The sequence below is a fragment of the Homo sapiens genome, chromosome 7, assembly GCF_000001405.40.
Source record: "Homo sapiens chromosome 7, GRCh38.p14 Primary Assembly".
Lineage (NCBI taxonomy): Eukaryota > Metazoa > Chordata > Mammalia > Primates > Hominidae > Homo > Homo sapiens.
In genome coordinates this window covers 90,467,370-91,603,742 of record NC_000007.14, presented here as the reverse complement: position 1 = coordinate 91,603,742, position 1,136,373 = coordinate 90,467,370, and the positions used below count along the sequence as shown (strand labels likewise).

Below are 1,136,373 nucleotides of genomic sequence, written 5' to 3'. Positions count from 1 at the left end.
GCTAGTCATTTTTGCGTATATGTGAAAAAAATGTGTTTTTGTTTTCTGGAAAATTTCTTGCTACTTCTTACAAAAGCAATACATGTTTGCTATTGAAATTTTGAAAATAAACTGTAAAAGAGCACAAGGGAGATTTAAAAATTACCTGTAATTCCATCAGCCAGATATTACCACAACATTGTTTATATCCTTTCAGACTTTTTATATAAATGGAAATATATTTTATATTCGATTTTGTAATATGCTTTTTAAAATTAGCAGTGTACCACGAGGACTTTCCCTTGTTAATATTCTTCAATAAAATGATGTTCAAGGGCTACAGAACATTTCATTCCATAATTAGCTTTATTGTTTTTCTATTTTAGCTTTTCAATTTATGACCAAAATAATCGTTCAATGATCCTCCTTGACCAAAACTCCACATGCACCTTTTGAATACAGATCCTCTTTGACTTACGATGGGTTTACATCCCAATAAACCCATTGCAGATTGAAAATATTGTAAGTCAAAAATGCACTTAATAGACCTAACCTACTGAACATCCTAGCTTAGCCTTGCCTACCTTAAACATGCTCAGAACACTTACATTAACAGTTGGGCAAAATCATCTAATACAAAGCCTATTTTATAAAAAAGTGTTGGATATCTCAAGAACTTTATTGAATATTGTGCTGAAAGTGAAAAACAGAATGATTATATGGGTACTCTCTAGGTACAGTTTCTACTGAATGTATATTGCTTTCACATCATGATAAAGTTGAAACAAGTTGAACCACAAGGTGGGGACCATCTGTACTTCCTCAGGAGTGCTAGAGATGGGGTCATTGGATTAAAAAATAAATTTTTACAAGGCATTTCATACATATTGTTCAACTATCCTTTGGGAAGGATATATCAATTTTACATTTTTTGACCACAGTTTCCAGTCCATAAATTCTAACCAATATTGAATATGTTATAATTGTTGCTAATCTGATAGGTGACAATATGTCTTAAGTTAATTTGCATTTCTTTGAAATAACTTCCAAAGATATTTAATATTTTGTTCATTGTTACTGGTCACTTATATTTCTTGAGAGAACTGCCTGATCATGTTCTACATTTGTTTTTCAGTTAGGGTATTTGTCTTTTCCTTATAGTGTAAACTCTTTGTGTTTCAGAAGTGTAGAATATATTTTTTCCTACTTTATTTACTTAAAAATTTTTCTTATGATGTTTTGGGATATACACAAGTTGATAACTATTTTTTGAGAAGAATTTATAATTCAATTATGTCACTGTAGAAGAGTCAGCTTTGTAAAGATTACCATCTTGGTAAGAATGATGCACTCCCATCCTACACTGCATAACTCCAAGCCTGAAATCTAATAATTGTTCGGCCTAACGATATCTGGTTTAGCAAAGGATCACTAACCCTTGGTATGAATTTAACTCAATGTTTTATATCTTCAGGGGCTACTTAGATTTTAAGCTTTGTCCCTAAACACTGTACCCTGTTAAAGAAATGTTGGTCATTGAAGAATAGCTGCAATTCTGTAGTTATTTATTGAACAGGTCTGATGTAAAAGTCCCTAAATAAATATTAATCTGGCTATGTGTAAGTGTGAACACACTGTACTGCAAATCACCTTTTAAAAAAACTGATGAATGAAAATGTATGCCTCATTTGAGTATGAAATAAGATTTTATGTTTATGTAGAGCTTTACAATGAAAAAACGCCACATTCACATACTATTTATTTTGATCCTCAAAAACTGATGAAGTAAACAGAGCAGTAATGCTCACCACAGTTAAACTGATGAGGAAATTGATATTAAAATGCAGGATGACCCACCACAAATTCAGTGCTTAGTGAAGGAACTGGTATTTTTTAAAAGCTTCTGAACATTAGAAAAAGACAAAGAAGGCTGGGTGCAGTGGCTCATGCCTGTAATCCCAGCACTTTGGAAAGCCGAGGCAGGCAGATCGGTCAGGAGTTCGACACCAGGCTGACCAACATGGTGAAACCCTGTCTCTACTAAAAATACAAAAACTAGCAGCTGGGGGTGGTGGAGTGCACCTGTAATCCCAGTTACTCAGGAGGCTGAGGCAGGAGAATCACTTGAACCCCAGAGGAGGAGGTTGCAGTGAGCCTAGATTGTGCCACTGCACTTCAGCCTGGGCGACAGAGCGAGACTCCTTCTAAAGAAAAAAAAAAAAAAGGAAAAAAAAGAAAAGAAAAAGGCAAAGAAGCCAAAGCAAAGATGAAAGAAATAAGCCAGAGAATTTCCCAAACTCTAAGTGAAGCATGGGTGTGGTTGAGTTTGAATGTAGCTGCAGATTTAATGGAATTCTTGGTTTTCTTTTATTATCTAAATTTTAGGGCCCATCCATTTGTTTGCAATGTTTTAAACACAGAGATTGAGTTGGCTTCTTAGAGGGGTCAGTAAGGCTTGGACAAGACTCATATTTGACATATGGCAGTGAAAGGGTATGCTCTGTTAAAAAGAACCAGATCTAATAGCAGCACTGGGCAAGATGCTGTATGTGGGGATCAGAAGGTATTGCATCCATAGAAATCCTACCTGAGAGTGGAACAAGGTAGAGAATGAAAGGCAAGGGAGAGAGAAGAATTCTGTTTGGTGACACCATTGCATACAGACCGACTGGTGAGTGACATGGATAGTTTTTTTTCCAGACATAGAGAAAAACCAAAAAACAACAACAACAACAACAAAAAAAATAGGGACAAGATTTAGTAGATTTTAGTAGATAAGGGAAAGATGACTATTTGCCTGTGGCCTCTCTGCTAACCAGCTACTGTAGTCATATTCATTTTCTTCTGGGACCTTTACATTTCAATAACAGTTTTAGCATCAAATGCCAAATAATGAAATTTTGATAGAGATTACATTAAATCTGTAGATTAGTTTGGGGAGTATTGCCATTTTAACAATATTAAGTCTTCTATTCTGTGAACATGTGATGTTTTTCCATTTATTTAGGTTTCCTTCATTCCTTTTAGCAGTGTTTTAGAGTTCTCAGAGTGTAAATTTTGTACTTCTTTTGTTGAATTTATTCCTAAATATTTTATTCTTTGTGATGTTACTATAAATTAGGTTACTTTCTTAATTTTATTTTTAGATTTTTCATTGCAAGTAAACAAAAATGGAACTGATTTTTGTATGTTAATCTTGTATTCTGAAACCTTGATGAACTCACTTATGAGTTCTAATAGTATTTTTAGTGGATTCCTTAGGATTTTCTCTCTATATAAGATCATGTCATCTGCAAATAGAGATACTTTTACTTCTTGCTTTTCAATCTGGTTGCCCTTTATTTCATTTACTTGCCCAAATGCCCTGGCTAGAACCTTTGGTACAATGTTGAAAAAAAGTGAGAACAGACATTCTTATCTTGTTCTGGATCTAAGGCATTCTTTAAGCTTGATGAAGTCCCAGCTCTGTGTCCCCTCAGGTGACCCAACCACACCTTGATGAAGTGCTCATTTCAGTCAGATGCAACAATATTCTAGACAAAGGATCCTTACTCTTATAGCTGGCATTGATTACCAGAATGCTCAGAACCAATGGTTGGACACAGCACCATTAAGGGATTAAGACTCAGGCCCTAGTCACAAAGCATAGGCTACAAAAGATGCTAAATTATTATATACTGTTCATGAAAGGGTAGTGTCTCTAAAGTATTTGAACCAATACATATATCTTTATTTTCATCAACTTAATCTACTCCCACTAGTTTCACCAATGAAAACCCACTTGTAACATTCATTACGCTAATTAGCAGAGATTTGGGGTTGGTTAAAAATAACAATAGCCAAAGCACCTGTAGTAGTGACATGTGGAGGGTAGATTTTCTGATATAATGTTATCCAACCACCTTTGAAGGTTGAATTGTGAATTAGGACAATTAGCTGTCCCTAGGGTATTGCCTAAATTAACAGAAAACACACATGCACACACACACACAAACCCTTTATACTCTCAATGCAGAAATATTTTACAGACATTATAGCAATGTTACAGACATTATAACAATGTCAAATAGGCATTCTTTATTTGGTGTGGCTGAAACAGAACTCCTATTTCCTTCCTAAAGATGTTCTCCTCAGGAATTTCCATCTCATTAAATTATGCCATCAACATCACCATCCAGGCATGTGCCTAAGCTGAAAATCTAGGTGTCAGCCTTGATTTCTTGATTCTCACCTTCTGTAATCAATCCAGTAGAAAGCCCTTTTGATTATGCGTCTAACTCATATCCTAAAGCCTTCTCCTTGTTTTCTCCACTATCACCACCTTAGTCCAAATCACCAGATTTACATCTGTTAAAAAAAGCATGAAGTGATGCGCAAGAAGCCTATGCCAGCACCTGTGGCCACACTCTTACCTTTTTTCTGAATATCTGACTTAGCCTCCTCACAGGTGTTCTGGCTTTTTCTCCATCATCCCTTCCTCCCACCTGACTCCACTCTCAGAAAAGCAGCCAGAAGCATCATGTAAACATGTAAATTAGGTTACATCACTTCCCTTATTGAAACCATCCAATGACTTCCAATCATACTTGGAATGAATTCCAGATTCCTTACTCTAGCTGTGAAGTCCCCATGGTCTGGCTCCTGATTATTTCTTTGACCTCATTTCAAACAACCTCCATTCTGCCTGCTATGTTTTGGCCATGGTAGCCAACTTTTTGGTCCTTGAAAATGCCAAACTCATTCTTGCCTTGGGGCCTCTGCACCAGCTGTCTGGCTGGCTATTCTGGCCACAAAGCTCTTGCCTGGATCTTATAATAGCTGCCTGTTTCTTGTGATTCAGAACTCAGCCTAAATGTAAATTACACATTCTAACTTGGATCCAGCTTGTCATGCTCTACTATATCTGCCTATTTTAATTGTCTGTATTACACGTTTAGATGTGTGTGTCATTTCACCATAGCCAGGATATAAACCCCATGACAGCAAATATTGTGCCTGTGTTATTCACCTCTGTATCTCCATCATGGAGAACCATGCCTGGTTCCTAGAGATGCTCAATAAGTGCTTATTGAATGAACAAGTGGAAATTTCAGAATTGGGCCTGATGTTGTGATAAAAGGACCATCATAATTATTCTGCTTGACTAGATTTTTTGGTATCAAATACTGTTCAAATAAATGAGTTATAATCTGGGGCTCAAAACTTCTTTAGGGACAAGAACTAATTGTATGCTATTTTTTGTAATAGAATATAATCAAGATCAATTTTTAAAACATTGGGTACATTATTTGTTTAATTTGTACATCACTAAATGATTTATATCCTAATTGCAGTGGGTAGTCCTGGAACTTATCTGTTTAACTTTCCTACAGTGTCGCTCCATCAATTAACCACCCTCTGCACATGAAGCTCTTGGCCAGGATTCCAACAGAATCAGAATCCCCTGTGATACTCCAATAAGGAAACTCATCAGTATTCCTGATTTTAAAAAGAAAAAAATTCACATTGCCTCAGACAAGAATTCTCAGGTGCTAGACTCTTTAATGATATTTTTGGTATTAAATTTTCTCTTAAAAAGGAAAATGTGCCTTAGATTGCAATTACAGGGAGGTAGGGGACTGGAATGGAGCAGAGTCAGGGAACACAGGACAATTGCACCTGTGTGGGGTGCCCTTTGAATAATAATAACTTGAAGTATGAACTGGTCCTGTGTTTTTTTCTTCTTCCTCACTTCTCTCAATGCTATATCCTTTATGACCATGAGGTGAGTCTGCCACTGAAACCAGGAGAAATGTGTCAGTTCATATCCTGGGATCAAAGTGATGGTGCATTGGTAAATGTTTGACAAATGAATTTCCAGAAAAAGAGCGCTAGTTTGTGGTCTTTGCTGGTTTCTGCAGGGTAAATGCCTCTGCAAGCTATCAATGAGGCACCAGTGAATTTGGAGTTAGGAAGAGATGCTAACAATTGTCTCTCATGAGCTAATATGACCTGGCTGTACCACATCAATGGATCAATGATACAAATTCTTAGAGTTCTTAGCTTCAAGTTCAGCAAGTCTGATCCAGGTACAAGACAGAAAAGATTTGACAACAGATGATACAATGAGGCTGAACTAATTGCACACCCCATCCCAAGACATAAAACAAACAAACAAACAAAACGCAAACCAGAACAAACAGCCAAAGAAACTTTAAGCTGGAGAGAGAGAAGAGGGAGATGTTTAGAGGGAAGTGATATTCTTTAACAGCAGGTCAGTGTGAGCCTGGGAGGGCAGGGTTTAAAGACATGATGAAAGTTGGAGATGCCAAAGTAGAAGAAACTTGTCCTGCCCAGTGACAGGGCACTAATTATATTAAAGTTTCCTCTAAGAGGAAGAGGCACTGTGTCCTGTTAGCCCCACCTATAACTCCGGGAGTAGGCAGTCTTGCTTATGCTCATCTTGGCACACAGGCAGAATGAGAGAGCCAGGATAGCCATGGCTATCCATGAGCAGACAGAGTGCTGCCTATAGCCCAGAGTCTTCCTGAGGCCTCAAAAGGTGCCACCCTTCCCTTTGCTTTTCAGTTTCTGTGTGGCTGTAAGAACAGGAAAGGGCTAAAGGGCCGGGGTCAGGATTTGATGATCTTGGGGTCCTAATGGGGATGCTGCAGAGGGTTTAACTGTATAGATCCAGAAGATTTTCCAGGACAGCAGGCATCTAATGGAAAAAAACAGAGAGGCTACATTTTAATTTTCATTTTGCACAGGGCCCTGCAAATTATGTAGCTGGTCCTAGACCTGGGTCTCCCCAAAACTAGCTTATCCTCATTCCCTTAGGATTCTCCCTCACTAGAAGAGCAGGGCAGGAAAGAAGAGAGCAGGCCAATAGTATCTTTAGAACAACTGTCAGGGTGGCCCTGGGTCTACATTTCCAAACCTCATTCCCTACTATCCTAGCTCCCCAAGACATTTATGCATTCTTGAAGAGCAAAGGGATCAGCAGACGCAAAAACTCAGGAAACGGTATCCTAAAACCCCATCTGCAGATTTAAAGGCCGTATAAGTGCAATAAAGCTCCTGGGGAAGTCTCCTCAGTAAATAAGATACCTATTTAATTATGCTTAATGCTTGAATAAACAACTGCATTTGTGCAGATTTTTTTTCTGACCCATGTGTAAACATCCTGAAACAATTTCCTTTAATGCTCATTTGAGAAGTGGTGCCCCAGAAACTTGAGAAGAATTGGCCACACCTTGAAGTCTTGAGCCTAGCACTGACTTCCTCCCTGCACTCCTTTTGGAAGTGATGAGCAATGAATCGTTAGGTTGCCATGGTATTTAGGAACTAAAAGCGAGCTCACACAGCCTATTTCAGATGTAAACAAGAAAAGAGAGGTCCTTCAAGGTTAAATCATTGTTATAAAGTAACAGGAGCTTGAAGCAGCCCAGTCAAGATTTAAGTACAAGCAATAATGATAACAGTTAACATTTACTGAATATTTACTTTTCCAGGGGTGTGTTATATTATTTTACCTTCACACAAACTATAGAGTAGATACCAATGCAGATATATGAAGTAAACACCTGTGGTGGCTCATATTGTGTGACAACTTGGTTAAGTTATGGTGCCCAGTTATTTGGTTAAACACCAGTCTAGAGGTTGTTATGAAAGTATTCTCATTTTTAGACAGGGTCTTGCTCTGTCACCCAGGCTGGAGTGCAGTGATGCAATCACAGCTCACTGAGGCCTTGACCTCCAGGGTACAACCTGTTCTCCCACCTCGGACTCCCAAGTAGCTGGGACTACAGGTGTGCATCACCACACACAACTAACAAAGTATTTTTTTAAAGATGAAATTAACTTTTAAATCAGTAGACTTTGAATGAAGCATATTAACCTCCATAATGTGGGTGGGCCTCCAATCAGTTGAAGGCCCTAAAAGCAAAGACTGAAATTTCCTTTTTAAAAAATTTTTTAATTTATTTTATTTTATTATTATTATACTTTAAGTTTTAGGGTACATGTGCACAGTGTGCAGGTTAGTTACATATGTATACATTTGTCATGGTGGTGTGCTGCACCCATTAACTCGTCATTTAGCATTAGGTATATCTCCTAATGCTATCCCTCCCCATCCCCCCACAACAGTCCCCGGAGTGTGATGTTCCCCTTCCTGTGTCCATATGTTCTCATTGTTCAATTCCCACCTATGAGTGAGAATATGCAGTGTTTGGTTTTTTGTTCTTGTGATAGTTTACGAGAATGATGATTTCCAATTTCATCCATGTCCCTGCAAAAGGACATGAACTCATCATTTTTTATGGCTGCATAGTATTCCATGGTGTATATGTGCCACATTTTCTTAATCCAGTCTATCATTGTTGGACATTTGGGTTCGTTCCAAGTCTTTGCTATTGTGAATAGTGCCGCAATAAACATATGTGTGCATGTGTCTTTATAGCAGCATGATTTATAGTCCTTTGGATATATACCCAGTGATGGGATGGCTGGGTTAAATGGTATTTCTGGTTCTAGATCCCTGAGGAATCGCCGCACTGACTTCCACAATGGTTGAACTAGTTTACAGTCCCACCAACAGTGTAAAAATGTTCCTATTTCTCCACATCCTCTCCAGCACCTGTTGTTTCCTGACTTTTAAATGATTGCCATTCTAACTGGTGTGAGATGGCATCTCATTGTGGTTTTGATTTGCATTTCTCTGATGGCCAGTGATGATGAGCATTTTTTCATGTGTTTTTTGGCTGCATAAATGTCTTCTTTTGAGAAGTGTCTGCTCATATACTTTGCCCACTTTTTGATGGGGTTGTTTGTTTTTTCCTTTTAAATGTGTTGGAGTTCATTGTAGATTCTGGATATTAGCCCTTTGTCAGATGAGTAGGTTGCAAAAATTTTCTCCCATTTTGTAGGTTGCCTGTTCACTCTGATGGTAGTTTCTTTTGCTGTGCAGAAGCTCTTTAGTTTAATTAGATCCCATTTGTCAATTTTGGCTTTGGTTGCCATTGCCTTTGGTGTTTTAGACATGAAGTCCTTGCCCATGGCTATGTCCTGAATGGTATTGCCTAGGTTTTCTTCTAGGGTTTTTATGGTTTTAGGTCTAACGTTTAAGTCTTTAATCCATCTTGAATTAATTTTTGTATAAGGTGTAAGGAAGGGATCCAGTTTCAGCTTTCTACATATGGCTAGCCAGTTTTCCCAGCACCATTTATTAAATAGGGAATCCTTTCCCCATTGCTCATTTTTCTCAGGTTTGTCAAAGATCAGATAGTTGTAGATATGCAGCGTTATTTCTGAGGGCTCTGTTCTGTTCCATTGATCTACATCTCTGTTTTGGTACCAGTACCATGCTGTTTTGGTTACTGTAGCCTTATAGTATAGTTTGAAGTCAGGTAGCGTGATGCCTCCAGCTTTGTTCTTTTGGCTTAGGATTGACTTGGCAATGCAGGCTCTTTTTTGGTTCCATATGAACTTTAAAGTAGTTTTTCCAATTCTGTGAAGAAAGTCATTGGTAGCTTGATGGGGATGGCATTGAATCTATAAATTACCTTGGGCAGTATGGCCATTTTCACGATATTGATTCTTCCTACCCATGAGCATGGAATGTTCTTCCATTTGTTTGTATCCTCTTATTTCATTGAGCAGTGGTTTGTAGTTCTCCTTGAAGAGGTCCTTCACGTCCCTTGTAAGTTGGATTCCTAGGTATTTTATTCTCTCTGAAGCAATTGTGAATAGGAGCTCACTCATGATTTGGCTCTCTGTTTGTTATTGCTGTATAAGAATGCTTGTGATTTTTGCACATTGATTTTGTATCCTGAGACTTTGCTGAAGTTGCTTATCAGCTTAAGGAGATTTTGGGCTGAGACAATGGGGTTTTCTAGATATACAATCATGTCATCTGCAAACAGGGACAATTTGACTTCCTCTTTTCCTAAATGAATACTCTTTATTTCCTTCTCCTGCCTGATTGCCCTGGCCAGAACTTCCAACACTGTGTTGAATAGGAGTGGTGAGAGAGGGCATCCCTGTCTTGTGCCAGTTTTCAAAGGGAATGCTTCCAGTTTTTGCCCTTTCAGTATGATATTGGCTGTAGGTTTGTGATAGATAGCTCTTATCATTTTGAAATATGTCCCATCAATACCTAATTTATTGAGAGTTTTTAGCATGAAGGGTTGTTGAATTTTGTCAAAGGCCTTTTCTGCATCTATTGAGATAATCATGTGGTTTTTGTCTTTGGTTCTGCTTATATGCTGGATTACATTTATTGATTTTCATATATTGAACCATCCTTGCATCCCAGGGATGAAGCCCACTTGATCATGGTGGATAAGCTTTTTGAGGTGCTGCTTGATTCAGTTTGCCAGTATTTTATTGATGATTTTTGCACCAATGTTCATCAAGGATATTGGTCTAAAATTCTCTTTTTTTGTTGTGTCTCTGCCTGGCTTTGATATCAGGATGATGCTGGCCTCATAAAATGAGTTAGGGAGGATTCCCTCTTTTTCTATTGATTGGAATAGTTTCAGAAAGAATGGTACCAATTCCTCCTTGTACCTCTGGTAGAATTCAGCTGTGAATCCATCTGGTCCTGGACTCTTTTTAGTTGGTAAGCTATTGATTATTGCCACAATTTCAGAGTCTGTTATTGGTCTATTCAGAGATTCAACTTCTTCCTGGTTTAGTCTTGGGAGGGTGTATGTGTCGAGGAATTTATCCATTTCTTCTAGATTTTCTAGTTTATTTGTGTAGAGGTGTTTGCAGTATTCTCTGATGGTAGTTTGTATTTCTGTGGGATCGGTGGTGATATCCCCTTTATCATTTTTTATTGCGTCTATTTGATTCTTCTCTCTTTTTTCTTTATTAGTCTTGCTAGCGGTCTATCAATTTTGTTGATCCTTTCAGAAAACCAGCTCCTGGATTCATTAATTTTTTGAAGGGTTTTTTGTGTCTCTATTTCCTTCAGTTCTGCTCTGATTTTAGTTATTTTTTGCCTTCTGCTAGCTTTTGAATGTGTTTGCTCTTGCTTTTCTAGTTCTTTTAATTGTGATGTTAGAGTGTCAGTTTTGGATCTTTCCTACTTTCTCTTGTGGGCATTTAGTGCTATAAATTTCCCTCTACATACTGCTTTGAATGTGTCCCAGAGATTCTGGTATGTTGTGTCTTTGTTCTCGTTGGTTTCAAAGAACATCTTTATTTCTGCCTTCGTTTGGTTATGTACCCAGTAGTTATTCAGGAGCAGGTTGTTCAGTTTCCATGTAGTTGAGCGGTTTTGAGTGAGTTTCTGAATCCTGAGTTTTAGTTTGATTGCACTGTGGTCTGAGAGAGAGTTTGTTATAATTTCTGTTCTTTTACGTTTGCTGAGGATAGCTTTACTTCCAACTATGTGGTCAATTTTGGAATAGGTGTGGTACGGCGCTGAAAAAAATGTATATTCTGTTGATTTTGGGGTGGAGAGTTCTGTAGACTTCTATTAGGTCTGCTTGGTGCAGAGCTGAGTTCAAATCCTGGGTATCCTTGTTGACTTTCTGTCTCGTTGATCTGTCTAATGTTGACAGTGGAGTGTTAAAGTCTCCCATTATTATTGTGTGGGAGTCTAAGTCTCTTTGTAGGTCACTCAGGACTTGCATTATGAAACTGGGTGCTCCTTTATTGGGTGCATATATATTTAGGATAGTTAGCTGTTCTTGTTGAATTGATGCCTTGACCATTATGTAATGGCCTTCTTTATCTCTTTTGATCTTTGTTGGTTTAAAGTCTCTTTTATCAGAGACTAGGATTGCAACCCCTGACTTTTTTTGTTTTCTATTTTCTTGGTAGATCTTCCTCCATCCTTTTATTTTGAGCCTATGTGTGTCTCTGCACATGAGATGGGTTTCCTGAATACAGCACACTGACGGGTCTTGACTCTTTATCCAATTTGCCAGTCTGTGTCTTTTAATTGGAGCATTTAGTCCATTTACTTTTAAAGTTAATATTGTTATGTGTGAATTTGATCCTGTCATTTTGATGTTAGCTGGTTATTTTGCTCGTTAGTTGGTGCAGTTTCTTCCTAGCCTCGATGGTCTTTACAATTTGGCATGATTTTGCAGTGGCTGGTACCAGTTGTTCCTTTCCATGTTTAGTGCTTCCTTCAGGAGCTCTTTTAGGGCAGGCCTGGTGGTGACAAAATCTCTCAGCATTTGCTTCTCTGTAAAGTATTTTATTTCTCCTTCACTTATGAAGCTTAGTTTGGCTGGATATGAAATTCTGGGTTGAAAATTCTTTTCTTTAAGAATGTTGAATATTGGCCCCCACTCTCTTCTGGCTTATAGAGTTTCTGCCGAGAGATCCGTTGTTAGTCTGATGGGCTTCCCTTTGTGGGTAACCCGACCTTTCTCTCTGGCTGCCCTTAACATTTTTTCCTTCATTTCAACTTTGGTGAATCTGACATTTATGTGTCTTGGAGTTGCTCTTCTCGAGGACTATCTTTGTGGTGTTCTCTGTATTTCCTGAATCTGAGTGTTGGCCTGCCTTGCTAGATTGGGGAAGTTCTCCTGGATAATATCCTGCAGGCTGTTTTCCAACTTGGTTCCATTCTCCCCGTCACTTTCAGGTAAACCAATCAGACATAGATTTGGTCTTTTCACATAGTCCCATATTTCTTGGAGGCTTTGTTTGTTTCTTTTAATTTTTTTTTCTCTAAACTTCCCTTCTTGCTTCATTTCATTCATTTCATCTTCCATCGCTGATACCCTTTCCTCCAGTTGATCGCATCAGCTCCTGAGGCTTCTGCATCCTTCACGTAGTTCTCGAGCCTTGGCTTTCAGCTCCATCAGCTCCTTTAAGCACTTCTCTCTATTGGTTATTCTAGTTATACATTCGTCTAAATTTTTTTCAAAGTTTTCAACTTCTTTGCCTTTGGTTTGGATTTCCTCCTGTAGCTCGGAGTAGTCTGATCGTCTGAAGCCTTCTTCTCTCAATTTGGCAAAGTCATTCTCCGTCCAGCTTTGTTCCATTGCTGGTGAGGAACTGTGTTCCTTTGGAGGAGGAGAGGCACTCTGCTTTTTAGCGTTTGCAGTTTTTCTGCTCTGTTTTTTCCCCATCTTTGTGGTTTTATCTACTTTTGGTCTTTGATGATGGTGACGTACAGATGGGTTTTTGATGTGGATGTCCTTTCTGTTTGTTAGTTTTCCTTCTAACAGACAGGACCCTCAGCTGCAGGTCTTTTGGAGTTTGCTAGAGGTCCACTCCAGACCGTGTTTGCCTGGGTAACAGCAGTGGTGGCTGCAGAACAGCAGATTACCGTGAACCACGAATGCTGCTGTCTGATCGTTCCTCTGGAAGTTTTGTCTCAGAGGAGTACCTGGCCTTGTGAGGTGTCAGTCTGCCCCTACTGGGGGGTGCCTCCCAGTTAGGCTGCTTGGAGGTCAGGGGTCAGGGACCCACTTGAGGAGGCAATCTGCCCATTCTCAGATCTCCAGCTGCATGCTGGGAGAACCACTGCTCTCTTCAAAGCTGTCAGACAGGGACATTTAAGTCTGCAGAGGTTACTGTTGTCTTTTTGTTTGTCTGTGCCCTGCCCCCAGAGGTGGAGCCTACAGAGGCAGGCAGGCCTCCTTGAGCTGTGGTGGGCTCCACCCAGTTCGAGCTTCCTGGCTGCTTTGTTTACCTAAGCAAGCCTGGGCAATGGCGGGCGCCCCTCCCCTAGCCTTGCTGCCGCCTTGCAGTTGGATCTCAGACTGCTGTGCTAGCAATCAGCGAGACTTTGTGGGCGTAGGACCCTCCGAGCCAGGTGCGGGATATAATCTCCTGGTGTGCCATTCCTTATGCCCGTCGGAAAAGTGCAGTATTAGGGCGGGAGTGACCCAATTTTCTAGGTGCTGTCTGTCACCCCTTTCTTTGAGTAGGAAAGGGAACTCCCTGACCCCTTGCACTTCCCGAGTGAGACAATGCCTCGCCCTGCTTTGACTCGTGCACGGTGCACTGCACTCACTGTCCTGCGTCCACTGTCTGCCACTCCCTAGTGAGATGAATCCGGTACCTCAGATGGAAATGCAGAAATCACCCGTCTTCTGTGTCGCACATGCTGGGAGCTGTAGACCGGAGCTGTTCCTATTCGGCCATCTTGGCTGCTGCCTCTGAAATTTCCTAAAGAAGAAGGAATTCTCCTGAAGACTGCAATGTAGAAACCCTGCCTGAGTTTCCAGCCTGATGCTCTGGAATTTGGACTCAAGACTGCAAACTCAACTCTTTCCTAAATTCCCAGCCTGGTAGCTCAGCCTGCCCTGCAAGTTTGGGACTTGACAGCCTCAAGATCACATGACAATTTCTTTTTTTTTTTTTTTTTTTACTACATCATTAAGACTTATTTAATGCTGAGTCTAAATACAAATCCAAGTGCCCCGTCTGTTCCCATAAAAATGTTCATATTTGTGTTCTTTTTTTTTTTTTTTTACTTTGTGTTTTGTTACTTTTACCTTTTCTTTCTTTTTTTTTATTATTATACTTTAAGTTTTAGGGTACATGTGCACATTGTGCAGGTTAGTTACATATGTATACATGTGCCATGCTGGTGCGCTGCACCCACTAACTCGTCATCTAGCATTAGGTATATCTCCCGATGCTATCCCTCCCTGCTCCCCCGACCCCACAGCAGTCCCCAGAGTGTGATATTCCCCTTCCTTTGTCCATGTGATCTCATTGTTCAATTCCCACCTACGAGTGAGAATATGCGGTGTTTGGTTTTTTGTTCTTGCGATAGTTTACTGAGAATGATGATTTCCAATTTCATCCACATCCCTACAAAGGACATGAACTCATCATTTTTTATGGCTGCATAGTATTCCATGGTGTATATGTGCCACATTTTCTTAATCCAGTCTATCATTGTTGGACATTTGGGTTGGTTCCAAGTCTTTGCTATTGTGAATAATGCAGCAATAAACATACGTGTGCATGTGTCTTTATAGCAGCATGATTTACAGTCCTTTGGATATATACCCAGTAATGGGATGGCTGGGTCAAATGGTATTTCTAGTTCTAGATCCCTGAGGAATCGCCACACTGACTTCCACAATGGTTGAACTAGTTTACAGTCCCACCAACAGTGTAAAAGTGTTCCTATTTCTCCACATCCTCTCCAGCACCTGTTGTTTCCTGACTTTTAAATGATTGCCATTCTAACTGGTGTGAGATGGTATCTCATTGTGGTTTTGATTTGCATTTCTCTGATGGCCAGTGATGATGAGCATTTTTTCATGTGTTTTTTGGCTGCATAAATGTCTTCTTTTGAGAAGTGTCTGTTCATGTCCTTCGCCCACTTTTTGATGGGGTTGTTTGTTTTTTTCTTGTAAATTTGTTTGAGTTCATTGTAGATTCTGGTTATTAGCCCTTTGTCAGATCAGTAGGTTGTGAAAATTTTCTCCCATTTTGTAGGTTGCCTGTTCACTCTGATGGTAGTTTCTTTTGCTGTGCAGAAGCTCTTTAGTTTAAGTAGATCCCATTTGTCAATTTTGGCTTTTGTTGCTATTGCTTTTGGTGTTTTAGACATGAAGTCCTTGCCCATGCCTATGTCCTGAATGGTAATGCCTAGGTTTTCTTCCAGGGTTTTTATGGTTTTAGGTCTAACGTTTAAGTCTTTAATCCATCTTGAATTGATTTTTGTATAAGGTGTAAGGAAGGGATCCAGTTTCAGCTTTCTACATATGGCTAGCCAGTTTTCCCAGCACCATTTATTAAATAGGGAATCCTTTCCCCATTGGTTGTTTTTGTCAGGTTTGTCAAAGATCAGAAAGTTGTAGATATGCGGCGCTATTTCTGAGGGCTCCGTTCTGTTCCATTGATCTATATCTCTGTTTTGGTACCAGTACCATGCTGTTTTGGTTACTGTAGCCTTGTAGTATAGTTTGAAGTCAGGTAGTGTGATGCCTCCAGCTTTGTTCTTTTGGCTTAGGATTGCCTTGGCAATGCGGGCTCTTTTTTGGTTCCATATGAACTTTAAAGTAGTTTTTTCCAATTCTGTGAAGAAAGTCATTGGTAGCTTGATGGGGATGGCATTCAATCTATAAATTACCTTGGGCAGTATGGCCATTTTCACGATATTGATTCTTCCTACCCATGAGCATGGAATGTTCTTCCATTTGTTTGTATCCTCTTTTATTTCCTTGAGCAGTGGTTTGTAGTTCTCCTTGAAGAGGTCCTTCACATCCCTTGTAAGTTGGATTCCTAGGTATTTTATTCTCTTTGAAGCAATTGTGAATGGGAGTTCACTCATGATTTGGCTCTCTGTTTGTCTGTTGTTGGTGTATAAGAATGCTTGTGATTTTTATACATTGATTTTGTATCCTGAGACTTTGCTGAAGTTGCTTATCAGCTTAAGGAGATTTTGGGCTGAGACAATGGGGTTTTCTAGATATACAATCATGTCGTCTGCAAACAGGGACAATTTGACTTCCTCTTTTCCTAATTGAATACCCTTTATTTCCTTCTCCTGCCTAATTGCCCTGGCCAGAACTTCCAACACTATGTTGAATAGGAGTGGTGAGAGAGGGCATCCCTGTCTTGTGCCGGTTTTCAAAGGGAATGCTTCCAATTTTTGCCCATTCAGTATGATATTGGCTGTGGGTTTGTCATAGATAGCTCTTATCATTTTGAAATATGTCCCATCAATACCTAATTTATTGAGAGTTTTTAGCATGAACCGTTGTTGAATTTTGTCAAAGGCTTTTTCTGCATCTATTGAGATAATCATGTGGTTTTTGTCTTTGGCTCTGTTTATATGCTGGATTACATTTATTGATTTGTGTATATTGAACCAGCCTTGCATCCCAGGGATGAAGCCCACTTGATCATGGTGGATAAGCTTTTTGATGTGCTGCTGGATTCGTTTTGCCAGTATTTTATTGAGGATTTTTGCATCAATGTTCATCAAAGATATTGGTCTAAAATTCTCTTTTTTTGTTGTGTCTCTGCCTGGCTTTGGTATCAGAATGATGCTGGCCTCATAAAATGAGTTAGGGAGGATTGCCTCTTTTTCTATTGATTGGAATAGTTTCAGAAGGAATGGTACCAGTTCCTCCTTGTACCTCTGTTAGAATTCGGCTGTGAATCCATCTGGTCCTGGACTCTTTGGTTTGTAAGCTATTGATTATTGCCACAATTTCAGCTCCTGTTATTGGTCGATTAAGAGATTCAACTTCTTCCTGGTTTAGTCTTGGGAGAGTGTATGTGTCCAGGAATTTATCCATTTCTTCTAGATTTTCTAGTTTATTTGCGTAGAGGTGTTTGTAGTATTCCCTGATGGTCGTTTTTATTTCTGTGGGATTGGTGGTGATATCCCCTTTATCATTTTTTATTGCATCTATTTGATTCTTCTCTCTTTTTTTCTTTATTAGTCTTGCTAGCGGTCTATCAATTTTGTTGATCCTTTCAAAAAACCAACTCCTGGATTCATTAATTTTTTGAAGGGTTTTTTGTATCTCTATTTCCTTCAGTTCTGCTCTGATTTAAGTTATTTCTTGCCTTCTGCTAGCTTTTGAATGTGTTTGCTCTTGCTTCTCTAGTTCTTTTAATTGTGATGTTAGGGTGTCAGTTTTGGATCTTTTCTGCTTTCTCTTGTGGGCATTTAGTGCTATAAATTTCCCTCTACCCACCGCTTTGAATGCGTCCCAGAGATTCTGGTATGTTGTGTCTTTTTTCTCGTTGGTTTCAAAGAACATCTTTATTTCTGCCTTCATTTCGTTATGTACCCAGTAGTCATTCAGGAGCAGGTTGTTCAGTTTCCATGTAGTTGAGTGGTTTTGAGTGAGATTCTTAATCCTGAGTTCTAGTTTGATTGCACTGTGGTCTGAGAGATAGTTTGTTATAATTTCTGTTGTTTTACATTTGCTGAGGAGAGCTTTACTTCCAAGTATGTGGTCAATTTTGGAATAGCTGTGGTGTGGTGCTGCAAAAAAATGTATATTCTGTTGATTTGGGGTGGAGAGTTCTGTAGATGTGTATTAGGTCCGCTTGGTGCAGAGCTGAGTTCAATTCCTGGGTATCCTTGTTGACTTTCTGTCTCGTTGATCTGTCTAATGTTGACAGTGGGGTGTTAAAGTCTCCCATTATTAATGTGTGGGAATCTAAGTCTCTTTGTAGGTCACTCAGGACTTGCTTTATGAAACTGGGTGCTCCTGTATTGGGTGCATATATATTTAGGATAGTTAGCTCTTCTTGTTGAATTGATCGCTTTACCATTATGTAATCGCCTTCTTTGTCTCTTTTGATCTTTGTTGGTTTAAAGTCTGTTTTATCCGAGACTAGGATTGCAACCCCTGCCTTTTTTTGTTTTCCATTGGCTTGGTAGATCTTCCTCCATCCTTTTATTTTGAGCCTATGTGTGTCTCTGCATGTGAGATGGGTTTCCTGAATACAGCACACTGACGGGTCTTGACTCTTTATCCAATTTGCCAGTCTGTGTCTTTTAATTGGAGCATTTAGTCCATTTACATTTAAAGTTAATATTGTTATGTGTGAATTTGATCCTGTCATTTTGATGTTAGCTGGTGATTTTGCTCGTTAGTTGATGCAGTTTCTTCCTAGTCTCGATGGTCTTTACATATTGGCATGATTTTGCAGCGGCTGGTACCGGTTGTTCCTTTCCAAGTTTAGTGCTTCCTTCAGGAGCTCTTGTAAGGCAGGCCTGGTGGTGACAAAATGTCTCAGCATTTGCTTGTCTGTAAAGTATTTTATTTCTCCTTCACTTATGAAGCTTAGTTTGGCTGGATATGAAATTCTGGGTTGAAAATTCTTTTCTTTAAGAATGTTGAATATTGGCCCCCACTCTCTTCTGGCTTGTAGGGTTTCTGCTGAGAGATCCACTGTTAGTCTGATGGGCTTCCCTTTGAGGGTAACCCGACCTTTCTTTCTGGCTGCCCTTAACATTTTTTCCTTCATTTCAACTTTGGTGAATCTGACAATTATGTGTCTTGGAGTTGCTCTTCTCCAGGACTATCTTTGTGGTGTTCTCTGTATTTCCTGAATCTGAATGTTGGCCTGCCTTGCTAGATTGGGGAAGTTCTCCTGGATAATATCCTGCAGAGTGTTTTCCAACTTGGTTCCATTCTCCCCATCACTTTCAGGTACACCAATCAGATGTAGATTTGGTCTTTTCACATAGTCCCATATTTCTTGGAGGCTTTGCTCATTTCTTTTTATTCTTTTTTCTCTAGACTTCCCTTCTCGCTTCATTTCATTCATTTCATCTTCCATCACTAATACCCTTTCTTCCAGTTGATCGCATCGGCTCCTGAGGCTTCTGCATTCTTCACGTAGTTCTCGAGCCTTGGTTTTCAGCTCCATCATCTCCTTTAAGCACTTCTCTGTATTGGTTATTCTAGTTATACATTCTTCTAAATTTTTTTCAAAGTTTTCAACTTCTTTGCCTTTGGTTTGAATGTCCTCCCGTAGCTCAGAGTAATTTGATCGTCTGAAGCCTTCTTCTCTCAGCTCGTCAAAGTCATTCTCCATCCAGCTTTGTTCCGTTGCTGGTGAGGAACTGCGTTCCTTTGGAGGAGGAGAGACGCTCTGCGTTTTAGAGTTTTCAGTTTTTCTGTTCTGTTTTTTCCCCATCTTTTTGGTTTTATCTACTTTTGGTCCTTGATGATGGTGATGTACAGATTGGTTTTTGGTGTGGATGTCCTTTCTGTTTGTTAGTTTTCCTTCTAACAGACAGGACCCTCAGCTGCAGGTCTGTTGGAATACCCTGCCATGTGAGGTGTCAGTGTGCCCCTGCTTGGGGGTGCCTCCCATTTAGGCTGCTCGGGGGTCAGGGGTCAGGGACCCACTTGAGGAGGCAGTCTGGCCGTTCTCAGATCTCCAGCTGTGTGCTGGGAGAACCACTGCTCTCTTCAAAGCTGTCAGACAGGGACATTTAAGTCTGCAGAGGTTACTGCTGTCTTTTTGTTTGTCTGTGCCCTGCCCCCAGAGGTGGAGCCTACAGAGGCAGGCAGGCCTCCTTGAGCTGTGGTGGGCTCCACCCAGTTGGAGCTTCCTGGCTGCTTTGTTTACCTAATCAAGCCTGTGCAATGGCGGGCGCCCCTCCCCCAGCCTCGCTGCCGCCTTGCAGTTTGATCTCAGACTGCTGTGCTAGGAATCAGCGAGACTCCGTGGGCGTAGGACCCTCCAAGCCAGGTGCGGGATATAATCTCGTGGTGCGCCGTTTTTTAAGCCGGTCCGAAAAGCGCAATATTCGGGTGGGAGTGACCCGATTTTCCAGGTGCATCCGTCACCCCTTTCTTTGACTCCGAAAGGGAACTCCCTGACCCCTTGCGCTTCCCAAGTGAGGGAATGCCTCGCCCTGCTTCGGCTCACGCATGGTGCACGCACCCACTGACCTGCGCCCACTGTCTGGCATTCCCTAGTGAGATGAACCCGGTACCTCAGATGGAAATGCAGAAATCACCCGTCTTCTGCGTCGCTCACGCTGGGAGCTGTAGACCGGAGCTGTTCCTATTTGGCCATCTTGGCTCCTCCCCCGACAATTTCTGTAAGTAAGTCTCTCTATCTCTCTCTTTGTGTGTGTATATATATTTCAGTAGTGGTTCTGTTTCTCTGAAGAACCTGACCAATACAACACCCACGACCGATGCTGAGTATTGTTTGCCCCTCCAGATCTATCCTCTACTTCCTTCTGCCCCATCTGTGACTGTTAAAATGTGCATCAATTTGCTTCATCTGCTTCATTGCTCTCTGCTTCTGGGTGGGTTAGGCCAAAGAGAGTTAGTGGCAGGAGATCAGAAGTCAGGATGAGAGTGAGATTAGGATGTTGATTTTCTTGGCTCTCTGCTGATAAGGCTGCAGGATGGCAGTGGCTGTGTTCCTTTACCTGAGGCTGGAGCTCCTCAGTGGCCTCTCCTACAGCAGCAGCTAAAGTCTCAGTACTCATTGAGTTCCTGTGGCCACTCCCCTCCTTTGCTCTTCAGGCCTAGGATGAGAAGGGCTCTCCACTGCTGCTAGTCCTTCCCTTCTCATCCCTGCCTCCGTGTACTTTACCATTCTACGTAGTTTTCTCTTAATCCTGCCCATAGCTCTGTAAATCATCCTCAATTTTTTCTGTTGGAGTGTGCCATCTGTTTCCTGCCAGGACCCTCAGTATCTATCGGGGACTGGTTCCAGGAGCCCTGCAGATACCCAAATCCATGGATGCTCAAGTTCCTTATATAAAATGGTATAGTATTTATATATAATGTATGCACATCATCCTTCTATATACTTTAGATAATCTCTAGATTACTTATAATACCTAATACAATGTAAATGCTATGTAAATATTTGTTATACTTTATTGTTAGGGAATAATGCCAAGGAAAAAGTCTGTACATGTTTAGTACAGATGCAACTTTCTGAAATTATTTTTAGGAATATTTTCAATCTGTGATTGGTCAAATACATGAATGCAGAACCTGTGGATGCTGGGGGCCTACTGTAGTTCAATGCCCTTTTAATTCTCATTTATGCATGAGGAAACTGAGGCCTAGAGAGGTTTGGTAACTTCTCCACAGCTGGGATTTAAGCCAAGGTCTCTGATTCCCATGGCAATATTCACAGCTTGTGCACTATATATCACTGTTTACTCTTTCTGAATTAGTTTCCCGATTTGTAAATGGAGTCAGCACAAAAATTTCTGTGATGGTTAATTTCATGTGTTAATCTAACTGGGCCATAGAATGCCCAGCTATTTGATTAAACATTATTTCTGGGTGTGTCTCTGAGGGTATTTATTAGCATTTGAATTGGTGGACTGAGTAAAGCCCATAGCTTACCTCAGGGAAGGTGGGCATCATCCAATCAGTTGAGGGCCTGAAAAGAACAAAAAGAAGGAGGATGATTAGATTTGGTTTCTCTCTGCCTGATTGCTTGAACTGGGACATAGATCTTCTCTTGTCCCCTGTGCTCCTGGTTTTTAGGCCTTCAAACTTAGATGGGGATATACACCATTGCTCTCCAGCTCTCAGGCCTTTGAATGATCCCACCAGCTTTCCTGGATCTGCAGCTTGCGGATGCAGATCATGAGATTTTCAGCCTCCATAATCACATGAGCCAATACCTCCTAACAGATCTCTTTCTATATATATTCCTATGAGTTCTGTTACTCTGAAGATCACTGACTAATACAACTCCTTTTAGGATTTTGGTTAGCTCTTAATAAATATTAGCTTTTGTTGTTATTCGCCACAAAAAAGGACATTAATGAGATGGAAATTCCTACTTTATAGGGTTACTGTGGAATTCCTCAGCTAAGAGGCCTACAGCACCAGCACAAGGCTCCCCACACACTGGCTGCTCAATTAAGCTGTAATCATGCCTATTGTTCTTTTCCAAATCCACACTCTCCAGAAATGTGCTCTTAAAATCTCCATGAGCAGAATTTTGAATTGAGAAGAAGTTGGGTCGTGGTGGGGGTGCTTTACATATGTTATTTCGTGTAAATGTTACAAGAGAACTAATGTAAGTCATTCCAGTTTTACAGATGAGGAAGCTGAGGGTTTAGAAGTTAAATAACTTATCTAAGGTGACTACCATATCTGGTAGTGAAAGATTGAGGATTCCAACCTGGATATGTTTGATTCCATATTTATCTGAGTCAAAGAAGATTATTAATAGAGCCCAGATGATAGGTCCCGCTGTTAAAATATTAGTCTTTTCCATTGGTAAATGGCTGCTGCCTCATGTCTTTTGTATATGTCTTGTCCACCCACTCCCTTCCTCCCAGCTCGAAAGAGAGGGCCTGTTCTGTTGGATCTGTGCCCATAACTTATCAGTTATTAATTTTCATAATATCACTCCTACATACAAGCTCAGTAGAGGAACTGGAGAATTACGTCTCAGAAAAGTACAGAATAAGCTATGTGCAAACTTACAGAAGTCCAAGAAGGAGGATGACCGGGGCATTTTGAGCACTGCAGAACATTTTCATTATTTCTGTGTCTCTGTCCTGTGGCTGACTTTCTTGGAAGAATGAACTTCAGAGGGAGCTTTAGAGTGAATGCATGGAGGGGTGGGATTTCCTGTCCACATAGTCCAGAAAGCCTAGCCTTGTTTCTGAGCCATCTTCATTTCAGCTTTTATTGTACCTCAAACCTGAACCCCAAATATCTGTGGTTCTTTTAAAACAACTCAACAGAGAGATATATGAACTCTGTTTTAGGTGGTGAGACAGAAGGCCAGCTTCTTCCCAGGCTTCCAGGTTTCAAGTCCATCAGCCTGGACCTTCATGCTTACCTGAAAGAGGTAGCCTGGCAACTTATGAACATAAGCTACCCAGTCAATGACATTTTGTTTTAGCAGCCTGAACAGACAAAGACAACAGTGAATTAAGAAACTCAAAACGCCGGGCGCGGTGGCTCATGCCTGTAATCCCAGCACTTTGGGAGGCTGAGGTGGGCAGATCACGAGGTCAGGAGATCGAGACCATCCTGGCTAACACGGTGAAACCCTGTCTCTACTAAAAATACAAAAAAATAGCCGGGCGTGGTGGCAGGCGCCTGTAGTCCCAGCTACTCCGGAGGCTGAGGCAAGAGAATGGCGTGAACCCGGGAGGCGGAGTAAGCCGAGATCGCACCACTGCACTCTGGGCGACAGAGCGAGACTCTGTCCCCCCACCCCCCCAAAAAAAAAAAAAAAAAAAAAACAGCTCAAAACTTGAGTTCATGGGCCAAAGAGCTGGGTCTAGTGGGAGGAGGCAGCTAACGGAAACTTAGTCATTGGGGGATTTTATGCTGAGGGCAGTTTTGCTCTGTGTTTCCTTGCAGACACCTCTGCAGAGCATCAGGCTCTGTCCCTGCTGTGAGGATCTGCAAGGCTAGCCCTTGCCCTTTACAAATCTCCTTTCTTTTCTTTCTTTAAAAATGGACTTGCCTTGGATTAATAACGATGTGCTGGAGAGCTTCTTATCTCTGCCTGGAATTATGCTTTCATAATAATATTACCCTTAACCTTTAATCTAAAAAGTAGAGGGGAATTAAAAATAATTCACAAAGGAAAAAGCAAACCTCCACAATCGAAAGAGATAGGGTTAGGGGCAGAAGAAATGGCAAGAAGACATCAGGCTGGAAATGGTGGCATTTAATCGGGGATTAGGCACGAAGTGGGTGAGGCAATTCCAGATGACAAGAACCAACCCGAACCATCTAATGGAACCTTTGTCAAGGTTTTCAAATACTCTAGTGCCCTTTAAAAATCATTTTCTCCTCTGCCCTTATGTTTTTGTCCAGACTTAGAGGTGAAAGTGAAATAATCGAGGGTGAGATGCTGGCTCTATTGACTTTTTCTCAAAGGGATGCGAGCTACAAATTTCATGGGAAATCCTCTTGCTGAGTAAAAGCCCTTAAGAACAGGATTGGCTACATGATTTGCAGAGGCCAGTGCAAAATGAAAACATGGAGTTTCTTGTTCAAATTATTAAAAGGGTCAAGGAGACAGGCAAGCATGAAACCCAATGTAGGGCCCTTCTGAGCCTGGGGACCCTGTGTGACTGCATAGATCACACACCCATGAAGCTGACCCTGCTTAGGGGGTCTCTGAAGTTTCACACTATTCTCATTTTCTGACTTAATAATGTTTCTTCTTCCATTTTCAAAGCTTCAGGGATGTGGTAATTGTGTGTGTGCGCACTATTTTTAAGCACTTGAGTTGATTTTCAAAATGGCTCTTTAAAAACTCAAACATTTCTAAAATCCAATTGATCCTGTCATTGTCACCTTTAGGTATAAACTGAGGAAGAGAGACCACCGCCCAAGGCCCTGTACTTTAGAGGGCTTTGCTTTGGCTTCTTTCCAGCTCAACTTGAATCTGAGCAGGCAAGGAGACATGCCTACCCAGACATACGCTCAGGTGGCCTAGACCCCAGAATTCCTTGCCCAGATTGCCCTGATCTGCTCCAGGGATAGGCAGATATCTTTCCTGGATTCTGTCTTCCAAGGGTAGGTCTCACTACTAGCATGGCCACCCTGGGGCCTAAGAGTAGGCCAAGAAACAGCTGTTTGGGAGTGGAGAGAGCAGTCATCATGACAGAGCTTGGACATGTGGGCTTGTCTGGGATATCCTCATGTGTTTGGAGGAGGCCCCCTGCTGTGTCAGATGAAGCTGGAGGGAGGATGAGCTAGGGAGGGGCTGGAAGGGGGTGTTTTCCCCACACAGGGATTTGAAGGACTCTGGAAAGTCTAAATTATAACCTGGCTTTTCAGGCCATTAGGAAAGTATATTTGTTATGGTAGAATCAAATATATTTTATTAAACAGTTTGCTGCCTTGATTTATAACTTATAAATCCTTTGACTCACAATATGTGGGCTTTCTTTTATATTCTTGCGATGGGTTCTGCAAACATTAGGGGCTGACCTGGATGGCGGGCAGCAAAGAAAGGGTATATTTCATCATGATGTTGTGTACCATCTTCCGCATAGAAAGTTTTGTACTTCGGTTACTCTGATTTTGCATGTACATGAGCTCGTATGTGTATAATATTTATATACATTTTGACAAGTACAATTTCTATTTTGATCAGTGGAAAATAACAGCTTTTAAAGATGTAATTATTAATTATATGTGTACTACAGCCAATTTCAAATACCTTTCTGCTCCAAAAATTTCTTAATTTAGTAAGAATATTCAGTTTCTACCACAACAATCCACTCTGCCAAAATTTGTGTTGATATACCACACAACAAATAATTTTATCTTTAATGTTGAACTTTTTACATGAGCCTCTAATCATATTCACAATAATGTCAAATATTTTATTTTAACAGAATGAATATTCAAAAGATGTATTTTGATTTCATGAATTTAATAAATAAAAACAAATCTTTATTGCAAATGATTTTCTCTTTGAAGTATCTAGGGCACTGGTAAAAACTGGCCTTATTTAACTGTTTGTGCAGTTCTTCTGCTAATGAAGCCAACACGTGAACAGTAATCACTGTACTTTTTATAGATCCAAAAGGAAACTTGGAATTCAAAGTGGATGACAGTAATGTAGAAGAACAATCATTTTAGGTAAATGGGAAGTTTTGCTCCACTGAGTAATATAAACACACCTTCTGTACGCACACATGTTCAACAGTCTAGTTATTGGACACAGTCTTAAAGTAACTTCTAACTTTTCAATAGATGCTGGTGCTTTTTCAGAAGATTTGTGTCTTCTGGTTTTCATATGGTCGTGTGTCACTCAACCTTCATGGCTGATGTTAAACTGTGTTTATAAATATTCTTTATAAGTTCCACATTCATCAACTTCATTGTGAAATCAAAATTTCGAGCTTGGTTTTTCACTAAATACATACTTTTGCTTTTTTGATTGCTGCTGAAAGATTTTTTTGCAAAACAAAACAGCATAACTTAATACTAATAGAGATATGCATATTAAACCGTACAGTAAATTACACATGTAATGAGGATACTAAGGCTACTTTCTCTAAGTTCTATGGCAAGATAGCTTAGCCTCTAGTTCTCATTCATATTTCCCAACTAACTGATGAAGTCCCACATTTCTACTGACTCTGCCAACTGATGTCTCAGTGGTTTCATGCATTTTGAAGGGTGTGGCATAGGCCACAGCACAATTGACTGGCCCAACAATGGCCAGCAGAGGCAATGGTTTTGAGTCCTCTCAAGACCACTCAAACTTTGGTAAATTAGCTTCATGAGCTCTCTCTTGTCTGACTGCATTGCATTTATCAGAAAGTGCCATGCATGCTGTCTTTGAAAGAGAAGTGCTTAGGGATGCAGGGATAGTTTAATACACGCAAGTCAATAAATGCAATATGCTACATAAACAAAATTTAAAACAAAAATCACATGATCATCTCAACAGATGCAGAAAGAGCATTTGACAAAATCCAGCACCTCTTTATGATTAAAACTCTCAGCAAAATTGGCATACAAGGGACATACCTCAATGTAATAAAAGCCATCTATGACAAACCCACAGCCAACATAATACTGAATGAGGAAAAGTTGAAAGCATTCCCTCTGAGAACTGGAACAAGACAAGGATGCCCACTCTCACCACTCCTCTTCAACATAGTACTGGAAGTCCTAGTCAGAGCGATCAGACAAGAAAAATAAATAAAGGGCATCATCAGTAAAGAGGAAGTCAAATTGTCACTGTTTGCTGATGATATGATCGTTTACCTCAAAAGCCCCAAAGACTCCCCTGGAAAGTTCCTAGAACTGATGAAAGAATTCAGCAAAGTTTCCAGATACAAGATTCATGCACAAAAATCAGTAGCTCTTCTATACACCAACAGCAACCAAACAGAGAATCAAATCAAGAACTCAACCCCTTTTACAATAGGGGCAAAAATAAACAAACAAACAAACAAACGAATGAATAAATAAATAAAACAATTAGGAATATACCTAACCAAGGAGGTGAAAGACCTCTACAAGGAAAACTACAAAACACTGCTGAAATAAATCATAAATGACACAAACAAATGGAAATGCATCCCATGTTCATGGATCAGTAGAATCAATATTGTGAAAATGACCATCCTGCCAAAAGCAATCTACCAATTCAATGCAATCCCCATCAAAATACCACCATCATTCTTCACAGAATTAGAAAAAAAAAATTCTAAAATTTATATGGAACTAAAAAAGGGCCTGCATAGCCAAAGCAAGACTAAGCAAAAAGAACATGTCTGGAGACATCACACTACCTGATTTCAAAAAATACCATAAGGCCATAGTCACCAAAACAGCATGGTATTGGTATAAAAATAGGCACATAGACCAATGGAACAGAATAGATAACCCAGAAATGAACCCAAATACTTACAGCCAACTGATCTTTGAGAAAGCAAACACAAACATAAAGTGGGGAAAGGACACCCTTTTCAACAAATGGTGCTGGGATAATTGGCTAGCCACATATAGGAGAATGAAACTGGATCCTCATTTCTTACCTTATACAAAAATCAACTCAAGATGAATTAAGGACTTAAATCTAAGACCTGAAACTATAAAAGTTCTAGAAGGTAACATTGGAAATAAACCTTCTAGACATTGGCTTAGGCAAGGATTTCATGACCAAGAACCCAAAAGCAAATGCAATTAAAACAAAGATAAATAATTGGGACTTAATTAAACTAAAGAGCTTTTGCAGGGCAAAAGGAACAGTCAGCAGAGTAAACAGACAACCCACAGAGTGGGAGAAAATCTTCACAATCTATATATCTGACAAAGGACTATTATCCAGAATCTACAACAAACTCAAACAAATCAGTAAGAAAAAACAAACAATCCCATCAAAAAGTGGGCTAAGGACATGAATAGACAATTCTCAAAAGAAGATGTACAAATGGAAAAAAAGCATATGCAAAAATGCTCAACATCACTAATGATCAGAGAAATGCAAATCAAAACCACAATGCAATACCACCCTGTTCCTGCAAGAATGGCCATAATCAAAAAAATAAAAAAACAGTAGATGCTGGCATGGATGCGGTGATCAGCAAACACTTCTACACTGTTGGTGGGAATGTAAACTAGCACACTATGGAAAACAGTGTGGCGATTTCTTAAAGAACTGAAAGTAGAACTACCATCTGATCCAGCAATCCCACTACTGGGTATCTACCCAGAGGAAAAGAAGTCATTATATGAAAAAGATACTTGAACATGCATATTTATAGTGGCACAATTTGCAATTGCAAAATCATGGAACCAACCAAATGCCCATCAATCAATGAGTGGATAAAGAAACTGTGAGATATATATATATACAGATAGATAGATATATTCTTAAATATCATATAAATATATGATATTTATATCACATATAAATATATGATGTATCATATAAATATATGATAGAATACTACTCAGCCATAAAAAGGAATGAATTAATGGTGTTTGCAGCGACCTAGATGAGATTGGAGACTATCATTCTAAATGAAGCAACTCAGGAATAGAAAACCAAACATCGTATGTTCTCACTGATATGTGGGAGCTAAGCTATGAGGATGCAAAGGCATAAGAATGATACAATGGACTTTGGGGACTTGGGGAAGGGTGAGAGAGGGGTGAGGGATAAAAGACTACAAATAGGGTACAGTGTACACTGCTTGGGTGATGGGTGCACCAAAATCTCACAAATCACCACTAAAGAACTTACTCATGTAACCAAATACCACCTATACCACAATAACTTATGGAAAAAAAAAGAAAGGGAAGTGCTTGTTATAGTGAGCCTGGACAAAACAGTGGAAAGGGAGATGGGTTATTGATGTACATCTTTTAGTTTCAATCACACATTAAAGTAAAAAATTTGTTCATTGCACATTGATCTCCCGTTATACAAGATCATGTCAGAAGCTGAATACACAAAGTAGAGATCTACCAATGCAACTATTAGTAATTATTAATCATTAAAATTTTAAAATCTGGGACAAATGCTAGATCAATTGGGATACTGGGACAATAGGTATAGGCTAGGATGACCCCCCTTTTGGTCACCATAGTTATAGAACAATAAAGAAGCTTCACTTTCTTTGCTCTTTTGGAAATGGTATTCATAATTTTGCTACCTGGTATACAAGTGCACCTGAGTTTTCCAAAGGCACAGTTTCCTAGATTTGAGTTCATTTTAGCCAATGGCAATACATGAGCCCAGGATGTCTGCTTGCTATTTGTGACTATATGACCTTCAGTCTATTCCTTTTGCCATTGAAAGTAGTTTAAAGACTGCCTGGTTGACTAGGCCATCTTGGTCATTTAGTTATAAAGTAGAGCTAAGCAGGCCAGGGGACTAAAGAGCTGACACATGGTATGTATTCAATAAATACTTCAATAAAAAAAGCCATTGTTGGAACTGTTACTGAAAGTCACCAAATTCTAGGCTGTTTTCCTTGTAACATCAGTGATCTTATAGCAGCTTTCATGGCTATGTGTTTATGACTCAATAGATATTTAAAGGAAGTTTAAATAATCAAAAAGTAATGTCAGTAGTTCCTTGAAGGTCCTATAAAATGACCTTACAACATTCAAAATATCAATGAATAACTTCTGCATTAGGGCATCAGAGTCACAAGATCCTTGCAAGAAGGTTTACAGCAAAAAAAAAAAAAAAAAAAGAGAGAGAGAAAGACTGATTACTTGTCACAGAATCGCTGAGTGAATCACTAAGTGAAGACCTGCCTATCACAGTTTTCTGTTCCTGAAATGTTGACTGCACATTTTGCTTCTGCTTGACATATCAAGCTAAGTAACTAAATGCTGATATTTGATATTATTTGATGTCATAATCAGATGCTCATTCAATACAAGTCACTGCCAAATTTTACAAAGACTTGCAGAAATTGAAATTCTAGTTAATGTTATCCTTCACTTGCTGCTTTGGTTCCAGAGTTTAAGTTAATTCTTTTCTAGGCTTTTAATTAAGCAGATGATGAGAGTGGGATGGGACAGGGGTCAACATTAAGTTTGGAGTATTGTTTTCTCATCATTCACCACAGCCTGCTTCAAATCTGTTTTATTTTTATTTTTGAGTTTATTTTTTCAGCACTGAGGAAAGCTGATAACATCATATATATTTGGTCTGCCCCAAGAATGTCACAGAGAGGCCAGATAGATGCATTCTCTCAAAAGACATAGATGCCTGTAGTATACTGAAGAATTTTCTAGTTATTTCCTAAGAGGTAGGTGTTATATATTTTGGAACATAGTTGTCTAGATTCTCTGGCAGAATAAAATAACTTTTGTTACTACAAAAATAACAGGGGTGGAGAAAAAAATTATGTTATCATAGGCTTTATTAAAGAGTGTGCCATGGAAAATGAATTATATAAGCTGCTCCAAGAAAGAAGGGTTCTCTGGCCAAGACCTTCACATCACACCTTCCTCTTGGTGGTTCCCAACACACGTTAACATAGTAAAGAATCTGATTGGTCCTGTGATGAGTAAATCATTTAGAATTGCTTAACCTGGAATTTTCTAAAGCTATTTATCATGAAACTCTCATCCTGTGGTACTTCCCATAGAAACACTAAACTGGTTATAATATAATTTTTAAAGTCTGTTTTCTTGCATTAATTAGACTAATGATTTACTTCCTACAGTCCAAGACATTATTTCCTGTTTATTTTATCTATAATATTTATTTAATCTAGATATATTTTCTTTCAGTTATTTTCTGCTAACAAGCTATGATAGTCCCTCCAAATGCTTAGTGCCACATGATCTTTTAAAATCAGTGACTCTCACTCTTCCCAAAGCCCTTGAGCTTCTGTGAACCAGTCTCATGTTTTTCTTTCCCTTTATTTTTGATCTTTGAAGCTTCATTGTCTTCTACTCTACAGTAGAACCATTGCAACGTAGCTGGCATTTGACCAGGTTCTGTTTTTCTCATTCCCATTTCTCTTACTCCCAATTGTTACTTTGCTCTCAAGATTTGATCAGTATGATATCTGTCATTTCAATAAAATGAAAACATTCCACATTATGGATATAATCTCTTGACAGACCAATATTGACCTGACTTCCATTTTTTTTTTTTTCCTGGATAGATTTACTACAGTCTTTCCCCCTGCGGTAGAGCCCTCAATATCTACTGAAAGTGTTGTAGAACTCAGGCCTGTGGTTTCTGCCCTGGCCCGGGCCAGTGGTTTGGCCCAACAGGGCCACCTTTCTGCCCTGCTGTAGGGTTGAAAGTATGGATGGATTCAATTTATTCAAGAAAATGTGGGGGGTGCCTTCAACATACTAGCATTGGGATACAGTGACAAGGAGAACAATCTAGGCAGGAACCTGTTTTTATGAAACAAATATTCTACTAGCTGAGAGTTTTGTCAGTGACTGCTGTTATTGTTTAAAATATAGTTTTTTAAAAAGGAATGCTGTCTTCACCCAGTTTTGAGGCACTGGCTGGAGGCTGGTCAGCTTCCCTCTCTGAGCCGCTGATTAAGTCCATACCCCCAAGGACTTCCCTTATCAGGCTCTCACATTCTGGAACTCTGTGCAACATCTCTAAATGCCTCATGGCCAGGTACCAGACAACTAAGAACAGCCCCTGTGAGCCAGAGAAATTATTCAAATAAGCCAGTTCACAGGGAGCTTAGGAAACCTAGCTAACCCCACCCAACTTGCCATGCACAAACTGCCTGCTATAGCTCAAGCTTGCTGTTGCCTTGCCTCAGGTGCAGTCCCTGTGTGGCCCTGGGTGGCATCATTCTGTTCTTTTATTTGCAGCTGGAAGCAGAAAAAAGTTTTGTTATTCATCTATTTGAGAGTGTTGGTGCATTGTGTCTCACCATCGAAATAACTTTCTTATAAAATTTAGCTGCAAGCAGCAAAATTTTGGTTTTTCCCTTCATTGTTCTGGAAATTGCAAAGGATTTAGAGGTACTAGTTGGTGGTGAAGAGGAGGTGGAATCATGATTTTAAAGAGAGAGGAATTCTTTTTTAAAAAATTAACTTGAATAACTTAATTTCCCCATCAAGGACTCTAGCAGATTAATATACCCCATTTATTCACATATTTATTGTGTGTTTACTATTTACTGTGGCCCTGGTATTATAATGCCAGGAGGTATGCAAGAAATAGAAAATGTGTATCCTTCTCTTGAGAAGCCTATAGATTAATACAGGAGATATGACATGCACTTAAAATGATTAGAGAGCCAAAATCAAGCATGTGGTAATGTAATCAAACCATCCTTAAGACAAAAAAAAAAAAAAAGAGAGAAAAAAGAAAGAAAGAAAATAATGCGAAAGAACTATAGAAATACATTTGCTTGCAATTTTCGATAACTAACCTAAAACCCCTTTTTTAGACTTTCCTAGTTATTCTGCTGGAGAAATATTTGTGTGATTGCTCTGTCCCTCAGTTCATTCTTCCCAGCTCTGAAAACCTTTTTCTGAGGCACTCAGGGCCTGGCTGTTTCCAGCCTTGCTATGAGAAGCTAAGATGTTCTGGAGCCATGTGGATTTGAGCTAAAGCAGCTAACAAGGTTCTCTCAAGGGATGGATTTGGAGGAATGTGTTGGCAGTTCAGATCAGATGAAGCCATTTATTTTAAAACTTGGGTGCATTTCAAAAAGGAAAATGGTTTCAGCACAAATCCATTTGCAATACCAACCTTCCTGGTTGGGGAATTGAATGTTTAGCTAATTTATTTTTGATGGGCAGGCTTCTGTGTGTTTTAAATGATGGCTGACTGGCCTGGAATTTGGACTCCTCTAGAAGGCATTGGCTTTCAAGGGAACTCACGCTTTTCCCAGAGGAGATGCAGGAAGCTGTAGTTGATCAAGCCTCTGCCCTTTCTGTGGACCTACTCTCCAGTGACCTTCAATCATTCTTCCTACCAATACTTTATTATTAAATATCTACCTTGAGTAAAGGATTGTGGCAGCCTCTGCAAGGAATGCCAAACTTGTCAACACAGAGAGGGCAAGGACTCTGTGCAAGGCAGAATATGCGCATTGCCATAAAAGAGGCATAAAGTGCATGGAGTGAGGAAGGAGTCACTTCAAACTGGGTGAATCAGAGGGAGCTTTACAGAGACAGAGGTACTTGAGCTGACACTTGGAGAACAGGTTTGATTTGGCAGCTAGAGAAGGGAATTGTAAACTACAGTGGGCCAACTGTCCCCTCCACTTGTTTTGATAAATAAAATTGATTTGGAACACAGCCATGCCCATTCATTAATGTATTGTCTATAACTGCTTTCACACAACAACAGAGTTGAGTAATTGTGACAGAGGCTTGTATGGCCCTCAAAGTCTAAAAAATTTACTATCTGGCTCTTTAGAGAAAAAGTTTGTGACCTCTGTTTAAAGTCAGTTGCTTAAGGGAATGATATATGGCCTTGCTGTTTGGACTTGATGTAGGCCAAAATATATGACTTCATTTGGCAGGCATTCTGGAGACAAAGTGCCTCTGAGTGCTGGGAGTGTTTGGATGATATGATGGTTCTGAACTTCAGGACAGTGAGTGTGGTAGATGGACTGTGGAAGAGAGATGCTACAGGCAGGAAGAAAAAATTCAGAAGTTCATGTTGTCACCTAAGTGAAAAATAATGAATCTGGATTAGAAGCATAGCTGTGATGAAAGAGAGAAGACACAAAAGACATTGTGAATAAAGCACTGTAAGGGAAGACCAAAGGAAAGAGAGAATTGAGGATGGCTCTGGAGTCTTGAGCCCGAATGACTGGGGATGTCAATGACCCCTTCTCTGAACATCCACCCATCTGAACAGGATGAATTGGGTACTCCTCCCACCCTACCCCAATTAGGAGAAGGGATAAAGCTGGAGTGGCTCCATCCCTCCAGGGCAGCTAGTGTTGGGAGGGGAGGTGGTCAGAAGCTTTTGTTATAGAGGGAGCAAGACCCAAAGCTTTGCCTATGGAAACGTATCTGTTACTAGACAGAAAATCAGGCTATGTTATCTCTGAGACAAAAATATTGCAAGAGTTGGAGGGGTGTCCTTGTAATTTGGGTCACCTTGGAGGATTGCCAGATGAAATATGAAATGCCCAGTTAAGTTTGAATTTCAGATTAACAAGGAATTTTTTTATAATTATGTCCCAAATATTGAATGAGAGATATTTATACTAAAAATTATTTGTGGTTGATCTGGAATTCAAATTTAATGGAATAAATTTCAGATCAACAGTGAATAATTTTTTAGTGCAAGTATTTCCCAAGTATGGAATATATTTATAATAAAAATTATCTGTTGTTCAAGTTTAGTTGGGCTTTTTATTTTTCTCTAAATCTGACAACCTTACTGTGCTGGGGTAAGCAGCCATAGCTCTCACTTTTGGGGAGACCGAGCACAAATTAGGACACCTGTATTTGCTTTACCATGTAGGAGTAGAGTTGACACGCCCAGGGTTTCTGGAGCCCACAGCGGAGTGGAGGACAGTTCAGTGAACATCAGGCCTGGGTATGAGGCACTTTTCTGGAGTGTGGACAAAGGATGGACCCAGGGGTGTGATAGGGTGAAGTTTCCAATGGTGGTGGTCTGATCATCTAGCTGAGACTTTAAAGAGGGTCTGGACTAAATAGGAAAAGTGAATTCAGGGTGGAGATAAATTCCTTAGAGGAGCCGCCTTTCAAAGACCTAATTCTGGAAGGAATTTTCTTGTGACAGAACAAAGCAACAGCTATGCTAGATGAAGGTTCCAGCTTCTATCACACTGGCTCCAATGTACAGATCTGCCTACTTCAGACCTTTGGAACTTTGACATATTAGCTCAGTAAATAGATGAACATTATCCACCCACAGTCATGGAGCTATGTGGTAGTTAATTTTTTTGTGTCAAGTTGGGTAGACTATGGTATTCAGTTGTTTGGTTTAACACCAGTCTAGATATTGCTGTGCAAGTATTTTCTTAGAGGTGATTAAAATTAAAGTCAGTAGACTTTAGATAAAGCTGATCACTTTCCGCAGTGTGGGTGGGCCTTACCCAATCAGTTGAAAGCCTTAAGAGAAAAGACAGTTTGCTGGAAGGGGAAGGAATTCTGCCTCTCAGCTGCCCTTGAATTCAAGACTGCAACATCAGCCCTTCCTGAAATTTTCCAGGCTGCTAGCCTGCCCTGCTAGCCAGCTCCTTAAATTGTTAGTCAATTACTTAAAATCTCTTTCTCTTGCTTTCCCTCTTGCTGTGTCTGTTTTGTTTCTCTAGAGAACCCTGACCCATACAGGCTGCCACGCAGGTGATCCTGGAGTGGCAATGACTTCCATCCCACTTCCCACCAATCTCACCCAGAGCCATTGCTGGTTTCTGGCAGTATAGATTCCTCTTCCCAACTCCAGGCCTGTGCAACAATAAGACCAAGCTCCCTGTTTACACAAATAGGTCACCACAATACAGTCCTTTAGTCAGGGGAAGGTAGGACCCACCTGGTCTGGGTCACACATCCAAGAGCTGTCATACAGGAGAGTGGGTTGTTCCCCATACATAGCTTGATGAGTACAGCCTTGGCCTTGCAACTTTCGGGTGTGGGACTGTGCCCTTTGACCTCAGACATGCTCCCAACACAGCAGCTCAAATTCACTCTGCACAAAGTGTGCTGTAGAGCAGTCTGTTTCTAAGAAGGCCGTTTTGTCAAATGTCTTTTCCTCTTTCTCCAGCCCCCTCACTGGAGAGACGATGCAAACAGAGACATGCAGATCGATACAGAAAATCAGGTGGAGGGTGTGTCTGCTCTTCTCCCAGCTCCCTAGCAACAGCTAGATCATCCTTTTATAAATCTTTTCATGGAAATTCTAGCCTTTCTGTGCAGGTCTCATCTCTGTTTTTTGTCTCTCAATATCTTTCTCCCTGCCTGTCTGTGTCTATCTATTTCTCTTTACCCTTTCCTCCCTCCCACCAACACCCTGTCTCTGTCTCTCTCTGCATGTTTCTTTCTCTCTGGTGTGATTTCCCACATTAACCACCGTCCATTTCTTTGATTCCTTCTTGGCAATGAGAGCTAGAGCACCATTATGCAACAAGCAGTCCTGCCTCCCTGCTACCTTAAAATAATACTGTTTCATGGTGACAAATGGATATGGTTAACAATGAAAGTAAAATGCTTAGCAGGCAGGGGTGTGACTGTGTCAGATTTCTCTGCTAGCAAAAACAGACAGTGGCCCGAGAATCTCTAAAGAAAGGAATCTGTATATGGGGATAGTTGGTGGTGTTTGCCAGGTGGACTCCTCTGCCGTTTTATTCTTAATTTAGCTTCTGTGAATCTCAAGACTAACTTCTCAAAGGTGATACAATAGTCATTCTTAATTTACTAAGTTTTTGTCTTGTCGTAAGAAACTTAAAATGTGTCAGTGGATGTTAAAATCTGGCCTTTCAGATTTACATCTGTTATTTTTCTTGGATTAAAAAAAAAAAGACAAGGAAAAAAAAACACCTCAATCTGAATTAATGAAGAAACATAATGCTTTTTGTGCCCTGGTGACTGAAGTTTCTACATTGTGTCAGAAAAGCCTCAATTAGAAGAAAGAAAGCAAGAAAGAAAGAAAAAAGAAGAAAGAAAAGAAAGGAGTTTTTCTAGACTTCTTTTCCCTCCTCACCACTAAGAGGGATACAAGATGAATATTAAGAAATCTTCCACCCAAATGCTGTCTGCATGCACATGTGTGCATGTCTGTGTTCTGCACGCTGCATGTGTGCCTTTCTCCTGGGTGCAGATGGCTACTCCAGGAGCAGCACATGTGGGCTGTGTATGTCTGAAAGTCAGCTCAGTTGTGCACATGGAAAGAAGAAAACAAGAGAGTGAGGTGGAAACCACACAAACCTAAATCAAAAGCAACTGTTCTACCATGAGGAAAGCAGGCGAACCTTGCTTTGTGCACACTGCACTCTTTCTTTGCCGCCCAGACTGATCTTTGAAATAAAATAAAGAAGCATGGCAAACTAACTGAAACATAGGTAGAAATAATATATTTGGGTTTCGGAAAAAAAAATATCCTGGCATAGCTTAAAAGGCACCCATTTCATAACAACACATGTGCAAAGAATTACAATAATTGCAGCGCACACATCAGGAACAGACAGAGTGAACAATGAATATTAAAAACACATTCCTAGAGCTGGCCCTGTGGCTTGGCAGCCGCGCACAGCATGGAGACCTGCGAGGGAGTCAAAGGAAGCCTCTTTGCTTTTCCAGAGCTGTCAGGGCTTGGCAGGAGCTGAGGTGGGAACCTTCGGTGTATGAGGAAAGTGGAAGGAGGAAGGTGGCGGTGACTATGCCCAGCGGTGTGACTCCTGTCTCCTCCTGGCAGAGCCTAGGGTGGCTTCAGGAGGGTTTCATAGAAGAAGTCAGTCTCAGCCGTTTGGTGCTCCAATTCAGAGCTGAAGCGGAGCCAGACTGAGAAGGAGGAGGGATGGGGATAGAAAAACAAACACCAGAGAACAAACAGACAGAAGGTAGTGCTGGGAACAGCCAGCCTGTGTCCTGCAGGAAAATCCCAAGTCCTCTCTCTCTCCCTCCAGGCCGCCTACAGCATGGTGTAGCATGAGGGCCTTCGCTGCTGCTGAGACATAGACTGGGAAAGTGTTTATCTCCATGAAATAAATACATTGATCTGCCTTTTTTCTTTCAATATTTGCTGTGCAGTGGGGGATGAATTCCTCTAGTGGTGTGCTCCAGAACCTTCAAAGGCACATTAACCAAACATTAAAGGTACGTAATGATCTTTTCAATGAATCCCTTCCATTGTCAGCAAAGACAAAGGCCCTTCTCTTAAGTACAGCTTTGGTTTTGAGTGTTCAGATTTTGCCTCTTGCCATTGGCAGGGAATTGACCCTGGAATCCTTGCATCTTTGGCAACAAGAGAGGTCAGAGGGTGGGAATCTCTAACTGGAGAGTTTGGTTCACATGCTGAGAGTTGAGGTCTTAGGATTCTTAAGCTGCCGGCCATGAACATCTAAGGAAGCATGGAGATAGAATTCAGGGAGCTCCATGAAGGTGGATGAAAAAAAGAGACATCTTTAATCTTTATTTTTGATAATCTCTGAAATTTAGCATTCTTTCTATCACAAATGTGGGAAACAAACTATAGTCATGTTAGTAATACTTATGACTTTGTCACTAATAAAAATTACAGATATTTTAATGCTATTTTGCTGTTTCAGATGTCTTCAAATTATTATTTCTATCCCTCACAGTTCTGGAATTATAGTAATTATTAAACCTGCTATAAGATCTTATTATTTTATGCATTAATGAAGAGGCAATTATCATAATAAAATACTTTGATAACTGTATTTTCATGTAATTGGTTTCCCTTGACATCATATTATGTACTGTATTTTATTCTTGTTAAAAAAGATGATTCTGAGAACGGGTCCACAGAGCACATGGCTACATTACCAGAAGGTTCCATGGCACACACAGCATTCTCTAGACAGAAAAGAGAATCCAGACTCAAAAGCAGTTGTGACACGCTGGACCCTTCACACAGAGGTCTCCACACATGGGGGAGAGAAGGGAAAGGCAAACATATGTCTCCAGACACAACACTGAGGATTTAACAAAGAAATTTTACTTATCTACTCCTTAGATATGCTCAACAAATGTTAGCATTTGCCAAGATGAACATTTGCATTTTCTCTTCAACAATTTTCAGCAGAGCTCCAAAATGATTACATTAAAAATAAAATAAAATAAATCCCTCCAACACCTCCCATGTCTCCAGATACTGGCCAGCAGTGTTTGCCATTGAATCACAATCAACAAGGTGGAAAAAGGCTGATGATGAACTGTTTTGCCAGTTTCTACACCAAGTGGAAGGACAGAGAACATCTATAAAAGGGATGGGGAGAGAATCAAATAATACAAGACAATATGGGATGACATCTCTGAAATCAAGGCATCAGCTAAAAGAACTGACACCCACAAATGTCAGAGTGGTGAGTTAGAAAGTTCCTGTATTTTCAGTTGTCCTCATGACAGAGGGTAGGAGGAGTTCAGATTTGGAAGCAATGATTCCTTTGATTGATTAGAACCTGAAATCCTGCTGAACTCTCCTTGTACCAATGCAGAATCTAGCACTGGGAGGGGTGCTGAGAGAAACAGGCCTACTCACAACACTCCAAAATATGAACCTCAGTATTTGGCTCACAAGGGACAAAAGTACTGCGCTGGAGAAAATATGCAAAATAGTAGCAATCTTCATGGACAATTTTTTTAACTTGAAAAAAATATTGAATGTTATACTAGAGTTCTTACTATATAAGAAAGTCAAGAGAAAGAGAGAAATGTTTGGAAGGATCTAGATTCATTATGTATCAGACACTATATTAGTTTTTTTGTACATTTATCTTATTTATCCCTTTCAACACTTTTATGCGGTATTATCAGCCCAACTCTTTCGGATGGGGGCACATTGAAGTTTAGATCATGAAATAACTTGATTGAGGTCACAGAGCTAGTCAGTGGGATTTAAACCTAGGTTTGTCTGACCCCCAAAACCACTATTCAGTTATTTCAAATGGTTCCAATTATAAAAATCTCTGTGACTAAATCATTAAAATTCAAGAAGTCATTATATAAGTTGAAGGATTAAATTTGAAGTTAGGAACATGAATGGCAATGTGGTAACAAGTTACATGTTGTCAAGAGAAACTTTATAATAGTGAACAAAATTGTTTCTCATCTGCAGAAAGCCAAATGGGCTTGTCCATCTATTTTAATCCTCAACTTAAATAAATATAAAAGCAGCCACCTGGAATGGAAGGGCTCCTTGATGATCTACTCATTTGCCCACACAGTAGTGCTCTCTGTCTATTGTCAGAATGTGAAACTGTCATCCCCATTCCTAGTCTGCAGAAAATAGGAGAATCCATCTGGTGCATGAGATTCTCACCACATTTTGTTGAGTTCAAAGTGTGTTTTTGCCCAAATTGCCATCTCTTACCAACTGTATCTGCAGGGCACCCAAGGTTAGAGTTAAGGCCAGGAAAATAGCTATTAAAAATTAGGAAAAAGGTAACAAAAGAAAATCTCAAATACATGCCAGGATATTCATCAAGGCATCACTGCTCTTCACCATCCGTATGCCTCCTCCCATTTCAAGGAAAGCTGTGATGAGAGAGTGGACATATTTGAGGTCCTCCTTAAAATAATTTTGCCCCATCACATCATGGCAAGATATTGTAGTCTGCAAGCTACAGACATGAGGTGCTACTTTGGGATGACCTTTAAGGCCTTGTCCAGCCTTAACTTGCTGTGATTTTTGGGAGGTTAACAATTGTTAAGAAAGAAAAACCTCTAAAGGTGTTTTCATAATGCCATGTAGCTGTTAGAACTAAAAGGGTTCTTGATTGAAGTTCAGTTATGCAAGACTACAGCTCTTTCATGCTGCAAGTTATAGGACAAGTTATAGGATTTGAAAGACTTAGTAAATAACCTACGATCAGAAAATTCAATTTGTTCATGAGGTGGAGAAAGGCATCCTGCTATTAAGCAGTCAGATGGAAAACATGCAAACCACAGTTTGTGGAAGAGAAAAGAACATAAAAACCCTTGGGCAGAAGCACGAGCAAGTGCAGGAAACATGTTCAGCAAAGTCGACGTGTCCATTGTAAATGTGGGAAGCAGGAGCCTCAACACCAATTGAAATTCCAAACTGCAATAACTGGATACATCACACCCAGGTCAATCCTTCCAGTGGGGAGCACTGAGGAGTCTATGAGATTCACTCACACAGAGCTGGGTTTGAAACAGAAGATTCTGGTCAAGTAAAAATGCTCTCTGAGTCAGGCACAGCCAGTGATAAGCAAAGCAATTAGCCAGTGATAACACCAGCAATAAGCAAAGATGGCAAAAGTCACAATTAGACAAGGCCACATCTCTGTTAGGCAAAAAGATGAACTCTCCTCTGAAAATAGAAGAAAAACTCATCATAAAGCACACACTCATTATTGCTGCAGAAGATCTTGGAAAATTGCTTTGAATGGATTGGCAAAAACTATATTTGCATTAAGAATCACCTCCCTCTCCCAAAATGGATTATTATCTATTGCAAAATCTGGCTGCTCTATATTGCCTTATTTTTCTGGTGTGCTTTCTTTTCCACATCAAAAAATAACTGTGGTGTGTAAGCTCAGATCCTATAACGCTTGTATTTTTTTGGCATCTGTTGTAATATTGGGGTAGTGTAATCAGGGCCACTGCTAACCTATTTGCTATTCTTGTGCAAATTTGAAAAACAGCTTTCCTTTCTGCAGGTGGATCACAGGCCCATGCCAGGGCAAAGAGTTTGGTAAACAGAATACGGGCTGGATTTCAGTCCCACTCTCACCCTCAGCTGGATGTGCAGTCCCAGGTGCAATATTATCTCCATCACTAGATGGTGGGACCTGCTGAGTTCCATTTTACATCAGCGAGGGTAGCAGATGCTGTTGGTGCCTGGCCATATCCCTTCAGCCGTTCCAGAGGTTACCTGAATCTGCAATATTCAGCTTTCTGTGTATATCAAGATTTCTTAACTCAAGCTCCTGTTTCTCTCTGCCTGGGCTTTTCCTGGCTTCAGGAGCATGCTGGACAAGGCAGGGGTATTAATGCCCATAAGCAGTCCTCAACCAGAGTGGTGGAGTGGAGTTGGTGGATAAATCCTCCAGCCTCCATGCCCCTAGGTGAGTCAATTCCGAGGCATGTCTGCACAGTATCCTATAGGGTCCTCAGCATTCACACATCCTTTGTTGATTTCCTTCCCTTCCTTGTTTCACTTTCTGTTATGAACCGAATGTTTGTATTCCCCCCAAATTTATATGTTGAAATTCTAACCCCCAGTGGGATGGTATTAGGTAGTGGGCCTTCGGAAGGCAGTTAGGTCATGAGGACAGAGCCCCGATGAATGAGATTAGTGTCCTTATAAAAAGGGACCACAGAGGGTTCTCTTGCATTTTTTTTTAACCACGTGAGAAGTCTGCAACCTGGAGGTTCACCTGCATCAGCACATGACCATGCTGACACCCTGATCTCAGACTTCCAGGCTTCAGAACTGTGAGAAATAAATTTCTGTAGTTTATAAGTGACCCAGTCTATGGTGTTTTGTTATAGCAGAATGAACAAATGAAGACACTTTCCCATTCCTTCCTTATGCCTCCTAGGATCAACTTCCAAATCCTGGCATTCTATCCCTTGTCTCAGAGTCTGCATTTGAGGAATCCAAATTAAGACACTGGGCCTCCTCACTATGATTCTAACTCTTGGCTTGATATACACCCCCAAGATTTAGAGCATTAAATAGAATTTTCAGCACATAAAATTCTTCATGAATGAAGGTAGTATTTCACTAGTCAGGTAACATTAACAAAAGAAAAAAAAATCACACCATAAGGAGGGTAGAAGCAAAATGGTTACCCAGAGAATTTACAATGAGAAAAGTTTTCTACAACTGTCTTCAAGAAAATGCACTTAAAGGCAAAGCAAACCGTATGTCCTGGCAGTAGGCAGGGTAGGGGGAGAGAGGAGAAAAGGGAATGACTGTGCTTGGTAACATCTTTGCAATAGAGAATGGCCTTCAGGTTTAGTGTGAGGTTAGGTTGTAAGGTTAGGAGGACTGAGTGAGTGAAGGAGCAAGGGCTCAATGCTTTGAACCTCACTGCAGAAGCTTGCTGGAGTCTGGCCGAAAAGAGAAGCAAATGGGTGTGGGGGGAGACATAGTGTGGAGCAGGTACTTTTTAATCCGTCCATCCAGTTTTAAAGTTCACCCCTAAATCTGGGGATTCCATTCAAACATTATGGAACCCTGTATTGGTATGTGCTGAGCACAGTGCTAGGCACTACTTCATGAGAGAGAGAAATGGACACAAATCCTGTCCTTAAGAAACTTGCAGTCTAATAGAAGACCTAAGATATGCCAAGACCTTTGGCACAGGCCAAAATAAATGCCCACGAAACAACTACCTTCTAGACTTTACGCATCTTAAGGGCAGGGCTGTGTTTTCTACATCTTTATATGGCATGCCTTGAATATAATGGGTGTTCATAGATGAGTGGTGTTTGAATAACCCAAGGAAGAATCTCATTATATAACATAAAGTTTCATGGAAAAGCAGAGAAGGCAGAAATCCATTGTAGCTGGAGAAATAAGGGAAGGCTTCCTGGGAGAGGTGGCTTTGGAGCTGACTGACAGTTACAAAGTAAAATACGCCCAAATAAAATGGGCTCTGTGGAACTCTGCTTTGCTTGTCAGCAGGGATCTGAGATCAAGTTTGGAGATACGTCTTTTCTTCCACTATTCCTTGGAATCTCATGGGTATATATTCAACTCTAACTTCTTAATATTTTAAAAGTGGTTTACTCTGAAAATATCCCAAGCCTGAGCCTTTTATTCTCTTGACATCAATGAAAGGGTTTTATTTTATTGCTTTCACTGCAACTAAGGGACTATTGTTAGTTTATTCTTCATTGTTGCTCAGAGATATACTTAAAAACACAAGCATACATTTGAAGATGGGAAACAAAAAGATGGAAAAATGCATCTATTTAGGAAAGCCAAGCCTCTGCAAGAGAAAACAAAAGGCTGCCAAGTAGATTTGTGTTTTAATTTGTGATCCTTCTTGCTCCCAGCTTGTAGCCACCTAACTCTCCTTCACACCCGATCTCACTTTTCCTCTGCCAGGACTCACAGCAATGCCTCATCAGTGGGTGTTCCATGTATGTCAGGAGGACAGCAAGAGTTTATGTGGAGGACCTTTGCTCAGGGAAACCCTTTAATGGGCAGAGCTCTCCCATTGATCCAGCAAGGTCAGCACCTGCCAGGTGGATAGACTACCTTTTCATTAATTTGTGAACCTTATGAAATTGCCATTTGTGTGGGTCAACAAATGGTTGAAACCAATAGAACAACTAGCCCACCACCTAGGAAAAAAAACAAAAAACAAAAAGTCAACCTCAAAGGGTTTTTTTTCTCTGCTGATCTCAATTTTGCCACTGAAATCTATCCACATAGCACCTGTGCTGTGTGAAAATTCTTAGTAAGTCTAATGAGGTCACCACAGGAAGAGAAGATTTGAAATTCAGTCCATGAGCAGAGATGGGTAAGGAATATCAGAGACTGTGCCTACTCTTAGATCGATCTCATGATCACGCCTCTCTGCACCCCTCCCTGTGGTGCTGCCTGAGAGCTGATCCAAGTTTTTGTCCCCCTGGAATCAGACAACTGCTCTGTTCCCTGATTTCTTACCTCTAGACATGGAAAAATCAGTTTTATTCTGGTATCTTCCTAGGCTTCTCCAAAGCTACTCTGCTTCTGCCTATAAACTTCCTTCTCTTCCTTCTTCCCTCTCCAGTGAACTCACTGCGTTCTAAAAGTTTAGGCTTTTGGAAAGCAAAGCCAGGAAGCCCTGAGACTTTCTACTTTCTGATTATAAAATGAACTTCCCCTGGGGCAAAGCAACGCGGAGTCTACTTAAATGGGGCAGGGGGTAGTCAGAAAAAAAGTGGAGGAAAAAAAAGTAATTAATATCACAAAATATTTAGCCACAAGCAGAATATATGGTAGAGTGGTAGGGATTAGAAATGTACAAGAACATCGTCTCCTTAATAAGCTTCCCCAGGTCGGATTTTAATTGTCTCGAAGCTTGAGAGACTTTAAGACAAAAAGAAGAGTATCCTGAATTCATTCGCCTCCAGCTGTCTTCCTCTGGGACAGTGAACTAGCACAATCCACACCTCATGAAAGACTAAGGCTGATGTGGGTTTGTGAGATGGATTGGGTTGGTTCCCACCTTGTTTCAACTGGTACATAACAAATAATCTGAATAAAAGCTCAGGAATCACTTCGAGACATTCGGGATCAGAGCAGGACAGGCTAAAGGAACTTCTTCTCCAAGCCCTAAGGTTATGGTTCCCTCCTTGCATGTTGTTTTTTTTCTCTTAAAGCCATTCAACATTTTTATTTTACGACTGCTTCAGGCTCTTTGCCACCCATTGGCATGATGGTGGCACTGGTTTACGTTTAAATTTCTTTTTTTCCTTGACTGTCTGTTTGCCCAGTTACCCAGGTGATTGACTCAGCTACTTATGAGTCAATCTTCTGAAAAGTCATTTTCAGAAGTCTTACCATTTATTTGCACCATCAACAACAAATATTTCAGGCGTGAATCAGAGCGCCATTGTCTTTGTGGAGGTCGTCATGGTGCTGACTTGTCTTCATTGGTGTTCTCTCCTGCGTGGGATCCTGCCAAGGAAGCCTCTCACAGGGCGAGCTGGAGAATGTATTACCATTTAGAAGAACTAATTTCATTTAGAAGTTGACGTTTCAGCCAGGTCTTCTGAGAGTTAGAGTCATTGTGAAAGTGCACTTGGGATGATCTAGAGAAGACAGTAAACAACAAAAACTAAAAGCCAGCTGACATACTGCCCCAGAAATTTCTGTTAAACAATGTTTAACAGAAACATTGTTTCTTTTTGGGGGTGGGTGGGGAGGAGGGCAACTTTGAAAAATAGATGCAAGGACCACATAAAAGGGATATGTACCAATAAGAAAAAATTTGTGCCAGATAGGAAATGAGATATAAAAATGAACTAAATATTCCAGTGGAGTTAGGAAGAAATAAAATATTTATGGATAAATCTTATTTGGGGATGACAGTATGAATGCCAAGGAAAAACGAGAAACACCAAGCCTGCTGCTTACTGAGTTAGGACATGTTCTTTCATTAGTTCCTTAGTGTGTAAGGGGAGGTGAGGAGTTCCCTGGCTTGTTGTGGGGAAAAAGCTTCAGAGGGAAAGAAATGGGGCAGGCCTAGGCTTGTTGGTGGGGCTGAGATGTGAGCAAATGAGACCTAAAACAACAGTCGCAATGATGAAACGCGTCTAAATGGCCTCAGAAGGACTTGGAATGCAGCCCTGTCTATACTATCAGACCATTTCATCTCTGTGTGAAGGAAGAATCCAGCATGAATTTTCTTCCCCCATTCTGGGCAAGAGGCAGGAGGGGTTGAAAGATAATAGTGAATGGCACTTTCCTCTCCTGAGTATGGCACTGAAAGGTGTTGAAAACCAGAGGAACATCTACTGCCATCTATTCAGTTCCACAATTATACAATTGTCAACCACGGGCTCACAGATTGAGCAAGTTTTTCCACTTACAGGAAAAAAGTGGCCGGAGGAATTTAACCTTTTTTCTTCAAGAGATTAAGCAAAGACGTTTTCATGGCCTTAGGCATGCTGGGGCCAGTTTCCAACCTTGAGCTCACTTGCTGTCCACAGGTGGCAGAACAATCTCTGCTGACTGTTCTCACAGGTGACCTCAGGTAGGACGTAGTTCTGTGCACTGCTTCACAGCAGATAAACTGAGTCAGAGGGGCTTGTCTCTGGGCCTGGGAGAGGACAAGGAGCCTGGAGTTCCACAACCCAGAGCAGAACACAGATCTCTGCTTCAGCCCTTGCCCCCTCCTCTCACCTTGACACACCGTTGGAGTTTAGACAAAGGCTGACAGATCCTGAAACTTTCCTGGGGAAGGTCAGCCTCAGATACTGACAAGACACCAAGGGACTGCAGCTGCTTACTATGGAAAGAGCATGACCCTATGAAGAAAGGAGATGAAGGCCTGTAAAAGGGACATTTTTATAAGCAATATAAAAGGAGATACTTTTTGGGTTCATTTCTTTTTGTGCAAAAATGACAACTAGGGATATGAATCAAAGTTTGGGCTGGATTAGAAGTATGTGCTTCAGAAACGGCCACTGGCAGGTCAGTCTACACTCTGGTTCATGGCTAGTCCTCTTCTCACATCCATCAGCTCCCAGCTCTGTTACCCTTGGTAGCAGTGTGGCAGAGCCCCGTAAGCTGTGCATAAACCAAAATATATGCTCCATTACTACGTGATTGTGTGACCTTGGACAAACTGTTTAACTTTGCCTGAGCCTCAATGATATTATCAATGAAATGGGGATGTTTCTATTTTCCTCGTGCCAAGGGCTGTTGTGAGAGTCAACAAGAGGACACAAAAGGAAAAATTTTGAGCACAAAAACTGCTGTACACAAGTGTGAATTCTAGAAAAATCAAGCTGTAAGCCTGGTGTTCTGTAGAACATTGTTTCTCTGTAGAGCGGTAAGTGATAACACTTTAAAGAACCGTTGAAAGTGTGTGCAGTTTTACTTTTTTGAAGGGTGGCCTCATAAGCCTTAGATTCCTTTTAGCTTTCTTCAGGAGGTACCGCTTGTCCCTATATACTGCCATTTTTCCTTATAAAAGAGTTCTGAGTGCAGTGGCTCACACCTGCAACCCCAGCACTTTGGGAGGCTGAGGCGGGTAGATGACCTGAGGTTAGGAGTTCGAGACCGGTCTGGCCAATGTGGTGAAACCCTGTCTCTACTAAAAAAAAAAAAAAAAGTACAAAAATTAGCCGGGCATGGTGGCATGCACCTGTAATACCAGCTACTCAGGAGGCTGAGGCAGGAGAATTGCTTGTACCTGGGAGGTGGAAGTTGCTGTGAGCTGAGATCGTGACATTGCACTCCAGCCTGGGTGACGAGCAAAACTCCATCTCAAAAAAAGAAAAAAAGAGTTCCCAGACCCTCTTTATGTATCACATGGTGTCCATTTCCCATGAAGAGGAGTGAAGGTTTTACCTTACGGCTCCTCTTAATCTTCCTGACAATTGAGGTTTTATAATTACTTTCGTAAATTGTATGTTGTTAGGTCCATTCGGGAGAAAGTACTTGTTTTCCATAGACAGCTGGTAAAATTTCATAAATCCAGAATCCTACATTCTTTGGATTTCAGACTCTGTAGGTCAATTTCATTAGAACAAAGAGACAGAAGGGGAAAAAACCATATCCCCCTGAAAGCGTTTTCTCTTATGTGGAACTAACCCAAAGGCAGTGAGGTTTGTTTCTACCTTCATTCTGCCGCACCATTTAAGACTTAACATTCCTTCGCCCTGGTGCCAAATTTAGGGCAGGGTTGTGGGGAGAAAGTGGATGCCAGGGAAACATACATTTTATTTTATATTCGTACAAATGTCCTCTTCAATTTTTGTAACAGGCCTGCGAGCTTCCTAGGCAGGAGGAAAATTTGAATGAACTCTGCTTTTAGTGACCAGGAGTGGGGACATAACAAGAGCTTTTCAGCCTCTCTGGTTACAGAGATAAGTACAAAGGGTAACTGGCATTAAGTCTGTAGTAATAGCTGTTATAAGTACTGACCATGATTTGAATCTCTCGATAACTGATTCTGGGGAGGCAGGAATATTTATCAAGCCATTAGGAGAGGCTGTTTCGTGCTGATAAGATGCCTACAACTGATGAGGTCCACCTGAAGACCGGATGAGGCTGGGCTGGATTTACAGCCATTTGCAGTGAGAGCAAAAACATGGTCTCCTTAAGAACAGCGTGAGGCATTCAGCGTGAGGCATTCAGCGTGAGGCATTCAGCAATCTGTTTCCTGGGGCAAGCCTATGGAATCTTAAGGAAACAAAGTTGGTGAGCACCCTAGCATGTAAGGTGACTGGGATACTGTACTGATATTTGGCCAGTAAGTCACAATTTCATTGATGTGGAGGGAGGGTGAGGAAGTGGTGGTGGGGGGTGGGGGGGATAATTGAGACAGAAAAGTTATTAATCTGTAAATCTCATTTTTCAGAAAAATCTCACACTGAATTATAAGGTGCCAGACATGGGATTATCCTGGGTTTTTAAAAAAGTGAAATCACCCATTTTTTACAACTGCAGGGCCTTAGTTTGGGTTATTAGCACCATGGGAGAAGTTGCAGTACAGGCAATATTAAAGTTGAAAACAAACAGCAGTAAAGCAGTGGCCTACATTTTATATTCCTTGCCTGTTATGTTTTGCACTCATGCATAACCTCAGTACCAGCTTTTACATTTTGTTTTTAAAAAATACAAATATACTATCTCACACTTTAAAAAATGACTTTAGTTGGCTTCTAAAATAAGAACTTGTTTTTTTAGATTGGTTCCATTTAAAAAAATAAAATATAGGATGCAATGCAGATATGCTGACCCACAAGGGCAGTTGAGTGACCTTACCAGTAAGTCTCTGGGACATATCCCCCTAGTGTCTTAAGGGGAACTTCCTTTTTACTTTCTCCATAGCTGATTTTTCAAAAGCATATAGATTTCATTAGCAATACAACGTTTCTACCTCTTTTGTCTGTGTTCAACATTTGCCTAAAGCTTTCCTATGAGAAATAATATTCATGGAGGATTGCCTGGAAGATATGCTGTTATTTTATTCCACTGGATATGCTTGATTTTTATCTCTGTATCAAACCAGACCATCAGAGAAATGACTATTTGCATCTTACTGGTTTTCCCTCCTCTTGAAGAGTCGGTTTTACTGAATTTGTAAAATCAAATTTGGTGCTTTGATGTTATACCTTTGGTCTGCTTTGAAGGCATGTTAAACAAATAGCCCTATGTAATTTGCTGCTGTCAGCCTGGCTGTGGTGAAAGGCATTGTTGCCTACCTCTCTCCTCTGTCCCACCCAAACATCTACTTTAGAAGAAGAACTCAGTCATCCCAGCTGGGCTGAGTGTGAGTGTGTGTGTGTGTGTGTGTGTGTGTGTGTCCTGAGCATCTGATATGTTCTCCTTTTATCAGTACTGTAGCTTATCCAGGGTCCCTTTTGGTTTTGGTCCTGAAGACTCACAGACACCCCTGTGGCCCACCTCTGGTAACTGCCTGTGGCTGTCTCTGGTGTTTCCTCCATCTAGTTTCATCTTGCTCTTCTCACAGGAAGTACAGCATCGCTGTTAAGAACACAGGCTCCGGAGCCAGACAGCCTGAGTTTGAATTCTGCTCCATCGCTTTCTCTAGGGTGTATGACTTCCAACAAGTTTCTTAACTCCTCTGTGCTTCAGTTTTCTCATCTCTAAAATAGAGACAATAATTGTAACTGTTTTTTAGAGTCCTGGTGAGGGGTTTAAAAATGTAAAGTGTTTAAGATGATGCCTGGAACAGAGTAAGCTCTATATAAATGTTAGCTACTATTCTTATTAACCTGATTGGTCTCTTTAAAAATCGTATTTTACTCTGCAGGTTTTAGTTACCTCAAATTATCTTGGGAAGAGATGGGAAACACACAATTCTAAAATGTGAAAATTTAAATGGAGAATTAAGGTGACTATCTGTTTAAGCCCAACCAACATGCTATTTTTTACTTTAATTATCTGGATTTTTTATGTAAAAATGCTGTTTTGCCTGAATTGTTTTGGATGATCATGGCAGTTTCTCTACTTTACTCCATGTGAACAGAGAGTCTCCCTATTTCTTTCTTAAACATTAAGCTCAGTGGTAATGCCACTGAAGCCAGCTGGGGCTTAAGTGAATATTAGGAATAATATCAATAATAACCCAATACTCAGTTGTCACTCCTGGAGCCCTTCCTATCCCAGCCTATTGTGTACAGAGCTTACCTGAATGCCTCTGACTTCAAGCTGTCAGTGGGATCCATGACAAAAGTCACACCCAGAGTTTAAACCTCAAATTCTTGCTATTCTGCCACTCTCCCAGCAGCAGGTGAACAAAGGACCATGGGCATCAGACAGGGAACCTGCCTCTGAATGGCAGCCTGAACCCTCTCCTTGGAGGCCACCTCCCAGACCCCAGACTAGCTATGCCCTGGGAGACAGCCCCAGTTCCTGAAGGCTTGGGCTTTGCTTTTGAAGCAGCAAGAGCCAAGGAGAAAAATGATTCTTTTCCAATGTGCCTCACTCCTGCCCAGTTCAGTGTCTTCCAGAACAAATTTCAGACATTAGATTCTCAGTGCGGGGCTTGCTTCAGAGCCCAGCTCTTACAGTGGTGCTAAACAGATAAAATATTAAGCATCAGTGCATTCCCCAAATCATTAGCACAGAATCCACAGGTAATGAATTCAGCTTGAGGCTATTTGGGGCCTGTTGTTTTTGTTTCCCACCCATAGCATGCGCTTTTCAGTAATGTACTCTCTGCACAAGATGAGGGTACATATACTGTGTCCCCAGAAGGCCTGGAATGTCTCATTTCTGCCAGAAACTCTAGCTCTGGGGTCTCCAAACTCTGTCAGGAGCAGAGAAGAAGAAAAGACAATCATGTAGCTATCTCACTGATGAGAAAATGCTGTTTCTTAAGCCAAATTACTGATTTGAAACAATTTGGAGGATTTAAAAATATATAAAAATAAATCAGAAGTTAAAGAGTACACCTTTCCCTCTTTTCATAATTATTTAAAATTGCTTCATTAGTTGACCAACGTCACCTTTAATTCTTACACTGACCCTAGGAGGCTGGTAGTTTGTGTTCCTATCGTCTCTGAGCTCCCAGTAGAGAAGTCAGATCTCAAGAGAAACAGGTTTCTACAGGTCTCCTGATGAGCAAATGGAGACAGATTTTGAAGGCAGTCCCAGCTGCCTGATCTGGAGTTTTCATCATAGTCTAACAGTAGTCTAACTCTGATTAAGTGGAAAATGGCAAATTCACTTTGCACAGAGGCAACCCAAATATTTTTAGTAAAAGAGAGAAACCCATTTTCAATTTAGAGATGTTATCAGCTAGATGGATAAATTATGTAGCCCAAAGTGGGCTGCTGAGCTGCAAGATTTTGGAACGGAGTTAAGTTCATTAAACTTTCATATAAACCGTTTCATGTACATTTGTGTGTGAGGTAATAATATCAGACTTTTGCTGTTTGCCCTTTGGAATATAAACACCACACAGTTTAAATAGAAGGTATTATTTGAAACTTGTTTCTCTGCACTGGACTCATGAAGTCAGCTACTAGTTATTTCCTGCCTGGCATTTATAAATCTGTATTGGTCTTTTAGTTTAATGGTTTAATGCTGTGAATCATAGTAAGGGGTTGTGGAGATTGTGTTTAAGAACTATCTTCAAACATGCAAAACAGCAAGTTAATGTAGAGTAAGCTTGGTTATTTGATCTTAAATCGAGAAGAATACTGTGAACAAATAGAATGAGGAGTAAAAATGGGAAGGGAAAATAATTCTACTCTAATGTAAGACAATGATAAGTCAATTTAAGGATGAATACAATATGGCTAAAGGCTGAGCAGCAGATAATAATATAGTGTGGCAGAACCACTGGACAAGTTGGTGAATGAATTTGTCTTCAATAATTATCAGGTATCAGGACAATTTCTGTTGTGACAGAAAACCCAGCCCAAGTTGGTTTAAGTCAAAAGGGAATTTATTCACTAATGGAACTAAACATTCCAAGCATATCTGGTTTCAGGAAAGGCTTTACTTAGCAGGGATACTGCGACTCTGTTGGTTTGGCTCTGCTCTCTGTTATATGTTGGGTTAATTCTTTAGCAATTATTTACTCTCATTATGTTTAAATTAAGATCCAGAAGTTTCATTGAGTTTAATGGCATCCCATCATCTCTGATGTCTTTCTCCAAACAAATCACTGTAGCCAGAAGATCCTGAAGTTCTGTTCAGTTGGGCTTAGGTCACATGATATCTATGGAGTTGAGCGTGGAGTCATTTTTTGCCATTCCTGCTGTAAGTGGAGCATCGGGAAAGAGGATACTCAAAATAGAAAGGAGAATTAGTAAAGGAAGTAGGATGAATGGATGCCAGAGGCCAAAACCTAGTTTTTACTATACATAGCATAGTCATTAATAGGAGCAAGAAAGGAAAAAATATGCTAATACAAACATTCTAAATAGCATTAACAATAAACAGTAGCCCAAAGTATGATTATTAATCTTCTGTTTTAGAGACATCCATATGTCATTTTGTACTTGTGCATACTTCAGAGAAGTATTAGCCAAAGACCTTGACATTTAATTGTAATGAAAGACCTAAAGTGTTTCCAGAAGTTTTCAACTGGGTGCAGAGGTCTATTACACTGAAAGTGTAACAATGTGCTTCTTTATCAGCTCTTACCTTTTCTATCTTGAGCTGAAATATTTGTACTGAGAAAAATAATGAGAGCTAGATTAGGGGATTTGCCTTAGTCCATTTTGTATTGCTATGAAGGAATACCTGAGGCTGGGCAAGAATTTATAAAGAAAAAAAAGCAATTGGGCATCTGAATGGGTGAGGCCTCAGCCTACTTCTACTTTATAATGGAAGATGAAGGGGAATCAGGGTGGGCAGAGATCCCATGGTGAGAGAGAGGAAGCAGCAGGGGCTAGGGGGAGGTAGTGCCAGGCTCCTTTTACCAATCAGCTCTCTTAGAACCTAATAGAGTGAGAACTCACTCACTCCCCATCTACTCCCATCCCAAGGGAGGCATTAATCTATTCATGAGGGATCCACCCCTATGACCCAACACTTCCCATGAGGCTATACCTCCAACACTGGGGATCAAATTCCAACCTGATGTTTAAGGGGGCAAACATTTAAACCATAGCAGGATTCTTCAGGTAGGACTTACGCTGGAAGATGATGAGGTCAGCCTTTAAAAGGCATTTGAGAGTTGTATAAGTGAGCTACAAATCCCATGGTTCCTGTCTTACATGGATGTGTGCAAGTGCAATGGAGAAGTAGTAAGAGCAACATAAATGTAGTTGATGAACTCTGAGCACAGAGGCTGAAGTTGAGCACTTGCAAACCAAGGGAGAAAACCATCTGAACTTAGTTTATCAGCACTCTAACCAGAATGTAGCCAGTCGACCATGGGCCAACATAAGATTTTTGCATTATTGCTGTATTTGCATTCCTTTTTCCTCTGTCTGGAATACATATTTCCCAGCATTTCCCATGCTTGGCATATGCCCATCCTTCAGATCTCAACTCTCCAGAGAGAGTTTCCTGACTCCCTCACTTTACCCATTTACTTAACATTCTGTTTATTTCCTTCACAGCACCTTTTTTTTAAATTTAAAACTACTGTTTATTTACTTTTCTATTGCCCACATCTTCCTACTAGAATTATGCTCCTTGAAGGTAAAGATGTTACTTATATTACTAACTTCTGAATGTCCAGCATCTAGTACTTGGCACACATAGAGGGTCAATAAATGTTTGTTGAATAAATGTTTGGGACACAGAAAGAACAAAATGTGTTGGAAATAAAATAGCTCACTTTGCCAAATACAAACAACAAATCATGGCCACTTCTGGCAGAGGTTCTGAACATTTTTTCTGTGCAGCGGACCCTCTGGCAGTCTGGTGAAGCCTGTGGACCCCTTCTAATAGTGTTTTTAAATGTATGAAAATACAGTTTTGATTCAATTTTCAACTTATATCAATTTATAGAAACACAGTTATCAAGATATTTAAAAATTTATGATACAGCAATATATGTGCCTCTTGAGGTAGACAATAACAAGATCTAGACTGATCTAATAACTAACATGATTTTAAGGTAATGAGAGTAAATTACTTTTTGAGATTTTGCAACAGCTATAATGTGATGAGAAAATATGTGTGATTTCTATTGGTAACAGTAGCTTGTTGTCTATTGTAATACTTGAAGGAAATGCTAAATTTCATTAGAAGTTAATGAAAACAAAGGTGTAATTTTTTTCCTCATCTAAGTATATGGACCCCCTAAATTCTCCCTACACAATTCTTAAGGGGACTGTTAAGAACTCTTGGAGCTAAGGGCTTCACCATTCCATATATATGCTGGAGTTAAGGATTAATGTTAGGGCAATCAGCAGTTATGCCTAAATCTTGTTTGTAATTGCCTGGTGTGTGTATATATATATATACACACACACACACATGCATACACAGTCATGTATTACACACACACACACGCACCATAAATATATATATGCTAGCCTTTAGAAAACAGTATACAGTTTACCCAAAAAGATGGCTTAGTTCTTATTTAAATAAAATGTTTTTGCCCTCATAGAGTACTGAGCTAAAGGACTCTTTAATTAAGTACTGCTAAGGAAAATAACCTGACCTGGTGACTCCACACATATTGTTGTTACAATTCTGGTTCTGTGATTCGATGAGTGAGAAAACAAACATTTATGGAATATATGCTCTTACAGGGATAAACTATTTAGCTCAGGTGGGTCAAGATCCTTAACATATGCAGAGAAGAGTTAGGACTTCAGACGGCTCTCTTCTATAAGACATTTGCACATCACATCTTCCTTTTGCATGGGAAGAGAATCAGTCCATTATGAGTTTTCCCTTTTTCAGTAAATAATGAAATAAATATTTCAGTGGCTATGATGTGATGCACTTATCTCTCCAACATTATGTTTTATAATAATTCCTTTATTTCTGTCTTTGTAGCTTTTACTAAATTTCACAGGGGAAGAGATTCACTTTCACCACTAGTTTGGAAATATGTAAAGGGTTGGGCATTACAGATCTCATTCTTTATTCTCACTCTTGACCAGAAAAACATCATCCTGCAAAGGAGGGTCCCAAAAGAGAAATAAGAATTTGGGGTAGATTGCCCCCCTTCAGCTCACTGGGACAGCATTTAGTGCACCTCAGAGGGTATGCGGAAAACCATCTGTGATACTCCTCAAACTGGAAGATGAGGCTGTGTGAGTGAGTGCATCCATTTCAATAAGGACTTCAAAGAGGTGTTTAAGAATTTACTTTCCACTATGACTGCAGGATAAACTATGATCCTCACACACACTTTCTCTTGATTCTTCCAAGGTATCATTAAGAATTTAGAAATATGAATATAACTTTAAAAATTTTCAAAAATTGTGAAGTATAGTCATTTTTGATATAAGGGTCTTATTTTTCAAGTGTTTTCAATGCCTATACCAGCAAGAGCTAGTTCTAATTTAATTTGACATGTGCATCAGTCAGTATATAGTGGATTTTGTCATGGTAACAAACAACCCCTAAATCTCTTTATCTTAACCCAAGAAAAGTCTATCTCATGCATTTTTCTTGTGGTTCATTATAGAGCCTTCTGCTCATTGTAGATACTTGGAGATTGAGGCTGATGGAGGCTCCATCCTGGCACACACTTTCACGATCATTATACTAGGGGTAAGAGAATGTGGAAAGCATGAACCGGCTCATAGCACCACACATACCTTCTCTCATATTTTACTGTCTAAGGAAAGTAGCATGGCCACATCAAACTTCAAAGGGTGGGGGAAGTGCAAGTCTACCATGTGCCTGGAAGGAGAAAAGCTGGGAATGTTTGTGAAAGGTCTTATGACTACCACAGTGCACCCTCTGGTTACTATATGTTTTGTTCACTCCTTGTGCCCAGGGGAGAACAACCCAAAAGTCCCACCTATTGAGAGCATCAAGCTCAGAGCTCAGGATCTCTGAGGGACATTCAGTAGTCGCTATATCAAGTCTGGATGTAGTTCTTCTTAAGCCAGAGATCTGTGAATTAAAAGATGTGTTTTGTTCCCTCTATACACCTGATATATAATGGTGGAACAGGAATAGAAAAAACTCAATAAATATTAACATTCAGAAAGAGGAAGAATGGGATACACCTAGGAATTCTAAAGTCCCTCTGGGCAGAGGTGGCAGGAGCCTCCATCCCTGAGGTGCAAAGAATGTTCCTTCATTAGACCTGATTCTGCCCTTTGCTCTTCCCTCTGAGAGGCTTGCCCTTCTCCATTATCTCCTTGGTCACATCTGAAGTGAGCCTTGGAGATTATGTCTTATTTGAGCATTAGCAGCTTCCTCAGCCTGCTTCGTGCCTCTCATGTTGCTAGCACAAGGGTCCTTTTAAACTACAATGGCAACCTGTTTTAATTAGGCTGGTAGTTCTATTGGCAGTACAACTTTCTCCAAAACTTGGCCAGCTTCTTAGGTATTTGATTCCAGTCAGCCTCATATTCAAAGAGCTCACTCACAACTTTTTTTAGACATGGTTCCTAGTTATGCTGTATTTCTTTGCTTTCTCCCCTCCATATCCTCTCATTGTTTCTGTACTTGATTGTGGGTTCCTTGGATTTATCAGGATTCAAAGGGAGAGCCACACTAGTAGTCTTCTTTCCCTTAACATTTTTGTCCAATTGAGAGGATTTACTGGGTTTGTTCCTCAGTTGGAATCTCAGACACCTTATTCCATTCAGAAGCTTTTGTTTGTTTGTTTTATTTTATATCCTGTGTGATTTATATTAATTATTTTCTGTCCTTTTCATTATAACTATCCTAGTGGGTGTGAAGTGGTATCTAATTATTATTTCAATTTACATTTCCCTAATGACTAATGACACTGAACATCTTTTCATGTCTTTGTTACCCATTTGCATATCTTCTTTGGTGTTCTGTCCATGCAAGTACTTTGTTCATTTTTAAATTGGGCTTTGTTTTTATTGTTGAGTTGTAAGAGTGCTGTATATATTCTAGATACAAGTCCCTTGTTAGATATATAATTTGCAAATATTTTCTTCCATTCTGTTGATTGTCTTTTCACTTTCATTATGGTGTCCTTTGAAGCACAAAAGTTTTAAATTTTGATGAAGTCCAATTTATCCTTTTTTCCCTTTTTTTTTCTTTTGCTGTGCTTTTGGTGTTGTATGTAAGAAACCATTGTCTAACCCAAAGTTATAAATATTTGCTTCTATGTTTTCTTCTAAGATTTTTATGTATTTAGCTTTCATATTTATGTCCATAATCTACTTCACTTGGAGGTAATTTTGGTGTGTGGTGTAAAGTAGAGGTCCAAATTCATTATTTTCCATGTGGCTGTTTTGTTCAGCACCATTTGTTAAAAAGACCATTCTTTCCACCACTGAATTGCCTTGGCATCCTTGTTGAAAATTTCTTCTTCCTTCATTTTTTTCTTTTCCTCTTTTTAAAAATTCAGTTGTTGTCTGTCATCCAGCAGCCGTCTTTCTCTGCACACATGCTCTTTTTTAAATCTCTTTACTTCCATCTCTCTTTTCTGGTAACATGTTCTTTTTGTTCCAATTGATCGTTCTCTTAAGTAGGTTTCTCTTTAAAATTTTTTTTTTTTTTTTACTTCAGACTCAGATCCAGTATCTTAAGCACATTAGTTCCTTAAGCAGGGGCAGATGACTTTGTTTCCCCCAACTAGGTTAAAGCCTCCTGGCAGCCTAGTCTCTTTTTATTCCTAGCTTGGCTTAGAAAAGCCACAGCCTACCTAGTCAGCTCTTCTTGGTGTCTTACAGAGAGGAAGATCCACACATTTACAGGAGACCATGTTTCATCTTCCTCTCTGGGCTGCAGGTATGTCTCTGAGCCAAGCTCTTCCCAGAAACTACTTTGTGGAAATTAAGAGAGCATCTGCTTATCTTCAGTCATTCCATGTCACCCACAGTGAAAATTCTCTCCATCAAGATTCCCACAAAGCCTGAGGTCTCTCTTGTCCATGGATTGCAGCAGTCTGTTCTCTCAGGAGAAGCATGAAGAAATGAAGTTGGGTATGGGTTTCTGCTAATCCCTAAATAAATATCTATATATTTCAGGAAGTAACCTGAAACAGCAAAATCTAATTTCGGTGATGGTTATGTTTGTGATGATAAAAAATTGACAAGTTTCATGGCTACCAAAGCAACATTATATTTTAAAAATTTTAATATAAAACAGTATTTATGTTTTGGTATTACCTTTTTCTGAAACTACGCTGTTTTTGTCAGGCAACAGCATCAATTCTTGGCTCAATAATATCTCTTTAGCATATTAGTAATTATGAAAAGATAATTCAGCAAGTTGCTGCTGAAATGCAGGAATCGGGTGTCTTAAGTGTTATTTTAGTCATGATTGAGTAATCAGAATGAAGCTTTTATACCACACGATTACAACTTATTGAAGAGCTCTTAGGCTCTTAATGAGTGAACTATCTTTAAACTCAGATATCAATAAAATATTTTTCAATTTTAAAATGCATTTAGTATTTGAAAACAGTGGAGAATTTCTCAATGATTCCATTTATTCTGTATGCAAGCAGAATGGCAGATTGTTATATACTAACAACTTCAAAAATTATCATGGAAAATTAAATTACAGCAGAAATTTATAGATTCAGATGAATAGGGATGGATGTAGGAAAAGGAAAGGGGCAATTAAATTTAGTAAACAATTTGAACCTTAAATTCTTTTGAAATAATTTTTAAGTATATACAGTATCTTAACTCCTCCAAAATAGTTTCTGGGTAGAAACCATTGAAGGGAATCTTGGTGTTTTGCTTTTTAAATTATTTTTAAATTTTAATTTGTAAGTAGTGACAGCTATTTGTAAGCAATTAATAGGTTCAAATCCTTAAAAGCTTTCTTCACAGTTTATATAATGTAGACATTCTTTATAGTTTGTATAATATTCTAGAAAAATCTCAGTTATCTCATGAATTCAATTTATAATTTTTTAAAATCATAGATTGTTGTTGAGTTGTCAATAAGACCGCATTTAATTGTTGTAAAACCTATCTCTATCTTATAGTCACTGCAAAATGTCTCTAGAGGAACTGAAAGGACCCAAAATACTGGGATTTCTGCGTAGTACTCCAGGCATATAAAATACTTTCTCAGCTGTCTACACCCTTAGTAACCTAATATTTGAATGTGCAAGGAGCATTCCTTTGTGAGATTCCAATGTCATATTTATGGGAACAGTCTAGGTCATCAGTTGCTATGGCCAGAAGAGAGTATTGGCTTTTTCAGTTTTTGTCCCTTGTGAGTAATCCAAATCTTCTTATAACAAGAACACCAATACATATATACATACACAAAATAATTAAAATTGTGCTAGCTTGCTAGGTTTCTCTAGAGGAGGTGTTTCTCTGTTTTTTCAAGTTTATTATTTTACTTTCAGTTTTTGTGGGTACATAGTAGTGTGTATATTTATGGGGTATATTAGATACTTTGATATAGGCATGCAATGTGTAATAATCACATCAGAATGTGGTATCCATATCCACCCCCTTAAGCATTTATCCTTTGTGTTACAATCCAATTATACTCTTTTAGTTATTTTTAAATGTACAATTAAATTATTATTGACTATAATCACCTGTTGTGCTGTCAAATACTATGTCTTATTCATTCTTTCTATTTTTATGTACCCATTAACCATCCCTAGTCCTCCACTGCCCCCCAACTACCCTTCCTAGCCTCTAGTAGCAATCATTCTATTCTCTATGTCCATAAGTTCAATTATTTTGATTTTTAGCTCCCATAAATAAGTGAGAACATGCAAAGTTTGTCTTTTTGTGCCTGGCTTATTTCACTTAACATAATGACTTCCAGTTCCATCCATGTTGTTGCAAATGACAGAATCTGATTCTTTTTTATGGCTGAATAGTACTTTTTTGTATATATGTACCACATTTTCTTTATCCATTCATCTGTTGATGGCCACTTAGATTGCTTCCAAATCTTGGCTTTTGTGAATAGTGCTTCAATAAACATGGCAGTGCAGATATCTCTTCAATATCTTGATTCCAGTTCCTTTGGGTATATACCTAGGTATGGGATTGCTGGATCATACAGTAGTTCTATTTTTAGTTTTTTGAGGAACCTCCACACTGTTCTCCATAGTGGTTGTACTATTGTTTCTCTGTTTTTTCACTGTCCAGATATCTGTGATCGATTGACCTGGCAACACCACTCTTGATTCTCTACATTTGCCGTTTTGAGGACACAGGCCCGGAGTGTCAAATGCTTACTCACTCCCTTTCCCCTCAACCCTTCCTCATTTTAACAAGAACACAAAGGATTAGAGTGACTGCCTGCATTCATAAATCACTTTCCGAGCACCTTTTATATCCTCAGCATTTTCTTATTTACTTTGGGTAACAAAAGGATAAAGCATGGTCCTTGATCTTAAGGAGCTTGCAGTCTTTCGACGGGGATCAATACCTAAATGTTGGGAACAAGAAAGATAGGGCCTGCTCATTTGTATTTTAGATGAGTTCCTGAATTGAATGTGGTTCATTTGTACTTTAGATGAATTCCAGAATTGAATGTGGTTCAACTGAATGTGGTTAATCATCATGACTTTAGATTGAGTTTATAAACTTTACAATGTTTTATCTTACCAATAACTTCTCTGGTATAGGTTACTCATTTTGAGATCATTTATTTTGTTAGATATTCTAGAATTCCTTCATTCCCTTTCATAGTGCAAAATAAACCCTTTCCGTTTTAAAGTGATTTGATATATTTCCCACTTGTAAGCATTTAATTCCTCAGTGTATACAATGGACAATCTGGGGATTTTACTAAGACAAGAATGCTTGGAGCACTGATTTCTATTTGTTTCACTCAGTTTGTCCCCAAGAAGCAAAAGAGACATTGTACCATGTTGAACAAAAAGCTTCATCAGTAAGGAGTTTATTCTCATAATTGATTGTGAGTGTTTCACTACTATCTTCACTATTTTCTCAGAAACAGGACTTCATTATTATCTCAGAAATCCTAAAAAATATAGCACAGCCTCAAAAACTTGGACAAAATGCTCTGAGAAAAATTGATATAGATGCTTCCTCTTGACTGCGTTATCCAAATATCACAAAATGAGTATGCTATGGTTTGAATGTTTTTGTTCCTGCTAAAATTCATGTTGAAACTTAATCCCTAGTGCAACAGTATTGGGATGTGTGGCTTTTGGGAGATGACTGAGTCATGAGGGGAGAGCTGATACTGGCTGAACTTGGGGCTAGAACTTGGCTTAATTGTGTCTGCATCCTAGGACTTTGTAGAAGACAGAATTTAAGAGTTATGGACTAGGATATTTGGCAGAATAAATCTCTCAGGACAAAGTATTGAGGGAGCTGTGTGGCTTCTCTTAACTGCTTATAGTAGAATATGAGAAGATATAATCCATTTAAATACTGAATTTATAATCAAAAGGGAAGCAGAATGTAAATATTTAGAAAATTCTCAGCTTGGCTATGTAAAGAATAAAAAATGTGTTTAGTAGAGAAAACCAAGAGTGTCGCCAAGCAGTCATTTGATAATGAGGTAAAAGTATGGATAGAAAGAAACCAGGTGCTATTCATCAAGACAATGGGAGAATGACCCTGAAGGCACCTCAGAGATCTTCACGGTTGCCATGTTCATAACAGGTCCATAGTGCCAGGGAATTGAGGGCAGAACAGTTTCAATGGAGTGACTCAGGGAGCCTTCAGGAGCTCAGGGCTCACTGCCCAGGGCCGCCTTAAGTCTCTGTGCCCCACATTCTGCCAATGCAGTCTTCAACAACCCAGGCTCAGGTGGGCCCAGGTTCAACTCAGACCGCCACTCCAGAGAACATAAGGGATGAGCCTTGGTAGGATCCACGTGGAGCTGTCCCTGCAGACATGCAGAGTGCAAGCGTAGTGGAAACATGGCTACCTCCACCTATATTTTAAAGGATGTATTGGATAGCTTTGTGGTCCAAGCAGAGACTTGCCACAGAGGTGGAGCCACTACTGAGAGCCCCCATTAGGTCAATGCTTAGCGGAGCTATGGAGATAGGGCTGTCCTCAAGACTCCAGACCTGTAGAGCCATAGCATGCAACACTAGCTTGGGAAAGAGTCAACACTAGCTTGACTCTTGACACAAATAGACACTTGACTTTAACTCATGAGAGCTGCATCGTGGCCTGTGCCCCACAAAGCCATGGGCAAAGGGTCACCTGAAGCCTTGGAGGCCCAACCCAATCTGGTGTGTCCAGAAGGCAGGATATGAAATCAAAGAAGATTGTTCTCCAGACCTAAGATATAATGTTGTTTGTTCTGTTCAGTTTTAGAATTGAGACCTGTTACTTCTTTCTTCTTTCTCCTTTTTGGAATGGGAATGTCTATCTTATGTCTGTCTCACTGTATTTTGGAAGCACACAACTTGTTTGATTTCACAGACTCACAGCTGGAGGGGAATTTGCCCCAGGATGAATCGTATCTTGAGTCTCACTCATATATTTGAATAAGACTTTGGATTTAGACTTTAAAGTTGATGCTGGGATAAGACTTTTGGAGGCTAGTGGAATGGAATGAATGTATTTTGTATGTGAGGACATAAATTTTAGGCAGTGAGTGATACAGTGATATGAATTAAATGTTCTCATCCTCTCCAAAATTCATGTTGAAACTTAATCCCTAATGCAACAGTGTTGGTGGGCCACCTGAATGTGATACTATTTTTTGAGTGTCATTAAGTTTAATCAAAGTCCGGTGTCAGAAGATGCGATAGACTTTCTTGGTCTTCCTTATAATAGCTTTTCAATGGTTTATTCTCTTATAGAGTTCTCTTCTATCACAGAATACTGAATTTGTCTTCTTGAATCTGCAAGTGCACAAGAAAAGTAATCCTTTGTATCTCTAGACATGGCAAGCATATCGATTGAGCTGCAGGTGCTATGAAGCAGGAAGTTCCTAGTACTTCTGACTGTTGGGTCAATAGAGACTTCTACCTGTATGTTATAGCTCTTTGGTTTTGGTGGTGAAAGGATGATCTACTACCAAGGATCTTTCTTTCAGCCAAAATAATAAAGTTGCATTATTCATTAAGTTTTGTTACGTGTTTAATTGTGTCTCCCCACAAAAATATATTGGAATTCTAGCCCCAAGTAACTCCAAATGTGACCTTATTTGGGGATAGCATCATTAGAGAGGTAATCAAACAGACTTGGAGTACAAATCCCATTTTTCACTCATAGCCATAGATAGGTACTATTGTAAAAGCTGCAGTATTTAAAATATGGAGTCAATTAGGGAGGGCCCTAATCCAATATGACTGGTGTCTTTTAAAAAAGGAGAAAATTTGGACATAGACAGACATACACACAGAGAGAATGCCATGTGAAGATTGGAGTTATGCTGTCACAAGTCAGGGACTTACCAGAAGCCAGGCAATAGACCTAGAACAGATCTTCCTTAGCTCCTTCAGAGGCAGTGCGGCCCTGCCAACACCTTGATCTCAGACTTCTAGCCTCCAGAACTGTGAGACAATACGTATGTGTTACCTTAGCCCCTCATTTTTAGTACTTTGTTAAGTCAGCCTCAGCAAACTAATACAACTTCCCAGACTAAAGTGTTTGCAAATAACTTTTTGCATCCTTGTATCTGTCACATTTTTAATAGTTTACAAAGGACACAACATATGTTATCATATTACTGGCCCTCGGGAAGTGGCACTGGAGATTGGCCTTAAAAAATAAATGGGTGTTTAACAGGCAGAACAGTTTGAAGGTAAGAAGGGGTGAGGAGAAGTTTGGAAGAATAGAATTCCAGGCCTCAGAAACAACAGAAACAAAGATATGCAGAATAAATGGTGTAGACTGTATCCCAGAAACAGAATAGTACACTTTGTTTGGAATGTACATGTAAGCACAGGGGAGCAATGAGAGAAAATATTGTAAGTTTAAATTATTTTCACATTGACAGTGGCCTCAAATACTAGGCAGAGGATTTTGAGCTCAGCCTGGCACTTCACAGGCCACAGGGAGGTGATGGTTCTTGAGTAGGGCTGTTACATGTCAGAAATGTGTTTGGAGAGGCACCTCTGGGAGCATGTCATGGGATGGATTCCTTATGCAGGGAAGACTGGAAGCAGAGACTTTAGTTGAGAAATGGTTGCAAAAGCCAAGGCAAATGGGGATGGGGGTGATGGCAAATGGAAAGGACAGGTAGTTTAAGAGGCATTACTGCAAAGGAAGAGAGATATGCAGGAACTCCAGGCATATGGCACGCTAATGTGAAAATGTTCTTAGACAGGTGGAATTCTCTTGCCTGTTACATCATACCTCTGTGCATGGGCATAAGGCTGATGTGCAGAGGTTCTTCAGTCAGAAATGGAATCTGGATCCTGACTCACTGGCATCCAAGAGGGAAAACTCAAAATGGTCCATGTAACATGGGGCATTCAAGGTGCATGACAAGAGCTATGGGGCTGTGTGACACCAGTGAAGTGTCTGTGTTTAACACATCTGTATCATGGGGCATGTAGACATGGGAGCAAGAACATCTAGAATTTTTCACTTCTACCTGAAGGTATCTGCTCCGTTGACCACCTAATCTAGTCAGGAGTCACCTGACATATGCATTAAGTATAAATTGAGTTATTTCTCCTCTGCTCAAAATTGCCATTTGTTAATTGTCACACTGCAATCATCTTTTTACCACCTTCTCCTCCAGCCAAAATAAACCTCCAGCAAATCGTGGTGATCCCCTTTAGAAGCAATGAAAAATCATGGCTAGACTGCCTCATCTGTGGTACATGACGGCTGCCTAATCTGCTTAGGCAGCTCAGCACGCACAGGTAAGTTAGATGTAACAGTGCCAACTGCATGGATTATAGTGTTCAACATCAGGTCACTCTTTCACTTCAAATTCTTTGTAAATATGGACAATTCTGAAGCCCCAGAAGCAGTGTAATCCTCCATGCCGGGCTGCACAGGCTGAGCCAGCTCTGAGGCTGCCTGGTTTCCTTCTCCAGGCATTAGACATCACTCACCCTCACTTCTTAGTCCTGTCCTGAGGACATAATAGCTCTTTGCCTGTTGATAGGAAAGTCCAAGTGTGTGGAGCCCTGTATTAGGGCATGCTGGGGGCTATGAGCTGCTGTTCTGTGTATTTACCATCACCGTGGGGAGGGCAGCAGTTTCCCTCAGGTACCCTGTAAGGCAATCTGGAATTCTAGTTGCTTGCAGATCTGAAATCTGCATCTGAGCAGTAACTTTCTAACAGATGCATAAGAACAGGACCTCAGCCTGTTCCTGCTGCCACTTTCATAAGCTAAAACACGCATAGCCGAAGCATTTTTAAGTAAAAGTCCTTTGCACAAAGGATTAAGGATTTGATCATCATTAAGTAGATAATGTTCACTCTCTATTGTTTCTTAAGGATACAATGGAAAGCAGTCCCAAAGTAAAGAGTTCATTAGTGATTACAGTTTGAATGTAGTGAACTAGACATATATTTCCCTTGTAGCAAACAATAGAATCTATCTGGTAACCCTGAGAAATGTAAATTTAACCACACATAACTGCTTTATAGACGGAGAAGCAGACATAACTAGTTTAGTGAAGGGGAGGGAGAGGGAGAAGAAGTGGGGGCGGGTATCAGACACACAGAGGAGAACAGATAAGAGAAAGAGTACTTCTGGCCTTCGGTTTTTTTCCAAATACTTTGTGAATCTTTATTTCATCTCCGCCTTCGTATGCTAAGAGATACTCTTATGTTAAAATTTCTTCCTTTTTTGTTTTAGCTATGTGTTAGCTAAAACTCTTTGCTGTTGTTTATTGCAACTTCCTCATAGTTTTTGTGATTTAGAAAATCACATTGCTCCAAATGAAGCCTCTCTTTCATTTGGTATTTTTAAACAGCAAAAATCTCTCCAGTTTAGTTATTTACAGTCTAAGAGTCTTAACAATTATGAGTGTTTCTTAGGATGGACCAAGCTAATTTCCTCTAAAATACAATTATAGTCTTTTTCCAACTTTCAGGAAAATGTAAGTTAATGAATGATCTCCTTGATTTTATGTTTTTCTTCCATAAATTATTTCTCAAGCCATTGGAAATTGTAACCACTTGCCTGGTTGTGAATACTAGCAGATGACAAAATGAACAAGCTGAAAAATGTTAATAGGAAAACTGAGGAGCAGCTCCTTGCGTTTAGCTTGCAGCTTGTTTTGGTAGACATGTGGCAATAATTTTGCATTGTGTATATGTACTTATACACAGGTATATTTATATGTACACAAAATGTATATCTATGTAAGTCATATTTTCTGCTACTAAAACAGATGCTAATTTGTGCATTAGAATATAACAGACCAATAGGCATTTTTGGCACCTGAAGAAGTTTGGGAGCCACTGCCTTAGATTTAACTTAAGTATCCTTTGTTTTTTTTCGTTCTTACCTTTCCCAGGCACTGCAGAGCCACATGGGCCCCAGTCTGTCTCTCCCGCTACTGTTTTGTCACCTGCCAGCTCAATTTCTAGCCTTTCACAATAGGAGTGTCCTCGTAACCCACACTGGCATGGCATGTGCATAGGGTATCTGTTGTATATAGAGACTAGAGGGCCAGAATCTGCATGCATGTTTAAGTGGGGAGAGGAGCCATTCTTCTCAATAACCCTGGTGGAGTGGAAGGCCAGATCTTGAGAGCCATAGTGTGTATTTCTTAAAAGTTTGCTCAACCTTGCATCAGTCCCTGTGGAGAATATCTACTCATTAGATTGGTTCTTTGTCTGGCTTAGAGATTCTCATGTTTTTTAAGTTAGGTCTGTGGATGGAGATGGGAGTATCTTATTAAATATAATAACATTTTCCCATCAATTAAACCTTGGGCATGCTTGTTAAATGCTTTTCATAAAATGCTTATTAAACTTCTCAGGTGTTCTGATAATAGGAGATAATTTTTGGGTTTGTAGAATTCAAGACTAAGTTGATTTTTTTTTCTTGCTATTCATATGTTTTAATGAAGAGTGTCATGCCAGACCCCTATTAACTTCAATAGGGAACGTGCCAGGTTCAAGAGGCCAAAGAAGAGACCCAGAGCCAGTAAACAAGATGTGGGGTTTATTGAGGGAAACTTACATACAGGGATGGTCCAGTGGCAGTGGGCTGGATAGGAGAACTGTACAGACCAGTCGCAGCAGCCTGGGCAGGAGCACCACACCGCTTGTGAAAAGCATGCAGTTTATATAGCATTTCACTTAGCACCCTCACCCTAGAAACCTCCACCTGGCAACCTTCATTTAACCCAAACAAGAGAGCCTCGATCTCCTGTAGGCCCGTATTCCATGGGATGAACTGGGTGTTCAGGTGTTTCTCATAGGTAAGGAATGAATCTCCAGGTTGGCTACTCCCAGATTCCTTAGTTTGGCACTCCAAACACACATTCAGGTGTATCTGCCATACGGGGTCATTCTCAGGGTATGGTTATGCTAACTTATCAGGTACGGGTACCATACAAAGAGGTAAATACTAATAAGTGCATCTTCCTTTGCACAAAAATCTATGTTACTCATGTAGATAACTGAGAAGTTCAATATTAATGAAGCTTCATTTTCCATGAATAAGGGAATCTGTTAGTTACAACTCTATTTGCTAAAATATCAAGGGAGCCTGCTTTCTTGTGGGAAGGTCATTTATTTATTCATTCAAATTTGGCATTTAAAATGCTGTTGTTTATTGCATCTTCTTTATAGCTTCAGGGTTTAGAAAAATCACATTGCTCCAACCACCATGGCACATGTATACCTATGTGACAAACCTGCATGTTCAGCCCAAGTATCCCAGAACTTAAAGTAAAATTAAAAAAAAAAAAAAAAAGGAAAAGAAAAATCGCATTGCTCCGAATGGGGTCCCTTTCTTTTATTTGGTATTTTTAAGCAGCAAAATCTTTATCTTTAAAACTATCTTCCACCAAAGCCTCCCCTATCTTAATATATTTGAGAAATGTGCTTTTTAGAGCTAATATGTTAGACAAACATGAAACATTTTTATAAAATCTTTCTATTCAATGTTAATTTCTAGACATAAATTTATAGGATGTTATTTTCCTTTGCAAAGGTTTTTTTTTTTTTTCTCTCACTCCTCATCCTTTTACTTCTGCTTCTTCCTCTGCCTCTCTCCTAGTGAGCCTGTTCTTTTTCCTTGTGGCTCCCTCATGGCTAAAGGTTCTCAGTGGTGATGGGAGGGTGAGGGATAAGGATGGAGTTTATGCAAACCACTCAGGAAGTCATTTCCAAATAGTCATGCCTGAACCCATCATCTAATATTTTGATTCAGTTGGCCTGGGGTGAGACCCAAACATATATTTTTATAAAGCTCCCCAGGTGATTCTGATATTCTCCCTTGATTTGGAATCACTGCTTTAGTGGCTGCCTCTATTCTTGGTTTATTGAGTCAGTATTTTCTTTCCCTTCGATTTCTATTACTGCAATTCACAGAACTACCCATACTCAGGCCTTACGTAATTTGCATCAAATATCTCCTAAATTTAATCCACCCAATACACCTCATTCATGTTAATTTTTATTTAAAAATTGGTTTTATTATGATTGCAAAATTAATATCTGTCATAAAATTTTCAAAACACAAAACTAAAATGTTGATACATAAAAGTGGAAATCACTTATAATCATATCCCCAGATCTAACCAGATCCAATTAGAATGCTAGAAACCATTGTGGCTATTTAAAGCAGAAGAAACTTAATGCAGGTGCTTCATTATAGCAGCCATGGAAGAGGGTGAGGAGTTTACCAGGGCTTGATGAGGTAACCCAGTGATTAGTAATACCAAGAAGCTGCTAAGCTCCTTAACTGAGGGAAGAAGGGAAGGGCAGTGTTTACCCAAACTCAGGGGCCAGGGCCACCAAGGAGTAGCTAGGAAGACATGCCAAGAAAGCGATTTAGCTGTTGCTGGAGAAATCCAGAGCAAACAAGGAGGGGGAGATATACCCTGGCTTCTTTCCACTCACTCCTCAATCTTTTTTTTCTTTTTTTAAAATTTGTTTATTTTAACAGGTTTTTGAGGAACAGGTGGTGTTTGGTCACATGAATAAGTTCTTTAGTGGTGATTTCTAAGATTTTGGTGCACCCATCACCTAAGCAGTGTACACTGTACCCAATGTGTAGTCTTTTATACCTTGCCAGCCCCCACCCTTTCCCCCAAGTCTCCAGAGTCCAATGTATCATTCTTATGCCTGTGCATCCTCATAGCTTAGCTCCCACATATCAGTGAGAACATACGATGTTTGGTTTTCCATTCCTGAGTTACTTTACTTAGAATAATAGTCTCCAGGCCAGGCGTGGTGGCTCACGCCTGTAATCCCAGCACTTTGGGAGGCCGAGGCGGGCAGATCACAAGATCAAGAGTTCGAGACCAGCCTGACCAACATGGTGAAACCCCGTCTCTACTAAAAATACAAAAATTAGCTGGGCGTGGTGACACACACCTGTAATACCAGCTACTCAGGAGGCTGAGGCAGGAGAATCGCTGGAACGCGGGAGGCGGAGGTTGCAGTGAGCTGAGATCAATCACGCCATTGCACTCCAGCCTGGGTGACAAAGCGAGACTCCATCTCAAAAAAAAAAAAAAAAAAAAAAAAAGTAAATTCCATCCAGGTTGCTGCAAATGCCATTACTTCATTCCTTTTTATGGCTTTTTATACACCACATTTTCTTTCTTTTCCTTCCTTCCTTCCTTCCTTCCTCCTTCCCTCCCTCTTTTCCTTTCCTTTCCTTTCCTTTTTTTCCCTCTCTTCTTTTCTTTTCTTTCTTCTTTATTTCTCCACTCATTGATTGATGGGCATTTGGGCTGGTTCCATATTTTTGCAATTGTGAATTCTGCTGCTATAAACATGTGAGTGCAAGTATCTTTTTCGTATAATAACTTCTTTTCCTCTGGGTAGTGGAATTGCTGGATTAAATGGTAGATCTACTTTTAGTTCTTTAAGGAATCTCCACACTGTTTTCCATAGTGTTGTACTTATTAGTTTACATTCCCACCAACAGTGTAAAAGTGTTCCCCACCAACATGTATTATTTTTTGATGTTTTAATTATGGCCATTCTTGCAGAAGCAAGGTGGTTTCGCATTGTGGTTTTGATTTGCATTTCCCTGATCATAGTGATGTTGAACATTTTTCCATATGTTTGTTGGCCATTTGTATATCTTCTTTTGAGAATTGTCTATTCATGTCCTTAGCCCACTTTTTGATTAGGATTGTTTTTTTCTTTCTGATTTGTTTGAGTTCTTTGTAGATTCTTGATATTAATCTTTTGTCAGATGTATAGATTATAAAGATTTTCTCCAACTCTATGAATTGTCTGTTTACTCTGCTGATTATTTCTTTTGCTGTACAGAAGCTTTTTAGTTTAATTAAGTCCCGTTTATTTATCTTTGTTGTTGTTGCATTTGCTTTTGAGTTCTTGGTCATGAAGTCTTTGTCTAAGCCAGTGTCTAGAAGGGTTTCTCCGTTGTTATCTTCTAGAATCTTTATGGCTTCAGGTCTTAGATTTAAGTCTTTGATCCATCTTGAGTTGATTTTTATATAAGGCAAGAGATGAGGATCCAGTTTCATTCTTCTACATATGGCTTGTCAATTACCCCAGCATCATTTGTTAAGTAGGGTGTCCTTTCCCCACTTTATGTTTTTGTTGGCTTTGTCAAAGATCAGTTGGCTGTAAGTATTTAGCTTTATTTCTGGGTCCTCTGTTTTGTTCCATTGGTCTGTGTGCCTGTTTTTATGCCAGTGCCATGCTGTTTTAGTGACTAGGGCTTTAGAATATAGCTTGAAGTTGGATAATGTGATGCCTCCAGATTTGTTCTTTTTACTTAGTCTTGCTTTGGCTACATGGGCTCTTTTTTGGTTCCATATGAATTTTAGGATTGTTCTTTCTAGTTCTGTGAAGAATGATGGTGCTACTTTGATGAAAATTGCAAGGTTGCTTTTGAAGTTATGGTCATTTTCACAATATTGATTCTACCCATCCATGGGCATAAGATGTGTTTCCGTTTGTTTGTGTTGTCTATGATTTCTTTCAGCAGAGTTTTATAGTTTTCTTTAGAGAGGTCTTTCACATCCTTGGTTAGGTATATTTCTAAGTATTTTATTTTCTTGGAGCTATTGTGAAATGGGTTGAGTTCTGGATTTGATTCTCAGCTTGGTCACTCTTGGTGTATAGCAGTGCTACCGTTTGGTATACACCAATTTTGCATCTTGAAACTTTGCTGAATTCATTTACCAGTTCTAGGAGCTTTTTGGATGAGTCTTTAGGGTTTTCTAGGTATACGATCAAACCCTCAGCAAACAGCAACAGTTTGACTTCCTCTTTACCGATTTGGATGCCCTTTATTTCTTTCTCGCTTGATTGCTCTGGCTAGGACTTCTGGTACTATGTTAAATATAAGTGGTCAAAGCGGGTGTCCTTGTCTTGTTCCAGTTCTCAGGGGGAACGCTTTCAACTTTTTCCCGTTCGGTATAATGTTGGCTCTGTGTTTGTCATAGGTGGCTTTTATTACCTTAAGATATGTCCCTTCTATGCCAATTTAGCTGAGGATTTTAACAAAAAAGGAATGCTGGATTTTGTCAAATGTCTTTTCTGCATCTATTGAGATGATTGTGTGATTTTTGTTTTAAATTCTGTTTATGTGGTATATCACATTTATTGATTTGCAGATGCTAAACCCTCCCTACATCCCTGGTATGAAACCCACTTGATCTTGGTGGATTATCTTTTTGATACTCTATTTGCTAGTATGTTTTTTTGAAGATTGTTGCATCTATGTTCATCAGGGATATTGGTCTGTGGTTTTGTTGTTGTTCTTGTTATGTCCTGCCCTGGTTTTGGTATTAGGGTGATGCTGGCTTCATAGAATGATTTAGGGAGGATTCCCTCTTTCTTTATCTTTTGGAATAGTGTCAATAAGATTGATACAAATTCTTTGAATGTCTGAAAGAATTCAGCTCTGAATCTGTCTGGTTCTGGACTTTTTTCTTGGCAATTTTAAAATTACCATTTCAATATTGCTGCTTGTTATTGGTCTGTTCGGAGATTCTAATCTTCTTGGTTTAATCTAGGAGAGTAGTATATTTCCAGGAATTTATCCATCTCCTCTAGGTTTTCTAGTTTATGCACATGAAGGTGTTCATAGTAGCTTTGAATGATCTTTTGTATTTCTGTGGTATTCGTTGTAGTATCTCCTGTATCACTTGTAATTGAGTTTATTGGATCTTCTCTCTTTGCTTGGTTAATCTCGTTAATGGTCTATCAATTTTATTTATGTTTTCAAAGAATCAAGTTTTTGTTTCATTTGTCTTTTGTATTTTTTTGTTTAAATTTCATTTTGTTCTGCTTTGATCTTGTTTCTTTTTTTCTGCTGGGTTTGGGTTTGGATTGTTCTTGTTTCACCAGTTCTGTGAGGTGTGACCTTAGACTGTCTATTTGTTCTCTTTCAAACTTTTTGATGTAGGTGTTTAATTATATTTAACTTTCCTCTTAGCACCACTTTTGCTGTATCCCAGAGGTCTTTATAGGTTGTGTCACTATTATTCAGTTCAAAGAATTTTTAAATTTCCATCTTGATTCCATTGTTGACCCAATGATCATTCGGGAGCAGGTTATTTAATTTCCATGTATTTGCATGGTTTTTGAGGATTCCTTTTGGAGTTGATTTCCAATTTTATTCCACTGTGGTCTGAGAGAGGACTTGATATAATTTTGATTTTCTTAAATTTACTGAGACTTATTTTGTGGCCTATCATATGGTCTATCTTGGAGAACGTTCCATGTGCTGATGAATAGAATGTATATTCTGCAGATGATGGGTAGAATGTTCTGTAAATATCTGTTAAGCCCATTTGTTGTAGGGTATAGTTTAAATCCATCGTTTCTTTGTTGACTTTCTGTCTTGATGACCCATCTAGTGCTGTCAGTGGCGTATTGAAGTCCCCCACTATTATTGTGTTGCTGTCTATCTCATTTCTTAGGTCTAGTAGTAATTGTTTTATAAATTTGGAAGCTCCAGTGTTAGGTGCATATATATTTAGAATTGTGGTGTTTTCCTGTTGGACTAGTCCTTTTATCATTATATAATGTCTCTCTTTGTCTTTTTTAACTGCTGTTGCTTTAAAGTTTGTTTTGTCTGATATAAGCATAGCTACTCCTGCTCAATTTTGGTGTCCATTTCCATGGAATATCTTTTTCCACCACTTTACCTTAAATTTATATGAGTCCTTATGTGTTAGTTAAGTCTCCCGAAGATAGCAGAAACATGGTCGGTAAATTCGTATCCATTCTGCCATTTTGAATCTTTTAAGTGGAGCATTTAGGCCATTTACATTCAATATTAGTATTGAGATGTGAGATATTATTCTATCCATCATGCTATTTGTTGCCTGAATATCTTGTGTGTTGTTTTCATTGTGTTATTGTTATATGGGTCCTGTAAGATTTATGTTTTAAGGAGGTTCTATTTTGTTGTATTTTGAGGATTTGTTTCAAGATTTAGAGCTCCTTTTAGCAGTTCTTGTATTTCTAGTTTGGTAATGGTGAATTCTCTCAGCATTTGTTTGTCTGGAAAAGACTGTATCTTTCCTCATTTATGAGACTTAGTTTCACTGGATACAAAATTCTCAGCTGATAAGTGTTTTGTTTAAGGAGGCTAAAAGTAGGACTCCAGTCCCTTCTAGCTTGTAGGGTTTCTGCTTAGAAATCTGCTGTTAATCTGATAGGTTTTCCTTTATAGGTTACCTGATGCTTTTGCCTCACAGCTCTTAAGATTCTTCCATTTGTCTTGGCTTTAGATAACCTGATTACTATTTGCCTGGGTGATGATCCTTTTGTGATGAATTTCCCAGGTGTTCTTTCAGATTCTTGTATTTGGATGTCTAGATATCTAGCAAGGCTGGAAAGTTTTCCTAGACCATTCCCTCAAATATGTTTTCCAAACTTTTAGATTTCTCTTCTTCGGGTTTGCACGTATAACATAGTCTCAAACTTCTGGGAGGCTTTATTCCTTTTTTTTTTTTTTTTTTTTTTGAGACAGAGTCTCGCTGTGTCACCCAGGCTGGAGTGCAGTGGCGAGATCTCGGCTCACTGCAAGCTCCGCTTCCCGGGTTCATGCCATTCTCCTGCCTCAGCCTCCCGAGTAGCTGGGACTACAGGCGCCTGCCACCACGCCCGGCTAATTTTTTGTATTTTTAGTAGAGACGGGGTTTCACCATGTTAGCCAGGATGGTCTCGATCTCCTGAAATCGTGATCCACCCGCCTCGGCCTCCCAATGTTCATTTTTTAAAATTCTTTTTTTCTTTGTCTTGGGCAGATTGGGTTAATTCAAAAGCCTTGCATTTGAGCTCTGAAGTTATTTCTTCTGCCTGTCCAATTCTATTGCTGAGGGTTTCCAGTGCATTTTGCATTTCTCTAAGTGTGTCCTTGATTTCCAGAAGTTGTGATTGTTTTTTATTTATGCTGTCTATTTCACTGAAGAATTTTCCTTTCATATCCTGTAGCATGTTTTTGATTTCTTTAAGTTGGACTTCATATTTCTCTGGTGCCTCCTTGATTAGCTTAACAATCACCCTTCTGAATTCTTTTTCTGGCAATTCAGAGATTTCTTCTAGGTTTGGATCCATTGCTGGTTAGCTGGTATGACCTTTTGGGGATGTTAAAGAACCTTGTTTTATCATATTACCAGAATTGTTTTCTTGGTTCCTTCTCATTTGGGTAGACTATGTCAGAGGGGCAATCTGGGATTCAAGGGCTGCTGATCAGATTCTTTTTTCACACAGGGTGCTCCCTTGATGTGGTGTCCTCCCTTTTCACTTACAAATGGGGCTTCCTGTGAGCCATATTGTAGTGATTGTTTTTTCTCTTCTGGGTTTAGCCACTCAGAGGAGCTACTGGGCTCTGAGCTGGTACTGGGGAGTGTCTGCAAAGAGTCCTGTGATGTAATCTGTCTTCAGGTCTTGCAGCCATGGATACCAGCACCTGCTCCAGTGGAGATAGCAGCGGAGTGAAGTGGACTCTGGTGAGGGTCCTTGGTTGTGTTTCTGTTTAGTGCACTGGTTTTAAGGTTGATTGCCCTCCAGCCAGGAGGTGGCACTTTCAAGAGTGCATCAGCTCCAGTCCTATAAGGAGGATTCAAATTCGCCCTAGGGATACTTGGTTAAGTATTCAGGTTTCGTAGGCAGTGGGTAGGGCCACAGAGCTCCGAAGAGATTATGACCTTTTCCTTTGGCTACCAGGGTGGATAGAGAAAGACCAGCAGGTTGGGGCAGGGATAGGCCTGTCTGAGCTCAGCCTCATCTTGGGCGGGGCTTGCTGCAGCTGCTGTGGGGGATGGTGGTGTGGTTCCCAGTCCAATGGAGTGATAGTCCCAGGGAGATTATGGCTGTCTCTGCTGAGTCACACAGGTCACCAAAGAAGTGAGGGAAAGCTGGCAGTCACAGACTCACCCCACTCCCATGTAGCCCACAGTCCTAAAGGCTGGCCTCACTCCCACTGTCCCCCGCAATAACACCGAGTCTATTTCCAGGCAGCTGGTGACCAGGGCTGAAAACTTGCCCGAAACCAAAAGCCTTCTCATTGAGAAAGCAAGCAGATTCACAGTTTTTCAGCATCTCAGGGAGCCTGTAGTGGTTATCACAGTTCCTTCAAAGGGTCTCTGGGTCCTCTCAGGTTTCCTGGTATGTTCCTGTGGTAGTTCTTGGAGCAAAAATTCACGATGCAAATCTCCACACACTGCTTTGTCCATCCAAGTGGGAGGTGCAAGCTAGTGCTGTCTGCTGTCTGCCATCTTAATCCTCATTCCCACTCCTCAATTTTACAGGTCAAATAGATCCAGTAGCTATGTAGATCCAGTGGGGTTAGCCCCACTATGATACAGAACAGGGGGAGGGCAAAAAAAATGGGTCTGAGGGCAAATAAGCATGGTCACTATTCACAGATTACTGCAAAATCAATGTTTTCATAGTCTGGCTCTGATTCCATGTCTACTACATTGATACTAGGACTTTGGATTTGCATTAATGCCCATGCAAAGCCAAATTCCTAGACCCTCCAAAATAAAACATCTCCTAATCTTTGTAATCTTCTAGCCTTCTCCTCTCAAATATGCACCATGTTATGTTCATGACATTCCCTTTTTCAAAAAGGCCTCCCTGAACCTGTCTAAATTACCTTACATTTTCTTAAGTCTCATCTCCCACATGAAATCTTTTCTACTCACCAGAGCCTTCTGTGACTGCTTTTTTAGAGAGCTACATTTATTGCTGGTCCCAGCTATTTGGCATATTTTTAAAATTCTTCTTTACCACATTATTTACATTTCTAGGTATCTTCCCTGTCTCCCCAGCTAGATTTTAATGGCCCTTGAGGGCAGGGAATGTCCATATCCCCACCACATAATTTCATGCCATAACATAGTAGATGTTCAACATATTCACATTGTGGTTGATGCTCTTGTTCTGACCAAAAGCTGTGATCAGAAGAATTCTTGGAACTATTTGCTTTTCAAGACTGTAGAGCAAGTTATCATGTGTCTCTCAATGAAATTGTAATACACAAATAGCCATATGGAAATTATAGTGTTAAATCAATTTGAGGGGTTATGCTAATCAAAGATGAAATCAATCTGATTAAAGCTATGACCCAATCCCATCTAAAGTTAACTTTAGAAGATATTTGAATCATTAATATCTTACTATGACCACCATACAGAGGAAAGGAAAATAAACAAAATAAAACAATATACTTGGTCTCCAAAGTTTTATTTTACACAATGTTCAGAATATAATAGTAATTATAAGATGTGAAGAAGCAGGAAAGTGTGGCCTATAATCAAGAGAGAGCATAATAAATGAAACCAGACAGATGACTGGTTTTTAAGAATTAATCAACAAGGACCTTAAACAAATATTATAAATGTATAAAAGAATTTATAAAATGTAGATATCAAAATTGACAGGTGGGGTATTTTAGGAAAGAAATGAAAACTGCTACAAAAGAACCAAGTGTATTTCCCCTACCATTGCTTCATTAAGGTATAATTGACAGATAAAAATTGTATATATTTAAGGTATACAACATGGTGTTTTGTTATACATATATATTGTGAAATGATGACCACAACCAAACTAATTAATATATCAATCACCTTACAAAGTTACCTTTTTTTTTTTTTTTTGGTAAGAACAATCAAGATCTGTTCTTCCAGAAAATGTCTAGTATACAATACAGTATTCTTAACCATAGTCATTATCCTATAAATTTAATCTCCAGAAAATATTCATCCTGAGTAACTGAAACTTTGTACCCTTTGACCAACATTTTCCCCACACCCCAGCGCATGGTAATCACCATTCTACTCTCTGCTTCTCAGAGTTTGACTTTTTTAGATTCCACATATAAGTGAGATCATGCAGTATTTGTCTTTCTATGTCTGGCTTATTTCACTTAGCATAATGTCCTCCAGGTTCATTCATGTTGTTACAAATGGCAAGATTTTCTTTTTTATGGCTGAATGGTATTTCATTATGTGTATGTGTATATATACCATACATATACCATAATTTTTTTGTCCATTTATCTATTGATGAACACTTAGGTTGTCTCCATACCTTGGGTATTGTGAACAGTGCTGCAATGAATGTGGGATGCAGTTATCTCTTTTAGATACTCTTGTAATTTCCTTTGGATATATACCCCAAAGTGGGATTGCTATATCATATGGCAGTTTTATTTTGGATTTTTTGAGGAACGACCATACTGTCTTACATAATAGCTGTACCAATTTACATTCCAACCAATATTATACAAGGATTACCTTTGTGTCACATCATCTCTAACACTTGTTATCTCCTGTCTTTTTTATAATAGCCATTTTAACAGGCATGAGGTGATAGCTCCCTGTGCTTTTGATTTGCATTTCTCTGATGATTAGTGATATTGAACACCTTTTCATATACCTGTTGGTCATTTGGATGTCTTATTTGGAAAAATGCCTATTCGGGTCCTTTGCCCATTTTTAAATTGGGTTATTTGTACTTTTGCTATTGAGTTGTGTGAATTCCTTATATATTTTGGATATTAACCTTTACTAGATATATGGTTTACAAATATTTTCTAGCGTTCCATAGGTTGCCTTTTCATTTGTTGATTGTTTCCTTTGTTGTGCAGAAGCTGTTTAGCTTGATGTAGTCCCACTTGTTTAACTTGGTTTTGATGCCTGTGCTTTTGATGCCTGTGCTTATCTATTATCATAAGCAATAATAGAAAAATTATTGCCAAGGCCAAGGTTAAGAAGACTTTTTCCTATTTTTTTTCTAAGAATTTTATGCTTTCAGGTCTAGATTTAAGTCTTTAATTCATTTTGAGTTGAATCCTTAAGTAGATGAATGGATAAATTCTGTGTTACATACAGACAATGGAATATTATTCAGTGCTAAAAAGAAATAAGCAATAAAACCATGAAAAGATGTGAAAGAAACTTAGATGCATATTACCAAATGAAAAAAGCCAATTTGAAAAGGCTACATGCTGTGTGAATCTAACTATATGGCATTCTGGAAATGGCAAAACTATAGAGACTGTAAAAATAACAGTGATTGCTAGGTGGTAGGACATATGGAGAGAAGGATGATGTGGTGCACAGAGGAATCTTAGGAACATAAAACTACTCTGTATGATACTATAATGGTAGATACATGCCATTATAGATTGGTTTCAAACCTACCAAGAATGGATACATCACCAGGAGTGAGCCCTAATATAATCTATGGGTGCTGAGTGATAATGTATGAATGTAGGTTCATTGATATTGTAACAAATGTACCACTCCGGAGGGAGATGCTGATAATGGGGGAGACTGTGCATGTTTTGGGGCAGGCAGTATATGGTACATCTCTGTATCTTCCATCAGTTTTGCTGTGAACCTAAAACTGCTCTAAAAATAAAGTCTATTAAAAACAAAAAAAACCAAAGAAACCTACTAGAACTAATACATGATTTAGCAAGATTTCAGTCAATGTATAAAAGTGAATTTTATTTCTATGAATTGGCAATGAACAACTGGAAAATAAAATTTAAAACTGTGCCAATTATAATAACATCATAGCAGAAAATATTTAGGATTGAATTTAACAAAAATTATACAACATATATGTAATCAAAATAAACAGTGTTGAGAGGACTTAACAAGGCTCTCCAAATAAAAAGAAAGATATATTGAGTTGAAAGATGCACCATTATTAGGATGTCATTTTGAAATCCCAGTGGGCTTTTTTGTAGAAATTGACAAGCTAATTTTAAAATTTATGAAATAATTCAAAGGACTTGCAATAGCCAAAATAAGTTTTATAAAAGAACAAAGTTGGAGGACTTACAGAATCAAATTTTAAGATTTATACAAAGCTACTATTATTAGGATAGTGTGTTATTGGTGTAAGGACAGACAAATAGATAAATGGGCAGAATAGAGAGTACAATAATCAACCTACACTTACACATTTAATAAATTTTTAACAAAGTAATGCAATTTAATGTGGGAAAGCAAAGCGTTTTCAATAAAAGGTGCTAGAACAACTGGATAATTATATGAAAAAAATGACCCTTACATGGTAATTTTTTATAATTACATGGAAAAAATTGATCTTCTGCATCCCATCATCATAAAATTACAGATGAATCATAGACTTAAGAATAGAAGCTAAACTATGAAGTTATTAGAAAAAAACAAAAGAGAATATCTTGGTGACTATGAGGTTGGTAAAGATTTCTTAGACTGTATGCTGAAAGAATAACCATGAATGAAAACACTGATAGATTAGACTTATATCAAAATTTCATCAAAATTCATCAAAATTACTGCTTATCAGAAGACACAGTCAAGGGAATGAATATACAGGCCATTGGCTGGAAGGAAATATTTGTAATACATGTACCTAAAAAAGCACTTGTATTCAGAATATATACAGAATGTATATCATTCTACGATAAAAAGACAATGAACCCAATAGAGAAATAGGCAAAAGACTTGAACAGACAATTCACAAGAAATGTTATACAAATGACCAATATGCATATGAAAAAGTGCTCATCACCAATAGGTCCTCAGAGAAAAATGCAAATTAAAACCATCATGCAATAATGCTTCACACCCATAAGAATAGCTGAAACAAAATATCGTAATATGCTAAATGTTGATGAGGATGTGGAGCAACTAGGACTCTCAAATGTTTCTGGTTGGAATGTAAAATGGTACAGCTACTTTAAAAAATTAGCAGCTTTTAAAATAAGGTTACATATATACTTACTACATGACACAACAATTCTACTCTTAGGTATTTATCTAAGAGAAATGAAAACATGATTTTACAATAACCTATATGCAAATATTTTTAATAGCTGTATTAATCATAGGCAAAACTAGAAACAATTGAAATGTCCATCAACAAATGAATGGATAAACAGATCGTGGTATTGTCTTAGTCAGCTTGGGCATAATAAAATACCATAGACTGAGGGTCTAAACAACAAAAATTTATTTCTCACAATTCTGGAGGCTGTGAAGTCCAAGATCAAGGTCTTGGTTAATTCAGTTCCTGGGGAGGGCTTTCTTCTTGGCTTGTAGATGACCACTCTCTTGTTATGTCCTCACATGGCCTTTCCTTGGTGCATACATGATGGGAGAGGAGAGAGAGAGAATCTCTTCCTCTTCTTACAAGGCCACAAATTATATTGGATTAGGACCCTACCTTTGTGACCTCATCAAATCTTAATTAACTTCTAAAATCCCTATCTCCAAATTCAATCACATTGGGAACAGGACTTCAACATATGAAATTTGGGGGACACCATTCTGTCTATAGCAAGATATTCATCCAATGGAATACTACTAAACAATAAAAAGAAATGAATGACTGAATTTCATAGATACTATGAGTGAAAGAAGCCGGATACTAAGGAATACAGACTTTTAATTCCACTTAAATAGTGACAGAAGTCAAAGGGTGTTTGACTGTGGGTCAGAAGAGATTAACTAGGCAGTTGCACAAGGGAAACTTCTTTAGCAATGCTTTGTTTGGAGTGAGGTGATAGTTCCACAGGTGTATACATTTGTCAAAACACATTGACTCTACTTAAGAATTGTGCATTTTAGGCTGGGTGTGGTGGCTCATGCCTGTAATCCCAGCACTATGGGAGGCTGAGATGGGTGAATCATGAGGTCAGGAGATAGAGACCATCCTGGCTAACACGGTGAAACCCCGTCTCTACTAAAAGTACAAAAAATTAGCCGGGCATGGTGGCAGGCACCTGTAGTCCCAGCTACTCAGGAGGCTGAGGCAGGAGAATGGCTTGAACCTGGGAGGCGGAGTTTGCAGTGAGCCAAGATCATGCCACTGCACTCCAGCAAAAAAAAAAAAAAAAAAAAGATTTGTGCATTTTATTGTGTGTTAGTTATATCTTAACAAACAAACAAACAAACAAAAAGGCAACTGAAGCAAGAAATTTCCCTGACCCCCTCACGGGAACTGGAGTGGACTGGTGCTGGATCTAGCTGGCTGCTTCGGCATTGGCAGGGGCAAACTCCCCTCACTTGGACGCATTGTGCTTCACCCCTTGTGGGAGGGAGTGCCCAGGTGAGTGGGTGCAGGAGCTGCAGTGAGCAGTTTTGGGTGCCAGCTGGGGCAAACTCCATGTGGGGCCCCATGGCAGCATCTAGTGGGTGCCTGCAATCCTGAAGCCCCAGAGGGTGTATGTTACTGTGCTCTTTTAACTTTGCTGTCCACAAATGGCTTAAATGTTAAACAGCTTAGTGGGCCCTCTGCCTTTTTGTATGAGGCAGTTGCTCTCCACCAGCATGGGCAGAGGTTCTGTGTGACAGCCTTTAGCATCCACACCCGTGGCACCTGAGCTCTTATTCGGCATCCAGGAGGAATCAGCTTGCACAAACGAATTGAAGAGTGGTGAATAGGGAGGATTTTATTGCCAATGAAAGTGGCTGTCAACAGGAAGGGGAGCTGAAAGGGGATGGAGTGGGAAAATGATCCCTCAGAGTCCAGCTGTCTCCCACCAGACTCCTCTCTGAAGCAACACCATCAAGCCAACCCTCTGAAATTAAGCTGCCTCTCTCTGACATCCAACTGTAGTCACAGACGTCCAGCTGCTGCTTCTCTTCTCTGCTCTCTGTTGGTGGAGCCTGGGGTTTTTATGGGCACAGGATCTGGGGCCAGGTGGCCCATGGGTGGTTTTGGAAAAGGCAACATTTGAGCAGGAAAACAGGAATGCATGTTCTCATTTTGAGCTGCAGTTCCAGGCTTGAGAGTGGGGCCCTCACTGGGGACCCACCCTCTTCTTCCCAGAATTCTCCTGCCTCCTGTCCCTATCACAACTAAGAAAACCTCTTTTTCGGTGATTTTCATGTACTCCCAGGTTAGGGAGCAGTATTCTAACAGAGCTTTTCCATTTTAAATGATGTTACAAATTATGGAGCAGTTAGGGGATTTCAAATTAACACATTTATTATGTGCCTTCATGTAATAGACCCTTCAGTTCATAGAATACAAATTAGAGAAGGGACTTGCTCAAGGTCATATTACTAATGACTTATGGGATGGGAACCATATTTCTAACATCTAAGGTTAGACCCTTTGGTATTAAAGAAAAAATAGTACAGCACACCAAGTAGGGATAAAGGGGTTCAGGATGCTAGAGCTGGCTGTCTCCCAGGTTGTAATCCTAAACCTTCACTTGGGTTGTGAGGAACAATTTAGGAGCAGGCAGATTTTCTGTGGTGCTGACCATGCAGAGGCAGGGAATGTGATCGGAGAAGGTGTCTCCAGTCACCAGCAGCCCTCTCAGTTCTGTAACTTTACCCAAGTATTTTCTTCAGACTTTCAAGCCTTTCCTTCCAGGGATGGGCTTTTCAAGTTTAACCTCTGAGGCACCAGTTCTACCATTGGCATTTTCCTTTCTAAGGCATTTTCAACGGATGTTTCACCACGTTTAGAATTCTCTGGGGGCAGGAATCATGGTCATACGTCTAACACAATAGTGGGGACTGAATGTTTGTGGGATAACTCTAGTTATTTAACAAAAAGAAGAAATCATCCTCATTTCCATCAGTGACAGCTTGCAGTGTTATGCAACCACTTTGACATAACTTCATGAACTGCAGAATTAAATCTGCAACCACAAAAGAAAGAAACTGATTTCTCATGGCCCTTTTGTAATTTCAGAAAGGTTTTGGGAAGTCTTTAAATTGAATTTAACTGTTGAGCACAGGCTGAACTTAAAACCCTCATCTAAGTCATTTCCTCCCTCCCGTACACTATACACTCATAGGGGTTTTGAATCCTAAGTGCTTTGGCTGTGGACATAAGCTCTCTGTGAAAGGCCAAGGAACCCAAGGGGCTGAGATTACTGCCTGCATCACCACATTCTTTTTGTTTGAATTCATTCAGCCGAAAACCACTGAGTGGTTGTAGAATGCCCTGCACACAGCCACGGGGTCTCATCAGGCCACAAATGTGGGTAGAAAGAGCCCTGCCTCGCAAGGAGGGTCAGCGTTATTATTCAGGAAGGAACACAGGAAGATGGGAAGAAAAACAAATATTTCTCCACAACAATAAGCTCAAATTTTCCTACTTCAGAAGGAAGATATAATTGGCATCTACCTAGAAGCCATATGCTATGGTAATTTATTTTTTAATTTGTGTCCTGGCACTCACTGCACTAATTATTCCACTGGTACCCAGTGAATCTTCCTGAACACAAGGGAAGTCCATTTTGTTAATCAGGAAAATGGTTGTAACAAGCCACTGATATTTGGGGTATGTTTGAGACAAGGAGAGTTGCTTTCTTGCTCACAGTACAGTCCAATAAGGGTAAGGAGGGGAAGGAATGGCAGTTGTGTGTGTTCTTCTCCACACAGTTATTCAGGGCCTCGGGTGCCATTTATAGCATGACTCTGCTGTTGTTTAGTGTTTGTCCTTTGCTGCATTAGGCTGGTAAATGGAGAAAGAGAGCTCATGGAGGACCACACAGGAGGTTGGTTTAGGGACTAGGTCAAGAAGTGCCTTAGCATCACCTCTGCCTACATTCTGTTGGCCAGAACTCATTGATATGGCTTCCACTAACTTCAGGGGAAGCTGCAAAATGTGGTCTAGTTTTGCCTAGAAGAAAAAGAAATAAGGATTCACGAGCACATAGCACTGTCTCTGCCACAGTATATAATAGTAGGTGGCAATAACATAAATTCTATCTATATTCAGATACTTAAATATTTACTGACAAATGGGAAAAAGAGTATGTTCCATGCTAATCTTCCCAAGGGGTGTTGGTTCTGCTTCTGGGTGTGTTACTTGTAGACAGTGGCCCATTCATCTCTATACCACCTTCGTGACCAATGCCTATTCCTCAACTTATAATTTAACAATTGGCATTGATTGTATACATGCTTCCACAGAACAGGTATTTGCTCAGTACTAAAATTATACATATTTTGAGGGCTCTGCAGCCTTCAGCTGATTGGGAGTCAGAACACAAGATTCCATGATAAGGCTCCTCAATTGTTGTTTTGTTCCTTCACTTTCTTATATCAATCAGCAGAGTTATTGGTTAATATATCCCATTGTAATTGAAGACAGCAAAGATCTGTTAGAAAATAATGCCTCTTAACCTCCTACTTTCCTAGTCAGATAGTAACAATTCCAAAACTAAATCAGAAGCACCTGTTAGGAATGAGGCTCTCAACAGGTGGAGGTGGTAGGAGCAGAGAGAGGGAAGTAGGTCCAGATATCTAACTCTGAGCAGGGAAGGAAGACAGGGCTGGGAGCCCTTGGCAGCATGCAGAGAGCTTGAGGGTGCCAGGGTCCTCAGAAAAGTTGAAAGCAGGGAGAATCGTTTCAGCAGAATTCCTAGGTGTTATTTTAGCTGCCTTGGGTCAAGTACCACAGGCATAACTGGACGGACCTCCCTTGGTCTCAATGCAATGTATGGGTTAAGAGCTAGTGAATTCCCTATACTGGGTTCCCAAGTGGGTGCTCATGGTTGATCAGGCATTAAAAATCTATAGGTACTGCCCTAGGCCATGCCTCAGTGAAACCATCTCAACGTTTTCTTAGAGATTCTTTATCAAAGACCTGACAGAGATCTGGAGGATTAAAGAGTAGTGATACTGGTGATAATTAGAAATCCAGACCTCCATTCCTTCCTGCCAGAGCTGTCACTCCCAGGAAAGTCACAATTTCATTTCCTAATGAGATATAACATTCTGTTCCAAGGGCATTTTTTAGTTCTTACTGCTCTGTGTGTTGTACTATGTAACTGAGGGGTCCTGGCCTACACATTTCCATGTGGTTAATTACAACAGCATGTGGTAGAAGTCCTTACTGAATATGTAATCTGATGCCACTAATGTGATGGTGTCAGGTGCATAAAATGCTCGAGACAGTTAGTTGTGTTTCTTTTCTTTTTTGTGTGTGTGGAATAAATTACTTCATTGGGAGTTTGGAAACTTGCCCAGTAGTTTTTGAGAGCAGGAAAGTTTCTTTCTTTGTCATAAAGAGACTTCTTGCAAATAAAGCCCCTGTAATACAGGCCTGTATGAGACAGGGCTCCTCTGTACCCTTGTCATGTGCTTTGTACCTTGTGTAAGTAGCAGGGAGCAGAAAGGTGGAAGGAGAGGTGCCTAGAAGTCTCATACATGAGGGTGGTGAGAATAAAGATGAGACTGAGAGATGAGAGCAAGGACAAGAGAGGAGAAGAGTAGGTGGCAATAACATAAATTATATCTATATTAAGATACTGAAATATTTAAACTAGTAGACCAACAGCAGAGAGGAATGAGTAGCATAGAGACTTTGAGAGTAAAGAGCTCAGCATATTTCATTCACTTGAAATTAATTTAAGAAATGCAGAAATCACTCCATAAATATGAGGCCCCAGGTCAAAAGAATAGTTACTTATTGGATGCCTTAGGGTAGTCCCCAAAATAGATGTAATCATTACCAGTGCATAAGTCACATAATCTCTTCCAGTCTATTTCCTCACATGCGAAACGGGGACAATAGTAGCATGTACTTAATAGAGTTATTGAGAGGTTTATAAGAGATGATATATGTAAAGCCTTTGGCATGGAATCTATCATAGAGTGAGAACTCAATATAGTTCAGTGATGATTATGGGAATGGTGATGAAGATGATGGAAGACACAGAAGAGGATGCCACAAGAATCAAGCTGATTAAATGAATTTAAATGGAGCAAGAGATAACCAGATTTAAAAATTACTGGGACATTTTCCAGACCCATGAAAGAGCTATATGATACCTATGGTTTATTTGCAGATTAATTACATCCCATCTATTCCTACACTCTCCAAACATATGGACGAAGTAGAAAGTAAAACTAGGAGAAAAGCCAGCACCTGTGTTTTTGGGCTATTCAGTTACAGTGTTGGAGGGAATATCAAGAAATCCTTTTTTATGGGGAATTGTATTTGAGTATCTAAGACAGGTGAGTGTCTATAGTGTTCGTAAAGACTTCTAAAGGTGTGGTTTTTCTCAATAGTTGGGTTCAGGGTCTAATTATCTGGATGTTTAACTTAAACACCATTTCAGTCTGGTTCTGGTCTTCCTGGCAATGCACAACAGATGGAGTTCTATATAACCCATGACCCATAAGGTTGGAAGATAGGAATAACATCCATGCTACAACCTAGCTGTACTAAACCAGGCTTAGCAAAGATTCCTAAGGGTGAGCTAAAGGTCGTGTGTCATCTGCCTTCAATCAGAGATGTTTATGGGGAAAATGAGGAGCATGTCATGGCACAATGCAGTCCAGCTGCCTGAAGAAACTCCAGGGAAGAGAATCCAGAGGCAATAATGCAAAGCAGGCAGAGTTCAAGGTGACTCATGTGGCAGCTTTGGATAGGCCCATTCTGACATCAAAATAGCCACCAAAGAGTGGAAGTTCTATGTGGAAGTTTAGTCTGCACAGTCCCTTTGGGACTATTTGGGGTTTGATCCATGGTAGAGCTGATTATAAATTCAGCTATAATGGGACCTCTTATTGCTTCCATCGGCTCTGTCAGAGCCTTCTTTTCCAGGCCTTTGTCACCTTTGTGAATCTTCACTGCGTTCTTCTATATTCCTCATTCACCTCTTAAACTGAGAGGAACAAATCTGAACCTTGGGTTATACTTAGAGTCTGACTCAAAATACCTGCAGCCCAAGGATCTTTTGCCAGGTGTTTTAGGCCAATGTCATATTTCTCATAATTCATCCCAGGGAAATCCTCCTACAAATAAGCAAATAAATAAAACAAGAGCGCACTTTTCCTGACTCAAATGTATCATGTGTTCCAACGTGTGAATGTTTTCCATTTTATTAGTGCTAAATCTCTCATTCTTCATGGTTTGGTTTTATAGTTTTGGGGTCCTTAAGTACATAACTTGCATCTGAAAAACAGAGATGGTGTCTTTTTAATCTGTGTTTCTCTATTGTCTTAAACAATACTAACACCATAGGCAAATAGCAAACGCTTCTTGAGCAAATGAACAAATAAGGCATGAAAAAAAGCAACCATCTTTTCGCTTATTCTGATTTTTATTTCAGATCCTAGATCAGAGGCTTGAATTCACCAATCTGTGTACACACAGCTGGATGCAATACCCTTGGTTTTCCTGGTACCATCTGCTCACTAAATCATCCCCTGAAGGCCAAAAACAGAACAAAAGCAGCATTGGGGAAAGGGGAAAAGAGGTACGGAAACTGGACAGGTAGAGGTGTTTAAGGAAATGGCAGACATTAGCAGATGTCACAGAGATTTATTTCTTTTTCTGTGGGGATTTACTCTAGTGACTAAACTCTGTTTCAGCGTTTTTTTTCCCCCCAGAAAGCACTTGGAGCATTCATCATTTGCTGTGGGAGCTGCTTTGTGGGCAAAACTTCCTTTCCTTTCGGGTCTTGGATTCAGGGTTTAGACTTGAAATATTAAGAGGAACAACACCTTGAAGTTTCAGGGACAGAGAAAGTGCAAAGCCTAGGATGAGGAGGAGTTGTCAAGATAAATTCTCAAGGTACCTTTCTCAAAAGCATTCTTTCTCCTACTCACCTCTGGCGCAACCACATCCAGGAAGGGTGAGGAGTGAAGGCCTCAGACCATCTGTGTGGTGGGAAATACAAGAGATTTGAGCTCTTGGCATAGTGTTTCAGGCCATGTTTTGGAACCAGTGCCCAGAAAACAGGTGCTATGTTTTCTTGGGGGAGCATCCTCAGGGTTAAGGCTTTGAGAGTTGCCAACGAGCAGGGAAACCCATGCGTAAGTCATACACTTTAGGAAACTCAATAAATCCTCACTGATTAATTCCAGATCACCACCCGCTTCCCAGTCAGAGAAGTACATGTTCCTCAAAATTACCTTTGAAGATGGGAATTGCTTGGAAAGGTTTAAAAGAGGGAAGTCTTTTTAATTTTTTTGGTCATATATATTTATTTTACAATTAACTATGCCATAATGGAGTTTTTATGATGATTTTGTTTGGATACCACAAATAGAAATAAAAGATAGAAATTATCATTCACCTTAAACAATGGAAAACCAAGGGACAGAGAGGTCATTGGAAAAGTGACTCTCCATGATCATTTCCGTTCAGCACAATTAAAATCAGTGGTTTGGTAAATAAGTGTTATGGAGATTTGTCAGAGAATAGTAGAAATCTGAATTCTCATCTCTATTATGAAAGACGCTCATTTTAGTTAGAGTACTGCTAGTTACTGTAACAGACAAACTCCACAATTTCAGTGGCCTTTACAAGAAACATTTTTTTTGCTAACGTAACAGTTCATTGTGTGTATAACTGGTTAACAGCAGAGTGGTGAAAGGCACAGTTGCCCCACTCTTATTTAGGGACAAAGGCACAGTGGCTTTGCCATCTTAAATGTGTGCCTTCCTTTAGAGATTTTGATCTTTCCAGATTTCAACATTTGGGATTGTGGTATTTAGCACTGTGTCTTTTGAAATTATGGCCCAAACCCCTCCCAAGGACACCCTGGAAACCAACACAAACCAGAGGGTAGGGGAAAAGAAAGGATGGAGAAGGCATGTCTTCTTCTGACACATAACACTTCTGCTCATATTCCACTGATGACCATTCATCACAGGGCCTCACCCAAATAGGCATGGAGCTGAGAATGTAGTCACTGTCCACGCAGCCACCTTCTGGGTAGAACTCTACACTCTTGAAATGGGAATCTCCAAGCCACTGGGGGATAGCTGGGGAACTCTGTCATGAAAAGAATTAGGAAATGTGTTGAAATGGGGGAAGCAATAAAGTCAAGTTTATAAAGCCATTTTTGAGTTCTGAATCTGCCATCTAACAGCTGGATAATTTAGTCTTTTTGATCAAGTTTCCTCATCTATAAAGTCAACTTCATAACAACAGCTGACAAGATTGCAGTGAGAACTAAATAAAACACTAAACGTGAGCATTTTTTTTTTTTAAATAAACCAGCTCCTGGTGCTGTGAATACACAGAGTAGTTAGTTTTTTGGTTTTTTTTTAATAGACTTACTACCTATTTTTAGAGGCTTGCTCTTCAAGTCACTGGCTAATTAATAAAGAAAAATACGTATTCCTTATGCTTATATGATATTTCTTAATTATTACATTAGGAAAAGATACTGGATTTTTAAAAGTACAATTTGGAAATCTGGAGTTGGGATAATGGAGAGAAAGCCTGGTCTCTAATTGCTGCTCCTACACTGGCCAGCTGACCAACCGCAATCTGGTCACTTCATCTGTCTGGGCTGCAATTTCCTCAGAGGTAAAAAAAAAAAAAAAAAGTGGTTAGCTAAATAGTCCTTCCTGATCTGGAATGAGATAATATGAGGAGGAAACTCATCTCAATGACTCATCCACATTATCAGGTTGAAATCACGAGGAGGTCAGTGGAGAAATAACACCCAACATATAAATTTAGAGGTAACATCGTTTCACAATTTGAAGCAAAAAATGATTATTTTCTAACCTCTTAATGGAATAAGTAAACACTTATTTACTGCTTTTATTTTTATTTTTTTGTTTAACAGCAAAATTTGACTTTTTTTATGAGAATTGAACTTTTAGTTTTTTTAAATTTTTTAATTTTTTTATTTTATTATTATACTTTAAGTTTTAGGGTACATGTGCACAATGTGCAGGTTAGTTACATATGTATACATGTGCCATGCTGGTGTGCTGCACCCATTAACTCATCATTTAGCATTAGGTATATCTCCCATTGCTATCCCTCCCCCCTCGCCCCACCCCACAACAGTCCCCAGAGTGTGATGTTCCCCTTCCTGTGTCCATGTGTTCCCATTGTTCAATTCCCACCTATGATTGAGAATATGCAGTGTTTGGTTTTTTGTTCTTGTAATAGTTTACTGAGAATGATGATTTCCAATTTCATCCATGTCCCTACAAAGGACATTAACTCATCAATTTTTTATGGCTGCATATATTCCATGGTGTATATGTGCCACATTTTCTTAATCCAGTCTATCATTGTTGGACATTTGGGTTGGTTCCAAGTCTTTGCTATTGTGAACAGTACCACAATAAACATACGTGTGCATGTGTCTTTATAGCAGCATGATTTATAGTCCTTTGGGTATATACCCAGTAATGGGATGGCTGGGTCAAATGGTATTTCTAGTTCTAGATCCCTGAGGAATCGCCACACTGACTTCCACAATGGTTGAACTAGTTTACAGTCCCATCAACAGTGTAAAAGTGTTCCTATTTCTCCACATCCTCTCCAGCACCTGTTGTTTCCTGACTTCTTAATGATTGCCTTTCTAACTGGTGTGAGATGGTATCTCAATGTGGTTTTGATTTGCATTTCTCTGATGGCCAGTGACGGTGAGCATTTTTTCATGTGTTTTTTGGGTGCATAAATGTCTTCTTTTGAGAAGTGTCTGTTCATGTCCTTTGCCCACTTTTTGATGGGGTTGTTTTTTTCTTGTAAATGTGTTGGAGTTCATTGTAGATTCTGGATATTAGCCCTTTGTCAGATGAGTAGGTTGTGAAAATTTTCTCCCATTTTGTAGGTTGCCTGTTCACTCTGATGGTAGTTTCTTTTGCTGTGCAGAAGCTCTTTAGTTTAATTAGATCCCATTTGTCAATTTTGGCTTTTGTTGCCATTGCTTTTGGTGTTTTAGACATGAAGTCCTTGCCCATGCCTATGTCCTGAATGGTAATGCCTAGGTTTTCTTCTAGGGTTTTTATGGTTTTAGGTCTAACGTTTAAGTCTTTAATCCATCTTGAATTGATTTTTGTATAAGGTGTAAGGAAGGGATCCAGTTTCAGCTTTCTACATATGGCTAGCCAGTTTTCCCAGCACCATTTATTAAATAGGGAATCCTTTCCCCATTGCTTGTTTTTCTCAGGTTTGTCAAAGATCAGATAGTTGTAGATATGTGACGTTATTTCTGAGGGCTCTGTTGTGTTCCATTGATCTATATCTCTGTTTTGGTACCAGTACCATGCTGTTTTGGTTACTGTAGCCTTGTAGTATAGTTTGAAGTCAGGTAGTATGATGCCTCCAGCTTTGTTCTTTTGGCTTAGGATTGACTTGGAGATGCAGGCTCTTTTTTTGTTCCAGATGAACTTTAAAGTAGTTTTTTCCAATTCTGTGAAGAAAGTCATTGGTAGCTTGATGGGGATGGCATTGAATCTATAAATTACCTTGGGCAGTATGGCCATTTTCACAATATTGATTCTTCCTACCCATGAGCATGGAATGTTCTTCCATTTGTTTGTATCCTCTTTTATTTCCTTGAGCAGTGGTTTGTAGTTCTCCTTGAAGAGGTCCTTCACATCCCTTGTAAGTTGGATTCCTAGGTATTTTATTCTCTTTGAAGCAATTGTGAATGGGAGTTCACTCATGATTTGGCTCTCTGTTTGTTATTGGTGTATAAGAATGCTTGTGATTTTTGTACATTGATTTTGTATCCTGAGACTTTGCTGAAGTTGCTTCTCAGCTTAAGGAGATTTTGGGCTGAGACAATAGGGTTTTCTAGATATACAATCATGTCATCTGCAAACAGGGACAATTTGACTTCCTCTTTTCCTAATTGAATACCCTTTATTTCCTTCTCCTGCCTGATTGCCCTGGCCAGAACTTCCAACATTATGTTGAATAGGAGTGGTGAGATTGGGCATCCCTGTCTTGTGCCAGTTTTCAAAGGGAATGCTTCCAGTTTTTGCCCATTCAGTATGATATTAGCTGTGGGTTTGTCATAGATAGCTCTTATTATTTTGAGACACGTCCCATCAGTACCTAATTTATTGAGAGTTTTTAGCATGAAGGGTTGTTGAATTTTGTCAAAGGCCTTTTCTGCATCTATTGAGATAATCATGTGGTTTTTGTCTTTGGTTCTGTTTATATGCTGGATTACATTTATTGATTTGCGTATATTGAACCAGCCTTGCATCCCAGAGTTGAAGCCCGCTTGATCATGGTGGATAAGCTTTTCGATGTGCTGCTGGATTCGGTTTGCCAGTATTTTATTGAGGATTTTTGCATCAATGTTCATGAAGGATATTTGTCTAAAATTCTTTTTTTTGGTTGTGTCTCTGCCCGGCTTTGGTATCAGGATGATGCTGGCCTCATAAAATGAGCTAGGGAGGATTCCCTCTTTTTCTATTGATTGGAATAGTTTCAGGAGGAATGGTACCAGTTCCTCCTTGTACCTCTGGTAGAATTCGGCTGTGAATCCATCTGGCCCTGGACTCTTTTTGGTTGGTAAGCTATTGATTATTGCCACAATTTCAGGTTCTATTATTGGTCTATTCAGAGATGCAACTTCTTCCTGGTTTAGTCATGGGAGGGTGTATGTGTCAAGGAATTTATCCATTTCTTCTAGATTTTCTAGTTTATTTGCATAGAGGTGTTTGTAGTATTCTCTGATGGTAGTTTGTATTTCTGTGGGATTGGTGGTGATATCCCCTTTATCATTTTTTATTGTGTCTATTTGATTCTTCTCTCTTTTCTTCTTTATTAGTCTTGCTAGCAGTCTATCAATTTTGTTGATCCTATCAAAAAACCAGCTCCTGGATTCATTAAATTTTTTGAAGGGTTTTTTGTGTCTCTATTTCCTTCAGTTCTGCTCTGATTTTAGTTATTTCTTGCCTTCTGCTAGCTTTTGAATGTGTTTGCTCTTGCTTTTCTAGTTCTTTTAATTGTGATGTTAGGCTGTCAATTTTGGATCTTTCCTGCTTTCTCTTGTGGGCATTTAGTGCTATAAATTTCCCTCTACACACTGCTTTGAATGTGTCCCAGAGATTCTGGTATGTTGTGTCTTTGTTCTCATTGGTTTCAAAGAACATCTTTATTTCTGCCTTCATTTCGTTATGTACCCAGTAGTCATTCAGGAGCAGGTTGTTCAGTTTCCATGTAGTTGAGCAGTTTTGAGTGAGTTTCTTAATCCTGAGTTCTAGTTGGATTGCACTGTGGTCTGAGAGACAGTTTGTTATAATTTCTGATCTTTTACATTTGCCAAGGATAGCTTTAGTTCCAACTATGTGGTCAATTTTGGAATAGGTGTGGTGCGGTGCTGAAAAAAATGTATGTTCTGTTGATTTGGGGTGGAGAGTTCTGTAGATGTCTATTAGGTCCGCTTGGTGCAGAGCTGAGTTCAATTCCTGGGTATCCTTGTTAACTTTCTGTCTCGTTGATCTGTCTAATGTTGACAGTGGGGTGTTAAAGTCTCCCATTATTATTGTGTGGGAGTCTAAGTCTCTTTGTAGGTCACTCAGGACTTGCTTTATGAATCTGGGTGCTCCTGTATTGGGTACTTATATATTTAGGATAGTTAGCTCTTCTTGTTGAATTGATCCCTTTATCATTATGTAATGGCCTTCTTTGTCTCTTTTGATCTTTGTTGGTTTAAAGTCTGTTTTATCGGAGACTAGGATTGCAACCCCTGCCTTTTTTTGTTTTCCATTTGCTTGGTAGATCTTCCTCCATCCTTTTATTTTGAGCCTATGTGTGTCTCTGCATGTGAGATGGGTTATCTGAATACAGCACACTGATGGGTCTTGACTCTTTATCCAATTTGCCATTCTTTGTCTTTTAATTGGAGCATTTAGTCCATTTACATTTAAAGTTAATATTGTTATGTGTGAATTTGATCTTGTCATTATGATGTTATCTGGTGATTTTGCTCATTAGTTGATGCAGTTTCTTCCTAGCCTCAATGGTCTTTACAGTTTGGCATGATTTTGCAGTGGCTAGTACCGGTTGTTCCTTTCCATGTTTAGTGCTTCCTTCAGGAGCTCTTTTAGGGCAGGCCTGGTGGTGACAAAATCTCTCAGCATTTGCTTGTCTGTAAAGTATTTTATTTCTCCTTCACTTATGAAGCTTAGTTTGGCTGGATATGAAATTCTGGGTTGAAAATTCTTTTCTTTCAGAATGTTGAATATTGGCCCCCACTCTCTTCTGGCTTGTAGAGTTCCTGCCAAGAGATCTGCTGTTAGTCTGATGGGCTTCCCGTTGTAGGTAACCGGACCTTTCTCTCTGGCTGCCCTTAACATTTTTTCCTTCATTTCAACTTTGGTGAATCTGACAATTATGTGTCTTGGAGTTGCTCTTCTTGAGGAGTATCTTTGTGGTGTTCTCTGTATTTCCTGAATCTGAATGTTGGCCTGCCTTGCTAGATTGGGGAAGTTCTCCTGGATAATATCCTGCAGAGTGTTTTCCAAGTTGCTTCCATTCTCCCTGTCACTTTGAGGTACACCAATCAGACGTAGATTTGGTCTTTTCACATAGTCCCATATTTCTTGGAGGCTTTGTTTGTTTCTTTTTATTCTTTTTTCTCTAAACTTCCCTTCTTGCTTCATTTCATTCATTTCATCTTCCATCACTGACACCCTTTCTTCCAGTTGATCACATCGGCTCCTGAGGCTTCTGCATTCTTCATGTAGTTCTCGAGGCTTGGCTTTCAGCTCCATCAGCTTCTTTAAGCACTTCTCTCTATTGGTTATTCTAGTTATACATTCGTCTAAATTTTTTTCAAAGTTTTTAACTTCTTTGCCTTTGGTTTGAATTTCCTCCTGTAGCTCAGAGTAGTTTGATCATCTGAAGCCTTCTTCTCTCAACTCGTCAAAGTCATTCTCCATCCAGCTTTGTTCCATTGCTTTGTAGGAGGAGAGGCACTCTGCTTTTCAGAGTTTCCAGTTTTTCTGCTCTGTTTTTTCCCCATCTTTGTGGTTTTATCTACTGTTGGTCTTTGATGATGGCGACGTACAGATGGGTTTTTGGTGTGGATGTCGTTTCTGTTTGTTAGTTTTCCTTCTAACAGACAGGACCCTCAGCTGCAGGTCTGTTGGAGTTTGCTAGTGGTCCACTCCAGACCCTGTTTGCCTGGGTACCAGCAGCTGTGGCTGCAGAACAGCGGATTTTCGTGAACCGCGAATGCTGCTGTCTGATCGTTCCTCTCGAAGTTTTGTCTCAGAGGAGTACCCAGCCATGTGAGGTGTCAGTCTGCCCCTACTGGGGGGTGCCTCCCAGTTAGGCTACTCAGGGGTCAGGGACCAACTTGAGGAGGCAGTCTGCCCGTTCTCAGATCTCCAGCTGCGTGCTGGGAGAACCACTGCTCTCTTCAAAGCTGTCAGACAGGGACATTTAAGTCTGCAGAGGTTACTGCTGTCTTTTTGTTTGTCTGTGCCCTGCCCCCAGAGGTGGAGCCTACGGAGGCAGGCAGGCCTTCTTGAGCTGTGGTGGGCTCCACGCAGTTTGAGCTTCCCAGCTGCTTTGTTTACCTAAGCAATCCTGGGCAGTGGCGGGCGCCCCTCCCCCAGCCTCACTGCTGCCTTGCAGTTTGATCTCAGACTGCTGTGCTAGCAATCGGTGAGACTCTGTGGGCGTAGGACCCTCCGAGTCAGGTGTGGGATATAATCCCCTGGTGCGCCGTTTTTTAAGCCTGTAGGAAAAGCACAGTATTCAGGTGGGAGTGACCCGATTTTCCAGGTGCCATCTGTCACCCCTTTCTTTGACTAGGTAAGGGAACTCCCTGACACCTTGCACTTCCCGAGTGAGGCAATGCCTCACCTTGCTTCAACTTGTGCACGGTGCGCTGCACCCAGTGTCCTGCGCCCACTGTCTGGCACTCCCTAGTGAGATGAACCCGGTACCTCAGATGGAAATGCAGAAATCACCTGTCTTCTGCCTCGCTCATGCTGGGAGCTGTAGACCAGAGCTGTTCCTATTCGGCCATCTTGGCTCCACCTCCTATTTACTACTTTTAGATGGGTCTAGTGTTTCAAAAAGGTATGTTTTCTCATTTGCTCCACATTTTCTCCCTAGTTTTGTTTTTACATTTTTCTTCTGGAGTGAATGTGGGAAATAATGTATAAAATAGAGGTATGATTGAGTAGACATTATCTCAATGGCAAGTAAGCATAAGACTTTGACAAAAAATTTTCCCTTTAATAAGTCTGATATAAGGATTTGGAAAGAAAGATTTAGGGCAGACAAGCATCTTATGTGATTGAACTGATTTCTGTGTTCTGTGAACAGTGAATAAATAGTGATGAGGACAGTAAAATATGTCAACAATTAACAATTACTAGTGATACTTTATTTTGGTTCTTGCTTTTCTAAACTGTTAACCATGAACATATAAGTAAGTATTTAAAACATATATTGTTCATTAAATGTATGATCATGCTTATTTAACCAGCAGTATGGTCTTGGCTTAGTCTCATAGCCGTAGCCTCTCTGACCTTCATTTTCTTTCCTTTTTTTTTTTCTTTTTCAAATATCCCTTTCATTGTGAAATGTAACATGACAAAAATTGTCTATTCTGAAAAAATGGAGAAACATAGACGTATATCTTAATGTATATTTTAAATACCTGAGCAGTCATTGCATAGGTCAGGAAATACAATATAGGAATCTTGAATTCCAATACAGCAATTCTCCCAGCTTGTTCTTCAAGAGTGGTGGTGTAGGTCTTCTCTGCCCTTTGTCATTCCATTTAAATTTTAGAAAGAGATTTTTAAGTTCTAACAAAAATCCTGCTGGGACTTTGATTGGGATTGCCTTAAATTTACAGATCAATGTGAAGAGAATGTACTTCTTTATAATATTGGGTCTTCTAATCACAAACACAGAATATTTATCAATTATTTATTGAGGTCTTTGTCTTTTTCTAATGAAGTTTTATAATTATCTTTGTAGAAGTCTGGCATGTCTTTTGGCAGATCTTTTCCTTGGTACTTCATATTTTTTAATATTATAAATTCTCTCTTTATTTAACTTTTGCTCTTTATATTTTGTCATTCAGAAATAAAACTGATTTTTGTATATTGCTTTTTTTATCTTGAAAACCTGCACAGCTATCTTTTTAATTCTAATAATGTAACTGTAGATTATTTAAATTTTTTAATGTATAAAACCAAATATCTATAAATACTGGTAATTTTGGCTCTTCCTTTTTAATTTTTATCCCTTTTGGTTTTATTTTCTTGCCTTACAGCACCAGCTAGAACCCTCCATTTCTTGATCTGTTAAATTGGGATAATATTTTCTTTTGGGGTTATTGTACAATTATATTAGTTAGAGACAGTGTATATAACATGACTGATGCAGGGTCTGGAACATGGAAGAGGATCAATAAATGTCAGCTATTAACTACTTTCATTTTATAATTATTGATGAGCTTTGTGCCTTCTGTATTATGCTAAGTAATGAAGGTTAAAAAAGAACTAAGAGATGTTTTTTATTTGTAAGAAGCATACAGAGTAGTTGGAGAGACGAGGCAAACTAATGAAAATACAAGCTAGCATTTTCAAGTCCCAAACCACTGTTAGTGATGCTGCCCTGCTTTAAAGACAGCCAGTGTGACTGGCAGATGTTTCACAATGTAAACATCATAGTTAAATAACAGCTACTGCCCAGATTTGCATTTATGGATGGGGCCCTTTTATTTGCAAAAAGTTCTATGGGGACTTTGTAATAGGTACCATGGTAATTATGTGGGACCAGCCAAACTCTCCCATTTTACAGGGTGAGAATCGAGATGAGAAAATCTGAAGTTTTTGTAAGTTTGTGCTTGAAGGGCTTTGCAGAGGGAAGATAGATATCAGATGTGTTGATATCTATGCTAGTGTTGAAGGGCTTTGCAGAGGGAAGATAGATATCAGATGTGTTGATATCTATGCTAGTGTTCATCTTTCTATGTCCCATTAGAGTTCAGGAGAATAAGATTCACTTATGAACTGAGTCGTATTTTTCTGTCTCTTAAAATTCAATTCATTTATTCTAAAAAGATCAATGGCTCAAATGAACACTGGAAACTGCCTCCACCTTTCATCTCCTTGAAATCATGCCAGAAAAAGCCTCCAGCATGCCCAACTGTAGCTTACCTTTTCTAAAGTTTCTCCCTCCCTGGATGGTGGTAGCGAGTATCATCACTTGTTAACATACAGATGACTCCAGAAATTTCTGCACTTCAAAGTGAATCTTTTATTCACCTGAGTGTTTAACTATGTCAATGTGCTCTCATTATCAGATTTAATTGAATAATTCAACAAGGAAATGTGCCCAGTGCACACATTATACAGATGTGTTTGCCAACGTTATCTTGGCTTGCAGGAGAGAGCAACCCTCTGATGCCCTGAGTTATTCAGAAAGGCCATCACGGATGTCAACATAAGATAGAGGAGATAGACATCTGTGGTAATATGTGAATACCAAAATTTGTCCCTAGTTTATTCTTTTATCACATTGATAGGAGGCTGCGCTTGTGCTGCAGTTGCATAAGTGAACAGCTGGTCATGAGGAAGTTGTTGTACTTATCTTCCCACTGGATAGTATGTTATTTTTGGCCAACATAAAGCCTGTCAAGAATGGCTATACTCCAAGGTGAAGTAGAAGGCCTTGCATGTATGAAGACCTTGCTAGTTTCCTGGCCTGCTGGTGAAAAACAATTGTAATATTTCTGACCTAATGGAAAGATGCAGATTGCTTTTATATGCTGAAACTTAAACTCCAAGGTCATAATGTGAAGAGGTGAGGCCTCTGAAAAAGTGATCAAGTCATGAGGGCTAAAAAAAGTTTCAGAGAGCTTCCTGACCCTTCCTTATCTTTTGCCATGTGAGGGCACAGTGCTGTTCCCCTTAATTGCCTCTTCTACCATGTGAAGATGCAGTAAGAGGTGCCATCTTGAAGCAGAGAGTGTCTTTACCAGACACTAAATCAATCAGGACCTTGATCTTGGACTTGCCAGTCTCCAGAACTGTGAAAAAATAAGTTTTCATTGTTTATAAATTACCCAGTCTGTGGTGTTTTGTTATAACAGCAGAAATAGAATAAGACACAGATATATTTCCACTGCATTCATCCAAGTGTGGTTGAAAAAACTACATACTACAAATTATTTTATGTTGTTAATTCATACTATTTTATGTTGTTAATTCATACAGATACTTGGTTGAACTGCACAGATATATAATTTGAATTAAAACTGCTGTGAACCATGTAAAATATAGAGCATGCAAGACTAATTTACTATAAAACTGCTGTATTAGTCAGCTGTTTGCTTCAATAATGCTGTGTAAAAAAAACCACCTCCCAAATCTCAGTTGACTTATACAAACGAAACTTATTTGTTTGCTCTCAGGCCCATGAATTGGGTATGGCACAGCTGGACTTGGCTGGGCTAGATTTGGCTAGACTTGGCACGAGGATACAGACTGCATTTAGGTCTGTTTCATATGTCTCCTCATTTTGGGACTTGGATTGAAGAGGCTGTGGTTCCCTGGAACAATATCTCTTCGGGACAGAATGCAAGAGGGCAAACCAAACCATATATAAACATTTAAAGCCTCTGATTGAATGTGGTTCACATTATGTTCTTTAAAATTCCATTAGCCGAAGCAAGTCACCTTGTCAAACTAAGCCAGTGACATTGGAAAGTGTCCCTGCTAAAATATGTGTCTGGGCTGAAGAGAGAAGAAAGAATGGTGAACAAATAATATAATTTACTATAACTGGTGACGATAAGCCACTGAATGAAGTTAGGCCAACTGGATCATAAGGAAATTCAATCTATCAGAATCAATTTGGTATTTTTTAATGTCAAGATTTTTTTAATTCACTTAAAATCGTTATGCCATGTGATTTCCCTTCTATTGGATCAATAAGCTTATGCGCTTCAGGACTAGAAAATATGTCTTCTAGAACAATAAAGTCACTGCTAGTCTCAAATTATGATTTCTGAATCTCTAGTAAGAAAATACTACATGGTCAGGATTTTGTGGGAGAGAAAATGGGTTTCTAAATTCAAAATTCTCTTTTACTTTCAAAAACAGAGCATAGGGGCTGGGTGCTGTGGCTCACGCCTGTGATCCCAGCACTTTGGGAGGCCGAGGCAGATGGATCACTTGAGGTCAGGAGTTCAAGACCATCCTGGCCAGCATGGTGAAACCCTGTCTCTATTGAAAATTAAAAAAATTAGCTGGGCATGGTGGCAGACCCTTGTAATCCCCAGCTACTCGGGAGGCTGAGGCAAGAGAACCACTTGAACCTGGGAGGTGGAGGTTGCAGTAAGCGGAGATTGTGCCACCACACTCCAGCCTGGGTGACAGAGTGAAACTGTCTCAAAAATAAATAAATAAATAAATAAATAAATAAATAAATAAATATATAAATAAATATAATGAAAACAGAGCATAGGAAACTGAATTTCAAATTTTACTGTAAAATATAGATAGAGCTATGACAAAAGAAAAAGTAAGTTATTAATTGCCTCAGAGGAAGTGACCACCTCTGGGTGTTAGAGGTGGGAGGAACCTAATGAAGGGCAAAGCATCATACAGGTAGGGCTTGGCAACCCCTTATGTAAAGGGGTAAGGATAGAATCACCAGATGGACAGGGAAATTTTCAAACAGTGAAGCCTATCTTCTGGTGGAGAACAGCACCATTTCAAGACCTTTTGAGATGCTTCATGTTCAGTTTGGTGCTAGAGCAACTTGTGTCAGGAAGTAGGTTAGTATGTTCATCAGGGTTTCCCAGAGGAACAAAATCAGTAGGAGATACTCATATATGTATATACTCACATGTGTGTGTAATTAGAGGTTTATTTCAAGGAATTGACATGTAATTTTGGAGACTGGCAAGTCCAAAATCTATAGGGTATAATGGAAGGCTGCAAACTGTTAGGTAAGATCTAATGCTGCAGTCTTGGGACAGAGTTTTTTCATTTTTAGAGAAACTTCAAGGCCATCTGTGACAAACCCATAGCCAAAAAAATACTGAATGGGGAAAAGATGAAAGCATTCCCTCTGAGAACTGGAACAAGACAAGGATGCCCACTGTCATCACTTCTCTTCAACCTAGAACTGGAAGTCCTAGCCAGAGCAATCAGACAAGAGAAGGAAATAAAGAGCATCTAGTTAGATAAAAAGGAAGTCAAGCTGTCACTGTTTGCTGATGATATGATCGTTTACCTCAAAAACCCTAAAGACTTCTCCAGAAAGCTCCTAGAACTGATAAAAGATTTCAGCAGTTTCAGGATACAAAATTTATGTGCACAAATCAGTAGCTCTTCTATACACCAACAACGACCAAGCAGAGAATCAAATCAAGAACTCAACCCATTTTATAATAGCTGCCAAAAAATAAAATAAAATAATTAGGAATATACCTAGCCAAGTTTGTGAAAGACCTCTATAAGGAAAATTACAAAACACTGCTGAAAGAAATCATAGATGACACAAACAAATGGAAACACATCCCATGTTCATGGATGAGTAGAATCAATATTGTGAAAATGACCACACTAACAAATGTAATCTACAAATTCAACACTATTCTCATCAAAATGCCACCATCGTTCTTCATAGAATTCAACAAAATTCTAAAATGTATATGGAACCAAAAAAGAGCCTGAATAGCCAAAGCAAGACAAAGCAAAAAGAACAAATCTGGAGGCATCACACTACCTGATTTCAAACTATACTATAAGGCGATAGTCACCAAAACAGCATGGTACTGGTATAAAAATAGGCACATAGACCAATGGAACAGAATAGAGAACCCAGAAATAAACCCAAATACTTATAGCCAACTGATCTTCAACAAAACAAACAAAAACATAAAGTGGGGAAAGGACACCCTTTTCAACAAATGGTGCTGGGATAATTCGCTAGCCACATGTAGGAGAATAAACTGGATCTGCATCTCTCACCTTATGTAAAAATCAACTCCAGATGAATTAAGGACTTAAATCTAAGACCTGAAACTATAAAAATTCTAGAAGATAACATTGTAAAAATCCTTCTAGACATTGGCTTAGGGAAGGAGTATATGACTAAGAACCCAAAGCAAATGCAATAAAAACAAAAATAAATAGCCGGGACTTAATTGAGTTAATTAAACTAAAGAGCTTTTGCATGGCAAAAGGAACAGTCAGCAGAGTAAACAGAAAACCCACAGAGTTGGAGAAAATCTTTATAATCTATACATCTGACAAAGGACTAATATCCAGAATCTACAATGAACTCAGACAAATCAGCAAGTAAAAAACAAACAATCCCATCAAAAAATGTGCCAAGGACATGAATACACAATTCTCAAAAGAAGATACACAAATGACCAACAAACATATGAAAAAATGCTCAACATCACTAATGATCAGGAAAATGCAAATCAAAACCACAATGCAATATCATCTTGCTCCTGCAAGAATGGCCATAATCAAAAAATCAAAACATAGTAGATGTTGGTGTGGATGCGGTAGTCAGGGAACATTTCTACACTGCTGGTGGAAATGTAAACTAGTACAGCTACTATGAAAAACAGTGTGGAGATTCCTTAAAAAACTAAAACTACCATTTGGTGTAGCAATCTCACTACTAGGCATCTGCCCAGAGGAAAAGAAGTCATTATATGAAAAAGATACTTGCACATGCATGTTTATAGCAGCACAATTTGCAATTGCAAAATTGTGGAACGAACCCAAATGCTCATCAATCAATGAATGGATAAAGAAACTGTGGCATACAGAAATACAAACTATCATCTGAGGATACTATAAACACTTCTATGCAAATAAACTAGAAAATTTAGAAGAAATGGATAAATTCCTTGATACATACACCCACCCAAGACTAAGCCAGGAAGAAGTCGAATTCCTGAATAGACCAATAACAAATTCTGAAATTGAGGCAGTAATTAATAGCCTACCAACCAAAAAAAGCCCAGGACCAGATGGATTCACAGCTGAATTCTACCAGAGGTACAAAGAGGAGCTGGTACCATTCATTCTGAAACTATTCCAAACAATAGAAAAAGAGTGAATCCTCCCTAACTCATTTTATGAGGCCAGCATCATCCTGATACCAACATCTGGCAGAGACACAACAAAAAAAGAAAATTTCAGGCCAATATTCCTGATGAACATCAATGTGAAAATCCTCAATAAAATACTGGGAAACCAAATTCAGCAGCACATCAAGAAGCTTATCCACCACGATCAAGTCGGCTTCATCCCAGGGATGCAAGGCTGGTTCAACATATGCAAATCAATAAACGTAATCCATCACGTAAACAGAACCAATGACAAAAACCACATGATTTTCTCAATATATGCAGAAAAGGCCTTTGATAAAATTCAACACCCCTTCATGCTAGAAACACTCAATAAACTAGGTGTTGATGGAACATATCTCAAAATAATAAGAGCTATTTATGACAAACCCACAGCTAATATCATACTGAATGGGCAAAAGCTGGAAGCATTCCCTTTGAAAACCAGCACAAGACAAGGATGCCCTCTCTCACCACTCCTATTCAATATAGTAGTGGAAATTCTGGCCAGGGCAATCAGGCAAGAGAATGAAATAAACGTATTCAAATAGGAAGAGATGACATCAAATTATCTCTGTTTGCAGATGACATGATTGTATATTTACAAAACCCCATTGTATCAGTCCCAAAACTCCTTAAGCTGATAAGCAACTTCAGCAAAGTCTCAGGACACAAAATCAATGTGCAAAAATCACAAGCATTCCTATACACCAATTATAGACAAACAGAGAGCCAAATCATGAGCAAACTCCCATTCACAATTGTTACAAAGAGAACAAAATACCTAGGACTATAACTTACAAAAGATATGAATGACCTCTTCAGGGAGAACTATAAGCCACTGCTGAAGGAAATAAGAGAGGACACAAACAAATGGAAAAACATTCCATGCTCATGGATAGGAAGAATCAATATCATGAAAATGGCCATACTGCCCAAAATAATTTATAGATTCAATGGTATTCCCATCAAGTTACCATTGACTTTCTTCACAGAATTACAAAAAAACTACTTTAAATTTCATATAGAACCAAAAAAGAGCTCATATAGACAAGACACTCCTAAGCAAAAAGAGCAAGGCTGGAAGCATCACGCTACCTGACTTCAGACTATACTACAAGGCTACAGTAACCCAAACAGCATGGTACTGGTACCAAAACAGATATATAGACCAATGGAACATAACAGAGGCCTCAGAAATAACACCACACATCTACAACCATCTGATCTTTGACAAGACTGACAAAATCAAGCAATGGGGAAAGGATTCCCTATTTAATAAATGGTACTGGGAAAACTAGCTAGCCATATGCAGAAAACTGAAACTGGACCCCTTCCTTACACGTTATACAAAAATTAACTCAAGATGGATTAAAGATTTAAATGTAGGACCCAAAACCATAAAAACCCTAGAAGAAAACCTAGGCAATACCATTCAGGACATAGGCATAAGCAAAGACTTCATGATTAAAACACCAAAAGCAATTGCGATAAAAGCCATGATTGACAAATGGGATCTAATTAACCTAAAAAGCTTCTGCACAGCAAAAGAAACTATCATCACCACGAACAGGTAACTTACAGAATGGGAGAAAATTTTTGCAATCTCTCCATCTGACAAAAGGCTAATATCCAGAATCTACAATGAACTTAAACAAATTTACAAGAAAAAAAAAAAAACAACCCCATCAAAAAGTGGGCAAAGGATATGAACAGACACTTTTTAAAAGAAGACATTTATTCAGCCAGCAAACATATGAAAAAAAGCTCATCATCACTGGTCATTAGAGAAATGCAAATCAAAACCACAATGAGATACCATCTCACACCAGTTAGAATGGCCATCATTAAAAAGTCAGGAAACAACAGATGCTGGAGAGGATGTGGAGAAATAGGAACACTTTTACACTGTTGGTAGGAGTGTAAATTAGTTCAACCATTGTGGAAGACAGTGTGGCAATTCCTCAAGGATCTAGAACTAGAAATACCATTTGACCCAGCAATCCCATTACTGGGTATATACCCAAAGGATTATAAATCATTCTTCTATAAAGACACATGCACGCATATGTTTATTGCAGCACTATTCACAATAGCAAAGACTTGGAACCAACCCAAATGCCCATCATTGACAGACTGGATAAAGAAAATGTGGCACATATACACCATGGAATACTATGCAGCCATGAAAAAGGATGAGATCATGTCCTTTGCAGGGACATGGATGAAGCTGGAAACCATCATTCTCAGTAAACTAACACAGGCACAGAAGACCAAACACCACATGTTCTCATTCATAAGTGGGAGTTTAACAATGAGAATATATGGGCACAGGTAGGGGAACATCACACACTGGAGCCTGTTGTGGGGTTGGGGGCAAGCAGGGGGATAGCATTAGAAGAAATATCTAATGTAGATGACGGGTTGATGGGTGCAGCAAACCACCATGGCACATGTATACCTGGGTAACAAACTTGTACATTCTGCACATGTATCCCAGAACTTAAAGTATAATAAAAAAAGAAACTGTGGCATATATATATATATATATGATGTAATACTGCTCAGTCATAAAAAGGAATGAATGAATTAACAGCATTTGCAGCAACCTGGATGAGATTGAAGACTATTATTCTAAGTGATGTAATTCAGGAATGGAAAAGTATGTAAAGGCATAAGAATGATACAATGGACTTTGGGGACTTGCGGGGAAGGTTGGGAGGGGGCAAGGGATAAAAGACTACAAATAGGGTGCAATGTACACTGCTAGGGTGTTGGGTGCAGCCAAATCTCACAAATCACCACTAAAGAACTTACTCATGTAACCAAATACCACCTGTACCCCAATAACCTAAGGAAAAATAAAATAATTTTCACCTAGAAAAAAAATTTTAGTTTTGGGCTTTTCCATATTAAAAATAGTTGAATAATCACATGATTTAATACATAGTCTTTCTTTATTGTGTTTTCTGTATTAGTTTGCTCTGCCACTACTATAAAAACATACCTGAGACTGGGTAATTTATTAAGAAAAGAGGTTTAATCTGCTCACAGTTCTGCAGACTGTATAGGCTTCTGCTGCTGGGAAGGTCTCAGGAAACTTCCAATCATGGTGGAAGGCAAAGAGGAAGCAGGCACAATCTTCACATAGCTGGCAGGAGAGAGAGAGTAAAAAGGGAAGTGGATCTCATGAAAACTCTATCATGAGACAGCACTCCGGGGTAGTGCTAAATGATTAGAAACCACCCCCATGATTCAATTACCTCCCACCAGGCCCCACCTTCAACACTAGGGATCACAATTCAACCTGAGATTTGGGTGGAGACAGAGCCAAACCACATCAGACTTTATAGTCAATGAGATGTAATTAGTAGGAAACTTTGTCTGCAGTTTTATTTACTAGCAGTTATAAACACAGGTGCCAGAATTACCCAATTTTTGTGTCTGACACATATTGAAGTGATTGCACCATTTGGTTTTAGCATATATCACTTTTAATTATGATCACACGAATTTGTGAATGTAATTTTGAAATAAAAGAAGGTTATGTCCAGCAGATCTCACTGACAAAAACTATCAGTATTTAAAGCAAACAATGTAAAAATATGTGTTTCTTTGTGTGTGTGTACGTATATGTGTACATACAGACGCAAATATACATATACTTTAGGTATATATGTACAGTGTTTTTATGTTTGTATATATATTGTATGTTGTATACATATGTTGCATAACATATATATGTTGTATATATATGTTGTGTATATATATGTCTAATATGAATGTGGTCTATCTATACAATGGAATATTATTCTTCAATTCAAAAGAATAAAGTTCTCAAAAGAAGAAAAAGAACAGGCCAATAGGGATATAAACAATGCTCAACATCCCTAATCATCAGGGAAATGCAAATTAAAATCAGAAATCACAATGAGATATCACCTCATACCTATTATAATGGTTATTATTAGAAAGACAAAAGTTAATGTGTTAGTGAAGACGTAGAGAAAAAGGAACACTTTTACATTGCTGGTGGGAATGTAAATGAGTACAGCTATTCCGAAACAAAGTATGGAGGCTCCTCAAGGAATCAAAAATAGAACTACTATATGATCTAGCAATCCTACTACTGAGTATATATCCAAAGGATATGAAATCAGTAGTCAGACATCTGCACTCTCATGTTCATTGCAGTATTATTCATAATAGCTAAGATATGGAAACTATGTCTATAAATGAACAAACAGATAAAATGGGGCATATATGTATAAAATGGAATACTACATACCCTTTAAAAAATGAAATTCTGTCATTTACAAAAATATGGATGAACCTGGAGGACATTACGTTAAGTGAAATAAGCCAGTCATTGAAAGACAAATATTGCATGATCTCGCTTATGTGTGGAATCTAAAAAAGTCAAACTCATAGAAACAGAGAGTAAAGTGGTGATTACCAGAGGTTGAGGGTAGAGAGATTAGGGAAATGTTGGTCAAAGGACACAAAATTTCAATTAGACAGGAGTAATAAGTTCAAGAGATCTATCGTATATCATCTTGATTACTGTTAATAGCAATGTATTGTATGCTTGAAAATTGCTAAAACAGTAGATTTTAAATTTCCTCATAGTAAAAAAATAAGGATAGGAAGTAATGCATGTATGTTAAATAGCTTGAGATTTGTCCATTCTACAATGTATACATGTATCAAAACATCATGTTGTACACCATAAACACAATTTTTACTTGTCAATTAAAAATTTAATTAAAAGTAAAATAAAAACTCTTGTTAAAAAGAAATCAATCTTATCTTTTTCCATTCAACTATTCCACTAGCCTAAAATGTAAAAAAAAGAATGAAATACTGAAACATGCTACAACATGGATGGACTTTGAAAACCTTATGCAAAGTGAAAGAAGCCAGACAGCGTCCACATATTGTATTGCTCCATTTATATGAAATGTCCAGAATAAGCAAGTTTATAGAGACAGGAAGTGGATCACTGGTTGCCAGGGTCTGCAGAGAGGGGAGAGAAAGGATAATGACTACTAATGGATAATGGGGTTTATTTGAGGTGGAAATATTCTGAAATTAGAACTGCATATCTACTTAAATATCCTGAAAGTCTCTGAATTGTGTACTATAAAAGGATTAATTATATATTTTGAGAATTATTTATCCATGACAATAAATAAATAAATTATAGAACTGTAAGGATAAATTGACAAATCCACAATTGTAAAAGGAAATTCTATTTCACTTTCCTTAGAAATTGACTAGTTAGAAAAACAAATGATAGGTAAGAATGAGGAGGATTGCAATCACATAATCAACAAGATTGACCTGATAGATTTCTCTTTAACTTTGTGCCCCTCACAGTAGAGAATGTATATTTTTTCAAATACATACAGATTCATTCACAATGATTAACCATATATTAGCATAAATAAGAAATATCCACAGTTTTCAATAGCTTTCCATATATGTGACATTCACCGACCACAATACAGTAAAATTGTAAAATTTACTGCATTAGCTACAAATTAATATTTTAGAAAGTATCTGTACCCTGGAAAAAATTTCCAAATAACTCTTGGGTTCAAGAAACAAAATAAGCTGCAAAATATTTAGGACTAAACAGCAGCAAAAACATGGTATGCATATCAAATCTTATGAGATGCATCCAAAGAAAGACTCAAGGGAAAATTTAAAGTCTTAAATATAGTATTTTAGAAAATAAGAAATAATGAACTGAAATTGATTAAGCTTTAAAGTTAAAAAAGAAAAAGGAGCCAATAAGGATAAGAGACGATATTAAGAAAACAGAAAGCAAATAAAAACAGCAAAGATAATCACAAAATAAAATCTCATTATTTGAAAATACTCATAGGAAAACATAAAGATAGACATTGACAAGTATCAAGGAAAAGAGACACCCAAATAAGATAAGGAACAAAAATGAATCATACACAGAGGAATAAAATATAAAAAGAAACACCAGTAAATGTGAATATGCTGATGAAATGGACACTTTGCAGGAAAACACGAGTCGCTAAAATTGGCCCAGTGGGTTACTTAAATAGACTAAAACCATAAAGGAAATAAAAATGGTACTTACTGCTCTGTCTCTACAAAAGGCACTAAAGTGACTGCTGTTAACTGTTTAAACAACGGGCGCAGTGAATTCTCATTATCCACAGTAGTTTTGTTCCGTAAAGTTGCTGCTAATACTGAATTAGTGAATCCTGAACCATTGTTCCTAGGGGAAATATAGAGTTAGGTTTTTGTGAGCCTCTAGCCACAACATTTTCACTAACTGATCAATGCATAACTTTATTTTCTGTGTGTTTCTGTTTAAAGACCCTGTGATACATATTGCTGATTCATTAACATTGAGCTCATGTCCAATAGCACTAAAACTTATGCCTGAGTAAAGGTAATTTAACACACATATTTCCTCCATAAGGCATATCACAGCCATTTGTCTTGCTTAAGAACACTAGACAGCACTGCAGCATTATAGTTGAGGGCCATTTTAAACTGTAACATCACCAACGAAAATGCAAAAAACATAGCACTAAGTATACCACGAAAAAGATACTTATTTATAGTATGGGATCTGAGACAAGAAGGCAGAGCATTGCCTTGTTTGACCTTAGCTGGGAACATGAACATAGAATGACAAATTTTTGGCCACTCTGTTTATGTTCACAGATTACCATCAAAGTGCTACAAATATTGATTTTGGGGTTACGGATCAATTGTAGCTGGTAGGCAAAATTACAAATATAGAGTCTATGAATAATAAAGATTGATTATAACTGCTAATTTATCTATTTGCTCCAAGACATAGGAAAAGTGGCATAGGAATTATGCCACTTTAAATTAAGCTAAGGACCACACAAGGAAAGAAAATTATAAGCCTATTCCATATTAACAAGGAATCCAAAATGTTATGTCACATATTGGCAAACTAAATCCAGCAGGAGATGAAAAGAACAAAATATTAGGAATACGTATATCTGAGGAATTCAAGGATAGTTCAAAACTAGAAACCGGTATGTGTCTTTGTTCAGACTGCTATAACAAAATACCACAGACTGGATAGCTTATGTACAACAGGAATTTATTTCTCATAGTCTGGAGGCTGGAAAGTCTAAGATCAAGGTGCCAGCAGATTCAGTATCTGGTGAGGACCTGCTTTCTGGTTCACAGATGGCACTTTCTGACTATGTCCTCACATGGTAGAAGGAGCAAGTCAACTCTTTGGGGTCTTTTAACATAAGGGCACTAATCTCAATTATGAGAGCTCCATTCTCATTATCTAATCACCACCCAACGACAATACCTCCTAATGCCATCACATTAGTGATTAGGTTTCAACAGAGGAATTTTGGGGAGGCACAATACTAAGACCATAGTAGTATGTTAATTAGCACTTTAAAAAATAGAACAGTATTACCTCAATAGCTGTAGAAAATGCATTTAATCATATTTAACATTCAATCATGATGAAATTTCTACAAATTTCTTAGCAAACCTGGACTTAAGCCTGAGGATTAAGCAACATTTGGCCAAAAGCCTGAGGATAAAGTCAATATAGGAGGATAGCAAAGCAAGGGGACTTTCATAAAAGCAGAGCTGGGGCTTGACATGCTCTACCTGAAGTGACTCTGTCTTGAAATTTCCTGGTATATAAAATAATATATTCTTGTGTTATATAGGCTAATTTTAGAACTGTGTTTCAGTTACTTTGTAATAAATATGAAAAGCAAGACCAAAATAGTCAATGATTTTTAGATGATATGATTATCTATCTAAAAAGTAAAAAAACAAGAATCTCATCTTATGAACTATTGGAACCAATAAGAAAGTTTAATAAGGTGGCCAGATATAGGAATGGCATATAAAAATCAATAGCTTGAATGTTATCATAAACTTGGAATACACTACTTTTTTTTTTATTATACTTTAAGTTCTGGGGTACATGTGCAGAGATGAGATTTTTTAAGCCAATCACAAAAAGCAATAACAATAAAGATGAAAATGATAAATTAGATTATAGCAAAAGACACTGCTAAGGTGGATAAAGTCTATCCTCAAAGGGAGAATATATTAGCAATGCATACAACTGACAAAGAACTCATATCTAAGACATAAAAAGAATTCTTGCAAAGCAATAAAAAGATAGACACAAAAGAAAAATGAATGGAAAGCTTGAGCAGGCCCTCCACAAGTGATTTTCAAATGGTTGGTACACATTTGAAAATGTGCCTGACTTCACTAGTTTTCAGGGAAATGCAAAATTAAAGCAAAGGCTGCTATTACATTAAATGACTAAAATGAAGATGAAAAATGTACTCAGTACCACATGTTGGCAAGGGTGCAGAACTGGAACACTGTGGGTTAAGTACTAATTCTCATACACTCCTGGTGGTACTATAAATTCGTTCATCCCCTGTAGATATCTGGCAGTATATATGAAATCTATTAATAAGCTATTCTATTCCTGGATATGTAAACCAATAAAAATGCATAAATAAGTTTAAATGTACAAGACATGTTCAATAATGTTCATGCAAGTACCATCCAATCCCCATAAAATAGCATAGATAACTAAATTGTGGTATATTAGCAAAATAAAATACAATTCAGCATTAAGAATACATAAATGCCAACTTTATACAATAAGGATGAATCTTGAAAACAGAATGTGGGATGAAAGAAGCCAGACACTAAAGATTTTGTAGTGTATGAGTTTATTTATATGAAATTTAAAGCAGGTGAAATTATTGCATGGTGCTAGAAGTTAAGAAAGAAGTTACCCTTGGGGTGAAGGCAGTGGTGGGAAGAGAATATGAGGCAGGCATCTTTTCTTCACCTGGTTGCTAGTTACAGGTATGAATTGAGCTTGTGAGACTTTATTGAGCTACAAAGTTTTCTGCAGATGAACTTTTTCTTCAGTAAGATTATCTTCCAAAAGACTAAAAAATCAAGAATTTTCCTGTGCATGATCAATAACCAGCTGGTAAAAATATTAAAAGAAAATATTCCACTCAAAATAGCAATAAATAGTACAATGTACTTAGGAACAAAAAATTTTATAGACAACTTTGGAAATAATAAAGGCATTTTTAGTAAATAAAGGTATACAGGCTGACATTCCTCATCTAAAAATCTGAAATCCAAAATGCTCCAAAATTCAAAACTTTTTGAGCACCAACAAGATGCTACAAGTAGAACATTTTGCACCTGACCTCATGTGATGGGTGGCAGTCAACACATAGTTGGTTTCTTGTCCCCAAGGGAAAAAAGACCTTCCCAGCCCTCTTCAGCTGTGATACAGCTTTTTATGCACAGGCCCAGATTCCCCCCATGTAAGCACACCTACAAAGGCTGATAAAATGGCTCATATGCAGTCCAGACATATCAATGGTAGGTTCCCCATGGTGACCAGATGGGTCCAAGACCTACGTGGATTAGTCACTGTGGGTTCTTTTGCTTATTCTCTGCTCTGCTCTGTGGTATAGGAGTAAAAGTATGGTGTTGGAATGACCACTATATATAACCTGAAGAAACAGATGGATAAACTGTTGAAGTTCTACGCTGAAAGTGATAAACAGGATTTAATGAGAAATGGAAAAACACTGCATAAAGCTAAAAAGGAAGATCTCAACTCTGTATTGAAAGAATGAAGTTGCTTATCAGCTTAAGGAGATTTTGGGCTGAGACAACGGGGTTTTCTAGATATACAATCATGTCGTCTGCAAACAGGGACAATTTGACTTCCTCTTTTCCTAATTGAATACCCTTTATTTCCTTCTCCTGCCTAATTGCCCTGGCCAGAACTTCCAACACTATGTTGAATAGGAGTGGTGAGAGAGGGCATCCCTGTCTTGTGCCAGTTTTCAAAGGGAATGCTTCCAGTTTTTGCCCATTCAGTATGATATTGGCTGTGGGTTTGTCATAGATAGCTCTTATTATTTTGAGATACGTCCCATCAATACCTAATTTATTGAGAGTTTTTAGCATGAAGGGTTGTTGAATTTTGTCAAAGAGCCCGCATCACTAAGTCAATCCTAAGCCAAAAGAACAAAGCTGGAGGCATCAGACTACCTGACTTCAAACTATACTTCAAGGATACAGTAACCAAAACAGCATGGTACTGGTACCAAAACAGAGATATAGATCAATGGAACACAACAGAGCCCTCAGAAATAATGCCGCATATCTACAACTATCTGATCTTTGACAAACCTGAGAAAAACAAGCAATGGGGAAAGGATTCCCTATTTAATAAATGGTGCTGGGAAAACTGGCTAGCCATATGTAGAAAGCTGAAACTGGATCCCTTCCTTACACCTTACACAAAAATCAATTCAAGATGGATTAAAGACTTAAACATTAGACATAAAACCATAAAAACCCTAGAAGAAAACCTAGGCATTACCATTCAGGACATAGGCATGGGCAAGGACTTCATGTCTAAAACACCAAAAGCAATGACAACAAAAGCCAAAATTGACAAATGGGATCTAATTAAACTAAAGAGCTTCTGCACAGCAGAGTGAACAGGCAAACTACAAAATGGGAGAAAATTTTTGCAGCCTACTCATCTGACAAAGGGCTAATATCCAGAATCTACAATGAACTCCAACACATTTACAAGAAAAAACAAACAACCCCATCAACAAGTCAGCAAAGGACATGAGCAGACACTTCTCAAAAGAAGACATTTATGCACCCAAAAAACACATGAAAAAATGCTCACCATCACTGGCCATCAGAGAAATGCAAATCAAAACCACAATGAGATACTATCTCACACCAGTTAGAATGGCAATCATTAAAAAGTCAGGAAACAACAGGTGCTGGAGAGGATGCGGAGAAATAGGAACACTTTTACACTGTTGGTGTGACTGTAAACTAGTTCAACCCTTGCGGAAGTCAGTGTGGCGATTCCTCAGGGATCTAGAACTAGAAATACCATTTGACCCAGCCATCCCATTACTGGGTATATACTCAAAGGACTATAAATCACGCTGCTATAAAGACACATGCACACGTATGTTTATTGCGGCACTATTCACAATAGCAAAGACTTGGAACCAACCCAAATGTCCAACAATGATAGACTGGATTAAGAAAATGTGGCACATATACACCATGGAATACTATGCAGCCATAAAAAATGATGAGTTCATGTCCTTTGTAGGGACATGGATGAAATTGGAAATCATCATTCTCAGTAAACTATTGCAAGAACAAAAAACCAAACACCGCATATTCTCACTCATAGATGGGAATTGAACAATGAGAACACATGGACACAAGAAGGGGAACATCTCACTCTGGGGACTGTTGTGGGGTGGGGGGAGGGGGGAGGGATAGCATTGGGAGATATACCTAATGCTAGATGACGAGTTAGTGGGTGCAGTGCACCAGCATGGCACATGTATACATATGTAACTAACCTGCACATTGTACACATGTACCCTAAAACTTAAAGTATAATAATAATAAAATAAATTTAAAAAAAAATAAAAAGAAAGAATGAATCCACAGTATCATATTGAACACATGCTACTTAATGGGATACTGATCATAAAACAAGCAAAGCTCTATCACAGTGAACTGAAAATTAAAGGGAACTGTGAATATTTGATAGGCTGCAGAAATTTAAGGAAAGATATGACATTAGGTTTTTAAAGATTTGTGGTGATAAGGCATCTGCTGATCACAAAGTAGCAAATTTATTGATGAGTTTGCCAAAGTCATCGCTGATGAAAATATCATGCCAGACCAAGTCCATGATACTAATGAAACATCACTGTTTTGGTGTTATTGCCCCATAAATCCACTCACTAAAACTGATGAGACAGCTGCAGGGATTAAGAATGTCAAGGACAGAATAACTGTGCTGGGTTGTGCTAATGCAGCAGGCACCCATAAGTGTAAACTCGTTGTAGGCAAAAGCTTGCATCCTGTTTTCAAGGAATGAATTTCTTATCAGTCCATGTTATGCTAACAAAAAGGCATGGATCACCAGGGACATCTTTTCTGATTGGTTTCACAAACATTTTGTACTAGCAGCTTATGCTCACTGTAGGGAAGCTGGACTGCCTGTCAACTGCAAGATTTTGTTATTCCTTGACAACTGTTCTGCTCATCCTTCAGCCAAAATCTCATTAAAAACAATGTTTATACCATGCACTTTCTCCAAAATGTGACTCATTAGTTCAGCCATGTGACTTATATCAATGAAGAGTAGATAGTAAAACACCTTCTTTAACAGCATGCTAGCAACAGTGAACGTTGGTGTGGAAGGATTGTGAAAGGAGTTTGGCATGAAGGATGTTGTATACATTGTGGCCAATGCTTGGAACACAATGGCTAAAGACACAGCTGTGCATGCCTGGTACAACCTCTTGATTGCAATTAGGTTCAGTGATAATGATGAACAAGATGGTAACTTTTAAAGATTTCATACATCAAGTGAGAAAAAATGATGTCTAACCTCCTTACATATGCAAAAAATATACCTTCAGAGTCCATCAATAAGTTGGAGGAAGTGGATATCAAAGCAGTTTTTAGCCTTGATAATGAGACTTTAGTTGTTCATTCATTGACTGCTGGTGAAATGGCAGAAATGGTTCTGAATCAAGGTGATCATGATAATAGTAATGATGAAGGTGATGCTAACACTGTAGGAAAAAGTGCCTATAGATAACATGGTGAAAAGTGTGATGAGCATATTGAAGGACTAGAGCAGTGTGCATTCATAATAGAACAAGAAATCATGTCAGTTTATAAAATCAAAGAGAGACTTCTAAGACAAAAACCGTTGTTAATGAGGCAGATGACTCTGGAGGAAACATTTTTAAAAGCCATCCAGCAGAATGCCTCCTCATCCCTAGAGGACCCACTTCCTGGTCCCTCAACTGCTTCTGATGTTTCTTCTCATCTAAAAAAGAAAATACAGTGTACAGTAACCTTTTAATCACAACACAGCATTGTAGGTGGAGAGTGAAAGCCTGCCATTGTTTGTTGTTGCTCTTGTTTAACAGCTGACACAAGTATTCAGATGATGCTACTGTGCTGTTTAGTTACTCTGGACACTTGATTTTTTCACTGTATTAATGGTATGTCATTTTTTTAATATTGTGTACTCATGTAAATAAGTGTAAGAAAATGATTGCTTATCAGTAGCATATAAAATTCGGAGTCAGGGTTGATGGTGAGGCCAAAGACCTGCAGATTGTCCACATGGGTGGCTAAGATAATGACACCTTTGCTTGCTGATTATTAAATATACACACTTTGTTTTATGCACAAAATCATTAAAATATTGAATAAAATTACCTTCAGCTATGTGTATTCAGTGTATATGAAACAAAAATGAATTTTGTGTTTAGACTTGAGTCCCACTGCCAAGATATCTCACATATGCAAATATTCCAAAATCTGAAAAAATCTGAAATCTGAAACACTTCTGGTCCCATGCATTTCAGATAAGAAGTACTCAACCTGTGTGGAATGTTCATGAATGAGAAAAATCTCTGTAATTCACAGCCCAGCCATGCCTGCAGAAACTTAGCTGCAAGTGTGGATAACCCTTCAGTTGTTCCCTCCAGCATGGACAGTTTGGAGACTAACAAGAGATTAATGCCATCCCTGAGGGTCTGAACAGCTCAGATTGTTGAAGAATCTCACATTTATTGGAGAATTGCAAGAACAGGAAATATATGGGTATTGCCTGGCATTCTACTTGATAAGAAATAGAGGGAAATTGAAACTCTCTGACTAACGTCTGTGTTCTGATGTGTAATTTCCATTTTACTGCATTTATTAAAAGGAATCAAAGTACATGTAGTTCAGAAAAAAGAAACAGCTCTAATTTTGGCATCTACCCAAATATAAGACTATGCCCTGCTAGATATCAAGACAGAGTATAAAACTCTGGCAGTGTGGAATCATCACAGGAATTGATAAATTAACCAATGGAATCAAATAGAGAATTAAGAAACAGACCCACATAATAGCCCCCAAACTTATGCTGCTGGAATTATTTACATATTAATTTCTCATAAATTCAATATTATTGACTAAATAAGGTACAACATTATTATGTGTCATGCACACTCTTTCTACACTTACTCTCTGATTTCTGGAATTGGAATAATAGGGTTCAACAGAAGGAAAAATATACTCAATACTACACTCCCTCGTAAATATTCAACTTATATTGAACAAAATATTCATTGTCCTCCAAAACTATTTTGAATAAAATGTTTATTGTCCCCCAAAACTATATTCCAGTGTTTGGGGGCAACAAATATTTTTTCTATTGGTCTGTGTTACTTAAAAAAATCTAATATCACATATGGTTTCTTAAAAAGATAATGGAAGTTAATCTTATTACAAAAACTGTATTTATGGTAGAAACTGAGATGAGTGAATACTAACAGGTGAAGCACTAAAGAGCTATTAGTCTGAAGGTGATGAAATGACAGTGTCACCTCATGAAGAAGCTTCTGTGATTTTGCTACTGGTCTTGTCAGCTGACACCACACAGCCATTCAAAGAAGGGCCTACACTTTGACCTAATCACTAGATTCTGCTACTATTGTCTATTTGGATTTCCTGCTGTGCAGGGAATCATTAGAAACATAAACTCACAAAATTCATTGAGTCTAATACATGCAAGGCAATGGGATATGTTAGAAAATGTTACTGACTGTGAAAATGTCCACAGTCTAATGAAAGAGGATAGAAACAAACAAAAGATTGTAGTCGGGTAGCTCTTCTTACAATAGTGCAAGTCAGAAGCATCCTTTGGAATTCTGAGAAAGCCAGATCAATTTTCCTGAGATTTTTCAGGGCCCCACCTGTGGAAGGAAATCAGAAATTTCTCTCTAGGTAGTTCTGGGACATTGCAAATTGTCATGTTTTTCATTCCTGAATTTGATATGCAATGTCATGTTACTGTTTGTCATAAAACAGATCTAAATTATAGTCAACACACTTAAATGGTTCTTTCTTCAGATGGTTCTGGAGGCCATTATCCTTAGCAAACTAACGCAGGAACTGAAAACCAAGTACCGCATGTTCTCACTTATAAGTGGGAGCTAAATGATAGGAACACATGGACACAGAGAGGGGAACAACACACACTGGGGCCTTTTGGAGGGTGGAGGGTGGGAGGAGGGAGAGGATCAGGAAAAATAACTAATGGGTACTAGGCTTAATACCTGGGTGATGAAATAATCTGTACAACAAACCCCATGACACACGTTTACCTATGTAACAAACCTGTACTTGTACCCCTGAACTTAAAATAAAAGTTAAAAAAAGTTCCTTCTTGTGGTCAAAGAGGCAGGAATAATTTACATACAAAAATGGGGAAGGCTCATCCCTTAGCTAAATACCAAGGAAAACTAGAAAACGCAGCACACTGGTAGCTGAGGTCCTATTTTCTGAGAACAAAGCTAGTGAGAAACAGGCTGCGGGGTTCAGAAATGTCAGGGATCATGCAGAACTGAATTTCTTCTCAGAAATTTAAGGTGTTTTGCAAACATAGACTAATCCTCATATTATTCTTGTGTGTTTTAAATTGGATTTTTTAAAACTTGCCTATAGAGTAGCATCTTATATTACAGAAAATAACAGAAAGAGTGCTGTCAGTGTCCCTGTTCTCGGCTCTGTTCTCAAGCTTAATTCTTTCATAAAGAGGATCCATATTTGGTAATAATGTCAGAAATAAAAAAAAAAAAGAAAGAGGCCTCCTCTTGCTTTTCCATTGCCATTTAAGTCCATACTTTATGATTTGATTTACATTTTATGACTTGAGTTTTTCCCTTACTAAATTTACAGGGACTTTGAGATGATAAAACTTTCCTTATATCAGAATAAAGACAAGGCTTCAGAGAGAAAATATATTTGGATATTTCATTCCCGTAACACTTTAATCCTTGCAGCTAATCTAATACAACTGGATTTCCAACAATGTAAAAAGAAAGCAAGCACTGCTGAGAGCCCTAAAGAGCTCCAGGTTGCCAAAGACGGGAAATTTCTTTCTTTTTCCCAGAGGATCAATCATCCTGAAATGGCTGCTCCAAATACTGGTAGTGAAATAATCATTCACCTGAAATATTGCATCTTAATGTTAGGGTATGTTTACTTTCTCCTTGAAGCCTGTTATCCAACTGTAAATCACATCAAAGAGATATTAGGGCAGTAGCTAAATATTCTGATTGAAAAATTCTTCAAAAGCTTACATTATGTAATAATTTTGTTGAGATTTCCTGGTTTTAAGTAATCTCTATTTCATTTTTTTATCTGCTTGTTTCAATGACTTTATGTTTTAAAAAATTACAACAGAATCCTATCAAAACCCACATGTCCAATTATTTTCTCATAACAGCACCTATTTATTTTTCATTACATTTTGTTTTTTAAAATTTCATTTAAAATATACTTAAGTAATACATATCCATTGGGGAAAATTAGAAAATACAGAAAAACAGGAAGAAAAAAGTAAGTACAATATCTGAAATGATCAATTAAAGATAACCAAAATGGACTTCTGCTGTGTAACTGTTTAGATGCTCTTCTGTTTGTGTGAATACATGTGTCTGAGGCATTTTGAAGAAATCCTTCTGTACACACCTATATTTTGCAGCTGGACCTTTTCTTTTTAAACTTGATGTAATGTCAACACTAAAAAAATTACATATATTTTCAGTTTATTATTTATTTATTTATTTATTTATTTTAGAGACAGGGTCTTGCTACGTTGCCTAGGCTGCTCTTAAAATCCCATGCTCAATTTTCAGGGGAGGAGCCAAGATGGCCGAACAGGAACAGCTCTGGTCTACAGCTCCCAGCGTGAGCGATGCAGAAGACCGGTGGTATCTGCATTTCCATCTGAGGTACCAGGTTCATCTCACTAGGGAGTGCCAGACAGTGGGCGCAGGACAGTGGGTGCAGCGCACCATGTGCGAGCTGAAGCAGGGAGAGGCATTGCTTCACTTGGGAAGTGCAAGGGGTCAGGGAGTTCCCTTTCCTAGTCAAATAAAGGGGTGACAGACGGGACCTGGAAAATCGGGTCACTCCCACACGAATACTGAGCTTTTCTGACAGATTAAAAAACAGCGCGCCAGGAGATTATATCCCACACCTGGCTCGGAGGGTCCTATGCCCAGGGAGTCTTGCTGATTGCTGGCACAGCAGTCTGAGATCAAACTGCAAGGTGGCAGGGAGGCTGGGGGAGGGGCACCCACCATTGCCCAGGCTTGCTTAGATAAACAAAGCAGCCAGGAAGCTCGAACTGGGTGGAGCCCACCACAGCTCAAGGAGGCCTGCCTGCCTCTGTAGGCTCCACCTCTGGGGGCAGGGCACAGACAAACAAAAAGACAGCAGTAACCTCTGCAGACTTAAATGTCCCTGTCTGACAGCTTTGAAGAGAGCAGTGGTTCTCCCAGCACACAGCTGGAGATCTGAGAATGGGCAGACTGCCTCCTCAAGTGGGTCCCTGACCCCTGAGCAGCCTAACTGGGAGGCACCTCCCAGTAGAGGCAGACTGACACTTCACATGGCCGGGTACTCCTCTGAGACAAAACTTCCAGAGGAACGATCAGACAGCAGCATTCGCGGTTCATGAAAATCCGCTCTTCTGCAAACACCGCTGCTGATACCCAGGCAAACAGGGTCTGGAGTGGACCTCTAGCAAACTCCAACAGACCTGCAGCTGAGGGTCCTGTCTGTTAGAAGGAAAACTAACAAACAGAAACGACATCCACACCAAAAACCCATCTGTACATCACCATCATCAAAGACCAAAAGTAGATAAAACCACAAAGATGGGGAAAAAACAGAGCAGAAAAACTGGAAATGCTAAAAAGCAGAGAGCCTCTCCTCCTCCAAAGGAACGCAGTTCCTCACCAGCAATGGAACAAAGCTGGATGGAGAATGACTTTGACGAGTTGAGAGAAGAAGGCTTCAGACGATCAAACTACGAGCTACAGGAGGAAATTCAAACCAAAGGCAGAGAAGTTAAAAACTTTGAAAAAAATTTAGACGAATGTATAACTAGAATAACCAATACAGACAAGTGCTTAAAGGAGCTGATGGAGCTGAAAGCCAAGGCTTGAGAACTACGTGAAGAATGCAGAAGCCTCAGGAGCCAACACGATCAACTGGAAGAAAGGGTATCAGCGATGGAAGATGAAATGAATGAAATGAAGCGAGAAGGGAAGTTTAGAGAAAAAAGAATAAAAAGAAATGAACAAAGCCTCCAAGAAATATGGGACTATGTGAAAAGACCAAATCTACGTCTGATTGGTGTACCTGAAAGTGACGGGGAGAATGGAACCAAGTTGGAAAACACTCTGCAGGATATCATCCAGGAGAACTTCCCCAATCTAGCAAGTCAGGCCAACGTTCAGATTCAGGAAATACAAAGAACGCCACAAAGATACACCTCGAGAAGAGCAACTCCAAGACACATAATTGTCAGATTCACCAAAGTTGAAATGAAGGAAAAAATGTTAAGGGCAGCCAGAGAGAAAGGTCGGGTTACCCACAAAGGGAAGCCCATCAGACTAACAGCGGATCTCTCGGCAGAAACTCTGCAAGCCAGAAGAGAGTGGGGGCCAATATTCAACATTCTTAAAGAAAAGAATTTTCAACCCAGAATTTCATATCCAGCCAAACTAAGCTTCATAAGTGAAGGAGAAATAAAATACTTTACAGACAAGCAAATGATGAGAGATTTTGTCACCACTAGGCCTGCCCTAAAAGAGCTCCTGAAGGAAGCACTAAACATGGAAAGGAAAAACCGGTACCAGCCGCTGCAAAATCATGCCAAAATGTAAAGACCATCGAGACTAGGAAGAAACTGCATCAACTACTGAACAAAATCACCAGCTAACATCATAATGACAGGATCAAATTCACACATAACAATATTAACTTTAAATGTAAATGGACTAAATGTTCCAATTAAAAGACACAGACTGGCAAACTGGATAAAGAGTCAAGACCCATCAGTGTGCTGTATTCAGGAAACCCATCTCACATGCAGAGACACATATAGGCGCAAAATAAAAGGATGGAGGAAGATCTACCAAGCAAATGGAAAACAAAAAAAGGCAGGGGTTGCAATCCTAGTCTCGGATAAAACAGACTTTAAACCAACAAAGATCAAAAGAGACAAAGAAGGCCATTACATAATGATAAAGGGATCAATTCAACAAGAAGAGCTAGCTATCCTAAATATATATGCACCCAATACAGGAGCACCCAGATTCATAAAGCAAGTCCTGAGTGACCTACAAAGAGACTTAGACTCCCACACATTAATAATGGGAGACTCTAACACCCCACTGTCAACATTATACAGATGACTGAGACAGAAAGTTAACAAGGATACCCAGGAATTGAACTCAGCTCTGAACCAAGAGGACCTAATAGACATCTACAGAACTCTCCACCCCAAATCAACAGAATATACACTTTTTTCAGCACCACACCACACCTATTCCAAAATTGACCACATACTTGGAAGTAAAGCTATCCTCAGCAAATGTAAAAGAACAGAAATTATAACAAACTATCTCTCAGACCACAGTGCAATCCAACTAGAACTCAGGATTAAGAAACTCACTCAAAACTGCTCAACTACATGGAAACTGAACAACCTGCTCCTGAATGACTACTGGGTACATAACGAAATGAAGGCAGAAATAAAGATGTTCTTTGAAAACAACGAGAACAAAGACACAACATACCAGAATCTCTGGGACGCATTCAAAGCAGTGTGTAGAGGGAAATTTATAGCACTAAATACCCACAAGAGAAAGCAGGAAAGATCCAAAACTGACAGCCTAACATCACAATTAAAAGAACTAGAAAAGCAAGAGCAAACACATTCAAAAGCTAGCAGAAGGCAAGAAATAACTAAAATCAGAGCAGAACTGAAGGAAATAGAGACACAAAAAACCCTTCAAAAAATTAATGAATCCAGGAGTTGGTTTTTTGAAAGGATCAACAAAATAGGTAGACTGCTAGCAAGACTAATAAAGAAAAAAAGAGAGAAGAATCAAATAGATGCAATAAAAAATGATAAAGGGGATATCACCACCGATCCCACAGAAATACAAACTGCCATCAGAGATTACTACAAACACCTCTATGCAAATAAACTAGAAAATCTAGAAGAAATGGATAAATTCCTCGACACATACACTCTCCCAAGACTAAACCAGGAAGAAGATGAATCTCTGAATAGACCACTAACAGGAACTGAAATTGTGGCATTAATCAATAGCTTACCAACCAAAAAGAGTCCAGGACCAGATGGATTCACAGCCAAATTCTACCAGAGGTACAAGGAGGAACTGGTACCATTCCTTCTGAACCTATTCCAATCAATAGAAAAAGAGGGAATCCTCCCTAACTCATTTTATGAGGCCAGCATCACCCTGATATCAAAGCCAGGCAGAGACACAACCAAAAAAGAGAATTTTAGACCAATATCCTTGATGAACATTGATGCAAAAATCCTCAATAAAATACTGGCAAACCGAATCCAGCAGCACATCAAAAAGCTTATCCACCATGATCAAGTGGGCTTCATCCCTGGGATGCAAGGCTGGTTCAATATACGCAAATGAATCAATGTAATCCAGCATATAAACAGAACCAAAGACAAAAACCACATGATTATCTCAATAGATGCAGAAAAGGCCATTAACAAAATTCGACAACCCTTCATGCTAAAAACTCTCAATAAATTAGGTATTGATGGGACGTATCTCAAAATAATAAGAGCTATCTATGACAAACCCACAGCCAATATCATACTGAATGGGCAAAAACTGGAAGCATTCCCTTTGAAAACTGGCACAAGACAGGGATGCCCACTCTCACCACTCCTATTCAACATAGTGTTGGAAGTTCTGGCCAGGGCAATCAGGCAGGAGAAGGCAATAAAGGGTATTCAATTAGGAAAAGAGGAAGTCAAATTGTCCCTGTTTGCAGACGACATGATTGTATATCTAGAAAACCCCATTGTCTCAGCCCAAAATCTCCTTAAGCTGAGAAGCAACTTCAGCAAAGTCTCAGGATACAAAATCAATGTACAAAAATCACAAGCATTCTTATACACCAATAACAGACAAACAGAGAGCCAAATCATGAGTGAACTCCCATTCACAATTGCTTCAAAGAGAATAAAATACCTAGGAATCCACCTTACAAGGGATGTGAAGGACCTCTTCAAGGAGAACTACAAACCACTGCTCAATGAAATAAAAGAGGATACAAACAAATGGAAGAACATTCCATGCTCATGGGTAGAAAGAATCAATATCATGAAAATGGCCATACTGCCCAAGGTAATTTATAGATTCAATGCCATCCCCATCAAGCTACCAATGACTTTCTTCACAGAATTCGAAAAAACTACTTTAAAGTTCATATGGAACCAAAAAGGAGCCCGCATCACCAAGTCAATCCTAAGCCAAAAGAACAAAGCTGGAGGCATCATACTACCTGACTTCAAACTATACTACAAGGCTACAGTAACCAAAACAGCATGGTACTGGTACCAAAACAGAGATATAGATCAATGGAACAGAACAGAGCCCTCAGAAATAACGCCGCATATCTACAACTATCTGGTCTTTGACAAACCTGAGAAAAACAAGCAATGGGGAAAGGATTCCTTATTTAATAAATGGTGCTGGGAAAACTGGCTAGCTGTACGTAAAAAGCTGAAACTGGATCCCTTCCTTACACCTTATACAAAAATCAATTCAAGATGGATTAAAGACTTAAACGTTAGACCTAAAACCATAAAAACCCTAGAGGAAAACCTAGGCATTACCATTCAGGACATAGGATGGGCAAGTACTTCATGTCTAAAACACCAAAAGCAATGGCAACAAAAGACAAAATTGACAAATGGGATCAAATTAAACTAAAGAGCTTCTGCACAGCAAAAGAAACTACCATCAGAGTGAACAGGCAACCCACAAAATGGGAAAAAATTTTCACAACCTACTCATCTGACAAAGGGCTAATATCCAGAATCTACATGAACTCAAACAGATTTACAAGAAAAAAAACAAACAACCCCATCAACAAGTCAGCAAAGGACATGAACAGACACTTCTCAAAAGAAGACATTTTTGCAGCCAAAAAACACATGAAAAAATGCTCACCATCACTGGCCATCAGAGAAATGCAAATCAAAACCACAATGAGATATCATCTCACACCAGTTAGAATGGCAATCATTAAAAAGTCAGGAAACAACAGGCGCTGGAGAGGATGTGGGGAAATAGGAACACTTTTACACTGTTGGTGGGACTGTAAACTAGTTCAACCCTTGTGGAAGTCAGTGTGGCAATTCCTCAGGGATCTAGAACTAGAAATACCATTTGACCCAGCCATCCCATTACTGGGTATATACTCAAAGGACTATATATCATGCTGCTATAAAGACACATGCACACGTATGTTTATTGTGGCACTATTCACAATAGCAAAGACTTGGAACCAACCCAAATGTCCAACAATGATAGACTGGATTAAGAAAATGTGGCACATATACACCATGGAATACTATGCAGCCATAAAAAATGATGAGTTCATGTCCTTTATAGGGACATGGATGAAATTGGAAATCATCATTCTCAGTAAACTATCACAAGAACAAAAAACCAAACACCGCATGTTCTCACTCATAGGTGGGAAATGAACAATGAGAACACATGGACACAGGAAGGGGAACATCACACTCTGGGGACTGTTGTGGGGTGGGGGGAGGGGGGAGGGACAGCAATGGGAGATATACCTAATGCTAGATGACGAGTTAGTGGGTGCAGCGCACCAGCATGGCACATGTATACATATGTAACTAACCTGCACATTGTACACATGTACCCTAAAACTCAAAGTATAAAAAAAAAAAATTCCCATGCTCAAGCAATCTGCCCACCTCAGCCTGCCAAAGTGCTGGGATTATAGGCATGAGCCACTGCACCAGGCCAACATTTTTCTATATCAATGCATATACTTGCATATACGTTTTAGTGGTTATATTTAATCCATTAGAGTCCTTGGATCATGTTTTCATTCTCATTCATATCAAAGTATTTTCTAATTTCCCATTGTAATTGTAGTTGCTTAAGATTGTGTTAATTTCTATATACTTGTGAAGTGTCATTTCCTTCTATTATTGATTTCTAATTTTATTCCATTTTGGTCACAGAAGATAATTTGTATAATTTCCTTTTTTTCTTTTTTTTTTTTTTTAAAAACATGGAGTCTTGCTCTGTCACCCAGGCTGGAGTGCAGTGGTGCAATCTCGGCTTACTGCAAGCTCCGCCTCTTGGGTTCAAGTGATCCTCCACCTCAGCCTCCCAAGTAGGTGGAATTACAGGTGTACACCACCACACCTGGCTAATTTCCATATTTTTAGTAGAGACAGGTTTTCACCATGTTGGCCAGGCTGGTCTTGAACTCCTGACCTCAAGTGGTCCACCTGCCTCAGCCTCCCAAAGTGCTGGGATTACAGGTGTGAGCCACCACAACCGGCCTATAATTTCAATGTTTTAAAATCTGTTAATATTCATTTTGCAGCCTAACATATGGTCTATCCTGGAGAATGTTGTATGTGCATATGTGTTGTTGTGTGGCATGTTCTGTATATGTCTATTAGGTCTAGTTGGTTTATAGTGTTCTTCCAATCCTTTATATCCCTATTAATCTTCTGGCTAGTTGTTTCACCCACTGTTGAAAGTGGGGAATTGAAGTCTCCAACAATTAGTAATATTTCCTATTTCTCCCTCCAATTATGTCAATTTTTGCTTAATATATCTTGGGGCTCTGTAGTTAGGTGGGTATAAATTTATAATTGTTATATCTTCTTGATATATTGACATTGTCTATATATAATATCCTTCTTTGTCTCTTGTAACAATTTTGACCTAAAATCAATTTATCTGACATTAATATAAGAAGTCCCACTGTCTTTTGGCTACTGTTTGCAAGGAATATATTTCTTCCATACTTTCACTTTCAACCTATTTGTTCCTTTGAATCTAATGTGAGTATTTTGTAGACAGTACAAGTTGGGTCAGTTTTTTTAAATCCCTTCTGCCAATCTCTGTCTCTTAATTGGAGAGTTTAATCAATTTACATTTAAAATAATTGATGATAAGGAAGGATCTACTTCTGCCATTTTGCTACTTGTCTTCTACATGTCTTATATCTTTTTTGTTCCTCATTTCCTCTATGACTGCCTACATTTGTGTTTAGCTGATTTTTTTCCTAGTGCACTGTTTTGATTTTACTTTTGCTTTTCTTTATCTTTAAACAAGTATTTTCTTAGTGGTTACCCTAGGGATTACAATTATATATCTTATATGTACAACAACATAGTTTTAATTAATATCAACTGAGCTTCAATCGGATAAAGAACTCTCCTATATACTTCTGTCCCTTACCCTTTGTCTTGTTATCATCACAGATTACATCTTTATACGTAGTGTGTCTATGAACATAGATTTATAATTATTGTTTTGTGGATTTTTAAGTCATTTAAAAAAGGAATTACAAACCAAAAATACAATAATACTGGCTCTTATATTTACATATTTAATTCTTTTTACTAGTGTTCTTTATATATTTGTATGGCTTCAAGTTACTATCTAGTGCCCTTCATTTCAGCCTGAAGGACTCATTTTGGATTTTCTTATAGGGCAGGTCTATAAGCAGAGTGATGAATTCCCTCAGCTTTTATCTGGAAATGCCCTAATATATCCTTCACTTTTGAAGGATGGTTTTTCTAGATATGGCTCTCTTAGCTGATAGTTTTTTCTTTCAGCACTTTAAATATCTCATTCCACTGCCTTCTGGCCTCCATGGTTTCCGATGAGATACCAGTTGTTGATCCTATTGAGGATCCCCGGTACATAACAAATTGCTTGCCTCTTAATGCTTTAGAAAACACTCTTTGTCTTTGAACAGTTTGATTATAATGTATCTGACTGTGAAACTCTTTGAGTTTATTCTATTTAGAGTTTGTTCAGCTACTTGGAGGTATAGATCTATGTCTTTCATCAAATTTGGGACATTTTTGGCCATTATTTTTTAAAATATTATTTTTGTTCCTTTCTCCCCTTACCCCTGGTCCATCATTATACTTATGTTGGTAAGCTTGATAGTGTCACATGGCACTCTGAGGTGCCGTTCATTTTTCCTTGTTCCTTTTTTTCCCTTGCTCACCAACTGAATACTTTCCATTAACTTACTTTCAAATTTACTTTTTCTTTTGCTTGCTCAGATCTGCTACTGAGTCCCTCTAGTGAATTTTTCATTTCAGTTATTGTACTTTTCATCTCCAGAATTTCCATTTGGTTCCTTTTTATAAGCTCTAGCTCCTTATTGATATTCTATGTTTATTGAGAATTAATCTCAATTTTTGTTAGTTCTTAGTCCATGGCTTTCTTTAACTCTTTGGGCATATTTAAGACAATTGCTTTAAAAGCTTTGTGTATTAAGTCCAATGGCTGGGCTTCCTCAGGGATAGTTTCTGTTAATTTCTTTTGTTCCTGTGAATGGGCCATACTTTCTTGTTTCTTTGCATGCCTCATAATTTCAAACAAAAAAAAACAGGGCATTTTGAATATTATAATATGGGAAATCTAGAAATCAGACTCTCCCCCTTTCCCAGGGTTTCTTGTTGCTACTTGTGGTGGGTTATATTTATTTGTTAAGTCAATTTTCTAAACCATTTTTGTAAAGACTATATTCTTTGTCATGTGTGGTCTCTAAAATCTCTATTCTATTAACTTAGTGGTTAGCTAGTGACTTGACAGATTTCCTTAAACACTTGGAATCACACACACGAACACAAAACAAACAAATGAAGCCTTCTAGTCTTTTGGAACTGAGCTCTGTGTGTATTTGTGTTTATGTTAGTGCACACTTTAACTATTCAGCTGGAAAGTTTACAACTCTGCCTTTGCCTTCATTTCCTGCCTATGTGGAACTTGAAGGTCAGCCAGAGGTAAAAGCTTAGGATGTTCTCAGATATATTAGGAGTATGTGCCCATCCTGGGCATGCGTATGACTAAATTTCCATAATTTTAAAAACCTTTTTGAAGTCTTTATACTCCAAAACATCTTACTACCCAGCTTTTCTTCCCAGGCTTTTCAGTGTGTCTATTGTTTACCCCAACTGATCTCCTTTGCCCTAAGTGACAGTAGCTGTTCAGTTTCATAGCCATTTCTCAACCCTGAGAGAGTTCCAAGTTAAGCACAATAGAGGCATGCTTTCTGTGTTAGTGTTTCAGGGAGCCACTTGATAGGTCAAAACTGACAATGACAGTTATTTGAAAACAAAATTCACTTTGCTCCCACCATCACGAGGAACACACATCAGGAACTGGATTGTCATCTTCAATGCCATCGCACTAGAGGGGGTGGAAACAAAGGTAAGTTAAAATGCCACAAAGCTCTCTTACCAGGTTTTAGTTACCCCTTTTTTGGTTAAGCATTTGCTTGGCTGCTTTAAGTCTGATAATTTTTCAGAGTTCTGACAAAGTTGATTCTGACAGTGTTTTCTAGTCTTTTCGGGGTTTCTATTGAGCGATGGGCCCTTCGAGTTTCCTACTACCATTTTTGCTGGCATTTTTTCATTAAAAAAAAATCATCTCCCACATAAGCTAGGCACAGAAAGACAAATAGCACATGTGCTCAAACATGGAATCTAAGATAATCAGACACAAATAAGCAGAGAGTAGGATGGTGGCTACCAGAGGCTGGGAGGGTGGGAGAGAAGGGAAGATGATGGTGAAAGGGCAGAAAGCCTCAAATAGGACTAATAAGGATTTTTTTCCTTTGAGATATATTGCACAGCATGGTGAATATCATAAAACATGATGTATTATACATTCCAGAATCACTAAGAGAGTAAATTTTAAATGTTGTCACCGCAAAAAAATAAACATTTCAGGTGATAGATATGTTAATTAGTTTTAATTATTCCACGTTTATTCATAAATCATAACATTACTTTGTAATCCATAAATATATACATCTATAATTCTTCAATTTAAAATTTGAAAAGTAAAAATTAATAATAATAAAAGGTCATCTCCCATTATATCTTATTTCAACTTTATTTAACAAATATCACATTTGTGGATATTTATGGTCCTTTAAATTTGGGAGCCATTATAAATAACATTATGGTGAACATTGTTTATAGCCAGAATTTATATAGGTTAATTTCCTGAGATAATTTCTAGACAAAGAATAAAAGGATGTAAGTTTAGAGTTTTATAGATGACAATTAACTTTAGCAGACAGGAAAAAATATCACACAACCATGATAACTAGTATATCAAGAGTTAAATCTTACAACTATTTGGGCTTTATAACGAGCCACTTGAATGCATTAAGTGTTAATTCAATTGCAACTTGTTTGGCTCTTCCTCAACAATAGCCAGTTTTTGAACTTGAGTTAGTGTATATGAGTAAGCCCTTTAGTGCTCCAGTTGATATGCAGGCTGAAGTTGTCCACTAATCACCAAAGGCCCCCAGTGCATTAAAGACAAGACGGGGAATAAACCTCAATTCTTTTGACTTGGGGGTTGGGGGGCTCTGTCCATTAGTTCCATTGGTCTGTGTGCCTATTCCTAAGCATAAAGTGGTGAAAGGACAGCCTATTCAACAAATGGTGCTGGGATAATTGGCAAGCCACACGTAGAAGAATGAAACTGGATCTTCATCTCTCACTGTACGCACAAATCAACTGAGGATGGATCAAAGACTTAAATCTAAGACAAGAACCATAAAAATTCTAGAAGATAACATGGGAAAAACTCTTCTAGAAATTGGCTTAGGCAAAGAGTTCATGACCAAGAACCCAAAAGCAAATGCAATAAAAACAAACATAAACAGATGGGACTTAATTAAACTAAAAAGCTTCTGCACAGAAAAAGAAATAAACAACAGAGTAAACAGAAAATCCACAGAGTAGGAGAAAATTTTTGCAAATTATGCATCCAACAAAGGACTAATATCCATAATCTGCAAGGAACTCAAACAAATATGCAAGAAAAAAGAAATAATTCCATTAAAAAGTGGTCAAAGGACATGAATGGACAATTCTCAAAAGAAGATATACAAATGGCTAACAAACATATGAAAAAATGCTCAACATCACTAATTACTAGGGAAATGCAAATCAAAACCACAATGCGATACCACCTTGCTCCTGCAAGAATGGCCATAATTAAAAAATAAAAATAACAACAGATGTTGGCATGGATGTGATGCAAAGGGAACACTTTTACACTGCTGATGGGAATGTCAACTAGTACAACCATGATGAAAAACAGTATAGAGATTTCTTAAAGAACTCAAAGTAGATCTAGCATTTGACCCAGCAATCCCATTACTAGGCATCTACCCAGAGGAAAAGAAGTCATTATATGAAAAAGACACTTGCACATGCATGTTTATAGCAATGTGATTTTCAATTTCAAAAATATGGAACCAGCCCAAATGCCCATCAATCAATGAGTGCATAAAGAAAATGTGGTATGTATATACTATGGAATACTACTCAGCCATAAAAAGGAATTAAATAATGGCATTCTCAGCAACCTGGATGGAATTGGAGACCACTATTTTAACTGAAGTAACTCAGGAACGGAAAACCAAACAGTATATGTTCTCACTTGTAAGTGGGAGCTAAGCTATGAGGATTCAAAGGCATAAGAATTATGAACTTTGGGGACTCAGAGGGAAGAATGGGAGGGGGATGAGGGATGAAAGACTAGACGTTGGGTACAGTGTACACTGCTTGGGTGATGGGTGCACCAAAATTTCAGAAATTACCACTAAAGAACTTATCCATGTAATGAAACATCACCTGTTCCCCCAAAACTACTGAAATTTTTAAAAAGTTTTAAAAAATTAAAATGAGACAAAGCATAGGATGAAACTGTGTTTATAAACAATTACATCTCTGTATAATTTGTTCTTGAACTATTAATACAGTGACTATAGTAGACCTGTAATAGGTATTCAATAGATTTGGCAAATTCCTCTTTCTCTCCTAGCAGCCCTTCCCTGAGTCTCTCCAACCTCAATTACTACTAACAATGACATAAGCCTCATACCTAATTCTGTCTATAAAGCAAAACCATTGTTGTCAGTCACATATTATCCTACAATTAGTAACTCTGGTCATACAGTAATTTACCTCTTTTTATTATACAGAGCTATTTATATTTTACTCCTCCCTCTTTGTTGTTGCTTGACCAGCCACAAACCCAATTTGGATCAGAAGACTCATTCCGACGTGCTTGAATTGTGACACTTAAGATCCATTAGATTCTTCCATTTTCTTCTTTTAACATGATATAATTTACCTCTTAATTGATTCTAACAAGTTAGAAAATATTTGTAACTAGGAAGTCAAAGTAGAACAAAAATGTGTTCCTTTGTTCTAAGTGCTTGGTGGGATCTGGGATTTTACGTCTTACTTCTAGTCAAAATCCCTGTAAAGCCAATGGGAATTCTGCACATGGGGAGAGATCAGATGGGCTGGCAAATATTACCAAAGAGAGACTTTTATCTGCTGGATATATAAAAACCTTCTGCAAACCTGCAAAAGTCCTTCTAACCCAGGATATAGTGTGCTTCTGTTCAACTTCAAAATGCTGTGAACCAAAGTATTTCAAGACCAACTTTCAAATTCCAGAAAAGGGTTAAGGTCTAGGATTGTTTTGGTGGTGGTGTTGTTGTTTCTTTTGGTTCATTTCATTTTAGTTTTTAAGTAACAGTTAAAGCATGAATTTCCTGTTATTTTTCCTTAAAGAGAACTAATGTGGAGACAAATTCCAAAGTAGGAATAGGAAACGACTACCAGTTTAGTTAAGGTATGACTAGCACTGTTTGCATCCTTTGCTCCACTTCTCCTAACTCTCATTTGACCCTTAGCATCAAGCTCAAATTATTTTTTCAAGGGCTCTCTGTATGAAAATGAATGGTTATGTCTCCCAAGAGAAGGAAGGCACAATTTACCAAACAGCAAACACTCTATTCCTATTTATTCATCCATTCATTATTTATGAATTGCCCTATATACATCGGGAACTGGGCTGCATGATGATGGAAGAGGTGTGTGCTATTTTCAGAGAATGAATGTCATATCAGCATTTCAGGGCCAGTATGCTGTTTCTTCCAGACCCTGTGGAAATATCCAAGTCTATGTCTAAACTTGTATACTGTTACAAGTAAATTCAATAAAAATAATAAGACACAAATCTTCTGAACTCATTCAGATTGTGCCCTGCATAACTGTTGAAACTTGTTTTAGTTTTTCACTTTTCATCAAGTATTTGGGAAAGAGTTACCTCAGCTTCAGTCTGAAATGTGGAAGCTGAGTGGCTTAGATGTGCTGATTGAGAATGAAATAATCTTATTCTTTTGCAAAAATCTCTCCTTTTAGAACAAGTGTTCCAGCAAGTAATTACTCAATGAAATCTGTACTTACTGATAATTATTCTAGATAACTATTTTTAAGGGTTTACAGTTTCTTCCTTTTATTCTTCAATTTCTGGCAGGAGTACCACAGTTTTCAAGGAAAGTTTGTAGAATCACAGCTTAACCAGAAAGGAAGCACTGCAAGTCCTCCCAGGAAAAAATATTTTTGCAGATCCAGGAAATTTCAAAATTTGGCTCTTTGCATTTGTACCAAAATCTTATAGAGATTTTTTTGGAATTGAGTTTCTAAAAGCTTGGGTGGCTCATTCATCTTCAATAATAACATTAAGAGTTACTGAATGGGTTTGCCAGAAGTGGTGGGAAGAAGTTGCCCACAATTTGGTTCAGCATTTTTGGAATGAACAAAATGTCAAGTTAGAAAAATTGTCAGTTATGAAGTTGCAGCATGCTTTTTCTCCACAAATTAAGCCCAGTGTGGCATTTTATATAAGCTGCATTTCAGGAAATAAGGAGATGGCATCTTTTATCTCTAACTAGGTTCTGGAATTAAATTGCTCTTTTTCACTTGCATCAATATATTTGTCCTCCAATGGCATATGTTTCATCAGGGCAACCATGTGGAAAATTCAGACACAAAGAAGTATTTGTTTCTTGCAAGAGCAATGTGAATACAGTATTAATGTAATTTTGATGCCAGATAACATACTTTGTGATAGCAGAGACATAATAATGAAGAGACTTACAGAGGGCCTGGGTTTGTTGATCTTTGGATTTCTTCCATGGTAGAGTAGTAAAGTTGGCTCAACCATTTCAAAAATCTGGGTATGGTGTGGATATGTTTTATTATTTTCTCCTTCCTGAATTGGGTAATTTATAGCAATTTCAGATTATAAAGATTTTATAAGGGATTTTTCATGCAGACTTGTTCCAGTGGGGTAACAATAATAGCATGCAGCGGAGAGATGATCTCCACAATGAAGCTTATCAGCCTTTGAGAAGCAGGATAAATCTATTGAATAATTTATAGCAACACTAAAGAGATATTATGCCTAGAAATGGGGATTTATGTGGTGATTCAGTTCTTACGGAGGAAGTACAGGAAAATAAAGATGATAGTGACAATATTTTAACATAAATGAGTTAGGTGAGGGATAATCCACACATATTTCAGGATTGTAAGAAAGTTACAATGATGGAGAAAAAAAGATCAATGGATAAAAAATCAGGAGACTGGATTCTAATGCCAGCTAAACAGCTGAGCCACCAAGGGCAAGTGACAATGGTGGGGATAATAATGTTTTTCCAAGTTATTTCATAGGGCAGTTGTGAGCATTCGATGTAATAATAAAGTTCCTTGAAAATTAGAAATTACCTGTCAGTTATTATTTCAGAGCAAGTTTAACAACCAGAATAACAGATGGACAGATCTTGCCTAATATAAAAAAGAAATAAAGTATATCTCCAATAAAACATATGATTTGGCATTCCACTAAATTGTAAGTGGCACCACCTACTAAATCTAGAATGTTTCCTGTGATATGTTGATTTTCATATTAAACTTCAGCATTAATGAATCCTTTTATGCAATTTATGAAATCACAGCTTCAGTGTAGGTCCCTGACAAGGATGGCTGAGAGTTATTGATGGAAGGCTGAAAATGTAAACTAAAGGAAAACCCACATTTGCCTCTGTGCTCTCTTTGTGAACTCAGCAGCAGGAAAATGTGATGGGGATATTTTAGTAAGATCTTCACTGTGAAACTGCCTTCTGAGAGCTGACCGGCCGTGTTCACATGATGCTTTATAGACTGACTCAGACCCCTGGCTAACATAGACCCCAATGGAAGAGTACTAAAACTGAATAAGTAAAATTACCTTTAAAAAATGCATTCTTACTAATTTCTGTGAGGATCTTTCAATTCCAAGTCTTTAGGAATTTAGAGTAATCATCAATTGCCAACAATGGATTCATCTAAATGTTGTCACGTCAAGACCCTAATGAATTTACTTTAATAAGGAAAATTGCTAATTTATAATTAGCTTGTTAATTTTCATTTGTTTGTATTCAAAAAGTTTGTCATCTGTCAAATACAATATCATAAAATCTTAGTTTTACTATGAATTTTCTTTTTTTTCCTTTTTAAAAAATTTTTGGGGTATAGGGTGTATTAGTTTGTTCTCACACTGCTAATAAAGACATACCCAAGACCAGGTAATTTATAAAGAGGTTTAGTTGACTCACCATTCCATGTGGGTGGGGAGGCCTCACAATCATGCTGGAAGGCAAAGGAGGAACAAAGTCAAGTCTTACATGGTGGGCAGGCAAGAAGGCTTTTGCAGGGAAACTCTCATTTATAAAACCATCAGATCTCGTGAGACTTATTCACTACCACAAGAACAGTATGGGGGAAACCACCTCCATGATTCAATTATCTCCACCTGGCCCCACCCTTAACAGGTGGAGATTATTACAGTTCAATGAGAGATTTGAGTGAGGACACAGCCAAACTATATCACAGGGTCTCATTCTGTCACCCAGGCTGGAGTGCAATGAATGGCATAATCACAGCTCACTGCAGTCTTGACCTTCCAGGCTCAAGCAATCCTCCTACCTCAGCCTCCCGAGTAGCTGGGACTACAGATGTGTGCCACCATGCCCAGCTAATTTGAACACTTTTGGTAGAAGCGGGGTTTTGCCATATTACCCGGACTTGTCTCCAACTCCTAACCTCAAGCAATCCACTCATCTCAGGCTCCCGAAGTGCTGGGATTGCAGGCATGAGCCACTACCCCTGGTCACTAAATTTTCTTAAAAATTTATATTGTTGGTCAAAGATGGACTTCTACCTAGCTTCTGCTTATCCTAAGTCCCAAATCGTGGAGTTCAAAGCTTTCCTCATAATCTGGTGAACTTCAGAATATTGGAAAGTTAATGCATTATTATTTCTTATTCTTATAAAATTTGATTCCAATTTCTCTTCCCTTTCAATTTATAAAGAGAATTACTTAAGAACCAAGAAAAAAATTGTTTTGACAATACTTTAGCCCAACAGGAAGCTCTGTAAGTATCTAAAGAAACGTCACTCCTCAAATATTGCCAAGTCATTTTTTGCAGATGCAAGAAATTTAGATAGTTTTAACCAGCTCAATTTCCTTACCCTTTGACATGTAGATGTCTCACTGTCAAAAATAAAATGTAATAAAAATAAAAAATAATTTTAAACAGCAGGAAAAGGGAAATAATGAATCATCAGCTGGGGATGGAAAAGCTTAGGTGTTTATACTGCTGAAGCCGCTGTACTTTTTATTTTTCTTGAATAGTTAGGTGGGGACAATAGACTGAAAGACTATTGTGAGTCAGTATTCTAGGCTCTATCTTTATTTCCATGTTCTTGCATCTAGGTTAATTTCCCCATCAACCAAATACTGAGATTTTGAGTGTATTGTTGAGTGAATGTTTATATAGGCTTAAGATTTTTGGGTTAAAGGTGCTATTTAAAAAAGAATATTATTGTTATTACTCATGAAAAATAGTTTTAGTGCTGATTTTGGCAGGGACTGGCAACCTTCATATTGGCTAGCAAAAAAAAAAGTCAACACAAATTCATCAAGTACATTTCTCTGCACTAGAAACTAATGACATAAGAGCTATTAGGCTTGGAATTAAGAATACTTTCTTTAGAAACTAATAATCAAGTATGAACAATCTTTCTCAAGAAAAAATACAAATAATTTATCTACTCGATTAAGTTTTGGGTAAAATACTGGGCACAAGTAGACACTTAATAGGCTTGTTGGTTGACTTTTCTCTCTAATACCTGAACTAATTCTATCCTTTATCCAACCCACCTGAAGCAGAGTAGATTATCTAGGAAGGGTCTTTATAAATAATTTTTATTTCTGTGTTCTGAGAGCCACATTTCCTTAGAGAGAAATTCACAGAGAATGGCCATGTATCAGCAAACTATTTTTCAAAGCATTTTCAGAGATGAGGGTGTGAGGGTGGGTTATCAAGGATAAAGTTAGAATTTCTGTCACCCACATTTTCAATTAGAATGCCTTCAGCTGCAGTTAACAGAAAACTTCTATTAAACAGGTTAAAATAATTATTTCCCAAAGACACAGTTTCTCAGGTCTCTGTCTCTACCTCTCTAACACCCACTTTGGGTCTACAATGCTTTCTGGTCGGGTTCATTCTCAGGCAGACATCAGGATGGCTGTAGCAGTTCTAGGCATCACATCCGGATATAACTGTGTCTAGAGAAAGAAAATGGGCCATGTCTTCCTTGTTAACTTTTTAGGAGCAAGGAAATCTTTCCCATAATTCCCAACCCCACCTAGCAGACCTTCCTTAATGGATCATTGGTTACAATCAGATCACATGCTTTTCCTAAACCAGGCACTGGCAGGGTGAACGGGATTAGCAGGATTGGTAGACTAATTGGATAAGGAGGAAATTATGTTGGGAGACCTCCATCCATCATGATACCTTTACCTGGGGAATATTTAGTTCAAATTTCCGTAAAATAAACAAAAAAGTACAAAATAAATTTGTACTTAAGTACAAATTCCATAATTTATAAGTCCAGGATATACTTTGACTAGAGTCTGGAAGTTGCTACTTTAAAAAATAATAATAACCTAACCACTAAAAGCATCTGGCATTAGGAGTTTCTCTTCATAGAATCTGTGTTTTATGGATTCCAAATAATGAACTAAAGGACAAAACCGGGACCTGCAGAGTTCATAGTTTTAAAAATCTTCACTACAGGTTCTGAGACTCCACATTCAAAGTCACCTATCAAATACCCAGGCAAAGATGGTAGAAAAGACAGGGCAAAAAGATTACCCCCACTTCAACTAAGACCTTCAACTCCTCTATGCCAAAAGCATCTTTACCAGACTAATTAGACTGGAGTCATGAAAAAAGCACTGGATAGGGAGCTGGGGAATACTCAGCTTTTTTTTTTTTTTTTTTTTTTTTGAGACAGAGTCTCGCTGTCGCCCAGGTTGGAGTGCAGTGGCGCGATCTCGGCTCACTGTACTCAGCTTTGCTATATGTAGATGTGGTCTCTCATGACCAAGGAACTTTGTGTGACCTTATGCTTAGGTAACAGGACGGTCTGTGCTGAGGTCCCTAATGCCTTTTTTTAAACTCTAAGAAAATATGATGTTGGCATTCTTTAATTTCTGCTATGTATCCTTAGAGAGAGGTTCTAATATGGAGAAAAATTGCTTCAAGAGAAACAGCCCAAGAGAGAGCAAACCTAGCTAAACAGGACTGGGCCTAATTGACTCTGGAATAATTGAGTATAACCTCTGAGTGACCTCAGGACCAAAAGCATGGCTTATTTATAACGTCCAGAAAAAAGCACACTGCCTGGATCTCAAATACCTTTAGCAGTTGTGCAGGATTTTTCTCAGAGCCACGTCACCAGCTGGAGACCTCCATGGCCAGTGATGCCCCTGCCTGTGCCTGGCTCAGCCCCGGACTCACCACAGGAGGTACCCTCTCCACCCAGCCCAGTGAACTGCGCCTGGCTTGCACTCCTGCGCAGATCCCACACTCGCCACGGGATCCGCGCTCAGCCCGCAGCTGGGCTGGGTATGCCACAACCTGCTTCTGCCTTGGGCGTGGAGTCTGGACGAGGGGAATGCTGTGTCACCTGAACAGGGATGCCAGCAACCGTGAAGCCCAGGGGGGTGTTTTACAGTGTGCTAACAGCTCTTTTAGTCCCGTGGCCCTGTTCTTGACCACGGCTCTGGGGCTGGCCTAGCCCTGCCACGGCTTCCCGTGATGTGGGGTGTCTTCGCGTAATGTGGGATGGCTTCCCACCTCTGGCAGAGGGTGGAGGGCTACAGTGTTACAGCCTTTCTGGTACTCAATTTTGGCAGGTCCCGAGTTCTTGTTTCACTTCCAAGAATAAAGAGGTTACCCTGACAACCGAAGGTGAGGAGAGTTTTACTGAGCGACAGGTCTCAGCAGAGAGAGGACCCCAGAGTGCAGCCCCCTCTCCGAAGTTGGGTGGTCTCTTCCCACCTAAAGGCGGGCAGTCCCAAAGTGTGGATGAATCCGGGGTTTTTAGGGGCTCAGAATAAGGGAGTGCATGCTGATTGATTTGTGAGTATGCAAAAAAGGCTAAAACAAAGACAGCACTCAAAGATGGGTATGACAGTGTAAAAACCCAGCTAGGGAAGGGTAGGTATATGTAAAATAGGAGAAGGGCAGAGATCTATCAGAGGAAAGTGCGCCACACGGGAAGAGAGATTCTGAATCTGGTCCATTGATTTATCAAGACTTGTAGCTTGGCTTTCAGGCTTTAAAGTGTCTTTGGTTTGAAGGTGGGGTTTCACCAGAAACCCGCCTCATCTGCCTAGGGATATGTCTGCCTCCTGCCCCTATCAGCAGTATTTATGTGGGAGAGGAACAAGAGAAAAGGGAGTACCTAGGAAAACATAAATAGAATAATATAGAAAACACTACATCTTTCAACTCTCTTCAGTTTCTGACACATTGCTATTTGCTCAAGTGATCTTCACCACAACTTAGTGATGTAGAAAGAAAATATGCTGTGGCCCCCATATTACAGATAAAAAAATATAAGAGGCAGAGAGCCCAGAAGAACGATATTAGCTGAGCCAAGAACAGAATTGGATCTTTTCAATGGAGAAGTAGTCTTTAGGGGATTCCACATATTTTTTAAACCATGATTCTCATATTTGTAAGATAAATTTACAATCTAGTAGCTGTTCAACAACTGACTTCTAATAAAGTTTTGATTGGTGGTATTTTCATATATTCATTCAATAAATATTATTGATATCTGCCATGTGCTACATATGCTTAATGATGTCTCCATATTGAAGTATGTTTATTCCTATCTTCTGAATAGTCCCTCTGGGTTGAAAAACCTCTTAGTTAGCTGAGATATTTTGTTGTTGAGTTTAAGTCTCTTTTTTGTATTTGTTAAAACAGGAAATAGAATGACTGAAGAGCTAAGAGAAAGGCTTTTGCCTCATTCCATACTTAATGCCTTCTTGGCTAAGCACTTAGTGAAACTTTTCCTAAAACTACCTGCACAGTCAGAAGCAGTTTATGTTACTTCAAGGTCTTTCAAATTGCTGCATCTACTTAGCTGTAAAGTTTCTGGGGCAGATTAACACTGCTTTTCCCAGTTAACTTAAACACCATTATTCCTAATCTTTTAAACCGTAGTCATTTTGGCTAAGTAAACTCATCAATTTGTTCCATTATTATGAATCCATGATCATGCCAGGCACTTAAGTAGCAAAGGAAATTTCAGAATGATGATTTAACTCCTCCTGGTCCAAGAAAAAAATGCCCTGGTAAAGGATGGAAACAAGTCCTGGCAGGTAACAGTAAAACCAATGTTTTCTCTACAGACCATGATGATACTTGTAATTACTATCACCTAAATCAAAATGATTAAAGTAAAATCATGTCCTTCCAGATGCTCATCATACACTTCCTCACAGTAAATTAAAGTCACCATTAAACATCTGAAATGTCTATAATTTGAACCACAGCTGCAAGAAAAGTCACTCAATTGTGAATTTGTTAACCATATATTATTGCATCAAGTGTAGGCTTTCCTTCCCAAGACCAGTATTGCCCCCATTGGAATAATTTTTTAAAGAATGACATTGGTTGTGCTCATAGCTACTCCATGACTAAGAGGTAGCATGTTAAACAGGAGAAAAAAAAGTCTACTTTGACAAGTAACAGTTTTTAAAAATAAAACTAGTTTTATGTTTTATGTTCGAACTATTGAGTCTACTGTTTATCATAACCATCTCTCTTTCCTCCCCCACCCCAACATACACACACCCCACATCAGTAGTGTCAAGATACGAAGCTTGTCATAAAAAAAGTTTAAGATAATTCTAAAACCATTATTTAAACTACAGTGTTCATTTCTCCCCACAAATTGAGGTATTTGCCAAGTAAACATATTTACTTAACTATGACCTGGCTTTCTTCTAGTGTCCAAGCCTCTTTTCCAATGGAGAAACAGACAAGTGGGGATAAAATAACCAAAGAATAAGAGAAACAGAGAAGCTATATAATTCACAAAGAGAATAATCACTCTTTCAATTACCAAATTGGACTGCACTTTTGAATAGCTTTGAAATGTTAAAAGAAACTCATGAGTCTTTCTGGTGATTCACTGAGAACCAGCACAGAAAGCTCTTCTATAGATTCATCAATCATTTCAAGAGCCTAGAAATTAAAGAAAATTATTTCTTGGATAGGCCATCAAGAAAGAAACAGCTCCCTAACTAGTTAGATCTATTATGTAAAAATGAAAACTTGTGCAAGTACAATTCAAAGTGGATTTTAAATTTTTGAAATTCAAGTATATTTTGATTATTTTTTAATCTTAGAAGGCAGTTTCCATAAGGCAGATAATATATCTTTTATATTCATCTAGTCCAGGATAATAGTGGGGAACGCTGGAAATGGTTATTGAATACTTATTCTTCATAGAAAATGACTCTTCATCTAATACTTTGGCAAAATGTTTTCTTTCCTGGGTAAATGATGAAGAGTAGAGTTGCTCAGTTACATGGGAAATTCATATTTGACTACAGTCATAGGCCACACCATGACGTTTTTGTCAATAATGAACTGCATATAGGATGGTGGTCACATAAGATTACATGGGAGCTGAAAATTTCCTATTGCCCCATGATGTCTTGATGATCCTGACCCTGTGTAGGCCTAGGTTAATATGTGTATTTTTGTTTTAGTTTTTAACAAAAAAGTTTTAAAAGTGAAAAAGAAACATTTTAAAAATAGGATAAGGATATAAAGAAAGAAAATGTTTTTGTACAGCTGTACCGTGTGTTTGTGTTTTAGGCTAAGTGTTATTGCGAAAGTCTAAAAGCTAAAAAAATTAAAAATTTATAAAGTAAAAATGTTACAGTAAGCTAAAGTTAATATGTTATTGAAGAAAGAACTTCTTTTTGTTGTTGCTGTTTGTTTGTTTGTTTGTTTGTTTTGAGACAGGGTCTTGCTCTGTCACCCAGGCTGGAGTGCAGTGTCATGATCATAGCTCACTGCAAGCTCAAACTCCTGGACTCACAGGATCTTTTCACCTCAGTCTCTCCAGTATCTGGCACTACAGGCAAGCGCCAACCAGCCTGTCTAATTCTTTTATTTTTAGTAGACATGAGGTCTCATTATGTTGTCCAGGCTCGTCTCAAACTCCTGGCCTCAAGCAACCCTCCTGCTTTGGCCTCCCAAAGTGCTGAGCCACCATGCTGGGCCTGAAATTTTTAAAAAATAGATTTAATGTAGGCTAAGTGTATAGTATTTATAAAGTCTCTTTAGTGTACAGTGAGTCCTAGGCCTTCACATTCATTCACCAGTCACTCACTGACTCACCCAGAGCAACTGCCAGTCCTGCAAGCTCTGTTCATGGTAAGTGCTCTATACAGGTACACCGTCTTTAAAACTTTATACTTACAGTTTTACTGTACTTTTTCTATGTTTGGATGTACCATTTAGCCTAGGTGTGTAGTAAGTTATATCATCTAGGTGTGCACATACATATACTCTATGATGTTCTCACAATAAGGAAATCACCTAATGATATATTTCTCAGAATGTATTCCCATTTTTAAGTGACATATAACTATATAAAAATTGTCACACTATTTTCAAAAGTGGTTTTACACACTCCCAACAGAATCTAGGAGACGTCCACTTGCTACACATTGTTACTAACACTGAGAATTGTCAGTCTTTTTAATTTTAGCTATTATAATGGGTAGGAACTGGTATGATTTCTGGTTGTAATTTACACTTAGAGGAATGGCTAACAATATTGAGCCACATTTTGTATACTTATTGGAATTCTGAAAGAGATGATGTAAAGTTGGTGTTATTGATAGAAATTGTATTATTAAAATACCAATGTTTGAAAATAAATTAGAAGGTTTTAAATTCTGAATTTTAATATATGCTTATAATTTTAATTATGAATTTAATTTCTTGATAGATATAGGGCTATTTACATTTTTTATTTTTTGAGTCAGATTGGGTGAGATGTATTTTTCAAGGTATTTCACTATTTTATGTTGGTGATATTTTCCTATTAGTTTTCATTAGCATCTGTAGTATACTTCTCTTTCATTTCTGATATTGAAAATCTATGTTCCTTCTCTCTCTCGGGTACAGTCTGTTTTTTTATTTCCTTATTTTTGCCCTTGTCATTATTATGTCCTTTTTCTTATTTACATTGCTATCCTTTTTCTAGTTTTTAAAAGTTGAAATAGATTTTTAAAACTTTATTTTTTAGAATAAGCACAAAAGAAATGAATTTATCAGCACTGCTTTAAATATCTCACAGATTTTGATATTTTGTGTTTTCATTATCTTTCACTTTTATTTTCTAATTTCCCTTTTCATTACTTCTTTAACCCATGGGTTACTGAAAAGTGTGTAATTTTATTTCCATTTTTGTGACAACTTATTTATGGTTATTAACGTAATTTCTATCTAGTCAGAGAACATGCTTTGCTGAAATGTATTGAGATTTATTTTATGGCCCAGTATATCTTGGTGAATATTTCATGTGCACTAGAAATTAATATATTTTTTCAGTTATTGGATATAGTGTTCTATAAAAGTTAATTAGGTAAATTTGCTTAATAGTTTGTTCAGGTCTTTCATGTCTTAATTTTTTTGCCTACTTGTCTCTTCAATTACCAAGAGATTTGTGTTAAAATCTCTAATTATGGTTGCAAATGTGCTTATTTCTCTCCCTTGATTCTGTCTGTTTTTGTTTTATAAATTTTGAAGCTCTCATTCAGTGGAAGAATATTTAGGGGCATGGGAAGTCATATCATTATAAAATGCCCTTCTTTATCTTTTATAATACCCTAATATCTTTTCTCTTAAAGTCTTAAATTACTATTTCATATGAATTTCCTTATGATGACTATTTGCATAATACACATTTTTACCATTGTTTTACTTTAAAATTTTTATATAGCTGTATGCATTTCTTATAGGCTGCATCTTGTTTGGTCTTTCTGTTTTTATCCAGCCCAATAATCTCTTCCTTTTAATTGAATGGTTCAGTCCATTTACATTTAATGTAATTTTTATGTGGTTGGGTTTAAGTCTACCCTTTTGTTGTTGGTTTTCCATTTGTCTCTTGGGTTTTTTTTAGTCTTCCATGGTTCATTTCTTGCCTTCTTTTGGGTTAATCAAATATTTTTAGTGCCCCATCTTCTATTTGTGTCTTGGCTAAACATCTTTTTATTATTCTGTTTTTACATAGTTGCTCTAGGACTAACAAAGTATATTCTTAACTTATAAAAGCACATTTATAGTCAATAATAGAACATTTTATACTTCCTAGTTCACATCTGAAACTTTCTACTTCTTACTTCACAAGTTATAATATTGTAAAATAATATTACAAGTAACATACTGTTACTGTTGTAACAGTACATAACTCCATGTACCTGCTGTGTTAGTTTTCTATTGCTGTCATAATAATTTACCATAAATTTAGAGGCTAAAACAATACAAATGTATTATCTTACAGTTCTGTAAGCCAGAATTCTGACATAGATCTCACTAGGTTAAAAACAAAGTGTTGGCAGCACTGTGTTCCTTTCTGGAGACTCCAGGGGAGAATTCATTTCCTTCTCATTCAGGTTGTTGGCAGAATTCAGTTACTTGAGATTTTGGGATCAAGACTTTCATTTTCTTGCTGGCTGTAAACCGAGGATCATTCTTAGTTTCTAGAGGCCACTACATTTCTTGGCTTGTAGCCACCTTCATTCATATTAAAAGCCAGCAACCACTGGTGAGTTAAGTTCTTTTCACAACACATTTCTGACCCATTCTTCTGCTTTACTCTTTCACTTATAAGAGCTCATATGATTAGATTGAGCCCATCCAGGATAACCTTCCTCTTTCAAAGTCAGCTGATTCACAGTCTTCCATCTGCAACCTGAATTCCCCTTTGTCATGAAATGTAACATATTCACAGGTCCCAGAGATTAGAATGTGGACATCCTTGTGGGATCATATTCTGCTTATCACCCTCCCCTCCAAATTCTAAATACTTATGGTATTATTGTTATTCCTTTTACTTTTTTTCTTTTTTTCTTTTTTTTTTTTTTTTGAGATGAAGTCTTGCTCTGTTGCCAGGCTGGAGTGCAGTGGTGCTGAGAGGTGAAGCTGGCTGGGCTTCTGGGTCGGGTGGGGACTTGGAGAAATTTTCTGTCTAGCTAAAGGATTGTAAACACACCAATCCACACTCTGTGTCTAGCTAAAGGTTTGTAAATGCACCAATCAGCACTCTGTAAAAACGCACCAATCAGAGCTCTGTGTCTAGCTAAAGGGTTGTAAACGCCCCAATCAGCACTCTGTAAAAACAGACCAATCAGCACTCTGTAGAATGGACCAATCAGCAGGACATGGGTAGGGCCAAATAAGGGAATAAAAGCTGGCCACCCGAGCCAGCAGCAGCAACCCACTCGGGTTCCCTTCCATGCTGTGGAAGGTTTGTTCTTTCACTCTTCACAATAAATATTGCTGCTGCTCACTCTTTGGGTCTGCACTACCTTTATGAACTGTAACACTCACTGCAAAGTTCTGCGGCTTCACTCCTGGAGTCAAGCGAGACCACGAACCCACTGGAAGGAAGAAACTCTGGACACATCTGAACATCTGAAGGAACAAACTCTGGACACACCATCTTTAAGAACTGTAACGGCCGGGCACGGTGGCTCACGCCTGTAATCCCAGCACTTTGGGAGGCCAAGGCAGGCAGATCATGAGGTCAGGAGATCAAGACCATCCTGGTTAACACGGTGAAACCCCGTCTCTACTACAAAAAGAAAATACAAAAAATTAGCCGGGCATGATGGTGGGTGCCTGTAGTCCCAGCTACTCGGGAGGCTGAGGCAGGAGAATGGCGTGAACCCGGGAGTTGGAGCTTGCAGTGAGCTGAGACTGCGCCGCTGCACTCTGGCCTAGGCAAAAGAGCGAGACTCTGTCTCAAACAAACAAACAAACAAACAAAAGAACTGTAACACTCACTGCGAGGGTCCGCGGCTTCATTCTTGAAGTCAGTGAGACCAAGAACCCACTGGAAGGAACCAATTCCAGACATATTTTGGTGACCCAGATGGGACTGTCGCCTATCACCAAGTGGTGAGTACCATCAGACCCCTTTTGCTTGCTATTCTGTCTTATTTTTCCTTAGAATTTGGGGACTAAATACCAGGCACCTATTGGCCAGTTAAAAGTGACTAGCATGGATGCCAGACTAAAGACACGGGTGTCAGGCTTTCTGAGAAAAGGCTCTCTAACAACTCCTGACTCTTCAGAGTTGAGAGCGTTGGTTTGTCTGGAACCAGCTTCCGCTTTTCCTGTACTTCTGGGCTGAGCCAAGGATCGACAGACAGGAAAGCCATTCAGCTCCAGGGTCCCAACAACAAATTGGTTGACCCTGCAGCCATAAGCGGAACTCTCAAAGTCACGTTGCCCAAGCGAGACTTGACCGTCTATCCTGTCTATCCTGACCCTTTCCTCCTGGGTCCTAATGCCTGTCAGACAAACTTCCTCTTGCCTCTCTTCTCCGAGGCTAGTCTCGTTTCTAAAAACCACTCCCTGTCTCTGGTGCTTTTCTAGTTTCTTCTATAAGAATGATTTCTAGTATAAACTTCAGGACTCTATTCCCTTCTTTAGGCACCCGGGCTCACCAATTAGAAAGACATAATTTTTGCCCAAAGCCCCATTGTAGGGGGCACTATCTGGAATTTTATGATCCCTCCTCAGACAAGCAGGCCTAACAAAAGCTATTCCTGAAGCTAGGATATGGGGAGCCTCAGAAATTGTTTCCTTCCTATTCATATAAGTGAGGACAAAAAGCATCACTCTTCCAACTCTGGAGATCCCTTCCCTCCCTCAGGGTATGGCCCTTCACTTCATTTTTGGGGCACAACATCTTTATGGGACATGAGTAAAGTCCCATTACTAACAGGAGAATGCTTAGGACTCTAGCAGGTTTTTGAGAATGCATCAGTAAGGGCCACTAAATGCGATTTTTCTTGGTCCTCTTTGTGGTCTAGGAGGACAGGTAAGAGTGCAAGTTTTTGAGAATGTGTTGGTAAGGTCCACTAAATCCGATTTTTCTCAGTCCTCTTTGTGGTCTAGGAGGACAGGCAAAGGTGCAGGTTTTCGAGAATGCATCGGTAAGGGCCACTAAATCTGACATTCCTTGGTCCTCCCTCGTGGTCTAGGAGGAAAACTAGTGTTTCTGCTGCTGCATTGGTGAGCGCAACTATTCTGATCAGCAGGGTCCAGAGACCATTGCAGGTTCTTGGGCAAGAGGTGTTTCTGCTGCTGCATCAGTGAGTGCAACCATTCTGATCAGCAGGGTCCAGGGACCGTTGCAGGTTCTTGGGCAGGGTGAGAAACAAACAAACCAAAACCATGGGCGGTTTTGTCTTTCAGATGGGAAACACTCAGTCATCAACAGGCTCACCCTTGAAATGCATCCTAAGCCATTGGGACCAATTTGACCCACAAACCCTGAAAAAGAGGCAGCTCATTTTTTTCTGCACCATGGCCTGGCTCCAATATTCTCTCTCTGATGGGGAAAAATGGCCACCTGAGGGAAGTATAAATTACAATACTATCCTGCAGTTTGACGTTTTCTGTAAGAGGGAAGGCAAATGGAGTGAAATACCTTATGTTCAAGCTTTCTTTTCATTGAAGGAGAATACATCACTATGCAAAGTTTGCAATTTATATCCCACAGGAGGAACTCTCAGCTTACCCCCATATCCTAGCCTCCCTATAGCTCCCCTTCCTATTAATGATAAGCCTCCTCTAATCTCCCTCACCCAGAAGGAAATAAGCAAATAAATATTCAAAGGACCACAAAACCCCCCGGGCTATTTGTTATGTCCCCTTCAAGCTGTAGGGGGAGGGTAATTTGGCCCAACCTGGGCACATGTCCCTTTCTCCCTCTCTGATTTAAAGCAGATCAAGGCAGACCTGGGTAAGTTTTCAGATGATCCTGATAGGTACATAGATGTCTACAGGGTCTAGAGCAAACCTTCGATCTCACTTGGAGAGATGTCATGCTATTGTTCGATCAAACACTGGCCTTTAATGAAAAGAATGTGGCTTTAGCTGCAGCCCGAGAGTTTGGAGATACCTGGTATCTTAGACAAGTAAATGATAGAATGACAGCCAAATAAAGAGACAAATTCCCTACTGGTCAGCCAGCCATCCCCAGTATGGATCCCCACTGGGACCTCGATTCGGATCATGGGGACTGCAGTTGTAAACATCTGTTGACCTGTGTTCTAGAAGGACTAAGGAGAATTAGGAAAAAGCCCATGAATTATTCAATGATATCTACCATAACTCAGGGAAAGGAAGAAAATCCTTCTGCCTTCCTTGAGCGGCTATGGGAGGCCTTAAGAAAATATACTCCCCTGTCACCTGAGTCACTCGAGAGTCAGTTGATTCTAAAAAATAGGTTTATTGCCCAATTAGCTGCAGATATCAGGAGAAAGCTCCAAAAGTGAGCCCTGGGCCCTGAACAAAATCTGGAGGCATTATTAAACCTGGCAACCTTGGTGTTCTATAATAGGGACCAAGAGGAACATGCCCAAAAGGAAAAGCGAGATCAGAGAAAAGCCTTAGTTATGGCCCTCAGACAAACAAACCTTGGTGGTTCAAAGAGGACAGAAAATGGAGCAGGTCAATCACCCAGTAGGGCTTGTTATCAGTGTGGCTTACAAGGACACTTTAAAAAAGGTTGTCCAATGAGAAACAAGCTGCCCCCTCGTCCATATCCGCTATGCTGAGGCAATCATTGGAAGGCACACTGCCCCAGAGTGCAATGGTTCTCTGGGCCAGAAGCCCCCAACCAGATGATCCAACAACAGGACTGAGGGTGCCCAGGGCAAGTGCCAGCTCATGTCATCACCCTCACTGAGCCCCAGGTATGTTTAACCATTGAGGGCCAGGAAATTGACTTCCTGCTGGACACTGGCATGGCCTTCTCAGTGTTAATCTCCTGTCCCAGACGACTGTCCTCAAGGTCCATTACCATCCAAGGAATCCTGGAACAGCCTGTAACCAGGTATTTCTCCCACCTCCTCAGTTGTAATTGGGAGACTGCTTTTTTCACATGCCTTTCTTGTTATGCCTGAAAGTCCCACAACCTTATCAAGGAGGGATATATTAGCCAGAGCTGGAGCTATTATCTACATGAATATGGGGAACAAGTTACCCATTTGTTGTCCCCTACTTGAGGAGGGAATCAACCCTGAAGTCTGGACATTGGAAGGACAATTTGGAAGGGCAAAAAATGCCCACCCAGTCCAAACCAGGCTAAAAGACCCCACCACTTTTCCTTATCAAAGGCAATATCCCTTAAGGCCTGGAGCTCATAAAGGATTACAGGATATTGTTAAACATTTAAAAGCTCAAGGCTTAGTAAGGAAATGCAGCAGTCCCTGCAACACCACAATTCTAGGGTACAAAAACCAAAACGTCAGTGGAGAATAGTGCAAGATCTTAGACTCATCAATGAGACAGTAATTCCTCTATATCTAGTTGTACCCAACCCCTATACCTTGCTCTCTCAAATACCAGAGGAAGCAGAATGGTTCACTGTTCTGTACCTCAAGGATGCCTTCTTCTGTATTCCCCTGCACTCTGACTCCCAGTTTCTCTTTGCCTTTGATGATCCCACAGACCACACATCCCAACTTACGTGGACAGTCTTGCCCCAAGGGTTTAGGGATAGCCCTCATCTGTTTGATCAGGCACTGGCCCAAGATCTAGGTCACTTCTCAAGTCCAGACATCCTGGCCCTTCAGTATGTGGATGATTTACTTTTGGCTACCAGTTCAGAAGCCTCATGCCAGCAGGCTACTCTAGATTTCTTGAACTTTCTAGCCAATCAAGGTTACAAGGCGTCTAGGTCGAAGGCCCAGCTTTGCCTACAGTAGGTCAAATATCTAGGCCTAATCTTAGCCAGAGGAACCAGAGCCCTCAGCAAGGAATGAATATAGCCTATACTGGCTTATCCTCTCCCTAAGACATTAAAACAGTTATGGGGGTTCCTTGGAATCACCGGCTTTTGCCAACTATGGATCCCCAGATACAGCAAGATGGCCAGACCATGCTATACTCTAATCAAGGAGATCCAGAGGGCAAATACTCATCTAGTAGAATGAGAACCAGGGGCAGAAACAGCCTTCAAAACCTTAAAGCAGGCCCTAGTACAAGCTCCAGCTTTAAGCCTTCCCACAGGACAAAACTTTTCTTTATACGTCAGAGAGAGAGCAGGGATAGCTCTCGGAGTCCTTACTCAGACTTGTGGGACAACCCCACAACCAGTAGCATACCTAAGTAAGGAAATTGATGTAGTAGCAAAAGGCTGGCCCCACTGTTTAAGGGTAGTTGTGGTGGTGGCTGTCTTAGTGTCAGAGGCTATCAAAATAATACAAGGAAGGGATCTCACTGTCTGGACTACTCATGATGTAAATGCCATACTAGGTGCCAAAGGAAGTTTATGGCTATCAGACAACTGCCTACTTAGATACCAGGCACTACTTCTTGAGGGACCGGTGCTTCAAATATGTACGTGCATGGCCCTCAACCCTGCCATTTTTCTCCCAGAGGATGGAGAACCAATCAAGCATGACTGCCAACAAATTATAGTCCAGACTTATGCTGCCTGAGATGATCTCTTAGAAGTCCCCTTAGCTAATCCTGACCTTAACCTATATACTGATGGAAGTTCATTTGTGGAGAATGGGATACAAAGGACAGGTTATGCCATAGTTAGTGATGTAACTGTACTTGAAAGTAAGCCTCTTCCCCCAGGGACGAGCGCCCAGTTAGCAGAACTAGTGGCACTTACCTGAGCCTTAGAACTGGGAAGGGGAAAAAGAATAAATGTGTATACAAATAGCAAGTATGCTTATCTAATCCTACATGCCCATGCTGCAATATGGAAAGAAAGGGAGTTCCTAACCTCTGGGGGAACCCCCATTAAATACCACAAGGAAATTATGGAGTTATTGCACACAGTGCAAAAACCCAAGGAGATGGCAGTCTTACACTGCCAAAGCCATCAGAAAGATGAAGGAGGAAACCGTCGGGCAGATGCTGAGGCCAAAATTCCTGCCAGGCAGAACCTCCCATTAGAAATAACTATGGAAAGACCGTTGATATGGAACAACCCCCTCCAAGAGATTAAGCCCCAGTATTTCCCGACTGAAACAGAATGGGGACTTTCACGGGGGCATACTTTTCTCCCCTCGGGGTGGTTAACAACAGAGGAAGGAAAGATACTTATACCTGAAGCCAGCCAGTGGAAAATACTTAAAACCCTCCACCAAACTTTTCATATGGGTATTGAAAACACTCATCAAATAGCCAAATCCCTATTTACAGGGCCAAATCTCCTCCGGACCATCCGACGGGTAATCAAAGCCTGTGAGGTGTGCCAAAAGAATAATCCCTTGGTCCATTGTAAGGCGCCCGGGGAACAAAGAATAGGTCACTATCCTGGAGGGGACTGGCAGTTAGAATTCACCCATATGCCTAAGTCAAAGGGATTTCAATACTTGTTGGTCTGTGTTGACACCTTGGATAGAAACTTTCCCCTGCAAGACAGAGTAGTCTCATGAAGTGATTAAAGTCCTAATTCATGAAATAATTCCTAGATTTGGGCTTCCCCAAAGCTTACAGAGTGACAATATCCAGCTTTTAAAGCCATGATAACTCAGGGAATTTTCAGGGCACTAGGAATACAATATCACCTTCACTGTGCCTGGAGGCCGCAATCCTCAGGGAAGGTCAAGAAGGCACATGAAACACTCAAGAGGCACTTAAAGAAACTAACACAAGAAACTCGTCTCCTATGGCCTACTCTTTTGCCCATGGCCTTGTTGAGAATCTGAAATTCTCCTCACAAAATGGGGCTCAGTCCATATGAAATGCTGTATGGACAACCTTTTTCTCACAAATGACCTCCTACTTGATCAGGAAATGGCCAACTTGGTCAAAGATATAACTTCTTTGGCAAAATATCAACAAAACCTTAAAAACCTACCTGAAGGATGTCACAGAGAAAACGGAGCAGAGTTGTTTCAACCAGGAGATCTAGTGTTGGTCAAATCTCTCCCCTCTACCTCCCCATCTATGGACTCTGTGGGAAGAACCATACTCAGTAATCCTCTCTACCCCCACTGCAGTTAAGGTGGCAGGAGTGGAATCTTGGATTCACCATATCTGAGTTAAATTTTGGACACCCCTTGATGAACCTGTGGGACTGTCAGCTCAGGAGTCCCAAGATCAGCCAGACCAGCCTCGATATACCTGTGAACCATTGGAGGACTTGCATCTTCCTATTTCAAAAGGAAACATCCCAGACTAAAAAGGCTCCTACCACCAATCCTGAAGAAAAACCCCTTCCTTCTTAAAAAAGATAAGTGAAAACCTACATAATCTTTAACACCTCTCCTTGCCCCTTTAATGGAATCCTTTTACTATTTCATCATATTGTTAAGCAGCATACTAACCATACTCTTTGTGATAAGACTATATACTGTAGCTCCTGCTGGGATGAAAATCCTAATCACATCAACCTTCTTTCTCTCTTCCTCCCTTCTGACAGCAATTTACTCCTACCTTTAACTTGGACTGGATAAGATGATCTCATCTTCCAGAGCACCCTCTTTATCTTCCTATTTGCTCTTTGCCTATCTATCCCTCCTGCTTCCTTGGATACCTCATACAATCACCCCTCCCCTTCCACTAGCTCCTAACTACCTCTACAATAATCTCAACTTAACCCACTCTCTGTTAAACCAGTCCAGTCCTTCCCTGGCAAATGACTGTTGGCTTTGTATCTCTCTATCAACTTCTGCTTACGTTGCCACTCCCATTCCCGCAAAAAACTGGGTCTTTACCAACTTAACTTACCACCCTCATTGTGAAGGAAAAGACGCTTTCTGATTTCTAAATATGCAATCATTAGCCCACTTCCCCATCTCTGATAGGACGAAGAATACCCTAACAGGATGTGCAATCCAACTTTTACGTTCTTACATTTCCCACCTCACCTATTACACAAGCAATGAAAAGCCCATACATGACCCTGTAACTACAAATACCATCTTAACTTTCCAAGCCCCTTTATGCATCCAATGCAACCTGTTATAAGGCCTGCCCCTGGGGTACCTACTAACCCATTAGTGTAATTACACCATACAACTTCAAGCCCCAGCTGATCATAGTAACTTCTGAGTCACCCAAACAGCTCCATTCAGATGGCTTGTCTGCTTCTCAGGGCACCCAGAAATCATCGCCTCCTCCCTGCTTAACAAACAGTCCAGGTTTTGTAATGGCAAACATACTCCCTGCATGACCATTCACCCCTGGACTCCCTCCAGCAGCGCCCCCACCACTAGTGAATGCCTTCTCATCCCCTATTTCAATCACTCTCTGGAATGGTTCCTGGTAGATACAAAACGATTTTTTTCTCCAATGGGAAAACAGAACACAGGGAGCCACTCAGTTTGCTCCCAACACCCCTTTCCAGCTGCTCACTGGAGCTACCTTGGCAAGTACTCTAGGAGTATGGGAAAATGAAAACAACAAACTCACACACCTTTTTAACATACACAACCAGTTCTGTCTACCCAGCCAAGGTATATTCTTCTTATGTGGAACGTCGACCTATATCTGCCTCCCCACTAACTGGACAGGCACCTGCACCTTAGTCTTTCTAAGTCCCAACATTAACATTGCCCCAGGAAATCAGACCCTATCAGTACCCCTCAAAGCTCAAGTCCATCAGCACAGAGCCATATGACTGATACCCCTACTTATAGGGTTAGGAATGGCTACTGCTACAGGAACCAGAATAGCCAATTTATCTCCTTCATTATCCTACTACCACACACTCTCAAAGGATTTCTCAGACAGTTTGCATGAAATAACGAAATCTATCCTTACTCTACAATCCCAAATAAACCCTTTGGCAGCAGTGACTCTCCAAAACTGCCGAGGCCTAGACCCCCTCACTGCTGAGAAAGGAGGACTCTGCACCTTCTTAGGAGAAGAGTATTGTTTTTACACTAACCAGTCAGGGATAGTATGAGATGCCGCCTGGCATTTACAGGAAAAGGCTTCTGAAATCAGACAACACCTTTCAAACTCTTATACCAACCTCTGGAGTTGGGCAACATGGCTTCTCCCCTTTCTAGGTCTCTTGGCAGCCATCTTGCTATTACTCGCCTTCGGGCTCTGTATTTTTAACCTCCTTGTCAAATTTGTTTCCTCTAGAATCAAGGCCATGAAGCTACAGATGGTCTTACAAATGGAACCCCAAATGAGCTCAACTAACAACTTCTACTGAGGACCCCTGGACCGACCCACTGGCCCTTTCACTGGTCTAAAGAGTTCCCCTCTGGAGGACACTACAACTGCAGGGCCCCTTCTTTGCCCCTCTCTGGCAGGAAGTAGCTAGAGCGGTCATCGTCCAATTCCCAAAAGCAGTTGGTGAGTCCTGTTTAGAGGGGAGATTGAACCAATTCCAGACACAGTGCAATCTCAGCTCACTGCAACCTCTGCCTCCTGGGTTCAAGTGACTCCCCTCCCTCAGCCTCCCAAGTAGCTGGGATTACAGGCATGAGCCACCATGCCTAGCTAATTTTTTGTATTTTAGTAGAGACAGGGTTTCACCATGTTGGCCAAGATGGTCTTGATCTCCTGACCTCGTGATCTGAACACCTTGGCCTCCCAAAGTGCTGGGATTACAGGCATGAGCCACTGCACCTAGCCTCCTTTTACTTTTATATCTGTTATATACTCCACCTGACAGTGTTACTAATTTTGCTTTTAAACATGTTGTCTTTTACAAAGGATCACATATTGTATGATTTCACTTATATGAGATGGTTAGAATAGGCAACTTCATAGACACAAAGTAGATGAGTGGTTTTCAGGTGCTGAGGGAGGTGGGAAATGGGAAGTGACTGCTAATGAGTACAGTTTCTTTTTGAGGTGATGAAATGTTCTAGGATTAGATAGTGGTGATGATTTCACAACATTGTGAATATATGAAAAACCACTGGATTGCACATTTTAAAGTGGGGAAATGTATGGCATGTGAATTATATCTAAAGCCCAACTCCAAAGTTTCGGGTGATTCTGATGATAATAATCTACAGGATTTACTTTAGAAATACTAAACAGGTAAATGTTTACCTAGTTACTCCCTTGCAATTTTTGCTAAAGCTCGGATAAGAGCAATGACAGTGATAGGGCTTCCTTGACATATTATCCCTAAACCTTAGCAGGCATGGTTGGGAGCAGCTTTTATACCAGTCACATGTTGAATAAGCTCTCTTTGTGAAGAATCAGCCCAGCTACCCCCTTCATGGTACTCCATCACATACTAGACTGGAGGCTATAGTGAGCAATCCTGAAAATAGGCAGTAAAAATGCATATTTGCCAAAATGGATATTAAACTATAGATACAAGCCCAGTTTAAAGAGAATAATTAAGTTAATATTTGAAGATAACTTTATATCTCTGAATCATTCCTTGATCTATCTTTATTAAAGTCAGTTTCTTCCTACTCAATAATCCCATAGTATTTTGTACATAACTCTATCATCATATTAATATAGTTCTTTCATGTTTGTATGTACTAGTAGGATGTAAAGTGGTATAGGACAGGGACCGTGTCATTTTTCTTTGACATCTAGTGTCTAAAATAGTATCTCCCACAAATACTTTAGTATTTCTTGGGTGACTAAATTTAAACTATATTGAAACACCATATGCTTATTCCTACATGATAACTGATAAGTTATTAGGATAATTTAAAACTAAGCAAAGAGCAATATAGGAATAGAAGGATGATTTCTTAATCTAGTAGACTAAAAACTAAAAAAAAATCTATACTAACCTGCACTTAATGTGAAATATTGAATGCATTTCCTCTGAGGTCAAGAATGAGACAAAGAGGTACACTATCAGCAGGTCTCTCCAGCACTTACTGGAGGTACCACCAGTGCGATAGGGCAAGACAAAAGAAAGAATAACCTATGCAAAATTACATTTAGCTATACATGACAGATTAGTGTACTTTACACACAATATATTTTTTCCAAAAATATGTTATAGATAGTATATATTATACCAAAAGAACTCTACACTAAACAGAGACAGTAGGATATAAAGGATTCAGAGAAAGTAATATTTGAGCCAAACTTTGCAGGTACACGAAATGAGCAAAGGATATTCTGGGTAGAAGTCACAGCTTGGAGGTGTGAAAAAACATGGAGTATGAGGGACAATCTTATCCCATAGGATCACTGAGGTAAGGTAGTAGGACATGAGGCCAGAAGGGAAGGTCAAGGCAGACTACAAAATAAATTATGAAACTTGCTAACGGGTTTAGACTGGATTCTGTGGACAAAGGAGGGCCATCAAAATATTTCAGAAAGATTATTCTGCTGACAATGTAGGTGGTGAAATAGATTATGAAAGGGATTGGAGTTGGGACACTAGTTTGGAAGCTAGTGGTGAGGATTTGACATAAAGACAATATGTTCAAAAGGAAAGGATGATATATAATGAGCTTTAGGAAGTAGAAACAACTGAATTGATTGTCTCATTGGATACAGAGAGTGAGGGAGAGGAAGAATCAGTGTTTCTTTCCTGGTTACCTGGGTGGTTGGTAACCTCAACAAAGCTACAGGGAATGGGACAGGGTGAAGGGACTGGGTTCAGTTCTGGACATACTGAATCTAAAAAAGGCCACCAGAAGGGATGTCAACAGAAAAGCTGAAAATGCTGGGCTCACTCATGATTATACCTTAAAATCAGTTCTGGTGAAGTCTCTGACCCAGAAGATTATTGTTAAAATAAATCCAGGATTGATGCTAAAAATTTGAGGAATTTATAGCAAGCCATAGCTCTACGGGGGTTCTCAGGCCCCACACTTTTCCTCATTTAATAGTCAGGGTTTCTAACCCATATGTGGCATGGCTATCTGAGAGTTCCATGTGCCACCACTACCCCCCAGAACCAACCCACTAAATCACTCTTCTCTAGACTATGGTCCTGAGTTATTTTGACCTCCGTTCTTTGGCCTTGAATTACTTTGACTTGACTCAGCTATCCCGGGTTCTGACTTTAACCTGGATATGGAAAAACCCTGTTGAAGTCTAATTCTGCTATCAACACAACCAAATAAAAATCCAAATACAATTCTAGGAGGCTTAGAAGAGTTTGATGGATGACTTCTGACAGCATTCTTAAATGAGAGGCATGAGGTTTAAACAATGCGTCACAAAGCAAAATACCTTAACATTCATTTTCACCCACTCATCACTCCAAAGCCTCTACATCAACATGCCAACTGCCCGAAAGTCTCTTCCCTCTCTCCCTCCCACATAATTTCTCTCTCAATACCCACTGATGCAGTCTACTCCCTGCTACTGGTCTCTGTTTCTACCAAGATGATGTATATACCAAGATAAACACACACACACACACACACACACACACACACACACACACACACAGTGAATTATTACTGATACTCAAATCTCTTCCCCAGTGGAAGGATGGGGGAAAGTAGATGTATATTAGGTATGTGTGTGTTTAACTGAAGTGAATTTAGTTGAACTGAATGCAGATCAGATAACTAGCTTATGATAGGTGAAGAAAGTATGAATCTTGTACAGGCTGGGAATGGGTAGTGAAATTTGGCAGGGGATGATGGTCATGCCAAACAGCATAGTTGAAATGTTAGGCTTTATTGGTAGAAAGTTTCACAAGGCACATCAAAAAAAAAAAAAAAAAAAAAAACAACTCTCAAGCTAGGTACCCTTGAACTAGTGCCCCATCTTTTTCTTTCTCCCAAGGAGTTGTGGAAAGAAATCTGCGAATTTCATCTTGCTTGGTGGAGTACTCTCAGCCACAGCTGGCTCATGGTCCTCCTGTGGTGACCAAGAATGTGTGAGGATGAGTGTTCAGTAGGATGGCCAGAGAACTCCCTACAGGGTGAGAAGTCATAGGCTTTTCTTTCCCAAGCACTCTTGCCTTGCAAGTCTTCCCCTGAGCAAACATAAATACCAGAATTCAAAGAAGGTGCACATATTCCTTTTAGAAAAGGAGGGCCTCACTGAGCAACATGACCTGGGAACATGAGATTTTCTCTCTCCCTCCACCATGGAAAGGCATGGAGGCAGTTTACAGACTTAGACCTTCAGAAGGAAGAATTATTCCTTTTTACCAAATCTCTTTTACTCTCCTCAATGTCCTCTCTTGTCATCTAATAGATCCTTCTTCTAGACCCTCTCCCCGACTTCCCAATCCAGTACCCAAACTCACCATTCAGGACTCTGCTCCTCACTGGGGTTTTCTACCCTGTGTTATTTCTGATGTCATGAACTCAAGCTTCTCAGGCTTTGCAGACCCCAAAGGGGAAAAGCATGCTCTGGATTTATGAGTTGAAGAGATAGAAAATGCCTTGATTCATTGCCCCATCAGCAAGCCTTGTGGCCAATTTCCTCTGGCCCTTAAAGAAGCAAGTGTATTCATCAAAGCAAGCATTCATTACACGCTCATCACACACACCCCCTCCTGACCCACCCTGAAGACCTCATAGTCTAGTCTCATATGGAGAAAGCATATTTCATGGGAAATAATAACACTGACATTATCAGGTTATGAAGCACTTGTTCCCCTTCATTATGAGAGTCACAACTTGAGTATGAATGAGTCCATTTAGTATGAAAGGCTCCAACTCCAACAGATGGCTCTAATTCCAGTTAGATTTTTCTCTCATGAAGGAGATAGACCAGCATATGTGTGTTGGATCTCAGTCCATTTTGCATCAATGGCTTCAATTATTAACTCATAATTAACTTTGCAAATATAATTCTATATAATCCTTACAATGACCCAGCAAGGTCTACATTATTAAGCATTTTATGGATGAATAAACAGAGGCTCAAAGAGTTTGAAAATTTCCCAGGATCTCATAGATGGCCAACAATGGAACTGGTATTTGAGCTCATATCTATCTGTCTTTAAAGCCCAGGATCTTATCACTATATTGTGCTACCTCTTATCATGAGATGGGCAGAGACGGAACCAAAGGAAATATCACGAGATTCTGGACTTTTGAACCAAATACCCATGTGCTTGTTAACTTAGGGAAAAAAACTAAAACAAGATCTTCCTTCCTTCCTTTCTTTCTTTCTTTTTCTCTCTTTCTTTCTTCTTTCTCTTTTCTTTCTTTTTTCTCTTTCTTTCCTTTCTTCCTCTCTCCTTCCTTCCTTCATTTCTTTCTTTTTTCTTTTTTCTCTTTCTTTCCTTTCTTCCTCTCTCCTTTCTTTCTTTTCTTTCTTTCTTCTTTCTTTTCTTTCTTCCTCTCTCCTTCCTTCCTTCCCTTCTTTCTTTCTTTCCTTCCTTTCTTTCTTTTTTTCTCTTTCTTTCCTTTCTTCCTCTCTCCTTCCTTCCTTCTTTCCTTCTATTCTTCCATTATGAAACCCCAATAGCAATCACATAAGAATCAGAAATCATAGAACAGGATTTCTCTCTCTCTTTCTTTCTTTCTTTCTTTCTTTCTTTCTTTCTTTCTTTCTTTCTTTCTTTCTTCTTTCTTTCCTTCCTTTCTTCTTTCTTTCTTTCTCTCTTCTTTCTTTCTTTTTTCTCCTTCCTTCTTTCCTTCCTTCCTTCCCTCCTTCCTTCGTTCCTGCATTAGTCCATTCTCATGCTGCTGTAAAGAAGTGCCCAAGACTGGGTAATTTATAAAGGAAAGAGGTAATCAACTCACAGTTCTGCATTGCTGGGGAGGCCTCAGGAAACTTTCAATCATGGCAGAAGGCAAAGGAGAAGCAGGCACCTTCTTCACAAGGTGGCAGGATGGAGTCAGTGCAAGTGGATGAAATGCCAGCTGCTTATAAAACCATCAGATCTTGTAAGACTCACTCACTATCAAGAGGATAGCATGGAAGAACCTGCCCCCATGATCCAATTGCCTTCACCTAGTCCTGCCCTTGACATGTGGGGATTATGGGGATTATGGGGATTCCAATTCAAGATGAGATTCTGGGTAGGGATGCAGCCAGACCATATCATTCCACCCCTGCCCCTCCCAAATCTCATGTTCTCACATTTCAAAACACAATCATGCCTTTCCAACAGTCCCTCAAAGTCTTAGCTCATTCCACCATTAACCCAAAAGTCCAAGTCCAAAGTCCTACCTGAGACAAGGCAAGTCCCTTCTGACTATGAGCCTGTAAAATCGAAAGCAAGTTAGTTACTTCCTAGATACAATGTGGGTAAAGGTATTGGGTAAATACGTCCATTCCAAATGGGAGAAATTGGCCAAAAAGGGGGCTACAGGCCCCATGCAAGTCCAAAATCCATGAGGGAAGTCATTAAACCTTAAAGTTCCAAAATGATCTCCTTTGACTCCATGTCTCACATCCAGGGCACGCTGATGCAAGAGGTAGACTCCCATGGCCTTGGGAAGCTCCTCTCCTGTGGCTTTGCAGGGTGCACCTCCCCTCCTAGCTGCTTTCATGGGCTGGCATTGAGTGTCTGCAGGTTTTCCATGCACATGGTGCAAGCTATCGGTGGATCTACCATTCTGGGGTCCAGAGGATGGTGACCCTCTTCTCACAGCTCCACTAGGTAGTGCCCCAGAGGGGACTCTGTGTGGGGGCTCCAACCCCATGTTTCCTTACTGCACTGCCCTAGCAGAGGTTCTCCATGAGGGCTATGCCCCTGCAGCAAACTCCTGCCTGGACATCCAGGCATTTCCATACATCCTCTGAAATCTAGGCAGAGGTTCCCAAACCTCAATTCTTGACTTCTGTGAACCCACAGGCTGAATACCATGTGGAAGTCACAAAAGCTTGGGGCTTACACCCTCTGAAGCAATGGCTTGAGCTGTACCATGGCCCCTTTTAGCCACAGCTAAAGCTGAAGTAGCTGGGACACAGGGCACCATGTCCTGAGGCTGCACATAGTGGAGGGGCCCTGGACCTGGCCCACTAAATCATTTTTCCCTCCCAAACCTCTAGGCCTGTGATGGGAGGGGCTGCCATGAAGGTCTCTGACATGGCCCGGAGATATTTTTCCCATTGCCTTGGTGATTAACATTCTTTTCCTTGTTACTTATGCAAATTTCTGCACAGGCTTGAATTTCTCCCCAAGAAAATAGGTTTCTCTTTTCTGTCACACTGTCAGGCTGCAAATTTTCCAAACTTTTATGCTCTGCTTCCTCTTAATGCTTTGCTGCTTAGAAATTTCTTTTATCAGATGCCCTAAATAAACTCTCTCAAGTTCAAAGTTCCACAGATCTCTACAGCAGGGGCAAAATGCCACTAGTGTCTTTGCTAAAACATAGCAAGAGTCATCTTTGCTCCAGTTCCCAACAGTTTTCTCATCTCTATCTGAGACCACCTCAGTCTAGACTTCATTGTCCATATCACTCTCAGCATTTTGGTCAAAGCCATTCAACAAGTCTCTAGGACATTCCAAACTTTTCCACATTTTCCTGTCTTCTTCTGAGCTCTCCAAACTGTTTCAACTTCTGCCTGTTACCCAGTTCCAAAGTCATTTCCACATTTTTGGGTATCCTTAGCGCAGCACCTCACTCCTGGTACCAACTTACTGTATTAGTCCATTCTCACACTGCTATGAAGAAATGCCTGAGACTGGGTAATTTATAAAGGATAGAGGTTTAATTGACCACAGTTCTGCATTGCTGGGGAGGCCTCAGGAAACTTACAATCATGGCAGAAGGCAAAGGAGAAGTAGGCACCTTCTTCACAGGGTGGCAGGATGGAGTGAGTGCAAGCAGGGAAAATGCCAGACACTTATAAAATCATCAGATCTTGTGAGACTCACTATCACGAGGACAGCATGGGGGAATCCTTCCCCATGAGCCAATTACCTCCACCTAGTCCTGCCCTTGACATGTGCGGATTATGGGGATTACAACTCAAGATGAAATTTTGGGTGGGGACTCAGCCAAACCATGTCCCTCCCTCCCTCCCTCCTTCCCTCCCTCCCTTCCTTCCCTTTTTCTTTCTTTTTCTCTCTTCCTTTCTTCCTTCTTTTCCTTTTTCTTTTTCTCTCTTTCTTCCTTTCTTCTTTCTCTTACTTTGCTTCTTTCTTTCTTTCTCTTTTCTTCTTTTTTTCTCCCTCTCTCCCAGCTGCCCACCCTGTCTTCCTTCCTTTCTTCCTTTTATTATGAAACCCCAATAGTAATCACATGAGAATCAGAAATCATAGAGTGTAAAACTACCTCAAACCAATGTCTGCATTAAAAAACTATGAAAATACTCTATTGTTTTATGACCCCATTTAGAGTGAACATTATATTTATAGCTTTTCCCCTGAATACACATTAAAGTAATATTAAACTTTTGGTAGAAATTATACCATACATCTGTGCTGACCGCTTGTTTCCTGCAAACAAATCTTTGTCTACTACTTTCAGCTTTCAAATTTTTCTCCAAAGAAGTAAGTTAGGTTAAAAGGCCCAGAAAGAAACATAAAACAGATGGACCTCAATTTTTGTAGGAGGTGACAGCCATATTGAATTTAAAGGAAAACTAGCCAGAGAGAATCTTAATTGAAAAACTCATGAAGCAAATACAGGGAGGGCCCTGATGTGGGATGAAATATCAAGATTAGACGTCTGGCTTACAATTGCAGGTTGTCCTTGAAGTTGGGAGTTCTTTAAGATGGAGTAAGAGATTGGTCATCTGCCCTTCCTATGACAAAAATATTTCTGGCTATTGAATAGTACTGGTCTTTTGTGAGTATGTATTTCTGTCACTTCCCATCCTGTTCAAGTGAAGAGCCTGTGGATTTTATCTAGAGTAAGGCACCCAAGGTCCATGGCTAGGCATTTGTTGTGGCTGTGGTCTTGGGGCAAATGTGAAGCAAATTTGGAGGGCTGGAATGGACTGCTTTCAGGGAGCAAGAGACCACTAAAGTTTGAAGGATCAGAAAGAGGCTTGGCCAAAGTGGGCGCTTCTGGTTCAGAAGGCCTAACTTGGGGGCAATTCTTGGCAGCAGAGGGACGCTTTTCCATGATGTCTTATGATAGCCAGGAAGAAGAGTGCATGTGTGTGTTGTGGGGTGTGATGTGGGGTGTCTGAGCCTGCAATTAACACAGGATGATACCAGCAGCAGACTCTTTCACCAATCTAGCCATTGAACCCTTTTCTTTCCTCTTTATTCAATCTGTCCCTCTCAGCTGCATCATTCTCATCAATATTTAAATATCCTTTAGTCTCTCTTGTTTAATAAAGAAAGAAGCACCATTTAATGTTTTTTCCCTTTCATCCATTAGCCTCTCTTTTCTCTTCACAATAAAATTTATCAAACTCTCTATTCACTTTCTCCATTTCCTCACATTTCACTAACTCCTCTAAAGACCCATTTCACTTTGGACTTCATTCCTTCACTCTAACAAAATGGCTCTTTCTAGAGTTACATGTGACCATGATGTTTCTAAATCCAGCAAAGAATTTCCAGTTCTTGTCTATTTGATGTTCGGAGTGTTCACCCCTGCCCCTTCTCCATTGATCACTCCCTCCATCTTGAAAGACTCTTTTCTCTTGGTTTCCCTCTCCCTTTCATTTCCCATTCTTCATGTTTTCCTTCTACCTCTCTAGCTGCTCTTATTCAGTCTCTGTCAGTTCTCCTCCTCCCATCACTAAATGTCAGAGTTTGTTAGTGCTACGTTCCAGGCCCCCTCTTCTCACTTTGTACTCTCTTGCCAGGCCATCTCATCCATGGCCATAACCTGAATTATCAATGTTGATGATAGACATCCCCTCTCAACTCTAAACCTACATATTCTGCAACACCTTGCCTTGGCTATAAGGACCTCAAACTAAATATGTGTAAGCCTGAATTCATAATCTTTTCTTTCATGTGTAGTTTTCTCCAGTGCGGTCACTCTCAGTAAATGCTATTACCATATACTCAGTTGCTGAAGAGATATATGAAAGTCATTCTTGACCTTTCCTCCTCCCTTGCACTACATGCCCAATTCATTAATAATTAGTATAGATTTTTTATGTCTTAAATATGTCTAAATTCTTTCCATTTTATTCTCTTTTATCTACACAGCCAACATTCTAATCCAAAATACCATGATTTCTCACCAGGGATCACTGCAATAGCATTGATCCAACCTCACCTTTACAAGTCTCCACATCCAATCTATCTGTCTTTTCAAAAAAAAAATCTGACCACATTCCTGACTTTCCACTTGCATGCATAGTTAAAGCCATTCCAAGGCTCTTCCTTTACTTTTGGGTTAAAGAGCAGTATCCTTAACACATTCTGCAAAGCAATGCATAATCAGGCTTCTACTTATTTTGTCCCTCTTCCACATTTACTCTTCCCTCTGTACTTTATTCTTCCTCACATTGCATTCTTCTAATTTCTAGAACCTTCCATGTTTTATCTTCACAAGACCTTGACACATGTTTTCCCACTGTCATTCTTGGAATATTCTCCAATAACCCTTCACTTGTCCACAGCAGACCCTTAGAGAAGGGTCTTGAAATTCATTCTTTGAAAAATGGAAATGCTAACCCACTCTGTGACCTAAGCCCACTGTGCTGAGTGAACCCCAAGTAAACATTCATGTCTTTAACAGCCAAGCCACTTTCCTTTTTAAGTTTTTTTTTTTAATTTGACTTGAGTTACCAAATCAAACTTAAAAAATAAAGCAACATAAAATAACAAAACTTCCTAGGAGTTGTATTAATTTCTCCATATTTAATGGCCTATTGCAAATTAACCAAAATTTAAACTGTATCATTCTTCACTAAATAACTAGGAAGTTTCAAACAAGAACTAGTTGCTCACAGACATAAAACAATTTTATATTTTATAGTGACATTTACAATAAATGGTATTGTTATTGCTTTTCCTTAGCATACACTCAAATGATACTTAACAGAAACAAGTAAAACAAAACCCTCAGTCTTTAACCCTCTTGATATGAGGCAAGTTGAAATAATAGGTCTTGGTCCTTACGAAAGGTTTGAAGCAGGCAAGAAGAGTGAGTTAATGAGATCCTGTAATCTGATCCCCAGCAAACATGGACAGCTGTTCTTAGAGTACTATGAACCCTACACCTTTACAGATCACGGACTGGCAGAACCCCACCCGACCCTGGTGGGCTCGGGCAAGTCCCAACACAGTGGAAATGGCTTTGCTGGTGTAAATAACAGGGATCTGTTATCATGAGATTACGTGTCTGTAAAATGCCTATTTATCTTATTACATTGCCTTTAGGAGGAGGGAGGAGGGGGTGAGTGTTAGTATATGAGATGATGGAGTTAGGAGATGAGAAAAGCATCTCTGACCTAAGGTGAAACCTGCTTTAACTCAGTGGGTTTGTTCGACAGCCAGATGGATTCCATCATGCTGAACTTTCAGTGTTGAGCGCCATTTAGTATTTACCAGCAAGTGTCTTGCAAAAACAATGCAAGGATGGGTTTGTACCTGGAATTACAACATCATAGTTTTCATCTGATAGCTTCAATCTGGTAATTTTTTTTCTTTTCTTTTCTTTTTTCTCTTCTCTTCTCTCTCTCTCTTTCTCTCTTTCTTTCTTTCTTCTTTCTTTTTCCAAATATTTGAGTGACTACTACATGCCTAGTAGTATGCTAGACATGGGCTATAGATTGGTGAATAAAAAAGACACTGCACCTACCCTGACGGAGAATTGAATCTAATGAGGCAGACAATAAAATAAACAAATAAACATGTAATTATAAAGTGTGATAAATGCTACAATGTAGAAGAATAAGGTACCATGAGAGAATAACAAGAAGAACCTACTTCAGAGAAAGAGAAATGACTGTTAATCTCATGTGTGAAGAGTAAAATGGAGCCAGCTATGCAAAGAAGGGAATGAGGTGGGGACAGCACACTATACTGATGAATTTAATTTTTTTTAAAGAGACAGAGTCTTGCTATGTTGCCCAGACTGGACTTGAATCCTGGGCTTAAGGGATCCTCCCACCTCAGTCTCCCAAGTACCTGGGACTACAGGCATGCACCACTGCACCTGACTTGAATTTTATTTTTATTTTGTTTTTTTAATATAAAATTTAAATATGAAGTAAATATGAATTTTAATATTAAGTATTTTATATAAAATTTAAATAATTCAGTAATAAAATACTCATTTAATCAAAACCAAATAACCCTAAAATATATGAAGTAAAAAATGACCACTTTTTGCCTGTCACCCTGCAAAATATTGCATTATCTGGGAAGAAGTACGGTTAACAGATTGGTGTGTTTGAATAATTCTCAACTGATCATTTCCCAGCTGTGAAAGAATACAAACTGTAAGGATCTTCCTTTGGAAAGAATAAGAAAATTGACACCAAAGTAACAAAGGCAGCAGATGACTAATGTCAGAACATCTTTGCAATATCTTAGTATGCTTCCAGTTGCATAATAATTTGCATCTGTGAATAATCAGTGGAAATAAAGGTCTTCGCCATCTGCCTTGGAATAATCACATTCCCAGATCTTTTAGAAATTTACTTGAAATAAAGTTTATAACTTATCTTTCTAACAATCAATAGAGCTGGTAAAAATTGTTTTACTGCTTGATTTGGCAGCTCAAATTTCAATTTTGAGTCATTCAAATTGCCTTTGCTTTTGCTCACATTTGATTGATTTTGCAATAATGGTAAATACAAAAGTGGGTACACAAGGCATATCACATTACTAAATAACAAACAGATGATATTCAGAATATCTAATCTATAGTACTCTGTATTTCACTAGATCTAAAATATACTTGAAGACAGGCTAGATTTATCTTAAAAGTGTACAAATGTCAATTACGGACTCAATTACAGACCCATGAGGAAAAAATACATCCAGATTTCTAAAGTAGAGAATGCTGGGCTACCTCAGCTTCATGAGAAATGTGAAGCATTTCACGACTATGAGTCGTTTATTTCCTAACATAGAGTGGTACGTGCAGTAAGCCTGAATTACCGGGAATTCTGGGTCTCAGGGGAAGCTCAACCACACATAAAGAGAAATTGTGGTCCAGAGACACATGCCCTCAGCGCCCTAAGAAAAAATATCCAAAATGCTTTACTTCTTTAACTGTTTAAAGAATTGTGAAATATAACACATATGTAGAAAAAGTGATAAAAATCTAAAGATGTATTTAATAAGTGTCATCTGTGTGATTATGAACCAGATCAAGAAACCAATTATCAACACCCCAGAAGCTTCCAGGTGTTCCTTCTCTTCCCAATCCCCCTTTTTCCCTCAAAGGTTACCTCTTGCCTTTTATGGTTATCACCCCTTACCTTTTCTTATACTGTAATCACCTACTTATGTATTTCTAAACACTAGAATGTAGTTATGCTTAATTTTGAATTTTATATAAATTAAATAACACTGTATATATTTTTGTGTGTCTGGCTTCTATCACTTGATATCATGTAGTTGCATGTAGCTGAGGTTCCTTTATTTTCATAGCTGTGTGATATTCCATTATATGCTGTCCCACAACTTATTTATCCCTTCTGATCTTGATAGGAATGTAAATAGTGTCCACATTTTGGAAATAATGTTGCTATAGACATTCTTATACATATTTCCTGTGGCACCCATGCAAGAGACTACATACTTAGGAGTGGTATTGCTGGACCATGGGTTATACACAAATTTAATGTAACTAGGTAATGTCAAAGCAATTGCCCTGATTTTTACTACCACATGGACTGTATGAAGGTTGTCATTGCTTCACATCATCACCTACATTTGCTATTGTCAGACTTTTGGGTTTTGCCAATTTTATGGGAGTGTAGTGTTACAAGATGAACTTCTATTTTCTTTCTTAGGAATCCTATGTAATAATAGTTGAATTTAATTTTTATAAATAGAACAAGCCAATGGAAACATTAGGATACAGAGAAAAGATAGATATTTTATTGACATCAGAGTGAACATCACATTAAATAAGGCAGTGTGGCAATCAGTGTATTTCTTTCAACTGAACTCATTATTCCAACCCTATAATTTGGGGATAAAGCAAGAATAGAAACAGTATGCCTGATACCTTATAATTTGTGCCTATATTAGTAAATATAGTTAAATCGATTATGAAATAAATTAATGAATGGCCTGCCAAGAGAAGTGTTATATGCTATCTCATCATTTATGTGGATTTGTTTCCTAACCCTTCATTGTTTTCTGTTGATCTGTCTATTCCTTGGATAATTCCATACCGTTTTAACCACTAAAGAGTTAAAACGGTATGGAATTATCATTATATCTGTCTTGATATCTAACAGGGCATAACCTTGTCTTAGGTTCTGCAAAAATGATAGCTATTTCTGGACAATAATGCACTTTGATTCTTTTTAAAAACTTAGTGAGGTAGAAATTATACAGCCTTAAGACACAGATGTTGATCAGAGAATTTCACTTTCCCTTTGTACTTACCAAGCAGAATGCAGGTAATACCCATATTTTACCACCATGGCCTCCAACACTTTGCTGAATATGAGGATTTTCTGAGAATGACCTAGTCTGAGCCCTAGAGCTGGCATTACTCTCTCATGATGTGATGGACCACATAACACACCTGCAGACAAGTTTCTGCAGGCCCATGACTGGGCTCTTGAACTACGAGGAGTTTTTCTCATTCATGAACATTGTATATATCTTCATCTACTCAATTTTTGGAGAGACGTCGTCAAGATGACTGGCTAGAGGTGCCCAGCACTCACTTCCCCCACGAGGAAGGACCAAAACAGTGAGTAGATAATCACACCTTTAATAGATCATCTAAGGGAGAACACTGAAATTCAGCAAGGAAGTGATAAAGACCCTCTGAGACATGGAAACTCAAGATGGCAGCATAGAGTGAAAAGTGAAACAGCCAGCCAGAATGAATTAAGAGCCAAGAGGGACTCTTCATTGTAGGGGAAAAGGGAGTGAGAAATCCCCAGCAGTCCACATTCCCACCACAGATGCCTGCAATCTTAGCTAGAGGAGAGCCCTTCGGCCTTCACACTCCCTGAGCTCCGGGGAGTTACCTGGAGCCCACGTGGCTGTGTTTTTCTAGATAGGAAATCCACCTTGTGGCTGAGCGTGGTGGCTCACGCCTGTAATCCCAGCACTTTGGGAGGCCGAGGTGGGTGGATCACGAGGTCAGGAGATCGAGACCAACCTGGCTAACATGGTGAAACCCCGTTTCTACTAAAAATACAAAAAATTAGCCGGGCGTGGTGGCAGGCGCCTGTAGTCCCAGCTACTGGGGAAGTTGAAGCAGGAGAATGGCGTCAACGTGGGAGGCGGAGCTTGCAGTGAGCTGAGATCACGCCACTGCACTCCAGCCTGGGCGACAGAGCGAGACTCTGTCTAAAAAAAAAGAAAGAGAGAGAGAGAGAAAGAAAATCCACGTTGTGTTCCTCTGCCCCAGTACCCAGGGTGCTATAGCATGGGGCCATTTTGAGAACAGTTACCGCCAGACTACATCCTACCTTGGGACTCAATAGTCTCTGCATCTCCACATTCCTGGGGTCCTGCTGACATCCCCCCATATCCTAAGAGCTCCATGCCCCAGCCACCACTACCACCAACAGTGACCTCGACCCCTCCACCCACACTGCCTGGGAACCCAAGGACTGTTCAATAATTGGTGCTGGGAAAACTAGATGTCCATATGCAGAAGAATAAAGCTAGAACCCTATCTTTCATGATATGCAAAAGTTAACTCAAAAGGGATTAAATACTTAAATGTAAGACCTAAAACTCAAAAACTGCTAGAAGAAAGCATAGGAGAAATGCTTCAGGACATTGATCAAGGCAAAGATTTTATGGTAAGACTACAAAAGCACAGGCAACAACAAAAAAAATAGACAAATGGGACTCTATCCAACTAAAAAGCTTCTGCACAGCAAAGAAAACAATCCACAAAGTGAAGAGACAACCTGCTGAATGGGAGAAAATATTTGCAAACTATTAATTTGACAAAAGACTAGTATCAAAAATATACAAGGAACTCAAATAACTCAACAGCAAAAAAATACCACACACAAATTATACGATTTGAAAATGGGCAAAGGCTCTGAATAGATATTTCTCAAAAAAAGACATACAAATAGCCAACAAGTATATGAAAAAATGCTCAGCATTACTAATCATCATGAAAATGCAAGTCAAAACCACAATAAGATATTATTGCACCACTGTTGGCTGTTCACCCCAATAGAATGGCTATTATTAAAAGGATTTAAAAAATAAATACCAGGAAGAAGAAATGGGAACTCTTACACTCTTTTGATGGGAATGCAAATCAGTACAGCTATTATGGAAAACAGTATGAAGCTCTCTCAAAAAAATCTAAAACTAGGACTACCATATGATATAACAATCCTATTAACTGGATATTGGTCCAAAGGTAAGGAAATCAGTATATCAAAGATATATTAGTACTTCCATGTTTTTTGCAGCACTATTCACAATAGCCAAGATATGGAATAAATCTAAATGTTCATTAATATTTGGTATATTATACACAGTGGAATACTATTCACCCATAAAAAAGAATGAAATCCTGTCATTCACAGCAACATGCATGACCCTGGGGGACATTATGTTAAGTGAAATAAATCAGGCATGGAAAGATAAATACTGCACATTCTCATATATGGGAACTAAAAAAAAGAGCTCTTAGAAGTAGAGAGTAGAATTATAGTTATTAGAGTGTGGGAAGGTCAGGGGAATGGAAGAAAGGGATAGGTTGGTTCACAAATGCAAAATTACAGCTAGAGAGGAGGAATAAGTTCTATTGCTCTATAGCACTGTAGGGTAGATAGTTAACAATAATTTATTGTACATGTTAAAAAAGCTAGAAGAGAGCATTTTGAATGTTCCCAACACAGAGAAATTATTTATGTTCAAGGTGAGGATACACTAATTAATACCTGATTTGATTATTACACATTGTATATGTGTATTGAATTAACACTCTGTACCCCAGAAATATGTACAAGTATTATGTGTCAACTAAAAAGAAAAAATATTAATCTCAAAGAAAAAAATTCGGAAAACATTTTGCTTCTAGAGATATTTTTAAAAATTTTATAGGTATGTTCCTAGGTGTTTTGTACTTTTTCTGATATTGTAAACAAGATCCTCTCTTCTATTACACATTCAAATCATTATTTCTGCTGTATTGGAAAGTTATTGATCTTTATTACATGAATCTTATAGGAGGAAGTTAGTTGAAGAAAAATATATGTATAGAAAATTACATAAAATATACATGTATAGTTCAGTAAATTTTCATAAGCTCAACTTATCCCTTTAATCAGCACCCAGATCCAGAAAGAGAGGGTTCCCTTGTGTTGTCATGCTCCCTAAGAGTAACAGCTAGCTTGACTTTTAACACCACAGACTAATTTTGCCTGTTTTGAATTTAAATAAATTGGCTCATTCAATAAGAACTCTGTCGTGTCTGGATTCTTACATTCAATATGGTGTTCATAAGGTTTATTTATATTGTTGCAAGTAGTCGTAATGCTCACAGCTATATAGTATTCTCTTTCGTGAATTTACATAATTTGTCCATTTTACTCTTGATGGGTATTTGAGTAGTTTCCAGTGTGAGGCTATATCAAACAGTGCTGCTGTGAACCTTCTTGTATGTGAATATATGTATGCATTTTCTGTTGGGCATATATCAGGGATGGAATATCTGTGTAATTAGGTATGCTTTTGTTAAGTGTTAGTAGATACTGCCAGATTTTTAAAGTGGTGGAACCAATCTATATTCTCACCAGCAGTGTATGTGATTTTTTTAATTGCTCCAAATTCTTGCCAAAACTTGGTATTTTATCCGTTCTGGTGGGTATGTAGTAGAATCACATAGTAAGTATAATTTGAATTTCTCTGATTACTAATAAGTGTGAGCCTCTTTTCATCCATTTCTTGGCCATTTGGATTTCCACTTTTATAAAATTCCAGGTCAAGTCTCTTGTCCATATTTCTAAGTATCTGTCTTCTTATTATTTTGTAGGAGTTTGTACATGTGTGTTCATGTGTGTTTAAATTCTTGAAGAGTATTCTTTGTTGATCAGAAAATATGTTTCAAATATCTTCTCCCACTCCATCACTTCTCTTTTCATTCTGTATAGTATTTTCTGACATAAGTTTTTTTTATTTTTAATCTTTTGAGTAAAATTTATCAATATTTTCCTTTATGGCTATACATTTTTGGCAGTATTTAGTAACTCCTCCCGTACCTTAAAGTCACAAAGATATTTACTTATTGTAATTTTAAAATTCTATATTGTTTTGCCTTTTACATTTGGATTTATAATCCACCTGAAATTGATTTCTCTGTTTGACATAGGTTAGGAGTTCAATTTCATATCTGTGGTTACCCAACTGCCCAGCACAACTAATAGACTGTCCTTCCTCGTTATTCTTCATGCCATCTTTCTCTTCTGTGCATTTACCACAAAAGAGAATTTGTGACACTTTAAATAAAGTGTCTGCTGATTCATGGTTCTGTTTCTAGGCTCTCCATTTTTTTCCCATTGGCCTATTTGTCTACTTTTGTCAATATCACTCTGTATTAATTACTGCATTCTTTGCTGTTAATTATATCTATTCATGTTGTGCTTCTTCAGGAGGCTACTATTGACTCATCACATTTCCATGCATATTTTAGAATAAACTTGCCAAGTTACATATACACACATACACATGCATATATACACCCAGAGTAAAATTTTGATTGAGATGATGACTCTTTACAATATTGATCTGAATCCATTAATGTGATATAACTATTTAGGTATTCTTTAATGCCTGTTAATAAAATTTCATAAATTTTTCCATTGAGCATATCTTTTGTTAGATTTATTCCAGGTGCTTGATATTCTTAATTTTTTTTTTTTAAAATAGAGATGGGGTCTTGCTCTGTCACCTAGGCTGGAGTGCAGTAGCATGATCATAGCTCACTGAAGCCTCAAACTCCTGGGCCTAAGCAATCCTCCCGCCTCAGCCTCTTGAGTCGCTAAGATTACAGGCATAAGCCACTGAACCTGGCTTGATGGTATTTTAGGCAGTATCTTTAAAATTGTTTATACTATGTGGCTGGGGTGTGTGTGTGTGTGTGTGTGTGTATGTGTGTGTGTATACACATACACGATTGATTTTTGGATGACGCTTCTATATTTTATAAATTTTCCAGTGTTTAATAACTTAATAATATTATTATAGACAGTACAAAGTACTTTTTTATTCTTTACTACTCTGGCTAGGACTTCACCACAATGTTAAATAGAATTAGTTAAAAAGGGACAGTTACCATTATCTGTTTCTGATTGCAAAGGAAAAGCTACAGTGTTGTACCAGTAATTATAATGATTTGCTATGGTTTTTATAATACCTATATCATCTATTTTTATCAAAGTTTTTATTTCTATTTCTGGTTTTCTGAGTTTTTAAAATAACGAATATTGGATTTTATCTTTTTGTGAAATTTATTCACTTCATCTAAAGTTTCAAATACAAGCAAAATTTTAATCACATCTTCCCATTTTATATTTAGTGTCTTCAGGATGTGATATAATATTCTTTTTTTCATTCCTTGTACTGGTCATTTGTTTCTTCTCTCTTTCTCTTTTTTTCTTGATTACTCTTGCCAGAGGTTTAATCAATTTGGTTAGTCTTTTCTAAGAACCAATGATTGGCTTGGTTTATTCTCTCTGTTATATGCTGCTTTCTATTTCATTGACTTCTGCTTTTATCTTTATTTTTTTCTTTCCTTCCATTTCTTTGAGTTTCCTTTGCTGATCCATTTTCTACCTTCTTGAGTTAGATTCTTCAGCTTTTCTTTAATAACTAGAAAAAATTTTCAGCCTTTTTTTTAGTTACTAAAAGTGTCATTTACCTATTTTTTAAGTTCATAAGTCAAGAACTTTCCTTTGTTTGTGTAAGGTGGTGGGAAGTTGGGGGGTATCCAGCCACCTTATGTTTTCTCTCCTCTTTCTGCAGTTACAGGATCTGTTTGGATAGTGTTTATTTTTGCATTAATGCTATTAGATACACATGATTGGTAATAATAGTTATAGCTAATATTTACTAAGCTTTCACTATAGGTCAGGCACTTAATGTATATTATTCCATTTAATCCTCACGACAAAACTATAAGGTAAACACAATTATTAACCTCTTTTACCGATGAGGAAACTAAGGTTTAGAGTGGTTTAATAAATTCTAATTTATTATTAGTAAATATGTAAATTTCCACAGCTAATAAGAGGTGGAGCCAGGGTTTGAACTTGAGCAGTCTGGTTCCAGAGGCTACATTCTTTTATTAAACTTATTCTGATTTGTCTCTGAGGAAAATCACCTTGCCAGCCTCTGAATATTCTAGTGTTGTCTTAAAGAAGATTTAACAATTTATGAGTATTTGTGTGATTCAATTTCAGTTGGGAAAGTAAGTTTTACAAGACCCACAGAGCAACAGATGGGCTCCCTGTAACTGTGAACTCAATTCTAAACAGGGCAAATAGAGCCCTATTTCTTTAAGACAAATGATGAAACATGGCCCACATTTCAAACACATGTGCCTGTTAATCTACCTAGATTGGTAGCACTGGTAGGAGCACTGATGGAAGACTGCTGGGCTTTTGTGGCACTTCCCTCCTCTCATTTCACAAAAAGTTGGGCAGCCATCTGCTTACTTTCCAATGATCCAGCATTTTCCCCACTGACATATGTGGGGAAAATGTAGTCAGTGACTCTGGGGAACCACTTTGCTGTCAAAGTTAAAAAGCTACTGTCCTAATCATGCCCTTCTATTGCACACCCCCCTTATGCTGTTTCAGTGCTTTGAACAAAAGCTGGTCTGAATCCAAACACTATTATGGACATCTTTACAAATCCAGCCCAATTTGGGCAGAAATTCTTCCAAATCTCTAGCAATCACAGGAAGGCAACATGCCTATGGTTCTTCAATTATTTTCAATAGGTTCTCTTTATCATTCAGGGCAGTATTAAAAAGTTGTCTTTTTAAAGTAACACTACCTTTGTTGAGGAAAGCTTTTCATTGAAGATACCACAGAGTTATTAAAGACTTCTGAGCAAATGATGGCTGATCAAATGAAGCAACCCATAAAAACCCTATAAATTCTTTTTAATCTGAAGTATTTCTCTCTTCAATTTTCAAACTATGCAATCTACATTGCCATTATGAGCAAATGTCATTAAGTCGGTTTCTACCTGCAGTACCATTGAAAATAGTCCATTGTACAGTTTCCACGGTGAAACCATTAGAATCCTATTCATGTCTAAACCTTACACTGTTTGTTACTTTCCCAAGCTACCAGACAGAGATACTCAAAACTCGTTTTTATGTGCATACACTCTATTACTCTCCTCTTCTCACAGATTTTTATTCTTTACTGTGATGCTTCTGTTTCTTCTTAGGGAAACAGTGCATAGAGCCCTAATGTGCATAGAGCCCTATTGTAGACTACCAGTGGCATAACTATGTCTTGATTTTTTTTTTCATAAAATGAAGAAAACCAAAACCAGCAACTTTTAGTAAATAATTTAAGTGTCTTTTCTGTCACCTTGTGATCACGGGTTTCCTCTTGACTAAATTTCTAGGCAAGAGGCAGATAAGCCAATCAAACACATGGTGACTATTAGAATCCACAAGCTGAATAATGATGAAGGGATGGGTCAGTCCTGTTGGTCTCATGAAGCAGGCAGATCCCAGAAAAATCATTAGGAGAACCACAAGGGAGAGATAATGGAATTGTATACTATCCTGAAACCATACATTCTGACCCAGGATTATACATAACATTTTCTATAAGCAGGCTGCCATGGTGATCTTTGGAGCAACATGTTGTTGGCATCTGGGTCATGGCAACAGACATCTTGATTCCAGGTTGGCCACATAAAACTGCAATACTTCATGGTGATTTTATTCTAAAGTTATTTATATGAGCAAGGCATTAGCCACATCCTCCCTAGAAGTACAAATATGAGGAGGACTGGCATTTGAAGTCCAACATAATGCTTGGCACATAGTGGAAATTTAACAAATATTTATTTAATTAATGAGTGACTAAATAAAGAAGTGAATAAATGAACTCAGTTCTCCCCAAAGATCTTCTAGTCCTCAGTTTGCTTTTGCAGGACAAACTGACCCCTTGTGTGGGGAAAAGAAGCTGGACTCAGAGTTCTGTAAGAGGTTTGTACTCAACCCCCAGCTGTTCAGTGCAAACCTAAAAACACCTAATTTCTTTTCTGGATAAATGGAATCAGAACTGACAGGATCCCCCAAGGCTGGTCTAATGGAGGGATTCTGCTCAGAACTGTGGGGTGTGGGAAGTCAGGGAAGTGGGTCAAGCTCAGAGTTGGGATCAGGGAGGCTGTGGGTTACATTTAGTGATCCAGAAAGAGGGACCTCACTAGGTGCCCCAAAGCTCGGAATCAGGAGATGTGGGAGACCAGGGAAAAGAGCCAGAAAAGACAGGGATCGGGGAACTATAGTCAAGAAAGGGGCAGAACTTGGCCAGTAAATACAGGCCATGTACGTTACCCAGATCAGCTGTCATCCGAGGCTCTTTGTAAGCCTGTTGCATTGCCATATGGGAGGGGCTTCTGGGCCTGGTAGGCTAAGAATAGGTGACCTGTCCTAGAACCCTGCACACTCAGCACCTAGTTTTTAGAACTCGAACGACAATCCTGGATCAGTGAACATGGGCTTCTTGGGCTTCTAGACAAGACAAAGAAAACAACTTGCCCTTCATTTCTTCATAAATGTGATGGGGTGAGTGTGAGGGGAGAGGAGAATGGAGTGAGCTATTGGTGTCTAAGGTGACTCAGTAATATCAAAGCAGGCTTACAATCCTAGATCTTTTCTGCCAATCTCCAAAAATAAACATTTTTTATTTCTCAAGAGGAAAAGACAACGAAAGTGACATATCCAGTGGTTTTCCTGAATTAATTCACTTCTTGGAAACTAATGACTCTATCTCTGATTAATTCTTCTAATTCTCTATGGCTTAATTTATTCTATGCAAATCTGCCCGTCAAGCTACTGTGAAATCCAACTATGATATAATATAATACAGAATTGTGGAAGGAGGAGGAAGATTACAGTTACTGTTTAGTAGAAGTGCTTATTACTCAGAAAATAATGATAAGGCTCAGAAGGAATCATTTCTGGAAAAAAGGTAAATCCCTCAAGGATTAGCAAGAAATAAGCTGTCCCTCCACCTTGTTGTGGAAAAAAATCCTGGCTTGGGACATTCGAGGACTCAACTGAAGGCATTCCTTCCTCTGTGTGCTTAGGATCTCCCTCTTCAGTCAACAGGGGCTGCTACCCAGCACTAACAGTATTCCAGCACCTCCAGGTGGCACCCTCCTCTGGGACCCCAGGATTCTGTAAGCCAGATGGTGGGACTACCTCAGCATCTGTTTACCAGATCTCTCTAGGGGAAAAGTAGCTTCCAATTTCCCTCATCTTTTGCCTTGCTCCTCATGGCACCAGAGCCCAGGGAGGAAATGAAACTGTCTAACCATGTTTGACTCTGAAATATTTTAGGCTTCTTCTTCAAATGTGTGAACAGAATGAGAAACTCCATTTGTTTATTTGATTAACGTCCCCAACTACATTGTGCCTTGTTAATTTCCCTGTTGATAATGCTACACTCGGCAGACACACCTTTTTTCTTTTCTTTCCCAGGTCTGTTCTTTTTCTTCTTTTCTTTGTGTAAAGGGTATGTACTGGCTTTGTGAAATCCCTGTAGCAAGTTGTGAATGATGTATGAAGTGAAAAGTCTTTACTCAGGGCACAGTAGGAATACAGAAAGTGCTGTGCATTCACTGCTGGGCTAAGTTTTTGACTGTGTGCTGTAGGCATAGATATCCTGTGTTCATTCTACACTGCCTCAAAATCTCAGGAGCTCTAGATCTGGTGGCAAGGGGCACAGTCCTGCAGAAAGGCAGAGAGATGAATTTATTGAGCTCCAAAAATCCTTCTTGGCACTGTGATTCTGCATTCACTACAGGTAGGGATTTTTTCCTGTAATGTTAACAAAGGGATGAGAATAGGAATTCAAAGTCTTAAGTTCAAGGTGCAGAAAATTAACCCACTCCCTGGCCTGTGATATGAGAAGGTGGAGGTAGGAGACAGGTGATTGTCAGCACTCTGCAGGGTAATCTCACTTAGAGAGGATATATCTTTTCACCCTGCTTGAGAGGGTATATTGTTATGTCCCAAGGAGCCAGGAGAAAAGACCTGTTCTTGTGATTTATGCAGTATTTTCCTTTCAAGGAACCCAGAACTCCCTAATAATCATCACAGTTTTTTTGTGGGCTGTGTGTCATATTGGTGCATGATCTAAAATTCTCTCATGTTTAAAAATTAGATGCCCAATTATCCAACAAATATTTTATACAATCAATTTGACATTATCCAGTGTCAAATTAGCTGATTTATGGATTAATTGTGGTTCAGGTGCAACTAGGATGTGAGACACACCCCCCATGGAAGAGGGGAGCTGAATAATTAGGCAGTGGCTAATTATTGTTCATTGTAACTTCTGTGGAAGATGAAGAGAGGGGGTGTGCAGAGCTGCTCTGGTTGCAAGGAGGCCATGGAAGCAAAGGGGACAGAACCCTCCCACTTAGCCTGATCCTCAGTTCTCCCAACAGGAAGCCCAGGAACTTCAAGCCTTGAATCCTCTCTTTTGGGTGTAGAAGAACTAAGCAACTATTTTCTAAGTGTTCAGCCATATTCAGGTGCGAGCACTTTACAGATCCTGACACTTTGTAACCACACTATGTCAATGCTGAGCAGTTGAGCAGTAACTCCAGTTTCATTTGTATCCTTGATTTTTATTTTCCATGACTACTGCCCTCCCACCCCATCCCCTAATCTCACTTACCTAGTCCAATGACAATTGACTATGTTACCTTAGTCTCAGAAGATGGGGCAATTATTATCCAAGCTAACAGGCCAACATTCAAATTGAATCACTGACTTCCTAAAATTACCAATTTCTTAGGCTCTTTGGGCATTTATAATTAGGTTTTAGACATTTCATTCAAAGTCAAACTATCTTTTATATACACGACTTAAAAAAGAACAAACCCATGGCCTGCCATAGTCTCAGTCTTCTACTTGAATTACCACATTCTACATTCTCATTCACAGCTTAGAATATAATGAACCTAGAGATGACCCATGAGTAAACAAGAGGCATTAAATAACAATAAATTAAAGATACTTTGGGAGGCTGAGATGGAGGATCATTTGAGGCTAGGAGTTTGAAACCAGCTTGGGCAACATAGCGAGACCCTGCTAAGAATATAAAAATATCATCTGGGCATGGTGGCTCGTGCCTGTAGTCCTAGCTAAAATCAGGAGGCTGAGGCAGGATTGCTTGAGCCCAGGAGTTTGAGGCTGCAGTGAGCTATGATCACACCCCTACACTCCAGGCTGGGTGACAGAGTGAGCCCCTGTCTCAAAAATTAATAAGTTAAAGAAATTATGGATCCATTCATCCTGAAGAGAAGAAAACAGAGACATAACCATGGTTTTTAAGCACAGGAAAAGAGATCCCAGACAGAATGGGGAGGAGTTGGGTTGAGACCAGTCTGGAAAAAAGGGAATAAGTTCAATGTACAACTGGAGGATTTGTGTAAGAATCTTTATAAATCATACAACCAACTCTTACTAGCCCTTGCTTTTGATATGAAGTGTTTTTATTTTATTGCTTAGATCAATTATTTCAGGAGACCAAAAGTAATAGAAAAGTGTAAACAGGAAAATACATTGCAGAATAGTAGAGGTGGAATCTTCTGAGATTGTAAAGGAATATTACTGTTCCTTTTAGGCTGCAGGTTAGAACAAAGAGCAAATATTACTTCTAACTCCAAACAGGTCAGCGAGTCTATTTTGGGAAGATATGTTCTCTCCATTCGTGCATGGTTTTCTGTGTAGGGGTAAAATGATATTATGGTATTTCAAGTTTGCATTTCATCCTTTTGATTATCTGCAGGCCATTTACCCATATCTCCTTTCCAAATGAAACCTGGTGCCTGCAGGCTTTTTCACATCTCTGGAGTTATTTCATATTTTCTCCTTGTATCTCTTTTGATGACTACTAAATGTTCATTTACTACTAGATGTTGCCTGGCAAATTCCCAACTATCAAATGTGTAAACCAAAACAGTAAGAAGGAAGAGGGGGTAATAGCAGAGCAGCCTACTACATACGTTTAAACAGTCTGTTTTATCTCTAAGGGGAAGAGCCAAACTTAGGCCTCCTGTATGCCTAGGAATATCTTCTCCTACTGAGAGTTTTCTCTTATTTTAAGTAGTCTGAAAATAACTGGTCCGGGAAATAAAATGAAACCTCTCTGTATCAAAAGCAAGAGCCTTGAGCAAAGGTGGTAACAAACCCTGAGACACTTAGGCTTGTCTGAACTCAAAATTCAGCAGGGTTCTATGACTCAGCATGTCATGAAAATCTGAATTTGATTTTTGCAAAATGCTTTGTGCTCTGGATCTATCAGGAGCATATTAAACTGTTAAAATAAAAAACTTTTTTTTTCTGTCATGGAGAAAATCAAATAGAATCCCCAATGCAAATTTACCACATTCTTCACCAATAGATCATTTCCAACAACTAGACAAATGCTGGAGGATGCAGATGAAAGCTTCCAAGCTTAGGAAGAGTCATGTCTTGATTGCAAGGCTAGGCCTGTCGGTACTGCAGTAGTGTGAGCTCAACAATGGCCCATTGAAATGTAAAATTCGATGAATTTCCAGCCTCCTTCTCAAACAGTCAATGCGGAAATCACGTCCTCCAAAGAACATTACTCGATGGGAGCATAATCTCTCCACACTTGAGCAATAAGAGATTGTGCCAGTCCATGACACGCGAGGTTGCAGAGCACTCCTCCAAGCATCGCACCAACCCTCAGTGATTTCTTACAGATATTTACTTTCACACATGGCATATAGAACATTAAAAGAGTTTTGAAAAATCCCTCAGTTTTCAACTTCTGAAGGATTATTAACTTCAAAGTCTGAAGAAATGTCGCCCTTCTATCTTTGGAAATGCCAGGAGCCTTTGCATATCCTTACTACAGGACCAAGCAACCCCCAGCGGAGAAGAACGATTACTGCCTCGGTGGCAAGAGGATGGCTTTTGATCTCTTAACATATTGGAAATTACTTAAAGGTAAGCCATCTGCTAGCTGAGGAACAAAAACAGATTACATCACACCCTGCTAGAAAGATTGTGTTAAATCCTGTATATCAAGGCTTTTAATAATTCTATATTAAGTCAGCTAATAGGATTAGGTACACATTTTCTTTAGGCTTATTTCCTCAACTATTAAAAAAAAAAACCTTTTTTTGTATGTTTGATGATCTGCAAAATTCAAGAGTATTCCACTGTGAATAAAAAGGGTTCTTTCAAGAGGAAGCATTTCTTTAGATCACCACTGCTCTCCAAAGAGATGTACAGCAGAAATGCCTTTCCAAGTAGTTTGTGGGAGAGGCAAGACAGGAGTTTCTATTACTGCTAATATGATATATTGCCTGGGTATTACAAACCTGCCTACTAGAGCTTCCTATCTTCATTGTTTTTCTTCAGCAGGTCAAGGATGGAATTCGGGCAGGTGGGGGATGAAAAGGATGTCTAACCTGATCCTTTTGGTAATAAGGATTAATGATAATCATGGTGATAGTCCACCACAAGGTTGGCATGGCACAAGTATTGGGATAATCAAAGAATAAGCCTTGATTAATGAGAGCTTAAAGCATCTGCAAGACTGGACAGTCCCAGCCTTGAGAAAGCTTGCATTCTAAAATTACCACAATACAAGAAATCTTACATTCTAAAATTACACTATGCCCAAACCAAACATACTGTCTGTGGTAAGCTTCAGGTCATGGGAATATTAGAATATATTCACTTCATGACAAGCAAAAATAAAGTTAATTATTTGTCCCCTTCTTTCATTAATTTGCCCCTTCTTTATTCTTTGCTACTTCTTACAATAATTGGTTTAGTGTTATTCTAAAATTTCAAATAATTAAATATACACATTACACAAATTAACTTCCACTTATTGCTTCTAAGTATTTTACAAGATGCTCATTTACTCTGTGTGCTATTCATCACTCTGGGATACTGAGAGTTGAATAAGGTTATAGTGGTATAGCAACAAATGTCTTTATCTCTCAATGGTCCTAGAAGTAGTTCTTTAAAAGGTTAAAAAGAAAAAGTCTCTGTTCTCCTGAGAGAGGGTAATCCTTATCTTGCTGACAATAGAGGGTTACAAATAACCCTTGAGAACCAAATAAAATGCAGGATTCATCATATTTAGAAACCAGCACAAAGTGTTGAGTCTTGAAGCCACTTGAGAACTATTTGTTGAATAGCATTTCTAAGAGATTATTAGCAATGGTTGCCATGATTTTGCCATAATTATTGAATGACACAGAATAAAATGAACTACATTTTGCTATGGCACAAATGAGAAAAGGAAACTGTAAAATCAGTAGCTTATATGTTTAGTTGTTTTATATTGTACCTTGGTGCAAATGGTTCAAGCTTTCTTTATGTGCTTTTTACAAACATAGGACAAGGAATTAATAATAAATCTCATACTAATTACCATACTTAGAGATAGTTTATTCATTAGCACTTCGAAAAGTTTGTCTCTAACCCTCACAGGGTTTTCGAGAGGTGGATATTATCACTCCCTGTTTACTGGTGAGAAAACTGAAATTCAAGGTGGTTAAAAGAAACTGCAGCAAGTGGAAGAGTGAAAATTCAAAGAAGGGTTTGATGCCAAAGTCCATGCTCTTTTTGCCACACCTGGCTGCCTTCAATTTGGAAGGGGCGAGGAGGTCTTGCTCTTCACTTGGTGACTTGGCTTACCTGGCAACTTGGCTTAGCTTTCTTTGTGTCAAATCTTTAAACGAATTGAGGAAACAGCGTCATTTCCTTTGAGATGCTCAGAATTCAGTCAAGGGATCTCACATTCTGCTCCTGCAGGCTAGTCCCTACCATGTTTCTCCAGGATGCTGGTGTTCTTTCCTTTCATTAGTTTGAGGCAGTCAAAACAAAATACTTGAAAGCCTTTTCCCAGGCCACAGAATTTCTCTTTCATTAGCCATCAACTTTAAGTTGTCAACCTAATATTTTTCTGTCATGTTTTAAAATACCCAAATGTTGATTAACTTATTTGCTTGCCATCTAAACCTAGTGGAGAACAACATAAATGTCCAAAGAAACAACAACTCAGCAGTGAGTCCTTTGTAGGAACATGGATGAAGCTGGAAACCATCATTCTCAGCAAACTATCGCAAGGACAAAAAACCAAACACTGCATGTTCTCACTCATAGGTGGGAATTGAACAATGAGAACACATGGACGCAGGAAGGGGGACATCACACACCGGAGCCTGTTGTGGGACAGGGGGAGGGGGGAGGGATAGCATTAGGAGATATACCTAATGTTAAATGACGAGTTAATGGGTGCAGCACACCAACATGGCACATGTATACATATGTAACAAACCTGCACGTTGTGTACATGTACCCTAGAACTTAAAGTATATATATAAAAAAAAGATCTTTACTGATCCCCTAAAAAAAAAAAAGAGAGAGAGAGAAAATCTCAGAAATGTGATGTGAAATATCTCATGCATTACTGACTATTGAAATTAGGGGACCTATATGTAATAATAGAATCATATTATCTGCTTGTTGATTTAGAATTAAGTAAGAGGAAATTAAATATGTAATAGTGCCCAAATAAATATTGTCAAATACATATGTTAGTATTTGTATTAAAGTAATGCTAACTGCTGTAGTAACTCCCAAAATTTCAGTGTCTTAACTTGATTTCTTCCTCATATAATTGTTCAATGTGGGATTCCAAGAAGGGTGGCCTTCCAAGTCGCCACTCAGCATCACAGGTTCTTTCTATGTATGGCTCTGATATCTTTAACATGTGGTTTTAGGGTCACTAGGCTCATCTGCATTAAGATGGAGACCAGGGAAGAAACATGGAGATAAGCTCCATGGAGAATGTCCATGGACCAGGGGAAGACATGGTGCCCATTATGTTCACTGACTTCCTACTGGCAAAAACTCAGTCATTTGTCCACATCCAACTGTAAGGGAGGTTCGGAAATGTGTTCTAATCATGTGCCCAGAAAGAAGAGGAGATAGGCTTGGTGATAAACTGCAGTTTCTGCCACGGTGTTTGTTCTATGACAGTCTATAAAGAGAACCTAGACTTCCAGGTGCTTTCAGCCAAGAATTACCTTGAGAATCAAAATGTTGATCTAGAAACTTTATTCAGGTTAAAATACTTGCCCTATCCCACCATCTGTTTTGGACTGACTGCTAAAAATTAGAGGAGTTACCATAAGCACAACGACATTCTGATTTGATGAGTACTACTACTATCAGAACTCCTTCTAGCTATGTCATTGAGAACTGTATTAACTTTTTCTTACTTTCCTCAACTCCAGCACCTGGCACAACTCTAGGACCTAGAACATACTCAACAAATGTATGTTCAATGAATGAGTGGCCTTCTAGGATTGACCGTGCATTTTTTCCATCAATTCATAAAGATTGTGGCCCACATATCACAGTGAATCAACTCTTATTTTTGTTGCTGTTATTGTTGATTCAGCCATGCTCTATGGCAATGACCTAAATCTTGTTTATTCACCACTCCAAGCATGCCTATTAACTCCACTCGGTAATATGTCTTCCATAACATGTAAGATTTTTACTGAAGTCTGCCCATGCTTATCTAGACTCCTGGAAGAGAATCAGCAGCCACGTTGTATAATGGACAAAACAGAGAGGAATGTAGGTTAACTTAATTATCTCAGCCTTTGTCTTAGGCAAGTTGCTTATTTCTTCTGAGCTTTCCTTATGTAGAAAGTGAGAATAATAACACTTACCTTGCAGTGTTGTAAGTACGGCAATTTTAAAGACCCAGAATAAAGTAGGCACTGAATTAATGGTAGTCACTGTCTTCATAATTTATAATAATGATTGACTGTAATGTTAGCATTCATAATACAAATTATAAACATCACTCAGCTTTGTTTCCTATTAGATACGTTAAATCAGAAAGCCCTAATATCCAGAAGCAACACCATGACAGAATTGTAAGTAGAGCACAAGTTTTTTCAGCCTCCTGCTGTCAGCTGAGTCCCTATTGAGCAGATACATCCCTGGGGACAGATGACCATCCATCAGAGGCTATATCAGCTAATAGCTAGAGCTGTCACTTTCACCTCTATTTGCATTGGATTGAGTCAATCTGCCTTAAGCTTTCACAAGGGTAAACAGCCAGTAACAAATGAAGTTCTTATGACTTATAGCCCCACGGAGACTTATTACAGGATCTTATCTATTTCAATACCTGCCAGCAGGTGTGGATTATTAAAATGTGTGTACTGAGAATTTACTGCTTTCTTGAATTAGCAACCTTGACTCAGAAATGACATATTTTTATGTCAAAATAGCAGAAACCTTTCTTTTCTCTCTTCACTGATGCATAACATTCTAAAAGACAGGAATGGCCTTCAGCTAATACAGATCTATTTCCATTTGGCTTCGGTCACCATTTAATTACTGTTGACTTCTTTAACCTTTCTCACTTCCTTTCTGGATTATATTTCTTTCTACTCTATTGCCATTTAGTTTATTTGGTGACATAATCAAACTTGAAATTATATAACAAGGTTTTGCATTTTTCTTCTTTCATGCCGCTTATTGTGTTGAATTTATTTTAAAACAAATTATTTTCTGAAACAGAAAATATTTTAATGAGTTGACTTTGTACTTTATCTTCGTATTTACTTCTTAAATCCTGATTTTTAAAAAGGAGGATACTCCAATTTCCTCTATCACCCATTTCAGAATGATAGAACCCTAAGTAGGTTCCTGGAAAATAATCTATTGTTCCCTTCAACTTTCCTACAGTACTTACCTGTTAAACAATACAGTGTGTACTAAATTAAAAAGAAAAACAAAATCTTGAAGTGAACACCAACCACTAATAATGCAAAGGGGATTATGTCAGAGTGACATAAGAGGAGGAATTGTCTTCTTTCTGAGCATTCATTTTTATTATTGCTGACCTAAGCCATGAGATATAGAGGACAGAGACTGAGCTTTGGAGTTGGACATTTCCTGATTCAAAACCTGGCTGTACTACACATAAACTGGTGGTCCTCTGGAAAGTCCTTGGACTTAGCTGATCCTGTCTCCTTATCTGTAAAACAGAAATAATTATTTTACCTCTCAAGATTGATGTGAAGGTTAAGTGAAATGAAATATGTAAAATGTCTGGTATATGTGTTCTCTAAGTGCAACAGGTACGTTTGAACCTATGAGTGTTACAGCAGCCTGAGCCTGGGTTTTCCTGAAAGTGGAGCCCAAGGCAAAGGATTTTGTATTACTATTTTGTTAGGGGGTGCAATTTCAGGGAGATGCAGGGAGGGACAACCAGAATGAAGCAGGGAAGGAGGAGGAGCCGATATGAGTATGTGTAATCAAAAGAGCTGCCATTAAGTGCATCTCATTGATACGGGACATACTCCTGCCTGTCTGCATTGTATAGCAGCAGCTCTAGCTCCCCATATTAGTCAGGGTTGATTACCATTGCCAATATAGTAATTCATTTCTTTGCCTTCTGGTCCACTAGCGCAAGGAGCCTAAATGTGGTAGTTGAAGCTTCGAATTTGGTGGAGCCCTTTCTGTGCACCTGGTTTCGGAAAAGACTCTTCCCCTTCTCAGCCCTGCAGTGGAAACCAGGACCTTAGAGTGTGGGGACAGAAAACACAAATTTTGCAAATGAGTTGTTGTTTCTACAACGTGAATGTAAGCTGTTTTGATCCTTCCTCCTTATGAGCATTGAGAAAGACACATCTGCCAGATCATCACATACCTAGTACCAGAGGCCTGCTAATCCACTTGCAGTAAAGATAGCACATCTGGCACAGCAGATACCATTGGCGTTAACATCTGGTTATGTTTATGATAATTCACCATCATCCACCATGAGCTCTCAGGATTTTCCAGGGCTAGGTATGCCCATAAATGAGCATGCAGAAAAAATTGAACCAGGGATATGATGGAAACCATCACCCTTGTATTCTTCAAGTGTTTGATTGTGTCACTAATCTCTGCAATTCCTCCTGGCATGCAGTGTTGCTTCTGATATATGGTCTTAGATGGGGATAGAGGCAGTTTCAGGGACTTCTACTTGGCCCTTCCCTCATAATATCCCTTATACTACAAATCTGGGAACAAGTGTGAGGGCTCTATCACCTGATAAATATATTTAACTCAGTTACACACACTCAGGATGTGGGCAATAACCTCAGGACAGATCTGTGAACACTAACACACTGTGAAGCAAACTTGGCCCAAAATTCCGTTCTCATTGTGTCCAGATGGGCTCCCACTCTAACCAGAGATCTTTGATAGTATTTCAGTTCATTTGGTATCATTCAGCCCCAACTCCTTACCTAACAGCCTTTGAAAAGTCTGGGTTTTCCCCTTCCAACAGTGCAAAGTTACCCTGCTGCAAGTACATTTGGGGAAAGAATCAAAGGAAGATGTACTATATATACTGGTGGTGGCATGGAACCGTCCTTCCTCAAGGGATCCTGGCTTCCACATCAATCACTGAAATCTGGATCTATGAGCTGATTTAGGTCTGGAAAAAGGGTGATGGGAAGGTGATTTTCTACCATAGCAGTTGATGTAAACATTCTCTTTACCAAGTCTTAAGACACATCTCAACAGACAATTAGGATGAGCTCCAGGGGATCTTTATAGGGCATCAAATTCTGAGCATGGCTAGGTGCCTCCATGTTAGTAAACTTTCCTCTGTCCAGCCTCATATTCTGATTTCCTCACCCCAGTCCAAGACCCTCCAGCTCCAGTTCCACGTATAAAGCCCTCTACTCTTACCAGATCATTTGAACTAGTTTCTGCAGTTCTTTTGGCAGGCAAGCTATTTCCTCCGGAAATGGTGCTTAGGCTAGGCTGAGATTTCTCCTTGGTCAACAGTCTAGAGGGAATGAGGAATACTGGAGGCAGATCTCAAAGAGACAATTATCTTATGAGGCACCTGCTTTAGAGGGGAGTCCTTGAACAGTCTCCAGGCAGGCAGCCACTGCTCTCCTCCAAGAAGGGCCCTAGGAGGAGGGTTTACAGGAATCTGGTAGTTCAAGATTACCAGCTGGTTCACCCAAATTTTCCCATCCACTCTTTTCTTATTGAGGTCCTGACTTTGATATAGGAGATCTGTTGAACCTGTGCATTCACTCTCCTTTGTGGTTGTGTACTTTTACAGTTAAATCCTGGGCTTGATTTTTAGCATGGTCTTCTCTGTGGTTCCATGAAATGGATCGGGATCATAATCCCAAAAGACACAATCTTGAAATAAATGTCATAATCTCAAATTTTGAAATCCCTAAAGATCAAAATCCCTAACATCTAAAATCTTAAAAATTACAATCCCAAAACATTAAAATTCTGAATGTTGAAGTCCTGAAAGCCAGATTCTAGGGAAGGGATTAGAGCATTTTTGGTTGTATGCAGGATAGTTACATCATGTTAGTTGCATCATGTTAGGCAGAACTATTACCTTTTGTGTCTTTATTTGCATTTGGGGAAAAATTCACACAAGTGATTGGCCACATGATATGGCAACAACGAAAACTTCAGCTCCAAAGTGCATCACTTTCCTGCATTGACATTCCTTTCATCTATGACTTTCCAGGAGCTTTTAATAAAAGTCACATTTGCCTGAAGAAGCTAGGGAAGTTACTAACTGGTTCAAAAATAATTATGTTCATGGTAGGATAAGAAGACACTTATGCAACAGTGTTGCTGTTTGATCACCAGTTCTTTCACCGAATTTGCGGTCTGAATATGAGTGTATTCAGAATGGAATTTTGAGTACCCAAAACAGCATAGAATAATGGCACAGAAGATGGGAAAATTTAACAGGGAACGTTCATGTTGATGTACAGCTAATCATATAGAAGAATTTCAAAAATAGCAGGTCCATGTAGAAAAAGAATGTGAACATTTCTCCAAGGAGAATACTGCCCTAAAAAAAAAAAAAGGGAAACAAAGCAGCTATTCATCATGATGCAAGAATTCAAAATATAGTTCCTGATCATAAAAGTTTGTCAGCTCTTATGGACTACCTCTGTGCAATTGCCCATAATCTAAACATCTAAAATCTTAAAAATTACAATCCCAAAACATTAAAATTCTGAATGTTGAAGTCCTGAAAGCCAGATTTCCCTGTAATGCACTTTTTTATATATCAGAATTTTCTGGTTTGGGGGGAGTCTTTTTTTCTTTTCTTTTCTTTTTAGTTTTTTTAAACTAGTTTAAATTGTCAGCATTTTTTTTACAATCAGCATTTTTTTTTTACCATTCTCTATGCTACATATTTCATTTTCTCATCATTTTCAATACTGGAGATATAAATTGTGTAGAGACTTTAGAGTTCTAATTCATTTTATGCGTTTTTGACACAAAAAAATGAAAGTGCCTTATCACAATGCTGACTTTGTGTGAAAGCATTGTAGGTCTACATAAAAACATCGAAACTTCCTCAATAAATGAAGAGATACCCTTTTAGCGTATCTATGCTTGTGAAAAATAAAATTTCTCAAGATCTCAGCTCTTCGGGTGACTGCATATGCAGTGGGTGACCCACTGTGGTTTTTGATTGATCTCATCAAAAGATTTAGATTATCTGTCACAGTATTTCAGATGACTGCAGATATAAATCTGGTTGCACGCACTTACTGATCATAGTGATATGTGTTCATACATTTCCCTTTTTGACCTAGTTCTTAATGAATATGGTTCATCTGCTTATAACTGTTACACCTATGTAACATTAGTATAGCTGAGTGTTTGTGCTTACAAAAATATTTGTTATTTTTACCTATTCTATTCTATTCTATTGTGTGAAATAATCTATGAAATGTTCTGTAATGTTTTTATATGTCTCTCAAATAAATCTCCTTTCAACAATGCAAATACATATCTTTTAAAGAATTTTTAATTATTTTTTCCAGAATTATGTTTTTGAGATTTTGCTCTTACAGGATTTCAACGTTCAGGATTATGGCATTTAGGATTGTGTCTTTCTGGATTTCGATCGGCTTCCGATGAGATGACAGTTTCCATTGCAGCTGCCATAGAGGATCTCTGACTTTCATAGCATGGCTTGACTTGACTGTCGACTTCTCTGGGTCTTTTTTAAAAAATTTTCCAAGACTTCCAGTGTAGTTAACAGCAGTCATCTCCTTTCTATAATTATCATTTTATCCATGCTTTTAACCATGATGGCCCCTCCATTTGCCACCTGCACCTCAACCCAATTAACCACGGGTGAAAGTCTTAGTTATAATGCTACTACATGCTAGTATTATCCCTACTACACCTCCCCAGCAATGGGACCTTTATAACCCAGGTACAAAATACCTTCCTGAGGAGCTGCTTTCTGAAGTCATTCGGCATTAATTGTCTTAGTCTTGCCTCCCCAGAAAGCAGAGCCTGAACCAAAGATTTACATTGTACTACCTTATTAGGGCATATAACCCAGAATGAGGAATACGGATTACAAAAGCAGCAAAGAGTGAAAGAAAATGCAAGAATGCTGATCAAGCTAGTTGTTGCTAAGCTCAACTTACTGCTTGATGTTGCAAGACCATCCTCTGAGAAGACCTATAACTGCTTCTCAGGGCAGTCTCTCTAGCGGGAGAAAGGGAAAATAAATTAATCCACGGGCTCCTGCCTCCCATGGGTCAAATTTTCATCTCATGGGGATGCTAACTCCCTTGCACGTTCAGGTATTTGCATGGGTACCTAACAGAGTCCTGTGGTGCTCTAAACTTCTGTATTACCATAGAAGTTTTTGGAGTAAGATGCAAAGTCAGGGCATTTAGTACATCACTGTCAGGGTGAATTTTATCAGAACCTGTGCACAACTGTCACCACAGCAGTGGCTGGAGTTAGAAGCAGGTAGTACAGAAAGGATCCTAAGTGATGCATGTCAGGGGTTTGATAAAGATCTTTCCAGCTTCTGAGGTAAGAAATCACTTGGCATTACTCTCTATTTCTATATTACCTGAACAAACAAATGAACTGCTAAAGAAAAATTAACTGAAGGCTAAAGCCTCATCCTCTCACCCAGTATTCCCTCCAAAAATAATTCATTTATGGAGTATGTTATATTTTATATCTCATTTTATTTTCATATAAACCTTCCCAGGCGGGCAGAGCAGGTACTGTTAGACCCATATGAAGAAAATGAAAACTCACAGTGGCTGCAAAATATAGTTACTATAGCAGGTAAGCAGCAGATCTGGAGATATAATCTAATAGATTTACTCAAAAAGTATGCACCATGCAGCTAATTTATCTTTTCTCTCCTTCTAGAAATTCTGATTTTCATGACTTTCACTTTCATCAACAAGCTACCATAAGATGATCCATACATCAAAATGAGTCTGGAATCTTGGGCTCTAAAATAAGTTGAACTTTAAATGTTTTCTGTGGTATTCTATCTTTGATTTTTTTTCTCCTCAAATTATTTGTTTGTGTTTGCTTGTTTCTTTTGAGGGCAGAAGGGACTTCAGTGGGGGTAACGATTGAGGATGGCCCACGCAAGATGGTGACGTGCATCAAACATATCTATATGGCAGCCAGTCCTGTTCTGATTATTGCAGATATGACTCTGGCCTTCTTCAAGAAAAGGACCATACCATCTATTCCTCTAATTTCCTTAGCCTCCCAGTAGTTACTTAGACACAACAGCTGCTCCAAATAACTTTGTTGAAGGAATACACAAAAATCCCCTTTCCTCAAAACATGTAAGAGTGCATTCTTCTCTCTTTCCTCAGAGGTAAGACTAGCTTTGCAGGCCTATGTCTTATAAAATGTCCTTTGGCAAATTAAGCAATTTTCAAACGAGTAGAGTCATCTCAGACATTAGGAGGACAATTAGGGAGGACTTTATACAAAATAATAATTATAAAATACTTTGTGGGTTTCATGACATCTCAAGCCTCTTTTCAAAATATGTAGTACACACATGATGGTACCAGGCAGCTAAGGAAATATAAAGATTCAACTGTCTTTTTTTTCTAACAGCTCTGATAGTTTTGTGACAACACTAAAAGATTCCTCTGAAGGAAACATGTAATGTACCTCTGGGCTTGGGAGCATGAGCCTGGTGTTGCTAGCCAGTTTTTCTCTAGGTGACTTATACCATTTCTGTGATGTTTGTCGCCTTTGTGGTTAATGAGCCCCAGGAGTGGAAGCTGCTAAACACACTTACCCAACAATTAACCTGCACTGCGCCGCTGCTTCTACTGCAGCAGTCAGCACCAGGCAGGGGGAAACAGGAGTCTTGGCTTGTTCCTAAGGATTAAGTCACAATGAGCCACTGGTTTCACCAGAACCTCTGTTGCTGTTTTCACTTTCTTGGTAGATATTTTTCTTCAGCCACTGAGAACACTCAACATTCATGGAAACTGTTGTATTTTCCCTAATCTATTCTGAGTTTTTGAAACCTTTACTAAGAGTTCCAAACCAATGCAAGGTGTACTGGTATAGGTTGGTGGTTAAAGTGATGGGATCAGGAGTCTGACTGCCTGGGTCCAAATTCTGCTTCTGCCATTTACTACTTGTGTGACAATGAGCTTGTGACTTACCCTCTCCAAGCCTGTAAAATGCAGATAAGAGTAGCATGTAACTGCGAGAAATAAGTAGAATGCATACAGGTAAAACACTTAGCCTAACACCTGGAATGTAGTAAGTGCTTAATCAAAAGGAGCTGTTACTATTAGCCACTGTAAGCTGGAATGACTGCTTGAAGCCTACAGTGACTGTATTTGGGAAAGGGTCCACAAGGAACAGTGTTTGTTGTGATTTGGTTATAAGAATAGCACATTCCTGGAATTGCTTTGAAATTCTCAGGTCTTATATATCTTTTCTTCATGTGAAAAGGGAGGTCAGCATTCCTTTAAGACCCGCAGGAACTATGTGTCACAAGTCACAGAGGGGATTTAAGTTTCCTCAAAGGATCAGCCTGTCTTTTGTGTAAGTACTAGACTCTAGCTAAGAAACTTTATTCCGATTAGCCCACCCTCTCTCCACATGGAATTGGCACTATATGCAATCCAATCACTTTAGGTTCTCCCCACATTGCGAATTACTTTCTCAAAGAGGAGAGCAACAAGAGGACAAGATCAATGTTGCTCAACAGAGTGGTCTTTAGTAACACGCTGTAGTAACACTGTTACTAAAGCAGCCTTGTTTAAAGGGAGTTCACATTTTGAGCCAACCAAACCATTTCTTTATTTTGGCTGCATCTCTCCTTCAGTCCATTTGTATGACCACTGAATCAAACCCATGACAATCTGGGATGTTGAAAATATGTGCAAGTATGGATTTATACATAAACACTCAAATAAAAATACTTGTAGATATGTATGAACATGTATGGTGCATATGCATATATAATATATATACCTTTTATATAGAGAGAGGATTGGTCTTATAGCTTCCTTGCAGCAAGTTCTTATCTACTCTTTGGTCTAGTAATTAAACAATTAAGTGTCATTTATGATAATTACACATTACAACAAAGTGGTAAATAGGCATTAGCTCACTTGAGAAATATGTTCTATTTTAGAGCCAGTGCAATGTAGTAGCCAAAGTCAGCAAAGCATTAGTTCTTGGAACATGGCTTAGTGTTAGCATCCTTGTAGATGAGGATGCTCTAGTTACTACACCAGAAACGGGAAAGGCCCACAATCAATCTTAACCAGTGGGGAACAATGGCTCCCTCTGGAATTTTATCACCACTAGGCTAGTTCCACTTGTAAGTGGCTCAGATGCTAATTCCTGTGCTAGCTCTTGTGGATTAAGAGGGGGTGGTGTACATTTGTCCAACACTTGCTCACACATACACACACACACACACACACATTAGAAAGGATTCTTCTTTTTTTGAAAACTCTGTCATGTGGAATATCAAAATTCCTGGGGTTAGAGAAAGGAAACTCCTTACTTTTCTTGTCTGCTCATCCTACATGGAGCTTAAGGATGCCTAATGAATCTCAGCTTTGGAGCTTAGGGCTCTTGAGAAAAGAGGAAGTAAGGAGACTTGAAGTGGCCACACTCTAGGCTACCTGGCTTAGCCAGGTCTTTATCTGCCATATGATGTTCCAGCCCTTCCTGCAGCTTGTAACTGATCCAGGCTGGAGACCCCAATAAACATGAGCAGGCCTAGCCTTCCGTACAGGACAGGAGAGGTATTAGAAGGATTGAAAAAAATCTCAACAAGACCGTACCCTTAATGCGAAGCTAGAAACAGAAACTTCACAATCCTCCCTTTAAAGGGAAAAATCATTGAAAGCCTCTAGAAAAACAATACTACTTGGAGAAGACGGTCAGTATACTAGCAGTATAGCTGCTGCTGCTGTTGTTATTGATAACAATAACAATCCAATAATAATAGCTCTGCTTTATTGAGCCCTTACAAAGTTCCAGTTACTACAGTTTGACTTTAAATCACATACTCTTAAGAGCTATAAGATATTGCCCCTGTAACCTTACTGTGTATTGGTTTACTAAGTCTCTTACTGACTATCTACAAGATCTTAAGGAAATGGATATGGGATACACAATTTGGCTAAGAATGTTGATGATCTGGCAAGTTATAGTTTCAGTAAAGGAGGTAGGATGACATTAGTGAGACGAACTCCTTAGGAAGGTCAGACACTGGTCAGATGGTATTATACAATGAGGTTGCTCTGGGCTAATCTGGGACATAAAATGATTAGGGGGTAGCTGAGAAGTAAGAAGTGGAGATGAAAAATCTCCCCCACAAAAAAGAAATAAAATCTTCTGAGACAGAAATTACTTGGATTGCAGCTTTGCCTTCTACAAGTATTGAGGTTTGATCTGAACCTGAAGCCCTAACCCTGGACTGGCTGAGAAGAAAGATGCTGGGATAACAATCCTTCTATTAATTTTAGTCATTTTAATAATCATGGGTATGATTATTTTATAAAACAACTACATAAGTAAATCAGGGCAAATATTCTAGGAATGAAAGTGCTCCCTTAAGGGAATCTGCAAAGTCGTTGTCACAGAGAGCCATGGTTACTGGTGAACTTGTGTTCTATCTCTTTGTTGTATTTAGGGTAGAAAAAAGGCTCGAGGAAAACTTGGGGGTGGTATTTTGGAGATGCAGAATTCTTAAATATGAGATTTACTCACTAAAAAAACCATTATTTATTCTTCTCAAGGTGGTTGTATCAAGCTACCATAATCCTGTGAGTTTGAAAACAACCATCACGAACACTGACAGACAGAATTTACCAGACGGTAAATCTATCATGATCATGGTGGATAAGCTTTTTGATGTGCTGCTGGATTCGGTTTGCCAGTATTTTATTGAGGATTTTTGCATCGATGTTCATCAGGGATATTGGTCTAAAAGTCTCTTTTTTTGTTGTGTCTCTGCCAGGCTTTGGTATCAGGATGATGCTGGCCTCAAAAAATGAGTTATGGAGGATTCCCTCTTTTTCTATTGATTGGAATATGCAGCCATAAAAAGGATGAGTTCATGTCCTTTGTAGGGACATGGATGAAGCTTTTTCTATTGATTGGAATAGTTTCAGAAGGAATGGTACCAGCTACTCCTTGTACCTCTGGTAGAATTCGGCTGTGAATCTGTCTGGTCATGGATTTTTTTTGGCTGGTAGGCTATTAATTATTGCCTCAATTTCAGAGCCTGTTACTGGATAACTAGGATTCTTAAAATGCCTTCCTGGAGCCAAAAGATACCACAAATCAACTATGAAATTATAAGATTGAAACACATATACACTCTCCTTTTTTAAAGCTTGTGTTATATAAAAGGATATGGTTGGACCATTTGTTTTTCAATAAAAAATTCCCACCAACATTCAGAAAGAACTTAAAGCTTACCAGTTGGACAAGGGAGAAGGAGAAGGGGTAATTGATGATGGTATAGATAAATGTGAAGGGAGACAAGCCCTGACACAAGCTCGGAGCCCCATGCTAACAGACCCACTGGTGCTAAAACAAGGTCCTACCCCTTTTGGATCAAGTCACGCCAATGGAGTATTCAGTTGCTCTATTCTCTGTTTAAATCCAAAGTAATTAAGTTAGGTATTTTTTTAAGTTCTGATTTTAATGTCTAACTGACATTTTTATTGTGATATCACATTTCATGCTTCACAATGGTTTGGGGAAATTAATGTTTGGCCTAGTTGGTAGATTGCCAATTTCAGGCAGGTCTGAAAGGATGGTGGCCACTGTGCTTCCCTTTAATTCTATCCAATACCAAAGATATCATGTGGAGACAGTGATTTAACATGATCCTAGTCTCAACCATGGTGCACGATTTCCCTCAGCAGAATCAAGTGAGAAGGCTATGGGGTAGTTTGCAAGAGCCCTGAGCTCATCGCTTCATGTCACAGATGGGCCTCAGTTTCCTCATTCATGAAGTGAGACAGGAATGGCTTCCTTTGGTCCTTTTCCAGCTCTGTGATTTTCATCACAGTCAGCAGTTTTTAAAACACAAAGTACTTAAAAATGATTATAGTGAATTCCCCTGAATCTCTATAGCACCTCTTCTTGAGGAGTTCAAAACATAATTTTTAATTCTTTTCTGCCAGGTAAAAAGACATTTCAACTAGTGAAAGTGTGAGCCAGTAAATTATTCCATATGATAGAGAATAAGAGAGGGTGGTAAGATCAAAATTCTAAGTAACTCAGTGTTAGTCCTGAGCTAAACTGAATTAGGAAAAGTCCATCTCTGGCCTCTATTCAAATCTTGTATCCTGATTGTTCCTTGTCTTCTGTAGAAAGGTTATTGTTCTCTGTTATAGCAGTGACTTTTTAAAACCCTCCCAAGGACACTGTATTGGAATAAAGGATTCTAGAAAGAAAAAAAAAATCATTCTCAAAAGGTGCAATCATAAGAAAGGTATTTGGAGTACAGTCTGGTCTGTTAACACTGCTATCATAGTCTGCCTTCATGTACCAAATTATCTTCATGAAAAAATAATTTTTAAAGAAAATTATTGAAAATAAACAGAATCTAGAATCCAAAATTCTCTCCTTCTCTCCCTGAAACAGCCTCCTGGATTGGCAACTCTCTTTTCTCAGAAACCACCATGATAAAGAAATAGGTGCTGTACCAAGGCCTTTATACCTTCTCATATGTTTTTTGCCCCTATCTCTTAAAATTCTTCTGTGGTTTTCTGATTATCTCTAACTTGCTACTTCTCCAAGGAGGTGCTATGTCCAATGGTAGCTTAAGATACACTTGACTAGTGGTGCAAATGTTATTAATTTCATTAATCTACTTCTAACAGCCTTTTCTATGTATGAAGGGAGCATGAAAGCTCCAGGAGATAAACTACAAATAGCCCCACAATAGTAGCAGGATGGCCTTTCAAAAGAAGGCATCAAAGAAAGCTCACCAACAGTGATACTTTTTCCTAATGGTTCTGGGAGGATAATTAGGTTGTTTATCACCTTTGATGCTTATAACCCTAACACAGGTGTTCCCTGGAAACCAATTAAAAATACTTACAGCTGATAAACAGTGCCTTTCAGCTCAACAAATTTACTAATAATTCCAATCCCATTTGGAAAAGAATCTTGTAAGGTCTTTTGACACCAAAAGGCAACTTTCATACTCATTTACACTTCAGTGCCCATAGTGATAAGCATACACAGGGTATTTACTCAGCCTCCCTTGATCTCAATAGAAGAGTCCTCCAGAAGCTTCCCCTGGTAGTTGAATGACAACTTTGGTTTCAAGGTATGAATTGTGCTCTATAGTTTCGGATTTCCTTTAAAAGGAAATGGACTAGGATCTTTCTGATGATACTTTTGCCTAATTGTGAGGAAATAGTAGTGCTTAAGTCTATTTCCCTCATTTTGTAACTTTCAGTGGACACCCAGTTGATTATTTTTAGTACTCATGGAAGAAGGAAGAAGGAAGAAGGTCCTTGTGAAAATCCCAGGTAGCTTATGTGTCAGACTCAGAAGGTGGACTTTTATTTGGTTTGTTCTAAACCCTGTTGTTTGCTTATATGCTGATCAATTGTCCAAACAAGGCCCCAATACTGGCCCCATCCACATGCTGGCACCTGTCTATAGTAGGCTTTTTCAACCTGGTCAAAAGTTGAAATCATTCCCCTTGAAAACTGGAGCAAGACAAGGGTGCCCACTTTCACCACTTCTATTCAACATAGTACCGGAAGTCCTAACCAGAGCAATCAGACAAGAGAAAGAAATAAAGGGCATCCATATAGGTAAACAGGAAGTCAAACTGTCACTGTTGATTGATGATATGATCGTATACCTAGAATACCCTAAAGACTCATCTAAAAAGCTCCTAGAACTGATAAATGAATTCAGTAAAGTTTCAGGATACAAAATCAATGTACACAAATTAGTAGCACTGCTATACACCAACAATGACTAAGCTGAGAATCAAATAAAGAACTAAATTCCTTTTGTAACTGCAAAAAGTAAAAAAGACTTAAGAAAGTATCTAAATAGGAGGTGAAAGATCTCTACAAAGAAAACTACAAAACACTGCTGAAAGAAATTATGGATGACACAAACAAATGGAAACATACCCCATGCTCGTGGATGGGTAGAATTAACATTGTGAAAATGACCATACTACCAAAAACAATCTACAAATTTAATGCAATTCCCATCAAAGTACCATCAACATTCTTCATAGAACTAGAAAAAACAATCCTAAAATTCATATGGAACCAAAAAAAGAGTCTGCATAGCCAAAGCAAGACTAAGCAAAAAAACAAAACAAAACAATCTCTGTAGGCATCACATTACCTGACTTCAAACTATACTACAAGGCTACAGTTACCAAAACAGCATGATACTGGTATAAAAATAGGCATTTAGACCAATGGAACAGAATAAAGAACCCAGAAATACAGCCAAATACTCATAGCCAACTGATCTTCAACAAAGCAAACAAAAACATAAAGTGGGGGAAAGGACACCCTATTCAATAAATAGTGCTGGAATAAGTGGCAAGCCACATGTAGAAGAATGAAGCTGGCTCCTCATTTCTCACCTTATACAAAAATCAACTCAAGATAAATAAAAGACTTAAGTCTAAAACCTGAAACCATAAAAATTTTAGAAGATAACATCAGTAAAACTCTTGTTGAATTGGCTTAGGCAAAGAGTTCATGAGAAGAAAACCCAAAAGCAAATGCCACAAAAACAAATATCAATAGATGGGACTTAACTAAACTATAAAGCTTATGCACAGCAAAAGAAATAATCAGCAGAGTAAACAGACAACCCACAGGGAAGGAGAAAATCTTCACAAATTATGCATTTGACAAAGGACTAATATCCAGAATCTACAAGGAACTGAAGCAAGTCAGCAAGGAAAAAACAAATAATCCCATCAAAAAGTGGGCAAAGGACATCAATAGACAATTCTTAAAAGAAGATATACAAATGGCCAACAAACATGAAAAGATGCTCAACATCACTATCAGGGAAATGCATATAAAAACCACAATGTGATACCACCTTACTCCTGCAAGAATGGCCATAATAAAAAAAATTAAAAAAAAAACAGATGTTGACATGGATGTGGTGCAAAGGCAACACTTTTACACTGCTGGTGGGAATGTAAACTAGTACAACCACTGTGGAAAACAGTATGGATATTTTAAAAAGAACTCAAAGTAGAACTACTGTTTGATCCAGAAATCCCACTACTGGATATCTACCCAGAGAAAAGAAGTCATTACATGAAAAAGGACACTTGCACAAGCATGTTTATAGCAGCAAAATTCACAATTGCAAAAATATGGAACCAGTCTAAATGCCCATCAACCAACAAGTAAAGAAAATGTGGTATATACACCATGGAATACTACTCAGCCATAAAAAGGAATGAAATAATGGCATTTGCAGCAACTCAGATGGAGTTGGAGACCATTATTCTAGGTGAAGTAACTCAGGAATGGAAAAAAACAAACATCGTATGTACTCACCTGTAAGCAGGAACTAAGCTATGAGGACGCAAAGGCATAAGAATGATATAATGGACTTTGGGGACTCTGGGGGAAGGCTTGGAGCGGGGTGAGGGATAAAAACTACACATTGGGTACAGTGTATGTTGCTCGGGTGATGGGTGCACCAAAATCTCAGAAATCACCACTTAAGAACTTTTCCGTGCAACCACTTTTCCATGTTCCCCAAAAACTATTGAAATACAATTTTAAAAATTAAAAAAAATTTAAAAATTTTTTCATTGACAAAGTTATTGATTATTGAGTTTGAAGGCTTATTCCTAGCTCTGCCACTAAATAGCTGTGCAACTTTGGTCGGTCTCTTCTCTCTGGGCCCTCATTTTCTTATTTGTGGGGAGAGAATTAGACGAGATGATATGTGAAGGACCGTTTGACCCTAAATTTTATATGATGGTTTTGGCAGATGACAGATGGCTGATTCTTTCTTTCTTTCTTTCTTTCTTTCTTTCTTTCTTTCTTTCTTTCTTTCTTTCTTTCTTTCTTTCTCTCTTTCTTTCTTTCTTTCTTTCTTCTTCCTTTTCTTTCTTGGCTGATTTTCTTTTTCTTTCTTTCTTTCTTGGCTGATTTTCTTTCTTTCTTTCTTTCCTTTCTTTCTTTTTCTTTCTTTCTTTCTTCTTTGTCTTTCTTTCTTTCTTTTTTCAAGACAGAGTCTCTCAGCTCACTGCAACCTCCACCTCCCAGGTTCAAGTGATTCTCCTGTCTCAGCCTCCTGAGTAGCTGGGACTACAGGCGCCCGCCACCATGCCCGCGTAATTTTTGTATTTTTAGTAGAGACGGGGTTTCACCATGTTGGCCAGGATGGTCTCCATCTCTTGACCTCGGGATCCACCTGCCTCAGACTCCCAAAGTGCTGGGATTACAGGCGTGAGCCACCACGCCTGGCCAGATGGCTGATTTTCATATGCAGTGTTATTTCTCACTACCTCACTATTTGAGCCTCATTATTTCATAATTAGTTTCTCATCTAGCCCTCTCAATATAGTTGTATGGTTGCATTTAAGAAACCAATTCCTGGCCAGTGTTGCTGCAGCTGAGAGATCAAGACAGTAGCAGGGGTAAAACTGAAAAGAGAGATTGGGGGCCCCTAAGAAACCAATGAAGAATTTTCAACAGGGGAAAAATAATCACATTACCTCTAAATGTAGAGAACAGATTGGAAGGAGATCTGAGTCAATGAATATAGCTTTTTTAGTTAAGAAGCTATTGTAGTGTCTAGTGAGAGGTAACACTTTTTTGTACTAGGTGACTATGGAGATACAGAGAAATGAATAGATTCAAGAACTATTTGGGAAATGAGATTTACAGGTGCCCAGGATGACCATTAGTTTTCTGGTTTGTGCCTTTAGATGCATGAAGGTGTCATTCAATGAGATGTGAAACAACAGAAGACAACCGGGGTTAGGGTGAGCAGAGGATGTCTTAAATTCAGTCTTAGACAATTGAGTTTATTTGCCGATGACTCCAAAATCTTTGGGCTGGATAAACAAATTTTGGGAATCATCAGCAAATAAATGGTCATTGAAGCCATGGGCATAGATGATATTACCCCAGGGAGAGAACATAGAATGAAGAAAGAATAGGCCTCAACTAACTCTAAGTGTTGTTTTTGTTTCTTTTTTTTAAAATACATGGTCTTGCTCTGTCACCCAGGCTGGAGTGCAGTGATATGATCATAGCTCACTGTAGCCTCAAACTCCTGGGCTCAAGCAATCCTCCTGATTTAGCCTCTGGTATAGCTAGGACTACAGGTGCATGCCACCATACCTGGCTATTTTTAAGAATTTTTTTGTGGATATAGGGGTCTCACTATGTTACCCAGGCTGATCTCATACTCCTGGTACTGGTATTACAGATGTGAGCCACCAAGCCTGGCCTAACTCCAAATGTTAATGGCCAGGTAGAGAAGGACAAATTAACAAGGGAGTGATTATAGAGTTAAGAGGAAAACCAGGAGAGTGCATTGCCAGTGAAACAGGGGGTTTATTTCATGAAGTGGGAAGTGGTTTATAACATCACATCTTGAGAGATTAGATGGGGGTTAAAAAAAGTCCAAGTGATTTAACAAAAGGAGGTAATTGGTGACCTTATCCAGAGCTGTTTTGGTGGAATGATAAAAGCAGAGCCAGAATGGAGTAAGGAGAGACGGAATTGAGAGATGAAGTCATAGTGACAGTGAATGGTAAGAACTCTTAAAAAAATCTGATTCTGAAGTGGGAGGGAGAAATAAAGGAGTAGAGCTAGAGAGGTTGTGGTGTTAAGTGACAATTATTTTAAAATAAGAGAAACTCAGGATTTATTCAAAAATATTAATTAAACCTTAATGTCATGCTACACCCTGTTTTAGGCAGTGGAGATGTGACAGAGAATTTTGAAAGCTCCTGCTCCCATGGGCCCTACATTATAGTGGGAGGTGGAGAGACACAGACAGTATGCAAACATATAAATGTATGCTATGCCCAGTGTTGATCATGTATGAAGACAAATAAAGGTGATAGAAACTGTTGCAGAAAATAGTACTATTTTCTGCAGTGGGTTGTCAAGAAAGATCTCTCTAGTGTGTGGTTGCCATATTTAGCAAATAAAGATACAGGATGCCCAATTTAATTTGAATATCAGATAAACAGCAAATACTTTTTCAGTATAAATATATCCCATGCAATGTTTGGGACATACATATATTAAAACAAGCCTACTCTGTTGGAATGACATTTTCAGTATTTAATGTCAGAGAGAAGACTACAATTTATAGGACTCAGTTGAATATAGAAGAGAAAAGGGAGGTTGCATTTGACAGTGGTATAAAGCCCCTGAGAAGTCATGAAGGGATGGGCTGCAAAGTCCAGATGGAGGGGTTTACCTTAGCTAGCAGAAGGAAGATGCCTGTAGATGGACAATGGTTTGTAAGCATGGCGGCCGGAAGATGAAGGATTCCTGGGTGATATGTCAATGTTCTTTGCCAATAGGTTGCAAAGACAGGGGCCAAATGGGAGAGGTGGTTTGGAGGTTGGAGAGAATGGAGGTGTAAAGGAGGAAGAGCATGGGTTGCCCTGACAGGTTGAGTGCTCTAAGGTCATGAATGAAGTTGATTATTCATAGTTCCATTGTCACTGCAGAGTGCCCTGAAGGGAGATGGGAAAAAGCTCCATCTACTCCCTCGCCTGTCTCTACCCCATGCCTATCTGTGGCTCCTGTAGTGCTAGAGGTTGCTACATCCTTATTCTCAGCAGCTTTGCCTCAGGGGGTTGGTGAACAGACGCTTCTGCAGAGAATTGGGCCCATTAAGCATTTAGCTATTTTACTTTGGTTGGAAACATTGTTGACACTGTAGAAGCTGCTTTAATAGCCCTTCTTTGGTAAGGAGATGAATTCAAAGATAACATCAAAAGAGCCATTTATGAAGCATCTAATTTTGACAAAGCTCCATCTATACAGCCTGAAGTAAAGTGGAGATCTGTCAATTAACCCAATAATTTGAACCATATCGACAGCGAATATGAATAGATAACAGTGAACTTGACTTTTTGGGTTTTGGCTTTCGACTCTGTGGTGTTAAGGTTTCTGGCCTTTACGCACTACTTCAATATAGCATCTTTTCTTATTTTTGTTGCACACATTGAATTCAGAAAAGAGGCAAATCATTTTGAACAAGTTAAAATATATTTTATTCATTAACACTCCACATTTCATAATCATTGCATTCTTAACAAGCATCATAATTGCTTTACATTATTTCATTTATATGCAGAACATTTTTATGACATGTGCCTTCAAGTTTCAGAAACAGAAGACTAAATACAGATCTGCTTTACAGAGGGAGAGTAACCACATGAGTGTAACTTTCTTTCCTGTGAAGATTAGCTCAGTGGGCCATTATCACAGTGCTCTATCCAATGCAAAATCAACAGCTCAGCAAGCAGCAGCATTTAGTGACATTTCCCTTGCATGGGTGAACGTTTAAGTGCAATGAGATCAGCGTTCAACAGGACAACAGAGACAAAAGTCAACAAGAGGGGTATAAATGTCCACCAATTGTGAAAAGATATTTGTGGGGTCAGGAGAGAGTTCAATGCAAAGAACTCCATTCTTCCCTTCTCCCAGGGTGAGGATAACACCATAAATGTGCTTTCCAGAGGCACATTTTTAGCACTGTCTCTGGATAAGTTTAATTAGAGAGAAGAGACTATCATGAAAAACTTTTATTCAGTGACCTAGAACCAAAGAAAATGAGAATGACCAGAAAAGGGACAGTTGGTATTCAGTTATTTGATTCTTGTTCTTGTTGGCTTTTTGGATCCTCTCCTCTGTCGACTTTTCCATGGATGCACTTTTACATGCTGCAGAACTGAGTTTCCACCTATTTTCTGTAACCATCTTATGTAAACGCAGTTTCAGCCAGAAGCAAGTAAGTCTTTTGGAATTTGTGGACAGGGTGGGGGAGCAGAGGGAAGTTTTCTCTAGGCCACCTGTTAGGAAATGTTGTGTTTCATGTGTGGGAGAGAAGGCCCAGTTCTGAGCCAGCCTTCTGGATGTTTCTGTACAAAATCACTCTAGTTAATCAAAATTCTATGAGGAATTACTTCCTAGTTGTGGCTGGGATCTGTGTATCTTTCATAGAGTCAGAGATGTAATATGTCCAGAGATCTAAACAGTTACCTTGTCCAGTGGTCCTGAGTTATTGCACTGGGACACATTGGTGGGTCATGATTGGGTGTGCACAAAATGCCAAAGTTTTTGCACATCAGAAGAGATTACAAACTATCCCTATATTAATGTAACCTTCATTTCCATTGCATTCTGACATGTTTTCTTGACTAGTAGGCAAAGAGAATGTGCCAGGGATAGCACCTACAGCCTGTGTATGTCTGTATTCACAACCTGAGATTGTGAACAACATCTATCGTGTGATATGGAGGAATGAAGGCTGAGAACCACGATCACCATCAATGGATGGCTGCCATGTGTCCATAGGTTGGCTGGCAGTGGTCTAAACTCTGCTGCAGCAGTTGTGATTCTCCTTCCACTGAAGGGCATGTTCCCAGAGATCTAACCCACAGCCTACAATTTGGAACTTTTACAGAGTGGTGGGTAGTAGCAGAGGCTGTCTTCCCTCTGTCCTTCAGTCCTTAGACAAGAAAGAGGACTACATTGTTTATTAAGCAGATTATAAACTGTATATCTCAACCCTGTCTTTAGGAGAAGGTTCCATTAGCTGTCACCACTTTCCCTAAGTCACTGTAGTAAGGCAAATTCTGTTGTATACCACCTCTTATGTTTACATAGACATAATGAAGAGAATTGTCCAATTAATCATTCTTAGTGTACTCGGAAAATTAAGACCCACATATTCCCCTTATAAGCAGGCTTATTGATGAAAATTTTATTTTAATTTGTAAATAGCATATCAGGTTAGAAATTCCATTTCTGTTTTCTTAATAAAAATTACAATTTCTGTCTCTTGACAAAAGACCTGCTAATGCTCCACTTCTAGTTCAGGGATAATTTAAAATAAAATAACACAAGCATAATAGAGACATACATACAAAACAAACAAAACAAAAAAGCTCATTTTACTCTTTGTATCAGATGACATCAGTACACCTTTTTTTTCCACACACTTCACTTTATAGTTTTAGCCTTCAATTCATTTGTACTTACAAGGGCAAGGTGTGGGAATTTAAAAATTTATTTTAGAATATAAGGTAGCTGAATAAATAGGGGCTACCCATTGAATAAAAATGGATTCACCTCCCAGCAACGACCTATTACATGTTTCACTGTACATTCGATTATCAATCGTTCATTTTAAACCCCTGCAATAAATCAGATTTCCAGATGACGATGGTGATGGTGATTCTGCATTGCAGGCAGCATATTACTTCTCCCTTTGTACATCAAGAGTGTTTACATTTAGAGCTTAGAAGCTAAAACCAGTGTAGTTATGTTATAAATTTTTGTTTGACAGTCAAAATAATGCACTATATTCAAAAACTATGACTTGTGGTTTCACGAAGCACTGTCTCATGTACTGTCTTCTTTGGACCTTACAAAAGCCCATTAAAAAAGATTGCTAGACAAATTAGGTATCATCCATGCAATAGAATATTTTGCAAACACCAAAACAGGATCAGGGTGAAGTGGAATAATTCCATATTGTTAATTTTTTTTTAAAAAAAAAGCAGTTTCAGAACAACACGTACAGTGTGATTCCATTTTTTATTTAAAAAAATCACAAAAATGAGGGGGAGGAGCCAAGATGGCCAAATAGGAACAGCTCCGGTCTACAGCTCCCATCGTGAGCGACGCAGAAGACGGGTGATTTCTGCATTTCCATCTGACATACCAGGTTCATCTCACTAGGGAGTGCCAGACAGTGGGCACAGGTCAGTGGGTGCGCACACCCTGCGCAAGCCGAAGCAGGGCGAGGCATTGCCTCACTCGGGAAGCACAAGGGGTCAGGGAGTTCCCTTTCCTAGTCAAAGAAAGGGGTGACAGACGGCACCTGGAAAATCGGGTCACTCCCACACAAATACTGCGCTTCTCTGACGGGCTTAAGAAAACGGCACACCAGGAGATTATACCCTACACCTGGCTCAGAGGGTCCTATGCCCACGGAGTCTCGCTGATTGCTAGCACAGCAGTCTGAGATCAAACTGCAAGGCGGCAGCGAGGCTGGGGGAGGGGCGCCCGCCATTGCCCAGGCTTACTTAGGTAAACAAAGCAGCCAGGAAGCTCAAACTGGGTGGAGCCCACCACAGCTCAAGGAGGCCTGCCTGCCTCTGTAGGCTCCACCTCTGGGGGCAGGGCACAGACAAACAAAAAGGCAGCAGTAACCTCTAAAGACTTAAATGTCCCTGTCTGACAGCTTTGAAGAGAGCAGTGGTTCTCCCAGCATGCAGCTGGAGATCTGAGAATGGGCAGACTGCCTCCTCAAGTGGGTCCCTGACCCCTGACCCCTGAGCAGCCTAACTGGGACGCACCCCCCAGTAGGGGCAGACTGACACCTCACAGGGCCAGGTACTCCAACAGACCTGCAGCTGAGGGTCCTATCTGTTAGAAGGAAAACTAACAAACAGAAAGGACATCCACACCAAAAACCCATCTGTACATCACCATCATCAAAGACCAAAAGCAGATAAAACCACAACGATGGGGAAAAAACAGAGCAGAAAAACTGGAAACTCTAAAAAGCAGAGCGCCTCTCCTCCTCCAAAGGAACGCAGTTCCTCACCAGCAATGGAACAAAGCTGGATGGAGAATGACTTTGATGAGCTGAGAGAAGAAGGCTTCAGACGATCAAATTACTCCGAGCTATGGGAGGACATTCAAACCAAAGGCAGAGAAGTTGAAAACTGAAAAAAATTTAGAAGAATGTATAACTAGAATAACCAATACAGAGAAGTGCTTAAAGGAGATGATGGAGCTGAAAACCAAGGCTCGAGAACTACGTGAAGAATGCAGAAGCCTCAGGAGCCGATGTGATCAACTGGAAGAAAGGGTATCAGCAATGGAAGATGAAATGAATGAAATGAAGCGAGAAGGGAAGTTTAGAGAAAAAAGAATAAAAAGAAATTAGCAAAGCCTCCAAGAAATATGGGACTATGTGAAAAGACCAAATCTACGTCTGATTGTTGTACCTGAAAGTGACGGGCAGAATGGAACCAAGCTGGAAAACACTCTGCAGGATATTATCCAGGAGAACTTCCCCAATCTAGCAAGGCAGGCCAACATTCAGATTCAGGAAATACAGAGAATGCCGCAAAGATACTCCTCGAGAAGAGCAACTCCAAGACACATAATTGTCAGATTCACCAAAGCTGAAATGAAGGAAAAAGTGTTAAGGGCAGCCAGAGACAAAGGTCAGGTTACCCACAAACGGAAGCCCATCAGACTACCAGCGGATCTCTTGGCAGAAACTCTACAAGCCAGAAGAGAGTGGGGGCCAATATTCAACATTCTGAAAGAAAAGAATTTTCAACCCAGAATTTCATATCCAGCCAAACTAAGCTTCATAAGTGAAGGAGAAATAAAATACTTTACAGACAAGCAAATGATGAGAGATTTTGTCACCACCAGGCCTGCCCTAAAAGAGCTCCTGAAGGAAGCACTAAACATGGAAAGGAACAACTGGTACCAGCCGCTGCAAAATCATGCCAAAATGTAAAGACTATCGAGACTAGGAAGAAACTGCATCAACTAATGAGCAAAATCACCAGCTAACCTCATAATGACAGGATCAAATTCACACATAACAATATTAACTTTAAATGTAAATGGACTAAATGCTCCAATTAAAAGACACAGACTGGCAAATTGGATAAAGAGTCAAGACCCATCACTGTGCTGTATTCAGGAAACCCATCTCACGGGCAGAGACACATATAGGTTCAAAATAAAAGGATGGAAGAAGATCTACCAAGCAAACGGAAAAAAAAAAAAAAGGCAGGGGTTGCAATCCTAGTCTCGGATAAAACAGACTTTAAACCAACAAAGATCAAAAGAGATAAAGAAGGCCATTACATAATGGTAAAGGGATCAATTCAACAAGAAGAGTTAACTATCCTAAATATATATGCACCCAATAAAGGAGCACCCAGATTCATAAAGCAAGTCCTGAGTGACCTACAAAGAGACTTAGACTCCCACACATTAATAATGGGAGACTTTAACACCCCACTGTCAACATTAGACAGATCAACGAGACAGAAAGTCAACAAGGATACCCAGGAATTGAACTCAGCTCTGCACCAAGTGGACCTAATAGACATCTACAGAACTCTCCACCCCAAATCAACAGAATACACATTCTTTTCAGCACCACACCACACCTATTCCAAAACTGACCACATACTTGGAAGTAAAGCTCTCCTCAGCAAATGTAAAAGAACAGAAATTATAACAAACTATCTCTAAGACCACAGTGCAATCAAACTAGAACTCAGGATTAAGAATCTCACTCAAAACCGCTCAACTACATGGAAACTGAACAACCTGCTCCTGAATGACTACTGGGTACATAACGAAATGAAGGCAGAAATAAAGATGTTCTTTGAAACCAATGAGAACAAAGACACAACATACCAGAATCTCTGGGACACATTCAAAGCAGTGTGTAGAGGGAAATTTATAGCACTAAATGCCCACAAGAGAAAGCAGGAAAGATCCAAAATTGACACCCTAACATCACAATTAAAAGTACTAGAAAAGCAAGAGCAAACACATTCAAAAGCTAGCAGAAGGCAAGAAATAACTAAAATCAGAGCAGAAATGAAGGAAATAGAGACACAAAAAACCCTTCAAAAAATTAATGAATCCAGGAGCTGGTTTTTTGAAAGGATCAACAAAATTGATAAACCGCTAGAAAGACTAATAAGGAAAAAAAGAGAGAAGAATCAAATAGACGCAATAAAAAATGATAAAGGGGATATCACCACCGATCCCACAGAAATACAAACTACCATCAGAGAATACTACAAACACCTCTATGCAAATAAACTAGAAAATCTAGAAGAAATGGATAAATTCCTTGACACATACACTCTCCCAAGACTACACCAGGAAGAAGTTGAATCACTGAATAGACCAATAACAGGAGCTGAAATTGTGGCAATAATCAATAGCTTACAAACCAAAAAGAGTCCAGGACAAGATGGATTCACAGCCGAATTCTACCAGAGGTACAAGGAGAAACTGGTACCATTCCTTCTGAAACTATTCCAATCAATAGAAAAAGAGGGAATCCTCCCTAACTCATTTTATGAGGCCAGCATCATCCTGATATCAAAGCCAGGCAGAGACACAACAAAAAAAGAGAATTTTAGACCAATATCCTTGATGAACATTGATGCAAAAATCCTCAATAAAATACTGGCAAACTGAATCCAGCAGCACATCGAAAAGCTTATCCACCATGATCAAGTGGGCTTCATCCCTCGGATGCAAGACTGGTTCAATATACACAAATCAATAAATGTAATCCAGCATATAAACAGAACCAAAGACAAAAACCACATGATTATCTCAATAGATGCAGAAAAGGCCTTTGACAAAATTCAACAGCGCTTCATGCTGAAAACTCTCAATAAATTAGGTATTGATGGGATGCATTTCAAAATAATAAGAGCTATCTATGACAAACCCACAGCCAATATCATACTGAATGGGCAAAAACTGGAAGCATTCCCTTTGAAAACTGGCTCAAGACAGGGATGCCCACTCTCACCACTCCTGTTCAACATAGTGTTGGAAGTCTGGCCAGGGCAATTAGGCAGGAGAAGGAAATAAAGGGTATTCAATTAGGAAAAGAGGAAGTCAAATTGTCCCTGTTTGCAGACGACATGATTGTATATCTAGAAAACCCTATTGTCTCAGCCCAAAATCTCCTTAAGCTGATGAGCAACTTCAGCAAAGTCTCAGGATACAAAATCAATGTACAAAAATCACAAGCATTCTTATACACCAATAACAGACAAACAGAGAGCCAAATCATGAGTGAACTCCCATTCACAATTGCTTCAAAGAGAATAAAATACCTAGGAATCCACCTTACAAAGGATGTGAAGGACCTCTTCAAGGAGAACTACAAACCACTGCTCAAGGAAATAAAAGAGGATACAAACAAATGGAAGAACATTCCATTCTTATGGGTAGGAAGAATCAATATCGTGAAAATGGCCATACTGCCCAAGGTAATTTACAGATTCAATGCCATCCCCATCAAGCTACCAATGACTTTCTTCACAGAATTGGAAAAAACTACTTTAAAGTTCATATGGAACCAAAAAAGAGCCCGCATCACCAAGTCAATCCTAAGCCAAAAAAACAAAGCTGGAGGCATCACACTACCTGACTTCAAACTATACTACAAGGCTACAGTAACCAAAACAGCATGGTACTGGTACCAAAACAGAGATATAGATCAATGGAACAGAACAGAGCCCTCAGAAATAACGCCACATATCTACAACTATCTGATCTTTGACAAACCTGAGAAAAACAAGCAATGGGGAAAGGATTCCTTATTTAATAAATGGTGCTGGGAAAACTGGCTAGCCATATGTAGAAAGCTGAAACTGGATCCCTTCCTTACACCTTATACAAAAATCAATTCAAGATGGATTAAAGACTTAAACGTTAGACCTAAAGCCATAAAAACCCTAGAAGAAAACCTAGGCATTACCATTCAGGACATAGGCATGGGCAAGGACTTCATTTCTAAAACACCAAAAGCAATGGCAACAAAAGCCAAAAGGGATCTAATTAAACTAAACAGCTTCTGCACAGCAAAAGAAACTACCGTCAGAGTGAACAGGCAACCTACAAAATGGGAGAAAATTTTTGCAACCTACTCATCTGACAAAGGGCTAATATCCAGAATCTACAATGAACTCAAAGAAATTTACAAGAAAAAAACAACCCCATCAACAAGTGGACGAAGGATATGAACAGACACTTCTCAAAGGAAGACATTTTTGCAGCCAAAAAACACATGAAAAAATGCTCACCATCACTGGCCATCAGAGAAATGCAAATCAAAACCACAATGAGATACCATCTCACACCAGTTAGAATGGCAATCATTAAAAAGTCAGGAAACAACAGGTGCTGGAGAGGATGTGGGGAAATAGGAACACTTTTACACTGTTGGTGGGACTGTAAACTAGTTCAACCATTGTGGAAGTCAGCGTGGTGATTCCTCAGGGATCTAGAACTAGAAATACCATTTGACCCAGCCATCCCATTACTGGGTATATACTCAAAGGACTATAAATCATGCTGCTATAAAGACACATGCACACGTATGTTTATTGCGGCATTATTCACAATAGCAAAGACTTGGAACCAACCCAAACGTCCAACAATGATAGACTGGATTAAGAAAATGTGGCACATATACACCACGGAATACTATGCAGCCATAAAAAATGATGAGTTCATGTCCTTTGTAGGGACATGGATGAAATTGGAAATCATCATTCTCAGTAAACTATCGCAAGAACAAAAAACCAAACACCGCATATTCTCACTCATAGGTGGGAATTGAACAATGAGAACACATGGACACAGGAAGGGGAACATCACACTCTGGGGACTGTTGTGGGGTGGGGGGAGGGGGGAGGGATAGCATTGGGAGATATACCTAATGCTAGACGACGAGTTAGTGGGTGCAGCGCAGCAGCATGGCACATGTATACATATGTAACTAACCTGCACATTGTGCACATGTACCCTAAAACTTAAAGTATAATAATAATAAATTTAAAAAAAATAAAAAATAAATAAAAAATCACAAAAATAGAAATTTTGCATATTTATATAATTGTGAATTTATATGAGCCTAGAAAGATATGAATCAAGCTTTGGGATGGTATTGTTGTGCTAGAAAGGGGGAAGTACCACTTCTTATTTTTATTTAATTTAATTAATTAATTAATTTATTTATTTGAGTCAGAACCTCTCTCTGTCACCCAGGCTGCAGTACCATGGCACTATCTTGACTCACTGCAACCTCCACCTCCCAGGTTCAAGCAATTCTTGTGCCTCAGCCTCCCAAGTAGCTGGGACTACAAATTTGAGCCACCACACCTGGCTAATTTTTTTTATTTTTAGTAGAGATGGGGTTTCACCATGTTGGCCAGGTTGATCTCGAACTCCTGGCCTCAAGTGATCCTCCTGTCTTAGCCTTCCAAAGTGCTAGGATTACAGGTGTGAGCCACTGTGCCTGCCCCAGTGCCACTTCTTTTTATGTATACATATATGCTTCAAAAAGTGCAGTGGAATGATGGGCAATTTAACTTTTTTATTTTTATTTTTTCCATTTTTCAAATAACTTTCAAAAGTATTACCTTCCTTTTGAGGATGAAAAAGCAAGTCTAAGAAATTTTAAATGACTCTTGAAAAGTCATACAGCTTCCCTGTCTCTACTAAAAATACAAAAATAAAATTAGCCAGGTATGGTGGCGGGCAACTGTGGTCCCAGCTACTCGGGAGGCTGAGGCAGGAGAATGGCGTGAACCCGGGAGGCGGAGGTTGCAGTGAGCCGAGATTGCACCACTGCACTCCAGTCTGGGTGACAGAGCGAGACTCCATCTCAAAGAAAAAAAAAAAAAAGAGAAGTCATACAGCTTAATCCTAGAATCCAGTCCTCCTGATTCTCCAGCAACAGCTTCGGCCACTATATCCCAACAAAAGAGCATTTGAACAGGAAACGAGGTTGGAGAAGAATCATGAGCTTCAAACCCTACCCTTTGGTATGCTATCACCTCGAGATTTCTTGGTCTACAGCAGTGGTGCTTTAGCATAGTTAGCATATAAAAATATAAAATTTGCTAAATGCTTGTATTTTCTCTTTCTGGGAATAAGACAGCCTAGCTGACTGAGTCTCCAGATGGAAATTCATAAATTGTGTTTCTACCCTACTCATACATGTTGGGTGAGCCACTGAACACTGTATCTCAGTTTCCTCACCTGTGAAAATATTGTGCTGACCTATTTTTTCAGGATAGCTGGGTGGGCTGCTTCATGATTTAAAACTTCTTTGAAAATACAAAGCTCCATTGAAATTGTTTGTCAAGCATTCTTCCCGGCTTACACCTTCCTTCCTTCTCATGACCCTCTCTGGAATATAAGCCCTGTAGTCTTGGTGTTTTTCTACATCTGATCTAAAAGTCTACAAAATCAAGCAGCAACTTCTGCTTTGGAAATGTGTCCTCTGGTATTTGGTTGAAATGTGACTGGATTTAACAAAGTATTATTTTTCTCAAACATTAATGTAAAAGTGTGTGTGCATGTGTGTGTGTGTGTACTCATAATGTGCATGTCCATGTGTTTAGCACAGTCAGATAGAAGACCACTGGGCCTGGACACTTTCCCTGGCTTCATCTGGCATTGTGAGGCTTAACATCACCTGGACAGTGGGAAGTAGAGGCACATCCTATGGGTGTGGGGAGTAGAAACTGTTTTCTGTCTTCCTCCAGGCACTTTCGCTGCCTGTCCCATGATTGCCCTCTGTGCCAGTCTGTGGGGAAGTGGAGGCCAAGTATTAATAAAGCAATATGGGCATAAGAAGAAAGAGATCAGTGGAGTGAAGTCAAGTATTTTCATGAGCTACTATAATCAACTAAAATATTGTTGTGTGAAAGCAAAATCCTCCACCAAGAAGAGAGATCTTCGTCATTTCACCCTACCTCAAACCCTGATCAGGCCCAGGGGAGGAACAAGAAGGGGATGTGGGTTGTCACATTATAGGCCCACACCCGTAGGACACTTAAATGCAGGTATGAAAGGGACCCAGGGAAGCCTAACCTTTTAAGTTACAGCTGAGATCCTCTTTGATTGCTCCCTTTTCTTTCATATTTGGATATGTTCACAATTTTCTCAATGTTGATTTTAAGTTTTGGGTTAGTAAAAATGTCTTTCTCCATATACATTACACTTTCTTTGGGCCATAAACATCTTGTAACTCTTCCAATACCTACAATAGTGCTGTGTGCATAGCAGGCAAATCAGAATACCTGATAAAAATAGTTCTAGATGCTGTCTAGTGTGTGTCGAATGCACTGTGAATCTGGGATTGTATCTCAGACTCCTGCCAGCTTACTATGGCAATGTGTATGTTTTTCTTTTAGTGGGCTCTCTTTGGTTAATGATCAAAATCACTCTGATGTTCCCTAACACGCTCATGAAGATCCCACAAACATATTTTAAGAAAAAGATAATTTATTCTTCTTCTCTGACAGGCTCCAAGACTGTGGTTTCTTACATTTTTGAGGAAGAAAGGAATCTCCATGGTCTTGTAGCCCAGTCACTCCCCAGGTTTCTACGGTCCCCCCTCTACTTCTCCATGAGGTGGGCTCCCAGTGTCTGGCTGAAGCTTTTCAGGGAGAGAGAGCACAGTCCCTTCCAAGACAGCCCTTTTCCTCTTTGAACAGCTCTGTTGGATAGAAAGATATCCACCACATTGAGTGGAAATAGATCTACCCTGGAGTTCTGCCTCATGTGACCATGGAGAATTAGCCTAATCTCTTTTGAAGACAACTCTCATGTGTCTTTCCATTTTATAAGCTATCTCCAAGTCTTCTCTCATCCTAGCAAAACAGCCTGGCTTCCTTCTGGCAAACAGCTCCTTGGCTGCTGCAGGTGTCATGACTTGTGGGACAGAGATGAAATCCTGCAGTTCCCAGAAACCCAGAGCAGGCCTGTTTTATGGAAGAAACATGAACACTCTTCTCCTTTTTCCTTGATGGGCCCATGCCCAGTACTATTGCTGAGGGTGGGCACTCAGGGTGTGTGCTCAGGCAGGAAAACCTTCCTTCTGACAATCTGAATGTGCCCTGGTGGACAGGCCAGTGCCTGCTTCACCCTGCTCCTTCTCTGAGGCATGGGTAAGACTGAAGCTTGGGATGACAGGAGAGAGACACTAATGTCCCAACCTCTCCCTATACCACAGCCCTTATCCTGGGAGCTCATAATTCAGAGGATAAGGAGAGGCACATTTTTCTCTAATGTAAGAACTAAGATTAATTTAACTAGTAAGAGTAATTACAAGTCTTCTAAATGTTTCTGGTTTTGGTACACATTATGGTGAGAAACTATCACATTCTTCATCAGTAGGGAGGATCACAAATGACCAAGAAAACAAACTCGGACTGAATAAAGCCATGCTAGTGGGAGTTTTGCTTTTGGCTTTGTTTTAAAGTTAGGCATAAAATTATGGACTACAGAGATGAAAACAACTAATCATGTTACAAATCCCTTAACTAATGAAGGCAAAATAATTACATAATATGTTCTGTTCTCCTTGGGCTCAAGTGGCAAAAGTTTTGAGTTGGGACAGTTTGTGTAAGACCAGGATATGCACGTTCAAATGTACTTTACATGAACTATCCTGTAATCTCTGATTCTGGGGAAAACACGTTGAAAATTATCTAAAGATGGAGATACCTAGGGCAGGAAACTAAGGTGCCAGCTTGAAATATTCAGTCAATCTGGTTCATCTGTCTGCTCACTAGCCTCTCAGGTTGAATCACTATCTAGGTCCTGACTGTGTTCCTTGCCAGTAAAGTCAGGTAAGTTGGAATCGTTAAAAAGTTTTCAATCTGCCCCATTTGGGTACATTTGCATTAATTGGGTTTCCAACTATAAGAATAACTGGTGCTGGGCATGGTGGCACACACCTGTAATCCCAGCACTTTGGGAGGCCAAGGAGGGTGTATTACTTGAGGTCAGGAGTTCAAGACCAGACTGGGCAACATGGTGAAAGCACATCTCTCCATAAATTGCTTGAGCCTGGGATGTCAAGGCTATAGTGAGCCAAGATCATGCCACCAGCTTGGGTAACAAAATGAGAGCCTGTTTAAAACAAAAAGAAAAATGACATCCAACATACACACATACACACACACAAACACACACCAAATAAGACCCAAAAGTATGGTGTAAGGTCTTTTTCCTATGGGTAAGATGGGTGGGGGGCATGGAATTAGCTATGAAAACCTGGTGTGCTAACTACTGGAACAGAGGGTACTGAAGCACACTGGGGAGAGGAGGAGGAAGGGAGGCTAGTGTGACGAGGGTGAGATGGAAGGCTTCAGGATAGACCGAGGCCTTAAGCTCAATCTTGAAAGACAAATAGGAGTTAGCCTGATGGTTGAAGTAAAGAAAGGCATTAAGAGCAGAGGGAACATCACATGAAAAGGCACTGTCAACGAGATAGGAGGAAAATCAGCAAGGAGGAGTAGCACAGGAAAGCTAGGAAGAACAGATGATTAACAATGCCAAATGACAAGGGATCAAGTAAAATCAGGATTTAAAAGTGTTTCCTGGCTGCTAGGGTGACCTGAGGCTCCCATCCCTGCACACTAGCTTACTGCAGTTGGAGTATCCATTACCTGGAATCACAGAGAGTTGGAAGAGACCATAAAGGCCTCAGTCTCAATATGAGAGCCTCTCTATGGCCTTCTGATGAGGGCCTTGAATCTAAGCTTGATTACTTCCAGAGCTAGGAAGTTCCACCTAATCTCATGGTCAGGCCAACTTTAGTGGTTAACAAGTTCTTTACACCAGATAGTTGCTGGGGCCTAATATTTGAGAATAGATATCCCAGATGATGTATCCACCTGTTAGAACTGTTCTCCCCTCATCTTGGGCCCACGGTACCCAATAGTCAAAAAAGCTACCATTAAAGACCACACATTATGTGCCAGACATTGGGGCTATATCAGAAGATTATGTATGTTTTCTCATTTAATCCTCCCAGTGACCCTATTAAAGTAGGAATATAGATACAGTTATTTTGTTTTTGCAAACCACAGAAATTGATTCAGCTAGCTTAAGCAAAAACACAATCTATCAGAAGAAAATGAGGAGGCTCATAGAATAAAAGAAGCTGAACAACTAGGCCCCAAGAAGGAGGCAGCAACTTCGAAACTCAGGAAATTCAGGCCACAGGAACTGGTGAAATTGATGGACACCTCTTTATAATGCCATCCTCAGAAGGAATAAACTTCAACTACTTTTCATCCTTGGGTCACTCTGCTTAAGATTAAAATCCTAGGGAGGAAAAGCTTGACTGTCCATGGTAGATAAGTCATCTTGATTGACACTGAGGCTCTATTTGACTTGGGAGAAATTAAGATGCTTCTACTAAAGCAGGAAGAGGAAATGCTGAGTAGACAGAAACAACAGATGTCCATTAAGACAGGTGAGGTTATCCCCATTGTACAGATCAGGAAACTGCAGCTCAGAGAAGCCAAGCAACTTACCCAAGTTTACACAGACAATAAATGACAGGGCCAGGGTTTCAACTTAGACCTGCCTAACTCTAAAGCCTGGGTGCCTTCCATTCCTCCTTGCTGCCTGTTTGCCTAAACTGCATATGGACGTTGCCTTTGGAGTCAAGCCATGCCTGGTAGGCTGAAACTCTACTGTCAGTCCAAGAGCTAGGTCAGTCTCCTCAACTCCCATCCCAGTTGCCAGTGGGAGGCTCCACAAACAGTTTCCTGTCCTGCCACAGAAGCCTATCTTGCTGTGAGGAAACAGCCATGCTCTGAGGCCCTACTGGGAGACAAGAGAATATTAAACCACAGCCTGTCTTTCCAATGTCTATTCATTGACCCTGTGTTGCCCTTGAGAGCAACACACAATACTCCCTTCTCCACATGCTAACCTTCCAAATATTTGAAAAGAGGGATCTGTCCCTCTTTCCAGATCTTCTCTTTGCAAAGCTAAATATTCCTGTTCCTTTAACGATTCCTCATACTACTATCCCATATGACCACATGGGGATAATTTCCATATGTCGGCTAATTCTCCAAGACTTACATCAGATGAGAATCTGGCCCCGTATGAAAAGAAACTATTTCCCCTCGCTTTCTCTTTCTGATTCATTAGATTTCACATAAACCTTTCTGATGATGACCTGCTGTTTTCAAACTCAGCTGCAACCCACTATGACTCAATAGGCAAAATTCTCATTCTTCAGTTTTCGTTTATCATTTCCCACCAATCCAAGGCCCCAGCGAGCACCCTTCAGGGGCTACAGCCCATGGGCAATATGTGTCTGTGAAAAATGCCAAGTTTTGATCCTTTGCCATTTTTTAGTTTATATAAAGTCATATGACTTTTAAAAATCAAAGCTTTTGCTCAATGTAAATAATTTAAAGTTTGAACAGCTGTAATCATATTCTTCAAAGAAAACACCCTGAAAGGTGGTTAAGGGTGTTATGTGCCAGATCCTCCCCCTAAAATCTCTTTAATTGTTCTTTTCATGAAAAAGAGAGAGTGCGAATAGAGGTTTGAACAATGTTTTGAGGTTTTGAGCATTTGCAAGGTATTACTTCATGAAGACATTAGTTGTGCTGTTTCTGAAACAAAGTGTCTGATTATGTAAATAGTTATGGAACCTCAAAGTTTGAGTTGGAAGAAAGGAGGAAAAAGAAGAGTTGCACATGTAGGGAAAGAAGTCTAGGATTTTTCTGTTCAGAATCTTTCAGCTAGGCAACTCCAAAAACTGCAGCTGGAACATTCTAGAATTAAATAGGTACTGGAAGTTGGACTACATGAATCCATGTCGAAGGCTCAGCATGTGACTCAGACACAGTAAAATATTCCCGTCGTTTTGCTCTTCAGAACATGATTCAAAGTCTACCATTTACGTTCTGTCTGTCATAGACAAGGAACTGAACTCAAACAGAGGAACTTATTGTTTGGGCTCTGCCACCAAAAGCTATGTATCTTTGAACAAATTACTATTCAACTTTGAAAACCCCTTCCATAAAACTGTTGGTCAGTGACCATCTCTCCAGAGAGAAGATCTTTAAGAGTGAATCTGTGGTAAGAGGAAGGTAAGAAGAGAGAGCAGTTTCTATTGCTATATTGCATTGTTCTACCTGGAATAGAGTCTCTCCAGTCCTCTGCTTGACTGGATTTAGGATGCTCAGGCTGAAGAATGAATTGCTTAATGGAGTTGGTAGCTTCTGTGGTCACTAGCCATCAGGTGTACAGAACTGTAGAATCACAGAATTGGAAGGTTCACTAGACGTCATCTGATACAAAAACATTTGCCTAATGAAAAGATGTCTCCACATTGACTAGTTGCAGTGGCTTATGCCTATAATCCCAGCCCTTTGGGAGGCCGAGATGGGAAGATGGCTTGAGCCCAGGAGTTCAAGGTTACAGTGAGCTATCATTGTGCCACTGCACTCTAGCCTAGATGAGAGAGTGAGACTTGAAAAATAAAAATCTCTCCACAAGACCACTGAGTAGTGATGTCTGAAATGGCGGCTACCTGAACACAGGAATGGAGCTCTTGCCACCTTTCAAAGCAGCTTATTCTGTTCTGGGATGGCTGTAGATGTTATACCATTTCTATATTGAACTGACATCCACCACCTTTTTGTCTTGGATATACCCTCTTGAACCACAGAGAATAATATCTACAACGTTCCTAAACTTCCCAATTTCCTTCAAATGTTCTTCATGTGGCATCCCCAGACCCTTTGCTTCCCTGGTCACCTTTTTAGTGCATACCTCATTTTGTTTCAATTCCTTGTGCATAATTTGAATCTAGCCCTTCTACTGGGCGAACAATGCAGATTTGTGGAAGTCTAGACTATGAAGCCAAGTGCTATATTTGTCTTTTTCCACTAACAATTTGTAAGGGCTGAAATGTTGTAGGTACCCCCACAATATTTATTGAATGAGTTGTTTTTGTTTGTTTGATTTTTTGAGACAGAGTCTTGCTCCGTCACCCAGGCTGTAGTGCGGTGGTGCGATCTTGGCTCACTGCAACCTCAGCCTCCTGGGTTCAAGCAATTCTCATGCCTCAGGCTCCAGAGTAGCTGGAACTACAGGTGTGCACCACCACATCCAACTAATTTTTGTATTTTAGTAGAGACGGGGTTTCACCATGTTGGCCAGGCTGGTCTTGAACTCCTGGCCTTAAGCGATTCTCCTGCCTCTGCCTCCCAAAGTGCTGGGGTTACAGGTGTGAGCCACTGCACCCAGCCTAAATGAGTGAGTCTTTAACCTTCCCTCTGGTTGACTTGGGTAGAACTCCAAGGAATATGAAAGTCAATTCTTCTAATAGATGGTAAATGAAGCCCTTTGGATTTGAATAAAGAGAATGGTTCTCTCTCTCTTTCTCTTGACTTCACTCTCTCTTGCTCTCTCCTGCTCTCTCTCTCTCTCTCATCCTCCCAGGAAGAGACAGATTAGACTTATTGGGAGGCTGGTAAGTTATGCTTTAATATGTTAAGCTAGGTGGAAACACCATTACTAGAAAATAATTTAGACCTTGGGCACCTTGGACTCAACATGTGTTGTACTGATGTTTTCCAGTGCCTTGGTGATTCATACAACTTTCTGGGATCTTTTGATTAACAGAGAAAAAGTCATAAGATCAGCAAGAAGAGAAACTGTAGATTTGCCTCAACTCAACATGTTAAGTAATCGCCTGACATCTACATAAGACCACCTCTTGGCACCTGGCTACACAAGCTGAAATGGGTAATTCACTAATTACTTGGGTGTGTACTCCTTTAAATGAGTTGTGGAATGGGTGAATATTTGGGGGACTCCACTGGAGTGAAACACAGCTGTTGAATTATTTATGTTTGAATTATTTACGTTCACTTGAAAACCACGGAACACAAAAGTCCTGTGATTCCACCTCAGCATTTCCAGCCTCCATGGACAGATTTTGGCTGGTGCTTGAGATCCAGGTCCTGTCTCTAGCAGGCCCAGTTGCAAGGTATGACTTAACTCTCTGTAAAGGGCTGTTGATTGGCAGGCACCTCTCTTTGAGGACAAGAAAATAATCTAATAGGATTTATTATTCCTCTGAATACTTCCAGTTTTAGTGCAATTAAATTAATGTGAACATATTTTTCTGTGGTGCTCTCTTGCACTAGGCTCTCGCATGCTGTGTGTGTGTGTGTGTGTGTGTGTGTGTGTGTGTTGGGGGGAGGGGGCATGTGCACTTTGTTTCATTTTATATTTTCATAAATAGCCAGGAGACTGAAGAGGGCATGGACAATCAGAACTCTAGTTCTTGGCAAGGAATTACAAAGTGAAGGAAATCAGCTTTAAAAGCTTTTTTGGCCCCTCACATTATTACTAAGCAAAACCTAACAAGGATATGAGGAAGGAAACGAGGCAGTATACTTTTCAAGGAAACTAACCTGAAACTATTTAGAGACATGCTATCTACAGTTTCTATTAAAACAAACAAACAAACAAACAAACAAAGTTCTCAATACATTCCTTTCCTCCTAAGGTTTAAAATAATCCTTAAAGCCAATATAATTACAGCATTTACTTCCAGTCCACATCCATTTTGTTAGCCCTCTCCAATCTCAACCTTGCATATCCTTCATCCCTAGAAACCACCTCATTTTAACTGAAAAAATAAAAAAACTGTAAAACAAAAGCAAAGACTCGTAATGATATATGGTTTTAATTCTTAGCAAAGACAAACAGTTCGTTACAGATGAGCATAAATTAAATGACTAACAACAAAATCTGTGCTTTACTTGGTGATCCTGGGTTGACCTTTTCCTAAGATGTACTTCTGTTGTGGTCCCTGGGAAGAAATACCTATTGAGGGACAGGATTCTGACTGTAAAGAAATGATTATAATTCACAGAGCAGATTAAATATTCACAAACAAGCTATTCATTTCTCCTAAACTTCCCAGCCAAAACCCCACTAGACTATACTTTCACAACTCCTGCATAAGGATTTCACTAACAGTTCAGGCTATCTTCTTTCCAGTTCCCACTGTACCTATTGCTGACTGTTGGAATTCTCCACCACTAAGCGTGGGCAGTCTGACTCACTCTAGGGTCTGAGAATAGGGGCCTCCACATCGTGAAGTTCAATGCTTCTGAAAAATAAGGAACATTAGACAGTGTAACCACACCAGTTAAATAAAGACCCTAGGCAAAATCATGCTGGGGAAACCTTCCAGATTTTAGTGAGGACTTGCTGATTGCAAGTTTTCTTTCTTTCTTTTCTTTCTTTCTTTTTCTTTTTTTTTCTGAGACAGAGTCTTGCTCTGTTGCCCAGGCTGGAGTGCAGTGGCTCGATCTCAGCTCACTGCAACCTCTGCCCCCTGGGCTCAATGGATTCTCCTACCTCAGCCTCCCAAGTAGCTGGGACTACAGGTGCACACCACCATGGCTGGCTAATTTTTGTATTTTTAGTAAAGATGGGGTTTCACCATGTTGGCCAGGCTGGTCTCAACCTCCTGACCTCAGGTGATCCACCTGCCTCAGCCTCCCAAAGTGCTGGGATTACAGGCATGAGCCACTGCACCTGGCCAGTTTTCATTTTTGCTTCTATTCAAAAAAAGATTTAGTGTAAGGTATTTATTTATATGTGGCTTCTTGACTTTCTAAGTGATTATTGAAAAGTATGCAGTGTGAAGACCTTAATCCCAAACTCTCTCTCTCTACAGCATCAGATTATTACAATTTTGGGTGCTCAGAGGACAAGCAGAGGGCAGAGCACTCCAGTGTAATATTATTTACTTGTTTATAGGTCTGTCTTCCCCCACTCAGCAGGAAACTCTATCAAAGTCAAGAACTGTGCCCTTTGCATCTTTTTATCCCCACTGCCTTGTTTGATGCCTGGTACGCAGCCAATAAATATTTGTCAAATTAATCCGTGAAGGTAAATTGAAAGCACACCATTAGTGTTAATTGGCAAGACCTTCTGTGGGCAAGTAAATGTGCCCACTAAGCCCTGGTAACCACAGTGTCTTTTGAGGCCCAACATTAAGCCCTTTTTCATTTTTATTGCCAAGCACAGAGCCTAAGAAGGCCTCAGTTTGATTTCCATATTTGGATCATGCTGAGTGCAGACCCCAGTTCTATAATCCATTTCTTTCTGAGGCTGTTGGCATCTCTGGAGTTGGGAAGTAACATCTGCTTCAGTGAGCTGATTACCCAATGAGAAAAAAGAGGTAAAGGCCAGCGTTAGGTGGGGTCTGACTTAGCTTCAAAGCAGGCATATGGCATGTATCTTAATGAGAATTTGCATATTCAGGAAAGACACATCTGAAGGGCAAATTAACTGGTTCAAGACACAGCACATAAATACAATGCGGCTGATCAGATTGCCCCTAGTTGAGGGTGCGCTGTCTCTTAAAAGCCTTCATATTTATTTTTCCCTTTCAGTTCCCACTGCATCACTCTGGTTGGTGTGCTCGTTTACCTCAACTCTGGATTACTGTAGTGGCTCTTCCTATGGTCTGTCTTTGCTGGATGTCTCTTTGTACCAAATCCTGCTCCTCAAACTAGAATGTTAATCTCTCTAAATCCAAGGCTCAAATACCAAGGCTTCATTTGCCTTGGTTTGCTCAGAAAGCTTGGCTCAAAATCAAGACTTTCATTTGCTAAAAAACCAGGGCTTCCCTTCTTTTCCTGGCACTCAAGTATTTCCTTGAGGATCTGGTCTTAATCTGCATTTCCATGCTACCTCACTACCGAGTTCCAATCCATCTCTCCATCCCACCAGGCTGGTCCATTCATTCATGCAGGGCTTCCTGATTCCTTTCTGCTTTCTTTATTTGTCCTAATTGCATACAAAGTCCTATTTACATTGCTTCTGCCCACCTATTCAGGTTCAGTTCTCGTCTACTCCACAAAGCCTTCTGTTGTCATTCTAGTCATCACCAACAGTTCCTTATCTGAACAACTATAGAACTATAGGACATTGGGAGGGAACTAATATGTATCTATGTTTTAAGAATCTTTTGGTTCAAACATTATTCAGTAGGTTAAAAGCATAGGTTCTTTTGAAATTTCAATGTCAGCTCACAGACTTTCCAATGTGGGGACCTCCTGTGATGCAGAGAACACATCCCCAGTCTAATGAGATAAGACAGGTGTGCTCTGTCCACTTCATGTCTTTTGTCCCTTTTAAAAATAACAACGTATTAGAGTTATGTCTAGAGGAGTGAGCAGGATCAGTCAGAGAAAGGTTTTAGTTTTAAGACAATTCTACTCTGAACCATGAGAAGATCCAAGTTAAAAAAAAAATTGTTGATTTGGATCTGAATGGTGACAGCTTGTGGGGTTGGCTGGTTAGAGTATAAGGCATAGTGGCAGAATGAAACTGAATTATCCAAGAAGAGGAGGGAATCCCAGGAAAGAAGGTGTTCCCAGGCATCCATACAAGGCAGAAACATAGAAACACAGCAGAAGGTGGCTTGTGGAGAATGAGAATGGCAACAAAATCTGCCCTATCTTTTGAACTCTATATGGATTTCTGAGCAGTTATGAGTTAGATTAAGTTATTTCTGGTGATGGACTGATCATGTATCCATTTGCAGGAGATGCAGAGAATAAGAGCAAGGATCCATCAGCCTGTAAGGGACTAGATCAAGGGGCCCTGCCAGAGAGATTCTCCTGTGGGAGTAGGAGGAGACCGTGGTGGTTGTGGTGGTGGTAGAGATGAATATGACATCAGGAGGAAATCTACCTGATTGGTTCATGTAGCCAACAGAAGGGAAGACCATTTTATCTAATGTCAGCTACATAAATTTTACTAACAATGCCTAGAATGAAACAGCTTCCAAAGTGCTAGATTTAAACCTAAAGACTGAAACCTGCCACTTATTCCACAAACACTCCTGGCAGTTATAATTTGTAAGACTTTGTTTTTTAGAACATGTTTTTCAAACATTTTTGGTTACCTGTGGTAAAAAATATCCTATACAGGCTGTTTCATGGAAAAAAATCACATTTACTGAGGATAAAATACAAGGCATTTTGATTTTTTTTCTAATTTGTTCTGGTCTTTTTTATTTAAAAAATGCTGGCCAAGACCTACTAAATTGACTTGATGACCCACTAATTTAAAAAACTATGTTAGAACAAGCAGGCCTGGCTGACCTCTAGACTAGAAGACAAAAGCTGAGAGAGACCCAGCAAACCCTGCTTCTGAGAGATTGCCAGGGGTACTATTAATGGAAGATTATAAAGGTCTCTTTTAACTTTTAAACTTCATCTTTTATTGCTTTGACCCTGTTGTTGCAGTAAAACTCCTTGAGAAACCACACAAGGATGGAATACTTGCTTAGAGACATGAGAGTAGCCTAGAATCTAAGAATCTGTACTTCCTTCTACAGTTGTCTTTGGAAAAAGAATAGACATTCATGGCAGACCAAAGATCACTCTCTGAAGGTAGGACCATGTTTTTATATCCCCTTCAGCACCCAACATGGTGCCTCGCATGAGGAAAATGCTCAATATAATGGTTAATTACATATTTTGAGATTCATACATCCTGGAAGAGCATCTTGCAACTTTTAACAGGTGTTCCCCCTTTTAATAAACATGTACTCACATTGCTGACTATATAATCCCAGATTCTGATCCAGGACCTTTCACCTGTCTATGCCTCCATTTATGATTACCTGCTCTAGAAGATGAATAGAAAAGGAAATGAGCATTTGTTTTTTAAAAACTATTAAGCTCCAGGCACATGGCAAAATGTATCTCATTTAAATCATGCAGCAATTTTATGAGATAGGAATTATTTAAGTAACCAGTTAAGATAAAGTAACCAGAGCGGTATGAGGTTAAAAGACTTGACCAAGGCCACAGAGCTAGGACATGGCAGAGCCAGGACTTGAATTGCCACATCTGGATGATTCTGAAGGCTACATTCTTCGCATGCCTTCAGAGTGGGTCTTACATGGAAGTAGGCCTTTCAGAGCTTCCTAGAATGGATACTAATCTGGGCTCAAGTGTTAGCTCTTTCAAAACTCTCTTTGTATTGATCAGCCTCTTTGGATCTCAGTTTTTTCACATGATCTGAAATGTGAATCATGCCCTTCTCACAACAGAACAACTGTGAAGATGAAATGAAGTAATAATTTAAATGAATTATAAAGAAAGACCATTTTATAAATGTGAGATGCCATGTAATGCCTTGACTTCCTTGACTTACTATAAGGGGTAAGGATAAATGTGATAACTTTTTAAATTACTTGGCATCCTACCTGAAAAATTATATATGCTCAATAAGTGTTCATTTTCTTTTCTTCTTCCTTAAGGTGTTATGTGAGAAATCCACACAGGAGAAACCCAAGAAAACCACGCAGGTAAATGCTAGCCTGGAAAGACAGAGGGAAAACATGCCAAGTGGAGCCCACCACAAGGACAGCAGTCAGAGCCCAAGAGCCCAGCTTTAAAAGGCATGTATTCACTGATGTGCTTTAAAATCTGTAATAAACTGCAGTATACTCTGGTAGTGAGGAAGAGTTGAGGCACCTGGAGAACTGGAAGACTATTTGAAGAAGATGATGATACCTACTGATCACATGAGTCAAGACTTTGGAGTCTTGTCTGCGGATTACATGAGTGGCCTCCAATGGTGAAGATTTGAATTCAAGGTTGCCAAGCAACAATTTCAGAAGGGGCCTCCTTGCCTTTAGAAAATAAATGGGAAACTGGCTCAAGCTGCCTTTGTATCTATCTGTCTTGGGTAGCCTCAGCAGTATGCATTAGCTTGGGGGAGGAGTAAGAAAATAGGAGATAGTTTTATTCCTATTTGAATTAACCCATTTATGCCAGAGGTCTCAAATTTTTTTTGTGTGAAAAATCAGACCTTGGCAATGACCTTGAGCAGAAGGATATAAATAACTCCCACAAGCTTAGCATTCCAATAATGGAACACTAGGCATACATGGGTTAAGGTTCATTAATATTTAACTGCTTTCCAGTGTCTGTGTCAATAGGTATCATCAGCTTCTTCAAATAGACTTCCAGTTCTCCAAGAGCCTCAACTCTTCCTTCCTTACTACCAGTGTATACTATACTTTATTACAGATTTTAAAATTAGATTCTCCTGATCACCTGGAAGTCAGACGAACCAGGGAACAAGGACTTGCTTTTTCAAATCCTCTTTCTTTTCCAGCATTTCTGCCCTAGCTGCTGGATTTCCAAGCTAATCACCTACAAGTTACACTTCTTTTTCCTGTCACTTCATCTCACGTGCATTTCGTGGGCATCTTACTCTATTTATGCGGCTTTGTCCCCCAATGTATAGGGAAGCTCTGCTTGAGGGTGTTGCTAAAGAAAATTCCCAGCCGTAGCTCACAGGAAACAGGAGAGAAGGAATCTTCAAGTCACTGCCAAGGCCCAATTTCAGGATGGATAAAAAGAACATTTTCCTGGTGTTGGTGACTTGGATCTTCTGCCACTGAAAATGTCATGGGCAAGGCTAGGAAGATCTTAAGGTAGTTCTCAGGGTTGTGAAAATCAAGTGAGCTACTAGAAGTAAACATGCTTTATAAATTATGAAATGTTTCACAAATGCAAGGGAGTATTTGTGTCAGAGGCTGGAGGGCCTAAGATTCACCTCTCCTCCCTTCCATGTTCTGACTGATAGAGAATAGGTATAAAGATAACAGGCCAAAGGGAAGAAGTATAGACTTTGCTATGGGTAGAAAAAATACCCACATCCCTCAAAATGCAGAGTCTACTAACGTCTGGATTAGAGAACACAGCTTGGAACTGAGGCCAACATGAAATCTTTCTAATACGCTCCTGAACCCAAGCCATAGTATCTCCCTTACAGGTTGACTGCATCTGAGAAACAGGCTCCAAATCCATTTACCCAATTAGCTGTGGGCCTGGGAGTGGAAAGGAGCTCAACAGCTGTGGTACCCAGATGGCTCACAGCTAAAACCAGAACCCATGGACTACATAAGCCTTGACCAGTCAGCCCACTCTTTCTCCAACTGGGAGGGGGGAATTAGATGAGTAAAGAGAGAGGCCCCCAACAATACCCAAGGGAAGAGAGGTCAGAATGCCAATGGAAATGGGGTTGGCGGGGGATAAATTTCTCTCTTTCTCAATACTTCCTGTGGGGGATGATGATATCATAATTTAAATTTCCTGTGCAAAGCAAAGAAACTCATAATTATTTTGGGTAACTGACTTCTCTTTTCCATCCTGGTCTTTCAGTTTCCCTCCCTATATTTGGTTCACTGTGAGTAGTTAGGAACTGTGTTGTCGGCAAAAGCCCAAATTCAGAATCAAGGGTAATAAAGGAGATCAAGAAGCTCCTGATGAATGAGTTAAAAGCAAGAGAAGAATGCATTTCAACAAGTTGTTTGAGAGAGTTATGCTTACTCAATACACATCTGCTTACAGTAACAACATATATGTAGAGTTATTTCAAAACCTCATTCTTGAAATTCATGTTAAAAATAATTTTGTTATGGACTTACATTTAATAGCTGTAACCCCTTTTTCCTATTGAAACAATTGTTTTTGTAACAGATTTTCTCAGGGAGGCAATTATCATATTGTAAAATACAGACTATAATTTTTCTCCAAATATCTGCTAAGTATCTGGCATATGCTGCACAACATGAGATATCCAGAATTGAATAAGATATGATGCATTTTCTAAGGAGCCACTATGAGAGGCAATGAAAACAATAATAATATAAAATGAGCTAGATGTATAGAGTTATAATCAAAATGGAACTGAATACGTGCTCAGAGTGGGATCTATATATATAGTAATAGAGCGATTACTAGCTTGAGGAGCAGGGATAGGGAGAACTTTGGAAGGAGAGAGAAACTCAGGAAGGACTTTAGGGAGGAGGTGGCATTTTAACTGAGTCTTTGAAAGGTGGGTATTATTTAGACAATATAGAGGAAAGATAAGATGTAACAGACAAAGGGAGTAGTGAGAGAAAGACACTGGGTAGGTTGCAGATTAGAAAGAGAGAATAGCTACCGTTGACTAGATTACAGTGCTTGCCAAAGGGAGCAATGATAAAGAGAAAGCTGATTAGAGACGAAATAGAGGAGAGCTCTTCATGGCAGGCAAGGGATTTTGAATTCTGTTCTCCATGGTAGTGGGCCTTTATAACAAAGCCATGAGCAAACTGCAGGATGTCCTACCTGTTTGGTATGTATGAACCTTGGCTTTGTCTTCCAAAGAACTGGAGGTGGAGAGGGAGGCTATTTGGGAGGCTGTTCTAGTTTTCCAGCAGAAGTTGTTATTTGCCTGAGCTAGGACGGTGGCTGTGGGAACTGCAAGGAGAGGAAGAATGGCAAATGTCTTGCTCAGACAGAACCGATGGCATTTGATATACTTGATATTAACCTAGTGACAGCCAGGCCCGCTTGCTTTAACAGAGATTCCCCTCATCTTTGTAATTGGTATTTTTTTAAAATGAAGAATAAATATAAAATCATTTAGGTAAATACCAGCTGTCTTCAATCCACTGATTTCCAAGCACTGCCCCATTTTCAGAACTCAACAACACCTGAGCAACTTGCCCATGAGCTTCAAACCTGGTTCACATCAGCTTGCTGTCCCTTTTTCATTTATTTCATACATAGAGCTGCCATTTATAATTTCCTTTGCACAAAGGGTTCCATAGCTATAGAATAGTTTGAAAATCATAACTCATCCAAACTTTATAGATGAAGGGACTGGAAGGATACTGCAATTTCTGGACTCCAGGTCAGATCACAAAAGAAATAGATAATAAATCCCCTTTTCAATATGCTGAATTCCCAATTTCTCTTTCAATGTTGTAACCCTGCTGTGTCATTATTATTCTGTTTTTCATCCTGGCACAATATTAACATCAGAGCTTGATTATAGATTTATCAGTATTCAGATGTGGAAAAATCAATCATTTACGAAAAGAACACCAGTGTTAGATGAAAAGCTGCAGAGCCACTTCTGTGGAAAAGAAGTAGAGATTCTTGCCTGGGTGTTCTCTCTCTTGTTTCATAATTGCTGTGTAGTACCATTTTACTCAAATAGCTAATATTTCATTAACAACTCACATTATAGAGTCAGATTATTATGGATTTTCTGTTTGTGACAGGAAAGTTTGTTTTTCTTAACCAAAATAATTACAAGCCACGAATCCTCATGAGGGTAGAAGTTGTTGACATAATAAAAAGATAATTTAGAAATCCAAAAATGGGTCTGAAGGGTCAAAGTGAAAAGATAAGTAAAATGTGTTTTCCTTTTAATAAACTCATACTCCCTGAAGACATCTGAGAAATGCTAATAATAGCATACAAATTATTAAATTTCTAAAGAAGATTAATGGAGTGCAGCCTTGGCAAAATTTAGTTGCACTCTCTTGGTATGCCTCACATTTTGTGATGACTCTATTGTGTGCTTTCTCTCTACTCCTCACATTGTACCAGAGCTTCTGAAACCCTAAGGTGTGCACAGATCACAGATTGGCTGGACAATTACAACAGGAATGCAGATTCTCATTCAGTATGTCTGAGATGAGCCTGGGATGCAGGTGATGCTGATGGTTCAGGAACTATACTTTGAGTAGCAAGGCTACACATACTGCTCTGCTCTGACCCTTTGGAGTCTGGCCACCTTTACAGGGTTTCCTATATCAATACTGCAAACAATTTTTTTTTCTCAAACAGTGCTCCCTGATATTCTAGGGAACAGTGGGAATTGCTAAAGAGATAGGGTAAGGTCCAGAAGTAGACTCACACAAATACAGCCAGGATACTACCACTCTGGTAGAGCAGTTCCATTTTTATGGGTTTGACATACAGGCTGACCAACATGGAGAAATCCCGTCTCTACTAAAAATACAAAATTATCTGGGCATGGTGGTGTATGCCTGTAATCCCAGCTACTCAGGAGGCTGAGGCAAGAGAATCTCCTGAACCCAGGAGGCGGAGGTTGCGGTGAGCCGAGATTGTGCCATTGCACTCCAGCCTGGGCAACAAGAGTGAAACTCCGTCTCAAAAAAAAAAAAAAAAAAAAAAAATGAAGACGCTCCAATGCTTAAAAAGGAAAAAAAAAAAATCTGAAAATGACAGCTCTAGGCTTTTCCGTCTTCTCTTCATCAAGGAAAGCTATTGCTTGCTGAGAACTTACAGTATGCCAGTCCTACACAAGATTGCCCAAAGTCACACATTTGAGAAGACAAGCTAGGGTCCTAGAGCTGTCTGATTTTACCTAAAGCCTAGGTTGTTCCACATGCACCATTCTTCCTTCCTGTCCTGTTTCTATGCTATGTCCTAGCCTCAGGGGTCTGATACTCTGCTTTCTCTGGTGAGAGTGAGTAACATGAGAAACTATTCAGTATTTGTTAATGGATTCTATAAAGAGAGTGGGAATAAAAGGTCAATATACATGTATCAATATATTTCTATATATAGAAGCAATGAAAATTGGAAACTAAAATTGAAAAATATATACCATTTAAAATCGTTCTAAAAATGAAATAGTTATAAATCTAGCAACTGTAACTGTATAATAACCATAACTAACATGCTATATTTGCTACATGTTCAATTACAAAATGCTAATGAAAGAAATCAAAGAAGATCTAAATAAATGGAGAGACATACAGTGTTCATTGTTTGGAAGACTTAACATAATAAAGATGCCAATTCTCCCAAAGTGAGCTATAGTTTTAAGCAATACCAATCAAAATCCCAGCAATTTTTTTTGTAGATATAAACAAGTTGGCGCTAAAATTTATATGGGAGAAAAGAAATTAGAAAAACTAAAATAATTTTGAAAAAAGAATAATGTTGGAGTTCTTTACGTATAAGTAAAATTTTTAGGACTTACTATAAAGTTACAGTAATCAAAACAGTGGAATGGAATTGGTGAAGAGATAACAAGTGGATCAGAACAAAATAGAGTCCATAAATATACTTATACAAACATGGCCATTTGATCTCTGACAAAGGCAGTTGACAAAAACCATTCAATGAAGAAAGAATACTCTTTTCAATCAATGGTTTTGGAACAATTTATCTTTTTATGTAAAAACATGAATTTGACCTAAATTTCACACTTTATGCAAAGATTAACTCAAAATAGAGCCTAGCTCTAAATATAAAACATGAAACTACAAAACTTTAAGAAGAAAACATAAGAGAAAATCTTTATGACCTGGGGTTAGATGATGAGCCCAAATGACACCAAAAATACCATCCATAAAATAAAAACTGGATATATTAGTCTTCATCAAAATTAAAAATTTTTGCTCTGTTAAGGACATGGTCAAAAGAATGAAAAAATAAGCCACAGACTAGGAGGAAATACTACAAATTACATATCTTACAAAGGTCTTGTATCAGTATATATAAAGAACTCTCAAAACTCAATAAAAAGACGACAACAACATTTACAAATGGGCAAAGGGCTTGAACAGACACTTCACCAAAGAGGATATAAGTATGGCAAATAAGCACATGAAAAGATATTCAACATTATTAGCTATTAGGGAAATGCAAATTAAAACCATGATTCAATACTGCTACATACCTACTAGAATAACTAAAATAAAAATACTAATAATACCAAGTGCTGACCAGGATATAGAGCAACTAAAACTCCCATACATTGCTGGCATAAATGCAAAGTGATATAACTACTTTGGAAAGTGGTTTGGCAGTTTCCTATAAAGTTAACATATGCTTACTAGTGATCCAGCTCTCCCACTCCTGAATGTTCATCCCAGAGAAATAAAAATTTATGTTTCCACAAAAAGCTGAATATGAAAGTTCATAGTAGCTTTACCAGTAAAACCATCTAAATGTTCTGTTGCTTAACAGGTGAATGGTTAAACAAATTGTGGTACATTCCTACAATGAAATACTACTCAGCAATAAGAAGGAATAGACTGTTGATACGTTCAACAAGTTGGGTGAATCTCAAAGACACTATGCTGAGTAAAAGAAGCCATCTCAAAAGGTTATTTATTCTATAATCCCATTTACATGACAAAACTATAGTAATGGAGAACAGATCAGTGGTTGCTAGGGGCTGGAGGAGGGGGAAGTTGTGACTGTAGAATGACAGCATGGAGGAGATTTTGGGGTGTGAGGCATGTGTGCTTTTTATGGTGGTAATTACATATATCTACATGTTTTGAAATTCACAGGGCTGCATACCAAAAGGAACAAAAGCACAAAACAAACAAACAAACAAACAAACAAGCAAATGATGGTGGAAACTATTTTCAAAACTTCCCTGTTCTGGTAAAGACGTTTTCAGAGCTCAAACTAGTCCTGCTGAAAATATTTTTTAAAATATGAAAGCATAGCGGAAAATGTAAGTATTTTGTTCTTTTGGATTTTTCTATTCTAACTACGCAAGTAAATTGATGTAGAAAAGCAAGTCTCCTTTAGTTGGTTTGTGAGTACAGATGAGTGTTTTAACATCCAGATTTGCAGGGGGTAGAGGAACTGAAAGAACTGAGAGTGTTCGTGGCTGGTCCATCCAGACCAACAGGGGACAGAATGTGTTACTCTAATGACTAGAAATTTTGTAGACGAGCAAAAGGCATTCTAATTATCAATTATGTTTATAATACCTATATCCTCTTCCATTAGTCTTATCTGTCAATGTTAATGAGTCAATATAGATAAGATTATGATCATTTCATGTGAATACTTTAACAAAAAGTAATATATTTAAGGACTAAAATTAGGTTGTCAGTTCATTCTATTCCTCTGGTATCCCAAAACTGAGGAGGTGGAGGCTTAGCAATTTGATACTACTGTCCTTAGTGTTAACTGTGAAATTGTAGGTATAACAAACGTCTAGGTCAGGAGTTAGCAAACTACAGTTCTGTGGCCCACAAGCTAAGAATGTCTTTCTATATTTTTAAACAGTTGTATGAAAAAGAAAAAAGAAAAAGAAGGAGGAGGAAGAAGAAGAAGAAAGAAGAAAAAGGAGAGGAAGAAGAAGAAGGAGGAGGAGGAGAAGAAGAGGAGGAGGAGGAGGAGGAAATGGCAGAGACAATGTATGTCCCAGAAAGCCTAAAATGTGTACTGTTTGTCCGTTTATAGAAAAAGTGTGCCAGTCCCTACTCTGTTCCCAATTTTAAAAACAAATAAATAAAAAGAAAAACAAGCAAGTCTCTCAGCCAAGAAAGAATCGATGGGAACTTTTTCAACTTTATAAAGTGGATCTACAAAAAACTACAACTAACACTAACGTCACACCTAATGGTGAAAGTCTGAATGTTTTCCCTCTAAGACTAGGAAAAGGTGGCATGGATGTCCACTCTCCCTACTCTATTCAGCATTGTATCAAAAGTTCTTATCAGTGAAATAAGACAAGAAAACAATAAATGGCATCCATATTGGAAAAGAAGTAACACTGTCTTTATTTGCAGATGACATTATAATCTAAATAGAAAATCTTATGGAATCTGCTAAAAAGCTAATAGAACCAATAAGCGAGTTTAGCATAGTTACAAGACACAACATATAAAAATTAATTATATTTCAAAATACTAGCAATGAACAATTAAATTTTCCTTTTAAAATTTTCAACAACATCAAGACATGAACCACTGGGGGATAAACCCCATGAAACATGGCAGAAAAAAATTCAGGAAGATCCAAATAAATTGAGAGATATACCCTTTTCATGAACTATAGGAATAAATATTATTGAAATACTAATTTTACCTAAATTGATGTACAGATTCAAGGCAATACAACCGAAATCCGAGCAGACTCTTTTGGACAACTTGAAATTGCTCATACATTTTTATAGAAATGTGAAGGGCCTACGATAACCAAAACATCTTTAAAGAAAAGACAAAGTTAGAGGACGTACACTACCTGTTTAAAAGCATAAAGGCAAACAAGGAGAGGTAATGGCCCTCATTGTATTTTTTGATGGTGAAGATAAATTGAAATATGTTTTTCAGCTCTCATATTGCATTTTTAGACACACACAGCAAATGGTGGGTGATGTTTATAAATATCATACTATTTGAGAAAATGTCAAAGTAACTGGGAGTATTTAGCCTGGAGAGAAAAAGAGGGGTTTGTTAAGGAGGCCAGATTACCATGTCAAATAATATGAAGGGCTGTTATAATAGGAGAGATATTTGAGCTATTCTGTGTAGCTTCTGAAGGAAGAGCCTGAACATACAGAAGGCAAAGGCAGACTTGGCTCAGAATAAGGATAAACTTTCTGGAAGCCACCTGTCATGTATGATATGTTGAAACTAGATTACTGTTTCTAAAAGTGTAGTCTGAGGTCTATTTGCATCATAATCTTAGAGAGGTTGTTTAAAAATTTAGATTCCTGGGTCATAATATGAACCATTAATTTTAATCTCTGGGAATGTGACCCAGGTATCTGCACTTTAAAAACCTTTGCAGACGAGTTGTGTATTCATTAAATTTGGAAATTGCTGGTTGAGATGACTGACAGGGATTCTTTTGAATTCAAAGAATCTCTAATTCTCCTTTTCCTTTCCTAAAGGTCTCCTTTTTCATTTTGTTGGGTAAATATGACAGTCTTTCTATAGTTTGCATTTAATTCTTTTTTCCAAACAACTCCATGGCAAATTAAACTTCATAGCATACACTTCGGGAAATGTTTAATAACGGATGACTCAATGTGTTTTCAGGTGTGATTGTTATCATGGTAGAGCATCAAAATTGCTTACCGATTGCTCTCTTTGCTTTAATGTCAGGATTTTAGCAACGCATGGACCAACTGTAGTATAATGTGTAGAAAGAAATATCAAAGTGATAGCCCCACCACAGGGTACATTATGGCCACGACATAGACTGTATGTACTGTGTTGTTGACCCCACGACATAGACTGTACTGGGTTGTTGACCCAGCCTTTTTCTAATGTCACGATGTTACAGGAAAGGGGTCCTGATCCAGACCCAAGAGAGGGTTCTTGGATCTCGCGTAAGAAAGAATTCAGGGCAAATTTATTAAGACAGTAAACAAATAAAAGAATGGCTACTCCATAGAGCAGTCCTGAGGGCTGCTGGTTGCCCATTTTTATGGTTACTTCTTGATGATATGCTAAACAAGGAGTGGATTATTCATGCCTCCCCTCCTCAGACCATATAGGGTAACTTCCTGACGTTGCCATGGCATTTGTAAACTGTCATGGCGTTGGTGGGAGTGTAGCAGTGAGGACAACCAGAGGTCACTCTCGTCACCATTTTGGTTTTGGTGGGTTTTGGCCGGCGCCTTTACTGCAACCTGTTTTATTGGCAAGGTCTTTATGACCTGCATTTTTTGCTGACCTCCTATCTCATCCTGTGACTTAGAATGCCTTCACTGTCTGGGAATGCAGCCCAGTAGGTTTCAGCCTCATTTTACCCAGCTCCTATTTAAGATAAAGTTGCTCTGGTTCACACGCCACTGACAACAACTCTTGACTAGAGAAACCTGCAAAGGAGATCTCTAAATACGGTCCATGAACTAGGGATCACAGTCATAAAAACAGTAACATTTTAATTTTCAAATTTAAAAAGAAACAAACAATTATCACCTGAAATCCAAATATAGACTCATGGCAGGAAGAAACATACCATTTAGCTACATTGCATATACAATTAAATACCTTATAAACATCATTTAAACCATCTCCATCATCACAGCATTCCTGAGTATATAACAGCAGCAGGAAGGATAGGAGCTCTTCCACAAAAAAAAGCAGGGAACAACTTTGCCAATTAACTCAATATTATATACACTTTAAATAGCAAATGCATGCATATCTAAGATTGTTAGGTCTCTGGATGAATTGGTTCTATCATTATGAATTGGACTTCCTTATCTCTCGTAATACTCTTTGTCCTGAAGTCAATTTTGTCTGATATTAATTTGGTTTTACTGGCTTTCTTACATTTAGTGCATGCATGGTACGTATTTTTCAAGCCTTAAGTTTCAACTTCTGTCTTTATACTTAAAGTATCTCTCCTGTAAATAGCATATAGTTGGGTTTTAGTTGTTGTTATTGCTTTTTTTTCCAGTCTGACAATCTCTGCCTATTAATTGGAATAGTTAATTCATTCACATTTCATCTAATTATCAATATGACTGGGTTTAAGTCTATCATCTTTCTATCTGTTTTTTATTGGTCCTCTTTGTTCGTCTTGTGTGTGTGTGTGTGTGTGTGTGTGTGTGTGTGTGTGTGAATCAAATAATTTTTAGCATTTCATTCTCTTTTCTTTGTTGGCTTCTTATCTATACCTATTTGTATCTTTTCCTAGGAATTAATATTAGCCTATCACAGTCTATATTGAATTAATATTGCACTACTTCATGGATAATGTAAGTACCTTGCAACACAGTACAATTCTATTTATACCTTGGCCCTTTTTTTGTGCTATTGTTGTCACACATATTTTACTACTACTTATGTTATAACCCTCCATAATATATCGTTTGTTTTAACTAACAAACTTAGAAAAAATAGTATTTTATAATTACCCACATATTTACCACTTCCAGTGCTCCTCCTTCTTTCCCATAGATCTGAATTTCCAACTGATATCATTTCCCCTTTGAAGAACTTTTAGCATTTTTAGATTTAAACTTTTTTAAAATGTAAAATCTTTAGCATTTTTTTGTAGTCAATTCTCCTGGTGCAAATATTCTCAGATTTTGTCTGCTTGAGAATGTCTTTATTTTGCTTTAATATTTACAAATATTTCACTGGATATAACATTCTAAATGATGAGATTTTTGTTTGTTTGTTTGTTTTTTGAGACAGAGTCTTACTCTGTCACCCAGGCTGGAGTGCAGTGGCACAATCTTGGCTCACTACAGCCTCTGCCTCCCGGGTTCAAGAGATTTCCTTGCCTCAGCCTCCTGAGTAGCTGGGACTATAGGCACATGCCACCACGCCTGGCTAATTTTTCTGTATTTTTAGTAGAGACAGGGTTTCACCATGTCAGCCAGGCTGATCTCAAACTCCTGACCTCAAGTGATCCACCCACCTTGGCCTTCCAAAGTGCTGGGATTACAGGCGTGAGCCACCACGTTTGGTCTAGATGATGAGCTTTTAAAAGCTGTCATTCCATTGTCTCCTGGCTTTCATTGCATTTGACGTCAACAGTTATTCTAATTATTGTCCCTGTATTTAATGTGTCTTTTTTCTCTGGCTGTGTTGATTCTTTTTTCTTTGTCATTGGTTTTCAGTAGTTTGTCTGTGATGTCTAATATTATTGCATTGTAGAAAGAAAATGTGGTTGTGTTATTGATTCTTTAGAATTTCTTGGGACTTCTTTTGTGGTCTGATATGTGGTCATTGTTTTCTATGTGTGCTTGAAAGTAATGTAAATTCTCTATTTCAGGAATACATATTCCCATATAGGTCTCTTTAATCTGGCTTGTTAATTATGGTGTTTAAAATGTCTATATCCTTATCAATATTTGATCAGGTTCTGAAAGAGGCATGCAAAAATATCTTCTATTAAGGTGGATTTGTCCAATTTATTTGATAAGCTAGGAGTCTATTTTGTTAGGAACATACAGACTCAGCACTGCTATTGATACCCTGTGAATTAATCTTTAGTCGTTGAATCATGACCTTCTTTATTCCAAATTAAACTTTTATGCCTTAATATTGCTTTCCTTGCAATGTTAGTCTTTATCTGTTTTGTCTTTTTCCATACCTTTCAACCATTAAGCATTATCATGTTTTAGGTATCCCTCTTAAAAACTACACATAGATGAATTTTATTTTCTAAAAATAATCTGAGGGTCCCCATTTTTGAACACACTAGTTTAATCTGTTCACATTTACTGAGATTACTGATATATCTACACTTTTTCTACTATATGTTTTTTGTGTTTATTATGCCTTTTCTTAGCTTATTTTTCTTTTTCCTGCTCCTTATTAGAGCAATCTAGTGTTCTTCCTTTTTTAAAAACTTTTATTTTAGGTTCAGGGGCACATGTGCAGGTTTGTTATATAGGCCCACTCCTGTCACCAGGGTTTGTTGTACAGATTATTTCATCATCCTGGTACTAAGCCTAGTACCCAACAGTTATTTTTTCTGGTCCTCTCCCTCCCCACTCCCTGCCCCCGACAGGCCTCAGTGTGTTGCTCCTGCTAATGTGTCCATGTGTTCTCATCATTCAGCTCCACTTATAAGTGAGAACATGCAGTGTTTGGTTTTCTGTTTCTGTGTTAGTTTGCTATGGATAATGACCTCAGTTCCATCCATGTTCCTGCAAAGGACATGATCTTGTTCTCTTTTATGACTGCACAATATTCCATAGTATATATGTGCCACATTTTCTTTATCCAATCTGCCACTAATGGACACTTATGTTGATTCCATGTCTTTGCTATTGTGAATAGTGCTGCAGTGAACATTTGCATGCATGTGTCTTTATGATAGAACAATCATATTCCTTTGGGATTTTACTCAGTAATGGGATTGCTGGGTCAAATGGTAGTTCTGTGTTTAGCTCTTTTAGGACTCACCATACTGCTTTCCGCAATGATTGAACTAATTTACACTCCCAACAATAGCATATAAGTGTTCTTTTTTCTCCACAACCTTGACAGCATCTGTTATTTTTTGACTTTTAGTAATAGCCATTCTGACTGGTGTGAGACGGTATCTCATTACGGTTTTGATTTGCATTTCTCTAATGATCAGTGATATTAAGCTTTTTTCTTCATATTTCATTTCATTTCTTCTGGTTGGCCACATGTATGTCTTCTTTTGAAAAGTGTCTGTTCACGTCCTTTGCCCACTTTTTAATGGGGTTGTGTATTTTTTTTCTTGTAAATTTGTTTAAGTTCCTTATAGATGCTGGATATTAGACCTACATCAGATGCATAGTTAGCAAATATTTTCTCCCATTCTGTAGGTTGTCTGTTTACTCTGTTGATATTTTCTTTTGCTGTGAAGAAGTAGAACAATCAAGTGTTTTTTAATCTTTTTTTCTCACGTAAAAGAAGTCCTACATTTCCCCCTATTCTTTGAGGGTTACTCTTAAATTTTGGAAAGCACACTTGCTTAAAGTCTAAAGTAAACCTAAGTCTATCTTCCTCCCAAATAATTAAATGAATTTGGACTTTGTAATTTTAGTCTCTCTTAATCCCTTTGTTCCTGCTGTTGTCATCTAGCATTTTAGTTACTTGCTATTTACATAACCCCTTAACTGATCCTCTTTAAAACAAACAGTGCTTCTTAGAGTTACAAACATGTTTACAAATTTCTTTGTTCATCATTATTCCTTCTTGCACCCCACTTTGTATTTTGGGATTAAACTTCCTTTTTCCAGAAGTATATATATTATGAGTTCTTTGGTGAAGTCCTCAAGTTGATAAATTCTCTCAACCTTTGTTTCTCTAAAAATGCCTCTTTATTTCACCCCACCTTTGAAGAGTAATCTAGTGTGGTATATTATTCTTAGCTAATACCCATTTTCCCTAAGCATTTTGAAGATAATATTTTGTCATCTCGTGGCATCTGTCGTTGCTAATATGGAGTCTGCTGTCAGTTTAATTTGCAGTTTTCTACATGGACAATCCCAAATTATCTTATAAACTTTTTATATTCTTTTATTCCACACATTCCTAAGCAGTGCCTCTTAACCTTTTTTTTAAAGAAGGGGTTTTGCAGAGTCCTGTGAGAATCTGATAGCTGAAGTCACCCATACATTCCCCTCCGTACAAGATCAGGAGGTTCAGAGATCACTTGAAGTCTATCTTTGAATCCTCTTAAGAACTTCTGCCGAGAATTGCTCTAAAACCAACAAAAAGTATTCAAAAAATATATTTGCTAAGTTAATTAATTAATGGACATAGGGTATGGATGGACATCTGGATGGGTGAATAAATGAATCCTGGGTAATCCTAGGGAAAAGTCATGATTTCAGACATCCTACCTGTTACTCCTGTTAACATTACTGATGGCTATTTCTTAGTCTATTAATGCAGATGCTATAATTTGAATACAAAAATGAAATGAATATCACTTCTTAGAGATACATTTGTACTTCAAGGTGACAATTTGACTATTAATAAAAATACCCTGCTGAAAAGATAAACAGTGTTTGCTTTTTAAAGTTTGCAGAGCATTTCCATATACATTCTTTTAATTCATTTAATTATCAAGTAAACCTAGTGAGTTAAGTATTTTTGCCCTCATTTTTTGCAACTGAGGAAGCCAAAACCATGGAGAAAATTTTAGTGATTTGCTTAAAATTTTATAACCAGCTAGCTGGATTCAATGCAGGTTTTCATTTTATTCTCTCTTTCTCTTTGCCTGCTCTTACATTCTCCATTCCTCTGCAACTTAGTCATTTTGGGCTCCTATAACAAAGTACCATATGCTGGGTGGCTTTTAAGCAACAGAAATTTATTTCTCACAGTCTGGAGGCTGGTATTCTAAGTCAGATTCTAGTGCAGTCGAGTTCCGGTGAGGGCCTATTTCCTGATCTGTAGATGGCCGTCTCCTTACTGTGTCCTCATGCAGTAGAGGAGACAGAGAGCTCTCTGGGGTCTCTTGTATAAGGGCACTAATCCCATTCATGAGGACTCCACCAATTATCTACCAAAGGCCTTACCTCCTTATGCCGTCACATGGTAGGCTTAGGATTTCAATGTATGAATTTTGGGGGACACAAACATTTAGTCTACAGTACCCTTGCCTCAGAGCTGCTAGACACCAGTAAGAGGCTATAAGAATTTGTATGCCCCAGCAAGGGCAGCCATATATTAAGAAGCAGGGCATCACCAGGGCTCCAAAGTGCTACCTCAGACCTGGGCAGCGCTTGAGCATGCTCCACTTGGACTAAAGAAAAAAGAAAGAATCCACCTGGGGTGATTCTCTGGGATGCATGCTGTGGGTGCATGCATCAGAGCTGGAGAGGAACACAGAGTGGGCGATAAACATCCAAGGAGGCTTCTCCTACCCACTAAATGATCTCGAATTATGACGGCTCCCTCCATTATGCTGCTATCTCTGACCCTATCCTTTATTCACTAAGTCATATTGTTGGGGTCCTTTCCATTAGACCTACTGTCCACTCTTCTCCTTACTCTACACTGCCCTTTAAAATTTAGCCTGCATCAGTTAGAACTCTTCAAAACATTTATCCCAGCTTTCCTCTAGTGCTGATAGGGTGCAAGTTGGTACAACCTTTCAGGAAAAGTGTTTGGTAGTATCTAATACAGCTGAAGATATGCACACCCCACAACACAGCAATCCCCTTCCTAGAGATCTGAGTGAAATGTGCTCATATGTTCACCAACAGATATGGACAACACCATTCACAGCAGCTTTATTCATAATATCACCAAACTGGAAACTATCCAAACACCATCAATAGTAAAATGATAGATAAATTGGGGTAGCATATTTACTCAATGGGATGCTATACAACAATAAGAATAAGCAAATTACAGTATAGATGAATCTTACAAACATGGTGAACAAAATCGGCTACACAAAAGAGCACACACTGTATGATTTCATTAAAATTTAGCACAAAACTGATAAAATTAGTCTCTGCTGATAGAGGTTAGGACAGTAACTACCCTTGGAGGGAACAGAAACAAAAAGAAGGGATAAGGGAGGCTTTTGGGGTCCTGGTAATATTCTGTTCCTTGCTGTGGGTGCTGCTTACATGAGGGTGCTCAGTCTGCGGACTGTGCAATGATGATATATTTACTTCTTTATATGCGTATTATGTACCTAATAGGGAAAATATTTATCTCTGCCCAAACTTAATTTAAATATACCTGTTTAAGTCTTATATATACCATACAAGTGTACATTGATTTGAAGGCCCTTATTCATTCCCTCAAAAAAATCAAAGTCGCTATTGTTATCTACCAGCTGGGTCAGGAGCTATGCCTTTAACTTGTTCATGTCATGAGATGTTATGTTAGTGCCCTCCCACCAAACCACGCCAAGATCAGTAAAGGAATTATGTAAATACAATAGGCAGCACTGATGAAACAGCAATTATATATCTTAGCAGCTGTGTGCTTCTGTTCATGTTAATTAGCCAGAAAATTGTTTGCATAATGATTTTATGAAGCATTTGGTGATTTAACCATTTAATTCTGAAGACTTATCCAAAAGTCATTAAACCATTTAAAGTGGTAGAGATCATAGTTGGTGCTATTTCAGCAAACTTAACAAAACCCAAATGGCCTCAGAATTCCATGGATCTCTTCTGTGTAACCAATCATTGCAGCTGGCAGGTCTGTGCTGGCTTTTGCTTTTTAAATTTTTATTATTTTCCCTCTAAAGGACATGTGTGTCAACTCTGTTAAAATGATATACAACCAAAATGAGTTCTTGGGCCTGCCACTACGCTTTCTGATTAGATCAAAGTACACATGAATCACTGACTTGGTTATTAAATCCATGTGCTTCATTCCTTATTTGTGAATAGGAGACATTAAGAAAGAGAAATCAAGAGAGGTTACAAAGGCAGAGGCAAAAGCAAAGAAGGGAAAATTGACCTTGGAGATTTGTTTGAAAAGTACTTATGGCCCACCAAAAGTATAGCCAACTTTATAATATTTTGGTAGCTTTTCTGCATGTTGCTAATGTCATCATAACAATATAGTTCATGACATAAAGCTTCAGTAGGGAATATTTTGTATTCCTTTTTCTTTTGACTTAGAGGAAAAACTCAATGCTTTATATCTGGCAAGATACTGAGGTAAGTCATTGATGGAGGCATTGGGCTTGGGGTCTGAATACTCGTACAGTATTTAAGTCCTAACTAGGTCCCTCTCATAATGTATAACCTCTCAAAGGCTCAGTTCTTGCTTCTCAAATGGGAACACTGGAAGCAATTAGAGTGGAGCTTAGAGTTCAGATTAGAATCAGACTGCATATGCTCACATCTCAGCTCTGCTCTTACTAGCTCTATGACCTCAAGCTTGTTGTCACTTAACCTTGCTGCACCTCTGGCTAATTTTAACAATATCTGACTCATCTAGTGGTTGAGGATTCATCTTGTCCAGTTGTGCTACAATAACAAAATACCTGAGACTGAATAATTTACAGACAACAGAGGTTTATTTCTTACAATTATGGAGGCTGAGAAGTCTAAGATCAAGGTGCAGGCATTGGGTGTCTGGCGAGGGCCTTCTTGGTGCATCCCTACATGACAAAAGAGATGGAAGGAATGAACTGGCCCTTTCAAACCCCCCTTTTTTTTTTAATTGTACTTTAAGTTCTGGGATACCTGTGCAGAATGTGCAGGTTTGTTACAGAGGTATACATGTGCCATGGTAATCAAACCCTTTTATAAGACATTAATTCCATCCATGAGGGTGTTGTCTTATGACTTAATCACCTCCCAGAGCCCCACCTCCTTATACTATGCCCATTGGCAATTAAGTTTCAACATATGAATTCTGGGGCACACATTCAGACCATAATAGGATTAGATGAATTATGGGAACACATATGGGAACTCTAAGAGCTGCCTGGCACAGAATAAGCACTTTATAAGTGATTTCTATTGTTATTTTTACATCTGTTGTTTGGGAAAATAACATTTTCTGTGTGAAAGTGCAACTTAAACTGTAAATTTTAGAAAAGATGATTCCCGTAATCCTGTAATTTGTCTAAGGATGACCCATTTGTGATTCCCTAGGGAAAAAGTCAGAAGTTGAAAATTAAATATACTAAACACAAGTTCAAATTAGTGCATCTTAGGGAAGAAAACTCAACTGCATAGCCGCCATCAATTAATTACATCTTCATAAGAGCCCAGCGCAGGCACAGCTCAGCTGGAAGATAGCAACTGAACAGTTAAATCCAGGAAGGGAACAAAAGATGGGCAACTATTGTTCAAGAAACAGAGGGTCTGCCATTTTTAAAATTACCCCTTGGGAGTCACTGCTAATGGGTATGGGCTTCTTTTTAGAGTGATGAAAGTGTTCTAAAATTGATTGTGGTCACGACTACACAACTCTGTGAATATACTAATTCCATCAAATTGTACACTTCAAATGAATGAATAGTATGATATGTGAACTATATCTCAATAAAGCTATTTTTTTTTAAATCCTACCCCTCGAACTTCAATTCATATCACAGGTTTCCTTTTTAAGAAACACATGAAAAGAGAATGCATTTGGCCTCTTCTGGAGTGGTGAGGCTGCTGGCACCCAGGCTGAGCTCAGCAGCTCCAGCTCTGGCCTTCTAGGTGATGATGGCAGGTACTGCAGATCCTGGCAGCCTAAAGTCCCCACCGGACCATGAGCACACAGAAAAGAATGTTAACTTCTTCCTTTTTTCTTTTTTTCTCATTTGTTTGTAAATGAGAGCAGGGTTTGAAAGGAAAAGGCTGACCCCACGGGTGTGTGTCCTGCTCATTACGTCAGGTGGCAGTCGGAGGGAAAGAGCAGGGGCCAGCACCCAGGGGACTGTGGTGGTGGGCAGCCTCTCAAATGGGACAGGAGTTCCTCTTGAGAAGAGATGTCTGTCTGTCTGTCGTGTTTATGGTACAACCTCTCCCAAGCTGTTTGCATTTCCACAGGGTCTTTTGAAGAATAAAGTGACTGAGCTCTTGCATGGTAGCAGGGGGTCATTCTAATGCTCACTCTAGTCTCCCATTCAGACAGGGGCTCAGAGCTTTGACTTCTGCCGGAGGTGAAAGTTAGTGACTTCCAATGTAAACAATGAGAAACCATCATAAAGACATCCACAGACATGAAAGAAACAAAAGCTCTGCAGGTAGAGCCCCCCAAACAAAGCACCAGACCCCATTCTCAGGGCATAAGACTAGATTCTCTGGAGGCTGCCAGGGGCCCAGTTTGTCCCAACTTCCAAATTGGAGGACTATTTGAAACATTTCTTTCCCAGTGAGAGTGGAAGGAATCTTTAAAGACATAGTGAGCTCCTAAGACACCCAGAGAGAGCAAGCCTGGTCTCAGGGTATCAGGGCTCTGTCATGGGGGGTTGCCTCGTGTGCCACAAAGTGCACCCTTCTTATATGTGGCTTTCTGGGGAGATGAGCTTTAATTAATAGTATATCTTTGTTGTGTTTAGCCAAACGTTACAAAAGGGTCAAATTCTAAAATGTTTTAAAAGATAAAACTAGTGGGTACAAGTTTGAGGAGAAACACAATGTTTACATGGTCCCAAAGTATCTCTCCACAAGATTTTTATTAATTACAAAAAGAACAATAACATCAAGAATAGGAAAAACTAGGCTGGGTGCCATGGCTCATGCCTATAATCCCTGCACTTTGGGAGGCTGAGGTGGGAGGATCACTTGAGGCTAGGAGTTCGAGACCAGCCTGGGCAACATAAGATGACTCCATCTCCATCAAAAATAAAAAATTAGCCAGGTGTGGTGGTTCATGCCTATAGTCCCAGCTACTTGGGGATGCTGAGGCAGGAGGATTGCTTGAGGCCAGGAATTCAAGACTGCAGTGAACTATGATTATGGCAATGCACTCCAGCCTGGGTGACAGAGCAAGACCCTGTCTCAAAAAAAAAAAAAAAAAATCTCTAACATGATAAATTGACATCAAGTGTGATAATACACTGAGAAAGAGCCAACATATCTTCTGTGATATTCCTGCCAAATATGTGTAACCTGAAAATATTTATGAAGAAGCATTAGGCAAACCCAAATTAAGGGACATTCTATAAAACAGCTGGTTTATATTCTTCAAACATGTTAAGGTCCTAAAGGACAAAATTAAAAAAAAAAAAAAAAAGGAAGAGTTCAAGATTAATAGAGACTAAAGAGATCCAAGGCAATGCCTGATCCTAGATTGGATCCTTGATCCTTTTGCTATAATGTCTATTGCTGGGACAGTAGTGATTTGAATAAGCTCTAAAGATTAGATAACAGTGTAGCAGTGTTAACCCCTTAATTGTAATAATTGTACTGTGTTTATGTAAGAAAAGCACCCTTGTTTTTTTAGGACATATACACTGATGTATAGGGGTAAAGAGATATGATATCTGCAACCTGCTCTCAAAAGGTTAGACAACAGTAATGATGACAATTGTATATAATTAGAGAGAGAAAATGGGAAAGCAAAACTGCTAACCTATTAACATTTGAAGAATCTGAGTGAAGGATACATCGGATCCTTTGTACTATTATTGCAACTTCTTTGTAAGTTTGAAATATTTCAAAATAAAATCCTTTTTTAAAAAACATTACATTTTCCAGGAGAAAAAAGTGAAATGAATTCTACATGGCTTTTGGAGTCTTTACAGACAAAAATGAGTTTTGTCTGTAAAGACTCCAGAAGCGGGATGCAGATTTGGATAAAGCAACCCTTCTGGAGGCTCCCCATGCTGCACTGGATCTCTGTTGGAGCTTTGGAATTCCAGAGGTCTCTTCCACATGGCTGCTCTGTGGGTTGCCAGACTCATCCTTCCCTGAAGGGAGATTATCTGTTTAATGGTTAGGAGAATGTGAAACACTCCCTTGACACTCAGCATTTGGAAATAATATCTAATGTGATAGAGAGTCTGGGTACCCTGTCCAAGGAAATTATTTCCCATCCTTCTGTGCAAGACATCGAAGAACTATTGTTTGGACTATTAAGGTAATGAGATGCAGATGAGAACTTAAATTACAATGCTATATATAGACTCTTGAAATGTTTTCTTACTGGATTTTAGCTACCCCTGTCCTTTTCTTGCCTAATTTTCTCTTTACTTGTTTTATGTTTATGAGTTCATTAGCTGCTATTGTCATGACACTGTGGGAAGAGGCTTAAGGACTTTGTCATTTGTCATTTGACAAATGCTTTTAGGAACTTCAACACATCATTCTGCCCCCTCCACCTCCCCCACCCCGCCGCCACTCCCTACCCTCCTGCCCCAAGTCATATTTCTAACTGGTGGAAAAAAAAAAATAGAGAAAGGAAGGGAAGGAAAGAGAAGAGAATTAACAAGTGATTTACATCAATATCTCATTTAATCTTTGCACAATCTTGGAAGGCAGGTGGCAATATTTATTGACAGATGGAACTGAAATTCTAAGAAGTTAAAAAGTGGCCAATGCCTTACAAACCACACAGAGAACAGCGAGATTCAATATTGAAGTTTTTCTACCTCTGGAGCCTATGGTGTTTCCACTTTACTATTTAATACCAATAAAATCTCATTCACCGAGTTCTCTTTAAAAATAACATTTTTGAGCTGGGCATGGTGGCTCATTCTTGTAATCCTAGCACTTTGGGGGGCCAACGGGGGTGGATCACTAGGTCAGGAGATCAAGACCAGCCTGGCTAATGTGAAACCCTGTCTCTACTAAAATTACAAAAATTAGCCAGGTGTGGTGGCGGGTGCCTGTGGTCTCAGCTACTCAGGAGGCTGAGGCAGGAGAATTGCTTGAATCCGAGAGGTGGAGGTTGCAGTGAGCCAAGATTGCACCACTGCACTCCAGCCTGGGTGACAGAGCGAGACTCCATCTCAAAAACAAAACAAAACAAAACAAACAAAAAAACAAAAACCAAAAAGCAAAACAAAACAAAACTTTTTTCCCCTGATTCTGAGGAGATTATATAGCAGAAAGCATAGAAAACTTAGAAAATACAGAAAAGCACAGTAAACAAAATTCAATAATTCTATCACCCACAGTTAATCTTCTTGCATTCTTGATAATGATTACATTTTAAAACATCATTCATGAGCTAACAAACTTTTGGAAAACTGTTTTTAAAAACTTTTTATTCTTATTTTTAGTAGTCTTACAACTCAATATACAATTATTTTTCTATATATTTATATTATTATGTTTACCATGAGTGAAATTTTAGAATCTCAAAAACACTTAAATTTTCTACCTTCAATGGTAATATATTTTTTCTTAATATTTTTCAAAAGCATGACCTTATGAATATTACTTACACAGGACAATTTAAACATCTTCTAACTTGCTAACAATACTAATATTAACGTTGATGTAAATAAAGATGTTTATGGTGACATAAAGCTAGAGAAAAAAAAATCAAAACAAAAGAGTCCCTAATGTTATAGATGGAATTTTATCCTCCCCTCAAATTATTCTGTTGAAGCCCTACCCCCCACTACCTCAGAATGTGTCTGTATTTGAAGACATGGCCTTTAAAGAAGTAATTAAGTTAAAATGAGGCCATTAGGGTGGGCCCTAATCCAATCTGAATGGTGTTCTTATAATAATAAAAGGAGATTAGAACACGCCAAGGAAGACAACCAGGGATGTGCAGGCACAGAGAAAAGGCCATGTGAGGACACAGCCTGGAGGGGCAGCCGTGTGTGAGCCAAGGAGAGGGACGTCAGGAGAAACCAAATCTGTGGACACCTTGATCTTGGACTTCCAGCCTTCAGAACTGTGAGGAAATACATTTCTTTTGTTTAAACCACCCATTGTGCGGTATTTTGCTATGCCAGCCTGAGCAGACTAATAGACCTAATAATATGTGCCCTCCTCATATTTTCAGAGCACTTACATTTCTTATTTTAATCGCTTATTTAGTTTTTTGTCCTTTCTGTTAGCCTGCCAGCTGTGTGCAAGTAGGGGCAGTGTCTGCCTTGATAGCTACTATTTATCAAGAGTTTTACTTCCCTTACCACATTTAACCTCACCCTAAGCATGGAATAAGTATCTTCATCTTCATTCCACAACTGAGGGCTTGAAGCATGGAAAGGTTAAATAACTTACCCAAAATACCAGTTGCAGTTGGACCTGCACATAGTGTTTGGAACGTAACAGCATTCGATACATGTGGGTTGAATAAATGAATAAACAAATAAGTTAAGTTATGGAAGCAAGATTCAAATACAGGTGTGTCTGACTCCAGTGCTCATGCTTCTAAACCTGCACTGTCTTCGGCTTGGATACAAGCATATTATCAGGGCTGCTACTGTGCCAGGGACACCATAAGCACTCAAAAATGCCTGTTAAATAAATAAATGACTGAATGAGTCACAACCTGTCTGAACTGTAGTTTCTCATGAATAATACCACCTACTTTCATCTTGCAGTTGTCATAGGGTATAAATAGGACATGAAAGGCAAATGAAAACTTCATTCTTATTATCACCTTATTTTAAAATTATTAATAGCACAGTCTTCAGAGTCACACTGATCTGGGTTTGAAACATAGGATGAACATTTAATGGCTGTGTGACCTAGGACACATTATGTAATCTCTCTGTGCCTCAGTTTCTTCATCTATAAAGTGGAGATGATGGCACCTACTTCATAAGGTTAATGAAAGAATAAATGATACCTATTACACATAAAGCATTTAGCATTAATGAATGGTAACTGCTTTATTATTTTTAAACTAAAGCACAAAGCTTAAGAAAAGTCTAATCTTATTGATAAATAAACCAATGAGAATTAAACAATTCCTCTCACTACAAATTGGTAAGAGCTAAATCTCCTATAGCACCGTAGAACTGATATGTCATTTGAGAGGAATTCCATAGAAAGTGTCCTCTGTCCCCATCAGCCCCAGACACCCCTGAGAACAGAGTTTCTGAGAGGAGAGGGTACATTCCCAAGCCTTCCTGGTCTTGGGAGCAGTGGCCATAAGCTGAAACCAAGATGGCCTTGTCACACACACTAAATCCAACAAGACACTACTACTTAAGGAGAAGTTTTAAAAACAAACAAAAGACCGCTTCTGAGAACTTCCTTTCTACTTTTATGTCCAGGCCAATGATCCCTAATTTTGTGTATTTATGGCTTACATAAAAGGTTGCAAGCTCTCCTGACCATGAGCATTTGGAGAGTCTCCCATCATTAATGAAGATAGTAGCACCAGGGAACCCATGGTTCAGAAGTCAGGCTAATTAAAAATAGCACCACATTTATTGGTGGTAACAATCCAAACCTAATATTGGGTATTGTGCCCATTTCAAACAAATTAAATTTCAGTGGGGAAAAGTGCATTTTAGGTAATCCAGGCTGGAACTTTTTTTTCAGATATGAGATCTCCTCCACCTGACAGGGATATGGAAATATCAACTTTCTGAACTAAAGAATAAGATGAACTACATGACCTTGAAAGTCCCTTTTAACTAAAGGCTTAATGATAGGAGGATCTGTGTTTGTGTTTATTTGTTTCACCTGTGCTGCTAACCTGGCTTTCTAAACTGGCACTCAGTTTTTCTGTATCCAAAAAAAGCAGTGATGAAAACACCTACACAGTGATGAAAGGAAATTTTGAATATGACACCAATACATCAGTCCTTCTCAGCTACCTTGTCTAAACAGCATACATAGTGGTCAAGAGAATGTTCAGGGCCAGACAGTCCTAGAACTGAGTTTGAATTCTACTACTTTCTAGCTGTGAGATATTGGGCAGGTTATTAAATCTCTTTAGATCTTCTTCCCTCCTCTGTATAATCAGGGCAATTATAAATAATCATTGAAGATAATTCAATGAGACAATGTATATAAAGTGTTTTGCACAGTTCTTGACATATGGTAAGTGCTTAACAAATGTTTTCTCTTATCTATAAATGCTGGGATCAAAGTGGGTAGATAGTATCCCATAGTGAAACAGTATAAGTTCTGGAGTAACACAGGAACAGGTCAAATCTTGGCATGGTTTTTCTACTTACAAATTTTGTGATTTCCTGCAAGTAACAAACTACGAGCCTTAGTGTCTTCATTTGTAATTATTCAAACCCAGATCTGTTTGACTCAAAAGCTTATGCTTTCAATTACTACGCTACAGGGGTGAACATGATACCTGCAGGGTTGATATTTGTATAACCCTTTGTAGTGAAATTGACATCTAGAATAAACTCAAGTAGTAGTAGAAATAGCAGTAATTATTGCTTCCGTCATGCTCTTCTTCATCTTTATCATTCAGTGGCCTAGGATGCAACTGTAAGGTAAAGCCAGGCTACCTGAGAAGGTGATTGGGGTTGAGCTGATAGAGACCCAGCATAAGGCAGCCTGCATAGCAGAGTAAGACCCAGATGGTCACTACCCCTCCAGCTCAGGTTGTCCATTCATTCAGTGGAGATAATGGCAGGGGAAAGGAGTATCACAGGTTTGCTTGTGTGTTGCCTCCTCTGATGAAGGAGAAATGTCTGTGAAAACCAGGAAGGTCTCTTCCAGCTTTTACATTCTCAAATTTGATATCTAATGAAACCACCATTTAGAATACTCTGATTCTGAGCCACTTAACCTCTCCAACCCTGTTTTGTCACCTCTCAAATGGTGGTAATACTGTGTACCTCTGTGCTCCTGGCAGGGGACACTTACTCCTGTGTGTCCTGAATGCCTTGGGCAGTGCCTGACCTTAGTTATGGTGAGGACATAATTTCATGCTTGTTGAATACTAAAGAAATGGTGGGGGCAGAGGCAGAGGTATAGATTCCTGCAGAGGCATCTACCCTCTTACTGTTAACAAACAACTCCTTTTGGATAAATCAAAACCCAGAACTGAGGCCACTCACCAGCTCTCTTGCTGTGAAAGCCCTGCAGCTCCCCACAGAAGAAGTCTCTTTAAGAGTGAAGAATGCCAAGCATGTCTCCATGCTCTTAGATGCAGAGGAAACTGGCCTGCAAAGTTTGAAAAATGGTGCAAAAACTCAGCACCTCTGAATTCCCCAGAGGAAATCCTGCTCAGCTTCCTCTCTGGTGCTTACCAGATTGGAATGTAATACCCAGGAGTGGCTTTTTGCTTGACCATAACAGCAAGGTCCAGCCCCCTTAAGTGTTTCTCCATGCTGTCCAGCAGCCAGCCACTGGAATTTTTTTGTTTTTGTTTGTTTATTTGTTTGTTTTGCATTAATGAAACTGTAGCCTCTGGTTTTGTGTTTCTACTTCACATTTTCCCTTTCCCCCCAGTCCACATCGTCATCATTCATTGCCTTTATTAAGGGCCCATTTGCTGGGCATTTGACTGTCTGCGCATGACAGTGGATATAGGCACCACTTCATCTCTAACAGATAGGAAATCACTCCCCACACATAAGACCCACTATGGTCTTACCTAGTTCCTGATGTCCCCTCCCTATCAACACACACACACACACAGACACACACTCACACCCCAGTCTCACAATTCACTATTTTCAGCTGGTTAATCTACAAATGTTTAACTAGAGATTGAGAGCACATTAAAGCCATTTTTAGTCCAGATTCTCCTGCCAATTCTTTAGGGATGGTGGAGTCAGAAGCAGGCCCTTGGAATACATTTGTTTCTGGAGGGTGGCTTGTAAGAAGGAAGGCTGAGACAAAGATCTGGAACAAGAAGCAAGCCTAAAATACACCATTATGAGAAGATGTGGGGGAGGGAGTGTCTTTAAAGTCACGCTACCTTCCTCCAGACCCAGCCTGCCTCTGCCTTTGAGATTATTTGCAATAGGATCAAGATTATCATCCCCAAAATTGAGCACAAATAGAAACAACATTGAAAATAAAGTCAATGTGGGTGACAGCATTTCTTGAGGCAAAATCTTCCATACCAGATACGAGAATGTATGTCCCCGTTAGCCAAGGCCAAACAGTTCTCAGGGCTGCATGAAACCAAGGCATGGGTGCAGCTTTGGAGGGACAGTTCTTGAGCTCTGGTCACAGCTTTCCATCCACACTGCCCAGTGTACTTGGAGACATCCCTGAAGGAGGTGTAGGCCAACAGGAAGCCCCTGCTGGCTTGACCTCATGCTCCCAAAAACGTGCAGTAGCATCAGGACTGGAAAGGTAGGGAAGAGCAAAATTGAGGAAGAGACAATAACTTTCTTCTGGTAAGAAAATAGATTTTCTGTTGAACTGCTCTTAGAGTGTCCACAATCTCATTATTGATTTCCTGGGGCAAAGCCTTGGGTCGCAATGTTTTCGTTTCTAATGCAGCCTCACAATCCTCTTACCACACCTTCATCTGGGTGGATGGCAGTGCCATCTTAACCCTGATTTCCTAATGGCATATTTCTTCTTATTGCCCTTGTGTGAAATGACAGTTCTCTTTTTGGCTTGGTTTCCAAGGAGCCGGAAATCCTGCTGTCTGACTTCTTGAACTAATGAGTTCACTACTGGGACAGCACAAACAAAGACTGGTGCTTGGGAGATCTTGGCTCACTTTCAGAGAGTGTTGTTTCTGAGAGTGCCTTAAACAATGATCAGAGGAAGACAGCAGAGAGCTATAAGAAGAATTATGTGTAGTCATTTGGGGTGGAGAGATGGGAAAAGCTTAAATAATTTGGGGAGTCCCTAAACAACATAACTAAAGCTTCAAATACACAAAGATGCCTAAATTGGTTGATGTTTTAAAGTCAAAGGAAAACCAAATACAAACAAATATGGGAAAGTGTTTGAATGAGGAGGTAATGGTACCTGACTTGCAGGAATGACTTTCAAGATCCCAAAGTTGGGGACAGTGGGAATTGCTCTTTTTAAGGTTTTAGAAATTTTTCTCTTGCTGTTCTTATAAAGAGAAAGCAAGTCTGTCCTTGAGAAAACTTGTAAGACAGCCTTCTCTTTAAAAAAATGCTCTGAAAACAGTCAAGTGCCACAAAACTTTGAAAGAACTAAGATCAACTTGGTGTTTGACAAAGCTAATATAAGAATGGTAATCAATCCCTTGGCAATGGAAATTTTAAATTTAAAATAAGCTTCAACAAAGCCTTTGAACCTTCAAACACTTTATGCTTAAGAAATTAATGGGTCCCTGAAGAAGTCACATTTCCTTTTCTGTTTCTGTAATATATACTTCAATTACATTAATCAACAATGCAGCAAAATAACTGACACCAACCAACTTCCAAGTCACATTTCCAAGCACTCCTTTTCTTCAACAGAGACTTAGCATTTTAAGATAGCTAATTGAGGTTTACATAAGCATGAATAAATATTTGGTGAAGCTGGATTTTCCCATCCTGTTGTCACCCTTTGCTCACCCCAGAATGGTTTCCCATCTTTTTTTTCCCTTCTACTGTCATTCCTGTTGAGTGTGATAAACCATCTTGCTGACAGAGATATTCAGTTAAAACCTTCCTTCTGCAGTATCTTTGAAGATGCTGAAACACACATCAGATGAGTTTCCTTTTCAGGCAAATTTTAAGAATCTCACAAGACTGTTTTTCTTCATTGCAAAATCGACTGAAGGGTCCCTGCTTCCCTGTAGTCTCCTATGCTCTGGACAAAACAAAGCAAAACAAAACAAAACAAAAAACAGACATGCACCCTTTTACATGTGATCCTCTTTGTAAATTGGCTTTTGCTCTCATTGTATCTACCCTCAACCCTATCATTACTAGAGTTTTGGTTTTACCTAACTTTTCTCAGAGAAAGTGTCTCCACAGGCCCTATTGACAATTTTCCCTCCCATTTGGGTTCTCTCTCTCTCTCTCAGAAATGGAAACCTTAAAAGCAAAAGGCTTCAGGATGGGCGTGGTGGCTCATGCTTGTAATCACAGCACGTTGGGAGGCCGAGGCGGTGGATCACTTGAAGTCAGGAGTTCGAGACCAAACTAGCCTGACCAACAAGGTGAAATCCATGTCTACCAAAAATACAAAAATTAGCTGGGCATGGTGGCACATGCTTGTAATCCCAGCTACTTGGGAAGCTGAGGCAGGAGAATCACTTGAACTTGGGAGGTAGAGGTTGCTGTGAGCCTAGATTGCACCACTGCACTCCAGCCTGGGTGACAGAGTGAGACTCCATCTAAAAAAATAAAATAAAATAAATAAAAGGCTCCAAACTTAATTTTATTAGTGTAGTATTCTATAAAACAAACAAATGAAAAACTTCAATTTTCTATTTGAGTACCTTCCTCTCTGTTTGGGTGTGGTTAGTGACTATCCCGGAGGAGGCCATTTCTCCTTTTTGCTAATAGTTTACAAGGGAACTGCTCCTGACACTTTGCATACTGCAGAGAGGGCCAGTCTTGTTTTCAGGTTCTTTCAGCACCTGCTGGGCATTTCCAATTTTACAGTCTCCTCTGTGGGGCATAGATACTTTACTGAGGCCCTTGCCTTACTCATCATCTTAGAAACATTTCAGATAAATTTATCTTCCCAAGGTGAATTACCTCTCCCAGAGGCTTTTGAGTTTTAATAAAGAATCTCCTGAGGAAAAAATGAATAAATTAGCTTCTAATGATGGAATTACTTGCACAAAACAGTGTAAGATATTTGAATAGGTTGTGGAATAAGGTAGACCTTTCAGTCATATCACCTCAGCAGCCTAAACCCATACACTCACAAGGCTTATCCTTTCTAAAAATAGTGCTAGATTTCAGAAGTTTTATTATTTATAGTTCAGGTAGATTGCAAGAGAATTCAGTGTCATGAGACATGAGATGCATCATTGATACTTCGATGGTTACTCATCTCCCTTTCAAATCTGCTTGCCACCGAGAGGAAAAGTAGAGCACTTAGTACAACACAAACAAATCATCTGTACGCTTGGTTGGATTCTTCACTTTCCACATGGGTGTTTTAGTCAAACAACTAAAGATGGAAGTTCACAATTCAGTTACCAAGGCTAATCGAGCTCTCCACAGTCTTACCTTGCTGTACTCTGCTTAGCTCGAATCAAGAGACTAATTTCTTCCCTCTAGTCCCTGAGGAGAGAGAAGGGCCTTTCATGTGTTCCTTTCTTCCATGCCTTGAATATCACTTTTGTCATTGTGTACATGTGTTTTGGTTACTTCTTTCAATTTAATAAGATTGGCAATGTATGCAAATAGGCAGAGTTGGATGAGAATATCTACCCACACAATTACACACAAAGGGAAACCGTTTGGGTCCAGATCATCACTAGAATTGGAAACTGGTATTCAATAAAAGGCCTCTACGTACAGAGATAGATTTAGACAGTCCCTGCCTTTGTGCATCAACGAAGGAAACGATGTGTATTCAGCTACCCAACTTGGCCACAAGCAAAGCTCAACACTTCCACAATCTCTGGGAAAATGAGATGTTACATGTTCTTAGCAGGAGCTGACAATTAAGCTGAGTGAACAATCGTGCAAGACGGGGGAGTGGGAGTTCATGCTGCTTAGCCACATGCCTCAGGTGCTCGGCTGAGTGTGAGGCTGAGGGCCAAAAGCTTTCAACCACCCAAGAAGCCGGGGATCCTGAAACCTACAACCCTATGGCACATTATTCTGTTTATTATCTTGGAGACTCCCTGTTCTTTCCAACTATTTCCTCTGGCATGATAAGGAGTTTGTGAGGTGCCAGGGGAGATATAATTCGTTAGAATCAAGTAATGATTTGTAATATTTAAACTCTTCCATTAAACCAGGAAGCAGGTCAGAAACTAACCTTTAAATACAGCCAAGGGAGAAAGTCAGCCCAACAGCTTAAAATATATATATTTTGCAGGAAGCATGGAGCGTATAATTAGCTATAATTTCTGCAACTGCAGTCAGGAAGCTTTATTTTTTTGGCTGATAGGCAATGTTATCTCCTGATGGCCTGGGAAACCAAACCCTAGGGTTACATTCCTGGTTCCCACATAGACCTTGGTGGGTGGTTTTGGGGGGAAACTGGGCAAAGGAGCAAAGGAAAGGAATGGTCAGGGTGGGGCCAGAAGCTGGAGAAGTTGCAGGTAAGGATCAGGGTGATCGCCTCTTTGATTCTTTCGTAAGGAGACTCTGAATTTTGAGAACTGTATTTAAACATATTCTGATTTCTAGTGTGATCATTTCCCCAAGACATTTTTAATGCTTAATATATTGGGCAAATGCTATACTTCTTGGCTCCTGCTGATAGTTGTAGAGGAAGTTAAGTGTACTACTGTTAGAGGATCACTTTTATTTTTGGCTGTTTCAACAAGCGTAGATTTTTTTTTCCAGTGGGCAAGTCTAAGTCTGGCAGAAGCATTAAAAATTAGTAAAGGTGGAAGTGCTTTGAAACATTTGATCTCTTCTCGAGGAAGCTGAGCAGAGGGGAGGGGAGTCCCTCAGGAAGGCTTGCTGTGTGGAAGCATATACACCAACAATGAGATTTTCTTCAATGCCTCCTGTGGCCTTCAATTCTCCCCTCTAGTCAGGCACCAAAGGGGAAAAGCCCAGCACTCCTCTCTGACATTTGATCTAAATCTCCTGAAGTCATAGGGGAGGCTGGGCAAGCTCAGATGGGGGCAATAAAGCAAGAACAGCAACATGGCAGTAAATAAATCTGATTTTTGTCCATTTCAGCCAAGGCTGATTTTGTTTGCTGGGAAGTGATTTCTCTTACCTTTGTTTTTCTGCAGATTGTCAAATCCTGGCTCAGTTTGCCCTGTGAACCACATCAACCAACTAATCATCCACCAAGCAGATGAACTAACAGACATCTAGCCTGTCCTTAACAAGAGTGACAGTAATTGGCATTTTTTAAAAAACATTATCTCACTCAGTTATTTATCAGCATTCTGCAGTGTATTAAATCCCTTTTCTAACTATTTATAAAAATTCCACGGTTCATTTGGGAAGGAAGATATATGATTTTAAATGATTTAATCTTTGAAAATAGTGTACGCTTAGCCTAGCACCAGAAAAGCCCAAATACTATTTCTCTCTTCTGCTTCCAGGGATGATCTCCCTTTGATGGGGATCACGTTCAGATGTGTATTATACTGATATTCCCCAGATAACACATCTTGAATTACAAACTCGGGCATCTTCCAGGTACTGAGGAAGAGAGGATAAAGCAAGAAGGTGAACAAACACTCATTAGATGAGAAATGGGAAAGCAAGGGGCATCTTTCCAGGGACCTCCATTGCCGGCATTTATCCTACAACATCCACAGTATACAAATAATTGCCTCCAAGCTCTGACTTGGTCAGATAAATCTGCTCACTGCCTCATACATAGTAGCAGCCCGAGACTGTTTCTCGGAAGGCTCACATCTCTTCCACAGCAGCTGCTCATCTCTAATGAAACCGTTCTGTGCTGTACTCCAGAGCGGAGCCGCATTGTCCCAGCCATGAATAAATCATTAACCCTATTTTATTAATAAGGCTAAGCTAACAATACTCCCAACCTGGCCCCGCTCTTCCTTTCCTGCAGCGCCTCAGAAACAAGTGCCACACCGCTCTTCCTGTGCGGAGAAGGACTGTGAGCCTCAAGGACTTGCCTGGCAGGATCTGGGGTCTAAGGCATGAACCAGCTGTTGGCAGATGAGACCTATATCTAAAGCCTGGGAGAATTGCAGCTGATGAGAGAGTCAGCTTTAAAGATAGGCCGTTACTCCCAGACATCTGCTCCTTCTACGGTACCCCATGAGGGGAGGCAGCTAAGCAGTGTCCCAGGGTGAAGAGTCAGAACAGGGAGCAACTCACCTTGGTCTCATTTTTTATAAATAAGTAACTGGGATTTTAAAAAATGTTTGCTTAAGAAAATAATATTTTAATATCATATTCCCGCTTATAGAGACCTCAAATCATTTCCCCACTTTGGAAACAGGTAGAAATAGACTATAAACTTTGTTTTTTAAAAAAACTTTCTCAATCAATGTATAAAGCACCTTACTATGTCATCAGTTCTTTTACCATTTACTGAATTGTATTTCAATTGTACGCAGGCCTCTTTTGGAGGCAAATGACAGAAACCCAACTTAAATTAAGCAATATGAAAGGAGAGAAGTTGTTGACTTAATGAAAACTTGAAGAGGTGGGCTGGACGTTAGGAATGGGCTGAATCCAAGAGTTCCAAGAATGTCATCAGATTCTCCTCTGTCCTGTTTCACATGATGCCTCCCATTGGGAGTCTGCTGAGTGTTTTGGACATCTAACTGCCCTCTAGACTAGCTGAGGAATCAGACTTGAAAGGACTCTACTGCTTGATATTTCCATGGGAAATTTCATGAGGAGCTCAATCATGAGAACTCTTGAGCTTCCCCAGACCTGCTCATTTTGAGCCTTCCCACTGAGCATGTGATAACCAGCCTCCACCCAGGGATCCATCAAGAACCTTGGAGTCATCCTGGATTCCTCTACTTTCCTTCCCCTCCTGCTCCAAGCCACCAGCTCATCCTATCGGCTCAATCTTCATAATGTATATGGGTCCAACTACTTGTCTGTATTTCTGTTACTACCACCCTAATCTGAGCCACCATCATCTCATGCTTGGACCAGTGCAGAAGCCTCTTGACTTGTCTCTCTACTGATATTCTTGCTCCCCTAAAATCCATTCTCCATGCTTAGCTATAGTGATCATTTTCAAATGATCATAAGTGAAACTGTGTCTGTATCTGCTTAAAACCTTGCAAATTCATTTTCTCATTGTTCTGAGGTCTAGATTCTGAAAGCAAGGTGTTGGTAGATTTGCTTCCTTCTGGAAACTTTGAGGCAGAATCTGTTCCATGCTCCTCCCTTAGATTCTGGTGGGTGTCAGAAATCCTTAGTGTCCTTAGCTTGCAGCTGTACCACTCCAGTCTTTGCCTCCATCATCCCATGGACTTTTTCCTGTGTGTCTCTGTGTCCAGATTTTTCTTATCTTATAAGGATATGGGTCATTGGGTTAAGCCAGTATGACCCTATGTTAATTTGATGACATCTTCAAAGACCCTGTTTCCAAATATGGTCGCATTCACAGATTCTAGGGGTTAAGGTTTGAACACGTCTTTTGAGGGGACAAAATTCAATCCAGTACAGAACACTCTATGGCCTCCTCCAAATTCACATCTGTCCCATGTGCAAAATACATCCACCCTCTTCCCAAATCCTTAAAAGAATCAACCCTAAGTCCAAAGTCTCATCTAAATATATCAACTCAAAAAGTCCCAACTCTCAGCTGCTAAATCATCTAAATCAAGAATAGGCAAGATTCTGGGCTCAGTCCATACTGGAGTAAAATTCCATCTGTGGACCTGTGAAGCCTAGAGAACAAGTTAACTGCTTCTAAAATACGTACATACATGGAATAGGCATAGAAGAGATACTTCTGTTCCAAAAGGTAGAAATTGGAATGGAAAAAGAAGTCGTAGGTCCCAAACAAGCCTGAAATCCAGCAGGACAAATTCCATTACATTTCAAGGCTCAAGAATAACTCCTGTGGTTTAATGCTCTGTCCTCTGAGATGGCCAGGAGAGTACTGTGGGGGGACCCCCAGCCCTCAGAGAACTATAAGAGGGTATAGCTTCCTTAGCAGTGAGGCCTAAGGGAGGGCAGCAGGCACCTAAAGAAGAAAATGGAAAATATCTGTAAAGAATCCGCCTGTTTTGTCAGGGATGAAACCTGAGGACAATGGTCCCTTGGACTGGCCTTAGCCATGTCTGAAGCTACAAACATTCTGGTAGCCCCGCAAAGCTGCCCTTGAGGGTAAGAGAAGGGAAGGAAGAAGAAAGTTCTATAGCCAGTAAATTGCTTATGCTTGAGATAAGGGCATAAGCAGAGCCAACTTCATGAGTCTGCAACCTGTGCAAGTGCACAAGGCCCTCACTTAGAAGGACCTCAGGATTGGTTTACTGCTCTTGTATTACCATCTTGAAATTCTTTGTATTTGAATGAAGGTCCTATGTTATAATTTTGCATTGAGCTCCCAAAATTATGTTACTAATCCTGAGTGTAAGACACTGCCCTACACTTGCTTATAGCAAATTTGTAAATGCATAAGGAAAAAATTGGAATCCTGAAAAAGCTTTCCATCTTGAAGTCAACTGGAAAGAATCCTGTAAGCCTTGTTTTCCATGCAGAGTTTTTTGGAAGAAGTCACCTGTGGGAAGAAGCTGAATGCTTCTTCAAAGACAGCTAATGGATGGAGGATCCTCCAAGATCCTTAAGCTGTCTCCATTAGTCTTCCCAAAGGAAAGAAGGAGGAACACACCACCAGTACTCACAGTGCGTTCTTTTTGGGGATCTAACTACTGATTTCTGATTGTGTCCCAGCCTGCCAATGTGCTGTAGAAGAAACCCGTAGAGCAAACAGTGTGGCTATGGGCCACCCTGCATGTTTATGAGTCCCACATCACCTGGGGCTGGTGATTCTCAGCATTTTATGTCCCTTTATTTGGAAGCATTTCCCATTGTCCACAGAATATGCTAAATGCAACTCTGCCCTTCTGAACCATCAGTAAATAATTATTCTTCTAGCTGCCCAAGAAAATGAAGGGCATTCAGTAAGAAGTTTCTTAGCCTCTCTCCCTTCAAGCTTTTCTTTACTTTAAAACATATCCCTCTTATCTGGCTTCTATCTCTTATCTTGCAAATGGATAAAGTCATGTTTCTCTTTTCATGTAATAAGATAATGTCATCCTTACCAGAAGTACATTTTCAGGATGAGAAACCCAAGATTATTCTCATCCAATTTTTTGTCATCCAATATGTCTTTCAGGATTTAAATAAATAAATATTCATGCAGGGGGTACAACTTTCTGTACTTTGGGAGTATCCTTACATACTGGTTAACATGCTTAATCTATTTTTGAATTAGCTGTTTTCATCTGCCCAGGCTCAGAGCTCACTTTCCCTATCTTCATTTTACAGCTTTTGTCTTGGCTGTCTATGACAGCCAGTCTCCAAAGATGGCCCCAGTGGCCCACACCTCCAAGTATTTGTGGACTTGTGGCTAGTCCTCTGCCTCATTTTTCCCAATAAGATAGGATCGTAGTGACACTGTGCCAGTTCTGGGTCTGTGCCTTCAGAAGACCTGGAAGCTTCTGTTTTTGTGCTCATGAGATTCAAATTTAAGGAGCCTATTTTAATAGACCAAGCTAGACTCATAGTCAGACCATATGGAGAGAGAAAAAGAGATGGATGTTTCAGCCTTCCAGTCAACCCTGTCAACACTTGAGACAAGTGAGTGGAGACAGACATCTTGGATAATCCACTTCAATCCACCATATTTTACTACATAAGAGACTGTGAGTGAGAGCATCAGAAGAATCATCCAACTGAGCCCAGCCAACCCACAGAATTATAAGGAATAATAAAATGGTTGTTTTAAGTTCCTATGTTTTGGGATGGTTTGTTTGGCAGTAATAGATAACTGAGACACTAATTCTCTTCACCAGTCTCCTCGTGTCAGCTTCCTAGCAGCCCCATCACTTTCATTACCTAGTCTGGAGCCAAGTAAACGTAGGTAGTCAACATATTGTAGACACAAATTTCAAGTGGATGGAATTCCAAAATATATCTTTGCTTGCACAGTTTGAAGTTCTCTGGGGAAGCTCCTTTCTAACATTTTGAGGCCCAGCCCTGGGCTGCCATTCAAGCATTTGACAGTTATCTTATAATTTTGGCAGTTGTACTTTGCCTGACATTTCTGTGGACCTCATTTAAAGTACCTCAATATGGATATAGTAGTTGTAGTCTAAAATACAGAATGTCACTTAAAATTAATGTGTTTTGATTGCTATGAATGCCTTGTCTGATACTGAGGTAATTTAAAAAATGACGTGATGAGACCATTCCTCCAGAATTTCAGGCTGTTCTGTAAGTATTTTGTTTCTAGCAATGTGTTGCAGGTTTTTGAAAGTAATAATCTACAATGCATGCCAGAAGAAAATGCCAATTTGAAGTATTAAAAGGAAAGTGTAAAACATTGCCACATTTATTAGCATTTTGAGGTACCCAAATCTATGTGAAATTTCAAATGCTATCCATTTCCTCATTGTGGTAACATTACACGTCAGAATTCACAGGCTCTTGCCTGCAGAAACGCTTCCAAGGAATTTCTATTGGGTCCTCAGTGAGGGTTTCTTGTCAGCTCTAGCCAGAGCCCCACTTCCTTTACCATTTTCTTCTCCCATGTAATTGATGGGTACTGCTGTGACCTCCTGGAACATATGTTTTCCCATCAGCTGAGGCACCAGAACCTTCTACATGCCAAACTTCTGAGTGTTCTGATTCGTTTCACACTCTGTTAGGTAGACACATAGCTGTGTTAGGTAGACACATAGCTGTGTTTCATGGGCACTATGTTTTCCTGAAACAAATCTTTTAAATTTACTTATTCTGCCCCTGCTTACCACAGGATTCCTATAAACCCACTGGGCTCAGAGGGGACTCATTTTCATGGAAACTGAGTGATGGACACCATTCTGTACTCAGGTCTACTCCTTACTCCTGACCACCATAACTTATCATGGCTTTAGAAGGTCACACTTATCAAGCTTGTATGACTTACCACAGCTTTATAAGGTCACACTTTTCAAGCTTCCTCTTCTGGTAATTTTTTAGCAGGTTTTCTCAGAAATGTCCAGCCAGTCTGAATCATAATCCTGCACTTGAACCCAACTCAGTAATTTGAACCCAACTCAGGTTCAAAGAGGGTTTCCCACCATGAAACATAGTAAATAATTGCATGACACACTGAAGACCTGAGATGTAGGCATAAACAGTTCACTGACATTTCCCTAGTGAGGATTGGAAAGAACATGGAAGGGGGAGACTGGAGGCTAGATATATTCCTAACTCACTCACTCACTTGTCAGTTAACTTAAGCAGGTTAGTGACACTCTCCTGGTCTCAGTTTTTAGATGATCCCAGTAATTTTAGCCCATGATTCTGCCTGACAATCAGCCATGGTTTTCTTCCTACATGCTGAGAATGCACCAATCCTAAAGAGAGACGTGGACTTGGATGAAACCATGGCAGGCTCCCTTCTCACTAAGCACACCCCATGGTGTGATGATGCAGGGGGAACAGGTGGAACAGCCTAGGCCTCTAAAGGTAGGCATGAAAAGAGCAAAACAATAAAATGCAAGTGCAAGACAGAAACACTGGCTTTTTATTGTAAAACAGGGTGCAGAAAAAAAGATGACAAAGAGACATTGCATTAAAACACATCAAGGATAACTTTTCCTAAACTTCCTAGTGGGCTAAGATAGAGTATTCTCTTTAGGATTTAGATGGACAAAAACTATTCCCTGGGATGGCATGGACTGAAAATGTCCTCTCAAGACTTCTATCAAGACTAAAAAGAAGCCTAAATCTGTCTCCCTAAGGCCAGAAAGGCTCTACATAATAAAAATAAAAGCTAAAATATGGAGCCCTTACCACATGCCAGACACTGCGCTAAACATTTTACTTACATTAATACATTTAATCATGCACCAGCCCCATGACGTAATATTACTATTTTCATTCCCATTTTAAAGATGGGAAAATGGACACACAAAGAGCTTAAGCAACTTGCCCAGGATCCACAGCTAGTAAGCTGCAGAAGCAGGATTTGAATTTAGGCAATTTGGGCAAAAGCACTTAAATCATGTGGCACTAGGGTTTCTCAACCTCTGCACTGATGACATTTTGGGCTGGATAACTGTTGTGGAGGGTTACCAGATGTTGTGTGGCATCTTTTGCCTCTATGCACTGGAAGCTAGTAGCATCCCCCCAGTTGAGACAATCAAAAATGTTTCGAAACATTGGCCAAATCGCCCCCTGTTGAGAAGAATTTTTTGGCACCAAAAATCTCTACAGTCTGACAATGGCCTCTGTCACAGCTCTGACCAGAAGTTACTATTCCCAGCTTCCTAGGTGTTATAAAGGAGGTTGTGAGTAGGCGTTAATGAGTTAACATAGATGTAATGCTTAGGGAAGCCTTGGGTTCATAACAAGCACTAATGTAAGCATTAGCTTTTATTATTGCTGTCTTTGCTGTTGTCATCCTGACAGGAAAGGCAGCATGGTGGGGTGGAAGAGAAGCTCTGTAGTGGACAACGGAAGGTTTAGGGAGTGATTCTTTCATCTCTTGGATAATCAAAACCAGGGCTCCAGTGTGAAAGATCCAGCCATCAGAGACCAATTCCAGAAGCCATGGCCAGCAGTAGAAGCTTTGTAAACACAGTTAAAACAGCAGCTTTGTCCAGGCAGAAAATTAAATCATCAAGAAAAATTAATTGCTTTCAGTGAGTTTTTATTAAAAAGTCCTTTTGAGAATATGATCTCTGTCCCATTCTTGCAATTCATCCTTTCTATTGGAGCCTTAGTTGTCCCCTGCCTTGAGGTAATCCACTACTGACTTATCGAAGGACACATCTCATGTCAAACAGGCAATGGCTGGAGGAAGAGGAAGAATAGGCCTGCACAGTAACAAGAAAAAGAGACCAGGCTGATGTGTAAAGGGATAAAACAGTCAAGGGAATCATCATATTTTGTTGCCCAATTGCTGGCAGAAGATGAATCAACAAGTAGGCAGCCATCTTTAACTGGTGATCGAGTGGTGGAGGCTGGTGGATAAGTCAGGGAGGCTGGAGCGCTTACACACCTGTGTGAGGTGAGCACTGGGACTCATTCCAGAAACAACCACGAAGGGCTTTCTGGAGACGCTGAGACACTCAGGCACCCTTGAGACAAATTATGAACTGCTAGGCAAAATCCACCATGAGTCTTCACCACTAAAACTAAGATTGATAGATGATCAGGTTTCGATGGCATCAGCTGATTTAAAACAAGAAACATAAAAAATTCAGGGAACATGAGAACACAGTGCATGTAGAAAGGTTTCATCATTTTTATTAAAAGCATCACATCAGCTTTGTAATGCTTACAGACTTGGAAAAGCCACAGTGGAGTTTCATAGGTTAGGGTTGTGAAGAAATCTACTCACAGCAGTCAAATGACCACTTTTCCATATGCCCATTTAAACTCCCTGTGTGTCCATTTCTTTATCTGAAGTCACAACCGTGTTGTTCATGGTTTCACCTACTTCACATTAAGCATTTAATTTACTCCTCATAACACCTTGAGAAGTGGGTATTATTATCCTTAATTAACAGGTGAAGTGGCAGTTTAGAGAAGTTAAGTCATTTGCCTAAAGTCGCATAAGCAGTCCTAGATACACCAGGATCTCTATTTCAATTCCTGTACTCTTTCTAGTATCCTGATCCTGAAAAGCAGACACCAGCTCTCTGAGGCCTCTTTTAGCTCCAAAATTCCATGACTTTTATGGGCTCTGTATTTTTAAAAGCGTGTCTGGTTCTTAAATGTTTTCTTCTTGGAAAGGTTTTATCAGAGGCAGAGAAGCCACCAAGAGGGCCTATTTCCCTTTCCCTACCACCTCTTGTCCCTCTCTGTCCCCATCAGTTTAGAAGACCTGGAGATGAGCCCCAAATGCCTGTTCCAGATAAATGTTTTGATCCAGAAGCTTTCTCAGCAAAGAACCACAGACGGCAAGCTAACTTTGGGAAAAGATAATTCAGACTAACGCTGAAAGGACCAGAGCTGACTAGGAACAGTCCAGATCTAGTGGCCTTTTATGAGTGAGAATAGAGCTCTTTGGGTTTGCAGTTTAAATGAGATGATACACCTGGGAAGAGGCCACCCAAATATCTTCCATATCCAGTCAGTCCATCACATGGAAGGCAGATGAGCTCTGATAAAAACAGACCATATCACTTCTTGGCTGAAATATCTCCATGGGATTTCAGCAACTTTTAGGATAATCCAAAATTCCAAGCACAGCCTCCAGGCTCCTCCAGAACTTTATCCCTCTTACCGTTCCCAGCCCTAACTCTAAACCCATGCTTATATTCACCTCATACTGGAATTCCTGCTTTTTTCAAACAAGTTGTTGGCTGCTTGTTTTTGACCCTCTCATAATGTGAAATGCCCCCAGCCACAAGATCCAGACTAAAGTCACCACCTCTATAAGGACCTCCATCCTTTAATCTTACCTCTAGGAAGATGAGCTACTTTGGGTTATTATTCCATGTCTCTGTCTCCACCATAAGTCTATATCTTCTAAGTCCATAACTTGTTTGTTTTCTTGTCATGGTGCCAAACTCAAAGTAGGTGTTCAATGAGTGTTCATGTGAATGCAAAAGTGTTAGAAAGAGTTAGTCAAAATGATGTAATAAGAAGGAATTAGGGCATGCATTTGATTGCACTTTGTCTTCTTTGCTTCATCCCCTCCAACTCCTTGGCTCTATTTTGGTACTGGTTGATTTGTGTTAAAATGAATTAATATTGGTTGATTTGTGGTAGAATTTATTATTTTCTTTATGTTTCATATGGGTCAGGGACTGGTATGTCTATCATTCATATAGACACTGCAAATCTCTCTGCACATAGGAAAGCACCCATCTCATGCACTTACAAGTAGGTGTTCATCAACAAAGTCCTGCCTTCTGCAGTCTAACAACCTCTCCTGTACTTTCTCCTCTTAACCTATGATGAGCATTCAGGGATGGTTTCCTAACTTAGGCAGCTCACCTGTTCTGCGTCCAGTCACTTGAGGTTCAACTGCTAAATGGTTCCCAAAGATATCATGAGTCAATGAGGATAAGACATAGATGGGAGAATGCTAAAACAAGCAATGGGGAAAGGATTCCCTATTTAATAAATGGTGCTGGGAAAACTGGCCATCCATATGTAGAAAGCTGAAACTGGATCCCTTCCTTACACCTTATACAAAAATTAATTCAAGATGGATTAAAGACTTACCTGTCAGACCTAAAACCATAAAAACCCTAGAAGAAAACCTAGGCATTACCATTCAGGACATAGGCATGGGCAAGGACTTCATATCTAAAACACCAAAAGCAATGGCAACAAAAGCCAAAATTGACAAATGGGATCTAATTAAACTAAAGAGCTTCTGCACAGCAAAAGAAACTACCATCAGAGTGAACAGGCAACCCACAAAATGGGAGAAAATTTTTGCAACCTACTCATCTGACAAAGGGCTAATATCCAGAATCTACAATGAACTCCAACACATTTACAAGAAAAAAACAAACAACCCATCAAAAAGTGGGCAAAGGACATGAACAGACACTTCTCAAAAGAAGACACTTATGCAGCCAAAAAACACATGAAAAAATGCTCACCATCACTGGCCATCAGAGAAATGCAAATCAAAACCACTATGAGATACCATCTCACACCAGTTAGAATGGCAATCATTAAAAAGTCAGGAAACAACAGGTGCTGGAGAGGATGTGGGGAAATAGGAACACTTTTACACTGTTGGTGGGACTGTAAACTTGTTCAACCATTGTGGAAGTCAGTGTGGCAATTCCTCAGGGATCTAGAACTAGAAATACCATTTGACCCAGCCATCCCATTACTGGGTATATACCCAAAGGACTATAAATCATGCTGCTATAAAGACACATGCACACATATGTTTATTGTGGCACTATTCACAATAGCAAAGACTTGGAACCAACCCAAACGTCCAACAATAATAGACTGGATTAAGAAAATGTGGCACATATACACCATGGAATACTATGCAGCCATAAAAAATGATGAGTTCATGTCCTTCATAGGGACACAGATGAAATTGGAAATCATCATTCTCAGTAAACTGTCACAAGGACAAAAAACCAAACACCGCATGTTCTCACTCATAGGTGGGAATTGAACAATGAGAACACATGGACACAGGAAGGGGAACATCACACTCTGGGGACTGTTGTGGGGTGGGGGGAGGGGGGAGGGATAGCATTAGGAGATATGCCTAATGCTGAATGACGAGTTGATGGGTGCAGCACACCAGCATAGCACATGTATACATATGTAACTAACCTGCACATTGTGCACATGTACCCTAAAACTTAAAGTATAATAATAATAAAATAAAATAAAATAAAATAAGAAATTAAAAAAAAAAAAAAAAAAGAAAATTCCTCTTCCACCCTGGTCATGCCCCAGGACTTTTTGTTCCCTTTCAGGCTATACTTTTCAATACTGTAGCAGCTTTCTGGAATTAATCCCCTGACTTTTTTACTGCCTGTGCCCAATATAGGACTAGGCAATGAACATTCGCAGCCAGACCAGCTGAGGAAGAACACAGATGTTGACATTTATAGATAAAATAGGAAGCAGGCTGGTGGAGGGAGGTGAGGTGGGCCCAAAGTGCACAGATAGACACAACTTAGCAGGGACCCTCACATTACATACAACCTACATGCAGAGCTGGGCCCATTACTAGGCAAACATGAGATCAATTATTTGTAGAGAGCACAATTTGCTGCTTCTGCTTAAAGAAGAGTATATATGGATTCTATAGGCCTACTTGTTTGAGTCAAGGCTCAGCTTTCTCACTATGAAATCTTGAGTGAATCATTTAATTTTCCAGGTCTTAGTTTCCTCATCTATAAGACGGGTACACACCTCATGGGATTGCCATAAAGACTAAATGTGATAATACAAGAAAAGTGCTTAGCACAAAATTTAGCAAGGAGTAGTGGTCACAACATTTTAGCCATCTCACCATCGTTATCATCAACATCACTATGACTGGCTTAAAACTCAAATTAGGTCAAGCAACTTGCAAAGAGAACATTTTCAACTAGGAAATTACCCCCAATCTTTTCTTTTAGTTACTAAGAGTATAAGATTTCTCTTGAAATATGTTGAAAATTAAAAATATATTCAGACTATTTCACATTTTGAGGGCACTATTCACAAAACTGTGGCTACTGTGAAGAACAACTAGTGTCCTAAATCTGCTTGTTATTGTCATGTAAGAAGGCAGCTGATATTTACAGACTTCTACCGACTTCTCCCTTTTGAGTCATCTCAGCTGGTCTGGCTGTGAATGAATATTGCCCAATGCTGTCTTTGGGGGTAGCCAATTGATGTAATATGGACTAGAGGCTCTAGGACCTCTCCTCAGGCAAAGACCAAGACATCTTACTTCTTTTGCACCCCCCGTGATGCAGAGCACAGAATGGATACCAAAGACAAATGAAGAATCCTGAGAACTCTGCTGCTTGCTCAGGCTGCTCAGAGAAAAAGCGTGTGGCTTTGTTGTTATGATAACCTAAGTTTGAGTCCTTCTCCACCAAGTATTAATAGATTTAAAACCTCAGATGTTTAGCTTCTCTGCAGCTGGGTGACATGACTTACCTTGTAAAACTGTGGCACTGAATGATTTGACATTCTTAGCACAGTGCCTGACATATATGAGATGCTTAGCAAATTGTAGGATTTTTTTTTTTACCCCTTTCTCCCTTTTGCATAAGAAAAGAAGACAGAATGAGAGATGGAGAAAATTATCCCTCTGGGATGCAATTCAAAAAATGACCATTTAGATAGGGAGAGGAGCCAAAATAGTCTAGAGGGTTATTTTATAACAGGATATGGGCTCTCAATTCAAGAAAAATGAACTTTGTAAAGCCACGTAGCCTATCTTGAGAAACTTTTTTTTGGGAAACTTTCTTTTTCTGGCAAACATTTAAAAACTGTTGCTTTTACATTAAAAGCCAAGATTAAACTATTTTCAGAGTACAGTGTTGGCTCATTGAGTGATAGTGGGGTCTATGCTTAGTCTATGGGCTCCATAAATATTAATGAAGGGCCCAGATAACAGATAATAATGGTGGTGGTGCTGGACTCGTTCTCATGCCTTATGTTTTCACCCAGAGAGGTTGGCTATGATTTCATGTTTAAATGACTGAACTTCACTGGAAAATATATCAGGCAGTGTGATGTATGTCTTCCTACTCCTAACAATGAGATCTATGCAAACTCACAGTCATACACATATACACACAAACTGAAATCAGTAAAAACCGAATTTACACAAGTGTTTAGTTTGTGTTGAAGATTCCGTTTTGCCATAGGGACTACATGTTTTGCCTTAATTTGATTATTTTGCTGATATGTCTAGATATGTTGGTGTCTCAGAGAAGCAGCTATTATCCCCAGTTTTTCCCCAAAGTTTCTCATATTTTCCAGCCACAGTAACTCTTGCTTCACCTCTCCCCACACTCATACATGACACTCTCAGTTTGCCTGTCCTATTTATTCACAAGACTGTGTACATGTTCTATTAGCAATGGGCTAAGAACTTTCAAATCTATATATGCATGTGTCTTCCTGGCACACACTTTCACATGTACATAGGACTGGATATATTCACTGCCTGCTGCTGGGCAAGGGGTGGGGTCTCATTTCCAGGCTGAATGGGGATGAACCACCTCATATCTTTGACTTGCATTTACATTACATGGTCCATAGGAATCATGTAGCTGTTTTGTAATATAAACTCCAAAGCAAATCCAGCATGTATGCCTGCCTGTAAACTACCCAAAAGTCACTGTGCCCACACAAAATAGTTCAAAACCACAACATTATAACTGAAAATCACAAATAAACTTAAAGAAATGGCCAGGCATAGTGGCTTACATTTGTAATCCCAGCACTTTGGGAGGCTGAGGTGGGCAGATCACCTGAGGCCAGGAGTTCAAGACCAGCCTGGCCAACATGGCAAAACCCTGTCCCTACTACAACTACAAAAATTAGATGGGAGTGGTGGTGCACACCTGTAATCCCAGCTACTCAGGAGGCTGAGGCAGGAGAATCACTTGAACCCAGGAGGTAGAGGTTGCAGTGAGCCGAGATCGCACCACTGCCCTCCAGCCCGGGTGACAGAGCAAGACTCTGTCTCATAAAAAGAAAAATAATAATCAACAATTCTACTTTTTAACAGCAAATAATAATGAAAATCCAGGAATCATAAAAGAAACTTAACTTACAAAATAATCATCTGAATATTGCATGACTTTTCCTTCAAGAAGAATCTTACATAGTAATTATTTTTCTGTACCATGGAAAGGCAGGAAATAAACGTATAAGCATCATTATCTTATATATTTAAAAACCCTCTCCCATGGATGCACTCATGATGAATATCATTGATATCTTTTTCTAAAAGACAACAAAGGAACACCACACATCAAAATTTCAGATACATATTATCTTCAAATCAACAAGTCTACTTTTAGAAATTTATCCTAAAGATGTCATAAAAATGTAGACAGGTGTATTCCCAAGTATGTAAGTTGCAGAGTACTTTTTAATAATGAAGAAAACAACCACCCTATAATAAATACTAAGAAACCATTTGAGAGAATAATGTAGAACACAGTTATGGGCGTGGGAATTTGGATGTTTCCAAATGAAAAAGGAGGGTTTTTGAAAGAATATATGTATGTTTATGCCTATGTGTGTTTATGTGCATACTTGCATAGCAAAAACATGTAGAAAGATATTTAGCAAAGTATTAAATGGGTTATCACTGGTTGGTAAGATTAAAAGTTATTTTCATTTACATCTTTATACCTCTTGGCACTGTATAAAATTATTTAAATTTGGGGGGAAAGACACAACAATAGTGGGTACACACATATTAATGCCAAACTGGAATATATTAAAAGTCAACCCTCCCCAATACACATGCACAGGTCACTGGGGATTGATGGTCTCTCTAATGTCAGTAAGAGGATCTGAGTCGTCAGGAGAGTAAGGGTGAAAGTGACAAGTGGTGTGTCCCTCAAGGCAGATGAAATCCAGGAGAGTGTGCCCATGTACCACATGCCCACTATATCCAGAATTGGATTTACTCATCAACCAAGTGAAACATTCAATGCAGCTCATTTAGCATTTCATTGCAAAAATATGAAACAGGCACAGAAACTAAATCTAATGCTTTATTCTTTCTCTCTTACTTTGATCCCTCCTTTCCTTCCTTCTTTCTTTCTCTCTTTCCTTGTCTCTCTCTCTCTCTCTTTCTTCCTTTCTTCAGATTTCAAATTCCTTATAACCTGTCGTATGGCCAAACCACCCCTGGAGAAAGTGGCAAGCTGACATATTTAAATTTAAAAGTTGCCTTATTTCCTCTGCATTCTGGTCCTGGAAATGGAGTAAGTTTGCTTTGCACACTCTTGGCTACAGGGGTGATCAGCATTCTGTCTGTGCTTCCCAACATTTCTGCAAGCATCTCCCATCTGAGGTGCTGCATTATTTCCAACCTGCCTTAGACTCAGACACTCCACCAGACATGATGGGCCAGTTAAGCTTCGTAACAAGCAGAGCTAGGACATGTAGATTTTATTTAAAAGGACACATGACTATCCATTCAAGATGAAATGTTGTCATCCTGGTCAGGCCTGGATCCAATCTGTGTTGGAGAACATGAAATAACTTCTGGCTACAACAACGAATCATCATACGCTAATATGACCTAGTCAGGTACACTGCTATTTCTTGCCATTTTCTTTTTTATCCTGTGAAGGTTGTCATCATTTCACACACATTTTGCAATGATAAGGGTAGTTCCATTACTGCCTATCTTGTAGGAATGGGGAAGCAAAAGCACTTTATAACTGTGTTTCAACAATTTTGAATTTACTTCCTCAAATGTCTTTCTAACTCTATCCTCTCTCTATATTTTTTCTTTATGTATAAATATGATGTCTTTCTCTGTGACACACAAACATACAAAGTCTGGACAAATAGCCAGGGGGTTGGGAGTTCTATTCCATTTGAATTTTGAAAATGGAATTAGTAAACTCAAAATATGACACTTTCAAAGCAATTTAGAGACAAGGCCTCACTAGACTAATGGGATGTAGGTAAAGCAACAACTAACCTGAAATGTTAGAAACCCCCAAGTCTCTGGAATTGCCGCCACTCACGGATCCCAAAAAGTCCAGCCCACACACCTTCAACCATGAGACAAGATGGCCAGTGCAAGAAGAGACCATTGCTTGTGGTGCCGTTAGGTTGTTTATGCTGTTGTTTATATGTTTTAAACAGCATAGCTATTAATGAGATTATGTTATGAAATACTCATTTCCTTCTATGTTATTGCCATGACACTCAGCGGCAAAGGGGAAACACCCAAATACACAGTAACTACATATGCAGTTGGATTCTACAGACTTTCTCCCCTCCTTTCAGAAGGAAATTTCTATTACTTTCACTTCTCAGGTATGTCACAAAGAGTTTGAGAAATAAAAAAGAGAAAATAACTCTCGAAAGAACAAATAGCACATACCACGAATTAATAGAGCAATAGCAATTGGCAACAACATCCACAGATATTAACCCGCAGTGCTGAGCCACACAGAAACGAGTGAGATTAGTTCCATTTCAGTTACAATAGCAACAGGAACCAGGCCCACATATTTGTATCTTAGCGGAAGCAAAGAACAGATTATAAAGCAAGTCTAGATTCAATGATCAGACAGGATGCCGCCCTGCTTCCTAAAATCAAAATGAAATAATTGCCAGTGGCAGCTTACACTGGGTTCTAAGAGTTAGGAGGCAAATATGTTTGCAACAAGAACCATGGGGAAGCAAAATGAAAATACATTGCTCCAGGTTCTAGGCATTCTCTGTGCTTGGGCCCTGGCTGGCTTATACACAATTTTCAGAAACATGGACGGTTCAAAAGCAAGACAAAACAAAATAGAACACATCAACAGGCAATTTTTGCATGGCCCCGAGTAAAACGATTCAGATCTCCCAAGCTGGTGTCTATGGTTTAATAAAGGATTTAAAATATGCCTTGCAATATTTCTAATTCTTTCTACAATTGAGTCAAAACACAAAGAACCGAAGTTGTAAAAGAATGTTCCGAATGAGTACTATACTGGAAATAGAAATCAAAAGTGGGAACTTTTAAAAAATGAATGCTTGTTTAGCTTTTATACCACCCTAAAACAAGCAACCCCGGTCTGTTCACTTGGATTTGATTTGAGAATTTGAGATCTGCCTTTTCCTACCTCTGCTAAGTTAATCCCACTCCTCCTTCCACTCCCACTCATGGGTCTTTATGACTTCCTCCCTCTTTTACACCCAAATGCAGAAGTGAAGTGTGAAAAGCTGTTTAAGTACTCTTACTGAGAAAGGAAACTATCTGGCCATTTTTTATATTCCATGATATTAAAGTAATTCATCTGCGTTTGCACTAATGACAGTAAATCTCTCTTGCTGACAAGCTGTGGTCAATTATCCTTTCTACAGCCTTTAAAAAACGAAGCAGTAGGAAGTGCGTCAGTGTTGGAAACTTGTGGCTTGCTTATTCAAATGAAACAGCCAACCAGCTTAAGCAGCTCCCTCAAAAATGCATCACCTTGCTGCTAGACCCCAAACAGCTCTCCCAAGGGCCTGAAAATACTGGGAACTTCCGCTGGAATTTACATGTATGAAGGAAATTGTTTAAATAAAGCGGTATGCTATTTATCCCTATAATGAGTAGTTTAACACTGACAATTAGAAAGGAAATTCTACAAGCCAGGACTCCAGTTACTTATTACTGCCACTGAAAGTCAATTAAAGTATCTAACTAATTACAGGGATTGGGATCATCTGTCATCTGGCAAATCATATTAGAGGGAAGAGGGCCTTGGTTTGTTTTTGAAAGTGTGTGATCTAGTCTCCATCATGCTGGTTAATTTTCGGACAAGGGAGTGAATGAGGGGTCTTGCCCCACACATCTGCAGATCTGTTCACCTGGGAAGCTCCAGAAATGTTAGCTGTATTTCCATCCAACCTCAGCTGCTATACAAAGAGCAAGAGTTGGCCAGGAGATGGATGGAGAGAGATCCACTCTGCCAGACCAATCATTCACCAAGAACATCGTTCTTCAACTCAAGAGCCTGTAGTGATTCCTTGTAGCCTCCTATAGCAAGTTCTTACTCCTTTGCCCACTCCCAAGCCTGCTCTCCTACCACTCCCCAGCACTTCTGTCAATCATCTTGGTCAGCTAACTGTTTCACAAATGTTATCATCATGACTTAAACCCCATCTGTGTTTTTTCTCAGCCTGTTAGTTAAGATGCATTCTACCCCTCTCTTCTGCCTATCCAAACTCTTCTCACCCTTAAAGACTCAGCTCTGGTCCTGATTCCTGCTTCATGCAGAATCCAATACAGAAGATCTTTCCTGTACACCGCCTCTGGGGTTTGGAGTTTATCACTCAATGGTTCTCAGATTGTGAACGGGCTACATCTTAAGTCTTTGCTTCCTGCCCAGCATGTGGGATACATTTACAACCCCATAGTGTTAACCCCCTGATTCTTGGTTTCTGTTATTACTGCATTTAGTCTCATGTTTAGTAAAGTGTCTTAATCAGACCTAGCTAGCATTCTTTTGCTAAATTAAATTTAGCCTAAAGCACCTCCTTACGTATTTGAAGTCCAACGTGAAGCTTTCTCCATATATAGTAACCTTAACTGGATATGTAAACAGACTGTAATTTACTTTTGCACCAATCACTGAGTTTTGGCCATTCAAAGGCAGCCAACTGTTCAAACTGTGTTCACATAAGACAAATGGCAAGCTGTAATCAAAATCTGGCTGCTTCTGTACCTCACTTTCCTTTATCTGTTCATAAATCCTCTCCAACCACATAGCAGTGTGGAGACTATCTGAACCTATTCTGGTTCAGGGGGCCTGCCTAATTTGCAAATCATTCTTTGCTCAGTCAAACTCTATTAAATTTAATTTGTCTTAAGTTTTGCTTTGAACACCTTCATTTGTTCACTCCTTCGCTCATTCAGCACATGTTTAGAATGGCTTCTTAGAGCAAGACACTTCAACAACGACTTCTAAGTCTGCGTCCTGGGCATCCTCTCCTACCACATGGCCTCAGTGGGAAGCTGCATGTGCTCATACCACCAAGAACAAATCAAGGAGTCTCTTAATGCTCACTGATCCTTCTTTGGCCAACACTTACAGGGAAATGGCTATAAAAGCACTTACAAATATTAAAAAATTGAGCTCTCACCCCTCAGCTCCACACAGCTCTCCCCAGAGCAGTCCCAGAGCAAACCAGGAGACAAAGAGGGGAAAATATTTTCAAATGATCTTCTGAATGACTTCAGAGCTTACATAAGGTTCAAGTTTAGTTCAAGGGATAGGCAAAAGTTGGGTCAGCCAGCTATGCTAGGGTCAGCCAGACACTGGGGTCAGCTGGCCATGTTTGGGTTGAAGCAAGAACATTTCTGTACTTCACATCCCAAGACAGATATTGGAATTTTAACTTTCCTTCTTGCAGTTTCTTTATGTTTTAATAGCTCATTTCACCGTGGAGTGATACTTCCCAGAGGATCTATTTTCTCACTCTTCCCACTCCTGGCATGTCCTTTGGCATCTCATGTTCTGCACCTGTGGTGTTTAGACTTTGTATCTCCACTAGCATTTGTCTCCAATACATTGTTTGTGGAAAAATGAACATACTGCACGTGTCCAAGGAAACTGAGTAGGAAGAAACAAGAAACTTGACCAATGTGAAAATGCACTAAGTTTTTTCATTAAAGCTTCTTACTATTTTCTGCAGGAAATATTGCCTATAACAAAGCATTGAAAATGGAATATTCTCAGGCATCAAACATAAAGGCAGGATTGATAGGTTCAACAACAGATTATATCACAAAGGACTGCTTAAAACTCTTCAATGCTCCACCTCTCTGACAGTACTCAGCACATTGCATTGAAACTATTGTATTTTCCTTGCAACCCCCACATTAAAAGAATTAAGAGTATACAGCTGCATGTGTTCCTGGTACCTAGCATGGTGCCTGGCACCCAGTAGGCCCTAGTAAATATTTGTATTTGGTTACGTAAGTACCATGTTCTAAGTACAGAGGTTTCAAAATGCCCAGATACATAGTAGCCATCTTCAAGAAATTCAAACCCTAGTGCTGTGATTCCCAAGCCTGAGTGATCTTCAGAACTGCTCACAAAGCTGTAAAAGTACAGATTTCCAAGACTCATCTCCAGAGATGCTAATTCAATAGGTCTACATAAGGGCTCAGAATTCTACATTTTTAATAAGCTTCCCAGATATCTCTAATTATCAGCTAAATTGGGAATCATTGGTCTAGAGGGTAATAATAAAGCCTTGTTTTTACATCTCTTTTCCTACATATAAAGTATTTTCATATCCATTATCTCACTTGATTGTTACTCTTTGAGGGGGGTAACATACCCTGCAGGTTACAAATGTGGAAGTGAAGCTGACAGAATTTATAAAGTTGTTGAATTCAGAACCTGAATTTGCACACAGGATTTCCATCCAAAAGCTCGACAGTGTTTCTATCTCACCAATCCTTCCTGAGAGTGATGACCCAGGTTAGCGCTTTTAAATAAAGAGTAAAAAACCACAGGTCATATTACATGAACAGCTAGTATGTTTGAGTCGCTCTCTTAGGTTCTTCGGGAGAGATGAAGTAAAAGGAAAATATTGCCTTCTCCCCCAACCCATCCCTGAGAATGACACCGTAGAGAAGAACAATTATAGGGACAGAGCCTCTCAGTGACAGCAAACAATGAAGGTTATTTCCTTATAGGCACATTTGACATGGAAAATACTAACAAAGTCAATCCAAACAGGTGCAATAAGCTTGGTTCATGTGTCACATGGTCCTTTGGTAGAGACTACATGGTGAAGCAGACAGCAAACCAAATGCAATTCTTCAACTGAACATGGTTCATTAATTCAGTGCTCTCGCTTTTCTCCGAGTTTTTACCTCCTAGCCCACTTTGTTTTACTCTACCATCTGCAGTGTGGCTGAGATAACTCATTGAAGGCTTTATCCCACTATTATAATATAATCCAATATGACATTAACAGGGCATTTTATAGCAGACATGAAAATTCCAGCTGCCTTTCTGGATTAGTAACACAGCGAGTTTCATTTTACAATTACAAACTACAAGAGAGCAATGCCAGCAAAAGGCACCTCCATTTTCTATGCCAGTACACGACCTGCAGCTTTTCCCTGCCACCTCCCTGACAGGAAGAGGCCAGAGGTCCAACAGTGTGGACACAGAGCTATCTCATCATTCAAGGACATAATCCCTTCAGGCTGGGAGACACACAGTGAGGCTCCATGAAGCATACAGAGGACTTGTGCTGACCACAAGAAAATAGGAGACAAGCCACTGAAAAAAGAACCAGAAAGAAATGAAAGTTTTTAGTCTTTGATCTCTTTTAAATTCTGCTTGGAAGTGTTTCTGGGCAGAAGAACATCTCATTAAGATTTTTTTGTTTTCACTCTTCTATGTGGTGGTACTAGGTATTACCAGAGGAAGTTAGGGAGGGAAGATGGAAAAGACAAACGTTCCTAGTCATTTTTCAGAGCGTTGACATTCAGGGAAAATGACTGACAGCTTCTGTTTCCTTATACTCACAATTGGACATTAACAACTCTGAAAGGTTAGTGTCTTGATGAAGGTGGCATTCTGTGATAACTCTCCCTTTATGGCCTCCTGGGTTGGGATTTTATGGCCTAATCATACTAAAATCAGATTTCACTGGGCCCACTGAATTATACACACACAAATACAAGTTCAGACCACCTTTTATGTAATCACTCTGGGAAGCTACATGCTTGATGGGAACCTCCTTCTTTTAAAATGAGCATTATGGTCAATGGCATATTCATTCAGCCATGGAATATATATTTACTGACATCTATTATTACAAGGTCAAGGGCAAGTTGCCACTGCTAAGATGAGATGAGGCAGCAAAGGCAGCCAGAGATCATCCTGAGTAGGTGCAATTTGGAACACCCCACAGAGAGGAGCCCAGCTGCAGCCCACAGGGTGCTTACTTCCCACTGGATGTAGATGAAGGCAGGGGAATGGGGGGTGGAGGCTATAGTAGCCCATGAAATCTGCATGGGGAAAGTCTCAGATTTGAAGACTGAATCACATTACTTCTAATATAACAGTTTCTCTTTTTCTGTGATCAGTGTTATTCATGGACATTTCTTTAGTAACAAATGTTATATCCAAAGGCATGGAATAAATGACTTTTATATTGGTGTGGTATTGTCTCTGAGCTCCAGCATTTTTAGTGGGGAGAAGTACACTTTGAAATAAACAAAAACAAGGTCTCTTACCAGGATAGGAACCATGAAAGCAGATCTAAGTGACCATGCATATCTAAAAGAATGGTTGTGGTGGGCCGGACTCTCAAGGGGAGCCAATGAGGTTGCCAACTTTACTGCCTCTGGGCCAGCTGCCTTAGCGCCTCCATTAGGAGCTCTCATTGTCCTTGTAAAGGTCTGCAGTTACAGTCATTCATCCTTCAAAAGGAGAGGACATAGAGACCTTACATAAAATGTCTTGCAAGCTAGGTGATCCACATTTTATGGTTTTTGTAAAACTTGTGGCCATTGTAGTCTTGATTTAATCTTGGTTTTAGGACTTCACCACAAACTGAGCATTGTCTTTACATAACCATCTGCTCTGTAAGCAGAGCGTTTTCAGTCTGCTATGTTAAAGGCCTGAGCATTGTTTTAAAGAACTTTCTGCTGGAAAGTCTCTGCTGAGACATCCCTTGGCCTGGTTTCTGCTGCTAAGCCTCACAGTCTGTGTAAGCACACAGATTAATTATTTAAACAGGGCCCTGGACATATTGAACCCTTCTATATAGCAACTTCAATGTATTATGTGTTCTTTAACATCAGTTTTAACTTACTCAGCTCTTTAAGAAGGGGCAAGATATGCCTGTCGATTACATTATTGGTACTTTGAGTGTCTTCTTAGGATGTTTATGGGGATGTCATTATTGCATGCCTTTAAAGATGACTGTTTAGCAAAATTTCCCATGTCTTTTTGAGATGAAAAAGCAATTAATGCAATCTCTCTAATATTCTTAATATGTCTAATATTATTAATAGCAACAAAGTTTAACTTGTAGAACTGAACAACAAACTGGTCAAAGTATCCCCCAAAAGAAATAAAAATCTGATAGTTTTTGAGAAACAAATTTAATTAAAACATTATTCTGTAATTCTGCTACAAAATGAGTTTGATTTTTAAAACATGTCTGAAAATGACAGTGTCCTCTTAAATACTGTTCTCTAGAGATAATCATTTTTAGGATCATGATCTTAGTGAAATATGTGGTTGATTTCTATTTTTATTGACACTATATTGTAGTGTAGTGTGTGTGTGCGTGTTGATACCTCCACAAAGAACCAATGTATTAGTGACAATTGAATGTAAGAAAATGTTTTATTTCTTTACTGGTGAAAATTTAAAAAGACATCTCTGTAGCAGGGTATTGGTCAAGTAACCTACTAGTTAAATAAGGGTAGAATTTTTTTTTTCAAAATATTGTTACAAAGTTTTATTTGGAGGGAGGGATTAATTTTCGGGATTTTTAGAAATAGTCTGAAATGATGTGAAATGAGGTCTGGTAGATAAAGTAGACCATCAAACTGGATAATAACATTTTGGGGATTTGTAACTATAATGAAGAGACCCATTTTCCTTCTGGCTCTGCGATGATTCTACCAAAGAGAAATTTTGAAAATGTGTGGAGAAAGGGTAGTGCCAGCAGAATACACACCACACGTGTCCTCATGCATGACTGCCTCAGAGGCAGCTATCATTTGAACTTAAAGAGTATGAGATATTTACTTACAAATCATCGTTCAAAACAGAATGGGAGAGGTCATGTTTAAAATATCTGTCAGTCAAAGCTGAGAAGCATTATTTTTAAAAAAAATAAAAATGCTTTTTTGCAACCAATATCAGAGTAAAATTATTCTAAGAGCACATCTTGGGCAGAGAATCTTAAGTGCTTTTCATTTTTTGGATTAAAAAGAATTCCACACATCCAACATTCCTCTGTATGCCTTAGAGATTAATTTCTCACCACTTTAGGTAATGTCAGTGAAGTCATCATGAGGTTAATCAAAAATTTTAATGCAAGAGACATATGATATAGGAAAATGTATGTACATGCTACAATTAAGTAAGAAGTGCTTTCTTTAGACATAAGTAATGAGTTGTCCATTAAAAACTAAAAAAAACTCCTGGAAACTTGATAAAGTCTTTGTTTTAAAAGAAGTTGGCTCTTAGTTGTCTTCATGATTAGTACATTTATCTATTCCGTTAAATCTAAAGAAATTCTGTCTGAATATATCCATTTTTAATTTTACAACTTTATTGTGGGTTTAATGGACCCTAAATAAGCTGCATATATTTAAATGTACAATTTAATAAGTTTTGTCTTATGTAAACATCCATGAAGCCATCACTGCAATCAGAATAGTGAACACATCCATCACCTTCCAAAGTTTCTTAATGCCTCTTCATAATCCTTTCCTCCCCATGAATCCCTCCTTTCCCAGACAACCACTGATTGCCTTTCTATCACTATGAATCCTGCTAATATGGAATTTTATGTAAATAGAATCATGCAATATACTATACTCTCTTTTGCCTGGCTTCTTTCACTAGGCATAATTTTGAGAATCACCCATGTTGTGTGTTATCATCCTTTATTCTTTATTACAGTTAATTCTACTTATTCCTAGTATTCCAGACATTCCTATTTATTCCTTCTTATTTCATCATATAGATGTGCCAGAGTTTGTTTATCCATTTACCTGTTGATGGCTATTTGGGATGTTCCAGTTTTTGATTATTATGAATAAAGCTGCTGGGAACATTTATGTAAAAATCTTTGCATAAACATGCACTTTCTTTCCTCTTGGGTCATAGGTGAGTATATTTTTAACTTCTTAAGAAATTGCCAAATTGTTTTCCAAAGCAGTTGTGCCATTTTCCATTCCCACTAGTAGTGTGGGAGAGTTCCAATGACTGTATTTATATAACTGACCTAAGTCCCGATCTTCTCATTTAAACAGATATTAAGCATTTTTATTTTTTATCTTGTTGACTGATACAGAAATGACTTGATTGTCCCTAAATTGGATCACTTATGCCTTAATAACACAAAGATAAGTCTTTTACAGTGACCCCGTGCCATCTCTCCAGATAGCCCACCTTCCCTGTTCTCCCTCCCTCTCTCTCCTTTTAGTCATTACCTTTGCTTGAGGAATTCTCATGAAAAATAACCCTGAAATAAAGGGATAAATGGTGAGAGAGAAGAAGTAAAGTCGGTAGCGACTGGATAGGGTTGCAAAGTCAAGGAGTGTAGTTGGGTAACTTGCTGTTTAGTTGATGTATTCATTAGGATTGGGTTCACCTTTATGTGAGAGACAACCAAAAATAGAAGTTGCTAAAATGGAAACTTATTTGGCTCTCTCATAAGAAAAGTTCAGGGCACTAAATGGCAACTATGGAATCCTTTGGGTTCTAAGCCCTGTCGTTCCTTGGGTGACTCTTATCATCATGGTCTGTGGTAGCTCGTCTCCAAAGTTGGCCCTGACAATTCCTCTCTGTACTATACGCATAAGCTCCCCCAACTTCTTAATTATGGGGACTGTTTTGACCATTAGAATATAGGGAAAATGATATTATAAGGCTTCCAAGGTCAGGCCTTAAAATAATTAACAGCATTACTTCTTGCCCTTTGGAACTGTCTCACCATGTGAGGAGCCATGTGGAGAAAAGCTGAGGCACTCTGGTTGACAGCCCCAACTGCAAGTCAGCCCCAGCTGTCAGTTATGTGTTTGGCCCACCTTGGATGTTCCTGTCTAGCCCCAGAAGAATACAGCCCCAAATGACATCACACAGAGAAGAAGAACTACCCAGCTGAGTCCAGTCAACCCACAGAATCGTAAGAAATAATAAAATCATTGATTTGAACCACATGGCAATAAATAACCAAAACACATTCTAAGAACTGTGATTAGCCACGTGGTTACATGTGTGTAATCCCAGCATTCCAGGCAGCAGGATGGGTAGACGACAGGGGGTACACAACCTCTTTTTAAAAGAAATATTCCAGAAATTGCCAAATTGTACTTCTTATGTTTCATTGGTCAGAACTCAGTCACGTAGCCCTACCTAGCTTGTAGAGAAGCTTTTGTATTTTCGTAAAGAATTTTGTATTTATACATATATTTTTTAAGTTCTGGGATACATGTGCAGAACGTGCAGTTTTGTTACATAGGTATAGAACTTTTAACTAGACATTGATGAACTCAGCTAAAAATTAGGGTTGTGTTAATTTGAGGGAAAAGGACAGCATTGGTATTTTGTGAGCAATTGAAAGTGTCTGTCTTAGGTTTTTTGGTTTTTTTTTGTATGTAGTAAGATTAATTAGGGTTAGCACTGCTCAAAGGGGAATACAAATTTCCTCAGAAACTCAGGTGGAAAACAATGTGAAGGAAAAAGTAACATTTTGAACAAGAGAGAAATGGAAGGAATATCCATCAGAGGATTCCAAGTCAGCTTTGTTAGTGCCACCTATTGAGATTAAGGAAGCAAGTGCTAGGTTCAAATATAGAGAAAGAAACTAAGGTCTGGGAAATTCTGCTTTGGGAAATTCAATAGGAAGTCAATGGTGAATAATAAAACGCATTCCTGAGCAGCACCAAGGACCTAGTGTGAATTTGTGGGGCAATCAGTGAAGCTGTTTGGGGAATTACTTTAGTAATGATCAGAAAACAAAAGCAGACAGTGGGAGATACTTGGGTTTGGGGACTGAAAAGGTAAGAATGGAAGAAATTTATTTTAAAAAACAATGTTGGCATAAAAAAAAGTGTGCGTATATATGCAATTATATATATAATTTGTACATATATACATTTATATATATAATTGTATATATAATTTGTATATATACATAAATGTATATATACAAATTATATATACAATTATATATACATTTATATACAATTATGTATATATACCATTTATATATACAATTATGTGTATATATACAATTATGTATATATATACAATTTGTATATATACTCTCTATATATACAATTTCACATGTGCCCAAATATATTCATTGAAATAATTTACCTATTCAAAAAAATTAAAGAAACCAATAATAAGTTTAGTTTATCAACAAAAATAGCTAAAGAAGATAATATCTATAATACCTACATAAAAAAATCATGAAGATCAGATGATATCACAGCTTACCCCATCCTTGTTGTATGAACCCGGAAATGTCAACCTCAGTGAACTGCAGTTTCCACATCTATAAAACAGAGTTACATTTTCCATCTCAAAAGTTTGTTGTGGAGACTAAATAAACCAATATATGTATAGTACCTGGAACCTGGTAGGCACTTAATAAATGTAATCCTCTTCATTCATTCTTTCTCCACAAAAACACACTCTAAAAAGAAACTATGAAGTACTATTTACTGTGTATTAGAAAATGGTGTATCAATTAGAATAAGATTTACATTTTAAAAAATACGAGCAAAGAATTCACAGGCTCTTGAAAGTTTGGTGCTAGAACAGTTCTGAGCTTATGTCATCTAACCCACTCCTTTCAAAATGTAGAAGACGAAACTAGAAAGCTTACTTGGTTCACCCAAGATCATTCACCAAGATGGTGTAGAGATGAGCTAGAAACCTTGACCATCCCCCGTCTCAACTGCCAATCATTACTTAATAGAAAAATGTGCTACAAACACTTGTTCAGAGTCAAAATAATGTCACAGATGGAAATAGAACAACTTAAAAAGAGACATACAATGATTTCCTCACAAAATTTTTACCAATTACATCTAGTAGCCGAAATGTATTAGCACACAATCTTCTAGCCAACAAACTTAAATTCTTTATTGGAGGCTATTAAAATACTTGAGAGTAAATGTTAGAAGTAGATTCATAACCTTACTGAGTTTTTTAAATGAACAAAAGAAGAAAATATTTATATACTATGTGAAAATTAAAATTTCAGCCTGGTAAAAGACATCATAAATAAGAAATTTTAAAAATGAAGCAAATTGGGAAAAAATGACACTATACGACAGGCAGTGTACTGGTACATAACAAGTTATTATGAATCACCGGGAAAAATATGAACATCCCAGGAGAAAATGGGCAAGGGATTTGTACAAGCATGTCCCAGATAAAGAAATATATATAACCATTAAACAGAAGAAAAGAGTCTAACTAAAATTTAAATAATCACATCTAAAAACAATAAGAGATATATTTACCTCTCAGATTACCAAAGATAAAAAAGAGTAATAATATCTCACAGCTTGGTTAGCATATAGGAAAGGAAGTTTTTAAAAATATATGCCTAGTATTGACATAACTTTCCTGGAGGGCAATTTGGCAATTTCTATAAAATTTCTATGAAAATCCTTATAAAATTGTTGACTCAGAAATGCCATTGCCATGAATTTATCTTATAAGAGTACTTGCTCAAATGCCTAAAGATAATTTTTAAAGATGTATATTGCAGACTGAGTTGTAATATAAAAAAACTAGGAAGTCAACAAAATGTCCACTCATTGATGAGTAGAAATAAATAGAGGAACGATGTGTTCATATGGCATGTTCTACTGTTTAAAATAAACAACAAAACAAAAACAAGGTTGCTCTAAATGTACTATCTGGAAAAGTGCCAGTGACACATTAAGTTGAAAAGCAAGTTGTAAAGCAATATGTATAGGATGACCCTATTTTGTAAAAGGGGAAAGAAAGTATAGGTGTTTGAATATACACGGAAAAATGTCTTACTCAGAGACCTTAACTGAAAACAACAGAATTGAGCAGAATCTAGCTTAGGCCAAAAGGGATGATTTGACTCGTGTCACTGGGAAACCATGGATGGAGCTGGCCCTAGGGGCAGCTGGATCTGGGGGTTCAGGTGATGTCTTCAGAGTTGTCTCTGCACCAACTCTGCTTCTCTCTGTGTTTTGCCCTCATTCTTTTCATTCCAGATAGCCACCTCCCTCGTGTAACTAAAAAACTTCAGCCATTCATAAGCTGACTTCAGATCTTTCTAACAAAATGATCTGCAAAAGCAAGACATAGAATTTCCTAGTAGCTCTAGCAGGAACCTCAGGGAGAACCCTGCCAGTTTGATCCCCAAACCCTTCCCTGAGGCAGTAAGTGGGGCCAGGGCTCATTCTCATTGGCCAGCAAAGCTCCCGCTTCGATCCTGAGAAGCAGTGGGGGCACAGAGTAGGGAGTGGTGGTTCCCCAAAGGCAGAATGGATTCTAGGAAACAATGTATGTCCACTACTATTGATACTGTAATTTACATAGGCAAATATGGGCCAGGCACAGTGGCTCACGCCTGTAATCCCAGCACTTTGGGAGGTCCAGGTGGGTGGATTGCCTGAGGTCAGGAGTTTGAGATGAGCCTGGCTAACACAGTGAAACCCCATCTCTACTAAAAATACAAAAATTAGCTGGTGTGGTGGCGCACACCTGTAATCCCAGCTACTCTGAAGGCTGAGGAACGAAAATTGCTTGAACCTCGGAGGCAGAGGTTGCAGTGAGCCGAGATCAGGCCACTGCACTCAGCCTGGACAACAGAGCCAGACTCTGTCTCAAAAATAAATGAATAAATAAATAAATAAGCAAATATGGGGACTGTGGGAAATGGGATTTTTCAAAAAACCAAACTCCTACCAAATCTCTCCTTCTCATACACACACCTTTTCCATTATTTGATCAAAATGCAGCCTGTGTATTTCTGGACAATAAAGTGGTTAATTTCTTCTGGAAAGATACTGGGAAAGGAATTTTATTGAAGAGGTTGATTGGGCTTTTTCTGTGAGCAGAGACCCTGATTCTGTGAGATAAGCGGGGGAATGCCAGCCTTGGCTGAATGCTGCTATGGCTCTGCGTGGGCTTGTTCTGGATCACTCCCCAGCCCCAGGGGCCGGAGGACTCCAGGGCAGGGCCAGCCTCATGGCTCTGCTGTAGCCCTAGGACCTTCTGACAGCTGCTGAACAGGCTATAAATGTCCCCAGAATATATTTTTCTCTCCAGAAAGCAGTTAGTACACTCTCTGCCACATTGGAAGCTGATTGCCTTCTTTTCCTCGTATAGGCATGTCGAAGAGAAACCAGAAATGCAAGACCTAACAGTTAAACTCCTTAATTTGGATTCCACAAATCTAGAATTTGAGATAAATCATATAGGAGCTATAATAAAGTTTCTGTGTTATCTCTAAATAAAAGATTTATTTTGCAAATTATAGGGTAAATAAGATTGCAGAGAAATGGGGAAAGCTACTTTTCAAGAACCATGCACTATTTCAGAAGCATCCATCAGCAGGTAATCATCTGATAAACTGATGACTAATTGTAAAGCACTGTTATCTATTCAATCAAGTTTTTTTTTTTAAAAAAAACAACTCTTCCATTGGACACTTTGTAGCCTAGTTCCTAGTTACTATAAATATTCTGAAAAGCATCTAAAAATGGTATAATTCAGAATGCTTTACTAATTCAGTTTACTGGAGAATTTTTATTGTAGGATGGCTAAAATTAGTTTTCAGCTGTTATAGTGCTTAAGAGCATTGGTTTCTGAGGTTCAAATTCAGGTTCTATCATTTAATGGTATCTTGGGTAAGCTGCTCACTCTCTGAGCCTGTTTTCTCATTTTTATAATGGGACAACAAATACTCACCTTAAGGAATTGTTGTCAGGATTCGGTTGGAAGTTTGGCACATAGTAATCCATCAATAAGTATTAATCTTTAATCTTCTTAATCACATATTGTGTTTTGAATGTGTCCAACTCTCCTAAGACCCTAGACATTTTTGAAAAAAAATTTTGGTTTAGTGAGAACAGAATAGGATAAGAACCAAATGGAGCTAGCCCTAACACACATGCTGGCCAAGTGCTTGACAAAACACCACTTTGTTCAGTACAGCAGGTTATGTCAACTCTGAGGAAAAAAACTCAACATTCTGAATCAATCTGTTAACTTCAGTTCATTGATTTTACAGGATCTGTGGATTATTTTCTTTAAAGAAAGCAACCTTACTTACCATGTTGTACCATTCCTATATTTAAAACCCAAAAACTAAAAAACTCTCCACCTCTCCTCCCTAGAGTTAGGTGGCATTTTGATCTATTCAACCTTGGCAGAGTCCACCAGCATAGATGGTTCCCATTTCAACAACATTCTTGTGCATGTGACATGCAGTCAGTGCTTACCCGCAAACCACACTAGGGGATGAGCTAGGAAATCAAGAGGCAGACCAAGCAACTTGGTAAAGTAGAATGAGTGTGGAGAAAATAAAACAAGTGACAAACTGGGGAAAAATATTTGGCACACATCTAACAAGCAAAGGCTACAAAATTCTACTATAAGAATGCAAACATTTAAAAGAGACTACAAGTTAATCAGAAATGTCAAACAATCCAACAGAAGAATAAGCCCAGATACTTCTCTGCCAAGTTACAAAAGAAATTCGAAAGGTCAAAAACTTATGAAAAAAAGCTGAGTGTCATCAGTAACCTGGGAAATTCAAATGAAAGCAACAGTGGCTCACCAATTTTGACTATGAGATTTGAAAAAGTTAAACAGACTGATAACATCTAATGCTAAGATTTTTAAATGAGTATTCTCTAACATCAATTTTATTTATTTTCTATTACTGCGGTACCAAACTGACACAGATTTAGTGGCTTAAAACAACACAAATTTACTATCCTATAGTTTAGCAGATCAGACGTCCCACAGAATCTCACTGGGCTTAGATAAAGGTGTCAGACTGGGCTGTATCCCTTTCTGGAGACTCTAGAGGGAATCTATTTCCTTGCCTTTTCCACTTCCTTGCCTTTTCCATTTACTTGCCTTTCCCGTTTTCTTGCCTTCCAGAGGACGCCAGCATTCCTGGCCTCCATCATGCATCTTTAAAGCCAGCGATGTTGCAACCCTCTGATCATTCTCCTGTAGTCACCGCCCCCTTTCTGACCACAGCTGAGACAGATTCTTTGCTTTTAATGATTCATGTGATTAGATTGGGCCCAACTAGATACTCCAGGATAATTCCCCCATCTGAAGGTCCTTAACTTTAATCCCATCTGCAAATTCTCTGTGGCTGTGCAAGGTAACATAGTCACAGGCTCTCAGGATTAGGACATGGATATGTCTGGGAGGAGGCTTTATTCTGCCTATCACACTAACGGTTAGAGGATGGCCTGTTTGTAGGACAGTTTGGCAGTATACGCATTATCACTGACCCAGCAATTTGACACCTGAGTATCCCACAGAAACACTTGCACATGTGCATAAAAATGTACATTCAAAATGTTCATTGCAGCATCATTTGTGAAAGCAAGAGATTAAAACAAATCAAATATTCTTCGAAAAAGAATGGTTAAATAAGTTATGATATGACCATATTATGTTACAAGACCTCCACATTTTTAAAAAATATTTAAGTTTTATTTTAACTTTTAAGTTCGCGGATACAAGTGCAGGGGTACAAGTACATAGGTAAACTTGTGTCATGGGGGTTGGGTTTGTTGTACAGATGATTCTAACACCCAGGTATTAAGCCTAGTACCCATTAGTTATTTTTCCTGATTCTCTCCCTCCTCCCACCCTCCAGCTTCTTAAAGGCCTCAGTACATGACATATTGTTAAGTGAAAAAAAGAAAAGAAAAAAATAAGTTGAAGATAAACTATAATACGAATTTAAATTTATAGATTAAGAATTTAGAAAATGTCTGGAAAGATCTCCACCATTGGAGGGCTCTGAGAATTAGAATGGAATTGAGGATGAGGGATGGAGGGAACATGTGTGCGTGTGTGTGAATATATATACATGAATACAGTTATCTATACATAATACATTTTATATTTTTATATATAATATATTATAAATATATACTAGGTCATCTGTATATTTATATGTAATATATATTACATATAACATTTTCTACATATTATGTTTATATATTAAATATATTTATATATTATTTGTATATTATACACATTATATATTATCGGTACATTTATATGTTTATATTTATATATCTGTAATATTTGAATTTTTACAGAGGTATATTCACATGTTACTTGTATTTTTAAATATTAAGTTGTTTAAAAAACAAAGTGCACCAGACTGTAAGTCATGGGCACAGCTGTGTGACTTGGGCTACTCACTTTATCCTTCTGGGCTTTAGTTAAATAGTCTATAAAATAAGAAGTTAGACACAGGGATTCTAAATTCCATTTCAACTCCAGATTTTATGAATAGATGCAGCAAAAAATTTAAACTCACTCTAGTAATATTTTGGTGATGTGTGAAAAGGAAAATAGTAATTTCTTTATTGATTTTTAAAATCACGTCCTAAATTTTCTGGAATGGTCTTGACATTAAAATATTTTAATTTTTGATTCTGTAATATGTTAGTACTTGCCATATTGTATGACTCAATTTGGATCTCTACAGGCATTCCAATACACTGCTGGTGTTAATGCAAATTGGTACAACCTTTCTGAAAAGCAAATCACAACAGGAGAAAGTTTTTTAAAGCAGTTTAATCATTGACCTAGTAATCCCACATCTAGAACTTTTATTCTAAGAAAAAACACAGAGGCCGGGAGGGGTGGCTCATGCCTGTAATCCCAGCACTTTGGGAGGCCGAGGCGGGTGGATCACGAGGTCAGGAGATCCAGACCATCCTGGCTAACACGGTGAAACCCCGTCTCTACTAAAAATACAAAAAATTAGCCCGGCGTGGTGGTGGGCGCCTGTAGTCCCAGCTATTCGGGAGGCTGAAGCAGGAGAATGGCGTGAACCCGGGAGGCAGAGCCTGCAGTGAGCCGAGATCGCACCACTGCACTCCAGCCTAGGCGACACAGCAGACTCCGTCTCGGGAAAAAAAAGAAAAAAAAAGAAAAAACACAGAAACATTCTAAATGTCCAAAATCAGGGAAATGGTTCAATAAATTAAGCTTCATTTGCAGGCAGCATTATTATACAGTCATTGATAATATTTCAAAGAAGTGTTAATAACACAGGAAAATTTATAATCAAATATTGAGTGACAAAATATATAGAAATATGTATATATTTCCTGTTCTCTGGCATAAGTTTTATGTACATGGGCCTAGAATAAAGATTGGAAGAGAATGTGCCAAAATATTAAAGATGGATAACTCCAGCTTGTGATATTTAAAATGCTTTTTGGCAATTTCAAATCTTCACACAGTGAACTAGTATTTTCTTTAATCATAAAATCAAATTCAAATTGATCTCTGTACTTATAAATTATAATAAGCTTTTCAAATGAAAATTTTCACTGTGTTTATAGAAAAATTACTGATTTTCTTAACCTTTGGAGAATTATCTATTTTTAATTCTTCCTTTTTGTTTTGGGTTTAGTTTACTCTTTCTAGTTTCTTAAGGTGGAAGGTAAGTTATTGATTTGAGATCTTTTTTCTCTTTAAATATAGGTTTTAGAGCTATACATTTTCTTTTAAGTAGTATCTTTGTTGTATCCCATAATTGTTTTTATAAAATGTACACTTCCTGAAAGTACTTCCTTTTTTTTGAATTTTCTTCTCCTTTTTTTAAAATTATATTTTAAGTTCTGGGATATATGTGCAGAACGTGCAGGTTTGTTACATAGGTATACACATGGTCATGGTGGTTTGCTGCATCCATCAACCTGTCATCTACATTAGCTATTTCTCCTAATGCTATCCCTTCCCTAGGCCCCCCACCCCCTGACAGGCCCCAGTATGTGATGTTCCCCTCCCTGTATCCACGTGTTCTCATTGTTCAACTCCCACTTATGAGTGAGAACATGCGGTGTTTGGTTTCCAGTTCCTGTGTTAATTTGCTGAGAATGACTTTCTAACTTCCTTTGTGATTTCGTGTTTGATGCATTGGTTATTCAGTAGTATATTTTTAAAAATTTCCCCATATTTGTGAATTTCCAAATTTCTTTCTGTTATCTTAAATTAGTTTCCTTGTGGTCAGAGAATATGCTCTACATGATTTCAGTCTTCTTAAAAGTCTCAGGACTTGTTTTATGGCTAACATATTGGTCTATCCTGGAGAGAGTTCCACATAAATTTGAGAAGAATGTACATTTTGTTGCTGTTGATTATTCAACAAATGTCTGTTAGGTCTAGTTGACTTATAGTATTGGTCAAGTTTTCTATTTCCATGTCTATCTTCTGCCTATTCTTTTATTGAAAGTAGGATATTGAATACTGTCGAATTGCCTATTTCTCTCTTTAATTCTGTCAGTTTTTGTTTCACATGTTGGGGTTCTATTGTCAGGTGCATATATGTGTATAATTTCTATGTCATCTTGATAGACTGATCCTTTTATCATTATCAAATGATCCGTCTATAGTAACAATTTTTGGCTTAAAGTCTTTTTTTTCTGATATTAATATGGCAAATCCAGCTCTCTTTTAGTTATTACTTGCATGACATTTTTCCCATCCTTTTAATTTCAACCTATTTGTATCCTTGAATATAAAATGTGTCTTTTGTAGATAGTAAGTAGTTGAATCGTTTTTAAATATCTATCCTGCCAGTCCTCTGGCTTTTAATTGGAGTGTTTAATCCATTTATATTTAATACTACTACTGATAAAGTAGGATTTACAGCTGCCATATTTTATTTATTTTCTATATGTCATGTCTTTTTTATTCCTTGACGCCTCCGTTACTGCCTTTCCTTGTGCTGAATATTTTCTAGTGTATCATTTTAATCCCCTTGTTGTTTATTTTACATCATTTTTTAGAGTTAAATTTTCTTAGTGGTTGCCCTGAAGATTAGAATTAACATCTTAGTTTAAAATATTCTAGTTTGGATTACTACCAAGTTAATTTTAATACTATATAAAAACTTTGCTCCAATACCATTACATATCAACTCTCAACCCTTCCCGTGTGAGAGCAACATTTGGGATATATTCATTGTGTCAGTTCTACTAGTAAGAAGTGGTTATATCTTACTTTAATTAATGAGCATGTCTTCAAGAATTCCTAATTTCTATTTAGGAGTTAAATGAAGAGGTAAAACAAGCAGGCTAACTATTTAAGCAAGGAATATGGCAGCTCCATTTCAGAAAGGAAATTTTGAAGCAGGCATCCCCATTCACTGAGTTTTACCAGTTTCATTCGGCAGCTCATAAGGTGATTTTATGTGCAACTGAAAAAATGTAAAACTCTTTCCCACGGTGCTTTAAAGAAGTTATAATGTATTTTCAGATACAGAGGGCTATGGGGAGATTTCCTGACAAGCTTGAATAAAGGTGGAAATTTCAATTTTTTATGAGATTGTTGAAGCACTGACTTTAAGGCAGCAGCAGTAAGCTCACTTTTGCTGGCTATGAGCACATTGAAACTCCCAAGCTGAAGAGAGGTAAATGAGCATTCCAGGGTGTGCAAACTGAAAAAAAATATGTGCAGAGTTTGTGTGTCACAGAAACAATTATTCTTTAAGTTTTATAATCAAGAAGTGAGAAAGGCAAATTATCCTTTATATACACATTCACACACACACACATTTATATAATGTGTAATGTATCACTTTGCATTGCAACGATTTATTTGACCAGGGACTGGAATAGGAAGTACGGCTGAAATATAGTCATTTCTATATGATCTTTCTATTTTTTATTTTTTAATCACCCCTTTATCAGAATATATTTTTAAACATGTGTGTCAGTTTAGTTAAAAAGAGCCTGGCATTGTTGTTAGGCAGATCTGAACTTGAGTCATGGTGCTGCCACTAGTGTGACTTGGTTCTTAATCTCTTAATCATTTAATCTCTCTAAGCCTCAGCTTCCTCAACTGAAAAGTACACTTAAATTTGGTACCAACTTTAAAGAGCAATTGAGATAATGAGTCAGTCTGATTAGACTATTACTAATGTAGCTATTGCTAATAATACAACTATAAATAAAAATAATAATCACAGCAACTACTTTGAGTACTTGCTACATGCAAATCAATGTATTAGGGTCTCAAGACAAATGGTAAATGGAAATATGTTGAGCTCATTTGATTCAAATGTGCTTCAAGTAAAGTCTGAGAAATGAAGAACAATGGTGTACAGAATGCAATGCAGTTCAAAAGAAATTTCAGAGAAATGTTTAGGGAAATTGGGGGCAATGGGATTAAGGTAGAAATGGAATTGGAGTTGGAATATGTCTGCTTACCAGTTTTCAACATATTAATGAAAATAAAATATTTGGGCTTTTTTGTTTGTATGTTTTGTTTTTCCAAAGCTCCATTGTGCTTGTACTTTCATCGATGTCTTGGAAAAATATTATCGGTATTGGTTTGTTCAGCATAGATTATCTCCATTTTTTATAACAGACATTTCTTTGATATTACAGTCAGCCCTCCTTATCCATGGGTTCTGCATCTGTGGATTCAATCGACCATAGATTGAATATACTTGAGAAGGAAAACAAATGGTTGTGTCTTACCTGAATATGTATAGATTGTTTCTTGTCCTTATTTCTAAGAAATATAGCATAACAACTATTTATATTGCATTTACAAGGTATTAGGTATTATAAATAACATAGAAATGATTAAAGGTGTACAGGAGGATGTGCATAGATTGTATGTAAATACTACCCACTTTATTTCAGAGGCTTGAGCATCCATAGATTTGGGTATCTGCAGGGGGTCCTGTAACCAATCCTCCATGGATACTGAGGGATGACTGTATATGTAAAAATATTTGTAAAGTAAATCACATTTGAAATGAGCTTTGTGCTTTCCAGTCATTGCATTTTGCTCATTTTACTCCCTGCTTAAATTACTTTCCCTCTGTTCTCTGTCAACTCAAATTCTATCCAATCTTTCTGGGTCACTACCAACAACACTTATTCTCTGAACCTCCTCTAAGGTCATCCCAATCCTCATCGTTTTCCTACTCATGTGAATTACTACGGGATCTGCATTTAATTATAAAGAAACTCAACAAGCAACTGTTGACCAATTACAATGAGCCAGGCCCTGGAATTGCTACTGGAGACATAAGATGAACAGGATGCTGTTCCTGTCCATTCTTAGGAGACATAGAATCCAGTGGCAGGAGACAGACATACTAAGAGAATCATTATTCCAAAAAATATTTTTATAAATGAAGGGCATATTTATGGATAAATACTGCATCAGAAAGATCAGAAAGAAAACCAATCACTCACTAATTTGTCTTCTTGGTAAATCTGGATTTTCGTCTGAAGCACAATGCACAGCTAAGCTTTCACATATTTTTTCAGAAATAAGAAAGTTGCCCTTTAAAAGTAGTTATAGGTTTTCTACCTCCATAGATAGAGAAAAAATTCACCTTTATAAGAAGACTTCTCTTTTCATTATGAGAAATAATTCTAACATGCATTTTCATTATGCAAAGTTAAAGCTAAAATGCTACTCTGGAATGGAGACAATTGGGACAAGTAGCTAAACTACTTTGCATAAAGATGTAAACATTTGACTTTACTGTGGTAAGAATTACATCTTGCAGCAATTAGCCTTTGCCACAATGGTGTATTACAAACAACTTCAAAATTCAGTGACTGAAAAAAATTATTTTGTTTCTCCAGATGTTTGAGTCAGCTGGGCAGGTTTTGCTTCACATTGCAGGTCTGCAGGTCTGGGTCTTCCTCACATGTCTTTCATCCTTTTTGGTCCCATTGAGTTATTCAGGGTACATTCCTCTCATGGTGATGGCAGAGGCACACCAAATGGCAAGCCCAACCACGCAAGCACTTTTCAAACTGCTTTTTGCATCACATCTGCTAACATTCTATTAGCCAAAGCAAAACACATAGTCCAGCCCAAAATTAAGAGGCTGAGAAGGACATTCCATCTTTAGTTGCAGAAAATGCAAAACTACCAGGCATAGAATGTAGACACAGGAAATAATAAAGAGTCAGATAAAATAATTCAACCTCTCAGACCCCATAAAGATATTGATTGAAATGTGTTTGAAACTGAGGGAAGGATTTGGGGTTTGCAGTTATTCTCAGTGGACCAGAGAAAGAAGAGATTTGAGAGTTCTCTGAGCAGCAGGCTATGAGACAGAGCACATTAAACAGGGAGGGCTCTTGAAATCAATACCTGTGAAAAGGAGTGAAAGGAAGCAAAACTGGGCAAAGGGAAAAGTTGAGCTTTGATGTGGTCTCAGCAAAGGGTTCAGGCAACTCCATGGGAAGTGTTGGAACTTGTGGCCCTTCAGAGTTGTCCCAAGTTGGGGCATGGTGTCCAGGCTTTTATATCTCTGCTCAGTCAATCTTCACAATACCTTTGCTTGATCAGGTCTTGTGTAATTTTGGCCATAGGCAATCTCCAATGAGGGCTGATAGGTGAGAACTGTCTTTTGGCAGCACTCACAGGAGTCTTCATTTTGAAGAAGATCTTGGTTGCAAAGCACTGCACCCTTACAGCAGCTACTATGTTCTAGGCACCATTCTAAGTGCTGGGGATATAGAAAAAGAACAAATGAATAAGAAAATGTATCACACGTCAGACGGTGCTGAATGTTACAGGGAGAAATAAAGCAGGGTCACTCAACTCCAGCCACATAGCATCCTTGAAATTATTCAAACCCACCATGTAAGTCCCCATTCCAGGGTCTTTGCTACCCATCACTTATGGCCCCACTCCCTTTAGGTCTTGGCTCAAGTGCTCCCTTCTCAATAAAGCATTGTATCACTATTCTGTTGTAAATGTCAGCGTCTCCAACATCCACCCATCCTAGCATTCCTGTCTCTCTTCTGCTACTGGCCAGTTTTCTCTGTTCTCCTAAAAAACCAGCACTCTGCTCCCCTGGCTACCTGCTGCCCTTCTGAGACTTGAATATCCTTGTTGGGGCCTTATAATGACTTCTTTTACTTTCTTTTTATTTCTCCTAAATAAGTAAAACATGGCAATATTAAGGAAGGAGAGTGATTACTTTGTGAGAGTTCCCCCATCCCCTACTCCTGCCCCATCCTACCCTATGCTCACCATTAAATAATAATTTTTCTCAACACTAGAAGTAAACTGGAAAAACATACAAATAGGAAACTCTGATTAAAACTGATCAGGTTTTTTTCTCTAAATCAAGTTATTTTCTCTGAAGAATAGAAACATGAAGCTTCATGTGAGGTGATTCAAACCAAAGTGACTGAAAATGGCTGCAGACAGTGTACACACACATGACTGGTTTCCTATGAGGCCGTTTTGCTTCCTTCTTCTGTGAGTACAGGCTTTCCTTAGCAAAATCCTCTCCCAGCAGGTCGAGCCCTGTTTCTGAGTGCTCCTTGACTAATGCAGGTATTTGTTTAGCTATTGCCCCTCCTGTCTTCCCAACTGGTTTCAAATGCTTTCATACTTGAAAATGATCTCTTTAAAATCACCCTGATTTTTCCCAACAGATTATTGTATTTGGAGTAATAGCATGAGCTGAGGCTGTATAACATGGGGTGGGGGAGAAGTTTAGGCAAACTTCTTACAGTTCGGTTTTCAGTGTGAGTTAAAAACAAACCAGCCAAGTGATAGAAATACATTTCAGACCCAAGGAAAAGATAAATGTCATCCTTTTTATGCTGTACAGTAAATGTGTGCAATTTATCTGTTTAAAAAACGTAGGCATTTCCAACCTGTAACATATAGGCATGGTCATTTATGCGAGTTAGGTATTTGATGCCTTTGCTAGCACAGCCATCTTCCTACCATTTTACTTTCCACTTCCTTTTCACTCCTAATCCCCAACCCCACCCCAGTATACCCATTCCAACCCACCACTCTTTATCCTCCAATCCACAAATTAAAGTATTTCTGCTGGGAGTTATATATTCCACTGCTCAACAGGAGTTCACCACTGAAATTCTTGTAACTGAAATATCCAGATGGTTGTTCTAATTTTTCACTTAGCTATTTGGCTTGCTTGGTTATTCTATCTCATTTTATTCATCCTCAAAACATTTTTGAAAGTTATGTTCTCTAAAGAATAGAAACATGAAGCTTCATGTGAGGGGATTCAAACCAAAGTTAGGAATTATAGTTCACTTCAGAAGGCAGGTTTTTCAAAACAAATATAGACTGAAGTAAGAAGGTTAACGTGCCTTTAAATGTTTGCCTTTTCTATATAAATAGGCTTATTATTTATTGAAGGTTTTTGAACAAATATTTATTGAATACTTACTATGTGTCAGACATTGTTCTCAGTGTTTAGAATATCTCAGTGAACAAAAAACGAAGACCCTGACACTGTGAAAGCTTAAGTTTGAGATAGGAATGCTGATAATAGACACAAGCATAATAAATAAATAAATTATGTAGCTTGTTAGAAGCTTTTTATACAATACAAGAAGCGTTTCCATATAATATGGGGAGGAAAAGAAGAAGGAAGGTACTATAATAGGAGAGCAGGAGGTGTTGGGGCACAATATAGCATAAAGAGGCAGAGCAGGCTTATTGAGAAGTGGTATTAGCATAAAGACTGAAGAGCTTTTCAGGCTAAAGTAACAGCCAATGCAAAGGGCCTGAGAGGGGAGTTTGTCTGGCATGTTTGAGGAACAACAAGGAGGCCAATGTGGCTAGAGCAGGGCAAATTGGGCAAAGAGAAAAAGGATCAGACAGGTAACTGGGATCCGAACACTTAGGGCCTAGCAGACCATTGTAAGGACTTTGGCTTTTACTCTGAATAAACTGGGAGCTGTTACAAAATTCTGAGCAGAGAAGTAGGGTATTTTTGGTTTTTTGTTTGTTTGTTTGAGACAGGGTCTCACTCTGTTGTCCAAGCTGGAGTATAGTGGTATAATTCTAGCTCACTGCAGTCTAGAATTCCTGGGCACAAGTGATCCTCCTACCTCAGCCACCTAAGTTGCTGGGACTACAGGTGCACACTACCATGTCTGGCTAATTTTTAATTTTGTTTGTAGAGAGAGGGTCTCCCTATGTTACCCTGGCTGATCTCAAACTCCTGGCTTCAAGCAATCCTCCTGCCTCAGCCTCCAAAAGTGTTGAGATTACAGGCGCAAGCCAGCAAGCCCCCCCACTGGGTCCATATTTAGGTTTAAAAGGGTCACTCTGGCTTCTGTGCTGAGACTAGATGGTGGGTAGAACAAAGATAGAAACAGAAAGGTTAGGAAGCTGATGACGGTGGTGCAGACCAAGGCGGCAGCAGAGGTAGCACTGAGAAATAGTCATGTTATGGATATAGGATGAAGGTAGAGCAAGAGATTTTCTGATGAATTGGATATGGAACATGAGAAAACTATGAGTCAAGAATGATCTCAAGGTTGTGACCTGAGCCCTGGGAAGATGGTGTTTCCATCAATTGAGATGGGAGTGGCCGCCAGAAGAACAAGTGAGGGGGCCATATTGGGAGTTCTGTTTTTGACATATTCAATTGAGACAACCAAATAAAGACGTTAGTAGATAACTGTATGTGAGCCTGGAGTCAGGAGAGAGGTGTGGGATGAAGAGGTAAATTTAGGAGTCTTAGGCATTTAAGTGGTATTTAAAGCCATGAGATTAGATGAAATCGCCTAAAAAAGGAAGTAAAGATAGAGAAGAAAAGAGAATCAAGAACTGAGCACTGGAGATCAACATTCAGAGGGAAGGTAGAAAAGGAGAAGTCAGCAAATGAGACAAAGAAGAAGCAGCTAGGAAGATAGGAGGAAATTCAAGACAGTGTGTTGTCCCAGAGCCAAACGAAGACGGGTCAAGTAAAATGAGAAGTGAGAATTGGCCACTGCAGTTAGCAACATGGAAGTCACTAGTGATCTTGACAAGAGCAGTTTCAGTGAAGGAGTCGAGGGAAGCAAAAGCCAGACTGGGGAGGATTCAGAAGATAATAAAGGAGAGGAATCAGAAATGGCTACTAAAGACATCCCTTTCAACAAGTTTTGAGGCAAGCAATCCAAAGAAATGAGGTGATAACTTGTAGGGAAAGATGGGAGAATAACAGCATGTCTGTAAGCTACTGGGAATGATCCAGTAGAGAAGAAACATTGTGATAATATAGGAGTCAGAAAAGATAATTGCTAAGGCAGTGTCCCGGATGGGAACTAGTCATGGCTGGAGGGACTGGCTTTAGTTAGCAAAATGGAGACCTTATCTATGATAGCAGGTGGGAATGTAGCAGATGAGAGGCAGATGGAATGAGTGTGGACATGTGATTATAAGGGTCAGGGGAAGTTCTCTTCTAATTGCTTCAGTTTTCTCAGTGAAGTAGAATGCAATATCATCAGCTAAGACAATACAGATGGGAGGAGGAAATGTCAGAGATTCGAGGAGAAAAAAGAGAATATCAAATAGTCAGTGAACGGGTGAACAAATGGACTAAAGAGGCGTAGGGTGATTAGTGGAATCAGGACGGGTTCACTTGAGTTTGTGCTTATGAATTTAAAGTGAGATCAATCAGCATGGTTGTGTTCTTTTCTTCTCCAGCTCCAGTAAGTTACCCAGGTGCAGATACAGAGAATGCAGAGAGTTTAATTTTAAAAACCTGTGGTTTTTTTCAAACAAGCATTAAAAAAAGTAGAAAAGCAGCAAGGAAATTTTTTTCCTTGAAGGTGTGTGCAATTGAGAGTGATTATTGAGGATGGAATTCAGCTGGGTATGGAGGGGAGTAAGGACGTGAAGTGGTGATGGACAGTGAAAGGGTGGTAGAAGAATTGGAGGTCCCAGTCAGGTTAGAGTATTAGAGAGAAAGTCGGGCAATGTTGATCACATGTAATACATGACATTGAGAGAACGAAATAGCATGGTCTAGCAAGGCCTGCCCATGGGAGTGGGGACTGCAGAGGGGAGGCCACACAATGAGGGAAAAAGAGGTCGGGGATCTAAGATCACAAGACACTAGAAAGATGATTCATGCATATGGAGATCACCAAGAAGTTAAAACCCCAAAAGGTAAATTAAGGAAAACAAAGTTATGCTACAACTGTGCAATGAAATATTATACAGTCATTAAAAACAGAATTTTGGAAAAAATAGTTAAAGACATGAAGAAATGATTAAAAAATGCTAAGGGAGTAGGGAATCCAAGATATTTAATTTTATATGTAGTACAATTCCATTTTCTTAAATATATCTTTGTGCATAGAGAAAAGACTTGAGGAAATAAAATGTCAGTGGTATTTATCTCTGGGTGAAATTTATTGTTTTCTATGTATCTTTATTATTTTCTAAATTTCCTACAAAAAAATAGGGAAAAAATCATTAACAAAAAACAACAAAAGAGAGTAAACATATTATCTCTGGTGCATTAAATTTCATAAGAGCATTTTTAAAAATAAATAATTTAGTCACAGCTCCCAGATTTCCCACTGTCTTCTGTGTGTTAGTTCACTTAGGTAATGTGAGATGTGACACAGTTTTACAGCCAATTTCTGAATTTTCTTTCATCTTCAGACGGTATTTTTTCCATATAAGAGTTTTCTTTTCAGTCAATTGAAACTCTAGAAAGTTGTGTTTCTGTCCAAAAGTTCTCCAAATGGAGATGTTCAAATTTGAAGTAAGCTTTCCTTCTAGAGAGGACACATGTCCTTTACAGAAAATATGGGAAAACAGTAGCTATGTTTCTAAAGCTTAAGCATCCAAATCTGGCATGGAAAACTAGAATGGTTATAACTTAGATTGCTTTAGTAGATGCTTCTCCCATTCAGGGATAAGTTGAGCGGATAGGCTTCAACTGTGGGGTCTTTGTCCTTTGGTAAGGTACACTGAAGTAAGCATATTTAAAGAGAATGTCAGTTAATTTTAAATTTGTAATTAAGTCTGGTTCAAAGTAAAAGTAAATACACACAAACGCACCCTTCTCTCCACCCCGGGAACAAAATACATGTTTGTGTTTGTGAACCTAGTGGTCGTCTTATGTTTCACTTTTAGTTTCAGCTTTTCCTAAAGGTTTTTATCCCTGACCTATTAAAAGAAACTCCACAGAGAAAAAGACCCCCCCCCTCCTTGACTCTCAATCAAGTAGATTTCTACCTGTCCTTCTCTCTAACATCCTCTGTAGTCTCATGTTGACAATAAAGAAATAGGTTAGGGAAGATAATATAAGAAAAGATTTAGGATTGAATCACATGACATTTGATTTGAAATTGTACAAAATTGTGAAAGCATTAATCTCATGCTGACTCGGTCTGAGGAAAAATCCCATTTATCATTTTGGAAATTTTTTTATTTTTAATTTAAACCAATTTACAATACAACTGACACAAGAAAACTAAAAAGAAAATGTGGCTGAATTTTAACCATTGAAAGTTCATGTTGTAATCTCTGCAGAAAAGTCTGGAGTAATTTTGAGAGGAAAGAAAACATTGTCTAAAAGCTGAAAAAATATCGCTTTTAAGCATGGAATTTCCTAAGTCATGAGAATCTGAAATCACACTGCTATTTCCCTGGCTACTAATTTCAAATCCTTGCCACTCTTGTCTGAAAACCTACTGCCTACAGCCTGGCCAGAACACGGGGTGGGGATGCTCATTTGTAAAAGGCTGCCTGTATCTCGCTTTGCCATCGCCCCATCCCTAACCACAAAGCCAAGATGAGTGAAAAAGAAGATCCCTATATTTACATCAGATTTACATTAGACCTTCAATTCAAACATACAAAGTGTGCAGTGACTAGGCAACTTATAGCCCTTCTTACCATAGGAACTTTATTCCACTTTTATGGTAGTATAACTAGCCTGAAGATGAGGGAAAGGCCTGAGAGGTCATCTAGAGCAGTGGTCCTCAACATTTTTGGCACCAGGGACTGGTATTATGGAAGACAATTTTTCCATGGACTGGAGAGCAGAGGAGGGGTGGCGGGGGTGGAGTGAGAAGATGGTTTTGGGATAATTCAAGCACATTCCATTTATTGTGCACTTTGTGCCTACTATTATTACATTGTAATATATAATGAAATAATTATACAACTCTCCATAAAGTAGAATTAGTGGGAGCCCTGAGCTTGTTTTCCTGCAACTAGACAGTTCCATATGGGAGTGATGGGAGACAGTGACAGATCATCAGGCATTAGATTCTCATAAGGGGTATGCAGCCTAGATCCCTCATATGCACAATTTACAACAGGGTTTGCCCTCCTGTGAGAATCTAATCTAATGCCACTGCTGATCTGATAGGAGGTGGAGCTCAAACAGTAATGTGAGCAATGGGGAGTGGCTGTAAAAAACAGATGAACCTTCTCTCCCTTGCCCCCCAGCCCAACTCCCCTGCTGTTGTGTGGCCCTGGTGTTTGGGGACCCCTGATCTAGAGCCCAATCTTGTAACTAGGAAGGCACATGACTCTCTCCAAGGTCAAGAGGCTGAATAGAAACACTTAAATGAAGACTTCAAAATTAGATTCTCTTGTGTACATGTATCTACAGTAGAGTGTTAAACACACATCTACCTTCACAGTATTCAAATCGCTCTTTACTAAGGATTTAAAGAAGCAAATTTTCAAAACTTGGCTATAGTTACTGGCTCAATCATTTGCTTACTATAAACTAGAATTCCTTCTTATTTAAATGTAACATTTCAATTGCAGGAGTTCAAATACATTGTGTCCTGAATAATCTTAAGGTACAAATATTTCAAAATAATACTTTAAATAGAAAAACCTGTCTTTGGTACATTAACACTGAATTTTTCCCTTTCTTCCTAAGCCAGCCATGAAATACCTACTGATTCTAAATGAAGTAAGAACTTGGTTATGTGATTCAAAAATGTCAAGAATCTCTGGCCTGCATGATCTAAGATAAATGGAAGTTTGTGCAACTAACATGATTTTGGTAAAATGTATTTTTTAATTAAAAGAGTCATATAATTATATTAAAAGCTGTTTATGTTAAAACCAAAATCAATACCAGTGATAATAACTAATACTTACGAAGTGATTACTAAGTGTTAGACATTGTGCCTAAAGATTTACTATATTATCTTGTTTTATACTTTCCACAATCCCTTGGGGATAGCTATGGTTATTAGGCTCATTTTACAGTTGGGGGAACTGAGCACTAGAAAAATTAAGGCATTTGCCGAGATAATAAGCTAGCAAGTGGCAGAATTGAGATTGGAGCCCAGGTAGTCTTAACCACTCTATCAACCAGCTCGCATAGAACAGTTATTAGCAAATAAGAAAAGTATGGCTTTGTATGAGTTTAGTTTTCAGTTAAATGGTGTGTTTCACTGATGGCTGATGTGATTAGCACCTTATAAACCTTGGAAATGTTGCTTGTCAAGCATGGAAAAGTAAAATATTTGTGCTTGCTATTCTGTTCCCAAGACTAATTTTTAAAATTCCATAATATGTTAAGGTAATAATAATGAAAAAATTAATTACATAAACAGGCCATTAGGTTAAAAGCCTACACAAGCATGACCTACCAATTTTCCAAACTGATGGTAGAAATTAGTATGTTGATGGACTTTAACCACTGCATAAAAATAACCCAACATGCCCTTGTAAATCATTGTCGAACTCATTACTCATTACAGATTGTACTTCTCATTATCATGCCACATGTAAAATCTTGACAAGATTTGTCTGACATCCAAACAAACTCTTATAACTAACTCAAGCAGCATGTTTCTATGGTATGTCAGCCCGCTGCAGGTGTTTCTCTATCACAATGAATAATTACATCAAACAAAGACAAGAAATATTCTAAAGCTGACAAAACCGCACATCTGAAATCTGTATTTTCTACCTCTTGGGAAATTAAAATCTACAAGTATAGGGGCTTCAGTGCCCATGTCTTGGGGCCATTCCAGGATTATAAAGAAAGATTTTTTTTTTTTGCAAACCCAAGTATTATAACAGTACAGGAAATTAAACTGTATTTATAGACTGGACACCAGCACACCAGCATGCTTTCTTAGCTCTTCAAATCTCCCAACAAAAATAAAAACACTAGCAATCAAATGGGTGAGCAAGAAATGACAAGTATTTTGACAGCTCTAGAATACTTTGAGGTATTTTTAGCATATTTCTGAGTCGTATTAGCTTAACCTGTTATAGAATATAAATGAGCCCATATGGCACAGATGTAATTATGCTCCATGTGAGAAATCCCTGTAGTAGGTTAAGGAGGGGGCTGGAAGAGAATACACCAGCCCCCACCTCCCTCCCCACCCTCTCCCCCTCACCACATGTGCCTTCTGGAGGGCATGATTTACACATCATTTGCATTGAGAAGAATATGAAGAAACACAATGCTAACAACACAGTACTGAAAAGGGCAAGCAAAAGATTGGGGATCCCTAAGGGTGCTGCTCTCTGTGACTGACATCCGGTTAGGAGTAGAGGCAGTTTCCCCTGGGGATCACATTTGATGAAGCGATCTTTGATTATGTAGGCACAGCAATCATAAGGCATAATTATTATTACTGCAAAAGAATGGGCAACAAATCTCTGGGGAAAGCCTCTGTCACAGACACTTTGCTGGCGCACGCTGGAAGCGAATGTTCTCCCAAGGATCATTTTCATTCCAACCTGATATTTAGCTGAAGCTTCTTTGACTACCAGTCATGAAACATTAAATATAGATTAGAGCCAGAGAGATGTTGAAAGTTGAAATTCACCGGAGGTGCAAGCTTGTGTCCTTGAGAAACAACCTTGAATGCTGTCCAGATGTTGTAGCAGCAAGGCAGAATGGTCCCAAGCTGCAAGGAGCCAGCCACAGAGGAAAGAGGAGATGTTTAGCATTCTACCAGCCTTCTGTTTGCTTTATCTGTACTACATTAATTTAGCAGAGAATCCTAACAGGCTGTTAGTGGTAGATGTTGCAAAGTGTTCACTATCCCGAAAGAATGAAGAAATGCTTTTGCGCCAAGAAGAGGAGTAATTCAAAGCACGTAATTGATTTTCTACAGTTTCAAACTGTGATAAGACTAAGGTCTAGCAACAGAAACATATCTTAGCAGTTTTGTCTGTGTTTCTCGATGAAATAAAAAAAGAGAACCCCCATAACTAGTAGATGGTTAACTTACTTTGAACATCTCACTAGATATTAACAGATATTGCAGTGGAATTTGGAATAAATTGGTTTGATTTGGAATGGTTTGCAGAAGGCAGCTGTGCTGTAGGAAGCAAAATTCATTGCCCAGGTGTGTGATGGAAACACCTTTCCCATTTCCTCAAGGAACTGGGTGTGCTGCACTTACATTCAAGACTCTCTCCACTCCCCTTACCTCACCCACTTTTGCAGAACATGAATCAGAGGGAGGCTCTTCTGGTATTAGTTAGCAGGCAACACGCTTCACTCAGGGAAAACTCTTGCTCACTATTATTCCCAGCAAATGAGAGATATTAAGCCAGTCACCCTAGAGGCAACTGACCAGCTGTTCTTCTTGTTCATGGGAAACAGAGGAGATGAGGAGGTGAGCACCAGGTAGGGATAGGAAGTGAGACCTAGGAACTCCTTGCCGATGAGGGCTGACAAGTGCTGGCTTGGATGAACAAAGAGTTTTTATTCCCATAGACCTTTAGAAACAGGAGGTACTGGTTAGTTCCTCAGGTCTTTCTGGAAGTGAAGAGCTGGATTAGATGACATGTAAGACCACCCCCTCTTTTCCAGCTCTCTTTTGCCTTCTAGCAAACTAGCAAACGAAAATTCTCAATCTCTCTCCCACCAAAAAAAAAAAAAAAAAAAAAAAAGGGAGGAGAACCAGAAGCTTTGTCTGAAGTTGCAACAGTCACTGGGGGTCTCTCATCATAGTGCTTCAGGGCCTAAGGTGATCATTAACAGTCAGCAAGGCAAGTTCCCTGAGGCATGTGAGAGCAGGGAGACCGCAGAGTCAACTCTTACCTTTTAAGCATCCCTCCCCCGGCTCTTGTTAGAGGCCCCTTCTGCAATGCCAATTCTGTGTTTATACTGATGGTGGAAATAGATATGTATGGAATAACCCCAAAGTCATGTTAAACAAATACAATTCACTAAAAAGGAAGAGCCAGTCCCTGCCAATTTTCATCAGTCTTTGTTCCACTTATGTAAGAGCCCTGGCAACTGGGCTCAAAAACAACCTCAAGAGATATCATCATACTCCATCAATGGATAGCCCTCTGATAATGGGTTTGGAGTGGGGTTGAAGGGTGGAATGGGAAATGTTTCACCAGGGAGGTGGCCCTTCAACTGGCTCTTATAGGGTAGAAAAGGATTTTGTTGGAGGTTTGGGGTGCTAAGGAGGAGATTCCTGCAGCTGGATGGCGCAGTTCAAAGCACAGAGACTTTGAAATTGCAAGTTGTCAGGGAACTGCAAATAGTGGGGAAAAGCTAGAGGGTAGTAGATAAGTGGGGAGAGAAAAATAAGCTAGATGGATAGAAGGTGGTCATCCTAAGTTTTCCTGCCATTAAAGGGTCCTGAATAGAAGTAAAGAAAGGATTGAGCAGAAGTGATCAAATCAGTTAGTATTATAGTGGTCCAGGTGTGAGAGGATGAGTTCCTGAACTAGGGCAGTGACAGTGGGGATAGAAACTACAGGATGAATAGGAGAGAAGTTAACGTATAATCTACTGGACTTAGTATCTTTTACAATGTGAAGAATGAGGGCAAAAGGGAACCTGGGATGATTCACAAGTAGAGTGAGCAAAGAGCAAATACTGTCCAAATCATTGAATTTCATCTCCAAATTGTTTATTGTGTTACTTGAGAAGGAAGTTTGTTTCTGTATTTGACTTTGGTTTGATTTGGGGAGGCTTCATTTGGATTTCCAGGTATCCCCTTCATGTAGCTGTCCCTAACCTTTTTGGCAACAGGGATTGGTTTCGTGGAAGATAATTTTTCCACAGATTGGGGTAGGGAGGATGGTTTTGGGAAGATTCAAGTGCATTACATTTATTGTGCATTTTATTTCTATTATTAATACATAGTAATACATAATGAAATATACAACTCACCATAATGTAGAATCAGTGGGAGCCCTGAACTTGTTTTCCTGCAACTAGATGGTTCCACCTGGGAGTGATGGGAGACAGTGACAGCTCATCAGGCATTAGATTCTCCTAAAGAGCATGCAACCTAGATCCCTCACAGGTGCAGTGCAAATAAGGTTCATGCTTCTCTGAGAATCTAATGCCACTGCTGATCTCACAGGAGGTGGAGCTCAGGTGGTAATGTGAGCAATGGGGAGCAGCTGTAAACACAGATGACACTTTGCTTGTTTGCCTGGTGTTCGCCTCCTGCTGTCCAGCCTAGCTCTTAACAGGCCACAGACCACTACTGGTCTGTGGCCCAGGGTTCAGGGACCCCTCCCTTGGTGGACAGCAAAGAGAAAGTGCCTGGATGAAGGAGAGGAAAGAGGGCAACTGTGCTGGGAGCCTTCAGATTGTGGACAGTGGAAGTAAGGTGATGATGGTCACCAGGAGAACCTTATGAAAAACTAATATACCATGTTCTAAAAGCTTTATTTATTTTATTATTTTATTTTTGAGACACAGTCTCGCTCTGCTGCCCAGGCTGGAGTGCAGTGGTGCAGTCTCGGCTCACTGCAACCTCCGCCTCCCAGATTCAAGTGATTCTCCTGCCTCAGCCTCCCCAGTAGCTGGGACTACAGGCAAAGTGTTGAGATTACAGGCGTGAGTCACCACACCCGGCCCTAAAAGCTTTTTAAAATTATTCTTTCTGACCCAACAAATTACACTTGTAGAAACCTATCTTAACAAAATGACCAAACTGCTGTTTTCCATTCTAATGATGCTGCAGTGAACATTTCTAAAATGTTCACTGCAATATCATTAGAATGGAAAAAATTCCACGTCATCAATAATTGAAGCGATTAAATAATTGCTCTAGAAGTAGTAATGCAGAGACATAAGATAACAAAGTAAAAAGCATAAAAATTGGAAAGGAAGAGGCAAAATAGTCATTATTCACAAGTGAGATGGGTGTACCTGTGGAAACCCCAAGAGAATCAACTAAAAAATGGTTATAAACGATAGAAAAATTCAATAAATTGACAGATTGAATTATTGGTAAAAAATGTCAACAGTTTTCGGACCAGTGCGGTGGCTCATGCCTGTAATTGCAGCACTTTGGGAGGCTGAGGCAGGCGGATCAAGAGGTCAGGAGATGGAGACCATCCCGGCTAACACAGTGAAACCCCGTCTCTACTAAAAACACAAAAAAATTAGCCGGGCATGGTGGCACGTGCTTGTAGTCCCAGCTACTCGGGAGGCTGAGGCAGGGGAATCTCTTGAACCTGGGAGGCAGAGGTTGCAGTGAGCTGAGATCACACCACTGCATTCCACCCTGGGTGACAGAGCGAGACTCCGTCTCAAAAAAATATATATATATTTTATATATATATATATATATATGAACGAAAAATCTCATTTGCCAAGGAAACATAAATGATTTAATAAATGGAAAGGTATATCGTAATTTAAAAAGATTTAAATATCCTACTTTAGGGAAAAACTGACTCAATATTAAAAAGTCAATTCTCCCTAAATCAATCTATAAATTTCCTGAGTTTTCCAATAATACCAGTATGCTGTTTGTTCGTGATGGTAGTTTTGGGCATTTTTGTTTTGCTTTGCTTTTGAACAGGCAAAATGATTTTGCCTAGTGGTGGGGTTTAAACTTTATAAGATTTAAGAGTGATGAAAGGATACTAATCTTATTGGTCATAATATTTCAGTAAATAAAACCCTTAGGCACTGGTAATGAAGTACATGACTAAATTAATGGAAGAGAATGGTGAGTCCAGAAATAGAAACAAATACTTACTAGAATTTAGCATGTGATAAATAGTGCAGCATTGATCTGGTCTTAAATTCTGAGATGAAATTCCCTTTAGAAGAAAACTGGTAGTGTTTCAAGATTCAGTGGATTTTGAGTGAGCAATAATTTGCCTGTTGGAGAATATTATAATTTTGTTCCATTCTTTACAACAGGCCAGGATGGGTAGTATACTTGTTTCAATGCAACTGTTTTTTCTAATTGATATATATATAATTATATAGCTATAAGTAGTCTCCACATTTGTATTTATAACCAGATACCCAGGGCACACTGTATGTGTGACATTTTTGCTTAATGCAGTATTCATGGGTGCCCAGAGAAACAAAACCATTACATTATTATCTTTTAAAAAAGGGTTGATAGGTGAGGCATTTAAAAGTTCTGGCTAAAATAAGGTTTGGGGATTATTAACGGATTTAATTTCTGCAAGCCAACTCCATGACACATTACCATGGCTAGCTAAGCATTAACTGGATTTTCCATCCGTTTCCCATATTGTTGAGCTCAACCTCAACTTTTCAGCTTGGGCAAATCCCTTAACCCCTGTAAGCCTCAGTTTCTTCCCCTGTCAAATGAAGGGGTTAGGCGAATTGATCCCTCCAGGCCTTTCTCACTCAAAGCTTCTGTTATTCTGGGTACAGCAGCTCGTTGCCACCCTCTGTTGCACAAAACATAAGGTAAAACAAAAGGAGAAGTGTGCTTAGCTAAAAACAATGCAGACATTGTAGGTAGAGTAGTTACCAGTTTAGAACAATGGTTGCCAGTCTTTCTTGAAACTGCGGTTCTGTGCCAAAAAAAAAAAAGTATGCATCTCAATATTTGTAAATACACTTACTTATAAATTCTACACATGTATTGCTATATGTGCTTATATATGTATTAAGGTATACTGTAGTAATGAATTATGTTCATTTTAACACATCCAAAAAATATAAAACTGTAAATCCTAGCATTTTCTTCCAACACTTCAGTGGGTCATCTTGCATATCCTCTAGAATGACTGGTTTAGAGACAGAATTAGTTTGCTCTTCAATTAGTATATTTAATAGGGAGCAAAACTGGTGGAGCCCAGAAGCTTTTTCAATTAATCTGTGGGTGAGGGGTAGCCAAGTATGCTTGAAAAGAAAAATCTTTTTTGAATCTGAAGTCAGAAAACCCTGCTCTGACGATTAGTAGAACACTAACGAAAATGCCATTTCCCATCCCCAGGGACTTTTACCACTATCCTTGCCTCTTAATTCTTCATGCCTTATTTTCTACACATGTTAAATAGAGTTCATACTACATCCCCTATAAACCTCACAGAGTTATTGTAACAAAATAGATTTTATATGTAATGTATATAGATTATATATAGTAACAAAGTAGATTATATATAGAAATCTATATATAATATAACCTCTATATAATATAGATTATTATCTGTATATAATATATACAATGCATTATACAAATGGGAAGTATAAGAATTATTGTTACCAAATGCACAAATAGTATACATTCTAATCCAGTTTAACCTTCTACAATTGACCTGATTCTTACATACACATAAACCTAACCAAAGAGTACCATATACTGTATCCTAAATTGATCAAGGTTCTAATTAGGAAAAGGAACAGGGAAATTAAGTTGAAAAGCCTTCTGAGAATACTGTTGAGCTTCTCATCTTTGTAACACATTTTATTCCTGGGTAGTCAATAGATATTTTAGTGGCAGAGCCCCCCTACCTATTCTGCTTACACCCTGCTCCCCGTGCCACTCACTCTTAGCCACTCTCCTCCAAAGTGCCCCACCCTGGCAGTATTGGGCTATCCCTTCTTGGGCACTGTCCCACGCTCTGATAAAACTTATCTGCCCTGTGATCCATTCTTTCAGAACTTTGCCATCTCCTCACTAAGAGAACAGTATCCATGTGCAGATGGCATAAATGCCATTTATTGATGACAAGTTAATGTATGACCTCTGGCCAGGTGTAAGCCTGGGCCCATGAAGCAAGGACTACAGCATCATTGGCAACTGTCCTTCCCCATAGTCAAGTAGGACCCAGCAGGAACCAGTTATTGCTTCTTGAACTCAGGAGTGCCCCCTGCTGGGATCCTACAGTGTTCCCCAATCTTCCTCGGTGTCAACCTCTGTGCCTTGAAATTGATGGCAGCTGACATTTATTAACCACTTGATATGTGTCAGGTTTTATTGTAAGTGCTTTAATTCATGTTTTAATTCATACAATCACCACAACAATCCTGTGACACTGAAATGATATATCAGAATGGAAATCAGCTGACTATCAGTCCTGGATACAGGTTTTATTAATATCCCATCTTGACATTTTGAAGGTGAAGAAATATGCTTTTATTCGACAAATATTTTTGAGCTCCTACTATAACCCAGGCACTGTTCTAGGCCCTGAGCATACTCCTATAAGCAAAACACAAAAACCCCTGCCTTCATAGAGCTTAGATAACTGTGAAGTTAATGAAGAAAATTTTTTGGCAGTGATCTTAAATCAAACCAGACAGTGAGCTACTTCCCCTGCTGGGCCTTGCCTGTCACAGCTGAAAAGCTGCTTCTCAACTTGTGTGGAGCTATCAGAGTTATAGTCATTGGACTGGCAGTCCAGCTGCTCTCATAGATGGCTTCAGCTCCAGCTTCATTTGCACCCCTGTGGGCACTGGGAGGTGAGTTGCCAAACTTCTTCTCTCATAAAGGCTCCAAGAAGTGGGCTGGGACAACGCCAGAAGAGTTCATAATTCTGTCTTTACCAGCTCTGTGGACAGAGGAAGAGTGCCGACGCCAAAACGTTAAAAAAGTTATAAAGTCACTTGGAAAGAGCTTAAAACAAAACAAGTACACTTTGCAATGGAAATTTCCAGCTACATGTAAGAATTTACTAAAGACAGAACCTCAACTTAGTTTTAAAAAAGAAGGCAACTTCCCTTTGTGAATTAGGAACAAAGTAAATTAAGATCTTGATCTCATGGGTACTCTATTTATAAAGAAACATTCTACCATTAGCATTTTGACAGGACTGATGTGGCCAGCTGTGATGAGGAAGCATTGTGTTTGTAAACTTTACCTCCAGGCTTTTAACATTCAAATGTCCCTTTGAACCTTGGAAGGCTACTATCTCAGAGAGAAAAAGCAGAAAATCAAATAACTAAAGTGAGGGCACATCAGAACTGCTGGGACAGCATGGCCTTGCTAAGGAAGGTAGGCTGCTCTGGGGTCGCCAGTGGATGTTGAATAATTTGCAGATGTAATTTTCTAAACTGTGATGTGGGGTCAGGAGGGGGATGATGGTTGGGGGGACTAGGGTCACCCTAACAATGTAAACATTATGCTGCTATCTTTGCCCTCGTACTCGATTTTTATTTCTTCTGGTAAATTATAGTGTCTTATATTTTTCTGATTTTAAAACAGTACATGGTTAGAATAAAAGAGCAAGCATGGCAAAACTAACAATCGAAGGTGACAGTCCCTCATAGTGTGACAATGCATTCCAGTTTGTCCAGGGCAGTCATAGTTTATATCTGTTGTCTTGGTGTAATTATTAGTAGCAAATCCTTCATTTTCAAAGGCATCTCTGTTTGTACAATAAATTACATGTTACTCTATTCATAACCTACACCCCAGGCAGGCTTAACTATGGTTAACTCTTTCAGTCTATTCTCAAAATTCACCCTTGCCTACTAAATTCAGGAGCTCCGAAAGGTGTTTCACATGTGCTCAAGAGCATAATCTTCACAATCACTGTATGACGCCCCATCTTTCCTTCCCTGAGATTTGCTCTGGCAGTGTGCAGCATCTGTGCGGCATCTATGAAGGCACTCCTGCAGCCCCTCTGCTGCCCCTGTTGGCACTGGGCCACCTCCTTTTACTGTCAAAGCCAGTCAGCCCCACCTGCACTGATGACGCAGTAACATGATACCTCCAGCGAACCAAATCCACTCAAATTGCTGCCAATGAGCCAACTCTTTCTGCTCCACGAAGTCATAATGAATTCTCCAATGAAGTAGGGCACTTTTCATGGTGCATTTTATCAATGTAGTGGCACAGCATGCCAAAGATTTTCATTAAAATAAAAAGTAAAAGAAAAAAGAAAAATCTCTTACAGATTTTTTATGAAAACAGCCCTTTCAGTGTTCATTCTCAGGCTGCCTTCTTAGTTGGCTTTAAGGGTAGATCCACGGGTACTATTGGTGTACATCCCACTCCTGAAAGTTGAGCACTGATCTTCCACCAAGCTGGAGGGATTTGACTCTGGCCTAAGGTAAGTTATTCCCCAGGAGATGCCTTGGTCCTCATTAAAAGAGAATTCTGGCAGTGTTGTAGATACAAAGGCATGTTTGACTCACAGTGTGATCTCATTTGCCACATGCAATCATTTTTAAAATCTATTTATATTAATGGTCCGCTTCCTCTTTATCTTTTCCCCTCCCTCTTCCACATTTTCTTCACAGTTTTCCAGTCTCTGTGGCGTTTTATTAGTGTAATGTTTATTCATTTTCTTACTTCTTGTACTTTATTTGTTATGGTGGTAGGAGAAGGAGGAAAAATCTTTCTTGCCTAATGGGGTCACTTTTCAACTGTCAATTTCTGGCAAACAAGACTACGTCATAGCACAGACTCAATGCCATGTGCATGTGAATCCTTAATAATTGCTGCTGTGATTCGAAGAAGAAAGCTCAGGACTTATAATAAATCCTTCGTATTATTACCTTTTCGACAGAACATAAATATAGATGTCAAGATATTTAAAATATTGGGTGGGCTCAGGAAATAGAGACATATTTTATTTTTCATGGCATCCAATAGCTAACCAACAAGAAAGAAAGCAGACAGGAATGGTATTTTTGTGTCTTCAGCATTTGCTAACAGAAAACCTACTTTTCTTTGGAGCTGCTTAACTGAATGTACATTAAACAGCAAACCATATCAGAAAAACTTTAGTTTTGATAATTTTCACTTTACATTTTTCTGTCTTGGTGTTCCAGAAGTTTCTCTTGCCATTTAGCCCAGAAGCTGACTGTTGCATCCCGGTGATACATTCAAACATAAGAATTCAGTGTAGGGTCAACAAAAAGGCTCTTTCAGATCCGGAAGGAGGGAGCTCTCAAAGCTGCCCACATTGCTGCATACTATAAGCTCCACATTTCCTAAGACCCTGGCTTAGTTTGCCAAATGGGACAAGTTAAGATAATTTTAAGCAGCCCTAAATTGCAATGCAGCATTTTGTATGAAGGAACTGAAATTCTGTGGTAATTAGGAATATTTATATCATGGGGATGTATTGCAGAGTGGAATTTTTAAAAACCAAATTTTACTGAAATCTCACCATAACACTCTCCTTAGACTTCCTGCTGTGGGACCTTCTTCATGGTGTGAGTGGCTTCTAATAAGATCTTTTCAGTGCTTCAGGGATGAAACCTCTTGAATAGTGCCTAAGATCTCCCAGTTGATTTAGCATTGCAGCCTAGAGTTCTATAGAAGTTTCAGGGCAACAAATACTAATAAACCTTGGAATGATTAAATTAATACTGTTTATTGATAAAGTATTACAGTCTATATTTTGGGAGATTTTAAATTTTGCTAAATGTAAGTCATTATTTGATTAGCACTATGGTTTGGATGTGGTTGGTTCCCACCAAAACTCATGTTGAAATTTGGTGTCCAATGTAGTGATGTCAGGAGGTGGGGCTGATGGGAGGGGTTTGGGTCAGGGGGGGCAGATCCCTCATGAATGGCTTGGTGCTGTTCTTGGGGTGAGTTCTCACTTTTTTTGAGACTGAATTATTTCTAACAGGAATGGATTACTTCCTGAGAAAGTGGGTTGTTATAAAGCCAAGATGCCCCTAGGGTTTTGCCTCTTTCTATGTGTCCATTTCCTCTTTAACTTTCTGCCATGTTGTCCTACAGCATGAAAAGCCCTCACCAGAAGCTGAGCAGATGCAGGTGCCATGCTTCTTCAACTTCCCAGGCTACAGACCATGAACTGAATAAACCCCTTTTCTTTATGAATTAATCAGCCTCAGGCATTCTGTTATAGCAACACAAAGCGGACTAAGGCAATTTGTTTATGGTAAACTTGAAATGGTACTATCAGATAGATAATTTAATCTGCTGACTGCCTCAGCTGTCCCTGAAATAATGTCTCTGGCTACTTTGAAATATCAGGAACCCTCTTTTTAGTTACCGATTCAGTGTTGAACCACACAAAATAATATAGTATTTATACATATTACATTATTGATCTAAAGTAGATTTGACTCAAATAAAATTTTAACCAGGTAATGTACTAAGCTTTTGGGGTATTGAGTAAAACAGAAATTAGTAGACTAGAAAGGAGGAGAGACAATTATATAAGCTGTTACATAAACTGTAACAAGTTTTATGATAATGAAGGTACAGGATGCTACATGAGTGCATAGCAGGGGCACATAAGAGGCTCTGTGGGGTTTAGAAACATATCAGACAGAGACACATATATTTAATGATAACATGTTTTCCCCAAAGCTATCTAAAGAATATCTCCATGCATCTTTGGAAGGTTTGATGGTGATATTTTAGAATCTTGGATTCTAGAAGTACAACAAAAACTTCCCAATAAATAGATGTACTGCATATTTTTTCTTTGTTTACTAAACACTTAATAATTATTAAGAAGGCAAATGCACATATTTCACATTATCTTTCCATACACAGGTGACATCAAACTGGAAGAGAGAGTGGATATAACAGATGATAGAATCAAAACTGAAATGTACTGTTTTAGTTCAAAAGGATGAAGTTATCTTTTTTAGTGGGAAACAATATTAAATGTATCAAGGATACATATAAGGACTTACTTTTAGATAAGAAAGTAGAAGCAAAGGAAAATCTAGTCTGTTAGTGGTTTGCCCAGGGGGGAAATAATCACAATATTCAGCAAAGTTTTCTGGGATGCTATAGTGAATGTGTCTATGAACAAAACCCATGCAGCCTGAGGTGACATTAATAGAAATATATAATTTCCAGAGCAGATGGGTGTTTAGCACATTGATGGGCTAACATCTGAAAGAAGATTTTTCCTTCTGGGGGTCACTTTTAAAGAGAGACAGTGACAAACCCACATGTTTACAGGAGAGTGAGAAGTCAGGAATGATTTATTAAGTCAATTTGATGCAACTACCCTTTGTTGAGTATTTGCTTTGTGCTGGGCACTGAGGATATAAAAAAGACAGTTTTCTCCTGTGAAACTGATCACGGTCTACTGGGGAAGATGGACACATGAACAAATCACTAGGATGTATTCATACAATTGCTGCTTTAAAAGTGCTATGGGAACACAGAGAAAAGAAAATTAATTCTGCCTGGGGGTATTAAGAACCTACCAGGAAAAGATAACATCTGAATTTGGCCCTTGAAGAGTGGTGTTCAAATTTCCTCAGTGGTAAGGGAACAGGGAATGGAGGAGACAAGGACCTGCCAGGCAAAATGAACAGTGAGTCCAGTGTGCCTGGATTTCATGAGGGGCTGAGGGGAAATGGGGCTAAAGGACCCAACAGGGGCCAGCAAGTTTGGACCTAAATCTTTAGAAAATGGGGAGCCATCTGATGCTTCTCATAAGAAGAGTGAGTGTTCAGCTTGGAGAAGGAACAGTCAAGGTTTTACAGGTGCCTTATACTTTCAAATAACTGCACTGCTGCTGATAGAAAGTAGGGTAACATATCTATTGAGAAAGGTTCCAAGGAGCAGACATGGTACTAACAGATGGATGTGACAGGCTGATTTTAACCCTTCTATCAACCAGAATAGTCAGCAATGGGAAGGAATGTGTCAAGATTCAGGGTCCTGTTGATATTGGTGGGCTCATGCAGAGAATAGATAATGACTCCACAATAGTCAGCAATGGACTCTAACTTGTTTTTAATCTTATGAGCACTATGGAGTTTTCAATTTATCATTTCAGTTTGGCTCCTAGGAAGTTCAAAGACAAAATTTTAGCCCACCTCTGGCTAGTATAAAAAACCTTATAATATGCCCATAGCATATTACAAGTTACCTTATCTATATTTTCTACTCAGCTAATACTCTAATATATTTTTACATTTATGTTATACAATGCATTATGATGAACCATATGAAGGCTTTTTTAATGGAGTGGTATATAAATATATAGGTAAGCAATGAATCTAACTAATTCTAGAATCACCCCTTTTTCAGTTTATTCAGAGGTATAAAAACCATCATGAACTCCCCTCCCTTCTACCATGGAATCAGTTTCAGAATATTGACAAGAAGCAAACTGCAAAGCAAAACCACAGTGAGATACCATTTCGTGCTCATTAAAACAGCTATAATCAAAAAGACAGACAATAACAAGCGTTGGCAAGGATGCGGAGAAACTGGAACCCTCACACATTGTTGATGGGAATACAAAATAATTGAAGACACTTTGTTAAAACAGTTTAGCAGTTCCTCAAAAAATTAAACATAAAGTTACCATACGACCCAGTACCACCCCTAAGTGTATATGCAAGAGAATTAAAATAATATATTCACACAAAAGCTTGCACACAATGCTCATGGCAGCACTATTCATAATAGCTCAAAATAGCAACAACCCAAGTATCTATTAATGAATAAGTAGGAATAAGTAGGTAAGCAATGTGCTATATTTATACAATGGAGTATTATTTAGCCATAAAAAGGAATGAAGTACTGACACATGCTCAAACCTGTGCAAGTCTGGAAAACATTCTGATAAGTGAAAGAAGTCAGGCACAAAAGCCACATGTATGACTCTCTTTATTTGATATATCCAGAATAGTCACATCCACACTGACAAAAACTAGATCAGTAGTTGCCAGAGGGTGGGGGAGGGAGAAATGAGGAGTGCTTCCTAATGGGTCAGGGTTTCTTTTTAGTGTGATAAAATATTCTGGAGTTAGGTAGTTGTGAGTATTGTACAACTTTTTGGAATACTAAAAACTACAAAATCTTATTTTTAAATTTTATGGTGTATGAATTGTATCTCAGTAAAAAAAAATTTTTTTTAATTAGTTGGGTAGGTGGAATGTGTGGGGGATGGGTCAATTTTATTTTCTTGATAAAGGTTTTACTTGATTATCACTTCAATCACCTCTACTTAATTCAAGTGCTGTTTTAACTTTCTTTGAAAATCTCATTTAAAAATGCATGTGCCTTAGCCTTGAAATTAGCAAAATTTGCTATTTGGAAGGAATTGCTCCTAAATGACCATCTAATAGCCAACTCTTTTTTTTATTAGTCATGAACTGCCCTCTGAATTAAGTATTAATACTATGTATAAGTAATTAATTACATCAATAAATATTTATCTTTGAAATTCAACATCCATCATTCATAGACTAATTTACACATCATTAAAATGTTTATATAAACACTATGCAAAATGTTTATTCACATAAACATTTTAATTTTAAAAAATCAAAAATTGTTTTCCATACTCCCTAGCTAGAGTCCCTAGCTAGACTCTAACATGGCATCCTACATACCTGGAGGAGGTGTATCTTTCCAGTATATTACACAGTACAAAGGAAGGGGCTGCTTGAAACTTTCCAAGGTACAGTAAGTTCTAGAATAAAATTATTTTATTCTAAAAAGATTTGGCAGTCTTTTCCTCTGTGCTGTGATTCTTTCCTATGAAGAATTAACATTCTTTACATTCTTAACATGCTTAAGACAACATGAGTTTAGATATCTTAGATTTTTTTTTTTAATCTTGTAAAATCAGTTGGGATATATTTTAGTCCTGTCTTACTCACATTTCCCAGTTACCTGGATTAACTGATGCGAACAACAATGGTGCTTTGAAGCTCTTGGGTACAACAGTGGAAATGATCACATTTCTTGATTAATGAATGAATTCTTTCATAAGGATTTGTTTATGGAAATAAATAGAGTAATACCTTGATTAGTGAATTCCCTGGGAAGGAAGGGACTTTTAAGAAGTCAGATGTATTAAAAACCTAAACAAACAAAATACTCAGAAAGGTTGGGAAGCTGAGCTGCCTGAGAAGTCTCTATGCACAGCTTCTTCTGCAAATGGCAGCCCCACTGAAAGCAAAGAGGCCCACGCTGGGGAATACCAGGAGCCTTTTAAGTCCCTCCTCTGCCTGCACATCAAGCTGCCACCTGCTGCACTATCTCCCTCTCTGTGGCTGTTGTCAGAGCCCTATCTAAGCAAGAGAGAATCTGTATCCTTCTCCTTCACTGTTTAGGGGTCAGTTAACTGATACTACTCTGAAAGTCTTCTTACTAAAGGGATAATTCTAAGTTAATCTCTAGTTGTGGAATTCAACCTCCTCCCTTAAAAAAAAAAAGCTAATAATTTTAAAAGAATTTTAGACCTGAGTAAACCACTCAGTGGCCTTGGCCACTTGACTGTTTCTGATTTAGACCTTTAGGGACAAAGACCATGTGGACAGAACAGATCTGCTCCCTACTGAGGATTCTGTAAAGCTGGTTCTCATAGCTTCACTTCACTGGTGAAGTTCCACAACATGTTTATAAGAGGGAGTTTGCTGGTGAGACAAATCGCTAGGGGTTTATCTTGAAGTTGTGTTTTAATCCAGTGTTTCAAAGAGAACTCAAGAACATCCAGCATCAGAATCACCAGAATGGAGGTTCCCGAACCTCTTCCCTGGCCAACAAAATCAGCACCTCTGAAAATGAGGCCAGAAATCCTCATTGTTAACGTGCTCTCTGAGTGATTTTTACGCACATTCAATTTTAAGAATTCCTAGTAACCCATTGTCACCTCTGATAAATACCGTATATTTTGAAGATCATCTGATTTTATTTTAGTTAGCATTGAATAAATATCCCCATCGTAACCAGTCTTATCTGAGGTCTACAAACACACCCTACAACTCCTACATTAATTCAGTTTGTCTCTAATGAAGCTGTATATTATTAAAATACATATTCTTTATTTATAGAGCCATTACTACATTCAAGTGACCTCTGGTCTATTCCTGAATTATGCCTCCTTGGGAAAAAAGCTATAAAGAAGATGAATGATGTAAAATTTTAGAAGAATATAAAGGATGGTGGTATTAAAAGATAACTGCATATGCTAACTTATTATTGATTTATAGAAATTTTGATATATTTCTGTGTAATTTCTCCAAAATCACATTCTTAAAAATAATGTATATTCGGGGAGAACTATGAACATTTGGAATCTTCTTCTTAAATAATTGCTTTAAGAGGCATATATTTTCAGAAAGATTTATATATATATATATATATATAGATTTATATATATGGAGGAAAATATACACTTCCAGCCGTAACAGTGTAGATAGAAGAAAAAAACTTGCAGTTGGTTTTTAGTATGGATTAAAAATTACATTTTAGAGAACATTTTTAAGGATGCATTTGTAATGCCAGGAAAATTTATTCTCCAAAAATGTCAACACAACATTTTAAACTAAGGCAGGTGTATTCATTATCTGAATTTGTATAAAATGCAACCCAGGCAATTGAGATTTCTTTTCTTTTTTGACAAAATGTTTAAATTAAAGATAATGAGAAAAAGATTGTCTCTATAAATATGATGGTAACTTCATGAAGAATTAAAATCTATAATCACAGCTAGAGATACATACTAGATTAATCGGAGATGAGATTAACTATATCAACTCTCGCTCCCATCCAGCCCCTCACTAAAGAGCAAAAATGTAATCACTTGACAGATGTGCTTCTGATGAAAGCCATACAATTATATCATCTGTAGCTTAAAAAAAAACAGTGGGGTTATATGTGTTCACTTGGGAGAAAAAGGTTGACATCAGTCAATCTCCATCTTTTTCTGATCTATTTCTGGGACAGACACAAAATATGAATTTAGAGAAATGTGTATTGAAAAGACATATAGAGTAACAAAAAGGGTAGCAATCCAGAGAATATGTGCAAAGACGAGGAAGAAAGATGACATCTGAAATACAAAGAAATCAGGTAGAGCACAAGGACTGATCTGCAGACCTCTTAACAGAAAATGGGGTAAAAGGAGAGGGGAAATCAATGGGGAATTGACCACTGACAGAAACATACTTTGAAAGAATGAAATGGGAACTGAAGAAATTCAGGAATCCACTTAAAAAAAAAAGTAATCGTAAAGAATGAGAATGTGGAAGGAATACTTCTAAAAGAAAAATTTTCTAGCTCCAACAGCTAAACATAGATGTGGCAGATAGAATAATGGCCCCCAGCAATGTGTATGCCCTCATCCTTGGAACCTATGAATACGTTACCTTACATGGCAAGAGGTATTTTGCAGATGTCATTAAGGCTAGTAACCTTGAGATGGGGAATTATCCTGTATTGATCTAATCATGAGTCTTTAAAAGCAGGCAAGTATTTCCAAATGGAGAGAATCAGACAGAAAGAGCTTGACCCAATGTTGCTGGCTTTGAAGACAGGAAAACTGTGTCACAAGCTATGGAATAAGCCTCCAGAATAGAGGAAATAAAGCTGGAAAAAGTACAGAACAGATTCTCCCTTAGAGCCCCCAGAAAGAAACATAACAATGCAACACCTTGATTCTAGCCCAGTGAGACAGGTGCCAGGCTTCTCACTTATAGAACTGTAAGATGATAAATGTGTATTTTTCAAGTTTTTAGTAATTTGTTGCAGCAGCAATAGAAAACTAATACACTAGATCACAGAGGTGACCAAGGCACCAAAATGGCTAGCTATTCTTATATGAGGAAATAATACAATTACTAATCAATCTCTTTGATATAAGCCCTCAATCCTGCTCAACTTCATGCATCAAAATATGTTCAGTCCATATCAGTTGTATCAAAGGAACATTTTCATAATTGCTGTGAAGTAAGCTCCCTTTGGCAATATAGTCAACAAGGACAAACAAAGGATTCTTATAATTGTTCGATTTGTTATCAATCCAGTAGAGGAGTATATTTCTGAAGGGAAATTATGAATCACTTCCTGGTCATGAATTAGAGTGGCCTCAAAGAGCTGTTTCCATGTTACTCAAGTATAAAACCTACCAATTAGGTCAATTTGTTAGGGGTTGTAAAGAAATTAAATTGAAATTTAATTAGTAGTTCCGCCTTATCCATAGGGGATACATTCCAAGGCTCCCAGTGGATACTTGAAATGGTATAGTACTGAGCTCCATACATATTATGTTCTTTTCTATATGTATCTATGATGAATGAAGTTTAATTTATAAATTAGGCACACAAAGAGATCAACAACAATGACTAATAATAAAATAGAACAATTATGACAATATACTATCAAGGTATATGAATGTGGTCTCTCACAAAATATCTTAGTGTATTGTATAGTACTTACCTATTTTAGGACTGTGGTTGATTTTGGGTAACTGAAACCTCAGAAAGCAAAACCACAGATAAGGAGGGAACTACTATACAGTCATGCATCTCTTAATGATGGGGATATGTGCTGTGAAACACATCATTAGCAATTTCAACACAGTGAGAACACCATAGAGTGTACTTACTTCAACCTAGATGGCATAGCCTCCTTACACACCTAAGCTATATGGTATAGCCTATTGCTCCTAGGCTACAAGCCTGTATAGCATGTTACTGTACTGTACTGAATACCATAACACAATGGTGAGTATTTGTATATCTTAAAGTAGAAAAGGAACAGCAAAAATACTGTATTATAATCTTATGGGCCCACCATCATATATGTGGTCTGTCATTGACTGAAACATCACGATGTAGCGTGTGACTATAGCATATCCCAAAGCATACATTAATGCATAGAGATGCACTTATGCTTTAAGAGCAACATCACCGGTTGATTAATAAAGTACATTTGTGTCATTTAACCTTAAGGTTGCCCATTATCTTAATTTTTTGTGTAAATAAGTCTTGTAAAACATGCTTAGCCTGAAAAGAGATGCAGGAAAAATATGGCATTAGTTTGCTTTATGCCTTTTCAAGTCACATCAGCAGTAAGGGTGAGTGATAGAAGCAGGAGGAGTGAGAGAGGGAGGTGGAGGAAAGAAGAGACAGAAAGGAGGAAGGGGGGAGAAGAACAGGGAGAAGAGGAAGAGAGAAAAGAAATATGCAAGGTGAAGAAGACTAAGATGTGTAGCTGACTCTAGTGCTAAAAATGTCATTATGTACTTCATTTCTTTGATTCCCCCAACAGACCTGAATTAGTGAAAAATGATTATTATTACTATTTTAGGTAAATGGATTTGAGGCTAAGAGCTGGTTGGGATTCAAGCCAGTTCTTGCAAGTCCAAGATTCTTTCCGAGATGACATTCGACTTCTCTGTCCAATTCTCTATTATCTTGAAATTTGTTTCCTTTTTAGAGGAGGAGGAGGAAAGGTCATATTTAAAATCCAAGGTTATGTCTCTATTTGAGAGATGTTTCCATTCAATTCCTCTACTCACTCCCACCTGGGCTAGCCCCAGGAAAGAGTAGTTGACTTTGGTTTTCATTATATCCCTTCCCTTTTTCTCCCTTCCAAAGCAAAATGACCCCAACTTGTCTACCTGTAGGACATGAGCCTCCCCTCTCCCGGCAAGATGCTCACATCTACCCCAACTTGTCAATGAACAAATGAAGCAACACAGCTCCTGGGCACTGTCCCACTCTGTGAGGACTCTCAACCCAGAAGGTCTGTCTGTGAATTTGCCACATTTGGACCTGGAACATACATACTCTTAAGCCCCACTCTCCTCTGACCTCAGAACACTCCTGTAATAATTCTTGCTCCATTCCAGCCCTTTCAGAAGAGGGGCCTTCTTTCTTCTAACTAGGACTTAGCCCCCTCTCCAATGCCATAGTAGCTGTACTGCAGACTAATTCATATGAAATTTACCAGGTCTGGAAAAAACTTAAACAGAAAATATTCCAGGTGTACACAGGAGAACTCAAGTGTGGTGATGAAATCAGAGAAGAGGTGACTAGGAAGACAACAGAAAGGTCTCCAGTCATCCTGCGGCCCTTCAGTGACTGGAACTTCGTTTTCTAAAGGGGAGGCAGTCAATGCTGAGCAGAAGCCTTCAGATCCTCAACTTCCTCCTTAATTAGCTTAACGTGAATGATAATTCTCACATTTTTACAGAGCTTCACCATTTATAATGGGGCTTTTATATCTATTACTTCATTATTGTCTCTATTTGATTCATTAGGTCCTGTGGGTCAGACTCACTCAAGGTCCCTTAACCAAATAAATCAAGACTAGAACCCAGGTTTTCTGTCTCCTAGGCCAGAGTTTTTCCCCATACCATAACACCTGTGATGATGCAGGGAAATGTGTAAAAGAAAATGGAAGTGTAGAATATGAAGTATAACAGCATAATACTACTAAATGCCTTTCAGAGATTTTTTTTAAACTTGCTTAATGTTATTTACAGATTTTTCCCACTGAAATTATGATACCGTATGTCCCTGTCTAGATTTGAATAATAAAAGTTTTATTTTATTGCCTGCTATGAGTTGAATATTTATGTCCCCCCCAAATGCATGTTAAAGCCTAACCCTCAATATGATAGTGCTTGGAGATGGAGCCTTTGGAAGGTAATAAGGCTGAGATGAGGTCATGAGGGTGGAACTCTCATGATGGGGTTAGTGTCCTTAAAAGGAAAGGAAGACAATGGTTTTCTCTCTCCACCTGCATGCACTGAGGAAAGGCCATGGGAACACAAAGCCACAAGAGCTGTCTGCAAGCCAGGAAGCAGGCCCTCACCAGGAACTGAATCTGTTGGCATCTTGATCTTGGACTTCTCAGCCTCCAGGACTGTGAAAATTGTCAGTTGTTTAAGCCACCAAGTCTACAGTATTTTGTCAAAACAGGCCAAAAGACTTTGGACACCATGCAATATTATCAGGCTATTCATCAATCTAAAAGAAAATTTGCAGGTCAAAAGTAAAGCCCACCAGGCATGGTGGCTCAATCCTATAATATCAGCATTATGAGGCCAAGGCAGGAGGATCACTTGAGACCACGAGTTCAAGACCAGCCTAGGCAATACAGTGAGACCTCATCTCTACAAAAAGTTTAAAAAACTAGCCGAGTGTGGTGGTGCATGCTTGTAGACCCAGCTACTTAGAAGGCTGAGGTGAGAGGATCACTTGAGCCCAGGAGGCAGGTTGCAGTGAGTTGTGATCGCACCATTGCACTCCAGCTCGAGGGACAGAGAGAGACTCTGTCTCAAAAAAATAAAGATAAAAATAAAGCCCATGTTGTATACACAGTAAATCCATATTTTTCTCAATTGTATTTTATAAATTCAATATATTTCACTATTTTAAAAAGTATATTTGCAATTTTAATCACTCCTCCAAAGCAAGGTCTCTCAACTTTGGCACTTTGGATAAGATAATTCATTGTCATGGGCTGTCCTGTGCATTCTAGAATGTTTAGCAGCACCCTTGGCCTCTACGCATTAAAGGCCCATAGCACCTGATATAGTTTGGGTGATTTTCCCCCCCAAATATTATGTTGAAATGTGATCCCCAGTGTTAGAGGTGGGGCCTGGTGGGTGGTGTTAGGGTCATGGGGGTGGATCCTTCATGAATGTCTTGGTGCCCTTCTCTGGTAATGAGCCAGTGCTCACTCTGTTAGTTACCAGGAGATCTGGCTGTTTAAAAGAGTTTGGCACCTCCCTCTCTCTTGCTCCCTTTCTTGCCAGGTGACAGGCCTGCACCCCCTTTGCCTTCCACCATGAGTAAAGTCTTCCTGAGGTGTGGACTAGAAGTAGATGTTGGCACCATGCTTCTTATGCAGCCTGCAGAAACGTGAGCCAAATAAACCTCTTTTCTTTATAAATTACCTGGTCTCAGGTATCTCTTTATAGCTATGCAAAGCAGACTAAAACAGCACCCTTCAGTGCTCAGTTATGAGAGTCAAATATGTGTCCCAATATTGCCAAATGTCTCCTAGAGAACAAAATTGTCCCATATTGAGAATTAGCTCTAGAGTCTAATGTGTAGGTACCTCTTGCAATAATTACATTACCTATGTGTCTTTTAAAATTCATTTACATTGAGTTTAATTAAGAGATAGCAAGAATAGTATTGTGGTTTCAACAATAAAGGCAGTGAAACTGCATGTGCATTTACAAGAAGGATGACAGTAAGCTCAAAAAAGAAGTGAACCAATTCTGATGGAAGAGTTTCATGTAGAAACGTGAAGGTCTACATTCACATTTCCAGGGAAACCCATCGTGAAATCCATTGTGAAGGATTGCACGGTCCACAAAATGTATTCTACAATTTTCAATAATCACAGTATAATTTTTAAGACTTAGTTTACTTTTTCCTTTTTGTAGATACAACTTTTAATTTGAGGAAAGATATGGGTGTTAACCCTACTTACCTTGGAAAAAAGTATAATAATTATATAAACTGTTGCTGTACAGCCATTTGGGGAAATCTCTGCTTGAGTTTATAATCTCATCCTAATGTATTGCTTTATTATACAAATATATATGTACATATACAATTATATATATGTACATACATACACACACACACACACACACACACACACACATGCAGCAGCCTGATAGTTACTTACAATCTGGTAAAATTTAACATCAATTTTTTACAAAACAATGATTTATTCCAAGGGAATACTTTTTGAGAGCCTTTTCTAAAAGCAGCCATTTAACCTGATTTCATGAACAGGGTTCAGTGGCTAGTTGGAAGCCTACACCTATGTCCCATTTCTTCGGGAGGCAAAGGCTAAAGGTGGAATGGCCAAGATAATCAAGGTAGTTTGTTCCATTTTATCTTCATGGTCCACTCAGCTTCTGTTGATTGGTACTATGAAGACCAGTTACAAAGGGCTGTGTTCATTGACTTTTAATCTGGTAATTAAGAAGGCTACAGCCACTGTGGAGTACTTTCAATGCTGGACCAGAGACCAACATGTAAGCTTTTACTCTATTTTTGTGAGAGCACAATTTAATCCATGGAATAGGGTTTCCAGTCATCCCAGTTTGCCCAGGACTTTCCTGGTTTTACTACTTAAAATTCCCACATGCCAAGAAAACTCCCAGCCCTGGGCAAACCTGGACAGTTGGTCATTCTATCTGAGGGGCCTACAGTTTTTGACAGAATATTTGGTGAAGTTAACTTTTTAAAATATTTCCAAGAGTTGGAAAGATAAGGTCAAGAATAGTCCCCAAATCTACTTTTTAAGAAAAAAAATCCTTACAATGATCAAGCAGCACATGACATTTAGAATATGTATCTAACTAGCCTGTATGACTTCCAGGTATTTGCTACTGCAATTGTAAAGACAAGCATTTCCAAGAGCAAGAGAACAGTCTGCCTCAGAGTGCTTCATTTAAGCAAGGACACACTGCCAACTTGAAAGGAAATAAAGGCCACACTTTGTCTATGGGGGGATCCCGCAGTTATTCCCCTGCAAATTTAATTCAAACAGGTACTGAGATCTGAAACATGGAGATATCCACAAATTAGAGGATACTTGGTTTTTAAAAAGGAAAGAAAGAAAATCCAGGCCACAGAGAACTATATCAAAGCAGCAACAGTGATTCCTTTTCATGTTAATCACTGTATTGCTATGAACATGTTTTGAAAGTCTATACTATGAATGAAATTTCTTGAGGTCTTTTTTATAAAATACACATCTAAATTTTAAAACAAAAACTATTGTTTTCAGGTAAGTCAATTTCATCTTTTAAAAAATGTGTGTGTAAAATGTACAAATCATTGCTATTTTAATACTTTGCTTTTAGAATTACTAGTCACACAAATATGCCATTCAACTAGTGTATTAATAATACCTCAAGAAAATGCAGTGTTATTTACATTTTATCATTCAAAAATACACCTCTTTAGAATACCAATGAAATAGTTTACTTAATCTCTTTTGGAAAATTGTATCTTATTCTTTCAAGCAATTTAAGGATCTGCTTGACTCATAAAACTGACGATGACCCACAGAATACTTATTATATGTTCATTGTGTACATGTACTTATAAATTGTATTTGAACTTATATATTATTAGAAAAATTTCTTTGAGAAACCCTTTTGTTTGACCTGTTATTAGGGTCCCAAACCAACCTATAAACAAAGATCCCCAGAGGAAGTATTATATTTGAATAGCAACTTGATTCTGTAATGGAGTAGAGACATTTGTCACCACAAAACATGATACAACTTAGAAAAATTACTCTAGAAATTGTGTTTTAATTTCCAGGTTCTAAGCAAGCTGTTTTGTCACTATAATTGTTAAAGTTTAACATATCCATTGTCAAAGGTATGACCAAAATGAATAAAAATATTTAAGCCCAAAAAGTTTAAGGGAACTCTGAGACATAATTGATGTTCAAGTACCATTTTTCAAATGTTAAGGGCTATTGGCATCTGCCAACATTCAAAACAAACATATATATCTTGAGAGTCATCAAAATAAACTTTACTTTTTTGGTACTTCCCTTGTAAGATCCCATTTTAAATGTAAGGACATTGAAATAAAAGCCTTCAATTTAAGATAGTATTGCAATTCCTTTTTAGTCATGTAACTAGATAATTCTTATATATATTCCATGTCTTATGTTGGTTCCTACACATTAATCCTGCAAGCCTTTGACATTAGTGTATTCTGCAAAGTATTCAATGACAATATCACCAGCGTCCACCTCTAGACATACGTACGACTACATTTTGCTTCTAATCTCTCAGGCCCCAGTTACACAGACTATTATAATAAGAAATGAATCAGAGATATCCAATGCCATGACACAGGTTTCAATTAATTGCATGTGCATTATATAAATTGTGGCCAATAGTCAATAGATGGATTAGAAAGCAAAAGCACACACAGTAAATATGCATCTTAAAAAAAATGTATACCAAGGTTGAAACATGCTATCAGGGACAGTGATCTGCGGCCACTCAAGTCCTGAAATGATTTATGATGTAGTCTATTATTTTTCTTAATTGGCCACCAACTCTTCATTGTAGTCTCCTTTCCTAGTTAAATGCTGGACATTAAGGTGATACAACTACACCAGAAGGCTTCAGTACTTACAGTGGAGACAAAAGGACCAGGCCAGTAAACTCAGGCTGACAAGTGACTACCATAGGACAAGCTGAAAAAATCCGGCCCGGCTCTTTTGCACGTGTTTGACACTGGCTGGCTCTGAAATTAAAAATATGACTCTCTGTCCCCACAAAGCTTAAGTGGAAAACTGCTTTTTTAGAAAGAAGAGCTTCAGAAGTCTTTCATACTACTTATATATTTACTCCAAAAGCTAAATTAAGTACACTGTGAGGGGGGAAATTGACCCCAATTTATAGCTGGTTTAAAAAAAAAATAGGCAAATCAAACCATCTGAAAATAGGGTTTGTCATGGAAACAGCAATGCTAATGGGACAGTATCCCAAGTAGCCTTATGGTTTTCCAGACACGTCCTATTTTGCCACCAGTATTAAAAGAAATAAAAGAATACACTGGTTTTCTATATGCATCATCATTTAGAATAAATTGTTTTCTAAGAATAAAGGCTGGTGGTGACTTAAAAATGTCTTCTAAAGCTATTTAACCACAGCATGTAAAACCTTTCTGCATCAAATTTATAGTTACATCATGTTAAGGACACCTCCAATAAGACTGCTTTAAAATATAGTTTTGGATAGCAATTAATGTCAAAAACATGTTTTTCCAGAAATTATCTAATTGAACTACTTAGTGAGGAGATATGTGTGAATTTGGCCTAAGAATACTATTTTTTTGTGTATGTCTATACAATAAACCCTCTATCTACTATATTATGTTAATGTAACAAAGAAAAAGGGAACACAAAATTGCATCTTGCTACTTAAAATCAAATGCTACATTTTTAGTAAGATCTAATTTTTTTGATTTTCCTTAAAATGAATAATGACTTATAAGACAATTGCATTGTAACAAGGAAAGTAACTCTATTGTATCAATGATCTTCATTTTAGTCCCTTGTCATTTTATCACAAAATGTTTTCATGGGAAAATTTAGTAAAGATATTTTTAACCTGTAAAGGTATTTGAGGTTTTCCATCTAGCATTTTCCATTTCTCATAACCATATTTCCATATTATGAAATGTAAGTAAACTTTACATCTCTATTTTATAAAAATTAATGCATATATACTTATGTGTATACTTATCTATATATACACATATATACACCCATGCATAAATTCTGACTAAGAGTAGACCAACTAGATAATTTATCTGGAGAAGGTTCCTTGAACGATTAAAAAAAGGGGTCTTCAGAAGCAAACAACAAAACAGCCTTACAAACCCAATTGCTGTTTAAAATGTTTATGAACACATAGCCAGTTAACCATTTATTGATTGCCTATTTAGGGTTTTGTAATATCCAAGATTATGGAAGAGATAAGACAATACCTCTAAAAAATATGAGAAAGGTGATGATTTAAAAATAAACCTCCATAATATAAAAAGTCATGTAAATTTATTCCCTGAAAGAAAAGAAAGCTTTAATATTAAAATTAGAGTTCTCTTTTAATCCTCTTTGAGTAAAGAAATAATTTGCAAACTTCTATTTTCTACTGTCATGAAAACAGATCTTTTCTTGGGACTTCACAAATGTCAATCACAACAATGCAAACAGAGTAATTCTTTGGAAAGACTGATCTGAGGGTTTAAGGGTAGACTTTTTTCATTGAATTCCTGAATTTTTACACTGTGGGATTGGCTATGAGACACCATAAAATGTAAAATAGTTCAGACAGCTCAAGCTCTATTATTTTCAGGCACAAAATCCATATAATTTTGTACAAAACTTTGAATTTTTTATTTGTGAAATTAAAAATATGGTATTATATATATATAAACTTCTATTCCTCTATAAATATAGATGATTTTGTGATAGTGAACAGAATAAATGTATACCAAATTCAAAGACCAATATCATTTTAGCGTATGACAGACATAGATAAATTTAGGTCCTAAGTACCGGCATTTTGATAAATTCTTAAAGTTTAAAACAATACAATCAGGAGGATTGCTTTTCTCCTCTTCTTCACAGAGAACTAAAGTGAATATTTTTAAATGGCTTTGAAAGATTTACATTTGACACATTTCTGTAAATCCAAAAGAGGAGCACACAGGATTTAATGCAGTAGACCTGCACACATTTTCCCTTTAGCATGCATGCCCATATTTTGTTTATTTCAGGCGCTATCTCCCCGTCAATTATTCCACCTTCTTTACCTCCTGAAATCTTACCAGGTTATTATTGGTGGTGTGAATTGTTCCCCCCTCAGAATGTGCTGCTGAATAATAATCGTAATAAAATGTTGAAAGTGTACAACTTTTACATTTTAAAGTTTCTGATATATGTCTAGTTATTTGATTAAAAATAAGAAAATAGCACTTCATTTTGAGGAAGTCCATGACACTGAAATATCCTTCAAGTTTTCAATTTCTGTTTACGTTTTGCTGTCTTGTTAAGGAAAGCAAACATCAACTCCTTAACAAAGCTTTCCAGGTGACCTCAACATTTCCATTTTACAGACCGGTAAAATCTAAGCGCAGGCTGTCTCATTCTCAAAGGCAAGGTTGCCAGGCATCCGTATGCAATTAGAATTAACATTTTATAACCCATATCTTCAGTCTCTTCCAACCCACACAAAGCTTCATGCTTCTTCCCAAATCTCAGTAACCACATCTTTCCATGACGCTGGCCAAACCCATACCAGGTTTTAGACACTAGAGAATGAAATGAGCTCACCCCTCAAAAATTAGACTTCAAAAAGTTTGGCATTGGTTATCTCACTCACCCTGTAACCAACTAAGGTGGGAGAAGGGAGTGTCTGGGCGTTGAAGGTGACCGTGGAGGGAGGCTGAGACTGCCAGCGCCCACACCCGTGGGCCCCCATGAAGTTGGAGGAAAGTTCTGGACAGTTAAAAATCCAGCTTCAGGAAGTCGAAGGGACGGGCCTTCGCAATCCACCGCCGAGCAAGGGAGGAATTGTAATGTATGGGGGCCCTCCTCCAGATTTGGAAGGTTTGTGGAGTTCTGTACCTTAAGAGCCCCTACCTCAAGCCAGGAAAGAAAGGGAGGGGACAGAAGGAGGGGGAGGGGGCAAAAGGAGGAGGCGGGAAGTGACCCTGGCAGCGCAGCCCTAGTCGCACCCCGCAGTGCTGAACTCGCCCCGGAGCTGGCGCCCAGCCGTCCCGAGCACCCGTGGTAGGGAGAGGCGCGCGAGGACGACCAGGAGCGCTGTGCGGTTGCACACCAGTTTTAGCTCCTTTGCAATACTCCGAAAAGGGCAAGAAGGAAAAGCCTCAAATGGTTAAACCGCCCTAAATAATTAAAAACTTTTGAAAAAGAAAAACGCGTGATCGGTCGTCATTTAAATACAAATATACTTACAAAAATCTTACACAGGCTATTTACAATCATAAAAGCGAACAGTCCTGGTACCAGAGTGTGAGGGCAAGAGGTCTGTCCATCCTCCCTCTGGCAGTCGGGCCCTCGTGTCCTTTTGCCTCAGGGACGGAAGCTTTTGCAGGAGCTGAGTTGTTCAAAGGAGCCTGCGAAAGAGAGTTGTCTAGTGAGGAAACCTCGAGATGTCAGGATTGGCACGAACTCCACGGCGCTGGCTTTGGGGGATCGCTGCGCCCCGGCCGAGGCCTGGGCATGGGCTGAGCCCCGGGTCTCAGACTGTAGTCTCCCCTTGTTTGCTGTTGGTGAGCCTCGTGTAGAACTTCCTCCAGGAGTTGAGGGTCTTGCCGGACCAGATCCAGAAGCCCGACGTGATGCCCACGATCAGCGTCATAAGGTACTTAATCATGAAGACCGTGAAGTCCGGGCTCATGGGCGGGTGCGGCGGGGCGCCTCCGCCCGCCTGGAGGTGAGGGCAGGGGATAGCGTAGCTCTTGCAGCTCTGGGCCACCCAGCTGCGTTCCCACTGGTCCCGGAAGGCCTGCTCGTAGAAGTAGCAGGCGATGACGATGGTGGCTGGCACAGTGTACAGCACGCTGAAGACGCCAATGCGCACCATGAGCTTCTCCAGCTTCTCGGTCTTGGTGCCATCGTGCTTCATGATGGTGCGGATGCGGAAGAGCGACACAAAGCCGGCCAGCAGAAAGGACGTGCCGATAAACAGGTACACGAAGAGGGGCGCCAGCACGAAGCCACGCAGCGCGTCCACGTTGTTAAGCCCCACGAAGCACACTCCGCTCAGCACATCGCCGTCCACCTGGCCCAGCGCCAGGATGGTGATGGTCTTGATGGCCGGCACAGCCCAGGCGGCCAGGTGAAAATACTGTGAGTTGGCTTCGATGGCCTCGTGGCCCCACTTCATGCCAGCCGCCAGGAACCAGGTGAGCGACAGGATCACCCACCAGATGGAGCTGGCCATGCTGAAGAAGTAGAGCATCATGAAGAGGATGGTGCAGCCCTCCTTCTTGGTGCCCTGCGCCACAGTGCGTGCCCCGTCCTCGGCGAACTTGTCATTACACACCACTCGGTCTTCCAGGAGGAAGCCGGCGATGTAGGCCACGGCCACGGCCGTGTAACAGCCGGACAAGAAGATGATGGGCCGCTCCGGGTAGCTGAAGCGCCGCATGTCCACCAGGTACGTAAGCACCGTGAAGAGCGTGGAGGCGCAGCACAGCACTGACCAAATGCCAATCCAGGTGCGCGAGAAGCGCAGCTCCTCGGGCCCGAAGTACATGAGCCCATACACCTTGGTCGGCTCACAAGGTGCGCCGCAGTCCTTCTCCCCCAGGAAGTGGTAGTTGAGGTAGGAGGGCACCTTGAGGGCGCGCGGGCAGGAGAACTTGCCTCGCTCCGACGCGCCGGCGCCCCCCGGGAAGCCGCCACGGTGCCCTCCGCCGCCGTGCTGAGGGTTGCTGGTCCAGAACTCTGGAAGCAGCGAGGGCGTCGGGGTGCCCTTGTCGGACGTGTTCTGGCCCACGCACAGCTCGCCGGCGCCGTGCACCGGGAACTTCTCACACTTGAGCGTGTCTGGCCACTGGAAGCCGAACTTGTTCATGAGCGCCTCGCAGCCCTGGCGCGCGCGCTCGCACAGGGAGCGGCAGGGCGGCAGCGCCTGCTCTAGCACGGTGCACACGGGCGCGTACATGGAGCACAGGAAGAACTTGAGCTCAGCGGAACACTGCACTTTCACTAGAGGGTAGAACTGGTGCACCTCCAGGCCCGCGTCCTCCTGGTTCGTGTGGCCCAGCAGGTTGGGCATGATGGTCTGGTTGTACGCGATGTCCGTGCACAGCGGGATGGAGATGGGCTGGCAATAGCCGTGGTCCGGGACGGAGATGCCCCGCTCGCCGTTGTACTGCTGCCCGCTCTGTTGCTGCTGAGGCGGCGGCGGCGGTTGCTGCCCCGGCCCGGGCCCCTGGCCTGGCCCCTGGCCCGCCGCCTGGGCCCGGACCCCCAGCAGCAGCGGAGCCTCCAGCAGCCAAAGCAGCAGCAGCAGCTGGCGCGCCAATCGCCGGGGGTCAACTGGCGGGCGGCGGCGGCCACCGGCGTCCCCGCTGCCCTCCTCCGCCAGCCGGGCCGAGAGCGCCCCGGCACAAAGTTCCCAGCTCGCGCCACCGCCGGCGGCCCGGGACTTCTTAGGCGCCTCCTCCTCAGCCATACTTTCTCGGCTCCTCTCTTGGCGCCGCTCCGCTGGGGCTGCCAGGGGCACGGCCGGCGGCGGCTCCCCCTGCGGCCAGGGAGACCTCTGCGCGGGTGCCCTCCGTCGAGCCCAAGCCGCTTTCGGCCCGCTCCCCCGGCTCCTGTTCTGCGTACCGCAGCCGCCGCCGCCGCGGAAACTTGCGATTCATGAAGCGCGGGCGGCGGGGAGAACCCGGGTGGCTAGGGCGCGCCGGGGTCGTGTCCCGCCTTCCTGGCCCTCGGCTCGCTGGCTCCCGGCTGGCGGCGCCGCGCTAGTGGCCGCGGCCCCGTAGAGAGCGCAACTCTCCGCAGCCCAGCGGGCTCGGCTCCCCCCTGCGCCTCCGCCTCCTTCTCCGCCGCCGCCGCCTGACCATTTGTGTCAATCCCTCAACTCGCTCCCTCTCCTCTGCCTCGCGCGCCCTCGGACCGGTTTCCAGGCGCCCCGTAGTCTGTCTTTCACCAGGAGGGAGGAGCCTTGAAACCGACGCAGAACTGGAGGCTCAGGGACCGTCGCCCAATCGCGGCTCCGGCTTCCCGGCGCAAAGGGAGCCGGCCGCCTCCTCGCCAGAGCGAAAGCCAGCGGCAGGAGGGCGGGGTAGGAGGAGGCGGGAGGAGGAGGAAGTAGTGGTGGTGGCACTACTCAGGCACAAAGAGTAGGATTGCTCTGAAGCGGGACAGGCTTGGTTGCTTTTGCTTTTTCAGAAGAAAAAGGCGAGGATACGTAGGAGAATGGTCCCATATGCTGCTGGAGATAATGAATAGGAGTCAGAGGACCGCGGGACTTCGCTTTTCTTTTATTTTATCCATTATCATGTTTAAAAATCCTGCTCTTAACGCTGGTTACCAACAGCAAACCGGGTTCTGCTTCCAGAACAGATGCCTTTGACTTAAGGAGCGCACGGTTTCCTTTGAGTTTGTGTCTGTCGAGGTTTTGTTTAACATATTACATTAATAAATCCTCCAGTTCGCAGGCTGGGCTTGGCGGGCTTTGGTCGCGCCATTTCCCCAGAGGAGACGTTCACGGGATCGCTGTCAAATGAAACAAAACACAAACTTTGATGGAATTTGGAAAGTAAAGCCAGATGCGCCTTCTGCTACTATCATTCTTCTTGGAGTCAAACTCCTTTTTTTCCGCCTCTTTAATCAAGTCAGAAACAGAAGCAAAAGAAAACTATCCATTAAATTTTTGGAGAGAAAAACTTAAGAACCCGACGACCGAGGCAGTGGGGGCGCCTCTCTGGGATCGTCCTCGCCGCTCCAGACCGCAGAGGTGGCGCCGGCGGGAGCTGCACTCGCCGGCAGCTTGGGCCCCTGGGGAGCCTTTCTAAACCCTGGGGACGCCCACGGCTCCGATGGGAACTCCTGGGACCTGGGCCATTTAGGTTCCACAGGCTGGGCTGCAGAGCTGGAGACGCCAGTTTAATAAACAAAACAAACAAACAGTCTGAAAGCAAACAGCGAACTGCACATTCTCTTCCTAATTCCAAAACAGCATAATCCGTCTCAACAGACGCACATTAATGTTGTTTTCCTTGTAAGATTATTTTAAATGATGGTTTGACTATGTAATTCAGTTTTATAAGAAAAGTGCCATTGGACTATTAATTCTTCCATTTTTTTTTTTTTTTTGCCTGTGATCAGACTCTATCTCAGCGTACTTTTCACCAATTACTTTCTATCATTCATTTACACATTCATTTGTTTAATAGATACCAACCACCCATTGTGCTATAAGCACTCTTAGGTCGTAGAGTATAAAATGAAGGAGACCTGTGCCAGCCTTAGAGAGGGGCATAGTACAGTGAGGCACAGAAATGCAAATCACTTGTTACAGTGTCCATCCCAAAGCCAAAAAGGCACATAGAAAGCAACCAGCTCAGATGAAATGGGGTTCTGACGGAGAGGTAGGTGCAAGGTGCAAAAGATTAAAGCTCAAATTCACTTGAATTGCTGAAGGGGGCCAGAGAGGTGAGTGTAGCTGAGGCACTTTGAGGGGAGGCAGGAGAAAAGGTTTTAATCCAGACTAAAACGTTTGGGCCAAATTATACAGAAAATAGAAAACTATTGAAGGTCACTTTCCCCACATAAGCAGGGAGTGATTCCAGGGTGACTGAAAGAGGGCACCTGAGGCAGGCTGTCATTAGGAAGCTTTAACATTCATCTACACATAAAGGTTACTACTTAGATGGGTGTTACTTGTACTACATGCTAACAAGTCTCTGAGAATTTCACTACCCAGCATGTTGGTGTCTATAAAGAAGGTGCAGTCATATCTTTACCTGCTAAAGCAAAATGACATCTGTTTGTCTCAGATACATATGTTATTGTTTTTCAAATGTTTATATAAGCAGTACCTTCATAAAATGCATTTTTGCTTTAAAGTATTTGATTGCTAGCATTTTTTTAAAGCAACAGGTACTAAATGCACAATTATGTGAGCATGTGTACGTGTGTTGACTGTAATTTATGACACATTTTGATATTGAAAAGGAGGTTGGGAAGCACAGCTCTCTGAAGTCCTTTGAACCGTTCAATAAGTGTTCATTTTCACTCTAGCATCCTGGCCCCCAGGCTCCCAGGGACACTTTTTCTCTAGCCTTTCCACTCTGATGCTCATTCCTCTGCTGATAGTATCCCATGTTTAGGAACTTTATCAAGCCATCTCTCTCCTATCACTCCTGTCTTGGAAAGATTTAACCTGTCCTGTGTTCTATTCTCTCAAGTCATTCGAGCTGACTAGGCTGAGTGAAAAGTGAATTTATTCTGATGTGTTAATTACCAAGAAGCATCACGTGTTAAACATCCATCCATCCCTACCATCACTCCAAATCCTTCTCCTTCTCCCCTAAGGGGTTGGGGCACAGAGATATGGCAGAGCACTCAGTTCTGTTTCTCAGAGTAGAAGACACTCTCTTGCTTCAAAAGTTGTTCTACTGAAATTCTTGAACTTGTTTTATGTTTCACCTGACAGTGAAGTTTACTACGAGGAGGCTCAGAAGTACAGCTAGAGTTAGAGAGAGAGAGAGAAAAAATGTCATTCTTACCAGATTATGAAACTGGAAGCAACCAAAAATGTCATCGAGAAATGAGTTAATTTTCTGCAATCTACAATTAAGAATATTGGATCCAGAAATATTAAGGGATGTGCCTCACTTTAAATGGCCCTATTTGGCTTGAATTTCATTAGAAGCTTATTTTAATCCTTGTATGTTATTTTAAGTAGCTATAGTTCTTTTTATCTTTTTTTAAAAGTTAGTTTTCTGTGGAAGTTCTCCCTCAATAGAATGTGTAAATAAAAGACCTTATAACATTTTTAAAAAATCATTTTCTGAGAGTTGTCTTTCAAAGTTAAAAAAAACCAACAAACTTGATTTTCATTTATTATACAAATACAATATTTAATTTATCAAAACTATGTAATACAGAGGAAGGTACTAAAATCAGAAACAATTCCGAGTTTTAGTCAGTAATAACCAGGGTCATGAAAGGAGGTCTGTTGGGGGAGGTAATGAAGGCAATGGGTAACAAAATATTAGAAGACAAATATGAGCAGTGTATTTTAACAGAATATAAAATGTAATATTTTCTCAAGATGTGGAAAAGTTTGAGATCCACAGATCAAAATTACTAAGTAAGTATGAACTATTATGAACTTGGTAATAAAAATATTTCAGTTAGGTCAAAACTATAAACATAACCCAATTCTTCCTTGATACTGCTTTGTCAAGCATCAGACTCAGTCAAGTTTTCTCATATCAAAGATCTTGTTTTATCAGGCCTTTCCCAAATCTTCTGAAGTTTCTCCAGACTGCTTATGTCAGGTTGAATGTGGATAATTAGCAGGGATGGAGATCCAGTTCCAATTACATATAGTTGAGTGTACACAGACACACAGGCAGTTAGGTGAACGCTCCATGTGCAACCCAACCTGAAGGATCTTAAGCTTTTAGGTGAGTTGCTTTTTTGCTGGCTTGTGAGTGGCTGACTTGAATTGTCTTTGTTGAAGAATAGAGATTAACACAGGTTAAGACTATATTTTTGAACACCTACTGTGTATACTTGGTGTTATTTTGCACGATGTATCCATACGTTGTGTTGCTTAAACTTTGAGGAAGGTACTAATTATCTTATCCCTTTTTTTTTCTTTTTCTTTTTTTTTAGAGACAGGGTCCCATTCTGTCTCCCAAGCTGGCATGATCATAGGATCATAGTTCGCTGCAGCCTCAAACTCCTGGGCTTGAGCAGTCTTCCCACTTTAGCTTCACTAGTAGCTGGGACTACAGGTATGCACCATCATGCCCATCTAATTTTTTAATTTTTTGTGGAGACAGGGTTTTGCTGTGTTGCCCAGGCTGGTCTCAAACTCCTGGGCTCAGGCTGTCCTCCCACTCAGCCTCCCTATGTTATCTCCTTTTGATTGATGAAGAATTGAAGGCTCAAAACAATTAAGTAATTTGTACAAGATCCCATAGCCAGTAAGTGCCAGAGTGGGGCTTGTGTCTGACCAAGGTCCATGGACTTCCAGTTAGTAACATTATGTGATCATGTCCACTGAAAAAATTGTAGAAGAAAATGTGGTTTCTGGGAGCACACCAGATGATTGCTCGGTATTTAACATAGTTTTCTATACCAGGATATATATGCTAGGGGCTTAAATGCTGGGATTCACTAATGAGTTAGACCAGCATTTTCCAAACTGTGTTCTGTGAAATACAATATCTTCTCCAAAGGCATTCTGTGAAATAAATTTGTTCAAATAAGTTTGGAAAAAGGCCATATTCTGTGTCCTTATTGGAGATTCACATTAGCCTAATATAATCTCTGAGAATTGCTGAGCTTAAGAACCCTTTTAAACTTTTTTCTTATTTAGTATTTCCCACATTTGGAATATACATATACATACACACACTTGGAATACACACATGTATATACATACACACATACATAGACACACATATATATTACACTGCATCAATATTTTGCTTGACATTAATGCTCTGTGAGATTCAACTTGAAAAATGCTGAATTAGACCTACTATATTTTGAATTTTTATTTTATAAGGTTGGACTCTCACCCTATATTACTTTTGAATGTCAGTTGTAGAAAGTGAGAACTTGGCCTGCTATGCTTTGAGTTCCTGACTCTTCTTGAATTCCTAGTGAAGGGAAGTTGATTGCTTAGGGAGCTGATGGTGGTAGAGAAAACTCAGACCATACTATTCCCTTCTTTCTGGGTGGCACCACCTAGGGGTCTATTATATTGTCTTTGTAGAGACACATTAGGTATAACTCTACTAAAGCTTTCAGCATAGTTCTCTATTTCATTTCTTCTTGAATTTCCAACCCAGAAATTACTACATAAGCTATTTCTTATTTTCCATAACATCTGTATTCTTCTGCAACAATTCTAAAAATGAATGTCTTTTCTTTCTTTGTTTTTTCTTTCTTTCTCATACAAATCTGCTCTCGACATTGGTAAAATAGTTATTGAATTCATTCACACACAGAGGCTCAATTTGTAGACTCTCTTTAAAAATATATATATATATATTTATTTATCTATCTTTCTGTAAAACCACTTATCAAAAGAGATTTTCAGTGTGATTACCTTGACTTTTATCTTATAGAGTACTTACAGCTGATTGATATTAAGATCCTGATTGATATTAAGATCCTGAACTAACTTATTATTTGAGAGTCAGCCATAATTTGTTATAATTTACATTTTAAACATGGCAAGACTCAAAGATTTAATATAAAGGTGTGGCTCAGTAGTTCTAAATATGAATCATGGATTACTTGTACACAAATCTCACAAAACACATTTTTTATTTAAAAAAAAAAGATAAGAAGTATGAAAGGGGAAAAATCACCATCACTGAATTTTCATCAAGGTAGGATAATAATTAACCCAAATTTTCTTGTAATTAAAAGATTAAACTATAATAGGAGACTTTGCTAAATACATTACTTAAACATCAGTTTCGCCAAAAAAAAAAGTGCATATAAAAAGTACCTCATGACTCTGTTTTAATTAGTTCTGTTGTCATTGTCATTGTGCAATTGGAAATGGTGTACACTATCTGGGAAAACTTTTGTAGAACATACAGGCATTTATATTAGATTTAGAATGTAGTCCTTCTTCGAGGCCCTGGGAAAGAAATAGAGATGGGTCCTTGTAAATTAAAACCTTACGCCTCATGTGTTTAAAGAGGCCTCTCTGATTGGCTAAGATGTGGGGTGCTGAGTTTGCAATCATTTCAGTGCAGACATTTTAGGAGAATAAGTAAGACTTGTGCTTCTGTAAGTCAACATTTCTGTTCTCCCTTCTAGATGATTTGTTTGTGTATGAGGGAAATAATGTTATGCATCTGTTAAAATTACAGTCTGATCAAATCGTTTTCTTCTTGTTCGTTTCTTGCTTTAACCTGAAATCTCCTGGCCGAAGGTAACAGGGAAGTCAATTTATGGTTTCTAAAGTGTGGGTACAAATATTTCTTAAAATAACATCTTTGGGGTGGGGGACTGGCAAGATGAACAAATAGGAACAGCTCTGCTCTGCAGTTCCCAGCGAGATCAACACAGAAGGTGGGTGATTTCTGCATTTCCAACTGAGGTACCTGGCTCATCTCATTGGGACTGGTTAGACAGGGGGTGCAGACCACAGAGGGTGAGCCGAAGCAGGGTGGGGCATTGCCTCACCCGGGAAGCACAAGGGATCAGGGAATTCCCTCCCCTAGCCAAGGCAAGCCGTGAGGGACTGTGCCATGAGGAACGGTGCACTCTGGCCCAGATATTGCACTTTCCTTACGGTCTTCACAACCCACATACCGGGAGATTCCCTTGGGTGCCTACTCCACCAGGGGCCTGGGATTCAAGCACAAAACTGGGTGGCTGTTTGGGCAGACACTGAGCTAGCTGCAGAAGTTTTTTTTTCATACTCCAGTGGCACCTAGAATGCCAACAAGACAGAACTGTTCACTCCCCTAGAAAGGGGGCTGAAGCCAGGAAGCCAAGTAGTCTAACTCAGTGGATTTCACCCCCATGGAGCCCAGCAAGCTAAGATCCACTGGCTTGAAATTCTTGCTGCCAGCACAGCAGTCTGAAGTTGACCTGGGATGCTTGAGCTTGGGAGGAGGGAGGGGTGTCAGCCATTACTGAGGCTTGAGTAGGCAGCTTTTCTCTCACAGTGTAAACAAAGCTGCCTGGAAGTTCAAACTTGGTGGAGCCCAACAAACTCCTCCAAGCTAAAGGAGTATGTTCTAACCCAATGCAAGGAAGCTAAGAACCTTGAAAAAAGGTTAGATGAATTGCTAACTAGAATAACCAGTTTAGAGAAGAACAGAAATGACGTGATGGAGCTGAAAAACACAGCACAAGAACTTCATGAAGCATACACAAGTATCAATAGCTGAATCGATCAAGAAGAAGAAAGGATAACAGAGATTGAAGATCAACCCAATGAAATAAAGTGAGAAGACAAGATTAGAGGAAAAAGAGTGAAAAGAAATGGACAAAGCCTCCAAGAAATATAGAACTACATGAAAAGACCAAATCTATGTTTGATTGGTGTACCTGAAAGTGATGGGGAGAATGGAACCAAGTTGGAAAACAATCTTCAAGATATAATCCAGAAGAACTTCACCAACCTAGCAAGGCAGGCCAACATTCAAACTCAGGAAATACAGAGAACACCACAAAGATATTCCTTGAGAAGAGCAACCCCAAGACACAAAATCATCAGATTCGCCAAGGTTGAAATGAAGGAAAAAATGTTAAGGCAGCCAGAGAGAATGGTCGGGTTACCCACAAAGGGAAGCCCATCAGACTAACAGCGGATCTCTTGGCAGAAACCTTTCAACCCAGAATTTCATATCCACCCAAGCTAAGCTTCATAAGTGAAGGAGAAATAAAATTATTTACAGACAAGCAAATGCTGAGAGACTTTGTTACCACCAGGCCTGCCTTACAAAAGCTCCTGAAGGAAGCACTAAACATGGAAAGGAACAACGGGTACCAGCCACTGTAAAAACATACCAAATTGTAAAGACCATCAACATTATGAAGAAACTGTACCAACTAATGGGAAAAATAACCAGCTAATATAATGACAGGATCAAATTCACACATAGCAATATTAACCTTAAATGTAAATGGGCTAAATGCTCCAATTAAAAGACACAGACTGGCAAATTGGATAGAGTCAAGACCCACGAGTGTGCTGTTTTCAGGAGACCCATCTCACTGCAAAGACACATATCGGCTTAAAATAAAGGGATGGAAGAATATTTACCAAGCAAATGGAAAGCAAAAAAATAGCAAGAGTTGCAATCCTAGTCTCTGATAAAACAGACTTTAAACCAACAAAGATCAAAAAAGATAAAGAAGAGCATTACATAATGGTAAAGGGATCAATACAACAAGAAGTGCTATCCTAAATATATATGCACTCAATACCAGAGCATCCAGATTCATAAAGAAAGTTCTTAGAGACCTACAAAGAGACTCAGACTCCCACATAATAATAGTGGGAGACTTTAACACCCCACTGTCAATATTAGATTAATGAGACAGAAAATTAGCAAGGATATTCAGGACATGAACTCAGCTCTGGACCAAGTGGATCTAATAGATATTTAGAGAACTTTCCACCCCAGATCAACAGAATATATACATTCTTCTCAGCACCACATCACACTTATTCTAAAATTGACCACATAACTGGAAGTAACACACTCCCCAGCAAATGCAAAATAATGCAATTCATAACAAACAGTCTCTCAGACCACAGTGCAATCAAACTAGAACTCAGGATGAAGAAATTCACTCAAAACCACACAACTACATAGAAACTGAACAACCTGCTCCTGAATGACTGCTGGGTAAATAACAAAATTAAGGCAGAAATAAATAAGTTCCTTGAAACCAATGAGAACAAAGACACAATGTACCAGAATCTCTGGGACACAGCTAAAGCAGTGTTTAGAGGGAAATTCATAGCACTAAATGCCCACAGGAGAAAGCAGGAAAGATCTAAAACTGACACTCTAACATCACAATTAAAAGAACTAGAGAAGCAAGAGCAAACACATTCAAAAGCTAGCAGAAGACAAGAAATAACTAAAATCAGAGCAGTACTGAAGGAGATAGAGACATGAAAAACCCTTCAAAAAATCAGTGAATCCAGGAGCTGGTTTTTTGAAAAGATTAACAAAATGGATAGACCACTAGCCAGACTAATAAGAGAGAGAGAAGAATCAAATAGACAAAATAAAAACTGATAAAGGAGATATCACCACTGGCCCCAGAGAAATACAAACTACCTTTAGAGAATACTATAAACACCTCTACACAAATAATCTAGAAAATCTAGAAGAAATGGATAAATTCCTGGACACACACACCCTCCCAAGACTAAACCAGGAGGTAGTTGAATCCCTGAATAGGCCAGTAAGAAGTTTTGAGGCTGAGGCAGTAATTAATAGACTATCAACCAAAAAAAGCCCAGGACCAGACAGATTCACAGCCGAATTCTACCAGAGGTACAAAGAGTTGCTGGTACCATTCCTTCTGAAAATATTCCAAACAATAGAAAAAGAGGGACTCCTCCCTAACTCGTTTTATGAGGCCAGCATCATCCTGATACCAAAACCTAGGAGAGACACAACAAAAAAAAAATTTCAGGCCAATATCCCTGATAAACATCAACATGAAAATCCTCAATAAAATATTGGCAAAGCAAACTCAGTAGCGCATCAAAAAGGTTACCCACCATGATCAAGTTGGCTTCATCCCTGGGATGCAAGGCTGGTTCAGCATACGCAAATCAATAAACATAATCCATCACACAAACAGAACCAATGACAAAACCACATGATTAACTCATTAGATGCAGAAAAGGCCTTCGGTAAAATTCAACACCCCTTCATGCTAAAAACCTCAATAAACCAGGTATCGATAGAACATATCTCAAAATAATAAGAGCTATTTATGACAAACCCACAGCCAATATCATACTGAATGGGCAAAAGCTGGAAGCATTCCCTTTGAAAACCAGCACAAGACAAGGATGCCCTCTCTCACCACTCCTATTCAACATAGTATTGGAAGTTCTGGCCAGGGAAATCAGGCAAGAGAAAGAAATAAAGCGTATTTAAACAGGAAGAGAGGAAGTTAAATTGTCTCTGTTTGCAGATGACATGATTGTATATTTAGAAAACCCCATCGTCTCAGCCTGAAATTTCCTTAAGCTAATAAGCAACTTCAGCAAAGTCTCAAGATACAAAATCAATATGCAAAAATCACAAGCATTCCTATACACCAATAATAGACAAACAGAGAGCTGAATCATGAGAGAACTCCCATTCATAATCGCTACAAAGAGAGTAAAATACCTAGGAATACAACTTACAAAGGATGTAAAGGACCTCTTCAAGGAGAACTACAAACCACTACTTAAGGAAATAAGAGAGGACACAAACAAATGGAAAAATATTCCATGCTCATGGATAGAAGAATGAATATAGTGAAAATGGCCATACTGCCCAAAGTAATTTATAGATTCAATGCTATCCCCATCAAGCTACCATTGACTTTCTTCATAAAATTAGAAAAAACTACTTTAAATTTCATATGGAACAAAAAAAGAGCCTGTGTAGCCAAGACAATCCTAAGCAAAAAGAACGAAGCTAGAGATCATGCTACCTGACTTCAAACTATACCACAAGGGTACAGTAACCAAAACAGCTTGGTACTGGTACCAAAACAGATATATAGACCAATGGAACAGAACAGAGGCCTCAGAAATAATGCCACACATCTACAACCATCCGATCTTTGACAAACCTGACAAAAACAGGCAATGGGGAAAGGATTCCTTATTTCACAAATGGTGTTGGGAAAACTAGCTAGCCATATTCAGAAAACTGAAACTGGACCCCTTCCTTAGACCTTTTACAAAAATTAACTCAAGATGGATTAAAGACTTAAAACTATAAAAACCCTAGAAGAAAAATCTAGGCAATAACATTCAGGACATAGGCATGGGCAAACACTTCATGACTAAAACACCAGAATCAATGGCAACAAAAGTCAAAATTGACAAATGGGATCTAATTAAACTAAAGAGCGTCTGCACAGCAAAAGAAACTATCATCAGAGTGAACAGGAAACCTAAAGAATGGGAGAAAATGTTTGCAACCTATCCATCTGACAAAGGGCTAATATCCAGAATCTACAAAGAACTTAAACAAATTTACAAGAGAAAAACAAACAACATCATCAAAAATTGGACGAAGGATGTGAACAGACACTTCTCAAAAGAAGACATTTATGCAGCCATCAAATGTGAAAAAAAGCTCATCATCACTGGTCATTAGAGAAATGCAAATCAAAACCACAATGAGATACCATCTCACGCCAGTTGGAATGGTGATCATTAAAAAGTCAGGAAGCAACAGATGCTGGAGAGGATGTGGAGAAATAGGAGGGCTTTTACACTATTGGTAGGAGGGTAAATTAGTTCAACCATTGTGGAAGACAGTGTGGCAATTCCTCAAAGATCTAGAACCAGAAATACCATTTGACCCAGCAATCCCATTACTGGGTACATACACAAAGATTTATAAATAATTCTATTATAAAGACACATGCACACATATGTTTATTGCAGCACTGTTCACAATAGCAAAGACTTGGAACCAACCCAAATGCCTATCAATGATAGACTGGATAAAGAAATTGTGGCACATATACACCATGGAATACTGTGCAGCCATAAAAAAGGATGAGTTCATGTCCTTTGCAGGGACATGAATGAAGCAGGCAACCATCATTCTCAGCAAACTAACACGGGAACAGGAAACCAAACACCGCATGTTCTCACTCATAAGTGGGAGTTGAACAATGAGAACACATGGACACAGAGAGGGGAACATCACACACCAGCGCCTGTTGGGGGATGGGGGCCTAGGGGAGGGATAGCATTAGGAGAAATACCTAATGTAGATGACAGGTTGATGGGTGCAGCAAACCACCATGGCACGTGTATACTTATGTAACAAACCTGCACATTCTGCACATGTATTCCAGAACTTAGGGTATAATAATAATAATAAATATCTTTGGAATTATAATTATGAACAAATAAGCTGGGTGCTATTACTCATGCCTGGATCCCAGCACTTTGGGAGGGCAAGGCGGGAGAATCACTTGAAGCCAGGAGTTCAAGACTAGCCTGGGCAACATAGAGAGACCCTGTCTCTACAAAAAGAAATTAAAAATTAGTCGGACATGGTGGCGCATGCCTATAATTCCAGATACTTGGTAGGCTGAGGCTGGAGCTTTGCTTGAACTCAGAAGTTTGAGGCTGCAGTGAGCTGTGATCGCACCACTGCACTCTAGCCTGGGTGACAAAGTGAGACCCTGCCTCAAAAAAGAACAAATGGGGCATGTACCCAGGTATTTTTGCTTCACATATGACAATAATTTTTTGGCCAGGATAAAGAAAAGCACTCAGCTGTTTGTACTTTATTAGAAATCTAGCTGAAAAGATCATCATGCTTTTGTAAAAAGAAGAGAAAAGAAAAAGAAAAAGCATTTTCCTGTGTGGAAGTTGCCATCATGTCATAGTACCTGGTTTAATCTTCACAACTCTGGTGCAGGTTGTAGAATAGTCACCCTCATTCAGGATACAAAAATGGAGTCTTAGGAAGGTGACTTGCTCACACAGCCTGTCAATGGACGAAAGAGGATTCACATGCGGTTACCACATGTATTAACACAGCCGCATGCCAAGGGAAACAAGATCCATTCCAGAGCTTTTGTAATCTAATTAAACCAAGATCATTAGGAAATACAAAATTCTTCTATGAACCTAGCTCTAAGACAGCCATTTGGATCTTTTAGTGTGAAATATATCAAACCCCATACAGGCAATGACAGAAGGCCATTTCTTACACCTAACCATGATGAAAACTAGGCTGCAATGGTGAATCCATCTTAGATCAGGGAAGGTGTTCACGTAGGGAGGTAAAACCATAAATTTAATATGTAGCTTTCCTATGATTTGAGTTGAACCGGGGGTAGAACTTTAGGGGATGTACTCAGCATTTTCATGTTTATTTCTGCATCCAAAGAAAGGCCTGGATATTGGCATATTCTTTGGTGCTGGGTAAAAGGCATTGTTGTTTCTTTTATCATGGCAAGTTTTTCTTGCTTTACTGAACCTCAGTTTCCTCATTTATAAAATTAAACTGATAACCTAATGGGTAGTGTTTATCTTGCTGTCTTTAATATACTGTAATTCTTATCACAACAAAGAGGTATGTGTGTTTATATTTAAAAGTCAGAATATTAATGAACAGGCAAGTGCATTTGTTAAAACTGCCCCAGCACATTGATTTTAGGAATCTCTGCATTATTGATCTGATAGGATGAAATGCAATGGGGATCCATTTAAACCAAGGGCTTTTATTTTCAGCTTTCATTTCCCCTCAGTTCTCTCAAGAACAGAAGCAAGGGGAATCTCTGTCTACATGGGCTAGTGTGCTTCCCCTTGGGCCCTTTCAGACTGTGGAGTTCATATGACATTCTGTTTGCTGCAGGTCCTGCAGATTAACATAGAACTTTTAGCTTCGAAAGTGAACTTTGCAATCATTAGACACTATATATGTGTTTGAAAAATGTGCACATAGATCAAGATAGGATCTGATGATTTCGATATGGTTAAATTTTCCCTCTTATCCCATTGTTACCGCTATATCCATTATTTCTGAAATGTTCCATATTCCTATTGTTGTGTATCAAATCACCCCAAATTTAGTAGCATAAAATTATAACCATTCTATTATGCTTATGATTCATGGGGCCAGGTATGTGTCCAGGGTCAGTGGGAATGACTTGTCTGTACTCCACAGTCTGAGAACTCAGCTGGGAGGACTCCGACAGCTGATGGGGAGCAGGGGTAACTAGAGCAATTGAGGACTGAAACAGCTGGGGCTGGAAGATCCACTTCCGGATGGCTGGACTCGGATGGGACTGTTAGCCAGAGTGCTTACTAGTGGCCTCTCCAGCATGGAAGCCTTAGGGTAGTCGAGGGCTCTTTACCTGGTGGCTCTGTTTCAGCAAACAAGGCACAAGCTGCATGTTCTTTTATGACTGAACCGTGGACATTACATAGTGCCACTTCCGATAGATTCTAATGATCAAAGCAGTCACAATCCTGCCCAGATGCAAGTGGAGGGCACAGACACCGCCTCAAGGGGAACAGTGTCAGAGAATTTGTAGCAGTTTTTAAAAACTGCCGCACAAAGAAAGCTGAATTTATACAATAATTTTCTATTATCAGGGTTAAAGATAGCTGGAGTAATAACATTTATTAAGCACCTACTATGTGCTAGTTAATCAATTTTATGAGGGATGTCCTATTATTATCTCCATCTCACTGAAGAGGAAAATGAGGTGTAGCGAGGTTAAGGAACTGGTCACATCCTAATGAACATGAGAATGGAGATTTGAACCAAGGCTGTCTGACTACAGCATGTAGGAGCTTAGCCACTGGCCTATAGAATTCCCCCTCAGCTAACTAGAGTAAGGCCTTTTAAGAACTGTTAAACAAACATTTTAAAGCTATAGGCACTCACCAAATATTAAGAAATGTTTTGAATAAAATTGTTACTAAAATTGATTTGGTGGTCTTGAACCCATGGTAATTGACAAAAATGTCTCACCTCTACATAGACACCTGTACATTGGCAGAGTATTTTCCTAACAGGATTGGGCAAACTTGAACTGGCAGAGCTGGAACCCTCCCCACGAAGAATGAGGTGAGTCACTAGGCCTGAGGGTTACTGGATTGTGACTGTTGGGAAATCAGACATTCCTCCTTGGCTCTCTTCTTTTTTTTTTTTTCTTTAAGAGAGACAGGGTCTCACAGTCTCACTCTGTCACCCAGCCTGGAGTGCAGTGGTGTGATCGTAGCCCACTGCAGCCTCCAACTGCTGGGCTCAAGCAATCCTCTGGCTTTGGCCAGAGAGTAGCTAGGACTACAAGCACACACCACCACATCTGGCTAATTATTATAAAATTTTGTAGAGACAGGATCTTGCTGTGTTGCCCAGGCTGGTCTTGAAATCTTGGCCCCAAGAGGTCATCCTGACCCGGCCTCCTGAAGTGCTGGGATTACAGATGTGAGCCACTGTGCCTGCCCCAGCCTGTCCTTGACTCTTAGTTGGATATCATTCCATAGTTTAGAAATGTTTTTTCATCCACAGTTTGGCTGTTATCAAGACATATTCTAATGTAAAGTTGTTTCACCTTTCAGGACGATTAGAAAGTAGATAGCTAAAACATAAAAATACAAAGTTCTCATTTCCTGAAGTCAATTTTCACACATCAGACCAAGTTATCTGGTGGGCTCATGTGCTACAAAAAATATAAAATTACAAAGAGATGCACTTCTGTGATGAATTAAAAACCTGTGTCCTGCAGGAGCCCTGCTTTTTACTAAAATACCTCAGCATGCAGCTGAGAGTATAACTCTTGGGATACTAGCCATGAAGTGTTAACAGCTTGGAGAGGAGGGGCCAACCCCAGAGCTCTGTGGCTTTAGAATCAATTTGGATACTGAAATGTCATCCCTGCCAGCCCTGTTTCCAGTTTGCCTTATACGTGGTGACTGGTGAAGACAGGAAATGGGATTTCCCCTATCTTCTCACTCCCATCTACCCACCAGCAGCTCTCCCGGCTGAAAATGGCTGTCATGGCTGCTCTGTCCTTACATAGTAACCACCAGAGGCTACATCAGGGTTGTTCCTGCTGCACAGCTGCCCTCTCAGGAATGGGTCTATAATGGGCCACACAGTCCTGCAATGTCCTATGCGTCCCAGAGCATCTTCCCCTCCTGCCCAGACTCAATTTTGAGAGACTTTCCTGTCCATGGTGAGAAATCTCCTTCAGCCAATCTTGGCATTCAAATGTAGACAAGGTGTTTGTACCTTACTCCTCCTCCCACAAAATAAGATAGGATTGTGAGACATCATTTTCCAAAAGTTGAGCTAAGAGACTACCTGAGCAATCTAATCAAAGGTTTCAATTCAAAGCATTTCTCACTAACATGGAATCCAAATCCACAATGGTCCCTTAAACCTCTCATCCAGCCAAAGTGAAGTCATTCTTTCCCAGGCACTTCCCAAAGAGTTGCATCAGTCTTTTATTTCCATCAATTCGTTCATTCAACAAATATTTGTTAAGTGCTGACTGTGTGCCAGGCACTCTGTTTGGTACTCAAGATGCAACACCAAACGAGGCAGACACCTTCCCTGTCCTCACAGAACTTACATTCTAGCTCCAAGAAAGGACATAGGGCAAATACTTTAACCATTCAATCATGCATGCAAGTGTGAGTTCATGCCAGTTGGTATAAATTGTGTTAAGTCTTTTGGTCGGGAGTTATAGACAACTCTGGAAAACTTCATGAAAGAACTGAATTCATGGGAGAGACTGGAGAAGTCTAACAGGATCCAAGGAAGAGATAAACAAGTGCAGGAACAAAATTAGCTCTACCTCTTTGGCAACAGTTTGTGAATCTTCCTTCTATTATGTTTCATTAGTGTGACTTAGTTATCAACAACTGTAATCATTTCAGTTAAAAAGGGAATGTCATTGGTCCACCCTGTATTTAGTGTCTGCCTTTGGACTAACTGGACTGAGCTAGGGATGTTGGTGTTAGAGGACAGACATAGCTGTTGAGGGCCACCCCTGAGCAGCAGGTGAAGGCCCCAGAAAAGAGGTCAGGCAGTTTCTGCAAAACTTTCTATATAACAGAGGTGGTAATTGTCCCAAGAGCATCTGACTTAGTTTTGGGAAGGGGATGGATCAAAGAAAGTTTCACTGTGGATGAGAAATATAATCCCATTACCTGACGGATAAAGGAGTTAGCTAAGTCAAAATGAGAAACAAAAATGTGGGAAGGAGAGTGTGGGACATCATGATACAGAGAAATGGCATCTGCAGAAACTCAGAGGCAAGAAGAAATAAGACATATTTGAGGACTGGTGAGAAGGCTGGATTATAGCTGACAGGGCATTTTCACTCTGGTGGATTGGAGGCCTTATCTCAAGCCCTACATCCTTTTTATCAGCTTTCTTGGGAAGTCAGTGGGACTCCTGGTGGCCAGCAAGGAGTTTCTGGGCAGGGCATCCAGAGCAGGCTCTTCTCTAGAGTTAGTAATAATGCTAGTTGACACCTCTGATTTATAGTTGTTTTTGCCTTCCAGAAATACTCATCTTTTTTGCAGAAACATATTGGTTTTTCTTTTTGAAAAGAAAAAAGTTGATGAAAATTCATTTCACCCACTTTCTCTAGATTTCATAGATGTGCCACCTGATCTTTGTATCTATAAAACAGACCTATATAAATTCTAACTGAATTTTAAACAGTTTTTAAAGCAGGTCTTAAATTTTAAGATTCTATAAATTATTTTTCTATTAACCTAAGGCCAGAAATTGAGCTTTTTTGTTCTTTTGGAGAAACAGTAACTACTAAAAGCTGCACAAGATGAGATTTTGACCCAGATTTATTAACACTTCAAGAAATAATTCCAAATAATATTGTGATAACTTGTAGTGATTTGAGCTGAGCAAATGTGGAGGTCTGTGGTGGATTAAAGACGGCTGCAAATTCCTTGCCATTCGTCTCAACAAGATACGGGGTTTATTTCCCCATCCCTTGCATCTGGGTTGGTCTTTGAGTACTAGTAGAATGAGGAAAGAGTGATACCATGCTGGCTCCAGGCCTAAGACTTCAAACGTCAGGCAGCTGCCATGTTTGTGCTCTGCCAGCTACCATGCTATCCAGCAGCTTCAGTAGACTACTGAACCATGAGAAGACATGGAAAGGTTCTGGAGGTTGAAGCACCATCTTGTGAGTACCAGCACCAGCCAAGCTCCCCACTGAGTGCAGTTCCTGAGTGATCTCAGCTATGCCCTGTGGAGCAGAACTGCCCAGCTGAGCCAAGTCAACTCACAGAATTGTAAGGCATAATAAATTTTTGTTGTTTTAAGCTATTCAGTTTTGGGATGGTTTGTTATACAGCAATGGATACTGAAGCAGGTTCCATGTGGATTTCTTTTCCATTTCTTTAGGAGAAAGTGGATTTCTTGGTCTTTTGCTTATTTGTTTATTTTGGTTCTTAGTATTTTTTGTTTTACTAATACTTTAAAAACTGTTTTACTAACAATTTATACCAAAAACCAATAGCAAAATAATGAATCTTTCTTACTTTTCAGTCACCCAGTTTCACTCCCAGATGCACCCACTTTTGGTAGTTTCTTAGGTATTTACATAAAAGCACAAACATATGTATTGTCTTTTTTTCATTCCTTTCTTTTTACGTCCAGATGGAAAGTTACTTTACATGTGATTTTATACCTCCTTCTCATCATTTACCAACGTATTGTAGAAATAGTTAACACCAATACTCAACACCCTGAAAGCCGCCTCATTTTTTAATGATTATATAATATTCTATTACGTGATATAATTTATCTAACCAGTCTCCTATTCATTGGCATTTGCTTCTAATCATTTATTAAAAATAAAGCTGCAATAAATATCCTGTAACTATATCATTTTGCATATGTGCATGTACATGCATATATTCCTAGAAATGAAATTGTTAAGCCAAAAGGTATATACATTTTACATTTGATAGTTGATACCAAATTAACCTCCATATAAGTGGTATCAAATTATACTCTTACCAGCAAAAGGTGAGAATGTCCATATCTCTACACATTGAATAACACATCTAGATCAAATTCTTCTATTGTTTGTTATAGTTCTATGGTTGATTAGCTAAGATTTTCCAATAATTATAATTTTACCTCTTTTCCTTTGCTGTTTTGTATTTTATTTCTTTCTCTTGTCTAATTATAGTGGCTCGTACTTTCAGAACAATATTAAATAATACTGGAACTGTCCTATTCTTTTGTTTTGTTTTGTTTTGTTTTTTGAGACAGGGTCTTGTGCTGTCACCCAGGCTGGAATACAGTGGAACTATCATGGCTCACTGCAGCCTGACTTCCCAGGCTCAAGCAATTCTCCCACCTCAGCCTCTTGAGTAGCTGGGACTATAGGCATGTGCTACCATTTCTGGCTAAGTTTTTTTTTTTTTTTTTTTGGTAGATGTGGGGCCTCACCATGTTGCCCAGGCTGGTCTTGAACTCCTGGGCTCAAGCCATCCTCCTGCCACGATCTCCCAGAGTGTTGGAAATAGATTACAGGCATGAGCCACTGCACCTGGCCAACTGTCCTATTCTTCCTTGAATGAGAGCACTTCTACTGTTTTCCCATTAAGAATAAACCTGAGAAAAAGAATAAAGCTGACATTTGAGATGAAACATTTATCATTTTAAAGAAACAGTGTCCATCTATTCCAATCTTTGAGAGCTGTTATCAAGAAAGGATGTTACATTTTATCAAATTTCAACATCTGTGGAATAGTCATATGAGTTTTGTCTCTTTCAATCCATGAATATGGTGAATTACATTAATAGGTTTCCTGATGCTGGAGTATACTTACAATCTTAGAGTAATCCTTGTATACTTGGTAATGGTATATTAATCTTGATATTTTTCTGGTTCCTTGTTGCTCCAATTTTTATTTAGGATCTATCTATCTATCTATCCATCTATCTATCTATCATCTATCTATATCTATCTATCATCTATCTATCTCTATCTATCTATCATCTATCTATCTCTCTCTCTCTATTATCTATCTCTCTATCTATCTATTGAGACAGAGTCTCTCTCTGTCACCCAGGCTGGAGTGCAATGGTGTGATCTCGGCTCACTACAACCTCGCCTCCTGGATTCAAGTGATTCTCGTGCCTCAGCCTCCCGAGTGTCTGAGACTACAGGCATGTGCCAACATGCATGGCTAATTTTTATATTTTTTGTAGAGATGGGATTTCACCATGTTGGCCAGGCTGGTTTCAAACTCCTGGCCTTAAGTGATCTGCCCACTTTGGCCTCCCAAAGTGCTGGGATTACAGGCAGGAGCCACCACACCCGGCCTGCATTTTAATTTATAAATGAAATTGGTCAGTGGCTTTAAAGGATACTTGACAGGAAACATTCTGTCAGACACAAAAGTAATAATAGTGTGAGTGGGTAAATCACCAAATGAGAAATTACAGACAACAGAGAGAATGCTGAGGAGAAGGGAGGAGGCCACCTCTCCTATGAAAGAGGATCTGGGGGAGACAATCCAGGAGATCCTGAGGCAGCAGGGAGGAAAAGCCAAAGGGACTCATATCAGACAATTGGGTCCCTGTCAACTGGAGCTAAAGATCTTATGCAGAGGAAGGGCGAAGTCAATGCTTGGAATACTGACCCATTACCCATTAGTGAAATAATTGAATTGCATGTGTAAAAAATAGGCAGACTAAGTATCAAAATATCTTAAATCACAAATGGTAATTCACTGCAATTGTTCCAGTGACTGGAAGAGAAAAATAACGAATTTTCTATAGAAAACATGTAATAGAGAAAGTAAAAGCAGATTTGACCTCCTGGGTTCAACTCCTAGCCCATACATTACTCATCCCAGGGAATTGCCTGTTCATTCCTTCTTTGGTGGAATGAATTCTTCAGCACAGTGTCTGCAATGGAGGAGGGACACATTTCTGCAACAAGGGAGATGGCTCTTCTCGGGACTAGAGCTCCCCTTCATTCAGGCAGTAGGCAGTGTCTGGGCAAACAAGCAAGTACACGTCCCAGGTTTGGTAGAAGTGGCCATCTGGAAGCCCTTCTCCTTTCCATGACCCTGAAAAGTCTGTTTTATGTTCTCTCACTGAGGAAGGGAGCTGAAGCTGGAAATCATTAAATGTTCTCAAGTGTCCTGAATGTCTGCAACCCTGAGGATGAATCGCTCTGACTTATTTGTTTAAACGTCTGATTTTAGTAATGATATCACCAGAAGCTATTAAGCTTAATATGAGGTGAGATAATTTACAGAGCTTATTAATACATGTGACACTGCCCATACTCTGCTCCTGCAGCTCATTAGCTGGATGACTTTGGACAAGTTTATTCAATGACGCCGAGCCTCAGTTTTCTCATCTGTAGAATGGCTATTATAAAAATAGCTTTCCTGATTACCTCACTGGGGTGTTGTGTAAGGATCAAATGAGATAATAAATGTGTACAGCACTTTGAAAGCAAACATAATGTATATTGCATAAATCACTTGTGAAAAACATCTTTGCTTACTATAACAACTCATCCCAATTCTGGGGCAAACTGGTGGGAGAATTTTACTCTTTTTCTTTTTCCAAAGCACAAATGAAGAAAGGATTTCCATTCTTCTATACTTTTAAGAGGTGCCTCGTTGACTCTAATGAGATGGGTTGAGTCGCTGAGCCTCTGATACCCTTTTCTGACACCTTTTCCACTCACTCTGCTAGTATACCAGCTAGCCATCACCTAGATTACAAACACAATCAGAGGGGAAAGAATCATTGGCCTAAATAGGAGGATTCTGCCTGAAATAGGGTTAAGAGGCTAACCACTGACATAGGAAAAACTTTGGCTTGAGTAAATGAGAAACAGAACATTTGCAACAAATAACTATTATAAGCCTAATGACTGCAGAATGCTCTCATCAAAAGAATCAGACTGTGTGGATTCAAATCCCGGCTCTGCCACTTGCCAGCTGAGGGATTTTAGGCAAGTTACTAACTTCTCTGTGCTTGTTTCCTTACCTGTACAATGAGTAGTATAATGGTACCTCCTTCGTAGAGTCATTATGAGGATTAAATAGGTTAATATTTAGAGAGCTCTTTGAACAATGCCTGGTGCATGCAAGTGCTACATAAAGATTTATTATGTTATCTGGCAGAGAGTATTTAGTATGTCAGACTCTGGAATTAAGCCTCAATGTTTGTTTGCTAATTAGAGAAGGTGCATGCCATTGATGCCACATTGAATACAAGATTTAAAGAGTCTATGAGTTTACAGACCTAAATGTAAGTATTTTCAGAGACATTTTCTGCATTTAGCATTAAACTCCCCCACAAACACATTACAAATACTTTCTTTAGACAACATCAAACCAGGTTTGAGGTCTCTGATTTCAGATTGGGTAATCCATTTAACCTCTTCACGCCTCAGCTGCTCTCTCTGTAGAAATGCAATAAAAAAAGCTTGCTTCACAAGGGTGTCATGAAGATGAAAATGAGATAACGTTTGTAAAACTCTAGTGCTTGCCAGGAGAGGCGCCGCCTAAATGCAGATTGTAATTATTAACATTGTCTCATATCCTACTGGAGACCAGTTTGAATGCCATTATCTTATAAAATGACTAAAGCCAATCTTAGAAATTACAATGTTAGGGGGCTTGGGTAGTTAGGAACATAGTTGCAGACAGCTTCCTGCATAAAAGCAGTTGAGAAGGCGCCACCAGACTCTGCTGTTAAAACTCACTTGTGACACTACCTAGAGTCCCCTAGGGTAGAGTCTGAGAGATCTTAGGCACTTTGCAAATATGGCTCTCTAAGGCTTACCCTCTGTGACTCACTAGCATTACCAAGTCCGTAGAAATCTGGAGCAGGAAGATTTGGAGCGTTTCCTACTTGAAGTTCATTAGCTGCATTGACTTTCAAAGCTCTTTAGAGGAGTTTAAAATGTTGGGGAACTCTGTGACTTTAATTCTCTCCTGCCTGTTCTAGGTTTACGTGGGATAGACAGTAGCTGACAAATGTTCAATAAGTAAATTAATAAATTGAAAGAGGCAGAAAATTTTTCCATGAAGTTTTACTATTTCTAGTGGAGCATAATATATCAAAAGGGGAGAATCAAAAAATTGGTGATAAGCAAGTTGATTTTAGGTGGCACACAGATGCGTATTCTATACACACACATACATACACACACACATATGTATGTATTTACACACACATGTGTGTGTATGTATGTGTGTATGTATGTGTGTGTGTGTGTGTAAGTGTATAAAAGTTAAATATAGGACATGAAACCTGTGGATTTATGGATATTATTGCTTAGGACAAAGATAAAATTGGTAGTTGAGGGCCGGGAGCAGTGACTCACACCTGTAATCCCAGCACTTTGGGAGTCCAAGGCAGGTGGAACACCTGAGATCTAGAGTTCAAGACCAGCTTGGCCAACATGGTGAAACCCCATCTCTACTAAAAATACAAAAAAAAAAAGCCGGGTGTTGTGGCACACACCGTAATCCCAGCTAATTGGGAGGCTGAGGCAGGACAATTGCTTGAGCCCGGGAGGCGGGTTGCAGTGAGCTGAGATCGTGCCACTGTGCTTCAGCCTGGGCAACAGAACAAGACTGTCTCAATTAGACCAAAAAAAAAAAAATCGTAGTTGAGGCTGGGTGCAGTGGCTCACGCCCGTAATCCCAGCACTTTGGGAGGATGAGGAGGCCTCAAAAAAAAAAAAAGTGTTAGTATCACCCGAGGTCAGGGGTTTGAGACCAGCCTGGCCAGCATGACGAAACCCCATCTCTACTAAAAATTAAAAAATTAGCCGGACATGGTGGCACCCACCTGTAATCCCAGCTACTTGGGTGGCTGAGGCAGGAGGATTGCTTGAACCCAGGAAGCAGAGGTTGCAGTGAGCTGAACTTGCACCACTGCACTCCAGCCTGGGCAAGTAAGACTCTGCCTCAAAAAACAAACAAACAAGCAAACAAAAAAACAGTAACAACAAAAAGACAAAATTGGTAGTTGAAAAAGATGGCTGATAGTGAGGAAAAGAATGTATTTGACTTAAATAAAAAGTAATTAATAGTAATAGAAAATAATGCCATTTTTAAAGCAAAAATCTCAACTAAAGTTAAGGAAACACTATGTTAGAAGAAAGATGAAAGCCTCCGTTCCTTGTTTTAAAATTTCTGAGTGTGGGATTTAGCTCCCAGGGCAGAATTTAGAGAACAATGATTTCTTCCATCTGGATTGATCATCACTGTTTGTAAAGCATTTTTACATGCTTTCACTTATTTTCAGGTCAGACATAATTGTTTCCGTTTAATACACGAGGAAACAGACTCAGTGTCCTTGAAAAGTTGTGCAATAGCAAGCTGGCAACTGAATAAAACTCTGCATATGTTGTAATACTGTTTAGGGAAAAGAATCATATGCTTAGTGATTTTTACAAAGTAGAGAGCTATTTACTGAAACCAGCAGTCCTTTATTTAACTCCTTGGAAACCCATATTTCTAATGGTGGTCCTGTTTATCCAGAGCCTTTCATCTGCCTTATGCTGAGTGTTGTGCTGAATATTGAGGCCTCAGTGGGGATCATCTGGTCTGTTCTTTCAAGGGCCAAAATCTGGACAGAAGTAACACACTGCTAGCTCAGTTAGGCCCCCAGTCATGTGTTGCTTGAATAGTAGGGTGTTAAAATTGTTTAAAAATCTATTGTTAGAAGCTAGGCACAGTGGCTCATGCCTGCGATCGCAGCATTTTGGGAGGCCAGGCCAGGAGGATTGCTTGAACCCAGGAGTTTAAGACAGTCTGGGCAACATAGCAAGACCCTGTGTCCCCAAAAAATAAAATAAAAAATGAGCTGGGTGTGGTTGTACGCACCTGTAGTTCTACCTACTCAGGAGGCTGAGGTGGGAGAATCGATTGAGCTCAGGAGTTTGAAGCTGTAGTGAGCTATGATTGTGCCACTGAACTCCAGCCTGGGTGGAGTTCTCAAAAAAAATATTTATATTCAAGAATCTGGAGATTTTGTTTAAAAATCTGGTGGCTAGCTTCACTTAAAACCCTCTAAATATCAGGCAAGACCAGGTCTGAATTCCTGTTTATTTAGCCTTTGGCTGGAGGTGTGTGCTCTCTAGACTGACATGGCCCTTCACTGGACTCACGTCTCCTTCACTCACTTACCCTGCAGAGCCCAGGTGCAGAAAGCAAAGCAGACAGGGCAGCAACTCTTACAAACCAGCTCTTCCTGGGGAATAAAATGAACACAGTGGACATTAGCCTAAAGTGTGAAAACCCAAGCTGGGGGAACTCAGCTATAGTTTCATGGAAGCTAAAGTTAAATATTAACATGAATAATATTTATCATGTTGCCTAAGAAATATTTTTACACCTTTGGCTGTTAACAAAATTCTTGCACATTATTTGCCATTTGTACCAAAACTTTGAAAAATAGACTAAGCAAAAATTATTATCCGTGTTTTACCGATTAGGATATTGGATATCCAAAACTGAAAGAAGTTGCTTGGAGCAGAGCCTGAGACAGGGATTGGGTGTGTGTGATTTATTGAGAAAGTGCTCCACAGGAAAATCCTGGCAAGGAGACAGTGAAGCCAGAGAGGGAAGGGGAAGGATGTGGTCTCATGGAAATTCCATTCTTGGCCTGGATCATGGGGGAGGGCTCTGAAACATTGACCACACCACAGAATTGCTTCCTCTTGAGGCCAAGGTGCTGGTCTTCTATGCTCTTATCCACCAGTCACTGGCTGTGGCCTTCTCCCACTAACTTCCTGGGTGAGGTGTCTCCCCTATTAGCACAGGGCAATTTCCTCAGAAGTAGAGGCATTTGCGGGCCTTCAGGAGCCAACACCCAAAGCAGCTGCAGCAGAGTCACTAGCTCAGTAAATGGAATCTAGGAGGGGCCACGACAGCAGCATCTTCCATTTTCCTAATACCACACACACAGTTACTCACAGTGAGATCCAAATAACAGCACAATGCCTAGTGCGCACACACATACACACACACCGTACACACTGTGTTTCAGGAGGTGGCAATTGCAGAAAGTACACAAGCTTTTCTTCCCACAACAGCAAAGTCTCAGGATACATTGTGAGAATTTGCGAGGAAATGGTCCCACCTTTATAAAACTGAATGTCACAGCTAATTCTGTGTAAACTCTGAAAATAATTAAAAATTAAAGTCTAGGCCGGGCATGGTGGCTCACGCCTGTAATCCCAGCCTTTGGGAGTCTGAGGCAGGCGGATCACCTGAGGTGAGGAGTTTGAGATCAGCCTGGCCAACATGGCAAAACCCAATCTCTACTAAAAATACAAAAATTAGTTGGGTGTGGTGGCAGGCGCCTGTAGTTCCAGTTACCCAGGAGGCTGAGGCAGGAGAATTGCTTGAACCCAGGAGATGGAAGTTGCAGTGAGCCGAGACGGTGCCACTGCACTCCAGCCTGGGCGACAGAGCGAGACTCTGTTATAAAAAAAAAAAAAATTACAGTCTAAGTTTTTATAGAGTAATAGACAGATAAAATAAAAGTATAATACAGATACACATAATATACATACACACATATATGGAACATATAGATATAAATGTATGGATGTAAACATAGATGTAAGATGTGATTGTTAATGTTTGGGAAAAATCTCTTGCCCCAGAAAATGGAAAAGCTTTGTGTTTAAAGAGTTTAGAAAATAGCCAGGCGTGGTGGCTCACGCCTGTAATCCCAGCACTTTGGGAGGCCGAGGTGGGTGGATCACGAGGTCAGGAGATAGAGACCATCCTGGCTAACACGGTGAAACCCCGTCTCTACTAAAAATACAAAAAAGTAGCCGGGCGTGGCGGCGGGCGCCTGCAGTCCCAGCTGCTCGGGAGGCTGAGGCAGGAGAATGGCGTGAACCCGGGAGGCGGAGCTTGCAGTGAGCCGAGATTGCGCCACTGCACTCCAGCTTGGGGGACGGAGCGAGACTCCATCTCAAAGAAAAAAAAAAGAATTTAGAAAATAAACTCTCCTTTCACAGAGCCTACCCCCTTGGGTTTTGTCATAAGAAGAAAAAAAAATGTCCGAGAAATATCAGGTTGTACATCTGGCATATTCCTGATTTGTTCTGAAATAATTTGAACTCAAGTGCATTTCCTCAGGTATGGAAGTATACATTTTGCTAAGTGTGGATAGAAAAGAAAGAAGGGGAAAGGAGTCTAATGCTGTATGAAATAGGGTTAGATTTTAAACCTTTAAAAATGTTTAGATACAGATTTTAGAAACTTCTCCTCATTGAAGGATACTAAGCAGGATGATATCCCTCATGACAGGAGACAGTCAATATTAGAAACTGTGGCAAACTAGGGAAAAAATAAACCGGCAAAAGCCCAAGGTAAAATACAGTTTATTTTATTTTCCTTGATTTCTTTCCATAACACCTTCAAAATACCATTCCAGAGCGATGATCATAACTGAATATTTTACATAATGGAAAGCACAGGCACCTCAGATCTTCTTCTGCATGACAAATGTTTAATTAGAAAAATAATAAGATGGAAATGAAATTGGCATTTACTATGACTGGAAGAGAGAATTGTCCTGGAGAAAAAAATCTAGTTTCTGTTCACCAATGGCAAAAAGGAAAAGGCGGGAGGGGGGAAGCAAACAAGAAAAAAAAAAAAGAAACTTAAATGATTGCTGGAAACAAATCAGAGACGAAAGTGTAAGGCTTGAGCCCATAATTTGGGTTGAATCTCTCTCTCTCTTTCTCTGTCTCTCTGTCTCTCTCTCTCACACACATACACACACCCCAAATCCCAACACAATTAAAAAAGGAAGAATGTGATATGTGACATTAAAGTTCTTAAGTTGAAAAAGACCTTTTTAATTGTTTCTGGGGGAAAAAAAAGCCAGGCCCTCTAAATGTTGCATTTCCATCAGATTAGATAAAGTATATACCAAATTATTATATGGTCCAATTCTGCACTGCATTAACAACCTAATTATAACTGTGAAATAATTCAGTGAGGATCCATATGCTAAAATATGGTAATTGTGTGCTTTTTGAAGAACTAGTTGTGTTTTCCAGTATTTTTCTGAGACCTCGTGGTGGTCTGTTGCCTTTGGTCAGTGATTTACAGGCCATAAGCCTCCTCCTCATCAGAGAATATGAAAGCTACAGTCATTCCCTGCCTTTGCATTTATTTGCAGATTTTTGTTTCTTTAACAGGAACACATCTTATCATAGAAAAGGTGGATAGGGTTCCGCACATGTTTTTCCCTGAATCTTTTGCCCATTTCAGTCCTGCTCTTCTGGATGCTGGGTACTGAGTTGGGCTTCTGGCTACCCAACATGCAGCAAATGCCAAGGAGCATTGGGTTAAAGGATGGCGTTCGGTTCTCACAAGCTGGAGTCCTTGGGAGAGCACAGCTTTCTTTAGACATTCCAAACCTGGGGCTCTGTGGTAGATCTAGAGGCTGTGTGGTAGAGCTAGGTGCAGGAAAGGGAATCAATGGGAAAGGAGGGATTATAGCAAGGTCATCAGCCTGAATTCTCATCCCTCAGCAACTCCTTCCCCCAACTCACTTGCAGTGCTGCCTTTGATGGTCAGATAGCAAATCAAATTTCAAATTTTGTATTTGAAAACACAAAATTTGCCAAGAGCTCCTGCTCTGGGGTCAGACTGCCTGAGTTTGAATATGCCTCCACCACTTATTGACTATGTAACTAACTTTCAGCAAGTTATTTAATCTCTCTAAATCCCAATTTCCTCATCTGTAAAATGTGGCTATTAATAGTATCTACTTTATAGTTTGTTTGTGAAGATTCAATGAGAAGATGAATGCAGGGGCTTGTACAGCCCCTGGCACTGGAGAATATTCAATTTATATTCATTTATTTTTTCTCTTATCATTGTTATTATGAACCAGATTTCAAGTGACACAATCCTAAATCTTAAATAAAATTTTACATGATTTCTATCAGATTTGAGGTATGTTATTCAATAGGAGAAAGTCTATTTCTCCCTCATGCCATTAAATAGTTACTCCAATTTCAATCTATCACTTCATATTAGAAGTTTAATATTTGTCCACCTCCTATTGACAAAAATTAATCTTGTTTAAATTTAGATGAAAAATTTTACATAACTTTAAAATGTGCAGGAGAAATGATCATAAGGGATCTTCTTGGGGTGATGGAAATGTGTTAAAATCGGATCCTGGTAATGGTGGCACAACCCTGTACATTTACCAAAAATCATTGAATTGGTCTGGGCGTGGTGGCTCATGCCTGGGGCTCAGCACTTTGGGAGGCTGAGGTGGGCAGCCCATTTGAGGTCAGGAGTTTGAGACCAGCCTGGCCAACATGGTGAAACCCCATATCTACTAAAAATACAAAAAATTGGCCAGGTGTGGTGGTGCACACCTTAGTCCCAGCTACTTGGGGTGCTTAGGCAGGAGAATTGCTTGAACGTGGGAGGCAGAGGTTGCAGTGAACGGAGATTGCGCCACTGCACTCCAGCCGGGGTGACAGAGCCAGACTCTGTCTCAAAAAAAAAAAAAAAAAATCACTGAGTTGTACACTTAACACAGAAGAACAGTAAAGCTGTTTAAAAAAGTGGATAAGGGGTTTACCTATTTTTTGTTAACAAGTACAAAAAGTAGGAAGGCTTGGTTTATTTGCTAAAGTACTGGGCCACAGAATAGTAAGTGTGCTTCATTCCATTGCAGCTGATGTCATTGAGTTTACCTCACAGTTGTTCTGGTTTTATGTCTTGTTTTTAAAATGTTTACTTATTTTAGGACGAGGACAAATTAATACCACCAGATGGAAGAAGCCATTAAAATTATTAGCTATGAACTGGCCTGCCCTCAAAACGCTACACAGCAGGTCCTCAACTGATTGGAACATCTCTGCTATCTCTTTGTGTGGTGTCCAATTCAAACGGTTACCATCCCGTTAGACTTTGGCCTTATTTTCCTTTGGTAGGACATTGTGGAGAGAGGGCCCATCCTTGCCTCTTTATCTAAGAAATATGAAACTACACAGATAACATTTTGAATTCTTTTTTTTTTTTTAATTTTTATTTTTAGTTCCAGGGTAAGGGTGCAGGATGTGCAGGTTTGTTACATAGGTAAACGTGTGCCATGATGGTTTGTTGGAGTTCTGTTTTTTTCTAGCCACAGGGTCTAAATGAAGTTTGACATCTGTCACTTAGTTTCAAATTCAAGAGAGGAAATGATACAATATATCTATCAGTGAGTGCTTGCATTGTGACAACCAGGTTGCTCATATCTCATGCTTGATGGGAGCATCCATCCAGCTTCCTAGAGCACCTATGAATGAGGGCAGCAATAGGACTGCCATGGTCAGGACCACAGGTTTTATTAATGGAGGGAAATTGGAAGCTGCTCCAATTCATTTGTCCTTTCATTCAACATGCTTTTGCTGAGTGCCTCCCGCTGTACTAGACTCTGGGAGTTGAAAAGAAAATGAGATGCCCTGGGGGGTCTGAAAGGGTAGGGTAAAATCAGAAAGATTTGAAAATACAAAATCAAGAGTAGCCCTCGCTTGTGAGCATGTGAGTCTCAGAGAGAGCCCCATGACCCTGAAGCCTCAGCTGCAGGTGCGATGATGGAGAAGGCGTCTGCAGAAGGATCCATGTGGGGAAAGTTTTGGGAAGTCCCTTCCTTTCCATCCCTATTGCCCAGATTCAGGCCAACATCACTCTTTACCAGGCCTACTGACTGTAAGGGGCTAACAGATCTCCTTGCCCCCAGTTCTAGCCCCTCAAATCCATCCTCAAAATTCCCAAGAACGATCTTCCCAAAATGCAAATCAGATCATTTGCCAACATTGCTTAAAACCCTTCTGTAGGTTCCCTTCACAGCCACACTCATCGGCAAGGCCTCCCTGAGCTAGCCTGCCTGCCTCTTTCGGCACTTCACCCTACATCTCATGCCCTGGCAAAAGCGAACTGCCAGTGTGCCCATCACACCAGAGCACTTTGGACAACCACTTTCCCTCTGCCTGTGCTTAAGACCCTGGACTTTGCCTTCAGACAGCTCTGGGTCTGACTACTGGCTCTGCAGCTGCCTAGCATTGTCACGGTGCGGGAGTCATTTTGCCTCCTTAAGCCTCAGTTTGTGAAGTGCGATGATATGCCCCACAGGACTGGTTCTAGCAATTTCTCACAACAGAAAGATGCTTGAAAAACAAACCTGGAAAACCAGCAAAGCTTTCTCTATGCAATTAACATTTTCTTTTTAGCACTTAAAATATCGTTAATGGTATGTATTCTATTTTGTAAAGTTCCACACTAGTGACCCACAGACAAAGGGTCATCTCGTTTATGTGTCTTGCATTATGGTTTTGTGGTTCCAGATTTTTATTAGAAGAAAGACGATGAGCTCCGACATGGCCCATGGCCCTTCACAGGTGCCCTGGCTTAGCCCTGTCCACACAGAACAGGGCAACAAACATGTGGAGAAAAGAAATAGGAAATCAGCAGAGACAAGTTTCCCTTCTGCTCATGGGTCACAACATTTATGTGCATCCTATATAGGCAGGCGCGGTTTGGGTGTCTTTTCCATGTGACCAACAGAAAACAAATTCGGACAGACAGAAGGCAGGAAGTTCTGCGAGCTGCCTCATGGTTATTGTTACTAAGGAAACCAATTCTTTAGTATTCATGTGTTCAGCAGACGGCCACGCTGAATTTCTGAGGCTGAATCTCTGAGGCTGAGGCGGCATCACAGAATGGCATGAGGGAGAAGAAGGGATGAAAACAGCCAAACAGCTAAATACAGAAGCTGTTTAAAAATATGTCAGTAATTTAGCCATCAACGATGGTTTCTAGTGGCTTTAAAAATGAGATCATAGCATGAAGTGATTTAAAGAGTGATCAGGAGCTTGTCTTCCCACTGCATTTATATAATCATATTCACATACTGTGCACACACAGGGAAGAAAAGCTTCTCCAGAGGGGACAAAGATCCTTGAAATCTGTTTCCATTTTGAGAAAATCATTATTGCATGAAAAGGGCTTCTGAAATTTATCTCTATCTGTTCTCTCTGTTCCAAAAAGCCTTTCCCTTACTATCTAAAGATGGTGATGGCAAATGTATTGTTAATGACCTCAAAGGTGACATTTTCTCTAGCAGAGAATGGGAGCATTTGCCATATTTGCTGAGCATCAATTCCAAGATATAAAAGAAGTCAATCCCATAGAAGTCAGAATCCCACTAGGACACCCAAATTCCCACTGGCCAGCCTGTGGGTGGTGATGAATTAACGGGTGTCGAAAGCCTTCAGAATATGAAAGAGCAAAGTCGGGGAATATGGAACCATGTGTCGCTTATCACAGACTCTCTGAGTGAAAGAGAAGAGCTGGAAGGACCAGAGAAAGAGAATCCACTTCCCACCCCACTCGCCCCACTGCCATTAGAATAATGCACAACATGTTTTGCAGACGAGATAGTGGCCAAATAATGACCCTCCTAATGAGCATCCAGACAGGGGATAGCTCAGACCTCTTTCTGTTCTAGAGAAATTATCTAAACTGAAACATTTCTTAACTGAAAATAGAGTGGGCCGGGTGCCGTGGCTCATGTCTGTAATCCCAGCATTTTGGGAGGCTGAGGCAGGTGGATTGCTTTGAGCTCAGGAGTTTGAGACCAGCCTGGGCTACATGGTGAAACATTGTTTCTACAAAAAGTAAAAAAAAAAAAAAAAAAAAAAAAAAAAAATTAGCCAGGTGTGGTGGCTCGCACCTGTGGTCCCAGCTACTCAGGAGGCTGAGGCTGGAGGATTGCTTAAGTCCCAGGAAGTGGAGGTTGCTGTAAACTGAGATTATACCACTGCATGCTGCCTGGGTGACAGCGAGACCCTGTCTCAAAAAGAAAAAAAAAAAAAAAGAGTGTCCCGGCCCCTTCACTTCTGATCTGTGTGGCCTAGGGGAAAGCACTGTGGCTTCTGGCAGCATCTCCTGGTTTGGAGGTACAAGTATCCACTGAAGTAGATAGGTCACCATTAACATCCCAGTGCATGGTCACAGCACTGACAACCTTTCCCCTTGCTCAAGCAGTATCAGTTTAGCACCAACTGCATTCAAAACCCTCTGCTGGAGTTTGATGCAGCCTCAGGACATGAAGAACCTACAATCTAGTGGATGGTAAACTGAGAAATCTCAATTTGAGCAGATCACATCCTTTCTTCACATTCTTTAAAAGTCTTAATATGACCTGAATTTCCCTGGTCCCTGCCCAACTCTCCAGCTTCACCACCACAGATCCCCAGCCCATTCCACTCCCAAAACTGGCTTCTCTCAATTCACCTGCTCCTTCTCTTCCTCTAACCTCAGATCTCGGTGAAAAAGTTACTTCTTGAAGGAAACATTTCCTAAGTCCCCAGGTCAGGCCCCCCTGCTGTATCTTCTCATTGTACCCTCTTTTTTCCTTTGTTGCAGTAATTGCAGTTTGATTGTATAGTTATAGGACAGTTTGATACTGCCTGTCCTCGCCATTGGACTTCAAATTTCATGGAAACAGAGGCTGAGACAACTTCTGTTTATCACTGAGTTCTCAATGCCCATCGTAGGTCCTAGTTCACAGTTGGTTCTTGACAAACGTTTCTTAAGTAAATGAATAAATGTGCATAAGGACATAAGTTAGAAGGTAGGAGAAACAAAATCCTAAAGCAGAGGGCCATAAAACAGTGTGGCTGCAGGTGGTTGTTTCTCTCCCAAACATTCCTTACGTACACAGTGCCTTGCACATAGAAGGCTTGTGGAATGAACAAAGAAGGAATGAAGGGTGAAATGGGAAAAATCACCTCTCAGTCTCTGGTTTGTTTACATGATTATCCTTTATGTAAACAGTAATATTAAAAAACCCATTTCTGTATGTGTGTCACAAGTCTTGTGAAAATATAGTTTAAAAACAAGCAATAGCTAGTAAAACAAAACAAAAAACCCCACAACTCAGGATGTAGCTGGGAGACACATCTTTGTCATTTCCAGACCCTATGTTGCTGTAGAGCAAGCAGAGCTTCAAATCGTGCAGAGGGGACAGTTACAAGATGGAGTATGAGTTGTGGTGTAGTGAAGTGTTGAGGGTACCCAACAAAGGCCTCTAGGTGAGAGAAAGAATAGGCCAGTGCTCAGGCTGGTGGGAGCACTGAATTCCAAGCTGGGGAGCAAGAGAGAGGAGGTGCGTGCTGTCAGGAAGGGCCCTGGTGCCTGGTATGGACTGATCCCCAATGCAGGAGAAACCAGTGGAGCGTGTACAGCAGGTGAGGGCTTCTGAGGATTCCCTCAGCTTCATCATGGAGCAAGATTAGGAGGGTGATGAGTGAGTGGCAGGAAGAACAACTTGAGCTGTTCAGGTGGAAATGTTGAGGGCCTGTGTTTCATAGAGGCAGTGGAAATACTGACGCTCATGTTCAATCAAGTTCAGAGCTGAGTAAACCCTGAGAATTACCCATTACAGTACTCGAGGTATTCTGTGAGACACAGGTGCTTTGTTTTAATTGGTTTAATCTCTAGAAAGCTTCAATTATCTTTCTAAACAAAGGATTCTGCATGCTAGGTACATCTTTGTGCTAGGGTCCTTCCTTAAATACATCCTTCTTTGGATGTGTTTAAATTCCGCTGGAGTTCCTTGGCAGTGAGAAGTTGCTTGTTTTAACATTTATGTTCATGGAGGAAGAGATTTTAACCAGAGATTATGGACTCCATCTCGTCTTCTAAAGCTAGATCTTTGTTTCTCAGTACCATGTGTCTCATGAAATGTCAGGTCTCTATTCTGTCTTAGTGTTCTCAGTATGATTCTTAAATTGGCTGTTTCACATTTCCTCTGTTCTCTCTCCTAAGACTGATGTGGGCTCATTTTGCTCTGCCCTGGCACTCAAGACAGATGTGAACATCCCAGGGACCAGGTATCCCCTTCAGAGTAATGACACATTCAGTGACCCCTCCTGTCATGCAGATTGCCATGAAAGCCATAATTAATACCTGAAGATGTGCAAATTTGGATTTCTAAAATCAAACAAAGACATATTTACAGATAGAGGGGACTAATATCTAAGTATATCCAAAAATGTGTTAAGGCTGCAATGTATTTAGTGAAGATCAGTCAGCCTTGACTAAAGGCTGTCATAGAATAGAACAAGTGGGGCTTTAAAATAAGGCAAATTCAGCAAAAGGCCATATTCTGGTTAAGTGCATGATTGCAGATTCAAATATGTTTGAGATTTTCTGATCAAAAACAGTGCTTAGGTCAAGTGTGTTGGCTCACACCTGAAATCCTAGCACTTTGGGAGGCCCAGGCAGGTGGACTAGTACAGCCCAGGAGTTTGAGATCAGCCTGGGCAATATAGGGAGACCCTCATCTCTACAAAAAATTTAAAAAATAGCCACATGTGGTGGCATGCACCTGTGGTCCCAGCTACTTGAGAGGCTGAGGTGGGAGGATTGCTTTGACCCTAGAGTTCGAGGCTGCAGTGAGCTATAATTGTGCCAATGCACTCCAGCTTGGGTGACAGAGTGAGACTCTATTTCAAACAAAACAAAACAGGGCTTGGCCATTCATTTTTCCCTCACTATGATTAAAGCAACCTGTTAGCCTGACCAGTCTGTATAATCATGACAGACTTTTTGGGTAGTGGGTGGCCAGTGTCTGTAACAACCTCATCTGTTATTCTGGGAGGCCAAACAGAAAGGAAGTTGTGGAGTTGCTAACTGATGACTTTCATTCAAGCATTAGCTTTCTCTTGCTGTTGTAATCCCTAGGATTTTAGCCAGCAAAATTCCCCCAAAACAATGAAGCATCTTTACTTGCTGAAGGTGAATCTAAAAAGCGCTCTTGTGGGAAATAGCTACCTCTAATGTCCCATTCACCACACATGGCAATAGGCTAGGAATCCTCTAAGAAAGCAACAATGGAGATTTATGTTGCCATCTGTCTTTGGGAGATTTGAATGTTTATGTCACTCTTAGCTGTAGGGTTTTGGCAGCAATATTGTTGATACACAGGAAGGAAAGATGTGATTAAAACTAAGAGGCTAAAAGCTGGAAGTTGATCTGATTCCATGTGATATTTTGTCATCAGAGCCTACTGTCCTTCCAACCCTTCCCTCCTGCTGACTTTTCCCCACTCATCTTACTCTATACCAAACAAATGATCTCCGAAGCTTACCTTAGCTGAGTCTCTATTAAAACCACATAGGCTCCAAACAACACTCATTAACAATGGGGAAGAGAAAGTGAACAAGGTGGCGATGCAGGAGTCCCCTGGAACAATAGATGCATTCTCAGCATTCAAAACGACAAGAACATTCAGCAAAAAACTTTGAATGTAAATCTCTCCTCCCAGGTCCCTCCAAAGCTTTGTGTATTTCAGTCATTTCCCTTCTGGTCCATAATACAGTACCTTCAGATTACTCAAAGGTCTGTCACATTTTCTGCACAATTTATTTTAATATAAATTCACAGAATCAAAAACATATACAAAATCTCTACTTTTTTCTTCTGGAGTAGCTCACTCTCCCTAAGGAGGTGAACAATGGGATTTGTGTTTGAGCATAAGTATTAAGCTTTAGAAATGAATCACATGTGACTCAGTTATTTTTAAAAATAAACAAATAAAGCTGGGGGAAAAGAAGGTCAGAGAGAGAATAGTTTAAAGGGGAAAAGAACAAGCCATGTATTTTCATGAACTGCGGAGACGTAGTCTAAATACAGAAAAGGGGACTCCTGTCATCTCCAAGGGTTGAATATCTCACTTCCTTGCACCAGCTCCCATACCCACATACACATTTTCATTTGTTAGCCTGTGAATAAAAATCCCTGTTCCCCAAGCATTTCTTTACATTTAGAAAATTGACTGTATACTGTCCTAGCTATGGCCACAAAACTTACATTCTACACAATCAAAACCTTGTAGACAAGAGAGTTCTTTTTGCCTTGGATGAGGTAGGGTGGAAAACTTGATTGCCTGTCCCAAAAGGTGTTATTTTAGTTCCTTGTGAAACATTTAAAGCTAGATGACTGCTTATTTAATTCTTTGGCACAGCAGGGTTTTTAAAAATTAGTATTAAAAAGCTACTTACCTAGGCTAAGTCAAATCCAAGCATTAGCAAGTCTTAGTGAGACTAGAGATGGAGAGAGTGCTTGTTGGCTACTTGATGCAGATTATTTTTCCTTTGGGACAGTTGCTGCCTGGCTTTGGGAAGCAGGAAGCTAATGAGAGACAGACAGCATCACTCCTCTATGTAACACGTGGTTTCCTGTGAGGCAAATGGGACTCTGGGCAGTTATCACCTCAGGATTCAAAAGCAATAGGGTAGACAAAGGTTTCCCAAGTGATTACAAGGTATAACATTCAGTTGCAGGTAATTTTAAAATCGGGAGACCTAACTCCCAGAATTCCAAGAATATCCCAGTCTGGGATTTTCTACCAAACTCTTCCTGATTGGCAGGCACACAGGTATTAGGATGGGGCCTCTGTGTCATTCAACGCCAGAGGTGTGATGATTTTAGCACATGTCTGAAAATTCTTGGAAACACTTCCCATCAAGAGGTGGAGTCTAGTTGCCCTCCCTTTAAATATCAGGCTGGCCTTAGCAATTTGCTTCTCATTTTGCAAAGGTAGCAGAAGTGATTCTGTGTGGTTTTCAAAGCTAGTTCACAAAAGATAAGCTTCTGCCTGGTGCTCTCTCCCTTGAGAGAGAGAGAGAGAGAGAGAGACCATATAGACAATCAGAAAGATGCCTAAAGAGATCCAGTAGTTGAATAGCCCCAGCTATTCAAGCCTTCCCCATGCAAGTGCCAGATATGGGAGTGAAGAAGCCTTTGAGTGGATCTCAATCCCAGAATCATCTGATGTCAAGAGTTCTTATGCCAGACCCTCCCAGACAAGCTGATCCAGAATACTGTATTTGCAGGAACCATGAAACATTTTTTAAGTTGTTTATTTTTAGGTCATCACCAATTTTGAGGGTGATTTGTTTCACAACAATAGATAGATGTGAGGTATTGCTATAACAAAACTTAAAACATGTGACAGTGGTTTGGGGCCTGAGTGGAGGGTGGAAATGCAAAGAGTTTTGAAGAGGCTGTCAGTAAAAGATGAAAGAAAAGTGAGCAAAATGTATCAGCAGCTAGAGGAAAGGAGGCCCGGGTTATGAGGTGGTAGAATGCCTGGCAATATCCTCTAGATACTGTGGTAGCACAGAAAACAGAAAATATACCTAAGGATCTCACAATCTAGTAAGGACATTTCTAGGCAGAATGTTGAAGGTGCTGCCTGGTTCTTCTAACTGCCCATGGTAAAATATGAGAGCAGAGAGATGAAGTAAGGAAAAAAATTGTTAAATATAAAAGAGCCAAGACTGTGGGTTTCCAAAAAATACAACTATTTCTTAGTCTTATCCTCTCCAGATGGCAAATGAGGCTAACGTTATAATGCATAATTTTCATTTAAAGATGAAGGCAACAGTGTAACTCTAGAATCCTTTGTTACGACTCAGATTTAAGGAAGTACTTCATGGGCTTTTTTTCAAACAGTCAAAGATCCCCTTAAAGATTGTAAGGGCATCCCTCTCAGCCATCTCTACTAAACAAAAATGCTTCCAAGAATCTTAAGGGCAAAGTACCACAATAGCCAGAGAAAAGCATAAAGTAGAAAAAAGTTTATCTCATTGAGGTTACAAGTGAATCCCAGTTAGATTTATAAGAAACACACAGAGTTTTAAAGAGATGTGTACTAATGAAAATATTGCCAATTTATACTAAAAGAGACAGAGATAGTACAAAATGAAAAGAGGCTTTTGGACCTCTGAAATTCTAGGGGAAAGAAGCAGACTGAGAAAACCACTCAGCCATAAAGACGGGGAACATTTAATAGGACAGGAACGATAATTCAGAGGGAGAAACCAATAGCCTAGAGAATGGAGGCAAGAGCCAGGGATAATCATTCCTAGAGAGATTACTGAGCTGTAATCAAGGAACTGGCAACCTGTTCCTGGCTGGATCTCAGAGCTGCTGTGGACTACTGATTACCATATGTGTTCTGTTTTTGAAATGTCTATAGTGACTGTCCTACGTCTAGCCCACCAAAATATGCTGGGTTTGTGGAAGGCAAACAACTTGTCACTTTAGTTCACAGATCTTGAGATGAGGAGCAGTCCTCAAGAAGATGTAAATGAGGATCTGAAGCTGAAGAGTGTCAGCTGCAGCACCTGAGCCTGATTCAGATGATGAGCTACTGGCCCTTGACCCTGAGACTGGGGCTGTAACAGCTGAGATATCTATGGCTCTTAGGAGGGGGGTCAGTGAGTGTATTTTGCATATGGAATCAACATAAATAACTTGCATCAGAGGGCAGACTGTTATGATTTTAGAACATGTCCACAGTTCTTTGAGACTCCTTCTATCAAAATGTGGAGTCTAATTCTCTTTCATTAAATATAGGCTGGCCTTAGTGATGCATTTCTACCAAATGGAATGCCAGGTTAATACAGCAGCGGTCCCCAAGCTTTTTGGTACAAGGGACCAGTTTCAAGGAAGACAATATTTCCATGGACAAGGGCCAGGGGGTGGTTTCAGGATAAAACTGCCCCACCTCAGATCATCAGGCATTAGATTCTCATAAGAAGTGTGCAACCTAGATCCCTCACATGTGCAGTTCACAATGGGGTTCGCGCTCCTATGAGAATCTAATGCTGCTGCTGATCTGATAGGTGGTGATGCTCAGGTGGTAAGACTCACTTGCCAATTGCTCACCTCCTGCTGTGCAGCCCGGTTCCTAACAGGCCACGGACCATTACAGGTCCACAGCTCTGGGGGTTGGGGACCCCTGAAGTACAGCTTCCACCTGGCTGTCTTGTTCTCTTGGTGCATGTTCTCTTGGTGCATTTCAAGTTCCAGCTAACTTGAAACCATCATGCTTAAGAGACCTTGTGGAAAGGCCATATTAATTTAGAGGTGTTCCACTCCAGGTGTTTCAGCTCTCAATTCTTTGAGTCTTCCCAACTCTGGTACCAGATATGCCAATAACAAAGCCTTAAAGATGACCCAATCCCAGCCATCATCTGATTGCAGCTACACTGAGCAACTGTAACCTACAACCACCAGCTGAACTGCTTCTGAATTCTTGAGCCATAGCAAGTGTGAGAGATCATAAAATGGTTGTCATTGCAAGACACTAAATGTTGGGAGAATTTATTATATTGCAATAAATATAGCAATTTATTATATAGTAATAGCAGTAATAATAGCAAATATTATTCCACAATATTTGCAACAAGGAAGCACCACTCACATTTTGTTCTGTGTGAATGGCAATTCTCAGAGTTCTTTAGTAAGATGGTATCCCAGGTTGCTGTGCAAATCCACCAGTTGTTAAGTGTTGGTTGACATCTGCAGACTTCATCCGGACTACTCTGTTTCTCACTTTTTCTCTCCTCTTCCCTGGTTTTCTACTTCTGTTTGGCTCCCTTGTCATCACATGAAATTGTTGACACTAAACCTCAAGGCTAGTCCCTAATAACCTTTTCAGCTCTGCTAATCTCTTTTGGGTACTCTAGTCTAGTTCACCCTGGGGTTTCCTCTCAATAACCCCCAATGTCCACTCTAGCACATTTGTACCTCCCAGGACCACACGTGGAGGCCCCTTCTCATCCCATCCCCAGATCCTCCCTGAACTGTGGGGGACCTGCAGGACACCCCAGTTCACACATCCAAGCTCTGTTTTCAGCCTATGCAAACAGCTGCGCCTCATCCACTCCTCAGGCGTAGAGGTGCTCATAAAGGCAGTCATGGTCTACCTTCAGGAGAACAGGGAAGAGGCCCATACAGACCCTATCTGCAGTTTGTAGAGGGCTCATACCCTTGCCCTTCAGACTCCTCACACCATGCGGAGGGACAGGCAGAGGAGGGCTAGATCAGGGCCCTCTAAGCACAGGGCCTGGGCAGGGCCACTAACTGCCCTGCATGAAAGGCAATGCTGCCCAACCCCTGAGTCCTGAGACTGTGGGGAAGTTACATGTCTAGTGCTCTCTGCTGCTCCTCCCTAGGATTCAGCAAGACTGCTCAGCTAGAGCCATCTCCTGTCCTCACCAGCAAGGAGGATGGGTAGAGACTTGCTTTTTTTCTTCTCTTTCTTTCTTTTTTTTGCGGGGGGACAGAGTTTCCCTCTTCTGCCCAGACTGGAGTGCAGTGGTGCAATCTCAGCTCACTGCAACCTCCGCCTCCCAGGTTCAAGCAATTCTTCTGCCTCAGCCTCCTGAGTAGCTAGGATTACAGGTGCACACCACCACACCTGGGTAATTTTTGTATTTTTAGTAGAGACAGGTTTCGCTATGTTGGCCAGGTTTCACTACATTGGCCAGGCTGGTCTCAAACTCCTGACCTCAAGCAATCCTCCCACCTTGGCCTCCTAAAGTTCTGGGATTACAGGCGTGAGTCACTGCACCAGGCAGAGACTTGCTTTTAGTGTGATGGAGAACTAAAAGTGATTGGTCCCAAAGCAGAGGCTAGATTATGTCATTTCTTTGATGATACAGGGTGAAATTCACACATTTTAGAGTCTAGGTCCTAGGGTCTCCATGGCCCAGTTTTATTCTTCACTGGTCCCTCTCATACACCTTATGCACCAGCCTAAGTCATTGTTATTACTTCCAGAAATTGATGCTTGGTCTCTACTTTTTGTTGTTGTTGTTAAATATGGAGTCCTTGCTGAAAAAAATTACAGTTCTAATAAGATCTGGAGGCTTCACGTGATCCTATTAAGGACAGATAATTTCCTGAGTTAGAGCCACCAGCACAAGGGTGCCCATTCATAGTCTGTCACAGAGTTTAAATATCACACTGAGGTCATCAAAAACAGGGAAGACATTAGCTCAAAGATTTACTTTGCAACTGGAGTGGCAGCATTTGCATTGCACTTCTAGGGTTCAGCCTAACCGCAAAAATGATTGGACTAAGGCCTCAACTTTATCACTTATAATATTGTGATCTTGGAAATGTTACTTCATCTTTCAGACCTAAATGTAGGCTTAGATGGTAGTGCAAACTCCAGGCTTCCCAGTGAACCCTCCCTCCCAGCCAATCAGCTAATGACAGTCAGGACCTTAGACGGCAGCTGATGACCTCTGTGGAAAGGTGACAACATTTCAGTCAGGACTTATCTGTACTCTCAGGGTCTGTTAACTCACTCACAGAATGAGATGACCAAAAATATGATTGCAATAATAAAGTTATGAATAAAACTTTAATCTTAAATAATATAGAATGAGCAGTATGAGGATCCTTAAATGACATTTGTATTGGGCTCTCAATTTTGGCAACAATTGAAAGCATGCAACCTCACCTAAAATTAATGACCAACATCAGGAAAAAAATAAAGCTTTCTTCAACCTACTGTGAATTATCTAGTACACTTAGCAGATAATAGACATAGACACTGAAGGTTAATTCAGCCTGCCTCTCCCAAGGTGTGGCTTTCCTTTGGGGTCTTATTAAAACATATCAGAACACATGTTGTCATTGTGGCATTCATATCAGAGGTGCATTCATTCAATACATCTTCCGCTACTTCACAGAAAATGGGAAAGACTTGGGAATTTCATATTTTGTTTTGCTCTGTGAACACATGGAAAACTCACTTGTCAATAGGTTCCACTTTATGTGCTTTTTGTGTGCATAAAGTGGATCTCTTTGTACCTCAAATACCTGGTGAACCCTCGAACTGGGCCATACAAGCTGCAGAAATGAGATGAGCAAGACTAGGTATCTTACTTCCTTAGGGAGCTCCAGGTCCTGAAGGGGATCAGAAAAGCCCTGCTCTGGGGAAATGAGGCGGGGGGAGGTCAAGCTCTGAAGAATCAGTGTGCAGAATTCCCTTGGAGGTGTTTGTTATTTCAAAGTTGAGTGATAACTTGAATTATACTATTTATTAATAGGTTCGATAGAGAAAATTTGGAACACTGATGTTTTTACTGTGCAATCTTGGAATCAGGGTCAAATTAACATGATGGGCGTACATGGTGTCTCCTCCCTCTGTGTGCTTGCATTTACTCCTCTGTCTGGAAAGCCTGCCCATGTTCGCTGGAAAACTCACATATGTTCTTCCAAGACACTCTCCCCACTCCCACCTCTGCCCCAGAACCAAAGCAAAATATCATACCTTTTTCTGTACTACTTCTGTAAATTGTATTTGCATATTTGTTGCATTGAAATTGTGTCTACATAGTTGTCTTCCCCAACTAGACTGTGAGGGAAGGGCAGTGTCTCACCAGTTCATGACCTGTAGTGCCTAGCTCAATGTCTAACACATTGAAGGCACTTAACAGATGCTTGGTGAAGTGAAAAATGGTAAGCAACCTAGGCCAAAGTGATTTGTCCCAAAGCAAAGGCTAGATTACATCATTTCTTTGTTTGACGATCCAGGGTGAAATTCAAACATTTTAGAGTCTAGATCCTAGGGTCTCCATGGCCCAGTTTTATTCCTCACTGGTCCCTCTCACACACCTTATGCACCAGCTGAAGCAGAGTGCCTCGATGTCCCCAAACACCCTGCATTTCTCATATTTATGTCTTTTTTGGGTTCTTCCTTTATCCTAGTGTGATGTTCTCCCCTACTTCAGTAAGGTATGTGTTAAAATGGCAATCAGTTTCCAAAGCTCAGCTTAGACGCCATTATCCTCCATGAAGCCTTCCTAGTTACTTTCAGCTAGAAGGAATATCCTCTTTTTTTCTTCTCCCTTTGCACTATGTTTCACTGTCCCTGCCACATTACACCTTGTAACTTCATTCATTTAATCAACATTTACTGAACTATAGTTAGAAAGATGAAAATATCCACTACTCTCCCTCAAAATCTCAGATTCTAGTGTGCAGGCACATAAGGGGTACTTATAATCAAATTTTAAAAGTGTTGGTTAGGTGTGATGGCTAATCTCTGTAATCCCAGCACTTTGAGAGACTGACATGGGTGGATTGCTTGAGCCCAGGAGTTTGAGACCAGCCTGGGCAACCGGCAAAACCCAGTCTCTACAAAAAGTACATAAATTAGCTGGGCATAGTGGTGAGTGCCTCTAGTTCCAGCTACTTGGGAGGCTGAAGTGGGAGAATCGCTTGAGCCCGGGAGGTGGAGGGTGCGGTGAGCCATTATCCTGCTACTGTACTACAGCCTGGGTGAGAGTGAGACCCTGTCTCAAAATAAAAAAAAAAAGTGAATGGTAGAAATACTCCATTTTTTTACAGCTCTTACGACTTGAAATTATGCATTGTATTTTTTAAAAATTCTCTTTTCCACTGTGAGTTGTTCACCATCATATCTCCAGCACCCAGAACACCCCAGACATGTGGTAGGTACTCAATAATCATTTGTTGAATACATTAGTGTAGAATAACTTTTAAAGTTTTTTTAACAGTTAATCTACAATGGAAGTTTACATCTTGCTAATATGAATTCCCTTCAAGATTATAATGTGGCTGAATTCCAAATGGTAATTCTTCCATACTGTGGCTCCATCTTCTTAGACATGTGACTTCCATGTTCACCTGCATAGAGTTGGTGCGAAAGGAAAAGAGTACGGGAATTATGTGATGCATGCTTCATAGGCCAGGCCTGGAGTGCTGCACTCACTTCTGTTCATATTCCATGCATCAGAACTCAGCCACCTGGCCACATCCACCTGTAAGGGGAGCTGTGCAATGTGGTCTAGCTGGTCTAGTCCAGGAGAAAAAAACTTAGGTAGGCTCTGTTAAATTCTATGAATGATGGAGGGAAAAATGGAGAAAAAGGTCAGCTACTCAGTGGAAGGGGCCTTGTCAGCAAAGGCTTCGTGGAGGAGGTGATGCAAAAGATGAGTCTTAAAGCAGTAGTGGGATGTGACCACCTGAGAAGGGAGGAGAAGGAATCCCGGCTAGAAGGTAAGTATAAGCTAAGCAAAGGAGTGGAAACTACCCAGCATTCCCTGAGGCTAGAAGACAGAGAGGCAGGGGGAGGACATGAAAATGGAGAGAAAGGAAGGGGAGACGGTGAGAGCGAGGTGGAGGGCTTAATGCCATTACACAGAGCTTGGAACTCACCATAGGGGATAGAAGGAGCCACTGAAAGTTTGAAGCAGGAATGCAGCACAAGTGATTTGCAATTGGAATAGTCTTCAGGTGGAGAGGACAGAGGGAGGACAGAGATGGAGGCAAACAGACCACTTAGGAGGTTATGTATTTAAACTTCCATATGGGGTCCCTACAGAAGATCACTTGAGGAAAATCTGAAGTGTATATACACTTGGGCTGCAGCCTTAGCCACTGCGATTCAGCAGGAATGTTTAGAAAGCTCCCCAGGCCATTCTGATAGTCAGCCAGGTGTAGGAATCACTGCCTCTGTGCATCATGAGCTCCTGCGAGGACATGCAGACATCTTTCCTCTTTGGTTTCTCCCATAGAGCCAGGCCCTGCCTTGCATATAATCCCATATCATTACATGTGGTATACATACAGTATACTTACATTGTTTGAAGTCTTTCAACTAAACCCTTTCTAAGAAAGGGTTCTTTCTTAGAAAGAAAGAAAAAAATTTCCATTTCACTCTTATTTAATCTGCATTATCTTTTAATAATTGATTAATATGTTTTAAAATGGCTAAACATCTACTACACCTTGGTCACCATTTTCAGGCTTGAGGATACAGAGATTGAAAATAAGACCGGTATGGTACTATTTTGAAAGTGATGTGGGGACACGGAAGAGGGAGAAACTGTTTCAGAGGAGTTCTGGAATGTTTTACAGCAGAGATAATTTTTGAAAAAGGTCTTAAAAGGATCAATAGGAATTTAATCAAAAAAACAGGGAAGGGTTTTCCAATCAGAGAGAACACTGCGTGCAAAAGAACAGCAGCATGAGAAGGCCTGGAACATCCAGGGATCTGTGGGAACTTCGGCATGGTGAGGGCAGAGGATATGCACATGGAGGCACAGGAGATGAGGCTGGAAAGAGAGGGGTTGGGAGGTAGTGGTGTGCTGGAAACTTATTCTCAAAACAACAACAAAAAAATCCAAACATGATTTGCAGAGTTTGCCAATTTTTGTGGTGTAAATATTTCCATCTGATTTCAAGCTGTCAATGATTTAAGGACTGGCTTACAAAATTCCTAAATATTTCAGAACTGGTTTTTGTGAACTGGTAGCAGCTGCCTCCAGTACATGACTGACAAGCATCCAGATCCTTTAATTTCAAAAGATGTTCTGAAAAAATGTGTGTTCCCTTGCCTTGGTTGTGCCTCACATTATGATGAGGCTTGTTTTAATGAGTTTGGAGTAGAGTAAGCCAAAGAAACACACAAGGGACCTGAAAACACACTGGAGCTATTTCTTAGGCTCCTACCACTCACCAGTAGTGCACTTAGACCCAGGCAAGAGGGGCCCCCATTTTGGTTTCTATGATCAAACAGCCTTCTGTAGACATAGCCCTTCTCTACAAAATGAGGAATCCATAGTGCCATGCCCAACAGGAACTTATCTCCCCCACTTCTCCATATATTCCAGATGTCCATGATCCTGGAACACTCTGCAAATGGAGTCTTCCCTGAGACCACCCTCCAGAGGGCATGTACCTCATCCCCAAGGGCTGCCCAAGGAGGCGCTGTTTGCTGAAGGTATGGATAATGGGGATGTGCGGGCTGGGATGTCCACACACATGCATTTGCGGCCCCTTAAATCGTGGATGGAGCTGGGGATGGGAAGTGAAAAGAAGTAGGTCAGTCTCTAGATATACAATCATGTCATCTGCAAACAGGGACAATTTGACTTCCTCTTTTCCAAATTGAATACCCTTTATTTCCTTCTCCTGCCTGATTGCCCTGGCCAGAACTTCCAACACTATGTTAAATAGGAGTGGTGAGAGAGGGCATCCCTGTCTTGTGCCAGTTTTCAAAGGGAATGCTTCCAGTTTTTGCCCATTCAGTATGATATTGGCTGTGGGTTTGTCACAGATAGCTCTTACTATTTTGAGATACGTCCCATCAATACCTGATTGATTGAGAGTTTTTAGCATGAAGGGTTGTTGAATTTTGTCAAAGGCCTTTTCTGCATCTATTGAGATAACCATGTGGTTTTTGTCTTTGGTTCTGTTTATATGCTGGATTACATTTATTGATTTGTGTATATTGAACCAGCCTTGCATCCCAGGGATGAAGCCCACTTGATCATGGTGGATAAGCTTTTTGATGTGCTGCTGGATTCAGTTTGCCAGTATTTTATTGAGGATTTTTGCATCAATGTTCATCAAGGATATTGGTCTAAAATTCTCTTTTTTGGTTGTGTCTCTGCCTGGCTTTGGTATCAGGATGATGCTGGCCTCATAAAATGAGTTAGGGAGGATTCCCTCTTTTTCTATTGATTGGAATAGTTTCAGAAGGAATGGTACCAGTTCCTCCTTGTACCTCTGGTAGAATTCGGCTGTGAATCCATCTGGTCCTGGACTCTTTTTGGTTGGTAAGCTATTGATTATTGCCACAATTTCAGAGCCTGTTATTGGTCTATTCAGAGATTCAACTTCTTCCTGGTTTAGTCTTGGGAGGGTGCATGTGTCGAGGAATTTATCCATTTCTTCTAGATTTTCTAGTTTATTTGCATAGAGGTGTTTGTAGTATTCTCTGATGGTAGTTTGTATTTCTGTGGGATCGGTGGTGATATCCCCTTTATCATTTTTTATTGTGTCTATTTGATTCTTCTCTCTTTTCTTCTTTATTAGTCTTGCTAGCGGTCTATCAATTTTGTTGATCCTTTTAAAAAACCAGTTCCTGGATTCATTAATTTTTTGAAGGGTTTTTTGCGTCTCCATTTCCTTCAGTTCTGCTCTGATTTTAGTTATTTCTTGCTTCTGCTAGCTTTTGAATGTGTTTGCTCTTGCTTTTCTAGTTCTTTTAATTGTGATGTTAGGGTGTCAATTTTAGATCTTTCCTGCTTTCTCTTGTGGGCATTTAGTGCTATAAATTTCCCTCTACACACTGCTTTGAATGTGTCCCAGAGATTCTGGTATGTTGTGTCTTTGCTCTCGTTGGTTTCAAAGAACATCTTTATTTCTGCCTTCATTTCGTTATGTACCCAGTAGTCATTCAGGAGCAGGTTGTTCAGTTTCCATGTAGTTGAGCGGTTTTGAGTGAGTTTCTTAATCCTCAGTTCTAGTTTGATTGCACTGTGGTCTGAGAGACAGTTTGTTATAATCTCTGTTCTTTTACATTTGCTGAGGAGAGCTTTACTTCCAAGTATGTGGTCAATTTTGGAATAGGTGTGGTGTGGTGCTGCAAAAAATGTATATTCTGTTGATTTGGGGTGGAGAGTTCTGTAGATGTCTATTAGGTCTGCTTGGTGCAGAGCTGAGTTCAATTCCTGGGTATCCTTGTTAACTTTCTGTCTCATTGATCTGTCTAATGTTGACAGTGGGGTGTTAAAGTCTCCCATTATTATTGTGTGGGAGTCTAGTTGTCCCTGTTTGCAGATGACATGATTGTATATCTAGAAAACCCCGTTGTCTCAGCCCAAAATCTCCTTAAGCTGATAAGCAATTTCAGCAAAGTCTCAGGACACGAAATCAATGTACAAAAATCACAAGCATTCTTATACACCAATAACAGACAAACAGAGAGCCAAATCATGAGTGAACTCCCATTCACAATTGCTTCAAAGAGAATAAAATACCTAGGAATCCAACTTACAAGGGACGTGAAGGACCTCTTCAAGGAGAACTACAAACCACTGCTCAATGAAATAAAAGAGGATACAAACAAATGGAAGAACATTCCATGCTCATGGGTAGGAAGAATCAATATCGTGAAAATGGCCATACTGCCCACGGTAATTTATAGATTCAATGCCATCCCCATCAAGCTACCAATGACTTTATTCACAGAATTGGAAAAAAACTACTTTAAAGTTCATATGGAACCAAAACAGAGCCCGCATCGCCAAGTCAACCCTAAGCCAAAAGAACGAAGCTGGAGGCATCACAATACCTGACTTCAAACTATACTACAAGGCTACAGTAACCAAATCAGCAGGGTACTGGTACCAAAACAGAAATATAGATTAATGGAACAGAACAGAGCCCTCAGAAATAATGCCGCATATCTACAACTATCTGATCTTTGACAAACCTGAGAAAAACAAGCAATGGGGAAAGGATCCCCTATTTAATAAATGGTGCTGGGAAAACTGGCTAGCCATATGTAGAAAGCTGAAACTGGATCCCTTCCTTACACCTTATACAAAAATGAATTCAAGATGGGTTAAAGACTTACATGTTAGACCTCAAACCATAAAAACCCTAGAAGAAAACCTAGGCATTACCATTCAGGACATAGGCATGGGCAAGGACTTCATGTCTAAAACACCAAAAGCAATGGCAACAAAAGCCAAAATTGATAAATGGGATCTAATTAAACTAAAGAGCTTCTGCACAGCAAAAGAAACTACCATCAGAGTGAACAGGCAACCCACAAAATGGGAGAAAATTTTCGCAACCTACTCATCTGACAAAGGGCTAATATCCAGAATCTACAATGAACTCAAACAAATTTACAAGAAAAAAACAAACAACCCATCAAAAAGTGGGCAAAGGACATGAACAGACACTTCTCAAAAGAAGACATTTATGCAGCCAAAAAACACATGAAAAAATGCTCACCATCCCTGGCCATCAGAGAAATGCAAATCAAAACCACTATGAGATACCATCTCACACCAGTTAGAATGGCAATCATTAAAAAGTCAGGAAACAACAGGTCCTGGAGAGGATGTGGAGAAATAGGAACACTTTTACACTGTTGGTGGGACTGTAAACTAGTTCAACCATTGTGGAAGTCAGTGTGGCGATTCCTCAGGGATCTAGAACTAGAATTACCATTTGACCCAGCCATCCCATTACTGGGTATATACCAAAGGACTATAAATCATGCTGCTATAAAGACACATGCACACATATGTTTATTGCGGCACTATTCACAATAGCAAAGACTTGGAACCAACCCAAACGTCCAACAATGATAGACTGGATTAAGAAAATGTGGCACATATACACCATGGAATACTATGCAGCCATAAAAAATGATGAGTTCATGTCCTTTGTAGGGACATGGATGAAATTGGAAATCATCATTCTCAGTAAAGTATCAAGGACAAAAAAACAAACACCGCATGTTCTCACTCATAGGTGGGAATTGAACAGTGAGAACACATGGACACAGGAAGGGGAACATCACACTCTGGGGACTGTTGTGGGGTGGGGGGAGGGGGGAGGGATAGCATTAGCACATATACCTAATGCTAAATGAGTAGTTAAGGGGTGCAGCACACCAGCATGGCACATGTATACATATGTAACTAACCTGCACATTGTGCACATGTACCCTAAAACTTAAAGTATAATAATAACACAATTAAAAAAAAAAAAGAAGTAGGTCAGTCTCAAGCTGAACTGGCTCCCTCTGTACTGCCACAGTTTGGTGAGGAACTTTGAGGAGTCCAAGAATCTAACCATGAATCTGTCCTTCAAGTTCATTATAAAGGCATATTTGTCAAAGTAAGAGAATAGAATAGGTTTAGTTTTTTTGTTAGTTGGGTGTGTATCTTTAAATATTTAGATATATGGTATGTGGGCCTTCATTTTTGCTTTTACCCTGGGTCCTGCAAATGTTAGGGGTGGTTCTTATCTACCCCATTACTAAGGCTGTATTCTAAACCAAGGTAAGCAAACTATAGTCCCCAGGCAAATTACTGCCCACTGCATTTTTTTAATGATGCATGTGAGCTTAGAATAGTTTTTACATTTTTAAATAGTTCTTATCCATTTGACCCAGCTATCCCATTACTGGGTACATACCCAAAGGAGTATAAATCATGTTGCTATAAAGACACATGCACACGTATGTTTATTGCGGCACTATTCACAATAGCAAAGACTTGGAACCAACCCAAATGTCCAACAGTCATAGACCAGATTAAGAAAATGTGGCACATATACACCATGGAATACTATGCAGCCATAAAAAATGATGAGTTCATGTCCTTTGTGGGGACATGGATGAAGCTGGAAACCATTATTCTCAGCAAACTATCGCAAGGGCAAAAAACCAACACTGCATGTTCTCACTCATAGGTGGGAATTGAACAATGAGAACACATGGACACAGGAAGGGGAACATCACACACCAGGGCCTGTTGTGGGGTGGGGGGGAGGGGGAAGGGATAGCATTAGGAGATATACCTAATGTAAGTGATGAGTTAATGGGTGCAGCACACCAACATGGCACATGCATACATATGTAACAAAACTGCACATTGTACACATGTACCCTAAAACTTAAAGTATAATAAAAAAAGAAAAAAAATCAAAAGAAAAGCAATATTTTGTGGCATGTAAAAATTATATGAAACCCAAATTTCAGTGTCCACAAATTGCTGTATTGGAACACATCCATGCTCATTCATGTATGTATTGTTCATGGCTGTTTTCACACTACAGCAGCAAAGTGAGTAGCTGGGAAAGAGACCGTGCAGCCCGGGAAGTCTAGAGTATTCACTATCTGGCCCTTATAGAAACAGTTTCCTGACCCTCACCCTAGAGTAGCAGACAGGCAGGAGGAAAGGAAGAGTCTAGCAGTTCTCACGCTGGCTGCACAATAGAATCACCTGTTGATTTCTCCAAGCAGACCCCCCGCCACCCATAATATTTCTTGAATGGTTTGGGGTGGGGTTTTTTTTTTAAAACTTCCTGGTGATTCAAATGAGAGTCAGGACTAAGAACCACTGGGCTAAGGGAATAAATACATGAAGGTCTGAATTTCCCAAATGTTAAGCAAGATGGTTGCAGGACTGGCCTGCTTTTCCCAGGGAATCTTAGTGGATTACAGCCTTTCTTGAGGAAGAAAGGTACCCAGTGATGAGATTTGGTTGAAGATGGAGAGGGGGCAAAAGACTAATTGTTTCTCACTGTAGTATGATTTATAAGCTAAGTTCCATTTTAACCTCTCTAAACCCTTGAACCGTTGTTTCAAACATGTATCCCTGGCATTATCCGCATCTCTCAGGCAGGCACACCTTGCGCTATGTAGCACATAGCTTTGCAGGGACCCCTGCTGGGTCACTTCTCAGGATACACCCCAACGGGGAACCCTTACGCCATCTGTGCAGCATGCCCTCCATAATTATTGGTGGTCTCGCAGGGAAGGAGAAAAAAGACAGCTCTATCAGAATCCCATTCTCCACTAGCACAGTCAGCACCATTGGCAGAGGATGGCTCTGGGGCTGCAAGGCTGCTCTGAGCTATTATTGTGCCTGGCTCTCTCTCAGCATGACTCAACGCAGACAATATAGCACACCGAGAGCATGGGGGATGAACAGTAAATACGAGGCCTTGGATTTTTTTTTAATCTTGTCAGTTTTTCCCTGATTTGTGTCCTTTATCCTATCCCCCTCTGCTATATAAGCTTCTCAAAGCTAATGCCCATAACGCCACCACCCACTGGTAGCAGCAGGCTGCTGGGCCACTGTGGGGTTCTCATTGCAGAGATTTACAATGCCCGCCATTATTCAGCAACTGTACGTGTTAACCCAGTGGCACAAGGTTGCTCCAACACCTTCCCCTCTGGTTTCTCTTTACTCGGGAGGCCAACAGCGACTATAGGAGTGCCGCCCTCCTGACTCGAACTGCTTGCCTCAGTGAGCACACATCACGTCCTCCAACCTGGCAGAGCTGGAATAGGCCCCGCTGAAAGACAGGAACGTTGGGCAATTATGAAACTGAGATGATGCTTGACATTTGTACTGCCACATTAAAAAAGTTAAAAATATTTCTCAAAGGTGTTTCTTTGGCCTCTTGTAGATATCTACCCTCCATCCCCTTCTTTCTTCTACTAAGAGCTGATGTGATTACATCTCTAAAATGTGACCTTGCTGCAAGGCTGCTGGGAGTGATCTCAACAATGAGCCTACAGGCTACTGTGGCTGTTAGGAGGTGAAACAGTGCCATACATTTTGCTCCCTCGAAACAACTCCCTGGAACAAGTTACTAATTTCACACTTCTATTAATTCTAATCAGTTTCAAGGGTGATTTATGGCTCCCATTTAACTAAGAAATGTGCCTATTATCTCTACCTTGGCTACTGTGACGTCTACCTCCATGCACTCTCCCGTTCCAGAATCCAGTAGTGGAGGCAGCAACTGTCTGGAAATGCGTTTGCCTGTGTATAGACGATTTACTGCTTCAGGAGAAATAGAAGAAGCACTTGGGGGATGAAGATGCGGTCACTCTCATGAGCTTTTCTGGAGAGAAATATGCATCGGCTGAGGACACCTATGTTTGGTTTTGTGCGAAGGGTTTACAAACTGAAATCACAGAGGTTACAGGAGAAGAGCAGGTGAAGGAAAACATCAGGTAGCTGCTCCTGGTGGGTAAACGTCTGCCCAGAAGAAAGCTGGGAGTCTTGGGGGTCCTCTTAACATGGAACGTGAACTTGTGAGACACTTTTTTTTTTTTTTTTTTTTTTTTTTTTTAGGCAGAGTCTCTCTGTTGCCCAGGCTGGAGTGCAGCGGCGCTATCTCGGCTCACTGCAACCTCCGCCTCTGCCTCCCGAGTAGCTGAATTACAGGCGCCCGCCACCATGCCCGGCTAATTTTTGTATTTTTAGTAGAGATGGGGTTTTGCCTTGTTGGCCAGGCTGGTCTCATACTCCTGGCCTCAGATGATCCACCCGTCTCAGCCTCTCAAAGTGCTGGGATTATAGGCATGAGACACTGCGCCCAGCCCGTGAACACTTTTAAGTCACCAAATACCTGGCATGAACATTATTAGCAATTTATCAAATCATGGGGGCCTGTTTGGGGTTATGACATATCTGACAAGAAGGAAAAGGTGATGATGGAAAAGGGACTGGCCTCCCAGGTTGGCACTGTCAATCCAAACGTGGGATCCCAAGAATGCCCTGCAGTTTCAGGTGCAGATGCCTCCTGCGTGGTGTTCAGGGAAGTAAGCTCAGTTCAGAAAGAACAGTCATGCTTCTTGCAGAACACCAGTACACTCAAGCTTTTGTATTTGTATTCAGTGGAGGGTAACCTACTCACCCCATCTTTGAATATGTGCAAAAAATAGAGAAGGAGGCAATAAAAGATAAATAGGGCTGCCATTAAACAGAACCAGAAAGGCTCCAGATCCATCTGAGATGGGCAGAACATGTGACATGTGTGAACATCAGGAAGGGGCTGGGGGAACTGTGAAGATCCTGCAGCTCACAGATCTGTTTCGCATGGTCTCTACTCCTTTACATAAATTTGGCACAGCAAATCAAGGAAAGGGGAGGGTTTAACAGACTCCTGGACCATTCCAGATAACTCACTCCTTCCCACATATTGTGTATTTGTTCTTATTTCACTGTGTAAGAATGGTTGTGTTCAAGAGGTTTTTAAGTCAATGTTTCTTTGATATGGTATATGCTCTTACTGGGCATCCACCAAGAAGATGTACCTAGAACATGTACGGAGATTCTGCTATACTTTATTCCATATCATGTTACAAGAAAACAACAGTGACAGCTGACAAACCATTACATCTTTCATAATACAGACAAATTACAACTGGTAACAAATATGCAACATGTATTATTCCATTCTCCTTACTATGTGTCATTTGAAAGTATAATAGTTTTCTGAATAATGCTACCACATTTCTTAGGTACCAATCCCCTGTTAGAAAGTACACATCTCAGTGCATCATACAAAAAAAAATAAAAGATAAAAGGAAAACTTTAAAAATCCACTCCCAACTAGAGAATGTAGGTTTTGTATGTGCCTCTAAAATATGCTGCTGTGGGAAAAGGAATGAGAATAGAAGATTGCTTATTTTATTGATTTTTTTGGTGTGTTTTTGGTGTATGAGAAAAGTACAAGGCAGTAACATATACAGTTTCCTCTGCCTACAAGCCAGTAAGGGAGATGGAAGTTATGCGCAATTATGCAGCATATTCCTATGTATAAGGGGCAGGCAATAATCTACCCCAGTATATACAGCCTAAACATCCTCTTATATAACAAAGATTACAAAACCAATAATATTCACAGATGAGTATCATATAGACGCATAACCTAGGGTATTGATTATACTGGCTGTCATATACACACTGAGGAAAGGATACCAAGAGGCCTCACTTTCTTTGCAAGCCTGGAGGTGCTCCTAGAAACTTTCTAGTCACTCTTGCGAGGTAGAAATCGCTTCTCACCCCAGAATCAGTGGATGGACAGCCACCCTGCTTTATGTACCCTATTTTTTGCTGAGTACTGCAAACATTTTTTTTCACATCCTATGTATCTCATATTTTTAAGTCAACAAAACTGTTATTTTAAGAAAATGGGAATTAAGTGTCAAATCTCCTTTCAGAATACTGTGTGTGCAGTGATGTGCTAAGGTGTTTGTACTATTCTTACCATCTGTTTGAGTTCAGGCTATTCCTTCATATAAAAATAATCTCACAAAACATTCCAGTGCTTTCTCAATAGAATAATAAATCTGCTAATCAACACAGTCTGAATTGATTTTCATGACTGCCCACAAGGAGGGCAGAAGAGAAAAGAAGCAGAGGGAGAATATGATTGCAAATAGGGGAAGGAGAGAGGGAGGGAGGGAGTGAGAGGGGTTTGGGGGGAGAAAGAGAAAGAAAGAGACAGAGAGAGAGAGACACCAAACTTTGGATTTCCTGTATGGGTGGCAAGGATAGGTACTCAAAACCTCCTGACCTTCTGAGAGGCATGTCTCTGTAACAAAACAGATTTCTCCGTCCACTGAGTAATGTTATATTTCACTTCTCCGAAGAAGCTGCCTACGACAGGGAGATATAACTCTAATAGCCCTAATTGAAGTCTTTCAACATTAAATATTTTCAAATTTTCAAGTTAAAAACCTTATTAAAAAGCAACATTTAATCATCAGTTGCTCTTGCTTTAAACTTAGTGAAATACAAAGGTCATGCCTCTTCTCCAAATGAATGATTAAAAACAAATCACAGGAAAGTCCATTTTTAATTGCATGTAAAGTTTTCTCCCTATGTTTTCTTTAAGAAATCCTAATTTAAGTATACTTTAAATCAAAATACCTCTAAAGACTTCCAGTGGGTTGGAATGTATGAAAGAGGAATGGAAAAGATTTCTAGGTAGCAAACAGTAGACATTCTACACTTGGGTGTTTTCTGCTCTCTTTAAAACCAATCAGTAAATAATTCCTTGCTTAGCACTTAAAAGTTTACCATGAATGCTACATCTGGATAGGATGAACTATGACTTTGACATAACCATCCATACTCCACTCCGCAGACAGTACCATTTTAAAGTTTAGGAATTCTGGATCCAGTTTCCTTGGTGTATTGAGCTTGATTATAGAAAAGCTTTACCCTCACCCAACTCTCAGAAAAAGTCCTTGTCAACCTGGCTCCTAATTCCTAGTCTTGATCCTAAAACAGTATGACACATTTCAAGCACTCACTCATTCTCTCCTTCTTTCTGACTAATAGGAAAATGTAAGACACTGTACACAAAGGTATTTCCATAGGAATTTGTGTGTAGAGGAGCTAGGTTTCATGCTTTAGATGAAGTCTCCTAACTGTCCCCTTGGCCGCAGTACTACTGGGCATTCTGCAGCGAGGCCTGCCCCACTGGGAGCCGGCCTGCATCAGGCAGCCCTCCCTCCAGATCAAAGCAAAAGACATGCCTGGTCCACTTTTCTCCAGTGTCACATACTCGCCTTCATCCTCCAAGGTCCCTCAACTCCTTGAGTAAGGGAAGCTGGCCCATTCCCTTTTTCATCTTTAAAGCAAGATTCCTGCATTGTTTCTAAAACCTGCATTTGAACAGTTATTCCAGGAGATGTCTTAAAGTAAGAACCCAATGATGTCTTCCAATTGGCTTGGAATGTTTTTTTAAAATGTATTTTTTTTAAAGGTGCTTTGTTGTAACTAAGCAAACTTTGAACTGGATCACTTTGTAATTTACTTTGTAAGCCCTAACAGGCCAAGACTGCTTTCAAGGCTCATCCAGCAGATATAGTTCTTTTGCACCAGATTTAAAACATTCTGTTCCTCACTCTTTTCTCCAGTTAGAAAATACAAAGTGTAACAGAATGGATGGAAAAAAATTAGATGTTGACAAGACCCAGACACAAAAAGTTACCTCAATCTCCAGAGGTTGAAATGTAAGCAATTTATCCCTGTCTTTGTTCTTAACGTTTGATAATTGTTTTTTCAATTCCAACCTATTCAAAAAACAGTCATGCTATGTGGCTTGAAAATGCTAAGCAGAGTCCAATATCCTATATATAAATGTGCAGTTATTTCCAAGTAAAAAAACCACATTTGCAAAATTACCTCAAAAGGTAAGCAACAGGTGGGGCCCCACAGTCCGGGGCCAAGTTGTCAAGTCAGAGAACAGGGGTTTGCTTTAGCAGAAAATTTCCTTCCTAGTGGTTGCAAAATGTGCACTGCTCTCAAAGAAAACACACATTGTTTTATGCCACTCTGTGGCTTTCAAGTTCAGACATTACTGAAGAAGTGTGAACACCAAATGTGTTGTCTTAATGTATTTAAGACATGGCTGGTGAAAGCATAAAAACCTTTACAGAGACGCTGTGCTGCAGAGGGAAATCAAACAAAATCAAACACAAAAGACTGAAAAGAATACATGCCATGTATCAGTAAGCAAAGCTTAATCTTCACGTAGTTCTTGGAAATCACAAGGTATCCAAATGCGTGCAAGGTTTTAAATAAATTGCAGAGAAAACAGGGTCTTGCCAGCTTCAATTTTCTTGTAAGTGAAATCCACCACAGGGAGCGAAAGAAAACTGATCCATGATTCCCTTCATATTATTGGCCTCTTCATTAATGTTTTTTTTTTCTTCCCAGAATGATGACAACTTAATCCTGGAAGGAGGAAAATAGAAAATTGTTATATAAAAAATCTACACCATTCATTTCTTCTAAATTACATGAAACATCAAAATTGGTCAGTCCAAAGTGAGTCCACTGATGTTCCCCACAGCCACTCCAAACACATAAATATGAAGCAGAATAGCCTCCTTAACCAAAAAAAAATCCTTCTAATATGATAAACAAATGTTCTGACTACACTTTCCTCTCTTAAAATCATTTAACTCCACCAACTGAATTGGTCTATCTTCCTCTTGGATATTTAGAGAAAAAGAAATTCAGCAAATTTCCTTCCCTAAATCATTAGTAGCAATACTGGTCTTAATTAAGTGCCTGTAGCATCATACAGACCATTAAAAGGACGTATCATTATGTTCATTTTTATGAACATGAAATAGAAAAACGGATCACAAACACGCTTTTAAAAAAATTCAGCTGTATATAATTCCTTGGTTGCCTATTATCATTATTTCAGTTCCAGCAGAATGAAAATTGGCCAGTGTGACCTGAATTGGCAGCCTCTTCCCAACATCCTGTATAGGACTGCGTGTTTCCAATAATGCCTGCTTAAAACAATAACAACTTGTGGGTGAATGGTTCAAGCAAAAAGAAGGAAGCTTCACTCTGTCCCTTTCCGTACTTCCTTTTGGCCCTTAAGCATTTTCATTGAGTCTCCAGGATGGGAAAAGAATGCCTTGCCAGGATGGGTGGAAACACTCCCAGGTTCAAGGCACATAGCTGAGGGATCGGTTCATTAGCTGCACTGAATCCCAGAACCAGTTCCTTAGCTAAGTTTAGAAGCTGCTGGTCACTAAGGCCTGGTGAGGCCTTCATGTCTCCAGCTACAGGGCCATAGAGTCATCTTCCCAGATGCAGGGGGAACCCTGGATGGTGCCTGATCCCAAAGGTTTTGTCCTTTTTTTGAGACTTCACAGTGCACCTGTCCTGCTGCTGCACACACAGGCTGTGGCATCAAGGACATCACCCCTGCATAGCAGCAACCCAGCAATACCTTGTCCAGATAGCAGAAATTCCACTCCTATGCTCAGGAACCATTAAAATAGTGGCCGGGCACGGTGGCTCATGCCTGTAATCCCAGCACTTTGGGAGGCCGAGACGGGCAGATCACGAGGTCAGGAGATGGAGACCATCCTGGCCAATATGGTGAAACCCCGTCTCTACTGAAAATACAAATACTAGCCAGGCGTGGTGGTGTGTGCCTGTAGTCCCAGCTGCTTAGGAGGCTGAGGCAGGAGAATGGCATGAACCCAGGAGGCAGAGGTTGCAGTGAGCCGAGATTGTGCCACGGCACCCCAGCCTGGGCAATAGAGCAAGACTCCCTCTCAAAAAAATAAAAAAAATAAAAATAAAAAGAGCATTCTCTCCACCATCTGCTCATTTCCCCCACTTACTATGGTGAGTTTCTGGCAAGTTAACTTTCCATTCTTTTTAAAAATTGAAGCAAAATTTATATAAAAAATTAATCATTTAAAAGAATATAATTTAGTGGCATTTAGTGCATTCACAATGCTGTGCAACTATCATCTCTATTTAGTTCCAAAACATCTTCATCACCCCCAAAGGAGATCCTATATCCTTTAAGCAGTCACTCCCATTCTCTCCTTGTCCCAGCCCCTGACAACTATTAATACTAATGTTTCTGTCTCTATGGATTTACCTGTTCTAGATATACAAATGGAATCATATAATATGCTACCCATTTTGTCTAGCTTTTTTCACTTAGCATGATGTTTTTGAAGTTCATCCATGTTGTAGCATGAATCAGTACTTCATTATTTTTTAGGGTTGAATAATATTCTATTGTATGAATATACCACAGTTTGTTTATCCATTCATTGGTTGATTTATATTTGTGTTGTTTCATCTTTTGGCTAATAGTGAATAGTGCTGCTCTGAATATTCATGTATAAGTATTTGTTTAAACACTGTTTTCCATTCTTTTGGGTATATATCTAGAAGTGGAATAGCTAGGTCATATGGAAATTATATGTTTAACTTTTTGAGGAACTGCCAAACTGTTTTCCATCATGGCTGTACCATTTCACATTTCCACCAGCAATGCACAAGGGTTCCAATTTTGCCAAAACATTTGTTTGTTTAAAAAAAATTATAGCCATCCTAGTGGGTATGAACTGATTTGCACTTGCATTTCCCTAATGATCGATGATGTTGGGCATCTTTTTTTTTTTTTTGACTGGGTCTTGCTCTGCCACCCAAGCTGGAGTGCAGTGATGTAATCCTAGCTCACTGCAGCCTTGACCTTCCTGGGCTCAGCTGATCCTCCCACCACAGCCTCCCAAGTAGCTGGGACTACAGGCACACATCACCATGCCTGGCTAATTTTTTATATTTGTAGAGACAGGGGTTCACCATGTTGTCCAGGCTGGTCTTGAACTCCTGGGCTCAAGCCATCTGCCTGCCTTGGCCTCCCAAAGTGCTGGGATTACAGGCATGAGCCACCATGCCCAAGCTGTTGGGGACTCTTTCATGTGGCTGTTGGCCATATGAATATCTTCTTTGGAGAAATGTCTATTCAAGTCCTTTGATCATTTTTAAATTGGGTTGTCTTTTCGTTGTTGAGTTGTAGGAGTTCTTTACACATTCTGGTTAATCCCTTATAGTATGATTTTTCTCCAATTCCATAGGTTGCCTTTTCACTCTGTTAACTGTGTCCTTTGATGTACAAAAGTTTTTAATTTTGGCAAAGTGCAATTTATCTTTTTTTTTCTTTTGTTGCTTATATTTTTGGTGTTATATCTAAAAATCCATTGTGAAATCTAAGGTTATGAAGATTTACCCCTATATTTTCTTCTAAGAGTCTTATAGTTTTAGCCCTTGCATTTAGATCTTTGGTCCATTTTGAGTGAAGTTTTGTATATGGTATGAGGTAGGGGTAACCTTCTATTCTTGAGAGTTCTCTGTCCTCAAAAACAAAAGCCTTAAGTTTCCAGGAGAGGCCTGGGGGTAAATGGATACCACACATAGGCCCTTTGCTACCTCTACATCCCAACAGTTATTATCTCAAATCCTTGCTGCTTGTGGGCAGTTCTCCATAAGGCTCACTTGACCACTCCTCATCCTTGCTTGATTGTGCAGATATACCTTTATCAAACCTCTTCTTAAAGAAGTCACCACCCTAGCAAAAATAATTACATGGGAACAAACTCCTTTGTCCCCAGCCTACCCTTGTTCTTTCAGGGAAACGAAGAACGTGCTCTACATGCTGCTCCATGTAACTATGCATTCTGATCTAGGCACTGGCATCTTTTTGAGGACCATGACATCAAGAAGAGAAAGCACTCATCCTCATAGTACTTCAAGCACATTTGTCCACAGGCATCCTCAGCCAATCCTCAACCCCACTATCAGCCTTCACATTTTTATTAAGCAGATGACAAAACTGTCCTTTTTCTTCCATGTACTTTAAACAGCAGTTGAGATTCCAGCTCTTCCTGGAAGCCTGCCCACTCCAGCTAAATGGGAGCTTTAGGTCTGTCCTGATATCTGCTTGCCCAGGCATGAAGTTCCTACAACTATATCCAAATGATGTAGTCTTTCCTGGCTCTCTCCTCTTTTACCATTTTAATCAACAGAATGGAGACCTGGTACCCACAATGACTTCCTGAACCAGAGACTTCATTTAGTCCCTCCAGAGGTGTGAAGACACTTCCTGTGAAGGAGCAAGTCAGGGGACAGGTGGCATCAGTATGTTCTTGATTAAGCTTGATTTTGTAGACTGCTGTGTCCCCAGAGCACAGCCCAGGCCCGGCTCAGGCACTCAATATACAGTTGTTGAATGAATAAAGGGGAAATTGTAGAATCAGAAGACTTGGTGGTGAAATATGTTCTCATATGTAGAGTTCCCTATGGCACATTCACTGAAGGCAAATGTGATGCCTGTGAAATGGCACAGTACTGCACACACTGCAGGCCATTCACAGATACACCACCAGCCTGAGGATGGTTGGTAGGATTAACACCTTCCTGTAGGCAAAACTTACATTTTTTTTTTTAACTCCATGACATTATATTTGAAAGGAATGATTTGATTTCCAGTACATCTAATTTCACGTAACAATAAACTATGTTGTCACCACAGTCAATGGCATATTCACTATCCTGTTGGGTTAAGATGTTTTTTAGACATCGATGATGTTTGTTCTTGCCTTGTCCTGATTCTTTGAGTGTAATCTCTAGGAGAATCACATGTACCTAACCTAGGGCATAAACAGAATTGCATAATAAAGGATAATATGTAATAATAGTAATTGGATAATAAACAGTGAACACAGTGATTAGGTTTGGGCTTAGACATTTAATGGAAGAAGCCAATAATGAGAACAGAAGAGAGGCGCCAATGAGAGGCAGACTCTTTCCCATCTCTGTGAGATGACTCCGAATGGCCCAAATTGTGCCAGCTACCCTGCCTGGTGCTGTTAGCCAGCAGCACGGGATGTCCCTTCTCCCTCCTTGAGCAGCATCAGCTTCAATTTTCAATAAGTGCATATAAGGTAGGTCAGATTTGCTGGAAAATTTTTAAGAAAATCTAAATGCAATCATGCATTTGATGAATGGGGATTTAGGTGGAAGGAGAGAGGGTATACTACAATCACAGGGAAGTGAAATATAATATCAATGTAATTCTTTCCCTTACCTTTATTATTAAAACATGTTGCATGCACAACACAAATGAACAGTGTACATGAATTATAAGCTCAACTATGTGCATAGCCACTCATAGGTATATAAATCATAAGATTAGTGGATGCCATTTTTATCTTGCTTTCAGCTTTTACAATGTTCTTTCTCTCTAGAAATGAATGTTTTAAACAAGAAATTGGATTTGATTGATAAAATCCTTATTCAGAAATATCTACATAGAGCTTCTTGGCTATAAATATTAATTAATTGGATCGCCCGTACCCATAATGCAACTTTGTTCTGACCCATGTGCCCTATGAACTAGATATTTTTTGGATTCAATTTTCTTAAAACCAACTGTCAGCATCATGTGATGGAGGAGATGAAAAATGAAAATGAGCAGTCCCGCTGTGCAGGTGGGTGACCTGTGGGAGAGAGTCTGCCTGGTAGGATTTTTACACGAACCATCAGACACAGACCAATTGATTAGATCATCTCATACCCGCCACCAACTAGGCTCAAGAGACTAATTAGAGAGAGTACTGCCTGCGCAGGCACCCCATTGACACCTAATTTGCTCAGCCAAAGCCTTTGGGGAAAATGTATTATCTCTGCAGCTGCACTTCATGCATTTCTGATTTGAGGCATAAGCAAGGAGTGCTTCATCACTCTTTTGAGCAAACTGAATGTAGAAGCCCTTAAGTGCTAAATGCAAGCAAACAGACCCAAATTAAAAACGAGCCAGGCTCTTTCTAATTCCCTCTGTGCTCCTGTTAAATCTCTGTGTGTACATACACACACACACCACTACACACATGCATGCAGTTTACATGCCGGAGGGACAACATCGCTGAGGACCCCCACTCAGTGTGCTTCGATGTGATCAGGTGGTCTGTGTTTCACTGGCCTATTTATGCACTCTAAGGTTCTCCGTTTGTTTGACTGTGTTTTGTTGTTTTTTTTTTTTCCTGCTGCATTGCCCTTCCTCAAAGTACTCTTTTTTCTACAAGACAACTCTGGCACATTTTTTCCCCCTCTAAGCCTCACTGGAGAGAAGTGATTATTTTGGTTCCAAATTAAAACAACTGTAGGTTTTCCTTTCATCGCCTAAATTGTGAACAGGATATTCTCCAGGATGTATGTGAAGCTGTGAGGTAATCCGCTCATTTCTATTTAGGAGACTTCTTTGTAAATATGCCTAACAGAGAAGAAAAAAATACTAACATTTGACAGAAAGAAAGCTACCTCATAACAGTAAAGACAGTATAAAGCTATAATACGTTTAGTTTCTCTTCAAGAAAAAAATAATTATAATTTGATCAAATTTAGCTTTATGTATTAGCTTTAGAATAAAACTACTTCCAACCTCCTTCTCAAATGTAGAATTCAAAATATTGATACATAAGGAGGCATTTAAAGATAGGCACGCAATTAATTACATGCTTTCAAAAAGGAAATAAAAATAAATAATCCAGGTAATAATGAAAAAATTAGGATAACTTTGTGCCAAATTTAGTGGATGTATAATGAGTTTCCATAATGCTAGAATGAAAGAGAAAAACAGGACCATGGTGGTGTTCTATACTGGACTTACTGATTTTGTGCCTGTCCAGTCACATGTTGGATGAATTATTCTACCCACATGTTCTGGTAAATTACAATTCTGCTTTGTAATTTTTCACATTTAGCCTATTCTTAAGAGTTTAATGAAAATAAAAAAAATCATTTTAGCTGTATGCCTTTTAAACTAGCATTCAAAATGGGCCTTACTTGGGCACCCAGACAGTCAGAGGATCCCAGTGACCACTGGAGTAGATATCCTTCTGAAGGTATATGGAGAGTGGTTGTAGGGGAGATGTTTGAACACAGTCAGAAAACCAGGGCCTTAACTAAAGCGCGTAACTGTTTAAAGAATTTATTCTGATTTTGTCGAGAACAAAGTCCAGAGAGATTCCCTTCCCCAAGTACCATGTCAAGAAGGTTTCACATGAACAATGTCCCGGAAAAAGAAAAAAACAAACTTACAAGACGGTGCCACTTTGAGTTTGGTTTTGCTTAAAATACCAAGAAAAACAAACAAATTGTTTTACCTAATTCATCTTCAAGAAGCATTTCCTATTATAGAGAATTAAGTTCACACATAAGGTTGTTAAACCCTAAGCACCTAGGCAAACACAAATCTCTCTAAAGTAAAAATATCAAATACATGTATACACACACATATTTGTATATATAACACATAGTCAAATTTTATACTGTAGATTTTATATGGATGCTGGATTCAAAGTGGTAAGTTTTAAACTTCATACTGAATTCAGAAAATCTGGGACAGCTTAATTTCCTTATTCTTTGAGTGAATTTAATGTGTTATAATTTGGCTAGAAATACAGGTTTTCTTTTAGAATATCTGAAATCAGTGTTTTCCAGTTTCTCTGACACTGCATTGAGGCTCCTTGAGAAGGGGGTAGGAGTTGGAGGAAATGGTATGAAACAGAAGGAAGTAGAAAATTAGTCAAACCTACTTCTGTAACTTATTTCTGATTTATGATAATCATGCTTCTTCCCCCTAGAAGAGAACACATCTTTGAGACCAGCAAGAGAATATTAATTAAAATGAATGCAGAGATAGTCAGGCTTTGTTTTAAGCTTAACAGAAGGCCCATCATTCAAAATAGCCCAAATCCTTTAAGTTGAAAGCTGTTTGGTAACATCCATATGGATGCACAATGCACTAATTGCAGCAACTTTGCACATTTTAAGCTTCATGCCAAAGTGGTGATTTTAATTAAAAAATTTTAGGCAAAGCTGTAAGTCTAACATTTCAAAACAAAGCATTTCTCACATGAGAAGACTGACTTAACATATCATTTTAATAATCACCATTATCAACAAACATTTATTGAAATCCTCATTAAAGACCAGGCATTATATGATGTGTAATTAGCCTTGATTGAAAAGAATGTTCTATTTTAATGGTGTGACTGTTTATTAAATCAGATTTATGCAAATGGAAAACACTGGTCATATTTTAGATACACATGGACAAAAAGGATGGCAATTCTGGGATTTCTTCCTGTCTCAGCCAATGGGAAAACAAACATAGGGAAAAGTACTGATTTAGGTCTTCTTAGATACACCAAGGCATGTTTAATCTTTTTTTTTAATAAAAAAACATATAATATTGTATACATATATCATTTTTAAAAAAGATTAAACATATCATAAAGATAAATAAAAACTGGGAGGTTTGAAGTAGTTCATTGAAACAGTTTTAATGACAAGGTTAATAGAAAAGCCTTCACCAAAGGTGGCATATTCTTTTCAAAGATTTCATGTTATTTGAAGCCTTATTTGCTCAGCATACCTTTACAAGTGACTGACTCCCAAGTGTTTATAAGTTAATTAAATAGGATTCTGACCCTTAACCCTCCTTATATATTACAGTCCTACTAAACTATATTTAAACAAACCAAATACAAAGTCACTCCCCAGAGTGTGCATTTTTTCTCAACTTAAAATGCATATACACAAATCTCATAAAACAACTAAAAACCAAGTATTTAATAGAGAAACACAAGGGTTCATGTCTGATTTTAATTAAAAGATTTTAGAGGAGATGTGACTCTACTTTGGGTGGATTTCTTTTTTCCAAATTAAAACTTGTCTGGTATTATTATCCAATGTATTGCAGCAGTTTTTCATGCTTAGGGTTTCGAATTCCAAACATACAGTCACCTACGACTTTGAACCTGTTTTGTGAACCATCTTATTTAGCGGAAACATGCAAAACAAAATATTCATTTCTGTAGCATAAATCAGATCACATATAATTTTGCTTAATACAGAATGATGTCAGCATGAACCAGAAGTCATGTTGGTTCATGGGAGATTTCTTTCCAATGTTATTTTGAGTCACCAAGTAACAGCAGCCATGAGCAAGATACATAAATACAGTGCATGCAAGCCCAAGAGGCCTGTAGTACTGCATCCCACATGCTTTCTTTTCGTTTGGTTTGGTTACATGTTCTGTCTTGGAATTAACTGTTTATTGTACAATCTTCCTGGATCCTTGAGCATTTTGCCCTTGCATCCAAAATTGGGCAGCCTCAACCCTTACATCAAGTTTATTTCACCTGTAAACTCTGCTAGCATTTTAATTTTTACTGCTTTTCTGAGTGCTGCGCTTATCAAGTTCAATATATTTGAAGTGGACTACCCTTTACCTTATTTCCCCCCCACCACAAAAGCCCTGCAACTTTTACTGTAGTATTCTGCTGAACACAGGTGGGAACACAGATGTCATATTACAGCAGAAATATCTATTCTTGTGAGGACACATCCTGACAGTGACATGAAGTGACACATTGTGCATACCACTATAGCACATCGTTTCCACCAGGAAATGTCTGCAGACAGTGATGAGGGTCCAACAACTCCAAGCTAAGGGTGGCGGGTGCTAGACAGCTCGCTAAGCCCCCTGCCAACTCCCTCCCATGTACCTGCTTCACAACACGAAGCTGCTTCACAACAGTGCCAACGAACAACTGATCGACCAAGGACAAATCACTGAATTCATCCGTGGAAGCGAAGCTCTGTGTACTACATGTAAAGCCCTCCAACACGCACTCCATGCAAAATTATAATTGGTTAAAGTATTTTGATACTAGTTATCCCACCATAGCATGTTGCTATATTTCTATAGAATCCAAGATGAGCTGTCAAAGACATAATTAACGGAATGTGTACCATTATGAGAAATAAATACCAGCATTTTGTGCTCATGTGGAATTTTCTCCTATCCAAAGTACTTTCCCATGTATTCTTCCACTTAATAAAAGTGCCTGAAAGATAGGACCTTTGAAGAAAGGTTCTGTTTGGAAGATAATAGATTTTGTGAACTCAAATTTTTAAGAAGTTCTAATCCTTTTAGTCATGATTCAGTGTCTTCTGAAATATCTGCAATAGGAGGTACATTGCAGATTTAAATACCAGAGCAGTCATGATAGAACCCACAACCTTTACAGGAACTAGGGTGACCAGCTGTCTCTGAACTGAGGAGGTTTCCAGGATTTGGGACTTTTTTTTTTTTTTTTTTGAGACAGAGTCTCTCACTCTGTTGCCAAGGCCAGAGTTCAGTGGTGTGATCTCGGCTCACTGCAACCTCTGCCTCCTGGGTTCACGTGATTCTCCTGCCCCAGCCTCCAGAGTAGCTGGGACTACAGGCACACGCCACCATGCCCAGCTAATTTTTGTGTTTTCAGTAGAGACAGGGTTTCACCATGTTGGCCAGGCTGGTCTTGAACCCCTGGCCTCAAGTGATCCACCCACCTTGGCCTCCCAAAGTGCTGGGATTACAGGAGTGAGCCACCACTCCCGGCCTAGGATTTGGGACTTTTGGTTCTAAAATGTGGGTGGTGGGGGCAGTGCAAAATGGAACAAGCTGGTCACCAAAGGAACAACAGGATTAATATGCACAGTAGTGACTTCCAAGTTTATTATAAAAACAGAGGTAACAAGGTTTGGCACTTTATTACACGAACTAAAATGAAAAGTATAGTGACACTCCTATCTGAAAGTGTGAGTCACAAAAGTTTTACAAATCTGAGACACTGAGAATGGTAAAAGGTGAAAATAAAATGGGAACTGAGCCAGCAGCCTTCTCTCTTCTCACCTCTCCAGACTGTCCAGGGATCTTCCACTTTTTTCCACTTATCTCCTTGGAAGAGACACAGTCTTGACTCTGTGATTTAGGCTTTCTTCTCTGTTTTTTGTTGAAGTCACAGTCAATCACATTCTGCTCTAATGAGGTTGTTGAACTTAAGACCATCAACTTGTTCCCCACCACAATTCAGAAAAAATCCATCTACTTAAATTCACCCATGCCTGTGCAGTGTGGCATGGAGGAGATGGCTAAGGCCACCACTCTGAAATGAGAAGAAGTACAAGTGTTGCCTGAATCACTGCCAGAAATAACCCCTGCTATAAGATCAGTGGTGAAGGAGCAACAGCATCAATTGATTTGCCTAAATCAATTCAGGAAACATTTGCTGAACATCTATTTTTAAGCAAAGAAGAGTGTTTAGGGTGAAAGAGGAGAGTACTACATGGACTATTAAAAATGGATTCCAGTGGTGTTCTGGAACTGGCTTGACCTGCCTCAAGAGATGTGAATGTGAAACTTTTCAGGAATTTTGCCAGTTGTTAAACACAGCCACTCTTGAAATCACCCATCATGGGAGTATCTACACGACAGGATATAGACAAACGTGACCAATCAGGACTATTCTACTCTCTTTCTGGAGAGCCAACTGTTAAATATTTACCAACATGCCACTGCTGTCTTTAAGGAGCTCAAGATTGGGAAGGGGAGGTGGCTAGGACAACAGCTAACTATAAGTCAACATGGAAAATACAAGTGCTATCCTAGAGGTGCCACTGCAGTGAGGAATAACTGAAAAGTACGTAACAATTTAATGTCTAGAAAGGGAGAAAGAAGGGCATTCTTGCACAGGCAAGGACTCTGGGAAACACAGACTGGCCAATGGGACAGACACATGTTTGCCTGTTAGGATACAGATGCAGACAGAGACACAGGAAAAGCTGAAAGGTAGGTGAGGGTGGTGGAGTAAACGGCCTGAAATGTCCTGCTTAGGGGTCTGGGCTTTCTTCTATATGCAGAGAGGAGGTGTTGGAGGCTTTGGGTGGAGAGTCCCAGGTTCCAACCCAAGGGCAGTCATACAGTTTTCATATACATGAAGTCTTGAGCTGCCACTGTAAAGTCTGTGGGTAAATAATTGTCTTCTTTAGGATGCCATCAAATCAGATAATGCAGCTGGTTCTTCAAATGACTGCTGCAACTGCTCACAAAATACCAGGTTTGTAACATTTAGTATTGAAATGTTTTATTCCACCCATGAGAAATATTCAATGTTCTGGACAAATGATGACATAGAAACTAAGCTTCTTCCCAAGTATTGCAGTTTTCAAAACACAGCCCATGGGGATAATTTGGACATTTTCATACATCAGAAAGATGCCGCCTTAGGTACTTTATAAATAGTTTGTTCACTCATGTCTCTATTTTTGTCTATGCATGTAAAAGGAAAAGGAAAAAATATACATTATTAACTCCTACCTTTACTACACTGCCATCCTTTATAACTCGAACATGTTCGATTAATACACAACTCAGACAGACTTTCTAATTGTAGCATTGGGAGTTCCGAAATACTATCAAATCTTTTAAAGAGCAACTGCAATAATTTAGAAAACTTTGTCACTATACTCTTGTCTTGATTCACTGTGGTTGCATGTATTGGACTAGGAGTGTCAGCTCATTAAAAATGTGAAGGCTGTAATGTTTGATGAATAAGACATTCACATCAACACAATTGGTTTCCTCCTGGTATAAAACAATTAAAGTGTCAACAGCTCAGTGGTTTAGTGGCAGAGCAAAGAACAGTGGTTGCAGGCCTGGGGTCAATCTCTCACTTCCATTGGCAACAGAGCTGGAGAATGCAGTGAGAGGAGCCAGCACACCCCAGGCTCACAGGATTAAGGGATGCTTCATGTTTTTTTACTGTTCATTTGTGGCAGACTGAAACAAAAGCACCAGCTGAGTTAAGTGAGCTGAAGTTTTACTGTAAGAAGCAATGAAATGCTCCCTTTCCTTACCCCAAACCAGAATCTCCCACACAGTGCAGTAAATCAAGAATGCAACATATTTCTCTTCCACACCTGTGACTGGGAAGCACATCCCAGAAAGATCTTACTTCCTCTTCACATGGATGCTAAAGAACAATGTCACATCTTGTCTGGGTTATGCTGTTTGTTTTCCAGTCTGTTGGTATTAAAATCGCACCCTAAGCACCTATCATGTCTCGTGGCCCTCTGTTAAGTCCTTTTCAAAAGGTCTGACTTTGCAACACTGGTGTCATTTGGAATTAAAAAAAAATCTGGTGATTTAGTTGTTTCATGTTATCCTGGGGGGAAAAACCCCCACAGCCTATTTTAGAATAATTTAATAGAACATATATTGTGTAAAGTATACAAATTGAAAAAAAAATCAGCCCAATCAGCTCCAATAAGCTGTTTTAGTTTTATTCTTTTTGTAATTACTAGATTCAGTTGTTCTGTGTGAGATGTCACGCATGATGAGCATGAGCCTGAAATGCTAAAACAAAAAAGCTCTTTTGTTTTTTAATTACTAACCTCTTGAGTTTTAGTGCTAGAATTTATATAATTTTCATAATCAATTATTGAGTACTTGGGTCCAAACACGATATAAAATACTCATGCTTGGATTTACATGATATAGCTAAATCTTGTCTCTCTCAGTACTTCCTTATTAAAAGAAATTCTACCAGGTTGATTTGTAGGGACTGATGTATGTCTGGTAAAATGCACAGGAGAACAAAGCCACTCCTTCTTTAGCTCTCTGGGATGTGGTATGGATAGGACTGTCTCCATACTAGAGATTGGCGATTCAAATAAGACATATCTGAACCAGACAGAGTAGGGGAAATTGCTCAGAATAATGGTGTGCATAATCAAGTAAATAAATATTTAGAGGCTTAGAAAACAATTAATGGCAAGAAGAGCTTTATGTTTGAAGAACCTCCACATAAAACTGTGAGTAACGAATCTGACAAAATATAGTATACAATCATGGTCACTGGAGGGCTATCTTGATCAGTACCATATACACATATACACAAAATACTATATACTATTTATATAGTACTGTATATACTGTATAAAGTATATGTAGTTATATATATAACCATAATCTCTCTTGACCATAAATTCTTTGTAGTTGAAATTCAAACATATGTAGATTTACTTTTATGTGCTTAAAAATGCCTCCAAATTGACTTGATAAATATGTAATTTGAAACCAACTTCCATTCACTTCCTTTAATCTGCTATGCCATACACAGTTGTATGGACTCTAAATGTTATAATTGCATATTTTTCCAAGACAGTAAAAATGTCTTTAATGTTGCCCCTTTCCTACTCTCACCAAACCCTCAGTGGACAATCCACTGATAAACACTAGTGCCAAGAAGAGAACAGACACAAAGAACTCAGATTGTGATAATTCTTAACCTTCTGAGTCACTGCCAAACTTAAGAACCAGATGAATGCCAAGAGAAGTTGCTCCAGAAAACTGCATATATTTAACTACATGCAGATTTTTTTCATACAATTTCAAATGGTTCATAGGCCTTCTGATTTCCATTAATAGACCCATAGATTCCAGGTCAAGAACCTCAGGATTACGATGTCAGAATGCTGAAGCATAAAGCAGCATTTCCACCATCTAGCCATAATTTTAGAACATATTGCAGAGGAAATACCTTCCAAGAAAGTTAAATGCTTGAAGGAAATTCCTTTTGAACAAGGGGCATGATCTAGAGACACCTTGTTGTGGGGTAATAAGGCTTACATGATTTCCTACACTGCCCCATATGAGAAAAATATAATCAAGCAAACAAAACCAAAATAAACAAAATAACTCACTCAGTCTATGCATCATATTTCCTTCAAGAGAGGAGAAACCCGGATCAGGCTATCTGATGAATGTGACAGCCAACAGGAGAAGCATACGTTGGCAGTGTGGGTCCCTATTTAGATGATCCCGAGAGTTTGGGGAGCTAAGTAGAAGATTTTCTTTCCTAAATACAATCCCTCACTTTCCATTCTTTTTCTTCTCTATTAATGTCATCAGTGATGTATTAATATTAATACAGGATTAAAGATAAATGGAAATTAATTCTATAGTACCCATTCTTACTACTGATATTAAATACCACTGAAAATCACTTTATTTAGTACGTGAAAATAAAAATTATTGTGAGAGCTTCTCACGGCTTTGCCAATGACCCTGAACTTTGATTTTCCCTTTTAAGGTAAAAACATCAGCCAAGAACTTGCAATTATTCTTAGTGTGGCCACCCATAAGTTCCCTCTCAGAAGGGATTGCAGACAACTAATCTGAGTAGTTGAAGATAATTTATTGTGTTTCTGGGCCTTACAGCAACATTTCAAGGTATATATTTTTAGTCTGTCCTAGAGTTGAGAAAGCTGAAACTCAGAAATGCAAGCTGGAGATGTACTTCCCACTCCTACTTTCTGGACAAAGATTTGTTTCCCTTATCCATGAGTGTTTTTCTGATCATTAGAAGAGCAACTCATGGTTTTCTATCTGCTGTTCACAGACTGACCCATCTTCTATGGTCTTACTTTGGTTCTGTCATTTCAGGGCTGTGGTATAGCAGGACATGGCCTGGAGGCTTGGCATTCTGATGATTCTTGCTCACTTTTATCTCCCTGGCTAAGCCTTACCTACCCTGAACCTTGTTCATCCCAAGTTACTTGTGCCTTCCTTGCTAGGAGATAGCTATCTTTGGTTATGTGGTATCGCTCTGTGAGAGGGTTTGGTAGCACTATAAATCTTCAGGACCCAATTAAGAAGGGAAAGGAAAATGTGGGGTCAGGTATGAATCACAATTCCTCAATCAGAATAAGGTTGCCATAGTAACCACGCCTGTTTTTGCTCCTACCGCTGATCTGCTTGCTGGCTTGGGTGTTCAAGGTAATTTGCACAGAATTGCTCCAGTTCTCTGATCCACACAATTTTAATTTTATACCACTTAATTTTGTACCATTGCTTCCCTTGAGCATCAAATGAAGAAGGCATTAAGAGTTTAAAATCAAAGCATACATACATTTTCTGACCACAGTTCTCCACCTGATCAAATGCAAGAAGACCATTCCTCATTTCCCCTTCTTGAAGCTTCACATTTCCCCTTTCCTTATTCTTCCTTCCCTCAGTGTACTCACATACACGCAAACATAAACACATCCCACCCCCCCATCTGAACACAGTTTGTGGTATGTTTGAAGAACTACTCTGAAAATAAGTTATGTATATATACATATGTACATAACTTATTTTCATATATATTATATATGAATATATATGTGTGAATATATATATATGGAATCCTAAGCATCTTGTAGACTTGTAACCTTTCTACAATTAAGCTAAGGAAGTTTAACAAAAACACTGGACTTGGCATAATGAAATTTAAACTTTTTTCATTTGACATGTCTTCCTTGTAAATAATAAAAGAGACTCACTCCCTTTATTTTCAAGCACCAAGAAAATAGAGTGCTCTTTAGAGGTTCTGAGGGGACAGAAAACTTTGTGTGATTGTTTCAGTGGTGTATGAAGCTGTGGTGTTGCTAACTCTGGTTTGGTAAGTGATCTTTCATGATAAAGAAGCACCAGGAGCTGTAGAAAGTCCAAAAGTAACACCACAATGCTACAGTGAGACCAGACACTAGAAGCCATATCAAGAACTGAGCAGAAAAGTGGGGTCGTGTGGCCTTGAGGTCATTTTGTGGGACAGATATCCCCATCTGATGATGTACAGGGGCCACTGAGGATCAGTAAACTTAGGCTGAAGTTTGCGACCCTCCTCAAATCTGAAAGTGTGGGGTTGATCTCTGGTCAGACACGTATGAGACCCAAATCATTCACTTTGATGCCATCCCTCCCTCACTTTCTCTTCTTACTGAAGTTTTCAAGCTATGTTCCTCTCCATGCCTGATACCACCCAAGTCTCCCATTTGTGTCCCCAGACTTGTTATCTTCCCTTGGAAGTCTCTTTTGATCTCTCTGGGATCAAAGAAAAGAATAGGCTGGGTGGGGTGGCTCACGCCTGTATTCCTAGCACTTTGGGAGGCCGAGGTGGGTGGATCACTTTAGGTCAGGAGTTTGAGACCAGCCTGTCCGGCATGGCGAAACCCTGTCTCTACTAAAAATACAAAAATTAGCCAGGCATGGTGGTGCATGCCTGTAGTAACAGCTACTCAGGAAGCTGAGGCATGACAATCGCTTGAACCTGAGACACAGAGATTGCAGTGAGCTGAGATCATGCCACTGCACCCCAGCCTGGGTGATAGAGTGAAACTCCGACTTCAAAAACAAAACAGACAAAAACAAGAAACAAAATAACAAAGAATGACTTTTCATCCTTTCCTACTTTATATTATTTCTAACATTTGCTAACACTTCTGTGGTGGTCATTAGTTTTATTCACTAATTTTCAGCTCTCTACCTCAATGGAATGTCTTTCCCAGCTTCCCTGAGCCATTTGACCTGTCCTGACCAATGAAATGTGTGCATCCATGTGGCTGCTTTAAGGGCCACTATTTATCTTGGTTCATTTCCTCCCCTTTCCAAGGTGACTGAGGAAGCACCTTGTGAAGATGAGGCCTCAGCCTGTGTCTCTGAGTGAACAATGAGCAGAACCCCCTCCATGTCTACATTTGGACATATGGTGTAAGAAATAAAGGTCTGTTATATCCAGCAAGCACAAAACCTAGTCAATCCTGAATGATACAATGTCTGTCATGTCTATTTTGGATCATAAGTCCTTGGACAAAAACTGCAATGTATCTGTTCTTGAAAACAATCCTAAGGAGATGGCTAGTTTTGCTATTCCTTATTCAGTGATGAGGAAATGAGGAAAGTGATGAGAATACACATAATTTACCTAACGACTCACAGCTATTAAAGGGTGAAGTTGAAACTAACACTCAGGTTTTATTACTCCAAAACCCATACTCTTTCTATGGTATTGTGATGGCAGTTAACTCTTACGCTATGTAGGCAGAAGGACAGGTTTGTTTTTGAAACACAGTAGAACATTTTTGATAAGGTAGTGAGAAAAATACCACAAGCCATACAAGAAAATTCATGCTTTCATGTTGAAAAATCAATAGTAGTACTGGATACATCGACACTCTTTACAGCATTCTACTTTTGTGTTTATTTCTTCTAGCAATAGGAAAGTTTCCAAATATCTGGTGAAAAAAAAATTGGGATTCTCATATGAATATCACTTTCAGATTGGGTGAACTGAATTTCATATAATTAGAATCTGAGTAAAATTCAAGTAATAACATTCTTTGAAATTTTAAGTGGTAATTGTCATGCATATCAAAAATGATCTGAAAAGATACACATAAACTATCAATAGTGAAGAGATCAAGATTTTCTGCAGGGTGAGAACTTTAACTTTTACTAGATATTCTTATATATTATCTGCATACTTTACAATATGAATGCATTTATTATTTGTATAATGAACACACACACTAAATGTGATGAAGAACTGCTGACCCCTTAATTGTGGACTTGTGAGATAGTAATATTTGGTACTCGTAATGAAAAGCTAGACTTACTGGGCACTTGGCTTAGTTGATGAGCATTATTTAATGCTTTGATATTCTTATGTTTAAGATAAAATTATTCATAAAGGAAAGAAGAAGTAAAATAAGCTCCATGCTTCACACTACATCCAAATTAAATTATTTTGTTGATTTTTTTGTAATGATATTTATTCAAAGCATTAATGATGAAGTAAAATGACGAAGAGGAAAAAGATAATATGCTAAGTTGAAAATAATCATGAATGTCAAATGTTGCTTAATCTTGTTAATTACAAACACATAAGACACATGTCTGAAGAAATAAAATAAAACAACAACACGCTTTTGGGCACTTGGTTGTTACTAAAGAGGAACACTTCAAATCTAAAAAGATTTTATTTTATCCTCTTCTTTACAGAAAAGAAACTATGTTTGAGTTTCTTATTTCTAAACTCATCAACAATTACACAAGGTAGTGATACACTGTTGCTCTACAGTCACACCTTATTTTGAGGTATAACATTGGTAATAAGGCAATGGAATTACTTTCTTAATCCAATGACTAGTTTCTCTATAACCATATTCTATAATGAGCACCAAGACAGACGATTTGGGCTTGGCAATTATTTAAAACTTTAGAGATTCTGAAATTCTTACTCTAAACATAACACAGTAGTGACATTTTAAAAATAGTTATGTATGTATGTATCCATCCATCCATCCATCCATCTACACATATACTACACTTTGGCCCTGAGTTTCTAGCTCTTAACTGGTAGACTCAGAATCCAGGGGAAAAAGTTGACAACTCAGTCCAACTCTGGAATTCCACTGATATTGAGGGCTCTGTTTTGCCTGGATATTGCTTTCAATTGCTTAGTTTGGGAGGAGATAAGCACCAGATTCTATTACTTCTTTCCTCAATTCCACTGAGAGGTTATAAACACTTGCATTTCATTACAATGTTCATGATCAGTTATAAAGGGTATGAGTTAACATATCTGAGGAATGTTTAAATGATACTCCTAAAAATCTTCATTTAATTACTGGAAATCACAAGAAATCAAAGTTCTTTTTTTTTAAAAAAAAATGAATCACACAGTAACCATGCAGAAGAAGAAATTACTTCGGCAGATAGCGATGGTACAGAAGTCCTTGGTAAGGTTTTCCTTTTAATGAAAAGCAGCCCCCAAATAATTTTCTTTTCTAATAAAGAACAGCCTGTAAAATCAAGCTGCAGCCATAGACAAGCAAGCTGGAAGCTTGCACGGATGAATGCCGGCAGTTGTGCCAATAGGAAAAGGCTACCTGGGACTAGGCATGTTCAAAATGGCAGCTCCGTCTTCCCTTCTCTTTGCTAAACCGTGCGTACTGTAAGGAGAAGACAGTATGGCGCAGGCCAGGCAAAGACTCCATTTGCATAATAAGATTATGGTGGGGTGACCAGTCTTCCCCATGCACTATGTAGATGTCACACTTGGTCGAACCAATCTGTGGACCCTACATATATCAGTCACCGCCTCCTCAAGCCTGCCTATAAAATATGGTGTAGTATGGTCAGTTTTTCCCTTTTAGGAGCCCATCTCTCTCTGGCAAGGGGGAGAGCTGTTCTCCTTTCTCTTTCTTTTGCCTATTAAACCTCCACTCCTAAACTCACTCCTCGTGTGTGTCTGTGTCCTTAATCTTCTTGGCACTAGACTACAGACCTTGGGTATTTACCCTAGACAACGATGCCACTTCAGCAAATCTTAGCATTCAGGGATCACTTCATAAATATTGGTTCCTTTACTCTTCCTGATCTGAAAATTACTACAATTCTTAACAAATAAAAGTGATACTTCATAATAAAAAGGAAGATAATTATGGGATTAATGGTGAAAAGAACACTCTGTTCAGAAATGTTTGGAAGAAGTTGCTGACCATCTGTCTTAAGAAATTCCCACATAGTCCCCATGATATATGCCCTCACTAAAATTTTGGTTTAAAGCTGACATTGTAGCAGCTGTCTACTGATTCCCATGGGTCTTGACTGCAATACGAAAAGAGAGCAATGTTTGGATTGTGGCACATGACAAAGAACTACGAGATGAGTATTCATCAGTACTTAACCATATTTTAAAATAAAACAATACCTTATTACAAGCACAAAGAGTAATTATCATGTTTAAATGAATTAAAGCAATATTTTAAAAGAAATGTGATGATATGCACATAATTACGTACTGTTTTTAATAATTTAACTATTCTCAACCACTGCTTTATTTAATCCTGTTCTTGTGCTTTAATTGAGCTAATAGGTCTCCTTTAACCTGATTTTGGTGGTATTTCTTCCTGCAGATTTATTGTAGCTCTGTTACCAATATAACATTTCATGTCCATATTCTCCTCTTAAAAGGTATAACTGACTAACATGCAGAGAATATTTTAATTGTCACAGATTTTATAGGGTCGGCAACAGCCCAGTACTTGATGTTAAGTTCAGGCTTTTTCCTTGTCTCAGAATTTAAAGAAAAAATGAAACAAAAAAACAAAACCAAACAAAAAACCCTACATTGTGGATCCATGTGATCGCTGAAAGAGAAAGACTGGAGTGTACTGTGTCCTGCTGGTGAAGAAAATTAACCTGAATAAATATTTTTCTCCAAAGAGAAGGGTTCACTCAAAAGTAGCTTTTCAAACTTTACCATAAACTTGGAAGACAAAGCTTTTGTAATTTGTACATAAACAATAAGTGAACCATTAGGAGCCAATTGGCCTATCTAAGATCAATGATAATGGGGAGAAGTTGGGATCCTTGTATGTTGCTGGTGGGGATGTAAAACTATGCAGCCACTTTAATGTTCATAGCAGCATTATTCATAACAGCCCCAAATTGGAAATGACCAGAGGTCTATCAACTAGAGAATAGATAAATAAAATGTGGTATATCCATAAAATGGAATATTATTAGGGAAGGGAATCGAAGGGGAGGGGAGGGGAGGAGAGGAGAGGGGAGGGGAGGAGAGGAGAGGGGAGGGGAGGAGAGGAGAGGGGAGGGGAGGAGAGGAGAGGGGAGGGGAGGAGAGGAGAGGGGAGGGGAGGAGAGGAGAGGGGAGGGGAGGAGAGGAGAGGGGAGGGGAGGAGAGGAGAGGAGAGGGGAGGGGAGGAGAGGAGAGGGGAGGGGAGGGGAGAAGGAAGACAGGAAGGCAGACAGTGCTGACACATGCCACAAGATGGATGAACCTTGAAACCATTACACTAACTAAAAGAAGCCAGTCACAAAAGGCCACATATGCATGATTCCATTTATATGAAGTGTCCAAAATTGGTAAATCCACATAAACAGAAAGTAGATGAGTAGTTGCCTGAGGCTGTGGGGGTTTGGGGGAAGTGGGAATAGAAAGTGACAGCCAATGGATATGCAGCTTCTCTTTAGAGTAGATGAAAATGTTTTGGAATTAGATTGTGGCGATGTTTGCACAACTCTGTGAATACACTAAAAACCCCCGAACTGCTTTAAACTTAAAGTATTTAAATTAAAATATTTTAATTTATTTAAATATTTAAGTATATTTATTTAAAGTATATTTAAAGGGTAGATTTTAGGATGTGGTAATATCTCAACAAAGTTGTAAAAATAAAATAATTCTATGCTCTCTCTAGGTAAAAAGCCTCCCATAGTTTTGGGAGTAACTTGCCCATTTTATAATGATGCTTATGAATGTAATAATGACGGCAATGACAATAATATACTGGTGGGTATATAGATAAATCATTATAGGAATATGTACTAATGGAAAGTAGTTCTATATGGTAAGTGAGATTATGAGGTATGTCCTCTTTATATTGTGTAGTTCTATTGTTTTTGCATTTATATACTGAACATGTGTTACTTCTGTAATCCGGAAAAAAGTATAGTTTTAAACAAAGTTTTAAAAATAGAAGTTTTGGAAAAGGAGATGCATAGGGGCTATCGACCAAGCAGGGCATGATGGTTAGAACTGAGCTGGGTTTTGTAGGATTAGTAGAATTGGATAGAGAAAGGCCAAGGGAAGGGCAACAGTTTTCTAAATAGTTCTTTTATTTCTATATCATTGTTTACTCTCTCTGAACTCAGGGTTGAAATGTGTGTGTCTTATTCACCACTGAGTCCCCCGGGTCTAGAATTATGTCTGGGACATACGAGATACTCAATAAACAGTAATTGAATACATGAACAAACACTTGTTGCCAGAATCCTTTTCCTAAAATACAGATGACAGCTGGGGCTACCACTCGCAATGTATGCACGCCTTTATGCAAATTAGAAAAAGGTGTCCCATTCCCCTAGGTTGATGCCCTTCTTCTCTAGGATTTGTGGCTAGGAGAATCAATCTGGAGTTCACCTCACCCATGACCGACCCCAACCCTACTGCCTGGCCAATCTTCCTTCTGAGGCCCCTGCCCCCAACTGCATACAGGGCTGGCAATCAAAGCCCTTCTCAATCTGACCCCAACTTTCCTGCTCCATCAGAACCATTTTCAACCTTGATTCCGTGCTTATGCTACAGTAGTCCTCAGCTTCAGTGTATGAATTCCCACTACTGCCTTCATCCCACCAATTCAGCAACTTTACACCAAACACCTACCATTTAATAAAGAGGAGCCATCCCCATTCTAATATTGTTCTCAGCGACTCTCTAGAAGCTCCCTCTTGTCCTCACATGCTCCCACTCAGACTCTCTTTCTTCCTGTCTTTGATTAAGAAGATATACTAGCTTTTGACTCTCAGCTTTCCCTTCATTTGGGCCTTGGTCCCCTTTGGACAATTTTCCTGGACTTTAAAGGAAACAGGCAGCCTGCCTCCTTAGTCCTCCTCAGGTGGAATCAACAAGCACTCTTTCTCCGAACTTACCCAGCACATTGTAAAACCTTTATAAATAAAACCTTGATCATACCACATTATGTTGTTTTCTTACATATTTCTACCTTAAGACTGTGGAAGCTTCTTAAGGAGTTCTTTTTTTTTTTTGAGAGGATCTCACTCTGTCACCCAGGCTGGAAGTGCGGCGGTGGCGCAATCAGCTAATTTTTTTTTTTTTTTTTTTTTAAGACGGAGCCTCACTCTGTCACCCAGGCTGGAGTGCAGTGGTGCAATCTCGGCTCACTGCAACCTCTGCCACCTGGGTTCAAGTGATTCTCCTGCCTCAATCTTCCAAGTAGCTGGGATTATGTCTATTAAAAAATGTAATTTTAAGCGCCTGGTTTAAAAATTTTTTAGTAGAGACAGGTCTTACTCACTATGTTGCTCAGGCTAGTCTTGAACTCCTGGCCTCAAGTGATCCTCCTGCCTTGGCCTCCCAAAGTGCTGTGATTACTGGTGTGAGCCAACACACTGGGCCAAGAACCATTTCTTATTTTTAGGCACTTAGCACTGTGCTTGGCATAGGCCAGGTGTTCAATAAATTTGTATAGAGACAATGAATAGATAAGGCATGGAGACAGAATCTGGTGTGAATAGAGAAACTGAGACTTTGGGGGTAGATTTTAGTAGGATGGAATCAGATTGTAACAGGTATTGAAATTAAAACAGAGGAGCTTAGACTTGAGGTGGAAAGAACTAAGGTGTCAGTTCAGATCTCAGAGAAGGGAATGACATGTTATGTGTCACCATTCAATGTAGAAGGGAAGCGAATGAAGGAGAGCCTGTAGTCATAGCAAGCATTCAGTAAGTGTTTGTTGTTTGACTGGTTGAGCCTGGAGAAACTCTTACAGAAATATATTGGCATGAGATGAGAGAATAAAGAAAAGGGCGGGAAATCAAGAGACTGTTAAAAGCAAAGACCTGCCAGTCTTGGAAGCTGATAGGAAATGCAGATGAAAGGAGAGCTAGAGTGACTGGGTGCAGAATGGGACCATGAATAAGTAAGGGTAGAAAAGGTGAGAGGAGAAACTGACTTGTAAGGGGAGAAGAGACCAGCTTTGAAAACACTAAGCTGCAGTGGCTGGTCTATGTGCACACATGTGCTTATATGACTGTGTAGTAAAGTATGTCTGTGACACACACAAACTCTGTGCTGTTTTAGTAAGTCCTTCCTCCCACTGTGCACCACCCCAGCCTGGGTTTAGTTTTCAGCCAACAAAAACAAAATTACTCATAAAATTAATGGAAACAATCTGCTTTTTCCTTGCCATAGAAAGGATTTTTCTTAATTACTTTTTTTAGGAGCTTTGAATCATATATCCTGAAGGTTGATTAAATCCCTTAGAAGTGAACTAAACATTAGAAGTTTGCAACGCGACTCTCAGAGCTGGTGTTTACTTGTTGCATATAAATGGATATGCCTTGGAAAGCTCTGCTTCAGCTAGTGTAATGAGCACAGGCTTTCCCTCTCTGGTGAAAAATTTATTCCTCAACATTTATAAGGAATAGGATCTGGTTAAAATGTTAATTAAAAACTGAGTCTCCAAATAATCTCACGTTGGAAAATTAGGTTTTCTAATATGAATCTCTTATATTTGTGTAGGCTTTTCCTTTAAGAAAAAGTGCTTTCCATTCATATTTTTTCCTTTTGTTCTCTCCAGCTGTCCTTAAAGGAAGCATGGCAGGTGGTAGGTGCATATAGTGGTATAAAGAGAAGCACATCACCATTTACCTAAGAGAGGGGAGTTCATAAATATAGATACGTACTTGCTTATATTATAAAGTCTACCTTCTATCCCTGTCCCTCTTTTCTATATATATATCCTATTTTTTTAAATTTTATGTTTTACTTTCCATTAAGCTATAAAATAAAAAAAATTGCATAAGGAGAAGGAGAGACAGAGGTGGAGGTAGACTTCTTTGAATAAACCTTATTTTATCAATCTGACTTTGAAACTATACATTTTACAATATTATTAAACAAAAAAATGTAAAAGGCAATCCTAAAAAGAAAAAAAAACCTATCTATCTAATTGGTGGTATATGAGAATAATTACAGCAAGTGATTTGAAAACATAGCAATTTGACTATGGTACTATACAATAATTAGATTATACAGTATATTTCTCATTGGAATACCCTAGTAAAAACAAAGAACTGCAAAAAGAGAAAAAAGGAAGAAAAAATCTGAACCCATTTTCATTAATCATATTGCCATTCTGAGGCTAGTGTGTGTGCAGTGTGGGATAAAGCAGATGAGTAATCCATTAGCCATAATTTCCAGTGTGTAGAAAGAGGTATCATTTTAAGATCAGAAAGGGTAAGTGAAAACTCCATAATCTTGAATTTGAATTATAACTATGAATATAAATTTATAATGTGTTTCATCTTAAAAAGAAACATACATATCATAATCTATTAAAAAGGTATAGGAACAATGATCAACCTAGTAGCAATGTATACCCTTAGTACTCAAATTGTGACCTCACAATTTGTAGACAATGATAGAAAAGACTGATTCCATGTCTGGAGCAGGAAAAACATTAGATGAGTCTGGAACATCTTGTCATGCCAGAAAGAAAGGAAGCTATTAGAAATTCTTAGGGTCTGGTCAAAAGGGGTCAGAAGAAAACTTGAAGAGTCTCCCATTGGTCAAAAAAATAACTGCAATAAATCAAAACACATCCATCACCTTTGGAGGATATTAGGAAACTATTCATTATTTTGAAAAGAGAAAGAACCAAGCCTTCATCTTGTCTTTTCTATAAAAAAGATTCCCCAGGGCAACAAAATAACATAATAAGGGGAAGATTTTCTGTTTAGAAATGTTCCAGCTAATAAACTATAAAGAACTGATAGAATTAGACAGAATATAATCATTTTGTAATCCTCAGTGGATTAGTGGATCTAGGAAATGATCACTAACAGCTACAGAAATATACATCACCATCACAAAATATTTTTGCCTTAAAAAAAATTAAACCTAAATCTGATCAAAATTCTTGATCTACATACCAATTTGTAGAAAATATGGGAGAGAGAGGAACATGTTAAAGGACACCACAGGAATGCAATCAGCAAAACTGACTGTGGGAAACTCTAAAGGACAAGTCATTTGGCTTCTTCCACAAAATTTTATGAAGAAAGAAAGGTGAATAGAGGGAAAGGGAGAGAAAAAGGGAGACGGAGGGAGGGAAGAAATTCAGACTCAAATAAATTTAAAAACATTGTTGACAGAACAATCAGAGAAATGTAAACATTAGCTGAATATTTAATAGTATTAAGGAAGTGCTGAAATTGGTTTTGGCCAGGAGAGTGTGACCATGGTGTTGTGATTAGGTTTAAAACGGATGGTATTTATAGAACTACATTCTGAAATATTTAAGAGGAAACAATGTTGTCTTGGATTTGTTGTGAAGTAATTTGGGTAGGAAGGGGAGAGTGCATGTAGATCAGAGGAAAAAAGAACTGAAAGTTGGTAATTGTTGAAGCTCTGTACATGGCAGTTCATTCTGTCTACTTTTGCATATGTTTAAAATTTTCCATAATAAAAAAATGTAAAAGCACTATGTCTGCCCCTTTGGCCTCCTTGAATATTCATCTCTTCCTTTCTCCTCCTCTAAATCCCAGTCAAGTTCCACTTTGGCTTTTAAGGCATTTCTGACCAAAACACCCCTGGCATGGGTTCTTCTCCCTGACCTCGTGGAGAGACCCTCATCTACTCCATTACTTATCTGACACACATAGGCTGTTTTATTTTAATTAAAAATAACAACAACAGCTTTTTCCTGATCTTTATTGTAGAAGTCACAAATGAGCAAAAAAACAATTCTGCTCGCCCGTAATCCTACTCAATCAGGAGAGAACTAACGTCAACATTCTGCTGATATTTTTCAGTCTTCTTTCTATGCATGTATGTGTATACTTGCGTTACAGAGATGGGGCTGTACTATACATAGCTGTTTTGCAACCTGCTTTTTTGAGTTAATGATAGGCATAGAGCATATTTAAGCATGATCATTAAATATTACCTTAATGACTATTTAATAGACCCAGCACAAATTGTATTATTATTTAAACTTTTCTCCAAAACTAGGAAGGGTAAACTCCTTGAAGGCAGAAGGGATGTGAATTTGTGATGCATTTTGTATCCCTAGCAAAGCATCTTTCATGATAAGCATTAATGATCATGCTTACTCAAGGTGGGGATCTCTGATTGCGTTAATCATGTGGTTGTGCTTCTGCACCTCAGCTGACAAGGGGAATCTGAAGACTGAATCCATTACAAAGGATCCTTTTTTCTCCTTTAGTACTTCCAGTGCACTTCCCTTATAGAATTTTATTCTAATGTAATATGTTCTTTTTCTGGAATGTCTTGATTTATTACTCTATAATACTCTATAGCATAAATATGTACATAAGTTTGAATCTAATTTTTTAAAAATTCCTAATAAGATTAAAAACATTTAAGATTTTCTTCTGGATTGAATCATTATTAAAATTATATTGGTACATGAATGATCAAATTAACAAAATAGTACAAATTCGAAAATAATTATTAAAAATAAAAGTAAACTTTTTTTTTTTTGAGACGGAGTCTCGCTCTGTCGCCCAGGCTGGAGTGCAGTGGTGCAATCTCCACTCACTGCAACCTCTGCCTCCTGGGTTCATGCCATTCTCCTGCCTTGGCCTCCCAAGTAGCTGGGACTACAGGCGCCCGCCACCACGCCCGGCTAATTTTTTTGTATTTTTAGTAGAGACGGGGTTTCACCGTGTTAGCCAGGATGTTCTCCATCTCTTGACCTCGTGATCCGCCCACCTCGGCCTCCCATAATGCTGGGATTACAGGCGTGAGTCACTGCGCCGGGCTGCATTTTTTTTTTTTAATTATACTTTAAGTTTTAGGGTACATGTGCACATCGTGCAGGTTAGTTACATATGTATACATGTGCCATGCTGGTGCGCTGCACCCACTAACTCGTCATCTAGCATTAGGTATATCTCCCGATGCTATCCCTCCTCCCTCCCCCCACCCCACAACAGTCCCCAGAGTGTGATATTCCCCTTCCTGTGTCCATGTGATCTCATTGTTCAATTCCCACCTATGAGTGAGAATATGCGGGGTTTGGTTTTTTGTTCTTGTGATAGTTTACTGAGAATGATAATTTCCAGTTTCATCCATGTCCCTACAAAGGACATGAACTCATCATTTTTTATGGCTGCATAGTATTCCATGGTGTATATGTGCCACATTTTCTTAATCCAGTCTATCATTGTTCCATGGTGTATATGTGCCACATTTTCTTAATCCAGTCTATCATTGTTGGACATTTGGGTTGGTTCCAAGTCTTTGCTATTGTGAATAATGCCGCAATAAACAGATGTGTGCATGTGTCTTTATAGCAGCATGATTTATAGTCCTTTGGTATATACCCAGTAATGGGATGGCTGGGTCAAATGGTATTTCTAGTTCTAGATCCCTGAGGAATCGCCACACTGACTTCCACAATGGTTGAACTAGTTTACAGTCCCATCAACAGTGTAAAAGTGTTCCTATTTCTCCACATCCTCTCCAGCACCTGTTGTTTCCTGACTTTTTAATGATTGCCATTCTAACTGGTGTGAGATGGTATCTAATAGTGGTTTTGATTTGCATTTCTCTGATGGCCAGTGATGATGAGCATTTTTTCATGTGTTTTTTGGCTGCATAAATGTCTTCTTTTGAGAAGTGTCTGTTCATGTCCTTCGCCCACCTTTTGATGGGGTTGTTTTTTTCCTGTAAATTTGTTTGAGTTTGTTGTAGATTCTGGATATTAGCCCTTTGTCATATGAGTAGGTTGTGAAAATTTTCTCTCATTTTGTAGGTTGCCTGTTCACTCTGATGGTAGTTTCTTTTGCTGTGCAGAAGCTCTTTAGTTTAATTAGATCCCATTTGTCAATTTTGGCTTTTGTTGCCATTGCTTTTGGTGTTTTAGACATGAAGTCCTTGCCCATGCCTATGTCCTGAATGGTAATGCCTAGGTTTTCTTCTAGGGTTTTTATGGTTTTAGGTCTAACGTTTAAGTCTTTAATCCATCTTGAATTCATTTTTGTATAAGGTGTAAGGAAGGGATCCAGTTTCAGCTTTCTACATATGGCTAGCCAGTTTTCCCAGCACCATTTATTGAATAGGGAATCCTTTCCCCATTGCTTGTTTTTCTCAGGTTTGTCAAAGATCAGATAGTTGTAGATATGCGGTGTTATTTCTGAGGGCTCTGTTCTGTTCCATTGATCTATATCTCTGTTTTGGTACCAGTACCATGCTGTTTTGGTTACTGTAGCCTTGTAGTATAGTTTGAAGTCAGGTAGTGTGATGCCTCCAGCTTTGTTCTTTTGGCTTAGGATTGACTTGGTGATGCGGGCTCTTTTTTGGTTCCATATGAACTTTAAAGTAGTTTTTTCCAATTCTGTGAAGAAAGGCATTGGTAGCTTGATGGGGATGGCATTGAATCTATAAATTACCTTGGGCAGTATGGCCATTTTCACAATATTGATTCTTCCTACCCATGAGCATGGAATGTTCTTCCATTTGTTTGTATCCTCTTTTATTTCCTTGAGCAGTGGTTTGTAGTTCTCCTTGAAGAGGTCCTTCACATCCCTTGTAAGTTGGATTCCTAGGTATTTTATTCTCTTTGAAGCAATTGTGAATGGGAGTTCACTCATGATTTGGCTCTCTGTTTGTCTGTTGTTGGTGTATAAGAATGCTTGTGATTTTTGTACGTTGATTTTGTATCCTGAGACTTTGCTGAAGTTGCTTATCAGCTTAAGGAGATTTCGGGCTGAGACAATGGGGTTTTCTAGATATACAATCATGTCGTCTGCAAACAGGGACAATCTGACTTCCTCTTTTCCTAATTGAATACCCTTTATTTCCTTCTCCTGCCTGATTGCCCTGGCCAGAACTTCCAACACTATGTTGAATAGGAGTGGTGAGAGAGGGTATCCCTGTCTTGTGCCAGTTTTCAAAGGGAATGCTTCCAGTTTTTGCCCATTCAGTATGATATTGGCTGTGGGTTTGTCATAGATAGCTCTTATTATTTTGAAATACGTCCCATCAATACCTAATTTATTGAGAGTTTTTAGCATGAAGGGTTGTTGAATTTTGTCAAAGGCTTTTTCTGCATCTATTGAGATAATCATGTGGTTTTTGTCTTTGGCTCTGTTTATATACTGGATTACATTTATTGATTTGCATATATTGAACCAGCCTTGCATCCCAGGGATGAAGCCCACTTGATCATGGTGGATAAGCTTTTTGATGTGCTGCTGGATTCAGTTTGCCAGTATTTTATTGAGGATTTTTGCATCAATGTTCATCAAGGATATTGGTCTAAAATTCTCTTTTTTGGTTGTGTCTCTGCCTGGCTTTGGTATCAGAATGATGCTGGCCTCATAAAATGAGTTAGGGAGGATTCCCTCCTTTTCTATTGATTAGAATAGTTTCAGAAGGAATGGTACCAGTTCCTCCTTGTACCTCTGGTAGAATTCGGCTGTGAATCCATCTGGTCCTGGACCCTTTTTGGTTGGTAAGCTATTGATTATTGCCACAATTTCAGCTCCTGTTATTGGTCTATTCAGAGATTCAACTTTTTCCTGGTTTAGTCTTGGGAGAGTGTATGTGTCGAGGAATTTATCCATTTCTTCTAGATTTTCTAGTTTATTTGCATAGAGGTGTTTGTAGTATTCTCTGATGGTAGTTTGTATTTCTGTGGGATCGGTGGTGATATGCCCTTTATCATTTTTTATTGTGTCTATTTGATTCTTCTCTCTTTTTTTCTTTATTAGTCTTGCTAGCAGTCTATCAATTTTGTTGATCCTTTCAAAAAACCAGCTCCTGGATTCATTAATTTTTTGAAGGGTTTTTTTGGTCTCTATTTCCTTCAGTTCTGCTCTGATTTTAGTTATTTCTTGCTTCTGCTAGCTTTTGAATGTGTTTGCTCTTGCTTTTCTAGTTCTTTTAATTGTGATGTTAGGGTGTCAATTTTGGATCTTTCCTGCTTTCTCTTGTGGGCATTTAGTGCTATAAATTTCCCTCTACACACTACTTTAAATGCGTCCCAGAGATTCTGGTATGTTGTGTCTTTGCTCTCGTTGCGTTCAAAGAACATCTTTATTTATGCCTTCATTTCATTATGTACCCAGTAGTCATTCAGGAGCAGGTTGTTCAGTTTCCATGTAGTTGAGCAGTTTTGAGTGAGATTCTTAATCCTGAGTTCTAGTTTGATTGCACTGTGGTCTGAGAGATAGTTTGTTATAATTTCTGTTCTTTTACATTTGCTGAGGAGAGCTTTACTTCCAAGTATGTGGTCAATTTTGGAATAGGTGTGGTGTGGTGCTGAAAAGAATGTGTATTCTGTTGATTTGGGGTGGAGAGTTCTGTAGATGTCTATTAGGTCCGCTTGGTGCAGAGCTGAGTTCAATTCCTGGGTATCCTTGTTGACTTTCTGTCTCATTGATCTGTCTAATGTTGACAGTGGGGTGTTAAAGTCTCCCATTATTAATGTGTGGGAGTCTAAGTCTCTTTGTAGGTCACTCAGGACTTGCTTTATGAATCTGGGTGCTCCTGTATTGGGTGCATATATATTTAGGATAGTTAGCTCTTCTTGTTGAATTGATCCCTTTACCATTATGTAATGGCCTTCTTTGTCTCTTTTGATCTTTGTTGGTTTAAAGTCTGTTTTATCAGAAACTAGGATTGCAACCCCTGCCTTTTTTTGTTTTCCATTGGCTTGGTAGATCTTCCTCCATCCTTTTATTTTGAGCCTATGTGTGTCTCTGCACGTGAGATGGGTTTCCTGAATACAGCACACTGATGGGTCTTGACTCTTTATTCAATTTGCCAGTCTGTGTCTTTCAATTGGAGCATTTAGTCCATTTACATTTAAAGTTAATATTGTTATGTGTGAATTTGATCCTGTCATGATGATGTTAGCTGGTTATTTTGCTCGTTAGTTGATGCAGTTTCTTCCTAGTCTCGATGGTCTTTACATTTTGGCATGATTTTGCAGCAGCTGATACCGGTTGTTCCTTTCCATGTTTAGTGCTTCCTTCAGGAGCTCTTGTAAGGCAGGCCTGGTGGTGACAAAAATCTCTCAGCATTTGCTTGTCTGTAAACTATTTTATTTCTCCTTCACTTATGACGCTTAGTTTGGCTGGATATGAAATTCTGGGTTGAAAATTCTTTTCTTTAAGAATGTTGAATATTGGCCCCCACTCTCTTCTGGCTTGTAGGGTTTCTGCCGAGAGATCCGCTGTTAGTCTGATGGGCTTCCCTTTGAGGGTAACCCGACCTTTCTCTCTGGCTGCCCTTAACATTTTTTCCTTCATTTCAACTTTGGTGAATCTGGCAATTATGTGTCTTGGAGTTGCTCTTCTCAAGGAGTATCTTTGTGGCGTTCTCTGTATTTCCTGAATCTGAATGTTGGCCTTCCTTGCTAGATTGGGGAAGTTCTCCTGGATAATATCCTGCAGAGTGTTTTCCAACTTGGTTCCATTCTCCACATCACTTTCAGGTACACCAATCAGACGTAGATTTGGTCTTTTCACATAGTCCCATATTTCTTGGAGGCTTTGCTCATTTCTTTTTATTCTTTTTTCTCTAAACTTCCCTTCTCACTTCATTTCATTCATTTCATCTTCCATTGCTGATACCCTTTCTTCCAGTTGATCGCATCGGCTCCTGAGGCTTCTGCATTCTTCACGTAGTTCTCGAGCCTTGGTTTTCAGCTCCATCAGCTCCTTTAAGCACTTCTCTCTATTGGTTATTCTAGTTATACATTCTTCTAAATTTTTTTCAAAGTTTTCAACTTCTTTGCCTTTGGTTTGAATGTCCTCCTGTAGCTCAGAGTAATTTGACCGTCTGAAGCCTTCTTCTCTCAGCTCGTCAAAGTCATTCTCCATCCAGCTTTGTTCCGTTGCTGGTGAGGAACTGTGTTCCTTTGGAGGAGGAGAGGCGCTCTGCGTTTTAGAGTTTTCAGTTTTTCTGTTCTGTTTTTTCCCCATCTTTGTGGTTTTATCTACTTTTGATCTTTGATGATGGTGATGTACAGATGGGTTTTTGGTGTGGATGTCCTTTCTGTTTGTTAGTTTTCCTTCTAACAGAGAGGACCCTCAGCTGCAGGTCTGTTGGAATACCCTGCCGTGTGAGGTGTCAGTGTGCCCCTGCTGGGGGGTGCCTCCCAGTTAGGCTGCTCAGGGGTCAGGGGTCAGGGACCCACTTGAGGAGGCAGTCTGCCCGTTCTCAGATCTCCAGCTGCATGCTGGGAGAACCACTGCTCTCTTCAAAGCTGTCATACAGGGACATTTAAGTCTGCGGAGGTTACTGCTATCTTTTTGTTTGTCTGTGCCCTGCCCCCAGAGGTGGAGCCTACAGAGGCAGGCAGGCCTCCTTGAGCTGTGGTGGGCTCCACCCAGTTGGAGCTTCCTGGCTGCTTTGTTTACCTAATCAAGCCTGTGCAATGGCGGGTGCCCCTCCCCCAGCCTCGCTGCCGCCTTGCAGTTTGATCTCAGACTGCTGTGCTAGCAATCAGCGAGACTCCGTGGGCGTAGGACCCTCCGAGCCAGGTGCGGGATATAATCTCGTGGTGAGCCGTTTTTTAAGCCCATCGGAAAAGCGCGGTATTGGGGTGGGAGTGACCCGATTTTCCAGGTGCCGTCCGTCACCCCTTTCTTTGACTCAGAAAGGGAACTCCCTGACCCCTTGTGCTTCCCAAGTGAGGCAATGCCTCGCCCTGCTTCGGCTCGCGCACGGTGCATGCACCCACTGACCTGCGCCCACTGTCTGGCACTCCCTAGTGAGATGAACCCGGTACCTCAGATGGAAATGCAGAAATCACCAGTCTTCTGCGTTGCTTAGGCTGGGAGCTATAGACCGGAGCTGTTCCTATTCGGCCATCTTGGCTCCTCCCCACCTTTTTTTTTTTAAGAGATGCAGTCTTACTCTTTTGCCCAGGCTGGTCTTGAATTCCTGGGCTCAAGTGATCCCATTGCTCCAACCTCCCTAGAAGCTGGGATGACAGGAGTGTGCCATCGCACCCCAAAACTGGACTTTAATTGGGAATGTACCTCTTAATGAGGTGAATGAGGATGACTTCTCTTCTCCCCAACTTAGTTGATGCATCCCTGGAAGAACAGAATAAGTACTAACTGCTAGAATGAACCTGGTTTGATTACATGGAGGCTTTTCTGACACCAGTAAGTGAATGTAACCTTTTGTTTGTTATATGGAAGTTTGCACAGCTCAAGACAATTCTACCCAGTAAGATGGGGACAGATGACATTTTCTTTGGTAAAGGAGAAGAAAGGCCATTAGAAAAGAAGGAGCAGCAGGTATTCTCAAGCAGATGAATTTTAGAACAACATGGGAAAATTAAGAAAGTTTGGGCATGAGGGGTACCTTCATCCTCGTTCAAAAACTACAGGAATGGGATGTGAAACATACCTAACAGGAATTCATAATTTCATGGGGGAGACATATAATTAATAAAAATAAAATCTGATGTGAGTGAAAGAGTAAGGTACAAGGTCAAAGAGGAAGAACAATTACCTCTTCCTGGAGAAGTGAAAAAAAGGCTTCTTAGAGAAATAAGTCTAAGAGAATAAGGAAGGACGGCATTTCCACAGTAGGGAGCTCAGTCTGGTGGAACAGGAGAGTGAGGCATGTTCTGTACCCCAAGCAACTGTGTGTGGGGAACACAGAGTGGGTTTTAGGGATTAGGTGGAAAGAGCAATCAGGGACAGATCATGCAGCCCTCTGAATTATTTACTTCACCATCTAGCCTATGGGACCCACTGGAACATTTCTAATCAGGAAGTGACTGCTTAGATTTGGAGTTTTGGAAATAAATATCTTCTAGCAGTGAGGAAAATGGGCAGTGGTAAGGAGTAGGAATAACCAGAGGGAGGAAGTCCATTTAGGAAGCAGATGAAGGATAAAGAGGGCCTCAGCTAAGGCGACCAGACAATGGGGGGTGGAGGAGAGAAAATGGATTTTAAGACAATATTTAGGAGGCAAATGAACAGGTCCTGGTGGCTCACTTAATGTCTGGTTAAAAGATGCGGCAAGTCATGGAAGATACTGAGCTTTCTAGCTTGGGCAACTACGCAAATAATAAATAATGGATATGAAAGAGAATTCAGAATCTTCCAGTGAAGGTGGGACTCTGTCTCATTCATGTTTGTCTCTATACCTCTTAACAGATCTTACTGGGTAAGTGAATAAATTTATCACTGCATTTAACCTCATAAACCCAAGCACAATAATAAGATGCTACCTCTAGGCAGGATTTAAATTTTGTTTTATGATAAAATTTGTGGACTGCACACAACTGATCCTCTATCATAAAACAATTTAAAAATCTAATCAACTGTAGAAAATAACAGTACACATTTTTAAAAGACAGCACTAAATATGGGCCGGGTGCAGTGGCTCACATCCCAGTACTTTGAGAGGTCGAGGTGGGTGGATCATTTGAGGTCAGGAGTTCGAGACCAGCCTAACCAACATGGTGAAACCAGGTCTCTGCTAAAAATACAAAAATTAGCTGGGTGTGGTGGTGCATCCCTGTGGTCCCAGCTACTTGGGAGGCTGAGGCAGAAGAATCGCTTGAATCCAGGAGGTGGAGGTTGCAGTGAGCTGAGATCATGCCACTGCACTCCAGCCTCGGCGACAGAGTGAGACTCCATCTCAAAAAAACAAAAAACAAAAGACAACACTAAATAAACCATCCATTAGAAAATGAGTTAGTCAAAGATTAAATCTGAGCAGAGAAGTTTGGCCTCAAATTATGTAGTGTCAAGAAAGTTATTTCCATGTGTTTTTATGTGCTTACATTTTAAGAGACCATAGTTTCAAGTGGTATTTTCTCCAATATTAAAAAACATTATTCTACATACTAATAAAAGCATCTTTTAGTTCATATAACAACACTAGTCATAGCAAATATGGAGATGAAGTCTGCTTCAAATGGAAAAGTCAGTTTATTTTTATTTTTTAATTTTTTTTAGATGCAGTGTTGCCCTGTCACCCAGGCTGGAGTGCAGTGGCGCGATCTCGGCTCACTGCAAGCTCCACCTCCCGGGTTCAAGCCATTCTCCTGCCTCAGCCTCCTGAGTAGCCGGGATTACAGGCGCCCGCCACCACGCCCAGCTAATTTTTTTGTATTTTTAGTAGAGATGGGGTTTCACTGTGTTAGCGAGGATGGTCTCAATCTTCTGACCTTGTGATCTGCCTGCCTCGGCCTCCCACAGTGCTGGGATTACAGGTGTGAGCCACTGCACCCAGCCCGGAAAAGCCAGTTTTTAAAAATTGGATTGATGGGAGACTGAGGTGGGTGGATCACCAAATCATCTGAGGTCAGGAGTTTGAGACCAGCCTGGCTGACATGGTGAAACCCTGTCTCTACTAAAAAATACAAAAATTAGCTGGGTATGGTGGTGCACACCTGTAGTCCCAGCTACTTAGGAGGCTGAGGCAGAAGAATCACTTGAACCCGGGAGGTGGAGGTTGCAGTGAGCTGAGATCATGCCACTGAACTCCAGCCTGGGTGGCAGAGTGAGACTGTGTCTCAAAAAAAAAAAAAAAGAAAAAAAAAAAGATTGAAAACAGAATTTACAAACGAGTTTTTTGTAAAAGTTAATTGGTTATGACAAAATCATTTAAAATTATTTTCCTTTTTATTTGGTATTCTTCATTGTAAATAATTGAATACAAGCTAATCAAAATTATTTTTAATTAACAAATCAATTTTCACTGAGGGGAAATGATTTATTTCTATCTCTCCACTTTAAAAATAATTTTTCTATGTGGACAGGAGTACCAAGGTGTCAAATATCATGGTCTTCACTCTAAATATTATTTTAATAATGGTAACCCATGCAAATAACAATATACATTATTATTACACACACCCACATTGATTTATTTCTGCCATCATCAGAACTAAGCAGTAGATTCGGACACACTTGGTGGAGTCATTCATGATACTGAAACAATAAAATAGTTAAAAGGCATTATTTTTCCCAGTATATAAAATTAGCATGTAGGGAATGTTAAAAGAGCCCCAAAATCCAGTATCTTGTGGAGAAATATGCTAAAATGAGCATTTATTATTATTTTTAGGACTATTAATGAAGTTTGGACTCCAGTCCTTTCCATATCTGTGAACACACGGGGAACAACTTATCATAGCATCACTATTTGACCTCTAAGGAACAGCTCGTGTCATCACAGAGCAAAAGTGCTGGCAAAACATTTATCTAGATAAAAGACCTCAAGCAGTTAACCTGCTCAGCAGAGGCAATGCAACCAGGCAACAGGATAATGACCTCTATCCAAATGTGGAAGGTACCTCAATTTAAAACCCTGACAGCTTGACAAAAGATGATGGCAGCTCAGCAGGAAAACATTAGCCATGATAACGCAGGGTACTGTATGTGAAAAGAATGAATTATAAAGCACAATGCTATTTGGGCCGAGTAGGGATTTTTGTTTTTTTAACCAACTTTATACTTAGGACGGTAGTCATGCCTAAAGCCTCCCTCCATTCTTTTCTACCTGAAGAATATCCTGATAAAAGTAAAAAGGCAGTGTGGATTAAATTGACAGCTTAAACACAAATCGAGTTTCTGAACTAAGCCAGGAAAATGCTGCACATCATTTCTGGCAGGCTTGTTACTGTTTCAGAGTAGAAAAACCTGGTCATTGGTAAATTGGCTTAATCCACTTGAGGAAAAACTGGTAACTCAAATAAGTGTGAACAAGACCAGGCTTACTGTGTGTATTATTTTGTTTTATTTTTAAAGGGAGAGGGTACTTGGCCCGCTTTGGGGTGCTTTAGATCTTCAGCTGTAAAATGTCCCTACTGCAAATTCAGTTTAAAAAAACAATTTAATTTTAGAGTAGTAGCATGATCATGCTTGTATGTTTATTCAAGGACCTTTACTCTGTGACAGGGTTTCAGCCTGTGAGGTTTTCTCTACACATGGCAGGCAGCTGTCAGAACCAGTGTGAGGGGTGAAAGGGCAGCCCAGCTGCTCTGTTAAATCATGGGGTTCCATCAACATCTCAGAATTCCTGCCGAGTGGGAGCTGGGAGACCACAGATTAGAGTACACTGGAGTGTGTATATTAGGTCACTCGGTGTCTATCAAAGCGGTATCACGCCGGTGAGCTGTACAATAGATTTTACTGTGTTCTGTTCAAAGAAAATGTAAGGAAAGTGGACATGTGTGTAGCAGACCATAGCTGAACACTGAATTCTTCTTGTCTTTAAATGGATGGATTTATTATCCACAAGATGAACGAAGAGTAGGAGCACAATCAACAGCTATGGAAAACATGCGAGGCTGATGGTTTCTATTCAGTGCTTGGAAATAACTGTTCAGCAGATGTGTATGAAGCAGATGAGTCCACGGCCCAGCACAGTGGAGGGGGAGGGGGCCGGATCATGGCTGTGATCCTGGACCATGAACTTGTTTTATGACTCTGGATGGTCACTTCCCTTCAGTTTCACAAAACTTTAATGTCCTCATTTGTGAATTGAAAATAATAATCTCCCTTGTCTTATCTACATCTCAAAACCCGTTAATAAAAAATGAATTCCTAAATGAGAAAAGACTTTTAAAATGTTGAGAGGTATGAAGCATGATGGTATAAAGTGTGATACTTAATTAAGAAATAAAATGTAACTTGTGTTAGTGGATATTTGGTCTACATGTAAAATAGAAAACATCTGCTCCTTTATTACCTATTGTTTAATTTCTTTTTAAGAGAGAAAAATTCATGTTCCCCAATGCATCATATAATCTTTAAAAAGATAATAGATAAAAGGTGAATAGCATCATGCCTGGCAAGTAAGGTGAAACTTTAAACAGCTTTAAAAATTTGTGTTATATTTTAATTTCTCAATTATAACTCTGTAAGAGGTTTCTTGACTGTAATAAATATATACCTGAATTTATGTTAATGATAACTAATACTAACAAAATGTTTCCTATGTGCCAGGCCCTGTTCTAACTACATTACAAAAGTTAATTTATTTAATTCACATAACCATATGTAAAGTGGCCCAATTATCTTTTTTTTTTTTTTTTGAGACAGAGTCTCACACTGTCGCCAGGCTGGAATGCAGTGGCATGGTCTCGGCTCACTGCGACCTCCGCCTCCCGGGTTCAAGCAATTCTCCTGCCTCAGTATCCCGAGTAGCTGGGATTACAGACGTGCGCCACCACGCCCAGCTAATTTTTGTATTTTTAGTAGAGACGGGGTTTTACCATGTTGGCCAGGGTGGTCTCGATCTCCTGACCTCGTGATCCAGCCACCTTGGCCTCCCAAAGTGCTGGGATTACAGGCATAAGCCAACATGCCCGGCCCCAATTATCAGTTTTTAGGTTATAGCACCCTCTTCCAAAATATAAGGCTCTGCATTATAATCTCACTTTGGGTTAAATACATTTTCTAATCTTGTAAAATGTGAACAGCCAACTACCTTCTACACAACAATTTCATTTTTTACCCTATGTGGTAGACACTATTCTTTTCCCATTTTTTTAAGATGAAAATATTATTTCCTAAGAGGTTAAGTGATTTGCACAGCAACAAAATGGCAAACCTAGCATTCACATGTAGGCAGTCGGCTGTACGGCCTCTCTTTGCATCAGAGGGCCTGAAGCCATCTATTATTTGGGGGCAACATCATGGTGTCCACTTGGATCATTTGGGATCCAAAATGAAGATACCAGGTTGAGAGCTAATTAGTCACCCAGGAAATAACTCCAACATGCGCACTGAGACTGGCTCACGTTGGAGCCATGACCCTATCTACATTATATAAGAACAATCAGCTGGGCAGTTAGCTGTTTCAGTGTGAATGTAGCAATGGCTGCCATGTCCAAAGCACTTTCCAGGAGAGGAAGCTGAAAAGCTACCTTATGGCCTCATGTTGACATTTATCCAGGTGAATTGCAACTTGAAATGTACTTCTAACATTTGCTACTGTGAGTGCAGAAAAGACGTCATATAATAAGGCAAATGTGGAGAGCCCTTTGTTTCTCCTTTTTTAAAAAATTAGAACTATTTTTCAACGTTGGTTGGAAACAAGTCCATGAAGAAAATCTTTAGAAGACAGTAAAGAAATTCTGAGATTGAATTCCATTTTGTCTGTGTGTTGTTCGGTGACAAAAGACTGTGAAATACAAATAGGCATAGATAGAGCTGTATATAACAGCTTTGTGGCTTTCCCTTCAATAAACTCAGAGATTGTCTTTGTATCCAGTGACCTTTTAGGGGGATTTAAAATAAAAACTAAAACGACACAGTACAATTTGTCTATACTAAAGGCCCAATTATAACTCTCAGTCTCATCTTTCATGGTTACTTCTCAAAATTCTGCCTAGGTGAGAAAGAACTGAAAAATATTCCTCTTTTCTGGATAATATTATCAAATGAAGTGAGGGCCTGGGCGGTTGCCCTCACTGGTGATTGATTCTTTAATGAGCTTCACCTGCAGGCCCAAGAGCACAGAGACTGCCCAGCTCTCTAGATTTTAAAATAGTGATCAATTCAGACACACATTGGGTTGTGTTGTTGGGACTAGTCAGAAGAACTGTTGTATATTCTCTGAATGACAAAAACTGAAATTGAGATATATTTACAAACACATTCACACATACTCAGGGGCCTTATGAATAAAAAGCGAAAATGCCAAATTACTCGGATGCCTCTACACTCTATCAGTATCTTATGAAAAGCATAAGGCTCTGCATTATGATCCCTTCTAGGTTAAACACATTTAAAAATCTTATAAAATACGAATAATATAAATAATCTGAATGCTTTCTATGATACAATTTCATTTCATAGATTAATGTATCAGTAGAGTAGCTATAAGCTGCTGTTTTTCTTTTTAAAAAATTAATTAATAGGCACTTCAAGTTTAGCCTCTTCACAAGGCCATCCTATTTATTTATACATTTTATTAATTCTGAAGCCAGTAGCTCCTCAATGGTGTATTTATGTTCAACTAGGTCAGGTCCACTGGGATGATATTTGGTCTTTCACAGAAGACACACTGAGCCTGTAAAGACAGCAGGCTCAAACTACCAAACACACTTCCTTTCCTAAGATTTGACTACATGAATTTGTTAGACTTCAGTGAAAAAATATAGGAATCCAGATATGCATTTCATAAGTCTCTCTACATAAGACCTTCTACACATAAGGGTGTCAGTAACACGTTGCCTCCTTACTAGGGAAGCAGGCATTTGGCAAACAGTCCATTTGTGATAGTTGGTTTGTGTAGCTTGGTGTAGTAGTTTGAAGGGCACCCACAAATACCAATAGAGGGAAATACTGAAAACTGTTCTCTCACATTACATTAGTTTGCTTAAAAAGTATGCATGTGCTAACCAAGCCTACAAATCACTAATTGTCAAGTATGCTGCAACAGAATAAAATTTAGCACAGAAAATACTTAGGTGAGATAAAAAACATTGATGTTTATATTTCTCAATAAATCTATGATTGATTACTTTGATAGTGATAATGCCATAGAGATAACTTTATAAATACTAACAATGCAGAGGGTTTGACATTTAAAATGTTCAAATGCAAGATGACATTCTTACTTCCCCTTTCAGAAATGTTATGCATGGATTACTTTCAGAACTATTTGAGCCAAGCCCTGTTGATGAGTAAACGTTAAAAGCAGCTGGGATGTCCACTTTCTTGGTGTTTCTGCTCTATGATTTTACTCGGTGGAATGTGATGAGCACTATTACCTTTTGAAACTATTACTAGCCAGAACTCACTGATGACTTAGTACAGAACACTGGAGTTGAAAGGAGTCCTGGAGACCCAAAACTCTCTCCTCATTCCACAAAAGGGAACCAGAGGCCCCACGGAGATTAAATGGCATGCTCAAGGCCACAGCTAGTTAGTGACAAGGTTTAGCCCAAAACTCATGTATTTGGACTCCTAACACGGTGCTCATTTGCTCTGTTACCCTTAGTGTGATGAAAGACAGATAAATGGCACAAACTCCTTACAGTTTCTATGTCAGCACATGATTATTAGATGTACGCTGTTGACTCTGAATGCTCTGAGGTTGGAAGAAATGTGCAACAATCTAAATGTCACAGGCCTGGAAGTAATCAAAAGGAAACTGAATGTTAGTTACTACTGTGCATAATGCTTGCAACATATCTGTGGTTGGTTGCAATGTACTATTAGAGCGTGGGTTTTTGTTGTGACTGTATGAACCAGGCCGCATAGGGAACGCTGAAGAGCGATCACAAAAATACCTTTCTTTCCCTACTGTCCCTCAAGCAGCAGGGATCAAATAACTGTTTCTCAGCTGTCAGTCTTTTAAACAAAAATATCTCCTTCACTCTATGTGTATCTGTGGCAAGTTAGTGTCTGTTTCCTCTTCTTTTTTCTGTTCTATTTTTTAGACCCCAACCTTGGATCACCAGGGGATACTGGGACTAGAAAGGGACTGACATGATGTTTTACAAATTTATCTTGGATTTCTTCAGTACGTCACAGTTTGTGTTCAATAAAGGCAGGCAGTGTAGAGCAGGCAGGCAGAAAACAGTCTACAACTGGATATTGGGAGTGCAGAATCATCTGCTGCCAGTCTGGACACTGGAAGGGCTTTCCACTCTGAGTATGACAGTTTCCATTTGTATTTCGGGCCAGCTGCTATTATGCCAACAATGTAATAATGGTGTGTTTTATTCATCTGCAACATAGCCAAATCTTCCTGCATTTGTCTAGGAAATCACAAAGCTTGATGAGACCTGGAGGAGCCATCTTTCATCCTCCTTACTTCCTAACTACACACAAATCCCCCAATTCCTTTACCCTGACTCTGGCCTGATCACTTACTAGCTGGACATGTTTCTTAATCTTTACTTTGCCATGGTAGCCTCATGTGGTAAATGGGGCTGACGATAGTAGCTCTCTCTTCGGGTTGTTGTAAGGATTTAATGAGTAACACGTACAGGACTTTAATAGGGCCTGGCATATAGGCACTATATAAATATTAATTATTGTAATTATTATTTCCACTCAACAAAATTAAGACTTCCTCATAGTTTTGGATCTCAGCTGATTGTAATCACTTGTTCATCAGTGGTAGAATGGTTTGTTAACTAATGAACATCATATAGCTATACCGTAATTTATTCAACCATTCACTTATTATTGGACATTTAGTGTGTTGCCAACGTTCTGCTATGTAAGTAATATTGTATGCTACGTGCCCTGTCAAGCATCTATCCTTATAGTTTCCTTACGAGGTGGATGTTTTAAATCCAACTCATAATTTCAAAATGAGGCCACTATGTCTTAGGCAATATGAATCCAATATGACCACACAACTAGTAGGTGTTATTGCAAAACTTGAGCCCATGCCTTGGACCCTAAAGCCTTAATCAATTGCCTACCTATCTTCTTAGCCTAAATGGTTATAATAACAATTAATTTGTAAAACTAATGTTACAAACTCAATTTTTCCAGAATTTTTTTCATATGGATCATCTTATTCCTTAATAATTCTGAATATTACCAGCAGCTGGGAGTGGGGTAGGGTGAGGGAGGAAAGGAAGTTGTTGGTCAAAGGGTATAAAGTTTCAACTGGACAAGAGAAATAAGTTTTGAGATCTACTGCACAAGTAGGGTGACTACAGTCAATAATACTGTATTATGTATTTCAAAGTAAGAGTAAATTTCAAATTTCCAATGCAAAAAACGGTAAGTAAGTGAGGTGATGGATATGTCAATTAGCTTGATTTAATCATTCCACATTGTATGCATGTATCAAATCATCACCTTATACCCCATACATCTATACAATTGTAATTTGTCAATTAAAAATATTAAAAAAGGAATTCAGAGTAACTGCAGTGATATTTTCCCCTTGAGTCCAAACTCCTCAATTTAAAAGCTCTGACCTGTTGTTAGGAACGCTTACATTGCAACACCGTCAGCAGCTTTGTCAAATCTTGCGCTGGATTCTAAAGGACCTAGTCACTTCCTTGCATCCATTTATTCCCAACTGCCTGGACCAGCAAGACATGAAGAATAGACATGAATAGCACAGAATAGACATGAAGAGCAATTTCTGGGGCTGGAGGGGATAATATAACTATGATCCAGCAAGAAGATCTTCTTTGCTGCTTTCACCTACTACAAGCTTGTACAACACATTTAATACAATCTAATACCTTGTGGGTCAGGGAGAAACTCCCATCATCACTATTGGGAGTGGTGTGAACAATTATATACAAGTGCTAGTTTTAGGAACATACAGATAGATTTGGTGTTTTGAAGACAGGGATGGTAACTGAGGAACAACTATATAAGTGTGCTGCCTGCACAACTGGTATTACTGTGCACTTAGGGGCCCCAACATTTCCCAGAGAAAGGAGTTGGGATGGCACTAGCGACACCACACATCCAAGCTGAGGCTGCCCTCTCCAACTACCTGCCCCTTCCCTAAGAGCACCTATAACTCTAATAATTATGGTTAAAGTTTATGGATCGCTTACCATGTGCCTTGTGTCTGTCTCCACTCTACATACTTTATATGTATTAATTCAATCTATTTAATGTAATCCTCACAACGATACTATGAGGTAGATATGACTATTATTTTCTTCATATGGTAAATGAGGAACCAGAAGTGTAGAGAGGGTAAGTGACTTCCCGAAGTTACAGAGTCAGTAAGTACTAAGCCTGGGACTTGACTCTGGTAGTCTGACCTTGCGGCCTTTGCTCTTTGTCACTACAGATGCTCTATAGGCCAACAGCTGGCCCTGGGGCCTGGCTCCTCTCCCTCCCCTAACCTTCCCGGTTTCCTGCCCAGTTCAACGTGACTTCCTCCCATTTGTTCCTCCACTGGCACCTTCACAGAACTGACCGCTCTCCAGGCGTGAGCTTCCCAGTGGGTCTCCTAGCTCCCACCTTCCCCATTCCCAAAAACATTCTTTCCACCTGTGCCATGAAGCCTTCTGGGAGAGTGAAAGAAATTTAAACATAGCAGAGAAACACAAAAATTACTTCCTTTCCATACAAGGCTTAAATGATTACTAAGAATATCTGAAAAATAAATATTTAATACATAAAAGGGAAAATTGTCAGAATCCTTATGTAATCTAATGTTTCCATGTGTTACAAAGTCCCCCACTGAGGGTTTTCCAAAAGTCTGTCCATGCTAATCCCACTGGCCTGTGAGAGAAGGCAGTGACTGTACACTTTTATGTGCCTCTCTTTCTTAGTTTTTAAAAAATAACAAACATTTAAGATATCAAGAGAAAAGTTACTCTTGCCTAAGTGTCAAGCTTGGAGAGGGCAGAATAGCTAATCTACTTTCTCGACTTCCGTGTAGGTTTTATTACTTCAGTGTTATATTAAAAATGTACTTAAATTTCATGTTGACATGCCATTTCATGAACTTTATTAGAAATTATTGATTCACAAATGAGGGGAAGTCTAAGACTAATATTTTATTTATTATGTTCTAGCTATGTGCCGAATGTCAAGAAGGATTTAGCAGTATCTTATAGCTTTGTTGTTTTAATATTCAGTTTAACTATTTATTTTGCAATCATTTCTTAGATTTTAAGTCATTTTAGGTGTATGTGAATTCATTTATTATTAGAAGTTGTCTGCCTCAAATGTTTTGAAACAGTAAAGGAAAGGATTTGTTAAAAAGGGAATGTAACTAAAATAATGAAGAGATTGATGACTTCACTGTAAAAGCATGATTTTTTAACCTTCACTCCGCAGCCATTTTTAAAATTAGCCTATCATGAAAACAACTTGTGCTGTTATTTGTAATCAAAATATTACATTATTTCTCACTCTGCTCTGGTAGTGTAGAAAAACACACCGCTCTAAACAATAAACCTTGCATTTTAGTAACCTCACCACTCAGATTTTTCTCAGGATATACTGTGAATTATACAGAAAATGTCTTGCTTTCCAAAAGAAGTAAATTCAGTTTTTTGGCTTTACATCCCACTCTAAGAAACCCACTCTCTGGCCCGTGTTGCCATCATAGCATGTCCTGGCTGTCCCACCACTGATTCTGCGCCTTGGGAGGCTCCTTCCTGAATCCTCTCCGTCTACTCCCTACCTCTACACCACAATATCCATAATCCTATCAACCCGTCCAGACCCAGATCAAATGCACTTCCACCATTAGTCTTCCAAGTCAGAGGCAGTGTCCCTCTGTTCAGAATTTTGACACCAATTGCCCATATCTCTTTCACATTGCTTCTCTGCTGATACGCCTTTCCAAGGTGTATGTGGGTCTCCACATTTCTCTTCCCAATTAAACTCTGAGCTCCCAGAGATCAGTGACTCTGGAGAGAGTCAATAATTTATTTTATATTTTGTATTGTATATAAATTTGTGAGCTGCCTCCAGCCTCATGATAAACAATTGTATAAATATATAATGCTTACAATGCAATTATAGAATAAAGAAATGAGGATATTTAAATGTATGGGCCTGTAAGAGTAATTGTATTATTTTGTAGTGACCCCTTATATTCTGAAAAACCCATAACATCCATGTACATAACTAGGCTTGTTAAATATATTATAATAAAGTAAATAAAAAGGAAATAGCAAGCATGGAATATAGTAAAAGGAGTTTGAAACAGAGAAAGAAAATCTTTAAAAATATATATAGTATAAATATTTGATTACCTGTAAAAGTGGACAAGTAAAATCAATAGATAACTACACACCAAATTTTGGCTATAGGTTTCAATAATCTGTTGAACAGAACATTTCAGTACAAGTATTTATAGACTGCAGGCTATGTATATGAATTTATATCCCCCCCCATCATAACATAATCTTTATACATATATTATCCAGATGGTGATTGGGGACTTTCCTGCTCTTTAAGTCTGGGTAAAACTGGTAGGGACCCTGCCAATTCCACAGCCCAGGGAAGTCCACAGTCCCCAAGGTATCTATAAATTCCAGGGTGGAGGTGGTACTTATGCTCTCAGGGGCCTGGGCTGGAATGGGCCATGCACAATAAATTGTAGCTCACATTAGATGCTTCCAGTGCAATTTGCTGATGATGGGGAAGGCAGAGCCGAGGGCACAGGGTCTTTTGACACTCAGATGATTCATTTCTCCCTATTATTTTTCATTTTCTTTCATCTTCATTTTCTCCCTCCTGAACAAAGTAATTCGGATTTTCTAAAGGAAATCTTTGTATCATCTCATTTTCCCAATCTGAGTGGATCACATTCCTAAGTATAATCTCTAATCAGTATTTCTTCAGACAAAAGCAGTATGCTTCTTGAGACAAATTCAAATCCTAGCTGTTAACCAGTAAAAATGACTTCCCATCACACTCATGCATTGAAAAGGTAGTATATTGTTAAGAAGCTGAAAACAAGAGGAAAACCGAGCTCACCAGAACTCAGCAGCTCTATTGCCGTGCCACTACAGCTCCCTCACCATCCATGACTGAGGGTACAGGTGTCCCATAAACACCACCATGGCCATACCCCAGAACCCACCACCAAGTCGCATTGGGAACCTCCTGTCCTGGGCTGGTAACCTCAGTTTTGGTCCCATCGCCTAACTTCTGGCGGACTCTTGGTTGTCATGCACAACTCAGACAGCTGCTTTCTGTCCATTGTTGTTTCCTTCCCCGGCTCATTGAGATTACTGTGGTCTGGAGCCCATTGGCCAGCTCCACTTCGCCTTGCTGCTGGGCACATCCTCTGCTCCCATCGGTCCAGACAGCAAGCTTGGGCCAACACTTTAGATAATATGGACCTTGAATAATTGGCTATGGGTAATTGATAATTAGATCTATTTTAGATTTCAGATATCATTTCCAAATGTCCAAGTGTTTATAATTCTCATGATGCTAAGTTATTCATATCTACAGAATGCTTATTTTCACCACTGAGGCAGTAGGCAGACAGAGGATGATTAAGTGTTATCTTAGAAAATAAGAGCAGGCAACAGCATGACCATGCTGAGTCTCTTAGTTAACAGGCCAATCTATGGCCATGAAGTTGTTAGATGTGAGCAGCCAGAAGTACTGGGTTCCATACCTTTTAATCACCTTCATTTTTCTTGGCAAAATTGTTTCCACAATTTGTTTTTTGTTAGAAAACACAGTATCCCACAGTCATGATACCAAGCCAGCATGTTCTCTGTTTCCAGTTAAAAGAAATATAAAGATGCCAGAAAATATTTGCCCAAACAGTGCTGTTTTTCATTAGAATGACACTTTTGGAGCCTGGTTACTACAATATCAACTCTACTTTGTTCTATTACCATGAAGCACAACATTGAAATAGACATTTTTTCTATCAGCAACATATCACATTTGTTGGCTATTAAATAAAGTGTTCACAGATATTAAAAGTTGTTTTTCCTTCTGGTAAAAGCACATTATTGAAATACAACATAATTCCCACTTTCTTTTCAAGCCCTAAAGTTCAAGAACCTAACTTTTTGGGGGGTTGCCTCTAGACAGCCAGGGCATTACATGTCACCTGTGACCTGACTGTATCTAAGCTGGACAAAGATGTCAACCCTTTGACCATCAATTCCTTACCTCTGACGGGGTAGAGGGACCACTTACTCACATTCCTGCCTTAGAACAACCTCTCACAGTCTTCCTTTCTATGGCAATTTTCATTATAATATACTTATCTTGGAAAGCACACATTACTTCACAGAAAAACTTCTCCAAAACTAGAGAATATTTCATATTCCATTAAAATGCAAATTGTGACAAATTCTACATCTCCATTGTAATGAGTCTGGAAGTGCAACAACCTAATGGATGTCAAAAATTTCTATGTTTGGCCTGTAATCTCAGCACTTTGGGAGGTCAAGGCAGGCAGATCGCTTGAGCTGCGGAGTTTGAGACTAGCTTGAGAAACACGGCAAAACCCTGTGCGTATAAAAAATAAAAAGAAAAATTAGCTGGGCATGATAGCATGTGCCTGTAGTTCTAGCTACTCGGCAGGCTGAGGTGGGCAGAATGCTTGAGCGCGGGAGGTCGAGACTGCAGTGAGTCAAGATTGCACCACTGCACTCCAGCCTAGGCTGCAGAATGGGAGCTTATATATACAAAATATATATTTGCCAAACATATAATATATTATATATATTTTATGTATATTTAATGTATAATATATTTAATGTATATTTATGTATAATGTATATAATGTATATATACTGTTTATATATAAATATTTATATATATTTAATGTATATAATTAATGTATATAATATAATATATTATATAAAAAATGTTTGGCAAATGGATATTGAGAAAAAAGTTTCTTGGGAGTTATGAAACTCATCATGGCTTTGAGAAATACAGTGGCATCCCAGATGGCACGTGCCAGACCAGAAGCTCCTGTGGCCATGATAGACCAGGGTATTTGACCAAGAATACTCATTGTAAAGTGGGACTCGGCACTGGATGACAGGGGCAGCAGCTACCACATACTGCTTATTCATTATATGCTAGGAATTACAGATACTAATGCCCATTTGCCCAACCATCCTGCAAGGTCAGCAAATGAGAGTGTGGAGAACTTTCCATGTGCCATGCAGGAGCTAGTCTAAGAGCTTTACATGTATCATTACAGTCACTTCTCATCATACATCTGTGGGATATGAGTATGATTGCCGTCACTCTCTAGATGGGAAATGGGGGCTTCTTTCCCAAGGCCACAAAGTTAATACCTGTCAGAGAAGCTTTCAAACCAGGACAGTTAACTCCGGAACTGGAACTCCTAATGGCCATGCTACAATGACCCAATGCCTCTCAGGTAATAGGAGGCATTTGACATCTGTCCTCTCTCATTTAACTCACAGCATCAGCTTTGTAAGATTAGCAGTATCATTCATACTTGTAAATGAAGAAAATGAGCCTTGGAGAGATTCAGTCACTTGTCCATGGACACACAGTTAGCAAGAAGTGATGTGCTGGGATTTGAACCCAGGTCTACATGAATCTGAAGTATGACTAGAAGCACTATGGGGCCTTTGAGGATCAAGCCACAGTGAGCCTCTTGCTCTTCATGGATAAGCTGATTGCGGCCCGAGTTTAGGTGCTCATGTTCCAAAATCTAAGGAGACATGACGTAATTTTAGCAAGAAATTGCTTTTCATACACACATTCTTTCTTCTCATAGAGAAAGAGAAAATATGAAACGTGTGATTCAGCAACCTCTCTGATGAACTTTATTTTGCATCCTAATTCAGAGCCAAATTCCCAACTCTTTTTCCACGTTTCCCTGTTTGAAATCTCTCTGAGCACTTAAGATACCTAAGTCACAAGGATGGAATTTAATTCCTAGAGACATGTAATGCACAAAATATGGAAATGATAGCTGCTTAAAATAAAATATAGTTGTATCATCCAAGTGAAGGCCCATCCAAAAATGGCATTTCAAACCCCCAACATTTCCTTAAGTGCTATTTGCATGTTCTTCAGTTTTGTCTACAGTGTTTTATGGGGCTGCTCATGCTCCAAGTGTGGACCCTGCCAAGAGGCTCAGCATAAAATGGTTTCAAATGCAGAGAATGTGATGGGAATCTCATTTGAAACCATATGGCTTTTCATAAATGCTCCAAATGGCCACCACTTATAGGTACAAGATTTAAAAAATAATCCTCCCACCATTAAAAATATATGAATAAATAAACGATGGCAATGACTTCCTTTTCCCCACTGGATTTGGGGATGGGTTGGGGAGTACGAATTGCTTCTGCTCTGCGGCTGATTTTCAGTTCCGATAACTCATCTTTATTCATTTCCTTTCAGTCATGGTGAGCCATATTGAGAGCAGCTGTAGGCAAGAGAGAGCGAGAAGAAAAAAAAAAGAAAAGGATCTCCTCACTCCCTCCTTAAATCGTTGTCAAACAGCCGTTCTAAAGAATCCATCGGGGCTCATTGCTGTGCTGGGCAACCAAGAAGTAATAGAAAACAGGACAAAGAACAGTTTAAGCCAAATTTAATGAAGAGATTTAAAAATTATCCAACCACATATTTTGGGGAAAAATCAACCTTGGAATGATTTAATTCAAAGTCAGGTAGACCAGGTCTATAGGGAAATTATATTTCAAATTAAATTAAAAAACAAACAACAAATTGTACTTTAAAGGTGATGGGAAACACCAGTAGTGGGCAACTAGTTAATGAGAGGTCTGGCGGCCTATTCCAGACAAAGTTACTTAGAAAGTTAGAAGGTGATAAATGAGTGCCAACAAGCTAGGCCTTAAAATGTAATAACAGCGAACTGATTATGGGAAATCAACTGGTACAAAGTGGAATGAAATTAAAAATGATTTTAAATTAGTGATAGAGTTTTTATATCTCAAAATGTCTTTCCAGGTTTTACCCAGCAAGTGAATTAGGGGTCAAAACTTAGTTTTATTTTGTTTTTAAATTTTGGACAAATGTTAAATAATTTTTGGATCAAGCTTAGCCTGAGCTAGGAAGTAAATGCTTTTAACATTTTGTTTAAAATGATTTCATCTGTTTTAATATATAAACCCAACAGAAATCTTGTTAATGGGTCATTCTACTATACTTCAATGACACAAAAATGGCCTCAGTTTCAAAGGGGAGACTTTGCAAGTTATTATTGTATAAAACATTGCAATCTTGTTTATTTTCTAGTATTTTTGTTCATGTGTTTTTAATGGTTACATGAACCAAATGCTTAGGCAACTGTGTCAAAGATGATAGTGAATAAGAAACAAAGATCTGTTACACTGTGAGTTGGAGAACTAACTGCTTCACAAGTTTTCTTAAAATGTGGCTAATGGAATAAAAAGAATTCTAAGTTGTGTTTGAAAACAACCAATAAAACATAGTGACTAAAATTCACAAAGAAAGTTTTGAGAAGCTAGGAAAAAAATGAACAAAAGAACCATCATGAAATACACAAAGAAAATGCAAACTCTTTTACCTTTCATTTATTAACTAGAATTAGTAATTTTCTTTACTTCCCATCACCTTTGGACGTTTTGCTATTTGGCATTGCTGACTACCCTCTTCTTTGTGACATTTATCCTTGTATGGTTCCCACAACTATGATTCTCTGTTCACCTCTGCAATGGCATCTTCTCAGATCCTTGGCTAGCTGGTCTTCCTTCCTGCTGTTCCTTCTCTCTACTTTCCTCCAGCAGTCTAGGATCCTAAGCCCTGTCCTCTCAATCCTCACTTTTCCTGGGAGTCTACCCATTTTCATGTCAATAGTTCACTTCTGATCATTACCAAATCAACATGCCCTTCCTCGTTCTTTACCCTGAAATCTATAGTCACTAGCCTGTGTCCATCTCCCACTGTGTCCACTTCAGTATGCCCTAAGCCAGAGGCCACTTTCATCACTGAAACATCCACTTCCCTAGGCTTAAAACGTTTGGCTCATTTTTTCACTTATCTCCCTTCTTTGGCCTATATAGCCAATTAGTCACCAAATATGACTGATTTGTCAAAGATTTCTCTCTGTATCTTTCTTCTCATTAATTTGACCCAGGCTCTCATCATTTCAAAGCTAAATTACTGCCATAATAATACTAACAACAACTCAATAACGTCAGCTAGAATGTGCCAAGCAGTGCTCTAATTGCTTCAAATGAATTATCTCATTACACAGGAAGAAACCAAGGCACAAAGATTAAGTTATTTGACCGAGGTGACACAGTAAGAGAAGCCAGGATTTGAACCCAGCCATCTGAGATGGAATTGCTTCTCACAGAATTTCTCTTCCAAGATGTGCTGCATACTATATCCACTTAATTTTTCTAAAAGTGTTTTAAAGGTGGCAATATGTACCAGCAACCTTAATTATCCATATCTGTTGGCTTGAAATTTATTTTGACTTAAAATTTCTGAAAGTGTATCTTAAGGATATAATTAGCAATGTAGGGAAAGATTTATATACAGAGATCTTCATGGCAACATGAATCATGTAGTTAGGACTTGGAAACAACTTTAATGTTCAATGGTTGGCCAAACACAACTGTGGCACATTCATATTAAGGAAAATACACCAAGCAGAAGAGGATTTGATGACATGGGGAAATATTCAAGATTTACTAAGCAGAAAAAAAAGGAGATTATAAAAGTTAAGTAAAGTATAACCCCAATTCTGTTTAAAAAAAAAAAGCAAAGACAAATAATAAAACCCCTAAAACCTGGAAATATATTAAAATGTTAAGATGGAAAAATGTTAAAATCAAAATTGTTTCTGAGGTTTGGTGACTTTAAGAGATTTATTTTCATGCTTTTGCAAAATTTTTCAATGAACATATTTACACATTGCAGTCAGAACTCCCTCCCATAGTAAACGTTATTCAAATCCCACTACTTCCATAGTGTAATTTCCCTGCTCAAAGACACAACTATAAATACTTTTGTTTTTTTGTCAACTTAATTTTCTTTTTTTAAAAACTTTTAAGTTCAGGGGTACATATGCAGGTTTGTTACATAGGTAAGCTCGTGTCATGGGAGTTTGTTGGACAGATTATTTCGTTACCCAGGTAGTATGCCTAGTACCCATTAGTTATTTTTCCTGATCCTCTCCCTCATCCCATCTTCCATCCTCTGATAAGCCCCAGTATGTGTTGTTTCCCTCTATGTGTCCATGTGTTCTCATCACTTACTTCTGACTTGTAAGTAAGAACATCCAGTATTTGATTTTCCGTTCCTGCATTAGTTTGCCAGAGAAAATGGCCTCCAGCTCCATCCATGTCCCTGCAAAGGACATGATCTCATTCTTTTTTATGGCTGCACAGTATTCCATGGTGTATATGTGCCATATTTTCTTTATTTAGTCTATCATTGGTGGGCATTTAGGTTGATTCCATGTCTTTGCTAATGTGAGTAATGCTGCAATGAACATATGTGTGCATGTGTCTTTGTAAGAGAATGATTTATATTCCTTTGAGCATAATGGGATTGCTGGGTCAAATGACAGTTCTGCTTTTAGCTCCTTGAGGAATCACCACACTGTCGTCTACAGTGGTGGAACTAATTTACACTCACACCAACACTGTACAAGCATTCCTTCTTTTCCATAACCTCACCAGCATCTGTTATTATAAATACTTATTGTTTGCTGCATCAAGTTGAAAGTTTCTCTGCCTAGAATTCAAGTTCCTGAGTCTAGGGCTTCTTGTTAGTTTTTCAATGCATGTCTGCATCTTTCCAGGAGAATCTTTGACCCCTGCCATGCCAGTCTCCTAGCTATGCTGCCCTGATCCATTCCCACCAGCCCTACAGCTGGCCACAGCTCCACTCCATCTCTAACCCCTCACTGAAACAGATGTATCAATCTCTCCCTTGAATTCTTCAGAGCATAGCTTTGACTTATTTATACTATAAACTATTTGGGGCTTCTTTCTGTTCTTGACATACATGGAAAATGGTACTCAACCTGTGGGGCATATAGTTATTATATAAGATCATTCTTACCATAGGCAAATCAGGAAAATGGTGTTACTAGTGCTTCCCACATTTATGTGCTAGAGTTTTAATGCTGACATGCTAACCTGAGTTGCTCTTCTCTGTCTCCTACATCATATTTTTTCACACTTGGGCTACAGCACTTCCTACCTATATCAACTTTACATGCATGTCTCTCTTGCTCATTTGTCAGTTCCCTAAGCACTGTGATAATATCTAATTATTTCTAAGCTTTACAGCCCCAGCACATAGCACATAGTACTCAATAAAGATTTATTGAACAAATGACAGATTACAGGAAATAGATGAATCTTTATGTAAAATAAGTACAGGTTGTTTGAAGAAAATTCTGGAAGCAACTTTCACATGACTTATGAATGCAACACAACATAAGCACCAGAAATAATTCAATGAATGAAATGAATTAGATAAATATTAAAGCTAAAGAATATGTTCTATATCCACTTAGCTTTGCCAGATAGCTAAGAGATGCATAGAAGTAAACCCAAAAATGTAATATAATGAAATTCTTACCCATCATAGTAATTTCTGATATTATATGATTTAGTAATGAAATAAGTGAAGGAGACAAAAAAGAATTTTGACTGATTGTGATTCCCAAGTGGTAATTCTAGTTGGTATGCTTCCCCACTCTATTCTAAATTACTCTTAAGTTGCTATGTTTCTATGGAGACCAAAAGATCATACCACGATTCACAAGACACAACACTATGAATAAGCGGTCTATGTGGGGAGCTATAATTTTTCCGTGAGGCTTTGGAGAAGTTGTAACCACATGAGGAAAGTATGACTGGTTTACAAAGCCAACCAAGCCCATTGGTAGCATTTAAGAACACCATAATCCCAAACACACAAGTTCGGTTTTATGTAATGCATGGGTATAACTCCAACTGAGTCTGCATACTGCAAGGACTGTTCCATCTCATGTTGGCCTTAATTTCCATTGCTTTAGACTACCTCACTTTTCTGTTTTGGGCTTGATGGGCTATAACATTACATCATAGGTGGGCAAAACTGAGACTCCTTTCTCCATCTTAGTGACCATGAAATGTAGGCATTTAGCTACCACTGAATTCTGTCACCCATCTAGGCATGAGTATGGATCAAAGGCAGAAGATGCAGAGAAAAGGGAAGCATTTTTTCTTTTCTGCATCCATGATACAATGAACACAAGTGACCTTTTAGAACCAAATGTGGACCGCCAAGAGGGATGTCATTCCAAACCAGCTTCTATTTAGATTGTTGTAAAAGCATGGCAAATATTATTTAAAATAGCATTGTTAAGAAATCAACCAGAGAAACAAAAGTCAGGAAATAAAAAAGGTATGGTTTTAAATGAAACCCCATCATAACTCTGGAGTTAGAGAAACTCAGGTCCAGCCCCCAACTTTATAGGCTAACTACATTTGCTCAGGCTTTTAACAGGTGAAATTATGTTTTGCATGAATGAGAGCATGATTAAATTCATAGTTGTCTGGATTTGAATAGCAACAAGCCACTTTTAATAGGTCTATTCTGTATCAGGGATATGATTTGAAATGAGTGGATTCTGTGATGAGGATGCTCCCACTGGACTTGTACCTGTTAGCAAATCAGACTCACTTTGAAACTGGGACTTTTGAGTTCTCAGTCCCAAATTATGAGACAGCCTAAAGACTGGGGTGTGGGAATGAGAAGGGTAAGAGCAAGAGGCTGAATACTAAAGCAGAAACACAGGGAGTATTCCCACCAAGGGAACTCCAGTTTTAAGAATAAATTATGTCTGCTTCATGGGATATACAATCCTCGGGACACTGCAGGCATTAAATAGAAAATATTAATAATGACATCTGTGTCCTTCAGCAGAGTTCTTCACACAAACACAATAAAAATACTTTATGCATTAATGAGGCAAATAAGAAATAGGAATCTTGTATTTATTATAGTAATACCTAATTCATTTTGATTCAGATCTATCTTTCAGGCTAAAAGGCCTGACAGATCTGAATCAAAATTTAAATTTTAATGTTCTTTAAAGAGATAAAAATGTATTATCCTTAAATATATATAGAAACTAGAAGAAAGCTAACTTCATCAACTAGAGGTCCTTCCTGGGCTCACTTGGACTCAGAATATTAACAGTAATTCTAACATGCTTGAAAATAGTTTTCCTAATAGGACAAATCCTATCCTTTGTGTTTCTCTTCAGAACCATTGTTGACTTAACAACTATTTTTCATAGATGGAGTAAAGGCCAAATTCTTACTAAAAATGATTATATACTAAATAAAGTTTAAGTGTTTAAAAACTTGTATAAATTTAGTGTGATCCTATATATGTTTGGGTGTGTGTGAACACATGTAGAAACACACACATACACAATGAGAACATAAACCTTAGGGCTTTCTAGTCCTTTTAGACCAATCTGGAAAAAAAAAATCACAACTGTTTGAAATACATGTAAATATATGAGAGCAGCAAATGTAAATGGATTGACTAACTAGCTTTCACTAAATAGATAATTAATTGGTTAATCTATTTTAATTTAAAAGGAGACTTGGAAATGAAAATTACATTTTAAAGACATATTTTAAACACGAAATGTCCCCCGTAAACAGCCAGCAGGCAAGAGGTATTATATCCTGGCATTAAAAGGGTTAAATGCACCATTGAATGTCCCTTCCACTTCCTCCTGACCAGAAGATGTTGTAATTTTTTGGATTTATGAATTGGCCAGGCCAGTCAGCATCTTGAACACAACAGACTCTGCCTAGATCTATCCCTTACCTGCTGAGAAGAGACAATTCCCCTCACACTTGGAACCCTGAAGCCCTTTAAGCTGCTTGCTCTGTAACCGTGGCAGCTGGGCCCTACACAATTCTTCATCTCCTGCTACCAGGGCTCACTAAATAAAAACTATGGTGCCTTGTTAGCCAACAACTGAGCGTGAAATCACTACATCGCAATCCCCTACTTTCTGAGTCAATCAATTTTCCCCCATCACTACAGATTTGGATGCACAGGGTCAGTAAAGAGAGGGGGAAAACAGAGTGGAAGAAAATGAATGTATCAGGGCAACCAGAACACACCCATATGGCCTAGTTAATTCTGTACAGTGAAATTAGTGCATTCACATAAAACAGTTTAGAGCTAGCTAATGAAACCAACATGTGTGCTATCTAATGTCATCATCATGCTTTGAACTTGCACAGGATATATAGTGGAGAGAACTGTAGAGACAGATATGGGGCCAAGAACAAGCTTTTGTCAGCCTAAAATTGCTAACAGATTAGAGTCTGTCTGACAAGGCACTAAGATTGTAACATATGTTCTTTTTAAGGAGTATTAACATTTTATGCATTAGCTACATGTTAACAGAGAGAGAGCTTAAACTGCTAAAAACTATTAGAATATCATTTGCAGTCCATCAGCAATTTGCTTCCACACTTGGAATTCCATGTGTGCCTGCATGGGAGGATGGGGTACTCAAGTAAGGTGGCACAAAGGGAAGAGAAGGAAAGTCAAAAAGGAAAGAGCATGAAGAAATAGGCTGTAACGTGCTGAAAGTGGTGCCTTTTTTTTTTTTATGAAGCTCCCAAAGTGAATGGCACGTTCGGAAAATGGTTTCAGAAGAGGGAAGAAATGTTTTGAAATATTGAAATAAAGCCATTTTCAATGTTTCTTCCCACCTAAATAACATCTCATATCTGTTACTACTTCCCTTCTTCAAGGGCTATGTACTCAGTATCTTGATATGGACCTTTTGCTTGTATATTGCAATGATTCCTTTCTCAACAGGGCAAAATTGTTTTATAGCAAAAGTCAAGGTGTTAAATAAATGTTATTATTAACAGTAAGCCAGGACTACTGGTCCATCCGAAGTACTCTAAAATCATTAGGTCTCCACTCCAGGGCACAGTCTCCCTGATTACAGGTTTTCACATATGGTGTCTCATGTTTTTATATAAAATTTCAATAACTGATGCTGTTGGTCTGCAGCCCCTTACAGGCAGTAGGTATATCTCCCATAGTGCCTGGTAAATAGCAAGAACTGAACAAACATTTGTTGGCTTGTACTAATATGAAGGAAATGAAAAAAAAATAATACTGCAAAGGAAGACATCCCACCAGCGGCCTATTTATACACCCCTCTCAGGATTTCCCAGGGACTCCTGGGTGTGCCTGACCATGGTCCTCGTTCCTCTGACCAGACTCACTGATTGTTGTCTATCTCTCCCCAAAGAATGCAATGTCCTTAAGAGTGGACACTATGGCTCACCTGACATTGTAGCCTAAACATCTAGGTCAGGCTGTACTCAGAGGGGCACTCCACTTTTTACCCTAAGGCACCAATGCTAACTATTACCTCACAAACTTCATACCCACCCAGGAAGCTACCGTCATATCTTATCAGAGGAAATGGAAATGGAAGATTCCTATGTGGGTAAAATGTAGTTATATGCACATCATTATCTATTTGCAAATTCCTTTTTTTTGGAGACAGGGTCTCGCTTGATTGCCCAGGCTGGAATGCAGTGGCATGATCATAGTTCACTACAGCCTTGACCTCCACAGCCCAAGTGATTTCCCCACCTCAGCTGGGACCACAGGTACATGCCACCACACTGGACCTGGCTAATTTTTAAAATTTTTTTGTAGAGATGGGGTCTCTCTAACTTGCCCAAGCTGGTGTGGAACTGCTGGGCTCAAGGTGTGATCCTCCTGCCTTATCCTCTCAAAGTGCTGAGATTACAGGCGTGAATCACCACACCTGGCCTGCAAATTCCCTTTAAAAATCCATTTTTATTTCAGACTATACAGCTTAATTTTATTCAAACATACTCAGAAGCCAGAGATAGCTATTGATTATATATGCATATGTGTGTATACATGTAAGTATGTGTGTGGATAGACATATAAGCATTTAACCCAAGGTCTCTTTTTACTACTTGACTGATTCCCTGATGATGACTTTAATGTTAAACGTGCTAATTTTAAAGTCAAACATAATTAGAAACAAAGACAAAAATAAAAGTTATCAAGTATTATCATACCAAAGGGTTGAACAATTTCAGAGTTGGTCATTATCCTGAATTTTTCATGTACCCATCCAGGCTTTAATGGGGGGGAGGGGGGAAAGAGTTTGGTTTGAATCCTGGGACTCACAGCTCCACTTCAAATATAGCAAGTAGACAGTATCTACAATAAAGTGCAATATAATTGTCATATATGCAAACATAATCTGTTAGGAGAAAGGCAACATGGTTTACATGTAGAGAAGGCATGTCTCGCCAATCATTCTGAGTTATCTGAGACAGTAAATAAGCAGAGGATATAATTTATAAACTTTCAGAAAGCCCTTGACAAGGTTCTTCATCAAAGACAGTTTAGAAAAATAGAGTTAACATGGGGCTGGGGAGAATGTTTTCTCCGGGAAAGAAAACTTTGATTAAAGAGGGGAAATAATGAGTCAAACCAACATTTTCCATCAGAGAAGTGTTAAAAGTAACTAGCAGCCAGCATTAGTTGGACTTTCTTTCTAATATTGAAAATTATCTCGGAGTAAGAGAGAGAGTACACTCAAAAAAGAAAAAAAAAGGCAAATCTTGCAGGACACATCTGCCTCTTCCAAGTGATAAAATACCTAAAACCATGGGAAGAAGTGTGTGTGTGTGTGTGTGTGTGTGTGTGTGTGTGTGTGTGTGTGAGAGAGAGAGAGAGAGAGAGACAGAGAGAGGTGCTAGTGGAGGTGGGGCTGTTGGAACCCTGAAAGTGATGACACAGGTGATCATCAGACGATGCTGATGAAGCAAATGATGCTCCTTATTCTTTTACCAAACTGACTTGTCTACACCCACCCAATTTGTGTGAGTTTGATTACGACATCCTGCAAGATACATGATTAGAAAAGTCCCATAAAATTGTAGAAATAGAATATTCTAAATATTGTGTTTAAAAGTGGAGGGAAATAATTTCATTGATAGGTATGTGTATAATCAAAGAAAAAAGGAGGCAGATGGAAGAAGGTAGAAAATGCGGGTTGTTCAGCATGGAAAAATGGAAGTTGAGATTGGAATGACTGGAAAAATTTGTAGAATGGCAAAGGACAAAAGTGGGGTATCATCATACTCACTGCCTGAACAATATAACTTGCTATTGCCATGTACATTTGTATGTCTTTGCTGTGTCAAATAACTGGATCTGATTTTAACTCTTTCTAAGTGGTAAAAGCAATGCATTTTTACTCTTCAAATTCAGATATTGAATACGTATTAAAATATGTATGCTTAACTGTAATCCTCTCCCCATCAACAATTAGGAACATGTTTCTCCAATTACTGTTGGCACGACTACCAATTAGAACCTCAGCGCTGGGCACGGTGGCTCACGCCTGTGAACCTAGCACTGTGGGAGGCTGAGGCAAGCAGATCACCTGAGGTCATGAGTTCAAGACCAGCAGGGCCGGCATGGCAAAACCCTGACTCTACTAAAAATACAAAAATTAGCCAGGCATGGTGGTGGGCACCTGTAATCCCAAATACTCAGGAGGCTGAGGCGGGAGAATCACTTGAACCTGGGAGTTGGAGGTTGCAGTGAGCCAATATTGCGCTATTGCACTCCAGCCTGGGCAACAGAGCAAGACTCTGTCTCAATCAATCAATCAATCCATCAATCAATAAGAACCCCAGATTGTATAGCTACATGTTTTAGCCCCCTTTTCAAAGTATATGTTCTCCTTGGTACTTATTTTGACATTCTGATTTTTCTACATATGCTTTATCAACCTCTTCATTAAACCATCATTGTCTATTTTGAGAGATAACTGCACAGCTTCCCATTGTGTGTTTTAAATGTTATTGTTCAGTTTGAGTCAAATAAAAGGATATTTAATCTGTGATGCCTTGACATAAAAAATAAATAAATAAATAAATAAATAAATAAATAAATAAAGCAAGCCAGGTTAATCCCTTTGAAGTTTAAAGGGCTTGTTTAGGACACAGGATAGGAAAGACTTAGATTTACCCAACAGGTAGCTCTTCAAGGGAAAGCATCTAGTGACAAATTTAAATAGACTTAAGGAGTTTGGGAAATTCAGAGAGGCTAGATACATAACAAGTTAATAAGGAAGATGAGCAGCTTCTTGTTGCCTATTCATCTTTTGAAATTATCATCAAGACAGTTATGCCTGCTCACTGAATTTCCTTAGGGACAGGAGCTGAAGAGTGACCAGCCTGGCAAGCCATTTCTTCCATTTCCTCCATTAACACAGAAAATTGAGCATGGATTGTGAACGTTGCATTAGCTATCATTGTTGTCAACACTAGTCACTAATGACCCAATTTGAGGGAGAAGGGGTGGAGGGGAGAAGGGCCCACTCAAACAACGGTTACTGTCTAGAAATGTAAAATGTCTTTTTTGAGGTAATTAAAATTTTTTTGCGACTTTTAAAGACTGGCTTTCTTATGTGCAGTGTGGCATAGAACAGCTTGTAGGCTGCAGATCAATAAATTCCAGTTAACTTTCAAGTCATGTTGGCATGCAGCCCTGGCTGATTTATTAATTTAAATTTCAGCCCTCTAAAAAAAAGTATGTCTAAAGAAATAAGGCACTATATGGATCGCAGTGAGATTGCTCAATCGGAACAGGTCTTCACATACATTGGTTATCAATATCAATAGGAAATCTTAAAACACTGAAGAGAATAGGTCATCCCTCCCTCTGTCGTATCCAGTTAGTGTTTTTCTTAGGAATCCTGACTACCAATTCTTTTTGTTTTTAAGAGTAGTTGATACCTGAAACACTCATGGCTTAACTCACATAAGCTTCAGCAAATAGTTAAGTAAGAATAAAAAGGTGAAAATGAAAGGAAAGTAGTGCGATCCATCTGAGTGTTCAAATCCTTAGGAAGGAACAGTCTCCCTTATTTCTCTTTTCTCTGCCCTTATGTCCCTAATACCTATCTAATTCTAAGGATATAACCCAAAAGTCTCATAGTAGCAACAAAATGCTAGAAGTTGCTTATGTTTTTCTTTTTAATCATCTCTCTCTTGCATGTTTTACCTTTGATTCTTCACATTGTTTTTAACAATTTTTCCAAGCCCGCCAATATCTACCAGTGGATTACCCCTTTTTGGACACTTGCTCCAGGCACTTTAGAAATCCTGGCCAAAATTGTTGGTATTTTAAGGCACCAAACTACTTTTACTATGAGACTATCAAAAATTACTCTGATGATACAGCGTGGTCCAAACACTGCATCCTCAAACTCAATGATTTCTGTTATCTGCGTCGCTTCTCCCTTGTGTCAACATAAATAAGGGAAAGCTGTCTGAATCTATTAAAAATGGTCAGTCTAAAGCTGCAGTTGAATTCTACTGCACCTACTGCATTTTTGATCCTGAAAGAAATATTTGTGAAATGCCAATACCATCCAAATATGGCCCATAATAATAGAATCTCAAGCATATATTTTTTAAAAACAAATGCTTATGTAGAAATTGCAAATGTTTTCAGACCAACTGTGCCTTCATTAAATTTATAGAGAACATTATCATTTTATTAATAACTGTGATATCTATTTGAAAAACCAACATGATTCTAAAGACAGATTTATACTTTTTATTTCTTACTGCATTCAGTTTTAATGAAGGTTCTGGAGCTTCTCAGTAACAGTGAAATTGTATTTAAATGGGGCCTTTAGGGTGTTCAAGTTACAGATTAATTAACTTGATCTGGTAAGGGTTTTGGGGGCACTGTAGTTCTTGAACCTCTAATTTTATCCTTAGAGGTAGCCAAAGCTTCTCTAGACATTAGCAACTAAATAGCTGCACAGGCTTAGATTATGACTGAAACATCTAAAATAATGCAGGCTTGTCAGAAGATAGAATAAAAAGACCAGTTGATAAGTGCAACAACATGACCTCTTTCTAGCTTACAAATTTAGCTCTACCACTTCATAGCTGTAAGACATTGAGGACATGAAGGAACAGCTCAGGTCTCAGTCTCCTCTGCAAAACGGGGATAAGAACACCTACCTTAGTGGGTTGTTATGAGGATTAAATGAAATTACTCATGTAAAGTGCTCAACATGATGTCTAGCATGCAGTAAGCACTCATTAAGTGAGATGTTCTCACTATTACTATTATTATTATTTTAGAGACAGGGTCTCACTCTGTAACACAGGCTGGAACACAGTAGCATGATCTTGACTCACTGCATTCCTGGGATCAAGTGATCCTCCCACCTCAGCCTCCCAAGTAGCTGGGACTACAGGTGAGCACTACCACGCCTGGCTAATGTTTTATTTTTTGTAGAGTCAGGGTCTCGCTATGTTGCCTAGGCTGGACTCAAACTCCTGGGCTCAAGTGATCCTCCCTCCTCGGCCTCCCAAAGAGCTGGGATTGATTACAGGCATGAACCACTGTACCCATCCACTATTATTATTATTAACCTTACAATTGTGCTTTATGGCATGACAGCCATCTCTAGAAATAAGAGGCAAAGAGAAAAGGTTAAGAAAAAAAGTAGCTTGTACTTGTTCTGACGCTATAGTGAACGGTCTTTACTACATTCTCTTTCCTACCTTTAAGCAGGACACAGGTACCCACTCACCTACTCTGTTTTTGAGGCGATTACATTTCTTGTCCAGCTTCAAACATATCCTGGACTTTTCAGCTGTTCTGTGGTTTTAGGTGCCCCTTCCTGGAAGCCCATCCCTGACTATAAATATCCCACCTAGTCTTCAAGTTTTAGCTCAGATGCTATCTTTTCCATGAAGCATTCCCTGAACTTTATGAGGTCTGTCCCTGCTCTATTTTCATTGCACTTTATTTATATTTATATAACAGTAATTTTCACATTTTACCTTGGGTGAATCATCCGTATCTTATGTCATCTACTGCACTGTAAACTGCTTGACAATAGGGACCATGTCTTGTACATCTTTGGATCTCTTACAAAATCCATCTGAGATCTGTTGGCATTTAGTAAATGTTTGCTAATTTGTCATCTCATTCTCAATCAGTTGGGTCACTTATTTTCAAGGAGATCTTTCTTCTTTAGAAACTTGTTACAGTCTTTTCCTTTTGTTCCTGGTTCCCCTGAAACTATATGCACATATTTCACTTTGTGTACAACATTATGTTATATGCTATGGAATAAACCAACTTTACCTGATGAAGCTTTATGATTCCCTTGGAAATGGAAGCTAAACACATATAATAATAAACCTGATTAAATGCCATACAATTATTATGAGTTCTCAGACAGCAGCTCAATAAGGGCCAAGAAGGCAACTTGAGTGAAGTGGCCTAGATTATTTATACAAGGAAATAGGCTCTTGTCAATTCTTCTTACAACAAAAGGCTCCTCTGGGCTATTTTTACATTTGACACGGACAACAGAGACATGGCTACAAGAAATATTTCACTTTTCTTTTCCTCCACTGAAAGTTAAACAACACAGAAGGTGAAGGTAAATAGCAATTGCTTCTCAGTCTGAGTGGCAGGGGGACAAGAAGGAGTGGCAGGGACTGTGGCAAACTTCAGGTCACAGCCTTTGCTAAAGAAGGCAGCCACTACTCAGCCCTACTGATCACTGCTGTTAGAGAATGCCCAAAGTGGTCTAATCTTCCTTTTTCTAACAACAACAATAAAAAAATGAGATGCAGAAAAAAATTATTTTCATGTAAAATCTACATAGTTTTAAAAGTTGACTATTATCTTAAATATTTAAAAGCACTGTTGGCCGGGCATGGTGGTTCATGCCTGTAAACCCCAGCACTATGGGAGGCCCAGGTGGGCAGATCACGAGGTCAGGAGATTGAGACCGTCCTGCTAACATGGTGAAACCCCGTCTCTACTAAAAATACAAAAATTTAGCCGGGCGTGACGGTGGACGCCTGTAGTCCCAGCTACTTGGGAGGCTGAGGTAGAAGAATGGCGTGAACCCAGGAGGCGGAGCTTGCAGTGAGCGGAGATCACGCCACTGCACTCCAGCCTGGGTGACAGAGTGAGACTCCATCTCAAAAAAAAGAACAACAGCAACAACAACAACAACAACAACAACAAAACCCACTGTTTTAGGCAAATCCTAGGTATACGGGCAGTATCTGTTAAAGACTTCCAGGTTACAACCTCCACAAGTGTTTTGGAAAAGTAAGAGAAAGACACTATAACTGTAGGTTGGAATGCCCTGGCTCGGCATCATGGAGAAGCTGGTAGCCGAGATGCACCTGTAACTTATTTCTCTCTTTTTTTTTCTGACCTTACTTTCTCTGTTGTCTGTGCTGACCTCTATTCACAGCTCAGTAACAATGACCCAGCTTTTGAATCTTTGTTTATCCCATCAAGTCCTATTATGCCAGAGGCTCCCAAATCTTCAGTTCTGCTTTTAATTTCTATCTCTCTTTCTCTCTCTGTTGCTATATCAACCTAAACGAAAGGACACCTCTACTTTATACCACCAGACTTGGCCTAATTATCCTCACCTAATGCTTGCCCCTTCTGAGTTCTTTGAAGTCGCCAGTGAAGGTGCCATCTGGCCAATTAGTTCATCTGAGAAAGTGGAGACAATTTTAATTCTTCTCTGTCCTTCTCCCACCACTCTAACTACATGACTACGTCACACTGACGATTTTCTGGAATGGCCCCCTACTGAGGGTCATGAAACTTACACTTCCTCAAAGACTGCTTCCACTTTCTTGCTTCCTTTGCTTCACTCAAGTGGAAATTCTTGCCATCCCCTGCACGTGACACACTCAGTGCAACTTTTGTGCTTTTTGCTGATGTACAAAAATCTCTTGCATCTCTTTTCCCAATTTCCACAAATCCCTTTTCTTCATGTCCTCATGCCAAACCAAGCCCTGGTTTGCTCTTCCTTCTGTCATGGTTATGTACAACTTTTACCAAGCAATACACTACACTGTAAGATGGTCTAGATTTTTTTTTTCATTTTAGGTAAAAGAAATGGAAAAAAAAGACCAAAAAAATGGCTATCATAAAAGATCTCGAATACGTCTGTCTTTTATTTATACAGACTTCATGAAATTTGGAATTCATAACAGTCACTGAGTACTTGTTACGGAGCAAGCAAGTATTGTGCTAAATACTTTATCCTCCTATTTAGATCTTCACAACAAGCTGACAAGAAAGGAACCATTCCTACTCCTGATTTATAGATGGAAAAACTGAGGCTAAGAAAGGTTAAGTCTCAGCCCAGGCCACAGAGCTGGTAAGTAGCATAGCACAGTCTGAAAGCCCAGGTTGCTGGTATTAACCAAAGATATTAATCCCTATTCTATATTGCTTCCCGAGTTAGAGCTGCCTGTACTGAATCAAGTCTACCACCAACAAAACTGATGCTAGTGCAATGAATGATTAACAAAGGACTCACTAACATAAGGTCAAAGTAAAGGAAGCCCATGACCACTTCACATCTTTTCTCAAACAGACACAACAGAACTCAGGATTAAACAAAAGAGTTCGACATAAGGTTCTGGCTCCAGGACAGTCTGTGCCACACAGATCCCCTCATACAATGTCAAGGCCAGAAAAAGCACCTCTTAAATTTATTTCAACTTTCCAAAGGAAGTCATGTAAAATGCACTTTTAGGGAAGTCAGTTTGTTTTCTTATTTAGTCTTTGTTCTCTTGCTATTTATTTCTATTAAAGAGATTGTCTCTCTCCATGATCCTCGGTTTTAAAAGGACCTTATTTGAGCATGTGAGGAGGCTGCCCAAATCCTTCTCACTCGTGTCACCATTGCTCACTTTTGCCTTTCATCCCGTCCTAAAGAACAAAACAGGAAAAATTGCAGGGAGAGGTATTCACTGCTTTTCTCTGTTTAAAATTGTAAGGCTGTTTAAAGTTCAATCTGATTCAGTGTTGTCCTGGTTGTGTGCTAAGTCTCAGAGTTTTTTTCAATGGGATTAAGTAGGGAAACTGTACTTCGTCTTGAAAGAAAGAAATGAACGGAAAAAAATGAAAGGTGACAGAGAAAGAGGGAAAATAAAGAGAAAAAAAGGAAGAAAGGAAGAGCAAGAAAGAAAAGAAAAGAAAGAAAGAAAGAAAGAAAGAAAGAAAGGAAAGAAAAAAAGAAAAGAAAAGAAAAGTTCTGAATTGTTTCCTGATCTCTCCCTAGTAAAGAAAACCAAAATAATGTTTGCTATGGTCCTGGAGGCTACTGTACTTAGCTCTAAAAATACCAAGGAACATGGGAAATCATTCATTCAAACTTTTGGCCACTGCATCCTTTGTTGAAAAATATCTTAGGTGGAAACATAAAGTGTAAAACAGATTAAAGTGGAGCTACTTTGATGTGGAGAGTGATGGGGTTGAAGCCCTGCCCAGTGTTCCTCTCCCTTTCCACTGCCTCCCAAGAGATACCTTCAAGGGGATCTGAGGAGCAGTGACTGCTTTGAAATTTGTTTTGGCCACAACTCACTAGAAAAAATGCATTTTATTAAGTGACTCAGTATAGATATAAATGCACATGCACACATACAGTTGAAATAAAAATTTCATGAAATGATACTTATTATTTTTACTACATGTGATCATCTCATTTTCCTTTCCCGTTTAGTCTACTCCACTTGCGAAGTACTTTCTCCAGTCTACTAGATTGATATCACTATCCAATAAGGAGTTAAAAAAACACTGCATTCAGTAACTTAATACTTAAAATAATTCTATAGATTAAGAAATACTTGCTCCCGTCTGCATTTCCTCCCTCTTGAGGGAGCACTGATGAAGAAAACATGCAGTAAGAAGTGGTAAGTGGAGGCACTCGAATTTGGATGTAGGGCTGATTCACTTGTCTAAGAAGGACAGATTCTCTTCGCAAGGAGTTGGGAACACTGACCTCGAATGATGTCTGCTTGTTATTGCAAATCACAGGACAAGTCAACCTGGCTTCCATCACATGGACTAGAGAAGCAGGGAAAGCCAGAATCGAGGCAACAAAAAGATGGACAAAGAAAGAGATCTTATCTCTGCTGGAGTCCCTGTTTCCAATTTACGCCCAGGGCCCAGTTTTATTTTTGTCCTTGGTTCCATAAAATATCTTATATATCCTTACAATCTCCCATTTTATAAAAATGAGGAAAAAAAGAGGGAAAGAAAGAAATAGAAATCACAGGATAGTCATGACAATACATTTAACAATCAGCTGTCATTAATATATATAAAATCTATTCATGCTACAAAATTATCACCAACATAAAAAAATTCTACCCCACTTAAAAGAACAATAATAAAAATATTTCTGGTAGATTTAAAGAAAGTGAAAGAGAATGCAAATATATATTTGCAGAAAGAATTCCCTAGGTCTATTGCTTTTTCACCCTTGAGACTGTCAATGCACTATGTCAATACAGTGGCAACCACAGGATTTAAAGGTTTTATTAAACTTTCTTCACTAACTTAAAAAATCCATCTCAAATGCCATCTATTTAGGTGTGTGTCCCTTTTCACCTTTTTATTTTAGCAAGAGGCTCTAAGAAATACACCTTTTAAAAACTCTAGCCACAGCAAGCCTATAACAAGGCTTCAAACATATGTACTTCCACACGAAATCACAAAATGGGCTTTTATAAATTTCTTTCTACAAAAATAAATAAGAGAAAGTAATAAAAAAGATAAAGCCTTCATACAGAATTGCAGCAATTATATCCCCACAGCTACACTATAACCCAAAACTTTGCAAAGGCTTTGATTATTGAACCATGGCTGAAGTGAATAATTTGCTTTTCACTAAGAAAACAAGCACATTATTCTCACCACAATGGAGAGAGGCAGTTTTAATTAAACCTTATCAAAAGATGAATAAAGAATAAACTCAATACCCATTCCACAGAACTCTATTTTCATCTGTTTAGTTTAAGCTTGCCATGTTCATGCAATAATTATCCACTGTCCAAGGAATGCCAGAGTTGTGTTAATGTTGGTAAAGATTTAATTAGCTCAATTATCTGGAGAGTATTGAAGTGAGGCTCAGCACAGTACAAATTTCTTCAGGCTTTATACATACCTCTCATCAAAATACATGAAACTGAAATCTAAGTGAACAAAAGACTCTTACTCTAAAACTCCACAATTGAAACAGTTCCATACTTCATAATTTTATTACTCCAATTAAACACACACACACACACATACACACACACACACACACACACCCCCCACAAGTCTTTAGAAGTAGAGCTCATAAGTGAGGGCTTATCTTGGTGTGAGTGTGTGTGTGCGTGTGTGTGTGCACAGTGCATGTAGTTAACTTCCTGAATCTGTAAATATGTTCTTAGAAAGTTAATTAAATCTGCCTTTTAGATAAATATTAACATCCCAAGCACGGTCCTTTAAAAATTTTTTATTTTTTCAATGGAGCCTACATATTACTTTTTTTTCCCAGAAAGCAAGGCATTTAAATAGCATTGAAAGCACAGTAATGCAGATAACTGTTTCAATCTGTCAGACACCAGGGACAGACAGTAGGGTTCATTTCAGAAAACAGATTGGCCCCCAGCGGCCTGACCTTCCTGGTGGGAAAGAGAACACAGCACTGTGCTTGACAAGCTCAGCAACAAAGAGGTATATTCAGGTCCCCCCAATTCAGACATGCTTCTCACAGGGGAAAATGCAAAGCTGGAGAAAGAAATGCACCACTTCCAGCAAAGCAGAGTTTACTTAGATCAGAGACAAGCATTTCAACCATAACAAAAAATAACATATTTAGGAAAGCAGCAAGCACAATTTTATCCACAGTTATAAATTTAGAAAGCTCTAATTTGGGCATTGTCAATGTCTTAGCTTCCAACTTCACCTGTGATCCACACCCACTAGCATTATAACATCAGTGGGAATCCCAAAATATGATTATCCTGATAAAAGATTTCCTAATTATCAATGAAGAGGGCATAACTTTTCTCTTAGAAGATGGCTCATGCGAATTTCAAAGTGTGCTTTATCTTTCTTTTTACATGCTGCAAGTTTTGCCTTTATTTTGAAATCCAGATGGACATTTTCTTGTCTTTTAGACCCTTAAACAGATTTTTCATTACCTTTTATTTTGCATTTGTATAGGGTCTTTTTAAGAAAGTTTCAAAATGAGACAAAAATCCAGCAAAAGAATAAAAAACAACTAAAACAGTGATAAAGGAATATCCTTAATTCAGAAAACCTCAAGCTGAATTAGTTGCTCTATGTAAATACGTACATATTTTTCAAAACTCCAATGTCAAGTTTTATTGTATATCCTACAGGATCCATTACAAGGCATGTTTAGTCTGTATGTTTATATATATAAAATGTGTTAAGATATCACATTTTTAAAGCATTAAGCTTCATGTGGAAGATTATAAATTTAAAAGGCACTCACAGATACCCATGTTACCCTTATAAACAAGTACATTGCTGTTTTTTAAATTCAGAGTCTATGTTTTTAGTACATACTTTCCTAAACTGTAGAGATTATGGGCAGTAACGCTCAAATCAACTAGTGAAGTTGAAACAAGCCCTGACTTCTGACCCATAAATATCTGGATGATTAAACACTCCTCTTTGTAAATGTGTAGATTATTAGAAAAACTTACGGTGGAGAGTAGACCATGGTATACCACATAGAACATCATATTTTAGAAAAGAAGGCATAGTTTTGAAAACTGGACACAGATCAAAGTCAGAAACTCACATTGCCAGATAAAAGACAAGGCTGGTCGGGTGCTAAGACAACTTGAACTGCCAGAATAATTTGCCTCCATTTTAGACATAAACACTTTGTATCAGAAAATGCTATAAGGAAATGGGGCAAAAATGATCCATGCCAATAAAAATTAGTTTTTATCTGCCTCATTTTTTTTCAGCCATCTTCTTTAGGAAGTACACAAAGGTCTCTTCTGAGCTGGCAAAGAAAGACACAAGTGTAGGTTGGTTTTACCTGGTTTTCTAGCCTGTGAGCACTTTGATGGTATGACTCACTGAGTCCGGCTCTAAAAGACATCCTTGGAACTTCAGAGTATTTTGTGTAAGAACAAAGGGTGCTTGGGTTCAGTTTGCAACACAAGTCACTTTTACCACACAAATTCCCTTCTTTTGTGCTGGCAAAGGGGGATGCTTTGAGCCCTTTGGGTTTAGAAGATCTTCAAACAGACAATAGTGTGCAAACAACCCTCAAGAACGTAACTTTGCTAGGACAACCTCAAGGCTGAGACCAAGGCTTTGAGAAAGGCCCCTTCAGCTGATTTCCTTCTGCTCCTCACCCTGAACAAAGCCTGACTGACAATACTGAAATCTCCCTCTTTGGATTAAACCCTCTTTGCAGGAAAAGTATGCAAATGCTATACATGGCTCCCTTGTCTGAGGCTACTCTTACCCGGCTATCTTTTCTCTGTCGGGCTCACCCTTGCAGACCATCTATTCCTGACACTGAGACCAGCCTTCCAATTCAATATCTTTCACAGCTCTGACAGTCAGATGCCTGGTCCTGCCACTGCCTCTAAAAGGGGGCTCATTTACTTGTAATTAACTATTCCCTGCATATTTCCTAAGGTATGGTAATTGTGCTAAAAGCCAACAAGTGAGGCATTCATTCTAGTTCTCATTTAAATCTTTTTTTTTCCCTCAGCAGTCTTCCTCCCTCTGCCTCCTTTTCACCCCCAACCCTCTGTCCCCCAGTTTTCTTTTTTTGTTCCTCCCTGGTAACATATCAAGTAAAGAGATGAAGTGAAGGTGGAAATTGAAAAGTACGGGAAAATAAACAATTCAAAAGGCAGAGCTTACTGAATAATGAAGCACTGCATGGAAAGTTACAAGTGAAAGAAAATTTAAAATGAAACACACTGCTTTTTTTTGACAGAAATATATATGTATACAAATATGTAAATACATACATATTTGAATACTACATAAAACGGCCAATTTAATAAGCTGGTTCAGGGTCTCAAGATATGTTTGTATATACACACAACAAAAAATTCTATAAATTATTATTATTTTTTTTTGAGACAGGGTCTCACTCTGTTGCCCAGACTATATAGTGCAGTGGTGTGATCTCGGCTCACTGTAACCTCTGCCTCCTAGGCTCAAGCAATTCTCCTGCCTCAGCCTCCCGAGTCACTGGGATTACAGGCACATGCCACTACTGCCCAGCTAATGTATATATTTTTAGTAAAAACAGGGTTTCACCATGTTGGCTACTCTGGTCTCAAACTCCTGACCTCAACTGATCCACCTGTCTTGGCCTCCCAAATTGCTGGGATTACAGGTGTGAACTACCATGCCCGGCCTAAATTCATTTTCTTAATAGAAATTTTCTTCTCAAAATTTATTTGCACTCTGCACTACAAAGAGTACAAACAAAAGATAATGATTTTGCCTTCCCAGTCTTTCTACCCCTTAGCTGCAGATAAGAAATATATAAGGTCAAGAATCTTAACTTCTGACCTTTTGCAAATAGTTCAGGTCTGGGCAAGCGGGCAGTGGACCTCTGAGGACTGTAGCATGTTCTTGCAGGTAGGTCAACAATGCCATGATCAGGAGATATTTAGGGGATGAGGTGAAGTGATAAAAAAATTATTTACCTCAAAGACTTTAGCTACAAGCTGTTGAGCTATAGTCAAGTGGATCAAACTGGAAAATAGTCATGGCTGTTTGCAACATCTCCATCCTCTCAACCCACAAAGCAATGTTGTAGAATTAGTCTTGGCATAGGAAAGTACATATTGTTTCATTAAAAAGACTCAATGCCCTCCCCCCACAAAAAGCCCTCACCTTTTGAAAAGCCCATTGAGATTAGCAGCAGGTGGAGAATCCGGAGTCCCAAATTCTTATGCCGACAGGACTCCTTTAGCTCCTCTTTTTGCTTTTGGCTAAATTATGTTTCTATGCTATCTCTTAATCATCTGGATACTGCTATTTCTAGTATTAATTTATCAGCATTTCTTAGGGGTAACAGAAAGTACTTTAAACGTTAACTCATGGAATGCCCTGTGGTTGTAAAATGAGCTTAGCTTGCGTAGTATCTGACTCTTCAACATAGATCTACAGAGGAGAATCTGGTAATGAGATAGCGTCAAAGAACTTGGACCCATCCAAGGGGACTCTGAGGTTGGAATATAGTGAGAGCCTAATATGGCTATAAAAATGTAAATTAACTAACTTTCTTAATTATACAATAAAATCGGTAAAACCATCTTCTCTGTTAAAGTAAGGACACAGCAGTTCAATATACTTCCTTTCACTCATATTTCTTATGTATAAATTTTACATGTACAAGCAAAATATTCTACTTTCACTTTATCCCATGTATTTCTCCATGTTACTTGGCTTAATAACTTCAATTTTCAAGACTGTATCATATTTCATCTGCTTTGGTAAACTTTAATTTACTTATTTATTTTTAAAATATTTAAATGGTCTACTCTGTTCTTAATAATTTGTTTAATCTGTTTTACATTAGTTGTTTCAACATTTTTTTCATTGTTATCATAATTATCCCTGAAAATTTTAGTTACTAACCATTAAGGTGGTTTAAGGAATTTGGTTAGACAGACTTTAATATTGTCAAATACTTCACAGTGTATTTGAGTTTAGGCAAAACTGGGCCTGAAACTACAGTTAACCCTTACAGGGACTTAAAGTACATAGACAGGAGTATGAATTTATTCATAAAAACACTTTTGCACACCAATTGACTGCTGAGTATACAAGACCATGAAGATACTGAATTCTTAAACATTTCTTTTAACTTTGAAAATTGTCTTAAATTTTTATCCCTAGAAACTCGCTTTTCCATTTTTTGCATTTCTCCCAAATGATACCAATGTATCTTAATATATGAAATATTATATATTCACAAAATTTAAATTAAGGGGATTGTTATTCATTTTACAAAAGATATGTGAATAGAAAAGGCATATTCTTTAACTTAAAATAATTTACATATTACTTTTAAGAAACATGTTGTAATATGCTGATAAATGTATAATCAAGAAACTATGTCTGTAACAGAGTCACAACAGAGTTGCAGTCACTTTTGCAACCTCCTCCAGCAAAATTAATTTTTCCCTCATTTGCCCTCCCATATGGCTTCACGCAAAGTTCTGCTGTACCCTTTATCATCCTGAAATTTAAAATGTCATGGCTGGAGGATGAATAGAAGGAGAAGAGTAAGTGTTGGTAAAATTGCTAACATCAAATTAGGCATAAATGTGAATGGAATCTTGTTTATTTTCTTTACTTAATTTCAAGACATGATCTAACATAATAAGTTCAAAGAAGAAAAAAAATACATCTTCCTTTAGCATTGTTAAATGATTCCTAAAGGATCTCTCAGCTTGAAGATGTTTTGGTTCTTCTGTCTGTGACCAGGAAGTCATACATATTCTCTATGGGCAACAACATGAAAATCCAAACTCTTCAGCATGTCATTCAAGACCCTCAGAATCGGGCTTCAAATGACTTTCTCTGCGCGTGTCTTCTCACTCCGTATCTCCCAGCCCCTTAGCTCTATCAGATCAGTCCCTAGAGATGCTGCACTTTGTGACACAGCTTTGCTCTTGGTGTTTGTTTCCTCTTTTTGAAAACATCCTTCTCCTCCTGTATGCCCATGCAAAATCCAATGCCTTCTTTTGTTCAAAATCTCTTCCTTTGGAAAAACTTCTGCTATCTCCTCGAGCAAAATTAATATTTCCCTTATTTGCTCTCCCATATAGCTTCATGCAAAGTTCTGCTGTACCCGTCATCATCCTGAAATTTAAAAGACTGCATTTGTGTCCCTAAATTGTGAGTGTCTTGAAGCTGGAACTGTCTTCTTACTATTGTCTAGTAGAGCACCAATATAGTGGTTGCTAAAAAACCAACCAACCAACCAACCAACAAAAAAACTTCCTAAAAGAACAAGAGATTGGTGTATGGTGAGTTGGTTGGATATTCACTAAGTCAATCAATATTTCAAAAATATTTAATGGGCATAGATTATGTGCCATGCGAGGAGATGGGAAATATAATGGTAAAATGAGGATAAAACCGTAAACGAGTTCCTGTATTCTGATATTTAGATTCCAGTGGGGAAGGAAGACAAATGAACAGGTGACTTCAATACTGAAGGGCTAACACTTGCTTTGTTCCCAACATCTGTAAAGTAGCCACATTTTATTCATGTTTACAAAATATATTCCACACGCTGTCAGATGCCCTTATAAATTCTATCACTGATCCTGAGTCAAAGGCTGGAACATCTCAGGGTTCTTAACTCAGACATTCCCTGCTTTGTTGGTGACTCTGTCTCCATTTCCACCCATTTTCATTTAGAAAGTTGAAGCCTTGAGAGTAATTTCTCTCTTCAGATTCTGACATTAGACAGCCTTGTTGTCAGTTCAGTAACCATTTAGAGTTCTTTCCATTTGACTGAGAACCTGTCCCAGATCTCCAGCTTCTCTGACTTTACATCCTGGATATCACGTTGGCTTTAAAACCTTATCTGTGTTAATGTAGTGATCAAGGTCAACATCTCCAGTGATAATTTATGTGGATATCATGTACTTCTTGACATGAAGTGGTGAAAGGGCATCTCATCTTAGTGGTATTCTTCTCCAAAACATCATGAGGGACATTCTGCAAAATACCTGAACAGTACTCTTCAAAAGCATCCAGGTCATAAAAAATAAAGTTAATATTAGGAGAAGGTGGGTTAAGGACATAATCCTCTGTACTGGCTTTACAACTCTTCTAAAAAATCTAAAAGTACTTCAAAATAGAGTTCAAAAAACAAAAACAAAAAAAAAATAAAAAACTAAAGAACACAGCCCTAATCTGACTGACTGCTACTCAGGTTGAGCAGATATTCTGGATTCTGAAACCCCAAATGCACCCAGATTTCCATGAGTTACTTCATGGGAGCTCGGCGGGAAAAGACCCAAGTCCCGTTTTCTGACATAAAGTTGAATTTATGCTGTGTCTAATAGGAGCTATCTGAAAGCCTTTCTGAGTCCTATAAGCAAGCTATGTAAAATGGCCTGATGATTTAGTATCATATGGCCAGAGGCTCTCCATGTGAGGTCAAACTTGATGCATATAAAAAAGGAAAGTCACAGCCCCTAAGATTAATATACAGTAAAAGTCTTTCAAGATTTGGTCTACTAGTCATCAAGAGGATAGTAAATGATGCTCTATTGTAATTTTCAGATGATACCTGTGTGAACACAAGAATAGGGATTTTTATCTATTGTACACTAGAAAAATTGAGATATTAAATCGAGAGATCCAGAATCATTTCATATAGCAAAAAAAAATTTGTGCTGAATAGTAATTTCTTCAAGAAGGAAAATGTTACCAACATAACTTGTATGTTAGAGTTAATGCATGACACTTGTGAAATAGAGCAGTGTTTCTCATACTTTTTTATCTTAGGACCCCTTAAGACTCTTAAAAGTTAAAAGGAACCCCCTAAGAACTTTTGCTTCTATGGTTTGTAGCTGCTGATACTTACCATATTCAAAATTAAAACTGTTAATTAAAAATATTTATGTGAGAACTCATTACATGTTAACATGAAAACAGAATTTAAATAAAAATAACTACATTTTCCAAAGAGAATTAGTGGGAGGAGTGGCAGTGCCCTATAGTTGTGCAAATCTTTTCAATGAGTGGCTGGATAGAAGAGAGTTGGGTTCACAAATATGTTTCTACATTCAATCTATTATGATACATTGTTTTGGTTGAAGCAAATGACAAAAATATGGGACTACAACAGATAAGTAGTTGGAAAAGAAAAAAGTATTTTAATAGCCCTTTCAGATATATTCTTCTTTTACAGTACAACAAAACTCAACAAGTGTTAGTTTCTTAAGGGTTAATTGTACCAGGGAATCTGAAACTATATCAATGAACTCTTCGTATTCTGTTACCTTAATATCTATTGGTTTATTTTAAACTTTCAGTGAATATTTTATCCATGCATTATTTTGCTAACATGCATTGATCATTTGGAAAACATTGATTTAGTGAGTTATGCAGGTATTTCAAAGGTTGACACGTTTCACTATATAATATCAAAAAAATCACATTTGTTTATATTACCACCAATCTCATTATCACTGTCCAGTTCACAGTGGCAAATAAAAGCTACCCATAGAGTTCTCAAATTCAAATTTTCTATTGAAAGCTCTAATTTTATCAACAAATTAATACTGGTTTTTTGCTTTGGTGATGAACTCATTTTTGGTTCCTTTCTGAGAAGATGTCTGCCAAATACCCAAGTCTGAATAACCATAGTTTTTCCTGTCAGTCATTCTTTCAAGTAAAAACCATATGCCTGGAAAAAAGCAGTTAGTTCAGCTTACAACTCAAACAACTGTACAAGAGTTTTCCTTGAGACAACCATGGTAACTAGGTATCCAGTGGAAATGACTTAGGCAAACTTCCCATTTAGTCACAGAGTATATTAAGAAGACATTTACCTAAAAGTAGAGGTTTAATAAAATCAATACTTTTAACTTCCTCATCAAGAATATTATTAAGTGAAGCTTTTTCCGCCCCCTCCAAAATTGAATTGTGTGGTTGTGAAGACACAGTGCCCAGGAATACAGTTTAGAGTGTCACTGCTTTGATTCATGCTAAGGAGCCAGCAGTTTTACCCTCCATTGCTTTTGCACCACTAGTGCAAATGTCAACACAGTGTAAATGGCAAAGAATATCTTAGTGTTATTATGAAAACAGTTTTGACCCCATGAAGGCCCTGGGCGTGAAGCCCCTGGGGATCCACATGGTATATGGACCACACTTTGAGATCTGCTGACATAAAAGACGATGATAAAACTATCATTTCTTTTCTTTAGTATCCAGGGACCTTCTCTGAGGAGAACCCACAAAACTGAAAGTAAGACTTTTAACACATGGTTACTCAATCCACAGAGTTGTGGAAACGTTCAACAAAGAGTATGATAAACATAAGAATGTCAATATGTACCAGCAATTAGTTAATGGAGAGGAGATGGATTGAGAAGAATGTAAAATAGTGGAGAGTCTAAGAAGTCAGTGAGTGCAGAGCTGACTCTGCAATGCGGAATTGAAAGGAGGGGCTGGAGAAAAGGGTAGGCAATGAGACCAGGCATGCACAAACACCACCAATTCACCCCTGCAGTCTGCAGGGCCAGGAGCCTTCAACTTGCCTGTCTTGAGTTTACGGTAAGGGCTTCTTACTTAAAGGTACAGACTGGGAAACCTACTTGTTACTTGTAGACAACTATACCCAATTATTTTATTATAACATTTTTTTGACAATGTTTTCCCTCAAAGTGGTTTGTTTATTTATTAATCTAATAAATCTGTCAGTTATTAACAAATTGGGTTTCTGTGAAAGATAAAAAATCTTAACGTTAGGTGAACATTTCAGACAGCATTCTATAAAAATTTTGTTTTCAAGGCCAGCTTCTGGACCACACAATACAATTCCCAAATGAGGGGATGAGTGGATTCACACTGATGTTTAAATTTTTATATTTGACAGAACTAATGCAGTATATCTTGAAAGCTATATACAGTAGCTTAATGCTAAGCTTTTTATGCTGAATACAGAATGGAATGAATTTTGCACCAGTGTTTTGGACTAGGAGGTTTTAAGATTCCTATTCACATTACACAGCAGTCTGAGGCTGCTTGATAAAACAAGCCTTGGCTATTTAACAACTGCCTCATAAAATGTCTCAATATTTAAGAGAAACCCAAGGCAAAGACATTTTGAAAATATACATTTTAACCAGAATCTGGATGCTAAGTAAACATCCTTTAGTGTTCAGCCAGAAAGACTTGCAGCTGTGGCATTTGTGACTTAACAAGATGAAGATCTCCACGCCAAAAGATAAATGATATCATAAAAGTTTCTTATCAAAACAAAATACGTTTTCGGATGGAATTTATGTTTAAAAAAAGGCTTTAAACAAAAGCTCATTTGATACATTGTAAAAATACTGGAAGCCTTTAATTTGGAGTTTAGTATGAATACATGCGAGGCAATACTATTTTCTGTTTTGCCACTGTGTTCTCTTTTTATAAACTGCAGATTAATTTCCTCTATAACAGCAACTTTTTAGTTTAGTTTTGTTTGTAAATAAGGTTACTGTAAATTAACTTTATAGTAGAATATTAAATTCTAGATGAATTGACATGTAGGCAGCAATGAAATGGGAGAACTTCTCCTTTAAAAAAAAAGAAGTTAAAATTTTAACATTGTACCAAAATAGGACACAGTCATATTCTAAAATGTACATACATTTTTTCACATGGATTAGACACAAATCTCCCAAAGGGCATGTGGTCTCTTCTATCAATGAGACTGCACGTGAATCCGGAACCCTGGTTTGATATGTGCAGCCTAGCTAACCACTGAGTATAAACACCAACCCTGTTATAATTCAGTATGCAACTAAGCTAGTCTTCCACACTAGCAGAGGGGGGAAAATCCCTCTTATTTTCTGAAGTTGCCCATCTCTATCCGCTTCTGTCGAATTGCCGCAATTGCCCAGATAAAACATTTGAGAGTATGTCAGCTTTAATTAATGTAACATGACCTGATCATTTCCACAGTTAAGAATAAAGAAGTTTGCTTTCTTTAAATCCAAAGCTCAACCTGGAGATTATGCTAAGTCGCTTCATTCATAGTCCACACTCCTCTGCTCATGTCAGAAGGACAGCATTTGTCCCCTCTAGTGATAAACAAATTATACATGAAATCAATTCCACTTCACAATCATTTTCCCTATTGGGTATTATCTTTCCTTCCCTGCTCCCTCCAGTTAAGCCCGCATCCTGTAACTTGCTAATGAGCCGAGAGCTTTCTGTTCCAGGTGGCACCCCCTGCCTCGAAGTCATGACATTTCCCATTTCGAATGCTGCTGGCATTTTTCGACAGCTCCTGCTAACTAGCCTTTTTGACCTGCACTAAGAGGAACTCATCTGATCGAATCCTCTAACCTGCCAATCATTCCAGCAAATGATCTTCACAGTCACTCCCAAGGCAGGAATGGAAGGAAAAAAAAATAAAAAAAAGAAAAGCGAGTGAGAGAATGAGGGAGTAGGCAAGCGGCTGCCTCTGCAGCTACCTAATGAGAATACTTTAAGTCTCTGAGGCAGCTGAAACACTGAAAAACTGGTGGGAAAATTAGGACACAACTGAATGCCTGGCTCTGTAATTACTGATTTCTTTACATCCTGAGATCATTTTGAGAGCTACACCTCTGAGATGTGCCAGTTTCTAAAGAACACAAGATATATCCCATCTTACGTAGAGAAAATAGTTTTATTTCTCCTGCCACTATCAATATGCAATTCTCATAATCCCACTCTGTCAAACAGCATCCTTTGCAGAATTAATTATGTGCTATAAGCTCGTTAAGTGTGCATTTGTAAACTAGGGATGATTATAATACTTGCCACAGTGAAGAAAGAACCTCTTTTTTTCTCAGGCATATTTTAAATGTTACCAACATTTAGGGGTGTTAATTTTTACATATTCACATAAAAACAAACAGGTATGGTGGAGGTTGGTATGGCGCCAGGGAGGATTAAATTCTTGACACCGACAAAAAGAGGATAATCTGGGCATTCTTAACTAATAGAGGTGAAATAATTTTTTTCCTTCCAGATTTTTCCTGCCTGTGCAGAATCAGTTTATTTAATTATATTTAAACTTAGTGGGGCCTTGGCCCACAGAATAACCCTATTATTTTAGGAAGAATGATCCCGGAGATGGTTAATTTGGCAATGTATCACAACTCTAGGTATCTTAATATGGAGTAGATTTGTTGACCAAGGAAAGATACAATATAATTATGTGTTATCATTATACCATTGTATGTAATAATGTAAAATAAATACTGTACATGATTTAATTGCACATTATAATCACACATCTTTCCCCATTTATAGTAATTAGGCCAATAGCCCCATTTACAGTAATTATTATATGTAATTGAGGGCATTTTACTAATTGCATTGAAAATGATAATCCAGAGCAATTAAAAATCCAAGGGCACTATACGTAATGCAAACTACATTAAGACAATGGTGATAATTTAAAGGTAAAAAATTCACCCCAATATTGAGGTTAACAGTTCAGTATTTGATTCCATGCTTAGCATACAGGGTTATTTTTATAATGAGATAAATTTCCACCAATGACTCTAACTTTTGTATTTTTTTTTCTAGATTGTGTACATTATTTCCCTAAATGGAAAAGTAACCTTTGATTAATCTATGATGTTATCTTCACAACTCAAGGACTGCTGAAAAATTATTCTTTTTGGCTGTATGAATGGTGTGTGTTTGTGTATGTGTGTGTGTGTGCATGCGTTGGTTAGCAGAGAAAGCAGCTATCCTAAATTCCAAAAGATGCTCAGTAAACCATTCATTTGCACAACCAATTTGATGCTCTTAAAAGCTTTATTCACAGAAGCAATTCAGAGTATTGCAAACTTTTTGTTAATTATACTTGTAATACTTTAGCTAAAGTGTTTAACTTTGTCTATCAGAACACATTCAGGTTGCAATTTTCATTACATTTGCTATCTGTCTAGAATTTTAATGTGTTTAAGGACATGAAACCCTGGCTCTTGTCCCCAGGCCCCAGTGTCTAGCCCTCCCTGATCCCACTCCCCATTTCTACCCAGACAAAGCTCCCATGTGAAGAATATCGCAGAAGGAGTGACGAGTATCCATGGGACAGCGGGAATAGTTTTCAGCTTCTTTTTGCCTTTCCTTCTCGACATTGTCATTTAGACATTGTCCTCTGTGCATTCAAATGTCATCCCAGACCATCAGCCCACTTCAACTCAAACAGCCTCCTTTTATGCTTAGACACTTCTTAGAGTATCAGCAGACCACAAAGACTGTCTAGTGGGACTCAGCTGCTATACTGGTATTAATAATACAATACAGTGCACTTAGGGCATAGACAATTCCTTCTGTATCCCAAATTCATAAGAATCAACATTAAATGAAAAGGAAAAATACAGCACCTGAACTGATTCTAACTACTTTCTATATGTGACTGCTAACTTCCTTGTAATAAATATTGTGGTTACTAGCCACATCACAGCTTGGGCCCACTATTTATAAGAAAGCTTCACTCATATTATGCTGCTGGCTAAATAGTCCCTAAGAAATTAATTTGGGTTTTAAGAAGTCAGAAGATGCAAGTGCTATTCCCCCCGCCCCTCACCATTTTGAAAGCTCATTTGACCTGGAAATGCTGATTCACAAAAATATAGTCAATTTTAAGGATCCAAAGGCTGATGAACCAATTTGTGAAGCATCAACCAGTTTCCTCTCTTTCAGCCACTTTGCTTTTTAAAACCTTAATCAGAGAAAAAAAAAAGGAAAGAAAGGGCAAAAATTTATTATTTTTATTTTAAAAAATCACTCTAAATTATTTGTTTTTAAGAAAAACACAGTTAAATATTTAAAGATAATGGAGCTTCATTTGAGTAACATACATGGTTTAGTGAAACAATGTATGTGTGCACAAATTTGTATGTGATGGCGGAGAGAATTAATATGATAAAGCAAATGTAGCTAATGTAGTAAAATGTTAACACTTTGGGGACAGTGGGTGAAGGGTATCAGGAATTCTTGTGCTATTCTTGCATCTTTTCTGTAGACATGAAATTATGTCAATATAAAAAAAAATGCTTGAAGGCTGGGCATAGTTGCTCATGCCTGTAATCCCAACACTTTGTGAGGCGAAAGCAGGATGATCGCTTAAGGCCAGGAGTTTGAGACCAGCTGAGACAACATAGCGAGACTCCATCTTTACAAAAAAATTTAAAAATGATCCAGGTGTGGTGGTGCGCACCTGTAGTCCTAGCTACTCGGGAAGCTGAGGTGGGAGGATCGCTTGAACACACGAAGTTCAGCCTGAGCAACAGAGCGAGACCCTGTCTCTTAAAAAAAACAAATAACAAAATAAAAAACAAAACAAAACAAAAATGCTTTAAGAATGCATTCTGAAGGAAGCATGATACAACTTTATTTTCATTCTGCTTTGTGACAATCCCAGTAGGTGGTGAGAGCCTGCGAGTCCTCTGCCTACACTTGCATGCGGTTAGGGTGGTAGTGGTGCACAGTACAGATCAGAGTTGACCCAAAGAAAAGAAGGGGTGGAGAGGCAGAGAAGGGACAAGGAGGAGAGAAGAAACAAACTTGCATTAGCGTTTAAAGGATAGAACAGACTCCCCAGGGTAGACAGGAAGCTAAGGTAAGGTGGGGTGGAGGTGGGGTGAGGTGAGGTGGGGAAACTAATAGCATTCCGGCCTCTTCTCATTTGGATATTCATAATATGCATCATGCATTTGAGGTTCAAAGTGCTGTCAATTTCCCAAATAAGATATATTTTTTAATTGGCAGTCATGTGGGGGTAATGGTAACAACTAGGGAATCTTCCAGATGAAACCTGCAAAGAACACTAAGGTTTGTTTCCCCTCTAAGCGTCATTTCAACAATTGTTGTCAATTACATGAGATAACAGAAATAATAAAACTGCAGATGTTTAATAGGAAAAAAAAATTGTAGGATAATGCAGAAAATGGCAGTTTTTGCAGGAAAAACCCCAGAAATCTTCCTAGTACTGAAAGAAACCTAGATCTAACACTTGTGTTTCTTATATATTGAAAAGTGCTGATGGATATTATCTCCGTTTGTGTCTATAGTTGAGAAAATGCAACACACCTTAAAAGGACCTTTAGTCAATAGTTAAAAATATCATACAATGAAGATATCACACCATCAGAACTGGAGTTTCTCTCTGTACTTGCCTGATTTTTCACTCAGTAGTATACAGGCCAGGCAAGGCACTTTCCAGCTATACTGCTTGCTTTCCAAAACCTTCTCCAAGTTTCTGAAGGGCTAAGCCCAGCAGTCTCTTCCAAATGCTTCCTTAAAAACAGGTTGGCCAACCAGTTCTGGGCCCAGCTGACTGGATCAGGGCTCAGAGCCTGACCTCAAGGCAGCCTACCGTCAGTCAGCAGTTTCTACAGGGGTGACTGACACAACAGCTTTGCTCTCTGCTTCATGATGATGGCTACATCAATCAGAGCCACTCTCTGGGAGGGTTTGAATCTGAGGCAAAAAGAGGTCAGCAATAGACTGCCCCAGAAGTAGAGGGACAAAGAGAAATGATAATAAGCAGAATCCATGAATAAGCAGAAACAAGTCAGCAGAAGCCCTGAAGTGAAGGGAACATGAAAGCTGTGTTAGTTGATGCAAAGACAGAAAAAGTGAGCCGCCATAATGTCACAGCATGGAGGAGAGCAATAGGTGGCTGTTCTTTAGGAGCAGTTTCCAGAGTTGAGATGGCGGTTGAGATGGCAAACAGCTCTAGGTGGCCTACCGAGTAAGAACCACCATTCTACTAACGTTCAGACAGTGCTGCCACAGTCTTAAGCACCAGTGCATTGTGTTCTGTCTAAAAGCAGGTTTCTAAAAAAATCTTTATCTCATTTAATTAAATTTCATTGAGCATTCTACTCTGTTTACCTAACAGCCTACTTACAGGAAATTACTGCTTAATGACCAAGTAGAGAGTCCGACACATTTTTTTTTCATTATCATGTAATTCCTACATAATGTGGATTTGCAGAAATAAGAGGCTAAAAGGTAAGGAGAGGGTCACCAAAACATGCATGCAGTTAACTTCTTGCAATTGAACCAAATAAAATTCTTTCATGCACTAGACAAACATTTGTAAATTTATTAGGAATGGGGTCTGTGAACCAACTGATTCATTGAAAAGAGATATTCCATAATGAGCACATACTATTTCAGAAAAATTACAAAACATATCTAAAAGAATAGAGACCTTTCTTATCCCTTATATTTAGCTAAAGGAGAAGTAGAGTGACCATGCACTTTCTATGCCAGTTTAGAGTAAGTGGAAAATTAAGCTCACCAGAGGGATGTGTTTGGTATCACTGCATGCAAAAATAAGTCATACTAATGGATGTGGTATTCAATACAGCTTCCAGTCTTTTCCTTGGGGAAAATTTCTATGTATATTTAAGGCTCTCTCAGACTTTAGAAGGGTCTTACCCATCAGTGCTGATAAAATGAGTTAGAAGAATCTATGAAATCTTTACTAATATCTTTAGAAGATAACAAAATGTAAGAAGCACAGTATTTTGATAATCCAGTGGCACCTATCCCATTTTTAACTTAGGTATTTATGGTTTTCTTCTTATTTAATTTGGTTACAAGACTCTGAAACCAAAATTGCTTTCTGCTGCAAAGCCAAATGCATCTCATTAGATTTTCCACTAAGACCAATTTATGCAAATCTGGCATTATTAACTAAATAATTGAAGTGACCTTGGTATGCAAGGAAAGAAATAATTTGGCATTGAGGTTTGGAAGAAAAATTAGGACTTGAAACATTCTTGTCTACTCAGTCCTCTACCATTTCAAAGACAGAAGTAATATAATGCATTTTCCACATTTACCTCCTTGTAACTCCCCAAAGAGAGATGGTTAAAATGCCGGCCGGCCCAGTTTTAGTCTCCTTCAGCCCCCAACCCCCTTGGCCTCCCTCTCCTTCCCAATCTCTCTAGGCATTACAAAGAATTGGGACATTTGAGGAAATTTAATATGCCAAAGCCTTCTCTAAACAGTCAATGAATTCAACAGCAACGCAAAATCAAAGTCTAAGAAATTACAGATTTTTCTCTAAGGATACCTTATCTACATAGACATTTTGCTCTATAATGTCTATATGATATTCAGTATTGGTCAGAGAAAGGCCATTCCACAAGATATAATAGGCCAATAAATAGGCTATATTATTTGATCTCGAAGATGGTCCCATTTATTTAAAAACTCCACAAAGGTGAGACATTAAAATAATTTCTTTTTCTGCTGACTGACAGAAAACTCTTAGAATCCATCTTCCCTGTAGCTTTTCTGAGAAATTGGGTTGTTTCCTCAGCATTATATTGAATCATGCTGAGGCATTTGGATGGGAAGAAAACTACACCAACAATAATATTAAAGCTTTATTGGGCCAGGCGCGGTGACTCACGCCTGTAATCCTAGCACTTTGGGAGGCCAAGGTGGGTGGATCAACTGAGGTCAGGAGTTCGAGACCAGCCTGGCCAACATGGCAAAACCCCGTCTCTACTAAAAATACAAAAACTAGCCAGGCGTGGTGGTATGTGCCTGTAATCCCAGCTACTTGGGAGGCTGAGGCAGGAGAATTGCTTGAACCCAGGCGGGGGCAGAGGTTGCAGAGAGCCAAGATTATGCCACTTCACTCTAGCCTGGGCAAAAGAGTGAAACTCCATCTCAAAAAAAAAAAAAAAGCTTTACAAGTTGATGTGAAAAAGGCAAACGTCATAGAAAAAATATTTGTATTGCTATCAAATAATTCTAGAGGAAAAGCTTCTACTGTGTTATAACCTGACATCTAGTTTAAAAAATATATGTGAAGAAAATACATTTTTACATTTTTGTAAAGGCTTTTATATACTGATGACTGTAGTTCTGAGCACCTTTTAAAAAAATCTCTTTTCAATTAGCAACCTTTGAGACTTTCTGAGCAACCCTTCTGTCCTGTGAGCTTGATTTGATTTCCCAAAGAGGAGCTGAGCTGAAACACGTTCTAGCAGCTTTGACTGGCTGGGCTCAGGTCAGGGGATCTCAAAAGAGCCAAGAAGAGGAACACAGCCTTGCAATTGAAATTCAGGCTTGCTTGTGTGCATGTGTGTATGAGGTAGCAGCACAAATAAAGTCCACTTTTTGTTTTGTTCCACTGAATTGGTGAAGGGATTTATAAAGCCAGGGCCCTCATTATGATAATGCAGGTTAAATACTTTAAAAAAGCATATGCTGTAACCCTCATGAATTAAAACCATTCTCAATACCAGGAGGTAGCTTGTCAAAAACCTAGCCCCACTCTTTGTCTGACCAATTGAAATTCAGAGTGGGAGTACAAATGCAACCGAGAGTTGTGCTTTTTATTCAACAGGGAGAAATAACATGAAGAATGAAGACTCTTACCTATGGAGTGGCAAGTTTAACAGTAACATCTTCTGACTGTCATTTATACATCATACTTTATCTGGAGATCTTTTATCTCCAAATCATTCATAACTTTCCACCATGCCCCTGATAGGCCAAAATTGACCCCTATGTTGAGGGTATTCAAAAGCTAAGTCCAGAAGTAGCTCAAGATACTGGCAGATTACCCACAAGACAATGTGTACAGTTTAAAATTTGCTCTCTTTACCATGCTATCAATTTAGCCTGTTAACATATTTCAAACTAAGAGAGGGAGGAAGGAAGAGGAACTACTGCAATGCTGCATATATCCTTTGAGTTACTTGAACACTTTTTATTTTATTTATTTACTTTTTGAGACAGGGTCTGGCTCTGTCACTCAGGCTGGAGTGCAGTGGTGCAATCTCAGCTCACTGCAACCTCAGCCTCCCAGGCTCAAGCCATCCTCCCACCTCAGCCTCCCAAGTAGCTGGGACTATAGGCACATGCCACCACCACGCCCAGGTAATTTTTGTATTTTTTGTAGAGATACGCTTTCACCATGTTGTCCAGGCTGTTCTCGAACTCCTGAGCTCAAGCAATCTGCCTGCCTCGGCCTCCCAAAGTGCTGGGATTACAGGTATGTGCCACCATGTCTGGCCTGAACACTTAATTACTGAATATCAGAACAAAGACACACTTTTCTCTACAAATCAGCACATAAAAAGCCTTCTCCACAGTAACATTTGTTCTCTATTTGTTTCAGAGACTTGTGTTACATTAAGAATGTATATGTATATATATGTATGTATGTATATATATATACACACACACACTAAAAATTTTCCAAAAATACTAGGCATTTCCATCTGGCAATCAAGAAAGATGGCCTTTTCAGAAGTTGCCATCCCAGGCTGGTCACTACGTAGCACACGTGATGTGATGACTGGGCCAGGCTGACATGGCTAGAGGTTGCCAAGTTTAGATTATGCTTCCTATCTGCACAATAGTAGAGGACAAAGAATTTGATAGTGAAAGAGAAAAGCTTCATCATGATAAGGTCCGTACCAGGAGCCAGACAGGAATCAGAAATAGGTGAAGTGGCCCAGATGGGAGCTAAACTAAACTGGGGAGTCTACATCCCCTCCAAAGGAGGCAGCAATGATTCAGTTACACGCAAACACTTCTGGTAGGAATGTGAAGGCAATATTGCTAGAGTTGCTTATTTTTCAAGGAAAACCAGAAATCTAGATTTTGTGTGTAATCTCCCCATTTTAAAATGAGAACAACTAATTAGAAAAATTGCATGGGCAAAACAAAGTAGGTCTGTGGCTTAGATACAGCCCAAAGTGAACCTTTTTCTAATCTCCATGAGGAATGTGAGTAGTTAAGATGACTTGCTTATAACTAAAATGGTTTGCCTATGACTACATAAATAAAAGCATAAGTATAATTTTAGTTAGAATCTAGTAGGTGCCTGAAAATATGGAAATGACTGAGTGCATTCTATCTCAATAGGTCTGATGAATGCCATAATGCACACAAGAGACTCATAGGATAGTTGGTGAAAAAACGAGTCTGAAATATTTCACTTAAAGAATCCGTTCAATATCCATTAAATATTACTTTCCAGGTAAAGCAGGTCCTCTTACCTGTGTGCTCTTGAGAATGTGCTGCTTGTCAGTGCTTGCTGTTTGATAGACTTTTGCCATAACTATTGTTTTTCCCAAAGGCCCGCATGCTTTCTCCAGCTTCTGGTTGCAATCTCACATTTGGGACAGTAAAAATAGAAGACACTGTGGACAGAATATGAAGTTTTCATTTATATAGTTATAGATATTTATAATCATGTTTTTTTTTTAAAAAAATGGAGACTGAGATGCAAGTTTGGATGCCCAGCACACTGAACATCATGGTATGTTTTGATCTTTGAAATGCCAGGTGGTCGCAGGCACACACACATTTGCAAACATATGATAGGATGGTCTGTCTTTCCCTCAGAACCACAGCTCAGACTATCTCCCACATTTCTCTGATCTAGAACAATGAACTTAGATTGGGAAACAACATATTTTGCCCTTCCTTTGTGCCATTCTCTCATTCATTGGAAAAATATTTATTGAGCCTCACACTGTTCTGGGAATTTCAGAATCCTGTACTAAATAAATCAGAATGAAAGGAAATCCCTGTTGTTATAGAGTCCATTTGGGGGAGACAGGCAATAAGCAACCAAACAGATATAATATATTAAATAGTGGTAAATGTTATGAAGAAAAATAAAGCAGAGAAGAGAAACTGGAGGTTTTAGGGTGGAAGGAGGTCAGTGAAGTCTCTCCTGAGAAGGGACATTGGTGGAGAGAATCAAATGAGGTAAGAGGGCAAACCATGCGTATGTCTAGAGGGAGAGCAAGCACAAAATATAAGAAGAAGAAACAGTGAGAGCTGACTTTAAGGAGGCAAGAAGAGAAGCAGGCAAACCAGGTAGGAGGCAACTGTAAAAATGTGGGTGAAAGATGGTGAGTGACTGAGGGCAGCGTGATAGCAGTGAAGTGAGGAGTGGCGTGCGTGATCCTGGATATACTGTGAAGGTAGCAACAATACGGTCTGTGGAAGAACTGAATGTGGAGTAGAACCAAAAAAAGATGATTAGGGATACCTTCCATCAACTGGAAGAATGATGCTGCTATTTATTGACAACGGTAAGACTAGAGAAGGCGCAAGTTTGAGGGGAAAGATGAGTTCAGTTTTGGTAAGATTAAGTGTGAGAGGCCTACTAGATGGTCAAATGGAAATGTTGAGTGTCAGTTGGATATGCAAGTCAAGTCAGGGAAGACAGGACTGGAGATGGATATTTGAAAACTGCCAGTGTATAGATGATATTTAAATCATGAGATGGGATGAGATCATCTAGGCTCCAGGGAGTCCATGCAGATAGACAGATCTGAGGATTCAGCCCCAGGACACTCTAATGTGAAAGGTCTGGCAGATGAGGAGAAATCAGCAAAGGAGTGTGAACAGGAGACTTTAGTTTTCTAAACTAAAGGAAAGCAATGAGAGAATACTGTCCTGGAAACCAAGCGAAAGAAGTATTAGTAGGAGGAGATGGTTGTCAATTGTGTTGAATCTTCGATAGGCTGGGAAAAGACCAATGGATAGAGACTTCGAAAGCCAGGCGTTGTGGACACAAAAGCCTGGTTGTAAAGGATTCAAAACAGCATGAAAGTCTACGAACTGAAGGTAGCAAATCTTAAATCTGAAATGGGTGCACCTGTTTTATTTTTAAAAAGACAGCATAGAGCTACATTAAGAGCATTATGCTGTTCTAGGATGATATACAGAACATATACAGGAATATGTGGGAAAATCGACAAACTCTAGAGCTAGAAAGGTCCCTGGAGACTACTGTGCCCACCTCACTTGCTCCTTAAGTGAGAAATGGGAAGCTCAGAGAGACCAAGGCACTTGTCCAAAGTTCCCTGGCTAGTTAACAGTGGAGCTGAAGCTGCAATCCAGGTGGTCTGATTCCCAGTTCAGTGCTCTTCACACTGTACCGATTTGTTGGCCTTCTTTCACTGAATTTGAGTTTTGTGAATTAGCAAATGAGTGTAATAAAATCAAGGACTCTGTGCTATGAAGTGTATTTTGTTCATTTACTTTGACAAGGGTAGTTCAGCTTCAATTATTTATGTAACTTGATAGTATATGCAGGAGAATGCCCTGTGGTGTATTTGGGAAAAGTAATGAATTTCTTCTAAATCAGCCCTCCATTTACTTCCCTGCAATTAAATCTTTGAGAAGAAGTGGGACAAAGCTGTTGGGGTTTCAGGACAGAGGGAGAATGACAGGGTGCCACCAGAATTAGCCAGCTTTAACAGCCAGATCCCCAGATAACTGTACCATTATTCTTGCTTTCTGCTTTTATAATTCCTGCTTCAGTGCCACACTAATACATTACCTCTAAATTTTGGTACTATGTAACCTGATGAGGTTTTAAGGAATAGTATACTAAAGAAAGATATTACATTACTATGTATTCTTCCAAAGCCAGAGTCTGACATAAGCCCGTAATTTCACTTTTGTACGAATCTATGAAATGACTGCAGGGCTCTGTGTTACTCAGGCTCCAACCACACTTGATGCCCTTCTCATGGGGTCTGACATATTACACTAGGCCAAGAAGGCTCAAATCTACTTGTAACTTATTTTTGTTCCCATCTTCTCCTTTTAACCTGACTTTGCTTCCTGCTTGCATAAGTGTTTTCCTCTTGTGGAAATTCTTTAGAAAGTGCTATGAGCCATCTTTAAGAATGAGAGTGCTATGGATTGAATTGTGTCCGTCCTCAAATTCATCTGTTGAAGCCCTAACCCCTAATGTGATGGCATTTGGAGATGGGGCCTTAGGAGGGTAATTAGGGTTAGATGAACTCATAAGGGAGGGGCCCTCATGATGAGATTAATGGCTTTGTGAGAAGAGGAAGAGATTGCTCTCTCCACCCTGTGAAGACACAGCAAGGTGCCCTTCACAAACTGAGAAGAAAGACCTTACCAGGAACCGAATCTGCTGGCACCTTTATCTTGGACCTCCCATCCCCAAGAGAAATAAATGTCTGCTGTTTAAGCCACCCAGTCTAAGGTATTTTGTTATTGCAGTGTGACCAAACTAAGACAGCGAGGTTCCTAAACTACAGCTTGGTTGCTAAGACAATCCATTTACTGGTTCTGTAACACTTCTTTCCAGGTGGATCTCCTTCCAAATCTCCTTAAAAAAGAAATACGTAAGGGTATTACAGGTGCTGCTGCTACTGCTGCCACTGCCACTGCTGCCTTTGCCAGATGGTGAACTTTTACAAGACTCTATGCTAATATGAAATTTAATTATAAAAATTTAAAAAACTTCTAAATATACTCTGCAGAATACTAACCTAGATAATAAGTCACCCAAACCAGTCATTTCACTTAAAGAAACCAATTCCCTAAGTCTCCAAAGTCTGGGAATTCTTTGTTTTGTAAACATGTTTACAAGTACAGCCACGTTGTTCTAAATGGAAATGACTATAGTATTTAATACTGGGATTGTCCTTTCTTGCAACTGGATTTATGCCTCATAATGATTATCTTCTAGACACAGAAATAGCATTTCTGTAACTCAAAATTGTTACCGGAGGCATTTAGTAGAATCTTGGTTTAAAAATATAATGATTTTTCATCTTTATTCTCCCCCCTTCAAAAGGTTTCACTGCTCCTGATGTTTAACGTTATGCAAAGACGTGTTTCTGCCAATGAATATCGCCTTACGGTTATGCTTCTGCAAATAGCCTGCTGTGAGCTGATAAAGGGATTAATGCAGCCAAAATTCTTAATCTGTAAAATTACAAATTAAATTCTCATATTAAAAATACCACCCTGAGGTATTTTTTGTGGTTTTAATTCCCCTCTGGTGTTCTGCATACTTTGTGCTTGTTAATGACGGGGACAAGGCTGTCTCCCTTGGCAGTCTGCTGCCGAGTGATAATGTGTAGGCATTTACTCACTGATAGAAACTGGATTTAACCACTGGCTGATAAACTAAGTGGCAAGTGGGTAATAAGTCCATATTAACAGAAAAGTACTACTACAGAATTCAGAATTCATAGACCATCAAAATCCTGGCTTAAACTCAATCTTCAAGTCAGATGGGATTGAGATGTCACCAAGGAGGAGTGATACCAAGTTACAAGTTACACTAAATGGGAAAACAAACCATATGTTTGAGTGTGATGAGCCGTAAACTAGTGAGCCTATTTACAGCATTTTTGTTTTCAGTATAGGAAAATTATTTTCCCATAGGGATTTAATTTTTAATTTAAAAAAAATTGAGGATAGCTGTTGTAATAGTCAGTGAGTAGACTTTAGAAAGGGCAGAGTGTTGAGTAAACATGGGCTGGAAATACGTGAAATGTTAAGGAGGATTTGCTAAGCATTAAGGGGAGTAGTAGATTAATATATCTATAGTGACTTTAGGGTTAAAAAAAAGTAATGAGAAATAAATGTGGGATATCAAAAAAAGATTTAGGATAGAAATACCCAAGAGGAGTTGCACTTAGAACTTAGTTCCAAAATAAAGGGTTATTGCCATCAAGGAGAATCCAATATTATGATGGATGAAAGAAGTCTAAAATCCAAGATAATGAAGAAATAATCATATGTCTACTGTAAGTGATGTATACCAAGGATTAATAAACACATTATAAATATTAATGTATATATGCAGTATGTTCATTTTTAAGGCAATCAGAAAAGAGTATAGAAGAAATATCTCTAATTGTTCTTTGGAAAGAACATATCACCATTGAACAAAAATATTCTGACGGCAATAGTTTTTACAAAATTTCACAAGAATTCTGTTTCACACTCTGGAAGAAATCTGAGATCCTCCCAGCCATAAATCCTCCCCCAAATATTTAAAATGTAATTTTAAAAGGCTGTATAAATATGTAGACTTTTATAAAAACAAAACAAAACCCACCCAGGAATGTGTTTTAAAAGATTCAGAGAAGAGCTGTCTGTACAAATACCAAGAGCATTTGCAGTTAAAATGAATTACATGTCTTCAGTCTGTACATGTCAATTCAGTGCATTAGCCAATTGCCAACTCTGCTCCTCAGCTCGCTGCATAGCAGCCCTTTTTAAGGTTATTGTTACAACCAAGATGGTCTCTGAGAATCAAACAGAAATGAATCATCGGCTCCTCTGTGTACTGCAGCCAGTTAAAAAGTACTGTATGCATAAAGCACTAAATATGTAAATCATATTTTCCTTTTCCTTTATGACTGTTCAGATCATTTTTTTGGACACACACATAATCAAATACAAAGATGCACAGCTGCAGACTGCAGAGCAGAGATAGCAAAAAAGGAATCCATTTTCTTCCTGTGTCTGGTAAGCTAGCAAATGAATGGCAGGATTCCACTAAATATATATACACATGGCCCCCCTTCCCCTGTTCTCTCTCTCTCTCTCTCTCTCTCCACACATACACACACACACACACACACACACCTGTAATGCACATACAAACATACATTATCTTATGTTTGTGGACACACAAATATGTGAATCTCTGCATACACGTTACATACAGATGCCAAAATAAAATGATGTGTCTGCTTGGACTGGATGTTGTGGATTTGTCATACTCACTGTCGGTGAGTTCCCATAGCCGTGGCGGCAGGTCACTAAAATACTCGTGGCTCAAGGCAGCCTGTGCCGACAGTCTGTTCTTTGGGGAACATTGTAGGAGCTTGGAGGCCAGGTCCTCTGCATGGTTCACATAGCTGAGCCTAAAAACATGAGCAAAAAAGAGAGGTCAGACCAAACAAGAAAATCCACTAAATAAGACATAAAGCTTACCTAATTTTTCTGGATTTCAATTTATTCCTGGCTAGAAAAACAAATTACCTGCTGAAATAAACAGAAGCAAAATGCATGTTGGTTCTCAGAGTATTTGTTACTTCAAACTTACTTTTACTCTAGGTATAACAGTATAATTGATTTAAAATATTTCTACTATAGGCAAAGGATTGATACTTTCCGAAAAGATAAAACTAGGTCCAGAGGTAGAAAATTTCAGAAGACAACATATCAAATAATTATTAGAATTTGTTAATAGAATCTATGTACTATACCCACATCTGGATATATTTATAGAAAATTAATAACAAATACTAAAGAATTAAAATAAAACTGCTATTAAATTCTCCAGTTACTAAAGTTTCTTTTCCTCTAAGAATTTATATTTTCTTGCATTGAATATGAATTAACATTACTGAAACAGTGCCCTGTCAAATATCAACTATCATAATATTAATAAACAGGTTAGCAAAGGGGATGTGCTTAGATGATACGGGGCTGAATCAATTCAAGATGACCTTTAAAACAACAGTAGATAGAAAATATGTGTCTCAAGATTACAGAAAAAGGCGTAATAATAAAGTCTTTCATGTGGTATAAGCTTTCAAATGGGTAGCAGCACTTCTCAGTCCAGCTCAGCCTTGCTTTTCATGGAACCTCTATTTCTCTACTCAGAGCAATCAAGCCTGGATAATTAATATAATAATGATAATAAAAGTATTCCTAATAATGGCTAGCATTTCTGGATAGTTGAACATGCGTCAGGCACTTTCCTAGGCACTTTTAACACTCGTATTTATTATAGTCTGAGAAGGTAACAATTGCTATTTTGTAGTGGTGGAAGCCAAGTAGGAGTCAGAGATGGCAGTGGATCACTTGGGTAGCAAGTTGAGAGGAGATTCCAATCCATCCAGAACTTCTTGACTCTAAAGTGGTTTGCATATGCCATGCTCTCTTTCTCTCACAGGTTATTTTAAAGGCATTTCCCAATGGATTCTCCAGTTTCTGAAACCCGGTGCAATATATACAGTGACTCTCAGAGGCAGCCAGAAGTGGGTGAGGGAGAGCTGCACCTTCCAGTAGGTATTTCTTTAAAAATCCTTGAAGCTACTCAAGACACAATTAGCCAACAAACATATTTCCTCAATGACCAACAATCTCCTCCTTCCCCTCCTCAACCAATTCTTTAGTATTTATTTCAAATTGTTGGGGATGGGGGTATGAAGAGAAGATGAGGTAATGGATTTGGGTAGAGAAGGAAAAAGGGGAAAAGCAAAGAAAAATATTACACAAAGATCCAAACTAAGAGACTTTCTCTCTACATCTTGTTATGTGAAGGCCTCACAAATGGGTTCAATGTGTGGCTGCTGCAATGGCTGTTCACGAAAAAAATGGATCAATGGATTGGTTTTAACTGTCTCTCCCTGGAAGAGAGAAATTTGTCCACAGGGAACGAAAGCATTCTCAAAATTCTTCACAGTTTTTTCCCCTTTAAGAGGGCACAGGGCCATTCATATTATTCCTTCCTCTTCCCAAGACTTTATCACTAGTACAACTTTTCATTCATATTTTTAAAAAATCAAACGCAAAGTTTGAGATAGGCTTCATGGTTAAAAGTTATATTGAATGTACAGTTCATAGTTAATTATGGTGAACAGTATGTTCATATCAATTTTATATAGTTTTGATAAAATAGAACAACCAGATTAGGACTAGATCTGAGTTTCAGGCTTAATACTGCTATCATTTTCCTAAATTCAGACAAATAACTATTATTAAAAGAAAAAAAGGAATATTATTAATCGCCCAAACTGTATGTTGTTACATTGCATGTAAATACAAGAAGAGAAAGGTGATTGCGATAGTTGGTGCACAAGTACTTAACTCAGAAGTCAAGAGTATAAAAAACATGAAATACAAAGCAAGACATACTATTTTTGATCTTGGTTTTCTCATCTATTGAAAAATAGTGATGAACCACATTATGTCTGCAGTCCCTCCAGTTCCAAGAAGCCATGAATCACATCTGAAGCATGGTTTCATTATCTCGAAGAATTATAAACACTTATAGTTGTATCTCTGTTTCTGCAGTAAATTGTTGACTATATTTAAATACAGTATATGCCTCATATAAGGAATTCATCAATATAAGATAGTCCCATTCCCCACTAAATTGACTACACTTTAATATGCCAATAATCATATTTTCATTTGTGATATTTAGTTAATACATATTTGTTATATAAAATTTTAGTTTAGAAATTTCATTTTAAGTCTCTACATGCATTTTCAACATCAGAGCCTTTGTCATCACTAGAACCTCTTTTTTCGGTCTACCTAAGTTGTTAAGACATGATACTTTTGGGAATCCATGTATGATATCTTAATTGGAAGTTTTATCTGAAGTCATACGTGTACATTATCAGATTGTTAGAATGGTGGTGGTGGTTCTCAATCTCCCATTGTGATGGGAGACTTTTTTCAATCTTTCCTTGGAATTCCATCAATTTTTGTTTTATATTATAAGGCTGGGTAATTAAATGCATAGCAGTCTAGCACTATTATCTCTTCTTGGTAAATTCAGTCTTTAATCCTTATGTCATGACACTCTTTATCTTTCATAAAGCTTTCTAGGCTAAAGTTCATTTTATTCTCACATTAATACAATATAATGACCTCAGCTTCTTTTGTTTAGTATTTGCCTGCCATACCTTTTGTTACCTGCTTATTTTTAATGTTTCATACATGTAATATTAGGGTGTCTCTTTCATAAATATTATTCAGCTAAGTTTAATTTTTATCCAATTAAATAATCCTCATCTCTCAAGGAGAAAGTTTAGTCCATTTACATTTTGTGATTATTGATATATTTGGAATTACTGCTACCAGATTAATTCTGCATCCTATTTTGTCCGCCTTTACCTTTTTTCTCTTTACCTGTCTTCTTTTGGATTGGGTTTATTTTAGATAGAACTATTTTAGAAGTATAACTTCTAGAAGTTATGCATTCTATTTCCATGTAATTGGTAATTCCTCTTAATTTTTCGTCTTCTTTTTTGCATTCATCATCAATTTAGGTGTTTAAGCTTTCACAAGTTTTTGGAAGCTGGTGAACGCTGACAAATTATTTGTCCCACAAAACTGGAAACACACAGTCCAGACAGTGTAAGTATATGGTTGAATGGACATCAATATACATTACCATTTCACTGATTGTATAATAAAACAATTAAGTATGCAAATATTAAGTTACACAGAGCAACAGGCTTAAAAAATATTACATTTCTGCTCAATTCACTACCAGAAGTTAACTTCTCTTTTTGCAAGAGAGGTTGGGAAGAGATAGACAACAATCACATTTCAAACAATAACAGCTGGTAAACAACTTCCAATAGATATGGGAAAAAATTACAAGATTTTCAAAAATTTTATTATTAACAATTATTTCAGCTACCATCATAAGGCATGTCTACCTTAAAAAATATTTACTAAAGAGCATATGTCCTAAACAACACAAACACATTTTGCTAAAACTACTTTATAGCTCTCCCACTCCTCCTTCAGATCTTCTCTTTTAAGTTGCACCTCAAATGCAGACATTAAATTAACTTTAAGACTTTTTTGGTCTGGAGACAGACATTAAAAATATGTGCTTCTGTGCAATGTGGACTTTGCATGAACTTTTCAACCAGAGGTTTGTGATTTTCAAAATGGAGGTTTTCATAATAGCACGAAATGAGATTTATAAAAAGACATTAAGAAATCATCATTAAACTTGGATGAAAGCCAACAAAATCAATGGGTACACAAATCTGACGTACACTGTTTTAAATGTGGCAGTTATAAACATATAGTGGCAGGCAAATAGCCATACAGGCACCACTATTAATGTTTGAAATGACTGAAGGAATAAATCACAGAAGGCATAGACTGTTCACAGTTCTTAGGTTTTAAATTCTGTAGGACATTAAAAACATACAAGTATTATGCTGGGTATTTTGGCACCCAATATCTCTATATTCCTTATATATTGATAAGATTCAAGAATGTGAATAGACTTCAAGAACACATAACTCAATACTGCATGATTTCAGGAAAGGTCAACTCAAACGAATGGTAAACATGCTTTAAGTGTTGAACAACAAGCTTCTCTTTTTTCTTTTTTGAGACAGAGTCTCACTCTGCTGCCCAGGCTGGAGTGCAGTGGTATGACCTTGGCTCACTGCAACCTCTGTCTCCCAGGTTCAAGCGATTCTCACGCCTCAGCCTGAGAGTGGCTGAGAGTACAGGCTTGCGCCACCATGCCTGGCTAATTTTTGTATTTTTAGTAGAGACAGGGTTTCACCATGTTGGCCAGGTTGGTCTTGAACTCCTGACCTCAAGTGATCCGCCCGCTTCAGCCTCCTAAAGTACTGGGATTACAGGCGTGAGCCACTGCGCCTGGACAAACAAGCATCTTTTGCTGAGTGTTCAAACAAGCTGATCATAATCCAAATACAGAGGTTTCAATTCTGTCAAGCTCTTGAGGCCTGGTAAAAATGCTCACCAATACTCCTGCAGAAGCTTCATTAGACTTATCATTCGCTAAGCCTACACATTGGCTAATATGTTTGATAAACTGGGTCCTGTCTTAAAAGTTCCATTTCCAAAGCAATTGCATCAGGTAGCCCGGTTTTATTTACTGCAAGAGTTGTTTCTCTGACTGCTGGTGTCTAGGAAGTGCAGCTGCATTGTAGGACAATACTGCTCCAAAGAGAAAAACTGCTTGCTTCTAACATTTCCATTTCACTTTTGTCTTACGAACTTTACTGCATCTTCATATTTCATTCCACTTTAATGCTTGGACAACGAACACTAGAGCTCTCCCAAAACCAGCAACATGATGACAGTAATATTTAATACAACAACTAGCCTCTCCAAGAAACTTCATTTTACAAAACATAACCAGTCATCAACAGGCTTGGATAAATGGCAGTGTACCATTATTCAGAACCTGGATGCCTTCTTTCTCACAAGAGCAGTATTGTAAGTTGCTTCACATATTCTCACTACTGGGTAAGACCATACTTTTAAATTTCCTTTAACATTCATTTAAGGTCATACTGACTAGAATGTCCTGTGTGTGACTTCACATGACCTGACCTATTCATTTGAGTTATGTTAGTTAAAAAGCACTCAATAGGGTTATTTAAAAATGAAAACATTTTTTGAATAAAGCATACAGAAATGATGTAAAAAATAATGTAAAAATAACTGAAGTCTACTTCAATGTACCACACTTTATACTACACTTGAAATCTTCAGTGCTTTGGAGTATGAAGATGGCAGTAACAGGACGTGAAATGAACCTCCTGAAAAGCAAGACCAATTCTTTAATTCAGTAATGAGGCAACAGAAAGGAAGTTCCCTAGGTTTACCCATCTAGGTCAAAACTCTTGTAAAATGCTTTCCTGATTTTAATTTGATTCTCCTGTGTCCTAGTTAACCCCTCTCATGGAGCTGCTTGGTAGAATGGTAATGACTTTCTATAGTTCACCTGTTTGCACAGAAGTCATGCTGTATGCCTGATAATAATCTCCACTGCCCCTCAGAAACTTTGCAAATGCATGACCAAGAACACTACAGAACTGCCCAACCTGCAGCTAGCAGTGACCTCTCTTGGTGTAGGTTGGCTTAGTATCTTTTACCATCAAAGATATAAAAATAAATTTCCATACTTTACATCTTCACCCTCAGTTCTCCAAGTGGATGGCTCCTTAACTTTTTAATATTTAACTCTATTTAACTTAAAATTTAGAGTTCAATTTTATTTTTACTCTCGTGTACAAAAATATTGGAATACTTTAATTCTAATGACACAGTCTCATCTATCATATTATTGTCTAATATTTTATTTCTATTTTCTATGCTTTTTAAGGACACATATTAGACATTATTATTATTACTGTTACTGTTATTATTTTATTTACCCATGTTTACTAATTTATTTAATCACCTTTCTTCTCATGTTTCAGACATTCCCTCCCAGATTATTTTTTTGTGCCAGAAATACAAATGATAGCAGTTATTTCAATGAGCATCATTTGATGGTAAATTCTGTTTTGTTTTCATACAGGATAATGGGTTGGCTGGGTATATATTTAATAATTCTATATGCAGGCTCAAGGCATTTTCCCTTAACCCTCTGAAGACATTATTCCATAGGCTTCTGTTGTTTCTGCCTCTTTGTGCTCTTCTCTTCCTCTTCAGAGTTCTGCAATTGCAATGTTAGGTCTTCTTTTTATTTAACCTGCTTGGTACTCACTGTGTTTCCTGAATTTGAGGTTTCATGTTCTTCAACAATTCAAGAAAAAATCCCAGCCATTACCCCTCAAATATTATCTTTCCCCAATTCTATCTCTTCTCTCATTTTGTAATTTGGATGCAATGCGATCTCATTAAATTGTCCATGTCTTTACTCTTTCATGTTTTCCATCTGTTTGTCCCTGTTTTCCATTCTGGGCAATTACTTCAGAGCCATCGCTCAGTTCAATGAATTATTTAATCAATTGCATCTAATATGCTATTTTCCCTGTTCATTTTGATTTTATAAGGTCTTTTCAATTCTTTGACAAATTTGCCTATTCAGTTTTGATAGTCTCTTAAGTTTTTTATATGATCTTATTTCTTTACTACAACATTTTAAATATAGTTGTATGTCTGATAACTCCCAATACCTAAAATGCTGGGTGACAGGAGAGTTCAATTTTGTTGCTTTTGCTACTGATCCTCACTTGCAATAACTTTTTCCTCATATGCTTTATAATTTTTGGATTGTGAGCCCATGGTTGTCTAATGTTAATCTATGGGAAACCTGAGAGGCCTGGATTGAGAATGTGTTTCCCCATAAGGATTTTCTTTTGCTTCTGTCAAAAGGCCTGAGGCTCTCCCAATACATGGGTACTCCAAGTTCTTGCTGTTGGTTTCCAAGAGCATGCAAACTGTGTAAATTTAAGCCTGAATACGTAGAAATTCTCATATCAGACTTTTACATCCCCATCCATAGTGAAGGCTGGCACCAACAATTGTTCTTGTGGTCTTTCTTTGTTGGAAGCAGTTATTTCTGAGTCCATTACTGGGGCTGAATTACATTACTGAAGCCCACTAATGTGCTTTGAGGGTCCCCACTCTGTGTGGAGAATCTCAATTCCTATTCCCTACCTTCTTCAGGCCGAAGGCCTTGTTTCCTGATCCCCAAGTGGTTTCATGTTTCTATTTTAGAGAACAACTTCAGGGCAGCTGCAACTTTAGCATTTGATTATTCTTCTGGTTTCCTGTCTTTCTTCATTCTTGGCCTTTCTGGAGATTTTACTTATTTTCTTCTTGGTTCAGCTGCGCATCTGAAATCACGTGCTTGGTGTATTGTATCCAGCATTTTAGGTGACTTTTAGTACTAGGAGTAGTAGAAGAGATATTTTTTTCCCTATAGGCATATATTTATAATCCCTGTAATCTAATTAGTTACTATAAAATCATCTATGCTTATAATTTTTAAGTCTTTCTCCCTGGAATAATCACAAAATAATCACCTACACTTATAATTTTTAGGTCTTTCTCCCTGGTATTCTTTCATTGCCCCATCTCTCTCTTTTAAAACTAATTCTGTTAGGTCACCTCTGTTTAGTCTCAGAAACTAATTATCTGAAGTTGATTCAGGCTGACATTTTTTCACCACACAATGTCTAGATGAATCTCAAATGCATCATCCAAAGTGAAGAGGCAAGAGGCCTCTTATAGATATATAATTCCATTTATACAACATTCTGGAAAAGCCAAAATTATATAAACAGAAAACTGATCAGTGTTTGACATAGGCTGGAGGGAGGGTGAGAGAGGTTAGCAAAAGGGAACTGGACAATCTTTTTGGATGGTTCTACATTTTGATCAAGAAGGATGAACATTGGGCCATGTGAGAGGGCCAGGTCAGGGGGACTATAATAAAAATTCAGAAGATGGAGCCATTTAGAGAGATGGAAGACTGCAGATTTTTCACAAAGAACATTCAGGCATTAAGGATGGAAAGCTGCCCTCCTGTGAGTGGCTGAAATTAGAACTTCCTTGTCTTGAGGGGATTCCCAATTACGCCTCAAGGGATGCTCCAGCCTACCCAGAGATGCTGCTGCCAATGGTGAGGCCCTCCTATAGATTTCAGTGTTCTATCGCAGGTCACTGAGTGAGAATCTGCCTCAGGCTGATGGAACTGGGCCCATCAGGTTGGTGGGGGTGTACTCAATGAGCCTCTATGTTCACAAGGGGTCAGAAAAACCTGGAAGGGTATGTGGGACAAGAGACTGTTATGTTCATTCTACATTCATTTTGTAAAAAGATGTTTGTTGTTCATGGAAACTCTTTTAAAAAAAAACTAAGGAATTTTAAAATTATAAACCTGGATGACAAGACATAAACAATCCCTACTGAATTCAGAGTATGTGTGGTATGAGAATCTTATATTGCGAATAACTATGAAACAAGTGCTTTTAATACAGTTGAAAATAACAGTATGCTGCTCTTCTAATTATAAAGAATTTTCTGCATTTTTCTAGTCCTTATCCATGCAATACACACTCTCTCTCTCTCTCTCTCTCTCTTTCTCTCTCTCTCTCTCTCGGTCTCCTTGCAGTTTTTTAAAAAAATGTATGAAAGAAGGTAACATGAATAGTGAAAAACAGTCTTAGACCATGAATATAGAGCAGGATATTCTCCTTATTCCCTGTACAGGTTAGTTTTTATACCTCAGAAATGAGGAAGATGGAATAGATTGTCTTTAAGAGTTGTCCTAGCTCTAATGCTACATATCCTCCAATCTGGGAAGAACCAGATTGTGAACTAGAGGCAGGGAGAGTTAGCACAGCTGTACTGGCCTGCCAGGGCTGACCTACCAGAATTTCCTGCTCTGCCACCAATGAAAGGAACAAACAGTGCCTCTCACTTCTCTCCACTCAACCTTGAAACTAGCGCTTTTTCAAAATCTAACCTAAGTTTCTAAGACTTCCTGAAAACAGACAAAGAGCAAAGTAAACCTGGAGTCCTCTGCCAGACTAGAGAGTACCATCAAAGTTGAAAAGATGGAATGGAAAGTGGAGGACAAAAATGGTGGTGCAAAAAAGAAAAAGAGGAGGTCCACTGGTTGTGGCAAGACGAAGAGGGCTACTTCCTGGAAGACAGCATTTCTTTTTTTTTTTGACAGAGTATTGCTCTGCTGCCCAGGCTGGAGTGCAGTGGCATGGTCTCGGCTTGCTGCAGCCTCTGCCTACTGGGTTCCAGCGATTCTCCTGCCTCAGCCTCCTGGGTAGCTGGGATTACAGGTGCACACCACCAAGCCTGGCTAATTCTTACATTTTTAGTAGAGATCAGGTTTCACCATGTTGGCCAGACTGGTCTCGAACCCTGAACTCAGTTGATCCGCCCGCCTCAGCCTCCCAAAGTGCTGGGATTATAGGTGTGAACTATCGCACCCGGCCGGAAGGCAGCATTTCTAATACAATGTGGAGACACAACATCTGCTAAATGACTGAATGTTTGCTTGAGTAATGAGTATATCAATGGTTATATCTATAGAGGTTTCACATTACCTGAGAAATAAAAATTGAAGAAGTAGGCAGTCATTTTTGAGCAAAAACATCTTATGTTCAGGTCCTGGTCCTTAAAGAACCTCTTCAAACTATACATCCCCCGGAAGATGTCATTTTCTTTTTTTTTTTTCTGATTTGGTTTGGTTTTTGAAGTGGGAAGGAAGTTGATCCTTGCCTTTTTAAGGTTAACTTATAAACTAGGACTGCATGGATGTTTGTTTTGATTTAGGGTTTTTTTTTTTTACACTATAGTTCTAAAAGACTCCCTCTAAAACTGATGATACACCTGCTTGTATAACAACTAAGGCAAGCTACATTTTGTTCCCAAGGGTGGCTTCTAAATCTCTATAAAACTCTCCACTGGAATTTATTGTTTTAGCTCATGAAAACTGGATATAAAGAGTAAAGGTGTGGTAGGTGTAATTTACATATTAGACCATTCAATGGAGATACAAAATTCCATATAAAAAGCTTAAATGGGAAGAAAAAGTTCTAGAATGTTCCTCACTTACATTTTATATGGTGACGGGATACTATTACACTCACTATGGGCCTATGTCTGAAGCATAATAGTGTGCTTTCTTTTACAGAGTTGGAAGTACAACAACCAACCTGGAGTGAGTGATGCAGAGGGTCTATACTCATACTTTATGCACCGTCACACTCTTCACAGAGCAAAGCCACAGAGCCTGGATCCCTTCAATTGACAGTGCACATCTCTGTGGCAAGGATACCAATGCGGGTGCTGGCCACTGAATTAATCAACATCTGATCTCTTGAAAATGATCTGGATGATTTGTGAAGAAGTCCACCCACCAATAAAGACAAGTCTGTCTGTTTTCCTTAACTACTGAACAGAACTGTCAGATGCAGCAGTCTTCTTGTCTACACATCCAAAGCAAAATGCTCAAATGCTCATGTAACCCCCTCTTATCAAAGCTTTTTGTCTTAGAGGGAGTACTATGGTCATAACACTGCTTTTGTTTTTCAAAAAATGACTTACTTTTAGCAAACAGGCTTAAATTTATTCATTTTGCAAGGAGGGGTCAGAAATTGGTCAAGCAGAACATGAGTGAATCTGACATTGGAATAAACTCTTGGGGAAAATAAAGACTAACAGAAGAAAAGATTCAGCCCTGTGCAGTGTACTTCTCAACCCCAGGTGCTGGGCTGTGCAATGAAATGAGAAGCAAGACTCGTAGTTACATTAATAATGAAGACACAGAGTTGTTTAACACTGGGACTTCCTTTCTCACTGTACTCAATGTAAAAAAAATAATGAGATTCCTCCCCTCAAAACAAACTGATAACATTTTTATATTAGTTTCTGTAAATAGGCTGTAGTTTTAGTACATAAAAATACTCAATACTTATTCACTTATTCTAATGAAATTGTTTAATGCCACAATCTCCCTGGCAGACACTCATTCCCATAATGGTCAGCTCACTTGACAGCCAATGCTATATTAGAATAATGCTATTTGTAGGCAGCTCTACAGTTCACAAAATGCCTTCCCATGTATTATTTTATTTGATCCAGATGATCAAAGGGTCATGCTTACAAAATGGGGAGTATTCAGACTTCTGATACTTACATCTTAGTGTCCATTGCATGCCATGCCAAAGAGTTATTGCTAGCTGTACATTACTCAGTTGGTAAAGGGGTTATTAGATTATTCCTAAAGTTTTCCTTAAGAACACATTACATTTTTCCATATTTCTCTCTTTTCCTTTAATTTTGAACTATATTGCTATAGAGACTATTCTTTCTATATTCTTGTTAACACCTCCACTGTCCTATGCTAAATAAGGACAATGGGGAGAGTCCAGCCTTAACATGAACAAGATGAATAATCATACGAATCTACACTGCTAGGTCTCCCCATCAGATCTAACCCTTACTCAATACACAGCTGCCCTTGCAGTCAACTCTACCTGATGGAAAAGTACAGAAAGTGTTGAAGAGCCCTCAGCAGGATCTGAAATGAATCAAGTTTTTGAAAATGCTAGCACTGACATTCTAAGGCTATTCTAAACTGCCAAAAGTGGGCCAGAAAAATGAAAATATTAAATTCTTGCTTTGGATTTCAGAGCTTAGCTTGGTAGTAATTCCCCAGCCTTGATTTTATTTATTACTATTTTCTACCCTTCCTGGAAAAAGAGATGTCTTCAAATGTTTAAGATCATTCCAAAACCAAAGAAAGGGTGATCTGCTTTTTAAAAATCTGTTAACTTATGACATAATTATAGCAGCCTTTCCTGCGTACTAATATGATGCTATTTTCATATTTACCTTTCATAAATCCATTGATACAGACATTATCATAAAATATTCATAGACTAATATATATGAATTTGTTATATTCTTTTCAACAAGAGCCCTCGTTTATTTAAACTTATTTTCATTTAACTCCTACAAAAGTAGATCATGTTTCCGCTCTACTGTCTACAGGACAGAATAAGGTAACTGCTTCACTACATTGCTTTTGCAGAGCTTCCACTTTAATTCCTTTTGCAATCTTCCCCAGTGCCTACTGGCAGTGACTGTTTTCAGTGATGAAGTTTTATTTTTAATAATTTATACAGAACACTATAATCCATGTGCACTTAAACTATAATTCTACATGCATAAATAGCATAATTAAAAACTTCTCCTATGATTTATCAGAGATCACCAAACATTAATAGTATTTTTCATATATGGGGTAGTACAAACCTGTCAGTCATTATACTCGTATCTCAGTTATATTTTAGAAAAGATCCCTAGATTTAGTGAACCAGCGATTATATGATTTTATAATTTTTATTAAGTATTTTACTTCAACAAAGCAGTAAACAGCAAAAGAGGCACCAATAATTACTTTTCAACCCTCTGACTAGAAGACTTGATAGAAGAAAAATACATTTACAATAACTGACCTTTATAATCAGAATAAGGTTTGCAGAATACTTAAAAGTCTAACCTCACAAGTCAGCATAGAATATCCTCAAACCCAAAGACATGTATTCAACAGAATTGATTTCCAGCTTCCCAGTTATTTTATTTACAGTTATAGCCTATCTATAATAAGCACTAGACCTTCATAACCACACAAACCCACCCTGTATGAAATCCCATTGTTACCTGAAAGACATTAGGTAACTCACAACCTTTCCAACTTCTGGATACAGATTAGGATAAAGTTAATAGCCCTCTCCTACTTCACAGGACTGCTGTGAAGATTGACCTTTTCTTACCATAACTTGCTTAAATCGATTATAGGCATCTTATTATTTCACCGACTTCACAGGTTTTAAAATGTTTTTAGGAAATCAAGAGTGAAGCAAAGTAAATTGTTAGTGAATGTTATACTCCTGTGATGCTTTGAATATTTATACTATTTGGAGAATAAAGATTACCCAATTTTCCTGAATTCAAAGTGGTTGATTAAAGCACTGTTTCAACTGAAACAGACAACTCTCATTTTTTATGATAAAAGATTGAATGGGTGTTTAAACCCAAATCTTCATTTATCCAAAAATTCAGTCTATGTAAAAATTTAGGAATGGCTTATGTTTCAGAGAGATTGGTTATAAATATTTAGTCCAAATTATCCAAGCAGTATGAAAAACATTTTCACCATCAGAGGCTCTGGTAAAAAGTGTAACTTATTGGCGCATCTGCATTATGGTAAATGGAGTTAACAGAAATGGTGGCTACCTAGCCTTTCATTCTTCTGAAACCCTAGAGAAGTTACAAATCTCATCATCAGAGGAAGGTTTTGGAACAGTATGTCCTTCAACTATAAGTAGCACTAAAAATAGCTCTTGAAAGGCATAATTTTGTATAATATTATTTCATGAAAAGAGAAGAAAAAATATATCTTTAATCCTGAACAAACCTCTTCAAAGTTTATGTTCTCAATAAACCTTTCACTGAGAACTGAAAGTATAACTTAGTAATGCAATAAATGCCCTAAAAATATATCAGATTTTTCACTTAATGCTTTTTACAGGCTTAAACCAACTGGAGTAAAAGGAAATCACCTTTTACAGTCTGACTCCTACAGGAAGAATGCCTTGCTGTCACGCTTTTTAAAGAAGGCATGGTGAATTTATCTCAACTTTGGTGAATCTTGGGCCATGATAAAAAGAAGAAAAATAGCAGAGCAGTTAACATTCCACAGAACTCTTTCTTCACATGTTTATTTCCTTACAGATTGGACATGATCCAAGATAATAAGAAAAGTGTAAAAAGGAACTTTTCTTAAAGGCAATATATAGTTTAGCACTCTATGTTGATATAGAAGAGATGTTTCCTCATCTCTTTTTGCCTTTATTTCTTTTTTTTTTTCTCTTTCTTTCTTTTTCTTTCTTTTTTTATTTTAAGTTCTAGGGTACATGTGCACAACATGCAGGTTTGTTACATATGTATACATGTGCCATGTTGGTGTGCTGCGCCCCTTAACTCATCATTTACATTAGGCATATCTCCTAATGCTATCCCTAAAAAATTATCTTGTAGACTAAACGTATTAAATGGTTAGGACTGCAGAAAATCACCAAAAATAATGCTCCCATTTATATCAAAATGAGAGAATATTCAGTTAGGTCGGAGGTCATGGGTTATTAAAGTTTAGTTCAAAGCAAATGAAAAATCTATTTGCTGGGCACTCTAATTTCAGCTTCTTTATCTTATGACATTGCATCTGGAATTTGAAAATATATGCTTTCATTATGAAAGAAAGATAAACGGCTTATGTCTAAAGCAAGAATTGGATTAAGACTGCTGAATAGTTGAGCATCCTTTACACAGGCCCTGTTCTCTAAGAAAGAAATGTCAGAATCCCTCTCAATGCTTTCCACTCCTACAAGGAGTTTCCTATCTGCCTTCTCTAACCCACAGTGTCTTCCCAACTGCACACTGAACCAACTACCTGGTGAATGATCTCATCTCTTCCCATTACACAGAAGACATGGCCAGCCAGGAGATGGAACCCTTGTTCTAAATACTGGGGGAAGATATACAAAGGGGAAGGAAACATATGGTTTACTACGTGCTAGCGATGTTTTTCACATGTGATCTCCCTTATACTACACACCCAGCCTGTGAGGTGATCATCACCATCCCACCTTGCAGATGAAGGAGCTGAGGTTCAGACAGGAGGAGCAACGTAGCCTCAGTCACACAGCAAGTGAGGCAGAGCCCATTACACGCCTCAAATGTTGGAGCTCTCTTCCCTGTATCATTCCATCTATAGGCTATATTTATAGCTTGTTTTTTTTTTCTCATTATGAAAGTAAGACATGATGATTCTAGAGCACTCAGAAAATCCTGGAATGTATACAAAAAAAAATCTTATTAGTGTGTAATCTAGATATAATTTTTTGTATCAATTAGATATATTAACTCCATGTATAGAGGTCCAAGAAAATTTATAAATTTAGTTCTTTGTATTTTTTAACCACTGAAAATTTTTTTTGTATTTTTTTTTTCCTGGAGACAGAGTTTCGCCCTTGTCACCCAGGCTGGAGTGCAATGGTGCGATTTTGGCTCACTACAATCTCTGCCTCCTGGGTTCAAGCAACTGTCCTGCCTCAGCCTTCCAAGTAGCTGGGATTACAAGTGCCTGCCGCCACACCCAGCTAATTTTTGTGTTTTTAGTAGATACAGGGTTTCACCATGTTGGCCAGGCTGGTCTCGAACTCCTGACTTCAGGTGATCCACCTGCCTTGACCTCTCAAAGTGCTGGGATTACAGGTGTGAGCCACTGTGTCCGGCCCGAATATGTTTTTATATAATAAAATTTCCTTTCAATACCTGAATTTTACTCAAGTCCATTTTGAGGTTATATTAGCTTTTCATTTTCCCTTTTGTGAAAAGAAAAAATTTTTGACATCCATAAATGCTGTATCCTGTTGAGGGTGTAGACTTTTCTTTTACTTGGGCTGTTTACTTTGATTCTCACTTTGCCACTTAATATTCTCTTAGCAATGTAGCTAGTTTTACGAATCTCCTCCATATGCAAAAACATGGTTATAGGCATCTCATGTCAGGCCAAGGCCTAGTGATGCACTCGACTTTGTGACCATGATACTGTGAGGTGTCAGATGGAAATAAATAAATTTTACTTTACTGCACAGCACTCCTTTTAATGTTAATTAATAAAGTCTGCTGCACCCAGCACTTCCATTAAAAGAGGAGAAAACAAGACTTCAAATTTAGGGAAAAAAGAGCTGGTGTCTATTGCATACCCATGAGGATAGCTGTAATGAAAGCAAGATAAAAAAATTTATATTTTCTTTTCTTTTTTTTTTAAACAACAAATATTTATTATCTCATAGTTTCCAAGGATCAGGAATCTGGGAGAAGCTTAACTGGGTAGTTCTGATTCAGGGACAAAGTTGCAGTCAAACTGATAGCCAGGGTTGTACTCATTTGAAGTTTGGGTCTGATGGATCCACTTCCAAGGTAATTCGTTCACATGGCTGTTGGCAAAAAAGGTCTTAGTTCCTCACCATGTGAGCCTCTCTCTAGGGCTGGGCACATGACATGTTGGTTGGCTTTGCCAGAGCCAGTGATCAGAGATAGAAGGAGCCAGAGCCCAAGACAGGAGATGCAATCTTTTATAACCTAACCTTGGAAGTAATGTGCAATAACCTCTGTCACATCCTATTGGTCACCAAGACCAATCCTGGGATGAAGAGAGAACGGTGTGAAGACCAGAAGGTGGGATCGCTGGGAGCCACCTTTGGGGCTGCTGGCCACACTGATGATTATAGAAGATAACTGTTTTTTTTTTTTTTTTTTTTTTTGGCAAATTGTGGTAATATAGATAAATAACTGAAAATTTGCCATTTTAATCATTTTAAGTGTACAATTCAGTGGCATTAATTACATTCATAATATTGTACAACCATCACAGTATTTCCAAAACCCTGTCATCACCCTAAGCAGAAACTCTACACAAATTAAGCAACATTTTTGTTATTAAAATAATGTGACAATATTAAAGATAATTTTGGGAAAGTAGAAAAATAATCACCCAAAATTCTACTACTGTATCACAACCATTTTCATCTTGTATATTACATTTCAGTAACAGCTAGTCCACAGACTTTTTATAGTAATATGTTAGTATATATATTTTTTATTAATCTTTTTCCAGGAAACATAGGGAGAATTTCCTATGTTTTTAAAATCTCCATACGTAATTTCCTAACATTGTTGTGTAATATTCCACTGAGTTGCTGAATCATGATTTGTTAAACCTTTCCCCATTCCTTTAATCTTGGTTAAGTTGATACCAAGTCTTTTTAAAAATTTTAAACTACAATAAAATAATGAGAATTTTGGGGCAACTCGGTTTTTACTTGGTTGATCTATTTCCTTGGGAGAAATACTAACAAGTGAAATTGGTAGGTTCAAAACATAATTCCTCAGGTTTCCTGTTGGAAGTAAAGGAAAATCCCAAACTCTGGCCTGCAGGGCCATTCCTTGGCTGGCCTCTGCTTTCACTCACCAGTCTCCTCTTCTCTCACTCTCCCCACATTCACTATACTCTCACCACCAAGCACTTTCATTCTTCAACAAATATGAACTGAGTGCCTTCTATGGGACAGGCTCTGTTGTAGGCGCTAAGGACACGGATTAAGAAAAAAGTAAAAATCCCAGCTTTCATATGCTTACAGGCTGCCAGTGCTCTTTTTCATCACATTGCTCTGTTTTATTGTCTTCATGTACTTAGCTCTCTTTGAGATTATACTGTCTATTTTTTGTTTGCTGTCCTCGCTACTCTAGAAGATAAGTTCTATAAGAGTGGAAACAGCATTCCCAAACATCCAGAGCATCAAGATACTAAATTAAATTTCTTGAATGTTCCATGACATCTTTATGGCCGCTAACAGATGTTTCCATATTGTTTTTCACATTTACCAGTTTACAGGGACATCCGCAGTAAATGAATGGGCTCATTTTTCTATAACCTCACCAGTATTGGTGTTTATGAAGAAGTGGGTTGTGGATGTGGGGTTGGGTGCTAATGAAGGGTAGTCTGATGGAGAGCATACAAGGTACTGAAGCTATCTTTCGAGTTTTTGAAATATTGCATTAAAGTGTTATTTATCTTGATCGCTGAGATTTTTCTTCACACCACCTAAATTCTGAACCCAAGATGAGCACCTTACATGCCTCACTCTAGTCTCAGCCCTGTTTGGTATAAAAATGGCAAATGAGACAGGTACTTCCTAGATCTGCTCTTGAGACTACAAAATAACTGAAGACAGGAAAATAAAATTTGTAAAATAAACTTAGATGCTCCTACCAGGAAAACAATTTGAGAGTTGTTTTCGGGATTAAATGAGATGATACAGACAAAGCATTCTGGCATGCTGTGAGGCACAGACGTGTGCCGTGAACAAGTGTAGCCAGTGATACTTCATACTGCACTATTACCACTTCTCCCCCACCGCTACACTTGTAAAAAATTAAACTGACCTTACTAAATGGACTTAAAAGAGTCCCTTAGGACTGCAATATTCTTTCCCAAATTAGAGTACATCCCTGAAAATATTTTGGTAGGAGAAACCTCATTGAAGAATTTAAAATTAATGGGAAAAAACATGAAGTAAAGAGGATTGAGATCATGAGTGAACTCATATGAAAAAGGTCTCATAATTTTTATTTATTTTTCCTTTTTTGTAAATTTATTTTAGGTGCAGGGGGTACACGTGCAGGTTTGTTACATGGGTAAATTGCATGTTGCTGAGGTTTGGAGTACGAATGATCCCATTACCCAGGTAGTTAGCATAGTAACCAACAGGTGCTTGTTCAACCCTTTTACCCCTCCCCCTCCTCCCAATAGTCCCCAGTGTCTATTGCTGCCATCTTTGTGTCCATGAATACTCAATGTTTAGCTCCCAGTTACAAGCGAGAACATTCAATATTTGGTTTTCTGTTCCTATGTTAATATACTTAACATTAATGGCCTCCAGCTGCATCCATGTTGCTGCAAAGGATGTGATTTCATTCTTTTTATGGCTGCACAGTATTCCATGATGTATATGTGCCACATTTTCTTTATCCAGTTCAACACTGATGGGCACCTAGGTTGATTCCATGTATTTGCTATTGTGAACAGTGCTACGATGAACATGTGAGTGCATATGCCATTTTGGTAATATGATTTATTTTCTTTTTTGATATATAAACAGTAATGGAATTGCTGAGTCAAATGGTAGTTCTGTTTTTAAATGCTTGCTAAAATAAGATAATGGTGAGGTACCTTAAGAACAAATATTTTCAATATTCTTTTAAGTACCTTGAGATAGAAACATTCTCTTGATAGATATGCTTCAGAATCTGTCTCCAAATTTTAAGAAGATTTTGTAACTGTGTTTTGCTGTGTTACACACTAAAGTATACTACTCTCTTTGCCAATCTCCCCTTCAGGCCCACTCTGTTTGTCCTTTTTCTAAATGTCCAATGACTTCCTCATTTTATGGTCCACCATGATTGGTTCCTGTTTCTCTGGCCTACCTTAGTTTTATACATCTTGATTTCCTCCTGCCTAGTAGGCACCAGGATGCTGGCCTCAGGTCCAGATTGATCAACGCAACAGTGCAAAAGCATGCTTTCTACTTGGTCATCCTCATTCTTCTTTTCCCGTTCCCAATCCTTATGCTCGAATACTTCCAAATAGAGTGACACGCACACATCTGAACCAGTCCTCAGAGCTGCAGAGTATCAAACTGAAATCTGCTAGAATTCTGAGTAACTGTGATGTGTGTTTAGGGAGAAAATACTGCAAAGTCTTACATGGCAGGTGCTAAAGTTAGTATGCATAAAATTTTTGTTTGTCATTTTTGTTCTGCAGTTCAAGTCCTGGCAAATAATTTATTTACTCTGTGATGTATGCAATAAATATGAAAACATTGGAGGAGGGATTTTCAAATAATTAGAACAAAAATTCATGTATTTCTTTCAACGGATATTCTTTCAAAAAGATCGTTTCCTTCTACATTAGAATGTGAATGTGTAATTTAAGGAGTGACTTTTAACAACAAATCTGCAGGATGTATTTCAACTCTATGTTATGAGGAAGAGTTAAGTAGTGGTACCTCGTGTTCTCCTTCTAGTTGCAAGTCCTTGCCTTTGACTTTTCATTTTCTCTCTCTATGCTTATCTGAATCTGCATTTGACTGAAATGCTATTATCAAACAGCCTAAAGTACTTCTGGAGTTTGCAATTGGCTGTTCCCAACACAGAAACAGTTGCTACATTGTAGAAACTTTAGTGAAACGATTTTTCTGCGATAATTCGCATGTTCATCAACGGAAAGGCTACCAATCTTACAATGGCAGGGAACTTGCTTTGTGCATGGGAGCCCAGTCTTAAAGTTCATTACTAAAAAACACTGCTAAAAGCTTCATGGCCTCTATTTCTCTCTGTCATGCCCTGTGGTAAGAGGATGCCTAGGTTTTTCCAAGAGGCTGGTCAAATTATTCTTATAGTATGACTCCCAGCAGACCCTACATTCCTCTCTCATGTGGAGGAGGTTGTAGATCTGGGGGCACAGATGCTCCAAAGTGTGGTTTGATGGTGAGCATAAAATAGGCTGAGGCTATCTTTTACTGGAACTGAGCACAACCTTTGTTTCACAGTCCTTTATTCCTGACTTTAACTCTACATCTGGCTGTTTATATAAAATGATTTATAATGGAAAGGTGACATTTCATATCTGTGGCTTTAAGAAAACCCAAATTGGCATGATTGCTAGAGCTTTTTATCTTTTTGATCAGCATTTTCACCTTTATAACTGAAATAAAAGAAAGACAAATAAATAGGATTAAAACGCTGCACATTGAGTATCATCTGGGGTCCAACTACTTATAACTTCCAGGTACATGCAGGTTTTCGGGTATATCTCTAACATGAATCAGAAGCTGGTGGCAAAAAAAACCAGTCTACTGATGTCTTAAAACTAACAATATCGGCATAATGTAGGAAACTGAAGACAGGCATTTGCAGATCATATGTAAAGATATGGAAGTATTTAAAGAAATGAAAGAGAGAAAAAAAAACTCATCTGATTACTTGGGAGCTTAAAATAACTTACTTCCTTCCTTCCTTCCTTCCTTCCTTCCTTCCTTCCTTCCTTCTTTCCTTCCCTCCCTCCTTCCTTCCTTCCTTCCTTCTCCCTTTCTCTTTTTCTTTGACAGGGTTTTGCTCTGTCGCCCAGGCTAGAGTGCAATGGTATGATCTTGGCTCACTGCAACCTCTGCATTCCAGGCTCAAATGATCCCCCTGCCTCAGCCTCCCAAGTAGCTGGGACTACAGGCATATGCCACCATGCCTGGCTAATTTATATATATATATATAAAATATATAAACTACATATACATATATGTATATATATTATATATAAATTATATACATATGTGTATATAAATTATATATGTATATATGTATATACAATTTATATACATATGTGTATATAAATTATATATGTATATATGTATATATAATTTATATACACATATATGTATACACATATGTGTATACATAAATTATATATGTATATATAAAAATATATACATATATATTTATATAAATAAATAAATAAAATATTTTTTTTACAGATAAATTTTTTACAGATAGGGTCTTGTCATGTCACCTAGTCTCATCCCAAACTCCTGGACTCAAGTGATCTGTCCACCTTGGCCTCTCAAAGTGCTGGGATTACAGGCTTAAGCCACCACACCTGGCGACAAGAACATTTTCAAAATAATATTGAGGTCATTTCAAAAAGGATGATACAAACCTACGCTTTATTTGTAGTCAATGTAAACAGCTGCTCATACACACACACACACACACACACACAAACAAAACCAACTTAGTTAATGAGCTGGGTGTCAAGCTTCTATGTAGCCCGACACATTTTAGCACATTTACTAAGTTGTGTTTCTATATTTAGGAACACTAGATACAAACAGGTGACGAGTGACAGAGCTTAGACTGTGAAATGGCCAGCGCCTACAGAATCAGTGCTGCCGAAATGCCATGCTTTGAAACTCCATTCTGGATACCCAAGAGAGAGACATTCAATATTCAACAAAATCGAAGAATTTGAAAATGGAAAATCTCTCGGATGTTCTGAGAGAAAGCAAATCCTGGGGCAGAGTCATAGGATTTGGATTTAAGCCTATAGCTATATAATAAAGAAATAAGTGCAAAAATAAAAACTTGGGCAGGAGGTTTTTAGCTGAAAATCCTAATTCACCTCACAACACATTATGGTAAAACACTTGCTTCAAGCTGATCAGAAGTTATGTTCTATCTTGCACCACGCAATTTGGTAGTCTCTAGCCACATGTGGTTATTTAAATTTAAACTAATAAAAATTAAATGAAATTAAAAATTCAGTTCCTCAATTGCACTAGCCACATTTTAAATTACTCAATAGCCACACGTGGCTAGTGGTTACCATACTGGAAAGTGAAGATAGCGAACATTCTTGTCAATGCATAAAGATCTATTGGACAGTACTGCTCTATATCCTTAAAATATGTAACGCAGCTTCTAGAAATTTCTACATTCTCATAAAGGAATAGTGTAGTTCACACAATGGGAGGATTTGCCTCTTTAGATGAACGGTAGAGACTGGATTGAGAAAATCAATGAATGTGGCAACAGAGAAGGGGTCCTGATCAGGGACTCACCCCAAAGAAGTGTGAGGCAGGCAAAGGAAGGAGCCCAGCTTTAAGCCCAACGTCTACTCTGAACAGAAAATGTCCCTGTGGAAATGTTTTTCATTTTCTTGGGAAAAATAAAAGGCACTAGAATTTTTTGGCAGTCACAAGCTAAAAGCAAAGGATGTGAGACAGCAGAATTCTAAGATAGGAAGGTAAAGTCCCACTTGACTACCAAATAAAATTAGAACTATAGGTACAGCTTGACTCAAATTCTACACTTCAGTAAAGGGTGACAAGAAATGAGAGCCAAATGAAAAAAATTCCATTTGTATTTATCTTTATAAATATAATGATGTGCTTAGTCCCATTTGGTGGCAAAGGCATGGAGCCTGGTGTAATCCCTAAGTAGCCTCCAAGGTAGGCTGAGCCAATTCATAAAAAATATTCATCATCCAAACAGACACCTAACGTGGCAGAGAGGGACAGACAAAGCATGGGGCAGCTCTGGCTTCTCTAACAGAGACATTTTACTTGTTTTGCTATCGGAAAATATATATATAGCTGCGTATCTCATATTTTACGGAGATAAACAGTTGCCTGTTTTTTTTTTTTTTTCCCCTCAGAGCATGCTGCCCTCTACAGGCCACATGGATATACACATATGTGAAGATGCATAAATAGGGTTCAGTTATATCCAAATAGGATCATTAGTAAAGGTAAGATGAAAAAGAGGGGAGGAGGTTGGGTATATCTGCGTGTCTAAAAGGCTTTAGAATCAAGATGAGAAGCAATCAACATTTATAAGCCTCTGATAAACTTTACCTCTTCAGCCGACAGACATATAAGAAATTATAAACAGTAATATAGTCCTATCATGCCGTTTTCCCTGAGAAACTTAAAAGTATGTCGACAGTCATTTTTTCTTTGTTTTAACTAGGGAGGAGAGGCTGGGGAAGAAAGAGAAGGAAGAATGGTTGACGTGGTTTGATGCCTTTTCCTAACATCTCCAAAGTACATCAGTTTTGATCTAAAACTTATTAAAACTCAGTTCTAAATTAGCAAATAAAAGCCAAAGCATTTAAAGAAGTACACATGATTTTATCCCTAAAAGTTTAATCTTTTAAGCCCTGGCTTCAGTGAAGTAGTTAAAATCTGGCCTAAGAAATGAGAACTACCCTTCATCTTTACTTCAAATCGATTCTTTTGCAATAGTTGTGCCATAAACACACACTCACACACACACATGCACACTCACAGCTGGTATGTTTATTGGTTTAGTCACTAAAGGATTTAGCTGGACAAACATCACAAAGATGATGGCTGATTTAATTGAATTTATGATCAAATGTTTTCTATTGCAGGAAGAGTGGGAAATCACTTATGGGGAGATTTGAATAATTTAAGGGAAGTTCTCTATTTGGCATTATGTTTGTATATCAAGTCTTGAGGGATTAAATACAGCTGAGGACTAGCAGAGAATTCACATAGAGATACACAAAGATATGCTGTATAACAATATAATGAGGGCCAGAATATTGATCCCTTTAATATTTCTATTCATTTGTCTCATTTATAGTCTGAGTAATAATAACCACACACACACACACACACACACATATATATAAACTCTATGAGACTTCCATTGTAAACCAATACTAGATTTTTCTGAAATCCCAAAGATGTTGAAATGATTTTAAAATATTCTTTCAGAGAAGACAGAAAAATAATTGTGTTGGGAGTTGTGTATGTGTGTGTTTCAGGCTTTTCAGTGCATTTTTGTTGTTGTTAAAGACATAATGAAATCTGTTGTTAAAGTAAATGTCACTGCCATGATGGAAATAACCGTTTAACATGGGATCTGTGCCTTAGGGTATGGATGTGGCTCAGTGTCTAAAAGAAAAAGGCCAGTTACTTTCAGAATCCCCTTCCCATTTTCCTCACCACAACAGATATGGCATGGCCATGCTCCCAGCCTTTATTCATTGTGTTTTGAGAGATAATTCATCTACCTTCCCCCTTTAAATGCTGTAAACAGCAAGGATAATTACTTTTAGTCTCACCTCTGAAATGACTGGGCCAAATGGATGCCCAGATCCCACACATCTGGCTTAGGGTTATCCATCAGTTTGTGTACAGGTTATATTACAAGAAAAGGTCCAATAGACATTTGAACTTGGTAACAGTGACCTGTCTATGGGTTTCTTTCAATCTAATTTGGAAAACTGTCTAATAAAATGTGTTTCAAGACTAAGAACAAATCACAGTATTGCATTAATTATGTACAACGCTATTTGTTAACACACCACTCTTAGGAAGAAACTGTTGAGGAAGGGGAAATCTTGTTTTTACACAACAAGCATTAAAAAAAAAAAGTTTTGGTGACCAAGCAGTTCAGCATGTGCCCCTAAGAAGGTAAAAAGAATATTCCAGAAGATGTCTGGGGACTCTATGTAGGAGTGGTATCCATGTTCAAGAGTAATTGCTTATTCGGAGCTGAATGAAACGCTCTCACTGGGAGGTAGGACAGGGAGCACTGAAAAAGAGAAGGGAGGTAAACTAATATTTGCCAAAGGACTGTGTCTAGTAAGGTACCCAGTAATTTATACCCTTACCTTACTTAAAGATTAAACAATAATCCTGCCAAGAGGTTATACAAATTGAAAAGCTGAGGCTCAGAGAGGTTAATGAGCTTCCTGAATATTACACAGCTCAGTAGTGGAACTAGGGATGAACCTGGTTCCTATGCTACCAAAGATGATGCTGGCTCCAAGCATTTAATTGCTATTTGTGTCAATAATTAGCTTGTGCAACCTTCCTTCCTCTCTTCTGTTTTTTTCTTTGCTATGTCAATACTATTTATTGATGGTATATTCTTAGGTCAGTAAGACCACTATGTACACAACATGTTAGATGCAGGTGTTAATAAGAATACTCTAGGAGCTCTATCCTCACAATGAATAGAAATTGAGCCCCAGTATTATAAAGTCTCCCCAAATGAAGAGAGGGATATATTGTTTCATGAAAATCAAATAAGTAGAAGGTGGAATGGGTAACAGTGGATACTAGGGATGACATTGTTGTTAAAATCATCTCTTTCTTAGCTAGGGATGGTGGTAGGTACTTATAGTCCCAGCTACTTGGGAGGCTGAGGTGGGAGGATTGCTTGAGCCCTGGAGGTCAAGGCTGTAGTGAGCCATGATCATGCCACTGCAGCCTGGGCAATAAAGCTGCAAAAAAACAAAACAAAAACGCTAAAAGCGAATAGTGTTTTTCTCCAGTGACTTCTTATATTCATCTTTATTTTGAGGCTGAACATTCACTAAATTTGTAAATATTTTCTTAATCAAATGAAAATGATATCAATAAATTTGAGGAAAGGTATCACATATCATGTGTTTCTTTTACATAAGGAGAGGTAAAAATGACTGCATTTCTGTTCATGCTTCACTTTGTAAAATGTGGTAGTTTTCAATGTCCTAAAACTTAAGAATTAAGATATATACACACACACACACACACACACACCCACAGGGGCCCAGTGAGGAAGACCTGGATCAGCTCTTTATTTGGAAGGCTTATTTAGAAAATGGAGCCCCTCTCAATAGCATCTCATATGTGATGAACAGGAAGCTGAGCCTTTACGGTGTTTTCTGAGTAGAGTTAGGGGAGATCAAGGAGATCGGGAACAACAGCAGAGAGGTGAATTCTTAAGGGAGTTCAAAAAGGGTAGAGAGCTGTGTGTCTAACCCCTAACAGTTCCCAACAGAAAAGAGAGAGAGACAACACAAGAAGGAGAAAGGAATAGAGACACTTGCAACAGGCTGCGCCCCTCAGGAGGGAACAGCGTGGCTTCTGGAGGGGAGGAGGCAGGGAAAGGAATGTCTGCTTGATGTTCTTTGATATTTCCACTATTCCCCCTGCAGATTTATTATGCTTATTGGGTACTCCAGAGCTATTATACTCAGGGTGTTTACAAATAAAAGATAGGGGTGAGAAGCAAAAATAAAAAGCAAGATCTCTGGACACTTGAGTGCAAAATGCAATGACTCTTTAGTGTAGTGTTTCCAAAGCAGCAGACATCCACATTTGTATTACACTGACGAGCATTTAAATGATCTAGAATTGTGTCACCCAATATGGCAGCAACCAACCACATGTGGCCCTTAACTCTTGTTAATTACATTTAAATATAGTAAAAAAATTCAGTTCCTAAATCACAGTAGTCACATTTTAAGTGCCCTGGAACCACAGAGGCCTAATGGCTACTGCATTTGTCAGCACAGACCTAGAAATGTCGGGCCAAACTTTCAGTTACCTCAGAGGCCAGCGGCCTTCTTGAGCATAATCTCTTTTTCCTCTGTGCTAGAGATAAAAACTGATTTCTTCCTTATACATAATTTTAAAGATACCAGTTGTGAACCAGGCAACTTGAAGTCAGAAGCCTATGCCTGTTACCTGATGGGTCAGAGACCAGGCAAAATAGACGGTGTCTGACCTGGCTAGGACTGGATTTGCTCCCCTGTGCTCTGCTTCACTCCATGACTCCGGATTGAATGGGAAACTCTAGTACCCACTTCTGATAAGCAAAATGGCCCCCAAAGATGTCCACCTGTTAACCCCTGAAGCTGGTGAACAGGTAACTTTTCACAGCAAAAGGGACTGTACAGAGAGAGTAACCTGGATTAACCAGGTGGGCCCAATCTAATTACATGAACCTTCAGAAGCAGAGAACTTTCTCCTGCTGGAGGCAGAGGAAATGGGGCAGACAGGAAGTCAGAGAGATCAGAAGCTTGTTTGATGGAGAAGGTGGCTATGTGATGAAGCATGCAGGAGGCGTTGAGCGGGTGGAGACAGCGAGCAAGGAAGTGAGACCTCAGCCATACCCCCCAAGGAACTGAATTCTGCCAACAACCTGCATGAGCATGGGAGTAAATTCTCCCCGAAAGCCTCTAGATAAAACCCCAAGTTGGTCAACATCTTGATTTTGGCCTTGTGAGACCCAGAGAAAAGAAATCAGCTCAGCTCTTCCAGACTTCTGCCTGACAGTACTGTAAGGTAACATGTTTGTACTATTCTACACCAATAAATGTGTGGTAATTTGTTATGGCAGTCGCAGAATACAAACACCCATGGCATATTTGGGAGAACAGAGGAACTCCTACAGTTTATGCTTCTAGAATCTGTTTGGAGAAGACTTCGAGAAAGCCTAATTCCATCTCCTCCTTTCAGGGAAATGAGCAGCCCAGCTGCCTCTAGAAGCTCTGTGCCACTTCAGAAGTAGGGTTGGGTTTTATTCCTTAATGAGCTGGATGGCAGGAGGAAGGTATTAGCCGCATCGTAAGCGTGCACTTTTGGATGAGGAGTCCAACACGTAATCTGAAAGGATGAAAAGCAATGGCTGTTGCCAACTCCCAAGCCTGGCACATACTGCCAATTAGTAAGAGAGAAGATGGGTATTTTCTGTCTATCAGAAGGGGATCAAAAAACGCGTGTCCAACAGATAACAAATAGCATGGGGCCTGCCCTTGGCCATCACCAGGGGTTATTAATGACACTGAATTCTTTGCTACAAAAAAAGAGACATGGATAAGAAATCTGGCAATGACACAAAATGACAGGGCTTAACCTCTTGGGGGCAGTGGGAGCTGTGTGGAAGAGGTGACAAACCTCACTGGTAGGGTGTGAGTGGGTAGCAGGCAGGCCTGTCATCTCTGGCACTTAGACTGTCACAAAGCCAGCCTTTTTCCCATGGTGCATTACCCAGCAGTGGGCAGGAGAGGCCCAAGTTGGTGGTGTGGGCAGTCAGCCAGCTGCAAACACTGTTTTCCCCAGGACAGAGGAAGTCAGGCTTCTGTTCTGTCCCAGCTCTCCTGGCTGCATGAAATCTAGATGGGGAATGACATCAGGTCCCAGAAGAGATATCCCCACCCATGGCTGCGGCGAGAACAAAATAAAATTAGATATTGATAAGCTCCCATGAATATGGGGTTTTAAAATGGATAATATTCCCTTCATAAGATTCACTGGAGTACATATATTCCTAGTTGTTATTTTCAATTGTGCTGATCATTTGATCTCATAAGCCTGTTTTTAATTTTAGGCTATACAATCAAGATGATAATATCTGCCCTACCTCAAAAGACTGCCATAAGCATATGTGGGGATGTGACAATGTACATTGCAAAAGGCTAACTGTTAGTTCCATCACAACTATATCTGTGGAGATGAGTTGCATGTCAGGCCTTTGACTATGTCCGTTTCATATGCTTTCACATTTATGCTGTTGCCACTGCTAGTGATCAGGGCTAGGCCTTTGGCAAATTTACCATCTTCCACTCAGATAGTTTTCTCTTTGTCCTCCTGGCACCTGCTTGCAACCTGAATCTTTGGACAGATCTTTATTGTCTTTTCCAAGGCTCTCTAGGACTCCCACCAGGGCCTGGAAAGCATCTCCTATTTTAGGTCCTCCTCTTTTTCCTTTCAAGAATCCTATCTGCAATTTCCTAGAAGAGCTGCTTTCTATTAGATGGCAAGGGGTTTAGGGGGTTTTGATAAACATCATATCCACATAATGCTTTTAGTAACTGAACTAATGATTCATTCTTATGAAAACAAATGTCTCCAGAAATTGCTATGAACTGCAACTTCCAAGCAAGCAGGTGAGCCTTTGGGGGCCTCCAAACAATACTATGTATGGCAGTGCAGGGTCAGGACAAGAGACCTGCTTGGATTGGACTGTCTGCATATTGAAAACAGTACATTTTCAAGGGTATGGCATGTGGTGAAGAACTACACCTCATGCAGTGTTCTAATGCTGAACTCAAATCCATAGAGCTGGGCAGTGGACAGCTGCAGCTCACCCTTTGAGTTATAAGACTGGAATTCCAAAAGGTCTGCTTTAGTGTCTGCTTTAGAGTTTATCCATCCAATAAACCCATCCCTCAAACATTTAATAGTGATGTATAGAATAATTTCTTTGAAAATATTACAAGAAGAAGTCTCCAGGCACTAAATAAATTAAAATTGTTACTTTGAAGTAAATAGAATTATAACAAAAATGATCAACAATGAAAAAAAAAAGTGAAAGTGGGGAAAGATGATTTAAGAACTCACTCAACTCAACTGCTCCTCCTAGTGAAATAACAGTGTTCTTACCTTCCTCTCACATTTTTAAACAGGGAAAGACATTTACAACTCTAGCTTACTTTGCAATATATTATTATGTTAGAAAATTTTAGATCGACTTAGAACATTAGGGAGAATGGAAAACAGGGTCTTTCAGTTTGTTGCGAATTCTCTGACTTAAATCTTAATGGTACACATCAGCTATAATGACAAGAAAAATACAATAGAGCACCACCAACATAAATACAGAGTGAAAGTTACGTTATTCCTCCGAATATTATTTTAAATACATTATGTTTTATGCATATGTAACTCAACTATCTAGCAAGTCACCTTTAAAATATGTCTTGGAAGTTAAACATCAAGTCAGATAAAATACTCAAGGAAAGTTCAAGAACACAAAGTTAGGAAACATTTCTAAATCTTTTAAATTCAGGTTGGAGACTCTGCTGGTACATTCAATTGTAGCAGGTAAGATTTTTCTTCTCTATTTTTGTGTTTCCAGAAAGGTACCTTTGTTTAAATGTCTCTGTATTTACTACACAATTTAGAATACCAATTTTTATAAGTTCTTAGGAGAAATCCAGTTTTACTTAACTAAGAGAGGATAAGCAGAACCATAACATGTGTGGGAACAAGCAGGAAAAGGTTAACCTGTGCCTATTCAAGTCTGTAGACGTGCTTCTTGTTACCAGCCACAAGCGGTCTTTTCCAGATCTGTCTTCTGTGACTTAGTGGTTTATCCTTAGTTCTCTTTTTGATACTTTCAAACCTCCGAAATCATTCAGCTGTTTAAAAGTTCCAAAACAAGCAAATGTGTTCCTGGAATCTTCCCCTTAACTTTGCTGGAGAGCATACACTAAGGCTTCTTCTCCAGCCAAAATAATAAAAGATCTTTTAAGTGGCTAAAATTCTTGGTTGATTGCACATACATGCCAATGTCAGACAACTATAAATAGAGAGATTTGGAAGAGAAATAGGGAGAGTATAACTGCAATGAAATAAAATAGAATGGTTTGAAGGCAGTCAGAAAACAGTACATGTTTTTATAAAATTAAGATTTGTCTCCCTTTAATCCACAATCCCCTTTATGGAGGAAGAGCCCACATGGATTATGCACTTCTAGTATGAGGGAATAAAAGGACTTTCCTTTTTTTTTAATATATATTTATTATTCTCAATCGCATAATTAAGATTTCTTCTTTCTATTATTCTTTTGAATTTGGATATCTGTTGGATCTTATATTTTCTCCCATTGCTGCTTTGTTTTCCCAGAACAATAAAAATATCTTTCAAAGGATGAAATTATGCCCATGGTTGCTGACATAAATGAAGTCAGCAGGGAATTGCCTAGGTGTTACTTAGGGCAGAGTTGGCCCCAAAATAAACTGGGTCTTTTGTTATAGCTATTCAAATAAACTTAAGGATTCATTTCTCAAGAAATTCCTACTCTCTTAGGCAGGTTAACATCTCCACTAGCTTCAATACCTAGGTTAATACATATTTTTAAAAGCATTGTTACTTAATTTTGAACAGTGACCTACTTTTTTATATTAACCCACCTATCTTATATTAACCCATCTAAACTGAATTCAAATTAGTTCTTGCAAATTAGTTCAATTTATTTTAAACCTATTACCACTGTACAAGAGAATTTAACAGTTGCTTCAGTTTAGTAATTGTGCTATAGACAAGCAAATTAGTTGGAAATAGAGAAAACCATCACTCGCGTAATAGTCTTTTAATGTAGTTCTTTTGAATTCTGATCTCACTCCTTAAGTGAAAGATGCTGAAATGCTGATGATGGTTGCAAGGACCATTTGGAGGAAGAATCAATAATATAATTAACGTCTCTGCATCTTAGTTCTCTTTAAATTGCCTTGGTTTGAATTGGCTAGAGGCTACAGCTTGGCTCTAAAGATTCAGCACTTAATACTGGAATACCAGAAAGTAGCATTTTAATATTTTTAGTAATGATTTTATTACTTAGTGTTTCTGAAATAAACCCTTAAGGCAAAACTTACAAGGACTTAAAAATAGCATCGTTCTAAACAAGTCATGTTCATAATTTTAAAATCTTACCTCAAGCTCAGCTTTTATCATTTTCCTTAAAATATTTAAAAAGTGGGACTAATGGTGGGACTCAGTTTATTAAATGCCTTTGAATTAATTCTAATGATAAATTCTGTAATTCTGTAATTCTAATTACCTATTCTCCAGAAATGCTGCTATGCTACAGTATGATAGTTTCAGATTTTCCTGTTACTTTAAATGTAGGTTTAGAGATTCAATGGCTTTATCAAGAATTGTTTCATAAAGTGGTTATCTGGTTGGAAGGAATGATGTCTTATTCCTATGAGAGGAATGTGTTTGATCATTTAATTAAGGTAGGAACTGTATACTGTATATATTATCTGGTGTATAAAAGCACTTAATTAAAATATGTTAGACCAGTGATCAGGAAATGGGGAGGCAGAGAAGAGGAGCATGCACAGGAAGCTCCCAGGAGAGGGAATGCTTCCCAGGGGAGCCTTGAGGTTAAGAACTGGCTCTTCAAATGGCACATGCAAAGCCCCAGGTTAGACAAAAATGATTATACCTATGTGTTATTCGAGGTACAAATTTAATAAAAATAAATGGCCAAATCCCTAAAGTAAACTACCGCAGAATTTAATGTATTCATTTCATGAGTTCCTCGCCATTAGCTGTCCACTGTATCCACTGAGAGCACGGATTAGCAGCATTTTAATATGAAAAAGTTTTTTGTTATTTTTTTCATAACTGGGAGTATCCAAAATTAAACGTGATAACAGTGAAAAAATGTGAGTATAACACTAAATTCCAAGTAGACAAAATTTTATGACAAATTACAGTTTATTTAATCAAACCAGTTCCAGTTGTCTTTTATCCAGCATAAACCTTGAAATGTGACACTCACAAGTAAACGGGAATGACTAAATTACTGTTTCCCACTTCTAATGATTTTCTAACACATTGGCTTGCAATAAAAGTCTCCTGAGTAACTACAAAATCCAGATCTTCAGATTTTATGAAATCTCAAAAACAACAAATAAAATGAAGTAAGGTCAGATGAGAGAACAGACATGAAATAAATGGAGAACACACACTTCAGTCATAAATGCATTTAGCTTCCCAATAAGGCGTAAGGGAAAAATATGCGAAGTGAAAAAATCTGAAAGATCAACTTTAGCTCAAAAGTTGTCACCAACATCATTTATATTAGAAAGTCAGTCATTATATTATATTTTCTAAATGCTATGTTGCTGATACAAAAATATTTCTTGGAATTTAGCTGCAAGAAGGCTGACCACAAGGAATTTTAGGATTTACAGTTCTGAAGCAATGCCACATCGCTCTAGGAACTCAAATTCATACAGTGTTGGCTCAGGCTGAACATAGTAGCTAGCACACAGTTAAGGTTTAACAGCAGTTTAATGGTTAAATGAATGAATAAATACACAGCAGGATGAATCAACAATGCCATGAAAAACGTATGAGAAGAGTTGTAAATATTAAAAGAGAAAGAAAGAGAATGAGCACAATCTGTATAAAGACTTACTTATTCCATGCTTGTCTAAGGTTTTTAGAGCTGTACAGGGTAAAGCGTTCTGAAATAAAAAAGAAAAATGATAAACAATCTTTGTATCAAATGTATATATTACAAGTATGTTGAAAAAACTTCAACTTTAAAAAAAGAGTGGGCTACTCAGTCAGTTAGGCCAGCATAGTAAGGTCTTCACTTTTATACTGGGCAGTTATAAAGAGTAAAACAGGAAGATAACAACATATTAAACGGTGAAGCATTGTTTTCTTTAGTCTAAGATGGTTTATTTCATAATTTGGCTTCCTAATAACTATTTCTTAGAACAACTAAGTTTTAATTGAGTTGAAAAAAGAAATGCAAATTCCAAACCTCCAACCTGTAAGTAGATTTACAAAAGCATATCAACACATTTCGTCAAGTGAGACTTGCTGTTTTTTTCCTATGATGATTTCTCTGACCAAATACAATAATATTGGGTCTCCTTTCCTATATTGTATGGTATTTATACATGCTCAAAGCCAAACTACCAGGGTCCTATACCGTATATTTACATTTATCAGTGAACAATCTTTAGATTTGTTTTAGTTTAAAAAGGAACATGTTTGTTTTACCAAGTTAAACAATCAAGTGATACAGAATAGACATTATAATCTCTTCAGCTGCAAATTCTTTCACTTCTGATGATATACCAATTGTTAATGATTTGCTATGTCCCTTTTCACATATTTTTTTGTTTATGAAATACACCCATCCTTATGTACGAACATATATACCATTGATTTTTTGAACGGATTTTACAATAAACATTACCCTTGAAACTCTATTGGCACTTAACAAAATATACTGGATAGTCCTTCAAATCAAGAATATATGTAACAATTTTTTTTTTCAGACAGAGCCTTGCTCTGTTGCCCACGCTGTAGTGCAATGGCCCAATCTCAGCTCACTGCAACCTCCGCCTCCCGGATTCAAGCGATTCTCCTGCCTCAGCCTCCCAAGTAGCTGGAATTACAGGCATGTGCTGCCACACCCAGCTAATTTTTGTATTTTTAGTAGAGACAGGGTGTCATCATGCTGGCCAGGCTGGTCTCGAATTCCTGACCTCAGGTGATCGACCTGCCTTGGCCTCCCAAAGTGCTGGGATTACACAAGTGAGCCACTGCGCCTGGCCTGTAACAATTGTTTTAAAATCGTATAACGTTCTATAAAATAGAAGTACCATAATTTATTTAACTGTTCTCCCATTGATGAACCTTTAAGTAGTTTCCAATTTCTTTTCCCTTACAAACAATACTTCAGCAAATATCCTTGTACATGTCTCTCTACCTACAGATGCTTTCATTTCTGTTGGATAGATTCCCCAATATAGAATTGCTTGGCAAACGGTATGCATATTTTACATTTTAATAAATGCCGACAGAGTACTTTTCATTTTCCCACCAGTGATGAAAAAGTATGTCACTTTCTCCATACGTCTTCTAGCATTGGTTGTTATCAGTTTTTTACATGTTGCCAAAGCTACACTTGATAAAACATTCTTGGACTTCTTTTCATACGCTTTCTGGCCATTTACATTTCTTCTACTGTTTCAAATTTCACTTTTCATAGCTGGTACCAAATTTAATATTGGATTCTTGGTTTTTTATCAAGGTACCAATTTTAATATTGGATTCTTGGTAATCAGTTTATAGAATTTTTTTGTATATGATCAAGTTTGCCCGTGTGTGTGTGTGTGTGTGTGTGTGTGTGTGTATAAAAGTGAAATAAGTATACACTTTTTTCCACATAAAAATTTAAATTTTTATTTAGTAAAATAAATTATTATTTTTCTTTTTTACTTTACTTTACGTTCCAGGATACATGTGCAAGACATGCAGGTTTGTTATGTAGGTATACTTGTGCCATGGTGGTTTGCTGCACCTATCTACCCGTCATCTAGGTTTTAAGCCCTGCATGCATTAGCTATTTGTCCTGATGCTCTCCCTCCCCTCGCCCCCTGACTCCCCAACAGGCCCCTGTGTGTGATATTTCCCTCGCTGTGTCCATATGTTCACATTGTTAAATTCCCACTTACGAGTCAGAACATGCTTGGTTTTCTGTTTATGTGTTAGTTTGATGAGGATGATGGGTTCCAGCTTCATCCATGTCCCTGCAAAGGACATGATCTCATTCCTTTTTATGGCTACGTAGTATTCCATGGTTAATATGTACCACATTTTCTTTATCCAGTCTATCATTGATGGGCATTTGGGTTGGTTCCATGTCTTTGCTATTGTAAATAGTGCTGCAATAAACATACATGTGCATGTGTCTTTATAGCAGAATCATTTATATTCCTTTGGGTATATACCCAGTAATGGGATTGCTGGGTCAAATGGTATTTCTGGTTCTAGATCCTTGAGGAATCACCACACTGTCTTCCACCATGATTGAACTAATTCACATTCCCACTAACAGTGTAAAAGTGTTCCTATTTCTCCTCAGCCTCACCAGCAGCTACTGTATCTTGACTTTTTAATAATTGCCATTCTGACAGGCATGAGATGGTCTCATTATGGTTTTGATTTGCAATTCTCTAATGATCAGTGATGTTGAACTTTTTTTCATATGTTTGTTGGCTGTATAAATGTCTTCTTTTGAGAAATTTCTGTTTGTATCCTTTGCCCACTTTTTGATGGGGTTGTTTTTTCCTTGTAAATCTGTTTAAGTTCCTTGTAGATTCCACATATTAGACCTTTGTCAGATGGGTAGATTGCAAAAATGTTCCCCCATTCTGTTGCCTGTTCATTCTGTTCACTCTATTCATTCTTTTGCTGTGCAGAAGCTCTTTAGTTTAATTAGATCCCATTTGTCAATTTTAGCTTTTGTTAAAATTGCTTTTGGCATTTTTGTCACGAAATCTTTGCCCATGCGTAAGTCCTGAATGGTATTACCTGGGATTTTTTCTAGGGTTTTTATGATTTGGGGCTTTATATTTAGGTCTTTAATTCATTTTGAGTTAATTTTTGTATAAGGTGTAAGGAAGGGGTCCAGTTTCAGTTTTCTGCATATGGCTAGCCAGTTTTCCCAGCATCACTTATTAAACAGGGAATCCTTTTCCCATAGCTTGTTTTTGTCAGGTTTGTCGAAGATCAGATGGTTATAGATGTGTGGCATTGTTTCTGAGGTTTCTGTTCCATTCCATTGGTCTGTATGTCTGTTTTGGTACCAGTACCATGATTTTTTTTTTTTTTTTTTTTTTTTTTTTTTTTTTGGTTACTGTAGCACTGTAGTATAGTTTGAAGTCAGGTAGCATGATGCCTCCAGCTTTGTTCTTTTTGCTCAGGATTGTCTTGGCTATACAGGCTCTTTTTTGGTTTTATATAAAATTTAAAGTAGTTTTTTTTTCTAATTCTGTGAGGAATGTCAATGATAGCTTGATGGGGATAGCTTTGAATCTATAAATTACTTTGGGGAGTATGGCCATTTTCATGATATTGATTCTTCCTATCCACGAGCATGGAATGTTTTTCCATTTGTTTGTGTCCTCTCTTATTTTCTTGAGCAGTGGTTTGTAGTTCTCCTTGAAGAGGCCCTTCACATCCCTTGTTAGCTGTATTCCTAGGTATTTTATTCTCTTTATGGCAATTGTGAATAAGAGTTCATTCATCATTTGTCTCTCTGTTTGTCTATTGTTGGTACGTAGGAATGCTTGTGATTTCTGTACATTGATTTTGTATGCTGAGACTTTGCTGAAGTTCCTTATCAGCTTAAGAAGTTTTTGGGCTGATACAATAGGGTTTTCTAAATACAGAATCATGACATCTGCAAACAGAGGCAATTTGACTTCCTCTCTTCCTATTTGAATATCCTTTATTTCTTTCTCTTGCCTGATTGCCCTGGCCAGGACTTCCAATACTATGTTGAATAGGAGTGTTGAGAGAGAGCATCCTTGTCTTGTGACGGTTTTCAAAGGGAATGCTTCCAGCTTTTGCCCATTCAGTATGATATTGGCTATGGGTTTGTCATAAATAGCTCTTATTATTTGGAGGTACTTCCATCAATACCTAGTTTATTGAGAGTTTTTAACATGAAGCGATGTTGAATTTTATCGAAGGCCGTTTCTGCATCTATTGAGTTAATCATGTGGTTTTTTTCATTGGTTCTGCTTATATGATGGATTACATTTATTGATTTGCATATGTTGAAGCAGCCTTGCATCCTGGGGATGAAGCTTTTTGATGTGCTGCTGGATTTGGTTTGTCAGTATTTTATTGAGGATTTTTGTTTCAATGCTCATCAAGGATATTGGCCTGAAGTTTGCTTTTTTGTGTGTGTTTCCACCTGGTTTTGGTATCAGGATGATGCTGGCCTCATAAAATGTGTTAGGAAGGAGTCCCTCCTTTTCAATTGTTTGGAATAGTTTCAGAAGGAATAGTACCAGCTCCTCTCTGTATCTCTGGTAGAATTTGGCTGTGAATCCATCTGGTCCTGGGCTTTTTTTGGTTTGTAGGCTACGAATTACTGCCCCAATTTCAGAACTTGTTATTGGTCTATTCAGAGATTCAACTTCTTCCTGGTTTAATCTTGAGAGGGTGTATGTGTTATGAGTTTATCCATTTCTTCTAGATTTTCTAGTTTATTTGTGTAGAGGTGTTTACAGTATTCTCTGATGGTAGTTTGTACTTCTCTGGGGTCACTGGTGATATCCCATTTATCATTTGTTATTGTGTCTATTTGATTCTTCTCTCTTTTCATTAGTCTATCTAGTGCTCTATTTTGTTAATTTTTTCAAAAAAACCAGCTCCTGGATACATTCATCTTTTGAAGGGTTTTTTTGTGTCTCCATATCCTTCAGTTCTCCTCTGATCTTAGTTATTTCTTGTCTTCTGCTAGCTTTAGGATTTGTTTGCTCTTGCTTCTCTAGTTCCTTTAATTGTGATACTTGGGTGTCGATTTGAGCTCTTTCTAACTTTCTGATGTGAGCATTTAGTGCAATGTTTCCCTCTTAACACTTCTTTAGCTGCATCCCAGAGATTCTGGTACATTGTCTCTTTGTTCTCATTGGTTTCAACGAACTTCTTGATTTCTGCCTTAATTTCATTATTTACCCAGGAGTCATTCAGGGGCAGGCTATTCAATTTCCATGTAATTGTGTGGTTTTGAGTGAGTTTCTTAATCCTGAGATCTAATTTGATTGTACTGTGGTCTGAGAGAATGTTTTGTTATGATTTCAGTTCTTTTGCATTTGCTGAGGAGTGATTCCACTTCTAATTATTTAGTTGTTTTCTGAAAAAGTGTCATGTGGGACTGAGAAGAATGTATATTCTGTGGATTTGGGGTGGAGAGTTCTGTAGCTGTCTATTAGGTCCACTTGATCCAGAGCTGAGTTCAAGTTCTGAATATCCTTGTTAATTTTCTGTCTCATTAATCTAATATTGACACTGGGGTGTTAAAGTCTCCTAGTATTATTTTGTGGGAGTCTAAAACTCTTTCTAGGTCTCTAAGAACTTGTTTTATGAATCTAGGTGCTCCTGTATTGGGTACATATATATTTTGGATAGTTAGTTGTTCTTTTTCAATTGTACTGTTTATCATCATGTAATGCCCTTCTTTGTCTTTTCTGATCTTTGTTGGTTTAAAGTCTGTTTTGTCAAGAGACTAGGACTGCAACCTCTGCTTTTTTTTTTTCTTTTCATTTGCTTGGTAAATTTTCCTCCATCCCTTATTTTGGCCCATGTGTGTCTCTGCACATGAGATGGGTCTCGTGGGTACCGCACACCGATGGGTTTTGATTCTTTATCCAGTTTGCCAGTCTGTCTTCTAATTGGGGCATGTAGCCCATTTACATTTAAGGTTAATATTGTTACATGTGAATTTGATCCTGTCATCATGATGCTATCTGGTTATTTTGCACACTAGTTGATGCAGTTTCTTCACAACATCATTGGTCTTTATATTTTGGTGTGTTTTTTGCAGTGGCTACTACCAGTTTTTCCTTTCCATATTTAGTGCTTCCTTCAGGAGCTCTTGCAAGACAGGCCTGGTGGTGAAAAAATCCCTCAGCATTTGCTTGTCTGAAAATGATTTTATTTCTCCTTCATTTATGAAGCTTAGTTTGGCTGGATATGAAATTCTGGGTTGAAAATTCTTTAAGAATGTTGAATATTGGCCCCCACTCTCTTCTGGCTTGCAGGGTTTCTGCTGAGAGATCAGCTGTTAGTCTGATGGGCTTCCCTTTGTAGGTCACCTGGCCTTTCTCTCTGGCTGCCCTTAACATTTTTTCCTTCATTTTGACCTTGAAGAATCTGTTGATCATGTGTCTTGGGGTTGGTATCTTTATGGTGTTCTCTGTATTTCCTGAATTTGAATGTTGGCCTGTCTTGCTAGGTTGGGGAAGTACTCCTAGATAATATCCTGAAATGTGTTTTCCAACTTGGTTCCATTCTCCCTGTCTCTTTCAGGTACTCCAATCAATTGTAGGTTCTGTCTTTTTACATAGTTCCATATTTCTTGGAAGTTTTGTTTGTTCTTTTTCATTCTTTTTTTCTCTAATCTTGTGTGGCTGCCTTATTTCAGCAAGATGGCCTTCCAACTCTGATATTCTTTCTTCTGCTTGATCAATTTGGCTATTGATACTTGTGTATGCTTCACGAAGGTCTCATGCTGTTTTTCATCTCCATCATGTCATTTATGTTCCTGTCTAAACTGGTTATTCTAGTTAGAAGCTCCTGTAAGGTTTTTATCAAGGTTCTTAGCTTCTTTGCATTGAGTTAGTACATGCTCCTTTTAGCACAGCAGAGTTTATTACTACCCACCTTCTGAAGCCTACTTCATCCATCTCATCTTCTGTCCAGTTCTGCGCCATTGCTGGAGAGCTGTTGCGATCGTTTGAAGGAGTAGAGGCACTCTGGCCTTTTGGGTTTTCAGCATCTTTTTGTTGATTCTTTCTCATCTTCATGAGTTTGTCTAGTGTCAATCTTTGAGGCTGCTGACCCTTGGAGGAGGTTTTTGCGGGAACATTTTTGTTGATGCTGTTGTTGCTTTCTATTTGTTTGTTTGTTTTTTCTTTCAATGGTCAGGTCCCTCTTCTGTATGGCTGCTGTGGTTTGCTGGGCATTTACTTCAGGCCCTATTTATCTGTTTCACTCCTGCACCTGGAGTGAACTTGAGGAGGCTGGAGAACGGCAAAGATGGGTACCTGCTCCTTCCTCTGAGATATCTGACCTCAAGGGGCACCTACCTGATGCTAATAGAAACATTCCTATATAGGGTGTCTGACAACCCGTTAAGAGGGTCTCGCCCAGTTGGGTGGCACGGGGAGCAGGACCCATTTAATGAAGCACTTTGGTTGTCCCTTGGTGGAGGGGGTGTGCCGAGCTGGATGGAAACCTACTCATCTGGGCTGCCTGGGTTCCTCAGAACTAGCAGGAGGAAAGACTAAGTCTGCTGGTCTGCAGAGACTATGGCCACCCCTCCCCCTAGGGGCTCAGGCCCAGAGAGATCAGAGTTCTGCCCCTGAGCCCCTGCCTGGAGTTGTTGGAGTTCCTGCAGGGATGCCCCGTCCCCATGAGAAAAGATGAGTCAGGGTCAGGTCTGAAGAGGTACTCTGGCCACAATCTGCCACAGCCAGTGTGTTGGGCTGTGGGGAATCCCTCTTGGGACCAAGCCATCCAGCCTCCCTGGCTTCAGCAGGGGAAGAGCATGGCCTAGAGCTATAGAGATGGCTGCTGCCCTTACCCCGCCCTGGGAGCTTAGTGTGTTAGGCAGCTAGCAGTCCCAGTGTTGGCTGCTGCCCCTCCCTGAAGGAGCACAGAGGGCTTAGACAGCAGGCACCCGCAGCTGTGGTGATGGCCGGCCCTCCCACCAGGAGCTTGGCAGGCTTAAGCAGATTCTAGCTTAGTGGCTGTTGAGAATCTGAGCAGCTCCATGGTTGGGACCCTAGGCCCCGGTGGCATGGGCTCATGAGTGGGATCTTCCGATCCGTGGGTTGCACAGTTCCGTGGAAAAAGCACAGTTTCCCAGGCTGGGTAGCACGCTCACTCACTGCCTCCCTTGGCTGGGGGGGTGAGGGGTCCCCTGCCCCATGTGGCTCTCAGGTGGGCCGCCGCACTACACTGCTCTTCCTTCCTCTCGGTGGATCATGCCAGCTGCCTGGTCTGTCCCCATGACAGAACCTGGATACCTTGGTTGCCAGTGCAGGATAGCAAGCTGTTTTAGTTCTTTTTGATGAGAGCCTCAGATCACCACTGCTTCTAGTCGGCCATCTTGGCCCTGCCCCAAATTATTCTTTTTCTTTTGGCTTTCTTGTCTTGCTTAAAGAAAAAGACCCTGATCTTGATTTTATACAAACAATAACTTCATTTTTCTCCTACTTATTATTATTTTTTTAACAAATTGTTACTTCTTGGCTTTACTATCTGGAATTTATTTTGTAAATATGGTATGACATTTTCTTTGTTCAAGGAGGACAGACAATTATGCCAGGATTCGGTAAAAATCAATCATTATGGATCACTCTTTCTCTGATAATTTGAAGTGACACCTTTATCCTATATTACTTTCCAAAATATATAAGAGCCTGGACTCTTTAATACTTATCTATTTATGTCAGTATCATAGTGTTTTAATTAGAGTGGCTCTTCTTATCTAGGAAATGTCTTTTCTTACTAGTATTCTTTTTTTTTTGGTAAAAATTATTGGGGCAAGTTTTGAACATTTCTTTCTCTTTTTTTTAACATTTCCTTTTTTATTTTTAAAGACAAGGTCTTGCTCTGTCACCCAGGCTGGAGTGCAATGGCATAATCACGCTCACTGCAGCCTTGACCTCCCAAGCTCAACTGATCCTCTTACCTCAGCCTCCCAAGTAGCTGGGACTACAGGAGCATGCCACCATGCCTGGCTAACTTAAAATTTTTTTGGTAGAGGTGAAGTTTCACTATGTTGCCCATGCTGGTCTCAAATTCCTGGGCTCAAGCAATCCTCCTGCTTTGGACTCCCAAAGGGCTGGAATTATAGGCATGAGCCACAAAGCCCAGCCTGAACATTTCCTTTTTCATTAATTCCACACATAGTTAATGGTTCCTAATATGTGCTAAGGATTCTTCTCATGCTGAGAATATAGGCATGAACAAAACAGAACAAGTCTCTTTCTTCACGGAGCTCTTATTCTAGAAACATGAGACAGACAATAAAAACATAAACACCACCATCACCATCACTACCACCACCACCACCACCACCACCAGCAGCAGCAGCAGCAGCAGCAACAACAAAATAAATGAGTTAATTTTAGAAAGTGGTAAGTGTTCTAGCAAAGCAAACAAGGAGATCTGATGTAGACCAGTGTGAGAACACTTTAGGTTCTTCTTATAAGGACAGACCAGTTTAAAATAAAACAGTTAGTCAACACAATACACAGGCTGGGTGTGGTGGCTCATGGCTATAATCCCAGCATTTTGGGAGGCCGAGGTGGGAGGATTGCTTGGGCCTTGGAGTTTGCAACCAGCTTGGCCAACACAGGGAGACCCACCTCTACAAAAAAATTGAAAAATCAGCTAGGTGTGGTGGTGTGTACCTGCAGTTCTAGCTACTCAGGAGGCTAATGTGGGAGGATCCCTTGAGTTTGGAAGGTAGAGGCTGCACTAAGCCATGATTGTGCCACCGTACTCCAGCCTGAGTGACAGAGCAAGACCCTGTGCTAACAAACAACAAACAAAAAATTTTAAAAAATGTTTCCATTGGAAATCTGATTGTGTCCTATTAAAATATATATTAACCTGAAAAGGATGATGTAAAACGTTTGTGTCTTTCTATTTAGACAGCATTCACATATACATCCTTCAGTAACATTAGTTTTTTAAAGTATTGATCTTATTTCTTTTTAATGATTTAATACTTATTAGGCTTAATTCTGCTTAATAATGGTTGGTGTCCTTTTTCAGTGTTGTCTGCTTTTTTTAAATTTAAATTTAAATTTTTTTAGAGATGGTGTCTCACTCTGGATGGAGTGCAGTGGCACAATCATAGCTCACTGTAGCCTTGAATTCTTGGGCTCAAGGGATCCTTCCACCTCAGCCTCCCAAGTACCTGAGACTACAGGCACTCACCACCATGCCTGACTAATTATGTATTTATCTATTTTTAGAGATGGCATCTCACTGTTGCTCAGGCTGGTCACAAACTCCTGGCCTCAAGCGATCCTCCCGCCTCAGCCTCCTGAGTAGCTGAGATTACAAGCACGAGCCGCTGTGCCTGACTTCTTGTCTGCTTTTAATTATAAGTTTTTAAAGGAGAAAATAAAAATGACTTATATTGCTTTGTTATGGTATGTTTCATGTACAAGAATACCATTGGATAAGAAGAACAAAAAGAAAAACACACACTCAGTTTCCTATCTTTAAACACTATGCAATTATTTATTCATTCATTTCAACTACTATGTATTGAGCAACTACTGTGTGTCAGGTATATAATTCTTGGGGCTGAAGACACAGCAGAGAAACAAACCAAAAAACCTTTCTATTTGCAGGGGGCTTGCATTCCCATAACGAGTATGCTAGGCTGGAATGTGCTGGAGGCCAGGATAGCTGCATATGACATAGAACCCAGGAGAGAGAGGTGGAGGCTGAGACAGAGACAGGCAGAAGGGTTTGTGGCCTTTAAGATATGATCTGGTATGGGCTTTTTTTTTTTTTTTTTTTTTTTTTAATATAAGGTATCACTCTGGCTTCTATTTGGAAAGTACACTACAGAAGGCAAGGTTGGAAGCAGGGAGCCCAACAAAAGGTTATTACTGTCCAGGAGAGAGACAATATGACTTGGGCTATGGGAACCGAGTGAATGCAGTGAGAAGGAGATCAGAGTCGGAAAATGCTTTGGAGGATGAACAAGTGAGATCTGCTGGTGAGTTAGAAATGAAGTGCGACAGAAAGGGAGGAGTCGATGATTCATAGAGCACTGACTGATCTCCAATTTCCAGGTTACAAAGATGTGGAATTTCACACACAACTCAATTATTATTTGGAGAAGAAATTAATCTTTCTGTGGTAATTCAGAAGGTATATAAAGAGGAGTTCTCCTGGAGTTTTGGAGTTATCAATCAAACAGGGGTAATTGACAAAATATTTAATAACCTGTTAGGCACAGGCATTGACCAGTCAGAACAGAAACTAGCCATTATGCAATAAAGGTGTGCATTAGCTGAAGATCAGCCCCGATTACAAACATCCATTGTTCTACAGACACAGGCAAAAGGGCTTACCAACAAATGTGTATTTATTTGTTTCAAAGGAATGTCTAATTTCTGAGTTTATTCTCTACTAGGCTGCATTTTACAAGATGCAACATAATTCAGCCAGTTGGTGTAGAATAGGAATTTAAGGGCATAGTCTAGGTTTGAGGATTAACTGACAAAGGAGAAACAGGAGGAACAGTTCTTTGTATGAAGTTCTTTTTTAAAAAATTATCTAAAGTTTGGTATTAAGAAAGCAAGAGACATTTTAAAAATTAATTAAGTCAAATGCCCTCATAAAACAAATTTGATTTCCTTAACTTTGTACTATCCGCAAAGCAAGCTTAATAATTTGCTATGATTTCAGGATGAATAGGAATTCTATTACAGATAAAAGTAATACAATCTTGCATTTATAAGTAAATTATTATTCTTAGCAATTAATTGCACATAAATATTAGTTCTAAGAATTACCTCTTTTAGAGCTTGACAGGATATGCTAATATAATTTTTTTCCAGAAATACAATGCTAATTTTAGCTGTGCACAAAAGAGACTAAATTGATAGTGAAACATGCCATGTGAGGCATGTTATGAGGTTTTATTCACATAAAACCTTAATTCTTTTAGCAAATATTGCCTGGGCATGTGCCTGTGTGCCAGGTGCTACATTGGGCAATGGGCACATAAAAATAACTAAGTCCTGGTTACAGTTCGGTGGCATTGAAAACTAAATATAGAATTACAGATACAGAATGAAAAATGCTACAGTATGGATACAGACAGAGTCCCCACTAGAGACTACAGCTAGAGACACTAACTGCATCTGTTTCTTTTCCAAATGAAGACAGGACAAACTCAAACACCGGAAGCTAGCTCCAGGAACACACAGAGCCTCATCATTTATATCCAACAGCTTTCAGATCATAACTGCCAAAGTACATGATTTCAAATGGAGGCATTTCTAATGTTTTCTGCCACGAACATGACATTTATAATTAGAATAAAATTTTTATTTTACAAACTACTTCCATCATAAATAAAAGTAATGTTCCATTAGATGAAAAAACATAATTAGCCACGTTAAGTTTTGAAAACAAAAAGGTGTTAAAATTGGTGCCCCAAGTTGACAACAAGCATATTTAATAAAATAGTCAACTGCCTATGAATAATTTTATCAAGAGTATTTGAGTATTTGCATATGAATGTTTTACACTGTTCTCCTTCACTTAAGTTTACTCTCACTTATTACTTTAATGTCAACTTTCTCTTTCCAATTATGTTTAAACTAGAAGTTTAGAATGTCATTATTTAAAGCACTGGCTAACTCACAGCATAACTGAGAAGTGCAATTAATTTGAACCTGCAGGCTGATTTTCACCTTCTCCTCTTAGTGCAGGGACATTGCAGAGGATGATCCCAACACAGCAGGAGATCAGGTAGGAGAGCTTGCCGAGAAGAAATCACTTGCTAAGTGACAGGGCAGGGAACAGAAGATTGGAAAGGTTTTCTCTCAAACCGCCATGCACGTAAGCACTGCAATTCGTTGACATTCCACAGGAAAACAACTGGAGAACAATGCTGCATATTGTAAAGTCCCTTGGCTTAAAAAAGCTACACCTGAAATGTCTTGAGGCACTACAAAGCAAACTTTAACCCACAGGAAGATAAAACCCAAATTGGATTTTACTCATTTGCATATAAGCATGCAGTGTACACTTCAGGAGATTAATTTTAATTTTCCTTATTCTCTTCTCACCAATGTTTTTGTATCTTATACTGCTGTGTTTTTAACTTCAATGACAGAAAGACATGAATAAAAAGTTCAAACAACCAATAAAAAACTTCACATATGTTCAAAGGACTTGAAAGGCTGAAACTAGATTTGTAGCTAACACTTTTCTTTCTTTTTTTGGGAGGAGTGGGAGTGAGCAGACAAAGAGGGGGGTCCATAGAAGGATCATAAAAAGGCTCAAACTTCAGTAGATCTTTTGCAAATGGCTTTGACATCATATAGTATAAACAATACCATGGAACAAGCATTAGTTTATAAATCAATATAAAAATGAGTACATCTAAATGCCACATGAAATTCTAGCTGTTCTTCATAATTAACTCTTCTAAATCATATATTCAGTTACTCACAATTTCAATTTAGGATTATTTTTCGTTGTAACACATGCATTCACTCCTACTGAGCTGGTAAAAAAAAAGTAGCAATGATTTAAGCAAAAAGCCGTGGCCACACTGAAGGGCGCTTCATCATCTGGTAGAGATGCTGAGCCCAGTACCTTTCTGGGGGTTGCTTCCATGAAGGCAAAAGGCTCCAGTCCCTTACAAGGATGAACAATTAACACTGTCATAAATCACTCTGGTTACATTTCAAACAGTTACCCTAATTATTTGTTTATGTTACAAATAACACACTCAAATCCTTTTGGCTAGAAGGCACAGTATTTTATTCATTCATTCTACAAGTACTTATTGTGTGTCTGCAACTTGCTAGGGACTGTGAATACAGTGGGGCAGCAAACATACAAGGTCACAAGTAGCCTCCAACAAATCATGCGAACCAATACTGAGAGGCCTTCAATAGAAGAAAGCTACACTCACAAGTATTCACAAGAATTTTTATGCACACTTTACTTTCTTATATCTGTTAGGAAAACCAAGCCATCAGTGAACACTTCAGTCAACACTCTGATCAAGATATTTTAAAAGCTGAATCTATAGTCCTTGGAACAGAAGTAAAGCAGTATTTGTGTACAGCAGAAAAGAGTTGACCTCAAATAAAGAGGGCCAGACTTTTCCCAAAATTTTAGGATTTTATATATCTTAACTCCCAAAGGGCATGGTGATTCCAACAGGCATTTTAGAATAATATGTATGTTACTCTAAACTGCAATCCACACCTTTAAAACACTTGATATTCCTAAGATATTTAATGGCTCAGATTTGACACAGCCCCAGCATTATCAGTGAGAGGTTTTGATGTAACACATCAATGCTGAACAGAATTGCACTGCCCTGTCACTGCCACCCAGTAGAGCTACCTTAAAATGCTGAGCAGCCTCTTCAGTCCTTTACCCGTGAGGCTAAAGCATCTGAACTTGCCCTGGCTATAGGAAATCATCCTTCAATTACTAACAGCATGCTTTTCTAAATGAGTAATCTTTGAGCAACTTCTGGAAACAAATGTTCTACTGTATTCATTAAACATTATTGCTTGTGATGACATTTGTGTTTCTAACATAGAAATAACATTGTGGGGTTAGTCAATGCATGTTCCCAGATGAGGTCGCCAAACCATCTACACCTTTCTCTACCTAAAAGTCATAGACTACTTCTCTTTCCACAAGACATTTTTCTCTAGAGAACTAAGTTAGGCATTTATTAAAGTCTAAAGCATACTATTCATAAACAAGAACAAATTTACAGCTCCCAGAAAAGAAAGCAGGAGAAAAATGTTGTGTCTCACTCTCTGTGCATCCCCTTCCCCTTCCAAATCCCCCATCCAAACTCTCTAAAGGGGAAGATAGAGCAGCTCCAGAGGATCTGAGTGCTAGATGGGACCCAAGCAACCAAGTGGCCTAACCACTTAATTTACAAATGGGTAAACCGAGGCTAGAAAGGTTGAGTTGCCTGAGGCTGTGATGCGGGCTATAGTGACAGAGACTGAACCAGGACTCTACTCCAGTCTACTCTTACCAAAGAGCTAGGATACCCACGACTCCTATTTGATGTTTAACAGATGTTTCTTGTATCCTCTGTGGTTTGCAAATATGAACTCACTGTAATCCATGTAATAATGCTATGGGTAGGGGTATGATTATCTCCATTTTTTACATGGTGAAATGGTACAGAGACATTGACCAATTTGTCCACATTACACAGCTCATAAGTGACAGAGCAGAGATGTGAACTTAGACAGTGTAGATCTGGAGTCTGTGCTCCTAGTCACTATACCATGACACCCCTCTGGGTCTTAAATGGTAGAGACTTGAAGTGCTACCCTGATAATGCACAAAGCTAGTAGCAGAACAAACAGATCAAAACTCCTTGACCAGCAACGAAAAACATGCATAAGAACATGCATACAAACAAGATTCTCAACATTCCTCTCTCCCAACTCTCTTTCCACCTGCGTCAGAGTGCCTTACCTTTTTAAGTCTAGGAGAATAAATCTGTCTTTTGTTTACAGGGAATGATAAACATATGTCTTTCAAATTCTAGAAACCTTGAACAGATTACTTAATCATTCCATGCCTCAGTTTCCCCATATCTCAAATTGGGATAACAGCAGTACCCACTTCATAGTTACTAGGAATGTTCAATAAGAAAATGCATCTCAAGAGCTGATAAGTCCCTGACACATAAAAAAAACACTCAGTATCTGTTAGCTATTAATATTGCCACTGAAACTATTAATAATAATATACTTGAAAAACTGACCATCTTTTACAGTTATATACTTCAGAAGGAGACATATGGTATATAGAAAGCAGTATTACTCCAGGGAGGGCAAATGCTTCATCTATCCTACATTACTCCTTTTGAGGCAACAGTCAAATGAATAAAATCCACAAATACGTTGATGCTCCTCTAACTCCCGATATATAATCCTGTGATTCTAATACACTAGTGGAGAGTGAGGATTGGCATTCTGAGAGGATGTCAATTGTCCTCCTTTTTTACAGTTGAGAGATTATTAATTGGATTTACAAAGCTGGCTCTAAAGGCATGAGCATCTGTTTACATACATACTTATGTCCTTTTTAAACAATCTCCATTGGGAGTATTATTGTTTGTTAGCTACAAAGGTGCTCTCTGCCAGTGCTGCATGAAGGACAGTGTACGTGAAGGAAATCTTATCAGATCTTACGCCGGAGCGAATAATTAGTAGTCAGTTTATCATCCTGTTGGTCTGACTTTAACATTTTGGGGGCAAAACAGTGCTTCCATCTTAAGTATTGGAAACGAAGTTTTTTTTCTTTCTCCTATATATTAGAATAAGAGTTATTATTCCATAGTCATGCATTTGTCTTGAAGGAGCTATGTGATAATGGCCTAAAAGGATTTTTTAAACAGCAAAAAATGAACTCACTTGTTTTAGCTAGGAGTAGCTGACAAGCCTAGGAGTCAGAACCTACTATGGGAGATGAGATGATTATTCAGCAAATAATCACTCCCTCCTCTCTTCCAACTTTCATGAGTGGATGATACTTCTCTGCCCCACTGACAGTTTGCATAAACAGTGGTAATGACACAAACACAGATTTGAAATGTGACTGTGGCATTACGTCTGCTCTTTTGTGCCCTGCCTTTCACTGTAAGAAGGACATTCTTCCATAGTTGCCACTCCAAAGAGGATTAGAGGGGTGTGGAACATACCTGAACCCAACCTGCAGCTAGAAGCCCAGAAATGCAGGGCCCAGCCAACACCAGCTGAAACCCAGCTCACCACACAGGTGTAGTAATTGCCAGATACTTAGTGGGGTATAGTACACCTTTGGGGTGGTTTGTTTTTGTGTCATGAAACAGTATTTTCCTCACTGAGCTTCGGCTTTGTCCATCTGCCCTGTCTACCTTCCCTAGTGAGAGGACCTCCTGAGATAGCATCCATGAAAGCATTTGATACACAGGAAAGAGCTATGCAATGCAAACTAGCATCATCAGCTATGTGACACTTAAAATTTTTGCCATTATTCTGTGTTTCTAAGAATTTTCAAATGCTGGGGGAGTGGAGCCAAGATGGCCGAATAGGAACAGCTCCAGTCTACAGCTCCCACCGTGAGCGACGAAGAAGACAAATGATTTCTGCATTTCCAACTGAGGTACCAGGTTCATCTCACTGGTGAATGTCGGAGAGTGGGTGCAGGACAGTGGGTGCAGTGCACTGAGTGTGAGCCGAAGCAGGTAGAGGCATCACCTCACCCGGGAAGTGCAAGGGGTCAGGGAATTCCCTTTCCCAGCCAAGGAAAGGGGTGACAGACAGCACCTGGAAAATCAGGTCATTCCCACCCTAATACTGCGCTTTTCCAATGGTCTTAGCAAACGTCACACCAGGACATTGTATCCCACACCTGGCTCGGAGGGTCCTAAGCCCATGGAGCCTCGGTCATTGCTAGCACAGCAGTCTGAAATCAAACAGCAAGGTGGCAGCGAGGCTGGGGGAGGGGTGCCCACCATTGCCGAGGCTTGAGTAGGTAAACAAAGCAGCCAGGAAGCTCGAACTGGGTGGAGCCCATCGCAGCTCAAGGAGGCCTGCCTGCCTCTGTAGTCTCCACCTCTGGGGGCATGGCATAGCCAAACAAAAGGCAGCAGAAACCTCTACAGACTTAAATGTCCTTGTCTGACAGCTTTGAAGAGAGTAGTGGTTCTCTCAGCCTGCAGCTTGAGATCTGAGAATGGACAGACTGCCTCCTCAAGTGGGTCCCTGACCCCCAAGTAGCCTAACTGGGAGGCACCCCCGAGTAGGGGCAGACTGACACCTCACAAGGCCGGGTACTCCTCTGAGACAAAACTTCCAGAGGAACGATCAGGCAGCAACATTTGCTATTCACCAATATCCGCTGTTCTGCAGCCTCTGCTGCTGATACCCAGGCAAACAGGGTCTGGAGTGGACCTCCAGCAAACCTCAACAGACCTGCAGCTGAGGGTCCTGACTGTTAGAAGGAAAACTAATGAACAGAAAGGACACCCACACCAAAACTCCATCTGTACGTCATCGTCATCAAAGACCAAAGGTAGATAAAACCACAAAGATGGGGAAAAAACAGAGCAGAAAAACTGAAAATTTTAAAAATCAGAGTGCCTCTCCTCCTCCAAAGGAACGCAGTTCCTCACCAGCAACGGAACAAAGCTGGATGGAGAATGACTTTGACGAATTGAGAGAAGAAGGCTTCAGACGATCAAACTACTCTGAGCTCAAAGAGGTAGTTCGAACCCACGGCAAACAAGTTAAAAGCCTTGAAAAAAGATTAGATGAATGGCTAACTAGAATAACCAATGCAGAGAAGTCCTTAAAGGACCTGATGGAGCTGAAAACCATGGCACAAGAACTACATGACGAATGCACAAGCCTCAGTAGCCGATTCGATCAACTGGAAGAAAGGGTATCAGTGACTGAAGATCAAATGAATGAAATGAGGCAAGAAGAGAAGTTTAGAGAAAAAAGAATACAAAGAAATGAACAAAGCCTCCAAGAAATATGTGACTATGTGAAAAGATCAAATGTACATCTGACTGGTGTACCTGAAAGTGATGGGGAGAATGGAACCAAGTTGGAAAACACTCCTCAGGATATTATCCAGGAGAACTTCCCCAATCTAGCAAGGCAGGCCAAAATTCAGACTCAGGAAATACAGAGAATGCCACAAAGATACTTCTTGAGAAGAGCAACTCCAAGACACATAATTGTCAGATTCACAAAAGTTAAAATGAAGGAAAAAATGTTAAGGGCAGCCAGAGAGAAAGGTCGGGTTACCCACAAAGGGAAGCCCATCATACTAACAGCTGATCTCTCGGCAGAAACTCTACAAGCCAGAAGACAGTGGGGGCCAATGTTCAACATTCTTAAAGAAAAGAATTTTCAAACCAGAATTTCATATCCAGCCAAACTAAGTTTCATAAGTGAAGGAGAAATAAAATACTTTACAGAAAGGCAAATGCTGAGAGATTTTGTCACCACCAGGCCTGCCCTAAAAGAGCTCCTGAAGGAAGCAGAAACATGGAAAGGAACAATCGGTACCAGCCACTGCAAAAACATGCCAAATTGTAAAGACCATCGAGGCTAGGAAGAAACTGCATCAACTAACGCGCAAAATCACCAGCTAACATCATAATGACAGGATCAAATTCACACATAACAATATTAACCTTAAATGTAAATGGGCTAGATGCTCCAATTAAAAGACACAGACTGCCAAATTAGATAAAGAGTCAAGACCCATTAGTGTGCTGTATTCAGGAAACCCATCTCACGGGCAGAGACACACATAGGCTCAAAATAAAGGGATAGAGGAAGATCTACCAAGCAAATGGAAAAAAAAAAAAAGGCAGGGGTTGCAATCCTAGCCTCGGATAAAACAGACTTTAAACCAACAAAGATCAAAAGAGACAAGGCCATTACATAATGGTAAAGGGATCAATTCAACAAGAAGAGCTAACTATCCTAAATATATATGCACCCAATAAGGAGCACCCAGATTCATAAAGCAAGTCCTTAGGACCTACAAAGACACTTAGACTCCCACACAATAATAATGGGAGACTTTAGCACCCGACTTTCAACATTAGACAGATCCACGAGACAGAAAGTTAACAAGGATACCCAGGAATTGAACTCAGCTCTGCACCAAGCAGACCTAATAGACATCTACAGAACTCTCCACCCCAAATCAACAGAATACACATTCTTTTCAGCACCACACCACACCTATTCCAAAATTGACCACATACTTGGAAGTAAAGCACTCCTCAGCAAATGTAAAAGAACAGAAATTATAACAAACTGTCTCTCAGACCACAGTGCAATCAAACTAGAACTCAGGATTCAGAAACTCACTCAAAACCGCTCAACTACATGGAAACTGAACAACCTGCTCCTGAATGACTACTGGGTACATAACGAAATGAAGGCAGAAATAAAGATGTTCTTTGAAACCAATGAGAACAAAGACACCACATACCAGAATCTCTGGGACACATTCAAAGCAGTGTGTAGAGGGAAATTTATAGCACTAAATGCCCACAAGAGAAAGTAGGAAAGATCTAAAATTGACACCCTAACATCACAATTAAAAGAACTAGAGAAGCAAGAGCAAGCACATTCAAAAGCTAGCAGAAGGCAAGAAATAACTAAGATCAGAGCAGAACTGAAGGAAATAGAGACACAAAAAACCCTTCAAAAAATCAATGAATCCAGGAGCTGGTTTTTTGAAAAGATCAACAAAATTGATAGACCGCTAGCAAGACTAATAAAGAAGAAAAGAGAGAAGAATCAAATAGATGCAATAAAAAATGTTAAAGGGGATATCACCACCGATCCCACAGAAATACAAACTACCATCAGAGAATACTACAAACACCTCTATGTAAATAAATTAGAAAATCTAGAAGAAATGGATAAATTCCTAGACACACACACCCTCCCAAGACTAAACCAGGAAGAAGTTGAATCTCTGAATAGACCAATAACAGGCTCTGAAATTGAAGTAATAATTAATAGCTTACCAACCAAAACAAGTCCAGGACCAGACGGACTCATAGTCGAATTCTACCAGAGGTACAAGGAGGAGCTGGTACCATTCCTTCTGAAGCTACTCCAATCAATAGAAAAAGAGGAAATCCTCCCTAACTCATTTTATGAGGCCAGCATCATCCTGATACCAAAGCCGGGCAGAGACACAACAAAAAAAGAGAATTTTAGACCAATATCCGTGATAAACATTGATGCAAAAATCCTCAATAAAATACTGGCAAACTGAATCCAGCAGCACATCAAAAAGCTTATCCATCATGATCAAGTGGGCTTCATCCCTGGGATGCAAGGCTGGTTCAACATATGCAAATCAATAAATGTAATCCAGCATATAAACAGAACCAATGACAAAAACCACATGATTATCTCAATAGATGCAGAAAAAGCCTTTGACAAAATTCAACAACCTTCATGCTAAAAACTCTCAATAAATTAGGTATTGATGGGATGTGTCTCAAAATAATAAGCTATCTATGACAAACCCACAGCCAATATCATACTGAATGGGCAAAAACTGGAAGCATTCCCTTTGAAAACTGGCACAAGACAGGGATGCCCTCTCTCACCACTCCTATTCAACATAGTGTTGGAAGTTCTGGCCAGGGCAATCAGGCAGGGGAAGGAAATAAAGGGTATTCAATTAGGAAAAGAGGAAGCCAAATTGTCCCTGTTTGCAGATGACATGATTGTATATCTAGAAAACCCCATCGTCTCAGCCCAAAATCTCCTTAAGCTGATAAGCAACTTCAGCAAAGTCTCAGGATACAAAATCAATGTGCAAAAATCAGAAGCATTCTTATACACCAACAACAGACAAACAGAAAGCCAAATCATGAGTGAACTCCCATTCACAATTGCTTCAAAGAGAATAAAATATCTAGGAATCCAATTTACAAGGGATGTGAAGGACCTCTTCAAGGAGAACTACAAACCACTGCTCAACGAAATAAAAGAGGATACAAACAAATGGAAGAACATTCCATGCTCATGGGTAGGAAGAATCAATATCGTGAAAATGGCCATACTGCCCAAGGTAATTTATAGATTCAATGCCATCCCCATCAAGCTACCAATGACTTTCTTCACAGAATTGGATAAAACTACTTTAAAGTTCATATGGAACCAAAAAAGAGCCCTCATTGCCAAGTCAATCCTAAGCCAAAAGAACAAAGCTGGAGGCATCACGCTACCTGACTTCAAACTATACTACAAGGCTACAGTAACCAAAACAGCATGGTATTGGTACCAAAACAGAGATATAGACCAATGGAACAGAACAGAGCCCTCAGAAATAATGTCGCATATCTACAACTATCTGATCTTTGACAAACCTGACAAAAAGAAGAAATGGGGAAAGGATTCCCTATTTAATAAATGGTGTTGGGAAAACTGGCTAGCCATATGTAGAAAGCTGAAAATGGATCCCTTCCTTATACCTTATACAAAAATTAATTCAAGATGGATTAAAGACTTAACCATTAGACCTAAAACCATAAAAACCCCAGAAGAAAACCTAGGCAATACCATTCAGGACATAGGCATGGGCAAGGACTTCATGTCTAAAACACCAAAAGCAATGGCAACAAAAGCCAAAATTGACAAATGGGATCTAATTAAACTAAAGAGCTTCTGCACAGCAAAAGAAACTCCCATCAGAGTGAACAGGCAACCTACAGCATCGGAGAAAATTTTTGCAATCTACTCATCTGACAAAGGGCTAATATCCAGAATCTACAATGAACTCAAACAAATTTACAAGAAAAAAACAACCCCATCAACAAGTGGGCGAAGGATATGAACAGACACTTCTCAAAAGAAGACATTTATGCAGCCAAAAGGCACATGAAAAAATGCTCATCATCACTGGCCATCAGAGAAATGCAAATCAAAACCACAATGAGATACCATCTCACACCAGTTAGAATGGCAATCACTAAAAAGTCAGGAAACAACAGGTGCTGGAGAGGATGTGGAGAAATAGGAACACTTTTACACTGTTGGTGGGACTGTAAACTAGTTTAACCATTGTGGAAGTCAGTGTGGCAATTCCTCAGGGATCTGGAACTAGAAATACCATTTGACCCAGCCATCCCATTACTGGGTATATACCCAAAGGACTATAAATCATGCTGCTATAAAGACACGTACACACGTATGTTTATTGTGGCACTATTCACAATAGCAAAGACTTGGAACCAACCCAAATGTCCAACAATGATAGACTGGATTAAGAAAATGTGGCACATATATAGCATGGAATACTATGCAGCCATAAAAAATGATGAGTTCACGTCCTTTGTAGGGACATGGATGAAGCTGGAAACCATCATTCTCAGCAAACTATCGCAAAGACAAAAAACCAAACACTGCATGTTCTCACTCATAGGTGGGAATTGAACAATGAGAACACATGGACACAGGAAGGGGAACATCACACGCCGGGGCCTGTTGTGGGGTGGGGGGAGGCGGGAGGGATAGCATTAGGAGATATTCCTAATGTTAAATGATGAGTTAATGGGTGCAGCACACCAACATGGCACATGTATACATATGTAACCAACCTGCACATTGTGCACATGTACCCTAAAAGTTAAAGTATAATTAAAAAAAAAGAATTTTCACATGCTGAAAAATTTATATGAATATTCAGATTACCGAACACCATGCTGTTCTCTGTGCTTCCAATATTTCCAGGCACCTAAGAGAGAAAATCTTCATCCTACCCTTGGGTCAACCACTTAGTCACGAATCTCTCATAGTGGTGTGGAATCCCCGGTCAAACTGGACAGCTGTGCAAGCTTTTGGCTTAGTGAAGTCCCACTTCTTCCCTAAAGATACAGTGTCCTACTCAAGGTACTGTGGTCAACACCCACCTTGAAGACGAGGGACAACGTTTTCTTGTTTTACATCCAAACTTCCAATCCCCTCATCTCCCTTCCTAAGATCTTGATTTTTAAAAGTTTTTGGAAAGGGACCTAAAAGTTCAGGGTGAGGAGTTATGGAGGACTTTATACAATGCATAGATTCCTAGTTATATACTTGCCGGCATTAATTTGTGGGAAGGATAAACATAAAACATTAGGTTACAAACTTAGGAAGGCAATTAAAAGTGTACGGCCAGTTTATGGAAATGCCACTGGTATATAACAACTCAACCAAATGTTTTATTTTAAAAGAGATGACAGTTCTTTCAGTATCAAGTAAATCGTCCCTGTCTTCATTTAATTCTGCTATAAATTCTTAGGCTAAAAGTTAAATTCTTTTCTTCAATATGACTTTAACCAAATTATACAAATTGGACAGTATACAAGACTTTTAATACTCTTAGGTGGGTTGGAATTACTGAAGAGGTAAAGAAGTCTTTATATGGTGATTGGCCCTCTATATCAACTTTAGCGATATGAGGTGTGAATAACTCCCAAAATAAATTTTACAAAATTCCAGCGAGTAGAACTAATAAAACCAGTTTATTTGGGATTTTTAAAAATAAGTCTGCTATCAGTAGAACTTCATTTTCCCTTGAAAATTTAATCTTACTACTTTTTTTTCTGGCATTTTCTAGACATTCTGCTAGTCTCCATCATTACTGATGCCCTCTAGTGAAAATAAATGTGAAATTCTTCAAGTACATCCAGACAAAGTACAGATTGTCCCTCCTTTGTACTGAAATGGGTTTACAACATTCCTACAGGGATTTCCCTTCTTAACCTACCTATTGTAGGGGAAATGAATTGCTAATTTTACATTTTTAAGTGATTATCAAGGTTTTTGGTTGTTTCTTTTTTATTTTTATTTCATATCGTTGGCCATATCTACGATTTATTTTATAACAAATCCCTGGTCAGCTATGGACCTATGAGGAAAAATATCCTTTGTGTCTCTGGCATCACTGCTAACTGGTAGGAGAATAATTTCCCTGTGAGTTAGTACTCGCTTTTATAGACCCTTCTTGACCCAGGGCTGCAGGCAGAAATGACCAATCAAGAGGATTTCACACTTCAGATGAAACCTCTTTCCAGCTCTGAAATGAGTCCGTGACTTTTTGTAGCCTGTAGGTCTTTCTGAAAACATAAAGCATTGATTTCTTCCTCTCTTCAAAACCCTCCGATGATTCCACTCACACTTCAAGTAAAATCCTGACTCTTCACCTTGGCTTTCCAAGGACCTGCCCCCCTGAATTGTTTCTTGCCGCTGTCCCTGTGCTCACAGGCATGGTAAGTTGTAATTTGTCTATTATTAGTCCCCTCTCTAGCATGTGAGCTCTGCAAGAAAAAGGATTCATCCGCTTTGTTCAAACTGCATCTTTAGCACCCACAATACTGCCTGGCACCTAGTAAGCACTCAACAGGAATCCAAGCTCATAAGCAGATGTAAAGCAGTTACTGCTGATGCAAACACCGACTCTCAACTTTAGCATCTGCTCTCCAGCAACCACCAGTGACCTCCCAGTATGGCTGGCTCAACCAGAAAGTGCAGTCTGCCCTTCCTGTCATGTTTACATATTTTACTTCCTTAGCTTTATAATGTTCACATAGTTCATAAATTTAGTAATTAACTGGCTTTTTCACTATGTGATTAAAGCAGCATTTATTTGTGGGAGGAGGGACAGCAAAGTTCACAAAGGTGATAGCTGATGGTGGGTGGGGAGAGCTCTAAATACCCTAAGGCTTGTGTCAAGCAGACCCACAAGGCTTTTAGCAATAAAATCTGAGATAAAAAGCAGATATTTACGTAATAATTTTTAAAGTCCATTTTAATAACCATCACATAGTTACAGCCCATACACCTAGACCTAACCCATAATCATTATAGTTGCTATCAATCATAAAAATAATTTAAAATTCCTGAGGTAAAGTGTAAAGAGTAAGTGGGAAAGGAGATAGCAGGCAGAGCACATGGTATATAAATGGTAAAAAAAAAAAAAAAAAAAAAAATTATTTTGCAGTTACATGCCCCTAACAGTTTAAAAGTACTTTTATATCAATTATGTCAGCTAGCTCAAATCTGCTTAAAAATAGGTAGAGTATAAATAACAAATATTGAAGGGAATGTAAAAATAGTTTATCTCATTTAATTTACGTAGCAAGTCTGTAGGCTGGATGGAGCAGACATGACTCTTCTAGAAGAGTAAGGAAGGTATCTCAGCACTTCACAGGCCTCCCCTCACTGCAGGTGTGGTCTGTGCAGGGCAACATCATGGCACAAAGAGCCCCCCCGCAGTCTTCCTGCATGGAATATCCCACCCCGACAACAATTTCTGCTGCATCCACAGCTTTTCTATCACCTTCTAAAAGACTCAGGAAAAGCCAAGAATGTCAATAAAGGCTAAGGGTTCAAACATCCTCACATCTGCAAATGAGGAAAGTGGGCAGTTCCGATAGTATGTGTTAAGGACTACACATCTGAGACTAAACATCTGCAGAGGAGATTTTGGAGCTGATGATTTATTGGAGGCATAGGTTTAAAGGGCGGAAGAATATGCCCATACCTAGCAAGTGGAGGGTGGATCTGGTATGTACAAGAAGACAGAGGTCTTTTCCAAGATGCCACAAGACAGAGTTGGGAAGAGCCTGACAATTCTCCTTCGTAGGTCTAGGTCTGTGGGCAGGGAAGCTCTCTTAAAGAGAGGAGGAGGCATCACTGAGAATGGCTTAGAGTTGAAAGACCTGGGTTTGAGTTTTGGCTCTGCTACAGCCTGGAGGGATGAGATCTCTGGGCAAACCACACTATCTCTCTGAGCCTCAATTTCCCAGTTTCTTCATCTGTAAATGGGATAACAATATTAGGAAAAAAGCATTATTATAATGCAGTTATTCTAACTATCAAATGAGATAATATATTAAAATGCTTTGTAAATAATAAAATATAGCATAAAACGTAAGGTGTTATCACCATAGTATTTTATTTCTGAAATGATTTACTTCCTCCCTCTGGAACAAAAAAGTGTGGACCTGTTTGGTTTTGGGGTCCCAGTCAGGCCAGAGAAGAGGAAGGACTTAAAGAGACGGCTTTTTTTTTTGCCTCATTACAAAGCCTTGATACAGCTAAGTCCGTATGTAAACATTCCCTTTAAGGTCAATGTGTCTGTAGGATTAGTTTTTAGCAGAGTGTGTTTAAAATATCACCATTCCCCAATTGCCTCCAATGGCAAATTCTTTATATTATTTCATTCGTTGGGAGACAGTCCATTTTCTTCAAAGTTTCCTGAATCAAATAGTCTTTTCCATTGGCTAACTTTTCCTTAGAAGTAATATAACCACTTTAGAAATGCTCTATTCTCTTGCTTGATTTTGGAAAATATAATTATTTTATTCTAAATTTCATCACTTTTAATTGCTTCTGGTCTAGCAGCATTTTTTTCCTCACTGAACTTCACAGTGTATTCCTTTTTGAGCATCTGAATAATCCATTAAATAGTTTTTGAATGTACCTTTCCCTTTTGTTGGAAGCATTTGAGAGATGAAAGTATCATACATGGAATCTACACATTATTTCAGTGCTAAACCATTTTATACGAAGTGTTATTGGTGGTTTTGTGTAGATATTTTACCAAATACAGAGATCAGATCCTCCCTACTTCTCTGCTTTTTAAAATAGTCTAATTGTCAGTAAACTGTTCTTTAGCAGGGCAATGAGAAATTGTAATACACATTCAGTAGAATGCTATTTCATAATGAAAGCTGGAAAACAAAAACACAAACACACTCAGGAAGTGAGACCCAGGGAGACCTGGAATCTACTTCCACCTCTGACACTAATGTTAGGGAAGTTCTTTAACATCTCTGGACCTCAGGTTCCTAACTTCACAAGAAGAAAGCCAGACTAGATGCTCCCTGGGGTTCCCTCTAGCTCAAACATTCACTTTGCTTAAGGCACAATCAAACACCACTCGCACTCTCAGCTCATGCAGCCCCAGGGTACTCTTTGACAGCTAGAAATTACAAAGCCTTGACAGAACTCTTCATCCATTACTCTGATTCTACTGGTCTGGAGAACCTCAAATGTCTACGTGTATTCCGCCCTGATCTGGGGTTACCACAATTCTATGAAGCTTAAACAACCCCTCAAACATGCATGCAAGATGCATCTTTTAAAAATGATAAGTCTGTCTTATAACAGCAACAAAAAAATTGCACTGTCACTTTAGCAGAGACATATGAACCACAGCACCTGTCGATGGGATGTAGCAGGGGGTAAACCTGGTAGAAGAAAGTGATCCTGGGATTCACATAGGGGAGCCTCTCATTATCCCAGGAGGAATTTATAGCAGAGAGCCTTATGCAAAAGCCTCCTGTTAGTGAATAACTATGAACCCATGAAAAGGAATATGATTTATTTTTACAGTGGACTCTCACTTTGTGTTAGAGCATGGGTTTGCCTGTGATGAATCTCACACCAAGTTATGGAATTACTGAAATACTGAGAACACCACAGCACAATCTCTCACCTCAAGACTTTCCCACAGCAAGTATCCTGAACACAGTGACAAAAGGAAACACTCTGGAATGAGAGAGTGAGGGAGACACAAGGAGACCTACTTTTAAAAGACCATTAACCACAGAACCCTGAGGGTAAGGGAAAAGAAACAGGAAGGTAATCAGGTTCAAAAAAGAAACAAGCCCATTTTCCATTTCTTTTAAGAGAAATTTAAATAGAAGTAAATGATGGAAAAATAGCAGCTTCCAAGGTTAGACTCTGATATAGTTTGGATGTCTGTCCCTTCCAAATCTCATGTTGAAATGTGATCCCCAATGTTGGAGGTGAGGCCTGGTGGGAAGTGTTTGGGTCATAGGGGCAGATCCCTCATGAATAACTCAGTGTCTTCTCCAGGATAATGAGTGAGTTCTTGCTCTATTAATTCAGGTGAGAGATCTGGTTGTTAAAAAGAGCCTTGTATTGGTGTAATATTTTAATATTTGTGTGTATTACTGTACATATTTTCCCAGAGATCAGATCTTCTCTACTTTTCTGCTTTTTAAAATAGTCTAATTGCCAGTAAACTGTTCTTTAGAAGGACAATGAGAAATTGTGATGCACATTCAGTAGAATGCTATTTCATAATGGAGGCTGGAAAACAAAAGTAAAAGCAAAAGCACACTCAACTAAGACCCACGGAGACATGGGATCTACTTTCACCTCTGACACTAACTTTAGGGAAGTCCTCTCTTCTCTTTCGCTCCCTCTTTTACCATGTGACATGCATGCTCCCCCTTCACCTTCTCCTGATTGGAAGCTTCTTGAGGCCCCCACCAGAAGCAGATGCTGGTGTCATGCTTCTTGTACAGCCTGCAGATCCTGGAGCCAACTGAATCTCTTTTCTTTGTAAATTACTTAGTCTCATGAATTCCTTTATAGCAACACAAATGAGACTTACACAGACTCCTTATTGTATGTAACATGCACATACTTTATAATATATAATACCATTGTGACCTGTTGTAGTTGCCTGGTTGCTATGGGAATATGCTGAGCTTAAGTTTTGTGTAAGCACAGAAGAAGATATACAGGTTATATAGTAAAGAATAAAGTTCAGTTTTTAACTAATTGTTCTTTCACTATTTCAATAATTATTTTAAAAATGTTTCTCCATTTTTGTTATATATTTTTTTTTTCCAAGGGAAAACCATGTTGAGTTCTGGGATAATCATAGGAATTGAAAAAGGGAGGTCATTTTATTCACAGTACATTTCATCGCCTCTCCCCTGGATTCCTGTTATAGCCTCCTAAGGGGTCCCCCTGCTTCTTCTCTGGCCCCCAATTCTCAGTATAATAGCTGGGGTGGTCTTACTAAAACATAAACCAGCTCCTGTGCTGCCTTGTTCAAAATCTTCTAGAGCTTTCTATCTCACTCAGATCAATGGTAAAGGACTCAGGGTATCCCTCAAGGCCCCACGTCGTCTATGACTTCATTATCAGCCCTCCACTCCTCCCCATTCAGGGCATTGGTACTTGCTCTTGTCTCTGCCTGAAGAGTTCTTCCCTCAAATATCTTCTTGGCTCTGTCTCTCATATTCTTCAGTCAAATGTCTTCTTTTCAGGGAGGCCTTCCTTGATTACCCTATTTAAACTGTAAATCACCCCCTCCCCTTTCTCAGAACTTCCTGAACCAGTTTCTTGCTCTATTTTCCTCCACAGTACTTATCACCACCCAATATATGATATATTTCACTTACTATATGTCTCTCCCTGTAAGGATCATTTGCTTTTTGTTCAATGCAACATCTCCAGTCCCTAGACATATAAGTGGTGCTCAGGAAATATTGCTGAAATAATAAGTGTATTTAACTTATTTCATAGACATTAACTAAAAAATAAGTTATTTAAAAAATAACTACTGGGAAATTAGGTTAGCATATGTTAAAACCAAGAGATTTATTCATGGCCTAGATCATAGCCATAAAGCAATACATTTGAAAACCCAAACTGGTTTTTCTTACACAGATACACATATATGAATTTGTACATACACCTATAACAGAAATTGGTCTTTAAAAAAATTGTGGTCAGGCACAGTGGTTCATACCTGTAATCCCAGCACTTTAGGAGGCTGAGGTAGGAGAATCACTTGAGATCAAGAGTTCAAGACTGGCCTGGCCAAAATAACAAGACTTTGTCTCTATTTTTTGTTTTTAAATCATAACTCCACTATTCTAAAAACACCATGGGCTTTTCTTTTCAAGGCAAAACTTATTCAGTTAGGCAAGTCAAGGAAGACAAGAGAGCATAAGACAAGGATTATTTTCAAAATTGCTTAAAAATTAGAAAGGATCATTTTTCAAATCTCAAAGAAGCAAAAGTTTTCATGGACAAAGGGATAATTTCCCTTAAATATAAAGAACTCAGCCAGGCATGGCGGCTCACGCCTGTAATCCCAGCACTTTGGGAGGCGGAGGTGGGAGGACTGCTTGAGCCCAGAGTTCGAGACCATCCCTGGCAACATAGCAAGACCCCTATCTCTACAAAATATTAAAAAAAAAAATAGCCAGACATAGTGGCATCACCTATAGTTAGTCCCAGCTACCTGAGAGGCTGAGCAGGGAGGATCACTTGAACCTGGAAGGTCGAGGCTGCAGTGAGTTGTAATCGCACCACTGCAGTCCCACCTGGGCAGCATCGCTAAAAATAAAATAATAAAATAAAATATAAAGAACTTCTAGAAATAGGTTTAAAAAAACACAACTCAACTGTAAATTGGCCAAAAGATAAAAAGAATTCAGAGAAAAGGAAATACAAATGATCCTGAAACATATCAAAAGATGCTCAACCTCATCACAAGACACATGCAAATTAAAACTTTACTGAAATTCCTTTTGTCATCTAACTGGCAAAATCCAAAAGTTTGGTCACATAGCATAGAGAGGAGAAGCAGCTGTGGGAAGAAGTATTCTCCTGTATTCTGGCAACAGAGACAACAGATACTACCCCTTTGGACAACAGTTTGATGAAAGTGGTCAAAATTATAATTGTCTATACTTGTTGGCTCTTTATCCTTATTTCTCCTAACTTATCCTTCAGAGATATTTACATATATGCAATGTGTATGTGTATGTATAGGCACAAGGGTACTCAATGCATTAATATTTATAATAGCAAAGCACTGGAAACAACCCAACTGTCCCTAATTAGTGAATGGGTTAAATCCAGAAAACAATGGTGCTCTACGAGACAAGAGGGACACCACATTGGCCTCCTCCTTGCAGTGACATGAGAAGATCAATGAGATGCATTAATGAGAAAAACAAGATGAGGAATTGTGTTTAATATGAGAAAACTAAAAATTAATATTAATTTCTTACATTTACATAAAGGAAAGAAATATAAGAATATGCTGAGGGCCTGTGGTGGGGTCAGTGGTTCAGGGGAAGTTGGCAGAGGGGAGGTGGCTCTGCACTACGCTCCTTGTTCCTATTGCTTGATATTTTTAATTGCTTAAATTTATTATCTATTAGAAAATTAAACAAAGTTTGTCCTTATGTCTCAGATTACCTTTTCCAGATTCTCTAGGGCACACTTCGGGGTAAATCAAGGAGCTGGAGAGTGGAGTTGGGACAGGCGGACCCTAGCACTGATATTTTCCTTTTTGGGCTTGTATATTTTCTTCCCCAGGACTATGAGATCTATGAGGTCAGGGACTGGGGCTCCCCTGGATGGTCTGGTAAGTGCTGCTTGGAAGGACTTGGAAATTTGTTTCCTTTGACTCAGTCTGTTGTTGTGTCTCCTCTTGACTCCTCTCAAGCAAACTCAGGAAACACTTATGTGCTGTGGTTCACAGCCCTGAGCTTTGCCTGGAATAACCATCTTGCTCATCACCACCCATGCTTTCCACCATCTTCATATGTTACTTTTCTGTTTCCCCATTACCTTCTATGCATTATGTGTCTGTTGTGGGGCTTACACATAATGTTAATAACTTAAACATAAATATTCTAGTTTGTATATGCCCACCAGAGGAGTCACATACATAATGTCTGTTTTAACATTCAATACGATCAAGTGCAACACACATTTATTGAACACCACATATGTACAATGAACAGTCCCTGGTGTCATGAAGTTCACAATCTGTTAGCTTAATGGGTACCACATCCTCGTACTTTCCAAAATACAACTAATAAATGCTTTTGTATGTTGTTGATGAAGATAAATTCTATTCCCACCAAAACACATAAATTACTCCATGTTTTCTAATCCAGAAACTAGGCTGGCCAAATGATTTCACCTTAATTGTTCCTTTTTGCATCTAACTTTATTCATTTCAAATCTTTTTAAAGTCTCCTGTTTCATTTGCCTAGGACATAAATTTTAGGTCCTAACACAGGGAAGTTAACCTTCTTTAAGAGCCCACAATTGGATCGTTTATAAGGAACTGTGTTCTTCACTCCATTAAGAACACGTGGATCAGTTAGAGGATGCCTCTTAGTTGCTTAAAAAAGAAAGTCAGTCCATTTAAAATTGTTAGGTTTCTATAGTCTTTCAGAACATAGAAGTTATTTAGAATTTCCAGTAAAAGTACAAAGAGTCTTTAGGGCAGCTGAAGAAGATAAAAGAATTCTGAACACACTGCGCACTTTCAGAAGAAAAATATTAAGAGTAAAAATAGTTTCCCAACTCAGTCATTCTTTGGAACTGATAATTTATTCCTGATGGTTCCCCAAAAGAGGGGAAGAGAAGCAAAATAATACACTTGGCTCCTCTAACAGATATTATTCATAGCTCTTTTCCCTCATAGGATAATAGACTATTAGAGCTTCTATAAAATCCCTTTCAGTAATTTTATGGTGGGTCTGCATTTTGTAAGCCATGTTTTATAACTGAGAAAAGAAAAAAAAACACAACAACCAGCAAGAGAATCATTTTACAATAATTCATTCTACTGATTTTATTAAATTTTCAATTCCAAACCTTTCCCTTCTCTTATAAAAATCAGACCATATTTGAGATTCATCTGTTAAGTGTAATTATTAAAACAAAGTTTCACGCCTGACACCTACTGGTGAAAAAAAAGGACAACTTACTTTAAAAGTTCACATTTCTTTCAGATTTTTCAGTGTTCAGGTTTAAATATTTTACATGAAAACATATTGAATGCTGTACAATAGAACATTCAGAGCATCTTACATGTTTAAACTCAAATTATAGACCATATATTTACTAGTTTTGTAAAAAAATAAAAATATGATTTTTCCTTTTTACAATTTAATACTTTTCCTGGTCACTTACTACAAGAAGTGACACAGATGGATTACAGCAACCCAATTTAAATTTTGTTTTTATAGACATGGATGCTAGTCTAACTGATGATGAAATTAATGGTTACTGCAAGATCAACCAGTCAAATAAAATAAAGTATATATGGTGAAAATCATCAGGGATGTCTTTAACTCTGTCTTCACAGACAAATAATTTGTGAAAATAAAAGGACAATTCCATTAATAGACAAAGTACACAATGGCAAAAGTAACCAGAATTTTTCAAGGTGGTATATTGCTTGAGAGGGAACATTTATATACTCACCTTTTGCATATAGGAAGCACCTAGTCATCTGTAATTAATGAAACATACCTGGCTTAAAATGTGGTAAAGAATGAACTCCAGGCCATGTGTCCTCATTTGGTGTTCCAAGAACCTAGTGGAGAGTAGGAGATTGTGGAAACAGCCTTATTATTTCCAAAGCACTCAAAATTCTCAAGTGTAGAAAAATAGTACACTACATATTATGAAACTCTGGTATTTTTTTTTCCATTATCGTATGCCAGAGATTTTATTTCAGTAAAAACAAACCCAGCTAAAGAGCCACCCAAGATGAATCTCTGTGTTATAACAAATACAGCTGAATGTGGTAAGACAAGTTAAATCTGCTATATTTTATCAAGTCCAAACTTAATAAGTAGGCTAAGGAATCAAACAATGAGCTGTCATCTTCATGCTGCTGAATGAAGTTTGTATGTGTCCCTCATGATTCTTTCATGAGCTTTTGTCTTTCACTCCAGTATCACATGTCTCATCATTTAACAGTTCCAACAATTCTTCCATTTCTACCCCACATCCTCTGTCTGAGCATCATAATGTTTCAAAGAGGCAGGGTCGACAGCTTAGAATGCTCAAATTCTCTCATTACAGTTAAAATCTGTAATTACGTGATTTACAGTTTCCTTTTGCCAAAATAATGTTCTTTCTACATGTTTTCCTTTTTCTATCCATATGTCTACCTTCTTTCTCCATCTATTTTTCTATCACTACAATGTTTGATCTGGGGAAAGGAACTAATGGGCAATTTCAGCTCACATGTAACTGGGCACATTCCATTGGAACATTCTGTTCCATGATCTATGGCTCTTACACTCAATGATCATGGCAAATCACTGACTGAGAACAGAGTTTCAGGGTTAAGAACCTAGAAAGGGGAGATTCAGGGTTAAGAGGCCAGGCTCTGAAGACACCTTGAGTTCAAATCCTTGCTCCCCTATTTACCAGCCATGTAAGCTTGGGCTGAGAAATAACCCCACTGAGCTCCAATTTCCTCATCTGTAAACTGGAGGGTGTTAACAGCATCTACCTCAATTGTGTGGAGAACGCTACCTGGCACATAGCACTATGTCAGTATTAGGTATTACTCAAAGAACCCGCAGAAAACTGGGTCTGTTCGGATCAGGGAGGCTCCAGCCATGTGGGAAAATTCAGACTGCCCACTTCTTCCACAGGGACTGTATGTTCAAGGGAGTGCCAGATGGTGTCATTCCAACTATATTGGATAAATGGATAGACAAACAGGTTAGAAAGGGCAAGAGATAAAGCTGGAAACCAGCAGAGGAGAAGAAGGACCACTAGATATTATGAGAGGTGTAAACCAAAAATAAAATTATAAGCCCTTCAACCATCTGAACGGACCCCTCCTCTCAGCCAAAGGCATTCTCAAGTTAACCTGAAAAACCAGCTCAGGCCATGATGGGGAAGGGGAGCTGGACATACCTCATTATACCTGCCTCCTTTCTGGAATTTAGGCACAGCTGACCAGCAGAAACATCAACACAGGCCTTAAGACTGATAGGACAGACTTTGTAAGTCTGTAAATGTAAGAAACATTTACATTCTATTGTCTCTGAAGCCTGCTACCTGGAGGCTTCATCCGCATGATAAAGCCTTGGTCTCCACCCTTTTGGTAACCCCTTTTGGTAACCCAGACATTCCTTTCTATTGATTCCAGGTCTTTAGGTAATAACTCTTCCAAGCAATTGCCAATCAGAAAATCCTTGAATCCACCTATGACCTAGAAGCTCCCACGTCCAGTTGTCCTGCCTTTCTGGACTGAACCAATATACATCTTACATGTATTGATTGATGTCGCATGTTTCGCTAAAATGCATAAAACCCAGCTGCAGCCTGACAACCTTGGGCACATGTTCTCAAGATCTCCTGAGGGCTGTGTCATGGGCCATTGGTCACTTATATTTGGCTCAGAATAAATCTCCTCAAATATTTTACAGAGTTTGACTCTTTGTCAACAGAGGAAATGAAGCATATTCACTTTATCCGAGGATTTGTAGGCACTACTAGGCAATAAGGTAATACAGGGCTCAAATTGTTCATGCATTTATTTACTAGTGGGTGACATGGCAGTGATGTCAGAGTGGCACATATACAGTAAGTGCCAAACTCCCTGCTTCCTACTCTGGTGAATCAGGATTAAATACATGTATTTATGTTCCTGGCTGAAACATGAATCCAGCATCAACAAATGAGAAAATAAAAATTCTTTTAAGACTCATACTTGGTTACTTTTTCCAGCACTAATTAATACTAACATCAATAGATAGATCTACACAAACTAGGTCACATTATTGATGGGCTGGATGACGAAGGGGAAGGAGGCAGGCAAGAGGGCTGAAGAGTTGTAACATGAGAAAAGAGACAAAAGCATTGTCTCTGACATAAACGATTATGATAACAGTGTCTGCAAAAGGCATTTCTCCCTTTCTTTTCAATAATTCCAACCATTATTTCAAGAGGAGACAATTAAGTTTGCAGGCAGCACATACAGCTAATCTGGAAATGCTCCACTTTGTTCTCACTAAAATTTGCATCAAGGACAAAGGAGTTCAACAGTACTAAACTTTAGCAACAAAGGGAGGAAATGTCAGCTCAAAAGCACAATTTGAACACAGCCAATCTGTCACATGTGAAAACAGACCCTATGGAAGTTTTATAAACAATGAAAAGTCCAGCCAGAATCTGAGCCCTGTTCTCTTGCTCCTAATAAAGTACAATTGTTTTCCTGGCTGCCTCTGTTTCTACAATGCTTGCGTTAGCAAAACTTTTTTGTAGGCATTATCCTCATCCATATCCAGTGTTCTGTTTCAAAGTGATTATGATATATTATGGTCATACCATAAAAATTACCAGGAAAGAAACAAATACATTAGACTTTTCTTTTTCAATTATAGGCTTAACTATTGAGATTCCAGACCTCAAACTGTCCTGCTTACAACCCTGAACCATTTACACAGAAAAGGCAAAGTGGGCAGAAAGTGGGCAAAGGAAAAGAATAATTAAAAATTAATTTTGCTTCCTGTAAAAGCCATTTTGGAAAAAATTGTTTGGGTTTAATGTATGATTAGCAATGACTGGCTACCTGTGCACTAAGGAGAGTATGTATGGTCTCTGATGCCAGATTTTCATTTCTATTAATTCACTAACAAGTTCCATTAACAAGACACATTTAAGTTAGAAGAAAAAGAATGTTTTCTAAAAGTCAAAAATTATCTTTTGCAAATGAAACAAAAAGAAAATTGCAACTGAGGTGCCACGAACACTTAAAATGTGGTCCCCAGCTCTGTAAATAAGCAGGTTCATGACACTTGAAGCCCCTTTCCATCTGTGATATACTGAAAAGTCTTCTACACATCCATTTAAGCAGATTTACCCTAAACTTGTGTCTGTGGCTTGTCCATCTCCTGTTTCTTTTATTGGTTCAGCTCTTTATTTGGCTAACACTTATTGTACTCCTCACAGAAGATGTAAGGACTTGGACTCTGCCTTGAAGTGCTCCTGGTCTAGTGATGCAGATGAACAGGGGTGGTGATGAATGGCCTTCAACAAAACAAAGCTGATGGTATGGGAGAGTGAGGTCAGAGCCTAAAGAAGGGAGGCTTGAGTCTCCCTGGGTGCAGGGAGAAATGCTACCGGGAGAGGGTGGTTTAGTGGGAGAGGGAACACTGAGTCATGGTTTGCCAAGTAAAGAAAGGGTGGGAGTGACAGTAGAGTATACGGTTATAAGGAGAGGCTTATATCAGAACACTTTCAGCTCTCCAAATTAACACGATGCTCAGCCCCCGTGTCTTCTCATAGTGAATTCTCTTCCCTAACGCTCTGCCCTAATTTTGCCAGCTGAACTCCTACCTCTATTTGTAGCTTCAGTACAAGGGTCACTTTTTCCTGAAAGACCTTCTGGACTCTCTGGTCCAAGTTACATGCTACCTTTTTGTGATGTCTGAGTGCTTTATGCAAACTTCTATTTAGAACCTAACCACTACCCGGTAATTGCTAGATTACTCATCTGTCTACGCATTGTGGTCCTCAGAGTGGATGATGTTGATCTCTGGATACTTAGTGCACCATGTGCCCGGCACCAGATATGCACCCAGTAAATGTTGACTGACTGAATGAATGAATGGTGTGTCTGGATAACACTGTGGCTAGACTGCAGGTTGGGCTACAGGATGGGAAGGAAGCAGAGGCCAGACGCTGAATTCAAGGAGACTGCATTTTATATCTGTTTAAGGTTTTCACAAATTGCAAGTCACATGACTGGTTGGGGGATTGTAAGTAAAATTCATCAAGGGAGTTGACATCGGCACTTTTCAAAAGATGGAATTCAAGAGAAGATATCAGAGGGCAACATAAATGTAAAGATACATATTGTTTTATGAAACTGTTGTTCAAGTTACATCTTTGTGTGTGTGCATAGTGAGTCATGATGTAAAATGTATATTCTGCTGTTTAAAATCCACTTATATAGGGAAGAAGTTATTAGCTGAAATCAAGAATGCCAGACATAAAGCAAGTTTGGGGGCTGAGGGCAATGAGTTTCATTCTGGATCTATTAAATGTTAGAAATGCCTGCAGGTCAAGATTGGGCAGCTGGAAATACAGGTCTGAATCTTGGGAGAGGAATTTCAGAGGGAGAAAAACATTTGGAACTCTTCAGCACACATATGGTAACAAATAGCAAATGCCAAAATGCAAGCTACAAAATGGTCTCACGTCCCTCTGTTCAGAAATATACAGTTGCCAGAAGTCTTTTCTGTGATTTCTTAGACTATTTAACATCTGTTAAAAAAAAAAAAAAAAGGACAAGCTCATCTTATCCGTGGAGGTCTACACCCCTGACCCTGAGGAACTAAGAGGTAATGATGGCCCCATACTCACTCCTCCAGGTGTGCCTCTGCCCTGGCAGGTGTGGCCCAGGTTCTGCCCGTTATGTCAGCCTCTGTCGGGCAGAGAAGATACTGAGAAAAAGAGGGCCTCGCTGTGAAAATATCTACTCCAAATAACAGGAGAAAAGCAAATTCTAAACTTCTAGAGCTCAGAGTAACTCTAACAAACTAGTGTTTGTCAGAAATATTTACTTATCTTTCTAAACTATCACTAGTTCCACCAATTCTCTCACTTTCTAGTCTTTGCTTTTGCACAGGCCTCAGAGCTGCTCAACAGGAGTCCATGGGCTTTTCCCTGAACACCTGTGATTTAAGTACAACAAGACCTGCTAACGGTTCTTCCTGGGTCAAGGGGACCGAGAGGTCTCTAACAAAGACTACAGCACAGAGGAATTCTGGCCTATGGGACACAAAACTGGCTCACACAAGTTGTGTCCTAATGAAATGATATGGGAAGCACCAGATTCCCACTTCAAGGCTTTAAGTTTTAGGGGCAGGACTACAGTGGCGATGTGGATTTTAAATGGACTCAGCTGTGGATTCTAAGGGACTTCAGAACAACCTAATAACTGATTATTTTTAAGCTGCAACTCTGAAAGTCCACACATATAACATCTCTAAAATAATGATTGCTTCACAGCTGTACTACTTTCGGATCTGGAAGATTTTTTTCTAGCTCCTTAGTGAGAAGTCCTAAAAGAAACCTGTGAAGTGGCTCAGCAGAACTCAGCTGCAATATTATACACCCTGCTCTGGAACAGATGGTATGAAGTTCCCAGAAGAGCCAGAGAGAGAAAGCAGAACCGCCTAATTCTGATCCTGACTGTGCACTCTCCACCTGGAAAAACGATAATCAGGTGGAAATGCAGAGGAGCCACCTGGAGCTTGCACTGCCCCCGACAGTACAACGAATGTGCTGCAGACAGGGCAGGTGGAAGGCGAGGAGAAAGGTTTCAGGATCCAGTGGCCTCATGGGTGATGGTGAGAAGGAATTGTTTTATTTTTCGAGATAGGATTTCATTCTGTTGTCCAGGCTGAACAGTGGTGTGACCATGGCTCACTGCAGCCTCAATCTCCCAGGCTCAAGTGATCCTCCCATCTCAGCCTCTCGAGTAGCTGGGATGACAGGCACACTCCACCCTATTCTACTAAATTTTTTATTTTTTATAGAGATGGGGTCCCACTGTGTTGCCCAGGTTTGTACTCCTGGGCTCAAGTGATCCACCTGCCTCAGTCTCCCAAAGTTCTAGGACTACGGGTGTGAGCCACCGCACCCGGCCAAGAAGGAAATTTTTTAAGAGGAGGGTACAGTGATAGAAAAAGCAGAGGTTGAAAGGATGGAGTATATTAAGGGGAAGGGGAAAGATGCAAGTAAGAGGAAATTATAAGAGTGGCCAAGGACAGATGGAAATGACCAAAGAGAGCAAATTTTGGCATGGAAATCTTAAAAAATGCCAATTGCATACTTGAATCAAATATTCATTTTCTCTATGTAGATAACTTCTAGAGTAGGCAAAGGATATCCCTAAAAAATAAACAAACAAATAAACTAGTAACAGCAGTGGTCTCTGGAAAGGGGAATGGGTGGCTGGAAATCAGAGGTGGAGGGGACCCACGTTTTTCACTGGCCATCCTTATGTATCTTTTTCATTTTATACTATATACATGTTGTTCAACTGTTAATTATGTTTTCCCATCCATGTAATAAACAGAAATGTACTGAGTGATGACAACATGACCACCCCTTTCCTATGTGTAGAAGATAAACGATTTTTTTAAAAAGTGTCTGCCTTGGAGTTGCTCAGTCTGGAGAGAGAGACAAAGAGACAAGCATGTGAAACAGAAAGTCAGCATGACAAGGCTGCTCAATGAGGGGTGTAATGAGCGCGGTGGGGGCCCAGGAAAAGAGGTGAAGGGACAGCTTGAAGAAAATGAAGCCTTAAAACTGAGACTTCAAAAGTGACTGGGCGCTTGTCAAGCAAATGAGTAGGAGAAGGACACTCCAGACAGAAGAGAGTGTGTGTAAAGATACAGAGGTATGCATGTGTGTGTGCCAACTCTAAGTGATCTGGTGTTGTCTTCTGGGAACACCCCTGTATTAGTCCATTTTCATGCTGCTAATAAATACATACCCAAGACTGGAAAGAAAAAGAGGTTTAATGGACTTACAGTTCCACATGGCTGGGGAGGTCTCACAATCATGGCGGAAGGCAAGGAGGAGCAAGTAACATCTTATATGGATGGTGGCCGGCAAAGAGAGAGCTTGTGTAGGGAAACTCCCATTTTTTAAACCATCAGATGTCATGGGACTCATTCACTATTACGAGAAATATTACCCACCCCCATAATTCCATCACCTCCCACTGGGTTCCTCCCATGACACGTGGGAATTGTGGGAGTTACAATTCAAGATGAGATTTAGGTGTGGATACAAGGCCTTTACACGTGTATTTCCAAAGCCTGGACATCTGTGCCCATTCCACCTGATTAGTTCCTGATTCATTTTTCATCTCTGAGTTGAAACATCCTTTTCTCAGGACAAGCCCCTGCATATTGGGGCACAATCACCATAATATACCATTATAGCACTGTAGGCTTCTTAGTAAAAATTGTCACAGTTGAAACTTTACATTTATTTCTGTGAAAATTTGATAAACGTCTATTTCTTTCATTGGACTCTAAGTGTTAATAAGTAAAGAGGTCATGTCTTTTTTAAAATTTTTGTTTACTTTATATTCCTTTTATCAAAGTACATAAAGTAGGCACTCCTTACATATTTGTTTAATTAACTATATAGACCTGAAGGATCCTTGTAAATGACAAATTATCATGACTTCATTAAATAAAAAGTCATGTTAAACTAACCTTTTTAAAAAGTAGAAGAGAGTCGTCTTCAGTTTCAAGATTTCTGCTTTTCCTCCTACCTTACTCTACCTTCCTGGAGCAGAATGGTAATGCAAATTAAAATTCTTCTAGAAGCAGTCAGGCAGGTGACTGAGGGAGAGGGCTGGGGAGAAAGAAGGCAGGACTGAATGTGACAAGGCCCTGTCCACAGAGAGCAGCGACTGCTCAGCTTCTGCCAGAGGCTGCCATGCACAGTGCAGGACCCCAGTATTGCTGTAGCTTTCATTTCACTAAGGGAACTGGAGAATACCTGGATTTCCTGTGAAAGTACCTTAATCCTATGACCTAATTCAAATTTCTACAAAAAATTACTTAATTCAAATTTAAAACAAAAACTAAATAAGATGGGTCAAACAAAACTTGTCAACATCCTGAATTCAGAGAAGAGCGTCTGGGCAGTAACCTTTGCTCTTCCAGCATATGTCGATTTTAGCCAGGCATCAAGAAAATAAGCTATCCTTTATTGATATCATGTGTGCAATATCAGGTTTATAACCAGTTTACTGACAAACTGGTTGTTCAAGGTTGCACAGCTAGAAAGTGGGGCAGCTGGAATCCTGTATCAGGTTGGTGTGACTAGAGAGACCATGCTTTGAAGAGCTATACTATCTGCTTCTAGGAGAAGCTGGCTGAGAAATGTGGCTCAGATGTTGTTAAACAATTCATATCCACCTGACCACACCCTAGAAGGAGGTTTTGAGTATCAGAATGAGGTTTTTTTCATGCTCTCTCTCCCTCACATTCAACACACACATGCGCGCGCACACATACACATGCACATACATACGTGTATGTCTATAAGACATGTGATGCAGGTGTACATGTATATTCTGTATAATGTTAGGTATCATCCTCTTCAGGATTTTTATCAGTTACTTGAAGGAAGACAGAAGGGATGTCTTACATTTTTCAGATGACGTGAAATAGAAGGGATGTGTAGTATTCTGATGGCTGAACCAGGATTCAAAAATATTTAATAAGGCATGAACAACTGGCTGAACCTAACACCAGGAAAATGTGATAGCTATAAACATAAAGTCCAGTACTTAGATTCTATTAATTGATCGTTCAAGATGGGAACAGGTGGCATGCAGCAAGCTGCATAAAAAAAGACTTGTGGTTTTTAGCTGAATAAAAACTTCTATAAGATCACCTACTAGAAGTCAAAAGAGATTAGGAGGGTTGACTCTAAGCTCACCCCTGTGATTCCCACCTCCTGCTGTTCACAACCTTCGCCTTCAGTGTGGGTGGGAGCAGGAACTTCTAACCAACAGAATATGGCAAAAGTGATGAGATATCACTTCTGAGATTACAACTGGCCCTTGAACAATGCAGGGGTTGGGGCACCAACCCCATGCACAGTCAAAAATTCCCATAAAACTCTTGGCTCTCCCAAAACTTAACTACTAATAGCCTACTGTTGAACAGAAGTCTTACCAACTATATATATGTTATATTTATTATATACTATATCCTTACAATAAAGTAAGCTAGAAAAAAAGAATATTAGGAAAATCAAGAGGAAGAAAAATGTAGTTACTAATTATTAAGTGGAAGTGAAACATAAAGGTCTTCATCTTTATCTTCATGTTGAGTAGGCTGAGGAGGAGGAAGAGGGCTTGGTCCTGCTATCTCAAGGGGGGCAGATGTGGAAGACATGGAGGTGACAGAAGGGGAGGCAGGAGAGACAGGCACATTTGGTATAACTTTAATTGAAAAAAAATCCACATCTAAGTGGACTTGTGAATTCCAAAGTTGTGTTGTTCACAGGTCAACTGTATATTGTGTACAATGATAACAGCCATTGTGCTAGTGGACTTGCTCCCTTGCTGGCTTTGAGGAAGCAAGCAGCCACGTTGGGAAGGCCTGAAGGCAAGGAACTGGGGGTGGCTTCAGCCAACAGCCAGCAAGAACCTGAGTCCTTAGTTCCACAGCCTGCAAGAAACTGAGTGTTGCCAAGAACCACATGAGCTCCAGCCGACCCTCATGTCAGACTGCTGCCCCAGCTGATACCTTGATTACAGCCTTTTAAGACCATGAAGCAGCTGGGCGCAGTGGCTCACGCCTATAATCCCAGCACTTTGGGAGGCCGAGGCGGGTGGATCACGAGGTCAGGAGATCGAGACCATCCTGGCTAACAAGGTGAAACCCCGTCTCTACTAAAAATACAAAAAATTAGCCGGGTGCGGTGGCAGGCGCCTGTAGTCCCAGCTACTCGGGAGGCTGAGGCAGGAGAATGGCGTGAACCCGGGAAGCAGAGCTTGCAGTGAGCCGAGATTGCGCCACTGCAGTCCGCAGTCCGGCCTGGGCGACAGAGCGAGACTCCGTCTCAAAAAAAAAAAAAAAAAAAAAGACCATGAAGCAGAGGGCCTAGCTAAGTCATGCCAGGAATCCCAACCCACAGAAACTGAGAGATGATAAATGTGCCTTAGTCACTACATTTTTGTTAATGTTATGCAGCAATAAACAATTCATACAGATGTAATCATTTAATCATATGATATACTAGTCAGAACACATCTGGATTGCTGTGCCAGTACCAGATGCTACATGTGACAAGGGACAAAAATAAACGGTCCTCTGTGGAGTGTATTCAGAAAGGTTGGGGGTGGGGGGAGGGGTGTGCCCCATGTCCCATTGGGCTGACTGGAAATGCTGTTGAGAAAAAAATGTTTTGGGATATCGCTTTGAATAGATTAAGTGCTACATTGTGAATGGGAGACTGACTTATGCGGAGCCACATGACAACAAGGACCAATGGGGTAAAGATATTGATATACAGCAAAGAAGGGCATTCTAACGATAAAAGCTGTGTAAAATGGAATCAGCACCTTTATGAGGTTTAGGCAGAATTAAGGTTGCATTTTGCATTCAGACAAAATAAGGATCAAATTCTGCCTCCATAGACACAGTGCACTAGTTTAATCCTGAGGTAATATACAACAGAGTCTGGGTGACAAGATGAGGTCACACAGATGCCCATATATTTACTTTTGTTTTTATGTGGCTGCAATTACAGCTTAGAGGGTAGACAGGGAGAAGTGGGTTGATAAGGAAGGGTATAATTAGATGAAGGAGGGCAGAGAAGTTAGTCATGAAAGCTTTCCTTCCCCACTTTCTACAGTGTCAATGCTAATTATTTTGCAGGGAACCAGCACAATCACATGGCTAACAGAATATTTTTCTGGTAGCCAGATAAGCTATCAATGTGTGTGTGTGTGTGTGTGTGTGTGTGTGTGTATGTGTATGTGTGTGTGTGTGTACACAGGTGTGAGTTTATCTATTTACATATATATAGTTCCTTTCTTCCATCATTCCCTAGGCCTTACCTAAACTACCACTAGGTAAGAGATTAGAGTATTCTGAATGTTCATTTTTGGCAGTAACATACAGGCTTGATGTGGGATTAGAAAATCTTCCTTAAAATACTATGATTCTGGGTTGTGTTTTGCGGAGCAGCAGAATCTGTAGTGAGGTTCTGTAGAGAAGTGAACTCTACCTGGTAAAGACAGCAGGGGGAGCCACTGGACTGAGAAAATGAAAAGCTGCCAGGGCTTCAGAAAGCAGCTTCAATATTTAATCAGCTGCTTGGCTGCAGGTGATGGATTGAAGGAGAGGGTGTTTCCAAAATATTATGTAGAGTTTTCAACATTGCAAAGGTTTATATAGGAAGCAACACACACACAGAAAAACAGCTCTTAGGGGTTTTTAAAAAATGAGTTCAATTCACCTGCTAGAAGGTTACTGTCTCATTTAGTGGTGCTTGGCTGGACACAGGAATCATCTAAGGAATATTTTAAAATACTGATTAAAAAAAAAGAAAAAGAAAAAAGTGCGAATGACTGTGACCTATCCCCTAAATTCCTATTTAACTGGTCCAAGGTGCAGCAAGATATGCAGAATTTTCTAAACCTCCTCAGTGATTCTAACATCAGCCCGGTTGGGACCACTGTCTGGCCCAATTTAACTAGACAGTCTCTCAGAGGCTGCAGCACTTAGTTATACAGTTCAGAGATTTTTTTAAAAAAAGTTTTCAGCCTGTATACAGAAGGTCACAAAAGATTGGTGGATGAATGAACACAACAAGCAGGTGGCTGCTAAAGAAAGTCGAGGATAACAAATAAATAAATCTAAAATTACTCCAGAAAATGCTCTTAGTGCCTGGAAAATTCTGCAGTGAAAGTAGCACATTTCAAATGTTTTTCCCCAACTAAATTTTCATGCTTTTCCCTCTCCCTGTTCTCCTACTGTTTTTATATTCCCTGTCTCTCTAAACCCTGATTCCCTTATGGATTTCACTCTCATCTCAACAACTTTTCTCTCTTTTCAGACTGAGTGATGTTATTGTGACACAGCTTCAGACTCAGTCCCCAACTGTGCACTGTGGGAGCCACAGCAGTGGAAATGTACGTGCACGTGCAGCAGCCCAAGGGTGGAAGCTGCAGAGGCTGGAGGGAGGTGATGTTGCCAAGCAAATGCAGCAGAACCAGCCTGACTGCCTGAAACTGTGCCTCAAAATAGGGAAAAACAGGGAGAAACCTGTAAGCAGGAGCACTAGATGCTACAGCCCTGCTGCTCAAAGTGTGGTCCATGAACTAGCAGCATCACCACCACCTGCAGAAGCTCAGGTCCCACTCCCTGCTGAATCAGAATCTACAGCTCATGAAGAACCCCAGGTGGTTTACAAGCATACTGAAGTTTGAGAAGTACTGCTTTAAAAGATGCATTCTAATTGGACTTTTCGACCTAAAAAGCACGAATAGAGGAGAGGAAGTTATGGTCACAGGTCCACCTTCATCTGGAGTGCCTATGTAAGATTATTCTTTAAAATAGCATTTGTAAAGGAAGGGTTGAGGGCAATTTCAAGTTCTGTGGTGTCAGGAGCTACCACTGATGATAAAGACTGCATGGAAAACTGGCTTGGCACTCTGCAAGTCACAGCTCACCTCTAGGCACCTGCTCTTCTACCTTTAACAGCCTTATAGATTAGGTAGCTCCAAGAGGTTTTGAATCATTTCTGGAAGCTGGCAGGACATAATAATAAAAATGCTCAATTCATCCACGATGCTTTTACTTCAGCTGCAAACTTGAGGCCAATGAAAATCCTCACGCGTATGTCAAAATGATACATAGGCATGCCCAAATTGCTCACCATCTTGTTGTTCTGTAATGTGTGCTGATTGTCAACCTTTACCCTGAAAAATGTAGTGCTTTAAAATTTTAATTTAAATATTCATTTCAGTTACATCAAAATTAAATACGACAAAGTTATTGAATTGATTCAGAACACTTCAAAAGCTTGACATCCTCAATTGTGTTTTAGAAAATTATATTATCTTCAAAAATATGTTAATATGAATGTATTGATTTCCCGTGACTGCTGTAACAACACAAACTTGGTGGCTTAAAACGAGAAATGTGCTCTCTCACAGTTCTGGAGCCTGAAGCCAAACTTGTTTTCAATGGGCTGAAACTAAGATGTTAGTAGGGCCTTGTCCCCTCTGGGGGGTTTAGGGGAGAAGCAGTTTCTTGCCTCCTCCAGCTTCTGGTGGGTGCTGGCATTACTTGGCTTGTGGATGCATCACTCCAATTTCTGCCTCCCTCTTCACACTGCTTTCTCTTCTGTGTCAAATCTCCTTCTGCCTCTCTTTTATAAGAACATCAATGACTGAACTTATGGCTTACCTGGATACTCAACGATAATTACCCCATTTCACGACCCTCAACTTAATCCCACCTGCAAAGACCCATTTTTCCAAATAAGGTTGGATTATAGGTTCCAGGTGTAAGGACTTACTATCTTTGGGTATCCATTATTTAACCTACTACAGAGTAAAATTACCATTTACAAGATATTATTTGTAAATGATACTCAACAAGGATAGTTTATACATATAAGGTATATGAAGTAAACAGAAAAATCTGGGGAAATATGTCTAGTTACAGGAATAACAACTTCTCATAAGCTGGTTTACTATTTGCAATTTTACACCTATTATTTTATGAGTGTGCATCAACCCAACGAAATAGGACATAATAATGAAAGCTAAGAGGGGACCCTGCCTAGGTGCCCTGGAAGAGAAGAACAGAACCAGGATGCAACCTGGATGTATGACCCTTTATGAGGTGCCCTTCCCCCTGCTGTCTGGTAAAAGACTACTAATAGGACTGTTAATTCATCTCGATTGACTCACAAAGAGAGGCTTATGTATGCAAGGCCGGCAAAGACTGACAGACGGAAGGTGAGTGCTCAACTGGGTGACCTCACTAGCTAAATGACTCCTTTTCTCCCAGCAGGTGCTGCTGTGCTTCTGCTGACCTACTGGACATACTTTGTTTGGTTTCAAAGTCAAGGAGCGACATTCCCATATGGATATTTCCTATGAAAACCAAGTTTGTGATTTATTCTTATTTCATCCTGGAAAATGTAACAGTGTTTATCCTTAACTAAGGAGAAAAGAACATGTTTGTTATTTTTTTCTTGCTTTGAACCTGATGCAGGGAATTTTATTTTAATTAACTTAATAAGGACCCATGAACTCACTACGTCATTTAACAACAATCCACATCTAATCGTTTGGCTAAGGCCCCATGCAATCTCCTGACCTCCCCCAAGTGAAGTAAGCTCCATCCTGAATCATGTTCATTATTCTCTACATTTCTTTTTTAGGTAACTTTGTTGTCCTTATAACAATTATAAAATAATATTAATTATTTTAAATTTTACATACAAGATATAATGCTGTATCTAATATTTTGGGATTTTTTTTTCACTTAACATTACATTGCTAAGATTCGTCCAAACTCCTGTATGACGATTATCGAAAGGGAATATTATTCATCTGCTTGCCTACTGATGAGCATTTGCATTGTTTATGGGTTTCTGCTCATGATACAGAAAGGAAAATCACATCATGCAAAAATAGCAAGTAAAGCCTAGCAGCAATCATCTTATTGTCCCTTTACCACTATAAAATTCCACAGTGCAAAAACAAAATATTGGCACCTAAAATGGAGTTGTGTTCCAACAGATTCAGAGCTGTTTGAGACTCACAATATATTTCCCCGAAGAAACAATTCTCTACATGGTGGTTAGTCCACTGGCTGATGCACAGAAGGCTGCTTAATTCATAATAAACCAAAAAGGACGACAGAGCCAAACCATTCTGGTACAACAGCCTTCCTGATGAAAATGCACCCACCAGGGAAATCACAGCACTCCTATAGAAGCAGACCAGGCAGCAGGACAAGGCTCCTGTTTTCTTTTCCTGAAGTCTCACCTAGCCTTAGCCAGAGGCAGCAACTCCAGCCAAGGGAGGGAACAGGCTGGCCTGAGGCTTCTAGGCCCAGGGAGATACTGGGAGGGAGACTCTGAGGCCAAGAACTGAAAGGGAACGGTGACTTAGAAGAAGTGACAAGAACTCTAGTGGAAGGAGTGAGGGATGGTCAAAAAGTGAATAGTTTCCTCTGCATTTTTAGCACTGGTCAGTGGGGATCAACAGCAAGGTGGGGTCAGGAGGCAGCCGCAGGGTGCCTCTACCAGGTGACAGGCTTGCATTTTCTTTCTCTTCTTCACAGTCTTACCTCCTCTTTCACAGGGGCACCTACTTGCACTTAGGATGGGGCATTTGAGAGGCAGAATATGGGGCTCTTGGAAGAGGTGGAGAATACTGAAAGGAGGTGCCACCTCCTCTGTGTTTTTGTGTCTGCAGTGGTTGGGAGGGAGAGCAGGATGGAGCCTCTGGGTGCTATGCCCACAGTAACTATTGCTCTCTAAGGACTGGTCCTATATTGGGAATATGTAGGTCAGAGCCTGTATACTGAAAGAAAATGCATACATTTACCTGTTCTAAAAAAAGACGCTGCTATTTTTAGGGCTTTGAATGAGGTATGCAGGAATGTGTGAGTTACAACTAAACCTCTGGTAAGTTTAACGTTAGGAAATCTATTTAAAAATTTGGGTCAAAATAGTTCTATAAAAATGTACTACATTTGCAATATTTTGTTATAGTTTTTGCAACTGTATATATAGCATTTAGATATATACAATTAAAATTTTAATATGTGTATACTATTACATATGTATCCATTTATTTTCAAAAGTTATTGAGAGCTTATTTTTGCCTAGGAAAAGCTAGGATACAAGTATGGAAAAATATAGGTCCTGATAAAGGGTGATCCTCATCATACTCTCTGGGGCCACAAGGCCCTACAAGCCTACTTCTGGTTAAGAACAGACTGCCCTGGAAATCCTAGCCAGAGCAATCAGGCAAGAGAAAGAAATAAAGGGCATTCAAATTAGAAAAGAGGAAGTCAAACTATGTTTTTTTGTCAATGATATGGTCTTGTACCTTGAAAACTCTAAAGACTTTTTGAAAAGATTCCTAGATTTGATAAATGAATTCAGTTACAAAATCAAAGTCTCAGGTTACAAAAATCAATGTACACAAATCAGTAGCACTGCTACACACCAATAATGACCAAGCTGAAAATCAAATCAAGAACTCACTCCCATTTATAATAGCTGCAGGAAACAGAAGGGGAAGGGGAGAGGGGAGAGGAGAGTGGGGAGCGGAGGAGAGGAGAGGAGAGGAGAGGAGAGGAGAGGAGAGAGAAGGAAGCCCATTCAGGAACACACTTAACCAAGGAGATGAAAATTTTCTACAGGGAGAACTATAAAACACCGATTAAAAAAAAAAACAGAAATGATACAAACAAATGAAAACCATTCCATGCTCATGGACTGAAAGCATCAATATTGTGAAAATGACCACACTGCCCAAAGCAATCCATAGAGTCAATGCAATTCCTATCAAATGATCAATATCATTTTTCATAGAATTAGAAAAAATAATCCTACAATTCATATGAAACCAAAAAAGACGGAAATAGTCAAACCAATCCTAAGAGAAAAAGGACCAAAGCTGGAGGCACCACATTATCTGACTTCAAATTATACAACAAGGTCATAGTAACCAAAAGTATAAAAGTGGAAAATTTAGAGCCATATTCAGAGGAACAAAACTGGACCCCTATCTATCACCATATACAAAAGTCAATTCAAGATGAATTAAAGACTTGAATGTAAATGTAAGACCAGAAACCATAAAAATTCTCTAAGAAAGCTTAGGAAAAACTCTTCTGGACATTGGCCTAGGCAAAGAATTTATGACTAAGACCCTAAAAGCAAATGTGACAAAAATAAAAATAAATAAATGAGACTTAATTAAACTAAAAATCTTCTGCATAGCAACAATAATAATATTAATAATCAATAGAATTAAAGAGACAACCTACGGAATGGGAGAAAATAGTCATAAACTATACATCCAACAAAGGACTAATATCCAGAATCTGTAAGAAACTCCAACAAGACAGCCAGCAAAAAACAAAAACAAAAACAAAAACAAATAATCCCATTAAAAGTGGACAAACAACATGAATAGACATTTCTCAAAAGAAGATATGCAAATGACCAACAAACATATGAAAAAATGCTCAACATAAGTAATCATCAGGGAAATGCAAATTAAAACCCAATGATATATACTACTTTATCCCAGTGAAAATGGCCATTTTAAAAAAGTCAAAAAATAGGTGTTGGCGTGAATGGGGTGAAAAGGGAACACTTATACACTGTTAGTGGGAATGCAAATTTGTAAAATCTCTATGGAATACAGTATAGAGATTTCTTAAGGAACTAAAAGTACATCTACCATTCGATCCAGTAATTCTACTAGTAGGTAGCTACCCAAAGGAAAATAAATCATATAAAAAAGATACCTGCACTCCCACATTAATTGTAGGACTATGCAATATGCAATATATGGAAAAATACAGAATCAACCTAAGTGCTCAACAGATGAGCAGAAAAAGAAAATGTGGGGGGTGTGTGTGTGTGTATGTGTGTTTGTGTGTGTGTGTCTGTCGTGGAATACTGAGCCATACAAAGAATAAAATAATGTCTTGCAGTGCAGCAACTTGGATGGAACTGGAGGCCATTATCCTAAGAGCAGTAACTCAGGAACAGAAAACCAAATACCACATGTTCTCATTTATAAGTGGGAGCTAAGCTATAGGTATGCAAAAGCATAAGAATGGTATAATGGACACTGGAGACTCAGAAGCAGGAAGGATGAGAGAGGGTTGAGGGATAAAAAAAAATCACCTATTGGATACACTGCACACTATTCGGGTGACAGGGGAGAGGGGAAAGGGGAGAAGGGAGCGGAGGGGAGTGGAGCGGAGGGGAGCGGAGGGGAGGGGAGGGGAGGGCAGGGGAGGGGAGAGGAGAGGAGAGGAGAGGGGAGGGGAGGGGAGGGGAGGGGAGGGGAGAGGGGAGGGGAGGGGAGGGGAGAGGAGAGGAGAGGAGAGGGAAGGGGAGGGGAGGGGAGGGGAGGGGAGGGGAGGGGAGGGGAGAGGAGAGGCCCAGATTTCACCACTAAAGCCCAGACTTCACCACTATACAATTTATCCATGTAACCAAAAACCACTTGTACCCCTAAAGCTATTGAAAAACAACAACAGCAACAAAAAAAGAATCAGCTCCCATTCCCCATCCAATGCTCTTTTGGCAACTGACATACAATAGTACAGACTTTCACCTACAAATGGGCTACTTATTCCTAAAAGCTTGTGGGTCAAGAATCAGTATTTGGAATCCCAATACTAAAACGTGGTATGCATAATCTAAAATTAGTAAATTACATAGAGTTGAAAATGAGGCATCTTCCGAGGAAGTATGGCTGCCAAGCAAGTCCTGAAACTTTGGGGCACTCCTAACAACACTGGCACACGACGAGAGTGGATGTCTGCAGTTCTCTGGATGACACTGAGATATGGGGTAATTGTCAGTATTACAATCAGTTGGTTGCAACTCTCAGTTGCTGTTAGTTTTGGTTCAAATTGTAAACTGATGTTAATTTAGCTTCCTCAGCACCAGCTTAGATTGTTGTGAGTTACCTGGTTAACTACATGTTATACTTTAATGTATTTCTACATCAGTCATATATTTGGCCCATTATTTTCCAGTATCTAGAAATTATAACAGTTACGTATTGTGGGTTATACATGAATCAGCTAAGAGACTAATGCTGAAGTAGATATACATCTAATTCTTCCCCACCCTTTAATCAGTGGTTTTTGAACACTGATACTGTTATCTCCACAGTTACGCAGGAAAGGGTAGCAGTAGGCAGCCTAAGAGATCTTTTGCCTAAGTGTACCAAGGAAACAAAGAGGGGAACATGTTCTAGAGGAGCTCCAGCAAGAAACACATGACGTTTTAATTTATCCAGCATCATGATAGTTTAGACAGAGAATTTATAATGGTCATAATAGTTTGGGCAGGGAATTTATAATGGTCAGAGGAGTTAGGAGGAGGGGGCCTCACCATATATGACTATGAAATGTGATATAATGAACAATAAACCCTAAGTGGGAAGCACTGATTTACGCAGACATATATAAATGGTGTGTGAAACAGATTGCATAACTTGCCGAAGGTCACGCAGCTAATGGTGACTGGTGAGGGAGGGGAGAGACGATGGTCTCTGGACTCTAGTGATCTTCCCTTAAGATTATATTAGAAAATTAATTTAAACACATATGTTGACCTTTGATGGAGAATTTTACCCTCATATGAAAGACAGAATGAAGATCAAAGATACTCTAACACATCAGAGGTTGGGCTAACAGTGAGTATCTCTTCCTATTTTCCATCTTACTTCTATAAGACTATCCTGTCTTGTGATTACTTTAAGAGTTGTTTTCACTCTGGATTATCAACACATCACAAAACATTGCCAAGATGGTTTATTGTTTTCAGTAAAGGATAAAGTTTCCCAAAAGTTAGGAATCTAGACAGTAGACACGGCATGGCCTCCTTACACAGCTGAAATTGTCAGCAGTTGCTCTTCCTCTGATCTCTCAAGAAGGCAGCTCTCCTCATTGTCTCTCCGCTGTGCCTCTGTTCTACTCTTCCTCTGATCTCTCAAGAAGGCAGCTCTTCTCATTGTCTCCCCACTATGCCTCTATTCTGCTGACAGGTTACAGGGAGAAAGGACAGCCTTAGAAGACTGCCTGTCAACAAAGAGGAGCAAAGGGACAGCCCAACCAAGGTGCAAAGTCTTCTAATGATTATGTTCACTAAAAAAAAAAAGGTAACTTAGTCCTCTAAAATATGTCACCTAGATTTTTAATTTTCAGCCAATTTTGTCTGGCTCTTTCTTATCAATAAAATAGGCTTACAGCACAACAGGTTGAGGAAAAGACATTGACAGTGAGTGGGCATTTTTGAAAGATAAAATATTAGGACTGGCAACAATGCAACTCCTGCCTGAGACCTGGGGACTCATTCTTTTAGAATATACAAAATTAAACTGAAAAAGGAAGAAAACCTTCACTGCTACTCTTTTTTTCCCATACTGCTCTAGAGACAGGCACAGGCAGTGCACAGGCAGTTGCCTCAGATTCTCACTTTCAAAAGATCATCCTCAATAATGTAGCATTTCCAGGCTACACTGTAATGCCCAAACAGAGCCACTTGTGTCTTTCTTTCTCCTGCTAGCTTTGTCAGAAGAAGGCAGCAACCATATGATCAAGGCCACCTATAATACATTAAAGTACCACACTTGAGTCCAAGAACAATCAACATCATTTTCATCACTTTCTCATTCCATGAACCATGCTTACATTAATGTCATTTCATGAGATTTAAGTCATAAAACTCACTGTTCTTTACTAAATTACTCACTGAGTAGGCCTTAAACTACCTCCTGCTTGAATGGAATAGCTAGGTTTCCCCAAGATGCCTTTTAATATGTACACTTCTTTGGACAATCTTTGGACAATCCCTTGGCAGAAACCCTTCTCTACCTTAACAGGCTCATCTGTGGCTGATTTTAGACTTAGGAGGTCAGAAGAACAAAGTGCCAGGTACAACCGCAGTATAGTGCAAAGCAATCCAGTTTTGTTATGGTGCATTCATAATATAAAACAGAATTTGAATCTTTTATTAATGTATGCCATGAAAAGCTGTTACTAGATTAGAAACAAACACTTCAAAATTACACAGACCCTCCCACTTCTTAACAAGGCCTCCTTCATTTCAGTTGATGCCTGTGTCTCAAAGCAGTTGAGCAAACACCAAAAGACTTATATCCTTGATTCCTAAATTACTTCAAAATTATTCAACAGTATTTGCATTTGAGAACTGGCTGGATCGCATTTGGAGTAAGGGAATCAATCACTAGCAGAAAACTATTAGTGGGGTATAAGGAGTGTTCATGGGAGTAGCTCTGAAGAGGGTAAATAATCACATCACATACTAAAGACAACCTATCAAATAGACTTAGCTGAACTAATTAGCTATACTGCTCAGTGGTTAAGAGAAAGTCTACCAGACCTAGGTTTGGGTCCAGGTCTGCCACTTACTTACCAGTCACATGATCATGGAAAGGCACTACGATTAGAGTGCGGCTGCCGAAATCAATCTATCTGCATTCAAGTCCCAACTTGTTTAGTTATTTATTTTTGAGACAGAGTCTCACTCTATAACCCAGGCTGGAGTGCAGTGGCACAATCTCGGCTCACTGCCACCTCTGCCTCCCAGGTTCAAGTGATTCTCCTGCCTCAGCCTCCTGAGTAGCTGGGACTACAGGCGTGTGCCACAACACCCAGCTAAGTTTTGTATTTTGGTAGAGATGGGGTTTCTCTATGTTGGCCAGGCTGGTCTTGAACTCCTGGCCTCGATGATATGCCTGCCTTAGCCTTCCAAAGTGCTGGGATTACAGGCATGAGCCACTGTGCCCAGCATCCAACTTAAATATTTTGAACCCAGTAATTTAAACTCTTTTATTCTAGTTAGTTAACTTCCCCGTGAGTCAGTTTCCTCTTTGATAAAACAGGTATAACAAAGACTACCTACCTCACTGGATTCTTGGTAAAAAGATTAAATAAGGTAATACATGAAAAGTACTAAAAATACCATTATAACATATAGTGGCACTCAGTAAATATCAGCTGACATCATTATCATCATCATCATCATCATCATCATCATCATCATCATCATTTTGGATGGGTTGCTTAGCTTCTTTAAGATACGCTTTCTGGCTGGGTATGATGGCTCATGCCTGTAATCCCAGCACTTTGGGAGGCCGAGGTGGGCAGATCATTTGAGGTCAGGAGTTCAAGACCAGCCTGGCCAACATGGTGAAACCCCGTCTCCACTAAAAATACAAAAATTTGCCAGACATGTTGGCGTGCACCTATAATCCCAGCTACTTGGGAGGCTGAGGCAGGAGAATTGCCTGAACCCAGGAGGCGGAGGTTGCCGTGAGCTAAGATCGAGCCATTGCACTCTGCACTTCAGCCTGGGTGACAGGTGAGACTCCATCTCAAAAATAAAATGAAACAAAACAAAACAACAAAACAAAAAACCACTTTCCTTTTATGGAATATGGGATAATGATAACACCTGTTTCCCAACATTGTGAGAGTTCATGAAATAATGCATAAAAATGCTTAGCATAGTACTTTGTCCCCTAATGACAACAATAGTAGTGGTAATAATTAAAATAATTTGTCTATCTATTCCCTATAATTGAACTCCTCAGAAATCTTTACATTTAGTGAGTATTTAGCAACTCTGAGAAGTCTAGTGTCTGAGCCAAATGGTATTTAAAAATTCTTAGTAATCTATTCTGTAGAATCATTATATCAACTTATAATCCCATTAAGAGTATTGAGAAGTACTTATTTCATCTTGTCAACAGTAGAAATTGTCTCTTTGAAAAATCTTCCGAGTGATAACATATCATAGAAGACATGAAAATCAAGAACACCACCATCCCATCACCAACAAAAACCAAACTTAGGGTTTATGGTACTAGGATACAGAAAACACATTTACAGAGCAGCAGGAACAGTAATGCATTTATTATGAAAAACAGTAAATTGTGTACTGATTAATGGACAAGTCTTGACATGAACATCATGTTCCACTGTGGAATAAGGTAGTGCTATAATATGAAAAATACATCATCATGGTGGACATTCTCAGTAGCATGAGGAAATCAAGAAACACCAAGTTTCACATGTTCCCAACAAAAAAATAGTTGTTAGTACTTTCAAAGGATTCAGTTGTTTCATTAGACGAAAAAAAAAAAATATATACTTCAAAGGCTTGAAATATTGAAGCCCAAAGAGTTTTTTCTTCTAGCCATACGGCATCAGTCTTTAAAGAGACCATAGTGAGAAGCTCCAGAGGCTGAGGGAATAAGTTAAAAGGACATAGCTTCCTAGTGGGCAGGAAATAATTCTTCTTACATGCAGCATATCAGCTCAGAAAGATCTAATGAGCTTTTAAACAATACAATGGAAACAAACTAAAGCAGATTCATTCTGGTCATTTTCTTGTCATCTTGAACACAAATGAAAAAAAAAGCTGCTAATAAAAATGTAATACACAGCTGCATGTATTATAAGTATATGCCCATAACTGCATTTACATGAAATTCAGTGCAATCTCTGGAGATCTCCTGTAGCCTTAACAATGGTAACGTGTTTGCCTTTAAAAGGGAGAACATTTTGCTGGAGTAATGGCATAAGATAAATATTTTTTACTATTACTCTTTGGTACTGTATTGTTTGGATTTATTAAAATCATGCACATTTCCCTTACTTAAAAAATGCATGAGAAATAAGCAAGTAAATAAATACGTAAAATATACTGAAGATATTTGACAATTTCTGTAGGCATTTTTGGAGAAGAATGCCACTGGCATTTAGTTGATAGAAACCAGGGCTGCTGTTAAATATCCTACAACGCACAGGACCAGCTCAAAAGGTCAATAGTGAGAAACTATTGTCAGTAGCTGAGAAACCCTACTCTAAATGATGAGCCTTTACGAAGAGAACATAAAGACACAGAGTATGAATTATACAACTACTGAAGCTGCCTCTTGGCTCCTCACTGCCCCAGACAGAATATATCACCCAAAGAGACAGGGAATGGAAGTGATTCTACACACAGTCCCTCAGCCTCTGGCACTTTCCTGCCTGGTGGAGGAGGAACAGCTTTCACCAGCAGCTCTCAGCACAGGTAGCCATAACAGCAAGACTGGACCCATCCTGTTTCCTCAGCCATCTTGGAGAGATGACTGTCAGGCCCCCTCTTTGTGGGCTTCTGTGGGTCTAAGAGGGCATTTAGGGGCTGAACTGTCCTAGTTATTCATGTTTAAAAATATTTGGTTAAAATCTACTCACACTTTCATATACTAAACATAGCACTGGCACCTATATTCAAACTGTTATATTACAATCCAATGGCATCATTCAACAGTATATTTAAGAGTCACAGGCTTCAATTAATTTAGGAGGGAGTATGGTGACCAATGAAAGTTTCTTACAAAGAAATATTTACTTGGAGGAATTCAGGCCCCCAAAGGGATCCCTTGACAAGGTGTTCCACAAAATTTCAAATCAGGAAGAACTTATGGAGGGTCCACTGATGGCAAAATAAAAGAGGAATGAATCTTGCTTCTTTGTAATGCAAAATCTATTTAGGTTAATTTCAACATGTCTCTATATTATGCTTTTTCTATCTCTCTAGTCAGTAGATTTCTTGTACTTGTTCATTTTTGTATCACAGTGTGTGGCAACAAAACCATAATGTTGGAGCTGGAAGGGATCTTAAAAATCATCTCACAAAATCCTCACATTTTGTAGATAATAAAAACAGCTATCATATATAGAAATTTCTATGCAGCAGGCATTGTCCTAAGTGCTTTACTTCTAACTAATAATTCTTTAATCCTCAAAGCCATCCTATCAGGTAGATATTATTACTACTCCCATTTTACTGAGGAGAAAACTGGGACACAGAGGTTAAGTCCCATGTTGTGAAGACAGAACTCTAAGATGAGCATCCATTAGTCATGCCCTTGTACAAACCCCTCCCACTGAATGCAGGCAGAAACTGTGATGTTGCTTCTAGTTGATAGTATATGGCAATGGTGATGGCAGAGTCACTCCCATGATTGCATTATGTTATATAAGGCACTGTCATAGGAGACTTAGTAGACTAGAGAGAGAAAATCTTTTACTGGCTTTGAAGGAGCAAGTTGCCGTGCTGTATGAGAAAGCCTTCTAGGGAATCATGTGGCAAGAAACTACGGCACTTCCAGGAGCTGAGAACAGCCTGTAGCTGACAGTGAGAAATTAGGGACATCAGTTCTATGGTCATAAGAGATTGAATTCTACCAACAACTGCATGAGATTGAAAGAGGATTCCAAGTTCTAGAAAGGAAAGCAGTCCAGCCAACACCCACGCTGTAGCCTTGTAAGATCCTGATTCCAGGACTTGGCTAAGCTATGCCTGGCACCTGACCCATAGAAACTGTGACAAAATAAAGGTATGTTGCTTTAAGCCACTAAGTTTGTGGTAATTTGTCATGCAACCATGGAAAAATAATAGGCATGTCCAAGATTGCAAAACTATTAAAAGGAAGAACAGGGATTCAAATCCCAGTGGTCAGGCTCCACTATTCATCCCCTCAAACACAAGCACCAAACTGTTAACAGTGGCAAGCTCTAGGGCAGGGAAAGGTGAATTATTTCGCTTGTCTTAATTTTTCCTTATCGCATTTTCACTCTCTGACATATTATATACTCATGCATGCATGTACACACACATTATTTACTGTCTATCTCTCTGACTGGAATATGTGATCCATGTGAGCAAGGGTTTTTATTTTGTTCAATGCTGTATTCTCATTACCTAGGACAATGCCTGGCATTGAGTAGGTGGTAAAAATATTGGTTGCATGCACGAATGAATGTAATCATTGAGAATCTGAGGCTTGGAGACTGCTCAAAGTCCCTTGATGGTTAATGGTAAAGCTAGATGTGGTCAGTTTATTACTGATCTTGATTCTTTAACCATTCCCATAACTAAACCCTCTGCCATAGGACTTTGCAATCCCTCCATGGAGGTTTGACTTGATTGGTCAATGGAATGGGGCTGGAAGTAAAAGGGGGCAGTTACAAGCATATGACTTAGGAGGCAGCACAGGTTTCCATTGGCCCTTCTTATCTTTCTACCATGACCAGAGAAGAGCATGCCCTGATTAGCCTGCTGGTCCAAGGGGGATGAAAAATATGTGGAGCAACTCTGGACCTAACCTGTAGTTGATGGCTGAGCTTGAGTCAGCCAACCTTGATCAATCCATGAGCATTTGAGCAAAAATAAACAATTGCTCTAAGCCGCTGAATTCTTAAGTGGTTTGTTATGCAGCATGGTCATGGAATAGGAAGAGTTCTTTGGATTTCTGTTCTGCCAGAGGCCTTATTAGCATGGTATTTCACAGCAATGGCATTCTGGGGGAAGAAAGCCCTAAGCAGTAAAGAAAGGTATAATTAATCCTTTAGTAGTCCCTTTGTTGGTCATAGGATGCTTTGTAATCACTATGCTAAAAGCAGCTTTTAGGATTTATGATATCAAATATCATAATTTTGATAAAATAACAAAACCAATGCATAAATATGTACTTCTGAAATTAAGGCATTACAAAAAAATATATTATACAGGTTTAAAGGGAGAATAGAGGTGTGAATTGGAGCCAGAAGTTCAATAGCCAAGAAAGCCCAAGTCAATATAGAGCTGACAATGGTTAATCATCTACTTTCAAGATCTAAAAAGACTAAAAAGATTTTGAATTTTTGTAGCCTGGAGTCTCTGGCTATACTTTAAAATCATGTATTATTGTTCATAATTCAGTCAAAATTGAAAACAGATCAAAGCTAGATCTATTTGGTGTAATTTTCCCTGGGTAAGGATGCAGTAGGAGTGCTAAAGCTTAACGTTACAGACATGAAAGAAGTAGTCCCAGGAAGCCATTAGTTGAATGGAGCTGTCCATTCACAGGAGCAAGCCAGTCTACCAGGGATGATGGGGATGATGAAGAGAAAGCCAGCTCAGGACAGTGGCTGCTGCATCTCTGCCAACAAGAACAGCAAATTCTTCTTATTTATTGGAGTTTACTATATGCCAGGCTCTGTCTGCTAAAAACTCTCTTTCTATGTATTATCTTCAATCATCACAATGATCCTAATAAGTTAGGCACTTCCTGTGGTCTGAATGTTTATGTCCCCCCAGAATTCACAGGCTAAAACCTAATCCCCAATGTGATGGTATTAGGAGATTTGGCCTTTGAGAGGCGATTAAGCCATGAAGGTGGAGTCCTCAGGAATGGGATTAATGTCTGTATTAGTCCATTCTCACACTGCTATAAAGAAATACCTGAAACTGGGTAATTTATAAAGAGGTTTAATTGGCTCACTGTTCCACAGGCTGTACAGGAAACATGGCTGGGGAGACCTCAGAAAATTCACAATCATGGAGGAACATGAAGGGGAAGCAGGCACGTTTTACGTGACTAGAGCAGGAGGAAGAGACAGAGAAGGGCGAGGTGCTGCACACTTTTAAACAACCAGATTTTGGGAGAATTCACTCACTATCATGCAAACATCAAGGGGGAAATCCACCCATGATCCAATCACCTCCTGCCAGGCCCCTCCTCTCACACTGGGGATTACAATTCGACATGAGATTTGGGTGGGGACACACAGCCAAACCATATCAATGCCCTTGTAAGGAGTTGAGGAGATAGAGTTTTCCCCTTCTACCATGTGTAGACTCTGCAAGAAGATATTTTTTATTTATTAATTTTTTTGTGTGAGAAAGAGGGCCCTCATCAGATACCAAATATGCCAGGGCCTTCCCAGCCTCCAGAACTATGAGAAGTAAGTTTCCATTGTTTATAATTTACCCAGCTTATGGTATTTTGTTATGGCAACTCAAAGAGACTAAGACAGTTCTCTTATGTTCATGATACAGACAAGGGTCAGGAAGTGAAGTTCATTGTATGAGGACAAACAGCTAGTAAATGGAAGAGGAAGAAGAAGAATGGGGAGCTCACACCCAAAGGCCTAGGTTCTTTCTACAAGATCACACTGCTCCTCAGGCTTTAGAACAAAGATGGCTTCCTTTCCTTCCTGTTTCTTTTGCTTCCTTTGTACTGAAGATTTCAAATTTATCCAGTATGTATGTACTTGCCATTTACGTCATCAGTTATAAATTCACTCAGAAATACCACTGTCCCCCATGCCTCTTTTAGGAAACATGGTCACATTTATATGTCTGCTGTTTGCCAGCACAACCTCTGTCTGATGCACAGTAGATCTAATTTGGTTTCATCCAATCCCCGAAATTGGATGAAGCTGGTTTGCAGCCCATTTTTAGTTATGAAAATAATCTGGAAGGCTGGCTAGCATTTGTACCCTAGTGGCCCTGTAATTCAAAAGGGCTTGTTATCTCTGTGCACAGATTCACCTACTCAGAGAACAAAAGCAATATCAGAACACACTGGTGTTAGCCCTTCCTAAAAGAGTTATGTGAAGGCAGAGCCCTTCCAGACGCTGTGATACTCATCCATCATATAGCAGTGCCCATTTATTCTGTCTATGTCAAACACAAACACCTATCGACCATCTGAAGTAATCAATAATAGCAATACACAGACCAAAAGTCCATCATTCAGGCAGCACCACCAAGCACCTACTGCTGAGCCTAAAGTGTATATGAAAGCTGACCTGGAGATACCTTGTTTTAAAAGAGTTCATCTCTCTAAAAGCATTTTAAACTCCAACTTTAAAAATTATTAGGAAAATATCACATATGAAAAACAAAATAACAATTAACAATATTTGAGAGTATTTAATAAAAAGTGAGTCTGTTAGCATAGGCCCAGTCCTGAGCCCTGTAAGAAACCACCAGCTAGAAATCCTCCCTGCATGCCCTGGATATTGTATCATGTCCATCTGTTTAGCCACTTTCTCTTCCTTCCTCTAATGTGAACTTAGACCTAGTTTGTACTTAGCTTTTTTCCTTTATATATCTTAAAGAGCTTCTTCTATTGGAGAAAACAGTGGGGAATAAATTCTTAAGTCAATCACTCTTAAAAAGTGAAATATATCTCACTAAGAAGTATTAACTTCATAGAAAATAGACCTGTGTACTTAAATTATTTTTGCTCATTACAAATACATTCCAGCAGATAAAGTGAAGAAAGGAAACACCACTGGGGGCTCAAGAACAGTCAAAAAAGAGCCCCATAGGAATTTTGCCTGCCTTCTTCCTTAATATCATTTTGTTGCTTATTTCCCTTTCTTCTTTTTCTTAATAGGAAAAATAGGCCCAATGAAGTTTTTGGGAGGCTTTCGCAAAGGTCCCTTCTAGGTCATCTTCTGTGCCTTCACTGGTGTATGCGAAGTTACTATAGACAATGCTTTGTTTAGTTTTGTTTGAAAGTTTGGCTTATGAAAAAATATCACTCCTATTCCTCTAATAGAATCTAGGTTCCGAAACCTTAAAACATGCTATAGATGATGAATATAAAAACTACCTAGCATACATAGTAGCAGTGGATTTGCCACAGCAAGGTCAGAGATAAATATGTTATTCAAATTTCAAACGCACCCTACAATTCTGCTTAAGACCTGAACTGCAAAGCTCTCAAGAAGTACTCCCTCAACATCTGAAATAATTGAAAACCAGGTTGGGTGGGCTGAGGAGGGGTAGTTAAAATGCATAACTCACTTTCAAAAGAGGTTGATAGTCTAGCTGGAGCCATATGGTACCATAAAACAGGGTATAATCTAAATTTAAGTATCTATCTAGTTCATTGTACCACCTAGGATAATGGCTTGATGGCTTTTCATCAATATATGAGAGCATGTTTAGGACCGTCTAAATTGAGGAATACAAAATTCAGTCTGTGATTCCTGAAAGGCCACAAAAAATCATGGTAAAATGAGAGGCGTGTGTAAAGGGTGATTGGTAGAAACAAACATGTTAGAGTACTATGTTTTGTCAGCAGAGAAAACACATTGGTTTTCAAATATTCTCAAATCAAAATTCATAATGGAAGAAGTGCTAACCTACAGGCATTGTTCTGAAGGTAGATACTGGTTGTAGGGCTGCTTTTCTTGTGGGCAGCTCTATGTAGCTCCACACAACATCCTCCAGGGTGTTAGCAGCAGGGATCTATTTATTTAATGATGGTTCATATAGGCATTGCTCACTTTAGGTCAGTTATCCATATCTGAAAAGCCAATGTTCTCCATGAAAATACTGATAACCTATTTCCCATTACTTTAAATGAGAAATATTTTGATATAGTACATGTCAACCCCAAAATCCCAATCAACTTCCCAAAATGTAATTAAAACATAGTAATCTGCTAACATGTAAATCATCAACTATCATTTTAGGATGCTTGTTGAAAATCTAACAAATATTTTTGTGAAATGTTTATATGCCTTTTTTTTTTGGTATATAAACACAGAACTGATTCATACCCATATTCCATGAAGTAAGGTATAAAAAAACCAAGACAACCCCATCTCTACTAAAAAAAATACAAAAAATTAGCCGGGCATGGTGGCGGGTGCCTGTAGTCCCAGTTACTCGGGAGGCTGAAGCAGGAGAATGGCTTGAACCCGGGAGGCGGAGCTTGCAGTGAGCCGAGATCATGCCACTGCACTCCAGCCTGGGCAACAAAGCGAGACACAGTCTCAAAAAAAAAAAAAAAAAAAAAAAACCCAAGACATACTCTGCTGGGGTAGGGAGACCCAACAAACCTATTCATTGGGAAGATGAATGCTACAGGATACATCTTCAATTATTGTGAGCAATTCTGGGAGCAGATGGCATATAGGGTAAGTACAATCTGTTTGATCTGAATTGCCAGTGAAGAGTAATTATGAAAAGGAAGAGCATCCTGGGGCTAAAGACCCCATAGCAGTGAAGAATGTACAGAACTTGGGTAAGGGAGTGAAAACAGGGAGTGTCTTGAGGAAGGAGTTAATGCTCAAGGAAAGAAAAATAAGAATGACCTTAATTAGTAAGAAAACTGATCTGATTTGTTAAAGAGGAACAATGGGCAAGTAAGGTTGACACAGATAAGAAGAGATTAAAGTATCTGGACTTCATATAAAGCAGAAAAAAAATTAGCAAAAACACAAATAGATTAAGGCAAAGTCAAATGACACATTACACAGAATATTATCTATTACATAAAGATAGATAGACTCCTATAAGAGAAAAATACTAAGTATGCTAATAAGGAAAATTAGTGACAATGGACATAGGTTTCAAAGACTTAGCTGCAAGCAAGCAATATGAATTTTCATATCAACAAGGAACTAATCATAGACTTTGAAAAACTGAAAGGGGATTTCACAGTTGGCCCTTGCCCCAGTCAACCAGGCATCTTTAGAAATGGTCGGTCCATACAGCTAGGCAGGTGGACACTCAGGCTCCTCACCCATGCTGGGGCGTGCACCATAATGGAATTTAATATTTATATCTGAAATCGAACAAACTTCTATTAGTAACAATACACATAGCTAACCTTTACTGGCAGCTAACCTACTTTAATGACAATGAACCCATGGTATGGCTGTTTGATATATTAGCTTGCTTAGTGCTTTCAGAATCCCTATGCTTGTTTAATACTACTGCTACCTCTACATCACACTTAGCTTGGTCACAACATAGTCTTCTAATAAAAATAAGGGAAAAATCATCATCATTGTATGTTTTATAGTTGGTAACTCTAAACTCATTTATTAAAACTCTTGGAAAAAGAACATGGGCTAAATCATTCTAAACATGATCTCATGTTTGACTCCAAGAAAGGAACGAAAAGTTCACAAAGTAATATCAAATTCTGTTCTGGATTACCTTTGTGTTTCAGATTTCTCTTGTCTATAATAAAATGTTGAGTTGCAAAAGAGAAAAATCCCTGAAATATAAGCTAATTTGAGAAAGCAAGGGGGCCAACTAGTGCACAGCTTAATATAAACAAAAAAGTGTAATTTTACAGTTAAATTCTGCTCCCTTGTTCCCCAACCCCCAACTCCTCATTACCAGGAATGTATGTATTAAAACTTTGGTTTTTCTAATATGTGACTTCAAAAATCAGCACTGGATTATGATAAACTGAATGTGAATTCTGGTAATGGGACAAGTAGACAGACAAGAGATGTCATCTAGTGTGATATTTCAAGGTTCTAATACCTTGACAACTAATAAAACCGTCCTCAGCTTAAATACCAGAAGAGTTTATGTAAGGTACTCTCACCACATATGTAACTATAAAAGAAGAAAAAATTAGGTCACCTACTTTCCAGTTCAATTTCCCTATTTTTAATAGTTATTTCGCTAGTCACACAGACTCATGCAGGGTTGAAAATGCTCTCTAGAATTCCCTCCTGTGCAAAGCTAAAAAACCTCTTCAGATTGAGTCTTCATTACATGTTCCCTCAATTAATTCTGTTATATAAAGCTTGTGATTATCATTGTGAGACACTATGATTCTCCTAACTCAGAACCACTCTTTCTTAACTTAAGGTAAATCAAGGAGAAGCAGTAGAGAAAAAAAGAAAAAAAAAAAAAAAAAAACAGAGGCAATGAGACCGTGTGATCCACAGAAAGATTTTTCCTTAAAAACACTGGTAATTGCCAGGACAGGAACGTAGGTTTCAACCAGATTGCTCAAATTTTCTTAGTGCCAAAGTGACATTTTAACAGGAAAGGAGAAAAAGCTCCCTGTGGAAAATGAACTGGTAGTTTCCTTTGATGATTTCTAGAATGTCTTTCTTTAAAATCTTGACTCAGTTTCAGGGCTTATAAAATTGTTAGTCATAGGTAATGAAGTCAAATACAAAGTTTTAATAATTGGTAGAAGCAAGTGGACAGAAGCAAAGAACAATCCATTGCCAGAAAGCAGAACTCAAAGTAGAAAGTGAAAATAGATGAGTTTAATACTAGCTGGTCTATCTCCTACTGAAGAACAAATCAGAAGCCTTGGTAAGACCTCCCTAAGGGAGGCCGTGGGCAGGAAGCTGCAAAGAAGAAAGGAAGAGAACAAAGGAAAAAGAAATTTGGGGTTCAGTTTACTATGTAAACCTAGGCCTGTGTTTGGGAACTTCTAGAGTAGTGATAACCTGTTGCCTCTCCCACTGGCTTTGATCAATCAGGTTAGGTAGTAAATTAAGTAGTTTCATGCCCACGTTATTGCTGTTATTCAGCAGTGCTGGAAGAAGGTAAAATTCTGCCCCACTAGTGCACTAAGTGACTGGCCAGAGCATGGTGCAATCCCAGGAAGCCTGCTCAGAAATGCTGTGTTGTCTGACATTTCCTACTTAACGTTACGCCCTCTCAAAAAATTACATATTTTTCTTTCACTTACACACTACCCCTTTATTTGTATATGAATCTATGTAAATGACTCTCTATCTTTACCCTTTGAGGAGTATTTACTATATATCTAGCATCATGTTAAATGCTAGGGGACATAAAGAATCAGTCACAACTTCCCCTTCCAGTCAAGATAAGTAAGAGACATTGAACTTACCTTCCTGCCTGAAGCAACTCAACACCATAGAAAACATATAAAATAATGGCCCTCAAGCACTTAAATATAGGGTAATAAAGAAAAGTGATTCTAGAGACAGGTAACAAACAAGTTGAATCTATGATTGCTCCAATTTGCTGCCTGAAGAAAATCTGCAGACAGGAGAAACCCAGAGGAAGTCTGAAAAACTCCCTGAGTTGAAGACACATAGCTGGAAGTCCAGGAAGGCTAAGGCTACTATAATATGCAAAGCAGAGGATCAAAGAGGAGAAATCTGTACCAAGAGAAAACTATGAAGATCTGCAGAAAGTCCCCTTGATGATTCAGTTAAGTAATGTCAGTGCATAAAGTTGAGGAAACTACTCAAAGTTAGGGAAAGGACTACCCAAAATATTGAGGGAATAGTGCACAGAGCTCACACAGGGATGACAATGGTGCCTATTCCCATGGCCAGAGTAGGAAATCTCAAAATTCACAGGCATTGTTTACAGGGCTAAAAAGGATCTTGTTTCAGTAGTGCAGAAAAATTTATCCTAGGCTAAATGCAGCAGCTTTGATAATCTTGCCCATCAAAGTCTAAAAGCAAGACCAAAAGGCTGAAACAGTTTCAAGTAACTTGAACATGTCACAGAACAAGCTGAAGAATATTTTTAGGAATATAAAAATATCTAGAATCTGGCAAGAAAAAATTCACGATATATGGCATTGAATAAAAAATTACCAGGCATACAAAGTAGAAAGAAAATACAACCCATAATGAGAAGAAAAATCAACTGAATCAATCAAAGTGACCCAGAAATGACAAAGATGACAGACTTTGTAGAAAAGAAAATTACATAGGTATTCCATATGTTAAGAAAGTTAGAGGAAAGACTATACATGTTAAGCAGTGGTATGAAAGAGATTTTTTAAAAACTTTTAGAGATAAAACCTACAATATATGAGATGAAAAATACACTGAATGAGATTAATGATACATTAGATATTGAAGAAGAACAGATTACTGAACTTGCAGATGTAGCAACAGAAATGCTTCAAACTGAAACAAGTAGGGAAAAGAGACAGAAAAAAGAAAACAGAATCAGTGAGTCATGTGATAATCAGTCAATGAACTTGCCCAAAAGACATGTAATTGTAGACCCTAAAGGAGAGGAACAAGAATAGGAGGCAGAAACAAAATATATTAGGAAACAATAGCCTAAAATTTTCCAAAATTGAAAATTATACAGTAACATCCAGAAACTTACTGAACGCCAAGCACAAAAATATAATAAGCACACCAAAATGCATTATAATTAAATTGCTTAAAACCAGTGATAAAGAGAATATCTTTAAAGCAGTTTCTTCATTCATTCAATTATTTAGCCAGCACAGAATGGACACTTAACCCTCTAGGTGCTGAGGACTGTGATTCCCAACCCTCTCCCCTATTTATTAAGTAACTCACCTAGTATCATGCCTCAGGTAGGGACAATACCTATTCCAGGATACAGATAAGGAAAACAGCAGCTTTTTGTTGTTGTTGTTCAAGATGATGCAAGATGATATCATAATCTCAGTAGACAAGAAAAAAAATTTTCACCAAATCTGATATCCATTCCCGATAAAAATTGTCTGCAAAGCAGTATCAATTGTCTGCAAGCAGTATCAGGCTCCTCAGCCTGATAAAGGGAATCGACAAAAAACCTAGAGCTAACATCATCCTTAGTAGTTAAAGATGGAATGCTTTTCACCTGAGTTTAAGAACAATGCAAGAATGTCCATTCTCACCACCTCATTTAATATTATACTGGAGGTTCTAGCCAGTATAAGGCAAAAAAAAAAGAAAGAGAGAGAGGGAGGGAGGGAGGGAGGGAGGGAGGGAGGGAGGAAGGAAGGAAGGAAGGAAGGAAGGAAGGAAAGAAGGAAGGAGGGAAAGAAGGAAGGAAAGAAGGAAGGAAAGAAAGAAGGAAGGAAAGAAGGAAGGAAAAGAAGGAGAAAAAAGAAACATAAGGACTACAAAAAGAAAAACTACCTTTATGCACAGAGATGATAACTTACATAGAATATCTATGTAATCTACCAAAAAAACAACTAGAATAAGTTGATTTTAACAAAGTTGCAGGATATAATATGAATATAAAAAAACCAATTTCATTTTTATATACTAGTAATGAAACATTAGAATTCTAAACAAAAATACCATTTACAATAGCATAAAAATATTAACAGTTATGAATGTGAAAAGATGGGCAAGACCTATACACTGAAAACCATGAAACACTGCTGAGATATTATAGAATAAATACATTGAGAGATACACTATGTTCATAGATTGGAAGACTCAAGATTACTAAAATGCCAGTTATCTCCAAACTGATCTATAAATTCAATATAATCTCATTTAAATACCAAGCAGGCTTTTTTTTTGTAGTAACTGATCAGCAGATTATGAAATTCACATGGGAATACAAAGGATCTAAAATAGCCAAACTTCAGAAAAGTCTGTATAAGTTGAATGACTTATACAACCTAACTTTCAAAACTTATTATAGAGCCACGGTAATCAAGACAGTGTGGCACTGACATCAAGATGAAACAGTCTATGAATACTTATACACACATGGCCAACTGACTTTCAATAAAGTTGCAAAAGCAATTCAGTGGAGAAAGGATAGTCTTTTCCACAAATGGCAATGGAAAAATTAAAAAACTATATGTCAAAAATAAAATTTAAAAAGGAATTTTAATCTGTCCCTGGCACCATAAACAAAAATTAACTAAAAATCGATCCTAGACCTAAACATAAAACCTAAAACTATAAAACCTCTGGAGGAAAACAGAAGAAAATCTTTGTGACCATGGGGTAGATCAAGATTTCTTGGGATTTCATCAAAATTATGTCTCTTGCTCTTCAAAAGAAACTGTGAAGACAATGAGAAAGCAAACCAGAGACTGAGAGAAAATATTTACAAATAACTGATAAAGTTCTCATCCAGAATAAAGCACTCTCAAAACTCAATGATCAGAAATTAGTAATCCAATAAAAAAGGAACAAAAGATCTGAACAAACACTTCACCAAAGAAGACATATAGATGGAAAACAAGTACATGAAAAGATGCTCACCATTAATCATTAGAGAAATGCAAATTAAAACCACTATGGAATATTAGTTCATACCTATTAAAACGTCTAAAATTAAAGATGTACAACAACTGGAACTCATACACTGCTGGTGGCAATGTAAATGGTATGGCAACACTGGAAAACAGACTGGCAGTTTTTAAAAGAGTTAAGCATACACCCACCGTATTGATTGAGCTTTCCACTCTTACGGGAATCCAACGGAAGACAAAACATGTCCCATAAAGAATTTTACATGAATGTTCACAGCAGTTTTACTTGTAATAGAAAGGTACAACAAAACTGGAAACTAAAATGTCCATCAACAGGTGAAGAGTTTAAAAAATGTGTGAAATATCTATACAATGGCATATCACTTGGCAATAAAAAAAAGAATAAACAACTGACACTAGCAACAACATGGATGGATCTCAAAATAGTTATGCTCACTAAAAAAAGCCAGGGCAAAAATCAAAAGTAGATAACTTATGTTTCCAATTATACAAAATTTAAGAAAATGCAAACTAATCTACAGTGACAGCAGACAGATCAGTAGTCGCTTGGGGATGGAAGCAGAAAGAGGGAAGGAAAGGGGGGACTACAAGGAGGTTCAAAGAAATTGAGGGGGAATGATGGATAGATCACTATCTTGAATGTGGTGATGATTTCATGGGATTATACACATGTCAAAACTTAAGCTGTACACCTTAAACATGCAATTTACAGTATGTCAATTATACCCTGATAAAGTAATTAAAATTTTTAAAAAGAATGACATAAAGAGGTAAAAATTTAACATGGAATACAACTTTGTATTCTTGTACAGTAGCATTTCTACACTTTAGTTAACTCAATACCCTCTTTTAAATATAAAACCCTTAAGCCTTTCATGACTGTTATTTAAAATTTCAGAAGTAATCAAGTATCCTGACAGAAAAAGAAAAACTGAATATGCTTATTCCAACTGCAAATTCTCCCCCACTCACTTTGATATGTTCCAGTCTTTTTGAGATTCTGATATTAAAGGCTTTAAGAAAAAAAAATTACTGCCAAATAATAGGCATTTGGGGGACATAATACAAATACAAGAAGGGAGGGAGGGAAGGAAGGAGCAAAATTAACAACAAACAACAAAAACACATGAAACCTCAAACAATGACTTCAAATGCAGTCTGAATTTAAGAAAGTTTACATTTGGTCTTTATTCTAAACTGAGATCACAGGCTGCACTGCTTGTTCAGGTAGCTGTTTGTTCATTTTCCTCACCTGCCTGTCTTTCTCTCACCCTTGATTATTCTGGTTATCCCGCCAGCCACACTAAATTCACAATTTCAGGTTGCTAGCTGGCTTCACCTTGAGTTAGCAGAGCTTTGTGAAGTGTCAGACAACAAATTCTTGAGTGGAATTACTGCAACGAATGCTGCCTCCACCATCCACTGTTTTTTTTTGTTTGTTTTTTTTTTTTTTTTTTGGCCTTCTCCCGGCACTGGCTCCCATTTCTAGGCACCCTGTAAGGCTCTGGTATACCCAGAATGAGCAATCCTAATCCAATACTGGAATATCTAAAGAAGCAGAAGTCTTTTCTGGGGAGGTCAGCACCATCCCTCACTGAACCATACACACACTGACCACAAAGGCTGCAACTCTTACATGGAGTATCTAATGAAATATTGTGTTTATAATGAAAATATAATGTAAAAATGTATTCATAAAAAGATTTCAAGCACATAAAGATACTGACAGATGGACATAGAAGGACATGTGTAAAAATAAAAATAAAGTACTTGTCAGGATTTTTGTTTTTTTTTTCCTCCCTCCTGTTTTCACAAACTATCTTTATTGATGTTATATTGTCTATACAGAAAAAAAGAACAGTTTACTGACAGCTGCTAGCTGGAAGGCTTTTTCATTCTATACAGCTGAAATGAATCTGAGGGTTCTATTCATCTGGGAAAAAGGAAAAATAACATTTATTTTGCTCCTGTGGTGGGTGGATTTGTAGCTGGGGTGGATTTGCTTGGCTGCCAATTACTGGTAACAGTTATCTGATTGTTATACATTTTATAAATGTGTCTAGCAGTGTTCTGTCTGGAAATGCATACGGTGTAGAAAATAACTAACATAACTTAATCTCCCTTTCCATGGGATGTGGAAAACTGACCCTGGTTAACTTAGTGGTGTGGCCCACACCTGACTATGCACAGTGTATGCTTTGGTAAGTCCCAGGAAAGTCTGGTCTGATACTGTTCTCCAGGGAATAATGCTACTGCGGCAAATTATCTAAGATTGAAAACCAGGTTTTGTTGAGTTTATTGTGTCTTAGGAAAGCAAATCACGGTTGAACAAAAATGTTAACTCAAGTGCCAACCAGTCCAGGCAGAGGGCAGCTTCTAGTGGAGAGTCAGTAACACTGGCACTAAGGTGGGATGGGAGGGTGCATGTATCACTGCTGATGGGAGTGTAGACTGGTTCAAGAGTTCTGGAGCATTATTTGTCAAAATTTATAAAAATGTTCAAAGTGCACCCAGCAATCCTCCTCTAGGAATCGTTTCTACCAAGATAACATATGAGTGCATAAAGCTCTGAGTATGAACAAGGATGCAGCAGGCTTGTCGTTCCATGACAGTAAAAACAAAAACAAAAACAAAATTGGCATGACCTAAATTTTCAGGAATAGGTGGGATAAATATGTAACAGCCATAGAATGGATCATTATGCAACTGTTCAAGCAAAATGAAGATTTATATGAAATTGCTGAGAAAGCTATCCGTGACTGATTTAGGTGACAAAGGCAAGTTGAAAACGATGTTTGTATCATTTTGGGGTGAAACACACATCACTCACAAACACATACTGTTTATGTGAATGATTGCATGGGCATAAAAGAAAATATATAAGTGAAAGTTTTAATAAACATTACCAGACAGGGAATTATAGTGAGGTTGGAGATAACTTTAATTTTTAAATTTACATATTTCCAAAATCTAGTGGAATTCTGAGTACTTTTTAATTCAACAAATCACAAAGACAAGATCAAATAAATTTCAAATAAGTGGAACAGGATATTGATATAGGGAACAAATTATTTTTAAAAATAAAATGTGATCAAATTAAGAAAATGAATTTAGTAGCACGTGTGTTGGTAGTAAGGAATTTCTATCCAGGAGTTATGTGTAATGTTTTCTGAAAAAAGAAAATGAGCACATGTTAAATGGCTTTCTCTCTTCTTTCTACTTAACTTGCCAGAATTGGTTTCTGAAAAAATGCAGCCTATATAGCAGACAGAATGGAATATTAAAGAACAATTCAAAGAAGGGTAGTAGCCTTTGGGGAAGGGTAGTTTCAATGGAAACTTATATTCTTTAAGAACTAAAAAGAGCCATGAGGGGAAAAACTTCAAGTTCTTTTCCAAATTAAAATAAGCATGCTTATGCTAATTCTGAACATCGCCAGCAGGCTGAAGCAGGCTGAGTTCCCAGATGCCCTGCAGTCCAGGCGCTGCCTGTCTACGGGGTCCAGCGGTGTCCACCCACGTGGATGGCTGACACCATCTTGTTGCAGAGTTGTTTGGATGAGCCTGGAGCCATCACTGCCTATAGGGTGGGACCAGGACAAGACTGGGTGTCTTTATGAACCGAGTCAGATCTTAAACCACAGTCGCCCACATCACCATCTGTTAAGTGCCATGTGGACCCCAAAAGAAAAATCCGGTTTGGTTCTAAAAATACCACTATTTGCCTCACAAGGAACGGTCTCCTCCAGCTCTGCCTCACAGGCCTCTGTTTTACATAACGTTAATTAGAGATGCCAATTCTGTGTCAGAATGGTACAACAGCCACACCTTGGAATGTGAAACTGTAAACCTTAAAATTCTGCCAAAATGTGCCATTTTATCCAAGTGTAGAAAACTCAGTTTAAATTGCTTATGTTCCAGGGTGCCCTGACCACAAGTCAACTGAATTGGAATTCAGCTGTCATCTTGCTTGGACTAGGAGCTATAACCTTTGACCCACAATGTGTAAGATTGATTTATTTCTCCTTTGGTTAATAATAAAATGATATGTATTCATGTGTGATTTAAAAAAATAAAGCCTTTGAAATTTTTAATTAGTGCTCAGGGTAGACCTTAAGTTTCTGCTTACGTGTAATGCTGTTCCACTCCAAGGGTATCTTCCATTGCCTCCTTGTGATATTGGAATATTTCTCCCCTGCCAGCTGACAAGATGCTAAGTTTTGTCCGTAGATGGTGCTGGAGGGACCCTGAACGAGGAAGGATCTTGATCCAGTGGCTTGTGTTCCCAGCAGTGCACCCACCACGAAGTGGTGTTCACCTTCCAGCTTTCCAGCCCTTGTCAGCAGTTCCCTGCTGGCTCACCAGCCTCAGCCTGCTAGAACCCAGGAGGGGATTTCCTGCTCACAATGCCCTGCCCACCAACCTGGGCCCACTGGCACCCAGAGGGAAGCCACCAGTGAGCTAATGCTGACCTGGAATCTCACGCCACCAGCCTCTGTCCTGCTGCTATGGGCCAGATCTGGCCCAGGGTAACACAATGAACCTCTCCATCACCCAGTGGACCACACCACTCCTTCTCCAATGAGATTCTGAATCTGAACTTGGCGAGGGAGAGCCTTTCCACGCTGGTTTCTTTCTTGGGTTCTCTCCCTCAGCCTCAGGGTATTCTTCAGATTTTTCTTTTATATCCTTTTAGTAGCAAATCCCTTGTAAATAGTTCACAAGTATATTAAGCCATCCTTGTTCAAATTATAGTGTGGTTTTGACCAGACTGAACCCTGATTGGTACAGGAAACTTCTATGATAACCATCCATTGGTGAATGCAACAACTTTAAACCTCAAATTGGGCCTCAGTGCTATTCATTAATTTCAATATTAATTTACCATGGTCAGATCTGCACGCTACTCACCGCTTCACTTCAAAACTTCCCCTGTGTCCTTTAGGTTCCAAGTCATCCAACTTACCAACAACTTACTACCAGAAGATGACATCAATTGATATTCTTTAAGGAAATAGGAGTCTCCTTCAAAATCCAAAATTTTAATACTGGCTTTGTCCTTCTATTGACCTTGCTCACACACCTTTAGGCTTAAAAGAAAATAGTTGGAAATGCCCCTCACCAATACCACTCCCCAGTAGATTGGTTACTTGTACCTCCTCAAATAAGCTTTAATAGGTTTGTATATTTCAAGGAACTTGTCCATTTCATCTAAGTTATCAACTTTATTAGCATATATTTATTCACAATGTTCCTTTATTAGCCTTTTAATGTCTTCAGAACGGAAAGTGACATCTCTTCTTTCTTTTCTTAGTAAGTCAGGCTAGATGTTTATCACACTTACTAATCATTTCAAAAAACCAGCTATTGATTTCATCGCAGTTTTCTACTGGTTTTATGTTTTCAATTTCATATATCTCTTCTTTCATATTTATCATTTTGTTCTTTCTGCTTGCTTTCAATTTAATTTGCTTCTATACTTCTACTTTGTAGTATGAACGCATAGATCATTCATTTTAAATCTTTCTTGTTTTCTAGTATAAGATTTTAATGCTATACATTTCCCTCTAAGCACTGCTTTAGCTCTATTCCACATATTTTGATACAGTGTGTTTAGGGGAATCTGGCTTTTTAGTCAATGTATACTGCAAGTTATCAAAGGGTGATACACGGGGACCAGCATAATCTGACATTTTAAAATAACCACCCTGGGCAATGGAGTTTACTTACTGCCTGCCCCCATAATCATTTTCTATTTTCTCCAATAAACAATCAATTTTCTTGAATTTTATATGAACACCCAGTGACCCAGCTAGAGGTTACATTTCCCAATCTCCTTATTATCTTGTTCTGGCCATGTAACAGGGTTCTGGACAAAATTATATGGGTGGAAGTGTGCAACTTCTAGGTCACACCTTTAGGAAGAAGCTCCTGGATTTCTGGAATTTGATGCTGTGGTGGTTACCCAGCTTCTACTATGTAGATGATGGCAATACCCAAGGAGAGAGAGGGACCCCAGATAAAAGAAACCCAGGAACCTGAAGGACTTCATGCAGCACAGCCCATCCATCTACCAGCTTGCATTACACATGAGAAAGGAACAAACGATTTATTTTTTTCTAAGACATGTCATTTTTGCCTCTTTTTCAGTAGGCAAACCAATACGCTAGCTAACACACCATGGCTGCCATTTAAGATGACAGGAGTGTTGTCAAGGGGTGGGGGCAAAATGGAGGTGATATGGAGACTGCGACAGTGACCAGGTGAGACATAATGATGACTAGGACTAGTATGGTGGAAAACTGTGGATCAATATCTATTTTACAACTAGAATTAGTAGAACTAGCTGATACATCTGATGCATGGGATGAGGACAGGATAAGAATTAAGAGTGACTCTTAAACTGCCATTCACTGAAATAGGAAAAATTGGAGAGGAACAAATTTGAATGATTTTGTTTGATATATTAAGAGCTATGACTTAGATAGATTGCATCTGTTTGTTTTTTGTTTTTTGAGACGGAGTCTTGCACTGTCGCCAGGCTGGAGTGCAGTGGCGTGATCTCGGCTCACTATAAGCTCCGCCTCCCAGGTGCATGCCATTCTCCTGCCTCAGCCTCCCAAACAGCTGGGACTACAGGCACCCGCCACCATGCCCGGCTAATTTTTTGTATTTTTAGTAGAGATAGGGTTTCACCGTGTTAGCCAGGATGGTCTCGATCTCCTGACCTGGTGATCCACCCGTCTCGGCCTCCCAAAGTGCTGAATTACAGCTGTGAACCACCGGGCCCGGCCACATCTGATATTCTTATTAAACATCCAAGAAGATAAATTAATCACGAGGCTAGATTCAAGAGGCTGGGGTTCAGCACTTAACACATGGTGTCATGACTATCTGCCTCCTATCTTTCTCCTTGGCCAGACTGTGAGATCCCTGAAGGTGAAGACAATGTCTTGTTTGCTTTTACATCCTAGGTTCTAACACAGTAACTGACATAAAGTAGATACTCAATACATATTGGTTGAGTTGGTTTATGAATACTTAGTTTTAGTAAAAGGCAGTTCATACTAGGAGTTATGGAAAAAACTGCTGTGGGATCAAAATACTTACACTACACAAGTGATCAAAATAATTAAACAGCTAAGAAAAATCAGAAGACAAATATTTTAATGGAGGTAATACATTCAGAACATAAAGGCATAAAGAAATCTTTATGACATTAATTTTTAAATATATAAGAGATATTATAACATAAAGCAAATATAACTAGTGTGGAGAAAATGAAACAATTTTGGAGATACTGTAAACATCATTTGATCTAGTGCTTCTCATAGTATGTTCCTTGGAGTCCTGTACTTTCTTGGAGACACTCTAAGGAGGTTGGGGGGATACTACACAGGGGAAATTTGGCATTATTGGTGAAATTTCATTTCAACAAACAATTACACTAATATGTTTTTTATTTGCAGGCTATGAATTCTTTAACCTCATTCTATAGGTAAATAAATCAAACCCTCCTTAAACCCAGTTACAAATAGACGGGACTACAGGTTGGGTCTTCCAACAACCAGTCCAGAGGTAATCTTTCATTCCAGAATTTACCTTAAATAAACTTGACATACTTCCATATTTACTATCACCTCCTTGAGTCATAAACTCCATTAGTTCATTACAAATGGTTAAGTTGTATCACTTACATTGGGCTTAAACATAGTGTAATGCAAAGACAAAGAGCTTTAAAGACAACAACTGGGTTTAAGCTCTGACAGCTCTGGTTACATGAAAGGTTTATGTGTCGGTTATTTTAATGGAGGTAGCACACAGGGTGCTAGGCTCAACCAACTTTGTTCCTGGGACATTGCTAGGAGATACATACGCAAATTACTGCCACATATCCTAATTTTCCCTCTTGGGTTTGAGTGGGATTAATGAAATACTAAATAGAAGTAAAGGAGAGAGTAAGAGGATAAAAAGAAAGTTTCTTTATATTCATATTTGAAAAAAGTATTGCCTTTCCCATGAAAGAAACAATAAAAAACGGAGCCACTATTGAAGGAAGCTTCATATTGTATTTCCATTATCACTATATTATTTATCCAGCAGGTTAAGCTGCAACACAGCGTGGATAAAATCTCTTCATTTGCTTTCTTCTTTCTCTTCTGAGTGATTTTTTTATCTTACCATCTGAAGCGACAGGCTGCTATTATCAAAGATACGTATTCTGAGAGTCAGTAGCAGGACTAAATTTCCTTCTTTCATTATTTTTGGTAGAACACACAGACCTTAGGGGTAAGCTATCAGCATCAATATGTCTTCAAATTCTTACTAGTCTCCCTTAAGGGGAAAAGAAGGGAATTAATCTGTCATCCTAGACAGTATACTGTTTCTCCCCAATATTTAAAAGCCTATTTCATTGGGATAACATTTTTTCATAAACAGATGGACTAGAACAAAAGAAAAGAAAGCATCTCTAACCAAAAGCTGCTTCAGAGCACAAAGGTAAAGATTAATTTTAAGAGTTTTCAGAGTTTAAGACAAAAAAAACAGTAACAATAACAAAAAACTAATATTTTTGCCTGCTGATCTGTAGTTGCTATTTCTGAATTTAGTTATGTATTTCCAAAAACTAACCTGACATGAATAGCTTGCTCCCATAAATTTTATTCCAGCGAAGACCATACAAATATGAATAAAGGCATTTAGAAATGCACTGAGTTTTAAATGTGTAATCCTCTTAGTTACTCTGTTGACCTCCTGAACTTCCCAAAGCATAAACATTCTAGATGATTCGCTTCACAAACTGCTGTTTTGAGAATGTCATTAAATGTGAAGACCTCACTTAGATAATCTCCTTTCTTAAGACTTTGGGAAAGAGCCTCTTAAAACAAATTCTCATCTTTGTCTTTCTGTTTTCTAAAACTTGTCCTACATATTGTCACAGGTAGCCCTGAAGCAAAAAAAGTTCTCAAAGAGCAGCCTGGGTTATGTGGAGGGAATAAAGAGTACTCTCTGTCATTGTAGCAACACCTTAATAAACTACTTATACTAACACGAATCTCGGCTATATCCTTCTATTACTTTCTTGAATCCTATCCCAATGTTATAAACATATGGTGTGGCATGTCAGGCCTGGCTATTGGTGGAAACAATCTGGAATAAGTGTGTACATCAGCAAAAAGTAAGCCACAGCTGTTTTTTGGCAAAAAGTAAGCCATAGCCACAGGATCACATAAAAAGAGATGGCAAAATATTGAGCAGTGAATTGGAAGTAGCCTACAGAAGACTGGTTTGTAGTTCTTTTTACTTAAGTATAGGGTTTTGAACACTAAACACAAATTATAGGCTAGATTCCTGGCATTTGTCAAACTCCATTCTTGGGCTGCAGGCCTACAGGGGATGGTAAGTCAAAAAGCAAGAGGAAGTGAGCATTCTGCTGTGTATTTTTCAGCTAACTTTCTAAGCAAAGAAATACCAAGCAGTTGGCTTACTGAAGCAATAAAAAAAAATTCAGCTTGCTTATTGTGGTATTTTCATAAATAAAATCACCACTTTAGAAACTAGAAGTCAAATAATTGTATACATCTCTAGAGAAGACGAAACTATTTCATATGGCCCAGTCATTACTTTTTTCAAATTGGTATTAAAGAAATGCTAAAGTGGTGGCTGAGACAGAACAGTTATACTACTAAGTAATAATAATTTTTTGTAAACCGCAAAATACCTATGTTTGAACAAATAGGCCACTCTTAAAACTCAAGAGTAGAAGGTTGATTATTTTCTATTAAAAGTTGCTGAGTTTTGTGTGAATGATAATACGGTATCGCATTTCTTACCTTTTTTGAAGTAATGTTGACACAGCTCTGCTCAAATAAGCGAATGCTGCCATTTTAACCAATTCATAACAACTTAAATACACAGGAAGGAGAAGGTCAGCAGCAATGTCCCCCAACAGTTTTTCCTACCCCAGAGTACTGATGACAGGTTTTTGTTTTGTTTTGTGACAGAGTCTCGCTCTGTCACCCAGGCTGGAGTGCAGTGGCATGATCTCGGCTCACTGCAACCTCCGCCTCCCAGGTTCAAGTGATTCTCCTGCCTCAGCCTCCCAAGTAGCTAGGACTACAGGCACACGCCACCATGCCTGGCTAATTTTTTTTTTTTTTAAGTAGAGACGGGGTTTCACCATGTTGGCCAGGCTGGTCTCAAACTCCTGACCTCATGATCTGCCCACCTCGACCTCCTAAAGTGCTGGGATTACAGGCGTGAGCCACCCTGCCCGGCCCTGGTGACAGGTTTTTAATGCTTCAGCTTGATCCCCTATTATACCGTTAATTCCTCTGCTTCATAGCCTGGCATTTGCTTATTTTGGCACCACCTCCTGCTACAGTTTTAATGTGTTCCCCCAAACTTCGAGTTTTGGAAACCTAATCCACAAATTCACGTGTTGATGACATTTGGAGATGGGGCCTTTGGGAGGTAATTAGAACTAGATAAACTCCCCCATGATGGAACTGGTGGCTTTATAAGAAGAGAAAAAGAGAACCGGAGCTGACATGCTCTTGCCCTCTAGCCATCTGATGCTCTCCACGATGTTACGACATAAGAAGGCCCTCACCAGATGCAGCCCCTCAGCCTTGCACTTCCCAGCCTCCAGAACTCTAAGAAGTAAATTTATTTATTTATTTATTTATTTTATTTTTGAGATGGAGGCTCACTCTGTCGCCCAGGCTGGAGTGCAGTGGCGCGATCTCCGCTCACTGCAAGCTCCGCCTCCCGGGTTCAGGCCATTCTCCTGCCTCAGCCTCCCGAGTAGCTGGGACTACAGGTGCCTGCAACCACACCCAGCTAATTTTTTTGTATTTTTAATAGAGACGGGGTTTCACCGTGTTAGCCAGGACGATCTTGATCTCCTGACTTCGTGATCCGCCCACCTGGGCCTCCCAAAGTGCTAGGATTACAGGCGTGAGCCACCGCGCCCGGCCTATTTTCTTTTTAAGTTACCCAGTCTGTGGTATTCTATTACAGCAACAGAAAATGGACTAAGATACCTCTCTACCCCACCTACCACAGTTTCCATAAAACTGTCAGAGAATAAATATTTTTATTGCCCAAGTGTCTATTCACTTCTGCACTGTGTCTCACTGACAGAAGATGAAATTCCTGAAAGGACAATCTTACTATTACCTCAAAAAAAAAGAATGGATTTTGTGGACAGTATTCTGTTTTTATTCATCCACAACATCCTTTTTTTAAATCATGTATTTTATTTTTTAAAGCAGTGTTAGGTTGACAACAAAATTAAGTGGAAGGTACTGAGATTTCTCATATAATAGCATATTTTATTGCTTGTAAAAATTAGCTTAACATTTGGAAAGATAAACAAAAAACACATTATATTCATCTAAAATATTTTTTGCTAGAAAGGTGGTTAAAATGTCATTCAAGTTAATCCTTTTTCCATTTCACATCTAATTTGACATGATGGTATATTAGGAAGATCAAAATAATGAGATGAGCCACTCTATGCACTGATTATTTATGCCTAAAAAAGATTTTTGGTATAAGGTAGAAAATTAATAAGGAATTGAAAATCAATTTTAGTTCCTTTATTATTTTACCTTCATAATATCCTCAGAGTGGCATTCCCAGTACTAAGCAGTAGAAAGAACATTCAATAAAAATTTTGTCAAACTTCTTCAAAATAGAAGTTCACTGAAGCCCACTGTCAGGCTTACTAAAGACACTCACAACTGCTGAATGACTTGAATCACATCCCAAGAGTCAATAATCAAATTAAATGTGCATATATCACTATTCTATATGAAAGATAAGCAGTATTTCATTTTATTATGAATAATATGAGAGCCAAGAAAAGAACCTAATATTATTCTCCCAAAAAGGTTTTATTAACACCTCTCAGCTGTTTACTTTCTACTTGGCAAACATGAAACATTTTTAATACCAAATTTTACTTAGAGCAAATTGATAGTAATTTGTTCTCTTGAGCTTCAAGGAAATGAACTCTGCATCTGAATGTTAAATGTTATCTGCCATTAATGATTTAGGTATTATTAGAACAAAGAACTGCAACAGGAGAAACTAACAAAAAGCATGAATTTGCATCTATTTTTAAACAAACAAATGAAAGAAGGAAAACCATCTTTAATTTTTAAACTTTGGTTCTAACTTCATTCCCACAGAATTCTCCAAAAGATGTATTTAAAAAGGGACACAGAGAAGTTCAAGAAATGTCCTTGGCCTCTGCAATAATTCTGTCATCACAAGTCAATATCTAAGCCATGTCAGGGCACATACTGTTTGCTCCACACAAAGTAGTCCTTATATTCTTACCTCTACTCTCAAATCCTAAACTCTATTAGGAGAATAAGAGCAAAACAGCTGCAGTGCAAGGCAGACACTGAAGAGAGACACCAGAAAGTTTGGGCAAAGAGACCAAGAGGTCCAGGAGGAGGAAAGAAAATTTCCAATTGAAAAATCAGAGAAAAATTCACTGGTGAGGGGGAACATTTCATATATTTTGAATGTTGGGTTATATTTAGACATTGGAGAGAGAGGAAGAGGAAAAACTGGCAGATACTTAGACACAGAAGTTTAATAGCACCATATGTGTCTCTAAACCAATTCTTGCATCTTTACCAGGGATTGACCAACATGAAAGGTAAAATATGACAATACTGACATTTGCTTTTGTCCTGGAGAAGAATATATGCCCACACAGAGACTCAGATTCACTGACAATTTTCATGTCTAGAGTTATTCAAAATTAATAGAAGCCTGAATTTATATTAGGTATTATACTAAGAAAAATTTAATTGAATGGTATATCTAAAATACAGTTTTCAACACTTCCAGTACAACTAAACCCACAAAGAGATTTTAGTAAGAATATGAAAGCCATAGCCTCCATACATACACATTACCTGGAAACGTATGACTGTCATTGTCAAAAGAGACAAATGAGATAGAGGACAAATTCAGCTCCAAGGTCAGATAATCTGTTAACTTGACTTAGAATAAAACTGTTCTCTAAGGGAAATGCTTCAATGACTTGGGTAGATTATTTTATGATAAATCTTAATCAAACAGCCATAGCTTTTTATCAAGTTATGTAATAGTGAGACATAAGAAATCAATTTAGGATAGAATATTTTGAGGAGGCTTTTTTCTTGCAGGGCGTTGGGCAAGAGATGATACAAGGTCAGGTTTTAAATGAACTCATGCCTCACTAAAAGATTAACATCCTGGACAGATTTATCCTTGAGGGTAAAGACTTCTGAAGCATAAGAAAAGGTAAGTTGCAAAATGAGAGTGGAAAACAGAGTGTCAATCAAGTGGCCAGCTAAGATAAGAAGTCACAGTGCTGGGACATGATGATTACAAATATTCATTTGCTTGTGTATGCAATTCTAATAATAGTCACCTGATACTAGTAGCACAAAGCCATGAATATCCTCATTATAAGGGAGGGTCCCTTGAGGTCCTATCAAAAGTATCTCTGTGAGAAACAAAGGACTCAGTCTAACCGAAGAATGACTTCCACATTCCAGATAGAATGTCCACACTATCTAGGTTTTAAGGTTGTCACATAAGGCCAGGAAATTTAAAACATGCTTAACATTTCAAAGAATTCCATGTATCTTTTAGAGTAGAGTTCTTAAGAGAACTCATCAACCAGGGACTGCTTATCTGTTTTACTACAGAGGGATGTCCCATCCCCTGAGACTCGGATTCAGAATCCTCAGTGGGGTCTAAGAATGTGCATTCAACAAATAACTCTAAGACATACTCCTGATTAAGAATCAGAGCAAAAACAACCAAACAAAAAGACAAAACAGAGTATTCTGATGAAAGAGTAAGCAGATTTGGCATTTAGTCTCAGTTCTGGCACACACTAAACATGTCTTCTTAGGGAAGTTCATATGATCTCCAAAGATAATTTTCTCTGCTATAAAATAAGAGTAATAATAGTATCTACTCTTTCTTGGTCATGGGATATATTAGTTATCTATTAGTATATCTCTATAAAAGAGTTATATTAGGTAATTATTGGTGTGCAACAAGTTACTACAAAACCCAGTGGCTTTAAGTAACAAACACTTATTATCTTACAGTTTTCTTTGGTCAGGAATTCCAATGAATCTTGGCTAGGTGCCTTTGGCTCAGTCTTTCATGAGGGGGCAATTAAGGTGTTAACCATGGCTGTGGTCTCCTCTGGGGAGGCATCCACTTCTAAGCTCATTCACAAAGCTTAGGTCAAGCCTCAGGTTTACACTGGCTGTTGGCTGGAAACATCAGTTCCTTGATATGAGGGCCCCTCCTCAGAGCAACTTGTAACATGGCAGCTGGCTTCCCTCAGAGCGAGCCGGTAAGAGAGGAAGACAAAGTGAGCAAGAAGTAACAATCATTTTGTCACCTAGTCTCAGAAGTGATATCCCATCATTTTTGCCATATTCTATCCATTAGAAGTGAGTAACGAGGTCCAGCCCACGCTCAAGGGGAAAGCATTACACAAGGGCATAAACGCCAGGCGGTGGGCACACTAGGAGCCATCTTAGATGCTGCTCACCTCAAGAGATAACATATGTAATGTTCTGAGAAATCAGATTTACGTGGGGAAGTATTCTGCAAATGAAAGTTTTACTCAAAGGCAGAATGGGAATTATGAAAACACGCTTTATGGAGAACATTTAGGGAATCTGCTAAGAAGTGTCACCACCTCCTCACTTGCCTCAGATGTGTCACACTATGGCAGTATTTCGCCATCTTTTTCAGTCTGACACATCCATGAACTTGTTAGTCAAAAAGGGAAGAAAAAAGGGTGAGCAAATGAGGGACCTCATGACCCACGAAGTAACACTCTTGACAATTCATGCTTTATATTTAGCACGGGAAGCAGTAATATAATGGCTATAAGGAGTATGGGAAAAACAAAAAATTCAGGAACTTGATAAAATTGTTTCCTGGAGTTTTTCCCTACAAAGCTGTTTATCAGCTCGACTTGGTGATATGCTCTAATGAAAATTTACATGGTCAGTGTGGCAGCTTGAAAACACAGTCCCAGCGTTCTTGACATTCTTATGTACAAATGGGATCTATGTCCCCTTCCCTTCACTTTGGGTGAGAGTTTGTGACTGCTCTGACCAGGAGAGAGTTACTGCATGACTTCTGAAGCTAAATTAAGAGAAACCACACAGTTTCCATCTGGTCCTCTTGGGCCACCCACTCTTGGAACCCAACCACCATGATATAAGGAAGTCCAAACCAGCCCACATGGCAAGAACCCTTGGAGAGCCCTAAGACTCTGAAGAAAGAAACAGGAATGTTTGGCTAGTCCCAACTGCTCCAGCCCTGATTAGTCGAGCTCCAGCTACCATGTGTCTGCAACCCAAGTCCAGAGCTGCCCAGCCAAGCTCCTACTGAATTCCTGACCCTGAAACCATAAAAGAAAATTTAAAAATGACTATTGTTTATTTAAACTAGGGGGTTTTGAGGTGGTTACATGAGAAAAAATAACCAGAACAACCAGGAAGTAGTCATATATGTTAAAAATAAAGTCATGTATATTAAAAAGATAGTAATATTAAACAGCAATACATTAGGTTAAATTTTTTTCAAAACATTTAAGACAGATCACAGAGGTAAACCATAGCCTCCAGAAAAGTCTTTGGTAAAAATTACTACAACTGGGAAATATTTACAGGTGGTAGGAAGATATAAAAGCTTATGTTAATAGAAAAGTAAATAAACTATCACAAATCACAAATTGGGAAGACAACATTTCTATTTCCATAATAATGTCTCAGATAAAAAATAGATTAAAAATCTAGTCAGCAACTATTTCCTATCATATCAGTTGCAAATCATTTATTATTTCACCAGCATTATGAATATTATCCATTCCCTCAACATCTGCCCTCCATATGCACATCACTGTGCCAGCCATACCCCACTCCCTTTCACGTAGGAATCATGCAGATCATAAAATCTTCAAATTTCTTCTCTCTCCTCTAAAACATTTATTGAAATGTCCCCCTCCTTCCTTCCCCTTCTTCTTTCAGAAAAATTTTTCATCCACATTTCAAGGCACTGTCTCCTCCACCCATCCTCTCTTGCCTGCTCCAATACCTTGATCCATCCAGTATGCCTTTTTGGATCTTTGGTGTCCTTTACCTTACAAATATACTGGTTTTCATTATTTTAAAAATACTTAGATTATAAAATATATGAATATTGATTGTAAAATATCCTCAAGGTGACATCAATTCTCTTCATTGACCCAGTTCTCAAAGTTGTCTACAGGCTCAGTGTCTCCCAATTCTTCACTACCCACTCACCCTTTAAATCCATTGTAACCTGGCTTCACATATTCAGCACTCAAAAGTCACCAACCAGTGGCCTGTCTCAGCTTTCTGAGTATTTGATGCAGCTGATACATAGTTCCTTCTTGAAATTCTTCTACTTTTGACTTTCAAAAAAAGCACTCTCTGGGTCTCTTCATCCTCTGGACATTCTTCCTCCCTTCTCCCTTCTGAACTATCATCTACTCTCCAAAACAGAAACACTTCGATTTTCTTGTATCTATACTAACTCTCATGGTGAACTGACTCAGAAAGCCCAAATCCCTAGCCCCAGCATAATTCCTACTTGGAATACGTATTCAGTTGTACTTCAAACTCCGTGGATTCACTCAATCTAATGCCTGAATTGTAACATATACAGAAATTTAATGTTCCACACAAAGCAAGCATTTCCCAAGTAAGAAAATGCTTCATATAAAGGATGACTTCAATACATGGGAGAATGTTCCTTAATTTAACATATGCAGGCATGAGAATTCTCATTTAATACTATTATCATTAAACCCACCCAAGTTGCTACTCCCTCTGCCTCAAATGCTCTGATCCCTGTTATTTGTGAGTTTGGTGCCCTTACAAACTTCAGTGAACAAGTATCACCTCTGAGAGAAAACTCCCCAGAACATGGTATGTAAAATGGCATCTCTCAGAATAGCACTTAAGAAACACATTATATATTTATTTTCTCACTGTCTATCTTTCCTTACAGGAATATCAGTTCTATGAGAGCAGGAATGTTATTTTGTGTACTGCGGTCTCCTCAAACCATGAAAAGATTATTTAGCCCAGAGTAAGCACGTAATAAATATCTGTTGCATAAATGAATAACTTAGAAAATGAATGATTTAATTAAAGTGTTCTCATTTTCCATTTTATAGAAAGTTTGTGGTACTCCAATGCAAAAACACTGAAGTAAAAAAAGTTTTTTCACTATGTGAGTTAATTCAAATCTCTGGGTCACAAACAGGTTGTCTTTTAATAGAAGTTTCTTTTTAAGCAGTAATGTGATTAGCTATTCTATAGATGGATATCCCACTGTCTTAGCTTTCATGTAAGACTAATGACCTTACTGGAGTTTGCTACCAACATTTCCATTCGCTTAGAAGCATAGAACTTTCTTTATTAGAACATCCATCTAATGTCTCCACACATGAACCACTCAATGTTTATTTTTGCAACATCTTCATTTTCACTGGATCTCTTCTGAACACTTTTCTTCCACATAGACTTTTTCTTTTCATAGAACTATTGACCAGGGAGGACCTTAAGATGTTATTAGTCCAGGGTTTTTCAACCTTTCTTTCAGCAGTGGGATCTGTTTCACATGCAAAATCTTAATAGAAGCAGAGCCAAGAGTGGACAACCTAGTGCATCCCTCTGAGGCTATACCCACCTTCACTCCAGCATCACCAAAACATCAAGGAGAATCACAGGTCTCCTTTGAATAACCATGGAAAGTCTAACCTTTCTTAATAAACCCATGTGTGTTTTCTGTGTTGACTCTTACACTTTTGGGGCAGGAAATCTTTCTTTTCCTCTGGGCTAAAAGCATTTACTGGGCACATACAATGTGCCACAAACTACATGAGCAGTGTGCAGAACATGCTGGGAACAAGCAAGGAAGGGAATCTGGCTTCATAACCCACCACCCCTACCCGCTGAACAGACCTGAGCTGAAGTATTATCTTGCTCCAGGGAGTGATTTTCTTTTTCTGTTCTTACCCTTCATTTCTCTTCTGGTCACCCTTCCCTTGATTTGTGTCACTGTACTGATTTCTCCCCTGGTCTAGCCCTCCAATCCCCCAAAACATGAACATCCCCTACAAGGTAGGCAGTGGTCCACTGCATTTCCCTCTACCTTCTTATGATTCAAGAACTAATACGATGTGGGAACCAAGATTGTCTCTTTTGGGTGAATGGCTCCTTGATTCCCATGCATCTCCCTGATTTTGTTGTGTATGAGTTATATACTGGACATGTCCATCTGAGGTCACCGCCGCTATCACATAAAGTCCAGTACCTTGAGTTCTCTTCTTCCTCTCCCTCCAGTGGTACTCCTTTTCAATGTTCCCATTATTTTCAATGACATCGTTGATCACTTAATTCCCCAAATTTGAAGCTTTTAAGTTATCTTTGACTCTTTTTCTCATCATTTATATCCAAGATGTGTAACAATCGTTTTGCAACATCTTTCTGACCTGGTTTCCTGGAAGCTATTCAAATGTAGCTCAGCTGACCATATTCTCGAAGCAAGTAGGGGCTATGTTTGTTGGTTTACCACCATAGTCACAGTGACTGTCACATAAAGTGCCTAATAATCTTGCTGAATGAATGAATAATTAAATGTGGTAAAAATATGCAATGATTACCGTAGCATAAAAACTGCAAGCAAATTATCTAGTAATACAGAAATGTTGGAGTTTCTCTATTTGGGCACATTTGTAAGATATTATAGTATAATTAAAATAACATTTTCAATTACATATTAATGGCTTGGAAATGGCTCTCTATTTCCTGTTAAAGAGAAGCTAAACACAAAACCATAAATTTATCATGAACTCAATTGTGAAAATCTAGAAAAGGGAATACAAAAATGTTTAATGTTGGTTATATCTCAGTGGTGATTTTTTTCTCATACGTTTCTTTTACTTATATACAGTTGATTCTCTGAAAAAGATTTTTCGCCATGTAAATGACTATGCCTATAGATGAAGCTTGAAGGAAACAAGTACAAATTAAGAGGTACTTGTTCCAGGGTGGGAGGTAGAGTATTATAATCTATTGTCCCTATTTGTTTTTCTAAAATTGATTTAAAAATTGTAGCTTAATATTTTCAATGTTCTTCACCCTAACAGGTGTTGTTTAATTCTCTACTTCTGCCAGTCTTTATACAGTTGAATTTATCATTTTATCCACATTGTATATTTCTTTTCTAGAGACGGGGTCTCACTCTGTCACGCAGGCTGGAGTGCAGTGGCACAATCATAGCTCACTGCAGCCTTGAACTCCTGGGCTAAGTGATCCTCCCACCTCAACTTTCCAAGTAGCTGGGACCATAGGCACATACTACCACACTGTACTGTATTATTTTTGTTAAAATGCTCTTAACATTACTCTCCTGTTATACTGTTTTATTACATTATGGATAAAATGAGATTTAAAAATACTAAACTATCAAAGTGCAGTCTTGAACATTCAACCTCACCTTCCACCCACTCCTATACCACTGCCTGATGTCTCCTTTTCCCTCTTATTTTCACTTCAAAATCTTATACTTTCTTTAGTGCTTAATACAAATTTTCTTAGCAATTTTTCTTTAAACACCCATAATTTATACATAATACAGTAACATCAAGCATTTAAAAAAATTAAAAATGGTTACAGCTACAAGACAATATTGAAATCACTTAGTTTAACTTCCTCCTTTACAGATGCAGAAACTACTGTCCAATTTGAAAAGGTGGCTTGCTGGGGGTAGTGGGTGAGGGCGGGTAGAAAACAAAAACCTTGGATTAGAGCACAACATTTAACTCTTAGCGTTCAGTATTTTAACTAATATAGAATCCACCGTTATTGCTGGGTCTCACATCTGCTGACCAATTGCTCAGCAATTATTCATGATTCCATTCCTGAAGTATGCCTTGCCCACCTGCCTTGATTTTCATGGTCATTACTACAGGCTGACACCATGACACATAATTCTTTTATGTCTTCATTGTACCTAGTGCTACAGAGACTACAGGCTGACACCATGACACATAATTCTTTTATGTCTTCATTGTACCTAGTGCTACAGAGTAACTGCTGAAGTAGTATGGCAGAAATAACCTAAAGCAAATCCAGTAATGGTAATGATGATACAAATCTGTGACAGCAATATTCCATCCTAACCATGTGGCTGTTATAATACATCCACTTGAATGGTAATAACCATCAAGGAGGTGATATCAGCTTTCCCTTACATTCTACAAGGCTTCCCTAACCAATCATGAAGCTGCAGGATTATGGTTCCAGTTCTAAAGACCCTGGAATCGGAGCCATGTGGAGGAAACAAGGACAGGAACTGAATCTGCAAACTATACCTCCACAGTCAGTTTAATGCAAAGCACAGCGGCTTAAGGAATAATCCAACTCAAAAGCCAGACTGAGTACTATAGTAGCTTTCAAAGTTGCATGTGGCTCATTACACACACACACACACACACACACACTCACACACAAACACACTCAAATTCTGAATGGCATATATTGATGAAGAGGACTATTTTAACAATTGTACCAGTCAAATAATGCACAATAGTTTAACAACCAGTGGATGAAATTTCATTATAAGCCAGGAGACCCAGGAGACAAGGAAAGGTGTGATTTGTCAGGGTTATCAACGTTCAAATGCAGAGAGAAAAAGAACAGATCTGAAAAACAGAATCATTCCAGCTCCTCTGTCATGACTGTCACACAATGGGCCATGAGCCACAGAGACCCAGAAGCATCTGCCAAAGGTTTCAGACAGCTGTGCAAGCATTCCCTGCCATTTGTTCAGCTGTTTTGAAGTGAGAGAGAAACATATTCCCAGGGTTGTACAAGTACCCTTCTTTTTCAATTCAGAATAATATGTTTAGAATACAAATTTTTTATTAGTTGTGATTTTGTCACTCTGAATATATATTCACCTGGATGAATGCATTTGCTGCTTATTTTGCAACTAATGGAGGTGAATAGAATACACCATGCCACATTAAAAACTGGGTAATGCTAAAGAAGTGAAAATAAATACTCTTTCCACCTAAGAGCAGAGTTACTGCTTGGAGAATTAGGTGCCTATTTACCTGCCAATTCAAAATGTCTTGAATATAATTCATCAAAATTCCATCATCTTCCTTCCTTTCTTGCATGTATCACAATGTCAAGGAAAATGATTTAACAGTGAAATTTCAGATTGTAGCATATCCCAGCTCACCTTATATACATATGAACATGGTTATTATGTTCCAGAAATGAATTCACTGAACTTGTTAAAATTGTGAACTGCTCCCTTCAACCAAAGGAAGAAAAAAAGAGAATAGGGAAAAAAGAACCTTAGAAAGAAAAACATAAAGACTTTTACTAACCGATCTTTATTTCCTTTCACATATTTTATAAAGACTCAGTGTGTGGGAGCTAATTATATTAGCTGTCTTGGGTAACAAGCTATTAATTTTGTGCTTCAAAGTTATTAACTACCTTTCTATGTACAGTTCACAGGCAAATGAATGAACTTAATCCTTGTATTAAAACACAAAACAAACCAAATAATCCCATGTTTCATGACTTTACAAAGTTGATTATCTCCTTGGCAATGCTTTACCAGAGGCCAGATATACAATTGCCACTTTAGAAAAGAGTCTCTGGCAGTTTATACTACAGGCCTGTTAAAGTGGATCTAATTACTATTTAATAGTCATTCCTCCCAAGATTAGACATAAAAGGTCACAGAGGAAAAGCATTTTTTTTTTCTCAGTGATTTAACCATACTGGGTTTATAAAATTTCCTCCTCCAAGGATCACACCAGTCTTGAGAGAGTCTACTTGTGTGATAATATAGCTAATATTTGCAAATTTAAACAATTCAGTGGAGAAAATAAAATATTTAAGTTGATAACATTTAATGTCAAAAGAATTCTTTAGATTTCTCTTTATCTGGCTTTGTCTAATTCTTCAGGGCAAAACATAGCATCATTTAATTCTACAGCAGTAATTTTATATAGATGATGATCTTCATTTCCTAATTATCAAAGGACATTTTATTGTAAGAGGCATTAGACATGTAAAATAACTACAGTAAATGAAAGAATTATTGCCATAAATCATGATGCTTATCTGCATTTGAGGGTCTCTGTACTCTAACAAGAGCAATGGTAGTTTAGTGTATCAATAATCCCATGGGAAATTTAAAATGATTTATTTATCTGACTTATTAAAAGCCTAGTCATAGCTCAAAGGTCTCTGAATACCCATAAAATTGGGAAACTAATGCCATAAAATTAAAAAATAATAGCAAAAATTTCATACAAGAAATAATCCAACAAGATATTACCCAACAGAAATTACTTCTGTTAAACAAAGATTTCAAATGAAAGCTTTGACAAAGCTATGTCAATAAATTATGCTTTTATAAAACTCACCTTTTTGTTCTGTTGCTGTATAATATATCTCAGTTATATAACAATTTCTTTTCCTTTATAATTCAACCTAAAGTAATATGTAAGTTGAGCTCTTTCTTTTCAGTATAATTCCCTTTTTAAAGTTTTCTGCTTTCAAATACAGTACAGTAATAATTCTACCATAAATCAGTAATTTGACAAGTTACATTATTGTTGTTCAACAGCTATCAGAGGCTGAAAAGTGGAGTCTAAAGTTCAGAAAATTATCAGAATATAATTTGGTTATACTATTATTATCATTATACATGAGCTTTATGTAAATAAAAATGCTAAATATTTGGAGATATGTCTTTGCATAAAAATTTATATAAACTACAGCCCATTAAAGTTCTCTCTTGGCCATTTTTGTCAATACAAAATATATGGAACAGTTTATATTTTTAAGAAACTTATTGTGAAAAAGTTATTTAAAATAATTGAATAAAAGTAAAGTCTTGAGTAGAACAAAAAACCAAACATGTTTATACAAACTGTACATTTATGCTAACAGCCATAAAATTGAATAATTTAATCGTGGATAGGAAAGTACAATTTTGTATTATTTCCATAGACTCAGTACAATCTCAATAAAGTGAATAAGAGATTTTCTTGGGAGTAGGTTTCATGAGTTTAAATGAAGGGATGGATATGAACAAATAGTCTACATCTATAAAAATTAAATTTTATTGAAATAAGGACTTCTTATTCTAATAATTATTCTTAACTAACAGGATGATTGTGCAATGAAAGTTTCTGGCAGCATTTTATTATAATGAAAAACTGAAAACAAGCTATCAATATGGGGCTGGTTAAGTAAATAATGTCTCATCCATATAATGAAACACTTCCCAGTCATTAAGAATGATAGGTTTCTGAATTTATTTTTCATTGAAAGGTGTTAATTACAAATTGTTTAGTGGAAATAGCTGGTTCCAAAAGAATATACAAGATATGATTCAATTTTTTCAAATACATATAGAAAAACTCTATAGAAGATATATGTCCAAATACTAGATGTGGTTTTCTCTGGGTAGTAGGACAAAGGGTGATTTTTCAGCTTTTTTTCATTTTGACACTGTAGGAATTTTCCATTATAAAAATACACTATTTTTATAATCATGTTAACATTTGTGTGTGGGAATTTATACATATTGAATAAAATAAAATTGAAAGGAAGTGGATACAGATGGTTTCTGAAAGAACAAAACCAACAGGACAACACTTTGAGGATGGTTTCTATGTTAGGGACTTTGCTGATTGTCCATTTGTTGTTAGCACACAGCGACTCACAGGGATATAGGCTACTGCATAGAGGAATCACATGTGCTTTAATTTCCTAGTTTCCAGTCTTCTTTTCTTACCATTTTATTGCTGACATTAAGGGAATACAATAGTGATGGGGCCTCAGTTTGTATCGCTACGTTCTACTGCAGATTGTATTCTTAATATGATAGCTGTATTTAAACGTTGCGCTTACTTAATTTGTCTAACTCTGATTTCATGTTTTAAATTATAGGTTTATATGAATATTAGCTCTACTGGAAGCTCTACTGAATATCTGGCATAAAATGATGTAATTAAAATAACAACGATTTGTATATATGTAAAGTATTTACTATATGCCAAGCAGAGTCCTAAAAGAACTATATTAGTCAATTATTCTTCAAAGCCACCTATGAAGAAGGTGCTGTTATTATCCCTCATTTCACCCATGAGAAAACTAAAGCTCAGAGAACTAATAAGCCCCTTGCTTAAAGTCCCATGGCTAAAACATGACAGAGAAGGGTGATAAGCCCAGATAGTCTGGCTCCAGAACACTTACATTTTACACATTTTCAAAAGTTTAAATAAGCTTTTAATTTTAGAATAGTTTTAGATTTACAGGAAAGTTACAAAACATAATACAGAGAGCTCATGTATACCACTCGCCCAGTTTCTCTCTCTAATTAAAATCTTACATAATATGGTACAACTGACACAGCTAAGAAATTCACATTGGTATATTGATATTAACAACATACTTAATAATGTTTTTCCTTTCTAGTATTTCATCCAGGAGACCACATAACATTGACTTGTCATGTCTCCCCAGTCTCCTGTGGTTTATGCCAGTTTCCCGAACTTTCCTTGTTTTTGATGACCTTGACAGTTTTGAAGACTACCAGTCATGTATTTTGTAGAATGTCTGTCAGTTTTGGCTTGTGTGATATATTTTTTGTGATTTAACTGGGGCTATGGTTTGGGGAGGAAGACCACAGAGGTGAGGTGCCATTATCAACACATCATATCAAGGGTACAGCCCACTAACATGACTTATCTTTGATGATGATAGCCTTGAAAACCTGACGGAAGTACTGTTTAACTGGTGTCTCCACTGTAAAGTCACCATCTTCCCACTCTCCCTGCTCTGCTTTATGGAAGAAAGTTATCAAAGCTCACAGTCAAGGGGGACGGGGGAGTTAAGCTCCACCTACATGATGGGGAGGGAGTATCTATATAGCAATTATTTGGAATTATTCTGTCAGAACCTTCATTTTTAACCCATTACTTTCTCTATATTGCCTCTCCCACCCCATTCCTTCTTACCACTTTGACATGTTATTCACGTACAGTAGTATAAAAACATAATTCTTAACTGATTTCCTGCTTTTTCAAAGGTCCAAAATATGTTAGAACCAAATGTGACAACAAATTTTGTTTTAAATTATTTTTCCACAGACTGCTGTAGAATTTGTCACTAAGTGACTAATTAGAAACCAATTTTTCTTAGAAATACTCTGTAAAGGACTTACCAGAAATATTCGTTCAAGTTGATCCTGAATGTCTTTCATTCCTGGAAAAGCAGCAACTCCTTGGATCATTTCAACAAAGATGCAACCTACTCCCCTAGAGAGAGAAGAAAGAATCGTTACAAAACTTCAATATATTCTGCTTAGGAAAACTAAATCTGGAATTAGAATATCCACTCCTACAGAAGAGAAGCGGTGAGTAAACTGTTTCCTTTTTCCCCTCTAACTTTTATTTTAGATTCAGGGGTACACGTGCAGGTTTGTTACATGGGTATATTATGTGATTCTGAGGTCTCAGGTATGAATGATCCCATCATCCAGGTACTGAACGTAGTACCCAATAGTTTGTTAACCCTTGCCTCCCTTCCTTCCTCCTCCTTCTAGTAGTCTCTAGTGTCTATTGTTGCTTTTTATGTTGTGAGTACCTGATGTTTAGCTCCCACTTATGAATGACAACATGCAGTATTTGGTTTCCTGTTCCTGTGTTAATTCACTTAGCATAATGGCCTCCAGCTGCATCCATGTTGCTGCAAACAACACTATTTCATTCTTTTTTTTTTTTTTTGAGATGGAGTCTTGCTCTGTCCCCCAGGCTGGAGTGCAGTGGCGCGATCTCTGCTCACTGCAAGCTCTACCTCCTGGGTTCACGCCATTCTCCTGTCTCAGCCTCCCGAGTAGCTGGGACTACAGGTGCCTGCCACCATGCCTGGCTAATTTTTTTGTATTTTTAGTAGAGACGGGGTTTCACCGTGTTAGCCAGGATGGTCGCGATCTCCTGACCTTGTGATCCGCCCGTCTCGGCCTCCCAAAGTGCTGGGACTACAGGCATGAGCCACCGCACATGGCCAATACTATTTCATTCTTTTTTTATGGCTGCATAGTATTCCATGGTATGTATGTACCACATTTTCTTTCTCTAGTCCATTGTTGATGGGCACCTAGGTTGAGTCCATCTCATTGTTATTGTGAATAGTGCTGTGGTGAATACGTGAGTATGTGTATCTTTTTTTTAGAATGATTTGTTTTCTTTCAGATATATACCCAGTTATGAGATTGCTGGGTTGTATGACAGTTCTGTTTTAAGATCTTTGAGAAATCTCCAAACTGCTTTCCATGGTGGCTGAACTAATTTATTATACATTCTCATGAACAGTGTATGAGCATTCCCTTTTCTCTGTAGCCTTGCCAGCATCTGTTGTATTTTGACTTTTTAATAATAACCATTCTGACTGGTGTGAGGTAGTATCTCATTGTGGTTTTGATTTGCATTTCTCTGATGATTAGTGATGCAGAGCATTTTTTAGTATGTTTGTTGGCTGCTCGTATGTCTTCTTTTGAGAAATGCCTGTTCATGTCTTTTGCCCATTTTTAATGGAGTTACTTGATAAGCAGTATTTTTAATGAGCACCATGAGCTATCTAGGTGACGTACACCTAGATCCCATAACCTACCCACTCCCCCTGCCCCCATCTACTGCCCTGAAAGAACTCTAAATAGATGCAACTATACTGGGCTCAGAAAAGAGTGGAAACCAATAAAATAGCACATTCTAGTGCTATTACTTATAGAATCCAGTTAAGTCCTTAGCCTGATGTATAAGAGTCCTCAAGTCATGTTCAAGTATCCTTTTCCAATTATATTTCACAAACTTATAAAGTATTGTAGTCTCTAGACATTCAGTGGTTCTCAATCCTCTTTGCATTAGAATCATCTGGAGAAGGTTAAGAAACTGCATATCTCTGACCACAAACCCCAGAGATCCTGTTTCATTTTATCTAGGTTGGAGCCCAGGCATCCACATGGGCTGCTCAGATGATTCAGGGCAGCTACAGTGAGAATCGCTGAGCCAGACTGATCTACCTGAGTGCCAGGCATAAAACTGTACCATTTGGCTCAAATTGCTTCACTATCTAGAGTACCCTCCTTCTTCGCCTATTTACTCTTGATAGCAAATTCCAACTCAACCACTATAATCCTGTTTAAATGCATCTCCTCTGTGATGCCTTTCATGGATCTTTCAGCAGACAGAATTGCTCCCCTTATGAGCTTATGGATTACTCTATGAGCCATCTACCATGCTCGACATTCTTTCGCAGCTTGACCTGCCATGCTCACAGTTCCCACCTAGCAAGTTAGTCCAGTAAATCAAAAGACCTTGCCTCCCAGACCACTGCAGCTTGCACCAAGCCCAACAGGAATAACCAATCCATAGTATGGACAGACAGCCAATTAGATACTTCTGCCGGGACTCTGGAGAATGGGGCAGTATGGTAAGAAACTAGCATATGTAGATGGCTAAGTCACATTAGTGTCAGGGAAGTAGCATGAATGGCTACACATTCCTGCAGATGAAGTCCCCTGAAATGACTTGGTTCTTGACTTCTGGAGGCTTAGATGTTCAGATGATCCAGTGTTTTGTTTTGTTTTGTTTTGTTTTGTTTCTAGAACTCTCTACCTCCTGGAAATTCTCCAGATTTTTAACATTGGCTCTATTTGAATGGGTTTATGTTTCTTGCAAGTATTCTAATAAAACCACGAACATATTGGGACACTTCTTCCACTCCTGCACCCCCATACTCAATTTAGGGCAAGCAAACACTTGTGTCTTTAATTTACTTCATAAACCTAGGGGTTAAGACCAAGTGACCTACTTCTCTAAAGCTACTCCAGTTGTTATCACAATTGTATATAAACAATGTTTTGAATTAAAGAAGTAATGTATTTGCAGAAATTGCTTCCCTATTGTACCACATGATTCTTATTCAAAGTAAACACCAATAGTATACAGTGTTATAATGACTAAAAACAAACAAATGCCATTTTATATCATAGGATGTAATTTTATTTAAGTAGTAAAGAACTAATTTCAAACCAGTGTTCTAGGTAGATGGGTTTTTACACAAGTTGTTTTCATTTTAGATTTGAGAGACAACATAGGTATCAAGAGAATTATTTTATTAAGATATTAGAATGCAATGATGTGCTTATAAATATTAGGGCTTCAGATGTCTGGTTAAGTCTACTTAAATTTTTAGTACGGTGGCTTTCCAAATTTTTCTGTCAGGAATTCTTTTCTAAGACTATTTTCTTCTTATTTTAGTTTATACAATAAAATACCTTGGATCTTAAATAGCTACCTGCACCTTCCTTTTTTACACTCAGTGTATCCTCTCTGCTCTCTACTTTTTGGCCTTCCTTTTTCCCACCATAAGCTGCAGTTCTGAGTGTGAAGAGCCTCAGCAGAAGCCATAGCCACCCCCATTATGTACACAGCTAGGCTGGCTAGAAAAATAACTATTACATTGCCAGAACTACTTATAGAATTTATTTTAGCACTACTTGTGTTTAGTCTATATCATCTCCATAATATGTTACTTAGAATGATTAAAAGACAAATCTATTCTATGCTGCAATTCTATTCAGTTGGAATGAAATGATGTAGCATTTTTATAAGCTCTTATCTGCTTAGCTGGCTAAGACTTGGATTTTCATTTCTAGTGGATGTTTCCTATGACGTCATCTTTTTCAAACATGCTCGAGGATGTACTAAAGAAGCTGAGAGAATTATACTTAAAGGACTCACAACAAGAGATAAAATGTACAAGAAAATTAAAAAGTATGTGTATAAAACATATCAACATATGAATATAACAGAATTCCTTATTACTGGACTGCCTTATTGCCACACAGCAATAAGAGCTCTTCAATTTAATATGAAGAAACTAGTGTCTGCTTTCCCCCCACCTCTTTCTACCCTCCATTAGCCCCATGCTCCCTCTCTCAATGGATTAAATTGACTGCACTGAATGGTTTACTGAGAAAAAAAATTCATCTGCTTAAGCACTATAATTTATGATATATAATCTTATATCAGGAAATGTCTCCTTTGTTCCTTCTTTTGAGAATTTGAATAATTATGTAATTATCACCCACTTAGTCTAAATTTTTCAAGAATAAGAACTGGTCACAAAAGCTTACAATCAAAGGTGTCACAGGATGCAGTATGCTCAAACTCTTATTTTAGGATTAGTTACCCAGTAAGGTAATACATAAACACCCACCTATGCTCACACATTTTTCTATTTTTTGAACTCAACATTTCCCAATTTAATTTATGTCTCAGGTATATGAATGATTTTTTTCATCACAATTCAAAACAAAATTTTAAGCAGAATTGACAATTTGTTGTCAGTACAAGCAGAGACAGACAATCTTTTAGGATTGAAACTTACATAATTTGGGAGTTTTTGTTATTAAAAAGATTATAAAATTATAACTAAAAAAATGGCTATAGAAGTGCATTTAAAATGAGCAAATCAGTCAAAAGCAATCACAAAATTTTAAAAGGTAACAAATGCAACAAACAGTCTGACATTCAGGAAAACAAAGTAAAATTAACTATCTGACATTTATCATTATCTGACAAATTTCTCTAATACATTTATTTCTATAATTTGGCTGTATAATCTTCAATTAAGTCTTCTTATGACAATTCTACAGTAACATTTTCTGTAACGAGAATGTAGAGATAATTTAGACTTTCCTCTAGCATGACGATGAACATTGGTTTGGGGGTATGTCTAATAGTTTAGAATTTTTTTCTCTGCTTCACTTCTCATTGTTCGTAAGGTCGGTAAACTTTTAGGACTGTTGTTAATTTTGGGAAAACTTCTATCAACTTTCTGTTTAGTAGATCTATATGGTATAAACACAGTAATTATAACGTATTCCATTTTACACAGTTCCTTGAGCATGAGAGGACATGCTTACCTCAGAGTGTAGGGTTAGGAAGGATGCTTAACGCCTGAAAGGGCTAGAAAAGTTGAAGCTGGTTGGATTATGGAGTGATGGCACTGGGAATGGAAATATTCCAGGTTGAGAAAACAGAGTCTAGTAAACTGAAGAATCTTTAGAGAGCTAACTGCTGTTGTTATGGCTCTATGTGGACAATAGAAGAAAAGTCTAAAAAGAGAGCAGAAGTCCATATTCCATTCTAAGAATGGCTTCTACATTTTTAAATGGTTGAAAAATATCGAAAGAAGAATATTTGGTGACATACGAACATTACCTGAAATTCTAATTTCAATATCTATGAATAAGCTTTAATGAAAAACAACCACACTCATTCATTTAGGTACCATGTATGGCTGCTTTCTCATCGAAATGACAAAGATAAGTAGTTGCTACAGAAACCACATGTCCTGCAAAACCTACATTTTTTACCATCAGGCCCTTTACAAAGTTTGTGAAATCTTGACCTATGTTATGCTCCACTTGCAAAAAAACACAATAATAGAAAAAGTCATACTAATCAGTTATGGAAAAACAAAGAAAAGAAAGTATAATATATCATGATTATTTGTAAATAATAGAAATAATCTCTTAAATATGATCTGTTTTTTCACTACTGTCTTTAGCAGTTTTCCTGTAATAAAATATGCCTTAGAAGTTTCCTGCATTTTGTCAAAAATTAGTAGATATTCTAAACTTGATTGAAGATATTTTAATCTCTAAAGTATTTTGAACTGAGAAATAAATTAGGAGAAAATATGTGGAGTGATTTTTTTAATAAGGTGCTATCTAACTTTTTCCCAAAATAGATAATTTTGTGAGCTGATATGCATCATGGGAGGGAGAAGAGGGATAGGTTATTTTACTAACTTAAAGTTTTTATTTTATATTTAGAAGACAGGGAAGCATTATATCATGCTTGGAAGTACTACCTTTTATTTTATAAACATTAGAAAATTTTACCTATTAAATTTAATTTTATAAACATAAGGGGTTTCCAAAATTATGCTGGGTTCTATCCTAATTTCAGAGGATTTTCTTTCCACCTGTTTTCTTTCTACTCATACCCTACATACGTGCCCCTATATCGACAAAAGGAGAGGAATCCAATTTTTAAAATTATCCCTTGAACTTTTTTCTTCCTTAAAATCAACAGTAGAGGCTCGAGGCAGTGAAGCCTCCGCATGCTGTGCGGCTGACCTCTATCTCCAAATTTACATCATGTCTGTATCCACATTAGATTTCCTCTGCTCCAGCCATGCTGTTCCACTGTCCTCTCCTAAAACTTGCCACACTCTTTCCCATCCCAAGATCTCTGCACGGATTGTTGTTCCCTTTGCCCTCTCTGTACCTGGTTAATTGCTTTTTGCTATTCAGAGGTCAGTGCAAATAGCTCCACTTAGAAATGTCTTTCCCAGCGACCACCTATAAGGCAGTTCCTCCTTACAGCCCCAGCCCCAGTGTCTCACCCTATTTTTCCTAGTTTGTCCCCTTTATAACACTTAAAAATGTTAAATTGTGTTTGGCTTTTGGGGGTGTGTCTCCTCTAGATGGAACATCTACAAGATCGGGACAAGGTTGTGGACATCACCTTATTCCCAGGACATAGCAGAGTGTCAGGCACATAATAAGGGCTCAAAAATATTTGCTGAATGAATCGAAAGCAACACGACCCTCCTTCCCCCTGGCTATTCTGTGTGAGCTCAGCTTAGTGACTTGTTTCCAAAGAGTACAGCATGGAAGTAGGAGTGGAGAGGGAGTGTGGATGCAAATTTACAATGGAGAAAACTGGCAAACACTATCTCAGCCATGTGACAAAGGTTAACATCATGAGTGACATGTCATGATTTCCCGTAAGACTGATGTTTATGGTCTTTTAAAAAAAATAAACATAGAAATTGATCTCCTAGTCTTAAAGCTTGAAACATATTTGTCTTATCTGAGTTCGTTTCTCAGGAAACCAACCCTCAGAACTGACAGCATTATGGAACTGAAACTCCTCTTCCTTATTCCTCCCTAATTCCTCTTTCCCCGCATGTAGCTACATTCCTTCCGCATTATATAAACCCCCAATTTTAGTCAGCTGGGGAGATGGGTTTGAGACTTTTCTCTTGTCTCTTCAGCTGCAGCACCCAAATAAAGGCTTCTTCCCTGGCAAAACTCATTGTCTCAGTCATTGGCTTTCTGTGCAGCAGGCAAATGGAACCTAGGCTGAACCCCCAGTGTTTTGATAATGGTGCCAAGAACACTCAAGGGAAAATGACAAGCTCTTCAAGAAATGCTGCTGGGAAAATTGGATATTCTTATCCGGAAGAACAAAACTAGATTCCCACGCTTCACCTTAGACAAAATCACCTCAAAATGAATTAAAGACTTAAACATAAGGCCCAAAACGGTAAAACTACTAGAAGAAAACACAGGACATTGATCTGGGAAACGATTTCATGAATAAGACATCAAAAGCACAGGCAACAAAAGTAAAAATAAACAAATGGGATTATATCAAACCAAAAGCTTCTACACTAAAAGCTTCTGTACAGATGGGAGATAAGTCTCAAATCCATCTCCCCAACCGACTTAAATTGAGTTTTTATATAGTGGGGTAGGAATGTAGCTACACGCAGGAAAACAGAGTGAAACAATCAACAGAGTGAAAGAACAACCCACAAAATGAGAGTAAATATTTGCAAACTACTTGTATGACAATAGATTAACATCTAGGATATATAAGGAACTCAAACTTCTCAACAATGATAAAACTATCAATCTTATTTAAAAATGGGCCGATGAGGACAGGTGCCATGGTTGATTACCTGTAATCCCAGCAGTTTGGAAGCTGAGGTGGGAGAATCACTTGAGGCTAGGGAGTTCAAGACCAATCTGGGTAACACAGCAAGACTGTCTCCACAAAAAGTTAAAAAAAAAAATTTGCCAGGCATGGTGGGACTGCACCTGTAGTAGTCTCAGCTACTGGGGAGGCTGAGGTGGGAGGACTGCTGGAACCCAGGAGATTGAAGCTGCAATGAGCTATGATTGCACTACTGCACTCCACCCTAAGTGACAGAGAAGGACCCTGTCTCTTTAAAAGAAAAAAAAGCGGGGGGACAAATGATCTGAACAGACATTTTCCAAAAGAAGACACACAAATGGCCAAGAAACATGAAAAAGTGCTCAACATCACTAAACATCAGGGAAATTCTCATCAAAATCACAATAAGACATTTCACTCCAATTATGATGGCCATTAAGAAAAAGATAAAAAATAACAAATGCTGGCAAGGATGTGGAGAAAAGGGAACTCTTATATACTGTTAGTGGGAATGTTCTATGGAGAACAGTATGGAGGTTTCTCAAAAAACTACAAATAGAACTACCATATGAGCTAGCCATCCCACTACTGGGAATTTATCCAAAGGAAAAGAAATCAGTATATTGAAGAGACATTTGCACCCCATGTTCACTGCAGAACTATTCACAATAGCTAAGATAGGAAATGAAGCTAGGTGTTCAACAACAGATGAATGGATGAAGAAAATATGGTCTACAAGCACAATGAATACTATTCAGCCATAAAAAAAGAATGAAATCTTGTCTTTTGTGACAACATAGATGGAAATGGAGGGCATTATCTTAAGTGAAATAAGCCAGGGACAGAAAGTTAAACACCGCATGTTCTCACTCATATACGGAAGCTAAAAAAAGTCAATGTCATAGAAGTAAAAAGTAGAACAGAAGGTACTAGAGGCTGGTAAGGGTAGTGAAGGAAAGTATAGGGGGAGATTTGCTAAAAGACACAAAATTACAGCCAGAAGGAAGGAATAAGTTCTAGTGTCTTATACCAATGTAGGATGACTATAGTTAAGAAAATAAGACTATATTATATGTAACATATACTATATATATTATTAAGACTATAACAATAATACTATACTATATAGTTTCAAATGGCTAGAAGGAAGATATTGAATGTTTCCAACACAAAGAAATGATAAATGTTTTTATATGAAGGATGGGCTAATTACCCTGATCTGATCACTATACATTATATGTATCAAAACATCACTATGTACCCAATGAAAATGTAAATTATTGTCAATTTTTAAAAATTAAATTAAAAATTTAATATGAAAGTATTTGAAGAAATATATATAATATACTCTATGGCAAAGGAATTCAAGGTGAAAAGATTTATTGAAACTACTATATTTGGGGCAAGGGTAGGGTGGAGTGTGTAATACATAGAAAAAAATGTAATTTACAGGGAAGGAGTAAGAACTTTCCTCCCTTAGAAAAGGGAAAGACAAGTTCAGGGCTACTTCTGTGGGAAGGTCTTCTGATCTCTCAGGCTATGTTAGGTCCCCTAACTCTGTGCTCTCCATGATACTTTCTACAACTGCAATTTATTTATTTACTTGTAAATGTATTAGCCACCATTACCTTTCTCAGAACAAAGATTTGGTCTTTTGCTTTTAAAAATATAGCCCAAATGATTGATAGGGGTTATGGCGATATGGCAACATTACCAGACCTGAATGAAATAGGGTTAGGTCAAAAAGGCACCAGCTAATATGCCTTGTAATGTATGTATCTGTTCATTAAAGTCCTGTTGGGATTTTATGGTGTAGGATAACTTTCTATCTTTCAACTAAATATGGATTAATTACATCCATCAGCATGCATAATAAAAAAATCTGCATTTGATGCATATTTTCAAGGGACTATACTCAGTCAATTTTCTCAAAAAGATATTGTTAACTAAATGGTAATTAACTCAATAAATAATTATATCACATGAGGAAGCAGAATAAGACATAAAGATTATTATTTCTCTAGTTGACATTAATCTAATTTTGGTTAGATTAAGATATCAAAAAAATAAAACATTGTTCTCCTTCTTCCCTAATTCTCAAGGCAAAAGTTTGTTTCGGGAAGTCAGAGACCCAGAACAGAGGGACTGGCTGAAGCCACGGCAGAAGAACATAAATTGTGAAGATTTCATGGACATTTATTAGTTACCCAAATTAATACTTTTATAATTTCTTATGCCTGTCTTAATCTCTTAATCCTGTAATCTTCATAAGCTGAGGATGTATGTCGCCTCAGGACCCTGTGATGATTGCGTTAACTGTACAAATTGTTTGTAAAACATGTGTGTTTGAACAATATGAAATCAGGGCACCCTGAAAAAAAACAGAATAACAGCAATTTTCAGGGAACAAGGAAAGATAACCATAAGGTCTAACTGCCTGTGGGGTCAGGCAGAATAGAGCCATATTTTCCTTCTCGTAGAAAGCCTATAGATGGTTATGTGAATAGGAGAAGTATCACTGAATTCTTTTCCCAGAAAGAAATATTAATAATTGATACCCTAGCGAAGGAATGCATTCCTGGGGGGAGGTCTATAGACGGCTGCTCTGGGAGTGTCTGTCTTACGAGGTTGAGATAAGGACTGAAATATGCCCTGGTCTCCTGCAGTACCCTCAGGCTTACTAGGATTGGGAAATTCCAGCCTGGTGAATTCTAGTCAGACCGGTTGTCTGCTCTCGAACCCTGTTTCCTGTTAAGATGTTTTTCAAGACAATGCGTGCACAGTGGGACACAGACCCTCATCAGTAATTCTAATTTTGCCCTTGCCTTGTGATCTTTCATTGCCCTTTGAAGCATGTGATCTCTGTGACTTACTCCCTGTAAGTACACCCCCTCTCCTTTCAAAATCCCTAAAAAAAATTGCTGGTTTTGCGGCTCGAGGTCGCCATCACAGTCCTACCAATATGTGATGACACCCCCAGAGGCCCAGCTGTAAAATTTCTCTCTTTGTATTCTTTCTCTTTATTTCTCAGATCAGCCAACACTTAGGAAAATAGAAAGAACCTACGTTGAAATATTGTGGGCTGGTCCCCCCGATAAAAGTTTGGCTCAATATCAGTAGATAATGCAGAAAGACTCTAATATTTTAAAATATGGTTGCAATGAAAATGTCAGAAAACACTGCCTAGATTTTCGTTTTTTTATTGCATCCATGTGTTAGCAAAGGCTTGGGATTCCTTAGGACCGAGAGCTTTAAGCAGAGTGACAGTTTCAATTCCAGAGGGATCATGACACAGCATAGCCCGTGCACTGCCATATGTGCAGCAGGAACAATGACTCATCAAACTTAGACTATTATGGTGGGGGGAGACCTGCCCCTTATTATACATAATTTCCTAATTGAAAGTGATAAGAGGCCTCTTCTCAAGTTTAGAAAATTATTTAGAGCCCTTCAGAGCCATCTGCATTGTTGAAACCTTTGGAAAGAAGGATGTTAAAAAAGGGAGTGTCAAGCTGTTTCTGATTCTGACAGGAGGCAAGCAGATGAACAGAACCATAACTCATTACAGGTTAGTTCTCTGCCTTTCAACATTATGCTGGCATCGGAAATTTCCTCAAATCCTATGTATCCTTCCAAAAAAAGTACTTGAAGCAGTGCTTCTCATCCTTTAATGTGTATGCTAACCACATGGAGATCTTCTTAGAATTCAGATTCTAATTACTGGGTATGGGTTGAGGCCTGAGATCCTGCATTTCTAACAAGCTTCCAAGCCATGTTGATGCTGCTGTTCTCAAAATCAGGTACTGAGGGGCGATAATGTAAAGGAATTTGGGTAATTCTGTTTTGAATGGAGTTTTATAACTCAGATCAATTCTCTGAACATATATTCAAGCTCCAGCCAAAGGAACAACAAAGAAACAGATCACTGAAATAAGTTAGATTAAATGCAAAACATAATCTAAATTTAACACACAGGGATGCAATACAAACTCAGAATGCTTCCACATTAATTAACCTAATAGGAAATTTTATTTAGCCATGGTTCACTGAAATAAACCATTATGCAATTAAAGCTAGAACTATTTGATGCACCAAGGTAGCCATTTATTTATCTTACTCTTCTCTGAAGGAATGTATATATATGTAAAATAGAACAAAGAGTTTTCTTCCCTAGGAGGTCAGCTTCAAAAAGATGAAAATTAAAAAGTGACCTTTTTCTGTATTCTAAAAGAAAATTTATTACATATAACAGACTTAATCTTTTCATTTTGGCATTTGCAGTATTTGAAAAGTGAAAGACTAAAAAATTACATTCTGCATGCCCTTGGTGACTACAGAAGGAACCAAATTGATTAAACTGCCACTCATCATTTACTGTGGTTAGTGCTTCATTAGGCACAGATAGGCACAATATATCTTAGTCAAGAACTTCTATGGAGTACTTTGCTCTTAAGGAATGAAAATATAACCCTGGATTGTGGGTAAAAGCCCATCTTAGAAAATATTTGATTCAAAACAATAAACTTTTAATATAATGGGAAACTATAATATTTATTTTTCAACTATGAAACAAAATTATATCTCTAAGAAGTTGTACTTACAAATTAAGCATATCAGAATAAAAACAAAAGTAAAAAATAAAGTACAGGAAGCTAAGCTAATGTAGTTCAGTAGACTCAAGGCCCAGGGTGGCCTGCTGCTGACTTGGAGGGAGGCACCAGGCAAGTGATTAGAATCCTCTTACTAGGATCTACATCAGCAATAAAACTAACACGGAAGACTGAGAAGCCCAACAATCTTAAAGTGCCAACCAGCATAAATGTTCCTTATGTTCCAATGATAATTTTTGTTCATACACTTTAATTACTATGTACATTTATTATTATTTTTTAATGAAATGGCAAAGCTGTATTTTTGCTGTCTGGTCCAGTTACCAGATCCAGAAACCCAGGAATCATCTGAAATCTTTTGCCTTTTTTTTTTTTTTTTTTACTATGTATATGCAGTCATCAAGTTGTCTACATCCTAAGTATTCCTAAATACTTCTACAATCTGATCTCCAAACACTTTCTCTCTTCCTCCTTACCATCCTTTTTGAATGCTTCTGAAATCCTATCCTCCATCTCTATCTACAAAACACCAGATATTTCAGCTGTTAGTCTTTGTCCATGGCATGATGTACACGTCCTTCAAACCTAGCTTTGTTAGCTTGGAAAGATGGCTTTGAGAAGTCAGGCAGAGTAATTACCACCGGGTGAAGCCTCCCCTGATCCCCTTAATCATTCACTGAGGATAAATTTATCACCTTCACCTCTGAGCTGCCACTGTACTAACCATATACCTGTGTTATGGCTCATCACACTGTCTTTCCCTGTGACCTTGAAGGCATGAATACATCTTTCTCATCTTTTCAGTTCCAAGATCTCACAAACTGCCTTGTACAAAATAGGTGTTCAATAACTATCTTTAAAACGAGACAAAAAAAAAAAAACCACATGTTCTCACTCATAGGTGGGAACTGAACAATGAGAACACATGGACACACACCGGGGACTGTTGTGGGGTGGGGGGAGCGGGGAGGGATGGCATTAGGAGATACACCTAATGCTAAATGACGAGTTGATGAGCGCAACATGGCACATGTATACATATGTAACAAACCTGCACGTTGTGCACATGTACCCTAAAACTTAAAGTATAATAATAATAAAAAATGAGGGAATAAATGAATGAATTGCATAAACTAGTCTGAGGAGTACACACAAGATACTGCAACAGAAAAAGGCATTTTATTTAGAGCTAATATTATCCTATGAAATTAAACACTAATAAAAAAATCAACTCAGTAATTTCACCAAAATACCTGAACTCTAACTTCATTTCTAAGAGACTCCAAAGGAACTCCAGCAGTCTCCATGGAAACCTTTCGCTCCACTGTACAATTTACTTGAATGCTAAAATTTAGAAATAAAGGTACCTTTGAGAAGGCCTCAGACAATGTTTTGATTTTTACATGTAAGGAAGCTGTATTATATGTTTAAATGTCTTAGTGTAGGTAGCAGAATCAGAAACTGCATCTCCTGAATCCAGGGTCAGCAATCTCTTTGTTATGCTATGCTGCCTCTGCAGTCAGAAAAACCTGTCTTTATTTGGTCAGCCTGGTCAGGTTAAAAAAGAGCAAATAGAGATGGCAACTTTGATTTCTTCCCAGGTGACACAAATGCCAGCAAAGATAAAGACAAAATCAAAATAAAATCTTCAAAATTAGAGGCTTTGGCAAAGAACACAGTAAAACTATCCTATAAAATTGAAGTCTACCATCATTGCTAATGCACTGAAAATATGATGTTGGCTGTGTTTAAAAAGTGCTTAAAAATTCAGCCAGGCACAGTGGCTCACACCTTTAATCCCGGCACTTTGGGAAGCAGAGGCGGGTGGATCACCTGAGGTCAGGAGTTCAACACCAGCCTGGCCAACATGGTGAAGCCCTGTCTCTACTAAAAATACAAAAATTAGCTGGGCATGGTGATACACATCTGTAATCCCAGCTACTCAGGAGGCTGAGGCAGAGGATCGCTTAAACCTGGGAGGCGGAGGTTGCAATGAGCCGAGATTGTGCCACTGCACTCCAGCCTGGGCGACAGAGTGAGACTCCATCTCAAAAAAAAAAAAAAAAGCTTAAAAATTCAACACAGACTCCTATGGATAATGAAGACTCTAGAGATGGAGTCTTAAAGTAATAACTCCAGGTTACATAGATAACAAGGAATATTTGGACTGGTAACATCCAGCAACCAGCCACAATTAGTATAAAAATATAAATAGGAAATGCCTTCACCGAGGACTACTGTAAGAAAAAAAAGAAAAATGAAAAATATGACAAGAAATAGCAGATAAATATTATTTCTTGTATTATGGAACAATGAAAGGAGAAGTTCCATTTGATAATTCATTTAAAACTCTACCAATAACGGCCCTTCTCTAAGGAATAAGCATAGTCCAGGCAGAATGAGAAAAAAGCAAATTAATAAGCCTTGCACATCTTTAATTTCTGTTTATATGACAGCTGATACAAAACAAGGAAGTCATATTTTAAGGCTTCTCTCTGCAAATGTATTAATCCTTATGCAATAATGTAGGAAATTAGGAAAAATTTATTCATGGGTAATTATCTTAAAAATCAAAGCAAAAGACACATCAAGCAATCTTTTTCAAGAAACTTCATGTGGCATATCGTGAAGAGAAATCACTGCTAAAACCTTCATGTAAATTATCCTACTATAAGGAGAATTCTGAACTTCAATTTACACTATGTTAAGTTGATATATTTAGTTCCAGTCATCAAATGGCATAGCTAGACTTTGATGGACTATGGGTAAGAATGCTGAAATGGGCACTACTAAGATATATGACTGGATGATTGATATTTTACAGTAAAATATTTGACAACAACCTAATATCTGAGATAATAGATGCAAGACCTAAAGGCAAAAACCTTTCCGGTACAGATTAACAGGGTCCATTTTTTTGGTGAAGTCTGTGGGCTTCTTGGAATATTCTCAAATATTTGCCCTGGAATGTAGCTTTGCAGTCTGGCCACTGCACATAGATTACAACTTGAATGATGCCTTTGGGGTTGTACAATGCAGTAGCGCTAGTGGGTGCTGCTCGAGGGCAGGAACCAGGTCCTTCTCACCTTGCACCTCTCGACATTCTGTAATGTTTTGCTGAATGAATAAATGAAGTGGCTCACAAGGTATAAGGGAGATTTCTGTGGGAAGAGAGCTACCCTGAGATTCTAGAGCTGTTTTTTTTTTGTTTTCTGTTACCATCAACCACACCCAGTGTGTGAGAAAAAACAAACAACAAAAACAAACACCTCTAATTTCAGAGGTTATAAAATGGTCACAAATAGATGGAAATTTATTTATTTCTATAATAAAGTTTTTAATCTGTTGGGGTTTCCATTAGGCTATGAATATATTAAGTATTCAAAAACAAACATGGTAAAAGCTAACAATAAAGGAAGAACCATTTAAATTATCAATCAGAAAAAATGAGAAAAGCTTTGCCAAGCTCAACTGAAAATTCAATTATATAAACATCCCACTCTTGGAATCTATTGTCTCACACAGAAATACAGAGAAATAGAAAACGCCACAGTAAAAGATGAGCAACCCACATGGGTGTAGGAAAATAGGAAGCTACTCGGATTCTGTCATTAGTAATTACTAAGCGACTGTCACATACTATGAATACGTTTTGTTTTATTTTTAATGAAATTTAGCAGGATGTTTCTTGGACACTGATAGGTCGTTTTAGTTGAGTTCAAGTTTAGTTCTTTTTCAACTATTGTTTTATTTCTTTTCTTTTTTTCTAATGACATCTACCAACAGGAATCTAAGGATACAACATTTGAAGAATAAATTTTTTTTAAAAACCCACAAACATCTAAGTTTACCAATTACATAATATAGCATCTAAAATTAAGAAAGCCACCAAAATATTTAACTTATAGTAATTCATACAGCAAAATACCAGCAAATGAAACTGTGATTGTTAATTAAAATAACCTCCAGGTAATGCAGTACTGAAGAATTAATTCACAATTGTCATAACAAGCACAGAATTCTCCACGTCCATCCTTCAGTAAGCAATATGAAGTAGATATCCTTGTAATATTCTGGTAGGCATCTTTAGTAACTATTGTCACACAATGACATTTATAGAGGCTCCTAGTTTCTCTCCAATCCCATTTCCATTCAATCATGTCTTTCCTGTGCATATAAGTTAATGATCCACTTTTTCACCTTCACTGGATTAGAAATTTTCTATTGCCTAAACACTTGTTGAAAATGCTTCACTAACTACTTTTGCTGGTTTTAACAGCAAGCTTTTTTTTGGATTCATACAGCCCACAGATCCAAAGAACTACTTTCTATAATCCACTCATGTAAAATTATTATCTTTTTAAAGAATTATGACCTCACATTTTATTAACTTGCATCACTATCTCATCAACCAGTGTATGGCTTTCTTTTCAGGTTGGTTTTCATAAATTTGTTATTTCACTGAGAGTTAAATGGTAGGGATTATAAACCACCACCACACTAAGATGGCAGCAGTCACGAGTTTCCTGCCTGCATTACTACGCTATTTAATCAGCTCCCACTCATCAGCATATGCAAGTTAAATTTGTGCCCCAGGAAAATCACAAATGTCTACATGACAAAGACCCTTAGTAGTCAATGTTCATAGTTAAAGTCACAAATATTAAATAATCAACAAAAGCAGGGCATGTGGTAAAACGTGCATAGATCTCCCTTTCTAGACACCTCTAGAATTAGGGCAGCTCCCTTCCTATAAAGATCCTTATACAATACGAACCTAATTCCCTCCTTATACAATATGAGCCAGCCTGCTTGCTTTCCTTCCTTCCTTTCTTCCTTCCTTCCTTCCTTCCTTCCCTCCTTCCTTCCCTCCCTCCCTCCCTCTCCCCCTACCTCCCTACCTCCCCTCCCACCTTCCTCCCTCCCTCCTTTCCTTCCTTCTGGACAACCTTACATAATATCAAGACGTTCAAGGTGAGAAAGACCTGGTTCTTGCCCTCAAGCAGCACTCACTAACATTGCTGCATTTGTCTTCTCCCAAGTGACCAAAGTGTCAGTTAGGAAATAAAATTTTAAACAAGGATAAAAGAACTCTACGAGAAGGCACAAGTACTTGAGAGGTAACCTGTTTTGAGAAGATGTAGATGAAGACATGACAATCTAGGCAGACCACAGGCAGTGAGTTACAGCTTCAAGTTATAGTCAGATTATTTACCTACAGCAACTTGGAAAAAGTTCAGGATGTAAAAAGTGTGAAGCTGAGTCTGACAGCTGGAGATAGAGGGGAGAAATGAAAATGTGTATGAAGAGCAAACTTTAGCCTCATAGGTCTTCTCTGACTATCCCTCATCTCATCCTAAACACACACCAGCAGGGTAGATGACATTAAACCCAGGAGGCCTCAAATTGAAGATAAAAGTTGCAGAAGAGAGCAGGGTGAGGCACTGAGCTGAAAAAAAGGGAAATCAAGTGTGAAAAACATGTTTACTGATCTATGTGACCATCAGCTCCCCTTTCCACTCTGCTTTGAGGATGTCAGCTGCCTGTAATCAGCATATGAGGAGGAACAAAGAAAAAGCCTTCAGATACTGACATCTGAGGATCTCCCAACCAGAAGTTTAGCTCTATGCATGAACAATATACAATGAACTGACCGGTTAATTGGGCCCTTCTAAGTGTATAGATTTATAGTGCTTAATGTATAAAAGTAAATGAAAAGCCAAAAAATGTCCCCATCCCCGTGTTTGAAGAAATACAGATCAGAAGGAAAGGAAGCAAGAACAATTTTATATATGGAAGCTGATTTTTTTTTAAATAGAAGGTTTGTAAGATACAAAGTTATATAAAAGACTTTAAAAAATAGAGGATTAAGAAAGGAGTTCCAATATCAAAGTAATACAAATTTTCTAGAAAGTGACGACAGAGAGGATGGAAGAAATCATTTTTTTAAAAAAGAAATTCAAGAAGTTTTCTAAGAGCTAAAACACGTTATTCTTTATCTTGAAGGAAACTTACCCAGCACCAATAGAAAAAGATACTACCAAGGCAATATCATCATGAAATTCTGGAATACCAGGGATAGAGGGAAGAACCCAATTCCCTCCAGGGAGGAAGTATGAGAGGGCACACAAATGATCGAGAAGTGGAGAATGGAATCACACTTCTCAGCAGCAATACCAGAAGCTCTAGGGAAATAAAACAATGTATTGAAAATTCTGAGGAAAAAAATTAACATTCAAGTTATACATTATCATTAATGATATACAGTTAGCCAAACATCAATCATTTGTGAGAGTAGAATAAAGGCGTTTTCAAAATACTAAGAATTTGAAAACTGTATCTCTAATGTATGCATTCTTCTAATGCACCTAAAGGAGGAAGACATGGAATCCAGATAAAGGGAATCTGCAGTCAGTGACACTCCAGAAGGAAAATGGATCCAACCCAGAAGTGACTACGAATAGAGCTATAAGGGAACCAATAAGACATACAGAAATACTCAGATTCTAGCAACAGCAGGAAGCCATGACTCCCTCTCCAACTAAGACCTAAGTGTTATTAGTGTCTACTGACAACTAGTGCTATGGGAGAGAAGCTTCCCCAAAGAAGTTGTAGTTAGTCATTTCCAGAAACATGGTCTAACATGCAGAAGAATTAGGGAAAAGTATACAGTCACTCTCTCCTCTCACTTGTTTTTGCCTGAACCCAGCTGGAAACCAGTGAGTGATGGCAGCTGAGAGGATGCAATTCCCTAGGGGTCAGCGAAGTAAGACACAGGGCAGGACAGAAGAGGGTGGGGAAGAGATTAGGAAGAGAACAGAGAATAACCATCTTAGGACCTACAACACCATGCAGAGACAAAGTGGGGATGGGGATGAGTGGGGAGCAAATGAAGTCTGAGATAAGAAATGCTACATTGTGCCAAGCCAAGAAATCAGAAAGCCGAGAGAGGAAAGTTTCAAGAACATGGCTGAGGAAAGGAGACGTAAAAAAAGTAAATGGAACTGATAGATTTGCTGTTGTGTTTGAGAATTTGAAAAATATGTTTTCATAGGTAATTGATAAATTCTTCACAATTATAATTAGTCATAAGAGCAAAGACAACTAATAAGAATCACAGACAGTTATTAAGTCCAGGAAAAGCAAAAGGTTATACAAGAAAATATATCATCATAAATACTACCTGACTTTAAGCATGAATAATATTTATATATTAATGTTCTAAGACGTGATATAGATTCTAAATTAGGATAATGAAGTAAGGTTGACAGAAGCAAGTTAAATCCTCATCTACCATAATACCTACTTAGTAGATAGTGTCGAAAATAGTAAATCAATGAATAGCAATATAAGCAATTTAAGACAGAAGTAAAATACCATGTCTAAAAGAGTTAAAAGTAAAAATAAATAAAAAATAATTAAAAACAAACAGTTAAAAGTAGTTGCTTCTGGTAAATAGGATTAAAGGGTGGGTATGGATGAGGCAGAAGATCACTGTTTTTCTATTGTTATTGCTGTGGTATGTTAGTTATAGGTTATACTTAAAATAGGTTTTATTGTTACAGTTTTCTGGTTCGGAAACTGAAGCTAGGAGTAGCTAAGGAACTTGTTCAACTAAAGTCACCCAGCTAAGAAGTGGCAGAGGGAAGCTGACCTAGGTTTTCCATATGTTTTCTACTATAACAATGACTCTCCTTTATAAAGCAAAACACTGCTAGTTACATTTTGTCAAAGTTATCACAATCAAAATGGAGTCACTTGTGTTAAAACCCCTGACAAACAGAGCTGGGGAAGGCCACGAAGGAAGGGTTCTCATATATGAAAACTATCACAAAAGGCTGCAAAAAACACAGCCTTGCACAAAGGCCACTGCAACCTTATACACAAAACATACTTCTATGAAGACATCTGCCTGCCCAATGTCAGACTGCCATGACGCTTGTTACTGATCTTTGTAGTCAAGGATAATTATCATAAAACAATTATGTAATTCTTCTAATTTTCCTTTAAAAACCTTTGTCGGCCAGGCACAGTGGCTCACGCCTGTAATCCCAGCACTTTGGGAGACCGAGGCAGGTGGATCTCGAGGTCAGGAGTTCGAGACCAGCCTGACCAACATGGTGAAACCCCATCTCTACTAAAAATACAAAAATTAGCCAGGCGTGGTAGTGGGCGCCTGTAATCCCGGCTAGTCAGGAGGCTGAGGCAGGAGAATCTCTTGAACCCGGGAGACGAAGGTTGCAGTGAGCTGAGATCGCGCCATTGCACTACAGTCTGGGTGACCGAGTAAGACTCCGTCTCAAAAAAAAAAAAAAAAAAAAAAGAAAAGAAAAAGAAAAAAGAAAAAAAAAAAACCTTTGTCTTCCTTCACCTCCCTCAATACGCACATAATTTATTACGGCACATATATTCCCACTGCAATGCCTGTTTCTGAATAAACATCATTTTCTTTTAGAGAGTCTCCCTTTCCGTTTTTGTTATTTAGGTTGATAATGTTCAGAGAAATGATTTCTACATGAATAAATACACAACTTACAACACGAAAGCACCAGTGCACATCCAATGTTCTCTAAAATTTGAATACTAGTTTATGTACTTCTATTTTTTTTTAATTTTTTATTTTTGTAGGTCTCACTCTTGGGGCCAGGCTGGAGTGCAATGGTGTGATCATAGCTCACTGCAGCCTTGAATCTGGGGCTCAAGCTGTCTTCCCACATCAGCCTCCTGTGGGACTATAGGCACACTCTACCATGGTAACTGAACTTTTATACTTTGCTGAGATGGGATCTCAGCATGTTGCCCAGGCTGGTCTCAAACGCCTAGCCTCATGCCATCCTCCCACCTTGGCCCCCAAAGTGCTGGGATTACAGGTGTAAGCCAACACTCCTGCCTATATATTTCTAAATTAAAACACACACACACACACACACACACACACACACACACACTCTTAAGATGAGAATATCCTGGGCCAAAAATTATTTTTGATTCTCAAGACACAGGCAGTATGTTAATTTCCCTAAAACCAAATAGAGCAGCTTTTATATATCCCATAGCACCCTTGGATGCTGTACCCCAATAGAAATGCAGTATATTTAGCTTGGCTGATTGACGTTCTAAGAGTTGATAAGAACACTGTTCTCAACATTTGGGGAGTTTTATATTTCTTAAAAAATTTTACATGTAACCATCTCTTGTTATTCTCACAAACCAGTGAGGCAGCTGAATGCACCAAGGGTTATAATAATGTCATGAAACTGAGTCTCTGTGATTGGCTGTTTAAAAAATCACCCCAAAACCAGTTTGTGGATAGCCAATTATTTTGCAAACATTGATTTAAAATGGGGAAATTTTTATTTGTTCTTAAAAATATTTGGTAGTGAACAATGCCTCATTTTACATATTATCATTCAGCTAATTTATTGCCAATAAATGACCAAGCATATGCACTGAAAACACACATATACTCTCTCTCACAAACATACACACCGATAAACAACAATGGAATATAAAAACTATAACCACACTAGACTTTTTTTTTTTCTTTTTGAGACGGAGTCTCACTCTGTCACCCAGGCTGGAGTGCGATGGTGCGATCTCAACTCACTGTAACCTCTGCCTCCCGGGTTCAAGAGATTCTCCTGTCTCAGTCTCCCAAGTAGCTGGGGTTACATGCATGTGCCACCATGCCCAGCTAATTTTGTATTTTTAGTAGAGATGCAGTTTCACCATGTTGATGGGACTGGTCTTGAACTCCTGCCCTCAGGTGATCCACCCGCCTTGGCCTCCCAAAGTGCTGGTATTACAGTTGTGAGCCACCATGCCCAGCCCCACACTAGATTTTTGACATAAAAATAGAGGTGCTTCCTTTCAGCATGCCAAAGCTATCACTAAATTCGGCACTTTAGTAGCCACTCTAAAATGCCACAATAACCTAATATGAGAGAACTGTACTTACAGAGATAATTTGTATTAGGCAATGTAACATTAAGTTTGTAACAAGGAATTTGAGTTTGTAATCAGTAGTCCTTAGTGTGAATTAAACACTCAAATGTGTTAAGTCTATTCTGATTAGTAGTATTTAGTAAATTATTGCTCTAGTGCGTTATGAGAAAGGTGACCACATGTCACAATTATCTCTGTTTTACACCTATTATCCTGGCAGAATTATTAACTCTCAATGGTGTCCTGGTATAATAATAAAATACAGGGTCATCCTAATTTTAAGGGACTTCCGTAGTGAGAGTGGGCTTAGAAACCATCAGCTTCAATCTCCTGGATGCCCTTCTGACTGTCCCCAGTTCTTTTGTTATGTTGCATTGCATTTCGTTGGCTACACCAACAAGTCACTTGGATCATGCATTATTTGAGCAGTTCTCAAGAACTCTTAAAGAGGTGTTACATTTGACAGTAACTAATTCATATGTTCCTTGGTCTTATGACCTGATTAATTAGAAATAGTACAAACAGTGCTGACAGATAGATGATTCAACATAACTCATCAACTCAAATTCTCATTCTTACTATCCTTTGGTTTAAAATGAACTCATTCATTTTAGCAAAAGTAATAAATGAGTAATGGCTAGGAATTGGGAAAATATTAATACATGCCAGCATAAGTACTAGTCCTGTGAAAATGTATTCAATCCAGGGATTCCTTGGTTTATTTTTTTTAAAAAACTCTTCCTTGCATAAAACTGTATAGTAAAATGTCTTAAAACAATGTCAGGAGAGAAAAACAGTCCAAAGACTGTTGAGTGAGAGTGAAAGACACCCACTATATTTTAGTTATGCAAAGGACATGACTCAGAGTATAACCTAAATTATAAAATATATGTTTTGCTGTATTTGTGTTTTGGAGTTGCTCTAGTGGTAAAATAAAGACCAAATTTTAAATAAATCATCTTAAGAGATTATGTAGTGTCTTGTAAAAAGAAAGGGCTTGGAGTAGGTTATCTCTGAGTTTGAATGAGTGCTCTATTTACTAACTGCAAGACCTTACCCATATTATTTAGTATCTCTGGGTTTGGTTTTCTTTCACTGTATCATGGTAAAATAGGTAAGTAATTAAAATGCATAACAGGGCTCAGAATACAGTTTGTGTTCAATAGAAGTACCTATTGCTGTTACTATTATTATTACTCAAGTCTCAAATCAAACCACAGGACCTCATATAGAACAAATTTATTTTCAAAGTAGGGGCTATGGTAGGGCTAATTTGTGATTCTCTACCTTAAAACATTAGCAAATAAACCTAAATCCTAAGAAACATTATTTTATTATATACATTTCCTTGGCTCAAGAAAGATCATTAAAGATAATGGCAGAACTTTGTACACTGCCAATATGTATGGTGATTAGGCTTATTTAATAAAAAAGCAATGCTAAATGGCCTTTCAATACTTAATAAACAGGCAATTTCTTTTCTAACATATGCGAAATCAATTTTGATGTGGACATTTTTCTATATATCAAGAGTGGTATGGAAATTTTTTCTAACCACCCAGCTGCTACAATGTTAAATAAATTAATTTTAATCTTAAATCAGAGATGTAATAGAGAAACGGATGATTTAATATGCAATCTCATTACATTTGACAGGCTTATTTATAAATGATTTGCCCCACATTTTGACAAGCATAGTTAATATGTTAATTAGCTTTTTAAAAGATGATGAAAGGAAGAGACTGGCATGCTATCATTCTTCATACACTGTTGGGGTGTTGGGGAGTACTGTAGTTGATACCTCAGGGTAGTGCTACTATATATTTTACCCACCCCCAAAGCACTGTGGTCTTGATGAGATAATCATTTATTTGCTGCAGGTGACTTAGTCACCCTATTTTAAAAATTAACCCTATTTTAAAAATTTATATTCCTCTATAGAGGAATATAAAGCTTATTTGGAACAATGACCTCAACAGCTTGAGCAGAGCTTCCTAGCAAGGGAAGAACTACATAGATAAGCTGCTTGCTACATCTGCACTTCTCTTAATGTGGCTTTCAAAACTTAGTAAGCCTTTTTGGTTTAGAAGCTTAGCAATGATTTCCTATGCCTTGACTTTCACAGAGTTATAAATCCAAAAATTAAGAGAAGTTATACAAAGGAAATGTTCAATTTGATTCCTCTGCTTAAAATTTCCTTTACAGAGGGAGATAAAACAATCAAAAACTATCTATTTTCATAAAAGTATCAAAAACTATCTATCTTGATGAGTTCCCAAATCACACAGGGTTGTTTGTTCATTGCAAGTGTTGGAGACCTGGAGGAGGAAATCGTAACACGGCCAGCTCTGATTTCCATCACTTGCTGACAAATGATAATGCATATGTGTCTTCATTCATTTTTTTATTTCCTGTGGCTATTTAAACAGAAAACTGGAAAATGTAACACTGTATAGGGATCATTAGTTTTTAGTTACTACCTTACTGCCCCATGCTGATAAATGAACTGTAAGAAAGCCTGAAACTACTGCCACCTGCCTCCCTGCTATTCTCCATGGGTTAATATTTGCACTTCTCTTTGCTGCAGCTGAGCCATGACTCAATTATAGTCCCATTTCTAGTTCTCTCAATACCCAGCATCAATGTCATTGATTATGCAAAAATCAGTGCCTGTGAACTTCTAACTGGAAAAACACATTTTATTTGACTTATAGGATAATAACAAGATAGCTTTTAGAAAATGGCTTGAAATCAGATTCAGACAGGCAGGTGTACCATAGATATAACATAGATTTTAAGGCTTGGAAGTGAAGAGCCAGTAAGCATGGGAAGCTGTTCAGACATAACACATTTGCTATTTGGTTCTGGCAATGAATAATCTTGGCACGTAGACAAAAGGGCATTTGGGGTCTACTATTTTCTATCAGTTTTCCTCCTTTCCACTTACTCTTCTTGTGCTTCCATTATGTCTCTGTTCAAAGCAAATTGGCAGAAAGTGTCCAAGCTATCTTCCTTGAGAGAATGAACACACACACACGAGGAAGAAAAAGTGACACACGGGCAAGAAAAAGTAGCACACGCTGGAAATCAAATACTGAGCTACACCTCAGAAACACACATATTATGTCACAGTCCATTTGGTTCTTGGTGCTTTTAAAGGTTTGGGAAAAATTAGCCACTAGTATGTAAAAAATGTTCTGAGGGTAGAATCTTAACTGAACTACCAAGCAACTAAGACAAAAACTGGCTCCAAGCCACAGATGTTTCCAACCAATGTTTTATTAGCAGAGTCCCTAACTGACCTCATTGAAAGACAACCTAGAATTTCCATACTCAAAAAATAGAGAAAAAGCCCCATAACACAAGAATCTTAAGTAATGAATATCTGCAGAGCCAACTATAAGTCAGGAAGTAGGAAAGGGATGAGAAAGTAACTAATATCCTGATGCATTCATTGGCCTTTATTTTCAACTTTTTCTGCCATTACACTAATTATGTAAATATCTATTTTACCCAAATCCCTGTGTTGGGAAAAAAAGATCTAACTGTGTAAACAACCATCCCCCCAAAAAAGCCAGGAAGTGTGACAAAATAGATTAGCTCAGCCCCTTAATGACAGATGATCATCTTTAGTCTCAGTGTTTTAGAATATCATTAAAATGGTATTAGATTTATTACAAGATGTTACAAAATTTATGACAACAGATCTGTATGATTATCTGATTTTCTTGTAGCTCTACTAGAAAGCTTTAGAGCTACACTTCAATAAAAATAAATACGTTCTCATGTACACAAAATGTTGCAGGTATCCTCAGTGGCTTTACAAATCCCTAAATCTCATTCTTAGGGAGGGCTGCTAGAACATAAAAAAATCTGCACTGTGCCCTAGATCATGAGAAACTTGATTGTTTTCTCACCATAACGTTTTTGGATCAAAAACATCAGGAAAGAAGCCAGGCCTCATCACAGGCCAATTTATGAAAAGCCAAGATTACGGGGGGTAGAGCACTGAAGTAAGTAAGTATACAACAGTAAGATAAACAACACATACTGCAGTTTTACTGAGGTCATAAAATTATATGAATACACAGTGGAATTCTACATATGGGGGCATAATCATTCAGGGAAAATGACTCCTATTATAAAACAGCCATGTGCGATGCCTCCAGCTTTGTTCTTTTGGCTTAGGATTGATTTGGCGATGCGGGCTCTTTTATGGTTCCATATGAACTTTAAAGTAGTTTTTTCCAATTCTGTGAAGAAAGTCATTGGTAGCTTGATGGGGATGGCATTGAATCTGTAAATTACCTTGGGCAGTATGGCCATTTTCACGATATTGATTCTTCCTACCCATGAGCATGGAATGTTCTTCCGTTTGTTTGTATCCTCTTTTATTTCCTCAAGCAGTGGTTTGTAGTTCTCCTTGAAGAGGTCCTTCACATCCCTTGTAAGTTGGATTCCTAGGTATTTTATTCTCTTTGAAGCAATTGTGAACGGGAGTTCACTCATGATTTGGCTCTCTGTTTGTCTGTTGTTGGTGTATAAGAATGCTTGTGATTTTTGTACATTGATTTTGTATCCTGAGACTTTGCTGAAGTTGCTTATCAGCTTAAGGAGATTTTGGGCTGAGACAATGGGGTTTTCTAGATATATAATCATGTCGTCTGCAAACAGGGACAATTTGACTTCCTCTTTTCTTAATTGAATACCCTTTATTTCCTTCTCCTGCCTAATTGCCCTGGCCAGAACTTCCAACAATGAGATACCATCTCACACCAGTTAGAATCGCAATCATTAAAAAGTCAGGAAACAACAGGTGCTGGAGAGGATGTGGAGAAATAGGAACACTTTTACACTGTTGGTGGGACTGTAAACTTGTTCAACCATTGTGGAAGTCAGTGTGGCGATTCCTCAGGGATCTAGAACTAGAAATACCATTTGACCCAGCCATCCCATTACTGGGTATATACCCAAAGGACTATAAATCATGCTGCTATAAAGACACATGCACACGTATGTTTATTGCGGCATTATTCACAATAGCAAAGACTTGGAACCAACCCAAATGTCCAACAATGATAGACTGGATTAAGAAAATGTGGCACATATACACCATGGAATACTATGCAGCCATAAGAAATGATGAGTTCATGTCCTTTGTAGGGACATGGATGAAACTGGAAATCATCATTCTCAATAAACTATCACAAGAACAAAAAACCAAATACCACATATTCTCACTCATAGGTGGGAATTGAACAATGAGAACACATGGATGCAGGAAGGGGAACATCACACTCTGGGGACTGTTGTGGGTTGGGGGGAGGGGGGAGGGACAGCATTGGGAGATATACCTAACGCTAGATGAAGAGTTAGTGGGTGCAGCGCACCAGCATGGCACACGTATACATATGTAACTAACCTTCACATTGTGCACATGTACCCTAAAACTTAAAGTATAATAATAATAAATAAATACATAAAAATAAAAAAATAGCCATGTGCTATGTAAATTGTTTTACTTTGGACACAACTGTGAGTCTGAAAAGAAATTATTTTATTAATAAAAGATATGTTCAACAGTCCGTCCTTCATGCCAAAAATTAGATTATTCCCTTATTTGATTGTTTGATTTGGATCACACTTAGTTGGGAACTCAGCATAGTTTATCATTAATGCTAATTATGAATTAAATCTTGACAGTCATTGGACCTCATAAAATAGATTTTTAAGCTTTGCTAAAGCATTTGTGAAAGTGAGACCTAAAATTAAACATATAATATTTTTTAAAAGTAGTCATTTTATTTCATTTTGGATAACTAGTGTCAGAAGTTTTCAAGTACATACTGTGAGTCAAACTGGTGCCTAACAGTTACACCAAAATTTTCAGACCACTCATCAGAGCTTTGTTGCAAATTTAAACATACTCCCTGCTACTCCAATCCTGTTGCCGTCTGGAGATACATACTTCCCTTGTTATAAGATACAGCCACAAATTAAGACTCTTAGGGAGAGAAAAATCATGATACTGACAGTTAGAAAAATGTCTCTGCCCCTGTCCATCAAGAACCATTACCACACAGCATCTGCAAAGGAGACTCTAATTAGAGAACATTCCCAATCATGTTTTAAAACATCCAGCAGCATGGCCACATGCAGGCAAACACTCCTGCACCATTAATCTTCATTCAAACTGTTAGGATGTTTGTCTAGGCTTGACCCAGACCAAGCACTACAGATAGATTAGCTAGAGTAAAGCTTCCATTTCTCACCACATGTCAAGGCAGGTGGAATATTCTGTTGAGCCTAGAAGGACATCTGGAGGTCTGTACCACAAGGTAACCACTTCGTTGGAGTATGTGTGGCTAGGGACGGATTTTGCTCTTGCAAGACCTGTGGGTTATATGAAACATAAAGAAGTTTAACAGGCATTAGCAAAACAAGGGAATTTAAATTTGAACGTTCACATTCTTAAAGGTCAAACCCGACCTTTTAATACAGAATCAGGAGTGCAGTATCAAGGTTAATAGAAAACTGGGGAAAGCATATTGTGGTTTCTGTTTTTAACACATGCTAATAACCATTAAAACATTTCTATTTCCTAATAAAGCACTGATGTCATGAATCTAATAAAATATCAGCAGAGTAAACAAATAATTCACAAACTATCATAACACAGGAGCTTAGAAGTCTCTTGAATTTTTCAGATTTATAAGTATTGTGAGAAAGGGTTCCTTGGTCAAATAACTGAGAAAAAACAGATTTAGAAACTTAAAGAATCCTTAAATTGTGAAACTTCTCAGTTTTCTTAATTGTTCTAATGCGTATTGTGAATCTGCAAGAGGAGAGTATAATACTTTCCCCAAAGAATTGTCCTAAAATTTCTTGTGGTTTCAGTGTTCTGTCAAATACTCACTAGGAAATGCTTATTGCAGAAGCTCTTTTGAAAAAACATCTAAATAAATAACTATAAAGGAATAGTCAAATCTGGTACATACATTGATGAGATTATATATGATAAATTAAAATGTCCTCTAAGAATTTTTTTAAACTGGGAAGATGTTAAGTGAAAAGGTATACGCAATTTGACCTCATAACCATAAATACTCATGCACAGAAAAAATATTTGTAGGTCTGTTTTTTTTTCCCTCTAAAAAAAAAAAAGGGCCGGGCGCGGTGGCTCACGCCTGTAATCCCAGCACTTTGGGAGGCCGAGGCGGGCGGATCACGAGGTCAGGAGATCGAGACCATCCCGGCTAAACCGGTGAAACCCCGTCTCTACTAAAAATACAAAAAAATTAGCCGGGCGTAGTGGCGGGCGCCTGTAGTCCCAGCTACTTGGGAGGCTGAGGCAGGAGAATGGCGTGAACCCGGGAGGCGGAGCTTGCAGTGAGCCGAGATCCCGCCACTGCACTCCAGCCTGGGTGATAGAGCGAGACTCCGTCTCAAAAAAAAAAAAAAAAAAAAAAAAGAAAAAAGTTTGGCAGAAAATACATTTAAATGTCTTCAGTGGTTACCTCTGGAATATGGGATTATCTTTATTTTTTAGTAAGTTTTTCTGAGTGTTTTCCCAAGATTTGTGGAATGAATGTGCAATTATTTTAAAAATCACAAAATCTATAGATGTCATTTTTTAAAAGAAAAAAACCTGTGTGACAGCTTTCTATCTAGCTGTATTCATTAGTGACAAGTATAAAGTATTATTTACTGTTATGTTTATAGCACTTAAAACATTTTTACAGTGAACCTACCATAACATATTCATTTTAATGTTCTATTTAAAAATTTTTATGTAGTAAGGAAATGGCTTTTTCTTATTTATTAAATGTAGCATTCCATTTTCAGTATTATATGTAAATTTTAAAGTTAATAAGACAGCTGGTAAGACAAAGAATTTCTAATTAATTCAGCCATGGTTACAGTGCCCTAATTTTTTTCTACCAGTCAGTTTTAATAATAATGCAATGGTATACTATAAATTGGTTGATATTTACAAGTATTCCATATTAAAATGTACAGATTATACCACACAGACATACTTACACATTCCTGGTCCCCAATTTTTCTCCACATGAATGGAGTAATTATTTTTGATAATAGATTTCTATAACAACCTCTTCCTTCTTTCCTCTGCAAGGTTTTATCCTACATTAATTCAGGCAAAATTGAACAATAGATAGGACAATCAAGATGATAAAGTGTCTCCAGAACTTGGTAACCCCATCAAAAGGGTTGGTTCCTCAAATGCCTATGGTTCCATATGGAGACTAAAGAGCCAGGCACAAGTCCTGAAATAGGTTCTGACTTGTTCCATATGCTGTTGTCAAGTCAAATGGGATGCTACAAACATTCCAGCTTGATTCTCTTGGTTTTCCTGAGGCCCTGTTGTCAGAAAGCTAAGCCAGAAGGATGAGAGAATGAAAAAAAATTGAAGATTTTCATTGACAGCTCAGACCAGGCTAGTTATAAAAAAACTGTGATGTTCCCAGTTGTAAAGGGGAAAATAAGACCTCAAAATAATCTAGAAGTAGTATAAATCAAAATAACCACATGTAATTTCAGATCAACTATGCTCACTCTGAATATGAGTTTGCTAGACTGGTTAAATATTTTTGGAAACTACAAATAGAAAAAAGTGCTTTATCTACATTACTGTCTTTTTTCCCACATGTTTAGGCCAAAGACTACTCCAATTTTATTCAGATGAGCCACATAACTTCCCAAAATAACAGTAAAAATAACTTTCAATATCTAACTTTTCAAAGCTTAAGACTGAGTCTCTTAAAATGGTTTGCATGTAAATGTGTCAGAGTGAAGAATGTTATTATATTTTTAAGATACATTATTCTACATTGCTTGAGAAAAATTCTCTCATCTCATTTGAACACAGTCAATTAAAACAATTTATTGTAGAAAGTGTCCTCTATATTGATGAACAAAAAATTTTTACCCTAAAAATGTCTGTTTGGTTAATAGGATAAGAAAATCCCAAAACTTTTCAGGAAGGGAGAAAATCATTAAAACAATGACTCAAAAAATAAAAATAAAAGAAAGACAAAAAGAAGCAAAGAAAGAGAAAGAAAAGAATGAACAAAAGAGGAGAGAAAGAGACTTTGAAGTATAAATATATATAACTACATTTTTAACAAATATTTTTGGTAAAGATATTGCTATATGTTTATACAGTTCATGCATCAAAACATGCTTACTCATGCAAAATTTATTAAACTGCATTCTTCAGTTGAAAGAAAACTGTAGGACAGGATTAATTAGCACAGCATGTGTGAAAGCTTTCTTTCTCTGTTCTTTGTCAGTTGCTATGGTTACACTACAGGAACAGAGCTACACTACCTTTTAAAAAAGACGCAGTTCATGGATTATTATCAAAACTTCTTATATTAATGTTTAGTTTGATTTAAAAGACAAAAAGCAAAGTGCTAACCAGACAAGTGCAGGTTATATGCACGTTGCTGCTTTGGCTGAGTGTGTGCTCATGAAGGGGTACAATTCCGATGGGCACCTAAAATGGCTTGCATAAAATTCAGTGTATCCAACTTTACAGTGTTGACATTTCTAACTAATGAAAGACCCCAGAGTAAAAGGGATAATCCTGCTATTCAAGCCCTACTGCCAATGATTCAAAGTTGAGCTACCCTGATACTAGCATAGCAGAATCTTGGATTTCTGGAGGAGTTAAGAAGCTTTATAGCTAACCTCTTATCCAATAAAAAAATTCCTCCTCACATCTCTATAAGATGGTTATCTTATAGATAATATCTGCTGCTACCCTGAGCCTGGTTCTACCCTCTGGCATGGACACAGAATAAACCACGGGACAGTGCTCCCGACATTTTCCCTACGCAGACCAGCCATTCAGCACCAAACAATGGAGACTCTTCAGGCCTCATCATAACAGCCTCTGCTGCATTAGACTCTGCTGACCACTCCCTTTCTTCTACATTTTCTCCCTTTATTTCTCAGATATAGGATAGTTAACCAGGAATGACTTGGTCTCCTTCTGGGACCTACCCCTTTTTGCCCCTTAAATGCTGGTTTTGCCTATGGTTATATACACATACGCTCAAACCAGTGCTTTCTCAAATATATACACTTTATAGGTCACTGGGCCTTATTTTGAGTTTTTTAACTGCCATCCATAGATGATTTCTCCCAAGATTTTACCTCCAGCTTATACTTGTCTTTGGGCTTCAGACCTGGTTCTATGTAATTCCTTACTAGGCATAGGTGCTAGATGTCCTACAGGCACTCAATATAACTCCAGCCAGAATTAATACAGAGAATACACCAAAAGAGTCCAGGAGCAAATGCACTTTACTAGTAACTGTTTCAAGTTCCAAAAACAGCCAAGGTTCTTTTCTTTTAGCTGTACACAGATGTAAACTAGAACTTATATTCCATGTACATTTAATTATTCCTTCAAATTCCAGTGCATCCTTTTTTTTGTAGGTGGTAAAATTGGCTAGGGATTTAAGCAATCTCTTTAACTCTATGGAGAAAATTGCTGAACCTAGGATAAGGTTCAGAAATGATCATTCCCATTCCTTTGCTTTGACTAAAGAATTGAGAAGGAAGTGGCAACACTGACTTACTCCTTTCTAACTAAGTGAAATTAATAACAGCAAATCTAGCTGAATTTGCAGAGTCAACAAAAATACGGTATAGAAATAGTATCTTTCATTACTTCAGAGTCATTCCAGAAAATGGGCCAAAGCTTTGTGTTGGTCAGTGGTTTCATATTATATTATAGAGCAACTCCCACAACTCTCTCTCAACACACCTTACTCCCCAAATTAATCAGAAAAAAAAAAGTCTTGCTCTTAGTTAATCACAAAATCAATATTTCTAGGAGAAAGGTTCCTTTATCACTTGACTCCAAACAGACATAAAATGCTTGGATAATATTTTACCATAAGACAGTTACACTGGGAAGGGAAAGACTTGAGGCCTTCTCTATTCCATGAATCAGTCCACGGGGTGAAGGCTTTTGGATTTCATTCCCATTCCACAGCCAAAGACTGGCCAAGAATCTCATTTTTGATATAATTTTTTAATGGAATATTCTCCCTCCTACAGGATTTATACTATATTAAATATCTTATGATGTGGTAACACTGTTTGAAGATACTCTATTGCTGCTTTTATAATGTATCAATAAACAACCAACAAACAAATATTTTCTTATGGTGTTCTAGCCTTTAATCTTTTCTCTCTACTTGACAAGGTTTCCCTGAATGACTCCATTTACTCCCATGGCTTAAGTTACTATCTATATATACTGATGATCCCAAACACATATAGCTAGCATCAATCTTCCCCTAAAGCTTCATGTTTCTAAATCAAAAATGTCCACTTAGATCTTCCATGATAGTCCACAGGTATCTCAATTGAACATTTCTCCTGTCTCCAATTTTCTAACCAGTACTACATCCTCTAGCGTCTCCAGCTGACTGCTACACATCACCATCCATCCATTCACCAAAGCTGGAAGTCTTGTTTTGGTGTAGTCTCTCTGCACTTACAAAATCACAAAACCCAGTGGATTTTACTTTATAATTTTCCCTCTTTTCTTCCTCCTTCTTAGGTCCTCATATCATCTCTTATTGGATTATTACACTAGCAAGTCTGACCATGGCACAATATTATCTTCAAAATATAGACAATAAATGATCTACCTTTATTAAAATTATTTTTATTGTTGGCCAGGCGCAGTGGTTAACACCTGTAATCCCTGCACTTTGGGAAGCCAAGGCAGGTGGGTCACCTGAAGGAGATCAAGACCAGCCTGGCCAACATGGTGAAACCCCGTGTCTATTGAAAATAAAAAATCAGCTGGGTATGGTGGCACGCGCCTGTAATCCCAGGTACTCGAGAGGCTGAGGCACGAGAATCACTTGAACCCAGGAGGCGGAGGTTGCAGTGAGCCGAGATCACGCCTGGGCAACAAAGCGAAACTCCGTCTCAAAAAACAAAAATAAAAACAAAAATTAATTTTATTGTTTAATTGGAACATTCCTCAATGCGAATAACAGTAACAATAACAATAAAAGACTTAAATGCCCAATCTACTCATATAATCACTATGAGATGTGGGTACCCACCAACTCCCTCCCTCTTATTTGACTTAATAGGAAGTGTATCCTTTCCAGAAAATTGGGCGCCCTGAGGACAGGTCTATGTTTTTTGTTTGTTTGTTTTTTAAATACATTTGCCATCCTATGGTGTTGTTTAAGGTGGAAAAGTAGTTTCAAGATTACAATTAAAATATCCTTTTCTTTCCTTTGTATGTAACATCTTTGTTTTGGTTTCTGTCCAGACTTTCAACAGTGCTACTTTTTATAAGAAACCAAAATCCCTTAAAAATGTTTAGATTCATTCAGTAGTCTTTCTACTGAATAAGGGTATTCTTTGAACATAAATAAAAAGGAATTAAGTCCAGAAGACACTGAAACATGTTAAGGTAATATTTGATTTTATTTAATTATCCCTGAATTTTTTAAGTTCAATAAATTATGCCTAATTTATATATATCCTAAACGGCACAGATTTTTTAAAAAATATATTTCATTTGGCCGGGCGCAGTGGCTCATGCCTGTAATCCCAGCACTTTAGGAGGCCATGGCAGGTGGATCACCTGAGGTTAGGAGGTCAAGACCAGCCTGGCCAACATGATGAAACCCCATCTCTACTAAAAATACAAAAAATTGGCCAAGTGTGGTGGCGGGCGCCTGTAAACCCAGCTACTCAGGAAGCGGAGACAGAGAATCACTTAAACCCCGGAGGTGCAGTTGCAGTGAGCCGAGATCGCATCACTGCTCCAGCCTGGACAACAATAGTGAAACTCCATCTAAACAAAACAAAACAAAACAAAACAAACAAATAAAAAAACTATACACACACACACATATATATAATTTTTAAATAACAGAAATAATATTTTAATATAAGCATTCCAAAGAAGACAGAAAATATTCAAATAATTAACTTTCATATACAGTATAGGAATTACATTTTTTTCTGTTTTTTCTCTTTTTGCATAGAAAATAAAAACAATATGGTTTTCTGGGAAATAACAACTTTAAGTGAAATTAATAGATGTGGAAAACCAACTAGTTAGAATTCTTTGGCTAAATACTATAATGATAAACATGCTGTTGTTCTTAGAGCATTAGCATGCATATTGGAAGACTTGTCATATGGCAAAACTAAATGCCTGGTAGAGGTTCTGGCACTATCTAGGTTTGTTATTTTGTTATTTCTCCTTGATTAAGTGACTTAAGCTTTCTAGTGTTGGTTTCACTATGTGTATGATGAGGGGCCTGAGATCTGGGGTCAGCAAACTATGGCCTGAGAGCCAGGCATTTGTCTTTGTAATTAAATTTTGGTGGAAAACAGCTACATCCATTCACTCACATATTGCCTATAGATGCTTATGCACTAAACAGCTGAGCTGAATAGTTGACAGAGACCATCTGACCCATAGGCTATGATATTTAGTACCTGGCCCTGTAAGAAAAAGTTTGCTGACTCCTGGGACAGACTAGGTTAACTTTAAGTACTAATTCATTCAAGTACTAATGCTCAGTGATTCTAAGAAAATAATTTTCACTAAAATCTTCTTTAGTCAATGTATGAATATCATATATGCTTAAATTCTTAAGCAGCCCCTTAAATAATTCCACCTCAACAATCCCATATCACATCTGCATTAGCAGAGAATGCAAAATCATTTTCAATAGAGTATATGTGAATATATCATCATTTTCACAGTTCACTGGTTTACATCTCATTTTCTAGTTTCTGCTTCTCAGTTAATGAAACTTGTGGTTATTATTCCAATGCTAGATGACAACATAATATAAAAAATGAATTTCAAAACCTGACTAAATCAGCAATTTTGATGAATTTCCATAATGATGCTGATTTATTACCAATTTTCAAAAATTAAAGTTAAAACCCATTAATTCATCATAAGAATCTGTTTTAAGTCAAGGCATAATATTCAGAACTTTTAAGGCATTTGTTTGTAAACATGAATTAATATATACTCAAAACATTATACAAGTATGTATCTATATGTGTTAAAGAGAAAATATTTATTGAAATAATTACAACCATAATTATGTCAAGTAAGGTAAGACTAACTGTGATTTATGTCAGAGAAATACTTTGCATTTGATAGGAAAGAAGTCAATCTATAAATATAAAATTTATTATACATACATATTTAAAATGACAACATATGCTCTTGTTAGTGTGTTAATTTCTTTAGTTTTTAAAAGAAAAAATTAGTATGAGTGTTTGTATGGGAGGCTTATGAGAAAACTCTTCCCATTTCCTTCCTAAACCACCTAGAGTTCTTTTTCTTTCTTTCTTTCTTTTTTAAGTAGTAGGAGGAGGCAATATCCTTACCTGGTCTTATTGTAGATAATACAAAATCATGAAAATCAGTGGATGTACAGTGCTCATTACACAGAGGCAAAGCACAAGATAATTTATTGAGCAGTTATAATCTGTTAGGTACTCTAATGGTTTTAAATGTATTATATCATTTAATGGTTACACAACTTAGAGTGTCGTAAGATTATTCGTATCCCAATATAACAGAAAGAAAACTAATGCCTAGAGAAACTAATTTACCCCAGGTCATACTGTAGTAAGTGGCTGGGAAAATGCAGGTAGTGCTATCACCTCCCCAAGAAGACTGGGAACTTGGGAACAGGTTGCCTGGCAAGTGTGGGGCTCACATTGGATGGTAGCCTAGACCAGCAGATCCAAAGTCCAGAATGGTGACCAGCTAGCCTGGTGAGGGAGACTGAAAGGGATAAGGTTGTGGGATGGATGGCAGCGAAGACAGGAATGGGAAGTGAACTGAAAACACAGGCTGGTTGTTCTGGAAAAAGGTTCCAAAAACACGAGTACATTAGAGAGAATGACTGACGCTGTCTAGAGAGCCTCCAGATAATCAGACAAAAAGCCTGTGAAGAAAAGAGAAAATCGTTAAGGAAATACTGCAGGGAAAAGCTCAGGAAACTTCAAGCTAGGGTCTGGTTGCTGAAATGAGAACAACTCTTATCTGCGTTGTCTGTTGGTTTGTTTTGTTTTAAAATGGAAAGGGTGGAAGGCAGTAGACACATAAATGGAGCAGTAAGCTAGAAGGCTGTGATGGCTTGCAGGGTAACAGCGGGAAATGGAAACTGCTGGGAGACGGGGACCGTGAAAAGGGAATGGCCTATTTATCTTACAGGATCCTAAGGACAGTTTTTTGTTTGTTTGTTTTTTGTTTTTTGTTTTCAGAAACCTCAAACTGGGGTGTGGTCAAAGCCAATCTAAAGGGCATGTAATAAATAACACTGAAATAAAAGGCTCTTCTGAAATGCCCGGACTGAAGTGAATTTTTAAAACATTCCATGAGATAAAAATAGGCAACTACTTTCAAACATGAACTAAGAGGTTTTTATGTTTCTTCAATAATAAATGCCCTTATGAATCAGTGCAAATTAATGAGGCGATTATTGAGCAAATTCAAGAAAAAAAAGCTTTGGGTCATATTGAATTATTGTAATACTTTTACATTTTATGGTTGCTGCCCAGGTTTTCTGAATTATTTTCACCATGCTTTTAGTATTTTCTTTTCTTTCATCATTCTATTTGAGGAGAGGCCTATTAAAAGATATGCACATCTTTATTTTGATAATTTTAAAGCTACTTTGTGACACCTGGTGACAATCTTGGTTGTCTTGAAATTGGAGTTGGGCATTGCTAATGTAGTAAATAAATGTCACAACTTTGAATCTCCAAAAGAAGCATTTAGGGAATATTTTCAAAAATACATTAATTCCATGAAATAAATACATACCACAATCACTACAGAGAAGAATCATCACAGAGCTTTCATTCAGGCAAGGATCTAAGACAGTCTGTATCTTCTATAATATTCTTATTTATTTTTAAACAGAAAATAAACTGAGGCCCAAAGTTCTGTTCATTCTGCCTCCACTCCACTGTTTCTAATCCATTCCCTTCTTTTTCCCCACTGCTGCTGCCACATCAAGCCCTCAGACTTAAACACTTCTGGGTCTTGAGCCTATTAACTGGTCTCCTAGCTGCAAAGTTTGCCCTTCCTACTCCTCTTCCATATTCTGATGAAGAGACAGTTTGATGTAGTATGTAAGAGCTTCCTCTTTGGGGTCAGCTATGACTGCCACTTACAAGATGTGTGATTTGGGGCTAAGCTTCAGTGGCTTTGTCTGTGAAATACATGTAGTAAAACTCTGCTAGATATTCTGAATTTGCCTCTTCTGATGCATTCTTGACTCTCCTTCACCCTGTTCTTTGCTCCCCACAGGCTGTCCTTAATGAGCGTGTAATTACAAAGTCCTTGTCCCCTGGCCTCAAGTTGGGTTTGGCCAATGGGCAGCAAACTGACCAAATGATCATAAGGAAGGAGAAAAGTGAGCTCAGTATATTTGTTCTCCTGGCTTCTTCCCAGCTGGACAAGGAAATGGTATTGCCTAAGTTATTCCTTAGAAGGCTACAGCTCTTGCTCAGGCAGTTCCAGAACCAATTTCTCTAAATTCTCCCCGGAGGAGTAGTGAAATTTTCCACACTATTGCTAGCCTGAAAGGGTTCCACATACTTAACCCTGCCCAGAGTTTCATAAACAGTCCCTTCATCGAACACCCCTCAATTGCCCCATTTGTGTTGCCCTTTGTTTCCTTCTAGAATCCTGATACAATAGCCACATCTAACTCGAAAGGTATTTGTGCGAATTAGATGAGATAATGCATGAAAAATGCTTAATCATACAGTTGGCCTAGAGTAACACTTAATTCATACTGGCTATTACCATAAACTAAAACACCATCTGATTAAACCAGTTCTCTGCTAAAAATCTTAATAGATCCTCTGGGCTTTACCCTGAAGTCCAAATTCCAAGGAATAAAAGAACATGTGACTACCTTGTTTCTTCCCATCCCTTTCTATGTTCTAGCCAACTGTTAGCAGCCAATCAAATTACCAGTAATTATTTTTTTCTTATGTCAGTTCATTGGCACAACATGGTCTCATATCCTGTAATTATTAATACTTATTCAGCAGATGACTCCTACATATCCTTCAAAATTATGCTCAGGGCCAAGGCCTCCAGAAGCTTCCCTGACTTGCCCTCCCCTTCCTGGTCCAGGTAATGAACGTTCCTCTGTTCTCTGATTTACCTCAGCACTGCACTTAACAGATAAACACAGCAAAGTCTTTCATTTACATGACAGCTGCCACCTGCCCCACACAGGTGGGGCAGACCAATTTTCCCAAAATAAGGCCACATGTTTTTCCTTTTTTGAGAAAGGATCTTACTCTGTCACCCAGGCTGGAGTGCTGTGGCACAATCACAGCTCACTGCAGCCTCACACTCCTGGGCTCAAGAGGTCCTCTCAGCTCAGCCTCCAAGTAGCTAGGGCTACAGGCGTGCATCACTATGTCTGGCTAATTTTTAAATTTTTTGTAGAGACAGAATCTTGCCATGTTGCACAGGTTGGTCTCAAACTCCTGGGCTCAAGTGGTCCTCCCGCCTCAGCTTCCCAAAGTGCTGAGATTACAGGCGTGGGGCACTGCACCTGGCCATGGCCACATTTCACCTGCCTTTGTATCTCCAGTTCCTGGCATGACGTCTGGCCTGCAGTAAGTCTACTGATAAACTGACATATCTGGCAAGGACAACCACCTAGTATGAACCTCTGAAGCAGAGGTTCCTTTGGCAGATCGCACTTGTGTGTCATCCCAGCCTACAGGGATGGACCTGTCTTAGTCCATTTTTTTGTTGCTATCAAAGAATACTTGAAAGTGAGTCATTTATAAAGAAAAAAAGTTTACTTTGGCTGATGGTTATGGAGGCTTGGAAGTCCAAAATCAGGCAGCTGCATCTGATTGGCATCTGGATAGACTTTGGTATTGTGTCATCATGTTGTAGAGAAGTGGAAGGATGAAGTGTGCACGTACAAAAGGGCAAAACATGATGGGCAACCTCAGTTTATAACAATCCACTCTCATGGTAACTATTCCAGTTCCCTGAGAGCAAGAACTCACTCACTCCTGTGAGGATTAACCCAGTCCTGCAAGAGCAGCATTAATTCCTCTTAACAACCTAATCACCCCTTAAAGGTCCCACCTCCCAACACTGCCACACTAGGGACCAAATTTCCAAAACATATTCTGGGGGAAACACTCAAACTGTAGCAGGACCCACCCCAACTCATCCAGAACATCTCTGTTTTCACCTTGAGACTTCAATAGAAAACCTATCCTTGGATTTCAAAACGTTAAAGAACTTAATATGAGTAAAGTTGAATCACGTTAAAGCTCAAGATCCCCTTTAGGGGGTAAGAAGTAACCCCAAAACAGACATAAAATACTTTAATATGTTTATGATGCACACGAATATTGTAAATAAAAATACAAGTCTATTAATAAGGCTATTAATATTCTTATTTATACCATAAGGCTATTAATATACAAGCTACCAGCCCTTAAATACAAGTAAGGGAGCCACTTTCCTGACTAATCAATTTTTCTCAAATTTTATCTAATATGATATTTAAATTTTAGATAAATAAAACCTCAAGAATTAATTTCTCCTCTAAACTTTTATATTACATCTCAATCTCTATTCAGCTCACTTGGCAGACAGTATATAAATCTGTTATTATTTATATTTTTATCTCTGTTTACCTCTCTAGCTATACAAAATATACTCCCTAAGAGCAAGGATCATTTCTTATGATTGTCTCAATTTTTTACCACCACTCCCCACCTCTTCTCCATCTCTACGTAACACTGGGTCTTATGTAAAATGTACAATTTAGACAAGACTAAGTCTCTGTAAAACACACTTGGAAAGGGGATTAATTCTTCCTTTGCTTACTAGGATTCCAGGCTATGAATTATTATACGTAGATGTGTTAAGCCAGCTTAGAGCTCAACCACAGAAATATCAGGCTTCTCTGATTCAGCACGACACTTTAGCTGCCTCTCAACGAGTTAACTTGAGCCATAGAAATAGGTATGTCCAGACTCGACAGTTTTTTTTAAAAAAAAACCTTGACAGGCAGAAGTATAAAAATACTCATTTCAAAGCTTCCAGCTGTTCAGCTTTACTGAAGGAAGAGACCTGAATTTACATTTGAGGCTGTTTCTTTATTCTTGGAAAAATCAACTTAACGGCAAATTCTGTTATATAAATATAAAGCAAGTCCCTACCCACTGTTCTGGGGCAAGCAGTGAAATTAACCTGCATCTTGATGTTTCAAAAAGAAGAAAGTGTTTCATGTAAGCCGGGTGCATGTTTTAGCAGAGCCATGTTTCTGAGGCTCTGTGGCTTCTTTGAGGAAGATGTTTACTGACTCAGGGAACATAGAGACTGCACAATGAAGGTTCCCCCTATTCTTGATCAGCAGTTTTCAGGAACTCAGAGAACTGAAGAAAGGGTGTGTGCTGAAAGCTATTCATCCTCCAAAGAAATGGACCAATAAAGCCCAACTTGCAGTAACATTTAAGTCTAAATCTCACAAGGATTACTGATGTGGGACTGTTGGTTGTGATCAGATCCTTAACCCCTGAAGCCAAAAGTCATTTCTCCTTATTGTGAAATTTCTCAACCCATTTCTTCTTCTTGTGAAATTTCTCAAGATTCAACTGTGCCTCTGATTTCTCACCCAGAGCTCTGTCTTGTATAAACGTTATGTGCTGGAAGGTGGACTCCAAGATCTAAGATGAGACTTCCCAGGCACCTTAGATTCTCACAGGGAGAGAATATTCCTTCCCAAGCCTTGGGGTTGTAGGGCCTGAATTCCAGGTAGCAAGCCTAGGGTGTAATCACTAGGGAAACAGAGAATCCGGCCCTAGTCAGAGAGAGATGCACAGGAAATAAAGATAAGGGATCCCTTTCCCCCACACTGAGACTGATCCTCTAAGCTCCGAGCAGAGCACTTTGAAGAGAAGTGGGTGATACCTCTGCTCTGCCCTGCCCATCCCCAAATGTCCAGCCTTCATAAAATCTTGTTGGAAATAACAGCCAGATATCAGCTGCATTGTAGCCGACTAAGAAAAGGGTCAGCTTTGCCCTTGGGCAGATGGCAAAGGAAGCCAGAATAGCCACTGCAGTGGAAGACACCAGGGAGGAGCCAGGATGTGCCCTAAGGGTCAACATTACAGGCACTTGTATGGTGGCATGAAAAGGAATAGCAAGGTACAAGAACATGAGGCACCTGCTTCAGACACAACAGAACAACACCTGATGCACTGGTGCAAACTCGCAGGGCCCATGCTGGGTGCAGTGGCATGCACCTGTATTCTCAGCTACCTGGGAGGCTAAGGCAGGAAGACTGCTGGCCCCCAAGAGTTTGAGTCCAGCCTGGGCAACATAGCAAGATGTCATGTCTACAAAAAATTAAAAAAAAAAAATAGCTGGGTTTGGCAGTATGCACCTGTAGTTCCAGCTACTCAAGTGGCAGGAGGATCACTTGAACCCAGGAATATAAGGCTGCAGTGAGCTATGATTGCACCACCGCTCTTTACCCTGTCTTGCTCTCCTGCAGGACCCTGTCTCTAAAAACAGACAGACAAACAAACTAAACAAATAACCAGGGCCCATGTTGAGGAGCCCCAATGTCCTGGAAAGAGACCAAGCCATAAAGAAATCTAGGGGAAGTGATTCAGGCAGTGGGTACAGCAGATGCTCACGTTTTGAGACAGGGTGGGCCTGGCATGTCACAGGTATGGTGAGGAGGTCCATGTGATAGAATGCAGTATGTCCTTCATGCACTTTGGTGCATCCATGCTTCCAGGCACCCTCCCCACATGCCCTTCTCTGCCACTTCCCATATCTAATTCTAATCTCAACCCATCCTCTAATTTCTCCTTGATTACTGAAGTTACAAGTTATTTTTCCCTGTTGTGGACTTCCTCAAGATTCAATGGCACCTCTGATTTGTCACCCAGCACTTTGTCTTGAAGCATAACCATCACATGAAAGTGGCCCTAACCTATTTAAGGCAGAGGCCATGTCTGATTGTTGAAAGCCCCCAGGATCAATACATGAGTAATGTGTTCATTGAGTTAACTGGTTGAACTGAACTTGGAAGCCATTGGTTATTTTTCAGAAGTTTCAGAGTGACCAGTGGCAACTTTATTCTAGGTGTTTATCATATATATACATAGATAGATTTATATAAATACATATATCTATATTGATATAAATACAGATATAGATAGATATACACTTTTTTTTTTTGAGACAAGGTCTGGTTCTGTCACCCAGACTGGAGGGCAGTGGCACAATCACAGCTCACTGCAGCCTCAACCTCCCGGGCTCAAGCGACCTTCCCACCTCAGCCTCCTAAGTAGCTGGGACTACAGGCACATGCTACCACACCTGGCTGATTTTTATATTTTTTGTAGGGACAGAGTTTTGCCATGTTGTCCAGGCTAGTCTAGAATTCCTGGACTCAAGTGATCCACCTGCCTCAGCCTCCCAAAGTGCTGGGAGTACAGGTATGAGCCACTGCACCCAGCCTTATTGTATATTTATACATACAAAGACTTACGGGCATGGAGATTCATTGTGACATTGTTTGTAGCAAATGACTAAAAATAACTTCAAACTCCAGGAAAGAACTGGAATTACAGTACAGATACAAAATGCAGCCAATAAGGCCAATAAATCGCTATGTACTAATATGGAACCAACTATAATATATTGTTAATGGAAAAGACAAAATAAATAACAGGGGGCATATTAGGTATTATTTATGTAAAAAATGTGTGATTCTATTTGCATATTGGATCTCTGGAAAGATGCATAAGAAAACTGGTAAAGGCAACTGCCTGTGGGGAAAGGAACAAGAAAACAGGAGAGAAGAAAATTTAACTTTCACTATACTCCCATTTTGTACTCTTTGCAATGTCTATTACAGGGTGCACATGTTACCTACAGAAAAAAAAGAGAGAAAGAAAAAGGGTCTAATAAGTCCTCACACAGCCCTGGGCAGTCTCAGCTCCCTACATCCCCCCGACTCCAGCCTTATTTCACTACGGTTTGGTTCTAAAATAGTCATCGGTTGTAAATGACAGGCTTTCATGGCATGGCAGGAAAACTGGTGGCTGGCAGGAGTGAGTTAAAGACTGGGTGGAACAAGCAGAAATAAACTACTATTTAAATATTCTCACTAGTACAACCAAGTTGCCTTCCAAAGCTCAGGCTTGTCTGCATAATAGCTCATTTAGCTACTAAAACCTGGGATAGGCTTGCATGCACAATCTGAATCATCAAACAATTTAGAAGTTAAAAACTAAAATCTTCCTTGAAGGGAAACTTGCTTGCAGAATAAATCCTGTAATAGATTTCTACAAGATGATGAAAGTTTCAAAACTGGCCAAGCATCTAGGACTTTTAAAACAAAATTATATAATTCATAAAATGAATGCAATGAATGTTGCATTTCTACATCCAAGAAGACTGTACTAATAACCAATACAAATGAATGCAAGAATACAGTTGGACAGATTTTGATAAGTTTGAACTTACTGTCCGCAACCCGACAATCTATGTATCCTCACTTGTCAGTAAACTTTACACATGCTGTATTTTTTAGGACCAAGAGTGTTCACAGAAGACTGCCATAAAGAGCTGGCAGCAATGAAACTCAAACTTATCTTGTGCTATACTAGACAAATGTCTTAGCCTTTAAGAATTACAGTAAGAAATCTTACATCTGAAGCACATGTCCTAGTTTTTCAGAATCTGTTATGTATACTTTAAATATTCCCATCTTGTCAGTCCAAATAACTTGTCCTTAATACCTTTATCTTCTCCAATAAAGCTTTATTTGAAATCTTACACTACGGCTGAAGATACTTGAAATTTAGAAATCCTCTTCAAAACAAATTTGAGTTACAGAATCATAAAGTGCTATTTCGCTATCCACTCTTGTATTGATATTCCTGTTTCCCTCATTAAATATTTTGTTAAAGGAGCAAAAAGGGGAAACCATATTTGAAATATAAGTATAGAAGTAAAATTTAGTACATGTGGACTGATTAATCTTGGAAATTATGACTATATGTTAAAATGCCAAAGTACGAAACAATAAATCATGGACACAAAATTACTCCCAATCTATTATATAACTTTAAAGATGACAATGCATCAAATGTTGTAAACAAATACAGTATATATGTCTCAAAACAAATTTCAAGGGAATTAGTGTTCAAAATCAAAGCAAACACACATGGAATTTTTAAAAGATATCCTTTATAATATCAATTATTTTCTGTAAACCTTGTTTTGTTTCAACTACTGGCAACTTCACACATTACTAACTTTTAAGTCAAAAGGTAAGCCATTTAACAGAACACTTTTTCTAAAAATAGTTTTCTTACATTAGCATTCATTGTTGCACTATTATTATCATAAAGTCACAAATGACTCATTTTTTAAAAAAAATTATTGACTTCATGTAGCTCCTATGATGAGGTCATTTGTTGGCAATATGTGAAGTAATAAATTTGGGTTGAGTTTTTAACTAGATTACTAAGTTTTAACCCCCCAAAAGTTTAATAAAAACAATATAACATTAGCAAGTTGGACTTTTAAGGAGGGAAGAGATGCCTGTGAGAAAGGCCACATGTTCAGAAGGTAGCATTCCACCATGTAAAAGCCTAGTCTGTCCATGTGCTAAATTAGCCCAAGGGCTGGCATTCTTATTCCACAAGCTCTCAAACCTACAGGATTTAGTGGAGTTGTTCAGATGGTTTTGAAAGACTCACAAAACAAAGATGGATTATTCATTTAAGAAAGGATTGCCATTTAGTACAGGAAAAAGAAATCTGTATTTAGCAATATTACATGAAAAGAAAATACAGGGTGACAGAAGTCAACAATTTGTAAACATTTTATCAGTTAGTGGTATGATTTAGGATCTACAATTTGAGCTTTAATACAAATTGCAATACACATAAAGATTCCAAACTATTCTTTCATGATCTCTTTGCAACTACTATAAAAATTGTGTAACATGAACTTACTCTAGCTACGCTTTGTAGGTTTTTAGAGTATCATATATTGGATACTTTCAGAAATAATAACTTTAAAGATGAGTATATACCAAATTATAATATTACAAATTATTTCATTATCTATTTTTCCTTTGAAAATCTCACTGAACCAAATGCTTTATTACCAGCTCATTGGTTATTAGTAAGAACAACTGAACTGCAAAGGTCTAGAACAGGGGTTGGCAAATTATGCTCCATGAACCAAATCCAGCCACATCCATTTGTTGAGATGGTGTCTGTGGCTGATTTTTCATTGAAACAACAGATTTTGTGTAGTTGCAACAGAGACTTCATGGGCAAAAATATTTATTATCTAGCTCTTTACAGAAAAAGTTTACCAACCTCTGGTCTAGAATATCTCCTAAGATAGAAATTTTGTTTTCTATGCAGCATTTTATTATCTGAAATCCTACTATTCCAGATTGACTAAGGTGTGAAAAAACAACAATTAATAGCAAGAAATACAATGTTTACTTGACTGCTATAGGAAACCAGGATACTTTCTGAGATGATGAAAGTGTTCTACAAAACTTGATTGTGGAGGTGGTTTTCACACTACATTTACCAAATTCATCAAATTGTAATTGGCAATTTGATTTTATGTAAAATATAATGCAATAAAAAGAAAACATCTGAAAATAAGTTCACCTCATTTTTATAGTTGGATAATAAAAATATCAAAAGAAAAGAAGAAAACGAAAATCAGCTAATGATTTGAGCTATGTGATTCCTGACAGGAATGTTTCTACAGTTTACCATATATATCATACAATACACAACAATGTAGAATTTGAGAACTTATTCTTAAATATTACTCACAGTGTCCTATACTTTGAATTATTTATTTATGTGTTTGCTTATTTATTTATTTGATTTATTTTTTAAGAGGCAAGGTCTTACTCTGTCATCCAGGCTAGAGTGCTGTGGTATGATCATACCTCACTGAAGCCTTGAAATCCTGGGCTTAAGTGATCCTCCTGCCTCAGCCTCCCAAATAGCTAGGACTACAGGTGTGCACCACCACGCCCATCTAATTAAAAAAAAAATTGTAGAGATAGAGTATCACTACATTACCCAGGTTAGTCTCAAACTCTTGGCCTCAAGTTATCCTCCCTTGTCAGCTTCCCAAAGTTTTAGGAACACAGGTGTGAGCCACCATTCCTGGCCTAAAATATTTTAATTTAGATGCCAGACACAGCGTGCATATGCATTCGTGTACCAGGAAGTAAGTGGTAAATCAGGGAGCAGTTAATTATTTTGTGATGGAGAGTATTCTCTTCCTGAGGGCACCCAAGCTGAGGTTTCAGAATCAAAAGGTTTAAGGAATTATTCAGCTTTAGATACATATCAAAAATTAAAATAATGATATTTAACAAGGCTGAACAAACCCATTATCTACTAACAGAATCTCATAACCACAGTGAGTTCAAAGGAAAAAAGAGATAAAAAGCTATAGGAGACCACTTAGCTTTCTAGACAAAAGTTTTCTCTTCATTAAAAATCTTAGTAGTACATTTTATGAATATTTTGAGGTAAAAGGAAGCAAAGGACTGATTCATGTTAGAATATGATGTTACTAGATTTCGATATAAAATTTGTGACCATTTCATGGAAAAACATTTGTCTGTTTTCTACTGCATTTCTGGTATCTCACATAAATCTCCACTTTTCTATGAACTTCATTTGGGACAACAAATAAACTGGTAACTGCCTGTTGAAAAATTCAACAAATAAAATCACATGGCCTTAAAATGCAATTTATATATTGTTAAAAAAATAAAGCAACTTTTTTTTAAAACAGAAAAATATATTGTTACGTAAGTACATAGGAAAGGGTGAAAAATATGTTAACATGGCCAAATTAGAGAAAGAAGATAGCAATGTCTATTTTCTTCTTCTTCTTCTTTTTTCTTTTTTTTTTTAAGACAGGGTCTCGCTCTGTTGCCCATGCTAGAGTGCAGTGGCAAAATCATGACTCACTGCAGCCTCAACCTCCCTCTATTGATCCTCCTGCTTCAGCCTGCTGAGTAGCTGGGACTCAGCTGCACGTCACCACATGTGGCTAATTTTTAATTTTTGTAGAAACAGGGTCTCACTATGTTGTCCAGGCTGATCCTAAACTCCTGAAGTCAAGCCATCTTCCCACCTCAGCCTCCCAAAGCACTGGGATTACAGGTGAGAGGCACCACGGCCAGCCTATGTTCTTCTTTATGACTATCTGTGACGTCTATTTTAAAACAAGGCACATATATTACTTATAATTGTAAAAGCAAATACATGGAAAATCTTACTAATAGATATATTAGTGAAAAAAAACAGAATGCATGTTATCATTGGTATAATTGCCCATTATGTAAAGATAGGTATACATGCAATTAAGGAATTTATAGCTACTGTAATCATAAGATAATAAGCAAATGTTTCAAGAGTTCTCTTTGTTAATATCTTATTCCCAATGTCTTAACAATGAATACATCTTGAAAATAACTGTGCATTCCCCTTTTGTATAATGTAAAGATATATTTAAAAATTTGCCTTGAATTTACTTTTAAAAATAACCCTTTCTGATAGCATTAAAATTTGCCATTCCTTTCCCTAATTACCTAGTTTCAGTCACTGGAATGATGACTGCTATGGTCTGAATGTTTATCAATTCTCAAATTCATGTTGAAATTTACTTGCCATTTTAGTAGTATTAAGAAGAGAGACATTTAAAATCTGATCAGGTTATGAGAGCTCTGCCCTCATGAATGGATTAATGGCATTATGGCAGGAGTTGGTTCATTATCTTGGGAGTGGGTTCCATATAAAAAAGTGAGTTTGGGCCTCTTTTGTCTCTCTTTCTTGCCCACTCTTGTCCTTCTACCTGCTGCCCTTGGATGACACAGCAAGAAGGCCTTCACCAGAGGCTGGCCTCTTGCTCTTGGACATGTCAGCTTCCAGGGGATTGAGGAAATAAATTTCTATTCCTTATAAATTACCTAGTCTGTACTATCCTGTGATAGCATTACAAAATAAACAAGACAATACATGAAGACAATAAAATCTCCATTCCATATAAGGCTGGCAGTCCGAATAATTCTATATTTGTTGAATTTCTTCAATTTTTCATGAGCCAAGCAGTTTAGTTTGAAGTTAGCAAAAGTATTTTTAAAGAAACAACCACAAATTTGGTGTATGTATCTATACATCTACATCTGTATCTGGTAGGGAATGGAATAACTTACCTAAAATAATAGTTTTTAAGGAACATTTAAAAACATTAAAACCATAACTTAAAGCTAAAATAGATCACTGAATTCATTCTTAGTTTTTTAATTTACAGAAAACACAACTGTCCATTTAAGTGACTTGTCCAAAATAAAAAAACTAACTGGTGACAAAGTTAGAAGAAATACTGGACTTCCAATTCCTTGATACCATGCTTTTAAAACTAAAGTTCACTGCAAAAGGAGCCTGCCTTTTTGCTGCCATCTCTGCTCAAGGGAAGGACTTCCAGAAAAGACACAGGTTCCTAGATTTTCATCCCCAGTTGTTGCTGTGAGCCTTGGCTATCACTCTCCTTCTATCCCAGAGGACTGGTAAATGGGACCAGGACTTATTCACTCAGGCTGGCCTCCTTTGATCTGCCAACTGGCCCTGTACATGGCAAACTGTACATTGCTGGCACCTGGCTCAGGGCTCTGCCATAGTCCCAGGGGCATATCTGGGCAGGGACTGGTCCTGGCCTAAGTCCCGCCTGACTGGCAGCAGGTTCCAGCTGATAGGAGGCCAGAGAAACACATGCTGAAACCCTCTTGTGCCACTGCTCTCACGCCCCAAGGCCTCCTGGGCACTGACCGCCTTTCCAGGGGCACATGATGAAGGTTGGAGCTTGGAGACTGCAACTGGAGTGAGAGCATGTGCTGGATGGAAACAAGTCTGCCTAGCACAGCCTGCAGGCTAAATAAGAATAAAGCGAGTGGAGCGTCAGATCAGCAGCTGCTTCAGAGCCATTTTGGAAAGAGGCTGGGAATAAATAAATAATAAAAAATATAATCAAATAATTGCCATCTGTTACTGTTGCTACCACCTTGTTGACAATCTACTCTCCAGCTTTGCTGTCCACATGAACATCAACATTTCTGCTCATGGCTACACAGCAAAAGCTCTGTCTTCTGGAATGTTACTAGTGGAGGATTATGAAATATTACCATAACATAAACCTTACCTACCTTTACTTATACTGAGCCCTGTCTCTGTCCTTGTCTTAAAACTTCATGAAATCCTATTTGGACCTTGAAAATAATTCTTTAGGTCTTTCTCTCTAAATCTCCCAAGCAAAAAGTGCAGTGTCCTTTTCTGGTCTGCCATTCTATATAAAGAAGTTACTTGTCATACAATATAGTTAGTGATATAAATTGTCTATTTTCTCAGTGAGCTGTTTGAAAACAATCTACAGCCCTCTGTTTACATAACTTCTCGAACTGTTATATAGAAAAGGAGACTATGTGAAGATTTGAAAAGATACTACAGGCAAAGTGCTTACCCTAGTGTTTCACATGAGCAACAACCAATAAGGCTTCCTTATCATCACCTGTACTATCATTAATCATCATCATTATCAATACCGTTTATAAATCTTTACACCCTAAGGTAGCTGCTGACATGCACTACATGCTAACAATTTTTTTTTTTTTTTTTTGAGACAGGGTTTCACTCTGTCACCTGGGCTGGCATGCAGTGGCAAGATCATGGCTCACTGCAGTCTCGACCTCCTGGGCTCAGGCAATCCTGGCTAATTTTTTGTAGAGTTGGGGTTTCACCATGTTTCCCAGGCTGGTCTTGAACTCTTGAGCTCAAGGGATCTGCCTGCCTTAGTCGCCCAAAGTGCTGGGATTACAGACATGAGCCATCATGCCCAGCCAACTGTTATTCCTTATGGAAAACCATATCACATAGTTTAATCACCACGACATAATTGGACAGTACTTTTGATACCAACAATGGTTGGCAAACGCTAAGGTGGTTCCCATGACTCCCTTGCCTATTCATATTCACTTTGTTGTGGAATATTCTTCCTTTGAGTGTCTGTGAGAGGCTCGCAGTCCAAGAGACTCAAAAAACAGAATGTTGCCAACAGCCATGTGAGCTCAGAAGTAGATCCTTTCCCAGTGGAGCATTCAGATGAAACAAGAGAAGGCCTAGCTGACTGTGCAGACTGAAGGGACACCTGGAGGCAGAGGCACCCAGCTAGGCCATACTCAGACTCTTACCACACAGAAACTGAGACAATAAACCAGTGCTATTTTAAGCAGCTTATTTTGCGGTAATTTTTTACACAGCAACAGACAGCTAATATACCAACATTTCCCCAACTTATGTTCCACAGAGTCCAAAATTTGTTCTTAATCTAGTAAATCTGGGAGATGTAATGGCAGATTTAATTTTAACAGCAGAAGACCAAGAGCTTTTAATCATTAGCTAATGAACATTGAGATTCTACTGGCTGGGGGGAGATGGGAGAGATGCACATATGCAGCTCACCCCAAACAGATTTGATCAAGGACATTTTTCCTAATTTTAACAATTATTTTGTTAATTGGACCATAATTTTATTTTTCTTTTCTTTGTTTTTATGAAATAGGGACATAGTCTCACTATGCTGGCCAGGCTGGTCTCCAACTTCTGGGCTCAAGCAATCTGCCCGTGTCAGCCTCCCAAAGTGCTAGGATTACAGGCATGAGCCACTGCTCCCAGCCGCAGACCACAGTTTCAGAAATGACTTTTCAGATTCACAGAAGCTTTAGGAGACACAGAAATCCAAAGCCAGCTGTGAATGCCTCAGACAGGAGGCAGAACATGTGCAAAAGTGGACAACAGCCATCCCACGAATTGAGGGAAATTATCCAACTCTTCCTAAAAATATCCAAATTTGCTGTTATCCAACAAACTATATTTTGTGAAAAGTTTTGTTGCTTCCCTAATTTTTCCGTCTTGTAAATTGTCAACAAAAATATATAATGCTCAACATATTTTGTAAGAAAAAAAAACGTATTCATGTGTTTGAATCAACAGACTAGCTTCAATCTAAGATAAGTCAAAGCAGTAAAAACTTGTTTTAGAATAAACTTTGTTGTGGGGGGACCTCTAAGACCCAAAACAATAAAACTTCTCACCAAAACACACACACACACACACACAAAATCCAAAGATGAAAGTTTCATTTGAAATATTTCTCTAGTCCCTCCTGATCTTTTATTTCTCTAAACCAACCAAGCATGGTATTTTTATGAACAAATTCTGCAATTGCGTTTCTCAAGAAAATAATTTACAGCTATGAAGAAGACAAAACAGTAGTTTTCCTCTCTTATCCCTTCCTTCCCCCATCACATCAGCCATACACATCACCTCTCACCAGCAATGACAGGGACTGTCAGGAGGCTGGAGGCAGAAGGACAGAGCAGCTTGCAGAGGAAAGGAAATGGAGTAGAGTCCAATGAGCACCTTGTTTGACATCACATCCATCACTTTAAAAGGTGTTGAGTTCTGTTTTTGTTTTTTAATGTCTTCCTGCTTTCCAGAAACTTTACTTCTTTGGCAATGAAAGGGCCAACTTGCACATTCTAGAATGTTTTACTGCCTTCAACATTTGTGCTTTCAATTTACAGATAGCCCTTTAGAACTGGTGGGTAAAAGTGCTATGTTTAATCTGGCACTCAGTGATTCAAAGGCAATTTCAAATTTGCATCAAAATTTCTCAACTTAGGTGCATTTCAAAGTAAAGTGATACTATGTCTGAATTTTAATAGCACTAATTCCAGTTACTAGTCTAAATTTTATTATTGAGGGAGATCAAGGAGCTCATTTATAGCTATTCTTTGATACAGTGCTAGATAGCAAAACTTACTTATCTGTAATATACCTATTTAAAAAATCACTGATCATAATAAAAATCAGAACTACTTGAAAGCTCTTCATGTTGTTATTTAAAAGATGTACAAGAAGTCATATGATATGATCTTATAAGATTATTTCAAATGAATTACCTTCAAGTCTGAAGACTCAACAGAAATGCCCATGTTAAAATATTGGTCATTCTAATGCCTAAATAAAGCTAATATTACAAGCACAAATCAATGCTCTCACATTAAAGAGGGGGTAATGAGACCTGCACTCTCTACTCCACAGGATTATAAGGATAAAACAAAGTAAGAGCTATGAAGCACTTCATAAACTGTAATAGGCTCTTACTATTATTAGAAATGACTGAAGTTTGAGTCCATTTTGCTTCCTAAAAGCAATCTAATGTCAAGTGCTGCAGATCAAACATTTCTATGATTCAAAAACCAGAATGCTTACAAATGTTGAATTCAGTGTTCAAAAATAAGAATGCCCTCAGACACTGAAGTCTACACCTTGAGCTTGACCAAAAAAAAAAAAAAAAAAAAAAAAGCTTAGCCTGTGCTATAACACTGCACAGTACAGATGCCCATATCACCCATATCCAAGGCAGACCACAGACATGTCATTCACATAGAAGGTCAAATACACAGGCATCTTTCAAAATTTAAGAAGTGACTCCCTTTGCTATCTATAGCCAAGGCTGACAAAATGTAGGGAACTGATATTTTTACTGTAATGAAGGATACATGTGACAAAGCACTTGATTTATCAATCTGCTAAGGAATCCACAATCTACCATTATTTCAAATCATACATTTTGGCAATCTATGCATTTTTTTTTACTGACAATTACAAGAATACTCCTTCATTTATGCATATTTCCACTTATATATGTTTACTCTTGAGATTTAAAGACTGGTCAAATGAACTTTGGTAACAATCTAATTAAGAAAAAAAAAACACTACCAAAATGTCCTAAAAAACAAGCTATTAATATAATGGTCTGTACACTGTTTTCTTATAAACTAATTTTACTGTTGAACAGAGCATCAAATCTCTAAAGACTTCAAGAAATCAATATGCCATTTTACATGTAGATTTCTGTGTTTCATGCTAATATAAAAAGTAATATTTGCAGCAAGAACTACCCTTAAGAGACAACAAACATTGAAATTGGACAGCAGTAGTAGTGTTCACTCTAGATGATAGCTTACTCTTCTTTAAAGTATACACTAAGGTGTAATTATGCATTTCTTCAGGACTAAATTTTCTTGTGATCCACAAAATTTCTTATCTCACAGGTCTCTGTGAATGAAAACATTTGGCAGAAACACTAAGCTGTTTATGAGGAATAAAAGTACACCAATGGATTCCTGCTTAGCAAACAAAATGTTCTGTCTCTTAAAGGAATTAACATGAAGTATAATTTTATTCTCAAAGCATGGCATGAATAATATAAATCTATCATAAAAACTGTTTACTACAAGAATGATTCCCTTTTATTAAATTATTCTCACTTCTTTTGCCAGGAAAGCTAAACTGAATAGCACTGTGATAGAGATACTTTAAAATCTGAGCTACAAACAACAAAAAGTTGTTAACATTGATATGTAAAGAACTATTTTTAAAATCGTCCCTTGCCCAGTAATTATACTTTAAAATAGTCAAATAACCATCACCATGAAATATGCAAGACAATGATTTAAAAATCAGTCCATTTAAAACAGGTTCCAGAGGTTCCAAGATGGCCGAATAGGAACAGCTCCAGTCTGCAGCTCCCAGCATGAGCAATGCAGAAGATGGGTGATTTCTGCATTTCCAACTGAGGTACCACGTTCATCTCATTGGGGCTTGTCAGACACTGGGTGCAGCCCACGGAGCAGGGTGGGGCATCGCCTCACCCAGGAAGTGCAAGGGGTCGGGGAATTCCCTTTCCTAGCAAAGAGAAGCCGTGACAGAAAATCGAGAAAATGGAAAATCGAGACACTCCCACCCTAATACAGTGCTGTTCCAATGGAATTAGCAAACGGCACACCAGGAGATTACATCCTGCGCCTGGCTCAGAGGGTCCCATGCCCACAGAGCCTTGCTCACTGCTGGCACAGCAGTCTGAGATCTAACTGCAAGACAGCAGCCAGGCTGAGGGAGGGGCGTCGCCATTGCTGAGGCTTGAGTAGGTAAACAAAGCAGCCAGGAAGCTCAAACTGGGTGGAACTCACTGCAGCTCAAGGAAGCCTGCCTGCCTCTGTACACTCCACCTCTGGGGGCAGCACATAGGTGAACAAAAGCCAGCAGAAACTTCTGCAGACTTAAACGTCCCTGTCTGACAGCTTTGAAGAGAGTAGTGGTTCTCCCAGCATGCAGCTGGAGATCTGAGAACGGACAGACTGCCTCCTCAAGTGGGTCCCTGACCCCCGAGTAGCCTAACTGGGAGACACCTCCCAGTAGGGTCCAACTGACACCTCATACAGCCAGGTACCCCTCTGAGATGAAGCTTCCAGAGGAAAGATCAGGGAGTAACATCTGCCGTTCTGCAATATTTGCTGTTCTGCAGCCTCCGCTGGTGATACCCAGGCAAACAGGGTCTGGAGTGGACCTCCAGCAAACTCCAACAGACCTGCAGCTGAGGGTCCTGACTGTTAGAAGGAAAACTAACAAACAGAAAGGACATCCACACCAAAACCCCATCTGTACGTCACCATCATCAAAGACCAAAGGTAGATAAAACCACACAGATGGGGAGAAACCAGGGCAGAAAAGCTGAAAATTCTAAAAATCAGAGCACCTCTTCTCCTCCAAAGGAACGCAGTTCATCGCCAGCAATGGAACAAAGCTGGACGGAGAATGACTTTGATGAGTTGAAAGAAGAAGGCTTCAGACGTTCGGTAATAACAAACTTCTCCGAGCTAAAGGAGGATGTTTAAACCCATCGCAAAGAAGCTAAAAACCTTGAAAAAAAGATTAGACGAATGGCTAACTAGAATAACCAGTGTAGAGAAGTCCTTAAATGAGCTGATGGAGCTGAAAACCATGGCATTAGAACTACGTGACACATGCACAAGCTTTAGTAGCCTATTTGATCAAGTGGAAGAAAGGGCATCAGTGATTGAAGATTGAATGAATAAAATGAAGCAAGAAGAGAAGTTTAGAGAAAAAAGAGTAAAAAGAAACGAACAAAGCCGCCAAGAAATATGGGACTATGTGAAAAGACCAAATCTACATCTGATTGGTATACCTGAAAGTGACGGGGGGAATGGAACCAAGTTGGAAAACAATCTGCAGGATATTAACCAGGAGAACTTCCCCAACCTAGCAAGGCAGGCCAACATTGAAATTCAGGAAATACAGAGAATGCCACAAAGATACTCCTCGAGAAGAGCAACTCCAAGACACGTAATTGTCAGATTCACCAGGATTCAAACTCAGGCATGTGGCTGCAGAATCGGCACCCTACCCATATTTTACCTTTTATATATATTTATATTTATATATGTACTTTAGTACTTCTGTTACACCACCACTTGCACTACAGCTGTGTACTGTCTATTTCCAAACTTTGTGTGACATTGTGATTTAGTAAGAAATATTTATTTGGTCTTCATCCCAGGTCTTCATCCTGGCACAGAGTTCCTAAAATCCTTATAATTTTCTGAGTAACAGGGGTGATAAGAGCATCTTTTGTTATAATATTTGGTCTTAGTCCTCAGTTCCTGACACAGAGCTCCTAAGACCCTTGGAATCTTAGTGATAAGAGTATATTTTCTGAATGCTAAGAAGAATGACTGGTGGCTACAGGCCCCTAGATAGGTTCAGGATGGGGATTGGTTGCCAGAAGAACCAAGGCATGATTACAGGGTTGTAATCTGCAACTCCACCAATGTGCCTCCAGGGAGGGGCAAGGGGCTAAAGATGAGTTAGTCACCACTGGCCAATTATTTAATCAATCATCTAGGTTATGAACCTCTATAAAACCCCTAAATGATGGGTTCAGAGAGCTTCTGGGTTGTGGACACACTGAAGTGCTGGGAAGGTGGTGCCCCTGGAGAATGCCTGGAAGCTCTGAGCACCCTTCCTCCCTACCTTGCCCTATGCATCTCTTCCATCTGGCTGTTCCCCAGTTGTATCCTTTATAGTCAACCAGAAAATATAAGCAAATGTGTTCCTGAGTGCTGTGAGCCATTCTAGCAAACTATGGAACCCAAGGAAGGGGGCGTGGGAATGCCCAATTTGTAGCAGGTCAGTCAGAAATGCAGGCAGTCCAGGACTTGCAACTGGCATTCAAAGCGGAGGTAGTCTTGCAGACTAAGCCCTTAACCTAAGGGGTCTGTGCTACTGCGTAGTTAGTGTCAGAAATAAATAGAATCTTTAGACACTCAGTTGGTGTCTGTCTGAGGTGTTGGTGAATTGGTTATTGGTGTGGGGAAATAACCCAAAAAGTTAATTTGAAAGTGTTATGAGTAAAAAACAGCACAGTACCATGGAAAAGGTGAAATCTGAAAAGAAAATTTACTCCCATTGGCAGGCATCAGGGCATTTTTTGAGCTACTGCCCAGCACTGCGGAGCCCTAACAGGAACATTATTAAAGCCAGTTCAGCCTCCACCTGTCCATAAGGCTTCTCAATGCTTTAATTCACCCAGGAATATAATTAAAGAGGGTGATTCCTTAAATTACCAAAGCTCTATTTAAACTTTTATTCCAACAAGGTTTCCTACTAGTCTACTGTGAGAAGCATTCTTTGTATCATTTCTTAAAGTTTCCTCAAGACTCGTGGGGTTGGGAACAGAGTGACATCTAGTATTCTGGGTCTCATCTTCCTGACAGGATCCCAGTGATCAGGTGACACAGGTCATCAGACCAGCATGGCTTACTTCGACCTGAACATCCAGTTAGCACTCCTACCTTCTCACATGTTTGGGGAACTAGCCATGCATGTGCCAACTAAGTTATTAATACTCTACAGGGTATTACACTGGGGCTCTAAAGACACTGGTAACAATAATATTAGGAATAATAATTTAACACTAAGTAACAGGCACAATGTTAACTTATTTTCCATCTCTGGCCCAAAGTATATATATTTTTCAGATGAGGGGTCTGGATTACATAATCTCTGAGGTTCCTTCAAAATCTAGAGAAAATTTCAATTTAAAAAATCTGAAAATGTCAATGTAAAAGGATTTGCTTTTCTCTTATATGAGTGATTTAATTTCCCCACATAGATCTTCTGCCTTTATTCTGAATAACAAACTATAACAAAATGTTCCCAATGATATGATTCTATCAACAACTGGATGATTTCAAAAGTAACACCATCTCCCGCTTTCAATTCTTTGAGCAAAATGCTCACATGTCATTATTTATTTATTTTCATTATTTTTTTAGAGACGAGGTCTTGCTATGTTGTTCAGGCTAGACTTGGACTCCCAGCCTCAAGCAGTCCTACTGCTTCAGCCTTCCAAGTAGCTGGAACCACAGGCACACACCACTATAACCAGTTTATTTTACATTGTTCTTGTAATTCTGGTATCAGTGATTCTTATAACAATATGCTCTCAATTTATTTTAAGCATGTTGAGACCTTAATGATAACTATTCAGAAACCATACTAAACATTTGATCTTGAAATCTTCCATCGTTTTCCATCCTCTGCTTATGCCTCAGTTATTCCATTCGCATGATATGGGCACTTAATTTAGCCAACTCACTGACCCATTTCATCTACTGCTCCCAACTCTATGGCTGGATCTAAGCACAGTTTCTACATCCAATATTAGCCGGTCATTGTTTCACAGGACAGATTTCCACAGCTGACAACTCTACTCCATAACTGGAATGAACACTTCAATCTGCATTTTTATATCAGTATCCTTTCTGATTAAAAACTAGAGTGCCAAATATCTTGACAGATATTTCACAGAAAGATGTTCCATTTTTAAAGTTTGAATTTTTGCAAAAAGTTATATTATTTTAGGCCTATAAACTTGATTATTTGCACCAAGATTCCTTTCCGGTATGTGGTAAAAATAAAAAAAAAGTTTTTCAGACATGTATTGAAAATTAATAAGCAGCACAGACCATTAGTTCTTAATTGGTTTTTATTTTTAATTTTCCAGTGCTTTCTTCTTTCATTAAAATGAAAAAAGTCCTAATATCCTAAGTTTATCTATTACCACAGAAGAAATTATTCAAGGTGAAAAGGACATTTTAAAATACTAATATGCATAAATATGTACTATTTCAAAGCTAAATAAACCAACATATGGCAGGTTTTTTAAAAAAGAAACTAGGGAAAAAAGGAAGAAAGAAAACTAATATTGAACTGGTGGTATTAAAGTGAGAAACAAAGGTTTAAAATCACAAATTAAAAAAAAAATGTCTAACCAGAATTTACAGCATGTCTTACATTTCCCATAGTAGCTGGTCAGTTTTTCTCGCTTCCAGTAAAGATTTTAGAAAACATGTGCTTTAGACTGCAATAATTCATTTACTGTCATCTAAGATTTTAGTATAAATCAAGCATATTGACATATAGTAGTGGAGTCTGGTTTGGGCTGAATTTTAACATGAGCTTTTTAGAAGGTAGAGAAAGAGATGGGCCAGGATCTATAAAGCAGGGATATTAGGCAATTGCCAAACTCTAAGCTAACGTTTACACTTACTGAATGTTTGTCCCCACCAAAACTCAAGTTGAAACTTAATCCCAAATATGGCAGTACTGAAAGGTGGGGCCTTTAAGAGGTGCTTGGGTCTTGAGGGTTCTCCCTTCAGGAATGGATCAATCCATTCATGGGTTAATGTATTAATGGGTTATCACAGAAATGGCATTAGTGGCTTTACATGAGCATGCTCAACCCCCTTGCCATGTGATGCCCTGCACCGCCTCAGGACTCTGCAGAGAGTCCCCACTAACAAGAAGGCCCTCACAAAAGGAGCCCCTCAACCTTGGACTTAGCCTCTATAAGACATAATTTTTTTATTTATAAATCACCCAGATTTAGTTATTCTAAGTAACAAGAAACAGACTAAGACACTTAGCTATATGTTAACAATGTTCAAGTGTAATCACTGTTGCCTTCAATAGCACATGTATTACATAAATCCACTGTGATTCATTTCAGTGTTACTACTGTTAACAACACCTATTAATTCTTCCACTGTGTTCATCATGGCTGCTACTTAAGGTTCCAGTCTTTCTACATATGCAAATATTTTCTAAGGATACATGGCTATATTTTAACTTACATCCAGTATGACTTATTTGATTTACTGCCAACAATTCTGCCCTCAAATTGTACAGGAAAAAAGAAACACATGATGTTTTTGCATAATGAAATCCCTCTGCCTAAGTTTCCATCAACAGTGGAGAATAAGATGATCAGTCCTATGCGTAGCAATTTGTTCTGCATTTAAAAGATGTCTCGTTACCTCACATGCATGATTTGGCTGAAACTGAACTCTCTTTCAAATTTCCTCATTTCCATAGAGTTTGAAGCTGCCATTCTTAGCAATCAAACCCTATCTACATTGCTTCAATCTGGCTTATGGTGACTGAACAGAGAGATTTCTCATAGATGGAATAGTATATGCATATTAGTTGCAGTTCATATACATCCTTCTTGTTCCCATTTACAGCTTAAAAAAACTATATGAGTTTTTAAAAAGATGTTGGGCCAGGCATGGTGGCTCACACCTGTAATCCCAGCATTTTGGGAGGCCGAAATGGGCAGATCACGAGGTCAGGAGATCGAGACCATTCTGGCTAACACGGTGAAACCCTGTCTCTACTAAAAATACAAAAAATTAGCCAGGAGTGGTGGTGGGCGCCTGTAGTCCCAGCTACTCGGGAGGCTGAGGCAGGAGAATGGCGTGAACCCGGGAGGCGGAGCTTGCAGTGAGCCGAGATTGGCGCCACTACACTCCAGCCTGGGTGACAGAGCAAGACTCCATCTCAAAAAAAAAAAAAAAAAAAGATGTTTAGGGCAGTGAAATTATTCTCAATGATACTATATCAATGACACTATAGTGATTGACAAATGTCACCCTAATGTAAACTCTGGAATTTGGATGATACTGCTGTGTTAATATAGGTTTTTCAATTTAACACATGTATAACCCTGGTGCCAGATGTTAATAGTGGGGGAGGCTGTGCATATGGGAAGCGGGTATATAGGAACTCTCTGTATTTTCTGTTTAATTTTGCTGTGAACCTAAGACGCTTCTAAAAAATAAAGTTTATCTAAAAGGAAAAATGCTCTCAAATATTTATAATTTTAATATGCTTGAGACAATGTTATGTTGTGATAACATAAAACAAAAAGATCCAATATAATTAGATGTCATTATCATTCCCCTTGAATAGAAAATAAAAACTTTTGAGGAGATGAGCAGGATATTAAACAAGATGTAAATGATTAAGGTAACTGATGTTTCAAGATAGGGAAAAGACAATTTTAAGTATCAACATTCCTTTTCAAAAGAGTTACTATATCTTTAAAGTAATGTGTCAAAGGGAAATAACTTTGTCTAGTTCACGTCAAATAAAAATTATACCTAACATGTAATCTTAATAGTCTGTTCAATAGATTTTAAAATATGTATACTTGCATTCAGAGTTTTAATGACATTCCCTAGAGAAATTAGAGAGAAAAAAAAAACCCTTTCTTTGGTTCATATATTATCAATTATTCTAAATACATTCTTTGCTTTCAGATCTACATGAAAGCAACTGCCTAAACTTTGCCTTAAAACTGTTGAGGTGTTAAGATGTTGAAAGGATCTTTTAGAAGTAGATTGATGCTTCATTGGGTAATAAAGTTGTTTTTGCTATTAAAAATATATTCTAAAAGAAAGATACAGTAAAATTGAATCCGGCAGGCCACAACAAATGAGCTAAGTTATATCTAACCTTAAATTTATGACTATAACTTCAATGGTGAATTTTGTGCATAAATGATTTAAAACATAGGTAAAGGTCTGTACCTTCGGGACTAACAAGCTTTTATCCAGAGGCTATGTTTATCAAACAGACACACTACTCTGCATCTGAAAGAAGGTGATTTCTTTCTGTTTACTACTATTCTTATGTGAATTCAGAGAAGCATATGACAAGCCATGAACTTACCATGTCCTCTACAGAGTCACGTTTCTGGTCTGTTTTTCAAATTAATCTAAAACATGATTTACAATGATTTCCTCTCTCAAATTTAGACAAGGACCAGCCTGGAAGAGAAACTATCAACATTAGGAAGGTAAAATTTTAGACCTCTGATGGGAAAGAAACCAATGTGATTTTATTCTATTATAACCACAGAGTTTTTAAACTTTGTTTCTCCACCACGACAGTCAATAAAATAAGCTAAGTCCTTAAATGCTTATATTATAGAATTCTCGCTGTCTCTCATTCTCGGGGCAACTTTAATCTCGATGTCTTTTGGTATAGACATGACTAATACTCCACTTAGTCATGTATATTTTTTATTCATTCAATCAATATTTACTGAATATCTATGTGCTAAGCATGGTTCTAGAGATAGTGCAAACAACAGTGAGCAAAACAGGTCAAGTTCCCGCCTTCACGGAACTTCCAATCAAGCAGTTTAAGCAAAAACTAAATAGATGAACAAATGAAAAAAATAATGTCAGAGCCCTGGAAGTGTTATTGAAGAAATTAGACTAGAAGATAATAATGGGAAAGATTCTATTTTCAGAAAGGGGGCCCCTTTGAAGAGGTGACATGAACTATAACTTCTATGGTAAGAAACAGGCAGCCACATGAGAGGCAGAAGGACGAGCATCCCAAGCAAAAGGAAAGGCAAACTGAAAGCCTCTAGTGGAAAGAAGTTTGGGATTTGGCTGCACCACAGTATACAAGGAGCAACAAGGTGGTGAGGACACGGGCTATAAAAGGGATTTGAAATCTTTTCTGGTAAATTATGTAAAGATGAACCATCTTTTAGGAAATGAGTCTGAATGCCTCCATATAATTTTATCATTTTATTATATCCAGGCAGAGCAAACCTCTGCATTAGGAAAGCCACAGTGATTCTAAATCATGTGTAATTTACTTATTCAAAATGCATATAGAAAATAAGGCTCAGGTAAGGGTTTAAATACGACTTTGCTTACCAGAAAAAAAAAATAGTTACAGCATTTTGACTACCTGGAATTCAGAGCTGTATACTGTTTAAAGCTGAAGGGTCTCCAAATTCACTATCATCTGGTTTACCTCATCCAGCAGGTAAAGTCTACTAAGGTTGAACTCACTCATTACTACTGAATTAGTCAAATGACAAAGTGTTCTTTAAATTATGTGATGCATATTTTTGTACCAGTGTAATCTATTTATAAAGCATGGGTGTCATATTTGTTATATATAGAAAACAGCATACAAAAACGATCAATAATTTCCTAGCTTAGGCAGCCCTGTAAGAGAAAATATCTATATGTATAAATATAAAGGCCCTGGGCCACCTGAGATTGAAGGATATGAATCAAGCATCTGAATTCCAGCTTTGCAACCAGCAACCTGTATGTCCAAGCCTGGGCAAGATTCTAACCCTCTCTGAATCTCATCTCTCTCAAAAATACAGGTTAGTATACATTCCTAGCTTGAAGAGACAATGAAGCAAGAATTTCTAAGTGTGTAGCATATAGAATAAACTCAATAAATTTTAGTCTTTTCCCTCATATATTTTTCTAATAAAAGTAGTATCATTTACAATATGAGAACTACAATCATACTTTGTATTTGTCTCTTTTAGTCAAAAATTTACGGTTTTGTTCACATAAGGAAAAAAGGTAAGACAAAGAAACCATTTTTAAAGCTCTTCACACATCAAACACTGAATTAAGACCTTTGTGTTTTTAATTGTTTTGCTGCCTGGAACCATCCTATTCTGTCTGATTTCTCTACAGTTTTCAGTGTGTTTCCTTCATCTCAGACACACAAACATGCCCAAACACAGTAAATCACAGTTAATTGCATGTCTTAAATTAAAAGACAAAAAAAATCACACAATTAATTGGGGGAACTTGTCAGTTGGTGAATGAATCTTGCTCACTACACTCTGTGCACAGGATGCATGCCAACTGCGTGTTCCAAGCTGGACAATTCAGTCCATGCCTCTGAGGAGAGGTGCATGGGCACGATCCTTCTGCACAGCAGTCTGGTCATAAGAACCAAATGCTTTAAAACACTCAACATTGCAATTGCTGTATCAATAGCTATCTCTACAAGGATGTTCAGTACAGGACTGAGCATAATAGTGAAAAATTAGAAAGAGCTAAAATGCTCATTAATAAGAGACTGAATAGAGACTAGGTTTGGCCATTAATGAAAAAAATCTAAGCCGTTACAAATGATTTTGTCAATCTTAATAAAATAAGAAAATGTTCATGACATATTATTTGAAAAATGCTTACAAAATAGTATATTTCTATTTTTGAGGCTATGTGATATGCAAGTGAAGCAAGGAATGAGAGAAAGGAACAGGAGAAAGCTACTGGGAAAACAAACGAGAAAAATGTTATCATTTGTCATCTCTGAGTTGTTTATACTTTGTACATTTTCTAATTTTCTAAAAAAATCATCTAAATTTTAAAAAATTATATTTCAATTTGGTTTTGAATCTGATATTTTAAAATGTCAGTTTTAAAGTAAAGATCCATAAGAATCTTTTAAGATAAACTTACCTACTACAATGAAAACATCAGCATAAAATTTAAAAAGAATCCCTAGTAAGCACAAACATACAATCCTATTGTATCCTTGGTTATACAGACAAAATTTATAAAAATGCTTTTTATAAATATACGACAAATGCATGTTCATACAATTAATGCTCAATAATGTATTTCAACATATACCTTACAGTATATTAACACACCATAAGAAAATCATTATAAATCCTTTTTCATTTCCTGACACTGACCAACTATAAAATATATTCACAGTAAAGCCAATAATCTTGAATTTGAGAAACTGCAAACCTTCTCTCCTCCACCCACTACTCTCCCATTATTTTCTACCCTATTATAAAAAGATTTTATACCCAGCCACCTAGTGTAATTCCAATGTTAAAATCTGGCAATAAATGATACACACAAACTAATGTGCACAGAATTTCATCATTTTTATCAAAGTAGGAAATGACAAAGTTTTATAATCTATATCACTACTCAACTAGTCATACTAACTTTTGTTTTATTTCATTTTTCGAATAAAAGAATTTATAAAACCCAACAAAGTAGATTCATTCCAAAGGTATTCAACAGTCTACTAACCTTGAAATAAATAAACATTTCCTGCCTTCTTTTATTTAATGGGGGGTGGAGAGGAAAAAGATAATCATATTTCAGCAAAAGCCCATCTCAACCTCAGGCATCTTTATGTCCCAAGGGTAATATTTTCATTCCATTCTTAATAGAACAAATTTCTAATCAGAATATGTATTCAAAAATAATTGAGGCAATGCAATGTCAACACGTTATGCTGCCATCAGGCATCCCGTGGTGCTCAGAATCAACTCAACACAATCTCTAATGTGACAGAGAGCCTGGGCAATGCAGAAACGTCAACCTTGATCAAGAGAAGGGGAGCTAGCAAGGAGCATGCAATGGTTGTGCTTCCCTTTGGATGCTCAAACATGGTGTTTGGAGGAAAGCTTCTATGCTGGAAGAAGACAATCTCAAGACTTCTAAGGAAGGAATGACTTATAATGCTCATTCCAGAACCTCAACTTTTAAATAGTAATAAGTGTCTATTTTTGCACTGATATTGAAAATACTTGAAACAACAGTCAATTCTGGGAAGGTTAACACTACATCTAGATTTCTAGTTATTAAAGCCTCAGGGCAATGTACATTATTGTGTATCTCCTGCAACCCTCTGAAAAGGTCCAGACATTCAAATTTAGGTTTCTCCAAGTTTGGCAAAATATTAGTAATTGTTGAAGCTGGTTGATGAGTAATTGAAGTTCATTATATTATTTTTTTCCTTTTGAGTATATTTGACATTTTCATAATAAAAGTTTCAAAAAATAGATTTTCACTCAAGGAGCATATATTTTATGTTCAAAATTTTACTGACTTTTCCTTTGGAAATATATATTACCAAGATCTGATTTATGTTTATTATTAAAGACTCTAACAAGCAGTCTGAATTTTATAAAACTCCACAAAGCATTATATTTTATGCTATCATTAAAAAAAAGAAAAAATCCTTCATTTCAGAAAAAAAAAATTACCAGGATCTATGATGATAGAAGAAGTGCACCTAAACAAATGCAGTGCCACCATCTGCCTGGCATTCTCACAGTATGACAAAATAGACTGGTAATTAACTGCTTTCCTACCGAAATCTGCCAGCTTTAACTCCCCCGTGTCACTGATCAGAAGGTTCTGTGGTTTCAGGTCTCTGTGCAAAATATAACGCTGGTGGATGTAAGACAGACCTCGCAGCAACTGAAATAAAAACAACTGAAAAATAAGGAGACAAAGGTTAAAATCAGAACACAGATAAATGCCAGTTTCTACATACAGTCTGCTAAGTACTTGTATTAATATTTAGGGAAAATGGGTAACCATCACCAAATTTTCTACCAAATTATTTCAACAGAATGTGAGATTTTAGTATGTAAATTCCTAATTCATTTAGAAGTAAATCTAGGAATTTCTAACAACCTATTATATCAACCCGAGAGTGATTCTCCCTCAGCCAGAGAGATCTGTACTCCAATTAGCGTTCTTTAAGCAAAATGTAAATAATCAATTTTTTTATAATTGATTTAGTCTTCAGGACTAAAATGATGTTTGAAAGGAGAGGAAATCTATTCATAATATTATAGAGATTAAAAAAAGAACTGTTTACCAAGGGTTTATATCAATATGCACATATTTAATTCCATAGAAACAACATGAACATGGTACCCATAAATTCATCCATTAACATGCTTTAAGGAATGGAAAGATAAGATGATCTGAAATAATTAAAACAAAAACAGTCATATTGTCTAATTAATACTACATTATAATTATACTGCTTTTGCACATATGGTCATATAGATTAGGCTGCTGCTTAAAGACAGACATGTACCACCTTCACTAATTTCAGAGCAAACCCATCCTAAAGGGAAAGGAAACACAACAGGAAAGTCAAGAACTCGAGAGTAATACTTTTGGAAGAAATAATTTCAGAAGTGATTAATAGCCTTTTCTGTGAAGTTTAATATTGGATCATACCAAATGTTTCTATTTTGATAACAAAAAAGTGTGATTCACTAGGCTTCCCAATATTCTTCTTATGAAAAAGAGAATATTTTTAAACAATTTACTTGCCAAAATAATCCTAATTGATATTTTTTAAAATCAATCTCCTAAAACAAAAACAAATGTTCTTACTTTTAAGTGCCACCAATATTCTAGTCTATATAACCAGTTAGTAACCAAAGGCAGTTTCAGGGCAATTTTAAATGAGTTGTAAAAGACGAATGATAGAAAGATTCTGAAACTTGAATCGAAAAGATTGGCAACTTCCTGAGGGCCCTGGACAGTGGCATCTCTGGAATGTTCTGACTAAGCAGGGGCTTTGAAAGCCAAGTGAATTTCATTACAGGGGATACCTTGAAATAACAGTAAAGTTAATTAATCTCAAAATCTTTGTATGCGAGAATATGTATGGGGCAGTAAAGGCTTGAGATGATTATTTCGAGAGTCTAGGCAGCAGAAAGTAGAAGTCTGATCTGTGTTGGTCAAGATTAAAAGACTAACTCAAGAATCTCGGGATGCAAACATCTCTCTGGATTTGTCCTCTCAACGCTTCTTATACAACAAACAGAAAGACTTGAGTTCACACCATCACTAGCAGCTGCCAGCCTCATTCTTCACTTCCAATACTCCCTGCATCCTGAAGCCTAAAGCTTACAACTTCTAAGAAAATTCATACTCCTTTAGTTTAGAAGGAAAGAGGGAAAAATAAAGCCACTTTGTGTTATCAAAGCCTTTTAAAAAAACGAAATAAAAACACGAAGGCAAACCACATAACAAACTTAATTTTAAAAATAAGTTGATTTTGAAAGGAAACAGTTTGCCATTCTGCAAAATGCTACCTGATCTTTGGGATCTAGCAGAGTCTTATCAGAATGTAAGTGTTTAACCATGGCAATGCATTTTAATTTAATGAATACATAACACTATGTGCCAACTGCTATTCCATGTAGTTTATAGAATATTACTTCATTTGACGTTCAAACAATTTTAATGAAGTAGGTACTACTATTAACCTCCATATTAGTAATGAGGAAACTGAGTGCGGTTTCTCAAGATCACACAGCAATTAAGTGGCAGAGCCAGGCCTCAAACCCAGAGAGTCTGATTCCAAATTCTATGCTCTTAACCATCTCACCATCTCACTCATCATCTTGGCCAGAAATCAACATCAGTAGGCAAAGTATTTCTAGAGAACTGCTTCCTCCAATGAACAGAATAAATATCTGGGCATCTAATAACATGGCCTCCAAGGCCACTGAACTGAGAACTGATTCCAACTGAGGGGCTCAGGCATTATTTTTTGGGGGGTGCAGGCTCAGGCATTGTTACTCTATATTCCCCGGCTCCAAGAAACCTTGCCTACCTCAACACTCAGCATGCTGTTCTCCAACCCTGTACTTTTTGGAGCACAGTGGCACAATCTCAGCTCACTGCAACCTCTGCCTCCCGGGTTCATGCCATTCTCCTGGCTCAGCTTCCCAAGTAGCAGGGACTACAGGCACCCACCACCACGCCCAGCTAATTTTTTGTATTATTTTTAGTAGAGACGGGGTTTCACCATGTTAGCCAGGATGGTCTTGATCTCCTGACCTCATGATCTGCCCGCCTCAGCCTCCCAAAGTGCTGGGATTACAGGCGTGAGCTATTATCCTTGCCTCTACTCGGCCAGAAAAGCCCTCTCTTCCCTTTGCCTACTATTTTCCATGCATTCCTAGGTCTCTCCTCAGGAACTGCTCCTCCCTAGAGCCTTCCCTGACCACCCCTGCAAGCCCTTGTACCCCTTCAGGTCTGTGTAAGGTGCTCCTTCTCCATGCTCCCAGGGCAGCCTCTGCATATGTCTATCACAGTATGATACTTATCTAAGCTGTCTGCTTTAACTATCTTTATATACTCGGGTAATAGGTGGTACTCCTACACCAGTAATGTGAGTACTGACCTGAATTTAGAGACATCTGGATGGCAGCAGATAAAAGCAAATAACAGGCGCCTTGGAATGGAATTCTCGAGAAGCTAAGGGCAGACATAGGTAAATCAAGTAGTTCCAAAGAACTATTACTTAATACCTTTACTAATTAGTGAAAATATATAATCCTCACGCTAACGTAGAAGCTATTCAAATAGGATGCCATATTAAAGGAGATTTAAAAAGCAGTACTAGAGAAAAAAATGCCACTATACACTAAAATTCTAAGTGTATACATGACAAATTAAGCCCCAAACATGACAAATACAGCCCCAAACAAATGTAAGAACAAATCTCCACAGCATAAATTCACTTAGGGTTTATTAAGTGCCAACCATATGTGCTAGGTGCTGTTATGCAAGAGGGATGCCAAGAGGAATAAGATATAAGATGTGGTCCCTAGACTTGAGGAACTCACAGCTAACTCAGTGTGACAGACACACAAACAAATCATTGTGACTTAGAGGTCTGTATTTTAACAGCAACGCAAACTGAGCATACTGAAAGCACAGAAAAGGGTGGATCTAACAACAATTTTAAAAAGTAGAAGAATTGATTTGGCTGTTACAAGAAGAGAAGGGAACGAATCACAAGAAACTTGTCACTCTGAAAACAGAATTCATTACTTGTAAAATTTCAAAAGGAACGAGTTGAGCATTCAGTAGACACAGAAGTTAAAATGTTATGACAAACCCCTTAACATCCTGAAGGAAAACACTAAGAAGACCAAGCAAGCAGGTATAACATAAATTCCGAGAAAGACAATATATGAAGCTGTAAACCTACCAACTCAGCCTCATTAAATTAACTGTGGCAAGGGGACGATCAACCTTCTGAAAACCATTAGAAAACTTTTATGCTGGAGCTCAAAGAAACTGATACCCTCAAAATGGCACTTTGACATGCTGAACTGAAGAAGCTTGAAGGTCTCTTTGACCTTCTGCCCCACTCCCCGTCTCTGCCCCGTCTCTCAACCCTCTGTCTCTCCCAAAGCACAGGATGAAGTTGTTCTCTGAAGTCCCCTTATCTGCCTAAAATCTGGACCTGCCAAAGAAGAAAACAATTACCTCTGGCCCCTTTCCTGAGTTTCCATTAACTGAACTCTTATCCTAGGAAGAAAGACTGAAGTCTGTCAACACACCTGGACAGACTTTTGTCACAAACCACTCTCTGCTCTGCAGGCCCAACAGACGTATATTCTCGTATATTCTTCAATCCCACTGAATTTCCTTAAAAATCATTTACCACACCCCTAAAAGCATTCATACATCCCCATTTCCCTTTCTCCTAATAAGAATATATAAACATCTATTCACATTGGGTTACTGGGTAACTATTCTTCTATGATGACCTTGTGCTATGCACATTAAAATAAGTTTGTGCCTTTTCTCAAATCAATGTGCATTTTGTGAGTTAATTTTTCTATGAACTTTTAGAGGGTGAAGGGGTAGTTTTCCCTTGATCCCTACATTTACAAAAAACATTTTAACATCCTTAACAAAATATACACTGGCAGATAGGGGTGGGAAGGCTCTAAGGAAGCAGCCACCCTACTGAATTCAATGGAATGCCCCATGGACTACCCTTGGAATGTCTTTAAAACTCAAGCTTTAGCGAGTTCTTCTAGACAAATAGGCAAGTCCCTAACTTTCTAATTTAAATTTTTTAGAAAATCACTTCTCTTGGTTGTTGTATAAAACACACAGCAAGCTATACTTGATCTTCTATGAAAAACCAGAAGACCCTGTGAGAACAAGAAGGGCCACCAGGGAGGGGTCCACACACATTCTTTTTCTAAAGCATAAGAATCAGCTTTGCTAATAAAACCTGGTAAACACCATTGGAATCTCAGGCACTAAAAAGAAAAGAAGGGAGACTAATACTTACTGAAAGTTTATTCTAATTTAAAGAATAATTTTATATAAATAGCTTAATCAGGCCCGGGGCAGTGGCTCACAACTGTAATCCCAACACTTTGGGAGGCAGAGGTAGATGGATCACTTGACTTCAAGAGTTCAAGACCAGCCTAGACAACATGGCAAAACTATGTCTCTACCAAAAAAAATAGAAAAACTTAGCCAGGCATGGTGGCATGTGCCTGCAGTCCTAGCTACTTGGGAGGCTGAGGTGGGAAGATCGCTTGAGCCCGAGAGGTGGAGATTGCAGTGAACTGAGATCACACCACTGCATTCCAGCCTGAGCGACCAAGTGAGACTCTGCCTCAAAAACAAACAAATGAATAAACAAAACAAAAAACCCCCAACAAATTACTTAATCCTTTCCAGCTACCATCCTGTATTTTTCCTTTTGTTTAAACAAATGAGAAAACTAAAGCTCTAAAGATGTAAGAAACATAGTCATCCAACCATCACACAGCTCTTGTGAATTTTCCACCACACCTCATTATCTTAAATGAGGTTGATGCTGAATAAATGCATGGATGAGTAGTTATACACCCAATACAATCAAAGTGCTTTTATTAAGTGAATCAAAGTTTGTAAAAGCCTCAATTAGCATATAGTATAATAAGCACATGATTCTTGAATTTCTGTCTTTGCCATTCAAAATCTTAGAAATAGATAACATGAGAGAAGACAAATTCACGTGCTGAACTAGATAAATTAATATATTTGAAACTCTTTATCTTTCTACTATAGTAGCCATAAGATCTTCCTAAGAATATTTTGCCATCTCAGGATATTCTATTCCATCTTTATAAAAGGAGATTCATCCCAAATCCATCAGTCGGATCACTGAAGATTTATATTCCAGTTTGAATATGTTCATTTTCTGTAATAAAAATCCAATGAGAAATTGTCTTAAATAGTAATGAAACGATGAACAGGGACATTTTTGCCAGCAGCAGAGCTATCTTTAGCCAGTTGTCTTGGCATCCCCAGCAGGAAGCAGCATATTCTCAGTGCCATGGCATATACTTCTTGGGAGTATCCCTTAACACTTCCTCTATTCCCTTCTGAAACTCTTCACAATTTAAGTGGGTAAAATTAATTAATTAATTAATTAATGGTATTTTATCACAACTTTTAAAGTAAGTTGATATAAAGCACACACTATTGGATTCAATGTTATGTTTATTGCTCAGAACTACTGACACTTGCAGTAAGAAAGAAGCATTATAACCAGTCCCTCTCACCGAAGTCTAAATAGGTGAGGTCAGATGCTCTTTTTCTCAGTGTCTAGAGGTGTCCTGCTCCATGAATGGTCAGAAATACACAGATTATTTAATATATGCGGTTCAATTTAATCTGAGATGAAGCGTGGTGAATATCTTGTAGATTTTTCAGGGCGTGTGTCAACTTCTTTTAAGGAATGTGCGGGGTCTCTCAGGGCTTTCAGAAGATTAAGAAATCTACTAATAGGAGTCATTAGCAATGGGTCCTACCATTTAGAACACAGCAGTAATGTCTTAGAAAGATAATTATGCTACTCTTTTGTCATGGTTGATACTCTATAACTCAGGTTTCTCATCTTAAACATGGTTGGTTGAGTGGTTGGTTAAGTCTTAGATATCTTTGTTAACCATTTCACATTGTTAAATTACATCATTCCATTATTTTATGAATAACAGAAATGGAAGAGATTTTATAAATTAAACAACTGGAGTTGAATCACTACCATTTATTGAGTGCTTACTACGATAGACATTTTGCTAAGTGTATTATACACATTCAATAATTTAACCCTCACAACACCTCTGCCAGGTAGATGTTACTATCCCTATTTCACAGAAAAAGAAAGAAAGCCTCAGACAAGTGAATTTTCTCAGCAAAGTATCATAGCAAGAAAAAAACAAATACCACATCTTCTCACTTATACTTGGGAGATAAATGATGAGAACACATGGGCACAGAGAGGGGAAAAACACACACTGTGGCCTACCAGAGGGTGGAGGGTGGGGGAAGGGAGAGGATCAGGAAAAATAACCAATGGATACAAGGCTTAATACCTGAGTGATGAAATAATCGGTACAACCAACCCCCATGACATGCCTTTACCTATGCAACAAACCTGCACATCCTGCACATGTACCCCTGAACTTAAAAGTTTTTTAAAAAAAGAGGAATTAAGTGAATTGGCCAAAGGAACACATAGTAAGTAAGAGAGAGTGCTGATATTTGAACCCATTTTTTGTCTTACTCTGACACTACAATTAAGAGGGCTGCTATCCAAAAAGGCAAGCATACTATTTAATTAAAATAGCTATATACTATGTGAACCTAAAGCTACAAAATATGACACTGGTAGATAAATGAAAGTTATACATGAATAATAAATACTTCAAATAGTATGTTCCATATTTAACGCCGTATCATTTAAAAACCCATAGACTGCACAACCTTAAACTACCCACATATCCAACTTCCTAGAAGTTAAAAATAATTAGTTAAAATCCCAATTATATGCAGTCAATGTCAAAATATTTTGTAATATGCATCAGATAATGGTTTAACTGCAATACTAGGTCTTCAATTTTTAAAAGCCACAAAATGATTCATCATGATTCATTCCATTTAGTTGAGTTTCAAAACAGCTAATGCAAATATTAAATCTTAATTTTTAATGCAATGTACACCCAAATCGTTTTATTTTACAAAGCATCATTGCAATTCAAAGTACTGAATTTTTAAAGAATACTTAGACGGTTATACAGAGATATAAAAAAAGAGAAATAAAACCCTAGCTATTCAACATTACAGTATAATTTATGTGTCACTTTGGACATACTTGACAGTGTTAAGTGTGCTACTGGGATGGTATAAGACACAAGCATTCATGCTAAGGCATCAGTCCTTCCACGTGTATTTTTTTGCAATATATATTTTAAAGATCCAGTTCTTGGAAAATTTGAGTAGCTGGAGGAGTTTGTCTTGCCACTGTTTTGCCCTGTTTGAGTTCTTCCATTCTTCTTTCTGCTTTTTTAGTTACAATCCCTAAGACTCTGACATAAGTAACATGCTTTGTCATTTCTAGATAATGTAACAATTTAATTTACATTCTTTAAGATCTTTGAACATTAATATGCTTTTCCTAAAGATGAGAACTTTCTGGAGAGAAATAACTCAAAAAATGAGAATTTCAGGTTCATGGGCAAGCTGCTGGGGAAATAACTGCTTAGCTTACCAAGTAAGTTGGCCTTCCATTCCACACTCTCTTTCTACTTCAAGGCAATGGTGGATACCAAGCAAGGTGGTGTTTCCGGTATGGAGGTGCCCACAATGAGCAGGCAGTTTAAAGCCATGGGATCTAGAGCTAGGAGACTTATAATAAGTCAAGTGAGGCTAGTGTGACTGATCTTTGTTTTGTCAAGTTCTGTAAAAGAAGATCTAGTACAGTAAGTAGGTTTCCAAGTTATTGGGCTTTGTATATACCGTGAAGCATGTTGCGGGGGTGGGGGGTGGGGCTGGGTCTTCCTAATAAAGGTGGGCATCTGCCTAAAATTAGTATTAGAAATATTCCCTAGGTGAGCAGAAACTGTTAAAGACAAGCTGTTGGATTTAATAGCTATCTAACATAATTTTCCAAGAGAAAAACTGAAAGAACTGTTCTAAGAAATTCAAATAACATAATCTTACTCTGTCATTGTCAAGTTTCTGTCTGCCAGAATTATAGGGCTGACCTGACTGATAAGTGCTTTTCTGAACTATACAGAAATAGCACAAAATCCAAATTGGGAAATGGAGAGTCAGTAGGTCTTCCTACTCAATTTCATTTGGGAACTTATGCTACTCTCTCCCAACTACAGGGCCATTCTTTTTTATACAAAATGAAAACGAATCAATATTCAGAGTTTAAATGGTTTTTCTGACTAAAGTAACATTTTAGATACTCAATCAAAATGAATTATCTTAATATCAACTGAGAAGGCTAGTATAACTAAAAAGAGAGAGATGTGGATAGAAAAATTGACAAAGGTGATAGATCTTGAGTTTAAAAGCCTTGGAGTAAATCACAAAAACAAGTTATACCAAAGAAAAACTAATTTCAAATAGGATGTAACATTTAACAACTTGTGAATTTAGATACGTATGATCAACAAACCTCTTTCTCCATCCTCTCAGAGGGGTCTGAAGTAACAGAAATTTATACAGGAACGAGAAAATACCTAGAGCTGTACTGGCTGGACACAGGAATGCTGTGCCTATCCAAGACAATATGTGTATACTCTACTACTTGAACTTATTTCCCTCTGGGGTCTCATGTCTGTCTTGGAAAACATGGAAACAAAGGGGTCGTGTGCAGATCCATCTTAAACTGGAGAGAGGCAAGGTGACGAGTGTAAAGCCCAGGAGGGTGTTTCCCCTATTCTTAATGGGAACTCCCAAGTTGGGTAACTTACAATTAAAGCATCATGTAACACTTCCAATCATTGTCTGCATTTCATCATTCTTTGGGGTGATTCCTTTTCAATCTGGGTTTTAACGGATCTCTAGGAAAGAGTGTACTGTTTAATTAGCTGGCCTTAATTCTTTTGCTGGATCCAAATTGTTACGAACAAATCAGCGGATGATCCTGAGGATGCAAAAGACATGTTCTAAACAACTAAATGCAGACCCCATATCTTAACCAGAAAATTCACTACTCAGATCCCCTCTGAATGTCTAACACAATAAGAGCTGACACGTGGAACTTCATTTTCTTTTATCATTAGTCTTCCACTTTCTAGATGTGGAAGATTATTTTATTATAATAAAAATAGGATGAAAACATTCAAAAAAAGCCTGGACAGACACTGAGACTTGGTGTCAAATTTTTAAAATATTCTTTAATGGCCTCATGAAATAATCATATTTCTTAATTAAAATACAGAATGAGGAAAGGCTCTATAATATTCACAGTCATGTGTAGTAGGAAATTATTAGGAGCTAAATGAGAAGCTCTAATGAAGAATATGGAGAAAGTCAGGTGTCACTTGGTTTTCTATCTGAACATTAGAAAGTCTCATTTAGAAATCAATTCTCAGTGCCATCTGTATAATACAATCTTAATTTGGCATAGCATAATTCTGTCTGTTATACACCTGCTTGTTCTCTGGTCTATTAAAGAAAAATAGCAAGTTTTCAGCCATAATAAACCTCCTATCCTTTTAATTAATATATCTATTGAAATGAAAAATAAGAATCAGCTTTATGCCAATAGGATTGCGGATACTTCAGAGAATAAGGCAGGAAGTTCAAAATTACTTTGGTCATTTTCAATTGTTCACAAAAAAAGGGCAAATGTGTTTTTGCAGGGAACCTTCTAGAAAAGTCATTATGATAACAGAAATGGAAGTACATTACATAAAAACACAGGAAGATTCAATCTCATCATGGTAATAAGATTCAAACATCTACATTTCTGGACATCAGCTGGAGACAGCATCAATTAATCTTTTTTTCATGAATCTTAATTTTCAGTCTCTCATGCTTATCAATTTTTAAAGAACACATGAAAAACTGAATAAAGGATGAAATTTAGACCATTATAGTCATTTGTGAAAGTGCAATGGTCAATCTGTAGACCACTGAGAATTATAAAATCAAGAATTAATACAAGTTCTATATTCAACTATGATAGCTCAAACCCAATATAATTCACAGTGAATGGTCTTTAAAGGGAGTGGGGAATTCAACTACCTTTCCAAAAATATTCTAACCAGTTTCCCACATACCTATTATCACCATCTACAAACTGGTTGCAATGCCTTTAATCATCATAAATATTTATAACAGGGCCAATGTCCTCAGGCTTTTGATTCAGGTTTTAAATCATCCTCTAATTAATTGCTAAAATTACTTTGTCAAAAATTGATATTATGCTAGAAATAAACCATTTGTTATTAGTGAATATTTATTTCAGAATGCCATACTGATAATAGACACATTTTGTAAGCAATTAAAGTAGCAAAGTGAGTAGAAATTTAGTTAACACTGGCTTTTTAAAATGAGTCTATTCCAGGGCTTACAAGAAATACGCATCAAGAAAAATACAACTTTCATAGATGTTTTGCTGAGAATTAGTACAAAATTATATTGTTTTACTATGAAATCAGGAGCTATGTGTAGTTCCATTTGTTCTTTTTTTCTCCCCTTCATTCTTCCAGGATACATTACCATTGTAATGCCTGAAATTCTACCCAAGTCTCACTAAGGAACAATCTCCACAATTCTTAAGTGCAGGATATCCACATTTTTACAATACACAATTATATACAAAATATCAACAAAGAAAAATATGTACAGTTTTAGAATCCTAGATAAATGTTTAAAATGTTTATATATACTGTCATGCTGCAGAATGATGAAACTAAAAGTCAAAATTGCTAAATTTAGAAGCAAAATGATTTGATCACTGCTTTTTCCTATTGTTCACCATAATAAAAATTAAGTATTCATCACATTCTGAACATTTAATAATCTGTGAAGTGTTTAGCAAACATAGAGCTTCTGTGTTACTAAAAGGACATGCTCTTTTTAAAGACAATAGCTTATCTCACCTGGTTTTCCTATCTCCATAAATTTATAAAGAACTATTACAATGTCTTATTTTAGCTCAGTTGAGGTTTTTTGTCTATATTTTCCCAACAATCTAAGATGATGTGAAGATCAACTTTAAAAACAATTAATATCTAGCACAGCATTATGAACAGCTGTTAACTTAGTAAATATTATTTTTATGTTCTTCATTTTTATATTCATAGATTTAAGTGACAATAAACATCACCACATGAAAAAATGTTTATATATCAAACAGAAATACCCATGACATATCTGTCACTATGTCATAGTCCGAATTTTTTGAGAATAATTTCACCTGCAGTTCATATCCTAAAGCAACTCTGGAGGAGACCCTTGTCTCTCAGCAAACAGTGAGGAAAACCCAATGCATAATTAGATGAGTGGCCTCCCATAGAAACCAACATAGTAATAAGGGTTGTCTGCTTCCATGCACTGCAATTCAGATGCCAAAACACAAGGCTTTACCAAGCTACATCTATTTTTTAACTTTCCATACCCTTGGAGGAAGTACCACTATTATCTTCAATATGAAAATGATGATGAACCTATGTGACTTAGTGTTTCGAAAGTCACAAATAATCAAGCTAATTACAGTAATTTAATGTATTAATCATGTAGCTCAGGGAAAAGAACATTGCACAAAGAGTCAAAAAGCCCTTTAACACACTCCATCATCTCAGTGAACCTGATGCTTACTTTCTATGAAATGTTGGGGGCTGGAATGAACCATTGATCCAGGACGCTGGTCCTGGAATGAGCTTGGCTACAGCATTATCACATAAAGAGGTATTTTTTGTTTTGTTTTGTTTTAAATTACATCAACATTCAATGTTTAAATTATTATGACCATGTAAATATTATTTACAGCTGAGCTATAAAGTTTACTATGAATACCTTTCTTTCCCCTGCACAAAAATTTGTTTTTCCTGGTGTTAGTAATAATCTAGTTCTTTTGTTTGTCAGTTTGTTTTCCTTTGTTTGGTTTTCTTTGTGGCCACTACTAATTCAACACCAAATTCTTTTCCCATCTTTTAAGTCCACTTAAACACATTTGGTATTCTAACTAACAATTTTATCTCCTTTACTAAATCTCTCCTGGAGACTTCTAGCCTGCTGGCTTAGCAAGTTACTTTCCCAGCCTGATGCACAATTGTCATCCCTGGATTCTCTTCTTTATCCTGGGAATTTCCTTCACCTCTCTCCAGTAGTGGATTTTGTTACCTGGTTTCTTTGTCTTCTCTTCCTTGGTATATTCCTTGAGTATTAGTGGAGTATATCCTCAAGTATCTTCCTGAGAAAGAATGTAACACAGGCAAAATTTTCAACTCCTTGTGCATCTGAAAATGGTAATTTTACCTTCATACTTCACTGACAGTTTGCACAGAATTCTAGGCTGAAAATACTTCTGTGTCCAAATTTTCAAGCTATTGTCTCACTGCCATTCCCCTTTCAGTGTTACTGTTGAAAATCTGACGCCATTGTAATTCTTGATCCCGTGGAGTAAACCTGTTTCCTTTTTTATCGATTTTTCTTTGAACCCAGTGTTCTGAAATTTTGCAATAATGAACATTATTTTCAGTTTATTTTTTAAATGATCTAGGCATTAATCTAAAAACTCAATCCTATACATTTGAAAGAATTATGGTTTCATAGTTATTACTTTAATGATTCCCTCCTTTTTTCCTCAGTTATTCAGATGTGGGATCCCCTAGATTAGACCTCTGATTTTTTGATACTTTCTTTCCCATTTTTCATCTTTGTATTTTTTGGTTTATTTTCTGGCAAATTTCTTCAATTTTGTCTCCCATGATTTTATTGTTGTTTTTAATTTGTTATATTTTTAATTTCCAAGAGCTCCTTTGTGTTGTCTAAATTCTGCTTCTCAAAAATAATACCACATTTTTGTTTTATGGATGAATTATCTTCTTTTCTCTCTCTGAGACTATTAATGATAATTTTTTAAAGTTTCCTTCTCTACCTTTCCCTATCCAATCAGTGCAAGCAACTTGGCTTCCTCCAAGTTACTCATTTGTTAACTGGGGTCTTCACTGGAGAGTTTCTTGGATTCTTCAGGTCTGTCGTCTTGGAATGATCAGATCCTTCACAGAATACTCTTAAAATCTTTTCCTTGAGGCACGACTTTTGCTGTCTAAAGCTCTCCATGCCAAGTCCTGTCTCTCAAGCTCTCCCCTGCCTCTCCCTGACCTACACAACCCCCACCTTATTCTGGGTCACCACCCACTCCCCTGCTGGCAGACTGAGGAGCAATGGAAGCCAGCAGGCTGCAGGGCTGTGGAAAAACAAGAGGCTAGGATTGCTGGCAAGTACACATGTCCCCAGGGCTGGGGAGTAAAGCAATGCAGGGACATAGGGAGAGTCAGGAAATGCTGTAGATCATGGGAGAAATCTTGGCCTCTCCTCCTTGCGTCTGAGCAAATGCCCACATTTCCTGCGTAAAGATACTTTTTAAAGTATATTTTTATTAATACATACTATTTGTACATATTTTGGGGAGCCCAGCGTATTTTTATACAATCATACAATGTATAATGATGGGTATTTAGGATATCCCTGACCTCAAATATTTATAATTTCTTTGTCTTGGGAACATTCCAAATCTTTTCTTTTAGTTATTTTGAAATATGCAATGTATTGTTGTTAACTATTGTTAGACTACTGTGCTGTCAACACTAGAACATATTCCTTCTATCAAACAGTATGTCTGTACTCGTTAATCAACCTCTCTTCATCCCCCACTCCAAAATCCTTCCCAGCCTCTGGTAACTATCATTCTACTTTCTACCTTCATGAGATCAACTTTTTTAGCTCCCATATATGAATATAAATACACCCTATTTGTCTTTCTGTGAGGGGCTTATTTCACTTAACATAATAACCTTCAGTTCCATCCATACTACTGCAGATGACAGGATTTCATTCATTTTTATGGCTGAATAATCTTCCATTGTATGTATGTACTGCATTTTCTTTATCTATCAATTTGTTGATGGACACTTAGATTGATTCCATATCTTTGCTATTGTGAATAGTGCTTCAATGAACATGGTGGTGCAGAAATTTCCTTTCTTTTGGATAAACACCCATTAGTAGGACTGTTGGATCATATGATAGTTCAATTTATAGTTTTTTAAGAAACCTCCATAGGTTCTCCATAATAACTGCACTAATTTATATTCCCACAGTGTATGACTTCCCTTTTCTCCACATCTTCAGTAACATTTGTTATGTTTTGTCTTTTTGATCATAGCCATCCTAACTGGGGTAAGATGGAATTTCACTGTGGTTTTGATTTTTACTTCTCTGATAATTAGTCATGTTGAGCATGTTTTACTACCTATGCACCATTTGTATGTCTTCTTCCAAGACAGGTTTTTTCAGGTCCTTTGTCTACTTTTTAACGAGTTTGTTTCTTTTGCTGTTAAGTTGTTTGAATTCCTTTTATAATCTAAATATTAGTCCCTCGTCAGATGAAGAGTTTGCAAATATTTTCTTCCATTCAACAGCTTGTATCTTTGCTCCTGTTTCCTTTGCTTTGCAGAAGCCTATTAGTTTAATATAGTCCCATTTATCTATTATTTTTATTTTTGTTGCCTGTTTTAGTCATAGAATCTTTTCCTAGACCGAAGCCCTGAAGTGTTTCTCCCATGTTTTCTTGCATGAGTTCAATAGTTTTGGGCCTTATGTTCAAGCTTTTAATCCATCTGAAGTTGATTTTTATATACGGTGAAAAATAAGTCTTGTTTCATTCTTCTGCACATGGATTTCCAGTTTTTCCAGCACCAGTTATTGAAGAGAATGTTATTTCCCCAAAGTATGTCCTTGACACCTCTGTCAAATATCAGTTGACTATAGGTATGCAGATTAATTTGGGGGTTCTCTATTCTGAGCATTTTTCTGTTCAGACACATAGGTGTCTCTTTTTAATACCCATAACATGTTGTTTTCGTTACTATAGCTTTGTAGTGTACTTTGAAGTCACGTAGTATGAAGTATCCAGCTTTGTTCTTTTTGCTCAGTATTGTTTTGGCTATTTGGGTTCTTTTGTGGTTCCATATAAATTTTAGGATTGTTTATCTACTGCATGAAGAATGTTATTGGTATTTTGAGGAATTGTATTGAATCTGTAGATTGCTTTTGGTAGAATGGTATTTTAATAATACTAATTTGTCTAATCCATGATCATAGGATGTTTTTCCATTTGTATCTCTTCAATTTCTTTGATCACTGTTTTGCAGTTTTCTTATACAGATCTTTCATCTTCCTTGGTTAAACTGATTCCTACATAATTTTTGGTAACTATTATAAATTAAATTGTTTTATTTCTTTTTCAGCCAGCTCATTATTGGGGAAGAAATACTACAAATTTTTATATGTTGATTTTGTATCCTGCAACTTTACGGAATTAGTTTATCAGCTCTGTAACTTTTTTTGGTGGAGTCTTTAGATTTTTCTATACATAAGATTACTTGGTCTGCAAGGAGAGATGATCAGAGGACTTCTTTTCCAATTTGGATTTTTTCCATTTTTTTCTCTTGGCTGATTACTCTGGCTAAAATTCTCAGTATTATACTATGCAGATGTCCTGATTCTGGGGAGAATATATATGTGTGTGTGTGTGTATATATATATATATACATATAAAGCTTGCCAGGTGACTCTACTGCAGAATAAAGTGAAGACCTCTTAGTTTATTACTGAGGTTTCTTGTATCCACAAATATGCCAAGCACTGAGACTGTCCAGGACATTTCAGAAGATCCTCAACAAATCAAAGATTTCACTAGTTGTGAGGAAAGGAATCCCCATAGATGAATACATTTTGCTGCTTTTAAGGTATTTTAAAAAATAAGAAGAGGTAAATCACATCACATTTTTTTTAGAAACAAAAATGTAGTAAGTCATCTATCGGTGACCATGTTAAACAACTTCCAAGTAGGAAAAGTTCCTGCTGTATATAAATACCCAGGCTCACTGTAAGTGTCACATATAATTTCTGTGACATTATTTCTACACTGACTACACATTTCACTCATCATTAAGTTTCTCACCACGTCCTAGGAGGCACCAAGTCCTGCAGTGTTAAACCTTGTTTATCACCATGGTGCAACCTGGACTCGGAATGAGGAGCAAACAGTAAGTATTTGAAGTATGATGAATGACCATGTGATGAAAGAAAAGCACACAAAGCTTGAATAAGAGCTGGTGAGACAGTTTCTAGAGGTACAGCCCAGTTACTGAGAAACAGTAACCTTGAGACCCATTTCTCCATGACCATTAGGAGATAAGGGAAAATAAAATGTAATGGAAGAAGCAGAACGTATAGTAAAAATGGGACAAAATTCATCAATGTCAGTGGCCTGAGGACAGAGAACACAGCAATGCTTTGTGGAAAGAGGTTTTCTTTTTTTCATCAACAAAATTTTCCACCAACAGTTGCTGATAACTAATGACACATACATGATTGGTGAGAAACTAAACAGGGATAATAAAAGCCCAGTGATGTCATGACTGTGGGAAAGATTCAATCAGTTATTTAATCTCAATTGTATCACTGAATGTGAAAGTCAGGAAGTCAAAGTTAGCTCAGAGGATCTGCTCATTTCCACTGTGGCTGGTAGACTTCTGAGCTCCCCGGGGCCAGTGGTCTCACTAGCTGGGTGATCAACACATTCTCAGGGATAGAGTGGGAAACAAGAATGAAGATGTATTGTACTATTGATTTCAAAGCCAATAAACCCTGAGAACATGTGGATGTATAAATGAGAGAATTTGAGATTTTAATGTTAAAAAAATTATGTTCATGTTATAATACTAATATTTAGAGTTGGAATTGAACATAGACAAGATTAATAAAACACGTATTTTCATCCATTAAATTTTCTAACCTAATCTAACTACTAATAAACTATATGTTAATGGTTACACATTTTTAAGAAAAATGAACAGTCAAAAAACTTTAAGGAAAGGCAATCTAATAAAACACAAAAAGAAGACATATGAAAAAATCAACAGACTATAATTTCTATATTGATTCCATTATTTATTTAACAATGTTTTGACAGATTTCCTATAAGTTCCTACATTTTAAAATTATACAGTGTAACTGACCACTACAAAAGCCTCTATTAACTTGTCACATTTACACATATACATAGAAAGTTTCCCAGGTGATTCGACTATGGTATAAAGTGAAGACCTCTTAGTTTATCACTAATAGGGTTTCTTATAACAAATGGGAAGAAATTGAGATGAATAAGTTTACTTCAAATACATCTGTAATACTCAATTGGTTCTCAGGATTATGAAATGTAGTCATTTGAGTTACACAATGTAAGTACATAATTAAGCCATATCAGATATAACTTTGATCTCTTCTAATTCTATTGCATATACCAAGAAGCTTGAAATTTTGGAATAATTTCCCAAGATGATTGTGAGGTCAAATTTTAGGAAATCATAGTTCTTTTGATACTCGGTAGTAATATTTCTACTAAAAGAAAGGAAAAAGAGTAGCAGAAAGTAGAATATGCTTGTACATAGAAATAAAAAGACATGCACTGTGAACCCACCATAACATTGTTTTGGATCATAATGATGCTTTATGTTGAAACCAACTGGTACATCAGTATGGGTTCCAAGCTAGAACTGAGACTCCCCTCTACTGTGAAGTGTTAAAAAGTAGGATTCCAGTGGTTTTCACTCATTATTAGCAAATGTTTCTCCAGCAAGAAAATATAAGATGAGATCTAAATATTAATACCCCAGTAAAAATATTTAATGTTAAAACATGGTTTCCAACAACTCAACTGAAGCAATGACTGGTTCACCTCAATATCCCTTCTCTTTACACAAAAAATTTAAAAAATTTAAATATGTTATGGTAGAGATGCTAGACTTCAGTTCAAAAAATACACATCAAGAATGCTAACCTTTGGCTTAAAAAGATCTTTTCCTACCTTCACATTATCTGGATGCAGCCCCCCAGGGTGCTTGTCCATGTACTGACATAAATCAGTGTGCTAGAAAAGAAAAGGAAAAATGTATTAATAACCCTCTGGCTATAACATAATAAATCAATATTTTCCTACTTCAAACTCACCATTACCTTCTGAACAGAGCAAATAAAAGACAAGTGGGTGGATTTTTCAGTGTATGTAGTGGCATGCCTCCCCACCCCCTAATTTTAAACACAATTGAATCATTATTTTTCCCTCTCGGCTCTGTTTTATGTTAAATATTTCTATATATTAAAAAGAATACATGTCCATAATTTGTTAAGTGTCTCATTTCCTTTCCATTGAATATATCCTTATACTTTAACTTAGAAAACCACACATATTTAACCAATGCAATTATAATGTCAATTATCCCATATTTTCCAAGTGCAAATGCAAATAAAAAATATTTATTTTATATGAGATAAAAATACCACAAATATATTCTACTAGTAAAATTAATCACTGGACTTATCTTTATGTCCATATTCAGAAAAAATAATTTTCAGGTTTCTAGAACTCCTGAATATATTTGAGCAAATATGCTTCATAAATTAACAGAAACATCTTCAAAATTAAAAATTAAGATAAATATATCCAGATATGTTTAAACGAATATTCAACATCTCATGCTGTTATTCTTTTAAATATGCAAGCTCGATTTGTCCACAAGTAAATATCTTCTTCTTAATGCTTTTTCTGCTTATATCATAAACTATATATAATTTTTTAAAAGCATGTAGTTACTATTCACATTTTTATTATTTTATTGGAGTGTACTATAAGATTTATAAAACTGAAACATTTAATCATTCAGTAAAAGCCAATGAACATGAGCATTTGTGCCCCAATATCAGGCCTGAATTACTGAGGAAGTACAAGTTTTATAATACATTCAAGAACCTTGCTGTAGTCATTTATAACAACAGTTCAGGTTCTGTTATTAAGCTTTCATTGCATGCTAGGTTATAATTGCTGAGGATACAATGCAGAAATTAGCCTTCATCATTCATCATGTAATTTTTGAGCCCATATGTTCCAGGCACAACACTAGTCACTAAGAACACAGGAGTAAATGAAACAGATGCAAATGGAAAAAAACCAGACATGCCACTGATTACAGTAAAGTCTGCTGTGTAGTATTTTAAGAATAGTGCTGGATGATGTTCAAGGGCACAGCAGGGGAAACCCAATGAGGTCTAGAGATTTCAGAAAGGTCTCTGGAAGAAGTTACTTCTAAGTAAGACATGAGTAGAGAATGAAAGAAGTTAGCCAACTGAAGGGCAAAGGCAAAGAAAATGGGTCAGAGAAAATGCTCTTAGATATGTTCTGAGACAAAATTGCCTTTATCTTGGGCAACCCAAGCTTTGATTTAGCTTCTAAATCAAAGTGAAACTCCATGAGGGTAGAAACTATGATTAATTTGGAAATTATTCTCTCTCTGGTCCAGGCAAAATGTCAGACAAAGAGAAAAAGGAACTAAGTACAGATGGGAATACTTTTATGTATAGGATAGCACACTAAAAACAAACCTAAAATATGATTAAAATAGGTTCAATGGAGTTTTTCCTGAGTAACTATATAAAAGTTTTATTTCATGCATTTAGTGAAATGAGGAATGACTCTGGACCCCAAACTGCCATTTTGTAACTTCATATTATTAACTTCCCCATCCTTAAATAAGGATAACACCATCCTCAGAGAACGACAAATAAAGAACGAGAGAACATTTGTTTTTGAAGCCAGTATATGATAAGTACTTTTTACTTATAATATAATAGATAAAAATAAGGTATTCTTTTAAAATAATGCTCATTATACTATAAGATCCAGGAGGGCAAGAAGTGTATCTAATCTGTTCAATGCTTCACACACAAGAAACAAAATGGTAAAAGAAAAGTACATCCAACCATATCAATAATCACATGTCCATGATGTGTTGAAACGCTTATTAAAAATGTAAAATCTCAGTTTTTAAAACAAAATCAAATTCATACTGCTTCCCAAACACAAACTAAGAACAATAAATACCAAAAATCCAGAAAGTCTGAAAATAAATGTTTATTTATACTTTTGATATTTTGTTATTTATATTGCAAATATCAATAAAAAGGAATCAGATATATCAATGTAAAATCACGTTTAACATAATTCAAGAAACATGTATTCAACATTTGCACACCTAACAATAGGATACATTATTAAAAGCAAAAATTGACAAACATCAAAGAAGAAACGGAAAATTTCACAAAATCTTGAAGGGTTTTGCTTACTCCTTTCAAAAATTAACAAATGGAATTGGCCAAAAAAGTAAAGCTATAAAGGATATAACACAATTAAATAGCATGCCCAATAAACTCATGCTACACATGCTTTTTAAACACAAATGGCCTACTCACAAAAACTGACAATGTATGAGACAAAGAGAAAATCTCAAAAATTTCCAGAAAGCTGAAATCATATTACATCCTTTCCTCAAAACTGAATAAAATTAACATCAGAGTATATTATATTTCATCAACTCTAAGACATACAATTCTTTTCATTTTTGATATTGGAACAACAGCATTCATTTATGATTACCCAGGCAATGAATGCAATATAGTTGTTATTGCCTGTGTCTCAGCAAACTTTTTATTTTGCTCAATTTGCAGAGTTTACTCAATGGCATGAGTCACCAACAAACAACTTAAGGACCATCTGAAGAAGAAACAGTGAAGGGTGAGCCCTAATTGTTACCTAGAAACCATTTATTGAAATTTTCAGGTAAGGTTTTTTTTTAATGCCAGAATTAAAACTTCTCTAGCTCTTTCAATAAGCATAAAATAAAAATTCGGAATAAGAAGGCATTCAATCATAGTTTAATTCAGTGCATTTTTTCTTTTTTAGTAGTATATCAATAAGGTTTCTTCCAATCAATGGTGTTTTAAGTTCAATGGCAGCAGGAGGAAAATAAGGAAGAAAGAAAATCAGTTGAAGAGAGAGAATGAGAAAGGGAGGAATGAATAGAAAAATCTATTTTCCTAAAAATGTACAAAAAGTTAAAAAAGTCTAAAAATACTTAAATCAGTAAAAAATGAATGATAATAAATATACTACATTTCAAAGCAATTAAATTTGGTCAGAGCATCAACAAGAAAATTTAGACCTTTAAATGTATTTATTTTAACATAAAAATGACTAAAAATGAATAAAACAACCAATAAAGTAAAGCTAGAGAAAACAAAAGAGACAAGAAAAAAAAGAGAGAGAAGGGATCAATGCAGTTAATAGCAGACATTAAATAGAAAAACTAGAAAACAATAAGTTTGAACAATTAAACAAAAACCCACTTCTATGAAAAGCCTAATAAAACAAACCAACCTTTGGCAAGTCTGATTTTTTTTATTAAGTGAGGAGTTTGCCAAGACATAATCAACATTAAGAATGAGAAAAACAAGGGTGGGCATGGTGGCTTATGTCTGTAATCCCAGCACTTTGGGAGGCTGAGGCAGGCGGATCACTTGAGGTCAGAAGTTCAAGACCAGCCTGAGCAATATGGCAAAACCCCATCTCTACTAAAAATCTCAAAAAAAAAAAAAAAAAAATTAGCCAAGTGCAATGGCAAGTGCATGCAATCCCAGCTACTCGGGAAGCTGAGGCAGGAGAATTGCTTGAACACGAGAGACGGAGGTTGCAGTGAGTCAAGATCAAGCCACTACACTCCAGCCTGGGAGACAGAGCAAGACTCTGTCAGGAAAGGAGGGGAGGGGAGGGGAGGAGAGGGGAGGGGAAGGGAGGGGAAGGGAGGGGAAGGGAGGGGAAGGGAGGAGAGGAGAGGAGAGGAGAGGAGAGGTGAGGAGAGGAGAGGGGAGGGGAGGGGAGGGGAGGGGAGGAGAGGAGAGGAGAGGAGAGGAGAGGAGAGGAGAGGAGAGGAGAGGAGAGGAGAGGAGAGGAGAGGGGAGGGGAGGAGAGGTGAGGAGAGGAGAGGAGAGGAGAGGAGAGGAAAGGAGAGGAAAGAAGAGGAAAGAATGGGAAAAGTGACAACTAAAATTGTGAAGATTTTAAAATACAGCACTGTACATCTTTAAACCAGTACATTTGATATCTAGGAAAAAAATGTTTTTCTAAATAAAACATAAGTTACAAAATTTGTAAGACATAGGAAGGGCTATAACTAAAAAGGTACTGAATTCAGACTGTTTTAATAAAAAATGCTCCGAATCTTCAAATAACATATACAAGTTATTCCAGAGTACAGAAAAAGATAAGAATGCTTCCTACTTCTTCTTTAAAACACATTGTCAAACTAGGCAAGCACAAGAAAGGGATGGAGGGAACTAAAACAATCTCTCTATGATCACAGTCACAGATGTATATATTCTAAAAATAATAACAGTAGGTGCTAAAATTCAATATGGCATTAAAAAACTAACACATCAAGACCAAACAAGGCTAATCTTAGAAATGAGAAATAGTTCAATATAAAAACATATGTTAATGTGATCCTCTAAAGTTAACAAATTAAAGAAGTGGAATAGTGGTGGGTACAAAAGAACATTTATGGTGTTATATATATGGCATGTATTTATAGAATGCCAACTTTGCATAAATAAGATGAACTCTACACTCACACAGCTAGCATTCTGTGAATATTATATGCTTGTGAATTATCTTAAACTTTTCTAAGAATAAAGTATTCAAGCTTCTTGTTTAAAATGAAACAACAAAACTATGAGGAAGGAAATACATTAGGACTGGAGAAAAAAATTCCTGATCCTCCAAATCCAATGACATTAGCATCAAGAATTGCAGGAAAAAGATCATCTCTAGAAATGAGATCTGGGAAAACTTAAAAGACTTTCCTAAACCTTTAAAATTTTAGGTTATTTTTTAGATGTAGGGCACGAAAACGTACTATGTGTATGCGCACACATCATCTATACACACATGGCTTCCTCAGCTGTGTAACCTTGAGCAGGTGACATAACCTCTGTAAATCAGTATTACATAACTTTGAGCAGGTGACATAATCTCTGTAAATCAGCATTACATAACTTTGAGCAGGTCACATAACCTCTGTAATGAAGACAATCCTAGTTCAATTTTCATATTAACCTCACATGGTTATTGTGAAAATTAACTGGTAAACATCCATAGCAGTTTCAGAACATTGTCCAGCACATTGTGGATACTATAGGTGATGATGATTCATGATGATGATGATGACGGTGATTTTCTGTAGCGTGTTTAGAGGTAGGGAATTAGGGAAGAATTGTTGGAAGAGATTGAAATAAAAACAGGAATGATACATATAGTCAAAAGTTCCCTAGGAACTTCTAGGAGTTGCATTTAATCTTTACATATGTGTTCTTCCTATGTGCATGCCCAGACATTCCCATTCCCATGCCACCACTCTCTATATATAATCACTGAAACTACATCCAGCATTATATCACTAACTTCAGAGTGCTCTGAGTGATTAGAGGCAAGAATATGGAGAATCTCATATGGAAGAGGGAACAAGAGGTACTACAATGTCACATTTTCCACCTTAACATTGATGTTTCACAAATTTCTATTTTACCTAAACTAAAAACAGTTTGTTTTCCCTCTCTCTTTTTAAATACATAGTATTGTGCCTAGGACTGCATTACATGTGCCTGAATTACAAATTTCATTATATTATACATATCTTTTTTCTTTATACATTCTTTCCTTAGTTTTACTCATTGGATTATGTGACCCTTATGATTTGCACTTATCCAGAAATACAGAACTACACTTAAGAATGATGCCAAAAGGCACTGCTGGTTATAAAGTTCTGAACAGAACATCACTATGGCATATGACCAACAGCTCACTCTCCTGTGATGACATACTAATAAGCTCAGATGCATCTGGCTTGATCTCTGGCTATTTCTTATCCTAATACCAAGAGGACCACCTATAGACTAGACCCCTGGTAACTACGCATATCCAAAAGATTGCTTCCCTCCAATCCCTACCATGGCTATGGGCTAACATCTCCTCTTTCCTTCACTAAATTATGCCTCACCTCTTCTTCCCACACTTTCCCCTTTACTCCATCACCATTGCTATGCCTTAATGCTACCAGATATACTTGTGTCTGACAAGGTTACACCTGAATGCCTTCCATGAAGTCGGTGGTTTTAAAGGAAGCTATCAAGTGTGGCTTGACTTAGAAACCAAGCAGCAGACAGAGTGAGCGCAGAAAGAGGCTCTGAAGACTCAAGCCCCACACTAGCATATATTCCTTTCAAAATCAGTATCCTCTGGGAGGCCGAGGCAGGCAGATCACGAGGTCAGGAGATAGAGATCATCCTGGCTAACACAGTGAAAACCTATCTCTATTAAAAATATAAAAAATCAGCCGGGTGTGGTGGTGCACGCCTGTAGTCCCAGCTAATTGGGAGGCAGAGGCAGGAGAACTGCTTGAACCCAGCAGTCAGAGGTTGCAGTGAGCCAAGATCGTGCCACTGCACCCCAGCCTGGGTGACAGAGCGAGAACAAAACAAAAACAAAAATAAAAACAAAAAACCCAGTATCCTCTTTTCCTGCTGTTGACTAACCCATCAGGTAGCATTTATCTGGTTATTTACATAGGTGCAGGAGTATCTCCAGGGGAAGGAATCCGAGGAGGGTATCTGAAATCATAACCCTCTTGAGGTGAAATGTTTTCTGTAAAAGAGTTTATGAGGTTTAGACTGTGGGTTTCCCATATTGATTTGATTTCTCTGTGGCTGGATCAATATAAAAAGCAAGAGAAAAATAACCCCTTGTTAAAAGACAGAACATGGAAAGACCACAGAAAATTGAAAAGACATTTTACTAATAGGCATTTTCACAGTTGAGTCTCAGTTAACTGCAGTCATATGCAGATCTGAGAACTATACTGACTCATCTTAGTCATGTGGTGCAACAACAGCCATGAGGCTCAAAATGAAAGACACAGAAGAAAACTAGAAAGATTAATTACGTATATAATGTCCATTTTAAAACAGGCGTGAGTGGAGAACTGCCCCTTTTAAAAGAGGAGGACAGAGAGGCCAGATCAAAGAAAAGGTAAAAAACAAGCTAGAAAACAACACTCACCTTTGCATATTTTCCTCTCTCCATCCCTTACCCTGTTTTGAATCTGACCTTGGGTCAAGGGAAAGAAGCAATATCCCTCCATCTAAAGCCACTGGTAAGAAAGCTATCTGAAACTCAGACCACCTCTTGGACATGAAATTTTGCCATTTCCAGGGCAGAAACAAGTATAGGAGAACTGTTAATAGGCTTCCTCTTTCAGTAAGTGCTTATGTTTCTCTTTACCTAACATTATTCATGAAGTGAGGTTTTCCAATTGTTGACTCTTCAAATGATCAGACCTCCTATTCATGAGATAGAAAGTTCCTCAGAGAAATTCTGCTTTTGCATTAGCATTGGCTTTCAAACTAGACTTTTCCCTTCAAGCAAAAATCCAAATAAAGCCCCTTCCTGAACACATGTATTTGTTTCCATTCTCCTACAATGTCAAGCCTGGTGTACACAATATTTGTAAGCTAATTTCGATGTTCTTCAGGAGCACTGCCAAAATGTGACATTGAAAATAGCATAGCCCTAGTTTTTGCATCTAGGCTAAAAATAAGGAAGCCATTCCATGGAGATGACCAACAGAAATCCTCTCTTGAAAGTTAGATTAAACACAGACTCTATATCCTTAACTTCTGTTTCATTTAATTTTCTATTTGACAGTGAAAGGACAGTCAATATATTCAAGCTTTGTATAGATTTTATAACATACACACAAATGAAAATAGTTTCACTGGCATAAGGATACAGAAAGACTACAAAAAATAATTCTGAATTTAATGTTAAATAGGTAGGCATAGTTTATGTGTAAACACCAAATTTGTTATATTTTGTTTTGAAATTGATGAAAACTTTAAGTGAACACATTGTTTTAAAAATGGGATATGTTACAAACTAGTCAATACGGTGCAAAAGGGAAGCATAAAAATTCCCTGATTGATCTCTGCTTGTTTAAGAAGCTCCCTTGGGTATACATGCCATCTGATTATAGACACTCCAACCTCTTCCAGGTGAATGAACCCATTATAAAAACTCTAAGCCACCCTTTCAATGGTAAGAGGAAATATCAGAAGTCCACTATTTTCTGAAGAAAAAGGGCAATAATTTCTATTTTTCTGTGGTACCCCATGTGGTCCCAAATTTTATGGCAATGACAGTAATTATTAGTGTGGCCAAGGAAGCAAGGGTGGATGCCTTGATGCTTATTTTCCCACTGGCCAATGTCATCTTCATTACCAGTGTCCCATGTCTGAGACACAGTGCACACACCACACACATTTCACTACAACCACACTTAAGGGTGGTTCTGAACTTTGAAATAACTCACTATCCTTTCATAATAGTTTTTAATCTACTTCACCTGCACCTTATTACAGTCATGTAATTTATTGGGAAACTGTTACTGCTAGAGGCAACTGAAGAAAACTTACAGAAGCTGAACCCTCCTTTCTTCTACAGCAATCAATGCCATTTTCCTCTAGGTATAACCTCTGTTTTATTCAGCCTACATTGCTATAAGAATTAAAACATGAAATTACTGAGCAGTTAGGTTCAAACTGCTCTTATATGCAGTCCACAAGATTAAATTGACTTTGAAATTGCACTTTTCCCTGTTATGCTTTACAGTACTTATCTACTTCACTTCCAAATTATAACTAATAAAATTATAATGTGAGTTCCAATACATGAGAATCATTCATTAATGAGAAAAAAGGGAAAGGAAAGTTTAACCAACTTATCCTTTAAAACGAAATCACAGGCATTCAGGGTGTTTAACAGAGGAAGTCTGTACCCACTGTACATTATATATCAAAGGGGCTCTATCTGTCTACCTACCTACCTACCTATCTACCTACCTATCTATTGAGACAGGGTCTCTCTCTGTCACCCAGGCTGGAGTGTAGTGGTGTGATCATAGCTCACCATAACTTCAAAGTCCTAGACTCAAGGGATCCTCCCTCTTTAGCCTCCCAAGTAGCTAGGACTACAGGCATGTGCCACTACATCTGACTAATTTTCTTAATTTTTACAGAAACGGACTCTCACTATGTTGTCCGGGCTAGTCTCGAACTCTTGGTCTTAGGTGATCCTTCCACCCTGGCCTCCCAAAGCACTAGGATGACAGGCTTGGGCCATCATGCCTGGCCTAGAGGAGTCCGTTTTCAAAACAGTGAATAACAAACAAAACATTGCAAGCATTTTATCAAATGTTATTCAGGTTTAATGCTATATTAAAATTCCATATCATCTTTAACAACAAAAACAAGCCATTCATGAACCAGTAAAAAAGTGCTGTCTCTCTACTCTGAAGACAAGATTATAATTACAACTAGATTATTATGCCTCAAGTTGCATCATAAGACATGGTATGATGATAGAGACAATATGGTCTGCAAACTATTTCATCATCAAACACTCAGATATGTTATTCTCAAGTATTCCACTGTTCCTGTATAGACTTATTTGACACATTACAATGCCTGTTTATGTTTTATTTTTACCTGGTTTTAAGCCATTTAGGAAAGATTTAAAATTCTACCAGTATACCACATACATATTCCCTAAAGAGGGTAAAAGTAGTTATCGTACACAGTATTTTATACTACATAAAAATCCTCTCATAGCAATCACAGTGCAATAGTTTATGCCTAATTAAATTAGCCATTTCTTTTTAGTCATAACATGTATTCTCTTTCTTCTTTTTGGTCATAATAAACCTGTACGTGTCTTACATGTCCCATAATTCTGTCTAAATGATTTCAGCTGTCATTTCTGAATCCAAAATGTACGGGCAGCCTGGGGCTGGTGACTGGAACAGGAAGCATTTCCAAATGCATTCCCATCATGTAAACCAGCAACCTGAAAAATCCCTTCCATTAAAACAAAAAACTTACTATTTGGCTTCTGGCAATGACATCATGGATAGACAAATTATATAGCTCTGTCCAGGCAGTAAGACTATTGCAAACTATTCTTCTCTGATAAAAGGAATGCAGGTATTCATGCTTTAATAGTTCAAGTGTCTGAAGTGGTTTCAATCTTGTAGGAGTTAATTCTTAAAACCAAACATATTTCTATATCCATATATATATAAATACCACATAAAACTTATTAAGTATAAATGATTTTCTTTTTGTAAACTAAATAAACTCAGTGTATAGTTTTGGGATGTTTCAAAAAATTAAGAAAAATTTGCTAGAAGTAAACCATTCTGTAGAACCATATGCTATTCCAGCATTAGAAGAATGTGTAAAATGTGCTCTCTTCAAATAGTGGAGGAAAGGGTTAAGCAGTATGATTTATATGCCCTCTGGCAAACCATTCACAAGCCTAAATCATATAACAAATGTTCATGGAGTCAAACAGTCACTTGAAAAGGACGTTCATGCTATTTTGAAGCCAGGCTGATTTTTTAGAGGAATGAGAATGAAATGCTGTGATCATTGAATATGCTCAAGAATTGTTTAAAAAGGAAGAAAAAAAACAGGCTGACAAAGTGGGCCACACAAAATATTCTGGAGTCCAAGTCAGGGTAGAAAGAAAGAAAAAAGGAACTGAAATAGTACTCAGGAATATCTTAACTCTCAAACACTTTCTGGAGCCACTCTGATAGGAATATGGAAGATCTCGAAATCACAGGGTGAAAGCAACATGAATGAACAGAGTTAGAAACAAAGAACTAACGGAAGAGAGAACAGATAAAGGGAAGGAAGACAGAGGAATCAAATACAGCCATCCTGAAATAACTTTTGCTGACTACAGGGGTGAATAATAGAGTCTTTTAAAAAATAATCTAGGTTCTAAAAGGTACTAAATGCGTGACTCAGAAAACTGAACCGTATTGTAATGAGCTTCAGGTACCTGTTACTTTTATTATTATTATTATTTTTAGATGGAGTCTTGCTCTGTTGCCAGGTTGGAGTGCAGTGGTGCCATCTCAGCTTACTGGAACCTCTGCCTTCCGGGTTCAAGCGATTCTCCTGCCTCAGCCTCTCGAGTAGCTGGCACTACAGGCACAAGCCACCATGCCCAGCTAATTTTTGTATTTTTAGTAGAGAGGGGGGTTCACCATGCTGGCCAGGATGGTCTCAATCTCCTGACCTCATGATCCGCCCACCTTGGCCTCCCAAAGTGCTGGGATTACAGGTGTGAGCCATTGCGCCTGGCCTACTTTTAATTTTCAAAACAGTAATTCTGGAACACATAATCAAATATAAAATATTAAACAATTTGTTAATTTGGTTACCCCATTTTTTGGCATGCTAATGAAAAAATCATAATTTTCAAACTCTTATAATAAGTGAAGTATTACAAAATGTATAAAGATGAATAAAAAAGTATTCACAATTTAGGAGTTTACTTATGACTATAAGGAAAAGAATAATGGCAATGAAATACATGACAATATATAATCTTTCTCTTCTTAATTAAAAATGAAGCATTTATAATTTTGTTCATATAATTTGACCCAGTGGTAACAATTTTAGGGAGACTTGTTCCAAGAGAAAATTCAGAGGAATGTATTAGAAGCAATGTTATTAAGATTTTACAATGCAAAATACAGAGGAACTCTTAAACATGGTCATGAATATCTGATTACTTATGGGGCAAAAGTTGTAAGCTAGACTCCAAGACAAGACAAACTAAAAATCTCTCAAATGGGAGAAATAGTTTGAAAAATAAATTTATGTTACGAATAGAGTATATCTAAATCTTCCTGGCTAGATGTATATTATACACAATGTAGAATAACAATGCTTTCAGAGAAAGTAATGGTAAACAATGAAGTATATGAACTATCTGTTTGCTACATATGATGAAAGAGGCAAATTATATTGCTATTCTTATGGCTAGCCTGAAGCATAGCATCTTTAGGTAAGATCTCCGTGATTTAAGTAAAACTGTATTTTTAAATTATTTCAATATAGTGTATATAAAGAGGCAAAGTAATTAGGTTTCTCAAACTCAACGAGAAAAGGATCACACCAACATTATTTTTAAAAATTCAAATTACCTACAGAGTATTGTGCTCTGAAACATGAGAAAATGAAGAGTAGTAAAATATACTGTTAAGAATCCGTAAAATTGTAAAAAATTGGTTCCAAGTAGCTCTCTTAACAGCAAACAAACAAACAAAATCCCTCATATATAGCTAGGGGAAAAACTCACAAATTTTTCTATCTGGAGTACTGCCAAAAGTTAAAATGGGTAGAAACTCCAAACTATTTGTCAGTACCTATGAGCAAATGTCAAATTCCTGACTTGTCTGTCAAATGAAAAAATAGCCAACAATCAACTCATCACTCTTTTTCTTCTTTTTTTACTACTAGCTTTGCTCAATCCATGGATAAAGAAAATGTACTTAATCTCTTGCTGTGCATGGGTATGAAATTACAGATACTCTGGAAAAAAGAACTTTTTTTTCAATCATTGGACACTTGCAAACTTTCAAAAATAATAACTTTCTCAGGACCCTGATATATTTGGCAAACATCACTGATGTTTTGAATAAAAATCCTGAAACTTCAAGCAGCAAAGACCAACACCATTGCTCCTCATAATATGTTTTACGCTTTTATGCCAAAATCTTGTTAGGTAGTCAGTGAATCAGAGCTAAAAATATCCCTTCATTCTCTTGACTTAGTGCCATTTGCCATTAGAAGGTTACTTTAAAAATATTTCAAGGGAAAGAACAAAATCCCATCTAGTCTGTTTGGGATGAATTCAGGTAATGCTTTCCCTATGCGAGGGCTGAAAATATCATTTGAAAGTCACTCTTAGCAAAATGTTAAAAGAAGTTATTGGTGCTCAAATTTGAATCAATTACCAAAAATCACTTGAGAAAATTATACTTGAGAATTTTGGGTAAAATATCTCTCAATATTTACTTCAAAACAAATTAGTAGGCTTGGCATGTAATTACCATAATCAAGATATGAAGTTTCTTGAAATGATTTTTATCAAGGAAAACACAGTAGAAACCCTATTTGGCAAAAAAGAAAACATACTTGTGCTCAACCCTTGACATTATGACAAAAAAGCTGGTGTTAAGCAAGCCAACTCAGTGCCCTCATAGAGAAAACATGTGGTTTTTAAATATTAAAAAGCCAGATTCAAAAGCTTAATAAAATCTGTTAAAATAATCATTGATGGAATTTGTTTTAAGAATTTTAAATTTATCCAAAAATTATTTTTTATTTATTTCTTCTAAAGAAAAACGAGATATATGTGCAGAATGTGCAGGTTTGTTGCATAGGTATATGTATGCCATTGTGGTTTGCTGCACCTATTGACCCGTCCTCTAAGTTCCCTCTCCTCACCCTCCACCCCAACAGGCCCTGGTGTGTTTTGTTCTTCTCTGTGTCCATGTGTTCTCAATGTTCAACTCCCACTTATAAGTGAGAACATGCAGTATTTGGTTTTGTGTTCCTGTGATTGCTGAGAATGATGGCTTCCAGTTTCATCCATATCCCTGCAAAGGACATGATCTCATTTCTTTTTACGGCTGCATAGCATTCCATGGTGTATATGTGCCACATTTTCTTTATCCAGTCTATCACTGATGGGCATTTGGGTTGCTTCCCTGTCTTTGCTATTGTAAATAGTGCTGCAATAAACATATGTGTACATGTGTCTTCATAGTAGAATGATTTATAATCCTTTGGGTATATACCCTATAATGGGATTGCTGAGTCAAATGGTACTTCTGGTTCTAGATCCCTGAGAAATCGCCACACTGTCTTCCACAAAGGCTGACAATCCCACCAACAAGTAAAAGCATTCCTATTGCACAGCCTCGCCACCATCTATTGTTTCCCGACTTTTTAATAATTGTCATTCTGACTGGCATGAGATGGTATCTCGTTGTGGTTTTGATTTGCATTTCTCTGATGATCAGTGATGTTGAGATTTTTTTCATGTTTGTTGGTCGTGTAAATGTCTTCTTTGAGAAGTGTTCATATCCTTTGCCCACTTTTTTCGGGAGGGTTGTCTTTTTACTGTAAATGTGTTTATGTTCCTTGTAAATTCTGGATATTAGACCTTTGTCAGATGGGTAGCTTGCAAAAATTTTCTCCTATTCTGTAGGTTGCCTGTTGACTCTGATGATACTTTCTTTTGCTGTGCAGAAGCTCTTAAGTTTAATTAGTTCCCATTTGTCAGTTTTGGCTTTTGTTGCAATTATTTTTGGCGTTTCTGTCATGACATCTTTGTCCATGCCTATGTACTGGATAGTACAGCCTAGGTTTTCCTCTAGGGTTTTTATGATTTTGGGTTTTACATTTAAGCCGTTAAGCCATCTTGCACTAAATTTTGTATAAGGCATTAAGGAAGGGTTCCAGTTTCAGTTTTCCACATATGGCTAGCCAGTTTTTCCAGCACCATTTACTGAATAGGAGATCCTTTCCCCATTGCTTGTTTTTGTCAGGTTTGTCAAAGATCAGATAGTTGCAGATGTGTGGTGATATTTCTGAGATCTATGTCCTGCTCCATTGATCTATATGTCTGTTTTGGTACCTGTACCATGCTGTTTTGATCACTGTAGCCCTGTAGCATAGTTTGAAGTCAGGTAGCGTGATGCCTCCAGCTTTGTTCTTTTTGCTTAAGATTGTCCTGGCTAAACGGGTGTTCTTTGATTCCATATGAAATTTAAAATGGTTTTATTCTAACACTGTGAAGAATGTCAGTGGTAGATTGATGGGGATACCATTGAATCTATAAATTACTTTGGACAGTATGGCCATTTTCATGATATTGACTCTTCCTATCCTTGAGCATGGAATGTTTTTCCATTTGTTTGTGCCCTTTCTTATTTCCTTGAGCAATGGTTTGTAGTTCCCCTTGAAGAGGTCCTTCAAATCCCTTGTTAGCTCTATTCCTAGGTATTTTATTCTCTTTCTAGCAATTGTGAATGAATGTTCATTCATGATTTGGCTGTCTGCTTGCCTACTGTTACCATAAAGGAGTGCTTGTGATTTTTGGACATTGATTTTGTATTCTGAGACTTTGCTGAAGTTGCATTTCAGTTCAAGAAGTTTTTGGGCTCAGATGATTGGGTTTTCTAAATACAAAATCATGTCATCTGCAAACAGAGACAACTTGACTTCCTCTCTCTTTGAATACCCTTTATTTCTTTCTCTTGCCTGATTGCCCTGGCCAGAACTTCCAACACTATATTGAATAGGAGTGGTGAGACAGGGCATCCTTGCCTTGTACCAATTTTCAAAGGGAATGCTTCCAGCTTTTGCCCATTCAATATGATATTGGCTGTGGGTTTGTCATAAATAGCTCTCACTATTTTGAGATATGTTCTGTCAATATCTAGTCTATTGAGAGTTTTAACTTGAAAGAACATTGAATTTCATCAAAGGCCTTTTCTGCATCTATTGAGATAATCATTTGGTTTTTGTCACTGGTTCTGATTATGTGATGGATTACATTTATTGATTTGCATATGTTAAGCCAGCCTTGCATCCCAGGGATGAAGCCAACTTGATCGTGGTGGATAAGATTTTTGATGTGCTGCTGGATTCAGTTTGCCAGTAATTTATTGAGGATTTTTGCACTGACGTTCATCAGGGATATTGGCCTGAAGTTTTCTGTGTTTGTTGTTTATCTTCCCAGTTTTGTTATGAGGATGATGCTGGCTTCATAAAATGAGTTAGGAAGGGGCCCCTCTTTTTCAATTGTTTGGAATAGTTTCAAAAGGAATGGTAGCAGCTCGTCTTTGTATTTCTGGTAGAATTCAGCTGTGAATCCATCTGGTCCGGGGCTTTTGTTTGTTTGTTTACTGCCTCAATTTCAGAACTTGTTATTGGTCTACTCAGGGATTAGACTTCTTCCTGGTTTAGTCTTAGTAGGGTATATGTGTCCAGGGATTTATCCATTTCTTCTAGATTTTCTAAGTTTATTTGCGTAGAGGTGTTTATAGTATTCTCTGATGGTAGTCTGTATTTCTGTGGGGTCAGTGGTGATATCCCCTTTAACATTTTTTATTGTGCCTATTTGATTCTTCTCCCTCTTCTTCTTTATTAGTCTAGCTAGGAGGCTGTGTATTTTGTTAATTTTTTCAAAACACCAGTTCCTGGATTCATTTATTTTTTGGAGTTTTTTTTTTATGTGTCTCTATCTCCTTCAATTCTTCTCTGATCTTAGTTATTTCCTGTCTTCTGCTAGCTTTTGGATTCATTTGCTATTGCCTCTCTAGCTCTTTTAATTGTGATGTTAGGGTGTCAATTTGAAATTTTTCTAGCTTTCTGATGCGAGCATTCAGTGCTATAAACTTCCCTCTCAAGACTGGTTTAGCTGTGTCCCAGAGATTCTGGTACATTGTTTCTTTGTTCTCACTGGTTTCAAGGAACTTCTTTATTTCTGCCTTAACTTCATTATTTACCCAGGAGTCATTCAGCAGCAGGTTGTTCAACTTCCAGGAAATTGTGTGGTTTTGAGTGAGTTTCTTAATCCTGAGTTCTAATTTGATTGCATTGTGGTCTGAGAGACTGTTATGATTTCAGTCCTTTTGCATTTGCTGGGGAGTGATTTACTTCCAATTAATTTGGTTGATTCTAGAGTAAGTGCCATGTGGCACTGAGAAGAATGTACATTCTGTTGATTTGGGGTAGAGAGTTCTGTAGATATCTACTAGGTCTGCTTGATCCAGAGCTAAGTTCAAGTCCTGAATATCCTTGTTAATTTCCTGTCTTGTTGATCTGTCTCATATTGACAATGGGTGTTAAAGTTTCCCACTACTATTTTGTGGAAGTGTAAGTCTCCTCATAGGTCTCTAAGAACTTGTTTTATGAATCTGGATGTTCCTGTATTGGGTACATACATATTTAGAATATAGTTAGCTGTTCTTTTTGAGTTGTTCCCTTTACCATTGTGTAATGCTCTTCTTTGTCTTTTTTAATCTTTGTTGGTTTAAAGTCTGTTTTGTCAGAGACTAGGATTCCAATCCCTGCTTTTTTTTTTTTTTTTGCTTTCCATTTGCTTGGTAAATTTCCTCCATCCCTTTATTTTGAGTCTATGTGTGTCTTTGCACATGAGATGGGTCTCCTAAATACAGCACACTGATGGATCTTGATTCCTTATCCAATTTGCCAGTCTGTGTCTTTTAATTGAGGCATTTAGCCCACTTACATTTAAGGTTAGTATTGGTATATGTGAATTTATCCTGTCATCATGCTGCTATTTGGTTATTTTGCACACTAGTTGATGGAGTTTCTTCGTAGTGTCATTGGTCTTTATATTTTGGTGTATTTTTGCACTGGCTGGTACCGGTTTTTCCTTTCCATATTTAGTGCTTCTTTTAAGAGCTCTTGCAGGGCACGCGTGGTGGTAACAGAATCCCTCAGCATTTGCTTGTCTGGAAAGGATTTTATTTCTTCTTTGCTTACGAAGCTTAGTCTGGCTGGATATGAAATTGTGGGCTGGAAATTCTTTCATTTAAGAATATTGAATATTGGCCTCCAATCTCTTCTGGCTGGTAGAGTTTCTGCTGAGAGTTCCACTGTTAGTCTTAGGGGCTTCCCTTTGTAGGTGACCCGGCCTTTCTCCCTGGCTGCCCTTAACAATTTTTACTTCATTTCTACCTTGAAGAATCTGATGATTATGTGTCTTGGGGTTAATCTTCTCATGGAGTATCTTAGTGGTGTTCTCTGTATTTCCTGGATTTGTATGCTGGCCTGTCTTGCTAGGTTGGGGAAGTTCTTCTGCATAATATCCTGAAGTGTGTTTTCCTGCTTATTTCCATTCTCCCCATCTCCTTCTGGCACTCCGATCAATTATAGGTTTGGTCTTTTTATGAAGACTCATATTTCTTAGAGGCTTGTTTCATTTTTTTTCTCTATTCTTGTCTGCATGTCTTATTTCAGTAAAGTGGTCTTCAAACTCTGATATCCTTTCTTCTTTCTGCCTGGTCTATTCAGCTGTTGATATTCTGTATGCTTCACGAAGTTCTCATGAGGTGTTTTTCAGCTCCATCAGGTCGTTTATGTTCCTCCCTAAACTGGTTATTTTAGTTAGCAATTCTTCTAACCTTTTATCAAGGTTCTTAGCATTCTTTGCATTAGGTTAGAATATGCTCCTTTAGTTCACCGTAGTTTTATATTACCCATCTTCTGAAGCCTACTTCTGTCAATTCATCCATTTGCTCCCCCACCCAGTTCTTTGTCCTTGATGGAGAGACATTGCAATCATTTGGAGGAGAAGAGGCCCTCTAGCCTTTTGGGTTTTTAGCATTTTTTCATTGATTCTTTCTCATCTTCATGAGTTTGTCCAGTTTTCATCTTCGAGGCTGCTGAACCTTGAATGGGGTTTTTGTGGAGATCTTTTTGTTGTTGTTGTTGATGCTGTTGTTGCTTTTCTGCTTGTTTTTCTTTCAGTAGTCAGATCCCTCTTCTGTAGGGCTGCCACAGTTTGCTAGAGTTCACTTCAGGCCCTATTCATCTGATTCGTTCCTGTCCCTGGAGATGTCACTCAAGGAGGCTGCAGAGCAGCAAAGTTGGTTGCCTGCTTCTTCTGCTGGGACCTCTGTCTTAGAGGGGCACCAAACTGATGCCAGTAGGACCACTCCTGTATAGGGTGTCTGACTACCCCCGTTGGATGGTCTCATCCAGTTGGGTGGCATGGGAGCAGGAACTATTTAAGGAAGCACTTTGTCCCTTGGTGGAAGGGTATGTTTTGCTGTGGGGAAACCCACTCATCTGGGCTGCCTGGATTCCTCAGAACTACCAGGAGGAAAGGCTAAGTCTGCTGGTCCGCAGAGACTGCGGCCACTCCTCCCCCTAGGGTTTCAGGTCCAGGGAGATCCGAATTCTGTTCCTGAGCCTCTGGCTGGAGTTACTGGAGATCCTGCAGGGAAGCCCCATCCACTGAGGAAGGATGGGTTACGGCTGGGCCTGAAGAAGCACTATGGCCACAGACTGCCACAGGTGGTAGGTTGGGCTGTCAGGACAAGTCTTGGGAACAAGCTGTTCAGCCTCCCTGCCTCTAGCAGAGGAAGCCTGGAGCTATAGAAATGACAGCCACCCTTCCCTTGCCCAGGGAGCTTAGCATGTTTGGCAGTTGTGAGTCCCAGTGCTGGCTGCTGTCCCTCCCCCAAGGAGCTCAAATGGCTTAGACAGCAGGCAGCTGCAGCCAATGCTGATCGCATCTCCCCATGGGAGTCTGATAGGCTTAAGCAGATTCCAGCTGAGAGGCGGTAAGAATCTGCTTGTTTCAGAGTTTGGTGCTAGGCCCTGGTGGCATGGGTTCACAAGTGGGATCTTCCGATTGGTGGGTTGCACAGTTCTGTGGAAAAAGCACAGTTTCCCCAGCTGGGTATCACACCACTCACAGTCTCCCTTCTCTGGGGAGTGGGGGCTCCCCTTTCCCGTGTTGCTTTCAGATGGTCCACCATACCACACTGCTCTTCCTTCTCTCGGTGGGTAATGCCCGCCTTCTAGTCAATTTTTTTTTTTACAATAGCAGCGACTTTTATTTATTTATTTTTTATCATTATACTTTAAGTTCTAGGGTACATGTGCACAATGTGCAGGTTTGTTACGTAGGTATACATGTGCCATGTTGGTTTGCTGTACCATCAACCTGTCATTTACATTAGGAACAGAATAGAGGCCTCAGAAATAACACCACACATCTACAACTATCTGATCTTTGACAAACCTTCACATCAATTTTGATGAGAGAACTTGGATACCATGGCTGCCAGTGAAGGATTCACACACTTATTATGGTTTTTCTGATGGGAGCCTCCAATCACCGCTGCTTCTAGTAGGCCATCTTGTCCTCTCCCCACTATCCAGAATTTTAAATGACATCAAAGATGAGCATGGAATTTTTATGTTAATGATACAAAGAGTATGTAAATTTTCAAATGTGAATAAACGATACATAACTGCATTTAATGATTTGGAATGATGACAACACTAGCATGGGTATAAAAGGTTAAAAAAACAGCATATGTTGTATATGGTGTAGTATACACATAAACATACACACATATATATAACATGCATGTGAGTATAAATCATAAAAGAAGTCTTCAAGGATAATACATGGTAGCATCGGCTCTCTCTGGAGTGGTTGGATAGTAAGTAATTTGGGATACTTCAGTCAGGATAGTCCAAGTCATTGCTGCAATAACAAGTAACTTTTGCTCAATTCGTTGGCCAAAGCAAGTCACCTGGCCATGCCTAACTTCAATAGGGAAGAGAGACATATTCTTTTTACGAAGACTGATATACAAATATTTGGGAATAGCAATATGGTCTTCTACATTAGGCAAATACTACTCATTTGTTTCTTCACTGTCAATACTTACTGAACATTAAATACATACATATATGTATAAATTTTTATTGAATTTTAACAGAACCCTTTGTCAAGGATTTAGTAGCCTTAGAAAAAGTTACAATTTTACCAACTCACTCAATTACTTCTCTCTTTTTTTAAAATTACTTCTCATCTAAAGTTAACTTTTCTAGAAATTCTTGCTATACTACACTAACTTTTTCCTTCTGATCTCTGAAAGTCTGATTTTCTGGTGTAATGTGTCATATACTTGGATACTTAAATCAAAACCCATATTTTGTCAGTGACTTCTCTAAAAGATAACAAATCCATGTTAAACTGAAGGGTTAACTACATTTATAAATTAATCTTTGTAAGTCTTGGACACAGGATGGATCTTCCAGATGAAGGCTGATGTACAGTATGTCTGTTGTGTAAAAGAAATGCATTATATTTACTAGTTGAAATGTAGGAAAAGAGAGCAAGACTGGACAAAGGAAGTCAAACTATTATGCTGACAAATAAATCTGTGGCCAGTCTAGCACCAGAGTTGTCCTGTGTTGTGCAGAAATGGCTGGACCTTTATACCTTCATGTTTTGCAGTCACCAGATATAGGAAGCCTGAGGAAAGGCCTGACCTCAATCAGAATGGGTCTCTGTGCTGAAGCAGATGCTGGAGGAGCTGACAGATGGAGGCATTCAGCTGATATTACTTCCTGTAGTAAGTCCTCCTTTCAAGGAGAAACCAGCCACTATATCTCTGTGTCTGATATACTCTATAAGACAGTTTTAATGAAAACCTTGAAAAATAACTCTCAATTCTCTCTCTCTCTCTGTCTCTCTCTCTCTCTCTCACACACACACACACACACACAGCCACACAATGTGTCCAATGCATCTATTCTATGAAAATTACCATATCAAGTTGGCAAAGATTTATAGGGTGCCCACTGCATTTGGTAACATGAGAAATTAGTCCCTGCTCTCATGGAGACTGGCTGCTCATCCAGCTCATTCATCTTATACAGGTGTCGTGATGACAAACAAGAATGATCATGTTGCCCTTTGAACCCTTACAAGATACCACTCAGTTCAATGTATTTTTAGTTAGCCAAAATCTGATTTTTTTAAAGATCCCTGGTCCTTTCTTTTTCTCTAATAAATATTCTATTACTAATCATATTCTCCCCATATTGCTTTCCCATAGTATTGTTGACTTTTTATCTTCTTGTTAGATTTAGACAGCTTTCCTCACATATTTCCTAAGATTCTAGCTAGAATACTCAACATTTTTCTTTCCTGACTGGTTCTAACTTCCTTATCCAAGTAAAAAGGGTAATAAAATAGAAGGGGGAGAAACATCAATCAATCCATTCTTCCAAATGTCCCTAACAAGGGCTGAAAGAAAAACTAGTAATTGAGATCCAAAGCTTTAAAACCAAGATCACATATTTGAGAAGAAAGGAAAAACCCAAAAGATGGAAAATTCTTACTCAGCAAATAGCTGCCACCACAAGTTAGTTTCTCAGTTCCCAATTTATGAAATAGAAATGAGGCATGAGTATCTGTTGGGGATTTATAGCCAGGCTTGAATATACCAGTGAGAAAGGAGTAAATTACTCACTAGAAGTTGAATGTTAACTCAGAACACTGAAGTTCATTTACGAAAAATAACATCTTAATAATACACGGCAATGAAAACATAATGAAACTGAAAAATGAAGTGTATATATTCTGAATAATTAAATTTTAAAATCAGAACCTTTTACCCCTATATATTCCTTTATACACAGACTGTAAAAAGGTTCTCATTGGCTTTAAAATACTGTCAAATGTATGAATATGTATCTATACATGTGTCAACATCTCAAAATCATAACAAATCATAAAAAAACAAACCAACAACTAACCAGCCAATTGACAGCCATAATTATTTTCTATTAAGATAGCAAATTCTAATAAAATCCTTCAGACACTGCTCTTGTGCCTAAAATGTTATTGAATGGACAATAATCTAATAACAGTTAATTAAAATACCTTCACTCCCACTAGCCTTGTCATATTTGATAAACTCTGACAACTGATAAAGAGAAAAACTTATATACTTCACAACAATTGACGTCAAAAAGTTATCTAATTATACATTGGTTTACATAATGGCACGCTTTAACATTTGTTCATATTTAAACTTATTAAGAATGGATGATATTCCAAAGTAAAGATGACAAATAGAACATATGGATCTACCTTGTATTCTCCTGAATTCCCACTCACCAAATTTTGAAGCTCCAAAACAGATGGTAGCAAGTTTTGCATAGAAAATACACCCAACCAACCAAATGGAATACTAAACTGGCAGTGAGGAAAGCCTAGAAGCAGCACTGCTTATGCGGAGAACAATCAAAAGGCTCAGAAATTGGTGGCACCAGGAAGTGGGCATGAGTTGAAAGTCTATATATGGAAGTCGAAAACATGGAATATTGGTTGACAATCTTTTTAGTAGCTATTTAACTTAGATTTGTTTCCCCACTCTGCTTATACAGATAACTGCCCCTCTTAAACCCAGAGAAGGAAAAACAGAGGGTGTCCAAACTAGAAAATCCAACCAGTTAGGGACAGCGACACCATCCTAAAATGGGGGATTATGTAGGGGTCTGATCCCCACTCAGTTTCCAGAAGATTGGCAGCCAGGCAGGAGTTTGGAAGTTTTTTCATTGGGAATCTCATAGCATCACAGGAAAGACGGATACTGGCATTGAGGGTTTCTCAACAATATGACTTAGTCAGTACCTACAGTGAAATTCATAATGACCCAGATACCCACATACCTGGAATTCCCAATCATATTGCTTCTGTACCAGCTATCTGGCCAAAGCCTCAAATATTCAAGAGAGAGCCCAAAACAAACTAAAAGAAAAAAATAACAACTTGGTGGAAACATAGTTTTACTATTAGAAAAACTTCACAAAGGCTATTATTAATATTTTCAGTGAGAAAATATTAGTAAGAAAAGATATTGCAACCTTGAAACAAGGAAGAATATATTATAAATGAAATATTCAGAGCAAAGGTACCTTAGAAATTAATAATAAAATTTAAATTTAGAAACTTCAATAGAATATGTGAAACACAAAGTTGAGGAAATTTGATCATTAATGTTGAGCTAAAGAAAAAAGAATTAGAAAACGGGAGAGAAAAGACAAGAAAATTAGGAGAACAATCCAGGAGGTCCAACATTCAAATAATAAAATATCTAAAAATAGAGAAAGGAGAAAATAAAGGAAGGAAATAGTAACAAAATAATTTAAGTTCTTGAATACAAGTAAATACATTAAAGATGTTCAACATCATAAGTCAGGAAAACACAAGACAAACTCACTATCAGATACAACTAAACATCCAATATAATAAAAAAAAAAGGCAGAAAATAACAAGTGTTGCCAAGTGTAAATAAAATTGGCACCCCTATACACTGCTGGTTGGATTGTAAAATGGTGCATCCACTTTGGAAAATAGTTTGGCAGTCCCTCAAAAGCTGAAAGATAGAGTTATAAGATGATCAGCAATACCACTCCTAGATATATGCACAAAAGAATTGAAAGAAGATAAACAAATGCACGTACACAAATGTTCATAGCAGCACTATTCACAACAGCCAAAAGGCGAAAAGAAACCCCACATGTACAGTAATTGATGAATAAATAGATAAAATGTATATCCAAAGTATGGAATATTACTCAGTCTTAAGGAAGTATGAAGTACTGAGAAAAGCTACAACATGGATGAACTTCAAAAACATTATGCTAAGTCAAAGAAGACAATGACAAAGGGTCACATATTATTATGATTCCATTTATATGAGATGTCAGGCAAATCTATCGAGACATACAGTAGATCGGTGGTTCAGGAGCAGGGGGTTAGTGGTGAATTCAGAGTGAATGCTAATGGATATGGGATTCTCTTTAGGGTAATGAATTGTAAAATTAGGTTGTAGTAATGGTTCCACAACGTTGTGAATAGGCTCAAAACCGCTGAATTGTGTACTTTTAAAAAGCAAACTTTGTTACATGAATTGTATCGTAATAAAGCTACTGCATTACACACATTAAAAAAAGGATGAGGCCGGGCGCGGTGGCTCACGCCTGTAATCCCAGCACTTTGGGAGGCCGAGGCGGATGGATCATGAGGTCAGGAGATCGAGACCATCCTGGCTAACAAGGTGAAACCCCGTCTCTACTAAAAATACAAAAAATTAGCCGGGCACGGTGGCGGGCGCCTGTAGTCCCAGCTACTGGGGAGGCTGAGGCAGGAGAATGGCGTGAACCCGGGAAGCGGAGCTTGCAGTGAGCCGAGATTGCGCCACTGCAGTCCGCAGTCCGGCCTGGGCGACAGAGCGAGACTCCGTCTCAAAAAAAAAAAAAAAAAAAAAAAAAAAAAAAAAAAAGGATGAAAGGACATGAGATTCCAGATTGAAAAAGTACACCCAATGAGCATAAAGCTGAACCTTGGTTTCTTTTTCACTTTATCATAAAATTTCAGGACACTAGAAATAAAGAGAAATAGCTTAACAGAAACAATGGAACTGAAAAATGGAGCAATCTTACTGAAATTCGAATGGAATTATTTCCAAGCAAGAATTCTACATCTAGCCAAAATGTCAATCAAGCATGAGCACCGAATAAAGATATTTTCAAAAATACAATGCCTCAACAACAACAAAAATCTCGCACACACCCTTTCCCAGGAAGCTATTAGAAATTGTCTTCCTCAAGACAAAACCACATAAGATGAAGACAAAAGAGCTCCAGCTCAGGGAAGAGGGGAAGGGCATGCCTGGAAATCAGGAAAGATACACCAGGCAGATGCTCTGGGAGGCCCTGAATTAATAACAGAAATGAAAAACAGAAAATTAATATTAATTCCAGAGAAACAGAGAGGAAAAAGTAGTCACAGTACACTATGTGTCTTGGCTACAAAGATTTATATTAACATGCTAATATAAATATCAAATTCTGAATTCTGATATAATCAAAATTATGACTACACTGGGAGGATGGGAGACTGGGAGGGTGGCAGGAAAAGGTGAGTACGTTTGTTTTGAAGTGGAGGAATGAGAAAAAAAACCAAATTCTCGCTTTGCATTGTAGGAATCAGTAGATTATGCCAAAGATGAATAATCAATAAGTGAAAATAAATGAGTTTTATTAGATATTTAAAGAGAAACTGAAAGAATCAGCTAAAAAAGTGGAAAGTTGAAGGTAAAAACTGCTGTTTTTTCATAAGAAACCTGGAACTAATTGACTTAATCTAAATACATACATAACTTGCATAAAAGCAAAAATCACATCAACAAAAATGAATAATTTATAGGGTGGCCTAATATTCCTTTACCAAAGTATAGAATGCACATTAAACTAAACCATTATGTGATATTAACTAAGTATTCATAAAATGGAAGAAAAAGTAAAATTAAAAACACTAAATAGAATGCAAGAAGTGGTCATTTTCATGACAGGCATTTACTAACTTACTTTAAAAATTTGTGAAGTTATAGCCACCAGTTTTGTATGATATATAATAATGTATACTTTCACACTTACAACTGAATTTGCTAGTGATTTTTTCATCAATTACTTAATGACCTATTCAGACTTAATGTGAAGGTAACTGGAATTATTGATCATCTTCATCCTGATCTTGGGTACTTACATCAGGTGGCAACTTTTGTACCTTAGCTGGAGCTTTCTCTAATCTCTCCAAGCTGATAATTATTGTCAGTCTTATTACATTCAATGTATTACTCTCGTGCCTCCACCCACCCCCTGAATCATGCAGTTTTCCAGGAGTATTGTTTTCTTAAGACATATGGCCATAATTCCTGTGAGAAAATTTTTAAAAAAAATTAACATGAGAAATATATACTTTTCTTTCCAAAGGAATTATCTTTTTATTACTGTTTTATCTTTTCTGTGATTTCTCTACCATTAAATATCATAGTTTAAGTGGTGAAATTCTAAGATAAACTGAGGAACAAGAATTAAAATATTATAAAAATCAGATGCATACTGTATTCTCATTAAAATAGTTTGATCTATGGTGGAATATACTCAGAACTGTGTGCTTTTGTGGATAGGCAGGCATTTACCATAGCAACAGTTGGAGATCAGAAACACTTCTATCTTAGACCATGTGAATTAAATACCAAATCATGATTATAAGTATCTAATAAGGAGAGCAATCACATAAAACTAGAATATAGAGATGATAGATATGATGTAAACAGGAAAAAAATTGATATCTCAGTACCCAACATGATAGTGGACAGTTAAAAATGACTAAAGGTAACCATCATTCCTTATTATTAGATGAGAAAAAGCCATTAGGGAAAAGGATAGAAAAGAAGTTAATTTATTTTGTCCTACCAATTACAGAAAATGAGAAGTTCCTAAGAGAGCACTGACTGAAAGCTAGCTTGTTTCCTTTTTATTTCTTTAATTTCTCCTTATGGTTCAGAATTCCTCCATCTTACACTGCCTGCACATTCAGTCATCCACAATGTTTACATCTGTTCGCATTCTGTACTTGGTTCTGAATGACAACCTCCCCTTCAGAATATAGAATCACAGTATTATACAGCATAACTAGTTCTCCATATATGAAACAAAAACCCTTCCATAAAGAAAAGCCTATGAGACAAATCTAGTTTTCCTATTGTTTACACTAAAACACAAATATGTTCTAGTACCATGACACCTATAGATGTGTGACAGCAATTTATAACTCAAATGGCTTATGGAGGTTTACCTCGTCTAAGATCACAGTTCTTCACATGACTTCAATCTCTTTAAAAACAAGGTCTATATATTTGTATCTCTAGAACTTAAGGATACTCCCTGGCACAGAGAAGACAGTCCGTATATGTTGGAGGGAAAAAAGTGAATGAATGAATACATAAATTATTAAGTGAATGACCATAATGAGCTGTGTTTCTGTTCCCCAAAATTATGTCACATGGGACACACTTATATATGCCAATTGTAAAACCTTGGGCAATCATTTGCTATGGAAACTTGTAGTTACCTGGATTCACACTCAACTCAGGAGATGATATGATGTAGCCACTGGAAACGGCATGCACGAAGTATCTGACATCTTAGCCTAAATTTCCTCATCTGCAAAATGAAGGGACCTTACATCTACGTCATGGTATCAGTTGGCAGCACATAACCTAAATTACATATCTCAATGTCATGCATGTAATACAGGTTAGGAACCCTTTCTACAATATTCCTGATGTGAATCTAGTCATCCTCTATTTGAATGCTTTTAGCAATAAGGTGCTCATTATATTTCAAAGAAGTGAACATAATTTACAGAAAACACATAATTGAGCATTCTTCTAAGAATTAAGCCAAAGCCAGCCTTCCCCAAATTCTCACACTTGACTTCCTTACCCCATCTAGAATATATACACTACCTTTTTCTCTCCTCTCTTGGTATGTCTTTAATTCTCCTGAATAATTTTGGCATCTTATTGGAGCTCCTCTGTGCATACTCCCATACACCAAAGAAATCACTAGTCTTTTTTTACATGGATTGTTTTAAGTTACCTTTCCTCCACCCCATTTTTCTGTATTAGGTTGGGATGCTTTCTTTTTTTAAAACCAAATATACCGTTTTACTTATCCCCATGATAATTCACCTTGTAGGTTAGGCTCATCATTTTATTATATTCTTTTCTGATCCTTGATTCTATCACCCTAAGTGTTAATTATACTTCCCAGCTATGACACAAATAGGTCCAGCATATCACCACCACTATCTGAGTCATTAATAAAAATATCAAATAGAACAAGGACAAGGACAATGCCCTCCAGCACACCCCGACAGACTTTTCTCCATGATGATGTCAATTCATTGATCAACATGCTTTGGACAAAGTGGTTCAACCAGAGATAAGACTGGAAAAAAAATAATGATCTCCTAACAACTAGATTTCTATTCTTGTTTTAAATATCTCATAAATATCTCAAACTAGTTCACTAGTCTGTTGAAATCAGGAAATAACAAAGAGAATGAAGATCATTAGACCCTAATGTCTAAAAATTTATTTTAAATTTCACCAATGTTCTATATGAAGCTTATATTTCTGTAGACTCAGATTTGTCCCCCATCACCCTTTAAAAACCAGCATTACTTTTGCCCATCTCCATTCTTGATGATTTCCCAAACATTATAAACAATGGTTCCATGAATATACCACCTGCCAATTCTTTTTACATTCTAGATTTACCTTATCTGGGACTAGATAATGAATCTAGTGGACGTTTATGAGGTGTCTTTTTCTCCTTAGGGCATGGTGGAAAAGCAGGGAAAAACGGAAGTATGCCCTGTATCCGAATGTATTCCCTAAGTTGGGAAAGGTTCTGATTTTATGAATTTTTTTAAACTTTTATTTTAAGCTTGGGGTACACGTGCAAGTTTGTTATACAGGTAAGCTTGTGTAATGGGGGTTTGCTATACAAATTATTTCATCACCTAGGTGTTAAGCCTAGTATCCATTAGTTATTTTTCCTCATCCTCTCCCTTCTCCCAGCCTCCACCCTCTGGCACACCCCAGTGTGTGTTGTTCCCCTCTATGTGTCCATGTGTTCTCATCATTTAGCTCCCACTTATAAGTCAGAACATGCAGTATTTGGTTTTCTATTCCTGTGTTAGTTTGCTAAGGATAATGGCCTCCAGCTCCATACATGTTCCTGCAAAGGACATGATCTCTTTGTTATGACTGCATAGTATTCCACAGTGTATATGTATCACAATTTCTTTCTGCAGTCAATGGTATTTTATGAATCTTGACAGGAAACAGGACCCACCTGCCATTAGAATAGCCAAAATGCTAGATACTCACTTTCTTATGGTCCTGTGCAGTCAAAACATGGGCTTGAAACTTCATCTCAGCCAACAAACACAATCAATCCTGGCTTAGCATTACGAGCTAACAGTCCAAAGAAGCAATGATAATGTAGGATGTTCCCATTTTGGCAACATTGGCAAAGATAGGCAAGGCCAGCAAAGCAAGAGACAATGTCCAGCCCCAACACTCATGGTGGCAGCAGGGTGCTTAGTGGACAGTGCCATGGCATGATTTTGGCTCTGGTCTGGCTATCCAGTCTCATGCTGTTCCTGCCCACTTTTAAAGTCTTCCCAACAGGTGTGTCGGCCACACAATGTATATCCAGAATCCAACCATTTCTCTTCACCTCTTCTGCAGACATCATCTCATGTTTAGATCTTATTGCAATAGCCTCCTGACTGGTCTCTTGATTCTTAACTTCCCCACCCTTGGTCCATTCTTAAGAAAGCAGCCAGAGATCCAATAAAATATGAGTCAGATCAAATAATTTCTCTGCTCAACACCCTTTGGAGGCTTCCCATCTCATTCTGAGTCAAAGCCAAACTCAGTACAGCCAAACCTTTCAAAGCCCACAGAATCTGAATGCCATTGCATCTCAAACCTTGTCTCTTCCTATTGTCATCCTTGCTAGCTCCCTGCAAGCCACAGCCCTGCTGTTCCTCAGACAAGCTTTCTGCCTAGAATGCTCTTCCTCTAAAAATATGTGCATCTCCCTCTTTCATCTCCTTCAGATTTTTACCTAAACACTTCTCAGCAAGCCCTCCCTGATCACCCTCAATTAAAGTTGCATGTGTGCATACCTATGCACATACATCTATCTCAGAGGAAAGCAGAAAAATGTTCAATTGCTCAAGGACTGCTTAATCTGGAAAGCAAAATATTGATAGAGAGCTACAGTTTTTCAAGAACAGATGTGGCATAAAATCATGCAAATCACAGCATTCTTCACAGATTTAAACATCAAAATGTATGAGGCAGAGAAACCAAATAATTAAGTAAATTCTGTAGCAAGTTGAAAAGACAGTATGTAATTTTCAGCTTCCTGTCCCATCTTCTAACATCATACATACCTTAGACCATCATATAAAACTCTAGGAAGGTAATAACACAGGTAAGTTGCAGGTTAAAATGGAGTAACTGGCATCTTTAGGCACAGAAGACTTGAGCTAAAGTCATATCTTTACCATTTTAACTTGGCTAAATCATTTGTCAATCTGCTTTAAATTCTCTAAGCATTATTTTTCCTCATCGATAAAATACTTCATAAAAATAACATGCTACCTACAACTCAAAGAGCTGAGGGTGGCATCTAATAAAATAACATCTATAAGAGTGCTTTGTAGAATGTACAACACTATAAAAACATTTTATGGGCTTTATGATTTCTATTGATACAGTTTTGTTTTCATGTGAAATACAATATTTTTGTTTTATATAATGTTATACATTAGTTTAGGCTATTTCACTAGTTTATAGCACAATAGGAACAAAATGATTATCCCTAACAATATCATGATTAGCTTTGAGTTTGTTGCTTTTCTTTGTTTCACAGCTTTATTGAGGTATGACTGATATGCAAATGACTGTATATACTTAATGTATACAATCTGAGGAGTTTGGACATATGCATGCACCCATAATACCATCACCACAATCAAGGCAATCAAGTTAATAAATATATCCATTACTCCATTAATGTGTGTGTATGTATGTGTATGTGTGTGTGTGTGTATATATATATAGTGTGTATATATACATATATATGTAATATATATGTATAATAAAGGCAAAATGACACAAGGAAACTTGTGGAGTAATGGATATGTTTATTACCTTAACTGTCTTGATTGTGGTGATGGTATTATGGGTGAATGCATATATATAAATAGTTTGTTTGTTTTTTAGAGACAAATTCTTGCTCTGCCATCCAGAGTCCAGTCTAGTGGTACAATTGTAGCTCATTACAGTCTTGCACTCTTGGACTCAAGCATCCTTCCACCTCAGCCTCCAGAGCAGCTAAGACTGCAGGCACATGCCACCAGCCTGGGTAATTTTTTTTTTTTAATTTTATGTAGAGACAAGGTCTTACTATGTTGCCCAGGCTGGTCTCAAATTCCTGGCCTCAAGCAATCCGCCCACCTCCACTTTCCAAAGTGCTGGGATCACAGGATTGAGCCACTGTGTCCAACCTTGCTTTTATATTTCTGATGGTAAGAATGCTTAACATAAAAATCTACTCTACTACCAAAATTGTAAGTGCACAATATCATATTGTTAAACCATGTGCACTATGGTGTGCGGTAGCTCTCTGCAACTTACGACTGAAACTTTTATCATCCATCTTGTATCCACCCCCCTCCAAAAAAAACCTGAAACTTTATACCCACTGAACAACTCCCTATTTTCCCCTCCTCCTTATTCCCTGGTAATCACAATTCTATTTTGATTTCTACTTGTACACAATTATTAAATATGTAATGAAAAATGCTGCTACACATGCTTTGCTCTTATGTAATTTAAAAGAGAACAGTTATTAGCTTAATGGCAATATATATTTAAATAATCATGTTTGCTATCAGCATTCTTATTTTCACTGATGGGATCTGTTTTAAATTTTTCAGCATGGTGTTAAATAGGTTAATGCGGCACTTATTTGTCTTTGGCAAAGAAAATAAAAACTAAATTGCTTAACTTTCTGTTTAAGTAGAAGAAAAATTTGTTAGAACTTTCACAACTAAATATATTCGGGAGTCAATGATTCTCAACTACATTTTCTACCTTTCTCTTCCAAGTCTTAAACCTGTATAGGGAAAAAAGACAGCTATAATAATATTTTAGACCATTATGAACGAGATTCCTTTTCAAGCTAACTGAGCGACTCCTTGGTTTAAGGTGTTCCTTCATGTTTGACATATTAGACCCAACTGCCTGGGTCTGTCTTACAAACTACAAGACCTTGGAAATAACTGTACTCAAAACCATGCATCAGAGGGGCCCACATGTTACCCAATAGCAACATGAGCAACTTAAGGAGCACATTTCCTAAGGGGTTCCCAACCTTGCAGCTTCCAGATCGTAGTATCTACAGACTTTGTAACTGTATAAGAATCTAAATTACAGAACACTTTAGGTCTGTAAAGCTTTTCCTATTAAAAGAAAGCCTACACCAACAATATCCTATTAGCCGCTAAACCACTTTAATAATGACCTTCAAAGTCATTTCCTTGAGTATTCTTTCACATCACTAAATTTTTACCACTTATTTCATTATTCTGGCCTTCAGAAGGCTTTTATAAAACCTAAAATGTCATTCATGGCAACAATATAAAGCAACTAGGCTTACAGTTCTCCTTTAAAGCCAAAAAAAGAAATACATTTGTAGTATGTACATATTATAAATAAGAATCCTTCACTTGGTAAAACTTGAATTACATAGGTATCTCAAAAAGCCCTTGAAAACTTCATTGTGAAATCAAAAGGAAAAATACAATAGTATCTAATGAATCTTAAATTATTTTACTTTCCCGTCATATCCAGGGTTTTAATGGGCATGGGGTATTGGTTTTTTCTACTGTTTAACTTACAATGGTATCTCCCTCAAAAAAGGGTACAATGAATTAATTACACAGAACTACAAAATCAACATTGTTTAGAAAATATCTTTGATGTTAATAATTCTGAAATACAGCAACATTATCATTAAGTTTTAGAAATTTTAAATTAAACTGATACTGATTTTAGAACTTGCTAACAAAGTTCTGTGTGTGTGTGTGTGTGTGTGTGTGTGTGTGTGTGTGTGTATGTGTATGTGTGTGTATTTCAGAAGACCCTAGTGGCATATATGTGACAATACTATAACTTACAAGTTTGCTTTATGGAAACTAAAAACACATTTTGTAATTGAAATAAGAGTTTAAATGGACAGGTTTTTGGCCAATCTACAAAACTTATTCAAACTATAAAGCAGTTTCACTGTTTTTAGGACTTATCTGCACTCAGGATATTAAGTGTAGAATAAAGGAAGGTTATGGAAAGAAAGAAGAAAGTTTTCTTTTCCTCTTCTGACCAAAGACCTAGGCTAACTAAAATTGATAAAAATAAACAGGAGCTATAACAGTCCAATTAGGATGGGCCTGGGTCTATCTTACAAACTACAAGACCTTGGAAATAACTGCTTCATCTCCCTAACCTTTAGGTTTTTCCTTTGCAAAATGATGGTATTTACAGTTCCATGAGGCTGTTGAGAGCACCAAAAGTGACAATGAATGTAAAGCCCTCCGTACAGTGCTCAGCATAAAACTGTAAATTTCAGCTGTTGGGTTTTATTATTGTGGCCATATTTGTCTTAAACATTCTTTTGCCTCTCTTTCTGTGGCCCTCACTCATTCATCCCAAGCCCACAGTGCCCTCCTGTTTCCTACCTTATGCCGCTCACTAATATCTGCTCTAATTTCCAAGGCACTTAATGTTTAATAATTATTATTGCCTTTCCACTGCTTCAAAACATGCAAGAAGAGTAGAGTTTATTTCTGCTAGACACTGTGAGGAAAGCAATCTGATTAAAACCATCCATTAAGGTATGTAAGAACCTTAATTTTTCTTGAGATATCCAAATATTTACAAAGAACAAGCAATTGGAAACTTGTGTTAAGGAAATAAAAACTTTAGGTAATATTCAGGGAAGTTATTTTTGAACTGGGCAATTGCCAAATAGACTAATCGTGCTGAGAAATCTACACCTTCCCACCCTAAATGAGAAGACTATCCCTAAGAAATTTCTACAAACTGAAGCGGTTCTTTTCACCAAAGGCTGATTTCAGGAATTCAACTAAACATCTTTTACTAAAAATGCACAAAAATCAAACTTCACATATAGCAGCAAAAAAGCAAAATGTTAGAAAATGATGAGAACAGGAAAAGATAGAAAAAGAAAGGTAGAAAGGAAAAAGGCAAAGAAGCAGTGTAAAAGTAAGGCAACACAGGTAGACAGGTCAATAGAAGCAGAGGCAGGGCAATCATAAGCCAAAAATGACCCAAGTTGGCCTCAATCTCTAAAAGAGACAAGAGTAATCTATATGATGTACGAACTCCATGGAGAAGTTGGGAACAAAATGTTACTCTAGATACTGCATGTGCCCATATTATTAAGTGGTTGATTTAAAAGCACATGGGATGTCTCCATAAGAATTGGACTAGGGAAAATTTTACTCACACAAAGAAAAGTGATTATGTTTAAAAGTCAGTCTTTATCAGTAAATAATGCAGGGTAGTGAATTTATTTCCTTTTATTTGGCAACAACATAAATACAAAATCGTCAAATGACACTTGATCCAATATGTACATTTTAGCCCCATAAATATATTCCATTATTTTTTAAGATTTAGAGGACATATTTTCACATTACTTTTATTAGTTTCTTTACCAATGTTACTGATTTTGGTGCACAAGCTACTTTCCTTCCTTTTAATTATCTAATTTGAGGGACAGAATAAGTACATTTTTGAAATCTCTTTTCTACAAAACACTGTAAAAGTCAAGCATAGTAAAGAAAATCTAGATTTAACTGAAATATGTAAACTAGACATACTTAAAAGTATGAATCAAAAGTTCCAAGTCTAAATCAGCTGGAATACATTATTAACTCAAAAATCATGGATTAAACAAAAGAAATTATGTTTGCATTGATGTGTGAATCTGCATCCATTCTTGGTACCACATAATATATGCAACTGCTCAGCTCTAGCTGTCCTTGCAGTCACATTACCATATTATTCAAATGTATCTATCATTTATATGTAAATAGACAAGATAAACGGCTTCTTCATAAGACAATTTTCAAATGACAGACACAGGCAGACATAAGCAAAATAAAAATGTTGCAAATATTCATTCTTTTTTTTTTTAAGGAAAAATGGAAAGTACTTCAAATTTTTTAAAAAGTAGTGTGGTAATTACAAAATGGGGTCCTAATACACTGACAATACCAACAACTATTCTAAATAAATGTCTGCACCGATGTCATTTGTGTCTTATAAATTACATGTTCTTAGATCCATCTGTGAAAATTGGGATGTTAATTATCATAGTTACATTTCACGATTCCACAGTTAAATGCTGAAGTAGTGCTACACAAATACCATGTTTTTTAAGAGAAATGGAGAAGAATTAATTATGAGTTCAAGTCCAAGTCTTCTAGCAATAATACTCTCACATAAGAAGATCATTACATTGTGTACTATGCAATTGGAAGTTCTAATTAATAGCTGAAATACCAAGTGAGGGGGAAAACTTTGAAGTCTAAATTGTATCAGGCTTTCCTACACACACACACACAAACACACACACACACACACACACACACATATCTTAATAAGCATGCTTTTGAGAAACCAAGTTACAAATCCAAAAATAAAAAACCATTCTTATTGCCTATGAGTTTTCTTTGATAATGATCACCATCAGGCTGTTGAATCCTATGTAATAAACCTAAAAATTACAATGTATCCTAGTAACAAATAGGTTATAAATAGATAACATATCTGATAAAAATTCAAGTTAACATTTTTCTGGGTTTTTCTTTTAAGATACATATCATTCAATAATCTCTTATAGGGCCTTTATTTTATACAAAATTATAATTCTCATGTATTCAGATAAAATATTAACTTCAGTACAGCAATCTAAAAACGAAATTCTATGACAACACTATAAGAATTTCATTCATATTTTAAATGTCTAAATTTAAAAGTCTTATTTTACTTACCACATATTCAAACACAAGTGTCAGCGTCTCCTTGGTATGGATGATGTCATGAAGTAGCACTATGTTAGCATGTTTTAGTCCTTTTAAAAGAGAAGCTGTAAAACAAAATGGACAGAGAAACAATTTATCGTGGATAACAATCAACTAATATATACCATTATAATTTTGGCACACTGTCAGATGAGAGATATCTATTTTCACATGTTCCAAGTCAATAACAATTCAAAATGAAGGGTAGAAAAACAAGACTTTTTTTGAGATGGGGTCTCACTATGCTGCCCAGGCTGGTCTCAAACTCCTGGGTTCAAGTGATCCTCGTTCTTCAGCCTCCTGACAAGCTGGGATTACAGGTGTATAACACAGTGCCTGGCCAGAAAAACAAGGTTTTCATTCAGATAAAACTTCTTTCAGTTATTTTACCTGTCATCTGTTATTAATCTCTAGTTAGGTTTCATTATGATCAGGGAAAATACTTGGTATGATTCCAATTCTTTAAATTTGTATAGTTTATTATCCAGAATATGGTTTATCTTGGTATACATTCCATAGGTATGGAACCTGAATTCTGCTGATGTTGGGTGGGGAGTTCTATAAATGTCAATTTGATCCTATTATTTAATAGTATCATTGAGTTCTTCTATTAATATATCCTTACTAATTTTCTGAATAGTGGTTCTATGAACTACTGAGAGAGGCATATTGGCATCCTCAACTGTAATGGTGGATCTGTCAATTACTCATTTGAGTTCTGCTTGTTTTTGCTTTTTGTATTATAAAAGTTGTTTACTGAATACATGTTTAGGATTGGTATGTCTTCTTTGAGAATTGACCGTTTTATCAATAAGTAATGTCCTCTTTACTCCTAGTAAATTTCTTTGTTCTGAAGTCCCCTTTGTATAGGCATCCACCATTCTCTTGATTAGCATTTACCCATCCTTTTCTTTTCAGTCCTACTGATATCACACAGTTGAAGTTTCTTGTAGACAGTATATGGTTTGGTCATATTTTTAATGCATTTTGCCAATCTCTGACTTTTCATTTTGATGTTTAGACCATTTACATTCAATGTAAATATTAATATGTTGGGTTACCACCTGCCATTTTAATCTGATTTTCCTTTAGGTACCTTGCAATTTAGTCTTCACTTCTGATTTGATTTTTTCTTTTCTTCTATTCTTGCCAGAAGTTCAATTAACTCTAATTTTATTTCATTTTATTTTTTGTCCATTTCTCTACTTAGCTTTTGTACTTCTAACTAAAGGTAGGCTTGTTTGTTTCATACACCAAAAAGCATGAATTCAAATATTCAATTCATATTTCAGTGTTATGCACAGTTTTAATTTTACAGTTGACTTATTGCAAGAGTTTTTGCAACCAAAATGCACTAATCCCTATTTTCAATGTTTGAGAGTCGTTTTGGGTAGATGTGGGCTACTTTATTCTATTCCTATTTATTTAATGAACGAACTGGTTCCTAATCTGAGAGTCTTTTTTTCTGTCACCTTTGCCCTCTTCTATGTACTTTTTACAGCTGGCACTGGGAGACGAAAGAAGAAGGGTTTGGGTTGTCTTGTTTCTTTTTCATTTCCACAGGATCCTTAATTTCTCCCTTTTCCTTCCTTCTTTACTTTCACTATCCTGTCTTAACAGGTACCACCGTTTGACTCTCCCCTAGAGGCAATGCTTTCCAACAGCTGCCAATTCCAGTCACTTTCAGCCTCCTTTATTGCATCCAGTGCTGTGAATGAACTACACAGCATCCCAGTTTTGTCTTTCTGGAATAATTTTGCTTGTGATTTGATTAAGTCCTCCACACCCCTGTACTGTTTTTCACAGCTTCTTAAGCCTCTATCAGCTTCCCCTGTGTCACTCTTTGCTATCACAGGCTTGTTGCTGTCTCTTAATGCTCTTGAAGGTATGAGTTGTCTGTTTTTATTTGTTCTCCTTGTTGGATTTATGACTTTTGGAGGAGTATGAGTGGGAAGATTCAAGATCAGAAAGGCATCATTAATTGTCCTCCAAACCCCTTCTCCCATAGGAACAGTAATCTTTTTTTTCCCCCATTGATATATCTTGCTCCTGGATCAAGGTCTAAAGCATAGTAAGAACTCAACAAGTTTACTGAATGTCATGCATCTGGGGTCCTCAGGGGTTGGGGTGGCTATTCTGAATAAGAAGAGCCTGCTGCCACCTAGTAGCTCTTCCTCAAGTTTGACCAATCTTCCTTTGACTCTGAGACTAGCACTACGCCCAAACCTCTGGCTGATAAAACTCAGTTTCCACACAGGGCCTCTGGGTATCTACTCCTCTAAAAACCCAGAGAGGACCAGCTGCTAATGCTAGCAATTTCAAGACCTTGACAAGGAATAGCTGGCTTTACCTCTTAAACTGCACTCCTTCCTCAATGCAAGCCTCCTTTCCTTTGATTGAAAAAAGGAATGAGACGCGGCCAGGCGTGGTGGCTCATGCATGTAATCCCAGCACTTTGGGAGGCCGAGCGGGGTGGATCACAAGGTCAAGAGATTGAGACCATCCTGATCAACATGGTGAAACCCCGCCTCTACTAAAAATACAAAATTAGCTAGGTGTGGTGGCACGTGCCTGTAATCCCAGCTACTTGGGAGGCTGAGGCAGGAGAATCACTTGAACCTGGGAGGTGGAGGTTGCAGTGAGCTGAGATCACACCACTGCAGTCCAGCCTGGCAACATAGTGAGACTCTATCTCAAAAAAAAAAAAAAAAAAAGGAATGAGACACATCACATCCCCATAATCAGATTCTTTGCAACACTGCTCATCTTAAAGAAATTTTAGATTAAGATTTATGTTTATAAATAATACCACAAAAGACGTGACTGGGCACTTAGTTTTCCGCCTTTTGGATTATCTCCTTATAATAATTGTGAAAAATAGAATTATGGGGTCAAATGATATAAATATATTTACAAAATATTATTTATTAAATTTAGGTGGTGAATTTAGTCTTACATCTTTCTAACTCTGTGTAAGAATAAAAGAACTGTGAAAGACAGGGGAAAATGTTAAAAAAAAATTGTACAATGCAAGTAGCCCATCCTATCAAGTAACAGAAACCTTTATTAAATCAATATATGAGCATTTATACACTCATAAGCATGAGTATTAATTTGAGAATAAATTCTTCATACCTGAGTAAAAACAAAAATAATCAAAATTATTTCTCTTTACAGCAATGACAATTCAAGTAGAGTATTCAAAACACAGAAGTTTCCTCTTTACCATTACATTAAAAACATTATGTCTTCATTTTGGTTTTTTGTTAAGAACCTATAAAATCTGAAGAGAAAAAAAACAAAAAAACATTCTGCCTATATTCTATCAATAACTTGTAGTAATTCATTTATTAATCAAATATTTATTCAGAATCTAGTTGCTGACACTGGTGGCCCTGAGCAGGTCCTTGATCCCTTGGCAAATAATAATACAGCAAGGCCATATCTTTAAAGAGAGATTTACAACACCAAGAGTGAACTTTCATGTAAATGATGAAATTTGGGTAATGATGTGTTATTCCAAGTTCATTAACTGCAACAAATGTATCACACTGGTTGGGGATTCTGATAGCTGGGGAGGCTATGCATATGTGAAGGATGGAAAATATGTGGAAACTCTCTGTACTTTCCAATGAACTTTGCTATGAACCTAAACCTGCTCTAAAATGTAAAGTCTTTTAAAAAATAAAAGAGATTTACCCATGTTTTAACATATTAAAATAAATTTCAATTATTTAATATTTCACTAAAATAAAATAATATTTTAGATACACAATTACCATGCAAATGAGTCTGCACTGGACAGTCATCAGAGAAGGCAAAAATAAAGTACTTAGGACTTAGTAGTACACTAACTGTCAGTATTACCTCCACGAAGGTGAACTCGTGTTATCAGAACTATTGTTACTGCTATGAATTTCCATTGTCTTCCCCAAGCAAACCTGTTTCATAACAATATATTAAATCCTTAATCCAAATATAAACTTTTATAAACATATATTGGTCAAAAGAAGGCAGTCTGATAACTGATCGGTGGGGAAGGCAATAAGAAGGGTGTTCCCTCCGGAACTGAATCTGGAGCAACAATGTATATTCCCAGGCAAGAAAAGTAGACACTAACTATGGTAGAGAGGACTTCTCTTCTGCCCTACACATATCTGCCAGGAGAAACTTAGTTTTGCACACTAAAAACCTTATTGTAAAAATATCTACAGGCTTATTTTATCTGAGCTTTATAAACCAGCACTCAAGTGAGAAAGTAATTACAATAACAGTAAAATCACAGCACATTAACTTTGAAGAAACAATCACTATACATTTACCACAGAGTTTAGTATTGTTAATTCTAATAATTTACAATCTTCTTTCTTTCAATTATTCAACTAGCCCAGTAGCCTTAAGCAATTAAAACTTTATTAGGTAGCTAGCTTTCAGATATTAATCTGGGGATCGCATAGGCTCATTTTAAAAGTGATACTTGCTTCTGCACCAGTCTTCTGAGGTGCACACATCCTCAGAGATCATTATTTCAAACCACAGCAGGGTATTTTTAAATGATGGCAAGGTATGGTACATAACACCTAGCCTGCACGGGAACTTTTCAGATCAAATGAATTAAGGGCCCCTGAATATCATGTTGTAAGAAAGGCACATGGCTTTGTGAAGCAAGTTTTGGAAACATATTATTGAACATTATTTGCAATCTTGTCAAATTCCATTTTTCAAGTTAATACCTCAGGTTGTCAAATTCAGAGATGATCCATCCTTATTGGCAACAACTCCATAAAGGTATTAAAGCTTCCACTTCAGTGAGAATCTCATACCCAGAGGACGCTTTGACACAGGATTTTCTTTAACCGTTTTCCCCCAATTACTGCCTTTCTTCTCTTACCACTTACACCTAAATTGTTTCTCACTTCTCAAAGTAATATCTTCACACCCATCATTTCCTACTGTGTTTGTCCCACAATTTCAGTAAAATCAAATTCCTGCCAACATTCATCTTAAGAAGAAAATGTTTTTTCTTGAAAGTGACTAATATTATAGAAAAGCATCAAGTCATTTTTCATATTATATTTTTGACCACTTAGATGAAACCTGAAAGCCTCCACATTACATCCTAATAAATCTCAATAATTATGACAGATTTTAGATTTCAAAACATATTTATATAAACTTTTGAAACACACTGTCAGTTAAATAAATACCAACATCTGAATTTGAAACAAGCCCTCTTGCTTTTAAGATTAACATAATGAATTCATACTTGGAAAAGCACAGAGCCACTAATTTCAAAGCTGATGGCAGAAAAATGGCATTAATGGACAGAAAACAGCCTACGATATGTACCAACATCACGGTAGGTGACAGACATGACTAACTTTGAGGCTGCCAAAGGCAGCAGCCACTGGTCCCAGTGAGGTGCCAGATACTACAGTTCCTGCTGTTAGCAAGGCAAGGGAGTCTCCTAGCTGCCAAGTCAGTCCAGAGATTAACACCTACAAGTTCTAGAGCCAGTGTGTCTCCCTCATCAAGACAAGCACTGTCAAAATCATACTCCATGTAATCCTAATAATATCATAAACACAAGACATGTTATTCTGTCATTGTTTATCTACAAAAATCCTGTAACATTAGCATTAGTAATTCAAGCATCCTTGGTTTCATCATAAATTTTAGGTAAACATATGGCAATGTTTTAAATTTATTTCACCAGTGAGATTTGAAAAGGTAAAATTGCACATGATGCAAAAGACTTGTAATTAGAATTAAGGGTGAAAATTATAACAATAGTTTAGGGGCTGTGGTGTCAAAACTATACAAAAACAGAAAAACATTTGCTCATAGAGGTAGCTGTGCTCTGACAAAGTCCCAGTAGGATAGAGGGATGCAAGGAGCCTTCCCTTAGGTTGGCAGAAGGATTCAGATTCATATTCGCAGCCATACTCAAACCTTGGCATCCCACTTTGAGAATAAACAACTTAATTTTTCACTCCAACTTGGAAGAAATGAATTTCATCCAAACTCTAGTCCCATCATGATTAAAATAAATTTTGAGATAATACAGAAAATCAGAGTAAGTTCATTTTATCAGATACCCACTGTAGTGGTGTGTTTTTTTTTTCCAAAACCATTGTTAATAAAGGGGAAAAAAACCTTTAATATTTGAGATAATTTTCTAGATCATTATTTGATGTCCTACTAGGAAAAAAGAGATTACAAAGACACACAGCCCATCCGCCATCACTTCGCCTTTAGTCTCTGGGAGAAAAAAGACATTCACAGGCTCCTTTCATCTTATGTGTTCTTTCTCAGCAGAGTGGAGTAGAGGGATTGCTGCCTGACTTTCCCAGAATGACTACTCATGAAACCTAAGGACCCAACTATATCTCAAGCTACAACCACAACAAACATCAACTTTTTTTTCAAGCCCACAGCTTGACAGCTTTAAGGCTGTTGAAATTTACTTTTACTACAAATAGTAAAACTACTTTTAACTACTAAGTTCCATCTCCCTTACTTGCCAGTGGAGTCTGAATATTTTCATAGCTAAAATATTCTGAGGGGAAATATAAAGAGGGGACTTAAAAATTGCATGCACAAAAGAGACAGGATTGCTTGTTTAACTGTCTGTAATGAGGAGACAGTCTAGCAGAGAAAGAACATGTGCGTACGCTGAGCACTGATACGCAGCTCCGGGTTAGTGCATTCATGGTTCTATAATGCATGCTGCCTGCTTGGCCTAAACACTGGAAGAGCAATGATAAACACTGTGACTGTGATCAATCTGGACCTTCTCCTTAGTGATATCTAATACAATAAACACTCCACACACAGAACCATAAACTAATGAATGAAAAAATAGAGGAATAGGGCTAAAAAATAGAATTAAATGTTGGACCCCATATTTGCTTTTTATTCTTTATACACACATATGTACAAAGAGTCAACTGTGGGTTATGGAGGAAAGAGGTCATAGCCAACTCTAAACGTAAGGTTAAAATAAATGTGGTGTCATGTAATCCTTAATTTAGCTAAAATCACATTCAGGATTTAGAGATGTTTTTTGTTCACCAGATGTCATCCAAAATTGGAAAGGTAATACAACAGGTTAGGAATACTTTTAAAATATCATGTAAGTTGTTTTATATCTACGAAAAGGTGTACTGTTTTCACTTGCTTCTTAAGAGTTTTTCAGTTTGGAGATGGGCAAAAATTCAATCCCACTACACACTTCTCTTGCTCTGCTTCTCTCTAATTTCCCTAACATCATAGAACTGAAATGTGATATTGGAAATTACAGCCTAAACCATTTCCCCCTTCCTTAGCATCGATACCTATTTATCTGTCACCTGACTACTGGCAAAGAGCGGTGAGATACAGGCTACTTCCACATTGTGGACTCACATGCCCACATCAACTGGTTACTAAATCACTGTAAAGAACACACTCCTCTAATACTACAGCTTGACCACATGAAACTGCCAATATTTGACATTTTTTACCTACTAACACAGCAATTGTACGTGGTTCAACCTAGTAGAATTTACCTGGTTCAAAGCATTTAAATTTTTTCACAAATGTATTGTTATTTTTACCAACATTAATATTCAAACCAGTTAATCTGCTACCAAATCACCACCAATTGACTGCATTTTTAAAAAGGAATAATCTATTCATCAAATTATAGTTATAGCTGAGAAGAGATATAGAAATAATTTAATATCCTACATATATCTTTCTGCATCATTTGAATTGTTTATGATAAAGATATATTGCTTTTATACTAAAAAGGAGATATCTGGAAAAGTTTTTATTACAAGTGAATTTGCTAAAGAACTGAAACAACACTATTAAATAAAAAGCATACAGGTGTTTATACAATATGGAACTATAATACAATAATGAATCATTATAACTGCAGTAATATTCTTCACTTCTAATCCCTCCTCACTTGGATACTGGTGGAAATATGTATATTAAGGATCTCTTTTTCTATCCTGGTACACTGTAGACCCTGTATCAGCCTGTAATTTGCTCTCATATCACATATTAATCTAACATGTTAAATCTGTTTCTTTTCTAAATAGTTACTTTCCTGCATTAAAATTTACTCAGTGCAAAACATTTTCAATCTTGCTGTCTCCATTCACTGCTAGTTCAACCTGTAAATGACCCTCTTCTGCTGTTCCATGCTCTAGTTAATCTTGGTCCTATTTGTGATGGGAAAGATCCAAACAAATGCAGGTACTACATAAATGCTAGACATGTGGCTCTTCTTAAATGCAAACATCTTGCTAGTAACTTCTGGGGAAAGGAAATGTACTTAGCAACAAGGATGGGAATGGTGTTGATTATAATCCAGGTACTGTCTTCAGGAGGAAAAGAGACAATTTAGGGACTGAGGGTTTCTGCAAGACCTGATAACAGGTTTTTTATTTTTTAATCTTGGTCTGGCCATAAAAACTAGGTTTAAAAGCCGTTAGGCAGTTTGCTTCATTTTAACTATTTTATACTTTATTACACATGGGTTACATGTACAGTTAACAAGAGCACTACAAAGTATGTGATTGAAAAAAAAAAAAAGATGAGTGGTTTCGCACCAAGCCCCTTATGTTTTCTGGTTAAGAAGAATAACCATTCATATCATATTAGCTATTACTATTTGACTAGATTTGTATTTACGTATATTTTATTTATGTATTTATTTAGAGGCAGGGTCTTGCTCTATTGCCCAGGCTGGAGTGCAAGGTGTAATCACAGCTCATTGCAGCCTCAACCTCCCAGGCTCAAGTGATCCTCCTGAGCAGCTGGGACCACAGGCACCTGCCGCCACCCCTGGCTAATGTTTTGTTGTTGTTGTTGTTGTTTGTTTGTTTCTAGTTATTTGTAGAGATGAGGTTTTGCTATGTTGTTCAGGCTGGTCTCGAATTCCCGCACTCAAGTGATTCTTCCACCTTGGCCTCCCAAAGTGCTGGGATTACAGGCATGATACACTGTGCCTGACCTTGCTGTCTGAATAGATTTAAATCAACCTCTCTTTAAATGAATGTATGTGAATAGCTATTGTTGTATGCTTTTACACATAAGATTTACACATCTGTATCTTCTACAGATAAGTTTAAAGTCAGAAAACATCTCCTTTGCCATGGCTACAAGTCCCAGCACCCAAAGGCACATAAGATACTCAACTTTGTAAGACTGTGGTCAAGAGGTAAAGCACTGTCAGACTCCTCCACAAAACAAGGTAGTTCTGCAGCATATTCTTAAGCAAATTAGAACCCACCTCCCTTTATGGAGAAACAGACCATTCACCATTCGCAACAGCCGCAGCTCCAGGCTCATCATGCAGTGCTTCTCAAAGTATGGCCCTCCAACCAACTACATCAAAGTCAACTGGTGTGCCTGATACCAATGCAGATTCATGGAGTCCTATCCCAAAGCTACCAAATATAAGTTTATAAGGATGGAACCCACGAATCACCCAATACATATTTATTTAACATCTACTACATGCCAACCACAAGGCACTGGAGATAAAACAGAGGTAACACAGACAAAAAACTCTTGTTCTCATGAAGCTTATATTCCATATTTCAACCAAACTGTCCATTTAACATTTACACATCCTAAAGTTTAAAAATCACTGTGCTATGGCTCTCACAGAGGGAGAGGGGTAGCATGTTTATGGTGTGTGTGAGTGTGTGTGTGTGTTTGTGTGTTTACGTATTTAGTTACACTTCAACCTACTTGCTGCTCTACAAGCATATCAACAGAAACAGCTAAGTCAGTCCCTCAGTTCATGTATCTAGTGTCTGTCTTTGTCTTTTCTTCCTTGGGTTTCCCCTCTCTCACACACAAAGCTACTGAGGTAGATTCTACTGAAAGTGATAGTCTTGAGCTAGAAGGCAAAGGAAATTCTTCATTCTGAAAATTTGATGGTATTTTGATGTGTGCAGTTTTTTCCCGTTCAGTTGAAAAGCCCAAAAAATGTCAGCCAACAAAGTTTTTCATTATTAATGAACTGTTGATAAGGTCGTAATTATATGGCCTTTCCAATCCCACTACAATTCTAAAATCTGTGAAAGAGTAAGATTTGCTGTAAATTACCTTAGAACCAGTGCTTTGATAAACATATACAATCAGCAGATCTGATCATAATGAAAACAGATTATGAGCACAGAAGGAAGAGAAAGAAAAGACCATAAAAAATGAATACAGATTTTGGTTGGAGCTGAATTAAAATTTCAAACATACCACTACTTCATTTGACTGAAACAAAGTCAAAGCTGAAAAAACTACAAAGTACAGCACAGTTCATTGGAAGGCCCACAGTCCCAGAGCCTGTGTTACCCAAAGTGTCAGTTCACCTTCAGGCAGTCATCCTCCTAGGCCTGGACAAGCCTTAAAATCCCTCAGGCTGACTCTACTCAGCAGTGGCCTTGTGAGCACCTAAGTTCACCTCAGCCCTGAGCGAGCTCTGCCACTTACATGAATGTCACTAATACACTGAGTCCCAATTTGCTTCTCTATCACTTGTACCTGTCCTCCTTGTCAGTATCCGGTAATGCTCGGCTGCTAATAACCGTGCTTGGCCAATGCTAGCATCACTCAAATGTTCGGGGTGTTTATGAGATATTTAATCTAAGAAAAGGCACTAAGGCCTTCCAACCATATGGTGGCAAAGACTGGGGAGTCCCAGCCTCTGAGTGGGCTCATTTCTTTCATTTTTAACTGTTTAACTTTTCTGCTTCACATTATTCCAGCTAATGCAGCATTGAAAGAGGCTATTCTACATCTGGAAATACATAAAAGCAAGACAGGAATACATACCTATAAAGGGTAGAGTGACTTATCGCAAGTGTTCAGCATTTAGAAGTCTGTGATAATAAAATGGTTTATGCAAAGTTACATATAGCAAAATGTTATTTAATAAGCTTGAGATTATTCTCCTTCCAACTTTTTCTGAAAATAAAGACATCCTAAATCTCCTTGATACTAGGGAAACTACTTCAATACAAAAAATAATAACATTAAAAGATTTGCCAGACACAGCAGCTCACCCCTGTAATCCCAGCATTTTGAAAGGTGGAGGTGGGAGGACAGCTTGAGCTTAGGAGTTCAGGGCCAGCCTCGGAAACATAGCAAGACTCCATATCTATAACAAATAAAAATTAGCTGGGCATGATGGCACATGCCTGTAGTCCCAGCTACTCGGGAGGCTAAAGCAAGAGAATCACCTGAACCCAGGAGTTTGAGGCTGCAGTGAGCTGTGATTACGCCACAACACTCCAGCCTGGGTGACAGAGTGAGAGTTGAGCCCAAGAATTTGAGGTTACACTATGACTATGATCACACCACTGCACTTCGGCCTAGGTAGAAGAGGGAAACTCTGTCTCTAAAAATAATAATAATAAATAAATTAGCAAGGTAACTTCAAATTGTCATAATAATTAAAAAAAAAACAGGTATTCAAGAAAATGACAAAGGGGAAGAAAAACAGGTTTCTCTATTATGGCCTTAAATTCTCCAGAAATCTTGCATCTCTGTACGCACTGTCAAACAGAGGAATTGGAGAAAGAGGTAACCTTATCATACATTCCTCTAGGTAAGAAACTATCTGACTCCTGGACAGTTTGGGTTACAAACAGTTGAGGGGACAGTCTCTGCAATGTACACTTGTGACTGGTATTGACAATAGCTCCTGCTCATACAACCTGCCTTTCCATAAGAGACAGGCAGCTCCTGAGAGCTATGGCAAACATCCACCCATTATTAGCATTACCATCATCTTCTCAAATGCACTCAACCTTCTACTGACCCATGCTTCCCTTTCTAATAAGTTTTCATCTTGTTTCATGTACATTACCCACACACACATTCATACACACACATATATATAAAATCTTAGTGCACTGAATATATTTGTAATTTGACTGATACACAGGGTGATTGATTCACCATGCACAACTGAAATAACCCTCACAGAATTGTAAAACTCAGGGTCACCTTCAAACACACCAATCCAACCCTTTATTTGACCATTGAGGACAATAAAATATAAAAGAATTTGGTCATAGGTCTCAAATTCTGGCCTCCTGATTCCTGACACAGTACAATTCCATTTTCATAATAAAATAAATATTTTCTGCTTTTCCTTTTGTCTTAGTTTTCTTGCATCCATTCCTAGTTTTTTTGCTGTGGTCATGGTTTCCCTTTATCTTCATATCCTTCCAGGTGTTGGAAGGCAGAAAAACCTGAAGCTAAGAAGACTAAAAGGACATCAGATATATCCTGATTGTTGTGAAAACTGTTCACTTGCAGCATCACCACCTGGACTAAAGAGGTTTAAGAAGACAGTAATAAGTAAAGGGGGAGCTAAAGAGGAAACTGCTGCTCAAATCAGCTTTTGAAAAATGCCTTTATCTGATCTAGTCACTTCTCTTCTTAAAACCTCTCAACAGCTGCTTAACAGGACTTAGAAGAGCCCGCACAACAGGCTCCTGATGGAGAGGTCTCCATGCAGCTCCCGACTCCCTATCACACTTGGAACTCCAGCCATATGGTGCTTTTCTCAGATCTTCAATCCCCCATGGTCTTTCAAAATTAGGAGACATTGTCCTTTCTGTTCCCTCTTCCACAGCTTCTGGGCCTCACCAATTCCCACCATCTCTTCAGATCTTAACTTAGTTATCATTTTCTTTGGAAGTGTTCCCTGACCCCCAAGGTTAAGTGAGGTGCCTTTTCTAACCTTCTCTCAGCAGTGTTGTCCTGTCACAGTATTATAATAACCTGATGACCTATTCCCACCTGTCTATATCCCCCACTCACTCATTATTTACACTTACTCCTGCTGTGCCCATAGCACTCAATTCAGTGCTGAGTTTAGAGAAAATGCCTATTAAGTGCTGATTGAATAACGCATGCATGAACAAGAAAAATAAAATCATTACAGGATCCTCCATAAATCACTGCAAGGAGCACAGTATCTAGCATTGCACTCTGCTGTAGATTGGTTATCTCACTACAATGCATTCAGTTCACCCTGAATACACTGATAAAAAATAAATCCATTCTCATTTTCTTATTAACTGACAAACAAAGGGAGATTATAGATGTCACAGAATTTTAAAAAGAAGCAAAGAAATATCCTATAGGATGTCATTAGGAGTTTTCCTTTCATAAGTGGGTGAAATGTTATATATTAATGCTATAACTAAAAAGGCATTATTTTATTTCCACACACATTTCAGATTATGGAAAGATGGTAAAAGCTTTGCTTTGAAAGTATCATTTATTTCTAAAAGCACATGTCGGAAACTGAAATTGTATCCCAACATTTTATTCAGCATGAGATAAGTTTGTTAACAATAAGACAGTATCAATAAGAAAAGGAAGACGATGTTCTAACCATACATGGATTTACAGTAGAACCAGATCCAACCCGCAGACTTGGTTTAAGTACCCTGTGCAGTATTTTTTAATCTTTGTCAGGTATTTAAAGATCAGAAATTTTCACATAAATAAACACTCTGGCTTTTCTATAAAAATCAGAACCTCTGCCATCCTGTGCTTCACGATGTGGTAAAAGTTATGTGGCTGGAGCTACACAACTGGCCCCTTCAACAAGCATCACTGCTATGGCTCCCCACCCTCTCCAATCCCCAAGAGCGCAGAGCTCTTATACCCTATTATTGCTGGACCTCTAAGTTTGTGGTCCCTAAATTAATGTTTGAATGTCATGTGTAAAAACCTAACACCACTTTGTCCAAGATAAGATAAAGTAACAATTATAAGTGTATTAGTCCATTTTGTGTTGCTATAAAGAAATACTGAGGCTGGGTAATTCAAAAGAAAAGAGGTTTATGTGGTTCACAATTCTACAGGCTATATAAGCATGGCACTCACATCTGCTCGGCTTCTTGTGAGGCCTCAGGAAGATTTCTGTCATGGCAGGAGGTGAAGAGCGAGCAGCATATCACATGATGAGAGAGGAAGCAAGGGCTCGGGAAGCAAGAGGATTTGGGGAGGTATCAGGCTCCTTTTTAAACAACCAGATGTGAAGTGAACTCACTGCCCCGTAAGAGCACCAAGCCATTCATGAGGGATCCGCCCCCACGACCCAAACACCTCCCAACAGGCCCCACCTCCAACACTGGGAATCACATTTCAACATGAGATTTGGCAAGAACAAACATCTAAACTCAATCAATGAGGAAACTGGAAGTAGACAATTTAAAGTGGGTTTTATGTGTCCCACAAATCAATAAACAGAGTAAGAAAAGGGACAAGAAGGAGAACACATAAGAAGGTATTTGTGGATGGTCGTAATTTCAGCCAACGAATAGGCAAAAATAAAATTATATCAATTTTCAATTATTTATTTCAAAGCCCCAATGAAACCCACTAGATGGAATAGGAACCTCTTAGTGTTATTAGCATGGGACATTTGTTTCTTTCATATCACTTTGAATACAGATTCATTGATTGGCAGATTTAATCAGACACTGAAAGACATTTAGCCCATTTGATGCACTTTTTCAGATAAGACTAATGTGGCTCAGAATGTTGAAAATCATCCAATTTGGGATGTGTCCTCCCCTCACTAGCCCTCTGCTGCTCCAATTCAATCTCAGAGGCTTAGAAAAAAAGTCAAGTAGGTATTAAACTTTTGATATTTACCCCCCAGGAAAATGAGGAATAAAGAAATAAAATGCACTTATTCAAGGTAGCAACAGAGAGCCAACAGCCAAGCTGGGCCAAGAGTCAGGTCTAGTTCCCAGGCCATACTGCCAGGCTTCTACCTGAAACACTGCAGAGTTTAAAGTCTGAGAAAACTGGCTGGGCACTGTGGCTCAGGCCAGGCAAAGTAGCTCACACCTGTAATCCCAGCACTTTGGGAGGCCAAGGCGGGCAAATCACTTGAGGTAAGCCTGGCCAACATGGTGAAACCTCACCTCTACTAAAAAACTTAGCCAGGCATGATGATGCAAGCCTGCAGTCCCAGCTATTTGGGAGGCTGAGGTGGGAGGATCACTTCAACCCAGGAGGCAGAGGTTGCAGTGAGCCAAGATCATGTCACCGCACTTCAGCCTGGGCGACAGGTTAAGACTCTCTGTCAAAAGAAAAAAAAAGAAAACATGCTTATGCCTTGACAGACCCCACCCCCAACATACACACAAAACAAACAGAATGGGAGGAAGGCAGAGATAAACGTTAATTAATGCATGAAACTCAGAATAAAATTAATCCAATGATAACACTGACAAGGATGTGAACAAATAAATACACTTGGACACTCTTTGAGGTCAGAGTTATTGTGGTGGGAAGGAAGACTAGTAAACACCTAAAAAAATTACATTTTTCGTAGCCCTTGAACCTGCATTTCTCCTGGGAATTTATCTTTTAAGAAACAGGGGCAGAAATAAGCAAAGACACATTAATAAGAATGGTCATTTCAATGTTCTTCATAAACAGTAAAATATTAGAAATAACCTAAACTGTCATTTATTGTGTTAAATAAAATTTACTCTGGTTAAATAAAATATGGTACATTTATATAACATAAAAATCATGTAGATATTTAAAAATATAGTTCTCTAACTACCAATATTGTAACATGTCTATGGGGAAAAACATCAAGTTGAGAACTGTATGCATTTAAAAAGAAAGTAGAGGTGATGGATGTACTCAAGCTATGAAAAGAAATTACCCATGTGGAAGAAAACAGAGCTCAGGGGATAAAGTATGGGTAGATTGGTGGTTTACTGTTTATTTAATATTAATTATTTAGTTTAATTTTTTATCTGGATAATCTATTCTTTTATATTATAAATGTAGCTAATAAAAATTAATTAAAATATTTTTTAATTCCTTTGCTTTCTACTCTCTTCTAAGGCAGGTACTTATTTAACAAAGTATTTATTGATTTATTCAGCTAATATGTATTGACCACCTATTTCTCTTTGTGATTATCTAACCTCGGAAGATATGGAAAGATATAGCAAATGCCAAAAAACTTTTAACATTTGACTCCTTCTGGAATATAAGCAAAATTCATACTATGCGTAGGTTAGCTCTGGAGTAGACAAGCATCCAAGAACACCTCCAGATTGCTTGGCATAACCTGCCTAGAGAAATGTTTTGATATATACAATTACAAACCCTCCTTCCCTAAGTAAGATAAAGCAGTTGAACCAAAATAAATAAGTATTCTTGCCACCCAAAAACTCTTCTGCTGGGATCTTAAAAGGAAAGAGAATAATGAGCAATCAGGCCCTGCTTGCCTCTACTCCACACAGGAGAGCTTTGGGGAAATGGACTGGACCAACCAGAAAGCAAACTGTTCCTGATAAGGGTGAAGGGAGGAAGGAGAGTGGGGTGATGTGGAGGGCAGGAGCCTATACAGAGGCCAAGCCCCAACATTAGGATGCTGGGGGCCACTTTGGTTATTCAGGTGATTTTCATCCTTTCCAAGTGAATTACCTCATAAAACCGAGGGAAGTGATGGGCCCACAACCAGGTGGTGACTGATGACACCTACGGTTGGCCACACCTACCCATTTCCCTGATCCTGGTCCTAACCTACTCTGGCATGGGGCACTGGGTGACTGACAGGTTTTTACATTTTTCCTTTTGTTCTTACTACCTCAATAAATAAATAGATATGTTTTTCCCATTTTAGAATCTGGGGTACTGCTTAGTGTGATGGAAATGTGCAGATCAGCTACTTCTAACAAAATGAGTCTGTCTCCATTCAAACATTTCCTGAAGCTAGCCAAGAACATGTTCAGCAACAGCACAGACTGGCAGTTCAAAGAAGGATCTTAAAGCAAAACTACTCCTCTTAAGTGGGTGAGAAGAGCCATAAATAACTTTATTACAGCAGATCTTTGTAAGTGCATGAGAGTGTAACAACTGAACAACTGAAATATTAGAGCAATGGAGAAATAGGAGAGAGAACTCCCAATGGAGCCAAGTGTGGAACCTTATAGTACAGGTCCCACATGAGCTGCTCTGGAGGAACCTATGGATATGTTATAATGAGATGCAGCATTCTAAGCTCAAGGAACTTGAGTTTGGGGGAAGAAGAAGAGTCACAGATGGGAAAATATGTAGTTTATTTTGGTTGAAAACCAAAATGTTTGAAGTAAAGTAATGGGGACAAAGTTGGAGACAAAGGTTTGGGTCCTCATTCTTCAGGTTTTTATGGAGTTTAATTATTATTTTATATAAAAAAAGACAGGAGAGTTAAATAAAAGGTGGGCCTCTGTAAGGTTCATCCAGCAGGAATACACAGAATAGATTACTGTTGGAAAAGATGGTGTCCTTTCACATAAAACTAACTGAATGCACTATTCTAGGAGAGCTTAAGAGAACAGCTATTAATGGCTAGAAACTGCCACCCTAACTTAGTGACATAATAGTGTCACCAAGGAGACAAAAAAATTCTCATTTTATTTTTTCAGAAAACCTCATACAGATATTAGATTACCTGAAATAAAAATGTACATGCCTATTAAAAGGTTAGCATTGAGTAGTGCCTATTACCTGTGATACGAATAATACAATGTACTACAAGTCTTATGAGAAGGTTTGCTAGGAATGTATTCAAACGTAAGTGACACCAGAAAAGTGAGCTGGCAAAAACAATTTCTACCTGCCTATATGCCATACATGTAAACTTGGATATTTTCTTTCTTTGTAGTTTTAAACTACCACTTCATCTTAAAAAAAAAAAAAGAAAACCAAAACAAGAGTAATTCAAATAAGTTCAAATAAGGGACTTAATCAATTTTCTGATTTAAATTTCCCCCAGAATATTTCTATATAATAGTTTTAGAAGATGAAAAGTAAAATTAAACTTTTAAAACAAGTGGAATAAAAACAATGATGTCCAAAAATGTTTAACCAGATTTACATAGTGTAATATCTATCATTAAATGCCTTCAAAAATATAGAAAGCATAGTTTTAAGACTCAGGAATATATGCAATGCAATACTCGCTTATGTAATGAGTTAAGAGAACTCATTCATTCATTCAATAAATGTTTACTGAGTGACTACTCTGTGCAAGGCACTGTGCTAGGTACTGGAGACACAACACTGAAACAAAAGAAAAAAAATAAGTAAAAATCCTGCCCACCTGATGTTTATCTGGTGGAGAGAGACAATCACAAAAAAGGAACGTGTAAAATAAGTATTTTGTTAGAGTGTGGCAAGTGCTAAGGAGAAAAAGTTTCTCTCTCTCTCGCTAGATATTTTGCCACAAGCTGCCATCTTGTGACTAACCTAAGGGTCACTATTTTAGAATGAAGCCAGAGCTAAGGAGAGAGCTCCACAGAGATGGGGAAGGGTTATCTTCACCATCTGAAGCCTCACCTTTCCTCCGGACTTACTGTGTGAGACAATACATTCTTGTTTGTATATTTGTTTAAACCATCTGAGTAAAGGCTATCTGTGATTTGCAGCCAAAAACTTTCTAATATGAGAAGTTTAAGAAAGAACTTTCCAATACGATTTAAAAACTGAGATTTTCTTATCCTTCATTTGTTGACTGCAGAGAGGGTTAAGATCACATGAACAACAGATCTGGAGCTTGGAAATGAAACCTGATCATTCCTACCAGCTTTTTGCAAATATATGCAAATACCACATGAACACAGCCAGAAAACAGATAATTTTCTATCTAGAAATTCTGAGACAATAATCTAGCTTCATATTTCATTTCAGAGTAGAAGAGACCAACAGCCCAGCACAGGAATTTAGAAGTCCTACCTCATGACTCTAAGGCCAGTGCTCTTTCTACCATCTGTTCCAGACGAACACAGTATTAGTTGAAAGGGAGCTTATATATCATTAGGCCAAACCCTACATTTTGTAGACTAAAAAGTGTATTTCTCCTTACCCCACCCCCAATCAAAGCCACCTGAGATGATGGGAAGTTAAATTCCTTGACGAAGGTCAGGGTTTATCAAAAGCAGATTAGAATTTACCTCTCCTAATTCCCAATCCTAACTGTACTTCCACAGGTCACCTCCCTCCAGGCTCCAGTATTATGTGCCTATGCAACTAGCTATTAAAGTGCTTTTCTAATTTTTCAAAATCTTTCTGGCTAAACTTGCAAGGCATGTTATTGCTCTGTTTCTCTGTTATATGCCTGTTACCAAGGACACTCCAAGGAGTAATGATAATTTATTTTTTTAATCCATTTCATTTTAAATTACAAAACCAAAGTCATAACTTGGCAGCTCTATGAAAATAGGGTGAAAATGCTTACCTTTTCCCTAGTAAAAATTTAAAGATGCTATATAAATGGAAGTTTGACAATGGGATATATATCAGTAAAAATTACATTACATTATATAGATCATAGTCAAAAACTCCATTATCTGAGGCAGGAATAGCATAAAAAGCATCTGAATTTCTTCCAGGCTATTGACCTTCCCTACAGCATGCCTTTACAAGCATTTTCCTCCCTCTAATCATCAGGTGGACTTTCACTTCCAGTTCAGAAAATTCCCAAGACACTGCTCCTGGCTCTGCTATGCACAGATTATGTGTCTTCATTTCTAGAGAACCAGGTCTCTGCCCCAGGGAACTTTGCCATGGGTCTCAAGCCAAAGAATTCCCTGCCACAGCCCCAGCACTAAGGAGACTAGATCAAGTGCTTTCCAGGATGCTTTTTATTGAGGAATATGATTAGATGTATTGTTTTTCCTAACAAGCATTAATCCTTAAAATCTAGAGCTTTACTAATATATCTCACATATACAAGGTTAACCTACTGAGATGGACACAGCTAATTCCCAGTGCTTAAGATTATCATCAATTAATTTTAATGAATAAAATAATCAAGTCATTAATTTTCTAATAAAGCTGCAAAATTTTTTAAAAATCAAGATAAATCACTACTTTTAAATATGCATTTCTTGTGTGACAAGTATATATGAGTTACATTAAACTATAATTGTGAATTTTTTTAAGGAAAAAGGGACTGAGACTAATGAACTAGTGAACCAAAATATTAAAGCTAGAAGAGAACTAGCAGTATTGGGTGCAAAATTTTGGTTGTATCAACTTCATATGACCTCAAGCCAAACATTAGCTCCCACTCTTAGTGAAGAAAATGTAAATTTAAGGAATTATCAAAATTTATCTCATGTACCTACATCAAGCAAGGTAAATAATTAACAGAAGAACATTTCTTATAAGCACAATAGTGATGCTTTGGTCTCAGTAAAATCAAGCAGGAAAAATATTGTCACTGTGCAAACCTCTCCAATAAAAGCAACATTAGCAATAGGTTGTTTGGCATTCCTATGAAAGATCCACACAACAACTTAGGAAATGTTTTATCTCTTCACTTGTAAATTCAGGCCCTCATTCAACTCAGACACTAACAGAAGGATTAATAAATTTTACAAATTAGGGTTCCAGGTACCAACTTTTGCAATGGTGCAAAAACTATGACACAGCTTAGTTTGCTATGTACTAGGCAAATTTAGTACCTTATTTTATATATTTTCTTATAAGATGCTATTTTTAATCCTATGAAGCCATCATTTGACATTTTGCAACAAACTGCCATTCGCCATTCATGTGTATGTGTATGCACGCACAGACGCACATAGATGTGTGGGTTTTACTTCCAGATTGTGCCTGACACACTCTGGTTCTTCTGAGAGAAAGACGTCTTTTTGTTTCAAAAGTCTTTCTAGCAGCTTCTGCTTTCTCCAATCTGTGCCACTTGTTCCTAACACCCTTCCTTTCTGCCTTTATTTTCCTAGGCTGCAGTACCAGATCACTTTCTGGTGCACATTCTCACTGCCTTCTTTCACACCAATCACTAATAAGAGAATATTTCCCACTTTAAGCTGTCTTATTTCAAACTCTTCAAAGTTTTCACATGAGTCTGACACAGCACTTTGTACTTGTGGGGATCGTTTGACAGGAACAAAGAAAGTGAAATTAGATGCCTAATGTTACTGCCAAAATGTCAAATGATGGCTTCATAGGATCAAAATAGCATCTTGTAAGAAAATATATAAAATAAGGTATTAAATTTGCCTAGTACATAACAAACTAACCTGTGTCATCGTTTTGAGTATAATAAATCCAAAGATACAATTAGCTATTAAAGTACTTTTCTCATTTTTCAAAATATTTCTAACTAAACTTGCAGGGGCTGTTATTGCTCTGTTGCTTTGTTATATGCTTGTTGCTAAGGGCACTCCAAGGTGTTATGATTATTTTTTAAAAAAATACATAGGATTTGAATTCTAGGCTTTGTCTCTGCTAGCTTGTGATCTTGCTCAGCTGCTTCCTCATCTTCAGTGTAAGGATGGTACCTGTATTAAAGGCTGCATGAGGACATGCGAAACACCTACCGCAGTGCCCAACACAGAGTGGGCACTCCATGAAAATTAGTTTCCTCTTTTCCATAAGCAAGTGTCTGGAACTACTAAGAATATAAGAAGTACCCTCAAGTAACCACAGTCACTAGAATCTTCCCAGCTCCTTTTGTTCCACTGGGAAAGCTGACACCTGTGTGTGTGTGTGTGTGTGTGTGTGTGTGTGTACATATATATATATGATGAAAATATCATTATTATCAGAAACTTCATAAGGAAGTGCTGCTGTAGGTAAGTGCTGCTTCGTAAGCAACTGCTCTGTTATGGGCAACTAACAAAAAAGGAGGCAATTAAGCAACATGTTTAGTTACCACCCCAAATTTAACAATATTGTATATTACTTTTATTTTTAAATAATAGACTTTATTTTTAGAGCAGTTTTATGTTTACAAAAAAAAAGTAAGCAGAAAGTTCAGAGGGTTCCCATATAGTCCCTCCTCTCCCACTTCCCAGGTTCCCCTAGTATTAACATAGGAGGCTATATTTTTTACAGCTGATGAGCTAAAATTGATCACTTTTTTATTCACTGAGGTCCACAGTTCATGTTCACTGTTTGTTTTCTATATTGTATGGGTTTGGACAAATGAATTATTTCCACCATTACAATAAGACATAGAATAGTTGCAATGTTCTAAAAGTTCCCTGTAACTTTTATTTTTCAAATAGGAAAACTTTTTTTTACCCTGATTATGAAAGTAAAACTTATTTGCCTCAAAAAATGTTTAACAATTTCTAAAGGTATAAAGCAAAAAAACACAAAAATCCATCAAATTCTAGCTATAGAAAACCAGTTTGATACCTTCCCTCCCATTTCTTTTTCTATTCATATGCCACCATATATGTACCTGTATGTGCATATGAGTGTGTACTCTCTTGTATTTTTCCTTCATTCACTTGCACTTTAAACAGACACAATGTCAATGAAAAAGTTAAAGAAAATCCCTCAGAATTTCTACTAATGCAATATTGGCTAAACCTCTCAATGGAGAACAGCTGTAGCCCTTTGGTATAAGAGAAACTATGGTAAGCAGTCTGTATCACCTTCTATTGTAAAGGTAAAACATACTGATTGTGGAATGGGAATGCATCAAAGTGGAAGTGAATAAAACAGGAAAAAGGATAAAGAGAAAGGTATCTTGGACTATTACTCAGAATTCCTACATCTCTTCCAGAACTACCATATTGTCCTATCTTGGACTGAGGCCACAAGCTTCCCTTATGTATCCAATTCTCCAACCACCAGTCCTACCCTAGCAAAGGAAGGGATGGGAAAGATCACAGTTAAAAGACAAAGAATTATTTTAACTCTTGTTCTCCCTGCTTACCTAAATCTTAATACATCAAATGGGAACTTATAGTTAATTAGAGAAGAATGTCCTGTTCTGGTTATTCTTTTGGATATATTTTTGGCAAATCACTATGGCTTTAAAGAAAACTAAAAGCCTTCTTATATAGTTCTTTTTAAGGATCATGAACTTTCCAAACTTTATGGATCAAATAACAAGTAAGACTTGAGCTCCACTCAGTCCTTGGTTCTGGAAAATCACTCTGCCAATCTCTCCAACACAGAAAACTGCACACACCGCAGTCTTTTTCACTCCTTTAAAATTAAACAGGGCTTTGAAACAAAGATAGGCAGTTGCCAGGCTAGAAAAGACAGGAGTAGAGAACATCTTAGCTTGAAAGTCCGACAGCTTCTGGTGACAGTGACAAGGTAATAGGACAGTCCTCTTAGAAGGAAAATAGATGTAGCCTGTCATCTGAAGCAAGTAATTTCCAGTCTCTTATCCCATCATCCCAAAGTTTAAATGATAGTCAGCTTAACTCACATCCTTCATTCTTTTTACATCCTTCTAGATGTCTACACAGTAGGCATGCAGTATATGTTGGCTGCATTGAAGTAAACATCCCAGCAAGCAAACCCGTCTGTCAGTACAGGATGGAGGCATGAGGCAACAACATAATACAAGAAACAATTTCAAAAAGGAAAAAAAACTTCACTATGCACACAAGCACTTGGAACACATTCCACTTTGATTCTGAATGAAAAAAATGCATAAAACCCTACTATCTGTAATAAATGATATTTCATTAAAACCAATAGTTTATACTAGAGAAAGGGAAACTAGGCATAGCATCCTATGATACCATTTGGAAGAAGTGTGAAAAATAACCAGAAAATAAAATTATTTGTTTCTTACATGTAATATGTTGTTTTCACAAGACTCCTGAGGCACAAATTTGCCATTTGTTTTTAAATCTTGAGAGACACATTGCAGCAAGTAGAGATCATTAAAGCCCTGTATGCTAAGGAAAAGAACAGATGGGGTGGGAGGAAGTGAGCAAATGGGCTTCCCTGTATACAACCTTCGTCACTAGAAAGCTATCTTGCTGTGGATTTCACCACACTGAAACAGCAAAACTGTTCATTATGGCTAATGACTTACTTGAACAGAGGCAAGGGGCATTAGCAGAGTACAAAAAGGCACACAGCTAGAACCCTGGAGGCCAAGCCATAGTCTCAATTCTACACTATTAACTATGAATCCCTAGGCAGGTCAATCAACCACTGAGACTTGATTCATTTCCTCACCTCTTAAATGAATGCCTGGAACAAGATCTCTGCATTTCTTTCACCCAAATTTTCTACAAAACTTTCTTGCTCAACTATCAGGGGAACCACCCCCAATATTTCAACATAGGTTCTTTCCTATTTTCCCTAAGTGTCAGCCGGTCTGAGAAATAAAGAGAAAGAATACAAAGAGAGAAATTTTACATCGGGGCCTCCGGGGGTGCCATCACATATTGGTAGGACCGTGATGGCGACCCCTAGCTGCAAAACCAGCAAGTTTTTATTAGGGATTTCAAAAGGGGAGGGGGTATATGAATAGTGAGTGGGTCACAGAGATCACATGTTTCAAAGGGCAATAAAAGATCCCAAGGCAAAGGGCAGAGCAAGACCACAAGGCAAGGGCGAAATTAGAATTACTGATGAGGGTCCATGTTCCGCTGGGCACGCATTGTCTTGATAAACATCTTAACAGGAAACAGGGTTCAAGAGCAGACAATCAGTCTGACTAGAATCTACCAGGCTGGAATTTCCCAATCCTAGTAAGCCTGAGGGCACTGCAGGAGACCAGGGTGTATTTCATCCCTTATCTCAACTGCATAAGACAGACACTCCCAGAGCGGCTATCTATAGACCTACCCCTGGGAATGCATTCCTTTCCCAGGGTATTAATTATTAATATTCCTTGCTGGGAAAATAATTCAGCAATATTTCTCCTACTCACACATCTATTTATAGGCTCCCTGCAAGAAGAAAAATATGGCTCTATTCTGCCTGACCCCGCAGGCAGTCAGACCTTATGGTTATCTTTCCTTGTTCCCTGAAAATCACTGTTACTCTGTTCTTTTTCAGGGTGCACTGATTTCATATTGTTCAAACACTCATGTTTTACAATTTGTACAGTTAACGCAATCATCGCAGGGTCCTGAGGTGACATACATCCTCAGCCTATGAAGATGACAGGATTAAGAGATTAAAGACAGGCATAGGAAATTATAAAAGTATTAATTTTGGGAACTAATAAATGTCCATGAAATCTTCACAATTTATGTTCAGAGATTGCAGTAAAACAGGCATAAGAAATTATAAAAGTATTAATTTTGGGAACTAATAAATGTTCATGAAATCTTCACAATTTATGTTCTTCTGCCGCAGCTTCAGCCGGTCCCTCCATTTGGGGTCCCTGACTTCCTGCAACACTCGACCACCGTCATACCCGTTGCAGCAGAGGGAACTTTGGTGAGTGTGTGTTTTGTAATTTGTATTATGGAAACAACAGGCATCCTACATATGTTTTTCCAAACAACACATCCTTTCCCCTCCTCACCACAATCCTGATCTGCAACCCACCCTAGCCTTGAAAATCACTACTCTAGATGTTTAATATGTCTTCTAACACTAATGTTGTAAGAATCTCTAAGGTTCATCCTACAAAACCCAGGCATACCCTCACACCAGAGATGGTGCCCATATGCCCCTCTGAATCTGTCTGCCCACCTTCCCCTGACCAGGTCAAGTCAGAGTCAAGAAGGCAGAATCCAGTAGTAAAAAAAGCAAAGAAGAACAGGCTCTGCTGGGCTTCTAAGTCCATCTCTGATACTCTGGCCAGGCTTCTCTAGGCCCAACATGTCTTTCTCCCCACAGAGATAATACATCCAGCCTTTGATTATAAAAGCAGAGGGCAGTGACAGTTTGGCCCATCTCTTTCTGTGTAATCTGGAATGACTCTGAAATCATGTTCTAATACACTAAGCTTATCATTCTGCTGTCTAGAATTTTATTTCACTTAGAAATATTATTTAATTAGCCGGGTGTGGTGGTGGGCACCTGCAGTCCCAGCTACTCGGGAGGCTGAGGCAGGATAACTGCTTGAACCCAGGAGGTGGAGGTTGCAGTGAGCCGAGATTGTACCACTGCATTCCAGCCTGGGTGATAGAGCGAGACTCCATCTCAAAAAAAAAAAAAAGAAAAAAGAAAGAAAGAAATATTATTTAAAATATTTTGCAGAAGTGTAGCAAGCCTAATAACAAACTCTCCATAGCAAAGATTCTTTCTCTTATACAACCTTTGCATGTGATCACAATGCCCAGGAATAATCATTGCCATACGGTCCAAAGGCCTGAGGGAAAATGGCCAGCTATCCCATTAAACTCTAAAACTAACTCCTACTCTGGAGCAAGTGCCAGCTGTCCCAGAAACCCTTTATTTGCATGCTTTTATGATTTTGTATTTTCCTGAGAAGGAGACTGGCTGCTTAACTTGTATTTCAAAAGAATCTGTGATGCAAATGAGGTGAACATTCTACTTGCTGCTCAGCAGGTACAGAAACAATATACAGTTACATGCTGCATAATGACATTTTGGTCAATGATGTACTGTACATATGACGATGGTCACATAAGATTATGATAGAGCTTAAAAATGTCTAGCCCCTACTAATGTCATGGTCATGATAACATTGTAGGTCAATGCATTACTCCTGTGTTTGTGTGATGCTGGTGCAAACAAACCTACTGCATTGGCAGTTGTATAAAAGGGTTGCATAGACAATTATGTACAGAACAATAATACTTGATAATGATAATAAATGACTATGTTACTGGTTTATGTATACCATTTTTATCATTATGTTAGTGTATGCCTTTACTCCTTTTACTTGTTAAAAAAAAATCACTGTAAAACAGCCTTAGGCAGGTTCTTCGGGAGGTATTCTAGAAGAAGGCCTTGTTATAATAGGAGATGACAGCTCCAAGCATGTTATTGCTCCTGAAGTCCTTTCAGTGGGACAAGACATCGAGGTGGAAGATAGAGATATTGATAATCCTGACCCCATGAATCCAAGGCTACTGTGTGTGTTTGTGTATTGGTTTTTAAGAAAGACATTTAAAAAGTAAAAAAGAAAAAAATTGAAATATTAAAAATAGCTTATAGAATAAGGATATAAAGAAAAAAGATATTTTTTGTACATCTAGGCAATGTGTCTGCATCTTAACTTCAGGGTTATTATAAAAGAGTCTAAAAGTGTTTCTAATTACAAAGTTTATAAAGTAAAAAAATTAATGGTAAGCTAAGGTTATTATTGAAGAAAAAGTTTTTAAAATAAATTTAGTGTAGCCTAATTATACAGTATTTATAAAGTCTACAGTAGTATAGTAGGCCTTCATATTCACTCATTACTCACTCATTGACTCACCAATGAAACTTCTAGTCCTGCAAGCTCCATTCATGGTAAGTGCTCTATATAGGTGTACCATTTTTATCTCTTATACTGTATTTTCACTGCACCTTTTCTACATTTAGATATACAAATACTTACCATTGTGTTACAATTACCTACAGTATTCAATAGGAAAACATGCTGTAGAGGTTTGTAACCGAGGAGCAATGGGCTATATACCATATAGCCTAGGTATGTACAAAGCTGCACCATCTATATTTTTATATTAGCACTCTATGATGTTTGCACAAAGATGGAATCACCTAACGGTACATTTATCAGAATGCACTCTGTTATTAAGTGATGCAGGACTTAATATATACCCACAAACTGTACTGTACTAGTACTGTACACTGGACTACTATATGTGACTTGGAAGGAAGTGAGAGAGGAGCAGGAGGAGGAGGTGAGGGAGGCAAGAAGTAATAGAAGTAATTGCAGAATGACAGGATCATGTCACATTTACCTAGCACTTCATTGTCAACAACACACTTTGATTTTCACTATCATTGTCTTGCACAGAGACTTACATGTATTAAGCGCATTTGTATTCATAGCCTGGCATCCACTGCTCCTACAAAGGGCAAACTCAACCATCTCTCCTTCCCCTTCCTTCCAGCAATTATCTGTTCTCTCTGGCTAGTCTTCCTCTCTTTCTGCTAGGACATTACCTTTAAACATACCCTAGAGCACCATCTTATAAAATTCTCCCTTGACTTCAAGTTCTCCACTCCCCACCTGCCACACTTACCCACGCTTAACAATCATTTCTCAGTTACTCTTTCTTAAGATCCCAATCCTTACAAATTCCTCTATCACCTCCCACTTTATCCATAACCTACTCTAATCTGGCATCCATGTCTTTCATTCTTTCTAGTCAGTTTCTGTCTCGCAAAAACCTCTGACAGATTATTTTCTCCTTTTTCAATGCCTTTATCTTCTTGTTTACTTTGTCCTCCTTTGCTCCTTGTCAGTCACCGTCACTCCTGCTGCCTCATCCTCCTAACATCTAAACCCTGGGCTGTGACTTGAGCCCTCTTTTCTGTCTACATTCACTGAATGGATAATCTCATCTATTTCTGTGGTTTTAAAGACCATCTGTTCACTGATAAATCTCTAGCTTTTCCCTCTAGCCTGAGTGTATCCTTGAGCACCAGCCTTATACATCAGCTGCCAACTAGACATCATGAATTGCATGGCTGATAGCCATTTCAAAGAATCCTTGATTTCCCCCAGATCTGCCCCAAACCTGTTATTCCCATAAAATAATACATTCCAGTAAATGCTAAACAAATAAAACCCAGAATTTGGCCTTGATTCCTATTTCCTCTTATCCCCTGGATCAATCCAGCAGAAAGTCCCATTAGCAGTACCATCAAAAAATGTCCAGTCTCCATTTACTTTTCCCCATCTCCAGGTTATAAACTTAGTTTAAACTACCAACACCTTTCTTCCCAGTCTACTAAAAACCCAAATGCAAAGTACTCTTTTAAAACTTATGCTGCAAACGAACAAAACCTCCAATTTCTTCCCAATTACTCCAGTGGCTTCCCATTACAGTCCTAATAAAATCTCATCTTTCATACACAAGGCCCTACTTTATCTGATCACTCCCCTCTCAGTCTCCACACATCAGCTTCCAGCCTTACTTGCTTTTCACTTGTCTTCAAGGAAGTCAATCTATATGTCTGACATACTCCCATTGTTTTAACAAAACAAATGTATTTGATAATCATGGCTTTGTTCTCTAATAATACCTACTACCACTGTTGATTAATATATCTTTCAAAGTAATTTGTAGGAAAATGTAGTAATTGTACATATGCTAAATGAGAGATACAAAGTAGAGACATAATTTCCTCGAATTGCTTCCATCTTATTTTCAGATCATTTACTTAATAAATGTCCTTACAATAAAGTTTCAGAAGGCCACTGATATTTTGAGCCTAAGACCATATGATGACAAACATCAAGAGCTAATAATTTATTTAAGCACCACCAAGGGGTCTTTTAGTCACTGCCAGAACAGCCTTTTATTAAGGCAATTGGGTAAATTGGTCTAAATGGTTTTAAATTGTTGTTAGAATTATTAGAGCTACTATGAAATATCCAAAGTTTACATTCTTACAGGAATTTGAAAGGAAATGCAAGCCAATTTATAAAAGGTATGAGGGGTTTGTTCATTTTCACCCTAAAAACAAATTTGACCAAAATGATTGGGTCTATTTTTAAGTCCTTTCTTAAAAATCTTGCCAGCTTCGAAAGTAGAAGGGGAGATACAAGCTACATAAAAGGCTATTTAACATTATACATTTTTGAAGCCATACTAATGATTCATACACTAAAATAAACCTTGCAATACTAGTCAGACTATCTGGTGCTTTATCCAACAATAAATCAAGGATACCAACCACATGCTGCCTTATCTAGACTACTCTTCATTCACACCAATCAAACACACAAACAGAAAACCAACTCCAATGCATTGTCTAACTGGGCCATTTGTTCTCATTTTCATTTTTGAACTAGACACAAGAGACTTGAAGACAGAAAATATGCCTTATAACTTTTCTTGTGCCCCCAGATGAGTGGTTGCAAACAGGAAAACATATCAAAGTCCCTAGGAAACTTTAAAAATGGGATTGTTGTACCTCAGCCTCAAAGATTCTGATTCAGTATATCTGGGGTATGCATTTATAAATGCTTCCCAAGGGATTCTGACATGCAGATACATTGTACAATTACCATCATAGAGCCTTTACATGGTGTTCATATTATAGCCATTGTGTGACTAATGGTTTCACAAATTTTAGAAATGAAGTTGTTTTCAATTATCAATCAACTAATAGTTGGAAGCATCCCCATCTTTATAGAACATGAATGAGATTTAAAACAAAATGAGCTCATGAGACAGGAAGTGGAAATGCTGAAGCTATGCCCAGACCTGGTTATTCTGAATAACCCAATATCACTCCTCTGCTACTTCTTTAAAGAAAAGACAATGGCAAACAGAGTCGACAGCTAAGTGCTGACATGATGGGTGACAAGGTGATGGCTGGATGTGGGAAATGGCTACTAGCATGAGAAGAGATCATGCAGACACCACTGACAGTCCCAGAAACATTCACCAAGGCCCTAGCCATGTGACTTTCTCATCGCCTCTGACCTACTCAAGGCATTGTAACCCACTACACTGAGTGACTTCCTCTATAAGAACTTCTTCAAAGCCTTTTACATAAGCTCCTTTTCATGACCTATGTTCTTAAGCTAAAGTATTTTTATTAAACCTGACCTCCGGCCCACACACATGCTTAAGATAATGTAGAGGAAAAGTGTTTCCTGCATTGTATAGCACTTTCAACCACAAGACTTATCAATGATACTTCAATATTTAACAATATGTTCATTTTTTCCATGCTGATTGACTCTTTTAAAAATTCAAACTTATGTAAGGTATTTTCAGGTATTTTCCTTTTAAACATACCTATCTTCTTTTAACAAGTAGGTATTTTACTATAAATTGTTAAGTAAAGTGGCTTAAAAAAAAACTAAATTGTCTAATGTAAATTCCATGCTGAAAATGACAAGCTACTTTAGGAAGCCTAAGTCAATCAGCTATGGGTCCAATAACAGTGTTCTCATTGGGGTCTCTTATGTGTAACTTTCCCTTGGGCCTCTCCATCACTACAAGCATCAGGGAAGGTGGGGAGATTAGTCCTTCTACTCCTACAGAAGATTACTTCTACAGAAGATTACTCCTACAAGTGTTTCTGAACACTTACTGGTGCCAAGAATTATTCTAGGTGCTGGAGTTATACCAGTAAATTTGTAACAATAAACAAATACACATACATAACAATGCCAGCCTTTTTTAAGTATTATAAATAAAAATAGCCAGTGAAGAGGCCATAGAGTGACTGGAACTAGGGTAGGATGTATGGAGGGGCAGAGAGGGAGTTTAAATCAGAAAAAAATGATCAGATGTATTCTCTGAAGACATCTTTGAGGAGGTAATCTCTTGAGCAGAGACCTGATTGGATAAGGGAGAGGGACATGCTAATAATATTAGAGGGCAGAGAGTTACTAGATGAGGCACAGTAAGTCCAAAGGTTCTGAGGGGGAACCTCATGTGCTGTGAGATTAAAGAAAAACAAGGAGACCAGTGTGGCTAAGAATATTGATGGGACATGAGGTTGAGGACAAGCCAGGATCTACAACATACAGGTAAAGAATTTGGCTATTAGTCTATTATGACTAATGCTACTGGAGGATTGATAGTGGTAGAATGACAATCTGCTAACTGCTATGTGGAAGACAGATAATGGGGAAAAGGGTGGGGGAAAAAAAAAACAGTCAAGTGTCAATATAACAATAGAGCCCAAGCAAGAGAGAATGGCAGCCAAGGAAGTGGTGATAAGCTGTCAGATTCCAGATCTATTCTGCAGGTGGAGCCACTAAATGTACTGATGGACTAGATACAGGGGCTGAAAGAGCCAAGTCAGTCCCAAAAATCTAATCTAAAAATTGTACTTAATACAGTTTGGCTCTGTGTCTCCACCCAAATCTCACCTCAAACTGTAATCTCCATGTGTCAAGGGGAGGGTCCTGGTGGGAGGTGATTGGATCATCGGGGAGGTTCCCCCATCCTGCTCTCATAATGGTGAGTTCTCACAAGATCTGATAGGTTAAAACTGTGGCACCTCACCCATCGTTCTCTCTCTCTCCTCCCACCACGTAAGATGTGTCGTGCTTCCCCTTCACCTTCTGCAATGATTATATGTTTCCTGAGGCCTCCCCACCCTTGCTGAACTGTGAGTCAATTAAACCTCTTTTGTTTATAAATTACCAAGTCTCAGGTAGTTATTTATAGCAGTGTGAAAATGAACTAATACAGAAAAGTGGCACTGAGAGTGGGGTACTGCTATAAAGATACCTGAAAATGTGGAAGTGACTTTGGAACTGGGTAATGGACAGAGGCTGAAACAGTTTGGAAGGCTCAGAAGACAGAAAGTTGCGTGAAAGCTAGGAATTTCCTAAAGACTTGTTGAATGGTTTTGACCAAAATGCTGATAGTGATATGGACAATGAAGTCCAGGTTCAAGTGGTCTCAGATGGAGATGAGGAACTTATTGGGAACTGGAGTAAAGGTCACTCTTGCTATGCTTTAGCAAGGAGATTAGTGTCATTTTGCTCCTGCCCTAGAGATCTGTGGAAATTTAAACTTGAGAAAGATGAATTAGGATATCTGGCAAAATAAATTTCCAAGCAGCAAAGCAGCAGAGCCTGAGTGCTCTTAACAGTGTAGAGTCATATGTGTTCACAAAGAGATGGTCTGACATTGGAACTTATGTTTAAAAGGGAGGCAGAGCATAAAAGTTTGGAAAATTTCCAGCCTGACCATGTGGTAGAAAAGAAAAACCCATTTTCTGGGGAGATATTCAAGCCAGCTGCAGAGATTAGCATAAGAAAAAAGAAGCCGAATGGTAATAGCCACGACAATGGGGAAAACGTATCCAGGGCATTTCAGAGATCTTTGCAGCAGCCCCTCCCACCACAAGCCCAGAAGCCTAGGAGGGAAAAATGACTTCATGGGCCAGGCCCAGGGCCCTGCTGTTCTGTGCAGCCTTGGGACATGGTGCCTTGCATCCTGGCCATTCCAGCTCCAGCCATGGCTAAAAGGCACCAAGTTACAACTTGGGCCTTTGCTTCAGAGGTTGCAAGCCTTGGAGCCTTGGAGGCTTCCATGTGGTGTTGGGCTTGTGGGTGTGCAGAAGACAAGAGTTGAGGATTGGAAACCTCCACCTAGATTTCAGAGGATGTATGGAAATGCCTGAATGTCCAGGCAGAAGTCTGCTGCAGGGGAGGAGTCCTTATAGAGAACCTCTACTAGGGCGATGCAGAGGCAAAATGTGGGGTTGGAGCCCCCACACAGAATCACCACTAGGGCACTGCCTAGTGGAGCTGTGAGAAGAAGGCCGCTGTTCTCCAGACCCCAGAATGGTAGATCCACCAACAGCTTGCACCAAAGGCCTGGAAAAGCCACAGACATTCAACACCAGCCCGTGAAGGCAGCAATGGGGGCTCTACCTGGCAAAGCCACAGAGGCAGAGCTGCCCAAGGCCTTAGGAGCCCACACTTTGCATGAGAGTGCCCTGGATGTGAGATATGGAGTCAAAGGTAACTGTTTTGGAGCTTTAAGATTTAATGACTAGCCGGGCAGTGTCTCATGCCTGTAATCCCAGCACTTTGGGAGGCCGAGGCGGGTGTATCATCTGAGGTCAGGAGTTTGAGACCAGCCTGACCAACATGGTGAAACCCTGTCTCTACTAAAAATACAAAAATTAGCCGGTTGTGGTGGCATGCATCTGTAGTCCCAGCTACTTGGGAGGCTGAGTCAGGAGAACTGCTTGAACCTGGGGGGGCGGAGGTTGCCGTGAGCCAAAATCATGCCACTGCACTCCAGTTTAGGCAACAGAGTGAGGCTCCATCTCAAAAAAAAAGGATTTAATGACTGCCCTGCTGGATTTCAGACTTTCATGGGGCCTGAAGCCCCTAGGTTTTGGCCAATTTCTCCCTGTTAGAATGGGAACATTTACCCAATGCCTGTACCCCCACTGTATCTTGGAAGTAACTAAGTTGTTTTCGATTTTACAGGCTCATATTCAGAAGGGACTTGCTTGTGTCAGATGGGACTTTGGACTTGGACTTTTGAGTTAGTACTAGAATGAGTTAAGACTTTGGGAGACTGCTGGGAAGGCATGATGGGTTCTGAAATGTGAGAAAGACATGAGATTTGGGAGAGGCCAGGGGGAGAATGATATGGTTTGGCTGTGTCCCCACCCAAATCCCATCTCAAATTGTAATACCTACATTGTCACTGGAGTAGGTATTACATGGGGGTAGTTTCCCTCATGCTGTGCTCATGATAGTGAATGAATTCTCACAAGAGCTGATGGTTTAAAAGTGTGGCACTTCCCGCTTCACTCTCTGTTTCTCTCTCCTGCTGCCATGTAAGATGTGCCTTGCTTCCCCTTCTGCCATAATTGTAAGTTTCCTGAGGCCTCCCCCAGACATGCAGATCTGTGAGTCGATCAAACTTCCTTTGTTTATAAATTGCCCAATCTCCAGTAGTTCTTCACAGCAGTATGCAACTGGACTAATATAGTACTTCATAATGAAACTTTTGTGAAAAACCTTTAGTTGTATTTGAAACTCGCTCTGCCACATACAGGATACATTCATATATAACGTGTCAACAGAGACCTCAAACATCTGAATTGTAAAAGAGTATAATTTCTTTACTTTTCCTTAATACATATGATTCATGGTTACAGTTCTGTCAGTGGGTAATTCAACAAGCAGATGAGTATCTCCACAGGAAACTCAGTCAGACATAGCTGTCATTAGCAAGATCTTAGCAGTATAGCTACAGAGACAGAGGTGTGAGAGATCTGGAGAATTCGGTAATATTAGATTTCAAAAGTTTTAAGAGTTGTGACCTAACCAATAGGGAAAAAAAATATTAAACAAATAGAGAATTCAATGAGAAGTTTAAGAGATTAGCTGAAGGAAGTTAGGTGTCTCCCGATTCAGAAGAATGCAGATTCAAATGAAATAAAATAATTACTTCAAGGTAGAAAAATAATTACTTCAAGGTAGAGACTTAGAATCCTCCGATTGTGATACTGACTATACAAAATGGTGTCAAGCATCTGTCAATGGGTGGGAGAGAAGAATACTGCTGGGTCCACATGGCAGACCTCCAACAGGTCTCAGATCACTGGCTGGTAAGTTACCTAAACCACGTTATATAACAACACCACTTCCAGAGATGAGAACTATAAATCACTCTGGGTGACAAGGACTCTGGAAATATTTAGTTTTAAATACAGACATAATTATTTTAAAGCAAACCCACAGTATTTAAACCTTGGAGGTTAAGTTTAGGAATCAATATGTAATCATTTGGACAGGTTTCAATATTTAGTTCATAAAGTATTACGTTTAAGACAGTTTGATATAGTAATAGACTATGCATGTAATATCAATTTCTTTTATTTTAAAATGTGATTTTTAAATTGAAAGGTATAAAACAATTTTACTAGGTTCCCACCAATACTAGAATGCTTAAGAGAAACTACATATACAAATTTTGTTTTATTGGGTTTACAAGAAAAGCTTTTAAGCTATCACATGGAGAAGTTCTGGTTGTTAGATCAAGGCATTTGGAGGCTTTAAAAGAACCAAATATATTAAATTTATAAATGCATTTTAAAAGTGTTTCTGGGAATTGAATTAACTAGGTCAAAAATTGGAATGGATTAAGGATGCTTAATTGGTACTCCTCTAGATTATTCTGAAATGTAACCAAGAAGAAAACGTCCTTCCAGTTTCTCCCCATGGTCCATTTACCCACTGGCAGAAGACAGGTTGGCGTTTCTGCAGGACCCATACTTTTAAACCCTCCGTGTTCTATCTTCCACTACCTCTTATTCTCATAGGAATGGTGTGTTTTTCTTGACCTTCATCTATATACTCAGTGTCTATTTGATCTCAATGCTAGGTAAATGGAAATTAAGTATTCAAATGAGTTGAAAATGTATGTCCATGCAAAAACCTGCACATGAATGTGTATAGCTGCTTTATTCATAATTGGCAAAACTTGGAAGCAACCAAGATGTCCTTCCACAGGTAAATAAATAAATAAACTGTGGTACATCCATACAATAGAATATTATTCCATGACAAAAAGAAATGAGATATCAATTCACAAAAAGATATACAGGAACTTTAAATGCAAATTGCTGAATGAAAGAAGCCAATAGGAAAAGGCTATACAATCTATCGTTCTACTGTATGACATTCTAGAAAAGACAAAACCATTAAGACAGAAACATGAGTGGTTGACGGGATTGGGATGGGTATAAGCAGGGTGTAAGTAGATGGAAGACAGGGACAGGCAGCAGGGGTGGGGTGGGGGGTTGGGCAGCAATGAAAGTATTCTGCATGATACTGTAATATCATGCAGATATTATATATCTGCATGTATGTAATATCTACATGTAGATATGTAAATACATCATGCACTTGTCAAAACCCAAAGAACTATACAACAGAGTGAACCCTGATGTAAGCTCTGCACTTTAGATAATATTAATGTATAAATTTGGTTCATCAATTGTATCAATTGAATTGTAATGAATGTACCACAATAATACAAGATGTTAATAATAAAGGGAACTGTGTGCCAGGGAAAAGAAGTATATGGGATCTCTGGACTTTACACTCAATTTCTCCATAAACCTAAAACAGTTCTAAAAAATAAAGTCAATTAAAACACACACACATAACTGACTATGCAAGTGTAATGAAAAAACATAATTTAAAAAATTTTTTAATTAAAAATTAAGCCTTTTTAAAAAACAAAAAACTCCCCCAACCTTGCCTTCCTGCTAGAACTAGTATCTCCACAGAGATGGCCAACAGTGCCAGGGATACTGAGTTCTTTAAAAATAAACTGAAGAGGCTGAATGCGGTGGCTCATGCCTGTAATCCCAGCACTTTGGGAGCCCAAGGTGGGCAGATCATGAGGTCAGGTGATCAAGACCAGCCTGGACAACGTGGTGAAACCCTGTCTCTACTAAAAATACAAAAATTAGCTGGGAGTGGGGGTGGGCGCCAGTAGTCCCAGCTACTCACAAGGCTGAGGCAGGAGAATTGCTTGAACCTGGGAGGCAGAGGCTGCAGTGAGCCGAGATCACGCCACTGCACTCTAGCCTGGGTAACAGGAGTGAGACTCCATCTCAAAAAAATAAATAAATATAAATAAATACTGAAGAAACTAATGCTTCATTCAATAATTCAGTCTAATAAGTGGACAACTGGTTGCAAAGTTTTTTGATTGTGAAATTATAACATTTAAGAGCTTTGTCCTAGTTTACTGACGGTTGAACTCATAGACATTCTACATACAATTCACTCCAACAGCTGGAATTAATTGGCATTCTTACTCAACTTCTCTGGAAGAAATTCTTCTAAGATAGCTATAATTGCAAAAGCAATTTATTGAAATTTCTATACAGATGACTAATCATATCTTTAAAACTAAAACTGCTAGAAATTTTGACTAACAGAGACATAACTACCACACTACACTGTGTGGTCATTTTTACTTAATCTATCCTCAAAGAATCTTTTTGAAAACATGAGTAATAAAAGTTTTAAATAATAAGTAGATCTACGATACAGAAATTGTTGGTCAGAATTAGTCATCTTAGCAAAACAGCTTAATAAAAATAATTCACATTTATTTCCCAAATCCCTAAAATTGAGCTTCACACTACCCTGAAATTATGTTAGTAAGAAATACATTTCGTATAATTTGCATAACATGCCATATTTTTTAAGGTTATACAAAGAAATTATCTAATAATAATCCCTGCCACGATAACAGTTTGTATACACAATTTCATTACTTATACCACAGCAAGGCAGGCAAGGGTAATGACCACTCTAAGTAAGATATAAATGTTTTCTAGCTCTGAAGTCCTCTAAAAGTATTTAAGTTTACTTTTTAGAAACAAACTATGGTGTTACTGACTTTCATGGGCATTTTACTTTAAGAAATGATTTGCAAATGAGTATAACTCTCCTTTATACATAACTTTTCTTGGAGGGTCCTACAGGGCCCTTTACAAACCTCACTTGCTAGACTGGAGGCATCCTCCATTAAATCAGCGAGCTCCAACCAAGTCCGATGCTCACTTACATATAAACACCATCACAGCCCCATAGATGGCTGCCCTGCAGTAGGTGACTCAGAGTACGGGAGTATAGTCTCCATCTCCCAGCTTCATTGTGAAACTCAAGTCACTTTAGCTATGCACATAAGCTTTAGTTATATACATCATCCTATTCTTTATGAATAGGTCTCAAGTGATTCAGATGTTAATTTGTCCATGAATCCTGAATTGAAGCCAAAATTTCAACAGTGTAGGCTGTACAACCAAAGGTAACCTTTCATGATTTCCTGAGGAGAATTTAATTGCTTGTCTGAGCCAAAGCCACAAACTACGAATCTAGCAAAACAACTTAATCAGAAAATATTTGAAATATTGCCAGCAAAAGGCAATTCAATCCTTGTGGCCATCTGACTCCAAGTTATATTGTCTATTTTTATTACTATTTTAAGTTATTACAATAATTGCTATATCATCATATTATTATTACCATCACCACATCTATTACTTGAACTATTAACAAAAATAACTTACTTTGTTGCACTTGACAATTTCATAAATCCACCAGATCATTACAATAGCCCCATAGATCAAAAATGGCAAAGTATATTATCTCTCTACCCTGTTTAAGGATATTTTAAGGAAACAGATGCTCAATTTTGTTAAGTAACTTGTCCAAGGCTGCACAGCACATAATGAGTAGCAGCAACTTAAAATCAGTTCTCACTCTACATCCACATGATTTCCCCTCCTTGATATAACTGTTTATGAGCTACTCTTCTGCTGAGATTTAAGAACACAGAGGTAGAATTATTAATTCTCCAACTGACTCACAGCTTCCTGAGAGCAACTGTTTCCAAAACCTCTTCGGTACTATGCCCTACAAACACCATGTTCACTCTTAGGTTGATGCAGATGGCTACAAGGGCTTTTGGACACAGACACCTGCCCCATTCCACTAACTGTGTGATTCTGGGTAAGTGACATTCTTCTCCTGAAGCTTTGATTTTCTCACCTATAATGGAGATCATGCTGGCAGCTAACTCTTCCCAGAGTAGTTGTGTGGATTAGAGGATATAACACATGTAAAGCAGGAAGTCAAGTGCCCAGCTCGAAGACCATGTAGAATCAACATTGTCTATTGTCATTATGACTGATTTTCCAAAATTAAGCTTCAGTCACACCTACATCTGTTAATATAACCGTTCCTGACAAAGCTCACATCACAAGCATCTTCATTCACTTTAGAGTTCCTTTGTATTTATGAAAGATTCTGTACTACTTACCAACATATGGCCATAAAATTGTTTTCTTTCCCAAAATTTTGAGTTATTGTTTGGAGAGCAAGAATTGTTTCCTTGTATTCATTTTTATTTCCAAGAAATATGAAAAGTGCCTACTATGTGCCATCTTTATAGAATATAGAAATACAGTGCATTCAAAATAACAATGTGAAAATGTGTGTCCTCTCTGTTCTAGTCCCATGTCACAATGGCAGTAACCATCACAGCCTGAATCTGCAGCTTCATACTCAGGGTGTCTAGTCTTCACAAGAACTTGGCACAGGGAGAGGGCATGTTACCACTCTGTTAGAGGAAAGGTTAAACAGTCTGCCTAAGTTCACACACTGACTAAGTGCCGATGCCCAGCCTGAAGACTAGGTTTGGTTGATTCGAAATACCTACTCCCTCCTACTACAACTTGCTGCATGCACTTTCTGTTCCTGCACCTTTCCGATCTGATCACATTAATTTACACCACCCAAGTCAAAGTGGAAAAACCCAACAGGGCTTCTTCTCTCTGTGCCGGAAGCCTTTGTGCCACGAGAAAGTACATCCAAATTGAAGGATGTAGTGAGAAATAACAATCAGAATTGTTAACTCTACCTCAATCTTTCTTTCCCAGTTATTTTGAAGATTCAATGGGAAATTATTTTTCAAAACAGAAATTGTCATTCTATTTAGAATACTTAACGAAACTCAAAATCAACTATTCTTTATTTCTGAAGATAGAGTAGATATCTCCTTTGGGAATTAATAAGACATAAAGAAAAATAATCTGGTAGCTTGGCTCTGTTAGAAGAAAAATTTAAGACTTTGAACATGAATTTTGATTAATGTATGCTAATATCCAGAAGCATCTGGATGAGCTTGACAGCCTCCAAGTCCTCCCTAGAACCACCATAAAGAGGGTGGACACAGAGGGCCAACTTTATGATTCCTCTATTTCTATTATCTCCTAATTAGTACTACTGGGAAGAGCAACACACTAGCCCCTGTTCACTGAAGAGTTTATAAAGTGATCAGCTTACCAAGCAGATAAATGATTTTAAAACTTTTTGTCAGAGTATAACATACATACAAGGAAGCACAAATCATAAGTACACAGTGCAAGCATTATACATCCATGAAATCTGCACCTGGTCAAGAAATTAAAGATTCCTAGCATTCTAGAAGCCTTTTCATAATCCCTTCTAAAGACTGCCCCTTCCACGAGTTACTACAATACTGATTACAACACCAGATATTAGTTTTGTCCATCTTTGCAACAATCATTATGTGCTCTTTTGTGTCTGCCTTTTTTCAGGCAACATTATGTTTTATTGTATGTAAATGTAGTTCATTCATTTATGCACCTAAGTTTTGAAGGGGAGAGTTGGCCAGGAAGAGTCAGAGCATGGTGCTAATGTCCAGGGCAAAGGCTGCTCTGCAGGTAAGGGAAGAGAGTTACTGGGCAGCAAAAGGAGTGGAGGGGAGCACAGCACTGGGCATCAGGACAAGAAGTGAACTCCAAAAGGTGGGCTGGAATCACAGAGAAGAGACTCCAAGTCTGCAATGGTCCCAGCACAGTGTGGGAGACTAAAGTGAGATAAGAGGAGAGGGAAACAGCAGCTGTTAATTCATGCTCTTACTTCAGATCATCCATGTAGGAGCCACCCAAACCCGTACACACATGTAACTCTGAAATTCTTTCAGGGAAGTTCACCAGTGGAGCTCAAATACAATCTTACTAGAAAACTCTCTCCATCTTATCTCACCACTTTCAGTATTAATATTTTGGACGTGCCATATACAAATATAATCAAGGAGTAAAGCAGTCATTGATTCACTACTATGAGCCTAGCATTCTGCTAGATACTGCCAAAAATACCAAAAACAGTCTCATCGTCCAAAATAAATACTGAAGACAAGAACAGCATACATGGAGCTAATGAAAAAATAAGAGCTAGTATACAATGAATAATAGAATTACACAGTATTAATAATAAGCAGGATTGATTCACCCGCAGGGGATTAAAGATGAACAGAAGACTTAGAGAAGAGGGGACATTCCAGAAGGAAGGATAGCAGAAGCAAAGGCCTAAGGCCTGAACGAAGGTACAGCATGGACAATGAGTGGGCAGGGGTCTCAAGGAAGCTAAAGAGCAGACTTTCCAGGTAGGAGTAACCCTTAATGGACTGGAGGGAGACACTGAAGATAGGGAGAAATTGGGTTCAGTGACAGGCAAGGTGGGGTCAGATAATGATGGGACCCCGGAAGTCTAATAGTAACATTTACCTTGATAAAGCAGTATAGGGAATACACCAAAGGTCCCTAAGCAGGAAAGTGAAATGTTGACAGTGATTGTGGTGAACATTGTGGAGCTCATCTCACAGCCCTCTTTGGTGCCAACAGACCCATCCTTCAGCTACTCCACAGCTGTATCATTTGGTGGAAAGAGATCTTAGCTGTGGAAGCCTCCTCCAGTTTCTGCCTCCTCTCATGGGGTGAGTTGCTCATAGCCAGGCCCTTGAGGAGGCAGAGAGGAGGAGACTCAGAGGGCAGTTACAGAGCAAAGGACAGCCACACGAACAAAGAAATTAGAGGGACTCTGAAATGGACCTCAAAGGTCACTCAGGAGAGCATGGTCGGGCATAATGGCCTGGCCCTCGGCCTTAATTTTTGACAAATCTAAAAACTCAACCCAGCTTGGAACACTCTGTAGGATCACCTGAGGTTTTAGGTACAACTTCATGTGGGTCAACTCTCTCTGCCCAACCCTGCCTTTCTCACTTCCTTATAGCTGTGTCTCCTGAATCATTCTCCAATAAACCTGCATGCAACATAGGTTTCCAGGGAACATGATCTAAGAGACTGTGATGAAAGAAGACTAATCTAGCAGCAGAATGTAGAGGAATGTGAAAGAAGGGACATATAATCAGAAGGGCCCAGAAAAGAAACTTACTCCAAGAACCATCAATACTTTATAACTGAATAGGATAATAGCAATGAAACTCAAAAGCAGATGATGAAGTGGTAGCCATTTTGATGAAAACTCTACAAACATGTTGAGAGATGTCTTGTGAGGAGGGTCTAACATGACCCTGGCATAGACAACCTGAGAAACTGATATCTTTCAGTTAATGAAAACAATGTAAACCCTGAAGGCAATTGGGATACGTGGTCTGGAGCATTCAAAATAGAGTTCAGCTTGGTCATGTTTAGTTGGAGATACTAGCACCAGATGCAACTAGAGTTATAGTAGGTTTTCTGAAATTTGGGGCTAAATCAGGCAAGGTTAGAGATGTGGACTGGAAATCAGCACAAAGAGGTGACAACTTGTTCCATAAGGTTAGACGCATGTATTAGTCTGTTTTCACACTGCTATAAAGAACTACCTGAGACTGGGTAATTTATAAAGAGAAGAGGTTTAATTGACTCACAGTTCCACATGGCTGGGGAGGCCTCAGGAAACTTACAGTCATGGCGGAAGGTGAAGGAGAAGAAAGGCATATCTTACATGGTGGCAGGAGAGACAGAGCGAGGCAGGGAAATGTCACTTTTAAACCAAAAGCTCTCATAAGAAGTCACTCATTATTACAAGAACAGCAAGGGAGAAATCCACCCCATGATCCAATCATCTCCCACCAGGCCCCTCCTCTGACATGTGGGGATTACAATTTGAGATGAGATTTGGGTAGGGACACAGAGCCAAACCACATCAATGCACTCTCATCAGGAGGTAAAGAGAATCAAGGTCTTGGATTGGTGGGATGCCCAAGGAAGCAGAAAGAGAGGAAAACCTTCTTAGAGAAGACAGAGGACTTCAAGATGCCATATTTAGCAAATAAAAATACAGGATGCCCAGTTAAGTGCTGCAAGGGTCATACTCATACTAAAAAATATATTAACTTCTTATATGAAATTCAAATTTAACTGGGCATACAAAATCTAATCTGGCAACCCTTGGAACTTCAAATACAAAAAAGTGGGGTTGGGGGCGCAAAAACCTCAGGAATGTGTGGCATAATGAAACTACAGAAAGAGACAGTTGTTCAGTGGTAGTAGCAAATGGTGTCAAATGACAAAATGATGTTAAGGATGACCAAAAATTTGGAAAGGTAACTGATAACCTTTAAAACATTCTAGTATTTATTTGAAAAATTCTACAGAAGATTAATTCCTATGCTTGAATTACTGTGTACTTTCTTAACTTATTGAGTCCTGATTGAATTATTATTTTACCAAAATTGTCTAAAAGATGATAATTCTGTTGCCCATCCAGAGAAAAGGAAATGTTAAGTATTGCAAATCCTCTTCTTCCTACTGGAGGAAGGCTAACATTTCTCACAAAACTGAAAGCTATCAAAAAACTGGTTTTCTACATTAATATATGCATTTTACATGATTTAAAATCTTCAAGTAATGTCTTCTCTCTTTTCTTTAAAGACTACAAATTGCTTAGGGTCATTCCATGAACTCAACCAGGCCTACAGTAATTAAAAAGAACACAATTTTCTACATGTTTCTTTCCATGAAATTTAAAAAAAAAAAAACTCCAAAGGGAAATGTAAAACACAAATTGCAGTTAGTAAACATGAGTTATCTAAAATAGGCATTTCATTTGCAGAAATGTGTCAATGTGTATATTTATGTGCATGTAAACAGAAAGGAACTGTAACCTGGAAATACTAGCATTAAAGAACACTTGCTAGATACCTTCTGGATCACATATGCATAACAAATCATTTCAGTTACTTCCTTGTAAACAAAGAAAAATAAATATTCTTCATTTAAAAAGTCTAGAGGTTTGAAAATCTCAGTTCTTGACTGTCATCTCAAATCTGCTTTTGCATTATACTTCATCTCTGAAATAGAAAAGGCCATATATTGCTCTCCAATGACACATGAAGTTTCCAGTAACAACTCCATGCACAGACCAAAACAATATATCACTGTACTTAAAGAATTTGCCTAGATGCTTCATGAAGCCCAAAAGCAACACACGGGTTTATCAAATCACTAAAAAAATGCCCATATATTTCTCTAGTCATATTTTTACTCCAAATACAGCAATATGTATAATATTATGGCAGCAAATAAAAAGTTTCAGTAACAAATTATATATATATACACACACACACACACACACACATATATATACACACACACATAGAGAGAGAGAAAATATTGGTCATTTGCTCTTTGTGGGTTTTAAGATTTTGTTTTACTGAAAACATATCAGATTAATGAATGTGTTACTTAAAGAAGGCAGGACTTCCTATTAAACACACTGCAAATTCAATGCCAGTAATTTTTCCATAACATACATAAATTTCAAAGTTGAGAGGAAATTATTCCTAATAAACCAAATTTACTATTACTCGTTGCTTATTCAGAATATTTTTTACTTCATTTTTAATAGTTTCAGTAAATCTGAAATTATAATAGCATGAGCTTATTGGCCAAGTATTTTCCATAAGCTATTAGTGAGGCAGAAATCTTCTGGGAATATAAGAAGTATCCAGAAGTATAGTTATTCAAGTTGTAACTAAACTGCCAGTGATTCCTCAGTTCTGAAAACATTTAAGCATGCATTTGAAAACAAATTTGTGTGGTTGGCAGTTGAACTTTCATGTTTTCCCATTTTCAGTTTGATTTAGCTCTCCTGATAAGGCAACAACTTAAAAATATTTTTTGCACTAATTTTTCCATCGTGTGATGTAAATAAGTTCCACTATATTAACTGCCCATGAAACAGCAAAATGTTTAATATCTGGTTAATCCATTTTTCCAGGACTTAATTGGTTATGTGTGAATCATTGCCAGACAAGTTTTGATTGTTTTCTAACACATTCACAGTTATGCTAGAGAGGACTGTGTGCATTTGACTAAGAAAGGAAATCTGGAGCAGGAGTTGGGGTAACAGTCTGCAGCTCCTGGCCAATCAACTAGCAAATCACTTCAGGGTTAAGTCTTAACTTCTATAATCCTGCCTCCGGGAAGCAGCACTTCCTAGTGTTAAGAGCTGTGCTTTAAGAGTCAGATGGGCTTAGGTGTGAATCTGTCTGGTAATCAATTCTGTGGGCTTACAGTCTGCTGGTTAGAAAGGGTAGATGGTGGGAGATTGGTTCCCTTACCCACCATGAACCATCCGGAATAATCCAAATGTATTAACATAAAACAGGCAGAGGAGAAGAGCTACTCCAGATCCAAATCAACCTTGGAAGTCCCTGAGAGTAGAAATGTTGAACTGCTTCCTAACGGCTTACAATCTTACAATTTAATCAAAGGCATTTAGAAAGTAACAACAGAGACAACCACTTACTAAGAGACTACTATGCATTTAGAACTTTTAAAAAATATTACACAGGTCATTCTAAATAAGCCAGCTCCACCAATCTGCTGTTCATCACAGAAACTGGATCAATTCTTAAAACAAACAAACAAACAAAAATTCCTACAGAAAAACTAATCTCAGTCTCTATCAAGAAAATTTTATAATCCTAAATAATTTTGTTACACCAAGTTAGCATCATTAAAACTGACCCCTGCTGTTGATTCCTGCCCATTCCAGTCTGAAACTTTAGGACAAAAAGGAAAGAGTGTCAAGCTCACAGATAACAGAACCACCGCCAAGTTCTGGCTTATTATTTTCTTTAATTCTATTTCTTGGGTCCTGTTCAGGTTGCTAGGGTTTTTAAAAGTACGATTATCAATTCGATTCTTACGGGTATACTCAAGGACTTGACTGAAATGGCATGTGTCCAAAATATATAAATGACCCATACTAAAATTTCCCTTAATTCTCTACTTCTACACTTTTCCCACAATGTACTATATGGTACATTTTCCCCACATATGCTATTAATTTTCCTTTTATAAAATTAAAATAGGAATTATTTGATAGTCTTTTGAAGAGTTCCACCACATTCCAAAATGTCAGGAGAAAATATAAAATACAGAGAGATCTGAATGACGTGTTTTTTGGCACTTCACACCAAGATCAGATATAATCTGTGGTGAGAGCTGTATTTTAACTAAGTGATTCACTGCCAGATCTCTGACCATCTTCTCTGCAGTGATGACTCATACGACTTTCACTCCTGATCTTGGTAGTTCAAACTACCTACTCGCTCTAGGACTCACTTGTTCTCTTGTAAAATGGTGGGAACAGATTACATCACCACTAATGCTCTTTTCAGCTTTTATATCCTCAGATTCAGTGATTTACTGGGATAAATGGTTATCACCTCAGTTTCAGTACATACCACATGAATTCAGTCACTTTGGCCCTAAAACTGTTGCCACGTCTGACTTCCCTGTTTCTGTACGTAGTCCTATCAACCTCAAACTCACCCTCGCTGAAGATACTCAAATCTTTCTCAGAATTTACTAATATCCCTGAACTGGACACAATCTTCAATATCTTGTTATATCTCCTCTTTCCCAGGATGACATTTTCTTACAGATCCCTGGGTCTCCTGACCAATCATCCCAAATGCCCTGGCCACATTAATGATCCAGTGTCAATAATTAAATTCATGCCAAAGTAACAAAAGGAATAGTAACAAACAACAAGTATAAAGAAAATAAGTCCTAGAAACTGACACCGCACAGAACAATACCCAGATTATCTTTTTAGTAGAATAACAGTGAACATCTGAGCAGCTCGAGTTTTCATTAGAAAACTTTCAGGAGCAACCCACACACCCTACTAGCAAGATATTTAATTCTCTCTATGCCAGCCAAACTGGTGGTGGTGTTGGTTGATGTGGAGTGGAAGTACTAGTCCTACTCCAGCCAGCTGCCCTGGCAGTTATGTCTTTCTCTGTTCATTTATGTTTATAGGAATTTTATCTACGTTTGAAGGCTCAGCCCAAATCCCATGTCTGCCATGACCACATCAGTGATCTCTAACTCTTTTCATTCAGAAACCACTATGGCCCTTTTTTTAAAAAAATTTTAAGTTCTGGGATACATGTATAGAACATGCAGGTTTGTTACATAGGCATACACGTGCCATGGTGGTTTGCTGCACCTATCAACCCATCTTCTAGGTCTTAAGCCCCGCATGCATTAGGTGTTTGTCCTGATTCTCCCCCTCCCCTTACCCCCCATCCCCGGAAAGGCCCCAGTGTGTGAAGTTACCCTCCCTGTGTCCATGTGTTCTCATTGTTCAACTCCCACTTATGAGTGAGAACATGCAGTGTTTGGTTTTCTGTTTCTGTGTTAGTTTGCTGAGAATGATGGCTTCCAGCTTCATCCATGTCCCTGCAAAAGACATGAACTCATTCTTTTTTATGGCTGCATAGTATTCCATGGTATACATGTGCCACATTTTCTTTATCCAGTCTATCGTTGATGGGCATTTGGATTGGTTCCAAGTCTTTGCTATTGTGAATAATGCCACAATAAACATATGTGTGTATGTGTCTTTATAGTAAAATGATTTATAATCCTTTGGGTATATACCCAGTAATGGGACTGCTGGGTCAAATGTTATTTCCGGTTCTAGGTCCTTGAGGAATTGCCATACTGCATTCCACAATGGTTGAACTAATTTACACTCCACCAATAGTGTAAAAGTGTTCCTATTTCTCCACAGCCTCACCAGCATCTGTTGTTCCCTGACTTTTTAATGATTGCCATTCTAACTGGCATGAGATGATATCTCATAGTGGTTTTGATTTACATTTATATAATGACCAGTGATGATGAGCTTTTTTTCATATGTTTGTTGATATGGCCATTTTCATTACTGCTTAAATTATATTGAAACACAAACTGCACTCTGGTTTAGTTCCATTTTGATGGCAATAGGAAAAGAGTTTGGATATTACTAGTCAGTGCTTGGTTCACACCACAACCCTTAGAACATAAAGCCCTAAGTTGGCAATAGTTTATAATTGAACACAATTGACTGTATCATAAAGTACAATGTAGTAAGTGCTAAAAGGTAAGTGTACACAAATAAAACAACAACAACAAAAATGAACAAAAAGTAAAAAGAAGGAAAAAGATTGTTTCTATGAAAGCCAGAAAGATTTCAGGGAAGAGGCAGCACTAACATGACCTTGAAGGATGCTCAAAGCAGAGCTGAGGAAGACTCAAATTTTAAAAAGGCAAGAGAGTCCTTCTTCTGAGATGTAGCTTCTCTGGCTGCTTCTCCACTATGGAATCATAAAAGTTCAGCTTGTCAGTTGCCATTTACAATCAGCTTCCTGGCTGCATAAGTTACTCAATAAGTTTTGTTTGTTTCTTTTGAGATGGAATCTTGCTCTGTCGCCCAGGCTGGAGTGCAGTGGCACAATCTCGGCTCACTGCAACCTCCACCTCCTCGGTTCAAGCAATTCTCCTGCCTCCCTAGTAGCTGCGATTACAGGTGTGAGCCACCACGCCTGGCTAATTTTTGTATTTTTAGTAAAGATGGGGTTTCACCATGTTGGCCAGGCTGGTCTCGAACTCCTGACCTCAGCGATCTGCCTGCCTCAGGCTCCCAAAGTGCTGGGATTACAGGATTGAGCCACCACGCCCGGCCACAATGTAGTTTTTATTTTTGTTTTTTGCTCATATTGGGTTATTTTCTCTCGCTAAACAAGTATTTTGTGATTAAAATTATTTGTCAAAAATTGACAGGAATGATAATTTTTTTAAAAAAAAGCTCTGATGTAAAATGTGGCTCATGTTTTTTGTAATGACAGGACAGCTGGATAGCATCAACAAGAGACCCCTGAAACTTTCCTTCCGACTGTAAGAGTACTTACTCAAGGGCCACCTCTTCTATCAGTTTCAAAGCTCTTTTAATTTACCCACGATTTCTATCTCACTCTTTCCCTTCAACAGACTTTGGCAATTACAGTCCTATAATTCAACCAATTATACATCTTTCTTTACTAATAAATTTTAAGATCTTTGAGACTAGGAGGTATCAGTTACAGAAGTTTAGAGTCAACAAAAGTTTTATTTCTGATAATAAAAGTAACACATATTTAGAGAATTTGGAAGAAAGAGAAATAGATAAAGATATTAAATCACTAATGTTGACACTTGAATTTTCTTCTTTTTTGGCTAAACCTATAAATCGGTATTTTAATAAAATTAGGAGAAAATGTAGGTGAGGTATAATTTACAAACCATAAAATATACCACCCGTAAGTATAAAATTCAGTGCTTTTTAGTAACTACACAGAGTTCTGCAACCAATGCCATAACTCAGATTTGTTTGTTTTACATTCTTCGGACCCTAACTATTATTTATATTACATTACATTAAGATCATTTTTTTTTTTTGAGACAGAGTCTCGCTTTGTTGCCCAGGCTGGAGTGTAGTGGCGCGATCTCAGCTCACTGCAACCTCTGCCTCCTGGGTTCAAGCAATTCTTCTGTCTCAGCCTCCCAAGTAGCTGGGATTACAGGCACATGCCACCGTGCCCAGCTAATTTACAATATTTTTAGTAGAGACGGGGTTTTGCCATGTTGGCCAGGCTGGTCTCAAACGTCTGACCTCAGGTGATCCACCCACTTCAGCCTCCCAAAGTGCTGGGATTACAGGCATGAGCCACCACGCCCAGCCAGATCAGTCATTTTTGTTAAACAATTTTACTGAAGTATAATTTATCCATGGTAAAACCCACCAGTTGTATGCATACAATTCAATAGTTTTCAGTAAATTATTATACAGTTGCCCAACTATAAGCACAATCCAGAACTGACACATTTTCCCTACACCAGAGAGTTGTAACAGTTCACTGTCAATCCTTGCTCCCAGCTCGTCCCAGGCAACTTTTTCTGGAAAGTTCTGGGAGCTGAGATTGTGCCACTGCACTCCAGCCTGGGCGACAGAGCAAGATTCCATCTCAAAAGAAACAAACAAACAAAATACGCTTGGTATATACAACCAAGTGTTATTTAACTTAGCACAGTGTTTATGAGGTTCAAACATGTTATCAGTAGTTAGCTCCTTTTTACTGCTGTACAAATATACCATATTTTATTTATCAACTCAACAGTTGATGGACATTTAACTTGTTTCCAGATTTTGGCTATTCTGCATAATAATACTGGAAACACTTAGGTAAATGTCTTCATGTGGAAGTATGTTTTCATCTCTCTTGGGTAGACAATACCCAGGAGTGAAGTCACTGGGTCATATGATAATTTAATATTTAACCTTTAAAAAACAGTCAAACTATTTTCCAAAGTGGGGGTACCACAAGCAGATATTCCCAACAGCTATGTTTAAGGGTTCCATTATTCCATATGAAACACTTGGTATTGTTGGTCCCCTCAATTATAACCGTTATACTGGGTGTGCAGTAATAGCTCACTGTGGTTTTTAATTTTCATGTCCTTTATGATTAACAACTTTGAAAACCATTGCATGGTCTTATTAGCCATTCATATATTTCTTTTTTTATTATTATTATACTTTAAGTTTTGGGGTACATGTGCACAATGTGCAGGTTAGTAACATATGTATACATGTGCCATGCTGGTGTGCTGCACCCAGCAACTCGTCATTTAACATTAGGTATATCTCCTAATGCAATCCGTCCCCCCTTCCCCAACCCCACAACAGGCCCCAGTGTGTGATATGCCCCTTCCTGTGTCCACGTGTTCTCATTGTTCAATTACCACCTATGAGTGAGAACATGCCGTGTTTGGTTTTTTGTCCTTGCGATAGTTTGCTGAGAATGATGGTTTCCAGCTTCATCCATGTCCATACAAAAGACATGAACTCATCATTTTTTATAGCTGCATAGTATTCCATGGTGTATATGTGCCACATTTTCTTAATCCAGTTTATCATTGTTGGATATTTGGGTTGGTTCCAAGTCTTTGCTATTGCTAATAGTGCCACAATAAACATACATGGGCATGTGTCTTTATAACAGCATGTTTTATAATCCTTTGGGTATATACCCAGTAATGGGATGGCTGGGTCAAATGGTATTTCTAGTTCTAGATCCCTGAGGAATCGCCACACTGACTTCCACAATGGTTGAACTAGTTTACAGTCTCACCAACAGTGTAAAAGTGTTCCTATTTCTCCACATCCTCTCCAGCACCTGTTGTTTCCTGACTTTTTAATGATCGCAATTCTAACTGGTGTGAGATGGTATCTCATTGTGGCTTTGATTTGCATTTCTCTGATGGCCAGTGATGATGAGCATTTTTTCATGTGTCTTTTGGTTGTACAAAAGTCTTCTTTTGAGAAGTGTCTCTTCATATCCTTCGCCCACTTTTTGATGGGGTTGTTTGTTTTTTCTTGTAAATTTGTTTGAGTTCATTGTAGATTCTGGATATTAGCCCTTTGTCAGATGAGTAGATTGCGAAAATTTTCTCCCATTCTGTAGGTTGCCTGTTCACTCTGATGATAGTTTCTTTTGCTGTGCAGAAGCTCTTTAGTTTAATTAGATCCCATTTGTCAATTTTGGCTTTTGTTGCCATTGCTTTTGGTGTTTTAGACATGAAGTCCTTGCCCATGCCTATGTCCTGAATGGTATTGCCTAGGTTTTCTTCTAGGGTTTTTATGGTTTGAGGTCTAACGTTTAAGTCTTTAATCCATCTTGAATTATTTTTTGTATAAGGTGTAAGGAAGGGATCCAGTTTCAGCTTTCTGCATATGGCTAGCCAGTTTTCCCAGCACCATTTATTAAATAGGGAATCCTTTCCCCATTGCTTGTTTTTCTCAGGTTTGTCAAAGATCAGATAGTTGTAGATATGCGGCGTTATTTCTGAGGGCTCTGTTCTGTTCCATTGGTCTATATCTCTGTTTTGGTACCAGTACCATGCTGTTTTGGTTACTGTAGCCTTGTAGTATAGTTTGAAGTCAGGTAGCATGATGCCTCCAGCTTTGTTCTTTTGTCTTAGGATTGACTTGGCAATGGGGGCTCTTTTTTGGTTCCACATAAACTTTAAAGTAGTTTTTTCCAGTTCTGTGAAGAAAGTCATTGGTAGCTTGATGGGGATGGCACTGAATCTATAAATTACCTTGGGCAGTATGGCCATTCTCACGATATTGATTCTTCCTATCCATGAGCAGGGAATATTCTTCCATTTGTTTGTATCCTCTTTTATTTCATTGAGCAGTGGTTTGTAGTTCTCCTTGAAGAGGTCCTTCACGTCCCTTGTAAGTTGGATTCCTAGATATTTTATTCTCTTTGAAGCAATTGTGAATGGGAGTTCACTCATGATTTGGCTCTCTGTTTGTCTGTTACTGATGTATAAGAATGCTTGTGATTTTTGTACATTGATTTTGTATCCTGAGACTTTGCTGAAGTTGCTTATCAGCTTAAGGACATTTTGGGCTGAGACGATGGGGTTTTCTAGATATACAATCATGTCATCTGCAAACAGGGACAATTTGACTTCCTCTTTTCCTAATTGAATACCCTTTATTTCCTTCTCCTGCCTAATTGCCCTGGCTTCCAACACTATGTTGAATAGGAGTGGTGAGAGAGGGCATCCCTGTCTTGTGCCAGTTTTCAAAGGGAATGCTTCCAGTTTTTGCCCATTCAGTATGGTATTGGCTGTGGGTTTGTCATAGATAGCTCTTATTATTTTGAGATACCTCCCATCAATACCTAATTTATTGAGAGTTTTTAGCATGAAGGGTTGTTGAATTTTGTCAAAGGTCTTTTCCACATCTATTCAGATAATCATGTGGTTTTTCTCTTTGGTTCTGTTTCTACGCTGGATTACGTTTTTTTGATTTGCATATGTTGAACCAGCCTTGCATCCCTGGGATGATGCCCACTTGATCATGGTGGATAAACTTTTTGATGTGTTGCTGGACTTGGTTTCCCAGTATTTTATTGAGGATTTCTGCATCGATGTTCATGAGGGATATTGGTCTAAAATTCTCTTTTTTTGTTGTGTCTCTGCCAGGCTTTGGTATCAGGATGATGCCGGCCTCATAAAATGAGTTAAGGAGGATTTCCTCTTTTTCTATTGATTGGAATAGTTTCAGAAGGAATGGTACCAGCTCCTCCTTATACCTCTGGTAGAATTCAGCTATGAATCCATCTGGTCCTGGACTTTTTTTGGTTGGTAAGCTATTAATTATTGACTGAACTTCAGAGCCTGTTATTGGTCTATTCAGAGATTCAACTTCTTCCTGGTTTAGTCTTGGGAGGGTGTATGTGTCCAGGAATTTATCCATTTCCTCTAGATTTTCTAGTTTATTTGCATAGAGGTGTTCATAGTATTCTCTGATGGTAGTCTGCATTTCTGTGGGATTGGTGGTGATATCCCCTTTATCATTTTTTATTGCTTCTATTTGATTCTTCTCTCTTTTCTTCTTTATTAGTCTTACTAGCGGTCTATCAATTTTGTTGATCTTTTCAAAAAACTAGCTCCTGGATTCATTTCTTTGAAGGGTTTTTTGTGTCTCTATTTCCTTGAGTTCTGCTCTGATCTTAGTTATTTCTTGCCTTCTGCTAGCTTTTGAATGTGTTTGCTCTTGCTTCTCTAGTTCTTTTAATTTGTGATGTTAGGGTGTCAATTTTAGATCTTTCCTGCTTTCTCTTGTGGGCATTTAGTGCTATAAATTTCCCTCTACACACTGCTTTGAATGTGTCCCAGAGATTTTGGTATGTAGTGTCTTTGTTCTCGTTGGTTTCAAAGAACATCTTTATTTCTGCCTTCATTTTGTTATGTACCCAGCAGTCATTCGGGAGCAGGTTGTTCAGTTTCCATGTAGTTGAGCGGTTTTGAGTGAGTTTCTGAATCCTGAGTTCTAGTTTGATTGCACTGTGGTCTGAGAGACAGTTTGTTATAACTTCTGTTCTTCTACAGTTGCTAAGGGGAGCTTTACTTCCAACTATGTGGTCAATTTTGGAATAGGTGTGGTGTGGTGCTGAAAAGAATGTATATTCTGTTGATTTGGGGTGGAGAGTTCTGTAGATGTCTATTAGGTCCACTTGGTGTAGAGCTGAGTTCAGTTCCTGGATATCCTCGTTAACTTTCTGTCTCATTGATCTGTCTAATGCTGACAGTGGGGTGTTAAAGTCTCCCATTATTATTGTATGGGAGTCTAAGTCTCTTCGTAGGTCTCTAAGGACTTGCTTTATGAATCTGGGTGCTTCTGTATTGGGTGCATATATATTTAGGATAATTAGCTCTTCTTGTTGAATTGATCCCTTTACCATTCATTATGTAATGGTCTTCTTTGTCTCTTTTGATCTTTGTTGGTTTAAAGTCTGTCTTATCACAGACTAGGATTGCAACCCCTGCCTTTTTTTGTTTTTCATTTGCTTGGTAGATCTTCCTCCATCCCTTTATTTTGAGCCTATGTGTGTCTCTGCACATGAGATGGGTTTCCTGAATATAGCACACTGATGGGTCTTGACTCTTTATCCAATTTGCCAGTCTGTGTCTTTTAATTGGAGCATTTAGCCCATTTACATTTAAGGTTAATATCTTTATGTGTGAATTTGATCCTGTCATTATGATGTTAGCTGGTTATTTTGCTCGTTAGTTGATGCAGTTTCTTCCTAGCCTCGATGGTCTTTACAACTTGGCATGTTTTTGCAGTGGCTGTTACCAGTTGTTCCTTTCTATGTTTAGTGCTTCCTTCAGGGTCTCTTGTATGGCAGGCCTGGTGGTGACAGAAATCTCTCAGCATTTGCCTTTCTGTAAAGTATTTTATTTCTCCTTTACTTATGAAGCTTAGTTTGTCTGGATATGAAACTCTGGGTTGAAAATTCTTTTCTTTAAGAATGTTGAATATTGGCCCCCACTCTCTTCTGGCTTGTAGGGTTTCTGCCAAGAGATCCACTGTTAGTCTGATGGGCTTCCCTTTGTGGGTAACCCAATCTTTCTCTCTGGCTGCCCTTAACATTTTTTCCTTCATTTCAACTTTGGTGAACCTGACAATTATGTGTCTTGGAGTTGCTCTTCTCGAGGAGTATCTTTGTGGTGTTGTCTGTATTTCCTGAATTTGAACGTTGGCCTGCCTTGCTAGATTAGGGAACTTCTCCTGGGTAATATCTTGCTGAGTGTTTTCCAACTTGGTTCCATTCTCCTCGTCACTTTCAGGTACACCAATCAGACGTAGATTTGGTCTTTTCACATAGTCCCATATTTCTTGGAGGCTTTGTTCATTTCTTTTTATTCTTTTTTCTCTAAACTTCTCTTCTCACTTAATTTCATTCATTTGATCTTCCATCACTGATACCCTTTCTTCCAGTTGATCGAATTGGCTACTGAGGCTTGTACATTCGTCATGTAGTTCTTGTGCCTTGGTTTTCAGCTCCATCAGGTCCTTTAAAGACTTCTCTGCACTGGTTATGCTAGTGAGCCATTTGTCTATGTTTTTTCAAGGTTTTTAACTTCTTTGCCATGGGTTCGGACTTCCTCCTTTAGTTCGGAGTAGTTTGATCGTCTGAAGCCTGCTTCTCTCAACTTGTCAAAGTCATTCTCTGTCCAGCTTTGTTCCGTTGCTGGTGAGGAGCTGCATTCCTTTGGAGGAGGAGAGGCACTCGGATTTTTAGAGTTTCCAGTTTTTCTGCTCTGTTTTTTCCCCATCTTTGTGGTTTTATCTACCTTTGGTCTTTGATGATGATGACGTACAGATGGGTTTTTGGTGTGGATGTCCTTTCTGTTTGTTAGTTTTCCTTCTAACATTCAGTACCCTCAGCTGCAGGTCTGTTGGAGTTTGCTGGAGGTCCACTCCAGACCTGTTTGCCTGGGTATCAGCAGCAGAGGCTGAAGAACAGCAGGTATTGGTGAACAGCAAATGTTGCTGCCTGATCATTCCTCTGCAAGTTTTGTCTCAGAGGAGTAACTGGCCATGTGAGGTGTCAGTCTGCCCCTACTGGGTGGTGCCTCCCACTTACGCTACTCGGGGGTCAGGGACCCACTTGAGGAGGCAGTCTGTCCATTCTCAGATCTCCAGCTGCGTGCTGGGAGAACCACTACTCTCTTCAAAGCTGTCAGACAGGGACATTTAAGTCTGCAGAGGTTTCTGCTGCCTTTTGTTTGGCTATGCCCTGCCCCCAGAGGTGGAGTCTACAGAGGCAGGCAGGCCTCCTTGAGCTGCAGTGGGCTCCACCCAGTTTGAGCTTCCTGGCCACTTTGTTTACCTACTCAAGCCTGGGCAATGGCGGGTGCCCCTCCCCCAGCCTCGCTGCTACCTTGCAGTTTGACCTCAGACTGCTGTGCTAGCAATGAGTGAGGCTCCGCGGGTGTAGGACCCTCAGAGCCAGGCACGGGATATAATCTCCTGGTGTACCGTTTGCTAAGACCATTGGAAAAGCACAGTATTAGGGTGGGAGTGACCTGATTTTCCAGGTGCCGTCTGTCACCCCTTTCTTTGACTAGGAAAGGGAATTCCCTGACCTCTTGTGCTTCCCAGGTGAGGCGATGCCTCGCCCTGATTTGGCTCATGCTCGGTGCACTGCACTCAGTGTCCTGCACCCACTTTCCAACACTTCCCAGTGAGATGAACCTGGTACCTCAGTTGGAAATGCAGAAATCACCTGTCTTCTACATCGCTCACGCTGGGAGCTGTAGACTGGAGCTGTTCCTATTTGGCCATCTTCGCCATTCATATATTTCTTTGCTGAAATGTCTATTCAAATAAATTCCCCATTTAAAAAAATTGTGGGGGTCTTTTCATCATTGAGTTTTGGACCTCTTTATATATTTTTAATATAAATCCTTTATCCAATATATTATTTGGAAATATTTTCTACCAATTTGTGACTTGTCTTTTCATTTCTTTAATGGTGTCTTTTTAAGAGGACAACTCCAATTTATTGATTTTCATTTATATATTACGTTTTTGCTGTCATATCTATGAAATATTTGTGTAATCCAAGGGCACAAAATTTTCTACCAGATTTCCTTCCAGAAGTTTTAACTTTTATCTCCTACACTGAGGTCTTTGATCAATTTTGAGTTGAAATTTGTGTATATTATTATATAAGGGTGTATATCTTTTTGCATTTGAATATCCAATTGTCATAGCACCATTTATTGAAAAAGTTATTTCTCCATTGAATTGCCTTGCAACTTATTAAAAATCAACTGCCCACAAATGTCAGGGTTCATTTTTGAACTTTCCATTCTATGCTGTGAATCAATATGTTTATTTTCACAACTATAACATACTGTCTTGATCCCTGTAGCTTTTTACAAAGTTTCTGAAATTAAGTAGTGTAAGTCTTCCTACTTTGTTCATTTTCAAAACTGTTCTGGCAATTCCAGTTCATTACATTTTCATATAATGTAATATATGAAATATAATTGTAGCTCAGATGGCCAATTTCTACAAAAAGCTGGCTGGGATTTTGACAGGTGTGACATTAAATCAATAGAGAAATTTGGGGTGAGGTGTCATCTTAACAATACGAGATCTTCAATCCATAAACAAGGTACATCTTTTTATTTATTTTAATCTTCCTTTATTTCTTTCCATCAAGATTTTGTAATTTTCAGTACAAAAATTCTAAATATGTTTTGTTAGATTTATCCCTAGGTATTTCTTTTTTATTATAAGTATTTAAAGTGATTATAAGTGGTATTGTATTCTAAATTTTGTTTTCCACATGTTCATTGCTAGTATACACAAATATGGCTGTGTGTGTGTGTGTGTGTTGAGAAAATTCCTTTCTATTCAAAGTTTGTTAAGCCTTTAACACGAATAGGTGTTAGCTTTTGTAACGAACATTTTTTACATCTATTGGAATAATAATGTGATTTTTAAACTTTATTCTATTAACATGGTATTACATTAAATGATTTTGAGATGTCAAACTGAACTTTAAGATACCCCCCTTGCTCATGGGTTACATTTTTTTAAAGCAACTTATAGTAGCTATGTTAATTACTATCATGACAAGAAGTTTACAAGTACATTACGAATTCTCATCATTTTTTAAAATTAACCCAGAAATTTTGAATGGAAGAATGTATTATCTTTGAACAAACACCTCAATTTAAAAATCCCAGTGTAAATCCTAACAGTCATTTACTGGCAAGTTTTGTAACACAGGACATTTTATTTATGTCTAGGCCTCAATTTCCTCACCTGTAACTTGGATATATTAAAACCTACATATAACATAAGATTTGGTGAAAATCAAACAAGATAGCGTTTTTTAAAGATTGGCAAAGTAGGAACTGAAAAAGTCCATGGGATTTTTAGAAGTTATACATGAATTCAGATTAGAACTGTTTATGTAATCCTCCTAAAAATGTCTTAAATATAAAAGTATCATATCTCAATTTATATTTCTAGTTGACAAAATAGGACAAAATGTCATATAAATTTTTTACAAATTTAAAACAGCCAGGAATTCAGTTACTTGATTTTAAAAAACAAACTTTATCCTTTAAAATTATTAATATAAAAAAGAAAACATATGACTTTCATAGTTTTTAATCATGATTTAACACTTGACAAGTTTTTGTTGATATCAGTTGGCAGACACCCATCAGATTACTCAGACTTAGAATAACAATTGTGGCAATTTACATAAGCATACTTAGAATTACAGTCTAGACTCATGGATTTTTATCTTCCATTTACAAAATTTTTGCCTGTCAATTATAAAAACGCTTTAAGCAATTCATGTTAATTTTTTCAGTGACAGACAGAAAGGGTGATTGTTAGAAGGTTTAAAAAATATTTTAACCCAATAAATGTGCATCATATTACTGCATGTATGCATTGAGAATAATAGTGATACAATTATAGATCTTTTTTCCAGGTAAAAGATTCATGTTGGTAATATTATTTTAATTATAAAGCTCTAAAATAATATGGTCTCCATTTCAAAAATGAAAAAACTAAAGACAAAATATGTTAAGTACTTGCTTATGATCACATAGCTAGGGGCACAGTCTCCATCAAGACTGAAAAATTTCCAGCTCCTCGCTTATGGAGCTTTCTCAATATCGCCTTTTTGCTCTGGGGAAGCCTGAGAAGAATCTGTGTACAATTTTCATCATATGGGTTTCTGTCCCAATAGTAAGGCCATATAATAGAATACAAAGAAAGAACATGGGAGCTTATTCATTCATTCACTCAGTCATTCAACATACCCTGAGTGCCTATCATGTGCCAGGCACTGTTCTAGGCCCTGGTTAGAATATTCAAGGTGAACTCCATATCTACCACTTAATTATTTGTATGACTTTGCACAAAAAAAATCTTGTTAGACCTCAGCCTCTTGATTAGTAAAATGAAGATGGTAACATCAACCTCCCTCAAGGAATTCAGTGTCTTGATTAGTAAAATGAAGATGGTAACATCAACCTTCCTCAAGGAATTAAAAATTAAACTAGATCATATACTCGAATATGACTTGTAAAGTTCTCAATTTAGATACAACAAACACCTGTTATCTAAACTGCACCACCATGTCACACAACTGCCACATGAATGCCAGATTTCAAACTCACTAATTGAACTCATTGTCTTTCTTATACTCCACCTGCCTCCCCTATCCCCAACCACAGTTACTCATTACTGGTTCCACTATCTACCTAATTACCCAATCCAGAATCCTGGAAGTCACCCTGACTAACCCCACCTTCATCAAGCTCCATGTCTAGTCAAACACAAAGCCCTACCAAGTGTCCCTCTTAAGTCCCTTCCAAACATATTTATCTCCTATCTATCCCTACTGCCAAAACCTTTTTAGAGGCCCATTAATTTTTTGCCTTAAATATTTGGGTGCCTTTTTGTCTCTCTAACACTGCATAATCTGAACTGAAAATAGGTAAATTCAATAAAAATCTGCATGTTGAAGGTTGAGACTCCCCTGTAACCTCTGTCTCTTACTCAATCCCCACAATGTGGGCAGCAAACTGAAATCTTCCAGGCAGGAGATTAAATAATCCTTTTCTGTAGAAACTGAAGCCTCCTTCCAAGAAACGACCCCCAAATACTGACATCTTAGATACTGCAAGAAAAAAAAAAATGGTTAACTCACCCCATCACAAAACTGCCAACCAATATTCCCTATCCAAGCACCCAGAGCTTCCAAACAGCGTATTAAAGTCTGACTTTTAAATATGAGCTGACAATCAACAAGATCTCCAGGTAGCTGAAAGATGCTTCCAATAAGAAAGAGACCAAACACACAAGCAGAAATAAATGAAAGTGACAATATAGAAGAAAATTCAAATAACTATATTATTTATTCTCAAAGACATAAGAGATGATAACTCTTCTTGATCTCCTTTTGGGAGATTTCTCTGAGTTCACAATCCAAATGTTCTTCTGAAAGTTTAATACCTGTTAATGTATTTTTATTTTGAAGAAATTTTCATTATTCCTTGATTGCTTCTATTTTATGGCCTCATGTTCATATTTGATGGATATAATGTCCCAAGAAGCCTGTAAGTTGAGTCGTATTTTCATCCTCTTTAAGAAATGGAAAATGAGGCACAGCAAGTTTAAGACTTGCTCAAAATCATACACTTAGATGAGAATGAAGTCCAAACTGCAATCCAGGCAGTCAGGCTTCAGAAACCAGGCCCTGGACCACTTTCTGGTCACTATTTATTAAAATTTACTGTAAGACCAAACACATAGCTTGAAGACCATGAGGATGCAACTGAGAAACCCCTGGACAAGGTAATCTCTAAAGTCTGATTTAGATTCCTAATTAGCTTTTATAGGATTCATGTACTTCCAACAATGATGCTACAAATAGTGTCTTTAAAAACAGTTGCCAATAAAACAGCTGAATTCAGAAATGTCTAGGCTGAGCAAAGAATTTTTGAGTCTTAAAAAAAGTTATTAAGACCCTTGAAGAAACCTAATTTAACCTGTCACCTACTACACAGGGTCAAATGTTGCATTAACATAATGTTTCACTGAAAATTCCATCTATAATCAACTTGTTAATTTTGAAATCATTACAAGAGGATGAACAATTCCAAACAGCGATATTGACAAAACACAAATGGAAACAAATGTTTGTCCTTTCTTCCTCTCCCTGCAACAGCCCTCCAGTCTATTAAAGAAGGAGGTTATGTCCCAGGAGCCCCTCTTCCCATCTGTGCCCACTCTCTCAACTTAGCTTTCAGGAGCCTGAGTGCAAGAGACTCCAGGTCAGGGAAAAGGGAGGGAACAGAGGACCTGAGTTCTCTTTTGGCAGATGTCCTCTCTCCACTGGGAAGGTGATAGGGGTAAGAAGTATCTAGGCATCCAGATATTGACAAAATAATTTCAGTTATAACCAAAGATGATTATATACTTATCATTTAGGTTGTATTTGATCATCAAAACTATATATTTGGATAAAAAAAGGCTCTTATGGGACAGCCCAGGAATCTACTCAAAGATAAAAAAGATGTATCTGGATAAAAAAACATGTCCATATACCTGGATAAAAGGCATATCTGAATAAAAAAAGACTCCAACAGAACAGCCTGGAACATTTTGTCTTTGTGTAAATGTGTCTGAAATCCCAGTGGCCAACGTATAGAATTGTGGAAGTAGACCTTTATCATTTCACAGCAACTTAGTAGCTTTAGAGGTCTCCATTATATCAGTTCTTCCTGCTTCCAATCCCAGACTAACTACCAATGTCTCAATCATACTCACTAACTTGACAGATGTAATCTATCTCCACACAAGCCACAGTTCATATGTCATTCAATAATCCACAGAGAATGATATTTTGCTTGAAAACAAAAATAAATGAATAACAATAACAAAAGAGCCTATATGGAGAGAAACAAAAATAAATCACATTGGAGAAAGTTATCTATATTCATTCATTGTCTATTATATGCAAACTTCAGTAATAAGAAAACAAAGAAGAGTGTTATCAAAACCACCATGTAGTACATTTTTCTCCTAAGCTTTCAAAGGTCCAATGCAGGTCCCAGTCCATTATGACCTACAAATCTCCCTGTGAAACTGAGAAAAATAAACACTGGTAGCAGGTTGAATAGTGTCTCTCAGAAATTTATGTCAGCCCAGAACCTCAGAAGGTGACCTTATTTGCAAATGGGGCCTTTGCAGACATAATTAGCTAAGTTAAGATGAAGCCATGCTGGATTAGCGTGGGCTCTAAATCCAATGACTGATGTCCCTATAAGAGGAGAAGACACAGAGAGAGAGAAGACCATGTGAAGATGGAGGCAGAGATCGAAGTGATGTAACGATAAGCCAAAGAACACCAAAGATTGTAGGAAGCCACCAGGAGCTAGGAAAAAACTAGCAAGAATTTCTTCCCTATAGCCTCTAAAAGAAGCATGAACTGGCCAATATCCTGATTTTGGACTTCTACTCTCCAGCACTACAAAAGAATAAGCCAGCAAATTTGTGGTAATTTATCACAGAAGCCCTAGAAAAGCAATACAACACCCCAAACATGAAATGCAAGAAATGAAATCTAGACTGGTTAATTATCAATTGAATTATAACTCAATTACATATACAAACTTCACAAGCAATTGTACCATACAGTTACAAGGAAAAATGGTATGGTTAATGAAAAACAACAAAAACAGATAGGCTATAACATTAAAAAAGAAAAATGTAAGGTAGAGAATCAAGTATCAGTCAAACACCAAAATTTTAATGACTCAATTAAAATCAGTCTTATTTTCCAATTTATAACTTTAAAAAATTTGTAAAAGTAATATCAATAATTCATATAACATTTATTGTACTATTAGAATATTTTAATTATACAGTACAAATTTTACAATTAAATCATAAAATTATTCATTTTACAAGCAGGTTAACTAATTCCAAATATTTGAAATAAAAGAAGTTGTTCTTTTTCCTTTATCTCTTTTTCAGTTTATATCTACCTCTGCCTTCCTGGTACCACATTTTGTATTAAAAATCTAAAATGTTTCCATAGAATTCTAATAGAATGAATAATGAAAAAAATACATAAAGAAGGGTGGAGAAAGGAAGAGAGAGAAGGTGGATAAAGCACATGGGAATACTCAGACATGTATTAAAAAGAATGTACCCAAACAAAAAGTTCAATACTACAGAGTTTACCATGAGAGGTCCCCTTTTCCTCTACATGTTTCTACTGTCTCTGAGTTATATTGTGTTGAATCTATTTGTTCCTTTCCTCTTTTAGACCCTTTCTTGTCCTATGTGGATGCTGCCTTCCTTTCTTTATTGAAAAATGTGTTATCACTTTTATAAATAAATTTTTTCCCATGTCCCCCCTCAAAATCCCTATCTTTTTTGCTAACCTTGACTTAATGGCAATAACACAACCCTCTGTATGAAATGAAAATGAAGCATAAATTCAAAATTTCTACATAAAATCTAGCAGAGTATAACGTTTAAGTATAGGCTCTGCCGTATGATTGCTCAGGTTCAGCTTTTTTTTTTTTTTTTTTTTTTTTTTTGAGATGGAGTTTCACTCTTGTCACCCAGGCTGGAGCGCAGTGGCGCGATCTTGTCTCACTACAACCTCTGCCTCCCAGGTTCAAGTGATTTTCCTGCCTCAGCCTCCCTAGTAGCTGGGATTACAGGTGCCCGCCACCACACCTGGTTAATTTTTTTGTATTTTTAGTAGACACGGGGTTTTGCCACGTTGAACAGGCTGGTCTCAAACTCCTGACCTCAGGTGATCCGCCTGCCTCCGCCTCCCAAAGTACTGGGATTACAGGTGTGAGCCACCGCACCCAGCCAGGTTCAGCTTTTAGCTCTACCACATGCTAGCGTTAACCTTAGGTGAGTGACTTCTCCAATCCTAACTTTACTAACCTCAAAATAGCAATAATGATAGTACCTACCTTAGAGGGTTTTGTGAGTGTTAAGTGAGACTAGGCTCTGGCTGTGCAAGCACACACCAAATATTGTCTATTTATACTGCTACCATTTTAATTTAAATTTGTTCCCTATTAGAGTATCTAGATTTCTCTTTAAGCATAATTCTCACCTAAGAAAACCATCACATATTCAAGAATCTATGAAAAGAGACAACTGGTTCATTCACCTCATGCCTGTCTAAGAAAATCTTAAGACAACAAAAAACGTGGAAGTCTAGAATACAATATCAGAGAGTAAGAACATACACACTTAACACTTAAAAGTTGTTTGAAAGATGGAATATCCTAAGACATTTTATCCACTGTCTTTCAAACCTCTCCTGTATCTCCCAGCCCTTTATCTGTTCCTCATAAACCAAGATGATGCCATATAATGATTCTAAATTAAAATAGAAAAGCTGACCCTGAGCACTACAACTTAATTTCTCCAAGCTGCCATCGAGGACAGAATGAGTTTCAAAGCGCCTGAACTTGAATTAATCCATTACACACTCTAGCTCAATGAGAGATAAAATTCAAAGTACATCTTTGGACATAAATCTAGGTTAGATTAGAGTTGCTTCAAGTATTTCCACTTGAGGTGAAAATTACGCCCTAAAATCCAAGTTTCTAGGTAAGCCTGTGAGTGGCAAGTAGCCACTTACAAACTACTTTACTGTGCATGGTGCTTTCCTATTCTGAAATCTTCCCGCTGTTGATATTTTGTAAATGAGAAATTGATCAACACAGCAGAAGAGGGGCAAATTCAAATTCAGGTGTTCTATCTCAGTTGAACACACCATGCTGCTTCCTCATCAATGTAAAATTGAACATATCCCAAATGTCTCCCACATTGCCCTAAATATTTCAAATTCTACCATTAGATACACAGAGGAGTTATTGTGTCTGGACTTCCAGAAGTATTAATGGGGAAAGGCTAAGCAATGATGATGCCTTTTGCTTCCAGATATAAACAGCAGAAAAATAAGAATATGAAAGGCAGAATGAGAAGGCAAGAAAAAAACAAATAACAAAAACTGACCCAGAGTTTAATTTCTCTTCCTTGAAGTCATTTACTGCTACAAAAAAAAAAAAAATCACTCAGAAGTCAGACTTTATTAGAAAGACATTAAAATATTTTATTCAATAGAAAATAAAATGCCATTTTGTGATCAAGGCCCCAACTATTTTTCTATCATTCCCTGATCTCCAGAACATTCCAAATTCTGAGTTTAAAGATTCTTTGGGAAATCAAAACCACAACGCCAAAGTAGTTCTTAAGAGATGGCATAATCCAACTCCTATTTTTTGCAAGTAGGGTGACATGGTTTGAGTCTGTGCCCTCACCTAAATCTCATGTTGAATTGTAATCCCCATTATTGGAGGTGGGGCCTGGTGGGAGGTGATTGGATCTGGGGTGGTTTATCATGGTTTAACACCATCCCCCTTCGTGTTGTCATATCAATAGTGAGTCAGTGAGCTGTCATGAAATCTGGTTGTTTAAGAGTGTATAGGACCTCCTCCCTCTCTCTATTCCTCCTGCTTCAGCATGTAAGACGTGCCTGCTTCCCCTTTGCCTTATAGGATGATTGAAAGTTTCCTGAGGCCTCTCCAGAAGATGCTGTGCTTCTGGTACAGCCTGCAGAACCATGAGCCAATTAAACCTCTTTTCTTTAGAAATTACTCAGTCTCAGGTATTTCTTTACAACAGTGCAAGAATGGATTAATACGTAGGGTTACTAAGGCCCAAAGCCATTAAGTGCTGTTATGGGCTGAACTGTGTCCCCCCAAAAAATTCATGTTGAAGTCCTGACCTTTAGTACCTTAGAATAGGACTGTATTTGGAGATAGGGTCTTCAAAAAGGTAATTAAGTTGAAATGATGTCATATGGGTGGACCCTAAACCAAAGTGATTATTGTCCTTGTAAGAAGAGAAAATTTGGATGCAGACAGGTACACAGGAAAAATGATGTGAAGACACAGGGAGAAGACCACTATCTACAAGTTAAGGAGAGTGGCTGGCACAGATCTTTCCTCATTGCCCTCATTTGGAGGGCCATGACACCTTACTCTCAGACTTCCAGCTTCCAAGACTGCAAGACATTAAGTTTCTGTTGTTTAAGCTACCCAGGCTGTGGTACTTTTTTTCAGCAGCCCTAGCAAACTAATTGAGGTGGCTTATCTTATACTGTACATGGATGAAAAACAAAGTCAGGATCAAAACCTACTGATCTGTGTATGTCGATTCAGTAAAGTTGCAGAATACAAAATCAACATACACAAATCAGTAGGTTTTGATTCTGACTTTTTCATCACTGTACAACATAAGAGAAATCACCTCCAGCTTCCCATGGGAGTTTCTACCTTGCCTTGTAACTGACTCTGTTTTCACTCAACATTCGCTTCCACAAAAATGTTATACATGGTTCAACTTCTTAACGACCATGGTACATATATACTACTTACGCTAAACTCTTGTGAGCTGCACTCCCACATTCCCAACAAGACATTTTCATACAGATGTCTCATGAGCTCAAAATCCCTAAAACCCAAATTGATTACTCCAAAATGTCAGTAATGACCCTGTTGAAATCTAACAAGGTCTAGGTACAAGATCCTGCTCCTTAGACAAGTCATCTAACCCCTCTGAGCCTTAATTCCATATTTATAATACAGGTTCTATAAACAATATAAATTCTACAAAATAAAAATTTAAAACTTTTTCAAAGGGCTAGCATATGAAGATTATATCGGATAACAGCCTTTTAAACTGTAAAGTCTTAAAAGCAATTCTCCATGCAATCACCAACTATTTCTATCTCTGGCCCTATTTTTTCACTCAGTCAAACTCAAAACCATTGACATTTTCCTCTCAATCTGTAATCAATACTTCACCTAGCTCTGACATCTCTTTCTATAGAATATTATTTTTTGTTACTAACATCTAATAAACCCATAATTTCAAATCTGCAACACACTGAATGACTGACTTATCAGCTTCCAGTTTCTTCTTTTTCTAATTGATATCCTATCTGAATATCAGATTTTTGTCCCTAATATGCCCAACTCTAAAGTCTTCAGAGGCTCTCTAACCCACAGAACAAGATCCCACCTACACAGCCCTGCATTCTACAACACAACCGCAACTGAGGGCCAGTTCCTAAGCTCATCTCAAGGCTTAAAATGAAATTATGTTGCCAGTCAAAGCCAGGTCTCAGTGTGCTAAGGATTCATTGCATTCCCCGCTTCTCTGTGTTTCCCAGAAGCTAACCTTTAATGTGCCTCAGGAGCTTGCCTCACACCCAGCCAAAGTGAATAAGAAGATCATCAACAACTTCAATGTGATCCTACTTGCTTCTTCCCTTGAACCTCCCACTGATGGGCCTGCTTGTCACACTGGTCCTTCAATACCACTACGAACCTTCTTGTCACCTTGGACCAAGACTAGCACCAACAGTAAGATTAGGTTGATTAATTCTAGTGCACACCCTGCATACCAGGAATCCTGCCTGCTGGCCAGTTTCATTTTTCTTCTGGTTCCTTTTTGGCCCAGAGTCCCTGTCCCTCTCCTCTCTCATATTCAGGGTCTACTGTATAATTAAATTCAGTAGCACTTTTAACCTTATCTCCCTCCACAGCTTAACAAAAACCTATTGTTCTACCTCAGTCATTTTCAATCCCATCAAAGCCAATACCCTCTTTATATAACAAATATTTTACTACTTTTTTTGCCTTTACTACTATGAAATGGAATTCATATATAACAAGATACACATACATAATTTCAAATATTTATATATAAATATAATTTCAAATATATTAATTTATATCTATATGTAACTAATACAAAAAATAAATAAAAATTAATTTATAATAAAACAAAGTCTTTAAATATGTAAGTAGACACAACTATACCGGAACACACTGAAGAGTGGTGCTCACATCTATGTACAGAATCAGCATAAGCACAACCACTACAAATGCAGACTGTGGGATATTGCATTATTGAATTAAATAACACAAGCAGCACTGCCACTAAGGAATTTTTCCAAAATATGAACAAGTTGTAAAGTTTTAAACAAAACACAATACAATTTTTCCATGATTTACACTGTAGTTGTATTCCTAGATAGTTTGGTATATATTAAATCTGTGCACAGCATATTTTGTTTATATGCAAAATAGTTGGGTTTGGGCTCATAAATATAAACAGATTTTTCACCTGCATGAATGCTCAGTAAGACATTAAAAAAAAGCTTGTGGGACATGAGACAACTGTTGCAGGAAGCCAGGGACCCTGAACAGAGGGACCGGCTGAAGCCATGGCAGAAGAACATAAATTGTGAAGATTTCATGGACATTTATTAGTTCCCCAAATTAATACTTGTATAGTTTCTTACACCTGTCTTTACTGCAATCTCTGAACATAAATTGTGAAGATTTCATGGACACTTATCACTTCCCCAATCAATACTCTTGTGATTTCCTATGCCTGTCTTTACTTTAATCTCTTAATCCCATCATCTTCATAAGCTGAGGATGAATGTCGCCTCAGGACCCTGTGATGATTGTGTTAACTGCACAAATTGTTTAAACAATATGAAATCTGGGCACCTTGAAAAAAGAACAGGATAACAGCGATGTTCAGGGAACAAGGGAGATAACTATTAGGTCTGGCTGCCTGACAGCCGGGCAGAACAGAGCCATATTGCTCTTCTTTCAAAAGCAAATAGGAGAAATATCGCTGAATTCTTTTTCTCAGCAAAGAACATCCCTGAGAAAGAGAATGCATTGCCAAGGGGAGGTCTCTAAAATGGCCGCCTAGGGAATATCTGTCTTTTACAGTTGTAGACAAGGGATGAAATAAGCCCTGGTCTCCCATAGAGCTCGCAGGCTTATTAGGATGAGGAAATTCCCGCCTAATAAATTTTGGTCAGACCGGTTGTCTGCTCCCCGACACTGTCTCCTGATAAGATGTTATCAATGACAATGCGTGCCCGAAACTTCATTAGCAATTTTAATTTCGCCCCGGTCCTGTGATCTCGCCCTGCCTCCATTTGCCTTGTAATATCTTATTACCTTGTGAAGCATGTGATCTCTGTGATCCACATCCTATTCATACACTCCCTCCCCTTTTGAAAATCACTAATAAAAACTTGCTGGTTTTACGGCTCAGGGGGCATCATGGAACCTGCCAACATGTGATGTCTCCCCCGGACACCCAGCTTTAAAATTTCTCTCTTTTGTACTCTTTCCCTTTATTTCTCAGACCATCCGACACTTAGGAAAAATAGAAAAGGACTCATGTTGAATATCGTGGGCTGGTTTCCCCCGATAGACAATTGTTTATTGTATTAGAGCAGAGACTGACAAACTTTTATTGAAAGGGCCAAATAGCATATACTGTTAAGTTTGGGGGACCATACAGTTTGTCAAAAGTACTCAACTCCAAGAAAGCAGCCATAGACAATACATAAATGAGTTGGAGTGCTGCGTTCAAATAAAACTTTATTTACCAAAACAGACAGCAGGCCCCAAGCCACAGTTTGCCTCCCTCTGTATTAAGAGTTTCTCACGTAAATGCCAAGCTCTCATCCACTAAACATGGTTGCATTGTTCAATTATTGTGATGACAAAAGCCACTTCCATGGAGCAATAATTACCCATCCCTCCCACTCTATCAATTGAGAACTCCTGATCTTAACTATTCCTCCTGTTCACTGCACTTGGCAAAGGCATTGAGCTTTCTGGTCTCAGCTCCTTTTCTATACCTGTCTGGAACACTTCTCCTCAATCTACTCTTTACTGTTTTTCTATCTTATGCCTAATTCAAGTCCTAGCTAACACTTTACCTCCCATCACTAATGGAAGAATTTCCTTAAAAATCACAATCTTTTAGAAATAATTTCACAATCTTTTAGATTTCAAAATCTTTTATAAATAATTTGGCATTAATATGCTACCACATATTATTCTTCAACTTATGATTTATATGTTCTACCTCCCACCTGCAAGGCAGGTTCCTTGAGGGAACAGACTGTATCTAATAATCTGTCATATTTATAGATTCTAACCTAATGATTTTCCTTAAGTCACTTACTATTGTAGAGTGATTACCATGCTAGATGTTGAGGGTACAGCAGTGAACAATCAGACAAGGTCTCTGACCTCACTAAGATTATATACAGAGTGGAAAGAAATTTTCACATTCCAATAAGAATTATAATGGAAATAAAAATAGGGTGTGATGTGGAGAGTAAAGATGCATAAAATGATGGTCAGCCACTAATTTGGATAAATGGACAAAGAAACTCTCTCTGAAATGGGATGTTTGAATTGACCCCTAAATCTAAAAAGAGCCAGGGAAGAGCATTCCAGCCATGGGGAACAACATGTGTAAAATTCCTGAGACAGGAAACTCTATAGCATGTTTGAAGAAAATCAGTCATATAGGACTTGAAGCAATTTTAAATAAGGGGATTGACATAATATGATTTTAGTTTTCAAAAATATTATACGGCTAACAGAGTAGAGAAGGGATAGTAATAAGGCAAGAGAAGTGAGGTGTATAATTAAGAAGCTATTACAGAAGTCCATGGAAGAACTGATGGTATCCTGGACTAGGGGTGGCAGTGGAGAGACAGAACGTGGACAGATTTCAGGTATCATTTAGAGAGGTAATCAACAGGGCTTGTTCATGGCTAGATTTGGGTAGAGGAAGCACTGGATGCTGCTATTACTAATACAGGGAGAACATGGTTTCATTTATAGTGGGAGGATCATGAGTTCCATTCAGATGTGTTAAGTCTGAGATGACTGTCATACAATGATTGATTTTTAAAGATTAAACTAGCCTTGTATTCCTGAAATGAATCTCAGTTGGTAGTGATGTAGTATCCTTTTTATATACTACTGTATTCAAGAGAAGATGCCAAATAGGCAGGTGGATATATGAAATGGAGATGAAGACAAGGTCTTAGCTAAAGAGATGCATGTGTAGGATATCAACTTATAGCTTCTCTTTAAACTCATGAAATAAATAATATCACCTAGGACAGAGTGCTTATTAGAAAGAAAAAAAAAAAAAGGCAGGCACAGTGGCTCACGCCTGTAATCCCAGCACTTTGGGAGGCCGAGGTGAGTGGATCACTACTTCAAGAGTTCGAGACCAGCCTGGCCAACACGGTGAAACCCCATCTCTACTAAAAATAAAAAATTAGCCAGGCGTAGTGGCGCACGCCTGTAATCCCAGCTATGCAGGAGGCTGAGGCAGGAGAATTGCTTGAACCGGGGAGACAGAGGTTGCAGTGAGCCGAGATTGTGCCATTGCACTCCAGCCTGGGTGACAGAGCAAGATTCTGTCCCAGAAAAAAAAAAAAAAAGAAGCCCTTTCCTGTCCTGAAACTCCCCCTAACTCAGAGAAAAGGTCAGCCTAAGAGAAAAACCTACCTACTTGGAAAATCTGATGTCACAGAAGAGACCGTTTCAACCATGCAATCTGCTAAAAGGCTGGGTAAAATAAGACAGAGAGGTATACATTTGACTTGACAAGAAGCAAGTGACTGATGAACTTTATAAGAACAGTTTCCGCTAAAGATAAATGATGGAAACAAAATTAAAATTGAATGAAAAGGAGAATAAGAGGTGAGAGAGTAGAAATAGAAACAAGATTTTCAAAAATGATACATGTAAATCATATCAATAGTTGTACATGTAAATCATATCAACAGTTGTGGGAAACAAACCAAAGCAGTGACAGACCACATTTAGTTCATCAATACCTTGATAAATTATTGCAGCAAACCACCAATTTATCTTGTTATGGATGAAGAGAATAATAGCTGTGATCCTTTCAATGCAAAAATAAACTGAAGTCTTATGTCAAGATAATCTGCACTTTTAAAAATGTAGTAGAGGTAAACCTACTTATCCTAAAACTTATTAAACTGAACTGAAAAGTTCCCACTGATTAAAAAAAAAGATATTTTATTCTCTTGGAATACAAAAGCCTTTCTATGCAGGTAACAAAGCAAAGATAGAGCTATTTGATTTAATAAAAAATAAAATCTTATATGTAGCAAATAACTACATTATAAAAGAAATTTTAGAAAATAACAGACTAGAGGAAAATATCACAACATAAATGACCCTAATATATAAAGAATGTCTATGTTATCTTCTTCCAATCAGAAAAACCAGTAAAAGTACAGTAAAGGATAGAAACAAAGGAAGAAAAGAAATTCAAATGCCTAGTAAGATGGCATGACAAATCCCCATTTTTAAAGATTTTTCCTTAAAAATCATCAATACGGAATAATGTTAAACTAATATGTATCTAAGGAACTCTGTAAATGATAGCAGACATACAAAATTCCTCAGTTACCTAGATAGCTTCACCATTAATGCACAGCATTTTATTCCACATCTGAGCACACAGCAGATAATCTTGTTTCATTTAACATGATTTGACATGACTGCAAGAGATACTGATTTTTAAATTTCAGTTTACACATTTTAATGAAAGATACAATCCTGTAATTTTAAAACTCAGCATATTCAGAGGTGTATAATATTAAAATAGCTACGGGGACCATAGAAACACAAAAGCAATATCAACAAGGAAAAGTGCCTACCTTCCCTGATAGCTGTGAAAGGTGTCCCTTCTTCTTCCTGCAGCCTGATCACCTTCAGAGCTACCAACTTCCCATTTACCCTGTGAGAAATGAAAGATAAGTGAATTCATAAAAATATGTGCCCATTATAGTTCTAATTGTCTTCCTTATAATTTATATAACTAAATAAATTCACTTTTATGCTAAAAATGTCAGTGATTCAATTATACCACCAAAGCAAGGTTTCGGCTGGGAATTCTGTATCATCATCATAAATATTCACATTTTAAATATTCATACTTGCATAGGCCAAGATTTAACTGAATTTTTCTGTGATTCACTGTGTTCCTTCCAGAATGAAACTAGTATTTAACCAAATCACCACACTTGATAATTAGTCTCAGATTAATTAAAAATCATGCAATCAAAAATAACTCTGTTCCTTTGTTTCTCCAATAGCTCCCTCTTTGTTCCTTCTGCTGAAATGTCTTCATTTTCAGTCTTTAGCTGAGGTCATTCAATTCCCAAGGACAGAAACTTGACATTCTTCTCTCTCTCTCAAAAAAAAAAAAGGAAAAAATTCCCCTTTTTTTGTTTTTTTTTCTTTTTTACTACAACCTCCTAAAATTATATTTGGTCTAGTTGTGCTTTATATTACAGTATGTCATCAAAAAAGTTATGAATATTTTACCATTACAAGATTACACAAGACCTATCCAAAGCAGATGGTCCTTCCAGACACATTCTAAATATGTGTTGGCGCCAATTAAAAGTAAGATTGTGCTATGGAGTTAACTTTTTATCCAGTCATTTCTGCCATCAATCAAAGACATAACTATCTATATTAGTCCCCTCCTTGACTGTTCTATTTTCTACCTACACTGGGCCTAGAACCATACTTTATTTGGTTTGTTTGTTAATTAAAATAGGAAAAAACAAAAGCACACATATAATCCTCAGTGGATTGGTTCCAGGATCCCCTTTGATACCAAGTCTGAGGATGTGTAAGTCTATTACACAAAATGCTGTAGTGTTTGCATAAAACCTGTGCCCACCACCCATATACTTTAAATCATCTCTAGAGTACTTATAATACCTAATACAATATAAACACTATGTAAATAGTTGTTATACTGTATTTTTTACACATATCATTTTAATTGTTATATTATGTCTTTTTTCCCAATTATTTTCAATCCAAATTTGGTTGAATCTAGATGCAGAAACCTCAAACATGGAGAGACAACTGTATTAAAAATGTAAAAGGTACAAGATATATAGACTTACATATATATGTATCACACATATATATACACATAAATATACACACATACACAAATAGTGGTATACAATACAGAGTACACTCTATATTGTTTACACTTAACAACATATTTTGGTGACATAAATTCATAGAAAACTGCCTTTTGCTTTCAAAAACCACAGGGTGTTCTTATGTATGAGTATAGCATACTAAGTTTAATCCCAGTCCTCTGTTGATAGCTATGTAGCTTGTTCCCAAATTTTGCTACTACAATGATGTAATAAATATTCTTGTATGTGTAATTCCATCCTGTAAAAATATGTCCGTAAGTTAAATTCCTAAAAGTGCCATTGCAAGGTCAAAGGTATGTGCATTTCTGATCTCCAATTCTGATGAATATTGGAGAAGCATCCTACATAGAGGATACCAATATAAATATTTGGTATCCTTTCCTATACCAAATAGAGCTCCCCTGCCTCTCCTCCTTCACCTACACTATATGTTCTCAGTGTCTGATTTTGCCAATTTAATAGGTCAAAAATGGTCTCTTGTTGCAATTTAAATGGCTACCAAAAATCTCTAGAGGTTAAAGAACTAGCAAAGGAGAACTTATGTGGGCCAGAGAATCCAGTGTCTGAGTTTGAAAGAATTTGAATGTCTCTTTTTTAAACCTACATCTATTTGGTCTGCTTTCGCTCAAAAAACTGCCATAGACATAAAACCCAAAAGAACAAGGACTTCATCATAGTTGAACCATCCTAGTGGCATTTCTCATTGAACTGATTGCGGAAATACATTATTATTGGTTACAGTAATGGGATAGGGAGACCTGATTATAAGGCTCCACAACGTACCATCTCCTCAAGGTCAGGAGTTGTGTTTCTTTTTCCTTCTGCTTTAGCAGACAGGACAGGCCTGCTGCTTTTCTGTTCTGCAACTTCTTCTCCTGAGTATATTTTCTTGATTTTTCTAATCCTGTTTGTGCTCTAGGTACCCAGATGCAGGCAAAAAAAATTACTATGCACATGGGGTTCAGCTGGAGACTGCACCTTGTACTCTTCACTTCATCTTTTAGGACTAAGCACTTTGGCAGGGCTTGAGGCTGGGATGCAGTTAGTGCTGATAACTGCATGAATTTTTCTCAGCCCAGTTGAGCTCATCACTGGCTCCCTGAGGAGGCAGTAACTGATTCCAGGAACTGCTTGGAATTTTCCCCTCATTTACAGATATTTTCCCCTCACCCATAAAACACACACACAACCTTTTTCCCGCAGAGCTTTCCATTTCTCTTGAGAGCGTTAACTTTTATATATCACGTATTGTGAACTGAGTTCTGGAATATAGGAACCGCATGCTTCTGTAGGTTGTGTACTTGAAGTACATTCTCAGGCATGAAACTATGTTTGCCTTGTAACACACTGAAAGGACACCAGCCTTTAATTGAATCAACACTCATTTTTTAAGTGCAACTAAAGATGGATTCCCCCTAAGTAATTTCACTGACTAATTTGTATTATTTTCATAGTGAAAAAGGTCTTTGAAAATATTTTCTATGGTAACTGCATAAAAAAACAAGACCTAGGTTCATGGAATTCATATTCTGAATTCTCCATGAATTGAACCTCCAAGTGTTTGTTTTTAATAAGTTATGATCATCTCAACAGTTCATGACACTGAGATTTTATGTATTACATCACTTCAAACTAAAATTTCCTTAAAATATATACTACACCATAAGTTCCAGAAATGAAGGGGACTTTTCCTGTTTTATCAACTGATATGTGCTCAGTATCTAGGACCTTCTTGGCACAGAGTAGATTTCACTGGGTGAATATTAATGCTGTTATAATAGTATACTAACATTTTCCTCATCATACCTGCAAAATAAGTCCAGAATAAATTACTAAAAGTATTATTTCCAAAAATTTCAAAAATACCAACATTTTATAAAGTTTTCAACATCTTTCATGTTAGGTTTAAATGTTTATTTTCTTTTTATAAATAAAAGGTGTGGTCTCTTTATGTTTACTGCATCTACATATAGAAAAGTTTTTATTTCCTTTAAGTTTTTATATTCCTTAAGAATTTGTAGAATGCTTTGTTAATTAACCTTTTTGCATCCAGCAGACATGTTTCAAAACACTCACTAACCTTACTAATCTTTAATAATCTGAGCAAAGACCACTAATCAGCATCTCCCTTTTCTACGACTGCTTCATTGGTTTCTCATTAAGAATTACACTGATTATCAAATTGCTCTTTAACCTAAGAGTCATTGTGACTTTCTCCTTTCTTAATTACTTTTTATCTACGTGTCTCAACACTCAACAACTACTGAGTCTCTCAGTTCTAAAGCCTGGTAAAAATGTTAAGTCACTGGGTCTACTTTTAGAAAAGACAGCTGTGGAAAAAATAACGTTAAGAAATTTTTTAATAGTCTACCTTTTGTTCATGTATATTTTAAACCTTTTTTTTTTTTTTTTTTTGGAGACAGGGTCTCACTCTGTTGTCCAGGCTGAAGTGCAGTGGCATGATCATGGCTCACTGCAGCCTCCAGCCTCCATCTCCGGGGCTCAAGAGATTCTCCTACCTCAGCCTCCAGAGTAGCTGAGACTACAGAGCCATGCCATCACGTCAGGCTAATTTAAAAAAAAAAATTTTAGAGAAAAGGTCTCACTATGTTGCCCAGGATAGTCTTGAACTCCTGGGCTCAAGTGATCCTCTTGCCTCACCCTCCTAAAGTGCTGGGATTAAGGTGTGAACCACTGTGTCCAGCCTTATTTTAAAGTTTAATATGACCTGAAATATTTGACAGTCTAAGTTACTAACTCATTTACAAAATGGAAATTTTTAAAGATATCAAAAAGATATATTACTGTATGAAAAACAAAATGAACATTGTGTCTTCTAATTATCTTGTGGATTTAACCTATTTTATGAAAACTTCAAACATATAATTCAAACGTTGATTTAAATAACTTGAAATAATCACAAAATTCAAATTGAATCAATAAATTAGAGCTGTTTACAGAAAAACATTGAAGATCCCTCTTCAACAAGTCTTATTAATTAAATCAAAGGCTAATGAATAGAAGGCAATCAGGGCTTGATTGCCAGTGGAGACGTTAATTCAGGTAAATAAAAAGGGCTCTAAATTGTGCTAATATTACCACAGAATGTTCTATTGCAGTTACTGCCAAATTTGCCTGTAGTTGCTTTAAGCTGTATAGAGAGCCATTTTATTTCAGAGATTCTTTATGCTTATTCTCTTATTTTTCCAATAACTGTCATTCCCAGCTTAGCCCAAAGGAGCCATGACTCATTGCTTTAGTCTGCCCATCAGGCGGCATGAACTCCAAAGTGCCGTACCAGGAAGAACTGCACTGGGCAGGAGTGGGGAGAATATCTCCATGCACAGGACATGGGGATACTGGGTAGCCAGGTAGAGCCAGGCTGAAAGGGGATCCAACTTTCAAACTGTTTCTAAGCACAAAGCACAAATCCAAATCTGTCAATTTCAGAAACTCTGTCCACACATCTGTGTGCCCTAAATTTGTAAATATAAAATTTTCTTGTGGGAGTAAAGCAAGGTCTAGAAGTTTTCTCTTTTTTTTTTTTTTTTTTTTGAGACGGAGTCTCACTCAGCCGCCCAGGCTGGGGTGCAATGGCATGATCTCAGCTCACTGTAAGCTCCACCTCCCAGGTTCACACCATTCTCCTGCCTCAGCCTCCCGAGTAGCTGGGACTACAGGCGCCCACCACCACGCCTAGCTAATTTTTTTTGTATTTTTAGTAGAGATGGGTTTTCACCGTGTTAGCCAGGATCGTCTCCATCTCCTGACCTCGTGATCTGCCCATCTCGGCCTCCCATAGTGCTGAGAGAAGTTATCAATAAAGAAAACAGCCTATTTATTTTTTCACCCATTCATTTGTTCATTTAATGTTCTGCAAAAACAATAAAGGAAAACTCCCCACTTAGCTCAAAGTACATTTTCCAGTTTCAAAAGATGATGCTTAAAGAGAACTTCCTTATGGAAAAAAATTCTCAAAGAAAGCCTAAAGGTCTTCTATTCCATTAGTTACTTCAAATTAATAGACTATCTTAGCACAAGAAAACAAAATTACAAATATTATCTGTGTCATCTCTGAAAACAGTGTCCATGTGCTAACACCTAGAAGAAATTATGTCTACAAGATATGAAGGAAATTAAAGCAATATACCCAAAATAAATTTAATATAATCTGGGAAATTTAATATATTCTGCTTCTCTCTTCCATTATGATTTTGTCTCAAGAGAAACTGCGAAGGAAAATAATACCAAGTGCAGACATATACAATGCTCGTTTCCTTGCGGTATTGGTCTAGAAGCAATAGAAGGAAATGTAGATACTTTGGAGGGAGTGACAGTAGAATGCTGGAGTAGGGCAAGGACAATATTTTCAGAAGAATTTACAGATTTTTGGCAAAGTTATTAAAAATATTTTTAAAGTTATATTAATAGTGTTTCATTTATTAATTCCCTCTTTATATGCTAGTTAAAATGCTCACTATACTGTATTACATACATATTTCAAAAATTAAACTTAACTAAATATTCATGACATTGTTACTGTCATCTAAATTCAATTCTGATTCAGGTGTGAATAAGAAGTCATCTCAACACTGTTTAACATTTACTCTTCAGGAATATCCTAAAAGTGCTAACTACAATACTTTATTCCAGAAAAATAAATTAAAATTTCAAGGTAAACTGTCAGTAATTACACCTTGTCATAATCTATATCAAAGTAATACAGAGAGAAGTGGAAGAAGACTAAAACTAGTTTGTCTTAAATTAATTTCTTTTTAAAAAAACTTATGGATACATAATAGTTGTACATATTTACAGGGTACATATGCTATTGATATAAACATATAAAGTGTAATGATCAAATTATGGTAATTGAGGCATCCACCACCTCAACCATTTATCATTTCTTTTTGTTGAGAACTTTCCATATCCACTCCTCCAGCTATTTTGAAATATGCAATAAATTATTGTTAACTATAGTCATCCTATTGTGCTACCAAATGGTCTTATTCCTTCTATCTGTGTTTTTGTGCCTATTAATCAACCCCTCTTTATCCTCCATCTCTCCACGACCCTTGTCAACCTCCAGTAACCATCATTCTACTCTACCTCCATGAGAACAATTTTTTAGTTCCCATATATGACTGAGAACATGTGCTATTTGTCTTAGTGCTTGGCTTATTTACGAAGTTAATGTCCTCCCGTTCCACCCATGTTGCAAGTGACAATATCTAATTATTTTTTATGGCTGAATAATATTCTATTGTGTACTATCTATCACATTTTCCTCATCCATTCATCCACTGACGGACACTTGTAAGCTGATTCCATACCTTGACTATTGTGAACAGTGCTGCAATAAACATGGGGGTGCAGGTATCTCTTCCACATATTGATTTCCTTTCCTTTGGATAGATACACCCAGGAGTGGGACTGCTGGATGATATGGTAGTTCTAGTTTTTTGACGCTCCTCCACAGTATTCTCTATAGCAGCTGTACTAATTTACATTCCCACCAACAGCATACAAGTGTTCCCCTTTCTCCATATCCTCATCGCTATTTGTTATTGCCTGTCTTTCAGATAAAAGCCATTTTAACTGGGGTGAGATGATATCTCACTATGGTTTTGATTTGTATTTCTCAGATTTTTAATGATGTTGAGCATTTTTTCATACACCTGTTGAACATGCATATCTCTTCTTTTGAGAAATGTCTATTCAAATGTTTTGCCCATTTTTTAATCGATCTTTAGGGGTTTGGGGGGATTTTTGTTTTTGCTATTTGTTTGAGTTCCTTATGTATTCTGGTTATTAATCCCTTGTCTGCTGAACAGTTTGCAAGTATTTTCTCCCATTCTGTAGGCTGTCTCTTCACTTTGTTGATTGTTTGCTTGTAGACGCTTACTACTAAAAGAAAACATTGGGAAATGCTTCAGAACATTGGTTGGGCAAATAGTTCTTCAGTAAAACCTCAAAAGTACAACCAACCAAAGCAAAAATGGACACATTAATTTCTTTTTGAATAAAACCCAAAGATTAATAAAACAATAGTATAACAGCTATTTATTAGGATGTGACTAACAATGCAAAAAGATTTAATGAAATGAGGGAAGGGCATATTCAATCAACAATTATTACCTATAAAAAGAATTGATTGCTACTAAAGCATGATTAATCATTATCAATGCTTTATCAAATATACAAACTCATAATATTTAGAAACATAATATTAGAGTGGCATATAAAGTTCATAGGAAAAAATTATGTACATTTCAGCAATTTTAAACCACCCAAATTTGCACCTTTCTAAAAATAAAATCTGTCAACCAAGGATTTTAGGGTCTTATCATCTTGCAATTAAAAGTAACCTCAGTAATCATCCAGGCTCCCAAGGAGACAAAAAGATCCTCACTGGCTTGATAGTCTATCCTTGTACTCTCACTGCCTGGATCAAAGTAGTCCCTAAAACATTTTCATGGAACCCCAACTCCTCTATAAAAATTCAAATTATTTAGTTCCTCCTTATGTTGAGACAAAAATGCTTCCTGTGAGTTTTACTCTCTGATTCAAGATCTGAATCCACAAAGACTAAACTAGGTCTTCCTCTATAAGACAGCCTTTCACTTAATGAAATTTTAATATCCCACCCCTTATTCAATAAATATTAATGGAGAGACTATGAGCCTGTGTGTGGAGTGAAGGATAAACAATATAGACAAGTCCCCCCATTTAAGGAGCCAATAGTTTAGCCAAGGAAACAGACACAGAACATCTAAGTACAAAAACGACTGAGGCATGTCAAAGAGATTCCAGAGGCTCCCATTTGTCAAATTAGACAACTTGTGCATTAGTAAAATAATACCTGCAATTTAAAGATATAAAGTATGTTTAAATTTTGGAAGTTCTGGCCAGGGCAATTAGGCAGGAGAAGGAAATAAAGGGTATTCAATTAGGAAAAGAGGAAGTCAAATTGTCCCTGTTTGCAGATGACATGATTGTATATCTAGAAAACCCCATTGTCTCAGCCCAAAATCTCCTTAAGCTGATAAGCAACTTCAGCAAAGTCTCAGGTATAAAATCAATGTGCAAAAATCACAAGCATTCTTATACACCAATAATAGACAAACAGAGAGCCAAATCATGAGTGAACTCCCATTCACAATTGCTTCAAAGAGAATAAAATACCTAGGAATCCAACTTACAAGGGATGTGAAGGACCTCTTCAAGGAGAACTACAAACCACTGCTCAATGAAATAAAAGAGGATACAAACAAATGGAAGAATATTCCATGCTCATGGGTAAGAAGAATCAATATCGTGAAAATGGCCATACTGCCCAAGGTAATTTATAGATTCAATACCATTCCCATCAAGCTACCAATGACTTTCTGCACAGAATTGGAAAAAACTACTTTAAAGTTCATATGGAACCAAAAAAGAGCCCGCATCACCAAGTCAATCCTAAGACAAAAGAACAAAGCTGGAGGCATCATGCTACCTGACTTCAAACTACACTACAAGGCTACAGTAACCAAAACAGCATGGTACTGGTACCAAAACAGAGATATAGATCAATGGAACAGAACAGAGCCCTCAGAAATAATGCCGCATATCTACAACTATCTGATCTTTGACAAACCTGAGAAAAACAAGCAATGGGGAAAGGATTCCCTATTTAATACATGGTGCTGGGAAAACTGGCTAGCCACATGTAGAAAGCTGAAACTGGATCCTTTCCTTACACCTTATACAAAAATTAATTCAAGATGGATTAAAGACTTACATGTTAGACCTCAAACCATAAAAACCCTAGAAGAAAACCTAGGCATTACCATTCAGGACATAGGCATGGGCAAGGACTTCATGTCTAAAACACCAAAAGCAATGGCAACAAAAGACAAAATTGACAAATGGGATCTAATTAAACTAAAGAGCTTCTGCACAGCAAAAGAAACTACCATCAGAGTGAACAGGCAACCCATAAAATGGGAGAAAATTTTCGCAACCTACTCATCTGACAAAGGGCTAATATCCAGAATCTACAATGAACTCAAACAAATTTATAAGAAAAAAACGAACAACCCCATCAAAAAGTGGGCGAAGGACATGAACAGACACTTCTCAAAAGAAGACATTTATGCAGCCAAAAAACACATGAAAAAATGCTCACTATCACTGGCTATCAGAGAAATGCAAATCAAAACCACAAATCAAAACCACAATGAGATACCATCTCACACCAGTTAGAATGGCGATCATTAAAAAGTCAGGAAACAACAGGTGCTGGAGAGGATGTGGGGAAATAGGAACACTTTTACACTGCTGGTGGGACTGTAAACTAGTTCAACCATTGTGGAAGTCAGTGTGGCGATTCCTCAGGGATCTAGAACTAGAAATACCATTTGACCCAGCCATCCCATTACTGGGTATATACCCAAAGGATTATAAATCATGCTACTATAAAGACACATGCACACGTATGTTTATTGCGGCACTATTCACAATAGCAAAGACTTGGAACCAACCCAAATGTCCAACAATGATAGACTGGATTAAGAAAATGTGGCACATATACACCATGGAATACTATGGAGCCATATAAAATGATGAGTTCATGTTCTTTGTAGGGACATGGATGAAATTGGAAATCATCATTCTCATTAACTATCGCAAGAACAAAAAACCAAACACCGTATTGAACAATGAGAACACATGGACACAGGAAGGGGAACATCACACTCTGGGGAATGTTGTGGGGTGGGGGGAGGGGGGAGGGATAGCTTTAGGAGATATACCTAATACTAAATGACGAGTTAATGGGTGCAGCATACCAACATGGCACATGTATACATATGTAACTAACCTGCACATTGTGCACATGTACCCTAAAACTTAAAGTATAATAATAATAAAATAAAATAAAAATAAAAATAAATAAATAAATTTATAAGTTTTAAAATGAAATAAAAAACCTAATTGGTCATTTTGGAGGGTATTACAGAATCATTTCATTACTTTAAAACTTTCTAAATACAGAATATATCAAACATTTTCCTTCCCTTTCATACCCTTTCATATACACTGTACCTCAGTATAATTAAATATTGTAGTTGATTTGAGGAAGTTTCTCTATAGATGCACTGCATGTAACAAATGAAGACGGAAAGACAGAATTTGAATATCACCATTTTGCTAACCATAATCACTTAGTAGATTATCAACAGTTAGATTCTGACCAAGTCTAAATCTAACTACTTATTTAAAAGGCATAAGGGAACAAGTTAAATAACACCATTAGGAAACAATAAGGAAAATCCAGACTTCTAAAGCTCTATAGGAGAAATTAATCTGTTTCTTCAACAAATCAACTTCAAGGGGAAAAAAGGCATGGTAGGGGTAACCCATGGACTAAAAGATTGACATGTAACTGCAATTCATTGCAATGTATAGACTCAATTTTTCTGGATTCAAACAAAGTGTATTTTAATACTGTATAGTTGATATTAAGGAACATTTAACTTTTTACATGTTATCATATAGTATTGTCATGTGTTTTAAAACACAATGCTTATCTTTCAAAAAATAAATCTAATATAAAGTAATATAAGGTCCGGGGTTTTCTTTCAAAATAATTGCAGGGAATGAATATAGATGAAATATGATCAGTCATGAGTTGCCCATGTTTGAAGATGGGTGATGGCTTCATGGAAGTTTATGACTATGCTCTCTACTAGTTATTTTCTATAATAAGTTCTTTTTTAAAGAATACAATATGCATTGGTATAAATGTGATAAGGGAAAATCTCAGCACGCTATATAAAAGAAATAGGGAGGCTGGGGCAGGAAGATCACTTCTGACCAGGGGTTTGAGACATGCCTGGGCCACACAGCAAAATCCCTTCTCCCTACAAAAATTTAAAAAATAGTTGAGCATGGTGGCACGTGCCTGTAGTCCCAGCTACTTAGGATGCTGAGGTCGGGGAACCACTAGAGCCCAAGAGTTCAAGGTTATAGCAAGCTATGATTGTACCACGCACTTCAGCCTAGGCAACACAGCATGCACATCTTTTTATATTTTTTTCTTTTTTTGAGACGGAGTCTCACCCTGTTGCCCAGGCTGGAGTACAATGGCGCAATCTCGGCTCACTGCAACCTCTGCCTCCTGGGTTCAAGCAATTCTCCTGCCTCAGCCTCCCGAGTAACTGAGATTACAGGTATGCACCACCACGCCCAGCTAATTTTTTGTATCTGTAGTAGAGACGGGGTTTCACCATGTTGGCCAGGCTGGTCTCGAACACCTGAACTCACTATGATCCACCCCTCGGCCTACCAAAGTGCTGGGATTACAGACGTGAGCCACCGTGTCCAGTTGCCCATGTCTTAAAAAAGAGAAAAGAAGAGAGAAAGAAAAGAAAGAGAGAAAAGAGAGAGGAGAGAGAAAAGAAGGAAGGAAGGAAGGAAGGAAGGAAGGAAGGAAGGAAGGAAGGAAGGAAGGTCGGTCAATTTTTACATTCCACAGGAAAGGATTAAGCTGAAAAAAGGAAGATAAAAGAATAAACCAAGAACATTCCAGGCAGATGGAACAACCTGCACAAAAGCTCAGAGGGTGAGAATGTGATGTGTTAAACAAAAATAAAGAAGAGAAGGAGGAAGGGAAAGAAAAAATGGGGGAAGAAGGATAGAGCTAGTGAGGTGTGGGTGGAAGAGCTAGAGAGGACAGGAGCCAGATCACGAAGGGCCTTCTGGGCTGCATAAAGGACTGATACAAAAAACACTGAAAGATCTTAAGAAGGGTAACAGCATGATTAACTTCTGTGTCTGCAGCTCACTCGCTATGGTGTGGAGAATTCCTGCAGGAGCACACAGTGGGAGCCGGAAGGGCAGTCAGAAAGCTGTTGTGGGGCTCTGGGTGAAACTTGGTGGCTATTCTCACCAGGGTACTGGTAAGAGCAATGGGAAAAAAGGAAAATGGTATTTTGAAGACAGAACAAACAGGCTGTTAGGATAAACTGAATTGGGATACGGAAATTATAAAGGATGACTCCATTACTTCCTGATTTTAGCATCTAAGTGGATGTAGGTATCATTTACTGAAATGAGTGAAATTAAAGGATGAAAGATTTAGACAAAATGTATCAAGAGTTCTGTTTGGGAAAAAGATCTTAGTCTGGGAACATCCAACTGGAGACATAAAGGAAGCATTGGTATTTATGAGTCTGGATCTCAGTAGAAAAATCTAGGCCAGACATATAAATTTATGAGTTACTTGGGGGACTGCAAGAGACAGCCAGTTTTCTGTTAAAGCAGAAGTAAACACTCAGAGAAGAGGTAGAAAATATGTAGGAATTTCCTGATCAGAGAATGATGTTCTATATCTAGAACACATGGAAAGAGCCTAAAGGATGGAGGAAAGGGACAGTGTGGGGCACACATTAAGAAACATGATACTTGCAAATGGTTAAAAACAAAAGGGAAGAAGAAATATGAGGGTGCAGTCTGAGGCATAGTGGATGATCAGGGAGTTTTTTTACTTTGGATAGTGCCTGGGATATGACACAGTGATGTGAGGCACAGAGGATTCCATCCTGGCAGTCTCTTGGAAGCAGTGGAATAGAGGCTACTGTTTTGGCTGCTGCTCGGCACAGCTGCCCCTATGTGCACTAGGCAAAGCATGGAGAGGGATGGGCCGAGCTTTTGCAGCTGCACAGATGACAAGGTACAGGTCCTCAACCTTGGCTACATATCAGAATCACCAGAGGAGATTTGAAACAACAATGCCTAGCTCTGCCCCTGATTTAACTGGTGTGGGGTAAAGTCCTAGCATCTGTATTTGTAAAAACACCCGCAGTGATTCTAACGTGCAACCAGGACTGAAAATCATTGTGTTAAACCTTCAGGTTCCAACACCAGCTTCTCACTGCCTCTCTTCCTTTGCCTGGTCTCTCCAAAACTGAAGTCGCCTTTTTACTATAAACATTCAAAAGTTTTTCAACTATTTTGAGTGTCCTCATAGTTGAAAGCTCAGTGGTAAACAAATGAGCCAAGTCCTTACCACGTAAAAGAGATACTGAAACAGCACCTTACTGGAAAACTTACTACTCTCAGGTATAGCTGAACAGCCTGTTTTAGATCCACCACCAGCAACAGCACATCATCCAACTGCCTATGATCCTCTTATCTACCAGAACATAACTGGGAACATTTAGCAACATTTTTAAAATAAGCAGATATATAATAGCTACAGTGTTCTGCAAGTCTACTAGCTTAAAAATCTGATCCAAACAAGGAATTAAGGTTATTTAAGTATGACTTTTTTTTTTTTTTTAACTAACTTCGTGTCACTATTTTGCTTTCTAATTGTTGAGAAACCATCGGAACAGTATTTTCATTAGAGAAGGGGGAACAAGAAGAGCGTGCAAGGGGAATGTCACACCATTTCCTTCGGTTCTGGTTCATAGATTTATCGTCTTCTGTAAAGGTTTGGACATCTCAAGACTGCTAATGCCTCTCCAATTTTTCATAGATCCTCAAAGATCACGGACAGTGATGAAACAGTTTCAACTCCAAATTTCTTTAAAATTCTGTGCAACAGTCATCTCAAGTCTTCAATCAGAACTCCAAAGAGAACCAAAGTACTATCAAATGTCCTAAGACATTTGTTAATTTAATTCACATCTACATTTGTTCTGCACTTTCATGCCTGAAACTAACTCTCCCTGGAAACAATGATATCAGGAGGTGAGTGCTTGCACTTCTTCTGTGACCTTTCTATCCCCATGACCCCTGTGTGTGTGAACTTTAAAGCCGAGCTCACACTCGGTTTCTAATTCTTCCACTTCTCTCATTGAGATGACTTGTGCTTATCTGCTTTGATGTTTGATTGTTCGGTTTTGAGAGACTTTAATCATCCATTTTAATACATTAACCTTCTGGAGTTTTAGGGCTATGGGTTGTATACTTCTCAGGACTTTGAAGAGAAATACTTCCTAGATGCAAGGAATTGTTCCAGGTGGAGCAAGAAATAACATGCATACAGCCCTTGAGGAGATTACCAGCTAACAGAGAAGACAGGAAAGTACCAAGCAACCAAAATGAATGATGAAAGAAGGAAAAATTCTAAACAAAAGTAAGGCAAAGTTATCAAGGACCAGGAATGGAAGAACTCCAAACACATCAAAAGAAGGCAAAGCACAGGAAAAATCTCCAAGTCATCCACAGAGGTAAAAAGTAGTTGTTTACACATACTCTTGAAATTACTAGAGAAGGGCCGTGTTTGATGAGATGGGATAGTTTCATAAAAAATAAGTAAATGTAGATCCTTATGAGTTTTTCAGATTGATTTTTCACACATACTGAGATTTGAAACCTACTATGTTAATTAGTTCTCTATGAGTTTTTATACATAAACATAATACCCACATGTACCATATAATGCCACATGTACCATATAATACCCACATACACTGAAAACTATGAAGAAAGGAATTCTGTGAAGGCAAACAAACACCAAATAACAAAAACTAAGAAGGAAGAAAAGGGGAAGGAGGAAGCCAGGTAGGAGAAGGGTGGGGGGGAGAAAGAGGAGGAGGAAGAGGAGAAGGAGAAGAGGAGGAGAGGAGAGGAGGAGGAGAAGGAAAAGGAGAGGAGGAGGAGAAGGAAAATGAGAAGAGGAGGAGGAGAAAGGGGGAGGGGAAGGGGGAGGGGAAGGGGGAGGGGGAGGAGGAGGTATTTTCGTTTTTCTCTGGTCCTACTTTCAAGCACACTTGTCTGGAGAAACACATTACTGAGGTCTTTGAAAAACCTGTATTTCACATTTCTAGAGAAATCAAATTTTCTCATTCTGAGGTCAAGTTGCCATTTCAAATAGATTTTTATCTGTAGTAGCTTTTTTTTCCCACAGAAACTGTTTTAGAAAAGCAGAAAAGAAATGGATATACTTCTTGATATTATCACTTTTCCTCAATCTTTGATTACTTATTAAACTCTTGCTAATTCTTACATACTACATATCATACTGTATCTAAAAATCAAAGTCAAACCCATTCATTCCTAATCTTCTGTTTTAAAAGCCATATACAGCATCGCGATGAGAATGAATCATTGCATGAGCTAGGATTAAAGAAAAGCAGATAAATCAGATGCTCAACTTTACAGCATTTCAAGCCTCTTGGTCCAAAGATGTGTTTAAAGCATTCTGTTTCTGTTTCTTGAGCAGAGTCATAAATGCCCCCTCTTTCTCTAACAGAGGCATACACACCCAGGATCACACAAGAAAAGTCAAGTTTCCACTCTCATGAAAAAAGCATCTCCAAAGCAGTGAAATGAGATGCACCAAAAAAATCACATCACTGATTCACCACCATGAGGCTCTGAGGAGTCCCCAAGTACTACTCATTGCCAAATAGTATTAACTAGAGATTTTGCATGTCGCATTCAAAAATAGTCATATGAAATTAAGTGAAGCTTAGAACAGCAGGAGAAACAATTAAAACAGCCCTCGAGGGTCATTAAGGCAGGGGTATTCAGAGTTCAGACTCTTCTCCACCCATTCTAATAGAGACCAAAACACACATACACACCCCTGAAGTTTAAGTTATAACCACAATTTTAAGCGAGTATTTTCTTTTTCTGGTTGCCTGCAAAGGCCCTTGGAGAATAAAGAAAGAAAATTTCACAGTAGCCTGGTGAAAGTAATAGAGAGATATTAAGACAAGAGGATTATGAGTGATTTTTATTTTCCCCAATAAAAATGTATTACTTGCATACTTATAGGAAATGTTACCATTGAATATATTCAAAATGAAATTAAAAATAATATCAAGAAAAGCCAAAATTATTTACTTTAAGGCTTTTATGACAAAAAAGGATTAGAGAACAATGCTATATGGCATCACTGATTACCTGAATCTAAAGGTCTGTTCTAAAAATAAGGGTGTCACTCAAAATGAACTGTCTTATAGGCAAGACCATTATCAAGTTAAAAAGTTATTCAATTAAATATAAAGTTGAAAAAGAACTACCTACACATGTTGAAGATCAGGTTTTATATTACTTCATATATAACTGAAGAGCTAAATAGATTTTAAAAAGAACAAATTCTAAGCGTTATATATAACTGGTATAAGAAAGACCTGTGCTGGCCTGGCGTAGTGGCTCACACCTGTAATCTCAGCACTCTGGGAGGCCAGGGCAGGCAGATCACTTGAGGTCAGGAGTTCGTGACCAGCCTGGCTAACATGGTGAAACCCCATCTCTACTAAAAATACAAAAATTAGCCAGGCATGGTGGCAAGCGCCTGTAATTCCAGCTACTCTGGAGTCTGGGGCAGGAGAATCATTTGAACACAGGAGATGGATATTGCAGTGAGCTGGGATCGCACAACTGCACTCCAACCTGGGCAACAGAGCAAGACTCCATCTCAAAAAAAAAAAAAAAAAAGAAAGAAAAGAGGAGAGGAGAGGAGAGGAGAGGAGAGGAGAGGAGAGGAGAGGAGAGGAGGGAAGAGAAGACCTATGCCAGAGGAGAGAAGAGAAGAGAAGACCTATGCCAGTGTTACTTCTAAAACCTACCAAGCAAGCCAGAGTACAAATCAGCCTGATTTTGAATGAACTGGTTTTATACACAGTCAATAAATTTAAAATCAAGATAACAGTCTTTAATTCAAAAATAGAGCCAGGCGAGGTGGCTCACACCTTTAATTTCAGCTAGTTGGGAAGCTGAGGCAGGAGGATCACTTGAGTCCAAGAGTTCAAGGCTGTAGTGAGCTATAATTTTGCCACTGCACTCTAGAATAGGTGACAGAGTGAAACCCTGTCTCTAAAAATAAAGTAAAAGCAAAACTAGCACTGATGTTCAGGTATCCACTATGCGGCAGGCCCTGGGCCAAGGACTTTATTTACATTGTCTCATTTAATCACGCTAATACCTCTGTGTGATAGATACTACCACTGTCTTCACTTTATAAAGAAACTGAGACACAGGGTAGCTAAATAATTTGTTGTAAGTCACACAACTAGAAGAGGCAGGTTCACAATTTGGATCTAGGTGGTCAGACTTCCTAAGTTATCTGTGGGGTTGCAATAATTAAAGCATGAACCACAGAAGAAAGGTGTGTAGTCCACACTCTTATACTACTCCTTTGTTCATCAAAAGTACTCTGCTTATAACTGTTTTTTCTTTCAAGACACTCATGATCAAATTATTTAATCTGAAAGTAGTGTCATTATTCTTGGAGGTTTTCAACTAATCATTCTTTACAAACGTCAAAATAAACCAATATATTTTAGAATGACATTAATAAGTCCTATCCTAATTATAACACTGATTGATACATGTTTATGGCAGAATACTTGGTCAGTACAGAAAAATTTTTCACCAATAGTAATCTTACTATTCAGAGTTAAATTCTTCAACATGTGTGTCTATTTCCTAGGTTTTTTTCATATGTAAATTTTTCCCAAGAACAACATTCTACAGAACTTTAATAATTGGTCATCTATTTCGCTGTGGTTTAATAATATATCCTTTTAGTGGATGGGCTTAAGTAGAAACCCAGTGTATTAGTCTGTTCTTGCATGCTATAAAGACATATCTGAAACTCGGTTGTTTATAAGAAAAGAGGTTTAATTGACTCACAGTTCCACAGGCTGTTCAGGAAACACGGTTGGGGAGGCCTCAAGAAACTTACAATCATGGCAGAAGGGCGAAGGGGAAGCAAGCACGTTCCTCACTTGGTGGAGCAAGAGGAAGAGAGAGCAAAGGGGGAAGTGCTACTCACTTTCAAAACAACCAGATCTCCTGAGACTCACTCACTATCATGAGAACAGCAACGGGGAAATCTGCCTACATGATCCAATCGCCTCCCACAAGGTCCCTCCCCAAACATTGGGAGTTACAATTCAACATTAAATTTGGGTGGGAACACACAGCCAAACCATATCACCCAGGAAGCCTCAAGTTCCAATAAGCACACACCTTCCTTGTAAGGAAAATGATCCCAACACTTATTTCTTTCATAATGTTTCATGGCTCCTGCATTTTGATTTATTGGTGAAAGCAATCTTGCTAGCTAGGCAACAGAAGACTGAGTGAGAAAGCAGTGTAGAGGCCTGGCAGGCACATGGAGGCAGAACCTACCTGGCTGGAATTCAGTTCAGTGGGAGTGCTCTATTTACAGTGACAGAAAACAACCAATCAAATCATCTTCAGGAGAATTCTGCTAGCAGATGTTACTCTATGAACCCAGGTACAGAGACTATATCCAAATGTTCAGTTGAAGACCCTCCATGTCCTGACAACAAATCTCTATCCCAAAAGTCCATCTGTTAGTCTTGTCTCATCAACCTTAGCCTGATTGGAATGTTCCAAAACATTTTCCAATCATTACACAGGTAACATTTATTAACTGAGCATCTATTTACAGTACTGTTGATAGCAATAGGAGGCAGACAAATTCCTAGGCAGACAGGAACGGGTTCCCAGTGAAACTCGACCTTCAAGCCAAGGACATTTTGAAGTCTGAACACCAAACTATCAGTTCCAGATGGAGTCCAGTGACCAGAGTGACAATGTCCATTCTCGTTCAGTACACTTGGCCCCTGATTGGTCCCAGGCCAAGGCTTCACTTCAGCTCCTGATTGGTCCCAGGCCAAGCCTTCACTTCAGCCCCCAATTGGTTCTTTACACTATCATCTCTCTTTCTGAATGGTGATCTTCTCAAGCCTATCCATAAACCAATCAGCACATATTTGACCATTCTAAGCCCATAAAAACCCCAGACTCAGGCTTGCAGCCAGCAACCCATTTTTGGGTCCCCTCTCGCTGCTGAGAGCTTTCCTTCTGTTGCTCAATAAAATTCTACTCTGACTTACTCATTCTCCAGTGTCTGTGTACCTCATTCCTTTTGGTCATAAGACAAGAACTCAGAACTCACCAAACTGTGAGAGTAAAATAGCTGTAACACTCCCTCCTGCTCGCCAAACTCTGGGAGAAAAGAAGCTGTAACATTTCAACAGGTACTGAAGAATAAGTTCATATATATGAGGAACTAAAAGAGATACCAAGCAAGGCAGTAACTGAATCATGCAAGAAGTGTTAAAGAAAAAATTATTCCGATCCTTGTTTAAATAGTAAAAAAGACTATTGTGATAGGTGTCAAGACAATTGCATGGGGAAAGAAAGATTAGGGTCAACTCAGGATACAAAGAACAAGTGAGGACTTATAGACAGAAGCAGGCTGGGGGATTGGTGGATGGAAAATTACTAACAGGAGACATCAAGGCTAGAAGGAATTCTTGCTAAGCGGACATAACATGATTCTTACTGAGGCAGGCAGGGTGATCAGACATCAGGGTGAGGGGATTCTCTCTAGACTGACTAAGCAAGACTCTTGCTAAAACTGGTCTGTGCAGCGCTGTCAAGGATGGGGGCCAAGGGTGACGCCTACTTAAGAAGAGGGCCTGGAGGAGCCTGACAAAGTTTGGTCATGGAGATAGTCTTGTCAGAAGTCAGAAAAGTTTCCTGGTATAGATGGGGCTTGAGTTAAACCTTGAAGATGGGATCAGTTGTAGGCATGTCAAAAGGAGACACAAGTCACTTAAGCGTGAAGGGGTCTATCATGAACAAAGTTGCAGAAGTGAGGCAGCAAAGCACATTTAAAGCCTGGAGAGCAGAAACAAAGGAAGCAGTAAGGATATGGGGAAAGACAGCAGACTCCAGAGGGATGTGGATGCTGGGTCTGCTGCAAAATTAATCCAGTTAAGTAATGTGATATTTGATCTTGCTGGACATCAATCCACGTTTGTATTACTACATTTTTTAAAGTAGAGCTTTGAATGAAGATAATTAAGAACCAGTGAAGTAAAAGCTAACAATCAACAATGTTCACCTAAAGAAGTTAAAAATACATTTTTAATCCTACCCAATAAAGGTCAATTAACTGAGTTTTTAAGTCCACTACATAAACCTCAGAACAGACTATAACGTTAATATACTTAAAAGATAAGTATACTAAAAAGTTAGAATTCCAAGACCAAGACTTCACTATTATAGTTATACATACATACTACAAAATCTGGTAGCAAATCTTCATTGTAATTATTTGAAAACCTGAATACACAATTTGTTAAAAACATCTAAGCTACTTTCAGGGCTTTACAAGCAATTACATGTGTGTTCATCACCATCAAACAGGACATTAGCATCCCTTTTCTATAGAGCAATCTGCTTTGCTGCGTTTAGTGCTACAAAGTAAGGCCAACTGGCAAGGTCTTAACCAAGAAGCGATTCAGTAATGTTAAACCTCAGCTACCAAATCTAGCATCTAATAAAAAAATCTAATTTCCTTTTACGTGAGAAAAAAGAATTTGGCCACTTTGAGGAAAATTCATGTTTATATGGCTTTTCCTTGGATAGATGCCTTTCACACAAGTTGGCTTCAATAAACACTTCAGAAGTGAATGAAGTCCAACTATCTCAAATGAGGACTAAAACAGCAAACAACTACAAAGGACAGATTACATCAGCTTTCTCTGTTCATAGGACCATTCATAAAATAAGTAAGCAATCACCTAAGTCAGCCAGGCGCAGAGGATCATGCCTGTAATCCCAGCACTTTGGGAGGCCAAGGTGGATGGATCGCCTGAGGTCAGGAGTCCAAGACCAGCCTGGCCAACATAGCAAAACCCCGTCTCTACTAAAAATACAAAAATTAGCTAGGTGTGGTGGCACATGCCTGTAATTCCAGCTACTCGGGAGGCTGAGGCAGGAGAATCGCTTAAACCCAGGAGGCGGAGGTTGCAGTGAGCTGAGATGGTGCCAATGTATTCCAGCCTGCGTGACAGAATGAGGGCTCAGTCAAAAAAAAAAAGAAAGAAAAGAGAAAGAAATCACAGAAGTCAGCTTTCCTAAATGTTTCTCCTTTGTGTGTGTGTCAATCCTTACAGTCACTAATAAAAAGCATTCTGATATGCTTTTCACTTAAGTTGAAAATGAGTGTTAGAAGAATAAACTACCTAGCTTCAGGGGCAACATATACTCAAAAGCAGTTAGATATGTGCTCAGTTTTCACCCAAAATGAGCAATGAATACAATTGGCATGACTCTTCTCCAACTGAAACAGATGGGAAATCAGTAGTCATCCTTCCATAATAGCACCTTAGATACAAATGCTAGCCCAGAAAATAAATAGGACTTTGGCTTGTATAATATATTAGCTTATAAAAAGAAGTGTTTTAAGAGTAGCATATCTGTAAATTAGGTAAATTGAATATAAATGTCTAAATTTTTGTATGTAAAATATCTGCAAACAAAGGTTTTAATCACTGATTAGTAACTGTCTACCATTTGCCTCTTAACATTAACTCTTTTGTTCAAAAAAGCCTGGAATGTAGCTATATAAAAATTACTATCAAAAATCGACACTATAAAAGTAATGTCCTGTGTCCATGGTAGATAAGCAACTTAGTCTGCTTATAATACATAGGATTACCTTTCATTTTATCTTTGTTTTCAAATACACAAATTTTTAAAGGAAACATATCATTTATTGTCTTCGTTTTACCATGATTTTAAAAATCCAGACCACTAATTAGTCAGCTGAACTCACAGATTTTGAATCTAAGTGAGAGAACACAATTGCTTAGTTGTCAAATATGCATCCAATCGGTATACTATAAAAATCACCAATTTTGAGTGACTAAAAAGAAAATACAAATTATATCGGATATTCGAAAAAAGAGGACAATTCACTCATTTCAGATAATGGAATGGCTCCAACTCTGAAGTACAGTAAGAAAGTGGCAGATGAGAAACTGAGACGCCCAACTTTTCAGTGCAGCTGTTACCAATGACATACGTAAACACAGGGCCATCATTCATCCTGCCAACTCTGCTTTCTCCAACTTTCAAAAATAATCGCTGCTACCTCTCTGAACTTTCTTTGTAATATACACACACCCACACTCACACACATGTGCACAAATATATATAAATCCAGGAAAAGTTTTTGAAAAGTAGAAAGAGAAACATAACTATACATGCTGATCATTAAGTGTCTCCTAATATTATCTCTAAATAGAGATCTGGCTGCGCCAGCTACAATAATTACATTTACAACTATAAACATCCTCTACAAAACCACGTTTATTGGATGAAATAACCTTAAATACAGTGGTTCTCTCCAGGTCTTACTAATTAAACGAGCCCTTTTTTAACAGAGGGTCAATGGTAAGTTAGTCTAGGTCACATCAATCATCACAACAGTGATTAGCAATTTAAGAAAGTTGTATCTGACAGTTTATGTGAATAAATACGTGTAAACAATATAAATATACCTACGTAGATATGAATGTACAAGGAAGTGACTAAAAACATGAGAACAAAGATAATGAAAAATTGGCAAGAGTTTCAAAGGACACAACAGGTTGAGAGAATCAATGTCTCCCCAACTCAATTTTGAAAACTTAACTACATTCACAGCAAGAGCTGGGGATATACCTCAGGTGGAGGCTCAAGAGGGCTCAGATTCTGATTTACTCAAAAACGTATTAGAAAAAATTTTATTTTTTCAGGTATAGTTCTTACTATAATATTAGTTCCTATGTTATTTGTGAGAAGAATAAAAGGGTTGAAAGGTGCTGGCGAGTCAGGAGTTATGTTTGTCATATGCTTATATGGCAATGAATAAAAAGGTAGTAAGAGAAATGGAGCCCATCAAATCTTGGGCTGAAGTCCACATGAGAAGGCAGCAAAGGAATAGAAAACCTTGTCCAAAATAAATCTATCTGATAGAAAGGGAAGGTGAGCAGTGAGCGCTCTATTTCATGCAGGCACCTACTATACCAAAACTCACAAATCACTTAGGTGAAACAAGGGGGGAAAATAGCTATGATTTCACTGTGGAATTGACTAGAACAGTGGAGAATATTAATAATAAATGACTAGAGAGAAAAAACAGCATGGATACAGAGGGAAAATAAGAGAATTATGCAAGAAATTGGCTATGTACCCTACAGTTAATTATTAACAAGGAAGGTATAAGGTACATGGATGTGCTTTGGTCAAGAAATAGGCCAAGGCAGACATCCAGGCCTGCATGACTCAGTGAGTTTAGGATGCAGGCACATACTCCACTTGTTAAATAACCTGTTTGTGTAAGTTCATACTTGGCTGTAAGCCATTATTTATTGTCTGTTAAAGGTATAATTGCCCTGCTGACACTGTGCATGGGGGGCTTGGTTTAGCATGGGTCAGTATGGCATGGCATGGCTTGGCTATTGCACCTAGAGAAAAAGAGAGTACCGGAGTTGTCCATCTTGCAGATGGACAGAGGGGAGCCAGGGTACTACATGGCTCGACATGGCTCACACTCATGCCCAGAGGGAAGGAGTTAAGCTGCTGACACTGCAGGCAAGGGAGAGCTGGCCGTGCAGCTGTGTGTGGGAGCAGCCAGAGCGGCAGAGCTGGCTGCTGAGAGGAGCTGTGGAGCCGGAGCAGACAACCAAGATAAAGGCGGACAGTGTGAGAGAGCTGTTGATGAGAGAGCTGCTGAATAAAACCATATTCCCCTGCCTATGGCCCCCCGAGTGTTCTTTCAGCTATCTGCCCATCTACCCACTCCCCTCGGACCTCGGCTGGGGCTCAAACCTGACCCTGGACCTTACAATTGGCATAGTCATGGCATGACAGAAGGGTAGGGTAAGAATAGATTTCAAGAAAGCAGATTTTGAAGTTTTACAAAAAATGGTAAAAGTTAAGAACTCAGCTCTGGAGTTGGACTAACTGGATCTGAATTCTGGCCCTGGAACTTAGCTGTGTGATTGTAGGCAAATTACTCAAACTTTATGGGTCTCAGTTTCTTCACCCGTAAAATAAGGGAAATTGTATTATCTCAAATCTCTTCTAGGATTGTTATAAGAAACGAAAAAGAAGTAGCTGATATTCATTGAACATTTATGTGAGACAATGTTCTAAACACTAAATGTATTTGCTTACATACATTCTTCACAGCTGTATGAAATCAATTCTATTATTAACCCTGTTTTCACAGGTGAAAAAAATGGAGTGTTCAATAAATAGTAGCTTTATTTCATAACTCTAAATTACAAAGAGAGAAGTGGTATCAAGGAAGAAAATTCACAAAAAAAGAGATGTCATTAAAAAAAATCACAACTAGTATCAATGAAGAAAATGGAGCAAAGAAGAAAAACAAATGTGCTACACAGAGAGTTCCATGATGTACCTGAATTTCAAAAGAACATGAATAAAAATAAAAGATATTTAAGAAGGATAATTTTCTTATACGTCTAGATCCTAAATGAGATGAAGCCGACAATAAAAAGAGCTATTTCATATCTACACATTATTAGAAAAAGAAACAGGAAGACCAATTACATGGAGCATATGAAATAAAGTTCAAGTGACAGAGAAAATAGAGCTCCTCAGATTTCTCCATCAAGAATATACTTCAAGTGTTTCCTTAATAACTTTTTCTCTTTCTACTGACTCCTTTGTCATAGTCTATATACATACTCGATTATTCCCCATTTAGTTTAAAACTGAAACAACACAAAACACTTCTCCCCTTTCTTCTAGTTCTCTTTTCTTTCCCTGCCTCACTGCTAAAAAGAGTAGCTTATATGTATTTTACCCTACATTTTTTCATCCCCCATTCTCTCTTCAACACAAAATAATTAGTATCCATCCCCACCAGTCCCTTAACATTCTTAAAAAAAAAAAAAACCTTCCTAGTTGTAAAATGTAATAAATTACTTTCAGGATTCATTGATTTGACTTTTCTGAATATCTGACATCATCGTCCATGCTCTTTGAAACTCTCTTTCTTCCTTGGTACTTTGCTGGTTTTCTCGCCACCTCTCTAGACAATCTCTCCTCTGTTCTTCACTTCTCTCTTTGCCCAGCTCTAAATATTGGTGGTCTGTTATTTCATCCCTTCTGTTTCACTGAGATGATACACATTCTTTTAATTTAATAATCCTTTATGCTCTGCTTTGGGCACAGTTCCAGGTGCCCTCAACTCTCCAGCACTTAGCCATGAAACTTTCTCAAGAACAAGTAGTAAAAAAAAAATAACTTTTTTTAATAAAAAAGTCACTGTTTAACCTAGACCATTGCTTTCTCATTAGGAATCTGGCTTCCTTTGGGACTCCCAGTAGGCCTCATTTGTAACACTACTTGTTTGGTTTCTCAATATCTCAATTTCCCTCTTCTTTCTCCTAAGAGGTTTGATGAGACATACAACAAAAGCCCTTGGTTCCTCTCTTGCTTCCCCAGGGGCTTGTCTTTCAATACCTATGCTGACTGCTAAGCTGCATGAGAATTCACTCTCCTGTCTCACCCATCAGGCCAATTAGGAATGACTTCTACCTTATTCTCTGTTGGGTTACAACAGGTCTTTCAACTATTAACCAAAGTGCCTGATGTTTACAATTTTCCCTCAGCTCAGACAATGCTTGCAGATCTCTAGGATCATTAAGTCCCTGAAAACAGAGATAGTTAAAAACACAGCAATCCCAAAGAGACCCTTCTGAACTAGAGACAGATATCTTTTAAAAATTCAAAGAATTTGTTTATACAGGCAAATGTTATGTCTGTTTCCTCAGAACTCTAGAAGGAAGGGAAAACATATTTGCTCAAGAATCAACCATTAAGCATAAAAAAAAGTCTTACGCCTGAAATCTTTAAAATAATTTCCTTTCTGTCAGATCATCTCCCCAACATCAACAGTGTCTACCATACAATCTTGCACTGAATTACTCTATGCAAATTGCAATCCTAGATTTTTAAGGTACCTGCCATCTCTCCATTGTTACAATTCCTACTAGTAGTACAGTATACTTCCTTTGTATGAGCCAGTGCTAAATAGACTGGGAGCATTTGACTAAAACTCACTGACACCGCAACCTGTTAGCTTTGAGCTCTAACAGCACCTAATTTCACCCAAACCCCACCTTGTTAATTCTTTCACATTTCCAGCATTTCAGCTATCTTGAATTACTCTAAGCCTAACATTTATGTTACGAGTAGTAAGGCACCTGAGTAGGTCATTTGAATTTTAGATTGATTAGTTCCTATTTCACAAAAATCATGTCTAATTGCCAGACCTTTCTGTCTAAGAACTGTACATAAAGTTCATTAACCTCCCACGAAACTTTTAAAATCAATTCACAAATCTGCATTACAGATTCAACAGCACTCATAAACTGTTCAAAAATGCTCCCACAGATTCACTGACATTAATGGCTCTAAATACTCAGTTGGATCCCACAATAACATATTCCAATCAAATTTCGGTTTTTGGCAAAATATTTTACCAAGTTCCAGAAAAATAAAAATTATATAATATGATCATATAATTTATCATCCAAATGGGACAGTATTCAGAGTAAAAAGAGCACTATTAATAATCATGAAAATGACAAGCATAAACCAGAACTGTGCCAGGTACACTAGGACAGAAGGGCCCCCTCTATACAAAGCCATTTATACTAAACAGAACCTTTTTTTAAATGTATACTTTAAGTTCTAAGGTACATGTGCACAACATGCAGGTTTGTTACATATGTATACATGTGCTGTGTTGGTTTGCTGCACCCATTAACTCATCGTTCACATTAGGTATTTCTCCTAATGCTATCCCTCCCCCATCCCCCCACCCCACGACAGGCCCCAGTGTGTGATGTTCCCCACCCTGTGTCTTTATTGTTCTCAAGGAGAGATCTAAAATCTAATGAAATTAACCCAAAAAGGAGTCAGCAAATATATGTTCAGAACAGATAGCTGAGAGAACTGTGTACAAAGATGAGACCAAAGATTTAATTCAGCCTAGAATAAAAACCAAACTCTATACGGGGTTTTAAAACACGGCCCCCAAATTCATTGACACTCCTCATTGAGAGGTGTGGTCTATGGCCCCTACGCTTGGATCTGGTCTCTTTGAACACTTGATCAAGAGTAGGTGAAAGGAGCACTGTGCCAGTTCTGGGTCCAGGCCTTGAAATATTGGCAGCTTCCACTTTGTTTACTTTGGCAGTACTGATCAGATCATCGAATCCTTAGTGATATCTCTGCCTGCTTAATCTGTCAATTACCGACAAAGTGGTGTTGAAGTCACAACCACCATAGTGGATTTGTCCATTTCACCTTTCAGTTCTATCAATTTTTGCCTCACGTATTTTGACACTCTGTTGTTTGGTGTGTATACAATAAAGTTGGTTGTCTTCTTGGAGAACTAAGCTCTTTATCATCATGTAATGCCTCTCTTTAATCTTGATGATCTTCTGAATCATCAGAAGTACTTGCTTTGTCTGAAATTAACACGGCTACTGCAGCTATGTTAATTTTTTAAGACAGGGTCTCACTCTCTTGCCCAGGCTGGAGTGCAGTGGTACTCACTGCAACCTCTGCCTCCGGGTTCAAGCAATTCTTCTGCCTCAGCCTCTTGAGTAGCTGGGATTACAGGTACATGTGCCACCATGCCTGGCTAATTTTTGTGTTTTTTGTTAGAGACAGGGTTTCCCCCTGTTGCCCAGGCTGGTCTCAAACTCCTGATCTCAAGTAATCTGCCCGCCTCAGCCTCCCAAAGTGCTAGGATTATAAGGGTGAGCCACCACACCGGGCCTTCCAGCTATCTTTTAATTTGCGTTAACATGGCATATATTTCTCTATCTTTTTGCTTTCAATCTGCACCTTTGTATTTAAAGGATAGTTCATAGATAAAATATAGTTGGGTCTTGTTTTTTTATCCACCCTGACAATCTCTGTCTTTTAATTGGTATCTTTAGACCAATTACATTTTAAGTGATTTTGATATGTCTGTATTAATATCTGTCACGTTTGTAACTTATCTGTTCATTGTTTTTGTGCTCTCTCACTTTTCACATACCCCCTTGATTCAGTAGGAGGAAAGGAGAGGACCCTATCCCAGAGAGAGCAAAAATTCACACCTACTTACAACTTGAGGGAGGGTGCCAAACCCTGGAGGGACTCAGATGTGACCCACCAGCAGATCCCAGTACAATGAGAAAACTATGAGTCCTACCATACCTCAAAAAATAAAATAAAATTAGCTCCTTCATTTGGTATAAAACACACCAAGCTCTTTCTCACCTCAGGGCCTGGCATGAAACACTCTTGTGCCTGCTCTTTACCTGCCTGGTGACATCTCCTCCTTCAGACCTATGCATAAATGTCCTCTCCTCAACAAGGCTTCCATTTCCATCCATCCAATGTATATTTACTATCTATACCCCTCTCTTATGCAAATATACATAACCCACTACTCTCGGTCTTAATTCTTCCTCAGCTCTCTTTTCCTTTACATAATTTACAATTACAGATTCTGTCTGCTGACTTGATTAATTTCTGCCTCCCTCACTGGATAATATGCTTAATAAAAACAGGGGACCTGTCAATTTTGTTCACCACTACACACCTATTGCCTGGCCCACTCAGCCCACAGAACACAGTAGAGAGTTACTACAACCTCAAAAGGAATGCACTATCTTAAACAGACACTGCCTCCATGCATTTCTTAAGACCAGGGTTTCTCAATCTCAGCACTAATGTCATTTTGGGCCAAATAATTCTTTGTTGCAGGAGACTGTCCTGTTCATTCATAGGATATTCCGCAGCATCTCTGGCCTCTACCCACTACATGCCAGTGACACCACCACTCCTCAAGTTGTGAAAGCCAAAAATGTCTCCAGACACCAACAAATATATCCTGGCAAACAAAATTATCCCTAGTTGAGAACCACTGGTTTAGACTAGAAATGCTCCTTCCCTACCATCCTGGTTTAAACAAAAGGATGACAGTAACAATAAAGCAGCTCAGGAACATGGGTATGCTTTAACCTGAAGTCAATTATATCCTTCCCCAAGTCCTCCTCAAAAACCACTTTGGGAGAGGGGTTTTAGGAGTCCTCACATAATGACTTTCAATTATTTCAGTAATTGAACATTTCTACACTAACTCTTTAAAAAAAAAAAAACCCCAAAGAGTGCCTCCATTTCCACCAGATGGGCATAGCTGACATATGACCACAATTTTAACAACAGCAAATATCACTGATTGTATTGAGCGTCTCCTGTCCAAATGATCAAAGAACCTGATAATAAACATGGCTAAGAGAGGCCAATACGTTTAAACACTGTCTAATAGGAAAGTTATTCCAGTACAATTTAGTCTAATAATTAAAATCATCTTCTTGCTTAAACAATATCCTCACTGTCACTTTCATCAAAAAGATTAAGCATTGTTTGTTTATCTGCTGCAAGCTAAATGAAACCAGCTGTACCAATGAACCAGACTCTAATGTCTGCATTCTTCCTCTAAAGGACGTCAGGGCTGAATCTGCAATTTGAGTAGGATTTAGGGTTTAAAAATAAAATAAAATTAGCAGATGTTGGTGGGTGGGCTATTATCCTCCTTGGACTAGCTAAGGATAGGAACCCTACTTTTCAAACTTTCACCTATACACAGATCTGAAGGAACACAGATCGGAAAATCCCATATTGTGAACTGCATTTACTCTGTTAGCTTTTCTTCCCTCAGTTTATCCTGTTATACATTGTAATGCTGTATTTTGTTCATTAAATTATAAAACTAACACTGATTGTATTATACTGTGATGTTATTTTCATTGATTAAATAGTGCAGTTACAGGCTTGATCTTTGAAGTGAGCTGTAATAATAAGCTTTGGTCCAAGAGCCCAAAGTCTAAAAGAAGTCAGAGCAGACCTAAGGAGAAACAGCATGGGCCTCGGGAGCATCCTACAGCAGAGCTTGTAAAATGTAATCAGACTAGTGTCTCTTTGTAGAAAGCTCCCATTTGTGGGCAGGTAACCTCTCAGGACTCTGAAGTCCACATGACAGTCTAGGTGTCAACACTTAAGATTGCAGCTTCAATGAACCAGGAATCCAGTGTTTTCCATCTGGGGATTACTGACTTCTAGAATTCTTCAAACTCCTCCTGATAGTGTTTCAATGAACTTGACCTTTAGTGCAAGCAGTAAGAACTGCATCTTTAATCTCACATATTGTGAAAAGGTGGTTAACTGCTGCTGCCTTTCTTCTTGCGCTGCTGCTTGTTTTAATTAATAGCATTTCTTCCCCCCTATTTCTCCTGGGGTTTTGAAGAGCTCTTTGAACTGTATTTAGTATATTTCAGTCTTGGTTTGGTGTAGTCTCTCAATTTATAAGGTCGTTTAATTCAAGTTCAATTATTCTGCACAAATTGGCAGGATGAAATGCTAAAAGAAGATTGGCACTTTCAATCACATAAATCTCATGTCACATAAAGTGAGCAAATTCCTTCATTGTTCTCATTGACCTCTGAGATAACAATTTATGGCTGGCACAAACCAGTGTGGGCAGGCTTTTCTTTGGCAGGCTCCTGCAGAAGTAATGCTTTGGCATCTTCACCTCAACAGAAACTGAACATAAGCAGAGAAAGTGACCAGAGATCAGGATCATCTGTGGGACAACTTAGTCTGAATACTCCAATTCTAGAAGCAGAACAAAGAGCAAGCTGTTTTTCCTCTAAATGGCATGTGAAGTCTGAGAAAATCAAAAGCAGCTATAGACTCACATACCCCCTAGATTCAGTAGGAAAGAAAGGAGAGGACCCTGCCCCAGGGAGAGCAAAGACTCATACCCACTCACTACTTGAGGTAGGGTGCAGAACCTGGGGGACTCAGGTGTGATCTACCAGCAGATCAAAGTACATTGAGGAGAATATGGGTCCCACTATGTCTCAACTTTGGGTCTTGAGGTTGTGAGAGGTAGTAGCTCTTATTTTCAACAACCAGGTATTCATGGGTGCCCTTGCATAAGCAAACCACCAATCCTCCCAGATCATATTGCTTAAAGCCAATTCCACTTCAATACTCAAACAAAACACTTTTGCTTAACCAAAACTACCACAATAATCAAAGTGAATCTGTTTACTTTTAGCTTAAGGCCCTCAAAGTTCAACAAATTTAGTGGAGAGTCTGATAACCAATGAGTGAATATCTCATTATATTTGCTTGGGGGGAAGGAGTAAGCCCCAAAAGGGAACAGTGCCAAGGATTCCACAAAGACACATAGTGATGAGGGAAGCTTGATTTAAAAGCACACAAAGATGTGGCTTCTAAACTCAATCAGTGGCCACTGGAGAGAAAACATTTAAAATACTTTAGTCAACATCATCCTCTCTTCATTCCCTTTGAAACCCCACACCATTTTACCTGGATGTTTTTGTTTTACGATTTTTTTTTTTTTTTTTAGACAGAGTCTCGCTCTGTCACCCAGGCTGGAGTGCAATAGTGCAATCTCGACTCACTGCAACCTCTGCCTCCCGGGTTTGAGTGACTCTCGTGCCTCAGCCTTCCGAGTAGCTGGGATTGTAAGTGCATGCCACCACACCCAGCTGATTTTTCTATTTTTAAGAGGGACAGGCTTTCACCATGTTGGCCAGGCTGGTCTCGAACTCCTGGCCTCAGGTGATCCACCCGCCTTGCCCTTGCAAAGTGCTGGGATAGCAGGCACGAGCCACTGTGTACCTGGGCCTTTCTCACTACGTTCTAGCTTATATAGAATATAGTATTGATACATCTTCATTTATATAGAATTACTTATGTATTTGTACCATCTCCCTTCAAGATTAAGTTTCCCGAGGGCAGAATCCTCATCTGAGTCACCTCTTTTTCACCGACAGCATAAAAAAGGCATAATTATAAACAATACAATGAATATTCATCACTAGTTGAATAAGTTCAAAAAATATTAACACATCTCTGAATATACAGAAGTCCTTGGTAAACTGAGAGGTAAAAAGATGATTTCAAGGTGCTGAATTAAAGACATTTTAAAATGCCATATATTTTAATTTTCCAAAGTATTATACGATGCATAATTTTTTAATCCTATATTAAATGCTACAGGAATTTAGAAGAGAGAACATAATCAGAAAACCAAACCAGAAGAGAGATCAGCAGTCAGCAGTCAGAAGTAATGATAACTGCCACCCCCCATCTAAACATAAAAACAGAGAGAGAGAGAGAGAGACAAAGAGACAGTGAAAGACAAAGACAGAGAGAGAGACAGAGAAGAAATCTGGAGAACACTGATCAAAAAACAAAAACTTTCTACTCAAATATGAGAATGTGGTAAGTTCAAAGCTTTTTCTTAAAAGCATATTTGTGAGTTTTGTATGTTGATGTGAACAGGGTTAACCAGCCATTTGTTAGAAGCCAAGCTCACTACAAAGCAGACTACCTGTATAGGAATCTCAGTTAACTTCTCTCCAGTGTATGTGTTCCTACATGGATAAGAGATCCAAAAGAATCAAGAATAATTAAAAACACTTTCTATTCCTCCTCAAGCTTCTAAACTATGCCTAATAGCAACTACTCCACAATCAAGAATTACACACACCCACTGGGCATGGTTGCTCATGTCTGTAATCCCAACATTTTGGGAAGCCGAGGTGGGTGGATCACTTTAGTTCAGGAGTTCGAGACCAGTCTGGGCAACATGGCAAAACCCCGTCTCTACAAAAAAATATGAAAATTAGCTGGGTGTGGTGGCACGTGCCTGTAGTCCCAGCTACTCGGGGGTGCTGAGGCATGAGAATCGGTTAAGCCTCAGCGGCAGAGGTTGCAGTGAGCCAAGACTGCATGCACCACCGCACTCCAGCCTGGGCGACAGAGTGAGACCCTGTCTCAAACAAAAAAAAAAAAAAGAATTACACAAATCTCTTGATGGGGCAAATAAATATCCTTTGTTTGTACTTTAAAAAGAACCAATAGGTAAAGGATGAATGACACGTATTACAGGCAGAAAAAGAACAACACTGTCATGAATGCAATGCCAAGTTAGTGAGGTTTGACACTAGTAAGTGTTATGGATTGAACTGTTCAAAAAGATATGTTGAAGTTCTAACCCCAAGCACCTCAGAATGCATTTTTTTTTGAAATGAGTCATTTATGGAGGCAATCAAATCAAAATGAGATCATTAGGGTGGACCTTAATCAAATATAACTCATGTCCTGACAGAAAGGGAAAACTTGGACACAGACACACACAGACACACACACACACACACACACACACACACACACACACACACTGGAAGAATGCCATGTGGAGAAGGCAACAAGAGGGGTGATGCACCTGCAAGCCAGGAATGCCCAAAATTGCCAGCACACCACCAGAAGCTAGGACAGAGGCATGGAACAGATTCTCCCTAACAATCCTCAGAAGGAACCTACCCTGCAGACACCTTGATTTCAGACTTCTAGCCTCTAGAACTGAGAAAGTACATGTAGCTTAAGCCACCCAGATTGTGGGACATTGTTATTTCAAGCCCTAGCAAACTAATACAATGAAGCTTATGGTAAAATCCAAACATGACACCTGTAAACCAACACATATGTGTAAAATGCTCACAAACTGAAAATCACAAGTATCTCTACAAATGCCAGACAGCTTCACTGCAAGATAATGAGAGCTGTTTCTGGGGAGGATGCAAAAGATTATGTTTAAAGATGGCAGGTGGGATGCAGACATTTATGAGAGAATGGTGAGGAGTATTGGAACAGGGATCCCAACAATTAGTTGGCTATTTAAATTATATAGCACTATAGGGACACACCAAACTTAGCTCTCAAGTCCTGCTATATGACATGTAGCTGTTATTCTTCAGCCTGACTTAGCCACCTTAAAGCAAGCAAAGCCAGGGAGCCTGTCATCTCTTAAAGCAGGTAACTAGGCAATGGCTTTCCTCTCCACCTGGAGGAAAGGAAGTACTACATGTGACCAGGAGGCTTGAAACTGCTCAAGAAATGCTAACAAGATAAATTAATACCTACTAGAGTGAAAACTATTAACCGTCCAGAACAATCTTTCTCAAAGATTATAGGTACTTTTAAAGTCTTTCTTTTATTCAGGCATAATAAATGAAAAATTCTTCAACTATCTCCAAGATTTTGAAATAAATCTTCAAGATAAAAATTTAATAGAGTTATTAACACATCTGGAGATCAGCTGAGCACATCTTCAATGGATAGGAACTTCCAAGTGGTTCGTTTTCTTATAAAGAAATAGTGTTTGCTTCTATTTGAGTCATAATTAAAACAAGTCAGAGTATATGTGAGAACTATTTGGAATATTCAGAGAGGATCACATCTTTCCAAGGTCTTGCACTATGGAAGCAGTAATGGTGTACTGATTAGGAAAATGATAGCTTCAAGCCACCAGATGGGAATGAGCTAAACAAACTTTGCCACTAACTACCTGTGTGAACATAGGCAAGATGCTAAACCTCTCTAAGCCCTAAGATTCCTGACTGTTAAATGAAGATGACAATAATGGGACCCACCTCATACGGCATTGTGAGGAGTAAATGAGACAAAGGGATGTACTATATTGTACACAAAATAATTGCTTAATAAAGGGTAGTTATCATGTTATTGACACTAAATTTAGTACAAGTAATTTTTATATGGTAAAGTACTGCTATTTTTCTTTAGGAAAGAAAATTAAAATATGGGGCACAACCCCTATTAAAATTAACTCAATCATTTAGACCATTACTTTGACATTCCAAAATTCTCAAGCAATATGGTTATTAACAGTCCTCTGGATTTTGTTTTTTATCCCTTATCATGCTGACTATTCATTCAAATTTTCTTAAAAAAATACTTTTTAAGTAATTTCAACTTTCATTTTAGATTACGGGGCTACATGTACAGGTTTATCATATTAGTATATTGCATGATTCTGAGGTATGGGATATGAATGATCCTGTCATGCAGGTAGTAAGTATAGTACCCAAAGGTTTTTCAACCCTTTTCCCCCTTCCTTAGCAACCCCACTCAGCAGTCTCCAGTGTCTATTGTTCCCAACTTATGTCCAAGTGTACCCAATGCTTAGCTCCCACTTACAAGTGAAAACATGCAATATTTGGTTTTCTGTTCCTGTGTTAATTCACTTAGGATAATGGCCTCCAGCTGCATCCATGATGCTGCAAAGAACACGATTTCATTCTTTTTAATGGCTGTGCAATATTCTGTGGTGTATATGTACCACATTTTTTTAATCCAATTCACTACTGATGGGCATGTAGGTTGACTCCACAGCTTTGCTATCGTGAATAGTGCTGTAATTAACATAAAACTGCATGTGTCTTTTTGGTAGAACAATTTCGTTTCTTTTGGATATATACCCAGTAATGAGACTGCTGGGATGAATGACAGTTCCTGTTTTAAGTTCTTTGAGAAATCTCCAAACTGATTTCCACAGTGGCTGAACTAATTTACATTCTCACCAGCAGTGTATAAGCGTTCCCTTTTCTACACAGCCTTCCCAGCACCTGTTTTTGACTTTTAATAATAGCCATTCTAACTGATTTGAGATGGTATCTCATTACGGTTTTGATTTGTATTTTTCTGATGATTAGTGAGTGGAGCATTTCTTCATGTTTGTTGGCCGCTTGAATGTCTTCTTTTGAGAAGTGTCTGTTTCTGTTCATGTATTTTGCTCACTTTTTATGGAGTTATTTGGTTATTGCTCGTTAAATTGTGTAAGTTCCTCAGAGATTCTAGATATCAGATCTTTGTCAGATACACAGTTTCTGAATATTTTCTCCCATTCTGTTTACTCTGTTGATAGTTTATTTTGCTGTGCAGAAACTCTTCAATTAGGTCCCACTTATCAATTTTGGCTTTTGTTGCAATTGCTTTTGTGAACTTAGTCATAAATCGTTTCCAAAGGCCGATGCTCAGACGATGTTTCCTAAATTTTCTTCTAGGATTCTTAGAGTTTCGAGGTCTTACGTTTAAATCTTCAATCCATCTTGAGTTAATTTTTATATATGGTGAAAGGGAGGGATCCACTTTCATTCTCCTGCATATGGACAGCCATCTATACAAGAAACATTTATTAAATAGGGAGTCCTTTCCCCATCACTTATTTTTGTTAACTTTGTCAAAGATCAGGTGGCTGTAGGTGTGTGGCTTTATTTCTGGGTTCTCTATTCTGTTCCTTTGGTCTATGTGTCTATTTTTGTACTAGTATCATGCTGTTTCAGTTACTGTAGCCTTATAATATAGTTTGAATTCAGGTAGTGTGACGCCTCTGTCTTGGTTCTTTTCCCTTAGGAATGCTTTGGATATTCAAGCTCTTCTTTGATTCCATATGAATGTTAGAATATGTTTTTCTAATTCTGTGAAAAACAACATTGGCAGTTTGATAGGAATAGCACTGCATCAATAGATTGCATTGGGCAGCATGGCCATTTTAACAATATTGATTCTTCCAATCCAAAAGCACGAAATGTTTTTCCATTTGTTTGTGTCATCTATGATTTCTTTCAGCAATGTTTTGTAGTACTCCTTGCAGAGATCTTTAACCTCCTTGGTTAGACATTTTCCTAGGCCTTTTAATTTTTTGTGGCTATTGTAAATGAAATTGCATTCTTGATTTAATTCTCAGCTTGAATGCTGCTGGTGTATAGAAATAATGCTGGATTTTATACATTGATTTTATATTCTGAAACTGTACTGAAGTCATTCATCAATTCCAGGAGCTTTTTGGCGGACTCTTTAGACTCTGTATAGAATCATATTGTCAGCAAAGATGGATAATTTCACTTGATTTCTTATTTGGATGCCTTTTATTTCTTTCTCTTGCCTGATTGCTCTGGCCAGGACTTCTGGTACTATGTTTTAATAGGAGCGGCGAGAGTGGGTATCCTTGTCTTTTTCCAGTTCTGTAGAGGAATGCTTCCAGCTGTTGTCAGTTCAGTATGATGTTAGCTGTGGGTTTGTCATAGGTGGCTCTTATTATTTTGAACTATGTTCCTTCAATGCCTAGCTTACTGAGGGTCTTTATCATGAAGGGATGTTGGATTTTATCAAAGCCTTTTTGCAAATCGACTGAGATGATCAAATGGTTTTTGTTCTTAATTCTGTTATGTGGTGAAGCACATGTATCGATTTGTGAATTCTGAACCAACCTTGCATCCCAGGAATGAAGCCTACTTGATTGTGGTGAATGATCTTTTTGATGTGCTGCTGGATTTGGTTTGCTGGTATTTTGTTTAGGATTTTTGTTCATCAGGCATATTGGCTTTTAGTTTTCTGTTTTCATTGTTTCTTTCCTAGTTGTTCATATCAGGATGATGCTGGCTTCATCATCCTCGATGATAAGGCGGTGTCCATCTTCCTCAATTTTTTGCAATAGTTTCAGTAGAATTGATACCATCTCTTCTCTGCACTTCTGGTAGAACTTGGCTATGAGACAATCTAGTCCTGGGCTTTTTTTGATTGGTAGGTTTTTATTATTAATTCAATTGTGGAACTTGATATTGGTCTGTTCAGAGTTTCCATTTCTTCCTGATGCAATATTGGGAGGTTATGTGTTCCAGAAATTTACCAATTTCCTCTAGATTTTCTACTTTGTATACATAGAGTTGTTCCTAATAGTCTCTGACAATCTTTTCTATCTCCATGGGATCAGCTGTAATGTCACCTTTGTCATTTCTGATTGTGTTAACTTGGATCTTCTCTCTTCCTTTAATTAGTGTTCTATTGATCTTTATCCTTTCAAAGAACCAACTTTTGATTTCATTTATTTTTAATATATTTTTAGGTCTCAATTCCAGTCAGTTCTGCATTGATTTTAGTTATGTTTTTTCTTCTTCTGGCTTTGGGGTTAGGTTGTTCTTGTTTTTCTAGTTCCTCTAGGAGTGATGTTAGTTAATTTAAGATCTTTCTAATTTTTTTAGGTAGCCATTTAGTGCTGTAAACTTTCCTCTTAACACTGTTTTTCCTGTATCCCAAGGATTTTGGTATGATTTGTCTCTGTTTTCATTTATGTCTAAGAATTTTTTGACTTCTGCTTTAATTGTTTAATCAAAAGTTATTCAGGAGGAAGTTGTTTAATTTCCATGTAATTGCAAAGTTTGGGGAAATCCTCTTGGTATTGATTCTTATTTTTATTCCACTGTGGTCTAAGAGTATGGATGGTATGACTTTGATTTTTTTTTTTAATTTACTGAGACTTGCTTTATGACTGAGCATGTGGTCATCTGTCCTAAATGCAAATGAGAAGAATGTATATTCTGTGGTTGATGAGTGGAATATCCTGTAGATGCCTATTAGGTCTAGTTGGTCAGGGGTAGAATTTAAGTCCAGAATTTCCTTGTTGGTCTTCTGCCTTGATGATCTGTCTAATGCTGTCAGTGCGTTGTGGAAGCCCCCACTATTATTGTGTGGCTAAGTCCTTTTGTAGGTCTACAAGTAATTGTTTCAGGAATCTGGTTGTTCCAATGTTGCATGCATATATATTTAGGATAGTTAAGTCTTCTTGTTGAATTGAACACTTTATCATTATGTAACGCCCTTCTTTCTCCTTTTTTATTGTTGTTGGCTTAAAGTCTGTTTTATCTGATATAAAAATAGTGACCCCTGCTCTTGTTTGTTTTCCATTTGAGTGATAGATCTTTCTCCAACCCTTTACTTTGAGCCTACTTGTGTAATCACATGTGAGATGGGTCTCCTGAAAACAGCAGAGAGATAGGTCTTGTTTTTCTTTCCTTAATCCAACTTACAATTCTATGCCCTTTAAAAGTGTGAGGTTTAGTCAGTTTATATTCAAAGTTAATATTGATATATAGCATTTTGAGCCTATCATGAAGTTGTTACTTGGTTGCATTATAGTTTCTATTGTATAGTGCCTTTACAGAATCTGTGGGCCATGTACTTATGTGTGTTTTTGTGGTAGTGGGTATTGTTCTTACATTTCCATGTTTAGAACACCCTTAAGGATCTCTTGTAAGGCTGATCTAGTGGTAAGAAATTCCCTCAGCACTTGCTTGTCTGGAAAACATTTTATTACTCCTTTGCGTATGAGGCTTATCTTGGTGGGATATGAAATTCTTGGCCGAGATTTATTTTAAGAATGGTGAAAACAGGCCCCCAAACTCTCCTGGCTTGTAAGGTTTCTTCTGAGAAATCTGCTGTTAGCTTAATGGTGTTCCCTTTATATGTGATCTTGCTTTTTTCTTTCTAACATTTTTTCTTTAGCATTGACCTTAGACATCCTGGTGAGTAAGTCTTGGTGGTGTTCATTTTATATAGTATCTCCCAGATGTTCTCCAGATTTTTTGAATCTGGATATTCACCTCTCTAGCAAGGTTAGGGGATTTTTCTGGGATTATTCCCTCAAATATGTTTTCCAGGTTGTTTACCTTTTCTCTGTCTCACTTAGGAATGCCAATAATTTGAAGGTTTGATCACTTTACATTATCCCATATTTCTCAAAGATTTTGTTCATTTAAAAAAATATTATTTTTGTCTGGGTTAAGAAGATTGGTCTTCAAGCTCTGAAATTATTTCTTCCACTTGGTCTAAGATATTGAAGCTTTCAACTGTTTTCTTCTTTTCTTTTTTTTTCTTTTTTTTTGGAGACAGTCTCGCTCTGTTGCCCAGGCTGGAGTGCAGTGGTGTGATCTCAGCTCACTGCAACCTCCGCCTCGCAGGTTCAAGCTATTCTCATGCCTCAGCCTCTGGAGTAGCTGAGATTACAGGCATGTGCCACCACACCTAGCTAATTTTTCTGTTTTTAGTAGAGATGGGGTTTCATCATATTGGCCAGGCTGGTTTCAAACTCCTGACCTCAGATGATCCGCTCGCCTTGGCCTCCCAAAGTGCTGGGATTACAAGTGTGAGCCACCACGTCCGGCCTCAATTGTATTGAAATTCCTTAAGTGAGCTTTTCAATTCTAGAAACGCTGACTGATTTCCTTTTAAGATGTTATATCTCCTTCTTCATTTCCTGGATTGATTTAGAAGTTTCTTTGTGTAGATTTTGAATCATGTCTTGGATCTCACTAAGCTTCCTTGTAATCCATGCTTTCAATTATTTATCTGTCATTTCTGAGTTTCCATTTTGGTCAGGAATTATTGCTGGAGAGTTAGTGTGATCCTTCAGCGGTGCCAAGACATTCAGATTTTTCACAATAACAAAATTCTTTTGCTGGTTCCTTCTCATCTGGAGATGTTGGCACTATAATTTTTGTAATTATTTTTGTACAGATTGCATTTTTTCTTTTTCTTTCTCTGTAATATTATTGGTGTGTGTGTGTGTGTGTGTGTGTGTGTGTGTGTGTGTGTGTGTGTGTTTTCTTTCCCCTTCCCTTCTCCCCACTCCCTCTGTGTTGCAACTGCAGAGAATGCTGGGTAGGATCTTTTGGCTTTGCTTCTATAGCCCTATGCATTTCTATCAGCAGCTTTTACATACGGCTGTTTGGTTTGACCTACAGCCAGTAGATGGCACTTATCAGTAAGAACCTACTGCAGCCAATGTGTCTGGATATATACTTGATCCTTATTTATGGGGAGATGCTCTCTGTTGCCTTAGGCAATGGGCTGATCTGTGGAGCCCATAGTGTTCTGAGTTCCCTTCTCAGTCCTGGGGGCATGAGGCAAGATGGTCATCCCCTGATAGCAGGCACAAGCACCAGCACTGATGGAGAATCCAGTAGAAAGCCACCAAGCACCCAGAGTGTGCCTAAACATGAAGCTGGGAAACATCCTTAGCCCCAAGTCTCTGCAGAGGAAGTGGAGGCAGCCTAAACTCCTAATCCAGGAGTGTAAGTGCTCCAGATCCCTGGAGATTTGCTGGGGCATGGAGGAGAGAGGAACCTGCTACACCAGAGTTTTTGTGTAGAAAGGGTGAGGCAGCTTAAGCTGCCATTCCAGGTGAACTGGTGCTCCAAATGCCTGGAGATCTGCCTGGGTGTGGAGCAGAGGCCTAGCTGCACCATGGTCTCTGCACAGGAAGAGTGAGTGACTCAGGATGCTGAACAAAGTGAGCAGGTGCTCTAACTGCCTGGAGATCTGCCTGGATGTAAAGCAGAAAGGGCCCCTCCTGCACCTGGATGTCTGCAAAGGAAGGGTGGGGCAACTGAGGTTGCCAATCCAGATGAGGTGAGCAGGTGCTTTGAATGCTTGGAGATCTGACTGGGCATGGAGTGAAGAAGGCTCTGCTATACCAGGATCTCTGGACAGAAGGGGTGGGGCAGCTCAAGATATAGAACGAGGCAAGCGGGTGCTCCAAAGGCCTGGAGATCTGCCCGGGTGTGGAATGAAGAGGGCTCCCTGCACCATTTTTACAAACTTTTTTTTACAACTCTCAAAATTAATACTATTACTTTTGACTTCACAGTATTTTTGCCTTACATATCTTTCTTGATAAGGAATATTTCATCTTCTAAACTTAAGAAACATGAACAAACAGATATAAGACCACACTCCTGAAAATCCTAAGATTACCTAAATTAGCACATAATCAAAATTTCCAACTATGTCTTTGGAATGATCCTTCAGAGAATTTTTCTCTTCTACATCTTCTTATTTAATTACTTAAGTTACAATATTCTAATCTGGCTGGGTGCAGTGGTTCATGCCTGTAATCCCAACACTTTGGGTGGCCGAGGCCAGAGGATCACTTAAGCCCAGGAGTTTAAAACCAGCCTGGGCAATACAGGAAAATTCCGTTTCTGCAAAAGAGTTTTTTAAAAAAAATAGCCAGACATGATGGCATGGGCTTGTAGTCCCAGTTACTCAGGAGGCTAAGGCAAGAGGACTGTTTGAGCCCAGGAGGTTGAGGCTGCAATGAGCCGTTATCAAGCCACTGTACTCCAGCCTGGGCAACAGGGCGAAATGCTGTCTCAGACAAAAAAGTCCTATCTTCTATAAAGATTTTGAAAAGAGATAACAGGGACAGTATAGAAAATTATTTTGCAACATCATTTGGTAAAGTTATAAAGGTAAAACAAAGCTTGTGACTTCTGTGGTTGTTGCAGAGATTGCATTAAGTTATCTACAACTACATGTCACTAAATACAGTAACTCTCTGTCCTTAATTAATAAGGGAGAGTAAGGAGGTCAATCAGAAACACATGAGGACAAGCTTTTCAAGAATCCAAATCTGTGCCCTGACCCCCAGAGAGCAATGGAGAGAAAGAAGAAAAGGAGGAGACAGTTGTTTCTCGATATGAAAATATATGCAGCATGATGCCAAAGCAGACAGGAAGAAAGAAAAAGAAAAGTTTGCCATTTTGTTTAACTAAGAGACTTCTGAAAGATGGAGTAAAAGCTTAACTTAAAAAGACCCCAAGAATGGCCAATATATTTGGCATTGTCAAATCAATACTCCTATTCCCAACACTAAATCTCTATGAGAAATTAATCACATAATTCACCTGGAAATGAATTCTCATTAGACGGTTCCAACTCCTTTGAAAGAGAAAGCAGTGTTGTGGGGAGGCGCATTAAACAGAAAAATAAATTGAACAGTCTGAAAAACTGTTTACTAGCAGGGTACACCAATTCCAATGAGTTTTACACACTTGCCAAAAAAAAAAAAAAAAAAGGATACCGTGAGGGAGGAAAATCTATTGTATATTAAATAATAATTATTTAAATAAAATGCTATTTAGTAATAAGAGGGCAGATACACTGTACATGTGAAATATTCCAAAAATAATGAACTTACTTGCTTTTCCCTTTGTATACTGTAGCATAAGATCCTTCCCCTAGTTTTTCCAGCTTTTCATATGAGTCAGCTTTTCCAAATTTGGGACTTGTTGGCTAAAAATGAAGCACAGGGTAAACAAAACAGATTGTATCAAATTAATTAACAACAAATACCCTGATTTTGCTAAAAATGTACAGATTCTCTGTCACTTTTTAAATAACTGTTTTTTCTGGCATACATGTTTATTTTTCAAAACAACATAATAAACAGGATACAAAACTAAAAAAAAATGCAAATAAACACAATGTAGAACGAAATTATTCCCATAAGCTAACCAGGAAACCACTGTTAATATTTTGATAGCTGTTCTTCCAGTGCTATCTGTAAGCTGATGATTGCTTTCTTACATAAATGAAATTGCACTATATCTACTGTTTTTAAACCTGCCCCTCCCTTTTTTTATTCAATCAATTATGAACACTTTACATGTTATTATACCATCTTCTAAATTAGGAGCTGGCAAACTGTGGCCCATGGGTCAAATCCAGCCCACCACCTGTTTTTGTATATCCCATAAGTTTAGAATAGTTTTTACCTTTTCTAATGGTTGAAGGAAGCAAAGCAAAACAAGAATAAAGTTTCATGATATGTGAAAATAATATGAAAATCAAATTTTAGTGTTCATAAAGTTTTACTGAAACACAGTCGTGGTCATTCACCTGCATATTGTTTCATGGTTTTCAAACTACAACACAGCTGTAGTTCCAATACAGATCATATGGCTGACAAAGCTGAAAATATTTACTGTATCCCATTGTAAATCATGATGGTATAATATTCAGTTATATAAAGGTACTCTTCTGATACCTTTTAGTGATAATTCAAACAGATAATCAGAAGATGTATCACTCAGCTATCACTAATACAAAATGGAACTCTCTTATATATACATAAATCAATCCTTAAGGTATAGCTGCCACAAAACAACTCTTAAGACAGGTCACTTCCCAACAGGACCAAAAAAAATGCTAAGAGAGAGTGACCTCATCAATCTTATTGTACTCAACTCCCACCCCAACTTTAACTATGGAACAAGAAAAGGGGAGTGTTGTCCTCCATGGTGGAGAAGCATTCACCTTCTATTTCAATAAGACATGATCTATTATTATACTGTTGCTATTATATAAAAGGGTAATACCAAAGCATATTAGAAAATGATAATTATATAAGGAATGAAAAATATCTTATTAAAGAGATTTATTCCAATATAAATATACATATAATTCATAAAAAGTTGCTAATATTTGTGGTACTTTATAAATAACCAACTTCAGAAGTTTAGAACTTGTATTCTTCAAGTTGGGCTTGAACACTACTTTTGAATATACACCTGTATCACTTATCAAAAAACACACAATATGTGGGCAATGATTCTGACTCCCACTATTTATTGGGATTTTATGTGGCCAGTTGAATACATGTTTCTTACTTTCTTCCCGCCCAAAATACCCATCATGACTTAAAAGTTATTTTTCAAAAACAATAAATCAGAATTAGAAGCAGAAAACAAAAAAGAGTGCCAATATCTAATCAGAAATTTTGAAGAATTCTGAAAGAAGGTAATCAGAATCAAAACTTCAGAGAAAAGCCTGACCATGTAGGGGAAGACTATTAAATAAAAGAAGCAAGAACCTCTAGGTGAACATGAGACTAATCAACACATAAACAGTTGAGACTGCAGTGTCCTCCCAAGCAAGCTGTGGAGGCATCTGCACAGGAGACAGCTTAGAGTGTGGTATCTGAGCAGAGCAAGGACTCAAATAGCCAATACCCAGAGAAAAAGCAATGTCTCCCCATCCCCCAAGCTGTAATCCCTTTCACACAATCAGTAGAGAAAATTTACAGAAAATAAAATAAGCTGACAGTGATTCTCAAGTACAAATATGAGTATACAACCAAAAATCACAAATCATTTTAGGAAAATCAATATCCTGAAAGAGATGGATAAAATTCAGTGGGCAGATAAGCTAAAACCTTGGAAGGCAAGTTAACACTGCAAAGGTAAGGATAACTTTAAATAGGCTGAGCACGGTGGCTCACACCTGTAATCCCAGCACTTTGGGAGGCAGAGGCAGGCAGATAACGAGGTCAAGAGATCGAGACCATCCTGGCCAACATGGTGAAACCCCATCTCTACTAAAAATACAAAAATTAGCTGGGCGTGGTGGCACAAGTCTGTAGTCCCAGCTACTCGGGAGGCTAAGGCAGGAGAACTGCTTGAACCTCAGAGGTTAAAAAAGTAATAAGCTCAATGGCTGAACAGAACTCTCCCAGAAAACTTCAGGGAGAGGTTACATCTAAATAGAAAAATTATTCAGCAAGCATATTGTCATAGATTGTAATCGGTGCAAAAAGACAGTTAAGCAATATTTTCAAAATTAAAAGGAAAAATAATTTTGCATAATTAATACTATACTCAAGACGGTCCCTCAAGTGAATTATGGAAACACAACAATTTTATTACCCACAGAAAAAAATCTAGACAAAAAATTATCTCAATATAAGATGTAGTTGGAGTGATGGGGGAAAAGGCAAGGAACAGTAGGAAAGGAGAAATAAAAGCACACTGAGCTTTCTTGAATAAATCAGAATATATTGCAGATACAGATTGAAACTCCAAATGCATATGTTTTAGGATGTTTCTTAACCTTTAAAAGGTAATCAGTAAATTGATATAAATAAGGTATACAAATCCCAAACAAATTGGGGAGAGGGGAATGGAAAAAAAATGCAATGAAAGAGGAAGAGGGTAAGGAGTGAGAGGTTAGAGGAGAAGGCATATTCAATAAGAAAGCATGCTAAGTAAAATTTTATAAAATAAGAATAAAGTTGAGGAGCCCCTCTGCCCGGCCAGCCGCCCCGTCCGGGAGGGAGGTGGGGGGGTCAGCCCCCGTCCGGGAGGGAGGTGGGGGCGTCAGCCCCCCGCCCGGCCAGCCGCCCCGTCCGGCAGGGAGGTGGGGGGGTCAGCCCCCTGCCCGGCCAGCCGCCCCGTCCGGGAGGTGAGGGGCGCCTCTGCCCGGCCGCCCCTACTGGGAAGTGAGGAGCCCCTCTGCCCGGCCAGCCGCCCCGTCCGGGAGGGAGGTGGGGGGGTCAGCCCCCGGCCCAGCCAGCCGCCCCATCCGGGAGGTGAGGGGCGCTTCTGCCCGGCCGCCCCTACTGGGAAGTGAGGAGCCCCTCTGCCCGGCCATGACCCTGTCTGGGAGGTCTACCCAACAGCTCATTGAGAACGGGCCATGATGACAATGGCGGTTTTGTGGAATAGAAAGGCGGGAAAAGTGGGGAAAAGATTGAGAAATCAGATGGTTGCCGTGTCTGTATAGAGAGAAGTAGACATGGGAGACTTTTCATTTTGTTCTGTACTAAGAAAAATTCTTCTGCCTTGGGATCCTGTTGATCTGTGACCTTACCCCCAACCCTGTGCTCTCTGAAACATGTGCTGTGTCCACTCAGGGTTAAATGGATTAAGGGCAGTGCAAGATGTGCTTTGTTAAACAGATGCTTGAAGGCAGCATGCTCCTTAAGAGTCATCACCACTCCCTAATCTTAAGTACCCAGGGACACAAACACTGCGGAAGGCCGCAGGGTCCTCTGCCTAGGAAACCAGAGACCTTTGTTCACTTGTTTATCTGCTAACCTTCCATCCACTATTGTCCTATGACCCTGCCAAATCCCCCTCTGCGAGAAACACCCAAGAATGATCAATAAAAATAAATAATTTAAAAAAAAAGAATAAAGTTAAATCCAAACATATCAATGATTACAATAAACATACACGAATCAACTTCCCCTATTAAAGGAAAAGCTCTCAGATTAAAAAATAAAAAAAACAAAGAAAATCTAGCAATATGCTATTAAGAAGAGATTAAAAAAGAGTAAATCTGAAAATAAAGAAGGGGAAAATATAGCCCAGTAAGCATTTTTTAAAATAATACCTATAGTAGTATTGATAGCAGACAAAACAGAATTTACAAAACAATAAATAGATTAAATTAATATCTCCCATAAAAAATGAATGTTAAAAATCCACCAAGAAGTCTAATAAACTAGTAAACTAGTAAAGGCCAAATAACATAGTTTTGAAATGTATCAAACAATTGTTGGTAGCAATAAAGTGAGAAAGAAGTGATAATGAAAGACAAGCATACACTACTAATCGACAGAGCAAGCAAGTAACTAATAATTAAGGGATATATGGGGCTCAAATACTAGAAACAGCGGCTTAATTAATATATGTATTCAAATATTTATATTCTTTCAAGCACACATCTAAAATTCACCAAAAAAAATCATAGATTAGGTCACAAAGATGAGCTCAATATTGAAACCTGCAAAAACATTTCAAGTTGCTTTTTCTGAACACAATGCAATTAAATTAGAAATTAAGACTATAATTAACAACATTGTACTCTATTTGGGATTCCTGCTAAATGAGTAGATTTTAGCTGTTCTTGCCACAACAACAAAAAATGGGTAACTATATGAGATGATAGATATATTAATTTGCTTCACTACAGTAATCATTTTACTATCTATATGTATCCCATACCACCACGCTATATAGGTTAGAATCCCTAATCCAAAAACCTTAAAACCAAAATGTTCCAAAAATCTGAAACTTTTTTAACATCAGCATGATGCCACAAGTGGAAAATTCCACACCTGACCTCATGTGATAGATGCACAAAATTATTTAAAATATTGTATAAAATTACATTCAGGCTATGCATATAAGCTATATATGAAACATAAGTGAGTTTAATGTTTAGACTTGGGGTCCCCTTCCTAAGATATCTCATGTATATTCCAGAATCCAAAAAAATCTTAAAGCCAAAATACCTCCGTACCAAGCATTTCCGATAGGGGATACTGAATCTTTGTATCTTAAATATACACAATAAATGGTTTTTTTTAATAAAAAAATTAAAGCTGAATAGTTTAATAACATGGGTTTAAAAAAATCAAAACTTAAAATTCATAAATATGTGTCAATGAGAGCATGACCATTTAAGACCTATGGCATGCAGCCAAACCAATACATAAAAGAAAATTTAAATATATGCATATAATAGAAAACAATAAAGCAGTATGACGTAGACTTTTAATGGCAGCTAGAAAAGAAGCAACAAAGAACACGGTAGGAAGAGATTAATAAAGACAATAAAAGATATCTGTAAAATATAAGACAAAAGTATTATAAACATGATTAATAAAACCAAATGCTGTTTGTAAAGACCATTAAAATAGATAATTATCTGGAAAGTCTCATTAAAAAGAGAACTAAATAAACACTGGAAATACAAAGAGAACATAACTCAGTTTAAGAACGAATGTTTTTGTTTTCATTAATTAACCTGGAACACTATGAACAGCTTTATACCAAAATATTCAAAATTTAGTACATACTTTCTAGAAAAAATTAATTACCCAAATTGACTTAGGCAAAATACAAAAAAACTAAGACACAATAAACAGAATAAATTTAAAGAATTAATCTTAAAAATACAATCTTCTAAGGGCTACTTCCACTAAAATTTAAGAAACAGATATACTAAGTTGTATGAAGCAGATAGCATAAAAATATAAAATGCTTTTAACTAGCAAAACCCCATTACCAAAATTAACTAACTAATTAAACAAAAGGCCAAGTATCACAAACGTAGGAGCAAAAATTCTAAGAAATATTTTAAAAATTAATTTCTGCAAATGTACTACAAGAATAATATACCATGGCCAAATGAGATTTATTTCATGAATTCAAAAATGGTTCAACCTCAAAAAAATTACTAATATATTTCACTACATAAGAGAAAAATCCTGAAAAACAATTTTTAAAATTCAATATACTGTGTATCTGAAATAAAATCAAAAAATTATGTAACCTAGTAACAAAGGAAAGGTTCCAAATTCAATATTATTTCTATAGAAACCTGTAACAAACCTCATATTAAATGGTGAAATATTTGATCCATTACTTTTAAATGCAAGAACAAGCCAGGAAACCACCTAACTTCTACTATTTGGCAGTTATTAACAAGCATTTGTGCTTTAGATACTAATCTCTTCCATAAAATAGTAACCTATTATGTTAATCCTTACAATAACAAATATGTCTCTAAATATGTCCAAATGTTAAGGGCTTAAAATCAATGCCACAGAGATTGTAGAAAACAGGTACTTATTAAAATTTTCTACTACCCAATTCACCTGTAAATATCCTAAAGGCTCAATGGTTGAAGTCAACCCACTGCACATAAACTTCCATGAGGTTGTTTCCTCATTCTGTGTAATGAAAAAGAACTTAATTTATGTGTGGAACTAAACAGATTTTTGCAAAATCTAAAGTCAGATCTTTCCAGGTGTATACAGCACAAGGTAGCCTAAAGCTGTGCAGACTGAGGAGGTATTATCAGGCAACTACTCTCACTCATCATTAATGCTAATAAAAAGAGAAGAAACAAGTTCATCTCTGAGAGTCTCAACTATTAATCCAGCCTATCTCTAGACAGTGGCACCTTCAATGGAAGAATGACTGTGGCAAATGTTGAGGGAACTGCTGGAAAATTAGTAAGTGCTTCAAGAAAACTTGCAGAGTCAAGTACTCAATCTGCACAGCTGGACACAATAGTAACCCATTTCCTAACCAAGCATTCAATGTGGGGTCAATTCCTCCTCAAGCTCCACGATTACTAATTTTATAATGAAATATAGACCAAAAATAGAATTCTTGCCCTCACAAAATCAGAGCTCCTAGAGCTACATAACACTGTCGGCATCATTTACTCTAATATAAATATATAAAAATGAAAACCTCCCAGAAACACCGATTTGCCCAAGACCATACACTGAATTTCAATTAAATATTTTGCCTTAAAGTCATCTAAGTAATCTGCTCCCATTTAGCACTCAGTATGCGAAAACAAAACTAGCAGCACAAATTTTGCTAGCACTCAGTATGAGAAAACAAATTAACAGTGTTTAAAGAAAAAATCCGAACCAAATAACAAGGGTTTATTTTATACATATGTATGGATTGCTAGAGGTGTCATAACAAAACATCACATACTTGGTGGCTTCAAGAACAAAAATTTATTTGTTCACAGTTTTGGAAGCTAGAAGTCCAAGATCAAGGTTTTGGCAGGGTTTGTTTCTCCTGAGTCCTCTCACGTTGGCTTGCAGATGGCCACCTTCTCTTGTGTCCTCACATGGCCTTCCCTCTGGTTGATGGGATCCCTGGTGTCTCTACACTTCTTGCAAGGACACCAGTCATATTATATTAGGGTCACACCCAATGACCTAATTTTAATTTAGTCACCTCTTTAAAAACCTTACCTTCAAACACGGTTACATTCTGAGGTACTGGGGGCTGGGACTTCAACATATGAATTTTAAGGGAACACCATTCAGCCCATAACACACACACACACTCTTTCTCTTTCTTTCTTTCTCTCTCTCTCTCTCTCTCTATATATATATATATATACACACACACATACATACACATATATATGTATATGTATATGAAGGACAAAGATATTTCAAAAATTAATATAGAAAGAAACGGAGGAGAAGAAGGGAGGAGAGGGTGTAAGTTTTTTTTTTTAGGAATTTAACTTGGTTCCACGTAATTTAAACTATGATTACAATGATGAGCTCTTTAGGCATTACATTCACTTAGGACCACCTATTTCTTTCTTCAAGAAATTTGTAAGATACAAACCATGTGTTGAGTTAAATCAAGTAAAATTTAATGGAAAATTACATTCAAAGTCGCCTGACTAGTCCTGTGTGGGTTATGTTCTCATGCATTTTTCATCACCAGGAAACAGCTTGTGAATGTCACACTTTACCATCACCCTCCTGAGCCCAAGTTTTAAATAGAAATTTAAAAACCTATATTAAACTTCAGTATAAAATGATCTTCAATGGGGAAAATATTGTGTTCACAGTTCCACTCTAAATTATTTAAAATCAGAATGAGAGGTCTGTGTGTTTGCTTTTGTGCTCCTTTAAGAATGAATGCAATCTAAGTTAAAGAAAAACACAGCAGCGGAAAATTACCTTTTTATTCTTATTAGGAGATAAACTGCTAATGACTACTTAGAGTAAGTATAAGACACAGTCACCACTTGGCAAGAGAACAGGAAGCCAAAATTTTCTCTTTCTGGAAAGGCACAAATAATTTTCTAAAAACGATATATTCACTCTACATAGATAGTTTTGTATAAAAGAGTTAATGTAGTTATTTTTAAGACATAGACCATATTAAACTTACTACTTGAAAAAACTGAACTGAGGAAATTAGAAAAACAAAAAAAATTTTAATAAAAACAATCTCCATTCATTCACAAGAAAGATTTAGTAAAGGAAGATGCCAATGGTACAAAGTAGTCTATCTAACTAACTGGGTTTGGATGCATTAACTGCTACGGTTGTATTCTATATTCTGTTAACACTACAATGGCAGAAAATTAATACTTTGCCACATTTTGTGGTAAAAAAATCAATATTATCTGCCCTGTGAAACTGACAGGTAGACATTGTGGAAATACACTGTAACTTACAAATCAATCATGCTGACTCCATAGGAAGAATCAAAGGCATGTAATTCTCTCTAAAACTTTTCCTAGTCTACAAAACAACAGTCCTATGGAATAGGATGCATCTAAGAGACAGTCTCCGCTTTGAGAGTTAGATTCTTATAAAGTGAGTCTCCTATTTTAAGTATGCAGAAATGGTCTGATCTGTAATTACTGTACACATAAATAAAGAATCCAAATGCCAAATATTTAAAGAGGTCAATAATAAAATTCTTCCCATCAAATAAGTAAAAAAAAAAGAATAATTCAGAAGGAGAGATTTTTGTTTATAATTAAAGTGGAGTCCTTTGTCTTTTTTTCCTTGCAACTTTATTAAATCATCACATTTAAATAAAGATACTGGATCAAACCAAGGTGTAGTCAACCTTAAACATTATCTTTGGCTTTTTGATGTCAGGTGTGTGGATGGATGAGAAACAGCTTTATGGGACAACTATTCTCTGCTTATCGCTTCCCTACTTAGAGTGTAGGCTTGAGATACCACTTTAGAGACGTGGAAATACAGAGGGCTAATCAGCAATTTCTAACAGACACTAACTGCATAGAGATGTGAAATTTAATGAGATGATGTTAACACTTTTTTAAAAAACTGAATAAAAGTATAGAGAACCGTCAATTATCTGGGCCAGCGGAGGGGAACACTGACATGGATAATGAAAAGTGCACATAATGTTCCAGCTGAACAATGTTTGTCACCCTGCCATAGAGGTGTTCTTAACCCTTGACAGCTCTAGTTCATTGTCTGTGTAATAATAATAACAACTAGCTAATATCAAGTAATTATGTATCAGACCTTAAGCTAATCATTTTATATGTATTACATAAACTTAATCTCTATAATACCACCATGAGGTTGGTTCTATTACTATCCCCATTTGAACATGAATAATTTATAGACTGGAAAAATAAAGTAACTCATCTAAAATCCTATAGTTACTGGCAGAACTAGAATTCAAGCCAAGATTATCAGAATTGAGAATTATTTTCTTTGTTACTATTACACTGGTGGAATATTCACACAGAGTCCTAACCCTCACCCACATAGAGGAAATATTAAACATGCTTCGGTCTATCTTCTATTGAAACCCCACTCACAGAAGCAAGGATGGGTGTCTGAACTGCAATTTTTATAAACTTCATGAGTATACTTCAGTGTTCACTGTAATGATACCCTGATATCCAGTAAGAATGTCCATAGCTTCATACTGACTTCATTGAAAACTGATTTTAACCCTCACACATAACCCCTTGCTTAAGATTGTTGAGTACCCCCTGAATTGAGGAAAACCACAATGGAGAATCACTTCTCCAGCACATTATACTGTAATTGTGAGAGTGGGTATGAGGGTGAGAGAGGAAGGATTCAATCAGAACCACGTGACTCCATTAAATAAGGATTTAAAGTCAAACCTGACTGGGCTAATTTTTATTTTGCCTTTGATCTCCAGAACAAGCTTTATCACCCAGCATTGATAGCCCTATTACAGCCACACTAAGGTAATGCATCATTGATAGGTAACTTGGTTATAAAATAGATCTAGGTGCTGTGCAGAGGTATGGATCCAAACACCACACATGGTAACAACCTGTCAAGGGGGCTTGGTTCTAATCTGGGAATTTTCCACTCCCCAGAAGAGGAAGTAACGCCAAGATGACACACCAACCACACCTTAAGAACAAGTATCTAAAAACAGAAGTGAAACTCTCATTTGCAGGTTTGCACCCTCCTCCCACATCTCCCAGATTAGGCCTGCCTATCATGGGATATAGATTTTTATGGTGATGAAAAGAGGTAAATTTGGAGCAATTTGTGGAATGTAGAGAGGACCTTAACCTAAATATGAGTTTCTGAAAATATGCCCTCTTTAAGATCAGCTTATGACAGCATAACTCAATGAAATCCCTTCTAAATTGGTCCAGCAAGACAGGAAATCTCCTGTAGTACTCCCAAGAACTGCAGCTACTGAGGAGCACAGCTGGGTTAGAGGAGGTGGCAGGAATAGGGGAGGGAAGGTTTGTCACATCAGTGACGGTATTAAACACCACACAGGAACTAGTCCTAGGAAAAGTGGGCACTCAATATACATCTGAAACAAATTTAAAAACCTCTTAAACACCCTCTTAAAATATACCACTATAAATAAAACCTCATTCTTTATATTTTGCGTGAATTTTAAAGTGCCACTATCTGAAGAAAAAAACCAATCAGCCAGTTACATTAGCATGATGGCCACTGAGGTCAAGGCATTCTTGGTTCCTTGATTTCAGTCAAGGCTCCTAATATATAATGGCCTGTATGTGAAGAGCATATAGATGTATACGGCTGGGAAGGCATGATATTTTAAAATAGTTTCTACCACAGTATTTCCAAAAAACAATGCTTTCCTCATTAAAACAGTGGCTGCAATGCCACACTTCTATCACATTTTCCTTCCTTTTCAGCTCTACTCTTGGAGCCTATAAAAGATAACTAATATTTTAAAAGAAATAATGATAAAATAAAAGTATGACATAAATCATGGTGACCCTTAAGGAAACAGGGTCTTCCTTTGATGCTTATCAGTCATTGTTACATCCTCTAAGCATTGTTAAAAATAACACCCGTGTCTATAAGGCTCCCTTGTTTTCCCATGCTTCCCATGGGAATTAACTGATCAAATCTTTACACTGCTGCAGGGGATGTAAAATGGCGTTATGCAAAAAGTGTTAATGTTTCCATTTTCTGCCCAATTCAGAATCCAGTGGAAATTAACCTTTCTACCAAAAAAAAAAAAAAAAAAAAAAAACAAAAACATAATAAAGTACCCCTTCTTATCACAACAGGGGAGAGAACAAAAAGGCAGCAGACAGGATTTGCTGGCAAGATGGCCAAATAGGAACAGCTCCCATCTGCAGCTCCCAGCGAGATCAACACGGAAGGCAGGTGATTTCTACACTTCCAACTGAGGTACCCGGTTCATCTCACTGGGACTGGTTGGACAGTTGGTGCAGCCCACGGAGGGCTAAAGCTGGGTAGGGCATCGCCTTGCCCAGGAAGCGCAAGGGGTAAAGGGATTTCCCTCCCCCAGCCAAGTGAAGCCATGAGAGACTGTACCGGGAGGAACAGTGCACTCTGGCCCAGATACTGTGCTTTTACCACAGTGTTTGCAACCGGAAGACCAGGAGATTCCCGCCGGTGCCTAGGCCACCAGGGCCTGGGTTTCAAGCACAAAACTGGGCAGCCGTTTGGGCAGACACCGAGCTAGCTGCAGCAGTTTATTTTTCATACCCCAGTGGCACCTGGAATGCCAGGGAGACAGAACCGTTCACTCCCCTGGAAAGGGGGCTGAAGCCAGGGAGCCAAGTGGTCTGGCTCGGCAGGTCCCACCTCCACGGTGCCCAGCAAGCTAAGATCCACTGGCTTGAAATTCTCGCTGCCAGCGTAGCAGTGTGAAGTCGACCTGGGACGCTTAAGCTAGGTGGGGGTGGGAGAATCGCCTTTGCTGAGGCTTGAGTAGGTGGTTTTACCCTCACAGTGTAAACAAAGCCATCGGGAAGGTTGAAATGGGCAGAGCCCACTGTAGCTCAGCAAGGCCAGGCCAAAGGCCGCTGGTGGCCAGACTCCTTCTCTAGATTCCTCCTCTCTGGGCAGGGCATTTCTGAAAGAAAGGCAGCAGCCCCAAGTCAGGGACTTAGAGATAAAACCCCCATCTCCCTGGGACAGAGCAACGGGGGAAAGGGGCGGCTGTGGGCGCAGCTTCAGCAGAACTTAAACATCCCTGCCTGACAGCTCTAAAGAGAGCAGCGGATCTCCCAGCACAGTGTTCAAGCCCTGATAAGGGACAGACTGCCTCCTCAAGTGGGTCCCTGAACCCCATGTATCCTGACTGGGAGACACCTCTCAGTGGGGACCGACGGAAACTCATACAGGATAATTCTGGCTGGCATCTGGTGGGTGACCCTCTGGGATGAAGCTTCCAGACGAAGGAACAGGCAGCAATCTTTGCTGTTGTGCAGCCTCTGCTCGTGATACCCAGGCAAACAGGGTCTAGACTGGACCTCCAGCAAACTCCAGCAGACCTGCAGCAGAAGCGCCTGTTAGAAAGAAAACTAACAAACAGAAAGGAACAGCATCAACATCAACAAAAAGGATGTCCACTCAGAGACCCCATCCGAAGGTCACCAACATCAAAGACCAAAGGTAGGTAAATCCATGAAGATGGGGAGAAACCAGCGCAAAAAGGCTGAAAATTACAAAAACCAGAACACCTCTTCTCTCCCAAAGGATCACAACTCCTCGCCAGCAGGGGAACAAAACCAGACGGAGAATGAGTTTGACGAATTGACAGAGGTAGGCTTCAGAAAGTGGGTAATAACAAACTCCTCTGAGCTAAAGGAGCGTGTTTTAACCCAATGCAATAAAGCTAAGAACCTTGAAAAAAGGTTAGATGAACTGCTAACTAGAATAACCAGTTTGGAGAAGAATATAAATGAACTAATGGAGCTGACAAACATAGCACAAGAACTTTGTGAACCATACACAAGTATCAATAGCTGAATCGATCAAGGGGAAGAAAGGACATCAGAGATTGAAGATCAACTCAATGAAATAAAACAAGAAGATAAGATTAGAGAAAAAAGAGTGAAAAGAAGCAAATAAAGCCTCCAAGAAATACGGGACTGTGAGAAAAGACAAAATCTATATTTGACTGATGTACCTGAAAGTGACGGGGAGAATAGAACCAAGTTGGAAAACACTCTTCAGGATATCATCCAGGAGAACTTCCCCAACCTAGCAAGGCAGGACAACATTCAAATTCAGGAAATACAGAGACCACCACAAAGATACTCCTCAAGAAGAGCAACCCCAAGACACATAATCCTCAGAGTCACCAAGGCTGAAATGAAGGAAAAAATGCTAAGGGCAGCCAGAGAGAAGACTCAGGTTACCCACAAAGAGAAGCCCATCAGACTAAAAGCAGATCTCTCAGCAGAAACCCTACAAGCCAGAAGAGAGTGGAGGCCAATATTCAACATTCTCGAAGGAAAGTATTTTCAACCCAGAATTTCATATCCAGCTAAACTAAGCTTCATAAGGGAAGGAGAAATAAAATCCTTTAGAGACAAGCAAATGCTGAGAGACACTGTCACCACCAGGCCTGCCTTACAAGAGCTCCTGAAGGAAGCACTAAACATGGAAAGGAACAACCAGTACCAGCCACAGTAAAAACATACCAAATTGTAAAGACCATCAACGCTATGAAGAAACTGCATCAACTAATGGGCAAAATAACCAGCTAGCATCATAATAACACGATCGAATTCACACCTAACAATACAATAACCTAAAATGTAAATAGGTCAAATGCCCCAATTAAAAGACACAGACTGGCAAATTGGACAGAGTCAAGACCCATCAGTGTGCTGTATTAAGGAGACCCATCTCATGTGCAAAGACACACATACACTCAAAATAAAGGGATGGAGGAATATTTACCAACCAAACGGAAAGCAACAAAAGCAAGGGTTGCACTCGATAAAACAGGCTTTAAACCAACAAAGTTAAAAAGAAACAAAGAAGGACATTACTAATGGTAAAGGGATCAATGCAACAAGAAGAGGTAACTATCCTAAATATATATGCACCCAATACAGGAGCACCCTGATTCATAAAGCGAGTTCTTAGAGACCTACAAAGAGACTTAGACTCCCAAACAATAGTAGGAAACTTTAATATCAGACAGATCAATTAGACAGAAAATTAACAAAAATATCTAGGACTTGAACTCAGCTCTGGACCAAACAGACCTAAATGATATCTACAGAACTCTCCACCCCAAATCAACAGAATATACATTCCTCTCAGCACCACATCACACATACACTAAAATTGACCACATAACTGGAAGTAAAACACTCCTCAGCAAATGCAAAAGAATGGAAATCATAATAGTCTCTCAGACCACAGTGCAATCAAATTAGAACTCAGGATTAAGAAACTCACTCAAAACCACATAAGTACATGGAAACGGAACAACCTGCTCCCGAATGACTACTGGGTAAATAACGAAATTAAGGCAGAAATAAAGATGTTCTTTGAAACCAACGAGAACAAAGACACAACATACCAGAATCTCCAGGACACATTTAAAGCAGTGTGTAGAGGGAAATTTATAGCACTAAATGCCCACAAGAGAAAGCAGGAAAGATCTAAAATTGACACCCTAACATCAAAATTAAAAGAACTAGAGAAGGAAGAGCAAATACATTCAAAAGCTAGCAGAAGACAAGAAATAACTAAGATGAGAGCAGAACTGAAGGATATAGAGACAGGAAAAACTCTTCAAAACATCACTGAATACAGGAGCTGGTTTTTTGAAAGATCAACAAAATAGATAGACCTCTAGCCAGATTAATAAAGAAGAAAAGAGAGAAGAATCAAATAGACACAGTAAAAAATGATTAGGGGGATATCAACACCAATCCCACAGAAATACAAACTACTATCAGAAAATACTATAAATACCTCTATGCAAATAAACTAAAAAATCTAGAAGAAATGGATAAATTCCTGGACACATACACCCTCCTAAAACTAAACCAGGAAGAAGTAGAATCCCTGAATAGACCAGTAACAAGTTCTGAAATTGAGGCAGTAATTAATAGCCTACCAACCAAAAAAAGTCCAGGACCAGAAGGATTCACAGCCGAATTCTACCAGAGGTACAAAGGGGAGCTGGTACCATTCCTTCTGAAACGATTCCAAACAACAGAAAAAGAGGGAATCCTCCCTAACTCATTTTATGATGCCAGCATCATCCTGATAGCAAAGCCTGGCAGAGACACAACAAAAAAAGAAAATTTCAAGCCAATATCCCTGATGAACATGGATGAGAAAATTCTCAATAAAATACTGGCAAACCAAATCCAGCAGCCCATCAAAAAGCTTATCCACCATGATCAAGTCGGCTTCATCCCTGGAATGCAAGGTTGGTTGAACATAAGCCAATCAATAAATGTAATCCATCACATAAACGGAACCAAGGACAAAAACCACATGATTATCTCAAAAGATGCAGAAAGGGCCTTTGACAAAATTCAACAGCCCCTCATGCTAAAAACTCTCAAGAAACTAGGTATTGATGGGATGTTTCTCAAAATAATAAGAGCTATTTATGATAAACCCACAACCAGTATCATACTGAATAAGCAAAAACTGGAAGCATTCCCTTTGAAAACCGGCACAAGACAAGGATGCCCTCTCTCACCCCTCCTATTCAACATAGTATTGGAAGTTCTGGCCAGGGCAATCAGGCAAGAGAAAGAAATAAAGTGTATTCAATTAGGAAAACAGGAAGTCAAATTGCCTCTGTTTGCAGAGACATGATTGTATATTTAGAAAACCCCATCATCTCAGCCCAAAATCTCCTTAAGCTGATAAGCAACTTCAACAAAGTCTCAGGATAAAAAATCAATGTGCAAAAATCACAAGCATTCCTATACACCAATAACAGACAAACAGACAGCCAAATCATGAGTGAACTCCCATTCACAATTGCTACAAAGAGAATAAAATACCTAGGAATCCAACTTACAAGGGATATGAAGGACCTCTTCAAGAAGAACTACAAACCACTGCTGAAAGAAATAAGAGGACAAAAACAAATGGAAAAACATTCCATGGTCATGGATATGAAGAATCAATATCATGAAAATGGCCATACTGCCTAAAGTAATTTATAGATTCAATGCTATCCCCATCAAGCTATCATTGACTTTCTTCACAGAACTGGAAAAAACTACTTTAAATTTCATATGGAGCCTGCATAGCCAAGACAATCCTAAACAAAAAGAACAAAGCTGGAGGCATCACACTACCTGACTTCAAACTATACTACAAGGCTACAGTAACAAAAACAGCATGGTACTGGTACAAAAACAGATATATAGACCAATGAACAGAACAGAGACCTGAGAAATAACACCACACATCTACAACCATCTGATCTCTGACAAACCTGACAAAAACAAAGCAATAGGAAAAGGGTTCCCTATTTAATAAATAGTGTTGGGAAAACTGGCTAGCCATATGTAAAAAGCCAAAACTGGATCCCTTGCTTACACCTTATACAAAATTAACTCAAGATGGGTTATAGACTTAAATGTAAGACCTAAAACCATAAAAACCCTAGAAGAAAACGTTGGCAATACCATTCAGGACACAGGCATGGGCAAAGACTTCATGACTAAAACACCAAAAGCAATGGCAACAAAAGCCAAAATTGACAAATGGGATCTAATTAAACGAAAGAGCTCCTGCACAGCAAAAGAAACTATCATCAGAGTGAACAGGCAAACTCCAGAATGGGAGAAAATTTTTATAATCTATCCATCTGACAAAGGGCTAATATCCAGAATCTACAAAGAACTTAAACAAATTTACAAGAGAAAAAAGAAAACAACATCAAAAAGTAGGCAAAGAATATGAACAGACAATTCTCAAAAGAAGACATTTATGCAGCCAACAAACATGAAAAAAAGCTCATCATCACTGGTCAGTAGAGAAATGCAAATCAAAACCACAATGAGATACCATCTCACGCCAGTTAGAATGATGATCATTGAAACATCAGGAAACAACAGATGCTGGAAAGGCTGTGAAGAAATAGGAATGCTTTTACACTATTGGTGGGAGTGTAAATTAGTTCAATCATCGTGGAAGACAGTGTGGCAATTCCTCAAGGATCTAGAACTAGAAACACCATTTGACCCAGCAATCCCATTACTGGGTATATACCCAAAGGATTGTAAATCATTCTGCTATAAAGACACATGCACACGTATGTTTACTGCAGCATAGTTCACAATAGCAAAGACTTGAAACCAACCCAAATGCCCATCAAAGATAGACTGAATTAAGAAAATGTGGCACATATACACCATGGAATACTATGCAGCCATAAAAAAGGATGAGTTCATGTCCTCTGCGCGGACATGGATGAAGCTGGAAACCATCATTCTCAGCAAACTAAGAGAAGAACAGAAAACCAAACACCACATGTTCTCACTCATAAGTGGGAGTTAAACAATGAGAACACATGGACACAGGGAGGGGAACATCATACACCAGGGCTAGGGGAGGGATAGCATTAGGAGAAATATCTAATGTAAATGACAGGTTGACGAGTGCAGCAATCCACCATGGCAAGTGTATACCTATGTAACAAACCTGCATGTTCTGCACATGTACCCCAGAACTTAAAGTATAATTTTAAAAAAAGAAAAAATATATTTTTTAAAAGGGCAGCAAACAGAAAGGACTCAGAAAAAAACAGGATATTATAGCATCCTGCTGAAAGAGAAAACGAAGCCATTTCCAGTTTGATAAGGTAAGAGAAAAGACATTTTTCCAGGGCACATTGAATTGAAGCAAAAATTCCTAAAATAAAAAGAAAGCAAAGCAGTTCCCACACAAAGTAATATAAATGACCTAATATATATTAAAAAAAGTCATCCCAGGGTGAACCAGGAAAGGGTAAGCCCAAGATGATCTAAAGAAACTAAAAAATACAATAGAGAAACTGTGAAAACTTCCAGTGAAACTTGATGGCTTGAAAACATGTATTTATCTCTCCCCCTTACCAATTCATACTAAAACAATACTAAAATTAAAACCCATAAGGGCAATCAAAATGAGTAAAGAGAACACTAGAGACGAGATAGAAATAAAAATGTAAAGACAGGACACAAATGGTTGAGAAGTCACATTGCCTAGGATGAGTGGGGAAAAAAAAAAAAAAAAAAAAAAAAAAACCTTGATACCTACATGATCCAAGGCATAAGCCAGTAAGAAATAAGTCAATTCATACTTCAGAATCCCAAAAATACTCACAAACTGGAAGCTGAAGTTCAAGTTGGGGCTACAAATGATATGATTAGTTGGAGTGAATTTAAGGTGGAGGTCTTTGCCCCAGTCTCCCTCGGCCAGCCCCCTATCCCTTCCTAGTCCCGCCAGAGATTTATTCTCTGAAGAGGTTGAATCAGAGAATTCAACTGGGGCTTGGATACCAGGCAGAGTGGATATCAGATTGAAGAGTCATACCGAATGAAAAAAAAAAAAATCATGAGAAAGTTGGCATAGAGAACTGAAGGGTCCTCAGTCCCTTCTTGATCATCTCAGAATAGTGACAGCTAGGTTTATATGTCCTAAAAAAAATAAATTGGGTAAGTCCATTTTGTGAGAAACACCCAGTAACAAAAACAAGATCAAGAGACAGCGACATTTGAGAGTACTTAAATAAAACGACTAGGTCTTCACCAAGAGTCCCTATGCTGAAGCCAACCAACTGACAAGCCACCCAGGCACAGAGCTTCCAATCAACTTCTGAGTACATTACTCATAACATAAACTGACAGCCAACAGTTTCTCTCCAAGAGGCATGACATAGACCCACCAAAAATCTCAACAGGTAAGGCAGAGACCAAAACAAATAAACAGAAACAAGAAACTCAAAGGAAATCCAGAAATAATTCAGAGAATATGTAAAAGGAAAAAAAATTCCCCAAGCTACATTTTGTATCCTCAGAAACATATGAAGTGATATGTTATTCATTGAAATAGAACAGGATACTTTTTAAAAGAGCATTCAAAGAATAAGAAAGAGTTCATGGAAATAAATATTAGTATAATTAAAAATCCAATTGAAGGGTTAAAAATTAAAAGTTAAAAAAACCCAGAAGGTAGGAAAAAAAAGATTTAAAATAATAGGGAAAAGAAAAGGTAACTAGAAGATCAATCCAATAATGCCAACATCCAACTAATAAAAATGTTATCGTAAAAGAGAAGATTACAAAAAATTAAATAAACATATAAGAAAATTTTTGAAACTGAAAGAAATTAACTCAAAAATTGAAAACACCCATTGATACCAAGAAAAAGGATGACACCAGGGATGAAAAGAAAGTCCTAGAAAGTTCCACAAACAAAAAAGCAGATAAAGGATGAACTGGGAAACCAGAATAGTCTAGGGATTTCAATACAATCTAGGCACCTAGAAAACAATAAAACAAGGTATTCAAAAGTCTAAGAAAAAATTATTTTCTAAACTAAAATCACATACTTGGCCAGATTATTAATCAAGTAATCAACGACAGATAAAATCATAGTCATATGACAAACCCCCCATCACCCTTTCTCAAGAAGCTACTGCGAGGATGTACTTTAAAACAATGAAATAAACCAAGAACAAGAAAGACATGTAACCCAGAGAATGGGTATTTAACATTAAAAAAGGAGGAAAAAATTCTCAGAAAAGGACGCCTTATGACTATAGGATTAGAGGTTAACCAATCTATATTAAATTAGGACTATGAAGAACTGCCAGGGCAATCTCAGTGGGGGAGAAAAACTGATAGATTATCTGATTTGTTTTGGAGGCATTTTACAGTTTTGTCATATAGTTGCAGGCCTCAAATTGTGTTTAAAATTATCTTAATTTGAATGAAGGAAAAGTAGACAATGACAACTAAGAAAATGAAGAAGTTGTGCAAGGAAGGAAATTTATTCATAGCATACTTGTGGTTTCCCTGACCAAAATTTACATTATCATACAATTGTAAATAATGTATATTAATTTAAGCCAAAAAGTAGGAAAAAATGTATTTGAGAATAGAAATATAACAGAGAATATTCTCTCTTGGTGTGTTCCTTTCTAACTTGTAAATCACTAGTTATATCTAAAGTCTGTTTCCCTCTAACACTTCTTTCTGGACATTCTCTTCTTTCCTTTGGTCCTACTGAATCTACCCTACACAGATTTCTACTCCAGCATTTTCCATTCAGTACAGGGCTTTGTCCTGGAAAAGAACTTCAACTTGTCACTTTACAGAGTCACATGAGAAAGACTGGTGGAGTACCCCCCCAAAAAAAACTGGATTAACGCAAGTGAACAAATTTTGATATTTATTCTGCAATGAAATTCCTTGTGAATTTGCTAATTTCAAAACTATCCTTACTGCCTACACAGTAAAGTTCAATAACCTCTCCAAGGGTTTGAAATACAAAAGACTTTTAATTATAAATTCCTCTAACTAGAAACAATTAAGGGGGAAAAATGATTTTTCCAAAAATAAGTTGAATCATTTCATTCATTTGCTTGCTTAGTGCTTATAAATAAGGAGTCCATATATAGTTTGCTCTCTCTCTTCCAAAACATTCAACCACCCTGGGAGAGAATGCATAATAAGGCACTGATAAAGTTTCCTGCTGTCTTCCAGCACCGCATGCTATCATAAGAAGGCTATTCCTTCTGTTTACCCAGTGATAAACAAAAAGACTGCACTTACCGAGCTGGGGCTGGAGTGCCGCCTAACTTTAGGTGACTCTTTGCCAGTGGAGGAGGTCTTAAAGTTAATGCAAGCATTGTTCTCAGAATGCACCCTCTTTACTTGATTAGCTGGTTTCTCAAATGGGTCAAAAGTGCTCTGTGTCCTCTGAACTCTGACTTTTTTATCCTCAGGAATTGTGTCCAGGGGTTTGATCACTGAGTCCATTCCCTGGCAGTTCCGTGTAGACATCTTTGTGACACATATCTGAGAAAAGAAGAAATTAAATTCAGAACTCTTCACTGCAACTTTAATATCACTAAACATGCCAATATATAACTCTAGAAAGCATGCCAATTTCAGTTTCAGGAAATACCCAAAAAGCCCACATTCTAAAAGCTGCATCAGCATAAATTACAGTACAAAAAAATCCTCACAATCATTGTGTTTACACTTAGATCTCACACTAGAGCTTACACTAAAAAATCTACCTCTAAAATGAGAAACTTAAGGCCCAGGCTGCTAGTAGTACCCTAACATGATTCTTGAACTCTGTCACACGTTTTACCATCTGACTGGAAGTGGTTTATTTCTGAATCATTAAGAGGTTGGGTAACTAGCCTTAATTTAAAAAACAAAAAATAGGCAAATCAGATGGACATTAACTGATGGGTCATCGTGTAAGCAGCTAACCTAGGCTAGAGAAGGAAAGGGCATTATGTTGTTTAAAAGTTTTATGCATGAATATGTATGCTTAAAATCTGTCCCCATCTTGATTTCATCTCCAAATTGGAATGAATGGAGCTAATGGTTAGAGATACTGAAGAACTGAGGACAATGGTGGGGGTTTCCTTTATTTCAAAGCTAATGGATAAAAAGAAATAACATTGTAAAAGAAAAACACCAAAAAGCATTCATTTCAAAATTTGGTTTACATTATTCCACTAGACCTCCACCTCCTTCCCTTCTTCTTCCTTCTTCACCCATTCTCTTCTCACCCAGCCTTCCCCACCCTCTCATTTTATTTCAGTCTCTGTGATTTTTGCTCCTTGCTTTTTACTTTAGTTCTAAGCCTGTCATTCTCCCGATACTCTGGAGACTTTGTTGTCTTTATTCAATAATTTGATGGCCTCTGGCTTGTCTGTAAAGCTAACTAATTTAATTGTTCTCTCTAAAGAAAATATAACTCTAAATAAAATTGTTTTTAGAATGCTTTTCTTCTTATAAAAAGTTCCCACATCCCTATATGCTATCAAAAGCAGAAAAACCGAAGATATTTATGAAAAGCCCACACTGTTAAGGTAAAAATACGAAGTTTTTGAATACACACTTTGGGTCCGTGGTTGGTTGAGTATGTGCATACAGAACCCACAGATACACAGAGCTAATATGTATAGAATGACTCCATGTGGGGTATAAATGCGGCTATGTATATGGATAGATATAGACAGATACAGATATAAATACAGACACAGATGCATAGATATAGATATTTGTGAGTGTATGAGCATGGTGAAAAGTATACAGGAAAACACACCACCAAACTATTAACATCAGATATCTCCAGACATGTGGAATTGAACGGGCAAGATTAGCAATTTTTGGTACACTCTTGTGTGAATTTTATAATAAATATTCCAACATATGTAATGTTTTAAAAACCACTAAAGTAGAAAAGCATGTATAATTAAAATAAGCCATTTCAAGTTTTTGAAACAAAAAGTTTTTAATCATTAAACATCAACCCTATGAGTATGTCTCAACTACTAAGCACAGGCTGAATTCTAACTAAGTCAAATGAGAAAAATATTATCATACTTTTTAGCATGTGAGAAAACAGCTGAAGATATTTTTAAAAGACTCAAGGCAGAGTCCTCTAGTCATGATCAAAAAGTAAAAATGAATTACAAGTATGTTGGAGCATGCAATATTTTTAAGGGTTTTTGTGCTCTTCTTAAGGACATGAAGGCAGTAAATAAGAAACCACCCACATCACTAAAGCAATTAAATTATAAATACATGGGCCTGAGAAGTCAATGAACTGCAAACACAGAAAATTTGAAAGAAAAAAAAATGTAAGGGCACGTTGAAATCAAATTACTTAAAATAGAAACTAAAAGATAAGGATGACAGAAAATAGTTGATGACTAAATTAATAGAGAAAGGCAATTAGAAAGCATCTTGGACTAAATAAAAATGAAAACACAAAATACGAAAATGGTGAGATTCAGCTAAAGTAGTACTTTAGCTGTAGGAAAATTTGTAACACTAAATGACTAGAGAAAAGAAGAAAAGTCTCAAAGCAATAACCTCAGCTTCCACCTTAAAATACTAAAAAAAAAATAAATAAATAAAGCAAATAAAAACCAAGATAAGAAGAGTGAAATAATAAATAAGAAAGTGGATATAAATAAAATAGAAAACAGAAAACAATAAAGAAAAATCAATAAAACCAAAAGCTGGTTTTCAGAGAAGTTTTTTTTAAATGATGAACATCTAGCCAGACAGATAAGGGGAAAAAAAAGTAGAAAATATACATCGCCAATATTACTATCAGGAATGGGAGCAGTGATATCACTACAGATGTTCTACAAATACTACAAACAACATTGTGCCAATAAATTCCACAACTTAGATGAAACCAATTATTTGAAAGACAAAAACTACCAAAGCTCACTCAGTTAAAAAAAAAAATAGATAACATGAATAGGCCTGTGTCTATGACAGGAATTGAATTTGTGGTCAAAAACATTACCACAAAGATAATGCCAGGGCCAGGTGGCACCACTGGTGAAGTTAAAACAAACATTAAAGGAAGAAATGACTTCAATTGTACAGAAACCCTTTCAAAATACTGATGAAGAGGATATACTTCCCAATTCATTTTATAAGGCCAGTGTCATTCCAATACCAAAGCCACACAAGAACATTGTAAGGAAACTACAGATCAATCTCTCTCATGAACACAGATGCAAAAAATTACTGGTACATCTTCAACAAATTGAATGCAACAATATATAAAGAAGATAGTAAACCATGACAATGTCACACTAATCCCACGAATGCAAGGTTGGCTTAACATTCACAAATCTGTAATTCACCATTTTAAAATACAGTGGTAGGCAGTCTCTAACATGGCTCCCAATAACACCCACTTCTAAGTATTCACACTCTTATGTAATCCCCAGCTCTTGAGTGTGGGCTGCATTTGTTGACTTGTATCCCATAAATATAATATGGCAAAAATCATAGGATACCGCTTCTGAGAAAACATTGTAAGAACAATGTTTCTTCTATTTTGGTGCTCTCTCTGCCTTGAGTATCCCCTCTTAGATCACCAGACCTGGGGAAAGCCGGCTGCCATGCCATGAGGCAGCCCTGTGGAGAGGCACCTGTGCAGAAAGACTAGGGCCTGCAAACAACCTTGTGAGTCAAGTTTTCAGGGACAACCACAGTTCCAGCTTCCTGCTTGACTGGACTCTCATAAGAGACCCTGAGCCAGCTAAGGAGCATCTGCAAGAGACCCATAGGAACTAAGATTTTTTAAAAATGTATGTTGTTTTAAGATGTTAAGTTATGGGATAATTTGTTATGAAGCAATTAATACACAGTTTTTTAAAAATCATATGATCATCTCAATAGACTCAGAAAAAAGCATTTGATAAATTCAGCATCCATTCACAATAAAACCTCTCAACCAACTAAAAACAGAGTAAAACTTCCTCAAACTGATAGAGAGCATCTACCAAAAAATTACATGTAACATCATACTTAATGCTGAGAAACTACATGCTTTTCACCTAAAAACAGGGAAAATTCAAGGACATCCACTTTCACAAACACTTTGATTTAACATTGTATTTTAAGTTCTAGAAAATACAATAAAGCAAAAAAAGTCATTTGTTGGCTTCAGGAAACAGAGGAACTCCAATTAGAAATTCTGATGGCTTTCTGAACCTATACAATTTAAGCAAGAGAAACTGTTACAGAATCTACTGCAAAGTACAGCTTTCTCTCCATCTTCATGCCTTAACGGCCTTACAATACATACTTTGAGTCAGGTAGTCTCTCATTTAATGGATCTGACTATGGCACAGTTGATAATTATAAAAATCAGTGGAAACTATGCACCTGTGAAAAACCAACATCTCTAAAGTATTCTATCATTAAGACAGAAGAGGGCCGCCTTTCCCTAATTTTTGAGAAAAAAAAAATTTAACAAGGTTCTCAACTTAAAATATTTCCCATAAATATTCTTAAACATTTCACGTTTACCATTTTTGCTAACTACTAGCAAACTACAAAATAAAAGTAGAAAACAATCAACTTAGCTGGGCATGGTGATACACACCTGTAGTCCCAGCATTTGGGAAGCTGTGGCAGGTGGATCATTTGAGCTCAGGAGTTCGAGACCAACCTGGGCAACGTGGAAAAACCCTGTCTCTACAAAACAAATATAAAAATTAGGCGGGTGTGGTGGTGCACACCTGTAGTCCCACCTACTCAGGAGGCTGAGGTGGACAGATCTCTTGAGCCAGGGAGGGCAAAGCTGCAGTGAGCTGCAGAGTCTGTGCCACTATGCTCCATGTACTCCAGCCTGGGCAACATAGTGAGACCCTATCTCAAAAAGGGAAAAGGGAAAGGGGAAAGGGTGGGGGAAGGGAAAGAGAAAATGGAAAAGGGGGAAGAGGGGTAAGAGGGGAGAAGGGAGAAGAGGGGTAAGAGGGGAGAAAAGGGGAGGGTAGGAGAGCTCTTAGAATAAATTTAAGTATCCAGAGTGCATGAAGAGAAAAGCGAGCAGCCTGGGTCTTAGCAATGAAAGAGGGCTCTGGAGGACGCAGTATACACTGGCGCTACTCCCCTGCGTACAAGTCTTCAGTTGAATGCTTATATTAACTTGTCAGCAATCTGAATAAATGCTTCCCACCCCAAATAGAATCTTTCTGCCCACAGCAAAATGCTTATGGTCAGTGCAGTAAAAGGTCTTAGTAAAAGATAAAACCTCATATATTAAAAAAACTCAGAGACAGAAGTACGGAATGTCAAATTGGAAAAAATCACTGAGAACCCAAACCTCAAAAACACAGACTCTTCCAACCACCAAACAGTAGCCCTTTTATCCACTACTAACTTTCATGTGCACCCCTAGTGCCCAGATTTTGGCCTATGTTCCAGTTCTCCAGTAAGGAAAGGAAGAAATCTTTGGAAAGTAATAGATTCCAGTTCACAGTGCAGGAAGTGTGAAAGAGCCAGGAAACATCCAGCTGTTACCAGAAAACTGGCATCCTTTCAAAAATGTCAGGGATCGTGCTAGAAGGACAAAGGAATCTGCCTAAAGGAGCTCCCAACGATCAAACTGTGATTATTTATTCGAGCATCAAAAGGAAAAATAAAAGTATGGTTAAATAGAACAAGATGAGTTGCTGAAAGACCATGAGTTCATTATGATTTCAAAAGAGAAAAGTTACTATAAAGGCCAAATGGCAGCTATAATATAAAAGAAGTATGAATATAATACAATATGGTTGATTTTAAGATACAGAACTGTGAGTAAGCCAAGAAGTGCTAGAAAAAAAGTACCAAGGAACTGTATCAAGGACAGGAATGAATGATCAGGGCCTGTGGGGAGGGTCCAAGCAGCATGAGTGTAGAAAGAAAAGCAACACAGCATGTTCCAATGGCAGCAGACCAGGTGGGTGGATGTAATGCAACAGGCTAAAGGGCAGGTGATGTTGCCTAAGCAACGTATTACAAAGTACACATCTGGTGGAGATAAACAAGATTAAAAAGAAAACCTATGTGAACCAGTGTGGAAAGCATTTTTTTAAAGAAGTTAAATTTTAATAATACATATGAAATTTAACCCTTAAAAAGAAAACTCAGCTTAACTGCCAACCCGTGACTCAGATGTGAATCTCTGACTTGAAAAAAGCATCCAGGACCCCAACAGTCAATAACTCAGATCCTGTAACCGTGGCTGTTCTGAGAAGGAATTCTTTTACTTGTGGTCCTGTAAAGATTACAAAATCCCAAAAAGACACAAAAAATATTATTACTGAACTCCCTGGAAGAAATCTAAATAAGTAGATCTATAACCCTAGAAAGGTATAAAAAAGAATAGAGAAATAATAATAAGATTACATAAACCCACACTGTTAATAAGTATAGTAATATATTAATAATTTGCAATCATTACATTTACATATGTCTTCTTTGTTTAAAAGTATCTAGAATATGTCAAAATAATCAGTCACACTAAATTAGTATATGACATTAAGGGAATTTAATTAGGTCAGTAAACAATGCTTAAATAGAAACAAATTGGTTTTCAAAATTACATTTCTTAGCTACATACATTCTTAAAGATGTGGGCACTTGGCCAAATACAAAGGCCATGAGCTGTGAACATTCTGGATACAGGAGACCCTCAGACATTCTACGCACTGTCCGTCAGCTTCACTGTCCTTCACACATGCTTTCTTACCGCCCTCAGCCTGAAAACCTTCCTCCCACCAAGCCATGACTTGTCTCCAAAATTGCCTTTGCCTAGATGCACTTGTTGATTAAATCCCACCCACTCGGACCAATCCTTTATTAAGAATTCACTTCAGTGAATTTAGTCTGCTCCAATATTTTGCATACCTTAGACTGTAATTATTCTTTTTGTGATACTTTAATGTCAACAACCTGATTATCTCTTCCACAGGGCAAGGACTGTCTTATATTCATTTTATAGCCCCCTAAAGTACTTTTCCCTTCGAATCTCCTCTTGAAGAGTCCAGTAAAGATTTGTTCATTAACTCGTGGAAAATAAGGAACTTCCACAGGTTAAAAATGGTTTTCCCAAATCATGGGTCCAGAAGAAAATATCTTTGGCACCTCTGCCCAAGGCAAATTCCAGTAGACAGCTATGCTATCAGTATCGTGTGAAAACAAGACAGAAATTCTAATATCAATGAGAACTAAGAATAGTCTTCTCCATGACTGTACTTTTTCATACTACTTGTTCCATTTAGAAACTGAAGTAACAAAAATCACATAAGCAGGGATGTCTCCTGGTATTCGAAAACATATAAAAAGAAGAAATCATCACAAATACCAAAATAAACTTTTTTTTCCAGTAAATTCAATAGAAGCTAGAATTTCAAACTTGCTTTGAGATGCACCCACACATATGGATATTCATCTGAAGCGATTAATTTGGTCTACTCATTATTAACAGGAACTTGTTCATTTGCTGGCAAACTCAAACCTGAGTAAAAATTGTTAGAAATTCAAACAGTGTATGAGGCTCCAAAAGTCACAATTTGACCTACGATTCTAGCTTAGAGCTATGTAAAATCCAGACAACTGTCTACTGAACTCACAGCAGTGGATTTGAAAGAGCACAGCTTAATTCAGTTAAGGTTGGCATTCATTTCAAGTGAATTCATTCGGTCTGAAAATTGTCCCTTTGAATCACCCATTTTCTGGTGATCAGCATTTTACTGGGTTCAGAGTCTGATTTTCTCTACTACTTCACTCCACACTGTTAGTTGAAGGCAGACACTGGAAAAGAATTGGTTTAAAAGACTCCAGGTTAACCCACAGCAAATATGTATCATGCGTCAGGCTGTAGCTAGGTCATGCTCTTTTGATATTCATGAAAGGAATATCCATCACAGGTCCAATGCAAAACTATGAAATAAGCAAAAATCTTGACAACCTCTTTCATTTGTTTTTTTCCCTTTGTCCAATACCCCAGGAGGGCCTGATGGCTTTATCCTACTCAAAATCTGCTCCCAATATAAAAAAATCATCAGTCATTTATAAGTTTTTGAGCACTTAAATCGTAGTACTACCTCTCCCAGAATTATCTGAACTTTAAGCGTTACAGAACAACAAGTTTTCTCCCTTATAAAAGTAATTTCAGCTATTAAGGATAGATGTGCAAGAGTTTTGGGTAGAAGAGAGAGGTAGGAAGAATTAGAATCATTGCCACTAGAATCATAACCAATGATAACTGCCTTCATCTATAACTTAAATCTGTCAAATCTAAAAGTATGCTTTCCTCTCTTTGCTTGCTGTCTTCTCTATTTTCTCCCTAATAGTATGCGTGTGTATGTATGTGTGTATACACAGAGATGGCAGTAAGAGTGGCTACACAGAGCAAAGATATGTACACATATAGAAGGATATATGCAAGAATGTGTTTTTTACTTACAGCTTTGTTTTATGAGAACCAAGATCTTGCCTAAAGTCACCTTCAGAACATTATCTAATATACATGCAAACATACTGCCCATAGAAGTCAGAACTAAGTGCCTCAAGACAAGCCACTTAAATTCCCCAGATCTCAGTCTTCTCATCTGTAAAATGATACAGATCTGTTTTAGCTCTAATGTTCTACTATGAACTTTAGGCAGCAGTTTGCAGCTGGTAAATAATTTTAGATAGGTCAACTAGTAAAGTCTCACACATAAATTCACTTCTTTGTGCTTCCTTTGTGTTCCACTTTCCCTTAGAATTTTAGGATTTAGAAAGGACAAAGACAGGTACATACCATGTATACACTTCTCTTAATGTCTCCAGTCTTTTCAGATTTTCCTTAACTCTGACATCCTGGCACTGTTTCTCAGTGGTGGCATCCTGGGCATTTTGGCTGAAAATTATTTGGGTGCAGCATTTCCACAGCAGTACACGTTGTAGAGCATCTGGCAACCATGGTTCTGTGTACTAAATGCTAGTCCTGCCCTTATATCATTGTCACTGTCACAACCAAAAATGCCCTCACTACCAACTACATCATTTTTAGATTGTATTTTATAATTTGTTACTGAAATATATGTTATTATATATTCTTATATAAGCTACTGTAGAATTTGTTTTCAAGTGTTTGGTTTATTTTGGTGGGGTGGGGGGAGCTCCGTCTTTGCTGAGCACTGTTTCTCACGTGTTTGTATTTCCATGACCAGAGTGTAAACACCTTGAGCACACAAACCATATCTTCTATTTCTTTAGTGTTCCCAAAGCACAAAAGACCGGGCATGAAATAGTTCTGTTAATATTTACTCAATGATGGATTGTTTTACTAATTATAAGCTTTCCCCTTTAACTAAAAATAGGCCACTAAAAAAATTAGTCCTGAGAAACTACATTAAAAACAAGGTACCTTCTGAGTTGAGATATTTTCCAGTCATGAAAACACTTCACCAGATGTTTCCATTCATCAGAATTCAATGTCTAACATTGCGATTTAGTTTTAAAATGCTTATTTTTCTACTACATGGTTTCTTTGGCATCTGACCCAATTTCACTTAAATCCTGAATTCCTCAGCTAGTGGACACTGCTGAATGGAGGACTCTTGAGGACACCACATTCCTTTATGCTGCTTCAGTGACCTTTACGCTGCTTCAGTGACTGTAGTTTTGTTACATCCCTTACTGGACTTCAATGCTTGCCATCAATAGGCTTGATAACTGTTTTGCTAATTCTATTATGGAATATTAGGTAGTCTTTCCAGAAGCTTAAGCTTTGGTATATGTTGTTAAAATAATTTTATTTAGTCACTTTCTCTTCTGTGATAATTACACATTTCAGATGAGATACAGTTTTGTTTATAGGCTCATATAGGTAGATGCCTATACTTCCTGACTTCTATACTTCTTCATTTTGATGCCTATACTTCTTCATTTTGTCCAAATCATAATGATAAATTTAACGTAAGGTTTTAATGAGCACTCATAGCAAGGGTAGAATTACTAACAACCAGCCCTATTGTTAGTTGTCTGTATAAGTTTTTCAGAATGTAGTTAGCATTGTGACCAGAATTTCATCTGGAAAAGTTAACCCCTTGCTGCTTGCAGACTGGCAGCACGGGAATCACTGGGATCTCAGACCCACTGCAGTTCTACCAAGTCAGAATCTGAATTTTAACAAGATCCCTGGGTGATTTGTGTGCACCTTGAAATTTGAGACATGGTGCACTAAACCATGTAATGATATATTCTGCTGTTATGGTCCAATAAGAGATTGTGATTGTAGAGAGGGCAAATTTAGAGGGAAAATTTGTTTCAGTCTCTGTGTACAATGAGTGATAAAAATTTTACTACTCCTTCGGTAACATATTTTACTCAAACTTATCTCAAAAGTTCACGGTAGTTATCAGATAACTCAATATATTTTCAGCTCTGAAATAAAATGTGCAATAATATACATCCAATATGTTTATGAATTTAAACAACCATGGAATTGGAATGAGTGATGAGTAGAGAAGAAAGAATATACATGGGTTATAGCAGCATATATGACATTACTTCCTGCATAGAAATTTATAGATGTATGTGTCTCTAATATAGGAACATTGTTTTGCTGCTAGCCATCATATCTATAAAAACAATTACTACAAAATTATCCTAAGTAGAATTGAATTCAGAATCTTGCTTTGCTTACTACTTACTAGGGTTTATTTGGTAGCTTTGGAGGAAAAACTTAGAAGGAAGTCACCTCAGGATCTAGAAAAGAAATTTGAAAAGGAACTTAAATTTGTGAAGAGTACCATGTATCCTAAAACAGGTCCTCCTTTGGTGTGGGTGTGAGGGGAGTCTTTGGCCCAAATGGCATAACTGAACATTTCCCACTCCAGTTAAATCCTACTCTGATTATGTGAAAAGCCAGATGAGATGTCTTTCAGACACTGTTTCCACTAAAAACATTAAATATCCCAAAAAGGTCAACAAGAGAAAGAAGAAGGTATGTACATTTTCTGACTTCCAGTTGACATCCACAATTATATGCTGGTTAAAATGCCATCATGGAAAAAAGACAGAGTCAGGAGTGCAGAATTCATATCATACGACCAAATGGTACGTGTTAAGAGGTGAAATATTAAAATTGATATCTATATTCCCCCCACCCCTCAACAAAACATTTATAGCCAAAGGGCTCAGAAATGGGACACAAGAGATGAGAAGCTCCAAGCAGAGCAAGCGGGTGACTTTGTTTTGAGATTCTACAAAACACAGCGTTTTCCAATCTACAAAATTCCCATAGCTGCACTGGGGAAATGGAATACCTATTCTCTACAAAATAGAAAAATCAAGCTACACAGTGGCTCACACTGCATGGCTAATTAGTTTCTTCATCAAGACACTATTCCCTTAAAACTCTTACTCTAGAAAAAAAAAAAAAAAAAAAGGTCTATTCCTGCAAATAAAAACTTTTTCTCCCTCTCCCACAGGATTTACAGGTTTAAATATAGCTTTTCTTTTTTAGGTTTTGCCTTGGGTTCTACCTGAAAAGGGGAAAACAGAGTGTATTTCCAAAGGACTCCACAACATATAGCAGTATGAACTAAGCTGGCGAAGGGGACTGACTGTTAACTACTCTGATTTAAAAACTAAAAATGTCTACCATGTCAGAAGCACTAACCACTAATAAACACAAGAGGCTGATCTCAGATTCATAGACTTGAAATCAATAATATGGTCCAGGACGCTTTCTACCTATACACACATATGCTTAATGTTTGAGGGGTATTTTTAAACATCACAGGGACTGCAGAAGCTCACTTGTCTCAAAGGCCGTGCAAAAGACAGTCTCAAGTGCCTTCTGAATTCTGTTTGTTTTCACTTTTGAGTTTCACTAAACCACCCCTGGCTTCTTTGTACTAAACCAGGCCAGTTCTTCCTTCATGTCTACACCTTTCAAATATCTGTAGCTCACTATTCTGTCCCTCATGTAAAATACAGCATCCAGAAGGTGCAATAACATTAAAACATGAAAACTGAAGAGAAAACACTACTGGAGATATGACTGATCCTTTAGGATCTGAATTCTTTCCCCCAGTAACCATATGAACAGCGTTTAAAAATAAAGATTATAAATATTTTTAAATTCCTTCCCTAAAGGAGAAATAAAATTGTGTACTATCTTCTTACTCCGAAACAGATGGCTATATAAATACAACATACATCTCCAAATCTACAATAGCCATCTTTTTAATAAAATATAAATGTATTATTAGTGCTTGGATAATAATTTAGTGGTTGATGTCAAGAATGATGTTATAAAGTTTAAAAGTTTAATGTTTTTCTTCTTATAAAATAAATCTAGATGCAAACTCCATCAAAGTGTTCAGGAAAATATAGGGCATCACTCAATATAGAATTGACTTTTGAAGCTCTTAACATTTTCAGAGAATCATATATGGGTCACTAACCACACAGAGCTTATGAAGAGGAACACTGGGAACAATGAACCTTTGAGGAGAAAATGGAAGTATCTTTCAATGTTGCTTTAACAATTGATTCATCTATTATAAAGAGCCAAAATTTCAGCAATAATAAATTTGACAGTAACCCATTAATAACACTCCTAACTGATTTCATGAAGACCAGTTCTGTAAACCTTTCCTGTAGCTGAGAAAAGTCAATACCAAATCCTGCCTGAGAGATGCAAGGTGAATAGAGCACAGCAGTGGGATACACACATCCTGCTGTTTGTCTGTCACCGGAAAACAAACCCCAGTGCTTCCAGAAGCGTTTCACTGTCAACTTTGTATTTTTAGCAAGATTTCATTTACCTGAGGAATAAGCTGCTGGGGCAAATGTGTTATCAACTGGGCCGAAAAGTAAGTCTAAAGAACATTTACCCTTCCAAAGTCTGCCAGATGATAAACAGGATATTGGAGCTTTCTGTTACATCCTCCTTTTATCCACTCAGACTCAATAACACTAAGAAATAATTACATATGCTCTATAGTCAAACTACAGAAGGATCTTGGGCAAGATATAATGCAGCTGATAGAAAAGAGATGGAAATCAAGGATTTCTAGATGAGATGACAATGATGATGATGGCTAACTTGTTGAGCTCTTATTACATAAATTACTATAAAAATGCTTTAAAAATAGCTTCCCAATTAATCTCTACAACAACCTCATAAGAAAGGTGACTAGTATTATCTCAATTTTGCAGATGGTTACATTGAGGCACACATGAATTAAGTAACATGTCCAAGGCCACACAGAAAATAAACACAGGAGATGGGATTGATTACAGGACTCTGAATACAAAGCACAAGCTCTTGACCACTGTATTGTCTTTCGTACATGTCCCCTGGGACTTACATCATGAGAGAAGTAAACAAAAAACAACTTTATCTGCAATTCTCTCCATTTCTCTCCATTCTCTCTTATCTCTCCTGATGAAAAAAAAAAAAAAAAAGTACTTCCAAAGCTGTGCAAAATAACTGCTCACTGGTTTAAGGTTTTCTGGCCCATCTTCCCTCTCTCCCCACAAACCTACCACTCAAATTTAACATGCATTTGATTAATCTGATTCTGAATTAGTCTCATAATAAAAGTCAGGCCATAACAGAAAAACAGTTAGGAGGACAGAAAAACAGTTAGGGGGATAGAAAGCAAGACCCATTAAGAAGGAGCAGGCTTATTTGGGAAGACTCAGGTATTGGATATTGCTATGTTGAATCTTCTTCCTCTATAAATGGTTGGGTCCCCTGGATAGTGAGTTAAAAGCATGGATATAAACTGCTGACTGACCCAGTGTAAGAACTGTCAAAATGGTCGACAGAAAATAAATGAACAGCACTGAGGCCTTAACTTGGCTTTCTAAAAAGGGTCCCCTCAGAAAAACCATCTGGATTTATGGAAGCAGTATCAGGAAGAAATCTGAGAAACAGAAAGCTGTATTGATGAAGCTAGGCTTACCTCATCCAACGGAAAACTTCTTAATGTGGCATCAAATTTACACCCTCTACTATTTCTGTCAAACTCAGAGGATACTTGGGGTTTTCTGGTTGTTTCCACTGAAAACAGGGGTGGGGAGTAAAAGAAGGCCCATGGCGGGCAGCAGGAGACTGAGTTTCCCTCTCACGTTGGCTAATGAATGATAATGAACCAATTAAATAACACAATTTCTAAAGTACCTGCCAGCTCTAAGAGTCTCTGACTCTGTAAGAAGACCTCAACATGATCAGTCTTTGCTTATGAAGTAAAATAGAGAAAGGAGACACAAGTACAGTGGGTGAAATTCAAATGTTAATAATGACAAAAGCCATGGCCCAGCTTCCAATTATTTCAGCTGAATGCTGCTATCAGCAAAGAATTGATGTGAAAATCTTAGCATCTCAATTATAATACATCCATAGATAAATATATGAAAATAATATATAATATATCCATAACTCTTCCTCTCAGTGCATTTCTATTCCTTATTCCTTGCCCTTTCCCATAGGCTATTTTAGTATATCTAAAGTATTTATTACGATGTCCATATAGGAACTTGATTCATGTCATCATATGAGGAAAAACTGCTGTCTATCCCATATAAAAATCAAAGAATGCATTAAGAAGGAATGAAATTCTGATACATGATACAACATGGATGAACCTTGAAAACATGCTAAAACACGGCAGAGACAAAAGAAAAAATACATATGACTCAATTTAATCTACTATGAGGTACCTAGAATGCCAAACTCACAGACACAGAAAGTAGAATAAGATTACCAGGGGCAGGGGGAAGGGGAATGGGGAGTTACTATTTAATGAGAGCAGGGTAGGGTTTCTGTTTGGGTTGATGAAAAAGTTCTGGAAATGGATAGTGGTGATGGTTGAAAACACTGTGAATATATCTAATGCCACTGAATTATAAACTTAAAAATGGTAATAATGGCAAGATTTGTGTTATATATATTTCACCACAATAAAAAATATCAAAGCATACAATATCTCCTTCATAACTACCAAAATGAAAAAAAAAAACTTGCCACATATTTTCTCTTTGAAATATTTTTAAAAGTAGACTGTAGCTGCGTGCAGTGGCTAATGCCTGTAATCCCAGTACTTTGGAAGGCCAAAGCAGGAGGGTCACATGAGTCCAGGAGCTCAAGACAAACCTGGCCAACATAGTGAGACCCTCGGCTCAATTGAAAAAAAAAAAAAAAAACATAGTAGACTATAAGTTCCATAAGAACCAGGACTAGATCTGTTTTACTCACCACTATTACACAACAGACTCCAAAAATGTTTAACCAAAAAATGCTTTTTTAAAAGGAGAGGATTAAAAAGCACCAAACTGACTATCCATGAGAAAGTATAATGGGGCGTATTCCAGGGGAAAATACTAACACAACTATATCTAAGCTTCTTCAGGAAAATGTACTGTTTCATCCATACTTCCTTTACAGCAGGTCTTACAATGTTTTACACATAGTGGGTGGCTAATCAATATTTGCAGAATGAGAGAAATATCGTATGATTGTAAAATCAGTCACGTTATTGCTCTACTTTTTAAAAATTACTTTTCGCAAACTTACAATTCCTTCTGTCACAGGATGAAAAAAAAATCCTCACAACTCACACAAAGTAAAGGTAAAAATATGAATAGCTAAAACACAAGATTCTCAGAAAAAGAAACAGTAAACACAGGGCGCATCATCTTCCAAACAGAAAAAAAAAGTTTAAAAAAAAAGAGAGGTAAATTTGATCTATCTTTGGAAGAAAATCCAAATATTCACTCCCAACAATCAATGTCCAACCTCAACAGTAAATAGTTGAGTGAATACAGAAGCACTGCACCATTTAAAGAAATTTACTCATAGTGAACCACAACAGTTACCCATATTTCTCTCAATTAGCCTATCAACTAATCAGGCGATCTTTCTTAAATTTACTTATGTCACAAAATTATACAGAACTGGCTACATGCCAGTTCTGTATAATAGCCAACATGCAAGCTACTGATTTTTTTAACATTCACCATCTACATTTTACATAAAGTACTAAGTTAATTAAACTATACACAAGTGGAATATTTTTAAAGCAAAAAATCAAATGCTGACATCCTTAACATTCAGCACCTATATAATAATAGGTGGATCCATATAAAGTCACTAGGACTAAGTAATGTTATTAATCTCACTTTGAACACTATTAAAACATGTCCTTCAAGTTCAAACCCCCGCCACATCAAATATGTCAACTGTGTGACAATTAACAAAGGAAACAAAAATTCAGTCTCTGAAGACGTCAAGGTTTACATTCCTATCTCTCAATTTTATCTGCTTTACAAGCAGGTAAGCCTCATTGGAGTAGGCTGTCTGCTACCACGGTCCTTCATGAATGCAGGGGTTCTCCATTAGCATCCAAAATGCTAATAGTCTACTATTAGAGCTGGCACTTCACGCAGAACTGCACGAAGAATTATCACTTCTGTACATAAAAGCATAACCACTACAGGTGTAATGATGCAAAATACCAGCACACTGACCTCTGCTCAGCAGTACACACTTAAAGCAGGTGTATTTCTGTGATCCAAAAAGGAAGGAAATAGGATGAGCAGGGAGGAAGCCCCAGGTCTCTAATATATTAGAGATATTTATTCTACTCAGATCCAATCCAGCTAAATTCATGGACATCAGTTTACTCAAATGGAAAAAGTAGTCTCTCGTCCTTCACTTGCTTGACTCAGAGGGCATTCAGCCAAGCACAGCCAGGCAAAAAAAAATGTAAGATCTCTTTCAGCTGTAATAAATAAAGACTAGTTTCAGAAGGAATAAGACTCAGATATGGCAAAGAAGCAGTCGTTAAACCTTTTCCCCATCTTATCACTGCTACTGGTGTTTACAAACTACAAGCAGTAGCCTCGGGAGCCTCAAAAGACTCTCCCATGAGTAACCTCCAGTCAGTCTCTAATTTAAATACCCCCTTTATCAATCTGTGATGTTTCTGGCAGTTAAATAGAAGGAAGTGAGTAAAATGACATGCATAAAATGAATCCTTTTTAAGTTGTAAATGAGTGAGTCAGGATTCAGACTTGCCGAGATGCTCCAAATTAAAACCCCTCCTGTAATTTTAAGCATGCTCTGTCTTACCGTTTTGCTGTTGTCTCCCTCAGGCTTGATTCACCTGGAACTCTTTAACATGTCTCTAGCAATGTGTTTGCACCAGGCCAGGCTCATACAGCAACTGAATTCACATCTTTCTGCACTAGCAAGCTGAAATGGTACGGCCGTACTACAACCAAGAGAGGGGGATGCATAAGCAAGCAAAAAAAAAAAAGCCCAGAAATCCCCTAAGAGAAGCTAATCTCAGTGGAATAAGACCAAAAACTGTTGAGAAGAACTCAAAGGACATGCTAACATTCAGTATCAATAGCTTTAACAGCTCAATTATTTTCTCCAAAAAATCTAATTTTTTTTTCCAAACACGATGGACTTGCCTGTGGAGTTCCCACGAAGGCAGAGTAACCGGGCTCTGCAGCAGCATTGCAGCCAAAGTAACCGTGCATATGCTGTCAAGGCAATTCACAACACACTGTCTTTTCAGAAAGATATTGATTTGCAATGCAGGGCTGCTTCAGAAGAATACAGAATGGGAGCCAAACAGCTAATGGTGATTGCATAGGAGGAAAAACATTTAATCAAGGGGATGCACCTCATCATGCTCAATTCAATTTTTTAAGAGCACTGGAGAAAGCCAGTAAGTGTCCTGAGTGACAACCCCATTAAATAATAATCTGGGATCCTATAGAAGGCCAAGTTTCAGCCACCATCATGCATGCTGCAAAAGCTGCTAAAATGGTGTCTACGTGTATATATTTGTCATATGCAAATGGAGTATGATGAGAAGTCTAAAATAACCACGCACCAAATATGTGGTTAAAAAAAAAAAGCACAGGTGCAGCATATGCAGCATACACAGAACCAAAGTAAAAGAATGCATAGTTATGAGCTTGCAGAATTTTTGGTGGACTTAGAGCTCATACCATTCTGAAAAATAAAATACCAAAACAAGCCAGATCTCACAACCCTTAGGCAAATTGTGCCAAGTCATGCCACAAGGTGCTAGGCGGCAAAGGAAGGATGCCAGACTGCTACTCTCATAGCGACCCCTACAGGAGAGTGGTTGATCCACTCTTTTTTAAAGGAGTTCCTGTCCTCGGTACACAGAATCACAAAAGGACATAAATTAGATTAAGATACAACAATACAACTGAGAAATACCTTAGGCAAGAAATAAAAAAGGCATGAAATCTAACCTTGTAAATATTCACGTATTTTAAAAATTACAAGAGGCGGTAACTACTGTGTCAATGATAAGTGGTCGATATTCCCAAAGCTCCCCAAACTAGGGTATACAATGATGATGAGAAACCTCAGGCAAAGTGTTTTCCCTTCACATCCTAATTGGTTTAAATGAATCATCTCTTCTTTCTCCCACTTGCAAACTATCTTCACCTTCATCATTTTGAATGACACTGTGAAGATAATTCAACTTTGTTTTCTTACAACACAAAAGCTCATGTAAAATCTTTTTAAAAAGTTATTGTTCAAATACAAATATTACATACTTTCATCTTCAACAAAGTCAAAAGAGAAAGCTATCTCCTTAATATCTGAAAACTATTGAATTATATGAGCATCATTTTTGCAGAATAGACTTCAACAGGTCTTTCAAGAACCTGACTTTTTTGTGATTGGTTATCCCTCCAGCCCACAAAGACACCTTTTCCAGAACCAACAGCACTTCTTATTTGAGTCATTCAAGATTTAATCATACACCACCTCATAAAACTCTCTTGTACTGTTGGCATTTTCCCCATTTTAAGGCCCTTGATAAATCACGCCAATTGCATTTTTCAAAATTTACTTAAATACCACATAATACAATGCTAGGCATCTAGCAAATATTAAATTAACATTTAAAAAATTAATGAATTTCCCAACTCCAAATTTTAGGGCTAAAGGTTCTTCTTAGGCAATCCCCTTTCCCCTAACATTCGTACAATGTTTGTGTTCACTAAGATATCTTGTATAAAAACCAACAAACACAGTAACATTTCTCCTTTAATCTTTCATCTATTCATTCAGCAAACGTGCTAATGTGCCTAGCAATGTGAAGAGCCATGTGCTCTGCATTCAATGAATGCCTTAAGTGATTAGAAATAAAGCAAGTGATTATAATACACTGAAATGAGTATTTTGAGAGTGCTCTATTCAGTATAAATAATATTCCTTAGGTGGCTCAAAAAAAGACTTCACAGAGGAGGTAACGTAAAGCTGAAGCTTCCAGTACTACCCAGGAGAAGAAGGACATTTGGGGAATAGCATGAAGCCTGAAACTGGAAGCTGTATGAGGAAATAACCAAGCCATACTCACAGTGGTCACCACTGCGAAGGCTCAGAAGAAAGGTGGCTCAATGCCAGGGCAGAAAGGGCCCTGTAAGCCATGCTAAAAAGTTGGGAATTTTATCCTATATGAAGTTGCCATTTTATCCAATAGAAAAGCCCTACAGGACTAGAGGCAGAAGAGTGGCTGGATGAGATTTTTCATCTTACGACAGGGTAATGGTGTAGAAATGGATTGGAGAGGTGAAGGAAGGGAAGTGGGGAGGCCACTTGGGAAGCTAAGCTAGTGTTTCAGACAAGGCCCTGAACTAAAGCCATGAAAATGTGGGTGGAAAAACAACAGAGGTAAGAGGCATTCACCATGGGTTACCTGCTGAGTGACTGGACATGAAGTCTATGGAAAGGGAAAATCTATACTGAATTCTCTAGTATAACTAGGTAAAAGGCTGGTTCATAAAGTAAACCAGTGAACACAGGAAGAATACAAGCTTGAGGAAAAGAGGAAACTATTATAAACTCAATTTTTTACACATTGAGTTTTAGGTATCTCTGAACATCCAAGTGGACATGTTGCACAAGCAGCTGTCTAAGGGTCTGGAGCTCAGATGATAGATCAAAAGTTTGCTTATATGCCTAGGTCAGGGTTTCCTAGAAACAGAGCTGGGCCCAGATCTTACAATTTATTGGGGGCAGTGCCCTCAGTGAAAAGAAATGGGGAGGCAGGACAGGGAGGGGAAAAGCCAAGGAAGAATGTGGCCTCAGACAAAAACTACACCCAGCATTAGTCTCCCCTGAAGCAAGAGGGCCAGGCTTTTGTATCCCTGGGCTGATCAGTCACTGACTGAGACCTGGACGGGAAGGACTTCTGTTCACCCTAGGCACCCACTGACCAAGTGGATCTGAGCACAACACTCATCCAACTATGGTTCAGTCACAATGGACAATTTTTCTTTTCCTCAAAGCTGGTTTCTCAGGAATGTTTCTGTTTGCTGTTCTCTCTGCCTAGAATGTTCTTCCCAGATAACCCCTTGGCTGACTTGTTCCCATTACTCAGTTGGACCTCAGGTATTGCCTCTTCAGAGTCCTTCTCTGGCTTTCCTCTGCTGTTGCTCCTCCCTCCCCTATCACATTACACTGTTTTTGTTCATTAATTTACTTTGTTTGTCTTCCTTCCCCACTAGAATGTAAACTGCTTAAGAGCATGGACTTCTCGTTTGTTCTCCTGTGTTTCCCCAGCCCCTAGGACAGCACTCAGTACTTGCTGAATAAATAAACAGTAAGAAGAGTTGCTGATGACAGAAGTTCAAACAAATTCTGTGGACATATGTAGAGTGGAAATGGATGGGTAGCTTGAGGAATGGGTAGGGGAAAATAATAGTCTCAACAAGCATGTAGACACCAAGTCTGACTATAAAGCAGAAGTAAAGAGAGCAGGGAGAGCGCAAAGCTGCAGGAAATTAATCATTATGTCATACAGGATTCACAATCTATGGTGTTAAGAATATCTTTATTAGAGGCCATTGAGATGTCTGAAACTATGCCATAAAAGAACAACAGTAGAGGTTAAAATAAAAATTATAGCTTCAAAGAGAAGAGACAAAAAGGCTTGTAAAAACAATCTCAGTGGACAGAGAGAAAAACAAGACTAACATCTACTAGGTCATTTTTGTGAGTAAACAAAAATCGATCCTTTGAAATGCCTGTCTTTATATGAGACTTTTTTAAATTCTAAAAAGTAGTATGCACTTCCCTGACTTTTAAAAGAGATTATAATAAACACAATCTAATCTTCAACTGATGATGGGGCCAATTATAAACATCAGCAGCAGCCCTCGGGGTTTAACAGTAGGTATACAGGGCCAACTGGCTCCTAATCTCAATAATCTGACATCTAAGTGTTCTTCTGCTTCATTTTTATGATTCATTCTCTTTTTAGCATCAAAATCGACTTATTATGGCCCTATATGTGCCTCTTCCTTCTAATATCACCACACTCTCCTCAGTCTTCTTGCTACAGGCTTCCTCAGCCATCCCCGTATTGGGCAACTAGATAATCAGGCTTATTAGAAGAGGGTGTGAATGGCTCGAGTCAACAGGTGGGTTCAAAGCAGAACCATGAACTTTCTCCTGAGTGGAAAACATGTAGGCCTTACTCCACAGGCTCTGCAGTACTCAGAAACCCTTGTTTCATGTCAGCCTTCGTGGAGCTATCTCAGACACAAGAGGCTGCCAGATGACTGATCTTCACATAAATAGGGTCTGAAGGACAGGTGGGGCCAAACAATTTTTTAAAACCTGGAAAAAAGAACTGAAGAAAGGGATAGAGAATTACTTTTTTTCTATCTTTATCTTTTTTTTTCCTTTTCTACCAAAAGCCTGTGAAGGGAAAACACTTTTTTTTAACAGAACAAGGAAAAAGAAACACTAAGAAAATTTTAAATATGAGGGAAGAAAAGAGTACTTTATATATACGAATCTAACTATAATAATCAGCTACTTTATGAATTAGCTTCATTAAAACTTTTAAGTCTAAAAGAAAGGAAAAAATTATAAATTTATTTTCAAAAGTAATAAAGAAAACAGAAATTTTCCAAAAATAAGTTGCTTTTCAAATGATTATAATTCCATATAACCCTAGCAAATACTTTCTCTTTTAAAATAGATTATATTTAGTAATATATTAGTAATCTATTTTATGTTGTAAATTTTTATGGTAAAATTTCATGTTATTGATTTTTAAATGTTCATTTTGTTTTAGTAAGCCTAAACCCCAACCTTTTTGTGAACCCTAAAAACTTTATGACTTAATTCTCTTCTGATGTCACTCACTACTTACAATCTCATATATTTGAAGAAATGTCACTTATCTAAAATACTTTCCCAAAACACCGTGAAATTCTGGAGGAATCTGTTAAACTGAATGTTTAACAGCCATGTCTTAACCACAATACCAAACCTATCCATATGTCATGCACGACATTGCATGGCAATGTTGAGATTTTCCTCCTAATATTATACAACTTTGAGTGTTTTCTTGATTCTGTAGGGGAAAAAAGAACTAACTTTATCAATAAACATAGGTGATTCTATCACAACCCAATAAATCTGTTCCCAGCAAAACTTTACATTCTGTTAAATTACACCCTAAAAACCAAAGGACTTATGTGGAAAATGATATTGAGGAAGACCATTCAAAACCTACACATCCAGAACACTAATAAAAACAACACAATTCTAATAAACACACATACATGCCACATTTTCTTCATCTCTGCATTCCCTACATTGCTGATACAATTTTGCATACAATGGATGCTGTAACATGTCTTGGCTAAAGATAAATCCTGTGCTGATCCCTATGAACTGCAGAAAATATGTTCAGGTGAAAAAATGTTTTGTTATGAACTTCATCTAAGTTGGAAATTAAAATCCAAAGCTAGAGCTATAGCAAGGGAACTTCAGATTGTTAAGGTTGTCAAGAAGCAGCGTGTAAAGTTGACAATTATGACTCTATAACAGAAACTGGTAGATGCAGACTATCATTTTTTAAAAATCTTATTTTTGCCTGGCTTTCAAAAAAATCTGATTTCAGGGCACTGCTTTCTTTTTGAGACAGGGTCTCACTCTGTTGCCCAGGCTGAAGTACAGCGGCACGATTATGAGTTACAGCAGGCTGGACCTCCCAGCTTCAAGTGATCCTCCCACTCAGCACCTCAGCCTGCTGAGTAATTGGAACCACAGGTGCATGCCACCATGCCCAGCTAATTTTTGTATTTTTTGTAGAGACAGGATTTTGCCATGTTGCCCAGGTTGGTCTCAAACTCTTGGGCTCAAGTGATCCACCCTCCTTGGCCTCCCAAAGAGCAGGGATTACAGGTGTGCACCACCGCTGCTGGCTCAGCCTACTCCTTTTTATGAAATAAATGTCCTCATCCCTACATGTTGTGTTTCCTGGTTGTATGCCCTCAATTATCCTGGATAATAATTTGTCTGCATCTCAGTTGTTGCTTCCCCATTAGTTCAATTACAAACCCTTGTTTCAAATTATCCTGGATAATAATTTGTCTGCATCTCAGTTTTTGCTTCCTCATTAATTCAATTACAAACCCTTGTTTCAAAAGACTTGTGTCTGCATTAAAACAGATACTGGTTTTCTATATATCAACCATACATATGGTTTCTACATACATATACATGCACATTTATGTATTTATTACTTATTTATTCAGGTGATATCTAAAATGCATGGGCATTCACATGGGCACGGCACAGTTTTTCATTTTTACACCCTAAGCAGAAACACAACTGGAGTTCTGATGTGGTGTCATGCCTCAAGTGTGTAGCATGGAGAAGATCCGGATGTAAAAGTGATTTTATTATGACCACATCCACGAAATAACAGTATCACAGAGTTCCAAATGTATAGCACTAATATGATCTGAGAAATGTGAATTAAATTATAAGACCTCAATGGCAGACATAAAATCCTTGGGATAGCATCAAGAAGAAAGGCAAATGGCACTGAGAAAAGATGTGAGGATTTTCTCTCTTCCTGGTGTCAAAATGCCATTGAGGACAGAGGCTACAATCCCATGACTATCAAAAAACTGCTTAAGAAGCTAAGTCTCATTTGCAAAAACTTACCTAAGTTTCTGAATAAACTCTGAAAAGGAAAAAAAAAACAAAACAACAACAACAACAGAAAACATATTTTCTAGTTGGGGGTTATAAGTGAGTTTTATTGCTTTTAGGGACTTTGTCCCAGCTTTCCAAATTTTCACTTAGTTTGAAAAATTAGGAAAATCTCAAAAGGAAGAAAACCCTCTTAAAAGAGCCTGCCAAATAAACATACAGAAATAATTTTTAATTACATTTGACAGTTTTAAATCTAGAAAACCTTTGCCACTTATGTAGTACATACTTGAAAATACTCAAATAAAAAGTATTTGTTAAGTAATATACTTCTTTTGTCTCACTCTACATACACCTAAGAAATAAAATAGGAAGCAGGCCCTTGGGAAAGAATGGTTAACAGTGCTGGATATTCGACAATAAATATTTAGGACAAATAAAGGATAACCAACTGAAGACATTAAAAACTGAAATTAAAATGTGTATCCCTATATAATTTAATTGACTTTCCTGTGGCATTGTTTTAGTATTTGCCTTTTCAAGCTAATACTGATATAATTTAGATCATTCCAAAACCATGTGTGCATCGCTCTTCAATAACAGAAAGAAAACCAAAAAAAGGCTTTTGGCTAAAGAAGATTCATCATAGATCATTTAACAGTTCAGTATCACTGGGTGAGAGTGAAATCAGGTTCACTACAAACATGCATAAGTCACAGGGATATTAACAACTCTGAAATGCTTTAACCTACTCTGCAACCCTTTTGTATTCGGTAACATAGTGACAACAGCAGCACCCAAATATTAGTCGAATCCTTTTTGCCATCCCTTGTGGAATGCTTTCCCTGAGTGTTTATTAAAATAGGATAGGTTCCTGTTTCTTAAAAAGAAGTAGAACCGAATTGTTTGGAATGGCCAGCACATTTTTTCTCTCTTCCTGGGGAATGGTTTTTCCACCCCACGCCATCCACTGCAGTCTAAGGAGGGCTGCACCTTATCCAGGAACAGACAAGGAATCCAACTTAGAGTAATCCTTCCCTGGGACTTTTTCAGCCAGAGCTCAGTTGCGCCCCTCCCCTCCACCCTTGATGGTAGCAAAGCAGAGAAAGCATTCGCTTAGAGGCAGCCAGTGGCAGTGTCTCTCGACCTGTAAAGAAGCTCAACTCAGACCCTAAAGCCATCAGGTAGTAAAATTAGGAGATGAGGGTAGCATAGAGACAGACAGCACTGATAACATGGAGATAGCACCCGCTGAGGTGCTAGCTCTGCTGGATGCCTGACTTTCTAAAGCGCAGTTGTTCAGCTCTTGTTTCTATCCTGCAATACTTCTCTTCCCAATAAATCTATTTCTTTCTTTAGCCACTTCAAGTTGATTTTCAGCTCCTTATAATCAAGAGTGCTGGTACCCATGGGGATACATGTACAGAAAGGATACGGAGCTACTGTGAACCACTAACACCAGAAGTAGAATAAATAACTTAATAGATGTCTTGTTTTAAACTCTAGGAAAGGGAGATACAAGATAGATGTTAACTTATATAATGGTAGGAAAGGATGGGTTTAATAGCAGTCAAGGTTTTTACAAAGCTACTTCACACACTTAACTATATAAAAATTTGTACTAAATTGAGTATTATTATATTAACATTTTTATTCTTATAATTTATAGAGGAAAGCCATAGAACATTAGCTACTAATCAGTTATCTGAACTTGCAGGAAGCCTGAATGCTTTGACCAATTAGTTTAACCAGACATCCAAGTTGCTGTGGTAACACATGCTCAAATTTTAGGCACAGTACCTAATGGGAAATAAACTGACTATCCTTATAGATACCACCTACAAATTGTTGGTAAATACTGCCACACATAAGTAGCTAAGAAATGTGATAAAAAATGTGAAACTGAAAGTGGTTTGTTGCACCGATCCTGACCTTTAAAGGCTTCTGGCCACGAAGGAAAAAGGGTTATTAAAAATTAAACAAGTAATATCGAGGGGATTTTGGAAAAAGCCAAAGAAGTACACTAGGGATTTGTGGAATATGTAAAGAAAGTGCTAAGAAGACATTGTAAAGTAAACTACATTTTCTGTATTTCACGACTGAAAGATTTTTTCTGTGTTCTATTCATTTACCAACCATTTATTGAGTTTTGTATTAATCACTACAGGAGGTATAAAGATGAACGAGACACAACTGCTGCTCTCACAGATACTTATACAAATAAATATAATATGAAAATAATTGTCATAGAAAAGGTAAGAGAAAAATACTATGGGAGTTCAAGTTGAGAAGGCCTCAGAATGACAGATCAGGCAAAATTGGCAGATTTTCACTTTAGGTAATCAAATTCTGAATACTAGAGTCACAGAGAATTCAATAAGTAAAATGCTGGGGGTTGGAGATGCATGTATATCCACAGACTGGCAATGATCACTCTTAGCACCAGAGTTATTATCTATATATGGATGTAATTTGATAATTCAACAAAGAACTTTTGTAATATCATAGGAGCACAGCCTAGAAGATTCGAATGATTTCTGTAATTTGAACCTTTATGAATAAAGGTTCTTTTCTCCCCTCTGGTAGAAGATTATCTGGATGGACTCCAGGGTCTCCAAGTACTCTGCCAAGTACTCCAAGTACGGTTTGAACATATGGTTCAAAGATGTGTTTTATCAGGCCAGGCACAGTGGCTCACGCCTGTAATCCTAGCACTTTGGGAGGCCAAGGTGGCCGGACTGCGAGGTCAAGAGATTGAGATCATCCTGGCCAACATGGTGAAACCCCGTCTCTACTAAAAATACAAAAATCAGCTGGGCATGGTGGTGCATGCCTAAAATCCCAGCTACTCGGGAGGCTAAGGCAGGAGAATCACTTGAACCAGGGAGTCGGTGGTGGCAGTGAGCCAAGATCACACCACTGCACTCCAGCCTGGCGACAGAGACATATTTTTTCCTAGTTGCCCTGGACACAGACAACCAAACTTTTTTTCCACCTATGTTAAGAAAAATATAGCTTTGGGGACTGTTACAACAGCTAGTCACCAGGAACTTGGAGACCATCTTTACACCTCTCTCTTCCTCTCCCCAATATTTATTCTAATTTAGGGAAAGTAAAGTTTTACTTATCACAATACAAAGGCCTAATAGATTAACTTAGTTTTATCAGTCCTCCCCTGAAGCACATGATTCCCTCAATAACCACTGTTTCTCTTAATCATTTAGGAAAGATTCAGCTCACATGAAACACAGAGGTACCTTCTGCCTGACCCCATCATAACTAGTTCCGTCTAAGGGCACCTAGTAATTGCAGCCCTGGCAGGACCACCTGAATGCAAGGAATCACAATGCAGCATGGATCCACCTTGTTTCAGAGATTTCCTGCCACACCCACCAAGGTTATTTAACTCAGAACTCTAAGGTTTAAAACAGGTTTGATAAGGAGGAAAGAGAAAACATCACAGATGAAGCCATATAAACAGGTGCACTGGGGCACTAACTTCAACATAAAGTCAGATGCAGAACAGCTAGATTAAGAATAATGTAAACTCAAGGATCAGACAAATCTGTGTTCCTGATCCAAGCCTTGGGCAAGGTACCAATCTTATGGGAATACTTAGAATAGTTCCTATACCTAAGAGGGTTGCTGCAGGGCTAAATGATGTACAAACTACTTAGAATAGTGTTCAGTAAAGCAAGCGTTATTGCAATCCAGTGATAAGCATAATGTATGTTTAAGTGTGATCAGGCACTAAGCTGTTAGGAACCACAGACTCCCATCCTGGGTCCTGTACTTCTGCAGGAGGGCTTGTACTTGTCTTGGTTCTCTTGGTTCAGATCAGTCTGGCACTTTCTTCTGTATCAGCCATGGGCTGTCAGACTCATTTTCTCAGTCACTCCTTAATTTTATCAGTTCCTGTCAATTCTTCTCCAGTATTCCTGTTTCTATTGACTTTGCAATTTGCTTTTGCACTATTCCATAAAAATCAAACACTTTTTAAACAGCCATAGGGAGCTACCCTACAGGCCTTCTTGATATTTCCTTTGACTAAAGGTGAAAGGAGCTATTTATAGTTTATAAAAGTTTTAATGAAAAAGTTCAGTGCACAGTCTCTTCTCTCTCTGTGGATTTTCTTCCTTTCTCACTGTCATATTTCCCCTTGTAACTACAAAGCTGCAGGGTAAGAGTCGAGAGAGAACTGAGAACCCATGGTTACATAATGAAGTATCAAAGATAAGGTTTACCAAACAGATTAGAAAGGTGACAAGAGTTTTTACCACCATCAGCACACACGAGGAAAATTTAGTGAGTAGCAAATGCTAGAAGAGGGGAACACTCATCAAGAGTCAATTTTGCCAAAGCAAGCAAATAACTCTTCAAATAAAGAGTTGGCAGGCATACATTTCCAAAAAAATTGGGGGTGTTGTAAGATAATTGATGCCAATCAGGAAGCAGGAATCTGTCTTCTGAAATTTTACTAAACAAAATGTCCTATCTGATCAAAGGAGGAATAAAATTATGAGGCATCATCTTTCAAAATATACACAAATAATTGGTTTTCTTATTAAAATTTGGTGACTCACCCATGATGCATATTATCTATGTATGAAGAATCTATCCACATGTTAAATACCAGTCAGAAAAACCCACCACCATTCTGCTCTTCCTTTCATTTACAAAAGTATTTTCCCTCTTTGTGGAGTAGCATAAAGTGTCACAACCAAGAAACTGTATTTTAATAGTAGATAATGTAATTTATAGGTAGAATTCATTATTGTGCTATCATTGCAATTAGCAGGAAATTAAAATGAGCATGTAAACACTTATAAAATGTAGTACCAGAACAGTATAATTTTAAGTAGAATTAATCCTACCTATCAGAACAAACATCAAGTAAAACATCAAGTAGCACGAATCAGCTAATTTTCTTTAAGTACTTTTTTTAATTGACATACCCATGCAACACTTTTTTTCTTTTTCTTTTTTTTTTTTTTTTTTTTTTGAGACAGAGTCTTGCTCTGTCACCCAGGCTGGAGTGCAGTGACGTGATCTCAGCTCACTGAAAGCTCCACCTCCTGGGTTCACACCATTCTCCTGCCTCAGCCTCCCAAGTAGCTGGGAATACAGGCGCCCGCCACCATGCCCAGCTAATTTTTTGTATTTTTCGTAGAGATGGGGTTTCACCGTGTTAGCCAGGATGGTCTGGATCTCCTGACCTCGTGATCCACCTGCCTCAGCCTCCCAAAGTGCTGGGATTACAGGTGTGAGCCACCGTGCCCGGCCGCAACACTTTTTTTTAAGTGGAAGGAATTACTTGGAAAAGTTATTTGATTCTTTTAATACTATTTAGATATTCTACAAGAATTAGAGTAACAGAACTTTCACCAATTTTGTTTCAGACATATAATTGTGTAAAATTTTTATTCTGAAATTACTTCTAGGTTTATAGAAAATCTCACATGGGGCAGTTCAGCTCCATATAATTCAAAGGCACTATGTAACATCCGAAAAGCTAAAGGAAGAAAGCACATTGTAACTGCACTGAAATCTGATGCTTTATAAAACGATTTTTTAGGCCAAATACAGTAGCTCGCACCTGTAATCCCAACACTTTGGGAGGCCAAGGCAGGAGAACTGCTTGAGGACAGGAGTTCAAGACAAGGCTGGCCAACACAGCAAGACCCCATCTCTACAAAAATAAAGATTTTTTTTTAGCACCACAATGCAAAAAGTGCTATCTCGTTCAATGACAATTTTCTCATGTTATAGCGACTGTAGATATTAAAGCTAAGAATTTCCTCAGGTAAGTCATGTCTTCTTTTTAACAAAGAAGAAAAGGGGAATAAAACTATCATTATTTCCAAAGTTGTCTCCTACTTTAAATCTACCTTGATTCTGAACCGCTCTCAGCTGCTACTCCATTTCTCTGTTCCTCTTCATATCAAAATTCCTCAAAAAGAGGAGTTGATCCCAACTGGTTCCACTTCCTCAGTCCATTCATTCTTAAACCCATTTTAATCAGATTTCTATCCTCTCCACTCCACTAAAGGTCAGCAAGCCTCCTCAATGGCAATACCAGTGGGCAATTCCCAGACCTCATCTGAACCTCTCAGCAGCATCTGACACAATTGATCACCTCCTCCTTCCTGAAACTCTTTCTTCACTTTGACTCCAAATACCACACTCCCGTAGTTTTCCTCCTACTTCACTGGCTCTGCCTCCTCAGAATCCTTTGCTGGACACTCTTCCCTTCCCAACCTATAAAGACATGTGTCCCAGGATGGGGACCTTGGGCCTCTTGCCATCTCTGCCTACACTCCCTCTTTAGGTGACTCCTATCCTAACCTCTTCCTTAAGTACCGTCAGTAAACTGAGGGTTCCCAATTTTGTATTTCCAGGTCCTACCTTTCCCTCATCCTCAGACTCACATATCCAAATACTTATGTGACAAATCCTTTAGGATACATAATAGGAATCTTAAACTTAAGCTGTACAAAACGGCTGAGGTGGGCGGATCACTTGAGGCCAGGAGTTTGACAGAAGCCTGGCCAAAATACAAAAATTAACCAGGCATGGTGGTGCATGCCTGTAATCCCAGCTACTCGGGAGGCTGAGGCACAAGAATCACTTGAACCCGGGAGGCGGAGGTTGCAGTGAGCTGAGGTTGTGCCATTGCAATCCAGCCTGGGCAACAGAGCCAGTCTCTGTCTCAAAAAAAAAAAAAAAAAAAAAAGAAGAAGAAGTACAAAACCAAATCAAATTCCTGATTCCATAACCTCTCAAAAACCTTGCTCCTCCTTCCGATATTCCCCCATCTCAATATGAGCCTACCTTTACATCACTCAAATTTCTCTAGTGAAAAACTTCAGAATCCTTGATTGTACTCTGCTACCCTATATCCACTCCAACAAGCTAGTTCCCTTGGCTCTCCTTTCAGAACATACTTAAATCCCACTACTTCTCAGCAGCTCCACTGCTCCCATCCTAATACAGGCGACCAACACATCTCACCTAGGTGATGACCACAGCCTCCTAACTGGTCTTTCTGCAGCTATTCTCACATTCTTCTTCCCGATGCAGTCTACATTCTACACAACAGGCAGGGTTTTTTTAATTATCACCATCCTGCTCAAAAGCTCAAAGAGCTTCTGACTTGGAGTAAATTGCTACACCCCAACCAGGACCAGCAAGGTACGACCTCTCTGACCTTCTCCCCCAGACCCTTTGCTCATTCCACTCCAGCCACCATGAACTCCTTCCTGTTCCTTAAGAACACTAAGCCGTCTATACTCAAGGCTGTTGCACCCTCCTCCTGAAACATTCTTCCTCCAGATATTCCCATGGTTTGCTCCCTCCCTTCTTTCACATCTACACTCACATGTCACCTTCTCAGAAATGCCTTCCCTGACCATTTATCAACACCCACCTCCCATCCGTTTTTCCCCTTTCCTTGCTTTTGTTTATATTCCTCAGAAATTCAGCCTGGTCATATCCGTTTATTATCTGCCTGCCATCCCCACTTGTGTAAAAGTTCCTTGGTGGCAGAGATTTGTCTATTTTGCTCAATCTCAAATCTCCAGGGCCAAGAACTGTGCCTGGTAAATAGTAGACGCTCAGTAAACATTTGTTGAATGAATATATGAGTAAGTCATTTCTATACTCTTACCCATTGTTACCAAGGTAGAGAATATACATTTCAATTGTTTATTACTTTTAATACACATGGTATGACGCCAAAGAAACCATTAAATATTTTTCAAGTTATATTTTTAGGACCTCATAATGTCAGGGGATTTCAAGGCAGAAAGAGCAGCCTGAGCAAATAAATGAGGTAGAAAATATTACAACATATTTAAAGGAATACAGAAAATTCCCTACAAGAAATCTGGGGAAAGTGGGGGACAAGGAAGGAGCACAGGTGAAAGATGAAGTGTAGATAAGGCTGAAAGCAAGACAAAGGGCAATCATGAAGGGTCCTGTGTGCCCGCCTGAGTTGAGTGTCATCTTGTAGGCAACAGGGTGTCATAAGCAGGGAAACAGCAATCAAAATTTCTTTTGGGAAGAATTATTCTGATCACATAAGATTATATAACTCACATATCATGTCTGGTCTTAGTTGAAGTAGCAGCTTAGCTGTTCCAGATCCACACACAGATAAGATATATAAGCATACAAGTCTTAAATGATTTTTAATCCCTTATCATTCACACCTAAAAGGCATTCATAGTTTCTTGCTCACAAACCTTCACCTGATCCATTTTCCCATGAAATATTTTCTCAGCATGTTCTCATTTGAATATTTTCAATTTTTAATCAATTAACTCTTCAGTTTAAGAACACTTACATGACAGTCCTTAATTAATGCACACAAATTCCTATGCATGCAGTTTATCAGTTAACTTATAATATTAAATGTTAATACTACATTGAATGGTAAAATATTCAAAAAGAAAATTCAATTATAGTTATTTTAATTAGTAAAAATCTGGTATCTGATTATTAAGATACCAAAATATTTTATCCAATACAAACTTCAAATTAAAGTAAAATAAAGTTCAGTTGGTCTAGACAAGGGGCATATTAAAAGTCCTGTATTTTTATGGTTAAAAAATAGGCTTGATTTCAATACCTAATATTTACTACTGTAAAGAAGTTTAATATCAAATACATATTGTCAGTTTACTACGTTTAATTTGTAATCAAACGACATTCAATTCAAGTTAAATGGGTATGTTTTAACTGTTTTTTTAAAATCCTTATTTGCCTTCTATTCCTCTTTGCTGCTTCTGTTTCCTTAGTATTTATAATGTAATCATTACTTTTTCCTCTTAACCTTAGAGATTACTCTTAACATCTTATTTGATAGTTATTCCATCTTTGACTGCTTCACAAAATCATATAATGAACACCTACACATCAGGCACAGTGCCAAGCCCTAAGGCACAAAGATAATAAAAGGTAAGCTCTCTACCCTGAAGCAGACTCTAATCACAGTCATCCAGTCTTCCTTCCTTCCCACCTCTTGAACATCCACATGTCATGGACATCCCTTTAATTACATGACCTACCTAAATCTTCTTTTATCTCCTCACCCAAATGACTTAATTCCAACAACATACTTGTGCCTCCTCAATGATATTTCTTACACTAGCCTCTTTATACTATAAGTCCATTTTAAAAAGCAGCAAAATAAATCAAGGACCAAGGTGTCATATTAGAGCCATCTTAAACAACTTCTCTGCTCAGCAAGTTTACAATTAATACCAAATCAGAGAGGATCTAGAAACAGGATCATTACGATGAATGAACAAAGAATATAAATACACAGAGCAACCATTTCCAACAAAGGCAGAAGGCCCAATATCAATGACTAAGTAGATGTTCTGTCGCTGGGACTTAGGAGCACAGAATCCACTGAGGCCAATGAATTGGATCTAGGGACAAAGAAGCAACACAGCACAGTTACTCGGTAGTACAAATTAGTTCAATTTCTGCTCTCCCGCTCTACTTACCTGAACAAGCTTTTCCTGGAAGTTCCCAACAACACAGCCGTGCATGTGTGGTATTACAAGGAAAGGCAAAAACAAAGATGCCTGCATAAGCTATTCATTATAAAGACACAAGGTATGGAAAAATGAGGAAACCTCTGATGATGTCTACCCCCAGCTGGTAGAACTTACCTAGTAGGTGCTAACCTTGGCAAGCTTCATTCAAATCTGTGTTGGTATCACAGACTAGGGTCTATTCCAGATCAAGACTCATCATCAGCTTATACAACTTCTGTTCAATAAATATTTAAGTATGAAGGAGAGCAGATGTTTTAAATTTTAAAAATGACCTTTAGACATCAATCTTAATATTTACATTCCACAGAAGTATTCTCATTTTAAATACCTTTGGGAAGAATACACAGAGCAACCACTTCAAAATGGAAAAAAGCAAATATGTATAAAATCTGAAATACTTCCTATAACAGTATGAAAAAGAAACCAGGCTTTTCACACACAGGCTAAAAGACGGATTCTTTCATTCATGTGCTTCACATTTTTGTGCACCTTTTCCTAGTACATCCCACAAGCTACAGAACCCTACTGGCAAAAAGCTTTACTCCAGGGAGAATTTTTTTTTTTTTTACTTGATGGAAGAAATGGCCTGAATTTAAAGCAGTTTTTCTTTCTCATCAGACCAATGCAGTAACTTCTATGCAAAATATAATGAAAAGTGGAAGTCACCTGCCCCAGCCTCCCAAAGTGCTGGGATTACAGGCATGAACCACCACACCCAACCACAATAGCCCATTTTAGCAAATATAACAATATGTGTCATTTACTTTAAAAGTATCCTTTGGAAATAAATTATATATATAATTTATTCCTCCCCTAGTCCTGGGGCAGGAAGCAGAGAACAGGAAGACCCCATCATGGCCCGCCAGCATAGTCTCCACCAGGCAGAGCCCTCATGCATTCTTCTTAGTCCATATCATTAGTCTGCTGACAGCTGAAAAAACAAACGTGGCATGTAAATGGTTTTTGGCTCTTAAGGGATATCGGTGTACAGTATGTCAAAGCAAAGGTTGTATAGAAGTCAATATATAAAAATTAAAAACTCCTACAAGACTGATTTTCCAGAGTGGCTTATAAGCTAATTCTTTAATTAACACAAAAACAGAATTTCAAAAATATTTGGGCAACTGTGATATCATTTTGAAATAAACACACAGCCATCCAAAGTTGATAATACTTGAAAAATAAGTCCTTGGAATATAGAAATGTAATGGAATATCTGGGTATATCTGTCTGAAAACCAAACCAATATAACACACAAAAAATACGCTCTTGTCTTACAGAAAAAGAAGCATTCGATGGACCAACGATATAAGAAGAAAAGCTAGAAATACTGGTTGTCAAATATTTGCAATCAAATGTATCTTTAAAACAATTACAGATGCAAAACATATGTATTTCGCAGATTGGAGCACACCATATTTCATTTTCCTTTATTTTTTATACCTTTAAGTATAGCACACACTTGGAATAGGACAACTTATGTATGTAGAAAATGCACCTTTCCTCTCAAACTCACTCATCTGAAATAAAACTGCTTATCTCCTGCCCCACAACAATTATGAAATCAACTCCTTCACAGCACTCCCAAACCTCACTTATGGTAATTACATCCTCCAAATTATTCAGACTCAATGCCTTGATAACTCTAATTTGATATCCAATCTGTTAGCAAATACTTCTGGCTCTACCTTCAAAATGAATTAAAAATCCAACCATTTCTCAATGTCTCCAGTGCAGCCACCGTAGTTGGATGGTGGTGATGTACCATCATCTTGCAGATTATTGTAGGTGCCTCTCACTGGTTTCCTGCTACTCCCTACTGTCTTCTTCTCAGAATAGCTGAAAAAGTCATCTTTTTGAAATGGAAGCAACGTCACTTCACTCTGCCTGAAAACTTCCAATGGTTTCCCATCTCATTCAGAATAAAGGCCAATTTTACAGCAGCCTACAAGGCCCTGTGCAATGTAGCTCGTGTTTCTGAAAAATTCCTACTACTCTCCCCTTACTATTCTCCATCCACAACAGCCTCCTTGCCATTCTCTCTGCCTGAAACACCATTCTCCTGTGCAGCCTCATGGGTCACTTCTTCATGGCCTCCAAGTCTATGCCTACAAGTCATCTTTTCTGTGAAGTCTTCCCTGACCATCCTATTTAAAATGACAAACTTTCCTATACCCCCCTTCTCTTTATTTTTTTTCCACAGTACTTACCACCCTCATACAAACAAATTTTACCTGTGTCTTTATTATCTGCCTCCCTTCACGGCTAAGTTCCGGGAGGGCAGGACTGTTTTGTCCACAGTTGTACCCTCATGGTCCACAACTGAGATAAACACACACTAGATGTTCAATAAATATTTGTGAATAAAATTATTTCTCTCCATAAAACACCAAATTGTGTGACCAAACAGGGAGTATATGTTAATGTTTTTATAAAATATTTTCAAGTAATTATTACTATGAGTAAGAATAAAATAGAAAATCACAATACAAAATAAATAGAGGACTTAAGTCTGAACTGAGCACCAAGGGAATGGTGGTCACATTTCTAATTAAACTTATCATTGTTTATTCTGTTTTACTTTAATTTGCTTACTTTCTAAAGTAATCTTTGTCAAAATGAATGCTTAGAAGTATAATTGTTTTCATTCTTATTCTTTTGCTCTTACATATCATGATACAAAAATTATTTTATTACAACCATGGGGAAAATTCTCTACATTTGCTATATATCAATTTTTAAATTCATAATAATTTTATTTTAAATTAATGTATGTTGCGGCTCATAAAATGACACACAGCTAAAGGGTTCCTCATTCTGTAGCTAGAGAACGCCATCTGGCTCAATATGAGAGAAACCACACTATTATACTGAATACTGTTATAAACACAATCTTTCGTGCTTCTAAAGAAACTTCCTGCTAAGATGAAATAAATTAAGTTGTGGTATTTTATTTAATAATACTTTATAAACAAAAAGTACACAGACATAGTGAAAGAAGTTAATAGTAAAATATTGACCATAATAATGGGTATTTCTAAGTATTTTACAGGTATTGCCATATTTAAACTGTACAAGAATCCCTTGAGGAAGGCAGGTACTATTTTTAATCCCATTTTACAGATGTGAAACCTGGGGCACTAAAAAGGCCACCAAATGGAATCCTAGTAAAGCTACAATTCAAATATAGGCAGCCTGGCCCCAGAACCCACACACTTAAGTGTCACACAACCTGCCTCTTCTAAGACAGCAAACATCAAGCAAACTTACCTAATATACCTTTCAGAGCATTAAAAGTAGATTGAGGTCTGCTTTATAGGGTTTACAGTCTAAAGAAGTGAACCCTCAATTTTTGATGGTATACTACTTTATCAAAAATTATGCCTAGTACAAATGATCAGATTTTTCTAATGCAGTTTGTTAAGTACACAGAAGAAAATATTTACTTTTTAAAAAGGTAAGCAAAAACTAAAATGTAAGTTTGAGCATCAATATAGTAGTTAGTCTTCGTAATGTAAGTCTCTTACGTTGATCATGAAGCCTGAAATTCTATAAAAATTTTCTCAAAGCCCAATAATTTCCCTTCCTGTTATATCATCAAAGAATGATTTCCAAATAATTTGCAGTTTATTACAAACTTTCAAATTCCTCATCTATTCGGCAAACAATTATTAAGTCCTAGATGTGTTTTATGTCTTCAAAGTATTTAAGTTCCATACATTTTTTCAAATGCTATTTTGAGGTCAAAATTCCCTGGAATTATGGAAAGATATAGGATTATGGAAACTCATTTTATAAACATTAAATATAAAAGCAGTCTGTTCACAACAGTCATGTATTTCTTACCCTTCCCCAAGGAACAAATTTCTAGTCAGCAGCTAAACTAGTCTGGGCTAATGGTTTTCCCTGGGGTAGTATGAGAAGATCTAATTGTAAAAATGCCTTCGGTCTTTTTCTCCTCAAAGGAGACCAAGGGCTCACAGACTACACAGTTCAATTAAACATTTTCATTTTCATTCATTCATGCCCTTCCTCTTTTATCCCTCTCCTCCATTTTCTGCCATTCTTGCTCAATCTTAAGAGGTTCCCTACCCACACCCAACCTCCCTGAATAGCCCTTCAGTCCATACATAAAACAAAGGACCCTGGTGATAACAGATAAAAATAAAAGTATTAATAGTATCTAATCTGTACCAGATAAAAAGAAAATCATAAATAAGCTAAATTAATCATTAAAACCAGCACCATTATCTTCTTTCTATGGCTCCTGAAAGTAAACACAAATCCCTTTAAGAGCTCCACAAGTCTCTTTCCACCTCTTCAACCACATTCAGCCATATCTGCTTATTCTTGAGCACCAGAATTCAAGATACCTACAACTACAGTATTGATACTGTATTCTAACTGCCTGCTGACTTGTCTGAAAACTAAGGGTACTGACAGTGGAGGAGCGGTGGAGGACAGAGCTCAAGCTCCACAAAGGCAAGCACTGTGGGAGGGCCAGGGACTGTTCTTTCTGGTTTACTAACCACTCCAACCCAATGCTGAACACAAAGTCTCATACAGCACAGTTATTTTGCTGGGTGGGAGAGAGGAAAGGAGAGAGAAAAGGGAAGGGAGGGACTCTGAAAATTCATTATGGCTTTTGGGTGGGCAGAGTAATATAATCATATTGTAAATATTGTTTCTACATATGAACGCTGTTCCAAACTGTCTCTGAAGTCAGCACTGACTACACCAGTGGAGATTATAGTGCCTGCTCTATCAGAAATCCTGTTTTGGGACATTCTCCCACTAGGTCACTAAGTATGACAGCTTTTATTACATTACCATAATAAACTTTAAATATGTCACGGAATATCTTTTCTAGTTTACTTTTGTAATAATCTGTTAGCAGCAGTTTTTTGTTAATACCTCTTACTGTCATTGCCCATTAATTACTACCTAGGTGCTTTAACGTGCATCCTTAAGTCATTTCCATTTGCCCTATAAATAATAAAAAACAATTTTTTAAAAAAGAGAAATTATTATATTTTGAATAATGCAATTTAAAAATACTGACATATAGCAAAGGCTAATTATGACCCTAAGAGAAAAAGATTAAATCATCAAGTTAAGTTTCTTCAATATGATCGTAAGATGACGGGCTTTTTCCTTTTATATTTCCTTTTCCTATTTAATTTCTCAGGTGTCAATACTGACTGCCATTAGAAATCCGTATTCACTGGTCTGTGACTGATCTCAGGCATCAAAACCAGATATTGAGTGTCCACCAGAAATCTCTGAAACAATCATTTTATTAGATGTAGGAACAGGTCATAGGAATGTGTGTTCTGACTGCTATGATAACCACAGTCCAACCTGGATCTCTTGAACTTCCCCCCTAATACTTCCCTTAGAGCCTTAGCCTTTTACTTTATACTTTGTCATTCTAATATTATTCGTATTGATTTAGGTGACACTGAGGAAAAAAGAAATCATAATTCTAAGTCACATTTCTCACTTGTCAAATCTTGTGGTTTAAATCAAGTATTTATTGGCTGTCTTCTCTGTCCTTCAGCAGTTATCAACACTTTCAGCTGCAGCAACTGTTCCTATTTGCTTTAGATCATCATCAAAAGAAAGAGGCCACTATTCCACAATTTTATTTATCAGGGTACCTCAGAAATTGCTTTTATACTACAAGTTGTTTCTCAAGATTAATATAATGTATTTCTCTTTCAAATGTCTTTCAAAATATGTAAACAGGTTTTAAAGGTAAAATGCTATGTTTTAAATAACTGAAATCCTTCTTGGGGGGTGAGAAGGAGACTCTTACCCAAAAGCATCACAGATGAAAACTTTCTGCCTTGTTTTCAAGACCCTCTGAAAACCTAGCATATCACTTCCCCATTTCCCCATCTCATTACACATTTAGTCATTAATATGTATCTAGATCCATTATTATCTTCATATCCCTTAATTATTTCTCCTTTCAGTACTACTGTTTCCATCTTTTTCCCTTGTTCAAAAAGCCCTCCTTTTCCATCTTCTATCAAACCAAAACCCTACTCACCCTTCGTAGCCTTCTAAAGAAAGCTTTTTCTCACAGTTCTTGTTTTAATTAGCCTTCCTCAACCCAAAAGTCCAGAAGTTCAGACCTGCTTCTTGGCCTAACTTTTAGACCAGCCCTAAATAGACCCTTAACTCTGCTCGGTTAATAAATATAATAGACTCATGTTGAGGATGATTTTTTAGGTTTAAGAAAAAAGAACATATTTGGCTACCCTACACGTATCCCTCAAATCTCCCTACTTCTCATGTTTACATTTTACAGCCCACTCAAATCATGGGTTAGAAAATAGGGAGATCTTTTTTTGAATAAATTACCCCTCTGTTCTGATGTGGATGATTTGATCTACTTGAAAGTTAACATTTCTAAGTTGCATAAGTCACAGCTGCTGCTTAAAAAAAAAATTCAATCACAACTAGATCATGTATTCACATATTAGAGGCAGTCACATGAATGAGTTTTTAAGTCTTTTATTCCTCTCTGGTCTTTAGTTCACAAACAATTTGCTATTTGGTTAGAGTTTCTCATCTTCTCTTGCTCATACAATATAATTGAACCACATTACTCACTTAAAATTCACTTTAAGCACACTGGAATGTTTAACATATGAAAACTTTTCATCAAAGACAAAAAAAAGTTCCATTGATTCTCCCAACAAATCTTTATCTCAGGATTAATGGCCACTGGTAGGAATTTGGACTTAACCACTTTCCGCCAATCTTACTTTTAGAAAATCACAGAAATACTCCTATTTCATCTTATGCACTCTATATTATGCTTTCTGGTTAATTCATTTAGTTGACAACATTTGCCAGTACTCATGATAGGGAATGGGATACAGTGAGGATTAAGACAGAGTCCTTTTCTTTTACTAAGATAATAGTGTCCTTCAATTTTCAACAAGGTCATCAGGAATAACACAGACCATGTCCTCCAGGAGCTTCTCAATGAAATAAACAAAACTATATTGTATAATTCATTTTTCATAAGTTAATTCCCCAAATTCATTCTCATTAGAACATGGCTGACATTTTCATCAAAAAGTCAAAGGCAGCTGACATGGTAATGATCCAAGACTTCTTCTCGCTGAATTAAACTGCCTTTTGAGAGGCACTGTAAAATCTTCCCTAATTGGAAAAAGAAGGCTAAATATTTATTTAGAGATAAATGACTCAATATTTGGAAACCACAGAAGTTAACTGAAAAAACTACTGGAAACAAAAGAAAATTCAGTAGACTAACGTCTAGAAAACTAAAAATCATCATAATAAGAATTAATATTTGTTAATTGAGAACTATGTATTAATCTCTTTAAAAGATCATCTCATTATTCTTATGAAGTAGCTACAATATCATCTTAAAGATGAAAATATTGAAGGAAGTAACTTGTCCAAAAACACACACTATGCTGCGCTGTTTGTTAAACTCAATATGTAGAATAAAACAGCTTTCTTATGTACCAATACTAAAAGAGAAAATTTAGTTAAATAAAAAGTACAATCAAAATATCAACAAAAAGAAACATGAAGCAGCAGGTAATAAATATTAATAAGAAATATACAGTATCTATATGAGAAAAACTAGAAAATGTAAATAAGGAACAGAAGGAAAATGACTGGAGAGAGAACTTGTATTTGAACAGTAAGACTTGAATATTTTACACATATCAGTTCTTCCTAATTTCTAAATTCAATGCTGGCTAGGCACTGTGGCTCACACACTTGAAGCCAGGAGTTCAAGGGCAGACTGGGCAACAAAGCAAGACCTCATCTCTACAAAAAAAAAAAAAAAAAAAAAAAAAATTAATTGGCTGGGCAAGATGGCATGCACTTGTAGTCCTATCTAGTTGGGAGGCTGAAGCAGGAGGATCACTTGAGTCCAGGAGTTTGAGGCTACAGTAAGCTATGACAGTGCCACTAACACTCCAGCCTGGGTGACAGAACAAGACTCTATCTCTAAAGAAATATAATAAATTAAATAAATTCAATGCCAGGCTAATCAAAATCTCAATAGAAAATGTTTTAAATTTTGAAACAAGTAATTCTAATGTTTACTGGAAGACTAACTGTATGATAAGCACATTATCATGCTTCAGTAAATAAAAGAGGGTGGTACTGACACAGGAAAAGACAAATAATATAATATCATCATTGAGATACAGGCCCAAGCATATATTAAGAATAATTTATGATAATGGCAACACTTTGAAGCAGTGGGGAAAAGATGGATTATTCAATAAATGCTACTGAGACAACCAGAAAGCAATGTGAAAGAAAAGAGAGGATGAATTTCCTACTCAATCCTTATGCTAAAATAAATTTCAGGTAATTAAAGCATGTAAATATAAAAGATGAAACTATAGGTAAATATTTTTCTCATATTAGAATGGTGAAAACTTTTATAAACATACCCCAAAACCAGAAACCATAATAGGATGATTCCCTAAAAATGAAAAAAAAAAAATCTATGCATAAAAACATATACATATTTAAAAGATGGAAAATTAGAAAAATATTCACTATATATATGAAAATATGAATATATATATATGAAAGGCAAAGATTACTGCCCCTAGCAATACAATCAGCTCTTAAAAACAAGGAAACATATATATGTGCAGTAGATACATGGGTGGGTAGATGGATAAATGAATGGATGGATGGATGGACGGACAGACAGGTAAGTTTTAAAGAACCATAAACACGGTGTGATGGTTTTAAAATATGTACCCAAATTCTTTGATATGCCTCACTTCAAAAGGCAGATCTTAATTCCCTTCCCCTTTAGTATGGGCTACAATAGGAAACTGTTGAAGTTGTTTACCTATATGGAGGGTGGAGAGGTAAGAACAGACTGGACAGGACACTAGAGGAAGTGACACTTCTCTGAGTATATCTTTTTGAATAGTTTGACTTTTTGAAACATGTTACTGTTACTGACATTCAAAAAATAAAGTTAAATCAACAAGGATGGGGAAGAAGGAATAAAACTGAAAGTAAACAAACAAATCCAAATTGTATTTCAAATGTGTAATATAGCCCCACTGCCATGAAGAAGAAGGTAACTGCTAAGTGATGGATATGTTACCTGGTTTTACTGTAGTAATCATTTCTCATTATCTATATGTTTATAAAAACTTCATGTTGTACACATTAAATATATACAATAAAAGAACAACTTATGGAAGTTTATGAACACAGTATTCTTGATTGGAGAACATTCTTGGTCAAAATGGGAAGAGAACTATAAATAACTCTAAACTCTTTTTATTAGGTTTGATTTTGTAGTGCTACAGCACAACAATTCTGAAAGTACTTTAGATATAATATAGATTTTAGCAAACAAGTAAATATATTGAAGTCGTTGCAAGTTAGGGTTCTTACCATGGGAGAAATAAAAAACCTCTACAGGGATGGATTCAAATTAAGGTTATAAGTGGACACAGTTTTAAAATATGTATGTGCACATGCATGTGCATATATACACATACATGCATGTGAATGTATATATGAATGCATACACACACACACACACACACACACACACACACACACGTACATTTTCTAGCTCTATCTGCTCAAAGGCCCTAAAAGCAGATTCCCAGTACCAATGAACACATCTACCCAGAATTTGGTCTTTTGCGGATTTTTGGAGACAGAGTCTCGCTCTGTCGCCCAGGCTGGAGTGCAATATCACAATCTCGACTCACTGCAACCTCTGCCTCCCAAATTCAAGCAATCCTCCTGCCTCAGCCTCCTGAGTAGCCAGGATTACAGGCATGTGCCACGACGCCCAGCTAATTTTTGTATTTTTAGTAGAGATGGGGTTTCACCATGTTGGCCAGGCTGGTCTCAAGCTCCTGACCTCAGGTGATCCGCCCGCCTTGGCCTCCCAAAGTGCTGGGATTACAGGTGTGAGCCACTGTGCCCAGCCCAGAATTTGGTTTCTAATAGCATTCCCCATGCAGAGGAATCAGGGTCCATGGGGAAATGCTGAAGCACAAAAGCATAAAATAAAAGCCTGTAAAATCTAGTTATGTCACAAAGTAGGAAGGTGCTAAAATAGTTGGGCATATCACTAAGACATAGGAGCCAACTTGAAGAGGTTCCTATTTGCCCATTCAGATAATCTGAGCACCAAAATTATCTTTAAAAACAGTAATTAATTATAGGCCATTGCAGGAAAACAGGAATCTGTAAGTTCACACCAGAAATAAATGAATAAAGAAAGAAAGAAAATATAGGGGATCTTGCACGTGAGAAGGCCAAGGGTCAATTTGGAGGGAAATGTCATCATTTTGTAACCACCACAGTAAAGACAAATCGATGAATGCTAACTCTAGGGGAAATATTTTAATGAGGAGCAAGGCATCTGTATGGAATTAAAATGTCTCCCCACAGATTGCCCACAGTAGCAAGGGGAAAAAATAGCATAAAGAAATCGACTAACACCTTGACTAGATGATCAAAATTAGCATCAAAACTGAGAAGCAGATGGACGCCATGTGCCTCCAGATGTGAAACCCTGAGGGCACAATATCAGTTACATAACATTCCCACTGGGAACACATAACCTAAAACTAAACAAGAGGAAACATTACATAAACATAACATGAGGGACATTCCATTTTTAAAAAGACCTATATTTTAAAATGTCAATTCATAAATATAGAAGAAGGCTGAAGAACTATGCCAAATTAAAGGAGACTAAAAAGATATGACAAGTAAATGTAATGCATGATTCTACACTTGGTTCTGCACTGAGGTGAACAGAAGCCATAAAAGGTGGTATTGGGTTAACTGACAGAATTGGAAAACAAACCATATAAAAGATAATAAGTATCGTATCTGAGGTTGATAACTTCAGATATGCTGAATAGGTATAAACATACTGAAGGTGATAACTGCACTGCATAATGTAAGTGGATATCTTTATCCCTAAGAAATATATACTATCTTATATGCAACTTACTTTCAAATAGTTCAAAAAAGAGACTATATGTCTACCTATCTATATACACACACAATAGACCGACAGATGATTGATTGATAAAAAATAACAAAGCTAGTGGTAAAGGATATTTTAGTATTCTCTGCATTCTTCTTACAGGTTTTCAAGTTTAAATTATTTCCAAAGAAAAAGTTTTAAAATGTACTTAGCTTACTTCTACACAAACAGGTCAAGTCTTTTTTTAGATATTTATACATTTTCCCTTAAAGATTTTTCTAGGTTATTACTGTTTACTGGATACGTTCTTACTAGATAGTGAAAAGGTAAACTTTAATATTCAGGACCTGTAACTAGGTAATTGAAAATAACAAAGTAATGAGGCTCAAATACACCCTCAGTGCATAAACAGATACAGGTAATTAATGCAGATACAGGTAAAGGATGTAAAATAATACTCCACCATTATTAATGCAGTGGATACCACTAGTAAATGGACAAAGCAAAAATGTTACTTAAAATGGTGAATCATAAAAATAAATTATAAAATATACCTTAAAATTTTCAGTTAACTTAATTCTTATAAATGGACATTCACTCAAGTATCTTTTGAAATGCAGTGAAGAATTTTTCTTTGAAGATGGTCCAGGAATTGAGCTATTTTTTCCACATTAACCATAACCAAAGCATCATCTACAAATTCCAGTATCAGGTTTCATAAGGGGAGGATTTAAAGACACTAGGGCTGAAGTCTCCTAAATCTATGCAGTCTATATAGAGTTGTCTCTCCTACATTTGAGTCAATAAAAAAGTTTAGTAACACCTGTATCCTATTTTTAATGCAATTACTTTATTTTTTCATAGAAACAGCCACATTCTTTTTTATGCACTTATATTTTATCAGTTAATTGTTATATTATTACAAACACAAGTACAATGGGCATAAACATTCAGCTTGACAGTGCAAGCAGCAGTGAGTGCACAGGCATCCCAGAGAGCAGCTGAGCACCACCAGTCAGTATGTTCTCAGAGAGAATGTAAAGGACCCGTTCATCCCATGAGTCTGTTAAATGGAGGTCAGTTACAGTGTCTAGAAGACACCTAAATGGAGTCACCTCCACCAAGCCTGTAATGGAAATATTTGTCTCAAACAAGCGAACTAAGTACTTCCTAAATAGCTCTCAGTTTGCCAAAAGTACACAGGGATTAAAGTGACATTTGATCAAGTTTACAGGCAACCTCAGTTAAGAGCCTCCCTGTTTTCCAATAGACCAACAATACGGGAAAGCAAAAACATCTGGTGCCAGGCGATATATAATAGTTTGAAACGTGTGTACCAAGTAGTTAAGTCTAAATTAAAGTATTTCATAAAAAACAGAAATATGCACATCAAAAGGGAATAACAGAACATAAGAGGAGAATTAAAACTCTGGCCTTGATGCACTCTTGTAAAATAAATCAAACTATCCATATTTTCAAATACATATAAACTCCACAATGTACTATCTGTCTCTTTACAGAATCCATTAAAAAATACTTTAATTTTCCAACAGAGTTTTTGGAAAATGTGTACATAGCCATGTTCTAAAGTACATCCACGTATGGCCAAAATCTTGTTTGCCCTACAAGTTTCAAACCATTAAAAGTGAGTTCTTTCATTTTCTAATTTGTGATCACAATGTTGTTTCCATTAGGAAGAAACAGGTCAATAAAATAATAATAGCTGGAGCTAACTTTTATGCACTGCCACTTCTTTTCCACTTTAAAAGACTCAAAGGAACAAAAGCGCCCAAACACTCCCGCAGCTGATCTGAATCGCTACATATTATGCATATCTGATATGTGATGACAACGAGACATGCAACTCTATTCACTGCCTTAAGTTATGAAGAGCCTGCAGAGGGAATCTGATTAATTCACCCAATAGATTTTTCCAACACAGTGTCTTTTAGAGCAAGACAAATAGAAACTCATTCTATCTGACCTGAGGGTCTCATCTGGCTTCTTTTACATCATGACTTTAAATTTATTATTCATGCTATATTTTATTTCTCCAATCAATGAAAAACTGGTGCTCTTCTATTCAAATTGTGTTATGAATGCAAAAATTTAATTATACCAAATAATATTTGAAGACCCAATATAACATTAAACTAAACTGAGTAACTTTAAATCAGATACTAGAAGCTATGTCTAATGATACAACCAAATTTAAATTCATCTCAAAGAGGTTGTCAATAAGTCCGAGGCAGATATAAACTGATGTCCTTCTAATATCATTAGCTGAGCTAATATTTCACAATATAAAGAAACTCAGATCCTCCAAAACACTCCTATCTTACTGCAGACATGTCTTATTTAGTCCTCAAACTACCATAAAGGTTTTACAGGGATATACATACAAACGAAAAATATATATAAACTAAACATATATATAAACAAAAATTCTATTTATATATAAACAAAAACAGAATACTATTATAACCGCCTTATACTTGATTACACATAGTAATTTTTAATTACATCTAAAGCACCAGGAGAAAGATAATGAAGACAATAGTCTCCGAGAGCCACAACACATTTTTGAGTTGGAGACATTCATCCTCCATGCTCTGAGACAGTTTCTTCAATAGCCTATGCTGACTATAAATCTATATAGCAAAAGATCATTTTTAAAAATTCATTCTTAAAAATGACAGATTCAATGACTTATACAAGAAATCATACAGCATAGCTGTACTATGCCAGCAAAAATTGATTGATTTGCTAAGAAAGTAAACTACTTTTGATTCAATAAAACTACTGGAGTCACTAAGAGCACTTCCAGCATATTCACAATTTGCAGAATATTTTAAGAGGTTAAAAAAATTATAGCAGTAGGCTCTCCATTTCTCTGTACTATTACTTGTAAGTCTCTTTTAAAATAAACTGCTTTGGGGACTGGTGCATCTAGAGGTTCTTGGAAGGAATATATGATAGACAACTTGACAAAATATACATTTATTTGGTGAGGGATAATTTTCATTACAGGTTATTAAAGAGACAGTATATTACCTACACTAGTAAGTCATTAATATTATTATCAAACACACATAGAAATACTTCAGGTAAATTATTTAAAAACTTAAATAAGCTTTAAAGTATTTGTTTGTATATGCAACTCAGATTATTTTGTTAATTCAAGTTGCAATCAGTTAATACAGTTTAAGCCAATCACACAATATTATCTCTGAGCTAGATTTAAGAACTGTTCCTGCTGGGTAGAGTAGCTAACATCTGTAATCCTAGCATTTGAGAGGCAGATGCAGGAGGATTACTTGAGCCCAGGAATTTGATACCAGCGTGGGCAACATACCAAGACCTCATCTCTACAAAAAGTGTTTAAAAATTAGCCGGGCATGGTGGCGTGTGCCTGTAGTCCCAGCTACTTGGGGGGCTGAGGTGGGAGGATTGCTTGAGCCTGGGAGACTGAGGCTGAAGTGAGACTTGTTTGCACTACTACACTCCAGCCTAGGCAACAGAGTGAGACCCTGTCTCAAAATGAAAATAAAACAAAACAAAATTGTTTCCAACTCTCTTTGCAACTCTTCCTGATACGATTCCTTTGTAGGCTACTGATTTAAGGTGGATAATTATTCTCTTGTTCTTCTTATCTCAAATACAGAAGTATGTGATCACCTTCTTAAGGAACTTTTTATGTCATGATTTGCATCCCCAGGACCTAGCAAATAATAGCTAGTGCTGATGAATGAATGAATGAACAATGAACCAATTATGATTTCTGAGTTTATATGGTGATTACCCTACACTCTGCTCTTGTGCAATCCTTCTTCATTAAATCCTCTATTTTAAAAAAAAAATGAAAAGGTTATGCACCGAGGCTTCTCACAACATACCGGAATAACAAGTTACCCTTAACCTGAAGAGGCTAAAAAATGGCACATTTAAAGGAGGAATTCATCACACCTTTCAGTTCATTTCAATAAACACTGATGATATAAAATGAATAAGCACAGACATCACCCTCAGGACATCCACAGTCTAGTGGAAGAGACGAACACAAACAAATCATAATACAGGTGGTAATTTTTTCCTGTTTCTTCTCCTCTAAAGCTTTGGGTCAGGTTTATTCTCTCATGTGCCAGCTGATGTGACTGGGAAAGGTCTCAGCGACCAAACACTTTGCCTTCACCCCAAGCATCAGCCAAGGGGGCCAGATAAAGCACTTCCACTCTCTCCTCCTCTGCTGTTCCCTCTGCTTAGTCTTGGAGAACCCACCAACCGCCCATCCTCCAACGCTGTGGCTTCATTTGAAATTCTGAGCATAAGCGGGCTTCCCTTAAAGCCCCTATGTTATATGCCTCTTACAGTACTGTTCCTCAACAAAGGCTGTGGCTTTGCTCCACTTGATTCTTACAATCAGCTAATAACCAAGACCAGTTCTGCTCCTAATCATTCAAACTAAACAAATGTTTACACTCATCGCTGAGTCGCAGTCTCTCTGGCCCAAATGTTGACTCTGCCGAAGAGGCAACTCAGTGGCCCAGCTCCTGTCAGCCACACAGCTGGCACCACTGGGCATCATCCTAACCCATTCCTGACAGCCTAAAGAAACGACATGCCCTAGAGCAGGGCACTAAGGCATCAATCACAGAGACCTGACAATTGTAACACTTGCTCCCATTTCCCCTTTCCATTAAACAAAGGGATAAGATTCGTAAATGTCACTAAAATGGAAAAAATCAAGTCATTTTAGACACCAAAACATCAACTTCAGAGAAGAGAGGCTTAATTATAAATGCATCGGGCACAGCTGGTAGGCTTTCCTCCTCCTATTCACAAGGGGAAAAAAAAAACAGCTTCCAGGAAAACATATTATGTATTCTTCTCCATCACCTCCAAAAGGCAAAGTGATTTGGTGTTTTCTTCCTTTAGTGAATACACAAAAGAGGCCTCAGTAAAATCACTATCAGGTTAGATTTTAAGAACACAACTGAAACCAAGATTTTACAAACATCTCTCTATTTTCTTAAAATAAGCCGATTAACAGCCTGCAACACAATAAGAAAGTGAGAAAATTACTACAAGACTTTGGCAGCATAACTTTAAGGCACCTTTGTTTGGAAAAAGTGAAAATTAGTATGAAACTATTACAAGTAGCTCAAGTTTCACAGTAAGTTTTACAGGAACCAATAAATTTAGGAGGGAATTGGTAGGTAGGTGAATGTCAGAAAATTGTATTTCAGGATTTATCACTCTGATTGCTTAAACAAGACTACGAACCATGGAACTTACCAGTCTATATAGTATAATACTCTGTTAGTGGGTATTTGTCTAAGCACTTGTAATGACAAGTCGATCCAGGGAAGTCTTTTGTTATTTGCTTCCAAAATAAACAGTGATGTATCAAATTTTGAAGAACATCCTAAAATATCTGCTAAGATTTCAAAATGGTCTATGTCAAAGTTAAATATAACAGACATGGTAAACTTGCATACATCATTACTTCCCTTCATTCTTCAAGCTATCAGAAACTCCAAACACATAAAAAAAAAAAACTTGATATACAACTGAATAAACATGTAGAAAGTACAGCAAGGCTAGTTTCTTTGGCTTTAGCTGTTGCCCTGCTCTTTCTTCTCTGAAGAGCCTTGAAACATCTGGGACTGAGCCGGCTATAGTGGCTCATGCCTGTAATCCCAGCATTTTGGGAGGCCAAGGCAGGAAGACCCCTTGAGCCCAGGAGTCTGAGATGAGCCTGGGCAACATAGTGAGACCCCATCTTTACCAAAAAAACGAGCAAAACTAACCAAGTGTGGTAGTATCCACCTATAATCCCAGCTACTCCCAAGGCTGAGGTGGGAGGATCGCTTGAACCCAAAAGGTTGGGGCTGCAGTGAGCCGAGATCACGCCACTGCACTCCAGCCTGGGTGACAGAGTGAGACCCTGGCTCAAAAAAAAAAAAAAAAAAAAAAATGAAACATCTAAGACTGGTCCTGGAGTTGCAGATGCCAACCATGACCCACCTCCTACTACCCTCTCCTCCCTCACTCCACCCAACCTCTCCCCAGCAACTTCCTCCTATAAGTGCACCAGGGTCTTTGCATTTGCTATTCCTTCTGCCAGGTACACTCTTCCCTTGACACCCTTACAGCTCCCTCACAGCCTTCCGGCCATTTTCCAAAGTGAGTTTCTCAGGGACGCCCTTCCTGACAACTCCATGAAGAATGTAAAGCCTCCCTCAATACCTCCTATCTCCTTTTCCTGCTTTAATGTGTTCTCCTTAGCAACTATTACTATGTAACATACTATTTAGACTAAACATTTTGCTTACTGTCTCCACTAAAATGCAACCTCTATGATTGTGAAAGCAGGGATTTGTGTCTGATTTGCTCATTACTGCATTTTCACTGCTTAAGAGATTACAGGCATATAGTATGTGCTCAATAAATATTTACTGAACAAATGAATGAATCTACATAATGATTATTCTTAGGATGGTCTCCCGACTGCCTTCTTGATGAACTGTAGTTTGCTAACTCCACCTTGAAGGCTCTTTGCCATCCCCTCCTCTTCTATAATAGTTTTCTTCTTTCCTGCCTTGACTGTTTTAGGTCTTATTAAAATGGACTTTTATAAGCAATCTGAAATAACTTGTAAAAGTAAGCAAAATATAAACAAATCAATAAGCAGAAGCAAGATTTTAGTTGCCATGAAAGGTTTTCTCTCAGTTTTGCATGTTTCTGCTATCCTTGAATCATATTACTCTAAGATCATGGAAAGGAGGCCAATACTTAACTGATTTAGAAAGCAGCCCATTTGTATATCTGTTTGCATATATACAGAAAAGAGAACAAATTATTAATACATAGATGTATTAAATTGTTTCTATTTCTAAAGGAGATTCAAGAAAGTGGTGTTTTAAAGTTTTATAAAGTCTTATAGAGTTGGCTGGTTATTTAAAAGTTATAGAGCACATTCCGTCCTATCAACTTTAAAATAGCCAAAGTTAACTGTTGATGATACTTTGCAATTACCAAATTTATATTTCAAGAAAAAAAGCTCTACATGATCTATGACAGCATTCATTTAGGAAAAAAAAATCCTATATTCAGACCTTAAAAGCAAAGCATTCAAACAAATGAAAATACTTTTAAGAAGTTTGAAAGCAAAATAAAGGCCAGACTATACCAGTTATAAGAAAGTGTTATAATATTGCTACAACAAATAAAACAGCAGCTGTGGCACAAAAATAGACATGCAGATAAATGAAAAATAATGCCTGGAGGAAGAAAAAAAAATCCCTACTATATAGGAAAGGTTAAATGTATGGAAAAGAAAGGTTGAGTGGGCAAAATTCCAGGCTCTCTTATCCTCAAAACCATTCCCAACCCTAAGCCATCTCAGCACTAATGAGATCCAGGTTGTTGAGCCATACAAACTGGCCCTCTGTCTTAACTATAGCCAACTACCACATAATAAGAAAAAAACTATTCTTAATAAATGGGGCTACTGAAATTGACGATTTGGGGAAATAAAAACTATTTAGATCTTATTCTACACCATATGTCAAAATATTCCAGATGGACAGAGCTGAGCTCCACCTTCAGTTTGGGGTGTGGTGCTCCTGTCCAGGCAGGGAAGGAGAGGTGAGAAAAGTGCCTGTTTGGAGGCTGAGCCAGACTGGGTGTGCTGAGGTGGTGTCCTGGCCTGTCCCAGGAGGTCTGGAGTGGCCAGTTTGCAGGGGGAGGCAAGGGTGTCACTGTGGTTTCCAGTTACCATTTTTTAAACTGCCTAGACCAAACTGTTTTGGAAAAAGATGCTTACATCAACCATAATTATGCATTTTATGGTATTTTTCAGCCCTCTGAAAAGGGAATCCTCCCTAAACCTCTAAATCTAAAAATCTAAGTTTGTTTTGTTTCTACATTCCCATTTCCAAATATAATCATGGAAGCAAATTAAGCACTGAGGTTCGTCTATAGCTCATTTCTCTTCTCACAATGAACATATCTACATCTGCAGAAATTCATCTTTTAATACTCTTCTAGGGGAATTTGTGTTCCCACCTTCCCTAACTGATTGTCTTTAGCTATGGCTATCCTCTCTCAAGACTGATAAGATTTACTGAAGCTGAAACTTCTCATCTAAACTCTGACAATCCCAGCAACTGGCCCCCAGCCACCTCCACCAGCTAGAGGTTCAACAATACAGATTCTCCTTAATGATCCTACTCTAGTTGACTCCTATCCCAGTAATTAATACATGGCTGTGCTTCAAAGGCTGCATTTTTTTTCTCGCTATAGATAATCATATTCTTAAAAATAGTGTTTTATCCTTAAAAGTAGCCCTCTCATTAAGACTCATTCAGAATTTCTGTGCAATTTGATGTCCCCTTCATTATGAACAATAGACTATCTCACTATAGAACTAGAGTCTCCAAGACAACTTAGTTAAGCTCCCAAACGTCAAATAGTGTTTCCATAATAATACATTCATCCCAATGCAATCAGCACAACTGAACACTCCACAAAAGCTGTAAGTGGTGTGTACATATGGAGTGATAAACAAGTTGTTAACTCAGCTTATTAGGTCCTTGATATCTATGAAAAATAAGTTTTAACCTTGATACAAGTCAGTGGAGGTGAGAATACTTAAAAATGCATCAGTTGCAGTACTCCATTATCTTAATGGTACAATCAGCAGTAACTATGAAAGCAAAGTAAGGATATGTTGCACAACAAATAAGGCATGAAATTATACTTTTGTGATTTACAAAACCATAGGTTTGTGATTATTCACTTATAAACTTTTCTTAGGGTAATGATGTGTGTTGGAATATTTATCATACTGAAGTCAAAAGACTCCTAGAAAAAATACTGTTAACAAGCACCATCTATTGTGTCTCTGAGCAATAGACTTAACCAATTTTAAATTGCTTAATAGACTTAACCAATTTTAAGCTGAGGTGGGAGGACTGCTTGAGCCCAAGGGGTTGAGGCTGCAGTGAGCCGTGACTGTGCCACCGGGTGGGCTGTGATTGTGCCACAGCACTCCAGCCTGGGCAACAGAGGGAGGGAGGGAGGGAGGGAATGCAGGTTCCCATTCAGTTTTGAATGTGGCCACATCTGTGAAGTGATGCCTTTCCTGACCCTTCCAGGATGAAAGCATCACTCCCTCTTCTTTCCCCAATCTTTGGTACCCTTATAACGGCACCTAACACACTGAAGTATATCCATATGTTTGTTTCCTCTACTACTGCTCCTCCCTGACCCTTAAGAAACACTGCCATAGAGCCCTACAGCTTGATGGGAGAAGTCCTATCCCTTAGGCATGGAAAGCTATTAAGAATGTGAGAACTGTGTATGAGGAAACTAATTTAATAATTCCTTAGAATGGAACCAGTTGAAAATTTCCAGCTCCACAAACTGAAGTGAAATCATTTTTTCTCCACTCCTTACTAGTAAATTTACTGTTCTATGTTAAAAGAAAAAAAAAATCAACCAGCATTTAAATTATGGCAACCTAAAATGTGTCCAGTATCTTAGAATAATTTCCCCACTGACCTATTCCTCTGTAATAGTAAAACATATACACAAATGTTTATAGCTACATTAGTCATAATAGCCGAAAGGTAAAAACAACCCAAATGCCCATCAACTAGATAAATGTATTTAAAAAATATGACCCAGGCGAGGTGGCTCAGGCCTGTAATCCCAGCACTTTAGGAGGCTGAGGTGGGTGGATGACCCAGGAGTTCAAGGCCAACCTGGTGAACATAGTGAGACCCCATCTCTACAAAACTAAAAATAAAAAATTAGCCAGATGTTGTGGTGTACACCTGTAGTCCAAGCTACTCAGGACGGTGAGGAAGGAAGATCACTTGAGCCCGGGAGTTTGAGGCTGCAGTGAGCTATGATCACACCATGGCACTCCAGCCTGGGCAAGAAAGTGAGACCAAATTATTAAAAAAAAAAAAAAAAAAAAAAAAAAAAAAAAAACAGAAGAAGAAGCACTGATGCATAGGCCATGAATAAACTTTGTAAATATTATGCTAAGTAAAAGAAGCCAGAGATGAAAATCACATATTGTAATTGTATGACTCCATGTGTTTTTTTAAAAAGGTCCACACAGAAAAGCTATTAGTAGTTGCTCACAGCTGGAAGGCAAGGAGGGCACGTAAGTGGGTGATAGCTATAGGACACAAGGATTATTTCTGAAATGATGAAAATGTTCTAAAACCGTGGTAATGGTTTTACAACCCTGTGAATATACTAAAAACTACTGAATTGTATACTTAAAATGGGTGAATTAGACGGCATATGAATTATATATCAATAAAGGTATTACCCAAGAAAAAGAATACAGTATCTTCATATTCTATATTCTCCTCTCTTAGCTTTACTCAGATTTCACCTCTGTCCAGTCACCTTTCCACATTAACTCCAGGCAACTCCAAAAGTTATTCTTCCTGCTTCATTCATCCCCCAAATAAATTACATTCACTACTGCGAAGATAACTGGCCAGAAACTCAATTCCTGAAGTTCTGGCAAATGGTTCCTAGACTCCAAATGGAGCAGAATAATTTGCAACTGGGCTTAAACACGATTGTCTTTTTTAAGGCATCCTCAGTTTTAAACAGCAAACTTTTAGTGAGCTTATACCATATTGATTTAGTTTCTGTTTTTACATATGCTGAAGGAACTGCTTGTTTGTTATGCAAGTTTCATAACCACAACAGTCATAAAATTCATTAGAAACAATTCCATTGAGCATCAGGAGAGAGATGAAGAAATGCCTAGTGGTGATATATAAGCTAAAGTGGAGGGCATTACCCTTTCTCCCACAATGCCATCAAATGCCCCCTATTGAGCCACCCCAAGTAACATACAAGATAAAAATATACGAGCTTGCTATCAAAATGAAACATCAAGACAAGCCATCTCGACTGCCACACAGATTTCCCTTCTGTGCTGTCCTATATAAAGATTTTGAGTGCCACTGCAAAGGACCTAACATTGGTTTGCCTTAGGGAAAAAAAATTCTTTCTTTAGTTTTGTTTTTTTCTTTCATTTGTTTACATCTTAACATTTTCTGAATTGCTTCTGATAACCTTATTCAAGCTACAGTGAACCTAAATAACCTTCTTATCAAGGTTGCAGAAGGGAGATGGTGGCTCAGTAATGAAGACCCGAAAAAAGAAAAAAAAAAAAGTCATCTCCTGAGAGGAAGAATCTATGGCTTCTAAGGATTACTTGATCTCAAATTCAGTATGGTGGAAATCCTGAACGCTGGAAATAGGTATGCTGACAATCTGCACGATCATCACAACTTCCTACCTGACTGAACAGACACAGAGAGCACCATCTGGGTGGGAAACGGGAGCCATCTAACTAGCCATTCCAGGAGAGCCGGGGCACCAAACTTACAATGATGAAGACATCCAGCTGGCAACTTGCTAAACAGAGAGCTCATCCACATAAAAACCTCCCCTATTCTTTATTTTTTTTCCTCAGCAATTTTACTGTAAAGCCCACCAGCTTTTGTTCTTAAGAAAGTTAATGCTGGAATGAGTTAAGACTTTGGGGGACTATTAAGAAGGGATGACTGTATTTTGAGATGTGAGAAGGATATGAGATTTGGGGAGGGCAAGGGTAGAATGATATGATTTGGATATCTGTCCCACCCGAATTTCATGTTGAAATGTAAGACTCAGTGTTGGGGGCTGGGCCTGTGGGAGGAGGTCTTTGGGTCGCGGGGTGGATTCCTTATGTTTTGGTGCTGTCCTCATGACAGTGAGTTCTCACAGGATCTGGTTGTTTAAGGGTGCAACACCTCCCATCACTCTCTCTTGCTCCTGCTCTTGCCAAGTGATGTGTCTGCTCCTGCTCCCACTTTGCCTTCTGCCATGAATAAAAGTTCCCTGAGGCCTCCCCAGAAGCCAAGGAGATGCTGGCATCATGCTCATACAGCCTGCAAAATCGTGAGCCAATTAAACCTCTTTTCTTTATAAATGACTCAGTCTCATGTATTCCTTTATAGCAATGCAAGAATAGTCTAACACAAAGCCTCAAACAGAAGGTATGAAATTGTAGAAAGACTCCACTAAGGATAAAGAAATCAAGATTATAGTTTCAGTCCTATGTGACTTTGGGCATATTCTTTAGCCTATCTAGGCTACAATACCTTCTCCATGAAATAAATTAGTTGAACTAAATGATCCCAAGTCTACAGAGTTAAGTCAACTTAAAGCAAAATACCATACTGGAAACTCATTCGAAAATACACTGAATAAAATAAGGTTCTAAAAAAACTTAATGCCACTTCCCAAATTATATAACCTGCTATACCTACTTCCTACAGCCTCTGCATAACTAGTAGAAAAGTGCCATGGTATAGTCATACCAATGGTAGAGTGTAACAACACATCCAACTACTATAAAATAGTGAAAATAACTCCCACAGGCTACTGTGGAAAAATCAGTTTTGTTGTTTACAGAAAAACAAAGTAAATGCAAATTTATCTTCCAACCCCAAATCAGAATTTATATTTTTTGAGGACTTTTTCCAGTTCCTTAAACCCTCCTCAATAGTTACCCACTCCTGCCTCTGTGCTGTCAATCTATTCTATATCAATTCTTGCATTTGTCATTTATTCATTTACTCATGTCTGTCTGTCTCACTTTTAGGTTGTCAAGTCCACAAAAGCAGAAAATATCTTCTTATATCTTGTGTTCTCAGTTCCAACCACTAGATCTGTATAACAGTCACAACTATTTCAGCTGCAAACCTAAAAAGGAATGTACAGGCTCATGTATCTAAAAGGTCCAGAAATAGTCTAAGCTTCAGGCACAGCTAGATCCAGCTGTTTAATTGATAGTTAAGAATCTGTCTCTCTCCATCTCTTGGCTCACGTTTCTTCATGTTGGTTCTATAAATAGACACCACTTTCTGGTGGTAAGGCAGCAATATTCCAGGCTACAGCAGTTTTCTTTCTCACTAATTATAGGTATCTCTCTCATGACCCTTTTTGGGTCTGTGTACATCTCTGAAACAACCACTGTAGCTCCAGAGACACAATCCTCATTGGCCAAATCACTGCAATTTGCCCACTCCTTGAGCAAGGTCAGTCTGTAGACTAAACTGTGGGTAGGGAGTTTCACAAAGAGCAAACCAAGTCCCACGTCCAGAAAAATAGAGGGGGCACAGAAGGCAGAAACAGCAGATATCCATTACAACTTGGTTGTTTGCTTAATTGAATGTAATTATGTTGGTAATAGAGACTTTGTCCTTTCATAGACTCTGATTGCACTACTACCTACTACGCAAACAGATTCTAATAAATTATGTCATGGTTAGTTAAGAATGGAGGAGGAGGAGATGGGATGGCAGATGAGGTACACAAGTGGATGCAGGCAAAGAGAAAACAGCAATATTTCTAGATCACCCTGAAAACTGAAGCTAAAATTCTACTTTTAAGTGTGTGAGGCCAGGCACACTGGCTCATGCCTGTAATCCTAAGCATGGGAGGCCAAGCAGCAGGGATCATTTGAGTCCAGTGTGAGCAACACAGTGAGACCCCGTCTCTAATAAAAATTGTAAAAAAAAATAAATAAACAAAAAAAAAATAGCCAGGCACGGTGGCACGCATCTGTGGTCCTAGCTACTCAGGAGGCTGAGGCATGAAGATTGCTTGGGCCCAGAAGACCAAGGCTGCAGTAAGCCATGATCACACCATTGCACTCCAGTCTGGGCAACAGAACAAGGCCCCAGTTGAAAAAAAAAAAAAAAAAAAAAAAAAAAGAATGCGAGTCCTTCCTTACACCATATAAAAAAATTAACTCAAATAAAGACCTAAATGTAAGACCTAAAACTATAAAACTCTCAGAAGAAAATAAAGAGATAAATCTATCTGATCTCAGATTAGACAACAATTTAGATTAGACACGAAAAATACAAACAAAAGAAAAAATAGACAAATTGGACATAATCAAAATTTAACACTTTTGTACTTCAAAGTATAACATTAAGAAAATGAAAAGACAACCCAAAGAGAAATACTTGCAACTCATTTATCTGATATGGGACTAACAACCAGAATCTATAAAGAATTTTCACAACTCAGTAGTAAAAAGACAAATAACCTACTTAAAAACTAGGCTAGGATTTGAACAGACATTTCTCCAAAGAAGATATGCAAATAGCTAATACCCCAATGAAAAAGTGCTTAACATCATTAGTCAGTAGGGAAACACAAATAAAAATCACAAAGACATGTCACTTCACATCCACTGAGATGGCCAAAATCAAACAGACAACAGGTATTGGTAAGGATATGGAGAAATTGGAAACCTTGTAAGTTGCTGGTAGAAATATAACATGTTGCAATCACTTTGGAAAATGATTGTGCAGTTCCGCAAAAAGTTATACGTATAGTTACTATACGACCTAGCAAACCCACTAAGAAAAATTAAAACATACATCAACATGAAAACTTGTATATGAATTTCCTAACAATATTATTCATAATAGCCAAAAAGTGGAAACAACCCAAATGTCCGTCAACTAATGGATGGATAAACAAAATGTGATCTATCCCTACCACGGAATATAAAGCTATAAAAAGAAAGTACTGGCTGGGCACGGTGGCTCACGCCTGTAATCCCAGCACTTTGGGAGGCAGAGGCGGGCGGATCACAAAGTCAGGAGATTGAGACCATCATGGCTAACACGGTGAAACCCCGTCTCCAATAAAAATACAAAAAATTAGCCGGGCGTGGTGGCAGGCGCCTATAGTCCCAGCTACTCAGGAGGTTGAGGCAGGAGAATGGTGTGAACCCAGGAGGCAGAGCTTGCAGTGAGCAGAGACCGCGCCACTGTACTCCAGCCTGGGTGACAGCAAGACTCCGTCTCAAAAAAAAAAAAAAGTACGGATACATGCTACAACATGGATGAACTTTGAAAACATTAAACTAAATGAAAGAGGCCAGTAAAGAAAAACCACATAGTGTCCAGAAGAGGCAAAATCCAAATGCAGAAACTATGTTAGTGGAGGGAGAAAAAAATGGGGAGTGACTGCTAATGAGTACAGGTACCTTTTAGGATAATAAAAATGTTCTGGAATTAGTGGTGATGGCTGTACAACTTTGTGAATACACTAAAAGCCCAATTGTGCATTAAAAGAATAAATTTCATGGTATATTATTTCTATCTCAATTTTTTAACTCGAATACGGGCTGGGTATTAGCCAAGGAATTGCTATAATTTGGTAGGTGCAAAAATACTATTGAGGTCATACCAGGCAATGTCCCCTTTTATAAAGATGTACAATGATGACTATAAGAGTGAAATGACATGATTTCTTGGCTATGCTTTAAAACAGTTCAGCATCACATGTACCCCAAAATTATTTATACCTATTATGTGCAACTATCATATATCAATCAATAAGTAAATAAATAAATAAAAATAAAATAGTTCAGCAAGAAAAAGTTAGATGATAAAGAATATGGCAAAACCTTGCTAAGGGTTGAATCTGGGTAATAGGCATATGCAGATTCATTGTCCTCTTCTCTCTACATTTGCATGTGTTTGAAAATTTTCAAATAAAAAATTATTGAAAGAGATTGCGATACAAAATGTGCATTTCTTGTGTTTGGACTATGTGGCAATCAGGACAGCAATGGCTTTAATGACTCTCCACTGAAAATGAAGTAAATATTGAAATACTGAAACGATGTCATGGAATCCATTCAAAGAGGAACAAAACCTGCCTGGTGTTTCCATTACTTTCAGGACCTTCCTTCCTAAGATACCGCCTCTTCTTAACCAAAACCATGTTTTAAGGCAACATTTTCCCAAACTATGTTCCGTGAAATAACAGACATTTCTCAAGATATTGACAGATATCTTCAAACCAAAGTGTTACACGGTCAAATAAATTTGAGAAGTACTGCATCAAAGTTAAAGTATTTGCTACACTAATTCTCAAAGCTGTTAATATGCCCACATGTGCAACAAGTCATCCAAAAAGGGCTATAGTATGTCTCATTCGGGAAACTGGTGTGAATCCACTTATTTCTACAGCATACCTACTTGTGAAGTACTTCATGGAAAGCTGCAGCGTCACAACCCTGGCAGAGAATCAGAATCACTTCCACAGCCTGATAAAAATAAAATTTTTGTATATTTTTTAACATTAACCCTGATCCAGAGTTTATGAAATACTGTCTTAAAGTTTTTGCTTAAGAAAAGATATCTGAGCTGGGCCTGGAAACAAAACAAGAAGTTAACCAAGCAACGTTGTATTCAAGGCAATAAGAATAGCAGGTACAGGGATGCAAACACAAAAGGTCCCATGAAGCACTTGGAAACCAAGAGTAACCACCTATTACTGGGCAATGGAAGTACATCAGAGGACAAGGGCTGGCAGAAGATGAGGCTGCAGGGGAAGGCAGGGACTAGGCAGGGAACTCTGCTGGGCTACTGAGTTGGATGTGAGAGCAGTGGAAAAGGCCACTGAAGGACTAAACAGAGTGCTATGGTCACACCTATAGTTCCTTTTGGTGTCCCAAAATAGGTGTACATCCATCCTGAAGCATGATGATTTTATCGAGATAAGTCCTGTGTCTATATCAGAACTGATTTGCTAAATGAAGCAACTTCCCAGTCTACATTTGTAATTACTCAAACTTCAGCCAAGGTATAATTCACTTATGGAATACTACTACTCCTCTAACTATTGCTATTAGGGGCTGCAAATGCAGAAATTTTTAAATGTGTAGTTCTCCTGTATTACATACACTAGAAAATTCCTTTCCAAAATCTTCTTTTTCCCTGATGCCTGAATTTCTAGAAAGGAGAGAAGACTTCAGGGATCTGCTACCACCTGAAAGAACTTCCCCTCATTACTTAAAAGCTACTCTATCATCATTTCTCCTATTGCACTTTCAATTAATAACCCGGACTGAAACTGAGGTTAAAAACTGTACCCTCACAGCCTTACTGGGGATTTGCTTTTTAATTGGTTTGTTTGCTATCCATTGCATATTTTCCTGCTTTCTGCTAAACTCCTCAAGGGCAAAAAACAACTGTTTATCATTCACCACTATATTCACAGAAACCAGCACAGTACCTGCCATAGAGGGCAAAATAACTAAAGAATGAATGAGTGCTTTTTATTTTTTATGTTTTTATTATTTATTTATTTATTTATTTATGAGACAGTGTCTCACTCTGTTGCCGGGCTGGAGTACAGTGGCACAATCTCAGCTCACTGCAACCTTCGCCTCCTGGGTTCAAGCAATTCTCCTGCCTCAGCCTCCCGAGTAGCTGGGACTACAGGCGCCCGCCACTATGCCCAGCTAATTTTTTAAATTTATTTTTAGTAGAGACTGGATTTCACCATGTTGGCCAGGCTGGTCTCGAACTCCTGACCCAGTCATTCACCCGCCTCAGCCTCCCAAAGTGCTGAGATTACAGGTGTGAGCCACCTTGCCTGGCCGAATGAGTGCTTTTTAAATACTATTAGCAAAAACATGATTTCTTTTTAAATTTTATTATTATTATACTTTAAGTTTTACAGTACATGTGCACAATCTGCAGGTTTGTTACATATGTATACACGTGCCATGTTGGTGTGCTGCACCAATTAACTCGTCATTTAGCATTAGGTATATCTCCTAATGCTATCCCTCCCCCTTCCCCCCACCCCACAACAGTCCCCAGAGTGTGATGTTCCCCTTCCTGTGTCCATGTGTTCTCATTGTTCGATTACCACCTATGAGTGAGAACATGCCGTGTTTGGTTTTTTGTCCTTGCGATAGTTTGCTGAGAATGATGGTTTCCAGTTTCATCCATGTCCCTACAAAGGACATGAACTCATCATTTTTTATGGCTGCATAGTATTCCATGGTGTATATGTGCCATATTTTCTTAATCCAGTCTATCATTGTTGGACATTTAGGTTGGTTCCAAGTCTTTGCTATTGTGAATAGTGCCGCTATAAACATACGTGCCCATGTGTCTTTATGGCAGCATGATTTATAATCCTTTGGGTATATACCCAGTAATGGGATGGCTGGGTCAAATGGTATTTCTAGTTCTAGATCCCTGAGGAATCGCCACACCGACTTCCACAATGGTTGAACTAGTTTACAGTCCCACCAACAGTGTAAAAGTGTTCCTATTTCTCCACATCCTCTCCAGCACCTGTTGTTTCCTGACTTTTTAATGATTGCCTTTCTAACTGGTGTGAGATGGAATCTCATTGTGGTTTTGATTTGCATTTCTCTGATGGTCAGTGATGATGAGCATTTTTTCATGTGTTTTTTGGCTGCATAAATGTCCTCTTTTGAGAAGTGTCTGTTCATATCCTTTGCCCACTTTTTGATGGGGTTGTTTTTTTCCTGTAAATTTGTTTGAGTTCTTTGCAGATTCTGGATATTAGCCCTTTGTCAGATGAGTAGGTTGCAAAAATTTTCTCCCATTCTGTAGGTTGCCTGTTCACTCTGATGGTAGTTTCTTTTGCTGTGCAGAAGCTCTTTAGTTTAATTGCAAAAACATGATTTTTAAGCAACACTCAGAAAAAAAAACAACAATTTGGAAAGTTTTTAAGGAAAATATAAAATATGTGAAAAGTGTAAAATTTAGTTACAGAAAATGTATTAGAAAATATTACTTTCAGATTTATAGTGTAATTAATTTTCACTGAAAACTCAGTATTTTTTGCAAAGCAATTCCTATTTTCCAAAGTAAAGGTACTATTAAAATGCAAACATTATCGAGGAGCTCTTGAACCATTAAAAGGAAGAAAAATCTGTTTTTGTTTTATTAAAACCAAAGGTGACTGAAGGTTGCAATGAATTTTGAGAGAGACACTAAATAGAAGAGTATGACCAAAATATTGAAGCAGAAATTTTGCTAGTAACAATTCAGTGCATGGGAATATTTCTAGTTTCTCACACTAGAAAAATGGAGACAAGAAAACAATGGTTTCTCCTCAGAGCTCAAAGGCATAAACTAACACACTGAAGGAGGGGAAGAACTGGAGAATGCAGGTTGTGAACATACTGGCAGGAGCCCCACTCTCCCTGCTCACTGTGCTAAGACTCATCCATTAACATCAGCAGTTCCTTACTAAGTATCTACGACACCCTCCGTATGAAAGACAGGGTGATCCAAGATAAATAAATCTTAACGTTTTCCCAACCACTCAATTTCTGAGAGAGAGTGTGAATATGTAATAAACAATTTTAAATAGTTCAAAGCAATACACATGAAGTGAAGTGTAATTTTTTATATGGAGAGAGATTTCCCAAAGTTGGTAAGAAAGAAGGGGGTGGCCTACATGGAGGTAACAGAACTCTACGTGTGTGTGTGTGTGTGTGTGTGTGTGTGTGTGTGTGTTCCCATCTTAGTTCCAATCACCCCAAAGTGTGTGTAGACATTCCACTCAACGCAAAGGGAACAACAACAACAAAAAATACTTGTGTGCTACAGCTAGGTTTCACATCCATTTCCCCTAGCCTTCACAGTAAAGTACATGCTCACATCTCCACTTTACAGATGAGTAAACTGAACAGGGGCATGAGGTGATCAGGTTGCATAGCTAGAAAGTGGAGGAGCCCAGATTCAAACCCATGTTTATCTGGTACCAAAGTCTCTGCTCTTGTCATACTTGAGTTCTTCTTGAGAAAAAGCAATACAAGCAAGATGATGAAACCTTTCTACAAATATTTCCTCTCTTATAAATGAGCTATAAAAAATTAAAAGGCAACTTCCAGCTCATAATCCTAACAGCTCATGGTGCATAGCACCTTCCCTGTGCCAAGCACTGTTACAAGTACTTTACAAGTGTGAACTCATAGCATCCTTGCATTTCTGTGAGGAAGTAAATGTGATTTTACAAAGGAGGAAAGTGAAGCACAGAGAGGTTAACTAACTGCCCAAGGTTATTCCTCTTAACAGAGGAATTATTCCATAAGCATTATTCCACTATCATGCCAATGAAGTATTCAAATGAAAATCACCCCAAAGGCAACAGATTCTTTAAATGTCCCCATTTAAATGTCCCCATCTCTGGCTTTGCCAAGGGCACTTTCCTCAGGGGAGAAAATCAAGAGAGCAAGAGAGCAAAGCAGGACTTGTATTTCACTGGCACAGCATAACCTGGGTGCTGGTTCACTTCTTATCACCCATGGGCTCTGTGACTTCCCACAAGTTACTTAGCTTCTCAGGGCCTTAGACTCTGTCACCTGTAAAATGAGGAGCTCATGATAAATGATACCAGAATTTCTTTCAGTTCTAAATGCCTGTGGTTTAAACTGATGGACTTGTTGTATACCAATTCTCCTAAGTTCCAAACATGTGAAAGTGTTCCTCAAAGTATTGACAAAGTTGTTTAAAATAAAGCACACAAATGCTTTTTCCAAAGTGAAGTGACCTCATGGAGGGACGTGCCAATTTTTCTTACTCCTTTGTTGAAATATAATTGTTTTTACTCCCTGGAAGGACTCTGAAGCTCCTGCCAGACAAGCTCTAGCAAGCAGCATATTTAATCCTTTTGTAATGCAGGGAGTTCTTTGACTACCACTAGGCAGCTGTTACATTTGCTCCAGAGACCCTTGCTACATGGGTAGGGCACCGTATGAATTGAGCCAGCCTTGCTGTATGAGATAGAGCAACTTTTGCACACAAGCCTCAATACATTTATAACCTCCTAGACCTTCAAGTGACAACAGAAGAATCAGTCCTAGCAACAGTGGCTGTAATAACACAAGCCAGGCTCAAAAGTGAAGAATGCTTAGTGAGGTCCCAGCACACAAGGATTAGAAACCCGTTAAAAACTAGTCACCAGATGACCTACAGTGACAAGGCATGTCATAATAATCTTGATGATAACACTGAGAATTTGGGTTAATGCCACCAGACACAGAAGGCATGTGGTTAAATACAGGGTTATCTAAATATGTAGACTTAAAGACCATACCCAGTCACTGCCCAATTTCATCACTAAGACTAGCATATATTCCAAAGAACTTGTAACAACAGGTTCTATGAACATAACTAACAAACAATTCGGCACAAGGACCTCCATGTGTGGCTATGTAGATCACGTACTCAAAATTCCAGAGGGTGCAATTTACGTAAGCTGTCTATGAATAGTGTCCCTCAGAGTTGTACACTACAGTGGCCCTGCTCAACACACTTCTAAAATAGAAATGAAGCTAGAAAAAAGGGCAGCAATAGATATTTTGCAAAAGATGTTTTGTTTTGGCTTTTAATTTCAGTTTGAGAAAAAGCATTAGGCAAATTTCAGACTCTCAAGAATTTCCACAGGACTCTTGCAGCAGACATAGAACTCAATTCACCAGTGCCTTAACATTTTGGCAGAAAAGTTTTCAGAATCACTGGGGAATAACCATATGACGAATGTCTGTTCCATCTCTAAAAGCCAAGCAGTCATGGTTGAAGGCAATTCACACAGTGGCTGCACTCCATGGTTTTGTCAGTTTCTACCTCCTGTGACTCAGGAGCCACTGCTTTGCAGTTGGGCCACAAAAAGGTATTCAAGAAACAAGACCATTCCCTCCTGATGGGTCCATTCACCTGAGACATGTGGTCAGTGTATGCATTTCCATGGGAGGGCCAAATAGTCACACTTCACTAAACCAATCCAACCAGGAGAAAGTCATTCGGAACTTAAGGAAAAGTCAGAGCTACAGAGCATGTTATAGAAAATGCTTATTTTTCCACCATTTGAAGAGATTCAAACTAAGTTTCTGAAAGATCATTGAATTGAATACAGTTTATAAACAGTAAACTACACAGAAAATATGTACCTATTTGTACTGTATGACACTGATATTGTATGTATATATCAATACACATTATTTTATCTGTTAGTTCGTCACATTTTGACACCAGAAATTCTCTTTTATCTTCTCACTGCACTTAGCAGGGTGCCAGGAACACAGTAATAATAGTTACCACTTAATGTTACATTTATCAGGTACCGAGTATAGAGCTAAGCATTTTTATATTAATACATTCAATCTCTACAGCAAAGCTAAGAGGTAGGCAATATTATTATTCCCATCTTACAGAGGAAGAAACTGGGGCTGAGAGAAATTAAGTAACTTGCCCAGGTTAGTAAATGGTAGAGCCAATATTTGAGTTAGTAAATAGATACTTGAGTTAGTAAATAGATATTTGAGTTAGCCAGTATTTGATTTAGCAAATTGTAGAATTAGTAAATGGTAGAGCCAATATTTGACCCCAGGGGGTGTGATGCTCCAATCTATGCTCTTAGCCATCACACTACTCTTTCTCAACATTCTACACGTTCAATAACTGTTACTAAAATGATTATGCATGGATCCTTCATTACAGAAGCACTGTAAACCATTATCTTCTCCAAAATAGGTCAAACATTTACTTTATATCTATGCCATTAATTTCTCAGAAAATGCTATTTAACTTTAAGCTCAATCCTTATCCATTTCACAGTAATTTTCTAATTAGTGGAGTCCAAATTAATAAGGTCGTGCTTTTACTGTTGGAGTCAATCCAAAAAATCTGCACCCATGAGCACGTGCGTGCACACACACACACACACACACACACAGAGAGAGAGAGAGAGAGAGAGAGAGAGAGAGAGAGAGAAGCATTCCCTGGCTCCAGGATTCCATCCCCTCCAAAAACCCCAGACTGCTGAGCTCTTTCTGAATTACTTGGAACTTTCCCACCGCCCTTTGTACCATTCTTGGACACTTTCCTTCATTTCTACCTTATATCATTATTTGTATAAGCTTGACAAAACAGGGGAAATCAGGAGAATATCAAAAGAATGGACATTTTTATACCAGAATTGCTTTTTCTTTTTTAACCAAAGGTACTGTTTCAGGGTAATATTCTTGCGGGCCAAATTCATCATATCCCTATTTTTAATAAGATCATTCCTGGCAACATTCATGGAATTATTAAACTATGTATATTTTTTAAAAGTAGTTTCAAATTTCTGTCATTTCAGCAAGAAACGTATATTTATTGAACAAAAAGAAGCTGTACTACCTTAAAATTCTGCTGTTTCTTGCAGACAAATCAGCAGGAAGCATATAATCTAACCCTTTGGGGTCTGAACATAATATGAGGCCTGCGAAAATGCTATAAACTTACAGGGATTATTGTCTTGCTTTGGGTTCGTGAATTTTCCCCCTGATATCTTTAACACTTACTCAAAGTGCAGACTGTTATTTCAACCAATATTCTACCAACAGTCTGTGGATTCCCATTGTCTAGATTACACTGGGAATGCCACTTTATATATAATGACCAACCAACGTATAGGTTTTTAGAACAAATGTAAGAAGAAAGACATAAGAGGAAAGACTGTCATGCATTCTTTTAATCCCCAATGTTTTTAACACTATGCCCCAAAATCCAAAAACAAGTATTAGTCATTTTTTAAATGTTTAACCCAGAATTTAGGGAGAGTACCAGACACACTATTGTTCTTTAATTATTATCATCCTGAATCTATACTCCATTGTAACTCTAATTCACTACTAGACAGAAACTACCAGAAGGAATGAAGAACCAATCGCATTTATCAAAAAGAAACTACCCCCGATTCAGAAATGCTAAACATATCATAGTTACCATATGACACATCAATTACACTCTTAGGTATATACCCAAACAAAATGAAACCTTATTTCTCCATAAAAAAACCTATGTATGGGTGTTTATAGCAGCACTATTCACCATAACAAAAAAATGATAACAACCCATATCTCCAGCAACCAAATGAATAAACAAAATGTGTCCTATCCATATGATGGAATATTAGTAAACCATAAAAAGAAAGCACTGATACACGCTACAACAAGGATGTACCTTGAAAACATGTTAAATGAAAGAACACAGTGACAAAAGACCATACAGTGGATGCTAAGATCTGAACATTTATGCTCCTCGCTCCAAAATCCGTATGTTGTAATCTAATCCCCAATATGATGGTATTACGAGGCGGGCCCTGGGGAGGTAATTAGATCACGAGGGTGGAGCCCTTATGAATGAGATAAGTGCCCTTATAAAGGGCTGAAAAGATCAGAGTATCCCTTCTACCATCTGAGTATACAGTAAGACTTCATAAGTGTGCAACCTAGAAGAGGGCCCTCACCAGAACCATGCTGGCATCCTGATCTTGAACTTTCAGCCTCCAGGACTATGAGAAATACATTTCTGTTGTTTATAAGTCACCCAGTCTAAGATATTTTGTTACACTAGCCCAAATAGACTAAGATGGTGCGTGATTCCATTTAGGTGAAATCTCTGGAATAGAGAAATCTTTAGAGACAGACAGTAGGTAAGTGGTTGCCAGGGGTTGTGGGAGGAGCAGTGACTGCTAGCAGGCACAGGGTTTCATTTTAGGGTGATGAAAATATTGGGAAACCTCAACCTAATTATAAAAAAAGTCAGACAAATCTAAATTGAGAGCCATTCAACATAATAATTGATCCTACAGTTTGAACAAAAATTAGATCTTATGGCAAAACAGAAGGAGCAAAGATGTGGACTAGCTCTATGACCTTCATGAAGTTACCTAGGCTCACTGGGCCTTGGTCTCCTCATGGTAAAATAGGAGCTTATAGGGTTGTTGCATATAGTAAAAATTAAATATTCTGTGATATCCCTAGCATGAAGTAAACAGATGGCCATTAAATTTTTATTTTTGCTGTCGTTGTTAAGTTGGCCAGGTCATTAAGATAAAGTTTAAGCCTTTGGCAACCAAATGACTCACTTGAGCTGTGCTGTCCAATAGAGTAGCCACTGGCCCATATGTGGTTATCTGAATTCATTAAAATTAAAAATTCAGTCCCTCAGACCCATGAGCCACATTTCACATGCTTAAAAATCCTAAGTGTCTAGTGCCTACCACATTCAACAGCATGGATCTAGAAAAATATCAAAAGATTAATTTATATAGATCTAGAACATCTCTGCCAACACTATGCCAGAAAACTAAAGATATTAAAATTTACTATCACATGCTAAATTTTACATCCAGCTTTAGATTTTTACATCTACTTTAATAAATTTAGCATCAACTATTGAGAGCTCTGTCAAGGCAAAGAAAAGATGGAGAATGAACTAAGTTGATGAATGTCCACTGAAAATATTTGTAAAATATATTTCAAGCAAGGAAACAAAAATAAATCAAACTGTATTCAAAGTCCTTATCACAGTGAATGATTTGGGCTATTCAATAGCCCAAAACCATTTGACCATTTGGGCTATTGAATAGTCCAAACCATTTGCACCTCCAAAATGTAAAACTATGATAGTCTCTTACTATTGAAAAATGAAAGGGAGAAGGAGTTACATAAATGAGAAACAGGAATTTCTAATCAACCAAATGTTTGTGACATCAATTTTTCATCTATAAATTATATTTTTTAGAAAATATTTTTAAATATTTCTCTGCAAGTATTTCCAGTTCACACGATCTTGTTGGTGTCAGCAGAGAGAGGCATAAATCTCAAAAGGCAGTGAGATGTGTCATATTTTAGCCTAAGTCATTTTCTATGAAACAGACTGTGTTTTTCCACTATTGTTAGTTGTGCCTGTTTTTCAGTTACTAAAAAAACTTCATGTTTATGATCTTTATAAATAATTGCAAAAAAACTATAAAGTTGTTTCTCATGTTTATTGTCACACAAGATGCTCTAACTACATGGAGAATAATGCAGACTGGAATGCTTCCATTAAGTGGGCACAACCAGATCAAGAAGCTCTAGACAGTCTTCAGAAAAAAGGAGAAGGCGGGGCGCGGTGGCTCACGCCTGTAATCCTAGCACTTTGGGAGGCCGAGGCAGGCAGATCACAAGGTCAGAAGTTCAAGACCAGCCTGGCCAATATGGTGAAACTCCATCTCTACTAAAAATAAAAAAATTAGCCGGGCATGGTGGCACGTGCCTGTAGTCCCAGCTACTCAGGAGGCTGAGGCAGAAGAATCGCTTGAACCTGTGAGGCAAAGGTTGCAGTGAGCCAAGACTGCTCCACTGCACTCCAGCCTGGGTGACAGAGCAAGATTCTGTCTCAAAAAAAAAAAAAAGAAAGAAAGAAAAAAGGAGAAGCACCAGTCCACTCTAATTTAGGTTAAGGAAGATTCTGGGCTACCATGCATGACGTATTTAGTTTCAGGTATCAAAATAATAATGAGTCCAAATTTATGATGAAATGTTGAATAATAAGTGAAACATTCCCCATTGTAACTCAAATGCTTTCACGTTCAAGATATTAATATACCCCATATGAGGAAGCCAAATGGAGTCCCTAAAAGAAAAGGATGAGCATTTGGCTTTAAAGTGAGTGCACTCTGTTTGCCTTATTCCAGCTGGAATACACAGGTAATTATGCCTGGAAGTCGCAAAAGGTTTCCCCATGGGAGCTGTAAGTGCTTTAAAAACATGGGCTAATCCACCTTTATAACATCCCCAGGCTGCAGAGACAGGCCTCATACTTGGTGAGACACAAAAAAGTTCAAGTGATTTTCCTGAAGTTAGGTTTTCAGATGGGAATTTATATGTTCTGGCTCAACACTGAACCAGAAGATTGAAACAGACCACTAGAAATGAAGGGTGTTTCAGCATGAGTCAAAGTCTCTGATGAAAGGTTGGCAAATTCACAAGATGTCAGACCCCTCGGCAGAATTATTGGTGGCCACAGGAAGTCTTGAAAGAATGGCTCTTTGCTTACTCAAAAGGAAGTAAGAGCTATGTTAACAACCAAAGAAGTGTTCATACTCTAGATATGCATTTGTAATGTGTTTAGGTCCTCAATTTGAAATAAAAGTGGTTGAGTACGTTGCTCATGTGCAATTATAAAACAGATAACAATTTTATACTTGATTTATGTCAGATATTCAGTTTGTATTTCAACTCTAATTCTCAGATCATACTTAAGTATGTGATTAAGTGATTAATCAAGCCTAAGTATGTCTGGCAAGGAAGTCAGTATCTGCCCTTAACTGTGACTAGTTTAAATAAACCCCTTTTCAGAAATCACATTTTTCCAGGCTGTTTTTTTTTTAAACCGATAGACCATCTCGAACTTCACATGCATCTTAAATCCTGGGACACCAGTACAAAATTTACATCCAAACACAATCCTGCACTACATACTTACAGAAGCTTTATTCATAATTGCCAAAACTTGGAAACAATCAAGATAGGTAAATGGAAAAACAAACTATGTTACATCAATGGGTAAATGGAGAAACAAACTATGGTACATCCATACAATGGAATACCACTCAGTGATAAAATGAAATGAGCTGTCAAGCCATGGAAAGACATAGAGGAACCTTAAGTGTATACTGCTAAGTGAAAGAAGCCAGTTTGAAAAGGCTACAGACTATTTGACTTCAACCATATAACATCTGGAAAAGGCAAAACTATGGAGACAGTAAAAGGATCAGTGGTTGGCAGGAGCTCAGGGCAGAGAAGGAGAAATGAATAACAGGTGAAGCACAGGGAATTTTTTAGGGTACTGAAACTATACTGTGTGATACAGTAATGGTAAATACATGTCATTCATTTGTCAAAACCCAGAGAACGGCACAACACAGAGTGAACCCTAATGTAAACTATGAACTTTAGTTAATAATAGTGAGTCAATCTTGGTTCATGAATTATACTAAATGTACCATATTCACGCAAAATATTAATAACAGGGGAAACTGGAATAGGGAATGAGAAGTAACATGGGAACTCTGTACTTTCTGTTCAATTTTCCTGTAAACTGAAAGTTGAGCCCCCTCCCACCCAAAAAAAGCCTATTAATTTTTTTAAAAAACTGACAGGCCTTCCCAAACTTTGTATGCATCTTAAATCCTGGAACATCCATCAGGAATTCTATCTGATGGAGAGTTCTTACGGTGAACTTATTTTTTAGTGAAATGATGAGTTCTAAAAAGCAAAGTTTCAGTCACTTTACATTGAAAAAGACTTTACACTCTCCTTGATGTTGTTTCATTAAGCTAAATAAAGAAAATAACTTCAAAATTCTGGCCAAGGGACAAAGTTAATATACATGGTAGAAAGAATTAGCAACTGATTTGTGAATTGTTGTCTGCATTTTCCACTGAGTAATCAGCTAATTTCATTTGCTAGATTCTCTCTCTGTCACTCTGCTTCTCAAGTACATTACTAGTTTTCATTTCCATTATTATTAATTAAATGTTAACCTTTATTATAAATTCCTCAGGGTAGGGACCATGCTTTAGCTATTTCTTATCCTCAAGGTTGAACATACTAAGAAAGGACAGGAGTGGGAAAGGGAAGAAGAAAGGAAGGCATGCCTTACAAGAATTTCTGCATACCAACTATTCACAACAGCAAAGACTTGGAACCAACCCAAATGTCCAACAATGACAGACTGAATTAAGAAAATGTGGCACATACACACCATAGAATCCTATGCAGCCATAAAAAATGATGAGTTCATGTCCTTTGTAGGGACATGGATGAAGTGTGAAACCATCATTCTCAGCAAACTATCGCAAGGACAGAAAACCAAACACCACCTGTTCTCACTCATAGGTGGGAATTGAACAATGAGAACACTTGGACACAGGGTGGGGAACATCACACACTGGGGCCTGTCATCAGGTGGGGGGAGAAGGAGGGATAGCATTAGGAGATATACCTAATGTAAATGACGAGTTAATGGGTGCAGCACACCAACATGGCACATGTATACATATGTAACAAACCTGCACATTGTGCACATGTACCCTAGAACTTAAAGTATAATAAAAATAAATAAATAAATAAAAGAATTTCTGCATACCAATCTGCCTCAGCAGGAAATCCATAAAACACTCAAATTGGGCATGATGCATTCAAATGGAGTTTGATCAAGGGACAACTTTTAAAGTCATGATCAGGGTTAGTGTTCATGACAAGGAATGGTTACCCCTCTCGGTGCTGGAAAGGTCAAGGAGTGGTTCCTAGGATCCAGAGAAAGGAGGAAAAATGGGAAAGGATAGAAGGAGACACAGAGAGATGGAGCCAACAGGTGCGAATCTAATGGAGAAGAGCTAGGGGAATAATAAATCTGATTATATAGCTGTTAATAGACTGAAAAAAATTAAAACGGGTCACAGAGGTAATTCCAATATTAGTAACTATTAGAAGCAACTACTAGCCTTAGAGCTGAAGAAACAGAGGGGGGTTGTGGAGTTACCAGAATCTGGGTGCTCAAAGGAGGGATTGGCTCTAGAAGCCTAAGTGGGGCTGGGGGAGTGGGAGGTGTACAGTGTATAAGTACACCTAATCAAGGGGTACTTAGAGGCAGGAGCTGGTACAGCCAAAATTATATACACCCAACATCATTCTCAGTCTACCCTCAGATCTCCTGAGTTCTTCACATTGGTCAAACCTGGCTAGAACCAAAGGGCAAGAGTGTTCACTGGTGTAATCCACACAGGTCAGCCAACCCAGGGTACAGAGCAGGATGGAAAAGAAATTCAGGGGAGCAAATACAAGATATCTAGCATATTTGAAAACACACATGCAAACAAGCAAAGACACAGCTGTATGCAACCTTCACTTCTATCTATCATGATCATTAGACTCAGGCCAACCTAAGGTTTAAATCCTAACTTCCGTCACTTTGTAGATGTGTGTCTTTGGGCAAATGATTTAACCTTTAAGCCTCAGGTTTATCACTTACAAATTACAACTAACTAGAGTAACTATTTCAGAATTGTAAGAATTAAAGAAGACAACATAAATAAAGTGCTCAGTGCCTGTGTACAGGAAGTACCATTATTATCTGCCCCACAACACATATTTAAATACAGTTTCTAGCACATCGTCTCACACTTATTTTGGTCCCTTCACTATTTAATGTATCTTTTCTATATCCCAAGTACAGAGCAAAGTCTTTCAAGGCAGGCAAGAGCTGAGTCATTTTACTCCTTTGCTATCCCTCAATGCACCTACCTGATATAGAGCTGTGTAAACATGACAACACAATAAATGTTTACTAAAGAAACAAAGTAACTCCTCTAATAAAAGTAGAAAGGCGTAACGAATTTATTAACCTGAAGAACAGAAGTACCATTAATTAAATCAGTAGCTATTTTCCTCTGGTCTATAAAATGTTCATTTGATTCATAAGTTGATATAATTATGCTTCCTCATGCAGGAGGTTCTCCTTATGTAAAATTCAAGTAATTCAGCAGATATCCCTTCTCAGCAAGTACTTCAAATTTTAATATACACAAACTATCAGTCACTCCAATTGGGGATAATAAGAAAATGAGGGAATTAGGGTTTGGAAATAGAAAAGGGAAACAAAGCAGATGACAGAGCAGTAGTAAAAGTCTTGGGAAAAATAAAGAAAGATGAGGGGAAGTAAGTGCTGGTCCTGCAAGTGCCCACTGGTGAGCAGTGTCTGTGAGGATGGAGGCCACTGGGAAGTGTGTAAAGGAGGCTCAAAGAGCAGGCACTCAGGCAAGCAGGAACTGGTAAAGCCAAAATTATACAGTGTATGCTCCTTTGTATTGGAAAATACATAGGAATAAGTACTTGTATTAAACAGACTGAACCAAACTACTCAACATCCCAGATAACCTGGATGTCTAGGACCACTGCGGACTAAGGAATTAGGATCCTGGAGGCCTGCTCTAAGAGGCCAGATCCATGAAGTCAATGGCTACGAGCATTAAAAAAATGAAAAAAAAAATCACTAAACATTTGAACAAAGGACCAGATGGAGAAGACAGTGGCCTCTTGGTATGACTGTCACCTGGCAAGAAAGAAAAATTAACTACAAACATGTCACTGTAATTGTGAGGGGTGACATATCCAGAAACCTTAATAACTGTTCCACTCAATGGAAAGCAGAAGCCTCACACATTATGTATTTTAAATGGAAGGAATTTAATACAGGAAGCTGATTATACAGGTGTTAAGAGACTTAAAAAAATAAAAAGGGGTCACAGAGGCAACCCCAATATTAGTAACTGCTAGAAGCAGAAACCAACCTTAGGGGTGAAGAAACACAAAGGGAGATGTGGAGTTACCAGCATCTGGGTGCTCAAAGGAGGGATCGGTATTAGAACCTTAAGTGGAACTGGGGGAATGGGGGGTGGGGCACACAGTGTAATTGCCACTTAGATCTTGGTTAGGGGCCATAGTAAAGTTGGCACAGTGAGTTCCTAAAGAAACTATAGGCTAGACAAATCATGAGTGAACTCCCATTCACAATTGCTTCAAAGAGAATAAAATACCTAGGAATCCAACTTACAAGGGATGTGAAGGACCTCTTCAAGGAGAACTACAAACCACTGCTCAATGAAACAAAAGAGGACACAAACAAATGGAAGAACATTCCATGCTCATGGATAGGAAGAATCAGTATTGTGAAAATGGCCATACTGCCCAAGGTAATTTATAGATTCAATGCCATCCCCATCAAGCTACCAAAGACTTTCTTCACAGAATTGGAAAAAACTACTTTAAATTTCATATGGAACCAAAAAAGAGCCCGCATTGCCAAGACAATCCTAAGCCAAAAGAACAAAGCTGGAGGCATCACAATACCTGACTTCAAACTATACTACAAGGCTACAGTAACAAAACAGCATAGCAGTGGTACCAAAACAGATATATAGACTAATGGAACACAACAGAGGCCTCAGAAATAACACCACACATCTACAACAATTTGATCTTTGACAAACCTGACAAAAATAAGCAATGGGGAAAGGATTCCCTATTTAATAAATGGTGCTGGGAAAACTGGCTAGCCATATGTAGAAAGCTGAAACTGGATCCCTTCCTTACACCTTACACAAAAATTAATTCAAGATGGATTAAAGACTTAAATGTTAGACCTAAAACCATAAAAACCCTAGAAGAAAACCTAGGCAATACCATTCAGGACGTAGGCCTAGGCAAAGACTTCATGACTAAAACACCAAAGCAATGGCAACAAAAGCCAAAATTGACAAATGGGATCTAATTAAACTAAAGAGCTTCTGCACAGCAAAAGAAACTACCATCAGAGTGAAAAGGCAACCTCCAGAATGGGAGAAAAATTTTGCAATCTACCCATCTGACAAAGGGCTAATATCCAGAATCTACAAAGAACTTAAACAAATTTACAAGAAAAAAACAAACGACCCCGTCAAAAAGTGGGCAAAGGACATGAACAGACACTACTCAAAAGAAGACATTATGCAGCCAATAGACACATGAAAGAATGCTCATCATCACTGGTCATCAGAGAAATGCAAATCAAAACCACAATGAGATACCATCTCACGCCAGTTAGAATGGTGATCATTAAAATGTCAGGAAACAACAGATGCTGGAGAGGCTGTGGAGAAATAAGTAGACTTTTACACTGTTGGTGGGAGTGTAAATTAGTTCAACCATTGTGGAAGACAGTGTGGTGATTCCTCAAGGATCTAGAACTAGAAATACCTTTTGACCCAGTGATCTCATTACTGGGTAAACACCCAAAGGATTATAAATCATGCTACTATAAAGACACATGCATATGTATGTTTACCGCACCACTATTCACAATAGCAGACTTGGAACCAACCCAAATGTCCATCAATGATAGACTGGATTAAGAAAATGTGGCACATATACACCATGGAATACTATGCAGCCATAAAAAAGGATGAGTTCACGTCCTTTGCAGGGACATGGATGAAGCTGGAAACCATCATTCTCAGCAAACTACCACAAGGACAGAAAACCAAACACTGCATGTTCTCACTCACAGGTGGGAAGTGAACAATGAGAACACTTGGACACAGGGCGGGGAACATCACTCGCCAGGGCATGTTGTGGGATGGGGTGCAGGGGGAGGGAGAGCATTAGGAGAAATACCTAATGTAAATGACGAGTTAATGGATGCAGCAAACCAACATGGCACATGTACATCTATGTAACAAACCTGCATGTTGTGCACACGTACCCTAGAACTTTAATTAAAAAAAAAGAAAGAGAAATAAAGAAGGAAAGAAGGAAGGAAAGAGAAAGAAAGAAGGAAAGAAAGAAAGAAAGAAAGAAAGAAGGAAGGAAGGAAGGAAGGAAGGAAGGAAAGGAAGGAAGGAAGGAAGGAAGGAAGGAAGGAAGGAAGGAAGGAAGGAAGGAAGGAAAGAAAGAAAGAAAGAAAGAAAGAAAGAAAGAAAGAAAGAAAGAAAGAAAGAAAGAAAGAAAGAAAGAAAGAAACTATAGGCTAGAGCTGTTGCTGACTCTAGGAGAAATAGTGACAGGAGCTGAGAACAGCAAAGTCCTTTCTCTCCCTACTGCATTTCAGTTCTCCACCAGTGTCTCCTACTGCCAGGAACAAACTGGAAATCCAGTGAATCTGGGAAGCATAATTTACAGAGTTCCAACCCCAGCCTCACAAAACAAAGTATAAAATGGAGAGGTTGAAGTTGAAACCACAATTAAATAGCCAGCACAGTTTGCTATCCATATTTTCCCTATTAGGTTTCAAGTCCCTCAACTGAGAACTCTCAGTTCTCAGGTTTTCCAAGAACCTAACCCTCATATTTGAGAACTAGCAAATGCTATGAAGCTTTTCTGAATAAAAATAAGTTGGAATATTTCACTAGAACACCATTCCTCTGTCAGGATTATAAATCTATTTCCTATTTATTTGGGCCAGAAGTTTCATAGGACAGGGCATAAAGAAATGCTTTTATTATTCAAAACACTGCCCAAATCCAACATTTCTTCCAAGAAAGGAAAATTCTTAATAGATTCCTAGCTTCCCCAAATCTGTTTAAATATCCTCCAATTCTCCTCCACAGAATTGGGCTCAGTGCTGGGATGAGGTCTGGGGGCCCTGAGAGAAGTGAGTATGTTTTGTTTCCCAGGTGGGTGAGATCTGAATCTCTAGGGGCCAGAAGGTAGTCATTCCCTAGAAAGGCCCCACTGATCCTTGCCTCCTAGTATTCACTCTTCTGTGTAGCCCCCTCCCATACCAATAGGACTGACCTGTGTGGATACTGCACCTGCAATAGGATATTACAGAAATGACAATGTGTGACTTCTGAGGTCTTAAAACACATAAGGGCTTCTATTTTGCCCTTGCTTGGATTACTCACTCTAGAAAACACCAGCCACCAGAATGTGAAGACACTCAGGCAACCCTACAGAGAGGTCCATGAGGCAAGGAACCTCATTCCTTAACCTTCTGCCAACAGTCATGTGAGTGAGGCATTGTGCAAGCAGAACCACATGGCCCAGTCAAGTCTTCAAATGAATGCAGCTCCAACCGCCATCTTGACCGCAACCTCCAAGACACCCAGAGCCTAAACCACCCAGCTAGGTTGCTCCCAAATTGCTAACCCACAGAAACTCTGTGAGAGAACAGATGTTTATTGTTGTTTAGGCACTAAGGCATGAAGTTTAGGAGTAATTTATTATGCAGCAATAGATAACTAACATACCCTCAAAGGACCCTCTTCAATTATAAATTCTCTCATTCTTAGTCAAAAGGACAAGATTCAGTAAACATGCATTGCTCCTGATCCCCTGACTGGACCTGAAACAATCTTCTAGCTTCATAAATGTCATGTATTTATTTCTTATCTATTTTTTTAATACAGGATCTCACTCTGTTGTCCAGGCTGGAGTGCAGTGGTGCAACCATAGCTCACTGCAGCCTCGAACTCCTGGGCTCAAGTGATCATCCAGCCTCAGCCTCCCAAGTAATTGGGATTACAGGCATGAGCTACTGCACCTGGCTTAATGTAGCAATTTATTTAAAGAGTTCAGCTGCTCCCACCTTCCCTATCTATTCAAATACTCTTTTAACATATCTTGAAATTTCTGTCAACTAAAGCCAAAAGAGGAATTAGTTGCCCATGAAGTTTTAACTCGCCAAACAACTTTACCAACACCTTCACTCAAAACTGCTTTTGAGTTACAGGAGGAAAAAAAAAAAGATAAAAAAATAAAACTAACCAGTCTCTTTAGAGATTTTAAATCATTTTAACGTACTTAAAGTGAAATCATTCTTTTAATAATTAGAAATAAGATTCACTTATAGACTGAAACATTGTAAAGCAAGCAAAGCCAAGCAAGGTCAGGCCCCCTAAGATTGTTCTAATATTGAAAGCATTTAAGCAGATAATCAAAGAACCAGTCACAGAGGTTATAAAAATATTTTTTATACCAATTGGAAGGTGGGACTAGATCGTCTTCAAGGTTCCTAACACACTAAGACGGTTCTACAAGTCTCTGGATGTCCTCCCAAACCTGTACAGTAATTCTCATCAGGTATAACTAAGTGTTGAAAGCAGCCTATAGTTCACAAGAAAAAATAATTTAATGGCTTATAAACATAAAAAGAAAATATGCTCAGCCTCACTAATAATTAAAGTAATGTAAATTTAAAATAACTAGTAAAGCATATATTTTCATGTTCCAGATTGCAAGCTTCAGAAAATGCAACAAGGGTAAAGGTGGAAAAACAGACATTTCAGATGAGGGTGTGAGTCAGTTCATCAGGCAATTTTGGCAATATATATAGTATTATAATTTTAAATGTATATTACCATATGTGACTCAATATTTAGTTGTTAACAAAACTATCCATTCATCTGTTTGTAAGAATAAAACCCAATAAACAACCTAAATGTTCACCAATTTTTAAAAACAGGTAAATAAATTATAGTACATCCATACGATGAATAGCATGCAACCTATGAACAGAATGAGTTGGATCTATATACATGCTGATATAAAACACTCTTCAATATACATTGCTAAGAAGAAAAGCTCCACTAGTGTGGAGCCCAAGGTGGGGAAGAGACCCATAGGCAAAGAAAATGTCTGGAAGCAGTTTTTAAAATGCTGTTCATAGTTATCTCTAAAAAGGGTAACCAGAGACTTGGGAGCATGAGGAAAACTTTTTATTTTATGCTCTTTTGTTTGATATGCATATGTTATATTTTTATTTTTTAAGTGAGGGGGAAAGCTTAATGGGGAAAAAGAACAAGAGAAAAGAATAAAGGCTTAAGTTATAGCTACTTTTCAACTAATTTGCAAGCAGTCCATCAAAGGAACCAGGGTCTGGCTTTGGGCTTAGAATACTCACATGCACGCTGAACCATTAAAAATCACCTCCAGCAGAATTAAAAAAAAAAAAAAAAGTCCTTCATACTGTCAGTATGCCTCTCACTAATTAAGCAACAACAGCTTTCTCTTGCCATCTTAATGCAAAACACTAACTCAACAACCGGAGGCTTCCATAAGATGAACATCCTCCTGCCTGCCCTTAAGCTTTGTGAATCAAGAAATATGATGGAATTACTGCCTTTCTTTGAATGTTTAGGCAAACAGTGGCAAGGCTAAAGAAACAAAAAGAAGTTGGCATTAATTTCACTAACTGGTGGGAGTTACCCAGAGCTCACAACTGCTGTCAAAAAGCTGGCTGCTCCTGCCCACAGACTCCACCCATAAATGTCAGTTGTGATTTTCTTCTCCACTGACCAAATCCTTTCTGAGACTAAGTGAGCACTTCCCAGATCAGTGATCTGCTTAAAAGAAATCTACTAAGTGGCTGTTAATTATTCTCACTGTGTGTGACACAGAAGGGAAAATGAAGTAGGACAACACATTTTCAACGTTCTTTTTTCTCTTTTTCTCCTTTGGCCAATATGTTAAAGATGGAAAATCTTTTGTATCTTGAAGTGGGCTTGCTTTAGCAACAGAAGTTAAAGGCTGTTTGGTTCATCTAACTATAAATAAATTATAACTGTCTAAAAACATTCATTTTAAGTGTTATCAAGTATGTAGTAGGACCTACTTTTAAAAGACTGATGACAGAGTGAGATCTCATCTCTAAAAAAAAAGGAGGAAAATACCCAGGATTTTTCTTATAAATTATTTAAGTGATGTTATCATGAGATTAAAGAAAAAAACCGTCAACCAACTTCACCAACACCTTCACTCAGATGCTCAAATGTTTTCAATTCAAGCCTGGCAAATGTGTAGATTTTTTAAAACTGCTTTTGAGTTACGGGGGAAAAAAAAGGATAAAACTAACAAGTCTCTTTAGAGATTTTAAATCATTTTAAGGTTATTTAAAGAGAAATCATTCATTCAATAATTAAAAATAAGATTCATTTGTGGACTGAAACATTGTAAGCCAAGCATAGGCCCAAAGTCCGTTTCCATAATCAAAATATTAATACCTGAAAAAAACTGAGGATGTATTTATGAGTGGCCAAGGCCACAATGTGCAAAAAACCTTCCAACTACAATAATGTGTAAAATATATATACATATATAAACATGTTGAGAAGAACACATGTAACCCTTAATCTCCACATCTCTATACAATGTAAATTCCATGAGACTGGAACTCTCATCCTTTCTGCCCTACAGAAATGTCTACCACATTTGGTGCTCACTAAAATAATAATAAAAAAGCTTACTTTTATAGAGCCATCTACTTTCTTTTCTTAGCGGTAAGATGTCTAAAATTCATAACCATCTACCTTAAGGTTTTGTCTAATCTTTATGCAAAAAGAAAAGCTAAATTCGACTGAATTTCTTGAAGTAACATATATGTATATTCTCATTACATTTTTTAGTTCAATAAATTGTAATAAGCATGCATGCTCATCAACATTTAAGTATGTTTCAAATTGAATAGGCCTATGGTGGCGAGTGCAGGAATCTAATGACCACTCTGGGCTGCACTTCCCAAACTGATGTCCAAGAAACATTGTTACCCATGGTATCACCAGAGGTGCCCCTAGAAGTATTCTGATAAAGTAAAGTTAAACAGGTTTCTTCCGTGTAGGATTTCACAGAGTCTTGAATATTAAACGCATATCCACTAAGAAGAGGATGTGAGTTTCCCAAACATATTTGTGCAGGAGTTTGTAGTCTACTTGTGGTTGCTGTTGAGTCTCTTTTCCTCTCAAATATATAAATGAATTACATAGAGCTGTTACCTAAATTAGACATAAGCTCAACAAGGATCCACAGATTCACCTTCCCGGCACTGAGACCTGAAGGAAGTTACTTAATGATTAGATTACCCATCAGGAAAACGGAGATAAAGATATGACTTAACTCATACTTGGCTTTAAGGGAATCCAAAATGGATATATGTTAGGTAATAAATAATTGTTTTGGTTATTATCATTATGACTGTTTTCGTCTGCTCAGGCTGCAATAATAAAATACCATGGACTGGTTGACTTAAACAACCGAAACTGATTTTCTTAGTTTTGGGGACTGGAAAGTCCAAGATCAAGGTCCAGCAGGGTTTGGTTCCTGGTCAGGACCCTTTTCCTAGCTTGCAGATGTCTGCCTTCCTGCTGTATACTCACACGGAGTAGAGGGAGAGAGAGTTCTCTGTTATCTCTTCAACATAAGGACATTAACCCAATTAGATCAGGGCCCTACTCTTATGATCTCATTTAATTTTAACTACTTCCATAAAGGCCTTATCCATAAATACAGTCACATTGGAGACTGGCGCTTCAATATACGAATTTTGAAGGGAGAAACAATTCAGTCCATACCAATTCCCTTTCCATCTGATTTATATCGTTTCACTCCTTACTATCTACTATATTGCTAAAAAAATAAAAATTTGAGGCTGTTGAGATGTGAACAGGTTTTTCAATTTACTGCTGCCACAGACCTGTGGAGGCCCAGAGTAGGGCTGTTGGCTTGGCTCTTCAGATCAAGTGAATGAAGCCATTCTACCCTGAGAAGACAGTAAATAAAGAGAAGCTGTCATCTGGCTTCCTAACTCAGCCATCAAGTTAACGTCACGCTGTATTATTATAAAGCGGTTCGACACAGAAAGAGCTTGGGCATGAGAAATAAGGGCCCCACATATATTTTACAACTCTTCTCATACTTAGCGGGAAAACCACCTTAAGAAACAAGGCTTTGCTACTACTGGACCAGCTAAATCCATAATGTTATAAATTAAGAAATTTCCATATGGTGTATATCAAAACAAATCATCACAATCCCAGAATGTAAAAATATGATGAAAAATAAAAAGTCAAAGGACAGACTAAAAGGAAATATTTGTCTTAAAAGTAACATTTAACATTACTATTAATATGTGTATGGAATGCAAAGAACAGAGCATATTATCAAAAACAAAGAAAACAACCAAATGTACTAATGAATAAATTAGAAACACAAAAAAGCCGACAACTCTTCAGTCAAAGGGAACCTGTGGGAACTGCTTGCCCAGATCACTGTGTTTGGAGGCTGTGTGTGTAATTGCACCAGGAATGCCCTCTCTTTGTCCTCATCTTGCCTCCAGGCAAAGGTCTGCTCATCTTTTGAGCTGTACATACATATCACCTCCCCTCCTATGCTGGCCACAACCTCCAGGTGCCTCCTCAAACACCTTTTCATACTTGACGCCTTCATGTTACCTACTGTAATTATTTCCCCACGAGATGTGGAACTTTTCTGAGTGCGAAACTAAGCCTTTCTCACTTTGCATCTCCAGTCTCCAGTATCTGGTACAAGTTTTGACACAGAGTGGGTATTCAGTATGAGTTCATTTAATAAATAACTTTCATCACTCTCAAGGCAGTAATAGGAAACAAATGGAGGTTTAACAATAATTTACTTTGATACTCAAAGAAATACACCTTTAAACGTTTACTGTGGAACAAATTATATAGTTAACAGTAAAAAAAAAATGTAAATGAGAAAAATTGGTTCAACCCTTCAGAAAGTAACATGGCAATACCTATGCAAGAAATCTCAGCAATCCCAATTCATGCTAGGCACAGTGGCTCAGGCCTGTAATCCCAGCACTTTGGGAGGCCAAGGCAGGCAGATCACTTGAGGCCAGGAGTTTGATATCAGCCTGGCCAACATGGCGAAACCCTGTCTCTATAAAAAATAAAAAAATAAAAATTTAATTAAAAAAAAACTCTTGCTATCTATTCATTTTTTCTGAGTGTCAGTCAGAATTTTATCCAAAGAAAGTAGCAAAAGAAGAAAATTAGCAGGTATAGAAATTCATATTTAAAACATCAAAATATGAGAAAGTACTTATATAGGGGGAAAATGAGCAAAGTATCCCACATTAACTTACTGAAATATTATGCAACCATTAAAACTGGTAATTTAAGACTGCATTTTTTTAAATGTTTAAGGTGATATGTGCAACAGTTCATCACATGTGTATTTGAGAATGCAAAGTATGTCATTTCTGGCATATTGTAAACACAGACTCTTAAAAATGAAACTATTACATTATTTCTTTAAACCGCTTGAGGTATAATTACATACTATACAATTCACTCATTTGAAGTGTACAGTTCAATGGTGATATGGTTTGGCTCTGCGTCCCCACTCAAATCTCATCTTGTAGCTCCCATAATTCCCATGTGTTGTGGGAGGGAGCCAGTGGGAGATAACTGAATCAGGGAGGCAGGTTTTTCCCTTGCTGTTCTCATGATAGTGAGTAAGTCTCACAAGATCTGATGGTTTTAAAAATGGGAGTTTTCCTGCACAAGCTCTCTCTCTTGTCTGCCACCATGTGAGATGTGCCTTTCACCTTCTGCCATGATTGTGAGGCCTCCCCAGCCACGTGGAACTGTAAGTCCATTAAACCTTTTTCTTTTGTAAATTGCCCAGTCTAGGGTATATCTTCATCAGCAGTGTGAAAATGAACTAATAAAAATGGTTTTTAGTATATTTACAGAGTTGTGCCAAACATCAACAAAATCCATTTTGATGATCTCAACAAAATCCACTTTGATGATCTCAAAGAGAGCCACAGCTGTCAATCCCCCACCCCACCCCATCATCTCCTCCCCACCACTACTTCCACCTCGGCCCTAAGCAACCATTAATCTACTTTCTGTCTCTATAGATTTACCTATTTTGGACATTTCATATAAACAGAATCATACAATATGTGGTCCTTTGTGACTAGCTTCTTTCACTTAACATAATGTTATCAAAGTTCACTCATGTTGCAGCATCTATCAGTACTTCATTTCTGTCTATTAATGAATAACATTTCATTATATAGATATGCTGCACTTTATCCATTCATCAGATGATGGACATTGGGATTGTTCCCACATTTTGGCTATTATGAACAATGCTGCTCTGTCCTTTGGTGCAAAAGTTTCTGTGTCGACACGTTTTCATTTCTCTCGGGTATATACTTTGGAGTGGAATTACTGGATCATGTCATAATTCTATGTTTAACTATTTGAGGAACTACAGACTGTTTTCCAAAGCAGGTGAATCATTTTGCAGTCCCAGGGTATGAGAGTTCCAATTATTCACATCCTCACCAACATTTGCAATTACCTGTTTTTGTTTTTGTTTTTTTCTTCAGGCCATCCTAGATAGCTCATCATTATTTTGATTTTAATTTCCCTGTGAAGTGGTAGCTCGTGATGGTTTTGATTTGAATTTCCCTGATGGCTAATAAAGTTCAACACCTTTTCATATGTTTATTGGCCATGTGTATATCCTCTTTGAAGAAACATCTGTTCAGATCCTTTGCCAAGAATTTTAATTGGGTTGTCTTTTATTATTGAGTTGTAAGAGTTCTTTATATATTCTGGGATACCAGTCCCTTATCAGGTATGTGATTTGTAAAATTTTTATTTCTCTGGATACATTTAAAAGAATAATATTAAGAAAGTGAAAAGATAAGCCACAGAGGCTTTCAATGGTTTTTTAGAGTTGTGCCAAACAGCCACAAAATCAACTTTAGAACACTCTGATGATCTCACAGATCAAACCACAGAGGCCTATCTTTTCACTTTCTTAATATTATTCTTTTAAATGTATCCAGAGAAACCTAAATATCATATTTTATTCCCACCATAATCCATATAAAACATACATTAACAAGACTTTTAAAATTTACATTGTATGCTTTCCTCTTTGAAACCATATTTCATTCCTCCTCTCCATCCAAATTTCAACCTAATGAAATAAATACATTTATGCTTAAAGTCTTTTACCGACTTACAAATACTCCATCATATTTCTCTGCATCATAAAATTTCATACATACTTTAAAATTTTTAAATGGCTATGATTTCCTGTGACCACAAAACTCTAGGCTTTAATATTTTTCTTCTAGATTAATTATCATTATTAATATTAAACAAAAAGCGTGTTTACTGTGATAGTTATTAAACATAAGGAAGAGAGGGAGGAGCCAAGATGGCCGAATAGGAACAGCTCCGGTCTACAGCTCCCAGCGTGAGCCACGCAGAAGACGGGTGATTTCTGCATTTCCATCTGAGGTACCGGGTTCATATCAATAGGGAGTGCCAGACAGTGGGCACAGGACAGTGGGTGCAGCGCACCGTGCGCCAGCTGAAGCAGGGCGAGGCACTGCCTCACTCGGGAAGCACAAGGGGTCAGGGAGTTCCCTTTCCTGGTCAAGGAAAGGGGTGACAGACAGCACGTGGAAAATCAGGCCTCTCCCACCCGAATACTGCGCTTTTCCTACGGGCTTAAAAACCGGCGCATCAGGAGACTATATCCCGCACCTGGCTCGGAGGGTCCTACGCCCACGGAGTCTCGCCGATTGCTAGCACAGCAGTCTGAGATCAAACTGCAAGGTAGCAGCCAGGCTGGGGGAGGGGCGCCCGCCATTGCCCAGGCTTGCTTAGGTAAACAAAGCAGCCGGGAAGCTCGAACTGGGTGGAGCCCAACACAGCTCAAGGAGGCCTGCCTGCCTCTGTAGGCTCCACCTCTGGGGGCAGGGCACAGACAAACAAAAAGACAGCAGTAACCTCTGTCCCTGTCTGACAGCTTTGAGGAGAGCAGTGGTTCTCCCAGCACGCAGCTGGAGATCTGAGAACGGGCAGACTGCCTCCTCAAGTGGGTCCCTGACCCCTGACCCCCGAGCAGCCTAACTGGGAGGCACACCCCAGTAGGTACAGACTGACACCTCACACGGCCAGGTACTCCTCTGAGACAAAACTTCCAGAGGAACGATCAGACAGCAGCATTCATGTAACACGAAAATCTGCGGTTCTGCAGACACCACTGCTGATACCCAGGCAAACAGGGTCTGGAGTGGACCTCTAGCAAACTCCAACAGACCTGCAGCTGAGGGTCCTGTCTGTTAGAAGGAAAACTAACAAACAGAAAGGACATCCACACCAAAAACCCATCTGTACATCACCATCATCAAAGACCAAAAGTAGATAAAACCACAAAGATGGGGAAAAAACAGAGCAGAAAAACTGGAAACTCTAAGCAGAGCACCTCTCCTCCTCCAAAGGAACGCAGTTCCTCACCAGCAACAGATCAAAGCTGGAAGGAGAATGACTTTGACGAGTTGAGAGAAGAAGGCTTCAGACGATCAAATTACTCCGAGCTACAGGAGGAAATTCAAACCAAAGGCAAAGAAGTTGAAAACTTTGAAAAAAATTTAGATGAATGTATAACTAGAATAACCAATACAGAGAAGTGCTTAAAGGAGCTGATGGACCTGAAAGCCAAGGCTCGAGAACTACGTGAAGAATGCAGAAGCCTCAGGAGCCGATGCGATCAACTGGAAGAAAGGGTACCAGTGATGGAAGATGAAATGAATGAAATGAAGCGAGAAGGGAAGTTTAGAGAAAAAAGAATAAAAAGAAACGAACAAAGCCTCCAAGAAATATGGGATTATGTGAAAAGACCAAATCTACGTCTGATTGGTGTACCTGAAAGTGACGAGGAGAATATAACCAAGTTGGAAAACACTCTGCAGGATATTATCCAGGAGAACTTCCCCAATCTAGCAAGGCAGGCCAACGTTCAGATTCAGGAAATACAGAGAACGCCACAAAGATACTCCTGGAGAAGAGCAACTCCAAGACACATAATTGTCAGATTCACAAAAGTTGAAATGAAGGAAAAAATGTTAAGGGCAGCCAGAGACAAAGGTCAGGTTACCCACAAAGGGAAGCCCATCAGACTAACAGCGGATCTCTCGGCAGAAACTCTAAAAGCCAGAAGAGAGTGGGGGCCAATATTCAACATTCTTAAAGAAAAAAATTTTCAACCCAGAATTTCATATCCAGCCAAACTAACCTTCATAAGTGAAGAAGAAATAAAATACTTTACAGACAAGCAAATGATGAGAGATTTTGTCACCACCAGGCCTACCCTAAAAGAGCTCCCGAAGGAAGCACAAAACATGGAAAGGCACAACCAGTACCAGCTGCTGCAAAATCATGCCAAAATGTAAAGACCATCAGGACTAGGAAGAAACTGCATCAACTAACGAGCAAAATAACCAGCTAACATCATAATGGCAGGATCAAATTCACACATAACAATATTAACTTTAAATGTAAATGGACTAAATGCTCCAATTAAAAGACACAGACTGGCAAATTGGATACAGAGTCCAGACCCATCAGTGTGTTGTATTCAGGAAACCCATCTCACGTTCAGAGACACACATAGGCTCAAAATAAAAGGATGAAGATCTACCAAGCAAATGGAAAACAAAAAAAGGCAGGGGTTGCAATCCTAGTCTCTGATAAAACAGACTTTAAACCAACAAAGATCAAAAGAGACAAAGAAGGCCATTACATAATGGTAAACGGATCAATTCAACAAGAGCAGCTAACTATCCTAAATATATATGCACCCAATACAGGAGCACCCAGATTCATAAAGCAAGTCCTTAGGACCTACAAAGAGACTTAGACTCCCACACAATAATAATGGGAGACTTTAACACCCCACTGTCAACATTAGACAGATCAACGAGACAGAAAGTTAACAAGGATACCCAGGAATTGAACTCAGCTCTGCACCAAGTGGACCTAATAGACATCTACAGAACTCTCCACCCCAAATCAACAGAATATACATTTTTTGCAGCACCACACCACACCTATTCCAAAATTGACCACATACTTGGAAGTAAAGCACTCCTCAGCAAATGTAAAAGAACAGAAATTATAACAAACTATCTCTCAGACCACAGTGCAATCAAACTAGAACTCAGGATTAAGAAACTCACTCAAAACCGCTCAACTACATGGAAACTGAACAACCTGCTCCTGAATGACTACAGGGTACATAACGAAATGAAGGCAGAAATAAAGATGTTCTTTGAAACCAACAAGAACAAAGACACAACATACCAGAATCTCTGGGACACATTCAAAGCAGTGTGTAGAGGGAAATTTATAGCACTAAATGCCCACAAGAGAAAGCAGGAAAGATCCAAAATTGACACCCTAACATCACAATTAAAACAACTAGAAAAGCAAGAGCAAACACATTCAAAAGCTAGCAGAAGGCAAGAAATAACTAAAATCAGAGCAGAACTGAAGGAAATAGAGACCAAGAAAACCCTTTAAAAAATTAATGAATCCAGAAGCTGGTTTTTTGAAAGGATCAACAAAATTGATAGACCGCTAGCAAGGCTAATAAAGAAAAAAAGAGAGAAGAATCAAATAGACGCAATAAAAAATGATAAAGGGGATATCACCACCGATCCCACAGAAATACAAACTACCATCAGAGAATACTACAAACACCTCTATGCAAATAAACTAGAAAATCTAGAAGAAATGGATAAATTCCTCGACACATACACTCTCCCAAGACTAAACCAGGAAGAAGTTGAATCTCTGAATAGACTAATAACAGGATCCAAAATTGCGGCAATAATCAATAGCTTACCAACCAAAAAGAGTCCAGGACCAGATGGATTCATAGCTGAATTCCACCACAGGTACAAGGAGGAACTGGTACCATTCCTTCTGAAACTATTCCAATCAACAGAAAAAGAGGGAATCCTCCCTAACTCATTTTATGAGGCCAGCATCATCCTGATACCAAAGCTGGGCAGAGATACAACCAAAAAAGAGAATTTTAGACCAATATCCTTGATGAACATTGATGCAAAAATCCTCAATAAAATACTGGCAAACTGAATCCAGCAGCACATCAAAAAGCTTATCCACCATGATCAAGTGGGCTTCATCCCTGGGATGCAAGGCTGGTTCAATATATGCAAATCAATAAATGTAATCCAGTATATAAACAGAACCAATGACAAAAATCACATGATTATCTCAATAGATGCCGAAAAGGCCTTTGACAAAATTCAATAACCTTCATGCTAAAAACTCTCAATAAATCAGGTATTGATGGGACGTATTTCAAAATAATAAGAGCTATCTATGACAAACCCACAGCCAATATCATACTGAATGGGCAAAAACTGGAACCATTCCATTTGAAAACTGGCACAAGACAGGGATGCCCTCTCTCACCACTCCTATTCAACATAGTGTTGGAAGTTCTGGCCAGGGCAATTAGGCAGGAGAAGGAAATAAAGTGTATTCAATTAGGAAAAGAGGAAGTCAAATTGTCCCTGTTTGCAGATGACATGATTGTATATCTAGAAAACCCCATTGTCTCAGCCCAAAATCTCCTTAAGCTGATAAGCAACTTCAGCAAAGTCTCAGGATACAAAATCAATGTACAAAAATCACAAGCATTCTTATACATCAGTAACAGACAAACAGAGAGCCAAATCATGAGTGAACTCCCATTCACAATTGCTTCAAAGAGAATAAAATATCTAGGAATCCAACTTACAAGGGACGTGAAGGACCTCTTCAAGGAGAACTACAAACCACTGCTCAATGAAATAAAAGAGGATACAAACAAATGGAAGAATATTCCATGCTCATGGATAGGAAGAATCAATATCGTGAAAACGGCCATACTGCCCAAGGTAATTTATAGATTCAATGCCATCCCCATCAAGCTACCAATGACTTTCTTCACAGAATTGGAAAAAACTACTTTAAAGTTCATATGGAACCAAAAAAGAGCCCGCATTGCCAAGTCAATCCTAAGACAAAAGAACAAAGCTGGAGGCATCACAATACCTGACTTCAAACTATACTACAAGGCTACAGTAACCAAAACAGCATGGTACTGGTACCAAAACAGAGATATAGATCAATGGAACAGAACAGAGCCCTCAGAAATAACACCACATATCTACAACTATCTGATCTTTGACAGACCTGAGAAAAACAAGCAATGGGGAAAGGATTCCCTATTTAATAAATGGTGTTGGGAAAACTGGCTAGCCATCTGTAGAAAGCTGAAACTGGATCCCTTCCTTACACCTTATACAAAAATTAATTCAAGATGGATTAAAGACTTACATGTTAGACCTCAAACCATAAAAACCCTAGAAGAAAACCTAGGCATTACCAGTCAGGACATAGGCATGGGCAAGGACTTCGTGTCTAAAACACCAAAAGCAATGGCAACAAAAGCCAAAATTGACAAATGGGATCTAATTAAACTAAAGAGCTTCTGCACAGCAAAAGAAACTACCATCAGAGTGAACAGGCAACCTACAAAATGGGAGAAAATTTTCACAACCTACTCATCTGACAAAGGGCTAATATCCAGAATCTACAATGAACTCCAACACATTTACAAGAAAAAAACAAACAACCCCATCAAAAAGTGGGCAAAGGACATGAACAGACACTTCTCAAAAGAAGACATTTATGCAGCCAAAAGACACATGAAAAAATGCTCATCATCACTGGCCATCAGAGAGATGCAAATCAAAACCACAATGAGATACCATCTCACACCAGTTAGAATGGCAATCATTAAAAAGTCAGGAAACAACAGGTGCTGGAGAGGATGTGGACAAATAGGAACACTTTTACACTGTTGGTGGGACTGTAAACTAGTTCAACCATTGTGGAAGTCAGTGTGGCGATTCCTCAGGGATCTAGAACTAGAAATACCATTTGACCCAGCCATCCCATTACTGGGTATATACCCAAAGGACTATAAATCGTGCTGCTATAAAGACACATGCACACGTATGTTTACTGAGGCACTATTCACAATAGCAAAGACTTGGAACCAACCCAAATGTCCAACAATGATAGACTGGATTAAGAAAATGTGGCACATATACACCATGGAATACTATGCAGCCATAAAAAATGATGAGTTCATGTCCTTTGTAGGGACATGGATGAAATTGGAAATCATTCTCAGTAAACTATCGCAAGGACAAAAAACCAAACACTGCATGTTCTCACTCATAGATGGGAATTGAACAATGAGAACACATGGACACAGGAAGGGGAACATCACACTCTGGGGACTGCTGTGGGGTGGGGGGAGGGGGGAGGGACAGCATTAGGAGATATACCTAATGCTAAATGATGAGTTAATGGGTGCAGCACCCCAACATGGCACATTTATACATATGTAACTAACCTGCACATTGTGCACATGTACCCTAAAACTTAAAGTATAATAATAATTAAAAAAAAGAAAATCATAAAAGAAACAAAAAGACTCAATTCTAATCAAACTTTCTATGCATATTAACCATAAATTTTTGATCTTCATTTTCTTTTGCTCTATAAACAGCAATTTTATACAAATATAAAGTTTTATACCTTCACAGCTACTAGTCCAAAAAAGACACGTATTCAATTAAACATCTTTTAAAATATTTTAACAAAGTACAAATATATTCACAACATAATCTGCCGACTAAAGTCTCCAACAAAGTTTACAGTACCTACAACAGAATCTATGGGTGCCTAGAATAGTTTGTAGACTGATTTAGTTTACAGTTACATCTACTGCTTTAAGAAATACCATTAATACAAATGCATGATTTACAATATACCCATCATAGAAAGAAAAAAAAAGATTTATAAAATAAAATGTCTTTTAGGCATTTATTATGCCAAGTATTTAAATGATTACTGTCATTATGACATATGAATAATGCTCTTTTAGAGACAAAAGATAGATTTTATTCGCTCAAGGAACACTGAACAGCTTGTAGGAAGCTCCAAGGTAAAATTTGTCTATCCTTACCGTAAAATAAATGGAACAGTAGCAATCTCTGTGTATTCCTTAAACATAAACTATGGTGATTCCATTTGTATTAATTGGGCCTTAAGTCAATGAATTGTTACAAATAAAAATAAACAAAATTTCAGAAACTAGTTAACACCACTGACCCAAATTTGGTTTTTAATTGTTTGCATATATCTAAGAAATTTTACCATGAGGTACATATTAAAAATTAATAATTATTTCTAACTTACGCATAAGCCAAAATGCTCACTTTTATCATGGAAGCAAAATTTACTTCTGAAAATAGTCAACATAAATAATATGTAAACATACAGAGTTTTGAGACAGACTAACATCCTCTCATGTTCTATGAATCAAAATGCAAAAGTCTCCATACTTACGTAAATGAACACATTTTCATTAATTTGGGACATATTGATATTATATGACTATGTGCATACCTATGTACACTGCAAAACAATTTTTTTTTTTTTTTGAGACAGAATCTCGCTTTGTCGCCCAGGCTGGAGCGTAGTAGCACAGTCTCGGCTTACTGCAACCTCCACCTCCCAGATTCAAGCAATTCTCCTGCCTCAGTCTCCCGAGTGGCTGAGACTACAGACTACAGGCATGTGCCACCACACCCAGCTAATTTCTGTATTTTTAGTAGAGATGGGGTTTCGTCATGTTGGCCAGGCTGGTCTCGAATTCCTGACCTCAGGTGATCCGCCCACCTCGGCTTCCCAAAGGTCTGGGATTACAGGTGTGAGCCACCGTGCCCAGCCTGTAAGACAAATTTTCACAATGTTTCTAGTGACAACATATTTTCTAGCCCCAACTACTGGAAAGAAAATAAAAAGTATAAAAACTAATTTTCCTTTTTTAAAACAAGTAAAGCTTTTAAGTGGAAAAATAGAGCCAACACTCCTCATTACAACATGGACTGGGCACTAAAAGGTTCGGTGTCAAAAATGTCTTCATTCCCCAGTATAATAAAAGATATAAGAGCATTCTCTCTAGTCTGGAAGTCAGATTATCTTTACTGTTTTGTCTTAAAAACTGCTTTCCAGGCTACAAGATAGCCATGCTGGTTAAATTCCTTCTACTGCCAACTTTATACCTGATGTAACCATATAGGTTGGCATCTTGCAGCGCCACACCCATGATAACCACTGCCAATCACTTTACTCCAAAAAAGAAGAGGGCACTAAAGGCAATTACCACCCACAGCACTGAACAGGCAATAAATCCCAACCAAAAGATCCTTGATTCAGCCTCTGAGACAGTTTTGTTATCTTGAGGGGATGCCTTCCTGGACTCCCAGTGGCTCTTCCTGGACACCCAGTGGTTCTTCTCATCTTCATCAGTATGATTCCACCAATGCAGGTCCACCATCAGTCTACCTGTGACAGTCTTCACTGCCCCCAAATCACATGGCAACAAGAGAACTGTCACCATCCACGCAGTATAGCTGCTGCTGAGCAATTCACAGAGAAGATGGATTATAACTGCATGCACTCAAAAGAGTAAACAGAAAAATTACGCTATTGGGTGTCTAATTTTTTTTTGGTCTATTGTTTTTAATCCCCTATTCTGAGAAGCATTTTTGGTCTACTAAGTTGTCTTCTCTTCTGCATTGAAGGGTGAAACACCTTCAGTGTCATCATTACTGTCCTGCTGCAACATGGCAGCCATGCACTAGTTCCTTGATCTTCATCTTAAATGGATTCACCTTCAGTGACCTTTTTCCAGTGCCATTTACCCTTGAGCTTCCTGTATCTTTCTAGCTCCAATTAATGAGCAACATTCTAGCCAGATCTAGGCAGACTAAAATCATGTGCTTGAAGGGACTTTCTGCTGCGAAACCTCGTAACCCAGTCCCCGAGGGCCTTTCTTAGTACCAACTGTGTACACTGTGCACTACTCTTTTGCCTCTGAGCTTTGTGGTCCACTCCAAACCAACTGCTGAACAAGACACAAAAGTCTCCCCAGTCTATAAGTCTTCATGGGTTTGGTTGTTAATCACTAAGAAACAGATAAACATGGAACTGTCAAAAAATCCTTACAATAGTGGCCCCTAGTCTAAGGATCTTAACTGCTTCCCAGAAAGGTAAAACATACTCTGCTTTTATTCACTCATTAATACTACCCCACCACTACCATACTTCCCCACTCTACCTCATACCTTATCATTAGCCAAATCCCTTCCTCCAAGGTGGTCTGCTCTCCCTAAATGAAAATGCAAGTGAAGCAGAACGGTGGGTCTCAGGTGGACAGTCTGCCTTTCTGAGGAGCCCTGGCTAAGAGTCACCATGTAAGCAAGGCATTTTCTACATGTCCAGTCATTCATGAAACATCTGCTGTGACTTATCACATCATGACTTACCTTATCAGTGATAATGTAGATCACCCAACAAATTCAGAAAAGTTATGTGAGCAGCTTAGAGAAATAAACCAAGACCAGAAGGCAGAAATCCTTGATTCCATGCTGCTTCCATGAGAAGGGGGGTTCTGAATCCTATCAGAGTACCACCACCTTTTGATAGTAAGTGTTTGTAATATACAGAGATGGTATGCATGCAGAGAAAGAAAAACAACATAAAGTCCAAAATGTAATATAAAAAGAAAATAAAAGAGATTAACTTTTATTGTCTTTCATATGTGTGATTTAGGTACACACACACACACACACACACACACACATACACACCCCAAGATGTAAATACTCAGAGATAACACCACCAAATGATTTAATGATGTAGTGAGATGCTTGCAACCACTTTTAATGGGTAAATTTGGATTTTAAAAAAGTAAAAAAAATTCACCTGAATATTCTCAACAATTTTTATTGGATAATTTAGAATAAGGGCTAAATTTGTATGTACACACACACATATACATAACCATCATATTTCCTACAAACGTGTATTAGTGCAGTTATATACATAATAATTCAAATACCACAAACATCACTGCTACTAAGGATGGGATTTGCCAGAATGGTAGACGTTACTTTGTAATGTTGCTAATAAGTCAAAGTACAACTTTTGAAGTACTCAGCAGCTGCATTTCTGAAAATTTCAGAATACAGTCATGTGTTGCATAATGACATTTCAGTCAACAAAAACTTCATATATAATTCTGGTCCCATAAGATTATATTATCATATTTTAACTATACCTTTCCTATGTTTAGATACACAAGTACTTACCATTGTGTTACAACTACCTACAGTAACATACTATACAGGCAGCCCAGGAACAATAGGCTATACCATATAGCTTAGGTGTGCAATAGGCTATACCATCTAGGTGTGTGTAAATATACTCTATGATGTCTGTACAACAAAAAAGCTGCCTCATGACACATTTCTCAGAATGTGCCCCCATCATTAGTGATGCATGACTGTATGTGTATTAAAACTGGACATACATAAATATAGTTGTCTTTAAATGTTAAATGGAGTTGGGTTTTTGTTTTGTTTTTTGTGGTTTTGTGTGTGGTGTTTTGTTTTGTTTTGTTTTGTTTTGTTTTGTTTTGTTTTGTTTTGTTTGAGACAGTGTCTCGTTCTGTTGCCCAGGCTGGAGTGCAGTAGCACTATCTTGGCCGCTATCTTGGCTCACTGCAACCTCTGCCTCCCAGGCTTAAGTGATTCTTGTGCCTCAGCTTCCCAAGCAGATGTGATTACAGGCGCACGCCACCACGCCTGGCTAATTTTTGTATTTTTAATAGAAATGGGGTTTCACCATGTTGGTCAGGCTGGTCTCCAACTCCCGGCCTCAAGTGATCCACCCACCTCGGCCTCCCAAAGGACTGAGATTACAGGTGTGAGCCACCGCACCCAGCCAAGTTAGGTTTTTGGTTTAGGTAATTACAAATAGGTTTTTCATCAATTGAATCTCCAACATGGACATTCAAAGATTTTGCAAAAGGCATCAAATAAGCATTCACTTAGTTAGCTGTTCTGTACACTACAGAATGTCTGGCACCCTTTAACCCCTGCCCACCAAACACCAGTAGCACACTTCATTATTTGGGACAACCAGTAGTTCCCATCAATTTCCAAAACACTCCATTAGAGGGCAGTACCACTCCTACTGAGACCCACTGAATAAAGGCATCCTAAAAGTATTGACTAGGGACAGACAGACACCAGACCCAGTGCTAGTGAGACACTAGGGACAAAGTGATTAAAAATACAGAGCAAGAGCTTAGAGCACAGTGGGGAAAGTGACATTAAACAACTGTCCAAGTAATTATGTCAATACAAAATACTATAAATGCCATGAAGGAAAGCTATAAACTGCTAATTTAGATGGTGGGGTGGCATCAGACTTGAGGAGTTTGTGAACTACTAAAATTCTTTTATTAACTTGGAGACATAAGTAGGGTTGGCAGCTGTATAATTTTGCCATGAAAGGTCATTTAAAAATATTAATAATAACTATCATTTGTAATTGCCGTAGTAGCAAGAGGCAGTAATGAAATCATCTCTGAATTTAAAAAAATATATATAAAACAAAAAAGTACTTTTAGCTTGGTGGAAAACCTCACTACATTTTTTTTAATGTCTTTGCTGCAGGCTGGTATAAGACAGCAGCATTTTGCTATCATATACTAGATCTCTACGTGGTCTCTGGACCAGAGTCATCAACATTACCTGAGAGTCTGTGAAAAATGCAAACTTTCATCTCAGACCTACTGCATCAAATCAGTCTCACTCTCTCTCTCTCTGTCTCTCTCTCTTCTTAAGGGTCAGGGTCTCACTCTGTCGCCAAGGCTGGAGTGCAGTGGTGGGTGTGATCATAACTCACTGCAGCCTGCAACATCTGGACTCAAATGATCCTCCCGCCTTGAGTCTCCTGAGTAACTGGGACTACAGGCACGCAACCCCATGCCTGTCTAAGTTGTTTTTTAAATATATATATATTTTTAGAGACAAGGTATCTCACTATGTTGCCTAGGCTGGTCTCAAACTCCTGGCCTCTACTGATCCTCCTACATCAGCCTCCCCAATCACTGGAATTACAGGCATGAGCCACTATGCCTGGCCCAAATTTCATCTTAACAAGATCCCCAGGTGATTCACATCCACACTGAAGTTTGAGAAGGACTGTGGCAGAATAGATCATATGGACCCTCAATGGCTGAAATTCAGCCATAGCCATCTACATTTAAGAATCAGTAATGGCCTTTAACACTTGGAAGTGATTGAGGAGTCCTGGAAAAATCAGGGTGAAAAATGAAACAGAAAGCAGGCAAGCTGCTATAACAAAAGTTATCTTGGGGTGGGAAGGAAAGCAAACAAGCTAGAATCCTAAAAAATCACCTTTCTGGCCAGGCACGGTGGCTCACGCCTGTAATCCCAACACTTTGGGAGGCTAAGGCAGGTAGATTACTTGAGTCCAGGAGTTCAAGACCAACTTGGGCAACACAGCAGAACCCCGTCTCTACAAAAATAAAAATAAAAATTGCCATGCATAGTGGCACACACCTGTGGTCCCAACTACTTGGGAGGCCGAAGTGGGAGGATCACTTGACCCTGGGAGGTCAAGGCCGTAGTGAGCCATGATTGCACCACTTGTACTCTGGACTAGTAGAGCAAGACCCTGTCTCAAAAAATAATAATAATTGAGAAGAAAAAAATGAAGTGCAAATCACAAACAAAAAGCATTCACAGCTTTGCAGTAGATTTTAGGAGCATAAAACTGAGTTGCACGGCTCCTATGTGGGAGAATCCCTCCAGGGATTTCGCTAAATGCTGAGTCTTGTCCTGACTGCTACTCCTACCATAAGACAAAGCAGTTTTTATCACTATTGGTCAAGAATTCAGCCTGCTGTTTAGGTGACTTCAGTAGCACCTGTTTAGGTGCTACAGTTGAATTCACGTTCTGAGATCATTAATCCCACAATTAGTTTTTCTAACAAAGGAAATCTCTCTAGAAATGTGTTAATTATGAGCAAAGACATGAGGCCAGATTCATGTCTCTTTTCTAGGCCACTTTGATGGGAAAATAATTGCCAGTATAACGCAATGCTTTTTATAGTAAGAAGAAAAGTTACAGTAAAGATCTGTGCTAGCTGGGCACAGTGGCTCATGCCTGTAATCCCAGCAGTTTGGGAGGCCAAAACACGAGGATTGCTTGAGCCCAGGAGTTTGAGTCCAGCCTGGGCAACACAGTCAGACCTCTGTCTCTACAAAAAATTTTTAAAACTTAGCCAGGTGTGGTGGCATGCGCCTGTAATCACAGCTACTTGGGAGGCTGAGGTGGGAAAATCACTTGAGCTTGGGAGGGTGACACTACAGTGAGCCATGATTGCACCACTGCACCCCAACCTGGACAAAAAAGGAGACCCTGTCAAAAAAAAAAAATCTGTGCTGACCAATAGTAGCCACTAGCCACATGTGGCTAATGAGCACCTGAAATGTGGCTAGTCTAAATTGAGATGTATAATAAAGTACACAAGCAGATTTTTAAAGCAATACAAAATAAGAGTAAAAATCTCAATAATAACTTTAATGTCCAAATTATATTTTTATATATGGGGTTTTTCAAGTATAATAAAAGTAAAGTTATCTGTTTCTTTTACTTTTCTTTTTTTGTTTTGTTTTTGTTTTTGTTTTTTGCTGTTTTTGTTTTGTTTTGTTTTTTGAGACAGGGTCTCATTCTATCACCGAGACTGGAGTGCGATGGTGCAATCAGAGCTCACTGCAGCCTCAAACTCTGGGCTCAAGTGATCGTCCCACCTCAACCTGTGGAGCAGCTAGGACTACATGACAGACACACATCACACCTGGCTAATTTTATTTTTTTGTAGAGATGAGGTTTCACTATATTGCCCAGGCTGGTCTCCAACTCCTGGGCTCAAGCCATCCTCCCACCTTAGCCTCTGAAAGACCTAGGATTATAGGCCTGAGCCACAACACCTGGCTTCTTTTACGTTTTTAACGTAACTACAAGAAAAATGTTAATGACATGAAATTTGCATTATGTATCTATTGAACAGTGCTGGTCGAGAAGCTCATTAGAATTATACATGCATCAATCTTCAGTTTAGATTATAATCTATAGATAAATTATAGAAATTACAGATAATCACAGATAATCCTAGAGAATAACTGCAGAAAACATGAATTTTGGAGGTAGCCAAACAAAAAGAGGTGCTTGGCAGTATTGATCTCTTCATTTTAACAACAGCTGAGTAAGAGAGCCCTTTCAGAAATGTCTGCCTGAGGGTCTCTAAATTTATACCCAAAGAAGAGAGAAACATCAAGTATTTAATAAAAATAGCGCTGGGGGAGGAACTGATAAAAACTGAGGTGCAATCACAGTGATGACCAGTTCTCTCACAGCCTAGGAATGTAGGGGTGGAAAAGATAAACAAATTCCACTGACAATAGCCAATAATTTCCTGGTCTAAGGCATTCAAATAACTAAACCTTCCCGCCTCTAAGTAAATGGGAAAGTAAAACCACAATCCCAATACTCGCCTCAGATCAAGAATGGTGCTACCAGTGGAAGTCACAGAAAGATTGTATTGATTTGCAGAGGTATAACTATAAATTAAAATTAACTCATAGTTCTTCTTCCATAGTACAAAGAAAAATGGAAAAGCTCCCATGGAATTAAAAAGTAGATTCAGAAATCATTGTTTAAATAGCAAGACCTCCACACACAGTGTTAAAACATCTCCAATAATGGAAAATGGTGCTGGGTCAGATTCAGTTTGGGAATAAGACTACGAGTACGAAGAAAAGCAAAGTAGCTAAAGCCATCTCCAATCTAGGCAGATTCCTCTCATTCCTGGCCGGGGGAACAATCCCATCACTTAGGAAATCTGGACCTCTGCCAGCCTGCTGCTTCTGTAGCATGCTGGGGGATGGGTGAGGAGGGTTTGGAAATGTCTGGGCAGCTGGCTTTTATCACAAAGCCTTCTCTCTTAGAAAGGCCTATAATGAATTTCCTAGACATGATATAACACAATATTTTAAGTGATTAATAGTGCAAAAATATTACATTTAAAATACTACATTTAAAAAATGAATGTCCAAGGTATAAGAGATCAATAATTACACAAATTAAATGTGATGCAAATATTAAAATAAATGTATTTTAGTGGTTTTTGAATTGCTTTCATTAGGCTTAACTTCAAAACATCTAAATAGGAGAGGAAGAAACTAACCAACTGAAAGCTTAATGTACATGGCAGGTACTACCGTAACTTATTCCACTTAAAAATAACCTTTTTTAAAGACAGAGTCTCGCTATGTTGCCCAGGCTGGAGGGCAGTGAAGCCATTGCAGCTCACTTCGGCCTTGCACTCCTGGACTCAAGCCATCCCACTGCCTCAGCCTTCTGAGTAGCTAGGACAATGGGCATGTGTCACCACGCCTGGCCAGGTTTTTTTTTATTTTTTAGAACTGGGGTCTTGTTATATTGCCCAGGCTTGTCTCAAGCAGTCCTCCTTCCTTGATCTCCCGAAGCACTGAGATTATGAGCCACTGTGCCCAGACACAATTAACTTTTAGTAGAGAATTTACTATGAGCCATTCGCCGTTTTAAGTGTTTTACACGTTTTGAAACTGTTGTGATCCTATCAACTCTATGAGCTAAGTATTATTAGCATCCTCCTGTTCGAGATGAGGAAGCTGAGGCATCGAGATGTTAAGCTTCACATAGCCAAGGAGTGTTGGAGCCTGGATATGACTGACTACAGGTTTATGACACCAAGCAGCTGGTTCCAGCATCCTGACTTATCGCCCTATAATATATGAGACTGCCTCACAGCCTTCACTCGCAGATGAGGACGCTGAAGCTCAGGGAGATTAAGCAACTGTCTGTTCATGGTAACAAAGCTACTAAGTGGTGGAGCAGAGTTTCAAATCCATATCTAATGCTAAATCCTTCTCATAAGCAGCTTCCTGTTATCACCAAACCTCTGCTCCAGTTTGTAATACTGTCAGAAATATCTCATTTTCTCCTATTCTCAGGGGATGGTTGCTAGCCACTTCTCTCTCTTTCCTCTTAGCCAAACTGCCAGTACTGCCTCCACAGTTTGAGCTGTTGGCTCTTGAGGTACCTAAAGAATACAAAATAGGATTTATGTTTCTCACTGCTATGTAAACTTAAGCATTCAGGTCCATAAATCTAGAACACAGAAACACAGAATATAGAGAACAAAATGCGTTTGTCTGAATAGAAAATTAGAAAGTGACTCATTATTTGTCATTAATGTTATGAAATAGAAGAAATAACTACCTTTTCGAAATCCACATTGCTAGGGTTTCTAGGTCACATACCTCCCCTAATCTGATGCTGAATGCAATGTCTTTAAATCCTGACCTTTTCAGGAGAAGCAGAATAAGGGGGTGAGGGTGAGAGGGCAGGAAACCTGGGTCCCAGACAAAGCTCCACTGTGAGAACAGAAGACTGTGGCCTGGGGAACAGCACTTACCTTCCCTGAGTACAATTTCCACCTCTACAAAACAGAGATGAAACTACATGTCCACTCCTTCACAGGGCTGTTTTGTTGCAAAAATTCACTGAAATATCATATGAAATTGTTTTGTAAACTATGAAGCCCTACAAAATATGTATTATAAATATGCAATGACACTCCTGCCTAATCTTAGCAAGCATGAAAAGGGGTTTCAGGGCTTCTGATGATGACAAAGAGGAAGACAGCAGTCTGTGCCTCTAATCCCACACACCCAGTAACCCAACCTTCCAGATGAAATCTTCACTGGACTTTCAGGTTCAGGAGCTGTGTTTTAAAACAACAGTGAGAGATAATAAGCACTGATTTAAATAAAAGGCTTGAAAACTCCAGGAAGGCATTATCACCACTGTAACTGCCATCCTAATCAAACCTCTGAGGGATGGCTCAGGATGCTCAAGGGGAAAGTTAATTGCTAGACTTTCTGATCAAGTGTGAGACGGTGAAAATTTTACCTTAAAATCACTGAAAAAAAACCTGATATTCACAATACTTACATATTCTACTTTTTAATAAATTGAAAAAGAAAACTTAAAAAAACAACTAATACCTTAAAATCTAATATTCAGAACACTTCAGGTTTTCCTTTTCAGTTGTGCTTTTTTTCCTTCCTTCTTTCCCACTATTGCCATGCCAGTATCCCAGTCTGCCATCAACCCTGCCAAAGAGATGCATATATACAGAGAAAAGCCCTTTAAAGAAAGCAAAGTAACTATAAAGATATCAAAATTCAACTAAAGAAACAGCTGCCCATTTCTTAAAATAAAAGATGTCTAATTATTGGTATTCATGTGGTCAGCCTACACCCCCAGAAGGGCACAGATCCACTCTTTCAGTCACAGCAGAAATCCTTTTAAGCCATTTGACATCCTGCACTGTGCAGTTTTAGACCTACGTATATGTCTGGGTTAGAGGAAAAACACATGATCACAAACTCTATAAAGAAAAAAGATTACGGAAGACAAAGACAACAAAAATTTTAAAATAAATAAAAAGAATTTTTAAAAATATATATATAATACGAGAAAGCCAGTGAGCTGACAAATGGCATGCTATTACATTAATAATGGAAACTATGAATATTCATTACACAATTGTCATAAATAGAAGGACGGAAAACCAGAGAGTGCAGATGGAGCAAAAACTCAGAGTGCTAAAAAAAAAAAAAAAGAAAAAAAAAGAAAGAAAACACATGCAGTCTCAGACAATATTTTTTAAGTAGGATCCCTGGGTGGAAACTTTGATCTGAGATAAGATGGGACAGTAAAGAAAGAATTTCCTTATACAAGGTAAATAAACAGTATAAACTACCCAGAATGACAGGAAGAGCTTTCAGTAAAAACACAGTCAGGGTAGTCTTCGCTTAGGATGTTTTGGAAAAAGGATAATCTAGCTCCCAAATCACAAATAAGGTTAGTAGATATTGCTTCACCCTTCCACACTCCCACTACCCACTTAGAGAAGGGACCACCCCAGATAAAAATCCAATGCACTAATGTGCAATCTCAAATGCTTTTAATTTTTATATATCTTGGGAATGAAGAAGAAAACCAAAAATATGAATAGGATTAACCCCAAAACATGTGCTCAGGGATCACAACTTTTATGCCCAATTGCATGCTGAGGACTTCAGAGAAAGATCACCGCGTTAGATTGACAGTTTTTCTACTAATAAAAGTTTCAAGAAAAGTACAGAAAACTCATAAGCTCAAGATGATAATGCATACATTTACTAAGCAAAAACATTACCACACAGACAGTCATTTATTTTTTTAAATGTGCACAGAATATTCCAAATTGTAGTTTCCAAACAACAGGGATAAAAAGATGCAGGCACTAAATTATTGACAACACTCAACATCTGACCGGTACTTTTTAATTAGCTAAGAAAGACTCCAACTCCTTAAGGCAAATGCCACAGGATTAATAGTAAATACCTGCTCTAAGCAGGAAAATCCATTTGCTTGCAGCACTTCCATTGTACTTCGTTTCTCAATTAGTCCCACAGCCTAAGGCTACCCTAATACACTTTTAGCATTAATTTGCAACTTAAAAGTTACACAATTCAAGTAAATGTAACCCAATCATCATCAAATGCAAGCAACTTTCAATGTTCCCTTTCAAAGGCCAACAATCCAGCAGGTCTCTCCAGCTGCTACTTAAACTGGCGTGAGGGCCGTGTCTGGGTCACCTCCACTTCTGGAGCTTCACTAGCCCTGTGACCCTGTGCTAGTTGCTTAACTTCTCTAAACTTCCGTTTCCCCATCTGTAAAAATAGAAATAATAGTGCCAACATTACTGGGAAAATTAAATAAGGTCCATACAGAAAAAACATTTAAGATAAATCCCATCCCCATGAATAAACAGTTGGTGAATTCCTGTGGCAAAGGAAGGAAGGAAGGAAGGCAGGAAGGCAGGAAGGCAGGAAGGAAGGAAGGAAGGAAGGAAGGAAGGAAGGAAGGAAGGAAGGAAGGAAGGAAAAAAAGTCTGAATTATGGGAACAAATTCACCTAAAAGACTCCAAAAGTATTATCTGTTTATTCTCTCAAGCAACTTTTATTCAGCACCTACTAGGTGCAAAGGACTGTTCTGAAAGAATGAGATTCAGAGAGAGGTAGAAATGCTGTCTCTGCCCTCAGGAACCTTACACAGTCTTGCAGGGGGAAGAGAGTATTTTAAGGATGTGAACATCTGCTCAAACAACAGGTCCCAAGACTGTGATGTCTACAATGGAGAAAATGCCCCAGTTACTCAACACATGAACACAAGACACATGGAGTAGAGACAAAGGGGCTTCCCCTGCCAGACAATAAACATGAGCCAGTACAAATGCAGGCAAACAAGAAAGGGAACCAAGAAGAATCAGAAAACCTCTGGCGAGGCACCAACCCAAAAACGAGGAGGTACAGGGAGATTTTCCCTCCCTCTGTATCTGGGGTAATCATCATAGACCTCTGGAAATCCTGTGACCAGATGCACACTGTAGATGTGACATATGTGAACGCTGTTTCCTTCTAAAACATGAGTTAGTAGTGCTCACATATGCAGAGCTCCTGACTGTCTTGTGGGATGCAAACTCCCATCCACCAAAAACCACCTGGCATACAAACCCCACCAGTGGACATTCCTTTTCTGCCAGATCCAGTAACACGTGGTCATAGCAAGGCCACTGTGATGGGCAGAAGTGGGGCAACAAAAGGAGGAAGCCTAAATTTGGACTTTACAGACTCAGTTTCCCCCTCTTTAAAATGTGGAGGTTCCTAAAATTAGACTGCTGGTGTTCCCATCATAAAGCCAGGAGTCTCCATGTGCCCCTCAGCTTGTGCCCACAGATGTGAGGACTCATGTGGAGGATGGCCCAAATGTCACGTGCAGCACCACACTGCATGTGCCAATGCTTTGAGAGGCACAGCCCAGCTCTATGAAACGGTGGTGCCTGCTCCGTGCCAAGACCCTTTACAGGAATTACAAGCATTATTTCATTAATTCTTACAACTTTGCCAGGTGGAGAGGGTTACCTCTGTTGTACAGATAAGGAAAAGGAGACTACTAGATGGCCTCACACAGATTATAAATAGGGATACGGGGACAAGCTGGAAGATGGGTGAAGGAGATTCCAGCGCTCTTGCACTTTCCACTCACACCCAGATTCTGAGGTTGTTCAGGTGGAGAAGCGTCACTCACCGCCGTCTGGAGAGCACAGAGTTTCAGCTAGAGACAGCATTGTCATTGCCCCTGACATGCCAGTGCCAATCAATCGATCCACCAAAAATAAAAGAAATCTCAAAGAAAAATACCCAGCCCAGTCAACTGAGTTAATAATTAGATAATTAATTTGATAAGTTAATAATTTGTTGAGTTAATAATTCCTGTGGCTTGTCTGTGCCTTGCTGATCCTTGAAGTGGTAGATGTCCCACTGAAAGCTCATAAATATTTCTCAGGTTGCCAACTAGACAAAAATACTATACATTGATACATCATCTTGTAGGACATGTATTACAGAAACATTTAATATACATACTTGTAACAGCAAGGGGATGTCAACTAGATCATGAATAAAGAGTCATATCTCTCTGTATTTGTTTTTGTTGTTGTTGTTTCGAGAGTCTTGCTCTGTCACCCAGGCTGGAGTACAGGGTCACAATCTCGGCTCACTACAACCTCTGCCTCCTGGGTTCAAGCGATTCTCCTGCCTCAGCCTCCCAAGTAGCTGGGACTACGGGCTTGGGCCACCACACCAGCTAACTTTTGTATTTTTTAGTAGAGACAGGGTTTTGCCATGTTGGCCAGGCTGATTTCAAACTCCTGGCCTCAAGCAATGCGCCCACCTCGTCCTCCCAAAATGCTGGGATTACAGGTGTGAGCCACCGCACCCAGTTCTTTTTTTCCTTCAGTATCAATTTTTACATTCCCCAAAACAGCCTTCAAATAATTAAACATAACGGTCAGTTCTCTCACACAGCAAGCTTTAAAAAACCAACAGAAATTACGATACAATGTACCTGAAGACCTTGGTTATTAAATATTTATAGAAGTTAAAATAATCAGTATTTTATGTTCATTAAAATTTTTAATAGTGAAAAAATACTCATCTGAGGCCTAAAGAAAAATAACAGCTTTCATCTAGAAAGTTGCAGGTATCAAGAGACAAAAAAACTGTAAATATCATTTTATGGAACACTGGAAAGAGATTTTCAAATGTAATCTTTGAGTTTTCAGGCTGTATCTTTTATTTAAATGTCCAGTTTCCTTAAACCCCTACATATGTGTCAATTGTGTTATTTGAAATGGGCTTAAAAGCACTAGAGATGTTAAATATCATTCAATCAATATTGTGCAGTAGACACAGAAAAACAGGGAAAAATTGCCTTAGCTTCATTTCTTTCCCTTCCTTTACCCTCAAGATAAACGTAATATTGAAGTGACAGAAACAGATGTTACAACTGGGATCCACGCATCACACTCACCGCCACCAGTCTGAGAAGTGAAATACCCAATGGAGGTGGAAACAAGTTAGAGGCTCTCAAATGTATGTTAAATGCTTCCCAAACAAACAGTGGGAAGGGCTGGCAAATACATTCATTTTAAAAGTAAATATTAACTTAATGAGCTTGGTGACCGGAAAACTGATTCTGCTCTCTTGAGATTTTTACTTCCCTGCTCCTTCTCATCAAAAAGCAAAAGAAAAAGACACAATAAGGCACAAATTCTCCTACTTCTGAGTCCAAATGGTATCAGAAAAGAATCTAAAATCACTCTTTCTGTATGTGTCCTCAAATCTTTCCAACTCAACTGATGGTAAAAAGGAAAGATAAAGTACATCAAACAATGTAAATACTTGCAGAACTAGTCCATTAAATGCAGTGGGGATCATCAGAAAAGCCAAGTCTTTTTTTAGGAGCCATAATTCTGTGCTCTAATAGCAGAAGACGGCCAATCATTATAAAACATCTCTAACTCCTGCCTGAGACTTCCCCCTTCATCTTCCCTTGCCTGCACCAGTTGCACATCAAAAAAGTATTATGTCTGGTACAAAGATGGCAAAAGCAACCAAAAGTTCATTCACTGGACCCAGCACCTGGGTCATGAAAGGCTTGAGGGCAAGGTGGAGCCCAGTGGCTGGCAACTAAACCACCAAAAGCAAGGTGTTTTCAGAAAGAACAAAGAAAAAGGAAAGAAGAAAATGCAATGATATTGGAAGCATAGAAGAAAATCCAGTGAATTGGAAGCATTTTATGTTTACGTAAAGGAAAAGGAGAGAAAGAGAGAAAAAAAATTGGTCTATCCCTTTTCTTAGCACTCACTCTACCAATAAAAAAGAATCCAAAGTATTGAATGTTTCTCCCTATACCCACCTAAAGTCTTCATCTTTCTAAGATGTAAATATTAAAAACCTGTCTGTTTCCTCCATATTTTTAATCTTCACAAAGATTTTAGCTGTCATAATATGAAATAAAAATGAAGCCAGAGTGGCTTCACACGCACAAGCTAATAATCCAAGTGTATATATTCAGGATTCGAAGAAAATGAATGAATTTATTATCTGACATTTTCTGTTCAATACTAACCATTTGCCTTGCTCAGTGAAGGCAATTTACACCCATTGAAAGATGTTCTGACACTTTTTTCAGAACATGCTAGTTAAAACACAGCAGTTTTCTCATCATGCCTTCCAGCTCAAACCAGTCTGTATATCACAAGGTGGTCCATGGTACCTCAACCAATAGTTAACCTTCCATAATCTTCATTGACTACAGAGCCCTCATGTCTAGCAGGAAATTTTTACTAAACAAATTACTACCCGAAGGATCAAGTTTACATCTCACCAAACAATCCACCCACTCCCCACCTAAATCCAGATAAAAATGGCAATACAAGCTTAGTTTTAACGTAACCTTGAAACTGAAATCTAAAACCTAAAGAGTAATTCAGCAAAGAAACTCCCTTGATTTCACAACGACTAATCAACCATGTTCTCTTCAGCAACATTATTTAGTAACATAATGATTTAATCTCCCTGGGTCTCAGTTTCCTCTCTGTAAAATGTGTGTAACTCAGTTCAAAAATGACATAGATCTATGGCAGGAATCTTTAAGGTTCACTTTTAGGCCTTTTTTAGGCCTAATTCTAGCAGTAATTCATCTGCTAGAATTACTACCAAAATCAGTTGTTTCTTTGTAAGAACTTTGTTTTCCCAACTATATGCTGCACCTGTAGTAGTAGTACCTAGATGTTATTTCTCCCTTTCTCCCTTCTCCTGGGAGGCAGCGTAGTTTGGATGCAGAGAGACTAGGTTAGAATACTAGATTAAACCACCACCTTCTAGCTAAGGGACTCTGAGCAAGTCACAATTTCAATAAACCCCAATCTCCCCATTATCCATTTGTTGTATTTCCTTTTTTTCAGATGTTTTCCCCCATGGAGAGGATACTTATAATCTTACAAAACCGAGATCATACTCTACATACAATGGCTGTTTCACTGTAAATAATAATTTCTATTTTATACATGTTCTGCCATGAACATAATTACTTTTCTTAATAGCAAATATTAAAATTATTCAATGAAACACATGTAATTGTGATAAGAGGTAAGGTTTTGAAGCTGAAAAAAAAGTCCACCATTGAGTTTAATATGCCTAACTATCTTGCCTGAAAAAAAAATAATCAAAATGGAGGAAAATATGTGTATATATACACAGGCACACATATATATATATGATGATGATGATATAATAAGGTAACTAAAGGGAATGCTGAAGATCATCAAAGTGCATCATCCAAAACTGTGGTCATCCAATTAATGTCACTTTTATGGGTTTTAATCTTTTTTATCTTCTAATAACTATATAGAAATTAGTGCAATGTACACTGTACAATTTGCATTGTATCTTGCAAGTACACATTTATTTTTTTCCTTTCATGACTAAAACACCTTTTTTGTTGCACATGTAACACATCATTTAGATAAAGTAATGCAAACCTCTTGGGGAAAGTTTTGAACTCAATTAGGGCATCTGGGGACAAGCCATATGTTACCAAGCCTTTTGCACACCTGAACCCCAATATGTAATGACCCAAGGATGCTCATTTGTAAGATTAAATAGTCTGCCTTTTAAGAGAAGAGAATCAGGCACTGCAGGACATTCTCCATCATATTGACTTGAAGACAATACAAAGAGAGCTATATAGCTGAAGATTTAAAATAAACGAGCACCTATAACACAAAAGAATTTGTAATTCATGCCCTGAATAACTGTAACTAACATCTCTCTTCTTTACCTATATTTTTTAATAAAAAATGTTTTCATTAAAATCAAAAGTAACCATAAGTTATTCTCACTCATTTTTCTCTGTTATAAAATAATGCTTACTTATCCATTTCTTTGTTAGAAATTTCTGTATCACTGTTTTAGTTTTTCTTTTGGCTAAAATTTCTGGATTATGAATTTGATATTAATAAATACACAATTTTAGGACTAAGAAGACTATATTTTCTGAATCAAAAATCAGAAAGCATTATCTAAAACCAAGAGCTGTTCCAAAAAAAATTAAGGTTGCATATGATTGTACCAATATCCATCTTCAACTCCTAATAATTCAGCAACAGATATTTTAAAAGAAAGGCTCTCAAACTCTGAACTCACTTGAGGGATATGACACACCCCCAATAACAACCCTTCCTAACTACAGCAGCAAAATTTTCAAGGTGCGTGAATATTTTGATAGGGGAAGTGAAGAGACCTGCACCAAAATCTTTACAGAGCACTTTGAAAACTCTCACCCTCCACCTCTACCACAGCCCATCACTGCTTTATAGAACTGGTGCAATCTCCTTTTTTGAAAATCCGTTAAAATAGAAAAACTAATACTCCAAGACAACTAAGTTATCCAAGAGATATGTCACAGGTTATAATTTCATATTTGGCACATTCCCATGGGCAAATCTGGAATAAGCCAAATTCCTGGTACTCTAACTGCAACTCAGCCCCCTTCTTTCCCACTCAAAAAAAATACCAAAACATAATTGAAAGACTGACTTCAATATACTCATTTTTTAAAGAAAAGTATTCACACACTTCAATATTTCAGCTGATCAGAACACAGAGTTATAACGTGTTCGAGATCTGCTAGACTAGAATAGTTCCCAAACTCTGAAAAACATCATAGTTTTATTCTAAATACCACACTTTATAGACATCTTACATGAGGGTAGTCAGAGACTGAGAAAACACAAAAGAGCACACAGAATTGTAGAATCCAGGACTCCCTGGGTTCTCTAAGCAATTCCAAATGTCTTTTAAATTGTAACTTGCAAGATTGGAGAAAGATATTCTTAATCAGTGAAAGGTCGAATAAGTACTTGCCTGATGCATTTTCATCTAGGTATAAAAGTGCATATTGAAAACTTTTTTTCTATCGTATTATAACTACATGGGTCATAAAAACCTTAAAATTTTTTTTCAACACATTCCTTACTCATACACATAAGATTCATCATTATCATAGAATTTAGAGTAGCTATTGAAAAACAGGAAAACTATTAATTTCATTATTAAAAAATTAATCATATAATGTTGCACTATAAGACATGCCATACTTGCAGATGATTTCAGAATCTTATAATTTTTTGCTAATACCTGGCTTTTTCCTAAAACCACTGTAAAATAATTTTCCATATCCCCAGCCTAAGTTTAGGATGCTCGTGGAACACCCAGGTCACAATAAACTTACCAAGGCAAAATAAATAAATAAATTAATTAATTTTAAGAAAATTCCCAGGCTCATATGCCTAAAAGAAACAACAGTTCATTTCAAAAGAGTTAATAAAATAAAACTAAAAGACAGCCAGGTACAGTGGCTCATGTCTGTAATTCCAGCATTTTGAGAGGCTGAAACTGGTGGACTGCTTGAGCCCAGGAGTTCAAGACCAGTCTGGGCAATACAATGAGATGCCATCTTTTTTATTATTTTTTTAAAAAAATTAATTTTAAAAAGAAATTTAAGAAAACTAAGTTGCTAAGAAAGAAGGAAAACTTAAAAAATAAATAGTAAGTTGGAAAAATAACCAGAACTTTACACATTGAAAATAAAATAGATTCAGAAGGGAAAGTGAACATTACTTCAATTATTCCCTTAAAATGATGAAAGCTCCTTTAAGACGCTGATGAGACCTAAAGAAATTAAGCTTGCAAAACTGAAAGCAAACTGCTGGTTCCAATATCTTGTAATTATGCCTTTTATAAGTTTTATGACAAGAATAATAAGAGTTAAGAGTGTTTGGAACTAGGCCGGGGACGGTGGCTTATGCCTGTAATCCCAGCACTTTGGGAGGCCAAGGCGGGTGGATCACTTGAGATCAGGAGTTTGAGACCAGCCTGACCAACACAGTGAAACCCTGTCTCTACTAAAAATACAAAATTAGCCAGGCAGGTGGCGCATGCCTGTAATCCCACCTACTTGGGAGGCTGAGGCAGGAGAATCACTTGAACCCAGGAAGCAGAGGTTGCAGTGACCCAAGATCGCACCATTGCACTCCAGCCTAGGCAACAAGAGCGAAACTCCATCTCAAAAAAAAAAAAAAAAAGTGTTTGGGACTATAAAAAATAGTCTCAAACACTCAGGACTGGAATCTATGGTCCAGTCCTGAGAAAACTCTGACCCACCTTGGCTTCACTGATTTCAATGATTGCTATGGTTCCTAATAGGAGAAGCCATCCCAATCACAACCCAGCAATATAAAAATTTCTAAATTGATGACTCAAATTCCAGTCAGAAGGAAAATAGGCATAATGTACTGCAGCTGAGCCCATTTTGCACTTGTTGAAGAAAATAGAGTAGTTAGGCTGTACAGAAAGACTTCCTACGTCAAAGGTCAGCGTCTTTTTTTATTTTTTTTTTATTTTTGAGACAGAGTCTCGCTCTGTCACCCAGGCTGGTGTGCAGTGGCACGATCTCAGCTCACTGCAAACTCTGACTCCCAGGTTCAAGCAATTCTCTTGCCTCGGCCTCCCAAGTAGCTGGGATTACGGGCACCTGCCACCACGCCTGGCTAATTTTTGTATTTTTAGTAGACACAGGGTTTCACTACGTTGGCCAGGCTGGTCTCAAACTCCTGACCTCAAGTGATCCCTCCCAAGGTGCTGGGATTGCCACCAGGCCCGGCCCAAAGGTCAGCTTTCAACAAATGAATTCAAACATGCAAATCAGAGCACTGCCCAGGAGGGAACACTAACCACCCTTACAGCAGAGACTTCCTACAGGCTATACAGCCTGCCACCAGGATGCAGGGTGCTCACAACGGAAAGAGGACACTACTCATGTTTTCCATTTCTGTAATATTCTGCCTTTTGAGAATTACAAATTGAAAGTGACTAATTCTCCCAAATGTCATACATCTTGCACTTTGTGACATGTACTTCCTCTCTGAATCTTTACAGCACTACGCAGACATTTGAGCCACTGTCTGGGACTAGACCTAATTATGATAATTATGTCTACCATAATTAGGGAGATGGTAAATATGATCAAACATTTATAAAAAGGAAAAACTGAAGCACAGAAAGTTTTAAGCATCAGAAAATTAAAACTAAATTTCCAATGAGAGAATTAAGGAGGTAGTGATGTTCTTTTTCAGCTATCTTAAATGCTGAATTTGAAATATAATGACTTTCTGGATTACTGGCATAATTAAAGAACAGTCTAACTTTTAGACCTCTTGCATGGAAGGTTCATAGCATCTAGGACTGGCAGATATGACCACAGTGAAAATAAAACAGTACAGAAAGTAATATAAAATCTTTTTTTTTTTTTTTTTTTTTTGAGACAGAGTCTCTCTCTGTCACCCGGGCTGGAGTGCAGTGGCACAATCTCGGCTCACTGCAACCTCCGCCTCCCGGGTTCAGGCGATTTTCCTGCCTCAGCCTCCCGAGTAGCTGGGATTACAGGTACCCACCACCACACCCAGCTAATTTTTATATTTTTGGTAGAGACAGGGTTTCACCACGTTGGCCAGGCTGGTCTCGAACTCCTGACCTCAAGTGATCCACCTGCCTCGACCTCCCATAGTGTTGGGATTACAGGCGTGAGCCACCGTGCCTGGCCTATAAAATCTTACTATAAGAGAGAGTGAGATTGAATCTCCACCCAGGCCCAGCCCTGTAAGATGCTGAGAGATGGTCAACCCATAAATGCCTGTGAGGCTGAACTAGATCAAGAGTCAGGCTGAGACCATATCCAGCCTGACATAAAACAAACGTCATTTGATGCATGAATCTTTGAACAGGGGAGTACTATGACAAGAAAGATGTTTTGGGAAGGCTGAGTGGAGGAATAAGATGGAGCAGTGATACCAATGAAGAGTTTATTGAACTAAAATAGGTAAAAGTGAAAAGGTTCTGAACTGAGATGGCAGCAGCTGCAATGATAATGAAGTCACGAAAATAAAAGATAACTGTTTGAAGCCAGGTGTGCTGGCTCACCCCTGTAATCCCAGCACTTTGGGAGGCCAAGACGGGTGGATCACCTGAGGTCTGGAGTTTATGACCAACCTAGCCAACCTGGTGAAACCCCGTCTCTACTAAAAATACAAAAATTAGCTGGGTGTGGTGGTGGGCGTCTGTAATCCCAGCTACCTGGGAGGCTGAGGCAGGAGAATCACTTGAACCCTGGAGGTGGAGGTTGCAGTGAGCCGAGATTGCGCCACTGCACTCCAGCCTGGGTGACAGAGTGAGACTCCATCTCAAAAAAAAAAAAAAAAAAACACACAAAGATAACTGTTTGATAAGAGTCAAAAGGTACGAAAGAGATAGATCGTGAAAGGCCTTGAAAGATAAGCTAGGAGTATGGAGTTAAACCTGCACCTTTTAAAGCAGTAAGCAGGGGATCGGCAAATTTGTATTTCAGACCCATCATTCTGTTGGAGCAGGAGGCAAGTCGTAGGCAGGGAAGTCAGTTATACAACTACTCCAAGTCCAGGAAGAGATGACAAAGCTGAGTGTGCACATCAGCTGTGAGAATGGATATGACAGCAAGGAACAAAAACCAAGCCAACACCTGGATGCGGGGTTGGAGAAAAGGTTAGGATAGCATCAGGTTTTTAGCTTGGAAAATCATGTGGCTGGTACAGCCAATAGCAGAGAGAGGAACAAGAGAAGATGCATGCTTGGGGAAATACAAGAATTAATGATATGTGCTGAAATCAAGGTGACTGTGAGACATAGCGGCAGAAACTTCTAGTGGGCAGTTGGACATCTGGATGTGGAGGTTAGAATAGAAAGCTGAGTCAGCCACACTGACGTCAAGTGTACATCAACCACTCAATCAGAGCATGAAAACTGATCATAGAGGACAGAAGGCTGAAGTTATGGACGAGATGGGGAAGACTTAAGCATGTTCAGAGCCTATGGTGAAAGTATCTAGAAAAAGGAGAGGGCAGAAAACATAGAAAAGAAAGGAAAGAATCAATTATGTAAGCTTCTGGAGTAGAAAAGAGGGAAAGGAATTGAGAAGACAGGAGGAGGAACTGGCCTGGAACAAAACAAAGGACAAAACCCCCTCTGAGATCAATGGGAAAAAAGGAGGTAAGACTGGAGCAAATGAGGGTACATGAATGGGCAGGATGTTGACAGGGAGTGGACACCTAACGGTATTAAGGGCTCTAAGAAGTTGGAGGGTATTACAGGTTGAATTGTGTCCACCAAAAATTCATATATCGAAGTCTTAATCCCCAGTACCTCCAAAAGTGATCTTATTTTGAAAAGGGGGTCGTACAGATGTAATTAAATTAAGAGGTCATACTGAAGTAGGGTGAGCCCCTAATCTAATATGACTTGTATCCTTGTAAAAAGGGGAAATTTAGATAGACAGCCATGCATTAAGGGAAAACAATGTAAAAAGACACAGGGAGAAGGTAGTCATCTAGAGCTAAGGGGAGAGGCCTGGAATGGAGCCTTCTCTAACAGTCCTCTGAAAGAACCAACTCTGCTACTGTTTGTCAGACTTCTGGTCTCCAGAACTGTGAGACAATAAAAATTCTGTTATTTAAGTCACACAGTTTGTGGTACTTTGCTAGGGCAGCCCTAGGAAACTAACAGAGAGAAAGCCTTCTACTAAAAGAAGAAAGGGTGGAGGAGGGTCGCAAGAAGGCTTAGGGGGAGTGAAAAGAGTTCAGCAGGAAACAGGCCAGCGGCACAAGGACACAAATGCAAGATGGTCCACAGTTGCCTGACGTTCCAGCTAAGGATGGAAATGATAAATTTATTTATAGAGTGATTTCCTCAAGCAGCTCTTGGCAGCCACTAGGTAAGATAGGAAAAGATGCCAGGTCAAAATCAAGGGCTGGCAGCGTACATTACAAATGAAGTACAAAGGGGTAAGGCCATTGAGGATACCAGCAAGAGAGTGATGTTCCCTGAGTGATCAGGGAAGGAACTATGGGGGAGAATGGGTTATGGACTATGAGAATGGGATGGGACAGGCAGAGAAGGGATCATCTAGAAACTGGAAGCCGGCAAAGAAAAGATACAGGGAATACAGCAGCAGTGAGAAAGCTAAACAGGAAAGATTGTTAGTGGGATTTAATATTTTAAATCTAGGACAGTCCCAGTAAGATGCAGTTCCTGCAGAAACCAAATAAGGGTAAAGCAGGTATGAGACGAGAAAGTCAGGGATGCTAGAATGTTGTATGACAGCGTATACATCATCCATATGGACACTGAGACAGCCCTTAATGGTGATAGTCAGGGTAGAGAAAAGACTGAACCAGCTTCCACCATGCTCAATAAATGGAAAAGAATGACCAGAAATATCCACAAATCATATTTGTATCTAACCACTTGTATTAGTCCATTTTCACATTGCTATAAAGAAATTCCTGAGACCAGGTAATTTATAAAGAAAGGAGGCTGAATTGGCTCACGGATATGCAGGATGTACAGGAATCCTAGTGACTTCTGCTTCCAAGGAGGCCTCAGGAAGCTTCCAATCCTGGCAGTAGGCAAAGGGAGAGCCAGCTTCTTACATGGCAGAAGCTAAGAGCAAGACAGCGAAGGGGGAGGTGCTACACACTTTTAAACAACCAGCTCTCACAAGAATTCCCTCACTATCACCAGAACAGCACCAAGGGGATGGTTCTAAATCATTCAAGAAGGATCCACCCCCACAATCCAATCACCTCCCACCAGGCCCCCCTTCCAACACGAGATTTGGCAGGGACACGATCCAAACCATATCATCCCTAGATTCTGGTTCTCATAAAAATCACTGCATGGCTGTATGTGATGGCTCACACCTGTAATCCCAACACTTTAGGAGGCTGAGATGGGAGGATCACCTGAGACCAGGAGTTCGAGACCAGCATGAACAATATGGTGAGACTCCATCTCTACAAAAAATACAAAAATTAGCCAGGTGGTGGTGGATGCCTGTGGTCCCAGCTACTTAGAAGGCTGAGGTGGGAGGATAGGTTGGGCCTTGGAGGTGGAGGCTGCAGTGAGCCGCGATGGCACCACTGTACTCCAAACTGGATGACCAAGGGACACCAAGTCTCAAAAAAATAATAATAATAACTGCCACCTTTATTATCTCTGGTATTATATCTTTATATAAAATAACAAAGAGGGACATGGACTAGAAGCCAATATCATTGTGCACAGTCTCCACCTAACAGAATTGTTATACTAAATGTAAAGTAAGCAAGTTAACCTATAAAAATGTGCTTGGAGCACTCACAGACCAGATGTAGAATTTTTTTTAATTTTATACGCTTTGTATACATTTTCCTAGGATTTGAAAAAATAAAATAGCTGGAAAATGACAAAATAAGTGCTAGCAGCCTTCTACTTCACAAACATAAAATAACTCACCAAAGCAGAGAAGAATTAGAAAACTCATACACGGTCACCCATTTTTAGGAAACAAACTAAGTGCTTAATTATCTGGATTATATGCCATAAACATATGAAATTCTTTGCATTTCAAAGGTTTATTCTAATTGCTAAAAATTTTGTATTTCTCACCAAAGAGCCAGGCAGAGCCAACACTTTGTTCTGGCAATCATCAAAGCTAAAAAACAGAGGGATAAAGCAGAACTGCATGAGTTAACCTTTTAATTTACCCATGAGAACAATTCATGAATTGCTGTAGCTATCACCATTTCCAACTATTTCCACATACACATACACATACACTTAATTAGAGCTTTTGTCTCCAAAGTTCAAAAGGTTTTACGCGTGGTAATTTTACATTGGTGGACATTATCTGTATTTTCTGACCTTTCATATATTAGGTATCATTAATATTCTAAAATAAATCATTAAATCAAAAATAAAATTCAAAAATTCACCAGAAATCATAGTGTAGTTATTGTTCATTATTCCAGGAAAAATGGGGCCACTTAAGGACATGGTCTGGTCATTTATTAGGAACAAAAGGGTAAAAAGACATTTGGAAATTTCTGCAGTCATTTCACAGGTATGAAGTTGATGCTTTACCCAAAACTCTCATCACAATGTCACTAGAAACATTATGTCCACTAAAAACTATGACACAAAATACCAATCTTCTTTCACCTTCAATCTAGCTTAACCATGTGTTTCTCCAATAATTATGTAGCCCCTTCACTGTGGCCAAGTACTATGTCAAACCCTTCCAAACATCAAGAAGCTGGGAGGGGAAAAGGACTGAAACTAATAAAATTTTACTTGGGATATTTTAGAAATGATTAGTCCATCCAAGTAAAATGTGTAGATTTAGACCACAGAACATTAAATGGCTAATATTGTAGTCAGGGACCAAATACACAATGAATGAAAAGCAAAATGATCATTCATAGAATGTCCCCTCTCCAACTATGACCGCCTTCAGCAAAATTCCTATTGTTTGCTTATTGTAAATACCTGAAGCCCTCAATACTTAACTTCTAAACTGTTCAATTAAACACACACACAAACACACACGTGTGCTCACAAACACAGCCCAGTTTACAACAAGCATAGTTCCTGAATATAATTCCAGTCTGGTTTTGAAAATTAGCAGATTAGACTGAAATCATGGCATTTCAGTCTATGATTAAATAAGTCTGTATTTCTTTTTCTGCTGTGTTCAAGGTCAAACATTTGACACATACTCTAGAGGCATCCTCTACATGAATCAGGGAGTTGTTACCAAACTCCAGCTCAGGCACTCTCTGGAAGAGGCCACTCCTTGAAATAAGGAGCCTTCCAGCTCATAAATACTAAGGAGAGTTGCCACACCTTATTGCATACCTAAGAAGCTGACCCAACCCTCAAAGTTTTAAGACTAAAATCTGAATTGATTCCAATGGACTGTAGAGTTCCCCAGCTCCAGGAGAGAGAAGGTAAAAAACAAGCGTTCAAAAAAATTTCTACTATTATAATCTGAAAATGATCACAGAAGAACTCAGTTCCTATGTACATAAGCAGAGTTTTAGTGCTCTTTTCTGATGTGATAAAATTGTCATTTTGATCCTTTTGTATAGTTCATAAGCGTGATGATTGGGGTTTCACCTCATGTGTAAGATGTGCCTCCCTCAAACCTTACTACAAGGTCAGTACATTACCTGTCTGACATAAAACATGAAAAAAAATTGTAATCTTATGTTGGTTGTTACATTATTTAGAATCCTACATTTAGAGCTAAGAGGCAACTTGAAGATCATAGTTCAACTGATTTTACAAATGAGAATGTCATGGCCGGGGTAAGTTAAACGACCTGCCCAAATAACTAGAAAGTGGCAGATGAGAATCCACATTGCCTAACACCTAATTCATCACTCTCTCTACTCCTCTACAATAGATATTTACTCACATTCAATAGATACGTACTGAAAGTTAACTACGAGCAACACACTCAGGGATTAAAAAGTGAATCCAATCACCCCCATACGGAATCTAAACAATGGTGGGTTTTAGATAATATTTTCTCAGTTTTAATATGCAAGTCATCACATGAAGCTTTAGGTGAAATGTTAGAGGAATATCTGAAATTAACTCTCCTCATAGCTGTAATTCTTCATTTTTAATCCTTCTATCTACTCTGTAGCCCTTCCAACTACAGAAGGTGGATGTCAAAGTGAAAGCATCAATGACGATGATGATGGTGATGATGAAGGCAATGAAGATGATAACACCAATTATGAGCTATTCACTTTTTGTGAGCCATTATTCTGAAACCTTCATATGCATTACCTTATTTAATTATCTTAACCCTTAAAGGAAAGATACTATTATTATCTCTATTTTACAAAGGATATGAAATTAATAAGTCAAATGCCCAAACAGAGGGTAGTTGAATTGGGGATTATACCCCGGCATGCCTTCATTACCACTATCTCCCAAGATTTTCTGGCCTTGAGTCTTTCCTTCATTAGCTGGAAATGACTTGCCCCTTCTGGATCTCAATTTCTTCATCTGTGTAATGATGGAGTGGGAAAATTATTATTTCCAATGGATCTTCCAAGTAGAGCATTCTGTGATTTACTGATTTGTGATAGTTTACAATCTCTTGTGGCAGAGGAAGGAAGCCACTTTGCAAAAGCTAAGGATGATTTTGACCCAAATTACAAACTCCAGACCTTTGACTATACAGAGGTTTCAGAATAACAGAGAGAGGGAGTAGTTACAGGTTTGACACATCTTTAACCTTCAGCTGGGCTCCAGCCTCAGGTGCTTTTTAAAGCTAATCACTAACAACAGTGTTTAAGCAAGAAAAAAGGTTTTCGAAATGCCTAATGATGATTAGGAAGAGTTTGTAAAAACATGGGAAAATATAATGTTATCATATCAAAGAAAAAAGCGGGATATAATAATGGGCTGCTTTTTTTAAAACACGGAGAAAGAAGCAAGAACATTCAACAGTTGTTGTATCGGGGTAACAGGATTTATGAGATTTTTTCTTTCTCCTTTTCCTTATTTCTCTCTTTTTATGTAAGCTTAAATTATCTACATAATTAGAGGGGAAACTTTCTTTACAAAGAGAAAAATGGTACCAAATATTCTCATATTGATTGCTCCTGAAAAGAAAGAAAACACTCTCCTGAAAAATATCTCAATAACAACACTACCGAAATTCCAGAAATACATGTTTAGAGGAAAACTCCATTATTGCCCACTATGAAGGAAGAAGAAAAGACTCCTCTATTGCTTCAAGCCTAGAAGAATTAAGTTTTTTAGAGGATGTCACAGGAATGCTGGCAGGGAAAGTTGCTTTGGAGTCCAGGGACACACAGCTTTGTAAAGCTCAGCCCAGGAAAAAGAGAACAGGTGCAGCAGATGAAGCAGCAGACCGTGACAGCCAAATGACGGTGGCCCCATCCAGAAATCCCAGCCTGGAGCAGGTTCTCTCTGAGCAGACCTGCCATGCACCACAGCCAGCCACATGGCCAAGGGGACTTTCCATGAGCACAAATGCCCTTTCCTCACTGAAGCACTGCAGCAGAGGGAAGACAGGTAGCATATTTCATGGAATATGTAACTATTAAAACAAACCAAACCACCAAACCAAACTGATTTATGCTTTCATCAGGCTTTAGGGTAAGCACACTGTATAGATAACACCCATGTTCCTATATAAAAACACAATCTATATACACATGTGGCCCAGTTTACAACACAGATCAATGAGTGTGGCTCAGGATGGTTACAATGAAACATTTCACTCTTTGGCACTGTGAAAATATTTTGTAAACATTCACTATTTCTCTGGTGATTCCTACTTATACTACAAAAATTCAGGAATGACTGCAATTTTAAAATCACATTCAGGATGCTATTTAATTACATATGAACTCTCTGCCTTACTTGAACAGTATTTTACACTACTTTGTGGCAAGTAGATCAAGACGGATCTGATATACAAAGAATAGGAAAACTAGAACAGGAAAAGTCAGCTCCTCCCTTGGGAGACTGACAGACAATATGTGGCATCGACAACACATCACACCCTGATTCAGCTGAGGTCTGCAAGGAGCCATGGTGAGCCATGGTGCCCAACTTACCAACAGCTCCAGACTTGCCTTAAGCACGTACATCACTCTGCGTGTCTCAAGCACTACCACTAGCAAGAAGGCAACAACACAAAGGCCTGCATGTGTCTTCTAATTAGCTCATTTATTAATTGAAAAAGACATATTTCTGTTACTTGCTACCAAAACTCATTTGAACGATTATTTAAAATTTGAAAATATAATAATGCAATGAAATAAACAGATGTTATCTCGCGTTTTAAAGGCATTTTTTTTGTTTCCAGGTACAAAGTTGGCAGCTACTGACTTTACCTGGTAGTCATTAAATACATCTAACATTAGATAAAGAAATTTAACCTACCTCATCAAAGGTGGTGTCATCTTTCTTCAAAGCTATAAAATAAGAAGGAAAAGGAAACAGTTATTGTGAAAAATTCCAAAGAGACTAAGTTATAGAAAACAGAAAAAAAAACAAGGCAGTATGGTGTTTTCATTTCAGAAAGTAAATTGTACCCCAACCTGAATAACAATGTTATGATACAAATATGAAAACTGCAAATGAAAGAGAATTGCACAGCATGCATCTTTTGAAATATTTTTTATAAATATGCAAATAGAACTATCCTCCCAGATATTAGAAAGAAGCACACATAACTGTTCCCTATCTCTTCTTTAGTTGGAACATGTTTCAATGAAAGTATAAAAGAATCACGAAGTAATCTTAAAGAAATTTCCCCTTAAACTCCTGGGTTTTGAGAAGATATCACCAATTGTTAGGATGACACCTTCTTTGCACAGAGCCCTGAATGACATTTTCATACTAAGTGAAGTGTAAGTGTGTTGATGAAAGACTAAGCCTGCTAAAACAAGCATTGCAGAGTAAGAGACATAATTTAAACATTTCGACATGATAAATTTTATAACAAAGTATTTCAAAAGAAAACAATACATTCAGAATATTTTATAGGAACCAGAAAATACTTCAAATTTACTTTAAATCCAGACATGTGTCACTTAACAACTGGGATACATTCTCAGAAATGCACCCTTAGGCAATTTCATTGTGCAAATGTCACAGAGTGTACTTATACAAACCTAGATGGTATCACCTACTACACACCTAGGCTATATGGTATAGCCTATTACTCCTGGGCTACAAACCTATACAGCATGTTACTGTACCAAATACTATAGGCAACTGTAACACAATGGCAAGTATTTGTGTATCTAAACATAGAAAAATGTACAGTAAAAATACAGTATTGTAAACTTGCGGGACCACCATCAAGTATGCGTGACTGTTCATAGCTTTAGAACTGGAATTTTTTCACCCAACATAGAAGAAGAATTTCACCTACAGTTGGCAAACATCTAGTTCCTTACATTTTACAATTACTTAGAATGTTTCATATTAAGAAGAATGCATTAAATAGCTAATTTATCTGAAACTACTAGCTGGAGAAATGTTTCAAATTTACGGAACAATGCATAGGTGTTTGCTGCTTTATACATGATTTAGTCTGGATAGAAGCACTTGGGTAGCTATTGGAAAGCTTTGTTCTGACAAAAGCAATGAAAAGCAAATTATTCTGGCAATTAAGCTCTGAGAAAAGTAATGTGCCTAAACTGAAGCTATCATAGAAAAGCTTAGGATACATACTCTAACAATCGTGAAAAGGTTATTTTCTCTGTTTCATATATTTGTGTTTTCAAGAAGAATGTGATTGCGGTGAGTTAAGGGGGATGCAGGTAGGCTGAGGGAAATAAAACGTTTCTAAAAGTTTCTTATTTTTCCCTTTTGCCTAATAAACTAATCTTTCTTTATTGGATAACCATTTCTTCTGAAAGTGAATGGAAAATAAAAAGATAGTCCTTTGTTGTGAATGGCTTATCTTGCATTCAATTACTTGCACATGTTTTAATTATGTATTTAACTTAACCTACATTAAAACTAAAATAACCTACATTAAATCTAAAATAATCTGTTTTGATAGAACCATATTAAGATCCTAGCTAATTCCTAATGACTGCATTTTCACTAGAATTTAACTTCTAGGCTACAAGGCTCTGTATAAATACCAGTCAACAATATTACCATACTGTCTACTCCCTCAACCCAAGGCGTGTCCTTTAATTAACATACTTTGACTAATGAGTCCTTTACAAAACATTAGTAATGTAATTCTAAATAGAGACAAGTTGCTTCATCTGAAAAACTAAACTTTTAGGAATAAGAAATTAATAGCCCATTGATTTCAAATACAAAGTCTAACATAAGCAAATTGCCATACAGCCTCATACCTAGCTCATTTAACAAAGATTAATGGAACACGCGCACTATGTGGCTGCCATGCAAGATGCAAAGCTACAGCAGCAAACTTACAATTCACGGCACAAACTTTTAAATATACTGTCTTTATTTTGGACATTATAAAAGTTCTGGAAATTTAGCCATGTGTTTTCTTAAGCAAAGCATCCAATAAGAACTACAGTTGACACTACCCCACCAGGTGCAGTGGCTCACACCTGTAATCCCAGCACTTTGGAAGGCTGAGGCGGATGGGTCGCCAGAGCTCAGGAGTTTGAGACCAGCCTGGGCAACAGGGGGAATCCCTGTCTCTACAAAAACAATACCACATACATACATACATACATACATACATACATACATACATACATACATACATAAAATTAGCCAAGCGTGGTGGTGGTGCCCTGTGGTTCCAGCTATTCGGGAGGCTGAGGTGGGAGGATCACTTGAGCCTGGGAGGCAGAGGTTGCAGTGAGCAAGATTGCGCCACTGCACTCCAGCCTGGGCGACAGAGTGAGACCCTGTTCCTCTGCCGCCAAAAAAAAAGATACTATCCCTTAGGGAACTGCAAATATGGAATGAAGACCCTCAAGTTGAGAAATGAAGACAGCAGAAAACTGGAATTCCTTGAACAACCAAACTGGACTATTTCCTTCTTATCTCCTAAGTCCTGACAATTCTCCAACATTCTGGACAAAGAGGTGGGGTCTGGAGGTATCAAGAGGAGAAAATAGAAGAAACTGCAAGTGTATTTGCTATGACATAATGAACAGGAAGCCAGATTATCTCATCTGCACAATACTCTCAAGCTCAAGGTACCACAGAACACCATTACTTCACTGAAGTCATTCACTGCTAGACTGACACCTTACACGGTTTCTTCTAAATATTGAGTCCTTGTCCTGAACAGCAGTTAACAGTGACAACAAAGACCAACTTAAGATGTCTTTGCCAGATGTTCATCAGGTCACTGATGAGTAAATTCTGACCCAAACAAGAACACAAGATCTCATTATTGATTACATTCCCTGATTGCCATTAATCATTCATGTAAATGTAAATCCACAATTATCTTTAAGGATTTCATGGAGTAACAAGCATATTACATTATTCTGGAATAGCCAAGGGGCATATATCAAAATATTTAAGATCAGCAGATATTCTATTCAGTCCTCTGCTCAGACAGTCCTTCCTCTAGAAAGCTTCTCATGATTTCACCTAGATGAAAGTGATGCTCCTCCTGTGTTCTCCAACAGCAAATTTCGCTAATCTTCATGGTAGAATCTGTCACTTTATATTGTAAATGCCTGTTAATTGGCCTGTTTTCCCTTAAAATCCTTGAGGACAGGGACCACCCACATTAGTCAGTCGATCTGACTGTCAGAACAATATCTACAGTGGGGAAGAGGTACTAAATAATTATTTGTTGAATTAATGAGTCCTACCTCAATGGCAAAAGGAGAGTATCTTTTGAGACACACTTAAGTTTTGGTGTATGAAAATGCTACACTGGTTCTCTCTTAAAAGATCATGGATATAAATTCCATTTTGTAGTTTTCAAATTAAAATATTTTGAAGTTGCATTGGGGAAAATGTGGTACAACAGTTAAATTTTGTGTCTGAACATTTAACCTTATATTTCTCTTTTCTGACATAATGAATTCGTCACATGACAACTGGACTCTAGAATTACACAGTTACAGCACAAGGTAACAAACCCCAAAGTTCAGTGTAATCACAGCCTCTTCTTTTTATTTAGTTCCCTCACAAACCATGTCCTTTAAAGAAATGGTATACATGGTGTTCATCTCAAATATCGCAGAGTATAAACTTCCTTTCTCTAGGAGACAGTCCAAATAAGTATGAAGCAATGCATTCAAATGAATATGAAAAAATGTCAGTTTGACCTTAATCATACACCGGATATTACATAAAGCCTTTCTCCTTCTAGGCTAACATTCAAAAATAAAAAAGAAACAAGAAAGAAAAGAGGAAATGAACTTTAAAATACTTAAACTACTCAATAATTAAATTCCCATTTGTCTTTGTTAGCCTAAATTTTAAAAAAAAGTGTGAGACAACTGTAGTAATTCCTAAATAAGGAACCACGCTGACACTATTTAGTAGAAAACCATAAATACTACCGAAATTGATGGGTGACTTTAAAATTCAATTACACTCATCTTATAAAAGAACCATAACTATATCATAGTCATTCCCTGGCAGATGTCATAAATTAGAGCACTATGGCTTGAAAGCCATGTGTTTTATAATATAGTAATCTCAGCTCAGCTGTATTTGGGGTGGGCAGTGACAAAGTCAGCATGATCTCTAATGTGTAAACAAATTAAACATTAGCACTGCTTTATGTATTTAGAATTATTATTATTAATGATAAACACTGACCAGACATCAGATACTTTCAAATATTTCCTCATTTTCAATAGATGAATGATTAATAATTTCTTACAGCTAAATAATAGTATTGTACATTTCACCATACAACAAGCTACACTTTTGGATAATACTAAAGCAGCAAAATAAAGTCAGCATGTCTATTTCAAAAGCTTAGATTGGTTAAAGAGAATGAATATGTTGCAGTGTGGATTATTCAACAAGAATAAACCATTCACTCTTCGATCTCCTCATGAAGTACCAATGAAGAAAGGAGGATGATGGGGTATAAACAGAAATTGCAAGGAACAATGACAGCCTATGGTATTGACCTTCACCTTGTGATAGATACTGCACTAGATTTTTCAGGTGTTTTATCCGATTTAGTCTTCACATATATTCACCGTATATGAATATTTACAGATGAGGACTCTGGGCTTTAGGGTAATTCCACCGGCTGCAAAATTCCACTGGCACAGAGCAAGCAGCGAAAACCCAGTTCAAATCCAGGCCTGCCTAACTCCGTTTTAAGGCTGGCTACACTACAAAGTCAATGGCCACTTCCCTCTTCTCTTGCTTTCTATCTATAAGATCAGTTATGTCAGTATGATGGAATTCCTAATAATAACAAAAACAATGATAACATATCTTGAACGTTTACTGAGTCTTTATTTAATGTGCCACACAAGACATGGTATGCATTATTTCACTAAAAGCCAACAACGAAACTGAGTTGTACATGAAAAACTGAAGCTCAGAGAAGTTGAGAGACCTTGGCTGGGCATGGCAACATGGGAAACAGTCTGTGTGACACACAGCCCACATTCTTAACTCATGCACTATATAATCCCACAGTAAGCCCTCAACTCAACAACCTCTAGCGCCTTAAAAATCCTTAGATAGGCCGGGCGCGGTGGCTCTCGCCTGTAATCCCAGCACTTTGGGAGGCCGAGGCGGGCGGATCACGAGGTCAGGAGATCGAGACCATCCCGGCTAAAACGGTGAAACCCCGTCTCTACTAAAAATACAAAAAATTAGCCAGGCGTAGTGGCGGGCGCCTGTAGTCCCAGCTACTTGGGAGGCTGAGGCAGGAGAATGGCGTGAACCCGGGAGGCGGAGCTTGCAGTGAGCCGAGATCCCGCCACTGCACTCCAGCCTGGGCGACAGAGCGAGACTCCGTCTCAAAAAAAAAAAAAAAAAATCCTTAGATAATCAGAATGAGTTCACTGGTTTTAATTTTGCAAATACAATATAAAACATCAAGAAAATAAGAAGATACAGATTTTGTTTCTGTAATGCTACTTTGAATGTCGTTGGCTTGGTATACAACTATAATCACTTCAATATCTCCTATTACAATACTCCATAATGAGATCTACGATTCAGAATCATATTTTCCATCAATACAAGAAATAATCAGCTGTGCTCACTGCACTGCATTCTGTGTCCTAAAGGGAGGATATAAAATCCACCAGCTCTTAGAAGACATTTTAACAAGAGTTGGATTCAAAAGGAGTTTCACATCACTAAATCTCAGTAAGCTAGAAAATCCAATTAACTATAATACCCCCATTTGCCAGCACTGTACTTAATCCAAATTTTACTGATTGTCGATCAAAACCTTGAAATTATTTAAATATAAGGAACTTTTAGATTAATGTCCTTGGTTTCTTACTGAGACTCAATTGCAATGAATTATTTAACACAAAACTGGAGGGGCTCCAGCAGAATCATTAGCATTAGTAAATATATAGTTAATGTGTTTTAGAACACGGCTTAATGGACTCCAGAACCCGCCTCTGCGACGGTTTGGGTCAGGGTTGAAACATCCTCGTTAATAATGCACACGACTCAACATTTCCCTCTCTCACACTCTTCTTGGCTTCAAACTTCATCTTAATGCAGGGACTCTCCACATGTATCCCTAATTCTGAAGAGTGAAATTAATATCCAATACATGCAATAAATAAAACTAAAGATTGGTTTCATACCATAACTTTACAGTCATCTGGGGAAAGATTTTGCATACCAACACAAAATTTTAAGTCGAAAGACAAAAAAAAAAAAAAAAACTTGGCTAAATTTCGATCCATTGTACTCTCTCACTTGAAGAAAGTTTGCATATCTTACAATGAATGGGTGGAAGGATATCTGTAACACTCATGTGCATCCCAGGGTTTTATTTTAAGGAATTAAGTACCTTTATGTTTAATTTCCATTAACACTTTCGTTAACATGGATGACATTTAAAACAAGTGAAACAAAGACTAGGCAGCTTCCTAGGGACTCGCAGGGGTTATCTTTTGTGTCTATAGCATTCTCTTGCTCAGGGCAGTTACATGTTATTAGTGAAAGTTGTGACAGTAGGGGAGGCAGCTAACTCTTCAGGTTAAAAGGGGTTTTCTATGCCCAGTACTCAAAATCTAACAAACCCATTCCACGTGATACTGCTGTCACCCTATTACAACCTGTGACATGCATTTATTCGTCACTGTCCTAAACACTGTTGGTCAGTTGGTTTGTTGTTTGGTTTAAAGACAACAGCCCCTGAGCTCTATTAAATGGAACAAGTTCGAGAGACATTCCTAAATGTCCAGACAACTCCACAGCGCGCATTTCTCTCCAGCAGCGGGAAGATTCAGAGACCTCGAGACTGAACACCCAAATCTCGCTTTCCAGGACCCGAAGTACCGAACAATAGGTCCCAAGGTAACTGTCCCACTTCCCTTTAGGTTGGATACGTTAAACAATACCAGGGCACAGTCTAACGTTTCACCAATTTCCAAAGCTAAATTACTGACTAAACGCCCAATATCCAAGCCTGTGCGCAAAAAATAACAAGTGGCCCAAGCAGCCGCGCAGCCCCTTGCGCGGTGGGGGCCGAGGGGTCCCCTCGCCCGTCCCCCACGCGCGCGAAAGGGCGAGCACTAGTGGCGGAGGAGGGGAGAACCCATATTGTAGGCTTGAGAGAATCTACAAATGAACCCCCAGATCCTGAGGAAGAGGGGTCTCTTTCCTTTACGTCCTTGCCCTCCCCCGGGTCCCTAGCACTGTGCCCTCGATCCCCGCCTACAACGCACCCCACGCCAGCCCCGCTGGCAGCTGCATGGCTGGTGCCAGGAACGCGGCGGGGGCGCAGGCCGAGGGGAGCGGGCGCTGGGGGGGCCGGGGGCAGCGCGCTACTCACCAATGCGACTGAAACTCTCCGACAAAGTTCTCCGCAACTTCTTCATCTTGCCGATCTTCTCGGCCGGCTGCGGCTCAATGAGGTCACACATCTGGGCGACGCGGAGCCCCGACAACTTCCCCAAACTGGTCCAGGCACAGCTCAGACAACGGCGAGGGCGCGCGCCGCGGGGAAAGCGGCGCCTCCTCCTCCACCACCTCCTCGGCGGGCCGGGAAGCGACGCGCAGGTCTAGGGAGGCGAGCAGCAGGCAGGCGGAGGACGGCAGGCTCCGCTCCGGCCTGGGCCGCAGCTGGGCGGGCGGGGGCGGTTTACGTGGTGCCGGGGGCGGCCGCGCTCGCCGCCGCCGTGGTGGCCCCGCGCCGCGCCGCCGCCGCCCGGCTCATTTTCCCTCCTTTGTAACGGAGAGAAGCGCGGCCGGCAGGGGGAGTGGTGCGGCCGAAGGAGGAGGCGGGGCGGGCCGGGTACAAGGTGCGGGAGTCGCCTGGCGCCGAGTGCGCGGGGCGAGGGCGAGTGGGCCGGCGGGAGAAGTTCTCAGCCCAGAGTTGCGGGCGCAGCGCAGAAGGAGCCGCGGCGCGGAACCGCCAGCCTGACAGCTCCTGCTGCCCTCCTGCTGCCGCCGCCACGCCCCTCCCTCGACGAAGGCCCCTGGGCGCGGGATCCTAGCACGACCTCGGCTCCCCGCTCGCCTCCCGCGTCCTCCGCGGCCCTCTGTGTCTGGCTCGCGCCCCGGCGGCGCCCCCTCCCGGCCGCGCCCCTCCCGGCCGCCCCCGCGCTCCTCCCCCGCCCCGCCCGCGCGCGGGAGGATCACGAAGGGACCGGGGTGGGAGCGGGCAGCGTCTGGGGACAGCGTGTTGGGCTGTGGGGAGGTTACCGAAAGGAAACGGGCCGAGTCCAGTTGTTTGAGCGGTTTTCTCCTTCCACGAGCGTGTGTGAAAAAGCGCGGAGTTCGGTGGAGGGCAGCTGCCAGGACTGCCTCCTGGACTGGGTGCGGTAAGGCCTTAGGGATGCATTCAGATGTAGGGTGCCTTATTTTGGGCCGAGAAAGCTGTCAAGTGAAAGATCCAAGGGGAAAGGTGGGCCTGGATTTTTTTGTTGTTGTTTGCGGTGGGTTTTTTGTTTGTTTTGAGGTCAAGTGCAGAAGCAGCGGAAGCTTCAACTGTAACCCTCCAGAAGGCAGGGATCATGCTGTTTCCCTCATCCTTGTCTCTGATCTTGGTGACACATGTAGGTGATTTCTGATAGGAATACCCAGTTCTGCAGTAAATAGCAGACACAGCCCTTGGTCTTTTTCTATTAAATTCTTAGAATATATTTCTGAATTGGGAGATTTAAAGGCTAAACAGATTCCGACCTCCTTTTCCCCCACCTCAAAAACAGAACTTTAAAAAGGAGTGGGGGAGGTGTTTATAAAATCCCAGGACAAACAGTTCCAGCAGCGAACACACATCGTCTTCATTCTGAAAAAACCTGGTGCGGCGTGAGTTCCAAACGTCAGTCTCCCAGGGGAGAGAGAAGGAAGGTGGGGGAGGGCTTGATTGTGTTGATCTGAGGCCAGCAAACTCCTTATGAATAGAAACGTTAGTAATCTTGAGTCATTTGGCTGTGTAAGTAATAAGAGCTTGTGAGGGTGTGACAATGCTGTTTGGCTTGTAGGAAATTTTGGGGAGTTTATGTTTTGTTAAAAGATTTTTATCTTAAAAACTAGCCCCCTGCCTTCCTTAAATTGTGAGGTAAAACAGTGATTTGTTCCGCCCTACACTGAGCACATTGTAGGATCTTGATAGATTGCGGATGATAAAAGACAGGAAGTCAAGCTAAGTGGGGAGCAGAGGGGGGCAAGGAATTCGCCAGGAAAGACCATATGAGTTAAAACGCAAAGCTGTTGGATCCTGGCTGCCATGTCTAGATAATTACAGACAGCACCAAGGGTGGCCTCATACCGGAAAAAAGTTTGACTTTTACCACTTCCTCAGGTTAGTTAGGGAGAAAGTTTTCAGCAGTTATGAATGAAAAGACAAATGCAACCAATCAAAACACTAATGGGTTGTACGAGTCAACAAACACGAAGAAATATTAATTTAACGAACTTTCACTATTATACACCTGTGACTGTTATCCACTGTGACAATGGCTGTTTCAAATATATAATATGTTAAATATATGTTTATTTTACCTTCGCAGTATTTTTTTTTTTTTTTCCGAGACAGGGCCTGTCGCCCAGGCTGGAGTGCAGTGGCGCCATCTCGGCTGACTGCAACCTTCTCTCCTGGGCTCAAGCCATCCTCCCACCTCAGCCTCCTAAATAGCTGGGACTACGGGTGCGCACCACCACGCCTGGCTAATTTTTGTAGAAACGGGGTTTCATCATGTTACCGACGCTGGTCTCCTACTCTTGAGCTCAAGCAATCCGCCCGCCTTGACCTCCCAAAGTTCTGGGATTACAGGCGTGCACCACCACCATGCTCTTCCCCTTCCCAGTATTTCTGACTTAAAAAAAGTAGTCAGCTTCTTCTTAAATTATGGTAAAAGCATACAAAGGTATGCACCAATTTTCTTAAATGAGATCAGTGTGTACTGATGTGTGAATATGTACAGGCTAATTTGGGAGAAAAGCATGTTTAATATTTTAAACCATTTGTGGAAAAAATGTATACACATCTATGTGTTCCTATATGCATAGAATATTTCTGGAAAAAAGAACAGAAAACTGTTGATTGTATATCCAGAACAGAGAGAACTTTTCCCTTTGCAATTTATACCTTTAAGTATAGTTTGAATGTTCTAAGAATGCTTTACTTTTATAATAATAAAAATACTAATATAAACATAATGAATATTTTCCTTTTCCCTACCCCACTTCAAAACTTCAGCTCTCCCAACTCCAGAACAACTTCCTCTAGTTACAACAGTATACCTGGCAGGAGAAACACCTGTTAAGCCTGGGCCAAATAAAGCTTGGCAATTATGAGTAACCAACTTTCCATTATATGCTCATCTTGCTCCCTTTCCTGGTTATATTTTAAAAGAGCAAATTTTGCAAGAAACTGCAATGCAAAGAAGGACATTTTTAACTTGACGCTTTTAAGATATGTATACTTATTCAACTCTTTCTACTATTATTTGTTTCACATTTGCCTTCATCTTAAACAGTGTAAGTTCAGGGACCCTAAGATATGAAACACACAGTGCCTGTTGCATAGAGAATGTAAATTAATGTTTGTCAAATAAATATAGAATGGATTGCTATCTCTGAGAAGTGATGTGTTGTCCTTGGAAACAAAGATGACTATCCAGCATCTGTGTAGCATGTTTTTTCAGTAGGAGAATGGATCTGTGCCAGTTCTCCATCTCAACTTCTGGTTTACAAGGTTATAGTTTTGCATGGCCTGAATTAAAGGTGCAGTGTTCAAGTACAAAGAGATAAGCTTATCTAGAGGCTGAACCCAACATGGGTTGACCTTAACCAAATTCACCAATTAAAGGATACAAGTGTATTGGAGTTCAGTAGTAACAAAAGTGGCTGGGGACCCAGGACTCATGAGTTCTAGTCCCTACTGTCTATCACTAGGTGCATTGTAGCCTTAGACAAGTAAGTGATTTACCTATTTTCTTATCTATAAAATGAGGGGCTTGAACTAGATAACCTCTAGGTCCATTCATAGCTGCAAAATTCTAATTCTAAAGTTAATGGTGAGCCAGAAGCAATTACCCATACCTACAGTCTCAGCTACTCAGGTGGCTTAGGTGGGAGGATCTCTTGAGCCCAGGAGTTTAAGACCAGCCTGGGCAACACAGCAAGAACCCATCTCTAATAGATAAATAAAATGTAATGATGAAATTTTCCCTCTTCCATCTTATATACTATAGATAGATATATTAATGAAGAGTAAGTCATACACAAATAAGATAGACAAGGATTCATTGCCAAAAATTATGTGAAATTTAAGATACATCATTTCTAGTCACATTACATATACATTATGCTTTTATTATAAAATAAAATGTGGATATTTTCCACATAAGAAAAATATCAGGCTAGTATGCTGGTAGTAGATTATAAGGGAAAGAATCCTAATTTAAGTAAGATAAAATATAAAGGATTTAATTAGAATCCAAAATTCCAGCAAAAGCAGACTTATTGATCTGAAACAGTTTTTAAAATATTATCAGAGAAAAGAAATCCATGAAACAAGGATACCAAGAACATGAAGAATAGAGCTGGAAAATGAGTTTCAAAAAGATATGTTTATAATGTAAAGTTTTAGAATTTAGCCAAAGCATAGATAGTTAAAGATTAAGACATAGTGCCAGAGTATAATTATTAAAGTGGTAGACATTTACATTATTAAATATCCTCTTAGAGCTCTAAATAGTCAACCTATTTAACTAGTTTTAGGATCAAATTTATCCTTTTTGAACACATCAGGAACTGAAGTAACACAAGGTTAAGTGACTTGTACAAAGTTCTCAGTGAGTCATCAGTAAAATTGGTACATTGACTCTAAAACTCTTGTCACCAACCCTTATGTTCCAACTATTGGACAGTATCCAAACTTAAAGAGTTCTTTTTTTTTTTTCTTTGACAAAGAGCAAATTGAAATCAGAAAGGGGAGTAAAATGGAAGGTTCCAGAAACCAGTGTATTCACAACTCAGGTCAATGAAGGCTTCCCTCATCTCTCCTCCTTGTTCCACCACCCATCCTTTGCCTACTCCTTCCTAATTCAGAGCCTTTTCACGTTTACAGAAATCACTGTCTGCTGACACAAAACCTCCAGTCTTGTTCGAAAATGAGACCTACATTTGCTTATTTTATAGGTAATTGTACATTTTTTCATCCTACATCTCAAGAGACCAAGGGACCTAAGTAAATTGATCTACTTGCCAATGACTGTAAGAAAGACAAAGAAGTTGTAAAAACATCCAAATGATGTTAAACATAAATTAGCTCAGAATAGTTTGCAGAAGATAAACTACCAGCGTCAAAGCATGCATTAAAAACTGGTAAGTTCCCCTCTCCCATTAAACCGTGCTTAAATATGATAATGCATATCATTCATGTTTTTTATTGTTACATAACTTGTACTATAGGCATTTATACGAGAAAACATCTAACACTATTCTAAGATACAGTTCACTTAATAATGCTTTTGGTATTACTTGTATTTGTGGTACAGATGTGCCATTAACTGTGGGTCCTCAGTCATGAATGGCATCAATTTCAATGTATCATGTTGCATTCATCAAAACTAAACTTCAGAGACCAGCCCTGTAATTGAACCCTGGACATGGATGTGAAAGTGGACAGAAACTAAAACCTTAGTGAACTAAAACCTTATGGCTTTTGTGCAGTCCAGACAAGTCCTGTTAAGGACAATTAAGTTCAGAAATGCACCTTTTCTATCAAAAACATCCTAGTCTTTCCTCCCAGGCCCTTTGACAGTTCATCTGCATTCACATGTCTATTCTAATCAAGCACTTACAAGCCAAAAAAAAAAGTATCTATAGAAGTCATATTGATAGTATCATTGCACATATGACATTCTCTAGCTAAAATAACTCAATATTTATAACTGTACAATGTTACTATTATAACTTGTGGTTTTATAATAGGCTATGAATTAATGATCTCATTTTATCTTAACTCATACTACCCCAAGAGGCATTATCATTATCACTAGGTTACACAAGAAAATGGGCCTAGAAATGCCAAAAGTATGTGCCCAAGATCATTACACAGGTTCCAGTTCTAAATTGACACACACTTGTTTACCAAAATGTTTCCTTTTATAAAGCATTTTGATTGCATGATGGTAGTCACTTCTTTTTCTTTTGATATACTTTGGTATAATCATGATTGTCCTTATTGTATAGAAAGGAACTCTTCTGAAGCAAAGAGAGTTCAAGAAAGTGGCCATACTCAGACAGGTTAATAAATGCATCCAAACTTTTAACTTACGACACTGTATTTTGCTTTTTCCTACCTTATAGGAAAGAAATTAAAAGTGTGGTATTGAAAGATGTACAACTGACTTTGGAAAAAGGATTCCTCTCTAATTGGTGTTTGTAAGTGATCGAAATAAACATTTTTAAACTATCATTTGTGGAATCATTGCTACATACTAGGCAATTGAAGACCTCCACTTTCACCATCACCCTATGAGTTGTCTTTTATGATCCTATTTTACAGGTGAAAAAACTAAGGTCCATTGAAATCAATTTTTTTTTTTTTTTTTTTTTTTTTTGAGATGGAGTCTCACTTTGTCGCCCAGGCCGGAGTGCAGTGGCGCGATCTCGGCTCACTGCAACCTCCACCCCTGGATTCGTGCGATTCCTCTGCCTCAGCCTCCCCAGTAGCTGGGATTACAGGTGCCCACCACCACACCCAGCTGATTTTTTGTATTTTTTAGTAGAGACGGATTTCACCATGTTGGTCAGGCTGGTCTAAAACTCCTGACCTCAAGCAGTCCACCCTCTTCAGCCTCCCAAAGTGCTGGGATTACAGGCATGAGCCACCATGCCTGGCCTGAAATCAAATTAATTTCCTAAAACTACACAGCTGACCAGGCACGGTGGCTCACACCTGTAATCCCAGCACTTTGGGAGGCCTAGGCAGGAGGATTGCTGGAACCCAGGAATTCGAGACCAGCCCTGGGCAACATAGGGAGATCCCATCTTTACAAAAAAATTTAAAAATTAGTCAGGTGTGGTGGCATGCACCTGTAGTCCCAGCTACTCATGAGCCTGAGGTGGGAGGATGGCTTTAGTCCAGCAGGTTGAGGCTACAGTGAGCTGTGATCACACCACTGCACTCCAGTCTGGGCAACAGAGTGAGATCCTCTCTCTAAAAAATAAAAAATGAGAAACACTACTCAGCAGAGTAAGTGTAAAAGTTACAGCAGAATTAGAAAGTCACAATTTTGCAACCCCAATGTAATCATTGATTGAGGCAAATAAATCACTGGATATATTTTTGTCGAGTAAAGAATATCAGCCAGGCACAGTGGCTCACGCCTGTAATCCCAGCACTTTGGGAGGCCGAGGTGAGTGGGATCACTTGACGTCAGGAGTCTGAGACCAGCCTGGCCAACGTGGTGAAACCCTGTCTCTACTAAAAATACAAAAATTAGCTGGATGTGGTGGTGTACGCTTGTATTCTCAGCTACTTGGAAGGCTAAGGCAGGAGAATTGCTTGAACCCCAGAGGCAAAGGTTGCAGTGAGCCAAGATTGTGCCACTGTACTCTAGCCTGGGCAACAGAGCAAGACTCTATCTCAAAAGAAAAAAAAAAAAAGAATACCCACATGGTAATTTTCTTAGTCTATCTGAGCTGCTTTAGCAAAAATACCATAAAGTTTGTGGTTTATAAACAACAAATGTTTATTTCTCACAGTTCTGAAGGCTGGGAAGTCCAAATCAGGTGCAAGCAGATCCAGTGTCTGGTGAGGACCCATTTCTCATAGATGGTGCCTTCTTGCTTTGTTCTCACATAGTAGAAGGGGCCAAACAAGCTTCCTGGGGCCTCTTTCATAAAGGCACTAATCCCATTCATGAGGGCCCCACTCTCATGATCTAATCACCTGCAAAAGTCCCCACCTCTTAATACTATCACAATGGAGGTTAGATTTCAAGGTATGAATTTAGGGGGAACACAAACATCTAAACCGTAGCGGTAACAATCCTCTACAATGTAACCCTATACAGATTACAGTCACAATGGATTGGTTGGCTGTTACGCCCTTGCCCAAGTGATCAAACATAGACTCAACCAATAGCGGACATCCTGAATACCATGTGCTTCCTAATGTAAGGCAACAAGAGGTACCCACACCACCTATGTTGTATTCTGCCAAAGATGTTTAGCAGTCACACAGGCCCAGAATGTGGGACCTTCTAGAAGATTACTGATTGGGGCTTTTCAAAGGGTATCAATATTCATGTTTGTTCATGAAAAACAAAGCAAAACAAGGCAGGGTATTGTTCTATATTAAAGAGACATAGCAACCACAAGTAATGCACAAACTTTGTCTGACTCCTGGATTAAAAAATAATATGAAACCGCACAGTATTTTATAACACACAGTTGTAAAATACATTTGAGAAGATTAGAAATTAAAATATTGACAGTGTATTAGATGTTGGATTCAAGTTAATTTTCTTAGGTATGACAAGTATTTATGGATAAAATGTCATGATATATACAAATTATTTTTAAACGGCTCAACAACAAAAATTATGTTCATATGATTTAATAGCAACATACACACACATGTTGATCTATCTCCGTATGTATATATGCATATATACACGCACACAGGAGAGGGTAGTGACAAAAATGATAAAAATTGGTGAACGTAGGTGAGGAATATACAGTTTCCATTGCATTGTCTTTTTAGCTTTCTGTAGGTTTTTTAATTTTCAAAATGAAAAGGTAAAATGGAACAAACCAACCCAGCTGGTGAGTGGCAAGTCAGCAGGTCAATCAAGTTCTAAAGCTGTCTATAAGTAAGCAGCCATGGTGTGAGTAAAAACTGAAAATTAAAAAATAAATTTAAGAAGTTCTAAAGCTGGTATTTGACTCACATTATACCACCACCTCCACATCTGAGAAAAGTAAGAAAAGTACTAATGTCAGTAGCAGATTAATAAAATACAGCTTAGTCATAATTAATATTTAAACCAACATTCCTTACCTATGAAGACAGTCACACCAAAGTTATTAGGATGCACATTTAAAGGACTGCTCTATGACATTCTAGGTAGGGACTGGAAGGGCAGGAGGAGGAAGAGCCATGTGTAGATTGAAAAAGACTCCAAGATGATTATTGCACTGCCCCCATCAAGTGAGAACCAATGATTCACTTCCCGGAATAGCAACACGATGGTAGTTATTTGATGAAAGTCAGATAGAGAGGATAACATGGAGGCACCTACAAAGATGAAGGATGAGTTGGAGAGATAAACATCCTAGGTGTGTTTCAAACAGTGAAAAAGCAAGGCTAGAAGCAGAAGATATTAATTCTTAGTTCTAGAATCTTCTATCATGATCTGTGTAGTATTACCAATCCTCTGCTTCCTTGACTGTAAATTAGAGATGGACAATTATCCTGGCCCCACCACCTACAAATTTAAGTGGTCATTATCTCCTTTCCCCAATTTTGGGGCACCTAATCAAGTATATTTGATTTCTTTTCTTTTTTTTTTTTTTTTTTTTTGAGACGGAGTCTTGCTCTGACACCCAGGCTGGAGTGCAGTGGCCCAATCTCGGCTCACTGCAAGCTCAGCCTCCTGGGTTCACGCCATTCTCCTGCCTCAGCCTTCCAAGTAGCTGGGACTACAGGCACCAGCCACCATGCCCAGCTAATTTTTGTATTTTTAGTAGAGACAGGGTTTCACCATGTTAGCCAGGGTGGTCTCGATCTCCTGACCTTCTGATCCGCCTGCCTCAGCCTCCCAAAGTGCTGGGATTACAGGTGTGATCCACCTTTTAATTACAAACCAAGAAAAGAGGGACAGTTGATGTAGTTAACCAGAAAGAGGTGGGAGGCTCCATTTTCAGTACTCTATTTCCTTACTGTAAGAAAGTAATTTCACTTGTCTTCATTTGTTTATTCATCAAACACATATTGAGCACCTACTATGTCCCAGGTACTGTGCTAAGATCTGGTTATACTGCAGTGGGTGAGATGGAGCATGGTCATAATCCCTCCCTGCACGAAGCTTACAGACTAGTGAGGGAAAATGATGTTAAAACCACCATTTACAATAAAACATGACCCATTTTAAAATAGAGAAAAGACTGAATGCCACAGCAAGGACATTTCACCATAATTTGAGGGTGAGACACATCCTCTCTGAGCAATCACACCTAAACTGAGATCTGAAGGATCCATAGAGGTAGTCACGCAGAAAGCAGAAGTTTCTTACAGAGGGATCAGCATTTGTGGGGGCCAGATGGCAAAGGCAGAACATGGCGGGTTCGAGAATCTGAAAGGCAGTTGGAGTATGCAACAGACATAAGATGAGGTTGGCAAGTTTGGCAAGGGCCAAAAGGGAGACACTTTAATACTTATACAGTAAAAGGTATATATGCTTTAATTCCTACTAGAAATGGCAGACAACATTCATGGTAGTTTCTGTTCCTTCTGAAAACTCACCAAAACTATGATGAATGAAGTTTTTAAAAGCATAAGTCCATAAGCACACAGGTAATGGAAGAGGAAAAAGCAGCAACACAATTTTGGAAATTGGAAAAATTACAGTCGTCAGTCCCAAGAAAGCTGATTCCTAAGCCAGCCATTGGCAAGGCTGAGAAGCAACCTACTGAAAATTTATAACTGAATGTCAAGGACCCTAGCCATCTTTTCTCACTTCCTTCACATAGTTCTGGCCAACAGATTATCCTGCAGAGAAAACCATAGTTGACAGGCTGAACCATATAAATCAAGCTTTCCAAAAACTTTTCAGTGTCTTTCTCCCAGATATGGATGGGCAGGCAGCCAAGGATCTCCATATAGTTGATGGAATATAATAAGAAAAGTAGAGGCCAAAACAAACTAATGGAAAAACAGCTAGGAAGAAATAAAGACTATGAAGAAGAAAAGAATTAATATCTTCAAAAAAAGATAGCAAAATATTATAGCATATTACAGCCATTAAACAAGAACTGGGTACTACAAATTTTTTAAAAAGTAGCAAAGGCCAAAAATAAATTGGACAGTAAAAATATCATAGTTTAAAAGGAAACTTTAGGCTGGGCACAGTGGCCTAAAGTGGAATCCCAGCACTTTGGGAGACTAAAGCAGGAGAATCACTGAGTCCAGGAGTTCGAGACCAGCTTGGGCAACATAGCAAGACCTTGTTTCCACAAATAATAATTATTTAAAAATTAGCCAAGCATGGTGGTGTGCGCCAGTAGTCCCACCTACTCAGGAGACTGAGGCAGTAGAATAGCTTGGGCCCTGGAGGTTGAGGTTTCAGTGAGCTGTGATCACACCACTGCACTCCAGCCTCAGTAACATAGTGAGACTCCGTCTCTCAAAAAAAGAAAAAAAAAGAAAAGAAAAAAGATAAATGAAAACTTCAGGTAAAGCTTTAAAATTTAAAGGAAAAGAAATTCCCCAGCAAGTAAAACAAAAAGATAAAGAGAGGGAAAGTGGAGAAAAAAAGATGAGAAAGGTACAGACTAGTTCAGGAAGTTCAATATCTGAATAATAGAAGTTTACAGAAAGAAAGAACAAAGAAAATAGAAGAGAGGAAATTATCAAAGAAATAATTCAAGAAAATTTCCTTTAATAAAGGAAAATGACTTTCCAAATTGAAAGGGTCTATTGAGTTCCCAAGAAAACAAATGAAAATAAATCTACACTGAGACACTTCATTGTGAAATTGCATAACCCTGTGAACCAAGAGAATATTCGAAAAGCTTTCAGAAAACAAAATTAGGATTCTAAAAAGAATCCAGTATCAGAATGGTTTTAGACTACTCAACAGAAACACTGGATACTAGAAAATGTAAAAGAGAGTGATTTCTAATCTAGAATTCTATTTCCAGCCAAATTACTAATTAGGTGGGAGAGCAGAGAATAAATGCTTTCAAATATGAAAGGTCAAAAATGCCACCTCCCAGGTTCACCTCTCAGTAAGCCATCAGAAGATTTGTTCAACCAGAACAAGAAAAGGGGAAATGTAATCCATGTAACAGGGTTCCAATATGTGAGAAGGGCAGGATGATAATGGAGGGAGAACCTAAGACCACAGTGCAGATGGATGCCAGTCAACCAATCTGGTGGACTGGAGCAGGGCAGAAGACTCTAGGAGAAAGTTCATCAGGAAAATTACATTGATAGAACAACTGGTTTTTAAACCACATTGATCAATGTGAAGATGGGTTGATAAAAAAAAAAAAAAAGAAAACTTTCAGACTGAATTTTATTTAAAAAATTTTAAAAAGCATGTTGAGGGAAGATTTACAAAACTAGAGGTGGGGACAGTTTGGAGACATATTAATAAGAACATAGAAAGCTGTTTTGATCAGTCTGCACAGAGATGGGCATGATTGCCCACCCAGAAATTTAGGTATCCAGACAAATGACACAATGCACTCACCAGTGAATATGAATAAACTAGATTTAGTACAGTAATTAGGGGGTTCCCAAAAGGGAAAGAAGATGAGCAAAAGGCTGGGCGTGGTTTGGGGATTTTATTGTGGTTAAAGGATAGACTTAGCATGGAAGAAAATTCTCCTAGAATGGGCCAGAGTGTCATTTTAAATTCTCATTGGCTTTCAGAAGCAAGGGCCTACACAGGTTTTTTTTATCCTGGTTCCCAGATGTACAGGAGACAAGAAAAAGTGGTAGTAATTGAAAACTGTCAACAGGCCAGGCATGGTGGCTCATGCCTATAATCCCAATATTTTGGAAAGCCAAGGCAGGAGGATCACTTGAGCCCAAGAGTTCAAGACCAGCCTGGGCAACATGGCCAAGACCTCTTCTCTACAAAAAATAAATAGATAAAATGAAATAAAAATAACCTGGTGTCATGGCAGGCACCTGTGGTCAGGGAGAATTACTTGAGCCCAGGAGGTTAAGGTTGCAGTGAGCTGTCTTCACACCACTGCACTCCAGCCTAGGCAACATAGTGAGACCTTGTCTCAAAAAAAAAAAAAAAAAAAAGGAAAGAAAAGATAAAAGAAGAAAGCTATCAACAGTCAAACGACAAAAATGGAGTCAGCATCTTCATCACAAAAATAAAGTTACAGGGGAGGAAAAAGAGAGCTATTAACTCCAGAAAAAAAACAAACAAAAAGCAGTACAAGAAAGGAAGTGTACTCATAGCATAGTATACTATATGGTGAGATATAAATAAATATATAGAAATAAATATGTAGAAAGTCCTATCAGTGCAAATACTGAATGCAATATTATTAAATCATGATCATGTTGGGAAGAAGAAGAATGGAAGGTGTACATGCGTATGGGTACCTATGGGGTTTGGTGAAATTAAATCTTCATTTCTAAAGTTAGAGGTTACTGAGGAAAACTTTAATAGCACTATAAATACGTTATTTAGAGATATGGAGATAATTTCAAAGGAATCAGGTAGAATAGCTGGAAGGGGTTGCCCCTAGGGAACTGAACCATAAGAAATGGTGGACAGTGATATGGGAGAGGGTATGTTGTAGGGCTGCTGTTTTGTTTGTTTGTAACAGGTGTGTATATAAAACTTAAAATATGTATAACTAAATATTAAATGGCTAAAAACATTGACTTTGTCCTAAAGGCAAGGGGGAGCTACCCATCACATTGGAGTTCTAAGCAATGAAGATCTGAGCATCCGATAATGAGATCAGATTTGCATTTTATTAAAATTATTCTAGTTACTTTATGGAAAAGAATTTGAGGGAGGAAAGAATGGATACAGAGGTGTCTCTAGGAAGCTATTAGTTACCAGTACCCTGGAAGGTAGACAGGAAGTGATATTGACCTGAATTCGGGTATGACTATAGGAGTATGTAGAAGTAGATGTGTGACTACTTTGAGGTTGATTGGATTGTGGGATTGGAGAGGGAGGACTCCGGATTGATACCACATTTTCTGGTTTGGACGATGGGTACATGGAGTTGCCATTCATTTAGACAGGAAATACCGAAGGGCAGCAGGTTTGGAGGAAATAGAATAATTTCAATATTGGATATCCAAGCAGAATGGCTGTAAGGGCATCACAGGTACGGACCTGGAGCACAGGAGAGAAAGCTGGACTAGAGATGTAGATTTGGAATCATCAGCATAGAAGTGGCAATTGAAGGCCAGGCACAGTGGCTCATGCCTGTAATCCCAGCATCAGGGAGGCCAAGGCGGGCAGATCACCTGAGGTCAGGAGTTCGAGACCAGCCTGGCCAACATGGTAAAACCCCGTCTCTACTAAAAATACAAAAATTAGGCAGGCATGGTGGCACACACCTGTAATCCTAGCTACTCAGGAGGCTGAGGCAGGAGAATCACTTGAACCCGGGAGGCAGAGGTTGCAGTGAGCTGAGATCATGCCACTGCACTCCAGCCTGGGCGACAGGGTGAGATCCATCTCAAAAAATAAATAAATAAATAAAGCAGAAAGAAAAGAAATGGCAATTGAAGTCCTGGGGGTGGATGAGATTGCTCAGGTAGAAGGTATACAGAGTAATCGGTGGCTAGGTATATGCCCAAAAGAATTGAAAATAGGGTCTCAAAGACATATTTGCACACCCACGTTTATAACAGCATTATTCACAATAGCTAAAATGTGGAAGCAGTTCAAGTGTCTATTGACAGATAAATGGTTAAACAAAGTGTGATGTAGACACACAATGGGATATTACTCAACCTTGAAAAGGAAGGAAATTCTGACACATGTTACAACATGGATGAACCTTGACATTATGTTAAGTGAAAAATAAGCCAATTACAAAAAGACAAATATTGTATGATTCCACTTACATGAGGTACTTAAGAATAGTCAAAATCATAGAGACAGACAGTAGGATGGTACTTGCCAGGGGTTGAAGCAAGAAGGAAATGGGGAGTTACTGTTTAATGGGCATAGAGTTTCAGTTTTATAAAATAAGAAAAGTTAAGATAGATGGTGGTGATGATTGCCCAACATTATGAATATTTAATACCACTGAATTGTATATACTTAAACATAGTAAATTTTGTGTTATGTGTATATTAACAGAATTGAAAAATTGAAGAAAAAGGAAAGAATAATCAGTGTCAAAGGCAGAGCCTGAACAAATATAAAAAGGGGAGAGGATGAGGAGCCTGCAAAGGGGCATGAACAGAGACAAGCAGAAAAGTAGTAGGAAAGTCTGTGTCCTGTGGGAATCAGGGAGGAGAACGTTCAACCTATCGAGTGGTGCCAAAAGGGTAACAGATAAGGATGGATCACACAGAGGAACGTCTGTTAGGAACCTTGACCAGAGCCAAGGCTATGGAGCACTGGAGTAGGTGAAGTATGTCTAAGCAGAAGCACTCGTTTTCATCTCTGTTTAATAGATAATAGCAATTTTTCTCAAGTCTATTATGAGCTAGATACTGTATTAAGTATTTGACCTAGTTTATCTCATTTAATCCTCAAAATAACATCATCTCTACGAAGTAGATATTATTAACATCCCAATTTTTCAGATGAAGAACCTGAGGTTGCAAGAGGTTAAGCAGTTACTCAAAGGAACAGAGCTAGTCAGCAGACAGGCTACAGTACAAACTCAAGGAGTCTCACTTCAGAGTGCAAGCTCCTAAATGTTGCACTGTACCCTCCAAATGACCTGCCCAAAATGACTCATCCATTCAACAAGCCTACTGTGTGCCAGGTGCTGTAATCTAACAGTATACAAACCAAACCAAAGCCCCTGACCTCATAAAACTTACTTTCCAGTGGAGGAGATGATAGTAAACAACAACAACAACAAAATTCAGGCTGGGTGCCATGGCTTATGCCTGTAATCACAGCACTTTGGGCGGCCAAGGCAGGAAGATGACTGGAGCCCAAGAGTTCAAGACCCACCTGGGCAATATAGCAAGACTTTGTCTCTACAAAAAATTAAAAATTAGCCAGTCATGGTGGCACATGCCTGTAGTCCCATTTACTGGGGTCAGGGACAGAAGGATCTCTTGAGCGTGGGAGGTTGAGGCTGTAATTAGCTGTGATCCCACCACTGCACTCCAGCCTGGGCAAGAGTAAGATCCTATCTCAAAAAAAAAATGTATATATAAAACAGTATACATGCATATATACTTTCAATACTTAGCACAATAAACATTAAGGCCGGGTGTGGTGGAGCATGCCTATAATCCTAGCACTTTGGGAGGCCAAGAAGGGCAGATCACTTGAGGTCAGGAGTTCGAGATCAGCCTGGCCAACATGATGAAACCCCATCTCTACTAAAAATACAAAAGTTAGCCAGGCTTATTGGCATGCGCCTGTAGTCCCAGCTACTTGGGAGGCTGAGGCAGGAGAATTGCTTGAACCTGGGAGGCAGAGGTTGCAGTCAGCTGAGATCGTGCCACTGCACTCCAGCCTGCACGACAGAGCAAGGCTTCATCTCAAAATTAATTAATTAATTAATTAATTAAACATTAAGAAAGCAGGGTAAGTAGGTGGAGAGTGGCTAGCGAAGGAGCTATTTCTGATCATAGGCCGGCCTTTATAAAATGACTTTTCAGCAAAAACATGAATTAAGTCACGGTTTGAGCCACGAGAAGATATATTTGAGGCTGAAGGAGGAGGAAGTGCCACCAACCTGACATAGGAATGAACTGGACTCAGCAAAGGAGAAGGCCTAGGATGGGGACAGAATGAGGGGGAAATTAGCAGGCTATGAAATCAGTAAGGAAGGCAGGGGCAGTTCCATGTGCAGCCTTACAGGTAAGACGTCAGCTGTTGTGATAGGTGTGACAGGAAACCCATGGAGGATTTTAAGCAGGGCAGTGACAAACTGTGACTCACATTATCTTAGCTTGCAATAGAGTCTGGACTTCAGGTTCTGTGACTGTCGCCCTTTCTTTTATTCTCTTGAGTTGTGCTGTTATGTGGCTACTGAGTATGTGAAATGTGGCCTGTCTGAATTGAGGTTTGCTGGAAGTGTAAAATGCACGCTAGATTTCAAAGTACTTAGTACTGTACCCCCTAAATCTAAAAATAAAAGCTGAAAAAAAATAAACCCAAAGACTTAGTACAAACAAAAGAATGTAACAGATTTCATGAACAATTGTTTATATTCATTACGGCGAAATGATAATAGTTTAGATGTGGTGGGTTAAATAAAATATAATATTCAACTTATTTTCACCTATTTCTTTTTAGGTCTTAAAAATGTAGCTTTTAAGGCAGCGTACAGTGGCTCATGCCTGTAACCCCAACACTTTGGGAGGCCAAGCAGGAAGATCACTTGAGCCCAGAGTTCGGGACCAGCCAGGGCAACATGGCGAGACCCTGTCTATACAAAAAGCACAAAAATTAGCTGGGCGTGATGGCACATGCCTGTAGTCCCACCACTTTGGGAGGCAGAGGTGGGAGGATTGCTTGAGCCCAGGAGGTCAAGGCTACAGTGAGCCATGATTACACCACTGCACTTCAGCCTGGACAGCAGAGGGAGACGGTCTCAAAAAAAAAGAAAAAAGTACCTTCTAGAAAATGTTAAATTACATGTGTGGCTTGAGTCATATTTCTATTGGATAGCATTGGTCTAGACAACTTCCCTTCTGCTTTTATCTTCAGAATGTTACGAAGACAATGAAATAACTTGTATAGTGCTCTTTGAGTTTTCTTAAGGAAACACATTGTGTAACTACAAGATAAATTATTGAGGATGACAGTCAGCCAAAAAGTGTGCCAGTTCTCTATAGACCTAAGATAATGTTACTGACTGGGTCGTGGTTTTGTGTTGTTTTTCCTACAGTGGTGATGAGTTTGCACAAAGTCATCTGTAACATTTCTGTCCCCACCCACGCTCCTCCCTCCCTGTATTCCCTCATGACCAAAACAGCATATTTTTGAAATACCTGGCCCAGGTTAAGAATGCAGTTCTCCAGCCATGGAAATTTTTCTCTTTGCAAAGCCGTCAGTTCTGTATAGGTTTGATCCTAAGCCTATTTAACATGATATTTTAATTATCTGGTCTACTCAAGCAAGCAAATTTCAACTGTCAGTAATTATATCTATAATCATAATCATAGAATACTCTTGGTTCTCATATTTCATTCTAAATGTGGTCGATTAGACTGTACTTATATTGAAAAAATCGCACACATGCTCTAACCAAGAAAGTTGTTATTCTTTGTAAATTTATATCTATGGAAAGTCTCATAACGTTACCAATTAAGTCATATTTTGATTTATACATGGCAGGATTTAAAATATAATTATAAGACATCGTAATTATTGAGGGTGATATAGCTATATTACTCTATCCTAGGCCTTGGATAGCAGTAAGAAAATAGAAAATCAGACAGAACCTCACTCATCTTCTTTGCCTGCTCATGTCTGTTTCGTTTTGTTTTTTTTTTTATTTTATTTTATTTTATTTTATTTTATTTTATTTTATTTTATTTTATTTTTTGGAGATCAAGTCTCATTCTGTCACCCAGGCTGGAGTGCAGTGGCGTGATCTCGGCTCACTGCAACCCCTGCCTCCCAGGTTCAAGCAGCTCTCCTGCCTCAGCCTCCTGAGTAGCTGGGATTACAAGCACACACCACCACACCCAGCTAATTTTTGCATTTTAGTAGAGACGGGGTTTCACCATGTTGGCCAGGCTGTTCTCAAACTCCTGAGCTCAGGTGATCTGCCCGCCTTGGCCTCCCAAAGTGCTGGGATTACAGGCGTGAGCCACTGTGCCTGGCCTTCTTTTCATTTTTTTGAGACAGAGGCTCGCTCTGTGGCCCAGGCTGGAGTGCAGTGAAGCGATCATGGCTCACTGCAGTCTCGAACTCCTGGGCTCAAGTGATCCTCCTGCGTCAGTGTCTTAAATACCTGGGACTACAGGTGTGTGCCACCTGTAGAGCAGGCGGCACACAGGTGGTGCACGCCTGTAGCTCCAGCTACTCAGCTATGCCTGTCTAATTTTTAATTTTTTTGTAGAGATGGGGTCTTGCTAATATTGCCCAGGCTGGTCTCGAACTCCTAGCCTCAAGTTATCCTCCTGCCTCAGCCTCCCAAAGTGCTGGGATTACAGGCATGAGCCACCATGCCCAGCCTCATTTCTGCTTCTACCTTCTTTTTCTCTCCAGTTAGGCGAAGGGCAGGCTTCACTCTCAATTTTCAGTCTCAATCTTTGTGCTTTGGACTATTTCCTCCCTTCCTCTCGAAGACCTCACTTCTTTGCTTTACCCTTTTCTCTCCTGCATGTCACTACATCCCACCTTACTAGATCACAGCTCCATCAGCAAACAGACAGCCATAGAATCTCCCATCTTTAAACAAGCAAAGAAACACACAAACACCTCCTTTGGCCCCACATTTCCTTCTATTTACAGCTTTTCAACTCCCCCTTCACAGCAAAATCTATCAAAAAGAGTTTTCTAGAGCTCTGTTTCCATTTCTTCACCTCCCATTCATTCTTGTTCTTCATTTAAATTATTGTTTATTTATTTTTATTTTATAGGCTTTTTGGGTGCTTTAATGATTTTTTAAAAATTTCAGTGTACAACATGATGTTTTGAAATATGTATATATTGTGGAGTGGCTAAATAAAGTAAATTAACATATGCATTATCTCACTTTCTTTGTGGTGAGAGCACTTAAAATCTACTCTTAGCAACATTTGAGCATGCAATACATTGTTATTAACTGTAGTCACCGCACTATACAATAGATCTCTTTAACTTATTCCTCCTGTCTAACTCAGGTTTTGTGTCCTTTGATCAACAACTCCCCAACCTCTCTCCCTCCACAACCCTCGGTAACCACCATTCTACTCTCTGCTTCCATGAGTTCAAATTTTCAGATTCTATATATGAGTGAGGTCATATGGTATTTCTTTCTGTGCCTGTCTTACTGTACTTAACATAATGTTCTCCAGGTTCATCCATATTGTCACAAAAGACAGGATTTCCTTCTTTATTAAGGCTGAATAGTTTTTCATATATACCACATATATTTTATCCATTCATTCATTGATGAACACAGGTTGATTCCATATCTTCGCTATTGTGAATAGTGCTGCAGGGATCATGGGAGTGCAGATATCTTTTCTACATACTGATTTCATTTCCTTTGGATATGTACCCAGAAGTGGAATTGCTGGGTCATACGGCAGTTTTATTTTTAAGAGGAATCTCCACGCTGTTTTCCATAATGGCTGTGCTAATTTACATTCCCACAAACAGTGTGCTAGGGTTCCCTTTTCTCCACATCCTCACCAACACTTGTTATCGTTTGTCGTTTTCATAATAGCTATTCTAATAGTTGTGAGGTCATATGTTATTGTAGTTTACATTTGTATTTCTCTAATGATTAGTGTTATTGAGCTTTTTTCTTCCCCCCATATACCTGTTGATCATTTGTATGTCCTCTTTTGAGAAATGTCTATTCAGGTCCTTTGCCCATTTTTTAAATTGAGTTATTTGTTTTCTTCCTAGTAAGTTTTTGAGTTCCTTATATACTTTGAATATTAACCCCTTAGCTGATGTATGGTTTGAAAATATTTTCTCCCATTATATAGGTTGTTTTTTCATGCTGTTGATCATTTCCTTTGCTGTGCAGAAGCTTTTTAGTTTGATATAATCCCATTTGTTTATTTTCACTTTTGTTGCTTGTACTTTGGGGGTCATATCCAAAAAGTAATTGCCCAAACCAATGTCATGGAGCTAAGTCCCTATGTTTTCTTCTAGTAGTCTTATATTTTCAGGTCTTATGTTTAATCTTCAATCCATTTTGAGTTGATTTTTGTATATGGTATGAGATAAGGGTCTAATTTTTTTCTTCTGCAATAGATATCCAAATATCCTAAAATTATTTGTTGATGAGACCATCCTTTCCCCGTCCCATTCATTCTTCAACTCTTTATGATTATCTTTCTTTCCCCTACTAAAACTGCTCTTGTTACGGGCAACCTAAGACTTCCATGGGACAAAATGCAAGAGATCTTTCTGTCTTCATTTCACCGTGTTCTTGTTGTGCATATGATACAGTTGGCCACCCCCTCCTTTAAAGTGCTCTTCCCTTGACTTCCATGAGGCTATATTCTAGTTTTCCACCTACCCAACTGGCTATGCATTTTCAGTTTCCTTTCTAGCTCCTTTGCTTCTATTAGACTTCTAAATGTTGGAGATCTTCTGATTCCTTGCACTTCTTCTCTTCTTTTACCCTCTCCCTAGATGCTCTCAATTATTCCTGTGGCTTTAAATGCCATGTAATTGCTGATAATTCCCAAATATATATATATGTATCCAAACTAAACATCTCCTTTAAACTCCAGAATCTCTTATCCTTATAGTTGAATCTCGACTATATATCTCAAACTTAACATGTCTGTACATGAAATATTGATGTACTCTTCTCATACAAAAAAATATGAATAAGGCAAAGAAGAATAGAAGAGGAAGAGAAAGAAAGAAGAAAAAGAGGAAAAAAGGAAGGGTCAAAGACAAAATCACAAGTTTGGTTTAAAGATCTAATTGACTTTTATTTGTGATTCCAGAATCAGGCAATCCCTATAAAATAGAATTGGTATTCCGAGGAGCTGAGCAGAAGAGATTGACTTTATAGGCTGAATAAACGAAACTGAGAATAAAAAGTGGATTGGTCATTTCATAGTTACTTTCTTTGTAAAGGTTAAAGCAGAAGTGACTTCTTTATCATGCTAGCTAAAACTGGCCTGTTTGGGGATTTGGCTATTATCTCTCTTTCCCCTGATTTCTCTGAAGTTCAGATAAACAGATTAATTTCAGCATGGTGGCTTGGAACTTCAGCACGAGTAACTCCATTTGGTTTGGTCTGTTGGGCTTAGTGCAGGAGTTAAGTCCAAACCAATGGCCTCTTGTACATTTTATTTACAGAAAGAAGAAAGAAAGAAAGGAAGGGAGGGAGGAAATAATATATGTTTTTGCTCTAGGCAAAAAATCTAGGCACCCCTTAGTCAACTATATTTAATCCATCAGCATACTGTGTCTAGCCAACTCCAAAATATGTCTCAGACCCATTACCTTCTGCGTATATCCACTGGCACTGCTTTAGACCACTATCTCTTATCTGGGCTACTACAATGTTCTCCCAACTGACCTCCCTGTCTCTGCTCTGAAACCTGCCCAGCTCATTTTCAGAACAGCCAAAGGTATTTTTTGAAACCATAAATCAGTTCATGTCACTCTCCTATTTGATGGTTCAACAACTCCCCATTGCACTTGGAACAAAATCCAAACACCTGATCCCCACTTAAGGCATGGTTCAGCCTTGCCTAAAGGCTTCACCTTGTGCACCCCTAGCCTATACTCATCCCCACCCTGGGGACTTTGTATTTGCAGGATCTTTCAACCTGGAATGCTCTCCTGTCTCTAATCTCCTCCCCCATTTGAATGACAGTTTCCTTTTCGTCCTTTGGGCTTCAGTTTAAATGTCCTCTCATAGAGCCTTGCTGGGCTATCCCTTTTAAAGCAGCCCTGCCCAGTTATTTTCTCACAAGGCCTTGTTTGTTTCCTTTCTAGTATTTGCCACAATTCTCATTACATATTTTTGTACATTTGCTTTCTTGACTCTCAGCCCCTGACTATTCTTATCTTATTCTGGGTAAGAGGATTGACATACTGGCTGAGATAAGACACTGGTACTGTAGCCATGCCCCTCCTTTCTCTCTTCTCTTAAAAGTCAGCCTGTCTATGAAGTCTTCATTTGTTTATGCACCCTTATCATTAGTTTCCCAAGAACAGGCCTGTGCTGGCTCGGTGCTGCCTGTGGCTGGGTGAGAAAGTCCAGCTAGGTCTGAACTATTAGGAAGCTCGCCATGACTGCAGCAGCTCCATCAGAAGAATATTCACATTTTGATCTAGATCTCAGTGGCTTTGGAGATGAGGTAGAGAAAAGATGGGTGCTATGTATTGACCCCCATAAACACCAGTATCTTTCCTGACATGAATCAAGATCTAAGTCTATGGCTTTTCTTTTCTTTTTTCTTTTTAGGTCTGTGGCTTTTCATTGTTTTTAAGCAACGCTATGCTTTCTTCAAAACATGTGTCTGTGAATCCCAATATGTGCAGAAAAAAAAGAGTAAAAATAAATGCAGAGATATTCTGATTACAGTGAGTTACTATATTATTACTTTTTATATAATTTATCATTCTTTCTGCAAGTCACTGAAATCCCATTAAAACTGAAAAACAATAAGGAAATTTCATTGGTTCACATAACAGAATATTTGGGGACTTATCTGGATCAGATAGAGGTTGATTTGGTCAAATAACCATGACTGGCACGCAGTTTCTTTCTCTTTCTTGGTCCTGCCAAGAACTTTGAGAAGCTCAAGATTGAAAAAAAAAATTGTAGTAGAAACCAATAGCGTTGGGTCACTTATATAATGTAATTGGACTATTTGTAACTAAAAGGATAAATGCTTGAAGGGATGCATACCATTCTCTATGATATGCTTGTTTCACATTGCATGCCTATGTCAAAACATCTCAAGTATCCTATAAATATATACACCTACTATGTACCCACAAAAATTAAAAAAAAAAAAATTAAGACACTTTTGCCTTTATGGTTGCAAGATGGCTACCAGAGGCTCCTGGTGCTACATCTCCACACTCATGTCCAGCAGCAAAGAAAGCGTCTCTCTGCCAATAACGGATATATTTAAAGCATGTATGCTTTCTTTCTCCATAGAAGCATGAGCATAATCTCTTGGACTGGACTATTTGCTTAACTGAACCAATCAATTCCTATAGCCAGGAGTATGGGATATACTGATTGGCCTAGGTCAGCAATCAGGTCTTGTTCATGGAGCTGACATGGGCTCAATCATAAAAGCCAGATAATTGGGAATGAGCTGGGGGTACTCTTGCTGAGGGAAGCGAGGAACAGATGCTGAACAGAGGTAACCAGTCAATGTCTGTATACGTGTGGAAAGAGAAACCTGAATCCCCACATGCCTGATATACCATGTACAGCCCCTCCATACAGAATCAGCCTTTTGTAACTCTCCTCTCTATCTTCAAGAGTATTTGTGATCTTTCTTTCTTCCTTTACTCCTTATGGTCTTTCTTTTTCTTTCTTCTTCATCCTTTCTCTCCTTATTTCTTTCTCTTTTTATTTCTTTTTTAAAATTGAATTGGCCAGGATTATAAAACATCTGTGCACAAATGTTGCTGTCTTATTTATAGTGCCCTAAAGAAGCTTTATTTTTTATTGTATTTTATTTTATTTTATTTTATTTTATTTTATTTTATTTTACTTGATTTCTTGAGACAGGGTCTCACTCTGTTACCCAGGCTGGAGTGCAGTAGCATGATCATGGCTCACGGTAGCCTCGACCTCCTGGGCTCAAGTGATCATTCCTGCCTCAGCTTCCATCGTAGCTAGGACTACAGGCACACATCACCACACATGGCTAACTAAAGAAGCTTTTGAAAGAGTTGAAAGTTTAAGAAAATATGTGCTAAAAATGGGAGGAGAAAAAAAGCCATCCCACAGGACAATGTAGGAGATCAGCCTCAACATTTATCCACAGTGCCAAGGTGCTATAGCACCAAATGAGTGAAGTCTACAGATCAGCAGTCTTCAGGCAGAGGAGGGAAGGTATGTGGAGTTTTCCTAAGGGGTAAGTGGGCATGGATAGTTTCAAAGGAATAGGTTTTCTGATAAGCTTGTCCTGTGGTCATCATCGGGCTGTTCTCCTTTCCTATCTCCCCTGCCCAATCATCTTGCTTTTATCACTTGATAATATAGAAAGGCATACCTCACACTCATCCCAAGCCTACGAATGCATTGCCTCAGGTGCAAAAACCTCTAGAACACTCAAAAAAGGGGAAAAAATGATTGCAATGATGGGATAATTAATCCTGTTGCAAGTTAGATGGATTCTAATTCTCTGCTTTTCACCAAAGTGAAAGACTTCTAATCAAGTCCACAGAGGAGAGATCACTAAAAACCATCTTGATGATAGATTACCATATAATTTTTGGTGTGTAACTGAACAAGAATTCAAAGAATTGAGCCCCATTGCCATAACAAAACTCTCATTCCCATTTATTTATTTAGTTGAAAAGCTTCTCAGCACCTGTAGCAACCAAATCATAGCACTGATGCTATTCCTGGTATATTTACCATGGGTATATGGGGGGAAAATACTACCCATCTCAGTAAGAACTGCAATTCCAATGCAGTCTTACATTTTATGTTTAATAATTACCCATCAATATTTGTAATATATTTATGTGGTTTTAAGAAATTGTGTAGAATTTTCTAACAGAATTGAACCATCACAGGAAATTTAAAATTATTTTCATTTTTTTACATATTTTTGTTGTGGAGAAGTATGTACTTATGAAATTCTTTAAAGTAGAAAAAATAGTAGGAAGTGGAATGGAAATATAATTTCAAGGAGTAAATAAACAAAAGAAAATGTCCTGCAGGTAAAGAAGAACTTTATGATGTATATTTTAAAAGTATATAATGGACAGCCTGATGGCTATACTTAATATTATACATTGATAATTTGTTAAGAGTAGATTTTAGGTGCTCATATCACACACACAACACACACACAAACAAACACACACACACAAAAGGTAACTATGGAAGGTGATGGATATGTTAATTTGTTTGACTGTAGTAATCATTTCACTGGATATATGTATGTCCAAACATCATGCTATATACCATAAATACATACAATAAAAAATAAATTAGAAAGTAGGATAAGGCATCAAATTGCTATACTATTTAGATCTCACCGTATAGATATCAACGAATAATGTGATATTTATTTTTTAGATGTCATTAGTTATATCAGAAATTATATATATGTAAGTATATACAACTCTTGGTAAAAGAGTTGTATATAAAAAATTTTATATTATAAAATTTTAATGTAAAATTAAAATGATAAATTTTATGCATCAATTTTAAAATATATTACTTTTTAAGATATTTTAGGACTGCATGTGTGAAAATATCTGGAGACAATGAACAGAGAAAATTAAACATTAGACAAGAAAACGATCAAAGAAAGAACAGACCCACTGTTGAGATTGACTATGCAATGCAATATGGTGACAAAGGAGCTGTCTACTCACATTTGATTTTGTGCCCTTTATCAAAGAGAAAGATCAGAATGATTGAATGAACATTGGCAAAAGGGAAGAGAAGTTCAAGATGGAAAAAGAAATTGTAACAGAAATTGTACCCATCTCCCTTGGGAACCAGCAGAGGGGAGTGAGAATAGCAAGGATTTGAGTCAGACAAAATTGACTCAGAATTCTGACACTGCCAGTTAATATCTATGTGCCCCTGGACAAGATGCTTCACTCACCTAATCTGTATTATGGACATAATGTGATTTACAACGGAGGGTAAAATTTCCTAATGGATCTAAAGTGCTTTGCATAGGGTCAAGCTCTGCAAAACATAAATAGTGGCTTTTGTAATTATCATGTAGCTGTAGACTTTGGAGCAATTTAACCTCCTTGAGCTTCACCTTCCTCCTCTATAATGCAGGAATAATAACATCTACCTCCTAGGATTACTGTGAGGATTAAATTGACAATAAATATTTATAACACAAAGAAGGCATTCAATAAATATTAGTTCTGGCCAGGTGAGGTGGCTCATGCCTGTAATCCCAGCACTTTAGGAGGCCAAGGTGGGCAGATCACAAAGTCAGAAGTTCGAGACCAGCCTGGCCAATATGGTGAAACCCTGTCTCTACTAAGAATACAGAAAAATTTAGCCGGACGTGGTGGCACATGCCTGTAATCCCAGCTACTTGGAAGGCTGAGGCAGGAGAATTGCTTGAACCCAGGAGGTGGAGGTTGCAGTGAGCTGAGATCGGGCCGCTGCACTCCAGCCTGGGTGACAAAGCAAGACTCCATCTCAAAAAAATAAAGATTAGTTTTTTCCCCAACCCCTTCCTTCTCTATTTTCCTATTGATTTGGACAATTCTATGGTATCCTTGATGGGATATGATGAAAAAGAGACTAATTCCAAATGCCTATTTATGGAATAGTAATATATTACTTTTATTATGTCTACTAGTAAAAAAACTAAACCCGAAATGATTATTTTTGATGAGACAAGTGGCGAGGGTCTCATACTAAGAGTGAATCTATCCTTGTAGACATGACATTTCTGCTTTACTAGCAAATCTCATTAATGACAAAATTATGTTCATGAAATTGAGGAAGACAAATATGCTGCTGATCTATGACCATGTAATCAGTCCTCTCACAAAGAGGACCTCCTCACAAAGAAAATAATTCTTCCTACATGTTTCCTTTTCTCCTACAAGTGAAAAGATAAAGCATTTATCAATTGGTGGGAATAAATGCTGTTAATTAATGTGAGTCACTTACTTTAGAGGGTACAAAGCATGCCCTCTTTTTGTAGCTTTGCATACAAAACAAAACATAGTTTCAGATGAGCTTGGATGCCCAGGAGGAAGTTAGGGAACCAAGCTTCACTGAACAGGCAGGGAATATGTTTAAGGCTACTTCCGCCATTTTAATCTGTAGGTCAATGTTCATTAATTTCTTTTTAGAAACAAGCTGTCAAGTTGCTGGTCCCTGTTGAGGACAGGGGTATGATGAATAGTCAAAATGCATAAGCAGGCCTTCTATCAGCCAAGATCCCAGCAGGAAGCAAATGACACACTCCAAAGGGGTGAAAAAATTATTGTTGAAGCTAGATACTGGGTACGTGGACGTCTGTTATACTATTAACTATTTATGTTTGAAATTGTCCATAATAAAATATACACAAACAAACAGAGCAGTGTAAAAGAGAGACTAATGAAAGAATAACTTACACAGATGTGGACAGAGGTTAAAGGAAAATAACAAGGGAAGGTGAAATCTACTTCCCTTCTCTGGTGACGCCCCCGCACACCCCACCTACCCTCAGGAGTGCTACCCACAGTACGGAGTGCTACCAGGAGTAGGCTTGAAGAACAAAGGAAAAGGGGGCAACTCCTGGAGCCCAGGGAGACCTGTAGCTGCAGGACATGGCCACCCATCAGGAATTGTGGACTTCGGTGGAAGAAAGAGTCACTATTAACCAAAGCCCACTATATAATTTGAGCAGCCCAGTGCAAGTTGAAAAAAGCAAGAAAAAAGTGTGGTAAAGGTACTAAAGTATAAAGTTTTGCTTTCCTTCTGCCGTCTCTTTTTCTTTCCTCAACTTGTCATGTTTCTAAAATTTTGTATCTAACACTATTCTAAATAAAGAGAACATTGAAACTGCTGGTGAAAAAATATAAAACAAAAAAAAGAAAAAAGAAAACATTAAAACTTTAAATTATTAGCCTGAATTCTACCATTTATCTTGTGCAATGCCAATTTTAAATGCCATTATAAGGGCATTTAACTATCATGCAGAATCATGAAAATTATACACTTACATTTCATAGTTTGTACATATATACATATTTTGTTCCTAGTGAAACAGTGGAAATAGTGCACAAAACTAACTCGACTGTTTCATTTCACTTTCTTATACTCATACAGTATTCCAACACTCTACTTTCAGCTTACGGATGAGGAAGGAAAGACTGAAAGGAAAAGGAACTATGGCTTGCCCTATCTTCCCCTTTCCTTCTATGACATCATTTTTAGTGTAAGTGGTTAGGAAGTAACAGAGAAGTAACATGAGAAAGAAACGATATGATGAGGCTCCTTGGTTGTATGTGTTTCTCAAATTTCATTGCCTTTTTTCTGAATTTTAAGCAAGTTGTGGTTGAAATAGAAAGCATGACATCTCGGGGCTTTATCAGCTGGACCTTGTACTTGCTTTGAGTCTCCCTGAATTCCTTATGTAGTGCATGGGTACATAGGCATTCTATGATCGTGGGGACACCGTAAATACTATATTCAAACGGAGCAACTGGAAATTGCAGACACATATATTTCATGTAACCCCTCTGTTCACATATATGCTCCACTTTCCCTTTGATTTCACTTACAAAACACACATTCAAAGATAAAATGACATACCTCAGCATCACACAATATACCCTTATAATGAACCTGTACCTGTACCCCCTGAATCTAAAATAACAGTTGAAATTTTTTTAAAAATATAAAATGAAGAATTTAAGACCGTGACAGAAAAGCATTAAACCAAGCACAGGGCCCTTCTTAAGAATGGGGTTCTATTGACTCCATAGTTTGCACACCCATGAGGCCCACCCTGCTGCCAACCCATTGTCAGAGAAATCAACACTCTCCTCCAGTCCTCCCATCCCCTGCAGATGATCTGGCCAATATGGTGAAACCCTGTCTCTACTAAAAATACAGATCTCACTGATGGACCACAACCTGATGGCAAGGGAGCCAGGGAAGCATCCACAGAGAGTAGCCACCTGGGCGACAGACTAGGGAGAGAAGAGCGAAGAGTAGGTCTGGAGGGGCAAACAGAATATGCAGCACCAGCTGCTAGCCCCCACATCAATTTCCAACAAATTCTATTCTTTTGTAATCCAGCTAGGATAATAAGGGGCAGGTAGACCTCAGGAGTGGGGCCTGGTGCATATGCAGTTATGAGCCACTTCAAAATAAATAAATACATAAATTAATTAAACCACAAATATCAATTAGGCATGAAACTGATTATTAATTCAGATTGAGAAAAGAAATCAGTTAGTCTCTTTCTTCTGAGGTCTCTAGGAAATTTAACAGAAATGCCTATACAATTCTGTTTTCTAATTGCATGCTGGCTTCCCCTCCTCACGTGGAATACTTTACAACTCCAAGCAACTCCCACCACTCACAGAGGCCTGGGGAAATGAGGAGTCCTGAAGCTTAAATGTTATTAGCTTTATGGTAAATTCCTCTGTAGACCCAAAAACTAAGAACATAAGAACATAGTATTAAGTAACTGTGGAGAAGCAGGCATTCCCTAACAGGTTGTGATGTGCCCCCTTTCCCTACCGTGCATACCAAAGGCAGTGAACCACATTTCGGGCTCTTCTGACCTAGCATTGTTTCACTGCAGTTAGGAAGTTCCATTGAATTTCACTACATAGGGAACTGGTAAGGTAATGGATAGTCATGGCCACTCCTTTGCATTCTTGATGTCTTGTCTATTCCCTGCATTGCTTGCTGGGTTGGAATCAGGCAAAAGGCAAGCTACCTTAGAAGTCACTGTTCTCATTCACCCTGAAATCCTGGCCAGATTTTGTGCTCTGGCCTAATCAACAGGTTTCTATTTAGACATAAAATATGACTGAGCTTATCTCATAATAGCTGTGGCACAGTGGAGGCAGTTTAGATTCGGAAAAAAGAAGGAAAAGGTCAGTTAAACGGGAGGGCTGCCCTGGATGGAGTTCCATGATAGGACTTAGGAGCCCCAGACACCAGAGCCACAGCCCATGAGAGGAGGGAAAATGGTGGACAGAGACAAAAGAAGGGGATGACAGATATGTACAGGGAAATGGAAAGGTGTTAAAGAAAGACTTCAAACTTTGCCCAAGGCCCTAGTGTTGGTGAACTCACTGCTTGCATTTGATAAATATGGGGAAAGCTGCTGGTATCTGAACTAAGAACATGTCTTATTCTATTTGGGCTGCTATAACAACACCGTAGACTGGGTGGCTAAAACTACAGGTATCTATTTCTCACAGTTCTGGAGGCTGGAAAGTCCAAGATTAAGATACCAGCAGATCCGGCCAGGCACAGTGGCTCACGCCTGTAATCCCAGCACTTTGGAAGGCTGAGGCGGAAGGATCACTTGAAGTCAGGAGTTTGAGACCAGCCTGAGCAACCTGATGAAAACCCATCTCTACAAAAAATACAAAAATTAGCCGAGCATGGTGGTATGTGCCTGTGGTCCCAGCTACTTGGGAGGCTGAGGTGGAAGGATCACCTGAACCCAGGGAGGTTGAGGCTGCAGTGAGCCAAGATCACACCACTGCACCCAGCTTGGGCAATGGAGTGAGACCCTGGTGTGTGGTGAGGGACCTCTTCTTGTTTGCAGACAGCTGTCTTCTTGCTGTGACCTCATATGGTGGAAGGGGTAAGTGAGTTCTCTAAGGTCTCTTTTATAAGGGCACTAATGCCATACACTAGGGCTCCACCCTCATGACCTAATCACCTCTCAAAGGCCTCACCTCCTACTACCATCACCTTGGAGGTTAGGATTTCAACACATGAATTCTGAAGGGACTCAAATAGAACCTTGCTTAGCACAAGAGCATTAACCTAAATAAGATAGCAGAGGATAGTGCTTGAGCGCATGGGTTCAAATCTTGCCCTTATTCCTTAAAAGACACTTTGGTCAAGAAACTAATTCTCGGCCAGGCACGGTGGCTCACGTTTGTAATCCCAGCACTTTGGGAGGGCGAGGCAGGTGGATCATCTGAGGTCAGGAGTTCGAGACCAGCCTGGCCAACCTGGCAAAACCCCATCTTTACTAAAAATACAAAAGTTAGCTGGGCATGGTGGCGGGCAGCTGTAATCCCAGCTACTCAGGAGGCTGAGGCAAGAGAATCACTTGAACCCGGGAGGCGGAGGTTGCAGTGAGCCGAGATTGCATCATTGCACTCCAGCCTGGGCAACAGAGTGAGACTCCATCTCAAAAAAAAACAAAACAGAACAAAAAAAGAAACTCAGTTTCCTCATCTATAAGATGGAGGTATGTTATGTCACATCATACCATGTCATGCCACATTATGTTATGTTATGTTATGTTATGTTATGTTATGTTATGTTATGTTATGTTACATGGAGCTCACTTCACAGTGTGTGAGATTAAATAAGTTAATACTTACAAACAACTTCTAACAGTTCTTGGAAAACAATTAGTACTCAATAAAAATGAGAAATTATTGTGAAAATGACTCCATATACAGCATTTATACACATTTGGGCAATATATATATTTTAATTAATTATTTTTGTTTGTTTGGTTTTTGAGATAGAGTCTCACTCTTGTAGCCCAGGCTGGAGTGCAGTGGAATGATGTCAGATCACTGCAACCTCCGCCTCCTGGGTTCAAGCGATTCTCCTGCCTCAGCCTCCTAAGTAGCTGGGATTACAGATGCCTGCCACCATGCCCGGCTAATTTTTATATTTTTAGTAGAGACAGAGTTTTGCCATGTTGACCAGGCTGGTCTCAAACTCCTGACGTCAGGTGATCCACCCACCTCGGCCTCCCAAAGTGCTGGGATTACAGGCATGAGCCACCACGCATTTGCGCAATATTTAAGGCTATAAAATTTTTGCAACAGATGGAAAATCTGATCCATTTATTTTTACTATGTATAATTTTACAAAAATTATCGATTTTTTTTTTTTTTTGAGACAGTATTGCTCTGTCGCCCAGGCTGGAATGTGGTGACACAATCACAGCTCACTGCAACCTTTGCCTCCTGGGTTCAATCGATTCTCTTGCCTCACCTTCCCAAATATCTGGGATTACAGGATCATGCCACCACGTCCAGCTAATTTTTGTATTTTTAGCAGAGATGGGATTTCACCATATTGGCCAGGCTGATCTCGAACTCCTGACCTCAAGTGATCCTCCTGCCTTTATAGGCATGAGCCATCATGGGCGGCCAGCAAAAATTATCATAGGATAATTTTTTATGGATTTTTTATATTTGATATTTAGCCAAAGATAAGTATTCCAAAGTTTTCAGAAACAAAACACAGTCGTTTCTGAACTTTCCTCACCAAAAGCAGGGATACGCTTTACCTTTTTATTTCTTACAGACAAATAGACTGACTCCACCCTCTCCAAATATTAAGGAAATGTTTAGTTTTCTTTTTAACCTTGCTCAAATTATACACTGACATATAGAGATTAGATAGAATCCCAGACCTCGCTGAGCAAATAGCTAAGTGGGATTCTTTCCTTATTAAAGACAACTTCACATTAGAATCAAGTTTGATTAAAATAGTTTGGAAAAGGTTAGGAGACTGTATTATCAGTCTTGTTTGATCCTAGATGTTTTACCTAGAGGGTAAGATGAAATAAGAGTTGGACTTTCTGGGTTCCTGTGCACCTCTGAACAAGCACATCAGCTAACCTCCCTGACTTCCATGTCCTCATCCACAGAAGAATGATGGGGAAGGTGTTGCCCAGCCTGACTCCCAACGTTCTTGTAAGGATTTAACATCAAATGTTATTTAAAAGCTGAAAAACAAAAATATTCTACAAATTCAAAAAGTACTTACTCAAATCACTTTCTTCTTACCAAATTTCTTTTCTGCATGTCATTCAACAACAGGTAGACTGACTTATCTGTCAGGAGCAACAGCCCTGAATTAATCCCATTCACATCTTTGAATTGCTGTTACTGGTATCTGTAAGAGAAAAATCATGCTCGATTAACCAGCTGGAGTTCTTTAATGTTGATTAAAAAAAATAGCAAAACAGTATCTGGCCAATAGTAGGTACTCAATAAATGTTTGTTGAATGAATTTGGAAGTGCTATGATTTAAAACATTTGACAAGATTCCACTCCCAGGGCTGTTAAAGTCAAAACAATGGCCAAAACAACCTAGTTACTAGGGAGACATAATTTTCATAGGGAAGGAGTTGGGTAACAAGAACCAGAACCTACTGGTAAATGCTCTTCTGGCAGAATCAACAATTGTGGTAACTGGCATGAACGCTTAATCTAGCACTTTTATATTTTAAAAAAGGGTGCAAGGCAAAAGCAAGCATTTAAAGATGGCATTAAACTCTTCATTGTAACATAATACATCGTAATATTGAGCAAACAAATGCATGCGATTTCAAAAACTCTGCAAGTGAGCATAGTATTTGCAATGCGTACAAGTATAGAACAATGAGTCTTGGAGAGGAGACAAATAATTTGAACAAATAACTCAAGATCTAGAAAAGTGTTAAAGGAATCATTATAGATTCAAGAAATAGATAAATGCTGCCTACAATTGAGAAAAGGTTGGGAAGAAAAAAAAGGGTTTTTTTTTTCTTTTTGTAAATAAAATTTTATTTTATTTTAAGTTCTGGGATACATGTGCAGGATGTACAGGTTTGTTACACAGGTAAACATGTGCCATGGTGGTTTGCTGCACCTATCAACCCATGACCTAGGTATTAAGCCCCACATGCATTAGCTATTGATCCTGATGCTCTCTGTCCTGCCACCCCACTGACAAGCCCCAGTGTGTGTTGTTCCTCTCCCTGTGTCCATGTGTTCTCATTGTTCAGCTCCCACTTATAAGTGGGAACATGCAATGTTTGGTTTTCTATTCCTGTGTTAGTTTGCTGAGGACAATGGCTTCCAGCTCCATCTGTGTCCCTCCAAAGGACATTATCTCATTCCTTTTTATGGCTGCATAATATTCCATGGTGTATATGTACCATATTTTCTTTATACAGTCTATCATTGATGGGCATTTGGGTTGATTCCATGTCTTTGTCATTGTGCATAGTGCTGCAGAGAACATAGGCACACATGTGTCTTTACAATAGAATGATTTATATTCCTTTGGATATATACCCAGTAATGAGATTGCAGGGTCAAATGGTATTTCTGGTTCTAGATCATTGTGGAAGACAGTGTGGCGATTCCTCAAAGATCAAGGATTTCTTTTTTTACATCGTATTAGCAGAGGCCATCTTCTATCATCCATCTGTCTCTCTTCAACCTTTGTCTCAACATTTTGTAACTATTTGTCAGTAATTTTTTTTCCTTTTTAAACAGCTTTATTGAGAAGTAATTCACATACCATATAATTCACCCATTTAAAGTGGACAATTTGCCCAGGTGCAGTGGCTCACACCTGTAATCCCAGCACTTTGAGAGGCCAAGGCAGGTGGATCACCTGAGGTTAGGAGTTCAAGACCCACCTGGCCAACATGGGGATACCTTGTCTTTACTAAAACTACAAAAATTAGCCGGGCATGGTGGCACATGCCTGTAATTCCAGCCACTCACTAGTGGGGCTGAAGCAGGAGAATTGCTTGAACCTGGGAGGTGGAGGTTGCAGTGAGCTGAGTGCACCACCGCACTCCAGCCTGGGCAACAGAGCAAGACTCTGTCTAAATAAATAAATAAATAAAGTGGACAATTCAGTGGTTTTTATTATATTTACAAGGTGAATTTTCATCACTATTGAACTTGAGAACATTTTCATCAGCTCTAAAAGGAGCCCCTACCAAATAGTAGTCACTCCCCATTTTTCTCTTCACCCAGAGCAACCCAGAGCTCAATAAAGCTGTTTAATTTACTTTCTATCTCTACAAATTTGACTATTCTGGACATTTCACATAAATGGTGTCATATAACGTAGTCTTTTGGGCCATTATATTTTCTTTCTCTAAGCATAATGTTTTCAAGGTTCATCCTTGTTGTAGCATGTATTGGTATTTCATTCCTTTTTACTGCCTAGTAATTTTCCACTGTATGAGTATCTCATACCTTGTTCTTTCATCAGTTGATAGACATTGGGTTGTCTGGAGGCTATTATAAATAATGCTGCTATGAACATTCATGTATACAAATTTTTATGTACATATACAGACAGCCCCCAACTTAATGATGGCTTGACTTAATAATTTTTGACTTTACAATGGGTTTATTGGGGTATTATATGCATTTTTCACAGGATATTTTCAACTTTTGATGGGTTTATTGGGACATAACCTCATCATAAGCCAAGGAGCATCTGTACCTAACTTTTTATTTCACTTTTTAAAAGTTGAGATTTAACCATTCATATACCATAAAATTCATCATTTTTAAGTGTACACTTTACTGGGGTTCTGTATAGTCACAAGGCTACACAACCATCACCATCATCTCATTCCAGAAAATTTTCAGCACCCCAAATACAAACTTTATGCCCATTTGCCTTGAATTAGTATTGGATCAGTAAGGTTAGAGTCTATTCTTCCTGCCTTGAGAAAATAATTTAAAACATCTTGTCCTTTTTATTCAAAGGGAAATATCATCTGTGTACCTGAAAAATAAGCACATTGACTTTTTAAAATACTGGGTTTATTGAGATATAATTCACAGACCATAAAATTCACCCTTTTAAAGTGTATAATTTAGTGGTTTCCTAGTACGTTCACAAAGTTGTGCAATCATTACCACTGTCTAATTCCAGAATATTTTCATCATGCCAAAAATGAAACCCTGTACCCATTAGCAGTCACTCCCCATTCCCTCCTTCCCACAACTTTGAGCAACCCCTAGTCTACTTTCTGCCTTTATGGATTTGCCTGTTCTAAACTATGGTTAACCTTTTGAGGAGTAAAAAGGAATTTTTTTACTTTGTACAAAATAAAAAATGGTAACAGGACATTGTCCATTAACCACTTCTTCAAAACATAAATCATTTGGTTACACACACGCACATACACACATCCCTAATGCTTTTGCCATCACTGACATTTTCATACCTCCATGTCACTTTACCTTGTTCACAGAGAAGCTCAATACCTGTTAAAATACCAAGCTGGGAGAAATATTGGCAGCAAAGCATTGATATTCTTAGTAGAGAGAGAGATTTACCCATCAATAAGAAGTGTCTCATTTCACTATAGTCATATCATTACAAACTAAAAGAAGATGATTTTTTTTTGAGGCAGGGTCTCACTCTGTCACCCAGGCTAGAATGCAATGGTGTAATCACAGCTCACTGCAGCCTTCTTTGGCTCAAGTGATCCTCCTGCCTCAACCACCCAAAGTGCTGGGATTATAGGAATGAGCCACCATGCCCAGCCAACAAGATGATTTTTAATCAAAAAGATTTTTTCTTTTTTTCCCTTTTCTTCTTTTTGAGACAGAGTCTTGCTGTGTCACCCAGGGGAGTGCAGTGGTGCTCACTGCAACCTCCACCTCTCAGGTTCAAGCGATTCTCTTGTCTCAGCCTCCCCAGCAACTGGGATTACAGTCACATGCCACCACGCCCAGCTAACTTTTTTGTATTTTTAGTAGAGGCAGGGTTTCACCATGTTGGCCAGGCTGTTCTCGAACTCCTGACCTCAAATGGTCCACCTCTCTAGGCCTGTCAATGTGCTGGGATTACAGGCATGAGCCAATGCGCCCAGCCCAAAAAGATTTTTTTTTTTAAAGAGAATTAAACACTCTAATACCCATTGTTGCTGAGGAGGTAAGAAAAGAGGCACTCAGTTGGAATTTTAAGTAGCATAACATCTGTCAAGGCCAATTTGGTCACATGGATCAAAACTTTAAAAATATGTATACTGTTTGGTCCAGAAACTCCACTTCAAGAAACTTACTCCAAATAAATTATCTTGGCCGGGGGCAGTGGCTCATGCCTGTAATCCCAGCACTTTGGGAGGCCGAGGCAGGCGGATCACATGGTCAGGAGATCGAGACCATCCTGGCTAACAGGGTGAAACCCCGTCTCTACTAAAAATACAAAAAAATTTAGCTGGGCATAGTGGCGGGTACCTGTAGTCCCAGCGACTGGGGAGGCTGAGGCAGGAGAATGGCGTGAACTCGGGAGGCAGAGCTTGCAGTGAGCGGAGATCGCGCCACCGCACTCCAGCCTGGGCAACAGAGCAAGACACCGTCTCAAAAAAAAAAAAAAAAAAAGAAATTATCTTAAGAGCCCTGACGGTGGCTCACGCCTGTAATCCCAGCACTTTGGGAGGCCGAGGCGGGCAGATCACGAGGTCAGGAGATCGAAGCCATCCTGGCTAACACGGTGAAACTCCGTCTCTACTAAAATACAAAACAACAACAAAAAAATTAGTTGACGTGGTGGCAGGCGCCTGTAGTCCCAGCTACTCGGGAGGCTGAGACAGGAGAATGGCGTGAACCCGGGAGGTGGGGCTTGCAGTGAGCAGAGATCGCGCCACTGCACGCCAGCCTGGGCGACAGAGCGAGACACTCCATCTCCAAAGAAAAAAAAAAAAAAAAAAAAAGGCCCTGGAAGATATATCTATAGGTTGTTCATTATCTCATTGCTATTCATATAGCAGAAAATAGGAAACAATCTAAGTATAGTTAAAACAAAAAAAGGATAAGTTAATTAACTTATGAAACAGCCCTATGATCAATTACCATTCTGTTATTAAAAATTATATTGAGGAAGAACATTTGGTTACTTAGGAAAATGTTCAAAATTTTTGGCTAAGTGAAAAAAAACTGACTAGAGAGCAGTGTTAAATATCTCAAGGTTATAAAAATTTGGTGTTACGGAGAACTTTTGTAAAATTTATTTCTTGGTAAGAAATCTTGGGGTCAATTTTGTGTAGGTGCTAATAATTTCAGAGTCACAGCTCCAAACTATAGAAATATTACTTAATTATGCTAAACTGAGCTCAATTTCTATGAGATCCCGTTTTTGACAGTGAAAATAATTATGCCAATTACAGCTAGCTTAGTTACTTTCAGCATAAAATTGAGCTCCTTTTCATGAATATTCAGTCAGAGTTGGCTTACTATTTTATCATTTCAAAGATTGAACTCCGTCCTCATTTCTCAAAATTTTGTCCCTTCCCTCACTTCTTGGGATGTCTGAGAAGGGAGTAGTTTTTAGAACATCATTGGTTGTGGGGCTTTGGTCCCTGGTCCTTGCTCGGGGCTCCTACTGACCCCAGGTGAGGAGGCTTGTTGGCCCATCTTCACTGCATGCACTCTTTGAAGGTCTGGAAAGTGATTCCTGGTCACTTGTCTTGGCACACATGGTTAAAGCCCTGTGGTTGTCCTATCTGTCCCCATCCCTGATCCCCCTTCCCTACCCCATCACTCCACCATGCCCTTGACTTGCCTCACCTCAGCCCTCCTAGTTGGGATTGATCTTCCTCTGCCATGGAGCCCTCAGGTCTAGATGACTCTCCACCAACCACCCCAGTGACTCCTGGCAAACCCCTGACTCAATCCTTGGCAGCCCCAACCCCCAGGATATGGAACTTTTGTATCTTCTCTCTGCCTCATGCAGACTTGGAGGTATTGGAGAGTGGGGTATCTTCTCCAGCCTCTGTTTCTGCCTAAAAATGAGACAACAAAACTATACCTAGGCTGCCCCATGCTGTCTTCAGGCTCTACATGGCATTCTCCTCCCAGAATTCTGGATGGAAGGGGCCCATGCCCCTGCTGTTGACAGATACTGAAAACTCTCTGGAAGTCTATTCTCAGAAGGGAAGGTGGGGAGTAATCTATAAAAACAGCCAATCTCTCTTTTCTCTCTCCTCTCTTCTTCCTTCTCTTATCTTTCCTTTCCTTTCCTTTCATTTCCTTTCCTTTCCTTTCCTTGCCCTACCACTGTGTATGGATGGTGGCTGTGGGTCATCTAGGTGGGTACAAAACTCTGAAGTTTGGGGAAGCAATCAGGGGTCAAGGTACATATTCAGAAGGTGCTGTGGTTTGAATGTGTCCTCTAAAGTTCATGTACTGGAAACCTAATCTCCAATCCAATGGTGTTGAGAGATGAGATCTTAAAGAGGTCATTAGGTAATGAGGGCTCTGCCCTCATAAATGGATTAATATTATTGAAGTGAACTTGTTTTTGTTTAGTTTTTTACCTCCCTTCCTCTCCACTCACTCTCTCCTTTTTTCTTTTTCTTTTTGGAATTTGTTATCTCAGGATTGGGATCCTGATTTAAAAACTGAGTTCAGCCCCCTTCTTCTCTGGCATGTATGTGTTCTTTTGCCCTTCTGCTCTCTGCCAGATGACACAGAGAGAAGGCCTTCAACAGATGCCAGCCCCTTGATCTTGAACTTCACAATCTCTAGAACTGTAAGAAATAAATCCCTGTTCTTTGTAAATTACCCAGTCTCAGGTATTCTGCTATACAAGGTGAAAACAGTCTAAGACAGAAGGCTTCAATATAAAAGTGATGGTTGAAGCCGTGGGGCTTATGAATGAGATCATGATAGATAGAAAGTCTTAGGGGTCATACTTTATTATTAAGAAGCTACAGGAATGGCAATGAATTTTCTTCAAAACCTCTGGTCATATTACAAAATAAATAATGTAAATTTTGTGGAAGAGGAAGGACTTAGTCTTTTACTTTGTCAAAAAGTAGTTCCTAACCAAAAAGCAGGGCTTTAGGGAGGGAAATGGAGCATAATGAACCCTAATGTATTCTTTCACCATTGAAGAGGCCAAGGAGAGGAGTTGAGGAAGACTGCATATTTTGAAAATTGGGCCATTATTGTTGTAAAACCTACTCAAGCAACTTTATAAGATCTGGAAGGAAAGTCTTTGAACAGGGAATTCCTTCCTGAAGGACATTCTTTTTAATTACCAAGAAGAAAGGATCCGTTTGTAAAGACTGTCCTTAAACGTTAGATATCTTTAGGGATGGAAGGAGGGGTGGTCTAAAGGATGAACGAACGGGTTGATGGCTGGCTGAAAAGATGGATGGGTAGATGGATGGGTGGGTGAGTGGATAGATGGATGGGTCCATGGAAGGTATTACTGCTGACTACATGAAAACACAGAATAATCTCTAGAAGGGTTACTCCCTTAAGAATTTACAGTTAATTACTTAATGGAGTTAACAAATACTTATTGAAAGTCAACTCTAGTTATGGTGTTTGGCAAGGTCCCTGAAGTAAATGCTCTTGACCTCATGGAGCTTTCAAACTAGAAAGAGGGACAAAGAACAAATGAACAAATAAATCAAGTTATTGCACATTTTGAAAAGTACCTTAAAAAGGATTATCATTATTATTCTAATTTTTATTTATATTTCTTTAAATTAGAAACAAGTTAGTGCTGCTAATTCCTTCTCACAAGAGGAGCACTGACCACCACAAATTAGGGAAAATCCAAGATCACATTTTTACTTTTTAATAATATCAAATTTTATTTTAGATTCAGGTGACACATGTGCAGGTTTGTTACATGGCTGTATCGTGTGATGCTGAGGTTTGTGGCATGATTGATCCCATCACCCAGATAGTAAGCTTAGTAGCCAATAGTCTTTGAACCCTTGTCCCCTTCCTTCCCACCTCTAGTAGTCCCCAGTGTCTATTGCTGCCGTCTTTACATCCATGTGTACCCAGTGTTTAGCTCCAACTTATAAGTGAGAACATGCAATATTTGGTTTTCTGTTCCGGAATTAATTTGCTTAGGATAATAGCTTCCAGCTGCATCCATGTTGCTGCAGAGGACTTGATTTCATTCTTTTTATGGCTGTGTAATATTCCTTGTGTATATGCAACACATTTTCTTTATACAATCCATCATTGATGGGCATCTAGATTGATTTCTTGTCTTGCTACTGTGAAAAATGCCGCAATGAACATAAAAATGCATGTGTCTATCTGGTAGAATGATTTATTTTCCTTTGGATATAGACCCAGTAATGGGTTGAATGGAAGCTCTGTTTTGAGTTCTTTGAGAAATCTCCAAACTGCTTTCCACAGTGGCTGAACTAATTTACATTCCCACCAACAGTGTATAAGCATTCCCCTTTTTCCACAGCCTTGCAAGCATTTGTTGTTTTTTGACTTTTTAAAAACAGCCATTCTGATTGTTGTGGTTTTGATTTGCATTTTGATTTGTGTTTTGCTGATTAATGCTGATGAAAAATGCTGAGCATTTTTTCATATGTTTGTCGGCCGCTTGTATATCTTCTTTTGAGAAATGTCTATTCATATCTTTTGCCCACTTTTTAATGGGGTTATTTGTTTTTTGCTTGTTGAATTGTGTAAATTCCTTATAGATTCTGGATATTAGGCTTTTGTCAAATGCATGGTTTGCAAATATTTTCTCCCACTCTGTAGGTTGTCTTTCTACGCTGATGATAGTTGGTTTGTTTTTCTATTTTTCTACACAGAAGCTCTTTAGTTTAATTAGGTCCTACTTATCAATTTTTGTTGCAATTGCTTTTAAGGACTTGGTCACAAATCATTTCCCAAGGTCAATGTCCAGGATGGTATTTCCTAGGTTTTATCCTAGGATTCCTATAGTTTGAGGTCTTACAATTAAATCTTTAATCCATCTTGAGTTATTTTTTATAATATGGTGAAAGGTAGGGGTCCAGTTTCATTCTTTGGCATATGGCTAGCCAGCTATCCCAGCACCATATATTGAACAGAGGGGTTTCTTCCCCATTATTTATTTTTGTTGACTTTGTCAAAGATCAGGTGGCTGTAGGTGTGTGGCTTTATCTCTGGATTTTCTATTTTGTTCCACTGGTCTGTGTGTTTGTTTTTATACCAGTGCCGTTACGTTTTGGTTATTGTAGCTTTATAGCATAATTTGAAGTTGGGTAGTGTGATGTCTCTGGCCTTCTTTCCCTTAGGATTGCTTTAGATATTCAAGCTCTTTTTTGGTTAACATGAATTTAAGAGTAGTTTTTTCTAATTCTATGAAAAATGACATTTGTAGTTTGATAGGAATAGCATTGAACCTATAGATTGCTTTGGGCAGTATGGCCATTTTCATGATATTGATTCTTCCAATCCATGAGCATGGAATATTTTTCCATTAGTTTGATCATCCATGATTTCCTTCAACAATGTTTTGTAGTTCTCTTTGAAGAAGTCTTTCACCTCCTTAGTTAGATGTATTCCTAGGTATTTTATTTTGTGTGTGTGGCTCTTGTAAATGGGATTGCATTCTTGATTTGGATCTTAGCTTGAACATTATTGATGTATAGAAATTCTACTGATTTTTGTATGTTGATTTTGTATCCCGGAACTTTACTGAAGTCATTTATCAGTTCTAGGAGCATTTTGGTGGAATCTTTAGGATTTTCTAGGTACAGAATTATATTGTCAATGAAGAGAGTTAATATGAATTCTTCTTTTCCTATTTGGATGCCTTTTACTTCTCTTGCCTGATTGCTCTGTCTAGGACTTCCAGCACTATGTTGAATAGGAGTGGTGAGAGGGCAGCCTTGTCTTGTTCCAGTCCACGAGGGGAACGCTTCCACCTTTTGCCCATTCAATACAATGTTGGCTGTGAGTTTGTCATAGATGGTATGTTCCTTTGATGCCTAGTTTGTTGGTTTTTTTTTTTTTTTATCGTGAGGGGATATTGGATTTATCAAAAGCTTTTTCCATGTCTATTGAGATGATCATATGGTTTTTTTCTTTTCTTTTCTTTTTTTTTTTTTTTGAGAGAGGGTCTCGCACTCAGACTGAAGTGCAATGGTATGATCTTGGCTCACCACAACCTCTCCCTTCCAGGTTCAAATGATCCTCCCACCTCAGCCTCCCAAGTAGCTGAGACCACAGGCATGCACCATCATGCCTGGCTTTTTAAAAATTTTTGGTACAGATAGAGTTTTGCCATATTGCCCAGGCTGGCCTCAAACTCCTGAGCTCAGGCGATCTGCCCACCTCTGCCTCCCAAAGGCTGGGATTACAGGCGTGAACCACTGTGCCCAGCCTGGTTTTTGTCTTTAGTTCTGTTTATGTGGTGAATCACATTTATTGATTTGTGAATGTTGAACCAACCTTGAATACCAGGTATGCCTACTTGATCATAGTGAATTAATTAACTTTTGATGTGCTACTGGATTCAGTTTGCTAGTATTTTGTTGAAGATTTTGTGTCTATGTTCATCAGGGATATGGGCCTATAGTTTTCTTTCTTTATTATGTCTTTTCCAAGTTTTGGTTTCAGGGTGATGGTGCCTTCATAGAATGAGTCAGGGAGGAGTCCCTTCTCCTCAATTTTTGGGAATAGTTTCAGTAGAATTGGTACCAGCTCTTCTTCATATGACCAGTCAAATTTAGCTGTGAATCCATCTGGTGTGCGGCTTTTTTGGTTCATAGGTTTTTATTGCTGATTCAGTATTGGAACTTGATATTGGTCTGGTCAGGGTTTCAGTTTCTCCCTAATTCAATCTGAGGAGGTTATGTGTCTCCAGGAATGTGTCCATTTCCTCTAGATTTTCTAGTTTGTGTGTATAGAGGTATTCGTAATAGTCCCTGAGCATAAAAGATCACATTTTTAAAAATTTAATATTGTGGCTGAGCATGGTGGCTTGTGCCTGTAATCCTAGCACTTCGGGAGGCAGAGGCAGGAGGATCGCTTGAGGCCAGGAGTTCAAGGCCAGCCTGGTCAACACAGTAAGACCCTCTTTCTACAATAACTTAAAATAAAATAAAATAAAATAAAATAAAATTTAATATTAGCCAGGTTGCTTGCCCCCTGGCCAATTTTGCTGCTGCCAACAAAAAAAAAAAAAGAGAGAAGCATAATTGAAATATGTATTTACATTTGAAGGTCAACTAAAAAACATGTATTAATATAAATATAAAAATTTTAAGTATTTTATTAAATGTGTCGCTTTTCACTCTCTATCCTCTATATCTATAATACCTGACTTATAATTACTTCAAAATACTATACCTACCATACTGTTTTAAGTATTTCATCACTATTGTATTGAGCTGCCCTCTGGTGGTTTTTAATTTCTTAAAATTTGCAACTACCTACCTTATATCTGATGTGTATTATGTTTAAGGTATTGTATATTGTTTAATATCACATTTCTTCCTACTTTTTACATGTACTTATTTGGTAGGGCCTTGAGATACATTCATTTAATAAGAATGGACATTGGCTAATATTCAAAACAGGGAAAAACATTAATTCATGCAAGAGGGTTTGTACATCCAGTGTAATGAATCACCAGTTATGAACATTATTTCTGTTAATGTCATTATAGTACAGAACTAATTAATGAGAGCCTCAGTAATAAAGTACAGAATATAACAACCAAACACACCTGAAACTTAAAATATACTTTTTTCTTTTTCTTTCTTTTATTTTTTTTGAGACAGAGTCTCGCTCTGTTGCCCAGGCTGGAGTGCAGTGGCGTGATCTCGGCTCACTGCAAGTTCCACCTCCCGGGTTCATGCCATTCTCCTGCCTCAGCCTCCCGAGTAGCTGGGACTACAGGCGCCTGCCACCACGCCTGGCTAATTTTTTGTATTTTTAGTAGAGATGGGGTTTCCCCATATTAGCCAGGATGGTCTCAATCTCCTGACCTCGTGATCCGCCCGCCTCAGCCTCCCAAAGTGCTGGGCTAACAGGTGTGGGCCACCACGCTTGGCCCCTAAAATATACGTTTCAAATGATTGTCCTTAGTATGTGTTAAAAGCTCTCACATCACACAAAACCATATAATTAACCTTTTCAATAAAAGTATAAAATGTACTCCTTAATGAATTGGCTATATGTTTGTCACTGCTCCAAATAATTTGAAATATAGAACTGTCCTTTTTAACTTTCCGTCAAAGATAGACAGAAAATACCTGTTGAAAATAGATACTTTTCATCAAACCAGTCTCTTGATCTTCTGACAGTAAAATGGTAAAGATTTGATAGTAAAATCTTTTGTTTTATTTTGTTGAACTTTCTTTGGTATATTGGTTGTCATGTATAAAATGACCTTGGTTATGAGAACAATATATTTTAACCATAAGAGTTTAAAAGTTAGGGTATTATCGGCCACTTCCAAGATGGCCAAATAGGAACAGCTCCAGTCTGCAGCTCCCAGCAAGATTGACACAGAAGACGGGTGATTTCTGCATTTCCAACTGAGGTACCTGGTTCATCTCACTGGGACTGGTTGGATAGTGGGTGCAGCCCATGGTGGGTGAGCTGAAGCAGGGCAGGGTGTCACCTCACCCAGGAAGCATGAGGGGTTGGGGGATTTCCCTTTCCCAGCCAAGAGAATCCATGACAGACTGTACCTGGAGAAACGGTACACTCCTGACCAAATACTGCACTTTTCACATGGTCTTAGCAACCAGCAGACCAGAAAATACCCTCCCTTGCCTGGCACAGCAGGTCCCACGCCCATGGAGCCTTGCTCACTGCTAGCACAGCAGTCTGAGATCAACCTGTGATACTGCAGCTTGACGGGGGAGGAGCATCCACCATTGCTGAGGCCTGAATAGCTCACAGTGTAAACAAAGTCGCCAGGAAGCTCAAAATGGGCAGAGCCCACCACAGCTTAAGCAAGGCCTACTGCCTCTCTAGATTCCACCTCTGGGGGTAGGGCATAGCAGAACAAAAGGCAGCAGACAGCTTCTGCAGAATTAAACTTCCATGTCTGATAGATCTGAAGAGAGCAGTGGTTCTCTCAGCATGGTTTTCAAGCTCTGAGAATGGACAGACTGCCACCTCAAGCAGGTCCCTGACCCCCATGTAGCCTGACAGGGAGACACCTCCCAGTAAGGGCCGACAGACACCTCAAACAGGCAGGTGCCCCTCTGGGATGAAGCTTCCAGAGGAAGGATCAGGCAACAATATTTGCTGTTCTGCAGCCTCCACTTGTGATACCCAGGAAAACAGGGTCTGGAGCAGACCTCCAGCAAACTCCAACAGACCTACAGCCGAGGGGCCTGTTAGAAGGAAAACTAACAAACAGAAAGGAATTGCATCAGCATCAACAAAAAGGACATCCACACCAAAACCCCATCTGTAGGTCACCAACATCAAAGACCAAAGGTAAATAAAAACACAAAGATGGGGAGAAACCAGAGCAGAAAAGCAGAAAATTCCAAAAACCAGAGCTCCTCTTCTCCTCCAAAGGATCACAGCTCCTCGCCAGCAAGGGAACAAAACTGGATGGAGAATGAGTTTGATGAGTTGACAGAAGTAGGCTTCAAAAGGTTGGTAATAACAAACCTCTCCGAGCTAAAGAAGCATGTTCTAACCCATTACAAGGAAGCTAAAAACCTTGAAAAAAGGTTAGACAAATGGCTAACTAGAATAAACAGTAGAGCTGAAAACCAAGAACTTCGTGATGCATACACAAGTTTCAATAGCCAATTCGATCAAATGGAAGAAAGGATATCAGTGATTGAAGATCAAATTAATGAAATAAAGGGAGAAGACAAGAATAGAGAATAAAGAGTGAGAAGAAATGAACAAAGTCTCCAAGAAATGTGGGACTATGTGAAAAGACCAAATATAGGTTTGATTGGTGTTCTGGGAAGTGATGGGGAGAATGGAACCAAGTTAGAAAACATGCTTCAGGATATTATCCAGGAGAACTTCCCTAACCTAGCAAGGTAGGCCAACATTCAAATTCAGGAAATACAAGGGGGGAGGAATAGCATTAGGAGATATACCTAATGTAAATGACGAGTTAATGGGTGCAGCACACCAACATGGCACATGTATACATATGTAACAAACCTGCACGTTGTGCACATGTACCCTAAAACTTAAAGTATGATAAAAAAAAAATTCAGGAAATACAGACAATACCACAAAGATACTCTTCAAGAAGAGCAACCCCAAGACACATAATTGTCAGATTCACCAAGGTTGAAATGAAGGAAAAAATGTTAAGGGCAGCCAGAGAGAAAGGTCGGGTCACCCACAAAGGGAAGCCCATCAGACTAACAGCAGATCTCTCGGCAGAAATGCTACAATCCAGGAGAGAGTGGGGGTCAATATTCAACATTCTAAAAGAAAAGAATTTTCAACCCAGAATCTCATATCCAGCCAAACTAAGCTTCATAAGTGAAGGAGAAATAAAATCCTTTACAGACAAGCAAATGCTGAGAGATTTTATCACCACCAGGCCTGCATTACAAGAGCTCCTGAAGGAAGAACTAAACATGGAAAGGAACCACTGGTACCAGCTACTGCAAAAACATACCCATTGTAAAGACCACTGATGCTATGAAGGAACTACATCAATTAATGGGCAAAATAACCAGCTAATATCATAATGACAGGATCAAATTCAAACATAACAATATTAACCTTTAATGTAAATGGGCTAAATGCTCCAATTAAAAGACACAGACTAGCAAATTGGATAAAGAATCGAGACCCATCGGTGTACTGTATTCAGGAGACCCATCTCACGTGCAAAGATGCACATAGGCTCAAAATAAAGGGATGAAGGAAGATCTACAAAGCAAATGGAAAACAAAAAAAGGCAGGGGTTCCAATCCTAGTCTCTGATGAAATAGACTTTAAACCAGCAAAGATCAAAAGAGACAAAGAAGGCCACTATAATGGTAAAAGGGTCTATTCAACAAGAAGAGCTAACTATCCTAAATATATATGCACCCAATACAGGATCACCCAGGTTCATAAAGCAAGTCCTTAGAGACTGACAATGAGACTTAGAATCCCACGCAATAATAATGGGAGACTTAACACCGCACTGTCAATATTAGACAGATCAATGAGACAGAAGGTTAACAAGGATATCCAGGACTTGAGCTCAGCTCTGGACCAAGCAGACCTAATAGACATCTACAGAACTCTACACCCCAAATCAACAGAATATACATTCTCAGCACCACATCACACTTATTGTAAAATTGACCACATAATTGGGAGTAAAATACTCCTCAGCAAATGTAAAAGAACGGAAATTACAACAAACTGTTTCTCAGACAACAGTGCAATCAAATTAGAACTCGGGATTCATAAACTCACTCAAAACCGCACAACTACATGGAAACTGAACAACTTTCTCCTGAGTGACTACTGGGTAAATAATGAAATAAAGGCAGAAATAAAGATGTTCTTTGAGACCAATGAGAACAAAGACACAACGTACCAGAATGTCTGGGACACATTTAAAGTAGTGTGTAGAGGGAAATTTATAGCACTAAATGCCCACAAGAGAAAGTAGGAAAGATCTAAAACCGACACCATAACATCACAATTAAAAGAACTAGAAAAGCAAGAGCAAACACATTCTAAAGCTAGCAGAAGGCAAGAAATAACTAAGATCAGAGCAGAACTGAAGGAGATAGAGACAGGAAAAACCCTTCAAAACATCAATGAATACAGGACCTGGTTTTTTGAAAAGATCCACAAAATAGATAGACTGCTAGCAAGACCAATAAAGAAGAAAAGAGAGAAGAATCAAACAGACACAATAAAAAATGATAAAGGGGATATCACCACCAATCCCACAGAAATACAAACTACCATCAAAGAATACTATAAACACCTCTATGCAAATCAACTAGAAAATCTAGAAGAAATGGATAAATTCCTGGACCCATACACCCTCCCAAGACTAAACCAGGAAGAATTTGAATCTCTGAATAGACCAATAACAGGTTATGAAATTGAGGCAATAATTAATAGCCTACCAACCAAAAAAAATCCAGAACCAGATGGATTCACAGCCAAATTCTACCAGAGGTACAAAGGGGAGCTGGTACCATTCCTTCTGAAACTATTCCAATCAATAGAAAAAGAGATTATCCTCCCTAACTCATTTTATGAGACCAGCATCATCCTGATACCAAAGCCTGGCACAGACACAACAAAAAAAGAGAATTTTAGGCCAATATCCCTGATGAAATCGATGTGAAAATCTTCAATACAATACTGGCAAACCGAATCCAGCAGCACATCAAAAAGCTTCTCCACCATGATCAAGTGGGCTTCATCCTGGGATGCAGGGCTGGTTCAACATGAGCAAATCAATAAACACAATCAATCACATAAACAGAACCAATGACAAAAACCACATGATTATCTCAATAGATGCAGAAAAGGCCTTTGACAAAGTCAACAGCACTTCATACTAAAAACTCTCAATAAACTAGGTATTGATGGAATGTATTTCAAAATAATAAGAGCTATTGATGAAAAAGCCACAGCCAATATCATACTGAATGGGCAAAAACTGGAAGCATTCCCTTTGAAAACCAGCACAAGACAAGTACGCCCTCTCTCACCACTCCTATTCAACATAGTGTTGGAAGTTCTGGCTAGGGCAATCAGGCAAGACAAAGAAATAAAGTGTATTCAATTAGGAAAAGAGGAAGTCAAATTGTCTCTTTTGCAGATGACATGATTGTATATTTAGAAAACCCAAAATCTCAGCCCAAAATCTCCTTAAGCTGATGAGCAACTACAGCAAAGTCTCAGGATACAAAATCAATGTGGAAAAATCACAAGCATTCTTATACACCAATAATAGACAAACAGAGAGCCAAATCATGAGTGAACTCCTATTCACAATTACTACAAAGAGAATAAAATACCTAGGAATCCAACTTACAAGGGATGTGAAGGACCTCTTCAAGGAGAACTACAAAACATTGCTCAACGAATTAAAAGAAGACACAAACAAATGGAAGAACAGTCTGTGCTCATGGATAGGAAGAATCAATATCGTGAAAGTGGCCATACTGCTCAAGGTAATTTATAGATTCATTGCTATCCCCATCATGCTACTACTGACTTTCTTCACAGAATTGGAAAAAACTACTTTAAACTTCATATGGAACTAAAAAAGAGCCTACATAGCCAAGACAATCCTAAGCCAAAGAAAAAAGCTGGAGGCATAACACTACCTGACTTCAAACTATGCTACAAGGCTACAGTAACCAAAATAGCATGGTAGTGGTACCAAAACAGACATATAGATCAATGGAACAGAACAGAGCCCTCAGAAATACCACCACACATCTACAACCATTTGATCTTTGACAAACCTGACAAAAACAAGCAATGGGGAAAGGATTCCCTACTTAATAAATGGTGCTGGGAAAACTGGCCAGCCATATGTAGAAAGCTGAAACTGGATCCCTTCCTTACACCATACACAAAAATTAACTCAAGATGGATTAAATACTTAAATGTAAGACCTAACACCATAAAAACTCTAGAAGAAAACCTAGGCAATACCACTCAGGACATAGGCATGGGCAAAGACTTCATGACTAAAACACCAAAAGCAATGGCAACAAAAGCCAAAATTGACAAATGGGATCTAATTAAACTAAAGAGCTTCTGCACAGCAAAAGAAATTATCATCAGAGTGAACAGGCAACCTCCAGAATGGGAGAAAATTCTTGCAATCTACCTATCTGACAAAGGGCTAATATCCAGAATCTACAAAGAACTTAAACAAATTTACAAGAAAAAAACAAAAGACCCTATCAAAAAGTGGGCTAAGGATATGAACAGACACTTCTCAAAAGACAACATTTATGCAGCCAACAGACATGAAAAAATGCTCATCATCACTGGTCATCAGAGAAATGCAAATTAAAACCACAATGAGATACAATCTCACACCAGTTAGAATGGCAACCATTAAAAAGACAGGAAACAACAGATGCTGAAGAGGATGTGGAGAAATAGGAACACTTTTACACTGTTGGTGGGAGTGTAAATTAGTTCAATTATTGTGGAAGGCAGTGTGGCAATTCCTCAAGGATCTAGAATTAGAAATACCATTTGACCCAGTGATCCCATTACTGGGTATGTACTCAAAGGACTACAAATCATGCTACTATAAAGACACATGCACACGTATGTTTATTGCAGCATTATTCACAATAGAAAAAATTAGAACCAACCCAAATGTCCATCAATGATAGACTGGATTAAGAAAATGTGGCACATATACACCATGAAATACTATGCAGCCATAAAAAAGGATGAGTTAATGTCCTTTGCAGGGACATGGATGAAGCTGGAAACCATCTTTCTCAGCAAACTATCACAAGGACAGAAAACCAAATACCACATGTTCTTACTCATAGGTGGGAGTTGAACAATGAGAACACATGGACACAAGGCGGGGAACATCACATGCCGGGGCCTGTCGGGGGGCAGGGTGCTGGGGGAAGGATAGCATTAGGAGAAATACCTAATGTAAATGATGAGTTGATAGGTGCAGCAAACCAACATGGCACATGTATACCTATGTAACAAACCTGTACGTTGTGCACATGTACCCTAGAACTTAAAGTATAGTTTTTTTTAAAAAAAGTTAGAGTATTATCCAACTTTTCCAATTATTCTTTTTGGCCAAGGCAAGATCTATTTGGAAAATTTTAAATTATTTATCTTGGCCAAGGCAAGATTTATTTCGAAAAATTTAAATTATTTATCTTATCATGTGTATGCTCTGAGTTCAGGGGAAAGAGATCCACATCATATGAGATTAAACATTTTTGAAATTCAAATATTTATTTAGGCATTCAAATACCTTCTGTGTGCCTAACCCTGTGTGGCTCACACTATAAAAAAGGACATTTCAGAAAAGAAGCTCCAGTTATATTTTCAGCCATTGCATCATGAGAACTAGAGCTTGGAAGAATAAAAGTGCTTCAGTAGTTCAGAAAATAATTTAAAACTGTGTTAGCTATAAGAGGGAATAAAAACTTCATAGAGGAAATGACATCTGAATTGGGTGGTGAGAATTCATAGAATTGGGTGGCAAGGTGTAAAGTGCTGAAGACATTTTCAGTGGGCCATTTCATTGTGCTGCAGTATAATTTGGCCAAATTCACACCATACCTTGGGAGTTTATGAGCATGTGCTGTGCAGACTATCATATCCCCTTCTATACCAGCATAAACAAGGTAACAATTAACATCTCTGTTGGTTATATCAACTATCCTCCTGTATTTGGGTGTGTTGTACCTTTTTAAATCCTGGATTACCTGTTCTTGAACTTCTTACATGAAGTTCATGTATGCAGTAAAAATCACACATGTAGTGTTTTGAGTCCAACTTCTTTCACACAGCATAATGCTTCTGAGATTTATCCTTGTTGTGTATATCAGTAGTTAGTTCCTTTTTATTGCTGGGTTGTATTCCATTGTATGACTATATTGCAGTTTGTTTATCCATTTTCCTGATGATGGATACCTGGGCTGGTTCCAGTGGCGGCTATTAGGAATATAGCTGCTGTGAATATTTGCATGTAGATCTTTGTGTGGTCATCATTTCATTTTACTTGGGTTATATTTAGGAGTGGAATTTCTGAATTGGGTGGTAAGTGAATGTTTAACTTTACAAGAAACTGCCAAATAATTTTCCAGGGTGGTTAAATTATTTTATACTTCAATATATGAGAAGTAACCTATAAAAACTTGGAGTTTTATTCTCCTTAGTTTTAGCCATTCTAGTGGGTTTTGTGGGTATCTCATTGTGGCTTAAAATTGTGTTTTTATGAGAATATAATGTTGAGTATTTTTTAAGTGCTTATTGGCCATTTATGCATCTTTTTTTGAGGTGTCTTCAAATCTTTCACCTATTTTTAAAATTGTGTTTATTAAAACATCATTAATTTGTAGGTATTATTTATATATTCTGTGTGCAAGTATTTGGTCATATATGTGTCTTGCAAACATATTCTTGCAACCTGTGGCTCATCTTCATTCTTTTAGCTGTGTCTTTTGAAAGTTTTAAATTTTGATGAAGTCTATTTTACCAATGTGTGTGCGTGTGGCTGGGAGGGGAATGTTAGTGCTTGCTGTATTTTCCTTAAGAAATCTTTGCCTACCTCAAAGTTGCAAAGATGTTTGTCTATGATTTATTCTAGAAGCTTTACAGTTTTATGTTTTGGCCTATAATCCATCTCAAATTAATTTTTGTGTATGTTTGAGGTGTAAATTTCAGAGGTTCATTTTTTTCTCATATGAATATCTAGTTGTTCAGCACCATCTAATGAAATGATTTTGTTCCAGTTTAATTCACCAAAATTGTCAAGAAACAGAAAATTTTTGAAAGATTGCTGACAAAAAGAAATTAGGAGTTAAAAATTACACTTGACATGCCTGAATCATTGTTTATACCCATACAGAAAACATATACAAGTGACTGTTAGTATCATTTTTAAACACAGCCATCACATGTATGAATTTCTGACAGCAAGATCTATTGCCTGAATAATTTATATGGAAAAAGTGCTCTATCTATGGTACAATTATTTTTAAAATTATTATTATTATCATTTTTAACTGAAAAATCATAATTGTATACATTTATGGGGCACAATGTAATGTTTTAATATATGTATACAATGTGGAATCATTAAGTCTAGCTAATTAACATATCCATTACCTCAATCATTATTCTTGTGGTGAGACCTTTGAAATTTATTCTCTTACCTATTTTGAAATATATAATACATTATTATTGACTGTAGTCACTCTTCTGTCCAATAGATCTCAAAAATTTATTTCTCCTCTCTAACTGAAACTTTGTACCCTTTGATCAATAACTCCTCATTCCCTCTCTCCCCAGCCCCCCACAAACCCTGCCCACTCCAGCCTCTGGTAGCTACCACTCTACTCTCTATTTCTATGAGTTAGGCTTTTTTTTAGATTCCACATATAAGTGAGATGATGTGGTATTTGTCTTTCTGTGCCTGGCTTATTTCACTTAGCACAATGTCTCCAGGTTCATCCATGTTGTCACAAATGACAGGATTTCCTTCTTTGTGGCTGAATGGTAACCCATTGTGTGTGTGCGTGTGTGTGTGTGTGTGTGTGTGTGTGTGTGTGTGTGTGTAGAGAGAGAGAGACAGAGCATCTATACATATATAAAGTGTATACATACACACACATATATATATGTATGCATACACACTACATTTTTAATCCATTCATCCATTGATGGACACAAGTTGATTCTATATCTTGGCTATTGTGAATATACTGCAGTCAACATAGTAGTGCAGCTATCTCTTCAGCAAATTGATTTCAATTTATTTGGCTACACCCAGAAGTGGAATTGCTGGATCCTGCAGTAGAATTCTAAATTTTTTGAAATCTTGAAGCATTTATCTCTTTGACTAAGTGCCTTTGAAGTCAGATAAATCTTTTTTGAGGGGCGAAATGGTGGTAACTTGAAACCTCTAGTGAACCTTTTTTTTTTTTTTTTTTTTTTGAGACAGAGTCTTGCTCTGTCACCCAGGCTGGAGTGCAATGGCGCGATCTTGGCTCACTGCAACCTCTGCCTCCTGTGTTCAAGCGATTCTCCTGCCTCAGCTTCCTGAGTAGCTAGGATTACAGGCACGCACCACCACGCCCGGCCAATTTTTTGTATTTTTAGTAGAGACGGGGTTTCACCATGTTGGCCAGGCTGGTCTCGAACTCCTGACTTCATTATCTGCTCACCTCAGCCTCCCAAAGTGCTGGGTTTACAGGCATGAGCCACTGCGCCCAGCCTAGTGAACCTTTTAAACTATACAAAGATACAGCCAAAATCTCTTCTAGATTGGAGTGTTTTAAGGACTCCGAGGAATTAAACTGCAAATGATGATACACTGTTGGCTGGGGCAGACTTTAGACTGGGGCAAGGAGGGAAAACTAGGGTTTTCCCAGTTTCTGCACTCAGATGAGATAGGGGTTTGTGTTCTGGGTAGGCAGGAATTTGGAAGAAGGCATAACATGAGGTAGAAGGCAGAGGATAAGAGCGAGGCAGGTAAGCTGCATCTTAGCAACACATCAAGAAATAGGTCAGAACACCTTTGGGAAAGGTGAAGCACTCATATCCACTGGCTGCTTTTTTTGCATGTGTTTCCATTCCATGAACTCCAAGTCTTTGGTAAAGTTATAACCAGGTCCTGCTTTAGGAAAATGAGAGGCTGTGTTTCAGCTTGGAGTAAAACTGAAAAGGTAGGGGGCAGTAACCTCAAAAAGGCACCCTGCGAAAAGCCTAAAGAACAAATTGAAAAACTTGGCAGGCAGAGTACAAACCACTTTTGGTTTAGATGTAGCATTGTAATTTGTCTTATCTAAAGCACCATGTATTTGTTGTTAGACTTTATGTGTATTCAAGAAGAAAATTCCAATCCAGAGAAGGATCAATGGATGAGACAAAGAGTAGGACCACATACATGATTTAGCTCTTTTGTTTTAAACCAGTTTGAAAGGTAAAAGGTGAATGTGAGCATGACAGCTATAGCATAAAGGCTGTTTTCATGGAATGAATTTGGAATTGTCTGACACATAAGGCCATCTGAGTGCTTCTCAAACTTTAGTGTTCATACAAATAACCTGATGATTTTGTTAAAATGTAGATTCTAATTTGGTAGAACGCAGCTGAGACCTGAGAGGCTGCATTTCTAACAAGTGTAGAGCAGCAATTCCCAAAGTGTGATCAATAGACCAGCAGTATCAGTACCATCTGGAAACAGGTTAGAATGCAAATTCTCAGGCCATGGTTTGGAATGCAAATTCTCAGATCTCACTTCAAAAATCCTGTATTAAAAACTCTAAAGGAGAAGCCCAGAAGTCTGTGACTTAACAAGCCCTATAGGTCATTCTGATGGAAGGGAAATGGAGACGGTAAATGCAGATAACTCAAGTTTGACTCTAAAGAGGCGGGGAGAAACGTAGCAGTAGCTAAAAGAGGAATTAGAATTGAAGATTTTCTTCTTTTAGATAGATTGTCCCCAACCCCCATGTTTAACTGCTAATTAGAAGGAGTGGGTAGAGAGAAGATTTGAAGATGTGGGAAAGAGAGAAGCAGATGAGAAGGATACCGAGGATAGATGAAGGTTGTATTATTTATGTATCGCTACGTAAGAAATCACTTAAAAATCTAGCAGCATGAAACAGCAAACATTTATTATTCTCAACAGTTCTCAGGGTTAGAAACCAGGGTTCAGTTTCACTGGGTGCATCTAGCTTAAGGCAAGAGGTTGCCATCAGGCTACTTGCTTGGGTTGTGGTCCAATCTGTCAAGACTCACATAGTGGGAGGACCTGCTTCTGAGTTTGCTCATATAGTTGTTGTCAGCATTCAGTGTTTTACAAGCTGTTGGGTAGTTCCTTGCTGGCTGTCAGCCAGATGCCTCCCTTGGCACACGAATCTCTCTATAGGGCAACTCACAATATAGCTAGCTTCTTCCAGGGTGTGTGAGAGAGCAATAGAGACCTAGAGGATGCCCAAGACAGGAGTCACAATCTTTTGATAACCTAACTTTGGAAGTGGCATTCTATCACTTTTCTGTATTCTATTTATTAAGAGCAAGTCACCATATCCAACCTTCTTCAAAAGGAAGGGATTACACAAGGGCATGAATAACCAAGAAGTGGGGAACGCTGGGAACCATCATCTTCCAGGTGCCTACCACAGAGAGGTAAGCTTTAAACAGAAGAGGGAGACTTCTTCTATGGTAATAGAAAGGAAGGGGGAAGAGTTGGGTCTGGATTAGAGCAGATTTGTATAATTGTGGTGAGAATGGAAGGAGTACCTTTCAGATGGCTTCTATTTTCTATGCAAGGACAGTTTCTAAGAGTGAATAGAGAATTGGAGCAACTGGAGTTTTGATAGTGGAGAAGTGGCAAGGGATGTGAAAATAATAGGGAAGGTTTGAAAAATTATTGTTGAAAAGAGAAAGAGGTGAGTTGGGAAACAGGATGATTGACAGGGAGTGTTGTGGGCCCAGGTGAAGTGAGTATCCATAAGTTTATAGTGAAAGAAATCTGCTCCATAGGGTGATTTATTTTTTCCTCCAGCAGCACTTAGTTAATAGGGAAGTTTTCCATGGCTACTTTCTAATGGCTGCCCACTTTCCCTTAGGGAGACACGGAAAGCATGAAAAATTGCTGAGGCTGATTCCAAAATCATGTAACCATAAAATTTAACAACTTAGCTGCCGGTTTTAGAATCTAAAAAAGGAACCTGTCACATAGAGAGCTTCATTTGCTACAAAGCTCACAGAAAATTAGGTTAGCGCAAAATAGGCCAGGATGCTAAGTTCCATGCCATAAAGTTTTCTATTTAGCTGCCCTCACTAGAATTCATGTTTGCTAAAGAAATCAAACCCATCAACCGCAGGAAAGCACTAGAAGTTTTTCATTGGTTATTGTGGAAAAGATTATCATATGAAAATTCCCAAAATAAAATTTGCAGAAATAGGTCCACCTGTTTATTCTACCTTCTGACTAAAACCTAATGAAAACTCCACTTTGATGCTTTTATTTCTTGTATATAAAATTTCTCCCTACCCCCAAAAGAATGAGACAGCTTCCCCAGACTGGAGGGAGACCTAGCTAGTACAGGAGGTAGGTGGTACTGTTTTGTTGTTGGCTGTCCACCAAGTGAGCTAATCACTGCCTGGACGACCACTTGCCCACTGCAGTGAAGGGAAGGGCTTAGCAAGTACTCACATATCCAGTACTATCTTCCATCCTTGTATGTATGTGTTGCTGGATCAGGAGGGTAAAGCTATTCAGGCACTGTAACCTGACTTCACTCAAACTTGCCTATTCAAAAGGCATCCAAAGATTGGAACATTATAAGTTCTTCTAAGGCAAAAGCAGATATAATTTTGCTGCTCCCAAGACAGCTCAAAACCAAGGCACAGATGTGGAGAAGATAGGCAGTTGCATTTCTCCTTAGTTGAGATTTTTCTCAGAGAGGAGTTTCTGAAGGACACAGAAATAAGTAAGTTTAGGATTAATGAGGAAGAGCAGTTGACACATTGGTCATAATAGGATAGGACATGAAAGCAGACAAGGCCAAGCAATGTGAAGAGAGCAGAATTGTCACTGGGGGGACTGGGGTCACAGACCAGAGTGCTGAGAGTGCCTGATGCCTTGAGCTAGAAAGGGAGGCAGGTATGGTCATAAAATAGGGTTTGAATTTATGATCTCTGGAAATTTTACAGTGTTACCATGATATTGTGGGCAAAACTCATTTTGCCTACTAACTGCTATGAATGACATGATTCATACTGTAGGGGAGAATGCTTTCCAGATTTCCACGCATTTACAAACATTTAATTCGTAACCCTTCTGTAGAAGGGAGACTCCTACCTAGATCTTGCAAGAGGAACAGAGCAGCAAAAATAGGCCTGGGTAATCACTAGATAAGACAACCAAGAAAGCTTAAGTTACATATCATGTGAAAATCCCTCCTGACACAAGATTGCCCTTCAAGCAACATATCCCTTCCAAATATTTTTTCCTAATAAAAGGAAACTTTTTCATTGTAAAAAATTCAAAAAATTAATTCATCCATTAATCCATTCATTCAGTAACATAGAGAGCCTTGGTGACTTTGTTGAAATCACAGGGGTACAATAATAAATAGACAGATAAGGTCCCTGCTCTGAGTAGTGGACCCTACTTCCTAGTGAGGGGCATTGCTAAGGAAAAGCATAATTTTAGTTAATGAAGACAAGATGAACAGGGCAATAAGAGGGTGAAAGACTGCTGGGTAGGGGTGGGGAATGGAGACACATTAGATGGGGTCTTCAGAGAAAGATATCTTTGAGGAAGTAACACTTGAACTCAGACCTGAATAACGAGATCTGGGTAACAGCATCTCAAGTGACTAACAATGATTGCCAAACCCTTACAACAGGAGAGACCTTAGCCTATGCTAGGAACCTACCAAAGTCCAGTGGGGCTGGAGCTCAGTGAACCAAGCAAAGAGCTATCTGATATGCAGTTAGAGCAGCCAACACAGGCAGGACCATGAAGGGCCTTGCAGACAGTGGGAAGGATTTGCACTTTATTCTAGGTGCAGTGAAAAGCCTCGATGGGATTTTAGCCAAAGGTTACACATTTTTAAAAGATTCGGATTTTTAAGTGACTTTGGGTCTTTCACGAAGAATGAAAGAAGTGTAAAAAGTGTAAGGAAATGTAAAAAGAAAACAAAATCTATGACTATGTTTCCAAAATTGTAATTCTAATGTAGGTAGAATTTTGTGTATACTTTTTATATTATATATTATGAAGATATAACCATATCACTAAAAGTCATTCAAAGTAATGTTTTTAATGAACATGCAAAAGTCTTTTATTTATTTATTTTTTTCCTTTTCTTATTCAGGTAAGAAGAAAAGTCTTATCTGTGTCTTACCCTAACCTATTTCACCTTTCCTCTGCTGTGGAGCTACCAACTTATTTCCACTTTTTCCTGTTCTTTTGTTTTGTTTTGTTGTTGTTGTTGGAGTTATGGTCTGGTTGCCCAGGCTGGAGTGCAGGGGCGCGATCTTGGCTCACTGCAACCTCTGCCTCCCAGGTTCCAGCAATTCTCCTGCCTCAGCCTCCTGAGTAGCTGGGATTACAGGCATGCACCACTATGCCTGGCTAATTTTTAGTAGAGACGGGGTTTCACCATGTTGGCCAGGCTGGTCTCAAACTCCTGACCTCAGGTGATCCACCCATCTCGGCCTCCCAAAGTGCTGGGATTACAGGCATGAGTCACCATGCCTGGTCCTTGCCTGATTTAACTATGACAGCCATAGTTATACTTTCATTTAATATTTGATGACATTTCCCACCTCATTAGAATCCATTCCTAGATGTGGAAAGACAGGGTTAAAATATATGAGGACTGGATTGTACTATTGTCAATTTGGTTGGGTCTGGACCTGTTTCCCAGAATTTCTTTCCCTACAGGCTAGGAGGCAAGAGTTGGCCAAAGGAGGAACTCATGTGAGGTTTGAACAGTGGAAGTTAGGCAGTGGCTTCCTTTTCTCTTTGAAGGTCTTTGTTGTCAGTACATGAAAACTTCCAGGTAGTCCTTGCTCTTTTCCTCTTGGTGCCTAGCCCTTCTTCCTATTCCTGGCCCTGCTGATGGAGAGTGGCCCCAGACCTGCCACCAGATGCCTGGCTGCAGATCTTCAGAGGCAATGGATTCCCAAAAACCGCCTCCAAATCACCTCACTGTCCATGCCAGTATCTCAGATTGTTTCCTTTAACACTGGTTCTCCTCCAACCCCAGTGGTTGAGTACTGGTTAATGATTCTTTTTCTGATTCTCAAACTTCCCCTTATCTGGGCTTTCACTTCCCCAGCTTTTCCCACAATTGTGTAAGATCTATTCATACCACTCATCTTTTATTCTATAATCTTTGTAGTGGTATACGAAATACGAATATTTTGATTGTTCTTATCACATATTGCCAGATTACAGTGTACCCTCTCAACAGTATTTACATTTTAAACCACTTTCAATTTTATGTTGGAAAAGTTTATATCAAGTTTTAATTTATATTTATTTGATTACTAATGAAGTTGAACTATTTTTTTGTGTGTGATACGTTTTTTGTTTTTGTTTTAAGAAAGGGTCTCCTTCTGTTGCCCAGGCTGGAGTGCAATGGTGCAATCTCAGCTCACTGCAACCTCCACCTCCCAGGACCAAGTAATCCTCCTGCCTCAGTCTCCCAAGTAGCTGGGACTACATGTGTGTGCTACCACACATGGCTAATTTTTGTATTTTTTGTAGAGGCAGGGTTTCGCCATGTTGCCCAGGCTGGTCTCAAACTTCTGAGCTCAAGCAATCTGCCCGCCTCAGCCTCACAAAGTGCTGGGATTACAGGCCTGAGCCACTGCACCCAGCCCTGTGATACTTTTGATACTTTCTTTTATCTTTTCTACTGGGAACAATTACCATATGATTATCATACTTATTAAGATTTTTGAAAAATTTGAGAAAACTTTGTAGCAACTTTATTCAGACTTCTACCTTTTTGTCCATCTTTTATTCCTGTTGGCCGTTCCTGCCTAAATTTCTTCATCTGTTGTAAGGTTGTTGGGTTTTATTGTTTATTTTACTTACTTATTTTTAGTTGTAGTTTGGTCAGTTTATAAATGAGTAGATAGAAGGTGGAACAGTTAGGGCTTGAGGATTGAAAACAATGGAAACCAAATCTGCTGAATCTAAGGAAAATGGAATTATATAGGAACTGGTGGAATTTATGCAAATCTTTGGAGACTTAAGCATAGACTCAACAAGCAGAGTACCAGTGCAGGAATGAGTAAATCCTATCAATGTCAGGTTCTTTTTCACATTATTTAAGATTTAAATTCCCAGGAGTGAACTTTAAATTGACCTAGCTTACATCAGGTGCGAGGCCTCTAGCTCTGTCTCGTCATTGAGTGGAAGGTTCTGGTGAAAGGAGCCTCCAGAGGTCTCTTTCTCATCCACAGCAGAAATGAAGGCACCTGAATTCACCATTTTACCAGGAGTATTTCCAAGCAGAAGAAATAATTTCCCAAAGGAAATTGGGATACTGTTAAGAAGAGGGAATGAATGTTGGGTGGTCCAAACATTTGTAAGTCTAATTTGTAGCAGTTGCAGGTGAATTTTCACTGGTTCATTGATTGCAGAGTGAAGTAATTTTGGAATTCCTTTTTTTAAAAAACTATAGTATTTTATGAACCATCATTTTTGAAATTTATCTAGGAAGTATATAAAATAAATGAATTTCCAGTCTTTAGAAAAGCTCCCTTTTAAACTTTTATGAGTTTATCTGAGCTTTATGGCTTTCATAACCACTAGTAGATCAATACTTTTGACTGGGATGCTTTGCATGTATTTATTACACTATATAGGAAAACCTTATTGCTAGAAAACTGTACAATCCTTGTGATAGCAATTTCGAATATGTGTACAGCCTTTTCTATGAACACTATTTCTCTAAAAGTACATTTTACTCAAAAATATAAGAGATTAACAGGTTTGACAAACCCTATTAATAACTTTCAGCACCTTTTACACATAATTTCCTTTTTTCATACATTCCTTCTTTTGTGGTTACACAGTTAAAATATCAATGTATACTATTAAGCAACTGTGGGGCTGACTTCTTCCCCAGTTGCAATTATGGCATTATTTTTCCATAAGAGTAAGCAGTAGGACCCAGTTTTCTGAATTGTTGGTTGAAACCAAGTACTTGCTTGGCAGGCAAGGGGGCATTGTAAATAGAAAAGTCACTTTGAAAAGAAATTGAAATCTGAATTTATAAGCAATTTAAGGTTTTTTTAAAGCAATAAAAAAAGTACTGCCATAACATGAGGGATTAGGATCAGGATCTAAAAAGCTTTAGGGAATGAGGCAGCTCCTTTCTTACTTGCTCTCTCTCTGGTCTCTGGTTTCCACTTTTCTGTACATCTCCATCTTTTTCCATTGTTTTTTCTACTCCAGCATTTGTTGCTTCTGAAAATAGTCTACTCTGTCTCACTCACTATATAGTAAATAGAAACACTGCCTCTTACAGTCTCTGTCCCCATTAACTGTCCATTCGCCCTTTTATCCATAGTAAATTGTGATTTAGCTAGGCCCATGACTACTTAGCTAAATACTACATTTTTCAGTCTTCCTGGCAGCCAGCTGTACGTGTATGACTCTCTTTTGACCAAAGTGATGTGAACAGAAATAATAGGTGGGACTTCCAGACCATGCCCTTAAAAGGAACAGGCATTTTCCTCTCCTCCTTCCTGCTGATTGTGATGTGGAGGAGACGGTGAGAGCCAGAGAAGCTACCCTGGGCCCAGAAAGGAAGCCGGTTGTGGGATGGCACAGCTGTCCTGCAGGTCTGGGCTGTCCACCTTGGGACTCTCATGTGGGAATGAAGCTTCCACCTATTCTACTCTATGGTCTCTGTTGCAGAGACTTAAACAGCATTCTAAATAAAACATACCCTTCAAGATATGAATGTTTATGAAGGTGAGTGAGAGGGCTTTTTTATTGCGTAGTTGTTCTCAGTCTTTAGAACAGCTCCTATTAGGCACTCAAAATGTTGCTTGAATGTTGTTATGGACTGCACTGTGGCCCCTCAATATTCATATGCTGAAGTCCTAACTCCCAGTACCTCAAAATGTGACTGTATTTGGAGACAGAGTCTTTAAAGAGCTAATTAAGGTTAAACAAGGTCATTAAGGTGGGCCCTAATCCAATATGACCAGTGTCCTTGTAAGAGGACATTTGGACACAGACAGGCACAGAGGGGAGACCAGGTGAACACACAGGGAGAAGATGGTCATCTACGAGCCAAGAAGAGAGGCTTCAGAAGAAACCAAACCTGATCACACCTTGTTTTCAGGCTTTCAGCCTCCAGAACTGTGAAAAAATAAATTTCTGTGGTTTAAATCACTACAGTCCGTGGTACTTTGTTATGGTAGCCCTAGCAAACTAATACAAATATATAAATGGCAGAGAGGTTTTTATGAATGTTATTTCTTTTTAATAAAAAAAAGACCGATCAGGAAAATTAATCAAGGTTAGAAAAAAACAGGCAGAGATTGTTTCTTTTCTTTTCCTTGAGGACAAACATCAATGCCTGCTAGAATCACTTAAATATAGAGTAAATAGAGACCACAGAAACCAAGAGGTAAAGTTCAAAATTTTCAAATGTGCTGATGATTTGAGTCATTAAGGACTTCAGCAATTGATTCGAAACCTAATTATTGCTGAGGATTTCAGGGGAAATCTGTACTTTAAAATCCCAAGAACATCGCAAATTGCACCACTTACATTGACTGCTAGTAAAACGACTGCTTTAAATAGCACTTTCTTAGGTAACAGAAGAGAAAATTCTTGCTCTACTGGCAGTAATCACAGAATTTCAGGATATGCCCAAACCAAAAAAAGTCACTCTTAAGGTTTTCTTTAAAGTTTAATGAGCTAAAAATCCATGACTGTACACAAGTTAGAAGATAAACTTTTTTAAAGTATGTGTTTTACTTAAGAATTTCCATTTTAAATAGCAAAAACCTATTGGAACTAGCCTAAAGAGGAAAAAAAACCCATAATTTATTGAAAAGCTATGGGGAGTCTCTTTCCAAATCAATGGGCAGGAAAGTGGCCCTCAAGTGAGACTGGCACCAGGAACTGGAAAGCAGTCAACGTCCTTGGCCACCACACCTACTTTGTGTGTGTCTCTCTGGGCCCTCTTGAGCTCTCATTTCTGTTTCTTTGTTCATCAGCTTTATTCTTGTCCTCTCACCCCCACTTTCTCTCTTCCCCTCTGTGGCCAAAGGTAAAAGGAGTGGTGTCAGGGCATGTTGTATAAACAGAGCAGACATACCATCTACAGGAGCTGGAGAAGTCACTTATTAGAGAATTGGGGATGTCTTCCTTGTGCTAATACTCTGAAAATTTATATTATGATTTTCATTTCATTTTATTTTATTTACTTATCTTTGAGACAGCGTCTTGCTCTGTTACACAGGCTGGAGTGCAGTGGCGTAATCACAGCTCACTGCAGCCTCGACTTCTTACACTCAGGTGATCCTCCCACATCAGCCTACTGAATAGCTGGGACGTCAGCCACTAGGCCCAGCTAATTTTTTTGATTTTTTTGTAATAACGAGGTCTTGCTATGTTGCTTAGGTTGATGTCCAACTCCTGAGCTCAAGCAATCCTCCCCGCTCAGTCTCCCAAAGTGTTGGGATTACAGGCATGAGCCACTGTGCTTGGCCATGATTTTCATTTTAAAAAATCCACATGTATAACTTTTCATCCTCAACACTTTTTTGATTTAAAAAAAGCCACACATTTCATAAGGGCATGATTTCATGGGGAAAATGGTGATATATCAATTGAAATTGGTGATGTATTTTGTTTTCCCCTTTATTATAAAGTAATGTTCTGTGGACCTCAAGAAGTTAATTTCTAGGATTTAGGGTCTCTGCTAGGGGTCCAGAATTCAAAGCTGAATCTTTATTAACTGGCACTAAAACTGCAGTCATTGGAGATGAGTAATAAGAAACAAAACTTCTTAAATTTTGAATGCAACCTTCAAAGGAACACAAGAACCAGTTTTCAAAGTAGGAGTATCTATTTCCTTCACAGTAAAGGCATGTTTGAACTGCCTGTACTGAAGAATCTGGTGATAAAGAATTGATGCTTTCAAGATGATAGAATTCACTAAGTTGCTGAAGTCTTTTCTTTGTGGTTTATCCCATTGTTGGATATTTTAAATTGGCTCAGGTAGCATTGCAGTTGGCTTTGTGAATGCACAGGTGTCTGTGGATTCAACCAGCCACAGATAAAAAATATTTGGGGCTGGGCGCAGTGGCTCATGCCTGTAATCCCAGCACTTTGGGAGGCCAAGGCGGGCAGATCATGAGGTCAGGAGTTTGAGACCAGCTTGGCCAACATAGTGAAACCCCATCTCTACTAAAAATACAAAAAATTAGCTGGGCGTGGTGGCAGGCTCCTGTAATCCCAGCTACTTGGAGGTTGAGGCAGGAGAATCGCTTGAAGCCAGGAGGCTGAGGTTGCAGTGAGCTGAGATCACACCACTGTACTCCAGCCCGGGTGGCAGTGCGAGACTCCATCTCAAAAAAAAAAAAAAAAAAAAAAAAAAAAAAGGAAAAAACAGTAAAAAAATGACAATACAACAATAAAAACAATATGTATTCATAAAACAATACAGTATAGCAACTATTTATATAGCATCTACATTGTATTGGGTATTATAGGTAATCTAGAGATGGTTTAAAGTATATGGGAGGGGCTGGGCGTGGTGGCTCACTGTAATCCCAGCACATTGGGAGGCCGAGGCGGGCAGATCATGAGGTCAAGAGATAGAGACCATCCTGGCCAACATGGTGAAACTCCGTCTCTACTAAATATACAAAAATTAGCTGGGTGTGGTGGCACGTGCCTGTAGTCCCAGCTACTCGAAAGGCTGAGGCAGGAAAATTGCTTGAACCTGGGAGGCAGGGTTGCAGTGAACCGAGATCATGCCACTGCACTCCAACCTGGTGACAGAGTGAGACTCCATCTCAAAAAAAAAAAAAAAAAAAAGTATATGGGAGGATATCTGGGATATATGTAGGTTATATGGAAATACATCATCTTATATCAAGGTCTTGAATATCCAAGGATTTTGAGGGGTGTCCTGGAACCAATTTCTCCACAGATGTCTAGGGATGACTGTACTTTTCTAAGTGGCTTATTTTTTGGCAGTTGATAGTTTCTTCCCCCTGTAAACTAGGAGGGTGCAGCTATGAGGCAGGCTAGTAGTTAGGCAAAATGGGGCTGACAAAGGATAGATTTAGCACCAGATGTAGAACCTCCTCTACACCAGGGAATAGGGAAGGGAGTTAGGGCAACTCTCTCACTTGCAGAGATTAAGGGTAACCCCACTGTTTCAGGAAGCAGAGCAGCCCAGACGTGAGTCATTCACACAACACCATGAGAAACCTATCAGACATATTCTTTCAGCCTGCAAATGGCAGAAGCCTTACCCTAAATGGGCTTGGACAAAACCCAAATGAATTAGCTTATATAACTGGAAGTTCAAGGGTAAGCTCAGCTTTAGGTGTGGCTTATGTGGAAACTCATATGATGTAACCATAACCCAGCTCTTTATCATTCCTTGGTTTGCCTTGGTCCTCCTCTACTATCTTGGATTTATTCTAACACAGATTCTACCCTCACAATTGAGATGATTGTCTGAAGCTATGTAACATCCTTAAATCCAGGCAAAAAGGCCCCTCCCCTGGACCCTGCATTATAAAGAGCTCTTCTCCACGTCAGTCCCTACCCATGGGACAAAACAGCCTCTGGGACCAATGGGACATATCCTCCTGGAACCTTCTCACATCCTTTTAGACCATACTCTGGATACCATGGACACAAGGATTCCCTGCCCCAAATCTCCAAGCTAGTTCTTGGCTTGGAGTAGGTGTAGATCTCTTCCTCTGGTTCATCCTCTTGAAGATGAGCCAAACTGTCAATGTGTATACCTTTGGGTGCAGGTGTTAACTGTTTGCAGAGGATGTGGATGGAATTTGAATGAACAGGCTAGGCTTTCACAAATGACTATGAGTCCTCTTGTTGTGCAGAATTGAGGCAAGAGTGAGAAAGAGATGGGACAAAGAGTGAGAAGATGTGATCTTTCCATCCAGCCATGTTCCAGAGCTGAAATCTAAGGATTCTAAGAACTTGAACCTGACCTTCCAGGTCATTATGAAAGTGTATTTTGTCCACACAATACACTAGGAGAAAAGAACAGTTGTTTTTAACATTATGCTTGAATTTATAATTTTCACATACATAGGCATATAGTTCTATATTTAGAATATAAGGCCTTTATTTCTTCTCTTGCTATGTGACCTGCAGTGTCAGGGTTGAAACTGCTTAGTTACAAATTTAACCAAAGGTTAATTTTGTACATCATATGAGTTTCCACATAAGCCACACCTAAAGCTGCACTTACCCTTGAACTTTCCAGGTTCAAATTTAACCAAAGAAGAGGGAACAACTATTCCAGAACTCCCAGTAGAAGTCTTAACATTTTCTCTGATGGGATAATTTAAGGTCACATTCCCACTTCTGAACCAATCACTGTGGGAATAGGAATATTTTGAGTCCCAAGTTTTATTGCCTAGGGTTTAGGATTGTATTAGTTTGTTCTTGCACTGCTATAAATACCTGAGACTCGGTAATTTATAAAGAAAAGAGGTTTAACTGGTTCGTGGTTCCACAGGCTGTGCAGGAAACATGGCAGCATTTGCTCAGCTTCTGGGGGAGACCTCAGGGAATTTAAATCACGGCAGAAGGCAAACAAAGAGCCTGCACTTCACATGGCTGGAATGGAAGGCAGAGAGAGAAGTGGCAGGTACTACACACTTTTAAACAACCAGATCTCACAAGAACTCACGCACTATCACGAGAACAGTACGAAGAGGATGGTGCTAAACCATTCATGAGAACCTGTCCCTATGGTGTCATCACTTCTTACCAGGCCCCACCTCCAGCACTGGAGATTACAATTTAACAAGAGATTTGGTGGAGACACAGATCCAAACTATACCAAGGATGGAGGTCCACCTAGCCTACCCGGACTAAAATTGGTGGAAGATCCCAAACATAAGTTGGGACTGCCGCTGGGAGGAAGAGGAGTGGAGTTTTAAGCTAGGTGGCCAGGCATATTGCTGATCAATTTTGTCTGGTATTCAACTCTATGGTATTGATGTCTTGTTTTATGGAATGGCCTGGAAGGACCTGATTGATCCCAGGAGGAGGGACATTATCATTAGCTAGGAAAATGAGACCACAGACAGGGGAACTGAGGCAGACACTGTATGCATAGACATGCCAACTAGGCAAGAGAAGAAGAGGAGAAAGAACATTATAGTTCAGGAGTGCCCAGGTATCCAAGGCATACCAGAGATTCCAGGTTTGTCAGAATTAGAGACTCAAGAGAAGAGCCTGGGTGATCCAAGTCATGAATGATGTGTTAAATCTGAAAAGCTTGCAGATAGGCTGAGGAACTTAAGACTAGACAGAAACAGGAGTGGAATTGTGCATGTGGGTACAGGGCATCCATGGAAAAGACAAGGGCAAAGGAATGAAAATGGGCACTGGCTTTCCCTAACACTACTTCCAAAGAGCAGACTCTGTGTTTGGAGAAGAGCCGTCTCTTGACTGTCATGTTTGCCATGTTAGAAACATTATGATCAAAATAGAGTTTATACACTTTTCAAACTGCATTAGGTGAGAGTATTATTAGTTTTGTTAAAGATTTCTAAATCATGTTTACATTTGCTCTACCATAATTCATAAAATTATAAGCCCTCTGTAAACAAGTGGCTTTATTAATAGCCAAGAGCATTCAATTTACCACCATTATATAGATCCACTATATCACTTGCTTTTTTTGTTGTTTTTTTAGAGACAGGGTCTCGCTCTATCACCGTTGGAGGCTGGAGTACTGTGGCACTTGTAGCTTACTGCAGCCTACTCCTGGCCTCAGGAGATCCTCCTGCCTTGGCCTCCCAAAGCTCTGGGATTACAGCTATAAGGCAACACATGCAGCCTATCACTTGCTTTTCTTTGTCCATGTTTTCTGCATGATGTTTACACTTCTATTAGCTTGCTGGCTGTAACTTTTTAATTTTGCATGAAATAGAAGCATAGTACTTTGTATATTATAGGGACTCACCAAACATTATATTTTTATGAAAGAAAGTGAAATGGCCTTTACAAATTTCCCAATTTATATCTTATTAATAGAAATTTAAACCTGGAAGAATATTTGGAGAGCGTTGTTGTCCATCTTTTCTCTTCTTGGTAGAGGAGAATTTTATCTCAGAGAGTGATTAACTACATTATATGGGCATCTCAAACACAGGAGCTGGGTTAATGATGAACCTGAACCTCAGGACTCCTGAAAATCACTGCTTCCTACTCTGTCTACACATAAGCCTGGCTTTAGATAAAGACTAAAAAGCCCTCTGTCACCACTCCTATTCAACATAGTGTTGGAAGTACTGGCCAGGGCAATCAGGCAGGAGAAGGAAATAAAGGGTATTTAATTAGGAAAAGAGGAAGTCAAATTGTCCCTGTTTGCAGATGACGTGATTGTATATCTAGAAAACCCCATCATCTCAGCCCAAAATCTCCTTAGGCTGACAGGCAACTTCAGCAAAGTCTAAGGATACAAAATCAATGTGGAAAAATCACAAGCATTCTTATACACTAATAACAGACAAACAGAGAGCCAAATCATGAGTGAACTCCCATTCACAATTGCTTCAAAGAGAATAAAATATCTAGGAATCCAACTTACAAGGGACATGAAGGACCTCTTCAAGGAGAACTACAAACCACTGCTCAATGAAGTAAAAGAGGATACAAACAAATGGAAGAACATTCCATGCTCATGGGTAGGAAGAATCAATATCATGAAAATGGCCATACTGCCCAAGGTAATTTATAGATTCAATGCCATCCCCATCAAGCTACCAATGACTTTCTGCACAGAATTGGAAAAAACTACTTTAAAGTTCATATGGAACCAAAAAAGAGCCTGCATCGCCAAGTCAATCCTAAGCCAAAAGAACAAAGCTGGAGGCATCATGCTACCTGACTTCAAACTATACTACAAGGCTGCAGTAACCAAAACAGCATGGTACTGGTACCAAAACAGAGATATAGATCAATGGAACAGAACAGAGCCCTCAGAAATAATGCCGCATATCTACCACCATCTGATCTTTGACAAACCTGACAAAAACAAGACATGGGGAAAGGATTCCCTATTTAATAAATGGTGCTGGCAAAACTGGCTAGCCATATGAAGAAAGCTGAAACTGGATCCTTTCCTTACACCTTATACAAAAATTAATTCAAGATGGATTAAAGACTTAAATATTAGACCTAAAACCATAAAAACCCTAGAAGAAAACCTAGGCAATACCATTCAGGACATAGGCATGGGCAAGGACTTCATGTCTAAAACACCAAAAGCAATGGCAACAAAAGACAAAATTGACAAATGGGATCTAATTAAACTAAAGAGCTTCTGCACAGCAAAACAAACTACTATCAGAGTGAACAGGCAAGCTACAGAATGGGAGAAAATTTTTGCAATCTACTCATCTGACAAAGGGCTAATATCCAGAATCGACAATGAACTCAAACAAATTTACAAGAAAAAAACAAACAACCCCATCAAAAAGTGGGCAAAGGATGTGAACAGACACTTCTCAAAAGAAGACATTTATGCAGCCAAAAGACACATGAAAAAATGCTCATCATCACCGGCCATCAGAGAAATACAAATCAAAACCACAATGAGATACCATCTCAAACCATTTAGAATGGCAATCATTAAAAAGTCAGGAAACAACAGGTGCTGGAGAGGATGTGGAGAAATAGGAACACTTTTACACTGTTGGTGAGACTGTAAACTAGTTCAACCATTGTGGAAGTCAGTGTGGCAATTCCTCAGGGATCTAGAGCTAGAAATACCATTTGACCCAGCAATCCCATTACTGGGTATATACCCAAAGGATTACAAATCATGCTGCTATAAAGACACACGCACACGTATGTTTATTGTGGCACTACTCACAATAGCAAGGACTTGGAACCAACCCAAATGTCCAACAATGATAGACTGGATTAAGAAAATGTGGCACATATACACCATGGAATACTATGCAGCCATAAAAAAGGATGAGTTCATGTCCCTTTTAGGGACATGGATGAAGCTAGAAACCATCATTTTCAGCAAACTATCACAAGGACAGAAAACCAAACACTGCATGTTCTCACTCATAGGTGGGAATCGAACAATGAGAACACATGGACACAGGAAGGGGTACATCACACACCAGGGCCTGTTGTGGGGTGGGGTGGGGGGAAGGGATAGCATTTGGAGATCTACCTAATGTTAAATGATGAGTTGCTGGGTGCAGCACACCAACATGGAACACGTATACATATGTAACTAACCTCCATGTTGTGCACATGTACCTTAGAACTTAAAGTATAATAATAAAAAAAAGACTAAAAAAGCACTTCCTTTTCTATCAATAATTTTGAAACATTAATAGTTGTTTTATTAAATAGAAAAAAAAAAGGTCAGATGTGGTGACTCACGCCTGTAATCCCAGCACTTTGGGAGGCTGAGGCAGGTGGATCACCTGAGATCAGGAGTTCAAGACCAGCCTGGCCAACATGGTGAAACCCTGTCTCCACTAAAAATACAAAAATTATCCGGGCATGGTAGCGGGTGCCTGTAATCCCAGCTATTTGGGAGGCTAAGGCAGGAGAATCTCTTGAACCCGGGAGATGGAGGTTGCAGTGAGCCAAGATCGCATCATTGCATCCCAGCCTGGGTGACAAGAGGGAAACTCCATCTCAATAAATAAATAAATAAATAGAAAAAAAATCCACTGAGGAAAATGTTTACTTCTGAGGAATTCTCAAGAGTGGGATAAGGCCTTGGAGATCATTTAGCTTAAAATACCACTTGATGCAAGAATCATCCCCCTCCTTTATTGGTTTTGAAAACAAATGTCAGTAGACTATTGAAAAGTTCAGCAATTCTGAAACACCACCAACAAAACCAGACCAACATGAAATGGTTTTAAAACACTGGATATAAGTTAACAGTTAGGTAGTAGCAGCAACACCATTGAAAGCAAAAGAGAATAGTCCCTGTTAACTCCTGGCACAAAGAACAATTTCATTTCATCTCATTTAAGCTGAAACTTCAAAATTGTAAAGTCAGAGTAGTGTGAAAATCACCAACTTATAAAATACCTCAGTATGAAGGTATAATGGCCCCCAAAAAATGAGTGAGGTGAGCTTACCTGGAGTAGCCCATCTCTTCTTTTATATTGTAATAAATATAACAAGAACATCAAGAGTTCCAGCCTAGATTCTGCAGCACAGCACTTACTCCAGCTTCTTACCAATTATTTTTCACACGGTATCAACAGTAAGCACATATGAGCTTGTGATATTTAGAATGCCTAGAAATCTTTTAAGAGCATGGCCTCAGGCAACTTTTAAAACTCATATTCCCAGAAATTACACTGACAAATTCATGTTAGAGCTCACTGATATTTGCATTCTCTGGATTATATATTTTCGCCGGCAAGAAGTATTCAGTAACTTCAGTGAAATGGTTTGTACATTGTGAGAACCATAGAATGATGATAGAGCTGAAGGGTCCCAGATGGATCAAGTAAATAATTTATCCTTCTTATTTCATAGGCAACATAGGCTCACAACAATCCTTCAAGGTCACTTGGTTGGCTAGTAGCAACTCTAGAATTCGATAATTCCGTAGTTCAATGACATCATCAAGGACGTATTTTTCAGTTCTGTCCTTAACGTATCAACTTTTCCCATAGACTTACTTATCTCATGATAAGAAAGTAACTACAGCAAATCTGGAAATGACTTTCAGACACAATAATGTCCAGCTGAGGAAGAGGAAGGTGTCTTCCTTGTGTCTTAAGAGTGGGGGAACCTTTTCTAAAAGCTTCCAGCAGATTTCTCATTTCTGGATGGTAAGAATTGAGTTATGTGTCCTTTCTAGAACAGTGACTGGAAGTAAAGTGAGAGTGCCATAGAGCAGTTAGGATTTATCTACTAAGAATCAGGCCACTGTTTATATGCTGGATTACATTTATTGATTTGCGTATATTGAACCAGCCTTGCAATGGAGCAGAACAGAGCCCTCAGAAATAACGTCGCATACCTACAACTATCTGATCTTTGACAAACCTGAGAAAAACAAGCAATGGGGAAAGGATTCCCTATTTAATAAATGGTGCTGGGAAAACTGGCTAGCCATATGTAGAAAGCTGAAACTGGATCCCTTCCTTACACCTTATACAAAAATCAATTCAAGATGGATTAAAGATTTAAACATTAGACCTAAAACCATAAAAACCCTAGAAGAAAACCTAGGCATTACCATTCAGGACATAGGCATGGGCAAGGACTTCATGTCCAAAACACCAAAAGCAATGGCAACAAAAGACAAAATTGACAAATGGGATCTAATTAAACTAAAGAGCTTCTGCATAGCAAAAGAAACTACCATCAGAGTGAACAGGCAACCTACAAAATGGGAGAAAATTTTCGCAACCTACTCATCTGACAAAGGGCTAATATCCAGAATCTACAATGAACTCAAACAAATTTACAAGAAAAAAACAAACAACCCCATCAAAAAGTGGGTGAAGGATGTGAACAGACACTTCTCAAAAGAAGACATTTATGCAGCCAAAAAACATGAAAAAATGCTCATCATCACTGGCCATCAGAGAAATGCAAATCAAAACCACTATGAGATACCATCTCACACCAGTTAGAATGACAATCATTAAAAAGTCAGGAAACAACAGGTGCTGGAGAGGATGTGGACAAATGGGAACACTTTTACACTGTTGGTGGGACTGTAAACTAGTTCAACCATTGTGGAAGTCAGTGTGGCGATTCCTCAGGGATCTAGAACTAGAAATACCATTTGACCCAGCAATCCCATTACTGGGTATATACCCAAATGACTATAAATCATGCTGCTATAAAGACACATGCACACGTATGTTTACTGAGGCATTATTCACAATAGCAAAGACTTGGAACCAACCCAAATGCCCAACAATGATAGACTGGATTAAGAAAATGTGGCACATATACACCATGGAATACTATGCAGCCATAAAAAATGATGAGTTCCTGTCCTTTGTAGGGACATGGATGAAATTGGAAATCATCATTCTCAGTAAACTATTGCAAGAACAAAAAACCAAACACTGCATATTCTCACTCATAGGTGGGAATTGAACAATGAGATTACATGGACACAGGAAGGGGAATATCACACTCTGGGGACTGTGGTGGGGTGGGGGGAGGGGGGAGGGATGGCATTGGGAGATATACCTAATGCTAGATGACGAGTTAGTGGGTGCAGCGCACCAGCATGGCACATGTATACATATGTAACTAACCTGCACAATGTGCACATGTACCCTAAAACTTAAAGTATAATAAAAAAAAAAAAATCAGGTCAGCCTCCCTCAAATATATGGCCATATGGAGAACGGTAGCTACTTAAACAAAATCAGGGGCATTTTAGCACCTGTGTGTAAAGAAAGAGATATTGGGTAGGCAACCAAAAGAAACTTCTACACTATATAAGGGGCCCAAAGCCTTAAGTAACAGCTGAAGATCACTGGGAATAACATTTCAGAAACCTGCAGAGCATTACTCAGCTGTCTCTTGCTCTGCTGTGGCTATCGTTTTCTTTTTCTTCCCTGCCTGCCTTATTACCCTCTCCCTCCCTCTCCTTAAGCTAAACTGGCCATGAACTGGAATTAGTCTACACCACTTTGAAGGTCTACTGCATGCAAAGGACCTTAATAATACAACTTAATATTTGGGGTGGGATTATTAAAATTATATGAGCCTTATTACTTTAAAATCAATTCATTGTTTTATGTCTATTTCTAAACCAAATGGCTATTTAATATCAAAAGCTCATTTCTTTCTTTCTTTTTATTATGGTAATCAATAATCTTCCACAGAGAAAAGATTTTCCACGGAGTTATTGCCACCAAAATATGTAAAACTCTCCATTGGCGCATGGGTTTTTCTTCATAATTGTTTATTGTATCTCAAAATACTGATGAATATATCATTTTCTCCTATTGGCCATTTTATTCTATGGTCAGAATTATATTCTCTCCATTAGTGGGAAGTCTTTTGTTTCCATAAAACACTTCCTATTATAGTTCCTTGTCCCAAAGACCATATGTGCACCATTGTGATAACTGACAAGGATCAGTTGCTTTGTGTCCCAAAATGTGCTCTAATTATGGAAATAAATGTTATTCTTTAACTGAGAAGGAATCTGATGTGAATTGTCAGGAATTATATGAGTGTACAGAGGTGATCATAAGGAATAAGGATGATTTTTTTTTTTAAGACAGAATCTCATTCTGTTGTCCAGGCTGGAGTAGAGTGGTGCAATCTCAGCTCACTGCAACCTCTGCCCCCAGGGTTGAAGTGATTCTCATGTCTCAGCCACCCAAGTAGCTGGGATTACAGGTATGTGCCACCATGCCCCAGCTAATTTTTTGTATTTTTAGTAGAGATGGGGTTTTGCTATGTTGGCCAGGCCAGTCTTGAACTCCTGGCCTCAAGTGATCCACCCACCTTGGCCTCCTAAAGGGGGCCAAGGGATTACAGAAGGATGATTGGTTTTTAACATAACAAACCTTTATTAAAGATAGGCCAGTTCTTTCACTGACCTAAAAAACACAGGAAAGCATATAGACTTTCAAGCAAAAAATTCCCTAGTTGAAGTCTCCACTGACATATTTCCTATTTTTGTGGCTTTTTGAAAGTTGTTTCTAATCTTAGTTTTCTTGTTTCTGAAGTTGAAAATGAAAAACAATAGGGTGTCCTTGTAATTTATTGTCTAGTTGGGACATTTTCTGCATATCCCCCTCAGGGAATCTTTTAGGCTTTTTGGAGGAAAAAGGTGAGTTGAAGTTAATATATGTGTAGAAAAGTGCACATATTTTGAGTGGATTTTTGCAAACCGAGTAAACTATGAAATTAACACCCAGATTTAAAAATCTATTAAACCAGCATTTAGATCAAGAAATAGACTTTTACCAGCATTTAAACTGTGATACTTTTGAAAGCAAAAGGTGGCGCTATTTTAACAGCCTGAATGAGACATAAATGACACGCAATGAACTGCAAATTTAAGTCGCACAGTTTGGTGAGTTCTGACATACACCCGTGAAACTGTTGCCACAGTCAAGATGATAAACATATCCACCATCCCTTGTGCCTCTCTGTAATTCCTCCTTTCATTCCCTACTTCCTATCTCCAGGCAACCACTGACCTGGTTTTTGTCACTATAGTTTGCATTATCTAGAATTTTATACAAACAGAATTATACATTATGTCCCTTTTCATTTGACTTCTTTCACACAATTAGAGATTCTTACATGTTGTGGTATCAATAGTTTGGTCCTATTTATTTCTGAGTAGTATTCCATTGTATAGATATACTATAAATTGTTTATCCATTCTCCTGGTGATGTACATTTGGATTTCCAGTTCTGGGTTATTATAAACAAAGCTTCTATAAACATTCATGGAAAAGTTTTGGTATGGACATATGTACTCATTTTTCTTATGTAAATATCTAGGAGTAGAATGGCTGAGTTACCACTGGTAGCTGTATTTAAGTTTTTGAGAAACTGTTGATTTTGCAAAGTGGTTGCACGATTTTAGGTTCTTTACAGAAATGGGTGAAATTAAAGTTTCTCTACATCTTTGTCAACAACTGGTATGGACGGTTTAAAAAATTTTAACCATTCTAGTGAGTATCTGAACTTGGCTTTATTTTGCATTTTCCTAGTGACTAATGATGGTAAATATGTTTTCACATGTTTATTTGAGGATGTTGTATTTTTAATTACACTAAGACAACAGGCATAAATTGAGACTTTCTTATGCAATTTGGGGCATATGGTTACCCAAACAAAGAAGAATGAAGGAGGTGAAGGAAGAAGGATATGGAGAAAGGAAAAAGCCTAACTCATTGAATTATAATGCGACAATGCCTTGTTAATTTAAAGTTACATAAAATTTTATTCTTTTTATTCCATAAGCTAATAATAATAATGCAAGTTTGTTCTTTTATCCTCAAAGGAAAAATATGGTAAAAGTTTTATCTTGACTAAGGATCTGAGGGTCAACATTTTAATAGTTAGCAAAATGCTATGTTTATCATTCATATATTCAAAATGTACTTATCTTTAAACCAAATGGTATATACTCTAAGACATCAGAAAGTATTTACTAAATAGTACAATATAGTAACCATCTTGTAACACTGTACTTAATATAGCTCAATTTTATAAAATATTGCAAATAGTTCTACCGTTTAAGCAATTCTAGATTTTATTTTTTTCCCTTAGAGCAACAAATCAGAATGCATGATTATAGAATGCTAAAAGCTCTTTTGGAGATATTTTGCCAGGCATCTTTGAGGAGAAATTTTAGAGAATCAACAACACTTGATTAAGCATTTTTGAACTGTAAGTTTTTTCTTCTGCTCTCCTGTGGCAAAAAACAAACATAAAACAAAAAACCATATTGGCAATTGCAGATGTTTATAAACATTCCATTATTTTTTTTCTGTTTTAATTATCTTTAAAGATGAAATAATCTCTGTCTATAGGCTAGAGCAGCAAGTTTATGCAAGAGAATATGAAAACATCCTTCCTTCCAGTAGAATATGTATCCATAGTGCATGATGTCCACTGAGGTTTTGTAATATTTTTACATGCAATGTTGCTATTGCAATTATTATCAACAACCTATAATGTTTTGTACATAGTAAGCTTTCAAATGGTGTTAGGATTCAACATGGGACATAAAGCCTAAGAATGGAACCAGATTCCCTAGGGTTTCAGTATTTGATTTCTTCTAAGGGCAGACTAGAAGACTGCCCTTAATATAATCTATGTGTTTTGGGATTTTTTTATGGTGATGAACAAAGTAAACATTTGAGCTGGAAATCACTGGAAGTATTCAAACCAAACAAAAGGGTAATAAAAAGTAAACCTATCCTTAACTTTAAAACCAAGCATGGGTTCTTCTGGTTGATGGGTGTATAGTTGAGAAAGCATTTTTCTCCAGAACTATTCAGTTTCACTGACGGGGAAGTCTTTTATGGCATGATAACCAATTATTGAATGATTTTATACATATTTAAAGGAAAAGGTTGAGCTGCTATCTCACAAAGAATCAGCTTCTTATGAGACAAAAGCTGTGTGCTTGAAATCCTGTCTCCACTCTGAAAATCACATAATCTTGGGCAGTTTATTTTGCCTTGTTTAAAAAATTTCTTATCTATAAAATAAATGTGCTAGTATCTATCTCAAATGATTCATTTAAAAAATGAGAAAACCACCATTTTCTTGAAGTAACTTGCCACGATCACCAATAACAATGTCAAAGCTGAACTAAGGAAACTAAGTTGAACTAAGGTCTCCTAAATCTAAAACTCGATCTTCTATTTCCAAGTATATCATTCAATCACCTGATGTAAGACATGCTAGCAGCTGTTATTAAATAGGTCATTTTTGATCCCTCACCAGATGGTAGCTTGGGTGTAAACACCACCCAAAATTCTGGTTAGAATGGTGACTATCTCGGAACCTAGGCTCCTTTCTCTTTTCTAAATTTACTTTGTTCTCTCTGTCCAAAGCTGACATTTTCTGGATTTTCTTGATTCAGCATTATTTATGCAAATGAAGAGTTTCCAGTAATTCAACAAAGCTAACAAGTGTCTCCCCAGTAAGAATCAAACAGAATGGTACCTGGTGGGGAGTAAGGTTTTTGGCCAGACTGTTGCTGGGTGGATAGAAGGGCCTTAGGAAGAATTCATCAGAGTCAGCTTTAATTTATATGCTGTTCATTTTAAATCCTAATATGGATATAATGGACTCAGAAGCATAAATGAAAATCATAAAATCTCAGTGCTTCATGGGTTGCCAGTACTTCCAAATGATTGCTATGCTTTCAAAATAGTCACCGTGGAAAGCCCTATGCTTTTTGAACAACTGCTGAAGCCATTTCAGATTTTTCTTTTTAAATTGTTATCACAGTCAGTTTGGCCCCTCCTTTTCCTTGCTGCCTTTTCATTTTTCCTCTCCCATGCACACAATTAGTTCTTTATAGCCTAGCCCTGACTTTGACCAAAAATGGATGCTCTAAAACAATCAATTACCTGTTCATCACATATGGCTCTGAATGCCTTTCTGCTATTTCAAAAACAAATTCTATGTTTCCATTTCTCAACCATCCTTAAAGAATGATGACCTGCCACCATGAAGATGTACATCTTTCAAATGTTCTGCAGATTGTTAAGAATATTGCAAAGGAAGAGGTCCAAAGACATTTTAAATAATATTAGGAATGCCAAAATAAGTGAATAATGTCCAATAGTGAACACTCTCAAGGGGAAAAATTACTTTTGGTACTTCATTTTAGTATGTTAAAAGATGAGCCAAATTAAATTACAGCTATACTTTATACATGTATAAACCCTATGCATGGGTTTGGGTGTGTATAATCATAAAATCTCCTGCATATTTATAAAATGAAAATTAAAACTGAAAGGAAGCAGAAGAAAAATCAGCATGTAAAATGCCATGAAGGGAAACACCTGCTGGGAAAACAGAAATGTAAAAAAGATCTAATAGGCTTCCTTCATAATTTTACCCAGAAAAGTGGTAATATTTAGAAATAAAAATGTGAAAAGGCAGTAGCATTTCAATGTTTTTAACACATTTAAAGGCTCTGCTCCATGGTCAACATATCAAGAATCTAAAAACCTGTAATAAACTTTTGTTTTTTAATATCAATTTCAAAATACATTTTATTCTATTTTTTAGTTGTTTTATTTTAATTAGTGAAATTTTAGGAATAAATTTTAATGTTATCAACTTTAAATTTTATGTCTTCATGATGTAATTCTCCCAAAGATGACATTTACATTTTAGCCAGATGCTTCATTTTGTTGCATATCACTGAAAACTTAGAAATCATAAATGCACTAACCTTTTACTCCTAAAGCATGCACACAGGCACTCTTTAATAATTCAAGGACCTTTCTATAATGATGAAGTCATACTGATGAACTCAACAGGAAAATACTAATACGATTAAACAAAGCTTAAATAATTCATTGTAGAAACGAGGCATAATAGAGCAAGAAAAATAAATTCTAGCTGCTCAAAATATTTCACTTTTTCTTACACCAATGCATATTTCTTAAATCATAGTGACAGTTTTTCTTCTCTTTTGTTGAAATACGTGACAGCTATTCATATACTGGAGCAGGTGCAAAAGATAAATGCTTTCCTATTAAAATCAAGAATGTCAGCATTCTATATGCAATGATGGGCAGACCTCCATCATTTTTGCATAAGTTATCTCCTGGGAAAGCTATCACTAGACCTTATTACTACACTATCAACTTATTCTCATCTCAAATTATTTTTCTTCAAAGGCAGTCAGCTGATTTGCACTTTACTTTCTTAGATTCACTGATTGATAGGTGATGAAAGAAAAAAGTCACCCAAAACAGAAAAAAAAGGTTATTAATAATTTCATTTAACACAAAAAATCCAAAATTTAATCATTTGGAAATAGTATTGTGTATTTTGTAATTAGGATTATCAATAATTACTAAATACGGCTATATAAAATAATATTTAAAAACTGGAAAAACTAAATAATTTTTGTGAATAGAATCGTGTTAGATTCTAAAATGAATTGATTAGAGCCAGTCATGAAGAAATTAATTTAAAAACTTCTGTTGTAATGGAAATAAAATAAAAGTTCTTACTATGGCTTAATGTTTTTCATTTCTTTTACTTAAAGATGATTATGCATTTTTTCAGATGATTAGAAATTAAAGGCCATACTCAGGTTGTGTAATTAAAGGATGATTTTTTTTCATGATTTATTGAGGGTGACATGATATTCTACAGAGGATAACACAGTCTATCTGAATTGTTTTGAGCCAAGAAAACAAATCAGAATTTCCTATGGTGAAAAGAGAAAAAAAATGAAACTCTCCCCAAACCATCAATTAATGAGATTTTGAAAAGTATGTGAAAATATCTACAAGTAGGGAATTAAGAAAAACTAGATATACTTTTAATATTCTAAAAGTTAACATGCTTTTGAGATATTAATCCCTCTAAAAAAATAAAATATACTTAAATCTAGCAATGACTTTTTTTTTTTTTCGTATATACATTCCAAGGGGCCTCACTTTGTTGCCCAGGTTGGTCTTAAACAACTGGCCTCAAGCAATCCTCCCACCTAAGCCTCCCAAAGTGCTGGGATTACAGGCGTGAGCCACCACTCCCGGCTGGTAATCTTATAAATAGTCAAAATAAGTACAACCTCCAGTTATTCTTCCTAATTTTTCTACGTGTAAGCATCCCACCTTTATCTAGAATTAGGAGATTAAAGCTCTAACCTGTGGCAAGTTTAATAAAGCTTGAATGTTGTGGCCTCCATCTGTCTGTTCACCATATCTTAGTGCCAGAACTGTATTTCCAACAGACAAATGAGACAGAATGATTTACCCAGCATGCATATCCCCCAAGAATGTTACTGAAAAAAACTATCACCAAGATAACCATAAAGGCAAACTGAGAGTACTATAAGACATCCTCCATTCACAGTGAGGTTCAGCATCCACTCTTAAGTGAGGACAAACTCCCAGAAACAACTAAGGGAAACTCGAGACAGGAGAAACAAACTCAGTTGTCTAGATGGCCTTACTTAATGGGGGCAAAGGCAGAGGAAGTTCTGAGATTCTGGTGGAACAAAAGAGCTTACTTATTTCCACATTGCTATTTCAGCTCCTTAACCAAAGTCAAAATTTCTAGTAGAGAAATCAATCTTTGATCCAATGTAAGATCTGTCTTGCTGGAGTTACAAACAGAAAAATTTAGTTTTTCCTAGCTCAAGCAATTCCAGCCTTGATATCTTTAAGGAATACTTTTAATATATATAAAATCCAGCTTCATTCACCACCACTATGAAAGTGGATCACTTTTTTCTTACAATTTTTAATATCACATGCCCTGTACTCTCAAGCTCACCTGAAGTCATGTTTATTTTATATCAAAGTACTGCAAATAGCAAAAATATCAAATATACACTTATACTTTCTTCTTCCAAATTTTGCCTAACAAGTGGAAGTTATGAAAAAGAAGTTGGTGAAATAATTATTAATGAATATAACAGAACATTACTGAATTTTAATGAAGAACTATTGATATTGAAACAAGTCTGGCATAATTTTATTTTATTTTTTATTTTTTGTTTGTTTCTTTGAGACGGAGTCTTGCTCTGTCGCCCAGGCTGGAGTGCAGCAGTGGGATCTTGGCTCACTGTAACCTCCGCCTTGCAGGTTCAAGTGATTCTCCTGCCTCAGCTTCCTGGGTAGCTGGGACTACAGGCACCCACCACCACACCCAGCTAATTTTTGTAGTTTTAGTAGAGATGGAGTTTCACCATGTTGGCCAGGTTGGTCTTGAACTCCTGATCTCAAGTGATCTGCCTGCCTCAGCCTCCCAAAGTGCTGAGATTACAGGCGTGAGCCACCGTGCCTGACCTATTTTAAAAATTCTCTAATATTCTCCTTAAATTGTAAAGAGTCTTTATTTCTTTTATTTGGGAAATAAAAACATCTATATATTTTAAAAACATATTATCATCAATTCAACCAAGATTTCATCAAAAGATCCTAATAATACCAATCATTACCTCAAATGGGAGGCTTCTGAATAATGGACCATTTTGTGTAATAATACATGTAAACAAAATTATAATTGATTTTTTTTTTCCGAGATGGAGTCTTGCTCTGTCACCCAGGCTGGAGTGCAGTGGCACAATCTCGGCTCACTGCAACCTCCACCTCCCAGGTTCAAGCAATTCTCCTGCCTCAGCCTCCTGAGTAGCTGGGATTACAGGCATGTGCCACCATGCCCAGCTAATTTTTATATTTTTAGTAGAGACAGGGTTTCACAATGTTGGCCAGGCTGGTTTCAAACTCCTGACCACATGATCTGCCCACCTCGGCCTCCAAAGTGCTGGGATTACAGGCGTGAGCCACCTCCCCTGGCAGAATTGAAGTATTTATTTACTGTCTGGTAACACTGACGAGAAAATAACAATGTCAGACACTATCACAGGGTATACCCTCCAATCTTCAAACCGTATGTAAATTTATACGTCAGGTGCCTGAACATTCTATATTTATACCACTTTATGTTCAAAGAGAATCTACATTTGAAGATTATGAAATGAGCTAGGAAGAAGAACTTTTGAAAAGTCAAAAAAATTTTAACTATAAAAACTTATTTGAAGATATTTTTCAACCCTTATGATCTCAAATTACTGTACAAGTCATAATGTAAAAGTAATGAAATACTCGAAAAAATGTTTAATAGAATTTAAAATTTTAACTTCAGGGAATTTGGAAGTTCAATCATTCTCAAAGAGGCTGTAAGGATGATTAAAATCCTGAAGGAAGCCTGAAAGAAAAAAGACACATTCATTATTGGAAATACAATACAGTGCTAACTCTCAAGTTTCACCTTCAAACTAGAAAGCTTAAGTTCAAGGCCGTTACACCAATTTTTACAGAAATGTAATGTTTTCCAACTCCTGATTCATCCCTTGAAAAGCTGTACATGGTTAATGATTATCAACTTAAATTAGCCACATACACCAGAGTAAATTGGAAATGACAAGCTTCTTCAATTACCCAAACTAACATAAACGATTTATTTCCTTCTGCCAACACGAAAGGGAATGTTCATGAAGGATCTCATTGACTCACCCTGCACTAAGGTTAGAAAGCTCACTCAACACAAATATTCCCAGAAAGGGTTCAACTTGGCAGTAAAGAAACCATCTATTCCAAAAGGTCACCACATCAGTTCAACTTTTCATCTGCTAAGAAAGAAGTCCTGTCAAAGTCTGTTACTGTAAAGCAGCAGCTGTTCTGTAGAATAATATCGTCCAAAAGACAATTGTTTTTCTTATTCCCCAGTGCAACTCCTCCATTTCAACAGACTACTTCTTGTCTTCCTTGACACTATTGTTAGTCACAACCCCATGTCTTTGCTCTTCCATCTCAAATGTCTACTTCCAAATATTTCTCTACATTTTTATAGTCTAAAGCTCAGCTGAACATCACACCTCTCAGTCTACTGCAACCCCAACTCTTTAGAATGGCCAATAAATCCTGACATAATCTTATCCCCGAATATTTCTATAGCCACAAAGAACTTCCAGTTTCTCTAACACCCCAAGCTCTGTCTCTCCTTGGAGCCTCCACCCGGTTCGTCCCTTCTCCCACTTGTCTTCTAGCTGACTCCTTATTCTATTTTTGTCTTTGCTGAAACCCTACTCCTTCAATAAATAGGCCTTTCCTAGTTATTGCAAGTACATTCTCCACCCTTCTTTCCCCTAATTTTACTCCCTTCTTTTCTTCCCAGCAGTGCCACAATTTTAAATTATTGGCTTTGCTCTTCACTTTTTTTTGTATCCACCTAGGAATATAAGCTCCACAAGGGCAGAGAGCATCGCCTGTGTTGTACAACTTATATTCCCAATGCCTGGCACAAGGCAAAAGCTCAATAAATGTTTATTTAATCAGCTCCATTCTACTTGGAGCTATCTTTTTCTGACTCCCTTTATTCTTATCTGATCCAGAGAAAAATAATCTTATCACTTACTCAATCTTATCATTACTATTCAAGTCAACATGTATAACGACTCTATGTCAAGAACTATAAGGTGCTGCTATTGCAGCTGCTATTTACTGAGTGTTTATTATGTGCAAAGTATCATATAGAGAAGTATTCTGAGCAATGCCCAGGCTGAGTGGAAGGAACACAGTGATCTGTAGCAATATGTTAGCTCATTGTATCACCACAACCATGTGAACAACCAATTATTTTTAATCCCTATTTTACAGATGAAGAAACCGAGACATAGAGAGGTTAATAATATGCCCAAGATATCACAAACAGTAAGTGATAGAGCTGGGATTCTATACTCTATTGAGTAAAACACAATTTCCCTCTTAAGATGAGTATGAGGAGAGAGGGAAAAGTAAAGCGAGCTGGCAATTCCAGAGGAAAGAGACAACATCTGCTTAAGGAAAACCAGTAAAAATTGTTTGGAGATGGCAGTGGAAATAAGGTTTGAAAAAAAGTTAAGAGTTTTAACTACATTATAAATAAATACCTGGAATTGGTGCAAGCGCCTCTTATCAGAAAGAAAATGGTGAGACCAACCATACGGAAAAAGAGATATTAACTGTGCACAGAAAATAGTAATGGCAGGGTCATTATCCATTGTTCTATCTCTTGAGCCCAAATTGTGAAGGTCCTTTCCTATATCACTAAGGAATTCAGCCATGGCTAAAAAGGGAATAAAGATGCAATCAAGGTTTAAAAGTTACTGTGAAAATTACAGTATATCTGTTCTCTAAGTTATTAGTAACACTTGTTTATTATCTGTTTCTGGGGGCTATCCTCTCAGCAACTAGATTTTAAGTTTTTTGATGGCAGGCACTATATCTTACACTTTCCTAAGAGGGGTTATGAAAGTTGACTCTTGAAAACATCAGTGGACAAGAAGAAGAAAAGTTAGAGGAGACTAAAGAGAGGCCAGACACTATACCAGGTGGTGCCAATGGCACAGTGATTACAAAAAAAAAAAATACTGTCCTTGCCCTCAAGGGGCTTGTATTGTCACAGAGATGATGACTGGTGTAAGTTCTGACAACAGAGTAAAGAGAAGAAATACAAAAGATTATAGCTCCGATGTCTGCAAAACAAAATTACGGTATTCCAGAGTTAACTCCAATAGATATTTAATTACAGTGGTATTTTCCAAGTTTTTAAGCACCACATTTTCAAGACTAAAAACAGTAAATTTCTATGATAATGAGTACTCATAAAACAAAAGCTGCAACACAGTTATTTACATAGAACAGTGGAAAGTCTCCTCCAAAACTTTATTGATATGGTTACCATCTCCTCGGTGAATAATTTCACACAGCATTTGCTTTTTTACATTGCCTGCCTGTGGATTTCTATAATAAAAGTTCTTGAACTGGAGAAACTTCAAAAACTTTTCTTCCTCTTTCAGTAAGAAGCAATTACCTTCAATTTTCTTCACACATTCCTACCATACTTCCATTAGAATATTTATCCAAAGTCCCAAACAACTAAAGACACACACATAGACACAGGCAAACATACATGCATGCATGTGCGTGCACACACACACACACAAATAAAGCTCGTATTAGGAAAGGGCTGAGTTAAAGGTGTGTACATGATTCTCCCTTATTTATCCTATTGAAGGCATATCATTTTTTTTCATTCATTCACTCTAGAGAGCCTGACATTTAGCATCATTTCATAAATCTAGGCTACTGCAGAGCTGTGCTACCACAAAATTATAAGGAGTCAATTTGCACTTTTTTTTCTTTTGTTTTTTCTTTTCGGATAATATGTAAATATGTGTGATAAACTAGGCACTGACAATCATAGAAATTTAATTTTAACAGTACCTTGGAAAGCCTTTAATTGAGGGAAAGCCAATTTAGGCACAGTGGTCCCCGCCCTTCCACACAGGGCAGATATTGCTACAGATCCCAGTGCTCTTTCCCACTGAGCCTGGACATTCATTGCTCAGATGACATCTCTACATGATGCTCCCAGGTAGCCACTGTCTTGTAAAAGAAAACATTTATGGTATATGATTCTTCTCTTAGTATGTAAAATGCATCCTGCAATTCAAGGCACTTTGGAAAGCTACAATCTATTTTCAGCTACTATAGGACCTATTATTTAGTGAAGTGCGTCTTAGTACCTTGAAACATCCTAAGATTTTAAAAGCATTACTGTAGTTTACAAATATTAATAGGTTATGCATATGAACAATGTTTGCTTGCACTCTGCATTTGGTGCTCCTGACCACCCTTATACTGCACCTCAGCACTGTGTGTCCCAGCCCACTTGCCCTGTGAGTCCCAGCCTCCAGCTTCTTGCGGGAAATCACAACTTCTATCCACACTTTATATTAAGGCTATCTTGAAGGGTCCACTCCACAGTCACTCTCACCCACACCCCTGGCTTCATGTTTGTAAACTGTTTCCTCACTAGGTCTCTAGCGCAAATATCCCCAGCTCCAGATTCACAATTCCAGCTTCTGGTTGGAGTTACTACATGCATGTCTTGCTATCACTACTAATTCAACATGCAGACTTCATCCTTCTCACCAAAACTTTCTTGCCCTTCCTCCTGTTTTCCTCCTTTATATTAACAGCATCCGTATCTTCCAGCCACCCACAGTGGAGACTTTGGGGTCTCTTCCAGGGACTCTTTTTCACTCCCTACTTCTAAATGATCACCAGGACTTGCCAATTCTAACTTGAATGTCATTCAAGTCTGTCACTTCTTCCCAGTTTCCAGTGCTACCACCCTTGTTTGGGCTCTCATCTGTGCTCAATTTAATGCCTAGCAGTCTCCTCCTGACTGGTTTTCCTGACTGAATCTTTCCTTCTTTAAACCACCCACCCAACCCACTTCCCCATCCCCCCAATAACACCATCAAGGTATGTTTCCTTACAAATCTGATTATGCTGTTGTCCGCCCCTCCAAAAAAAAAAAAAAGCCTTCACATTCCTTCAAAATAAAGGCTATATTTCCATGTCATCTTTAAAATAAAGTTCATATCCCTATGTGGAGATTTCAAGATTCCCCACAAATAAGGCCCAAGTGCCTTTCTCATCACAGAGTCATGATTGAAAGCTCAGCCTCTGAAGCCAGATTGCTCACCTCACCTGTGCGACATTGAGCAGGGCCACTGCGCACACATGTCTAGGCTGAGGGTCCCGGCACAAGGCTGGCTGAGGGATGAGTGAGTGTGGAAGCATAGTCCACATACCATTCACCACGCTACGTTTCAGCACAGGGCTTCTACAGCCTCAAAGTAAGTGGCACCATTGTCTATCTCACATAAAGGCAATATAAAGGCTTAGTTTCCTTGTCTTAAAGTACGGCTAATATTAGGATTTACCTCAAGGGATTGTTGTAAGGTTTCAATGAGTTAACACATGTAAAGTCCTTAGAACAGTGCCCAGAATATTATAAATGCCCAAAAAGTGTCAGCTGTTACGTTCTCACCTTACCTGTTCCTTATACTGTAAGTGAATAGCAGAATTTATTTACTATTGCTCAGGTATAATCTGTACTTTTTCACCTTCATGTCTACTGTTTATTCTGATTCCTCCCCCGAAAATGTCCTCCCCTGAAAATTTCCTCCCCTAGCAGCTCCAATCTGCCTGTTGATAAACTGTACATTCTTGAAGCTCAGGTAGGAGACCATGATACCTCCATTAAGCCTTATTTGATCTCCATGTACTACATGAGTTCTTTAGGCTTTAACTCAACTCTTAGGTGCCTAACATGGAACTTACTGTAGAAATATTTTTTCTTTTCTTTTCTTTTTTTTTTTTTTTTTGAGACGAGTTCTCACTGTTGCCCAGACTGGAGGCAGTGGCGCAATCTCAGCTCACTGCAACCTCTGCTTCTTGTGCTGAAGCAATCGTTGCACCTCAGCCCCCCAAGTCACTGGGACTATAGGCGTGCACCACCACCATGCCTGGCTAAATTTTTTTTGTATTTTTTTGGTAGAGACAGGGTTTCATCATGTTGTCCAGGCTGATCTTGAACTCCTGAGCTCAGGCTATCCACCCACCTCAGCCTCCCAAAGTACTGGGATTACAGGTGTGAGCTATTGTGCCCAGTCTGATATTTTATAGTATCTAAACTTATACTTATCTCAAGGGCTTGTCTTCCTTGAAAGATCTCAAGTGCCTTATGGTACCCTGTAAAGTTCCTCTTTATGATCTCACAGCGCCTCTAGAATTACAGTGACATAATAGGCTCATAATAGGTAATAATATAACCATTTATTGAGCATCTACTATGTGTCAGGTACTATAAAAAGTGCTTTATACATGGTATTTAAATTACATCTCACACAGCTTTTGTAGCATTGTTTCCTTTTATACAGGAATACTTAAGTCATTTAAATAATTTGCTTAGTGTTAAACAGTGAAAAACTGTTGGGGCAGAGATGAGAATCCAAGATATTTCTGGCCCTGAGATTGAGCTCCTTCTACTTCATGGCCCTATCTTGCCTGGCTCCTTCCCTTGCCCGAGAGCCCAAGAATCACCATTTAGTGATTATGTATTATATTCTAGGAGTTTTTCCTAAATTATTCCTAACCCTCCTTGAAAAATGGTTATTATTTTTCCTGTATTCCAGATGAGGTAATCAAGTCTCAGAGATGTTAAACAATTTACCTTAGGTTTCACAGCTAGTAAACTCCAGATGCAACTTTGAGCCTAACTACAGAAGCCTCCTGCCCACTCCACCCTAACTCCTCAAAAATGCTTGTCACATTTTAGGAGAAGTCCCTTGAGAAAAATGCATTGCCCTTACTATTATCAGGGTTTCATTTACGTGGTTTTATTTTATTTAGATAGCTTTTCACAGAAATCATCACTACATACACTTACAGAAAAAAATGTTATCCCTACACTGTATTTTGATCACCTTTTGTCTTTATACATTGACTGCCTAATTATTATAACTAACTTCGCAAAAAACAAGTGCTGGTCCTCCCAAGAATTTGATGAAGTTTTACATCAAAGTGATCTTGATATTGAAAGAATAAAAATTGTTTATACAAACAATAGGTCAGGAATATATCGAGTGACCCATATTCTGTACTGGTCATTGTTAATTTCACCAGACCATTAAGTTTTGCCTGAAACCTCTAGAAGATCAGTAAAAAATACCACACCAGAGAAATAAGTAGTTACTGATACAGAATACCAAAATGAATCTTGAACTTAATGCAATGCACACAAAGCAGAAGGAAAAAAGGAAAGATGAAGAATTAGAATTACCCATTAGATTTTAAAATAAAATAAGAATATAACTTTTTTTGAGACAGGGTCTTACTCTGTCACCCAGGCTAGAGTGCAGTGGCATAATCATAGCTTGCTGCAGCCTTCATCTCTCCAGCTCAAGCCATCCTCCTGCCTCACCCTCTCAAGTAGCTAGGACTATAGGTGCATGCTACCATATCCAGCTAATTAAAAAAATTTTTTTTAGTAGAGACAGGGTCTCATCATGTTGCTCAGACTGGTTTTGAACTTCTGAGCTCAAGTAGTCCTCCCTTGTTGGCCTCCCAAAGTGCTGGGATTACAGGTGTGAGTCCCCAAGCCCAGCCTAAGAATACAATTTTTAAAAGGGAAAAAATGGGGGAAGAATTAATGGAAATTAATCTGACTTATTTATGAGAAAATGGCACTCAATACCAAACTGGCATGTATGCAGTAACTGCCAAGGTAATTAAAATACTTAAGATATAAATGTAATTGAAAATTACATGACTTGAATGTCATTATTCAATTTTACCAATGCTCCCGATTTAGTTGGAAAAAATTGTATTGGTTTTCAGTGAAAAAAAAGTGCAAGTGAAAATAGAAAAAAAATTTAATAGAACCAAAATCTTCCCAAGCAAAAAAATAACTCCAAAAATGTATCCCTCATTATGAAAGTCCTAGGGTTTCTAGAGCTCCCAGAGGACTCAGTAAAACTAGAGATACTTGCAGTGCATTGTAAGTGTGTAATTACCATTTAAATGAAGGGAGAAAAGCTGGTGAGTGAAATGAGAAACAGGCATTTTCTTTTTTTTTTTTTTTTTTTTTTTTTTTTTTGAGACGGAGTCTCGCTCTGTCGCCCAGGCCGGACTGCGGACTGCAGTGGCGGAATCTCGGCTCACTGCAAGCTTCGCCTCCCGGGTTCAAGCCATTCTCCTGCCTCAGCCTCCCGAGTAGCTGGGACTACAGGCGCCCGCCACCGCGCCCGGCTAATTTTTTGTATTTTTAGTAGAGACGGGGTTTCACCTTGTTAGCCAGGATGGTCTCGATCTCCTGACCTCATGATCCACCCGCCTCGGCCTCCCAAAGTGCTGGGATTACAGGCGTGAGCCACTGCGCCCGGCCGAAACAGGCATTTTCTTATAGCCAACCAGGAACTGACATTTCAGGCAACAATCATCTAATCTACAGTGCGGTTAACAAAGCTATTGTCATTCTGCCACTCATACTCACTCTTAACTGACACTTTTCCCTACCAGAAGGAAACAGTAGGTTAAGTCTTTCTCCATGATTTTGAGTCACAATTTGTTCATTAGGCTCTGGCCTGCTTAGTATGTAATTTAACAGCATATATTTACCAAAAGACAGCCAAGACACATAAAGGCTTCTCTTTAATTCTACCTTTTTAATTATTTGGGCATCCAAATTGTAAAAGCAAACAAAATGTCAGAGTAAATTCCTATTGGTTGTACAATCATGATGGTTAAGAATCATCTCATCTCACCTGCAGTCCAACAATAGCTTTCTCTGCTAACATCCATGTTTGTGGATTTGGCTGGGCAGCAAGTTGGATGTAGAAAATATTATTGCCTTTTTCTGAAAAGGCATCGAATACCCTTTTCAAATATGGTTAAAAGTTATCACATAGATTTCAAAACTGGAAAACTATCAAATGTGTTCTTATTGAATAGGTGCATAATGAAGTATAGAGTGTAAAATATTTGTCAAAAACACACAGATTAACTGGAGAGACCCCTCTCCCTGCCACATGTGTTTCAGAAGTCAAATCTTTTCCTTTTGGGTTGCTGCTAGCATGAGATTAGCTAAGTCTTATGATATGTTTGGCAAAACCATGTGGGGTTTATTAGTGTGGCTTATGTTTGTTGGATTAATCGTTGTTTCTACCAAACAAACAAACAACCCTGAGTATTTCTGAAGTAAGAATATAAATGTCAAGCATGACAAGATTAATAAATCATGAAAAGGAAGACTGTTGTGCACACATAATCAGCCATGAGACAAAAGTGATGGGGTTGTGGGTTTCATAGGGCTACTTTATTCCAGCTTTCCCTTTATATCTTCTTTCAGCTGTTTTATTTGATATCTTTTAAAAATCTGTTGCAAGTCAGTGAAACAAGTTAGGTAGACCCTTCCAAGCCATTCAGTGATCTTTCTGATCATCTAAACCAACAGGTCCACAAACTATGACTCCCAAACCAAATCTGGCTCTCTGAATGCTTTTGTAAATAAAAATTTATTGAAACACAGCCACATACATTCATTTATGTATGGTCTATAGCTGTTTTCACACCACAACAGCAAGGTAGTTGTGACAGGGATTATAAGGCCCCAAAAGCCTAAAATATTTACTACCTGGACCTTTATAAAGAAAGTTTGCCAATCCTTGATTTAAACTTATCTCTTACTGTTCTAGGTGAAAATTACGCTCTCTGATACAACCTTCTACTCTATCCCACTCTGTCCCATTAGATGTGCTTTTTTTTTTTCTCTTGACATGGAGTCTCACTCTGTCGCCCGGGCTGGAGTGCAGTGGCGTGATCTTGGCTCACTGCAACCTCTGCTTCCCAGGTTCAAGCAATTCTCTGCCTCAGCCTCCTGAGTAGCTGAGATTACAGGCACCCACCACCATGCCCAGCTAATTATTTTGTATTTTTAGTACAAATAGGGTTTCACCATCTTGGCCAGGTTGCTCTTGAACTCCTGACCTCGTGATCCACCTGCTCCAGCCTCCCAAAATGCTGGGATTACAGGTTTGAGCCACCATGCCCAGCAGATGTGCTTTTTTTCTACTTCACCAAACCATCCCATTTTTCAATTATAGGCATATCTTATTTTATTGCACTTCAATTTAGCGTACCTCACAAATATTGTGCTTTCTACAGATTTAAGGTTTATGGCAACTTGGTGTCAGGCAAATGTGTCGGCACCATTTTTCCAATAGTATGTGCTCACTCTGTGTCTCTATCACATTTTGGTAATCCTCACAATATTTCAAAGTTGTTCATTATTGTTATATCTGTTATGGTGATCCATGATGATGATCTTTGATGTTACTATTGTAATTGTTATGGGGGTGCCACAAACTGCACCCATAAGAGACAGTGGACTTAATCAATACATGTTGTATGTGTTCTGACTGCTCCACTGACTGGCCGTTCCCCAATCTTTCTCTTCTCAGGCCTCCCTCTTCAGTGAGACACAGCAATATTGAAATGAGGCCAGTTAATAACCTGACAATGACCTCTAAGTGTTCAAGTGAAAGGAAGAGTTGCACATCTCTCACTTTCAATCAAAAGCTAGAAATGATTAAACTTAGTGAGGAAGGCATGCCAAAAGCCAAGACAGGCTGAAAGCTGGGCCTCTTGTGCCAAACAGCCAAACTGTAAATGCAAAGGAAGAAATCCTTGAAGGAAATTAAAACTGCTATTCCAGTGAACCCAAAAATGATGAAAGAGCAAAATAGCCTTATTGCTGATATGGAAAAAATTTTAGTAGTCTGGATGGGAGATCAAACCAGCCACAAAATTCCTTTAAGTCAAAGTCTAACACAGACAAGGCCCTAACTCTCTTCAATTCTATGAAGGCTGAGAGAGGTAAGGAAGCTGCAGAAGAAACATTGGAATCTAGCAGAGACTGGTTCATGAAGTTGAAGGAAAGAAGCCATCTCCATAATAAAAAAGTGCAAGGCGAAGCAGCAGGTGCTAATGTAGAAGCCTTAGCAAGTTATCCAGAAGATCTACCTAAGATCATTGATGAAGGTGGCTACACTAAAAAATAGATTCTCAATATAAACAAAGCACCCTTCTGTTGGAAAAAGATGCCATCCAGGGCTATCATGGCCAGAAAGGAAAAAGTCAATGCCTGGCTTCAAAACTTCAAAAGGACAGGCTGATTTTCTTGTTAGGGGTTAATGGAACTCATGACTTTAAGTTGAAGCCAGTGCTCACTTACTATTCCAAAAATCTAAGGACACTTAAGAATTATGCTAAATCTACTTGCCCGCACTCTATAAATGGAATGCCAAAGCCTAGATGATAGCACATCTGTTTACAGAATGGCTCACTGAATATATTAAGCCCACTGTTGAGGCTTACTCCTCAGAAAAAAGATTCCTTTCAAAATGTTAATGCTCATTGACAATGCGCCTGGTCACTCGAGAGTTCTGATGGAGATGTACACAAAGATTAATAATGTTTTCGTGCCTGCTAAGACAACATCCATTCTGCAGCCCATGAATGAAGAAGTCATTTTCACTTTCAAGTCTTATTTAAGAAATACATTTCCTAAGGCTATAGTTGTCATAAATAGTGATTCCTCTGATGGATCTGGGTAAAGTAAATTGAAAACCTTCTGGAAAGAATCCACCATTATAGATGCCATTAAAGACATTCATGATTCATGGGAGGATGTCAAAATATCAACATTAACAGGAGTTTGGAAGAAGTATATTCCAACTCTAATGGATGACTTTGAAAAGGTTCAAGACTTCAGTGAAGACTGATGTGGTGGCACATGCCTATAATCCCAGCTACTTGGGAAGCTGTGGTGGGAGGATCACTTGAGGATCATTTGAGGTGGGAGAATCACTTGGGGAGAAGGACTTCACTGGAAGAAGTCACTGCAGATGTGGTGGAAATAGCAAGAGATTAGAATTTGAAGTGGAGCCTGAAGATGTGACTGAATTGCTGCAATCACATGATAAAACTTGAATGGATGAGGAGCCACTTGTTATGGATGAGCAAAGAAAGTAGTTTCTTGAAATGGAAACTACTCCTGGTGAAGATGCTGTGAACATTGTTGAAATGACTACAAAGGGTTTAGAATATTACATAAATGTAATTGATAAACCAACATCATGGTGTGAGAGAATTGATTACAATTTTGAAAGAAGTTTTACTGTGGGTAAAATGCTATCAAACAGCATCACATGCTGCAAAGAAATCTTTAATGAAAGGAAGAACGAATCATGTGGCAAACCTCATTGCCACAGCAAACCCAAACTTCAGCAACCACCACCCTGATCAGGCTGCAACCATCAACACCAACGGAAGACCCTCACTAGAAAAAATGTTGTGACTTTCTAAATGTTCAGATGATTGTTAGCAATTTTTAACAGTAAAGTTTTGTGGGGGTTTCTTGAGACAAGGTCTCACTCTGATACCCAGGCTGTAGTGCTGTGGAGGATCAGAGCTCACTGCAGCCTCAAACTCCTGGGCTCAAGTGATCCTCTCACCCCAGCCTCCCAAGTAGCTAGTACCACAGGTGCACACCACCATGTCTGGCTAATTTTTTAAATGTTTCTGTAGAAATGAGGTCTCACTATGTTGCACAGGCTGGTCTCAAATTCCTGGTCTCAAGTGACCCTCTCACCTCGCTTCCAAAAGTTCTGGGATTACAGGTGTAAGCTACTATGTCTGGCCATGTATTTTAATAAAGGTATGTATGTTGTTTTTTAGACATAATACTATTGTACACTTAATAGACTACAGTATAGCGTAAACATAATTTTTATATGCACTGGAAAACAAAAAAATAATGTGTGACTGGCTTTAATGTGATATTTGCTGTATTGCAGCATTCTGGAACCAAACCTGCCTGTATCTCCTTTTTCTAGTAAATATTATGTTTACATATCTTTCCTTTTTCAGTTACTATCACAGTTAATTTCATTCCAAAATTCGCTTAACCTGAATTTAAAAGTGGTCATATGTGGCCCAATCTCTGCTTTGGGTCAATCCAAGGTAAAATCAATTCAAAAACAATGAAAATATATAATTGAAATAAATTTAAATGTTTACTTAGGGTCTAAAGAAAATGCTAACGAAGTAAAGGAGGAGTATGCTCTTAATGAATAATTGAACATTTCTAAACCCTATCTTCCCAGAATCATTACTCTCAATATTCCCCTAAATCAATGACAGATGTTGTGGTGGATGCTATGGTGTGCTGCACAGATATTCCTTTCAGGAACAAGGTGCTCATACCTCCAGACACCAGGCCCTCTTTGGAAATTGCCCTAGCCAATGCAGCCAGCCACCTCACTTAAGGTTAAATCTCCTTTTGGAGGGCCTCCCACATCTAATGATGGTTGATATTGGGATTTGGGCCATAATTTGGGACAATTCTAAAAGGAAATCCCAGTTCCAGAGTGCCCCATAAGATTGACTGAGGCCTCCCTTGTGACTACATGACACTTTAACTGTTCCTTCTACCCAAGTCTGCTTCTCTCTGACCCTTACATGTGTTACTCCTGAGGGAATTCCCCAGTTAACTCCTGCAGGCAAGTCTCTGCGTTGGAGCCTAGTTCTTGGGGATCCCAACTTAAGACAGCTGTTCTCTTTAAACTCTTTCTCTCATCCCATTCTCCCCCAAACCCAGTCTTTCTAGCTCTTTATTCCTTCCTCCTCACTGTCTTGTTTCCTCACATTCCTGAATCAATTCTTTTTCTCATGATAGAGTTAACCATCTATTCTTTAAATTTATAATTTGTGTTAGTGTGTTTCAATGCCTTATTCTAACCTTTCAAAATATTCCCTTATAGAAGGTAGTTTTGGATTATCAGGATGAATTGTTTGTTTTGTTTGTTTGTTTCTGAGACAGAGTCTCCCTCTGTTGCCCAGGCTGGAGTGCAGCGGCACAATCTTAGCTCACCACAGCCTCGACCTCCCCAGGCTCAGGTGATCCTCCCATCTCAGCCTCCAAGTAGCTGGGACTACAGGTGCACACCACCAAGTCCGGCTAATTTTTTGACTTTTAATAGAGATGGGGTTTCACCATGTTGCCCAGGCTAGTCTTGAACTCCTGATCTCAAGTGATCTGCCCCCCTTGGCCTTCCAAAGTGCTGGGATTATAGGCCTGAGCCACTGCACCCGGTGAGGACTAATTGTTTTTAATGTTTTACAGTTTTATTTTTAAAAGAACACTGGCCAGGTGCAGTGGCTCATGCCTATAATCCCAGCATTTTGGGAGGCTGAGGCATGCGGATCACTTGAGGTGAGGAGTTCAAGACCAGCCTGGCCAACATGATGAAACCCGTTTCTACTAAAAACACAAAAATTAGCCAGGCATGCTTGCATGCGCCTGTAGTTCCAGCTACTCTGGAGCCTGAGGCAGGAGAATCGCTTGAACCCGGGAGGCAGAAGTTGCAGTGAGCCAAGATCAGGCCATTGCACTCCAGCCTCAGCAACAGAGCAAGACTCTGTCTCAAAAAAATAAAAATAATAATAAAAAAATAAAGAACACTGATCAAAAAGCATTTAAAATTGTACCTTTTTACATTATGCATTTAAAAGTCTTTATATGATTATTATATGGCCAACTGTAGAGTGAATGCTGTTCTGCAGTTACATTGTCCCCCTACAATAGCATCTTGATTTAAAATGAAATGTTCTGGTACAAAAGTTGGAAAACAAGGACACATAGGAAGACAACAAATTAAAAGAGAAAGAAAGAGGAGAAAGGAAACTAAGATGAAACAAATCAAACAAAACTATAATAGATTTGTGAATTTCCGTTGCATGCAGTACTTCTGCAAACTCTAGACTCATTATCTTTTCCAGAGCCAAATATTTAATTTTGTGAAATTCCTAGCATTGGCACAAGTTAAAATAAATAACTCATCTTTATTCTGCTTAAACTTAAAAATTGTTAAAAAGGGCCATGTGCAGTGGCTCATGCCTGTAATTCCAGCACTTTGGGACGCTGAGGTGGGTGGATTGCTTGAGCCCAGGGGTTCGAGACCAGCCTGGGCAATATAGTGAAATCCCATCTCTACAAAAATCACAAAAGTTAGCCAGGCATGGTAGTGAGCATCTGTAGGCTTGGATACTTGAGAGGCTTAGGCCAGAGGATCAATTGAGCCCAGGAGGTGGAGGCTGCAGTGAGCCATGATCATGCCACTGCACCCCAGCCTGGCTGACAGAGCGAGACCCTGTCTCAAAGAAAAGAAAATTAAAAAAAAATTTTTAAAAGGAAACAGAAAGAGTAATAAGAGGTGGAGAGAAGTTAAATACCATTACCAGATATTAAAATAGCTTATATATCCTCCACAATTAAAACATTATGGTATTAGGAAACTATTATCCAGATAGATCAATAGCAGTGAACAGATGCACAAAAATATACTCAAATGTGAATGGAAATTTATGAAAAAAGTTTCATCTTATATCACTGGTGTAAAAAAGGCTTTCACAATAAATTGTGTTGGTGTAGTTTTCATTATATAATGACGTTCTTTGTCTCTTTTTATAGTTTTGGACTTAAAGTCTATTTTGTTTGATATAAGTATAGCTACCCCTGCTCTCTTTTGGTTTCAATTTGTGTTGAATATCTTCTTCCATCTCTTCACTCTCAGTTTATGTGTGTCCTTAAAGATGGTGAAGAGAGTCTCCTACAGGCAGCATATAGTTGGATCTTATTTTTTAATCCATTCAGCCCCTTTATTTCATTGGAGAATTTAACCTATTTACATTCAAGGTGATTATTGACAGGTAAGAACCTACTGCTACCATTTTATGGTTATAATATAGTAATAAAGGGATTCTCATGAGGTCAGGAGATCGAGACCATCCTGGCTAACACAGTGAAACCCCGTCTCTACTAAAAATACAAAAAATTAGCCAGGCGTGGTGGCGGGCGCCTGTAGTCCCAGCTACTCGGGAGGCTGAGGCAGGAGAATGGCGTGAGCCGGGGAGGCAAAGCTTGCAGTGAGCCGAGATCGTGCCACTGCACTCTAGTCTGGGCAACAGAGCGAGACTCCATCTCAAAAAAAAAAAGGGGGGGTTCATTCATCAAGAGGATATAACAATTATAAATATACATGCACTCAACAAAATATATGAATATTAATAGATCTGAAGGAAGAGACAGGCAATAATGCAGTAATAGTAGGGGACTTCAATAACCCACTCTCAACAATGGACATAACATCCAGACAAAAAGATCAACAAGGAGACATAAGACTTGAACTACACTTTGGACAAATGGACATAACAGACATATCCACAGGGTTCTATCCAATGGCAACAGAATACATATACTTCGGCTTCTTCTTCTTCTTCTTCTTTTTTTTTTTTTTTTTTTTTTTTTTTTTATACAGGGTCTTTCTCTGTCGCTCAGGCTGGAGTACAGTGGTATGATCACGGCTCACTGCAGCCTCAACCTCCTGGGCTCAAGGGCTCCTCCTGCCCCACCCTTCCTAGTAGCCTGGCTAACTTTTTAACTTTTTTTTTTTTTTTTTTTTTTGAGACGGATTCTCGCTCTGTCGCCCAGGCTGGAGTGCAGTGGCGCGATCTCGGTTCACTGCAAGCTCCGCCTCCCGGGTTCACGCCATTCTCCCTCCTCAGCCTCCCGAGTAGCTGGGACTACAGGCGCCCGCCGCCACGCCCGGCTAATTTTTTGTACTTTTAGTAGAGACGGGGTTTCACCATGTTAGCCAGGATGGTCTCGATCTCCTGACCTCGTGATCCGCCTGCCTCGGCTTCCCAAAGTGTTGGGATTACAGGCATGAGCCACTGCGCCCGGCCTTAACTTTTCTTTTGTAGAGATGAGATCTTGCTCTGTTGACCAGGCTGGTTTCAAACTCCTGGCCTTAAGCAATCTTCCTGCCTTGACCTCCCAAAGTGTTGGGATTACAGATGTGAGCCACTGCACCTGACTGACATTCTTCTTCAGCACACATGGAACACTAACGTAGACCATATGTTAGGCCACAAAACAAGTTTTTACAAATGTAAGAAGATTTAAATCATATCAGGTATCTTTTCTGACCGTGATGATATGAAACTAGAAATCAATAACAAGAAGAAATTTGGAAAATTCACCAAAACATGGAAATTAAACGACATTCTCTGAACAACCACGGGGTCAAAAAAGAAAACAAATGGAAAGCAAAAAGTATATTGAGACAAATGAAAATTAAAACACAATATACTAAAATTTATGGGATGCAGCAAAAGTAATTCTTAGAGGGAAGTTAATAACAATCATGCCTACATAAAAAAAGAAAGATCTCAAATTAATAACCTTATGTTACACATCAAAGGACTAGAAAAAGAACAAACTATGCCCAAAGGTAATAGAAGGAAGGAAATAATAAAGATCAGGGCAGAAATAAGATAGACACTAGAAAAACAATAGAAAGAATCAACAAAACTGAAAGTTATACTATTATAGTAAGAAGAGTTAAAAAATTAAAATTAAAATAAAAAATTAACAAAACTAATGGTTGGTGTTTTGAAAAGATAAACAAAATGGTCAGCCCTTTAGATAGACTACAAAAAAAGAGAGAGACTTAAATAAAATCAGAAATGAAAGAGAAGACATTACAACTGATACCACAGAAATATGAAAGATTACGAGATACTGTGAAGAATTATACACCAACAAATGGGATAGCCTAGAAGAAATGAATACATTCCTAGACAAATACAACACACCCAGATTGAATTCTTAAGAAATAGAAAATCTGAACAGACAAATAATGAGTAACAAGATTGAATCAGTAATAAATGGTCTCCCATAAAAGAAAACCCCAAAATCTCATGGCTTCACTGCTGAATTCTACCATTTAAATAACTAATACCAATCCTTCTCAACTCTTCTCAAAAACTGAAAAGGGAATCCTTCTCAATGCATTTAATGAGGCCAGTACTATCCTGAAACCCAAGCCAGACAAAGACACTATGAGAAAAGAAAATTGCGGGCTAATATCCCTGATGAATATAGGTGCAAAATTCTTCACAAAATACCAGTAAACTGAATTCAGCATCACATTAAGAGGATCATTTATGTCAGTGGGGAAAATCTCGAATAATGGAATTACCAGGTCAAAGAGTACTCCCCCCCAACCCCAAATTTTAATAGATACTGAGAGATTGCCTTCTAAAAAGTTTCTATAAATGCCAAATCCCAACAACAACAAATAAATGTGCACATTTCCCTTGCAACATTGGGTGTTAACCATCATTTCTTGCTGTTGTTTGCCTAGGGCACCCTTGGTTTTCACCTGCTCTCCTAGCATAATTCTTAATAGTGGCCCTTTCACTCTTAAAATGGGCCCAGTTTGGAAGATACATGGTCACTCTACTAAACTTTAAAACTGATACATATTGTCTCTTCCCTAGAGATTCTCCAGGAGGCTCTGTAGGCTTCTGGAAGGACTTGCATTCTCCTCCCTCTCCCTCCTATTAACCTGCACTGACTCCTTCAGAAGCCATAGAATTATGGAATGTGCCTCTAGCTAGAGACCTCCTTTCTGTGCAGGTGGATGTAGGAGGTGGCAGTGAAAGTATGCCTGTATGTTTAACCTTGCTGAAAGGCAAATGTGCACACACACACATACACACACAAAGCCAAATTTGTAACTATGTTGTAATCCAAAGGATAGTCCCTAGCTGTCCATCATTTGACATGCCATAGATGTTGATAAGAGGATTCCAGCACTGGAAGAGGTGTTGGGTAGGATGAACTTTAAGTGCCTTCAGTGTTGAGATTCTGTGATTACAGTAGTAACAAGTGACACTTATTAAGAACTTACTGAGTGTCGGGGTAGTTCTAGAAATTTTAGCTGTAAAATCTCATTTTGTCCTCAAAGTCACCAAAACAATAATTTAGTCACTGTTTTTAGGTAATATTAACAAATTAGGAACTAAGGCACAAACAGATTAAGTTAGTTGTCTAACGTGGCATACTTAGTAAATGGATAGCCCAGATTTCAACAAAGGCAGCCTGAACTGTTATATCTCCACTTTCTGCTGCCTTCCCTTTTAATGGTAGGGGTTGGGCAGAGGGGAGGATTGATGGGGGTCTCTTTGTCGTCACCCAGGCTGAAATGCAGTAGCGCAATCATAACTCACTACAGCCTCCAACTCTTGAGCTCAAGCAATCCTCCCACCTCAGCCTCCTGAGGAGCTGGGACTACAGGCACATGCAACCATGCCCAGCTAATTTTTTATTGTTTGTAGTGATGGGGTCTTGCTATGTTGCCCAGGCTGGTCTTGAACTGAGCTTAAGTGATCTCACCTTGGCCTACCAAGTTGTTAGGACTGCAGGTGTGAGGCACCACACTGGCTAATTTTTAAATTTTTTTGTAGACATGGAATCTCGCTATATTGTCCGGGCTAGTCTCGAACTCCTGGCCTCAGGTGATCCTCCCTCTTCCGCCTTCCAGAGTGCTGGGATTACAGAGATCAGCTACTGTGCTTGGCCTTCTGCTGCCTTCTATTACATGTTTTGGGCATTGAAAATCTGCCTACATTTTACAGATTTGATTTCCATTTTCTTTCTTAATAATTCTAATTATATTCCTGAAAAGTGGCTTAATAGAACGGAGAAAATGGCATGCAGAAAATTCACGCAATATAATTTGAAACCTTACCATTGAAGAAACTTCCTTCTGCTCTTTCTGGAGGATCTCTTTTCAATTATCTATTCATCATATACTATGAGAAGAGAAAATAAATTTATCTTTTCAAATTCTATCTAGGAAAAGTCAATAAAAACTTACGTAATTTTTAAAATGTTAAACATGAAACATTCATGAATAATAAAAAGATTTCTGAGATTTTAATACTGTTGCTATTTTAATATTTAGGGCTCAAGTGACTTAAGGTACTATCAACATGTAATTGACAAAAAGGAAAAGATCAGATATTTGATGGTGACCACAAGACTAGTTGTCTCCAGTGACAGAAAAGCTGTGGATGCTTAATGAATGCTTAATGAATCCCTAATCCCAGCAAACCATCTTCTGAATTCATTTTCTAGGAAAGAAGTGTGGACCAAGAAGGGCACTATTACCACCAATCCTGAAAAATAACTGTCTTCACAGGTGAGGAGTATCGCAGTGTACAGAACATTTTATAGGCTCCATATTTTCCTATTCCACAATCAGAAGCCTGTTTATTCTATGTCTTGCATAAATACTCTGAAAACTACCATATGCAAACATCTTACCAATCATCTTCCAATGTGTAAGTCCAGAGGACACTTATGAATCTCTCTCCCTCCGTCTTCAGACCCCTTTCTCTTGATGTCTATGACACTGCAGTCTCCCACTTTTTCATCTTCTTCTCAATTTCTTTTGCAGAACCCTGTTTCACTTACTCAAGCCTTTAATGTAGGCATTCCCATTGGGCTCTCTCATGGGTGAAAAATCATCCTGCCTTGTGAATTTGACTACACTTTATTCCCTACAATGAATCTGACAATTCTCAATCTGTGTAAAGATAACCGTGTCTACCTAAACTAAATAAATACCTAACCTTGTGCTCTTTTCAGTGTTTTTCCTGGGTCAATGTGTTGTCGAATTTAAAATGGATGGGGAAAATTGAAATGCAGCATTATTCTCTGCAGCCCCCTGGTTTGATTTCAACCTTCGGAAGAAGCAGCATTTGTCCTACACTTTGGCTCCTGTCCTAAAATAGCTTTTTGAAACATTTCATGATCCAATTATCACCCAAACAATTTCTACATAACAAGGTCTAGGAGTTGACAAAAGAGTGTGTATGTGCTTACCATTTCATCCTTACCCTAAAAGGTTTACCCTGTTTCTCATCCAGATTTTGCAACCTCAAAGTATGGGTCCTGGGCTTTTCTACATTCCCTATCATTATGCCCCTGCAGCCCAAAGCACTAAAATAATCTGAAGCCCCCCCGCACCCTGCAAAGTTATTTATTAATAGTAATTATAAAGGACTATGCAGTACTCTTTCCTCAGTCATATTATCATGATGTAAAATTTTTTTGTGGTCCAATTAAGTGAACAGGGAGATCATGATTTTGACTCCAGTTGGGTTTTCAGGATCCAGACCTGGGTAGAGGATTGGGAGTGCCTGCCCAGGAACTGTGGGTGATCAGCCAAAGGAAGCCAAGATTTGAGTCCTGGATAAGGGAAAGCTTTGTAAGTAAGGGAAAGTTTAGAATTGAGTTGAGGAGAGCGGATAGGAGGTTAGCCAAGGAACTAGGTAGATGAAGTGAATTAATCTGGGAAAGCCTGCAAGAATTCCTGAAGACAACGGTCATCTTTTGTTGGGTTGCTTTTGTGGAGTGCGAGTTGGGGTAGCAGGGGAAGCTATGAATATCTCCGACTGGGTTGGAAAATTTTAGCCCATCTTTATCAATATTGTGATTTTACCAATCCTGGTATAGCTATTGAGGTTACCAAAATGTATCATGGAAATGGGAAAAATGAAATCTGTTGTTATGAGTCCTACCATACTTTGATTTTTGTTGTTGTTTTCAGAGACAGGGTCTTCCTCTGTGGCCCAGGCTGAAATGCAATGGCGCAATATGTATGCAATGCAATGTGTTCACCATAACCTCAAATTTCTAGCCTCAAGCAAATCCTCCCACCTTGGCCTTTCAAAACATTGAGATTACAGGTGTGAGTCACTGCACCTGGCCCCTACTCATGCTTTAATTTTGATGTTTGGAACAAGGGAGCAAGCTGTTACTGAAGGAGTCTGGGACATTCCATCAAATAAACGAAAACACTTGCCAGTAGCACTGCGGTCGTGAATAGGAACTGTTTCTCGTCTTCCATAAAAATAGACACGATTTCTGTTCAAACTGATGGTGAATTTAGAATTAGGCTTATTTTCAGAACAGTACAAGTTATAGTTGGAACTATTATTTTTTCATTAGATAGACTACTTTTTTTATTTTTTTATTATTTTTGAGACAGAGTCTTGCTCTGTCACCCACGTTGGAGTGCAGTGGCACGATCACAGCTCACTGCAACCTCCACCTCCTGGGTTCAAGCAATTCTTGTTCCTCAGCCACCTAAGTAGCTGGGATTACAGGCACTCACCACCATACCCAGCTAATTTTTGTATTTTTAGTAGAGACAGGGTTTCACCATGTTGGCCAGGCTGGTCTTGAACTCCTGGCCTCAAGTGATCCACCCACTTCGGCCTCCCAAAATGTTAGGATTATAGGCGTGAACCACTGCACCTGGTCTTATGCAATATTTTATCATTGCATTATCAAATTCTTCTTTTATCCCTCCACCAGGAGAATTAAAACATTTAATTAAGAAAAGCAATTAAAATAAATGGAATATAATTTAAAATATCAATAAGCTAGCAATAGAATTAACAATTGCTTGTTTACTTGTCTGTGTCCCCTTAGTAAGTTATAAGCTCCATGAAGGCAAGGGTTTGATATTTCTTTTTTTTTTTTTTCTTAGATGGAGTCTCGCTATGTCACCCGGGCTGGGGTGCAGTGGTGTGATCTCAGCTCACTGCAACCTCTGCCTCCAAAATTCAAGCGATTCTCCTGCCTTGGCCTCCTGAGTAGCTGGAACCATAGGTGCGTGCCACCACGCCCAGCTAAGTTTTGTATTTTTAGTAGAGATGGGGTTTCACCATGTTGGCCAGGCTGGTCTCGAACTCCTGACCTCAGGTGATCCACCCACCTCAGTCTCTCAAAGTGCTGGGATTACGGGCGTGAGCCAGCACACCCGGCCTGATCTTTCTTGCTTATTGTTATATCCCTATGACAATGACATTGCTTAGTGGATAATAAATACTCAATAAATATTTGCTAAAAGAATAGATGACAATCAAGGAGGCATTGAGTACATGGACAATGAAACACTTGTTTTCTCTAACATTTGGAACTTTTTAAAGTGCTTTAATTTTTATAAGCATAACTATTGAACAATAATATTAGATCAAATGTACCAATAAGTATTTTGATATTTCATTGGTCATTCTAGGGTATTTTTTTAAAAGAAAAAGTCATGTTTCTAAAACCTAACCAGGATCTTTGGTTTATGAAGTACAGTAAGTCCTTAAGAAGATAAATACCCCTACAGAATACAGCACTCATTGAATTAACAAGGTCTAGAAGATCTCTTGAAGAAATTCAGAAAGAAGAGATGGTGGATATACAGCAGAGTTAAACCAGAACTGAGTACAGTTGTTGGATGATATTTTCAGAGAGACTTCAGGGTTTTTCATTTAAAATGCGGACAAAAGAAGCTTCAATGATGGATATTTGCTCAGGCCCCTACTCTTATGGGCAGAATTTGCCACTTTACTCATAAATACTATATAAAAAAGTGATGACACTTACAAGGAGCTAGGATCCTAAGAAGAAAATATATATTTAAAAAATTACAAAACAGCCCCTTGCCACATATGTAATGTGCCCTATTGGTTCTTCTTTCTGATTTGTATGTGTATATGTGTATGTTTGTTTCAGAGGGGAAAAATAAGGAATACCTTCCATCCTATCCTAACTTGTCTTTGTATGTTAATAAGGAAAAGACCATCTCTAAGCCAGAAAAATACAAAGTTCCTGACCAAGTTGAGGTCCTAAACAAGCAAATGGAACATTGGCCAACCCTTATCTTTTTTTTTTTTTTTTTCTGCAAGCACTATGGTGACTTACCTTATCTTTTTATAAGCATATTTTACTTACAGGTTGACCTATAAATGTGCATTTATCTTATTTTTGGGTCACGTCTATCTTATTTACAGTTCCTTCTTATAAAAAGTGTACAATCTGAAGAAAGAAAATAATATCATACTGGGATGAAGGAGAAAAAACTAATTTGTTGATATGTAATGGACTATGCAAATACTCTCCAAACCTTCTGTGAACTCCCTTTGAAAAATTTACTTGAGGAGGTACTCCACCAAAAGGAAAAAATCAACCCTAAAAAGAGGTATAGGAACCACAAAATTCTCCTAATTCAGTAGAGCAGTAAAAAGAAACTAATTTTTGCATGTTAAAGCAGGAAGCCAGAAGACTTTAAGAAGAATATTTATAAGAAGAAAATGAATGTATTTTAGCAAATACAAAGATGAATGATCACAGTGATGAGAATAAAGATACATGTGTTTTTGTTAATGAGAAATAATGAAGATAATTTAAAACTCTAGAAAGTGCAAAAGCTGTATAGGAAAGTTACAATTAAGTAACATGAAGTAAGCTGAAATGTAGCATGATTTTGTGAAATAAAGAGTAAGAAAAGAGAATCTATTTGATCTTGGCACTTGATAATTCTTTTTCAAGCAATATAGGTTAGTGGCATAGAATTATATTTCCTACTCCACTTTGGTTCTTTATTAAACAACATTTATACAATCATGTATAAATATGTTATCCTTTTTAGTAGTTAACAAATTTTAGAGTGAAATTATAGAGTAAGCATTTCAAGATATAATTATGGCCACAGAACAGAATGTAAATATTACACATTTGACAAGGTCAAATTAATGAGAAAGCTTATAGAATTTAGGAGATAGAGGAAAGAGAGGATAAATGGAAGGGATCCAAATTTTCTTATGTGTAACAGGAGAAGGATTGAGACATAGAAACAAGGAATTAAATTGATTACTCAAAGTCAACAGGAGAAATATTAGTAATCTTAAGATCTAATAACTAAAAATAATGAAAAAAATAGTAACAACCCAAAAATAACACAATGATAATACCTACTAATAGCAAAAAAAATGTGTATAGTGCAAGATAAATTTTTCTGCTTTAATGATTGGGGGTCAATAGATAACATCTAAAATTAATCATGAAAAGAAAACATAACCATCAAAATCAAATATATGGAGGTAACTACAGAAGAACAACAAATAGAACCATACTAAAAGGATTACTTCTGGGAAGACAGTGTTAGAGGTGGGGTGGGGGATGAGAAAGTTAAACTTTTTTTTTTTTTCATTTTACAATTTCCGTACTTTTTGGACTTTTCTTCCTTACCATGTGGATATATTATTTTTATTACATAAAAAAGGCAAAACATTTCCTGATGACTAGCTTAGTATTCTCTTCAATGATATTACCCCAAAGTGCATTCTTAATAAGGATAAAATGAGCATACTCCTGCAGGTAAAAGTGATAGGCGCAGCAGTACCAAACGAATCCTGTAATTAATACTGCAATGAGTAGAAGCATCATGATTCCAAACATGTCAACTGAAATGTATAAAAAGAAATATATTTTAAGTTAACAGAACATCAGTAATTTCTGCTATTTGCATCTTTTCTAATATCATGCAATGTGATTCTTTAACAAATGATTATTGAAAGTAATGATACAATAACATACATTACATATTCCAATAAAACTACCATTAACACAACAATCACTAACATTTAAAAATAATCTGGGTTGCTAGAGGAGTTAACATTTGATTTACTTATTTTTAAATTGGTGAACTATTAGGCTACTGGCTTAATTTTTCTTTATTTTACCTCTAAACTCATTTCTGGTACTATCTTAATAGGTAAAACAACAAATCCCTCAGGCTGTTGTATCTCTAAAGATACATCTAGATAGCAGGAAATGATTTATTGTTTGAATTTCAGCAGTCCATTACCAAAGAGACAACCAATGCTTGCTGCAAAACCAGATTTCTACCCCTTGTAAACTTTTTTTTCTTATCTCAGTAAGCACAATGTAGTTTATTAGCTTGGTATGTTGTAAAATGAAACTAGAAGGGCAAACATGAAATAGGAGACTAGTTCATACTAGTTACAAGAAGTGTAACTTCTTTATAAGGCAAAAACATGCATGATTTAAATATATCTGATAGTACCGGAAAGAAACAGAGATTTGAGGGCAAAATTTATATCTTTTTACTTCAGTGAAGGAAAAAAGAAGACAACTGGTTGTTCTAGATTGGGTTTTTTCACATAGCTAGGATTTACCTAGAAAGCATTTTGTTTCAATTCTTTAAGGAAACTTCTTAAATGGTACTGGTACGTTTTCCTGCCTTGGTAAGTATTGTATAACGTACCAAAAGTCCAACATTTCAGTATAACTTAAAGATTCTTTGATGATTAATATTTGTTCAGTCCTAGTGAATCATTATTCTGAATAGCAATTCTCAGTGTAGAATACATTAGCTGAAAAAATATAAGTTATAGCAATGTTTCTAGATATAATATATCCTCAGACCAGGACTAGCTTATAAAAAAAATCCTGGAATTCCTAAAATGACATAAGAATACAAACATTCTTTAAGTGGGTTATGGATATCATACACTAGAGATTTTAGAAATGGAAATTTAAAGTATTTAGCTACTGGTATGCCAAAGCATCCACCAATCAAAATGAATGTTGACTTAATTTGAATGAATAATTGCTGCAAACAACCAATAAGCCTACATCAGGAGGAAAGACCAATGAACATCCCTGGACTTGCTATATTTTTATTTTTATTTTACTTAAAGTTCTGGGATACATATGCAGAACATGCAGGTTTGCTACATAGGTATACATGTGCCATGGTGGTTTGGACTTGCTATATTTTAATATGTAAGGCAAATGTAATAATTTATAATCCTTCAAATGTAGCAAATCACTAGCATTTGCAAGTCAATTGAAATAAAGAACATAAAAATCTAAATAAGGACAACTCACCTTTACAGTTTAACCAATATATAGAACTGAATCGACAACCGAAATAGGGAAAACAGTATTTTTTGCATGCTTTTTCTTCACTACACCAAACACACTATATTTGGAAAGAGAAAAATAAAAGTGGTGTCCAAGTATAATAACCACAATCCCAGGAAGTTTTTAGTATTAACTCAATAAGTATTCAATAAATAATAACCATTATTATTATTATTTGTAGTAGATGCCTTTGGTAACTTATTGAGATCTCCTTTGTCAGACCCATGCATCCAAACCTCAGCTGCAAAAAGTTTTGGCTCCCAGTGGCTCACAGCTTCCCCTCTTCTTGGACGACGATAGGGACCACCTAGCCCACAAGGTTACTATTTCTCCAGGCCAGTGACTGACTGACATGGGGTTCCAAACAGTGGGCATCCTTGCCTCAAGTGAGGAACAACTCTACCTTGTGACTTTTTTTGCCCAAGGGCTGCCCATGATTCAGGCCAAGAGTGAGATTTAGCTAAGACCTCATCTTTTCTTGGCTCTTGCCGCTTATCTTCCCTGAGTCTGTCACTCCATAGGATTTTTGCTGAAGAGCAGTCACTCAAAAATCACATGCACCTGAACCCCTTTCTCAGACTCTAGGTTTAGGAAACAAAACCAAAGATATTATTTCACAAAGTAGTAATAAGAACTGAGGTAAATGGTTTTTAAAATCTCTCTATCACTCTTTCCATTCCTCTTGCCTGCATCCCCGACTCTTTCCTTTGGGATTGCTCCTCTGTTACACATGGCCCTGGTGGTACTGTCAACAAGCCTTACCTCACCCCTCTCCCCACACTGCTCACTGGTGCTCAGATAATCATGCAGAAATAGGAAAATGGAATTCTAAGTCCCTTAAGCAAGGCATAAAGGTGAAAAACATTATGGGAGGTAAAACCAGAAGAACTTGGAAAAGCAAAAAAAAAAAAAAAAAAGGAAGACAAAGCAGTAAAAATGGCTGTCACTTACATAGGGCCTACCATGTGACAGGTACTATATTCTAAGTCCTTTATATATATATATCCACTCACTTCATACTCATGACAACCCGGTGATCTAGGTACTATTATGTCCACTTTATAGATGAGAACAAGAAGGTGCAGAGAAGTTAAATGACTTACATAAGATTGCATACCTAGTAAATAGGGGAGCCTGGGTTCTAACCTAAGTAGCATGGCTCTGTGCTGGTAACCAATCCTGTAAGATTGAACCCAGACCCCACCCAATCACTTCTTGCTGTACATCCTGGGACCAGCAGAGGTAATGATTCACTCCAATGTAAAGAACCACCCCTTAGACACTGCGTAAGTACCAAGGGTATATCACAGGCCAGCTTTTGTTTCACACTGGACAAGATTAACGGTCAAATCAAGCCATTCAGTCAAATCTAAAATTGAAGCCACTTTCACTGAATGAGTCTTGTCCTCCTGGACGGTTGCCGAAAGACTGGAACTGCAAAGATAAAGTCTAGATTCAAAGATTACAGCCCACAGAGACTTCTGGCCTTGGTTGTTAGTACTCAGAGTGTCTAGGAATCAAGTCCAAGATCTAGCAGGGTTTTAAGGGAAATGAATTGCCAGAAAAAAACCTGAACTTGCAGCTAAGAGCTATGCGCACTTAAGTGCTAAGCTGATTCCCAGGTTCCAGTAACCAAGTCCACCACAGGCGAGCTCCTAAAGAAGTGCAGGCCCCAGAAGAGACAATCTCCCCTATGCCTCTCTCTGGTTGGGGCTCAGAGAATAATGGAAAAGAGACTCCTTTGGTAGCAGCTAGACTGGTGACCAACAACTCACTGCCCAGCCAGGGAAACTCAACAATGTATTACAGACTTGGAATATATTATAGGACTATTGGCCACTATCCTCCTTCTAAATAGGAGTGTTTACTGTTGTTATCCGGCTTTCTCTCTTCTATTGAATAGTGGGTCTTTGAGAGTTAGTTTAACTGATTATATAGCTAACTTGAAGGAGTGTGTGGAGCTGTATTCAAACACCATCAAGAGTAATGCACATCTCTCAGAGATTTCAGACTTAGAGCTGGGGGCAGTAGCTGATAGTGACCTTGGGTAAGTCCAATTGCAGTTGAGATTTAGTTGCATTATTTTGCCAGGAGCATTTTTAGGAAAATATGGGGATGGATGGAGAAAATAGAATATGCCTGTCCTGAAAGGTCAAGGGGGAAAAATAGTAGACTGAGGTCGTTTATTTTTAAAATCTGTCTGCTACTTTGTGTCCCCATTCTTCTTTTTCTGGTAATCACACCCTTTTCTACTGAGGACCTCTTCCCCAAGCCCTGTGTGGTCCTGTGGCTGCCAATCAGTTTTCCCTCACCCTATTCCTACTACTGGAGTAGTCTTTTGACCCAGGCAGTAGCCTAGTAACAAATGCTGGACCAGACATAAAACCCCAATAGGGCCAATCAGAATCTTCTTTGAGTTACAACTATTTAAGTTACAGACATTGGGTTAGATCTGCTGGCAGTCAGCCCCTTGCCCAGCTGTATGCAGAATGTCCATTTACCACAAGAGAAAAATAAAGTCAATTCCCAGAGGGAGGCAGAGCTGAGAGATGAAAGAAAAGAGGAAAATGAGAAAGACATCCTTTGGTTCAGTTGTGCAAGAAGGCAAGGCCACACCTGGTCTTCCCAATATTGTAAGCCAATGAATTCCCCTTTTTATTAAATTAGTTTGAGTTTGGTTTCTGTCCCTTGCCACAAAAATATGTGACTAATACCTTAACTACATCTAAAAAGTTATCAAAGACCAGAACTTCACATTGCCCCCAAGAACAGTATAATATATTCAACATTCCTAAATTGGTAATGTATAATTTAAGGTAAATTACATGATTTTTTTCTTGTAACTAAGGAAAATAACCCATGTAAATATGAAGCCATCAGCCTTTTTGGAGTGTGACAACTGAGAAGCCAGCTAAAAGGCTTTAGAGTGATGGCTATTATGTTTTCATGGGAAAATTATAGTACTCATTTTAGGGTAGAGCTGTTTTATTAAGCTTATATGGACATCACAATTGCTATTTTAATAAAAATATCATTAAAATCAAAACATGCAGAAAGTGGGAAGATACATAATAATTTTTAGTGGTTTAAGATTGTATAAAGCAAATGGCTTAATATTATGCCAGTGGTTGGGGGATGGGATGTGCAGAAAATCCAGGATTTTTCCAGGTGAAAGAAAAGAATGGAGAGCAGATTCGGGGAAAAAAGAAAAAAAAAAGCCAATGATTTCTAAAATTATGGGATATTGGTACCAGAAATAAACAAGTAAAGAACATGAGCTTCTTTGGGGAAGGCAAAATTATAAACTTAGTTAAAGAAATTTTGAGCATGATGTGATTTAAAAAAAAAAAAACTATCCAGAAAGAAATGCCAATCAAGCAGCTGTGAGCATCACCATTGGGTGTCACTAGATTTAAGGATGTGAATTTGGGATTTCTTTATATGCAGGTTGTGGTAGAGACCAGGACTGTGAAAGATGTGGCACAAGAGTGAGGACACAGTGTGAAGAAATGTGCTCATTTAGGAAATGAAGGAATGCGCTCCTTAGGAATTAGGAATGTGCTCATTCAGGAAAATGAAGAAGAGGAATTGGTAAAGGAAACAAAATGGTGAGGGAAGAAATAGGGCCTGTATAAAGCCAAGATTGCCAAGGAAGGAGCAAGTTTCCAAAAGGAATGAGTGATTAATTTGAAAGGTTTTTGCATTTGGTTATTGAGTCTTTTGTAACCTCTAAATCAGGTTGCTAAGGATTAAATCACACTGTGTGATACGGAAGCAATGGTAGAATAAGCACAGAATAAGTACTTCAGCTTCTAGAAAGAAACAAAGAGAAGATTTGGTTTTGTTTGTGTTTTCCATTTTGTCTGAACTCAGAAGGAAGCCAATGCACAGAAATAGGCTGGATTTGTCATAGAGGGAACAAGGAAATGAGAAAGGCTTTGAGTTTGTGAATGTGCATGTGTTTCCAAGTATGACACATAGATAGAGGCAAGGACTAAGGGATTCACCTCAGAAATGAGAACAGACTTCTCAAGGGGAAAGTCAATGAAAGAGAAAAGATATTGAATTGGTTCAGGTGAAAAATGAGGAAACTTGAACCTGTCAGATGGTCTTAAAATTCTCAAGGAAAGTCAAACCCTGAAAGGAGGATCATGCCAACAGTGGTAAAGTGCTGGGAATAGTTGCCATGGGAAATAATCCACGATACTGGTTGTCCATATATTTATTCCAGCTGAAGGACTCCCAACAGGTGATATCCACATGTTGACTGCCATATCCAGATTCGGATCCATCACCTTGTCCATTCTCCCAGACTCCATGCCCTACCACACACACACACACAATTTTTCAGAAAAATAAATATCAAAGTGAGCATCTCTTTGTGGGTTGTAAGGTATGACATTTATAAATGCATTTTACAAGCATCTGAGTAATGGTCATTTCCTATGAACTGTGCAATAGATAAAGTAGGCTGCAGGAGATTCAAAAATCCCACTGGGCTTGCTGTAACTTGACGCCTTTTTGTCTCAACCAACCATCCATATCAGGTCACAGTTAGTGAGAAAGATGTGATTATGGAGAAAACCTAGTATCTACTCTGATTTTAAGTCAGTTGCAACAGTCTTATGATGCTCATTAGCAAAAAGCAAAAAAATGTACTTATGACAAGTCTTATCATTGTGACACCATGATTGAGAACTTTCGTTCCAAGGATTCAACAGGGATGCATAACGACTGAATAGCAATAAAAGCACAGATTACAAGATGCTTCTCCTTTTTTAGTTAGCCTGATTTTTGAAATTTTATTTCTAATATAAAATATCAAGAAAATATAATATGTTTTTCATACGCTATGTTTATGAGTTGTGTGGGGGGGGGGTTGTAAATGTGATTTTTATGAATGAGCTTTTGGTAAGAATGTTTTCTAACTCTAGGAAGGCTAGTCCTACACTATGAAATCACAAGGAAATGTTTCAGATAGAATCTAAGGAAGATTCCCTTACAGTTAAGAAGAATATCATTTATCATACAAATTGGAATATTCTGGGAAATGAAAAGGAGTTGGTATATATATTCTCTCCAAGTCCACGGAGAAGTGGACATAAAGTAGCACAATATACCAAGACATCTGTTTATCCTCCTTTTAGTCCAAAAAGAGCTCAAATATTCTCGGTTGCTTCATGAGTTACCATCTTATAAACTCTGGCACTTTCTCTGGGAGTATAGGAGGTGGCAGAAACTACCACTGAAAGCTTTGCATCCTTCCAACTTCTGGGAGGGCAGGGGATCTTTCTCCAAAGGATAATACCCTAATTCTATGTTGACCATGTGGAATTATCTTTTAGTTCATTTCTATGAGGTACTGGAAATATTTTAAAAATTACACTCAAATACACATATTCCCAGTATTTCCATTATAAATGATATTTAGAAAATTTTAAAAAAGTATCTATCATGTTACATTATAGAGTATACTGAATTAATTTACCCTTCTTTGAATGGCTCAAGAGTTAATTCAATAGTTATTGAATGCTTGCCATGTGTGGGAAATGTGTGAGGTGTTAGAGATACAAAGATGAATAAAAAAACATGGACTCTGTCCTTAAGGAGCTGAGAACAAGGGGAAGGTGAACATAAAAACAATTTAAATGATACGAGTTACAATTCAAAAATGTACATGTTCAAGTCCAAAAGAGAAATATAGGGGAAGTGCAGGGGGTATTCTTCCTCTAAAAGGAGGGATAAGAATAGGTAATGATGGGTAAAAATGACAGCAATGTTATCAGTTGGGGAATGAAGTTTATACCTAAGGCCTCAATTTTTTCCATAAAATTGGAGATGAATACATCTGTTGATATTGATGGGATGGGGAAATTGCTGCTGTGGGAAATTTTAGGCAATATTGCTAACCAAAAGCAAGTGATAGGTAGTATTTGGGCTCAGGTGAGACCAGAAATTGTGACTTTGTAGCTGTATTCATGCAGATGTTGATGAAATATGCTCAAGCAGCAATCAGCTAGTAATGCACAGCAAACGAAAATATAAACCAAAGGACCAATCAGAGTTGCGGAATGTGGGTCCAGTGCCGTTAAAAATAAGAGGGTGTATGCATTGCATGCCTGTATCAAAACATCTCATGTTCCCCATAAATATGTACACCTACTATGTACCCACAAAAAATAAAATTTCAAATTTAAAAAAAGAGATCAAAGCCATTAAAGTAGTGGTTTTTACAACTCCCAGGGAAACAATAGATCTAGGCAAGGATCATTGCTAATATCATCAAATGCTAGACAAAAAATCTTATCTACCTCCTAATGAAGGGCCTCTCAGCATGAAGCATTCCTACCAAAAAATTAAACAGAATCTGATAAAGCCTTTATATCTAATTATCAGTTTATAAGAACAAAAGAACAGGGAAAAGAGGAACATGATAAAAGTCCAAAATTAATCCAAATCCTTTTGGGATTAAGTCTAAAATTAATCCAAATCCTTTTAGGATGTGACCAGCAAAATCCAGACTATGAGAAACCAAATAGGACAATCTAGTTTCTCCAACAAGTAAGTTGCAAAAAACAAAATAAAAAGGGAGAAGGGACATATAGATTAAAAGATACTTAAGGCACATATCAGCCAATTGCAATGTATGAATGTGATTCAAACAAACAAACAAAAATGACTCAACAAGACAAATTTATTATTTTCTGGGTGCCTGGTGAGATTAAGATGATATTGTTAACTTTTAGATATGATCATGGATGAACTTGTAATATTTAAAGTAAAATATCAATTAGAAATATATGCTTAAATATTTTTAAATAAAATGATATGGTATCCATATCATCATTTGCTTCAAAATAATACATTTAGAGGGGAAGAGCATACATTAAAAAAATTGACCAAGATGGCTCTTCGGGGTATAAAGTTTTATTATATTGCTTTCTTTATTGGTGTATTTGAAAATTTCCTTTATAAAACATTTAACGACAACAAAAACTGGAAGAATATTGTATTCAGGTGAACAACCATGAGAATTCATAGAAGAGAAGGAAGTCTATGGAAGAGGGCCAATAAACTGAAGGGAAAAGAAGAGTGTTAAAGGACTGGAGGATGTTCTTGTCTTGTTGAGGCTAAAGAGTAGGTACAGTATAAGGGAGTGAGAATGTAAGAGCCAATGTAGATTGTGCAGGGTTCAGAGATGCCACAGAAGTGATGTCTTACTACACAGGGTTGAGGAAGGCAGGGTTGAGGAAGGCAGGTCACGTATCTAGACCCCCACCAGTACTGTATAAAGAGTATGTCTGGGTCATCGCTGGCTGTGGAAAGCATGTAAGGCAATGGTAGTATGAACTGGCTGGAGAATGCCATGAGCCAGAAGCCCAGGTCCTCATTAAAGTAGACGAGTGATAGACATTTGTCTTTTTAGAGGAAGATAAGACAGGGCAGAGGGTGTATATCTAGATCACTATGAGAGACACCAACTACCAGAGTGTGCCCTTTTCTAAGTAGTGACTTCAAGCTTCTGTTTTTAGTATCGTCTGTTATCCAATACAAGTTAGACTACAGTGGTTTTTATGTGGCTTGCTGCAAACCTGTCTGTGACACAAAGTGGCCATTTCCCTCATAACTTATAGCATTTCTGCTTTCTTCCAAATCTGAACTGAAGAGCAATGATTTCAGACATTTAATCATCAAAGAAGAGGACTCCATCTACACTGTGGTTAAGGAATGGTATGTCATTCTTTCTAGTCTTTAGGAAATAGAAGTGGGAAGGAAATTGTCACCACATCTCAAAAGATATATCTTTTCCTTTACTTACAAAAATTATTCCAAAATTTCAGTATAATTTTTTTCAAGCAAATAATTCTTTTCTTTTTGAAGCATAATTTTCCAGAGGAAGTACATGTTTGTACTTAATTATCTCCATTGTTTATTTCTAGATCCTCAAAGAATGGTTTGAAATGCATAAATAGATCTTAATAACTGTTATGAGTCATTCTTGTTATAAAAAATGTGTAAAACAAAGTTTAGCATATCTTTTAAATGACAACTGTAAATTGTGACTTTATAACATTCCCAGAACAACTTCCTCATAAGAAAGTTAACTTACTTTCTTATCTTCTGTGCACAATTGACAACTCTTCTTTACAGCACATTCTACAATTAAAAAAAATTAAGTCCAAAATTAATCCAAATCCTTTTTATTGCTCAATTTTACATAAAAGTGCATTTCATTTAGTAATTCCTGTTTTAAGCCATAGTCATCCATACCCCAGCATTTTACTTCATTATTTTCATGTATCTAGATCCCTACCAGTACTGTATAAATCCTCTTAGTTTTAAGTCTTTTCTCCTATTTCTTGGAAAAACATGAAATAGCATCATCCAACTTTGATGAGCCAAGTTCTAAAAAACAACCCCCAAAACATAGTAAGGAAAAACAAATTGGCAACTCCATTGTATTTTAAAATATCATGTGCTGTTATTCAGGATGGTATTGCCAAGATATTCTTACTTAACTAATTAACCCTTTAAATAGTAAAAAAAAAAAAAAAATTAATTCCCTATCTTTTTTTGCCACAAAGCTTTAAAAACTTTTCCCAAATGAGGATTTTCATTCCTCTAGTTTTATGGAAAAACAAACAGTATGATTTATATTTGAAAGTTCTAGAATAAAAACTATGAATTTGGAAAAAAGCATTTCAATGCCTCATTTTATTACTGCAACATCTCCTTAAAGAAAGGGTCTGGAATTAATGTCCTAGTTGTTTTGTGATACAGCAACAATAAAGTTGCTCTCTCTATTATTTTGGGGACAGAGTTCACAGGCTCTGTGGGAAAGGTCAAATCTTTCTATTTAATTTCAAATTGTTTGATTGGATGCAGATCTGATGTGGCTGGGGAAAAAATTTTACAGTTCAGTTTTCAAATTAAGTCCTATTGAATGTTACTTCCTCCTAGCCGAAAGTATCCTTGAAATACCCATGGGAAAGTTGAGTGAAAGAAAAGGCAAGGTGAATGGTAAAGATTCTGCTGCCTCAGCTATGTGAAGGACAGCTGGCCTCAGGCTCCTTTCGGAAGGCAGAAACAGGGAAACAGAGGACACATGACTTGGCCACTGTTCTCAGAGCTCTACATGCTTCCCACAGCTTTTTTGTAAACTAAAGTTTTTATTTTTGTATAATTTCAGATTTACAGAAAAATTGTGAAGATTCTACAGGGAGTTCCTGTATACCCCCTCACCCAGTTTTCCAATTTTTTCTTTTTCTTTTTTTTTTTTTTTTTTTTGAGACGGAGTCTCACTCTGTCACCCAGGCTGGAATGCAGTGGCACGATCTCGGCTCACTACAACCTCCGCCTCCCAGGTTCACGCCATTCTCCTGCTTCAGCCTCCCGAGTAGCTGGGACTACAGGCACCTGCCACCACGCCCGGCTAATTTTTTGTATTTTCAGTAGAGATGGGGTTTCACCATGTTAGCCAGGATGGTCTCGATCTCCTGACCTCGTGATCCGCCCGCCTCAGCCTCCCAAATGCTGGGATTACAGGTGTGAGCCACTGCACTGGCCCTCCTATTGTTAATACCTTACACTACCATGGTACATTAATCGAAACCAAGAAACTAACACTGGCACGTGACTTTTAACTAAACTCCAGATTTTATCAGGATTTCACCAGTCTCTACACTAACGTCCTTCTCCTTTGCAAGATCCCATCCATACCACATTGCCTTTAGTCATCATGTCTCCTCTGGTCTGCGACAATGTCTCACTCTTGCCTTGCTTTCATGACCTTGACAGTTTTGAGGACTACTATCCTCAGTACTTTCAGATATTTTGCAGAATGCCCCTCAACTAGGATTTGTCTGATGCTTTTCTCCTGATTAGATGGAAAAAGAGTTTTGGCTAAGAGCGAAGAGAGGAAGTTCCTTCCTCAACACATTATGTCAGTAAATAGCCTGCTCTGGTTCCATGGTTGAGGTTTAGATTGAGCATTTGTATAACTAACAAGCCATCTCTTTAATACTCATTTTTGCCCTTATTGGAAAACTAATGAGGGTACAGCTGACCTATGTGTTACATGAATCAGTAGGTTCTTTCTTCTCTTCTATTCCTAAAGAACGAGGTTCTAGCTATTTCCATGGCATTACCAGGTACCAGATTCTTTCACCCTCAAGGCCTGATGTTTGCATATATGTTTTCTATCTGGTTACTTCTTTGCTCTTGATTACATTTTTCGTGACTTCTGTATCATTTCTCCTAGCTCTCTTAGAACATCGCTGGTCTTTCTTTTTCAGTTTCTTCAACTGGTTCCACTCCTACCAATGTCTGAAATGTTGTTATTCCATAAAGTTCCATCCGTGATCCTCTTCTCCCATGAAGAATCACAATTTCAAATGCCTAGACATTCCTGGCATAAAATATATTATGCAAAATATCAAAACAAAATTTTTTTATTGGCATTGCAATAAATTAATAATATAAAAATATAGTTTATCCGCAAGGGAAAATTTTTCAAGAACAGCTAAGAGAAAAAAACAATGGGGAGTATATGTAAAATAACAAGATTTTATATATTAAAATTCTTCTTATATTTTATTTACCTGTTACATCTATTTTAAAACTATGTTGTTAGGTGAATAAAGGTTTGTCATATGTCATCTTGGTGTACTGTACTACATGTCAATATGGAATATCACTTTTTCTTTGACTTAATGATTTCTTTTACTTGAATTCTGTTTTATATAATATTGCTACACTTGCTTTCTTTTTCAGTAGCATTTGTAAGGTATATCCTATTCCATCAATTTATTCTTTATTCCTTTATTTCCTCTAGTGACCTCAAAATACACATTCTATTTCTATTCTTGAGCTGTTATTTTAAAAATTTGGGGAGATATTTTATATGCATCTTTCTATCATCATTTAATCAGGATCTACATTCTCAACCTAGACAAAGATCCTAATATGTTTTTACTCTTCTCTTTCTCCCCATGCCACTTCCCAGTTAAATAATTTTAACTTTAACTATTTAATAGCAGTTAAACTTCCATATGATTTCTGTGTCATATGGATTTCAGAAATCAGATGGAATTTTAATTACTATTAAAGTTATTAATGATTATTTGACATATTTAAATTGCTGTTGAATTATAATAAATTATTTAGAATTAACTCTTCATTTTACTAGTTTCTTTGCTTACTACTCTTTCTTGAATCCCACATTTTCCCCTTGGATTCATTTTTCATTTTGCTGGATATTATTGAGTATTTTTTTCAGATGTCTGTGAATGATAAACTCTTTGACTCTTCAAGTGTCCAAATGTTTTTATTTTGTATACCTTCTAGAGCACAGCTGGCTTAGTCTGTTAATATGTTCTAGTTTCGACACCATTTTCTTTTCTTCAAAACTTTAAAGATATTTTTCTTTTTCTTTTTTTTTTTTTTGAGACAGAGTCTCATTCTGTCACCAAGCTGGAGTGCAGTGGCGCGATCTCAGCTCACTGCAAACTCCACCCTCCTGCCTCAGCCTCCCAAGTAGCTGGGACTACAGGTGTGCACCACCACGCCTGGCTAATTTTTATATTTTTAGTAGAGATGGGATTTTGTCATGTTGGCCAGGATGGTCTCTATCTCCTGACCTCGTGATCCACCCACATTGGCCTCCCAAAGTGCTGGGATTACAGGCGTGAGCCACCACGCCTGGCCCAAAGATATTTTTCTGTGTATTTTTCTTTAATTAGTTCCTCTCTTCCATTTCTCTCCTCCTGAAACTCCTATTACATTAATGTTGGCATGAACTCTTGTCTCTTTTTTCTACAGGCTATCTCTTGTTCTTTTGTACTGCATTCTGTAAGAATTCCATGGCTCAATTATTGAGTTTGCTAATTCACTCTTTAGCTATGTTTGTGTTGATTATATTTTTAATTTCCAAGATTCATCATCTTTTCCAGAATAGTCTGTTCTTGTTTCATGGCTATCTCCATGAGAATACTAATTATAGTGTTGAGAGAGACATACATCCTAGACCCTGAGCATCTCTGGATTTCCTTGCTCAATGTGCCAAACTTCTTGGCGTAATTATCCTCTGACCCTGCACTTATTCTGTATCTGGTAACATAGTCAATTAAATAGGTCAAGGCAACCACAGTGTGACTATAGTCACAATTACTCCCCAGGGACTAGATTTTTTACTGCTTGCCATAAAAGTTCATAAGCTCTTAGTCCTGGGTTCCTTAGCTCCAGTTCATCTGGCTGCATTCATAAGCACAATCTGGATACATTGCATTGCTCCATGGGACTTGGGGGCAGGAGATTTGGTGCTGCCATACTGACGTTCCTGCTGTTGGCTGTGCTATGAGTAATAAACCGTCTGGCACTGATCCATTGAGTCTCACTGTCTACTTTTAGCACCTTTGGAGTTGTGGCAAGCCAATCTACTTGCCAGCTTAGTCATTTCCTTTGGAATCTTGTTAGTCCTTGCCATTTTCTATAAGAGAAATTTCTAATTTTGAGGTGTTTTTCCCCTCTCTTAAATGTGTTTTAATAAATTGGTTCTTTTCTTTATTGGATTTCATGATTCTTGATTGTGTTAGCACAATCAAGTTAAGATTTAGGTGTATGTATATAGGCTATTTCCACCTCTGTGGTGTGGGTGAGGACTGGGACATGCTGCCAGATTCAGTGTGTTGGTAGTATATCTTTTCCTGCCCTTCCAGGCCAATAATTCACACTCACTGTTAACCTGGGGCAGTTGCCTCTGCTGCCTGCTTCTTGAGATAATTTGAGAAGGTGGAGAGGCAACCAGCTATAGTGCTCTAAGATCAGCACCCAGGAAGCTGCTCCACAACTCCCTCCTGCTCTTTGTATTCAGTGCTGCTGAGCTTGGAGCAACCCCAGAAACCACTCTTACATTAGTCTTCTCTTATGTGTGTTTTAGGCTGTGGCTTTCTCCATTGGTCTGATCTGAATTGCTTTCTGTTTCTCAGGGATTCTTAACATTTTCTGGCTCTCATGTTGTTTTCCAGCACTGTCATAATATATATCTCTATAACTAGTCATGTGCTGCATAACTATATCTTGGTCAACAGACTGCATATAGGACAGCCATCCCTTCAGATTATAATACTGTATATTTTTACTATTCCATTTCTATGTTTAGGTAAGTTTAGATACACAAATACTTACCATTGTGTTACAATTGCCTGCAGTATTCAGCATAGTAACATGCTGCATAGGTTTGTAGCCTAGGAGCAATAGGCTAATCTAGCCTAGGTGTATAATAGGCTATACTATCTAGGTTTGTGTAAGTACACTCTATGACATTCACACAATGATGAAATTGCCTAACTATGCATTTCTCAGGATACACCTCTGTCATTAAGCAACACATGACTGCATAATGTTTACTGAAAACTTACCATGTACTAGAAAATGTTCTGAGTGCATAACACAGATTAACTCATTTGATCCTCACAACAACCATTTACAGAAGATACTATTTTATTCTTATTTTACTGATAAGGAAATTGTGACACAGAAAGCATGGGCCTAGTAAGCAACAGAGCTGGGAGGTGAGTCCAGGCAGTGTGAGCTGCTGCCTGTAATAACTGTGTTCTTCTGCCTCTCTGGTGAAACAAGTACTGTCAGAGAGGCGCAGCTAAGTACAGGAGCAACTATTCACTCAGATTTGGTGGACTAAAGGAAGGCATCATAGAAGAGGTGGAATCTGATCTAGGCCTCTCAATATCAGAATTCAGTTTTACATCACAATTCAGTATAATGTCAAATCCCCCATTTCTGCTAGTGGCAGAAAACCATAAACTTGCAATCTAAGTTCAGTCAATTAATTCATCCTCCTTTGAATAAACATTTAGCTAAATGTAGGGTTTGCTCCTTCCCCATTTACCTTGGGGATGCTATACTTTTCTGGGAGCAAAGCCTATGTGTTGCCCTGGCACTAGGGTGTGACTGGACTGAGTCCCCTCCTCCTTCCTTGCTAGCCTCACTGTGTGAATCTCACCTGTCCCCTTCTTAGGGAGTGTCATGTCTAGCATCTGTGGTCCTGCTGTGGTTTCTAGACGTGAGGTCCAGTATTCTCTGTGAAAGACCTTTCCCTCTTCAATTCTGCCAGCTGTCACAAGAGCTGCCTTGTCTGTACCCCACCCACTATATTGGGAATTTTAGGGCTCTCTAATCTTTTCCCTACAAAATTCTTATGTCCAAGGGATTATGACATGCAGTCCTTGAGTCCATTTGCTAAGATACTTCTTCCTGCTACTATTACCTACTGTTTGGGAGCCATGTTAGCTTCATGTTATCTATGAGACCAGTGGATTCAGAGTAAACTCTAGAAAGTGAGTCACAAGTTCCTAATATTTTCAGATTCCCCTTCAACCCATCTGAGATTTATATTATCTCACCCTTCCTTTACCTCAGCCAGAAGTGGTATACCAGGTTTCTCTCCTGGTTCCCCATCAGCATTTAAACCTTAGTGTCAATGCTGTAATCCTCCTAATACCTGCCTGCTGGTCAAAATCTTAAAGCACTTTTTGTCTTAAAGATGGCTATATGAAGTTAGGATCCAACCAGGAAAATAGAAATCACTCTGTGTATATATAACACTGGGAACTTAGTACCGAGATTGGGTATGCAGGTGATGAAAGAGGCTGAGAAGTTTACCAGGGGAAAGAAAGCGAAGTCCAACCTCCTCCCAGATAACAGTACCCCCTAGGCTAGAGGACAGAGGAATGAGGCAGCTACCAGAGCCCACCACAATAAGTAAGCTTAGAGTATGTGACAAATATTCTTGGTGTGTTCACCATTAGCAGAAATAAACAAATGAAGAGAGAAAACTCGGAAGCCTTGCCTTATATTCAAATTATTTGGCCTTCAATTTATTTCCTTGGAGCTATCTGCCTTTTAATTTCATTCTGATATCTTGCTATCGACTTCGAGGCTTGTTTCACTGAATATTTCTCGTTTGATTGTTCTCTAGCTCAAAGCACTTGTGGGAAATTTTCATGTTTCTTGAGTTGTGTTCTCTTCTAGGGTAGATTATTTGGGGTGTGTGTGTGTGTGTGTGTGTGTGTGTGTGTGTGTGTGTGTTTGCATGCTATCGTATACTCCTTTATTTCTTTATTTTGCTGTGCAGGGTTTACATAGTTGCTCTATTGTTTTCATTCTACTAATGCTTGCACAGCTCTGTTCAGACCTTCCATTTGTTCTGATATAGTGTAGGTGAGATCCTAACCACCTTACCATGATCCTTGAGATTTTTTTCAAGAAGCTACAGTTTTATGGCATTTTATGTTCTATTCACTCCATTGTTTTCAGCATTAGACAAGGGGGAGAACTCAAATGAGGCTGTGCCAGGCTTTGTTAGAATATCTGACTCTGCTCTCTCTTTTGAGGTTTGTCATTTTCCAGTGCCAAGGTTTGCTAGAGCTTATCAGAGGTGTTTCCCATTTCCATGAAGGGGTATCTTTGGACTCTAGATCCACCCTCAAATCCAGCTTGTAACGCAGGAACCTGAGTTTCCTTCAGAGAGTCAGGCCCTCTCTCTTCAGGTCCTCATTCCACCTATTTCTCTGCAGTAGCCATTTCCTCTTCTCATCTTCGGAATAAGAAAAAGAATGGATACCCCCTCAACTTGTTTCTCTCCAGATTTGGGAGAATTAATAAAAATTATTGGATTATAGTAACTCACTAGTTACCTCTAAGGGAGAGTGGCAACATTTGGAGTCTTGCCATGCTGTGCTATTCTGTTCTGATCTAGAATCTTCCAGTTCTTTCCTTAGTTGCCACTTATTTTTTGCACTATGCCCCTTTGTTGTCTGGTTACTTTTAGTGAAGAAAATTCTCTAGGTTTCAGTATATTTTTTAATCCAGTCATTAGATTCTAGAAGATTAACCCAAAGTTGCATCAAGTGCTTTCTATAATTTCTTGAGATATTGATTACTAAGCTCTCAAATGTAAATGAACATCAGAGATAGAAGTCCTGGGGATCAAAACAACCTGCTTAGGGGGAGGTCTCACTTGATGTGCAATCCTTCACAAAGTCCTGTCTGTTGCCTGTCACTTAGGGCACAATCTGGGACATAGATGAGGATCTCGTGAAGGCTTAGAAGCCCCTTTTCAGTTTTGGAAGTGAAAAGTATCATGATGTCTAAGAAACCATATCCTTGTTAGATGGGAAGATTAAATGCAAGCACTAAGGGGAACTGGCCTGAGACTAAGATGCAAGCATTCAGGAGAGGCCCTTGGCAGGCAAGGTGTTTCCTTAGAAACATGGGCTCCAGTTGGCCAGCCCTAGAAGTGAGCTAGCTAGCAACAGAAACTTCCATCTTTGGAGATTATCTTAGATGTGATTTTTGATTTATTTTATTTGTTTTCTTTCTTTTTTCTTTTTTTTTTTTTTTTTGTTCTTCATCAGCATTTTGATAAAGTCTTAAGACGTGAAAAATTTCCGGTATGAGTCCAGTTTGCTAGGGAACAAAAGGAAGAATTTGTTTTTATGTTTGGGCCTATGCTTTCAGGTGCTGTTTGTTGGGAGAAGGGGCCAGGATGGCACTGGAACACTATTTCTCTTAGAGTATGTATAGAGGTGACCAAGAGGTTAAAAAAGAGAAATCTGTGGGAAAGATGAAACCAAAGAAAACAAGCTAGCTCTTTTAATTCAGCGTCGCCCCAACCCTACCCCCTCGAAGGAGATTCTTATTTCAGTGCAACGCTGAGAACTGTGGATTTGGTTTTAGTAAGGAAGACTGATTTGCTTACAGATACTAACATTCTTTTCTACTCTGGAAACCAGACAGCAGTAATTATTCTGTCTCATTGTCTTTGTAAAAATGGCAATCTTGGCTTTACAGGGCACTTTCCAAGTAATTCAAATTCTGTCTCTTATTTTGTCTATACGGTTCCAATTTAGGATACTTAAAACCTTATTTCCAGGTTCATGAATTTAACTCAGCATGACTTTTAACATTTCAAAATTTTTTCAATTTGGAAGGAAATCGAGAGAGGCCTCCAAACTGAAGTAATTTTTTTATGAAAAAGAACAAATAAAGCATTTTATTAACTAAGACCTTAAAAAACTTAAGAAAGAGGAACTATGACCATTGAGTGGGTCTGATTAGAACAAAACCCAATGGCTTATTCACAACAAAAAGCTTATATGTCATAGGTCATGCAGAAAGTGATGGGGGAGAAACCATGCTTTTCCTCAAATTTAAAACTTTGAATCTACCTTTCATATTTCAGATAAACCAAATTAATCTGAGTCCAATTTAACTGAGTTTCACCAAAACCATCTAGAACCTTTAAAATGTCTTCCCACCAACACCAAATGACAACTTTTGAGATGAAAATTCCAGTGCACCAGGATGGCACCATTAAAAGGAAAAAAAACGCTGGAGCATGTGGGGCACCCACCTCAGGACTCCAGATCACTCACCCTCTTCATTCCCATCTCTTGGTTTCTGATTGTTCCTGGGGCTGTGGATAAAACCATTCTCTGAGAAGCTGATAAGCAATTGGATGAGAAAGAGGGAGAGGAAAACTGGCAGGAGGATCTGGCCCCATGCCCGCAGCCAGCACATCTCTCTTCAGACCTGGTGACCCCAGCCACTGGGAACCTGGCAGGCACCAGCTACAGTGTTGGACACTGAGACCCGCCCAGAGACTGTGACCTACCACAGCCCTGGGTGCTGAAGCTGCCACTTGCAAGCCCTGGATGCCAGCATAATCAGCAGAACCTTAGAATCCCTAATGTTCTAGCCAGAATGTAGAATGTTCATAGTGCAATCCTCGTCGGCACTGGGTCCAGCTTCCTGGGCCCTGAATACCATGTACAGTTGGTCCACTGGACTTGACTGAGGTCTATTTCTCCCAAATCAACACTTTTCCCTACTACATTGTTGTTTTTTGGAGAAAGACCTGGATTCTAATTCTCACTACTTGAATATGTGTACAGAAGTTGCACTCTTCCATGCTGCCTTTTCTCTGATGTAAATGAACCTACCACCCACTGCACTCCATGGGAGTGGTTGTGCGATCAATGAGTGGTAAGGCCGTGAAACTCACAGCTCTGTAAACCCTTGGTCTTGTCCTTGACTAGCCTGGTGATCCTATTGACGTGCTCTAATGCAGTTTCCTAAAGGTAGGTATGTTTTGGGTAGTACATAAATGTCTTTTATTTTCATAGTTATGAATTTATTTTAATGCGTATTGGAAAAATATAACCAGTAGTTACAATGATGTAATAGCAACGATATATGCTTTTAAAATAAATCTGTGCAAAAAGGACAATTTTCAGAAATATAAATAGTACACAACTTAAAGGATATGGCAAAAATTGGGGAGGTGGTTCCAGAATGACTGAAATTTGAGCAATCTTGCCCCAGTATGTGTGGTTGGGGAGGGGTAGAGGTGGGTGATGAAAACTTGTCCTTGACCAGGAATTATCTTGTTTTGTTTTTCAAAAACGATCAGGTGGGAAGATCGCTTGAGCCAAGAAGTTCGAGGCTGCAGTGAGCTATGATCGCATCAGTGCACTCCAGTCTGGGCAACAAAGCAAGACCTTTTCTCTAAAAAAATTATTTAAAAAAATTTAAAAAACAAATGTTGCAGTTTTCCCATAGTATTCCTGGCATATTGATCTAGACTGCATCCTGAGGACTATGGGTCTAGTATGGACAATAAAGATGGAGGAGGAGAAGATGTGCAGAGTTCCAGGCTAATTTTTCTTCACCCATTTGCAATGCAGAGGACAGACAGAGGGTTATTAGCTATAATATAAAAAGTGCTTTTATAAATTGACAAAAAAAAGGACAAAAGATAAACAATAGGAAAACGGACAAGAGATGTGGAGAATCCATGGACAGAAAAGCAAATCCAAGTAGCCAATGAATATATGAAAAAAATAGTTTAGAAACACTAGTACTAGGAACTAGGAAATTATAAATTAAAACTAATAATGTAAACATCAGGTAGGCAAGCATTTAAAAAGAAAACTAAGATATCATTGGTGAAGTTGTGGGGGAAAAGGTACTATTATACTTTTTGGAGGAACTGTAAATTGTTACAGTGTCTTTAGAAAGCAAACTTGTTGCTTTCTAAAGCAGCCATTAAAATGAAAAATACATATATTCTATGTTCATATTGTTTCTTGGAGACCTGCCCCTCATTGCCTCTCAGTTCTCATGGTATGGGTGGAGTTCCAACTCCTACTTTGGAAGTAGGACATGAAAACTACACCTGAGCAAAGCAGGTCATAAAACTTCCCTGGCCACCATGCCTGGCTCAGGAGTGGGGCACATGACCTAGGTTGGTCTAATCCAAGTCAATCTCAGAGCTTTTGCTAGGAATGCTAGGATAAAGATGCTTGTCTTCCTCTGGATTCAAATTTGGAAGGACTTAGTCTCTGTAGCTGCTAAAAGCCATCATAAGTCTATGTGGGAGATGGGCACGTTGGCTCATGCCTATAATCCTAGTACTTTGGGAAGCTGAGGCAGGCAGATTGCTTGACTCCAGGAGTTCAAGACCAGCCTGGGCAACATTGTGAAACCCTGTCTCTACAAAAAACAAAACAAAACAAAACAAAACACAAAAAATTAACCAGCATGGTAGTGTGCACCAGCTACTCAGGAGGCTGAGGTGCAAGGATCACTTGAGCCCAGGAGGCAGAAGTTGCAGTGAACGGAGATTGCACCACTACACCCCAGCCTGGGTGACAGAACAAGACCCTGTCTCAAAATAATAATAATAAAAGAAAAAAAGACTATGTTGAATATGGCCATTAAAATGCCCATATCAAATTAAAATTGACTGATGGACTCAGCTGCTGTCCCTCAGATGTATCCACCATATTCATCTCAAGGCCATGCTTCCTACAAGCTACTCTCAGGCAAGACTAAACATGGGAAGGAGTACTAATATGGGATACTTTTAGTGGAAGATTTTGGCTTGAAAATTCCCCATCAAAGTGGTTGAAACTTTCTTAGAATTGTGCTGCACT

At 38.5% G+C, this 1,136,373-nt stretch overlaps 4 protein-coding genes, 5 long non-coding RNA genes, 1 other non-coding gene and 3 pseudogenes across 25 annotated transcripts, besides 38 other annotated features; 5 read left to right on the top strand and 8 right to left on the bottom strand.

Annotated features, from left to right (window-relative positions):
• Positions 44,968-46,167: an enhancer, noted in NCBI's record as "P300/CBP strongly-dependent group 1 enhancer chr7:91186891-91188090 (GRCh37/hg19 assembly coordinates)". NCBI's record gives its function as "activates an origin of replication core promoter dependent on BRD2, BRD4, P300/CBP, MED14 and CDK7 cofactors, with strong dependence on P300/CBP, by STARR-seq in HCT116 cells {active_cell/tissue: HCT116}" and the evidence as "EXISTENCE:reporter gene assay evidence [ECO:0000049][PMID:35650434]".
• Positions 45,444-45,493: an enhancer, noted in NCBI's record as "active region_26255". NCBI's record gives its function as "activates an Ori minimal core promoter by ATAC-STARR-seq in GM12878 lymphoblastoid cells {active_cell/tissue: GM12878}" and the evidence as "EXISTENCE:reporter gene assay evidence [ECO:0000049][PMID:35858748]".
• Positions 51,183-51,383: a silencer, noted in NCBI's record as "peak6630 fragment used in MPRA reporter construct". NCBI's record gives its function as "represses an SCP1 promoter by STARR-seq MPRAs in K562 erythroleukemia cells {active_cell/tissue: K562}" and the evidence as "EXISTENCE:reporter gene assay evidence [ECO:0000049][PMID:32103011]".
• Positions 88,318-292,418, bottom strand: LINC02932 (long intergenic non-protein coding RNA 2932). 11 transcript variants are annotated; one of them, NR_183366.1, is made up of 7 exons: positions 292,357-292,418; positions 291,181-291,303; positions 287,713-287,770; positions 136,865-136,898; positions 89,902-90,015; positions 88,845-88,895; positions 88,318-88,442 (listed from the first exon to the last, which is right to left on the bottom strand). It is a non-coding gene; the product is annotated as a long intergenic non-protein coding RNA 2932 (long non-coding RNA). The 11 variants fall into 11 exon arrangements; NR_183372.1 differs by lacking the exons at positions 287,713-287,770; positions 291,181-291,303; positions 292,357-292,418 and adding exons at positions 107,142-107,240; positions 110,208-110,348; positions 147,710-148,150; NR_183368.1 differs by lacking the exons at positions 287,713-287,770; positions 291,181-291,303; positions 292,357-292,418 and adding exons at positions 107,097-107,240; positions 147,710-148,150.
• Positions 96,042-96,541: an enhancer, noted in NCBI's record as "NANOG-H3K4me1 hESC enhancer chr7:91136517-91137016 (GRCh37/hg19 assembly coordinates)". NCBI's record gives its function as "activates a minimal SCP1, AML or CMV promoter by ChIP-STARR-seq in naive and primed H9 embryonic stem cells {active_cell/tissue: H9 hESC(naive and primed)}" and the evidence as "EXISTENCE:reporter gene assay evidence [ECO:0000049][PMID:30033119]".
• Positions 96,542-97,043: an enhancer, noted in NCBI's record as "NANOG-H3K4me1 hESC enhancer chr7:91136015-91136516 (GRCh37/hg19 assembly coordinates)". NCBI's record gives its function as "activates a minimal SCP1, AML or CMV promoter by ChIP-STARR-seq in naive and primed H9 embryonic stem cells {active_cell/tissue: H9 hESC(naive and primed)}" and the evidence as "EXISTENCE:reporter gene assay evidence [ECO:0000049][PMID:30033119]".
• Positions 147,087-148,286: an enhancer, noted in NCBI's record as "BRD4-independent group 4 enhancer chr7:91084772-91085971 (GRCh37/hg19 assembly coordinates)". NCBI's record gives its function as "activates an origin of replication core promoter dependent on BRD2, P300/CBP, MED14 and CDK7 cofactors, and independent of BRD4, by STARR-seq in HCT116 cells {active_cell/tissue: HCT116}" and the evidence as "EXISTENCE:reporter gene assay evidence [ECO:0000049][PMID:35650434]".
• Positions 182,276-182,821: an enhancer, noted in NCBI's record as "OCT4-NANOG-H3K4me1 hESC enhancer chr7:91050237-91050782 (GRCh37/hg19 assembly coordinates)". NCBI's record gives its function as "activates a minimal SCP1, AML or CMV promoter by ChIP-STARR-seq in primed H9 embryonic stem cells {active_cell/tissue: H9 hESC(primed)}" and the evidence as "EXISTENCE:reporter gene assay evidence [ECO:0000049][PMID:30033119]".
• Positions 204,897-205,487: an enhancer, noted in NCBI's record as "NANOG hESC enhancer chr7:91027571-91028161 (GRCh37/hg19 assembly coordinates)". NCBI's record gives its function as "activates a minimal SCP1, AML or CMV promoter by ChIP-STARR-seq in naive H9 embryonic stem cells {active_cell/tissue: H9 hESC(naive)}" and the evidence as "EXISTENCE:reporter gene assay evidence [ECO:0000049][PMID:30033119]".
• LOC101927473 (uncharacterized) lies at positions 222,880-228,772 on the top strand. 3 transcript variants are annotated; one of them, XR_001744963.2, is made up of 4 exons: positions 222,880-222,998; positions 227,534-227,680; positions 228,346-228,457; positions 228,556-228,772. It is a non-coding gene; the product is annotated as an uncharacterized LOC101927473 (long non-coding RNA). The 3 variants fall into 3 exon arrangements; XR_001744964.2 differs by lacking the exon at positions 228,346-228,457 and having other exon boundaries at positions 227,626-227,680; XR_001744962.2 differs by lacking the exon at positions 228,346-228,457.
• LOC107986716 (uncharacterized) lies at positions 235,102-236,191 on the top strand. Its single transcript, XR_001744967.1, has 3 exons — positions 235,102-235,229; positions 235,420-235,589; positions 236,153-236,191. It is a non-coding gene; the product is annotated as an uncharacterized LOC107986716 (long non-coding RNA).
• Positions 282,549-283,744, top strand: NIPA2P1 (NIPA2 pseudogene 1; annotated as a pseudogene).
• Positions 307,599-309,604: an enhancer, noted in NCBI's record as "heart enhancer 20". NCBI's record gives its function as "activates a minimal c-fos promoter by transgenic reporter assays in zebrafish embryonic heart {active_cell/tissue: heart(embryonic)}" and the evidence as "EXISTENCE:transgenic organism evidence [ECO:0001131][PMID:20075146]".
• LOC124901695 (uncharacterized) lies at positions 316,311-319,244 on the top strand. Its single transcript, XR_007060425.1, has 2 exons — positions 316,311-316,436; positions 319,143-319,244. It is a non-coding gene; the product is annotated as an uncharacterized LOC124901695 (long non-coding RNA).
• Positions 326,521-326,570: a silencer, noted in NCBI's record as "silent region_18364". NCBI's record gives its function as "represses an Ori minimal core promoter by ATAC-STARR-seq in GM12878 lymphoblastoid cells {active_cell/tissue: GM12878}" and the evidence as "EXISTENCE:reporter gene assay evidence [ECO:0000049][PMID:35858748]".
• FZD1 (frizzled class receptor 1) lies at positions 332,417-339,310 on the bottom strand. The gene has a single exon (NM_003505.2). The coding sequence runs from the start codon at positions 338,860-338,862 to the stop codon at positions 336,919-336,921; it is 1,944 nt and encodes a 647-aa protein (NP_003496.1). The 5' UTR covers positions 338,863-339,310; the 3' UTR covers positions 332,417-336,918.
• Positions 338,566-338,625: a silencer, noted in NCBI's record as "silent region_18363". NCBI's record gives its function as "represses an Ori minimal core promoter by ATAC-STARR-seq in GM12878 lymphoblastoid cells {active_cell/tissue: GM12878}" and the evidence as "EXISTENCE:reporter gene assay evidence [ECO:0000049][PMID:35858748]".
• Positions 338,716-339,225: a silencer, noted in NCBI's record as "silent region_18362". NCBI's record gives its function as "represses an Ori minimal core promoter by ATAC-STARR-seq in GM12878 lymphoblastoid cells {active_cell/tissue: GM12878}" and the evidence as "EXISTENCE:reporter gene assay evidence [ECO:0000049][PMID:35858748]".
• Positions 339,346-339,525: an enhancer, noted in NCBI's record as "active region_26254". NCBI's record gives its function as "activates an Ori minimal core promoter by ATAC-STARR-seq in GM12878 lymphoblastoid cells {active_cell/tissue: GM12878}" and the evidence as "EXISTENCE:reporter gene assay evidence [ECO:0000049][PMID:35858748]".
• CDK14 (cyclin dependent kinase 14) lies at positions 393,153-1,007,422 on the bottom strand. 4 transcript variants are annotated; one of them, NM_001287135.2, is made up of 15 exons: positions 1,007,025-1,007,422; positions 999,494-999,525; positions 876,931-877,176; positions 855,968-856,062; positions 813,091-813,170; positions 740,474-740,568; positions 704,390-704,452; positions 686,019-686,142; positions 647,926-648,046; positions 619,502-619,595; positions 557,783-557,846; positions 524,263-524,311; positions 491,062-491,201; positions 485,535-485,678; positions 393,153-396,578 (listed from the first exon to the last, which is right to left on the bottom strand). In NM_001287135.2, the coding sequence occupies exons 1-14, from the start codon at positions 1,007,113-1,007,115 to the stop codon at positions 485,563-485,565; spliced, it is 1,410 nt and encodes a 469-aa protein (NP_001274064.1). In that variant the 5' UTR covers positions 1,007,116-1,007,422; the 3' UTR covers positions 393,153-396,578; positions 485,535-485,562. The 4 variants fall into 4 exon arrangements, with proteins under 4 accessions (NP_001274064.1, NP_036527.1, NP_001274065.1 ...); NM_012395.3 differs by lacking the exons at positions 999,494-999,525; positions 1,007,025-1,007,422 and adding an exon at positions 894,133-894,345; NM_001287136.1 differs by lacking the exons at positions 999,494-999,525; positions 1,007,025-1,007,422 and adding an exon at positions 893,786-893,927.
• Positions 432,346-435,187: an enhancer, noted in NCBI's record as "VISTA enhancer hs1631". NCBI's record gives its function as "enhancer in: somite[10/13]" and the evidence as "EXISTENCE:transgenic organism evidence [ECO:0001131][PMID:17130149]".
• Positions 452,222-455,844: an enhancer, noted in NCBI's record as "VISTA enhancer hs1633". NCBI's record gives its function as "enhancer in: forebrain[8/8]" and the evidence as "EXISTENCE:transgenic organism evidence [ECO:0001131][PMID:17130149]".
• Positions 464,604-467,676: an enhancer, noted in NCBI's record as "VISTA enhancer hs1628". NCBI's record gives its function as "enhancer in: forebrain[8/8]" and the evidence as "EXISTENCE:transgenic organism evidence [ECO:0001131][PMID:17130149]".
• Positions 474,978-479,163: an enhancer, noted in NCBI's record as "VISTA enhancer hs1627". NCBI's record gives its function as "enhancer in: midbrain (mesencephalon)[20/20] | forebrain[11/20] | limb[13/20] | eye[18/20] | ear[18/20]" and the evidence as "EXISTENCE:transgenic organism evidence [ECO:0001131][PMID:17130149]".
• On the bottom strand, positions 495,955-496,352 carry PTP4A1P3 (PTP4A1 pseudogene 3; annotated as a pseudogene).
• Positions 541,103-541,603: an enhancer, noted in NCBI's record as "H3K4me1 hESC enhancer chr7:90691455-90691955 (GRCh37/hg19 assembly coordinates)". NCBI's record gives its function as "activates a minimal SCP1, AML or CMV promoter by ChIP-STARR-seq in primed H9 embryonic stem cells {active_cell/tissue: H9 hESC(primed)}" and the evidence as "EXISTENCE:reporter gene assay evidence [ECO:0000049][PMID:30033119]".
• Positions 541,604-542,104: an enhancer, noted in NCBI's record as "H3K4me1 hESC enhancer chr7:90690954-90691454 (GRCh37/hg19 assembly coordinates)". NCBI's record gives its function as "activates a minimal SCP1, AML or CMV promoter by ChIP-STARR-seq in naive H9 embryonic stem cells {active_cell/tissue: H9 hESC(naive)}" and the evidence as "EXISTENCE:reporter gene assay evidence [ECO:0000049][PMID:30033119]".
• Positions 552,733-552,792: an enhancer, noted in NCBI's record as "active region_26253". NCBI's record gives its function as "activates an Ori minimal core promoter by ATAC-STARR-seq in GM12878 lymphoblastoid cells {active_cell/tissue: GM12878}" and the evidence as "EXISTENCE:reporter gene assay evidence [ECO:0000049][PMID:35858748]".
• Positions 571,503-572,037: an enhancer, noted in NCBI's record as "OCT4-NANOG hESC enhancer chr7:90661021-90661555 (GRCh37/hg19 assembly coordinates)". NCBI's record gives its function as "activates a minimal SCP1, AML or CMV promoter by ChIP-STARR-seq in naive H9 embryonic stem cells {active_cell/tissue: H9 hESC(naive)}" and the evidence as "EXISTENCE:reporter gene assay evidence [ECO:0000049][PMID:30033119]".
• Positions 800,834-808,281, bottom strand: LOC124901694 (uncharacterized). The gene is made up of 2 exons (XR_007060424.1): positions 806,763-808,281; positions 800,834-806,689 (listed from the first exon to the last, which is right to left on the bottom strand). It is a non-coding gene; the product is annotated as an uncharacterized LOC124901694 (long non-coding RNA).
• Positions 826,572-826,631: an enhancer, noted in NCBI's record as "active region_26252". NCBI's record gives its function as "activates an Ori minimal core promoter by ATAC-STARR-seq in GM12878 lymphoblastoid cells {active_cell/tissue: GM12878}" and the evidence as "EXISTENCE:reporter gene assay evidence [ECO:0000049][PMID:35858748]".
• Positions 836,260-836,759: an enhancer, noted in NCBI's record as "H3K27ac hESC enhancer chr7:90396299-90396798 (GRCh37/hg19 assembly coordinates)". NCBI's record gives its function as "activates a minimal SCP1, AML or CMV promoter by ChIP-STARR-seq in primed H9 embryonic stem cells {active_cell/tissue: H9 hESC(primed)}" and the evidence as "EXISTENCE:reporter gene assay evidence [ECO:0000049][PMID:30033119]".
• Positions 836,760-837,261: an enhancer, noted in NCBI's record as "H3K27ac hESC enhancer chr7:90395797-90396298 (GRCh37/hg19 assembly coordinates)". NCBI's record gives its function as "activates a minimal SCP1, AML or CMV promoter by ChIP-STARR-seq in primed H9 embryonic stem cells {active_cell/tissue: H9 hESC(primed)}" and the evidence as "EXISTENCE:reporter gene assay evidence [ECO:0000049][PMID:30033119]".
• Positions 838,462-839,033: an enhancer, noted in NCBI's record as "OCT4-NANOG hESC enhancer chr7:90394025-90394596 (GRCh37/hg19 assembly coordinates)". NCBI's record gives its function as "activates a minimal SCP1, AML or CMV promoter by ChIP-STARR-seq in primed H9 embryonic stem cells {active_cell/tissue: H9 hESC(primed)}" and the evidence as "EXISTENCE:reporter gene assay evidence [ECO:0000049][PMID:30033119]".
• Positions 853,940-853,999: an enhancer, noted in NCBI's record as "active region_26251". NCBI's record gives its function as "activates an Ori minimal core promoter by ATAC-STARR-seq in GM12878 lymphoblastoid cells {active_cell/tissue: GM12878}" and the evidence as "EXISTENCE:reporter gene assay evidence [ECO:0000049][PMID:35858748]".
• Positions 866,108-866,397: an enhancer, noted in NCBI's record as "active region_26250". NCBI's record gives its function as "activates an Ori minimal core promoter by ATAC-STARR-seq in GM12878 lymphoblastoid cells {active_cell/tissue: GM12878}" and the evidence as "EXISTENCE:reporter gene assay evidence [ECO:0000049][PMID:35858748]".
• Positions 893,931-894,120: an enhancer, noted in NCBI's record as "active region_26249". NCBI's record gives its function as "activates an Ori minimal core promoter by ATAC-STARR-seq in GM12878 lymphoblastoid cells {active_cell/tissue: GM12878}" and the evidence as "EXISTENCE:reporter gene assay evidence [ECO:0000049][PMID:35858748]".
• Positions 894,571-894,690: an enhancer, noted in NCBI's record as "active region_26248". NCBI's record gives its function as "activates an Ori minimal core promoter by ATAC-STARR-seq in GM12878 lymphoblastoid cells {active_cell/tissue: GM12878}" and the evidence as "EXISTENCE:reporter gene assay evidence [ECO:0000049][PMID:35858748]".
• TVP23CP1 (TVP23C pseudogene 1) lies at positions 971,175-971,837 on the bottom strand (annotated as a pseudogene).
• Positions 990,533-990,652: an enhancer, noted in NCBI's record as "active region_26247". NCBI's record gives its function as "activates an Ori minimal core promoter by ATAC-STARR-seq in GM12878 lymphoblastoid cells {active_cell/tissue: GM12878}" and the evidence as "EXISTENCE:reporter gene assay evidence [ECO:0000049][PMID:35858748]".
• Positions 992,341-992,541: a silencer, noted in NCBI's record as "peak6628 fragment used in MPRA reporter construct". NCBI's record gives its function as "represses an SCP1 promoter by STARR-seq MPRAs in K562 erythroleukemia cells {active_cell/tissue: K562}" and the evidence as "EXISTENCE:reporter gene assay evidence [ECO:0000049][PMID:32103011]".
• LOC124901839 (small nucleolar RNA U13) lies at positions 996,635-996,739 on the top strand. Its single transcript, XR_007060675.1, has one exon. It is a non-coding gene; the product is annotated as a small nucleolar RNA U13 (small nucleolar RNA).
• Positions 998,679-998,728: an enhancer, noted in NCBI's record as "active region_26246". NCBI's record gives its function as "activates an Ori minimal core promoter by ATAC-STARR-seq in GM12878 lymphoblastoid cells {active_cell/tissue: GM12878}" and the evidence as "EXISTENCE:reporter gene assay evidence [ECO:0000049][PMID:35858748]".
• Positions 1,006,785-1,006,834: a silencer, noted in NCBI's record as "silent region_18361". NCBI's record gives its function as "represses an Ori minimal core promoter by ATAC-STARR-seq in GM12878 lymphoblastoid cells {active_cell/tissue: GM12878}" and the evidence as "EXISTENCE:reporter gene assay evidence [ECO:0000049][PMID:35858748]".
• Positions 1,006,895-1,007,094: a silencer, noted in NCBI's record as "silent region_18360". NCBI's record gives its function as "represses an Ori minimal core promoter by ATAC-STARR-seq in GM12878 lymphoblastoid cells {active_cell/tissue: GM12878}" and the evidence as "EXISTENCE:reporter gene assay evidence [ECO:0000049][PMID:35858748]".
• Positions 1,007,285-1,007,594: a silencer, noted in NCBI's record as "silent region_18359". NCBI's record gives its function as "represses an Ori minimal core promoter by ATAC-STARR-seq in GM12878 lymphoblastoid cells {active_cell/tissue: GM12878}" and the evidence as "EXISTENCE:reporter gene assay evidence [ECO:0000049][PMID:35858748]".
• Positions 1,007,615-1,007,814: a silencer, noted in NCBI's record as "silent region_18358". NCBI's record gives its function as "represses an Ori minimal core promoter by ATAC-STARR-seq in GM12878 lymphoblastoid cells {active_cell/tissue: GM12878}" and the evidence as "EXISTENCE:reporter gene assay evidence [ECO:0000049][PMID:35858748]".
• Positions 1,023,360-1,024,559: an enhancer, noted in NCBI's record as "MED14-independent group 3 enhancer chr7:90208498-90209697 (GRCh37/hg19 assembly coordinates)". NCBI's record gives its function as "activates an origin of replication core promoter dependent on BRD2, BRD4, P300/CBP and CDK7 cofactors, and independent of MED14, by STARR-seq in HCT116 cells {active_cell/tissue: HCT116}" and the evidence as "EXISTENCE:reporter gene assay evidence [ECO:0000049][PMID:35650434]".
• LOC124901693 (uncharacterized) lies at positions 1,090,346-1,094,510 on the bottom strand. Its single transcript, XM_047421159.1, has 3 exons — positions 1,093,525-1,094,510; positions 1,092,189-1,092,364; positions 1,090,346-1,090,465 (listed from the first exon to the last, which is right to left on the bottom strand). The coding sequence occupies exons 1-3, from the start codon at positions 1,093,640-1,093,642 to the stop codon at positions 1,090,385-1,090,387; spliced, it is 375 nt and encodes a 124-aa protein (XP_047277115.1). The 5' UTR covers positions 1,093,643-1,094,510; the 3' UTR covers positions 1,090,346-1,090,384.
• On the bottom strand, positions 1,090,346-1,134,104 carry PTTG1IP2 (PTTG1IP family member 2). The gene is made up of 7 exons (NM_001365443.2): positions 1,133,812-1,134,104; positions 1,124,469-1,124,515; positions 1,116,323-1,116,416; positions 1,114,779-1,114,872; positions 1,111,434-1,111,504; positions 1,109,313-1,109,376; positions 1,090,346-1,090,465 (listed from the first exon to the last, which is right to left on the bottom strand). The coding sequence occupies exons 1-6, from the start codon at positions 1,133,954-1,133,956 to the stop codon at positions 1,109,363-1,109,365; spliced, it is 465 nt and encodes a 154-aa protein (NP_001352372.1). The 5' UTR covers positions 1,133,957-1,134,104; the 3' UTR covers positions 1,090,346-1,090,465; positions 1,109,313-1,109,362.
• Positions 1,128,634-1,128,928: a silencer, noted in NCBI's record as "tiled region #14602; HepG2 Repressive non-DNase unmatched - State 24:Quies". NCBI's record gives its function as "represses a minimal TATA promoter and a strong SV40 promoter by Sharpr-MPRA in HepG2 cells {active_cell/tissue: HepG2}" and the evidence as "EXISTENCE:reporter gene assay evidence [ECO:0000049][PMID:27701403]".
• Positions 1,134,105-1,136,373: the final 2,269 nt, after the last annotated feature.

Coding starts and splice junctions, on each gene's coding strand:
- PTTG1IP2 (NM_001365443.2), bottom strand. CDS start 1,133,956: ATGTGCTGGCTGCGGGCATGGGGCCAGATCCTCCTGCCAGTTTTCCTC. Junction 1,124,516..1,133,811: donor AAGAGATGGGAATGAAGAGG/GTGAGTGATCTG, acceptor TTTTAATTGTAG/AATGTGCTGTAAAGAAGAGT. Junction 1,116,417..1,124,468: donor TGTGCACAGAAGATAAGAAA/GTAAGTTAACTT, acceptor TTCCAAATATAG/TGTGTTTGGTGTAGTGAAGA.
- LOC124901693 (XM_047421159.1), bottom strand. CDS start 1,093,642: ATGAATGTCCAGGCTCAGTGGGAAAGAGCACTGGGATCTGTAGCAATA. Junction 1,092,365..1,093,524: donor TCAATTAAAGGCTTTCCAAG/GTACTGTTAAAA, acceptor TTCCCTTTTTAG/CCATGGCTGAATTCCTTAGT. Junction 1,090,466..1,092,188: donor GGCGCTTGCACCAATTCCAG/GTATTTATTTAT, acceptor TTTTTCTTTCAG/GCTTCCTTCAGGATTTTAAT.
- FZD1 (NM_003505.2), bottom strand. CDS start 338,862: ATGGCTGAGGAGGAGGCGCCTAAGAAGTCCCGGGCCGCCGGCGGTGGC.
- CDK14 (NM_001287135.2), bottom strand. CDS start 1,007,115: ATGTGTGACCTCATTGAGCCGCAGCCGGCCGAGAAGATCGGCAAGATG. Junction 813,171..855,967: donor GTATACAAAGGGAAAAGCAA/GTAAGTTCATTA, acceptor CATTTCTCACAG/GGTAAATGGGAAGTTGGTAG. Junction 491,202..524,262: donor CTTAGACAAGCATGGAATAA/GTAAGTCTTTAT, acceptor TCATGTTTTTAG/GCTCAGCTATGTGAACCATG.